Here is a 1,153,433-nt window from a genome sequence, read left to right as displayed (position 1 = left end):
GTCTTTATTGACCTGCCAAATAACACACACTTACTTCTAGATCTGTATCTTCTAGCTAATACTCAACAATGATATGCTGGCTAACTGACCATTTCTGGGATATGGGGATGGCAACCACCCTCCTTATTTTTATGGTCATTAGGAAGGGGATTGCTTTCTTCTGTTGCAAAATTGGATCACAGTATGAAGGAGAAGAACCACAGTTCTAGGAGTAATGAAAGTCACTCTGTTTATTTTCACTGAAAAAATAAAGGTAGAGTTAAAAAAATGTAACCAGCATCTTCTACTTTGATGCAATTATTTCAGTACATTATGAAGTTACAAGTATGGATTTGAGATTGAGGGCAAAACTACCGTTTGGGTTTTTTTCTCTTCTCTTTGGGCTTAGACCTCAGCTGCTCACACTTAGCATGATAAAAGAGGGGGGGAGACTAACCACCTCCCCTGGTCATAATGCTGCCGGCTGCTGAGTCCATGAAGAGAGTTAAATCAACCTTGCATCAGCAGGAACTGTCACCAGCTGGGAATTCCTCCAGGAGCCATACCACCAGCTGGGGGTGGCGGGAGCCAGCCAGATTTGGCCACACTCCTCCAGCCATGCTCCAAAATGTCTCCTTTGTGGAGGGGGCAAAGAGAAGATGAGCTGTGCTGGCTTTAGACAAACCCTCTGGTAGTGTATGAAAGGGGAATCCCCAGCTGTCCAAATCAGACAGCTTTTAGTCCCTTTTGTCACCTCTGGAATAGTGCAAAGGGACATAATCTGGTTAGGAATTTGACCCCTAATGTTTAAATTTGAGGATATAAATTTAAACACTAAATAAAATAAAAAACAGATTATAAATTCAACTACACCTGACCATACTGTCCTACTGATTATAGATAACATAAAATTAGTCAAATTTCATCACTATGATCTGAATTTAGTACCTGATTCTGATCTTACTGACACTAGTTTTATACAGGTAAAACTGCATTGACTTCAGTGGAGTTAATCCAGATATACAACAAGAAGAGATCAGAGTTAGACCCTTATATATATTTTTTGCAACATGTTATAGAGGGAATCTTGCCCATCTCCAACAGCTGCTTGTTTCCTATGTCTGTCTGACTTTTTTTTTAAATGTCAATTTTTCCAAGTTTCTGATGCTAACTGTGTAACAGCACATCATTCAGTTTTCCCTTTTGCAATCAGGTTTTAACAATCAAAGCCAGATGTTGTTTTCATTTACAACCTTGATCCCCATTCGATAAGATTTCAGTGTTTTACTATCAAAAGCAGTCTTCACTTTCCTTTCAATGTGGCAGGCTCTTAATGCTTCCATAATCTATTTCACCTTGGCATTCTGTATTGTCACAAATACAGCATGCCTGATCAACCCTGAATGTTTGCCTTTGTGTTCTTTTCACTCTCTTTTCCTATTTCTTCTATACAGCATCCTTTTTTAAAACCAGGTCAGCGCAATATACATCAGGGCATTTCTCTGTATTGAGATATTTAGAGATAATTAAGCACAGGGTGGGACTGTGGAAGGAGAGGTGGAAGCAGATGAAAAATTATCGATTTCAAGATCTGAACTTCAAAGAATTGCTTGATCCTTTTCTTTCAGAGATTCTGCTCATATTGAGGAAAGATACAATTGATGTATTCTGTACGGTCTGTGGGGACTTCTTTGTTTCATTTTGTGTGATAAAATATGGACAATTCTGCATTTAAGGAAATGTTTCTGCAGAGGATGTAAAATGAAATCTTGTAAACAACAAAGTCTCCACATCCTATGCTGCTCACGGACACACAGTACTGCTACATCATTGTGTTAGTAAGATTAAAAATAATCTTATTCATGGGGGAAGTAGGAACAGCGGGCCAGATTCTATTCCAGGTATCATTTTCTACATATGTCTCAGGGCATAATTTGGATCAAAGTGAGCCCCAGACCAGTCATTGTCAAAGACCAAGCATAATAAAATGTATTCAGATGAGTCTTCAGAATATAGGATACGTGTCTCTGTTTTGAATACATTCCACGTTTGATTTCACCTGTTCTGAAACAACGAATGCTGAGGCCAACTAATAGCAATTGAACAACGATTCTTTTCCCCTGGGGGCGTGGGGTCTCCTGAGTCATTGGAATATGGTTTAATAAAATAAGTATCAGATATAACACAATGGGGATTTCAAAGCCAATGCAGAATTCAGTGTAGTTACTGGACTCCTTCCAGAATGGTGCTATTATATGGACAAATACACATTACTGATAGATCCTCTTTGCTTTCTAGCGTCTTTATTATTTAGGTCCCAATCTTGCAATCTGATCCATGTGCGCAGTACCTTATGCCCAATGAGATCCTTCCACAATCCCACTGAGTCAATGATGCTTCACGTGGGCACAAGGGTCCATATGTCAGTACCAGACTGCAGGATTGGGGCCCCAACAGTCCAACTTATTCGGTAGAAACCTTATATTCATGAAAAATGTAATTTAAAAAGAAGGATGTACAGTCAAACTGACAGACAGTCAGTGATCAGCATTGACCTGAGCCTGTAGTGGTGTTAAGATCTAGCATGTGAATTGACAGGACATTTGACAATGATGAGACCTCATTTCGCATCAGGTATCATGCCAACTGCTGAAAGGAATACAGTACCTTACATCAGTTGTTAGACAAAACACTGGCTGTTGTGTGGATTATATTCTTTATGCCAGAGATTCCTTAGTTTATTTTTTTAAAGGTATTTGCAAGTAAAAGATCATGAATGCAAGTTAGTGAACATGACTCTGCATATTTGAGTAATTTACCCAAATCTTGGTCTCAAAATTCCATTCCATTTTAACATCTACAATTTCTTTGCTAAGAAGGCTGACATTTAAAAGATTCTTTCGATTGTTGCTGTAATGTGATATCCCTAATGAAAGTCAGCCCACCAACCACTTTATCTTTACAGGTAGCCTGCTATCTTTAATTTGATTTTCTTTTTAGTTGGCAAAGCTTTTAAGTTGGAGATATAGATAGAGGCAGGTTGGGAAGTTGCTTAAATTAATCTGTCTTTAAGATGCCAAATGCTGTGTGTGTAGAAAAAAAATCTGTAAAAAAAATGTGAATTAAATTGTTGTTAATAAAATTGCTTAAATTGTATTAGCCATTTCTCATGGCTTTTGGGTGTCTGACTGGTACCACTGCAGAGTTGGGTACAGAGACTAACACTGTTATTTTGTGTTACTACTCATCACACTTCTTGTTTAGAGAGGCTATCATCGAAAGGGTGAAGGATCTGATGTCAAATTGTTCCAGTCCATTGGCAGCAAGTGGCGCAAACTACAGTTAGTGAGCCATATCCAGAACTGAGCTACTTAGAATCAAAGTCTAGCAGCCAAACGCTTCCCTACTGAAGACAAAAGTAGTGAAACTGAAAATTTCAGTGGGCTGCAGAACACATTATTTTTGCAAATGCGTCCTTGGGTGCAGTTCCCATGTCTGCATTTTTTCCGAGAGCAATCAGGGTTTAGCACTTACCAATGTCCATTTGAGTATTTTGTGTAATTGCCATGCAGCCAGAATGCATAATACTTGCTTAGTGGCTTTGAGGACTAAATCTTACCTATAGTGTCAGAAGTTCAGGATTCAAATGCCAGGAAAGACCTGATGGTGGATGTGAGAACTATAACACCTTACATTTGAGGGGGAGAAAGACTCCCCTAGTTTAAAAGGCTCTGGCTGTGACTCAGGAGAGCTGGTTTCAATTTTGTGTTTAGCCACAGGCTTCCTGTATAGCTTTGGACAAATCACCTGTACCCTCACTTCCCCATCTGTCCAGAAGGTTTAATAATTCCCTACCTCACAGTAGTATTGTGAGGATAAAATCTATTAGTAATGTTTTTGAGGTGCTCGGGTACTAGACTGATGAACACAAGCTAGGTACATAGCTTTGTAGTTTAAATCAAATAATTTCTCATATAGAGTCCAGACAACTACTTCAGCTAAAATAAAGACATAGTATTAGATAATTTCCCCAAGTCTAGTATCATAATTGTGAGTTACATTTAAAAAGTTAGGCAATACTACACCACAGCTGACAAGCAGTACACCATTTTCTGCATAAACAGTTTCCATTCTCTTGTATTCATTCTCTCTCCTTTGCAGTAAATAGGAAACTTGTCTGAGAAAGAATTGCAGGACTTGGCTCCTCATAACAAATGATTAAGCAGAACACAGAGTAGCTTTTAATTTACAAGATGAACCTTCCCTACTCCCTGCTGGTCTAATTTAAATTAGAGGAGAATAAGGCTCTATATTAAAAATTGATATTAATTTCTAATGTAGTGAGACAATCCTGCTCTGGAAGAGCGGTGGTGGATGAAATAAATTGCAGTAGGAGGTCTTTTCCAACTCTAACTTCTATAATCCTGTGTTACTAGGTTTGAGTGGTAAATTAAGAGCAGTGTAGTCCAGTCATTAATTTACAGACCTAAAGATCTCCAGAAACTGTCACAAATCTATATGATGTCCATGCTCCTGAGTGATAGATTTTGTATTTATGTCTCCAATGACATTAAAGATGCAGCCAGAAAGGTCCTATTGGCTACACATCTGAGGAGGGTCAAGAGTGTAAGTTATTCTAGCTAAACTTGGAAGTAATTTATGCTTAATAAATTGGCTCAAGCGCTGCTAAATCTAACAGTTGTTGGCTAAACCACTTTGCACAGTGTCAGAGGCCAAATAAAAAAAAAGGTACATCTTTTGCATTTTTAAACAGAAGCTAGTTCTACTAACATAGCTGATATGGTGGCTACATTTCCCAGCCTGCCAGAGAGAACTAAAGAGATTGATACTGAAACTGGAACCACCAAGATCTAGGTGGATAATTCACCACAGAAAAGAGAGGAGAGTTTGAGCCCAATCGACTCATAGAACTCTTGGTTTTCACTCTAAAGCTGCTCATCAGCATGGGCTTCTTTCTCAGACCTAGACCATGTCCCCTCCACTCTGTGACAATGTTCACTGTCCATAGGTGTTGTTACAAATCTAGAATGAGGAAAATCTGCTTCATTAGGATTCCCCTCAGAAACCTCACAGGGCCTACATCCACACCCTCTTTACATAGAAGTATAAATCAATGTATTCCATGCAAAGCAGCAGGGAACCAGGCCCACAATGAGGCCCTTGGAGAATAAAATCTTCTGAGATAATCATTGTACATTCTTTTGGTCTTTTATTCCCTAACTAGTCAGAAGACAAATGAGGTCATTGTATCCTAGATGTACAAGATATAAACGAATACTCCTGTATGGGTAAGGGACTCCATCTTCTTTAATGGTGTTAATGCACACTAACGGCATTGGCACCCAGCTCTCGCGAGCACCCCCTCTCTGGCCAATACGTGCCCGGAAGCACTCAGTTTTGAACAGGGCGGCACTCACCTCTCACAAGCACCCCCTTTCTGGTCAGGTGTGAGCTTGCTTTTCCTTCAGTTTTGACAATTGGGTGGGATCCACTTCTCATGAGCACCCCCCAACCAATGGTTGTTTGGTGGGTCTTCAGTGATTCAGCCCTCTGGCTGAGTCACACACACACTGTCCCCCTTTTCTGGGAGTCTCTAGTTCTTTCTCACTGCCCTGGTATAGGGCCAAAGATTCAAGGCTTCCTTTCTGGAGCCACTGTCTTCTTTAACAGCCCAAAAGGGACCCATCTCAGTACCCGCAGTTTGTGTCCTTTAGGCAACCGTCCATGGGCTCAGTCTTCAACCAGACCAGCAGGACCTATCACAGGACCCTCACCTGGTCTGGCCAGGTCCTGGGCTCAGTCCCCCTGGGCTTCAGCCTGCCCACACTGACCTGTCCATGGTCCTGTTTCTACTCTATCCAGTTAGCCAGGCACCCAGTCTTCAGCAGACTTCCCTGAGCTCAGTCCTGCCTGCAGTGAACTGTCCATGATCCTGCTGCTCTTCCAGCCAGCCAGACACCTGGTTCTACCTCTTTGAGCTCCAGGCAGCAACTGACTGCTCTGCTTCTGTAGCTTCCTTTTATATGGTCCTTCTGGACCTTGACTGGTCGCTCCAGCAGCCCCTCTGATTAGCTGCTCCCCTGCAGCCACTCTAGGCTGCCTCAAAGACTTCTCTGCTCTTTTCTGGGGCAGGGTGAGGCAGGGCCGTGAGGCCTCCAGCAGGGGCCTCCAGACCTAGCCCACCCCACCACACATACCCTAACCAATGTAATTTTTCTAACTATGCTGACTCAATTTTCTTTTTAGATATCAGAGGTAAGGCATTAATTCTAAAGGATATTCTCTAAATGAGCAGTCAGATTTATGCCAACATATTCAAAGTGATTTTTGTTTGTCTTTGACTGTCCAAAGGAGCAGTGATACAGAATGAAAACACAAACACAGAGAAATTAATTTAGGATTGTGATACCTCACCAACCATAAGTCCCTTTGCACTAAAGTGGCTAAAGAGATATCATTACTTGAAAAATCACATATCCATCTGAAAAGAGTTTTCTTCCCTTCAATTGATGCAAGTATCAGCAAGAGTATTATAGAAGAGATTTTGTTGCTCTTTAATTTTTTCAGTTTGTTCACTCTGTACATTAGATTGCACTTTGGTATCATCAGTTGCATTGGTTTGTTGAAGGCCAGATACAAATTTTGTCTCCCAAGCTGGCAGGACACCACTGATGACCTCTCCACCTTTCTTTCCATGGGGCTGAGGTCTGCTGGTTTTACATTTAAAGTGGAGGACAACAACAAGAATCCTACATAATGGTTGGAAGGTCTCCTTCTTTTATTGGACTGTCCCCTCCATATCTGTGCTGTATCACCTTCTTCAGACAGCAGCAGGCATGCAGGCTGCTCCTAGGGGCATTAACTTCCGGGCAGTCACAAGTGGAGTACAGAGAGTGCATGTGCCCTAGCTCCATTTCCTAATTCCTTGAGCACACAGATTTAGCAATGAAGGGCTCTCTGTTGCTTACTCTATTGATTGAGCATTAGTTATATGATTAATTAGAAAAGTCAGTTAACTCTGTAGTTTGTCAGGGCTCTGCCCTGTGACCAGAGCCAGAGGTATTAGTTATCATGAGGAACTCAGTGTGTACCTGAGAGGCACTTACACTTAGGAAAGATGTTTTGTCCTTATAATATTTTTATTACAGTTAGCAAAAATCCCGAACACTCCAGCCAAGTAAAGCATAATATAAGATAGTCAAAACATGCCACATATGAGCATCTATATAATCACACCATCTCTTGCAGAATAACCCAAAGTGCTAGTCATCATCCTCATCATCATCACCACCACCAATGAAAGTCATTCTGACATCTCCCAAGGCATGCAGGCCATATACAGCTTTTATAATATGGTACTAATTCTTAATGCCTATAATGCCTACTATGCCTAATGCATATTCAATAGGAATTTCAGCCCCTTTTCCTTATCTGTATTTCCTCATCCTACTCCCATAGGTTACTAGGCCTTCTAACATGGCATTCTTATGATTGAATGTCTATTGATGCTGGTATAAACTGGCATTTTGTGGTTACCTGTCAGCAATTTAATCATACATATTACAGCATTCTATTTTGTGATACCTTATGATCCAGGGTTACTCCTGGTTAGCTGCTTATGCTAAGGTTTTTGGGCCATATGCCTTGATGAGTTTAGCTAATCTATTGCCTGACAGGCCTTGAGGCTTATAGGCTCATTGCATTACTGCCTTAACTTATACCCATACCTTACCTACCTATACCTTCAGATTACACCTCACAGGATCCTGGCCTCAGGTGGATGTTCATGCAGCTGAACCCCTGCTGTCCCAACCTTCCATATTCACTATTTTGTGCCTGCTTTGGCCACCCTCACTCCATGGATGGGAAGAAGATCACTGGGACCTATGCTAATGGTGTTTGCCTTATTTCCTTTTTCCAAGAACATTCTCTTCAACAGTTTGATAAGAAATAATACCTTTTTTTTTTAAAGAAAATAAGATATTAACTATCTCCCACATGCAAGTCCTTTGAGTTTTAAGGTTTTGTGTTTTTATTCCAACTCTCTGATTAAGGTTTCAAGGCATTCATTTTGGTCTAACTTTGTCCCTGGTTGAGACTAGACTTATAAAATCACCCCTGTAATATGACTTTGGCAGCATTCCACCTTGGGCTCCGAGGTGATCCCGGCAATTACAGGCCTGTAAGCCTGACTTCAGTACCGGGCAAACTGGTTGAAACTATAATAAAGAACAATATTGTCAGACATATAGATGAACATAATTTGTTGAGGAAGAGTCAACATGGTTTTAGTAAAGGGAAATCGTGCCTCACCAATCTACTAGAAATCTTGAGAGGGTCAACAAGCACGTGGACCAAAGGGATCCAGTGGGTATAGTGTTCTTAGATTTTCATAAAGCCTTTGACAAGGTCCCTCACCAAAGGCTCTTACACAAAGTAAGATGCCATGGGATAAGAGAGAAGGTGATCTCATGGATTGGTAACTGGTTAAAAGATAGGAAACAAGGGGTAGGTATAAATGGTCAGTTTTCAGAATGGAGAGAGGTAAATAGTGCTGTCCCCCAGGGGGTCTTCTCTAGGACCAGTCCTATTCAACATATTACTAAATTTACTAAAGATAGTTAAGATACTAAATATACTAAAATTACTAAAGATAGTTAAGACCCAGGCAGACTGCGAAGAGCTACAGAAGGATCTCTCAAAACTGGGTGACTGGGAAACAAAATGGCAGATGAAATTTAATGTTGATAAATGCAAAGTAGTGCACATTGGAAAGCATAATCCCAACTACACATATAAAATGATGGGGTCTAAATTAGCTGTTACCACTCAAGAAAGAGATCTTGGATTCATTGTGGATAGTTCTCTGAAAACATCAACTCAATGTGCAGCGGTAGTCAAAAAAATGAACAGAATGCTGGGAATAATTAAGAAATGGATATATAATAGGACAGAAAATATCATGTTGCCTCTATATAAATCCATGGTATGCCTACATCTTGAATACTGTGTGAAGATGTGGTCACCCCATCTCAAAAAAGATATATTGGAATTGGAAAAGGTTCAGAAAAGGGCAACAAAAATGATTAGGGGGTATGGAACGGCTTCCGTATTAGAAGAGATTAATAAGACTGGGACTTTTCAGCTTGGAAAAGAGATGTCTAAAGGGAGATATGATTGAGGTCTATAAAATCATGACTAATGTAGAGAAAGTAGATAAGGAAGTGTTGTTTACTACTTCTCATAACACAAGAACTAGGGGTCACCACATGAAATTAATAGGCAGCAGGTTTAAAACAAATAAAAGGAAGTATTTCTTCACGCAACACACAGTCAACCTTTGGAACTCTTTGCCAGAGGATGTTGTGAAGGCCAAGACTATAACAGGGTTCAAAAAAGAACTAGATAAATTCATGGAGGTTAGGTCCATCAATAGCTATTAGCCAGGATGGGCAGGAATGGTGTCCCTAACCTCTGTTTGCCAGAAGCTGAGAATGAGTGACAGGAGAAGAATCACTTGATGATTACCTGTTCTGTTCTGATCACCTGGCACTGGTCACTGTTGGAAGACAGGATACTGGTTAGATGGACCTTTGGTCTGACCCAGCATGGCCATTCTTATGTTCTTATATCTATGTCGTAAATGTTTGCATTTGTGTTTATAGTCCAATTACTCAACAAAGTAGTTTGGAGTGAATCTAGAATACAGGGAATATTTGATCCTTGGGCCAAACTGTCAGCTGGTGTACATTAGAATAGCATAGTTGAAGTCAGTGGAGGTTTGTTGCTTAAAATCAGGGTAGGATCTCGCCTTTAATGATTAACCTGAACATTGATACCACTAATTCTGATTTAGAGGCAAAAGGCTTGGTTTTCATCCCACATCAGTCTTACCACAGCTTACGTCCATTGATTACAGTGGAGCTAGAATCACTCCTGACTGGCACTGGCATAAGTGAGGAGAGAATTAGGCCTAGAGTGCAGAATTTGGTCATCTCAGTCACAGTCAACTAGGCAAAAGATTTCTGTGATTTTTTTTATCTAATTTAAGCAGGTGTGATTCTACAAGGTGAAATTTTGCAAACATATCTTTTGAAGTATTTTGCATGATGGAAAACATATTATCTTTGTCCTATATCCAATGGGCCAAGTTCTGACCCCACTTACTCTGGATTTACACAAGTGTAACTACATTAATGTCAGAGTTATTCCAGATGCACCCCATTATTTCATCCTTCTTATTGTTAAATGGAGAATGAATTTTAAGCTCAATAGTAAGGTTTTGTAAAGAAAAGGGGGTTTTAATTAACCTAATGATTAAAACTGTTTTTCATGAGTGTATTATTACTTGCAGAGTGACCTCAGGCAAATCACTTAACCTTTCAGTGCCTCAGTTTCCGCAAACATAAAATGGGAATACTAATAATTGCCATTGTCAAAGAAACGCTGTAAGGCTTAATTCACTATGTGAACTGAAAGGATTTTTTTTCCTCTCACCAGAACAGCCACTTAGTCATTTATGCTGCAGAATGAGTGATGGGCCAAACCACCCATTAACAGCAATATTCCCAAATAGCTTAGGGCAAAGTCCCTCAGTCTGTTTTCAGTTTATAGATACTGATAACTGATACCAACATAACAGATGTGTATTTACCAACCCTAAAACTAGATAACTATCAGTCTTTGAAATTACTTAATTCAAAACAGTTAAGGTTGATAAGGGCAAATAGCTCTCAAGTCAAACCCCCCAAACCCAGGAAATTCAAAATAAAGTTGCACATCCACATATATCACTTTCTCCTAGATACATATCTATACTTCTCACAAAACACATACCGTCCCTACCCTAAGCAAATCAACATTCAAGTCACCACAGTGACACATAACCTTAACGCTGTCCCCAATAGGATGATTCTACATTTCCTACTTGGTATGAGTTTGATTTGGGCATTATTTGTCATTGAGAAATTAACTATTTTAAGGGGTTTTTTTCTTCAAATTGTTAATATTGGGTTTGGGATCTATATGATGTTGCCATAACTAAGGAGGGTAGATATGTTAAGGCTGCCTGCTTACATACAGCAATATACTTTTCTATAATTGTTTGCCACAATAGTACTCACTAGCCAATTTGGATAACACCAAGTTTTATTGAAAAATGAACTATATGAGGCAACTATGCTTTACTGCAGGTGTTCAGTTAAGGCAACACTGTATGCCATTGCCAAAAAGTCAATGACATACTGTAGTATCTGTTCAGACAATCTAATCTAATTTCTCTATGGTATTTCCAAGGCATGTATCACCATGGCATCCATCACTGGGTTTCAGTTGTTCCCCACATCCAAAGATAGTAGTTTATGACCATAAAGATGTCCTTTTGGAAACAGAAATGCCAATACTGCTAAATCCAAAGTTTGGAGATAATTAATATAGTTTAAATGTATTCACTGAGTCATACACTTTATCCTCTGCTGAATCAACCATTGGGGAAGGTTCTGAATAGCATCATTGTGGTGGGGCATCTGCCCCATACTGGCAGAAGAGGGTTTAAAACAGCCCGGGGGAGGCTGTGCAGGAGACAGCCAATTAAAAAAGGGCTTGTAGAGACAGCCAATCGGGAGAAGGTTTAGAGAGACAGCCAGGCTGAGCCGTATAAGAAGGAATGCTGAAAAGAGCAGCTTCAGTCATTCCCTGGAGTTTGAGAAGGGAGAACTGGCTGTGCTGAAGGCGGGAGAAGAGATAGTACCATGGTCAGAACAGTTCTGGGTGGGGTCAGGGGAGCATGAGTGAGCTCCCAGATGACTGCTGCTAGACTGAGGTCCTGATATAATGGTGGAGAAGGTGCTAGGGCTGTGGGGAAGTGGCCCAGGGAAACAGATGGTGGGGGTTGGAGGTGACGCAGTGTGTGGCTGCCAGCTAGAGGGTCCCTGGGCTGGGACCTGGAGTAGTGGGTGGGCCTGGGTTCCCCCTGCTTTGGCCCCAGTAGCCACTAACGTAGGTGGCTAGACCCTGAACTGCAGCCTGCCACTGAGGCAAGTGGTAGGGCAGAGGATTGCCAGCCCCCTAAAAGGGGGCGAGAGAACCAAGTGGGGCACAGCCAAAGGGCTGCGTCCAGAAGAAGACACTGTAGTCCTGAAAGCAACACGGGTCCTGATGACAGGAGCAACGGCAATGAGACGCCAGTAGATGAGGGTGCACTGGTGAACCAGAGCTAATTCCCAGGATAGCCAGCAGGAGGTGCTGCAGTGGTGAGTCGTGCCCCATCACAATCATAAATAACTAAAATGTTGTCTAGAAAGCAGTACAATATTTGATTATTAGCTTTTCCTGAAGCTTTTAAACAGACTTACACTAAACATAGGAATCTTCAAGTTTTTCTGTGTGCAGGGAAAACATGATTTAAACAGTTTATTACAGAATTTACTGCACATCTTAACTCATGCATAGAAAGTCAGAAAAATCCTAATACTTTATACAACTCAGAGCCTGATTAATTTATAAAGAATGTTCCACATATCATTGTAATATTTTGAAAAAATTGTGTAGCATAGACTAAATTAATTTTAGCATTTATGTAATCGTATACAGGGAATCACATGCATGGGATCTAATCAACAAATGATTTACACAGAATGTTCCAGATTCTCCTGTATGTTGACATCCACTCAAACCAGACAGGCAGGCTGAGTCAGGGAACCACTTTCAGCTCCTTGATCTCTAGATCAATCTACACCAGCTCTTAATTAGGTTACAGCAGCCTAAAGGCTGCTCTAACCTATGACAATTAGCTCCAGCCCCAAGGGATTATATGACAGTAGAGGATTGCTAAAGCACACTGGTTTCTGGCTATACTCCTTACAAGCCTTGTTCACCAATAGCTGATGAAGAAGCTGACTATGCCAGCTCTAGATCTGTTGGGGAGATACAGGGACTTTCTGCACCCTTTGCACTCTGGGATTGGTGCAAAAGGAGTAGAGTTAGGCCAGAAAATGTGACTCTTAACTCACTCTCAGGTAATGCAGATTTTTGTGCAAGTGCATAACAAAGTTCATGATGCGCTCTTTCCCTGTAGCACACAGACAAAATGCCAGAATCTGCACTCAGTTACAAAGGTGTGTAAAACTGAACACTTCTGATGGCAATTTAATTATTTCACATTAATACGGGCATATCCCAGATCAGAATCTGGCCTCATGGTTTAGAAACAGATGTCCATCACTATTGGGGGCTGGAGGAACTGGTTCAGATAAAATAAGAATGGACCCATATGTTGGCCCACAATTCAAAATGAATTCACTGTGAGGTGTGAAAAAAGTTTGGTAAATATTATTTATTAAGGTGCCCTTTCTCTTCCTGGTTTTGGCAAAGATGGTTAGTTGAAATATTGCTTTTCTAGCAGTATGTCTAACCCAGCCTAAATTGGGAAGTGCTGCAAATCTCAAAAGAGCCTATTGTCAGATATCCTGCCCTATATTTACATTGAATAGGGACTGGATAAACATGTAAAATTAATCACTGGATGTTCACTCATCACTACAGAGAGGTAGGCAGATTTAGAGAACTGCTATACAGTATAGTCTTTCCCTGTTCTGTCTGTACTACTAAAAAGAAAAGGAGTACTTGTAGCACCTTAGAGCCTAACAAATTTATTTGAGCATAAGCTTTTGTGAGCTACAGCTCACTTCATCGGATGCATTCAGTGGAAAATACAGTGGGGAGATTTATATACACAGAGAACATGAAACAATGGGTGTTACCATACACACTGTAACCAGAGTGATCACTTAAGGTGAGCTATTACCAGCAGGAGAGTGGGGGGACGACGACGACCTTTTGTAGTGATAATCAAGGTGGGTCATTTCCAGCAGTTGACAAGAGTGTCTGAGGAACAGTGAGGAAGGGGGGGAAATAAACATGGGGAAATAGTTTTACTTTGTGTAATGACCCATCCACTCCCAGTCTCTATTCAAGCCTAAGTTAATTGTATCCAGTTTGCAAGTTAATTCCAATTCAGCCATCTCTCACTGGAGTCTGTTTTTGAAGTTTTTTTTGTTGAAGAATTGTCACTTTTAGGTCTCTAATCGAGTGACCAGAGAGATTTAAGTGTTCTCCAACTGGTTTTTGAATGTTATAACCCTTGACATCTCATTTGTGTCCATTTATTCTTTTACGTAGAGACTGTCCAGTTTGTTCGATATACATGGCAGAGGGGCATTGCTGGCACATGATGGCATATATCACATTGGTGGATGTGCAGGTGAACGAGCCTCTGATAGTGTGGCTGATGTGATTAAGCCCTATGATGGTGTCCCCTGAATAGATATGTGGACACAGTTGGCAACGGGCTTTGTTGCAAGGATAAGTTCCTAGGTTAGCGATTCTGTTGTGTGGGGTGTGGTTGCTGGTGAGTATTTGCTTCAGGTTGGGGGGCTGTCTGTAAACAAGGACTGGCCTGTCTCCCAAGATCTGTGAGAGTGATAGGTCATCCTTCAGGATAGGTTGTAGATCCTCAATGATGCATTGGAGAGGTTTTAGTTGGGGGCTGAAGGTGATGGCTAGTGGCGTTCTGTTATTTTCTTGGTTGGCCTGTCCTGTAGTAGGTGACTTCTACTGTCAGGCTCTGTCAACCTGTTTCTTCACTTCAGCAGGTGGGTATTGTAGTTGTAAGAATGCTTGATAGAGATCTTGTAGGTGTTTCTCTGTCTGAGGGGTTGGAGCAAATGCCGTTGTATCTTAGAGCTTGGTTGTAGACAATGGATCGTGTGGTGTGATCTGGGTGAAAGCTGGAGGCATGTAGGTAGGAATAGCGGTCAGTAGGTTTCCGGTATAGGGTGGTGTTTATGTGACCATCGCTTATTAGCACCATAGTGTCCAGGAAGTGGATCTCTTGTGTGGACTGGTCCAGGCTGAGGTTGATGGTGGGATGGAAATTGTTGAAATCATGGTGGAATTCCTCAAGGCCTTCTTTTCCATGGGTCCAGATGATGAAGATGTCACCAATATAGCGCAAGTAGAGTAGGGGCATTAGAGGACGAGAGCTGAAGAAGCGTTGTTCTAAGTCAGCCATAAAAATGTTGGCATACTGTGGGGCCATGCGGGTACCCATAGCAGTGCCACTGCTTTGAAGGTATACATTGCCCCCAAATGTGAAATAGTTATGGGTGAGGACAAAGTCACAAAGTTCAGCCACCAGCTTTGCCGTGACATTATCAGGGATACTGTTCCTGATGGCTTGTAGTCCATCTTTGTGTGGAATGTTGGTGTAGAGGGCTTCTACATCCATAGTGGCCAGGATGGTGTTTTCAGGAAGATCACAGATGGATTGTAGTTTCCTCAGGAAGTCAGTGGTGTCTCGAAGATAGCTGGGAGTGCTGGTAGCGTAGGGCCTGAGGAGGGAGTCTACATAGCCAGACAATCCTGCTGTCAGGGTGCCAATGCCTGAGATGATGGGGTGTCCAGGATTTCCAAGTCTATGGATCTTGGGTAGCAGACAGAATACCCCAGGTCAGAGTTCCAGTGGTGTGTCTGTATGGATTTGTTCTTGTGCTTTTTCAGGGAGTTCCTTGAGCAAATGCTGTAGTTTCTTTTGGTAACCCTCAGTGGGATCAGAGGTTAATGGCTTGTAGAAAGTGGTGTTGGAGAGCTGCCTAGCAGCCTCTTGTTCATATTCCGACCTATTCATGATGACGACAGCACCTCCTTTGTCAGCCTTTTTGATTATGATGTCAGAGTTGTTTCTGGGGCTGACAAGCCCAACAAAGAAAATAACAGAACGCTACTAGCCATCACCTTCAGCCCCCAACTAAAACCTCTCCAACGCATCATCGAGGATCTACAACCTATCCTGAAGGATGACCCATCACTCTCACAGATATTAGGAGACAGGCCAGTCCTCGCTTACAGACAGCCCCCCAACCTGAAGCAAATACTCACCAGCAACCACACCCCACACAACAGAACCGCTAACCCACTCTGATGTCTGTACTACTGGTATTCTGTCTTTCAAACAGATTGAGCACCAAAAGGAGAGGGCACATAACGGATGTTTGAAACTTCAGATAATTTATGCATTTTTCATTTCTGGGATTATATCCTCAGCTGCTGTAAATTGATGTAGCCCCACTGAAGGCAAAGGAGTTTTGCTGATTTACATCAGCTGCGGATCTGGCTCTTGAATTTCAGCTAAACTGTTTCAGATTCATTCTCTTTGGATTACTGTGCCCATTCCTCTGGCTGGACTGGAGCACCACTATCTGCTGATGGGTCCCCATCATCATTGCCAATATTTATTGTTTAATGCTGTATATGGGCAAAGCCCGCTGAAGTGAATAGAAAGACTCCCATTGGCTTCAACTGGCTTTGGGTCAGCCACTCAGCATCATGTATAAAATGGAGTTGCAGTCCCTAAGCACTTACAGAATAACAGGTGCAGTACAGTTAATACAAGGACTGAGTTTGGAAGCTAGTGCATGTACTCTGAATCTCATGGAACAGGTGGGTCTTTAGAAAGCATCTGAAGCAGGAGAGGGGAAAAGTGAATAATTTAAAATGCTAACTCAAGATGTCTTGCATTTGATAGGTGGAAGAAAGAGACCAGGGGAAGAGGGTTAAACTGTTTAAAATCCTTAGCCCCTAAGGAGAGGGAAGGTTAGGAAAAGCCAGTAAGAGGGAGTGAAAATCTTCAAATCTTTGACTACAATGATCATTATATGCTCTACAATTTTCATTGCAGTTGGTTGAAACTACACATTTGGTCACTTTATCAATCGCAGAGGAGGGATTCAAGTGAGCTCTGACTAATATTACATTTTATTAAGCAGATATTTTCTTCTTAATGTGTTACTAGAGGATGCCATTAGTGGCTCCCTCATTACGACCACGTATTATATGGCTACCTTAATGATTTCAGAACTCCCCTCTGGTTCCAAACACTCACTGGACAACATATCATTTGTGTGGTTCACATGCCTTGAATCCAAGATGTGGGGGGAAATATTTAATTTGTTGGAATTGCAAGATATCACTTTAAGTGTGTGTGTGAGGGACGTGGGGGAATTCCTGATCCTGTTTTCAGGCTAGGGGGCTCTGTAGGGAAACATGGGATCTGGGATTCAGCAGTCAGTCTTTCAAAGAGCCATCTTAGAACACAGTGGAGTGAGTTGTGTTTCTCTGCCTTAGGGAGCAGCCTGCTTTGTGTGTCCCTGTTTTTGGCTCTTGTGTGTTATCATTCTGGATTCTAAGAATAACAGTAGTGTTATGTTGTGGCCTTAGAGAGAGTTATTTACGTTATTTTTGTTTTTTAAACTTTAACTTCCTTGTTTGTATGCTGTGAACATAAAAGGTAACATGGCAATCTTAAGAATAAAGGTAATAACTGAAGTGGCACACGTTTACACCACTTGAATTTGCCCCTAAGGTTCAAAGAGGGGGGGCCTAAGAGAATCCTCACAGCACCATTCATTAGCCTTGCTTTTCTGATCAAACAATCTATCCAGCATATGGTTCTAAAAGAGATTCAACATACTTCAAAATTTCATTTATTAGCTAAAAATGGCCTGGTGATTTAACTTCCTGATCCCATTCTTCACCCCAGCTGATGACCTGTGTTGTATTTATCTGATCTAACTTAGCAGTATTTGGAGGAGTGGAACCAAAGCATCGTGCCTGAAGTCAGTGGAACCATTCACAGTAAGTTAGCACTGTGCTCGTTACCAAGAACTGGCAATAGGGAACTTTCCATTGACTTCAATGGGCATTGATCAGACTTCTGACTATAACCTTTGGGACAAGGATTGTCTCAGTCTATTACATTTGTATAGCATTGCACACATTTACGATGCTACATATATTACTTAATTGCAGTAACCAGTGTAGTTGTAGTTCACGTGAAGAAGAGCTCTATGTGGCTCGAAAGCTTGTCTCTCACCAATAGAAGATATTCCAATAAAAAATATGACCTCCCCCACCTTTTCTCTTAAATTGCAGTAAGTCATTCACTGTTGTTCTCACAGATGCTGTGTTGTAATCATTGTTAAGAAGGACCTGGTACTCTTAGTAGTGTAGTGCATCAGTGGTTAACTATCATGATATTGAGCATAGGGAGCAATAGAAATTGTTGGCAAAGGTATATCTTCATATGAAATCTGTTTGGGTGAGGGAACCTCAGGGACATTGATTTTCAACAAAGTAATTCTCTAGAAAGGGGATCTCTATTATAGCCGTGGTATTTTGGCAATGGGGGACAAGGGAGGCACCTCTGATTGCTAAAACACCCTTCCTTATTTTTTTCCCCTATGTTATTTAGCCCTTCGTCTTTCAGCTATGTAAAATATTCCATGGGGATTTTCATGTGCTATATTTCAGAGTAGTTCCATGTGCAGTGATGACTTCATCTCAGATTAGCCAAAATAAACACTTCTAGCAATTTCATGGCATTTAAAATAACATTTCTTGATAGTTTCCAGATTTTCAGGGACTGTCCTATATCCCTGTGTGAATCTGGTAATAAGCATTATAGAAAATACAACCTTTCAGCTAACTCAGTGAGACAATAGCAGAGCAGAGAGAGATTTTTCTAATTTGAACTTTTATTAAGACAATTCAGCTGAAATGGCTTCATCACACAGTGCTTGAGAACCTAAGAATACTCAGGTATTAACAGAATTCGGGGCCTGATCCAATTCCTGTTTTAAAGTCAAGGAAAAAATTCCCTTCCATTGACTTCAATGAGTAGGGCATCAGCCCCTTACTTAGCATTCCGTAAGACTGGAATTTTCAAAGAACCTGAGCCCCATTGAAATGTAGCCCACTTTGAAAACCTGAGCATTTAAAAGCATTGAAAGTCTGAGCATTTATTGCAGTTGTAGATTGACTGCATAGCCCTTCCACCCCCCGCCCCCCCCAAAAAAACAACCCTATTAAAACAAACATTTCAGAACAGAGCAAACACATTTTGTTTCATGGGCACAGTAATAAAAAAGGTAATTGGCTATATTTAGGAATAATAAATGCTAAATATTTTGAATAATGTAAAGGGCCAAGATTTTAATAAATAGTCTGCTATAGTGAAAGGGATTTGCTGGTGCTCAGCACTTTCGAAAATTAAGCCTGCTAAATGTTTAAATAAGGACTCAGGAGCCTAACTTTAGGGTCCCATTTTTGACAATTGTGACCAGAATGATATCCCATGCACTGTAAAACCTTCTGTGTAATTTTGAGAACAATTGCTACTGAATAAGTAGGATGAAAAATCCATCTGATACTGAGCACATTAGTGTAATTTATGTATTCATAAAATTGATAAGACACTTTCTCTAAAAATCTTTAAAGTAAAGGTAATAATGGAACCAGTCAGCAATTTGCCACTTATAATCAATCACTCTTCCCATATTCACAATATTCAATTTTGTTCTTACTATTCAAGAGTAATGATTAATTGATAAAAGTTTAGCAAGTGCACTAATAGGTGCTCCTAATTGCAAAGTCTCTGGGATAATTCTGTCTGAACTACTTTATGCTAATTTGTACAGCATTAGTCATAACAATCTGATTTTACTTTTAAAACTACTTTTTCTGACAGTCACCATAATCTAATTAATAATTTTAACTAGTTGTATGCAGGACAAGTTACTTGTATGCAGTGAATTTTAAATCTGTTAGGCTGATTAACATAAATGATTAAAGAGATGATGCTTAAAAACACACAGTTGACAATTAAAAGCACTGGTTCTTTATAAAGATCCTGCTAATTGGCTTACAAGGGTAGAGCTCTGTTTAAAAAAGTTAACTAAAACACTACTTTCATATACTTACAAATCCATCTTATTAGTTTGGATTCCTTTTTTCATATTTTCTGAAATGACAGTTTCCTTAGTATTAAATCAACAAGGAGTCCAATGGCACCTTAAAGACTGATTTATTTGGGCATAAGCTTTCTCTTGCTATTGACCTCTCCTCATCAATTATTGGGAGTAGACTACATCCATGCTGATTGAATTGGCCCTGTCAACACTGGTTCTCCACCTGTAAGGTAACCCCCTTCTCTTCATGTATAATAATGCTTGCATATGTAATTTTCACTCCATGCATCTGAAGAAGTGGGTTTTTTACCCACGAAAGCTTATGCCCAAATAAATTGGTTAGTCTTTAAGGTGCCATCGGACTCCTTGTTGTTTTTGTAGATACAGACTAACACAGCTACTCTCTGATACTTAGTATTAAATGTTTCCATAGATATTTCTCAATTAGAACTTTATCCAAAGCCTGCTGAAGTCAATGGAAAGTCTTCTACTGACTTTAATTGGCCTTTGGGTCTGGCCATTATGTATATGAGGATTTTAAATATTTATTTCCCAACAAAGACCCAGTCCTGCAGTCCTTGTGCACATAAATGTCCAAATGAACCAAAAAAGTCAGGCTCCAAGGAAAAAAGCTTTTTGGTTCTCTACAGGTCATCATAAATGGATTGGTAACAAATGAAGTTTTTATAATCAAAGAGAAAACCACCTCTTCCCACCCTGGTTTCTTTAAAGCTTTTTCACTTCCTAAATTCCTATGACAGTAACAATATAGTGTTTTTCAAGCAAAAACACTGATGCATATTAAGATTAACCCATGATAAAACTTACACTTGCCTTTTTTCAAAGAGCTATGTTGAAAAGGCAGATTCAGAAAACCTAAAATTGACTTAAAAGGAATTGAAAACGTTTTCAAAAGCACCTTAGGCCCAGTTCCTCAATGGTGTTTAGGCGCCTGATTCCCATTAAATCAATGGGAATTACGTGCCAAAATACCTTTGAGGATTGGGACAAAGTCACTTTTGAAAATGGGATTTAGGTGACTCTGAAAAATGTTCCTGATGCCCATAGACATTTTGAATGTTGAAGGTATGTCAGATTTGTCATGTCCACCTGTTAGTAGCCTTTATGCTTTCTTCTCATCTGCAAGTTCCATACCCTCTCCACTTTTAGGTGCCCCCTAAAATCCTACTTCTGCAGTACTGCCTATAGTGAAGTTTGCTGATCTACTCAGAAAATCCCTTTTATAGAACCCTTTCCCTGACCTCTTTCTACTTGTCAGTTTGTTATAAGCTCCTCAGGGCACAGACAATCCCTCTTTCCAGACAAAGTGCCTAGCACATTACAGGTGCTGTCACAAGATGAAGCAGGAGAAGAGGGGGTGCAGAAGAATCCTGGACTCCAGCAAAACAGTAAGACCCAAAGGACTCTCAGGAGGGTGAGGAAACTGAGGGTTTTGCATGCATGTGTTTATTTTTCAATAGATCTGTAGATCTCTTGTGCTTTTGCTGAGTAAAGCATGCGGGTGTTTAGAAATTCCTTTAGTCAGTGTGTTACTTACACAGTCCCATAGCTGTGGGAAGTACTAAAAAGAGGGAAGTACTAAATCCGAGGGCCTACAGCTTCCATGGAACTCTGGAAGCCTGCAGCAGCTAACACTCTGGCTTAGGAGAACTAGTGCTAGCTTCAGGGGCTAAGCAATTGGACTATGAGGGTCCCCATTGCTAAGAGGGATGTCAGACACTGGGTCTGTATGTGGAGTGTGTGCCTAAAGGCCTGGAGCCAGAGAGACTGTGCCTAAACTCTGCCCAGCTAGCCCAAGCAAGCCAACAGCATGTAGGACCCAAGATTTGGGTCTGGAACAGCAGTCTGGTGAGTGTCCAGGGGAGAGGGAGCTCATCAGGCTTTTATCACCATGATAAACCTCTACACAGACTACAATGTTGAGAACAACTTTTTAAAAATACTAATTTAAGGTCCAATTTCTCTATTTTATGTAGATTCTTATGCCACACACATCACTGCAGTATCTGAGCACTGTTCAGTACTACATTATGCAATGTGACTAACATCTGTCATCCGTTATTAGTTCTCTGGTCTCAGCCTCTCCCCAAGGGGAGAAACATATGCAGTGGAATGTTTTGTTTTGGTAGGGATATTTTTTAAAAATGTATATTCTGCAATTTGTTTGCAGAAAGCCAGGTCAAAGAAGTTTGGCTTACACTTGGAGCAGAAGTTGGTGAGGTTGGGATGGTCTTTAGTTCCTGGGGGAGTTCTTTCCATAGCCTCAGACTGGCTCACAGACAGCTGTCTTCTGCATAGATTAGCTATATTCTTATGGTAGAAAGTGCCACTATTCCTCAGGTGCAAAGCTGTTGACCATGATCTTCATCCCCGTGCTTTATGTAATCTTTTACTTGGCCTGGGCCCAGGCCATTGGGTGCTTAGTAGGTAAGTACCAAGACCTTGACCTTGATTCAGTGTTCTGTGGGAAGGCAGCATAGAGAGTAGAGGATAGTTTGATGTGCTCACAGTAGCCCATGTTGCCAAGGAGCATTGCCACAACATTCTATTGCAGTTGCAGTTTCCCAAGCACTGAAGGCTGCATGTCTATGTATATTATGTTGCTCTAGTCCAGCTGAGAGGTGATGGAGGTGTGAATAACTGAGACTGGGTCATTGTCTGCCAGGCAGATGGAGTTTCCTAGTCAGCCAGAGAGAGGTGGCAGAAAGCATTACTCACAGATTTGTCTATGTGAGAGCTTAGCACCAGAGAGGGATCCAGGAGCACTCCCAAATTGTGGATTGAATCAAGCAATTGTGGGTTCAACTAAAGGAGACTCTATCATGGCTTCAAACTCTTCAAAAATTTTCTCTACCCACCAGCATCACCTCTGTCTTGCTCAAGTTCATCTTCAACCAGCCATTCTTCATCCATGAGCTGATCTTGCCCAGACACCGGGCCATGTTGGTGGCAGTAATATAGTCATATGTGGTGAAGTAAAGCTGTCTTATCTACATATTTCTGGCACTTAAGTCCATGTCATCTGGCCAGTTCACCTGGTGGCTGCATGTAGATGCTGAAAAAGACCAGAAAGGGCATTTATCTTTAGTGGAACTCCACAAGTGAGGGGTTTAGTGATGCAGGTGCAGTTTCCCATCACTAGTCATTGGGTACATCCCTCTAAAAAGGACTCAAACTCAAGCCACCTCTCTAGTGAGACTGCAGGATCTCACGGTGAATAGTGTCAAATGCTGCAAAGTTGCAGGAGGAGGAGATTGGATGTCTGCCATCTATTCATTGATCACAGAAGATCATTCATCAATGCCACTAATGCAGTTTCAGTCCCATGTCTAAGCACAATCTGGATTCAGGCCAGGTCTAGAATATTAGCCTCAATTAGATGGCCATGAGTTATCTTCTCTATAAGCTTGCTCAGCAATGGGAGGTTTAACACTAGGCTCAGGCTGAGTGATACAAGCAGAGTTCACTGGCACTAGTCATGTGAGTGTGAGACATATGATCATGTCAACATCATAAGAACATAAGAATTACCATACTGGGTCAGACCAAAGGTCCGTCCAGCCCAGTATGCTGTCTACCGACAGTGGCCAATGCCAGGTGCCCCAGAGGGAGTGAACCTAACAGGTAATGATCTAGTGGTCTCGCTCCTGCCATCCATCTCCACCCTCTGACAAACAGGGACACCATTCCTTACTCATTCCGACTAATAACCATTAATGGACTTAACCTCCATGAATTTATCCAGTTCTCTTTTAAACCCTGTTATAGTCCCAGCCTTCACAACCTCCTCAGGCAAGGAGTTCCACAGGTTGACTGTGCGCTGAGTGAAGAACTTCCTTTTATTTGTTTTAAACCTGCTACCCATTAATTTCATGTGGTGGCCCCTAGTTCTTATATTATGGCAACAAGTAAATAACTTTTCCTTGTTCACTTTCTCCACACCACTCATGGTTTTATATACCTCTATCATATCCTCCCCCCCTTAGTCTCCTCTTTTCCAAGTTGAAAAGTCCTAGCCTCTTTAATCTCTCCTCATTTGGGACCCGTTCCAAATCCCTAATCATTTTAGTTGCCCTTTTCTGAATCTTTTCTAATGCCAGTATATCTTTTTTGAGATGAGGGGACCACATCTGTACAAAGTATTCAAGATGTGGGCATACCATGGATTTATATAAGGGCAATAAAATATTCTCCATCTTATTCTCTATCCATTTTTTAATGATTCCTAACATCCCATTTGCTTTTTTGACTGTCGCTGCACACTGTGTGGACGTTTTCAGAGAATCATCCACGATGACTCCAAGATCTTTCTCCTGATTAGTTGTAGCTAAATTAGCCCCCATCATAGTGTATGAATAGTTGGGGTTATTTTTTCCAATGTGCATTATTTTACATTTATCCACATTAAATTTCATTTGACATTTTGTTGTCCAATCACTTAGTTTTGTGAGATCTTTTTGAAGTTCTTCAGTCTGCTTTGGACTTAACTATATTGAGCAGTTTAGTATCGTCTGCAAACTTTGCCACCTCACTGTTTACCCCTTTCTCCAGATCATTTATGAATAAGTTGAATAGGATTGGTCCTAGGACTGACCCTTGGGGAACACCACTAGTTACCCCTCTCCATTCTGAAAATTTACCATTTATTCCTACCCTTTGTTCCCTGTCTTTTTAACCACTTCTCAATCCATGAAAGGATCTTCCCTCTTATCCCATGACAACTTAATTTACGTAAGAGCCTTTGGTGAGGGACCTTGTCAAAGGCTTTCTGGAAATCTAAGTACACTACGTCCACTGGATCCGCCTTGTCCATGTTTGTTGACCCCCTCAAAGAACTCTAATAGATTAGTAAGACATGATCTCCCTTGACAGAAACCATGTTGACTTTTGTGCAACAATTTATATTCTTCTATGTGTCTGACAATTTTATTCTTTACTATTGTTTCAACTAATTTGCCCAGTACTGACATTACACTTACCGGTCTGTAATTGCCAGGATCACCTCTAGAGCCCTTCTTAAATATTGGCATTACATTAGCTATCTTCCAGTCATTGGGTACAGTAGCTGATTTAAAGGACCGGTTACAAACCATAGTTAATAGTTCTGCAATTTCACATTTGAGTTCTTTCAGAACTCTTGTGTGAATGCCATCTGGTCCCAGTGACTTGTTACTGTTAAGTTTCTCAACTAATTCCAAAACGACCTCTAGTGTCACTTCAATCTGGGACAGTTCCTCTGATTTGTCACCTACAAAAGACGGCTCAGGTTTGGGAATCTCCCTAACATCCTCAGCCGTGAAGACTGAAGCAAAGAATTCATTTAGTTTCTCCACGATGACTTTATCGTCTTTAAGTGCTCCTTTTGTATCTCAATCGTCCAGGGTCCCCACTGGTTGTTTAGCAGGCTTCTTGCTTCTGATGTACTTAAACATTTTATTACCTTTTGAGTTTTTGGCTAGCTGTTCTTCAAACTCCTTTTTGGCTTTTCTTATTACATTTTTACATTTAATCTGGCAGTGTTAATGCTCCTTTCTATTTACATCATTATTCATTATGCTGCCAGGCAGTTTCATGATCTATTATCTTGAGATCTCATTGCTATAAAGAGTTGTCATAACAGGATATCAACATCAAAACCAGAAGAGATCTGGTTTGATATCCAAAAGATAACTGGCAGTGGCACAGTATTGTTCTTGAAAATCTGGGCTGCTCTAACATCTGAGCTAACAGATGTTAAAGCTGTGTCCTGACACTTTAGACCTGCTATGTTTTCTGCCCATGCTAGACTGATATAAAGGATTTCCTGGCCTACAGCTGTTCATGGTGATTTTGTGAGGGGTTGGAACGTCAATTTGTGTTTGGCATAAACTTTAGTTTCCTTCCTTGATTGTGCACCAGCTCTAAAACCATGTCGTATTAAATATGGATGCCTGTATTTCAATTGATTGAATATACTGGATTTTGTTTTACCAGCATGTCAATATTTGAAATGCCAGTGTTTCAAAACATGGCCTCCATTTGCATTCATGCAGCTTTGAGCATTTGTTAACACTGTCATCTACATGTGCAGATGACTGATACTTATTTGCACAAGTGATAGAAAGACTCTATCCTGTCCAAGCTTGGGATGCTACTCAAAAAGTCTGCATGCCAGTGTTGTGTTCACTCAAAGCTGTGCATACACAAATGCAAAATATGTTGAGGCTCCACTGAAAACTTGGTCCTTGATGTCAATGAACAATAAGTTAGACACCAGTTCTGAAGTCACTATAGGCGTGCCAGTAACACAGCCTTTATTAAGAAATGTTCATTTTCTGAAACTATTAATTCTTGGCAAAAATAAGACATGAAAACTATATATTTGGCTTGTCCTTGTAGCTAATAGGTATTTCATATTTTACTCTTTTTCCATATGCACATGAACCCTCTTTTATAGCTGCATCCATTGCATGCAAACTCAATAGTGAAAGAAGTACTAAAATATCTTTAAGCACCCCCATTGAAACATCTTTTCTAACCTCTCTGGCACAACCATATTTATAGCAATAGTAGTTGCCAGTTTTTCACATCTAATTATTTTGAATTATGATACCCATATTCCATAAAGTGTCCCTTACTTAATCTGCTTTCCTTGGTCATCCCTACTCTTAATAAACATTTTCTTAGAGTACAATACACAGGTAACAGACTATATATATTATATGCTAAATAGAGCCAAGGGTATTGCAAGCAGGTGGGGAAATGTCCTATGTGGTTTCATGGCCAGATGGAGTAGTGGGAAAAGGTAGACTTGAGGGATAGTGGAAATCTGAGACGTGTCAGACAAGTAAGAAACAGAAAGACCTGCAAACCCTCTCTGAACTGTAAGCTTATCACTTCCTATTGACTTCCTTGAGCTGAACGTCTACAAAAAAAAAAGATTTTCTTAAGAGAAACCTCTCTGCTTCTATCTTCTCAACTCTGTCCTATCTGCCTCTGTCTGTAACCTATCTAACTTCTTGTCTACATGGAAGTTTTAAACTAGATCAAATCAAGTTAATCTGTTTTAAAAATTCTTGCATACACATGAGACAATCCATCAGTGCACATTAATGCCACATTTATCACAAACTCTGGAGAACTCTTGAAAAGTGGACTCGTTTGGCTTCAAATTGAATTAGTTTGTTCTATTTATGTGGACACAATTCTGCATACCAGTTCTTGCATGCTTCCAAGGACTATCCCACAGTGCTTTGCAGGTCAATAGTTACTGACCTCCTCTGCTCTGGTGTCAAGTTCCCAGAATGACATCTGACCTTTAAAAGATGACACTGTACCAGATTTTGCCAATTTGCTCCTAGATCCCAGTTCATCATTCTTGTGAGACAACTGTGAATAGCACATCAGAAGTCCCACAACAAACCTAGAGTGGCCACTTGGAGCCACACTAGGACCCTGGGTCTTATTGACAGCTGGGGAGAAGTGTCGGTTCGGGAAGTTCTTGTGGCCAGCCACTAGAATAAAGATCTTTTTGTGGACATTGCAAAGCAGATTTCTGCAAGGAGTCACCAAGCGATACCAGAGCAAGCAGTCTGCAGCAGTGTGGCTTGCCCCAAAGAGCTGAAAGGCCTGGGCCCAGCCATCCCTGATTACTGAGGAACCTCACTGGAGAGGAAACAGGTGATTTCCATTATAAGAGCAACAGAAAGCTGCAGAGAAGCCAAGAAGCTCAGGTAGCTGTGGCAGAGATTGCAAAGAGTGAGCAAAGGCTCCTGCAGCGTGTCAAAGTTTCAGGGTAATTGCACTTATATCCCCCCTTCTGAAGTCCCTTCATGGCACCCACTTAAAGGTTTCCAGCTCCCAGCTGACACTTCTCTTGGACAGAGACCTGCATCCCTCCTCCTTCTGACTAGGGGTTTTAAGGGTTCCCCACTCCCTGGAATATACTGTGATATCTCCAGCATGCCAAACTGCCTAAGCAGGCAGCATCTGTACTTTGCTTTCTCTCCAAAGGCTTTGACTTGTATATTGCCCACAGTTATAGGTTACTATACGGCTTCTTCTCAAAACCTACTCTCATGCTAAAAGCTTACCAAAGGTCACTCATCAGCCTATGGCATCCTAGGTCAACCCTTCTGGAATGATTGGGGGGGGGCCCCCCTTGAAGGTCCTGTCCATTTGATGGATCAGGTAGAAGGGCCTGAGTCAGTTTAAACTCAGGCTATTTATCCAGAAGTCCTCTTTGTCTACTGGTCTCTGGAGAATCTAGTTTTTAAATAGTATGAGAGACTCTCCAGGTGGTAGTACTTCTCTGGAGGTATTACCATCTGCCTGAATATGCCTAATTATCCCCCACTGCTCTTAATTCCCAGAGGAACTGTGGTTAGCCCTCCCCCATGGAGTAGAACACAACCCTACATAAACCATTCACTTAAATCAATGTACCCCAACCAGACTGCATAGGTTGCAATATCTGTCAGATCTCCCCCCCTAGAGAGGTTACATATAACCCCAGACCACACTGGTACATAAATGTAATACTATAAAGGTCTTTCAATGATATTGCAGGAAATTCCTGTGTCTGTTACATAGGGTAACTGCCCCAGCTAGGAGGACTGGGAGTAGCCTGCTAAGGAAGGAGGAAGACCCTGACACCAGTGGAGTTTGGAAGTCAGATTCTGAAAGCTGAGCTCCAGCCAGATAAAGTCTGGGAATGGTGACTGAAGTGGGACCCAGCTCTGAGAAGGAGAGCTAGGGGCTCTGTACCTAAGAGTGACACACTGAACTGAGACTGGGACCTGGAGGACCAGACTGTGTAAAGACTAAATAAATTGGACTCCAAGTGGGGGATGTTTTTAATGATCTAGTGGACTGTGTTGCGGCGTTATTGAGCAACCAAGAAGGGAAACAGAGGCAGGGTGCTGCAACTGTTTTGTCAACAGTTTTCAGGACCATGCCATGAAGCACATTTTCCTTTCCCACTCCCCTCATCTGTCCTAACCAGCAAACCCTCCCTCCACTCATTCTACTGTCTCAAAATGGCAGCTGCCAGCATGGCACAGCTGCAGACTCTAACACACCTCCCCTCCCACAGCCAATTCAAAGAACAAAAGCATTCATTTGTACAAAATTCATCCCTTTGAGCCAGTGGTTACGGAAAAGAAGTCTGGTTAGGGTTCATGGTTTACGTGAGATATAAATGGACACTTGTATGGCTGGTAAAGGTACAAACAATACCGCTCCCTGCTGAGGTACAAATGCACTGTAGCTGACAATCATTTCAGGACCCCGTCTATTTATTTATTTATTTTATTTTTTGCAGGGGAGATATAGCAGAACTGAAGACTGAGAAATTGCTGTATTTCATTTCACACATTATAGGGAATAGCTGCACACCTATGTCCCCCAGGATAGCTTGCAAATCCCTTGCAGTCCTGCAGCATTTCTGGGAGAACCATCCTGGTGAATAACTTCCTGATGCATCTCATCGGTCTGTCCTTTGCCTTTTTGAATAAGACTGTTCTCTGCTCCTAGCTACCTGCATCAGCAGAATGACATCAAAAGTCATGACAGCCTCTACAAGATGTAGAGGGGATTATCCAACAGGTAACACTACCCGCCACACTCCCTGCAACTCCTGACACTTTAGAAGCTCCTCCAGTGCACAAACAAAACTGCAAAACCAAAACAGGACCATAATTCCAACCCTACCCACCCCCACAACTTTCCTAACCGCAGACAAATCCTTGTGAACCCAGTACCTCCTGACATGCAGACTGCTTCTCTTTGAGGTTTTCCCAGGACTGGGAAGAATCTGAGGGAGGTAAAAATCACATTCATATTTAAAACAATGCTATCATGGCCTGTCTGGAATATGAACAATAAGCAATTTTGTTTGCCATATTCCCACAGCCATAACACATGCAACGGCCATATTGTCAAGAACAGAGCTTCTAACTCCTGCTGAGAGGCTGGCCAACCTGAGGGCATGAAAAAGGAACACTTGTGGCAGAGTCCTAGAAGAAAACCAAACTGGCTGAGAGCTGCACACAGTCCACTGACGGAGAAAGAAATGCAGCTCTCTCAGGAGATCATCGCTGTGGCCAGGGATGGCAAGGAAAGAGACAGGGAGATGCAGAGACTACCCTAACCCTGAATGCTCTCCTCTAAACCATGCTCCTTCTAGGCCAATAGGCCCTGCCGTCTCATAGTGTGGGACCCAGCCATGTCCTTCAGCCCTTGACAATGCTAGCTACTGGGACCAGCAACAAACTCCTCCAGCCTGCACCTCCACAACAATCCTACCAGCTGCCATTCCCCTCTCAGAGCCAACCCCTGGGCACCAAGAACACTGGCTCCTGGAAGCCCAGCACTTTTGAGTCCAGCAGTGGGCCTGACAATTTTGAGCTGCAGCACTCAACCGCAGAGCCCATGTGGAGAAGAAGAGGCAAAGGGAAGCACATAGTCCCCTGTGATTTTAAGCGCCCCTACTCTGCCCCCGCACCACACATCTTATTCTGTTTGCACTGTTTCATTTTCAGTTTTGCTTGTATTGTTGCTTTAATGAAAGGCTTGTTTATAGGTGGTTAGTAAATAGATTGTTTTGTTAAATGTATTTTCACATTAAAAATCATTGTTGTTTTTCCAGGGATTCAATTAAAACTTTTTTATTTTGTCATTGTTTTTTTCATAATAAACTGTATACAATTCAGCCATCATTACATCAAAGTCAGAAAATCCTTTAAAAAAAATACCACTGAAATGATTCAGAGGATGCTACAAAAGTACATAAAGAATGTTCCATTCCACCACCCATACACAATACGCCAGTGCTCTCAATGTATTTCTCCTAACACTCTCTGCCATGGGCTAACTGCCTGCACCTATTCAGGCATGAGACTCAAACTACAAACAAGAGGCATCCCTGACACTATTCTCCTGGATGCTTTGCTGGCCTCTTAAATCTCTAAACAAGTGTCTGCACCTCAACCTCCCACCCACTGTTAAGGCTTTTTCCCCCTTGCTCTCACAAACATCATGAAGAACATGCAGCTGCAATGGTCAGAACGCTTTTTGCTGCTGCTTCCACCCTATTTCATAAGCACATCTACCTTTCAAATGGCTAAATACCCACTCCACCACCATTCTGCAACTAGTCAGGCAATAGTTCAAATGTTCCTTCCTTCTCTCTAAGCAGCCTGTGAATGGCTTTTTAAATCATGGCATCAGAGGATAAGCCGGGTCTCCCAGAGCAACCGATCAACCTTCACAGTGGTCCTGGGGCAAACAGGGCTTTCTCCATTAATCTAAATAGAACTAAGTTCCAAAAGATCCTAGCATCGTGGCCCCTTCCAGATCACTCTGCATATATGTCTGTAAACTTGCTGTGGTGGTCCACAAATCTATGGAGCACCATGGAGAAATGTGTCTTTCTGTTTATACATTATGTGCCCTGGCACTGGGGGCAAGTGATAGGCACATGAGTTCCATTAATTGCCCCAATATCATTTGGGAACCCATGCAAAATCATCAATAGTTTCCTGAGCATTTCCCAGCATTATGACTAGTTAGACAGCACCTTATCAATGGCATAGCAATCTGCATGAGAACTGCCCCAACAACTGATCTCCTCTTGCTAAATTGGTTGGCTACAGACCAGTAGCATTCTTGGATGGCCAGCTTTCAGATGGCAATGGTAACCTATCCCTCCAGAAGGGATAGGATACCTCGTGTTCGTACACTGTGGCTGCAGCTCTGGGGTCAGTTCTGCACAGGTCTCAAAAGAGGTGACCCTCCCCATCCTGAAGTTCTCTTGCCATTGCTGGTCATCCCAGGTTTGCAAAACAATCCCCTCTCACTAATCCACGCTGGTTTCCCAGGCCCAGAAACAGCACCAAAAGCTGTGTAGCTGGTCTAGGAACTGGTCCTCTAGTTCCAACAGCTTGGCATAGTCCTTTTCTTCCTCCTCATCCTGCTGCCAGAGGAACTGCTGCTGTTGCTGTAGAACAATCTCCTGCTTCATCTGCTTGGTGGTACGATGCATAAATTTCAGTTCTCCATTCGTCCAGCTTTGGGTGCTGTAATACACACTGTATATTCACACTTGTCACCATAATGGTGTGGAGCATTGTTGGATCAATGCTGGTCAACAGCATTTTGAACATGGCACGAACCATCGCAAAAAGGAAAGGTAGGGTAGAGACAGCAGAAACATGGGATTTTGTTCAAAACTTTTTTAACCCACCTGGCTTCCCACAGTTTAGTGAAAACCCTCCCAGGAGGCACACTGCTCAGCAATGAAGCAAAGGACCATGGGATAGTTTCCAAGAATGCTACGCCTTCAGTTCGCAGCAAACAGCCAGCATGCATTCACACAATGCAAATTGAAAATGAACAGGCATTCCCCTTGTGCATGTTATTGATGCGACTTGCATACTGCGAGTTACCTGACATGCATCAAAAAGCTTCAGATTAATCCCCCTGTATAGACACACCCTCTGATATTTATGTCCCCCCACTACTGTAGTATCTGAGTGCCCCAATCTATAATGTTTTTTAAAAATACATTAACCTTGGTGCCCTCCGTGCCTCTGCCCTCTTCTCCTTACAGCTGCTATGTTTGTAAATCACTGCCACCATGTCCAACATATACAGTGTTGCTTTAAATCTGCCGCTACTGAAATCCTCATCCATGCCTTCATCCCTCCTCTTGCCTTGACTGCTGCAGCTGTTCCCTGTGGATTTCCTACATCCTGGCACCCCAGGCTTCAATATACGTTGAATGCTGCTGTCTGCCCTCTCACAAGTACAAAGAAACCTGATGAATGACTATCTCAGAAAACTCCACTGGTACCTCATTCATGTCTGAGCCCAGTTCCCAATGGCATCCCTCCCCATGTCACTCCTGCTTTTAAAGACCTCCACAGACTCTCTCTCTCCTCTCTTGGGCCTTGTCTTTACCTAGTCCCCTAGCATCTAGCATTGGCCTCCTCTTGCAATCTGCCACCATATAATTACCATGGTTGGTGCAAGAGCTTTCTCCTTTTCAGTTCCTGCAATCTGCAACAACATTCCTGCATCTCCCAATGGATTCACCATATTGTAAATTGCAGCTAGCGCAGATAGCAATTTCTCTCTCCTTCTGATGATAGTTAACTCTGCAAAATGTGGTATTAACTGTAAAATGTTTTTGGATACAGTGTATGCTAATGACAATGCAAGGTAAAATGGTATATTCTGGAGAGGGAGAATAATGCATTAATATGCTACTCTGAAGTTATAGTTCATAAAATTAGAAATACATTCATATACAAAGCATGAGATATATTTATCAGAAGTACCAGTATACTTCTTATAGTGTCAAATATAACAACATAACTAAGAATATAAATAATAAATAATTAGGATAACCACTGCAACAAAAGTTTACCATCTTTTCACTGTAATCATACCCTTTCTAGAAACGTATGGGATAATTATCCACTTCACTTGTACATGAATTTTCACAGAATTGTTGCTAATTATTGCTATCAAACATGCAGAAGACTAAGTTAAGAGGAAAGACGTCATGAAATAACAATGAGTGAAAGACTAAACATTAAGTAATATAGAAACTGGAATGGTCCAAAACTCTGTTGCCATGATGCCATCTATTAATACTGCAGGTTTCAGAGTAGCAGCCGTGTTAGTCTGTGCAAACTGGATACATAAGTACTCCTTTTCTTTTTATTAATACTGCAGTATCTCTACCTCAGAATGTGAGTATCTGTTGTTTAATAGTATCTAAAATGTATTATATTTCCTTTGCCATGCCAACTTGCAATTTATGTAGGAGATGTTCATGCACTACTATTTCTGTCATATCTGTAAACCATTCTTTGTCTGAAGTTCTGATTTAGATTTCCAGTTCCTTAACAGCATTCATTTTGTATTGAATAATGGAAAGCCTTGATTTAAAAATCCTACAGTAGTTGCTTTGGTTATTAGAGAAAAGTTATATCTATGGGAAAATTACACTTAGTTTTACCAATAGTCTCCTTTTTAAAAATGAGAGCTCTCTTATTTTGTGGAATCATAGAATATCAGGGTTGGAAGGGACCTCGGAAGGTCATCTCATCCAACCCCCTGCTCAAAGCAGGACCAAATCCCCAATTTTTGCCCCAGATCCCTAAATGGCCCCCTCAAGGTTTGAGCTCACAACCCTGGATTTAGCAGGCCAATGCTCAAACCACTGAGCTATGCCACCACCCAAAGCTACAGATCCAAAGGGGAAATTTATGCAACAAAAACTTGTCCTCTTTCCCTTCTCTCACTCCCCTGTCCTTCCACCACTAATTTATCACCTTGGTAAATGGAGAAAATATGGTGCATGCCCTGGCAGCATGGTAGTTTCTTCATTTGCCAAGTTTTTCAGCCTGTCTCCATTTAGGTCTTTCTCATTTTAAGAGAAACTAATATGGCAACTATGTCGACCCTAGTATACAAAGTCTGTGGTACAGTGAACTGTGCTTTACCTCACCTAAAACCCAGTTACACCATGTCATAAATATAAAGGGAAGGGTAAACCCCTTTAAAATCCCTCCTGGCCAGAGGAAAATTCCTCTCACCTGTAAAGGGTTAAGAAACTAAAGGTAACCTCGCTGGCACCTGACCAAAATGACCAATGAGGAGACAAGATACTTTCAAAAGCTGGGAGGAGGGAGAGAAACAAAGGGTCTTTGTCTGTCTATATGCTGCTTTTGCCGGGGATAGACCAGGAATGGAGTCTTAGAACTTTTAGTAAGTAATCTAGCTAGGTATGTGTTAGATTATGATTTCTTTAAATGGCTGAGAAAAGAATTGTGCTGAATAGAATAACTATTTCTGTCTGTGTATCTTTTTTGTAACTTAAGGTTTTGCCTAGAGGGATTCTCTATGTTTTGAATCTAATTACCCTGTAAGGTACCTACCATCCTGATTTTACAGAGGGGATTTCTTTACCTCTATTTACTTCTATTTCTATTAAAAGTCTTCTTGTAAGAAAACTGAATGTTTTTTCATTGTTCTCAGATCCAAGGGTCTGGGTCTGTAGTCACCTAGGCAAATTGGTGAGGCTTTTTACCAAACCTTGTCCAGGAAGTGGGGTGCAAGGTTTTGGGAAGTATTTTGGGGGGAAAGACGTTTCCAAACAGCTCTTCCCCAGTAACCAGTATTTGTCTGGTGGTGGTAGTGGCCAATCCAAGGACAAAGGGTGGAATATTTTGTACCTTGGGGAAGTTTTTGACCTAAGCTGGTAAAGATAAGCTTGGGAGGTTTTCATGCAGGTCCCCACATCTGTACCCTAGAGTTCAGAGTGGGGGAGGAACCTTGACACACCATGAAAAGGCTACAGAAACAGAACAGACTGTATCAGCGCCAACAGGTAGGATTTCATCTTATGGATACTGCTTGATTCTGACTTTGGAAACACCTTTCCTGTGAGTTTTGGCAGCTTTTTAATATATATTTTAAAAATTGCTATCTTTTTAGTTTTATTTCTGTAGTCTATATGTATGTCTACACTGCACTTGGTAGTGGGCCTCGCAGCCTGAGTAGATAGACTTGTGTGAATGGGGCTCACACTAGTACACTAACAATAGCGTGGACATTGCAGCACTGGCTTGGGTTTGCCATCCAAGCTCAAGCCCCCCTCCCCTGGGTCTGAGCTTGGGTAGCTAGTCTGAGCCTCCACTGATGCTGCAATGTCCATGCTGCTATTTTTAGCACACTAGTGAGAGTTCCACTAGCGTGAATCTCATTCCCAGTGGCAGGGTAGACATACCTTCCATAGCATGTACAGCTCTCTGTATTTGAAGCTGCAATCACTCTCTGAGGTCTTTGCAGAATTGCCAGCCACAAACATTCAAAAACATCATTCATGAGTCAGGACACACAAAAATCCTCAGACTGGCTTAAAAATCATGAAGTTTTAAAAGGAAAGTTTGGGGTTCTTTTTATTTGCTTTCTTGTTTTCAACCCTTTATGGTATGCTTGGGTCACATTTTCAAGCTTTTCTCTGCAATTATGAGGGCTAGAAACACTTTTTTAAAAAAAAAAAAAGCAGATATTCTCACATAAACATGTCTCCAGCAGCTGTTGCTCTGAGAAAAAACACCAAATATCATGGGACTTGCAATAATGTTTTGGAAAGTTGGCAATACTGTCTTTGTAGAGTTTGATGTACTGTATTTGTCTGAAGGCTGGGGTTCTGAGCATTTTAGGCTGAAACTCAGCCCTAGGTACTTGTCCATACTATCCATGCTGTCTTTGTACAGTGAACATGTTTTAATGTCATTCAAGTAGGCCTCAATCACTGAGGAAGGTGGTAGTCCTAAGTCAGCGAGCCATTTTATCTGGGAGCTTTGGAACTCTGTCCCCAGAAGGCTTGTGGAGGCAGTAGCTGATGTGGGTCACATCGGGGGAATGCATCCAAAGGCTACTGGGGGTAAAGAGAAGTGGCCTTCCTCACCCTTCCTCTTTCCCCAATAGCTGTACCTATTGATTTGCTGATGTTGTTTTTAGATAATGTAACAGTTTTATTTATATCCTAGGAGCAAATAGCAGACCACGCTTTTCTCTAGTATAACTGTAATTAAGCTCTCTTTTAATAGTAATTCAACGGGCATTTACCAAAACCTCTGAAAATGGTACCTACTGTCTTGAAACTAAGAACATTAGGCTTCCCAGCAATTACAGGCCGGTAAGCCTAACTTCAGTGCCAGGCAAACTGGTTGAAACTATAGTAAAGAACAGAATTATCAGACACATAGATGAACATGATTTATTGGGGAAGAGTCAACATGGTTTTTGTAAAGGGAAATTGTGCCTCACCAATCTACTAGAATTCTTTGTGGGGGGGGTCAACAAGCATGTGTGCAAGGGTGATCCAGTGGATATAGTGTACTTAGATTTTCAGAAGGCCTTTGACAAGGTCCCTCACCAAAGACTCTTAAGCAAAGTAAGCTGTCATGGGATAAGAGGGAAGGTCCTCTCCTGGATCAGTAACTGGTTAAAAGATAGAGGTCTATAAAATCATGACTGGTGTGGAGAAAATAAATAAGGAAGTGTTATTTACTTCTTCTCATAACACAAGAACTAGGAGTCAATAAATGAAATTAATAGGCAGCAGTTTTAGAACAAACAAAAGTAAGTATTTCTTCACACAACACAGTCAACCTGTGGAACTCTTTGCCAGAGGATGTTATGAAGTCCAAGGCTATAACAGAGTTCAAAAAAGAACTAGATACATTATGGAGGATAGGTCCATCAATGGCTATTAGCCAAGATGGGCAGGGATGGCGTCCCTAGTCTGTTTGCCAGAAGCTGGAAATGGGCAACAGGGGATGGATCAGTTGAGGATTACCTGTTCTGTTCATTCCCTCTGGGGCATCTGGCATTGGCCACTGTTGGAAGACAGGATACTGGGCTAGACTGGCCGTTCGTCTGACCCAGTATGGCCTTCCTTATGTTCTAGTGTTCACACAAGTCTGCAGCCTAGTACCTTTATTCCAAAGGTTTTGGGTTTTTTTTACCTGATGACTTCAAAGTTATTGAACCTTCTAGGAGTCAGTGGACAGTTCATCTACCACCTTCCAGAGTACAGCTTTTGACATGTTGTATGTCTCTTTAGCATCTTGAATTATAAATCCCACCCATACATTTTATACTCTGCATTTGAAACAGGAAATGATAACTGTCCTCAAAGATGACTTACAAGATTCCCCTTTGGTGGGTGTAGTGGAGGGTGCTAATCATTCAGGATGCTAAAGAAAATGATAAGGCTTTTTGTTCACGGTCCAAAAGTTAACAGAAGCCCTTACTAAGCAGTCACATGGAACTTGTCAAAAAAATAGTTTCGTTAATAAAACAAAAAATATTTGGTGAGGAGAGATTGTGGTTTTGTCCACTCCCCATCATTTTGTATAATCCTAAAGCCAGCGTCCTCCTAAAATTTCTTTCCTAAGTAGTTTAGGGGCAAAGGTGCTAATCTGCATTCATCTCAGTGCAATACTGTAGCAGTAGAATCCTGGATATGCTCTTTTGCCTCCCCCATCACTATCTGTGTAGAGAATAACCCTGTGTATCTTGACACTGGCATTTATATTACAAATGAAAAAATCAGCAAGTAATTACACAAATTCGGTCCATAGAATTCTCAAATAAAGGACAAGGCAACTGTAGGCAATGAGAAAGAACTCAAGAGGAGAAACAAATGAAATTAAGTATGAACAAGTTGTCATTATTAGCCACTTGGAGAAAGTTATCAAACCCAGAATTGGTAACGAGCATTCCGTTTTTGGTATTGCCAGACAACTTGACAATATTTTATGCAGCAAGATTAAAAAAAAAAGGTTCTAAATCTCTATGGATGTCAGTTAGATCAGGTATTAATAATTTGGGCATAGAGCATTCAGAAATTATTTCTGGCTCTCAGCCTCTCTTTTTCCTGGGAAAGAAAATGATATAGCAGATGGTTTGTTAGAAATTACAGCCTTTGGGAGGAAGCTTGTTTGCAAAATTGCATATATTTTGGACCAACAAAGATATGGGGATATCTGTTGTTGGAAAAGTTTACAACATTATAAGAGGGCAGAACAGAAACTAGTGTGCTTAGATTCTAAGAGGATATGACAAACCATATTCTCTCTTCCATTCATCAGGTCAGTGGCAGCAAAAATGAAATCAGAGAAAGTAATTAAGCACCTTGACAGAGGCCTTGCTTTCAGACAATAATACCATGTTAATATTTCTGCTGTAAATGATGAAGAATATCATTAGCAGACTCACTCTTGGATTTTTAAAATTCTGCATTCATGCAGTGAGGGAAAGGACTTAAGCTATGCATTTTTAGAAGTACATCTTCCTCTCAAGGGGTCCAGATCTTCTATCCTTCTCTGGTCCCTGTGCACCACTCCACCAGAAATAGGCCAGAAAGCCAGTTTAATTATCAAGCTGTAGATGCACCTAGTGTGTGGAAAGCCCTGAGTGGCATAGAGCCAACACAGGAAGCTGCTATACACTTTCCTCCCTAGCCCCTGGAGTACAGATTCACATTAGGGTATGTATGGGAGAAAAAGCATCACTGAACTCCAACGATCCCAGACAGGAACATGGCCTGTTGGCAGCATAGGATTAGAATAACCCAGAGGATTCTCTAAAACTGTCATGGGGATGGCATAGAACCAGCCCCAGTATTAGAAGACAAATGGATCCTTTGGCCTGATCTGCAGTCAGCGTATATTGGGCACAGCCATGGACAAAGTCCAGTGTGTGTATATAACATTAATGGCAGACATTCTTTAGTATTGAGGGAAAATTATATTCTTTAAGACTTTATTCTCGTTTACCCTAAGGCTTCTTTCAACTGCTTTGGCAATGTAAAGGGGCTCTCATGTAAATGAGAATCTTGACCCTTAGTTTTTAGTTTACTAACTTTTTGTGGCTAATTATAATCGATAACGGTCTATGTGAATCCAGTGTCTGATATATTAGGAGAGCCAACCTTTGAATCAGAATAGTTGCTACACCTCTCAGGTGCTACAATCACACTTTCAACCCCTATTATTTTATCGCCACACAATACCAAACAAAACTTTGAGGTAGAAGCAATGCAATGTACCAATCCAAAGGACTTTGAGATTTATAAAATAGGATGAAGAAAGATACATATCAGTGACCAGATGACCCTCTGATGACTTAGAAAGATTAAATGGCATTCCTAACCAAACAGGATGTAAAAGATGGCCAGACTGGTAGTACCGGGAGTGTACCAAATTCCCATTAAGATGGTGCAACCCCATCTTTAAAGACCTGTGGAATTAACCCTTAATAATGTATTGCTGTAGCCATAGTTTAGCTTCCACTCTGGCAGTGGATACAGGAATGCCCAAAGAAGGGGTCAGGGAGTTCAGTAGCAGAGTTATGACCCCAGGCTGCTCCCACCCATGATAGAAACTCTATTTGCTTCAGGATTTATTATTATTCAATTTTGTATGGTTCTAGCCCTGAAATGAAGTGAGGGAGGGGAGAGAGAGACTCAAAATCTTGGTAAAATTCTGAGCTTCTGGGGAAAAATGACAATCTCTCTGGAGGTTTTTCCTTTTACAGATATAAAGCAGAAAGAGGAAGGTTGTGTTTCATCAGAGGTTTAAACTACCCACATGTTTCTGTCACGCTTTCTGGAATGGCTCACAACCATGAGTGCCTACCTCAGGGTTGACTGTCAGAAAACAGGACAGACACCCCAAAGTGGTGGTGTGTTCTATAATTAGATTTCACCAAGCAAGTAAGAAATGTGAACTCCTGGATCACTATACCAGTCTAACCATGGAGTCACAGACAGTCTTGACCCCCCAGCCAAACTGGATTTAGTGATAATGGTCACTTAAACCAACAATTGCACCACATCAGGTTGCTCCTAATCCCAAGAGGCCAGTCACTTACCCCAGATCAATTGGTACTCCAGATTTTACACCAAAGACAAACACTGGCAGTACATTTTATAGTAAACTAACTATAGGTTTATTAGCTAAGAAAAAGAAATGAGAGTTATTGAGAGGTTAAAGCAGGTAAAATATATTAAACAGGTGAGTCGCCATTTGTCATTCCAAATAATGGCATTGATGTAATAAACTGCCAGTCTCCCTCTCTTTTCAAGGAACCCTGGGGATCTTGGCTTTGCAGCTGGTACACTTCCCTATAAGAGTCCAAACAGTTACAGATTCAGGACCATTCTGTGAATCCATATTTATAGCTTCTTCACACAGAAAGCAAGCTGATGGTGCCTCCACCCATGTGGGCTTTTCTTCTGATGATCATGAATAAGGAATGCACTTAGTCTTTTGACTTCTGACCATCCTACATAATGGCCACTTAATTTGAAATTAGAATTTTCTGTTAAGGTCCTTGTTAGGATATAGATATTCAGGCCTGTACTTTAAGAATTTAGGTGTATTCTTATCACTTGGCTAGTTAGAGGTATAAAAGAGAGAATCAAAATCACTGTCTGCCAATGTAAGGTCCTTCTCTTACTGTGACAGTCTGGGGCGCTGTTCTTAGGCTAAGGCCTTTGGCTAAGCGACAGAGGCAGCCATAAGCTGGGAAGCGACCGGTCACATCCTCACATTCCAAAGTAGTCACATGGAAAGAAGGTGCTATTGGGCTGTTAGGAATACAATCCTGTCCTGATAGTGCCTATCAGCTCCAGAGAAAGGGAAGTGCCTAGAAAATGTAAAAGAAAACTTAGTTTGATAGCATCCTGTCTGGCAAGAACTCACTTATCAATACTGGGATGTGAAATCCTCACTTCTGTATTGTCTTGCCATTATAGTTCCCACTTTGCTATTGTTTGTCTGTATAATCTGTCTGGTTCTGTGATTGTTCCTGTCTGCTGTATAATTAATTTTGCTGGGTGTAAACTAATTAAGGTGGTGGAATATAATTGGTTACATAATCATGTTACAATATGTTAGGATTGGTTAGTTAAATTTTAGTAGAATGATTGGTTAAGGTATAGCTAAGAATATTACTATATAAATTAGGGGCAAACAGGAAGTAAGTTGGGATTTGGAAATAAGGAAAAGGAACTTGTATTTAAGCTTCCTGGAAGTTCACCCCAATAAACATCGAATCATTTGCACCTTTGGACTTCGGGTATTGTTGCTCTCTGTTCATGCGAGAAGGACCAGGGAAGTGGGAGAGTGAAGGAATAAGCTCTCTAACATGTTGTCCTTAATTCCTTCATTAGGATTTCACAGGATTTCTTTGATGGATTATTTAATTACAGGGTATATACAATGTAAATGTTTGCTGTTATAATGTAACAGGAACAGATAAGAGAAAACAATAAAAGTAACATTTCATTAGTTTTCATAAAAAGTCTAAACATCTGAATACACACTTAAACAACAAACACTCACTTTTATCTACACTAATACACAAGTGAATTGGCCTGGGGCCCTGATCTGACCTGCCAGCATCATAGCTTCCCCCCCCCCCCCCAACTTTCTTCTTCAACGCTTAGCCAAATGGCTGGCCATAGTGATCATTCAAAATTTGGTCCATTCCCCTGCAGCTGCAAGGGCTTGACAGGCTGAAAGTCCAATGGTGGAACGGACTTGATGCACCCATGTAATTGAGGGTCTGCCTCTGGGCCGCCTCCACCCCTCAGTTGGTGGAATTTTGTCATGGATTTTACAAGCCACGTGGAGAACAGCATTCGCCAGAGTATCTTGCAGCATTCTGGTGATGCGTCCAAAAAGTGTAAGATGCCGATGGTGGACAATGACCCCCCTAATCTGTAGACCAGAGCGATCATAAACATCTGCATTATTAATGAAGTCATTCCACTTTTTGACCAACATATGATGATGGCATTTTGTGTGGAAGGCCTCCCACTTTGCCCAGTCTGAGCAGCATAGTGTCCATATTTCACAATCATACAGCAGTATGGAGAAGATACAGCTTGAATAGATCCTAAACTTGGTTCTCATGCTGAGATTATGTTGATTCCACATTTGTCGTAAATGACCCATGGCAGGTGCTGCAATGCCAATCTGGTGAAGAACCTTGATATGAGAGTTGGAGGAACTGGTGAGTACAGAACCCAAATAGCAAAAGCTGGAGACTGATTTGACAGTTTCATTATTCAAACAAATTGGAGTTGCGGGTGGACTTGATCCTAGGTTTTGCAGCTTTGTCTTTGACCACGAAACATGGAGGCCAACCTTGACTGACTCCTCCTCCATTTGCTGGAGTGCCTCATGAAACCTATTGGGCTCTGTACTGGAAGAGCAACATCATCAGCATAGTCAAGGTCTGAGAATGAGAGATCACCAATCTTAATGTCGATGGACCTGATGGAATGCTGCATTAGAAGATCCATTGCCTGACAAAAGAGTGCAGGAGCGAAGACACAGCCTGCCTAACACCAGATACTGATTTGAAAGGTGCCGACGTCCAATTCCCCAGATGTACACGGGCAGTGGTTCCATTATGCAGCTTGCTAATCAAGTCCAGCAGTGTGGTTGGGACACCTGCACCCTTTAAGGCCTTCCATAGTGCAACTTGGTCAACTGAATCAAACACAGCCTTAAGATGGACATATGCTATGTGCAGGGGTTTCTTGAACTCACGGTGTACCTCTGAGAACCAGCAGAGGGCCAAAATGGCATCTAATGTGGAGCTGTTTTTCATAAAGCCTGACCGTTGGGGGCAACGCTTCTGATGCAGCAGGGGCTTCAAACACACCAGCAGAACATGTACAAATACCTTCCCAGGCATGGACAACAAGGTGATCAGCCTGTAGCTCTTACATTTGCTTTGCAGTCCCTGGCCCTTATAAAGTGAGATCACAATACTGTCCTTCCACATGGTTTGCAAGGTTCCAGTTCTCCAAACCAGGTGAAAGATGGCCAGAAGTGTTTCTGCCACAAGGTCAAAAGTGCATTTTCACAGCTCTGGGGGAAGATGCTATCAGCATCAGCTGCATGGCCATTTTTCAGTTTGCAAATGGTCTGTTTTTCAGTTTCACACATCCAATGTTGATGCGTCAGTACAAGTGTCTGGGTCCAAAACCACAGTGGCTGCCAAATTTCTGGAAGGTGTTTCAGGATGCTGTGATAATGTCCCACCCAGCATGAGAGGATGTCGTCGTCTGATTTACATGGATGATGCTGTCGTTTAAGATTCCATTCATAGAGACTACCGCTTGACTGCTGAGCTTGCAGATCACACAGAATGCCAGCTTTAAATCCCCCCTGGCTAAGCTGAGTTCACCTTTATCTGCCACTTGTTTACAAAATGCCTCGTGATCATGAAGTGCCAGGATGTTGAACTTTTCCTTCAGCTGATTATCTTCAATTTAAATGTCTGGAAGACCTCCTCCGATAGCCATGGTCGACATGCTGGGTGGTTATAGACAATCATCTGCACAGGTGATTGACAGAGGATGGACGTTAACAGAGACCAGGTAACCTTGACATCACCTGGCAGGTCAGCTAGAGCAGAGAATCTATTGCAGTCGTTGATACAAAACCTGTTAACAAAATCCAGTGCTCAGAGAAATGCACTGATGTCAAACTTCTTCATCATCGCAGAGGGCTTACTTGCTTGTCAAAACATCAGCGCCAGGTGGGCAACCACTACGTGATGATCCGTGTTTGTGGTGCATTCCATGCCAAAATATACTCAGCGGGAGGTGAAGAGACACCTGTCACATGTGATGATGAGGTCCAATTCCTTCTGAGTGATGCCATCATGAGAGATCCAAGGCATCTAGTGTGTATGTCATCTCTTGAATCATGTCCTGAAAATGGAGAGATTCTGAGAGGTGCAGAATGTGAACAAGAGGCAGGAGTTATCATGGGTATACCTGAACCATAATGGCCAATTCTCAGGGAACCAATAACCGCATTTAGAGTGTCCAAGATCACAAGATTATTAAGTAGAGGAACAGTGCATACCAGCAGGCCCCCTACAGGGAAGGGCAAAGGGGGCAATTGCCCAGGGGCCCAAACAATTTAAAAGGGCTTGGGGGCCCCTGGCCGCTGCTGCCGGCAGAGCAGCAGGGCAAAGGTGGACTTTCAGCCCACCCTCACTCCACGCCACTCCCAGAAGCAGCTGGCATATCTCTGTAGCTCCTGGGGAAGAGGTCTCCGCACACTGCCCCTGCCCTGAGCACTGACTCTGCAGCTCCCGTGGGGTGGGAACTGCAGCCAATGGTGGCTACGAGGGCAGTGCCTGTGGGCAGCAGCACGTGAAGACCCTCTGGGCCCCCACCAGGAGCTGCTGCCAGAGGAGTGTTCCTGTCACTTTCGGGAGCCACCCTAAGTAAGCGCTGACCCCCTGACCTCCTCCTGCACCCCTGCCCCAGCCTAGAGCCCACACCCAAACTCCATCCCAGAGCCCAAACCCTCACACCCTCCCGCACCCCAACCTCCTCCCTCAGCCTGGAGGAAGTGAGTGAGGGTGAGAGCTCAGTGGTTTGTGCATTAGCCTGCTAAACCCAGGGTGATTAGGGGGCCGGGCTTCTCTGACTAGGGGTCCTATAAAGGTAGCCAGCCAGTCAGGCAGCGGCACAAAGAGCTGTAGCAGCACGGGAGCTAGCAAACAGAGCTGTAAACAGGGGAGTTTAAAAGGGGAGTTTGTCTTGTGGTGCTTGTTTGGGGTTTGTTTTTGCTGTGGGTGGTGGTGGTTTAGTGTGGTTTGTGTTTCCCAGATTAACAGGATTTAGGTGGGAAGGCTATGACAGATACAGGGTGGGAGTAACCCATGTACTGAAGACACAATGAGGATGACTGGATGTGGAAGCTGCGGTATGTACATGATCCTGGAGGGGGTACCTGGTAAGAGTTTTGTCTGCATTAAATGCTGTCTGATAGAGCTGATGGAGGAAAAGATCCGAGGTTTGGAGATGCAGGTGGAAAGTCTGGTTGAGTTTAGAAAGGGGTTCGGGCAGATTATGGAGCAAAGACATGAGGTATCTGAAGGGAAAAGCTCAGACTTGCAGATGGAAGCAGGACTGAGGAATTCTGAGGGGAGACTGGGTGAGGAAAATGGTCAGTGGAACCATGTGACTGAAAGAACCAGGCAGAGGAAAAGATGGGCTAGTGAAGGAGAAAGAGCTCAAGAACAGGTTTGCAGAGTTGGAAAATGAAGAAGGGGCTCAGCAGGTAGTCACTGAAGGTGGAAGGGCAAGGAAGAAGAGAAGAGTGGCTAGTCCGATAGGAAAAGGGGAAGAGTCAATGGAGATTACACCAAATGTGAGCCCCAGGAGGATACAGGATGGGTTGAAGAGGATTACAACGGAGAATAGGAATGGAAAGAACTTGCAGCCAGAGGGAACAGGGGATAGACAGGAGAATAGCACCATCACCAGGAAAAGGCAGGTCAATGTGATTGGGGACTCTTTTCTGAGAAGAATAGACAGGCCTGTAACCAGAGCTGATCCAGAGAATAGAAGGGTGTGCCGTCTTCTAGGTGCTAAGATACGGGATGTAGACCTGAGGTTGAAAAGGATCCTAAAGGGAGCGGGGAAGAATCCCCTAATTATCCTTCATGTGGGAACAAATGATACGGCTAGATTCTCGCTGGAAAGTATTAAGGGAGACTATGCTAGGCTGGGGAAGACGCTTAAGGATATCGAGGCTTAGGTGATCTTTAGTGGGATTCTGCCTGTTCCGAGAGAAGGGCAACAAAGGTGTGACAAGATTATGACTATCAACAGATGGCTTAGGCAGTGGTGCTATAAGGAGGGCTTTGGGATGTATGGCCACTGGGAGACATTCATGGACAGAGGACAGTTCTCTCGGGATGGACTTCATCTGAGTAGGGAAGGAAATAGACTTCTAGGATGGAGGCTGGCACAACTGATTAAGAGAGCTTTAAACTAGGAATTTGGGGGAGATGGTTGGGAGCTGTCCAGGTAATCTCCACGCCAGATTTTAGCATTGAGAGGGAAGAAAACTAAGTAAGAAAGGATACAGCCATGGGTAGGAGAATGTATATAAGGAGGAAGGGCAGTGTGTATAGCAGTCTAATAGGTTATACTGGCTGTAGAATGACCGTGCCTAATAGGGTACAGAATGTGAGCGAGGCCAAACAGCAAAAATTAAGATGTTTGTACACCAGTGCGAGGAGCCTAGGTAACAAAATAGAGGAAATAGTACTACTGGTGCAGGAAGTGAAACCAGATATTATAGGGATAACGGAAACATGGTGGAATACTCGTCATGACTGGACTACAGCTATTGAAGAGTATGTTCTGTTTAGGAAAGACCGAAATAAAGGTAAAGGTGGTGGAGTAGCATTGTATATCAATGATGATGTAGGATGTAAAGAAATAAGAAGCGATGGAATGGATAAGACAGAGTCCGTCTGGGCAAAAATTACATTGGGGAAGAAAACTATTAGAGCCTCCCCTGGGATAGTGCTTGGGGTGTGCTATAGACCATCGGGATCCAATTTGGATATGGATAGAGCCCTCTTTAATGTTTTTAATGAAGTAAATACTAATGGAAATTGCGTGATCATGGGAGAGTTTAACTTCCCAGATATAGACTGGAGAACAAGTGCTAGTAATAATAATAGGGCTCAGATTTTCCTAGATGTGATAGCTGATGGATTCCTTCATCAAGTAGTTGCTGAAGCGACTAGAGGGGATGCCATTTTAGATTTGGTTTTGGTGAGTAGTGACGACCTCATAGAAGAAATGGTTGTAGGTGATAGTCTTGGCTCAAGTGATCATGAGTTAATTCAGTTCAAACTGAACGGAAGGATGAACAAACAAATCTGCAACTAGGGTTTTTGATTTCAAAAATTAAGGAAATTAGTTAGGGAAGTGGATTGAACTGAAGAACTTCTGGATCTAAAGGAAGAGGCAGCCTGGGATTACTTTAAATCAAAGCTGCAGAAGCTATCGGAAGCCTGCATCCCAAGAAAGGGGAAAAAGTTCATAAACAGGAGTTGTAGACCAAGCTGGATGAGCAAGCATCTCGGAGAGGTGATTAAGAAAAAGCAGAAAGCATACAGGGAGTGGAAGATGGGAGGCATCAGCAAGGAAAGCTACCTTATTGAGATCAGAACATGTAGGGATAAAGTGAGACAGGCTAAAAGTCAAGTAGAATTGGAACTTGCAAAGGGAATTAAAACCAATAGTAAAAGGTTCTATAGCCATATAAATAAGAAGAAAATAAAGAAAGAGGTGGGACCTCTAAACACTGAGGATAGAGTGGAGGTCAAGGATAATCTAGGCATGGCCCAATATCTAAACAAATACTTTGCCTCAGTCTTTAATAAGGCTAAAGAGGATCTTAGGGATAATGGTAGCATGACAAATGGGAATGAGGATATGGAGGCAGATATTACCATATCTGAGGTAGAAGCGAAACACGAACAGCTTAATGGGACTAAATCGGGGGGCCCAGATAATCTTCATCCAAAAATATTAAAGGAATTGGCACATGAAATTGCAAGCCCATTAGCAAGAATTTTTAATGAATCTGTAAACTCAGGGGTTGTACCTTATGATTGGAGAACTGCTAACATAGTTCCTATTTTTAAGAAAGGAAAAAAAAAAAAAGTGATCCGGTAACTACAGGCCTGTTAGTTTGACATCTGTAGTATGCAAGGTTTTGGAAAAAATTTTGAAGGAGAAAGTAGTTAAGGACATTGAGGTCAATGGTAAATGGGACAAAATACAACATGGTTTTACAAAAGGTAAATCGTACCAAACCAACCTGATCTCCTTCTTTGAGAAAGTAACAGATTTTTAGACAAAGGAAACGCAGTAGATCTAGTTTACCTAGATTTCAGTAAGGCGTTTGATACTGTGCCACATAGGGAATTATTAGTTAAATTGGATAAGATGGGGATCAATAGGAAAATTGAAAGGTGGATAAGGAATTGGTTAACAGGGAGACTATAGCGGGTCCTACTGAAAGGTGAACTGTCAGGCTGGAGGGAGGTTACCAGTGGAGTTCCTCAGGGATCGGTTTTGGGACCAATCTTTTTATTACTGACCTTGGCACAAAAAGTGGGAGTGTGCTAATAAAGTTTGCGGATGATACAAAGCTGGGAGGTATTGCCAATTTAGAGAAGGACCGGGAAATCATACAGGAAGATTTGGATGACCTTGTAAACTGGAGTAATAGTAATAGGATGAAATTTAATAGTGAGAAGTATAAGGTTATGCATTTAGGGATTAATAACAAGAATTTTAGGTATAACCTGGGGATGCATCAATTAGAAGTAACGGAGGAGGAGAAGGACCTTGGAGTACTGGTTGATCATAGGATGACTATGAGCCGACAATGTGATATGGCCGTGAAAAATGCTAATGCGGTCTTAGGATTCATCAGGCAAGGTATTTCCAGTAGAGATAAGGAGGTTTTAGTTATACAAGGCACTGTTGAGACCTCACCTGGAATACTGTGTGCAGTTCTGGTCTCCCATGTTTAAGAAGGATGAATTCAAACTGGAACAGGTACAGAGAAGGGCTACTAGGATGATCCGAGGAATGGAAAACCTGTCTTATGAAAGGAGACTCAAGGAGCTTGGCTTGTTTAGCCTAACTAAAAGAAGGTTGAGGGGATATGATTGCTCTGTATAAATATATCAGAGGGATAAATACCAGAGAGGGAGAGGAATTATTTAAGCTCAGTACCAATGTGGACACAAGAACAAATGGATATAAACTGGTCATTGGGAAGTTTAGACTTGAAATTAGATGAAGGTTTCTAACCATCAAAGGACTGAAGTTTTGGAATAGCCTTCCAAGGGAAGCAGTGGGGGCAAAAGACCTATCTGGCTTTAAGATTAGACTTGATAAGATTATGGAGGAGATGGTATGATAGGATAATATGATTTTGGCAATTAATTGATCTTTAAATATTCTTGGTAAATAGACCGAATGGCCTGTGATGGGATGTTACATGGGGTGGGATCTGAGTTACCCAGGAAAGAATTTTCTGTAGTATCTGGATGTTGAATCTTGCCCATTTGCTCAGGGTTTAGCTGATCGCCATATTTGGGGTCGGGAAGGAATTTTCCTCCAGGGCAGATTGGAAGAGGCCCTGGACGTTTTTCGCCTTCCTCTGTAGCATGGGGCACGGGTCACTTGCTGGAGGATTCTCTGCTCCTTGAAGTCTTTAAACCATGATTTGAGGACTTCAATAGCTCAGACATAGGTGAGAGGTTTTTCGAGGAGTGGGTGGGTGAGATTCTGTGGCCTGTGTTGTGCAGGAGGTTGGACTAGATGATCATAATGGTCCCTTCTGACCTTCGTATCTATGAATCCTTGAGGGGGCCATTTAGGGATCTGGGGCAAAAATTGGGGATTGGTTCTGCTTTGAGCAGAGTGTTGGACTAGATGACCTCCTGAGGTCCCTTCCAACCCTGAGATTCTGTGATCTTTGACTAAATCAGCTGATTCCTCTGTTGGCACACAGTCTACAATGACAGCAAGGTGACCATGTCGATATTTACGACATGTAATAAGTAGTCAAGAAGACACGATCATCCAAATTATCAAGGAGGACTTGGCCTTGCCTTGCAGTAGTAATGCTACCCCATATAAAAGTGGTTGGGACTGCCGGAATACAGAAGTAATGAATCTTCCACCTTGTGGTGTCCATGATCTATCAACCTTGCTTCTGTTAGGCCAGCAACTGATATGCCAAGATGATCCATTTAGTGTGAGATAGCAACATGATGACCATGCCTGTAAAAAGTTGCAACATACCAGGTTGCAACTTTGATAGTTTGGCAGAAATCCCAGCTATGATTGGATACATTATCATGGAATACTGCAGATGCACCTGGCAACATCAGAGGATGCGTGTTACCAGGGGGCTTTGGCACAAACCCGTCACATTTGCACCAGGAGAAGACAGCACTGGCAGGGCAGCTGACAGTAGGACAGAGCCTTTAACTGTGGTGCTGAGCATTAAGTTACTGAAAATGTTTCTTCTCATGCAACATTTGGGGGCTGCATGAGCTTTGAAGCCAGTGGAACTATGGTAATCTACCAGAGGATCTGGCTGGGTGCCTATAGCTGACCCATGGCCACCAATAATTGAAAACATTCTATGATGAGCAGTTTTGTCCTCCAAAGCTGCAAACAATTGCATTACAATGTGTATTTGAGCCAGGACCAAGACAACCCTACTTCTCTCAACTTTTAGTCTGTTTTTTGAGAAGCTCTGTCCATTGGGAGGCAATGGCTTCCTAAAGTCACCCACCATTTTGAGGGGAACAGTGCTGAAACTGCAGGTGATAGACACAGACGAGGGATAAAAAGGCATAGTATTGACAGCAAAGGATGAAGTGAAACACAGAGACAAAGGTATCGAAAGGGGAGGAGAAGCTGACGGAAGATGTAGGGAAGGGGAGGGCAAAGAAAGTGGGAAGTGAGTGGCAGGAAGGAGAATAGATAAGAATGGTGAATTAGAGAATTGGAGAGGAAAGAACAAGAGAGAGGAAGATCTAATGAGAAAGATGGGGAAAATTTCTAATGCTGGTGAAGTAAACAGCCACTTGCTCAGAAATTAAAGGAAGGAAAACAATATATCAGAGGAGCCTCATTGCAGTAACTGTTTACTGCAGCTGAGAATGAAGAATTCCTCTCAAGTGAATTAAGGGAACAGGTATAGAAAGCTTCTCCCCCTCCACCTCTAGCCTGTCAAACTGCATTGGTTTTATCAGAAAGCTCCTGTTGAGCCCATCTGGTTGATGAACATTCTTATCAACTAGCAAATATAAATGACTTATGGGAATAATATTTCAATGTATAATGACACGGCTATATCTAGGATTCTTTGAAGATCTGTGTTATTAAATATTAAATATCAAAGCTGTAAATTATAGTAGCAGCTTTATATTACTAAATTAAATTCAAACAAAACCTAATTTCCTTAATCATTGACTATAATCCTCCAGGAACATATGCTATTAATTCAGTTACAAATGGCACAGAAATTGTATGACTTCAGTTAAGTTATTTTATATCAAATTCTAATCCAGGGCAGAGTCTTCAGTAAATCTCCTAGAGGGAATGTAATGCTTCTGCAATCATATTGGCTCTTTAGTGGAGAGCTAATCTTTTTATACTCTGTTTTTTCACTCCTTTAGCCATTTCCCTCACTTTCTTACTATGCTGCTATATTCTACTGTATACCATGTTTATAGAGATCTGGCTTTTTCCACACTCTTATTTGATCACTGAGGGTCAAGATTTTTCTTACTCGAAAATTGGATCAATTGTTTTTTAATATAAAATTGAATAATTCTGCATTCATTTGAGCATATACTTTAACTACCACATGTTGGGTTTGTTTGGTTTTGATTTTTCATTAGGACACTCAATTGTTCAGTTTGTAGCTAAATATTTGGTAAACAGGCTGATTTCCTCTTCAAACATCCCCTTGGGGGAAAAAAACCACAGACTTCATGTAAACAGACCACTTCCAGAGTGGCTAAAGAATGTTGGTCAGATCATAAACAACAACTAGGAAAGGGTCATTAGAATTTCTGGGAGCCTATTGGCTTCTCCAGTACACTTTATTCCAGATCAGAAGGATCGACATATTTTTAAATCGACTGTAGTATATCAAGTGACAGTTGCTTATATTTACACATGGCCCAGGACAGATAATTTACTGGGCAATATGGGGCCAGCCAAGAAGTTGTTCATCATTTACCTCATTATGAGGTATTGATAGGGTCCTTTGGCAGAACGATGACTGAAAAAAGGGAAAGAACAACCTATATTATACATCAGTCTGAAAGTACTGCCTTGAGAGAGAGCCTATGTCGTGGTGGAGAAAGTGTGCCTTACTGTTACGGGGAAGAGATTTTGAGGTAGCAGTTGACCAAAATCCCTTAGCATGAATGGGGCTAATAACTGTAGTGAAGTATTGCCTTACAGTGATACTCTTTCAGGATATTTCAATGCAGTAGGAAGAGAAATGCTAATATCAAGGGGCTTTTGAAAAATAGGCACCGTAATGCTTCAACTTCATGTGATATTTTTATTTGACTGTGTGGGTACCCTGTACACAGCAAAACAATGACTCCAGTTACAAGGGCACACAGAGAATGTTATTGGTGATATGCTCACCTTGCAAAACAAAATTGCACCACAAGTAACAAAAAGCATTTCTCCAAGATCTAACTACCTAGACATTCAGTTAAGCAAAACTTGAAAGTCGGTATGGTAACTACTAATAATACGGACACTGGACAACTTTGGATGCAAGACAAAAAAATATAATGATATGTGAGCTTAGCTCTGGAAAGTGTTGTGGGATGTTTGGTTGGCTGCATGGCCTCACCATGGTGACCAGGTGTGCAAGTATGGACTGCAACTTTTGGTTGGTATTCAAAGCTAGTGAGGTCAATCTAGAGTTGAAATCTGTCTGATAAAGAAAAAAATGTCAGCTAAAAAATTAGAATCCCATTGTAAACGGGCTTCTTTCCCAGCTCACTCTAACGCAAAGTCCATACACTGTGCAGGTTCAAAACTTGCCCCTTTCTGGGCTTTTGTTAAGAATGAAATTGACAATAAGATACAGTGCAGCTCAAAACTTCTCCTCAGGCCTGGTAGTTTCCGGGGTTCTTATTTCAGGAACTCAGCCTACACCACAGATCCTCTCCTACCTCCCTTATATCTAGTTGAAGTAACATGCTATCTGCCTCAGTGGGTCAGCAGAACCCAGTTAAATCATTCTGAGCAGGAATACCACCTGTTAACAATTTCATGTACACACTGCCAGCCCATTACATTCATACAGTGTCCTTGTATGGGTTCACCCTGGGCTACTTTAGAGGTTAGGTTTGTTCTTGTTAAACATCAGCTTCAGTGCATGAACTGACACCCTCCAGATTCAAAGTGGAAGGGGGGTTATAGGCTAGAGCATTACAGTGGTGGGCTCTTGATTGAGATTAATTTCCCTCTCAGTCTCAGTTGTTTTGTTGATCCCAAAGGCACATTGCAAAGCCCATCTATTTACTCAGGTATTTCCTGAGTGGGTGCTTTAAGTGGTGGAAGTAGCTTCTTTGTTTTTCTTTAGGCAGGAGAATTTTAGTATTATTGACCTTTCCTCCCCCTTCTTCCCCCAATTCTCGATATTTGTTCTTTCTATCTGACATTTTTGTAAGGGCACCTAGCAACTGGGATTGGCACACATTATGCAACTATCTAAAATAACAGGATTAACCTTTAAGGGACTTCAAGTAGCTTTTGTAAGCTATAAAGCTGTTTCTAACCAAATTGTGTTGTACCTCTCAAAACCAGATCTGGAGAGTCCATAAAAGACTCTTTTCTGCCACAGTAAAAATTTAAGAGAAAAAGTATCCTTCAGAGCTACAGATTCCAGGGTCCTTCCAATGAAATAACATGCCTTGACAGAATATTCTCTTTATTTATTCAACATTATTTGTAGTCTCCTTGTGATTCATATGGTTTGGGTTGGGATTTTTGGGGGGGGGGGTGGAGGGTAGCATCAGTGCATGCTCTGATGTCTTAAGCTGAAAGAATCCAATGCTCTGAATTAAAAATACACACGCACACACACCACTGCTCTGGTAAGAGTCACAAACTGTTGCAAAAATGTTTGCTTACGTCTAGAAGAACACAGGATATGTAAAATCATCAGATAAGCTAAAGAGTCAGACCATTAGGGAATCAGAACAAACTACAATGGACCCGAGTCTCTGCTTTCATGCTGCAGTTTTACACCCACGTGTCTCAGTTGAAATCACTGAAGTCACATGGGTGTAAAACTGGACCACAATGATTCAGTCTAATGTTTAGCTTTCTTTTGGGAAACTTTTCTTGCGTGTTATGCAGTGTAAATAAAATTATTCTCTATAATAGAGAAAGTTTACCGTGTACATTAAAGCCACTTCACTTTACATACTATTTCTATGGAAGTTCAAGGAACAAGCAAAAGCAAGGATATTCAGAGTTAACTGGCACAACATTCAGACTTTTGTGTATTTTTCTATTTCTCCCTAATGGCATGAGGTAAGGCTAGAAAGTCAGCCCAGATTTTAGCTCAAGTTCTGTATATTCTTCCTTTAGCTGCTTTGTCAGCGTGCTGAAATTATTTTGCTAAAGCAATGTTTATCAGGAAAGAGGGTGGGGGGCAGGTTGTACAACTCCAACTACAGAAGGTGATTCAACTGGTAATTTTTCTAACGTCTTTTGCCCTTTGAAATAAAATGAAACAACAGCAGCAAATGGAGAAAAGGGATGAAAGCAAAGGGATGAAAAAAACCCATCAGATGCAAATCTATAACTTTTCTAGTCACTGACTGGAGGATGGGGGTGGAGGGGAGAAAGGAATCCTTTATGTGCCTGTGACTCAATGAGATCAGCCAGTGCTGTGTGGAGTCCTGCATTGGACAGCACTATAATTTAAAAGCCTGGTTTTGATTTTTTTTAAAGAGTTTTCAGGAAGTCTGGGGGAGGGGCAATGCAGGTTTTTTTTATTATACTGGGCCCCTTTGTCGAGATGGAACAAGAGGAAATGTCTATTTGCTTGTGGTGCATACACATATCAGCTATTCCCAGGGAAACTTCCCATCGCCTGTAAAAGGCACTGGGCCCCCGCAGTACTGGGAGAGGGGGTGGGGGGGCCAGCTGAGAATGGAGCTGCTGGTGCTGCTCAATGCCCTGGTTACAAGGCTGCTCTTTGTTCTACACTCTCTGATCGGGGTTTGGAGGGTGACTGAAGTGAAGAAGGAACCCAAGTTCTGGCTGCTGGCATTGCTCAACCTCCTCCTGTGCCTGGAAACTGGGCTCACCCTCAAGTTTAAGCAAGGCAAAGGCTACAAATGGTGAGCATATCCCTTTGGCTCCTTCAGGGTGTCTTTTGGCTCTTTGCATATACACTTATTGCAGATCTGAGGCTCACTGTAGCTGGGTTGCTATTTTATTTCAGAGCTGGGACTCACTTTAGCTCTGCTACATAAGCTGTTCTTGCTTTGTCTGTGTTGAGATTTCAGAAATATTTGCATCAATTACTACAGTAGGTTTGTAGATGGGATTTGGGGGGGCAGTAGGGTTCTGGACAAGCCACTGCAAAATCCCAATGAGCTTTTTAAAAGGGTAGTTTGCATCAGGCTCTTTGGAGATCAAACTTTTCTCAGGGAAAGCATTGGAAAATGTGAGAGTTTCATGCAAGGCATTTTTGTTCTAGTGCTGCTGATCTAGAGTGCTGAAATAGCTAGGAAGAAAAACTACATAACTCCTTTAGATTTTGCTATAATCTGCACAGATAGAAAATCTGGGTGCTTTGTGAGCAACAGCTTGTCAGGTAGCAACTGTGCATAGGGCAAAAATCCCAGAGAAAGCAGGCTGCTCCATGCTATATTTCCAGCAACCTCCTCCTTCTGCTAGTCTCACTGATAGCCAGAGTTTTCCTGGAACATTATTCCTCATCAGTGCTGGCTGCAACAATGATTACCCTGAACTGACAATCAACAAATAAAGATGTGTACAAGCCACTGGCTTGGTATGCTGTAGATTCTGCTCAGTATTTCAGTTTCTAATCGGTCTGAAGTTAAATATGGGAGCTACTGCATTGAAAATGTTTCAATATAAATGAATGTGGGTGAGAGACAAAGATTCCTTAAAAACATACCACATTTTGCCCAAGGACGAGGGTTTTACATGTGTTTAGAAAGTGCTCACACAAACAGGATTACTTTGCTTCTGTCCATATCCCATGTGATTCATTAATCTAAAGCAGGGGTGGGCAAACTTTTTGGCCCGAGGGCCACATCTGGATGGGGAAATTGCATGTAGGGCTGGAGCAGGGGGTTGGAGTGTGGAAGCGGTGTGCAGGAAGGGGCTCAAGGCAAGGGGTTGGGGCAGAGGAGGGGTACGGGGTGTATGAGGGTGTGCAGAGTGTGGGAGGGGGCTCAGGGCAGGGGGTTCGGGTGCAGGAGGGATGCGGGCTCTGGCCTGGTGCCGCTTACCTGGAGCGGCTCCAGGGTGGCAGCAGTGCATACCGGGGCCAGGGCAGGCTCCCTGCCTGCTCTGGCCCAGCACCAGTCCCGGAAGAGGACAGCACCACATCCCTGTGCCTCCTGTGGTAAGGCAGGGCAGAGGGCTCCACACGCTGCCCTCGCCTGTGAGTACCTTCCCCGAAGCTCCCATTGGCTGTGGTTCCCCATTCCCGGCCAATGGGAGCTGTGGGGGGCGGTGCCTGCAGGCGAGGGCAGCACGCAAAGCCCTCTGCCCCTCTCCTCCCGCCCCCAGGGCCACAGGGACGTGGTGCCAGCCGCTTCCAGGAGTGCTGTTGGCCCATGGGGCCATAAGGGTGGCAATCCCTGACAGGCTGGATTCGGCCTGTGGGCTGTAGTTTGCCCACCCCTGATCTAAAGAGTGAGCCAAATCAACAGCTCTATATAAGCAGAGGTAAAGTTTTTGCATCTGCCAGTATTATAGATCTTCCGTTTGTAGAAACTCAAGCCACATGTCCCTGAAAGTAAACAAACAGGTAAAAAAAGAGAGATAGTTTTATGATAATAAATGCTGACACCATTGTGTGAAATGTTATAAAAGTCCAAAATATTATTGTGAGGCAAGCCACAAAATTTTCACAGTCTAAACTCAAATATCCTCCTAGTACTAACGCGTCTTGTACTTTTTAAATAATGCAGTAACTGTTTAGTAATTATAGGAATCAAAATACATGTTTATTATAAAGAAGCAGTGTCAGAACATCCTATTTTTGTCAACATCAGCAGCTATGCAGAGGAATATTTTGCACATCTGTTTTCAGAAAATTCAAAGAATAGTTTTAGCTGTGCAAATAAGTTCGGATTCAACAGAGGTCAGTAAAAAGTCTTGAAAACAAATTTACTCAGGAGCTAGAGCAATCCTGCAGAAATGTTTTTTAAAAACTGGACCCAATCCTGCACTCTGTGACTTCACTGGGAGTAAGATCAAGCCTGATAACAAGAAGGTGTCTAGATATTTCTTTTTCTTTCTACCAGGGAGGTGCTCGACCCCTGCTCCATTCCAGGCTCGCCCCCACTCCACCCCTTCCTCCAAGCCCCAACCCCGCCTCACCTTGCCCCGCCCCACCCCTGCCTTTTCCCACCCCCTCCTCCGAGTGCGCCCCATCCCTGCTTCTCCCCATCCCTCCCAGTGCCTCCTGCACACTGCGAAACAACTGATTGCAGTGGGCCGGAAGCACTGGGGGGAACGGGGAAGAGTTGATCAGTGGGGCCCCCAGCAGGTGGGAAGCACAGCAGGAGGGGGGAAGCTTGGCTGCCACTGGGTGCTAAACACCCGCTAATTTTTTTCCATGGGTGCTCCAGCCCTAGAGCACCCATGGAGTCGGTGCCTATGCCACTAACACTCTCTTTTTGTCCTATGACTGCAGAGGTGTTAATGGACCGCTTTACCTAAACAGTCCCTTAGAATATCCGCTAACTGCCTATGCCAAACACTCTGCTCCACCTTGCATTTAGCTGTGTCACTGAGAGTACCTTTCCCAGATCTGAAGAGCAGCTCTCTGTGGCTCAAAAGCTTGTTTCTCTCACCAACAGAAATTGGTCCAATAAAAGATATTATCTCATCCACCTTGTCTTACAGGAAAGATAGGTAGCCATCATGTCTCTGGTTAAGATTGTCAAATATACTAGTTGTTTTCCATTTTATACCCGCTTCATGTTTCTAGGATGGAAATTAGAACTACTTCACTCTCAAGATATGACTACACTTCCATCAGTCTTCTAGCTGCATCTATACCAGGGATTAAGTTGACCTAACGACAGTGCTTGGAGCGCAATATTTTTCCCAGCCCTGAGGGACATAGCTAGGTTTATCTATTTAAGTGTAGACCAGGCCTTATTTTGCTCTCTTCTGAAATGATCTAACTTTAAAAAAAATTGAATCAATGACATTGAAATGAAGTAAAAAAATAAATACATTTAAAAAACCAAGGAGTAACTGGGTAGTTTTGAAGGCAGTAGCATTGGGCGTTTGATTGAGCCATTTTATGGCAGTTCAGAAAACTGGTACTTTTCTCTGGCAGCTCTCTTGCTCCAGAAAATAAACTTTAGTTTAGCCCCTATGCCCAAAATCTTTAGCCCTTATAGCTGCAAAAATAATCCTTCTAACTTTTAAAATGTAAATTAGTGGAGTGATGTCTGCAGAAATCCTGAAACAATAGCTCTGCTCGTCTCAATCTGTGTTAACTATGAAATCTAACCATGATTATTTAAGTGAGAACATTGTTAACTATTTCACTGCTGACCAAAGCATCAAAGAAAAAAAAAGGTTTCAGAGTAACAGCCGTGTTAGTCTGTATTCGCAAAAAGAAAAGGAGTACTTGTGGCACCTTAGAGACTAACCAATTTATTTGGAACTGGTCATATTGTGAAGATCTGCACACAATCTCATTTTGATGTCACAAGGGGGTAGAGCTCAGACTGTGGGTGGAGCAGCTGGACTGACTGCAAGCCAAAAAACTGAGCAGCTGTAGCAAGACCACTTAAATTGCAGAGCAACAGAAGGTGAGGGGCTGTCACCACAAAATCAATTTGAGCGAAAAAAGGCTGCATTAGGGAAATACCTTAACAAAAGTGTAGTAGAGGGGCTAATGTTTCCTATTATATCTTTAATTTTGCTGTCACATCATCATGGAGAAAAGATAGTTAAGGCTGTTTCAAGCAGTTTCATGTGACTTCAGAATTTAGTAATCAGGAGTAATGATAACCAAGTAAGTTTCCTCAGGCTTCTCCTTCACCCATGAAGTCAAGGGGAGTTTTGTCATTAATTTTAATGGGAGTAGGATTAGATTCCTAGGGTTGGAATCAGTGCCCCCGGAAGTCAATGAAAAGACTCCAATCCCTTCATGAGGCTTTGGATCAGGCTCATTCAAAACAACAACGTTGGACCTAACTCCTGGTCCAAAAAATGACTATGAAGAAAGTATTGACTTGCATTTTACTGGGAAACCGTAGCAACAAACACAAGAACCAAAAAAAGGGAGAAGTGTGCGTAGATGGTATGATAAAATTCCTCAGCGTTCTTGGAAAACATGGCCAGTTCAAGAAGCTGAATGCCACAAGTGTCATCAAAGCAAGCAGAGGTGACACAAAGTGATAGAGAAAACAGAGAGATCCACAACAAGAAAAGGAGAATTTGTGGCACCTTAGAGACTAACATTTATTTGAGCATAAGCTTTCGTGAGCTACAGCTCACTTCATCGGATGCATTCAGTGGAAAATACAGTGGGGAGATTTATATACATAGAGAACATGAAACAATGGGTGTTACCATACACATTGTAACGAGAGTGATCACTTAAGGTGAACTATTACCAGCAGGAGAGCGGGGTGGGGGGTGGAAAACCTTTTGTAGTGATAAATGAAGCTGGGCCATTTCCAGCAGTTGACAAGAACGTCTGAGGAACAGTGGGGAGTGGAGGCGGGGGGGGGGGATGGGAATAAACATGGGGAAATAGTTTTAACTTTGTGTAATGACCCATGCACTCCCAGTCTCTATTCAAGCCTAAGTTAATTGTATCCAGTTTGCAAATTAATTCCAATTCAGCAGTCTCTCGTTGGAGTCTGTTTTTGAAGGTTTTTTGTTGAAGAATTGCAACTTTTAGGTCTGTAATCGAGTGACCAAAGAGATTGAATTGTTCTGCAACTGGTTTTTGAATAAGTCTTGACGTCTGATTTGTGTCCATTTATTCTTTGACATAGAGACTATCCGGTTTGACCAATGTACATGGCAGAGGGGCATTGCTGGCACATGATGGAATATATCACATTGGCAGATGTGCAGGTGAACGAGCCTCTGATAGTGTGGCTGATGTGATTAGGTCCTATGATGGTGTCCCCTGAAGAGATATGTGGACAGTTGGCAACGGGCTTTGTTGCAAGGTTAGGTTCCTGGGTTAGTGGTTCTGTTGTGTGGTTGCTGGTGAGTATTTGCTTCAGGTTGGGGGGCTGTCTGTAAGCAAGGACTGGCCTGTCTCCCAAGATCTGTGAGAGTGATGGGTTGTCCTTCAGGATAGGTTGTAGATCCTCGATGATGCGTTGGAGAGGTTTTAGTTGGGGGCTGAAGGTGATGGCTAGCGGCGTTCTGTTATTTTCTTCGTTGAGCCTGTCCTGTAGTAGGTAACTTCTGGGTACTCTTCTGGCTCTGTCAACCTGTTTCTTCACTTCAGCAGGTGGGTATTGTAGTTGTAAGAATGCTTGATAGAGATCTTGTAGGTGTTTTTCTCTGTCTGAGGGGTTGGAGCAAATGCGGTTGTATCTTAGAGCTTGGCTGTAGACAATGGATCGTGTGGTGTGGTCTGGATGAAAGCTGGAGGCATGTCGGTAAGTATAGCGGTCAGTAGGTTTCCGGTATAGGGTGGTGTTTGTCACCATCACTTATTAGCACCATAGTGTCCAGGAAGTGGATCTCTTGTGTGGACTGGTCCAGGCTGAGGTTGATGGTGGGATGGAAATTGTTGAAATCATGGTGGAATTCCTCAAGGCCTTCTTTTCCATGGGTCCAGATGATGAAGATGTCACCAATATAGCGCAAGTAGAGTAGGGGCATTAGGGGACGAGAGCTGAAGAAGTGTCGTTCTAAGTCAGCCATAAAAATGTTGGCATACTGTGGGGCCATGCGGGTACCCATAGCAGTGCCGCTGGTTTGAAGGTATACATTGTCCCCAAATGTGCAATAGTTATGGGTGAGGACAAAGTCACAAAGTTCAGCCGCCAGGTTTGCCGTGACATTATCGGGGGTACTGTTCCTGATGGCTTGTAGTCCAACTTTGTTTGGAATGTTGGTGTAGAGGGCTTCTACATCCATAGTGGCCAGGATGGTCTTTTCAGGAAGATGACCGATGGATTGTAGTTTCTTCAGGAAGTCAGTGGTGTCTCAAAGATAGCTGGGAGTGCTAGTAGCGTAGGGCCTGAGGAGGGAGTCTACATAGCCAGACAATCCTGCTGTCAAGGTGCCAATGCCTGGGATGATGGGGTGTCCAGGATTTCCAGGTTTATGGATCTTGGATAGCAGATAGAATACCCCTGGAACCCCGACCGGATTTGTGCGGATTTGTTTTTGTGCTTTTTCAGGGAGTTTCTTGAGCAAATGGTGTAGGTGAGATCAGAGGTAATGGCTTGTAGAAAGTGGTGTTGGAGAGCTGCCTAGCAGCCTCTTGTTCATATTCCGACCTATTCATGATGAGGACAGCACCTCCTTTGTCAGCCTTTTTGATTATGATGTCAGAGTTGTTTCTGAGGCTGTGGATGGCATTGTGTTCTGCACGGCTGAGGTTATGGGGCAAGTGATGCTGCTTTTCCACAATTTCAGCCTGTGCCCGCAGAAGCACTCTATGTAGATGTAACAAACAAGGTTACAGAACTTTCAGTGTGAGTGACATGCATATCTGGCCAGTGTCTTTATAAACAGTTTTAGTCCATGTTAAAGGTTTCTTTGGGGAGGACACATTTGTTTTGGTTCAGGATATTTCTACCCTTGTACTTACACAGGTGTAAAAGTAGTTTGAGATCAGAGTCCGTGTGTAACTCAGTGGAGTGACTCCTGATTTACACCAATGGTTGAGATCAGAAAGAGGGCCTTCAGCAAGAGATTTTTATATACCCACTTCCATGCAGAACTGAGTGGGCAAAATACATGAATTAAAAGAGAAACTTTCATTTTGTTTTTGAAAAAGGTTTTTAAACAAACCTAATCTTTGAGAAGTTTACTAGTAAACCAGTATTAAGACATACATGTATTGATTGCCTTAGGAATTCAGTGAGAATGGCAGCTGTTAAAGTGTTGGTTGCAGTTACCCCTCCCTTTTGTATTCCATATGGCAGAACTCACAAAACACTTATTAAATACAGTTCACACTGAAAAGTAACATTCTGAATGTTCCACTCAGAAAATGGTAGGATATATGTGGTGCTCATACAGTGTTGTAACCTAAGCTATCTTTTCGTTTTCTTCACAGGTTTTCTCCAGCAATATTTTTATATCTGATTAGCACAGTACCATCATTATGGCTACTGGAAACTCATCGTGAAACTCAGGTATTTCTTGTGGTCCTTGAAGGAAATATCTGGAAACTGATTCCTTTATTCATAGTCTGCCAGGTCTTATTCCTATTCTTCATTCCATTCTCTGGAGACTCTACCAATCCAGCTCCAACTCTAGTAACATCTTTTGGTAATGTTGAATTGGCAGCACTTCATTACATTTGATTTAATGAAACTCACTACTTGCCAGGCTGACTGAGACCAATCTCTTTGGTATTCTGCTGATGGGAATGGGACTGGAAGTATCAAGATAAATGATATACAGCCATGCACCTCTAGGTTACTGGTCTGAACCCAACTTAGGCTGGCAATGGCGTTACTGTCAGATAGCTGCTTGGTGGCTTAGGTAAAATACAGTACTGGTTCCAGTCCAGTTCTTAGCAGACAGATACCATGGTCCCACCTAAGTCAAGGTTGAGGCATATTTGCCCACTATTGTTAGGAAGATTACATAGTCACTGCCAACCCTGTACTCCTGATGGATGATATTCACCCCCTTTGTCCCACTTTATCCCTATTTGAGGGTTTAAGTAGTTAAGTGATGCATAGGCCTCCTGCTGGCCCTCTGACCAGAGATGTACTGACTTCTGTGCTTTCTGATTAAATAATGGAGCCAGTCTCCAGAGCTACTACACATGTGATGAAGCAGACAGGGACAGGGCCTGCCTGCAGGAAAGCTGGATTCTAGTCCTAGCTCTGCTGTTGATTCCCTTTGTGACTTTTGGAAAGCCACTTTTATCTATGCTTTATTTTCTCTTTTTAAAAAAAGATACTTATACTTACCCCTTTTTGTAAAACATTTTGAAATCCCTGGATTAAAGGTGTTCTATTAAGGCTGAGTCCTCTTGTTATTCATGAGGATTATGAGAACGTTCCATTTCAAGAGTGGAATCCTCAGCTGCACCAAGGAAGAGCTAGGGGTAGTTGTGAGTGGGTGGGGGAAGCTGCAAATGAGTCAACTGCAGCTTTCCAATCCTAAAGCCAATTCTATGCCAGCTCCAGCCCTAGTCAGTATAGTTCAGAGCAGCATTAAGGTTCCCTCTTATCTTTGATGCACCCCCTATGCCAGGTAGGGGGGAACAACAGAGCATAGAACAAGGCTAAATCAGCCAGCTCTTAATCAGCTGATGATTCCTCAGTGTTGGATGATTGTCATCTCCCCACTTAGAGCATATTTAAGTCCCCTTAGCACTGCCAGAGTGGCACAATGGGGCTTAGCATGGATCAGGATTTAGCCCCAAGGGTTGCATTAGAACTTCCTCAGAAGAGCCTGAGAGGATCGTTAACAGAAAGCAATAGAAAGAAAATGAATAAGTTTGATTAATCAAATACAGAGCCTCATTTTCTCCTCTGAAACATTTAGATCAGAGAAACATTATCAAATATTCAAAATTGCATTTGCACTGAGATTGCCTGAGGCTCTTTCTAAACACAGAAGCAAGAATTTATTGTCTTCATGTTTGGCACATCTTCCTAAACATTTGTGAACAGGTAAAGTGGATATTGAGAACATTTGTAATTGTTAACTCTGGGCTAAGAAACAGGCTAATTCTGTAGTCAAAGGCAGGAGATTATGTCCCAGAATGATGTTACAACATGGCATACTTTATATTTTATTGATATACTGCTCCTCTGAATTAAAGTGGGAGTATATCAAGTAAATAGTTCAGGTTATTCTTGAAGAGAAGGGTAGAGGATTCTGAAAGTACATATGACCTAATGGATTCAAACCAAGACCTCAGGGAAGGACATCAGTCTTGTTAATAATTAGGTCAAAATGTAGCACCGAGTCACAAGTACTACTCTTTATAATAAAATATCTTGTGCCTTTTCTTAATAAAAGGATCAAGACCAGGCAATTGTGCAACAACTATAGCACATTTATTGAATACACAATAAAAAGGTTTTGTGGTAACTGAGGCAGTAAATACTATTAAAGATTTTGCTCTCAGATTGAATCCCTGAAAGTAAACATTAGCCCTTCCCCCCCAAAAAGTGGTAATTATTTAGGGCATAATTTAATATGTACTCCCCTACCACTGAAGGGCATGCAAGTTCTGCTTCCATAAGTATCACAGGAATGATCATAACTAATATATATACACACACACACACACACACACACGTGTATATATATCAGATATGTGAAATATCGACAGTGCCTTATATTATTTAAAGCTGCGGTTCTCAAACTTTTTTTTTCCCCCACTGACCACTTGAAAATTGCTGAGGGTCATGGCAGACCACTTAATGATCTTTCCAAATGTTGTTTGAACCATTAGTTAACTATTGTAAAGCGCTTTGGATAAAAGTGCTACATATATTTTAAAAAAAACCTTAATAATAGATGTTTTTTGTTCTAGAAATAAAAGCCCACAACTCATATTTTAATATCAGTAGTCTTACCTGTCTAATGCGATGGATGTGCCCTCTCTTCCCCGTCACGGCAGCCACAGAGCTGAGGCTGGGAAGGAGGAGGGTCTCTCCCTCTCTCCCCCACCACAGCAGCCCATGAGCTGAGGCTGGGAAGGAGGGGGGCCTCTCCCCCAGCAGTCACAGCCCTGGAGCTGGGGAAAGTTGCCTCTTTCTCTGGCCGCTGCAGCCCTGCACACCCCAAATTCCCCCCACCCCCTCTTCTCACCCCACTGCCCCCTCTTCCCTCCCAAGGCCACCACCTCACCTTATATGTGTCTTCTCCAGGGTCCAGGCACCTAATTAGTGGAGCCACACCTGCGAGCACTATTCTTTTGTGTGCAGCCGTCCAGGCATGCACCTTATAGGGAACTATCTGCAGAACACCTGAATGGAGCTCACCGACCACAGTTTGAGGACCTCTGATTTTAAAACATGTTGGGATGCACTTTTTTAATAGAGGGTTATGGTATAAAGTCAGATTGAACTATGTTGAGTAAAAATAATTAGTCAGTAAAATCAGTGAATTAAATAGCAAGGTAGAAAACTGACAAATTTTATAATCTGTAAAAACACAGATTTGAGACATTCCTGTTTTCTTCCTAAAGCTTAAGGTCCCAATTGAGCAAGCCACATTAGAATGTGTTTAAGTGCTGTGCTGAATAGAGAATGACTTAAGTATATGCTTAACTTTATACACATGCTTCAATGCTTTGAATCAGGCTCACAGAGAGCTCACTCATACTCCACGTGTACTTGAGCAACAGCCAGGTTAAAGGTAAATTTCCATTCAGTACAAAAGAAGTTACAAGATGTGCCAACCAAATATTTATTTTAAACAACCCTAAACAGTTTAAGAAGCAACCAAAATCCACCCCACGGACAGAACTAGTGCTTTGTACTACATATGGGCAAAGTTTTGTGGATGAATGTGTTTATTAAAAAACACAGCTTTAGGATGACAAACTATTTGCAAATTTGGGTAGAATATGGCAAATAATTTCAGATGAAAAAAATGAAGTGTCAAAACATTTTGTTTTAGCTTTTTTGATATGAAACATTTTCACTTTTCATTTTGAAGTGATATTTCAGTAGAAGTTTAGCTAGATTTATCTTTAAGAAGGGGTAAAAAACACCCAAAATCTAAACAAAAGAAAAATGTAATTTGGGGTTTTTTTGTTGTGGCAAGAAAAAAAATCTAAAAGTTCAATTTTGAGTTAACCTGAAATGAATTTTTTATTTTGGATTTTTCAGTTTGGCCACCAAACTAAAAAAACAATTGTTTGCTCTGCTCTGCTCTGTATATTTAAGTATGATTTTAATGCTAGATCCAACTTGATATATCATCCTACTAATAAAGTAAATGTTTGTTTTTTCATCACTTGCCCTGACATTTTTGCGGGAGACAAAAGACTATATTTAAACAAGTGTCCTCTCCTTATGTCATGGGTAGGGCCCTATCAAATTCATGGCCATGAAAAACTCATCGTGGACCATGAAATCTGGTCTTTTGTGTACTTTTACCCTTTACTATACAGCTTTCACAGGGGAGACCAGCATTTCTCAAACTGGGGGTCCTGACCCAAAAGGAGTTGCAGGGCGGGAGGGAGGGGGAAGGAGGAGTCGCATGATTATTGTAGGGCGGTCATGGTATTGCCATCCTTACTTCTGCACTAGTGCACTGCCTTCAGCGCTGGGTGGCCGGAGAGTGGCAGCTGCTGGCCAGGCACCCAGCTCTAAAGGCAGCACAGAAGTAATGGTGGCAATACCCCGACGCACCCCTCCAATAACCTTGCAACCCCCCCCCACCACCACAACCCTCTTTTGGGTCAGGACCCCTATAATTACAACACCATGAAATTTCAGATTTAAATATTTGAAATCATGAAATTTGCAATTTTTCAAAATCCTATGACCTTGAAATTGACCAAAATGGACCATGAATTTGGTAGGGCCCTAGTCACGGTCCAGCTTCTCTTCACGTTTAATCCTGCAAGCAAGTCATAGTGCAGAATTGGCAGCATCACATGTATTTCCATAGCAGCAGACTATGAGGGTCTCCAGCATCAACTTCATTCTTTACAGTATAGCCCCATAGGTGCGTCTGTTGCTTCAGGGGGCCCAATCCTGTGAGGTACTGAGCACTCCCTTGGAGTTTTCAAAACTCTCAACTCCCACAGAAGTCAGTGGCAATTGAGGGTACTCTGCCCCTTGAGGCAGTGGGTCCAGAATAGAGTTGGTCAAATGACACTGTGAAAAGTTTATTAGTTGGCCCTTAATTCCATTTGCAAACTGTTTGCAATCCCAAAAGGAATTTTCTGAATTAGTCTATAGGGTTTTCACAATCTGTAGCAATTACTCCTTGCAGTATTAAAATCTAGAATTTGGCCTATAACTGATCATGATATGGTTTCTGTCCTTGATTGGATCACTTAATGTTTATAAATACAGTAGAACCTCAGAGTTATGAACTGACCGGTCAACCACACACCTCATTTGGAACTGGAAGTACATAATCAGGCAGCAGCGAGACCAAAAAAAGAAGCAGCAGCAAATATAGTACAGTACTGTGTTAAATGTAAACTACTAAAATAATAAAGGGAAAGCAGCATTTTTCTTCTGCATAGTAAAGTTCAAAGCTGTATTAAGTCAACGTTCAGTTGTAAACTTTTGAAAGAACAACCATAACGTTTTGTTCAGAGTTACAAACAACCTCCATTCCCGAGGTGTTCGTAACTCTCAGGTTTGACTGTAGGAAAAACATGTGAAGAAATCATAGGGATGTTGAATCTCATTTTAGGAAGAAAAAAAGTAGGAAATAAGTTAGCCAAAGAAGTTTGAGGATTTTAAAAATTTCTTCCTATCCTTTTTTGCACAATAAAGAGAATTACATCTAGCTACGTATATAGATCCAATACTGAAAAATAGTTTAGTTCCTTCCTGACAAAGAAGGAAAGATGTAAGCCAGATTTATTCACTGCCTGCCAGGCTTTACATTCAATTTTCTTTTTCCTGACATTTCACCAATTGCAGCAGGAGTTTCCCACTAAATAAGTGTCATATTCCCACTAAATAATTGCATGTATATAGTGGATAGATGGGCTGGGCGAATAGCTCTAGTGCCAATGCTCCCATTCACGCTTGTACGTACTTTGTAAAATGAACAGCTCTTCCCCAAACTTCCATGTGAACACACACCAGTTTCGTAAATATTCCCAGAGAACTGAGCTAGAACAAGACACAAATGTAATTGAATCAAATCAGGACTCAGACTAAATGAACATGTTAACAAATATATGTGTCCACTATTTGCTCACATCTAGTCCAGAATAAGGACTAAGGAGTGCAAGTCAGGGCAGAATTCTTCAGAAGGAGAAGTCCAGCACTGCGGGAGAAAAGCTCACATTAAAACACAAATAGCTTTAGAAATAGAAAGAGGGACCCAGATAGATACGGACAGAGTAAGTTGCTTTTGCATGTATGGTCTCCGTTTCCTCATCCCTACCCCAATATGACAGTTCTCACCTTGCTCACCAGGCTGCAGTTTGATGGTGCCAGGAGCTGCTGAGATACCTGCTAGGGTGGGGGAGAGGGAGGAGCTCTCTCAAGTGGGAACAGCTGAGGCACTGTTCCACATGTTCCCTCTCCTTTTCCTCTCCACTTTCCTTCACTGTGGTGGGGCTGCTGCTGCTTCTTATCCTCCCATCACTTCCTTCCACCTTCTGCATCTGAGTGCAACTTTGGCAGTTCTAGTGCCATAGATAAATTAAAAATAGTCTGATTCAAGCTCCCTGTAACCCAGTGGGTTGCCTGGGCATTGACCCTGAGCACAGTCACGCATAGTGGGGTTAGCCTCTATGTCCTGCATAGTTTGTGGCTCCTACCCCAAGTGGGAGGAAGGAAGTGTGTTGTGACTCTGGTTTCTAGTCACCATTCCTTGGCAAGCTTGAGGGTGTAGAGGGGGCATGGCCTTCACACTCACCCTCAGGTTATAGTCCCACCCAGGCCAGTGGTGTCTGTTGAGATGTGTACTGAAACAACCCTCCCGGGTACATTGGAGTCATTAACCCAATTAGACAATAGCTTTAAATAAAATTGCAGCCTCCTCATTTAACCACATTGTGTTCGTGTTTCATTGTTTTGTTCATGTCACATGTCCACAGTAATGCCTCTGTCTACCTTCCGTCTCATAAGATACAAAACATTCATGGTTCTTTTCCCTTGTTTATGTTAAACTCTCTCCCTGTGAAACTCCCCACCCCCATCCCACCACAAATAACCCAAACAGCTAACCTAAGAGCTTTTTTCTGAATTTCCAGGTTATTGGGGAAGGGGCTCTATTTACAGCTTTTGTCCACAATTACTGCACAGTGGTACCTGAGGTGCTTCACTTATGCTTCATTCTCAGTAAAGGGGAAAAGTGGAACCTCAAATTCAGGTATTTTTTCGAAGATGTTGCCTTTGTACTAGCATGTAGATCCCTAGCACTCCCTGGAAAACTGTCTGTTTGGTGCAGAAAAAGTTATGGTGGGATTCTTATTTAGGCACCTAACTTCCATTAAAATCAATGGGAGTTAGGTGCCTACTGTACATACCTTTGTGAATCCCACTCTTAACTCCTATACTGATGCGATGAGCATGCTAGAAAACCATCGTCCAGGCCTGTCTGGCAGAAATATGATGGGATTAAAGTCTTCAATAACTGAGGAGTTTGATTTTCTAATTAGCTTTGTTTTTGAGTAGAATGAAATGAGATGCTTAGGGATTGTTAGGAAGATAGATTTTTAAAATCATATCCAATCTGCTCCAGGGACAATAATAAGAGTCACTGAATATCTGCTCCCTGCATCACAGTAGTTTCTTTAATCACCGCAGCCCCATGCAATGAGGATTTGTTTACTGAAGTTCAGTAACTTCAAGGTTTTTTTGCCTTCATTACATTCTGTCAGAGCTGTATGTACTCAAAGAGTGCAAAGAGGTGCTTTTCTGCTCTAAGGGGATACACAGCAGCACATAGCTTTGTTTCTTAATTAGTCCTGACATTTCACCAATTACAGCAGGAGTTTCCTTGGAAGATAGAAATAAATAGCCTCTTGCCAGAAAAAATGGTTTATCTTTTCTTCCTCTGAGGGATCTTATGGAAGGAGAAATGAAACAACCAGAATAATTACAGACAGGTCCCCTGGATAAGAGAAAGTTGTCTTGAAAATAGTCTCTTCCCCCCTCCCCCCCGCAAAAGCATAGGCCACACCTGTCTTCAGATTAGAATGCAGCTGTCAGCCTTAACCCTGATTTACCTTCTAATCAGAGGGAGCCTGACTGGATATTTTTGGAACCATTGGTGGCATATTACAGAGAGCTACAGCATATTGCATTATGAAGTGAAATCAAAACTTTACAGAGGTTTCCCTACCATATAGCAAATGGTGTTGAGTCCAGTTCTAGAGTGAAATTCACCTCAGCACTAGACCCATGCACCACTTAAGTCTTCAAAATGGGGAATGCTGTGTTAGCCCCCTGAACAATGGAAGAATTTCACCGTTAGTGAACAGATATTTTTCTACATACCCAATGATTTTGGGGTAAATAAAAAATTCCTAATTCAGTAAAAAGTCTTTTTTTCTACCCATTGCAGACACCCAGAAATCATCTATCCTTCTAAGATAACGCTGGATTTTGCACCCATGCATAGAAGGTGGTCATATGTTGTATCAAACTAGGTTGTAAGGTGTCATTTTTGCAGTATTTGGATGCTCTCCTGGACAATGAAACTACAGAGAATGGAGCCAAATTTTGCTTACACTGGTGTAAATCTGAAGTAATACTACTGACATCAGTTACATTACTCCAGATGTAAAGTAGTGCAAATGAGCAGAACTGGACCAATAAAGTTAGGCACACAAACCCACTAAGATCATGCAAATCCTATATCAGACATATTTGATTCTGCTAAAATATACTGGCAGTTACTAGAAAATTCAACACCACATACAATATAGAAAATCTACAATACTCTGTTTTACAAAACTGGGTAGTAATTTAGGGGCTCCCTAGCAGGTCCCTTCAAACTTATGTGAATTATGAAATAAATGAACTAATAGGATGGCACTATTGATAATCACAGAGAAAGCCACAGAACTCATAGCCCTAAAGGGAAAATGATAGTTGTACTGAAACCCCTTCCCTTTCTAAATGATATTGCATTGGAGTTTTCTGATGCAGAAAGAGAAAATGGTCAGGCTTATAGTACACAAGGGGACGGGGGGAAAGCTACCAGTGGTTGTGGCAGTAAATGGATACCTGTCATTTTTCTCTTGTTTCTAATATGTTTATTAAAATATGCTAATAAAAAGGCAGTTGACTAGATTCTGAACAAAAATGTTTACTGTACTACTAGAACTCTGCTGCAGTGTCTGGATCCTACACTCATACTGTATTTACTAATCCAGCAAGTCAGAGTCAAACTTCAGAAGTAAAACTAAGTGCAGTACAGTGTTGGCATTACATAGTATTTTAATACATGAATAGGTAGAACCACAGGCTCTCTCAGAACTAGTTGGCTTGGAATTCACAGCACACCATCACAGGAGGTTGGGCTTCAGGAGTGACATCCATTGTGGGCTTGCTGAGACTGGGATCAACATGTAAATGAGGCTCAAGTTCTGCAAATGGGGTGAGCAAGTGGCATATTACAGTTTGCTGCTGGAGTATAATGCAAGTACGGCTAAGGCAACAGGAATGGGAAATTGGGAGATTAAATGTTGGAATGGAAGGAAGGAGATGTCTGTCTAGGATGAAGTTGTTGGGTGAAAATTCAAGAATTCTCCTCCAGCCCCATGATGTTTTCTGAGTGTATGATGTTTTTGTTTATTGTAGTTTTGCAATAATGAAACTGAACAAACATGGGAGAATATCGGCAACAGAGAAGACTTCAATCAATTAAAAGAGAGCACTCCCAAAAATGAGGGAGCAGATCATCACATAATTGAGTCGGTGGGATACCTTTCTCTACTCAATCTATAGACCTTATGATATATAGGGGCACAGAGATAAGATAGCACTTTTTGGGTCTATGTAGTGAACCTTGCACAGGACAGTTTTGCAAAGTGGTGTGATGAAAATTGTCATCTATAAAAAGCCATTGGTGTAGATGGTGCTTGTTCTCTAAATGCTGTTGCTAGGATTGGTCTGAGTCTGAAGGGATTTCCTTCCTCCCCAAGAATGACAAAATTGAGTTCAACAATTTTGGAGTTACAGTGGAGCAAAGTATAACAGTTAAGTGAACAATGAGACAAGGGAAGAAAAAGAAAGATAAATCAACTCGGTCTGGCAGTCCATTGAGTGAGTCACACCAGCAGCATGAACAGGTTTGCTTTAATTCTGCTTGAAGAAAGAGCTAACATGATCAATTGAATTGAAGGTGCATTCAGTGGAGATAAGTTTTTATAGCTAGACCATCTCATGTTCCTATTGTTACAGTATTTTTCTTGTTGTTTTGGTCTTTGCAATAGGCTAGAGTTTTTGTCTCCCAGCTCTCCACAGTGTGCGAAACTGTATGGACGCTAGGACTCCACCAGACTTTTCTACTACTACTAATAATAGGGAGATGGCTTCTTCCCATTGGCGGTGAAATCACCCGTGATCAGTTGTCCCAGCTGCTGCTTATGTTTGTGGGAACTGCAGCAGACATACTTGAATTCACTAGCGAGACTTTGGAAGTAGAAAATGTAAGGTAAGTAATATTTCCTGAAGTACATCATTTGTATCCAAGGTTATACTGAAGACTTTCTTGTTCCATTTCAAGTTTTGTAATCCGTGTGAATTTGGGGTTGCTGCAACTGGATTATTCAGAGATGTCAAGAGATGGTTACTGTCTAGGACTTTTTATCTTCTTCTGCGCCTCCATGGAGGTGACAAGTAGCTCCCATCCGCTTCATAGGACGTTATTCATAATGAAACATGTCACATTCATCAAAAGGAAAAGACTCAAACAACCAGGAAAATGGAGTAACTAACACATACTGTTTACAACACATACAATTAGAGCTACTCCAACTATTTATTACAAACAGAGCCTCTCCTTTGGTTAGTGATTTGTTCACAAGCTAATCTTGATTGTCTTGTAAATCAGATACTTTTCAGACTGTATGTTGTTTGCAAACAGTTTGCCGTGGCTATTCATTATCCAAGTTGCATGTTTGGTTACCTGATATGGTTTCCTCCCTGAGTGGGTGACAAGGTTTTAAAATAGGAGAGGAGAGAGTAATCTGCTTCCAATGTGAATTTTCAGATGAATAATAATTAACATGATTTAGAAACATCTTCAGAGATACTCACTTATCTGAATTTTCATAAAGAATGTGACCCCACAGATAATGGGGAACTGAACTTGGCACTTTTGTCCCTGAAAATATCCATACATTATTCTTTTTTCACTATTCAACTAAGCTGTACCTGTAACAGAAAACTTATTTAACAGCAGGGCAGGCTCTCCCTACATAACAAAGATGGTTCAAGCTCAACGAAGATGTGAAATCACCAGAAGGGTAGGGCATCTTCTCCTCATTGAGCCTCAGAATTTATTTCCATACTCTGATCACTCTTGAGTTTTAACTCTGAGGTTTGGTCTAAATCACACAGCTCAAGCAGGTGGAAAATGCAAACCAACTGTAGGGATTCCCACCAGGAGTTGCCCCAGGTTTCTCCAGAATTCCACTGGAATGACGCATGAACCCACTAGCTGTACTGTTGGGCTCCAAATCCTTTTAAAAGTGACAGTGTTCTAAATAGTTTGGGGGTTCATTTAATTAGTTACTCACTTTTTTTTGTTTGTTTGTTTTTAGGCATAACCATGCTCTTGTTTATGCAATTCTTTGTGTATGGACTTGGAGTATGTTGCAGTTTCCACTTGATCTTGCAGGTTAGTATCAGCAAAACAGCTTTTTCAGAGATGAGCATGTCTCAGGACTGTGCACACTTACAGCATTATGTGAATGAAAGTAAATACCACTGCCAAAGACTATGCTGTGGGCTTTTGGTCGGCATTTCACATCACAGAGACAATGATGCGTTATTCGAAGGAAGCTCAGCATCAGCATAGAAAAATAAGTATGCTTTCTTTTGAAGGAAGATTTATTTCAAGCTGAACTGTGATCTCTTTAATATACACTGTTTGTTTCCAGGCAAACTGGAATTGCTGCTGAATGTGTTAAATAGGAGCACCTGCTGTGATTGTGTCATTATAATGGAAAAATTGACACAACCTTAACTATAAACCCGGGGGCTAGAGCCACTCCTGGAACTAGGCTGGCTCCCACTGGGGTAGACGATGGCAAAGAGCCCCTGAGTTGGGATGTCCTCTTCTTAACATGAGGCCGGCATAGCCCATAAAGTGGATATGGTTGACTGAGAAAAGGGCATGGCCAGACACTCCCCAACTTGGTGGCTCCAGTCCACAGAGCTTCTCTGGAAACCATAAAAGTATTACGCTGCTCATCCTTGGCTTGAACACCAGGGAAAGGAGGTAGTAGAAACATCACAAGTGGTCCTACCTCAGGGTGATTTTATCCTCTTGCAGAGAGGGCTTTTCTGGTGCAGGGAGGCATAATGGACATCTCCCTATATCAGCATCTATTATTCTGACCCCTCTTTTCTGGGAGTTTACAATTCAGCTGCATCTCATGTATACCATCAGCTCAAGCAGGAATTATTTTCAACAGGTTTTTATATAAAATTGATAAAATAGCTCAATCAGTTTTTTCTTCTGGGACTTTTTCTGAAGCCATTTTCTTACAAAGGATATTAGGCTTTTTTAAATATTAAGGTTGAGGCAATATTTCCATGTTTTAATTTTTCATTTTAGCAGCTCGATGCTACAGATTGATGCAGGAGCTTTTAAGATGTGTCACATTCAGATTTGCAGATACAGATTTGCTAACAATGTATTCTTTCAAAAATAAATACCACTCTAGTTCAAGAAAGCATTCAAATACCTTTAAAGGATCGTAGCATTAATTTAAATGAAGCAACATGTATGCCAGGTTTTTCCTTGTCATTGCTATTCTGTTTCTTTCCCTACATTTCACAGTGGAAAATTAAAGGAAAGAGTATATGTATGCTCTTTAAAATATTTACCATATGTGACAACTCTATTTAAGAAGGTAAGTTTGTAATGATCACACCTCTGTACAGCTGTTTGAGTGAGACACAAAAATTTTACTTTTTACGGCTGCACCACTGTGCTTTGTAACAAAGGGCTATGTCAGTGCTGCACATGACATTCAGCTGCATCAAGGCAGGGTGATTCAAGATGATGATGCACAAGTGCATAGAAAATTCAGCAACTGCATGCAGAAACTTTTGTTTCTCTAATGAATTCAAATGAAATGCTCCGCTGCTCTAAGAGGTTTGCTTTCCATTCTTGACCGAATTATTTACATCCAAAGAGACAAACAATACAGTTCTTCTACGGAATGTGTCATGATTTATGATACTAATTAAATCTAAAAATTATGCAGTCTAAACAAAATAACCTAATTTCAGCGGTAAGTTTTTCATGTTAGACAACCATATTTATCATGAGTGACCCCTAGATATTATCTTGCCTTGCAGGTGCAATATCACTGTAAGCATTTTAAGTTAGCTAGCGAGACGTTTTCATCAGGTTAAGGAAGACTCGTGCATACAAGTTAAGATATACCCATGTGATTTAGTACCCATAAAACCAGAAATGGATAGCAATGACTAGAGTCATTCATACTGTTTGTAAGCACTGTACATACCTCCCATCCTGTATATCCTAACCCTAACCTACAAGGCCAGCTGTGTGAGCCATGTGCCATCACTGAAAGGAGGTTACTGGTCATACCAAATCTGTATGGTGGGTGTGTGATGTGGACAAGTGTCCAACAAGGACGGAGTGAGACCATATTGTTTTCAAGCCCTATTCAGCAAAGCACTTAAGTGTATACTTAACTGTAAGTACATTCTTAAGAGGGAAGTGCATGCTTTGCTGTATCAAGCCCTGGGCATACTTTATTTTGAACCTGGACCTGCAGGGTTGATAGTTTAGTGCACTAATAATCTACTCTACCTCTGAGCTGCCCTTTCAGCCTTTCATGTCTAGGTTTCAGAGTGCTACATTAACACAGCATGTCTTTTATTTACAGTGCAACATATTGGCTGTAAACTATCTGTGTCATCTACGAGAGTCCCCACTTTACTGCTGTGCAGACACAGTGCAGACCTGTGGAACATTGGAATCAGCCTCTTCATACAAGATGGCCCTTTCCTCGTTTTACGTTTGATACTGATGAGCTATTTTAAAGTAATCAATCAGATGCTGGTGTTTTTCACAGCTAAGAATATCTTAGTTGTGATGTTACAACTGTACCGTCTAATAGTGCTATCGTTAGACTTCCGTGCTTCTCTGCAGTATCCACCAAGCAGCCGGATAGGAGGAGTGAGCTGCTGCCCATGTGAGCCTAATGATACCACTCTCCCACCCAGCAACTCGGATACTGATATGAGAGAATGCACTGCTATTCCTCTGGAGGATTCGCCAGTCCCATCAGAATATCAGTGAACTCAACTGTTTATTCACTGCAACACCGTCTGTTTCCTGTGGCCTTTTGGAAGGGTTTGGCCTGTTTGTATTATCGTGGTTCTTACTCATCTCCCTTCCACCACAAAATGAAGTTTTGTTCTAAAAACCAGAAGACTTTGAAGCGATGTCACAGAAAGGAGAACTTTTTGATCCTGTTGATTTGCGGGGGTGGGGGGTGGGGGGGTTCTACTACATCCTTATTATATTTATCCAGCGGGATTAGGTAGGTGTAGTTTATAGAACTACAAGATTTGAAGTTGTATGTGATGCATTAACAAACTTGGTTACTGTCTTTGGAGGCATTATGTTAAAGAATGTGCTCAGATGTATTTGTGCAGAAGGACAGACATATCAGGACAGTTACCTGAAATTGGGGAGCCTGTAACTTTGCTTCAGTTGACAGGCTGTAAAAACAGTGTGGTGAATGATATATCACAGAATTACTTCAGCAATGGCAATTGCATAGGAGTGTAAGTTGAATGGAAATAATGTGTTTCTGCTGTCACTATGACATCAAAACATTGTCCTTTCAGTGAATGTAGGAACAACTGTTTTAGAAGTTACCTCACTATTGGCTTGATTCAGTGAAAGCACCAATGACATGGAGTAGCACACAGAACCATGGAAGTCCTTTCTCAGTGGTTTTTGGGGCTTGCCTGGTACCAAATCTAAAACATTTTTAATCTGGCCTTACAGTTCACTATAGTGAAGGATGTTTCTGCCATGAGCCATATTCTATAGAGGTGCTTATCTTTCTATTACAATTAGAGATGGTCAAAATAATGAAAAAATGTCACAAAATACTTAAGTTTTTTCCATTTCACAGTGTTTGAAAGTGAGCTAGTACATCAAATGTCTTTTTTGAATTGCAATTGTTATGACTTTACTCAAGCATGTAGTCCCATTTAAAGCAATGGGATTGTTTGTAGAAGACAAGCAAAAGGACTTTGGCTCTCAGTTTGCATTTTATAAAGTGCCTAAACTCTGATGTATCCAATTCAGAGGCTATCTGGTCTACTGAGTATCTGAGCATCATTTTAAAAAAGTCTGAAAAAAAATATATGTTCACCAGTGCAGAGGCTTCTGCGGAAGTTCAGTAGTGAATAACATGAGGTCACTTCTCACCTAAACATATGTTACACCAATGTAACTCCACTGATTTGATTGGATTTATTCCTGATTTACACAGGTGTAATGGGATTTGAGAATCAGAGCGATGATTCCAAAAACCTGGCTAAATAACTATATTTGCACACAAATAGTAGGTGCTTTTACAACTTTCCATATTTTGAAAAGTTAATTAAATTTAAAAACATTAACAAAATGTATGAAATTTAACATGACCCAACAGATATAGTTTTCTCAACTGAAAATTTCCAGTTAAATCTTCTCATGTAATCTTTTGTGGTCTGAAAGATTAATCTGTTTATAGAAGTTAGGAATACATGAAAATTTTAGAAAAAAACCCGAGAATTTTCCCTTCGTAACAGGCATACACTAGCTTATTATTATAGGGTCATTTATGAGTGCTGACATGATTTTAATTATTTTTAAAGGAAAAAAAGATTTGAATAATTTGTTTAAAAAACCGCAAAACATATTTTTGTTTATATTTGTGAGGTTTGTAGTGCTCATGACAATGAGGACCTGTGTTACCATGATATTTGCTCAATGCTGGATCAGGACTTTAGGTGATCTAAGAAGAGCGTGCCCAGGCATACTGCAAGCAGGAAGTCTTTCACAGTTCCTTTCCATTCAGGACAGTGCACTTCAGTAATAACCTGCAGCACCTCCTGCTCTTTTAATCTTGGGCCTCTTTTCAGTAGAAAGTGCCATTCGTTAATTGAGGGGTTTTCATGATGTTGGCATATGGAGACTAGGCCACAGCTTGCTCTGGGATTTTAATTCAGGTTTAATGGTAAAAAGCTAGAGCACTGCTGCTGCTAACCAGCTGTTCTCTCTAAAATCTTCAGCACTGAGGTGAATTTCGAATCAGTTGCTTAGATTGTATTTTGCCCTTTTGACTTAAGACTAGACCGTTCACATTCCTTTTGAAACTTTTTCCAGTTCATTGTTATACACAGGAATTAAAATATTGATGTTAAATGCATGCGTTAATTAATCTGTAATGTACAGATTTTACAGTGGCATCATCTCAGATTCATTAGTGCAATGACAAACAGCATGACTTGTGTTTTTAACTCATGATCTACGTGAGTAGGCTCAGTTAGCAACAAATTATCTACTGGGCTACTGGCCTGTAGCAGATCCCAGGGCCTCCAGGGGTTATCAGACACAGAGCCTAGTTAATATCAGGATTATTCTGTGGTAGTAGTAATCTTTCTGCTCATCAGTTGTCTCCTTTCAAGTCCTGGCAAAACTCACATTGACTTAAAAAGGATTTGGGGCCTTCAAGCTACCCCTCTTATGGCCTGATCCCAACCCTGTTAACTTTACCTGACTCACAGGTCCTTTTCTCACACTGGCCTCGGGCTATAGTAGAGATGTGTCCTCTAATGCCGCCTCTCCTCTTGGCAAGGCAAAAAGAGAGTCTAAAAAGACAAACAAGGCACTTAAAAGATGAGCTGTCTATCTTCCTATTTGCGGTTGAACATGGTTAGCAGCAGAATAATTACATTGGCTTGTACAATTCAATAATGGGCCATGGAGAGAGAGATTTAAAAATTTATATTAGTCTGAGTATTTGGCCATGGTAATAGATCTTATTTGCAAGAATCCTCCGTTTCCCTCTGCCAGTTTCTTACCAGACAAATGAGAGGTTTTTCCAGCAGCCTTTGAGTCAGCTGATCTCTCTCTGAATCTGCCAGCTGGGTGGGGAGAAATACTGCATCATACTGCAGCCTTGCACAGATTTTTGCATCATGGAAGTGGTAGACTATATTTTCTTGAAGATAAGCCAGTCTCTGTGGCATATCTGAAGAACAGTAGGTGTAATGTTTTCTATTCAGGAAAAGCTACAGCTATCCTTTCATACTTGGAAAATGAGCCTTTTAAAATGGCAAGGGTTCAGAAAATTCTCCCTAGCTACTGTTCTTTCCTGAGTCAGCAGCATTTTATTACATTGCCTCTTAGAATATGTATCTAACCATTTACAGTTATTTATACAGTTGTTCCCAGTGCTGTCCTTTGGTTATTCTATATAGTTATCTTTACTGCCTCCTTCTTCCTTTGCTGAAATTTATTCCTCTTTCTTTTGACACTGGCTCAAATAAGCTTGTAGCTCCTGAGCCTTTAAAAAGTCATGATTGTAAAGTGTATTGAAACCTGGTTCTACTTGTTTCTGTTGGTATTTGTAAAGTACTGTTCTCTGGAAATCGGTGGAAATGGAGGAAAATGTATAATTACTTTTTTAAAAATTCCCAAGTGTACTTTGCAAATAAAATGCAGTTACCTCAGCGAGAGCTGCCAGTTTATTATGTGAGAGCCAACGACATATGTATTTCCATTAATGATATCTTCCATGTGCTGTTTTTCTTTTCCACTCATGCTAAATTAATTATTTAGACCAGATTCTGATCTCAATCATATCAGTGTAAATCATGTGCAGTAATAGTGAATTCTGTGCTATGTAGGTTCTTATACCACCCTCATCATTGTAGCATCTGAGCACCTAAGTGAAGTCACTGATGTTATTCCAGGTTTACACCATTGTATCTGAAGAGAATTTGACCTTTAATATTTATGAAGCAAGATATCTGTGTAAGCAAGTGTGTGTTCATGTGCACATGCACACACTAATGTATTAAAGACACAGCTTTTATTTCATTTTACTATGACATATGAACTTGCTGTTGAAAACTCCAGATCTCTCCAGAACAGTTACAGAAAAGCCTGGAGATTACCTAACATCTTATATGTTAAGATGAGAACCTTAAACACTGTGCAATCTGTATGCAAATCTACTGTATGTAGTAACTCCCCCTAAACAATTAAATGCTCAAATGTTTGGTAAACTCTCCGGAATTCATCACTTCCGTGTGGGTTTGCTTAGTTTAATAAGACCTCTTCTTAATCAGCTCTTTCCCCAAAAACAAAAACTCCCTCTGAATAGTTTTTCTGCCCTTTTGAAATAATTACTAAGATTATTGCATCTCTGGTGTCTTTTTCTTTACTTTAAATTTACAAAAGATTGGTTGTGTCAGTTAACAACATTAGGAAAAGATAGGTTTCAGAGTAGCAGCCATGTTAGTCTGTATCTGCAAAAAGAAAAGGAGTATTTGTGGTACCTTAGAGACCAACAAATTTATTTGAACATAAGCTTTCGTGAGCTACACCTCACTTCATCGGATGCATGCAGTGGAAAATACAGTCCAGTACATGCATCCAATGAAGTGAGCTGTAGCTCACGAAAGCTTATGGTCAAATAAATTTGTTAGTCTCTAAGGTGCCACAAGTCCTCCTTTTTTATTAGGAAAAGAGTTGCTCTATTTACCTTCCAGAAGGCAGCTCTTCCTTTGCACATACAAAGTAAGTTGATTGGGACACAGCCGTTTTCACACACACAAGGCTGTATTCCGAGTTTTGTGCTATCATTTACACATTTATTTTTATCTCACCTGAACATCTACATAGCATTGTTTGCATAACAGTACGACATAAAAAAAAAAGCAACCCTTTCAGCCCCGTGAACGACTTGACCAGAGGGTAGCAGGTAAAAGGTGTTTTGCCAAATCTGACCAATGGACTTCAAATACTGCAATAGAGATGAGCAGGCTTGTTGGGAATTATCCAGACTGGATGGCTTCTTCACCAGCCTGTCTGTCTGAACAAATCCTGAGGCTCACATTAATTCAGCTGAGAAAACCATCTAAAAGCCTTCCTTCCTGTCTCTCACCTTTCCTTTCCAGCTGTGTAAACCTAGTTCCTCCAGGAAGGTCCCTACATCACTACCACCAGCTGCTCCAGTTCATGACACCATTTTATTCTGCAAACTGCAATCTTGATGTTGCACTTTCTAATGTCTCCCTCCAATGAGCAACACATTCTGGGGGATGTTAGAGCTGTGGCTGCACTGTGCATACACATGAAAGCCATAGAGAACTAGAGAAACCGGTCCTGGAGGATGCAGGAGTTTTTTTCAGTGACAGAGGTTAGGGGAGGATCTAAAAAAATCTAAATGTCACCTGAAATGGGAAAGAAGAGAAATATCAGGATCAGTTTCTCTTTTCATGAAGAGCTGATGCCATGAAAGGAGAAAGATGGGGGATATTAATACAAATGGACTAGGCATTTATATGGATGAGACCACTCAGTTACATTATATGGCATAAATAAAAGTACACGAAATTTAAACCCCTGTGCCTCAGGGCATGAGCCAACCTCTTGCGGACAGCTTAGGAAGAAAACTTCCCCTGTGGGCAGGTTACTTCATAAATGTCCAGTAAGGGATTTCTTGCACCTTCCTCAGAAGCAACTAGTACTGGCCACTGTCAGAGACAGGATATTGAATGGGATGGATCACTAGTGTGGTCCAGTATAGCAATTCCTGGAAACTGTCATGAACTTTGATAGAACGTTCTCCACATATGGGTAGGAAATGCACCATCATTTACCCTCAACAGACTCAGATTTCAGTATATATAAATTACAAATTAAAGGTGACTACAAAAAGGAACTGCTCTCTTGCCAGAGTTTTTTTTCTTTTTTAGATAGAAGTTCATGATGCAACCTGTAAAATCTGAAGCAGGCTGGTAGCGGGCTCTTGTGGCCCCAACCTGTTCGCATGTGCTATTGACTCCACTGGGTGATGCTAAGTGAATCTTCCTAACTCACAGTTACAGAAGTGTAATTTAATGAGTGTCATATTAAACTCCACCATGAACAGAAGAGAGGTGGGAGTGGTCGTCTGACAGAAAGGAGTTAGAATGCAAGACAGAGGGGAGTCCAGATATGGACTAAGAAGTTCTGCTGTAGGACCCCCTAGGAGAAGCCAAGCCTGGGGAGAAAGTTTAGACTGAACTTTATAGTTACTGTCATAAAGCCAAAAGCCAGAAGGGAATGAGTGTAGGCTCTATACAGTATGCAGACTGCTTTACAGCAGGGTGGGAACAGCTCTTGCTTACAGCCTCCAGAAGGTATTTGTAACAGCACTAGGATAACTAACTTTCATGAAATTAAAGACTTTGGAAATCTCCCACTTTGGGGAAAAAACCACAACTGGCCTTTTTCTTGAACACAACTTGCAAGAAAGCACCTTGTGTTCTTAAACACTGCATAACGTCTCTCTTAGGGCTATTTTACAAGCCACTTCTGCATGTTTTTAAGGCAACTTTTAATGGAAAGTACAGGACTCAATAATGCTCTTATTTCTGCCTCACATAGAACTTTGTTGATGGGGACGTACATACAAAAGCTATGGGTTAGACAGAGATTTTCTTTTCTGGGCCTGCCATTTTTGCAGGCTTGTATGTTCTGTGACTGTTGGCCAGTTTCATAACTTACATTTATAGTGTCCTTCATGCAGACAGATCCCAAAGTACCTTACAGACAGAAAAACAGCAGCACAACATCCTCTTAATGCTGTGCTGGTCATTCCTTCAGAGGGAAAAAGATGGCCTTGTTTGGACAATCCGGGGAAAGACACTCCTTGACTTAATTTTCCCTCCCCCTAGACCTGTGCAACATTCAGCCACCCAAGCCATTCATAATTTAGTGCAAGCAAATGAGATCAAAAGAGTTTACTATCTGGTGAGGAAGAACCAACTTACACACATAATAAGTAAAGATCATAAAAAAGGACCATGATGGGGAGCTGTAGGGAGGAAATAGACACAAAATTGGTCAGTGTAACGGTGATAGATAAAGTGGATAAGACACCTATGTAAAGGAGTGGGGGATTAATGACTGAGGCAACCAAACATCCTCCCTCTGCAGGTACCATGAATGCAATTGTACTTTAGAGCTTACACAAGAAAGATTCTTGCTGGCAGGTTCCCACCAGACCCAGGCCCCAGTGAGCTGATACTTTAGGACCAACACACTGTGTTGTCAGTCTCATTTGCAGGCTGTAATAATCCCAGTGCAGAAGCCTAAAGAATGAATACACACATCAATCCCTTTCTCTCAACTCACTGGGACCCTTCCACTAAACTCATTCTGGCTCAGCTCCTCCTTCTCTCTCTCTTTCTCCTACTGGATCTGTTTTAAGAAACTATATCCACTCACAAGCCCTGGTCTACACTATGGGGTTAGGTTGAATTTAGCCACATTAGGTTGATTTTAAAATGGACACGTCCACACAACCAACCCCATTCAATCGATTTAAAGGGCTCTTAAAATTGACTTTTGTACTCCTCCCTGGCGAGGGGAGTAGCACTAAAATTGACCTTGCTGGGTCGAATTTGGGGTAGTGCAGACACAAATTGACGATATTGGCCTCTGGGAGCTATCCCAAAGTGCTCCATTGTGACCGCTCTGGACAGCACTTTGAACTCCGATGCACTAGCCAGGTACACTGGAAAAGCCCCAGGAACTTTTAATTTTCATTTCCTGTTTGGTCAGCGTGGTGAACTCAGCAGCACAGGTGACCATGCAGTCCCCCCAGAATCGTAGAGCATAGAATGTTTCTACGCTCCCCCTATCATCTCCGTCCCTGAGGTTATTGCAGATTAGAAGGCAAAAAAAAGCACTCGCAATGACATGTTTTCTGAGCTCATGCAGTCCTCCCACACTGATAGGGCACAGCTTAATGCATGGAGGCATTCAGTGGCAGAGGCCAGGAAAGAATTAAGTGAGTGCGAAGAGCGGAGGCAGGCCGCAATACTGAGGCTAATGGGGGAACAAACGGACATGATGAAGCATCTGCTGGGGGAGAAAATGGACATGATGAAGCGTCTGTTGGAGCTGCAGGAAAGCCAACAAGAGCACAGACCCTCGCTGCATCCACTGTATAACCGCCTGCCCTCCTCCCCATGTTTCATAGCCTCCTCACTCAGATTCCCAAGAACGTGGGGTGGGGGGAGGCTCCGGGCACCGAACCGAGCCACTCCACTCCAGAGGATGGCCCCAAGCAACAGAAGGCTGTCGTTCAAACAGTTTGATTTTTTTTTATGGCTACAATGAGCAATGTGGCCTTATCTTTCCCTCCTCCCGCAACCCCATCCAGGCCACCTTGTCCGTTATCTCTCTCTCTTTTTTTTTAAATTAATAAAGAAAGAATGCATGGTTTCAAAACAATAGTTACTTTATTTCAAAGGGGGGGGAGGGTGGTTGGCTTACAGGGAATTAAAATCAACAAAGAGGGCAGGTTTGCATCAAGGAGAAACACACACAACTGTTACACCGAAGCCTGGCCAGTCATGAAACTGGTTTTCAAAGCCTCTCTGACGCACAGCGTGCCTTGCTGTGCACTTCTAATCGCCCTGGTGTCTGGCTGCTCAAAATCGGGTGCCATGCGATTTGCCTTAACCTCCCACCCCACCCCACCATAAATGTCTTCCCCTTACTCTCACAAATATTATGGAGCACACAGCAGGCAGCAATAACAGTGGGAATGTTGGTTGCGCTGAGGTCTGACCTAGTCAGCAAACAGCACCAGTGAGCTTTTAAACATCCAAAGCCCCATTCTAACACCATTCTGCACTTACTCAGCCTGTAGTTGAACTGCTCCTTACTACTGTTCAGGCTTCATGAGCCATGGGAGCAAGGGATAGGCTGGGGTAGGTGTGACCGTACGGTGCTACCGGCTGGGAGAGCAGCCTGAGGCAGAAGCCTCCAGCTTACACGATATTCCAGGCAGGACTGAATCTCCATGAGGCGAAACTTAAAGAAGAGAATGACCTGGAGTCTCTGGCTCCCATTTGGTGCTCTAAGAGGAGAATAGGCACCCCTGTCTGTCCAGGTGCCCCGATTGACCTCACCGAGGTCTGCCAGGATCACCCAGGAGACATACGACGGCTATCAGTCCTACTGCACCATCTGCTGCGAAGGCAAGCAGCTGCTGCTATGTAGCAATGCAGTACTGTGTCTTCCAGCAGCACCCAGGAGTCGTATGGTGACGGTGAGCTGAGCAGGCTCCATGCTTGCCGTGGTATGGCCTCTGCATGGGTAACCCAGGAAAAAAGGCACAAAATGATTGTCTGCCATTGCTTTCATGGAGGGAGGGGGGCCTGACAACATGAAACCAAAACCACCTGTGACAATGTTTTTGCCCCATCAGGTATTGGAAGCTTAACCCAGAATTCCAATGGGCAGCAGAGACTGCGGGAACTGTGGGATAGCTAACCACAGTGCACCTCTCTATAAGTCGATGCTAGCCACGGTAGTGAGGAAGCACTCCGCCAACTTAATGCGCTTAGTATGGACATACACGATCAACTATATAAAATCGGTTTCTAAAAATCAACTTCTATAAAATCGACCTAATTTCATAGTGTAAACAAACCTGACTCTCCTCTGGCCTCTTGGTATATAAGCAGGCAGGTAAAAAAGGCACTTTGTATGGCCTCCTCTTCCTTAGTCCTTAACTCTGACTCTCCCCTGTGGTGAAGAGTCTCAAGGCATGCACTTGAGCCCAGGCCAGTCTTAGGGAAGAGCTGTGCCCATTTCCTCCAGTTAAGTATTTAGGTATCTCCAGCTGCCAAAAAAACTTCTTCAGTTATCTGTCCTGAGACAAAGTTATACACCACTTCTCTCTACAGGGGATTGGCCTTCCGAATTATCCACATCACTTCCTGCAGGACCCTACATTATCATTGGTGATCTCCCTTCCAATTGCTGACCAGGCTCAAATTTTAAGATCCGATGAGCTTTCAGAATGAGGCTGCAGGTTAAATAAGAGAATGAGTGAGTGGCACAATGCCCAGCATATGATATCTTCCTAAACCGCACTCTTCTTTTTTCAACCACAGTGCTCAGAGTCAAGAAAGGTGACAAGAGGGTGGAAGGCAAGTCTGACTGAAACTGACTCTGACCAAAATCTTCAGTCTTCTACGCGAGTGTCCAATAGTGTTCTGCAATACTTGGCCAGAATAGTATGATGACAAAATGATAGAACCAATGGATGAAATCCTGTCCCTACTGAAGCCAATGGGATAGCTTTTAAAATCGGGCTTTTACATTCTGTGCTGTTCTGAATAAATGGATGCTCCTTGTTCCAGGGATGTGCTGTACTTAATTTTATACAGCATTCTGCCTATGTGAAGACAACTTCCATTCCCTGGCAAAACTCTCAGAAAACTTGTCTCCCCAAATTAACTTAGAGAAAGGCTTATTGAAGCATCTCTCCAATTGGTGTGAGAGAGCAAGCAATGGAAGGCTGATCCATGAACAAAGTCAGCTGTCAGTGACTATAAGTCACCATAGGCCTACAAGTGTCTTCATTGAGTGCCCAGCAAATCGCCTCTGAAGTCAAGGGAGCCTTTTGAGTGTCAAACAATTGGCACACCAGGCTCCACTTTACTAGAGAGAAATGCAAAACCTGAATGTACATCCAATAAATCCTGGCACAGGAGGAAGTTTCAGCCAGGGATCATCAAGACCCCTGCCATCACCACTAAACCAGAAGATTCTTCTTGTTTTTAATTAAAAGCCAGTAGTGCAAAATAGGTGGCCTTGTTACAAAACCAGAAACAATCTCTCTTCCTGCAGATTTCATTTCATACATGCAGTCCATTTTCCCTGGTCCAATAACAAACCAGGAATTTGTTAGTCTCTAAGGTGCCACAAGTACTCCTTTTCTTTTTGCGAATACAGACTAACATGGCTGCTACTCTGAACACTATAAGAAAGTAAGGAAATCTGTTTGTGTGTTGCATAATGAACTTAACTTAAAATTAGGATACATTGTGGTGTAAGCAGCAGAAAAGGCTATTTCCTGGTCTAATTCACTGAACAATCATTCATTAAAAAAATATCTTTTACATATTGCAAAAGTGGAGAATGCATAAGTTAAGGCTGCCACAGGGGTAGCCTGAAGCCATGTGCCAACAAGTTAACGTGCTTGTGTATTATGAGAATTTTTATCCATCTAATCAATAAGAAATGAGTAGTTACTATGGCAATTTCTATATTAGAAGGCATTTGTGCTGCAGTACAATATGTCTTAGAAAGAATGATACACTCACCACTCTGTCATGTAAATTTTTGTGCTTTTTGCAAAGTTACAGTATAGTATGTAGGCTTGAGGAAAGGGGAAAGAATAAACTGGGTCAGAAATTAGTTGTGGTTACAAAGGGCAGACTGAGCTGTTTTTAGAATTCTTAATGGCTAATAGATGTCAGGTTATAATAATTCACAAGTCAGATCCACTATGTTAACATAAATCAAGTGGTAGTTTTGGAGGTCTGTTTTACTTAAATACAAAGTATAATTGTATGAAAATTTGCTTTAAATCTACTGTTCAAAATTTATGCTGACAGGGCCAGAGTCTGGTTTCTGCTATGCCAGAGTAAATTCAGACTAACTTCACAGATGTCAATGCAAATCAATACTTTCTTCAGCACCCAGGAATAAGTCCAGTGGAATTTGTTTGGATTTACCCTAGTGTGGTTGAGATCAGATCCTGGCCCATAATCTGTTCCTCATGATGAATGAGAATAGACCATGGCTCTTAGACTTTCATCATTGTGCTTCTACTGGAAACTTTTTTTTGTCTTAAAATCACTGCTTAATTGATAGTCTTTATGAAATATATGCACAACATGTGTATACACTGAATACCAAGGAAGAAATCCTCAACACACGTCTATTAAAATATAAATCCATGAAAAAATAGTAATTACCCTTCAAGCAGTGTTCAACTATCATTAGATTAGAGAGCAGTGCAACAAATCAATGCATCTAATTTAGGCCAATTTTGATACTCTTACTCAAATTGATCTATTGTGAGAAATAAGATACTACACTCAATCAAGTGTCTCAAAGGATAAAGTAATACTTAACATGATTCAATGTGACAGATTTCTAAAAAAATCATGTTGTAAAGAAGGTGCACACATATCTAAAATAAAACATACAGTGGTCTATAACACCTAATAGCTGCAGATTTCCTAGACAAGTAGCCTTCATGGAATGGAGAATTCATTGAAATACTAAAAAGATCAGGTGTCTAACAAAGGTCTAACCCCAAAAACTCAGAGCGGGAGGCAATAGCCTTTGGAAAGGTAACAAAAAACAAAAATTATACTTCAGTTCAAAGGAGCTCCTTGAAATGCTTGTAGAACTGGGGAAGAAAAGTATGATGGATTTAGACAAAATCTTTTGGAAAGTGGTAAATAAAACAGTAATTATGTATTGTGCTTCAACTGAAGAAAGAGGAAATGTCTAAACATACTAACAAAACTCCACAGCTAAGAACTCTAGAAACAGAGAGACTCGTTGGCAAAAGAGGCTACTGACACCCTGTTTTGAGCTCATGGAATGTGAAGGGCTACGTTATCTCTAGAGAAGAAGATAGGTGGTGTGTGGGAGTTCTATGAACTCACACACCAAAGGGCCAGCTTCTGACATGTAAGTCTGCTGTCACCAGTACCTAATCGACTGCAATTAATACTACTACAGCTTTTCAGAGCCATAGTTAGACAAGAGTATAGATTAAATGGTTTTCTTTGGTTCTTCTCTCTATTTTCTTAATTAACAATTTGTGCAATGGTGCCACATTTGGATTGAATTCTTGATTTTGGGTGCCTGTCCTGACTTAATATCCCAAGAGACAAGTGAATCTCAACCATTAAAGGGGAAAAAAAGAAAAAACACAAGGGGTAAACTGGTCTAGAGGTACCCAAGGTCATAAAACCAGGCTTGGAAAAGGCTTCAGTCTCAGCTGATAGAGGTGTCTGAGAGGGTGGATTAGGGGTCCCTATTAGCACAGAGCAAGTCCTCAGACATTAGCAGGGTCAGCACAGTTATCCACCACCACAAGACATATTGAATATTATTTGTGACTCTGAAATTGGGAATATTCTGTAATCCTGTTGATACTGAAGAGAAACAAGGGGAGAGGACTGAGAATTTCTTCAACTTTTTTTTTTAATAGGATTGTTGATTATTCTTGGGGAATCTCTAGGGTAATAGACCATTCTATTAAAGGTTTATTCCTTAGATCGGATATCCTGCCTTAATACATCTTGCTCTACTTGTATCCATTCTTTTCACTTGTGTAACAAAGCTCTGTCCTTATCTCAGTGCGTCCTGTGCTTCCTGGCAGATTTTGCTAGCCTCAGAGGCTCACTGTGACCCTCCACATATCCCTTCTCTCTCTAGAGGGCAGGGTCACAGCCTACTGAGCCATTTTCATCATAAGCCAGCAAGGGAGGTGAGGAGAAGCAACCCTCCCTCACACCGTCTTGGTTGTCTCCGAGTCTCAGTAATTAGTCAGGGAGGGGAGAGGGGAACCTGGGCCTGCCCTCTACTCCAGGCTCCAGCCCAGGGACCCTGATAGTAGCAGCTATGGTAGCTGACCTTTTGGAAATAGGATGTGTAAAATCCCTGGGCCACTTCCCCACAGCAGCCCCCACTTCCTCAATACCTACTTCACTGTTACCTAAAGTCCTCCTTCCTTGCTCCTGATATGGTTTGTACTGCTTAGTTCCTCAAAGAGCACAGCTTCCTCCTACAGCTCCTGACACACGCACCCACCTGACTAACTGGGAGGCTTTTAACTAGTTTCAGCCAGCCCCTGATTGGCTTCAGGTGTCCCAATCAATCTAGCTGTTTTCCCTGCCTTCTGGAAAGATCTTAATTGGCCCCAGATGACTTAATTCACCTGGAGCAGCTGCCACTTGCTTATCCTAGTAACAGGGATTTGTTTAGCATGTGGCTAATATATCTGTCTCCCACTACTTTACTGTAGCCATCTGGCCTTGCACCATCACATATCCCCCCACCCCCCCAACACCATAGAGTTGGGCAACTTGGGACGCCAGGCAGCGTGCTTGTGACAGACCATCAGCATTGCCGTGGTAGTATCCAGCCCTGTGCCATATGCAGAACTGGAACAGTTGGAGGGATAAGAACCACGTGGTGACCCTTGCATTTTTTTCCTTATTCTTCGGCACCCACTGGAGGGGTGCATGGTCCATCACAAGAGTAAATCACCGGTCTAAGAGGTAATAACACAGTGTTTCCCTGGCTCATTTGACAGCAAGGCATTCTCTCTTGACTACTGCGTACTTCTGGTCTCTTGGGAGCAGCTTTCTGCTTAGGTAGAGGATAGGGTGTTCCTCTTCTCTCACCATTTGTGACAGAACCACCCCCAACCCCATCTCAGAAGCGTCTGTTTGTAAAATAAATTCCTTGGTAAAGTCCAGGGCTATGAGTACAGGGTCATTACAGAGGGTCGTCTGAAGGTCTGTGAACTCCCCCACTGCTGCGTCGGTCCACTTCACCATGTCTGGACCTCGGGCCTTCACTAGGTCCGTTAGGGGACTTGCCCTAATGGCAAAGTGGGGAATAAAACATTGGTAGTAGCCTACCACGCCTAGGAACATGCGGACCTGCTTCTTTCGGGTCAGCCAGGGCCAGTTTTGAATCGCCTCTAGCTTATTCGTTTGGGGCTTCACTATTCCCCTTCCTACAATATATCCCAGGTACCTAATCTCTGCTAGCCCTATGGCGCATTTAGCGGGATTAGCAGTGAGGCCTGCCCACCTTAAGGTGCACAGTACTGCCTCAACATTCTCCAAGTGGGTTCCCCGGTCTGGCATATGGATGATGACATCATCTAGGTATGCGGCTGCATAACTAGTATGGGGGCGCAGCAACTTATCCATGAGGCACTGGAATGTGGCCATGTAGCCCAAAAGTGAGGATGGTGTACTGGAATAGCCCATCTGGGGTGGAGAACGCTGTGTTTCCTCTGCCAATACCCTTTTGTCTGATCCAGTGTAGTCAAGAATTGGGCACTACCCAGTCGGTCAACCAGTTTGTCAATGCATGGTATGGGGTATGCATTGAATTGGGATACTTCATTCACTTGGCGAAAGTCATTACAGAAATTTCGTGGTACCGTCAGGATTAGGCACTAGAATGACTGGACTGGACCACTGACTGTAAGATTCTTCAATAACCCCTAATTATAACATTTTCTTTACTTCGGCCTTGATTTCTTCTCTTTTGGATGCTAGGATTCGGTAGGGTTACCTTTGCTCCGGGGAACATACGGATATGGTAATAGGACTCAGTCGTCCACCCCAGTTTTGTAGAGAACACATCTCCTCCTGCTGCCTATTAATTTCATTGGGTGACCCCAGCTCTTGTGTTATGTGAAGGGATAAATAGCACTCTCCATACCATTCATGATTTTATAGACCTCTCATATCCCCGTTGTCTCTTTTCTAAGATGAACCGTTCCAGTCTTTTTAATCTCTGCCTCCAGCCTATTCTCTTCATCGTAGGATCCCCATGAAGGGCCCTCTATATGGTGGCAGGCAAAGTGGGGGGGAATGAGGCTGACCCTGTGACAAGGTGAAGATTTGCAGACAGAGTGGCACTCTGCATATGGGGCTCAGGGGCATGAGGGGGCCCTAATTTTTGAGAATGCTTAGTTACACTTTAAATTCTGTACGACTTAGTTTGGAACCAGCAAGACTTCATCCTTCAGAGGCTAGAAGGGCTGGGAGCAGGCAAAGGCCAATCAGGACAGCCAGATAAATAGGGGCTGGCTGCTTCTATCAAACAGCAGTGAGATTTTTTATTTCTTTTGTATAAGGCCCAGGTGGAGCATCCTAAATTAGACATCGGTTGGACTACTGAAAATTAAGTGACCCACAAGATGCCCACTGGCTCAGGCAAGCCTGTGACAGGGACCATTTAATATTTTTCAAACATTTGGTTTCCTCCCCCTCCCCCCCTACTAAAAAAATATTGGTTTGGTCTGAGGTAATCTCTTAGAAAGCATGGAAATATTCAAGAGACAAAGGGGTAGATAAGGGCAGGGAGAACAAGCAAGTAAGTCAAAGACTTCCTAAAACAGTTGTGACAGGTGGTTGCAAAGTAACTACATCCAGTTGCAGGGTACTTGACCTACCTAGAGAAATGCTTGTTCAGGATGCTGGAAATGAGGGACCAAATCCATGGGTGATGTAACTACATGAAATTCAGTGCCCCATGTTTGACTCCGACTCAGTAAGAAGTCAAACGAAAGCCTGCTGAATATCATAGTGGATTTTTTTAACATACTGCTTTAGGAAAGAATATAAGAAGTTAGAGGATGGAATATAGCGATTGTGGCACAAAGCATGGCACATGTCAATTACACCAAACCAAAGTGTATTGTGACAGATCCCCAGATGATGTAAATAAGCACAGCATCATTGGTTTCAGTATAGAGCCAGGCTCAATTACACCAGCTGAGGATGTTGTCCAGTGTACAAAATGTATGAATTAGGGACTCAGTTTGCTTCATGTGAGGCTAAGACAATACAGATGATTCTTAGGGACAGAGGCAGAACAGTGGAGCACTGCTGTCAGGAAACAGGCATTAATGTTTTACAAGGCATAATTTCTCTTGAGCATGTGCCTATCTCAGGAACATGGAGATGGGCGTTGAGCTATGGTGAACAATGCTCCCTAAAGCATGGGCATTCCACCCATCCCTAACCTAGACATGTCCCTATGACAGTGCCAGCAGTACTAGTAACCACTGCTTCCTTCCCTGTGCTCCACAGCAGCAAGAAAATGATTATGCCCCTTCCCTCTGTGGGTGGAATAAAGGTTGAATAGGAAAGAAGGTCCCCTCACTGTAGCATACCCACAGGGGAAAGTATAATTTGGCCCTATATTAATCATATGCTGTAGGGCCAAAAAGAAAGATCATATCCCATCAAAAGTCCTTTACACTGGTGTAGAGATTTCTAGATTTAGCTGTGGTGCAGTGCTGCATCTTACCAGGTGTCCGAGGAAAGTGGCCTTACGTATCTTCAAGATGCCTTTTCATCAGTGAAGATTGTGAACGGAGGAGACTAAACTGGGATGGGTTCTATTTTGCACAGAGATGAGATCCTGCCAAAGATGGTCAAAGGGGAGGCAGCGATGAGGGCTGGGTGGTTCAGCAGCACAGTTGTTGTCTTTCCAAGGAAGCTTGCAAACTGAAGGAAGTGGAAGATCCTTAGGGCTTATACAGCAGGTGGGCCAATAGCCTACCAGGTAAAATACTGTGAAAGATTTGCTCTTCAGAGAGGCCCAACATATGAAATGAGCACCAGTGGAATGCATCCCTTCATAATGAAGCTGCAGCCTGATTTATCCAAAGATTTCTTGCTGGATTGTTTATGAGAGAGAGAGGAGGTAGTGGCAGCCTGCCATTGTTATGTGATATCTTGGCAGGAAAATCTCATCTTATATCTCAAACATATGGTGCTGGTAAGGATTTTCTCCTATTATATTGCTATAAATACTCCCTTCCTATTTTAATAGCCCCCCTCCTGGCCAAAAGTAATGTGTTTCCTTGTCATCCTACCACATGAACTCTTAGCACATGTCTTTGCTTTTACAGCTAATAACAGCAAAAAGTTACAATTTCAAACCCACTTTAACAATAAACTTTAGTACTGTAGGGAGGCACTTGGGCTCCCTTCTGGAATGCAGTTTGTTTGGATTATTTTGAGTCCTAGGCTTTATTCCCCATAAACAGACTTTCCTGCTCTTTTCAGTGGGTGAAAGTCATCTGTGATCAATGAGGAGTAACAATTTTAGAGCAAGGAGATAACCTTGGGTGCGGCCAGCTATTTCACCAATGTTTCGCTCATCAGGAAGTCCCCAGTCTTCTCTAGGAGGTTCTCTATCTTCATCTGTTTTTAAATGTACTTTATTACCAGGGCTTCAAGCCCAGCACTTTGGCTTTGAGGAGGAGACCACTGTGAAGAGGATGCTACAGGCAACTGAACTATTCATACTTCCCTAGGAAATGCTCTGGTTGTAACCCAGCTGATTTTTTCACTACAAATGTCTGCTTTTTGATGACACAAGCAACATCTATTAATGTAACCAAATATGAATGGTTTAACTTAGAAATTCTGTAGTCAGTGACTTTCATTCAGGGATAGGTCTATTGTTGTTAATGTGACATAAGCTTATGAAGATAGGTGTCACGGAGAGCCCAATACCTGCCAATATCATGTTGCTCTGGCATGACGCTATTGTCCACTGCTGTGATCATTTTGTGTGTCCGGAATGTGGAAATTAATTTAATATAGGATTTCTTTTCTGTAAAGAGTATTCCAATTACAGAAACGCCAAAGCAACCATCTCAAGGAGTAAGTCATGAGGACAGGTGAATTTTGCCAAAATGGCTTAAGAATATGGAACAGCAGGACAAAGAGGAACATATCTGCCAAAGCCTTCAGCAACATAGCAAAGAAAGTGCTCCACAGACAAAATATTACCTGTCCCACCCACCAAGCTCAGTATCCTTCCTACAGGCTCCTTTTCCAAAATTCAGTAAAGTCATGAATTGGAACTGTTGCTCTCTGCCAGGCAATGCAGTTTGCACCCCAAGAGCATGATGAATGAGTAGTCCCTGGGTTCTTGTCAGCACATGGACTGCAGTGACCCCCCCCATCCCTGGACCAGGGTTATCCAAGGGTTGGGGACACTACTTGTGATTTTCCCCATCCACATGCAAGAGCAATGGACAAATGTTGCCCATAGAAGAAAACCTGTTTCTTTTAGAAAATGCAGTTTCCTCCTACTTAATTAGGCTGAATGTGGGTTTATTATGGCTGGTTAAGTGCCCTTCATACTTCCAATGAAATCTGAATCCTAAACTCTTAAAAAAAAATAATCTCATTGCTTTGTTGTTCTGCCATAGGTTCCCCACTACAGTAACCTAGGGCAGAATCCCAATGACCTGCCAGAGGGCTAACAACAATACCATCATGCAGGGCTTGAAATCAGCCAGAGGCATCAGGTGCAGACCTCCGGTAAATATTTTCCAACCCACAGGAGCCCCGAACTGGGGGGAAGGGGCCTGTGGCCGTCTTTAGGAAATAATTTCTGAGCATTTAAACCCTGCTATCACGGGACCAGATTCTGCTACACTGAGTACTACCTTAGTCCAAGAGCAGTCCCACTGATTTTAATGGAGCTATTTATCAAGTAAGGCCAGATCTTCCAAGACATTTAGGCACCTCACTCCAAATGATTGAGATGCCTAATTGCCTTGGAGGATCTGGGCTTAAGGCAGTCCTCAGTGTAAGAGTAGCAAAAGCTCTCCCATAGTTAATTTTATCCCAGGTCCATCATTATAATCGCTGTAGCCTAGCCTCTTATCAGAACAGATAAGGAAAGGAAAGCTGGTTCTGGGGGAAGGGTCCCATAATAGGAGGGGAAGTTATTAAACTATATAGGAAGACAGTCAATAGAGAGCTGAGCCCTGGTTTATGTTGTTTTGTGGTAATACTTAAATTCCTGTACTTGCTCCCTGAATTACTCCACCTGAGTCAGAGCAGAAAAGATATTTGATGACTTCAACTAATTTCTATAACTTGTCTGCTTGTTAGAATTCCATTTTCTCTACTGTATGCAGATTATTGTACTACTCAGAGCATAGCAACTCAGTACGTAAATGGTTACTGTTTAAGGCTTGTAGCATATGAATGTTGTAACCGTCATTCTGGCAAAACAGCCTCCAAATATTTACATTATTGCCTGCTCTTTTGAGACATTTACCCCAAATGCATCTTTAGGGACTTTCCTCTTTGAAATCAGCCAATACCTCACTATAGGACCATGAACATTTTAGCCAGAGAAATAACAGTTTGCTCATATGATTTGTTTTTGGCTGACAACATGCTTTGCAGCCTTTAAATATATCCATATGCAGTAGCAAAACATAACATGCTCACAGCCCTTTGGAATCTTAATGCTGAAACTGTCTTACTGTCAAAACTTAGAACAAACAGTAATCAGAAAGATCTATGGCTACGAGAAGCTGTGTTTTACAGGACCCAATGAGGAAAAAAATATTTTTATGTTCTGAAGCTCTAGAGAAGAATTGCAGAAACAATGCATCCTCAGCACAGCAAATTTAAATCTAACATCACAGTTCTATGGAGAACAATTATTCTCTGGTAAGAAAATGATGACGGACTGGCCAGTAATTTACTTTTGTTAATACAGAAAGTATGAAAAAAAATGGATGCCTATAAAAACACATTAGTAGATGTGTACAGTTGCAGCTTGAATATATCAGAGTGAACCAAACACCATAATCACGTCCTACAATGTGATCCTGCAAGGCTCACGCGACCTGAAAAGCACCACAGTTTCAATTAGTAGGGAAGTTTACTATGCCTGCTCATGAATCTTAACTCTGCAGTTGGCTTACTGTTCATCTACATTTGGGTCACGAACTGAAAGAAAGCAGAGACTTCATCTACATTAGCCAGTAGTTTCCACTTTCAAGTGGGTCTCCCTTGAGTAGTGAAGACCAAAACCTGGAACTTTGTAGCCAACATGAAGTAACTCAGATTACATTTAGAACCTTTATTTGTGGAGGTAGCCCCATAATATTGCATTACTAATTTAGGGTTTGAACCTTTTCCCAAGTAAATAGTAAAGTTTATGCAGACTTGACCAAATGCAGGATTGGGCCTGTACTTGGGAGAGAACTGTAAACAGAACGGAGTGATACAGTCGATTATTGCACCAGCCATTCACTTCTGCAGATGTGAATTTAAGTCCTATGTTAGTCTACAGGCAGAAAATGGAAAACAAGTTTGTCTCATTCTAGGCATCACAAAACCACCACACAATTCCAAACACGCAGTCACTGATTAGGAGATGGCTAGGCCTGGTACAGCAATGGTATTCAGGTCAGGATGAGGTTCATTGACAAAAAATTAATGGAAAAGCTTGCGTGGTTCATGCTTTCATCATGCCTAAAGCAAGTTAATTCTACCTGCATGTGCACTCTTTAAAGCAAAAAAGAGTGTGAATCTAAATTTTGATCTCATTTTGATCTCAAGAAGAAAGTTCAATTATTAAACGATTTTTCGGTTACATCATTTAAGTTTTTTCAGAACATTTTAAAAGCAGAGAACAAAAAATTGTTACCCAAGAAACTATTGAAATTCTATATCTTTCTGGGCATGCATTATGTATTCACCAAAGTTTTCTTCTGGTGTTGTAAGTTAGAAATTCTCCTGCTGGTTTTGATTACAGCTGCGGAGTCACAGATTTGAACAGCAGTAGACAATCACTCTTCTGAGCCTGCACATAAATATAAAACATTTCCTTTTTCCTTATCACATAAACCTTCAAAGTGAATTCCTGTTTTTTTCAGATTTTCTCGACTTATCATTTTACAATTAAGAAAATGTATTCCATCCAACAAAGCTCTGCTATTTGCATATTAAAAGGTCATTGTACAGGTTAAAGTTATTTAACTATGAAAGAGATGCTAATTTCACAATCTTTTTACATCCAGATAAAATACAAAATTACCTCTGGGTTTTTAATTTGCACATTTACAGCCAGATGATAAAAAGTTTTAGGATAATGGTATAAGCAGTATAATGAACTTTCAATTAGGCTATGACAGCTCTCCCCTGTAGTCTTCACATTGTCATCTTATTATTTCAAACACTGTCATCCCTTTAAGGATGTGATATAAAGAATTCTACTTGCTAAAACTAATTTGTATTTCTTAGCCAAAATGGAGCTCCCACCCCAAGACACATGCAGCCTCTGTGCTCCCAAGCATCCCCATTCTATGTGTACAAGTGTTCATTTGCAACAGAGGTTGTGAAATGTTGACCCTAACTAATCACTTACACATACAATTAACAAAACTGCACACTTGAGTGCCTATGTTTGTATGCAAATGTGGAATTTTATGGGCACACCCATCTCTGAACAATTTGGATCTTCAAAGATCAGTCCTTTACAACAATGATAAATGACGTGGTCTGTTGGCATATCATGTGTGACTTTACAGAAAGGAGGACTGTGTTTTGCCATAGCCCTCTTGTGGTTTCCTGGTTTATTTTCTTATCGCCTTTGTGCAAATCCTACATATAGAATATCTACCGTACATTAATCTTGTAGTATAGTGTCAAATCTGAATTATTCTTGGCAAAAGCAAAGCTCATGAAATTTCCTATGTAATTATAATAGTAACAAAATTAGATTCCCCCTTTCACATAGAGGAGTCCCAAAGTGCTTTATAGATTATTAAAAGTCTCAGTATAATACTTCACCCATCATGGAAATCAATGCTGGTTGAGCTGTTAATTATTATTATCATCATTATTGTGAATGTAGCCTCCTTTTCAGTTACCACATTGATCACAAACCAATTCTGAACTTCTTAAAAGTAAGCTTTCACCAACTAGTTTGGATGAATAATTTTCATACTTTGGGCACTTCAAAAGCAGTTAATTTGGACTATTTGCTACTTAATTTGTATTGTTGGCCACCTAAATCATATTTTTGTTTTGCTTGCTGATTGGCTGACACACATTTTTAACCAGAGAGTAAATAATAGCAACTAATGCACTTCCAGTAGCAATTTTCAGAGGTATAATCATGCATACTACTACATTTTGAGAGGCTTGCGGGAATCTGAGACCATTTTGGGGAATACAGGGGAAGAATTTGAATTCTTACTACTAATAATGATCCTGTGAATCACAGAAAACTGAATCACAAACAGATCTGTCATTTTTTAAAAAATAAATCTTCCACCTGCTTTTACCAAAAATGCAGCTACCACTGCGATGCATCTGATGCTGTCATTCTGCACCAACAATATTACACATCAGTGCAGAGTTCCTTGCACACCCAAAACTCTTTGCACACTCACTTCAACAGAAGTAAGTAGTGGGTTACACAAGGAACGTAGCATGGGGCCTCAAGACCAGGAACCTAGTGCAAGTGAGTGTTTCACTCTGAACAGAAGGGATATACAGGTACAGAAATGCTCCTTGGAGAAGCTGAACAAAGTAATATTGCAATATGACAAAAATAATCACAAAGAGCAGCTGTTCCTGGTGCCTATTAAATTTCCCCGGATAGGGCTCTTCGTCTCTTTGATTTGTCCTCAACCCCATTTGGCCTAGACCTCTAACTGTCTCACAGTTTACCCAATAAAGAGGGGGGGAAAAACAGGCATGATGGAAGACAACTAGGGCTAACCGCCCCTAGCAATCTTATGAATTTTTTTTCCCACATCAACCTTCCAGGCCCCCAACATCTCAGAAGGGAACACTCCCCCTAATGGTCCAATTTAGAATTACACCTCCCACTTCTGAACAAAATACTTGATTAAAGACTATATAGTGATCTGAAACATACTCCAACAGGAATGTCACCAATACTGGAAATTAGCCTTATTCTTATGTGGTCCTATACAGGCACAGATGCATTGACATCAAAGGAGTTGCAAACACTTACAGAAGCAATACATTTGGCTCAGAAGACATAGAAGACTATCACATCCAACTGAAGTTACAGGAAGAAGTTAGGAATCCTGCTGTGGATAAAATAAGAAATAACTCATTGCTAAAGACTCAAACTGAAGAAAAACTTTTTGGAAGTTCACAAAAAACTATTTTTTAAATGCATTTCTTCATTTCCTGGTTTCAGCTGAAAATAAAAGTAAAAAAAGCACTTCAATAAAATCCCACTCTCATCACATCTGCTCAGACCACCACAAATCAGGTGGTGCAGAATTGAAAACCATAGAATCAGAGGACTGGAAGGAACCTTGGGAGGTCATCTAGTCCAGTTCCCTGCACTTATAGAAGGACTAAGTATTATCTAGACCAGTGGTGGGCAACCTGCAGCCTGTCAGGGTAATCCGCTGGTGGGCCGTGAGACAGTTTGTTTACATTGTCCGTCTGCAGGCATGGCCGCCCGCAGCTCCCAGTGGCCGCAGTTCATCGTTCCTAGGCAATGGGAGCTGTGGGAAGCAGTGTAGGCCATAGGAACATGCTGGCCACCACTTCCTGCAGTTCCCATTGGCCGGGAATGGCAAACTGTGGCCACTGGGAGCTGCGGGCGGCCGTACTTGTGGACGGTCAATGTAAACAAACTGTCTCACGGCCTGCCAGCGGATTACCCTGACAAGCTGCAGGTTGCCCACCACTGGTCTAGACCATGCCTGACAGGTGTTTGTGGAATCTCAATCATCAGAGATCTTTAAGAGCAGGTTAGACAAACACCTGTCAGGCATGGTCTAGACCAGTGGTGGGCAACCTGCAGCTTGTCAGGGTAATCCGCTGGCAGGCCGTGAGACAGTTTGTTTACATTGACCGTCCACAAGTACGGCCGCCCGCAGCTCCCAGTGGCCACAGTTTGCCATTCCCGGCCAATGGGAACTGCAGGAAGTGGTGGCCAGCATGTTCCTATGGCCTACACTGCTTCCCACAGCTCCCATTGCCTAGGAACGATGAACTGCGGCCACTGGGAGCTGCGGGCGGCCATGCCTGCAGACGGACAATGTAAACAAACTGTCTCACGGCCCACCAGCGGATTACCCTGACAGGCTGCAGGTTGCCCACCACTGGTCTAGACCATGCCTGACAGGTGTTTGTCTAACCTGCTCTTAAAGATCTCTGATGATTGAGATTCCACAACCTCCCTAAACAATTTATTCCAGTGCTTAACCACCCTGACAGTTAGGAAGCTTTTCCTAATGTCCAACCTAAACCTCCCTTGCTGCAATTGTGACAAAGCCTGACCAAATGAAGCTAATCACCTGATTCACAGGCCAAGAGAGGTTTGAGTATGGTTGAATTTTGGTGGGATTATCTGAACTGAACCTTTTGAGCTTAGCCCATCATTGAGGCTGTGCTCTAAGTCTGTCAAATGTTAAAATGCCTATAATTAAAACAACCTACCTTCGTCTGTTATTACTATTTCCTAGTAGAGAACAAAAGCCATAACCTTTCTAATCACACTCCTGCTAAGCCATTAAAACAAAAACCACACACCACATCTACAGAGACATAGGAATTGACAAGTTGCATTCAATCATTTATCCATCTAGACTAGTGACTTTGGCCAATATTTTTCAGTAGAAGGCACTCTAAAGCCCAAATATAATGCACCTAGCCAGTGGTGTAATCCTGCCTGGCAAAGGATGGAGGCATTTCCTATCAGCTTGTGCCTTGAAGCATGAGATTTATCATCTTACCTTTAAGAGTTAGAAATGTTATTGGCTGTAAAATTATTCAGCCCCTAAAGATCCAGCCACAGTATTCCTCTTGGTAATGTCTCTTGGAACTGAACTAAATAGGTTTACTAGATACTAAGTATAGTGCTATTTCCCTTTATTGATTTAATGTCAAATTCTTATATTGAGAGAGCAAAGAAGAAGGGTCTTGTCTATTTTCACTGTGCCCTTTCATTTTGGAAAATTCAACAATTCCCCCCTTTTCCTTTGCAGATTAAGTTTATAATAGGTTTGTACTAAGCTCAAAAGCTAATGAGTATTGGGCATTGTTATATTTTCTTGCACACATGCCCTACAGTGCCATCATCATCTCTCCTTTACTGGTCATCCTGTTGATGGGACTGAAAATTTTTGGCTGTGATGAGGAGCATGGTTTATAGATTTCCACTCTGATCCAATCACTTTTGTGGAGATCTTCAACTCTTAAGCCTATCTGTGTCCCAACATACATTCCCAAGTTAAGAAATGTGGCATTCTTCCAACTAGACTAGGACTTGGACTACGTATTCACACAGTGAAGTAGGGAACCTCCCTCCCCCTCCCCCCCGACACAGACCTTGGGTCAGGTCAGGCCACAGTAAGCAGGGCTACTCAGTTGCTTGCTCCATTCCTGGAACACGTTGAATGGAGAGTGGGCAGAGTCTTGGCTCCAGCGCCTTGCTCATTGGCCAGAGCAGCTGAGCCAGTGTATGTGGGTGGATTTAGGTTGTGTGTGTGGGGGGGGAGGGTTATTATACAGTATAGTGTAGGCCAGGAGTACGTTACCACCCCACTACCACCAAAGGTAAGCAGGGGAGGAATTGTGACACAGAAGTGTGTCTTTTGTCATAATGCCTCCTGGGGAGCTGCAACTTATGCACTACCCTTTGCTCAGAGCTGTGCTTAGAGTCACAATCTAGCCCTCAGTAACTGTACTGTATTGAATTTGATCTGAACATTTCAATCTATTCGTATATACACGTACATTTCCCGGCGTCATTTTTTTTTATAACTAACTCTGAATGAGAGCTATTTTCACATTTATTTTAGCCCCCGCCTTCAGTTCATCTGATGAATCTCAGGCAGAGGCTTTGAACAATACTACAGTCTTATTTCTCTTTTAATAGAGCCACTCTTCTTTATCACACCTTCACTTGAGCATTTTTATTAGTGCAATAAAAAAGATGGAGGGACTCTGCATTCAAATGCTCTGCTTTGTGGCAGAACTGTACTCTCCCACCCTTCTTAGCTGGACTGCCTACCCCTGCAACAGAACTGCATGTAGGAGTGTGCGCGACACTGGCTTACCACAAGACTTACTTAGCTAGACCTTGAAGTCAAAGAAGTGGGAAAATGAAGTCCTTGGTAGAAACATGAAAATACATGTTCAATACCCAACATGCTCTAGTCAACTTTTTACATGGATTATCCCTTGTAGAGAGAAAGGATTATTTTGTGGGTATGACTCAGATGATCAGAATTCCTGGATTCACTATAGTCTTTCTGTGTGACCTTGGAAAAAGTCACCCCATGCCTCTTATCCCCACTTGTACAATGGGGATAAAAGTTCCTTAACTCAAGGGAGTTGGACGATACACCCATTATTATTTGTCGGGTGCTCAAGTACGATAGCGGGGTGGGCATCTTATACGTAATTAGATATCTAGAAAGATATAGGCCACCACCTGGTTGTGGGGTCATTAATCATTCCCAGTGCACAGCATCAGCCCCTATTTGTACCTTTGTGGCTATTGCTGCTTGCAAAGGGAGAAGATTGTCAAGAGAGTCATGCTGCCATGAGAGCAGGAGAGAGTGGAAGGGCTGAAGAGCAGTGTGGCAGATCTGTGAGTAATGGATTTGGAATAAAGGTACTCATGGATTCTCATGCTCTACAGGTAGAAACCCTTAGATTAGCCTCATGGAAATCCTGGGCCTTTTGTCCCCCTTTTATGTCTTTTCTGCAGAAGAGTACAGAATGGCTCAGAGCCAAATGCAAGTAAAGTCCATGAGAATTTTACCATATGCTTTAATGGGATTGGGTCATAGGTCAGTTTCCTGTTTCCTGAAAAGCTGCTATAGATTTTACACTCCTACACAGTCCCAAAGCAGCTAAAATATGGTTCCAATCAAATAAGCTGAAGTGAATGGTAAAAATAAACAGGTGATACAATATAAGGGAATACATTTTTAAAACTCCAGTGTTTCATGCAAAAAAAAAAAAAGTAAAAAAAGTACTCTTCTAAAAGTAAGAGTAAAATCTTTCCAAACATATTCCAGGATTCCCTATATACATACTCTAGGATGTGTTTCCAGTTTCAGACCTCGGCAGTATTTATCACAATGCTCTTGAATCATGTGTTTATCAAATTCTAACCCACACCCTGTCAAGCGTATTGCTTACTTATGTTGCAGACAGGAAATAAATTAACAGAGCAACACTAACATGAATGGCCGAATTTGAAACAGCAGCAAGCCCTCCTTGTGCTCTAATTTTTCATAGATTGATATATTTGACACATACAAAACATTAGAAGCTGTACTTCTAGTTCTAATTGTGTTGTCCACTGTTCTCTGCTTCTTCCTGGTCTTAAACTACAGTACGAGCTCTGGAAAAGCAAAGCTGCCAGGAAGTAATAAGTCAAGAGTTGTTTGGCAGTTTTGGATCACACAATATGTATCTTCATTGCCACTTCTATCTAGAGAAATATATTCTTCCTCTCTGCTTCTAGAATGGTGATTTTTTTTTTTGCTTAACCCAAAAGATAGAGTTAACACCTGTGTTTTATTTAGACGCAGAAACACACAAATATTAAAAAAACCCATCCATTGTCCATATTTAAGTTCCCCAAAAGTATCACCTATGTGAAAGTCTCCCCTCTATTTAATCAGAACAAATTGTAAGCCACCTCTTCCATTCAGATAAATGGGATACATATATGCATACAGGAGAATATTCATAGACTTTAAGACCAGAAGGGACCATCATGATAATCTAGTTTGACCTCCTGCACATTGCAGGCCACAGAACCTCACCCATGCACTCCTGTAATAGACCCCAACCCTCTGGCTGAGTTACATCCTCAAATCATGATATATAGATTTCAAGTTTAAGAGAGCAGACCATTGTTTACACTAGTTTAATCCTGCAAATGACCTGTGCTCCATGCTGCAGAGGAAGGCGAAAAACCAGAGGGTTTTTGCCAATCTGACCCAGACAAAAATTCCTTCCCAACCCCAAATATGGCAATCAGTTAGATCCTGAGCATGCAGGCAAGGCCCACTAGCTAGACACCAGGAAAAGAATTCACTGTAGTAACTCAGAGCCCTCCCCATCTAGTGTCCCATCACCAGCCATTGGAGATATTTGCTGCTAGGAGTTGCAGATCAGCTACATGCCATTGTAGGCAGTCTCGTCATACCATCCACTCCACAAACTTATCAAACTCAGTCTTGAAATAAATTAGGTTCTTTCCCTTCACTGCTCCCCTTGGAAGGCTGTTCCAGAACTTCACTCCTCTGATGGTTAGAAACCTTTGTCTAATTTCAAGCCTAAACTTGTTGATGGCCAGTTTATATCCATTTGTACTTGTGTCCACATTGGCACTTAACTTAAATAACTCCCCTCCCTCCCTGGTATTTATCCCTCTGATGTATTTGTAGAGAGCAATCATATGTCCCTTCAGCCTTCTTTTCGTTAGGCTAAACAAGCCAAGCTCTTTGAGTATCCTCTCATAAGGTAGGTTTTCCATTCCTTTGATCATCGTCATAGCCCTTCTCTGCACCTGTTCCAGTATGGGTGCATCTTTCTTAAAAGAGACCAGAACTCCACACAGTATTCCAGATGAGGTCTCACTAGTGTCTTGTATGATGAAACTAACCTGTCTCTACTGGAAATACCTCATCTGATGCATCCTAGGTCTGCATTAGCCTTTTTCACGATTGCATCACAGAGTCATCCTGTGGTTGACCAATGCACCCAGGTCTTTCTCCTCCTCTGTCACTTCCAACTGATAAATCCTTAGCTTATAGCAAAAAATCTTGTTGTTAGTCCCTAAAATGAATGACCTGGCACTTTGCACTATTAAGTGCACAGAGGAAGTGCATTAACTCATAATGAAAACAAACTCCACAAACTGCACTCAGATGGCTAGTATTCATCTCTGAATTCATTTACTGTAGTTTTTTCCTAAGAAAATAAGTAGGGGTAGAGGTTAGTTGTAGATCTGAAACTGATAATATCTAGAAATATTGTCAGCAAAAGGCACTAACACATCCTTTGCTGTGATTTACACTCTACAGAATAAATTTCCTTCCTAGAAGAGAAAAAAAATGACTAAAGCACACCATTTCTCTTTTAGTAAATCAGTGTGTACTACATGAAAAATGAGAAGAGCATTTTTCAAGTTTCTGCTTTCAGATGATATGTCTTACCATGAAGATTGATCCATCTGAAGGGAAATTTCTGGAGCATACTTGTCTGAAACTAGCAAAGTCAAATGAATGCATGAAACCCTTCTTCCCCCCCCTAAGGGGGTCATATCCTAGAGACTCCTGCTGCAGTCATCTGCTGTGATCTGTTCGTTAGAAGTAGAAGAACCCTGACTTTGGCAAAAAAGCATCTCCCAGAGCTGGCCTCCTGAAAAGTTATTCCTCCTCTACATTTGGATTGTTATGCCTGAAGGTGCAGAGATCCTCACAGGTGTGGAAATATCTTCCTATTTCCACAGAATTCTGTTTTCCTTCTGCAGCTGACTCAGTAACTATTTTCTTAGACTGGAGTAACTATTGCCCGAGGCCACTCTGGCTATAAGCCAATGGGGCAGCATCCTAGAGCAGCAGATTTCTGTCATGACAGGGGGGTGGCCAGGCCAAATCTGCCACCCTAGGCCTATGGGCAGCAGATTGTCTTGAGTAGCCTCTGTCTACTGCACAGCTGTGCCAGGTGAAGGACACTTAGTAGCCTGTATCCACAATAAACCTTTACCCAAAACAAACAAAACAAAACAAAAACAAACCACATGTTTTAGCCTCTTGCCCTCATGGAATTTTCTTACATTTGGAGCATCTTGAGCCATTTGCTCCTTTAAAATATTCAGCTGACAGGCAGGGCTGGAGCAATAATCCTTATTCCCACCAGAGTTGCTTCATGGTTTGTTCTTTCTGGCATGCTTTGTTCCTTTAGTTTAATCTTTTTAGCTAGAGGACAATGCCCTCAGATGAATGTTACTACTGTAAATTTAAACTCCCAGGGGCTAGATTTTGACTTCAGACATAGCCATGAGCAAGGGGTGTCCCGTAAACTGCAATACTCCAGCAGTAGCAAGCAATTGTGACTGTACATTCAGCTATTCACTCCTGCACAGTAGTCCAGAGCACCACTGCTAGGCCATAAGACTGTCCTTTCTTGAGTGCATTTCAACATTAACAGTCCTTAGTTCAATACCCCTTGAGTCAAAGACATGCTTGGCATGTGTAAAAGGCCACTGATACCCATCTCAGATCTGATACAGGCACTCAAAGTGGAAAAATGAGGCGGAAGAGGGTTGGAAAACAAAAACTAAGAGGAACCAGAAAAAACAACTATTAGTTAATCAGAAGCAGGAAAGATAACCACACAGACAGGGCAGATTAATCTTTTGTGGACCTCAGCACCCGAACCACGGCCCCAGCCCAAGCTCTGCCCACACTCCGCCTCCCCTCGGCCTCTTCCCGCCGAGGCCATGCTCCATGGGCCATGCCCATGCTCCAACCCAAGGCCCCACCCTCTCTCAGACTCTTCCAAGGTCCCACCTGCTGCTCTCACACAGGGGAGAAGGGAGAAGCGGGCAGAAAGGAGTGAGCGGCAGGTGGGGAGAAGGGAGAAGAGGCCAAGTGTGGGTGGGGCTTGGAGCAGAGCATGGGTGGAGCCACAGACCAATCGCTGGGGCCCCTTCTGAATGTGGACCTGGTGCCATTGGCACCGTTGTAAACCCAGAAATGCACATAGCCAGTTTCTAAAAGGTGAGCTTTCTGCTTGTCCCAATCGTTAGGAAACTGAATTGTTTCTTTCACCATAAGAAGTGCACCAAGGATCAAGGGTACAGCCTTGAATAAGAACCTGTCTTGGCAAAAGGAATCAATTCATAGCTAAACATGCTGACCCTACCCACCACTAAATAAGGTGAAGAAATACTCTTCTTCTACTGAACATGCTCTCTGGTAGCATTCTGTTACCGTGCACACAGTACATATCCATTTATAATGAGGTTACGTCAACAATGGAAATGCAACGGCGCCTCAGTGTAGACACTTATTACAGCGATGGAAGGGGTTCTTCTGTCACTGTAGTAGATCCGCCTCTCTGAAAGGTGGTAGCTAGGTTGACAGAAGAATTCTTCCATTGACCTAGCAGTGCCTACACTGGGGCTTAGGTTGGCTTAACTACATTTTCCTCAGGGCTATGAAATTAAGCCAACCTATCTTCGTAGTATAGAGAACCCCGCAGTGAATTCAGGGGAAAAAAAAGAGGGTTGTTTTCAGGTAAAAATATTTTAAAAGATTAGCACCTGGAGTGATTAGTTTTGCACTTCCATGTGTCTCCATTTAATAAAGCATTCTGAAAGGAGCATTTGAATAATGGGTTAAAGGCTCTTACCTCAAAGCCTGCACAAAACTTAAAAGTCCCAAAACAAATGCCTCTGGGTCTGGTCAAATCAGTCCTCAGGGAGCCAAGGCCAGGATCTTACCAGCTGAGCAGCTTCTTTAGAAGTTATCTTCCACAGCTTTGTCCCAGCCCTTCCTGGTTGTCTTACTGGCTCGGTTTCCTCTAGCAGCAGCAGCATCTCCTTCTGCTCTAAGGGCACAGGCTTTTCCACAGTCTGAAGAACTCTGCAGTCCCTCTCCCACCTTTTCCCTTCCTGCTGCTTTTTTTTAAATAAGGAATCATGCCCTCATCAGCCACTCTATTAAGGTCCCCACACTTCCTCTCAGGTGTGGCAGGCAGGGCTAATTGGACGGGCTGGACAGATCCTGGCTCTGAAAGAAGTAGGCTACCCATTTACAATCTGGAATACACACTCAGGGGGGAAAAAAGCTCATTCTCTTCTTTCTTCTTCAATTTAAGACAATCCCTCCCTCCACAAACAAACAAAACCAAACCAAACCCTAGGTTTTGAGCAGGGGATTGGACTAGATGACCTCTTGAGGTCCCTTCCAACCCTGATATTCTATGATTCAAATCCATATGCCCAAAAGCCTTAGTGAAGAAGTGCCTAGGGAATAGGGGGTGGAGGGTACAAATAAACTGGAAAAGTGGAAGTTCCTAATGTGAAACAAACTTGTTATTAAAAATAAGAGCAGCCACTAGATGGCACAGAAGTCTGTTAACTACAGTCCATCGTGTGCTTCCACTATAGCTAGTTGTCTGCAGTCACTGGCAGCATGACTGTCACAACAATTAAGAATCAAAGTCTGTTACTTGATTAATTTGCTTCCATGATTTAAGCAAGTTTTACTACATCATTTGCTGTTTTGCTTATTTAAATCCCATTATGCATATCCAAAGCCAGAGGTTTGCAATTCTTTATATTTGAGCAAATGCATTGTCGGTATTCAGTATTATACAGTACTTTAAAATCACACTCAAATATTTAGCAACCTAATGGTATAATGGGTTATTGAAATAATGATAAAATAATGAAAACAGTATTTATGTTAGCATCACTTACATTGTTTTCATTTTCTCTCGAGTTTTTTTGTGGGAGGAATGGTTGAAGGTGAATTAAAATTATTATTTTATAAGGGGAGAAACACTATAGCAGACTTGGCTAAAATATACAACCACTTTATAAGGAATGAATATTGACATCTTAGGTGAGAATAAGTATTTCTTAGAGAGTTAAATCCATTATAAAATCAGTCAATGAAAAACATGTTATCTTAAGTGGTTAGTGTATGAGAAGTTATGTGTGTGTGACTATAATACATTTATAGCTAACAACATATATGAACCTTGTGATAGTGTCTCAAGAGTCAACATACAGATGAGATTTTTGACAGGTAATCTGGTAGATTTCAAATATCACATGATCTTGAGTATAAAGTAATATCTAACACACATAAAAGGGTACTTTTTCCTTTAGCTTCATATCTCATAATACAATATATAAAACATATACTACTTGTATAGCATTCAGGTTACCTAAACTTTTTCCTTGAGGGAAATTGGAGACATCATTGTCCCGAAGCAGAAGGACACCATATGAGAAAAATCTATATCATTTAAGACCCCAGCCCTGCAACTGATTTCACATTGGCGGAGCCCCGGTAACTTCAGTGGGGCTTTGTTTGGGCAGTCACGTGCAGAATCAGGGTTTACATTCTTAAAATGGTAGGTTTTGTGGTGTAATGCAACAATAGTCGTGCTGGTGCTCAGGTCTAGAAGGAGGGTTACCCAACTGACTTAACCTAGCTTCCCAAACCCTGGAGCCTTTCATGTTGTGGATGCAGAACTGGAGTCATGAAAAGAACCCAAAGAAGAGAGGCATACATGGAGGAGATTAGCAAACTGAAAAGTGGGGCAAGAAATGTGTCCAAGGAGCAGATGAGAGAGAAATATTTGGTCCTAACTGTGGATATCCAAGTCTGAACTAGCCCACTTTGCTATTAAAAATCCATTTTTGTTTTGTTTATAGCCTAAAGAGTTACTAGAGGAACTGAATGAGTGTGTGTAAAACTCACATCTGCAGACTGTCCTTGTGACAACCCTGCTAGTTTACATTTTATATTTCTTTTATTTCTGCAAATAAGTACAAACACAACTCCCAACCCAATGAGTTCCACATATTTCTTCAGTTTCGTCCCAATAACTTCCTTGTTGTCCTCCTGTCCCCAGTTGGGTCTCTAACTTGGCCATCTCTATTTAAAAATCAAGGCTCTTCCTCAGTGGGAAACACCAACTGAAAATAAAATCCACACTTTATTTTAAATTGATTTCCTAATGTCCCTGGAGAACATATTGCTAGTGCAAGAGAGAGGTAGAAATGGGACTTTTCACTCAGAAATTTAGTGCAAAAAACTATGACTTTTAATGTATTTTAGGTCCAAAGGAAGGACTTCTATTGATTTCAAATGTCATTGGATCAGTTCTTTGTTCTGCTTACCCTGTGACATTTTCTATAAATGACATAACAATCCAAGTCCTTCCTTTTGGTAAAGGGAAATCAGAGGCCGCTGAGCTCCCTTAAGGTAGTCAGCATGAGCAAGTAATATAATTTCAGGGTCCATTTTCCCACCAACATATGCACCAAGCTCCCATTATTATCAGGGCTACATGCAGATCAGAGATGAGAGTCTATAGTTCGTTGCTTTCTTTAGAGAGAGGAAAATGCTGAACAAATATTGATTTTTTCCCCTTTAGAACATTAAATATTAATGTCAACAATACATTAATGGTTTAAACTTTCATACCGAGCAGTAGTTTAAATAATTTATCTGGAAAATGAGAAGATAAATGTGTAATGTGTTAATTGCTTGACTGAGTGGAGCAGATGGCAGGATTTAGTGTTACATTGGGTGGAGGGCATGAAGAAGTTACTGGACTTGGAGCCTTGCCCATGCTGAAGACAAGGTTATATACATGATTTCTGCTCCTTCCCATTTATAGGGCCCCAGTTTTATAATTTGTAAAACAGTTCAGATTCTAGGTAGACGAAAAACCATGTGGCCAAAATGGTTTGGTCATCTCTCCATCGCTTTCGTGCTGGCAGTGAGCGAGAAAAGAAAGAAAACGTGACTAGCTCTTCAGAGGTGCCTCTAACTCTGGACAGTAATCCAGGTGGACAAGGAAAGGAGAACATATACATATAAAGAATTTTTAGTTGAGATGTAGCATAATAGCACAGCATTTCAATGATGGGATGGAAACCACTGCGAAACCACATCTTGATAATTCTTTGACTGAACTACCAGGTCTAACTGAGGATTTATTTTTAGAGAGAACAGAGAACTGTCAGCTTTTCTACAGCTTTTCAAAAGACTGCAGCCAAGTCATAATACTAATGCTATTTTCCTACAACTTAGGTGCAGATGTTTTTAATATTGGAACATTAACACTCTGCCTTTCTAATTGTAGAGGTGGAAGGGGTTACAAACCTGGTGTAATAAATCTTAGCTAAAACATTTAATTCAGAATATGTCTAGAACTACTTTCAAAACTATTTTTAAATTCCATAACATTAGCAGAGTTCTCACGTTTCCAGAAGGTTTTGCCAACCTCAGATTCCTCTCCTCTGTATTGTAACTTATATGTGGTGAATGCTTCCAAGTCCAGGATGGAACCTCTGGTCACAGACAAAAGATGTCCTCACCCCAGAATACCCAGTACCTGGGGCGCTCTCCTGGAATGTGGGAGGTCCAAATTCCAGCCCCTCCTCCAGAATAGGGATTTGAAGCTGGGTCTTCCACATCCCAGGTAAGCGCCCTAACCACCAGGCTATTAGGGGTCAGGCGTGGACAGTTCTCTTTTTCCGGTATTTCACAAAGAAGCTGGTCCCAGTTTTATTCCAGTGTGGAGTCGTCTTTTTTGTTTTTTGTTTTGTTTTTTTAATTTCAAAACATTTTATAGGACAGGAAAACTGTTTTCCACCAAGCTGTATTGGCCACACTTTCCTTAAGGAAATTTGGAACACTAAAACTTTGTCAATACCATTGTTTAGTTGCCTCAGTTATCATGGTGTCACTAGATCAAGTGGCTGGGGTAAACTGCCAGATAATGACAATCTCCTCCAAAGGCTAAACAGAAGTTTTTCCATAGCCAAGCTGGAACCCCTCCAGCTATGGAGGCTATGGAACCAGCTCTAAGCAGAAGTAAACCCAGAAGTACCATAGAGGGTACTGTTTCCAGTGTTTCAAATAGCGTAGAATCCTCTTTCCTTCCATTCCTCTTAGCTGTTGACTGCTGACCTCAAGTTCTTTAACTATAGCTGGGCTGGGCTGAGGCCTAGTGACAGCTCATGTCAAGTTGTTGACAAAGGTTCAGAATCTTTCTAGAACAAGCTAGGGACTCCTTTGTCTCATCAGATAAAATACCCCTTTAAAAGGGGAAAAAAAGTGATGGCAAAAATATTATTTTCAAATGAAAATTTCAACATGAGAGCCCTGCTCCAGTCACCTGCAATCCTAAAGTATTAAAGGGGGTGGAGGAAAACCCATAACATTCTTGTAGAAGGGTAAGCCACCATGTCACACAAGAGTCACCAATTCCATAATTCATGTAAATTCAGATGACATTTAAGGTTCTAAGTAAGTAGATGGGATAGAACCTTGGAGATTTATAAAGCTGAACAGAGGGTTGCTTGGGAGGCTAAAGGGTAGCAGGAACTCAGTGACAACTCTTTGTTGAGACAGAAAGCCAAAACAGAGAAATCTCAAGGAGGGTTATAATCCTCCTCAAAGAGGTCATCAGGTTCCCAAAAATGTTAAATTAAATTTTGGCATTTGCAGTGTCATGTTGAGTTCATGAAGGTGAACTCTGGCATGGCAATTTCTGTGTTCTAATCTGCTAACACAGAATACCCGCTGTTTGTATTTATACAGCAAATATCTTATTTGAGGTGTTAAACAAGCCATGTGATTTAGGTTTTGTTCCTTAATATCTAGTTTTTTTGCTCTCCTCAACATGTCCATGCTAGGACTTAAAGCTATGAGCTTCTGTATAAGAAGAGAGTAAAAATATCAATTATACTGGTTTAAAAAAAAAAGACAGATAACTAAGGGGAGATATAATAAAGGTCTATAAAATCTTGAATGGTATGGAGAAAAAGAATAGGGAAGTTCTCTTTACCCCTTCCCATAACACAAGAACTAGGGGTCACCCAATGAAATTAATAGGCTGCAGGTTTAACACAACAAGAGGAAGTACTTCTTCACACATTGTACAGTCAACCTATGGAACTCATTGCCCAGGGATTTTGTGAAAGCCAAAAAAGTGTAACTGGGTTCAAAAAAAGAACTAGATAAGTTCATGGAGGATAGTCCATCAATGGCCGTTAGCCAAGATGATCAGGGATGTAATTCCATGCTTTGGATGTTCCTAAACCTCCAACTACCAGAAGTTGGTACTGGATGACAGGGGATGGATCACAATAAATTGCCCTGTTCTGTTCGTTCCCTCTGAAACGTCTGGCATTGGCCACTGTCAGAAGACAGGATACTGGGCTAGATGGACCATTGGTCTGACCCAGTATGGCCGTTCTTACGCTCTTATGGACTTGTTGCAACATGTGATTTGATAAAGTCAGAATAGTCCTGCTTAGCAGAGGAGGACAGAGGCTACTGACCCAATAATGAACAAAAGTAATTTGCATGAATTCATTCTCTTAGCACAGTGTGCATCTAATCCCCATCCCTGGCAGAATGATGGACACACATAAGAAGGACAGAACCCATAATTTCTAATGCTATTTTTAAAAGAAGAAAATGTTCATTGAATATTGGTCTAGATTTTCAGCTAGGCTAAATCAGCATAGCTCCATTGTAGAGCCAGTTTACACCATCTGAGAATCCAGCCAATGGACTTTGTCCTTATTAGAACATTAAATATCAATTGTCAAAATGTTGGGCTAAACTCCAATTTCTGCAGCAACTGATCTGGGAACATGAATGTAGGCAAGAAACACTCTAAAAACACATTCTGTCAAATGACTGGGTACCTCTGAGAACTGAGTGGAACAATTAACTTAAAAGACAATTAGCAGATAAAAGGAGAAGAATAAAAATATTTTTCCCAAGCTCAAATACTCTACATTACCTTCCTTATGTAGACTTTAAGCCTCCTCTGAGCCATATTCAAGTCTGTCTGATTAGCCATGTTTTTACCTGGTTTGTTTAGACTGAGCAACAAAAGGATTAGAGTCTTGAAATGATGAATTACTGAGGACTGTATGATTTTTCTGAATCTCTCTTAACAATGTTCCACATCACATTTATACTGACGTGCTGTATTTCTGAATTTGACATGTGACAGGAATGATTCTCTCATGAAAACAACATCCTGACAATGCCTAAGATACCAGCAGTTCATCTTCTGAGCATACCAGTAGATTGATGGATGAAAGAATATTGTTTAGTGATTCATTCTTCTGCATTAACAGGAAGGTTTATAGATTCTTCCCTGGCAATATTGAAAATTTACACTGACACTTACTGAATAGTGAACACGAAGACAGCAAATAGGTCAGTTACTGAGTGAATTATTCCCAGGGGTTTTCAGAAACAACTACAGGTTCTTTACTATGAATTGCTGTAAACAAATTGCTGATTGATTGGTGAGCTGAATGTTTACATCTCATAGATGCACCATTTAAATAACTTTGGTTTGCAATCTTTGTCCCAAGAATCACATTGGAAGCCCCATTGATTGGGTCATGTATAACTGGACTGTACAATACACTCAAAGTACTGAAGGGAACATTCCTATATTGGCAGAAAGAGCGAGGATGAACAAGATGGTCCAGTAGGTCCTTTTTCACCTCTATTACCCCATGTGCAGTGGGGAACAGTATCAAACATAAGTGAAGGAAGCACCAGCTTCACTGCATCTTTCCCTTCTGTCCCATTCTCTCTGACTGTGAGGAAGTACTCCATGGGTGCACCAAAGAGGCTGAGCTAGTGAAGTGGGCAACTCTGAACAGTATCATGCTCCTAAGCCCCAAAGGCAACGTGCCATGTAAGGCAATATAATCTCAAAAGCACTTTCGGAAGGGCTTCTACAAAACTGGGAGATGATATCAAAAAGCCAGTATTCAGCTTGCTCAACACTATCTTATTCTGGTGCCCATATCCACCCTGAAACCTGCAGCTCTCTGCCCCATGCATGCGTTTCCATCTTCCTTTGTTTTCAGTGTCCTGTGCTTCTCTTCATGTTTACTTCAAGGGTCTAACAATTTATTCCATTTTTTAAAACTATGGTTTCTTTAAAGTTTCTCACAAAAAATCATTATGATATTTCTCTGTATGCGACTATGTAAATTATTTCAAATAGCATTTTTAAGCTCTTTTGGGGCTTAGGCACGTGCATCCACAGCTTCATGAGATCCTTGCTGTAGCTTTCTGAGTATTGCAGCAAATTGGTGAAGGGACTGGCAGCAGCTTCCATCCTAAACTCTTGATCTACCTTCCATGTTTGTGATGGCAAATCTCCGGAAACAAGGGAGAAATGGTGGCTGCAAAATGAATCTATTATTCCTATTCGACAATCTGAAAAATGGAAGAGAGCAAAATTAGAATCCTCTGATATACATTTTCCTTGATAAATAAAATAAGCTTAAATTCTGCTTGAAGGATTTTACTCTCCTGAGACCTGATTGTGAACATATTTGCAGCACTTTCCCCACCCCCCGGCCATAGTTTTTATAAGCATGCTGCAGGAACTCACTGCTCTGTGTGCAATGTTAATGGTTACCCACATTCCATGTAACTCTATAATGTGTTTGAAACTATGGCTGCACCCATTTCACACCATACATGTAAACTGCCTGGGCTTATTAGGACATCAGAAAATGCTCTTGAGCCAGGAAATGCTTCTTATATAGAGGAGTGCTATGCAAAATGGAAGGCCTGGATAAGATCAGGCCTCAGTGCTCTCTCTTTTAGGCAGCTGGGTTATCTAATTACTCTGAGGGCAGGTCTACACTACCGTTTATGTTGATCTAACTTACATTGCTCAGGGGTGCAAAAGACACACACACACACACTCCGAGCAATGCAAGTTACAGCGACCTAAGTGTTGTTCACACTGGCACTATGTTGGCGGGAGACGCTCCCCCGCTGACATAGCTTCTGCCTCTCGTGGAAGTGAAGTAATTATGCTGACGGGACAGCACTCCCCTGTTGGCATAGGGCGTCTTCACCAGAAAGGCGGGTGTAATTTTCACATAGTAGGAAATGTTGCTATTTAATGAACATTTGATCAGCCAAGCAAAAAAAAAAAAAAAAGTGCTTCCAGAACACTTATTTAGAGAGCATTCTTTAAGTATAAAGTGTATCCTGAGAAATGGTGCTAGAGAATAGGATGAGTTTCAGAGTAACAGCCGTGTTAGTCTGTATTCGCAAAAAGAAAAGGAGTACTTGTGGCACCTTAGAGACTAACCAATTTATTTGAGCATGAGCTTTCGTGAGCTACAGCATCTGATGAAGTGAGCTGTAGCTCATGAAAGCTCATGCTCAAATAAATTGGTTAGTCTCTAAGGTGCCACAAGTATTCCTTTTCTTTTTTAGAGAATAGGATGAATCAAGCAAATATTTCAGTTACAGGAGGGACTCAACATTACAACTAGCGCAAACAAATGTCTTTCACTTACCAGAATGCATAGACAGAAGAATTGCAACTGTAAGCCAGACTTGACTACAACACTCATTTGCTGCAGCATCATATCAGGGAACCTTTTTGTTGCAGTTTATTTTAATCCCTTCCACTGCACTGGAACTTTTCTAAGATAGTAACAAGAACAACAGTGCCCTCCAACTGTGGAGATGCACTGAAGCAGCTGAACACAAGAGAAGCACATTCCATTTATGCCTTTAAACTTATGATTTACACAGTTATGCTCCACACATGTTCAAACAGAGTCCCTGTGATAATATTGTCTAATTCCCACTACTGTGTGAATCTATTCAAACCCCAATCCCCTGCCAGCTCACTGCTGAGGGGACTCATGCTTTTATGGAAGTTTCTCCTCTTGAAAATGAATCCGTTTCAAGAACAGATGGATAATTTGAAGGGAAATATAGGTTATTTCTTTGTGCGCAGTGAAATGACAGGCTGCAATTACTACTCCAAAATAATCCTTTTTGACTGAAAAACTAAATGTACACCTGTGTGTGTGAAATCAGGACAATTTTTGAAAATTCAGAATGTGAAAATTTCAATGTAAAGTTTTCACATTTTGCTCTAAATATTTCCCACCCCTCTAGTTTAAGAGTGGGATCCATGAAGGCACTTAAACCGAGGGTTTAGGCACTGAAATCCCATGTTTGGCTCCACTGTGATCCACAACATTCCCGCCAAACCATGTAGGTGCTTAATTCATTTGGCACCTCAGTTTTCAGGGTAAAAGCTCCCTTGGCGTCTATGTTCCTCCCTCTGGGCATTCACACTACTGCTTCCCTCTAGGTGTCTGGATGTCTCTCTCCTGCCTACACCCCAGAGTGATTCATGAACCAGGGAAAGACATGTTCAGCCACCTAAGTCACATTTTCAGAGGCCATCTACTGGATCAGGTACCGTTCAAAATCTGGGTACCATCTCCTTCCCTGGCCACTTTGAAGCAAGGTAGGTGCCTGACTCATTCCATCATGAAACTTCTCTCGGTGCCTAACCTGCCTGAGTCCCGGTGGTGGGTTCTTGTTCATGGATCACTAAACAGAGGTAGGCAATTTATTCCAGTGTTTAACTACCCTAACAGTTAGAAAGTTTTTCCTAACATCCAACCTAAACCTCCCTTGTTGCAATATAAGCCCATTGCTTCTTGTCCTATCCTCAGAGATTAAACATTAAGTTAGATGTCCAATTGCTGCTAAACTTTTTGGTGAAAACTGAAACAAAAGTCATTTAGCACTTCTGCCGCTTCCACATTTTCTGTAATTTATTTTCCCACCTCATCAAGTAGACAAATGTGGACCAACCCTGTCCTTGGTCTTCCTCTTGCTTCTAATGTATTTGTAGAATTTTTCTTGTTACCCTTTATGTCTCAGGCTAGTTTAATCTTGTGTTGTGCCTTGACCTTTCTAATTTTGTCCCTACATACTTGTATTATTTGTTTATATTCATCTTTTGTAATTTGACCTAGTTTTCACTTTTTGTAGGACTCTTTTTTGAGTTTCAGATAATTGAAGATCTCCTGGTTAAGCCAAGGTGGTCTCTTGCCATACTTCCTATCTTTCCTACGCAGTGGGATAGTTTGCTCTTGTGCCCTTAATAGTATGTTTTTCAAAAACTCTCTTTAACTGTTTTTCCCCTTAGACTAGCTTCCCCTGGAATCTTACCTACCAACTCCCTGAGTTTGCTAAAGTCTGCCTTCTTGAAATCCATTGTCTTTATTGTGCTGTTTTCCCTCCTACCATTCCTTAGAACCATGAACTCTATCATTTCATAATCACTTTCAACCAAGCTGCCTTCTACTTTCAAATTCTCAACCTGTTTCTCCCTATTTGTCAAAATCAAATCTAGAACAGCCTCTCCCCTTGTCATAAATATAAAGGGAAGGGTAAACCCCTTTGAAATCCCTCCTGGCCAGGGGAAAGCTCCTCTCACCTGTAAAGGGTTAAGAAGCTAAAGGTAACCTCGCTGGCACCTGACCAAAATGACCAATGAGGAGACAAGATACTTTCAAAAGCTGGGAGGAGGGAGAGAAACAAAGGGTCTGTGTGTCTGTCTATATTCTGTCTTTGCCAGGGATAGACCAGGAATGGAGTCTTAGAACTTTTAGTAAGTAATCTGGCTAGGTACGTGTTAGATTATGATTTCTTTAAATGGCTGAGAAAAGAACTGTGCTGAATAGAATAACTATTTCTGTCTGTGTATCTTTTTTATAACTTAAGGTTTTGCCTAGAGAGGTTCTCTATGTTTTGAATCTAATTACCCTGTAAGGTATCCACCATCCTGATTTTACAGGGGGGATTTCTTTATTTCTATTTTTATTAAAAGTCTTCTTGCAAGAAAACTGAATGCTTTTTCATTGTTCTCAGATCCAAGGGTTTGGGTCTGTGGTCACCTATGCAAATTGGTGAGGCTTTTTATCCAACATTTCCCAGGAAAGGGGGGGTGCAAGTGTTGGGAGGATTGTTCATTGTTAAGATCCAAGGGTCTGGGTCTGTAGTCACCTAGGCAAATTGGTGAGGCTTTTTAACCAAACCTTGTCCAGGAAGTGGGGTGCAACGTTTTGGGAAGTAGTTTGGGGGGAAAGACGCATCCAAACAGCTCTTCCCCAGTAACCAGTATTAGTTTGGTGGTGGTAGCGGCCAATCCAAGGACAAAGGGTGGAATATTTTGTACCTTGGGGAAGTTTTGACCTAAGCTGGTAAAGATAAGCTTAGGAGGTTTTTCATGCAGGTCCCCACATCTGTACCCTAGAGTTCAGAGTGGGGGAGGAACCTTGACACCCCTAGTAGCTTTCTCCACCTTCTGAAATAAAAAGTGGTCTCCAATACATGCCAGGAACTTTTTGGATAACCTGTGCCCTGCTGTGTTATTTTCCCAACAGACGTCTGGGTAGCTGACCTATCACCATGAATTTGTTCGTTGTTTAAAAAAACCTCATCCACCTCTTCCTCATAGAATCATAGAATATCAGGGTTGGAAGGGACCTCAGGAGGTCATCTAGTCCAATCCCCTGCTCAAAGCAGGGCCAATCCCCACTAAATCATCCCAGCCCGGGCTTTGTCAAGCCTGACCTTAAAAACCTCAAAAGGAGATTCCACCACCTCCCTAGGTAACGCGCTCCAGTGCTTCACCACCCTCCTAGCGAAAACCATTCTGGTTAGGCGATCTGTGGTTGACCCCTTACTGTGACATCACCCTTGCTTTTTTTACACCTTTTATCCTCACCCAGACTTGCAACAAGTCTGTCTCCTACTTCCATCTCAACCTCAGTCCAAGTGTAGACATTTTTGATATATAAGGCAACACCTCCTCCTTTTTTCCCCTGCCTGTCTTTCCTGAGCAATCTATTATATCAATATTCCAGTCATGTACACAATTATACACACTTCTCCCCCAGAAAGTAGTAGACACCTTTCCCTAGATAGAAACACCAGTACATTTTTTTGAGGGATTATCCTGGAAAACAACTTTGTTCTACATGTCTAAAATAATCAAGTACAGCTATAGGGCATTTGCCAGACTGCTAGTGTTTATGCCAGTGATAACTACAAAATTAACAATGTTGCAATCTGATCTGTATTAATTATGGGACAGAAAAGCACTTTAAACTTGGCTCAAAAGAGCTGAGTCTCGCACTCAAATGTAATAATTATTCTTGCTCCTATGCAAACAGAAGTAAGCACTTTTTTTTTAATTTTGGGGGGGGGGAAATAAGCAGCTTTCATGAGCTACAGTCTGAATACTTCAAAAGCCAAACCCTTAAACCCTGTAGATTGTTTAAGGATGAATGCTCGTTACTTCCAACGCATGTATATTGACACGCGTTCCCTAGTGTCATGTGCTCGATTTCAAAAACACCATTATAAAGTCACAAGGTGCACGCACTTGAGCGTGACTGTACAAATCACCAAGAAATTACACATTCATCTTTGTGAAAACATGGCTTTGGAACTTACATTTTGTTCCTTCCTGCTCATCATAAACTTACTAAAGAGACAGACTTCTCAATATTTTTTCCAGACAAAACAATGAAGCAAATTTATGGTGACTGTTGGTTGATGGCATAGCATTCAGGAAGCTTTCCAGCACTCATGTAGGGATGCATGAAAGTCAACCTGCCAGGCTGTTCATCAAACTTCTGGGAATACGGGGCTAAGTTCAGCTCTGGCGCTTATCAGGAATGCTGGCTAATAATGGGCAAATCTAACAATGCATCTACTGAATAGCAGGGATACTGGTTCTAGTTGCTATCCAGGAATTTCTGAATATGAATCCAAAAGCTATTCAACGAATGGATATTTGCTTCACCCATACAGCAGAGACAAGTTAGGAGTGCTAATCAACTCCCCTAACTCTCTGCCAGCAAATCACCCTTTGGGCTGATGGCTGGCGTCAGCATCAATCCTCACCTTGAACAAGCAGGGTAATGCTGAGCAGATTCCTAAAGCAGGCAATTCTCTTTTCCTTGTCCTCTACAGGAAGGAGCAGAAAATCCCCCTGACCACCACAAACCTGGGCCTGTGTGAGGATGAGGAGAAAATTTGCTGGCTTCCACAGGAAACAAATGCCAGGCCCTTCCCCTCCACAGGGCTGAGCAGGTTTCAATTAGGCCAGGCAGGAGAGAGCTTGGGACTTTCTTATCAGTAGAGAGAGTCTGTTTTTCCTGCATATGAAGGCTGAGGGCTCCATGCTGCTGCTCTATCTCCTTTTCTTGAAAAAGGGCATGAGCTGGGGTGTACAGCAGCCACACCAGGCAGACATACAGGTGAAGGGTTGATAGTCTGGCCTGCCAAAAGGTGCTACAGTTCTTCAAAGCAACACCTTCCAGGCTCAATGCTTGTGGCAGGAGGGGCTCTCAGCTGGAGGGGACAATGGAGAAGGGAACATATGACAGAAGAAAGGAAACTGGCTGCAGGGAGTTGGCAGCCCTGGTCAGCAGAGGATCTTTCTTCTGGGTTTGGAGGGAGGTCCAGGGGCCTGAGAATTGCAGCCTTCCTAGAAGAAAGAGGAAGAGCAGCAAGGAGGCTTCCCTGAGGAGAAGAGAATCCCAGGCTGTTCATGCTGGCTCCTGTAATGGCCAGTCAGCCCTCTCTTGAGATAACTCTGACCCAGAGCATATGTGGCTTGTCCTGCATAGCTACCACAATTGGGCAGCACACATGTAGAGTATGTGAAACACCACCACACAGTTTTAAAGGCCATAAGATTTTAGCCTGTTTTAACTTCTTGTAATGGGTGATACTGCATATACTATGTGGCAAAACTTATCTATAATGGAGTTTAAGGCATTGCATTAGCTTCATTGCTTTACCTGTTAGGACAAAGTCATCTGAGTGATGCAGCCTCCTTACCTTTTCTGAACTTGATCATGAATAAATTTGGCTGTGCAAGTGAATCTACTTTTTAGTCTAATTACACTTATAGTATGATGAAAATGTGTCTATTTTCTGATTGATGTGATATGTAACTAAATGTACATGCAAATTATTTCATAAATAACCCTGTCCCCAAAATGGTCTTCTGCCCCCCCCCCCCCTTTATTTTTTTTTTAAGAGGGGGAGGGCTTCCAGGGAAAAAACACAAAAAAACAAAAACTAAAAACTATTTTTATATTCCCAGTTTTGTTTGTTGGTTTTGTTCCTCTAAAATTTTGCTTCAAGTTTTATTACTTTACATTGTTCATACTTTCCCTGATTATTTTGGCATCCAGGATTCACTGATTTTTTTCCAACCCATAGCTGGTTCTAAAATTTATCCAAACCCTCCAGCCCTAAAGCAGCCTAATCAAATCAAATACCTAAACAACTTGTCCCAATACTACTTTTTCTGTTTATCAGAACTAATTTGATAGTACCAGGAGGTTAATTTCTGCCCTATCTGTGAAATATCACAGCTGTTTGCAGTTAGATCGCAAAATGCTACAAGGAGTCTTTGTAAATTTGAGAAAACTCTAGTTTCCCTGCAAACAAGTGATAAATTTACATTTTCAGGCACCTTTGTATTTGAAGTTGAAAGTTCAGGGATTAACAAACTGCTTCAATAAACTCCTCCCAATACTAGATTCATCTACATTAAAAAGATTACTTTTTTGAGTCTCTGAATTACAGCTCTTAGAACAAGACCACCTGAGGATAATGATCAGCTGACTTAATTTTTAATCAGCATTTAACAGCCTTTTTATTCTTCTAAATTAAGCCCATTTTCATTAGTTTAATGACAGAACACCTCTGAAAAGTGAAAAGGTCATTGAACCTTTGGAATTACATGTATGCCAAGACTTCAACTAAAGCTAGCAGGCCTTTTTTTACTGCTTGTCAAGGGATTTATTAAATATAAATATGAACAATTGCTCATTTCTGTAGTCAAATGGAATAGACTATAAAAGGTCTATCATCTCATCAATATGTGTCAACTTACATGTGAGACTCCCCTAAGTACAGTATTCTGAGTATACTTTGGAGGTACAGTATAAGAATCTCTTCACACAGGACCCAATATGCAAGGTGCTGAGAACCCATTGACTTCAATAGATTTGGGGAGTACCCTACATCTCACAGGACTGGGTCTATGGTGCATATTATCATGGTAATAGAAGAACTAAACCTTCCTTGTCAAATGAAGGGCTGAAGGATTTGGCTCATAGATAGTACTATGAGAGATTTCAGTGTTCGTTTCTGATATGTATTGGTCACTATTCCAATATCAAATTATGGTACTGTAAACACTCCCACAGTATATTATGTATCCCACACATTGAAGTGGACCATGCTATTGATTTTTAATGTCTTTTTAATCCATTTTCACCAATTTAGTTTTTAAAACTGTGTTAGTCTAGTAGCTTGTAGAACAGATTTTAGACTAAAAGGATGATTTATACACCTTCCAGGTGTTTTTATAATGGAATATAATATGAACAAATAGATTTTTCAAGCCTTGGTAGTAGCTCTATTTGGAGAAAAGGAATCTTACCTTGAGGAGGGAGGGAACCAATACCTTCAGAATTTCAGCTATTTTTTGTCCAGCTTTCACACAGTTGTAAAGATAAGCATTGAAACATGGATAGATTGTAAACGAATGCAGTGTTATCTTCCTAAGTCTGCAATCCCAGTACCTCTGTTGCTGCTCATAGTTTTGCAAACATAGACTGAAATTAATGAGACTCTAGACAATTTCACTGACGCCAAGGGTGTTCTGACTAACAGTAGTGCAAGTGACCAACTTCATGTGGCTGTTCCCCGGAAAGGACAGGGGTGTACTCTGTGATGTGGCACCTACTTCCTTTTCCTACATATCTCTGGGTGGGGTCCACTGACTCCTCCACAAAGCAGGGGGGTGATATCCAAGGATTTCTGCTGAGTGTCCCAATCCAAACTTGTGACCCTTACCGCGGTCCTGTTTTTTTCATTATTAACCTAAACGAATGAGTTGTTTTATGGGTTCTGTAGCCCTCTTCCCTCATTTGAGACAGCAGGCCTGTAGCTCTGAGTGGGCTGTGGAGTCAAATAGGTTTGTGCAGCTGCTGCTGTTTGGGGAAGCTATGAGGAGAAGCAAAGGACTTTTTCACAGGGGGAAGAAATCCGTGAGCAGTTGCCATTTTCACCATGTTAAAGTACAAGCACATTGTAGAAGGGCAAATTCACCCTTTTCTGGAGTCTTGTTTAACTGGTAATTCAAATAACAGAACACAAACCCAAGTCTTACCCTATGTTTTCTCCGCAGACACAATTGCTCCCAGAGCTCCCTGTTAGACTTTCCCCTCACTGTCCTTAGCTATTTCTAAGCAGAGTGTAATACTATGCCCCAGCCCCGCCCCTCAGAATCTTGTGAAGCTGACCTCTGCATTCACCTGCCATAGTGAGTCAGCAGAATTTACTCAACAGCTGTGTGCAGGGTATAACTCCCACTAAGACGGTGAGCAAATAGAAGAATGTTACATCCCCCTGTACGGACAGAACTTGCCACCCAGTTACAAGACTTAAAAAAAGCAGGCTGAAATTAGGGGCAGAGTAACCAGAAACCACCCCACAAGCCTTTTACCAACCAGCAGGCTCAGGGAGTGGGGCGGGAGGGTGTACAGTAGCAGAGATCACTCACAGCAGCGGAGGAAAAGCAGAATAGCAAATAGGAGACAGAACAGAAAAATCCTTTTCCCTTCAGCAGCTAGAAGAAAAGGTAGCTTCAACTGCATAGCCCTAGACAGAGAGGAAATACATACTTCCAGGCAGGACCCAGGGCCAGCACCCTCTCTCCCTTTTCTCACCAGCTGGAGGTGGTTATGGGACTAGAGTTCTCAACAGGATGCTAGTCTGGCCTTCACTGATCAGAGTGGGCTCATCCTCTACACTTATGTCTGGCTAATATGTATGAGTCCTCCAGCTAAGGCATTGGTAACTATCACTTTACACTGCTCTATAGTGTGTTCATCAAGTATTAAGAGCCCAGTATTGAGGAGATGATGAACACCTCCTGCTCCCATGGACCTCATTGCAAGTTGAGGGTAATAAGCACCTGCCAAGACTGAGTTCTAACTATTCTTAGACATGCATCCACTTCCCCTTGTATTCAACAGCACTGAACACTCATATCAAAAGGATAGCCTTTGACCCATGTTCACAAATTCCATTTAACCAGAGCAGTTCTTTGGACTTCACTTGTTTCTCTGAGTCTCTTGTGTGAATCTACATATGCAAAGTGAGCTTATGAATCCTCCCTAATTTACATACCATGCCAAATGAAAAATTCTCTATTTTATTAGCAGTAGCATGTACTTTATTTTCCTATCAAATCGCTATAATGATGTGGCTAAAATGCATCCTTATGCACAAATCACTTCTATGAAAAATAAGTGCCCTGAACAATGAGGATTTTTGAACATAAATTTGTGAAATCAAAATGAGTTTGATTTTTCTTTCAAAATTACTTTAAAACTTTAAAAGCAAGAAGGAAAAAAGACCTGTGCTAAGCCTAATAAGGCAGATATTCTTTTTCAAGCACAAGGGAAAGTCACAACTATATACCTATGTGTGTCAAGAATACTGGAAATATGCTATATTGTTAGCTGTTACTGAAACTGGTAGTTATCCTGAATGAATCAAGGAATTAGCTTATTTTTGTCCAATAAAACCAGTTTTTTATTATAAAAATATCAATTAGAAAACTTCCCCTTTTTACATTCTCAGAGGAATCATTGACAGCAGTTCTCTTTCCAGTCCGAACAATATAGACCTATTGAGATATGCTAAAAAAAATAAGGGGAAAGGGGAGGTTTCACTATTTAGCATTAACAACACTGATTTATAAGTTGAAAGTCTTAAGATTTTACTATTTAAAATATGTTAGCCTTCATCTATTTTAGAAGAGGCTGCCATCTATTTCCACCCCATAAATCACAACAAAATTATTAAATATATTATACATAGCAATTAACGTAGGACTTTGATCTTTTCCAGAATTTATTCACGAACTGCCATAGCATGAAGATAACACACAGTTGACTGCTTCCAAATAGGAAAAACTCCCAGAAATAAAGAACTTCTGGTTTAAATTAAAACAAGGACTAGGTTTCCAAGGGCATGTGATCATTAATTTATAAAGGCCCTGACGTACTTATCAGGTGACATTAATGGAATCACTGACCTGTATCAAAAGCTGTGGAAAGAAACCCTTGTGTTTTTTGGAACTAATAGATTGGTTCTATGTCTAAGACACAGCACCAGACTACACTAACTTGCTTTAGCCTACTAAATAGCTATATCTAGTATGACAAAATGAAGTGTTTGATATCCCCAGAAACCTCTGATTGCAAATGATGTTTAAATTACTGCAGTTGTGGGTTTAAGCATCCTAAGCAAGTGAAACTAGGTTACTAATAATAAATAATCATAAAAATTCCCATCATAAGTGTCAAATAGGTAGCTCTGACTCCACCTTGTGTTGCCTAAGTATGAACTATCTTTTCTAAGCTCTGAAGAAATGGCCCAATTTCTCCACCTACTGCTTTAGCATAGAAGTTCAAGCTATATTTCACCAGTGGGAAGAGACCAAATATTATGATGCCAAAAGAGTCTGCCGTTTATGCACTAGGGAGTCCACTGGTTTCATTACAAGGGAAGTCTCCCTCAGGCTGAAATCTATTCCAATGTATCTGCCAATGAAAGATAATGATAAACTGAGAAGCAGTTAAAAAAAAGTCACGTGCTCTTGATTAGGCAGGAAAAATACTTCCAAGACAGAAAACGAGGAACTAGGGGCCTGATTTTCAGAGGTATTGATCATCTGCAGTTCCAGTGGCCTTCAGCTGGAGGTGTGGATGTCCAGCCCTTTTGAAAATAGCACAAGAAGTTACACAAAGAAATCCATAACGGTCAGCCACTGGAAGTAGACGAGGGCTGAAGCCAAACAGAATGTTAAAATTAGATTAGAAACTACTTAAATTAGACATTAAAATATATTTTAGAAAGCTGCACAAAATTGTCCACTGGAGTTCTTATGAATAATTACCTATTGTTTCAAACCGCAGTATTGTATTAAAGCTCCAGTGGTGTCACAAGAACTTTACAGAGCTCATAATTCCACGAGTGGCCTTCAAAAAAAAATTTCACTTTTGAACTTAAAATAAATAATGTTTCTTCCCCTGTCTGCAGTCAGATTCTGAATATTGAGGTCATCCACTTGCAAATATGTAGTCATCAAAGGCAAGTAGAAAGAAAAGGAGTACTTGTGGCACCTTAGAGACTAACCAATTTATTTGAGCATAAGCTTTCGTGAGCTACAGCTCACTTCATCAGATGCATACTGTGGAAACTGCAGAAGACATTATATACACAGAGACCATGAAACAATACCTCCTCCCATCCCACTCTGCTGCTAGTAATAGCTTATCTAAAGCGATCACTCTCCTTACAATGTGTATGATAATCAAGTTGGGCCATTTCCAGCACAAATCCAGCTTTTCTCACCCTCTGCCCCCCCCCAACACAAACTCACTCTCCTGCTGGTAATAGCCCATCCAAAGTGACCACTCTCTTTACAATGTGTATAGAAAACCTGGATTTGTGCTGGAAATGGCCCACCTTGATTTTCATACGCATTGTAAGGAGAGTGGTCACTTTGGATAAGTTATTACCAGCAGGAGAGTCAGTTTGTGTGTGTGGTTTTTGAAAAAAAAAAAAAAAAAAGGGAGGGGGGTTACTCTGAAACCTGTCAAAGGCAAGTAGAAAGTTTTTAAGGGCCACCACTTTGTACTTGCAGTCACATGTTGCGAGGAGATGTTGGCAGCCAAATTGCAAAAGGAGTAGCACCTAAGTTGTTAAAGAGATTATTTAGTTTTGGGGGGCCTCCCCATGTCATTTCATGTGTATGTGTGTAATACTAATCTTTACTAATGATATCAATCTGGAGAAAATTACTCAAATACCAGAAATTGGAGACTCTTTCCTCCCCCTTTGATGTTGGGGATCCTCTAGGTATCTGCTGATGCTGGAAAGTGTATCTGCAATTTGAGGTATGCTGAAGGGGTCCAGTGCTAGAGGGTTATTATAAAATCGTATTGCTCAGTAGCTAATTAAGTATTTGCTGAATTCTGGGGAACCCCCTTTATATTTGGGTGTCAACCAAAATCAGCTGCATTTCCACCACCGGGCCGCATGGGCAGGGAGTTAAGGAGACTTAGACAGATGAGGGATTTCTGAAATCCTCAGAAAGCTGTTCCATTGTCGTTAAAGTGGGTCCTTGAACTCTGGTGCAGTAGGTCTGAGTTAAGCAAAACCTGAGGGGAAGAAGTGCAATAACATGCCCAGACTTGTAAGGGGAATGGTCTAAACTGAACACTAACTGAACACATTATCCCTAGCTACCCAGTCCACAGATGCACTCATCAGCATTGAGAGTGATCACGGGAATACCTGCATCCTTTTCCCACTCAATCCTGCCACCCTGAAGGTCCCTAAAGCATACTCTGCTAAGTAAACAAATACAAACTTGAATGAACAGATATCAAAGAAAAATTTCCAGGAGAAAATTAATTGCTTCTCTTCTAATAATTACTGCCATATGTTTATCGCTTATTTTACTGAGGCTTTTTTTTCAACTAGTTATATTTATAAGTACATGGCAAAATTATATCTAATGTGTGCATGTTGCATACTAAAAATAAATTATGTGACTGTATTAATTTCCCTGGTGTTATTTTACTCTTACAGTGAAATCTAACAAACTCCAAAGTGCACATACTCCAAAGCTGATAAATGCATGATTATATGATGTTGCAGGGGAGGGGGGTAGAGATTTTATTCCTGTTCTTTACTGAGAGCAAAGTACAGATGGCCTTGTTTTAACTGAAATGGGGCTATCATTTTATCTCAGCAGGAAGGCCTCTATATTCTTACAGGTTAAGCAGTTATTTTTAGCAGTGTGGAGCTGTGAAAAGGAGTGACATCACTGCTTTATCTGCATTCTTCCTGAAAGATAAATTGTCTGTCACTACTAATCCAGACAACAAGTAACAGGAAATAGTTTCTAGTTAGACCTGTATCACATTCATTTATTAGAAGAGAGGTACTGCTGCAATGTCTTTTATTATGTGTTTTACTAGACATAGAAAGAAACATAACATTTGGGGGAGACAAAATTTCAATTCTTAGAATTTAATCTGCTGTAAAATCATGCTATATCTTGTAGGCACCTTTCAAGAAAATGTACTAATTATGGAACCTCACTGGCTATTGAATTAATTTTATTGATTAAATTTATTTTCAATTATTAAAATGCACATATCCATAACTGTATTGATATGCAGCAGCTTGAGAAAGTCCATTCAAAGAATTGCACTGTGGCTGAATATAATGTTACAAGGTTCCAGGGACAATAGGCAGGTAATTATTTTAACTCACTGAACAGTGTTCTAGGAAGAGCTGGTAGTGCCACCTATTATTAAGGTTGTCTGACGCTTCCTATTATAATAATCTGTTTTCAGTTGCTTATAACTTTGCCAGACTCTAATTTTGGGGTCTAAAATTTTCCATGGCAGATGGCTGATGCAGGCTGAATTATTTTGGAAAATATCAGCCAGAATTATTTCTGTGAAAGAGGACAGGGGAAAAATACATTGTTCTGCAAATGTTAAAAAAAAAAAATCTGGGGATGAGAGACAGACTTGTAAGTGAACATAGAACATAAGAATATAAGAGCGGCCATACTGGGTCAGACCAAAGGTCCATCTAGCCCAGTGTCCTGTCTTCTGACAGTGGGTAATGCCAGGTGCTCCAAAAGGAATGAACAGAACAGGTAATCCTCAAGTGATCCATTCCCTGTCATCTACCCCCAGCTTCTGGCAAACAGGCTAGGGACACCATCCCTGCCCATCCTGGCCAATGGCTAACAGCCATTGATGGACCTATCCTCCATGAATGTATCTAGTTCTTTTTTGAACCCTGTTATAGTCTTGGCCTTCACAACATCCTCTAACAAAGGGTTCCACATACTGACTGGGCGTTGTGTGAAAAAACACTTCCTTTTGCTTGTTTTAAACTTGCTGCCCATTAATTTCATTTGGTGACCCCTACTTCTTGTGTTATGAGAAGGAGTAAATAACACTTCCTTATTTACTTTCTCCACACCAGTCATGATTTTATAGACCTCTATCATATCCCCCCTCAGTCGTCTCCTTTCCAAGCTGAAAAGTCCCAGTCTTATTAATCTCTCCTCATAAGGCAGCCGTTCCATACCCCTAATCATTTTTGTTGCCCTTTTCTGAACCTTTTCCAATTCCATATATCTTTTTTGAAATGGGGCAACCACATCTGCATGCAGTATTCAAGATGTGGGCATACCATTGATTTATATAGAGGCAATATGATATTTTCTGTCTTATTACCTACCCCTTTCTTAATGATTCCCAATATCTGTTAGCTTTTTTGACTGCTGCTGCACATTGAGTGGATGTTTTCAGAGAAGTATCCACAATAACTCTAAGATCTCTTTCTTGAGTGGTAACAGCTCATTTAGACCCCATCATTTTATATGTATAGTTAGGATTATGTTTTCCAATATGCATTACTTTGCATTTATCAACATTGAATTTTATCTGCCATTTTGTTGCCCAGTCACCCAGTTTTGAGAGATCCTTTTGTAGCTCTTCACAGTCTGCCTGGGACTTAACTATCTTGAGTTGTTCTGTATCATCTGCTAAATTTGGCCACCTCACTGTTTACCCTTTTTACCAGATCATTTATGAATATGTTGCATTGGACTGGTCCCAGTACAGACCCCTGGAGGACACTACTATTTACTTCTCTCCATTCTGAAAACTGACCATTTATTCCTACCCTTTGTTTCCTATCTTTTAACCAGTTACCAATCCATGACAGGACCTTCCCTCTTATCCCAAGACAGCTTACTTTGCTTAAAAGCCTTTGGTGAGGGACCTTGTCAAAGGCTTTCTGAAAATCTAAGTACACTATATCCACTGGATCCCCCTTGTCCACATGCTTGTTGACCCCATCAAGGAATCCTAGTAGATTGGTGAGGCATGATTTCCCTTTACAAAAACCATGTTGATTCTTCCCCAATAAACTATGTTCATCTATGTGTCTGACAATTTTGTGATTAAGAAATTCCTTTACTAAGCTTGTATTCTTTGACTTCTCACCCAAAAGGGTTAAACTTGTAGCAAGAGTGCCTGCAGCTTAGGTAAAACTCTGGGGGACCCTGTACAAGCAAATGGGAGTGGGCTCAAGGAATCTCAGACACGGATTTTGGAGTCTAGGAAAGCTGGAAGGTGTCCCATTTCCCAATGAAGGGCATCAGACAAATGGTCTAAGGCCTGGTCTGCACTAGGTATGAAAAATCCACACCCCAGAGAGATGTAGCTATACTCACCTAATGCCTGGTGTAGACAGTACTAGGTCAATCTTTTCCTTAAAGTTAAAAGAAAGAAGACTTTAGAGTGTTTATAAAAGAAATAGTTTTCAATGAGAGTATCTCTAGAACTCTTTGTGTGGATTTAAAATTGAGGTATTTCTTTTTTAAGAGAGGAGGATAAAGAAGGGGTGGGAAGAGGCTCCTGGCTAAGCTTTCATGGCCTTGATGTACCCGGTGCTAGACATCACTTCTCTTGAAATTTCCTAGGAAAAAAATTCCCTTCACATCCTTTCCAAGAGGGAAGAGTCCTGCCCTGTGAAAAGACACTTCTGTTGTTCGTTTGTTGGAACTCAGCAATTCCCAAGATTGCAATCTACAGCAGCTTCATCCACAATTCCCAGTTAAAGACTCTTACCAAATACTCTGCAAGGCAAAAATCACAACTAACAGTAGCTAATCTTTCTAACATAATATACCATAGCACATTATAGAATATTAGCACAAAATAGTAGTGATGAATTCCAGGATTCTGTGCAATCAGACCCAGAGATGATCAATACAACTTTATGGCCAAGAGGCTAGTATTCTCCTTCTTACCTGTCACTGACTGACAGAAAGCAGAGATTTCCTTGCCACTTGTTGAATTAGCCTGGATATTTCATATAAGCAACCAGAAACATAAGCCTGTGTTCTCCAAACATCTCCTAGAATCCAGTAAAAGTAAGTTTGTAATAACCTAAAGTCATCCTAATATATGACAATATGTTAATAATTATTTTGCAAATTATTGAGGTTTGTTCCTATAAAGGGCTGCTGCGGAGCTCTTTTAATGGACTTGTGGGGCCCCAACGCCAGTGAGGATGACCAAGGTACTCCAGCCCCTCTCTGGGAATGCCCTCTGCCCTGACATGCTCCATATATGGGGTGGGGAGCCAGGAGAGGCTGGTGCAGAGTTAGCTACTTCCCCCCCACCCATACACACGCATGCTGGGAGAATCCTCAGTTGCCCATTTTGGCTTAGAGTCCCTTTCTGCTACTCCATCAGCACAAAGGGCTCAGCAGGACCAGGGATCTGGTTCAGTGTGTTCTGAAGACTCAGTGGATCTGAGTGTATGTCACCAGCACTACGTCAAATAAAGTTCCATTTTCAAATGTCCAGGTGTCTCACACAACAAAAATGTAGCCCACACAGGATGCCAGGTCATGCATCAAATGATCTCCTGGAGTCACCTTGTTTGTTTTTTCTAAAAACATGAACAAGAGCACTTAAAAATGTGGAAAAACAGGTCTTGGGGAAGTTGTCAGGTAACCACACAGCTCACAGCACTCCTCAACAGCAGCGGGAACATCCCCGTAACAGACTGTCTCTCCACACACAGCAGGTGGTGGTGTTATGTCAATAAGCAGCATGTAACCATGATTTATCTGGTTTATTTAAGTACAATCTCACACCCGCTACATATAGAAGATAGAATCAAGACAACAGTATATTGTGGAAGGAAAATGAACCAATTAGCAGACAATGCTGTGTGGTCACTAATAACTCAGGGAAGAAGGGGGTCTTACAGTAAGGCTCTGTACTGGGACTCAGGATATCTGGATCAAATTCCTGGTTCTGCCGCAGATTTCCTGTGTGACCTTGGGCAAGTCATTCAGTCTCTGTGCTTTCATTTCCCATCTGTGAAATGGGAATAATGATACTTTCTTTTGCCTGTCTGCAGCCAAATTCTCCAACACAGTTCACAAGAGGATGGCACCATTGCATGTGAACCTTAGCCCTGTTTCACTCTTAAACCTGAACTCCAGAACATAGTCCTAAACTAATTTGGGTCCAAGAGTAAGGAAGCACTTCTGTCGCTCATCAATTTCATGAGAACATTCATTTCATTGAGTTCTTATGGAAAGGTGTGGGGAGCAATTTTTGATGCAGACTCTGTGCTATGTCCCAATTACTTATTTTTAAGGTACCAGGCAGAACAGTTTATCTGACTACTAAAGACAACAGTCTATACCTACAAGTAGCCAGGTGAGGGGGTGGAATTTTAATTGCAGCCCATTTCTCACTGCTTTGTATTATTTATTTGATTCCATTAGTGCCCAGGATGCATGAGGCACTTACAATCATAAAGGTACACCTGGCCCTTGCCTTAAGAGTGTATATGTAAGAAGGCCAAAATGGAAAATATGGTTCTTATTAGATACATGTTTCTCAGCTAACAAACCATTTCCTCTCAGTGCACACAAAACTACATGAGCGATGGATACACTACAAGGACTATAGAGCCTTTAATGGTCCCTCAACTGAAGGCAATGGAGCTCTTACAGGAATACCCTCCTTAAAGCACTGGATGCACCTGTTAAAAGAATAAATTCTTAATAATAGCGTGCATTTGGGCTTCCAAAAATAAGATTCCATTGTCTCTTCCTATTGTTGTTACTCCAGTCTGCTCTAAAATACATTACAGCTGCTCTCTGCTCAAATTACTTCCTGTCTGACAAAATCGTGATTTGGCACTTCAGCCTCAGAGTAAAGGTGATGGAAAACCTGAATAAAATTAGTCAAGGAAGTGCAGAGAAAGTGCAATGCCACCTGCTGAGACTGTTCTGTGCTAGCAAGGTACAGACCCCAACTTTCCCAATTAGCTAAGTAGGAAACAGCTAGTTACCCTTAAGCTACAACCTGCGTCATCACCAACAAACTCAGTGGTTGGCATTACAATTGGTCAAACCTTCAGATGCTAACAACTTCTACCAAGTTTCAGAGTGGTAGCCATGTTAGTCAGTATCAGCAAAAAGAACGAGGAGTACTTGTGGCACCTTAGAGACTAACAAATTTATTTGAGCGTAAGCTTTCGTGGGCTAAAACCCACTTCATCAGATGCATGCAGTGGAAAGTACAGTAGGAAGAACATGTAAAAATGGGTGTTGCCATACCAACTATAACTAGACGAATCAATTAAAATGGGCTATTATCAGCAGGGGAAAAAAAACTTTTGTAGTGATAATCAGGATGGCTCATTTCCAACAGTTGACAAGAAGGTGTGAGTAACAGTAGGGGAAAATTTAGCATGGGGAAATAGTTTTTACTTTGTGTAATGACCTATCCACTCCTAGTCTTTACTCAAGCCTAATTTAATGGTGGCCAGTTTGCAAATTAATTCCAATTCTGCAGTTTCTCATTGGAGTATGTTTTTGAAGTTTTTTTTGTTGTAGTATTGCAACTTTAAGTCTGTAATCGAGTGACCAGGGAGATTGAAGTGTTCTCCGACTGGTTTATGAATGTTATAATTCTTGACGTCTGATTTGTGTCCATTTATTCTTTTACGTAGAGACTGTCTGGTTTGGCCATTGTACATGGCAGGGGGCATTGCTGGCACATGATGGCATATATCACATTAGTAGATGTGCAGGTGAACGAGCTCCTGATGGTGTGGCTGATGTGATTAGGTCCTGTGATGGTGTCCCTTGAATAGATATGTGGACAGAGTTGACAATGGGCTTTGTTGCAAGGATAGGTTCCTGGGTTAGTGTTTTTGTTGTGTGGTGTGTGGTTGCTGGTGATTAAATATGCTGGGAAAAGCCAAGGTGATGCGAGAGAGAGACTGACTGCAGAAAGAAAATCAGTAAAGCCAGAAGACAGAAAATACTCCGAATCTGTTTTAAGGAAGATTGGAGAATTCATTAGATTTTAAATCACATAATTCTTTGATTCTGCAAGTATACTGAAGCTGTGTCAAATATTATACAGTTTGGTTTAACTCACTCCTATTTGTAATAACCTCTTAAAAGCTTGAAAAAAGAAAATTAACTTCCTTACCTGTGTGTCCATCTACTTACTAGTCAGGGCTCTATTCACAAATGACCTACTCACTCCATAATCACAGGGGCAATTTATACATTTCCCCCCTCCTCCCACCATCATTCTGCTTCTGCTGAACTGCTACAGCACCATGGTCTGACCTCAAGAGACAACTTCCAAACCTGAAACCCAGTGGAGAACGTTATCTTCCACACCAGTGTGGAAGATCGGGTTAATAGAATTGAAAATGTAATAGCTACAACTGTCGTTTTATCAAGAGCATTTATATATATAGAGAGAGGGCCTATCTAGACCAATGCATGCCCTCCTCCACTAGGAGAAATAAAAACTACAGGTAAAACAAATTCTCTCATACATTGGCATCCACTCTTTTAGATGTGGAGAGCAGTGAGCAGTAAGGGACGATTCTTAGGGAAGGAAGAAATATTAAATGCAAAATAACACAAATCCCAGTAGATGAAACAAGAAATGAAAAATGTACTTTATTTTCTTATTCTCTCTGTGATTTCAAATTGTTTCCTAGCTTACTTTAGATTAAGGGTGGCTGGAAATAGCAAAAGCTGCATCAACCAAGGAGTCAATGTCAATCAAATGGAATTTGGTGAAGGAATTGCACGTCTCAAGTGGCCACATTGCAAATCTTATTGTATAAAGCTCTATGTTCTTCTTCAAGTGGATGCAGATGTGTATTCCACTTAGGAGTGTGCATGCCCAGAGCGCTGGAGCAGGAAAAGTTTTGCGTAACTGTTGGGGTTGGCGCACATGTCCTGTGCCTCCTTGTGGCCTCTCCCAGAAGGTCAGTTCCTTCTGACTGCTCATGGCCTGAGTCATAACTCCCTGTGTGGCTCTCCTCATGTTTCTCACACACAGAGAGAGAGAGAGAGAGAGAGCGCTAGCTCCAAGCTTCATTAATTCTGTAAATAGTTTAGCAGTTAGTACCCTTTAGATATGTTCTCTTTTCTGTTTTAATTTCTAGTTAGTTGGTGGAGCTGACCACTGGGGACATGCAGTGCTCTCTGGGCTTCAAGCACTGCCCTTTGTGGGAAATCTATTCCTCATAGTGACCCCCACACCCTTCATTGTGTCTTGGTGAAAGACATGTCTAGGAGAGGTGTAGCATCTGCTGCTCCTTTAAATAACATGCTCAAATTTCCAGGGATCTGCACCCTCAAGAAGCACCTCCTGGAACAGGCCACAAGGCCTACTTTAGCACTTGTGCCAGATTGCTCTGTCTGCGCAGTCAACCACTACTATGGCAGAGACTTTGGGCAGGCTCTTGTTCTCAGGCTCCTCTCCAAAGAGGAGAGGTTTATGTTCCCTTCTTGGGGTTCCTCGCATAAAAGGACCCATAAGACTGATAAGAGCCACTCCAGCTTCAAGGGAGGCTCATCTTCCACCTCAAAGGGGGGACTGGAGAAACATCGAGATTCACTGGCTACCCAGGGTAGTGCTGAGCCATCATCCCTTGTCTCCCCAGTACTGAAACAAGATACCCCTGATACTGTACTATTGTCTCTGGATCTATTCTCATGGAGGCCATCAAGTCTGGTACCGACAGACACTGTTTTGGCGCCACTCATTTTGGTGCCTACAACCCCACAGTTATATGAGGTGGCAAAGGCCCTGCTCTTCCTCTCTGTCCTTGGTTCACCAATCATGCAGGAGTACACAGGGCTATTACCTCTCGTGCTTCCTGGGTCCTCAACCTCTTCAGCCACATTTTCTGCCCTGGTGCCTGCTCCACTGGTTAGGAGACAATCTAAGACTGCCTCATCTGTGCCATCCGGTGCCCAGGTGCACTCTTCATTGGAACCAGGATGTTCTTCAATGTCAGCACCAACTACACACTCAACTTTGGCTCCAACACCAGAGCCTTCACTGGCCTGGCTGTTGACACCAGGCTATACACTGCCTCCTGTGGCCCCTGCTTTGGTACCAGATATAGAGGTAAGATTTACTACTTTCTGAGAGACATTGACGGTATTGCCCACAGTACCGCTACCAGTAGCAACCTTACCTCTGCGCTGCTGAGAACGGGACACATTGGGCCATTCAGTAGCCCCACCTGGCTGTGTGCTTCCTGTGCTGACTGATTTGGGCCTGGGTCAGACTCATCTAGCTTCTCTCCATCCCCACCAAGGCATGCAAAGTGCAATAAATCATCCAGGCCACCTCGAGAGGGGGACTCTTGGTACTGGGATCAGTACCAGTCACATAGCAATGAGAAGCCAGTTGGCCTTCCATCTTAATCAGATTTTGGCCTCCAATGCTCTATTGGCCTATATGGAACCCTTGCGGGATGCCTAGATCCCAATGATCTCAATCTCCACCCTTTTCCAGGAGAAGGTCCCCAGAACCATCCACATCAGGGCCTCATGTACTAGAAGAAGCTCTCCTTGCAAAACAACTAGCCCAACAAGATGAGTCATTGTTGGAGGAAAGAGCTGTCTCAGAAGACCACTTCAGCTCCAGTCAAATTGTCCTCAGAGGACTCAGTAGTCCCAGACTCATCCTCACAGGTCCCAAAGGATTTTAAATCCTATCCTATTAGAAGAAAGTCTTCTGCACTTGTTGTACAAGCTGAGTTTTTGCAGGAGAATACCCATAAGTTGTTGTACATTCTTCAAGCTGCAACCTTGGGAAAGGCAGCCCTCCCAATTTATGAGGCAGTTTTAGAGCCAGCAAAAGTCTAATGGAATACACTATCCTGGCCACTATGGATGTAGAAGCCCTCTACACCAACATTCCACATACAGATGGTTTACAAGCCATCAGGAACAGTATCCCCGAACATGTCACGGCAAACCTGGTGGCTGAACTTTGTGACTTTGTCCTCACCTATAACTATTTCACATTTGGGGACAATGTATACCTTCAAAGCAGCGGCACTGCTATGGGTACCCGCATGGCCCCACAGTATGCCAACATTTTTATGGCTGACTTAGAACAACGCTTCCTCAGCTCTCGTCCCCTAACGCACCTCCTCTACTTGCGCTACACTGATGACATCTTCATCATCTGGACCCATGGAAAAGAAGCTCTTGAGGAATTCCACCATGATTTCAACAATTTCCATCCCACCATCAACCTCAGCCTGGACCAGTCCACACAAGAGATCCACTTCCTGGAAACTACAGTGCTAATAAGCGATGGTCACATAAACGCCACCCTATACTGGAAACCTACTGACTGCTATACTTACCTACATGCCTCCAGCTTTCATCCAGACCACACCATATGATCCATTGTCTACAGCCAAGCTCTAAGATACAACCCCTTAGACAGAGAAAAACACCTACAAGATCTCTATCAAGCATTCTTACAATGACAATACCCACCTGCTGAAGTGAAGAAACAGATTGACAGAGCCAGAAGAGTACCCAGAAGTCACCTACTACAGGACAGGCCAAACAAAGAAAGTAACAGAACGCCACCGGCCATCACCTTCAGCCCCCAGCTAAAACCTCTCCAGCGCATCATCAAGGATCTACAACCAATCCTGAAGGACGATCCCTCACTCTCACAGATCTTGGGAGACAGGCCAGTGCTTGCTTACAGACAGCCCCCCAACCTGAAGCAAACACTCACCAGCAACCACACACCACACAACAAAAACACTAACCTAGGAACCTATCCTTGCAACAAAGCCCGTTGCCAAATCTGTCCACATATCTATTCAGGGGACACCATCATAGGACCTAATCACATCAGCCACACTATCAGAGGCTCGTTCATCTGCACATCTACCAATGTGATATATGCCATCATGTGCCAGCAATGCCCCTCTGCCATGTACATTAGCCAAACTGGACAGTCTCTACGTAAAAGAATAAATGGACACAAATCAGACGTCAAGAATTATAACATTCAAAAACCAGTTGGGGAACACTTCAATCTCCCTGGTCACTCGAATACTACAACAACAAAAACTTCAAAAACAAACTCCAATGAGAAACTGCTGAATTGGAATTAATTTGCAAATTGAACACTATTAAATTAGGCTTGAATAAAGACTGGGAGTATATGGGTCATTACACAAAGTAAAACTATTTCCCCATGCTTATTTTTTTCCTGGCTGTTACTCTCACCTTCTTGTCAACTGTTGGAAGTGGGCCATCCTGATTATCACTACAAAAGTTTGTTTTTTTTCTCCTGCTTATAATAGCTCACCTTAACTGATCACTCTCGTTATAGTGGGTACAGCAACACCCATTTTTTCATGTTCTCTGTGTATATATATCTTCCTACTGTATTTTCCACTGCATGCATCCGATGAAGTGGGTTTTAGCCCACGAAAGCTTATGCTCAAATAAATTGGTTAGTCGCTAAGGTGCCACAAGTACTCCTGTTCTTTTTGCTAATACAGACTAACACGGCTACCACTCTGAAACCTTGCTTCACAGGCTCCCAAAGCTCAATACACTGACAAACACTACCATGTGGCCGCCTAGGGATTCAAGTGTTTTTACTCTCCTCCAGCCCCAAATTCCCTGGTAGTCACTGCCAATGAGAGGTCAAGGCAAGGAAAGTTTAAGTCAGCCCCCAAAGAAAGAACCAAAAACTGGCTGCACTGAGGAGAAAAAAATATTCTATATCATCTCTCTAAATGCAAATAAAGAATCAGTAGCTGCTGTTAGCTAAGTATGATTTCCTTAACTGGGAGGCTTTGTCAAAATTTACAGATAAACTCCCTGAGGACTCCAGGGAAGAGTTCAAAGCCTTTTGGCAAAGGGCCATCTGGTTATGAAGACATCTCTTCAATCTGCCTTGAATGCCTCACTAGTTCCTCTAGGATTATGGCCTCTGCAATCATAATGAAAATAGTATCATGGCTGTATAATTCTGGTATAGCCTCTGACCTTTCCTTTGATGAGGCATTTTCTATTTTTGAAAATAACTGACAAAACATTGCATTGGTTTAAAGACTTCTGAGTGACCCTCTGCTCTGTAGGGGTTTATGCCCCAGTGTCCAAGAAGAGACATCAAACGATGCATGCCCAGTACTCCCAGCAGTACTATCGACACTCTTTCTTCCTGCCAAGAAAGGTGGTATAGACCTCAGAAAAGGTCCTCTAGATCAGACTCCAATGAGTAGGCCCATTGCTCAGACATATGCAGGAAAATCTGCCTTTTGATTTTTCCCGTGAGGACAGCACCCCAGTTATTCGTGATCCATACACTATCATCTCTCCATTTGAAAGTAGACTCTCTCACTTACTGGATACTTGGGAGGCCATAATGATGGACAAGTGGGTCCTAAGCACCTTGAGACTGGGATATTCAATCCAATTCCTCTCCATTCCTCCTTCCCTGGCTCTTTTCAGGGACCCATCTCATGAGCCTCTGATGGTTCAAGAGGTTCAGAAGTTACATGCCCAAGAGACCATGGAAGAAGTTCTCATGAAGTTTCAAGGAAAGCAGCTTTATTCAAGATATTTTCTAAATTCCCAACTCGGAGCATGGTCTAAGGCCCATTTTGGACTTTCCCCAGTGTGAAGGAACTGAGGGAGACTGAGGCAGCGCCACTCTTATATAGCCCCCAAAGGGGTCATGAGGAGGTACAGAGCTCATGCACAACCCCGATGGGTACTGCTAAGGAAAACTTTTCCAGCTGTGGTGCACTGGATGTGTACACACCTGAGTGAAATAGACGTCTGCATCCACATCTTGAAGAACAACAGTTACAGTACAGGTAAGTAACCCTTCTTTTCTCAGCCCAAGGCTTTGAGGAGACTCTTGCACAATGTATCTTGATGCTCTCAGAAAGGACTATATGTGGCTGCTTTGGCTATATTTAGATTTGTTTCAAGAGCTTGAGTATTGGCAGCCTTCATGTATCCTTTTGAGATCTCTAAACCTGAAGAATAAAGGAATCTGACTTTCTTCACTATCTGTTGTGATGTATAAGGACTTCAAAACTGATTCCTCATCCACAGTATGCATGGATCACACCTCTGACACAATGCCAACTCCTGGACTATCCCCTCTGGAGCCCTAGCCAAAGAGGACCTGCTGAATCTGACCTTGGTTGGTTTTCTTCCTAGCTGTGACAATTTGAGTTTGTGACTATTCAAGCATGAGTTATAATTCAGGCACATTTAAATGTAGCTTTAATATTTATTTTTTTCTATTTATCTATTTTCAGTGAATATATAAACAATAAAGGAAAATGCACAGATGAAAAATCCAAAGATGATAAGAAATAGGGTATTGACTATGAATCATAAACAAATACATGTTGATATACTTATTTGAGCATATCACTTGCTATGATGGTGTCAAGGTTCCTTCCCCACTCCGTACTCTAGGGTACAGATGTGGGGACCTGCATGAAAAACCCCCTAAGCTTATTTTTACCAGCTTAGGTTAAAACTTCCCCAAGGGGCAAACTATTTTACCTTTTGCCCCTGGACTTTATTGCTGCCACCACCAAGCATCTAACAAATATATAACAGTGAAAGAGCCCACTTGGAAACATCTCCCCCCCCACCCCAATCCTCCCAAACCCTACACCCCCTTTCCTGGGGAAGGCTTGATAAAAATCCTCACCCATTTGCATTGGTGAACACAGACCCAAACCCTTGGATCTTAACAACAATGAAAAAGCAATCGGGTTCTTAAAAGAAGAATATTAATTGAAGAAAAAGTAAAAGAATCACCTCTGTAAAATCAGGATGGTAAATACCTTACAGGATAATCAGATTCAAAACATAGAGAATCCCTCTAGGCAAAACCTTAAGTTACAAAAAGACACAAAAACAGGAATATACATTCCATTCAGCACAACTTATTTTATCAGCCATTTAAACAAAACAGAATCTAACGCATATCTAACTAGATTGCTTATTAGCCCTTTACAGGAATTCTGACCTGCATTCCTGCTCTGGTCCCAGCAAAAAAAAATCACACAGACAGAGAGAACCCTTTGTTCCCCCCCCCCAGCTTTGAAAGTATCTTGTCTCCTCATTGCTCATTTTGGTCAGGTGCCAGCGAGGTTATCCTAGCTTCTTAACCCTTTACAGGTGAAAGGGTTTTTCCTCTGACCAGGAGGGATTTAAAGGTGTTTACTCTTCTCTTTATATTTATGACAGATGGTATCAAAGTTACAAGTAAACAACCAAGTTATCTACGGAGATGTGTCCAACAGAGCTGAAAGGTTGGAGTGTGGCATGTATTTTCCATTGTTTCCATTTTTATCTGCTCCTCTCCTTTCATATTTAACTACCTGATTGGCCATGTTCATCCAGTTATGAAAATCCAGCTGGTTGAAATGAATTCAATGTTGAAAGAGCTTCTACTTTTTTTTTTAAGATGGCTTCAAGTACTGCAGTTATTGTCCTTATGGCTTTTTTTAAATCATACTAGATAAAGTGAGATTATCACTGAGAAATATTTCTAAGGCCTTGACTGAAGTTCAATCTCATGCAAACTTCCAGTAGAGAAAATATACTGTGAGAACACTGAGCACTTATTTTGTTATCCTCTAATAACTTTTTTATATTAAATGCTTTTAAAACCATTTAAGCGGGACCAGATGTTTACAGAAACTCTCTCTGATTGTGTCCAAATGAAACAACCCCCTTCTATCATTGTAGAACTGTCTGAAAGGGAAAAAACAGAACCAACAATAGCTGCCAGGATTAAACAAGGTGCAGATGGAAAGAAAACATAACTTTCTGGATTTCTTACAGCTTTTGTTGTTTGGTTGCCACTAAAGGCACCTCTTCATGGCTGCTCTAGGGATTAGCTCTTTCAGACTGCTGCCCTCTGCTTGTGGTTTCTTGGCCCGTTGCCTCACTCTGTGGCCCTCTCTTCTCAGGAGCTGCAGTGCCTCAACCTTGTGACTTAGCCCTCTGGCCAAGTCACAATAGTCCTCCCCTTCCAGGGTTTTATCAAAGTCCTCCACAGCATCCCAGGCTGTCCTTAAGTCCACTACCTGACTAAGTCACTCCCTCAGTAACTGGGACAAACAGTCCCAGACAGACTTTAATATCACTGCCCAGATTGTGTAGCTCATTCAGTGGCTGGTAGGAGATCCAGATCCACCCTCTACTCTGGGTTCCAGTCCAGGGGCCTTACCTCCAGCAGCCCAGGTCTCTACTACCCTAAACCTTCCTGCCTCTCCCCCGACTATTTCTTACCTTGCCTATCCCAGGCTCACATTGTCCACCCTAGCTAAACCCCCTAGGTCTGCTAGATACATCCTGCCTCTTCAGTCCAAAACCCCTTTCTCTCCGTTATCCCAGGGAGAGTAACTGCAGCCTTCTTTCTATTGCCAACTCCCTGGTTTTATAGACGCTCCTCCTGTTCCTCACTCAATATAAATATCCCCTGTTTGAAGCCTAATAGGTTACTTGTCCTATCAGGCCTATTTTAACCCCTTCAGGGGAAGTATGGGGTGCATACCCCATCATACTTGGTATTACAGTAGAGTGTTCAGTGGATAAGGAACTGAACACTACAGAGGAACATTTTAAAGGGGCTCGTCAACTAGCGTACAGTCAAGGTTCCTCCCCCACTCTGAACGCTAGGGTACAGATGTGGGGACCTGCATGAAAACCTCCTAAGCTTATCTTTACCAGCTTAGGTCAAAACTTCCCCAAGGTACAAAATATTCCACCCTTTGTCCTTGGATTGGCCACTACCACCACCAAACAAATACTGGTTACTGGGAAAGAGCTGTTTGGAAACGTCTTTCCCCCCAAATACTTCCCAAAACCTTGCACCCCACTTCCTGGACAAGGTTTGGTAAAAAGCCTCACCAATTTGCATAGGTGACCACAGACCCAAACCCTTGGATCTGAGAACAATGAAAAAGCATTCAGTTTTCTTACAAGAAGACTTTTAATAGAAATAGGAGTAAATAGAAGTAAAGAAATCCCCTCTGTAAAATCAGGATGGTAGATATCTTATAGGGTAATTAGATTCAAAACATAGAGAATCCCTCTAGGCAAAACCTTAAGTTACAAAAAAGATACACAGATAGAAATAGTTATTCTATTCAGCACAATTCTTTTCTCAGCCATTTAAAGAAATCATAATCTAACGCATACCTAGCTAGATTACTTACTAAAAGTTCTAAGACTCCATTCCTGTTCTACCCCCGACAAAAGCAGCAGACAGAGACCCTTTGTTTCTCTCCCTCCTCCCAGCTTTTGAAAGTATCTTGTCTCCTCATTAGTCATTTTGGTCAGGTGCCAGCGAGGTTATCTTTAGCTTCTTAACCCTTTACAGGTGAGAGAAGTTTTCCTCTGGCCAGGAGGGATTTTAAAGGGGTTTACCCTTCCCTTTATATTTATGACAGGGGTGCATACCCCATCATATTTGGTATTACAGTAGAGTGTTCAGTGGATAAGGAACTGAACACTACAGAGAAACATTTTAAAGGGGCTCATCATGATACTGCCAAGAATGACCATGCGGACTACATGGCTCTGGGAAGAAGGATAAAGGAGTTTGAGGCACAAGTGGTGTTCTCGTCCATCCTCCCCGTGGAAGGAAAAGGCCGGGGTAGGGACTGTCGAATCGTGGAAGTCAACGAATGGCTACGCAGGTGGTGTCGGAGAGAAGGCTTTGGATTCTTTGACCATGGGATGGTGTTCCATGAAGGAGGAGTGCTGGGCAGAGACGGGCTCCACCTTACGAAGAGAGGGAAGAGCATCTTTGCGAGCAGGCTGGCTAACCTAGTGAGGAGGGCTTTAAACTAGGTTCACCGGGGGAAGGAGACCAAAGCCCTGAGATAAGTGGGAAAGAGGGATACCGGGTGGAAGCACAGGCAGGAATGTCTGTGAGGGGAGGGCTCCTGCCTCATACTGAGAATGAGGGGCGATCAGCAGGTTATCTCAAGTGCTTATATGCGAATGCACAAAGCCTTGGAAACAAGCAGGGAGAACTGGAGGTCCTGGTGATGTCAAGGAATTATGACGTGATTGGAATAACAGAGACTTGGTGGGATAACTCACATGACTGGAGTACTGTCATGGATGGTTATAAACTGTTCAGGAAGGACAGGCAGGGCAGAAAAGGTGGGGCGGTAGCACTGTATGTAAGGGAGCAGTATGACTGCTCAGAGCTCCGGTACAAAACTGCAGAAAAACCTGAGTGTCTCTGGATTAAGTTTAAAAGTGTGAGCAACAAGAGTGATGTAGTGGTGGGAGTCTGCTATAGACCACCGGACCAGGGGGATGAGGTGGATGAGGCTTTCTTCCGGCAGCTCGCAGAAGCTACTAGATCGTACGCCCTGGTTCTCATGGGTGACTTTAATTTTCCTGATATCTGCTGGGAGAGCAATACAGCGGTGCATAGACAATCCAGGAAGTTTTTGGAAAGCGTAGGGGACAATTTCCTGGTGCAAGTGCTAGAGGAGCCAACTAGGGGGGAGCTTTTCTTGACCTCCTGCTCACAAACCGGGAAGAATTAGTAGGGGAAGCAAAAGTGGATGGGAATCTGGGAGGCAGTGACCATGAGTTGGTCCAGTTCAGGATCCTGACACAGGGAAGAAAGGTAAGCAGCAGGGTACGGACCCTGGACTTCAGGAATGCAGACTTTGACTCCCTCAGGGAACGGATGGATAGGATCCCCTGGGGGACTAACATGAAGGGGAAAGGAGTCCAGGAGAGCTGGCTGTATTTCAAGGAATCCCTGTTGAGGTTACAGGGACAAACCATCCCGATGTGTCGAAAGAATAGTAAATATGGCAGGCGACCAGCTTGGCTTAACGGTGAAATCCTAGCGGATCTTAAACATAAAAAAGAAGCTTACAAGAAGTGGAAGGTTGTACATATGACCAGGGAAGAGTATAAAAATATTGCTCGGGCATGTAGGAATGAAATCAGGAGGGCCAAATCGCACCTGGAGCTGCAGCTAGCGAGAGATGTCAAGAGTAACAAGAAGGGTTTCTTCAGGTATGTTGGCAACAAGAAGAAAGCCAAGGAAAGTGTGGGCCCCTTAATGAATGAGGGAGGCAACCTAGTGACAGAGGATGTGGAAAAAGCTAATGTACTCAATGCTTTTTTTGCCTCTGTCTTCACGAACAAGGTCAGCTCCCAGACTGCTGCGCTGGGCATCACAACATGGGGAATAGATGGCCAGCCCTCTGTGGAGAAAGAGGTGGTTAGGGACTATTTAGAAAAGCTGGACGTGCACAAGTCCATGGGGCCGGACGAGTTGCATCCGAGAGTGCTAAAGGAATTGGCGGCAGTGATTGCAGAGCCATTGACCATTATCTTTGAAAACTCGTGGCGAACGGGGGAAGTCCCAGATGACTGGAAAAAGGCTAATGTAGTGCCAATCTTTAAAAAAGGGAAGAAGGAGGATCCTGGGAACTACAGGCCAGTCAGCCTCACCTCAGTCCTCCTGAGGTCCCTTCCAACCCTGATATTCTATGATTCTATCAAAGCCCTGGCTGGGATGATTTAATTGGGTATGGGTCCTGCTTTTCAGCAGGGGGTTGGACTAGATGACCTCCTGAGGTCCCTTCCAACCCTGATATTCTATGATTCTATGATTCTAAAAATCATGGAGCAGATCCTCAAAGAATCAATCCTGAAGCACTTACATGAGAGGAAAGTGATCAGGAACAGTCAGCATGGATTCACAAAGGGAAGGTCATGCCTGACTAATCTAATCGCCTTCTATGATGAGATTACTGGTTCTGTGGATGAAGGGAAAGCAGTGGATGTATTGGTTCTTGACTTTAGCAAAGCTTTTGACACGGTCTCCCACAGTATTCTTGTCACCAAGTTAAAGAAGTATGGGCTGGATGAATGCACTATAAGGTGGGTAGAAAGTTGGCTAGATTGTCGGGCTCAACGGGTAGTGATCAATGGCTCCATGTCTAGTTGGCAGCCGGTGTCAAGTGGAGTGCCCCAGGGGTTGGTCCTGGGGCCGGTTTTGTTCAATATCTTCATGAATGATCTGGAGGATGGTGTGGATTGCACTCTCAGAAAATTTGCGGATGATACTAAACTAGGAGGAGTGGTAGATACGGTGGCAGGTAGGGATAGGATACAGAGGGACCTAGACAAATTGGAGGATTGGACCAAAAGAAATCTGATGAGGTTCAACAAGGATAAGTGCAGAGTCCTGCACTTAGGACAGAAGAACCCAATGCACAGCTACAGACTAGGGACCAAATGGCTAGGCAGCAGTTCTGCGGAAAAGGACCTAGGGGTGACAGTGGACGAGAAACTGGATATGAGTCAGCAGTGTGCCCTTGTTGCCAAGAAGGCCAATGGCATTTTGGGATGTATAAGTAGGGGCATAGCGAGCAGATCAAGGGACGTGATCGTCCCCCTCTATTCGACATTGGTGAGGCCTCATCTGGAGTACTGTGTCCAGTTTTGGGCCCCACACTACAAGAAGGATGTGGATAAATTGGAGAGAGTCCAGCGAAGGGCAACAAAAATGATTAGGGGTCTGGAACACATGACTTATGAGGAGAGGCTGAGGGAACTGGGATTGTTTAGTCTGCAGAAGAGAAAAATGAGGGGGGATTTGATAGCTGCTTTCAACTACCTGAGAGGTGGTTCCAGAGAGGATGGTTCTAGACTATTCTCAGTGGTAGAAGAGGACCGGACAAGGAGTAATGGTCTCAAGTTGCAGTGGGGGAGGTTTAGGTTGGATATTAGGAAAAACGTTTTCACTAGGAGGGTGGTGAAACACTGGAATGCGTTACCTAGGGAGGTGGTAGAATCTCCTTCCTTAGAAGTTTTTAAGGTCAGACTTGACAAAGTCCTGGCTGGGATGATTTAATTGGGGATTGGTCCTGCTTTGAGCAAGGGGTTGGACTAGATGACCTCCTGAGGTCCCTTCCAACCCTGTTATTCTATGATTCTATGATGATTAATCAACTAGCGTACACCAACTGCTAATCAGCTAGGCAAAGTAAGGGCTGGCATAGCCCAAATGAGATTTTTTTGGGTGACTAACAGGCTGAAAGTGTGTTAAGCACAAGCAAGTCTCCCTCTTGCTGGAGGTGGTGGTGTGAGAAGGTGACTCCCAGCCATGGGCACCCCGAGAACCATGACAAGTTCTTGACTTCTAGCCTGTTGCATGGTCAAAAAGCTCTGCTGGGGGTATGTGTACTACTTGTAAAGTGACCCCAACATACTCCTAGTTCTGAATTTTTCCCAAAAATGTGTGTTCTGCACAGTCCAACCCTCTCCTGGGCAGTTCAGATATTAAAGGTTCATTGCTTCTGTAAAGGGTCAATATTCTACTGTTTGCTACTTTTACTGGAGTTACGAAACAGTTCAGTTTAAATACAGCACTGGATTGGTTTAGTTTAAAACATAAAAAGTTCATTAACAAAAGAAGAACAGGATTTTAAGTGAATTCAAGTATCAGGTATTAAAGTCAGAAATTATTACAAGAGAAATAAAGATTAAACAATGTCTAATAGCTAAAATTTAACAAGCAAGACTTGGCTGAAGGTAAAATTTTTACCATGTTCCCAGCAACATGGCTGACCAAACTCTCAGGTCAGGGTCTCCACCCAAAGTCAAAGGGTTGTTTTCCTTTGTCTTCTTAGATAAAAGAGTGATAGATAGTTTGGGGTTTTCTGCCCCTTTCTTGTATAGTCCAGTTAACCTTTGAAATAGATTCTTGTGAGGGTTGCCTCTCGAAGCAAAGTTTATTCAAACAGTAAAGAAGGTGACATGGGGTCTGGTGATGAAGAAAGCTCTATGTTCTGTCTTCTCATCTGTGGTTGCTGACATGCAAATTTGCTTATTCTCCTGCGATCTCTTCTCCCCAGGGGACTCAAGGTTCCTATTTACTGCTTATATGTAAACTGAGGTAAAACACACATTCCTCTGTTTAGGAAAGACCTGTTTAACAACTTGTGCCTGGATAAGGCTAGTGGTTTTGAACATGTGCTAAAGACATCATATAGGGGGATTTCATAAATTTACATATAAGATTTCTACACTAATTTCATGATATTATTGACCAGTGAGTTATTAGTTTTCAAATGATACCTCACAAGGCATATTGTGTACAAGGATTATTACAATAGTGTGTAGGGTGTGAATACAGGGGTCTTTTCGGTCACAGTGGCACAGGCTGGAGATGCAGTGTTGCTTTCATCTTCAATCCCACATACAGTGAATTACAGAAATCCAACCTGGTGTTGATGAACATATGAATCACTGTGGCCAGGTCCTGCTCCAAGAGGAAGGGGTCATGCCTCCTAGACAGATGAAGGTGGAGGAAGGTTTTTCATGACACTGGTGGTGTCTAGTGTTAGCTATCATATCAGCAAAACCCATAACTTTGTACCACCCTAATAAATGGGAGATAGATGCCTTTGCTAGGTATCCTTTTAGATATTCAGCAGAGATCTGGAGTTAAGGACTTGCTTCAGCAAAGCACTTAAGCTCATGTTTAAGTGCCTTGCTGAACTGGGGCCTAAACTAAGAGAATAATTTCAGTGTTAACTTCAAGGGTTCAAATGCTGTGGTAAAGTACAATGCATTGGAAAAAGAGTATATGGGGGGAGATTAAAAAGTGCATGCTTTCAAAAGTCTAACAAATAAAAGCAATGCTCTGAATAGGACGTTTAATAGGTTTTGCCCTAGTGACTCCATCCAGATTATCTTCAGAAAATAACTGCACAGATTTTTGAGTCCTCTTTGGTTATCCATACCCTAAGGTTTTAACAAGATGGAAATCCAGGCCACAAGCAGGCTTCTGACAGGTGATCCTGACTTCGTTAATTGTGGAAGTCAGAAAGACATTGAGGTGAAGTCACACTATTTAATGTGGACTGGCATGGCTTCTGCAGTAGCAGAATTTTCATAATAAACCATGGTGCACATGCCCACATCTTTTATTATCTGAGCAGGAGTAAGACTCATTAGAAGCAATAGCACAGCTCCAGAAGTAGCAGTGGTGGGCTGATAACAATAGATAAGGAAATACCAGGCAGAAACCAAGCTCCCTTTTTCCATGGCTGCTGGGTTCCTAGTTCTGAATGTGTCTCCCCTGCATTAGATTTTTGTTGTCCTTTATTTCCACAAAATTCCCATGGACAGCAACATGGGCTTCCCATGCAGACTGATCGCAAAATGGAACCTTGAGACAGGAGTGGGTGGAAATTTTCCAAATTTCCATTTTCAACAAATTTTCACAGAAACGTCAACACAAACATCTTGACACAATTTTTCAAAGACTCTTCTCAATTTTTTGACCAGTTCTCAGTGATGCTTTGATCTTAGATAAGAAGATACTATAGAACCACATAAGACTTGCAGCATACAGATTATCTATGAATGAGGCACATAGCCCAGTAGGGCCCCAATCCTGATTAGGGCCTTTGAGTGACACTATAATATAAATGTTCAATAATAATTGATTAAATATTTAATTATAGTAATTAGTAGAGAGTCAGAGAAATGCTACAAACACTGATTATTAGACTAAGTCTCAACAAATGGATGATTAAGTGCCATATACAACTAAAAGTGGTACATAAATATGCTACTAAATCAGCATTATTGTTCTCTACCTGTACACCAGAGGTGGGCAACCTGCGGCCCATCAGAGTAAGGTGATTGTGGGCCGTGAGACATTTTGCGGACATTGACTGTCCACAGGCATGTTCCCCTGCAGCTCCCAGTGTCCTCGGTTCGCTGCTCCTGGCCAATGGGAGCTGTGGGAAGCAGCGGCCAGAACATTCCTGCGGCCCGCCACTTCCCGCAGATCTCATTGGCCAGGCATGGCGAACTGCAGCCACTGGGAGCTGCAGGGGGCCCTGTCTACAGAGGGTCAATGTAAACAAACTGTCTCACAGCCTGCCAGTGGATTACCCTGATGGGCTGCGTGCAGCCGATGGGCCACAGGTTGCCCACCGCTGCTGTAAACCATCCCCAGGTCCTATCCTGCTCCCACTGAAATAAATGGAAGTTTAGCCTTTAGTTTCAATGGGAACAGGATCAGGCCCAACTGTTAACACTGAGGTCAGGTCAACACTAAAAAGTTAGGTCGAAGGAAGCTGCCTTAAGTTGACCTGTTAATGTGTGTGTCTACGCTACTGGGTAATTTACACCGATCTAAGTCACCTCTAATGTCAATTTCAGTAATCCACCTCTGTGAGAGGCATAGCGCTTAATTTGATTTTCATGAGTCGACTGCGAGGTAGTGCAGATGCAGCAATGTGTAATTTGACTTAATTGGCCTCAAGGTGGTGTTCCCTAATGCTCATCTGTGACCACTCTGGAGATCATTCTCAACTCTGCTGCACTGCAGCCAGCTACACAGGAAAGAGCCCCTCCTCTACCCCACCCCACCGCTAAAGCCCTGGGATTTTTGATTTCCCATTTCCTGTTTGATCAGCATTGGGAGCATGCCAGCTTGAGCACAGCAGATCATGGAGACTACACGCCCCAAACGTGCTCCAGCCTGGTCTGCACAGGAGGTGGTGGATCTTATCACCGTGTGGGGAGAAGAAGTCTGTGCAGGCAGAGCTCCAATCCAGCAGAAGAAATACTGACATCTATGCAAAGATCGCTCATGGAATGGGGCAGAAGGGCTACACAAGGAACACACAGCAGTGCTGTCTGAAAATAAAAGAACTTTGCCAAGCATACCAGAAGGCAAGGGAGGCAAACAGTCATTCTGGTGCTGAACCCCATACATGCTGGATCTACAATGAGCTGCATGCGATTCTTGGGGGTGACCCTACAAGCACCCCCCCACAAGCAATGTGGACACTTCAGAGGTGTGTGAGTCTAAGGACAACAAGGAGGACGATATGGTGGATGAGGCGGAGGAGGAGAATGGGAGACAGGTGAGTGGTGGATCCATGCTCCCCAAGATCCAGGAAATATTTTTAAACCTGGAGCCCTGTGGGTCGCAGGATATCACGGTGACCGACTGTGATGCCGGGGAAGGCACCTCTGGTGAGCATACAGTTACAATCAAAGTCCAGTTAAACTTTAGCGGGCACACACGTTTGGTGGTATTGCATGTTTACTGTGAAGAAAAAGCGAGGTGCTGTGGTTCTCTGCTTACAAGAGGCCATTCCAGCTATGCAAAGGGTGGCCCCCGGAAAAGACGGTTTATGTGGACTGGGATAGCCCGGGAATCCTCCATGGATATCTCTAGGAAACTTTCACAGAGGTACTCTGCAATCCTTTGCAGAAGGTTTATTCTGCTGGCATCATTGTGGTACACAGCATAGCAGCATAAAGACAGGTCCATACCCAGACACTTGCAGCATCTCCTTCCTTTCCACCTCTTTTACCCTCAGGAGACTGATATCACATAAGGTCGCCTAGGGGAAATGGGGGAATGTTTCATTAAAAGTGCTCTTACAAGAAAAATAAGGGCATGTAGACCCATCCCCACCTCCCATATTCCAGATCTCCAAACCACGCGGACACTAATGTGCCTTTACTGTGCTCGGTATGGGTCGGCAAGTAGTTTAAAGTGGCTGATAATGGGGCCCCACATAAGAGATTCCGCAATTTGGGAGTGAAAACATTCTCCCCAGCCCCGTTTGTAAAAGCTTCCCGTGGTGCTATGGGGAAAGGCCATTATTCGACTAGCTACCTCTGCTCCCGACATGAGCCTGCCAAAAAACTTCATTAAAAGTGCAGTCACCCATGACCCAGGGGAGCCTACTCACGATGGCTGGAGCAGCAAAATGGCACAGTGACCGGTTACGGATTATGTTATGGCTTGCACCTAGTGTAATAAGGAGGGGTTGTTTTTTATGAAAACTGCCTTGTCATGGAAACATTTTATTCATGTAAAATGGCTCCTTTATTTTTTCCCATTACTGACGGCTGGAAATGTGTCCTTCAGTGTGTCATTTATACTTGAAAGCAGACTTTCGCTGATTAGAAGAAGAAGAAAGAGAACATGGGATGACATGTTCACCGAGATAATGAACGCCTCCAGGACAGCTGACACAGAGCTGAGAGCATGGAGGATTTCACTGTCCGAGAAGTTAAACGTGGACATGGAGAACAGGAAAGCTTCCAATGAGCAAAAGCATGTAGCACAGGATGAGATGCTTCGGCTTTTGGGGGACCAAGCAGACATGCTGAGGTGTCTGGTTGAACTGCAGGAACAAAAGCAGGAAGGTAGAGTCCCTCTGCAGACCCTGGTAGACAGCCAGCCATCCTCGCCTGGCACAGAATCACCCTCCCCAAGCGTTCCATGAGGTGAGGGCGAAAAGTCCATTATCCCTTTCACTTAACTCAGGGGGGAGGGTACAAGGACAGAAGGTACCCATTCACAGACTTTAGATGGTCTGGAATGCGGTGTTATGTTACACATCTGAAAATGAAAAGGAGTACTTGTGGCTCATGAAAGCTTATGCTCAAATAAATCTGTTAGTCTCTAAGGTGCCACAAGTACTCCTTTTCTTTTTGCGAATACAGACTAACACGGCTGCTACTCTGAAACCTGACATCGGAAAATGTTTCTCCTGTTCCAACTTTACAACCCCTTTTCCCCAAGGTTACCTTTTTTTTTCTGTTCTCCCTCTTTACTTATGTTTGTTAAATAAAGTAAATGGATTCGAGAAATAAATATTCTTTATTGTGAAGAAGCAGTGTGCTTGGCTACGGGGTTGGCTTTACAGGGACAGTGATACAAGCCAAGTGAAGGTTTGGGAAAGCACAATGCAGATAAGCAGCTCACATTACTGTGACTCATTACTGAAACGGCTTTTCAAAGCCTTTCAGATATGCAGCGCCCCTTGCTGTGCTCTTCTTATTGCCCTGGTGTCTGGCTGCTCAAAATTGGCTGCAATGCAATCTCTCACAACTGCCCACTCTTGCGGAAAATTTCCCCCTTTTTTCCCCACAGATATTATGGAGCACACAGCAGGCAGCTATAACCATGGGGATGTTCTCCTCACTAAAGTCCAATCTTATTAGTAAACTTCTCCAGCTCCCTTTCAAATGACTAAAGGCACAGTCAACCACCATTCTGCACTTGCTGAGCCTATAGTTGAACCATTCCTTACTGCTGCCCAGACAACCGGTGTACGGCTTCATGAGTCACGGGAGCAAGGAGTAGGCTGGGTCCCCCAGGATAACTATATGCATCTCAACATCATCAATGTTCATTTTGTGGTCTGGAAAGAAAGTACAGGATTGCAGATTTTTGAACAGACCCAAGTTCCTAATGATGTGCACATCATGAACCTTTCCCGAGCATCCTACGTTGATGTCGGTGAAATGCCCCCTGTGATCCACCAGCGCTTGCAACACCATTGAAAAGTATCCCTTTCGGTTTATGTACTCTTTGGCAAGGTGGTCTAGTGCCAAGATGGGGATATGCATGCCATCTATCACCCCACTGCAATTAGGGAACCCCATCATGGCAAAACCATCCACTATGTCCTGCACATTTCCCAGACTCACGGCCCTTTGTAGCAGAAGTCGATTAATAGCCCTGCACACTTGGAGCACAGCAGCTCCCACAGTTGATTTACCTACTCCAAATTGATTCCCCACTGACCGGTAACTGTCTGGTGTTGCAAACTTCCAAATAGCGATCGCCACTCGCTTCTCCACTGTCAGAGCAGCTCTTGTTTTTGTGTTGCTGAACTGCAGGGCAAGGGAAAGCTCTGCACAAAGTTCCTGGAAGGTGGCCTTCTGCATTCAAAAGTTCTGCAGCCAGTGCTCGTCATCCCATACCTGCAAAACGATGCTGTCCCACCAGTCAGTGCTTGCTTCACGGGACCAGAAACAGCGCTCAACAGTGCAGCTGCTCTGTGACTGCCAGCAGCAACTGTGAATTATTTTTTTTCAATGGCTTGCAGCAGGGTTGCTTGCAGAACATCATTATGTTCAGGCGGTGGACTCTACTTCGGCTCGGGAAATACTGCAGAAGAAGGCACGAGGTGTTTGAGATGCTCCCAACAAGAGTGCACAACTGAGCAGCCTCCAGGCTTCTGGGGTTATGGCGTACGTGCAGTGGTTTAAAGGCACGAAAACCACTGGGTTGTTTGCTTTTGATATGAGGATGGAGGACAGTGCATCATGGGCTGCTGACGCAATGGTCCCATTCTCCCCTGCGACAATGTTTTGATCCCATGAGGCATTGCACAAACTTCACAAAACACACTGCGGCAAGTTGCACTTTGGGATAGCTACCCACAGTGCATTGCTTTGTGCATCGATGCAGGCACTGCTCGTGAGGATGCATTCCATCGAGACAATGAGCATGGTGTGGCCATGCACAATTGACTTAATTAATCTGGAGGCTTGAGGTCGAATTAGATAAAGTCGACTTAATTTTGTATTCCTGTCAGTATTAGGCCTTATTCTGCAAGCACTCCTTGTGTACAATTACCAAGGACTTCAATGGGAATTCCACACAGAGAACATTTGTTACAGGGTGGGGCCCCTTAGCAATCATGTGTGCAGGGACTATGCATACTCATTGCACCTTTTGCCCCTGGGGCATGCTCCATTGCCCTCATTAAGATTACAGATCACAAAAGGCAAGTCACAGTTGCAACTGTAAGATGCTACAGCGAGGGGTATAGTAGAAGAACAGTGTTTTCTTGAACAGAGCTCTGCCACAGCAGTTTCAGGTCTGACAGGAAAATTACTTCACAAAACAGGAAAAACCTCTATACTATTTTCTTCTGTGTTCTGCATCATAATTGATATCGCTGCAAAGGTACCTCTTTTTCTCTCTGCTATTACATCTTCTCTCTGCTTTTACATCTGTTCCATTGGAATTAATGGCTGTATATAAATTGCATGGTGAGCAGTTAGGGCCAAATTTACAAAGGTATTTTGGTGCCTAAATATGCAAAATGTCAATGCAGTTAGGTACCTAACGCACTTAGGTGATTTTGTAAGTTCCAGTAGGTGCCTAAATACCTTTGTGAATCTGGCTCTTAGCCCATGAAGTTCACTCCTCTATGAGGTCAGAGTCAAATATTGTAGCTGATTATTTTTTAAAAGGCTTGTCGTGTATTTATATGTGCTAGGAAAAGCTTGATGAAGTCTCATACTTTAAGGCATATGTAGATCACTACAAGGCTCAAAAAGAAATGTTATCTGCATAATGAGATGCATTATGAGATTTCCTCCTTCATCTGACATATCAAATGTTTGACAGGCTAGTTTCTTTCTTTCCTTGAGCTCTCTCTTTGCTAATCTACAGCATTTTTCTCTGCTTCGCAACCCTTCTAACTTGCTCTCTAGTATATTGTCTAATTACCTGTTTCTTGTTTTATGCATTCAAAACTAAACTAATTTCTGGAGTTGGTCAAAAATGGAGAACATTTTTACAAAAATGTATCTATGGTTTTGTTTAAAAAATATTTTTTTCAAACAGCTGTACTAAATTCTTTTGTCAATTGTTTGTGTAACTAACATCTTAACCTGTGATGCACGAATGGTTAAATAACTGGTTGTTCTGGTATTTCATATGCCACCCTGAAAATAAACTAGTTCACCTGTGAAAAGTATTTTGTACAATCTGAGATAGCACACAAATTGGAATTGGCTCTGATAAATCCAAAGAACACACAAATCTCCCAAGAATACAGTGGGCCTTACAATACAGTGACCTCAGATTTTTCCAACATCAGCAACAGGACATACCTGTGGTTGACCCTACTTCATAATAATAAGCAGAACTTTTAATGTGGTCTGCTTTGGGATCCAGCCCTGTACCTCTTATTGAGGTGAATGCTTTCCTCTTCAATGGGCCCAGATACTCATGTAAGGGCAGCAGGATTCGGCTGTAATTAGAGCTAGGTGAACATTAGGGGAAAGGAGAGAGATACTTTTGTGAATTCTGAATGGCCCTTGGATTTTGTTCATGTTCGCAATTGCTTGACCATTGGTATACATAGGATTTTTTGCTTATGGGAATATTGGAAAAGAGCTGTTCTTCATATGGATACTAGTATGAACATACAAAGGAGGGCATTTAGCTCAAGTATGGGGACTCCTATTATCTAAGAGTTTGGATATATCAGATTTGGATAGTTCAAGCTCTCTCTAACAGAGGATAAACATTGTTTTAAAAACAAAGTTTATTTGTAAGTACTTTGAGAGAAATAATGTTACAAGACATAATGAGACTTGGATAAATTAAAACTACCAACTGTAGAATCCTATGGACCAGCTTGTGGTCCCCTTACACTACTCTCACTTTGATTTCAATGGGACCACTTGTGGAGTAAACTGGTACTATTCAGTGTCAGGCTATGAACTTGTTGAAGAAATTGAATTTTCCAATTAACAATAGATATGATAAAAAAACGACCCTTTTCTAAACAAAGATTTTATTTATCCTGGGGAACAAAGCCTATGAGGTACCAAGTCCCAAAATTCCCAGCGAAGTCAATGGGAGTTTAAGTTCTCAGCACCTCTTTGGCTTTGAGCCATTCGAATGGGACTTTTTAAAAAACATTTTCCTTTCAGGAACTGCAGCTGCCATAAAAACTGCATTTTAAAGCAATTGCTTTTCAGCCAGTTGTGGTTTTAAGGACTTACTTTTCCCCCTTCTTCTGAAAACACTCACATTCTTAATGGGCAGAACATCTGGAACAATTTACCTAGAAGGCAATGTAATCTCTAATGGCAACAATTCTCTTTCTGAATAATCTGATAAAGAGCCTTGTAATATGCTCATAAGGTTTGATTTTGCTCTCACTTAAACTGTTGTAAATCAGGAGTCTACCCCAAAAGTGGAATTGCACTGGTGTTAAGCAAGGGCGGAAGCAGGCCCTTTGTACATTTCTAACATGGAATTTTATAAATGGTTAGAAAATGACTCTGGTGAATTTGTATGTACTTGAGTCATGAGTCAGACATAGTAGCTTCTGCTTATCCAAATGGTCAATCAAAAAGACCTGCTTAATTCTCAAGGTATTCTACAAGTATTTCATTTTTCAAAACCTGTTACTGGAGATTACACTGCTCCTCTCCACATCAGAGCAGCAATATATAAAACAAATTAGTCTTTGGAAGACAGTAATGCTGAAACTATAACTGAGAATAATTTCCCTTGGGGGTAAAAATATTTGTGTTAAATGAAATGAAAAATCAACTTGAATGTTGGTATGAATGCCTAAGGGAAAGATATTTAGTAACTTTGATAAGCTCCTACCAAAGTTTTTTCTCTTGCCAAGGAATAAAGGAAAAGATTTCCATTAAAATTATGTTATATATGAATTATGCTTTGCCCAGAGGGACTACAGAAAATTACAGCCTTTATATGCTGTAATTTAGAGGGACATGACACCTACTTTGGGATGTACTAGACATACTACAAGATTGATGAGTATTAAGTGTTTTCAGAGTAAAAAAAAATCCCATGCTGAAAAGACAATCTTTGTGTGGAGCACACACACAAAATAATTCTACTGTTTGCCTTTTAAGAGCTTGATTCTGTTTTGTTCCTCACTAATGCACAGAAAATTTGGATCTTTATAGAGCTGATAAGCCTCATATAATGCACACTGTGACGAAGTGGGACTGTTCTTAATGTTTCCTCTGAATAGTGTGGGGGTGCCTCAGTTTCCCCTAGGCAGTTCTTAAGTATCTAGTATCTAGGGGGTGGAGTAAGGGTGTATGATCATTGCAGAGCCCTAGAGGGCATGTGTGTGCAGGAGTCTGGACACAGAGAATGGCCAACACCCTGTTTCCTAGCAACTGATGGCCTGGGCCCTTCCCCCCCGCCCCCCCCCCCCCAAGGTGAGAGCTGAAGGGTTGGAGAACAAAGGAGTCAGGTGACCACCTGGCCCCGGAAAGGAACAAAGCCCAGAGGAGGAGGGGCTGGAGGGAGTTTTCAGTTTGGGGCTGGCTGGGACATGGAGTGAAGTGCAGACGTGGTTGTCTGGCTCACTGCCCCCCAAAATGGACCCAGCTGAGGGGTCCTGTTCTCTGCACCTGCAAGCTCTGTTTTAGACCATGTTCCTGTCGTCTAATAAACCTTCTGTTTTACTGGCTGGCTGAGAGTCACGTCTGACTGCGAAGTTGGGGTGCAGGACCCTCTGGCTTCCCCAGGAGCCCCGCCTGAGCGGAATCGCTGGGGGGAAGCGCACGGAGGGGCAGAGGATGCTGAATGCTCCAAGGTCAGACCCAGGAAGGTGGAAGCTGTGTGAGCTGTGTGTCCTGAAGACAGGCTGCTCACAGAAAGGCGACTGCCCCAGAGTCCTGACTGGCTTCATGGGGAGCAGTTCCAGAGCATCGCCCAGGGACTCCGTGACACACACACAGCATTCTAACTAATGAAATGATCAGTTATGATATGTTAAGATCTTCCTAAGCATCGGATAATACTTGGCTTGGGACAGGCTTGTCTAGTGGTTGTTGCCAGCAGTTAAAAGGCCAGGTTGTCAGCTGGTATAAATAACTGTAGTTCCACTGAAGCCAATTGCGCTGTTCTGATTCACACTAACCCAGAAAAATCTAACATTAATGAAACAGAGGTTAAGGTAATAAAACCCTCATAGCCTCTACTCTGTCAACAAGGAATAATCCTTCATGGCTTTGGGTGGGGGGAGAGAGAGCAGGGAATCTGGGAACAAGGAGCAGCCCCCTGGGAAAGCTCAGCAGTTCCAATCGCAATTTAATATTCTGACCCACTGCCCTAAGTGATACAGGCAAAGCTGTCTGCCATGCATCCTAACATTTACTGTCAGCAACAGTGGCCTTACTTCTGTGAGGTTTACCAAGTGGCACAGGGATCCTGTCATTTCAGGGGCTCTACATCTCCATCTCTCATACACACCCAGACCAGAAGCCATACTGTTATTCCCCATCTGTAGTCTTTTCTAACTCTAGAAGCTGCAGCAGAGACTAAATTCCTCTGCTTGGCAAGCTGTACTACTCCTGTCTTCCTGTCCTTTGGGTAGGAGGGGTCACCAAAAACTATGGAGCCTCACAGACATGGGGAACTACTTCAGCAAAACCTCAGAGGAGATTTCATGCAGGCAAGAGGTGATTGAGCATGGTGAGGAAGACAGCATCACTAATGCATGGAGAAGAGAGACCTGTCAGAGCTAGTAAAGGACCTGGCTGGCACTTGATATAACTTACAATGCTCATGGCTCCTACTAGGTCTGATAGTGAACCATTACTGGGTGTAGAACCATGTGCTACGGTAATACAAATTATTATACTAAAGTCAAGCACTCAAAAAATTAGGAAGTGTCAGAATTAAGGTTTCCTGGGCAACTTTAATTCAGTCTCCTTGTGTCCGTGCATTAGGATACATGCTTATACATCACATACTAGTTTTTACACAAGACCTTTGCTTCATTCAGTGCACAGGATGGATGATGCTCTGGAAATGAATCAGGACTGTGTGGTGAAGGAGATTGCTCTCTGTAGGACCTTTGCCTTGTTTGCTGCAGAAATTGGAAGGCATGTAGTGAACATGGCAAGGGATGGCAGGAAGACAAAGGATGATTTCATTGTTAGGGCAGCTGAATGCTGCCCTGGAGAACTGGATTTTATCCCTGCCTTTGCCACAGACTTAGTATGTCACATGGAGCAAGTCACTTAAACCAACCTTCTTCCAGGTGCTCACTAATTGTGGGTTGCTCATTTTCTGGGTCCCTGACTTGAGGCCCCAGGGTCTGATTTGCAGAAGTGCTGAGCACAGCTGCAACAGAACTCTATATATTCAAAGCAAAGCTTCTATTAAGTGCTAGATAATGCTAAGTACTCTGAAAAATCCGGTCCGAGGCATCTCAAAATTGAGCATCCAAATTTAGTGGATGGTTTTGAACTTAATCTCTGTGCCTCACCCCTCCTCACCTCACACAGGTGTTGTGAAAATAAATTCGTTAATGTTTGGGAAGCACTCAGAGACCGTAGTGATGGTTCAGCCTGCCTGAATTACATATGACAAATAAACACTAGTGCAGTAATAGTATCTTTTTTCAAGATCAAGATACTATCCGAAAACCTACCATATCACTGGTGGGCTGAGCTGCAAAAGTTATACATCTATGAAATGGTCTGTGCTTTGAAGCATTCAAAATGTTGATTTGAAGACAAGGTCTATCTTACAGATTAAGCTATAATCATGTGTGGAATGGAAGCCAATGAAACTCCATTTTGCATCAGATGCCCAAATTAGTATTAATAGTGGGTGACTTAATTTTTGGAACCTCCATCTTCTTCTCAGCCAGCGGTTCCTGCTTGAGCATATGCTGCAGAATGGCTTACAGCACTGTGCAGAACAGGGGTGTCCCAAGATGGGCAGGGTTGGGAGTCAGTGTGACCTAGTTCCACAGCCCTTCTTCCACCTGTTGTTCCCACAAGAACAGAAGAAGAGTTTTCCTCCACTTTAGGCTTCACATGGGAAGGGACAAACTGGTCATAAATGTTCTGTGAATTCACCTTTGCTACCTTTGTGGAATGGGATTGCTTACGCAGTAGCACAAAGTGGTTGTTAGCTCCATTAATTTTCAGTCTTACATTTTTAGGTCAGTGCAGCTTGGTCCCCGCTCAAAGCGATGAAGATATTGAAAGGAAACTTTCCTATACTTTCTCTGCATTGGCTTGTAATTGCCTTTTGTGTCTTTAAACTGGGATTTCATTTTAGCTTGAACGAGTCTGTGGGCCCTCTTTAGAACTGTCCCTGAATAAAGTATTTTTCCTTTGGTATATAGAAATGTTTACTGCCAGTCACATGCTGAGCTTGAGAGTGAGAGGGAAGCGAAATAGATCAGATGTATACTTACTTCTATTAATAGCAATGGAACCTAGTTTTCATTCAGTGAGGAAAGCACCTTTCACTAGTAGACTGTTGGGACTGATTAAAAGAAATCAGATTTACAGTGAAGGAAAAAAAAGTCTATCATATGTTTTTGGGGTTGGCCAACTCTAAACCAAACTATTAAAAGTGGACTATGTTCTAGCAGAGCTAGGCTCTTAGTGACCAGGAACCAACAGTCACAGAGTTAAGTGTGTATAAATGCTGCTTTCAGCATTTCCAGACAATAATAGGACTGGATTCAGGTGACACAAATATTTCCTTTTTGTCACACTTTTTGGGGACACAGGGAAAAATCTATAGCCAGAAGAGTTAATGACAATGAGTTTTTTTCAATATAGTAGGAACAAAAAGAATCCTGAAAATAGTATTTGTCCATTACTAGATGGAAATGGAAGAATTATCAATAATTCAGAAATGTTCAATAAATATTTCTGTTCTGTTTTTCCCCCCAAATGTATGACCTAGTCTCATTATATGGTGATGATAACACTATTTCCAATTCACTAGTAGCTTCACTAAAGTTAGACATTTTTAAAACAGCAGGTCCAGATAAAAATCTTGGAAGCTAGTTAAAACAGCGGACTGAGACGCTTGCTGGACCATTACTGTCAATTTTTAATAAGTCTTGGGAAACTGGGGAAGTTCCAAAAGACTGAAAAAGCAAATGTTGTGCCAATTTTTAGAAAGAGTAAACAGGATGACCCAGGTAATTACAGGCCTCTCAGATTGACATTGATCCTGGGTCAGATAGTGGAGTAGCTAATAAGGGACTCAATTAATAAAGAATTAAAGGAGGGTAATGTAATTAATACAAGTCAATATAAGTTTATGGAAAACAGATTCCTGTCAAATTAACTTGATATCTCTTTTAATGTGATTACAAGTTTGGTTGCAAAAGGTAATAGTGATAATGTAATAGACTTCTCAAAGGCAGTTGACTTGGTAACACATGACATTTTGATCCATTAACTAAACCAATGTAAAATTAACATGGCATACATTATACGGATTAAAAATTGGCTTACTGATAGGTCTTAAAAGGTAACTAAACAGGGAATCATCATCAACTGGGTGGATTTTCAGTGGTGTCCTGAAGGAATCAATCCTTGGCAATATCCAGTTTAACATTTTTATCAACAAAGTGAAAGAAAACAAAACAAAATCACCACTGATAAAGTTTGCAGATGATACAAAAATTGAGGGGGTGATAAATAATGAAGAGGACAGGTCACTGATTCAGATCGATCTGGATTGCTTTGTAAACTGGGTGCAAGCAAATAATATGCATTTTAATATGGCTAAATAGAACTGTATATTTCTAGGAACAAAGAATGTAGGCTGTCAAGGCTGATTTCCCCACTCTGGCATGTTGAGTGCAGAACGTGGCGGCCCGCAAGGATTCTAACGATTAATAGTGTTGCCACCAGCTAATTAAACAACATGTGCACAAACCTCTTAGGACACAAAAATCCAATCCTGTTCTTAAAAAAGGTAAATTTTATTAAAACAAAAAGAAAGAAAATACATCTGGAAACTCAGGCTACTGCTAGATTTAAAAAGAGAAAATACAAGGGTTAAGCATCAAGAATAGTTCTTGAGGTCCATCTTAAAGGTTACAAGCAAAACAAAAGCACCTGGGGTTAGCACAGAGGAGGCCACAAGCCATAAAGAAATAAACAAGAGATAAACCTAATTGCATCTTCCTAGACATTCCCTGATCTACGTACATATTTGGGGTTTCAAATGAGTAGTTTCTAGGTATGATCTGGGCATCACAAAATGCGGAAGAGATGGCCAGCCCTCTGTGGAGATAGAGGCGGTTAGGGACTATTTAGAAAAGCTGGACATGCACAAGTCCATGGGGCCGGACGAGTTGCATCCGAGAGTGCTGAAGGAATTGGCGGCTGTGATTGCAGAGCCACTGGCCATTATCTTTGAAAACTCGTGGCGAACCGGGGAAGTCCCGGATGACTGGAAAAAGGCTAATGTAGTGCCAATCTTTAAAAAAGGGAAGAAGGAAGATCCTGGGAACTACAGGCCAGTCAGCCTCACCTCAGTTCCTGGAAAAATCATGGAGCAGGTCCTCAAAGAATCAATCCTGAAGCACTTGCATGAGAGGAAAGTGATCAGGAACAGCCAGCATGGATTCACCAAGGGAAGGTCATGCCTGACTAATCTAATCACCTTTTATGATGAGATTACTGGTTCTGTGGATGAAGGGAAAGCAGTGGATGTATTGTTTCTTGACTTTAGCAAAGCTTTTGACACGGTCTCCCATAGTATTCTTGTCACCAAGTTAAGGAAGTATGGGCTGGATGAATGCACTATAAGGTGGGTAGAAAGCTGGCTAGATTGTCGGGCTCAACGGGTAGTGATCAATGGCTCCATGTCTAGTTGGCAGCCGGTATCAAGTGGAGTGCCCCAAGGGTCGGTCCTGGGGCCGGTTTTATTCAATATCTTCATAAATGATCTGGAGGATGGTGTGGATTGCACTCTCAGCAAATTTGCAGATGATACTAAACTGGGAGGAGTGGTAGATACGCTGGAGGGGAGGGATAGGATACAGAAGGACCTAGACCAATTGGAAGATTGGGCCAAAAGGAATCTGATGAGGTTCAATAAGGATAAGTGCAGGGTCCTGCACTTAGGACGGAAGAACCCAATGCACAGCTACAGACTAGGGACCGAATGGCTAGGCAGCAGTTCTGCGGAAAAGGACCTAGGGGTGACAGTGGACGAGAAGCTGGATATGAGTCAGCAGTGTGCCCTTGTTGCCAAGAAGGCCAATGGCATTTTGGGATGTATAAGTAGGGGCATAGCGAGCAGATCGAGGGACGTGATCGTTCCCCTCTATTCGACATTGGTGAGGCCTCATCTGGAGTACTGTGTCCAGTTTTGGGCCCCACACTTCAAGAAGGATGTGGATAAATTGGAGAGAGTCCAGCGAAGGGCAACAAAAATGATTAGGGGACTGGAACACATGAGTTATGAGGAGAGGCTGAGGGAGCTGGGATTGTTTAGCCTGCAGAAGAGAAGAATGAGGGGGGATTTGATAGCTGCTTTCAACTACCTGAAAGGGGGTTCCAAAGAGGATGGCTCTAGACTGTTCTCAGTGGTAGCAGATGACAGAACGAGGAGTAATGGTCTCAAGTTGCAGTGGGGGAGGTTTAGATTGGATATTAGGAAAAACTTTTTCACTAAGAGGGTGGTGAAACACTGGAATGCGTTACCTAGGGAGGTGGTAGAATCTCCTTCCTTAGAGGTTTTTAAGGTCAGGCTTGACAAAGCCCTGGCTGGGATGATTTAACTGGGAATTGGTCCTGCTTTGAGCAGGGGGTTGGACTAGATGACCTTCTGGGGTCCCTTCCAACCCTGATATTCTATGATTCTATGATTTTTCATACCTGGCCCAAAGTTTTTTACAGCATTGCTGCTCTGTCCCTCTCTCCAGAGAACAACAGACAGACAAAAGGGGAGCCTTGTTTCAATTTTAAAAAGTTCTAGCCTTCCCATTGGCTCTTCTGGCCAGGTGCCCACTCACTTCCTTTTACCTGTGCATTGCAGTGACACTTTTTAACGCTTTACAGGTAAAGCAAGTAGAGAACAGCTACTAAAAGGGATTTTATAGCTAATTGGCTGGCTACATTCAGAAAAGGGAGCTACCCGCTCCCACCCCCCGCTTTCATTTATCACATAGGCCATATGTATTGAATGGCACGTCTCTATCCTGGAAAGCTGTAACTTTGGGGGCTGTAGTAGATAATCAGCAGAACTTGAGTTCCCAATGTGATGCTGTGGCCAAAAAAAACCTTCTGCAATCCTGGGATGCATAAGCAGGGGAATCTTTAGTAAGGGTGCACAGATTATTTTACCTCTATACTTGGCATTAGTGTAACCACTGCTGGAATACAGTCTCCAGTTCTGATGCCCACAATTCAAGAAGGAAGTTAATAAATTGGAGAGGGTTCAGATAAGAGCCATAAGAATGATTAAAGGATTAGAAAAAGTGACTTATGCTGATGGACTTGAAGTACTCAATCTGTTTACCTTAACAAAACAAGAATGGTAATGGATAACTTGATTACAATCTATATCTACATCGGGAACAAATAAGGGGTTATTTAATCTAGCTGAGAAAGGTTAACATGATCCAGTGAATGGAAGTTGAAGCTAGAAATGTTCCATCTGGTAATAAGGTGTAAGTTTTTAACAGTGAGGGTAATTAACCATTGGAACAATTTATCAAGGATTGTGGTGGATTCTCCATCACTGACTATTTTTTTAAAATCAAAATTGGGGATGTCTTTCTAAATGATCTGCTCTAGGAACATTTCTGGGGAAGTTTTATGGTCCAGACTAGATTGAGGTCCCTTCTGGCCTTAAAATATATTAATCTATTCACTTCAGTGGGTGGCTATAGTTGATTGGGGGTGGGGAACCAGGCATTGCCCCTTTCAGTAAGTGTAACAGCTTCTTTGTGGAAAGTTGCCAGTGTCTTTTCCTTCTCTCTCCTTTCTTTCACTCACATTCCTGCCAATATAATATCCGGCTCATAGAAGGGCAGCAAGGTGGCTGATCTCTGATAGGATCAGTGAAAATGGTGCAGGCAGAAGATGGAATAACTCTGATTCTAGCTCTCAGGAGGAGCAGAAGACTGATCCGTGTGAAATACTTTACAAGGGCTCTAGTAACTGCACATGTTGAGCAAGACTTCATGGACTCAGTAAACCTGGCATCAATGTACATTGACCAGCCGGTCCCATTTAAGACAAAGAGAACTAGCCAGTGCCAAGTGCTACAAAAATACACACTTTAATCCAACTGAAAAGTCCTCTTTTTCTCACCCACAGTTCACCCACCTGCATCCATCCATTAACCTAAGATCACTTCTGCTCTAAACAGAACCATTGGCACCAACCAAGAGCTATAATTAATCAATTGGAACCAAGTGAAAAGATAAGTCACAACCCCTGTTTCCACAATTTGCTAAACTTGCTCTTTGTCTCTCACACTGCAGCCTCATCCATGTTCTGGGGTCAAGTGTACTACTGTAAGTTTAAGAGTTGTTTTTTTCTCTGACACTGCAACATTACCCAAGATACAATGTGGACAGTTGAACAGCTGTGACCCCTCAATTCACCATTCTGGGGTGCCTTTTACTCTGCTTTCTTGTGAGACCAACCACTCTTGGGCAGTTCACACACAGCCTCTAGCATGCAAAACCTCTCCCAGCTGAATTACATGAATACTGTGGCAAGTCACTCATGAATTAGATACAGAGTGACACCAGCAAACTCACAGTCCCAGACTTGTCCCCAGAAATGTGTGTCTCGTACTGACCAGCACCCTCCTGGACAATACAAGCTCATAGAAATTCTGTTCTTTCATCAGTGGAAAATGATATGCACAAACCCTGTTATGTCAAGTGAAGGTTCCCAAACATACTGGTTTAGATAAAACAATAGAACAAGTTTATTAAGCACAGAAAGATAGATTTTAAGTGATTACAAGTAATGAGGCATAAAAGTCAGAATTAGTTACAAAGAAAACAAAAGATAAAATGTAAAAAAAAACCCTAATTTATCAAGGAAAATGAATTTAGGGCAAAGGTTTTTCTCACCACATGCTCTTTGCAGTCTTTATTGGCTGGAAAGCTCCAAGACAGGGCCCCTTCCTCAATTCAGTTTTCTTTCAGGTACTGTTGCTGCTGTGAGCAGAGAGAAAGGGAGGAGAGAGGGGTAATTTGTGTTGCGTGTTCTCTGTTCTGATAGCTTTCTCTCCTCTTTGAGGATTATCTCCAGCTGTTTCTTTGCCAATATGTAAATTTCTCACTTACACTCTTCTTCCTGGCTTACTTAGGTGATCGTCGACTTGATTTTGTTGACACCTGGCTTTGGTGTTGGTTTGGTTTTTATTCCTAAGGAAATGATTTGTGCCTGCTTTTCTAAACTTGGAGCATGTGATAGCAATGTTATACAGTAGAATCTTATAACTTTACATACAATGTTGATACACGTTTTACCAAGACAATAATGTTCCGCAGATTATGAGTTTTCAAATGATACCTTAGAAGGCATATTTTTGTACAAAGGGTGAACATCATGGTACAGACTGTCACACACAAGTTGGTTTAAGTAGGCAGGCATTATTGTGGCATGATTCTGGCTGACCAAAAGGGCTTCATTAAGATGGGTTATAGTACAGGCTGATTTTTAGCAGCTGAAAAGAATTTAGGCTTTAATTTTTTGCTGTGTTCAGGTTATTTTATGTTATTTGGGTTTTGCAGCTTAACTGATTTGGACAGACTCCAGGTGTTCCATATCCATTTTTAATCCAGCCCTAAAATACAATTATTTTCTATATAACTCTCTCTGTAAATTGGTTGAATTGGTGTTATTGAAATGAAATACTTATAAATGCCTCCTAAGAAATACTAGAGATTTATTTATATTTTTTTAAAATTCCAATCCAAAAAGTTAACACTGGGGTCATATAAAATGTCACATTTACATTTAATAACAGCATCCTGAATAAATATTTGGAAAAACTGCAGAGGTTTATTTTAATTAAACCTGTTGTAAATGAAAGAGCGGATAAATAATGTAAACACGAATACATTTTCCTGATTCGATTCACACTGTTGGCAGCAGCAGAGTTATTTTCTAAGCATTTTAAAATAGTTAACAACTGAGCGTGATCATTTTCATTTTTCCCATTATTTGTTGCCTGTGTTTATTCACTTTGGCTGATTCTCAATCTGTTCATTTCTGCCTGCAAAAGGATACTTGATATTTTGTTAATCCTGAAAGAATAATAACATGAACAGCTCAAAACAAGACAGGGCCAGTCTGAAGGCAGAGTAACCACTCTATTCCCAGAGGAGCTGATTGAAGCTATCTGACATGGTGATTGAAGTCCACAAGACTCATCATCACCTTGAGACTTCAAACTCCATATGGAGGACATTTCTGATCAGATAACCTAAAACCTCCCCTATCCACACTGTCCACCTTAGGTGTCTTGCAGGTAAACTCTAGACTCTGTCACATGGCTGGCCACACCATGAACTGATTCTTCAGGCTGGATGTGGACAAAAGTAATCAAAGAACTAGCTCCACACCCAACTTTGGTCAGAACACATCTTCCAGGTGAAAATGGGAATGCCCCCCTCTCCACTCAAGAAGAAGCTACTGTCATGGTCTGTCACTAAATTCCAAAAAACTTACTTAAGGGAAAACTTACCCTACAAAGAGGCCAAGGAGCAAACGAATTAGTGAGAAGCTCTACCCCTGCTCTTCCCCCCCCCCCCCAAGACTACTGAAGCACCTTTTCCAATTCCACTGCTGACTCCATTGTTCAGATCCCCAGGGTTCTCTGATTACCTTCACCAAAACATGCTGGGAGGAAGGAGACAAGTATTATTGGTGGGAAATGTTATTTGATATGAGTAAATTCCAGCACAAGGATATGTTTCAAACCTATGTCACGACAGGGAAGGAGGCAAAGAAAGTCAGCTTGTCTTCTGCCAAAGCTGCAGGAAACTCATGCCATATACAGTGTTTCCAGACTGAAAATCAGTCAGTAAACCCAGACTGCAAGAAATGTTTTTGACACTCGCCTTACATCAATAGTACCATCTCCCAGCTTTATTAGTGCCTAGGTATGGAAAGTGAAAATATTGGCGGGAGAGGAAATGGTTTTGAAGAACTTTCCATCCAGAACACCTCTATCTCACCCTCTTTTAAGTGAATTTGCCCTCAGATTTGTCAAGCAACCTGAATCTTTTGAGTTATTTTTTAGACTTCTCACTACTAGTGGATACCCAGATAGGCATGCTAGCAACAAGTGTCCTCTTTCTCTGGGTGACTAGAAGACTGTGCCCTATCGTATATGACTCAGACCTGACCACACTGGCACACTTCCCTGCCCTCCAGGCCTAATTATTATATATCAGTCTACCTAGGAATGAAACCACACACCCTAAAAGACTGTGACCTGGTACAGAGAGAAATAGCCCATATCCTAAGTGACACAGACCACTGTTTGCCTGTTACCCCAATTTCTACACTAGTCTCTCATTGAGTAGAGTCAAATTAAAAAGGTTCCAGTTTGGTATTTAAAGCCCTTCATGAGATTGGTTCTGGCTACTTCATTCTGCAACTATGACCTTCTACAACAACTCTGTTCTGCTAGAACAATTAAACAGTTGATCAACAGGGGAACAAAAGAGACAGAACTTTCTCAACTACCAAACCAAAAACTGGTGTTCGCTGCCAAAAGAGAGAGGAATTCAGAGAAATTAGTTTTGCATTTAGTTCTTAAACTAACCTAACATTCCCTGTTTATTTTAACAAATTCTATATCCAAAATAAGCTATTTACTTGTACCTATGGGGAAAGAAAATGAGAGAAACAATTTCAATTTTTAAAAATTTGAGGCACACTGGTACTGTGGTGAAGAGTGCAGCATAACAGATTTGTAAATATATTACCCTACAATCGTCTCATAAGAACTAGAGAGCAGGATTCAAAAGGAGAACTATATGGTAAAATTTGTCATATAATGTAAGGAAAAAGTAAGTGCTACACTGGTGGATGTAATAAGAATATTACATTTATTTTTAGATCCAGGAAACTACAATATATGTAACACCATGAAAAATTATGCAACCCATAAAAGGAATAATTTGTTCAAGCGCATAAAAAGTTGGCAAGATTTTATAGTTAGCCTTTCTTAAAACACAAAAACATCTGAGATTTTGGGATTAGTCCTCCCAAAAGGTCTTATACATAGCTCATTGAAGTTAAAAAGATGAAATGTATGTAATTAATCAAGTAACAGGGTAAAAAATTGAAATACCCATACAGCGTAGTTAATAAAGAATCCATGCATACAGAGCTTAGAGGATCAGGCACTTTATTTGATTGTCAGTTCATAGAGGCTCCATATACACATTTAGAATTTTCTATAAAAATGGATCACCATATTTTTCACTCCATCCTATTGATTTTTTCTCCGTATATGGATATCTGCCGGTTACCAATATGAGAGCCTCTGTATATCCTCAGAACCCTAATGCGTCTACATCTTTGTTCCGCCTGTCTTTGCAGTTCCATTTTTCCTTTCTCATGAGTACACTGGAACCTTGCCCAATCTCCATTTTTCTAGTGGAATGGCTTGAAGCTTACAAATGAAAGGTGTATTTATCAATGTGTCTTTTTTCCCTTAAAATTATTTTTGCCTTTAAATTTTTTAATTTAATCAAAATTTATGGGGGGAAATTGTGCCTTTCCCCCCTCCCAAAAAAATGTTTTTTTTTCTTTACTAAAATTGGAGTTCGGTATATGAAAAATTGATAGCCAGTTTGATAATGTTTTCAACACGTCTGGTGGGGAAGAATTCCACCATTGCAGGAACAGCACAGGGCTGACATATGCAGCCCTGCACTGTTCCTTTGCTATCTTTATAATATGGGTCAAGAACAGGTGGGCCCACTGTGCATGGCACTATCGGGAGTCTGGGTGCACTGAAATGATGGTCAGAATCAGCTCCCCAGAGAACTGAAACTTGTCTTCTAATTCACAAACACACACAACCACAACAGCAGCAGCCCTGCTAAGGATCTTGTGTTGCTGTTACTGCCTCCCTGTCTTCACTCTGGTCCCCACTCCATCAGATTCAACACCCTGTCCCTCCTCTCACATCTTGTCCCTATTCAGATTGTAACATCTTTGGAGCAGGGATTATGTTTGTTTTGCACCTAGCACAATGGGGCCTGGTCCTCAACATGGCCTCTAAACTCTGCTCATTTGTACCCACGCTTAACTACTGAAGGGGTTGAATGGGTGTAATTGAGAGTAAGAATTTAATCCTTAAACAGCAAGAAGGGACAGTTAAAAAGGCATTATGTAATTTCAATGAATAGGTGTATCACACCCTGGGAAGTTCTCTCAAAGCTTCACACAGACATAGCAAAGGATGAACATAAAGGGTGTTCTGGCACTGTTGAAATCAATTCAAAAACTTCTGTTGACCTCAATGGGGCCAAGATTTCAACCAAGCTACCTACTTAACTCTCTTCATATTGTCATTGACTATTCTTGTTATTGACATTGCAGAAATTCCTATGCACACCCTTCTCTGTGGCTCAAAGCTTTTCAGTCCTACACCTTTCACTTTCATCGTCAGTTCATAAATACTTGTAAGGTTGGTTGTGTTTTTTCCCATTCTGTCTCTTAAAACCACAGAATAGTTATTAAATATCTTTTACTCCATCTCAGTTAAGTTTCCTCTGTCTAGCACTAGTAACAGCTCCTAAATTCTCTTCAGTAACTGGCTGTTTAACACTTCAGTATCTGAAGCAATTTATATCTGGGGATTTGGTTCATTCCATTATAAAGATTGGAACTACTTTCTAAATCTGGATCTGATTATAAATCCCCTCCTCATTCTAGCGCCTTCCCTTAGAATCATAGAATCATAGAATATCAGGGTTGGAAGGGACCCCAGAAGGTCATCTAGTCCAACCCCCTGCTCAAAGCAGGACCAATTCCCAGTTAAATCATCCCAGCCAGGGCTTTGTCAAGCCTGACCTTAAAAACCTCTAAGGAAGGAGATTCTACCACCTCCCTAGGTAACTCATTCCAGTGTTTCACCACCCTCTTAGTGAAAAAGTTTTTCCTAATATCCAATCTAAACCTCCCCCACTGCAACTTGAGACCATTACTCCTCGTTCTGTCATCTGCTACCATTGAGAACAGTCTAGAGCCATCCTCTTTGGAACCCCCTTTCAGGTAGTTGAAAGCAGCTATCAAATCCCCCCTCATTCTTCTCTTCTGCAGGCTAAACAATCCCAGCTCCCTCAGCCTCTCCTCATAACTCATGTGTTCCAGTCCCCTAATCATTTTTGTTGCCCTTCGCTGGACTCTCTCCAATTTATCCACATCCTTCTTGAAGTGTGGGGCCCAAAACTGGGCCCTTCTATTAGGGCCCTTCCCCTAAAGGACCTGATTAACTATTATAGCAGTTATAGAAAAGACATAAAAATAATCATGAAACTGCATGCTGTTGCTGTTTAAATTTTGCTGCTGTGGTTTGCTGTTTGTGTTTAGCTGTACGTTGTAGAATACTATTTTCTATTTGTTTACACCAGATTATAATCACTCTTTGCAGAAGCTTGTGCTGCAGTATCTGGAACTACATTGCATGGTTGGTTCTGTTTGCCTTTCAAGGCACTGGAGGGAGCTAGGTAAACATGTACAATTACAGTGGAAATGGAGCTGTTGGTGCAAAAGATAACATGTTGCTACAAAATTTCAAACCAGGTTAAAAATAATAGTCTGGAAATAAGACATGGATGTTTAAAATATGTGGCGTATACCCCATAAAAACTAAATTTAACTATGTAAAGACAAGGACACAGAATGTTCATCTAGTTGGTTGGAGAATCCTTTACTGAAGTAATTTGCTGGCTCAATAAAAACCAACAACAAAGCATGGTAGATCTGCAGATTAAGAATGTCTATTTTTAGGTCTGTCAATTAAATTGTAGTTCACTCATGCGATTAACTCAAAAAAATTAATTGCAATTAATACTTAACTTAAACAATAGCATACCAAATTTAATACCAATTTATTAAATATGTTTGGATGTTTTTCTACATTTTCAAATATATTGATTTCTATTGCAACACAGAATACAAAGTATACAGTGTTCACTTTATATTATTTTTTATTACAAATATGTGCATTGTAAAAAGGATGAACAAAAGAAATAGTACAGTAACTCCCACTTAACAGGTTTCAGAGTAGCAGTCATGTTAGTCTGTATCCGCAAAAAGAACAGGAGTACTTGTGGCACCTTAGAGACTAACAAATTTATTAGAGCATAAGCTTTCGTGGGCTACAGCCCACTTCATCGGATGCACAGAATGGAACATATATATATATATATATATACACACACACACACAGAGAACATGAAAAAGTGGAGTAAGAGGCTAATTAATTAAGATGAGCTATTATCAGCAGGAGAAAAAAACTTTTGTAGTGATAATCAAGATGACCCATTTAGACAGTTGACAGGAAGGTGTGAGGATACTTAACATGGGGAAATAGATTCAATATTTGTAATGACCCAGCCACTCCCAGTCTCTATTCAAACCCAAGTTAATGGTATCTAGCTTGCATATTAATTCAAGCTCAGCAGTTTCTCATTGGAGTCTGTTTTTGAAGCTTTTCTGTTGCAAAATTGCCACCTTTAAGTCTGTTACTGAGTGGCCAGAGAGGTTGAAGTGTTCTCCTACCAGTTTTTGAATGTTACGATTCCTGATGTCAGATTTGTGTCCATTTATTCTTTTGCATAGAGACTGTCCGGTTTGGCCAATGTACATGGCAGAGGGGCATTGCTGGCACATCATGGCATATATCACATTGGTAGTTGTGCAGGTGACCAAGCTCCTGATGGTGTGGCTAATGAGATTAGGTCCTATAATGGTGTGCTTGGGACGCTGACGCTGCTGCTGCACAAGGTGCTTCTCCTAGCCTATGGCACCTTCAGCCTCATTGTCTGCAGTGCCAGTGGGCTGTGCCTGTGTGGGGTAAGGCGGGGGCACCTCCCAACTATAGTAGAGTACATGTATTAAATTGCTTGTTTAAAATGTATATAAATGTCTTTTGTCTGGCAAAAAAAAATTCCCTGGAACCTAACCTCCCCTCCCCATTTACATTAATTCTTACAGGGAAATTGGATTCGCTTAACATGGTTTCACTTACAGTCGCATTTTTCAGGAACATAACTACAACATTAAGTGAGGAGTTACTGTATTTTTCAATTCACCTTATACAAGTACTATAGTGCAATCTCTTTATCGTGAAAGTGTAACTTACAAATGATTTTTGTTTGTTATATAACTGCATTCAAAAACAAAACCATGTAAAACTTTAGAGCCTACAAGTCCACTCAGTCCTACTTTGTTCAGCAACTGCTCAGCCAATCGCTAAGACAAACAAGTTTGTTTACATTTATGGGAGATACAGCTGCCTGCTTCTTATTTACCATGTCACCTGAAAGTGTGAACAGGCATTAGCATGGCACTTTTGTAGCCGGGGTTGCAAGGTATTTACATGTCAGATATACTAAATATTCATATGCCTCTTCATGCTTCGGCCACCATTCCAGAGGACATGCTTCCATGCTGATGATGCGCATTAAAAAAAATAATGCATTAATTAAATTGGTGACTAAAGTCCTTGGAGGAGAATTGTATGTCTCCTGCTCTGTTTTACCAGCATTCTGCCACATATTTCATGTTACAGCAGTCTTGGATGATAACCCAGCACATGTTTGTTTTAAGAATACTTTCATAGCAGATTTGACAAAACACAAAGCAGATACCAATGTGAGATTTCTAAAAACAGCTACTCGACCCAAGGTTAAGAATCTGAAGTGCCGTCCAAAAATCTGAGAGGGACGAAATATGGAGCATGCTTTCAGAAGTCTTAGAAGAGCAACTCTCCAATGCAGAAACTTCAGAACCCAAACCACCAAAAGAAAATCAACCTTCTGCTGGTGGCATCTGACTCAGATGATGAAAATGAACATTTGTCGGTCTGCCCTGATTTGGATAGTTATCGAGCAGAACCTATCATCAGCATGGACACATGTCCTCTGGAATGGTGGTTGAAATATGAAGGGATGTATGAATCTTCTGTGCATCTGGCATGTAAATATCTTGCGAAACCAGCTACAACAGTGCCATGCAAACGCCTGTTCTCGCTTTCAGGTGACACTGTAAACAAGAAGTGAGCAGAATTATCTCCTGTAAATGTAAACAAACTTGTTTGTCTACGTGACTGGCTGAACAAGAAGTAGGACTGAGTGGACTTGTAGGCCCTAAAGTTTTACATTGTTTTATTTTTGAATGTGTTTTTTTTATATATATATATACATAATTCTACATTTGGAAGTTCAACTTTCATGATAAAGAGATTGCACTACAGTACTTGTATTAGGTAAATTGAAAAATACTATTTCTTTTGTTTTTTACAGTGCAAATATTTGTAATAACAATAAATATAAAGTGAGCACTGTACACCTTGTATTCCATGTTGTAATTGAAATCGATATATTTGAAAACGTAGAAAACATCCAAAAATATTTAAATAAATGGTATTCCATTATTGTTTAACAATGCAATTATTCGTTAATTAAAAAATTAAGTAATTAAAGACTGTTTTTTATTTATGCAGTGTTATTATAGACAATAGCTTGGTTACTCCTACCTAAATTTTGTGTGTAATTGACATCTGACAAAACCTAGCTTTTGAAGTTATTGCATGTCTCCATGAAGTGTGCACTTACTTATGTATCAAGTATTTATAACACAAGATATTTTCCTTTTTATACATAAAATCTAAGATAGCTTTTAAACAAGTCTATTAGAAAAGTGACTTCCCTGCTTACCTTACTTCTAAGAGACTTAAAATTGGTATAACTACAAAAACCCTTGCCTTTTTATTTTGTTTAACCTACCAAAACAAGAAAATCCTCAGAAATCATTTTCCAGACTTTTCAGTAAATCATATTTGTGATAAAATCACTTATAGGAAGAGATATTACTATTATGTTTCTAATTCTATATAGCCCAATATTTGCTGACCCTCCCGCCGCATCAGATAAAGGACTGCAGGACTGGGCTCCAAGTCAGTGCTCTAATCCAAACGAGAAACTTGCTGGATTGCAGTTTTACCTCTGATTTCTCTATTAAGTAAAGTTTAGTTGACCTGTCAACCATAGGAAAAAATGTCATATGGATGGGGTGGAAAGAAGCAGTTTTGGTCTTCTTGGAGTGGAGAGAGTATAGTCGTTGGTGAAAGCATGTGAGGAGTCTCTGGGCACCGGTTTGGGGTGGAGAAAGATAAGGGCCTTGGCAAAGGGTTAAGATAACAGAAGGGGCATGTAAATGAGTCCTTCTTGGGCTTTCACCCCTTTGGGTTGGAGCCCCTGGACACTGGGTGGACCAAGCGCAGGTCTCCTTTCTTAGTTCTTAAGTGGGCTCTGCCCTTTCTGAGCTTTCTCTAATTTTTTTACTGCTGGGGACCAAAAGGGAAACAAATGTTCTAATGAAACCAAGAATAAACTTTACCTGAAGCCAGCTCAAAAAAGAGACAGCCAGCGGTTCTCCTGTTCTTTGGAGGTGCCTGCCTGTGTTGTGGTTTTACAGAAGTCCTCCTGGCCAGGTAGCTGAATCAAGCTCTCCCTCTCAGGCTTACTCTGGGAGTTCGTTATTAACTCCTCATAGGGCTGGGAATGAGGATTGCTATTATGACAGTTCCTTCTGCTGCTTCAGGAGCCACTGTAGCCACTTCTGGCTCAGGGTGTCCTTCTCCACCTGCTTCCTGCTTTTTAAAGGCCTCCTCTCTACCACATGATTGGCAGGGGTGGGGCTACCTCTGCACACAGAGCTTCTCTAGCCCCTTCCCCATCATAGTGGGATTTAGATACTCCTATCACAGAGCCCCTGTGGAAGAAAAAGCTGGGACATACTTAAGTATCTTTTATTCATATGGGGACTCACTTTCAGAAGTGCCAACCACCCACAGATCCTATCTAATTCAGCTGGAGTTTGGGTACTCCGTGGCTCTGAAAATCAGGACCAGAGGTTTCAAGAGATTTTTTAATTCGATTTTTCCCAATACAGATCCAGCAGAATAACTGGGTTTTGTGTCCAAATCCATCCTGAGTCAAGGATGTTTGTTACTTCACCTCTAGTATCACCTGGAAAGAGCTGCAGAGAAGGGCAAATAGTTTAGCTCAAATAAAAGGTTGCTAAGTAAAATTCCTAATGCTTTGGCCAGTCTGGGCTTCTTGGTTAACATGATAGACACACACATGTGTGAACCCACAAGGTTCCTGGTCCTGGTCTGGTTTGCAGTAACATACTAAGGAGACATATTCATCGAGTCCAGGCAGTAGCTGGGGACACCACTAACTGGCTGTCTAGTGTCTATCTACCACCTGTCAGACAAAAAAACATCTACTGCTTAGCAAAGGTGATGCCAATCAGGATGGTTGTGCTGAAGACTGACTTACTGATTTATTTTCTTGCTGTGCTGCTGGTAGTAATAGCCATGAGCTACTCAATTCATGCTGCTGTAAGTTTCCATTCTGAAAAACATGGGACTGTAATAAGAAACTTACATATGGGAAAATAACAGAGTGCCATGCCAGGCTCCATTATGGCAATTTAAAATTAACTCCGTTGAATCTGATCTAGAAAAGATGTTATGAGTACAATATTAGACTCTGACCACTTGAAATAATGTAGTGGACTGTAAGAGCCTTTATTCTCTGGACACATAGGGCCAAATGCCATGCTGACTTATACCCTGTAAGACAGTGAGATTGCCCAGAGTGTACATTTGTTGCTTTTTAAGCAAGACTGGGTGAATTTTGACTTAAACTGGCTTTGTTTGTTCATTCTTTTCTTTTTGGAGGGTGGGAGGGTGGAAAAGTGACAGATGTGGTGACAGATGTGGTGACAGAAAAACATTTTGTAAATCCAGGTCAATATCAACTTGTTTTGCTCAAAATGCTAAAAATGTTCCCCCAAAAGTCTGAACATTTCATTGACATTTTTGAAATAAAACATTGATTTTTTTATTCCAAATAACTTTCAAAATTTCCTTTGTTTTATTTGAAAAACTAAAAAGTACTCAAAATTAAGCATTTTGAGTCAAACCTGTTTTATTCAAATTAAAATAAATGTTTAGTTATCTTTTAATTCACCACAAAAAATTTTTTTAAAGTTTTCAGTTCAACCCAAAATGACTTTTCTCCCCCTCAATTTTTCAGAATGGATAAGGAACCAAAAAAAAAAAAATGAAAATAAAAAAGAGAAAGAAAAAAGAAAATCTATTGTTCACCATGCTCTATTTAAAATTTTAAGAAGTTAGCCTTAATGATGTAATATTAATGCCAAAATTTCCAATGTTTTGCCAAGAATAATGTACAGCAAGCAGGTGCCAGCAAAGTCTAAGTCCCACAGTATTAGCTTGCCAACTGTCCTCCCATTTAGATTGCTAAGGCAAACTAATATCCACATCTGTTTTTTCTACGAAAGGAAAAAGTATCTAGATATTTGTCTTCACACACCATGAATACTTTAGTCCTTTTGAGATCTTTTTCTTTTATCAAATTTATTTTGTCTCCTGTTCACAAGTGTTTGATAGACAGCCCCTGATCTTACCAACACTTACACAAATTTCACTCCCAGAAGAAAAGTTAGGCATGTGCGTAAGTGTTTGCAAGACTGGGACCTAAGTCTCCGAAATCCAGTTTTTCCAACTTTTATATGGTTACCATAAAAAGAAAACTCCCCTTCAGAGGAACATCAAGATAGCAGTGAGTCTGGCTCAGTGTGACATAAGATCTTGTCAATCTTACTTCAATGGCATTACTCAACTTTACACTAGCAGTGAACTTGGCCCATTGATCCAATAGGTAAAAATATTAATGGAGGAGATGCAGAAGGAAAACTTATTACCAAAGAGGCAAGTATGCTTTAAGCATTCAGGGCCAAAACAAATCCAACAGCCATCAGAGGCCAAGAAACTTGTCACTACTGATTTGACCTAGATGACAGGGAATTGGTGATGGGTAACTCTGAGTCAGCTGTTTCCCTTAATGCCAGTCATTAATTATACAGATTTACTTCACTGTATAATAGACCTAATGAATGAAGGAAAAAACCCTCCGATTTGATCATCTTAAACACAGGCATCACCCTCAGATTGAATAACTGTTATTTAGAGTTAACTGTAAACAATGACAGGACTCCTTCTTGCAGTATTAGTGCAAGATAAGAAGCATCTAATCTACAGAAAACAATTACTTAGGGATAGCTATGTACTTAGCAACATGTTCCCTGCCACACTGCTAAATGTCAAAGCTACAGCCACGCTTCCCCGCTATCCTTTAAGTTGGAAATCAGCTTTGCCATTTATAACACATAGCATTTTACTGAGGCTCCTGATTGGGTGATATTTTTAGAAGATGGATGAAAGGTTTGTAGGTTAATAACTGTGCAGGATTCCTGTATTATGTTGGCTTTGGAGAGGCATTGACAATATAACAATATTGAACACTATTTATTTGTTCTACTCCGTGCTTTATTGAATTCATTGTCTTATTCTGGCAACTTTTAATCAACTGAAGCAAAGTTCAGAAGAACTCCCATTAACACCAAAAGCCTATGTGCAACATCTTGAATAAAATTCAATTAAAGATCACGAGGTTGGTAATTGACAAAGCAAGAGTTCTTACAGCAGAATTAACCAAGATTTAACAATGCTTGCATGTATGCTCTGTTATGTAGACATATATACTTAAACAGTTTTATTATCTATTAGTATATTACCCTGCTAGTTTTCAAACTTTCACTAAAGCATTTGAATAAAATAAATACAATTTGGACTGTATCATGCACTGCTTACTCCCTGCAATCAGTGGGCATTTTGCTTGGGTGAGGAGTACAGGATATTGGCCCACACAGCTCAGTCAGATAATCACGATTCACATAAGTTACTTACCTGTGTTTGCAGGATTGTGCCTATAGTTTCCAGAACATAAACTTGCCTTTTTTTAAAAGGCTCAAATAATGTATATAGAAATACAATGAAAAGTTGTCAGGTATCTTCGGCACCATTTTGTATTACAATAAGCTTGTCATATTAAGAGTAGGAAATAAACACTGCACAGCAGGTATAGTCCCACTATCTTCCAGTTGAAACAGAATGAATATTACAGCTACAGCATATTACTAATACTAGTTTCCTCATTCATGCCATTTACATTTCATGTTGTGTGAATACATCATGCCTCTTTCATTAGCTGAAGCAATTAAAGTGCAGTCAAACTTTTAAGTATTATCTTTTAATCTTTTCTCCTTTTGTGCAACTGAGATAATTTTTCACTGCAATTGACACAGTTTAAAGAAAAATATTATGGAACTATGACCAAGATTCATAAATACTTATAAGTTGGCTCTTTGTTTTAAAACAATAGTTTGACAGATGATCAAAAGGGACTCCTGAGGTGACGCTCTTAAAAGGAAAGAGGCAGACAGACATTTTACCTTACCTGAAAAGAGGTGGAAGAAAAAGAGATCAGGAGATTAAAATAAATACACTGTTTTTCCTCTTACTCTCCCCCTATAGCTATCTATGCTTTTATAGATATAGATAGATCCCGAATAGTCAACAAAGAACAGTACACATCCAGTTACTGTATAAGCCTCTTTAATCGGCTGTGATTGAGAATTTATAAGATGGTGTACTCCAGGCAGACTTCTGGGGATCAGAATAATGAAAAGACCTGACATACCTCCTTAATTCTCTTAGGCTAAATCCTGCAGTCTTTACTCAGGCAAAATTGTCATTAAAAGTTTTCCACAGGTTAGCACTGCAGGTTTTGACCTATTGATCTTAACCTCTTACTTCCATGACACCTTCATCCATATCTCCCCTCCAACCTTTTAAAGCAAATATCAGCTTTACGCAATATATCTCTGCTATGAATGCTATGAATGGTTTATCTATCACTGTGGGTCAGGGATTGTATGCAACTCCAGGGAGAAGAGAGGAAGAACAGTGCGGGGTGATTAGTGTGGCTCAGTCAAGTTGTAAACACCTCCAGAAAGGCACCCTCTCTGGAAAGTTTTGCATACACTGATACAGTGGGTTTTCCAGAGACCAGACAGAGAACAGTCTTTTGGCATAAAACTGATGCATTTAAACTGACAAAAGGCCTTCTTTCTGAGCCAGAAAATGGACAGAACCTTCTGTTGAAGGCCCCCCCCCCAACTCCTACAGAAGGATTGGAAAGATTTTGGCCTACTGGGTCCCCATAAGACTGAGGGGTGATCTCTGATAAGCTTTAAGCATACATATGGGAACCTTTATTGTTTTTATATGTTTTCTTGTAATGTTTTTATCTTGAGAATAAATGTGCTTGCTTAGAAAGATGCGTGGTAAGTTGTAATTGCTGTCAATACAGTGTTCATAGCTCTTGGAGGGAAAGCAAAGCACAGTCCCTGGCCTTTAGGCAGACTGGCTTGCTGGGGATATCACAGTGTAAGGCCGGGAGGCCTGCAGTCTTAAAACCCCAGAGAATCAGGACTCCATCCAAGAGAGGTGACAGCTTGTAGCCAGAAACCTTAAGTGAGTGCCCTCAAAGGACCACAGAGAGGGAATACAGGCACAGTTACCCTGAAACTGACAGCTGCTTCCTCCAGTGGGCAGTTCGAAGCATAGGTGACTTATGCCTCCTGATACCAGGGGTGGAGAGCACACTGTAAAAGGGAAGACACTTGACCGCCCTATGTGTCTCCTCAGCCCAGCAACCTCCCCACCCTGCACACAGCCCGGGGCAGCAACACTCTCCCCACCCCACCAGAGTTACCTGTAGGCAGGGGAGGGCCTCCATCCTTCTCCCACTGTGCCTCCCCGCCGGCATATTCGGCCGTTCTCACTGACAGCCAGCCCAGGTGGGAAATGGGAGGGAGCCGCTTGTCCCACTGACAATTTCCTGCATTACTGATCTGTTAACTGGATTATGCCAGTGTTCAGAGCCACATCAGAAAGTTTCAAAAAATTTTCAGTGTGAGGTTGTTGAGCATTAAACTATTGTCAGCATGGAAGCCTCTTGTGACTAGGCAGCATGTTTTGTATGGTGTGAAGGAGGGTACTAAATATTCCAATTCCCGCAAAAGGAGAGGGGCATTGTTCATCCTCTGAGGCCTGTGATGAAGTGGGCACTACAGTTATTCTTCAGTAATTCAGCCAAACATACTCGGGTGTCTTGTTAGTATCAAGAAGTAAATGTCATCCGCCTCCAATAAATGCTGCTATAGTCCATTGAAGTCAAGAATACCTGAATGAAAATGGAAATACATGCACCTACTTTCACTTCTATGTTTTATGAAAAGAAATACACATTCAGGCCTAGTGTACACTAGAAAAGGTTTGCTGGGATGGCTTTACAAGTATAGGTATCCCGGCAAGCCCTCCTAGTGGAGATACACTAGCAGCAAAGGCCTGCTTTCGCTGGTATAGCTTATACCAGTTACCCAGACGAAATAAGATACCAGCAAAAACATTTTTCCCATTATAACTGCATTTACATTGGGTCTTTTGCTGGAACAAGAAATGCCTTTAAAAAGCCAACATCCCTAATCAACATTATGATATCAGCAAAAGCTTTAAGTGTAGACCTGACTTCAGACAGTCCCTCCAAGGTCTGAGGCAAAGCCCATTGAAGTTAACAGAATGAACTCAATGGAAGTCTATGAGCTTTGGATCAGAACCTAGGCCTCAGTTACTGCCTGGAGCCAACTGCTCACAGTGCCCTACTGACCACTCTGAAACAAGTTAATTTGAGTTAGTTTTTCCTAAGAGAACATTTTAATTGTCTAGTCTATTTTTACCACTAATATCAAAAACCACTGATGTAAGTGAGGTTCCAAAGCCTAAATTAAAGACCCTTTTAATGTCTAAAGATTTAGCAATATTAAAATGCTCAAAAGGAATAAAATCACCCTAGTTCAGAGGGACAGGACAGAACCTTTCTATTTGAAGTTTGACTGATGTAGATGCTAATTATGCATCCAGCTAGATGGGACAGTAACAGAGCTGGGAGAACAGCTTGATAAAAAAAATCAATGCTTCATCCATTTAGGGTTTAGAGGATTAGATTCAAACCTAAGTGAAAAGCCCCAAATAATTCCGATTTCTGTTACTTTATTTTATGATCATTTATTGCCAATACGCCGTAGTGTTAGACATCGGTTCATAAAGAAGCTCCTTTGGGTAGTATATAACATAAAATACTTCCTTTCCCTAGGAAAAGAGAGGCGGGTTACAGTACTTGCTGGAGCCCAAAATAAATTTGGGGTTATTGGTTTGTCCTTTGGCAAACTGATTAGGATTTCAAAGCAAAACACTTGGATGATGCTGAAGGTGTTCATAAGAAACCATTTTAGTGAGCCATGAGTGTAATGGCAAAGTGCTAAGAAGAGGCCCCCTCCCTTCTCATGTCCCTTTAGAATAAAAATATGGGGACACCCTAAAGGATTAGGGAGGAACAACTTCATCTCTTTTATATCTTTACTATTCGCCCTCTGCCACGGCCTTTTCTTTCTCACCATACCCACATGCAAGCCAGGCTCAGAACCCTTCTCCCATCATATGCACGTACACTAGGACTTGTTGCTCAGCTTGAAGAAGCAAGAGCAGAGGCAGTAACAAGGGACTGTGGCTTCAAAGAGCACGAGAGACACCTGGCCCAATAGCAACCCCCCAGGTGCCACGGCCCAAATCTAAATTCAGAGTATATCCAATTTTAGGATAAAAATTCCTGCACTTAGCAGAAATATTAGTGAGCAATAATCAATGACAAGATGTAAGTTATGGCATTGTGCACTTTTCTCCCACTCCCACCCTTGAATCTTCCACCATTCCACTACAATAGATACAATAGCCTCTCAAAGCCTGTGCACCCAGCCACTACCCTCACCTCACTCCAATCCCTCCTAGAAACTCATTTCTGCCTCGTTACCTACAAGAAATGCATTAACAACAAAACGGGACAATCAGCAGAGGCACGCACCTACATTGAGGAGTTGCCTGATTTTATTATTGTCTTACCTCACCCACTACCACTTCATTAACTGCCTTTGTTAACTCTTTGGGGGTAAGGCTCTTGAGCCTAATTCTGCTCTCAGGTGCGCCCAAGGACAACCATTGATGTCTATGAGGTTTAAGTCAGGGGGCATAGCATTGTGTTGAGCTGGTAAAAACAAAACAAAAAACCATACACCAGTGTTCTTCTAATAACAATAGGCTTCTGAATTAAACTTCTGCAAAAGATTTCATATAATGTAATTTGACATTTTTCAACAAAATGATTCAAAACAAACATTTCCCCCCTCCCATTTTCCCCCCTCACCAGAAGAGGGATGCAGCAGTGGGAAGGGAACCCAAAAAACCCCCAAAATATTTACATTTCACCCTCTTCTGTGGAAAAAAATGGAAAACCCACAAAACTTATAAATGAAACAGTTTTCATTTCAGTCAGCATTTTGTGTAAGAAATAATCCCAGTTTCTTGACCAGCCCTAACTCGGTGCAAGCGATGGTGGAATTCTGCCTCTGCCGTCACCTACTTGGTACATTGCCTGGAACGCTTTTAGCTGCCATAAAAAAAAAATTTAAAAAATATTTTGCTTCACAAGCAGAGGAAGGATGACTTTGTAGTAAAGGCTCTAGACTGGAACTTGAGAGAACTCACTTTAATACCTGCCTTTGCCACTAACTTCCTGTGTGACCTTGGGTAATTTACTGATACTTCTATGCCACAGTAACCATTCTGTAAAATGGGGTTGAGCCACTTCCTTTCTTTCATTTGTCCATTTAAGCTTCACTTCTGGCAAGACATATGTCCACGCTTAATGAACTCAAGGCAAATCCTCAGCCAGTGTAAATGATCATAGCTCCATGGACTTAAGTAGAACTACGACAATTCACACCAGTTAAGAATCTGCTCCAATGGAACTACTTACAAACTTAAGTTAAGCACATGCACAAGTTTTTGCAGGATCTGGGCCTTAATATTGCAAGCTCTAGGGGGCAGGGCCTGTTTTATTATGTACAACACTTAGCACAATGGGATCTTGATCTCAGTCAGCAATCCCTAGATCAGAGGTGGGCAAACTACGGCCCGCGGGACCATCCTGCCTGGCCCTTGAGCTCCTGGCTGCGGAGGCTAGCCTCCGGCCCCTCCCCCGCAGCGACGCCACCGTGATGCAACTCCAGCGCTCTGGCCCGCTGCTCCTGCAGCGTGGGCAGCGTGGCTGGCTCTAGCAGGGCTGAGAGCTCCTGCTGCACTGAGCAGCATGGTAAGGGGGCAGGGGTTGGATAGGCATGGGAGTCCCGGGGGGCTGTCAGGGGACAGGTGGGGTCGGATACAGGGTGGGGTCCCTGGGGGCCTGTCAGGGGGTGGGGAGGCACTCAGGGGACTGGGAGCGGGGGGGTTGGATGGGGGGAGGGTTCTGGGGGGGGCAGTTAGGGGCGGGAGGTTCCAGGAGGGGGCAGTCAGGGGACAAGGAGCAGGGGGTTGGATGGATTGGGAGATCTGAGGGGGGCAGTCAGGGGGTGGATAGCAGCGGGGGCCAGGCCTTTTGGGGAAGCACAGCCTTCCCTACCCGGCCCTCCATACAGTTTCGCAACCCTGATGTGACCCTCAGGCCAAAAAGTTTGCCCACCCCTGCCCTAGATGCTTCCCTAATACAAATAAATAAAAATAATTGTTAAATGTAACTAAGAAAACAGAAGTTCTTCTATAGCCACATAATTGCTATTTAGATGTTCTCATTTGTAAAAGAAAGTCCCAGTCCTTACTTTCAATTCAGTATAAGGAAAGTTTAGATTTTTTACATATTTATTACCTGTTATTTTTAGTATTTTCCTTTCTCAAAGACATGCTGCAGAGTTCAGCAACAAAGCCAGCTTAAAGGTTCTGCTCGGTGTATTTTCTTTCTTCCCCTGAGCCTTCTCCTAAGCCCCTGCTGTGCGGCACAGTGTTTCAGAGATGGCTAGTCTTCTGAAGTTTTATTTTCACTTTAAAAAACTAAATTTGGAGGTACTCCCAATTTAGCTTTTTCAAGCGAAAACAGAACTTGAAAGCAGCCCAGTTGTCTCTGAAGTGCTGGAACAGGCAGCTACTGAGTTTGAACAGAACCACAGTGCTTGTCTTTGAAGTCCATCCTGGTGTTTGTGGGTGGCCAAAGTTAAAATGAAAATACCACGCTCCTTCCCCACCTGGCTGCTGCGTGCTGCAGAAGTGAACTGCTTAGTTATTTTCTATTTTAAAATTAGCATTTGAGATATAAACTTTCCTCTCTATAGCCCAGCAATGGTCCTGCTCATTTCCTCTTGCAGCTTCTCTTTTAGACACAATTTAGATTAAACAGAAACTAAAATCTAATCTGACATTTTCCCCACAGAAAATTTAAATCCTAAAGAAGTCCACAAGCCAAATTCACCCCAGTGGAAGTCTGTTAAAGTCAGTGGTGAATTTAGCCCATGTGTGTAAAGATGTGTGTGCACAGCTGCTGGTTCTCCTGTATTTAAAAAGAAAAGCGCTTTGGATGGAAAATGCAGGACAGTGATTTGTTCATGTGACTAAATTAATGGGCTTCAGCAGCTAGCTATGTCTTATTACGTGGAACTGCAAATAGGCAGTCTGAGTACTCCAACATTCCTCCTCCTTTTCTCATTAAACTAAACCTGTTATAAGACATTTTGTCAGAGTGAAAAGTGACCTGTACAAATGCACTGACTCTAAGAAAGACATGAAATCACTTCATATGATGTAAAGATGAAAGTATTCAGAGTTTACAGAGGAAAAAAGATAAACTCATACAACTGACAATTCTTGATTTAAAAAATAAAAACCAACATTTCCAGAAATGTTTACCCATAACATTCAACAGGCTACCTACCAGCATTTGACAAATAAGCAAAAATTGATTTAATTCATTAGAACAATTTAAGATTTTGAACACGGTATTTCTTTCCTTAATATCTAGAGGAAGCCTGAAATTCAATGAAGATTTTTGTGTTGTTACCATGATGAGTTACCATTGAGAGTCCAACAAAGTACCACATTGTGCACACCAGCTTTTCACCTCTGGAGGCTTGAAGCCACATTGTGTCAAGTTTTAAAGAAAATGTGATCCCTGGTTTAAGAGGGGAGTGTGGCAGAATGTATTACCCCTCAGTCACCTAGCCCAGTGGGGAATATGGGGAAGGTAGAGAGCCACAGGGATGCTGACGAGGAAGCAAGAGTTAACTGGGGAAGCTTAAAGATATGTGGGGCTTGTTAGCCTCCAGAGCATGATATAACAAGAAAAGTCCGCTGCTAGATGTGGTTTGTCAGTACAGGTGCTTGGTAAGACAAAGGCAGTTTGCTGGGAGTTTTAGCTGGGTTTCCTGCGGGGGCAGGGAGCTAGTTTATTTTACTACAGAGCTAGTTTACTTTACTTTCCTGCACTGAAAGGGCTTTCCAAGACTCCTTGGTCTCCTTCTGGAACCCAGAGAACCTTGTCTGCCCCCTTGGGCCCTAAAAGTCTTTCTAAACATGAGCTATTTGGGAACTTCCTCTGGAGCAAGAAGGGCCCTTATGTATTTTTGCCTGTGAAGGCTCTAGTCTATCTCAGCAGAGAAAGGAACAAGGACTGTCCCAAAGTGCTAAGCACTTAGCTATACGTTTGCCACAAGGGAACTAGCTTGAGGAAACAGGGAATGCATTAGTTACAGGGAACAGGGCAAGAAATTTGGCAGAACAATTCAGTCTAGTGCTGAGTTTCAGGGCCCACTCACAGTTGGCTGGAGTCCCTTCTTTCTCCATACTAAGGGACTATAGGAAGATGATGCTGTCACAGGCAGTTGTGCTTTAAAAACAAAAGAGACAATGTAGCCTTTGTACTTTATTTTCCAGAGCACATAACCAGTTTTTTTCCTGTACTAGAGAGCACAATGGCACTTGTTTCCACTTAGCCCTCAACCCTAATTTCCTCCAGCAGCTTCTAGGCAATGTAATCAAGACTGTATCCTGCAGTTGCCAACACAAATACAAAAATTCTCTTGCAGTAATTATTCTGTAACAGATTTTCAAATGTTGAGTGATAACGAAAGACCAGGAGGAGCTATCCTACCCAGTGGAAAAATCTAATAAGCTGACAATAGATACAGAAAGCTTCACAGCCTTCAAGCAGCAGAGTTTCCATGGCATCATGTGGACCATGGGGGTTGATTTGACCCTATTTTATTTATGGATTTTCTGTATAGACAGTTGGCAATGATGCTTTGCCAAACAGGAGAAAATATGCTTTTAGGCAGTATAGAGGAGGCAGCTGCTAGGAGGTGGTGTAGTCTCATTGACATTCACCTGATTCTATTTTGCAAGAGTGCATTTAACTTCTGAAATGTTGCCCAGTAATAAATTAAAATGTACTGCTTCAACCATGTAACTTTCCTTTCTCCACTTGGCAGTATATTCATTTCTACAGACTTTTTCTTCAAAAGATTAGTTGGTGCTGCCATTGAGAGGACAAGGAATAAAGACTACGAATGGATTCTGGTCTCAGGGAATGGCTGAAGCTTTATTATGTAAAGCACCAACAATCTCAACACCTATCACCTAACAATCAAAATCAGAAGCATCCCTAGCCCTTTCGCTGGATGGGGAGGAAACCATTTTTGGCACCCACCCAGTGGCCAAGCACAAAAGAAGCCAGCCAATAAGAAGCAGAGCAACAAAAATAAATAAATAAAAGCTGATCAGAAAAGCAGATCAGCGCTCAGAACAATTGCCCTGCTCACCCACCCCTAGAGCCAGCCCTTATCAAACTAATGCAATGGGGCTGCTTCACTGTGCAGTGGCCTTAAAGAGTACATCTTCACTGCATCTGAGAGCAAGTCTCCCAGCCTGGGTCCACAGACTTGTGCTGGCAGGGCTCATGCTAATGTGCTAAAAATAGCTATGGAGATGCTGCAGCTTGGCCTGAAACTTGGCCCTCTCGAGCCTGGGGGAAGGAGGCTCGAGCTGGAGCCACAACATTAAAGCAATGTCCACGCAGGAAATCCCTTTACAAGGATGCCCTTTTCTTGCATCTTTTTTTCAATGCCTTCTGCGCAAACAGACCTGTTTGTCTTAAATATCCAGCAGGGCTGTTGTCTTTATCTTGACTCTGTAATCATTTCACAGAAGCCAATAATGGCAAGAAGGCAGAGAGCGTATCTAGATCCTTCGGTACTGTGAATTTATGACTGTGTACATACAAGAATGTTTTTCGACACAGGGCTTAAATGCATTGAGGAAAACTCTTGAGACCTGTAAAATACATACTGTTCTTAAACCAAAATAGCCATCCCTCATTTGCCAGTGCATCTGTTACCAGGCAGCCCCGTCTCTTTTTTGAGAGGTCAGTGTGAACAATTAGGTGTTCAGCCATAGAAATGGAGTTGAAGGTATTCTGGAAAAAAAGGTCTGTAGCAGTGATTCCCAAACTTGTTCTGCCGCTTGTGCAGGGGAAGCCCCTGGCGGGCTGGGCCGGTTTGTTTACCTGCTGCGTCCGCAGGTTCGGCCAATCGCGGCTCCCAGTGGCCATGGTTTGCTGCTCCAGACCAATGGGAGCTGCTCGAAGCGGCAACCAGTAGGTCCCTTGGCCCGCACCGCTTCCAGCAGCTCCCATTGGCCTGGAGCAGCAAACCGCGGCCACTGGGAGCTGCAATCGGCTGCACCTGCAGACGCAGCAGGTAAACAAACCAGCCCGGCCCGCCATGGGCTTTCCCTGCACAAGTGGCGGAACAAGTCGGGGAACCACTGGTCTATAGGACTAAGGTCTGGTGGGGGAACCCATACGTCGCCTGTACATAACTGGCAATGCAGGTGAAAAAAAACCCAGCTGCATCCAAGATGATGTGAGGGTCTTCAGTGACCACCAAGATTTTTTTTTTAAACTTTCCCTGCATGGTTTTTCCCCAGGCTCCTGCTGTCTCCATGGAGAATTAGCCACAGAGCTGTGACCACCCAAGAATTAATAGAAAATTCACAGAGTTTATTAAATAATTCTGAAGATAGTTAAACTTCAGAGGTGTGGAGCATAGCTCAAATTTTTAAAAATATATCAATATTTTGCAGTTTCATTCAAATCTGAAAGTAGCAAGGCTATCTCCTAGAGCCGTGGTTCCCAAACTTTAACAATCTGTGAACCCCTTTCACTAAAATGTCAAGTCTCGCAAACCCCCTCCTAAAAATGAATATTTCCAGGGATTTTCTCCTTTATCTGAGTATAAATTATAAAAGCAGTGATCTTGGAAATGTAAAATTTGTTTTTATGACATGCTTATTACAGACTATTAATTATTAATCATTACAGTATTTTATTACATTATGAAAATGGCAACACTCTTCCAAGATCTCACTTTCGTAGCTTGTATCATTTTGAATAAGCCTGTTATAAGACAAGGCTCCTAGGTTTCATCAAGGAGTATCAGATGTGAAACAGCATGAAGGTATTTAAGAAGCCAACTCAAAGAGTTCCTCCTACACAAGCATTCAGGTCTTGAGCAGTTCAGGCAAACAATGAACGTTGCAACAAAGCTTAAACTTGTTCTTCATTATAATTTTAAAAACAATACTAGCTGCCTATTTAATTTTAAAAACAGCAAAAAATATCCACCTCCCTTTCCATTTCTTATAAGAAGTCTTGAAGTTTAAATCTTCTCAGAGTGATAGATATGCTCGCTTTGATCTGCTTAGCTCTTGGAAGTCCAGGGGCTCTGGGCTGCTAGCCCCATGCTGCCTGGGGTCCATAGGGACAGTTCTGTCCGCCATTAGGAAATTTTTTCCTGAGAACCCCCTGTAACATTTCGCGAACCCCAGTTTGGGAACCACTGTCCTAGAGAAAGTGTTCCTCAACTGACAACATTAGCAGCAGTAAAAACTGCTCATGCTTGTGAATTGGAATGCACAGCAAATCTGATTTTCAGCAATGTTCATGTGCAACTTGCAAACAGTTTGCATGAACAGTTACTTATATGCCAGTTAGGTGCAAGCATTTGCACCTACAGTTGCAGTCAATGGAAGATGTCAGTGCTCAGCCCCTCTGAAAATCAGACCCTAAGTGTTTCAAACTGGGCACGCGAAAACGATTGCCACTTTTCCTCTCTCTCTCCCCTGCAAATTTTTTCAAGAGAGGGTAGTGTATCAGATAGCATGTCCTGGGAGAGGGGAAGGTCTGCTTCTGTAGGAGTCGAAAGCCAAATTTGCACCTGCCTATGTCAAGTGAAAGTCTATCTTCTCTGAAGTCAGTTGTAGTGAATTTATGCCTGGGTCACATTTTGCTCCTATATCTTATTTCTGTGATAGGGCAGTGGAGGAGTTCTGCAGTGTCACCTCTAGAATCTCAAGTTTCCAGTCTAGGAGAAATGGACACGTGATGTTTCCTCAGCAATGTTTTAGTCCCTACTAAACTGTGTAGGGAGTACAAAGGGGTTCTGACTAGTGATTCAGAGCTCAGCAGCTATTCTGGCTTTCTATGAACTGCTAGTCCACTCCTCTAAAGTCTGCAACTCTCTCTTCCTTGTCTTGGCCCCTTATAAGTGGAGAGGCGGTTGGCTGAATTTAGCAACTTAAAGTGTGGTAATGTACTGAAGCATGCCTACATGAAACTGACATTGTGAGCTGGTGGAATGGTGCAGTGGGTTTAACAATCAAAACAAAATAATCTTTCAAGCCAATCATGTTCTTTCTTGAAGCTTCTATTTCGGGAAGGTCTTTGGAGAGCAAGATTTACAACAAACAAACCACAAAACAAATAGAGCTTGCATTGCCAGAAAACAAAATAGAAAATCTCAATATGGGTCACACCAACCTCTCTCCACCCATTGGACAGCCAGAGGAGGAAGGGAACTGATTGGACCCTCCCTCTCCTCTTTTATTAATTTAATCCTTAGCCTGGGTTGTTTAAGGAGCCTCTTCCTGCTCCATTTCAGCAGCCCCCCTCAACTCCACCCTTAACTGTAGTATCAGAAATATGTTTTGCAGATGCTGAGGGTCTGATGGATTGCTTGTTTTAGGGGGTCAGGAAGGTATTTTTTCTTCCAATGGGGGCCAAATTGGCAGAGGCCTGATGGGGTTTTCCCTTTTCTTGCAGCATCCTAGAGGCACAGTTAGGTTAAATAGGAGTAGGATTTAGTAATTTGTGGTACTTGGTACGGATGTTAATTTATCACAATTTGCAGCTGGTTTCCAGTGCAGTTAGAAGGCTAAAAGGGCCAGTTCCCAGAAGTAAGAGACCTGGGATTGTGCTGATGGGCCTTGTGGCATGGGATAGAGGAACTCTGGTGGTCTTCACTGCCAAGTTCCCCCTTTTTAGAACCCTCTGTCCTCCTCATTGGGGGGAGGGGAAAGGAATGAAAGGATTCAGAAAAACAAGCTGAAGCCTGGGGTTAGGCTGAGGAGAGTCAACCCTGGGCTATAGAGTAGGAGCCCTATAATCTCCACCGTAATATGTGAGAGTCTGGGTGACAAGTAGAGCCCCTGCCCAACTTAAGTTTAATAAAGTTGTGGGCTGCTGCTGCTGCTTAAAATGCCTCCATATGTCTGTCGTCATTCACTGACTGTCTGCATCAGTGATTTTTCAGTCTGTAGAGAAGATTCTCCCCTGCTCAACTCTTAGCAACCGCTCGTAGTCCAGGTATTCTTTGCCCGTATTTGTTTCTTCCATTGCTTCCTTGTGTTCTTAATCCTCCTAGTATGTCTCATTTCCACCCCACTGCACCCTGGTGGTAGTTTTTTTACTTTTAACACTGTCCTGAAGCTGCTTAGCTTGTCTGCCTGTCACTTCAGTCAGCAGACTGACATGTCCAGCTGAGGCAGCGTCCCAGAAACAGGCATCTCAGTGGCGGTAGCGGAGGAGACCTAAGCTAAGAGTCTGTAATCCAGACTCTGTATGGAGGAAACAGACCACAGCAACACTGGGGAGATTATTCAGTGTTAATATTCACCTCTGCTCCAGAGGCAAGAGGGATGAGAGGCGGTCCCCCTTTCTAATTCAGGAGGAGCCCTGAGCACTCCATCTTTCTTTCCTAGTAAGAACCTACAGGATGAGATGACAACAGTCAACCAACCTGAATAATTCATGGAACAACTAGGTGACGGTCATGGAGTGACTATGGTTATTTCTGTTATCATGACAGATTGACTGTCTGGAATAATCTTACTGACCTAAGGGAGTCTGTGCTGCCAAAACTGATGTGACAACAATTCTAGGTACTGTCAAGAGCCTCAGCACTAGGACAGGCGGTAAAAAAAAATGCCCCTTCCCTGTCCCCCTCACACCACAGGGTGACCAGCGTAAATCAAGGATTAGCTATAGCACAGCTGAGCTAGTGATTTTAATGAGAAATCTGGTCCTTATGGATTATTGGTCCCTTGCCACATCTTGTCAGCAGTTCCTCAGAAAATTATTCTACCATTCCCAATTGCAAAGAACAGATGGTGCATTGAAGGAACCTCTCTGATCTGTTTTCTCTGATGAAACAAGATTAAATAAATGAAAGACCAAAGGCCAACACTAATATTATTTTCTTCCAAAATGCACTGCTAGCTAAGACACATTTGTTTTCCCTTTAGCTGACACCTGAGCCTGTCATCCTTTGATCTGTTCGGAGTAATTCCAGCAGCAGCAGCCACCTAACTACTACACACCATTTTCATAATATGGGATATTGGCAATACAATAATCTATTTTATGACACAAAAAGTTATAATGTAGGCATGATTTTCTTTAGCATTTCTAAGATCTTAAATGATATGGTAAACATTTTTTGTCATAATCTATACAAATGAAATACAAAGAGAACGTCGTGAACATTGAATAAAGTGTGATCATTGCACTGCAGTGAATTCTAAGCTTTAGGAATTAATTATGAATTCATAATGCTAAGCAAAACTTGGTTGGCAACCAGTGGGCTTGTAATATATTTATCAGGTATTTTCTTGGATCTTAGCTATTTAACAGGAAAAAGGGGAAACAATTTTATGACACAAATGTGTAAATATTATCTCCAGTACCTTATGGTAGAAGAATAATCAGAGAAATAAAATTTTATTTTTTATTTACATTTTATTCTCTGGCCTGTTATACGAAAGTCAGTTTCAAGTGCTGCATATAAGTAAAGGGCTGGATCCCTCAGACAGAATAATTCTCTCAAGTATACTTGGCATTGTACTCAACTAATGCCGGCTTCTACAACCTATAGCCAAGTTAGCTAGGTTGCGCAGCAACGATATAGATTGGCACTTTGTGGAAATGCTATTAAAGTAATAGGAACTTTTCTTCAGGGATTCCATTATTAGCATTTCCCTTGGGCTTTTTAAAAACTAGTGCAGGATTTGTTTAGTCTTCAACACAGTCTGTTGCAGGCAGCCTGACTATTATTTGCAAGGAAATTAAAAATAAAAAGGATGGGAAAACCTGCACTTTTTGAGTATTAGGCCTCACTCTGGTTTCTGCCAAGGAAAACCACACATGCAAGCAATCAAATCGGCTAATCATGCACTCCCATAAGCTCTTCACTCCAGCTCCAAGCCTTCCCTCCAGAGGAGAATTAAATAAAGGTAAGTGTTTGGACTCATTGTTAGCGAAAATTTATTTTAAGACATTGGGAAGTTTTATTACTATACAAATCTTGAACTCATAATCCCACCCATACAAGCATCATGGGTAGATGCAACCACCAAGCTTCCATGCAACACAACAGACTAGATTTTGTGGTGCAGTACTTCCCCATTATTACCATCACTTTAAGACCTCAGGTCCCCCAGCCCAATGACAAGATCTAGAATGGGACACAAAACCAGCTGACCTTACGCCTGTATTCAGAACCACCTCCTTGGCAGTAGAGAGGGAGCAAGATCAATACAAAAAATTCCTCATGTCACTGTTGAAATGGAACCACTCTGAAAAAATGTAGGCAGTACATGCAAAGACATAATATACCCTTATAGGAATGAAACCAGCAATCTGCTATATTTAATGTAAGTATGTAAGCATGTGAAAGCTTTGATGAAGACAAATGGAGGACATATGTACTGCTGCCATGTATTGTGCAGCATGAAACGAGTGGCCTAGAGATAATCATTTGTATAGAAGAGTTTGTCTTTATTCGTGATGTCTGCATGGTGTTTAAGAAGCTAAATTTGCTTTTTTGTGTGTGCGCTGTCTGTATGGGGGCTGTATTTAAAGGACAACTCAGTTGTTTATCTCTCAGACAGAGCTGAAAGGAGGGTATGATTCATATGTTCTGCTAGTCATAGCAGGCAGTTTTATTTGTCATGACCAAAAGGCCATGCTTTTGTGCTGTGACAGGTTTTTGTTACTCCCGCTAATCCTATCCCTTTTGTGTGCAGCAGCATCTGGTGACACTAGTCTGGAACACTCCATTGTGAATGAGTACAGAGTGCCCACTGCTACCACATTGCCCGTTGATGACAGTGTGTGTTTTTTATGGCTGATGTTGGCTTTCTAGAAGCATCTAAGCAGACAACGAAGCAGATTTGTTATTTGCTTCCTTAGTTCTAAACCACACGAGATTCCTTGAGTGTGGATTTTAGTATCCCCGATCAAGGCTAGAGGGATGGGCTGGCACTTCATAACTATATCAGAATACGTTAAACCATATATTCCTTAAACACAGACATCCCCAATGAAAAGGTAGGCCTGATAGGTGGCTGGGTAGGCTTGTGAACATTTAAGGAATCATTGTGAACACCAAGGTCCAAGACTTTGCCAATGGGGGTTTACCACTGCCTGTACTCTCCAGTACCTACTGAACTTACAGAGGTTAAGGCCAGATGGGACCATTAGATCATCTAGTCTGACGCGTCTATTACAGGCCACTGAATTTCACCCATTTGCCTTGTATTGAGTCCAGTAGCTCGTGTTTGACTAAAGCATAGTTTACAGAAAGCCATCCATAGCCTTGACTGGAAGACCTCAAGAGACAGAGAATCCATCACTTTCCTTGGGTAGGTTGTTCCAATGGTTAATCACCCTCACTGTTAAAAATGTGTTCCTTATTTCTAGTTTTGAACTTGCCTGGCTTCAGTGTCCAGCCATTGATTCTCATTATGCCTTTCTCCACTAAATTAAAAATCCCTTTGTTACCCAATATTTTCTCCCCAAATGGAGGACTGTATCTTGGAAAACACTCAGAAAAGGATTTAGAAGTCATAGTGAATGAGCAACTAAACACAGGCTCCCAGCATGGTGCTGTGGCAAACAGAGCGAATGCTATTTTTGCCTGTATAAATAGCAGTGGTGTGCCATCTGTGTATGCAGGACCAGCTGTGCCTGCAAGATGATTCCACTCAGCTGCCAAACACACATGGAGGCTGCCATTTTGTAGAAAATGTGGATCTTAAATATGAGGTCACACCACATGGAGAACAACATTTTGCATGTAAGTGTAGAATTGCATGCCTAATTTAAAAATGTCTCAGCCCGTCACTGATAAATAGTGGAGCAGTGAGTAGGCAAGTAGGGAGGTGATTTTACTTCCGCATCCGGCACTGGTCAGACTGATCCTGGAATACTGCGTACAGTTCTGGTGTCCACATTTTTAAAATAATATTGAAAAATTGGAGGTTGTGCACAGTGTCTGAGTATCTTCACAGGGAGAAAACACCAGATATTAAAGGGCTCTTTTACCAAGCTGAGAAAGGCATAACAAGAACATGTGAGTGGAAGTTAAAGCCAAACAGATTCAAATTAGAAGTAAGGCACACATTTTTCACAATTAATCATCAGAACAGACTATTAGGGGAAGTGGTGGATTCTCCATATCTTGTGTCTTCAAATCAAGGCTGGATACCTTTGTGGAAGCTATACTTTAGTCAAACACAAGTTATTAGGCTCAATACAGGGGTAATTGGATTACATTCTACACAGGTCAGAGTAGACCATCTAATGGTCCCTTCTAGCCTTGAAATCTTTGAATGGTTAAGTCCTTCTGCTGAACACACTTGCCCAAGGACTTACTACACCTTGGGACCTAGAGTAACCCTTCTAAGCCAAACTGACTATCCAGAGCCACATTTAAATATCTGACTTGTATCTCCTCCTTAGGTCTGCCACACCAGAACATCCATACTGGCTGCTGAGCAATCCCAACTTAGATGGGTGCAGCAGCAGATGTGCCACTTACACATAGTCAAGGTCTGTCACACGTAACGGTAAAACATGTGTGTGAGAGAAAGACTTTCCCACACTGTATCCTAGGGGTAGGTGCTCAGAGCTACAAGACAAAAGTTGTAATCCCAGTTCTTCTATTGACGGCTCTTAATATTTCAGTGTACTTCACAACCCTTATTAACCAAAGCTTCATACCTTTACCTTAACAGGAGGCAACTATTGACTCACCCTTTTTACAGATAAGATAACTGAGTAGTTGGACAATAGTTCTGCAAGAATGGAACCCAGGTCTCACATATGACAGACTCTACATTCATCCACTCTGCCACCCTGCTTGTCAGAAGAAGTGACTCAATTTATGTGCCTGTTTAACCCATGGTGACACAGTGTGGACATGTGTCTCCCTCTAGTGGCAGGACCACATATGGAGGTTTATACTTCTGCTGCTGCCTCCATGCTAGTATACCTAGTCCTTTAGCTCAGATGGTAGAACCTCTTGCTTTGAGATGCCAATGCTCAAGTTCCTTAGATAGATAAAGGAAAATCTCTGGATCACACTTAGTGTTGTAAATATCAGTACACCGTCTTCCACCCCACAAAGTTAAATATATTTAAAGTTATATCTAGAGCCCCACTGAGATTGTGTAATGTTGGTTTGGGATCTATATTCCAACTGTGAAAGGAAAATCACTGGAGCAGCATTCATATTTTAGAAAACTGTTTTGCTAGCATACATACTATGGACAGTAGAAAAGCCTGTGTACCTTCAGCTATTATTTAGATGACACATATGTTAACAGAAAAATCTCAATGAGAGATAAATATCTAATTTCTACCAGCATCCCAGAGAGGTAATATACAACACTGAAGAGTTACAGTGATTGCAATATTCATACAAGGTAATAGATATTGAGTTAGAAATTTAAAACATTTTTAAAATTCCTACATGTTTAAAATATGTTCATAGTTATGTGATTTAGGCCCTGATCCTGCAAAGACTTACACATGTGCTTAACTTTATGCATTGTGAATAGTCCCATTGATTTAAGTGGGACTACTCACAGTGCATTGGTTAAGTAGCAGAGTAACTCTTTGCAGTGCAAGGGCCCGATTTTTGTGTAAGTGTTACAATAATCTGACCTCAGTTCTAATTTATGACTTTCTCCCAAGCGAAGTACATTTCAATTACTTCAACAATCTATCATCCATGTGGACAACAGGAACCCCACAATTGCTTGATTGGTGTAATTGGGGGGAGCATGAACAATTAAAATCTGATAAATGTTAATAGTTATGAAGTAAAATGCCAGTTGCCAGTTGTGTTTAACCTGCCTGAATAGCTGATTTAATATATTTAGACATGAGTGTCAGATCTTTCAGGGTTATGCCACTCTGGGTCACATACAACAACAATAACCCGCAGCCTGCAGTCACATTACCTCAGGCTGAAAGCTTATCACATCTCATAAACTAAGCAGTATCAGGCATAGTCACTACTCAGCTCACAGACCTCTCGGGGAAACCCAAATGCCAGCAGCTGAAGGAGGAATAGGAAGGCTGCATAGTGTCAGTTCCCATGAATGGTGTGTGGAGAGATTTTTCCTGGGAAGCCTTGTTTGAGTGGCTGTGTATAAATTCATATCCAAGCTTTCCCAGAGTCAGGAGTATTCCAAAGGGGGTGCGGGAGGGCGAGGGTGGTCTAATTTGAGCCTATCTCTAGTTGTTTGTCAAGTAAATTATTCTGACTAAAGAGAAAACAAATGTATAAAGTATCAGTAATCTAAAGCGCCATCTCCCAACTACAGAAAAGTGGGAATGATGTTCTGCTGCCCTGACAATACATGCCCTGGAATGTTTCCGTTAGCATGTGATTTACAATCTGGGATGGAGATGTTTGTAGCCACTGTTCTGTTCCCACCCCCACTCGCATGCACAGGCTTCTTGGTGCCTTTGGAGAAGTGCAAGTTGTAGCAAGTGGTGCTCATGAACTAGCTCCCCTCCTCCAGACAGCATGCCTGCTGCTGGCCTCCCCAGCTCTTCACCAACCTCCTCTCAGGCTGTGCACTTCTTCCCTTCTACCTCTAACCTGGAGCTGGCTGTGTAAAGGCTTCAGGGGAGAGACTTCATCAGGAAGAGGTCTGTGGGATCAAATTCCCCGCCTTCCTGTAAAAGTGTGTCATCTGTCCCTTGGATCCTACAAAGAGTTTTTCATGGGTCTGGTGTTCCTCTGGGGCTAAGGAAAAAGGAATGGCCAAGCCGGAGAATACATATCAGAGGCACTGAGCTGAAATGGAAACAAAACATACCTCCTGGGGCTCTGCCGTCTTTTCCACAACAGAGATCCTTCTCTAAGCAAGGTCCCCAGAGCAGCCCATTGAATGCTCAGAGATTCAGGATGCCAAGTGAGTAAATCCAACATCTATGATTTTCCAGTAGAAATGAGTGAAATCTTTTAAATGTTGTTTTTTGACAAAAACTCAAATGTCTCCAAGACAACCAAATACATACATATATGTTACAAAATCTTTGGTCAACATTTCGGTTTTTACTGATTTTTTTTCTTTTTTTTTTTTAAGCCAATTGTATTCTCCAGTCTTCCCTGAGCGTGCATGTGGTCTGGTCATGAGGTCAGCACTAATGTATGTATCAGTTGATTTAAAGTTTTTTACATAAAGTGAGTCCCCAGCAAATTATTAATAATTATTAGGGCTATCAGGTGATTAAAAAAATTAATCACGATTAATTGTGCCGTTAAACAATAATGGAATACCATTTATTTAAATATTTTGGATGTTTTCTACATTTTCAAATATATTGATTTCAATCACAACACAGAATACAAAGTGAACAGTGCTCACTTTATATTATTATTTTTAGTACAGAACTCCTCACTTAAAGTCGTCCCGCTTAACGTTGTTTAGATGTTAAGTTGCTGATCAATTAGGGAACATGCTCATTTAAAATTGTGAAATGCTCCCTTCTAAGGTCTTTTGGCAGCCGCCTGTTTTGTCCACTGCTTGAAGGAAGAGTAGCCCGTTGCAGCTAGCAGGTGCGTGGTTGGAACCAGGGTGGAACAGCAGCCCCCCTATCAGCTCCCCACTTCCCTAAATTCCCTGTGCAGCAGCTGTCCCTCCCCCCACTGCCATGTGCTCCTCCTGCCCTCTGCCTTGGAGCTGCTCCCAGAGACTCCTGCTTGCAGTACAGGGGAGGGAGGAAGTGGGGGGCTAATATCAGGGTGTCTCCCCCTCCCCCCTGCTCCTGCACCCCGCTTACCCCATCTTCCATAGAGCAGGGGGGACTCACAACTGAGGGAGCTTCTAGGCTCAGGTCTCAACAAGCTGATTTAATTAACAAGGCAGCGTACTTAAGCCTGGGGTCAGCTACTTAAAGGGAAATGTGAATTTTTTCTCTCACACACAGGGTGTGTGCCTCTGTCTGCCCTCCCTCCTTTCCTGCTGCCCTGTAGAGTGTGAGAGTTAACCGTTGAGGGCTCAGTCAATTGCTAGTTCATCATTTAGCAATAAGGTATTCCCTGGGAAATATCCCACCCTCTGACTCCTCCATCTCAACCAAGCTTCACAATGATCATCACTGTGTACCAGTATTAAATTGTTTGTTTAAAACTTATACTGTTTTAATCTTAAACTTATACTTAAACTTATATAATATAGTCTTTTGTCTGGTGAAAAAAATTTCCCTGGAACCTAACCCCCTCATTTCCATTAATTCTTATGGGGAAATTGGATTCGCTTAATATCATTTTGCTTAAAGTCTCATTTTTCAGGAATATAACTACAACGTTAAGTGAGGAGTTCCTGTACAAATATTTGCACTGTAAAAATGATAAACAAAAGAAATAGTATTTTTCAATTCACCGCATATAAGGACTGGAATACAATCTCTTTATTGTGAAAATGTAACTTACAAATGTAGAATTATATACCAAAAAAACCTGCATTCAAAAATAAAACAATGTAAAACTTTAGAGCCTACAATTTCACTTGGTCCTACTTCAGCCAATCACTCAGACAAACAAGTTTGGTTACAATTTGGTAGAGATTATGCTGCCCGCTTCTTGTTTACTATGTCATCTGGAAGTGAGAACAGGCGTTCACATGGCACTGTTGTAGATGGTGTCGCAAGATATTTACGTGCCAAATACACTAAAGTTTCATATGTCCCTTCATGTTTCAACCACCATTCCAGAGGACATGCACCCATGCTGATGACGGGTTCTGCTCGATAACGATCCAAAGCTGAGAGGACTGATGCATGTTCATTTCAGTGATGAGCTGCCAAAATCTTAACAACTGGTTCCCTATAAAAAGTTCTGATTTAAGGGATGTGCCCCAGTATATATTTTTTTGTACCAACAGGGTTAACATACGTCCGTATTTTCCTGGACAGGTCGGGCTTTTACGTTCTTAAATCGCCGTCCAGGAGGAATTTTTTTAATTCCTCCTGGACGGCGATTTAAGAACGAAAAAGCCCGACCTGTCCGGGAAAATAAGGATGTATGTTAACCCTGGCCTGAAGTTCTTTTTTAAAAAGATGGGCCTGAACTAGAAATGAGCTCCCTTTCACATGTGTGGGTCCCCCCCCCACTCCCTGGGGGTGTGCTAGGGTGACCAGATGTCCCGATTTTATAGGGACAGTCCCGATTTTGGGGTCTTTTTCTTATATAGGCTCCTATTACCTCCCACCCCCGTCCTGATTTTTCAAATTTGCTGTCTGGTCACCCTAGGGTGTGCACATGTGTGGGTCCCAGCTGCTCTCTGCTCCCTGTGCCGGCAGGGCAGAGGGTGCAGCAGGGGCTGGCTGCAGGCAGGGGGTGCAGGGGTGGCTGGAGACAGGGGCTGGCTGCGGGCAGGGGGTACAGAGGTGGCTGGAGGCAGGGGCTGGCTGCAGGCAGGGGGTGCAGGGGTGGCTGGAGACAGGGGCTGGCTGGATACAGGGCAGGGAGTGCGGCAGGGGCTGGCTGCAGGCAGGGGGTGCAGGGGTGTCTGGAGACAGGGGCTGGTGTGGGCAGGGCAGGGGGTGTGGCAGGGGCTAGCTGCAGGCAGGGGGTGCAGGGGGTGGCTGGAGGCAGGGCAGAGGGTGCGGCAGGGGCTGGCTGCAGGCAGGGGGTGCAGGGGTGGCTGGAGACAGGGGCTGGCTGCGGGCAGGGTGGTGGGTGCTCACAGGCAGAGTGGCTCGGAGCAGCCCAAGCAGCAGGACGCAGCCCAGGCCCAGCAGAGCAGCCGGGAACCCACCAGGCAGCAGCGGGAGCCCCAGGGCCAGGGATCGGGGGAGCAGCAGCAGCAACAGGGCTCGTGCCACATGGCTCCCACAGCGCAGCGCCCCCAGCGGCCGGAGGAGGAATTGCATCACTTCCCAGCAGGAGCCCATCAAAGCCTCAGTGCCCCCTGCAGGGAAGCGGGTTAACAACCCGTTCTGAAACTGCTTCAAAATTTAACAGCTGGTTCACACAAACCGGTGCAAACCGGCTCCAGCTCACCACTGGTTCATTTTTATCATCTGAGTCAGATGCCACCAGTAGAAGGTTGATTTTCTTTTTTTGTGGTTCGGGTTCTATAGTTTCTGCATCAGAGTGTTGCTCTTTTAAGACTTCTGAAAGCATGCTCCACACCTTGTCCCTCTCAGATTTTGGACGGCACTTCAGATTCTTAAATCTTGGGTCGAGTGCTGTACCTATTTTTAGAAATCTCAGATTGGTACCTTCACACAAATCTGTGAAAGTGTTCTTAAAACGAACATGTGCTGGGTCATCATCCGAGACTGGTATAACATGAAATATATGGCAGTATGTGGGTAAAACAGAACAGGAGACATACAATTCTCCCCCAAGGAGTTCACTCACAAATTGAATTAATACATTATTTTTTTAAATGAGTATCATCAGCATGGAAGTATAACCTCTGGAATGGTGGCCAAAGCATGAAGGGGCATATGAATGTTTAGCATATCTGGCACATAAATACCTTGCAATGCCAGCTACACAAGTGCCATGCGAATGCCTGTTCTTACTTTCAGTAAATAAGAAGCAGGTAGCAGTATTTCCCGTAAATGTAAACAAACTTGTTTGTCTTAGTGATTGGCTGAACAAGAAGTAGGACTGAGTGGACTTGTAGGCTCTAAAGTTTTACATGGTTTTATTTTTGAGTTTATGTAACAAAAAAAATCTACATTAGTAAGTTACACTTTCACAATAAAGAGATTGCACTACAGTACTTGTATGAGGTGAATTAAAAAATACTATTTCTTTTGTTATCATTTCTACAGTGCAAATATTTGTAATAAAAATAATAATACAAAGTGAGCACTGTACATATTGTATTCTGTGTTGTAATAGAAATCAATATATTCGAAAATGTAGAAAAACAACCCACAATATTTAATACATTTCAATTGGTATTCTATTGTTTAACAGTGCAATTAATCGAGATAAATTTTTTTAAATTGACATTTTTTGTTTTGTTAATCGCGTAAGTTAACTGCAATTAATAGACAGCCCTAATAATTATTAAATAAGTAACCAAGTTACTGCATATATTTAAAAAGAAAAGGAGTACTTGTGGCACCTTAGAGACTAACCAATTTATTTGAGCATGAGCTTTCGTGAGCTACAGCTCACTTCATCCGTAGCTCACGAAAGCTCATGCTCAAATAAATTGGTTAGTCTCTAAGGTGCCACAAGTACTCCTTTTCTTTTTGCGAATATAGACTAACATGGCTGTTACTCTGAAACCTGCATATATTTAAAATACCAACGTGCAAAGTGACTAACAGAGTGAAAATTACCCTGGTGTACAGAGCTCACACAAGACCTTCTGCACCACCTAAACTCTGATTAAACTCTGTCTTTAGGGCATAAGTGGTGCAAAGAGCTTTGTGAGGGCTCTTTGCACTGAATTCAGCCATGACAAGTCACACTCTCATTGACTTCACTGGGGCAGGATAAGGCCCTTTGAGACAGAACTAATCCCCACAGCTGGTGTCTCAGCTGCCTGTTGAAATTTAAAAATCTGACTCTAAAGTGGATTTTAAATCCAGTCAAGAAATATATATGTTTGCTTCTAACTGATAAATTGCCCCAAAAATATTGCAAACTAAAACCAGAATCAATCGAGTCTGTAACAATAATAGAGAAAATTTTAATTGATGAGAGTAATAAGATTCTTAAATATTTTATGTTTTTAATAGCCTTAGTTTTCCAGACTACATCGCTGTAAGACCACTGGGGATCTATTTGTTCTTTTCCACAAGTCAGCCATTAGATTATTTATTTTGACTGCTTATTATAGTGACTGTGTATAGACATACTTTGGGATTTTATTAATAAATGCCAGATTGCAATAAAAATGTGGTACTCTCTCAATAAGTTTTCATTTTGAGCTGTAAATATTTAAAAGGGCAATCAGAGGTAATATAAAACTGCACCCCACAGATGAATATTTGTATGAAAGAGGGAAAGTGTATGCATATTCGTGTGAAAGGGAAGCGCTGTGGACTTTGTTTTTCTTTGTTCTTTCAGGGTACATCTACACGTTGGTCCATGGTCCTTTTTGCCCAAATCCCCCTTCTCTCCACACTCAAGAATGTGCTTACTTTTGCTTTGAACCTGTGCTTGCTTGCACAACTGTATTTTAGGTTGGACTGGAAAACACGCATTTGCAGAGATGATGCAGGCAAGATCATTTGAGCGCTGATAGTTCTCCAGTTCCCTTTCCACAATTTCCTCTGAGGGGCAAGTTCTCCCACAGTTAACAGAATTGACCAGGAAAGACTCCTATAGTGTGTCAGCACAGAATCATAGAATGGGTCCCCAGGCACAGATGGCCAAGTGCAGAAACAGTGAGGACACTCAAAAGTGGGTAGGCTTTGCTGTGGGAAGGCTTGTACTCTAGTTAAACTAACCAGAGTGCTCAAACCTGGGTGCCAACCACCTGGGTTAGCTGTTCAGTGTAGACATACTCTTAGTATTAAACTTTCTGAAATGAACACGGGCTTGGTTTGGCACCATGGGATGAGTGGTCACTGCCTTGTATGGGACATGTGTGCATTCTGTGCTTTGTGACAGTCTGTGGGGATTATAATGGATACATATACCATCTTGGGACTTGTGCAGAGCACAGCTCAACCAGACCTCGAATTCCAACAGGGAACCACACCAAAATATATTGCTACCAGCCTTGTTGCTTTTAAAAGTCAATTAAATAGTTTGATTATTATTTTGATTTCTATTGGAGAGAGAGAAATTGTCCTAAAGGTTATACATTGTGTTCTAATCTTTTGCAGTCATCTCTTGCCTGGCTTATTTCATCCGCATTCTTGTAGACAGATGACAGACAGTAATTTTCCATCTCAGAACTTCTGAGTCACATTTTAAAACTGAGGGCGATCTTCTGGGCAACACTGAGTAACATAGTTCATCTGCCTCAGTAACTGATTAAGCAGTGCTGAAATGCACTAGAAGCTACTAAAATCAAAAGCTTTTCCATTACTCCTTAATCACTTTTTAATGCACTGGGGAAATAATGTGTTAGAGTTCCGATTTTCATTTCTACCTTTAATTTATATGATGATTTATTCAGCTCAATCTCCAGTGCTTCCTAAAGTGCATCTAAAAATGACTATTTGAACTTAATTTAAATTGTCCCATTTTATACTTATCATGTAATTACTGAACTGCTTTGTTTTCAGAGATAATTAACCAATGTTTGTAGGGTTTTTCAGATTTCCACTAAAAATTGTGTAAACAGGTGTCATAAATATAAAGGGAAGGGTAAACACCTTTAAATCCCTCCTGGCCAGAGGAAAAACCCTTTCACCTGTAAAGGGTTAAGAAGCTAAAGATAACCTCGCTGGCACCTGACCAAAATGACCAATGAGGAGACAAGATACTTTCAAAGCTGGGGGGAGGGGAGAAACAAAGGTTCTCTCTGTCTGTGTGTTGCTTTTGTCAGGACCAGAGTAGGAATGCAGGTCAGAACTCCTGTAAAGGGCTAATAAGCAATCTAGTTAGATATGCGTTAGATTCTGTTTTCTTTAAAGGGCTGATAAAATAAGTTGTGCTGAATGGAATGTATATTCCTGGTTTTTGTGTCACAGAATCTTAGAATCATAGAATATCAGGATTGGAAGGGACCTCAGGAGGTCATCTAGTCCAACCCCCTGCTCAAAGCAGGACCAATCCCCAATTAAATAATCCCAGCCAGGGCTTTGTCAAGCCTGACCTTAAAAACTTCTAAGGAAGGAGATTCTACCACCTCCCTAGGTAACGCATTCCAGTGCTTCACCGCCCTCCTAATGAAAAAGTTTTTCCTAATATCCAACCTAAACCTCCCTCACTGCAACTTGAGACCATTACTCCTTGTCCTGTCCTCTTCTACCACTGAGAATAGTCTAGAACCATCCTCTTTGGAACCACCTCTCAGGTAGTTGAAAGCAGCTATCAAATCCCCCCTCATTCTTCTCTTCTGCAGACTAAACAATCCCAGTTCCCTCAGCCTCTCCTCATAAGTCATGTGTTCTAGACCCCTAATCATTTTTGTTGCCCTTTGCTGGACTCTCTCCAATTTTTCCACATCCTTCTTGTAGTGTGGGGCCCAAAACTGGACACAGTACTCCAGATGAGGCCTCACCAATGTCAAATAGAGGGGAATGATCACGTCCCTCGATCTGCTGGCTATGCCTCTACTTATACATCCCAAAATGCCATTGGCCTTCTTGGCAACAAGGGCACACTGTTGACTCATATCCAGCTTCTCGTCCACTGTCACCCCTAGGTCTTTTTCCGCAGAACTGCTGCCTAGCCATTCGGTCCCTAGTCTGTAGTGGTGCATTGGATTCTTCCATCCTAAGTGCAGGACCCTGCACTTATCCTTGTTGAACCTCATCAGATTTCTTTTGGTCCAATCCTCCAATTTGTCTAGGTCCCTCTGTATCCTATCCCTACCTGCCACCGTATCTACCACTCCTCCTAGTTTAGTATCATCCGCAAATTTGCTGTGAGTGCAATCCACACCATCCTCCAGATCATTCATGAAGATATTGAACAAAACCGGCCCCAGGACCAACCCTTGGGGCACTTCACTTGATACCGGCTGCCATCTAGACATGGAACCATTGATCACTACCCGTTGAGCCCGACAATCTAGCCAACTTTCTACCCACCTTATAGTGCATTCATCCAGCCCATACTTCTTTAACTTGCTGACAAGAATACTGTGGGAGACCGTGTCAAAAGCTTTGCTAAAGTCCAGGAACAACACGTCCACCGCTTTCACCTCATCCACAGAGCCAGTTACCTCATCATAGAAGGCAATTAGATTAGTCAGGCATGACTTGCCCTTGGTGAATCCATGCTGACTGTTCCTGATCACTTTCCTCTCGTGTAAGTGCTTCAGGATTGATTCCTTGAGGACCCGCTCCATGATTTTTCCGGGGACTGAGGTGAGGCTGACTAGCCTGTAGTTCCCAGGATCCTCCTTCTTCCCTTTTTTAAAGATGGGCACTACATTAGCCTTTTTCCAGTCATCCGGGACTTCCCCCGATTGCCATGAGTTTTCAAAGATAATGGCCAATGGCTCTGAAATCACAGCCGCCAACTCCTTTAGCACTCTCGGATGCAACGCATCTGGCCCCATGGACTTGTGCACGTCTAGCTTTTCTAAATAGTCCCTAACCACTTCTTTCTCCACAGAGGGCTGGCCACCTACTCCCCATGCTGTGTTGCCCAGCACAGCAGTCTGGGAGCTGACCTTGTTCGTGAAGACAGAAGCAAAAAAAGCATTGAGTACATTAGCTTTTTCCACATCCTCTGTCACTAGGTTGCCTCCCTCATTCAGTAAGGGGCCCACACTTTCCTTGGCTTTCTTCTTGTTGCCAACATACCTGAAGAAACCCTTTTTGTTACTTTTAACATCTCTTGCTAGCTGCAGCTCCAGGTGCGATTTGGCCCTCCTGATTTCATTCCTACATGCCCGAGCAACATTTTTATACTCTTCCTGGTCATTTGTCCAATCTTCCACTTCTTGTAAGCTTCTTTTTTATGTTTAAGATCCACAAGGATGTCACTGTTAAGCCAAGCTGGTCGCCTGCTATATTTACTATTCTTTCGACACATCGGGATGGTTTGTCCCTGTAACCTCAGTAGGGATTCTTTGAAATACAGCCAGCTCTCCTGGACTCCTTTCCCCCTCATGTTATTCCCCCAGGGGATCCTACCCATTAGTTCCCTGAGGGAGTCGAAGTCTTCTTTCCTGAAGTCCAGGGTCCGTATTCTGCTGTTTACCTTTCTTCCCTGTGTCAGGATCCTGAACTGGACCAACTCATGGTCACTGCCTCCCAGATTCCTATCCACTTTTGCTTCCCCTACTAATTCTTCCTGGTTTGTGAGCAGCAGGTCAAGAAAAGCTCTCCCCATAGTTGGCTCCTCCAGCACTTGCACCAGGAAATTGTCCCCTACATTTTCCAAAAACTTCCTGGATTGTCTGTGCACCGCTGTATTGCTCTCCCAGCAGATATCAGGATGATTAAAGTCACCCATGAGAACCAGGGCATGCGATCTAGTAGCTTCTGCGAGTTGTCGGAAGAAAGCCTCATCCACCTCATCTCCCTGGTCCGATGGTCTATAGCAGACTCCCACCACTACATCATTCTTGTTGCTCACACTTCTAAACTTAATCCAGAGACACTCAGGTTTTTCTGCAGTTTCGTACCGGAGCTCTGAGCAGTCATACTGCTCCCTTACATACAGTGCTACTCCCCCACCTTTTCTGCCCTGCCCATCCTTCCTGAACAGTTTATAACCATCCTTGACAGTACTCCAGTCATGTGAGTTATCCCACCAAGTCTTTGTTATTCCAATCACGTCATAATTCCTTGCCTTCACCAGGACCTCCAGTTCTTCCTGCTTGTTTCCAAGGCATTGTGCATTTGTATATAGGCACTTGAGATAACCTGCTGATCGCCCCGCATTCTCAGTATGAGGTAGGAGCCCTCCCCTCACAGACGTTCCTGCCTGTGCTTCCTCCCGGTATCCTGCTTGCCCACTTACCTCAGGGCTTTGGTCTCCTTCCCCCGGTGAACCTAGTTTAAAGCCCTCCTCACTAGGTTAGCCAGCCTGCTTGCAAAGATGCTCTTCCCTCTCTTCGTTAGGTGGAGCCCGTCTCTGCCCAGCACTCCTCCTTCATGGAACACCATCCCATGGTCAAAGAATCCAAAGCCTTCTCTCCAACAACACCTGCATAGCCATTCATTGACTTCCATGATTCGACGGTCCCTACCCCGGCCTTTTCCTTCCACGGGGAGGATGGACGAGAACACCACTTGTGCCTCAAACTCCTTTATCCTTCTTCCCAGAGCCACGTAGTCTGCAGTGATCCGCTCAAGGTCATTCTTGGCAGTATCATTGGTGCCCACGTGGAGAAGCAGGAAGGGGTAGCGATCTGAGGGCTTGATGAGTCTTGGCAGTCTCTCCAGTCACATCGCGAATCTTAGCCCCTGGCAAGCAGCAGACTCTGCTGTTTTCCCGGTCAGGGCGGCAGATAGATGACTCAGTCCCCCTGACGAGAGTCCCTGACCACCACCACCCGCCTCCTTCTCTTGGGAGCGGTGGTCCTGGAACCACCAACCTCAGGACAGCGCATCTCATGCCTTCCAACCAGGGGAGTCTCCTTCTGCTTTCTCCCCCCCAGACGTATCATGTGGTCCACTCTCCGCAATGGTACCTGTGGAGAGAACATGAAAACGGTTACTTACCTGTGTCTGCGTTGCTGATACCCGGACATTCCCCCTTCTTCTTCTGGAGGTCACATGTTGCCAAGCTTCTTCACTGGCCTCTTGGCTCCACTGTGCAACCTGCTCTAAATCTTTCGAGCTTTGTGCTCGTAGAAGCATATCCTGACTTTTGTCCAGGAAATCCTCAGATTCTCGTATGCAACGCAGGGTCGATATCTGTTGCTCCGGACCTTCAATCTTTTCTTCCAATATGGATACTAGCTTGCACTTTGTACAGACAAAGTCACTTCTGTCCTGTGGAAGAAAGACAAACATGGCACATCCAGTGCAGGTCACAATAGCTGTACACCCCCCCTCCATATCACCTTTTTGTGTCTTTTTGTAACTTAAGGTTTTGCCTAGAGGGATTCTCTATGTTTTGAATCTGATTACCCTGTAAGGTATTTACCATCCTGATTTTTCAGAGGTGATTCTTTTACTTTTTCTTCAATTAAAATTCTTCTTTTAAGAACCCGATTGCTTTTTCATTGTTCTTAAGATCCAAGGGTTTGGGTCTGTGTTCACCGATGCAAATGGGTGAGGATTTTTATCAAGCCTTCCCCAGGAAAGGGGGTGTAGGGTTTAGGAGGATTTTGGGGGGAAAGACGTTTTCAAGCAGGCTCTTTCCCTGTTACATATTTGTTAAATGCTTGGTGGTAGCAACAGTAAAGTCCAGGGGCAAAAGGTAAAATAGTTTGTACCTTGGGGAAGTTTTAACCTAAGCTGGTAAAAATAAGCTTAGGGGGTTTTTCATGCAGGTCCCCACATCTGTACCCTAGAGTTCAGAGTGGGGAAGGAACCTTGTGTTTTTTCCTTTTCCTCCATTTCTTTTTCCTTTGCCTCCATAGCTCTCCTGTGGGCAGCCTCTTTGGCTGTTTCCTTGGTTTCTGTCATGTTTGCCTCTCTGTTTTTAACTAACTTTACACCCGAGAGTTAGAACTAAAAACAAACAAACAAACAAAACTTGGCTTATCTAAACAAAAATAGGTTGTGCTGTAACCGGATACCCATGTTCTCTGATAGTGGTTGTCAGCCTGCAGAAAAATCCTTAAAAAGAAAAAAAAAAACATAACACCTTTGTCTCTAGGCAAATAGCCAGAAAACCTCTCTAGTTGCTCTTAGGTAAAAAACAACTTCAGGTCTGTGAAGACTTGTGAAATTCCCTGCAGGAGGTTAACTACCCTGCCTTTAGGTAGAGAAAACTCCAGCTCACAAAAGACAATTCCCTTTTGTCTCTGCTCTGGCCCCCAAGCAGAGACAAAAAAACCTTTAACTGCTTTCAGCTTAAAACCTGCTTTCCAGCAGCCCAAAGGAAAAAAAATATTTCCTTTTAAAAAATCTGTGCTTCTGGTTCAAAAAAATCTCAAATTGATCTCAAAATGATTTCAAGTTAATCCCACCGCTCTGCCACCATGTCAAGGTTCCTTCCCCACTCTGAACTCTAGGGGGTCCCTGGCTTGAGGGAGCAGTACCCCCAAAAACTCCCCTCTCTGGCTATTGGCAGTGCCCCTTCCTGTTTCATTCTACTTTAACCACTCAGTGGTTTTCAAACTTCATTGCACCATGACCCGCTTCTGACAACAAAAATTACTACACCCCCAGGAGGGGAGACCAAAGCCTGATGCTGCCTGAGCTCTGTCACCCCATGGGGGGCAGGGCAAAGCCCAAGGGTTTCAGCCCCTGGCAGGGGCCTGTAGCCTGAGCCCTGCTGCCCAGGGCTCAAGGGCTTGGGCTTTGGCTTTGGCCCCGGGCCCCAGCAAGTCTAACACCAATCCTGGTGACCCCATTAAAATGGGGTCATGTCCCACTTTGGGGTCCCAACCCACAGTTTGGGAACCTCTGAAATAGAGCAAACAGTAAATATTTGAATGCAAAGGACTGTATTTGGTTTCTTGGCAGTGAAATGAGGTTCGTGTTCAGGTTGTGAAGAACTCTGTGGGTTGGAACGAACTTGATTGTGTGACCTGGAGCTGCTTCATTGTCACTAAAGGCAGTATCAAACAGCTCCACATTCCCTAAGACCCAGCTGCCTTCATGAGGCCCTGCTTTCTACCACAGAGGAGAAAATGTTTATAATTATTCTTAATCAGTTAACTTTACACAAGATTAATATTTAATAAGACACACTTACCTCTTTACTTGAAATTCCTTCCAAAACTATTTTCTTAAAGTGGGATTCTACAAAATCATAACATCCATCCATTGTTTGAACCTTCAGCATCCTGAATCCCCTCTGGCCTCTAATAGTAAGACATTAGATTCCCTTTTTGAAAAATTAATGAATGTACCAGTCATGAATGCAGAGATTTAGTTTCAGCAGACACACGGAGCAACAGAGCTTACATATTGTACTTCAGCAGTGTACCTTGTTGAAATTACGTCTTCACCTAAACTCAAAAAAGGTTAAAAAGTCAGATTTCTAAGACTAGTTTATGTCATATGGAAGGGATGCTTAGATTTTAATTTGCCTCATTCAGTATATTTTTTTGGAACAGCTGAGAACTTTTTATTCATGGTTTGTGCTCATTACTAAACATGCATTTAATAGTAAGAGAACAGAAGAGAGAATTACACTGTATTGTATGACTAGTATGAGCCATGTAGCAATCACTTCTGCCCTGCAAAATGGTTCTAGAATGTCTGCTTCTATTCATTACAACACAGATATTTGAAGGCCTTGGAATTATAACTCTATTTGAAAAACCATGTGCCTGTTACAAGATATTTGTTTTTTTCTAGTAATTGACAAGATAGCAGGAAATCCAACAGACAGTAAATAAAACAGATATGAACCACAAACGATTGTTTAGAAATCAGGGAAGAGGAAAGAAGATGATTAAGCCACTTTCCAAAGCTCACAGTTACTCCCACCCAAATAGCATTTATTTTAAATGAAAGTATTTATTTTAATTTAACTAGCTGTGCACAGCTCAGAAGCTATAAACCACCTTTGCACCCTCCTCATCCCAAATTCCAAGGACATCCAACCCCTGGCCATGTCTTCAACATACATTAGAACATACTTAGGGCATTGCTAATTTGCAGCAGCAGCCCTTAGCAACTATTCCAGCAGCTGGGGATCATCAGAGCGTCGGGATGCCCCAGGCATGACTCTTCCTACTCTCCCCACATGCCAGCAGATATCGAAGGGTGGCAAAGGAGCCGCACAGTGACTCTACACCACCCATGAACCCCCACTTCCATTAAGAGAATCCTCACGGGCTGACTTGGCTAATTTTAAGTCTGCTTTGCACCAGGTGAATGTCACAAAGCAGATTTAATGCACTGGAGTAGCTGGGCCTCTTAGACTTGCAGGGCCAAATTCAGAAATGGTACATACAGGGTGTGAGTTACATCAGGGAGTGTGTGTGAACCCTAGCTGAAGAACCGAACCAATCCAGGCTTCAACTGGCATAACCTGTGTGCTCTGAGGGACATAAGAAATATTACACCAATTTAGATTTGCCTCTAAATGCTCATTCTGTCTCCGAAGATGAAGTTGGACCAGACCAGTTTGAATCATGGCTCTGGTACTTTGTTCTAGGGGGAGAAAGAAGGTTGCTGAGAAACCACGTTGACTTTGGAAACCCTTGTACAGGTGGTCATCCCATCAGTGAAGTGATTCAATGTAAGTGAAGATCCCCCTCGCCCAACTGCTGTTTCCAGACAAAATGAATCCATTCTGTTTCATTGATTAGATCACTTAATCATTGCCCTGTCCTGTTCACTTCCTCTGAAGCATCTGGCACAGGCCATTGTTGGAAGACAGGATACTGAGCTATTTGGATCACTGGTCTGGCCCAGTATCACCACTCACATGTTCTTAACAAAACAAAACCATCCAAGTGTCACCTAAGGCAAAATGAGGTAACATATCTGGGATACACGGTGGGGTGGGGGCAGCTGCGCCCACTTGTGGATAAGCTCCAAGCCCTGAGAGACTGTCCAACCCCACGACCAAGAGGCAGGTGAGACAGTTTCTGGGTTTGGCCAGTTACTACAGACGCTTTGTTCCAGAGTTTGTCACTTTAGCAACACCTCTAACAGACCTGATGAAAAACTCCCAACCCAAGAGAGTGCAGTGGTCCAAGGACTGTGAATATGCTTTCCAGGCCTTGAAGGAGTGGTTATGTCAGGAGTCAGACCTTTTTCACCCGAATTTTTCAAAAAGGTTTATACTCTGACGCTTCAGAGATAGGCCTTGGAGCGGTCCTATCACAAGAGCATGAGGGGGAGGAGCACCCAGTGCTCTATCTGAGTAGAAAGTTATTCCCTTGCGAGACAAGGTATTCAACAATAGAAAAAGAGGCACTGGCTGTGAAGTGGGCCTTTGAAGCCCTACAGTACTATCTGCAGGGGAATCAATTCCAGCTTATCACAAATCATGCGCCCCTTCGATAGCTTCGTTCCATGAAGGACACTAATGCCAGGATTGTGAGATAGTACCTTACCCACAAGCCCTACGAATTTGAGGTACTTCACCGCTCGGGCCGAGCCCACACAAATGCGGACTTCTTTTCCTGGGTAGGAGGGGAGAGGGATGAGGGGTGACCATCATCCAGTCCTGGCTTGATGGGGAGGGTGTGTGACAGGCTGTACCAACCCCACTCAGGGCCAATAGGGACAGATCAATCACTGTGGGACCAGGAGGCCATGTCCCCTTTCCTCTGCTGTGCATGCTCCAAGTGGAAGAGCCAGATAAAAGGAGACAGCTCCATTCAGTTGAGGGTGGCTGCAGAGGAGGAAGGACATGTACTGCAGGTTCCTCCAGGGGTGCTGGCGATGCTCCAGGTGACAGAGCCTGCGGACCCAGACTACACTGCAGGAGACTCACCAACTGCGGAGACGGACAGGGACGTCAAGCCATCGCCAGCTGAGGAGATGCCTGGGACTCAATTTGTGGTAGGAAGTGACCCAGGGGATGTAGTAGAAGCTGATGCCTAAACTCTTAATGGGGAAGTTCCCAGCTTCATAGGGCCCTGGGTCAGAACCTTGTGGAGAGGGAGGGGCTGGGTTCCCCTATCACGCCCCACGGACCATTAAGGGTGACTGCTGTTTGCTCTTGCTCCCCCTTGGAGGCTCAGGGACCAGAAACTGTTTGTTGTGCCCCACCCAGGGACTACAGATGGATTGCTGTTCTGTTCTGCCCAAGGGGCTGATTCAACCAACTGCTACTGCCTACCTCAGCCAGGAGGTTCGGGGGCTATAGACTAATTTTTTGCCCTGCTATGCCAGGAGGCTACAGACTGATTGTTATTCTGTCCCACCCAGATGGCCAGAACCCCAGTTTTTACTGCCTGCCCCCAGCCAGGAGGCTTGGGGGCCATAGACTATTTGTTTGCCCAGCCCCGCACTGGGGCTACAGGCTGACCATTGTTCCATCCAACCCAGAGGTACAGAACTCCAACTGTTCTTGTCGGTCCCAGCCCAGAGACTATGGGGCTACTGACTGTTTGTTTGCTTGGCCCCGCCAAGGGTCCGGAGCCCACCTTACTGCAATTACCTGATCTAACAGGGAATCCCAACGACTGGGTGATGGGGTGTACCAACCCTGCACTGGGCCAACAGAGGCAGCCTGGCTCACCAAACAGGGGCCCTCGTCACACCATCACATTAATTTATGGTAATTACTGGCACTAAATAACACATGGACAGTTGTACCCCTCACAATATTTTAAACATACTTGCTGAATTTTAAGTGGCTTGTATCTAACATTAAATAACTAGTCCAACTGTCAGCAACACCTGTGTATAATCCACCAAGAGTAGTCCAACAACATCATCACAAAGGAGCCACCTTAGCATTGCACAGAGGCAGCAGAAGTGCACAAATACTTGCCAAATATGGCTGGAAAGTGCAGAATGCTCCAGCACGCTCCCCCAGTTCATCCATCTCTGAGTCAGCAGCAGTAGTTCTTCTGTCTACATAGACAATCAACGTTCAGGCATGTGCTTAATATCTAGGGACTGTGGTAAGCTGAAGCAGACAGAACTGAGAGGGTAGCGTGTTTCCTTATTGAACATGGTTAATTTTTGACTGAAAACTCCATGTAACTTAATGCTGCTCCTATTTTAATTGATATTTAAAACACTAATTCCCTGAAGCTTTTTAATAATAACCCACCAAATAATGAATACGCATTTTAGGAAAAATCACTGGTTGCATGAAATTTTGTCCTGCAGTCTGCGTCTCATGTAAGTGTAATGGAACAGTTTGGGATAGAGAATCTGTGTCGAATACAATAAAAACTCCCAGGGACAAGGTGTGCATTTTTGCCTATTTTGTACAGCACCTAGCACAGTCAGTGCTTAGTAAATAAATAAATTGTACTCCTTCACTTTCCAACCACTAACAGGGTTTAATAAGAAACCTCCCTTAATGGCGTAATTGTTCATCATGAAATATCTTGCACCTTCTTCTGAAACATCAGGGGCTGTCCATGGTAAATAAGAATAGGTGGACCATTGGTCTAATCCAGAACCGCTTTTCCTATGTTCCCAATTCGAGTAGTGAAACCTACAGCAACTCTGTTATTGCACAGGGTGCAGTGTTTACTTGCAGCATATTACTCAGCCACTAGCTGTCTGGGATTTGGAACTCCAGGCAGGGTGTGATTCCTGGTAAACAAGCAGGGAACAAAGCAGGAATTCAAGCTGTGTAGAACCTTATTGCATCGATGCATTTTTTTTGTTTGTTTGTTTAACAAATGCCTCCTGTTTAAGATGGATTGTGATTCTATAAATCATGGCAAGGGGCATGCTGAGGCAAGAGGGATGGAGACACAGGAGAGGCAACCAGCAAGCAGGTTTCTTGGAAACAATAGGTCAGCGACTTATACTCATGCCAAGGGACACACAAATTGCAGAAAAAAATATTTTTGTTTCAGGTATTCTGCTTATTGTTCTCTCAATAACTTGATATTTTTTCAGTAGCATATAAGAGATGCTCTGCCCTAGGGTTTGATGGTTACACCATTCATATGCTGGTACAAAGAAAAATAATGTGCTGCCATACTAGTAATAATAAACTTTATTCTGGTCACTTTTTATTAGGGCTAGATTGTGAGTAGCCTTCAGATCAACACAGAGGGAAGTAATGGAAACTAAGTACTGTCCTGTCCTTTCCTCCCCACCATTTGCATGGCAGTATTAGGACTACCTGGATCTTAACCCCAGGTGCTGGGGGGAAATTCAGGGGCTGCGCACTGCCAGATACTCCCCGCAGGGAGTAAGCGGACAGGCTGCATTGTGATAATTGGGCCTACAAATGTACCCTACTTGTGAGCTCAACTGTGAAAAGTATGTGTAAATTCATAAGATGTCACAATAATCTATAATAAATGTTGATGGGAAAAGGTGCAAAAGCAAGACAGACTGAATTAGTTCAACAAAAAGGCTTCCTGATATAACTCAAGGACTAAATTAAGATCATGCTTGGTAAACAAGAAAAGTGTGGAACCAGAAGTCAGTGAACCAAAACTGGGGTGTCAAAAACTAGGCCTAATTGGGGAACAAAATAAAGAGGAGATGAGCTCTTCCAACCACCACTCCCCTTGTGGGTCCTTCAGGAGAAACTTTGGGGAGAAAAATTGGCTACTGAAGAAGGCTTCACTATTATGGCCACTACCCCCACCATCTCCTGATCATGAAAAGATGTCCTGACCAGACCAGACCAAAGAGAGGGACCCAGATGACATCGCTACCTCTACTGGCTCCAGTTGAATCCCAAACATCACCTAGGATGAAATAGGATTGGACTTTAACGACAACAATTCCAGCCCCACTCAACTAACTTTTTCTCAATTCCCTAAAAGGACAGTGATTGCCATCTAACAGACTCTCAAACAAGGGCTTTTTCTTTCTAAAAACTCTCTCCCTTTACAGGGAAAGGGAACTAGGCTGTTGTTAAAATGAAAGCTTTACTTAACACTTTACACTTCAAATGCTTTAACTGTTTTCCCTTCTTTCCTCTATCTTTAATAAAAGTATTTTTAATGGTGAGCAAATGCAGTTGTATCGTAGAGCTTGGCTGTAGACGATGGAAAGCTTTCACCCAGACCACACCACATGATCCATCGTCTACAGCCAAGCTCTATGATACAACCGCATTTGCTCCAGTCCCTCAGACAGAGACAAACACCTATAAGATCTCTATCAAGCGTTCTTACAACTACAATATCCACCTGCTGAAGTGAAGAAACAAATTGACAGAGCCAGAAGAGTACCCAGAAGTCACCTACTACAGGACAGGCCCAACAAAGATAATAACAGAAGGCCACTAGCCATCACCTTCAGCCCCCAACTAAAGCCTCTCCAACGCATCATCAAGGATCTACAACCTATCCTGAAGGACGACCCATCACTCTCACAAATCTTGGGAGACAGGCCAGTCCTTGCTTACAGACAGCCCCGCAACCTGAAGCAAATACTCACCAGCAACCACACACCACACAACAGAACCGCTAACCCAGGAACCTATCATTGCAACAAAGCCCATTGCCAACTGTGTCCACACATCTATTCAGGGGACACCATCATAGAGCCACACTATCAGAGGCTCGTTCACCTGCACATCTACCAATGTGATATATGCCATCATGTGCCAGCAATGCCCCTCTGCCATGTACATTGGTCAAACTGGACAGTCTCTACATAAAAGAATAAATAGACACAAATCAGATGTCAAGAATTATAACATTCATAAATCAGTCGGAGAACACTTCAATCTCTCTGGTCACTCGATTACAGACCTAAAGGTCGCACGATTACAACAAAAAGACTTCAAAAACAGACTCCAACGAGAGACTGCTGAATTGGAATTAAATTGCAAACTGGATACAGTTAACTTAGGCTTGAATAGAGACTGGGAGTGGATGTGTCATTACGCAAAGTAAAACTATTTCCCCATGTTTATTTCCCACCCCGCACTGCTCCTCAGACGTTCCTGTTAACTGCTGGCAATGGCCCACCTTGATTATCACTACAAAAGGTTTTCTTCCTCCCTCTCCCCCCGCTCTCCTGCTAGTAATAGCTCATCTTAAGTGATCACTCTCCTTACAATGTGTATGATAACACCCATTTTTTCATGTACTGTGTGTATATAAATCTCCTCACTGTATTTTCCACTGAATGCATCCGATGAAGTGAGCTCTAGCTCACAAAAGCTTATGCTCAAATAAATTGGTTAGTCTCTAAGGTGCCACTAGTACTCCTTTTCTTTTTCCTTAAAAGCATGAGCTGCTAGCTTGCCCCTGGCTTAGTATCAGTACTTAGGTCTGCATGTAGTCTCATACTGTTTAGTCCTAGGCTGGGGGGCGTTGGGACCATGCACAGACACTCTGGAGCAGAAGGGTGTGTGTTGCATCATTCTTTAGTGATTCTCTTTGGCTGACATAAGGAATGGCCCTGATGGGGTTTGGAATGAGCCAGAACATTTTTAAGTGTTTGGTATTAAGATACTTAGCAGTGAATAAGTTCAGAAAGAACTGCCCAGAAACTCATTAATAAATCTTAAAGTAAACTGAAGCCGAATCTATGAGTCAGATTCAATATAGTTTGGATAAGCAGCTGATCCTCAGAGAAAGGAAGGGAATTGGGTTGGGAAGAGGAAAGGAGAGCAATAAGATGTAGACAAAGTAGTTAGGGAAAAGGGACACTGCCGAAAGCTTGGGATACTGTTCAAATAAAGTTCAGATTGGCAGGTAAACTCTTTGGGGACTAGTTTAAAACAACCCTTTGAAACTCTTGTGGTTCACACATTCCAATACTAGTAATATATACAGTATTAATTTACAGTAGTACACAGTTTGGTTTGTCTGTTTTTATAAAACACAACACAGTATACCTGCTGTAGAACAAAAATACACATGATTAAAACAGAGCAGAAAAAATATGGCATAATAAACAGGACTCTTAAAATGAAATGGTCAAACTTATTTGACAAGCCTAAATACTTAAAGAGCAGAAGGTAAAGGCAGAACAGTAGCATGATGGGAAGCATAGCCGGTGCAGTGAAATGGAGCATTGAGTGTTGCGTAGGAGTTTAAGATCGCTTCCTTACACCATAGGAAATGGTCAGACTCAGTTATTTACACAGTATAAGCAATATCAACTTAAAAGTTTATTATAGCACTTGACTGTCATACTAGGGAAGATACATGAAAGTTGAGACTCACGAAAGGGGAGGAGGAATTTTGTAAAATGTAATCTGTTGCAACAAATGTGGAAGATTAACAGCCTCTTACCATTTCTGTTTTGATCACTTTGTGAGGCATTCACAAACTGCTCTTAAAATTGACTTGGCAAACAAACTCTCAGTCAGAGTAATACAATAGACCACCATCCCCCAGCCTTATTTCACTTTGGTTTGGACTGTTTTACCATTCAACAGAGAACAAAAACATCCCACCACCCCCCGTAAAATAAACTAGTTTCTTAAAATCCTGTGTATGCCCCACATGCACTCACACAAACAAAACCTTTATTTTTAAAACAACACTTTTACAGGCTCTAATGCTCAGTTTCTATGTGGACTTTGACCCTGTGACTTTCATTAAAGTCAATGAAAGCTGAGCAGATTCGCCAGATTTTTCAACTTATACTTCCCCTGGCTGCATTTCAGCTCTGTATCCTATTACATGAGGAGGAGGCAAAGGTTCATGATTAACAGTTTAATGTAAGTTACATCATAAGAGAGGCATATTGTGCAATCTTCTTACATAATTTACTGTACATGGTAATTGCTCCAGTCTGAGTCATAAGTAATTCATGAATAGGGCCACAAGAATTAGAGAACCTGCAAGCCATATATGGATGCAGTTCTGACAACAATGAACAGTTGTGAATAACTAGATGTTAATCTTCATTTTCCAACTTTCCATTTGTTAAATTTAATCATCTGAAACTTGTAGACGTATAACATTTTGTACATACCTGTGACACAGTACAAGCCTTTCTGACAAACCTCTTCCAAAGTGTTTCAGTGAGTGTTGCAGAAAATAATACCCAGTCTTAACCCTTTACAGTAGGACTACTGAACTTTTTGGCAAAGCTGGGAGTGGGGTTTGTGAGTCTGATCATACAAACAGACACATGAGTAACTTTTCACAGTAACCCTATTAGGCTGCAGGGAATCCTTATTACCCACCTCCCAATTGGAATACTTGTGTGCATAAGGTTACTCAACTATTCGAAGGATTGAGGTTTCTATTCATACTTGTTTTTAGCAGCACCTATAATGTGCTAAGTGCACTCAAGATGTACAGAAATGGATGGTCCCTGCGCTGAGGATGTTACAGTCTAAGGATGGAGAAATAAACAGGCAGAGAAATGGGTCGGGGAAAGAGAATGAGATACACTATGCACTACACAGCTGAAAATTACTTTAAGATCAATTTAAAAGTAGGGAGGGTAGGGGCCCCATGAGCATGAACTGTGCATAAGGGCCAATGAGAGAGAAATCACGGAGGTATTAGCAACAAATCAGTGAATGTATAATTCAACATGACAATAAATATGAACATCAACTAACACATGTGTAGGGCCCTACCAAATTCTTGGCCATGAAAAACACGTCACAGACCATGAAATCTGGTCTCCCACTGTGAAATCTGGTCTTTTAGGTTCTTTTACCCTATACTATACAGATTTCATGAGGGAGATCAGTGTTTCTCAAATTGGGGGGCCTGCCCACAAGGGAGTTGCAGGGGGGTCAGAAGGTTTTAGGGAGGGGTCAACAGTATTGCCACCCTTATTTCTGCGCTGCCTTTAGAGCTCAGCAACTGGAAAGCGGTGACTGCTGGCCGGGCGCCCAGCTCTGAAAGCAGCATCCCGCCAGCAGCAGCGCAGAAGTAATGGTGGCAATACCATCTCATGCCACCCTTACTTCTGCCCTGCTGACTTCCGAGCTGGGCGACCAGAGAGTGGCAGCTGCTGACTAAGGGCCCAGCTCTGCAGACAGCTGCACAGAAGTAAGGGTGGCTATACCATACCAGGCCGTCCTTACTTCTATGCTGCTGCTGGCGGCGGCTCTGCCTTCAGAGCTGGACTCCTGGCCAGCAGCCGCCGCTCTCCAGCTGCCCAGCTCTGAAGGCAGAGCCGCCGCCAGCAGCTGCGCAGAAGTAAGGGTAGTAGTACTGCAACCCCCACCACAATAACTTTGTGACCCCTCCCCCCCACAACTCCTTTTTGGGTCAGGACCCCTACAATTACAACACTGTGAAATTTCAGATTTAAATAGCTGAAATCATGAAATTTACTATTTTTAAAATCCTAAGTCCATGAAATTGACCAAAATGGACCATGAATTTGGTAGGGCCCTACACATGTGCAAAGCTCCCTTGGGCACCTTGTTTGAAAAAAACAAACCCTTTAAGCTCACCTGTTGAACTATGCCCTCCCAGCAACGGTGTCCTCTCACTGATCCATTTGTGGATTGTTTTCTGCTATTTGTTTTGGACTGTTCCAGAATTCTATTTCTAAGCCTGTTAGGACAGGGAATGTGTTATTTGTCTAGCAGAGCCGCCTTATTGTTCACCACTCTGCATACATAGCATGCTTTGAATGTAATAAATCACTCTATGTACTTTACTTCATATTAGAGCACTTAAATAAGATCTTTCCATTTAAAATGTGAAGACCAAATATTATCTTTATTTCAAGCTTATTATTGGAAACAGTTAGGCAGAATGGCATCAAGTATTTCTCATTACTTAGCACTACATTTCAAGTTTTTAAGTCAAATATTATTATTTCACCTCCGCTATATCCAATTCCATTGACTCTTTGGCATCAGTGATTCTTGCTTGCTAAACCAAGGAATAGTAGACAGAGTCTATGTAATGGAATACCCTGGGTCAACGATCATCTGGTATGCTGGGGCTGCTTTGTACCACAGGGGCACAAAGCAGCTTTAAGCTTGCTTAATTTGGCTACTTTCCCCTCTGTGCCCAAAATCCTCAGCTGCCACAGTGTCTCCTATGCCACTCCCTCACTGGCACTGCTATAGTGCATGGGGCATAGGTAGGTAAAGAGGACATGCCCTGCCTGCTGCTATGGTCTCGAGGCCATGGGCAGCATTCATAAAATAAAGCTGATATAATTTACTCCAGAGAGCAACCTGAGCTCGAACAACTCCAGGACTGCAACCACACAGCACATCTTTCCACCACCCCATACCTCTCAGCTGGGCCAAGCACTGCTCAGCTGGAGCTGTGGATCTTGTCTTTTGGGGACTCAGGAGACATTTGTGAATGTTGACAAGAGACCAGTTCTCCTTTGTTGTTTGCACTACAATGGCTTTATCAACTAGATGAGAGTGTCAGGAGTTATTTTTTACTGCTTGACTGCACGGCAAGGCTGTAGTGATATAAATCTGCATCTGAACACCAGCACAAGGCTGATGTTTTCCCCAGGAAGCAATTGGTACACAGCATGAGCACCATTTTTTTAAACTTAACTACTTTTAAATGGAGCATGTTGGCTGAAGTGGCTATCCATAGTTACATACCACATGCACACATGAATGCATATTAGCATAGAATCCTGATTATGAACTGATAGAATCTCTCACTCTTTTACTCCCTTTTTATTGACCCATGACCGTCTAGATATGTATGATTTCTCCCACAGGCTTCATGTCTTTGTGATTGTGCCTTGTGTCTGTGCACACACACACAAATCTGCGTATATAGCAATACCATAAGTGCATAAAGCAGGTGATCCCAGACAAGTGTCAAAGGGTATGTCTACACTACGGAATAAGGTCGAATTTATAGAAGTCGTTTTTTTAGAAATCGGTTTTATATATTCGAGTGTGTGTGTCCCCACAGAAAATGCTCTAAGTGCATTAACTCGGCGGAGTGCTTCCACAGTACCGAGGCTAGAGTCGACTTCTGGAGCGTTGCACTGTGGGTAGCTATCCACAGTTCCTGCAGTCTCCACTGCCCATTGGAATTCTGGGTTGAGATCCCAATGCCTGATGGGGCTAAAACATTGTCGCAGGTGGTTCTGGGTACAAATCGTCAGGCCCCCCTTCCCTCCCTCCCTCCGTGAAAGCAAGGGCAGACAATCGTTTTGCGCCTTTTTTCCTGAGTTACCTGTGCAGACGCCATACCACGGCAAGCATGGAGCCTGCTCAGGTAACCGTTACTGTATGTCTCCTGGGTGCTGGCAGACGTGGTACTGCATTGCTACACAGTAGCAGCAACCCATTGCCTTGTGGTAGCAGACGGTACAGTACGACTGGTAGCCGTCATCGTCATGTCCGAGGTGCTCCTGGCCACGTCGACCACGAGCGCCTGGGCAGACATGGGCGCAAGGACTAAATTTGGAGTGACTTGACCAGGTCATTCCCTTTAGTCCTGCAGTCAGTCCTATTGAACCGTCCTATGGTGAGCAGGCAGGCGATACGGATTGCTAGCAGTCCTATTGCATCATCTTCTGCCGGGCAGGCAAGAGATGAGGATGGCTAGCAGTCCTACTGCACCATCTTCTGCTGAGCAGCCGTGAGATGTGGATGGCATGCAGTCCTTCTGCATCGTCTGCTGCCAGCCAAAGATGTAAAAAATAGATGGAGTGGATCAAAACAAGAAATAGACCAGATTTGTTTTGTACTCATTTGCCTCCTCCCCCGTCTAGGGGACTCATTCCTCTACGTCACACTGCAGTCACTCACAGAGAAGGTGCAGCAAGGTAAAGCCATGTATCAATCATAGGCCAGACTAACCTCCTTGTTCCAATAAGAACAATAACTTAGGTGCACCATTTCTTATTGGATCCCTCCATGAAGTCCTGCCTGAAATACTCCTTGATGTAAAGCCACCCCCTTTGTTGATTTTAGCTCCCTGAAGCCAACCCTGTAAGCCGTGTCGTCAGTCGCCCCTCCCTCCGTCAGAGCAACGGCAGACAATCGTTCCGCGCCTTTTTTCTGTGTGGACGCCATACCAAGGCAAGCATGGAGGCCGCTCAGCTCACTTTGGCAATTAGGAGCACATTAAACACCACACGCATTATCCAGCAGTATATGCAGCACCAGAACCTGGCAAAGCGATACCGGGCGAGGAGGCGACGTCAGCGTGGTCATGTGAGTGATCAGGACATGGACACAGATTTCTCTGAAAGCATGGGCCCTGCCAATGCATGCATCATGGTGCTAATGGGGCAAGTTTATGCTGTGGAATGCCGATTCTGGGCTTGGGAAACAAGCACAGACTGGTGGGACCGCATAGTGTTGCAGGTCTGAGACGATTCCCAGTGGCTGCAAAACTTTCACATGCGTAAGGGCACTTTCATGGAACTTTGTGACTTGCTTTCCCCTGCCCTGAAGTGCATGAATACCAAGATGAGAGCAGCCCTCACAGTTGAGAAGCGAGTGGCGATAGCCCTGTGGAAGCTTGCAACACCAGACAGCTACTGGTCAGTTGGGAATCAATTTGGAGTGGGCAAATCTACTGTTGGGGCTGCTGTGATGCAAGTAGCCCACGCAATCAAAGATCTGCTGATATCAAGGGTAGTGACCTTGGGAAATGTGCAGGTCATAGTGGATGGCTTTGCTGCAATGGGATTCCCTAACTGTGGTGGGGCCATAGATGGAACCCATATCCATATCTTGGCACCGGAGCATCAAGCCGCCGAGTACATAAACCGCAAGGGGTACTTTTCAATAGTGCTGCAAGCTCTGGTGGATCACAAGGGACGTTTCACCAGCATCAACATGGGATGGCCGGGAAAGGTACATGACGCTCGCATCTTCAAGAACTCTGGTCTGTTTCAAAAGCTGCAGGAAGGGACTTTATTCCCAGACCAGAAAATAACTGTTGGGGATGTTGAAATGCCTATATGTATCCTTGGGAATCCAGCCTACCCCTTAATGCCATGGCTCATGAAGCCGTACACAGGCAGCCTGGACAGTAGTCAGGAGCTGTTCAACTACAGGCTGAGCAAGTGCAGAATGGTGGTAGAATGTGCATTTGGACGTTTAAAGGCGCGCTGGCGCAGTTTACTGACTCACTTAGACCTCAGCGAAACCAATATTCCCACTGTTATTACTGCTTGCTGTGTGCTCCACAATATCTGTGAGAGTAAGGGGGAGACGTTTATGGTGGGGTGGGAGGTTGAGGCAAATCGCCTGGCTGCTGGTTACGCGCAGCCAGACACCAGGGCGGTTAGAAGAGCACAGGAGGGCGCGGTACGCATCAGAGAAGCTTTGAAAACCAGTTTCATGACTGGCCAGGCTATGGTGTGAAAATTCTGTTTGTTTCTCCTTGATGAAACCCCCCGCCCCTTGGTTCACTCTACTTCCCTGTAAGCTAACCACCCTCCCCTCCTCCCTTCGATCACTGCTTGCAGAGGCAATAAAGTCATTGTTGCTTCACATTCATGCATTCTTTATTCATTCATCACACAAATAGGGGGATGACTACCAAGGTAGCCCAGGAGGAGTAGTGGAGGACGGAAGGAAAATGCCACACAGCACTTTAAAAGTTTACAACTTTAAAATTTATTGAATGACAGCCTTCTTTTTTGGGGGGCAATCCTCTGTGGCGGAGTGGCTGGTTGGCCAGTGGCCCCCCCACAGCGTTCTTGGGCGTCTGGGTGTGGAGGCTATGGAACTTGGGGAGCAGGGCGGTTGGTTACACAGGGGCTGTAGTGGCAGTCTGTGCTCCAGCTGCCTTTGCTGCAGCTCAACCATACACTGGAGCATACTGGTTTGGTTCTCCAGCAGCCTCAGCATTGAATCCTGCCTCCTCTCATCACGCTGCCGCCACATTTGAGCTTCAGCCCTGTCTTCAGCCCGCCACTTACTCTCTTCAGCCCGCCATTTACTCTCTTCAGCTCGCCACCTCTCCTCCCGGTCATTTTGTGCTTTCCTGCACTCTGACATTATTTGCCTCCATGCATTCGTCTGTGCTCTGTCAGTGTGGGAGGACAGCCTGAGCTCGGAGAACATTTCATCTCGAGTGCATGTTTTTTTCTTTCTAATCTTCACTAGCCTCTGGGAAGGAGAAGATCCTGTGATCATTGAAACACATGCAGCTGGTGGAGAAAAAAAAAGGGACAGCGGTATTTAAAAAGACACATTTTATAAAACAGTGGCTACACTCTTTCAGGGTAAACCTTGCTGTTAACATTACATACATAGCACATGTGCTTTCGTTACAAGGTCGCATTTTGCCTCCCCCCACCGCGTGGCTACCCCCTCAACCCTCCCCGTGGCTAACAGCGGGGAACATTTCTGTTTAGCCACAGGCAAACAGCCCAGCAGGAACGGGCTCCTCTGAGTGTCCCCTGAAGAAAAGCACTCTATTTCAACCAGGTGACCATGAATTATATCTCACTCTCCTGAGGATAACACAGCGAGATAAAGAACGGATGTTGTTTGAACGCCAGCAAACATACACTGCAATGCTTTGTTGTACAATGATTCCTGAGTACGTGTTACTGGCCTGGAGTGGTAAAGTGTCCTACCATGAAGGACGGAATAAGGCTGCCCTCCCCAGAAACCTTTTGCAAAGGCTTTGGGAGTACATCCAGGAGAGTCGCGAATGCCAGGGCAAAGTAATGCTTTCACATGCTTGCTTTTAAACCATGTATAGTATTTTAAAAGGTACACTCACCAGAGGTCCATTCTCCACCTGCTGGGTCCAGGAGGCAGCCTTGGGTGGGTTCAGGGGGTACTGGCTCCAGGTCCAGGGTGAGAAATAGTTCCTGGCTGTCGGGAAAACCGGTTTCTCCGCTTGCTTGCTATGAGCTATCATCTTCTTCGTCCCCAAAACCTGCTTCCGTGTTGCCTCCATCTCCATTGAAGGAGTCAAACAACACAGCTGGGGTAGTGGTGGCTGAACCCCCTAAAATGGCATGCAGCTCATCATAGAAACGGCATGTTTGGGGCTCTGACCCGGAGCGGCCGTTCGCCTCTCTGGTTTTCTGGTAGGCTTGCCTCAGCTCCTTAAGTTTCACGCGGCACTGCTTCGGGTCCCTGTTATGGCCTCTGTCCTTCATGCCCTGGGAGATTTTGACAAAGGTTTTGGCATTTCGAAAACTGGAACGGAGTTCTGATAGCACGGATTCCTCTCCCCGTACAGCGATCAGATTCCGTACCTCCCGTTCAGTCCATGCTGGAGCTCTTTTGCAATTCTGGGACTCCATCATGGTCACCTCTGCTGATGAGCTCTGCACGGTCACCTGCAGCTTGCCACGCTGGCCAAACAGGAAATGAGATTCAAAAGTTCACGGTTCTTTTCCTGTCTACCTGGCCAGTGCATCTGAGTTGAGAGTGCTGTCCAGAGCGGTCACAATGGAGCACTCTGGGATAGCTCCCGGAGGCCAATACCGTCGAATTGTGTCCACAGTACCCCAAATTCGAGCCGGCAAGGCCGATTTAAGCGCTAATCCACTTGTCAGGGGTGGAGTAAGGAAATTGATTTTAAGAGCCCTTTAAGTCGAAATAAAGGGCTTCATCGTGTGGACGGGTGCAAGTTTACATCGATTTAATGCTGCTAAGTTCGACTTAAAGTCCTAGTGTAGACCAGGGCAAAAAAACCTATCCCCCCATGCCATTATTCATTCTGCATATCACCCACATTATGTAGGCAAACTATTTTTAAAATGTTTGAAAGAGTTTTATGACATTGTACTGGTACTACCTTAGTATCCCTCTGCCCATCAAGCCATAATAGCATGAGTCATACCACAAGGCCTTGCAGGAAAGGAGAATTATAATTATTACATTTTAGTAACCTCTAAACATTACCTACAATAGCAGTTCCCATGCACAATAATGCGGTGGATAAAAGATCCAGCATTTCTGGACTTTCAAAAGTTGGGAGTCTTGCCTTTTTGGTTTAATACTCCTGCTCTTAGTCCTGATGGGTCACACCGGATCAGTCCTTATGTGACACTGGAACAGACGTGAATTTTGCTAATTCAGAATCAATTTGGGATTCAAGTGAGTAATTGAGAATTGACTAATTTGGGAGAAGAAATTCCACATGGGGGGGGGGAGAAGAAACATTTTTTGGGAGGATGGAATTTTAAAAATGATGTCTGTGGAGTTGCTCAAGGGGTTGAGATTGTTAAGTGATCAGCAGAGATCTTCTAAGTTAAGGCAGGGGCATGTAAGGCAGCTAAAGATGCCTAATAAATGCAATTGATCAAATAGATATCCCCATCCCACATATGGTATGTAAATAGTTTTATCTAAATAATCTACTAGAATTAAATAAGGTTCAGTTTAGATACTGTATTCTCATCAGAACTGAATATGCCCTCTGACCCATCACTGAAAAGAGCTTCCTTTATGATAATGATTCTATTATTGCCTCATTCCATGTATCATTAATTTTACACAAGACCATAACGTACAAACTACTACAAATATGGAATAATGAATTTACAGAGTTTCATAAAGTGTCATTTGGGGAAGGAACAAAAGGCTTTGGATTGTAAATTCATCTTTGTTACAAAGGCTTCTCTCTGATTTTCCTTTTCCTCTTCTTCTCGGAACAGGGCATGATACTGCACCCTCTGAAGTGGTGTGCATTTTGCCATTGAATTTAGTGATTGCAAGAGTAAGCCCATAATGTTCATACTGGATCCATGAGCACTGCATTGAGCTGACCTATGTGGGCTCCAGTTTTGGATATGTCACAGGATGTAATGATATTGATATCCCTGCCTGACAGCATTTAAATAGAAAGTCCAAAATATTAACTGGGGATTCATCATCTCTCCATGGTAAATACATTTCCCAAACAGCCACTCTCAGAGCTATAAGTTAACATAAAAACAATAGCCGAGATTTTCATAGAGTCAGAAGTGTAGGACTGGAAGGAACCTCAATAGATCATCTAATCCATTCCCCTGCATTCAAGGCAGGACTAAGTAATAACTAGACCATCCCTGACAGGACGTTTGTCTAACCTGCTCTTAAAAACCTCCAATGATGAGATTCCACAACCTTCCTAGACAATTTGTTCCAGTGCTTAACTACCCTGACACTTAGGAATTTTTTCCTAATGTCCAACCTAAACCTCCCTTGCTGTAATCTAAGCCCATTGCTTCTTGTCCTATCCTCAGAGGTAAACAAGAACAATTTTTCACCCTCCGCCTTGTAACAACCTTTTGAAGAGTGACTAGTGATTTGGGGTGCCTCCATTTTTGGATGCCTAAGTTAAGGGACCTTAAAGGGACCTGATTTTCATAGGGTGGATGCTCAGCACTTTCCAAAACTTGGGCTAGTTTTAGGGCACCCAAAATTACTCACCACTTTTGTAAATCTTGGCCAACTGTCCTTGAAGAAAGTGCTATAGACTGAAAGTGGTGTTTGTTTAAAATGGGCTAAATTGTTCTCATTCTTTTCACATTAGGCATTTGAGGAGCCTGCCAGTATCTGAAGTACATCTGCTTTTCACTGAATCATTGGGAAGAGGCAGCTGTATTGGAATTGGGGGCTATTCAGTCCTGGCTTATGTTCAACATGAGGGTTCTTCATTACTGGCACAGAGATCCTATACCCAGAGGAAAAGGCCTTCCTCATTATGCAGGCTGAACACAGAGCACCTTTCTTGTAAGGGAATAGAACAACAAATATCTTTCTGTTTCTGGATGTAATTCTCAGCTGGGTATGTTTCTCTCCTACTTAGGCTAAGGCTGCCTTCTGACAAGCTGTCACGGTTCCTCCCCCACTCTGAACTCTAGGGTACAGATGTGGGGACCTGCATGAAAAACCTCCTAAGCTTATCTTTACCAGCTTAGGTCAAAACTTCCCCAAGGTACAAAATATTACCCCCGTTATCCTTGGACTGGCCGCTACCACCACCAAACTAATACTGGTTACTGGGGAAGAGCTGTTTGGACGCGTCCTTCCCCCCAAAATACTTCCCAAAACCTTGCACCCCACTTCCTGGACAAGGTTTGGTAAAAAGCCTCACCAATTTGCATAGGTGACCACAGACCCAAACCCTTGGATCTGAAAACAATGAAAAAGCATTCAGTGTTTTACAAGAAGACTTTTAATAAAAAATAGAAGTAAATAGAAATAAAGAAATCCCCCCTGTAAAATCAGGATGGTAGATATCTTACAGGGTAATTAGATTCAAAAACATAGAGAACCCCTCTAGGCAAAACCTTAAGTTACAAAAAAGATACACAGACAGAAATAGTTATTCTATTCAGCACAATTCTTTTCTCAGCCATTTAAAGAAATCATAATCTAACACATACCTAGCTAGATTACTTACTAAAAGTTCTAAGACTCCATTCCTGTTCTGTCCCCGGCCAAGACGACTACAGACAGACACAGACCCTTTGTTTCTCTCCCTCCTCCCAGCTTTTGAAAGTATCTTGGCTCCTCATTGGTCATTTTGGTCAGGTGCCAGCAAGGTTACCTTTAGCTTCTTAACCCTTTACAGGTGAGAGGAGCTTTCCCCTGGCCAGGAGGGATTTCAAAGGGGTTTACCCTTCCCTTTATATTTATGACATGCCCCCCAAATCTCAGCTAGGGTGAAACACTGGCTGGGATTTCTTCCTGGAGCTCTAGGAAAACAGAGTTAATAAGACACATGCATCTCTAAATATACTACCAAGTACATAAAGACTAACAATATTTTCCACATCTCAAGGACGATTTTAACCAGTTGATTCTGGGAAACTTTCACGGGAGAGTGTATCAGCCACTTTGTTAGAAGCTCCTGAGATGTGTTGGATGTCGAAATCAAAATCTTGGAGAGCTAAACTCCACCGAAGAAGTTTTTTGTTAGTTTCTTTGACGGTGTGAAGCCACTTTAGTGCAGCATGGTCGGTTTGCAGGTGGAAACGCCGTCCCCAAACATATGGGCGTAGCTTTTCCAGAGCGTAGACAATGGCATAACATTCTTTTTCAGTGACTGACCAGTTGCTTTCCCTCTCAGACAGTTTTTTGCTGAGAAACACTACAGGGTGGAATTCTTGATCAGGTCCTTTCTGCATTAAAACTGCTCCCACACCACGCTCGGATGCATCTGTGGTTACTAGGAACGGTTTGTCAAAGTCTGGGGTCCTTAGTACAGGGTCAGACATGAGTGTCGCTTTAAGCTTGTTAAAGGCCTTCTGACACTTTCCGGTCCACTGAACAGCATTTGGCTGTTTCTTTTTGGTTAGGTCTGTCAGTGGGGCAGCGATTTGGCTGTAGTGCGGTACAAATCGTCTGTAATAACCGGCCAAGCCTAAGAAGGATTGAACCTGTTTCTTTGACTTTGGGACAGGCCACTTTTGGATAGCATCCACTTTGGCCTGTAGGGGGCTGATAGTTCCTTGACCCACCTGGTGTCCAAGGTAAGTCACTCTGTTTATGCCTATTTGACACTTCTTAGCCTTAACAGTTAGTCCTGCCTCCCTTATGCGCTCAAGGACTTTTTGTAGATGTTCCAGGTGGTCTGCCCAGGAATCCGAAAATATGGCCACATCGTCAAGGTAGGCGACTGCATATTCTCCTAATCCCGCTAGGAGACCATCTACAAGTCTTTGGAAAGTGGCGGGTGCATTTCGCAGCCCGAAAGGGAGTACATTAAATTCATACAGCCCGAGATGTGTGATGAAGGCTGACCTTTCCTTGGCAGATTCATCTAGCGGTACCTGCCAGTACCCCTTGGTTAAGTCCAAGGTAGAGATGAACTGGGCCCGTCCCAGTTTCTCTAATAGTTCATCAGTGCGTGGCATTGGATAGTTGTCTGGGCGAGTTACAGCATTTAGCTTACGGTAGTCCACGCAAAAACGTATTTCCCCATCTGGTTTGGGAACTAGAACCACTGGAGATGCCCATGCACTTTCAGAGGGGCGGATTACACCCATCTGTAACATATCCTGGATCTCCCGTTCTATAGCAGTTTTAGCTTGAGGAGACACCCGGTAAGGGTGGACCCTAATTGGGTGAGCATTACCTGTGTCAATGGAGTGGTATGCCCGTTCAGTCAGTCCTGGGGTGGCTGAGAACGTTGGCGCGTAGCTAGTGCACAGCTCCTGGATCTGCTGTCGCTGCATACGCCCAAGGGTCATGGAGAGGTTCACCTCTTCCACACCACCAGCACATTTCCCTTCGTAATAGACACCTTCAGGCCACTCAGCGTCGTCTCCTCCCTGGGCTGTAAACTGACAAACCTTTAATTCTCTGGATCGATTAGAAGAGCTGAGAGGCGGTGGGTTGCTCCGTGCCGCCGTCCACGCTCTCTGGAGGCTTTCATCTGCTTCCTGTTCGGTCTGGAACTGTTCCCTTGATGCTGGAGACATCAGTTCCTCATTGGATTGGGGACATAGGCTTGGTCCCTCTGGAAGCGATATAGGGGATGGAGCTGTTTCTGTTGACTGTGAACCGCTCTCCGCTGGTGCACTATGTTGGGATTCAGGCTCCGGCTGAGCCTCTTGTGTAGGGTTATCGGCTGCTGCCAGTTCAGGTTCGGTGGGGCCCTCTGGTGTTGAGGTTGCAAGTACTGGATTCAGTGCTGGCACGGGGTCTGGTGTTGGTTGTTTGGCTGGTTCCGGTTCTGGGACTGGTTCCGTCTGGGTCTCTGGGACTGGATCCACTACTGCTGTTGCAGACATTGGCCTGGGGTCCGGGTCCATCACCTCTGACCGGGCCCTGATAGAAGTTTCCGGAACAGAGCTAGGCCTCACGGCTTGTTTAGCCTGGCTGCGGGTGACCGTTCCCACCCTCTTGGCCTGCTTCACGTGATTGGCCAAGTCTTCCCCCAACAGCATGGGGATGGGATAATCATCATAGACTGCAAAAGTCCACATTCCTGACCAGCCCTTGTACTGGACAGGCAACTTGGCTGTAGGCAAATTGAAAGAGTTGGACTTGAAGGGTTGAATCGTCACTTGGATCTCTGGGTTGATTAAATTGGGGTCCACTAAGGAAGCATGGATAGCCGACACTTGTGCTCCGGTGTCCCTCCACGCGGTGACCTTCTTCCCGCCCACACTCACAGTTTCCCTCCGCTCCAAGGGTATCTGGGAGGTATCTGGGCCTGTGGACCTCTGGTGTGATTCCGGTGCAATGAACTGTAATCTGTTGGGGTTCTTGGGGCAGTTGGCCTTTACATGCCCCAGCTCGTTACATTTAAAACATCGTCCAGCTGACGGGTCACCGGGGCGAGGTGGGTTGCTGGAGAACGGGGTGGTGGGACGATAAGGGGTCTGGAGGGTTCTTTGGGAGGTAGGTGGGGCTTTGGGCGGCCCCCGGTAATAGGGTGTGGTCTGGGGTGGTCCCTTCTGGTCTCCGCTCCAACTGCGACCAGTTTTCTTCTTCTCTGCCACCTCCACCCATCTGGCTCCAATCTCTCCTGCCTCGATTACAGTTTTGGGTTTCCCATCTAGGATGTATCTTTCTATTTCCTCAGGAACACCCTCTAAGAATTGTTCCATTTGCATTAGGAAGGGCAAATTTACTGGAGATTCAACACTTGCTCCTGATATCCAGGCATCCCAATGTTTCACAATGTGGTAGGCATGTCGGGTAAATGACATGTCTGGTTTCCACCTTAGGGCTCGGAACCTCCGACGAGACTGCTCGGGTGTTATCCCCATTCTGACTCTCGCCTTGGATTTAAACAGTTCATACTTGTTCATATGTTCTTTAGGCATTTCAGCTGCCACCTCAGCTAAGGGTCCACTGAGCTGCGGCCTCAGCTCTACCATGTATTGGTCAGTAGAGATGTTGTACCCAAGGCAGGCCCTTTCGAAGTTTTCTAAGAAGGCCTCAGTATCATCACCTGCCTTGTAGGTGGGGAACTTTCTGGGATGGGAAGTGGTACCTGGAGAAGGATTGCTAGGGTTTGTTGGTATATTCTGCTGGGCCTTTATCCTCTCCATCTCCTCCACATGCTTCCTTGCCTCCATTTCCCTCTTGTGGGCAGCCTCCTGTACCTCCTTCTCCAGCCGCATGAGTTCTATCTGTCTTTCATGTTCCCTTTGTTTTTCCTCAGCCTGAAATTTGGCTAATTCCAGCTGTAGTCGAGACGAGGATTTGGCCATTCTAACCTCTCTGTTTTTAACTAACTTTACACCCGAGGTTTAGAAATAAACAAACAAAACTTGGCTGTAAAATTTTGCTGTGCTGGAATAGAATACCTATTCTCTGATAGTGATTGTCAGCCTACAGAAAAAGACAATTCCCTTGTCTCTGCTCTGGGCCCAAATTAAAGCAAAAAACCTCCAACTACTTGGAAACCTGCTTACCCAGCCCAAAGAAAAAAAAATTTCTTTTCAAACCTGTGCTCCTTGTAAAACAAAAAAAAATCAAAATCCTAAAAAAAACCCTGCCACTTTTGTTTCCAGGCAAATGGGTAGAGCACACACCCCCTATTTACTTTTAGGAAGAAAAGAAAAAAAAAACCTCTGGGTTGGAAGACTGTGAATTTCCCTGCAGGAGTTAAGTACCCTGCCTCCAGGCAAAGAAAACCTGCAATTCACAAGATAATCCCCTTTTGTCTCTGCTTGGCCACAAAGCAGAAAGAAACCAAGCTGCTTTCAATTTCAAAGCTGCTTTCTGGACTTCCTAAAAATTCCTTTTTAAAATCTGTATTTCTAGTTCAAAAAATCTCAACTGGATCTCAAAATGATTTCAGGTTAATCCCACTGCTGCCACCATGTCACGGTTCCTCCCCCACTCTGAACTCTAGGGTACAGATGTGGGGACCTGCATGAAAAACCTCCTAAGCTTATCTTTACCAGCTTAGGTCAAAACTTCCCCAAGGTACAAAATATTACCCCCGTTATCCTTGGACTGGCCGCTACCACCACCAAACTAATACTGGTTACTGGGGAAGAGCTGTTTGGACGCGTCCTTCCCCCCAAAATACTTCCCAAAACCTTGCACCCCACTTCCTGGACAAGGTTTGGTAAAAAGCCTCACCAATTTGCATAGGTGACCACAGACCCAAACCCTTGGATCTGAAAACAATGAAAAAGCATTCAGTGTTTTACAAGAAGACTTTTAATAAAAAATAGAAGTAAATAGAAATAAAGAAATCCCCCCTGTAAAATCAGGATGGTAGATATCTTACAGGGTAATTAGATTCAAAAACATAGAGAACCCCTCTAGGCAAAACCTTAAGTTACAAAAAAGATACACAGACAGAAATAGTTATTCTATTCAGCACAATTCTTTTCTCAGCCATTTAAAAAAATCATAATCTAACACATACCTAGCTAGATTACTTACTAAAAGTTCTAAGACTCCATTCCTGTTCTGTCCCTGGCCAAGACCAGCATACAGACAGACACAGACCCTTTGTTTCTCTCCCTCCTCCCAGCTTTTGAAAGTATCTTGGCTCCTCATTAGTCATTTTGGTCAGGTGCCAGCGAGGTTACCTTTAGCTTCTTAACCCTTTACAGGTGAGAGGAGCTTTCCCCTGGCCAGGAGGGATTTCAAAGGGGTTTACCCTTCCCTTTATATTTATGACACAAGCTGAACCCAATTATTATGTATAGCCAGATAATGAATGTATTTAAAGGCCTTCAGATTTTTACTTGGCATTTAAAGGCTACAGCTTTATCTACAAGGCAGTCTGTGTGTGGTTTATTGGAATCACGTAGGGCAGGAAGGGGGAGGTGGAATGGTGGATGCAAACCATTGTTAATCTGTTTATAAGGTAAGTTTTTATTTACATGGTCCAGGCCTTTCAAATTACATGACCTTGGAGCCATGTAGTTCTGTCAGTAAGCAGTCATTGGCTCTGCTTTACAATAGCATAGGCACACAGATTGCTATGCTCTCAGCTGCAGCTATGTATCCATTTACCAATAGTGCCATCTTATTTTTCACCTTCACTTTTAAGATGACATTATATCAGAGACAGAGATTCTGTTCCCAAAATGTTTGCATCCCCTCTTCTTACAAGGGGTCTCCCAATAACCAACCACGGTTTGGGGAGGGGAGTAGTTTCATGTGTGAACATCCAGCTGGCTGGAGGAGCACCTCCTCCTAAACATGGCCCCATAGCAACATCAACGGCCAGCTCAACCTAGAGATGCTTTTGCTGGCATGGTGGAGGAACCATGGAGGAACTTTGGGGACTTTACATTCGACTCATTGTCATGAGTCAGCTATGGAATTACTCATGGATGAGTTATACTCCACAATATTGCATCAGTGCCTTTGGATCATCAACTTTGAACCCCAGCAGAGGCACATGGAGACAGGACAAAGAGTACAGCATGCCCAAAGACTCCCCTGACTTCCTCCTCTTTTCCCAGGAGGATTTCTTTCATTGGTACAAGGTCTGAAGGCAAGAAAATCTTGCAGAAGCATATTAGACATGAGTATCCAATCAACTCTATTTTCCCAGGCCATCCTTCCTGAAGGGAAGCCCTTCCTGCTAACCAGTCTCCCCAAATAAAGCCTTAGTACCTAGACACTGTGGTGACAGATTCCTTATCATTAATTAAAAGACCTATAGTCCCTGCCTGTAGGTCTACCAGACATTCCCCTCCCAGGTGAAGAAAGTTGAACATGCAAGAACTTCTACATCCCTATGTTTTCGGAAATAGAATTAAGCATTCAGCTGAGTGTCTTAATTGTGTAAAGTTGTAAAGAGGACTCTGTCCCAACATCAGAGAAAATATTGTTCCCTGCTAGGATATTAAGGGTAGAAGGCATGTGCAGGGATCAGACTTCTATCTATCACTTTCAGAAAACCAGAGCTACAGTACCACACGAAAAAATTGTGCAGGATGGCCAACACCCAAATCTGAGTTGATTTTAGGAACTCCTAGTTTGGAAGAGGCTTTCCTCAAGAACATTTCAGGACAATCATTCCCAACAGAAAGGAAATTTATTTCAAATCCTGGGGGCAGGACCCCACCTTTTGGCAAAATCAGTGGAAGAGGACTGATGTCCGTATAACCCATCCTGAGAGTGTTTCATTGACTGAAATTAGAACAGAAGATAGGCACATAGGATTCCTTGGCTGTCAGCTAGTTTAATGGGGAAATTAATTTCTGCTGGTTATTGTGCCATGATATCCATACTGACAGTGGGATGAGCCCAATGGACTTAGAGCTCTAAATAGCAAGGATTGTCAAAATTGCCTTTGCAGCACCTTTGGACTTTCCAAACCTTAGTTATGTCTGACCTTGTTTATTCCCCAAGGAGCAAACCTTGGAAACATTAACCCCAACAGGCCTCAAATGACAAAAACAAAAGGCCAACACATTTCAGGGTTTCATATCACATAAAAAGCCATAGTTTTGTGTTAGGGCTGTTTTGCTCTGTGCTGCCCAGGAAAAGTGGCCATAAAGCCAGCATGTCTAGCTATAGTATAATCACCCCAGTAGAGGGGCATCATCGGATAGCGTAAAGGCAATGTAATGGCTCTTACACCACCCACCTTCTTGTGGTCAGCACAGACGTGTGACAGATGAGAAAGGGGGACTTTCCTGTGCTTCAATGCCTTACTGGTTGCTTAGATGATTCCTCAGGCTGCTCTAATTTATGCTGGGGGACTGGCTGCTGCCAAGCTTAAAATGTTTCTCTTCCTTGTACATTTTCTAATATAAGATTAAATTCACTGAACACTTCAGAAGCCATGCCTTCTCCTTTTCACTTTGCCCCTTTCCACCCTTCTCACCTCCCCTGTCCCCCTTCATTCTGCATACAGCATACATCTCCTTGGGATTGATTGTATAATTGTAGATTTACCTCAAATCCAGTAAAAATGTTTAACCCTCTCATTCGTATTTATGCACCTACACACTGTGAAACAAATGATCTTCTTTCAAACAGTGATCTAGTGATTTTTAGTTAGTTAAGAAATAAAGTAAACAACCAACAAGCAAAGTAAATACTGAGTTTAAAATGTGCTGAGCTGAAAAGTTCACTAAATACACCCACTGCCACTTGTTAAACAGCAAAGTCCTTGTTTATGAAGACAACTTATTTTCCCTTCAACCCCCAAGGACTTGATATTACCTCACCACTTTGGAATGTCTCATTTATAAATCTTTTGAGGTGAATTCTTAGAGCCAAAACAGGTTGCATTTATTCACAATGGCAAGGCTGTACTCCTGGGAGTAGTCCCAGTGAATCACTTTTGAAGGTTCAGGCTATTACCGTAAGTGCTCTACAACATGACCAAAGGCCTGTAAAATGGGAATTCAAAAGTACTCAGCATTAGCTTCACTCTGAGGCTCCAGTTAAGTCAATGGTAAAACAAACAGGTGGTCCCTGCTCTGTTAATTCCTCTTCATGTAGTTTAGGAGTCAGACAAATTGCACTAAGACCCAGCAGAGTGCTAACTTCCTTCTTTGTTTTGTAGTTTTCTGGCTGCCAAAAGGATAGCACTGCTCTCTAAGGGGCTGGTCCAATGCCCATTGAAGCCAATGGAAAGACTGGGAACACACCCTAAGACTATATAAAGGATCCTTGCCAAACAGACATACTTCAAAATGTCTCATCTTTTGAGTACTTTGTGTCACAGGTTTAGACATTTTTAATTTCACTGGCTCATTCTTCAGTTAAAAAGTAGATAGGAATATGCAGTACTAGTGTTGCTTACTCTTTTGGCAGACTGATGTCTGCTTTTAATTCCCAGCAGAATCAATTAACAGTGAATAATTTTCAGAGAGTGCTTTGAAGTGGAGAAATACTGCTTTAAAAATTAAACTTCTTTGGCTGAATACATATACGTTATTAGCCTTCATTATAGTGTCCTACCACACACAACTTGCTTTATACTCTTTCTAATGACCCAGATTATTCACACTTTTGCAATCACTTTGCCAAACACTGCAGAAAGGCAGGCACATCAGAAGAACTTTAGGTTTATTTCTCATAGAATATGAGAAATTCTCTCATATTTCTGCCACAGGACAATAGAAATACTAATAGTTTTTGTTCCCAAAAAATAAACTATGGATTTGGGAAAAGCATCTTATGTTTCCTAGGCTCATGAACCACAGTATATAACAACATGAGTGACACGGCAGAATGTGCATGTGTCATCTTGAAAAATGCCAAAATAGATGTGGGGGGGAAGGGAGTTGCTGCTGTTGTGGGTTTTTTTGGAGGGGAGAACTCTTCTCTCTATACCCTGAGGTATTGACATTGGAGTTTCATGTACTGAGTGCTTGCAGGGGTGGACCCTGGGCCTTTCAATGGGCACCTAGCTTGTTACTAGGAATAATTGTCTATTACCTTGAGTAGGAATAGTTGGCCCAACTTATATAAGCTGTACCTTCTACTTACTGGCTAGAAGATTTGTATTTTAGAACTTAAAGTTGTAAGTTCAAATTCCTTTTGATATTGTATAATCTTGATGATCTGTGGGGTCGGTTAACAATGATGCTACTGTGTATTTGCAAGCCGTCGATCACTGAAGAATGGTGTCCTCCTGTTGACTTGAACTCACACATACAACCTCCAACATTCTCTCTCTTGGCATGATGATAACTTTTTTCTGGAAGCTTCGGAAAAACTCATGCTGAATAGGATGGTTATGATGGACTCTCTCATAATCTGTGTGGAATTCATTTGCGAACTGGACACCATTAAATTAGGCTTGAATAAAGACTGGGAGTAGATGGGTCATTACACAAAGTAAAACTATTTCCCCATGCTTATTCCCCCCCCATACACACACACACACACACTGTTACTCACACCTTCTTGTCAACTGTTGGAAATGGGCCATCCTGATTACCACTGCAAAAGGTTCTTTTCTCCTGCTGGTAATAGCTCACCTTAATTGATCACTCTCGTTATAGTGCGTATGGCAACACCCATTTTTTTCATGTTCTCTGTGTGTATATCTATCTATCTATCTTCTTCCTGTATTTTCCACTGCATCACCTGATGAAGTGGGTTTTAGCCCACGAAAGCTTATGCTCAAATAAATTTGTTAGTCTCTAAGGTGCCATAAATACTCCTCGTTCTCTCATAATCTTGTTCTAAACTGGCTAAGATAGTGGGGCTGTTCTTTCAGCTTACTTTGTGTTTTCAGAGTTTAAGGTCAGATTTCAAATCCTTCAATTTCCTCTTGATCCTTTGTATATAGGAGAGGGGTGGGGGGGAAGGGGAATTACATTCACTTACCACTGACAAGTAAATCCCACTATACAAATAATAATGAATCAGTTTGTAAATATTATTCCACATTTTCAGAATATTGAAATATTTCAGAGGCTTTTTCAAGAGGATTTTTTTCCTCTCTGTCTTCTATCAAAATGCCTTGTTTTCAAATCTCAGGTTATTGAGACATTACAGCATATTTCTAAACTGTATATGTCTGTCAAATTACATAATTTGTATTTTGAGACTCATAGATCAGGGCATGAAGCATTACACTGTTAGCAGTGCATCAGGAGAAATTAGAAAAGTTACTCTTTGCTATAAACTATGATTAAAGTGACAAAAAATGTTCCAGCCAACCTGCCACTAAATTTCTGAAACATTTTAAAGCAAACACTTAATACATAAAGGCTACCTTGTTACGTAGTTTATGAAGGGTTAGTGAATGATTAACAGATATTTAAAGCATGTTACAGACCTAAGTTCAGAGTTATGGATGGTTACAACCACATCAGTTGCAGATAGTTGACTGTAAGGAGCCTATTATTCTGTTGGACCCTAACTATTGGTTAACCATTTCTTAAAACATGTATGAACCCTTTATAAACTGTTTATAAAAATGAACCTTCATATGAAGTGTAACCTTTTGGGCATTTGGTATATTTTATCCAGTGTAGAATCCAAGTAGATAAAGCATTACCTGTGCCACTCACGTTTATGCCTTTGTGATGGGGTATACCAACCCTACACTGGTGAGGAGAGGGTTAAGGAGCTGCTCTGGAAACAGGAAGCCATGCCCCCTCCTCTCTGCTGGGTATGCTCCCAGAGGAGGGAGCATTCAAAAGGGGGCAGCTCAGCTCAATCTGGGAGGATGGAGAGCAGTTGGGTACAGTGGCTTCCTGCAGAGAAGCTCCTGGGACTGGGCCTCATAGTCAAGCTGCTGCAGACCCTTCAACCATGGGGACTGAGGGTGATGAGTTGTCACTGGCAGGGAAAGATGCTCCAGAGACTGACCTCAGAGGACACCAAGAGGGATCCCCTTGGTGATGCTGACAGAGGAAAAGAAGCAAGGGTAAGAAATGACCCAGGGAACTGGAATAAGGATGCCAGTTCCTAAGTCACATGTATGAACTATTGTTTTGAAGGACCCAGCTTCCAGTGAAGCAGGATGGGCTGGAGTTCCCTATCCCCCACCCTTCAGACTATAGCCACTAGGCAAGGCAGCCTTTGACTCTTGCCATTGAGCAACACTGACCTGAACTGTAGCAGCTATTCAAGGCGGCCCTTGACTCTTGCTACTTGGCAACATAGTCCGAGGTCGGCAGTACTGCCTAGTGGCGATATGAGACACACAATACACCCGTCCTCCCTCAACAGTCTCTCCTAGTATTTGAGGATCTGAATTTTCCAGGTGTATTTCAAAATACTTTCATCTAAATGTGAAATTTTTTTAAAAAAAATTCCAAGTAATTTACACTCCCTTAACTTCCAAATCTCTTGTGCTACCTGAAAGTTCTAAAGGAACAGTAACTGCTTGACAGACATTTAGAAAGACTAACGGATTCTTCATTGGGAAGTTGATGGCAAAACTTCCCTTGACTTCAGCAGGCATAGGACTGGATTCTGAAAGTGTAACCCACTGGACTATGAAGAAGAGAGATGTCCCCAACTAGAAGAAACAGTTATCTATAACAGAAACAACTTCATATACTATTTTTTTTTTAAATCAACAACTACTCCTTATGCTGTCTTCAGTAGCCAGACAGGGAGTTCAGAAGTGGGCATTCTACAGATATCACAACATGCAAGCCTCTCACATAAGTGTAAGTGCCTTTTTTTATTTTCTGTTTTATGTTAAATTCACATTGGGGACTTAGGTGTTGCAATGCTCATTGAAGCAGGAACTGGAATCCTGGTCTCTCGGGTGAATGTGCTAGCCACTAGTCTATAGAGTCACTGTCTCTGTTTATACAAAGTAGAACAGCTTCAACAGGAGAGACTGTGAGAGCTCCACCCCAGCATATCCCATAACCCTGTGGCAAGGGCACTCACCTGGCAGGTAGGAGACCTAAGTTCAAGTCTCTGTTCCAAATCAGGCAAAGTGGGGGCTTTAACCTGGCTGTTTTATAGCTTAAGTGAATGCCCTAACCATTGGGCTATGAAGTATAAGTGGGGTACCACCTCTGGCTGCCTTTTGTGTGGGATAGACATGCTCAGAGCACACCTACCAGAATAGGCCCCACAAACAAGTTAGGAAATGCCTAGCTTGTGAGTCCCACTATGGCATAGGTCCTAAACTGCTTTGTGGCATCAGGATTTAGGTGGCTTGAATATACCCACAAGCAGATATTTAGGTGCTATGGGGACTTTAGTATCAGGGGCTTCAGGCTCCTACGGGACTTCAGGTACTGCCAAGGCAAGACAGCAGCTGAGCAATGGGCTGTGAATGCCAGTGGCACCTAAATGTTGAGCTCAGACACGTAAATTCCCCTTGTGAATCTAGCCCTTTGATATTTTTTCCATTAAACATAAATCTGTAAATTTAAAAGTCAAACTTCATTTTCCTTTTCTTCATATGTTTGTTATTTATTCAGATTTGTCTGCATCTGTAGGTCTCTAGGTGCTTTTTATTTTAATACACAAGTAGATAATGTAAACATTTCCCTACTACAGTACCTTGAATCATCAAATTTCATCCTTCAATTAATAATCTGACCTATAAGATATAGAAAAAGGGACCCACCACAACCACCCAGTACCCAAAGACCCTTACTACATCCTCCTTCGGTCTCCTGCTCCACCACATAGTCACACCCACCTACATGTGTGTGGGTGCCTAGATGTTTATCAACTTCAAGCCCTACTCAGAACAAAGGGGACGGGGCACAAGGAATCAAATTCCAGATCCAAGTTGTACCAACTCACCCTGAGACTGGCACACTAGCAGCTCTCTATATTGTTTATAGTGAGGCAACTCCAGTTTATCCGCTGATCCTAATCTGACTGCACAAGGAGAGATGGCTTCTGAAATAAGTGCATCTCAAATCATGTAGAGCTTCATGAGTTGGACCAACACCTGCAATTCCACCTGTACATTTAATGAAATCCAGTGGGGTTATCTGTTTCCTGTGTGCCACACTGCTCAAAGGGTATCAGCTGCATTTTGCACTAGCTTTGGCTTCTGAGTAGCCCCAGCCTGCCGCCCCATGCAGGGACTTGTGTTTATATCTTTCCTCATTAAAATATTTTAATAAGTTTCCCTGTATTTCTAATTTTATCTCACCAAACAAATGGGAGACAAGTGAATGAACAAGTGAAAACAGCCAGTAAGAAGATTACATAGCATCAAGGAATACTATTTATAGTGCTTTTCCTGTCGGGAAACTAGCCTGTTATCAAGTCTGGGAAGGTATGTACATAGACTTGGCAACCAACATGCAGTTTGAATAACATATCCCACTATTGAGAAAGACAGACACTGCTCTTTCCAATCTGTTGGTTAAGTGTGTTGTTACATGTTCTAAGATAGTAAAAAATGGTTTCTCCTATAATTATACAGACTGGCTTATTTTGGCCAACTGCCTAAGGTATTGTGGGCTCTGCTTGCCAGGTAAGGTACAAAGTAGTGTTCAATATCCTTAACTGTTTGTTCTATGCCATGAATGGGCTGAGTGTCTGGATATACCACAGCTCTGAAATACATTAAAGAGTAGGTTTGTAGTGAGCAGCATTTAAAGAAAGCAAAGAGGTGAGGCTTATACAAGATCACCGAACCTAAACTACATTAAAGCCCTTGTTAAAGTGTTGCTGCCCGAGCACAGTGAATTGAGGAACTGTGCTCTAGCAGCAATACTTTAACACATCTATGGATTTAGGAAGATACATTTATCCTGCATTTCAAGGTAAAGAGTGAAGATTCATAAAACAATCAGTGAGATTTTCAATGTACTTTACCTGCAATTGAAGGAAAATAAAAGAATGTGTTTGTCCTGGAACATTACATTGGAAGGAGTGGTGAGTTCATGAGGTAACTGAGCAACTAGTTCAATTAAACCCTTTTTAAACTTTTTATAACTTGGATCTGTGGAAAACATAAGGGGCCTGATTCTCCACTGGCTTGTACCTGGTGCCATTTATACCTGTGCAAAGGGGGCATAAAAGGGGAAGGGTTGAGGAACAGAGGAAGGAGGTCCAGAGCCTGAGAGAGGGATGAAGAGAAAACAGGACCAGGGGAGAGGGCAGCCAGAAAGGGATGAAGGGAAACCAAGACTGAGAGAAACCAAGAGTAAGTGGATAGACTGAGCAGGACAGACAGATGTGTAAAAGAGGGTCCCTTTGGTTTAAAGCTGTCTGATCAAGTTAGTCCATGTTTGATGGCTTGTTCCTGGTCATCAGTTCTAGTTTTCTCCTATCATTGATTTGTGGGGTCCCAGAGACCCAGAACAAGAGAATCAAAGGTCCTTCTGATCCAGGGGGTCTGGGTCTCATGTATACCCCTGTAAGCAGGCACCACTGGAGTCGAGTCCATCTCTTCAGCAAGTCATAAGAGGCATTTGAGGCTTAAAGACTGATTTGGGCGTTAGACAGCACCCAGTGAGAGATTTGGGGAAGGGAGAACCTTGAACTAAAAAAAACCCCCAACAAACTTTAAGATGGCCTACGTATATAGAGATAAATATATTTCTTTATTTAGGGGGTGTCAAGGTTTCTTCCCCACTCTGAACTCTAGGGTACAGATGTGGGGACCTGCATGAAAAACCCCCTAAGCTTATTTTTACCAGCTTAGGTTAAAACTTCCCCAAGGTACAAACTATTTTACCTTTTGCCCTGGGACTTTATTGCTGCCACCACCAAGCTTCTAACAAATATATAACAGGGAAAGAGCCCGCTTGGAAATGTCTTTTCCCCCAAAATCCTCCCCAAACCCTACACCCCCTTTCCTGAGGAAGGCTTGATAAAAATCTTCACCAATTGGCATAGGTGAACACAGACCCAAACCCTTGGATCTTAACAACAATGAAAAAGCAATCAAGTTCTTAAAAGAGGAATTTTAATTGAAGAAAAAGTAAAAGAATCACCTCTGAAAAGTCAGGATGGTAAATACCTTACAGGGTAATCAGATTCAAAACATAGAGAATCCCCCTAGGCAAAACCTTAAGTTACAAAAAGACACAAAAACAGGAATATACATTCCATTCAGCACAGCATATTTTATCAGTCATTTAAACAAAACAGAATCTAACGCATATCTGGCTAGATTACTTACTAAGTTCTAAGACTCCATTCCTTTTCTGTTCCTGGCAAAAGCATCACACAGACAGAGTGAACCTTTGTTTCTCCCCCCTCCAGCTTTGCAAGTATCTTGTCTCCTCATTTGTCATTTTGGTCAGGTGCCAGCGAGGTTATTCTAGCTTCTTAACCCCATACAGGTTATCCTAGCTTCTTAACCCTTTACAGGTGAAAGGGTTTTTCCTCTGGCCAGGAGGGATTTTAAAGGTATTTACCCTTCCCTTTATATTTATGACAGGGGGTTATATTTAGTTGGGTACATTTAGTAGTAAGTTAGAGAGAAAGAGAGTGTTTGAACTATTATGAGGTTTTTTTTATTATATACTGTATATTCATCTATTTAATGTTGTTGTGAGTAAGTGGAATCCAGTTCTGTTTATTCCAGATTAAATAAAATCTCTCTTATGTTTTGTTTTGTTTTTTGACAACCAGTTGTATTACCTTGGCTACCATTAAATAACCTTTTATCAGGGTGTAACAATCCCACCTCCACACCAGCTCTCTCCTGCTGGGTAAAGTATACTACCACTGACAAACCACTACTAAATCTTGGCCAATGGTTTTGGAAGGGGGTGCCCCCTGGATGTTCTGATACTCTGTACTTCAGAGTAGTACCCTGGCATTCCCATATTCACCCCGTCATATAATTATATTTCATACAAAGCATGCCACGTAAAATATCATATGGAATGTCATGATCTGCTGAAACCCATTGTTCTGTCAAAATATGTATATCATAAGTGTGTATAAAGTTATGAGATTTTGCTGTATGTTACTGAAATATGTTGTAAGTTTGAGGGTCATCCACTGCCAGTTCTCCAGTGACAACAAAGGAGGTGATCCACTCCCAGGTGGGTGTTACATGACTATTAATCAGCAGGGGACTTGTAAACAAGGAATTTTCAATTCTGTAAGAGAAGCATCACACAACAGAAGCAACAAAAATACTGGGAAGACAAAGACTTGAACTGAGGAGACTGGTCCCAGGTTTAAAGAGTAAGCCTGTGTATTAAGGATTGTAAATCATCTGCAACATCCAGTGGGGTGAGAAAAACTGCTTGATCCAAATATTGTTTAGTCTAAATAGGTTTAAAATTTAGACTGCTTTCTTTCATTTTCTTTGGTAACTATCTCTGACCTTTTATGCCTACCACTTATCACTTAAAATCAATCTTTCTTTAGTTAATAAATCTGTTTTATCTAAAACAGTGTGTTTTGGTTAAGTGCTTGGGAAATCTCAGCTCAGTTTACGAAGGCTAGTATGTGTCCTCTCCACATCGAGGGTGGGGTGGACTGGATAATATCTAAGACACTGGTCAAGCTTCTGACCAGGACAAGACGGTACAGTTCTGGAGAGCAAGGCTGGAAGCTTGGGAGATATGCTGGTGCCTTTCTCTGTGTGATTTGTGAGTGACTCAGGGAGCATTCATGCAATATAGCTCAGTGTGGGGCTCCACATGCTGTTGTGCTAAGTGATAACAGCGCCTGGAGGGGTTTGCTACCTGTCACTAACAAAGCATTGTGAGAGACAGCCCAGGCTGGAGACCTAAGGGGACACAGCAGTACCCCGGTTCCAGGTTGTACCCTGGGGATCCCGTCACAGATGTATATCAAATTATAACACAATAACCTTACTCTGAGAGGTCCGTTTACACAAGAATATGGAGAACAAGGCCCAAGCTGTATATAACGGACTGCATCACAGGCCTTGGCTAGCTAGTTAGCCTGGGGATTTCCCAGTATAAGCAGAGCAAACAACTGTAAGCTGCACTCTACACTGTGCATTTCATGCTGGTTCAAGGAGGGGTAAACTCTATCAGTGCAAACAGCAGCTTTGTCTACCTACGCTACAGGTTTGCTGCAGTGCAGTTACACCACTGTCTGGGCATCAGTGGTTGTAATAGGAGCAAAGTCCCTGTGCAGACAAGACCTCATTCAGGCAGCATTTGACCGACCAGCTGGTAGCATAGAAAAGGTGGAAACAATGAGAGGAATGATGGTTCCCTGGTTAGGGGGCTAGCCTGGTACATAGGAAACCCACGTTCAATTCCCTATTCTGCTACAGACTTTTTATGTGACCTTAGGAAGGTCCCTTGATCTCTTGGTAACTCAGTTCTTACATCCTACCCTCTGATACTCAGAGCAGAGAGTAGCAAAATCTGCTTGAAGAATCCCCAAATCAGCATTGGGGCGCCATCAGTGCCTATACTGCATTCTCCACCCTGACTCTTGTGAAAGCTCCTCCTGGGAGACCTGTTTGGGGACAGGCAGGGCATGTGGCCACAGGTAGTTTTCCCTCTTTTGCAAGTCATTGGCATTTTGTGGTAGCTAATTTTAATCTGGATTCATTTCCTAGCTGAAATCCACCATGGAGTACATGCTAGTCAAAATGGCAGGAATATCCCTCACAAAGATCGATCCCCATTGCCACAAAGATGGCAGATTTTACTGCAGCCATGACTGGAAATAACCTGACAATGCAGCTCCAAAGGAAACCAGTTTTGCCATGGGACAGTTGGAATTCCAAGCTCTTGGCCTCAACATTGATGCTTCTGATTGCCATGTGTGTCCCAATATCCACAGGTTTGGGGGCCTACACTTTTACTAATTCCACAGAAGGGTCTAACTCTACCCCTTTATAGAAGGATTGTGAAGAAACCCAAAAAGGAGATGCTTACAGAGTTTCCAACTCTTTGTGTTGGAAACCCACCTATAAATTCAAAGCCAGAAGGGATCATTGTGATCATCTAGTCTACCTCCGATATAACACAGGTCACATAGAACTTCCACAATAATCCCTAGAGCATTTTTTTTTTTTTAGGAAAGCATTCATTCTTGATTTTAAAATGGTCAGTGATGGAGAATCCACCATGATCCTTGGTAAATTATTTCAGTGGTTAATTACTCGCTGTTAAAAACTTACATCTTATTTCCAGTCTGAATTTGTCTAGCTTCAGCTTCCAGCTGGATCATGTTATACCTTTCTCTGCTTTGAAGAGCACATCAGCTATTTGTCCCCAATGTAGGTACTTAGAGATTGTAATCAAGTCACCCCTTTATCTTCTCTTTGTTCTGAACTCTTTGAGTCTATCACTATAAGGCACGTTTTCTAATCCTTTAATCATTCTCATTGCTCCTATCTGGACCCTCTCCAATTTATCAACATCCTTCTTGAATTGTGGACACCAGACCTGAACATAGTATTTCAGCAGGGATCATACCAGTGCCAAATGCAAAGGTAAAATAACTTCTCTATTCCTACTCAAGAATCCCTTGTATAGCATCCAAAAATCACATTAGCCCTTTTGTGCACAGCCTAACACTAGGAGCTCAAGTTCAGCTGATTAACAACCACGACCCCCAAATCTTTTTCAGAGTCACTGCTTCCCAGGATAGAGTCCCCCACATCCTCTAACTATGGTCTATACTTTTTTTTCTAAATGCATTCATTACACTTAACCATATTCAGATGCATATTGTTTGGTTGCACTCAGCTTACGAAGTGATCCAGAATGCTCTGTATGAGTGACCTGTCCTCTTCATTATTTATCACTCCCTCCAGTTTTTGTGTCATCTGCAAACTTCATCAGTGGTGATTTTATGTTTTCTTATAGGTTGTTGATAAAAATGCTAAATAGCATAGGGCCTAGAACTGATCCACGTGGGACCCCACTGGAAACACACTTGCTCAATGACAATTCCGTGTTTACCATTTTGAGACCCATTCTTTAGCCAAACTTTAATCCATTTAATGTGTGCCAAGTTAATTTTATATCATTCTAGTTTTTAAACAACATGTTACGTGGTACCAAGTCAACCACCTTACAGAAGTTTAAGCAGATTACATCAACACTATTACCTTTATCAACCAAATTTGTAATCTCACAAAAAAAATGAATGTAGTTTGATAGGATCTATTTTCCATTAACCCATATTGATTGGCATTAATTATATTACCCTCCTTTAATTTTTTATTAATTGAGTCCTGTATCAGATGCTCCATTATATTGCCCATGATCAGTGTCAGACTGACAGGCCTATAATTACCAGGGTCATTCCATTTACCCTTTTTTAAATATTGGCAGAACAGTGGTTTTCTTCCAGTCTTCCGGAACTTCCCCAATGTTCCAAGACTTACGGAATATCTACATCACAGTGGTCCAGCTCTTTTAAAACTCTTGGATGTAAGTTATCCAGACCTGCTGATTTAAAAATGTTTAACTCAAATAGCTGGGGCTGTTTGGAACTTTCTCCAGTGCTCTTGGGATGCTTTGGAGTGCTACTATCGGAGTGGATCTATGTTTGCACAGGTCTAATTCTCTTATTGACACTGAGAAATAGTGTGAAGCCAGCACCTTCTGGCAGACAGTGGAAGATTGTGTTTTACTTGTGTGTGACTGGATTTAGTTTTGTAACGAAATCATTTAATAAGTCCTTGCCTGATGCTAATTTTTGGATCCTTAGAAAAGTCTATTTAACTGTTGCATAACATATTAACTGACTGCATGTCATACAGCCATAGAAGTTAGAGAAGAAAAAGACTACAGGTCATCTTCTTTATCCCCTGTCAATGCAGAGAATACTCTGCACCATATTCTTAATTAGTTTGTCCAGTCTAGTTATAACTACATGTAAAAAGAACTACATGTTTAAGGACACAACTTTGAATGGTGTGGAATAAGTAGTTCTCTGTCCATAGTGCATGCCATACAAGTTTATCCACTAAAACTATTAAATCTCATGCACTCTGCTGTACAGTAGAAGCTCAGAGTTATGAACACCTCCGAAATGGAGGTTGTTCGGAACTCTGAAATGTCTGGAACTCTGAACAAAATGTTATGGTTGTTTTTTCAAAAGTTTACAACTGAACATTGACTTAATATAGCTTTGAAATGTTTCTATGCAGAAGAAAAATGCTACTTTCCCTCTTTTTTTTTTTTTTTTAGTAGTTTACATTTAATGCAGTACTGTACTGTATTTGGCTCCCCCGCTGCTGCCTGATTGTGTATTTCCAGTTCCAAATGAGATGTGTGGTTGACTGGCCAGTTTGTAACTCTGAAGTTCTACTGTAATTACAATCTTGCCATTTTTGAATTATACCAACTGTCATTGGCAGTTCTGGTGAATTCAGTTAACTGTTAGTTATGTCCTAAATCAGGAATGGAATCCCTTCTGGATTATGTGTAGTGTGTATCACTGAAGATTACACATTTGCACAAGTTACATGAAACCTCTGGCCTGCCTAAACCATACACTGTACAGTAATTAGTCAATTAAATCATTTTTCTCTGTATTCCTATGTCTGAGCAAGTTTATTTACCCACATAAGATTGTCACAGTCCCACCTAACAGGTTTGGGTCACAATCTAAGTCCTAGCTCTAAGTGGGGAGGACACAGCAACCACAGTGGCTGTTGCAACAATGAGACTGCAGTAGCGGTCAGAGAGAGTAAAATTTCAAACAGCACTTCATGATGGGTCGTACAGGCCCCACACAGGCAAGGGAGGGGTTAATGAGGATATGTGGACCTAATTGGCCTTGGCCAGCTACACTTGTAGCAGATAGGAGAGAAGAGTTAAAAGGAGGAGACGTGACTCAGTTTATGGTTAACCAGAAAGGGAAGCACAGCTCTGCTTCTCTCTTGATGGGGGAATCTGGTTTCAGCCAAGAGGCTAGAGCTTTGATGAGCGTCCCAGTGGATGGGAGTCTGAGACAACCAAGCCCAGGAACACTGGCTGTGTGAAAACAAGCCCCAGATAGAAGGATGGACTCCTGCTGAACCCTCTTTAGATAACACTGGTTTTGAAATAATAATGTTCTTTTATTTTTGGTCTTTAATATCCCACAAGAGGTGAACTTAAATCCTGACCTGGCTGGAGGGCTGAGTCACGGGAAGAGGTGGATCACAGAAGAACTAGAGCAGCTGTCAGCAGAAGAGCACTCCTGGCAAGACCATCTGCTGATGCACCTGAAGTCCCCTTTTCAAAAATTACTTAGGACATAAGTGCTTTTGAGCACTTTGGCTCTACTGTTTATTTGTAGTTTCTGAGTGGAGGAAGAGGATGAATCTGACATACACCCCGTGCCCACAGAACAGTGCTTACTAGGCTATTGTACAGAGCCAAATCCTCTCTCTATCTATTAACCTTTAACAACTGAGATTTATAATGGAAGACCTGAGTCATCCTGAACTAATGCGGCAACTATAACATAAATGCACCTCATTTACAATAGTATAACAATGAAAAGCCTCATGACCATAAATATTTTGTCACCATAGAATCTCCTATGAACAGGGGTAAAATAACATAAGCACAATCTTGACATCATGACTGGTGCCACTCTGTCACACCAGATCACAGTATAACAGAGAGAACAAAAATAATTACACAGCCATTAGACAATCATTATGAGTAACAAAATGCTGAGCAACTAGGACTTACCCCAATTATATTCAGCTGTTCCCTGCTTGTTTTGTAAGTTATCACACTGACTCATAGTAAAAGAAATCTATGTACTTCTTTGATCAACGTTTTTCATTTACATCTTCAATATCTAATAACCTTAGGCAAAAAAAGTTTGCTTCTTAGAATTGTTTTAAATGGTTTGGAAATCAGTAAATAAAATAAATTAAAATTGGAAAAACAATTTTTATGTAAGAGTCCCAACTTTCCATACAGTTATTTAACTGAGGTTTAAGGGCTGAAGCGGAAGAATTTTTGAAAATAAAATTAAAAAACGAAATTCACAAAGTAATTTCTTTGTCTGATTTAAAGTTGAATTTCTCTGAGGGGTCCAACGTAAGTTTCTCATGTATCAAAAGTCTTCTATTTCAACAGTCAGTGGAAAAACAACATGTTTGTTGAATAATACCAACACCACTAAAAAAGCAACACTAATTTCTGATCATTTACAAAAGGCTTTTCCTGTTACTTGTCAGAAAAGTAAAGCTTTCAATGCTTAAAACTTACTTTACTTACTGTTTTCACTTCCCTTATTGCTTCCTGTCATAAATATAAAGGGAAGGGTAAACCCCTTTAAAATCCCTCCTGGCCAGAGGAAAAATCCTCTCACCTGTAAAAGGTTAAGAAGCTAGGATAACCTAGCTGGTACCTGACCAAAATGACCAATGAGGAGACAAGATACTTTCAAAAGCTGGGAGAGGGAAAAACAAAGGGTTGGTCTGTGTGATGCTTTTGCCGGGGACAGAACAGGAATGGAGTTTTAGAACTTAGTAAGTAATCTAGCTAGATATGCGTTAGATGATTATTTCTTTAAATGGCTGAGAAATTAAGCTGTGCTGAAAAGAACGGATATTCCTATCTGTATCTTTTTGTAACTTAAGGTTTTGCCTAGAGGGATTCTCTATGTTTTGAATCTAATTACCCTGTAAGGTATTTACCATCCTGATTTTACAGAGGTGATTCTTTTTTACTTCTATTAAAAGTCTTCTTGTAAGAAAACTGAATGCTTTTTCATTGTTCTAAGATCCAAGGGTTTGGGTCTGTGGTCACCAATGCAAATTGGTGAGGATTTTTACCAAAACCTTCTCCAGGAAGTGGGGTACAAGGGTTGGGAGGATTTTGGGGGGGAAAGACATTTCCAAACAATACTTTCCTAAATAAAATAAATCCAGATAAACGTTTGGTGGTGGCAGTGGAAGTCCAAGGGCAAAGGGTAAAATAGTTTGTACCTTGGGGAAGTTTTAACCTAAGCTGGTAAAAGTAAGCTTAGGAGGTTTTCATGCAGGTCCCCACATCTGTACCCTAGAGTTCAGAGTGGGGAAGGAACCTTGACACTTCCAGTAGCAACATGGACTCTAGTAGCAATATGGGGTGCACATATATATATTTTAAGTACAACTAGTCCTCTTTCTCTAGGGTTTTTCAGATTGCCAGCAAGAATGAAACTTAGTAAACTTTAATCTTTGTTGATTTATCAACAGGAAAACCTGAAGGTTGTTCATAAAGCAAGAATACAACCAGCCTAACATTCAAAAAAGATGTCTGAAAGAAAGCACATTATATTAACTTGAAAAAAATAAGAGATGATGGGTGGGTGTGTGTAAAGACAACGTACATTACTGTTTCTATTATTCATAAACTCCTGATCTACCCTAAAAATATAGTTCTCTAGAAAACAGAGATTGATAGTTATAGTGAAACCTATGGGGCCTATTCTTCTCAAGGCAATTTCCAATCTTACCAGACTGACCCAAAGTATTCTAATGTTGAGTGGATGGTTCTGCTCCTAGACTGCCACTACTGTGAAACAACAAACTTTTTGTTGAGCTCAGATAGGTCTCACTATTGTTGAATAATTCATTACATCCAGTCTGGCCCAGCTGTGTTTGTGGCAGGTGTGAAATAGGTTGGTGATGTCAGTCCAGATTCAAATATACTAGTACTCACATCCCAAAAAACTACCACTCTTGCTGTGCTGGAACGAATGATAATCTCAGCAAAGAGCCAAATGGGCATGGAGACTGAATGGCCTTCTAGCTGGCCATGCTTCTTCCAGGGAGGAGGTATACTGATGGGGTAGCAAGGAGAAGTTTGCACTGCTACTGCTTGAATTGTATCTTATGTGTGTAAAGACAGGAGTTCAATTTCTAGGTGTCAGTCAAGCACCTTTCACATGCACTAAATTCATTTTAAAGTGCTAAAGGAATTAAATGAAAAATAAGTCATTAAATGTTCATAAAGCTGCTGGTTTAAAGTACAGCACATGACCTGCTTAGTGGGTTGATTTTTATCTCACACAGGTTTAACTTAGCAAACCTGAAAACATTAGACCAATGAAAGGTTTTAGTATACCTTCTAAACAGACACGAAAGATAACCCTGTGAACTCAGCTGTCTGTCTAGAATTGCCTCACTAATGATAATTAGCAACACATTTACAGCACAAGGTAGGGGAATTTGGACACTGTTTATTTGTGTTAATTGGAATGGCACAATGCTGGAAGTGTATGGGTCACAGTGGGAGCTCCCCACCTCAAAGGCAGAATCATAGAATATTAGGGTTGGAAGAGACCTTTGGAGGTCATCTAGTCCAATCCCCTGCTCAAAGCAGGACCAACACCAACTAAATCATCCCAGCTAAGGCTTTGTCAAGCCGGGCCTTAAAAACCTCTATGGATGGATTTCAGAGTAGCAGCTGTGTTAGTCTGTATTCGCAAAAAGAAAAGGAGTACTTGTGGCACCTTAGGGACTAACCAATTTATTTGAGCATAAGCTTTCGTGAGCTACAGCTCACTTCATCGGATGCATAAAGTGGAAAGTACAGTGAGGAGATTTTATATACACACAGACCATGAAAAAATATACATTGTGAGGAGAGCGATCACTTAAGATGAGCTATTACCAGCAGGAGAGTGGGGTGGGGGGAGAGAAAACCTTTTGAAGTGATAATCAAGGTGGGCCATTTCTAGCACATTTCCAGGAGTCCCGGAAGTACTCCTTTTCTCTATGTATAGCGATTCCACCACCTCCCTAGGTAACCCATTCCAGTGCTTTACCACCCTCCTAGTGAAATAGTGTTTTCTAATATCCAACCTATACCTTCCCCACTGCAACTTGAGACCATTGCTTCTTGTTCTGTCATCTGCCACCACTGAGAACAGACTAGCCCCATCCTCTTTGGAACCCTCCTTGAGGTAGTTGAAGGCTGCTATCAAATCCCCTCTCACTCTTCTCTTCTGCAGACTAAATAACCCCAGTTCCTTCAGCCTCTCCTCATCAATCATATGCCCCAGCCCCCAATCATTTTCATTACCCTCCACTGGACTCTCTCCAATTTGTTCACATCCCTCCTGTAGTGGGGGAACCAAAACTGGACACAATACTCCAGGTTTGGCCTCACCGGTGCCGAATAGAAGGGAATAATCACTTCCCTCGATCTGCTGGCAATGCTCCTACTAATACAGCTCAATATGCCGTTGGCCTTCTTGCCAACGAGGGCACATTGCTGACTCATATCCAGCTTCTCTCATCCACTGTAACCCCTAGGTCCTCTTCTGCAGAACTGCTGCTTAGCCAGTCGGTCCCCAGTCTGTAGCAGTGCATGGGATTCTTCCTGCCTAAGTGCAGGACTCTCCACTTCTCCTTGTTGAACCTCATCAGATTTCTTTTGGCCCGATCCTCCAATTTGTCTAGGTCACTCTGGACCCTATCCCTTCCCTCCAGCATATCTATCTCTGCCCCCATCTTAGTGTCATCTGGGAACTTCCTGAGGGTGCAATTAATCCCATCATTCAGATCATTGATAAAGATGTGGAACAAAACCGGTCTCAGGACTGACCCCTAAGTAACCTACACCCAAACACGACAAATCTCCCATTCACAGGGTATAACCAACCATCCAACAAAAAAGGCCTGTCTTTTTCTGGGAATAGCAGATCAGATAAAGGTCATTGTTTTTTCAGGATTTATCCAAAGTCTCAACATGTAACTATGTTGCTACCCTGATTTTACTGAGAGTCTCATGCTGTTTGGAGGTTTTTCTTGAAGACCTGTTCCTGAAGTCCTATGATTATGTCCAATGCTAAACATTCAAAAAATACAGAGCATATCCAAAGAACCCCAAATGTATCATTATTTTAATCTCATGAATTTGGAGGGTCCTGACTCATGATTTTTAAACATTTGTGGTTAGCAATGCTGTAAAGGAAAAGTTCTCCCTTTTTGGGGTGCAAGCTGGAAATCAGCATTAGGTCAAGTCTGCATTAACTTTAAATCATCCCTGTTACAGATTGCTATGGCTTCCATTCTCTGGCCCTACATCACAACATCATCTTTCCTGCCTAGAAGCAATGGGGAAGATTCCTGACTGAGCCTGGAAGCGCCAGTCCTCATTCAGCTTGAACTGTCACCGTTGAGTGAGGTGAAGCACAACCACCCTCCATGAGGGGGTTAGTGTACTAGCTCCACAGTCCTCAAAGCTCCTGCAGAGCTGACAAACAAGAAACAGACCAGAAATCAAAGCCAGGTCTCCCACAGAGCAGTCAAGGTCACCATTCCACTCATCACACCCCTTCATTTCAGCAGATAACATGCTGTACAGCCCACACTTTCCATGCTCTTAATTTGTGTAGTTGCCAGAGTGCTTATACCTGCACACAGATGGCCTCTTTAAGAGAGGGTTTAACATATTATAGATAAGCAGCTGTAAGATATCATCAAGAAAAGTGTAAATGGCTTTAGTATTGTGATTCATTAGTGAAAAGGACAGACAAGGTAGGTGAAGTAATATCTTTTCTTGGACCAACTTCCGTTGGAGGAAGGTGGAAGCCTTCAAGCTCCAGAGCTGTTCTTCAGGCCTTCAGAAAGGGGAAGTCATGCAAAATCTCCTTAAAGCTACAGACTGAGATGAAGAGCATGATGTAATGTATTTAGCAGATAATATTATTAAACACAGAAAAATATAGGCCCTGAACCTGCAATCAGATCCCGTAGTAAGGACCTCTGTGTGGCGCATTGGGCTCTGTCAGGTGCAAGTGTCCTTTGGAGGGAACCTTAAAGAGGAGGAGAGGAACTTTCATTGCCCTAGCGCACTATCTGGCAGAAATTTGCAGATTTCACTTTTCTTACGAGCTTCTTCAAGTTTGCTCTTCTTAAAACCCCAGTTCCGGGAATTATGTGACTGTGAGCTCAGCTTTCATTTTTAAAAAATTAAGTTTCTAGCCCAAATAGGTTTCAGAGTAGTAGACAGAGACAAACACTTACAAGATCTCTATCAAGCATTCTTACAACTACAATACCCACCTGCTGAAGTGAAGAAACAGATTGACAGAGCCAGAAGAGTACCCAGAAGTTACCTACTACAGGACAGGCCCAATAAAGAAAACAACAGAACGCCACTAGCCATCACCTTCAGCCCCCAACTAAAACCTCTCCAACGCATCATCAAGGATCGACAACCTATCCTGAAGGACGACCCATCACTCTCACAGATCTTGGGAGACAGGCCAGTCCTTGCTTACAGACCTGAAGCAAATACTCACCAGCAACCACACAACAAAAACACAAACCCAGGAACCTATCCTTGCAACAAAGCCCGTTGCCAACTATGTCCACATATCTATTCAGGGGACATCATAGGGCCTAATCACATCAGCCACACTATCAGAGACTCGTTCACCTGCACATCTACCAATGTGATGTATGCCACCATGTGCCAGCAATGCCCCTCTGTCATGTACATTGGCCAGACTGGACAGTCTCTACGTAAAGGAATAAATGGACACAAATCAGACATCAAGAATTATAACATTCAAAAACCAGTCGGAGAACACTTCAAGCTCTTTGGTCGTTTGATTACAGACCTAGAAGTGGCAATTCTTCAACAAAAATACTTCAGAAACAGACTCCAACGAGAGACTGCTGAATTGGAATTAATTTGCAAACTGGATACAATTAACTTAGCCTTGAATAAACACTGGGAGTGGATGTGTCATTACGCAAAGTAAAAGCATTACCCCATGTTTATTCCCCCCTCCCCCCCACACACTGTTCCTCAGATGTTCTTGTCAACTGCTGGAAATGGCCCACCTTCCCTATCATTACAAAAGGTTCCCCCCCGCCCCCCTTTTTTGCTGGTAATAGCTCACCTTACCTGATCACTCTTCTTACAGTGTGTATGGTAACACCCATTGTTTCATGTTCTCTATGTATATTAATCTCCCCATTGTATTTTCCACTACATGCATCCGATGAAGTGCGCTGTAGCTCACGAAAGCTTGTGCTCAAATAAATTTGTTAGCCCAAATAGTTGCAATGAAAAGTTTGGTAATGTGAATCTCAAAGGATCACAAACAAAAACAAAAAAAGTAGAAGAATTATTCTTCTAAATCTCTTCATTCCAACTCACTCATCGCTTTGGGAGCAGTCTGAATCCTGATTTTTAAACCCTTGGAGCTGCTGCCTGCACTGGAAATTACTGAACATGGGAGGGGAGGAGATACTTTGGGGAAGAAAGTGGGGAGAAGTTTCCTTTGGCTTTTCCATCAGGAATAAATGGATTAGCTGAGGCTGAGCAAATCCCCTGAAACAATTACCCTAGTGACTGTTCTTGAATTAGTTACAAGCAGCCTATTTAAAGAAGCAGCACATGATTTTTCTGGCCTTTAAAATTAAGATCCATGTTAAATTCATGACAACCAGCCGCCAGACGGGGTGTGACGCTCTTTGGTACCTGGCACCTCCAAGACACTCTCCAGCCAAGTATTAATTAGCGATGACAATTAACCTTGTCAGTGCTACTGCAAGTCGCTTCTGGTGCAGATAGACAATGAGGCGGTTTTGTCTAGACACTGGCCCCTCTCTCATGCCCCCAGGGGAAGGAGTTGCCCCGGGCCCCAGCCTTTTCCTTCCTCTCAGCAGGGCGGCGTGGCTAATGGGGGAGGTCTGACCAGAGGCCCCCCCAGCCCTGCAGAGCGATGGGGGACTGAATGCCGGAGTAGGGGGACAGGGAGAACTCAAGAACCGTCCTCAGCTCAGGAGCAAGCTCAGCAGCTGCTGCTGTTCTGCCAAGCGCAGCCCCGGGACCAGGTGGCCGCCGGGGCACGTGACGGCTCCTCGCAGCCCGCCCCCGGGGCTGGCTGGGCCGCACCGGGCGCGCGGCGGCGGCGAACTCTCCGGCACTGGGAGGTGCTGCTGCGCCCGCAGCTTACAAAAGCGGCTGACAAGCTCCCGCCGCCCCGTGACTGGCCGCTGCCCTCCCCGCCTGCGGGCTGCATCCTGACGCCTCCTAGCAAGGTGAGACGTGGGCTGCGGCAGCCTGCCTGGCCGGGCTTCAGCTGCCTGCTTGGGACTGGGGCTCGGGTGCGGAGCTAAGCCAAGCAGGCGAAGGGCGGCAGGGAGCGAGCGAGCGAGCGAGCCCGGCGCTGGGTAGCAGATTCCCGTGTATTTCTGGAGTTCAGGGGGATGTGATATGCACCTATGGAGAGACTTTCCGCTGATCCCCGTCCCTGGGCAACGGGAACCCTGGGATAAGTGACCTCTTGAGCTTTCCCTCCGCACAGCTCAGAAAGATACTGATCTCTGGGAGCCCAGGCTGGCTGGGTGTTTTCGTACTTGCACAAAGTCCCTTGAGCCCTTCTTTATTTTTGTCACAAAAAATCTGATTTGCTCCATTGTACCCTATATTCATCTGCAATAGGTAGTGTATCTTAAAAACGGTTCAAAAATGTATTGAAGACCACTAGTAAGAATGGATGTAACCAGCTGTGGTAGGTAATAGCTAGGAATCTAGGAAATAACTTCTTGTCTTAAATGGGCAAAGAGAAAATATAAAACAGACTTCAGGAATATTTTCCATTTATTTAGTATGTATCTAGTATACAGTAGGTGACCTGTCTCCGAAAAAGAAATGTATTTATTTAGTTCCACTTTCCCACTGTTTTCTACTCTTCCTTAATGCTTTCTGCCGTCTCTAGAAGTCAGTGGCTTCAGAACAGGCTGTTGTTGTTTTTTAAACAGGAAAAGTTAAAGCATGACTCTAAAAAACACGTTTTGAAAGTATCAATAGCAGGCATAAGCAGACACCAGTGTGAAATATGAAAAAATGGTAACTTAAATTTTTTGAATTAACCTTTTACAGTTTGTTTTCCAGTTTACTATTCTAAAACTGGCTTAAGCTAAATTAACTCTACTGAAGTAATGTATATTGAATTTGTAGTGAAACATGGTGTTTAGTGAAAAAGAATCCCTTTGCACTGGGGAGACTATGTCACAGTTTAACTTCTGGTTCTGGACAAAACTGTATTCACATTATTGAGAAGTTGGCAAACTTTGGTAAGTCAGCTGAGAAAACCAATAAACATTCTAGGAATTTAGTGTAAATATACATCTTGCTCAAAGAACAAAGTATGCCTTTTACTATGAGGTTGTGACTTAATTGTCAAGGTTCCTTTCAGCGGTAAAGCCAACAAATCAAACAATGTGGCAGAACTGTAATTCCACTATAAAATTACACTAATAATTATTCTACTATAAAACTGCACATTTGAATTTGTCTTAAGTAGTTTTAGTTATTCCAGTTAAACATTGTTTAAATTGTATATATTAAAAATTATTAATTACCCTGACATATGACTTGATTAGAAAAAGGGAATGGTTTGTGGGGGGCACTTCCATATTCTATTTTTTTTAGCTCGTACAAATGTCTTGCAAACTCTATTATCAAAACTTAAACCTCTTCCTATTTTGTTTCACCATATTAGTCAAGAGACCTCATAATGGAAACTAAGCACTCCTGTTGGTCCTCAGACACTTACAAAATGCACTTTGTGTGAAACTCAGTAAATTGTTTTAACTTAGCATGCACAAAGATAATGCGAGTTTACACACTACTGGAATAGCATTCATTGCATAAACAAAGGTCTGTTTCTGATGTTTAGAAAAAAAAATGTTCAAAGCCTAAAACTGTTGGTGGATCACTGCACTATATGAATGAAAGATCCCATGGGTGTGGAGGGCTGGCTCAAAACTTTCAATAATACCACTCAGAGAATCTGGGGGAAAGGTGAGTAGTTGACAGAGCAAGTGCACAAGAGATCTTTGTGTTGCCCCCAAATAGAATGCATGGATGAGTTAGTGGAGATCCAGGGTTACGCCTATGAGTATAGAGTAGAAAGTTCATTTGCTCTGGATGAGGAGAAGCCTTGTCCTGGTGAGTGAAAGGATCTGTACCATCAACTGCTACAGAATCTGAGTTTTCATTTTATACATACACACACACACCCCCACCCTCTACCACTTACAGTTGTGACAATAATCTCTCAAATTCAAACTGGCGCACTGCTGTCTTCCTGAGTTTGCAAACAGACTGCTCCAAATCAGCAGTTGCAGCTCACAGCTTTTCAGGAAACTGCAGCGTGAAATCTACAAGACTTTGGTCAGTTTGACCATTGCTGTTCTGAATCCTGTTGGCAAAGAAACTATTGTGAATCATATCTGTTTAATGCTGCTGATTCTTAGGAAAGTTATGAGCTGCAGAGTTATTGACTAAGGAGGATCTCTCTCTCTCTACTACTCTGCTCTTGAGAGAGAGAGAGACCGAGACCTTCTCTTCTCCCTCTCCTATTCTTAGGAAGCTATGAGGAAGGAGAAATGTAGTGTATATTCTCTCCTTTTGCAGCTGTCAGTAGGTAGCAGAATAAAGAGGCAAAGCACCTTCTTACAGGAGCTGAGGGGGGGTGGAGCTTCAAATTTATAAAATGCTAAATAGCCAGATGTGGATATGAAAGACTGAGTCACTGTGCAGGAAAAGCAATTGGTAGAAATCCCAACACCTTCCTGTTTCCAAGTAACTGGTTGCAGGGGAGTTGCAAAGGATTGTTGTAGGACCTTGTTAGTGGGTATTAGGAACCTCTACATTACATGTAATCAAATATGTGGATTTGGGGATTCTTTTTACATTTTATTTGAAAAGGGATCTTCAGTTATGGGGACAAATTGTTAAAATTGAAATGCTGAGTGGCAAGGAGCCAAGTATTTTTTGCAGGAAGTAGTTATCCCCTTCTGGATCAGGATAACGAACTATTCTTTGAAATTTTAGGGGAGAGATGCAGTAGGTAACCATTAGATTAAGCACTACAGTGATAATCACAGATTTTAATTTACCACAGGTCTGGAATATTAAAGCATAAATTTTGTATTTTTTTAAAGGAAGTGCCAGAGGAAGGGGCTTCATTGACTTTAGTGAAGGATCACTTTTTCATTCAGTATACACAATTAGAGGAAGACAAGCTATTGTCCAGTATGAAGAATTTAATAAGTGAGGTCTTTATTAAGCATAGCTTGGGAGATAGTGATCACTTTTTAATAAGGTTCCACACTTCCACCATTGGAGGAATTTTAGGTTAAATTAACTTTAAAGGCAAAATTTGATAAAAATAAAAGTATTAAGCAAAATTGATAATTGTTTATAAGTAAGGGTTGCTATAGATGAAAATTGACTAAAGCTTATTGAAGAGGTATGAGAGATGGCACAGAGCGCATGTGTAATGTTCCAGAAAACTTTAACTTGTCACCTATCCACATTGTGTGTTTGTTTTTTGTTTCTTTTTAAATTTGGAGTAAAAAGCAGATCCTATGGAGTCATAGAGTAAAATTCTGCAGAATTTTTAGTTTGCTAAGAGGAAGAACATGGGAAATGTAAATGGTATTTTGTGGAGGAAAAATAGACCCTGTCACCGCATCCGGCAGGGGGAGGAAAATTAGAGGAGAAAAATCACATTGAGGCTTTCCTTGTGAAGTTTACTATTCTTCCATCAAGGGAATAGATTGCCCACTGCATAAGAGGCTGGGGGCCTGCCCACAAACCCAGCAGGTCTCCTAGATTACACATTGACTGAGGAATCTTACAGAGGCCAGGCATTCTGTACAGAGATCCTCTGCATCAGTTCTGGTCCTATTTGCCTTGGCAGTGGCTGCCTCAACCTAGCTGGCACGAGATTCCCCAATTAAAAGAAGATTCCCTAGGGACAAGTGGGCCACTTAACACATCCCTAGCTGAATTATTTCCCATCCTGAGCTCTACAGAGCAAGGGGGAAGGGGAGTGTAAATTCCATGCCTGCCTACCCACTCCATTGTCCAGCCTACCTCCTTTCCTCATGCTGATTCCCAGACTGCAGAGAACCCTCCACGGGGTCCACAGGTATTGCTACCACAGAGGGGCAGAGCCACTGTTTCCATACAGGAAGGGAATATCTGTGGATCTTGGAAGCAGCATGAGGTATAATATTAAGACAAGAGTATTTATGCGTAGAGTTGTGAATGAGAAAAATCAGAGGGCAACAGTGTAAATAATTATTGATTTCCTGAAAAAGAAATTATGAATTAGCTAATTGTTTTAAGAGGGTGGACTTTGCAGTTCTATTTGGGTCCGTAGAACCTTGATAATGCTTCTATGAAGGATGTGTTTATGGGTGCTAATGAGGTCAAATTGGAGAAAAGATTGTTGAAACAGTGATAAGCAGTATTTGGATAAGATAAAAGCAGATGACACACTGGGTTAGTCTACAGGTGATATGCATTCAGGATTGAGATGAATCAATAACAATCCCTTCTTAAAAGGGAAGCTCTATGAGACTGAAAATTAGACCTGCAAGTCTGACATCTATATTAAGGGGAAAAAATATTCATAGCTTAAAGATGCATTTACAAAAGGGCAGTTGACTACGTGTGACAACTGTCTGATAATTCAGTTGCTGAGGTACTGATGCATGCACAAGTGTTTTGTGCCTTGTTTTTGTTGTTTGTCTTTGGTTGGTTTTTAAATAAGGGAAGCATGTTTGGAGAAGGAACTTAAAGAAACCTAGGGTGAAGTGTAGCTGCCAGAGTATGGGGGTTCTGGGCAAATGGAGCCACCTGAAAGAAGGCAGCGGTGGGGGAAGGATATAAAAAGCATGTCAGAGGAGTGTCCTGGGTGGTAGAGGGAGCAAAAGGAGATGAGTGCAGAAGAGTAGAAGAGAGCTAAGATATTACTCCAGGGGGGATTCTGCAGGACTGCATACCCACAGAAAACACCCCCACCCCTGCAGATTTCCTATGTTTCCTTGCAGAAAACGGCAGGGAAGCAAAGAGAAGCTGGGGGGAACCATGGGTGCAGTTTTTTTGCCCTGCTCCAAACAGAGGCAAAGCATGGGGGGCACATGGGGTTACATGCCACTGCCCCCTCTTGTTCTGCAAGTGGAGAGCTGCCCCACTGATGGAGGCTCTGTGTCTCTGCTCCCCTGACTCTGTAGCTGAACACCGCCTCCTGGGTCCTAGTACCAGTCGTGTTCCCCTTCTGTGTGCTGGAAGCCTTCCTGTTTTCTATTCTGTGCAACAGTGAGTGCCCGTGGTGGGGCTGGCTAAGGTGGGGTGGGGAAACGAGAGAAGAGTGGGTGAGGGGTGGGGGGAAGAGGAGGTGGAATAGGGCAGGGGGAGAGGCATGTGGGGGTGGGATGGAAAAGAAAAAGGGGATGGGGACTCACAGGAGAAATGGGAGCCCAGCATGCAGCATCCCCTTAGCAGCAGCAGGGGTCCTCCATTAAGCAGGTCCATCAAACCCTCACCCTGACAAGCCCTACCCCTGTACATCTGGACCCCTCCAATGAGCCCCCCCAGACCCTCACCCCACTAATCCCCAACCAGCTGCACCTGAACCCCCACCCCATCAAGCTCTACTCCCCTCAGCACCCGTACCCCCCCCACTGAGCCCCTCACACCCAGAACTCCCTGCCGAGCCCCGTCTCCCCACACCGAAACCCGCCTACTGAGCCCCAACCAACTTCTCCTGGATCCCCAACAGAGTCCCATTGCCCCTGCACCCAGAACCCCTCAATGAGCCTCTATGCATCCAGATTTCCCACTGAACCGCCCGCCCCCAGATTGCACCACACTGAAACCTCTCATCCCACACCTGGATCCCTCCACACTTGGATCCTGCTGGGCTGAGCCTGTCCATCCACACCTGGTGCAGAGGGGCAGGGTCTCAGAGTGTTTCTGGGGCAGGCCCAGCCCTTGCACTGTGTCAGGGTCAGGTGCAGCCTCACTGCCGAATCCCTATACTGGGGGAGGTGGGGGCTTCAGGGTGATCTCCTACCTCAGTGCAGCCAATGGTCTGTGCTCCCCACTGCCATGCTGGAGCCACATTTATTTATTGACAAAATTTGCAGAATTTTGTAGAATTTTTAAATATTGTGCACATAATTTTTAATTTTTGGCGCAGAATTCCCTCAGGAGTAAGACATGGAGGAACTTGATCTGTAGACAATAGGTATCAGTGGAGGGTTTAAGAGGGGCCAGATATGCACCTCACAGAAGCATGTGAGAGCAAATTTTGAGTAGAGCTTTGGAGAGATGGCAGGATTGAAAGTTAAAGTCAAGGAGGCATGAGAAGGAGAGGTTGCAGTACGCTGCACAGTTGGTATACATGAGATTATTTGGAGGAGTGGTGGGATGCCACTAGCTCCACTGCCAATAATACACCAGGGACATCCAGCTATATATCTAACTTTCCATGGACACAACCAGTGCCATCACAAGCATGTGACATTGCCTACAGAAGATGAGCGTTTGGATCAGAAACAGCTGACTCAAACTTCACCTAGATTGAAATGTTGCAGATTAGATAGTTGAAATGATTAGAAGTATTAAGCAGGCCTCTGTCCTCTCCTTCCATTAAAGAGGTCTGCCCTTTACCTCCATTTGTCAAACTGGTACGAAGCCTCTGGCTGACCCATTGAACCTTCATAACTGGGTAGCACTGGAGTGAAAAATGTCTTCTATATTTAGTCTAACAGATTTCAATTCTTCTTCCTGGATGAGGTTCTGGCGACAGTAATCCATATGTTTATTGCCTCTCGGTTACATTTCTGTAATTCACTGCAACTAGGGCTAAGGGTGGAGGAAACACAGATGCTCTAAGAGCTTGTGAACAGTCAGCAGCCTACCTCCTCAGAGCCAAATTTCAGAGAAGACGAGACTAATATGGTGCCTTGCTACCTTTGGGGCATGATACCAGACCTCCTCTTTGAGTTAAATATATATATGCACCTTACAAAGATGTGGATAAAGCACAGAAAACTCCATGAAGTCCACTACAGATTGGCCTATAAAGATCTAATTACCTATGTAGCACTTTGATGCTACAGTGATGGATTCCATAGAAAATGCTAAGATGGAGTACATATACCTTTCTTTTGATTTGATTTAGAAATGCAATGTAATGTCACTAATTTACATTGTCTAGCCTCTTCTTAGTGCTTTAATATCAATAAAGATTCCAGAGGCAAATCCAGAGAAACATATACTCCAGAGTCTAGATGCTCACTTCATTACTTAGTTCCCAAAGAAAACAAATTTGTTTCAACAGAGCTTGAGTGTGTAAACCCTCAGGTCACATTCCAAAGCCCATCTGTTTACCCCTGGTTTATTCAGAGCAGGTGGAGTGAGTGGTTAAAGTGCTTTAACATTAACATTGGGTCAACCTGTAATACTGAATGTGTTTGAAAGACTGTTTATTCACCTAGAGGAGTGACCAGACATTTTTCTAAGATAAAATTAACCATAAGAAAGGTTATTGGTATAGTATATGAATATTATTATTTTAGTGTGATCATGGTAAAAGTTATGGCATTTGTTTTTTTCCTAGGGGAACTACAGTAAAGAAACACAGGAAAAGTTGTCTTTTGACCAAGCTCTTAACAATGGATATGAACACTCTTTTTTCTCTTCTGGTGAGGTGAGTATAGACTTGTTACTAGAAAAAAGTAACTTCTCATTTCATTTATCACTGTCTGTTACAATTAGATTTAGGTCCAGCAAATCCTTGTTCAGATGTCTTAAACACAGATAGATCCTATGTTGGAAAGCTGCTTATACTGAAAAGTTTAACTGAAAAAAAAAAAAACAACCCCAGAATCAATCAGTTTTTTCAGTTTAAAAAAACAAAAAATCAGAAACTGGTATCATTCTAAATTCTTCATTAAATGAACAAAAAAATAGGTAAGAGTTCTGCATTATTGTGAAGTTAGCACAATAAACAGCTTCCCAAATTGAGTGGCTTTTGACCTAGGGTAAAATTTTCAAAAGGTCCTAAGTCCCATTTTTGAAAGTAGTGCAGGGTGGGGTTGTCCACTGAAATACTTGCTTCCTTGCAAAAATCTGCAGAGGCATGTGATGGGGAGGGCCCCAGGGTCAGGACAAGCGTGGTATCTAAATCCACACACAGGAGCAGATTAATGCTCTTCTGCACAAGATACATTCCTGAATAGGGATCATTTGCGTACTGAGCCAGTAGTTGGCACATTGTTCACTCTGTGTTTATACAGTCTGTGAGCTAGTCAACCAAAACCACCCTCTTCTGTTCCCAAAACTTAAAAAACGAGATCATTTTCAGTCCCTCAGTCCTCTCAATTTGTTATATGTTCAGAAAGAATAAACAAATATATAGTAATAAAGAGATTTAAATCATATTCTATTGTATATTTGAGCACAACAGATATGAATAGAACATACATTACTAAAACATATCAGGAGGGAAAATATTGGAATTCATAAAAGACTGTAAAAGAATTCTGTGCAATAGAACCAAGAAAATTAACTTTGTTATGTATTTATATCACTTTTTTTGTAAGTGGAAAAACCTCCACAGGGCATCCAGCACAGGAATGTGTCTGCGGGTTATTACCTTCATGGCATTTTACACAGACACACATAACACTTGATGTGTTCCCAAGGCAAAAAAAAACTGCTTTTCAGTATTTTTATGAGCCCTAGGAATAAATGGTCTCTGGCAGAAATGATGAAGCAATATAGGGTTGCCAACCTGGTAATATTTTAAAAACTGGACACTCCAGCAGGAGTGCCAGAACCTCTCCTACCCTGCCTTTCCCCTCTCAGGCCCCACCCCTTCCCCACCTCTTCCCCCAAGGCTCCTCCCCATCTACTCCTCTACCCCCCCCTTCCAGGTCAGAAGGGACTTGCCTGCTTTGCCAGGGCTAGGAGCTGCAACCACCCGACGCAGGTAGGAGGCAGGTAGAGAGCCCCGTCTGAGTAGGAGCTGGGGCCAGTGATGACCCAGTGCCTCCCCACCAACAGTAATCGGACTGTGGGTGTCTGACCAGTAGATCTGACTGAACACTGTCAGGTCCCCTTTTCAACTAGACATTCTGATTGAAAACCAGACGCCTGGCCACCCTCAAGGTGCACTCTACCAGAAGCCGGGAAATCCAGCATTCAGGGCCTGATTCAGAGCCTACTAAAGTAAATGGAATTCTTTTCATTGTCATCAATATGCATTGGCTCAACTCTCAAATCAGTAGCTAAAATCTAACCTTAAAGCCCCGGAGAGCCCCTCCCAGCACATCCGTGGTGACATTTTTATAGTTAGAAAATATAAATGTGTAATAGTCTTACTGTATGTTTTGAAGTTCCTGCAAACAATATGTATTTTTATATATGTATAACATGATAGTATGAATTATTATTAAAATATCATAAGAGCCTTCTCAATGTTATGGAAATAGTTATCAAGGTAAATTAAGGCAAATGGTTCAACTAATAATACCAGGTTAGTTATTATAATGCTGCAAGGGAGACTTAATTTGTAGTAATTTCTTCCTTCCAATAAAATTCTTCTGCGGCTCAAGGGACCTTACTGGATACATACTCATGGCTCCATCCTCATCCACTCCATCCTCATTTTCTGTCTTGAAAGGACTCCTTGGTTAGCTGCACAAAATGCAGAAGAATATTTAAGCAGTATATTCTCATGAACTGCTTGTCTCTCAGAGAGCAGAAATAGTCCATTTGCTCATTCATATCTTTGGATTTTACTGTTTGTAGAGCATATCTCAAATATTACATTTTGTACAGAACGTTAGAAATACAAATTCAAGTCAGGAAATATCAGAACAATGGTTTTTTGTGCAACCTTATTTCTGGCACTTTGCAGGCATGCATTATGATGTAGTCTTTAATTACATGATCACATTCTATGTTATATGGGACCTTTGCTTCCTTATGTGTACAGGACAGCTTGTGAAGTTGTTCAGTATTTTTCTTTATGCCCATCATTGGATGGATAGCCCCAGGCCTTCCTTACTGCAGGCTATCCAAACCCTGCACTGAATACAGAATTAACTTCTTCATGGGTTTTTCTATGATGCTTGTAGTATCTGAGCTCACAAACAAGACTGAATTTTACCTTCACAACACCACTGATAGGTAGGGGAACAAGACTAACCCCAAAGGACTCTTCGTTGTTTTTGCTGATATAGACTAACATGGCTACCACTCTGAAACATGTGGAACTGAGGCACTGAGAGACTAAGGTTACAAGTTTTAAGTGTCCCACTAACTCTGAGTATCTGAATAACTGGAAGCCTAACTCAAGACACCCAGCAACTGATATCCCCCCCTTCCCCCCAAGATACAGTATATCCAGAGCTCTCATTGATTTTTAACTGGAATTGTTAGTACTCAACACTTGTAAAAATGAGACACTAGCAGTCTCAAGTTTGGTACTCACAATAAGAGGAGCACACAGTTAATGGAGATCTCTGAAAGCCTTGGTTTACATTGCTGGGCTGGCATGACACAGGACTCATTTCTTCTTGGTCCCAGACTTAACCATTTATTCCAGAGGCCGGGCATACCTCCAAAAGAGCCCAGAATCAGATGCTCATAGCTTTCACCTGGATGGCACCTCCTGAAAAGTCCAACTCAAGACTTACAGCCACACATGCATGCTTGATTGCTTCCTTCAATTTCTCTTCAGTCTGAAAGGAAGATAGCTCACATTCTTTGCTGCAGTCCTGTGGCCCTCTCATACTGCCGCTTGTTGCAGTTCTTGTGATTTCACAAGTTCCTCACAATAGTGACACACCCCAGGCTTGGGTCTTCGATCGGAGATCCGTCTTCCTGGCTGTGTCACATGCACACACATTTTTATGCAGAATTTGGCCCTAAATAAAGAGGAATCCATGGAAACATTTCAATAAATCCTTTTCAGTCCTCTTTGGAAAGTGACACTGGACCAAATTTATCTGTGGGGCAACAACACTGTCTCCACTGGAAATACACCAGGGATGAATTTGACTCCTTTAATCCCCCTTTCTTTGTGTGTTTACAATAGTGGTTTCCACTAGCAACACTATAAAGGACTATCAAAATTTCTCTTACAATAACAGTACAATAGTGTTTCAGCCACAGACATGAATTGCAGCTAGAAACCGAATGTGAAAAATAAATTCATTTCAAGTATTTTAAGTCAGAGAGCAGTGGGGGGCCGGGGGGTGGAGAGGAAGGAGAGTGTTTGGTTTGCTCTTGTGACTCAAATATAGCTTAGTAAAATTTTGCAGGCAATTACTACTATTAACTGTTTGTTTGCATTTTTTGTCCAAATACATCTTTTTTGTAAAGAAAAGCACCTAGTAACATTCTTGAGATTTTTTTTAAAACACATTATAAAACATACCTGTTCTCTGGCATTTTTGCCCGCGGGTGTGGGGCAGATGGTGCTATTAAGAGTATTTTTTTAAAAATATTTTCAATGTAGCTAACTTATTTTTGGTTTACTTTTGGGGTTTTTTTTATACTGAACTTGGAGACTACTGTAATGGGCTTATTTTTATAAATTCTGTAACTTTAGGAGTAAATAACTAGCATAATGCACAGTAATGTGTCAGTGGGACTTCCAAGGACTGATTAGTAAAGGAGAAATGGTGCTAGAGCACTTATTGTGATTTGGTTAAAGGTCCCTAAGTACACAATTAAATAGCAGACTATAGTTGCTGCAGTAACGCTTCATGCCTTAAATAATGTGGAGCTAAGGATGGAGCTACCCAATTATGGATAACTTTCCTTTCCCAGCCCTGCCCCCACACCCCAGCCATCCACATGCACAAAGTAGCAGTGTACTTCTCAAACTCAGTCACTTGCCTAATCTGCATTTCCCCCACTTTTGAGATGATGATGAAGGCAGCACTACAGAGCAGTGGGGTCTCCAGCCAGCTCTCAGTAAGCTGGGAGACTACATATATGTGCACAGTGGAAGAGAAATGCACTTGGCTGATGGCTACAAAATGGCAGCATCAATGTGGGAGAGAAACCGTACCCTTTCCAGTAATTATTACCCACCCATAGTTATCAGAAGGGGAGGAAGACCATGTGCGCATAAGGTACATTCTCTGTGCACGGAACTTAGAAACCCACCCTAGTCTCCTCCTCTCTTCCTGCAGCAGTTCCATGGGTATTACTGCAGCCCCAAGAATGTAATAACCTCTATAGCTCATGCCACAGGTGCAAGAATGGCTCAGAATAAGGTAAGTCACTTGCATGAGCTCCCCAACCATCTCCACAGCTCCCAGTTTTATTACAGGTACACAGCACTTCCACCACGTTGGCTGTATGTCAGATCCCTACCTCATAAGCTGAGGACTAAGTCTGTATTTTAAGACCCTGATTTAGATGTATATACAGTAGCTGTAGAATAGCTGCCTTGACAATACACTATAACCAGCTGCCTTAAATTAAAATCAGATCTAGACATCTAAAACTTGTCTGACCTGACCAATTGGCTTGAGCAGTTTTTCTTTCATACTGTTGTCCCTTTGGCCTGAGTGGTAAGCTACTATTTGGAGCCTTGCTTCCATGAGGAGAAGAAATTGGTACAAGTTAGGCATTTCTTAGGTGCAACTGTTTTTATTCACAACTTCCAAGTCTGCCTTTCCAGTGAGTCCTGTGCCACAAGGAGCTCATGATTGGTTTCTCTTGCTGTCTTTTTCCTCTCACACACATACAGCTTGCCAAGCAATCTTAGGCTATGTTTACACTTACCATTTAAAGCGCAAAAAGCCCCCCCCCCTTTTTTTTTTCTGCACTAAAATCGCGGGAGCGTCTATAATTGTTAACGACTTTTTGCAGTGAAATTCAGAAGTTTCACCACAAAAAGAAAACCACCTTCACGAGAGGCATACAGCTCTTATTGCTGTTCTTTTTGCACTCTTGTGAAAGTGAAGACACGTTCTACCAGTGTAAATTCCTTTTGGCCTCTGAAGGATATCCCACAGTTCCAAAAGTGACCACTCTGGCCAGCATCTTGGCTGCTCTGATGCAAGATAAACGGACGTCTGCCCCTCCCCCTGTAAACCCCAGGAAGTTTGACGCTCCCTTTCCCTTTGTTTGTGGATGTGGCAGAGAGAGCAGCCAGACAGCAGGGTTGTTTTGTTTTGTTTTTTAAAAATACCATGAAAGAAACAAGGAAGTAATGGGGCTGCTGGGACATGAAGCAGGGCAGCACGGTGCACTTAGCAGGGATCCAGAATGTCTTCTGCTCACCCTGCCCCCCCTTCCCACAAGAGCTATCGGGAGAGCTGCGCTGTGGGATAGCTGCCCTACAGCGCTGTTCTCGTCGGCGATGGAAGTGCTAGTAGTGTAAACACTCTCTGACGCCTGAGGAATTGAGTGAGTACACAAACCAGCGCTTTACTTTCAGCAGTTCCCTATCACAGCGCAAAAACTCTACAAGTGTAGACATACCCTTAGTCCCTGCATTTGCAACCAGTCCCAGGGAAACACCTTAAACCACACAGTTTAGTCCTGCTAAAGCTTTGTCTTGCAGTCAGTTGCCTTGGGCAGTAGCTTCAGTTGTCTCCTACTATCTCTCCCCATTAATGGGCTTCATTGCTTTGTCCATTTAGATTGAAAAGAAGGGTAGCGAGACTACCCATCGGCTTTCAGCAAGCCTATAGATCAACAACCCACTTGATGGCATCCATGAACATTTTCCAGCATAACAATACATTATGTTTGCCATAAAAGATGGCATCCTTGATTTTAAGTTAATATTTCCCCACATCTTACTCTTAAACAATGTTACAGAGCCCACAAAATTAGTTTTCACAGGCCATTCACTCCCACCTCCCTCCCTTTCATATAAAGAGTTATATGGGAGATTTGTGCTAGTGATCTGTATACAGCACCTGAATACTAGCAAGTCCTGGGCAGGATGTACATGTAGAGATTTCTACATGTATATGGAATGTATGGAGAGATTACTATCTAGATCCATGTGTGCATACATGCACACACAGTTTACTAGGAACACTTTTCAAGAAATATTTCAGTTTTTAAATGTTGTATTGACAGTATTTCATATCCATCCACCTGTAAGGCTAGGCTCTCTTAGTATGAGGCATTCATGTATGCAGGTCTGAAGAAGACTTAAAATTCACTCATTTTCTTATCTCTAAAAAATTATCTGAAAGAGCTTTTCCAGTCATAATGTTGTTGTTTTAAAGTACAATATCTTGAATCAAGGGCTAGAAGAAGGACAGTGTTGCCCACTGGGAAGCTCCTCCTCTCCAGTAATATAAAAACTCCCAATTCCAGCCCAAAGTGATACCAAGATATCAGCCCTTTAAACTTGCCACTGGTATGGAGTTGAATTTTGACCTACCAGCACCCCTGGCTAGTGTAATTATGTGGGGACAGCCCACATAAAGGATGTCAAAGGAGAAGGAAGTGCTTCTCTAAGAGATTGTTCTTTGTTCTTCTTTTCTTTAAGAAGACACCTATTAGAAATTGCTTCGAAGTGTGGAATGTTTAGAAGAGATCCTGACAGAGATGGATGAGTGAACAAAGTTTAGGGTAGATGGTAAAGTATATGATAAATGCTATTTCTTACCAGCACTACATATGGGATAGATGAATGGATAACAGTTTAGATACAAAGTCAGTGGAAATCCTGCCTGAGTAAGAAATTGTCACTGGGATCATAATTTCACATGTATGTAGCCATTAGAAGTGTATGTTTTCCTGTGAAATGGTAATAGAGAATTATTATAATGCATCAGTGCTGTAAACATCATTCCCTGGACAAGAACAGTGCTGAAAGACAGACTGGATAAAAGAAAAAAGTTCTGTGAATTTAATTTAATTCTTCTCATGCTGGCAAACTTCATTTATTGTGTTAAGCATATTATTAGACTTATTTTTAGTTAATGTAACAAGGCATACAGTATTCCAGCAGTTTTTTATTTCACAATAAAATTTCACAATAAAATTTATTTCACAATTTTTATTATTGTGTTAATAATAAAAATATTAACACAATCTGACATTCTCACACAATGAAAAGTCGCTGAAACTGTTGAAAACAAATACAATAGACATCCCTTGGAAAATTTAGAATGGCCTCCCTATGCTTTGGTGGAACCACTTTCAACCTTGCTCCCAGGCAAATGGCAAAATGACAAATGTTTGAGTGGAAAACACTCAAACTAACCTGATGCTTGTTACTCAGAACTTGAACTAACGTGATCCATCAACTAATGATGTTTGCAATCATCCAGTGTCATGCTTTACGTACTAAATGGCCATGGCATGAACACAGAAATTTTTAACTGTGATACTAGAGATTTTGTTTAATAATTACAAAATATACAAGTGTGTTGTTTTGCAGTTTAAAAACTGCAGATATTTGAATTATCAAGTAATAGTGCAGTGTAAGATAAATAGTATTTTATTATGATATATCGCAGATGTACAATTGATTTAGTACAGCATGGTCTCCATCTTAATCACTTAAAAAATAATAGAAATTAAAGACAATGCTCACCTGTTACCAGTGATGAGCTGCCAAAATCTTAACAACTGGTTCCCTATAAAAGTTCCAATTTTAAGGGATGTGCCCCAGTATGTATTTTTTGTACCAACAGGGTTACCATACGTCCGTATTTTCCCCGTATTTAAATTTAAAATTTAAAAATTCCTCCCGGACAGTGATTTAAGAACCAAAAAGCCTGACCTGTCCGGGAAAATACGGATGTATGTTAACCCTGCCTAAAGTTCTTTTTTAAAAAGATGGGCCTGAACTAGAAATGAGCTCCATTTCACATGTGTGGGTCCCCGGGAGTGTGCTAGGGTGACCAGATGTCCCGATTTTATAGGTCTCTTTTGGGGTCTTTTTGCAGGCAGGGCAGGGGGAGTGACAGGGGCTGGCTGCAGGCAGGGGGTGGCTGGAGGCAGGGCAGGGGGTGCGGCAGGGGCTGGCCGCAGGCAAGGGGTGCAGGGGTGGCTGGAGACGGGCTGGTGTGGGCAGGGGGTACTGGGGGTGCGGCAGGGGCTGGCTGCAGGCAGGGCAGGGGGTGGCTGGAGACACGGGCTGGCTGAGGGCAGGGTGGTGGGCGCTCACAGGCAGAGCGGCTCAGAGCAGCCCAGGCAGCAGGACGCAGTCCAGGCCCAGCAGAGCAGCCGGGGACCCACCAGGCAGCAGCGGGAGCCCCAGGGCCAGGGGAGCAGCAACAGGGCTCGTGCCCAGGACCCACATGGCTTCCGCAGCGCCCCCAGAGGCTGGAGGAGGAATTGCATCACTTCCCAGCAGGAGCCCATGAAGGCCTCAGCGCCCCCTGCAGGGAAGCGGGTTAACCGGTTCTAAAACTGTTTCAAAATTTAACAGCTGTCGTGCGAACCGGCTCCAGCTCACCACTGCCTGTTACCCAAAACACCCAATACTAATGCAAGACTAGGTCATACAGTGTATTCTCTCCAGTGCTTTATCCAGTCTAGTTTTTAAATGAGATGAGCAATGGCTCTTCCATTGCTTCTCTTGGGAGACTATTACATAATGCATTCAGCTGTTCCTCTTGCTGTTCCTGATATTCAGCCAAAAATGTCTTTTGCTTAATTCATTCTGTTCTTCCTAGTTTATACTCGGACCACTTTAAACTACTCCACTTCCTTCTTGGCAGCAGGTTGTGCAACCCCCTCAGAAATAAATGGGACTGGGGCAAGTAAGAATGCCCCAATGTACAGACTGGACATTTGGGCCCTGGATAAGTGGTTAAATCTGCCAGCTCTGTATGGGGTGGACTTTCCAGGGCTAACTACTTAGCCCTTGCCTGGCAAGCCCTACTCATAATACAGTCTCAGGCTTACTTTGAATCCCAGTCTTTATTTAGAAATAAAACAGTAGGGGGTACTTAAGAACTGGAATGTAGAAGAGTAGATGGCAGGAGAAGTTCTAATGGCATAAAAGATGTGAGTAAGCGGAATGAGGATGTACTGCCCCACCTTTAAAAGCTGTTGATTAAATAAGAAAAAATTCAAAGCTGGCATGCTAGAGGTGAATAGACTAACATTTAAGGCTTTATTAAAGCACAGCCCTTTGCTACAGGTTCAAAACTGCAGCATGCACATTCTAAGTATAAACTATAGCTCCAGTAGTCTCCCTTATCAAGATAATGTGGTGATTGGAATGGAAAACCAGTGGAAAGGAATATGAAAGTCTCTTCAGAGGAAAACAGTGGTACTTTGTGTCATTGATACTACAGTTCCAGTACGAGTCTGAGGAACTATTGAATTCTAAATCAAGTCATCACAATCTTGGACTCTATTTAGAATTTACTGAGTAATTCCTAAAAATAATATGGTAATTGCTAATCCATAAATTGCAAAATGTACTATTCTTTCAGAATGTCTTTTCCATTTATGCAGCTTGGCATAAATGGAAAAGACATTGTATGTATCACACATTTTGATGTCTCTGATAATTGAAGGAGAATTTCATGTTATACTCGGACAATGGATACAACTGTATCTAACCAGGTTACTTCGTTTTGTAATCAGTTTAGAATAGCTATTGATGTCACTGAACAAAAACAGTGTCCTTAGATCAGATGCTGAGCTCTGTCCTTATGACTCCAATAAAGGAGAAAATTCAGACTGCATGCAATATAGAACTGTTTTGCGAAGAAGGCTAACTGTGAATGTGTAAGCATTTGCTGTAGGAAAGGCAGAGTTCTGAATACAAACCAATTGATACAAAAGGTATATTGGTAGGAAAAGTCTTGAAGGATGTATGTAAACACATATATTAAACACATTTAAACAAAATCTAGGGCTTTCATTCTCTTTATAATTTTTTTAATGGGTAAAGTCTAATGGAGAATATATCAACCTACTACCTGAACACAGGAAGAAGAGATGTAGTTAATAATGATTTTGATCTACCCACATAGTTAAAGCCTCAATGCCAAATTGCAAAAAAAAAGTAAGTAAAATTACGCAGCTCATTTAAAATATTTAACAGCCTGATTATTTAATTGACAAACTGGCAGTTGGCTGAAGCTATGTGATCATATATACAGTATGATGATGAAGTCCTTAAGTATCACAACCTAAAGATATATGTAGCTGCATATCATTCTAATATGTTCACAGGCATCTCATTCCATCATCTTCACTGAGAGTGGGTTTCAGTTAACCCAGTAGGTACATTCGATCATTATGAGACTGAGGCGGAGCACAGAATCTTGACTTTTATCTATACTAGACAGAACTTGCAGGTAAATTTATTTTAACTTACTGTTTCCATGCACACAAAGTTAGCATGGCTTGTAGAACTCTTGTAATTTAGACTGACTTTTTCAGGGCTTTTACAGGAAGATCTCTTCCCCATGGCCTCCTGGTACTGGGAAAAGAGGGACCCCAACCCATCCTTCACTTTGAAGTTGTAATCTCAGGCCCTCTGAGGTGTCCAGAACTGGAGGTAGGGTTAGTGGAGGGGGCTAGGGCCAAAGCAGATGGATGTTTTCTGTTAACCAAATAGGAGGAATCAGTGATAAATGCCAGCCAGATGTGTGATAAAGATGAGGAGATCCTGATTTCCTAGTGGCATCAAGTTAGCACTACAGACTTTCTGGTTGGTAAGATGCTCTGTAGCATGAATAATAATTAGCATTGGTGGAGTCCCTTATGATTCATGAAGGAGCACCAGTGCCTTGGAGTTTGGCAGCATAAACCAGTCTCACTGTTGCCAGACAGAGAATGAGGATATTTGTTTCCTTGAAGAGTTTTGCCGCTGACAAAGCTGGTGGGCTAAATCCTTGTGGTCCCCTCTTATCAACCACCTGCTTTTATCTCTGGGTGGCATTACGCCTGCATGGCTAGTTCTATGCCACCTGCTTCTAGCCCTGCCCCTCAGCATGGAAGGCATGTCGAGTGTGAAGAAAGCCTGAGCAGTAGAGGAGAGGGCATGGCCAGAGTGCACTGTGTTCCAGTGATTTTGGGTTGGTAGGATGGGCCCTTCCAGCCAATGCAAATTAGAGCAGCCTTGGGCTAAACTGGCCCCCCAGATCTGGGAGGGGCAAAAAGGTTATGGAAAACCACCTTCCCCCTTCACTCTACGAGCCATGCATAACTCAGGTGTACCTGAAATTCTTGGGATTTTTAATTGCCCAAAGAACTCCATGGTCTCAAAGAGTCTACATTTAGCACCAAAGTCACAAAAGAGATATTGGGAAATATTTACAGAGCTTTCCACATAGGATGATATTTTTAAAAAGTTGTTTGAATGGGAACTGTATACCAAAAAATCCTTTGCAGACAATTGGAATTCTCTGTGGGCGTGCATTCAAACCTTCGATTCTCTGAAAATCAGTATTTATTCTAGTAAGATAATGGTGCCTGGACAGATCATTTGACTTTTTAACAGCCTGTTACAAGTGCATACTGAAGGAATTATGGCACTTTCACACTTGTGGCAATGTACAATGAGTACTGTTTTGGAAGTCTATAAAAATTTGGTAGAATCAGGCTCTGGAGTTAAATATGAAGCTCAGTCCAATACCTAGGCTTTTGGGACTATATGTACTAATGGAATCTCAGCCCCCACCCCCCAAAAAAACCTAATAAACCATCTACCACTAATATCTAGACCTGCAATCTAGCAAAGCACTTAAGCACGTGTGTTTAAGCATGTGAACTCAATGAGACTACTTGTGCTCTTAAAGTTATTTATATGCTTTGTTGGCTCAGGGCCTAGAAACTATTCAGTATAATATTTGAGTCTCATTCTACCTTCTCAAAAAGTATGCTGCTCAGTTCATGATAAAACAGTGCTGTCATATGAAAGTCTGAGTGTTCAATGTAAATACTGTACATTAGGATTCACTGAAAGACTAAACTTGTAGTGACTTCATTAGGGACTCCTGCTGTCCTGGAATTATATTTTTTGCTCAGTTGTAGAGGTCGTCCATTGACATGTATGATAAGCAGTTATCCAGTTGTGATGGAATAATGTTTTTATGCAGTATTGAATGGTAATAGTCACTTCAGATGATTATACAAAAAACCACAGCATTACAGAGAAATGTGCAGCTACTTCACAGCCACAGAAGTACTTACATATTTGGTCCCCTTTGCTGCAATAAGAGTTTGATGTAGCAGGAACGGGGAAGTGGGGGAGCTTGCGGTTCACAAATTCCTTATCCTTTTCCAAGAAAGCAAAACAGTACCCCTACCAATTCCTCATATGGTTACATTCAGTCAAAGCTGGCTCTGCTCTAGTGCCTTATAAATGGTTTTTATTTCCCCTTATGCCTCTAGGAGGGCATCATAACAAGCTTACAAACGGCTCCAAAATTAATCTCCGTTAGAATGGGTAGGTGCTTCAGTCACAGTTCAGCCATTAGGACACCACCACTGAGCACTGCAGACCTACATCCTGATATCTAACCTGCTGACAGGACCAAGGCTCACATTGATTCCAGCGGTGATAACCTCGGAGTGTTTTAACCAATAGCCAGGGTTTTCTTTTGTCCGCTGTTCCTTTCTATCTCAATCACTTTTTGTTCAAGACTGTGGGCAGGAGCAGCCCAAGCAGTTTCACCAGCCAGGGTGGAAAAGGTTTTCAGCAGCTCCCCACACCCTAGCTTAAAAAAAAGGAGGAGGAGGGAGGGCACTTAAAGAGCAGAAACATTTGGGCAATCACAATGAAGAGGAAAAAAAACAAAACAGTACACCACCCTGCTATTGCATCTCCTGGAAACTGATATCCAGGGCTACTGCCCTGTGTGCCCAACCCAAGAACTAGCCCTGACTGTGGGGAATAGGTATTAGAGCGTAAATGGGGGTCACCCATAAGGTAAGATTGATCAGACCAATGGTCCACCTAATCCAGTATCATGCCTACCACACTGGCTTTATTCCAGATTTATCAAAGGGAGATTAAAACCCCATATAATGCACTGGCTGATCCTACCACATGGTAACAAAAGGGAAAATTCCCAGTTCTGATGTTTATGCACAGAAGCACATTGTCATTTTTATCTTTGTTAACTTCACTGCAGATGCTCCTTGTATTCACAGGAATTTCAACTCTTACAATACTGAACAGCAGTGAATTTCACAAGTGATATTCTCATTTCTTCCCGTGGGACTGTACCTACCAGTTCTAAGTTTTAGTCTGCTTTTTTTTGAAGTCCATTGTCCTTATTCTGCAAGTCTCACTCCTTCCTTTCCTTAGAATCATGAAATCTATCATTTTGTGATCACTTCCATCCACATTCTCTTCCACTTTTAGATTCACAACCAATTCCTCTCTGTTAGTCAGAATCAAGTCTAAAATGGCTGTTCCCCTGGTTACTTGCTTTGTCTTCTCAAACAAGAAGTTGTCCCTACCACATTCCAGGAACTTGTTAGACATTTTGTGTTTTGCCATGTTACTTTTCCAACAGTGTCTGGGAGTTAAAGTCCCTATCATTACTACCAGGTCTTGTGTTTTGGATATTTCTATTTGTTCTAGAAATGCCTCATCGACTACCTCCTCCTATATTAGACCCCCTTACCATGACATTACTGGTAGTTTTGGTGGGGTTTTTTTTTAATTTTCACCCAGAGATTTTCAACGTGTTTGTCTCTCACTTCCTCTGGACCTCAGAACAAGTGTAGACATTCTTAATATAAAATGCTCCTCCCTTTTTTTCTGTCTGTCCTTCCTGAACAAGCTGTACCCCACTTATACCAATATTCTGGTCATGAGATTTATCACACCAAGTCTCTGTGATGCCAATTAAGTAATTTTGCTCATGTACTAAGACTTCCTGTTCATTCCCCATACCCCTCGTATTTGTGAATAGACATCTAAGATGTAGAACAGATTCCCCCCACTGTTTTCCTGAGGGGGAGAAGGGATTTGAACAGGGCTCTGCCACCTCTCAGGTGAGTGCTCCTAGGCTTTGGAACATTCTGAGGTAGGCTCCCCTCAATCTCTCCTATTGAAGTTGTTTCACTTTAATACTTCAATAATTGAATAATTAAATAATTGGGACAGTGAAAGAGTTACTATGACTGTGTAGCCTAGTGATTAGGGCATTCACCTGAGAGGTGGCAGAGCCCTGTTCAGGTCCCTTCTCTTCTTCAGAAGGAGGTGGGATTTGAAGAGTGGGTGTCTCGCATCCTGGGTGAGAACCCTACCCAGTAGGCTAAAGGTTATAAGGGGAGCTCTTCATTTTGGCCCCTACACACAACTTAGGTGGTTGAATGCCAATCTTCCCCAAATTTGTGGATCACAAGCAAAGGTAGGCACCTATTTCCATGAGAGGGTTGGAGTTTAGCACACTCCCGCCTGGATGGCATCTGCTATAGGCTAGGTTAGGTGGTTCCCCACCTCATATGCTGGCTTTGTAGATTGCAGTCCAAGGCATGTATCTCTTCCCCATTCATAGTTAGGCACCTCAGCTCCTATACCCAGACTTTATGGATTGCAGTGTTTTTCCTGTGATTTTCCTAGGCACCTAAAAATTAAGTGCTGCAATGCTCAGCACTGCAACACCAAAGTCCCTTCATGGATTGGGGCCTCAGTGTTTTTTCTTCAAGTCCCAGCTCCCAGAATAGTATGACTATGTGATAACTTCAGATTTTATTTCAAACCAGTAACTGTCTAGCCCTTACATTTGCAGAGAAAAGGTTGCAAATGTAAACCCTGCATCCGATGAAGTGAGCTGTAGTTCACGAAAGCTTATGCTCAAATAAGTTGGTTAGTCTCTAAGGTGCCACAAGTACTCCTTTTCTTTTAATGTAAACCCTATTACTCAAAGGCAAAAATTTAATTTAAATCTCATTTTTAAACCAATTTCTTGATTTTTTTTTTTTATTATGACTCATGATTTACCATTTGGAGTTGACTGCAAGTCCATTATATTTGTTCAGATTTGCAAGATCGTACGTAGGATTTAGACCTCTTTTTAATTCATAAGGATCTTTCTTTACTATTTGTGTCAGGTACTGAGTTGGGGCTTGTCTACACTTGAAAGTTTTAGTGTGTGAAATGAAATCACAGTGGTGATTCCTAAATAACTCCATGTGTAGACAAGCCTTCAGTAAATACATAATTAATATTTGTAACATTTCATTCTAGGTTAGGACTACAGCCTCCTGTGGTATGGAATTGCAGACTATAAAGCTGCTTGACATAACTGTGCTCTGTCCAAAAGCATTATAGCCTGACCTGGTTAATGTGAGTTTGGCTTCTGAGCATTTGAAAAATGTAGTTGACTAAAGCCAAATGCAGGTATTGTTAATCTATTAAGGTGAAGAGTCTTTGTAAAAGGAGTTTAGAAGCTGTTCTCTAAAACTGATTGTATCATTATTAGAGGGCACTCCATTTCTATTAATCTCCAATTTGCTATAATAGATTGTTTCCTTCCCTCTAGTAAAATTTGCATCAACATAGAGAAAGTGTTATTTAGCCACAATAGTTGTGCATATGCCTGTTACTAGGGGAAAGTGTTAGCTGCATGCTTGTGGAGAGCAAATGATTAGCCATTAGGTGTGAGGGCCACATATTAGCATGGTGCCTCTTAGTTTTGTAACGGCAATCATTTCCCATTAACAGGTTCTTCCTGAGTTCATTAAATTGCCTCATTTAGAGGTGTATTTGGTCCTCCTTCTGGACTGGAAATGGACTAGATGACCTTAAGAGGTCACTTCCAGCCCTACATTTATATTATTCATTTGGATAGAAAGCCTCAAATTTAAACTAACCACTTTACTATAGAGACAAAGTGGGTGAGGTATTATCTTTCTTTGGACCAACCTCTGTCTAGTGAAAGACAAACTTTAAGCTACAGGGAGCTTGGTGTAGTTCAAAAGCTTTTGTTTTTCATCTCCTCTACCTTGGCTCTCTAATATGCTGGGACTAACAGTGCGAACAATTTACTGTAGACTTTTAATGCAGAAGTGACGTGTTAATAAAAATTAAAGGGGAGAGATGTGGCCAAAACATCGCACCCGATACTGGTAAATTCAAATACTAAGACAGGGTGAGTACTGCTATGAAATGATCGGGTGAGAGCTAGGGCCGGTCCAAAGAGCACGGGGACTTGTACTCTTTTTTTACTTACGTGTTTGTGCCTGACAATACTTGACCTTTTCAACTCACGTGTGGGGAAAGGACATAGCGCGACCTCCCCTGGTTAGTCAGGAACCGGGGCATAAAACTATAAACAAGATCACCTCCTTGTATTTAAGAAGGAGGGGCGCGTGCAGCGCTCACAGGGGCGGTGTTACGCAGACTAGAGCCCGCACAATCAGCGGTGTTGCGGGCTCACTAAGCTGGAACGGGCTGTGCAGTTGTGCGCGCGCTGGTTGCGAGAGGCGGCTGTACAATGATCCGTGCTTGCAGCACCCAGGCGAGCCTGGGGGTGCCCCCGTTCTTTGCACGGTGCCCTTCGGGGTGCGGACTGTTGCTCGGTGGTGTGGCTGCAGGCGCCCGGGAGTTGAGGGGCTGCTGTGCACGGTGGTGGCCAGTGGTCTCTGGAGCGCCTCCAGCCTCCCTCCTCCCTTACACACAGACACCCGGCCCTGTTTTCATGAATGAAATCCAATGCTCCGCTATAAATAGCACGGAGGGGACAGACGTCACCAGGCGGAGAGTGGCAGCGGCTCCCGCCGCGGAGCGAGGAGCTTCGCTCCTGCCTCAGCCTCCTCGTGGGGCGGGCTGGGGAGGGAGGAGCGGGGCGGGAAGCGGCGCGCGCCCTGGCCGGACAGCAGCAGCGGTACAAAGGGGCGCGACAGCGCCATGCTGCCTCCTTGCAACGCCGCGGTGGCCCCTCGCCCGGCGCGCCCCGCCTGAGGAACAGCCGCCGCTGGGTCCGTCCGTCCCCCCTGCCCAGCCTGCGGGCGGCGAGGCAGCGCGGCCCCTCCCGGGTAGGTGCCGAGTCGCCCCGTGCGCGGTTGCCCTAAACTTCTCGGCACGCGGAGCCTCCCCGGCCGCCCGCCCCGGCGTGTGCGGGCACAGCCCTGGCTGGCTCGGCGTAACGGAGCCTCGGCTGCAGGGCTGGCTCGCTCTTCGTCGCCCCCTGAGCCTGCCCACGGCAGCCGGCTGGGGCGGGGGCAGGCCGGCGCCGGGAGGGAGCCCCCCGCAGGTGCACGGCCTCCGGGCAGCTTGAAGTGGAGGCGCTGCCCCATAGCAGAGGGTCCTGCTGTTGAGCAGGAAGGGCTCGGCGGGGCTCGTTTTCCCGCCAGTGAACGTGCCAAGCATAGGCAGAGGGGTGCAGTGCGGGCAACACCTGCTTGCACTTGGCACATGAACTGTAGCTTGCTAAGCAGCCTAGGGGCTGAAGGGTGGTTTTGTCCTGCTGTGTCTGCGGAGTCTGTTGTGGGTTGCTGTGACAACAGCTGGAGGCTGCCATGAGGGGCTTGCACGGCACAGATTATTTGGTGTCTGATCTGGCAGAGCCTGGTCTGGGGAAAGGTACCGCTATAAACTGATTATTAGGTTAACATTATGGCAGTTTGTCTACCTAGCCTGGCAGCAAACATCCAGACTAAAGAAATGTCCAGTTATTGAACTGGTGCAGGGTAGACACGCTGAGAGTTCAGACTTGACTTTCACTGGTCAAAACACCAGCTGTGTCTTTGGAGCTGGCCTTACACAACTACTTATTAAACAACAATATCCTTGAAGTTCTACATATGGTTACAGAGAGAACTACAAAGTGACCCCAAAGTCTTCTCAATGGCTCTGTTCATCCTCAGCTTGTGTACAATTCCTGGACATTCAGCTGAATCAAAGCCAACCATTCAGCCTGAGGTGGAAATTACTTTGTTCAGCAAGCTCTCAGATATTTATCAGGTTCAGAACTCTTTCTAGGAAAAAGGCTTTTGGGGAGAATCCTGCCAAATAGTGTGAGGTCTGGAAAATGAGCATGGACTATTTTCAGTATAAAGATTAGTAGAACAGAGCATATTAAATGTGAGTTACATTGCGGGGGGGGGGGGAAGGGATGCTGGTGGACATACAGTATTACCCATGGAAAGAGAATTGGTTAATTTCTGCTTTATATTTTCTGCACTTCCTGTATGCCTGGTTCTGCAGTCATTGTACATGCAAATTGCCAGTTACCTCATCAGGAATTACACTCATGCTAGGGATGCAGAAATGGGCCTATTAACTTTTTTAAAATGATTATTTGGTGAACTGAGTGAATTCATATAGCGGAGTTCCCAATGATAGTAAATATTTTTTGGGGGAAAATCAACTTGGGGCCCTCTACTAGCTCTGGTAAAGTTCCTTTTGCTGCTTCAGGGTACTGTGTTTGGATCCCAGAATGGAAATGATTTATAGTCCGGTGCACATACCAGAGAGGGGGAGACCCAGGATCTAGTCCCCCTGCTCCAGTCACTCTTTCTTTATACGGAGTGCAACAATTTCAGCTGGAGAGATTGAGGGAGCACCACATCAGAATATCCCGTGGCTCAGTGGTTAGATCACTCTCCTGAGAGGTGGGAGACCCCTGTTCATATCCCTTCTCCATATCTGGCAGAGAGGGGGGAATTGAACCTGGGTTTCCCACATCCGGTGTAAGAGCTCTAACCACAGAATTAAAGGTTATCGGGTGGACAGCGTTTCTCCTCCAGCCATTTTGTGTGGAGTGAGGCAAGGGCCTCTGCTCCACTTTGTCACATAATCACCTCCTCGTGATCAGAGTCTTCCAGAAGTGATCTGTTGCTTAGGTACCAGCTCACCTGGCTAACTGTTTCTTCTGAGTAGTAGCCAACTCTTTGTCCAAAAAGAAAAGGAGGACTTGTGGCACCTTAGAGACTAACCAATTTATTTGAGCATGAGCTTTCGTGAGCTACAGCTCACTTCATCAGATGTTTACCGTGGAAACTGCAGCAGACTTTATATACACACAGAAATCATGAAACAATACCTCCTCCCACCCCACTGTCCTGCTGGTAATAGCTTATCTAAAGTGATCAACAGGTGGGCCATTTCCAGCACAAATCCAGGTTTTCTCACCCTCCACCCCCCCACACAAATTCACTCTCCTGCTGGTGCTAGCCCATCCAAAGTGACAACTCTTTACATAATCAAGTCGGGCTATTTCCTGCATAGATCAAGGTTTTCTCACATCCCCCCCACCCCCATACACACACAAACTCACTCTCCTGCTGGTAATAGCTCATCTAAACTGACCATTCTCCAGGTTTAAATCCAAGTTAAACCAGAACATCTGGGGGGGGGGGGTAGGAAAAAACAAGAGGAAACAGGCTACCTTGCATAATGACTTAGCCACTCCCAGTCTCTATTTAAGCCTAAATTAATAGTATCCAATTTGCAAATGAATTCCAATTCAGCAGTTTCTCGCTGGAGTCTGGATTTGAAGTTTTTTTGTTTTAAGATAGCGACCTTCATGTCTGTGATTGCGTGACCAGAGAGATTGAAGTGTTCTCCGACTGGTTTATGAATGTTATAATTCTTGACATCTGATTTGTGTCCATTTATTCTTTTACGTAGAGACTGTCCAGTTTGACCAATGTACATGGCAGAGGGGCATTGCTGGCACATGATGGCATAGATCACATTGGTGGATGTGCAGGTGAACGAGCCTCTGATAGTGTGGCTGATGTTATTAGGCCCTGTGATGGTGTCCCCTGAATAGATATGTGGGCACAATTGGCAACGGGCTTTGTTGCAAGGATAAGTTCCTGGGTTAGTGGTTCTGTTGTGTGGTATGTGGTTGTTGGTGAGTATTTGCTTCAGGTTGCGGGGCTGTCTGTAGGCAAGGACTGGCCTGTCTCCCAAGACTTGTGAGAGTGTTGGGTCATCCTTTAGGATAGGTTGTAGATCCTTAATAATGCGTTGGAGGGGTTTTAGTTGGGGGCTGAAGGTGACGGCTAGTGGCGTTCTGTTATTTTCTTTGTTAGGCCTGTCCTGTAGTAGGTAACTTCTGGGAACTCTTCTGGCTCTATCAATCTGTTTCTTTACTTCTGTAGGTGGGTATTGTAGTTGTAAGAAAGCTTGACAGAGATCTTGTAGGTGTTTGTCTCTGTCTGAGGGGTTGGAGCAAATGCGGTTGTATCGCAGAGCTTGGCTGTAGACGATGGATCGTGTGGTGTGGTCAGGGTGAAAGCTGGAGGCATGCAGGTAGGAATAGCGGTCAGTAGGTTTACGGTATAGGGTGGTGTTTATGTGGCCATTGTTTATTAGCACTGTAGTGTCCAGGAAGTGGATCTCTTGTGTGGACTGGACCAGGCTGAGGTTGGTGGTGGGATGGAAATTGTTGAAATCATGGTGGAATTCCTCAAGGGCTTCTTTTCCATGGGTCCAGATGATGAAGATGTCATCAATATAGCGCAAGTAGAGTAGGGGCTTTAGGGGACGAGAGCTGAGGAAGCGTTGTTCTAAATCAGCCATAAAAATGTTGGCATACTGTGGGGCCATGCGGGTACCCATAGCAGTGCCGCTGATCTGAAGGTATACATTGTCCCCAAATGTGAAATAGTTATGGGTAAGGACAAAGTCACAAAGTTCAGCCACCAGGTTAGCCGTGACATTATCGGGGATAGTGTTCTTGACGGCTTGTAGTCCATCTTTGTGTGGAATGTTGGTGTAGAGGGCTTCTACATCCATAGTAGCCAGGATGGTGTTATCAGGAAGATCACCGATGGATTGAAGTTTCCTCAGGAAGTCAGTGGTGTCTCGAAGGTAGCTGGGAGTGCTGGTAGCGTAGGGCCTGAGGAGGGAGTCTACATAGCCAGACAATCCTGCTGTCAGGGTGCCAATGCCTGAGATGATGGGGCGCCCAGGATTTCCAGGTTTATGGATCTTGGGTAGTAGATAGAATATCCCAGGTCGGGGTTCCAGGGGTGTGTCTGTGCGGATTTGATCTTGTGCTTTTTCAGGAAGTTTCTTGAGCAAATGCTGTAGTTGCTTTTGGTAACTTTCAGTGGGATCATAGGGTAATGGCTTGTAGAAACTCGTGTTGGAGAGCTGCCGAGCAGCCTCTTGTTCATATTCCGACCTATTCATGATGACAACAGCACCTCCTTTGTCAGCCTTTTTGATTATGATGTCAGAGTTGTTTCTGAGGCTGTGGATGGCATTGCGTTCCGCATGGCTGAGGTTATGGGGCAAGTGATGCTGCTTTTCCACAATTGTCTACTACACAATTGTGGAAAAGCAGCATCACTTGCCCCATAACCTCAGCCATGCGGAACGCAATGCCATCCACAGCCTCAGAAACAACTCTGACATCATAATCAAAAAGGCTGACAAAGGAGGTGCTGTTGTCATCATGAATAGGTCGGAATATGAACAAGAGGCTGCTCGGCAGCTCTCCAACACGAGTTTCTACAAGCCATTACCCTATGATCCCACTGAAAGTTACCAAAAGCAACTACAGCATTTGCTCAAGAAACTTCCTGAAAAAGCACAAGATCAAATCCGCACAGACACACCCCTGGAACCCCGACCTGGGATATTCTATCTACTACCCAAGATCCATAAACCTGGAAATCCTGGGCGCCCCATCATCTCAGGCATTGGCACCCTGACAGCAGGATTGTCTGGCTATGTAGACTCCCTCCTCAGGCCCTACGCTACCAGCACTCCCAGCTACCTTCGAGACACCACTGACTTCCTGAGGAAACTTCAATCCATCGGTGATCTTCCTGATAACACCATCCTGGCTACTATGGATGTAGAAGCCCTCTACACCAACATTCCACACAAAGATGGACTACAAGCCGTCAAGAACACTATCCCCGATAATGTCACGGCTAACCTGGTGGCTGAACTTTGTGACTTTGTCCTTACCCATAACTATTTCACATTTGGGGACAATGTATACCTTCAGATCAGCGGCACTGCTATGGGTACCCGCATGGCCCCACAGTATGCCAACATTTTTATGGCTGATTTAGAACAACGCTTCCTCAGCTCTCGTCCCCTAAAGCCCCTACTCTACTTGCGCTATATTGATGACATCTTCATCATCTGGACCCATGGAAAAGAAGCCCTTGAGGAATTCCACCATGATTTCAACAATTTCCATCCCACCACCAACCTCAGCCTGGTCCAGTCCACACAAGAGATCCACTTCCTGGACACTACAGTGCTAATAAACAATGGCCACATAAACACCACCCTATACCGTAAACCTACTGACCGCTATTCCTACCTGCATGCCTCCAGCTTTCACCCTGACCACACCACACGATCCATCGTCTACAGCCAAGCTCTGCGATACAACCGCATTTGCTCCAACCCCTCAGACAGAGACAAACACCTACAAGATCTCTGTCAAGCTTTCTTACAACTACAATACCCACCTACAGAAGTAAAGAAACAGATTGATAGAGCCAGAAGAGTTCCCAGAAGTTACCTACTACAGGACAGGCCTAACAAAGAAAATAACAGAACGCCACTAGCCGTCACCTTCAGCCCCCAACTAAAACCCCTCCAACGCATTATTAAGGATCTACAACCTATCCTAAAGGATGACCCAACACTCTCACAAGTCTTGGGAGACAGGCCAGTCCTTGCCTACAGACAGCCCCGCAACCTGAAGCAAATACTCACCAACAACCACATACCACACAACAGAACCACTAACCCAGGAACTTATCCTTGCAACAAAGCCCGTTGCCAATTGTGCCCACATATCTATTCAGGGGACACCATCACAGGGCCTAATAACATCAGCCACACTATCAGAGGCTCGTTCACCTGCACATCCACCAATGTGATCTATGCCATCATGTGCCAGCAATGCCCCTCTGCCATGTACATTGGTCAAACTGGACAGTCTCTACGTAAAAGAATAAATGGACACAAATCAGATGTCAAGAATTATAACATTCATAAACCAGTCGGAGAACACTTCAATCTCTCTGGTCACGCAATCACAGACATGAAGGTCGCTATCTTAAAACAAAAAAACTTCAAATCCAGACTCCAGCGAGAAACTGCTGAATTGGAATTCATTTGCAAATTGGATACTATTAATTTAGGCTTAAATAGAGACTGGGAGTGGCTAAGTCATTATGCAAGGTAGCCTGTTTCCTCTTGTTTTTTCCTACCCCCCCCCCCCCCCAGATGTTCTGGTTTAACTTGGATTTAAACCTGGAGAATGGTCAGTTTAGATGAGCTATTACCAGCAGGAGAGTGAGTTTGTGTGTGTATGGGGGTGGGGGGGATGTGAGAAAACCTTGATCTATGCAGGAAATAGCCCGACTTGATTATGTAAAGAGTTGTCACTTTGGATGGGCTAGCACCAGCAGGAGAGTGAATTTGTGTGGGGGGGTGGAGGGTGAGAAAACCTGGATTTGTGCTGGAAATGGCCCACCTGTTGATCACTTTAGATAAGCTATTACCAGCAGGACAGTGGGGTGGGAGGAGGTATTGTTTCATGATTTCTGTGTGTATATAAAGTCTGCTGCAGTTTCCACGGTAAACATCTGATGAAGTGAGCTGTAGCTCACGAAAGCTCATGCTCAAATAAATTGGTTAGTCTCTAAGGTGCCACAAGTCCTCCTTTTCTTTTTGCGAATACAGACTAACACGGCTGTTCCTCTGAAACCTGTCTTTGTCCAAAGGTGCTCTGTGTGAATAGAGGACCATGAAGGTTTAACAGCCCTCCATTTTTAGCACAGTGTCATTATCCCTTGTAGGTTTCAGAGTGGTAGCCATGTTAGTCTGTATCAGCAAAAACAACCAGGAGTCCTTGTGGTATGCCAACATTTTTATGGCTGACTTAGAACAATGCTTCCTCAGCTTTCATCCCCTAGCCCCCCTACTCTACTTGTGCTACACTGATGAAATCTTCAAAATCTCTACCCATGGGAAGGAGGTCCTTGAGGAATTCCACCAGGATTTCAACAATTTCCACCCCACCATCAACCTCAGCCTGGATCAGTCCACATAAGAGATCCACTTTCTGGACCTGAAACCTACTGACCACTATACTTACCTCCATGCCTCCAGCTTTCATCCAGACCACACCACATGATCCATTGTCTACAGCCAAGCTCTAATATACAACCACATTTCCTCCAGTCCCTCAGACAGAGACAAACACCTGCAAGATCTCTATCAAGCGTTTTAAAAACTACAATACCTGCCTGGTGAAATGAAGAAACAGATGGACAGAACCAGAAGGGTACCTACTACAGGACAGGCCCAACAAAGAAAGTAACAGAACGCCACTAGCCATCACCTAGAGCCCCCAACTAAACCTCTCTGGCGCATCATCAAGGATCTACAATCTATCCTGAAGGACGATCCCTCACTCTCACAGACCTTGGGAGACAGGCCAGTCCTCGCTTACAGACAGCCCCCCAACCTGAAGCAAATACTCACCAGCAACCACACACCACACAACAAAAACACTAACCCAAGAACCAATCCCTACAACAAACCCCATTACCACCTTTGTCCACATATTTATTCAAGGGACACCATCATAGGACCTAACCACATCAGCCACACCATCAGGGGCTCGTTCACCTGCATATCTACCAATGTGATATATGCCATCATGTGCCAGCAATGCCCCTCTGTCATATACATTGGCTAAACTGGACAGTCTCTACACAAGAATAAATGGACACAAATCGGACATCAATAATTGTAACGTTCAAAAACCAGTAGGAGAGCACTTCAATCTCCCTGGACACTCAATAACAGACTTAAAAGTGGCAGCTCTTCAACAAAAAAAACTTCAAAAACAGACTTCAATGAGAAACTCCAGAACTGGAATTAATTTGCAAACTGGACACCATCAAATTAGGCCTTTAATAAAGACTGGGAGTGGATGGGTCACTACGAAAAGTAATTTTCCCTCTGCTAATACTAGCACCTTCTTGTCAGCTGTTGAGAATAGGCCACTTCCACCTCAATTGAATTGGCCTCGTTAGCACTGACCCACCAGTTGGTAGGGCAAGTCCCATCTTTTCATGTACTGTATATACAGTAACTCCTCACTTAAAGTCATCCCGGTTGACTTTGTTTCTTTGTTAAGCTGCTTATCAATTAGGAAACATGCTCATTTAAAGTTCTGCAATGCTCCCTTATAACGTTGTTTGGCAGCCACCTGCTTTGTCCACTGCTTGCAGGAAGAGCAGCCCGTTGCAGCGAGCTGGTGGGGGCTTGGAACCAGGGTGGACCAGCAGCTCCCCACTCCCCTAAGTTCCCTGTACAGCAGCCGCCCAGCAGGCTACCAGTTGCTGGCAGTTCAACTGCCCCTCTCCCCACTGCCATGGGCTGCTCCTGCCCTCTGTCTTAGAGCTGCTCCCGGGAGCCTCCTGCTTGCTGTGCAGGGAGGGGGGAAGAAGGGGGCTAATGTCAGGGTGTCCCCATCCCCCATTCCTGCCCCCCGCTTACCCCTTCCTAGAGCAGGGTGGGGAAAGGACAGGGCTCAGGATGGAGAGATGCTGCTGGCCGCAGCTGCTGTCTCAACTTCCTGATTTTTTTTTTAAAGGCGCAATGCACCTCTCTCGCTCTCTCTCGCTCTCTCTCCCACACACAGGGTGTGTATCTCTGTCTGCCATGCTGTCTCCCCTCCCTCCATTTGTGCTGCCTTGTAGAGTGTGAGGCTACATTAACAACAATGTGTTAACCTTTGAGGGCTCAGACGAATGCTAGTTCATCATTTAGCAGTAAGGCATCCCCTGGGAAATATCCCACCCTCTAACTTCACCACCTCAACTGAGCTTCACAATCATCATTGCTGTGTACAGTATTAAATTGTTTGTTTAAAACTTATACTGTGTGTGTGTGTGTGTGTGTGTGTGTTTGAGATATATATAGTTTTTTGTCTGGTGAAAAAAGTTTGCCTGGAACCTGACCCCCCTGTACTTACTTTAATTCTTATGGGGAAATTGGATTTGCTTAACATTGTTTGTTTCGCTTAAAGTCACATTTTTCAGGAACATAACTACATCGTTAAGTGAGGAGTTCCTGTATATACTGCTTACTGTAGTTTTCACTCCATGCATCTTATGAAGTGGGTTTTAGCCCACGAAAGCTTATGCCCAAATAAATTTGTTAGTCTCTAAGGTGCCACAAGGACTCCTCATTGTTTTTTACTATCCCTTGTAGTTTCAGTCAAACATGGAGGTAAAAAGACAAGCAGATAAGCTCCTCATTCAAAATTGAGTTTGTAGTTAAGGAAATATATATGCATGATATCAAACTGGAATTCATAAATTGTACAGAGGTAGATTCCCCAAATTGTCACAGGGTCCTGTAGAGATACAGCAAAGTACTAATATAAAAAGAAATAGATATCTCAAGAGAAATTAGCCCCACCTCAGTGAGTTTTGTAAAACTCCTGCCATGTTAATACCCCAAACTTTGCTATAGTACAATGGTTCTCAACCATGGGTACACTACATGCCCCGGGGGTACACAGAAGTCTTCCAGGGGGTAGATCAACTCATCTAGATATTTGCCAAGTTTTACAACAGGCTACATAAAAATCACTAGCAGAGTCAGTACAAACTAAAATTGCATACAGACAATGACTTGTTTATACTGCTTTAAGTACTATATTTTAATTGATTTATTTTTGAATTGTATGGTAAAAATTAGAAAATAAATTTTTCAGTAATAGTGTGCTGTGGCACTTTTGTATATTTGTCTGATTTTGTAAGCAAGTAGTTTTTAAGTGAGATGAAACTTGGGATTAAGCAAGTCAAATCAGACTCCTGAAAGGGGTACAGTAGTCTAGAAAGGTTGAGATCCACTGCAATAGTACAGAGGTGGGTAAACTACGGCCCACGGGCCACATCTGGCCCACCTGCTCGGCCCCTGAGCTCCTGGCCTGGGAGGCTAGCCCCCAGTCCCTCCCTCACTGTTTCCCCATCCTGTGCAGCCTCAGCTCAGCGATCAGAGGGCGGGGAACAGGGGGGTTGAATGGGGGCTGGGGTCGGGTCAGGAAGAGGGGGGGTTGGATGGGGCGGCGGGGGACAGTCGGGCAGGGGTTCCAGGGGTGATCAGGGGACAGGGAGAAGGGGTGGTTGGATGGAGTAGGGGTTCTGGGTGGACAGTCAGGAATGGGGGGGGGAGTTGGGTGGGATGGCAGGGGGCAGTCGGGGCGGGGAGCAGGGGGTGGTAGATGGGACACCTGCCATGCTGTCTGTCTGCCATGCTGTCTTCCCTCCCTCTATTCGTGCTGCCTTGTAGAGTGTGAGGCTACATTAACAACGAGTTAACCCTTGAGGACTCAGCCAATTGCTAGTTCATCATTTAGCAATAAGACATCCCCTAAGAAATATCCCACCCTCTGACTTCACCACCTCAACCAAGCTTCACAATCATCATTGCTGTGTACAGTATTAAATCGTTTGTTTAAAACTTTATACTCTGTGTGTGTGTGTGTGTGTGTGTGTGTGTGTGTGTGTGTGTGTATATATATCTGGTAAAAAAAAATTTCCTTGGAACCTTTCCCCCCCTCCCCCTCCAGTTTACAATCATTCTTATGGGGAAGTTGGATTCGCTTAACATCGTTTTGCTTAAAGTCGCATTTTTCAGGGACATAACTACAGTGTTAAGCGAGGAGTTACTGTACTAGACATTACAAGCAAAATTGTCCACTGACTTTCGTTGCTGGGTTTGCACAGGGTGTAAGTGCACAACGTAGCCCTGAGCCTGGTAATATGATTGACCTAAAGTCAGCCATCACAAACCCCTCCAAGTGCTAAATATTCCAATGACTACGCAGGTCTATTGGGTTATTCCTGCCATCATTTAGGTGCATTGCTCATTATTTATATTTCTCTTATACACTTAAAAACAGGAGTGAATAAAACAGTAGCTAAGGTTTTTCCAAAACATTACTTATAAAACAAAAGGAAAAATATGAGAAATGTCACTTAGAGCTCAGCAACAAGGGTGAATTAGCATTTGAGAACAGAATTTTGCTCAAAATCTGCTGAGGATCTTCAGAAACTCCATGCTTTGGCTACTGCTATCCTCTGTTGTATTAACAGGGGCCAATTAGAAGGGGTTGATATAAGATAAAACATTCCATTATTAATCTAACATATCTTCCCAACAGCCTAATTTAATATCTTCTAACTGGTCTCTTCTTCAGTACAAAATGACAGGTTTCAGAGTAGCAGCTGTGTTAGACTGTATCCGTAAAAAGAAAAGGAGTACTTGTGGCACCTTAGAGACTAACACGTTTATTAGAGCATAAGCTTTTGTGAGCTACAGCTGACTTGCATCCGATGAAGTGAGCTGTAGCTCACGAAAGCTTATGCTCTAATAAATGTGTTAGTCTCTAACGTGCCACAAGTACTCCTTTTCTCAGTACAAAATGAATCAGATCCTACTTTGGTGTAAATTGGTATAACTCCATTGAAGCCAGTGGAGCTATTCCAATTTATACCAACTGAGGATCTGCCCCAAAATTACTGTTTGCCTTATCTTGTCATGTGATTTAACCCTCATTACACCTATCCCTTGTTGCCTGTGTTTGGTACTGGCTGATTCATTGATGCTAACAAAGTAAATTTGTTATTACTTCCCCTTTTGCCCTCTGCCATTTGATAATTTTCCTCTTCTAGGTTACACCTCATGAAAAGGTTTTGTGACAGTCTTTCACCAGCTGCTGCCGTCTGTCAGGTACTTGATACCCTGCTGTGGTTTCTTTCACCAATGTATTTGTAGTTCTGAAATCATTAACTGAATTGTATCGGGTTTCTCAGATTGCAATTGGTTTTATGGCCCCTTCCTTCCCGCTCCTCCCCTTGAATCGAAGATGCCTGTGATTTCTGCCTTTTAAACAGATGTACCATATCTATAAGTTTCTTTTTCTCCTTTCACATATGCTTATAAATCCATTTAGTTTCTAAAACAAAAAAGGGTTTGTTTTATATTTCAAAGTGAAAACAACTCCTTTGCTTCCCTGGCTCTATTGCATATCTGCTTAGGCTTTTGCCAGTCTTCTGATACCCTAACAGTTTTCAATCTAATGCAATGACTTCAGTTCCCGTAGAATTTAACGCTTTTGCATTGATTCTAAATCTCCAGCTTCTGTGTTTGCACTTTGGTATGCATATATTAGGGTAACCAGATGTCCCGATTTTATAGGGACAGTCCCGATTTTTGGGTCTTTTTCTTATATAGGCTCTTATTACCCCCCACACTTTGTCCCGGTTTTTCACATTTGCTGTCTGGTCACCCTAATATATACACTCTGCTGCACTTCCTAATCACCATTTGTGGTACCAAGTTATATATTGCTTCTGTAAAGGACTCATAGTAAGAAAAGTACACCCTTAAAATAGATAGTACAGCCTTGCTGGGGGAGAAACCACAAATAAAGCCACTTCACGTATTTCCAGGTATCTGTTTCTCAGTGAGTGCTTTTCAAGGTCTCATCAATAGGTTTTGTGGTGGTTTCTTTTTTTTGTTTGTTTGTTTCTTATGCTAGGATTTTCAAAGGCATCTGAGGAAGTGAAGCACCCATCTCCCATTGAATTGCATACATTCCGGTGTTGCTCTCCATTAGATTTCTATGAAAATGCCAGCACTAGTCTCAGTAATGGAGGATCTGTTTGCTCAAGCGTATCCCTGTCCCCCGTGTCCAAAATTGTAAGTTGAGTCAGACAGGGTTGGAACTATTGACAGTTCACCTTTGGGAGAGAGGAAGGCAGGGCCTTCTTTGATGAGCATCTGAGGCTTTCAAATCCTCACTCGCAATCTTCAGCTCAAGGACTCGATCCTGCAAGTCCGTAGTACTAAGCCTAGTAATTACTATGCCATGAAGCAGCCTGGTGAAGTCAACTGAACTCCTCACAGTAATAAGTACGAACCCTACTAGTAAGTGTTGCCAGGATCCGACATAAATCACTGAGTTGATGCTTGAGACCGGGGTTCTCAATTTGGGGGCCACAAGCAGATTTCAAGCAGGGCCAGAGTTAGACTTGCTGGGGCCCAGGGCAGAAAACTCAAGCTAAAGCCTGAGCAACTTAGCTTTGTAGGGTCCCCCCAGTAACGTGGGGCCACGGGCAATTGCCCTTCTTGCTACCCCCTAATGTCGGTCCTGGCTTTTACATGCAGAAAAACAGTTGGGGCACAGATGGGCCATGGAGTCTTTATAGTATGTTGGGCGGGGAGGGGCTCAGAAAGGAAAAGGTTGAGAACCGCTACTCTAGACTGTTGGTGAGTATTCTATGCTGGTGCGGGGGGGTTCATATTTGGCTACTGCTGTAAGAAAAATTGGGGTATGTTCTTTATTGGTTAACTTATGCTTTATAATCATCATAAACTGGTCACAGATCTCAAAACATTTTACAAAGGAGATCAGTATCATTACCTCCATTTTACAGATGGGGGAAACTGAGGAACAGAGGGGGAAGTGGCTTTGCGAGGTCATTCAGCAAAGCAGACACAGCACCAGGTCTCCTGAGTCCCTGTCCAGTGCCTATCCTCTAGGCCACACTTCCTCCCCATAGTTAAAGATATGCTATCAGTGTTAAAACCACTGCAATCTGATTTTTTTTGTCCTGTTGATTCACGTATGGTTTAAGATGACTATAAATTAAATTGCTTAGAGATTTTTTCCCCCCTTTCTTTCGTTCATCTATTTTGTGTACTTGATAGGGAAACTAGTTATTATTTCTGGTTGGAAAATGGTAAATATTTTCTGTGAAAAGTTTCAGAAGAAATGAAAAAAATGGTTGTTTTTGGTTTCTGAAAACTGAAAATATGTATTTTTTTAAAAAGAGAAAATTTGGAAAGAAATGAAAATTTTCCACAAAAATATTCACTTTAAATAAAGGCCATTCTTGTGTTTTAGGAAAAAGTTTTCAAATGGAAAAAAATAACTAGCTCTATAGATTGTGTACAACGTGCATTTCTTCCCATGAAGTTAGCCAATCAATCCCTGATCCTGCAGTGAGATCTATGGAGGCAAATTCCTGTGCCCATGTAGTGCATCACATGGGGATAGCAGCACACCTGCCGGGATCTTCTTGCAGGATCATGGCCGTAGTACATCTCCTCTATTGTTTGTGTGGGTCCTTTACCCAGTGACAGGAGAGAGAGAATAACTTTTTAAAAGAAGAAATTTCACTTGTAAAATCACAGCTGTTGGCAGGCGGGTTCATGGGTAGGAACTGGAACTGCTTAAGTTTTCTTTTTTCTTGACTAGATTTTAAGATAATGTTTCTTTAACGGGCTTTTGGATAAAAGTGCTTTAGAAATGTAAACTTGTATTATTATTATTATTAAGGCCAGTTGGTTGGAAGAATCTGCATGTTGTAGCAACAGCTCTGGTTTCCATGATAATAAAGGATACTCATTCAACAATGAGAAAAAGTAAGAAAAACCCCATCAGCAAATGGAGATAGAAGAGGAGAAAGAAACAGGTAGCCATAAGCATTAGTGCAGCCCATGAACTGGAGTTATAACCTTACACTTTATTGGACACTACCTGCTTTACATACCATACTTCAAGTCAAATAGATTTATCTAGGAACTTGGCGCTCTCTCCTCTCCTGTTTCCTCTTAATTTTCCAATAATCCCAGATGGTGATTTGAAAATATAAACATCCGAAGTGGTGTCTAAGATCCTTCCCAATATTTTCATCATTGATATCAGTCTGCTTCATTGTCCTCAGAAATGTACTAGCCAGATGAATTCTAAATTGCGTCCTTTGCAAAGAGCTATCTTTATCCAGTCTGACACTGTATCTTACTTCTGATAAATTTTTAAATGCTACTTGTTTGATCACAGTTACACTTTATGCGAGTTTTTCTGTCAAGTGATCTCTGTCCTTTGTCATTGCCACTGGGCACATTTCAACAACTTTGGGGGTTTTTGTTTTGTTCAACCCTATTTTCTTTCTAGATAGCATTGAAGCATAGTTTATTTCTTGGTCCTGGAATTTTTTTGCATGCCACTTTCTGCCATGTCATTTGCTTTCTCATCTAGCCCTAACTAAAAAGAACAGGAGTACTTGTGGCACCTTAGAGACTAACAAATTTATTAGAGCATAAGCTTTCATGGGCTACAGCCCACTTCATCGGATGCATAGAATGGAACACACACACACACACACACACACACAGTTGGAAGTTACCATAAAAACTCTGAGAAGCTAATTAGTTAAGATGAGCTATTATCAGCAGGAGAAAAAAGCTTTTGTAGTGATAATCAAGATGGCCCATTTAGACAGTTGACAAGAATGTGTGAGGATACTTAACTTAAGGAAATAGATTCAATAAGTGTAATGACCCAGCCACTCCCAGTCTCTATTCAAACCCAAGTTAGTGGTGTCTAGTTTGCATATTAATTCAAGCTCAGCAGTTTCTCATTGGAGTCTGTTTTTGAAGCTTTTCTGTTGCAAAATTGCCACCTTTAAGTCTGTTACTGAGTGGCCAGAGAGGTTGAAGTGTTCTCCTACCGGTTTTTGAATGTTATGATTCCTGATGTCAGATTTGTGTCCATTTATTCTTTTGCGTAGAGACTGTCCGGTTTGGCCAATGTACATGGCAGAGGGGCATTGCTGGCACATGATGGCATATATCACATTGGTAGATGTGAGGTGAACAAGACCCTGATGGCGTGGCTAATGTGATTAGATCCTATGATGGTGTCACTTGAATAAATATGTGGACAGAGTTGGCATCAGGCTTTGTTGCAAGGATAGGTTCCTGGGTTAGTGTTTTTGTTGTGTGGTTGCTGGTGAGTATTCGCTTCAGGTTGGGTGGCTGTAAGCGAGGACTGGTCTGTCTCCCAAGATCTGTGAGAGTGAGGGATCATCCTTCAGGATAGGTTGTAGATCCTTGATGTTGCACTGGAGAGGTTTTAGTTGGGGGCTGAAGGTGACAGCTAGTGGTGTTCTGTTATTTTTTTTGTTGGGCCTGTCCTGTAGTAGATGACTTCTGGGTACCCTTCTGGCTCTGTCAGTCTGTTTTTTCACTTCAGCGGTGGGTACTGTAGTTTTAAGAATGCTTGATAGAGATCTTGTAGGTGTTTGTCTCTGTCTGAGGGATTGGAGCAAATGCGGTTGTATCTTAGAGCTTGGCTGTGGACAATGGATTGTGTGGTGTGTCCTGGATGGAAGCTGGAGGCATGTAGGTAAGTATAGTGGTCAGTAGGTTTCCAGTATAGGGTGGTGGTTATGTGACCATCGTTTATTAGCACAGTAGTGTCCAGGAAATGGACCGCTTGTGTGGATTGGTCCAGGCTGAGGTTGATGGTGGGATGGAAATTGTTGAAATCATGGTGGAATTCTTCAAGGGCTTCTTTTCCATGGATCCAGATGATGAAGATGTCATCAATGTAGCACAAGTAGAGTAGGGGTGTTAAGTGACGAGAGCTAAGGAAGCGTTGTTCTAAGTCAGCCATAACTAGTTATCCTAACTCCAGTTTATATTCCCAGATATTACCAACCTTTCTACACTCAAATCTAGACACTTTCCTGTTTTGTTTTTTGTTTGGCATTTTCATAAATATAAAGAGAAGGGTAACCACCTTTCTGTATACAGTGCTATAAAATCCCTCCTGGCCGGAGGCAAAACCCTTTCACCTGTAAAGGGTTACGAAGCTATGGTAACCTCGCTGGCACCTGACCCAAATGACCAATGAGAGGGCAAGATACTTTCAAATCTGAGGGAGGGGGGCGGGAACAAAGGGCTTTTCTGTCTGTGTGATGCTTTTGCCAGGAAGAGATCAGGAAGGCAGCCTCAGAACTTCTGTTAGATTAGTAAGTAATCTAGCTAGAATTGCGTTAGATTTCGTTTTGTTTAATGGCTGGTAAAATAAGCTGTGCTGGATGGAATGTATATTTCTGTTTTTGTGTCTTTTTGTAATTTAAGATTTTGCCTAGAGGAATCTCTGTGTTTTGAATCTGATTACCCTGCAAGGTATTTGCCATCCTGATTTTACAGAGGTGATTCTTTTACCTTTTCTTTAATTAAAATTCTCCTTTTAAGAACCTGATTGATTTTTCATTGTTCTTAAGATCCAAGGGTTTGGGTCTGTGTTCACCTGTACAAATTGGTGAGGGTTCTTATCAAGCCTTCCCCAGGAAAGGGGGTGTAGGGTTTGGGGGGATATTTTATGGGAAGACGTCTCTAAGTGGGCTCTTTCCCTGTTCTTTGCTTAAAATGCTTGGTGGTGGCAGCATACGGTTCAAGGACAAGGCAAAGTTTGTACCTTGGGAATGTTTTAACCTATGCTGGTAAGAATAAGCTTAGGGGGTCTTTCATGCAGATCCCCACATCTGTACTCTAGAGTTCAGAGTGGGGAAGGAACCTTGACAGGAATATCAATAGTTACATAATTTATTACACTGTAACAATTGTATCTGAAGTTTAAACTGGTGAAAACCTTACCTGAAACAGAGTGTAGCTGTGACAATACAATTTCAAAATCTCATGTCTTGTACATACTCCTGGCTTTAGTCAAAGCTGTGCCTTAAATTCTTTGGGTTGCATTTATAAGTAGTGAATCCACACCTTTTGGTAACTGTGGATGGTATAATTGAACACTGGAGCCTATTTTTATTGGAGGTTTCTAAGTGTTTGTTCAGACTTCTGGTTGTTGAAAACTTTCCAATAATTAGGAACCTTTTAAAAATTCCTTTTTAAAATCTAGAGAATAGCCATTATAGATGGTCTGCATTTCTTCATACATCTTGAGTGAAGTCTGGAGTGAATTTAAAAGAGCTGCAAATTTTTTCTGATTTATTTTAATCTCAGTTTTGTACAGTATTGAGTCAAGTTAAAAATGTCTTCACTAGACTACTGTTGATCTACTACATAGAATTCAGGTTTTCTGGGACCAATCTCTGATACCTTTGCTTTAATTAAGTTAGTAAAAATATCAAAAAATAAAAAGAACTTTTTCATTTAATTGATGTTCTTCCCATATATTCCTTTTTAGGATTCTCAGATTTCTCTTTTGCTTTGTAGGTTTATTATTTTTTATCTAGACTTGCCTATTCATTTTAAACCTACCTTGTAATTATTTTGTTTTGTTTTTTTTAACATCATAGGCTCTTTTTTTACTTAACATCTATTTTGTGACAGGCTCTAGCTTATTCTCACCAAACCAGTCATTTACATTTTTAATAAATTATGTTATAGTAAAAGTGATCCAAATAACAGCATTTGAGATAAAATTTTCAGTATGAGAAACATTGTTTTATCACAGACCCCTGTTTGTAGTTTTAACCAACAAAACACACTGGCTAGCTGTTCTTCTTCAGTTTCCTTTCCAGCACTTTAGACATTTCTACATTTCATCTGTGACGCCTCATCCATGCATGAATAAAATATGAAGTAATTTAATACTTCTTGTGATGTCAGGAGTTACTGCTTATACTGAGACCTGCAAGAAAAGGTATTTTTAAATGTTTCCAAGTAAATCGTATACTGTACTTTTTTTAGCTTGCTTTTTCTAAACTCATCAGTGCCCTGGGTCTGTCTTTCAGGCTGGGACACATAATTCCAAGAAAAAATGGCTTATTGTCTGTAATTTTGGGTAGATAAGGTGGTAACCATTGGTTCCTTTGCAGATAAGCCCTACAGCTGGAGAGTGAGGCAGCTGAGGAACTGAATGACCCGTTGTTCCCAGTGCTATTTACTGTGGCCTTGATCCTACATTTAGATCCATTTAAGCAGAGCCTAGCAACTGGTGGAGCCCCTTTGGTTCAAGGCTTCACGCAAAGGATCAGAGTCTTGTATGGGATTTGCTCAATGGCCAAGCAGCCAATAGGCAAGCACTCTTTCAAGTGTGTGGGGCAACAGACGGATAGTATGGCTTGTAGTGTTAACTTGGGCACAATTGGCCAGTTAGCCAAAAGTCCCTGTCACTCTCCCTAAGATGGCTGCTTTCGTACTACTTATGGAGGTGGAATGTAGGTTCGAATTCAGATCACGCTTGTTAGGACTTACTCTGATGGCTTAATTTTCTCTAATGTACAAACTGTGCATATGCTGTGTCATTTTCTTTCATTCCCTGGAGACCTGTTGTTAAAGTTGCGCCAAGACACCCCATTGTGCTAGGTGCTGCAGAAACACCTATGAAAGCATGTTCCCTGCCCCAAATAACTTATTGGACTCAAAGGCCCCAATCTTGCAACTGTCTTTTTAGACAGATTCCTGTCCCCATATAGAACCCTCAGCCAGTGGCAGGTTAGTCACTGGGCCTACAGCACCTGTGCCCAGGGTCCCCAGCCAATTGGGGGTCCCAGGAAAAATGGGCACCCATATGCCCTGACCCGCTCTGCCCACCCGGTGCTCCTGCCGGGAAGCGGGGGAAGCCCCCATGCCCTGACCCCACTCCCCAGCAGGAGTACTGGGCGGGCGGAGGAAGCTCCCTGGCAGGAGCACTGAAAAGGTGTGGCAGGGCAAGCCCCAGTTCCCCGGCAGGAGTGGCTGGGCTGGGGGGGTGGGGGAGGAGGGGGGCTGCAGGCGGAAGGGGTGTGGACAGGTCCCCACTTGCTCTGGCCCAGGGACCCACGAAAGATTAATCCGCCTCTGCCTGTGCACATTCAGGTGTGAGATGAGGGCCTAAATTGTGTCCTCACTGTGAGAAAACCATCTATATGCTGGTGCAATATCAAAATATTTTGACAAGTTACCCTATACGAAATGTCTTCCAAAGTGTAATAGCTACATCAATAGATCAATGTGACAGAAGAGTGACACAGCCTCACTCTAGTCTGGTAATAAATGTCTGTGCTTCAGAAGATCCCTTTATTTCCCTCCCCCCCCCCACACACAAATATGGTAAAAAATGTAACCATTATTTAAATTCTGCCTCCACAGTGCACATCCAGTATCTTAATTGGTTGGGTAATATTTAGTCCCAACACTGACTTTTGTTGCTGTAGGTCATATCAGCTGAAGTAATGAAAAAGCACAGTTAAAATTAGTCACAGTCCAATAGTTACTGAAAAGTTGTACTTATTCTTAAGTGTCATAGAAAATAATGGATTTGAGACTGCAAAGAAAGAACAGCAAAATAGCATTTATTTTTTTAATTGGCATTATGATTTAATGTTGGATGAATGAACTGTGATTTAGAAAAAAGAACATGTAAAGTAGAATCATTCACTATCTTAATTATATCTGTTCCTTAATTTTAAATGCTTTCTTGTGAGGAAAAAATATTCTCTCAATAAAAGATTACCTGTATTTTGGCAATTAATGAAATCTGCATGTAGGTTCCTCGTTTGTTTGTTTGTTTAAATCTGTTCGGCAACCCCTACTAAATATGGTTGTGCCTTGTATTTTCTCTTATTCTCCTTCCTTATTGATATTCAGCAGCAGACACTGTGTCAGTAAACAGATTACTAGAGATTAGGAGAGCAAAATCAGGTACTCTGAACGATGATCCTTCATTTATATCTCTCAGAGGGAAAAATGGCAGATTTTTCAAGGGACATATTGGACTTCATTTTAAAAAATAGCATCTCCCCTTCTGATCCCCCCCTCCCCCAACCCGCACTCCCCCTCACCATCCCGGCAATATTCCCACCCACTCACTAATTTAACACACACACAAATGTTTATTAAGGAAATCTGTCCATTTTCAACTTTCCACAAGGACAGTGTTTTTAAAAAACAAATAATATATTTCTGCTTTTTAGCAAAACAATTCCAGTATCTTACAAACAGATTTTTCTAATGAGATGTACAAGTTCTAGTTAGACTGCTTGATTTTAATATAGACTTTAATCTGGTTTGTAAACATTCTAAAATGTTTTTTGTAATTGTTTACTTTCATAAAAGAAAAATTTTTGACTGTAGAAATATATCTTATAAAAACAGAGAGAGGATATATGACATATGCAGGATACAGTAATCACTGAGTTGAATTGGATCAATATAAATTATGGGGTGCAGAAAGTCAGAGCTCTTCTGTCATCTCACAAGTAAGATATTTGTACATTTTTAGTTGTAATTTATATTGTGTATATATCTGGGTGATTCAGTTTTCATCGTGCTTTACGTACTTCAGAATATAGTTAGAACTTGTCTTTTTAGGTTGACTCTCATAATCCAAAACTTGAAAGGACAGAATGCAAGGCAAAACTTGCAGTACAAAAAAAGGTTTATGCCACAATTCCTAAGGTCAAACCCACTGAAGTCTAGTCTCCTCCGCTTCTCAACATAAAAAGTAGTTAGTGAGATGTAAGTTTGTGCTAGCAGACCTAGCTTCACCAAGATTTATCTTGAGCAAGCAGGTCTGTGTTTACAGAAAACCAAGGAGATAATAACATGCTAACTGGAATAAGCCATTCAAGGTAAAAAATGTTTCAGTAACTGTGTGTCCTATATGAAGGAACTGTTCATCAACTTTAGTACAACTTGCATAAGCTTTGTCTTAAGACTTCATTCTTGTCTTTAGCAAGTGGAAGGATCTTACTGTAAATAACACAACTTCTGTTATATTAGAAAACAAATGTAACTATTGTGTTGCAGTTCTTGATAAATGGACACTGACATGGACTACGAAAGACCCAACGTTGAAACCATAAAATGTGTGGTAGTTGGCGATAATGCAGTGGGGAAGACTCGCTTAATTTGCGCAAGGGCATGCAATACCACTTTGACACAGTATCAGCTCCTGGCAACTCACGTACCAACCGTCTGGGCAATTGATCAGTACCGTGTCTGCCAAGAGGTAAGGATTTTCCAGTTTATTAAATGTGTAGTGCACACAATAAGTTTGATTGTTATTGATCAGCTCTTTAATGGTCAAGATATGGTAATGGGCAACTCAAAAATAAAAAGTATTTGAAGATACCATCTAACATGCAAGGCATCCACTTTTTCTCTAAGCCCACAATTACATTCCGAATTTTTTTGTGACAAGAACATATTTAAAATACTCATATTGTGCTTACATATTATAAAGTTTAACACTGTGCTAGTTTGGTGTAGCATGCATCATATCTTTTTTACAAGGAGAGTAGCAATTTTACCTGTAGTGAGTTTTTTAATTGAGGGAGGAAAATATAATGTCTATTCTATTTTAGGTCCTTGAACGCTCCCGGGATGTTGTTGATGAAGTGAGTGTTTCTCTCAGACTCTGGGATACTTTTGGTGACCATCACAAAGACAGACGATTTGCTTATGGAAGGTAAAATGAGCCAAGTCTAACTTTTAAATAATAGGTGCAGTAATATTTAGTAGAGAGAAATTTGCAGCTCTGAATTTTGAAACATGAGGCCTTATAACCATCATGGGTATTCCTATTTCTGCCTATTACAAGGACGATAACTGTAAGGATTAAACAGATACGCATATTTAAAAGGCAGTACAGTTTTACTATTCTGCATTTACTTGAGAAAAATGTTAAGCCCTGTTAACAAAAATATTAACAAATACTGTAATGTTTCAGACTATTGTGTTCACAAAAATGAGGCTGTGATTTTATGAAAATGAACACCAGTTTTCCTTGCTTAAGTAAGCATCATGAAGTATAATCAATTCACTTATTACTGAGCTAACAAACAGGTTTGTTGGGAAAACATAATCTCTTGTGTTGCAAAATATATATATAAACAACTGATCTGCCGAGTTGGGTGGGTCATTCTCTTAGGACCGGATTTAAATCCCAAATCGCTAAAAGATAGGAGTCTTTTTTTTTTTTTTTTGCTGTTTTCTTAATTAAAATAAAAGGGAAGTGTTCTCTTACATGAACACCAAAGTCTACACAGAGTTCTCATTGACACATTAATCTTGTAAATGTTGAGAATTTATCAGTAGGGTTTTATCAAAGTGCAAAATGTGGCCTAATTCTAATGTCTCTGACAGTCTTTCCATTTAATTCAGAGGGAGTTGAATCTGGCCCTTGATCAATGCAAGCAGAAGCGCTGCTGAGTAGCAGGAAATTCAGTATATTATAATGTGAATCAGCTACCTGAAATAGGCATATAAAAGGCATATAAAACTAAAAATGGATGTCATAAACTTTTTTTTTGTGATTGAGACACATACAAGGCCTTATTTTTTGCACGAACTGTCAGTATTTCTTTTCCTTCTGAAACTTCCTTTTTCTTTTCCCTGTCACATCTGCTCCTATCTTATTTCAGCTGATATTTTTCAAAAGACCTCTTTTCTCCAGTTAAAAATGTTATATGTATAGTATCTGCACCAGTTTTGCACTTCATGTCTGTAAATAGTTCTTTCTTTGTGGCTCCGTTTTCAATGCACCTGAAGTATAGAGAAGCCAGAGTTGTGTGAATCAGTGTTAGATAAAATGAGTAACTTTCAAGGGAGTTAGCCTACTCTGGTGTGTGTGTGTGTTTGTCTCTCTCTCTTCATAACAAGATTGTCTATCAGCTGAATCAGCTGAGTAATGGTAACATCCCTTGAAATTTTCACATTGTAAAGCTCCATATGCAAGTTTATAGTTTTATGTATGTAAATCCTTCTTTATATCCAGTGTCATCTTAAAGGAATGTTTTATCAAGAGCTGTGAAGTAAAAAGTGCTTTCTATTGCAGAGACGTTGTCCTTTGGCCAGCAGTGTGATTTTTGAAAGACAGTTAAGTTCCCATTTCAACAAAGTACTTAAACATGTGTTTAAGTGCTCTGCTGAATCAGAACCTAAAGTATAGCATGTCTTGATTATATAAGGTGCCCATTTTAACAATAAGTTATTGATTTAAGATAAAATTGACCTTACTTTCCAAACTCATTCAAGTGTTTATGAAGGTTTCAGGTATAAACAATTTTTATTTTAATATTTAGAACTTTATGAAGCCTGACTTTGTAAATATGGTTGTACCTCGCGTTTCCTCTTCCTCCCTGAAGTACCGACGTGATATTCTGTAGCAGACACTTTGTCACTGAACAAATTACTAGAGACTAGCAGAACAAAATCAGGCATCTTCTGAACTGTGATCCAACGTTTACTGAGTGAATGGGGAAAACCACTTCTAATCTTAACTTCTTCATACTTAACTTCTAATCTTTCACGCACAAAGGGACTTGAGTACCTTGAGTTCAGTGGGGCTAGTTACATGAGTAAAATGACTCTCACATATGTTTGCAGGATTGGGCCCGTCGTGTGAGACACATGGGAACAAGGTTTGCTGAAAAGAGTTTAGCTCCGAAAGAAACTGTTTTAGGGCTTGTCTACATTTAACAGGGGATCGATGCATGGCAATCGATACATTGGCAGTCAATTTATCGGGTCTAGTGAAGACCTACTAAATCAACCGCAGATCCCTCTCCCATCGACTCCTGTACTCCACCGGATCAAGAAGAGTAACAGGAATAGACGGGAGAGCATCTCCTGTTGATATCGCGTAGTGTGGACCCCGCAGTAAGTAGATCTAAACTACGTTGACTTGAGTTACGCTATTCACGTAACTCAAATTGTGTAGCTTATATCGACTTTTCGTAGTGTAGACAAGGCCTTAGAAACCTATCATGCTGGCAGTAGCGTTCCTTCTGCCAAGTCTCTTAATGCATTTGTGTGTAATAGCAAACTGGTGTATCTTAAGAAAACCATTTGGGATCCATTTTATTAATGGAATTTCACTGGTCAAATTTTATAATAGCAGGCTCTGCTTACCCTGTTCATTTCTATTCTGTTCTAAAATGATTTAATACAGTGTTAACATATTTAGTATGTTTCTTTTAATATTTTTTACAACTAGGAGCCTTTATAAATTGCAGATGAGTTTATTGCTTATATTCATTTACAGAATTTGTTTTCAAATTATATTCTGTACTTTGAAGTGTGTTCTCATAATTAAGTCAAACCTTGCAGAACAGTGAAAAGCTGGCTAGTTCGAGAACACTTAATACTAAACCTAAAGGTGTCCAGTCTTCTCTGCCTGGAAGATTGTTTAATGAGATGTCCCTTCAAATACCCTTCAAAATTGTTGTTGTTTTATGCAAAGTAGATTCTGTTATGCTCGTGGTGCATGGAGAGGTCTGAGTCTATCAGCCGAGACCTTTAATTGTCCTAACTGTGGCATAACAAGCGCTATCAAGTTCTCAGTGTATCTGCCTCTCTTTGGGGAAGACTGCTCCATTAATTTTGCAGAATTATATATAAATAGGTTATGCTGTAGGTGACATGATGAACAAGTGATAGGATTTATCTTGGGGAGAATTTCTTCCTGCTGTTTCATTTTTCATTGAGATGAGTAAAAAGATGGAACAGTTAATCCCTTTTTCTTTTTTTTTTTTTAAAGATGAGGGGTTAGGGGGCAGAGTATCAATCCTAGCCTGTATTTTACTGCATGTTGTTTAATTACAGATCAAAATCATACAGGACATTGGGAGGGGGAAAGGGAAACTGACAGAAATATTAAGAAAAAAAGACTGAGAACAAAACTTGGTTGGAAAGATTTCTAAAAATGTTCTTTATTTCTTAACTCTGGATAGGTGGGTTTTCTCTGGGGTGCTTCTGTTCTTTCATTTCAAGTAGGTTCCAGTTTGTGGTGATGGATACTCATTCATTCCTATTGTCCTGAAGGATTCAATTTTATGCAAAATCTGATGAAGAAATGGTAAGATGGTATGGTCTGAGGTATAAGCAGACCACACCAGGTATGGTATAAACATAGGTTTCAGAGTAACAGCCGTGTTAGTCTGTATTCGCAAAAAGAAAAGGAGTACTTGTGGCACCTTAGAGACTAACCAATTTATTTGAGCATGAGCTTTCGTGAGCTACAGCTCACTTCATCGGATGCATACTGTGGAAACTGCAGCAGACTTTATATACACACAGAGATCATGAAACAATACCTCCTCCCACCCCACTGTCCTGCTGGTAATAGCTTATCTAAAGTGATCATCAAGTTGGGCCATTTCCAGCACAAATCCAGGTTTTCTCACCCTCCACCCCCCCACACACAAACTCACTCTCCTGCTGGTAATAGCCCATCCAAAGTGACAGCTCTCTACACAATGTGCATGATAATCAAGGTAGGCCATTTCCTGCACAAATCCAGGTTCTCTCACCCCCCTCCAAAAAACACGCACACACAAACTCACTATCCTGCTGGTAATAGCTCATCCAAAGTGACCACTCTCCCTACAATGTGCATGATAATCAAGGTGGGCCATTTCCAGCACAAATCCAGGCTTTCTCACCCACCCCCACTTTTCCCGGGGACACACACACACAAACTCACTCTCCTGCTGGCAATAGCTCATCCAAACTGACCACTCTCCAAGTTTAAATCCAAGTTTAACCAGAACGCCGGGGGGTGGGGGTGTTAGGAAAAAACAAGAGGAAATAGGCTACCTTGCATAATGACTTAGCCGCTCCCAGTCTCTATTTAAGCCTAAATTAATAGTATCCAATTTGCAAATGAATTCCAATTCAGCAGTTTCTCGCTGTAGTCTGGATTTGAAGTTTTTTTGTTTTAAGATAGCGACCTTCATGTCTGTGATTGCGTGACTAGAGAGATTGAAGTGTTCTCCGACTGGTTTATGAATGTTATAATTCTTGACATCTGATTTGTGTCCATTTATACTTTTACGTAGAGACTGTCCAGTTTGACCAATGTAAATGGCAGAGGGGCATTGCTGGCACATGATGGCATATATCACATTGGTGGATGTGCAGGTGAACGAGCCTCTGATAGTGTGGCTGATGTTATTAGGCCCTGTGATGGTGTCCCCTGAATAGATATGTGGGGTGGGAGGAGGTATTGTTTAATGATCTCTGTGTGTATATAAAGTCTGCTGCAGTTTCCACGGTATGCATCCGATGAAGTGAGCTGTAGCTCACGAAAGCTCATGCTCAAATAAATTGGTTAGTCTCTAAGGTGCCACAAGTACTCCTTTGGTATAAACATAGAAACTTTGATATCCAGATCTGTGTCACTTTTTCATCCAACAACGATTCTGTCTCAGTACTGTACTGTCACCTAAGATTGCAGCCTGGATGGGAGAAATGGATAAAGCTCAAGCTGCAACCACGTACAAATGTCCCTAAAACATACCTAACTCATTTTATGTAGGCATAACAATAAAGTAATGTACACTGTTTTTAATTTGGCATCATTCATAACTCTATAGCCTCTTATCGAGTCTAGTTTTGAAAAAGAGTGCTGGAAGTGAAAATGGAAAAAGAATTGGTTTGCCAGATTTTTTTTTGGGGGGGGGGAAACATATTTGACTAAAATTCAGTTAATTTCCTGCAGTTATTTGATGTAGACAACACTAAAGCATGTGTGCACATGCACATCTGCAAGGAGTTAATTCCATTTCAATCAGATATTTACTTTCATATGAGTATGTGGTCTGTAAACTAGTTCAATCATGATAATTTATTTAATGAAACTTAAGTATAAGTTCTAGACCAAACAAAATCTGTTCAAACCATATGGTGGGAAATCATCTTTTCCCACATCACTTATTTATGAACATGTGGATGGGCCACTACAAGGCTGCTGACAGGACCTTTTTAAACATATGTTGACAATATTGCCTCCTCTGTGACCTGATTTCATCTGTCTTCCAAGTCTGGAATGTAATCAGTCATAGGAGCACATTCACTCAACTCTTAGGTGCTTAAGATTCCCTTTACCACTAAGTTCAACATAATTGAATCCATAGAAACATATCTCATTGGCATTGTAAGTCTGTATTCCTTGGCAGATGAATTCATCACCAACAATCTCTTTAGTTCTGAGGGACTTTAAATAAAGGAAGTGGTGGTGGTTGCTATCAAATCCACAATTTTTCACTCCCATGCAATGAGCAAAGGTTACTGCCATAAACACTCCAACACCTTCACAGAATCTTGGTTCAGTGTGTTTTAGTTTGATCACTGCCCTCTATTATATCCTACCCATGCTTAAAGTCAGAGGGAGAGCAGCTCCATTGTCTCTGCTTCAAGGAGATGGAGGGCTCAACATCCTCTCGATTTCCTTGTTTTAATACATACTACTCTCTTACAACATCCCCTCCACCTTGGCTGGTGAGGTGAGCAAGACCTGGTGACTGGCTGAGTTGCTTCTGGGGCCCTCTGCCTTCCCAGCTGTAAATAGAGCAGTAGCAGCACCTGAGAAGAGTGAATGACCAGCTGGGAGTTCACATCTTCCACCTCCTCTGAAGGAAGCTCTGTCTCACATCCTTCCTTCTGGCTCCTTATCCCCCACAGAGGAAGGTGGAAGAGGGAAACCCTGCCACCAGCTCCCTTTCACCTTTCAGGGGGAAGAAAGACAGATCCACAAATCTATACTTTGCTTAAAACTCTACTGTATGTTTTAAAATGTCTTGCAACAGCCTGCAGTCTGAGAAGTTTTATCAGAGTTTCTCAGATGCTCTGAGCTAAGGCCTCTTCCTGCACCTCAGACCAGCTATATTTATTTCTGCGTCAGTATACTGATCAAGTATAAATGTGAGAGACGAGGTGTGTGAGGTAATATCGTTTATTGGACCAACTTCTGTTGGTGAGAGAGAGAAGGTTTCAAGCCACACAGAGCTATTAAAGCTTGTCTCTTTCACCAACAGAATTTGGTCCAATAAAAGATATTACCTCACACACCTTGTCTCTCTAATATCCTGGGACCAACATGGCTACAAGTACACTACATACAGGTATATATACCATATGTCTTTTTAGAGGAATTGGGGATCGTCTTCAAAGCAGTAAATGCTTCACACAAGCAGATACTCTTTTGCTTGTCTGGCAGTGGGCCAGCTACTGGGGACAGAAACTACTTTCAGATCTATTTAATCTTTTGTTCCCATTCTTTTCCTCTTGCTATGTCTCGTCACCACAAATGATGTTGCGCAGCATCACTGTATCATGTTAAGATGTGATGACAGCCAACAAAATTGGTGAACTTCCCCTTCTACTCTAATCTATTTTAAAAACTAAAAATACCCAAATATAGAGGGCTGTGTTTTATAGGCCATTCAAGTTCTTCATCAGGTAGTCTTGGAGGAGACCTACAGAGAAGTGTTTAACATTTGAGACAGTCATCCTTTTTTGTACTATTTTAATTGGGCTCAGTTTGGACCCAAGGAAGATTGCATAGTAGACAGATCAAGTTTAGTGGCGATGACATTCAAATGAGCTTCTGAAATCAAATTTTATTTTTCGTTTATGTCTTTGTGTCTCATATTGTGTGTGTACATACAAGCACACACTCATTAAAGTCTTTTCTGTCATCACATGTATTAGAATTGGAGGGTCTCAACCTGTCCACTGAAATGTTTGAATACCTAGACCATTCAAATTGGTGACGTCCAGTTATTTGTCCTCCCCACATTACACCTGTGTCTTATCTTACTGTAAGTAGTGAATTTTTATGAAAATCTGTTATGGAATTCCTATTAGAGATCAGCAATTCTTTCTCCTTTTAAAAGACCTGGTGCCAAATGAATGTCAGTAGTGTATGATGTGGCTTATCTTGAGACCTGTATAACATAGCTAGAATAGAGAGGCTCTGTTGCAATAGTGCAGAGCTTCTTTGACTGCAATGAAAATGTTTATATACATAAAATACACACACATATACACGCCCTTCTTTGTTTATGCTAGTACATCTCTTCCATTCTTGCTCTTATAAAAGTGGTTTATTCTAAAAGCCTTCATTTATAGCAGAGATAAAAATATCTTTTGAATATGCTAAACCGGAGAAGGGACATCAGAGATAACTTTGGCCACCATAAGTAGCTCTGAATTGATAAGATGCAATATTAGGATCTGTTGAACCCACTAGACATCTAAGACTCCAAGATTCTGGGTCTAGATTTCTTCAGAGGTGTATAGGGTAGTAGAAATATATATGGACACAACTATCTACCTCAGACTGAGTGCACAAGTCCATTGCTATTTGATACCAGTGCACCATTTGAAATTTCATGGCTTCAGCTGTCATAAATAATTCAGAAAGCTATTGTTTGCAATAGCCCAGACAATAAGATTTTTCATTATTGAAGAAAGATAAAGTTCTGTGATGCAGTCACATGAGGGTTTCTTACCACTAAATTCATCTAATTTTGCTTTGCTTTGCTTTCAAGTCTTCCCCAATTTCATTTTTAATGGCTTCCTATCCCTGTGTAAAAATCACACTCTTACACTCAGTGATTGTGCCGAAGCCAGTCATTATTCCCTTTAATCTCCAACATCCTGGCCTCTTTGTCTTCTCGCAATCTTCCTACTGTGGCTAGCTGTGTAATTCATTATTCTGTTGCCATTTACAAAGATCATGCTTTACTCTGTTGTACTCCCACATCTTTGGAACTCCCGTTTCTCTTTGCTTCCCTGACTTTCCTCATCATTGCAGACCCTATCTTAAAATGTTCTTTTCCCTTTCTTAATACTGTTGCTTCAAATGATTTGACATTTAATCTCTTCTTCATCTCTTGAAAAATGAATATTTTGTTTACTGTGGATCACTGCTTGTGGACTTGGGTTTTTGGTGTATTTATTGCTGAGTCTTTCTGTTACTCTTCCTCCTGTGCATTTGATTAAAGTCTATTAAATCTAGAGAGAGACTTTTGAAATATTGTTCCTATCCATGAATCAACTGCTTGCAAATGTAACAAAATTAGTCTAAAAGTGCTCATTCTCCAGGCTGTCTGCTCTCTCTCCTTTTGGGAGTTCCCCAACTGCTGTTTTTTATCATGCTCAGGAAGTAGCTCCCAGACCAATACCTGGTCCCATTTCCAAGGTTGTCGGTTGCTCTCTTGAACACTTGTTTCCTTAAAGGGGATGTGTCATGAAACAGGGCTGGCCAGTCCAAGGCTTTATGCCCCACTCCTGTTTAAAGTGAACAAGCCACCCCATTACAATACACCTTTAAACAAACATTATCTGAGTATTTACCAGACTCTTCCCAACACATCCTGAGTTTTGGAGTTTGTTGTAAGTTGTTCAGATGGTCTGTTGCATCAAGAGCTGAAACCACTGTCTTCCTGGTTGCCATTTGTTCTTGGTTCCTCACCTTTTCATTCTGTGTTGAAACAGAAGGCCCAATCTTTCTTTCTGCATGGTGTACAGATCCTGTAAATATTCTTTAGTGTCAAAGCACTCCTACTATATGGAATTATATGTAGCACAGCATCTCTGTTCCTAAATTAGGAACGGACCACACAAGCTCTGTGTTCCTTAAAAAGAAAGATAGATTGAGCCCAGTTCTGTGGAACTGAATTGTGCAAAATGCCCACTGACTTCAGTGGAAGTTTTACTCAATTCAGGGCTGTAGAATTCAGCCCGAGAGAAAAGTTAAAGCAGTTTCCAGGTGAATTGGTTCATTTCTATGCTCTGTGTTCGGTGCTAAAATGATCTCATCCTTATGTAAATGACTAAGATGTATTAATGAGTAAACCTAATTCTTAGAGTCAGAAGTAAAATTAACCATATACCATGACTATGTAAGCAGTCTATTTAAACTTTAAGAAATAGCTTTGCCTTGATATTTTGTTCCAGACAACTTTCCAGTTGCCATTAGTGCTGTATCTGGTTGGTTATTTGAACTGCAGGGAGAATAGATTTCCAGGCTTTTGCAGTGGGAAATGAGATATTTTTGTCATTTTTATGATACAGCCGTCCTCTTTGGTTCTCTCTATATGTACCGTGAGTACATCAGAAGAAACATAGAAAAGGCTTAAAACATGTAATTTTATGAAGTGGTGTTCATAGTTGGTAATGAATGAGCAATAAAGCTCTTTCCACTTTTTAAACATAGTCTTGAAATATGTGATCATTATAATTTTTAAAAGATAGTTGATACTCTTTTGGTGGTGGTGTGTTGTACAAAATGGGAGGGATAGGATACAGAAGGACCTAGACAAATTGGAGGATTGGGCCAAAAGAAATCTGATGAGGTTCAATAAGGTTAAGTGCAGGGTCCTGCACTTAGGACGGAAGAACCCAGTGCACAGCTACAGACTAGGGACCGAATGGCTAGGCAGCAGTTCTGCGGAAAAGGACCTAGGGGTGACAGTGGACGAGAAGCTGGATATGAGTCAGCAGTGTGCCCTTGTTGCCAAGAAGGCCAATGGCATTTTGGGATGTATAAATAGGGGCATAGTGAGCAGATCGAGGGACGTGATCGTTCCCCTCTATTCGACATTGGTGAGGCCTCATCTGGAGTACTGTGTCCAGTTTTGGGCCCCACACGTCAAGAAGGATGTGGATAAATTGGAGAGAGTCCAGCGAAGGGCAACAAAAATGATTAGGGGACTGGAACACATGAGTTATGAGGAGAGGCTGAGGGAGCTGGGATTGTTTAGCCTGCAGAAGAGAAGAATGAGGGGGGATTTGATAGCTGCTTTCAACTACCTGAAAGGGGGTTCCAAAGAGGATGGCTCTAGACTGTTCTCAATGGTAGCAGATGACAGAACGAGGAGTAATGGTCTCAAGTTGCAGTGGGGGAGGTTTAGATTGGATATTAGGAAAAACTTTTTCACTAAGAGGGTGGTGAAACACTGGAATGCGTTACCTAGGGAGGTGGTAGAATCTCCTTCCTTAGAGGTTTTTAAGGTCAGGCTTGGCAAAGCCCTGGCTGGGATGATTTAACTGGGAATTGGTCCTGCTTCGAGCAGGGGGTTGGACTAGATGACCTTCTGGGGTCCCTTCCAACCCTGATATTCTATGATTCTATGAAAACCTGAAGTTACAGAATTTTTAGAAATAGGTCTGCATGCTACTCACTACAAAATGTGAATATATTTCAGGGTATTTTGACAGTTTCGCACATAACACCTGTACTTAAGAAGCTTCACTGCTATCAGTAAAGTATAGAATTAATTGATTCTCCCACTCACCTGTAAGACACTGCATTGTCTTGCCCTACCTTACTTGGAAACCTTTAGTTCTTCACGTCAGGGCACTCCTTGTATTTTAGTTAATCAGGCCTTCCATCTGTTGTCCGTGTGCAGACAGGTCCTTCATCTTTGGGTCATTTTGTTATGCTTACTTGTCACTTATAATTCCTTTCCATCTCATATGAAGGCTGCTATTGCATTTACTAAACTCTGAGTCCACTTAAAACTCTGTCTTGCTTATATCTATCTGTAGGGTTTTTTTTCCAGCTCTTTGAAATGCATGCATGAAAGATACCTTTATAACTGAATAAAAATTTCTTTTACATAGTTGAGTTGATAGCAGTATGTTTTATGCTGCCACAAAGGAGATCTTGGGTTTGATTCTTGGATTCAGTCTGTCAGTGCATGAACTGTCAAGGCTTGGGAGTCTTGTACAGCTAGTGTGCTAAATCCAGGCTGAGGGAAAGACTTAATTTGAATTAAAACGAGACCCTTTCAGATGGTTAAGTGTTATTTGGATAATTCTCCTCCAGTCCCACTTCAGCCAGAAGAATTGCAGCTGACATGCAGGTTTCAAAGGATGTGGTAAAACTGAGGGGGACATTTGTGGGGATATTTCTATATATGGCACTAAAATGATCCAGGGAATGGAAGGAAAACTATTGGTGATTAATGGACTTCAAAGGGTTCAGTAGTTCAGATAAATTCTAAGGAATGTGAATGTTTGTTTGAAATTACTCAGAATTCTCTGTTTCACAAAACATCCTCCTTCGCTGAAATCTGGCATTTCTGTTTCTGCTTGCAGGGAAAGCTCAGAAGTAGGGAAATTTTAAATAAATAATTAAATTTTAAAAAAATAAAAGGACGGGAAATTACCTGAACTTTTTGTCAAATGTATTCTAAAAAACATTTGCTGTGGGTAAATTTGTACAATAACTTTTTGTGTTAAACTGAAATGTTTCTGATTTAGTTCAGCTACCCATAAAATTATTCTGTCAGATTTGGCTTTTGGATCTCTTTATAAGCCATCTAAAAACAATTGGCATTTTTGGCTTGTCCTTCTAAAAGGAAAGAAGATAATAGGACAGTAGTGCTAGACTTTTTCTCTTTTTTTTCACCAGTGTGGTGTCAGCATTGATTTCCAGATCAGTGAGTACCACAGAGGCAGGGCTTTTTCTCAGGCAGGTCCTCCTCGTTTTACTGCCTTGCAAGTTCTCTGCCCCTTTCCTGCATCACAGCTCTGCCTTCTGCTTGAAAGGACTCCCTTCCAAACCCATCAATATTTCTTTTTGGTTGGTTGGCAGGTGACTCTAGAGAGCAATACAAGGCCCCCTTGCTTGGGGCTAAATCACCTAGAATCATAGAAGATGAGGGTTGGAAGAGACCTCAGGAGGTCATCTAGTCCAACCCCCTGCTCAAAGCAGGACCAATCCCCAACTAAATCATCCCAGCCACGGCTTTGTCAAGGTGAACAAAGTCTTGCATGTACCACTTTCATTTATTCCCCCCAAAATGTCTTGAGACCATAAATTAAATGCTGAAGTGATGAAGCAGAAATACTTAAACATGTTTTTCTTTTAATTTCTACAACAGGTATATTTCCAAATTCAGCCAGTCTTTTAGGTAGAAATCGACCCAAATCAAAGCATCTACAAACATTAGGAAATGTCTGACCTACGGGACCAGGACCTTGCAGTTGAGAGTCATGTACAGTTTTAGCCCTTTCACAAAGTCTCCATGCAGTGTGTCTGTCAATGTCTCTTCCCCACTCTGAACTCTAGGGTACAGATGTGGGGACCTGCATGAAAAACCCCCTAAGCTTATTTTTACCAGCTTAGGTTAAAACTTCCTCAAGGTACAAACTATTTTACCTTTTGCCCTTGGACTTTATTGCTGCCACCACCAAGCGTCTAACAAATATATAACAGGGAAAGAGCCTGCTTGGAAACGTCTTTCCCCCCCAAAATCCTCCCAAACCCTATACCCCCTTTCCTGGGGAAGGCTTGATAAAAATCTTCACCAATTTGCATAGGTGAACACAGATCCAAACCCTTGGATCTTAAGAACAATGAAAAAACAATCAGGTTCTTAAAAGAAGGACTTTAATTGAAGAAAAAGTAAAAGAATCACCTCTGTAAAATCAGGATGGTAAATACCTTACAGGCTAACCAGATTCAAAACATAGAGAATCCCTCTAGGCAAAACCTTAAGTTACAAAAAGACACAAAAACAGGAATATACATTCCATTCAGCACAGCTTATTTTCTCAGCCATTTAAACAAAACAGAATCGAACGCATATCTAACTGGATTACTTACTAAGTTCTGAGACTCCATTCCTTTTCTGTTCCTGGCAAAAGCAACACAGAGACCAAGAACCTTTGTTTCTCCCCCCCATCCAGCTTTGAAAGTATCTTGTCTCCTCATGGGTCATTTTGGTCAGGTGCCAGTGAGGTTATCCTATCTTCTTAACCCTTTACAGGTGAAAGGATTTTTCCTCTGGCTAGCAGGGATTTTAAAGGTGTTTACCCTTCCCTTTATATTTATGACCGTGTCTAATGACAAATTATTGAATGTCTCTGTTTTCTTGAAATTCTGCCTCAAATGGCGATAGTGTTGCTTCTGTGTCACTAGCAGATGTCTGGGCCTTGCAGTTGGTTTCCCTTTGGAAGAGAAATCAGTGATGGGGAGTCCGGGTATATTTTTAGTACAAGTTGTTATGCCAGTTCATGAACAAAGGTGGTCACAAATGGCATGCAAGCAAATGTCTCTTTAAAAAATCTGAGTCCCAAAAATAATGCTCAGTTTTACAGAGGCAACTCTGTCTCAGGGATGGACTCTAGTTAGATTAATACAAAGAGGATGCTCTCCTATTTGCAGTACCTCCCCCTGAAATAATACACATCACAGAATAACAGTACAGCATTTCTTTTAAGGGTAGGCCTTCACTTGAAGCAGTAGCAAGCGAAAAATGCAGCGTAGAAGTGTCAGCACAGACAACGGGAGGGGCTGAGGCCCTGAGTGTGTGCCAAACTGAGACTCTAGGTGCATACTTGAGGCAGCTAGCCCTCACACGGCTGCGGCCACACTCTATTTTTATCGCACTAGCCGAATGAGGGCTAGCACGAGTACGTCTCCCTGAACTGGGAATCACACTCCCAGCTTGAACTGTAGATCTACCCTAAGATTGAACATGGCTTGCATGCTGGGAACAACTTGGTAAGACTGTGTAACAGCACCATCTGGCGCCATAACAGTATTTTATAGCTGCGGGACCTGTTCGATTGTCGAAGGAAAAACTTCTTTGCATTCTAGAAAGAGCAAATTGTTCTCCAGAAATAATACTGTGCTTTTGTCACTAAACACACTGATATAATAACCATGTAAATTAGTGGATTTTGTATTTTAAAAGTTCAGTAAGTATATTCTTTGTCCATGGCAACATCTTGTGTGTCCATGATTGTGGTTAGGGTCAGAAAGACAGGCTAAGACATGCCCATTTTGCTCTTAAAAATGATTTCTCTCATTTCATAGTCAGTATTTGAAAAGCTCCTATCCAGAGCTCTAATTGCCTCTGACACAATTAAAAGTACAGTAACTTTAAAAAATAAAGCAGCAGCCCACACTTAAAAAACAAAGTAACTAACACAATGAAATCAAACCTAAACAGCAGCCTGTCTAATCCACAGATAGTTTTTAGCATGTCCCTCTTCTCCCCCACCCCCCAAGTCAGGGGAAAGAGATGGGCCTTTCAACATGCCCTGATGAACAACAAATTGGGATATTTCAGACTGAGGGGACTGCAGAGGAAGAGAGAATTTTAATGTGTTGCCTCATGTAGCATGCCTTGCAGTCATCCAGTGAGGAGGTGACATGGTAGCTGGATCTCCATCTAAAAGAAATGTTCATAATTTCGATCTATCAATTTTTTCAGATTTATGTTCCATTCTCTCCTGTTCAACAGCCTGAGTGGGGGGGGGGGGGAACTAAGTTGTTTTGCCTCTTTTGGAGGTACAAAACCCTTCCTTCAACCATAGTATGTCAGTTATTTTGCAATTATTAGTGCTACCCATAGCCAGTGTGGATGGTTTAGGCTAATATTTAATGTGGTTGAGACATTCCAAACCATAAGGCAGATGAGGATTTCAGATCCATATTTAATATAGTTTTGGTTTTTATTAATAATTTATCTGTTACTTTTGATATATCCACAGCACCAGAAAATAAGGATTTCATATTTGAGTCAATGACATCACTTAACTTTGTATCAGTGGTCTTTGCCACTGAATCTCAGTATATGTAATAAGTCTAATTATACATCATCATTAGTAGTTGACAAAAATCTGGTTACTTGTTACCCAGCTAAATTTTATGATGCACTTTGAAGAATGCTCCATAATAGAAGTTCTAAACTAGCCCTTAATGCTAAAGGAAATAGAAATGCTTCTATTGATAATTCTTAAATTAAAGTTGAAAGATTTTCCCTCTTATTTGTCTTAAATAAAATTTTACCTACAATGTTTAAAATCCACACACTGCTGCATCAATAGAAAGTAGAATAAAACTTGATTGTAAATAAAAGTGGAACTGACTAGTCCTTTTTCTTTGTCCAAGCTGAGAGTGATGCCAAAGTAAACAAACCACATAAAATCTAACTTCTCTTTGGAAATGTTTTTTTTCCATTTTAATTGTCTGAGGTGGTTTTAATAACTTTGGTAAGGATTTTAATGTTTGGGAATGTTAATGCATGGCTTTCAACCAGTTTCCCTTTTAATTAACAAAAATTACGCTGTCTGTTGCACTTCAGTGTATAAATAAATGAGTAAATTTGTGTAGCCCCTATGTTAAAAGAAGAGTTGCCCATTTAAAATAAGTGCCCAAACAATGTTCTGCTTATGTTGACAATTCCTCTTCCCTGCATTTTACCCCAACAAATCTATTTTGGTGGTCGAAATCCTCCCAGTCTAACTGACTTCCGTGAAGCTGCTTGCATATGAGTATGGTAAGCAAGATTTGTCTGTCTACTTGGGAACCAGCACACCCGAGTCCTATTCCCAGCTCTACCACCACTGGCCTGTTGTGTGGCATGAGCAACTCTCTTGTGCCTCTGTTTCTGTTCCTGTCCTTTATCTATCTTCTCTGTTTAGCTTTTAAGCTCTTTATAACGAGGACTGTTTTTTACTATGTGTTTGCACAGCACCAAGCACAACAGAGATCCAATCTTGGTGACACTAGCCCGTAAGGCAATATAAAGAATAAATCTGTAACATATGTATTTTCCTTCATGCTTTTTTTGCACTCCACTAGAAATACAACAGAAAATGTTAGATCCCATAATTCCCAACAAACATAGTATCATACTGATATAGTTGAAGGAACCAACTTCCCCCACACCTCAACATTATGCTTGTACTACTTGGGTGGTTCATCCAGCTATATATTAAGTTTTAAATGGTAACCTCTGGGGCTGTCAAGTGATTAAAAAAGATTAATCATGCGATTAAAAAGATTAATAGAACAATTAATAATAGAATACCATTTATTTAAATATTTTTGTATGTTTTCTACATTTTCAAATATATTGATTTCAACTACAGCACAGAATACTAAGTGTACAGTGCTCACTTGATATTGTTATTTTTTTATTACAATATTTGTACTATAAAAAAGAAACAAAAGAATTATTTTTCAATTCACCAAATAAAAGTACTGTAGTGCAAGCTCTTTATCATGAAAGTTAAACTTACAAATATAGACTTATGTACAAAAAATAACTACACTCAAAAACAAAACAATGTAAACATTTAGCGCCTACAAGTCCACTCAGTCCTACTTCTTGGTCAGCCAATCACTCAGACAAACAAGTTTGTCTACATTTGCAGGAGATCATGCTGCCAGCTTCTTGTTTACAATATCACCTGAAAGTGAGAACAGGTGTTCACATAGCACTGTTGTAGCTGGCATTGCAAGATACTTACGTGCCAGATGTGCTAAAGATTCATATGTCCCTTCATGTTTCAACCAATTCCAGGGGATTAAATGATGCTGATGATGGGTTCTGCTCAGTAGCAATCCAAAGCAATGCAGACCGATGCATGTTCATTTTCATTATCTGAGTCAGATGACACTAGCAGAAGGTTGATTTTCTTTTTTGGTGGCTGGAGTTCTGTAGTTTCTGTATTGGAGTAATGCTCTTTTAAGACTTCTGAAAGCATGCTCCACACCTCCTTCCCTCTCAGATTTTGGACTGCACTTCAGATTCTTAAACCTTGGGTCAAGTGCTGTAGCTATCTTTAGAAATCTCACATTGGTACCTTCTTTGGTTTTTTTCAAATCTGCAGTGAAAGTATTTTTAAAACGAACAGCGTGCTGGGTCATCATCCAAGACTGCTGTAACATGAAACATATGGCAGAATGTGAGTAAAACAGAGTAGGAGACCTACAGTTCTCCCTCAAGGAGTTCAGTCATAAATTTAATTAATGCTTTTTTTTTTTAACGAGCATAATCATAGATTCATAGATATTTAGGTCAGAAGGGACCATTATGATCATCTAGTCTGACCTCCTGCACAACACAGGCCACAGAATTTCACCCACCACTCCTGCAAAAAACCTCACACCTATATCTGTGCTATTGAAGTCCTCAAATCGTAGTTTAAAGACTTCAAGGAGCAGAGAATCCTCCAGCAAGTGACTCGTGCCCCATGCTACAGAGGAAAGTGAAAAACCTCCAGGGCCTCTTCCAATGTGCCCTGGAGGAAAATTCCTTTCTGACCCCAAATATGGTGATCAGCTAAACCCTGAGCAGATGGGCAAAATTCATCAGCCAGATACTACAGAAAATTCTTTCCTGGGTAACTCGGATCCCACCCCATCAAATATCCCATCACAGGCCATTGGGCCTATTTTACCATGAATATTTAATTACCAAAACCATCTTATTCCATCATACCATCTCCTCCATAAACTTATCGAGTTTAATCTTAAAGCCAGATAGATCTTTTGCTCCCACTGCTTCCCTTGGAAGGCTATTCCAAAACTTCACTCCTCTGATGGTTAGAAACCTTAGTCTAATTTCTAGTCTAAATTTCCTGGTGGCCAGTTTATATCCATTTGTTCTTGTGTCCACATTGGTACTGAGCTTAAAAAGTTCCTCTCCCTCTCTGGTATTTATCCCTCTGATATATTTATAGAGAGCAGTCATATCTCCCCTCAACTTTCTTTTGGGTTAGGCTAAACAAGCCAAGCTCCTTGAGTCTCCCTTCATAAGACAAGTTTTCCATTCCTCGGATCATCCTAGTAGCCCTTCTCTGTACCTGTTCCAGTTTGAATTCATCCTTCTTAAATATGGGAGACCAGAACTGCACACAGTATTTCAGGTGAGGTCTCACCAGTGCCTTGTATAATGGTACTAAAACCTCCTTATCCCTACTGGAAATACCTCTCCTGATGCATCCCAAGACCGCATTAACTTTTTTCATGGCCATATCACATTGGCAGCTCATAGTCATCCTATGATCAACCAATAGTCCAAGGTCCTTTTCCTCCTCCGTTACTTCTAATTGATGCGTCCCTAGCTTATAACTAAAATTCTTGTTATTAATCCCTAAATGCATGATCTTACACTTCTCACTATTCAATTTTATCCTATTACTGTTACTCCAGTTTACAAGGTCATCCAGATCCTCCTGTAGAATATCCCTGTCCTTCTCTAAATTGGCAATACCTCCCAGCTTTGTATCATCCGCAAACTTTATTAGCACACTCCCACTTTTTGTGCCAAGGTCAGTTATAAAAAGATTAAATGAGATTGGTCCCAAAACTGATCCTTGAGGAACTCCACTGGTAACCTCCCTCCAGCCTGACAGTTCACCTTTCAGTAGGACCCGTTGTAGTCTCCCCTTTAACCAATTCCTTATCCACCTTTCAATTTTCCTATTGATGCCCATCTTATCCAATTTGCTTAATAATTCCCCATGTGGCACAGTATCAAATGCCTTACTAAAATCTAGGTAAATTAGATCCACTGTGTTTCCTTTGTCTAAAAAATCTGTTACTTTCTCAAAGAAGGAGATCAGGTTGGTTTGGCACGATCTACCTTTTGTAAAACCATGTTGTATTTTGTCCATTTACTATTGACTTCAATGTCATGAACTACCTTCTCCTTCAAAATTTTTTCCAAGACCTTGCATACTACAGATGTCAAACTAACAGGCCTATAATTACCCAGATCACTTTTTTTCCCTTTCTTAAAAATAGGAACTATGTTAGCAATTCTCCAATCATACGGTACAATCCCCTGAGTTTACAGATTAATTAAAAATTCTTGCTAATGGGCTTGCAATTTCATGTGCCAGTTCCTTTAATATTCTTGGATGAGGATTATCTGGGCTCCCCGATTTAGTCCCATTAAGCTGTTTGAGTTTCGCTTCTACCTCGAATATGGTAATGTCTACTTCCATATCCTCATTCGTCATGCTACCATTATCCCTAAGATCCTCTTGAGTCTTATTAAAGACTGAGGCAAAGCATTTGTTTAGATATTGGGCCATGCCTAGATTATCCTTGATCTCCACTCCATCCTCCGTGTTTAGCGGTCCCACTTCTTCTTTCTTTGTTTTCTTCTTATTTATATGACTATAGAACATTTTACTATTGGTTTTAATTCCCTTTGCAAGGTCCAGCTCTACTTGACTTTTAGCCTGTCTCACTTTATCCCTAAATGTTCTGACCTCAAGAAGGTAGCTTTCCTTGATGATCTCTCCCTGTTTCCACTCCCTGTATGCTTTCTGCTTTTTCTTAATCACCTCTCTGAGATGCTTGCTCATCCAGCTTGGTCTACAACTCCTGCCTATGAATTTTTTCCCCTTTCTTGGGATGCAGGCTTCCGATAGCTTCTGCAACTTTGATTTAAAATAATCCCAGGCCTCCTCCTACCTTTAGATCTATAAATTCTTCAATCCAATCCACTTCCCTAACTAATTTCCTTAATTTTTGAAAGTCAGCCCTTTTGAAATCAAAAACCCTAGTTGCAGATTTATTTTTGTTCATCCTTCCGTTCAGTTTGAACTGAATTAACTCATGATCACTTGAGCCAAGACTATCCCCTACAACCATTTCTTCTATGAGGTCCTCACTACTCACCAAAACCAAATCTAAAATGGCATCCCCTCTAGTCGGTTCAGCAACTACTTGCTGAAGGAATCCATCAGCTATCGCATCTAGGAATCGCACTTGTCCTCCAGTCTATATCTGGGAAGTTAAAGTCTCCCATGATCAAACAGTTTCCATTAGTATTTACTTTATTAAAAATATTGAAAAGGGCTCTATCCATATCCAAATTAGATCCTGGTGGTCTATAGCACACTCCAAGCACTATCCCAGGGGAGGCTCTAATAGTTTTCTTCCCCAGTGTAATTTTTGCCCAGACGGACTTAGTCATGTCCATTTCATTGCTTCTTATTTCTTTACATTGTACCTCATCATTGATATACAATGCTACTCCACGACCTTTACCTTTACTTCGGTCTTTCCTAAACAGCACATACCCTTCAATACCTGTAGCCCAGTCATGACGACTATTCCACCATGTTTCTGTTATCCCTATAATATCTGGTTTCACTTCCTGCACCAGTAGCTCTAGTTCCTCCGTTTTGTTACCGAGGCTCCTCACATTGGTGTACAAACATCTTAATTTTTGCTGTTTGGCCTCGCTCACATTCTGTACCCTATTAGGCACGGTCATTCTACAGCCAGTATAACCTATTAGACTGGTATACACACTGCCCTTCCTCCTACCCATGGCTGTGTCCTCTCTTACTTCGTTTTCTTTCCTCTCAATGCTAGAATCTGGCGTGGAGATTACCTGGACAGCTCCCAACCATCTCCCCCAGATTCCTAGTTTAAAGCTCTCTTAATCAGTTTTGCCAGCCTCCATCCTAGAAGTCTATTTCCTTCCCTACTGAGATGAAGTCCGTCCCGAGAGAACTGTCCTCTGTCCATGAATGCCTCCCAGTGGCCATACATCCCAAAGCCCTCCTCATAGCACCACTGCCTAAGCCATCTGTTGATAGTCATAATCTTGTCACACCTTTGTTGCCCTTCTCTAGGAACAGGCAGAATCCCACTAAAGATCACCTGAGCCTCGATATCCTTAAGCGTCTTCCCCAGCCTAGCATAGTCTCCCTTAATACTTTCCAGCGAGAATCTAGCCGTATCATTTGTTCCCACATGAAGGATAATTAGGGGATTCTTTCCTGCTCCCTTTAGAATCCTTTTCAACCTCAGGTCTACATCCTGGAAGCATATCCTCTGGATATGGAAGCATGGAAGCATATCCTCTGGATATGGAAGCATGGAAGCATATCCTCTGGAGTGGTGGCCGAAGCATGAAGGGGCATACAAATGTTTAACGTAACTGGCACATAAATGCATTGCAATGCTGGCTACAAAAATGCCATGCGAACGTCTCTTCTCACTTTTAGGTGACATTGTAAATAAGAAGCAGGCAGCATAATCTCCCGTAAATGTAAATGAACTTCTTGGTCAGCCAGTCACTCAGACAGACAAGTAGGACTGAGTGGACCTGTAGGCTCCTAAATGTTTACATTGTTTTGAGTGCAGTTATGTAACAAAAAAAATCTACATTTGTAAGGAGCACTTACACAATAAAGAGATGCACTACAGTACTTGTATGAGGTGAATTTAAAAAATACTATTTTTGTTTATCATTTTTACAGTGCAAATATTTGTAATCAAAAACAATAATATAAAGTGACCACTGTCAACTTTGTATACTGTGTTGTAAGTGAAATCAATGTATTTGAAAATGTAGAAAAACGTGCAAAAATATTAATACATTTCAATTGGTATTCTATTGTTTAACAGTGAGATTAAAACTGTGATTAATTGCGATTAATTTTTTTTTAGTTAATCGCATGAGTTAACTGCGATTAATCAACAGCTCTAGTAACCTCTGATGATCAAGCCGAGACTGACTTTACGTTCTGTCCTGTTTCACTATAAAATCTGTTAGATGTTTAGTTACAGTTAGCATGATTCAGCTGTCAGATATTCATACAGTAAGATACACTTTTCTGTCTGGCAACAGTAATGAATTTGAATTTAAACAGTCATAGCAGAGATTGAAGCCAGGCATTTCATGAGTATGCACTACACAGTTTTCCCCCTTTCTCTCACTTTGTCAATGTTCCTCAGCCCCCATCACTTCACCTTACTATTTTCATTGTCAACTGCCAAACTGTATGATGGTTTTGAGACCTGGACAAATGCACACTAGGGACTAGGTTGGCTCTGTCAAACTTATTGCACGTGAGACCATCTGAATTTGGAGCAAGCGCCCAAAAGTATATGGAAAGGTAGAGTATATGCCACCTACCCCTCTTTGTTTAACTGATAACTTTTTTTTAAAAATGTAGAATGCCTTTCCTCTAGATATTATGGATATGCTGTAGTTTATATAAGGTATAAATTCAGAGCAAGAGCACTTCTGTTGTTTTAAATGTAAGCTCTCAGCAGTATCTGCATTGCATGTGGCTATTTTTAGAAACTGTAAGTCTTGCTAGATATGTGTCCTCAATGAAATGAAGAAAGCAGCAGTACTGAACAGTTTCATTAATGATTTAAAAGGCCACTGTTGAGATTCACAGGTCTTGCTTTATCTATTCATTACACAAACTGCATACACAATAAATTTGTGCTAAATTAAAGTTTAATAGAAATGAGACGAGAAGCTTATTGCTGAGTTTAGCTGCTACTATTCTGTTGATGACTCTTTAGGGATAACTCTTTGTTTTTAAAAAAATGAGTCCCCTTTCTCTCAATTCTTCTTAAAGCTATTATTCAGCACTTTACTTTCCCTAAGAGGGGTATGCAACTTATATTACATTCATGATGCTTCAAGCATTTATCAGCTGAGGGACCAAGAGCTGGGAGCCAGTTTCTAATAGCACTCTCTCAAATAACAGAACAATGATTTAGGCCCAATTCAGGAAAATACTTAAGTGCATACTTAAAATTGTGCTTTACATGTTTTCCTGAGTTGGTCCCCTAGTTTTTGGCAGAAGAGTGGTACATGAAACAAAACAGTTGTATAGATAATTGTTTGCTACAAAAAATTATCTTGATCCTTACAATTGCATGCTCATGGACCCATACACGCACACTGACAATCTCTTACGATAAAAGAATGAGGAGTACTTGTGGCACCTTAAGAGACTAACAAATTTATTTGAGCATAAGCTTTCGTGGGCTAAAACCCACTTCATCGGATGCATGCTGTGGAAAATACAGTAGGTAGATAGATAGATATACACACACAGAACATGAAAAAATGGGTGTTTCCCACCCATTACACACTGTAATGTGTGATCAATTAAGGTGGGGTATAATCAGCAGGAGGAAAAAAAAACTTTTGCAATGATGATCAGGATGTCCCATTTCCAGTGGTTGACAGGAAGGTGAGAGTAACGGGGGGGGGGAATAGGTTTAGTTTGTGTAATGACCCATCCACTCCCACTTTATTCAAGCCTAATTTAATGTCTTATGATAAAGTATTTTTCCTCATAGCTACAAATGTCAATGAATTTTATCAGATCTCATTTTAGTTGTTAATTGTTTTCCAACACTGTTGTTTTTGTTTTGGTTTTTTATTTACCTGTTCCATTATATCGTTTGGGGGGTGAGAGGTGTTTAGTCCATATTAAAGAAATGGTCAATACTGGAAATTCTTCATCAATTACAATTTTGAAGACTTTAATTAAGATCTTGGAGGTACTGCCTTGCAGTCACTCCACACAACAAATATTTTATCATTGTATAGAGGTGTGTGGTAGTTGTATTTCTTCATTACAGTTTCAGAAATGTGACCTGTGTGTTCATTTGGCTATCCTGAAGCCTTTCACATTTTTACTCAACTGCTAGGTGATGCTTTGGGGTTCAACCCAGACCAGTAAGGGGCTGTGCCCTGTACCCCTGACATCTCTATGCTGTGCAGCCTTGTTTCAGAGTGTTACCAAATATGCCCGTTACTTTGGGGTATGCTCGTTTATTAGGGTTACTCTTCTGTGGGGGAGAGGGGGTTCTGTAATTCTATTAATGTACTGCTTATGTCACTTGTGTGTTCATATGGAGCTCTATTCCTTCCTTCCGCAAGTCCCCTCCCAATGGGGCTATCCTGAAGGACCTAGGGACTGGGTTCCTCCAGCCCTAGAACTCGATGAGCGTGTGTGCACGCGCGCACACACACCCACACGCACACTAACAGAGCAAATCTGAGTGGACCGGGTCAATCAGCACCCTCAAGCTGATCCCCTCATATGTCTCTGTACTCAATGGGCTGGGTTAAGCCGAACCTTCAAGCTGTCACCCTTGTGTGCCCCTGGTCTCAGTAGGCTGGGCTGAGCAGCACTGTCAGCTGCCCCCCCTCCTCCCTGCCCACCCCCCGATGTGCCACAGGTTTAACACGTCCCTATCCCGCTTTCACGTCACAATTGTACTGGTAGTAACCCACTTGATGAGCAAACCCCACAGTATTTTTGGGCACTATAGGGATCTTTAGCTTAGGTAAAAGAAGTGTTGCTGCAGAGTAAATGGTGGAAGCTAAAAACACAAAAGAGTAAAGTTCAGAGAGAGAGAAAGAAGCAACCAGCTTAACCATAAAAGTTATTTATTGAATAATAGTGATAACTACACAAGGAGAGCCTAAACCAACATAACATACATTTTTAAAAGTTAATACCTGAGGTAGAAAGGAAAACAGAGAGAGAGGGGAAAAAAAGGATCTCACCGCACCCTGAAGCATGAACTGGTCGGGATTCCCAGGTGATGGTGGTAGCTCTGGGTCCTGAGTGCAAGAGACAGGCAGAGACCCCAACACGATCAGTCAGGAGATGGAGTCCCAGTGGCACTGATGCAGAGTTTGAGTCTATGCATCAGAACACTTACTTGGGCATAGGTAGGGGTTTTTGTAGAGAAAATACAGTGCTTCAAGGGAGAACACTAGATTTGTTTATGGGTAAACTGATGGCTTAAAGGTTTTCTTTAGGCTAGACAATAGGAGCTGATCACTCTTGGCTATGGGTGGTGTTTTCTTCCAGGGAGCTCACAATTCAATTAGGCTCCTTCAGTATTTTGGATATCTATCAAGAATTTATTACTAGAATTGGTCTGATAATTGCTGAGCTGGGTGTGTGCAGGCATACATTCATTAACATCTGGAGCAGAGATTCCCATGATGCAGTGCGTCCCTGCTTTTCTGGTCCCAGAGTTCAGTGCGGTTCTCTGTTCTTCATTCTTTATGCTAATCCCTGTCCCATCTTTCATGGAGATGAGGCTAGGGGAGTTGTCTCTGTTCTTCATTCTGTATGCTAATGGAGATGTCTTAATCTTGTCACCCTTGTCAGAAGGGGTCTAGGTGTGTCTCCCAACGCCCTTCACTGCTCTCTGCAAGCCTTTTCTCTGATCAGTTTTGGTTCAAGCAGAGATTGGTGTGTGTGTGGGGGGGGGTATCTTTCATGAGTCAGACAGGCTAGATACTGCGCCCTGGTTCCCCAAAAATACAGAGCTGACTGGTATCGAGTGCCTAACACCAACAGCATGCTCTCACAGCATGACTTAACAGATTACAGTCTGTTGTTCAAAGTGTTTTTCACCAAGTCTCTTTTCCAACATGGCTGACCAGACTTTCTGGCCTGGACCCTGCACAAAGCTCAAAGTGCTTGGTTCCTTCATCTCTTTAGGTGAAGGATGCCAAAATGGCTTTTTCTTCTCTCTGCTTATATCTGCCAAAGTTTGCTGATCCTGCTTCAAGAGTCAGGAAGGCTTCCTGAGGATGAAGTCTCCACCACCCAATCAAGATTAAGTGGTCATATTTCCCCACTTGCTCTCCTGTGGGCTTTGCTTACCTTGCGGGTAAATGTGCTTTTCTTTGTCCTTGGTCACACCTTGCTTAATTTACATTGGAGACACCTTCAGGCAGGTAGAGCAATATTCCTTTATCTGGAACAGGCGTGGCTTAGGCACTTGTTGCCAAATACATGTTAAGAGCATATTTCCATTACATCTCTGTGAAGCCGTTTTGTGGGTTTACCATACATACATCATGCAAGAAGATTAATGATCAGTGAATTATTAGTTTTCTAGTGATATACTGCATGCCAGCTTTTGAGTATATATCAAGACCACAGTGTGCCAACTGGCATTGGGATGCCCTTAGGGTGACAGTGACCTGATAATATGAAATTTTGGTGTCAGTGACCAGAAATGTTTTTGCAGGTGATGACAATCCCGCAGAGTCAGAATAGAGAATAGCAAACTCTAGCTACTGTAAACTTCTGCAGAATAGACGAACACTCTGCTTGTACATGCACATAACTTACACTGAATCTGGAATTAAGAAGCTTTCTGTGTCTGATATTTTGTGTTCACATGCTGTTGTGATGGACTGTGTAACTTTTATCAATCTTATGAATAAGATGTATCCTAATATCAGGGATTTAGTGTGTTTTTGAAAGTGTGGTTGAGCAGTGTCAGTTAGTATTAATGAAAATCATGAAGCTACAATGGAAAGATTGATTTTGATTACGTGTGTGTGTGTGTATATATATATTTTTTTTTCCTTCTTGATTTCATTTTAGGTCTGATGTAGTTGTTCTGTGTTTTTCAATTGCTAATCCTAATTCCTTGAATCATGTGAAAACAATGTGGTATCAAGAAATCAAGCACTTTTGTCCTCGCACACCTGTTATTTTGGTTGGCTGCCAGCTGGATCTTCGTTACGCTGATCTTGAAGCTGTTAATCGAGCCAGACGGCCTTTAGCAAGGTAAAGTTTTAAAAAAATTCACATTTTAAAAGGTTCTGGGTTTTAATCAAATATACTATTTTTCTGAAAAGAAATTATATTATCACCCAGTATGGTCTGTTTGCCTTAGTTTTCCATCTTATAAAATGAAGATAAATAACACTGTTTCACATCCTGTCTGTTCTCTTATCTGTTCATACTGTAAGCTCTTAATAAGTGAAATGCTGTTTGACAATGCATTTTCTAAAGTGCCTAGTACAATAGAGCCTGATATTGGTTGAGCCATCTGGGCATTACAGTAATATTTAAATAGTGAGCAGCAGAGATTTGACATTGATTCCAGTGGCAAAACACATATGCATCATGCCATAATGTATTATTCCTGCCAATTGTCACTTTGGCATTTGGGGGTTAGTTTGGTTTTTGGAAATGTAACCCTAGAGCACAGCACAGAGCAAAGTGGGTATATATTTTACATGGGGAAAAAACACATTAAAAGAAAGTTATTTATGTTGCGAAGTCAAGCACGGATGCATCAGATGAAGTGAGCTGTAGCTCACGAAAGCTTATGCTCAAATAAATTGGTTAGTCTCTAAGGTGCCACAAGTACTCCTTTTCTTTTTGCGAATACAGACTAACACGGCTGTTACTCTGAAACCTGCCATAATGCATGGGGGTCTGAATTAAGGTTTCATGAGCACCTGTAAATCCCGTCACTCCCTAACTTTCAAATGCTTGACTGTCCAATCTAAACAATAGCCTCTTCACATCTGTAATATTATTTCCTAATAATCTGATTTTTTTAAAGAATTTTTTTTTAAAGTATAACAGCCCTCCGTCACCATTGCATCATCAACAGGATTTGAACCCTGAACCTGTAGCACAGACTTTTACTGCGTGACTTATGGGGCTAACTACATTAGCTGGCAACAGGAGAAGGCTCTTAAACCAGAGCGGGAATGAGCCCCGGGGTCATTTGAGTGGTCCAGTTCACTCCTGCCCCATGTGCCCCACGGGAATGGGAGTAACCTGCTAGTATTGTATGCTGAGTCTGGGGAAAGGGGATGCGGCCAGGTGGAGTGGACCCAAGCCCAGCTTTCTTCTCTTTTTCCCTCCCTTTCTTTCCTGTAGCTGCGCGGCCAGTTCTCAGGCAGTCAATGTATATGCTGATGCTGCTGTTTTTGGCAATGTCATGCGCCTGGCTCCTCAGAATGTCCATGTTCAGCTATTATTTTAGCAGGCTGCCAGGTTTTTTTGTGAAGCATAAGTGACAGAAGGGGAACAGTGATTTTTAAACAGTTCATAATTCAGATAAATGTAAATGGGATTTGAAGGTTTGCTTCACATTGTGAAATATTGCCTACCTATATTTAAGTAATAGGGTTATATTACAAAGTATCTACCAAATATAAACATTATTACCAGCCCATCTATTAGGTAATATTTTTGAAGTGTATAGTACAATGGTTGCAGATTTTTAGGGGTCTCCATGAGCCATGCCAGCTACCATTTTTATTTTTATGAACTGAATAATATGGATAATACATGTTCTTCTTTGTGCTCTAGATTTTCTGGACTGTGGTTAATGACAGCCCTGCTTTGTGTGTGATTTTTTGTTTTTGTTGTTTGTTTGAATTGTATTTTATTTTAATCCTAGGCCTATAAAAAGGGGAGATATTTTACCACCAGAAAGAGGCAGAGAGGTTGCCAAGGAACTTGGGTTACCATATTATGAAACTAGTGTATTTGACCAGTTTGGAATTAAGGATGTTTTTGATAATGCGATCAGGGCTGCACTAATATCCAGGAGACACCTGCAGTTCTGGAAGTCACATTTAAAGAAGGTCCAAAAACCTTTACTTCAGGCTCCATTCCTACCTCCAAAGGCACCTCCTCCAGTTATTAAAATTCCAGAGTGTCCTGTAACCAGTATGAATGAGGCTGAATATTTGTTAGACAATCCATTGTGTGCAGATGTTATGTTTGTTCTTCAGGAGCAGAATCACATTTTTGCTCACAAGATTTACCTAGCTACCTCCTCTTCAAAGTTTTATGACCTTTTTTTAATGGAATGTGAAGAATCTCCAGACTTCAGTGAAATACAGTGTAGTACAGAAAAGACCAGTAGGGACTTCCTGTCTAGATCAAGTCAACTTGAAACAGATGGTGACAGTGATGAAGCAAATTTAAAAACCTCTGATGCCAAACTTCCAACACTAGAAACTGATGGGACTTTAAAGATGCTAGAACTTGAAACTGAAGAAACTAGTTCTACAAGGGGAGCTTTGTCCTCCTTGGGCAAAGGGTTTGTTAGTATGCATAAGGAAATACAAATCAACCCTGTATCTAATCGGAAATGTTCTGTAACTGTGGTCAAAATGGATTCCTCTGTTCAGCCTGGGCCTTTTAAAACTGTTTTACAATTTCTATATGCTGGGCAACTGGATGAAAATGAAAAAGATTTGACAAGATTAGCACAGATTGCTGAAATCTTGGAGGTATTTGACTTGCGGATGATGGTGGAAAATATTATGAATAAAGAAGCCTTCATGAATCAAGAGATTACTAAAGCCTTTCATGTCAGGAAAGCTAACCGGATAAAAGAGTGTCTTTGCAAAGGGACATTTTCTGGTGAGTAAATAAACTCTCATAGAAAAGGCCACAGTTCTCCTCTCACTTATACCAGTGTAACTCCACCCACTTCAATAGTTATTCCTGACTTAAGTCAGTGTGAGAGGGGCAATGGGCCCAAAGTTTACTATAAACTGAAAGCCAACATTTTCGACAATGGGAACCTAAAGTTAGGCTCCTAAAATCCACATTTAGACTGCTAAATAAGGGGCCAGATTCTCAAAAGTGCTGAGCTCCCATCGTCTCCTATGAGATTTCATAATTGCTCTTCACTTACCTCTATAAAATCTGAGAAACATAAAGGAAGCAATTCCTTACTAACAAGTATGTGCTCCTTTCTATGTCTTGACCTAGTAATAGGTTCCACTTCAAGCACTGACTATTGTAGTTATGATTGTTTCTTGATTCCATGGCAGATGTGACATTTAAGGTGGATGATGGAAGCATAAATGCCCACAAGCCACTGCTGATATGTAGCTGTGAATGGATGTCTGCGATGTTTGGAGGATCATTTGTTGAAAGCTCAAACAGTGAGGTATTTGTCCACTCTGATCATTGTATTTCATGTATGTTTTAGGGGTTGCTATTTTAAGCATTGTGGTATTTCCTGAAACAATTATTTATTCAAGACTTAGCAGTCTTTTGTGTGTTTATGTTTAGACCAGAAGTGTCCTTTATTTATTGGGACATTAAGTTAGAATACGTTGAACAATAGCTTGTCCTCAGCAGTACTGTTACGTTGCCACCACTGCTTGCTGTGTCAGCAACTGCAAAATGTTTTATGGATCTCTACTTTTAATAAAACTTTTTTTTTTAAAAGTTAGGCATGTAAAAAACTGTCTTGAGGCTTCTTGACTTATATCCAGTTACCTGAGAACAACTTTGAGTTCAAAATTAAATTTTTAAGTTATTTTTCCATGATCTAATCACTTCTAGTATTTTTAAAAAGAGAGGGGGAAATAAATGTAGGTCAACTTATAAGAGAGGGAAACAACTTAAATATAAGCCTTTATCTCCCTCCCCTCCCACCCCAAGCAAAAGTTCTATCTGGTTGCCCTGTTTTAAATGGGTTTGCTACATCTTTCCTTTAGTGCCTCCCTTCAAAAAGTGTTTCATTGCCAATTAAGGAACAGCTCCTGGGCCCACATAACTGCTTTTCAGGAGGAATATTTTTCTCCAAACTGTGTAAGTGTTTATATGACGGCATAACAGCTCCCAAGTAGTCAGTGTTGTGGGTTTCTTTAAAAGTGTTTCAAAAAGTTGGGTAAATATATATTTGCATAATCAGGGCCATTACAAATTAAATCATTCTGCTAGCCCTTTTGAGAGGGTTTATGGGGTTCGGTTTAAAAAAAGGCAATAGACTTATGGCCGGGTGCCTGGATGGGCCACACTGAGAATGCCACAGTCAGAGCAGACTGCAAGAAATAGGGCAGACAATTCCCCCAAACTGGTGGTTTCTTCTATAATAAGATTCACCAAGCCAGTAACAAAGGAGCTTCTGCAATCCCACACTGGTTAACAAGGAACCAAGCACAGTCCCCTTTAGGCATTCCAGCCCTTGGCTCCCACCTAGACAGCCGAGTCTAATACAGTGAGAGGTTACTGAAAACCTGATTCACCATATGTGAAGCTCACCAAACCCAAAGGACCGGGCACTTATCCACAGGTTAATGAGAGTCTTAGATCCTACCCAATAATCACGCTGATGCCAATCCTTAAGTAACTAAAAACTAAAGGTTTCATAATATAAAAAAGAAAGAAAAGAAGAGAGTTATTGAATGGTTAAAGGATCATATACATACAAGTGATTGTCGGTGTTCATAGTCAGGATCATAGCAATGATAGAATAAACTGCTGGCTTATAAAAGTCTCTCTGGAATCATCCCAACAAGTCAGAATCCAAAGGCAGCTTAGATGTAAAGCCTTTCCATGTATTTCCCAGAATATTCCAAATAACTATTTGAAAGATCTCAGTCTCAAGGCATAAACTTTCCCTGTTCAAAGTTCAGCAGACTTGAGATGACAGGATCTGGCCTGAGGCTTCTCTTTTATAGCTCTCTAGCAGACTGACAAGGCTCCTCACAGAAATTGTCATAGCAGGTAGGGATGTAAATATCATTTTAAAAGTTAACAATTTAAACGATTAAAAATATTTCATTTAAACGGTTAACCTATTAAAGGGCCAGGGCTGGGGCCGATCCAGCTGGGGCCAGCATAGCCGGCCAGCCCGGGGGTTAACAGTTAAGGCAGGTTAACTAGTAAGCCCAATGCTTACCAGTTAATTACATTCCTAATAGTAGTGCCTTTCCCCAAGGAGGAATAGGCAATGCAGATCACCTTTGCTTTGAAGCTAACCTTCTATTTCCTATGCATACACAGCTAAACTAGTACATTTATTCACATAAGGCAATTAGCAGGTCCTCCATTATAATGTAGATAGTTAAGCTGAAGATAATGTAGATGATATTATTAGTTTTCCTGCAATATCTCACATTTTTGATATTAAGGTTAACTGAACCATTTGCATACGTAACATAAGGCAATTAAGACAGTAAAGTGAATTAGTATCTACAAGCTAATTTGGTTACGTTGTTAAACTTCTAACAGGATATTTGTAAACACAGAGAAATACTCTTAGCATCTGTCACATTCAAGTAAATTGTCTTGATTACAATTGTAATACTGCCTGTTAAGTTGTTATGGGTCATACACAGTTCGGCTAGTTTGTCAGTGTCACAAGACTATATATGCAACCCAATGTGTTAAACTAATAGAATGGACCTGGCATACAGTACATCAACAAAAACTAGGGACTTAATACTGACGCAGTCTCCTTGTTCTCTTGTGTAGGGCATGTATGAGATGCTGTGTAAACTTTCTCAACAGTGGAGTAGATCATGGCAAAGGCCTCTTTTAGGCAGTCCAGTAACGTGGGAAGGGATGTGTGTGCATTAAGCTGATTGTTTGGATCAGTCTTTGCAGAGTTCTTTTTTCAAATTTATGGATTTTCTGATTTTTGTCATGTTGTTGTCATCTTTAATATTAATGAGACTTGCATTAATGTCAAGGGGAAAATATGCCCCTTAGTGTTGTTATAACTGTACTTTTTTGTATTTAATATTCTAGAAGACTGTGTCCTATTTAAATTGTTCTCATTACTTTTAATATAGCAGTAAGCACAGTTCCCTCCCCAGAGGCACACTCAGCAAGTTGGTCATTAAAAATACATACCTCAATTGTAGTAAGCAATACATAGCAATAAGAATATATATTCATTTTACACAAGCCTATTTCTAATGATAAATGTAATAGTCTTAGCTCATCTTTTGCAATTTAATATTTTAAATGTACTAAACATTAGTTTTCTGGAGTTTGTGAAATACAGTACTTGGATCTGAGAGCTTTAAAAGTATAAATTGGAATGTGTGTATATAGCATATGACCTCAGTCTAGTTTACAGAAACATAATGATTTGCTTCTCAATGAAATTTGTCTGAATTCTGTAGGTAGAACACATTTTTATAACATAAGCACTAAATGGTCAATATGCAAGTTAACAAAAAAATCATCTATGTTACAAAACCAACTCTTCTTAGTGTAACTTGCATTTGGACTGACAAGTGACTACTGTAGATCCAATGTTGCAGATGCTTCGTCAAATGACACATGATAAAGGGTCTGATCCAAACCCTATTGAAATTATTGAAAGGCTGAAGCTGACTTCAGTGAATTTTGGATCCAGTGGCTGCAGGGTCAGACATATTAAGTTTGTCACTATTGTAAGAGTAGCAGCCGTGTTAGTCTGTATTCACAAAAAGAAAAGGAGTACTTGTGGCACCTTAGAGACTAACAAATTTATTTGAGCATAAGCTTTCGTGAGCTACAGCTCACGATGCATCCAATGAAGTGAGCTATAGCTCACGAAAGCTTATGCTCAAATAAATTGTTAGTCTCTAAGGTGCCATAAGTACACAAAATAATCTACTCCAGTAAATAGAAAAGGAGTATTTTCTTCTTCACCTACAGCAAAACAAGGGAAATTAATTTTGTTTTGCTACTTTAAAAACAAAAAATCATGGACTAATGTTTTCCAGGTAACTAGTGATTCTGTGTGTGTGTCATTTTGGTTGCCTAACTTAAGACACCCTTGAAGGTACCTGAATTTCAGAAAATGCCCATCACTCACCTTCTGAAAACCAGATCCCTTAAAGTGTTGCAAGTGGAGCTCTTAAAAATTGAGGTGCCCAAAATCACTAGTCATTTTGTGAAAATCTTTGCCCTATTCTATAATTTATCTTAGTCCCTTTTATGTGAGAAGGTTTGGATGCCATCACTAACAAAGGTTGGAATAGTAAACACATTTCTCAATGCCTGTTTAAGTGTACTGCTGGGATTTTTAAAGGAAAGTAAGGGAATTAGGCACACAACTCCCATTGACTTGATAGGAAATTGGGCACCCAAATCACTTAAACCCCTTAAAAATTCCAGCCTATGTTTATGTTAATTGTGGGAGGAGTTGGGCTTTCTTCCTTTTTGATACCTGCTATGGCTACATTCATCAGTATTGCATCAGCCACACCCTTGCTGTTCTCTGCTTTCATTCATTATTAATTAACTGAAAGTGTTAAGAGCAATGGAGATGCAAATTAGAGCTATCGAAAGCAATCCCTGTAGAAAAAGAAGTACTGCTAGCTACTGAAAAATAATTAGCAGTGGAAGAATATTTTCTGAATTGTTTTTAGCTCAATAGTATTTATATTAGGAGCACCAATTAGCTAATACTGACAAGTGGTACAAAGCCATAAAGGAACAACCTACTCATAAGGCTTCTGTGTATTTTTCTCCATCCTCTAGGCTAACCAATATTTGAGTCTTTTATGGAGTGCCTTGGCGTATGTGACTTTGGATAGGAAAATAGAAAGCTTTAACCACTGTTGATTATACAAATATAACCATAAGCCAGGATCACTTCTGATCAATCAGACTGAAGTACATTAATGCCTGTTTGTAACTATTTTTTGTATTACTGATTTTTTCTACCTGTTAGTTGACTTACTGCATGTTCTCCAAAATATCTCTGCCCAAAGCATTGGCATTTCTTTTTTTATTGCTATTATCTGATTGCTATTGAAAGGAGAGTTAGGCTTCATTATTCAAGGTGTATGTGTTTTCACAATTGACTATGGGGATGCAGCTCTGGGACTTACTTGGCCATAACCCACTGACTGCCCCTGAACACTTGAGTCTATACAAGTAAGAAACAATTCTAATATTCCAAACAGTATTCAAAACAGCAGTGCCAGCTGCACTGTTTATAAAGGAAAAAGTGGTTGCTTTATTGATAGCCATGAAATATTACCATACCAGCCATTGATCTTCACTGGTAACTGCTCTGACATCAAACAGTCCCACTTTTTAAAAGTGTGGCCCAGATCATCTGCTGGTTCAATTTATATTGCACTTACATTAATTTAGGTAGAGCTGCATACATTTTAAACTGGCTGAGTTCATGTACATACATAACTAGAATCTGACAGATTTGTTGGTAGCTCTTCAGCTTTTTAGATTTAATGTGGAGTCTCTCTTTAATATTTTACTATATTGCTAAAACATGACAGAAGGGGAAAGGATAGCAAGGTGGGAGAGGAAGCATATGGCCTGCGTTAAGTGCTTGACTACATATCTTTCACTAGAGCACATTTTTTAAAATACCTTTTTTCAGGTTGTTCTTCCCAACATAAACAAGATTTCTATGCAGGCAGTTCTGGATTATTTGTATACCAAGCAATTATCATCAAGTCAGGAGTTGGACATGCTTGAATTAATTGCACTGGCAAACAGATTTTGCCTCCCACACTTGGTTGCACTGGCAGGTAAGGATTCTGACTCTTTACAGGTGCAATGCTTTCATGGACTGCTGTATTGCTTCTTAGTGATTTTTTTTGAACATATACCATTTTTTTGCCGTGAATGCTGAGGGAAAGAAATGCCATTCCTTTATATAAAGACAAATTGTATTACAATGTGGTATTTTCACTTTTAAAAAATGTACTTGCCTTTTTCTTTCCACTCTCTAGGACTTGTGCTAAATTAATGCAGTCCTTTTAAAATGTTCCATACTTTAGAAATAGGAAGTGAAAACCTTCTCTTCAGCATTAATATAATGTCGCAATTCATAATGTCCATTTGATTATTCTTAACTTACAGCAAAACAGTAGGGACACTAAGCTTTCAATTATAATGAACTAGGCTTTCCATGATAAAATCCATCTAGAGAGCATAATAACTGAGCCAGTTTAAAATTGATCTGATTCAAACTCTTTGTAGAAGTGCTGTTCAAACCTATTTTTATTGCCCAAACTAGAGTCCATTAGTTATTCTGCTATAGATGTGGGGGATGTTGATTTCAAGAAAATCAACTTTTCCATCTTTAAGTTAGACCAGAACAGCAGCATGGGATACTTTAATACTAAATCCACATGCACCAAACTTCTAGATAGTGGGTTTTTTTCTGTTCCCTAGTATCGTACCAAAATACTGTAGGGTGGAGATTCTGAGAGATGGGACAACCAAGTTGAACAAATTCACAAGATAAATTTTAGTCATTTCCATGAGTGTCATTTACCCAAGCCCTCAGGTAGCTTTAAGTTGTGCAACAAGACATTCGATTGTTGACAGCATTACAGAACTAACTTAGGCCCTGCTCCAACCAAAGTTTTTGTGGGGCCTTATACAGATATCCTTCTCAGCATTTGTGGAACAAATGTGCTTTTAATGGTAAGAACATCTTATTCTGTCTCATTTAGTGAAATATTTATTGTGAACTCAAAGGCTGCTTTTTGTCCCGTTGCTTTGATTGCACATAATGGAGTTGAATTAGGCCACCTTTGGTTGTCTCTAACATTCTGTCAAAAGGAATGTCTGCTCTGTTGCACTGTCTTCTGGCCAAGTGTGGCTCTGCTGAGGCCTGTCTCAGTTCCCTGTTCACTCAGGCTCCTTTTAGAAGCTGTTGAGATATTCAAACCACTCCCCCTTCTGGGGTCTCATTTATTAAGTTCTGCACAAAGTCTTTCAAAACAGAATTCAAACTTACAAAGTCATCAACACAGTTTCATCACAGAGCGCCCAGTCCTCTCCCCCCTCGCCCCCGGGTCAGTCCTCTCCTTAAAGTTCCTTTCTTTCAACCCACTCCCATGCTGGGCATACCCCCTTCTCCTTAGGGTCTGTCTTCCTGCTCTCCCAGCACCTCTTGCCTGGAGTTTGGCATTTTCCACAGCCCTTTCCCCTGCTAATTCAGGGCCAGAAGGAGCCTTCTTACTCCCTGAAGTGTCTGCAGGCATCTGCAAAGAACCACCTGCAGCTGTACCCACACCCTTTTATAAGGCCTAGACACCTCTCATTAATGGTGCACTGGACCCCGATATATCTTAGAGGGGCCAGTCGCACACTCCATCCTGTTATCGATGTTGATCCTTCTAGGAAAGGGCTAAGTGAGTTCTGCTGACTTACCGAGGCAGGTGGCTTATCTCACCTAGATACAAGAAACCAGAGGTGGCTCTCTGAGGAGAGAGGGTGTATTCTGGAGGAGGAGCATCCCTAAGGGGGGAACCATAGGAGCAGCCACTCCTGAGAAGACTCAAAGTGAACTTTGCTGTCGTCATGCATTTCTTCATTAATAGAGCCAAACCATAACAATGGGGATGGTGGCAATGTTTTGATTCTGTGTAGTACCTGGACTCTGTTCTAGGGCAGGTTGGGAACAACACTTACTCAGAGGTATCCATTGTAGGGAATCCAAGGGTTGTAACTACTAGGGAATCAGGAGTGATTATTGCATAAACATAAGCACATGCAAGATCTGTGTGTACAAAGGGACACACATAGGGGGCAGATCCTCAGCTAGTGTAAACTGTCCTAGCGCTCTTGGCTGGGGATCTGCTCCTAGATGTATGAGGGCAACTCAAGAGACCACAATGAAGCTGCACTTGCTTACGCCAGCTCTGACTCTGATCAGAAGTCTGAATGGATCTGCTGCTGGTGCAGTAGTTGCTGTATTTATCTTTCATGCTAACACACAAATTCTTTGGTTCTTGATTCCCTAAATGAACTGCATTTATAAATGTTACCCTGAAATATGTATTTTTACAGTGTCGGTTATTAGTTTTCTACTTTAACAGAGCAGCATGCTGTGCAGGAGCTGACTAAAGCCTCAGGGAATGGCATTGGCATAGATGGTGAAGTACTCTCCTATTTGGAATTGGCCCAGGTTAGTAGTGACTGATTTTTAACCTTTTTAAAGGCATTCTGCCCACCTGCAGTACTCTGAAAAATGATGGTGTTGAGCATTATACCTGCATAAATAAAGCCTTTCAAACAAAGGACCCCTTGTTTCCATTGCAAAGAATTGAGGGACCACAGTTATCATACTGTACTAAGACTTCTGCATCTTAATTTTTAAAACTTAATTGCTGTGATAATAACACTATCTTTTAAAATGTTTAATGTCCTTTGCAGAACAGATTTATCTTCTCCACATCAGTTGAGAAATCAGGCTCTCTATATTGAGGCTTAGTTTTGTGTCTATCAAATACATATTTCAGTTTTTACTTGTGGGGAAGCTTCTGTAAGGTGGCAGAGCCTAGCGCCTCCGACCTTGTGTCTAACGCCATGAAGTAAAGTTCTTTAGCTTTCTCACACTCGGGCATTCTCCGTGGGTGTCACCATTGTATGCCCATGTGCCCCTTAAATCTTTCTCCATTAGGTTGCTAGGGACGAAGTAGTACCTGTCCAGCATTGGGAGGGCAGAGTTAGGCTATGTCTACACTGCGCACCTTACAGCAGTATGGCTGTGCCGCTGCAGTCATGCCATTGTAACGTGCGCAGTGTAGCTGCTCTTTGTCAGCTGGAGAAAGCTCTCCCGGTGACAAAATAAAACCACCTCCAACAAGGAGTGGCAGCTTTGTCAGTGGGAGCCGACAAAGCACTGTCTACACCGATGTTTTTCGTCATCAAAACTTTTGTCGTGCAGGGGTGTGAAAAAAACAAACAAACCTCTGAATGACAAAAGTTTTAACGACAAAAGTGCAGTGTAGGCCTGGCCTAATTGGCCACCCTCAAGGGGGACATCTCTGCAACACCCAGCCATTCCTTTGTGACTGAGTGAATTGCCTATCGTGCTACCTTACTTTCATGCACATCACTTTTCTGTCTGAGCTCCAGAGACCCTGAGAGACAGAGTCCAAAGTTGACTCTTTGTTTTTAAATATGTGATTGAGTTTTCCCTAAAGGAATTTGCAATATGGTTTCTTTAGGGATGCGGTAGTACAAGATATTTTGCTTGTTATATGAGAAATTGAGTTAGAGTTTAAGGCCAGAAGGGACCATCAGATCATCTAGGCTGACCTCCTGTATATCACAGGCCTTGTAACATCACCTAGGCAAAGTTAGAAAAAATATTACAGTCCACAAATGATTCTTCAAAACACCGTAATGACTAGATCTGGCTTCTGCCTGTGCTGTTAGACCCTTGCTTTCATGACTGGCATGTAGCGCCTACTGTCCACTGCAAGCTTCCCATCATCTGCTTTCAGCTCTGTCGGGACCCATAACACCCTTACTAACCCAGTTCTGAATCTCTTCCGATAAAAGAATGCTAGTTCTGCTAAACTGTGGGGGTTGTTGGGGTGGTGGTTGGGTATAGAAGTCTAAGTTCAAATCCTGTTATGATTTGATCTGTGTCCTATTAAGGTTTTAAACAATCAGAATGCCAAATAGATGCACATACTTTACCAATCTGACTCACATAATAGCTATACTTTCCTCTGAGCAGACTGCCTGTCCCAAGTTTTGTACTATGCTTTCAACAGTGCCTTAAGCTCTTTCATTGAGAACACTTCTCTGGGGAGTGAGTTACTACAGGGTAAGATTTGTAATAACTTGATGGCAGCTGCAAACCTAGATTTAAGTGCATAGGATCACAGTTAGAACCCAATCCTATGAATCATAGAATATCAGGGTTGGAAGAGACCTCAGGAGGTCATCTAGTCCAACCCCCTGGTCAAAGCAGGACCAATCCCCAATTTTTGCCCCAGATCCCTAAATGGCCCCCTCAAGGATTGAACTCAAACCCTGGGTTTCGCAGGCCAATGCTCAAACCACTGAGCTATCTCTCCCCTCCTGCCAGATGGTAAGGGCCTTAAACTCCCATTGAAGTGAAATAAAGTTGGAGTTGTTCACACCTCTCAGGAGGTGCTCAGCACATTGCAGAAAGAGTAAGAACCCTAACTCAGCTACTCCCACTGACAATCCCATTTTGGCCACTGAGAGTGCCAGTGGATTTTTGTGTAAAAGGAACAGTAACTCTAAATCCACATGGTGCCACTAGAAGCATCCTCTGAGCAGCTGCTCAGTCTCTGCTGAGTGTTATGCAATAATCCCCAATGCTGAAAGCATGACAGGATAGATTCATTTAGGGATCACGCTTGCCTTAACTTGTAGCTTTTGTGCAAGATGACCAGTAGTATCAGGAAATGTAAACTGACTGTCTTTGCTTGTAGTTTCACAATGCTAATCAGCTGGCAGCGTGGTGCTTGCACTACATCTGCACCAACTACAACAGTGTTTGCTCCAAATTCCGCAAAGAAATAAAAGCTAAGTCTTCAGGTAAGACCATCTTCAACTTTCCCCCCATCTTTTCTTGACCTTTTTCTTTCTGTCCTTGGAACATGAACAAGTGAATTAGCTCAACTAAACTATGATGGAAACCCTGTGTTCTCTCCATCCTGAGTTCTTCTGATCAGGTAACCAAAGAGTTAGAATTCTTCCTCTGCCTCACGGACCAAGAGTTACACATATAACTCCTATCAACTGAACTAAGAATGGCGTGAATGACTCCCTGTGCTTCACCTCGAAAAATATATTCGGTGTCTGACTGTATTTTACATTATTTTGTCATAGAACAGTAAACAGTGTGCTTTGCTTAAGTTGCTTTCATTTGAGCCTCTAGGCACTTTACAAACATTTAGTTAATTCATAACATTATTGCATTGAGACAGGTGAGTATCCTTCTGTCCATTTTGTTGGTGGTTAAACTGAGGCACAGAAAGGATAGTGAGTTTACCAGGGTAAATACATGTCTTACATGCCCTACTTTATTTGTGTTGCAGTTTTAGTATCTAAGTATCTTATTACTTCTCTTTTTTTAATCAGATAATCAAGAATATTTTGAGAGACATCGCTGGCCTCCGGTATGGTACTTAAAGGAAGAAGATCACTACCAGCGTGCTAAAAAGGAAAGAGAAAAGGAAGATATTGCACTGAATAAACATCATTCAAAACGGAAGTGGTGCTTCTGGAATTCCTCCGCTCTAGTTGCCTGAGCGAAGCAAATACATGTAAACACTTCAACGGTGTAATTATAACACTGCTTTAAAATTAGTCTTATTGTCAGAAATAAGATGTAGTTCAGGTTCCTGACACTGATTTTATTCCATGTTTTGCATTTATCATTGTTAGGGTCAAAAGCACAAGCTCAGCTATAGTGAGCCTGGAATAGTTCCTGATATGTATATTTTTGCTTAGTAAGCAAAATCAGCATCTACCATTATTACATTTCTTTTTATACAAAAACAAATCCAGCATTAATGTTTCAAACTCCAAATTGGGAAATATTTTTATACTGTCTTGTGTATTTTGTTTAAATAAAAATTCTGGGTATAACTTTATTTTACAAACCACAAAATAACCACATAGCAGCTTTGTAATTAGATTTTAACTATTTTTCTTATGTGTGTAAAGTGAAATATAAACTAACACCCCCTCTTAATAGATAACCTTCTGTCTTAAGTGACTGGTTTAAAACTACCCCATGCAAATTATCATCTTAGTTAAAAAAAAGCTTCTACTAGGAAACCAGTTTTTGTCCCTACATTCCATGCACTCATAACATATATAGATGGCTATTCCTTCTTTCTAAAGTAAAGGGTTATAATAAGATCAAATAACTGCAAGTTATAGAGCATTTAATCTTTGTTCAGCTGAATAATAGGCAGTATAATTACCTGTTCAACTGCAGGAACATGTATTTCTAATATTTGCCATGTGAGTGCATATAATTTTGGTTATATGGGCCATGTGAAATCTAGTGATTCTAAGTATTCAGAGGTTTTAAAGGTCTAGATTGAAGAGGATAATTTTAAAATCATCAGAAGGGCTTATTAATTTATATCTTTATCCAGGGCAAACTCAGTATGGAACTGAATTCAAAAAGCAGATATGCTGGTAGTATTGGAATTACTGTATTATAGTTGGTTACTCTTTGAGGGCCTAATTCTGCAGTCAGTCCTCTTTCAAAACTCCTTTTTGCTTCTACAGGAGTTATGCAAATGAAATGCTGCTGAAACAAATAGATACATTCCTCTATTGTTGATGTAGCAGCTTGCAAATGAAGAATGATATTTTAAATTAGATTATACATTCCTTCTGGAAGCAGATATCCAAGAAAGCACAAAGCTGGAATCTCAGTGAATAAAAATCCCAGCATTGTTTAAATGATAGGAGGGGAAAAAACCTCCAGTGTTTTGAAATTTCCTTTGGGTTTATGATTTTCTAATAACTGTCACTCTGAACTTGCAGTGTTGCACTAGAAAAATATAAGGCTGGGTGTGCTTTAAAAAGACCAAACTAAAACACTTCTAAAATTATACTATAGAGCATATGCAGGCCTATGAAGTGTCTCAGGCACCGTTCTGTAATTGAGGTAGTATTATGTTATCAGTTTTGTTAATGCTGTTTTCTGCAGGCAGCTCAGCATACTAATATGAAAAGCTTTTGATTTTTATTTTTCCTGTATTCATAGACAAGGCAGTAAGTTCAAACCCCAGTGCTGCGAGTCAGGAAAGGTTTCAGACTGAAAGCCATACACACTTCCAAATACTCAGCTTCAAGTCAGAGCTTGTTCTTGGGAGATGCCACCCTAGGGTGGTGGAAGCTGCTTAGCATGGGTGCTGAAGAGACTCCTGTAAAGAAAACAGGTGACAGACTCCATCACCTACAAGATTTATCACTGTACAGTGATAAAGAAGGGCTAAAGAGAAAGGATGGCTGCGAGTGTATCCGCATTAATTCCTGGCCAGTAGTATTGTGAATTGTGGAGGGATGAAAAAATGAGGGAATAAATATCAAGACTAGGATGGAATTAACATCTGTTCAGTCATAAAATGTTAACAGATCATGTTTAATAACTATTGCTACTAGGTTTTACATAACCAAAGCTTCTGTATGATTGTAATTTTGCCAAACTGTAATGGATAGATAAATGAACCTGGGGGTATATGCAATAATATCCAGTTGTATTAGTTGTCAGCTACTATAACCAAGTGGCTGGTTCATTTGGTTAATGCCATCTATGGCCTTTAATCTTGGTGGTTATTTGTGTTTTTTATTTTGGAAAAAAAAGTCAATAAAACTGTTTAGCTATAAAATGTCTCCTAGTTCTTTGAATCAACTTTCTAAATATTGTATAAAGCGCTTCACTTTTTATGGTGTTTGTCAACACTCAATAGTAGTAAAATATGTTTAACAAAACAGTGTATTGAATTTGTGATCACATGGCATATCAAAACTTACAGTTCAGAATGTTATAGGAGAGCCACTTGCATTTGTATTTATTGATTGGAAAAAAGAATATGGTAGGTGCTTGTCATTTAATGTAAAGCTACAAACCAAACTTTCCTGTCACTTTTTCACACTGTTCCTAATTCTTAATCACCAGGCTGTCACCTGTGTGATGAGAAAGAAACTCTACGTGACAAAAAACAGGAAGAGTCACCAGCAGTTCTTATAGGGATTTTGGTTGGTTGGTGTTTTGTTTTATTATGTATACTATGAGCTTGCTAAATTGACTACTTTTCTTTAGTTAGTTTCCACTAGCAGATATTCTTCAACAAGCAAAACCTCTAATTACAAGTTAGTGAACTTGTAGCAACAATTCCTCTTGATAGATCTATGCAGTTAAATTGACAAAGCTAAAAAGTTGTTTTTTTAGAGAACTTGCAAGATGATGCGTGAAGGGTGCCTTGTTCATATTTTGTTTAAAGCTATTAGACAATACCAAGGGCATTGAAAATAAGCACTTTCAGCACTCAGTGTTCTTAGCGAAAGTGCTAATTTATGAATACTACATATCATAATAATTTGATTTATGAAGCAAGAATTTTTTCCCTTGAATTTGCTATTAGAATTTAGGTAATATATTCAGTAAGAGAAGAATAATGTAGCAACAGAAACAATGCCACTCTGATTATGCTAAAATAGTAATGTGTAGACAAAACCACTGAAGTGTGCTCCTGTTGTTGCTGATTGTTTTTAATAATTCATGGCCATTTAGATTCCTGGTAAATAATCTGGATGTGACTCACCGTAAAACAGAAGGGGGGTTACCTATTAGTGTTGTAAAATATAGAAATAATTTTGAGAAAACTCATTGTGACTTAGAAATCAGCACTTTGGAGCTAGTCCTGCTCCCACTGTGGTCAATAGGAGTTTTGCCACAGCTTCAATGTGAGCAGTAGGCCCTTTGTGAGGAAGAACTAGACTACAGTGCCACAGCTACAAGTCTACTTTATTTCCTTTGTTCCTTGTGGGCCTAATCCTCCATGCCCATTAAATTCAGAGCCCCATTGACTTTAATGGGAATTGGATCAGGCCCCATGTTAATAAAGGCAGCTGACAGCATATTAAATATGTAGATTTACTATAAAGGTTACATCGGAGGGGAGAGTAATCTGGGCTCCCAGACTTATTGCTTGATTTAAGTAGCATGGCTGATCAAAAACTTAATGTGCAGGGGGAAGGGGAGGTGCCTGCAGAATAAAAGGGGGTGGGGAGGCACAGCGATGTTTACCATACTGTTCAAACAAGTTACCAAAGTGTTAAGGTTTTGTGTTTCCGTCTGAATTAGAAACAACGCTTTCCTAAATTAGAAACAACGCATCCTATTTGTAAAATGAGCGTTTCTCATTGTTCGAGAGTTGTGGAGTTAGACTGAGAGAGCTTGCAAAATCTTGGCCTGTAAATCAGCTCTTCCTCCTTCCAGCTCATAGCATTAAGTAGCGATATAACATACTGAATTATGTCTGCTTTATTGCCTACACTCTATGATGACGAATACTTCAGGTCCTCTCAGGATGCCTTAGAAACCGTGGGCTCCTGAGGAAGTTGCTGCCTTGCTTTCAGATGAAAGAGCAAGCCTCAGACCTATGCTGTCTGCCCATATTTCAACTTCATAAGCGAATGGTCAATGTTTATTTCCTGTGGGTTGCAATGCATATGTCCTATGTAATCACATTAACAATGGCTCAGTATCCCTCATGGCTCTTAACTTTTTTCACTTACTAAAAATGATTTGGTAATTTTTTGTTTTAATGGGCCCAGTCCTCATACAGACACAATTCCCATTGAAATTGATCATGCCCAATCCTTTTGGCCAGGAACAACATTAACATATCACAATCTGATGCAAATCTGTTAACAGAAGTTTAGTCTGTGTACGGAGTCCAGGATGAGAGACAGTGTTGTACCAGCAACAGTCAGGCTCTGTCGTGATATAATTCACTGTATGTGCCTTTGCCTTCTGCTAAGATCACATAGCTCGTGTCACAGATCGCTTTGCACTGGAAACCGCAGTGGTGGAGGCTCTGGCATATTAATACCTGCACTTCAGTCCACTCACTACTTACTACTCCTTCCATAATACCTTACATTCTGGAAGAAATCTCAAAGACTTTGGATCCACACTGCAGGAGGCTAAGAAGAAAATGTGAACATCAGAAGATGGAAGAGGATTGTCAGTAAACCCAAGGACTGTAAAGCTGTGTAGAAAATCTCACTGACAAATTTCAATCTTTCCCTGAGATTCAGGGAAAGAGGTTAGTTTGGTTTCTGATAGAAAATTTGCTTTTTCCTTTATATAGTGTAGCATTTCAGTCGCTTTTGTAGAAAGACCATGTGGCCATCGTCCTACGTGATACAGGTGAAATTATTTTGAACAATAAAAAGCCCCATGCCCAGGTTCTGAGTGCCCTGCCAGTTGAAATGACAATGCCAGATATGCAGTTCAAACAGCTCACACTCCTGCCATGCAACAGCTCTGAATACAAATGACAACTCCACACTACTTCAATCTCTCATAGCTCTCTTTAAAGGCCTGGTGGACTAAATGGGCCCTATAACATGAAAGTTCATAAATCTAGGCTATTTTGAACCAAGATCAGAAAGGCATTCCAGAGCCCCAGGATCCTGATAGCAAATTCCCTGCTGGGTGTCCCTTCTCTGTTATATGGAGGGGATCTAGCATTATTATTTATTTGCATATTACCATAGCACTTAGCAACCCCAGTCATGGATCAGGACCCCATTGCAGTAGTTACTTTATAAACAGAACAAAAAAGACAGTTTTAAAATCTATTTGGCAACTCAATGGTAAACAGTGCAGGTCCCAGAGCACCATTTTTTTTTTTGTCATTGTGTAGCCCCACAAACAGCACATTGCACAACAGTCTACCCTTGAAATTACAACGACATGGATGATGGTATTAAACGTGTGGAACAATATAAAGCCAGTAAACCAGGCTTCTGCTTCCTAAAGTTGTGGAATAGAACTCTCCCCCTCCAGATCACAGTTGCATGCTTCAGCAATTACGCACAGTAGCCAGGATTTAGCACCACTTTATTCTACGCATCTGACCATCCACTTTGGAGAAATACTGATGTAGTTTTCTCCTCCTCCACTGCTTTCTGCTGTTCTGAAGTTTCTGGATAAGAAAGTGACTGATGATGCCCACGAGAGAAGATTTTATTCTTTAGCTGACTTTTTTACCTCTAACTAAAAAAAAAAAAATGAATTCTGTATTCCCTTGGGGGATTAATTTTTTGAAGCTGTTATGGCCATTTAGAGCGGATTACATGGTGTGAAAGGTATTAGTGTTGAGCATTCTAATGATCTCTCCTGTAGCCCATTGAAGCTGAAAATTCTATTGTCTATCTGTGGGTACATGATAAATTAAATTGTTACATATGTATTATCAAGTATATAATCCGGACATTCTCATGGATGTGAATCCCTCCTAGACTATTAAGAACATTTAGTTGTTGAATACGTATTTAAAAGAGTATGTTTCCTTAGATTTCCAGTAAGGTCTCCACTTAGACCTATGTCCTTTTTCCTACAAAGTGTATTATTGATCTCCTATACTAACTATATCAGCACTCTCACAAACTTTCTTAATTGTAAAGTGATTAGAATATTAATTGGTAGATAATTAGCAGATCAAATAATTTCTACCACATCACACATTTTATGACCACTATTTAGACAGGTGGTTCTGTAAGGAGAAGGGAAGAATTATTCTAATGAATGTTGTTTATTCAGCTCCAATTGATGAGATAAGGCTCAAGCTGCCTGGTTTGGGGTCTTACAAATCTCCCTCCACTTTATTTAATTTTATTACAACCTGAACATTTTTGTGATTGAAATGGACTCTCTAGTTCTCAAACTCCTCTTATGGGAGTTGCCTTGTCTGATGTCATGGAGGCTTTCTCCTGCCACTACTGTCTGTGCCTTCTTGTGGCATTGCCAAAATTTGAACTAAATCCTTGGGTTGTGTAGGGAGAAGGTTTCTGAAGCATCAGGCAGGGTCAGAAGACAGGGTACTAGGCTAGATGACTGGGTTGGTCTGACCCAATATGGCCATTCTGATTTTCTTAAGAGGCTGACAGGGAAACAAAGGAAGACAGCAAGCCTTGCAATTTAAGGGCAGGTTGAGTCATTTTAGGTTAAGCTGATGTACTGCGCTAATTTGAGATAAATAGAAGGGACCAGTTAGGAGAAATCACAATGAGATGCCTTCTATGGCATGTAGCCAATCTGCAACTGCTAGCAGCAAATATCTCTAATGACCAGAGATGGGACACTAGATGGGGAAGGTTCTGAGTTACTAGGGAATTCTTTCCCAGTTGTTTGGTTGGTAGGTCTTGCCCACATGCTCAGTGTCTAACTGATAGCCATATTTGGGGTCAGGAAGAGTTTTCCCCCAGGTCAGATTGGCAGAGACCCTGGGGTTTTTCGCTTTCCTCTGCAGCATGGGGCACAGGTCGCTTGCAGGTTTAACCAATATAAATGGTGGATTCTCTGTAAATTGACATCTTTAAATCCTGATTTGAGAACTTCAGTAACTCAACCAGAGGTTAGGGGTCTATTTCAGGATTGGTTGGGTGAGGTTTTGTGGCCTGCAATGTGAAGGAGTTCAGATTAGATTATCATGATGGTCCCTTCTGATCTTAGAGTCTGTGAGTCTCTTTTGCAGATCCATCTCCCTTTGTGCAAACTCTCTCTCCTTGCTGTCTCCATGACTTCCTCCCACACAGCTAGAAGTGTTACTGGCTCAGTCCATCCAGCTGCTCAGTGTGCACCCTGAGATTCCTTTTCACCTACAATTAAGTATTGAGGGCCTCTTCCTGCTCCCTGATAATCATCCATGCAATGGCTACAACACACCCAAAGCATCAAGTTTTCTGCAGTTCCCTTATTTCATCTTCATTCTGGTTGGTGAATGGCAGTGAAGTTGAAGCTTTCACAAATGAGTTGGACAGAGTTCATCTCTGGCAGACCACCAGGGTCATTGAAGAACTACAGTTCTCACAGATGCCCATCCTTTCTCAAGTTACTGTTAATGCAAAATAAATAGGCTTAGTGGCAGGCTGCAAAGATTGATTGCTGTGTTTAATGGACAGTTTAGTTGAACTGAGATTTTTCTTCTAGTCATCGCAAGGTTTGCTTTGTTTTCTGGAAATGAATTGGTTAAGAGGAGGAAGGAGAAATGAGTAGGAATTAATGCACCTGGGGCAAAAGATAATTGGACTCTTATATTAACATTGAGGAATTGATATACTTTTATTTTGAGTCTAAATTAAAGGCTAAGTAATAGTGTCTGATGGTCAAGAGAGTCCAGCTGATGTAGGCATTCAGAGTAACAGCCGTGTTAGTCTGTATTCACAAAAAGAAAAGGAGTACTTGTGGCACCTTAGAGACTAACCAATTTATTTGAGCATAAGCTTCGCTGGCTGAACATTTTTTCTTCAAAGATTGTAGAATCTTTTCATAAAGTTTCTGTGATGTCTGTTAACACAACTGACTCTGTTCTTCCAATAATGAAAAAGCAGACTTGGAAGGAAAAAAAAAAGTAAGTCCAAAACAGGCTTATGATTTGTGAGGCCCCAGGGAAAAGTGGGTTTTGGGATGAAATTACCTTCACACCCACATCCCACGTGGTATCTTTGCTTTCTATGGCAACATTAAGAATATGGGGTAATCACACCAACACAGATTCCAAATAACTGTGTTTATTTACTGTGTACAAATACAAAAGCCCTAGCTAGCTATATACACTGCTGCTCTGGCAGGGTTTTGAATGGCTTCTGCCATTGAAAACACAGGGTACATCTACCAAGGGATAAAAACCTGCAGTTGGCCTGGGTCGGCTGACTTGGGCTTGCGTGGCTCAGGGCTGAAAAGTTGCTGTGTAGACATTAGGCACCTGTGGGGTTCCTGGGACACTGGGAGGGTGGAGGGTCCCAGAGTTCGGGCGCCAGCCCTCACCCAAACGTCTACACAGCAATTTTTAGCCCCGCAGCCCAAACCCTGCAAGTCCGAGTCAGCTGAGCATTGGGGATTGTGATCAGATAGGTAGCTGCTCAGTTAGCTTAGAACCATATTCTATTCAGAGCCTCTGTCAGGGACTCCCTGGAGAGCTGAGCGTTAAGCGGCTGGAAATCCAGCAGCTATAACTGTTGCAAAATACACTCATAACATTTTAACCTGTTTTAGATTAGGTATTTGGGAAATAACTCCAGCTAAGTTGTGCGCAGAAAGATTTAGGGGGGAGGGTATTCATGACTTCTCTCTGACACTGGCAATTTAGAAAAGTAGGCTCTTTGCACTTTCTTCCTAGGAACAGCTGGAACATGTGGTGCATGACTACGTAGAAAGCTTGCATCTTTAACACTGTACTGTTTACAGCAGTAAATGTCAACAGTTATTCAGGGTGACACTAGCTGGAAGTGTATCCTAGTGGATTATAAACTTTGTTTTCATCTACATTTATAGTAGATTATGAACAATTTACTTCATGTTAAAAGCAAGTGATGTATGCTCTCTTAGCATACTACTGCCTAAGACATATTGATATTGTAACAACGCATAGCTCTTATATAGCGCGTTAACTCTCAAAGTGCTTTATACTTGCAGCTAAGTATCATTAGCCTCATTTTACAGATGGAAGAGCTGAGACACAAAGAGGTGAAGTGACTTTACCATGGTCACACCACAGGTCAATAGAAGAACAGGGATTAGAATTCCAATCTCCTGACCTCTACTCCACAGTTGATCAACACCGACTTTGTACAAAGAGTCAGGAACGAACCAAAGGTTTAGTAACTCAGTTCTTTTTGCCATTTTATTTTCTGCTATCCCCTTTTATATAAAAGATGGATCTTTTCCTTGAAATACAAGCCTTCTTTTTTAATTGTTTACTTCACAAATTAATGGCAGGTAACCCCCACCTCCAAAAGTCTTGATTTAATATTACCAAATGAAAGCATTTCAAGTTAGACTGAAATTCCATCTTTAACTCAGCTCATATGACCTTAACTACTGTACTGTACTGTGTGATACTTTATCTAGGCAGAACAGGTTGACTTTGACAGCTGCAGCTTTAAGACCCCACTTGCAAACACCTTATACCTGGGAGTAACTATGCAAGAGTCACACTGAGTTCAATGGGACTGCTCACATGTGCAAGCGATTGCAAGACCTGGCTTCTAACTCTGCTTTTTGGTGTTTACATTTCAGATCTGTACATGTAAGATTATGTGATTTAATCACTAAAAATTTTCCCTTGAACCCTTCAGCAATCATTTACTCTATCCTCTCTTAATTTTCCTGTGTATTTGAGTGAAGCATTAATCAAATCACACAAAATAATTTGGCCTCGTTGTACTTGACATTTCATGAGAATCCTCGTGCTTTGACACAAGCTGTAACCTGAGTGGAATGAGGGCAGACCCTGTCAATATTGCTATTTTTGTGCTGTCTGAATCCTTTTAAATAGGGCTTTTCACTAAGAGCTAGCTAGTTCTTTTTGTCTACGCTGAAATCAGTCATCCATATTGGACTGAAAGAAGAGGGATAAGACCCTCATGACAGGGAACTGTCCTGTTTCGATTTGGAAGATCTGCATACAGAGGTCATTATTCTGCCATTTCCATGACTAAGCTGTGATGGGGCCAGGGACTAGGATCCTATATACATTTACTTCTGCATTTCAAAAGCCATTGTTGGGAGCCGGGATTTTAGGACTGTTGAAGCCCAGGATGGGAAGGGTGAGGGTTAATTTTCCTCTTACTGTGACGTTGTGTTTCTCTGGGACTATCCATATAGACTCTCTCTGAGTGCCAATGATCCACCCCATTTCAACTCCATTTTACTCACCCTTTTGCCCTTAATGCTCCTGTGGTGCAATAACCCTTCCTCTGGTAAAGGCAAGTTGGATGTGACTTCTTCTGTGTGACATACGGAGTTTGAAGGAACTCCTGAAATCTGATGAGGTTCAATAAGGATAAGTGCAGGGTCCTGCACTTAGGACAGAAGAACCCAATGCACAGCTACAGACTAGGGACCGAATGGCTAGGCAGCAGTTCTGCGGAAAAGGACCTAGGGGTGACAGTGGACGAGAAGCTGGATATGAGTCAGCAGTGTGCCCTTGTTGCCAAGAAGGCCAATGGCATTTTGGGATGTATAAGTAGGGGCATAGCGAGCAGATCGAGGGACGTGATCGTCCCCCTCTATTCGACATTGGTGAGGCCTCATCTGGAGTACTGTGTCCAGTTTTGGGCCCCACACTACAAGAAGGATGTGGATAAATTGGAAAGAGTCCAGCGAAGGGAAACAAAAATGATTAGGGGTCTGGAACACATGACTTATGAGGAGAGGCTGAGGGAACTGGGATTGTTTAGTCTGCAGAAGAGAAGAATGAAGGGGGATTTGATAGCTACTTTCAACTACCTGAGAGGTGGTTCCAGAGAGGATGGTTCTAGACTATTCTCAGTGGTAGAAGAGGACAGGACAAGGAGTAATGGTCTCAAGTTGCAGTGGGGGAGGTTTAGGTTGGATATTAGGAAAAACTTTTTCACTAGGAGGGTGGTGAAACACTGGAATGCGTTGCCTAGGGAGGTGGTGGAATCTCCTTCCTTAGAAGTTTTTAAGGTCAGGCTTGATAAAGTCCTGGCTGGGATGATTTAATTGGGGATTGGTCCTGCTTTTGAGCAGGGGGTTGGACTAGATGACCTCCTGAGGTCTCTTCCAATCCTGATATTCTATGATTCTATGATTCCTAAGATGTTGAGTGCTTCACCTCCATAACTCCTGGATTAGCAGGGCTGAGGACACCTAGGCCTGGTCTACACTACGGGGTTAGGTTGAATTTAGCCACATTAGGTCAATTTAAAAATGACTGCATCCACACAACCAACCCCATTCCGTCGACCTAAAGGGCTCTTAAAATCAACTTCTGTACTTCTTCCCAATGAAGGGAGTAGCGCTAAAATCAACCTTGCTGTGTTGAATTTGGGGTAGTGCAGACACAAATCGATGGTATTGGCCTCCAGGAGCTATCCCAGAGTGCCCCATTGTGACCACTCTGGACAGCACTTTGAACTCTGATGCACTAGCCAGGTACACAGGAAAGGCCCCGGGAACTTTTGAATTTCATTTCCTGTTTAGTCAGCGTGGCGAACTCAGCAGCACAGGTGACCATGCGATCCCCCCTGAATCATAGAGCAAAGAATGTTTCTACATTCCCCCTATCATCTCCGTCCCTGAGGTTATCGCGGATTAGAAGGCAAAAAAAACCACACTCGTGTTGACACATTTTCCGAGCTCATGCAATCCTCCCGGACTGGTAGGGTACAGCTTAATGCATGGAGGCATTCAATGGCAGAGGCCAGGAAAGAATTAAGTGAGTGTGCAGAGCGGAGGCAGGCCACAATGCTGAGGCTAATGGGGGAGCAAATGGACATGATGAAGCGTCTGTTGGAGCTGCAGGAAAGCCAGCAAGAGCACAGAACCCCGCTGCATCCCCTGTATAACCACCTACCCTCCTCCCCATGTTCCATAGCCTCCTCACTCAGACGCCCAAGAATGCGGGGCAGGGGGAAGCTCTGTGCACCCAGCCACTCCACTCCAGAGGATGGCCCAAGCAACAGAAGGCTGTTATTCAAACAGTTTGATTTTTTGTGTGGCTACAATAAGCAACATGGCCTTGTCCTTCCCTCCTCCCCCACCCCCACCTGGGCTACCTTGTCTGTTATCTCTCGCTCTTTTTTTAATTAATAAAGAAAAAATGCATGGTTTCAAAACAATAGTTACTTTATTTCAAAGGGGGGAGGGTGGTTGGCTTACAGGGAATTAAAATCGACAAAGGTGGCAGGTTTGCATCAAGGAGAAACACACACAACTGTTACACCGAAGCCTGGCCAGTCATGAAACTGGTTTTCAAAGCCTCTCTGATGCGTAGCGTGCCTTGCTGTGCTCTTCTAATCGCCCTGGTGTCTGGCTGCTCAAAATCAGGCACCATGTGATTTGCCTCAACCTCCCACCCCACCATAAATATCTCCCCCTTACTCCCACAGATATTATGGAGCACACAGCAAGCAGCAATAACAATGGGAATGTTGGTTGCGCTGAGGTCTGACCTAGTCCGCAAACAGCGCCAGCGAGCTTTTAAATGTCCAAAGCACATTCTACCACCATTCTGCACTTGCTCAGCCTATAGTTGAACTTCTCCTTACTACTATCCAGGCTTCATGAGCCATGGGAGCAAGGGGTAGGTTGGGGTAGGTGCGACTGCACAGTATTGCTGGCTGGGAGAGCAGCCTGAGGCAGAAGCCTCCAGCTCACATGATATTCCAGGCAGGACTGAATCTCCCCAAGCCAAAACTTAAAGAAGAGAATGACCTGGAGTCTCTGGCTCCCATTCGGTGCTCGAAGAGGAGAATAGCCATATCTGTCCAGGCACCCCGATCAACCAGGAGACGTACAGTGACGGTGAGCTGAGTGGGCTCCATGCTTGCCATGGTATGATATCTGCATGGGTAACCCAGGAAAAAAGGTGTAAAACGATTGTCTGCCATTGCTTTCATGGGGGGGGGGGCTGATGACATGTACGAAAACCACCCGCAACAATGTTTTTGCCCCATCAGGCATTGGAAGCTTAACCCAGAATTCCAATGGGCAGCGGAGACTGTGGGAACTTTGGGATAGCTACCTACAGTGCACTGCTCTGTAAGTCGATGCTAGCCACGATAGTGAGGACATACTCCACCGACTTAATGTGCTTAGTGTGGACATACACAATCAACGGTATAAAATCGGTTTCTAAAGATCAACTTCTATAAAATCGACCTAATTTCGTAGTGTAGACATACCCCTAGACTGCCTCAAGCATTGGTCTAGCCCAGAAGAGGGGTGTATAGAAACAGAAATGTTCCTGAGGGATGAGGTTAAGAATCTGTGGTCAATCAGCCTTAACAGTGTGTTCTCATCTTAAAAATGTTCTGTATCAAATTCATCCCTGGTATAGCTTGACTGCAAACAATGGAGCTACACCAGAAAGGAATGTGACCTACAGCAAAATGTTTTTTTTCCCATTCTTTGGAACAACTTGTTTGCTAAACTTGAGAATCTGAAGTGTCAGAGAAATAGATGCTGGGAAGATCAAAAACAACGCTCCTCTAACCCCTCCCTGCAGCAGCAGAAAACTGATTGGAAGGAGATACACTCACCTGATCCTACAAAATCATTAAGAAACCTTACCACTTTAATACCACCCTTTATCCAGAGATCTCACAGGACATATTTCATTCCATTTTTATCCTTCTGGAATGTTGAAGCCAAGGAGTTAATTTTCTATCCACATTTGATATAAAAACTGCTCATTTAGCTGTTGGCAAATATCTGCCTCAGGTTTCAGGTTTTTTAAATTAATTTTTCCTTCATCATATTTTCATGCTCCAGCATCACTCGCGGAGAAGGATTAACCCTAAACGGGGGCCAGATCAACGGGACAATGATTATATTCACATGTGAAAGGCTGCACAACGGAGACCCCTTTGGCACATAAGAACTCAATAGATGGTTCTGCCCTAAGTCTGTCCATGTTCACTTGGGCATGGTACAGAGTGGTTTTGTCTACAATGTACACACAGCTTTATGCATGTGTCTCCAGCCTGACCCACAAGACACTTACAGTTGCAGCCTTCTGAAGATGATGGTACTTGTGCGAACTGGAGGAAATGGCATGAGAATGTTCCATGTGAAAAAATGTCTGTTAGGTTAAGGCTGTCTCACACTATGATCTAAGGTACATTTAAACCCATCTCCCCATAGTGAGACATTAGAGCATTAATCCCTTGTACTACCAAGCCCTAGAGAAGTGATACTCAGACTGAGGCTCGTGAGCTGCAAGTGGCTGTTTAATGCGTCTCCTCCAGCTCTTTGCAGCACATGATATTAAAACACTGTGATTAATTATTAACCAATGTAAGTGATTAGCCAATCCGGATGCTTTTACTATGTTATTAACCAATTGTAGTTGATAAAATAATAATACTTGGTCAGTGATTTTGCTGTGAGAAATATTTATATATATATATCGCTAAATATTTCTTCTTTCATACTGTTTAAATAGGAATATATTTTACTATAGTAAATTAAACAATTAATTCATACTACTGTGGCTCTTTTGGGTAATGTTGATCGCTAATTTATCTCCTGAACCGCTGAGGTCTGAATATCACTGCCCTAGAGTCATTAACTTTGTGCTCCTTTTTTAAGGTAGCCCATTTCCATGTTGGGAATTAGCGAGTCAGCTCCCAGTTCCCTTCGGAACATGCTTTGTCCTATAGTATATAAAAAGTGCTGAGCTCAGCTAACATCTGTGAAGGGGAACAGCTGCACTTTAGTTTTAAATGTAACCTGCAGCCTGTTACTATGTGTACTGCTCCTGCATCAGTACAACTGTGTCTTGCTGTCATTTCTCTCTACCCTGTTGGCTTTTACGTTTTATTGATTTTGTTTTCACTACCAATGTGCAATGCTGACAGAGCATCACTTAGTGAGGTCTATGTTTCTTCCATTGCATTTGGGTGTAATCTTTCATTCTGATGAGCTTTTTCAATTTTCTTAAAGCTCTTTACCACTCTGCCAGTGGAGCATGATTTACTTTGTTAAGTGGTTTACATGCATTAAAGTGTGCAAAGCTTTATTTATTTGTATCTGATGGGTTCCTTCCTGGCTAGTGGATCTAAGTGGTTTTGCTAGTTTTTAGCTTTCAGGGTGTAATTAGAGTGGGGTTTCAAACTAGCTGGCTTTGGCCAGCTCATGCCAGTGTAGTTTCCTCAACGCCATACAGCCAGTATGTGTCACGCCACCATCCCAGCAGGGGCTCTTCTCAGTGTGTGCGGATAGTGCTGGGGAATCTTTAGACTGTAAGCTAGAAATATCATTAAAATCAGTTTTCCTTGTACATTACCACTCCTGGTTTTAGTCCCTGCCAGGAGCTGAAATTTAAAATAAAAAGGAACTAGACATTTCAGGTTCTGTTCAGATTTGACTTTAAAAATGCACAAAGGCTTGAACAGGTTCTTATTTTTCCCAGCCTAATTTGCCCATCCCTTATTTTAGCCTTCCCAAGGTATGTGTAGGGGATTCCCCTATCAGATATCTTATTTGGTTTTGTTTTAGAACAATTGGCATTAAATGTATGGGATGATTGTAAAATTCCTGGCACCAGAAAGAAGGGTTGACTAATTGATATTCTGTGCAGGTGATCTCATCCTATGTATAAGTATTACCTGAACAGTCCGTCTCCCAGAGATTACAAACATAGGGAGTTCCTTTTGAGATTCAAGTAGAGCATCAGTTGGACAATATCAGAAGTATGGTACCTATAAAATACTTGTGTGCCCTCATAATTTTGCTTGTGATAGCTCATCTGTTAGGGTAGCTAGATATCTTATTGACACTAGGTATGAAACAGGTGATTCCTTATTCCTGCAGCTCTGCAAGAACACGGCTGTCATTAGATCTGACTCAGCAAATATCTTCCTGGGGATGCTTAAATTCACCCAAAAAGAACGACCATTTTATACAGAAACCTAGGCTCAAGTTGCAACAATGCATACTTAAAGCGGATGTCCAAATCCTGTATCTGGGCACTTCTGTTGGCACATCAGACACACGCCAGTATTGATTTGATTGTCAATAATACAGGATTAGTCTCTACTTAGTTTTTCCATTTTTGAAAACTGATATCAAAGGCTCTGAATTTTAAGACCAGCAGGTCTCTCTCATTTACCAGTTTACATCAGTTTGACTACATTTTACATCAGTTCAAATGAGTTCAGAATCAGGCCCAATTTTTAATACATATAAAATAGGTACTTTTGATTTTAGAATTTGTTTAGAGAAAAAATAACCAGGGTTAAATATCTCTAAACAGCAGGTGTCAGCTGAACCCTGGGAGGAAGTATGCATTATTTTTAAAAGATAATTTATCACTGAGTGTGTACTCTTGCTCCTGTTTGGCTTTAGGCAGTAAGTAGGGCCCTACCAAATTCACGGTCCATTTTGGTCAATTTCACAGTCATAGGATTTTAAAAATCGTAAATTTAATTATTTCAGCTATTTAAATCTACAATGTCATGTGTTGCAATTGGAGGGGTCCAGACCGAAAAAGGAGTGGGAGGGGGTTGCAAGGTTATTGTAAGCTGGGGTTGCAGTACGGCTACTCTTACTTCTGCCCTGCTGCTGGAGCCGGCACTGCCTTCAGAGTTGGACAGCTGGGATCCCAGCTCTGAAGTCAGAGCCACCGCCAGCAGCAGGGCAGGAGTAAGGATGGACTGGTGTGGGGTGGCCACCCTTACTTCTGTGCTGCTGTCTGCAGAGCTGGGCCCTCAGTCAGCAGCTGCCACTCTCTGGCCGCCCAGCTCTGAAGGCAGCGCAGAAGTAAGGGTGGCAATACCATGACCCGCCCTCCCCCAATGACTTTGTGACCCCTCCGCAACTCACTTTTGGGTCAGGACCCCCAGTTTGAAATACTGGTCTCCCCCCGTGAAATCTGTATAGTATAAGGTAAAAGCACACAAAGACCAGATTTCATGGCGGGAGACAAGATTTCACAGTCCGTGATGCGTTTTTCATGGCCAGAATTTGGTAGGGCCCTAGTAATAACAATGCTTGCTAATGACAAGTAATCTCTTTCTCAAACACACTCAGGCTCCTTGTCCCTTTCAGTTTAGTAGTTCATTAAGCAATATTAAGAGTGAGTCAAGACTCATAATGATGGCGCTTAAACTGATTCTGTGTGATGTGAATGAAGATATTTCCAGCCCATACATACAAATGGCTTTTCTTTGGCCCTGTTTGCTGCTGAGTTGATGATATGGCAGAGCTGGTGGCAGCTCAGTATCTTCCTTTGCACAACTAGCCAGAACATGGCTTTGCTGGCCAGTTGTGAGAGGGTATCATGTTTCCTGCTAAATATGATGGCTCAGTTTTATTTCATTTGGAAAGGATTTTGGAGGTTAACTGTGGCAGAGGAGAAAAAAATCCCATCATACTAAAAACAGTAAACTAAAAGCTGAATAGATTGTTTAGAGCCTGATGCAAGTAATCTGAGCACCTAATAGCTAAAATGTCAATAGCACCTTTGATCCAGTGATAGGAAAGCACATTACTAACAGTAATTAATTTATCTCCACAATGCCTCTGTGAAGTAGGTATTATCATTCCATTTACAGTTAAAAATGGATATTTTAGGTTCATAAAAATATCCCATGCTAACTAATTGTAACTACATCACCCACAAAAAGCAGTAATTACCTCTATGCAGGGCATTACCCAGACACTAATGACCAGCTAGTATTAATGGTCCAAGGTGTCTCCCAACTGGCCATTAATCCCTAGGAAATACACTACACTTTACTATTTATTCTTTTAATTAAATATCCTCTCTTTCCTTAGTACAATAATGGGGGGTGGTGGGGAAGACTATAGTGATGAGAGGAACTTGGTGGTGTTTTGTTTGTTACAAAACGCGCATTGCATTCTGATGAAATAGTGCATGTGTGACTCACCGCAAGGAAATTGAAAGAAGAGGACTTCCAAAAGGGCATTCTCTTGGATGTGAAAGTAGGGCAGAAGTAGACTGTGATGGATGTATGTGCCTTTTCAGATTAGTAAGTCCTGGAAGTCAGACATGTATTTGCTGAACTATCGATGGCTTAATAGTGTTCACAATACAGAAGTTAAAAAACACACAAAACAAAAAACTACTCAACTTTGACCTGTTACACCGAGCTCCCAGCTCTGAGATAGAGTAAGTGGGTTTGTTTGTTCCCTCTCTCAGAACAGCCATCCCTTAAAAGCACCAAGCCTGTCAACTCAGCTTTTATAGCCCTGTAGACTCCCAGAAGTCCTTGCAGCTTTCTCCTTCCCCTTTCAGGACACTGCCTCTGTATTTCATTGCAGTGCTACTGCCAGTCAGGATGCTGCCCATTTATATAAGGTTTCTTAAAGGTCAGCTTCTGTGTTTAATGTCTTTTCTTTTCTGCTACAGCTGTGGTGTATTAAACCATAGCCTACATCTTTTATTTCTCATTCTACAAAATAAGAAATATTTGTTTCATAAGAACATAAGAATGGCCATACTGGGTCAGACCAAAGGTCCATCGAGCCCAGTATCCGGTCTACCGAAAGTGGCCAATGCCAGGTGCCCCAGAGGGAGTGAACCTAACAAGTAATGATCAAGTGATCTCTCTCCTGCCATCCATCTCCACCCTCTGACAAACAGAGGCTAGGGACACCATTCCTTACGTATCCTGGCTAATAGCCATTAATGGACTTAACCTCCATGAATTTATCCAGTTCTCTTTTAAACCCTGTTATAGTCCTACCCTTCACCACCTCCTCAGGCAAGGAGTTCCACAGGTTGACTGTGTGCTGAGTGAAGAAGAACTTCCTTTTATTTGTTTTAAAGCTGCTGCCCATTAATTTCATTTGGTGGCCCCTAGTTCTTATATTATGGGAACAAGTAAATAACTTTTCTTTGTTCACTTTTTCCACACCACTCATGATTTTATATACCTCTATCATATCCCCCCTTAGTTTCCTCTTTTCCAAGCTGAAAAGTCCTAGCCTCTTTAATCTCTCCTCATATGGGACCCGTTCCAAACTCCTAATCATTTTAGTTGCCCTTTTCTGAACCTTTTTCTAATGCCAGTATATCTTTTTTGAGATGAGGGGACCACATCTGTACGCAGTATTCAAGATGGGGGCGAACCATGGATTTATATAAGGGCAATAAGATATTCTCTGTCTTATTCTCTATCCCATTTTAAATTATTCTTAACATCCCATTTGCTTTTTTGACTGCCGCTGCACACTGCGTGAACGTCTTCAGAGAACTATCCATGATGACTCCAAGATCTTTCTCCTGATTAGTTGTAGCTAAATTAGCCTCCATCATATTGTATGTATAGTTGGGGTTATTTTTTCCAATGTGGATTACTTTACATTTACCGACATTAAATTTCATTTGCCATTTTGTTGCCTAATCACTTAGTTTTGTGAGATCTTTTTGAAGTTCTTCACAGTCTGCTTTGATTTTAACTATCTTGAGCAGTTTAGTATCATCTGCAAACTTTGCCACCTTTCTGTTTACCCCTTTCTCCAGATCATTTATGAGTAAGTTGAATAGGATTGGTCCTAGGACTGACCCTTGGGGAACACCACTAGTTACCCCTCTCCATTTGTTTCCCAAGATGTAGTACGGTCTTTAATGTAAAAATAAAAGCAAACCAACAACAAGAACTAGTATGTTCTGAATGTGCTTCTTGCCAGAGACCCATTGCCAGAGGACAGTGGAATCAAATTCTCTTATGGAGACTCTGCTTCTGCTGTAGCACTCCTACAGCTTTTGGGTGAGAGGATCCCAAGGGGACCTGATGCCTTCAGAGATCACAGAGACAAGAGAAGATGGCTGACTAGCCAAGAAAAAGAGACATTATGTATACTGTCTGTACATAAATACAGCCCACATGCTGCTGCTCCACCCCTGATCCCCTTCTGAGGACTTTCTGGAGAAAAGTAGGTAAAGTTTTTTGTTTTTTTTTAAATTGAGGTCCATTATTTAGCTCAGTGTGGGAAAGGGCAAGAATGCAATAGTTTGTATCAATGCTATCAGCTCCTTGGTATGCACTTGTAATATGGACCTAAAGTACAGGAGATAAACTTACTTCTTCCTTGCGAGATTATTTCTATTAATGGTATTAGTCTATGGTGTACACTGTATTTAGTAATGCTACATTTGGTTTCATATGGAGTACATGAGTATAAGGAGAAAATACGAGCGACATTCACATTCTCTTTTTAAATCAGACATTCTGAAAAGTATCCTGGCAGCATCCTTTGCAGCCTGTCTCTGGTGAAAGTTTTTCAGTGTTTTAAAGCATGGAGAGCTGTTCAGTCACTCAGATAACTGGACTAGATACAGCATTAGGAGTCAGAGTGGTAGCCATGTTAGTCTGTATCAGCAAAAACAAAAACAAAAAGGAGTACTTTTGGCACCTTAGAGTCTAACAAATTCATCTGGGCATAAGCTTTTGTGGGCTAAAACCCACTTCATCAGATGCATAGAATGGCTCATGCTGTGGAACTGATTGTTCAGATTTTATAAACCATTATTGGTTTGTACAGGTCCTTGAGGTACATTTTAGCATATCAACCCAGCAAAGAACAAAGCAGATGGAGAAGATGGGGGTGCTCCGAAGTTCCAGATATATAACATTAATAAACAGAAGTAGCTATTTCCATGTTTCAACTGATACAAGGCAATACAACAGGTGAACTGAAGTATTTGTTGGAATTATTGGGTCTGTATTATTATGGATTTTAGGTCTATGCACAATTATGGTAGCCAGGCGTGGATTAAAGCTATCTGCAGCCTTCGGCATGACCCAAAGTTCCCCTTCCTCCACCTCCCATTTGGGAGTGGGGTGTTGTCATGGAAGCTCCCTCCCAGACACATAGTGGCATGGACTATTTTACCCTCAGGAGCAGTAGCAGAGGTGCCTCTCTCTCTCTCTTCCCTCAAGCACAGCACAGATCCATTCTCCCCTGCTCCCGAAGAGACAGGAGCAGCAGCAAGGTTGTCTCCCAACAGTCAGTGTGTATCTGCTAGGGTAGGTAGGCCAGGCTCGCTGCAATCGTCTCCTGTTGCCACACAGAGTTCTCTGGTGGGAATGTGTTGGTGAGGCCCCCAGAGTCTTTGAGTTACCATCCCATTGGGATGCCTGAGGCAGTTCACACCTCTCAGAGTTATTGCTTTATCCTCTTAGCAGATTTGGCACTCAACCCTGAATCTGTTACACTCAGTCCATGTCTTTAAGTTTTCCTTTGCAACTATGTGGGCTAAAAACTTACTTTTTTAAAATGAAAACTGAGATTCTGACATAATCACATGACTCCTGGAGCTGGGGTCCTAGGTACTGGCCGAGAGTTGCACTGGCCTTAGTCTGGCCCTGGTAGCTGGTCAGACAGCCTTACAGAAATAAAGGTGATCATGTGGTGTCTGTCAAAGTTTGGGGAAAGAAACTTTGAAACTAATTATAATTATAAAGCAGTCATAATGAGCTTACTTTCATGTCAGGTCATTACACTTCTGGCTCGTTTTGCTCAGAGTTAACTCCGACAGTTTATCTGTGGGATAAACCTGAAATGTAAGTTTAACTCTTGAGTAGCTGAAGGACTCTTTGAACCTTCCCAAGATGATATTTTGTGAATGGGGAGAGCTGTGCTTATTGCAATAGTGGAATCAAGCACCAGTCCAAGCTATGGTGAATTCTGTGATTCCATGACCTGGAATTTACATTTAGCAATAACTGCTGTAGATATCTTACCCCTGACAGTGGAGCCCTCAGGAGTGTTTCAGGGTTGTACCACTATACAATGGGTAAGGAAAGAGGGAATGACAGGGCACCTGCAGCCAAGAAGAAACCATCATGTAGGTGTGGGGGAGGTTGATCCTTATTGACCGCTATTAGGTCAGCAGAAGCAGAAGGGGAAGCAGGCAAAGCATCCATAAACTGAAGTTCCAGAAGGCAGCAAGGGACCTCCTGGCTGTTCCTGGAAGACCCCAAAAGGCTCTTTTCCCTGTACAAGAAGACAAGATGAGGTAGAGGGAAGGTTGTGGGCTCTCTAGAGGGGACTGTTTGTAGGAGAGGGTAGTACATTTGTAGGGTTAGTGGAAAGACAACATGTACATCTCAGGTAAGCAGGAACCAAGCATCTAAATCTGTGAATGTGTATCTAAACCCAAACTCTCCAAATGATCGTCTATCCATTACACCAAGAACCTACTGGGACTAGTTAATGTATCTACCGGGCTCTCCACTCACCCAAGCATTGCCTCCCATGTCTACACTGCTGTTTTTAGCGGTGTAGTGTCCCATTGCTACAGCCTTTTCCCTCTGACTTCCCCCTGCTGGAGTCTTTTCCTGTCACATTGTGGGAGAGTCTCCTGCAATAGGGGCCTGTCAGAGCCCAACAGCTCCCTGCTACAGTAATCTTTCCCTGAGGCAAGGAAAGGCTTCAGTAGTGGGAAGCTGCTGGAAGATGCAAGAACCTTTCTCCAGAACAGTGAAAGACTCCAGAAGCAAGGAACTCCCTGAGCCTTTCTCCACTGCCTCCCTGCCAGAGCCTTTCAGTGACACAGGCTACACCCGATAGTTGGACGCAGCCTGCTTTTTACTGCAGTGTGTAGCTACGCATACCCTACACGCCTACATACCTAGTACACAGTGTAGACTTAGCCATACTCCTATCTGCATGCTTCAGCTCAAGGAGTTCTCAGGGCCTACAGAGCAGCTTGGGCACCTATCTACATAGGTAGCATAAAGTAGCATAAAGTAGCATAAAGTAGCATAAAGCTTCTTTCCCAGAAATAGCGAAGCTTGGGCACCTATCTACAGTGAGCATTGTTCACAGTCCACCATGTGTGTGGGAGAGGTAACACTAATTAATTCCTTCACTGGTCTGTGTAAAAGCCTTTGGTGAGAACACCAAAAATAGAAGCAATAAACAGTTTTAACAGAACTTGAATTCAGGGCGGAACCAGAATAATGTACAGAAATCTAAGAGTTTTGACTTCGCTAATTCAGTCTTCCACAACTAACTGATTCTGTGAAGCAAAAAACTTCAGCATGCTTATTCCTAGCTCTTTGTCCTTCAACAATAATCTTATTTCCTGCCAAACTGGGGTCAAAATATAATAACATGTTATCTCTTTTCCAAGAGATTTGAAGTAGCAGCATATTTGTAGGACAGGGTGAAACAGACAGTGGGGGTGCTCCCAAATGAAACATAAAGGATGACTGAATGATAACTGTTGCTGGCTGGGGATTGGTTATTGAACTGACAGCTAGTTTGAATATGTTGAAAGCTCAGTTTGGGGGTTGATTGTTTTTTCTGGTTACTGCTGAAGAAGCTTTGCTTGCCACAATATTTTTTTATGGAGTGCATTGTCACTTCCTAGATTTATCTAATGTGAAATTTGATTCTAGACATGGAAAATCACGCTGCAGGAATGTGTTTATTTTGCTCTCTGCTGGAGGTAATGCTGATCAGTTTATTATCTGGCTCTGTTGAGGTTTCAGCTATGATGTATGTTACAAATGTGATCATCAAAGCTGGCCTACGCAGCAAACAAAGGGAAGGCCCAGATCCTGCAATGAGCTTGCCATACACAGAGCCCTGTGCCCATGTGGAACTCATTGCACTCATAAATCAAAAGGGCCAGATCCTCAGTAAGTTAGCTTAGTTTTCATAGAAGTCACTGGAGGTACACTAAATTACAGCAGCTCAGGGTCTGGCCCTAAATGTTTAAAATATATTTATCTGATGGAGAATGTTCCCCGGGCTTCAAAATATTCAGTGTATATTTTAAAAATCCATTATGCTATTCAATTAAAAAATCAAATTAAAAACACCATTTATATAGAACCTAAACGAAAGTAACATTTTGTGCTGTACTGCTGCGCAGGTGGCAGAGAGATCACAAAGTAAAATCTTTACTTTGCAAAGGAAAGTGTATTTCTGATGAAAATAACTAACTGGACTGTACATTTTAGGAAATAGTCTCACTTACTTTCAGATCAAATGACAATAAAAAGGTTTGGAGGGCTTATTAAAAGTAGTTAATGTTTGTGAGAGCTTTGAAGATGAAAAACACAATAAAAGTGCTTATTGTTTTTTTTATTATCTAACAACATCCTCCTCTTAAAGCCAAGATTATTCTTACCTAAGAAAGAATGTTTTCATGCAGCCTCTGACACATCACGAGAAGAAAGTTTCATATTGCAATTTACTATCTTTTTAATGTGTTTTTAGTCCTAGTGTCGGAGCCAGGGTTTATTAAAGTGTTTTGTACTGGGAATGGCAATTTACAGAGAGAAGTTAGTTTTATAGATACATTTAAAAAAAAAAAGTTTTTTCGCCTCGCTGGAGTGTGGTCAAATTAATAATGTCTCTGTTCTCTTTCTCTAGTCTTACTATTAATGTGATCAGTCTGCTTTGCAAGGGACTGTTCTAGTCTGTGTCACATACAGCAAGGGTGACTGCAAGGGACAGAGTGGTAGTAGGGATATGTCATTACTGTCTCACATTAGAAATATTACTTCTATAGTGAAAGGCTTTGCCTTGTAAATGTTTTGGCTGTGGGTTGGTTCCTGTCTGGGTGTCTTGTTCAGTGTTACAGATGAATTCTGAGGGAAAAGATGTAGTCATGGAGCAAGAGAACTGTGTCATCTGTGTTCCTGATTAAATGGGCACATTTAAGCTTAATTGGAATGTCTTTTAGAGAGATGGGCCCAAGCTGCAAAAGTCAGCTCTGAGTGTGAACTCTCCCACGGTTCATTGACACTGGGATCTGGAGTTTTGGTTTGGCTCATTATAGAACCAGGATGAGCTACAGATCCTAACTTCCTAACTTCCTGAAAGTTTAGGGCTGTTCAGATCCGGGGTTCTGGTTTGTTTGGATCCATCTTGGCATTAATGTGTTACTCCATCATCAACTTATCAAGACTACCCCTAACCAGAATGGCATTGTTTGTACTCTCCAAAGGACTGAACTTTTGCCCCACCACAGAATCTGATACCATATTAACATGTGGAGAACTAGAGGAATTCTTTCAACAATTCCACCTCAAAGAATTATTTCACAACAAAGACACCACCCCTCCCCCCAACTACTAGGTCCCCACCTCTCCACCAAAAAACAAAACAACAAATAACAAAAAAGAATCATCTGACTGGATGCCCCACAGCGGACAAAACCATATACTTGATCTTTACATTGATTGCTTCTGGAAAAAAAATAGACTGTGAAATCCTTAACAAGCATCACATCCACCACAATCTCTCCATCTCTGAAAGGTCAGCTATACAGACCCTGGAATCCAGCCACCTGGTAATGATCAAATTAGCAGACAAAGGGGGCACCATCATAGTCCCCAACCATGATGACTACGTCAGTGAGGCCAACTGACAACTCTCTAATACCATCTACTATAAAGAACTCAAAGAAGACCCCACACCACAAGTCACCCAGAAATTTAAGGATATCATCAAATCCTTCTCCAAACAACCCCAAGAGAAACTCTATAACCTCATCATCCCCCATGAGACTACCACTCCAGGGACCTTCTACACGCTTTCCAAGATACACAAACAAGGGAACCCAGGAAAACCCACGGCACTCTTATTGGAGAAATATCAGGACTATTCGAAACCATCCTCAACCCATTCAACACACAAAAGGCCAGTTTCTTCCAGAACACAATTGACTTCCTCCAGAAACTGTGCAACATTAACAACCTCCCGCAGAACACCATCCTTTCCACAATGGATGTCACCTCCTTATACCCCAAGCTCCCTCACAATGACTGAATCGCTGCCTGCCTCAAATTGACAAGGACAGCACTCAGATATCTACCCCAATACATTACTAAACTCATACATTCATCCTCACCGATAACCGTTTCATTTAACAAAAAGCTCTTTGTCCAAACCATGGGAACAGCCATGGGTACTAGGATGACTCCCCAGTATGCCAGCATCTTCATGGGCTATGTTGAGGAAGAATTTCTAGAGAAATGCACCACGAAATCAACGATAAAGCTGAAATACATCAATGATATTTTCATCCTCTGGACAGACAACCTAAACTTCCTTATAGATTTCCACCACAATTTCAGCCAATACCACCATCATCAAAGTCTCTCTGGAACACTCCCACACCAACATCAACTTTCTGGACACCACAAACAAGAATGGAACCCTACAGACAACTATATACAAGAAACCCACAGATCTCCACATTTACTTCAGAAATCCAGTAACTACCCCAAACACCAAGAAATCTGTTAGCTACAGCCAGGCACTCAAATACCACAGAATATGCTGAGGAGAAAGTCTTGGATATACACCTTAACATGCTTAAAACCACCTTCACCAAACAAAGACACTCCACCAGGGAAGTAGCTCGCATCGTAGAATAGGCCACCCAAATATCTGAGAGAACCTGCTTCAATACAGAAATAAAACCCACTCTGAAGCCCACCCCTAGTTGTCACCTAGCCCCCTGTCATAAATATAAAGGGAAGGGTAACCACCTTTCTGTATACAGTGCTATAAAATCCCTCCTGGCCAGAGGCAAAACCCTTTCCCCTGTAAAGGGTTAAGAAGCAAAGGTAACCTAGCTGGCACCTGACCCAAAATGACCAATGAGAGGACAAGATACTTTCAAATCTGGAGGGTGTGGGGGGAACAATTGGTTGGTTTGTCTGTGTGATGCTTTTGCCGGGAACAGATCAGGAATGCAGCCTTACAACTCCTGTAAAGTTAGTAAGTAATCTAGCTAGAAATGCGTTAGATTTCCTTTTGTTTAATGGCTGGTAAAATAAGCTGTGCTGGATGGAATGTATATTCCTGTTTTAGTGTCTTTTTGTAACTTAAGATTTTGCCTAGAGGGATTCTCTATGTTTTGAATCTGATTACCCTGTAAGGTATTTACCATCCTGATTTTACAGAGGTGATTCTTTTACCTTTTCTTTAATTTAAATTCTTCTTTCAAGAACCTGATTGATTTTTCATTATTCTTAAGATCCAAGGGTTTGGGTCTGTGTTCACCTGTACAGTTTGGTGAGGATTCTTATCAAGCCTTGCCCAGAAAAGCGGGTGTAAGGCTTGGGGGGGGGAAGACATCTCCAAGTGGGCTCTTTCCCTGTTCTTTGTTTAAAATGCTTGGTGGTGGGAGCATATGGTTCAAGGACAAGGCAAAATTTGTACCTTGGGGAAGTTTTTAACCTAAACTGGTAAGAATAAGCTTTGGGGGTCTGTCATGCAGGTCCCCACATCTGTACCCTAGAGTTCAGAATGGGGAAGGAACCTTGACATCCCCCACACTGGAACCCATGTGTGGTATCAAACAATTATAACCCATACTAGATGAGGACCACATCCTAAAAGAAATCTTACCCCAACTCCCTTTCTGACATTCGTACAACCATCCAATCTTGCCAAGCTCATCAGCAGAAGCAAGCTCCCTGAAGACCAGGACACATCAACGCAAAGCAGCACCAGCCCGTGCCAGAATAACAGATACAAACCCTGCAGACATATCTCCACTGCTACAATGATCGACACCCTCTACCACACAGCTTTCAAGAACCATGAGTCATACACATGCCTATCACAACACATGGTGTACCTCATCCAGTGCACTAAATGCCCCAGTAACAACTATTGTGGGAGAAATGAAATAATCACTACTCTCTTGAATGAACTCCCACAGAAAGTGACAAAAGACAAAAACACCATATCACCAAAAGATCACTCCATATCTGACCTCAGAGGAAACCTGCACAACACCATCAAAAGATGAGCCTGGGAATTTAAATTCATAATTGTTTCTACTAGACACCAAACAAGCATGCACTTAATAAAGACATAGCTGTAATGAGCCATAAATCCAATCTGTAACCCACTAACCCTCATTTGGGATTATGAGTATAGAGGTGTGAACTGCCCACTTCACCTGGACTGGTCTCTTGCAATATCTGTTAACTCTATCTGTTCCACCTTGTATTTAGCTTTGACACCCTGAGTACATTTCCCAGACCTGAAGAGCTCCATGTAAGCTTCAAAGCTTGTCTCTTTCACCCCAAAAGTTGGTCCAATAAAAGATACTACCACCTCGTCTCTCTAAATTGCCTATTGTCAGTTAATTGTAACTAGGATTCTCCTTGCTAGACTGAGGATGCAGCTTGTGAATTTGCAGTTCCTATTGGTTAGGAGTGCAGCCTGGATTAAGGAGAAAGGCTAATCATTTTTATTTTGAAGGGGAACACTAGAGGCCAAATCCTGCCATCCTCACTGTCTCAAAACTTCCATTCCATGTGTGGTGTCCTACTGTGCCTCTGTAATTAGGTTAAGGAGACAGTGATGGACTTTGCAGAAGGGTTCTCCATTAACATGCATGTAGTATCCACACTCAGGTTTGTTACCTAGAAACCCATTGTGAAGTATGTATGTTTTCACATTTCTCTGTCACACACAGTGAGACATTTTTTAATGCTTATCCAGTTGCTATAACATGTCCTCTGTTGAAAGCCCCCTTATGTGAAATACAGATGACACATACTGTACAGCTGTGGACTAACAGTCTCCCATAGTGTATTGTTCGTTGACTGTGTGTTAAATGCACCCTAAGCAAGTCCATATGACAAAGATTTATAGGATAGTTAGGTGACAAGCAGTGTATAATTTTATCATTTCAAAGAACAATTAGCAGACAAAGTATGCATCCTACTATATTTATTACCTGTGCACTTGAGTCAAGCTGATAGGATGAACTGAAAAATGTTAGTGTTAACCTGTGTCAGTTAAATAGTTTCACATCACTACATATTTTGCAAAACCAACTATTGCTCATGTATTCACAAGTACTAGAGATAATTTTTCAAGGTATGTGTCCATATAATCCCATGCATCAGAGCGCGGAGGATCCAGTCATCTGAGAAGTATCTTATTTGCTTCTGCTGTTAGCCAGAAGGTTTTGGTCTTTAGATAAAGTAAATTTCAACAAATAGAAACAAAACAATATTTAAAACAAATGTTCAGGGTCAGACTCTCAGCTGGTGTAAATTACACCATCTGAAAATCTGGCCCTGCATTTAAGAGAAGCCTAGAAAATTACAGAGCAATAAACAAGAGAAAAGGCATGTATTATGTGCACTGTACTACTACAAACACAACAGAAAAAGAGTGTAGGCCACACTCTTGAGTTCCATAAAACACACTGGAGAACTGGCCACTGTGATCAATCAGTAAACTGGTGTTACTGAGCCTATCATAGTTTAACAGTATCAACTGTCAGCTGTCACTTTGATGACACAATATTAAAATAAAGTCAGTTGGGTAATTAATTTTAGCTTTAAAGTGTTTTGCTGAGGCTTTTGAGGTGTTTTTGTATGTTAGCCTAAGTGACTCTTCTCTGAAGAAAAAAAATGTATGTCAGTATGGGGTTGGATGTCTTTGAAGTGAGCAGAATTTAACTGTCCAGATGTTTCATGAAAGCTTTCAGGTCAGAGAGTATTTTCAGCCTGGCTGCCCACCAGAAAATAAATACTCTTCAATTTTTCACAGAGCCCTAAAAGCTTGATAATCCCTCCCACCCCGCCATTTAGCAAGTCGTTAATATTTAGATACCGTAGTGACATCTTGTGGTCAAGAAAGACACACACAAAACAGAAATGCTATGACAATCAAAAGAGCAAGTTTAAGTGGTTATCTGGTTTTGTTTTTAATAACACACAGTTCAGGATTTATTAATTAGGTTTTATTTTATAGTTCATTCAAAATAGCCTTTTGGTTTCTGTTTTTGTTGCTTTAGTTTTCATTGCACTTACTTACACAAAACAAACCAACCAACCCACCCTATATATGATTTAAACTGGTGAAACTATAAATACATATTTCTGGAAAGCAACCAGAAAGCACATTTTGGAAATCTGTTTCATTTTATTTTACCATTGAGGACACCAGGTGTTAGTCAGGCAACAATTTTCAAGGAAGAATTTCCTTACAAATACCGTTTTCTTTATTCAGAATGTTAAATATTTTAAGATCTCTCAGGCATCTGTCCATTTTCTACATTGTTTACAAAATGTATTCTGTTTCATTTACTTATAATTTCTTTAATCCCCCAGCCTGCTCCCGACAGGTGCTGAGCACTCATGATTCCAACTGAAAGTCCATGGAGGTTGTGGGTGCCCAGCCCCTCAATTTGATGAGATTATTCATGAAAATTGTAATCCCTTGTCCTCAGATTGCAGACTTAAAATCAGATAGAGAAAATGTAACAGATGAGAATTTATTTCTCAGTCATGTGTGTAAGAAATCTAAACATCCACAGAACATGTCCCTGTGTAGTTACAACAAAGGCAGGTGTCACTCAAAAATGCATAACGTAAACCCTTTCCAAACATTAACTAATCCTCACACTGCCACTGTGGAGAAGGTACATTCTGTTGTCCGCACTTTACAAAAGGAGGGGTTGGAAATGGGCAGAGAAATCAATGGGAGTTAGGCACTTAATTACCTTTGAGGATCTGGGCCCTAGTTAAGTGCTCTAATTCACACAGTGAGGTAGCGGCAACACCAACATTAGAAGAAAATGGTTGTTTACCATAGTAACTGGTTCTTGAAGAAAGTGACCCAAAGTGAGGCACACCTTTAGCATGCAAGCTCAGCGGTGTTCACAGGGACCACTTCGCTCTCCCTCCCTTGTTCTGGGTTCTAAGAGCTAGATTCACAAAGGGATTTAGGCACCTAACTGCCACTTTAGATGCTTATGTCAAATCCTGCTCAACTGCTGCTTAACCCTATGGGTGCCTAAGTTTCTGCCAATAAAATCCCCAGGCACCTACAAATCTGCACTGGGCAAGCACACAGATGCTTCTGTCCTGATGCCTGGGTTCCTAGCTCACACCTAAGCCCCAACTGGATCCTCAAACTAAACATTCATTGCCCTGCCTATCTCGCCGGTGAAGCCCAATCCAGTAGGTGAACTCAGAGGCTGCCTGAACAGATTGGGCTCCATGCAAAACAATGCCCCTGGAGGAATAGCCATCCCTCCACTCCTGTTTGCCCAATGGTCCAGTGGTTAGAGCGCTCACCCAGGATGTGTAACAACCAAAGTTCAATCCCCCCCTTCTGCCAGATGTGGAGCAAGGATTTGAACCCACACCTCCCACCACTCAGGAGAGTGCCCTAACCACTAGTTATGAGATAGTTTGGCTGCCAATCTCTCTCATTCTCTCCTGTTGAAGCCATTCCATTGTGTATAATTAATTAGTCATTAGGACGGTGAATGACTCTAAGGGTATGTCTACACAGCAAAAGAAAAATCCGCAGCTGGTCCATGACAGTTGGCTCGGGCTGTGGGGCTGTTTCAGTGCTGTGTAGACTTCTGGGCTTGAGCTCTCGGCGCCTGCAGGGTGGGAGAATCCCATAGCTTGAGTTCCAGCCCAAGCCTAGAAGTCTATACACCAATGAAACAGCTCCATGAGCCCAAGTCAGCTGGCACAGGCAACCCACAGGGTTTTCTTTGCTGTGTAGACATATCCTAAGAGACTGAAGACCCTGCTCCAATGACTATTGTATACAATAGAACAGCTTCACCAAAAAGATAGAGAGATCGCCATCCCAGAATATCCCATAGCCCATTGGTTAAGGCACTTACTTGAGAGTTGGGGGTTCAAATCGCTGCACCTCTTCAGGTGGGGGGGGTCCCCTACATTGTGGGTAAGTATTGTAAACACTGGACTACAGGTGGGGGAAGGGCATAGGCATCTAACTGAAGAACAGGGCTCACAGCTGTGAATCCTAGGCAAAAATAGGAATCTCTCTATGTCCTTTTGAGTGGTGGGGCTTAGGCCACCTGCATATCCTATTGGCTTAATAAATTACTAATTTAGTTAATAATTTAATAATTACTTCAACATTCAATTAGAAGCTGATTTGTACAAAGGGACATTTTCCAAGATAAATTTTTAGGAACTGCATAATGTTATCATTTAATAAGGATTTTTAAAAATCATTAACCTACATCTCCTTATCACACATCATTAGCCTAACCTTATTCCCTGCAGCACTAAACTATGCACTAAGTATAAAGTGGCAGGTAACACAGCGACAGCTGCTTTTTCATTTTCCTGTAAATTAAATGGTTTTCTACTGAACTCAGTCTTATCATATGTGGCAAATATTCTTTCCTTGTGCTAATAATTACAGTTACACCCACTGTTGAAAGTATTTGTTTCCTTTAGCAGTTGGCTCAGAGTCAGAGTTCCCCCTACTACGTCTCACAAAATATCCAACTTGGTTTATTCTCTAGGTACACTGTAAGCTCTCTGGGCAGGGACCGACTCTTATGTGTTTGCAGAGGGCCTAGGACAATCAAACACCACCTTGGTTGAAGCCACTAGTTGCTACTATAATACAAACAAAAAAATTACCCCATGCTCATCACCATAATATCTGAGATGAAAAGATAAAGGTGAGTGTATTTGTTTTCCTGAAGTTAGTGATCTGCAAGACCCAATAAAGCTCCTGAGGACAACAGACAACTAAGCTACCACTTGCTGACCTGAATCACAGTGTTGATGTAAAAAGTCTGAGAGATTTACAGACTGATTCAGAGACAAGACAGGAATTGCTTGGACCATAACAAAGAAAGCAAGAGTCTTAAGCTGAAGACATTCTTTATCAGAAGAAGTTTAGAGTGAATAAAGACATTTCCTTCTACTTTCCCACTCACTTCCTATGCTCCTCTGAAGCCTCTCATCTTACAGTGCTCTGTCTTTTTATACTCTTGGCTTCCTACCTTCTTTCCTGCTGCTCCTTCTGCTTGGGGCAGTCTCCTACTTCCTGTCCATCAAGACTTCCCACATTTCTCCTGAAAACCCACCTCCAGGAAGCCTCCTTCCTCTACTCACTAATAATGAGAGGAGACAGATCAGGGACAGGACACAACTCTGGCACTCCAGAAACGTTGGTTTTATTCTGAACTCTGCCATCAACTTGCTGTGACACGTTGGACATTTCACATAACCTCTTTGTGCCTCAGTTTCCCCCCCTTCTACAGTGAGGACATTTACCAATGCTACACTCCAGTAGAAGATGTTAGTAGCTTGCAGCCATGCCACCACGTGGATGCATATGCACTTAAAAGGGAGCTATGTGTCAGCCAATAGCTCGCTACTTTTAAATATTGGTTGATGTGATCCTTCCATGTCTCTTACGAAATTCACAGAGGCGTCCTGGAGATTAATGAATATTTGTACGGTGCCATGAGATCTTTAAATAAAAGTCTCAAATATTGCTACATTATTACTGCATACGCCTGGTGACTCAACAGTGGATAGGTGGCAGATGACTTACACTGTACACCCTGTGCATTCAGTAGAAATGTATTCCATTTTAAGCAGATTGACTTTTATTCACTTCCGGAATGATACCTGAAAACTGGTTAACTGAAAACGGAGGACATTCTCTGTGTACAGCTGCTGGCTGTTGCCTACTGAGCCCATCTCCAATTGCTGGTTTAGTACAGTTCTCTTGTCAAAAAAATGCTATTAAAACAGATGAACCAGTAAAGCCCTGCCATCCAATCTGATGCGCTCAATTTATGGACAAAAGCAACTCTGTATCTCAGCATACAGCCCTTGCGTTGTGTATGGATCGTGTCTGGCTCTCAATAAAAACAAGTCGGTTACATTTAACACAGGGCTACACAGTCTTATCACTAGCTGCAGTGGGCCAGATCTGACGAGGCACCAGACACTTCACCTTTCCACTTACTTTAAATGAAGGTGCTGATGCTCAGGACCTCTCAGGATGTGGCTCTGTGGCACACACAAAGACAGTAATAACTCTTCCGCATATCAGAGCTGCACAGTAAAAGAATCAGCTGTAAATAAATGTAATATATTTTCTTTTTCCATGGCTGAATGATTTTTACTGTCTGGGCCTAATATTTTCTGCCATCAGTGGTGATGAACTTACACTGCCTTTCACAATAGAACTACTCTTGTAGTGATGCTGTCATGTCATTGTCACATGCAGCAGTGTATCCTAACTTACAAAAGTAAAAACAATATGTACATTCCTCTCTCCACTCTGACTGAAGAGATCAAGGTTGTGACCTTGCCCAGGGTATAAGCTAGTTGTATGAACTGCTATCTCCCCTCAAATCTCCAACCTGGGGTGCCTTTTACCCTGCTTCGCTGTGAGAGCAGCCACTCCTGGTCTCATCATACACAGCCTCCAGCATGTAAATCACTCCCAGCTATACTGTATGAGTGCTATAGCCAGCCACTCATGAATTACACTATACGGCAACACCAGCAAACTCCCAGTCTCAGACTTTGCCCCAGAAGTGTGTGTCTTGTACTGCCCAGCCCCTAAGTTCCCTGTAAGCTGCATGGTTGTGCAGCCGCCCAACAGGCTATCAAGTGCTGTGCATACAGGTATCCCTCCCCCACTGCCATGTTCTGCTCCTGCCCTCTGCCTTGGAGCTGCTCCCCGGAGCCTCCTGCTTCCTGTGCAGAGTGGTGGGAGGGAGGGGAGAGGAGCGCTGTTGTCAGGGTGTCCCTCTTCCCCTCCCTCTGTACCCCATCTCCAAGAGCAGGGTGGGATGTAGAGGGGAAGGACCCGACAGGGCTCAGGATGGAGAGAGCTTGCTGGTAGCTGCTGCTGTGTCTCAACTTGCTGATCTACTTAAAAGGAAAGCGTACTTAAAGGGGTTTCTGTCTCACACACATGGTGTGTCTGTCTTACACACACAGTCTTTCACACTCACCTCCTAACACATACTTGTATTGCTGTTGTTACTTGATACTTCTTTCAAAGTGCGTTATTTTATTTTTTTGACTGGTCTATGCATTTCATAATTTTTATTTCTCTCTCACGCTTAAATTTAATTCTTTGAGTAGTGAGTTCTAAAACGCCTAACCTGTCCTGGCTGGAGTAATTATCCCTATGGTAACTTTTTAAAAATATATATTATATCTAGGTTTTTCGTTTCTACTGGTGGTGCACATCCGCACATTACCTCAATATGGTGCACATAACAAAATTCATTCCGCAACGGGATGAAAGAAGTTAGAGGGAACACTGCCCAACAGCCCCCTGGACAATACAATCTGTGATTTATACAAGGAAGGAGTAAAAGCAGCAGAATAAGAACAATGGACTTCAAAAAAGCAGACTCTGACAAACTCAGAACTGGTAGGTAAGGTCCCCTGGGAAGAAATTCTAAGGGAAAAAGGAGTTCAGGAGAGCTGGCAGTTTCTCAAGGAGACAGTATTAAAAGCACAATTGCAAATTATCCTGATGCAAAGGAAAAAGAGGAAGAATAGTAAGAGACCAATAGGGGCCCATCAGGAGCTCTTTAATGACCTGAAAATCAAAAAGGAATCCTACAAAAAGTGGAAGCATGGACAAATTGCTAAGCAGGAGTACAAAAGAATAGCACAAGCATGCAGAGACAAAATCAGAAAAGCTAACACACATAATGAGTTTACCTAGCCAGGGACATAAAAGGCATTAAGAGGAGGTTCTTTATGAGCAAGAGAAAGATGAAGGAAAGCATAGGTCCTCTACTTAGCGTGGAAGGTGAGCTAATAACTGATGACAAGAAGGCTGAGGTGTTTAATGCCTATTTTGCTAGTCTTCAATAAAAAGGTTAATGGTGACCAGATACACAACACAATTAATAGAAACAAGGGGGAAGGAATTCAAGCTAAAATAGAGAAAGAACAGGTGAAAGAATATTTAGATGAGTTAGATGTATCCAGGTCAGTAGGGCCTTATGAAATTACTTCTAGGTACTTAAGGAATGAGCTGAAGAAATCTTGAACTATTAGCAATTATCTTTGAGAACTCCTGGAAGATGGATGTGGTACCAGAGGACTAGAGAAGGGGAAACAAAGTACCTATCTTTAAAAAGGGGAACAAAAAGGACCCAGGGAATATAGACTAGTCAGCCTCGCTTTGATACCTGGAAAGATACTGGAATAAATAAACAATCAATTTGTAAGAACCTGGAGGATAATAGTATAAGGAATAGCCAGCATGGCCTTATCAAGAACAAATCATGCCAAACCAACTTTATTTCCTTCTTCGATTGGGTTACTGGTTTAGGATTAGAGAAAAGCAGTAGATGTGATATGTCTTGATTTTAGTAAGGCTTTTTGACACTATGCTACATGACATTCTCATAAGCAAATTAGGGTAATTTAATCTAGATGTCATCAGGTGGGTGCACAACTAGTTGACAGACCAAACTCAAAGAGTACTTATCAATGCTTTGCTGTGAAATTGGTTGGGTGGATCTAGTGGGGTCCCACACAGGTCAATCCTGGGCCCAGTACTATTCAATATTTTCATTAGTGTCTTGGATAGTGGAATGGAATGGGGAGTACGCTTATAAAATTTGCAAATGACACCAACCTGGGATGGATTGCAAGTACTTTGGAGGACAGGTCTGGAATTGAAAAGAAACTTTAATTGGAGAAGAAGTCTGAACAGGATCTTGGCATTATAGTGGATCACAAATTGAAAGAGTCAGTGTGGTGCAGCTGCAAAAAAGGCTAATATTCTGGGATGTGTTAAAGGAGTGTTGTACGTATGACACAAAAGGTAATTGTCCCTCTCTACTCAGCACTGGTGAGGCCTCAGCTGGAGTAGCAGCTCTGGGCATCACACTTTAGAAGAGATGTGGACAAATTGGAGAGAGTCCAGAGGAGAGCAACAAAAGTGATAAAAGATTTAGAAAACCTGACCTATGAAGAAAGGTTAAAAAAAATCTAGGCATGTTCAATCTTGAGAAAAGAAAATTGAGTGGCGGGGGGGGAAACCTGATAACAGTTTTCAAATATGTTCATAGCGGTTACAAAGAGGACTCATCAATTGTTCTCCATGTCCACTGAAGATAGAACAAGTAGTAATGAGCGTAATCTACATGGAGAGATTTAGAGCAGCTATCAAGAAAAGCTTTCTAACTAACTGTAAAGATAGGCATGCTCTGGAATAGGCTTCTAATGGAGCTTGTGGAATCCCCATCACTGGAAGTTTTTAAGAACAGGTTGGAAAACACCAGTCAGGGATGGTCTAGGTTTACTTGGTTTTGCCCCAGCACAGGATGCTGGACTTGATGACTTCTTGAGGTCCCTTCTAGCCCTACATTTTTATGAAAACGTCATTATGGCTAGTACTCACATTTCTAAGGTGCTTAGTTGGAGGATTCCAACTAAACCTCCTGGAGAAACTCTAGTGTAGCTGCAATCAGCAAAACTTGGGGATTATTATTATAACACAATAGCAAGTAAGAGTTCAGGGCCCCATTGTGCTGGGTTCTACACAAATAACAAGGGTAGTCCCTACCTCAAAGAGCTTTCTGGTTCCCTTAACACTGGAAACATAAATTGGATCTGATCAATGAATGAAATAGCCTTAAGTTCTGTCTGGAGACAAAACTGCATCCAAAGCTAATGGAGAATCCATGCTTCTTTTCTCATACCCATGCTATTAGCTGTAGGTGTTCCTGGTCTGAAATAAGGAGTTACTGCTTCAAGAGGTCTGGAGATTCCTGCAGGTACAAGGTGGGATTCTTGGCTGTCTAGCAAGTCCAAAGTACCTTCTGGGTCAGTGGAATACTAGGAGGACTTCAGCTGTCCCTTTCCCTCTTTTCTGTATCCTTTATGTGAATTGTCTTGAAAGATAGCAGATTCTTTTCTACCCAGGACATTATTTGCATTGCTAAGGACCTTTGATCTCTGGTTACTTTGGAAGGGATAAAAGACAGTCATGCCTCAATGATAGGAAGACTGCCTCCGAGTGCCATAATTGCCTACTCGTTAGTTTGTTGCACCTTCCACTGATACAACTGCTACTGGTCATTGCTATAGAGAAGGTACTGGACTCACTGGACCAGCATTCCGCTCCCCTAATGCCACATCTGTGAATTTTATGTTTTGGTGTTCTTTTTTAAAGAAACACTCTGATAGAAGTATCAAAATGAACTAAAAGGATGTGTATAATGAGATTTTGGAAATTTGTTGCCCAAGTATACTTGTTTCCATAGAAAATATGCAAGGGGGGAGAAATGAAAGTTGGGTTGTTTGTATTTACCTTCCCTTTTTCAGCATGTTGTTTGTATTTACCTGCCCACAAAAGGGCATTCAGATGTGATCTGAGAATGATATGTAATTTTGCATTGCATCATGTGTATGGCTCTATGAACTCAAGGAATTCCTGCAGGTGCATTTTAAGAACCCCACATGGGGATGAAAGCTGAAGCATGGCACAAGCACTCCTTACCATTGGAGATAACTGGCTACTGGGGATCACTCAAGAAATGATTGATGCAATGAAATTTGGGAGCTTTAAATCTTTACCATTATGGTAAAATTATAGTCACAGCTATGTCTGTTTTGACTTCTTGGTGAGCAATTGGAATCAAAAGCTCTCTTTGATTTTGAAGAACAGGTGGGTATAAATCCTTACAGCAGCTCTCAAGTTATGTCCTGTTTCTTTTGACCGGGTACTGATAAGCATGTTGTCTATGCATGGGCAATGTGCAACCTTGTGACTTGCTGGGACTACTCCCAGCCACTTGAGACAGGTGCAGAGAAGGAAGAGTCTAGTACAAAAATTGCAGGCTCTTATGCCAGAATGCTTTTTGTCTCTCTCTCATACTAAGAATCTTGTTGGTTTGAAGAAAAAATTAATCGAGATTTCCTTGGAGTCCTCTGTTCCAGATTTTTCCTTCCGCCAGAGGGATAGTCCCTTCATGGATATGCCTGAATTGTTACGCTGTCTTTGGCGGTGAGGGCTGAGGCCTTTTCAAATGTTTCACACCAACAACTCCTCACATGTAAGTATGGATGCATTAGACATCCATTTAGGATAAATATTCTTGAGTGTACCATTGTTTCCTTTTAGCCAAGTTAGAATCTATTGTTTGTCACAAATCACATCAAGGGTGTGACCAAGAGAAACCCAAGACAGCTGCCTCCCAACCAAGAATAAGGAACCACAAAGTAGGCTGTCCTTGCTAAATATGGGAGTGTCTACGAGCAGCTATGCTGCTGTAACAATGGAGCGTAGATACTTCTTAAATTGATGGAAGGGGTTTTTCCATTGACGTAAATAATCCACCTCTCCAAGCAGTGGTAGCTAGACGCAAGGAAAAATTCTTCAGCAACCTAGCCATATTTACACAAGGGATTAGGTCAGCTGAACTACAGTGCTTGTGGTGTGAATTTTTTTTACATCCCTGAGCGACAGAGCTAGGGTCAATTTAAATATTAAGTGTAGACTGGGACTATATGAATAACATTTGGTCTGAAAGGCTATAAAGGAGGCTTTGACACTGGCATGTACTGTCATCACTGGGTCTTTTGGAAGGAAGTTACATTCTGAAGGGGACCATCTTTCACTGGGAATTACTGCTGCACCAGGATTAAGTTTGTTTTTATATGAACATTTTAGTTTAACATTTGGATTAATCAGATGTCCTCATTTGGATCTTATGACACCATCAAAAGGAGGCACTGATGGGAAAACATGTATCTAAGAGTGCTTGAAAGGGAACATATAATGACTTTCTTGCAGGGCACTAACATCCTGTCCTAGAAAAGTCCCGTAGGATTTTGTGAGCAATAGTACTGCTTCCCCTGGTGTTTACGCAAGGGAGTTAATACACTATTCATCCAGTCCTGGGGACCACACAGAGAAGGGGTACTGGTACACACCTTGACTGTGGCAGTAGCTTGCTAGAGGTTCCCAGGAGAATGAAAGGCTACCTGCCCCGCCCCTTCCCCACAAAGGCTGGCTAGCACACAAGTAGTAGAGGAGCAACCTAATATCACATGAGGTTTTACTCAGTAGGTTAGAATCATTTTGATTCTATGAAAGAATTTCTCACTTACCTCACTGTAATCCCTTGAAGATGCAGCTTCATGGGGAGTGGAATCTTCATGTACCTGTTCTGGTCACAATCTTTCCTGAAGTGCTCCTAAGGCTTTAATGTGGAGCCAGCCTTTGGAGCAGGAAACCCCCTCATCTTTCAGAATCAGAGCCCTTTGCCCTACCGGAGTAAGGGTCTTTGGACTGAAAGCCAGACAAGCACAATCCCCATTAGACTACACCTGCAAGCTGAGGCAGGCTTGCACAGGAGTGAAGGCTTACAGAAGGGCAGTAACTGTCAGCTTGTCTACACTACCACTTAAGTCAATTTAACTTACATCGCTTAGGGGTGTGAAAAAGCCACTCCCCTAAGTGATGTAAGTTAGATTGACTTAAAGCGGTGTCTATACGTTATGTCAGGACATGCTCTCCCACCAACACAACGTCCGCCTCTCCTTGAGGTGGAGTAATTAAGCTGATTGGAGAGCGCTCTCCCATAGCACAGCGCACTTTAGTGCATCTATACAGCTGTGTGGATATAATGTGGTAGTGAAGACAAGCCCTTGGATACAAACACTGCAGGAGCCTCTGTATAGGAGAAAAGGTCCAGAACTCCCCAGGGGGAAAGAGGCCAAGGAGAAGGGGTTCAGTATCTTATTTTTCACTCCATGTGTTCAACAATACATTCACACAGCAGGAATTAGTAATTTCTTTTGCCTTTTTGGACCCAGAGTCTCTGGAGTTTGTAAGACTTACCTCTGAGTATCATGAGAATCTGGGGATTCATGTTGGGAGGAAGGAGAGCTGTATAGGAGCTCTGCTTCTTTCCAGAGAGAGTTGAGGACCCACTTCAGTTTCGGGGGGGAGAGGAGGAGGAGAGTGTCCAGGTCCTTTAGTTTAAGGGGGATTCCCCTCTCCAGTCCAGGGAGGAGAGGGAACAGGGCCCCTAAGTTGGCTAGATAGATTTCTCATCTTCAGACTTTCCCCCTGAAACCTCAGAAGCTCCTGATCAGGCTTTTCTGTATTGGAGACTTGGCTCTTCAGGCTAGTGTGGAGACCTGACATGCTAGTCTGACTGAGCTCTGTATCCTGGCAGTGAGAGGTTTGGCTGGGAACATGCTAGTCATAATTCACTTTCTGTAGAGCTTGTAAATGTTGCCTCACATAGGGAATGTGTCTCCAGGACATAAGGCTGAGATTTAAGCCAGGTGCTTGTAGGACAGCTTTGCACTGCCAGAGTGGGGATGGAGGAGTCCGAGAGAGAGGTTGTGCAGCACCACATCCATATAGTTGAAATCACCACATTTGCATTGGGTAGATAGCAGAGGAGAAGTCACGACTGCCCAAAACCAAATAAAAATCAAGGTTTTAAAACAAAATGGTCGGAAGAAATTAAGTGCCAATTTGTTCATCTACTGGAGGCAGAAAATCTGGTTGCCTGAGCTGAAGGGCACAGTATGGTCCTGGAGACTCCAGCAACAGCACTGGTCTACCTCTGAATTCCTTATGTGGGGTATTACCTCATTAGTAATGAATGAGGAGCAAAGCAACAGAATTGTAATATCTTGAGATTTCATATTTGGGTACTCCCCCATCTGTGGTTCAGAAAGAATTCAGCAAAAGAGTGGAGGATTTAAAGCTTTATTTGTAGAAACAGTGGACTGCATTAATAGCAGCAAGATTTGCATTGTATTTAAATTCAGCACTAATAATAGGTTAATATTTATTTACATTTAATATTTAAACCAAGACACGCTAAATACAGCTGCAATTTTAGAGCAGAAAGGACAGACACATACAAAAACAAAAAAATTAGACAGACTCAATAGTAAAAATGTCACGATTAATTATTTTGCTCAGACCACTCAGGTGGATTTAGTCCAATGGTGAATCAGAATTTCTTAATCTGATTGGCTGGAAGATTGGATTTGTCCAAGTCATCGAAGTATGGATGGTTCAAGGCCATTTTGCCAGAGATTCTTTTTGCAGGATCATAAATTAACATTTTCTGGGGATAAAAATAGTTTAGTTACTTATAAAGCATGGTTGAGCTTCATCTGCCAATACTTTAATAAAACAGAAAAAGGAGTTCTCCTATATGCAATGACTTCCAAGCTCACTTTGACTAAGAAGCTTCATTTAAAAGGTATTTCAACCTACATCTCAAATACAGCAATTCTTAGAACTTCAAAATATGAGACAAATGCATTCATTTGCCCTCTGGTTTAGTAACCAAGCCACTATGTTTGGTAGTTCACCTGTTTGCATTAGGCATGCTTTTAAAAGTAACTCTGGGTACCTCATGGCAGCCTTTGCCTTAGTTTTAGTTTCCTGATAGTGCAATTAACACCCTGCAGAATATCATCAAGTATTCCACGCTTTTTAAGAAGTGCGTGAAGAGGCACAATAGTTAATATTTGTTTCCCTAAATTCAGTATTCTTAAACATATGTGAAGTTGACAGTTTGACAGTCAATGTTTGTACTAATACATATAAAATAGTTTGTATTTGTGCATATGAGTGAGCAGTTAAACGTGAAACCCAGTTTGAGAGGTATGTAAGTGTGTTCAATGTAGATGGGGTTAAGTCAGATCAGGGATTTTTTGTAAACAGCTTAAAACGGCAAGATTTTGCTCCCACAGAACAAAGATGAAAGATTCAGCACAGATGTTACATACAGTGTATTATTAGTCTCCCCACACTTTTAGTACTCCTTAAACATAAGGAGAAAAGGAATCATTTTAGTTACTATGGCATTCAAGGGCCTTCTAGGCCACATAAGGAACCATTTATGTTAGATTAAAAACTTAAACTCAGCGGGACAACTCCATGGTATGTCAGTCCCAAAACTAAGACAAGCAGGGCATGGGTCTTTCCTTTGCTGTAACCTCTTTTCAGCTAAAAGGTATGCTTTTGATAGGGAACTCCCAGAGGTCCACCTACCTCTTCCCTCCAAATCCTCCCGACTTCCCTCTCTCTCTCTCTCTCCAAGTTACCAAGGAAGACAAGGAGCATTGCCTCAAAAGAGCCAATTCAGATTCTGGAAGGTGGGCAGAGGGATAATTGAGGATCAAGGTACCCACTACAAAATAGCAAGTCCTTGAATATTTTTAAAATGTAATCATTGTCTCTACTGGGAGGTCTCCCACTTTGAATTTCCAAGCCCTGAACTTCATTTGGCTAAACAGTTCTATAAAATAGAAAAGTAAATATTGCTTCTGGCTTTAGAACTTGTGTATCACGTTTTAGTCCTAAATAACATGTTACAGCTCAGTTACATCCCTGAAAAATAGGGTTTTCTAATGAACACTCACAACCTATATTAGTTAATTTTGGGAGTTGATGTACTTATGGGAAAAGCATCTACAGTAGAACCTCAGAGTTACAGACACCGTGGGAACAGAGGTTGTTCATAACTCTGAAACATTTGTAACTCTGAACAAAACTTTATGGTTGTTCTTTCAAAAGTTTACAACTGAACATTGACTTAATACAGCTTTGAAACTTTACTATGCAGAAGAAAAATGCTGCTTTTATCCAGGTTAATTTAAATGAAACAAGTACAGAAATAGTTTCCTTACCTTGTCAAGTCTTTTTTTAATCTCGTCTTTATTTAGTAGTTTACATTTAACACAGTACTGTACTGTATTTGCTTGTTTTAGGGGGGAAGGGGTGGAGGGTGTCTCTGCTCCTGCCCGACTGCGTACTTCTGGTTCCAAATGAGATGTGTGGTTGACTGGTCATTTTGTAACTCTGAGGTTCAACTGCATGTAGCACTACTATTAAATCTATAAGTTAGCTACCAGAAAGCCTTACAAGCCTTGAAGTGCTGACTGCCCAAATATGTAACTCAGATATGAAAGCCATATTGGAAGGCACTGCCAGTTAACCTCTGAGATACAGGAACCTCTCAGACAATTTTACACTCTGTGCTGCTATCTTTCAAGTAGAATCGTCCTGTCTGTTGAGTTTTGACCAGTGATTGTTAAGAAATTTAACTGTCTTTTTTGTGTAACTTTAATTGATGAAAAATTTGCTTTTGTCCTGTATGACTCCAAACTTAGACAATTTTGCTTTATTAGATATCATTAGCATATCCTTTTTACTTCTTATCAGGGAAGTTGAATATGATCAGGGAAGTGATTAAGACTAGAAACATTTCCATCTTCATATCCTAGTTTAATGTATGGCTTTATCTTAGCAAGCTACATTTTGCAGATATGAGTGCCTGAAATCTGAGCTAAATTTGGATTTCAGATTCTTTATCTATTGACACTGTTGGTTGACTTATGAAATGGAGAACACTGTTGGATTTTTTGTTAACAAAATTCTCCACTGTGAAATACGTGTCCTTTAGTCTTGACACACAAGGTAGTGAGGGAGCCAGCTCGATAGGCATTTTATAAATCTGCACAAGTATATGTACACAAATTATGTAACAAAAAAAGTTTCTGCTTTATGATGTGTTTTAGATTATCACGTATTAAAGATTGTTGACAGTGACAAAGTATTGGTTTGTGCCCTATTTTGCTTCCTTATGCTAGCGCACAGGTTCAACCTTTTTTGACTCATGACCCCCCAAACTTTTTCTTCTTTTAGACTTGGAGCTTTCCTCCCCCTGTGTGATTGGGACTTTCCAGTGTAATCTAGATGGAACTGGGGCCATCAATACTTTAATTCCAATCAAGGGGTTTGTGTTTTAAAGACAATTAGTGCTTTGATGCTGTTGTCTAACTGTGTATAGGCAAGGAAACCTTTTAACACATACATTAATATCCACAAAGTTTTCAGGGCAGTATTTTTCAATCCCAGCATCGAAGAGTCTGCAACCCCATGCGCCAGGTCACAACGACACTCACTCAAATTTAGCCTGGCCACCCCTCCGTTATTATATGTTCTGCTTGTTTTACCTTAGAAGTCTGGGTACTCTTTAAGCTGGAAGACTGATAACTGCAGAACTAGTTAAATACTGATCACACAAGAGAGGGATTTTTAAAAACTCTATTATTAGTGAGATTACAGAGAAAGGAAGACCTTGTTAAAGATTCATCACCCTTACTCTTTCATTTAATGTTTTTGTGGTCACAGGTCATCCTAAAAAAAGTGAGGGAAGACCAAGGCCTTCATATCAACTTAAGCTGCACTGGTGAAGCGAATCTACAGTAGGGATTTTACACACTACCACTGCCAAGTGCTGTGTTGTTCCACAGAGGTATTGAGATCAGTGTCTCAAGATTCAGGAAAAAGTTGGCACTTTTTTCCCCACACCCCACATTTGAAATGCAGGTCTTCCCTCCCTTCTTTGTTAGAGGGCCACAGAAAAATCCCAGGCTATGAATAGTTACATCACACAGGGCTGCAACCTGAGCTGCAGCCTTTCATCCCCACTAAGAGAATAAAGGATGCCAAGTCTAAGGCTGTCCAAGAATCCTAGGTTACATCATTATTGATTTCTAAAGATTTTGCTAAGGCCCTCCAAAGAGGCAAATGAAAACCTGATATTTTCCATATGAAAAAGTAGAAAAAGGCAGGATTCTCCCCCCCGCCCCAAATTTAATCCAGTGTTTTACAGATTGTAAAGAGTAGGGGAAGGGTTGGGCTTGCAGTTCTAAGTATGACAAACTGAGGAACTGGTTTTGAAATGTTCAAATGGTTTTGAAGTTTCCTTAAAAAAAAAAACAAAAAAAAAAAAAACGACAATTCCAGCAGTACAATTCCACAAACCAAACATTGGTTCAATATAACTTTAAAAGCGCCAGATACATCGCTAACACACCTGATTACCATCCAAGTAATGACCAGAGTGGCCCCAGCTTACTTTGCAAGATCGAAACACAAGGTGGCTATGAATTCCTCTTGTTGTGTATTGTGTAAAGAGCTGAACAAGTCCAACCATGGCAGAGAAGCTGAATCTTTTGGCCCAGAGGTAAGAGTGCAAACAAAACACTCAATAGATCTTATTCAAAAAAGTCCAAGCTAAAGGATGACTCAGGATAAATAGAATGCTATAACAAACTATAATTTGGCCAAGAAACTAGGAATTCAATGTACAGCCCGGAAGAGCCATGTAGTCTTCAATGACAAGTATTTAAAACTTCAGGTTTAAGTTGCCTCTCTGACTCACTAATATAAAACAAGCTCTGGCTGCCCTCTTGCTTACCTATAGCTATGAAGGTGAGATCAAGTGATTATTCTAATGGTCCAGAGACCAAAGTTTGCTATCCATCAAGGAAGTAGAATAGATAAATATGCTAATTAGGCACAGTTTCTAAACTCCCAGCAAGCTGCCTGCATGGCCTTTACTATTGCAGAATTTAAGCACCTTTGCATTATAGTTATACCAAGATGGATTAAGTTGGTTTTAGATACCTTAGAAGACACCAGGTACTTTTAACCCCCAATAGCCTCCTTGAGAAGATACTTAGAAGAAAAGGCCACTTACAGAGAGTAAATCTAGTCCATCTTCATCTAGGTTTTTGACATGAGACGCCAGACTGCCAGGTTTCCACTTGGGGAATGTGTTCTTATAGTCTTGCAAGGATTCCACTTCGGGCCATACCTCATTGTTGGGTGTCCCTAAAGCTCTACAAAAGAATAAGCAAAGAGCTGATAATTTGTATTCGAGCAATTGTATTAGAATGTTATGCAGAGTATAGCTTCATAAAGCATTCTTTGCATTACTATGTATTTAGCAAAAATTTTGTCTTAAATACCTGAAGATTCTGAAGAGTTGATCAATTTCAGAGTCTCCATGAAAGAGTGGTTTCTTAGTTGCTATTTCAGCAAATATGGTACCTATGCTCCAGATATCTACAGGAGTTGAGTAACGAGCAGATCCTAGCAACACCTCTGGAGATCTGTACCACAGTGTCACTACCTATTGCACAAGGAAATTCTTATTTGTAATTTATAGTTGCATTAAATCTTCTAGCTGGTTGTATAAAAGTATGGCTCTTCATCTTCCAGTGGGAAAATTGTTCCAAATACATTAATTCTTTTAATAAAATATAACCGGAACTGTTGCCAACTAAACTACTACAACTGGAACCTATTGATTTATTTGGAATAGCACTATCTGCAGTAATTACACCCTGCTCTCTTTGAGGAGTGGATATATTTGTATGTTTATCAGCCAGGAACAAACAAATTTAACTATTTTTGTTAGCATTTTGACAGAAAGTCACACTCTGTATGTTTGTTATGATCCACGGCAGAACTCCCATTGATTCCAATGGGAGATTTTTTAGATGATGTAGTTCAGAGCACCTCAGGGTAAGTGGAAATAATAAACTTGAAAAAGTCAGTTTAAAAGTTATAAGTACCACCTACTCTCAAGATTCATCCCTCAACCTACCATTTTATTACAACCACACTGTTGTCACGCTTATCAAAACGTGTCTATCAGAGTAAGAGAGAAATGACTACAGTGAAGCTGCCACTGTCAAATGCACAAATTGAAATGGAAAAAGTAGTCTCACTGCTATAGTCATCTTTTTGAAATGTAATTTTAAGATAAAGTTTTCAGAATAATTCTTTTCTTAGTAGACAGTATCCTTTTAGCTACTTCATATTAGCAGTTAGCATTTTGTCAAAGAAGCTATTAATGAAGAGAGAGTAACTGGAATGTGAGTTATTTATTATACGCATTATCATAGTGCCTACAAACCCTCGTTGTGTCACTTATGGAAAAAAACACTGCAATTCACTTACTTCATGTGTATATACCCGGACAGGGATCCCAAAGGCTCTTGCCAGTCCAAAATCTGCTAATTTAATTACTCCTTTATCATCTATTAACAAGTTTTGAGGCTTTAAGTCTCTGTGCAGAACCCTTCTTGAATGACAGAATACAATACCTTGCAGGATTTGGTACAGGTAACTCTGCAGGAGTGAAATAAGAGAAGGGAAAAAAATAAAATTAGCTTTACTGCAAACTACTGTTCTGCATCATGTGGCACTATTTGCTTATGTCAGATCTGCCACTAGAGTTGACATACTATAGAAATGGTCAGCTAAGAGCCATAACGTTGCAAACAGTGAGTAAACTTTACACAATTCTCTTCATGAAGGCAACACTGTTATGATTAATGCAAAAAAGATATGTAACAGTTGTCCATTATTCAAATGCTTGCGTTAGAACTAAGTCATTTTTAGGTTTTGAAATACATCTAAAAAAATTTGAGGGTGCACTAGACAAAGAATGTCAGATTTAAGATTCAGAAGGTCCACTCCTTAATGATACCAGCCAATTGTTCCCAAGTCTCCCCTCCTTAGGGGTGAAAGGAAAGAAACATCAAAAGTAGTCATGCAGTTTGAAGTATTATTTAAAAACAAACAAACAAAGAAACAAAACAGATAATGTTTCCAGCATGGCAGATTTCACAGTTTGCTCTTTCCATATATATCTTTAAAATACAAGATGAAGTTTATAGTGACACTGATAGTTACTATATTGACTCCTTACCTTAACAAGCATGGAATCTACATACTGGCCAGATGGAATAGAGTCCAAATATTTTTTGAGATCCATAGAAAGGAATTCAAAGATGAGGTACAGTCTTGAATCTTGCATAAGCACATCCTGAAGACTAATGAAAAATATATCTATGATACATTAACTCAATACTACACCTCCCCTGAAAGCCTTACACAGATGCAAGCGGACATTACTGCTCAAGCACTTTTCCAAGAATCTCAGAGCTTAGAATTGCTTAGCACTTTCCTAGCTGAGGCTATTCCTCCACATTGTCACAAAGCCACTGGTTTTCTCTTGGCTTTCATCTGAGCTGGCATGAGTCAAGGTTATTTAGCCTCTCAGCAGTATTGTCAAGCAATGAGATTCAGTGCAATTTGAGAGATCAGGCACATGTGAAGTTATTAATGAAACTGGTAGTGCCAGGCCAACATGAAACTAAGAATTCAATCTTCTAGGCAGGAGGGAACAGTGCTCTATCATCATCCAGAAAAAGATTCTGGGAAGCAGATACACTCAAAAAAAGGACAGGGCTCTCTTTTTAAAAATGGCAAACAAGGTACTAGTGAAACTTTTGAAAATAAGTAAAGGCCCTATTCTAACTTCCACTGAAGACAATTACTTCCATAGGGGTTTGATCAGTGCCTAAATAACTATATTATGGGCCCAATCTCAGTGAGCTCTACATAAGCAGACTCCTATTTCAGTGGTACTCCATGTGAGAGAAGTGGTCTACATGTGGACAGCCCAGTGAAAGATTGGAACCTAAAACAGGACTTGTAATTTAGCGGTTTTTATGGTCCCCTTCCAAATAAGAAAACAAGATGTGGATTGTGATTTGAACCTACACACAAGACAAAGACATCTTTAATCTTAACTGGTGAGCATCTCTATCAACTAAAGCCCCAGTTAAGCCAAATAGGATCTGAATATCCGATGAAGAATAAGTGAATATTTTAGAGGCAAAATATATTAAATGGTTTTCTAAGGTCAAGCAATTCTACTATAAATTCAAAGATTTCCAATACCCCAAATTTTAATTACAGCTCTCAGATTTATACCAATTATGAAAGTGCACTATCAAACAGCTATATATTTTAAAATATCAGCCGCAAAAACAAAGCAAACCCTTCAGACAGCCAGGACTCAAGCAAAACCATGTTAGTGATCAGTCACTCGGGTCAGGTAAGTTACTTGCAGTTTTGAAGTATCAGGAGATCTTCATGGCTCACTGCATAACACAGCATAAACTGATTCCAGAAGGGAGTCATAAAATCGTAGAAATGTAGGGCTGGGACCTCAAAAGTTCATCTAGTTCAGCACTTTGCACTGAAGCAGGACCAAACACCCTGACAGGTGTTTGTCTAACCTATTCTTAAAAACCTCCAATGATGAGGATTCCATGGTCGCCCTTGGATGTGTATTCCATACTATACTAATAGTCATAAAAGTTTTTCCTAATACCGAACCTAAATCTCCCTTGATGAAGATTAAGGCAATTACTTCTTGTCCTACTTTCAGTAGACATGGAGAACAATTTATCACTATCATGTTTGTAACAACCCTGATCATATTTGAAGATTTATCAGGTTCCCACTCAGTTTCCCCCCCCCCCCACTCCCCTCAAGAAAAAGAAAAAGAAAAAAGCCTAATTTTAACTTTTCCTCATAGGTCAGATTTTGTAAACCTTTTATAATTTCTGTTGCTCTCCTCTAGACTCTCTCCAGTTTGTCCACATCCTTCCTTAAATGTGGCACCAAGAACTGGACACAATATTCCAGCTGAGGCCTCCCCAGTGCCAAGTAAAGCAGGACAATTACGTCCTGTGTCTTACATATGACACTCCTGTTAATACACCCCAGAATATTAGCCTGTTTTGCAACTGCATCATATTCAATCTGTGATCCACTATAACCCCCAAATCCCTGGCAGCAGTACTACCATTTAGCCAGTTATTCCCCGCTTTGTAGTTGTGCATTTGATTTTTCCTTCTTAAGTGAAATATTTTACACTTGTCTATAATGAATTTTATCTTTTGACATCCCTTTCTATTTAGCTGGAAAAGGGATAGCTATGCTGTACAGATTCCAAAGTGACAAATGAGAATCTTGGAAGATTCCCAAAGTGGTGGGTGGAGGAGGGAGTGGGAAGAAGAGCAGAAAGACACTAAGTAATAAGGATGTGCAGAGGAAAAAGTCATTATCTGGGGCTGTACAGAAGATTTGTAGCTATGAGAAATTCAGTCTGAAGCAAAAGCAAGGCCCTACTCTTTCACTGGAGAGTATTTAATAATCAGATTTGACATGAGAGGAGAGAGGGAGCCCTTCCCAATAGAGAAATTGGCTTAAATCTGAGAATATTGCATGCATACCAGACTATATTGGGATGGTGTAGCTCTTTTAGTAAAGAAATTTCTCTGATTGCTGTACTGGGAACACCTTCTTCCTCACTTTCTAGTCGAATTTTCTTCATGGCAACCACCTGGCCTGTGGATTTGTGTCGACCCTTATACACAACACCATAGGTACCTGACCACACACACACACAAAACAAAACAAAACAAAAAAAGTTGGCACACACTAAACCACACTGTGAACTTTTAAGAACAGATCAAGTCATGTGTAGTCATTTCAGATGAAATAAGGCTTTGTTCTACATAAAGAATCACTGCAATGAAACCAGACACTTCAATCTGGATAAGGTTAGTATTTCATTTTCTGTATCTATGCTATAAGTGATGTTTTATGTGCTGCATGCCAGAAGTGGATAGTGCCATTAATGGCCAGAAAAGGTGTGTTTTTGGCAGCTGGGAAAGACCAATTAAAACTTTGGGATTACTTCCACAAATCAAATTCTGAGCCATATAGAGAGTGTCTGAATTTTGAGGAAGCTAGTTTTGTTTTAAACTGGGATTTTTGTACCTTTGTTCCCAATAAAGTTAGCTTTGTTATGCTAAAATGAAAGGTGTACAAAGAGATATTGTTAAAAGGTGGCCTGTTTTCATACTTTTTAAATTGGAGCTGATACACAAGATTGAAATTCTTTAACAGGAAAACAAACCCATATTTTTAAAAGATCTTTGCATATATGCTTATGTAATACTTCAGAAGGCTCATAACTTCATACAGTACAGTATGTAAGTATTTTACAACAGTGATTTCCCATAACAAGCAGATTTACAAAAGTGAATAGACTCTAGGTTTAGCCATTCTCTCTCATAAGGCCAGAGACAATTTGTTGCAAAGTCTCATTAGGCCAAAGAACTTAGTGCAAAATCTCAAGTCAACATAAAATCTGGAGTTTATGGAAAGACAGTATATAATCTTCTACTTTATAAAGTGGTCTCTAACTGCTTAAACTAAAGCACAAAGAACGTGGATAATACCTGCACAGAGGAACTCAATACGCAGCACAAAAGTGACCTCCTTCCACAGCAATGTGCTATTGTGTGTGCGTTACAATAGACTAACATTACTTCTGCACAGCAGTGCCATTGACTTAGCATCTTCACAGTTAAATGAAAGGTATCAGATCATACCACTTCCACGGGCAGGATGTAGTCCAGGGGCAGGATGTACCAGAAACTGATACTACTCCTCTTCTACATGTGCCCCCAGAAGAGAATGTAAACAGGACACAACTGCTTTTATGCCACAGCACAATCTGTGGCCCAACCAATGCATCACATTTTAAGGGAGCCAAAAGGTCTTGAACTGTATAGGGGCAGACCTCAAAGCCTACAGTCTGTTCTCCTCCCACTCTTCTCAGGGTTAGGGGTGGAATACAATCTGAGATGTGCACAGATAATCCTCAACATGAATGCAGGCAACTGACACCACAGGTAGAAGATTGCACTTACTCCATTGGCACCATACAAAGATGCTTGAATGCACTTGTGCACTCATTTATTTTGATGAGCCACAGATTCATCTGGTCAGATCTTACTTTGTGGCTCTGTACAGATTCATCCAGGAGCTTAAGTGTACTAAGACATGATATAGCTCCAGAATAAGCTTTCTTCAGTATCAAACAAATTGATAAGTAAAATTACATAGTGGAAAGGATCATCAATCAAGTGTTACTCACCTTCACCAATCTTCTCTATCTTTGTGTAGTCATCCATTGCTATTTGTTAGGATTGCCTTGAAATGAGTGGGGGAAGGGAGGGGAGAGACAACAAAACCAGAGGTAAGTGGTTGCTATCCTAAAAGCAGAATACAAAGGAGCCATTGAATATATGGCTGGTCCCCGGACACCAATATATATTATATAGTGAGACATTAGATTAGTTTGGGAAGGTTCTGAATGTGCACATAAGCTTTGTATCCTGCTTAAACTTGGATTCATCCAACTCAGTTATGACAAAGTAGCAGGGAAGACATTTCCCTTACTATTCACTCCTCCACGACAAAGCAAAAAACCCCCAAAACAGCGTTTATTCAGGGTTCCAACCACTCACAACAGTGTAAGACTTTAGGATAGGCGGTGGAGGTGCATAACAGGGATGCAGTGATCGTGAGACAAGAAGTTACTGTTAAACAACTATAATTCTTTGAGTGTTGCCTCTGCATATTCATACTTGAGAGCTGTGAGTTTGGAATTTTCTAGCTGTGTCCACTGGGGTCTGTCACCCTTCCTCTCACATCATGGTCAGAAGATACAAATGGAAGAGTGGCCCGCAATTGCCCCTTAGTTTCTTTTGATTGCTGACATGAGGACAGGCTTACACCACAAGTGGAAATAGGCAGAGACCCCTCAGAAGAAAAATTGCATTTTTTGGTATGTAAATAGTTGGGGGTGGGAAATAGAAAAAAATTGACAAAGTATAATGTCTTTTTGCTTCGCATTTGACAGCACTTTGCAGTACTATCACGAAGGGCAGTGAAATGGTTGGACACCAGCAGGAGGAACAAACAATGAACAGAGAGGAGGCAGGAACCTTAACAGTAGGGAGGAGAGCGAAACATTTTGGCAGTGAAGAGGGAATAATGGGAAGCATAAGAGAGGCTGCCCCAAGAGTAAAAAGAAAAGGAATACTTGTGGCACCTTAGAGACTAACCAATTTATTTGAGCATAAGCTTTTGTGAACTATCGGATGCACCCCAAGAGTGCTCCCCACCATGTACCCACCCAAAGATCCTGCTTCCTTTGCACCAAGGTCATCAAATTCACTCACAGTAAAGAACTTGTACTTTATACTTTAATAGTCTGACATTTAATCAATAGAGATATATGAATATTTTCTCTAATACACAGTAAAGAGGGGCCCTGAACATATTTGCATTGATAAGAAAAGTCACAATAGTAAAAACCTCAAGCACCACTACTGTCCTAGACTAAGGTGAAGGTAGAGGAGGAAGATTCTTAGGGACAAGGATACGGGGAGAAGTTTAAACACATGATGGAGATGTCATACATAATTTTCTGTACAACTTCTCAATCCATTTCATGTGACACTGCTAACCAGAGACATTAAGTTTGGAAAGAATTTAATGTATCATTATTGGCATTTACCTGATTTACTTTGATACAATTTGATAAAGAAGTAAACAGTTAAATCTGTAGATGGGGAAGGGAGGAAAGGGAAGGAGAATCAGGCCCATGGGTGAGTACTGTTCAAACAACTTTACTATAACAATGAAGATTGTTTTCAAACTGATGTGGTAATAGTACACCCTTAACACAAGTTATTTCAAGGGCTCACAAAATAAATCTCTACATAGTTTGACAGGCTCATTCTCTGAAGTCTTCTAGAGGAAGAAACTTTTTTTCTTAAAGAATGTCTTGGGGGTGGCTATGAGGTTGGTAACCTGATCGCCCAACATTTTAATTCGGGTTTAAAAAGGGGGTGGGGAGGTGGGGTAGAAGAGTTAAAAAAATAAGTAATTCTGCCCAAAGACAATTTTACTACAAACATATGAGAACACAGTAAAAGAAAAACTCTTTGGGGCAGAGGCCTTTCCATCATGTGTCTATGTGCCATGAATTCCTACAGTGTTTTCATACAAAGTTATCACATTAACATTCATATAGTGTTTTAAAATAATGTTACCAGTTAGATTATGAAAACTGAAAGTGTTTTAAGATGCAGTATCAACCTGACAGTTTAAAGCAGTCATTCAGATACTATTCCTGCTCAGGAATCCCAATGCGGTTTATGGTTTTATTTACATTTTCCTAATTTAACTCTTGCTCTTCTGTGCTGTTATATTAGAAAAAACACACCACGCACAGGAAGCTTTCTATGAGCAGGGAAAGAGTGAAGCTGACTATAAACAAATGCTCAAAGAAGACAAACTAAAGTATTTCCCCTTTCTAATCTCTGTCAATTAACATTATTTGGTCATTACTTTTTATCTACTAGCAGTGAGTTCAGACAGAAGTGTGTTAGTTTTAGGGTGCTCCACTTAGTGTCTGGTATATTTGTCAGCGATTGTGGTGTTTGTTTACCTTCGCATGGTATGAGCTAGAAAGCTTAATTTTTTGTTAAAATTTCCGGGCCTCGTTGGCCGGATGTGGTTACAAGTAAGGCCAGGGATTTAGCATCTTTCAAAAGAACAAGTGGATTTTAAAATTTTAAACACACTCCTCCTGCTACACTCCGTTAATATGGGTGCATTTAATATATGAAACTGACGTGCAATTTGCTCCTACTCTTAGCAACAGTTGCCTCTGCCATTAGCCCTGGGAAGGCAACATGTAACTGAGCAAGAGCCGGGCGCTGGAGCGCCGCACGGCAGAGATACAGGAGGCGTGAAATGAAACAGGAGGACCCAGCGGCTGCCCTTGCCAGACAGCTGCCATCGCCCCAGGGGCCGCCGCCGGCTCCTTCGCTGCTTGGCTCTGAACGCACGGAAACAAACAGAGGCGATGCCCTGGCGCGGCCCAGCGCCAGCCACCCGGTCTCCGGCCTGCCATCCTGCCGGTGGGGGCCGGGGAGAGAGGGGCCCTTTCCTCCCCCACTGCCCACCCCCCGCTCAGGACGGGGGGACCGATCCCCCGGACTCCTGCCCAGGAGCCGGCTCAAGCCCCCTCTGCCCAGGCAAGTCACCAGGCGGAGAGGCGCCCTGCCTCCTAAACAGCCCCCGGTACAAGCCCCCCCGCACCTCGCCGGCCTGGGCCTGGGCCCGGCCCCGCGCCTCACCTCGCCTCGCCTCGCCCCGCGGGCCCGGGCTCGAGCAGCAGCGGCACGGTCGGTCGATCACTCACCTCCCTCCCTTGCTGCAAGAACAGCCCCCACACACCGAGCCACGGCAAGAGGACGCTGCAAGCGCCGCTGTGGGGCCGATTCGAACTAACCGCGCGAAGCAGCCCCCGCTCCACCAATAGCGTCGCGCCGAGATATTCAAAGCGGCCAATCAGCAGGCACGCCTGGGCAGGCGCCAAACACAAGCTGAAAGGCGGTCTTCGCGGAGAAGCGCGGCCGGGCTCGTCAACCTGCAAATGCTTTTGAGCGTCCCACTGATTTCTAATACGAAGGCAAGGAGCAGGTATTGTAATGTGGGCGGGTCCTTTCAAAACTCAAGAAAGTCTTACTGGTACTTCTACCAGCACTTACAGGTGCCAAGGCTCCTTGCTTTGGGCTTTATTTAAAGAGAGTCTTTAAAGTCTGCCCCTCCTGCGATGAAGGATTTTCCTGGGTGTTTCAGTGAAACATCATCAATTTGCCTCAGACTTTTTGTACTTTGTGTGAATGATCACAGCACCTCCACATCAGTCATAGGCCAGATAAATGCAACAAACTAGTAATGGAGATGCCAGCTATATTCCCTAGACCCCCTCCTCTTTCATGCTCATCAGTGCAGGATCTGACACCTCCCAATCAGTTATCTTTGCAGCACCCCTAAAGTAGGACAATATTGTCACTCAGTAAAATGGTTTCAGACTGTTTAGGCTGATGCACCCATCTATGTACTTTTCATGAGACCATCCTTTGGCACATAGAACCATAAGGTCAGAGGGGGCTGCAAGGGTCATCATGCTGTAAGATGCTTAGGGAGATTAGAAAGGCTACAAAAACAGAAAACGCAATAATAATGGTGGATTTCAACTATCTCCATATTGTCTGGGAACATGAGACCTCAGGACAGGATGCAGTGATAAAATTTCTAAACCCCATTAATGACTGCTCCTTGCAGCAGCTAGTCTTGGAACCTAAAAGGCAGAAGTGACTTGTGGGGTGGGTCATGTGCTCCCCTCACCCCCATTTCTGCCAAGGTTTATATCCACCGGAGAGATGGGAGTCCTCCCCAGGGTACAGGGCAGAGGCTGGGGGCTGGCTGCTAGATGAGATGTACAGCCAACTTCTCCCCTCCCCACACAGGCCTGGGCTTGGCAAACCTGCTGTGGCACTTCCCCTGGGTGGATAGGGCATTTGGCAGCCGGGCTCCAGGCTCACTTGCTGCTCTTGTCAGCATCCACAGCACCACTCTCCCGCTCACCTCCTCTGCACACTGCTGGCTCCTGCCCCCTCCCACATGCACACAGCTGGTGCTAGCCCTCAGTGCCCAGCTTCTCATTCCTACCTTCCCTGCACACAGATGGCTCCTGCCCTTCCCCCCAGTACATAGCTGGCTGTAGGTGTGCACCTCACATTTGGTTCCCACATAGAGTTGACCTTGGCCCAGCTGCCTGCAGGCTCAGAGTGGTTCCCTCACAGCTAGCGCCTCTCCCCAACCCTCCTGCATGCAGGTCACTCTATGCTTTTACTGTCAGTGCCTACAGCTCCTGTCTCCCATGCCCTGAATAACGCTGCTGGTGCTGGGCTCTCCACATTACTCAACAGCTGTTCCCCGCCTACCTTACTCGGGTGCCGCAGCTTTCTTCCTTCATGTGTCTTCCCCAGGCACTGGCTTCCTTGCCTGCCCAGAGCAATCCCTGACGCCAGCTGTGCTGGAGGCTGATGGGGTTGGTGCTGAGAGAGCCAGAGCTGCGGCTGGTCCTGTTGGCGTATGCCAGCGACACGTTCCTCGTGGTCCTGTACTTGGGTGACCTGGCGTGCACGGGTGAAGACTTGCCAGGCCGGCTACTCGGCAGCCTCTTCTGCCCAAGTCAGCTGAGTCAAGAGCTCTGGCCTGGTGGTCAGGGATGGGTGGCAGGTGAGCTCCCTCCCACCCGCGCTTCAGGCCATCTGGTGGAGCACGGGTCTGCTGCTCTATCTTGGTGTTTACCTTTCTGCCATGCATCCGTCTCTGCTGGAGAACTGGCAAGGTTTAGAAGGCAGGATGGCAGAGTGGCTCTGGAGATGGACAGGACTACTCTGGTGCCTCTCCCTCTGAGGGAGGGCAGTGGTGCTCAATCAGCTAGTCCTGTCCATGCTCTGGCACCAGCATAACACCCTGGTCCTGGCCCCAGGCTTCCTGGCCAACCCCCGGACATTGATTCTGGAGTTCTACTGGCCAGGACTGCACTGGGTCTCTGCAGGGGTCCTCCACCTGCCCCTGGAGGAGGGAGGGCAGAGCCTGAAGTGCCTGCGCACTCAGGTCCACATCTTCCACCTCCAGGCCCTGCAGAGGCTCCTTTATGGTGCCGGTAGTCTAGCATGGAACGTACAGGTGCACAACTTCCTGCACAGCTTCTGAGGGCTCCGATACAACCAGCAGTTCCTTTATCTCCATCTGAGAGGTCTTCAGAGAGATCTCTCCAGGTTGCAGGTCTTCTACCAGGACCCCCTCCACACCTGGAAACTGCTCTCGATGACCAGGTCCATGGCTGCCACCAAGGGGGCAGATCTTCTCATGGAGCCCCTGTTACACAACCCCCAGCTTCGTATGGAGCCCCTGCTACACAACCCCCAGCCCTGTGCGCAGGTGGCGGAGTCCCCCTTGAAGCGCCAGAGGTTGGTCCTGGCAGAAGTCACCAGGGTCGGAGACCTCCTGGACTACGACCAGGGAGACTGGCTGGATCCCCTGACGCTCACTGGACACATGGGGGTCTCCAGCCCTTGTACTCCCCGGCGCGTACTTCAGGAGGTGAGGGCTGCTTTACTGCCCACTGCTTGGGTTTTCCTTGACCAGGTCCTGTGGGAGGGCACCCCCACCCACTCACCACCCCAGACCCTCCGGACCTTTTCATGAGGCTCCTGCCCTGTGGACCTACCTGGCCACCCCACCCCTTTACCGTGAGCCGGCTGCATGAATTACAGCCAGTTCACTTCCGGACCATGCCAAGAAAACATCTGTACATGCTCATGCTCCACACTCTTCACGTCCTCACCCTTGCGTCCCGCCACAGCACAAAGTGGCGGGATCTCCTGCCACCTCTGGAGGGTGAGGAGCCCTGGTGGGCTAGCCTATATTTCACCCTGGTCCCTAGGCCCGCCGGGGACATCAGCTGGCAGCTCCTTCACAGAGCTGTGAGCATGGGCATGTACTTGGCGCGGTTCACTCCCATCCCAGACACCTGCCCCTTTTGCAGTGTGAGGGAGGCCCTGGCGCACATATATCTGTAGTGCGCCAGGTTGCAGCCCCTATTCCAGATCCTCCTAGATATATTATTACGTTTATAATTTCATTTTCCCCCTCACCTTCCCATCTATGCACTCCCTATCCATGGCCCCACAAAGTCGCAGGACCTCCTTGTCAACGTCCTCCTAGCCCTGGCCAAAATGGCCAGCTACAAAACCAGGGAGCGGAGGTTGGCCAATGGGGTTTGCTGCGACTGTGGTGCCTATTTCCGCTCCTCGGTCCGTTCATGCAGCCACTCAGAGTTACTCTGGGCGGTGTTCACAGGCTCTCTTGACACCTTCGAGGAGCAGTGGGCGCTGTCCAGCGTTCTCTGCTTGGTGTCCCCGTCAGGTTCCCTTCGTTTAGTCCTGTGACCTCACTCCTGTTCCTGTTACATCTTTAGTTGTCCCCCGCAATCATTTGGAATCCCGGACCTGTGGATCCTCCCCTTAGGCTGGGGGAGGTCCTTTAGCACTGGATCTCAACTTTCTGGTTCTCAACAGGACCAGCTGCAGCAGCCTTTCCCTTGGATCCTAAAGTCTGACACTCGTGCTGCCAACGAGGTAGTTTCCAAGCTTCCAAGTTTCACGGTTGTAAACCTCCAGGGCTGGAGTACCCATGGAAAAAAATCAGTGGGTGTTTAGCATCCACTGGCAGCCAAGCTCTCCCCTTGCCCCCTGTGCCTCCTGCCTGCCAGTAGCCCCACCAATGAACTCCTCCTCCCTCCCAGTGCCTCTGGCATGCTGTGATCAGCTGTTCAGTGGTGTGCAGGAGGTGCTGGGAGGGAGGGGCAGGAGTGGGAACGGGGCGTATTTGGGGAAGGGGGCAGGAGAGTGGGGCCTTGGGGGAAAGGATGGAGTGGGGGTGGAGCTGGGGGTCAGGAAGAGGCAGGGGTGAGGCTTGGGGGAAGGGGTGGAGTTGGGGCAGGCCTGGGGCAGAGGGTGAGGTTGAGCATCTCCCCTCCCAGGTAGAGAGGTAGTCGGCCCCTATGTCAGGAGTAGCTCTCCTTTAGAATAGTGTCCATCTGCTATTACATAGTATTGTAAAACATTACATCAAAAGTACCTCTAGAAATCAGACCCCTTTGTCTCTTGAGTACCTGCCCTGAACCCCACTACATACCACCAGAATCTTTAAATTGTGCTCTCCCACCATATCAGCAGTTATGAGTCCTTTCTGCTACAAGGATTGAGGCAGTTCTAGCTTTAGACCTAAATGGAGCACAGGATCTGTTCCAAGAGGTTGAATATAGCTAAACCATAATTTAAATTTAACATCTTTGTAGGGGGGGAATAGGAGACCCACCACGGTAACATTTATACTTCAAAAAGAGCAACTACACAAAAATGAGGTGGCCAGTTAAATGAAAATTAAAAGGAACAGTCACAAGAGTGAAGTGCCTGGAAGCTGCATGGAAACTTTTTAAAAACACCATAATAGAGGGTCAAATTACATGCATACCCAAATAATAAGTAAATAAACAATAAGAGGATCAAAAACACCACTATGGCTAAACAACAGAGTAAAAGAGGTAGTTAGAGAGAAAAAGACATCCTTTAAAATTGGAAGTCAAATCCTACTGAGGAAAATAGAAAGGAGCATAAATTCTGGCAAGTCAAGTGTAAAAATATAATTAGGAAGGCCAAAAAAGAATTTGAAGATCAACTAGCAAAAGACACACTCTGGTGACAAACTAACAGCAAAAAACATTTAAGTACATCAGAAGCAGGAAGTCTGCCAAATAATCAGTGGGGTCACTCACCGAACAAGGTGCTAAAGGAGCATTCAAGGAAAACAAGGCTTTTGTGGAGAAGCTAAATGAATTCTTGACATTAGTCTTTGCTGCAGAGGACCCACCACGGTAACATTTATACTTCAAAAAGAGCAACTACACAAAAATGAGGTGGCCAGTTAAATGAAAATTAAAAGGAACAGTCACAAGAGTGAAGTGCCTGGAAGCTGCATGGAAACTTTTTAAAAACACCATAATAGAGGGTCAAACTACATGCATACCCAAATAATAAGTAAATAAACAATAAGAGGATCAAAAACACCACCATGGCTAAACAACAGAGTAAAAGAGGTAGTTAGAGAGAAAAAGACATCCTTTAAAATTGGAAGTCAAATCCTACTGAGGAAAATAGAAAGGAGCATAAAGAGGAGATTGCTACACCTGAACCATTTTCTTTTTAGGTGCAAATCTGAGGAATAGTCCCAGGTTGAGATGTCAATAGAGGAGGTTTTGGAAAAAACTGATAAATTAAACAGTAATAGGTCACCAGGAGCAGATGATATTCACCCAAGAGCTCTGATGGAACACAAATATGAAATTACAGAACTACTAACTATGGTATGTAACCTATTGCTTATATTTGTCTCTGTACCAGATGACTGGTGGATAGCTAATGTGACACTGATTTTTAAAAAAAGCTCCAGAGGTGATCCTGCCATTTACAGGCTGGACTTAACTTAAGTACCAGGCAAATTGGTTGAAACTATAGTAAAGAACAGAATTATCAGACACATAGATGAACATGATATGTTGGGGAAGAGTCAACATGGCTTTCTTAAAGGGAAATCATGCCTCCTCACTAATCTACTAGAATTCTTTGAGGGTGGTCAACAAGAATGTGGACAAGGGTGATCCAGTGGATATAGTGTATTTGGACTTTTAGAAAGCGTTCCACAAGGTCCCTCACCAATGCCTCTTAATCAACTAGGGAGTCATTGGGTAAGTGGGAAGGTCCTCTCACAGATCAGTAATTGGTTAAAAGATAGGAAACAAAGGATAGGAATAAATGGTCAGTTTTTACAGTGGAGAAAGGAAATAGCGGGGTCTCCAAAAGATCTATATTGAGACCGGTGCTGTTCAACATAAACATATTCATGATCTGAAAAAGGGGTAAACAGTGAAGTGGCAAAGTTTTTAGATGATATAAAGATAGTTAAGTCCAAAACAGACTGTTAAGAGTTAAAGGGATTTCACAAAACTAGGTGCCTGGGCAAGATAATGGTGGATGAAATTAAATGTTGATAAATGCAGAATAATGCATGCTGGAAAATATCATCCCAATTATACATACAAAGAGATGGGGAATAAATTAGCTGTCATCACTCAAGAAAGATCTTGGAGTCATTGTGTATAATTCTCTAAATACATCTGCTCAATGTGCAATGGCAGGTTGTTTTGGGGTTTTTTTTTGTTTGTTTGTTTTTTTGACTAACAGAATGTTAGGAACCATTAGGAAAGAGATAGGTAATACAACAGACAATATCATAATGCCACTAGGTAATCCATGGTACACTCACACCTTGAATACTGTGTGCAGTTCTGGTGCCGCATCTCAAAAAAGATGTATTGGAAAAGGTACAGAGAAGGGCAACAAAAATTACTAAGGGCATGGAACAGCTTCCATATGAGGAGAGAGTAAAAATAATGGGACCGTTCAGCTTGGAAAAGAAATGACACATCCTGGTATCCTGTGCCTTGGACAGTGGAGGGGAATAACCTCAAATTTAAGTGCTGGCTAATGCAGCTGAATTCATAATCTGGTAAAAGTTTGAAGTTGCCCCACACAGTACCACGGTTTTATGGTATTGCAACAAATTAGGATTTAATTCTTTCCATTACCCTTCACTTGATGAGGTCATCTAGACCAGTGCATAGTGGGTATAAAATGCTATAATTCTGAGTATACAATTTTATGCCCATTTTGCACTGGTGTAAATTACCACACAAGATGCAGAGCAATGGAGAATCTAGTCCTTGCTTTCAAAAAAGTCATATCTTGAACCCCTGGGAAAACTATATGTCCCACACCTTTGGTTGTAGTGTGTAATATGAAACAGTGTACTGTGGTCTGCAAACTTTCAAGTTTCTCCATCTCCATGTCACCTGCTGTAACTTCAGTGAACTTCAGTCAGTTTCACTTCACCAGTCATCTTTGCTGATGGTGTAAATAGAGTGCTACAATGTAAGGCAGTGTGAAAATATTGTGTGCAGTAAACCAAAGTCAAGTGCCCAGATCAAAAACCTTTAACCCATATCTTATCTAAATATGAAGACATAATAAACATGTGCAATCAGTTTCCATAAGGCAGTGCAAATGTGTAAATGGATAACAGCTCAGATAACACACTAGGCTATTTGCATGTTATGGTAGATATAGTCATATTGGGATTAAGCTAGGCTGTGTAGCTGCAGTTGCTCCTTTTAATCAAGCAAGTCTTTCAGATGTAGATATTATTACCTGCCAAAACATAAATTCATAATTTCTTCTTTCAAGAGCGCTGACTTATAAAATACTGCTGGGACTCACTAAGACAGTTTTAAAGTTGGTACAGTAAATAATGTGATTGTATAAAAGGTCCCTGGAGAACTTTGTTCCAATGGAGTCAGAGCCTATGTCTACATAATAGTTAAATAAGATACTGTGCAAGACACATCATTTAGTTCCTCTGTTATCTTAATATATTATGTGGTGGGGAATGTGGCTAGAGCAATAGGGTAGTAGTTAGGATTCCTGGATTTCATTATTGACTGACTCAACACATGGCCTTGGGATAAATTACTTTAACTGACTCCCTAAAAGTTCCTGTGACAGACTGTACCCCATGTTCACCCTTTTTACATGACGGATACATTTTGTACAAACTATGCCTTGTGAGTGATCATTTGAAAACTCAATCTGCTAAACATTATTGTCCTGGTAAAACGTGCATGGCAACATTGTATGTAAAGTTATAAGATTCTACTGTATGCCTTTTCTGAGACATAGTCCAAGTTTAGAAAACCAGGCACAAACCAGTTCTTCAGAGACAAAAGGCACAACCAGGTGTCAGTATAATCAAATGAACGGTCATAGAATCATAGAATATCAGGGTTGGAAGGGACCTCAGGAGGTCATCTAGTCCAACCCCCTGCTCAAAGCAGGACCAATCCCCAACTAAATCAACCCAGTCAGGGCTTTGTCAAGCCTGACCTTAAAAACCTCAAAGGAAGGAGATTTCACCAGCTCCCTAGATAACACATTCCTCCCCCACTGCAACTTGAGACCATTACTCCTTGTTCTGTCAGACTCCAGGATCATGGATTATCATGTGTTAAGTGGCCATTCTTCGGCAGGAAGAAGGATGTGAGCAAGAACTTTACATATTAGCAATGGAACTGTTGGGGGGTTCCTGGTTCCCCAGACCTCCTGTCACCTGAACCCAAGCTAGAGATAATCCTCAGAGAAGGAAAAGATATAATAATGAAAAAGAGAGGCCCCCAAATCACCTCTTTCCCCTCATCTCTACTCATGGCAACTACAATGTTTGAAAGACAAAGGAAGCATCATTGAACTAGAGGAGAGGTCCTTGCTGGGAGGCTTTCCAGCTAGTAGAGACTGCAGAAAGCATATGGGTGAGAAAGACCTTTGCTTTGAATTCATTTTAGCTAGCTAAATTAGGTATTAGTTTGAGTCTTATTTTTCATTTTCTTTGTAGCCAATTCTGACTTTTATGCCTTATTACTTGTAATCACTTAAAATATTTCCTTCTGTAGTTAATAAACTTGTTTTCTTGTGTGACTGGGGTTCCAGTGGGGGCTAGCTAAGGTCACTCAATTAGCGTTAACTGCAAAGAATCAGGTAGATAATCCCCAAAGCTGGTGGATATTTTCAATACGTAGCTTTACCAAGACAGCATAAAACAGCTTCTTTATTACCTCACTGGTTGCCCAGAAACAGAGTTTCCTTAAAGTAACCCAGCCTCAGGCCTCCATCCAGGTACCCAAATCAAATACGATGAAGATTTCTGAAAATCTTATTTCATCATATAAAAGAAAAGGTTCTACCAATCCCAAAGGATCGAACACATTACCTCCCAGATTATTGAATATTCCAGATCTTATCCAAATACATGCATACAACCAATTCTTAACTAAACTACAATTTATTAAAAAAGGAAAGAGTGAGAGTATGGTTAAAAGATCAATATACATACAGACATGAGTTCAATTCTTGAGGTTCAGATTCATAACAGAGAGGGTGAGCTTTGTAGTTGCAAAGAGTTCTTTCAGAAATAGTTCATAGGTTATAGTTCAATGCTTATATTTCAGGGCGGTCCAGTCAGAACTGGGATCTCATCTTGCGACTCAAACTTCCCCTGATGAAGCTTAAGCAGATCTGAGATAAATAGGATCAGGACCCAAGGATCTTTTATACAATTTCATGTCTTCTTTGACAAGTTGGAGTCCCTCAGGGAATAATAGGCCCTCATTTCCTAAACATAATCATTAATTATTCACACAGATTAACATAAGGCAATTTATCCATTAGGCAGTCTATCAACAGTACTTAGCTATAAGAATTAACATAAGACAATTGCCTGTTCCTCCACCATTTGCTATACAGTTCAAAGAGAGATGCATACAGAGATATCCCGTGATTACAATTAATTTAAATGCTAGGATATTCTTTTGATTTCTGAATTATCAGAATACAGCATAGACAGGGACTGTTGATTACATTGTTGACCACTACCCATACATATGTAAATGCACAAAAACACAAACATTATCTCCCCACATGTCTTTAAAGGTCGGCTTTGGGTTAGTTAGCCTGCAAGCTGTTTAACCCTTTCTGTCCATAAGTTATATTTTGTATAAGATTTGCTGAAATTATATAGCAGTGATAGCAACAATGGTTTGCAATAATTATATTTTAATCAGACAACGTCACATATTGTTTTATCTAAACCAGTGTGTTTGGACTGAAGTATTTGGGAACCTCCATTCTGAGGTAACAGGGTTTGTGCATATCATTTTCTATTAATGAAATGACTGACTTTCTATGAGCTTGTATTGTCCAGAAGGAGAGAGCTGGGCAGTATGGGATGCAGATTTCTGGGGGAAGGTCTGGGACTGTGAATTTGCTGGTGTTTCCCTGTATGTAATTCAGGAGTGGTTAGCTCAGACAATATAGCTTGCATGTAAATTACTCCTAAAGGCTGTACGTGAGCAGTGCTAGGACAGGTTGCTCTCACAGTGAAGCAGCATAAAAGATACCCCAGGTTGGAGAAGTGAGGGGATACAGCTGTCCAGATTGTACCCTGGGGAATGTCACAGTACCTATCTGTAAAATGGGTATAATAATACATACATACATACCTCAGTGAGCAGTTATGAGACTGTTTTTAGAATGTATTTTGAGATCCTCGGATGAAAGAAGACAAGTGCAAACTATTATTGTCATAAATATAAAGGGAAGGGTAAACCCCTTTGAAATCCCTCCTGGCCAGGGGAAAGCTCCTCTCACCTGTAAAGGGTTAAGAAGCTAAAGGTAACCTCGCTGGCACCTGACCAAAATGACCAATGAGGAGACAAGATACTTTCAAAAGCTGGGAGGAGGGAGAGAAACAAAGGGTCTGTGTCTGTCTGTATGCTGGTTTCTGCCAGGGATAGACCAGGAATGGAGCCTTAGAACTTTTAGTAAGTAATCTAGCTAGGTATGTGTTAGATTATGATTTCTTTAAATGGCTGAGAAAAGAATTGTGCTGAATAGAATAACTATTTCTGTCTGTGTATCTTTTTTGTAACTTAAGGTTTTGCCTAGAGGGGTTCTCTATGTTTTTGAATCTAATTACCCTGTAAGATATCTACCATCCTGATTTTACAGGGGGGATTTCTTTATTTCTATTTACTTCTATTTTTTATTAAAAGTCTTCTTGTAAAACACTGAATGCTTTTTCATTGTTCTCAGATCCAAGGGTTTGGGTCTGTGGTCACCTATGCAAATTGGTGAGGCTTTTTATCCAACATTTCCCAGGAAAGGGGGGGTGCAAGTGTTGGGAGGATTGTTCATTGTTCTTAAGACCCAAGGGTCTGGGTCTGTAGTCACCTAGGCAAATTGGTGAGGCTTTTTACCAAACCTTGTCCAGGAAGTGGGGTGCAAGGTTTTGGGAAGTATTTTGGGGGGAAGGATGCGTCCAAACAGCTCTTCCCCAGTAACCAGTATTAGTTTGGTGGTGGTAGCGGCCAGTCCAAGGATAACGGGTGTAATATTTTGTACCTTGGGGAAGTTTTGACCTAAGCTGGTAAAGATAAGCTTAGGAGGTTTTTCATGCAGGTCCCCACATCTGTACCCTAGAGTTCAGAGTGGGGGAGGAACCTTGACAATTATTAAGGATAAACTTGACAAATTTTGCCATGTTCTTCATATAGGACACCAGGAGTGCTGAATTCACAGAAACATTCCATAAGCGTAGTGTCAGAGCCCTTACCTAAAAAGCTGGGCACGTATAGTCTATTTTCCAAACAAACAAACAAAAGCATAGCTAGCTCATATAGTCATTTATGATTCTGTAGTAGAATTATTTTGAGGGAAAGGAGGCCATTCTGGATAGGTTGCTCAGACTTCCACTAGAGGGTAGTACAGACAAATAATAAATATGAACACAAAATTACATTTATTTTTTATATTGAGTGGTAATGAAGCTGGCTTCAGACTCATAAGTACACAACTTGCCTATTGGTAGTGTTGATAATGCTCAAATTACACTATCAAAGGCTGATGATTATGGGTATTGTGTCATTTTAAAGGAATACCAGCAACTTGAAAATACTATTTTCAAATATAAAGTTCTATTACTTAGCAACCACAGTGAGAAATTCATTTTCAAGCAAGGTTTGCAATTCTCTAGTTTCTGTGCAGGTTTGCTGACGCATCTTGGTGCTTGCTCTTCAAATGCACCAGTACCGTGCTGTCATTGGACCGATGTATTGCTCAGGAAGCCAAGTGCCTTCTGTCCCATTCACTCTATAGAGTGTGTAAGGAGAGCAATTACTCCAGCTTCTGTGTTAGATATGTCAGCGTGAATAAAGGCAACAGATTATTGCTTTAACTCACTGTTAAATACCATTTTGGGGAGGTTTCAGAGTAACAGCCATATTAGTCTGTATTCGCAAAAAGAAAAGGAGTACTTGTGGCACCTTAGAGACTAACCAATTTATTTGAGCATGAGCTTTCGTGAGCTACAGCTCACTTCATCGGATGCATACCGTGGAAACTGCAGCAGACTTTATATACACACAGAGAATATGAAACAATACGTCCTCCCACCCCACTGTCCTGCTAGTAATATGCAGGACAGTGGGGTGGGAGGAGGTATTGTTTCATATTCTCTGTGTGTATATAAAGTCTGCTGCAGTTTCCACGGTATGCATCCGATGAAGTGAGCTGTAGCTCACGAAAGCTCATGCTCAAATAAATTGGTTAGTCTCTAAGGTGCCACAAGTACTCCTTTTCATTTTGGGGAGAAGGGCACACCTGTCTCCATAGCATTGAGTAGGGGTGGGTTGGCCTCCCTGCAACTGCACTTGGGGAGGAGTGGGAAGCTACCTCTGCAAAAGTATCTCCCACAGATGATATTCTGAGGGGGTCTGCCAGTATCTCTTGGGGTGATCTTTCGAGATGTCTCTGCTTCTCCTGGCTGATCCTCCCGACTTTGTTCTCAGTCAGCTCGATTCCTGTACCCTCCTCTCCAATTAAGTCTATCTATCCTTCAATTTTAGGGCTTGCAATCTCTTGGCTGTTTTCTTGGAGGCAGCATGGTGTAGTACTATTACCCCTTTCTGCCTCCATTTCCTTCTCTGTACTCTCCCTTTTATAGCAGGTTCTGTTTTCTCTATTGGTTGCAGCTGTCGGTGCCTGTATCCATCATTGACAGCTCTGGCAGCTGCATGGGGTGTGATCAAGCTGCTGGCTTGTAAATAGGAGAGACTCTCCTCTGCCCTCTCTAGGTTCAGTATGGGGTTTGAAGACTCCCATTACATATTCTCCCCTGTAAGGCCAAGGCTTGACCTTGGCTGGTGTTGGCTACTTCCCTGAACAGAAAATCAGTGCTGCAATGCAAACTTCCTGTCTGGTGCTGCATCTGAAAGGCATATGGTTCTAGCAACAGTTACCATCATTATCCTTGGATGTGTCTTTTATTTATCACATGTAGTCAGCGCAAGGGAGCATGATCAATAACTAGTGTGAACTCATTTTCTAGGAGGTAGTACTGCAGGTTCTTTATTGCCCATTTGGCAGCCAAGTACTCTCTCTCTCCCCCCCCCCTTATCACTGATATACTTTCTTGTGGAGAAGAGTTTCCAGTAATATACTGTCAGGTGTTCTCTATCTATCTCTTGAGAAAGGACTGCCCCTAGAACTACCTCCAATGTGTTTATTTGTAGCATGAATTCCTTTTTGACGTTTGAGCTATATAGCAGTGTGTGTCTGCAGAGTATGGCCTTGAGTTTTTGAAAGGCACTTCTGCAGGTGGCTGTTCACAGCACCCATCAAGGGGTGGTCTAGTTAGGTCAGTTAGCAGGGACACTATATGGTGGCAAAATGGGGTATGAACTGGCGGTAATAGCCAGCTAAGCCTAAAAAGGCATGCATTTGCCTTTTGGTCATAGGGCTCTTGTATGCCTAAGGCATGAACTTTACCCACTAAGGGGTAGACTTGTCCTCCTTCAACTCAGTGGCCTAGGTAACAGGCTTCTTCCTTTCCTACCGCACATTTAGCAGGCTTTGCCATTAACCCAGCTTCTCTCAGTGACTGGAGAACAGCAGCTAGATGAGAATCTCAATCCTTGTTATAGATAACTATGCTGTTTAAGTATGCCACTGCATGTTGATTGTGCTATCGGAGTAACCTGTTAATCAAATGTTGAAAAGTGGCTGCCACCCCATGTAACCCAAAGGGCATGGTCTTAAAATGAAATATGCTGAGTGGCATAGAGAAAGTTGTCTCCTCCTAGGAATACAGTGTTAAGGGGATCTGCCAACACCCTTTTGTCAAATTTAAAGTGGTGATGTATTGAGATTCTCCCAGTGGGTCTAGGAGTTCATGGCATGGCTTGTGGCATGGGGTAGGCATTACATTTGGAAACTGAGTTCACTTTTCTGAAATCTACACACAAACATAGTGAGCCATCTGGCTTTGGGACAAGCACAAAAAGGCTCCTCCAGTCCCTCTGGGATTCTTCTATCACTTTAAATTCTAACATGGTCTTGATCTCTTTCTCGATGGTCCCCACCCCCTCAACTTGCTGGGGATTGGTCAGAGCACTTCCCATGTTACCTTATGGGGTTCTGTATTAGTGTGATACTGTGCCAGGAACACCTTCCTACGGAGAGCTGAGAATACCTGTGGAAAGTGGTCACCAGCTGGAGTACCCATTCCCTTTGCTTATGGTTTAGGTTCTTTCCAAGGGGTACTGGGCTTTCTTTTAGGCAGCCATTAACTTGGAGTCCTAGTACCAGTTCCTCAGGATATGGTGTGACGAAAAGGTTTTACGTGGCTTTTTCCAGGACTTCAGTAAGTTTGTGGTAAATTTGTGGTTTGTTTTTCTTCCTTGGTTGTCTGATCAAGTAGTCTACAGTCCCCACTTTCTTTACAGCCTAATAAGGGCCTTGACACTTGTCTACTAACTTTGATTCCAAGCTTGGAAGAAGTAACAGGACTCTGACGCCTGGCTGAAAGACACGCATCCACACCCCTTTATTATGCTTTCATTATTGTTCCTGTGCTTCTTTGAGATTTTTGTCCAGTGTATGCCTCCATAGCTTCCAGTCTCTCACATAACTATAAAACATACTGCAATATGTTGTCCACTCTCTGTGCATGGCTTTCCCAAGTTTCCCATACCAGGTTGAGTTTGGCCATTGGTTGTCCTCCATATAGCAGTCTGAAGGGCAAAAACCATGTTGAGACTTGGGGCACCTCTCTGATAGCGAAGAGTAAGGCTGGGAGTAGTTGTTCCCAGTGTCAGGGATCCTGGGCAATGAATTTCTTGAGTATTCTCTTGAGTGTCTGAATCTTTCTACTAGAGCATATATGGATTTGCATAATACTTTGATTTCTAATAGTTCCCAAACTTCTTTCACCAGCCAGGATGTGAAATTTGTACCCTGGTCCGTCAGGACTTCTTTGGAAAACACTACCTACACAAAGACCTTCAGCAGCTCGTTAACGATAATCTTAGGATTTGTAGACTGGAATGGTATAGCTTCCAAGTATCTGGTGGCACAGTCCATGACGACTAGTATATGCTGAAGTCCAGAGGTGCCCTTCTCTAGGGGACCTGTAACATCTACTCCAATTTCTTCGAAGGTAGTCTTCATCAAGGTAGCCCACAAGATTCCCTTAGAAGCCATTAATTGGCATTCGGGACATGATGCACAGAAATTCTCGACTTCCTTTTGTCCAGGTGCCTTTAAGAATAGGGCTAGGACCCTAGATTGCATCTTGTCCTTCCCAAGATGTCCCGCACATGGGTTTGCATGTGCCAGATGCAGTAATTTGTGGCAATATACCGGAGATACTAGCAGTTGTCAATATCTCTTGTCTGCTTGTCTTGGTCAATGCAATGTAGCAAGTCTGAATGAAAACAAACTCTTAAACCTCAGCTTTTTTTATGAACCAGAATTCTTATTTTTTTCTGCCATGCCACCCCTACCAAGCCTATTCTGGTTTCACTTCCCCTAACCTTTGTCTGTCTAGCCGTAGCTTGTGAGGTCCTTAAGACAGGAACCATGCCCTCTTTTCTGTCTGGAAAGTACCACACTGAGTATTACCATAAGTAAACAGTAAATATAGTAATACTGAGAGAAGATTGCATCACTGTCAAAAGTATCTGAAGGGATAGTAAAAGGATCTAGCATTGAACTTGTTCACACCAGGTCCATAATTTGAAATAGAGGTTTAATTACATTTTCTAAATGTTTCATAAGATGGTAGACTGGCTGCTTCCATTAAATTCAATAGAATTGCATATGTAAAATTTCTTGCAGCACCTTGGAAATTTAATATTAATTGCCATTTTGGTTACATGAATGGGAAATAGTAACATACTAAAATTGTGCACCTCAAACTCCTTTTCATTTTAGTTGAAAATTTTGGTGCAGAAGGAATGCATGAACCAACCCATAATACCATATTATAGTATGGGAGATGTATCTGTGGATAAGAATCCAATGTAATCCTCTGAACAACACTCTTATTTTCTGACTAGAGGGCAGCTGCAAGAGTCAATATAGTCTTGTCTTTTATATATTAATTATATTCTCCTCAGCAATGGCATTTCTGTAAAGTAAAGAGAAGTGTATTCTGTTCTTTAAATAATAATGTGGTTTAAACAAGTTTGACTCATTTATGAATATTAATTTGAGTATTTAAAATAGATTGTGTTCACTGTACTCAAAATAGCAGAGAAACACAACAAATTGCTTTTTTGCTTTAAAATAAATTACAAAGAGAAGAACACTGCTGTTAGTATGTCAATACAAAAATACAGTAGGAGAGACTTAGGGTATGTCTATATGTACTGCAGTGCAGCATCATAGCTGTACTGATATAGCTGTATCGCTGTAGCATGTGTGGTGAAGATGTTCTACACTGACAGGAGAGAGCTCTCCCATTGGCATAAAAAAAACCCAACTCTGCGAGCGGCATAAGCTATGTTAGTGGGAGAAGTGCTCCTGCTGACGTAGTGCTGTGCACACATATGCTTATGTCAGTATAACTTATGTTGCTCGGGGGGGGAGAAGAGTGAATGGGGAATATTCACGCCCCTGAGTGACAGAAGTTTTGCTGATGTAGACATAACCTAAGCTACATTTTAGGAAAGCAATATCATGTTACAGTGCTGGTCTCTCTTTAATGTATAGCTCCAGTACACACTTAATTGATTACTTTAACCTATTAAGTGTCTCTGGCTATGAAGGGACAGTTCCGGATATCAAATTTTGTTTTTCATGTATTGTACTAGCTTTTTCACATCTTGCCAGTAAAACAAGAAAAAATAATCTATTTCCTGAAAAGGGTATGAAAGTAAGCAAAAAGGATGGAAGCTGGAAAGAAGCAACTTTAGTCCCATGTCATTAAATTTAACCACAATGTTCTATAACTCATCCAAAACTATTTGAATTTGAGATAGAATGAGCACTGAGTAGTTCACTGTACATTACACTGTGATTATAGTGTATACAGTACTAACCCAGGGAGAAGCCAGGCAATAACACAAGTAAATTAACTGATTAAAATACTACATACAGAGTCTTAATTTAAAATAGATTAAATGTGTATTAGAGGAAATGTTTTTGCCTGCTTAGTTTATTCATGTGTCTGTAACTCAAGGGTGAAATCTTGGCTCCATGGAGGTCAATGGAAGTTTTGCCAGCATGATTGCTTCTACACTAGTGCTTTTGCTGGCATTGCTATAGCGTAAAAAAATCACATCCCTAACTGACATAGCTATGCTGGCAAAACTTTTAAGTGGAGACCTGGTATTACTCTTGGGAGTTCAGGGTAAAAATTAAGGGGCAGGTGTGGTGGACATTGTTTGTGGCTGAGATAACATGGCATTAAGTGCGCCTTCTAAAAATAAAGTGCTGAGCTCTAAACTCCTCTCCTTAATCTCATTCCTCCTTTTAGGCAGGAATAACTCAGTAGCTGTGCAGCATAGCTCTTATTATTACTGCAGGTTTGGCTTCCCCTGCTTCTTTGACCTGCTCATCACTTCTTGTCTTATGTTTATACACCACACTCCATGCAACAGTGTTGTACAGGATCAAATGCACTATGGTAGTATGTATAAATCCCATACGGTGTTTGGCATAGTCTGGGTTAAATTCCTTCATTGAAATAAGGGAAGTGAACTTTTCTTCCCCCAAGGTACAGTTCCAACTGCCAAGAATGGATGCATGTTTTTCCAGATGAGTCAACTGAGATGAAAATCTATGGGCTCTATTTACCTGATTTGGATATAAGCAAACTTACACCCTGGTCTGCTTATTGCTGGTTTAGCACATGTGGATCTGACAAAAATTGCCAGAACGAACACTGCAGGTAGGATGGGAACAGGCTTTTCTTATAAATCTGAAGAGTGTAACTTCTGTAATCTAAGTTATAAAGTTACTTTGTTTCATGATCTGAAAATAAGACAACTAAACCCTGAATGCTTTCATTCTGCACCTCTTTCCCTAAGGGTGATATTATTGTCCAAGGATATACACACAAGGTAGGAGTAAAGACTTGGGGGCGGGGGGAGATTATTCTGGCGCTCATGAAAGACTGACACTAACAGTGACTTTTTGAGATGGAAAGACATTAAGTTGACAGTCTGAGACCTGGTCTAAACTATGAACTTGTTGCTCAGGTGTGTGGGAAAAATCACACTTGTGATGCAAAAACAATGAGGAATCCGGTGGCACCTTAAAGACTAACAGATTTATTTGGGCAGAAGCTTTCGTGGGTAAAAAAACCCACTTCTTCTCGTTGTTTTTGTGGATACAGACTAACACGGTTACCCCTCTGATACCTGTGATGCAGTTATATCGACTGAACTCCTGGTGTTGACAGCACTATGTTAATGGTAGCTCTTCTCCTGTCAACATTGCTCTTGAGGAGGATAAGTACCTATGCTGATGGGAGAAGCTCTCCCACCTGGGTAGGTAGCTTCTTCACTAAATGCTACAATGGCACAGCTGGAGTGCTGTAAGTGTAGACAAGCTCTGAGACCACAATATATCAAGCTTCCACAACTGAAAATAAGTGATGGACTAGAGTGCTAGTGTGTAATCCAGTCTAGTACATATGGATGCGCTGTACTGGTGCTGTTTGTTTATACCATTGCAATCCTACCAGGGGTTCATTTCTGTAATCTAGAGACAGCCTATATGTATCATTATGGTTCAATACTGTTCATTTGGCTGGGTAGACAGGACTGGCAGTTAATAAGAAAGCAGCCAAAAAACCCAGTTTCCCACAAACACTTCCACTTAGTGCGTAACTTTACATGCATCAGTAGCTTCACTGACTTAGGCCAGAATCCTGAAGACATTTATGTATTAAGGTGGTGGAGGACTACTGAATTAGGTTATGTGCAACAAAATTCCACTGTAAATGAATGTTTAATAAAGTAAACTGTTTATTTAAACTCTGTATCACTGTTAAGAAGAATTAACAATTATTCATATTACCAGAACACATAGGAGTCAGTCATGGAACAGGACCTTACTGTGCTAGGAACTGTACAAACACAGAAGAAAAAGTTGGTCCCTATCCTAAAGAACTTAAAATTCTTCTGAACAAACCAAGCTGTAATACAACCCAGAAATGAATTGGAACATCAGAACCAAGCCTCTGAGAGGAACAAGAAAATGCAACAGACAAGATAGAGAGATCCAAATCCACAGCACAGCCATTTTCAGTTGTAGCTTTTTCAATACCTTGCATCGTCATACCGTACTTGTAAATTGTTATATATATTTATGATTATGATGAAATATATTACTCAGTTTAATTTTTAAAAATCCCAAAAGAGATTTTTAAAAAGCATAATTCAAAACAAATAATTAAGTGAATGTTTTAAGAGGCACCACTTTTGGTATGTAATGCTACACTTTGTGCTTTATATCCTTTAATCTTGATAAACTTTTCCAGACCATGACTCAGACTACATAATATATATTATGAACAACTATCAGCTGCTAATTTTGTACATAAACACTTGTTACTGATAATGTATTTTAACATTACTCTTCCAGTAGTGTGAGGTTCAATTTTCTTTTACAGAAAAGGTATTAATCACTATACTATTTATAAAAAGAACAGGAGTACTTGTGTCACCTTAGAGTAACATTTATTTGAGCATAAGCTTTTGTGGGCTAAAACCCACTAATTCGTATTTGTTAATACATTTGTTAGTCTCTAAAGTGCCACAAGTACTCCTGTTCTTTCTGCAGGTACAGACTAACAGGGCTGCTACTCTGAATACTATTTATAGTGAATAATCACTATTTAAAAACAGGTAAGGAGTAAATTTTCCCAAAGGGCTACAGCTTAGTCTCCTTTTTATGGGTTCAAGGTGTTCTCACAAACGTTGCACCATGAAAACTGAAAGAGGGGTACAATATTGAATGCTTGCACCTGTAACTGCCCAGTTTCCCTTCATAATACAGTAATCCCAAGCAAAGTAACTGCACTCATAGTCTTTTCCAGGTGCAAAAAAGGGGACTGTAAATGAAATTTTGTAATCAGTTTTCAGCAGCAAAAGGAAAACCGTCCACTTGAAAAATTGCCCCTAATAGCCCTTAACTAAGCAGATGCTTTTGTGGCATGTTCCCCCAGCCCAGCAAGCAAAGTAAGAAAGCTGGTACATTGTAGCAGGGTTTTATTTCCATGTGCTTTTGTTTTTGACTGAGAACAACTTTGTATCTGTCTAGTTGTGTGTAATAAGCCACTCTACCTAAGGGGACAATCAACGAAAAGTACTGAAACAGTCTCTCCATTTCAAATAGCCAGGTGCAACTACTTGCCACGTCCTAACTGTGCTCCAGAGGCCACCACATCACCGCCTCGGGCTGCTTTCTGTCTTGGCCGTAGGCAGGGCTGGGTAACCTAGTGCCAGGCCTCTGCGCTGTGGGCTTTGTTTGGAAACCTCTCTTCGGAACAGCACGCCGCAGTGTACAGGGCTGGGGCGGTCTTTCAAGCAGCCCCTGAGCAAACACACCGACCCTTCGCTAACTTTCCCGCTTCTCTGCCGCTCCCATCCATTGCCGCTGGCTTGGCAAAGGGCACCTGCGATCGAGCCATCCTCGCTCTCCTCCGGCAGGAGCGTCTGGCTCCCGGCTCTGCCATTTGCGCCCCTCTACTGAGCGCAAACTTCCTGGGCCGCGCACCTTTCCCTCCCCCGGAGCGCTTCACCTTTGCGCCGCGCGCGAAGCCGCGCCCAGTTTCCCGGCAAGCGGGGCGGGGCCGGCCCCGTGCTCCGGAGCCTGGAAACTTACCCCTGCAGGAGAGACGCGCCCAGGCGACGCGGCCGCGGGACCTGACCCAGCCGCTCCCCCTCCGCCTCGCAGGGGTGGAGACCTGGGGCAGCTCTCGCCCGCGGCGCGGCGGCAAAGCCCGAGCCCGGGGAGCTAGCGCCGGAGTCCGAGGGACTGCGAAGTGGGAGCCAAGCGCAGCCCCGCCCCGCCAGCCAAGCTGAGCAGGAGGGGAGGTGGGGAAAGCGCCTAGGAGCCCCCCCAACATGGCCTCCTCCTCTCCCCCAGGCGGGGCGAGCGGAGGCGCGGATCAGGTGAGCCCGCAGCCTTCTCGCCCCTTGCGCCTCTCCATCGCTCGCGGTCCCCCTTTTCGCTCCCTTCACCGCCTCTCGCTCTCTTCTGGGCTTGCGTCCCGGTGCCCCTGCTCGGAGCGTTGCTGGGGCCGAGGGACTGCCGCACACCTGGCTGGCAGGGCTAGCCGGGGGGCGCCGAGCAGAAGTGGGGCTGTTTGTCCCGGCAGGACGGGGGTAACTCCGAAGTGATCCGCCAAGGGAGGGGTGGTCGGTTGCAGTCGCTGGGGGTGGTTAGCGCAGGTTTGGCGGGAGTGTGCCAAAGGCGCTCTCACCTGCAAATGCAAAGAATCCAGAACGGCCTTAGGGACTGAAAGGTACTGACTGCAGCCTGGGGCTTGGATGCCACTGGATGAAGTGAGGAAAGAACTTGCTGACTGTGTAAGAACTAGTGTTTCTGCTCTAGAATATGAACATTGTAGTAAATGAAATATGGAGGCGCTTGGAAATCCTGGCGTTCTCTTTTGCTTCACGCTTGTTTCTCTTTCACATCCAATGCTGACTGTGCTGTGTTGCATTCCTAACTTGCATGGCGAGTAATGCTGAGAGAGGAAGGTGCTTTTCGATATGTTTGTGGCAGGTTGGTGGTAATAAACAACTGGAAAGTGAGATGGTCTGGAGAGGGTCATTCTCCAAGTGTGGGCTGCACCACTTCAAAATGACTTTTTTCTTGGAGTCTTGCTCTTTATCGAAAGGAGACATGCGCTGACACAGTAAAACTGAGTGCACTGGTGTACGCGTTTTGCAATACCATAAAACTTCTCCTTTGTTGGACTTTACATTCCTAATGAGTTGAGTTCCCCATATGTCAAGCCTATTTTTCGTACAGTATCAAATCATATTTTGCAGTCTTTTTGAACTTGGTTTTTAAATTTAAACCACAAAAATTGAAATATAATTGAAGCCTCTTTTTCTTTTCCCACCCGAAGTATGAAGAAATTAGATGTTCACAGATGCATTTAAAATATATACATATTAAAATAAATTATACCATTCTAAACATCTGTTTTTGAACATAGACTTTTTTTTGTTAAAATATACAGTACACACACCAGTTGGGAATAGAATCCAATAGCACTTATTCCCATTTCAGTTTTAAACTACTAGACTTCACTTCCTCCAAAACTTCTTTTTTTTTCTTTCTCATTTTGGAAAAAATACTGCTGCATATATAGGCAATGCACCTTAGATGTTTCTATATCTTATTTATAATGTGTTCAGGTACATCAGATTAAATTATAAATTATATTCCTGAATATAGATTGGTGCAAATTATGCTTGAAAGAAAGGTAGTCCAAAGATGATGGATCATGCTTGTACCCCTTTTCTAATGGTAGTGCAGAACACACAGTCACTTTTGAAAACATCAGCTACAGCAGTCATATGTTACCATTTATTTACAGTATTAAGTGAATGAGCTACATTTCTGTAAAATAACTCTTTATCAACATATGCTTTTTTTAAAACAAACAAACAAAACAATATTTAGTTTATTTTGTTGCTTTTTTTTAAAACAGTTAAGACAACATGGTTACAGGATGTAAACGTTGTTAATTGGCTGTCTTAGTCTACACTAGAGATACTTTCCATCTGTTGCTAACACCACTGGAGCTCCCCCACTGGTAGTAATGGTGGGAGCAATAGTGTAGATAACATCCTCCATCATGTTATCTAAAACTATACTGACTAGGCCTAGTCAGTGTTTCTCAAATGTGGCCACAGCCATCTGGGCTGTTACGGGGGCGGCACAAAGCAGTGGCCTCTCTCCCTCTTGCCCTGCTCCCCTCTGGAGACACAAATGCTGAAGGTGCAGGCAATTGGTGAATTTCCCACTTTCCTGGAGGTAGAGGAGCAGGCTTTGGCCTCAGGGCTTCGGGCTTCATCCACACAGTGGCAGGCTCTAGTTTCAGGCTCCAGCCCCAGGCTCACAACCTCCACCATCATCCCTGGGCCTCACTGCCTCCCTGTCCACCTTCCTATCCAGGGCTTAATTTGTGCCAGGGTTTGCTGGGGCTGAATAAGTTTGCTTTGAACAGTCATATTAATACATATACAAATATCACTTTTCACAGCAGAAAATTTACCAGCTAGCAAGTCTTAGGGGGGGAAAAAATCACAATCAAAAAAGCAAAAGAAACAACAACCACAAAAAAAATAAGAACATGCAAAGAGCCTTATTTGTGTTTCTATTCTGTTTAGGTCCAGTAAAGAATAGAGACAACTATACATTATTTTTATTACTGAGTCTTAAAAAAACCTTACATAAATAAATTACTATGATTTGGACATGTATATGTGCATATCTATTGTTCCTAAATTTAATTAAGTATTTTAGGAAAAATTGTTAGTATGGACACCAGCAAGAGTTGTTGGCCACACTCTGAGGCCACCCAAAAATTTGTTGTGAGAACCCCTGAGCTAGATAGCATGATCGTTAAAACAGAGGCAGCTGGTCCATACTATTGCTTTCACTGTTGCTACCACTGCTGGAGCTGCCAAAGTGGGAAATTTGAAGACAAATGCTAGTGCAGTCACAGCCTCATGGTGCACAAGTGCATTAGTGACAGTTCTACTTCTCCCTGGAACGCCTTTCCACTCAGCTACCTTACTTCCATGACTGAATGTGAACAGATCTAATTCCTTACACCAAATCTTACTGCTGTATTACTATAATTTTTATATGGCTTGCATATTTTTTCAGAAACATGATAAACTTTTCTTATTCTAACAAATAATGCAAATTTTTTTAGCATCACATCAGCTGAAATTTATCCTTTTGGTCTGATATTTCTCTTAACTGATACAAATGGCGTATTATTTAACTGTTGTTTCTCTCCTATGCTTAGGAGAGACACTTTCATTTTAAATACTGGATATTTTATGTATTATACACTGATTAGCTGAACAAAAAGTTTCTATTGGGAGGGGGGAGGGGGTAAGGAGACGGAAAAAAGTATGATAAATGTAAAATTTTGGTAACATGCCCAGAACTTCTGAAGCCTTTTTCTACTAAAACCGAAACTGTAAGATTATCCACCTTGGATTAATTATAACTTTATCCTCTATTCCTTTTTCTTCAAAAATATAATCTTTAAGCTATCCTGGTTTTCAACAACATTTTGCTAATACTTAAAATAGTTAGCATCAGGTCTTCAGATTGCATTATCTATTTCCTTTTAGGATATAGTGTAGAGGGAGCCTCATATTTTTCTTTTTTTTAAAATGTTGATTTATTTTTAAATCAATATGAAATGATAATTTTTTAGCCTGTGAAGACCAATGGGGTAAAACTAAAGCTCCAATCCTACAATCAGATCCAATAGGCCCCAATTCAGTAAGGTATTTATGCATGGGCTGAACTTTAATCGTGGGGGCTACTTGCATGCTTAATGATAGGCATGTACTTTGCTGAATCAGTCGCAGTGCACTAAACCCTTTCAAGACAGTGGATCTAATTACATGTTCAGTGTCTAATGTAGTAATACTTAAAGTTCCAAATGACTGTCTGAAGGATATATGGACACAACTAATGTTTCAGGTAATTCTCAAGTGGGCAGCTTCAAAACTTTATAATATTGAAATGGTTGTGACTCAAGCTACCTTTGAGGAAAATGTTTATTTTTGGGGAACTGCTGAGCACTGGGGCTTCAAAGGACCTAGGTGTCTGAGGCCAATCTATGCTAAATCCGGCATAGGTTACCATCATTCAGAACTGCTCTAAGCCGGGTAATCTGGCTTTGATTTCACACCCACAAGTTCTTCTAAAGCCTCTGTATTTAGGGATTGATCCAAAGTCCACTGACATCATTGAGGGAATATATCCTCTGCAGTGAAACACCTGCAGCTGGCCTATGTCAGCTGACTCGGGCTCCAGGACCTTCTCCCTTTGCCCGGAACCAGAGCCTGAGCTCCAGCCTGAGCCCGGACCTCTACGCTGCAATTTTATAGCCTTGCAACCTGCGCTCCATGAGTCCGAATTTATTATACCCTATGAGTTTTTCCCACTGACTTCAGTGGGCTTTGAATCAGGCTCTTAACTGAAAATATTCTGCTTTCTTTCAAGAAGTTGGGGGTCTCCAGGTCTGAATGTCTTCCATGTTTATGATGGCTGATCTCAAAAAAAGAGGCATGTTTTGAACAAGAGTTGGTCTTTTTAGTGGACTACTGAAAGATTTTTTTTGTTTTTTGGACACAAACTGCAGTCCAGCCTCCTAAATTCACTCTCTCTACTGAGAGTGCTCGACTCAGACCTTCTTGATTTCAGAACAACCTTGCATCACCCACACACCTCAAAATACCTGTTTGGTTTTAGGGTTGAAACTTTGACCTAGCACTGTTTCGCTTTAGGTTTTAGGGACAACCTTCCATGCTAAAGAATGGACACGACAAAACTGGAAAGCTATAGGTTAGTTTGGCCTGTCATTTGTTTGCTGAGATGAGTCTGGCCTTCAAACAAAAACAGAAGACTGATATATTCTTCAGATGTTCAAAACAGTTTGAGATGCAAGTACAGTATTTGTTTTCTCTTTTTCTCCATCCCATAGAATATTTTTGCATGGGGGAAACAGTTACTCAATTTTTACACTCCTTTACTTGCATCATAAGACATCTTAGGTTTTGAACATGATCAATAGCACATGTTGGCTTTTTCCACTCTCCAAAATATCATTGATGCCAGTCAGGCCCAGACTGTATAAGAGCCATCCTCACATGAATGTGCTGGACTTGTTGGTCCATGGAGCACAAAAGTCAGTCTCTCTCCTTCATGTAATGAAACTGGGCTGGCTTAGGAGCAAAATGGCAGATATTTATCTAACAGTAGTTTAGGGCAGGGTTGGTCTGAGTAATCAAAACTTAATTCCTCCCTCCCCCATCTCCTCCTATATTCAAGAATATCATGTTTGGGCTGTGGTGAAGTTCAAGGAGCAGAGTACATTGTTTGCTTACAGAAGCACTGTCCATCCTGTGCAGAGGATTTTGGCACTACTGCAATTAATTTTGTTTTGGATGATGGGGAGGAGAGAGAAAAAATTATTCTGACTTTGTAAACAGGTAGAAGGAAAAAAGTGTAGGTTAACTTTTGGACACAATACCCTTAGTGTCCTCTTTTAAATTATAGCCTCAGAGTACAATAAAACAGTAAATACCTAAATCAAAAGTGAGTCAATTGCTATTTCACTCTATGAATCAAAGAAGCAGATCAACTTCTGGGGGAGACTCACTGAATTACAGCATATAGTAAGTAATCATGTGGCACTATGGGGAAATGTTAATTAACTTGACAAAACCAGAAACAATAGTAATGATTTATCATTAACTTTATATATCCCTAGAGCTTCTTCCTGAGTAAATTTGAGAATTTGTTCAGAACTTAAAATTACTTATTCTTTATCTGCCAAACAAGCAAGTGGTTTCATGTTTTTCTCTATAGGAGAGCTTACTGAGGCTGTTAGAAACAGGAAAAGTTGGGCATGGCTCTAATTTCTCTTTTTCATTTTTTTTTTAAATTAATCATGCGCTTTGTGCGAGAGAGATCTCCTGTTTCCTCTCTCCATATGACTATTTCGCTCATGAGGGTATAAGTTTACCTTAGGATAGCATAGGTATGGTGGTCCTCTGTTTGTCTACTCATATGGCCCCTGCTGGTGTAATATCAGAGCACTTCACAAACACTGAGGTAGGGATACGGCTGCCCTTCTCACAACAAAAGTAGTTGGCTAAATGAGGTCAGAGATAGTGTGCCTTAATAACTAGGGTGTTCAATATATCAGCCACCAACATCACACAGCTACCAATTCCTCAAAAGTATTCGGGGATTTAATCCTTCACTGTTTATTGAAAAAACTGTCTTGTTTTAAATAGGAGAGCCTTTCCAAGGTTGATCCTCATTGTCCTTTCCAGTGCAGCAGACGGAAGCTCCTTCTTCTGTATTGGCTATAGGGAAGAGAAAATGGTGTAGCATATAGGCACAAACCTTGAGAAAAGTGGGTTTGGGTTGCCCCAGTTTCTTTAATAAACAATGGTAGTCCAGTCTTGCAAGTCTCCGAAAGGAGAGCAAGAAGGCCAGGTAAGCCCCTTTGAGCTACTTTCCTAACTGAGTGAGAAATAGGAGGCCTGGCTGTCAGTCTTCCAGGGCAAGGCATTCTCAGGGTGCCAACCTCAAGACCTAATAAACACATGACAGGAAAAAGTCCAGTATGTTTCTAAACCTGGACTTACCCTCCCTGTGTCTCTTTCCTTGTTTGCCAGTGATGTCCTAATACTTCTGTGATAAAACAAAACCCCCATTTTACAGATGGGGAATTGAGACAAAGAGAGATTGAAACTCCAGTCCTTTGCTCATGTGTATAAAGTTAAGCAGGTGTATGTTTGCAGAATCAGAGCCTATGCGGCTTGCCCAACATATCTGTGGCAGGATTGGGAATTGAACATTTCTGAGTCCCAGTCCAGTGCCTCAACCACAAGACCATCTATTCTCTTGTGCATTAGGTCACTTGAGTCTTTCACCATCCAGTCTGATGTTAACTAATGTTGTTAATAAACTTTTCCATCTTTCTGTCCACTGTCTTCCAGACAGTTAATAAATGTTGAACTGTACTGGTCTTTGGGACACCTCACTGTTCCTTCTTTCTTAGCTGAGAATTATCCATTTATTCCTCCTTTTCTCCACCGCTCCATTTGCTAACTAGCTTTTAATTCAGTAATTTACCCCTTATTCTTGAGGTTTTTACCAATTTTCTTTAATATCCTCTTGCTAAGGGCTTGATTGAAAAAGTGTAAATTATAGCCACTGATTCATTCTTCTGTTCAAGGAATGTGATTTCCTTCTGGCAGCCCCTTCTGCTTATCCAGCTAGCAGCCTGTAATCAGGGGAACATCAATTATCCAACCCCTCAATTTCCCTAAAGTTTTGTGTGTTTCCTGCCATCTTCATAAAATTGTTTGGATTCTGCTGTTTGTCGTAATGACTGCTCCGTTTGGGGTTGGTTCTTCAAGCACTTATACGCACAACTTTACTCGGGTGAATAAAGTTATGTATATGTGTCTAACAAATTCCACAGGTTTTAAAGTCCGACACCATTGTGATCACCTAGTCTGACCTCCTTTTGCAGGATGAGGCAGGTTTGGGACCTTTGTTTCCACTGTGATGGTTATTTTTGTTTGTTACTCTTACAGCTTCTTGGAGTAGTTAAAAATCCAGGTGTTAGAGCTTACAGGATAAACATTTGAAAGTAGTAGGGTAAATATTGTGCTCTTTGAAGGTTAATGTAGTTTTCAGATCTTCATTAACTTTCTGTTTGGAGATTCCAGGGGAAGTGATTTTTGAGAAACAGTTAACCGATGACTGGTAAATTGATTTTTGGTGGTGGGCTTTTTTTTTTTTTAATGTTTACCAAAAATAGTAAAATGTGCTTTACAAAGTTTGATTTTTATTACATAGAAAAGTCTGATTAAACATTTGAGTGTCTTTTTAATATTGTGAGTGTCCATAAGTTTATAGGAAAGTGATTTTTTCAACTTCTAATTTTGTCAAATACCATTATAATGACATGGTTATTATACTATAAGGAACAGATAAATATATTTAGTCAACTGCTCTAACTAGTTGAACTGTGGATCAAACTAGTTAAAAAGAAAAAGTCCATAGATGAATACATGTACAAGCTATCATTCAGAATACTTTCCTTGTATGGCCTGTATTGATTTTAATGGATGTCTTCATTGCAAAGCTTCATTGTGATCTTATTATTGGTGTAGGTGAAAAGGGAAAGGTTGTTAACATTCCTTCTGCCCCTCTACATCATCATCAGTAGACTTTTTTTTTTTCTTTTCCTGTGGATATTATTCCTTTGGTATTTTGCATATTTTGGTTTTGGTGAAACTTTTTGCTTGTTTGAAGATGCCTCTCTCCAATAATTTGTAAATAATAGAATAATAAGTATCTTTAGCTTTTGATTAAATTATTAACTACAAATCAAGGTAACTGCCATTGCTGCTTGTTGCAACATGTTCATGTTCTGTTAGACAATGCATTTTAAAATTTTACTCACTCATCTAGGAATTACTACAAGAAGTCATAACGGAGGAGCCACCCGGCCAAATTTCAGTGAACAGTGTTCCGACCTGGTGCACCAGGTTGCAACGCTACTCACATCGGGGTCCAGGGCAAATTGACCCTTTTCCCCCACCCTCTGCCAATGGTATACATGGCTGAGGGGGGTGTAACATGCGTGTGGCTGAGGGAGGCACTGCACGTGGGCACAGGAATCCACCTGTGTAGATCCTGATGCAGAATATAGCTCTTAAGGACTTGAGCAGGGCCTCAACCTAGCAGCTAGCTCTGTGCAGTCTTAGGGGGGTCTATCCATTAGCAGGCCAGGTGTCTAGGTGGCCTAATTTTGAGATGTGCCAGGCACCTAGCAGCTCCCATTGAAGTCACCTAATTCCTAAATCGAGGAAATAATCATACTACAAATAATTAAAAATAGAACTACTTCTTTGGATATGATTTGGAAGTCTGAGAGTCAGCATGCAGCATTAACTGAGAAGTAATAATGACAAATAGAAGAAAAATAAAATAACCTAATGTTGAGAGATAAGCAGTGAGACACAAACAGTGAAAGGCTTGAAAAAAAGAAAAAAAGACTGACCTAAAAAACCCTTGCATTTTAAAAAAAGAATTACTTTTTATATTGTGAGAGGGTCAGTTATAATAAAATTAACTAGAAGCTTACTGGTCTATATAATCATTTTATACCTGCACTTCTCAGAAAGTTCAAAGCACTCCCCACAACACCCAAAGGCATGCAGTTATCCCGTAAAATTGCACACTTTGTCATGTTTGATTAGTTACATGAATTATTCAAGGACTTTTTGTGCTAATTATGCAAGGTTTTTCAGACTCTCTGTTTTTGGCGGCAGCACTCTTCAGTCAAAAACTGTTTCCACCAGAACACCACGCGCACAAAATCTGAATTCAAAAATTTTCACATAACACAAGGGGACAGTCTTTGCCAAGGGGGGAGATCCTATTGAAGTCAGTGGCAAAACTCCCAGTGACATTAGTAGGAGGATTTCGCCCAAGGTCTTTAGAATGTTGGAGAATCCAGGTTGCTACCGAGCCAGGAAGGACTAATGATATTTACTTTTCCTGTATATTTAGTGAATTTGTATGCTGACAAATTAAATATCTAATTAAGAGGGGTACATATCCCCATGTCAGACTTCTGTGTGCTCTTGCCATTTCCATCTTTGTCCATTCTGTCTCAAGTCTGTTCTCTTATTGCTGCTGCTTCTAAGGGCTTGTCTATGTAGGAGATTTTTCCAGGTATACTGGCTTAATTATACTGTTATAATTTTCCTATGCAGACACTCTTACTCTGGAATAAGAGTAGCTTTTTTCAGCTTAATTTAAACTGCTTCTAGAGTGATATAAGTTAAATTTGAAGAGGCCTTGTCTACACTATATAGTTTTTGTTGACAAAAGTCAGCTTTTGTTGACAAAGTAGTCAAAGTGTACACACTACAATGCTCCTTCCGCCAACAAAATAAAACCACTTCAACAAGGGGTGTAGAGCTTTTGTAGCAAAGTTACATCAACAAAATGTCAGTGTAGTCACTGCACTGGGTTATTTCATTGTAAATGGCCTCCAGGAGGTGTCCCACAATGCCCATGCTGACTGCTCTGGTCAGCAGTTTGAATTGCCCTGTATACAGGCATCTGCACCTCCCCTTTTAAAGGCCTGAGAATTTTGCTGGGTGTGGAGATCTCACATCGCATCTTCCCAGCTGACCATGGCTCATTCATGCAGCAAACGTTCTCCAGTTGAAGCACACCTAAGTTGTTGGATCTGCTAGCTCTGTGGAGAGAGGAGGCTGTGCAGTCCCCACTCTGCTCCAGCCATAGCAACTTTGATACCTACGATCTCTTGTGGCACATTGGAGAAGAGCTATGAACATTATATGCATCAGTGCCATGTGAAGATAAAGGAGTTGAGGCAGGAGTACCAGAAAGCAAGGGAATCAAGCTGTCACTCTGGTGCTGCGCCAAAGACCTGCCACTTATATAAGGAGCTGGACGTCCTACTCTGCGGTGACCCCACTTCCACCACCAAGAGTCCTGTAGAAACCTTGGGGGGCTGGAGACAGTGAACTGAGTCTCAAGGATGAGGAGGTCAAGTTGGAGGACGAGATGGGACAGGCGACGGGTTGTCCAGTGCCATGGCAATCCAGGACCTCTTCTCAATCCAGGAGGGTTCAAGCTAGTTCCAGCACTCCATCTCTAGAGCGTGTGGTGCAGGAGAAGGGAGCTCTGGTAAATGATCTTTTTGAGTTGATGCTGCTCTGTTATATGACGTAGTCATCTTTTGCTTTGTTATATGCTAGAAATGGGTAAAGGGATAGAAATGTGCAAGAGAAGCTGCATCTGCATATGCTTCACATTCCCCTGTACAGCTATGGAGTGGGACAGAATAGTGTGTTAATGCACACGGGAATCCTCCAGAGAGATCTCTAGGAAACTTTCCTGGAGGTACTCGCCAATCCTCTGCTGAAGGTCCCTTGGCAGAACTGCTTTGTTCCTTTCCCCATTGTAAGATATTTTTCCTTGCCAATCAGCAGTCACTTGTGCAGGGACCAAAGCAGCACACAGCTGAGCAGCAAAGGGACCCAGTCTGAAACTGCATGCATGTAGGAGATGCATTCTTGCTTACTCTTAGGAGTGAGATATCAGGTTCAATGACCCCCACCTGTGGAGAATGGTGGCAGAATTTACAATTTTGTCCTGTGTTGCTTGCAGCTATCCCCTTAAAGAAGTGCCTAGACTCTTTGCCCCATTTTGAGTCCCCCCCGCACCCCCCAGGATGAACTCATCATGTTTAGGGCATTCACAGAGCTGTGTGCTGGCCAAGGGACAGTAAGAAACTGATTTGTATTTTAAAAGAGGTGTATTTTACTATCGTGAATCAATGCTGTGAGTGCACTAACAATCACGCTTCTGTTTGTTTCTTGTGCTTCAGCAGATGCAGCCTTCAGGGAAACCCCCTACACACTGGTGGAGAACCTCCGCCAGATAAGAAAGCAACCAGGGAGGACATGTTCCAATCCTCAGATGCAGAAAAACAAGAATATAGGGCGTGGGGAGAGACTGTAAATGAAAATCATAAAATAGGCAGGACAGAAAGGAGAGCAAGGAGGGTATTTTAATGGGCTGGGATCAGATGGTAAAAGTGAAGGAAGAACAAACAGAGAAGTTGAAGTCCCTAGTTGCGCTGTAGGCAGAATACATGAGTGCTGGCTCCCTGTCCCCCATAGCTGATGCAGAGCTGCTTGGCAAGCCCTCCCCAATTGCCCCCCACACATTCCTTGCATCTTCCCAGCCCGTCTCAGTACCCCATTCACTCCACCCCTTTGGATAGCTTCCACAATGATAGCTGAAGTTACACAACACTATGAGAGCCTACATCAGGACACTCCCCTTCACTGTTCTCTCCCTTTCCACCAAGTGTTTTCTGTGTGTTGTTAATTGGTATTTAATAAAAACATACTCTCTGAAAGATAATCTTTATTTGTCTCTTACACCTGGTGGTTGCTGCTGGACTTAATGCACAGTGGCAACTGGAACATTTGCAGACTACAAATCACAGTCGGAAAGCTATCATCAAAATGTTCATGCATGGTGGCAAGTTGTTAAAGCATGGCAGAATGCTGTATAGAAAGACACATTACTGGGGCTCATTGTCAAAATGATGCTTCAAAGCCTCCCTGATTTGAATAGCCCCCCATTGTGCCCCTCTAATAGCCCTATATCTACTTGCTCAAAATCAGCTGCCAGGCAATCTGCTTCCACACTCCACCCCTGGGGAAAGTTTTCACCCTTAGTCTCTCAAATATTATGCAGCATACAGCAGGCGGCTATGACCATGGGAATATTTTTCTCATTTATGTCTAACCTGCCATAAAGGCAATGCCAGTGAGCTTTTAATCTGCCCTACGCACATTCAGTGGTCAATCTGCACCTGCTTAACCAGTTATAGAAGTGCTGTTTGGGTTTTTTGTGTAAGGCTTCGTGAGCCGTAGGAGTAAGGGGTACACTGGGTCTCCTGGGATCACTGTGGGAATTTCAACATCTCCCATGGGACCTTTTGGTCTGGAAAAAGTCACTGCTTGCAGTTTTCTGTACAGGCCAGTGTTCCTGAGGATGCATGTGTCATGCACCTTTCCTGACCACCCCACGTTGAAGTCAGTGAAAAGACCATGATAATACTCAAGCAATGAGTCAAAGCTATAAGTCAAAACTTAATACAAGTCAGGTGGCTTCCTGGATGGAGAACTAATAGCTCTGGACACCTGTAATTTTGTCATCTGCTTATTTTTTGTGTCAATTCAGTAATGCACACTATAGATTAGTTTGGCAATTTAGCAAAATAAGCAGATTGTTTTCTGCATGAGGGACATTAGTGTCTGAAAAAGAATTTCCTAACTTATCTCCAGTGTGAATGAATTACTTGAATGTTTTATTTATTTGCTTTCCTATTATATAAGATTATAAAACTCCTTTGTTCATGTTTTTATGGCGGTTGTTGCTGATGTAAGTACATCAAGTGCAGATACTCTATTCACTCAGAGCATTGATCAGGTTTTTTTTGTCATAGTAAAATCATGTTCAGTACTTAATCTTTTTGGAATCTACATTTCCTGATTACCAAACTTTAAGAACTCCGAGAAACACTGCTAAATTTATATTTGTATGTGCAATGCAGCAGCAGATTTAGCTTTCACTTGAATAAATGTTCCTGTGTTAGTAGTCTACAGAAATCCAATATAATATAATGGGATGGAACAGCTCAGATATAGTGAAAAATTTTATTTATAAGACCTTACAGTGTTTAAAAAATAACTACATTACTGACACTTCAAGCTACTGTATGCTATATTGTCTTTTGCAATGGTTGAATTAAAATGCAGTTGTATTAGTGTGACTGTATGTGTGTGAGAGAGTATAAAATTGAATTGATGCCTGTTTCGCAGTCTTTATTCAGTGTCATATTTGCTGACCTTAGTCGCTACTTTTTTTCTTCATGTTAGTATAGCAGATTCAATGCAGTTAAGATAACAAACTGGTTCCTGTCATGCATCAACAGAATTGGAAATTGTCCAACTTTTTTGTTAAGAGGTGTTGAGCACTCACAGCTCCCTCTTAGTACAGTTGGAGTTGGAAGATACTTGGCTTGGTTTGCAAATTGGACAATAAATTTCTATTGCAGAATTTTAATTTTGGTGATGTATTGACCAGAAATAATCCAGTTTTTCCAGATTCCAGGTAAAATTTGCAGGGCTGGCATTTAGTGTAAAAAAAAAAAAAAAAGAATGAGTCATTGAGACACAAATATGAAACTCCCACTGTGCCATTTTTAAAGTAATTTTTTTAAGAGTCGAACCTCAAAGCATAGTAAATAATAATAGCCCCATAAATACTAGGTCTGAACTGCCATGGAAATATTTACCCCTGTGCACCAACATGCAGAATCTGTTATGGGCTGGCTGGACCCTTTAAAGGGAGTCAGCCCAAACTACCTGTGACTGGCTTCTTTCAGGAGAATGAGTCCATCTGTAAGTAATTAACTAAGCGACTGGTTGGCAGCTAACTGGCTAATGAGCCTCTGCACCTGATAAAAAGGCTACCAGAACTCAGTGAAGGAAAGTTGCTCCTAGAGAGAGGATGCTCCTAAGAAGAGGAGCTCCCAGAGAATAGAGCAAGAGAACTCCCAGGTAGCAAAGTGGCCTGTGGTACCTGAAGAGCTGCCATCCACAGGAAAGCCCTACAGGGGCCCTGGATCCAGGAAGGAATCTAGGTTGAGAGTACTTCGAGGTAAAGGGCTTGGATGTGGGTCTGCTGGATTTGGGAGGGACTGATTAAACTCGGACAGAGTCTGTCTCCCTCCTAGAAAACCTAGGTGGGTCTTTCTTGTGTGTGTCAGACTTTCCATTAATAACAGAGACTGTCAAAAGAGAAGGGACATTGTTCAAGACATAAAAGCCTTGCTAAATGTAACAACCCAATTAAATGACGGCAGGGCATGCTAGCAATTCCGCACAGGGGCGGCATGGGAATGGTATGTGTCTTTGACAGTGCCCTCCAGGCAGGTAATAAAATAAACAAGAGTGGGGACAAAAGAGTGCAGAATCTAGTAAGGCCTTTGTAAGAGTGGATTGGCCAAACCATGTATCCTTATAATCTGAAAATATACTGTAGTTGGGACAAAACCTCTGCTTCTCATGTGTGGTAGAAATACCTTTCCCGTGATGGAAAGGTATTGGAATTAAAATGCAACTTGTGGATTGAATGCAGAGGTGGACCCTAAATATTAAGCAAATATCTAGACACCGTATTTATTACTGTGAGTAATCCTATTTGAGGTGATGGTCCTACTCACAAAACAAATATTTCTGTTATGGTTGTGCCAAGGGGCTCCAACCAAGATCAGTGACACATTGTGCTAGGCACTGTACAGAGTAAAGCCAGTCCCTGTCCTTTAGAGCTTACAGCTGGACAAGACAGGGTGGTAGGAGGGCATATAACATACTAGCTGAGTGAATGCCATGGCATGTTTGTTCCATGATTTAAAAAAAAAGTTGGGTGAGTTTGGTTGGTGAGGGGGGATAGCTGAACTGAGACAAAGGAAAGTAGAAGGGCTATCACAGGGAGAGGAGATTAAGGATATGTCTATACTGTGAGCTGTAGGTATAAATTCCAGCTTGAGGAAACACCTGCACTAATGTGGTATAAACAATGTAGCTGCAGCAGCATGGGTGGCAGGAGAGCTTGCTGCCAGAGTAGGTACTCGGCCAAAACACTATGCACTTGCGGTGGCTAGCCCCTTGTACTGCTGCAGCTACCCCCTATTTTTAGCATAGCTATGTCTCCTTGACCTGGAATTCACAACTCCAGCTTGATGTGTAGACATAGGCATAAGGGGACAGGAGGGGTGAAAGGGATGTAAGGATAGGAGTGTGGGGGGCAGGTGGAATGAAAGGGAATGTGGGAGAGGGTTGGAACAGACAGCCAGTCAGCGCGGGAGAGAATGGCCAGAGTAAAAGCTCCAGAAAGAAGTCAGTCACTGATAACATTATCAGTGTCCGCTGCTGCAGCTGTTCGTCTCTCCTCCTGCTGGCATGACCGCCTGTCTGACTCCTCCCAGGAAGTTCTTCTTTATCCAGAGCTCATGTGGCAGGAGGAGGCCACATGGAGCCTGGTGTCTAGTGGATGGTTTCCTCCTGCATGGTTCTGGATGTGATACATTCTAGGGAGGAGAGGGGTAATCTCTCTGACTCTGTCTATCTAGGGTAATCTCCCTATTCCACATGTGTCAGCTGTATCTGGTGCAGCTGCATGTTTCTACTGCTGCTGGCTATTAGTTCCTGTCTGGCTCCATGTGTTCAGTAGTGTTTTCACAGATTCAAATAATAAATACTATTTTCTTCATGGTTACATGGAAGATTTAATGTTAAGAATTTACGTTCTTATGAAATGGCCTAATGTTAGTGCTCTTTGCTAAGTATAAACATATGGTGTCCTTTTCTTAAATCAATTAGAGATTTGCTTTGTAAAGAAAACCTAGAATGTTTTTTAATTTGGAATTTTTACTATGCAATTTTAAAATGCTTCTGGCTCAGGTAATTTTATAATCTTGGCTTCTGTGATTATCTGGGTTTGAATTATTCTGGGCCAATGAGTAGTGAAACAATAACCATGAGATTAGAAAGCTCAACATTGCTTTTTAAAAGTAACTTTTATATTTACTTTGTTAATGTACTAAACAAGGGCCTGATCTGAAGCCTACTGAAGTTAATGGAAGTCTTACGTTCTAGGTAAGTCTTACGTTCTAGACACCACCAGGTCTTGGCTGCAATTTTGGAGTGACAAGCTATGATGATGACCATTACCTTCAGTTGGCTTCAATCAGGCCCCTGTTTCTTTTGTGTAAGAGTCATAAGAACAGCCATACTGGGTCAGACCAAAGATCCATCTAGCCCAATGTCCTGTTTTCTTACGGTGGCCAATGCCAGTTGTCCCAGAGGGAATGAACAGAACAGGTAATCAAGTGATCCATCCCCTGTTGCCCATTCCCAGCTTCTGGCAAACAGACGATAGGGACACCATCCTTGCCCATCCTGGCTAACAGCCACTGATGGACCTATCCTCCATGAACTTATCTAGTTCTTTTTTGAACCCTGTTATAGTCTTGGCCTTCACAACATCCTCTGGCAAAGAGTTCCACAGACTGACTGTGCGTTGTGTGAAAAAATACTTCCTTTTGTTTGTTTTAAATCTTCTGTCAATTTCATTTGATGACCCCTAGTTCTTGTGTTATGAGGAGTAAATAACACTTCCTTATCTACTTTCTCCACACCAGTCATGATAGTATAGACCTCTATCATATCCTCCCTTAGTCGTCTCTTTTCCATGCTGAAAAGTCCCAGTCTTATTAATAACTCCTCAGATGGAAGCCATTTCATACCCCTACTCACTTTTGTTGCCCTTTTCTCAACTTTTTCCAATTCCAATATATCTTTTTTGAGATGGGGCAACCGCATCCGCACACCGTACTCAAGATGTGGGCATACTATGGATTTATACAGAGGCAAAATGATATGTTCGGTCTTATTATCTATCCCTTTTTTAATAATTCCCAACATTCTGCTAGCTTTTTTTGACTGCCACTGCACATTGGGTGGATGTTTTCAGAGAATGATACACAATGACTCCAAGATCTTTCTTGAGTGGTAACAGCTAATTTAGACCCCCATCACTAGTCTGTGGGGGTGGGAGTAGAGCTTATGTCTGCGAGGTGCAGGATAGCCAACACCTCCATGCCACTACCCAGCAGCCATGTTAGGGCCAAATGCATTACCATTGACCCTGTGGAGAGAAGTAACACAGGAAGTCCCACTGTGGAAGGCTGGACTGACAGCTTCCCTGGCCACTGATTGGTTCAGGAACCCTGTTTAAGTGCAGAAGGAGCTCCAGGAAATTTCTATGCAATGAGGTGGACTCCCCCGCCAGCCGTAGTGATGCCTGCAAATTGCCTCACCATTGGATTCCTGACCCTGGCTTAGAACCTTGGCTTATGCCCTTGAACTTCAACTCTGATCCAAACACCTGTCTTGGCTTTTGAGCCTGGCTTCAATACTTAGGACTCCAACTCCATCTTTTGACCCCAGACTCCGTTCCTGCCTCCTGGCAGGACCCTGACCTTGGTCCTGATCTCAGGCTATGTACCATTAAACTCCTATCCCAGTTCTGACCCCTGACCTAGGCCCCTGAACGCTGATGACAGCCCTGACCACTAGGACTGATGACCAAAGCCCTGGTTGTGATACATTTGGTAAGTAGCATTACCATTAATTGCTTGAACAGCTAATATTTTTCAGTCTTGGCTTGAATTTCTGTAACTCCGGTGGTGGTGGTGGTTGATAAGGAAGTAATTCGTAATACTTGCGTTATTTGACAATCTTCTGGTCTTTATCTCAGAGCAAAAAATCCATGCTGAAGGGTTTTACACCCAGTAGTAATCAATTCAGTTTGATGTTAATAACATATACAATAAAGTCCGTGGGAGAGGGGCAATCTCTGTTAAGTTATTTTGCTGGAGTTCCTCTTGCCGGAAAGCAAGGTTTATCCCTCCATGGAGTGCGCCAAAGGGCTGGCCTCTGAACCCAGCAGATTCTCTCTGGAATTGCAGAAGACCAGAGTTGGCAGCATGGAGTTCTCAATTCTTTCTCCATTAGCACTGTAGAGATTTCCTTGAGTATGAGAAACTTTGGGTTTTTTAGATCTCTGTATTCTAGGATTTTGCTACCAGCAAAAAGCCAGAGAGAGTCTGCAGCAGCATCACTACTACACCTGAAACAGCAATTATGGTTTGAATATCTGAGATGAAAATATTCTTTCTGTTGTTTGAGATTTGTAATGCTATTGGCTAAATTTTTTTTAAAAAAGTTCATTTATCATTTTCTGTTTTACTAGGTACTTAGTAATCAATTTTTGCTAACTGTAGTCACTGTCATATAATTTCCTATTGTGATCTTTTTCTACATTTAGCATCATTCTATACTATATATAAAGGGGCAGTGAGAGAGAGTTCTTAAATATTTGTTTTGTTTTTCAGTTTGCAGAATCTGGTAGGGGGCAGTGTATTGTGAAAGAAACTGAGTCTTGATGTGGGGGGCGCGGAAGGGGAAATGGTGCTTTCCTATCAGCAGGCCTATAAAAGCATCCAAGTGCCCAGCCAGTGGCACAGGAGCCAGAAAAGAGAGGAGTCTGAGTGGGAGTTTGGGGGAGGGTGTGTCTGATGTGTTCTCTCTCTGTGGGTATGTCTACACCATGGCCTGGTCTGCAGGGGGGGATTGATCAAGTTATGCAACTTCAGCTACATGAATAATGTGGCTGAAGTCAGCATATTTAGACCTACTTACCGTGGTGTCTTCACTGCAGTGAGTCGACCGCTGCCGCACCCCTGTTGACTCTGCCTGTGCCTCTCGCAGTGGTGGAGTACAGGAGTCAACGGTAGAGCACTTGGGGGTTGATTTTATCGCATCTAGACTAGACGCAATAAATCTACCCCTGCTGGATCGATCGCTGCCTGCCAATCCGGCGGGTAGTATCGACTTACCCAGTGAAATTAGGTCGATTTTAGAGAAGTTGATCTTTAGAAAGCAATTTTATACAGTCGATCGTGTATGTCCTCACTAAGCACAGTAGGTCAGCAGAGTGTGTCCTCAGTACCATGGCTAGCATTGACTCACGGAGTGGTGCACTGTGGTAAGCTATCCCATAGTCTCCGCTGCCCATTGGAATTCTAGTTAAGCTCCCAATGCCTGATGGGGCAAAAACATTGTTGCGGGTGGTTTTGGGTACATATAGTCAGTCTCCCCTCCCTTCCTGAAAGCAACGGCAAACAATCATTTTGCACCTTTTTTCCTGGGTTACCTGTGCAGATGCCATAGCACGGCAAGTATGGAGCCCGCTCAGCTCAGCACTGCTGTTGTGAGCATTGTAAACACCTTGCGCATTATCCTGCAGCATGTGCAGAACATGGCTAGGAGCTGCCAGCACAAGAACGATTGTGAGGAGGACCTGGACACAGACATTCCTGAAAGCACAGGATGTGGCAGTTGGGACATCATGGCGGCATTGGGGCAGGTTGATACAGTGGAATGCCGATTCTGGGCCCGGCAAAGAAGCACAGACTGATGGGACTGCATAGTGTTGTAGGTGTGGGATGATTCCCAGTGTCTGCAAAACTTTTGCATACATAAGGCCACTTTCATGGAACTTTGAGTTGCTTTCCCCTGCCCTGAAGCGCTGGAATACCAAGATGAGACCTTCCCTGACAGTTGAGAAGCGAGTGGCGATAGCCCTGAGGAAGCTTGCAATGCCTGACTGCTACCAGTCAGTCAGGAATCAATTTGGAGTGGGCAAATCTACTTTGGCAGCTGCTGTGATCCAAGTAACCAAGGCAATCAGTGACCTTCTGCTAACAAGTATAGTGACTCTGGGAAATGTGCAGGTCATAGTGGCTGGCTTTGCTGCAATGGGTTTCCCTAAGTGTGGTGAGGCGATAGACGGAACATATGTCCGTATCTTGGCACTGGACCACCTTGCCAACCAGTACATAAACGGCAAGGGTACTTCTCAGTGGTGCTGCAAGCACTGGTGGATCACAAGGGATGTTTCGCCGACGTTTCAACGTGGGATGGTCGGGAAAAGTGCATGACACTCGCATCTTTAGGAACTCCGGGATGTTTGAAAAGCTGCAAAATGGGACTTTCTTCACAGACCAGAAAATTACCATTGGGGATAGTTATGCTTGGGGACCCAGCCTACCCCTTGCTCCTGTGGCTCATGAAACCATACACAGGCAGCCTGGACAGTAGTAAGGAGCAGTTCAACTATAGGTTGAGCAAGTGCAGAATGGTGGTAGAATGTGCCTTTGGATGTTTAAAAGCCCGATGGCACTGTTTGCTGACTAGGTTAGACCTCAGCGCAACCAATATTCCCATTGTTATTGGTGCTAGCTGTATGCTCCATAATATCCATGAGAGTAAGGGGGAGACGTTTATGGTGGGGTGGGAGGTTGAGGCAAATCGCCTGGAGGCCAGTTTTAAACAGCCAGATACCAGGGCGATTAGAAGAGCACAGCTAGGCATGCTGTGCATCAGAGAGGCTTTGAAAACCAGTTCTATGACTGGCTAGGCTACAGTGTGATAGCTGTGTGTGTGTTTCTCCTTGATGCAAAATCGCCCCCTTTGTTGAATTTACTTCCCAATCTCCCTCCCCACTTTGACCACAGCTGGCAAAGGAAATAAAGTCCTTAGTGTTTTCAATCCATGCATTCTTTCTTTTCTTTTCTTTTTTTTTAAAAAAAGAGAGATCACTGAGAAGGTAGCCCAGGTGGAGTGGGGGAGGAGGGAAGGACAAGGCCACATGGTTTATTGTAGCCATGCTACAAATCAAAGCTGTTTGAATGACAGCTTTCTGTTGCTTGGGCCATCCTGTGAAGTGGAGTGGCTGGGTGCCCGGAGCCTCCTCCCCCGCGTTCTTGGGCGTCTGGGTGAGGAGGATATGAACTTGGCGAGGAGGGCAGGCGGTTATACAATGGATGCAGCAGCGGTCTGTGCTCTTGTTGTCTTTTCTGCAGCTCCACCAGATGCCTGATCATGTCTGTTTGCTCCCCCATTAGCCTCAGCATCTCCTCCTGCGTGTTCTGATCACACTCACTGTATGCTTTCCTGGCCTCTGCCACCAAATGCCTCCATGCATTCAGCTGTGCCCTATCAGTGCAGGCATGAGCTCAGAAAACATGTCATGGCAAGTGCGTTATTTTTTCCCCCACCTTCTAACCTCAGGGACGGAGTTGATACGGGGAGCATAGAAACATTTGCGCACACAGGGGGGATAAAAAGGGAGAGTAAAATTTAAGAAGATTGCTGTGAATTGCTTGATTCACTGTGAAAGAGACAGCACATGTGCTTTAGGTACAAAGTCTCATTTTGCCTTTTATATTGAGCGCCTGCCAATATGGTGACACATCACAAGGCTGGGCAACAGAATTCGGTTTCCTGGCAGCCATAGTAAGCCAAAAGGTACATGGGGTTGGCTTCTTCCGCCTTCATAACATGTGGGAATGGTTTCAAACTGCAGCGTCCTCCTTTCCCATAGCAAGCAATGCCAGTTGGGTTTGCCATTTAAAAGGAGGGGCTGTGGTTTTGGGGTGGATGTGCAGCACATCCCTCCCCCCTCGGTCTGGCTATTCCCCTATTTCAACCAGGTGACCATGAATGATGTCACTCTCCTGAGGCTAACACAGAAAAATAAAGACCGAATGTTGCATGAATGCGACCAAAACCCAGGACCATTCGCTGCCATGCTTTGTGCTGCAATGATTCCAGACTACTTGCTACTGGCTTGGCATGGTAAAGTGTCCTACTGTGGAGGACGAAATAAGGCAGCCCTCCCCAGAAACCTTCTGCAAAGGCTTTCAGAGTACCTCCAGGACAGCTTCATGGAGATGTCCATGGAGGATTCCCGCTCCATCCCCAGACATGTTAACAGACTTTTTCAGTAGCTGTACTGGCCGCGAATGCATCCCAATTCTTCAGGGCAAATCAAACATTAAACACAATTGCTTTTAACCCCTGTAGTGTAGTTACAAATGTGCACTCACCAGAGCTGCCTTCTCCGCCTTCAGGGTCCAGGAACCCACCTTGGGAGGGTAGTGGCTTCAGGGTGATAAAAAGGTCCTGGCTGCCAGGGAGAATGGATTCTCCACTTGCCTGCTGCGCATTCTCCTCCTCCTCCTCCTCATCCACAAAATCCTCCTACGTGTTGCATGAGACTCCCCCCTTGCAGGTGTCCCCAGATAGTGGTGGGTTACTGGTAGGGTCCCCCTCTAGAATGGCATGCAGCTAATCACAGAAGCGGCATGTATGGGGCTCTGACCCGGAGTGACTGTTTGCTTCTTTGACTTGTTGTAGGCTTGTCTGAGCTCCTTAACTTTTAGGCGGCACTGCTGTGTGTCCCTGATGTAGCCTCTCTCCAGCATGCCCTGTGCAATTTTGGCATATGCTGCCTGCACAGATTCTTCTCCCCATACAGCACTCAGATCCAGTGTCTCCCGTTCGCTCATGCCGGAGCTCGTTTGCAATTCTGGGGCTGCATGGTCACCTGTGATGCTGAGTTCGGCACGCTGACCAAACAGGAAATGAAATTCAAAAGTTCCTGGGGCTTTTCCTGTGTACCTGGCTAGTGCATTGGAGTTGAAAGTGCTGCCCAGAGTGGTCACATTGGAGCACTCTGGAATAGTTCCAGAAGGCCAATACCATCAAATTGCACAATGCTGCGTAAGCACTGCCCCAAATTTGACCCAAGAAGGTCGATTTTAGCACTACTCTCCTCTTCAGGGAGGAGAACAGCAGTCAATTTTACGAGCCCTTTAAGTCGACGGAACAGGGTTGGTTGTGTAGCCGCATTGCTTGTAAAATCGACCTAACATAGCTAAATTCGACCTAACCTCGTAGTGTAGACCAGCCCAGTGACCTGAGGAATGGAAGAGACAATGAAGATGACTGGATGTGGAAGCTGCGGGATGTACATTATTCTGGAAAGGGTACCTGAAAAGTGCTTCTTTTATATGAAGTGCTGCTTGATATTTTTGAGGGAAGAGAAGGTCCAAGGTTTGGAGATGCATCTAGAAACTATGGCTGAGTTTCCAAGGGGATTTGATTGAATGGTGGAAGGAGAGAGGAGGCTGAAGGAAAAACTTTCAGATGTAAGCTGGACCAGAGAACTGTGGGGGTAGACTGCTGGATGAGGAAAGTGGCCAGTGGAAGTATGTGACTGTGAGAAAAAGGCAATGGAACAGATCAGTTAGTGAAGGAGAAATGGAGAAGAGGAACAGGCTTGCTGAGTTGGAAAATGAAGGGGGAGAGATGGGCAGTAACACATGATGGGACAGCAAGGAAGAGAAGAATGACTAGTCTTATAAGAAGTAGAATTTAGAACCCCAGGGGGGACAGAGGATGACTCTCAGACTGCAAGTGAGAACAGAAGACAAGAAGATTTGCAGCCAGAAAGAGCAGGAAGAGGAAGGCTAGAGAATTGCAACAACATCAGGAAGAGGCAGGTCTACATGATTGGGGACTCCTACTAAGGAGAACAGACATGCCTGTTACCAGTGGTGATCTGGAGAACAGAAAGGTGAGTTGTGTGCTGGGAGCTAAGATATGGGTTGTGGACTTGAGGCTGAAGAGGATCCTAATAGAAGCAGGAAAGAATCCACTGATTGTTCCCCCATGAAGGACAAATGATACTGCTAGATTCTTATTGGAACTCACCAAGGAAGACTACACTGGGTTGGGGAAGATGATTAACGGAGGCTCAGGTGATCTTCAGTGGGATTTGAACTATCCCTAAAGGAAGAGCGCGAAGACAATACCGGATTAGATGATCAACAGAGATGGCATCTCAAACAGGTCATTAAGAGAAAGCAGAAAGCCAAGAAGGAATCAATCAGCCAGGAAAGCTACCTCTTGGAGGTCAGGAAGTGTAGGGAAAAAGTGAGAACTGCCAAAACCCAAGAAGAGTTAAAACAAACAAAAAAAGATTCTTTAACCATCTAAATAAAGAGAAAACAAGGAAAGAAGTGGGACTGCTGTGTATTGAGGATGGGGTGGAGATTAAAGGTAATTGAGGCATGGCTCAATACCAGAATGAATACTTTTGCCTCTGGCTTTAATAAGAGTAATGAAGAGCTTGGGGACAGTGGCAAGGTTGTTAATGGGAATGAGGATATGGAAGTAGAAATTAGCACTTCTAAAGTAGAAGTCAAACTCAAACAGCTTAATGGAACCAAATCAGGGGGCCCAGGTAATCCCTATTCAAGAATATTAAAGGAAGTGGCACATGAGATTGCAAGACCAATAGCAATTTTTTAATGAACTTATAATCTTGGAGGTTGGACCCTATAACTGGAGAATTGAAAATATAGAAACTATATTTCAGAAAGGCAAACAAGAGATCTGGGAAACTACAGACCCGTTTGAACTCAACTGTGTACAAGATCTTGGAACAAATTTTGAAAGAGAAAGTAGTTAAGGATATAGAGGTAAACAGTAATTGGGATAAAATACAACATAATTTTACAAAAGGTAGACCAGGCCAAATCAACTTAATATGTTTCTTTGAGAAGACAACAGATTTTTGTTAGACAAAGGAAATGCAGTATCTAACTGATCACCATATTTTGGGTTGGAAAGGAATTTCCCCCAGGTCAGGTTAGCAGATAACCTGGGGAGTTTTCACCTTCCCTTGCAGTGTGGGGCAGGGCTCTCTTGCTGGTTTGAACTAGTGTAAATGGTGGATTCTCTGTAACTGGGAGTCTTTAAATCAATACTTGAGGATTTCAGTAACTTTAGCCAGAGGTTATGGGCCTATTACAGGGGAGGAAGGGTGGGTGAAGTTCTGTGGCCTGTGATGTCCAGGAGGTCAGACTAGATTATCATGATGGTCTCTTCTGGCCTTAAAGTCTGTGATAATGCCCTTTCCTCAGCTACTGAATGGTTAAAACACTTAATCTAAACATGGTTGGCTTTATTGTGGAGATGCACACATGCGTTACGAGGAGAGGCTGAGGGAACTGGGGATGTTTAGTCTACGGAAGAGAAGAATGAGGGAGGATTTGATAGCTGCTTTCAACTACTTGAAAGGGGGTTCCAAAGAGGATGGCTCTAGACTGTTCTCAGTGGTAGCAGATGACAGAACAAGGAGTAATAGTCTCAAGTTGCAGTGGGGGAGATTTAGGTTGGATATTAGGAAATACTTTTTCACTAGGAGGGTGGTGAAACACTGGAATGCGTTACCTAGGGAGGTGGTGGAATCTCCTTCCTTAGAAGTTTTTAAGGTCAGGCTTGACAAAGCCCTGGCTGGGATGATTTAATTGGGGATCGGTCCTGCTTTGAGCAGGAGGTTGGACTAGATGACCTCCTGAGGTCCCTGATATTCTATGCAATTGCTATATATATATGTTGCTTAATTATAATGTGTATATATAGATTACAGTATTTTGTAATAGAAGTGTGACATATATGTACGAGTGTTGATAAGCAACTTGTCTCTATTTCTTGGCCCCAGGATACAAACAGTAATTAATACCCATATCACATGGCAAAGGTCATTGTGCATTGGCTACAGCTGACTACTGTTAATGCTTTGCTTTATATTAATATAAATTCAAATGCATATAAAACATACAGCCCACAAACTGTACTCTGCTTATAATTGACTGTATTAAGTAGCCACTTAGAATGGATCTCAGTGCAGACAATCTGCACTTCCTGACATAAGATTATTTTCCCTCTTCTTGACTGTAACTAATACAGCTTTGTGATCACATGGCTACTACTTGTCTTCAAAATGATTCCTTCTGCTGTGGCCTGTTCACCTGCTGAGGTGAACACAGGTGACAGGCCACAGCAGAAGGAATGGTCAGTTTGAGTATATGAGCATTATCTGAAGAATTCTGTGTGTTCTCAAGAAACCATTTTCTGCATGGTCTTATTTAGATATCTTTTATTTATCCTGTAGGACTGATCTTCAGAAGAGGCTATGGTGTAAACGTTAGTGTGGATGTAGAGTTATTACTTTTGGCAGGTTGCCAGCTACTTTCTGTTTGAAATCTAACTCACTTGCAACTGGGGGTGGGGGAAATATTTTGTGGTGTGTCATTTTTTTTGTTTGTTTTTTTAAAATTTTTTATTTCATGGTATTTTTTTCTTGTTTACTCATGTAGCATTGTCTGTACATACCACAGGGCTACTTTAGGGGCGGGGGTGCTCAAGAAGCTTATTAAATGTTGATATTAGAGTTTTTGTCCTTCTGAACTGGTGATACTTACAAAGCATGGTAAGGTGTCCTACAGGATAAATATGGATGCTTTCCACCCTCTAGGAATTTTATTTTGTATAAAGTTCTTTCCTGTCTGTGCTGACTTCCCCACTCACCAATCTGATTATGCATAGTAAGGGGTAATGGCTGGTATGCTCGAAGTGATATAGTATGGAGAATTGCTCAAGTGAGCTACCTGTGAATTGTGGGCCATTGTCTGTTAACACATTTGGAATATTCCATGATGAACAAACTAAGGTTTTTTTTTTATCGTTTAAGGATTTAAAGGTGAATTGACCATGCAACTATTAATGTTTACATATGTATCCCAATTTGAGACCAGATACAGGCACCTACATTGTATTTAATGACACTTAATTTCACTGCCAGCTATACTTGTTAGAACAAAGAAATTAGGTAGCATTCTAATAAATTCCTTAACCAACCTTTTTACACACATCTCAACACAGTGGAAGTTTTGTAACTATATGTGAGTTGGGTGACTGGTGTTCCTAATTGTTATAGCTTGTGTTTGAATAACTACTATTAAAACACAAGAAAGTGTAACTGCTCATAAGAGACTGATCCTGCTCAGATTGAAGTTTATAGTAAAACTCTATTCGTCCAACTTTTGTCTTTGTTTGCACAATTAACTTAAAGTAAGTATACACCATGCACTTGAATATTCTGCCCAAACTAAGTGATGCCGTGCTTTGTGATTATGTGATCGTGCTTAAATCATTAGCCAATAGAAAATTGCATGCTTAGCTAAATATAAACTGGAAGAGAGTAAAACTTTAATATGTAGAAGTAGAATGCCTTGGAATGGGTAAGTGTGTATTTCATGTCCTATTATATTTAAACAAAAAATTTTAATTGGCATTTGTATACAGCACAAATAAACATGTGAAATTAAGGCCTGATCTACACTATGAGTTTGTCGGATTTAGCAGCATTAAATCGAATTAACCCTGCACCCGTCCACACAATGAAGCCATTTTTTCGACATAAAGGGCTCTTAAAACTGATTTCTGTACTCCTCCCAACGAGGGGATTAGTGCTGAAATGGACATTGCTGTTTCGAATTAGGGTTAGTGTGGACGCAATTTGAAGGCATTGGCCTATGGGAGCTATCCCACAGTGCATCATTGTGACCGCTCTGGACAGCACTCTGAACTCGGATGCACTGGCCAGGTGTACAGGAAAAGCCCTGGGAACTTTTGAATCTCATTTCCTGTTTGACCATGCAGAGCTCATCAGCACAGATGACCATGCAGTCCCAGAATCGAAAAAGAGCTCCAGCATGGACCGAATGGGAAGTACTGGATCTGATAGCTGTATGGGGAGAGGAATCAGAACTATGTTCCAAAAGACGAAATGCCAAAACATTTAAAAAAATCTCCGAGGCCATGAGGGGCAGAGGCGACAGCAGGGACGCAACACAGTGCCACGTGAAACTTAAGGAGCTCAGACAAGTGTATCAGAAAACCAAAGAATCAAACGGACGCTCCGGGACAGAGTTCCAGACATGCCGCTTCTAAGCTGAGCTGCATGCAATTCTGGGGGGGCCACCACCACTACCCCACTCCTGTCCGTGGACTCTGATGATGGGGTACTCTCCGCCATGCCTGAGGATTTTGCAGATGGGGAAGATGAGGAGGAGGTTGAGGAGAGCACACAGCACACCATTCTCCCCGACAGCCAGGATCTTTTTATCACCCTTACTGAAATACCCTCCCAACCCAACGAAGCTGGAGAAGGGACCTCTGTTGAGTGTACCTTTTAAAATATAATACATGTTATAAAAGCAAGCTTTTTTTAATGATTAAGTAGCCTTGAGGACTTGGGATGCATTCGTGGCCAGTACAGCTACTGGAAAAGTCTGTTAATGTGTCTAGGGATGGAGCGGAAATCCTCCAGGGACATCTCCATGAAGCTGTCCTGGAGGTACTCTAAAAGCCTTTGCAGAAGGTTTCTGGGGAGAGAAGCCTTATTCCGTCCTCCATGGTAGGACATTTTACCACGCCATGGTAGTAGCAAGTAGTCTGGTATCATTGCATGACAAAGCCTGGAAGCGTATGGTCCAGGTGTTTGCTGGCATTCAAACAACATCTGTTCTTTATCTCTCTGTGTTATCCTCAGAAGAGTGATATCATTCATGGTAACCTGGTTGAAATAGGGGAATTTAATTAAGGGGACATTCACAGGTGGCCGTTCCTACTGGGTTGTTTGCCTGTGGCTGAAAAGAAATCCTCCCCGCAGTTAGCCACGTGGTGGGAGGTGTGTGTGGGGGGCATTGGCACTGAGCTGGTCGCGTTTGGCTAGCAGGGATCTTCCCTGACACCAGCCACGCGATGGGATGAGGGGTAAAGCAATCATCCCAGAGAATTGGATAACAGTGCCATATCTGAACATGTGATTCTTGTGTGGTGGGAGCTTCCCTTCTAGGTTGTTCCAAACTCTCTTATAACATTTGAGGAGGCAGGAGTTCACCCAAGAATCTCTCCAACTGTACAGATTTATCTCAGCACCCGTATTAGCATGTGCAGAACTCCAGTATCATTGCAGAGTAGTCTGTCAGGAGCACTACATAAATATCCCAGAAGCCTAAAAGTAACTTTACTTCCATCAGTCACAGCCTTAATGGCCCCTCCCTCTTTAGCTCTGTCTCAGTTACAGGGATGCTGCACCTTTCTGGTCTCTGAGTGCATTTCCTTTACCTATTCTCAGAGTGCAGTTTTGCTGTTCTCCAGCCCTTAAACTGGACCCGGGGCTGCAGTATGCTGTGTATCCACTGTTCTTACCCTGCAGGTCAACTGAGTTCTATCACCTGCAGTTCTTCCCATTGGAAGCTTGACATCAGTGGTATCCAGTAATCAGACATCCTTCTTAAAGTGTTTATTTTAGTAATAGTAACAAAGCACTTAGAAAATTGTTTTAAACAATCTATATGCATGTCTGTCTCACCTAAATGCTTATCATCCTCTGATCCTAACCTAGGAGGCCTAACTTCTTCAGACATACCCAGCAGGTGCCTTTGTTTCTGCCTGGTTTCCGTGAACACCTATTGCTCCCTTGAATGTTTCTTTTTAAACCTGTCAGGGCTCTTCAGATTTTCTGTGTTCCTGTGCCCTGTCATGTCTCTTGGTCTCTTAATTGTTTGCGGAGGGATAGCTTATTGTGAGCCATTCTTTTTTTTTCTTCCTTGCTCGTTTTTCCTGACAGCTCCATATTAAACTAAATCAATATATTCATACAGTAAATACCCCAATAACCAGGCTAACATGCAATATTTGTAAATTATTACAGAGCAGCTCCAGTACTCTCACAGGTTTCTTAGTCCTGTGATAATATTGGGAGTCCTGGCACCTCCTTCCCCCTGGGCTGTGGCTAATTCTTACATGCATGGATAATAGAATGGAGAGTATGTGTATAATATTTGTGGATGACACCAAGCTGAGAGACGTTGCACACACTTTGGAGGACAGGATTAAAATTCAAACTGACCTTGGAAAAAATGGAGAATAGTCTAAAATCAACCAGACAAAACTGAATAAAGTACTGCAGTTGGAAAGGAAAAATCAAATGCACGCCTACAAAATGGGGAATAACTGGGAAAGCAGTAGTACTGCTGAAAAGGATCTCAGGCTTTATAGTGTGTAAAGTTTGAATATGAGCCAATAATGTGATGCAGTAGCAAAAAAGGCTAATATTCTGGGGCGTATTAACAGGAGCATTATATGTAAGACACAGGAGGTAATTGTGCCACTCTGCTCGGCACTGGAGAGGCCTTAGCTGGAGTTCTGTGCCCACTTCTAGGTGTCATATGTCAGGAAAGATGTGGGTAAACTGGAGAGAGTCCAGAGGAGAGCAACAAAAATTGTAAAAGGTTTAGAAAACCTGACCTATGATGAAAAGTTAAAAAAAACTTGGGCATGTTTAGTCTTGAGACAAGATGACTTGGGTGGGTGTGGGGCAACCTGATAAGTCTTCCTCTTTATGAAAGCCCATAACATATTTGGTGTTGCTCAATTGTTCTCCATGTCCACTGAAGGTAGAACAAGAAATAATGGGCTTAATCTGCAGCAAGGAAGATTTAGGTTAGATATGAGGAAAAACTCTCACTATAAGAATAGTTAAATACTGGAATAGACTTCCAGGGGACGTTGTGGAATCTCAGTCATTGGAGTTTTTAAGAACAGGTAAGAGAAACGTATGTCAGGGATGGTCTAGATGTACTTATTCCTACCTCAACACAGGTGGCTACACTAGATGATGTCTTGAGGTGCCTTCCAACCCTACATTGCTATGATTCTGTGCAATGCATGCAGGCTGCTCCCTGGGGCTGTCCCCCAGCCTTGAGCTCAGACTCTTGGCCTGCTGTATCTCTGTAGGGGCAACAGGTACCCTCTCTTGCAACCTGTGCAGTCCCTTTCTGATTGGCAATCCTATTCTCCAGTTAGAGGAGAGTTGTCAGCAAGAAGCAGGAGCAGGATTCCTGACAGATCTCTAGCCAAAAGCTTGGGGGCTGGGGAGGGGGAGAGAGCAATGTCTCTTCTTCCCCATGCCATTTAGGCCCTGGTGGGGAAGGTCAGTCTTTATAGGACTGCTGCCAATCATGGAGATGGGGCTCCACACTTATCTCTATGGGGAGGAAAGGGAAAATTAAGGAGGGTTTTACCAGATGAGATGGGAATTGGTTTGAGTTGTCCACTCCACTGTGAGGTGTCACCAAAATATGTGCAACTCCGGAGAGCCATGCTTGATTCCACATTGAAAAAAATTAACATGCTGCCATTATCAATGCACTATTTTCAAATCCCATTATTCCCCCCAGCACCTCAGAAGACCTAATATCTCCAAATATGTAAAAGGCATGTATCTTTCCTAAAGACTGCTACCTGTTATACACTTATTCATCCCATGTGAGCTGGGGAACAAACAAAGTCACTTGAACAATATTAAAATGTTCCCCCCCTCCCCATCCTTGCATAACTCAAGTGTATGGGCTGAATTTAAGTTGTCTGGGCAGAATTTAAGTTGTCAGCTTTAACAGTGGTACATACTGTAATGCTATAATAGTAGCAAAATCTTCAAATATGGGTGACTAAAGTTGGGCTCCTGGATTCGTATTAAAACACCTAAACCTAGGTGCTTAGAGATGAAAATTTTGGCCATAGCCTGTAGTCATTAACAGCATTTCATTCCTGTTGGTCTGTGTGAGTGATTGTGAGTGTGGGGTGTCTGTCTGTGTCTCTCTCTAATCCTTGCTTAGGTCTGTGAAGAGGTAATATTGTTTTAATGTGTGGATTGCTCTTTGACCTAAGTTAGCTATTGTAATTTAATCCTTCTTTCATGGTATATTTAAAATAATAGAAACAAACTAAATTGCACTCAATTATATGAATGTAAATAGAGCCCTAGTCTCCAATGCCAGAAGGGATCACCTGATCATATAGTCTGACCTCTTATATATCACAGGCCACCAACACCCACACATTGAACCCAGCAACCAAAATGAGCTTAAGTTACTACAGCCCACAGGAGACTAGACTGTTATGTGCTGCAGGCAGCGTATAGGAGGGACTGAAGTGCACCAAGGCCTCCACAATGGCACGGAAGTGAAAAGTGAGATATACTCACCTACATGTTGCAAAGGAAGGCGAATTCTTTCCCCCCCTGCCTCACCCCCACCCCTCTGGTCACTGCCAGTCTGACCTGAGGGAAATTCCTTCCCAACCCCATGTATGACAATCAGCTAGACCCTGAGCATGTGAGCAAGAATCAGCCAGCCAAGCACATGGGAGAATGCTCCATGACACCTCAGAGCCCTGGTCCTCCCTGTACAATGGCTCCTCTCCAGCTGTGGCCATCTCTGATGCTTCAGAGGAAGGAGACAATAATAAGCATAGAATCCCCAGAATACATATGGAGGTGGGGGAATCCCTTCTTGATCCCTGCAGGTGGCCGGCTGAAGCCGTGAGGCATGAACTTTTAGGAACATAAGACATGAACCACAGGACACCTGAACCTTGCACCCCACCATTACAAGTAAGTCTGTCATGCAATCCCACTAATAAATTTGTCCACATATCTCAAAACTAATTTTGTTTGCCCCCTCAACTCCTATTGGGAGGCTGGTCCAGATCCTTACCTTTGTGATGGTTAGAAAGCTTATTTACAGCCTGAATTTGTTCATGGCCAGTTTTATATCCATTTGTTCTTGTGCTAACATTGCCTTTTAGCTTAAATAGCACTTCATCCTCCCTGCTGTTTACCCCATGATGTTTCCCCTCTCAGACTTCATTTTGCTAGACTAATCAAGCCAAGCTCTTCTATTCTCCTCTCATAAGATAGGCTTCCATTCCCTTGATCATTCTAGTAGCCCTTCTCTGCACCTGTTCCAGATTGAAATAATCTTTCTTGACTAAGTCTTTAGAACACAGAGGAGTTATTTGGATTTATAATGGTGTAATTGAGTAGAATTTGGATAATTCTGTTTTCTCTTTGCCTTCCCTCTGTCCCATGGCAACCCCGACAAAGGATACTGGTCTGCACTTTCTCCATTGCCTAGCAAGAGCCAAGTGACACGATTGTCACACAGATATATTGTCATACTCCTTTTTTTGCCTCTAACCCCGATTCAGGAAGGCACCTAAGAACATCCTTGCCTTCAGTGGGAAGGAAGCACATGCTTAAATGCTTTCCTGAATAGGGATATTTTCCTGAATCAGGGCCATTAGGTGGCAACAGCATCACAATTTGTAGTGCTGAATCCCACAGCAGGACTAAAAAACTGGCTGTAGAGAATTGGATGGTATTTCCAGGCTGAATGTAGGCACCAGAGTCATATGGCAAAAGCACTGACCTAACAAATAAGGGTGTAGTTAGTCCCCCATCATGTGACTATTCAATTGTCTGTCATTCAATTTGAGTTTTGCATGAATTAAACTGTGTTCTATTCATTTAGCTATAAAATGCCCCAAGCAGAGGGTAGAAGCAAGAGTCTTGCTGGTTTCAAAGCATGAAGTGTTCCAGAGGCATTGAGCTGAACAGCTCCAGAGTGAGGACATTGAAAGTTCCTGTGATGCTCTTTTAAGAGGGAATTAAGGATGCATAAGGAGTACTGCTTCAGGCATATTATGTGTATATTACTGACTCATAGTATCAAAACTTAGCCAGGCAGCTAAATTGTTGTTGAGCTTTGCAGTAGATTCTCTCGGGGAAGTATTGTGGCTGGGAGGTGCATACTTTCATAGTAATTAATTGCTTTTCCTCACCACTTGGAAAATGGGCCTGCTGTACGCACTTGCCTCTTTAAAATAAATACGTGAATAGGAGGATTTAGTTGAGGGAAGTGAGAGAGTCTTGTGGCTTATCAGTCCTGAAACAATAGCTCTGCTTCCGCTGAGAATGTAAGAATTCAGTTTCTGTTCAGTCCCCAAATTAATTCCAGCACAATGTGCTGTATCAAATCAATGGCATCACTTTTTAAAATGTATTTGTATTGCACCCAAAAGCATGCTAGTAGACTCTGTCACCAAAAGTGTGATGGTAGACTCTAGTGACAGATGAGATAGATATGGTTCTTGCTCCAAAGAGCTTAAAATCTAACATTTTGGACAGGAAGCAGTGAGTGGTAACATGATTGGGTTGGGATTAGGTGGAGGGGAAGGTAGAGGTCACAAAATAATATATTTACTTGTTTTATATCTATTGAGAGCTTCTTGTGTGGTGCACTAAATGCTGACCTCTGCAAGGGACTAAATTAGTCTGATTTTTGTGTGAGTAGTGTTTTTTGTTTTGTTGTTTTTTTTTAAATTAATAGTGTTGTAATTGCTAAGCGTGTGCATGGCACAAACCTTGTCTTAATTTTATCATAGTTATACAGTCAGTCCAGAAAATTTTGATTAAAAGGCACAAGAACAAGTTTCGGAAACTTGAGTTTCTATGAATCGTAGGTTCACCATCTGCACAAAAGTGTGGAGGGGTACAAATTAATGCCAGAGCTGCAACTGAAATACAAACATTTTCTCTTGCTTCCACCAGTCCCCAGTGGCAGGGGTGCAGAGTGGTCAGGGCCCTTCCAAAAGGCACTAAATGATGGGGAATCTGTAAGGATCCTATCCCCAAGCTGTCTCCCTTGCAGTTTCTGTCAGCCATCAGAGAGCTTGTAGCCATGCTGTTTGTGGTCATTGACCCCCAGCTCTGCTCTGATTTAAGAGGGGAGAGTGAGAGTGCACAGTGGGAATTAATGGTGTTTTGCAACAATTTTTAGCTCTTGATTTTGGCAGAAACATGCTACTTCATGCTCTCTATCTCTTGCCCCCCCCGGGACCTTTTAGCTCCAACTTGAAGTCAATGAACAACATGAGCACTCTTTCATTATTTTGGAGATTCAAGAGGGTATTGTGTTCTCTTTGGGAAAAGTGCTAAAAAGGAGCTTGGTTACCACATGCAAGCAGGCAGATGGTTAATAGTGTGGGGACCGGACAAAGAGAAATTGAGAATCAGCAGACATGGACAAGTTTAGTCTTTTAAATGGACTGTGGCCTCAAAAGCCTTTGTAAATCAGTATGAATCATTGACTTCTGGATACTTAGCAGTAACTGGCTGAGAAACTGGTAGTGTGATGTCACTCCTGAGAATACCATGTTCCAGAGGTGATACATCTTACTATGACATAATGACAACTTGGTGTGTCCATGAGAAAGACAGGCATTTTTAATGTATTCCTGGGTGACAGGCCAGTGGTTAATCTTCCGCAGCCCATTCAAAGTAGAGGGATTGGATTTTATTCAGAGAGAAATTATAGAGAATGCCTTGAAACTTTGCATGGTCTAGTTAATTGACCATTGTTTTATAATTATTGACCTGGTATGTTAGTCAAGTGTTGGGGTTCCTCTAAGCCTGCTGCATATTGTGTGAATACACACAGCAGGCTTGTACAGTTTCTCACGTAATCTTTGTTTTCTACCAATAAATGGGCTACTGTGTTCTGAGAGTGGTGATATGAAGTCCAAGTAGTGTATTCAATGTGTACAGGAATCTAATCACTTTACATTCTATGACTTGCCATTCCCTTAAAAAAAGAAAAATGTAAAGATTGATTTTTCTGTTCAGAAAGCTTAGACTAAAATAAGTGTCCTATGAATTGAATTAAATATTTAATATAAATGTGTAATTCATTAGTGCAGGAAAGGAAGTTATCCACTGAGCCTCAAATTTATTGCCTTGAACACCCCCCCCACACACACACACACTCCACCCTGATGTTTTACAGTATGTGTATTAACAAGTAGGTGCACTATTGTAGCATCACAAGTGTGTTTATTGTGGGAAGGTGGACTTGCTTTGATCTGGTTCTCCCAATATGAACCGTGCATGTAAGCCATCATTTAAAAAAAACAAAATAAAGTACATATTTATTAAATACGTGGAGAGCACTAAACAGAAAGAAAGTGTTCCTCTTGTTAAATGTTTACGGTAGCTTAGCCCTAATAATTTAAAGTTCTTAATTAAGGCATTGGAAGAATTAGAAAATGTTAGATCTGTTCTTTATAGCTAATAAAAGAATGATAAAGTTGGTGGTTTGGCTAGAGAAGTACATGTTATACATTGTATTTGATTGCTAGGATGAAGAAAGAGTTAGACTTCAAAAAGTGGTCAATAACCAAAGATGTTTTCTTAAAATCAGAAAATTAGTTGGACTATGAAATACACATTTTTCAAAAGGAAAGTGAGTTTGTCTTGATTCTTTCCTCTAAAGTTTATAGTCTTGCTGTAATTCAAGAGTAATTTATGGTAACAATTTCTGCCTGTGGCAGTTTTGATACAACTAATTAATTCTGCCTTCTCTCTTTATGTGCTTTTATGTGCTTTTAAATTTTAAATGACTAATTTTGCATGAAAAAGTTTATACCATCTGATAGATCAAGGTGATACTAAAACTTAGTTACTTGGTAAAATGACTGCTAAAATTGCATTGTTAGCCTTAATTTTATATTGACTGTACACAAGTTAAAAACTGTTGGCCAAAATTCTTAAACCTGGTTACCTGAAGTAAGACTTCTAAATCTATATTTAAACATTTTATTAGAAGAGGCCTAATTTTTCAGTGTGAATTGATTTTGCTCAGCATCTTCTGCTGTTTTTTAGGTGCCTAAATATAGATATAGAAATCTAAATTCTGGCATCCAGGTTTAAATATTTTGTCCCCTGTCTTCAAAACATGCAGTTTTATCCATACACAGCGTGTACTGCACATTAATAATAATTAATTTTATATGTGGTTTGCAATGTTGTAGCTGTGTTGATCTGAGGATGTGAAAGAGTCAAGGTGGGTGAGGTAATGTCGTTTATTGGACCAATTTCTGCAGGTGAGAGAGAGAGAGAGAGAGAGAGGCTTTGAACTCTATACAGCTGAAGAAGAGCTCTGTGGAGCTTGAAAGATTGTCTCTTTCTAGGGTTGCCAGGCATCTGGTTTTGGACCAGCACTCCTGGTCGAAAATGGACCCTGGTGGCTCTGGTCAGCACCAGTGACTGGGCCATTAAAAATCCAGTTGGTGGCGCAGCAGGGGCCCCGGGATAAAGCAGGCTCCCTGCCTGCCCTAGCTCCTTGCAGCTCCCAGAAGTGGCTGCCAGGTCCTTGCAGCCCCTAGGTGGTTCCCAGCCAACGGGAGCTGCAGGGGTGATGTCTGCAGGCCCAAGGACAGCGTGCAGAGCCTCCCTAGCCACCCATGAACCTAGGGGCTGCAAGGGAGCCACAGTAAGCACCTCTGGGACTCTGTACCCAAGGACAACCCCCTGCCCCAGACAGGAGTCCCCTGGTGCACCCAAACTCCCTCCCAAAGCCCATGCAATACCCCAAACCCCAGCTCTGAGCCCCTTCCAGCACCCCAAAGTCTTCACCCCCAGCTGGTGCCCTCACCCCCCTCCTGCACCCCAACTTCCTGCCCCAGTCCAGTGAAAGTGAGCGAGGGTGGGGGAAAGCGAGCGACAGAAGGAGGGGGGATGGAGCGAGAAGGGGCGGGGTAGGGGTGTTTGATTTTGTACCATTAGAAGGTTGGCAACCCTATCTCTTTCACAACAGAAGTTGGTCAAATAAACGACATTACCTCACCCACCTGGCCTCTTTTTTTCATTTTATAAACATTTTATATCTGCAAGCTATTGACCGTATTAAAGTTACTTTTGCCAAATATGCAATCATCATTTGAAAAGCTAAGCAATCATGAACAAAGGAGGGTCATATCTTATTGACACTACCTTTTGCATCATCTTTTTATTTTAAATAGAAACTAGATACTGAAATAGTATCTAAATAATATGCTGTGTTGGTATAGGTTGTCTAGTGGCACATTCATTTGTGCAGTAAGGGCTCAAGCCCCACACCAGAATGTGGGCTCGTGGGAGGTGAGGAGGAAGGGAATGCTGTATTATCTCAGATAAAATCATAAACCCAAGATCCATTTATTGTTCATTTGAAGATGGTAAAGATCTCATGACATTTTCTGAAAACAGTAAGGGGAATAGTGGTGTCTTGGCTAATGTGTCTTCTTTCAGTAAAATAGATATTTTATCAGTTTACTATTTATGAAGTGCTGTGGGTGAGCATGGTGTTTATAAAAATGTACTTTGAAGAGTTCACAGTCTAACACACGATGCATGGCTTCCAACTCAAAGCAACTGGAGTTATGGGTGATCTGCACTTTTGAAGATTAGGTCCTTAATGATGTCTATGAAACAGGCCAGAAATGTGACATTTGATTTATTTTAATCTCTGTGGTTTACACTGAAATTAAATAACTGCAGTGAACAACAAAATTCTGTAATTAAATAGAAATATAAAAATAATCATAAGTGATCCCTTCCACTTCATTTAAGTGGTGAAAAATATCTGTAGCATGTCTGTAACATGGCTTCCACACCTGGGGACTGATGATTGTTGTATGTACATACATTTTAATTAATTTGTTTTGCTGTTTTTTTTACCAGAGGTTCCTTTTTGGTTCCAGAACATCACTGAGGCAAAACCATTTCCACAACCATTGTAAAACAAAGGGTGTGAAAAAAGCTTATCACTTGTGCCACCGCCAAAGTAGTCTCTGATATATGCCTTTGTCTTAATGCTTTGGAAGAAATTCTTGAGTCTTATAGCACAAGAATGATTTTTCACATAATACAGTACATCTTTATCAGATCATTTGAATCATCCTGGATAGAACTGGTGAAAAAAAAAAAGTGAACATTTTCATCAAAAATCAAATTTTTGTTGTAATCGAAAAATCAAAATAAGTAAAATTTTGCCCAGCTCTATTTCTAAACTATTTTTAATTTAAAAAAAAAAAATTAGACATTAACTAGATATAGATTTTGTGGGCCCCACAAACACAATAGTCTCAGAGCATATTGTATTTCTTGTGGAATAGTTCTATGTTTACAATTTAGTCATTACTTTAATAGTGAAATAGAGAATGTTAAAGTAGTATTGTCTGCACAGTATCTTTTAAAAACTGACACAATCATCTGGTTGACCTTTTAAAGCACTAATCTATATCACTCCATGTTCAAGGAGAATTGTAGGTTAGAATGAAAATGGAAAGAGGTGTGCTGTTGCAGGCCCCTAAGAGACTTGTTTTGTGTAATTTTAGAAAGCATATATGTGAACAGGCTCTGAGACCTTTACTGCACAGGAACACCTTAGCTGAAATATTGATAGCTGGTTCTTGGAACCATCTGGCATTCTTAGAACCTCTGTCTCTAGCTGTCTCCCAGATTGCATGGCACCCTTCCAATAAAAAGCTCTAAGGACATAGAATGATTCTCCCTACATACTTCAAATCTCTGAAGCTCTGGGGCTTTCCCATCAGAAATGTTGCCATGTTCTCTGGGACTCAACTAACAGGAAAGCACAAGAATGATTGAAAAATTTTAAGTGAATAGCAGCTCAAAATTTAGTAGATTTATCATCTGCCATGTTGATTTTCAAAGGCAGAGGGAAGGGAACCATGTTGGGAAAGGGTAGGATTTGTGTGAATGAAATAGGTCTAATTAAATGGGTTTATATATTGACACAAGCATAAATACTTTTTTCAGGCAGTCAGCTTTAGTCAGCTGTCTGTTATGCACCTGCACTGGCATAGCAATAAATATTATTACACTATAACTGTAAGTGTTATATTTTTAACCTTCACCAAAATCAGTAATTTAATTCATACTAAGTCAATCTTCACTTTGTTTTACCTTTGGCATAATAATGTAGGGACACTTTTTTTTTTTTAAAGTGCTTAGAATTAATTTGCTATTGCCTTTTAAAAATAATAGATTATACTCTTATTTGTCCTGTACGGTTAAAACCTGTTAATTTTCAGTACCTGGGGCCTGACTGTTTGGCCTGCTAAGGCAGGGTATAGTGGGTGGAGAATTTGCTTGAATAGGGGATCTCTCCTCTGATGGAAACCAGCACAGATGGCTGCAATGGCTTTTTGTACTAGCTGCCTTTCCCACCCCAGCTGTAAGGGGAAGGAATGTTCTGTGGGCATGGGCAGGTTGGGGAAGAGCTCCACTGTACCTGCTTTTCCACTGGCATAAGGTCCATTGAAGTCCAGACCTTACACCAGCCATGAAAGTTAGAGTACACCCCTTGTTGCTCTAACTTCCCCAAGAGCTGGCTAGCTGAGGATCAGGGAGTTGCAACTGGCTTTGTGCAGTGGTCACTCTCTCTACCACATCCAGACTACGCTCTGGAGTGGACAATCAGGGACTTTAGGTGCAATTTTTTCCTGAAAAAGTGACTATAAGTGGAATCTTAGGACTCCTTGTTTGTGACTTGGTTATTTATTGTTGTTTTACATGTTCATTTAAAAAGTCGAATTGTTGGGGTTTTTTTGCTTTTTCTGTTTTTTTTTATAGGCTTCCAGGAGTTTTTTAAAATTTCTTTTGAAAGTGGTCAGTATTCAGGTCAGCTTGTGACAGTAGGAAGTAAAAGACTGTTAGGCTTAAATATCTTGGGGGCGAGAAGAGCAGGTGTCATAATTTGAAAATGTAAAGGTATGTTTGGTCACTGTGCTACCATGTTGTTAGCAACCAAGATATGTTATGTAATGTGACTGTTTCCAAAATTATTTTTCCTCTGCTTTAGGTTGTTCCCGCCTTTTTTCTTACTCTGACATTAATTTTCTTGTAAAGATTCAAGTTCCCTGTTGTGATTGTTCCATGCATATTTTTCTAACATGCCATATAGCAACATGCTCATCCTTTTTGTAATTTTTCTATTCCTTTTTGCCTCTTTAATTCTTTTTGTACTTCTCCTTATCTCTCAATCCATCACACTTCTTCCATACCTGCTTTTGATACTGGTACTGAAGGTACCAAACTACTGGGTCTGTTTCTGTAGTATTGCTTCAGATTTTTCTCTGGGGCATGCTCTTGCAGTGGTTTTCAGGGATAAAAGGGAAGAAACAGTTAGTAATAGCTGCTTGCTTTCCTGCATCTACCCCTTCTATCATCCTCCTTTCCTCATGACTGTAGGTGTCTGGTTTTCAGACTTCAGTGACTCAGGTCAGACATAAGGATCACAGAGAACTACAAAATATGCTTGATTAATTTTTTTACCCTGGGAATGCCCAAATCTGTATATTTGGTGTGTCACTGACGTGAGCAAGTGAAGCAGAAAAATATTTAGCAGAAGAAAATGAATCTAATGGACTTGATCTCTACTATTTATCCAGCCTCGCTGAGTAAAATGTAGTCAGAGGAAGATGTAGCTTTTTGTTTGGTATCAGAAGTGTAAAATGTTTTAACCTTATTCCATCTTTGTTTCCATAAAAAACACTCATATGCTTTCCTGCCAGGCTTCAGAACCATATTGTCCCATCCACACTACCAAACAGTAGCATTAGAACACACATGCCCCAAACTGTGCCACACAATTTTTAGACTAGAATGGTTGAAGATCTGCTATGTGTCATTCATGTCATATACACCTTTAGTAGTTCTGTCATGTCTGCTTGCATATAGACTTTCCCTTAGAAGATACCCTGTAATTTAGAGGATGGTACCCTGGGGCTGGGAACTTTGAATTCTGGTCTTACTGCTGCTGCTGAGTGTTGTTAATATTTCTACACAATTTACAACCTTTATAGCTGAGCAAGAATTAATGCTCTGTCTAGCAGGCATGGAGCCTCATTTTACAAATATGTACATAGAAAAGTTGCCCAAGGTCATTTCAGCTGGAAATGGAAACAACACGCCAGGCTGTATCGTATTATCTATCATATCTATACCAAATCTGTGTGCTTCGCTATCCTGACTGTAACCACTGCTCTAACCATAAGCTTCACCCATTGCCAGGATTAGAACCCAGGAGTCTAAATACATTCCACTGGTGTCTCAAATACTTTAAGTCCCACTAGCAATGAACTAAAATGTAGCCCATTTTGTTCGTAAAATTTACGTCAGCACAATGGCTCTAAGTCCATATATCTGAGGAAATTGTATGAAAACCACAGCGCAGTATTTAAGGAATAAACACACATGCGCATGGACTCACCCCCACAAGAGTGTATGTAAAGCTGCTGTTAGTGGAGCAGAAGGGGCCACTTCTAGATTTGATGACTTTTGGGGTAATGTCACAAGCCAGACAGTTCCAGCGTAGCAGCAGCTATCTGGACCAGAAAGCCCTCTGGGAGAGGGAAGATTTAGGGGAGTGCAAAGTGAATGCAAATTTTTCTCTGCCAAGGACCTACAGGGATACCAGCCTCCCTCCAAATGGTAGGTGGAGGTAGCTGGTCTGGTATAGGATATTCTCTCCTCAGTTCATACCTTCACCAGCCTCTGCCAGTATTTGCTCCATGGGAACCTCTGACAGAATTTACAGTTACAAATCCAAGAGAGTTTGGCTGCGGTGTCAGTTCCTGCCTTCCCTTGGGATGATTAGTTTTTGCACTGCAAGGGAGACAAGATGATGCAGGAAGGAATTTATACCATCCCTACGCCACAGAGAGTGAATCTGGCCCAAGGAGAACTGAGCCCAATCCTGCAATTCCTAGCAGGCCAAATTCTCATTGAGTTCAATATGAATTTTGCCATAGTGGGATATACAGGATCAGGCCCATATTCTAAAAACTTAAGTTACCAGTGAAACAAAATTGGGAAGTTTTGTATTTAGAAGTCAGTGAATACATGCATAGACTTAAAACAAACAAACAAACAAAAAAACCCTGCGTGAGACAGGATATACTACCCAGTAAGTAGTATGCTCCATCATACTGTGAATAATTGGAAAATAATATCAAATGTTTTAGGCATGGGTAGCCAGAACATCTTCACGAGTGATGAGATGGCAGAGAAATATGAGATTTGCCAGTAGATGGCACTCTAGTCTTATGCTTGCAGAGAACTATGTAAAGTACTTCATACACTGTAGCAGTTGTCTGTCAAAATGTAGGCTGGTCATATTTTTCCATGTTGCTAGACACTTGTAGGTTTAGGAGGGTTTCTTTGCAACAAGTCTTAGCTGTTTCCTACAAATGGTTACTTTTTATAAAAAAATCAATGTAGTACAATTGTGTTCTGTGGCTTAAACTGTTCTTGTACTTAAAAACATAAGTATAAATTTAAAAAAAATTAGACAGTTTTAAAGATAGCTCTTTGTATTCAGTAATTTCACTCCAATGAGTTAAAAGTAGGAAATGCTAGGCATAACTCCCCCCCCCCCAAAAAAAAATGCTTGTCAAATCTCTATTTATAGGGCACACATTTTTGTTTTGATATGCTATTGGAAAACAGAAATGCACTGCATATCTGGAAATTCCTATTCAATATGTCTCTAGATTCACAAAGATTTTGCTGATGTTTGGCCCCAGTTATTCAATGTATTTAAGCAGGTGCATAATTTTAGGCATGGGAGTAGATCCAAGACAATGTGGCTACTCCCATGCTTAAAACTATGCACTTCAATGGGACTCTTCATATGCCACTGTACAATGCAGAATTAATGTTCTGTGCAGAATTTAATTTTTTCCCACAAAATTGGCCCTGCAGAGTTGCTGGACACCACTAGGGGCTGCTGGACCCGCCACAGCCCAGCTCCCCAGCTTGCAGTGTGTATGCACAGGAGGCATGGGCAGGGTGCAGTTTCTGACATGCCCTGAATGAAGGAAGTGGGGTGTGGGCCACTGCCCCACAGTGAGTGGAGCATCTGGCCAGGTAGGAATGGAGGCCCTGCAAGGTGATGCATGCGGGTCACTTGTCCCCCTTGATTTCTGCCAGGGTATGTCTGCCATGCTTGGTCATGTGGTGCAGCCTCCCTGTGTGGCAGCTGCTGGGGCTGGCAAGCTGTGAGCTCCGTCCTCTGGGGAGAGGCAGGAACAACAGCTGGGAGCTACAGGGAGGGGCTGCTGCTTTCTGGGGGAGAAACTGAAGGTAAGAGAGGCATGACTCGAGCTGTTCTGGGGACAGCCAAACCTGTAAATTGTGCTACCCCTCTGTCCTTGGGTATGGGTCATCTCTGCCTTCAGCTCTGTGCGCTCTGGCTGCTGAGCCTGATCCTCATCTGCCCAGGGATGAGAGCAGGCCCAGGAGACCCGGCTGCACTGGGTCTCAGAAAGGGGGTGGATGGGCGGGGCCGCACCATGCACACGGTGAGACAGTAATGAAGTTGTGCAGAGTGGAAGACTTTGTGGGGGAAGAGGTGTGCGGGTGTCTGGCCTGGGGAGCACCTTATGCAGCCCCCTCCAGCACTCCCAAATGCCCGCCGTCCAGTACACATACACCACTTCAGCAGCCCCTCCCCCTCTCTCCAGCAGTTTCTTCTGTTTGGGAACTTGGTAACCCTATGGGGGCAGGGTGAAAAAATGGGAATCGACTGGAAGACTGGAGGGGCAGAGTTTTCCCCCAAGATGTGCCGACTGGCACATGTGACACACCCAGACTGAGGCAACTGACAAAAGCATAACACAGAAATAGGAACCGGGGTTTTGTAGGGGTTTCTTTAACTCTCTTAATCCTGGGGGAATCTTTTTTGTTGACTTTATTGTCACAGACATGCTTGCTGACAGGTATTTTGAAATAAAGTACCAAAAAAATTGAAAGTGGTGTATGATTATATTATGTTATTTTGACAAATAAAATATGAAGAATTTTGCAGAATTTTTTGGCACAGACTTCCCCAAGGAGTAGCTTATACACACACATGTTACTGAATTAGGTAAGTTCTCTAATTATGGCCTGTCTGTTGCATGATACCTCGCACTACAGTGAACAGCACAATTAAACATTTTTAAAATATATTTACTATAACTACATTTTTAAACATGGTTTGAAAAGTGCATTCTTTAAAACTGTATTCTAAACATTGTCTATAACTTCCTAACTCAAAAAGTGTTGCAGCCAACATGGGGGAATTTTCTGTTAGACCTCATCTTAACAGATGAAGAGGAACTGATCTCCTAACCAAAAATTAATGTTAACTTAGATACAGTGATCATGACTTGATCACATTTATAAATGTGCAAGCAGAATCAAGTTCATACCAGTAATATTACATATTTCACAGAGCTGAAAACAATTATATGCCAAATTAGCCAATCATCAGCCAAATAATGTAATCAGAAAATATGAATAATGGGGAATCATTTAAGAATGTCTTTCAAGATGCCCCAAACACCACAGTTCTACAATTGAGAAAGAAGGCCATACTGGTTTTAAAAAAAAGACCTGTTATAGAGGGGAAGTGAAGGCAGCTATAAAAAAACCAAAAACATAACTAATGGAAGAAAGGGGCAGTAGATAGTAATGACTATAAATCAGAATTTTAGAATTTTAGAAGACTGATAAGGGAAGCAAAGGACACAAGGAGAAATCTGTGACCAGCAAAGTTCAAGATGATGATAATAAGTTTTTTAAATATATTAGAAACAAAAAGAATCCTCACAATGGTACTGATCCATTACTAGAAGGAAATGGTAAAATTATCAGTAATAGTGCCAAAAGGGCTGAAGTGTGCAATAAATATTTCTGTTCTGTATTTGGGGGGGGGGGGAAGATGATATAGTCTCTACATATGGTAATAAGACTCTTTCCATTCCACTAGTATCTCTGAAGGATGTTAAACAGAAACTACTAAAGTTAGACACTCTTAGATCAGTAGATCCAGATAACTTGCATCCAAGATTTTTAAAAGAGCTGACTGAGGAGCTTGATGGATCATTAATGTTGATTTTTCAATAAATCTTGGAACACTGGGGAAGTTCCAGAAGACTGGAATAAAGCTAATGTTGCACCAATTTTTAAAAAGAGCAAATGGGATAACCCTGACAACTATATTCCTCTTAGCTTGACATGGATCATGGGCAAGATAATGGAGCGACTGATACGGGACTCAATTAATAAAGAATTAAAGGAAGGTAATGTAATTAATGCAATCAACATGGGTTTATGGAAAATAGCTCCTGTCAAACTAGCTTGATATATTTGTTTTTATGAGATTACAAGTTTGATTGATAGAGTGACAGAATATACTTAGACTTCTGTAAGGTTTTTGAGTTCGTACCACATGACATTTTGATTAAAAAACCTAGAACCATATAGAATTAACATGGCACACATTAAATGGATTAAAATCTGTCTAACTTAATCTGTCTAACCTATTGGTTTCAAAATATAATTCTAAACAGGGAATGGTCTTTGAGCGGATGTGTTTCCTACTGTGATCAGTTTTTGGCCCTGTACTATTTACCGTTTTTATCAATGACCTGGAAGAAAACTTAAAATCATCACTGATAAAGTTGGCAGATGATACAAAAATTAGGGGAATGGTAAATAATGGAGATCTTGTCAGTGATTCAGAGCGATCTGGATCGTCTAGCAAATTGGGCTCAAGTAAGCAATATGCATTTTCATATGGCTAAATGTAAATGTTTACATCTAGGAACAAAGAATGAAGGCCATGCTTACAGGATGGGAGACTACATCTTGGGAAGCAGTGACTTTGGGGGGAAAAAAAACTGGGGTCATGGTGGATAATCAACTGAACATGCTCTCCCAATGTGACACTGGTCAAAACAGCTAATGCGATCCTGGGATGCATAACCAGGGGAATCTCGAGTAGAAGTAGAGGGGGATTTTACCCCTATATTTGCAGTGGATGTGACCACTGCTGGAATTCTGTGTCTGGTTCTGGTGCCTACAATTCAAGAAGGAAGTTGATAAATTGGAGGGTTCAAAGAAGACCGGTAAGAATGATTAAAGGATTAGAAAACCTGCCTTATAGTAATAGACTCCAAGAGCTCAATCTATTTAACTGAACGAAGAGAAGGTTAAGGGATAACTTGATTACAGTCTCTAAGTACCTACATGGGGAACAAATATTTGATAATGGGCTCTTCAATCTAGCAGAGAAAGGTATACTATGATCCAATGGCTGAAAGTTGAAGCTAGACAAGTTCAGACTTGGAAATAAGGCATACATTTTTGAAAGAGTAATTAACCATTGGAACAATTTACTAAGGATTGTGGTGGATTCTCATCACTGAGAGTTTTTAAATAAAGATTGGATATTTTTCTAAAAAATATGCTCTCGGAATTACTGTGGGGAAGTACTAAGGCCTGTGTTATGCCGGAGTTCAGACTAGATGAACACAAAGGTCCCTTTTGGCCTTGGAATCTATGCATCTATGTAAAAGGGCTTGTTATCCACTGGAGCAGCATTTGTTGGGGGAAAATTGTAGACACTGAAGTTTAGTAATTCTGGGAAGTAAATTGTGCAGCCAGGAAGGATTAGAGCTTTGGAATGTTCACAGTGCTCTCATGATGTTTTCTATATTAATTCTAATCTGTATGGAAGGAGGGGAGAAATGCTGAGGAAGGTAGCTCTTTTCTAAAATGCCATCTTTGCTAGTGTGTGTTTCCACACCAGAGGGTTAGCAGCAAGAGTTTGGCAGAGCTGAAGATAATGCCATACAGTAGCCTATAGTTCCCGTGTTCTCTGTACTCCCAAGGTAGAAGCAGCATTGCTAGAAATCACATCACTCATGTGACATTGTATCAATTTGACGTGAGTACACTTTACAATAATGAATGAGATTTCTTTATACTGTTGATCACACTTGGCTCTATCAGTGTGAGCAAGGAGAGCAGGATTTGGCCCTTTTTCTTTCTTTTTGACCTATAACTGTTAGAGATGGATTTCTTTGGTTCTTTGTTGCTATTTGCACTTTATTGATGTTTTTCCCCCCAGTATTTAATAAGTTCTGCAGGCCTCATGCTATATCAGTCACATTTATGATTGGTCCCTGAAGTACGCTACTTCATCAGTGTTTGTAGTGGAGGAGAGGAAAGACCCACTAAGAGCTCATCAAAAATAAAGTACCTCTGTTGACCATGTACAATACATACAGTAAGTAAAAGTTTTGAGATCCCCAACAGAAGAATCAAAATAAGTAGAGGGTTTGTGAGGATTTGAATCACTTAAATGTTAATGATTTTTAAGAAAACTGAATTAGGCAGATGCTAGTGAATATTTTGCCATGGGTCTGAAATTCCCGTATCCTTCCTCCCTAGGGATTGATCACTGCAGTCGGTAGACTTGGGCCAGGCCTACACAACAAACCTATATCGGTATAACTATGTCGCTCAGGGGTGTGAAAAATCCACTACAGATTTCAGTCAAAAGTTGGGTATGATTCCTGTTTCTGCATTTGGCTATTGAAAATTGGAGACTGTTTATATCAAATATAAGAGAACTTCTATTTGGGATCAGAATGATGTCAGTGTTTTAACATGCACAAAAACAGAAAAATAAATTGGTTATTAGAGTTTATTGTCCTGGAAAAATGGGAAACTTAAGACCGATCCAGAGATCCACCCTTATGCTTACAGCTTCTGCCAGAATAGCTGTAATTCTTGATTAAAGTATTTTGAGTTAATTATTTAATGCTCCTTGCTTTGGAGAACAGCATTATCAACAAAAAAATTCTTAATTTTAGATTAAAGAAATAAGAGGAAGGTGAGATTTGCTGCATATGGAGTATTACAGGATAAAATCCATCTTTAGGAGTTCTTTGTATTTGGTAAGGGATGTCAAAAAGCTGTCTATCCTGCCTGATTAGTCTTCCCAGTCTAAGGAGTCATGTCCAGGTTGGTAGTCAACTGTTTTTTCTCCTAGAATAAGTAAAGGCATCTGTTCTGGTTGCAGGTTTTTGTAGGTTCTCCAAGCATCAGTTCTGGCTATGTCACTGGAGGGCTTATTTACTTTCCATGGCTCACGAGCTAAAATTTCCCTTTCACAGTAAAAAGCTTTTCAGTCAATCTCTGGCAAAGGAAATAAAATATTTGTCTGCCTTTGTTAATGAAGGAAGATCCTATTTCCAGCCCCAGATCTGCTAAATTCATTTCCCTACATGGAAGATAATGCACATCTACTAGTAATGACCCTCGTGAGAGGTAAGCATTCAGGCATCAGAATTCAGGAGAGAGGAATGGAATGGATGAGAGACAGGATGAGAAATGTCAGCCTGAAAAGGCAAAGTAGTTTGTGACTGAAAATAGGTGTTAGAATGTAAGTGCAGTCTCTGCCTCAAGTATGACAGAAACATAACTGCTTGATAGTCATATTAATTACTACAGGTATGTCATTTCTCTTCTGATATTCAATTCTTATTAGCATGAATGGACATGTACCGACAGGAGAATAGGACACTACATCATCTTTCTTTTTATGATTGTACATCTATGGAAGTTAAAACAATTAAAGCAAACATAATTTAAACTCAATCCTATATAACCAGTTTAAATAAATATGGCAAAATTCTGCACTGAATAATGCTCTGTGCAATTTCAGTGAGACTGAGGAGGCCCCATGCACTGTGATTATATGGGATGTGACTGCAGAATTTTTCCTATAAAATGAAGGTGTGTGGTAATGTGCAAACAAATTTTTAATCCTTCCATTTGCTCTTATAATTAAAGTTGTATTTATAAATGTAATATATGTTTTATGTATAAATTATTTGTCAATAAGCTAATTGATTCTAAAATTAAATAGTTTGTGTCCTGGTTCTTGTTTTGTTTTCACTGTGTGCCCAATGTTTATACCAGATCACTCTTATCCATGCCACTTAACCTGTGTTTGTAATTAATTAAAAGCTGTACATTACAGATTCTGAATGTGTACATTACATTGATCTAATCATATGAATGTTAGTTAGAGAGACGACAAGGCATCAACGCTTGGAACCAGGTTAGATTTAAGGTTAGGTTTGCCACAGAGGTTGAATAAAGGCTGCACTTCAGGTTCTATGAATGAAATATTGTGAGCTCTTCTTGTGAGATTTCACCCCTAAACCCTGGAAGTCTTTCAAGATGAACTGCTCTCATGAGATTCCTGTAGTGTCCAAACTGGAGAATAGCACCTTTCTGGCAAGTTTGTATTCAGGGTTTCAAACCTGAACACTCCTCCCTCTCCCCATCATGTACAATTAAAAAATGTTGGTACTCGAACTTCCGTTTGGGCCAGGAAAACTACATTTGGGGAGATTAGACTGGTGAACACAGCTGATACCTCAGCTCTAGACATCTCTGTGACTCTCTTCTTACAGCAGAGTCCTGCTTTCTCTTCAGTCTCCCCCTACTGAGCTCCCCCAGGCTTCTGCTAAGGCCCAGGTGTTTGATGGTCCTTACCTAGCTCTGCCCTCTCTGTCTGGAAGACAATCCATCAATCACCCAACAGGTGATTGGGCTTGACTCCACTTGGGGTTCTTTCCCTTCTCTAGTAGGTGATGGGAGAACCCCACCACACTCAGCCTTAAAGGGCTGTGTCTTTGATGTCCGAAGCTACTTGTTGTGGGAGCACTTTAGGTTTGGGGCTTTAGTATTGCATAGCATCAGCTGTCATGGTGACTCTGAGTAATGGGAGACTGGTGTCCAAGCAGCTGTGCAACTGTAAAGCTGTTGTGACATACCCATAACACGAGGCAGATTTTTTTACCTTCAGTTATAGATTTCATTGTTCTGTTATATGTGAGATATAGTAACTGACTTTTATATACATCCAGAGACACTGTAGTGCAAATACATGAATGTCATGGGTCAGATTCTGGATGATCTTGCACTAGTGTGCAAAGGAGAGGAGGAAAAACAGATATATTTCTCGCCCCCACCCCAGGCTGGGGCTATTCATGTTTAATTTCATGTTTGTGCAACTCCCAGTGCAATGAGGTCCCAATCCTGATCTGGATCTCTGGGCTTTACCGTTATACAAATAATAAATAAAAAGCGAACTTCTCTCCCACTGCCATATGCACCTGCACGGTGGGAGCTGAAATCTTGGTGCTTGCACTCCCCAAATGCCTTAAGTAGCCTAAGGCCTTCCTGCCTCTGGTCTTCTTTTCTTCTTGTGTGATATCACTGCTGGTACAAACAAGGGAGGCTCTCAAGCTTCTGCCTCCTCATTTTAAAAGGGAGGGAGCATTTAACAAAGTCCTTCACTTTGAAACTCTGTGTGAAATAACCTTCAAGGCATTCTGCAAGACTCAAGTATTGACTGGTATTTGTGGAGGGCTGGTTATCTGGGCTCTGAAGAGTGTGAGGAACTGTGAGTTTGTTGCCTTGGCTGGTTGCTTGTTTGCGTTATGTGTTTTGAGTTGGTTGGCTGGACTGGGGTGGTGTTCATTTCTTATTTTGTTTGGTGTTATTTCATATACTTTTGTAAATTGTGATCATCACCTTTTATAAATCAAAACAAACCTAAAATAAGCACTAAGGTAATGAGAGTTCGGCCAACAATGCTAGATCTCTCCTCACCCTTGCACAGCAAGGAAAAAGGTGAATGCATTGACGACAACCTCTTTCTGCACCAGCTGGCTGCAGCTTCTCCAGAATGGGCCTGTAGTTTGATCCATTCTAACTCCTCTTGAATCATTCGCCCATTTCTTTTCTTTACAGGCAAAATACCTCTGGGACTGCAGCTGGTGCTGGAGTCCTACTCCCCACCCATAGAAATATGTCAGTGTCATAATAATGTGGCTGTAGAAGACAGAACCACAATAGAGCTCTGAAAAACAGGAAGAATCTCTGGTCAGACATCAAATATATCATAGCTAAAAGCAATAATAGAAGCATAGTAATCCATAGATCATGGTCAGATGAAAGTTACAATAAATGTAGAAGAATAAATTCCAGGTCTGAATTTAAATTTTCCTGAAATATTGGCATTTCCTAAACTATGTGAATGCCTGCCCTCTTATATTTTTTTTTAAAAAGTCATAAAGCTTCTCTAAGCTTCTTTTCTCCTCAGAACCACATGTATGGCATGCTTGTTGAGCCCTGAACATATTTATGGTCTATCTAATATTGTTGAGGGAGAGTTGCGTAGATATGTTTTGTCTTCTTACTCATTGATTTTTTTTTTTACACTTTGAGTTCAGTTGGTTAAAAATGCAAATTCTCGAACCATTGAGAAGAAGTTTCTTTTTGGATCTTGCAGTCCTCAGTACTGAGTTTCTGTTCAGGAGGTATTACGTGCAGATTCATTTTAGAGAATCAAAGAAACTAGATGGGTAAAAATTGCAATGGTGATGCAACAAATGAAAACATGTTTATGAAGAAGGAAAAGTCTTGATCTACAATTTCATTAGAGCAAATGCTAGTTAGTATAGAAACTCTCACCTGTAATTCCAAAATTTGCTCTAACTCCCCTCCCCACACACACACACACAAACCCAACCTTTACAATGATGAATTAATGAAACATTCTTTTAATGTAAGTAGGGTCCCTTGACACCCAAGTCCCATCTTCTCACCACTGGTCAACGCTATCTGCCCCATCAGAATAGTCACACAATGTCAATTTGATATTTGTCAATTGCAATATTGTGGGAAAGAATTGCACCTTTTTCTGTACCTAGAATTTTGTATCCCTGCATGTTTCATTAGGATTTGATAATAATCATTTGTAATGCATTCCATATGTGGAAGACATGTAGAGTTTGGGAACCCTGACTCTAAATTTTCTGACATTTGTGAAATGCAAATACAGCCTTAATATTGCGTTAACATAGCTCTCTGCATTTATGCAAGTAATGTAACATTTTACATTTCACAGCAGTGCCCTGGATTATTTTTATTATATTTTGATGGTTTCAAAAGCCATTGAGATTTTTCTATAGTAAATGTACAAATATATTTATAGCTTTTGTTATAAATGATACATGAAATATTTGATCTCCAGACATCTTTTCTTTAACTTCCCGTTGCCATGGGCACTCATTAGTATTCTATGGAGGTCTGGTTGCCATGGAAAAATATGTAGTTGTTCAGTGTTTCCATGGTAACTTTCCACCATTATGTATCTTCAGTATATCAAGCTAGCAAATCTGTTTGAGTAAATCTGAAATATTACAGTAACGTGAATGCTATTAGCAATAATGTGTTACTATTCCATCTACAGTAGGTAGATATGCATATTGTAAATATCTTTAACATCTTGACTTGGACCATTTAAGGTCAAAATAATTCAGTGCAATTTCAGGCTTTCAAGAAAATCTGCTACCCAGCATCAGCATAACTTGACCCCCTGCAAAGGTTAAAGTGAAATTGCATTGTTTTGGGTGTCTACATATTTCACTTGATAACATAAGCATCATATTTTGAAGCGTAAATGTTTTTGTGCTTGTCTCTGTCTTTGGGATGACCTTCAACAATAACAACCTCTCTGTATGTACCGTGTTTGTGAGATGGTTTTGGTCTTTGGGATTCATGTCAGAGAGAGGAAATCACCTGATGACTCACTGCTCACCGTGGCTTTCACAGGGTGGGGAAAAAAGCAGCGCTGTAAACACACTGCATTGAATCAGTAAATCCTGCAGCTCAACAAGACCCTCCTATTCATTGTCTGAAAATGTGTTCTGATGTTGCAGACCTTTAGAACTGTGGTAGCTAAATTATATCTGTCAATGCTTCGAGAAGGAACTGCTGTTTACATCAGGCTACTAGGATGATCCGGGGAATGGAAAACCTGTCTTATGAAAGGAGACTCAAGGAGCTTGGCTTGTTTAGCCTAACCAAAGGAAGGCTGAGGGGAGATATGATTGCTCTCTATAAATATATCAGAGGGATAAATACCAGGGAGGGAGAGGAATTATTTAAGCTCAGTACCAATATGAACACAAGAACACATGGATGTAAACTGGCCATCAGGAAGTTCAGACTTGAAGTTAGATGAAGGTTTCTAACCATCAGAGGAGTGAAGTTCTGGAACAGCCTTCCAAGGGGAGCAATGGGGGCAAAAGACCTATCTGGTTTCAAGATTAAATTCGATAAGTTTATGGAGGAGATGGTATGATGGGATAACATGATTTTGGCAATTAATTGATCTTGAACTATTCATGGTAAATAGGCCCAATGGCCTGTGATGGGATGTTAGATGGGGTGGGATCTGAGTTACTACAGAGAATTCTTTCCTGGGTGTCTGGCTGGTGAGTCTTGCCCACATGCTCAGGGTTCAGCTGATGGCCATATTTGGGGTCGGGAAGGAATTTTCCTCCAGGGTAGATTGGAAGAGGCCCTGGGAGTTTTTCGCTTTCTTCTGTAGCATGGGGCATGGGTCACTTGCTGGAGGATTTTCTGCACCTTGAAATCTTTAAACCAGGATTTGAGGACTTCAGTAGCTCAGACATAGGTGAGAGGTTTCTTGCAGGAGTCGGTGGGTGAGAGTCTGTGGCCTCCGTTGTGCAGGAGGTCAGACTAGATGATCATAATGGTCCCTTCTGACCTTAATATCTATGAGTCTATATCTCCTTAAGTTTTCCCAGCATTTTCCACTTTTTCTGTTTAGTAAAACCTATGCAAAATATCCATTTGATGGACTGATGAATATCAGTAGCTTATGAAGGTGGAACCAAATAACATGCAATACATACAAAGTGGGAAATGACTGCCTAGGAAGGAGTACTGAGGAAAGGGATCTGTGGATCATAGTGGACCAAAAAGTAAATACAAGTCAACAGTGTAACACTTGTTTTTTTGTTTTGTTTTTGTTTTTTAAAAAGGTGAACATCATTCTGGGACGTATTAGCAGGAGTCTTGTAAGTAAGACACGAGAAGTAATTCTGCTCTACTCCATGCTGATTAGGCCTCAACGGGAGTCTTTCAGGAAAGATGTGGACAAACTGGAGAAAGTCCAGAGAAGAGCAACAAAAATGATTACACATCTAGAAAACATGACCTATGAGGGAAGATTGAAAAAACTGGGTTTGTTTAGTCTGGAGAAGAGAAGAGAAGACTGATGAGAGGGGACATAACAGTTTTCAAGTACATAAAAAGTTGTTACAAGGAGGAGGGAGAAAAATTGTTCTTCTTAACCTCTGAGGATAGGACAAGAAGCAATGGGCTTAAATTGCCTCAAGGGAGGTTTAGGTTGGACTTTAGGAAAAAACTTCCTAACTGTCAGGGTGGTTAAGCAATGGAATAAATTGCCTAGGGAGGTTGTGGAATCTCCATCATTGGAGATTTTAAAGAGCAGGTTAGACAAACACCTGGCAGGGATGGTCTAGATAATACTTAGTCCTGCCTTGAGTGCAGGGACTGGACTAGATGACCTCTCAAGGTCCCTTCCAGTCCTATGATTCTATTATTCTAAATATTTTACATCAGTATAATTCTTAAAGAAAAATTAATTGTAATTTGACATTTATTGGCTGAGTCCTAGTCCCACTGAAGACAAAATTTCCTCTGGTTACAGTCGGTATAAGATTTGACAGTACACTTTTGTCTGTTTTGTGATGCCAGTTCCATAATGAGGTGGAATCATCCTGTTCTCCCCCCTCCCCAAATCTATGTGAACAGGGGACTCTCTGCTCAGACGTCCCCCTGTCTTAATGTAAATGTCATAGCACTGGCCTTTTCAGCCTCTCCAGACCCCAAAGATGGTGCTCCAAAGGCCAAAAGTCTGTGTTGGGGTAGGGGTTCAAGTTTGGGATGACTGGAGACAGAAGTGGACATTGGGAGGTCTGGGGCTGAAACAGACAGACACACTTGTTTCAGTTCCACAGAGATTTCCAGGGAGAGTTATTACAGCCTGGAGTAATATTTTTCTGTCATCCCAGATAGCATGAGCCACTCCAGACAGCATGCCATCTGGTATATACAATTTTTGTATAGAGAAAGGAGAGGGGAGTCTGTTTTAAAAATGTAGCAATGGAAAGGTTAAATGCAGAAAGTTCAACATGACTATTTTTCACAATGAACAGGTGAACTAACATGAATAAATCTTGCAGGAGTTCCTCTGCAGAAGCTTAGAACTGAACACTGAAGATTGATTAGAGACTTTCTGTATATAAATTAGCTTCTGTGCATCTCAGTGACTTTCAAACTGGCTCACATAAACTGAGAATTGTGAATTGAATGTTTTGAGGTTTTATACATTATTTTTTAAAAAAGAATTGTTCTGATGTGTCCAGAAATACAAAAATCCTACGAGAACCTGTTCCTGTGTAACATTTTTCACACCCCTGAGCCAGCAAGTTAGAGCGCTATAAAATATAAGGGTAGCCAAGCCCTTAGTTTCAGTTTTGCAGATTCAGAAGATGAAGGAAAGCACCCAAAACCTCTAGTGATTTGCCCATCACTAGCCTGAATTTGTCAGATGCAACAAGAATACATTCAGGCTCAATGCCACAGAGTTCTTCATTGAAGCACTTCAATGTGTCCTTAAATATTGAGTGAAAAGATGGTACTAGAATGCTTGAAAAATAATGCATGCATATATTCTGTCAATGTGTCCTCTAGAGCCCTGAATCCAATGATACAAACTTACGTGATTTCAAAGGTATTTATTGTTTACAGTCCTGCATGTGGAATTTTGACACAGTCATATAACTGAATATTACTAACAAGAGCAGGCTGAATAATTTAAATAGTGAATTTTGTTTTTCTGTTTGTGAATTGGCTCTAAATAAACCACTCTTTTCTTGAATTATTAATTATTTGAAACTGAAATTATTTCTTCCAATACTTCTTGGTCTGTAACTTGTTCACAAGCAGTTGATTGTAAGTGCTTTGATTTTCAAAGTTTGAACTGTTTTGACTGGACTTGCAGATAACAAAGTATGTTTCTGTTTCCTGACTGGAGGAGTATTACTCTTAGGTTCTCAATGTGAATATTTAATATTACAAAATCTGAACTATTTTTCTTACTATTCTACCATATTCACTTAACACTTGTACTGCCAGCAAGCTTGTTTACTAGAATGTTCGTGGAAACCAGCATGCAAAGGGAGTGCTGGAACAATTTGCGTGGGGTGGGGTGCTGAGAGCTATTGAACCCAACTGTAAACCTTGTATATGATGGAAACCATTTCAAGCCAGGGAGTATAGCAGCACTCCCCAGCATGCCTAATTCTAGCACCTATATGGTAACATTCTCTGCAAAATTATTTTAAAAATCTAAGAAATGTCCACCAAACTTATGTTGTTTTATTTGGGGTGAGGAAGGGCGGGAAGAACGTTACTCACCCAGTTCCGGTATTAACTTGTATGGTTTTAAAATGATTTGGGTGATGAAGGGTTAACTGAAAAGAGGAAATTTATGGTTGAAATACTAGTATAGAATTTAAATATAGTGACAGTATAGTAGAGATGAACAATAAATGCATATATAATTAGTTTTTGTGATAGCTGACAAATCAACAGAATCCTAAAGAAGTCTATACAGGTTGCTACAAAGGAGAAGATGATGGCACGATTGCCAAATGTATAATTTTTAAAATAGAATTCTCTTTTTGACACATTTATGGATGTATTTGGGAGTTATTTACACTAGAGCATTATCCAGATCTTTTGCACTCTGTTGCTTTTTCAATTTGTTGCCAAACCTCCTCTTCCACTGTCGTGAATTAACTTTGATCTTTGCTTCTCTCATATCAAAATACAGAGACCTGTGCCAACGTGAAAGCATCTTCTATGACATGAGGCTAGATGAAGTCAAGGTGGATTCACTAAAGTGGTACATAATGCTGGTCTTTTTCTAATAGATTCCACAATTTTCCAGCTTACAGATAACCACCTCAACTGACTATTTTATGGTTTTTCTCATATAAGTACATCTGAAACAAGTTTGATTATCACTACAAAAGGTTTTTTACCGCGCGCTCTCCTGCTGGTAATAGCTCACCTTACCTGATCACTCTTGTTACAGTCTGTATGGTAACACCCATTGTGTCATGTTCTTTGTGTATATAAATCTCCCCACTATATTTTCCACTGCATACATCCGATGAAGTGAGCTGTAGCTCACGAAAGTTTATGCTCAAATAAATTTTTTAGTCTCTAAGGTGCCACAAGTACTCCTTTTCTTTTTGCGGATACAGACTAACACGGCTGCTACTCTGAAAGAAGTAGTCAGTTTGTGAAGTGGTGCTACAGTCCACCTTTGTTGGGTCTATTTGCCCGTTTTTCCCTCAGGGCTCCAAGCAGTTCAAAAGAAAGATTATCTTGCAAAAAAGTCAAGGGAGTACTTTTTGTGTTGGAGGAGCCCAAAAAGAGTGCCAATGAAGAGCTCTCTGAGAGTGCAAAAACTTCTCTTCAACAGAAGTTGGCTCAATAAAAGATATTAATTCACCTACCTTGTCTCTCTAATGTCACTAAAGCAGGGGTCTCAAACACACGGCCCATGGGCTCAGTTATTTGCTGCAGCTGGCCAAGCTCCCCTCACCCGCCACCCCCTCTTCCTCCCCCCCAGCACGCCATGTCCCCGCTCCTCGGCCTACCTCCAGGTGCTTCCTGCTGCCAAACAGCTGTTTGGCAGCACTTAGCGCTTTCCAGGAGGGAGGCAGGGGGGAGGAGCGGGGAGCTGCACGCTCAGGGGAGGAGGCAAAGAAGAGGTGTGGTAGGGGCAGGGATTTGGGGAAGGGGTTGGAATAGGGGCAGGGAGGAGTTAGAGTTGGGGTGGGAACTTTGGGGAAGGGGTTGGAATGGGGGCAGGAAAGGGGTGGGAAAAGGCAGGGCAGGGACGGGCCTCATGGAATAGGTGGAGTGGGGGCAGGGACGGGGGTAGGTGTGGGGGCTTTTGTATCTTTATATGAAAAGGTGTCAGTGATGCGGCCCTCGGGCCAATGTACTAGTCCTCATGTGGCCCTCATAGTGATTTGAGTTTGAGATCCCTGCACTAAAGTAACTTTAGCTTACATAACTTAAGCCATATGTGGGAATAGTGTTGCCAGCTCTCTCTGGATCTATTCTGGGAGGTTTCATCACATGACATAATGGCATTAATGACTGACCTACTGTACTCATTCACTAGAGAGCCATCATTTTGCCTTCAGTGGAAATAAGTGTCGTATGGATAATAATTGATGCATATTGCCTACATAAATAATTTTGCAAAATCTCCACTTGTAATGTGAATCATATTTTTAAATAGCAAAATTGGGTTTAGGTTATTTTGCTTGTTAATGCATGTTTAAATGTTTGTGTGCATGTTTCGTTAGTTAATTCCATTGTTTAAAAATACAGAATATAGCATACCATTAGAGGATGACAGATACAGAAAAAACTCATTGATTAGACTTAAAATCAAATGTTATTGCATTTACCTTATAGAAGTACAGTATAGTCCTGTGGTGGAGTAATCTTTGCTCACAGTTTTTCCTTCTTAAATCTGTTCTTCAGTTGGCCTCTTGCTGCTTTCAGCAGTTCTGGGGACTTTTTGATGTATTCATAAAAGTCAGTGCACGACACACTGTAGTTCGCTTGCACCTATAACTCTGCTTTCACAACACTTTCGCTCAGTCAGTTTCTTTGCTCCAAAGCTGAATCATTAAACTGAAAACCCTTTCACAGTAGGCATCTGAGACTGCAATTGAAAGTGTGAAAGACACGAGTTTAAACATTTGGCTGTTTCCACTTTCTGGTATTTGTTTGAAAACTTCTACCCATCTTTGATCTATTTTTTGCTTCTTTGAAATGATTTCTCCTCTTATTTGCTGTAAAACATCAAACAGCTTGTCAAAATCAATCTCAGTGAGAAGAACTTCAGCCAACGTCTCAAGATCAGACCATTTTACTTTATTGTCCCAGAGAGAGAGGACTGACATTTGTTTGAAAACAGATGCCTTGAAACCAAGGTATGCAGTGCATCTTGACAATTCCTTATCTGCTTCCTCCTTAAATTTCCTCTTATTAGATGGAGAGACATTGCACAAAATAGCCTCAGCTGATCTGCCATGGAACTTGTCCTCTTTCCTTCTCTTTTGTTTAGAATGAAGACCTTCCATGACACAATCTAATTCTGTACAGCTGGCATTATTGTATTCTAGCTTTGAGTGCTTCATGAAATACTCCCATCAGGTTATGCAGAAAGTAAATGTAACAAAGAGGGAGAGATTCCTGCTCATCCACAGTGAATGCTTCCCATATAATCTTGACACATTCTTCTTCCCCCTCTGATATGAAATATGCCTCTAATGAAGGCCAGCATTGTAGGATTCATTCAATCGCAGGCAGAGGGGACATCCTCCTAGTTGGTATGTGACACAGAAGTTCCTTATGCTCAATTGCTACGAATTCGAAGAATGAACTGAGGGTGTATTTTTTTTAGCAGAGGAAGAGAACTCGCTATATACTTTCAAGACAAGACTTTCAACATCAAAACTCAAAGCTTTCATGCCATTTTAATACAGTTTTGAATTATGTGGCATTTGTGTCCAACCTCAATAATTCTGTCATACAGTTGTTTAAGCTTCTGATAAAGTGACCCATGTTTTCTAAAATAAACAGAGGCATTATCAGCTACATGAGATGACACAGATTATAGGAGGCAGTTTTCTTCTATGATATTTGAAATGCATGCAGGAATGGCCTCATTTGTCTTGTTATTATCATGGTAAAAATCAAGCAAGCCATGTTGAATCCCTTCTGTCTTGGAAAAATGACCAACAGTTACTGGGAAAAACTTCCTATTTCTCTTATTAGAGGTGTCTAATCCAACTGAAAGCCCCCCTGCTAATTCAAGATCATTAAGCAAAAGTTCTTGCGATTTTGGTGCCAAAACATTCTCAGTAATACTACTTGCTTTTGTCTGTCCTCAAGACATTTTTCTTGCAATTTCTGAATTCGGTAGAAACCTTGGAAGCATTTTGTTACCACAGTCTTGACTAGCATAACTTAAATGATGACCCACACCATGGTACATTCCTCCAACGTCTGCTGCCATCACTAGAATTTCTTGAGGTGTGTCTTTTTACCAAAAAACCCACCCCATAAACCCAAAACAAAACTGTAATCTGAAGTGTTTTTTTTTCTGATTTTTCACAAATTCCTTATATTTCATACATTCTGCGTGGATGTTAACTTTTAAAGGAAAATGCTTGATGATACATAATGCATTCTGCTGTAAATTCATCGACTTTGCGAAGCCAGTTTTTGTAGTCAGGGTCTTTACACAAGTTGTCATTTTAACAACAATAGTTTTTTCTTTTTTACGGTACTTTTGGAGCTGCTATATTTTGAAGACCCCTCACCATCATCCATTTCTGTTCTCTTTTTTTGACAGTGCAAGACAGTTGCTGTGTAACATAGTCTAAAGAGACAATGCGAACATGGCCGTGTGCATGTGTATATCAATTATGGTACACAGACTTTTGGTCATGACAAAGTCGCAGCCACACAAGGTAAAGAAATGCATGCACGGGGCAAATGTTGGGCAGGCAAATGCACATTATTATGGCATTTTAAATACTGGCTGGACTACAGTATAAATCGGATTCAACGTTCAATATGCATTTTCAGAAAACCCTATGATTTATCTCCTGGGTTGCTCTCAGCAATCTCCTGGAGATTTATATTTAATTCTTAGAGACTCAAGGGCAATCCTGGAGATTTGGTAACTCTGTGTGGGAGTCCTATTTGGTTAAATTCTCTCCCCTGAATAACTCTGTGTATGGAGAGAGGTGATACTTCAATGGAAAACTATGTATGTGAAGCCACGATGTGATCCTTTTAGTAATGCTTCACCAGGCATTATTAGAATGAAACATCTTGACAAATGTGGGGTTTTTTTAGCCACAGTGCACTGAGAGCAGTTGTCTCTGAGATTCTTTTCCCGGACATCACCTCTCTCCCATCAGGGGACTAAAGGAGTGTTATGGAATCTAGATTTTCCAGATAAGTGTACAAGAGAGTGCAGAAATTCACCAATGCATGTCTCCCTGAATCTGAAGAAGTGGGTTTTTTACCCACAAAAGCTTATGCCGAAATAAATGTGTTAGTCTTTAAGGTGCCACCAGACTCCTTGTTGTTTTTGTGGATACAGACTAACACGGCTGCCCCCGATACAATACATAATATTTCTGCTTCTTCAGAATGCTAACTGGGCCATCCTTCCCTATTGCTGCTGATATTACTTCTATTTTTATATTAACTTTCAGTTTTCATGCTGCTCATCATGTAACATTTTTTCAAAGTTGGCTTCCTTTGTTCCTCTTAGCAATTAAGGATAGCGCCTAGTCCATCTTTTACTGCAACTGTCCTATTAGCTGCCTCATGTAGTTCTGAGTGCTATAGCAGCTTTGTCTGAGAAATTCACAGGCGACTGGGTGAGCCTAAGAGTCCTCAGCACCAAAACTTTTGGCAGAGTTTTATTGGTGTTTTTGCTTGACACTCATGCTGATGCTCAAGTGTAAACTGATATGTTTGAGACTTTAGAAGCAACAGTTTACAGGTAGTGTTCCAAATCTTCATTTAAGGAGAAGACATCAGGTATTTCTAGACTTCAGTATCCTCGAGCATGCAAATGATAGAACTCTCATTCTCATTCCTAACATGAACCCAAATTTTCTACTGCTGTAAATTGATGGAACTCCTTTAATTTCAGTAGAGCTGTGATGATCTACCCCACAAGAGAATTTATCCCATTTTTCCAAAACATAACACATTCTCAACTGATGTCCATCACTCTGGCCTAACAGGCACCCCTTTTGTAGATACCAGTTTAAAAACCAAAGACAGACACACAACTATTGTTATCTTACTTTATACTGGAGTAGCACCCCAAATGTTGTGGGCACTGAATCACAATGTAATACTTAACTTCCTATAGTAAGCTGCTGTGTCTGTGAAAGCTGCAATACTAAGCAGCTGTGTACTGTCAAACTGTGCCTGCTTATTGGATCAGACTAAGGATGTCAGCCAGTGAGAGCATAGGAATGCTGTAGAATAGTCAGGATGAAACAAACCCACATCTCTCAATTACAGTGCTAGAGAGCAGTTGCAGGAAAGTGAGCCGCTGCTTCAGTGCAGAAATCTTGGGGAATGTAGAAGTTTGTTTTGATGAGCATGAGCTACAGAGAACTAGAACTAAAATTGGGGGGTGAAAGCCTGACTCCACTGAAGTCAATGGCAAACTGCCAGTGATTTCAATGGGGCCTGAGTTGTACCAAAAGAGCTTTACCCATTTTCCTGTTCATTGCAAAACTGAATAATTCAGTGTGCGAGAGTGGAGCAAACACTGTTGTAAACACCATTTCCACTGGTATCCTAATTCATACATCCGTGTGGAATAGTGAAAGTTTTACATATGGCTAATCTCCTCAGATACTGATTTGATAGTTCAGATTTAGTCAATACTAATATTTAGTTGAATACTAGCACCGTTCAATTCCATTGGGATCCTAGAACTGGTTATCCCAGATAATATTTTTCATTGGCCTTCTTTCAGTTTTTTTTTTCTTATGTTCAGATTTTATAAAGTTAGGGAGAGCTAGGACTAACTTTAAAATCTGTAGGTTTTTGTACTAATGGGAGTTGTAACACAGGAAGACAAATTTTTCACTAGCGATTTAATAGAGTTTTTCAGGTACATTAAGGATGGTTTATTCAGTGACTCATGTAATTATTTATATAACTTATGAATAACTGGATACGCAGACTGGAACTGGCAGAACCTATTATTTCTTTAGAATTATAGCAAAATTACTATTAGACTGGAATGTCATTTGACTTTATAGATATGGGGACTTAATGAGTGATTGAACAATTTAGTTTGCTTTTGGCTTTTCCCACAGAAACAAAAAAACACTTTAATAATAATAAGAAAAGGAGTACTTGTGGCACCTTAGAGACTAACCAATTTATTTGAGCATAAGCTTTTGTTAGCTACAGCTCACTTCATTGGATGCATACTGTGGAAACTGCAGAAGACATTATATACACAGAGACCATGAAACAATACCTTCTCCCACCCCACTCTCCTGCTGGTAATAGCTTATCTAAAGTGATCACTCTCCTTACAATGTGTATGATAATCAAATTGGGCCATTTCCAGCGCAAATCCAGGTTTTCTCACCCTCCGCCCCCCTTTTTCCAAAAACCACACACAAAAACTCACTCTCCTGCTGGTAATAGCTTATCCAAAGTGACCACTCTCCTTACAATGTGTATGAATCTTCCATCTCTCTGGTCACGCTATTACAGACATGAAGGTCGCTATCTTACAACAAAAAAACTTCAAATCCAGACTCCAGCGAGAAACTGCTGAATTGGAATTCATTTGCAAATTGGATACTATTAATTTAGGCTTAAATAGAGACTGGGAGTGGCTAAGTCATTATGCAAGGTAGCCTATTTCCCCTTGTTTTTTCCTACCCCTCCCCCCTCAGACGTTCTGGTTAAACTTGGATTTATGCTGGAAATGGCCCACCTTGATTATCATACACGTTGTAAGGAGAGTGGTCAGTTTGGATGAGCTATTACCAGCAGGAGAGTGAGTTTGTGTGGGGGTGGGGGTGGGGGGTGAGAAAACCTGGATTTGTGCTGGAAATGGCCCATCTTGATTTTCATACACATTGTAAGGAGAGTGATCACTTTAGATAAGCTATTACCAGCAGGAGAGTGGGGTGGGAGGAGGTATTGTTTCATGGTCTCTGTGTATATAATGTCTTCTGCAGTTTCCACAGTATGCATCCGATGAAGTGAGCTGTAGCTCACGAAAGCTTATGCTCAAATAAATTGGTTAGTCTTTAAGGTGCCACAAGTACTCCTTTTCTTTTTGCGAATACAGACTAACACGGCTGTTACTCTGAAAACTTTAATAATAATAAAACTAGATGTGGGAATAAGGAATAAGTAGAGATTTATGATGCTGTGTATAGGTCAAAATATTTTACTATGCATAGTTTTTATTGTGGTCATTGGCAGGCATGCTTAGATTTTGAAAATAAAATACTTCGGAGTTAACTTTACATATGATGTGTAGGGAGTTAAATGTGTAGCTTCTGTTAGTGCGATATGCAGTCTGAATTCCCAGTGTATTAGGCATCTAATGTACGTGTTAACAAATATATTTGGGTTTAAAGTTGCCCACCATATTTTAAGCATTTTGGACCAAATTTTCCCATCCTTACTCTCATTGAGCCTTCAAAGGGACTAGTTGTACAGTAAGGTTATAATTCAGGGTGAGTAAAGATGGCAGAATCAAGGCCTCCCTGAGGTATGATGTTATTTAATAAGGACAAAAATATGTTCTATTTTGATATTGTGAATATATAGTTCAGTGACCATCTTGTCTTTCCAGCCAAAGTAATTAGTTTTGTAACTTTCCATGCCATGCTTCTACTGCCATTGTAAATGGAATACGCAGGGGGAAGGGATGAAGTGAACCCAATGTAATTATCTTGAAATGACTGTGGAAGTAAAGCATGGTAAAAGTTAAGGCTGCATGGGGGGAAAAGGGGATGGAAGAAAGAGAGTATGTACCTAGAAGAAAAGTTATGGTTACGGCTTTCATTTGTCATGACTCAAGTAAAAGTTTTGGATTATTTCAAGAGTGCTAAACGAACTGATGTTTGAAACTAAAGCTTTTTTCATTATTTAGATTACATATTTGTGTGGGATGAGAATCAGGTGGCAGCATTTTAGAAATATAGTTCCCCATTTTAGTCTTTTGTGTCAGTTGTCTCCCTGGTCAGGACTTTGATATAGAGGTCTCGCAATTGGAGTTGGCATGAATGCTTTCTTAGAAGTCAAGATGCTTTGCCTGTCATATGAGCAAGTGGGCAGGTAGGCAAAAGTTTAGACTATCTGGAATGATTTTAAATCTTCCCCATTTATGCTACATATTGTTTTTCTTCCTCTCCGTGTCTCTCACATACTCACTCAAGTTCACATTCAGATCAGTGTCTATTATGTGTGTAAATTTGTGTGTTCTCTTTTTCCTTTTGTCCCCCTTGCTCAAGAAGTGCTCTTTAGACATTGGCTTTCTTGCCACTCAACTAACAGCCTTTCCTTCTTGGGAAAGTTTGTTGAGAAGGTTTTGGTAAAGCAGCTCTGATATCATCCATAGCCTATGGATTTTCAACCCTGTCAATATGGTTCAAGGCCTGAGTGTGTTATGGAGAATGGCCCGACCTTGCTGGTTGATCATCTTCAGCTAGCAGGGAGCAGATCTTCACCACTGAAGTTAGTGGAGACATGACATTTTACACTAGCTGAGAATCTTGACTGGCCCTGTTCATGATGGCATATATTTTTGAACAATCTCTAATCAGCGCTGTGGTGTTCTAGACCCTTGTAGTCTGTCAGTCAGTCTGTTTAATGTCTGTATGAGTCCACTGAGGGAATTAATAAGACTGCAGTACCATTGAGATGCGGCTGCTGATACTTAGCAATATGTCCTATTTTCTTTGAGCTCAACAGGTATGGGATTTGCATTTCTAGGGCCTCAGGTGACTTCAGTGGGCTTTGGATTGGTCTATAGTACATATTGCAATGGTTTATTGTGCCTTCATATATTAATATTATGTTTTTGTATTAACAACACACATTACTTACAAGTTTTAATTCTTCTCCGTTAAATTTTTACTTTTTTGTTTTTCAGATGTACCACAGATTGTACCCTCCAGGAAGCCCTAGAAAGGTAAAAAGAAAATATACATTAGTTCATTCATACTGATTAATTCCTTTTCCCTTCTTGAAAGTCCACACAATTATTTTGTTCCAGCTTTATACTTTACAAAGTAATATGCAACTAAGTTCTGAATACATAGAAAATGTTATGCAATGTTTATTCCTGCGTCCCCTCCACTTTTAGAACTTTGCAAAGTCTTAGTAAGCATCTCATCCTTCATGGAACACTGAATGTGTGCCTGTTTTGCCTTTATACTTCACCTTTTCTGCTGTTGGAGTCTGTTAATGTATTAGTATCCATTGAAGTATCTTATTGTTGGTTTGTACTTATTTTTATCTGTTCTACATGGGGCATGTTGTGATTACCGTGTTCATGACTTCTCCAAAATCTTCTGAAATGCTTTACCATTTAGATCAGTGGTTCTCAAACTTTTTTTTCCTCGTACCACTTGAAAATTGCTGAGGGTCTCGGCGGACCACTTAACGAGCTTTCTAAATGTTGTTTGTATTGTTAGCTAACTATTGTAAAGTGCTTTGGATAAAAGCTGTCTATAAAAAAAACCTTAATAATTCTACAAATAAAAGCACACAGCTCATATTTTAATATCAGTAGTCTTACCTTTCTAATGCGATGGATGTGCCCTCTCTCCCCCACACAGCAGCCCCTGAGCTGGGGCTGGGAAGAAGGGGGGTCTCTCCCCTGCTGGGAAGGAGGGCTGTCTCTTCCTGGGAGCCACAGCCCTGGAGCTGGAGAAAGTCACCTCTTTCTCTGGCTTCCAGAGCCCTGCATGTCCCCAATTCCCTCCATCCCCTCTTCTCACCCCACCGTCCCCTCACAACTACTTCCTATTCCCCGTAAGGCCACCACTTCACCTTACATGTGCATCTTCTCCAGGGTCCAGGCTCCTAATTAGTAGAGCAACGCCTTTGCAGCTCCACTAATTAGGTGGGTGGCCCTTCATTCTCTTGTGTGCGGCCACCCAGGCACGCACCTTAGAGGGATCTATCTGCAGAACACCTGAATGGAGCTCACGGAACACAGTTTGAGAACCTCTGCTTTAGATTGTTTCACAGGAATTCAAGTGAATTAAGCCAAACTGAATTAAGGCCGCTGATTCTGAACAACAAAAGCCACACAGGGATTTAATGTGGTTTAACTAATTCATTTTAAATTACCTTTACATGGTTCAGATTAACTTTCCTGAATATCGTTGTGTAGACAAGCCTTAAGTGTTATAAATCTGTACAGCGCTTTCACATAATTGCCATCTTCGTTAGCCAATGCTTTCTTTGGTATACTCCTTTCCCATGTGTAATGAAAGGTTAAAATAAGGTGACAAAACTACCAGAATTGAGAAAGATTGGGTCAGGATGATATCTACTACCTCTTCCCCCACCACTTCATCCCTCTTCCCTTCCTTTGGGTTAGGTATTTGTGCTAGAAGAAGTCACTTGAGAGACAGATGGTCAGTAGAACTTTGCACAGTGAATTATATGCTTCAGGTAATGTTTCTGTAAATTATTCTTATATTGAGAATTTTTGCTTGCGTGACTTAAAAAGTGATTTTTTTTTTTTTAGTGTTTACATTTTTCAGATATAATTGCAGAACCAAGTTTAAGTAGTTTGTGGCACAGTACATCAGAGATACTTGTGCTGTTGTGACTGATTATAGGCCCAAAATGTGATCTGTTTTTCTCACTAGTGATCATTTAATCAGACTACTCTAAAAACTTGGCAGACCCCAACTGAATCTTCATTCTCCTTCTCCTTCCTCCTCCCCCAATTAAACTTTAGGAGATTCTACTTCTCAGACTTACAAAAGGATAACTTAATGAAGCAGATGCCTCTCTTACTTTTCAGTGATGCTCCCTGACCATACATTTCTCTTCTACACAAGAGCCTTTATCAGAGCAGCCTCTTCCTCCGAGTTAAGGTTGCTGCTGGGTCTTGTGAAATTTATATAGCTTCTAATAATGGAGAAGAGCATCAAATGGACAAGGCTTTCAGGCAAGAGAAATCTCTGTCTCTCTGTTGTAATAAATCAGATATGAAACTTTGGCTAACCTGAGAGAGAATGATGAGGTGCAAATTAGCTCCTTCCCGGGTGAGCAATCCCCCATTTGTCTTTAAAAGAACAATGTTTAATATTTTTATGCCTTCCAGTTTTAATAAACTTTGAAAATATCGGTTAATTAGAGGTTCATAACATGCTTCAGTTAAGGTAAAAGTAATCCTCTGTGGCTTAGGTTTTTGAGGAAGAAATATACCAATCCTGAAACTGTCTCCTCTTTGGTAAGAAACACAAACATTCTCAGTAGTGCGCATTGCTTCACTTTCTGGATGTTTGAATCAAGCTTTCAGAACAATTTGTGAATGGCCACTAAAGACAAGGACAGATTAAAATCTTCTGGCCAATTGGCTGCAAGTTTCTGAAACTCTTGACTTTAAATAAAGTAACTCCCAAAGGAAACCTGTCCTTGCAGCTGAAAAATGGGGGGAAAAACAGCTACCCTAAGCTGTTATTTGGCCAATCCAACCACCTTTAAATACTCTGATTGAGAGCATCTTAAAATGTCCTGGGCTTAACTTCGTCCACCCCAAGGAAGAGGTGTTACCCTGGCTTCTAAACTCCATAGGAATGGGAGACCCAACCAGAGATCCCAGTTAAATCTCTCCCCCTTGTGGGGAAAGTCTAATCCCTGCTGCCAGGCCCAACCATCTAAAGCTGTGATCTTGTGAAACAGATGTGGGAACAATAAATCCAGTCATTATTCAGCAAATAGGTTGTAGCTGCACAGCATGAACCTACACAATTACTGCAAATTCGAGATGTACCCATGCAGGCTGATAGGTGGACACAAGATGTTGCGGCTGTGGCAGACACACAACCCTATATATACAGAGGAACATTGAAACTGAACCCTATGGAACCAATAACTTGAAGGAAAGGGGAAAGAACAGTGGGATTTTCAGGGAAGAGCAGGAATAGATAGACCTCTTTCTTCTTGGTGCTGCCTTATACATGTGGTGCCTCTCTCCCTGTTGATCTGTCCAAAACACAGTGTTTTGGATTGACCACTAGCAGCCCCTCCCCTAAGAAAGGAGAGGTGCATTGGCCAGCAGGTTGCTATGATGGCCTTCTCCCCCTGGAGGTATGTCCCACATTCCTGATGTCTACTTCACATTGAAATGGCCAGCACCCCTTCCTGGGGCAAATGCTTCTATCTCGGGGGTGGGCAAACTTTTTGGCCCGAGAGTCACATTGGGGTCGTAAAATTGTATGGAGGGCCCAGTAGGGAAGGCTGTGCCGCCACAAACAGCCTGGCCCCTGCCCCCTATCCAACCCCTCCCACTTCCTGCCCCCTGACTGCCCCCCTCAGAACCACCCACCCATCCAACCCCCCCTGCTCCTTGTCCCCTGACCACCCCCTCCTGGGATCCTCTTCCCCTATCCAACCCCCACCTGCTTTCTGTCCCCTGACTGCTCTGACCCTGATTCACACCCCCACCCCCTGACAGGCCCCCCGGGACTCCCACGCCTATCCAACCCCACCCCTTGCTCTCCATCCCCTGACTGCCCCTTGCCCCAAACCTCCGCCCCATCCAACCGCCCCCTGACAGGCCCCCCGGGACTCCCACACCTATCCAACTGTCGGACCCCTGGGACCACTCGCCATGGCCTCGGCCCCCTTACCATGCCCCTCCGAGCAGCATGTTTGGTAGCCATGCTGCCTGGCTGGAGCCAGACATGCTGCCGTGCTGCCCTGCAGGAGCACGCAGCCCCACTGCCCAGAGCACGGCCCACATGGCGGCGTGGCTGTGGGGGAGGGGGAACAGCAGGGGAGGGGCTGGGGGCTAGCCTCCCCGGCAGGGAGCTCAAGGGCCGGGCAGGACGGTCCCGTGGGCTGTAGTTTGCCCACCTCTGTTCTAACTAGTGCCACATATACATTTTTGTGATTTGATTAGCTGAGTCTGTCCCTGTAAACATGAGAGATTGGTCCTAATATATAAGTTATGTAACAAGAAACATTTTAAAACCTAAATAGAAATATTTTCAGTGAAAATCATTTTTAAAGCTAACAGATCTTGTTTGTTTTAATTTTCCAGGATGAAAGAAATGCAAAAAGTAAAAAGACAGCATATATGACAAGTAAATTGGAATTTTAAAATTAACTTTATATTACAAAAATGTGGATAATTAAGACATTGGGTTTGTTTACAGTTGACAGTCTTCCTTGAAAATATAATCATGTTCTTTACTGCTTGAGTTTGAGCACATTATTTTTAACTTTGGTTCAAAAAGTTATTCTCACAGTTACGGCTTTCATTTGTCATGACTCAAGTAAAAGTTTTGGATTATTTCAAGAGTACTAAACGAACTGATGTTTGAAACTAAAGCTTTTTTCATTATTTAGATTACATATTTGTGTGGGATGAGAATCAGGTGGCAGCATTTTAGAAATATAGTTCCCCATTTTAGTCGTTTGTGTCAGTTGTCTCCCTGGTCAGGACTTTGATATAGAGGTCTCTCAATTGGAGTTGGTATCTATAGGTATTTTTGTTTAAACTAAATTAAGTTAATAGAAATAGCCAGAAGTAAGGAATGAAAGCTTTCTTTTAAAGTTGTGATTCTCTTCCAGATGAAAGACTCCAACATTTAAGCAATAATGCACAACAGGGTAGGTGTAGGATTTCCAAGACAAAAATGTATCCTTGCAGAAACTTATATCTAATTCTAAAATACTAGTACTGTATCAATGTTGCATTTTCTGTTTCATAGATTAAATTCAAGATGATCCAGAAATATATGAATCCAGTTCTGTAATTTGAGATGTCTAATTAATTTTCACCCTGGAAGTAGTGTAGAACACAAGCAGCTGAAAATCATATCCATTTCTTGTTGTATTGGAATTTTTGAGAGGAAAGATGCCTAGTTATTGGGAAAGGAATGCATTAAAAGATTGTGTTTTGGAAAGAACCTTAACCTAGCCTCTCTTTTTACAGTATAATGAAATAGTTAGATCTCTAAATGCTAGAGTTTTTGCCCACAATTAATTGCAGGTGCAAATCTGTGCCTGAAAAAACAGAATCTTCAGTTTTATGCCACAGTTTTAAAAAGCAATTAATTTCGATTACCTAAAATACAATGTTCAAGTTACAATAGGTGCAGTTCTTTTCTATGGTATAGAAAGTGGATGTGTTAAAACACAGGAATAGGATTCTGGAGAGTTGAATTCTTTCTAGCTGTGCCCCAAACTTCCCAGGTGATTGTAAGCAGGTCACCTGCATGATTTACCTCATGAATCAAATGATAACCTTTACCTCTTTCACAAAAGTGTTGTGAAGCTTAATTAAAGTTTAAAAACCCCTTGGAGATCCATGGGTTTAATTAAAGTTTAAAAACCCCTTGGAGATCCCCTTGGGTGTCAGTTGTTAAATATTATTGGTTAATAATTGTATTATGATAAGTTTATATAGTATATCCTTAGACTGAAAAGTTTAGTGTGCGCTTTAGGAGAGTTCTGATGTTCTTTCAAAAGTGCAGTTACCTTCAAAAGACAGCCAAAGCTTTGAAAAATGGCTTCTGTACCATAATAAGCAGATGTATTTCTTCCTGATTTCAAATTTGTATTTAGGAGATTAAAAAAATGCGTCCATTCACTTTATACATAGCAAAGTTATTGCTTGTTTGTTCATGTGATGCTTTGAAAATATAATTGGAGGTCTTCATATTATTGTAATATAAAGTCATTTCTTTATTTGTATATCATTTTAAGTTTTACACATACACACACAAACACACCAAACTGTCATGGAAATGAATACTTTAGATTGTTAGTAATTTTATTTTTAATTACTTAGACGTGAAAATGCTCTAATATTAGTAACATTTACCTGGTCTAGAATGTCTTTTTACATATGTAGTGTCAGATTTTCAGACCTTCTCAGCACTCATTGAAAATCTGAGCACTGCATTTAGTAAGAGAGTCTCTCTCTCTCACTCTCTCTTTTTTGTTGGAGCTGTTCCACTTTGTATAAATAATTAAATATCCATTGGGCCAGGGGGACAGAGTGTGACTCTGTTGCCTGGTGATGTCAATCTGGGCTCCTACAGCCCATGTGAATGCCTATCCACCAGGCCATTGGCTATTCTTGGGTGAGTCTTCTCACCCCAGGTTTGATTAAATGGTATTTTTTGTTGGAAAAAATGTTTTGTCAACTTTTTGACCAGCTGTAATAAAGGTCTCAGCATGGTCTTATGAGGCAGAGTGCTGCTGAAGCTTTCCATGTGAGCTGCTGGAGCTTCAGATAGTTAAGGTTAAGATTCTGTCATGGGTATTTTTAGAAAAAAAGGGACAGGTTGCGGACAATAAACAAAAATTCCCAGCAGCCCACAAGCTGTCCCGACTTTTTTACTAAAAACACCTTGGGGCTGGGGGAGAGAAACAGAGCACTGCCAGGGGCTTGCAGCTGCACCAGCCTCGCCTTAAAAAGTAAGGGTACAAGGCCTAACCCCCTGTGGGTGTGCAATCAAAGAGGCAGAGAAGGGCTCAGAGGTGCAGCTGACCCTGCAACTGAAAAACTGGCCATAGATGGGGAAGGAAATGGCTGGCACCATGCACTATTATGTCTCGGAGGGTCCCCCCAAAACCTACCAGTATTCTTGGCCCTAAACATGGAGCATAATGAAGATTCTCATATGTCTACGGTTCAATAACCAGATTTATGTGGAGGAGGGGGAAGCAATTATTTACTCAATATTATCATTATTTTATACATTGATTACCCACCACCCAAAGGCATGGTAGACATCTAATTGTTTGTGAAGGCAGCACAGTTCCTGTCCTGCAGGTGATGGGAGGTGATGTTAGTCACACCACTACTTAATTATGTCATGAATATACTCTAAATCTCATTGTACTTCAGTGTTTGTAAGTAATAAGTGTAGTATCTGCCAATGTAAAATCTATTTGGTACATTCAGTTCTTTAAAACTGAATAATTGCTATTATTTTTCACTTATTTCTCCAGTCTGCTATATACTAATAGGAGTTAGCACTTTTGCTCCTCACTGGGGGTAGCTATCTTGCTCTCTGGGTTTTAGTTACTTGAGGTGGTGTCATATACTTCAGCAAAGCCTCTGATACCTCACTAAACTATGATTCTACATATGCTAAGGAGCTGGCTACAATTCTAAATTCAGTTCAATAGGCATTATGTAAAGATGCTAAAGCCAATTAGTCATTGCATTACACAGCCAAGCCAGAGGCTCTTTGCCTTGGTTATGCACTCTGATACAGCTAGACATCATGACATTGAGCATTTCCTTCCAGTTTGATGGATTTTTCCCCATTCACAAAAAGTAGTGTGTGTTCATAGCAGTGAGCTAAAACAGAAACCAGTTTCCTTTATTTCCTTATTTATATCCTTAAAGTATGCGAATATGAAACATAAGTTATGTTCTTATTTGCCCCAATACATTTGTCTCTAAATATATTTATTTAATTTTTGTGTATTGAAGTAGCACTTAGAGACCCCATCTGAGACAAAGGCCATATTGTGTAGGCACTGCACACACACACAGAGAAATAGACACAGTATTGCCAGTTCTTGTTGAGATTAGCAATATTTGGTGTGGCTTTTTCCACCCTGAATGCCCCAGCTCCTGGATTTTGAGATCTTGGCTTACTTTTTGTTAATGAACGTTCCTAGCCTGAATGGTTTCAGAGAGAAGATGGAAAATGTGACACAAGTGCATCCTACAGGATCAAAAATCGGAAGGCAAAGCAAAAGAATCACAAGTGTATTTTTTTAAATGTCATAATCTTAAATCCATTTTTGGGGTCTTACTCATGGGTTGGCAATGCTGTAGACCAGGGGTGGGCAAACCTTTTGGCCCGAGGGCCACATCTAGGTGGGGAAATTGTATGCAGGGCCATGAATGTAGGGCTGGGGCAGGGGGTTGGGGTGTGGGAGAGTGTGCGGTGTGCAGGAGGGGGCTCAAGGCAGGGGGTTGGGGGTTCAGGGAAGGGGGTTGGGGTGCAGGAGGGGTTCGGGGTGCGGGCTCTGGCCCAGCACCACTTATCTTGAGCGGTTCTAGGTGGCAGCAGCACGCAGCGGGGCTAAGGCAGGCTCCCTGCCTGCCCTGGCCCTGCACCACTGCCGGAAGTGGCTAGCATGTCCGGCAGTGGCTCTGGGGGGTGGGGTGGGGCAGGCGGCTTCACCGCACGCTGCCCTCACCTGTGGGTACCACCCCCGAAGCTCCCATTGGCCACAGTTCCCCATTCCCGGCCAATGGGAGCTGCAGGGGGGCATGCCTGAAGGTGAGGGCAGCGCACAGAGCCCTCTGCCTCCCCCACCCCCCAGGGGCCGCAGGGACTGGTGCTGGCCACTTCCGGGAGTGGCACAGGATCAGGGCAGGCAGGGAGCCTGCCTTAGCTCCCACTGTGCCACAGGCCTGGCAATCCCACGGACTGGACTGAAGCCCTGACTGGCCGGATCCGGCCCGTAGGCCGTAGTTTACTGTCCCCTGCTGTAGACAGTCCCTGACCTGAAGAACTTACGATCTAGATAGAAAAGTCAGACAAAGTGGATGAAGTGAAACAGAGAAAAGTCAAGTGACGTCCAAGAGACTGTAACACCTCATTGGTGGAACTGGGAATAGAACCCATTTTCCTGACCTCCCAGTCCAGTGTCCTGTCCACTAAAACACACTGCCTCCCCAAAGCAGTAACAGTCACATCCTTGAGTGGGCTCAAATCTTCAACCTTTTGGCTGATATCTGTATGTGATGGCTTATTGCACTCCAGAAATGCATTGCAAGATATAAATTAGAAGACACTGCTCAATTTCCTAATTAGTGGAAGGGCAACTGCCAGGGAAAGAAACCAGGGAGAGTCATCTGCTTCTTTAGCATATGAACCAAAGATAATGGGGGCATAAGAGCCTGGTGACTGATGGAGGTAGCATATCTGAGCTACGGGGAAGGATGCCTCGAAAAGAGAAATCTTTCTTTGGAGGTTATTTGGTGGGGGGAGGATAGCTCTTCTCTATGGAGTAACGGTTTGGTGCCTCAAACTGAATGGAGCTGATTTTAGAGATTAGGGATCTAGATCTCAAATTGGGGGTTAGGAGGTGGGAGCGACTCTCTGCATATGGTGAATCTTTAATTTGTCAAACTGTGGGAACAGGGACATTCTTTGTTTGTGGAAAGGACCTACACTAGCCTCTCCATAAAATAGCTCTGGGGGTTTCTAGTGTTGCTAGTTCAATGATACTGTAGAACACCTTGTAAAAATATTTGCTCCAGTTGTTAGGGTTTGTAAACATAACTTTGCCAAAAAGTCTAAATTCAATTTGAAATACAGACAAACATATTATTTGTCTTTATTTTGTTTTAAAGTCTACTTGAACTTGTTTGTTCAACTTGAACAAAAGTATAAATTGGGAACATGTCAGAAACACACATGGTAAAGTAATTTCATTGCGGAGCATCACATGGTTCAACAGAAGAAATTTTTGCAACAATGGCTTAAAAAACTCACCAACTCTGATTCAGGGCTTACAATCTAACTTTTGTCTAACCTAAAATATGTTTTAGAATTTGCAGCCAGTGGTAGGAAGGTATTCCTCTTTCCTGTGTACTACTAACCAGTCAACCAGTACAGATATTTTTGGCACTGTAAACATTACTGCAGTTAAATATCTATTATTCCATTCCTTGTTGTACATTTTCATTAAATGAGAGTCGACAATGATTGTGAATGGGAGAGATTTTCTTTCCTGGTTTTAGTTAGACCTGTTCTAGCTTACCTCAACAAAATGAGGTTAGTAGAACAAAATAGTAAATAGAATTGGAAATAAGAGGCTTCCTGCTGACTAACAAACAGTTGTGACTCTTCAATCCATGTTAAAAATCCTCCATATGGGTACCAGTACAAGAACAACACTATAACTATGAATTTTGGAGAATAGTTGTATTTCATTTCATTTTTAAAAAGACTGTTCTTTGATACTATGTGGTACATTTTATCAAATCCTATATTTTCCACTAGGCATATTTCAGACTGAATTCATAAAGATTTTTTCTCAGGAAAAAGCCCTTGGCATAAAGCACCTTCTTCAGTTGTGATTTCCTGCATTTACTTCTCATAGTGATTGCAGTTTTGATTCCCCCACATCTACTTTAATAATTGTTTCTACTCCTTAATACAGCAGTTTCATATGCAAACTGTCAGGGAGGAGGTATCAACAGAACAAAATGATGAATCCTGTTCAGAAGATGCCAAGACTGCTGGGCTCCTCTCCAAACTTCCATTATGCGATCACTTTGTTGTTATATCTGTACAGCACCTGTTGGAGGAGGGGTAATAAATGAATCCTTAGTTTAAGCAATAAGAGTTTACAGAAACAGTCAGCTGAGGACAAGGGAAATTCCCAGACTTAGGTAAGCCTAGTATCATTAACAACAGTGAGAGACTACTCATGGACAGGAGGAGATATACAAGTAGAATGTCTAAAGGTTTTTAATTGCCCCTCAGGGTGAATAATTTTTAATTTACTATGTAATTGTGATAGTATTATTGGCACTTCTTGTAGACAGAAACCACGGTCTGTCATCTCGCACCTAATCAGTCTCACTGCCTTCCTCAGCTCAGAAGATGGGGTAATCTTCTCTATGGTCAAGAATAAGTAACAGAGAGAAGCTATTTTGATTTAATTAGGAGGCCAGCAGTGATCTTGATCAGAGCTATTTTGCCAGCTGGGTGGTAACCAAGGAGAGAGTTGGAGGAGGCATGATCAAGGCAGCATGAGTAGATTTTGTGGTCTAGGATTCTTGAGACAAAGAGGAGAAAAGAAAGGGTGGTTGTTAGAAAGGTAAAAGGGATTGAGGGGAGGTGTTCAATATGGGGATACAAGAGCATGCTAGAAGACAGAGAAATGATTAAGAGGATGTTGAGGACAGTAGGCAAGAAGGAGGCTAAGCTAAAAGGAGACATGAAAGAATGGGGTCAAGGGAACAGGCTGAGGTATTAGAAAGAGATAGCTGAAGGAGGAGGACCTCTGAATGGGAGAGGTATGAAGGATGAGAGGGAGGAACTTGGAGGCAGAAGAGCGGGAGAAGGGAACCAGGTAGTTAGGCAGGAGGAGAATCTTTGCTGGATTTTGTCCAATTTAACTTCTGCAAAAGTAGGTGAGATTCTCGTCTAGATGGTGAGAAAGGGGGCGTAAAAGAGTCCAAAGCTGATTGCAAAGAGTTAAAAGGATCTCACAAAACTGGATGACTGTATAACAAAATGGCAGATGAAATTTAATACTGATGAGTGCAAAGCAATGCACGTTGGAAAACATAATCCCATCTATACACAAAAAATGATGGGGTCTAAATTAGTTACCACTCAAGAAAGATCTTGGTGTGATTGTGGCTAGTTCTCTGAAAACATCCGCTCAGTGTGAAGCACAAATCAAAAAAGCTAACAATGTTAGGAGCCATTAGGAAATGGATGGATAATAAGACAGTACATACCACACTGCCACTATATAAATCCATGGTAGGACCACACTTTGAATACTGAGTGCAGTTCCTGTCATCCCATCTTAAAAAAAGATATGTTAGAATTGGAAAAGGTACAGAGAAGGGCAACAAAAATTATTAGGGGTATGGAACAGCTTCCGTATGAGGAAAGCTTGAAAAGACTATGACTTTTCATCTTAGAAAAGAGATGACTAAGGGCAGATATGTCAGAGGTCTATAAAATCATGAATGGTGTGGAGACAGTGAATAAGGAAGTATTGCTTACCCCTTCACATAATACAAGAACCAGGAATCACCCAATGGAATGAATAGGCAGCAAATTTAAAACAAACAAAAAGAGATGTATTACTTCACACAATGGACAGTTGAACTTGTTGCCAGGGGAGGTTGTGAAGGCCAAAAGTATAACAGGGTTCAAAAAAGGATTGGGCAAGTTAATGGGGGATACATTCATCAATGGCTATTAGACAACACATTTAGGGACACAACCCCATTCTCCGGGTGTCCCTAAACCTCCAGCTGCCAGAAACTGGGACAGGACAATGGGATGGATCACTTGATAATTTCCCTGTTCTTTTCTTTCTCTGTGAAGCATCAGGCATTGGCCATTGTTGGAAGCAGGATACTGTGCTAGATGGACCATTATTCTGACCTAGTATAGCCATTCTTATGTGTCTTCTGTATGGAGGACTAGATTTTTTCACTCAGACTTTTCCCTATGAAAGGGAAAAAAATCTTTCTTTATTATCTAAATAGTTTTAAATTCAATCTCAGAAACAGGTAGCTCTAAAAACCTTTGCTGTCTTATGAAAAGAACAGCTTGACCACTCTGCAAGAGCAGAAAAATAGGTTGGCCGCCATGAGACTAAGTGGGTGAAGTGTAATAGAATAGGTGTCTTAAATGTGAAACTATATATTCAAAATTATTTTTACAGTAATTCCCCTGTCCATGCTTTGTGCTTAGTGTGAGAAAATTAATCAACAGTTTCACTTACAAGCAGCGGTAATAAATAGGGGTCTTCCCCTCATTCATATTAGAATCTGTACAACAGCAACCACCCAAAAATGAATGCACACATAATGGTAACATGGATTAGGGCTACCTGACTGAACAATGGTCCTGCCCAGTACAGATACATTAGTGTTGTAATATGTGTATGGCAACATAAAACTGGAACTAAACCCAAAGCATATTTTGAAGTTGCCTTTTTTTAATATATTCAGTTTAGCAATAATGATGTTGACATGGAACATCTAGCACGTGCCCTAGGGATTAATAATCAACTGGGGTTAATCAGCTCATCCAGTTGGCCATTAATCCCTAGGAAATGCCCTTCTTAATTATACCAGTTCTAACTTAATGCTCACTTTCATTTGCTTGCATGCCATGATAATGAAAGCTAAACTGCTTTACTGGCTATCACAATTATATAAACAGAAATTGAAAACTGACATCATTCTGAGAAAGCTGTATACAGTTTGTGAAAGGTCAATGTTATTAATGCATCCTATGAATACCATTCTTCTAATGCCTTCCTTTACCAGCACAAGTAATATCATTACTGTTAAAGGACTTCGTGATGATCTCCCTCGCAGCAAGGGAGATGCGTTGCAAGGCTTTAAATCCTGCCAAGTAAGTAATGTGGAAACTGCACATTAGATAATATGTAAGGATATGCCTTGAGAAAAAGCTAGAAGGCATAATTGCTGAGCTGGAAAGATGTCCATATTAACTGAAATGTTAGTCCATTTGATGCAAGAAAATACCAAGAAACTGTGAACTGCATATACTTCTTTTCTGACAATAACCCAGGGATCTTATCCAGGATTAAATAAGTAGCCAACTGCAGGATAAATACTAAAGTAAATGTTCATATATATATATATAGACTTGAGGTCCAGATTAAAGTGTAATAGTTTTGTCTTTGTCCTAAACATAACCTTAGTTTAAACAAAATTGTGTTTTAAAGACGTGTGTTGAAGTTGCTCATTTTTTACCTATCTATATCCTTTTTGGCAAGAACAAAGCTCCTATCTGGGGATAGTATGTCTTTCCTCCTTCCCCCTCTCCCTTCCCCTCCCCCTAGCCATCCCTCCTGGGGATATCGCAGAAAAGACAATGCAGTTCAAAAATGTGCACAAAAAATCAGGATTAGGAGGAATGAGTTTAAACATTTACTTGATTCCTCTCCTTGAAATGATCCAAATCCTAGCACTAATGGTACATTTAGGTCGTTTTTATGTCCTACAGCAGCTTCAGATGGGGGGAGAGAGGGGGGAGTTTTAGAGCTATGTCAGTTTTTACCCATTCTCAAGAAATAGCTAATTTCCTTAACATTTTAAGTTGTAGAACAGCAGCGCAGTACTAGAGGAAACCATACTTAACACTTCAGATTCGTGGAATTTATTTTTAATATGCAAAGTTAAATTCTAAAGAGAAGATGTTTATAAAACCAATAGCCATGGATGAATGTGACAGGGCAATTTCCTGCAATGTCCTTGAAAAATTTTACTTAAACTTAATTCAATGTCTTTGGAGTCCATTGTATTGAATGCAAAGTTTATGAATTATCATTGGATTGGATGTAACTTCTCTAGGGGGAGATATGGCCAGTGTAAACTTCGAGAACTGTTATGAGTTTTAAAGGACTATTTTAAACAAGGTGCCAGACAAGAAGGAATTTCTGGGACAAAGAAAAGTTAAGTGGGTTTCCTAGGAAATACTTTGGGGAGGAGGTGCATACAAACTCCTGCCTCCAGACCCAACCCTGAGGAGAGAATCATTGTCTGCTGATTATATAATTCCCAGAATCTGAAGATCAAAGGCCCCAGCTGCATAAAGGAGACACTAATTTATTCATGGGTGTGCTTGTTCTGAGCAGAGGTTGTTGTGAACTTGTAATCACAAAAAACCGCCTTTGTGGCATTTGAAGGATCAATCACGTACCAGAGCCCTTGTTAGAGTTGGGCTGATCTCTGGTAAGCTCATTACTTTGCATGTAGGTTCCGTTATTATTTTAAATATGTTTTCTCTGTAATGCTTTCACCGAAGAGTAAATGTGCTTGCTTAGAAAGGGCTGTGTGATAACTTATAACTGGGCAATTACACTGTAGCCTCTGGAAAGAAAGCAAAGTGCTGACACTGGCCGTTTAGGCCATCTGACTTGCTGGGGATATCAATCTAGGCAGGAAACTGTTCAACCTGGAAAAACTACAGTCAGTAGGAAGTGTGTTCCGGGTGTCTACTCAAGAGAGCTGAAGGCTGAGGAGCCAGTAGCCTAGAATGAATACCCTCGAGGGACCATGGAGGGGTTGCCCTGAATTGTGACAATCAGAATATAAATTTCAATTACAGTAATAAGATTGGTAGTCCCAAAATTTAATCTTTTAGTTGTATTTGGTTCGCAAAGTGAATACAGGTTTGTTTTATTCTAAACCAAACACTTCAATGATTTTTTTTCTTTCAGTGCCAGCCAATACTATGGCATCCTTGAGTTATTATTTACTAACAAGTTTGTACATGCAAAACAGAAGGAAGCAGATTAATTTTGAACTTTAATTTGGTTGTTATAAACACCAAGAACAGATGATGACTTGAAACATTTTGAATACCATGACAATGTTCTAGCAATAAATAACGTGATTGCAATGTGATACTTTACCTATAGGGTTTTAGAGTCTCTCCAGTGCTATTTTACTTTTGTTTACTTAAAAATCTCCTTAAAGGAAGACCAGTAACTTAGATACACTTTGATCTGAAATATTTTAACCTATTAATATTGCAGGTAACACCTAAGGTGACTATAACTGAAAGAAATTCAAGGAGGGAATTTTTTTCCCATTTGTTTTGTACATTTGAGAGTGCTTATGTATAATCAGTTTAACTGAACTCTCAGGGAAAAAAATTAATTGTTTTCCCTTGATGTCCATGTGACTGTCTCTCACAACAGAGGGGAAAGAAACAGTTTTTCTTTTAAAGGGAAAATGTGACTGTTATAACCACAAAAATTATTGAGGTGATTTAAGGGCAGGTGGAGTCTCTAAAACTAACAACTCATTTTCTCAAAAAGAAAAGGAGGACTTGTGGCACCTTAGAGACTAACAAATTTATTTGAGCATAAGCTTTCATGAGCTGCAGCTCACTTCATGAAAGCTTTAACAAATTTATTTGAGTATGTCTCTAAGGTGCCACAAGTCCTCCTTTTCTTTTTGCAGTTACAGACTAACACGGTTGCTACTCTGAAACTCATTTTCTGAAACTGACTGGATTTCAAGTGGATAGTATCTCTTACGCCTACATAATAATTTCACTCGATGCCATGATGATTTTCACCCATCTTGCAAACGGGATTTACTTATGCTGGAAGAGTTCGGGGCATACTATTTGGATCTTATGTCAGAGCTTCATGAAAGGATCTGTTCATTATCTAATGTATTTTGATTGATATAGTTAAGATTGTACAGGCTACTGTGGTAGAGGCTGTGTGAGGAGCTCTGCTCCAGAGATAGTGTGGAGATGGAAAGGGCCTTTCAGCTCCCTTCCTGCTCTCCCCCTAAGGTTCCTTAAGTTTCGTAACCTAGGCTGGAGCTGCAGGCTCTGACCTATTCAGTTCCACATTCATGTCTATGTGTAGACAGGGTCCCAAGAGAGTTGTTCCGGATTAACACTATATGTGGACATCATTATTCCAGAATAAGCATGATTAGACATAGAGTTAATGAGGAACGACTCCATGTGTAGAAAAGCCCATGTAGGTCTGTGCCTCAATCTTAAAACAGTAGGTGATGCATATTAGAGGGAACATATGCAGAACATCTTTGTTGCCACCTCTGACTTTCTTCCCAAATGACTCATTTCACAATAACTGGAGAAATAAAAGTGTTGGTAGTAGCTACAGTTCATCAGCTACTCCAGAATGATTTTGCATTTCTTGAGTCAGCTGCAGGAACAATCTTTTATCAAGGCCTCAGTGTTTACTCCTTTCTCTGGAATAGTCCAATCATGCAGGCATCAGGAAGATAAGCAGACTCTAGATCTTCTGAAGAGGGAGGTGTCCTCTGATTTAAGGGAAATTGTTGAAGGAGGCAACAGCTTGTGATAGTTAATGACAATCTAAAAGGAGCAATTGTAAACTCAGGAAAGGTGGCTGCAAAGAAATTAGAGTCCACATTTTTTTTCAGATCAAATCATCTTGACTAGTCCCTTTAATCTTCAAAGACCACATCAGAACAAGGGTTATGCTACTGGAGTTATCATATTGACTGGATGAAGAAATAGACTTATCAAAAGAACATCTTTTTTTGCACAAAGCCAAATGTACACCAATGCATTCTTTTCAGTGAATGCTTGATAAAGGAATATACATGAATTATGGCTGGGATTTTTAAAAGTGCAGGAGGGAGTTAGGCACCCAGGTCTCATTGACATTCAGTGGGAATTGGGTACTTAAGGTGTTTGAAAATCCTACCTTAAAAGCACAGGTTTCAGTACAATAAAGGGTAAAATACAGTTTTTAAAAATGAGAAACAAAATATACCTGTCAGATAAGATTGTTGCAACTGATCTAGATTGAGAAAGAAGAAGTGCTTCTGAGGGCATGTCTACACAGCAAAGAAAAATCTACTGCTTGTCAGGCCAGCCAACTTGGGCTGTGGGGCTGTTTCATTGCTGTGTAGACTTCTGGGCTCAGGCTGGAGTCTGGTCTCTGGGACCCTGTGGGCAGTCATGCCTAGTGGTTGGAACTAGCATTGGTAGCCAGAAATAAGGCCCAGGGTTAGAGACAGAGGCCAGAGCCAAGGGTCAGAAGTCAGGAATTGAAGCTGAAGGTCAGAACATGATCAGATGCGAGAGTTGAAGTTGGAAATCAGAGCCAGTGGAACCTAGAGTGAGGCAAGGCAGGAGGAGGGCTGGGTCTAAGGCTGGACCAAGGCATGAGCAGGGCTGGAACAAGGCAGGGGTAAGGCTGGGAATGAGCAGGTGCAGAAGCTGTCACAGCTGTGGGTGAATGCTTTGAGCAGCTGCTGAACGGCTGCTGCTGCTGGGCTTAAGAGCTGGTCTGATGACTCATCCTACCAATCAGACTGTGTGGTCAGTCTGGCAGCCTACTACAGTCCAGCTTCACTTGTTATGTTATGTGGAGGCTGGCTAGACTGGCTCTGCTGAAGGTCCTGATTCCCAACACTACCTGGAAAACTTCAGTTATATCTATGATACTTTAATGCTCCAGAGCACCTGATATTTTAAAAAATAAATCATGTTGTCATTTTTCAAGTAGTCCCCCTGTTTAAACTCTTGGATGAAGCCCTCTCAAAGACACAAAGACACATCCTGCTGTAAGTGACATTCATGTCATTCTGCTCATCAGGGATGAAAATCTTCTGTACAAGAATCAACTGGCCCTATCTCTTTCCACTGTCCAGGATCTTGGCAGGACCAGTATATCATATTCAAGCATTCCTTTCTGTCACTTAGCTCATCTGGAATCATGGTTGCATTTTTGGCACTTTTGAGATCCTCCTGTAACATCTCATGAACCTGGTTCATGATTACCTAAGAGAAGATAAGTAAATCCTTTTTCCTTCATCTTACTCCCATCACAAGGAGGCAGTATCCAAATGCTGTGGTTAAAGTATAGATCTAAAGCTTTAAGCTTCAAGGACATCCTTGTCTCTTTCACTGTTGCCTTGTATGTCAAGATTTTAATAATAAAGGGGTTTTGGTTTGGTTTGTTTTCCTACCACCTTCTTACTGACTGCAGTAATGGTCAGGGAAATATAAAAAAGATCAGATCTTTGGTCATATTGTTTAAGCCTCTACTGATTTCAGTCTCACTATTTTCCCTAGTGAATGTTCAACATCAAACACAGAATCCTTCCAAATATAGTGGGACCTTGGGTTTTCCTCATCTCCAGTATATGAAGCTTCTAATATGTGTTAGACCCTGCCCCCCATAGGGTGGCTCCTGCATCCCACCTGTAAGTGAATGGGAGTGCTGCTTAGCTCAAAGTTGTTTTATCTGTTTGAGTTAGCATGAGATTCTCTTTTAGCTTTCCCCTGGTCAGGTGAAGAAGGAGTCTTAGATAGAGTCAGAATGACACAATAATGACAGTCAATACAGTGGTTGTATTTATTTAATAGAATCATAGAAATATATGACTGGAAGGGACCTCAACTGGTTGTCTACTCCAGTCTACTGCACTTACATTCTAGATTCTACTGGTTGTTCTAATTTTGTGTGTGTCTCAGTTTTTGATGTTTGTGTGGTCAGTTCAATAAGCAAGTTGGCAATAGGAACTTCAAGAATTTCCTCTTCCATCCCAAATAGCATAACTCTCCTCCCAAATTATCTGCTTTCATTCAGCGTGATTGAACAGAAATACTTACGAATTCCAGCACAGTGGATCTATACAAGAAAACAAAACAAAATTACATGCAAGAAAACTAATTATGCTTTTTTTGTGATAGTTCATGGTAGTGGAAATATTATAGGTTTCCAGAATTTATGTTGGGGTCTGAGTGTGAAAATTCTCAGTTCACCCCTTTCTTCATATTTTCCATATGATTTTAATGAGGATTGATTTTGATTTGAATGGGAAGAGAAATTTTTGATGCTCATAATTCATATTGTGAGTTTTGGGAAAAGGCACTTTGAATCCCTTCAGTTATGTTTAGTTTTACTTTGTTTCATGGTAGGTATTGTTTCCAGTTGCAATGGAAGCCAATTGTGAGAGTTCATGAATTAGTTATTTGAATTATAAAGTCTTGTATGCCCTTTTTATTGGAAATCGGTATTTCTGTTTTTTGAAGAAACTATTCTGATTTACTATTAATACAGAGACTGTCTCATCTTTTGCTGTGCTCAGTGTTAAAAATCTTACATGAAGAATTCTGCAATATGTAAGCTAGTTTCTTAAGAAAATTTGAACCCATTTCGGTACTGAAACCCATACACACTGTGGATATGACTTAGAATGAGAGTAATTTGCTGATACCCTTTTTCAGGGTTGTCATCTTTATCTTCAATATTTCTGTTCAGGTTGCTATTCTGATAATTTGCCAGTTTTTGTGGGGTTATTTTTAAGTAAGTTTAAAGATTGTTTTTTGTTTTTATTTTAATGAACATCACTTGCAAAGTAGCTTCGGAGATGAAGAACTGCTTTGCAATGTATACCCCAAGCCTTAAAAACAAGAAAACCAAATTCACAGAAATGTGCTCTTTTAAATTTATTTTATATTTTTATTTTCTTAAACCCTTCACAGTCAGTTTAGAGATGTGAGGAGATACATATATATATATATATATGTGTGTGTGTGTGTGTATGTATGTATATATATATATATATATATATATACAGAGAGAGAGAGAGAGAGAGAGAGAGAGAGAGAGAGAGAGTTATAGACCAGTACACTACAGTAAGTTTTCATTAGCTGTTTGATTCAAAACTGCTAAAATAAATACATGAAAGACTTGTTGTAGATGAAAGATGTTACCCTTGACTTTTATGTTAGTTGTTTTCATAACTTCAAATGGCAGTCAACATTTCTGCTGGGTAGGTGCTAATGCATTGCAACTTAAAAGCAATTCTGGCAGGATTAATTCTTTAGTTGTTGTTATGCAGGAAGTGCTTGATGGCAGAAGCAGTAAATATAGATTCTTTTAAGTGATACGATGGGGAGAAGATGGAAACTGATAGCACGTTTCATAAAGTGTACCCAACTTCATAGAAATTTTTCTCCATTTTTAGCAATTCAGCCAAATATTGCTGATTGCTACTTCAGTTAAAAAAATACTTAAATATTCAGTAAAGATACTTCTTACCACCTAACCCCTTAGTGGGAATCTCTGGCTCACTTTAAATTATGGACTCAATGATAGATGTTATTTATTTTCTATCCGTTCTTCTTTGTATCCTGACTGCTCAGATTTAATATCTTCTTTGCCCCATCCACAGCAGCCCATATATTATCTATTAATTTATTCTCCTTGGTATGTCTTCTAATGAGGTCAGTGTCTCACTTGAATGTAATAAGATATGTCTCATCAGTTATTGTGGCCACTTCATATATTTGTGTATGTCCTAGAGCTGGTCGAAAATGCTAATTGCTTTTTTTGGAGACTTTACAGATCATTTTTTTTTAACATTTCTCATGTTTTTTTCCATTTTTTCCTCCTTCCTTTCTCATGCCCTCCTTTTTTTTAGTTCAATGTGGAGGGAAAAGAGATAAAAAGCCGGGGGGCAAGGGGGGTGTCAAAAGTGAGGAAAGAATGGTATTGGTGGGATTGTTTGTTACTTTTTGTCAATTTTTTAAAAATAAACAATTTTTCCAGGAAAATATTGTTTTGCAAAAAATCCTATATTTTGTGGAACAACAGTTTCAATATAAATTTTTGATTCTGTGTGCGCGTGCATGCGCGCACGTGTAACTGAAAGAGAGATCCCTTAAATCTGTAGTCTATTTTCAGAACGTTTTCATTGAAGTGTTGAGCTGTTTTCTTTGGCGATGATGATAATGGTGGTAAATTTATAATCCATGGAAAATTGTTTAAAAAATCCAAAATACTCTCCAAGGTATTATTCCCCAGCAAGGAAATTGAGCTAGAAAGAGAAGTAATATGGGGAAAAATAAGGGTGTGTTTTTAAAAAAAATCTCAAATGTGACTTGTCCACTGAATGTAGGACAAGAAGTGATGGGCTTAGTCTGCAGCAAGAGATATTTAGGATAGATATTAGGTAAAATTTTCTAACTATAAGAATATTTAAGCACTGGAATTGGCTTCCAAGGGAGGTTGTGGACTCCCCATCATTGGAGGTTTTTAAGAACAGGTTGGATACACTATCAGGGATGATCTAGGTTTACTTCCTGAAATCTGCTGGGAGAGCAATACAGCGGTGCATAGACAATCCAGGAAGTTTTTGGAAAGCGTAGGGGACAATTTCCTGGCGCAAGTGCTAGAGGAGCCAACTAGGGGGGGTGCTTTTCTTGACCTGCTGCTCACAAACCGGGTAGAATTAGTGGGGGAAGCAAAAGTGGATGGGAATCTGGGAGGCAGTGACCATGAGTTGGTTGAGTTCAGGATCCTGACGCAGGGAACAAAGGTAAGCAGCAGGATACGGACCCTGGACTTCAGGAAAGCAGACTTTGACTCCCTCAGGGAACGGATGGCCAGGATCCCCTGGGGGACTAACTTGAAGGGGAAAGGAGTCCAGGAGAGCTGGCTGTATTTCAAGGAATCCCTGTTGAGGTTACAGGGACAAACCATCCCGATGTGTCGAAAGAATAGTAAATATGGCAGGCGACCAGCTTGGCTTAATGGTGAAATCCTAGCGGATCTTAAACATAAAAAAGAAGCTTACAAGAAGTGGAAGGTTGGACATATGACCAGGGAAGAGTATAAAAATATTGCTCGGGCATGTAGGAATGTTATCAGGAGGGCCAAATCGCACCTGGAGCTGCAGCTAGCCAGAGATGTCAAGAGTAACAAGAAGGGTTTCTTCAGGTATGTTGGCAACAAGAAGAAAGCCAAGGAATGTGTGGGCCCCTTACTGAATGAGGGAGGCAACCTAGTGACAGAGGATGTGGAAAAAGCTAATGTACTCAATGCTTTTTTTGCCTCTGTTTTCACTAACAAGGTCAGCTCCCAGACTGCTGCGCTGGGCATCACAAAATGTGGAAGAGATGGCCAGCCCTCTGTGGAGATAGAGGCGGTTAGGGACTATTTAGAAAAGCTGGACGTGCACAAGTCCATGGGGCCGGACGAGTTGCATCCGAGAGTGCTGAAGGAATTGGCGGCTGTGATTGTAGAGCCACTGGCCATTATCTTTGAAAACTCGTGGCGAACCGGGGAAGTCCCGGATGACTGGAAAAAGGCTAATGTAGTGCCAATCTTTAAAAAAGGGAAGAAGGAAGATCCTGGGAACTACAGGCCAGTCAGCCTCACCTCAGTCCCTGGAAAAATCATGGAGCAGGTCCTCAAAGAATCAATCCTGAAGCACTTGCATGAGAGGAAAGTGATCAGGAACAGCCAGCATGGATTCACCAAGGGAAGGTCATGCCTGACTAATCTAATCGCCTTTTATGATGAGATTACTGGTTCTGTGGATGAAGGGAAAGCAGTGGATGTATTGTTTCTTGACTTTAGCAAAGCTTTTGACACGGTCTCCCATAGTATTCTTGTCAGCAACTTAAGGAAGTATGGGCTGGATGAATGCACTATAAGGTGGGTAGAAAGTTGGCTAAATTGTCGGGCTCAACGGGTAGTGATCAATGGCTCCATGTCTAGTTGGCAGCCGGTATCAAGTGAAGTGCCCCAAGGGTCGGTCCTGGGGCCGGTTTTATTCAATATCTTCATAAATGATCTGGAGGATGGTGTGGATTGCACTCTCAGCAAATTTGCGGATGATACTAAACTGGGAGGAGTGGTAGATACGCTGGAGGGGAGGGATAGGATACAGAAGGACCTAGACCAATTGGAAGATTGGGCCAAAAGGAATCTGATGAGGTTCAATAAGGATAAGTGCAGGGTCCTGCACTTAGGACGGAAGAACCCAATGCACAGCTACAGACTAGGGACCGAATGGCTAGGCAGCAGTTCTGCAGAAAAGGACCTAGGGGTGACAGTGGACGAGAAGCTTGATATGAGTCAGCAGTGTGCCCTTGTTGCCAAGAAGGCCAATGGCATTTTGGGATGTATAAGTAGGGGCATAGCGAGCAGATCGAGGGACGTGATCGTTCCCCTCTATTCAACATTGGTGAGGCCTCATCTGGAGTACTGTGTCCAGTTTTGGGCCCCACACTTCAAGAAGGATGTGGATAAATTGGAGAGAGTCCAGCGAAGGGCAACAAAAATGATTAGGGGACTGGAACACATGAGTTATGAGGAGAGGCTGAGGGAGCTGGGATTGTTTAGCCTGCAGAAGAGAAGAATGAGGGGGGATTTGATAGCTGCTTTCAACTACCTGAAAGGGGGTTCCAAAGAGGATGGATCTAGACTGTTCTCAATGGTAGCAGATGACAGAACGAAGAGTAATGGTCTCAAGTTGCAGTGGGGGAGGTTTAGATTGGATATTAGGAAAAACTTTTTCACTAAGAGGGTGGTGAAACACTGGAATGCGTTACCTAGGGAGGTGGTAGAATCTCCTTCCTTAGAGGTTTTTAAGGTCAGGCTTGACAAAGCCCTGGCTGGGATGATTTAACTGGGAATTGGCCCTGCTTTGAGCAGGGGGTTGGACTAGATGACCTTCTGGGGTCCCTTCCAACCCTGATATTCTATGATTCTATGATTCCTGTGTCAGCGCAGGAAGCTGGACTTGATGACTCCTCAAAGTCCCTTTTAGTAGAGCCCTGCGCAGATACAAATTTATATCCTAGTATGCGGTTAGCTGCATATATAAATCAGTATCCACGGAACCGCAGGGCTCTCCTAGGAACTGCAGCAGCGCAAAAAGCAGAATGGGGGTTGCTGCTCCCAGGAGCCAATGCCCCGCGCCTGATGCCCCATTGGGGTGGGCATCAGGCTCACCTGCAGCTGTCTCTGGTCGCGCTGTTGTGTTGAAGTGGTGCGCACGCCCCCAGACAGGAGACGCAGACAGCTGCGTGGAAGGGGGCAGGGGTGAGGGTGGGACTGGGGGTGGTACAGCCACGCCAGAGGAGCTGCCGGCGAGGAGTGCTGGCTCTTGGGAGCAGCGGCCCCACATTCTGCTCCTTTTGTCACTGCAGTTCCTGGGAGAGCCCTGGGGTTTCGCAGATACTGATTTATATCCATGGATATCTGCGTCCACAGATATAAATTTGTACCCACACAGGGCTCTATCTTTTAGTCTTACATTTCTATGACTTTATAAGACATGAGCCCAAATAATAGAGTGCACAAAAGAGGAAGGCAAAATTCAACGAGGTGTACACTTAAAACTTTCACCAGTATAGGAATGTCAGCTAAGGGTTTGATTTTTCTTCTTCTTCTTCTTCTTCTTTTTCTTTTGTTTATTATTGACACCTTCATGCTGGCAGAAGCCCTACTGTAGTGAGTCATACTGGCAAAAAATCATTTTGCTGACATAGCTTATTTTGTTCAAAGAACTTGTATAAATTATACCTTTGCTGGTATAGGCTACACGTTATCAATATGCTCATAGTGAAAATTGATATCTGCCAACGAGGGCCAGATTCTTTGGCCCATTCTGCTCCCTTTGCACCCCTGAGTCCCATGGTGGGGATAACCACTGGCAGGAATAGAGCTTGTTAGCAGGCCTCCAAACCCTCCTTGCTCCAGCTCCCAGTACAGGGGGCATGTTGGAGGTGGGAAGAGCTGTCTTGAGGAATGGGTAGAAGGAGTGGCCAGAGCTTAAGGCAATACCCAACTGCCATAACATCCCAACTAGAACATAGCCAGCTGGCACAATTTACAACACTTCACAGATTGGTTTAAACTGTAACTAGCTCTCCTCTAGCACTTCCTGGCCATAATGCAGAATCTGGTCCCCAGTATAGTGTTTAGCTTAACCGTGGAAGTAGGCCAATTGAACCTCCAACTCTTGAAATGGACATTTTCAATTTTATTCTTGCCCCTGATGCCCCCTGCAAACAACACCCCCCACCAAAACTGCAAACATATATGTAGAAACATGGTATAATGTAAAAGCATATTAAAACTGAGATGGCCCCTGAAACTGTTCTGGCTGACCACTGACCTGGTAACTGGTTGGCCCTGACTTCAGACCTTAACTTCATGATGTTATGCTTCTCATGTATATTTTGCCTCTATGGAAACTTCTCTGAGGGAAAAAAAGTGCTCTTTTTAGTTTTAACCCAACGCTTCCATTGATAACAATATTTAGATCCTGAATTTGTGTTTTTGAGAAACGGTGCATGTAATCAAAAGCCACTGTTATCATTTGTCTGTGATTGCAAGCTCTTCGGGGCAGGAGGCATCTTTGTTCTATGTTTGTACAGCATCTAGCACAATGGAATCCTGGTAATTTAAAAAATAATTCAGTGCATTTGGAACCTAATCCTTCAAGTTGCTGAACATCTCCTGCAAGGTGCTGTACTCCGATAGAGTGAATGACTCCCACGGGACTTGAGGATGCTCAGCAACTTGCATAATAAGGACCTGGAAGTACCAAATGAAGTTCAGTTTACCTCCATTATATTTAATGATCCGTGAAATAGATTAATGACTAACCATTATAGGACTAGCTATCTTGGTAATATAATATTTTAAATGTTTTTCATAGACTCTACTCAGCTGTAAAAAAAAAAATGACAAAGTTCTATATGAACAGCAAATCCACCATACCCAGAATTTTCTACATCATCAGACATAACTACTAGGTTTTAATACTTTTTTCAGAAGGCAGGAAAACCAGAAAATTTCCTGAAGTTAACTGTGATAATCAAAAATCATCTTCAAAATATGCAAAATCAGGTAGAACTTGTGAAAATTGTGCTGCACTTAGACTGTGTCTTCACTGTAAAGCAAACAAAGAAACAAAACCATTGAGATTGCTAACCTGATGTAAAATCCTAGTAGAGACAAGTGTGACAGGGTCAGGCCAGATGTCTACAGAAGAGTGATAGAAGCCAGATATATTAGCCCCAGGTTAAGTAGGTCCCTTTTCCCTGGGTAAGGTAACAGGGAAGGTTCCAGAACAATCAGGAACTGTCTAAAAACAATTAAGGCAGACAGGCTGATTAGAACACCTGCAGCCAATCAAGAAGCTGCCAGAATCAATTAAGACAGGCAGGCTAATCAGGGCACCTGATTTAAAAAGGGTTTAAAAAGGAGCTCACTTCAGTTTGTGGTGTGCATGCGAGGAGCTGGGAGCAAGAAGCGCAAGAAGCTGGGAGTGAGAAGACGTGCTGCTGGAAGACTGAGAAGTACAAGCATTATCAGACATCAGGAGGAAGGTCCTGTGGTGAGAATAAAGAAGGTGTTGGGAGGAGGCCATGGGGAAGTAGCCCAGGGAGTTGCAGCTGTCATGCAGCTGTTACAGGAGCCACTGTAGACAGCTGCAATCCACAGGGCCCTGGGCTGGAACCCAGAGTAGAGGGCAGGCCCGGGGTCTCTCCATTGCCCCCAACTCCTTACTTGATACTGGAGGAGTTGAACTGGACTGTGGGTTCCACCAGAGGGGAAGGTCTCTGGCCTGTTCCCCAATCCACTAGGTGAATCAGCAGAGACTGCGGGGATTGTTTTTCTTCCTTTCCCCATGCTGGCCAGTGATGAGGCTAACTGAGTGAATGGCAGATTTGAGCCACGAAAGTGGCCAAGCTGAGGGCTGCCGTGAACCTCTGAAGCGAGAAAATCCGCCAGTAAGTGCAGGACCCACCAAGGCAGAGGAGGAACTTTGTCACACAAGGCACAAGTAATGTTTATCTTGATGTAATTAGTTGAGAGAAACTCCAGGAAGAGGAGTATAGGATTGAGTATAGAAGCAGACTACCAGGGATATAGTGAAAGGTGAGGAGGGAAGAAGAGGGGGAGGGGGGGAGAGAGAGAGAGAAATTTGGGTCAGACTATCAACAGTAGTCTCAAATTTTGGAAGTTTCATTTTTGGGTGCCCAATCTGTCTGTGTAGGCCCTGTTTCCCAGAGGTGATGAGCACCCTCCTGTCCCATTATCTTCAGCTGGAATTGTGGGTGCATAGCACCTCTAAATTTCAGGTCCCAGGTTTTTGCTCTCTGCCACTGCCTCTTATTATACTATTCTCCCCTGCACCAGATAATAGATTAGCACATTAGCTGTATGTTTCTGTTAAAAAGATCATCAGTGAAGTAGTTAATGTCAGTGTTTAAATTGTCATACATTTGGTTTAACACACGAGTTTAAAATAATGGACTCGTAAGATGAATGGCGTTTGCTCTCAGAGCTACTTTTTCAGCCTGTATGTCTGCAGGCATAGGAAGTAAGAACACGGAACCCTTTCATATTTGGTTGGTTATGGCAACATCAAAGACTAGACAATTTTTTTTTTTTTTTTTGGAACTGTATGAATTCTGTATACATTTTTTCTTTAAGTGGAGTTGAGGAAACGAAGCCCTCTTTTTACTCACCCTCTCCCCTGCAATTCCTCAAAGCAAATGCCACCAAAGTAATAATCTAACAATCAGGGTTAAACATCATAAAAGGGAATAGTACATAAGACATATGTGGCAGAAATAGCCAATCTACTTGCAAAGTGGACTTTTACAGTAAGCAAAGAATGTCCCACGCTTTTTTCAAACTGTGTCTTGGGTGGATTTCAGCCCTTCTGGAAAGCTCCCCGCCCTCTTTTTTTTTTTTTCCTTCCTCTTTGGTCTTTGTCTGGATTTGGGTATTTAGGGTATTGTTTTGTTAAAGAAAGTAACAGAATTGCTTCTGGTTTTCTTTCTAAAATACACTATACAAAGTTACAAAACAGATTGCCAATAACATATTGCCTTCTCCTGGCTTCTTGCATGCAAGTCATTTTCATTTTATAAATAGAACTGTCCTGATAGACTTAACTTGGCCTATCCTGTTGTCCTCTTATGCGAGTTATTTTTGATTTAAAAATAGAACTGTCCTAGTAGATATGTATCACCGAGTTTGTGAAAGTTCACATCTAGACTATGCTGTAATTAAGCAATAAGTTATGGGAAGAGGTGTGGCTGCTAATGTGATCCAATCACAGTCTTGAGATTTCTAAAGCATGACACTACAGCCTTTGATTCCCCAGATCTCAGCAATGCGAAGTATTATACTTTGGTACATTTTTCTTATGTTAGAGTATATCAAAAAACATATAATCCCCTACAAGACATAGACATGTATTTTATTTCCTTGTGGAAGTTTGTGTATGTATATGTATATGTATATGTGTGTATATATATATATATATAAAAAAATAACCCAGTTGGCATGAGCAGGGAATGATGGGTTAACATTGTGGATGGTCCATACTAGTAACTGTTCAGAATGTTTTCTAATCAGTCCAAATGCTCCCTTGATGAAAGCAGTATTGCAATGTATTTAAATCCCTCTAGAAACTTTCTGAATTGTAATGTTACTTTAGTGGTTTTGAAAGTAATACTCAGTATGTACTGTGAGAGTACTCTTCATTTTCTTTGAAAAGTTTAAAAGCTTTTACTCCTCTCAAATGTTTTCTGTATAAGTATGACATTTTAATCTTCCTGAATTTCCATTATTTTTGTCAGTTACTTGTTTCCTATTTTATGTTTTTCGCTAATGGCATTATTTAAATACCACTAGTGTGCTTGGCTCATTAAGGCACAGATGACTACATGGTGCTGGACGCCTAGTTCTCAGTTACACTATGGCTCTTTTATACCTCTCTGGCAGTATGATGGGGAGTGGAAGTGGCCCCAAGAACACCCACCCTGTGCAAGGCACTTTGCTAGCATAAGTGCTGTGCATGAACACTGCTTCCAGCCCCCAGGGTACGCCAAGGCAGGGCATTGTCACATCACACTTCTACAGCTATTCTGTGCTTCCCAGAACCCATAGGGAACCATGGGAAGCAGATTATAGATTAGCATAGCCTCAGGGCTACTGTAACTTACACTGGGAACTGGGCAGGTGCACAGGCTGCACCACTCTGAGGCATGTAAAGGTGGCTTAATGGCAAACCCTCCCCCGCCCCCCATTTTACTGGCCAAGCATAAATATGGTGGAAGTGAGAATCAGGACCAAGGGTTCTATGTAAAGGAGCTTACAGCTGAAGGCAAACCTTTATTCTTACAAGTAGTCCAGATTGACTTCTTGAGATCAGGCATATGAGGATAGACTATGCAAAATACTGGCAGATCAAGAGGATAGCACTAACTTAGAGTCTTAAAAATATCTGTGTGACCGATGGATTGGTGTCAACCATTAACTGACAGCAGTTTTACTATCTGAGGTTAACGTTTGTAACCTCTACAAAAGAAGTGAATTGTAAGGAGCATGAGGAAGAGACATTTCCCAAGAAAACTTTATTCTTCTTGGATATTGCTAATATTTTTGTTTCTAATACTTAGCTCATCCTTCTGCGGTGTTAGTGGTTTTACCTGTAATAAAACAACTTAGCAAATTGTCTTAGTAAAAGATCATGGGCTGTGCTTCGCTGGTATGTGCAGATCAGGGAAAACCGCATTAAAAAAGTCCAAATGTTGATGTCTAAACTGCATCATACCCAACTAATCTTGAGGAAGCCCATATATTTAATATCTGTGCAATTGGATCTCCATGGACTGAGGGGCGAAAGGGTAGTTTGGTGGGTGAGGAAAGAGCGAGGAAGGGCTCTTATCATTCCCCTCTTAGCCTGTGGTGATTGGCACATTCTTCTGGCCTTGTCTCAGATGCGGACTCCTCCTACATGCTCTTAAACATCCCTGTGTCCAGAAGGTTTTTAGCTCAGGAATGGGTGGGAATGAATGAGAGTAGGGTTCCTGAGTGAGACATGCTGCCATGGAGCATGTGGAGGGTGGGAGCTGCATGGTATCATGAATGTACTGGTCTTCTGAAGATACCTTGGGATCTGTAATTGGGAAGGTCTCAGGAATCCATACCTCTCAGGAGCCCAAAACCCCTACCATCCTGACCAAATGATCTGGATTCATAGGAAACTTTGCAGTCTTAAGGACACTTAACTTTTGCCTTCCTGCAGGCTTTACCTAAAGAGGGCATGGTTTTACGCCCTTAGGCCTCAATCCAGCAAAGCACTTCAACATGCTTTATTCCTTAAGACTAATTACTTGCCCTGGAATGTTATTTTTTTTATTTCATAATGAGGGCTAATATTAAGTGTTGCAATCTTTAGTTAAAGTGACTTCCAACCAATTTTCTTCACAGAGAGCTTGTTATATTGACAATCTGTCACAATTAAATGTCATTTTATTAGTCAAAATTTTACTTTTTCAATGCTTTATTTCTTTTTTGTAAGAGGATATGTTTGAACCAGTGTCTGTGGGACTGTTAGACAAAGCAAAATAGTCTATTTCCAGAAATGAGTTTTTATAATTTACATATGGAATAGACTATAGCATTATTTTATGTTTTAAGCACTGTTCCCTTCCCCCACTAACCAGCAAAGAGCACTTCAGTTTATGGCTATCCCGTGATAGTTGTCAGTCTATAATGTAACATCTACACAAGAACAGGAATTCAGGAAGAGCTGTTCCTCCACAGAACCAGCCATTAAGAAATTAACCGATTGAAGATGAAATATCAGGTTTTGGAAATTTCCAAAAGCTTTTTACATGTTCTATAAAAATATATATAAATATAACTCTTATCATACATCAGTGACTTCCAGCATGCAGCCTTGAAGATAAATCTTATCAGTAGGCCCTTGCTTGTGTTTTTAGTTAAGCTCTACAGTGTTTAGGGCACTGTTCGTAATCAAAATGTCAAAATCCATGTGTTTGGTACAGAGCATTAGTTTCCCAACTTGCGTGGAAGCTGAGGTTCAGGTGATGATGTTTGCAGTGCAATCAGATTCTAAGTCTGAGAACGTGCTGCCCACAGATAAGAGGGAGCCCACACGTGATGGCATATTAGAAGTAACTATTATGAACATGCAGAAAAATCATTATTAGATGGACACAGGGGAGAAAGCTTTGAGGCAAATAGGGTGTAATCAATCTCCCTCAGAGATAAAAGTATCTTTTGCTTAAGAACATATGAATGGCCATACTGGGTCAGACCAATGGTCCATCTTGCCCAGTAACTTGTCTTCTGAGGGAATGAATGGAACATTCATTGAGTGATCCATTCCCCCCCATCTAGTTCCAGCTTCTGGCAGTAGATATTTAGGGGCACCCAGAGTCAGAGGTGGTGTCCCTGACCATCTTGTCTAGTAACCAATAGACCTATCCTCCATGAATTTATCTAATTCTTTTTGGAATCCAGTTATACTTTATTCAGTGGCAATGAGTTCCATGGTTTGACTGCGTTCTGTGAAAAAGCACTTCCTTATGTTTGTTTTAAACCTGCTGCCTATTAATTTAATTGGGTAATCCCTGGTTCTTGTGTTTATGGGAAGTGGTAAATAACATTTCCTTATTTACATACTCTGCACCATTCATGATTTTATAGATCTCTATCATATTTCCCCTTAGTCATCTCTTTTCTAAGGTGAATAGTCCAAGTCTTTTTAATCTCTTCTCATACGGCAGCTGTTCCATACCACTAATAATTTTTGTTGCCCTTCTCTGTACCTTGTCCAATTCTAATATATCTTTGTTGAAATGGGGTGACCAGAACTGAATGCACTATTCAAGGTGTGGACGTACCATGCATTTCTATAGTGGCATTATGATATTTTCTGTCATCTTATCTATCCATTTCTTAATGGTTCCTAACATTGTTAGCTTTTTTGACTGCCACTGCACATTGGGTTGATGTTTTCAGAGAACTATCCACTATAACTCCTGAGATCTCTTCTTGAGTGGTAAGAGCTAATTTAGACCCCCTCATTTTGTATGTATGGTTGGGATTATGTTTTCCAACATGCATATTTTGCATTTATCGACACTGAATTTCATCTGCCATTCTGTCATCCAGGCACCTATTTTTGTGAGGTTCCTTTGCAGCTCTTTGCAGTCATCTTTGGACTTAACTATCTTGAGTAATTTTGTATTGTCTGCAAACTTTGCCATCTCACTGTTTACCCCTCTTTCCAGATCATTTATGCATTGTTTATGGTAGACAGGATGTTGGTCGTGGGCATTTCCATGCTGCTGAGCTGCTGGAGCAAGAAAGGGAGAGTTGCTAAGGATTTGGATGTTAACGGAAGAAGGAGCATTTGCAGCAATATGCAGGCTGCCTGTCAAAACTCATTGTCACTTGGCACCTCTGATGTGGTCAGAATTCCTATAGAACGTGTGAACTAGCACACTGTCAGCTGAACAAAGGGATACGAATGTGGTAAATAGGCCACCATATAATCTCTGAACATATCTTTTCATGACAGCAAGAGTCAAAACTGGGAAGTGCTAGACATAATAGAGATACTGCTCATATCAAAAGGGATGTGCCATTTTACATGCAGCAAATGGTAAAATTTAGACACATCTTGAATGAATGCTTTCATGGCCACTTAGTCGTGTATGGGTCATGCAGAACAGGACTTAGTGGGCACAGAGAGAGGAGAGGTGGTATAATGAAGTCTCCACCCTTTTTTTGGCTCTCCACGTAAGATCCATACAGATCTAGCCAAAATATTCTTCTGAGTGGGTCAGCAGTGTGTGGAAACATGATCTGAAATCTTCTATAGATTTATGCACACATGAGGCATGAAACATTTCAGTCAAATAGAGATCTACATTAGTAAAATGGTTTTATAAATCCAGTCATATGAACAGGCATACAGGGAGGGTGAGCTATTAGAGACAGTTGAGATAGAGATAGTTGTAAATATATATTTTATGGAAATATTGGTGGTGGTTTTATGTAATTAATTAATAATACTATAAATTTTAATGTTCAGATTGGCCATTTGCAAGTCTCCTGGACTGGGACATGTAGCACTGGGAAATGTAAACATTTATCTAGCAATTTCTTCAGCAATGTTTTGTGCCTTTTATTGTTTGAATCAGTCTGGGAGTGGCTTGAAGATCCAGTAACCTGAGCTTTTATCACTCTCTTGGCGGCTTCCTTTTCTGGTATGCTCTGATGCATTCAACACATGTGTTGTGTATGCTATCAGCAATAGGAGTAATTTACGCTCAGTTTTTCCTTCTGCAAGAAAGGGCAAATCATCTATTGGTGAAAGCTTCTAAGATTTGTCAGCAGTCTGCAGCTAATTTCTGTGTGTGGCTCATCAACACCATTTAGAGGCTGGAAACACTGTGGATGAACAAGCGAAAAAGTCTTGTCAAGATCTTATCTCAGGGGTAATGATTAGTTTAAAATGAGAGAGGAAATTAATTATTTTTTTTTAAAGAGAAATAGAATATTTGATGTGAAGAACTCCCAGCTTGTTTTTGACGAAAACAGAGCAAAGCTGTGAGCAATTCAAGGCTTTGCAGGAGCAGGGGCTGTGTTTAAACAGCAGTTATTCTGTTACTTGTCTGAGAAACGTCAGCAGATGGACTTTGGTTTCAATGCTGTGAATATTTACAGTGGCTTTGGACGTTGGAATATAAGCAGTGATCTTCTTTTCTCCCTCTTGTATTTACCTGCTGAAAAATGAGTGAGGAAGCAAAGGAAAAAAATGCTAAACCGGCTCACAGGAAAAAGAAAGGAAAAAAGGTAACTCCCTATATAAACAGTGTGCTGAAATGTCTTTATTTTCAATGATTTTACATTGTGAGTATCTTCCTGCTGCATTTGGAGTGGTAAAGGTTTTGATTTTAAGAAATAAAGAAGATGCTAGAATCAGGATGCTGTTGTTTATGCTGGATGCTGATGGGTGTGTTCTCTGCTAGAAAGAGTAATAACATTGAAACTCAGTTACTTAGCATTATTTAAATATTCTAATGATTAAATATACAGTAGACATAGAATTTCAGTGTGGCTGTATTTTTCAAAGTGATATTCATGCCCAGGACTAATAAGTAAACACATGCAGTAATTAAGCCTTTTTTTTTTAAAGGCTGTTAATCAACAGTGTGCAGTTGCTAATAGATGGTATTGACAATGTTAATACTTGAGTAAGTTTTAAAGGCCCTCCTATATCCTATATATTGTTTTATTATTGTAAGCCAATTTTCATCAGTTTTAGTTTTATTTATTTATATATATAAATTTGTGTAATGTGCTTTTTAACTGCAGACTCATGCAACAGATTCAAAGATGAATTTGATAGATCCTTACCTGGGGCTTTCTTAAGTATTAGACTTATTTACTTTTGCTTTGCTGACATCCATATAGTGTTTGCTTTTTTTTTTTTTTTTTAAATAAAGATGGATGTTTTTCATCTGTTCCCATTTACGAATCAGGTTCCCAAGCTAACAGAACTGGAAATCAACTTCCTAGATACAGGATTTACTATATATAATTAAAATATTCGTTCAATGTGTTAATTTATAATGTGAAAGGCTTAGGATACATCATAAGGGCAAAGAACTAGAAATACCTATGAAAAGTAATCATTGTTATAGAAGCTATTAAGACCCCCACTCTTACATTTTTCTGGATATTTGGTTCCTTTCCCTACGTCGCCACCCCTTCCTCCCCCCGTGAGGCATACTGACAGCCTCTTTGTTGTTCCATTTGTTATGGTGAAGCATTTAATATAGATTTAAAAAAAAACTAAGAGCAAATGTATTTTGGATTAACTAGATAAACATCCCATTAAAATGAAATTTAGTGGTAAATTATATTGCCTCTGTACTACATGAAATGCTTCTCTCTAGCATAATATATTACATACGTGATAGAGGATAAATTGTCAAATAAAATGTGTTAATGGTTTTAATTTTTGAATATTTTAATAAAATTTCTACTATGTTATACAAGTGATTTTTCACTGTGTTTAATAATCCCTCTACTATTTCTATCAAAGATGTATGTCAAACATGTTTAAAGTAAAGAACAAGTTTTATGACTTATATCCATTAAAATACATGCACATCTTCTAGAGGACCAGCCCAATAGCCTAGAAGACAGAGAAGCACAGGAAACCTCGGTTTAAGCAAACCTTGACTTCTCACCAATCGTTCCAGCAGTGGCTGATCTAATTATAAAGGTGACACTCAGCCTCTGGGTTGAGGGTACAGCTGCAATGTCCACATACATCCTCTAGTGACTGGTACAGAGTGGTTAGTTGCGGGGAAAACTGTCAACTGTGCTCAGATTTGTGAGTCGTTGCCTTGAGCATTGAGAGCGCATGGCATAATGCTTGGTCAAGGTCTGGCAAGGCAGTGGAAAAACCCACATATACATGCCTAAAGGTACCTTCACAGCACAAATATTGTAATAATGTTGTAATGAACTGCAGTGCGTGATACCAATAATTGGATTTCAGTAGGGAGTCATTAAGATTTTAAAATCTACTAGAAATATCATTCCATTGCTTTATTTAATTTCCATATGCTACTTATTCTGTTGCAGTACTTACATCACTGACATTGTTGCTTGGAGAGGTGGGCTGGATCAGTCATAAGCATGTTCACGCTGTCCAGTGTATGTCAAAGCTAATTAATCAGTGTTATAGCACAGGCCCACAGTAAAGATGTAACATGCACCTAGAGGAATCTGCTTTTCCTCTTTATAACAAGAGGCAACCATTTATTTTGGTGTCAGCACAAGTAATTCTCTTCATACCATAATTCACTGGTCAAGGCTTTGTTGATTCTGCTGTTTTGAGCCCTGGGAAGATGTGTGCGTGGATGGCCAACAACTTGATGACACAGTTACTTAAATTTGATGCAGGGATTGTCTATAAGAAAATTTTGGCAAACAATGGTGTGCTTTGGAAGTAAATTCCTGAGCCGGATTAAGGTTAACCAGAGCCTTGGATCCCACCCAAGTTGCACTCCCATCCCCCCGAACAAAATAAGTGTATATATCCTCAGACAGGCATGTCCAGCTGTCTATTCCCTGTTGCCTTCCAGATACTTCCTTTTTCCCAACTGTGCTAACCCCCATGTTTATCCTGCCCCACAGCCTACTGCCCCATTTCCTCCCTACGCCTCAGCTTCAGGGATCCTTCCTCTGCTCCTTCCCAACTGCTGAGGTCATTATCGTCATTGTCCTCCCCTCTTCTCTAACTCAGGAGTCTTTCCTGTTCAGGTGTCATTTCTAAAGATCGCAGCAAGAGAGCAGTGGTAGAGAGTGAGCAGGTGGGCAGGACAGCAAGAAGCTTGCACAGCTTACCATGCAATTTATTATTCAGATAGTGCTGTAGGTGTCCAAAGAGCTGTGAGGTTGGTATGATATACCAAACAAAAAAGACTGTCTGGCACATGCACTCTTAATTCTGACCACAAAATTCGTCTACAGAATGTGTGTTTATAAAAACTCATCAACAGTAGAAACCTTCTAAAATGATTTAGAGGTGTAGTTAGGGTTGGGAGGTGGGCAACGTATGTGCATCATTTTGGGGCATTGAGTTTTACTCGTAAGGAATTGGGAAATTAAGGCTGAAAATCCGCACATAATTTTACAATGCAGAAATATGGTAGGCTGTGAAATCGTGTTTCAAGGGAAGTGGAGAAAACCCATTACTTTTTATATTTAAAAAGAGTGAACAATGTACTTGTAAATCTTGTAGTATGAGGGTGATTGACTAGATGACACAATAGGTCTTTTCCAAATCTGACTTCTGTACTTTTTATTCCTTCTCAGCTACAGCTCCATTTCACCTTGACTCTTGGAATTTTGAGTCTCCTGTGATTTACATGTGATCTGCAGATCAAACTATTAACACCATCAAGTTTAATCACTGGACAACTTGTCCTGGGAATATTTTATGTGATGATTTCACCATCTTTAAATTAATCTAGTAATCTTTGTTAAAGAGGAGAGTAGAAAACAGTCCTTCTAAGAGGGGAAAGACTGTCAATAGACTCTGCATCCTGGACTTTTTTAACAGAAAAAAATATTGTTTTTCTGAATGGAAAAAATGGAATGAAATTACCCATGTAATTTGACCTAGTAACTTTACAGTGCAACCATGAGTGTATGTTAAGGTAATTCAGAATGTCAGGTAACTGAATTAATTTTCCATTGATTTAACAGGTGTTTGAGGAGTCTGTCCCAGTTTTCGATAACAAGGAATTTCAGAGGATTGAAGTTTGGGTCACTGAAGTGTTAGCGTACTGGGAATGTATTTTTATGATTTTGGTATCTTTCTCCCCGCCCCCAGTGGAGATGAGACAAGGACTGTGCAATCAAATATATATTTTCCTCTCTCTGTGTACATGGAGCTCCCATTAGTCATGGGAATCTCTCATACAAATGAATGAGGATGTATGCCCGAATTTACAGAGGTGAGACTGCATATTGAGCTCAAACTGTGATTCTAGAGTAATCTGTCTATCAAGCTACCCCCTTGCTATATTAATCAATACACTTTTATGCTAGCTCTTCTTTTCCTTCTCCTTCCTTTATGCTGCTTTATCCTGGGGACAGTCATGACGGCAGCATGGAGAATAGGTAGGACCAGACTTCCTTTTCCTCCACAACAGATTCCAGGTCCTCCTGGGAGATTCCCCAGCGTTCCCAGGCCAGCCGGGAAATACAATCACTCGAGCATGTCCTGGGTCAGCCTCAGGGCCTCTGCATAGTAGGACATGCCTGGTACAGTTCCAACGGAAGCCTCCCAAGGGGTATCTTTATCAGATGCCCGAACTATCTCAACTGGCTTCTCTCGATCCGGAGGAGTAGTGGCTCTACTCTGAGGCTCTCCTGAGTAACTGAGCTCCTCACTCTATCTCGGAGAGTAAGCCCACCCTGCGAAGAAACCTCATTTCTACCACTTGTTCCCGCAATCTCGTCCTTTCGGTCATTACCCAAAGTTCATGACCATAGGTGAGGATGGGGATGTAGAGTGACCTGTAAACTGAGAGCTTCGTCCAAGAACTCTACTCCTGCTTCACCACCATGGATTGGTACAGTGCCTGCATCGCCACACCAATCTGCTGGTTGATCTCATGCTCCTGCTTGCCATCACTTATGAACAAGATTCCTAGATACTTGAACTCATCCACTAAGGGCAGCTGATCTCCCCTCACCTGGAGAGAGCAGTCCACTTTCTTCCAGAAAAGGACTATGACCTCTGATTTGGAGGTGCTGATTCTCATCCCAGCCGCTTCACATTCAGCAGTGAAATGTTTGAGTGCGCGTTGGAGATCACAGTCTGAAGAAGCAAGAAGGACAACATCATTTGCAAACAGCAGAGGTGCCACCTCCGAGTCCCCAAACCGGATGCACTCTATGGCTTGGCTGCACCTTGATATCTTGTCCATGAAAATCACGAACAAAAGTGAGGACAAGAAACACCCCTGGCAGAGTCCAATACCCACCTTGAACGAACTCTACTTAATGCCAAGAATCCGAATACAACTCTCACTCTGAGAATAGAGGGACTGGATAGCACGCAAAAGCAGCACTGGGTCTTCATACTCCCGCAGCACTTCCCACAAGACATCTTGGGGAACGTGGTCATATGCCTTCTCCAGGTCTACAAAACAAAGGTAGACCTGATTAGCAAACTCCCATGACCCCTCAAGTATCTGCAAGAGAACAAAGAGCTGATCCATTGTTCCATGTCTGGGATGGAATCTGCGTTGTTCCTCCTGAATCTGAGGTTCAACTAATGGGTGTAATCTTCTCTCCAGCACCCTGGCATAGGCTTTGCCAGGGAGGCTGAAGAGTGTGATCCCTCAATAGTTGGAACACACCCTCCGGTCTCCTTTATTAAAGATTGGGACCACCACCCCGGTTTGCCAGTCCAGAGGTACTGCACCCGCCTTCCACGCAACACTGAATAGATGCGTTAACCATGACACCCCAACATTGTCCAGTGGTTTCAACATCTCTGGGAGAATCTCCTCCACCCCTGCTTACCACTATGAAGGCATTTTACTGCCATATCTACCTCAGCATCAGAAATAGATCCGTTCTCACAGGAGGTTTCCAGTGCAGCCTCCTAGAACGGGGGCATGTCCATTGGGTTGAGAAGTTCCTCAAAGTGTTCTTTCCACCTCTCAATGATCTCCTCAGTTGAGGTCAACATTTCACCACCCTTCCGGTGTGCAGCTTGGGCAACGTCCCGCGACTCCTCCTAAGGCGACAAATGCTAGCTTTTCTCTTTGTAATATGTTTTTGGCAGTCTGCTCCATTACTTCAGGTAAAATATAAATATACTAACCAGAGAGAAGCCAGCTCCTCATACACCACATCAAATGTCTGTGTTTTGGGGTTAGAGAATTTGACCCTGCCTAGACTACACCCAGTATTCAGAACGAGACTCCAGATCAGTCCCCTTTTCTGGAGCGAATAGAGTGGGTTCTCTGAGGGGAGCACACTCAGTAGATGAGACAAGGAACTTCTTATCTTGCTCTGTGGTAACCTTTATTGCTGGCTCAGGAGTGCCAGTGACAGACTCCAGCATTTGATGCAGCTAGAAATTTGGTTAGACACAGGCCTCTGCTGGTGTGAGAAGTTTCAAGGAAAAATTGGGAGATGCGCTAGGTTAGGAGGATCCCTTAGTGGTGATAAACAGTCTCCCATGTCACAAAGTGATGTTAAATGGGAACTGGGTTGGACCATTATTAAGTCAATGATTGCAGGGGGAGTTGATTCAGGCCCTAAAGGGGACCAGTCCTGCTCCCATTGAAGTGCAAATGACATTGACTTCAATGAGAGGAGGATTGAGCCCGAAAGCCTCTAATCTACAAACATGTATGTTTAACTTTACATACATGAGTAATCCCTTTGCCTACATGAGAGGTCAATGGAACTACTTGTGGATATCAGTTAAGCACATGCATAAGGGTCTGCAGGATGGAGCCCATGTTTGTAAGGGCAAGTTTAGATATGGTGTTTTGTCCTAGGGATTGTTAAACCACATTTTGTATGTTGTTTTTTTTAATTTTCAGCAACAGTGTAAATTATTTTACTAGTTATAGCACTTTTACAAACCATATTGATCTACACTCTATTCTTTATAATCTCCTGGTGAATGTAAGAGAATCTTCATTGAAAATTATTACAAATGCAGAATTAGTAATTGGTATCTTTGAAAATGTTCATTGTATATTTAACTAATTTTCATAAATCCAAGTAATTTATTTCTTGGAGGTTAACATTTTCATTTCTAATGTTGGTTTATTCTCAACAAACCAAGAAATTAAAATCCATAGAGATTTGTGTAATACAAAATGCAAAAACAGCCTAGAAGGAAGCTATTTCTTCCTCTGTCTTGGCAGAATAGGTTTTCATTATTTTGTTAATTCCAAGTCTCCAAACTGAAATTCTAGCTTTTACAGATTTAAAGCTGAATATATGATGGAGTTCTTATAACCTATCATGACAGTGCACTCTGTGCTGCATATTTAATCCATTGAATGACAAGATAAACAGAGCTGTTTCGGTAGCCTGTTAACTGAAATGCAGTTGTTACACATGTAGACAGGTGCTGTAAACATAATTATCTCACCTCTGTTTAGTCCACCTTTTAAGCAACTAACTTGAAAAGTTTAATTTTTACACTGAAGGCCTTTGAGTTTCATGAGGCACTCCCCCAATCAAAAAGCTTCAGTTTTAAACAAATTTATTTTTCATTTAAGTACTTCTGTTCTGAGGACTTGTACCAAACTTTCAATGGTGATTGTATTTGTAACCCTTCTGCCAGGTGGAGCTAGCAGCAACCAGGGCCAGATTCAATATCTATGGGTTCCTTTCCATCAATACAACACAGAACCGGCTCAAGCCCCCACCCAGTAACCTGGGAAAATTACATACCATCCCTGGGCACCTCTGAGAGGCAATACTTCCCCACTCGCAAGCACAGAGTCTGAGTGTAGAAAAGAAACTTGTAGTAAAAGGAGGGAAGTAACTCTGCGTTAATTTGGTAAAACACCACAAACAGGTGGTGCATAAACATAAACTATGAGCAAAAGACCCACCCCCAAGTAAGTTGGGCAGTGTCCTTTTCCCCTCAGGGTCTTAAGGCCAGCAACCCAAAAGTCCCTTTAATGTGCCCGACCCTTCTCTGCACCCCACTCACAGTTGCTGTCCTTGGTCAGTGCAGACCCAGAGGTCAGAGGTGCATCTGCAGAGTTCAGCTCCCACCCTGGTTGGAGGGGGTGTGTGTAAAGAGGCACCTTACTCACTCCACTGCTCGGGCACTCGCTCGGCGCCCCTCTCTGCTGGCGCCCTACCGGCTGATCACAGTGCTTCTCTGCGGAGCTTTGCTCTGGCCCTCTCTGCCAGCCGCCCTGCTGGCCACTCACTGCATCTCTTTGCCTCACCAGTTACTCTTTCGCCAGCCGACTGTCAGTCACCTTCTGCTCCACCTGCCTCTCTACTGTGACCTCTGCACATCAGTCTTTTAGTAATTTTCAGCTCTTTGCAGGCTGGGCAGAAACACAGTCCTACCACAACTGATTTCAGCTCTGATTGAGCATTTAAAATAACAAAGAGGCTACTAATGAAGCCTGTTTATCTCTTTCTTTGAACAATGTGTGTGTGTGTGTGTGTGTGAGAGAGAGAGAGAGAGAACAGGTTAAATCAATTCAGGGAGGACCCTTGGGAGAGGGTCCACACCTCATGGCTGGGACACCTTTCCCCACCTCTCTTCCTTTCACAGGCCGCTGGCATTTGGGCTCCTGGCTTAACGAGGTCCTTTCATCTGAGGGTGACCCCCTCATTTGGGAGAGGTTAAGTACAGTTCCGCTCCCGTTTATTCATACAATAATCACAACATTGGTAACAGCATTGCACTTCCTCTGCATTCAGTACTAAAGTGATTTGTAACCCAACACCAGCCAGAGTTGATTACTTTGAGCAACACACCACTCTATCTGCTGGATATCTAAGCAGAGCAGGAGCAAACTGTATTTACAAGAATATCTCCCCTACTCCCAGCTAGCCATCAGGGAATAATTCATTCAGACCCTGTTTACATATTTTTGGCAGAATTGTAAAATCCTGAAAAAAATGTGTTTTTTATAATAGAAATACTTAAATTCTAAAGTATAGCTATTCAGAAAAATGTTGTTTTAATAACCATGACTGTAGGATACCATAGATAAAGTTTCTGGATCTGCATATTTTGTTTTACTGACTAAAACATAATAAGATTGACAGTGGCAGTTTAAATAGCTTTAAAAACTGCTGCTTTCAGAAAATCGGTGACTATTTAAGTATTTAAATTTTACTGGCAAAAACATTTTCTTGCTGACATTTATCAAGTGCTAGAACTTGTATACCGACTTCCTGAGTAATATTACCTTTGTGACTGAAGTGAAAGCTAATCAGATTGCATTTTTATATTATCCTTGTAGAAAACGATATAGAAGGCCTTGTGTGATTGCGCTGTAAAACGAGAGTCATTTTGCAAATAACTGTTACAGAAGATGCAATCAGATTTGAAGAAGTTAGAGTGAATGACAACCCTTCTATTTGTTGTTTAAATTGAAAGTCCAACAGCTACAGAACTGAGCTTGCTTCTTTGAGAATAATCTTGATCTAGAGCAACACCAAAGTTTTAAAACAAACTAGTTTTCTGAGAATTATTTTGGACTGTTTCCTACTCTTTGATTTTCCTCTTTGGTCTGAGGAACTGAGATTCGTCTTTATTTTCCCATCTTAACTTTTTAGCTAAGTTTTGAAACATTTTGTTTGATGTAAGCTGAAAGTCTGTCAGTTATTATACTGTTTGGCATTGTGGTAGTTCCTGGTGGTAACCATTTAGTCTACTCTGTTCTGCTCTGGTTCTTATACTGCCCTCATCATGATAATATCTGAGCACCTTCCAGAGGTGCATTAAGTGATGTGGCTAGGTTTTGTCACATATGACACATTCCACCTTTCTCTCTCCAAGGCAGAGTCCATGACTGATATCATTGTGACATACTATACCTTGGAGGAGCATCTTGAAACCTCCATATTCCTCATCTGTATGTAATTGTGATATAAACATGCCATGTGAGGTATCAGGGAAAAGGTTATGATTAGCTCAAAGTCCCTGTTTTATTTAAATATGTATATCTGTAGTGCATATGAAGTTATGAGATTGTTTTGTATGGTCGTCACTAAAACATGCTGTAAATTGGCAAATCAGCCAGATCTTAGCTCCCCAGAGACAACAGCAAGGAGGGTAACCGACGCCCAGGTGAGGTGTCAAACAACCATCAACAGCCATTGTCCATCAAGGGAGTTACAATTCAATGACTCACCCGCATAAGGTCACACTAGGCGAATTGCTCAACCTTGCCTGGGGACTCAGCAGTGGCCACCAGACATGCCTGGACTTGTGTTCTCCAAGCACATCGGACTGAGGGTACAAAACAAAACACAGGGGTCCAAGCTTCGCCTTTCTCCTGCCCTCACCTATTCTGCAAGTAACAAGGACACTGAGAAGACTTAAGACTCCAACAAAGGAGACTGGCCCAGGTTTCAAGGGTGAAATCTGCGTACTATGAACTGCAATATCCAGTGGGATGAGAAAAACTGCTTAATCTAGATGTTGCCCAGTCTAATAGGGTTGAGAGTTTAGACTGTGTGCTTATATTTTCTTTTCTTTTGGTAAATAACTCTGACTTTTTGCCTATCACTTACGATCACTTAAAATCTATCTTTTGTAGTCAATAAATTTGTTTTACTGTTTATCTTTACCAGTGAGTTTGTGTGAAGTGTATGGCAAAACCGCTCAGGTTTGCAAAAGCTGGTGTATATCCACTTTCCATTGATGAAGTGGTGAACCAATTAATAAATTTGCACTGCCCATCTTGAGCAGTGCAAGATGGTATATTCAGAGGTGCTGGAACTACAGGTGCTGGGGGTGCTGCTGCACCCCCTGGCTTGAAGTGCTTTCCATTTTATACAGGGTTTACAGTATGGTTCAATGGCTCTCAGCACCCCCCACTATACAAATTGTTCCAGCACTCCTGGGTATATTCCTGAGGTACAGTGCTGGGAGCCAGGGGGATTTAGCTGGTGCCTTTCCCTGTGTGATTCATGAGTGGCTCTGGGAGCATTCATGCAATCTAGCTGGGTGTGGGGCTCCACATGTGGTTGTGCTGAGTGATAACAGTGCCTGGAAGGGCTTGCTGCTTGTCACTAGCAAGGCATTGTGGGAGACAGCACAGGCTGGAGAGTGTTAAGGGGGTACAGCAGTCCCAGGCTGCACATGGGGATCCCGTCAAAATCGTGATAGCATTAAGTGGGCTTTACTGCTACAGACCTCCATAGGTGCTAAGATGTTCCAGATCTAAAGTGTGTCATTTACACTATATTTTATTTTGATTTATAAAAATAAGTACCCATAACCGGGTTCAGAGCAGCCTGCCAATTATTTAACATTACAAAAATCAAATATTCAGTTCAATTATCTCATCGCTTCGACCAAGCTCATAATCATATCCTACCCCACCAACCATGTCAGTGTGTCCTGGGTGGAGAGGTAAACTGTTAGGTGGCCAATCTTGGGCCATTTAGGGCTTTACAGGTCAAAACCCTAAGTACACAGGTAATCAATGCAGATCCCAAATCGCAGGTGTTGTGCTGTCTATAAGATGCTCCAAGCAGATCCAGCTTCCAAATAGAATATCAGGCAGTTCAATGTAGGATGCATTCCAATAGTCTAACCTCCAACTGTCAAAGACATGAATGATGGTGTAAGATTCACATCTAAAAGACATGGTCATATCTGTCTGGCCAGGCACAATTGGTGAAATGCCACTGTTTGACTATCACTGCGACTTGAGCGCTTAAGTGTAGATGTTGGTCTAACCAAACTACCAAGTTATAGACTCAAGTTACGAACAGAAGTTAAACACCCTCAGGTTTGGGGCAGATGATAAGCTGCCATTTCTTGTTTATTCCAACTTGCCAACATCACTTCTTTCTTATTCAGAATGGTTGTGGCCAGCTCATTCTTACCCATGCTCTTATCCCAACCAGGCTACTAGGTCAGTCTCTGAATTGTCTTCTCTGGATCAATTGAGAGAAAGACACAAAGTTGAGGGTCTTTACCATACTGAAAATATTAAATGATTAATTATTATTAATTATTCAAAATTATTAAAAAAAATAGCCCACGTGTCCTCACTAACACCCTTTAACAGCCCAGTATACATATTGAATAAGAGGGGCAATGACTGCATATACAACTATGCCTAAAGTATTACAGGTTGTGATATTTGTTGTTGATATTTCTTTAATATGTAATATACACTGTCTCTTATTAGGTGTAAATTAAATGCATAGCTAAGTGTATTTAAGACACTTTAAATTAAGTGTTACCATCACAGATGTACTTTCATCTTCTTACTTGGAGGGACTTGGTGGTTGTTGAGAGATTTCTATAGCGCATTAGAAATTTGTGATATAAACAAGGATTTGGTTGGCTTTTTTTAAAAAGAACCAGCATTTTGTGAAAGTGGTGCATGAGGAGAATTATAATGCTTCACCATCTTTGGTGAACTCGGTTTGTGTTGCATAGTTTTTTAAAACTACTATTAAATAATGGAATGCATCCGATGAAGTGAGCTTTAGCTCACGAAAGCTTATGCTCAAATGAATTTGTTAGTCTCTAAGGTGCCACAAGTCCTCCTTTTCTTTTTATTAAATAAGTGTAATTAGTAGCTCCTTTCTAGGTGACAGTTACATATTTTTGTATGGTTGAATCTTGTTTGTGTGTTGGGTAGTTTTTTAGTTTGATAGTTTAGATCAGTGTCAAAATAAACAGATTCTGTAAGATGTAGCTCTTCTCTTTCCTTTCTAGATGTGTCATTCACAAAACAATCTATAATAAACAGTTTTACCAGTTACGTTCTTTCCATTTAAATGAGGTAATATAAAGAACAAATGTTAAAAAAACGAGCACCACCAAAGATGATCTTACTATACTTCCCGAACTCTAATAACTTTCACCAATGGAATGGGTATCTAGTGATGCTAACATATTTTACTTTATGTGCTGAGGCACTACTTAATTTTTATCTGTTCTATTTTCTTTTTCTGATCTACTAATTGATTACTTGAAATCTTATGAAGAAATATATGGGTCAAATTTATGATTTGTATTAATTTGAGTGACTTTAAAATGGCATGAAGGATTTTTTTGTATGAAATGTGTGTGGAAGAAGTGATAACTTAGCATAGTAGAAGAGTGTGCAGATGTTACAGTAATGAGATTTTCATATTAAACCCAAGTAAGTTAGGTACCAAGATTTCACTGACCACTGCTACTTGGCCACATTATTCATTTCAAAAGTCTACTTTCATGAACACTAGCTACAAGACTGCTGTTAAAAATATGGCATATTCATGTAACATCCCTTTGCTAAGTATTCAACAGCTGTTCTGAGTATAATATAGAACCCTGAATGAGGAAACCATCTTTTGAAACATCCCCGTTATGCCGCTTGACCATTTGAAAAAAACAAACAATTGCTCTTATCCTCTTTAAAGACCCTTGGAAGTCTTCCAGTAACTCTTGTCTAAGTTGTATAAACAATTTAATTTAATATTTTCTATGTTAGGGATAAAAACCTGTCTCAGAATATTTATAACCAGGGCACTCTTCAGACACTAGTAATCAAAAAGACTGAGTCTTCTTGCAGATTTCAGCCTAAGAGATTAGTGTAGCTCTCAAATCATGGAGCTAAAATAAAAAAGGAATGGCAATGGGAAAAGCATAATTTAATTAATCATTTCATAAACGGAACAAACATATCATTGCTCTTCTGAAGACAGGACTATGGGACAGATTCAGCACACTGTGGAGTGGTTCCCATGATGCTGTGACTTCAGGGCGAGCTGGATATTCAGTCCTTTGAAGACATGCTCAGAACACCATGGAGAATTGGGAGTATTATGCTTTTTTCCGCATAGCAGTTCAGGTTGCTGTGTCGGGGCTTGTATTCATAATAATAAAAGGGAATCAGAAATGTTTGTATTGCCATATTAAATGGTCACAGAAAAGATCTTTATCTGGAATTTAAAAAGGTAAAACTATTTATATAAAGAGCGTGTTTGTCTGATGTTTAGGACAGGGGAATAAAGTCAGGACTCTCTGGCTCTCTTCCTATCTCTTCCATTGACATACTGTGTGACTTAGGCCATGCCACTTAACTTTTCTATACCTCAGCTTGCCTATCTGTAAAAGGGGGATGAAAATATTTACCTCATAGGCTTTGTTGAGGCGTAACATAAGAACGGCCATACTGGGTCAAACCAAAGGTCCATTGAGCCCAGTATCCTGTCTACCGACAGTGGCCAATGCCAGGTGCCCCAGAGGGAGTGAACCTAACAGGTAATGATCTAGTGATCCCTCCCCTGCCATCATCTCCACCCTCTGACAAACAGAGGCTAGGGACACCATTCCTTATGCATCCTGGCTAATAGCCATTAATGGACTTAACCTCCATGAATTTATCCAGTTCTCTTTTAAACCCTGTTATAGTCCTACCCTTCACAACCTCCTCAAGCAAGGAGTTCCACAGGTTGACTGTGCGCTGAGTGAAGAAGAACTTCCTTTTATTTGTTTTAAACCTGCTACCCCTTAATTTCATTTGGTGGCCCCTAGTTCTTATATTATGGGAACAAGTAAATAACTTTTCCTTGTTCACTTTCTCGACACCACTCATGATTTTATATACCTCTATCATATCCCCCCTTAGTTTCCTCTTTTCCAAGCTGAAAAGTCCTAGCCTCTTTAATCTCTCATATGGGACCCGTTCCAAACCCCTAATCATTTTAGTTGCCTTTTTCTGAACCTTTTCTAATGCCAGTATATCTTTTTTGAGATGAGGACCACATCTGTATGCAGTATTCAAGATGTGGGTGTACCATGGATTTATATAAGGGCAATAGAATCATAGAATATCGGGGTTGGAAGGGACCTCAGGAGGTCATTCTAGTCCAACCCCCCACTCAAAGCAGGACCCAATCCCCAACTAAATCAACCCAGCCAGGGCTTTGTCAAGCCTGACTTTAAAAACTTCAAAGGAAGGAGATTCCACCACCTCTCTAGGTAACACATTCCAGTGCTTCAGCACCCTCCTAGTGAAAAAGTTGTTCCTAATATCCAACCTAAACCTCCCCCACTGCAACTTGAGACCATTACTCTTCGTTCTGTCATCTGCTACCATTGAGAACAGTCTAGATCCATCCTCTTTGGAACCCCCTTTCAGGTAGTTGAAAGCAGCTATCAAATCCCCCCTCATTCTTCTCTTCTGCAGACTAAACAATCCCAGTTCCCTCAGCCTCTCCTCACAGGTCATGTGTTCCAGACCCCTAATCATTTTTGTTGCCCTCCACTGGACGTTTTCCAATTTTTCCACATCCTTCTTGAAGTGTGGGGCCCAAAACTGGACACAGTACTCCAGATGAGGCCTCACCAATGTGGAATAGAGGGGAACGATCACGTCCCTTGATCTGCTGGCAATGCCCCTACTTATACATCCCAAAATGCCATTGGCCTTCTTGGCAACAAGGGCACACTGTTAACTCGTATCCAGCTTCTCGTCCACTGTCACCCCTAGGTCCTTTTCTGCAGAACTGCTGCCTTGCCATTCGGTCCCTAGTCTGTAGCGGTGCATGGGATTCTTCCGTCCTAAGTGCAGGACTCTGCACCTGTCCTGGTTGAACCTCATCAGATTTCTTTTGGCCCAATCCTCTAATTTGTCTAGGTCCCTCTGTATCCTATCCCTACCCTCCAGCATATCTACCTCTCCTCCCATCTGCAAACTTGCTGAGGGTGCAATCCACGCCATCCTCCAAATCATTAATGAAGATATTGAACAAAACCGGCCCGAGGACTGACCCTTGGGGCACTCCACTTGATACCGGCTGCCAACTAGACATGGAGCCATTAATCACTACCCGTTGAGCCCAACAATCTAAGATAATCTCAGTCTTATTCTCTATCCCTTTTTTAATGCTTCCTACCATCCTGTTTGCTTTTTTGACTGCTGCTGCACATTGCGTGGATGTCTTCAGAGAACTATCCACAATGACTCTAAGATCTTTCTCCTGATTAGTTGTAGCTAAATTAGCCCCCATCATATTGTATGTATAGTTGGGGTTATTTTTTCCAATGTGCATTACTTTACAGGCTTACTTAATGTTTGTTAAAATACTTCGAGATGAAAGGTGCCATATGCAGGGAGGGTGTAATTCTTCCTGACAGAGGGTCAGCTCCGGGCAATGGTTCAGCTGCATGTGAGGAGGGACACTAGCAGAATACACAGGCCCCTGGGGAAGTGCCATAGGGTCTGCACTTACACTGATTAAATGGGACTAACAATGTGGTGCAGAGAGCACTGTTCAATCCTTGGATCTGGGTTGGGGGAACTGCATCCCTGGATGGCTGCTGCACTTCATCCCCATAAAGGTTGAATATGTGGGTGGAAGTACCAGTGGTGTTACTTTATTCATTAATTTATATGGACAATACTGTCCCTGAGTAGAGTTATATCATTTTGCTAAGGCTATAATAGTCAGTTCAAATTATTTTCATGCTGATAACCACTATTAAAAGATGGTCTGTGTAAATGTTGCAGCTGGTTACACTCCTACTATATTGAGTCTAAAGGACATATCCCTGAAAGATACTTTGTTATACTGTAATATAAAAATAATGAAATCCTTTAAAAAATGAAAATTACTTTAAATGCCTAACTTACATTAAGAAAATATAAGTATAAGGATGCCAATCCATCTTTAAAACACTTGTCCAGCTATTTCAAACATATGACTAAGATCTCTGAAATCCTTAAATGTGTTAAATCCTTCGTTGTATATTAACTTATTTTTCACAGAATTTAGCTTGGATCTGTTCTGAACATTTCCATATTCTTTGTTCATGTAACCTTATATTCATATATTGTTAATCGAACGTGTCAGTGATATAAAGACAAATGACCATGGAAGCAACTAAAATGTTTTCTCTTCAGTACAATTTTTCTACAGCACACCTTCTAGCTAGAGCATCCTCAGCTTAACTTGCATACAACTTAGTGTCATTTGCCACCTAGAGATATAGCAGCGGAAATATTTTCATGTATTAGGAATGGCTGCTAAAGCCATTTGGGTGAGGCAAATATTTTCCAATAATTGAACAATTTAATTAGCAAATGAATGTAGAAGATTTATCTACTGGAGCAGGGAGACTCAGTCTTCTTAATTACTGGTGTCTGAAGAGTGCCCTGGTTATAAATATTCTGAGACAGGTTTTTATCCCCTAAAATAGAAAATGTTAAATTACTTAATTTGTTTATACAATTTAGACAAGAGTTATTGGAAGACTTCCAAGGGTCTTTAAAGAAAGGATAAGAGCAATTGTTTGGTTTTTCTAAAATGGTCATGCGGCACAATGGGGATGTTTCAAAAGATGCTTTTCTCATTCAGGGTTCTGTATTATACTCAGAACAGCTGTTGAATACTTAGAAAAAGGATGTTATATGAATATGCCATATTTTTAACAGTAGTCTTGCAGCTAGTGTTCATGAAAGTAAACTTTAGAAAATACACTAATGGCCTGCAATAAACTAATACAGTTTCGATTGATTCAGAAAAATTCTTAAGCATTCCTTAACTTTACACATATGATTAAGTGCTGTACAGATTAAAAATTCTTTACTGAATTGGGGCTTAGTTTTTATCCCGATTTTAAAATTGTTGATCATTTAGAGTGTACATTTATACTGGCCTAAATGGAAGTAAACAGAACCTATTGACCTACAGTATTATCACCAAGTTATTATTTTTGTCAAAGCCGTGGTTACAGTATTTTGTTTTTTAAATCATATGGATTTCAGGTGTTTCCAGATAAGTCTATCAAGAAAGGTTTTTGTTTTAGAGAAAATCTTCTAAGAACGTGAGCCCATTTTACATTGCAATAACAATATTGACAGCAAAACAATACCAGACTTTAGATTGCACAGAGATGCAGATGCAGACTCTTCTTCCATATTGCCCTCTAGTGTTTGAGCTAACAATTAAGAATAACTGAGAAGCCATCATCACAGCTAGATGCATTTTCTCTCATTGAACTAATCCTTTGCTCTTATCACCACTGCACAATTTCTATGCCATTTCATTCAGTAGGTAAGATCACAGGGGAAGCAAGTCTAAGGGAAAACTGTGCAGGAGATTTGGCAGTTTTTTGAAGAGACTATTACGGGCACAAGAGCAAACTATCCAAATGCACAGGAAACTATAGTGAGAGGCCACCCTGGCTTACCCAAGAGATCTTCAATGACCTGAAACTCAAAAAAAGTCATACAAAAAATGGAAATTGTCAGATTACAAAGGATGAATATAAAAAGAAAACAACACAAGCAGGTAGGGACAAAATTAGAAAGGCTAAGGCACAAGAGGAGATTAAACTAGCTAGAGATATAAAGGGTAAGAGAGCATTTTACAAATACATGAGAAGCAAGAGGAAGACAAGGACAGGGAGACCCCATTGTTTCATGTTCTGTATGTATATAAATCTCCCCACTGTATTTTCCACTGAATGCATCCGATGAAGTGAGCTGTAGCTCACGAAAGCTTATGTTCAAATACATTTGTTAGTCTCTAAGGTGCCACAAATACTCCTTTTTCTTTTTTGCGAATACAGACTAACACGGCTGCTACTCTGAAACCTTTACTCAATGAAGAGGGAAAGATAACAGAAAATGCACCAATGGCCGAAGTGTTAAATGCCAAACCCCCTCCCCACCACCACCACCACCCCGGTCTTCATCAGAAAAGTTAGCAGTGACTGTACGACTAACCTGGTGAACATCAGTGTAAACAGAGTATGATCTGAGACGTATTAGCAGGACTATTATAAGCAAGACACATGAAGTAATTCTTCCACTCTACTCAAAACTAATAGGCCTCAACTGGATTATTGTGCCCAGTTCTGGGCACTACACTTCAGAAAAGATGTGGACAAATTGGAGAAAGTCTAAAGGAGAGCAACAAAAATGATTAAAGGTCTAGAAAACACCACCTAAGAGGAAAAATGGAAAAAATTGGGTTTGTTTAGTCTGGAGAAGAGAAGACTGAGGGGGGACACGACATAGACTTTAAGTGTATAAAAGGTTATTATAAAGAGTGTGTGTGTGATTAATTGGGCTCTTCAACCACTGAGGACAGGAAAAGAAGTAATGGGCTCAAATTGCAGCAAGGGAGATTTAATTAGACATTAGGAAAAGCTTCTAACTGTAAGAGTAGTTAAGCACTGGAACAAATTACCCAGGGAAGTTGTGGAATATCCATTATTGGAGGTTTTTAAGAACAGCTTAGACAAACAGTGGACAGGGATGGTCTAGTTAGTCCTGCCTCAGTGGATCACCTATTAGGGTCCCTTCCAGGTTTGCATATCTATGGTTCTATGGTTATTTTATCAAGCAATTTCATGCTTCTGTTTGCTGATTTTGTTTTTTCAAAGACAGCTGAGTTTTGGAAATTAAACTGTAAAATACAAGTTACATCTCCTGCCATCTCCTTCATGCAATCTTTGTTATGCCCAGGGCTTAAATGATTAAAATTTAACCAGGGGATTTCTCCTTCCTCTTTATTCTTCTCCTCTGTGTTACACTAATTAATTTATTTTAGCAAGAAGAACAAACTTCCTTCCCATTCCATCTCAATTCTCAACTCTCCTGGCTATCTGAGAAAACCATTCTGATACAGTCCCAGTGAGTACTTGTGGCACCTTAGAGACTAACAAATTTATTTGAGCATAAGCTTTTGTGAGCTACAGCTCACTTCATTGGATGCATGCAGTGAAACATACAGTGGGGAGACGTTATATACACAGAACATGAAACAATGGGTGTTACCATACACACTGTAAGGAGAAAAGGAGTACTTGTGGCACCTTAGAGACTAACCAATTTATTTGAGCATAAGCTTTCGTTGTTCAAATAAATTATGCTCAAATAAATTGGTTAGTCGCTAAGGTGCCATAAGTACTCCTTTTCTTTTTGCGAATACAGACTAACACGGCTGTTACTCTGAAAACTGTAAGGAGAGTGATCAGGTAAGTGAGCTATTACCAGCAGGAGAGAAAAAAAAAAAAAACCCACCTTTTGTAGTGATAATCAAGGTGGGCCATTTCCAGCCCTTGACAAGAATGTGTAAGGAACAGTAGGGGGAAAAGAAACATGGGGAAATAGTTTACTTTGTGTAATGACACACCCACTCCCAGTCCTTATTCAAGCCTAATGTAATGGTATCCAGTTTTCAAATTAATTCCAATTCAGCAGTCTCTCGTTGGAGACTGTTTTTGAAGTTTTTTTATTGAAGAATTGTGACTTTTAGGTCTGTAATCGATTGACCAACTTTATAATAATTTAAAATATAGCATATCACTTTCAAACCAGGAGTCTTCGTTTTTCACTAGTATATGTGCTATGCCTATATATTTGCAAGGAGAATATAGTGTCATTGCCAGATAGTTTCAGACAAGGGGGTCAGTCTAAAAAGTGGATAGGGCTAGTTTGGAGGGGCAGTCGGCACGTCTTTGTGGGAATCTCAGCTGACAACTTCTATGGAGCCCTTGGTGCAAAATAAAGCTGCTTCCTCTGGTGAAACCTCAAATAATTGGGGTGTGAGGAAGCTTCAGTTGTGCTTATTGCTCCACCCCAGAGGTAAGTGCTTCTGTCAGCAAGAGATACCCTTGACGACATGGGGATAAAAATTACAATCTCCCCTTGCCTCCGGGGCCCTTGGCTCTTTATTTTTCAAGTGTTGTTAAACATGAGCAGTACCTGTTTGGAGAAGTTTGTGATTACACACAAGTAAGGAAGTTAATTTACTGAATGACCACTATCTTTTACACTCTACCAATAGGTAATTAGAATTACTTTCTTAGCATAATGTCAACTAAAACCAAAACAAGTAGAAGTGAGGGAGGCTACTTATTTCAGTCAGGTTATTTATTTTGGGACAGAGGAAGAAATGCCATTATTAAAAAGAAAGTCTTGCTAAATTCCTCCAACACATGGGGACATATTCTCTGCCAGTCCAAGCTTTTGTTGTGAGCACATTGTGGGCTGTAATGAAGTGAGCTATGGCTCCTTATTTCAGAACCCACCTCTAAGGGGTTGCTCTAATTTGCACCAGCAGGCTATGGTTCTCAAGGGGCCATGAGCCAGCTGGGCAGGGGCTATGGAAAGGGAGCTGGATACTCTGTGCCTCTTGGGGATTCCCTGTGCTAAGAGAATAATCATCTGGCTGGAAATTTAGGGGTAATTTATGCTCCCTTTTGCTTTAGTGGAACAGGACAGAGAATCATCTACCCTTTCAACTAGAGATCACACTTCACTATCCTTGTTTCTCCTTACTGCCTCTTGCGTATATTTTTTCATGTTATCATATATTGAGTAGCAAAATTTGGAGCAGATGCACAAATGTGCTTTGAGATTAATCTATTCTGAATAGAGATGGGTCAGCACCTTCCTCACAACCACCTTTTCCCTTGCTCATTTCATGCACATCGTTGACTTGGTGGCAACACAGTTGGTTGTAGGGTGACCAGATAGAAAGTGTGAAAAATCGGGGGGGTAATAGGCACCTATATAATAAAAAGCCCCAAATATCAGGACTGTCCCTATAAAGTTGGGACATATGGTCACTCCAGTTGGTTGTAGTGTGGCAGATTCAGAGTTTCAAAGCTGGCATTATATATTTTTTCACTAATAGACTATTCTTTTTTCACATTAATCGTAAGTCCTTATAATAACTTCAAATCAATAATTTTGTCAGTTGCATCTTTAAAATCTATTCCTCCTTTTAAAATTTACTATGTGTAAATTCAGGAAGAAAAATAAGAATCCGAGATGCTTCATGCTAAAAGTGTAAAAATTCCCTTCAAAGATTTTAGGACTGAAGGCCCAAATCCTGAGGTTCTTAACTGATGTCCTTTAATAATAACAACTGGAGTTTTGCTTGGCTAGAGAGTGCATGGTTCAGACCTAAAACTTTATACTGCAGCTAATATGCAAGAGTACAATTTAAAATAGGCCCATTGTCCAGAGTAAATTAATTCAGCATTTCTACCTTCTACATTCTTTTAAGATTCTCAGATGGGTCATTATTATTTTATAAATTCTGTCTAATAAAATGGTTTTAAATGAAAATGCTAACTATATAAAATGAAATTTTTACTAGTTTTGTGTCTGTTTTGAGAATGTAATATTTATAAATCCAACAGCTTTTTAGTAGGGTTGTCAAACGATTAAAAAATTAATTGCGTGATTCATCATGCTGTTAAACAATAGAATACCATTTATATAAATATTTTTGGATGTTTTCTACATTTTCAAATATATTGATTTCAGTTACAACACAGAATACAAAGTGTACAGTGCTCACTTTATATTTACAAAAAGAAAAGGAGTACTTGTGGCACCTTCGAGACTAACCAATTTATGAGCTCACGAAAGCTCATGCTCAAATAAATTGGTTAGTCTCTAAGGTGCCACAAGTACTCCTTTTCTTTTTGCGAATACAGACTAACATGGCTGTTACTCTGAAACCTGACTTTATATTTATTTATTATCCATATTTTCATTGTAAAAATAAAAGAAATATTATTTTTCAGTTCACTTAATACAAGTACTGTAGTGCAATCTCTTTATGTTGAGAGTTGAACTTACAAATGTAGAGTTATATGCAAAAAAACCTGCATTTGAAAATAAAACAATGTAAAATTTTAGAGCCTACAAGTCCTACCATTACCCCTAAGATCTTCTTTAGCCTTATTAAAGACTGAGGCAAAGTATTTTTTTAGCTATTGGGCCATGCCCAGATTATCCTTAACCTCCACTCCATCCTCAGTGTTTAGCGGTCCCACTTCTTTCTTTGTTTCCTTCTTATTTATATGGCTAGAGAACCTTTTACAGATTTAAGATGGATTTCATCATCAGGTGACATGGTCACATGTCACAGTAAGACCCCTAGTCTCCATTCCCTTTGGGCTGGCCCACAGGTACACAGGAATGCTTTCAAGTAAGGAAGGCCATTTACAACTGATTGTTTCTGGAGCACCCTTAATGGCTTCCACTTAATATGTTTACATCAGTGATACAAGTTTATATCTTATTCTCTTAACTCTAGATATAGAAATAATTCATGCAAAGAAATAGGATGAACACTCTTAGTAGATTACAAGCTTTCTAATGACACCATACAAGGGGTATTTAGCATAAAGCATATTCCAGTTATGTCATATTCATAAGCATATTTCCATAAAGCATATGGAGTGCAATGTGACAGGTGAAACCCATTGAATCGATTGCTTTCGAAAGCTGACTGTAAACACTGTGTGCAACATGTGTTGTGATTTCTGAACTGACTGTTCAGGACTCAGAACATGAAATTTCGTTGGTTTCATGACTTAAGGAACAGTCAGTTGCCTTACCATGTTTCAGAGTAACAGCCGTGTTAGTCTGTATTCGCAAAAAGAAAAGGAGTACTTGTGGCACCTTAGAGACTAACCAATTTATTTGAGCATGAGCTTTCGTGAGCTACAGCTCACTTCATCGGATGCACCGAAAACTCATGCTCAAATAAATTGGTTAGTCTCTAAGGTGCCACAAGTACTCCTTTTCTTCTTGCCTTACCATGTGCACTTTGTGTAAACCTCTTCTACTTGCCAAATAGGTTGACAGAAAGAAGGTGGTAATCTTGACATTTTGACTTTCAAGTCTAATTCAGGGATTGTAATGCCAGGTACTGATTCCATTGAAAAATAAAGATCCTAGGATTGGCAAGTTATGTTGTTGACTGAACCAATAGCTAATCAGTTACATGTACTCCCCATGTCTTCTTTACTTACTCAGGAGTCCCCATAACTTTGGGAACTGAAATTTATTTTAACTTGCCCATTTAAAAAAAATTTGCATCTCTAGAGTTAAACCTAATGAAAAATAGAATAGAAAAATGAAAACTATGTGGAGGCCAGAGAAAAGAGGATCTATGTGTGTGTGTGTGTATTTTCCTGATGTCTGGCACATCTGTCTCTCTAATTACAACTCAGAGATTAGACAATAAAAGAGAAAAGATGCTCTTACTCTCTCTTGCTCATGTGATTGTGAAAATATGGTTTAAGGGTCCTTACGTCTAAAATAGTTAGGGTTCTATCATCTGATCCTTTGTTGCCTCTACCAGAGGCTATATTTGAGCTGGAACACTGTAGGGTATAGGACTCAAATTCTAAAACAGACAGATAAATTTCAATCCACAAGGGTGCAATATGTCACATAAAAATATAACCTATTGTTTAAGGTCCAGAGCTTGAAGTGCACCCTGTTAGGAGATAGAATGTGAAACAAGAATCTGCAGAATAGTCATTCTCTGGGTTTTTTTAATATTACATTTGCTATCATGAGCACAATAAAGGAATCTCACACAAGTAGTAAAAACAAATCCCCCCCCTTCAAATAATACCATAATACCATAGGAGTTGCTGAGACCACTATGGGGAGGGTAATTATTAAATTCTTAACACTAACAATGAGGGAAGGGGCTATAAGTGAATTTAGCATTTAAAGCCTAGATTTTCAAAAATAGGAGTCTAGAGTCAGACTGCTAAATAAGTGCTCTGATTTTCCAGTGTTTAGCATTCACTAATTCCTATTGAAGTCAGTGGGAGCTGTTCTGTTAGTGGCTCAGCACTTTTGACATTGGGCCATTTATTTAGTAGTATAATTTCAGACTCCTATTTTTGAATATCAGAGCCTTGATTCTTTAATTCACTAAAACACACTTCTGCAATGCCCCTCCAATGGCATTACCCTATTCCTTGTCATTCACAATGAGGGTCCTTCTGAAGAATAAACTCTTTCAAGGACATGAGTCCAACAAAATCATTGATGGATTTATAATTGGTGCAAGAAGAAATTAATTATTTGAGACATTTTTGTTTTGTGCCTGTTTCTGAAAATGCTACTTCCTTCTGGAGCACAGCAATCTCTGCTGAAAAGTCTGACTGAATGTTCTGACAAGCATCTTTTCATGGTAGATTCTCCCTTATTATTCTAAGAGTAATCCTCCCCAACACAGCCATGTGAGTGATTTATTTTAATTAACTGAATTGCAGCTGCACTTGGAAGAGTACTCTAGAAAGGCACATAAAACATAGGAGAGGCCATGAAATCAATGCTGTATTAGTTTGTGCTTTCTTTTTAGGACCTTCAACAGTAACATTTTCCTTTAGTGGTTCCCCACCAGCAGCGATATGCATAGTTTAAAATCCCAAGTGTTTACCTTCAGCCCTGTTTAATTGGTCTGCAGCTAAGACAGACTATAGCTCTGAGCTTATTTCTCCTAATAAAATACCTAGCTTGAGCTAATGTAATGTAGACAGTCTGTCAAATAAACTCAGTATTCAGGCTTCAGTGTTGAAACTTTTAGAGCAGTGGTTCTCAAACTTTTTTTCGTGGACCACTTGAAAATGGCTGAGGGTCTCGGCAGACCACTTAATGATCTTTCCAAATGTAAAAAGAAAAGGAGTACTTGTAGCACCTTAGAGACTAACAAATTTATTTGAGCATAAGCTTTCGTGAGCTACAGCTCACTTCATCGGATGCATGCAGTGGAAAAGCTGCTGGAAGTGGCGTGGGCCGAGGGATGTACTGGCTGCCACTTCCAGTAGCTCCCGTTGGCCTGGAGCAGTGAACCGCGGCCAGTGGGAGCTACGATCAGCTGAAACTGTGGATGCGGCAGGTAAACAAACCAGCTTGGCCCGCCAGGGGCTTTCCCCTCACAAGTGGCGGGACAAGTTTGGTAACCACTGAGCTATATTAAAAAAAAACCCCTTAATTAACATTTTTTGTTCTACAAATAAAAGCACACAACTCATATTTTAATATCAGTAGTCTTACCTTTCTAATGCCATGGATGTGCCCTCTCTCCCGCGCCACGGCAGCTCCCGAGCTGGGGCTGGAAAGGAAGGAGGTCTCTCCCTCTTTCCCCCATCACAGCAGCCACAGAGCTGGGGCTGGGAAGGAGGGCAGTCTCTCCCCGGCAGCTGGAGCCCTGGAGCTGGGGAAAGTCACCTCTTTCTCTGGCCGCCACATCCCTGCACATCCCAAATTCCCCCCACCCCCTCTTCTCACCTCACTGCCCCCTCCCACCTGCACCCTATTCCCCCCAAGGCCACCACCTCACCTGACATGTGGATCTTCTCCATGGTCCAGTCACCTAATTAGCGGAGCCACACCTGTGCAGTTCCACTTATTCAGTGGGTGGCCTTTCATTCTCTTGTGTGCTGCTGCCCAGGCATGCACTTTAGAGGGAACTATCTGTGGACCACTTGAATGGAGCTCATGGACCACTGGTGGTCCACAGACCACAGTTTGAGAATCTCTGTTTTAGAGCAATATAACATCTCCAGGATTTCTTTTTAAACTTCTTTCCTTTACTTCTTGTAAGCTCAGGCTATGAGTGCCTGGCTTGAGTTTATAATGCCTTGTTGCTACTGAGCGTACTCTTACAGGTTCCACAACATTTTTACAGAACAGACTTGTCTCATACCGTTGTTGTATGCAGTGCAGCTGTAGCCATGTTGGTCCCAGGGTATTAGAGAGAAACGGTGGTAAGATCATATCTTTTATTGGACCAACTTCTGTTGGTGAGAGAGAGAGACAAGCTTTTGAGTCACACAAAGCTCTTCTTCAGCGTTGGGAATGAACTTGCAGCATCACAGCAAAATACAAGGTGGAACAGATTGTTTAGCATAAATCATAAGCGTGTATTGTAAGGAACCATTCAAGGAAGAGTAGCCTGGTCCAGTAAAAGATATTACCTCACCCACTTTGTTTCTATGATTGTTTAATGTTAGTCAAGTGGCAATTTAAATACTGGTTGAATCACGGATCCACGCCCCTCCCCCATGGCAGAAATTTGAAAGTTTCTAATAATGAGGTACTTTTATATGCAGATTGTAGGGAATCTATTATATTGTACTTGACTGTAGTATTTCAGTTCACATTGGCAGAAGTTGGATTGAGTTTTGAGTGGGACAAAAGGAGAAATGCTTGAAAACCTGTGTGTTAGTGGGTTCCCTCATGCTCCGAATTACCTGGATCTTCACAGGATTGCCTGTATAATGTCCATTTAAAATGTGATCCCCAGACACAATATTCTGAGAACCTTGTGTTGAATGCCCTCCACTAAAGTCATTGAGAACTGAGGATGCTCACCTTGCTGGAGTGGGCCTGTTTCTTACCTAAAATTATACATAGCCTGATTCATTTTATACTTGGAGCATGAACACCCAGTTGGGATTTTTAAATAACCTTTAGAATTTCTTCATTAAGCTATTGCATATTAATTATATTCTATGGAAGTAGAAATCATGCCATGATTCATACTGTGCAGTACATGGTTTTACTGATATTAATACCACAGAGTACACACACAAAAGGTATCTAATGTTGCCTTTATTTTCTTCATAACTGTATACATTAAAATTAATTTTTCATTTAGCGGTATTATCAAGCAAATAAACATGTTGCTATTTATTTATTTATTTATTTATATTTTAATATACAAAATATTAATGCATATTTTCCTCCAAGTTATTCTATATCTATTATGTGTAAGTAACCTGCCACATAGAGAACCAGAAATTTTGAAGCTTATCTATAATTGACATTCAACAGAAGTTTGACTTGTTGACCTTTTATATTTTCCATCTGTTACAAGGATTCCAGCTTGCTATAGGATGGTGTGGAAACATAGAACCCAATTCTCCACCCCTTACTCTCACACATGTATGATTCATGAAGCCAGTGGAACTTGGGAGGTAATGGTTGTGGAATTGGGCCCATATTCTGTACATCATATTATATGGGTTTTCATAATGATGCAGAATGTTTGTAATGTACCTGACAAACAAAGGACCAACTTCTGACTTCAGATGAGTATGGGCAACTCTTATTGATGTTAAGAAAAAAATACATTCCTGCAATACTGAGGGATTGAATTCAATATCACAATTTATAGAATAAGTTTTAAACTACAAATCTTCACCAAGGGTATTTTCATCTGGACCCAGGGGAACAATTTTCCACAGGGACGACATACACTGAGTAACTGAGACAAAATGTTTTATTTTTTTCTCTTCCATCTTAAAATGTTAATCTAAATGACTTCTGGCTCTTGAAGGTGGACAGAACTTGCAAAGACTTCACATTCTGGATCCACAGTTTTGTGATTGCAAACAATTATGAGTTCAATATTGTAAATATAATCAGTATGAGCAAAAATTATATAATTAGGCATCTACCTGAAAATAGCATAGTTAGCCATCTGGGGGCTGATTCTCCATTGGCTTGCCTATGTGAAGTAATTTATTTATTTAGCATATGCAATCCAGTCAAGCCAAGCCACTGCGTTCTTATCAAAATGTTGAAGGCATGAAGACCTCCAGGAAGTTGATTCATTTTGCAATCTTCAGCAATGTGTGTCATGGTTTGAGGCTGCCCACTTTGACAAAGTGGACTGTCTCTAAAACGCCACCAAAATTCTACTGAAGTACAAATTCCATGTCCGGTACAAAAGCAGTTAAGGAGGCTCAATTGCCTTTGTGATGAATCAAACCTGGGTTGATGTTGAGTGGGGTCTGAGACAAGACAATTATAGTAGTAATTTATACTTTTGTAAAAAGGATTTAAATGGTTTCTGTCATAAATATAAAGGGAAGGGTAAACCCCTTTGAAATCCCTCCTGGCCAGGGGAAAGCTCCTCTCACCTGAAATGGGTTAAGAAGCTAAAGGTAACCTCGCTGGCACCTGACCAAAATGACCAATGAGGAGACAAGATACTTTCAAAAGCTGGGAGGAGGGAGAGAAACAAAGGGTCTGTGTGTCTGTCTATATGCTGGTCTTTGCCGGGGATAGACCAGGAATGGAGTCTTAGAACTTTTAGTAAGTAATCTAGCTAGGTATGTGTTAGATTATGATTTCTTTAAATGGCTGAGAAAAGAATTGTGCTGAATAGAATAACTATTTCTGTCTGTGTATCTTTTTTGTAACTTAAGGTTTTGCCTAGAGGGATTCTCTATGTTTTGAATCTAATCACCCTGTAAGGTATCTACCATCCTATGTTACAGGGGGGATTTCTTTATTTCTATTTACTTCTATTTTTTATTAAAAGTCTTCTTGTAAAAAACTGAATGCTTTTTCATTGTTCTCAGATCCAAGAGTTTGGGTCTGTGGTCACCTATGCAAATTGGTGAGGCTTTTTATCCAACATTTCCCAGGAAAGGGGGGGGGTGCAAGTGTTGGGAGGATTGTTCATTGTTCTTAAGATCCAAGGGTCTGGGTCTGTAGTCACCTAGGCAAATTGGTGAGGCTTTTTACCAAACCTTGTCCAGGAAGTGGGGTGCAAGGTTTTGGGAAGTAGTTTGGGGGGAAGGACGCGTCCAAACAGCTCTTCCCCAGTAACCAGTATTAGTTTGGTGGTGGTAGCGGCCAGTCCAAGGACAACGGGTGGAATATTTTGTACCTTGGGGAAGTTTTGACCTAAGCTGGTAAAGATAAGCTTAGGAGGTTTTTCATGCAGGTCCCCACATCTGTACCCTAGAGTTCAGAGTGGGGGAGGAACCTTGACAGTTTCTAAATAAAAATTTGCCATACGTTTATGCAAATGGTAACGCTTTACCCCATTTTGAACTCACTCTGAACAGATGTAAATAACTACAATGTGGAAGGTAGAGGAGAATCAAGACTTTGAATTCTACCATTTGTGCCCACAATCACTGAAGGGACAAAACTGTTGGTGTAAAATTAGAGGCTGGGCCCTTTGAAAACTTGGCTTTTTTAGACAAACTCTAATTCCAATATATAGGTGCCTGACAAAGATTATTTCACAAGTGCAAATCCATATTACCATATTGGATTGCCAGCTTTCGGTATACTATATATATATATATATATATATATATATATATATAATAAGATACCTATTACTATTGGTGTGATAGAAATCTTAACATTTACCAAAGGGTGGTTTTTAATTGTATTATGATATATGAAATATTCACTACACTTAATCTGGGAAATTCTGCAAATGGAATAGTAAATTTAAACTATTTAAACTAGTACATTTAAATGCCCTAAGATTTATTAGCAACTTCGCACTGTAGTCTGAAAAACTTGATGCTGCCACTATCATTTTTTTTAGCTTCCAGGAACAAAATAGTTCATTACAGCCAAAGCCTTTCATGTCCTGTGAACATGATGTGAGGATGTATAATAAGAATGATTTTGAACTCAGCTGATGGCTCGTCCGGTGGAGGATTAAAATTTTTGACTTAAATCCAAAACTTCCGTTGCTTCAGAGGGGTGAGTTTGTGTATCAGAGGGAGTACAGAATGCTGGCGAGAGGTAACAACTTCATTGCATAATATAAAGGAACTCATACATTATTAGTGGCTATTTTCAATATATACCGGTGGTGGCTGAATATATTAAAGTAATTGCACTTTTAAATCTTTGACCTTTAGTGGTGTTTAAAATTGTCATATGCACTCATTCTTATTTCAGATGAGAGATAGTGTTGTACCAGCAATGTTAAAAAGAGAAGCTCCTGGAGGATTTTGCCTATGTTGGGGGGATCCTTGAGTAGTGGTAAGTGGCCATTTTGGCCACTTGTGTAGGGGGCTTGGCCAGGCAGAAGGACATGTGATCAGGTTTGCTTGCATCCTAGCTGCTAAAACAGTCCCTTGTGGTCATGAGCACATGATGGCTGCTTTAACCTGCACTGGAGAATCAGATGGGTGCGGAGCATCTTCTGGACTGGGGAGTGCAAAAGGAAACATGGCATCCACCCAGTTGTGCTGAGCACTCCTTTGCTGCAGCTGAGGTTCTGGCCCGAAGTTTATGAAAATGCGGAATATGTATGGCTTTGTATAGGATAGCTAAGGAAACACCATGAAAGGCAAATTTTATTTGTAATGGAGTTTGAAATTCAATGCACCTTTCTTGCTTCTATATGAAATACTTAAATCTTACTGGATTATATTTCACTACATAATGTACCCCAAAGTATGCTGGCTACATTGCCGTTTTCTGCACCATGGTAGATTTTCTGTGTTAATGCTAATCCTGGCATTGGCTCAGGCTACCGAATAAATTGGCTTGCTGTAATTATTTGGATTATTTAAATTTAGCAAAGAGCCAGTCATTTTATTTTGGTGACAAGATGTGTACATTTTCTTTCAGAAATCAAAGTAAAAACTTTCATAGGCAACAGAAATGGCTTCTTTGCTGTATATTTGGCAATTTGAGACTGTTTAGGTACAAGTTTGTATTCATTTGAAATCATGACCTTTCTGTTTTTATCTATATGAAACTACAAACTCCAATTTTGTAATCTGAACACCATTTTGATAAGACTGTTCTGTGCCTGCAACTTGGCTCTTTAGTCTCCATTTTGAGCTAAACTCACAGAAAATGGGAAGAGAAATTGGTAAACCATGGAGGGTTATTACTCTTAGTTGGTCTTCTATTCAAATGAAAGTATCCTTGGATAAAGAGCTAGCTACTACCCAGGACAAACCAGTTTTTCAAGTGTGGACTCCAGGGAGCTGGTGGTCAAGCAATAGATCACCTGATATGATGGACTTTAATCATCTTACATGGGGGTTGAGTTTGACCAGAGGCCACATGACAAAGGAGACTAGAAGCTATAAAAGGACCAGGTCTGCTTCGCATAGTTCTCTCTGATTGACCAGAACAGGAAGAGAAATATGTGCTGGTGGAGTGAAAGTTAATGGAGGGGACTCTGACCGAATCCCAAAGAACATGCAAGAGTGATGAGGAAACTGAGGCAGGAATTGCATACAGCCATTTCTTATTTTGCATAGATCTGTATTTCTCTTGTGCTGTCTAAAGTAAAGAGTGATTGATAAATTTTGGAAATCCTTTTGCAAAGTCTGCATCTGTTTGCTCCAGTTATGTGTCCATGAAGTGGTAAAATATACACTGGAGTGGAGCTCTGGGAAAAGATATGGTTAAGCTACTGGAGGGTCTAGGGGGCTCAAAAGCGGAGCTTAAAAGAATATGGACCCAGTGTCCAAACATAGCAGCCTGGTCTGCGTCCGGCAAAGGAACTAGAGCAGGGCTGTGGCAATATCAATATTCCAAGCTTCTAGGGTCTGCAGCTCTGCCTTTTAGGGCTTTTCGGGTTTTCAGGCTCCCTGTCTTGTAGCTGCAAGGTTGGCAATCCTGGAAGTCCTGAGAAGACCTGGTTCAAGCCAACTCTGTGGCAGAGAAATACTGGGGGCTCTTAGGGATTCCAGTCTCATGGCCACAGAGCTGGCAGCCTGGAGGTACTAGGATGTGCTTCCAGAGTGAAGTGAGCTGTAGCTCACGAAAGCTTATGCTCAAATAAATTGGTTAGTCTCTAAGGTGCCACAAGTACTCCTTTTCTTCCAGAGTCTGTGGTTCAGGGGTAACCCTGCCATCCCCTGCCATGTGGAGTGGCCCAGGGACCCCAGAGCTTCTAGATTCCCAGGCCATTCTTACCAGTTTCACTGCTGCTGTTGCTATTAACAAGAATGTCAGTTTCACTCAGCAGCTGCCGATCTTGGAGCAAATTTCATTTGTCAGTGTTTCTGAAACAATTTATTTTTCAAGATTTCCCGTTGCCAAAAATTTTGAAAAATTTGGTTGTGTTCCAGTTTGGCCTGAAATCATATTTTAAAATGCTGCAATTTCTCACAAAGTGGAAATTCTACATCTTGGCCAGTTCTAGAAGAAATATTCTCCATTAATTTAAGTTACTCATCATATATAGGTGTACATAAGACTACACATGTGAGTCTGAGAGAGCAAGAGCTATACATTTTTGACAGCAGCCATTCTGTTTTTTGAAATACTAGTATTATGTTTGTCATTGTAGAATCTGAACACCTTACACATATATAAAGAGGTCAACATGTAGGTCTCTGTATCTCCCTGCTTCTTAATTATGCAGGGCCTTTTTCCCCCTTTGGTTGTTTAGGTATAGTTTTCTCTTAGAATATGAATCCTCACCCATGTGATAAAATTTCTGTTTTAAAAATGTTTGTAAAGTATGATTAAAAGTACGTTTGCATGGGCAAACAATTACCTTTTTAAACTGTGTGCTTTATGTGGATGGGCCTGTCATAAATATAAAGGGAAGGGTAAACCCCTTTAAAATCCCTCCTGGCCAGAGGAAAACTCCTCTCACCTGTAAAGGGTTAAGAAGCTAAAGGTAACCTCGCTGGCACCTGACCAAAATGACCAATGAGGAGACAAGATACTTTCAAAAGCTGGGAGGAGGGAGAGAAACAAAGGGTCTGTGTGTCTGTCTTTATGCTGCCTTTGCCGGGGATAGACCAGGAATGGAGTCTTAGAACTTTTAGTAAGTAATCTAGCTAGGTACGTGTTAGATTATGATTTCTTTAAATGGCTGAGAAAAGAATTGTGCTGAATAGAATAACTATTTCTGTCTGTGTATCTTTTTTGTAACTTAAGGTTTTGCCTAGAGGGATTCTCTATGTTTTGAATCTAATCACCCTGTAAGGTATCTACCATCCTATGTTACAGGGGGGATTTCTTTATTTCTATTTACTCCTATTTCTATTAAAAGTCTTCTTGTAAGAAAACTGAATGCTTTTTCATTGTTCTCAGATCCAAGGGTTTGGGTCTGTGGTCACCTATGCAAATTGGTGAGGCTTTTTATCCAACATTTCCCAGGAAAGGGGGGGGTGCAAGTGTTGGGAGGATTGTTCATTGTTCTTAAGATCCAAGGGTCTGGGTCTGTAGTCACCTAGGCAAATTGGTGAGGCTTTTCATCCAAACCTTGTCCAGGAAGTGGGGTGCAAGGTTTTGGGAAGTATCTGGGGGGAAAAACGTTTCCAAACAGCTCTTCCCCAGTAACCAGTATTTGTTTGGTGGTGGTAGCGGCCAATCCAAGGACAAAGGGTGGAATATTTTGTACCTTGGGGAACTTTTTGACCTAATCTGGTAAAGATAAGCTTAGGAGGTTTTCATGCAGGTCCCCACATCTGTACCCTAGCGTTCAGAGTGGGGGAGGAACCTTGACAGGGCCATTCTAGCAATTTTTGTGATCCCAGAAGTGGATGCCTATTACATGTAACCCATCAATCCTTGTGCTGTTTGAGCAGGCTGTTTTAAATTTCACAGTATAATTTACAAGCTGTAATGATAGCAATGAATCTATCTATATCCACTTTCTACACTTCCATTGCTATACAGTATAAGCCCCTTAATATAGAATAATGAGGGAAGAGCAGATTTGTTAGTCTTACTCGTCGTTGGTCTGGAGTGCCTCGACTGAATAAGGAGCAGAGCTAACAGAGGAAAGATGATCAAATTGACTGCAGGGGGAGGCAGAACTGATTAGGGAATGTCTACCCTGGGCATGATGCCATTATAGAGTGTGGCTCGGCTGTATCCAGCTGTTCAAGGATCCTTGACTGGTAAAGATGGCCTGAGTGGGTTTAAAGAAGGAAGGATATAATCTGAGAATCTGTTTCCCGGGAGGGAAGCCAGAGTGGGGAATGGAAAGGAAGGAAAGTGTCCTCCTAAATCAGTCAATCTATCAGTAGTTTCTGTATGGAGTTAGCTCTTTGGAAACTGGCATTTGACTGGATTGTCCCAGCAATTTGCATCAATATTTTAATGTCATCTACTGTATTGTATAAGGAGTTGTCTTAAAGCAACTGGGGCACTGTTCCTCTCTGCTGACGAACCAGTCACATCTTAATCAAATAAAATAGTCATTTTTTTGTTGTGTGTGTTAGATGAATAATAGTTTGTACTTGTAAGGCTTGTTTTATTCAGGGATCTCAAAACACTTGACCCAGATGAATTAAGCTCACAGCACTTGTTGTTTAACCCAATTTATGGATGTATAAGAAGATCACATATGCATTTAGTACCTTTCCTCTATTCAACTATACCACCAAAATATCAAGTGTGATTTTGGCCCTGGTCTCTGACTGGGATAACTACTTGGCCATGTAGATGCTAGGGGGAAGAGTACATAGTTCAGTGGATTGGGGTTTTTATTTGACAAGGGAAATATTAAAAGGTGAGATATCATTTACGTCTCTGGATTCCACCAACGAAGGGTCATGTGATAATATCTTCAAATATGAGGGCATCCTTTTTGTTTTGAGCTAACTTGTAATAATCCTATATTTTATAGGCCTGGAAAGATTTAAAGTAATTTGTAGCACAGTGAGGCAGTTTTTCAGTATGATACTTGGAGACTTAACTGGAGCCTCATCCCCATGTATGTTAATGGAATCACATGGCCAAAGCCCCAGACATTGTGTTGACTATTTGTTCCAATCTGATATACTACAATTTTGCTTTTGTGGATTTAAAGCCATTAACATACCATACCTGGCTGGGACAGGGGAAAGAGAATTTCTCCTTCATCGTCTGGAAATAACATTATATAAAAAGCTGGCCCAGCTCTTCAGTTGTGGTAAATACAAAACAAAAAAACCCCCAATCGAGATTTCACTTTATACTCATGTTTCACAAGATTTTAATCATTGTAACAATTGCATTGAGTTTTAAGGCTATCATTTCAAACTATTTAGCTTTCTTTCTTTAATCTAATAGCACTAATTTTCTGTGTTCAAAACATTGTACTTTCAGGTAGAACTGACAAGCCACAGGGAAATGGAAATGTGGCATAGATCCCTCTAGAAAATCTGCAGAGTTGTTTAAAGATTAATAGCATGTACTGTAATACATTGATTTATCTCCCACTAGAATTAATTTCTTTGTATAATTTAAAGGTCTTTGTTTTGCTCTTATCTAATAATAGTAGAGATTTTATTTCTGTTATTTTCCATATTCAGAATGCCACCCGAATATTAATTTTTTTTAAAAACACCCGTTATCTAACATTAGTTAGAAAACCCAACCTATGCCTTGTTTTAGAAATTATAAATAACTTAGGTCTAGCAGTAGGGCAAGGGACCAGAACATGAAGGGACCAATTTCAGGACCAGGCTTGTTAAAGGCTAGTGGAAACTAGACAGTTACAGTGCTCTCAAATTGGAGGGTTATGTGTCTTATTGCTCTTGACTGTTGACCCATTTTGGCCAACCCCAAATCTCTCTAAATCTCCTGCTGCTGCTGTCTTGTTTCCTAAATCGTTCTTATTCCTTAACTCCCACACTTTACTGATTGTCTTCTTTCCTCATCTCATCTTGGATTCTTCACCTTCTACTCCTACCTTCCTTTTCTGCATCCCATACATTTTTGGACCCCAACACTTTCCTTTCCACTGCTGTCTGACTTAGCGGATGTCTGTCCCAGTAAATTCTTCAGCAAACAAGGTTGCTACAGTTTGGAGTTAGGTTACTCACCACTTGCTAGTAAAAGGGTGGAACTGCTTGAGTCTGATATACAAATATAAAAGATACTGTTTATAGATATTTATTTTGTATTTTTCATAGTTACCTACCAAAGACTCTTAAGCAAAGTAAGGAGTCATAGGATAAGAACGAAGGTCCTCTTGTGAATCAATAACTGGTTGAAAGATAGGAAACTAAGGGCAGGAATAAATGGTCACTTTTTACAATGGACAGAGGTGAATAGTGGGGTCCCCCAAGGATCTATACTGGAAACAGTGCTGTTCAACTTATTCAGAAATGATCTGCAAAAGGATGTGAACAGTGAGATTGCAAAATTTGCGGACAATACAAAATTACTCAAGATAGTTAAGTTGAAAGCAAAGAGTTACAAAGGGATCTCACAAAACTGGGTGACTGGGCAACAAAATGGCAGATTAAATTCAATATAGATAAGTGCAAAGTAATGCCAAAAGTTGGGACTGGACAACAAGAGACAGATGACTTGATAATTTGCTCAGTTTTGTTCATTACCTCTGAAGCATCTGGCACTGGCCATTGTCAGAAGACAGGATACTGGACTAGATGGACGATTGATCTCACCCAGTATGGCCATTCTATGTTCTTAGTATAGTGGACTAATCAGAAACTGGGACTTGGTAAATTGTGGGTTATAATCTCAACCCTTACTCACTTGAATTTTTATTCATGTTAACTACTACTGTTGTAAATTCTCATGTAAGTAGGACATAAATATTAGTTAGGCAAGTTTAACTCTACATGACAAGTAACAAATGTTTGTCTCCTGGAGCAAATGTTTTTGACATGTCTGCCATAGCATACCCAACCATATTATTAAACTTCTGCCCATTTTTTAACATGTTAAATGTAGACCTACCTCATGTTCTTGTCAGCCTGTGTGTGTCATTTGTACAGTGGAGGGTAATGCTTACTATCATACATCATAGGTGGTTCTGAGGACTTACCAGTCAATTCCTGTATAATTCTTTAAGTGTTGAGAGTTGTTTTATCACTGATGTAGGAACTTTTCAGACATGGATCTCAAAGTGCTGTAAAACTACCATTAATTGAGCCACCCCCTCCATCCCTGTGAAGTAGTTCAGTGTTGTTACACAGGACCTGTATTTCAATTAATTCATTTGTAAGTTATGAGGTTTGACCAAGGCTACATGAGGGGCAGTATGGTCAGGAGATCTGACTTTTATTCCTGATACAGCCTTGACTCACTATGTGGTCTTGGGAAACTTACTTTATCTCTCTGTGCTTTGGTTTTCTCATCCATAAAGTCTTTTGGGGGGGATGATATATACCTTCCCTAGTAAAATATTTTGAGCTCCTTGCATAAAAGTGCTATATTAGTACATAATAGCCGTATTTATTTCTTAGTGAACCATTAACAGAGCCAAGAATAAAACTCAGGAGTGCTGCCTCCTAGTCTCATGCTATAACCTGTAAACCACACTCCCTAATATGCAGTATGACTACAAACCACCACTAACTGTTATTTTCATTAAATGACTCAGGTTTCTGACAGTGTCTGATATTGTCGAGTGTAGTTGTAATATAATGCATTTCAAACCTCACATTCACACACATGGGAACACCTTGACACACGTATGTCAAATGCCATTATATATAGTACTTGCCTCAAAGTAAACTGACAGTGTTAGATTTTACTATTCCATTCTATTAATATATAACTGAGGTATTTATTACAGAGAGCTAAGATTATATTCTGAGTGGAATTGATTGAGCATGTTCATTGTCTAGAGGGAAAATAATTTTAACAATAGCAACTCCCCCTGTAATTTAACTGTCACCATTTCGGCTCTTGCATTTGATTTTATGAAGAAGGCATTAAACAGATTGCGTTTGGTTAGTGGAAGTGTAGTAGAGATCAAAGACAACAATAGTATTTAGTAAGGAGGGAGGGGGACAGGCAGGGAATGGAGTAGAAAACAATGGGCTACATTTCTGCTCTCATGTATTCTAGTAGATACTGTATTTTAGATTTAAGCTTGTAGAGTGGGATTTTCAGAAATGCTCCACTTTGGCTTAACTCCGTTTTACCAGTGTGGAGTGCTTTTGAAAATCCTGCCCATCACATCTACCTAGCATGAATGGGTTCTCCTACAATTTCCAAATATCAGTGCTCGAAGAGGCTGAGAGAATGTTTCTTCTCTTCCCCAACTTGCCCCTGCTGTGACTGTGGACTGCTTTGACCAGTACTGCACAGTATGGTCCATTTCTATTGTCGTCTTATTGATTGACTCACATGCCTAACCACCCAGCCTAACCACCACATAAGTGAGGCAGTCATGCTGTTAAGAGTGATTTGGGACATATTCATTTATTTCCTCTTCATCCTCTTTCCCACAAGAAGACTTACTAATGCAAGAGGGTTGTCTTTTCTAGCTCACCAAATGTAAAAACATGCATCCCTTTTTTGATTACATGCACCCTTCCCCACCTTGCATTCTAAGTTCCTTCCCTTTCAGTATAAATTGTATTCAGTGTAATTAATGTGTGAACAGACTTTAAACTGATCACTTGCCTACATTATAATACTGGGCAGTTGTGTTGTGCTTTTATTCTTCAAAGTGCTTTGCAAGCATTTACTAATTAACAAACATCTCTGGCCAGAGAGGGAATCAGGGTCAGGAGAAGAAGCCAGGACATTCTGGGTACATCTATACTGCAATAAACACCCGCAATACAGATTCTCAGAGCCAGGTTCAGCTGACTCTGGCTCACAGGGCTCAGGCTGTCAGGCTAAAAATTGTAGTGAAATTTCAGGCTCTGGCTGAAGCTCAGTCTCTGAGACTCTGCCCTGTTGTGGAGTCTCAGAGGCCAGACTCCAGCCCGAGCCCAAACGTCTACACTGCAATTTTATAGCTCTCAAGCCCTGTGAGACTGAGTCAGATGATCTGGGCCAGGTGCAGCCATGCCATGAGCTTTTTATTGCAACGTAGACATACGTTTTGTCTCCTAGTCGTGTGCTCAGACTTCTAGATTATGCATTAGCACCATAAGATCAGAAACTGTATTTGAAAGTATTGATAAAAGATGTTTGCTCTGTCCCCTTCTTGCCTTTACATTATATCTGTAATATATAAAAATTGAGATTTATATTAGAAACTGAGTTTAAGTAAAATTGTATCTGATGCTGAACATGGTTACACTGATATAAATCAGAAATAATTCACTGAAGTCTACAGAGTTATGTCAGTGAAACAGGATCTGTATTAGGCCCTACGTCAGCAGTGTTGCAACTTGTAATTTAACTAATAAATATTTTATTTTTTTGTTTCATGGGCTCACTACAACATTTCTGAATGCATTATAAAAATTACAGGGCTCTTGGATGATGACAATCCAATTTTGTTCTCTTTAAATGATTTATTATCAGATATGGAAACTGCAAATGAGGTCCACTTCTGTCTGATTTAAATCAAAGTACGCAGCCTTATCTCTCTCTTCATATGAAGAGTATTTAGTGTGAATGTCTTCACAAAGTTGTACTGTAAACCATGAACTTGATATAGATGGAAACACTTGATTATGTAAACACTGTAAAATGTGTTATTCAGTAACAGTTCATCCATTTCTCCTTTTTTTCGGTGTCACCTTTCTCTTTTCTTGCTCTTCAGAATCATGTGAATTGAATACATTCTTTTAACACATCATGAAACACGCTTTCCTTCATAATTAGGAAAACCTGATTTATTAACTGTATCCAAAAGTATTACATGGTTTACCGTCAGGGGGAGTATTTTGGTGCTTAAACAATACAAAATACATACAAATGCACACATACAAAATTGAAAATGACTGCCTAGGTAGGAGTACTTTGGAAAGGGATCAGGGGGGTGGTCATAGTGGATCACAAGCTAAATATGAGTCAACAGTGTAACACTGTTGCAAAAAAAGCAAACATCCTTCTGGGACGTATTAGCAGGAGTATTATATGCAAGACACGAGAAGTAATTCTTCCGCTCTACTCCGATCTAATTAGGTCTCACCTGGAGCATAGTGTCCTGTTCTGAGTGACACATTTCAGGAAAGCTGTGGACAAACTGGCGAAAGACCAGAGAAGAGCAACAAAAATGATTCAAGATCTAGAAAACATGACCTGTGAGGGAAGATTGAAAAAATTGGGTTTGTTTAGTCTGAAGAAGGGAAGACTGAAAGGGGACATAACAGTTTTCAAGTACATAAAAGATTGTGACAGGGAGGAGGGAGAAAAATTGTTGTTCTTAACCTCTGAGGATAGGACAAGAAGCAATGGGCTTAAATTGCAGCAAGGGCGGTTTAGGTTGGACATTAGGAAAAACTTCCTAACTGTCAGGGTGGTTAAGCACTGGAATAAATTGCCTAGGGAGGTTTGGAATCTCCATCATTGGGGATTTTTAAGAGCAGGTTGGACAAACACCTGGCAGGGATGGTCTAGAGACAATGCCTTGAGGTCTAGAGTCCTGCCCTGAGTGCAGGGGACTGGACTAGATGACCTCTCAAGGTCCCTTCCAGTTCTATGTTTCTATGATTCTAATAATTCAATCTCTTCCCCCTTCCAAATCTCATATAAGCAAATGACCTCTTCTATTTATATCTGATGATGGGAGTCAGAGTTCATGGATCCCAGTTGGGAAATGGGAGCAGAAACTAGGGGAAATGCTGTCTCCACAGTATGTCCCTCTTCAGCCCAATCCTGTGGAGTGCCTCGATTTGGGTTCCATTAATTGAGGGAGGACAGGCAGGGCTGGCAAAACTTTGCCAGGTTAATCTCTACCCATGGGGAAAAGTGATATATATTGCTGGGACTAGAGTATAGATCCCCTATTCAGCTCTGAAAATCTGAACCCAAGTCTGTAGAAACTTGTGTGGCTTACTATTCTGTATTGTGAAACTACTCCATGGGGCTACAGAGGAGTAACTGGCAGTGGAGCAACCCCATGGGAGCACCTCTCCTACAAGTGTTGTGCTGTCATGGGGGAACAGCCAATGGGAATGCAGACAAGGGGGCTCTGCACAGATTTTTCTTGCCTTCATTTGATCCCCTCAGATTTGTAGGTGTAGGCAATGAAACTCCTGGTCTCTGCTGAGGGCTGTAATTGTGGATGAAGGACAAACTCTGTTCCCTAAAAGGAAAAATTCCAAGGACATTCTATTAGATGAATTTGAAGGAATTTCCATCCATTTTTACTGTGTGGTGATAAGTGGCACAGAGAGAATGGCTCCTTGGGGTTAAACCCATTTTTTTCAAGGTACTCCTAGTAAAGCAGAAACATTATTCTCCTTACTTTGTCCAGGGTACAGCTTTTGCTGCTCTGGTGAGCTGAATAGATGTGGAACTCCCCCATCTTCCATTTCCATTATATCCAGGCCAACGTAATGGAACATGCCCTAAAGAAACAAAGTTCAGTTCAGTTTTTTTTGTCACCAGTCAAAGCTGAAAACTGTTTAATTTGAAAAACAAACAAACCTCATATTTCTGGCTTATCACCCAAATTACTTTTGCATTATGTCAGATGATTTTTAGCCCAATTAAAAAAATAAGCTGTTTCTTGTTGCTCTAGAGAAGCCCTCTCTGAATGTGTTTGAATAAGCAATTAGACTGGAGGAAAAGGAATGTAATGGTTTAGGGCAAGACAGCTTAGAGCTCCGTCAATCTTTCTTCCTCGCTTGCTAGGAAGAGAAGTTGTCTTTTTCTTCACATGTGGCTTTCAGAAAGCCAAAAGTGGTGAATTTGTGATCATGGTTATCTCGTACATAAACACCCTTCACAGGACAACCATGAAAACATATTAAAACAGCATTAACATCAATACAGGACAACCTGTGGGACAGTTCAAAGCTATTCCATTGTGAGAGGAAAGTTTTGTATGTTATGGTATGGTGACTCAGTTCAGGTTAGGTGGGGAGTTTGGAGAGTAATAACTTAATATTAAAAGACCCTCCTAAGAAACAAATCCCTGTTTAGGAAGGCATTATTAATATATTTCTTTATTCTGAATTTTTTGGGTCTGTGGTAGCACAGAGAGGCCTTAGTCAGTATGGGGGCCCTGTTGTGCTAGGTGCTGTATGAACAAAGAGACACTCATGGTCTCTGCCCTGAATAGCACTGAAATCTAAAAGGGTAAAAGGGGAGGTCAGTAAAATATATCGTCAGAGATTAGAGTGAAGAAGGGCACATGGCTTGATAGCACATGTTCTTTCTTGGTTTGTTTATTTTATTTTATGCCAGAGAAGAGGAGCCAGGTGGAATGCTAGAAGGGGATAAGTAAATAAGAGTAAGGGAGTGTGAGCAGAGGGGAAGGTTGGAAAGGAGCAGGAGAGGTTGGCAGTGGAGAGACAGAGGGACGAGGGAGGCAGCAATTCAGAGCAAAGAGTAGTCAGAAAATAATATCTAGAGTTCAGTTGTTAAAGCAGTCTGTTGGCATTCCTGGTATCGAAGTGCCGTTGATAATCTGCTGGGATCAGGAGTCTCTGGTTGGGCTTCCCCTTGTCCTGCTGCTCCTGGGGGGCTGGTTCCTGCTCTGTTCCCCTAGCTGGAGCACAGGAAGGCTGTTGGGGCCTTGTGTCTTTGTAGGGTGACCAGATGACAAGAACAAAATATCAGGACACATGGGGGCAGCCACAGGCTCACCCCACCACCAGGGCTGGCTCTTTTTTTTGCCACCCCAAGCAAAAAAAAACAACAAAAAATAGAGTGCCGCCGAAGCAAAATATCGGGACAAATGGTGTCCCGACCGTACATTGGTCGGGACGCAGGACAAACAACTAAATATTGGGACAGTCCCGATTTTATCAGGACATCTGGTCACCCTATGTCTTTGTGGGGAGGTGTCTGCAGGGAGACGGGTCTCTTTCTGGGTTTTCCCCTGCCCTATTGCTCTTGCTAAGTGTCTGCTTCTCCTGAGAGTTGGCTCCACCCTCAGGAGGTCCTGCTCAGCTTCCCAGAGCCCATGTGGGAGAGGGACCTGGAGGAGATGTTATCTTCCATGCCACAGTCTCAGTCTAGGGGGACAGAAAGCCTCTGCTACTGAAGTAGCATTCATATGACTGTTTTCATATTATTCCTCATTATTTAGCTGAATAAATCCAGAATTAGTAGTTACTAGCAGTAACAAAAAGAACAAGTGATTTTTCAAGCTGTGATCAATTAACTGATAAATATTAGATGGTTGAGAGGGGACAAATTCATAAATCAATAATGCAGATTAATGTTTTGCTTTCTTTTCTGATTTTAATGCTTGGTGGTGTGGATTGTCATCTTATATTGCCCATTCTCACTAAACTGCTGACCTTATTTGTATGCAAGCCTTCTGCCAAGCGTCAACAGCCGTAACAAGAGCTGGGTTCAATATACATCACTATACTTCAACACAGTATGGAGTTTCCCAAAGTTGTCTTTGTTTCTAATTTAATAGACTGAACCCAGGCTCCACTTATAAGGGTACTAAAGCAGCCACCCCTAATTAGACCCCTCCCAAAAAGTAACCCTTCTTCTAGATCTCCATATAAGTAATAAGGGTTAAATTCAATGTGATATGTATGGGTCCCTTTTTAAAATGAACAACATGTTTTGCTGAAGCCCCCAACTAGAGCTGTACTCATACTTCTAGTTCTAGGAAAGCAAAATCTAAACACCTGCGTCACTTTTCCTGGTATTTTCCCCCCTCTTGCAAGCATGTACTAGAGCCCTAGAAACCAGGGAACATGATCAATTTTATTTGCAGGGGCAGGAGCAAACCAACAAGCAACTAGTTGGACAGCTGATTGATGGCCCCCTCAAACTCTGCCTTTGAGCAGAAACTCCACTCAGGACTCACCTACCAGTCCAATCTGAGCCCAGTGCTGTCAAGAGAGCACATGAGCTCACATCAGCTTGTCCCCTCAATTGTGGATGTGCGCCGATCTGCTGTAGGGTGACCAGATGTCCTGATTTAATAGGGACAGTCCTGGTTTTTGGGTCTTTTTCTTATATAGGCTCCTATTACTCCCCACCCCCATCCTGATTTTTCACACTTGCTGTCTGATCACACTAGTCTTCTGATATTGATTCAATCGAAACTATTGCTCCCCAACCAGGTCTTTTTGGGCCCATAACTCTCAGCTTCTCTCTGGTTTACTGTTGCCACTGGTAGCTCCAGCCCACAGCTGACAGTTCCATCTGGTTCACTGGAGAATTCTGAGACCCTTGGTTGGGAGAGGGTCACTTGCCAGAGCCACGATGAATCTCCAAAAGAAATGTCCGCACACGCTTTCCCCTCTCCACCTTCTTGGACCTGACTGCCCAGTCTCGTCCCTCTGACTTCCTGATAAGGGTGGCTTATCTTCCCCATTGAACTCCCATCAGTTCTCACAAGTTCATACCCTTTCATATGTGTACAATTGTAGGGCACATTTAACAATGCTCAGGAAGATGGAATGTGGTGAAACTCTGGATGATACAGGTTTGGGTACTTAATGGAACCGCATTGAAACATATGATTATACCTGTCAGAAACATGAATTTCTTCAGTTTTCCCTTGTCACCCAGAAGAGAAGCCAGAAAGCTGTATATCCAGATTAGCCTGGCAGCAAGATGGAACACACCCTGAATTCTCCTATGTCACATGAAGAGGAAGCCAAGTTGTTATGCCCCCACTGTGAAATCCAACTGAAGCCAGTGGGGTTCCACAGAATCACCTTAGAGGATAATTTGGCTCAATATACTTATCAAAGTACAATTGTTCTAAGTTTTGTTTTAGATGCTCATGGCAGCCTGTATCAGTCTAGTGAAGCCTAGATCTGACCACTGCATTCTGTGTCTGGCAAACATGGACAAACTTGTACCACAGAAAACAGATTTGTCTGATGTAATTTTTGCTTTTGGAAACTATGCTTCTGATTGCTCATCAAACTCATCTCTTATTATTTAACCAAGTGCTGTATCTGTCGAACTAAACCAGTAATACTCCAATATCCGAATGTAAACAAATCAACAGGGCTACATCATATGTACCTGATATTTTTTTTAAAGAACTGTCAAATAAAACTCTAGCATCACTAATCGCCACATTTAATTGCATTTCAATGTTTGCAGTATTCTTTGATATCTGAGGACTAGAAAAGAGCAAATCTGTAGTAGTGGTCCTAAAACCAGTTTTAAAGCCAGAGAGAATCCCTAGTCCTTGAAACTCCCTTTAAAATTAGATCTAGAACTGTTTTACTTTTGGTTGTCCTTATTTTCTAACAAAATTCAAAAACTTCCTTGGTGATTCTGTGTTTTGTTGTATCAATTGCTCTCCACAATTGGCAGTGCAAAGTACCTTTATAGTGTGATGCCTGTCATTGAGACACCTGTATCTGGTTTGGCTGTTCCCTTCTGATCTGGTAGTCTGTAGTGACCTTTCTTCTGAATCTTCCTTTATTTCTTTTCTCTTCTGTCATAACATAAAACTTCAGTGTTGCCATTCCTTTCATTATCTCTTTGGTTTTGGGTAAATATTTTGAAGGACAGCACAATTTTTTATTTTTATCTCCCTACGACGGGGTTGGGACTCACCACCGCTGCGCCTCCCACTGGCACGTCTGTGAATTAGCTCAGTCCACGTGGAGCGCCCTCCGTTGGTGGTGTCCCGTCTGTCTTTCACCCTCTGTTGGCATCTGGACCCGCACTGCTCCCTTCTCTCGTGGCATCCTCTTCAGGACACTGCCCTCCGGCAGTGCCCCCTAGTCCACACTCATCCCCTTCTGGGAGGGAGGCGGGGGTGTTATCAGCAGTTCTTCTGCTTCACCCCAGCCGCAGTGGCCAATCACACCCCTAAAGTCTAACCCCTTTTGGCAGGGGTCTGTTGCAGTCTGTGATGGCCACTTCTAACAGCCAGGTGTAAGTGCAAGAGGGAAGGGGGGGGACCCAGGCCCGCCCTCTACTCTGGGTTCTGACCCAGGGACCCTTTGGCAGCAACCTTCCTGCTTGTTCTTCTTCTCTCCCTTTGTCTGTCTCTCTCCCTGGGCCATTTCCCCTTCAGCCCCTTTGCACCTCCTACGCCCTTTCCTCAGGGCCTGCAGCCTGGCAGATACCGGGCTGGCGTTCCCTTCTGCTCCCCCAGCCTGCTCAGTACTGCGCTATCCCTGGTGCTAGTCACCTCACGCAGGAGACAGACCTTCACCCTCTGAAGGCCTGGGAGAGACTGCCTGCCGCTCGCCTGGGCAGCCTTTATATAGGGCCTAGCCTGGCCCTGATTGGCTGCCTCTTGCTCAGCCCTGATTGGCTCCCCGCAGGCCCTCTCTGATTGACTGTCTGTCTGTCCGCGCAGCCGCTTTGGCCTACTGTAGCCCAATCTTATGTCGCCATCTAAACTATTATTATCTATATGTATTGCGGTAGCAACTAGAGGCCCATGCCCCATTTGTTATTCACTTTACAAATATATAATAAAAATAAAAAGTCATTGCCCCAAAGAGCTACAAGCTAAATGTAACATGAAGAGACAAAACCTACAGACTGGTGGGAGGGGACATAAGGGAATAGTGAGATTATATATAAACTTTTATTTTTCAGAATGATTCTTCTAGTCAAATGATTTCTTATTAAATTTCCAAACAAGCTTGTAATTTCCTTAAAGCTCTTCCTCTTAGCTTTGCTAGTACTTGTGTAAAGACTCTTAAGAGAAATATAGTTCATGTTTTCCTGACAGCTTTTACTTTATCTTGTATTCTTATTTTTTGACCTGTCCTTTTAAATTTTTTTCCTAGCTATCATCTTTTTGGTGCAATGTGGCCTCCGAAAACCTTTCTTTTGTTTATAATCCTGCTAACCAGTCTTTTATACAGAAGACTGGCTTTCCTCCATCTTCTCAAATGGAGACAATTTTTTCTGAACGGTCTTATTTGGTCACAGAAGGAAAATTAGTAGTAAATGGGATCTCCACACCATCTTCCAATCTATCAATTCATTTCCATGATTGTTTCTTTCCTGCTCTTGTTGTTAAATCTTTACAAGCTCTACCCTTTTGTTTGTTCAGCCCAAGTCCCAGAAGTCCCCCTTGACTCAGCCCTTTCTCTAAATGTCATTGCTACCAGTGGTTGAAAGACCTGCATTTTCCAAGATCTTATACACTTCCTGGCAGATCTCTAATAATGGCACTTGGGAGGTAACTTTGCATGTCTGTTTCTTCAGATTGGAATTCACTTGATTGGTATTCTCTTCAGAGAATTTTGTGAATTAATTTAGGTGGACAGACCAAAAATGTACTCTCATGCCATTGTGCAAATGAGTAATGCAATGAGTACATTTTATTTGTGCTTGATGTGCATCAGATGTAACTTGATTCTCAGTTCATAGGTTTTTGTGAGGAACTTGCAGAATGCTTGTGTAACGCAGTTTAATGAGGTGAATGCTGCTTTTTTGCAGAGTAAGCATCAATAACAGTGTAAACAATCTATAGAGACTAAGATTATTTAGCAGTCTAATTGGGACTCAAGAGATACAACCATGCTAATGTTATTTATTCTGTGTAAATCAGGAGTAGAACATGAAACTGATATATTAGGTACAGGAAATAATAAAGATTCCATAATTATTTACAGGCATATATAGTATTACGTTAAGGCATAAAATAGCGCACAGAGTTAGGCTGTTCTCAATAAACAGTTACAAACACCTTGGCTTACTTTTAAAGTTTAACTGTCAGTGAAAATTATAAATTATTCATCTCTTTCATATTTTCAGAGGCAGTGTGCAGCTTCTTTCTGGGGAAAGAAATGTGAATTATATGTTGACATTGATAGTATAGGTCAATTATTGGGGGGGGGACCTTAATTTATTGTTTTTTTGACTGTTGCTTCTTTAACAAACCTGATGTGTGTACATATAATGTCTTCATACAATAAACACAGCTTTGACTCAAGCTCACAGCAAGGGTCATAAAATATTTAATTGGCTATTTCCCTACTTAGTCTGCTGGTGTGTCAAAATTTTCAAAATTTTGTTCATGCATTTAAGTAACAATGATAAAGTATAAGTAATAAATTATTAGGTCCTGTTGTCAGGGTTTGGGGCTGTATTGTGTGTATTCTGTAAGGAATCCATTAAAATTATAAAATAAGCATCCCTTCAATCTTTAGCACTCTCCACTGTGCTCATTGTGGACACCCCACCAGTCTCAGAATAATGAATGAATAAATATGCGTGTCATGTGCACTACAATACTTCAGCATGACTGTAGGTGGGTATAATCTTGCCAACTATTGCCGTGAACTGATTTCCCCATTCTGGGGGAAGGTTATCAGCAAAGTTCTCATTATTATGGTAAGATGGGATAACATGATTTTGGCAATTAATTGATCTTTAAATATTCATGGTAAATAGGCCCAATGGCCTGTGATGGGATGTTAGATGGGGTGGGATCTGTGTTACTACAGAGGATTCTTTCCTGGGTATCCGGCTGGTGAATCTTGCCCATATGCTCAGGATTCAGCTGATCGCCATATTTGGGGTCGGGAAGGAATTTTCCTCCAGGGCAGATTGGAAGAGGCCCTGGAGGTTTTTCGCCTTCCTCTGTAGCATGGGGCACGGGTCACTTGCTGGAGGATTCTCTTCTCCTTGAAGTCTTTAAACCATGATTTGAGGACTTCAGTAGCTCAGACATAGGTGAGAGGTTTATTGCAGGAGTCGGTGGGTGAGATTCTGTGGCCTGCACTGTACAGGAGGTCAGACTAGATGATCATAATGGTCCCTTCTGACCTTAATATCTATGAATCTATTCAGTTTTGGCAATGCTGTACCAGAATTTCTCAGAATTCTTACAATCATGTTAATCTAGTTTAGACCTGGATATGATACAGAGATTGCTGGTTGCATTTGTAGATGATCTCCTTCAATCAGCGGCTGATCAAGTGTCTATGCTGATTCTTTTAGAACAGTCAGCAGTTGGATACTATTGGCCTTTGACACAGCTGATCACAGGATACAGCTGATTTTCTTGTGGACTGTCTCACAGGTGGACAGAGTTATTTCTGGGTGGTCTGATACTGTCCTTTTTGAGTTACATTGTCCTATTCCAAAGTCCTTTCACAGGGTTTTACTGGTTGAGGAAGAATGTGTCTATATAACCTCCTCCTCCTCCATTTTCATTGGTTCTGACCCATCTCTAATCTAATTCAAAATTGTTCACTAGATTTTTTTTTTTCAATACTCTGTGGGTTCACTCCACTCTTCCATAACCTCGATCATCTGCTTACTTCCCATCCTCTTTCGCATGATTATCTGCAGTTAGGGGTTGCTCTTCTAGTTGTTTTTGTCTCATCTGGCTGGACCTCTTCCATTACTTCTTCTTAAATCTGTTTATCATTACTTTGTTTTACACACTGAAACATGTTTTGATGCTCTGTATGAAGTACTACAACATGTAAAAACGAAATCATATGCTGATAAATGTGACTGAGTAGCTGCAAAAACAGAAAAATATTGTTTGTAATTACAAATGTAGCATTGCCTTTCAAATCATAATATGAATGTCCAGTGTCAATCCTAGCAAAAATGGAATATTGTCTAATGTACTGTAACTACTGTATCTTATCTGGCTATGGTGGGCATGCACATTATTATAAACAGTGTCACATACTATATCACTTTGAATATTTCCACATTAAAATACCTACAAGCAGGTACTAAAAATCTCAACTATGATGTAAGATCTTATTCATTTACACTTTGCTGGCAGAGATGTATTTGACTTTTTTCTGTGGTTCCTGTGGGATAAGTGCCTCAACCCTTCTGTGTAGGAATGATCTGTTTTGTGGCTTGTTAATACAGCACCAAGAAAATCTCAACTGGGGGCTTTGAGTGCTTCCATAATATATACCCACCCTGGTACATTACCTGGACAGAATATATCATTGTGAATTGTAGAATTATATATTAGCATGTTAATATGTAAGCAGGATTTCAGTGAATATCTACCATAGTTGTGTTTCAGATAAGGGGTGAGTTTCATTTCTGTGTGATTTTTTTGTTAAATGAATGAATTATAAATATATAAGTACCCTTTATTCACTGCACATGGCGGCCAGAAGAAGTTTGGCTTTGTAACATCTCCCAGTAATCTATTATGTTACATTTGCTAATGTCTGAAAAGTCCAGGTATTCTTTGATGTTGTACCACTGAGTTGTATGTTCATATGCTTCTAAATAGTTTGCATCATTGGCTCCATCGCTTTTAGTGGACATGCCAAGTGGATGTACTGCTTATGTCTTGGAAAGTTCATCCCCAATCCTATAAATATTTCTGAAGCGTTTGCATAATGTAAACTATGTGCATAACTTTACTTTCTCATGCGTCGGGAAACTAGTAAGGTGAGGTTATGCATGTTCTTTAGTATTTGCAGGAATGAGAGCTCCATATGTTATTGCGCATTAACATAATTTTTAGTTTATTTATGCCAGTTCTTTGTTTCTGTCCTTTCAGTAATTACCTACAGCACAGTCGTTTGATGATATTATGAGAGCGATGGTGGCAGACTCACCACTGTCAGCTCACGATAAAATACAGAGTTGGTAATTATCTAAGTGACTTGTGTTGCACTAAAAAGATAAATGGTACAAATAGGGTGACCAGACAGCAAGTGTGAAAAATCGGGACGGGGGTTGGGGGTAATAGGAGCCTATATAAGAAAAAGCCCCAAATATCGGGACTGTCCCTATAAAATAGGGACATCTGGTCACCGTAGGGACAAAGCTGTTGTCATTCTGAAGCTACGTTGCTTATTTGTTGCTTTGACCATAATGTCATGATTCCTACAATAGGCCTAGTTTCAAGCATTACTAGCAGTGTATAAATCAACCAGTTCCCTAACAGCAGCTGAAGTTGAAAGTGTTCTGTATTTATTAATGTACTAGTTCACAGCTGCCAACTTTCACATGGTAAATAAGCACCTCGACTTCCACAATAAGCCAAAAATCAAGCTAATCCCATTTCAAAACAAGGCCAAAACAAGCCAATCCCTAAGAACCCCAACACTTTATGTGGCTAGATTCCCCCTGGCATGCAGTGTGGGACTGTGGTGGGCCAGCTGTGCAACCCTGACTTGCTTCGCCCACCCCCCTTACCCCGACTTGCCAGGAGCTGATCCAAAAAAAAAAAAGAGGTAACAAGCTACAAGGCAAATAAGCAACAAGCCAAAAACTAGCCAACAAGCGACTCACAAGCCAATTAAGACAAAAACAAGCCAAATTTCTGTGGGTTTTTTTGCGGGTTTGGCATGTCCGTACTAGTTCCTCTTCTCTTCCCTTGGCTTTCCTTTGTGAAATTCATGGACTGTAAGGTCAGAATGGATCATGATTGTCCAGTCTGATCTCCTGCACAACACTGGTCATAGACTTTTACTTAGTAATTACTATATCTAACCTAGTAATTTTTAGTTGACCTGGAGTGCATCTTTTAGAAAGATATCTAATCTTGATTTTAAGACTCCAAGCAATGGAAGATTTACCACTCCCCTTAGTAATATGTTCCAATGGGTAAATCCACTGTTAAATCCTTTATGCTTCTCTTAAAAATCAGTAGTTATTTGTTATTTCCGTGTTGCCCTAAGCTGTGCACATAGAATCCATAAGGGAATTTTGGTGATTTTAGTAACTGTAATTTTATGTGTGTCATTTTGGTACTAAGAAACCTTACAATACTCCATTTAAACCAGTGTTAGTGGTAATGGAGAGGGCAGGGAATCTCCCAATGGAAGAACTCTGCCACCCCAGATAATGCTAAATAGTAGCTGGTGAAAGGTGAACTCCTAGCAATTTTTTCAAAATTTTGGAATTAAGTGACCTAGTATCAAAAGCAATAGAAATTCTTCTAAGAAATAAATAGTTGTAATGGCTTAAATAAAAAAAAAAAGTTAAAACTCTGAGTCTTCTATTTTCCGGCAAATTGGATAGAATTAAGAGAGTAGAACAGAGAGAAAAAATTACTATGCATTAATGTAAGCTGGAGACGAATGGATTTTGAATGCTGATTTTTAGTAAGTATGTGTAAAACTCTGTGTGTTTCCAGGTCAATGTAATTTTAATGTTTATTTCTCTTTAATTGTCAGACAATATCTAGGATTTTCAGATTGAGTAAGAGTGCCTACTCCACAATCCGCTTGACTGCTTTTTAGGCCTTGCTCCACCCAATGGAACCCTGTTGGGGAAGTAAATAGAGTGGGCACAAGGGTCTATCCATGTGTAACTCCTTTGCAGAATTGGGGTCTCAGGGAAGGCTTCTGCCCCCTACAGACTGATGTCAGCACTAGCTTTATCTACCCTCTTTCCTCTTCAGCCTGACGTTAGCAATACCATGCACCAATCTTTTCAGAATTATTTCACCTTAGAGTACTGGGATGAAGAAGCAGGGAAAGAGGACACAGATCTGAGGTAGAATCTGAGCAGGGAGTATCTATATGAAGTTGTTGGACATGGTCTGATGTGAAGTAAGGAACTTTGAATGAAATTACATTCATATGGAAAGAAAGAAGCCCAGTGCTTTCTTTACCAATTTCAGTGTGACATAATTTTTCTCTTGTACTAATTTCTCATACTTCTGGCCCGTTAGCAGCCTCCATGGAATAAGCGCAGAGGCATCGATAGCTCTAGAACAGTCATAACTCCAGGAGATATTAGTTAGTTTTGATTTTCATTAATACATTTACTTTTTGGTATATATGTTCAGTATAATGTTTGAGAGGAAAATGGTTTCCCTTTCAGTCAGGCATTGCAGGCAGCAGGAGTCAGTTACGTTCCTCTCCTCTCTGTTGCTCTTTGGTTTGGCACCACATAAGAAGACCTGTTTTCTTTTTAAAAAGGGCTTCTCTTGACTGACTGACTTGTTTTCCCCCTGAATTAGTCATTAAGTGTGGCATCAGTTTCTGTTGTCAGGAGGCTTTTTTACCTCTGCATTGGCTTCACAGTTCATAAGTTATATGTCTGTTTTCTAGGAGGAAGAAATGCCACACCAGATATCTTTAATGAAGCCATTGCATTTCTGTTTCACTCTGTATGAATGTGTGTTCGTATGTGTGATAAAAAGAATGTATAGGATCCATATATGTTTTAACTGAAGCCTATTTAAACTGCTCCATGACATGAGAGAGGCTAACTCTGGTTATGAACGTTTTAATACAGCTGCTCCAGATATTTTCAGTTTAAATCTGAGTGCAACATAGCTGTTTTGTGATTTTGTTCTCATCAACCATTTGAAATCTAGAACACTGTTTGTCAGAGGTGACTTATGTGGCCCTAGTTATTTTCAGACTGCAAATAATGTTGGTTTTCTACAAGTGAAATAGGGTTTTCTAAAGTAGTATTGATTACTCACTTCAACAGATGAAAATGGACTCTACAGTTGCTGACAATCACTGTCAGTCAAGTTTTCTCATTTTTTAAATGTTCTTAAGATTTCTCCCCCCTCCCCCCCCCCCGTTAAATAAGACTGTTTTTTACAAAATGTAAATTGCCTACTGACACTTCTTGACCTATCTACTCACGCTCTTCTACTGAAATGAATAATTTATTCCATTTTAGAAGCATACATTTTCATTGTACAAATCTAACTCTCTCTCCAGTGTGAAAGCTACCTATAGGGCTACATCATAGTTATTTTGCTACCTTAGGGTTACTTTCTCACTGGAAGTAAGTAGCAAATTTGGTTGAATGATTTATTTCAACAATAGAAAATTGACTACATTGTTAGTCAGAGCCTTCTTTAGGTGATTAGTTGCAGGTATTGGTTGAAGAAATGGCCTCGTGCTCTCTAGATCCAGTATCTCTACGGGTCCCTTCCTTCCCTGGAAACTAGGATTCTGTGAAATAATCGAACCATAAACAGAAAAACAAAACCTTAGATGCCTAAGAAACAAAATATGAGCCCTAGTTTTTCTAGGAATCGTGCCTTGGCAGGCCTCTGAATGAAATGAGGAGGATTAGAATATCCCACCAGGCCAACGAATGGTCCAGACTTGTGCCTTCCTTTTAGCTCCTATAGCACCTGGTTTTATTGCTCCTCTCCCACCGTGGCCGCTTTTGTATTCTTTAGTAGTAACTGATAAAAGATCACAACACTAAGGCAGAAGCGCATTCTTGCTCTTTTGTCAGAGATCATCAGACTTATTAACCAGTCCCAGCCTATGCAGTTCATTTTTCAGGAGGCACTCATGGCACACAGTTTTAATTATTAGACCATTGTGTGCTAGGCGCACCTGTGCTAAAGTTTGTTACAGTGCTTCCCAGCATGTTTAGGCCTAAAACTGACTACAAGTTTTAGGGTCAAGGGGGAATTTCCTCATCACCGATGAGCTATGTGGGGGTAGTGATGGTGTTTGACTGGCTGGAGGTTTTTTGCCTTCTCTCAGAAGATCCTGCTAGTTTTTGGTTGTAATATAAGTTCTGCTGAAATAGTTTTACTTTTTCTTTCACAACTCTGAGTTTTCCCTCACATAAACCAAACATCCCTAAACTTGAGGTGGCAGCATAAGTGTTTAATTGTCTGGCTATGCTGGAAGAAGGACAGTAGACACTGGATGTGGTTTAATTAGGCTGCAACTTTATTATTAACTGTCTGGGAGTACCTGGAAGATAAAGTGTAGAGTGCGGGTAATTCCAGGATCATTTCAATATATACCAGGGGAAGTGGGGGTGACCTCATGTTAGTCCTTCCCTTTTCCCATCCTGGTCCCCAGCCCATCTGCTGCTGGGACCTTACTAACCTTCTACTAAATGAGGGTTAAGGTGGGCTATAAAGCAGGAAAGTTGGCTTAATGTAATGCAGTCAGTTCATGTAGCACATGAAACCTATGGAAGCAAGAGCTTCCATTTTGCAGTAATTCAATATTTTTGCTCAGAACAGAAAAATGGAAACATATTTTTGTTTAAATCACCTCTAGAAATCCTGTGTGTCTTAATAAACACTAGACAAAGGAAGTGTCGGCCAAAAGTGGTAATGGATCTTTTTAACTCTTCTAAGTAAATTAATAAATGACATCCAAAATCATCTGTATTTAATATTTGAATTTTTATAAAGAAGAAAAAGTTCAGAGGTAACAAATTATATATCCATTCTCTGTAGATAGTAAAAGCGAGACGCTTGTCACTAAACCTATACTGTACACTGAGACCCTAAAGCATATGAGAGAGAAGAAATGCAACAAATAACAGAGCAGAATAATACCAAAAATCGCATAATGAGTCTGCCCTTCTGTTCAGCATTGGCAGATTCTGTGACACATTTAGGTAGGTGAGAGCCAGTGTTTCAAGGTCTGGTGCACATCATCTTGCAGATTGCCATGCTACACCGAGTCACAAGTCTTTGCCCAGCTTGCTTATTACTGTAATAAAAGTTTCTCATAGCAGACAAATATGACTGATGTGCAGGGACATTAGTCCACCCACGACTGATAGCATAATCTTCTGCACTGTGCGATAGAAAGTTAAACTTGTCAAATCAGAGATTCTTACAGCTTCTAGGAACTGAAACTCAAGCTTAGCGTGCTCTGTCATCTTTATCCAGCTTACTAGCAGAGAAGGAGAGAGGTTCTCGCAATCTGGGGAGCAGCTCTGAATGTAGATGAAGGAAGCTATTGGCCCTGTAACCTATGAAATAGGAGCTACAGCTCTTTTCAGAGAGCCGCTGATGTGCCTGAAAATAGAACCAAAGCTCTTCCGAAGTATCCAGAACCGCAGCTGAAATACTGGCTTGAGTCAGTCTGCAGTTCAGAGTAATTACTTACCCAGGAGACAGCAGAACTTCATGAACTTTTCAGGAACACCAGCTCCAACTGCAAATTTTGAATTCTTCTGTACTGATGGTATCTTACAGAAATAACTGGAGATTCTCTGAGATGTGTGGCCCCAATCTGTATTCCACTACCTGCCCTCCTTCCCCTCTGCTTCGGATCTTCCCTGATCCATGGTATAGAAGGAACTGGAGAGATGGTCAGTCCGCCCCACCCTTTATCTCCTTAGAGAGAGGCACAGAGTGAGCCAGGGTGCATGCGCGGACCAACGAATACTACTTTCAAATTCTTCTGCTCCGGGTGCATGGTGCGCATGCATAATCCGCAGTGGGATACGGATAGGGGTCACATATCTCAAAGAACCACCAGTTACAGTCAATAATTTCTCCTTTTCTGTCCACCTGTTTTGCAATAAACTTAATTCATGCCATGGCTTCTTCCTGCTTGGTATAATGTAACCTCATTCTTTCCTGCCTTTTTTTGACTATTCTCTTCCCCTTAAATCCATCCAACATTCAGCAGCTAAAGTAATTTCCCTTTGGAGCTTCTTTGCCCATGCCTCTTCATTGGCTCCATGTCTTTCTGCATGAAGTTCATACTCTTTGTCCTGACTTCTAAGTCTTTGCACAGCTCTGTCTTTGCCTACATCTCATTTCCTCTCACTCCCACTTGATTCCTTGAACTCTGCCTACACTCCTACTTAGCTGCTTTGTTTCCTCTTCCCACTCTTGCTGCTTCTAAGGCTGCTCCTTGCACCTGGAGTGAGTTAAGCAGATTTACTTGCAGTAGTATGAGAATCTGTCATTGGTTATTTAGCCTTTGCCCCTCATTTTCTTAACCTTTTCTTGGTATGGTTTAGAATAGGGTCAGCTGGCTCTCTCATCAGCCCTCTCTTCCTCCCACTTTTTGAGAGAACATGTTTAGACACATTAATAACTTGGTATTATTTACCACAACACCATTTCCACAGAAAGTTAAGCATCAGTTGTAAGAAAATCAGCTGCACGATTTATGCCTGAAACACCTTCATTTATCTTGTGACAACTGTTACTAAATATGCCCGTTAGTTTGGGGTATGCTCATTTATTAGGGTTACTCTTCTGTGGGACGGGGGGGTGGGGTGGGTTCTGTAATGCTATTAATGTACTGCTTATGTCACTTGTGTTCATATGGAGCTCTACTCCTTCCTTCTGCAAGTCCCCTCCCAATGGAGCTATCCTGCAGGACCTAGGTTCCCCAGAGCTGTGTTCTTCCAGCCCTAGAACTCGATGAACACACGCACACATGCACGCGTACGCGTGCACACACCCACACACACACTAACAGAGCAAGTCTGAGTTGACTGGGTCAATCAGCACCCTCAAGCTGATCCCCTCATATGTCCCTGTAGTCAGTGGGCTGGGTTAAGCAGCACCTTCAAGCTGTCACCCTTATGTGCCCCAGGTCTCAATAGGCTGGGCTGAGCAGCAATGTCAGCTGCCTCCCCTCCCCCCCCCCCCCCCCCGCAGCCTTATGTGCCACAGGTTTAACATGTCCCTATCCCGCTTTCACGTCACAATTGTACTGGTAGTAACTCACTTGATGAGCAAACCCCACAGTATTTTTGGGCACTACAGGGATCTTTAGCTTAGGTAAAAGAAGCGCTGCTGCAGAGTAAATGGGGGAAGCTAAGAACATGAAAGAGTAAAGTTCAGAGAGAGAGAGAAGCAACCAGCTTAACCATAAAAGTTATTTATTGAATAATAGTGATAACTACACAAGGAGAGCTAAACCAACCTAACATACATAATTAAAGGTTCATAACTGAGGTAGAAAGGGAAACAGAGAGAGAGAGAGGGATCTCACCGCTCCCTGATGCTTGGTCTGGGTTCCCAGGTGACGGTGGTATTTCAGGGTCCTGAGGGCAGGAGACAGGCAGAGCCCCCAGCACCATCAGTTAGGAGATAATGGAGTCCCAGTGGAACTGATGCATAGTTTGTATCTAAGCATCAGAACACTTACTTGGGCATAGGTAGGGGTTTTTGTAGAGAAAATACAGTGCTTCAAGGGAGAACACTAGATTTGTTTATGGGCAAACTGATGACTCAAGGGTTTTCTTTAGGCTAGACAATAGGAGCTGATCACTCTTGGCTATGGGTGGTGGTTTCTTCCAGGGAGCTCACAATGCAACCAGGCTGCTTCAGTATTTTGGATGTCAATCAAGGATTTATTACTGGAATTGGTCTGATAACTGCTGAGCTGGGTGTGTGCAGGTGTAGGTTCATTAACATGTGGAGCAGAGATTCCCATGATGCAGTGAATCCCTGCTTTTCTGATCCCAGAGTTCAGTGTGGTTCTCTGTTTCCATTCTCTGTGCTAATGGAGATGTCTTAATCTTGTCACCCTTGTCAGGAGGGGCCTAGGTGTATCTCCCATTCGCCCTTCATCGCTCTTGCAAGCCTTTTCTCTGATCGGTTTTGGTTCAAGAAGAGACTGGTGGTCGGGGGAGTGTCTTTCATGAGTCAGACATGCTAGATACTGCACCCTGGTTCCCCCAAAACACAGAGCTGACTGGTATCACAACCGTGCAATGTTAAATCATGCCCTCATGAGCACAATAGTTGAGTATTATAATTCCCATTTACTAAGGTTTTCAGCGGGGCTTCTCCAGCTAGTGGAGAATATAGCAGTATGGCTGCTTCTGAAATTCAACATCTAGGATATATTATTTATGCTCTGAGTATACTTGCAAAAGTTGGGGGAACAGTGAGTGAGATCATTCACCATCACCAGGAAGCTGGCAAAACTCCTCCCCCTCTATCATATATCCTCTACTCACACCAGCCCAGTAAGTTATTGAATCCCCTACCCACTTTCTTAAGATGTCATCTGATAGGGTTTGGGGCTTGTTGAGGGGTCTTGGTGCTTGCTTAGAGGCAAGGGCTGTTGTGTGGAGACCTAGGGAGGCCTGGCTATGGCATCTCCCTTCAAAGTCAGAAGTCCAGTGGAACTGCAAATGTCAGCTCATTACCAATCCCTGTGAAGCAGTCTGCAATCTGCAGGTGACCAGATGCCTCGATTTTACAGGGACAGTCCTGATTTTTGGGTCTTTTTCTTATATAGGCTCCTATTACCCCCCAACCCCCCGTCCCGATTTTTCACATTTGCTGTCTGGTCACCCTAGTCATAAATCCCTTCATGAAATTCAACCCCAGGCATTTTGCCCAACTTTGTGAACATCTTTTGGCAGTAATATATCTGTGTGTTTATATGTGGCATTATGTTTCCTCTGACAGGAAGAAATTTGATATCACACTACACCCTCCATTCATAATTCTCTTTGTAAAGAGCAAAATTAAAGTATTTTCATTTTCTGACTCTGGATGTTAAATCCTGGAAAAGTATTGCACCATAATTTGCTCAAATAGGTGTGCTTCTCTACAAAACTAAAGATATGCTGCAAAAATTGCCCATGCAAGAGAGAGAACATGCCTTAATGTGAAACATTTCTAATTTGTTCCTGCAGTATACTCTGGGTGTGCAAGGTAGAGAGGAGGACTGAGGAAGATTGCCGTCTTCCCCCCCATCATCAAAGCACCAACCACAATTACAGTCACGTGTGGTAGGTGCTTGATTCTTGGCCTTGTAGCTCAGTATAGTTTAATTTCAGATATGCTGTTTAACTAAAGGCTACACATCCTAAATCAATAGAGACTGTACTAGATGATTTAACAAAGAGGTGGCCAAACTGTGGCTCACAAGCCACATGTGGCTCTTTTACAGTTACAGTGACGCTTGCGGTGCCCTGGCTCTCAAACTTCTAAAGATGGTTGTATGCGGCCCAGAGGATCAGTAAGTTTGGCCACTCCTGATCTAATAGGTCACTTTAACCTCTGATTTCCTTGTCACTTTGTAGAGGAGAGACCTCAGTATTGATGCAAAAATGATATTAATAAAGTTATTGTAATGTGTTTTTATTAGGTTGTTACCAACTTGTTTATGTGTTTCCTGAATAGTAAGATATATATATATATATATATATATATATATACACCTTACAAATAGATTATAATAGTTACAAATAGTTACAATAGTTTACAAATATAAATAGTTACAAATAGATTATAATAATTTTATTAGTATTATAGCCAGGATGTTTGGAAATATTACAATATATATGTTTAGCTAGTTACATTACAAAGTGTTAAAGCTAATTAAAGAAATTCCAGAAGTCTTCTGCTTCTATCCCCCAAGGACAAGCAAACTCAAGAGGGCAAACAACATAAAACGTCAGTATTTTAGGAAGAAACATGAATGTGAAAGGAATGTGGAGTGTGTTATTAGAGCTATAAATCTAAGTTGTAAAGTGGCCATAGCAACCTCTTCTCTTTTCAAAAAGCAATCTTTGCTTGTGTTCTTAAAATTCCAGGAAAAACATGAGTAGTTGGAAATGTTTTAAACTTTTGTTTATTTCTTAAATGTTGAAATGGCAAACTACTTTGTTAAATGCAAACCTGCAAATATGTTTAACTAAATGCAAAGCTTCTAATATCATTGCAATCTAAATGGTGAAATGCTTTATGTACTGGCATGGAATTGAATGGCCTTGGTAAACTAATTACTAATGTAAGAAGCCACTTAAGTATAGAATATTTATATTAATGGGGATTGAATTAATTATTGGCAGTGCACAGTCCTTCACCCAAATCAGGAAGAAAAGAAAAATCATCTTTCCAAAAATTGTCATGTAGAGTCAACAACTTAAGATAAAGACTTTCAAAAAGTTATTTAATTTTAAAAGACTGTTTCAAGAACTGAACTTAGATATAAAAAACAGGCGTGTTCAGGCTTTTTGAAAACAGAATTTCATTTGTTGTCAAATTCTATTAAAACTGAAAGAATATATCGGAGAATGAACTGAATAAAATGAGTTAAAACTAGCTTTGAAAGTATCTGATGCTTTTCTGACACAGGAAAAACGGACAATTAAAGAAACGTTGCATATTGACTAATAAATTATAGTCATAAAATGAAGAGACTCCTAAGGACAACCCAGTAAGGCATGAAGTCAGTGAACTAGAAACCAACTTGAGTCTAAACAAGTCTGAAAAGAGGTGTGTGTTCCTATAATTTCATGAAAATAGGAAGGAGAAAGGAATAAGACTCTGAAGTGAGAACCCACACACACACCATGTTACTCTGCTTAGACAGCAAGCACTGCAATTCATCCTGTCTACGTTTACAAGTAAGCTGCCACAGACAGATAAGAAAACCAGAGAAGAATCCAGAAGAAAAGCTCAAGGAAAACCTTTTCAAAACTTCAAATCTCCCGTCGACTTACCTTATTCTTCTTGTCGGGGGTAGAGTACAGGGGTTCACTGGAGAGCGATCTGCAGTTGATTTGGCGGGGCTTTACTAGACCCGCTAAATCAATCACCAGTGGATAGATCTCAGAGCATCGATCCTGGCTCTAGTGTAGACCTGCCCTAAGACACTGCCAAGTGATTAGATTTACACTCTTGTAATGGTTGTACTGGGATATGAACATGCTGTTGTAACTCAAATTACTAACCATTTCTCCTGTTAATCACCAATGATTAGAACACACGTTTCTGGAGAAGAGATAGAGGCTAAACATTGGGAAACAGAGAAATAGTGGGATTTAATTGGATTTAAGATTCTTAATATTGCTTAATTGGCCTGCCTCAAGACAGCTCCTTAAATGGCTTCTTAGTAACTAATCTCAATATTTTCTTCAATTTCATAGGATGTAGTTAAGATTCCTTGCTTCCCTGAGTTATAAACTGTCTGGTTATTTATTATTTATTAATAACTAAAAGGACCCACTTGCTCTTAAACAAATTATTTTGCCCATAACTAGACTGTTTAAGTATCTAATAAGATACTCAACTGAATTCACAATAATTTTAGAAACAATATATTTTGGTCTTAATTACAGGACAAAAGTGCCCCCAGAGGCAGTCCACTCTTAAAGGTGCAATATCTGTTAAAAGCTCTCCAAAAAGGGCTTGTCTTCACTACCGGGGCGATGGATGCTGCTGCAATCAATGCAGCGGGGGTCGATTTAGCAGGTCTAGGGAAGACCCACTAAATCAACAGCAAAGCACTCTCTGGTCGACTCCGGTACTCCAGCTCCCTGAGAAGAGTAAGGTAAGTCGACAGGAAAGAATGCAGCGCAATGAAGACACCGCAGTAAATTGACCTAAGCTATGTCAACTCTAGTTACGTTATTCATTTAGCTGGAGTAGCATAACTTAGGTCGACTTACCCCGTAGTGTAGACAAGGCAAAAGAGACATACAGAAGAGATTGTAACAGGAGTAACCAATTTGTCATTTGTATTCTGTCATTTATGTTGTTTTGTTTAATTTTTTTCTTCAATAATAACATAGCCATGGTTATTAATTGTGATTATTTTGCTAGGTTTTAATCATGGTGTCCCTTAAGATATGTAATAAAATCTCCGTGACTAAGTAGTGGGAGTTACACCATTGAGTTGGCAGAAAGAGAAAGAACAGGCCTACCACTTCTTATTTCTGTTTACTAAATAATTTTACTAATTTTAAAAATAAAATTACTTGGCCTCCAACTATTAAAATTACCCGTTCTACCCCACAACTCGTTAGACCATCTTTCTGTTCAGTTGTAGTAAGATAAGTGTATCGTTCTAATTTTAAAATTAAAAAAAGCAATACAGTTCAGAATTAGAGCTACGTTGTTGGCCCATGCAGTTGTGCAAATTACTGTGAGATTTGGCATTTATTGAAACCACTCAAATATAAGGGGGATCTATATAAAACTATTCAGATTCTGTAATTAGAACTGAACAGAAATTAGTGTGCACGTGTGTGTGTCTGTGTGTATCTATCTATAAAAATAAATGTAATTGTTATAACATATAGTGGTAATCAGGCTAAGTGTGAGTAATGTGTTTATAGGTTCCCTCGATGTCTTCAGTACTAAGAGATAGGGTGACTTTAAAATTTTGGTCTTATCTAACATTGAAACCAGTCAGCAGAATCTCACTTCTTTTGTTTTGATTGTGATTAATCAGCTTTATTTAATTTGTTAGTGAATGTATGCCTTCTGTTGTTTGTGATCTGAACTCTATGGCTATTTATATCAAGTTGTGGAATTTTGTGGAAATTTTATATAAATAAATTTAGACTTTTAAAATTGAATAAATGTGTTTTGTGAACTGGACTCTTAAGTGTTCACATAAAAATATCACTGCACATTGGGCTTGTTATATTGACAGTTATAATGCTGTTGCAATTACTGCATTCAAACTTGAAATATACTTACTGTATATTAGTACATCATGTCTTTGAGTTTGTGAAGTTATATTAAGCAATTTATGTATCAAAAATTGTCACGAGTTATGAAGAAAATTAGGAGAAAATAGACTGTTTAATGAGCAAGCATAGATGCTGAATTGTTTGTTGCTAGAGGAGGATATATTGAAATAATGTACCCTTTGGTTATTTGGCCTGACTAATCTAATCGCCTTTTATGATGAGATTACTGGTTCTGTGGATGAAGGGAAAGCAGTGGATGTATTGTTTCTTGACTTTAGCAAAGCTTTTGACACGGTCTCCCATAGTATTCTTGTCAGCAAGTTAAGGAAGTATGGGCTGGATGAATGCACTATAAGGTGGGTAGAAAGCTGGCTAGATTGTCGGGCTCAACGGGTAGTGATCAATGGCTCCATGTCTAGTTGGCAGCCGGTATCAAGTGGAGTGCCCCAAGGGTCGGTCCTGGGGCCGGTTTTATTCAATATCTTCATAAATGATCTGGAGGATGGTGTGGATTGCACTCTCAGCAAATTTGCGGATGATACTAAACTGGGAGGAGTGGTAGATACGCTGGAGGGGAGGGATAGGATACAGAAGGACCTAGACCAATTGGAAGATTGGGCCAAAAGGAATCTGATGAGGTTCAATAAGGATAAGTGCAGGGTCCTGCACTTAGGACGGAAGAACCCAATGCACAGCTACAGACTAGGGACCGAATGGCTAGGCAGCAGTTCTGCGGAAAAGGACCTAGGGGTGACAGTGGACGAGAAGCTGGATATGAGTCAGCAGTGTGCCCTTGTTGCCAAGAAGGCCAATGGCATTTTGGGATGTATAAGTAGGGGCATAGCGAGCAGATCGAGGGACGTGATCGTTCCCCTCTATTCGACATTGGTGAGGCCTCATCTGGAGTACTGTGTCCAGTTTTGGGCCCCACACTTCAAGAAGGATGTGGATAAATTGGAGAGAGTCCAGCGAAGGGCAACAAAAATGATTAGGGGACTGGAACACATGAGTTATGAGGAGAGGCTGAGGGAGCTGGGATTGTTCAGCCTGCAGAAGAGAAGAATGAGGGGGGATTTGATAGCTGCTTTCAACTACCTGAAAGGGGGTTCCAAAGAGGATGGCTCTAGACTGTTCTCAATGGTAGCAGATGACAGAACGAGGAGTAATGGTCTCAAGTTGCAGTGGGGGAGGTTTAGATTGGATATTAGGAAAAACTTTTTCACTAAGAGGGTGGTGAAACACTGGAATGCGTTACCTAGGGAGGTGGTAGAATCTCCTTCCTTAGAGGTTTTTAAGGTCAGGCTTGACAAAGCCCTGGCTGGGATGATTTAACTGGGAATTGGTCCTGCTTTGAGCAGGGGGTTGGACTAGATGACCTTCTGGGGTCCCTTCCAACCCTGATAGTCTATGATTCTATGATTTATGACAGCTGACAGCAGATAATTCCAAGTATTCCAGGTTTGCACTTGCATTAGTAAATACAAATACATGACAGAAGTCAGATTAAGTTAATGAAATGAAATTCAAGGTAGCAGTGAAAGCTTAATTGGATAAGTTACCATTTACAATTATTTTACTCAGTCCTTAAAATAGTCTTATTTCCTCTTCATTCCTTGTGACAGATGAACCCCAATGAACATCTTATATCACTGAATGGACTTAATGTGGAAAGTGCTATTTGTTGTTACTTGAACATTTCTTGTAAAAGCTACCAAACTGAAAACAGATTTTCATTTAAAAATTTCTTGAAATTATTAGCACATAAATAAGATTGTTACTCCAGAGTTTTGTTAGGAGATGGAAATACATGTTTTTATCATGAACATACCTGTGTAGGGTGTGTGTTGATTGTACAATGAAAATTACAAGTGCAAAATGTTTGAAGATTGAAATTGGGGTTTGCTGCTTCTACTGTATTTGTGGCTCCTTTGAGCTGTCAGTTGCCTAGGAGATCACTGGCAACATCCCAGCAACTACTTGTACCGTATTGAAGAGAGGTAAAGAGAGAGCTGTAACAGATCTCCTGACAATCATTAGATGCTTCCTGAGAAAACACCCTGGAGTTTTTAGGAGGTTTATATTTCCACCACCTGTTTTATTGTCACATCTGCTGTTCAGCAAACAGAACAGGAAATATTTATAATCTCCTGTTAAATATAATATTTATTTATTTTCCTAGATTAACCTATCGGTATCTATTAAAAACCACAAGATTATGTATTTCTTTTCCTGTATCACATAATCCTTCTTTGAGTCAAAGCTAATTAGCTGTCATGTAAAAAGATTAGTTAACCTTTGTGATTAGTGAGCTCAAACCTTGTGCTTTTCCTTTTACAGGTAAGTGAATGTGGCACTGAACATCCCTGTCGTCATTATTATCACTTTCTCTGGCTCTTATTGCCGATGCTGATTTATGGAATGAAAGCAATAAAGGCAATAGGAAAATACTGATATGCAGGTACTGTGGATAATATTGGAATATATATTCTGAGGAAGATGGTAAGTGCATGTTTTCCATCTCGGCATATATCATGACCGCTAGCATTTTTACTAATTTACAGCCAACATCTAGCAGCAGCATGTTGTCCTCTTGGTAACCAGCTCTATTTGGCACTGCTGAAAGGAGGATAAAATGAGAACCACTTTGTGAGATTGTTGGGTATTGATTTTCCTGTAGACTCTTTCCCATACTGCAAAGTTCTTTTGGCACTGTGCCTTTTGAAACATCTCAGTATTTTACTTCAGATTTAGGCAATTTAGTGTGGAAACCAGATATATGTTTGAGAAGCTTTAGTGTGGTGTAATTAAGAGTGGACTGTCAAGCTAGGCAGAAAAGCATATGCTACAAATGGACTCTGTTAAAATCGGAGAAATGTTCAGTTTAACAGGTATCCAGAAATTTAATATTTTTAGACTCCTAGTAGGCTTTGCAATTAAATCTAATTTGAGCAAGATAATTGCATTACTTTGAGTATACATTGGAGATTAGTCAGTGAGGTTATAAATTATTTAATTGTACCTCAGAGGAGGCTTTAATCAGACCAGAAATACAAATTTTGGGCATTTTTGACTTGCTATTAAAAGAAAAATAATTTGCTTGTTTACGGCATTGCTCTTCCACATGTAGTTGGAAGTTAGTTTGGCATTGTATGGGAATAGTTCGGTAGTGCTACCATTAGTAAGGGAGAATTTTCGTCGTTGTAACAGCATCTGCTAATAGTGCAATACATAAGTCTTTCAGCATTTCCATTTTAATCCTTATAAATAGGGGCTGTTAACAGAACTGTACTTAACCCATATTTTAGCTTAAATATCTTTGGAGGCTTTAAGAATAAGATTGGATTGTTTAGAAACTTGTGGTCCAGCTTAGTTTCTAGGCTTCAGTCAGACATTCTGAACTGTTTTAAAGCCTAAATATTTTGAAAGTAGTCAAGATATTTTTGACCAATTCCTGTCGTCCTCCCTCCTCTCTTCCAGCTCCTCTCACAACTGTGGAGGATCCCAAAAGCAACATTTCCCATGGAGTATGCTTGTGGTGCTGGAGCCTGCACAAGGGGTGTGAGTGTGTGTGTGTGTGTGTGTGTGCTATTTGGGTTTGAGGGCAGGAGTGGTGAATCCGCCACTAACCACATTTGTCTCTCTTGGGGAGTATGGGTGCAACAGGAGGGGCTACTGCAGTATTTCTCCTACCTCGAGTCATTTTGGGGCCTTTGCTTCCTACCTTATGGAAGCCTCCTGCTCCAGATCTGGGTTCTTCGGTTTGCCTTTGCCTTCTAAACCATAAGTTTTGAGCATTGTCAATTACTACTTCTCACTCCCCCCATACTCTTTTTTCCAAATGATGAAATGAATGAAGCTCTATTTAAGTATTTTGATCATCAGACAATTCAGTGGGGATTTGCAGTGTCAGAAACATTATGCTAGCTAATTCACTACAATGCTGACACAGTTCTTGGTTTGGAGAGAACCTGACTGATTTCCTAACCTCAAAGCACAGAGAGCTTTTATATATACTTCTGAGAATTCTCTGGCATCTTCCTTGTGAATGAGTCTCATCATTTGTACCATCTTTCCGTCAACTTTAACATATAGTCAAATAAACTGAAGAAATGTTACTAACCTGCTTACAATGCTTCTTGAAATAGTAGTTAAAAAGCTACTACACAACTTTCATATGAACATCTTTGCACCTTTCACAGAAAGTACCAGGAAATAAAATTAAAATACAATAGATTATTGGGAGTGGGGGGCAAAGCAACAAATGCTAAACAATTGAGCTGTTGGCCCCTTGCTATCTTCATCTAACCCCTACTAATGCTATCGAGTATTACTCCTAGGCATCCAGGGAAACAAAATCCTTAGATGTAAAGACAGAATTTGGTTAGTTACCAGATGAGTTTTTCAAAAGACACAAATATATAATGGATCTTGAATTGTCCCTTGGGCAGTGCATATGAGAAGGCTTTGTGGATTCAGAACATCTGCATCACAATCACATAATTTGCCCCTGCTGCATCTGTGTATGCTAGGTTAGAAGTACATTGTGGGTGGCCTCTTTTAGTTTGAGACTGTTGAAAATCTGCCTGGTTTTTACTTGTATAAATAATTACCTTACTGCTTACACTATTCCTTGTATTTCCCTAAACTTGAGTGACCTTATTTTTTCTTAGAGAGAGGTCCCAGAGCATATTGGTCTTCTGCTTTAAAAGGTCTCCTCCTACAAGATACCGCAGAGTTATGTTGTGTCATCATTTATTCAAGATTAGATGACTACAGTGGATTCTGGATGGAGCTATGTTTCAGAATCTTTCAGTAGCATGCATTGGTGCTGTCAAGGTTCCTTCCCCACTCTGAACGCTAGGGTACAGATGTGGGGACCTGCATGAAAAACCTCCTAAGCTTATCTTTACCAGCTTAGGTCAAAAATTCCCCAAGGTGCAAAATATTCCACCCTTTGTCCTTGGATTGGCCGCTGCCACCACCAAACAAATACTGGTTACTGGGGAAGAGCTGTTTGGAAATGTCTTTCCCCCCAAACTACTTCCCAAAACCTTGCACCCCACTTCCTGGACAAGGTTTGGTAAAAAGCCTCACCAATTTGCCTAGGTGACTACAGACCCAGACCCTTGGATCTTAAGAACAATGAACAATCCTCCCAACACTTGCACCCCCCCTTTCCTGGGGAATGTTGGATAAAAAGCCTCACCAATTTGCATAGGTGACCACAGACCCAAACCCTTGGATCTGAGAACAATGAAAAAGCATTCAGTTTTCTTACAAGAAGACTTTTAATAGAGATAGAAGTAAATAGAAGTAAAGAAATCCCCCCTGTAACATAGGATGGTAGATACCTTACAGGGTGATTAGATTCAAAACATAGAGAACCCCTCTAGGCAAAAGTTATAAAAAGATACACAAACAGAAATAGTTATTCTATTCAGCACAATTCTTTTCTCAGCCATTTAAAGAAATCATAATCTAATGCATACCTAGCTAGATTACTTACTAAAAGTTCTAAGACTCCATTCCTGGTCTATCCCCGGCAACACAGCATATAGACAGACAGACCAGACCCTTTGTTTCTCTCCCTCCTCCCAGCTTTTGAAAGTATCTTGTCTCCTCATTGGTCATTTTGGTCAGGTGCCAGTGAGGTTACCTTTAGCTTCTTAACCCTTTACAGGTGAGAGGATTTTGTTCTCTGGCCAGGAGGGATTTTAAAGGGGTTTACCCTTCCCTTTATATTTATGACAGGTGCATATCCCTATGATTCATCACGACCAGCGATGACGATTTTAAACACAGTTTGCTCTGTCTACAATAGATGCAAAGCCCTGTTTAAAATCATGATAGCAAAATGAGTGCACTAACATGTTTTAAAACACTGGCTCTTTTCCTAGTCCAGACATGGTGTCATACTAAATGGTGAATCACTTAGGGAGCACCTTACAACAGGGCTTTATAGTACTGGATATTGGTTAGTTTACAGCTGGTGCTCAAGCTTCTGGCTTTGGCTGATAAAGTCCTGACTAGTTTCTGAGGTAGCTTCTTGAGAAATTCTCATTTTTCACGTAACTCTATCACAGTTGCAATCAGAGCTGCTCTAACCAGCACTGCTAGAATAACAGGGAGACAGGTGGTCACAGTGCATTTGCATGAGTGTTCCTCAGCTCTAGAACTCACTGCTTGTTCTGCCAGGCCCTGTGTTTTGATTTACTTCAGGATAAATTGCAAAGCTCAACTGTACTCTTGGGCTTTTGGTGAAGAGATGAATTGAATGATGTGAGTGCGGGTATTATTCTGGATTAGTGTTATTAAATAGGCTGCCATTTAGTAGCAGTTCATTGTGGTTTTTTTATTTGTATACTTTTTGTATATTGTAAAAGCTCCTAGAGCCATTGGGACTGGAAATTTAAAGAAATACCAAGAAAACTTCAATGTATTAGTATAGCCTTCCTCGGATAGCCTTCACAACTCACTTGTGGTTTTGATAACTGCAAGTAATACAACTATTCCAAATCCATGCTTATAAAGTCTTTACACCCCTCCAAAACCACATGTATTTCCCCCTCGCCATCACCCTGTAGTCAAGTACACCCTCTAATTTGTAATGACTTTTTCACTATAAGGTGTAGATTAAATATATATTTACTAGTTAAAACCCATAATTGGGAATGTTGATAGAATATTAGTAAGGCTAAATAAAACCGTTGCCTAGATTTTTTTTTTTTAATGCAGCTCTATGTCATAGGCAAAACTAATGCTATATATTGAACAATTATCCTTAGAATAGTGTTTGAAAATTATTCTTTGATACATGTCTGTTTCTAAAAGATCTTGACATGGTAATTTTTACCATGGGAGAACCTTGTGTCTCCTGTTTGTTGGACTTTCCAAATCCATATTGAAAAATATTGAAAAATAGACCATGAATCAAAGCGATATCTAATTCTTGTTTTTCTGTGAGGTTCTTAAAATGAATTAGAGAGAGAGAGTGTGTGTGTGTGTGTGTGTGTGTAAAAAACAGGTAGCATTTCCCCTCTTGGAGACTGCCTTGTGATCATTATATTTATCTTTATTCTAGTAAAAATACTTGGATACTTCCTAGAAGCTGTAATATGAATGATAGAGCAGTCCTTCTGGGTTTAATTTTTACACACAAAATATTAAATAATTAGTTGAGTCTTTAATTTAATTAAATTAGTTAATGCATAATGTAAGCTACCCACACAATTTCACATCAAAAATGTAAATGGACAATCATATTGAGACATCCACCCTCTCATGTTTCATGCAGATAGTTTCATGCTGTGCATAAATGCAAACGCAGGCACACTTGCCGATTTGAAAATTAGATGCCCGTCTTTTTCTTTGCATCCAGACCTGTTTGCTGATTTATGTGTTCATTTAGCAGTTCTTACATGAGTTTTTGATACACGCATTCCAAAAAAGTAACCCGACAATTATATACGAGCTGAGGTTCTGACTACTTTTGGTAATTAAAAATCCAATGGAATTTTTTTGTATAAGGGCAAAAAAGTGCTATCTTCCTTGATGTTCCAGCCAAATTCAAGTTAAGCTAATTCACATTCTGTTTGTATACATTTTCATTTCCCTACTTAAAAGTTGTTAGTCATGGTGTTGGTGCTGAATGGCTCCTATGTATCCCCCTTAGAAGTGGCTGCATTTCAATGGGCTGAGATGGTTCCAGTCTGCAAAAGCACTTTGGGATCTTTGGGGTTATAGAAGCACAATAGTGCCTGAATATTAAGGTTGGGGTAAGTTTTTAATTTAAATTGTTTTTCAACATCTCAGGGTACGTTTACACAGCAAAAACTGTGCATTGGCTAGCCTAGCCAAGCTAACTTGAATCTAGCCAATCTAGATAGCAATGACTGCGAATACAGCCCAGTGCAGGCTTCAACATGGGTAGTCTTGTACAGACCCTGTGTACATACTTAGCCTGCCCTGAAGCCCGTGCTGCCCTGTCCTCACTGCCATTGTTACCTGTGCTAGCTGGATTTAAGCTAACTTGGGTAGGCTCGCCTGTGTGCAGTTTTAGATGTGTAGCTTTACCCTTTACTTTTACATGAATAATATTGTATCTTCCCCAAAGTTACAACACATAATCTGTGAATAAAGATTGAGTTTTCAGGGGATTTCTAAATCAGTCTGTTACTTAGTTTGAGTTAAAATTAATTAGAAATCATACCTTTCAGAATTTTTTTTTCTCTCCCATTTTTTTCAGACCCCTTTTGCTAACAATGGTTAGCTAATTGTTCGTCATATTTTCCATTTAATTCAAACTAATGGTAAAATAGTGATGAATGTACATTTGAAAAAATAGGTTGTAATGTAAAACTTATTTAGCCGTAATCCATTTTAGATGAAGATTTTATGAAATTATATGAATCTGTAATTCTTTCTTGGTGCTCTGCTAACAATGATAAATTATTTGTTTTACTTGCATGGTTTTTGAGCTCATCTGAACCCTAACATGGAAACTGACTATGTGCATGTAGATCTGCATGACTCAGTATATACTAGTACTGTACTAAGAGATGCACACTACATTTTATTTATCTACTGTACATATTTAAGATGTAATTATAAAATAAATAAAAAACTTACTGGAAATAATATATCAGCCCTTATTTCCTTCTTCAGATAAACACACAGAAGGGGTAACCTTACTTGGAAGAATACACAAGGTTTGTTCTGCCCCAATTTGCCATCCATCTCTTCTGCTAGCTCATGTCACTGGCCCTGTGGAGGGGATGAGAATGAGGCTGGATAGGCTGGGAATCTGTATGAAATTCAGGGCCAAGTTTCATAGTTCCTCAGCCAGACTCCATGAAGCTCAAATTCCTCTGCATGGCTTCTAGGAGGCTCCACCTCAGTGTTGCATGACTGCTGTCTCCTAAATCATGCTGTCATTAGCTCCCCTGCTGCAGTGGCGCACACCTATCCTTCTCTATGGGGCTGGGGATTAGTGTCATAGTGGGAAAGTTAATACTACAATTTCTTTCCCTTACCTGAGACACATATGGCATAGACTGTGCATCAAAGCTCTGAGTACCTGCAAAGCTCCAAATGCATAGTGTTCATACAGAAGGGCTTCTGCAGGCTCTGGAACAGAGAGCATGAGATCTGAGCTGTAATACTCTCCTTAGAGTGGTTTGGGAAACTTTTATTTCCTCTTTATACTCTCCAGGCTACAGAAGAGGAGAATCATCTGGCTCATTGTTTTGAACACGGTCTCCAAAATACTTTGCTTTTGTGGAATTGTGCCTCACCCTTAATGTTTAATTAACACAGTTCTTGTGTTACTACATTATTGCACCTCCATCACCTAGCTTGATTTTTAGCTCATTAAAACATGCATTGATTTAATTAACTTGACTACATGTTGCAACCATTTTTGTTTTCCATTTCTTCTTGCTGTAGCGTCTCTATTTCATACTTTCACAACTTCCCACTGTGAGAAGAATTCAATTCCATAATGATGTGATTGACTTTTACAGTGTTCCCAAAATAAGAATAAAACTTTTCAAGTAAAATTTTTATTTACATGGAAATTATAGAAAACTATCTGTGTAACTCACAGAATAATGTTAATTATGCATTATAATCCAGGTGTTTGTTTTTAACTGAAGGTGTATCATATAGTTTCCTACTTTTGAAGGGTATCAAATATTGGAATATTATTAAGACACCCTACTAAATAAGCATTTGCAGCATTATCTGTCTGACAAATTAAAGCATTGAAAGATCTGTTACTTTAAACCATCATCTCATCCCATTGCTATTTTCAGGAGTGTTACTACAAAGATCCTTCCATGTAACAAGATGTCAGGTTGAGTGATGCTGGGCTCTTTTGTTGACTCACCAATTAGCAAGAGTTAGTATACTTGCAAAAATCTGGTGAAGGAATTCTCCTGATTCATTGTGGTAGATGTGGCTTGTTAACTCCCCTAGGACGTAACAGAGGTGGTTAATCTTCTGGTCAGAAAGAATTAGGTTGTTTAAGTTACTGGGAAAGCCAAACCTATGGAAGGCCGGAAGGAAGCTTAACTTTATAAAATGTGTGTAAACTTTATGTGGAGCAGCGTGGGCATGCCACCTGTTAACAAGCTCTCACAAGATTAGAAAGAACTCTATGTGGCATAACTGAGCTAAGTAGAGATGAGTTTGAATCAAGACGCTAGATCCACATTTTCTTTCATGTTGGGAAGTGATTGTGAGACACTGAACGCAAATATAGATCTGAATTTTACAAGCTACCCCTATTTTTATAAGAGGCCAAAAGACTGAATGTGAAAAAACTCTTAACTTGAGGGTGAGGGTTGGATGGGTGCAATCAGAATCCAAACTTGTCACTGAATTCTATGGAAGGCCAATATCTTATAAATGGCTAAACCAAAATCTCACATACAAATAGTACTGACGTGTTCAGAAATTGGATCCATGCTGACTACTATAAAGAGTATGGCTTTGCCCTCAGAAAGGGAGAGAGAGAGAGAGTGCTTTTCATGTCAAGCCTACAAAATGAAGTGGAACACAGTTCACAGCAGAATGCTGGGAGGAATGCCATAGTAAGGAGAACTATCTGGGAACGTCCCAAAATGAAAGACTCTGGTCTGATGTCAGAAATCGGGCACAAATGTAATTCATAGATTCATATAATAGATTTTTTTGAAGACCAGATGTGACAGTCTTATGTCTTACAGAAAACAGAAGATACAATTTCACCCAGTGATTGCTACCTCAAGCCCTGTTTAAGCTGGAGCACGTCTTTTAGAAAGGCATCCAAGACTTGATTTAAAGACTTCAAGTGACAAAGAATCCACCACATGCTTTGTTAAACAGTTCCAGTGATTAATTAACCTCACTGTTAAATTTTTTTCCCACACATTTGGAGTGTGTGCTCTAAATTCTTGTTACTGTGGCATTAGCAAGAGTTTTTTATTGACTGAAATTAGACAAAGGCAAATATCTACTGAGAATCCTTGTGATTGCTGCCAGTGAATATGTTTCATTACCCTGGATGCAAATAGAAATACTCATGTTAGACATGAAATGCAAAGACTTACTACCTGTATTAAGATGATAAAGCAACTATTTGAGTAAACATTAAGCTAATATTATCATAGAATCAGAATCATAGGACTGGAAGGGACCTTGAGAGGTCATCTAATCCAGTCCCATGCACCCAAGCCAAGACTAAGTATTATCTAGACGATTGACTCATATTTAGCTTATGATCCACTCTGACCCCCAGATCCCTTTCTGCAGGACTCCTTCCTAGGCAGTCATTTCCCATTTTGTATGTGTGCAACTGATTGTTGCTTCCTAAGTGGGATAATTTGAATTTCATCCTATTTACTTCAGATCATTTCTCCAGTTTGTCAAGATCATTTTGAATTTTAATCCTATCCTCCAAAGCACTTGCAACCCCTTCCAGCTTTGTATCGTCCACAAACTTTATTTAAATCATTGATGAAGATATTGAATGGAACCGGACCCAGAACTGATCCCTATGGGACCCTGCTCTGTATGCCCTTCCAGCTTGAATGTGAACCAATGATAACTACTCTCTGAGAATGGTTTTCCAACCAGTTACGCACCCACCTTATAGTAGCTCCATCTAGGTGGTAGTTCCCTACTTTGTTTATGAGCAGGTCATGCAAGACAGTATCAAAAGCCATACTAAAGTCAAGATACACGACATCTTCTGCTTTCCTCCATCTACAAGGCTTGTTACACTGTCAAAGAAAGCTATTAGGTTGATTTGACATGATTTATTCTTGGCAAATCTATGCTGACTGTTACTTCTCACCTTATGTTCTTCTAGGTGTTTGCAAATTGATTGCTTGATTACTTGCTCCATTATCTTTCTGGGTTCTGAAATTAAGCTGACTGGTCTGTAATTCCCTGGGTTGTCCTTATTCCCCTTTTTATAGGTTGGCACTATATTTGCCATTTTCCAGTCCTCTGGAATCTCACCCATCTTCCATGACTTTTCGAAGATAATCACTAATGGCTCAGATATCAACTCAGTCAGCTATTTAAGTATTCTAGGATGTATTTGATCAGGCCCGGGTGACTTGAAAACATCTAACATGTCTAAGTAATTTTTAACTTGTTCTTTCCCTATTTTAGCCTCTGATCATACCTCATTTTCACTGGCATTCACTATGTTAAATGTCCAATTACTACTTCCTTGAGCGATTCTGAAGAAGATTCTGATCTAATTGCAAGGGTCAGGGGTTTGTTCTGTTAGGACAATGGAGGTTCTTGGTGACACCTGAATACCATATATTTGTTGTTTAGATATATAGCGAGCTATAACCCTGTTCCTAACTTTTACAAAAGAGAGCGTCCTGTCAAGCTTTGTTTTCATAAAGCCAAATGTCCTCAGCTGAACTGTGTGCTGCAGTTGATTGTACAAGTGTTACTGAGAACAGAATTTAGAACGTGTTGCCTGCCTTCAATAAAAATGTGTCCTTTTGCATATATTGGCTATTTCATTCCATTCTCATAAGAGCAATTTAGTATTGCACAATGGGCTGGGAGCTTCACTGGGCAAACCCCTCGGAGCAGATACACCAAGTGTCTTGTGATGTTCAAGGAAAATCTCTTCTGACTACAGAGAAGTGTCAACAGGCTCCAAAGGGAGTCTCATTCCATCTTCTTCAGTCAGAAGGATGGTGGTTGTGATCAGGAGCAATTGGATATGGTGATAAATGTGTCTCTATGTTCACATTTGACAGTGGAGGGTAGGAGGAATTTTAAATGAATTGCACCAGAAGACCTCAGTAAAATTCTCTCACATCCTAATACTTAAATGACTGACTAAAGGAAGAGGATGCAGATTCAGATCTCATTTACACTTCTGTAAATATGAGCAACTCCATTGACTTGCGTGAGTTACTGCAGGTTTAGGCTCCTATCCTGCAAATGCTAGAGTGCAGGCAGGCAGCTGTGCCTGTGGGGTGCTTCACTGACTTCAGTGGGGTTCCAAACAAGGGACAGCAGTCTGCATATAACTGAGATCAGAATCGGGTCTGTTGTTTTTTTTACTGCGGGATTACTGGTGTGGGGCTATTCATGTGTTTATCCTACATTTGCAAACCATTCACAAAGAAAGAATATTCAACTTTTTAAAAGTTTTTTTCTTTTTAACTGTTTCTTAAAACAAAGGCACAATAAAACATTAACATACTTCATTGTATATTACTTATTCAGGATCAGGGTAATATTCAAAGAACCTGGCTAAAGATTTTAGCTTGCTGGCTGAGGAGCTCTGCTCCTTTGAGAATGCAAAAAAGGGTATGTGAGTAAATTCTCAAATTGAATGTGAATGGAAGAAGCAAAGTAGCTCACCTGCACACTTCTGTGCTTCACAGTAGATGGAATCTGGGAGGGCTTTCCTTTTTGCACTGTGCAGTGTAGCGGAACAAGCTTGCAGTTTCAGAAGAAAATTGTTTGGTGTGTCTGGACTGGATCCTCAGCTGATGTAAATCAGTGTACCTGAAATCAAGGGAACTAAGCTGATTTACACCAGCTAAGAATCTGGTCCAATGTGTCACTGTTCACTGTCCTTTTGCATATATGAAAATGTCTCTTAAACCTATTGAACTAAACCTATACAGTTGTTTGCACTGGAGACATCTAAAGGTATTCACAGGGGAAAAGATCTTTTGTCAAGACCAAAGTTTTTTCAATATACAATAAATAACACAAAAGTGAATATAAAAGAAAAAACACCCTTCCCCACATCTCTAGTATTTAATTTTAACTAGGGCTGTCAAGTGATTACAAAAACTAATCTCGATTAATCGCACAATTAATTGCACTGTTAATAATAGAATGCAATTTATTTAAATATTTTTGGATGTTTTCTACATTTTCAAATATATTGTTTCAGTTATAAACACAGAATACAAAGTGTACGGTGCTCACTTTATATTTATTTTTGATTACAAATATTTGCACTGTAAAAAACAAAAGAAATATTATTTTTCAATTCACCTAATACAAGTACTGTAGTGCAATCTCTTTATCATGAAAGTTGAACTTACAAGTGTAGATTGTTTTTTGTGACATACCGGCGCTCAAAAATAAAACAATGTAAAACTTTAGAGCCTACAAGTCTACTCAATCCTACTTCTTGTTCAGCCAATCGCTCAGACAAACAAGGTTGTTTACATTTGCAGGAGATAATGCTGCCCGCTTCTTGTTCACAATGTCACCTGAAAGTGAGAACAGGTGTTTTCATGGCACCGTTGTAGTTGGCATCACAAGATACTTACATGCCAGCTGCACAAGATTCATATGTCCCTTCATGCTTCAACCACCATTTCAGAGGACATGTATCCATGCCAATGACAGGTTCTGCTCAATAACAATCGAAAGCAGTGCAGACCGATGCATGTTCATTTTCATCATCTGAGTCACATGCCACCAACAGAAGGTTGATTTTCTTTTTTGGTGGTTCGGGTTCTGTAGTTTCCACATCAGAGTGTTGGTCCTTTAAAACTTCTGAAAGCATGCTCCATGCCTCATCTCTCTCAGTTTTTGGAAGGCACTTCAGATTCTTAAACCTTGGCTCGAGTGCTGTAGCTATCTTTAGAAATCTCACACTGGTACTTTCTTTGCGTTTTGTCAAATCTGCAATGAAGTGTTCTTGAAATGAACAACATGTGCTGAGTCATCATCCGAGACTACTATAACACAAAATCTATGGCAGAATGCACCATGGGTAAAATAGAGCCGGAGACGTACATTTCTCTCCCAAAGAGTTCAGTCACAAATTTAATTAACAAATTATTTTTTTAACGAGCATCATCAACATGGAAGCATGTCCTCTGGAATGGTGACCAAAGCATGAAGGGGCATATGAATGTTTAGCATATCTGGTATGTAAACACAAGCTACAAAAGTCCTAGGCGAACGCCTGTTCTCACTTTCTGGTGACATTGTAAATAAGAAGTGGGCAGCATTATCTCCCATACGTGTAAATAAACTTTTGTCTTAGCGATTGGCTGAATGAGAAGTAGGACTGAGTGGACTTGTAGGCTCTAAAGTTTTGCATTGTTTTGTTTTGAGTGCAGTTATGTAACAAAAAAAATCTATATTTATAAGTTATACTTTCACGATAAGAGATTGCACTACAGTACTTGTATGAGGTTAATTGAAAAATATGGTTTCTTTTGTTTCATTTTACAGTGCAAATATTTGTAATCAAATATAATACAAAATGAGCAGTATACACTTCGTATTTTGTATTGCAATTGAAATCAATATATTTGAAAATATAGATAAACATCCAAAATTTTAAATACATTTCAATTGGTATTTTATTGTTTAACAGTGTGATTAAAAACTGTTATTAATCGCCATTAATTTCTTTAATCACAATTAATTTTTTTTACTTAATTACATGTGTTAATTACAATTAATCGACAGCTCTAATTTTAATATGTATATTTTTCAAATGTTCAGTGCAGACTATTGTTCTGAACAGAATAAGCCATTTGGCCTCCTCACATATGTATAATTAAACTGCTCATTGTTGGCAAAGGATCAGACAGGCAAGCTCATTTGCTGTGAGACAGCAAAAATAAAATACTCTCTCTCTAGCTTGGGTATGCCAGTTGTGAATCTTCTCGTTTTATTGTTGTGGTAGCTAAGTGGGACATGTTTACTTTACAACCTTTGAGACACAGAGAATACACACAGCATTCTGAATTTCTGTGTGTCTGTCTGGAACCAAAGATGACCGAACATGGTTCTCAACACAGTGTGAGGCTTTAGCTGTTCTTGTCTGCATCTTTCAGCCTAAGCAATTGGTTCATCATGACCAGTTAAGTGTGTGGGATGATCCGTTCTTAAAATTTACCAACAGGTCAGAGGTCTTGTCCTTAATTTAGACTACAACACATAACTCTCCATAATGCCATGAGCCTTGTGGCTTAAAAAAGCACCTTATCTGTTGCAGACAAAAAGTCCGGAAGAGAATTAACAGAGTGACAGATGATTGTCCACTTGTGTATGGCTCTAATCAACCCTTCCTGCTCCTGCCGTAAATCTATAATTTAAGATTGCTGCTTTGTTTTTTTCCTCTAACTCTCCTGGAGTTTGAGGTAGGATGAAATATGTTTAAAGGAATGTATTTTAAATGATAAGTTGATTGGTATCTAAAATCACATAAAAGCAGATCTCACCATATATAATCATTCATGCCTGTGTTTTAGCCAATTAGACCTTTGTGCTGCCATTTGTGCATGTTTCCCTACAAACGCAATAACAATTTAATGCTACCAAACGCTGTAGTCAGAATTCTTATCCGTGCTGACTGGAGCAAACACATAACTCCAATTCTGGGTAGCTGGTCTTGGTTGATGATGAAATTCTTTATTGTCTTCAGAGTGTTGCTCTTGATCTGTAAAACCCTTTGTAACAGTGGTCCGATCTTGCTCTTCTTGTCTTGTCACCCCATTCACCACTCATCAATGTGGTCATCTGCTGGTCTATTGATCTTCTTACTTTCTGGTGGCTGGCACCTGCATTGAGTATTTAATGCCTTTTTCTTGTTCTTAAAATAAGAAATGAAGGCTCACTTGTTTTGTCTTGTTTTTGTCATTGGTTTGTTACCATGGATTGTATACATGATTTATTGTGCTGCTTTTCTAAAGCACCATAAGAAATTAAGATGCTTAGAAGTTATATATAATTACATGTGCACAGTGTCCAAACAAGGTTTTTATATACCAGTATGAGACGTTATCAAAAAAACAACAACAAAAAAACCCTCTAAAAGTGTGTCAAGAGAAAACTAGAAATCTGAGTAACAAAACAAAAGAAATCTGATGAGGTTCAATAAGGATAAGTGCAGATTCCTGCACTTAGGACGGAAGAATCCAATGCACCGCTACAGACTAGGGGCCGAATGGCTAGGCAGCAGTTCTGCGGAAAAGGACCTAGGGGTGACAGTGGATGAGAAGCTGGATATGAGTCAGCAGTGTGCCCTTGTTGCCAAGAAGGCCAATGGCATTTTGGGATGTATAAGTAGGGGCATAGCGAGCAGATCGAGGGACGTGATCGTTCCCCTCTATTCGACATTGGTGAGGCCTCATCTGGAGTACTGTGTCCAGTTTTGGGCCCCACACTACAAGAAGGATGTGGATAAATTGGAAAGAGTCCAGCGAAGGGCAACAAAAATGATTTGGGGTCTAGAACACATGACTTATAAGGAGAGGCTGAGGGAGCTTGGATTGTTTAGTCTGCAGAAGAGAAGAATGAGGGGGGATTTGATAGCTGCTTTCAACTACCTGAAAGGGGGTTCCAAAGAGGATGGCTCTAGACTGTTCTCAATGGTAGCAGATGACAGAACGAGGAGTAATGGTCTCAAGTTGCAGTGGGGGAGGTTTAGATTGGATATTAGGAAAAACTTTTTCACTATGAGGGTGGTGAAACACTGGAATGTGTTACCTAGGGAGAATCTCCTTCCTTAGAGGTTTTTAAGGTCAGGCTTGACAAAGCCCTGGCTGGGATGATTTAACTGGGAATTGGTCCTGCTTCGAGCAGGGGGTTGGACTAGATGACCTTCTGGGGTCCCTTCCAACCCTGATTTTCTATGATTCTATGAAAACCACTGAATAATTCTTCACTTCTGTATACAGGTAAGAAGAAAACATTTTCCACTACTTTTCCAGACTAGTGCCTGTAAAATGCAATAATTTATAATAAATTAATTGGTATAGTACCTTTCATTCAAAGCACAGTACAAACTAATGAAAACCATATATTGCAATGGCTTCACGCACCACTGAAATGCAGCAACTCTTTTACTGTGCATAGTGCAGCTACCCATTAGTTTACGACAGGAAGTGAAGAAGAATATTGTACTCAACTGAAACCACAGAGGACATGTAGGTAGGTAGGTATGTAGGTAGATTATAATTACTCAAGTTGGAGATTGTCCAGGTCATGATAGCTGGTATTCAACCAGTGTGTTGTGATCTGTAACGAATACAAATGATCAGGACCTTGTTTTGTATTTCATGTACAACTGCAGAAGCAAAGTGGCCCCTAACATCACACTGGGGCATTGGTTCAGTACTAACTCAAAGGGAAGTGTGACTCCTTTTCCTTCATCCCCTAGATTATCCGTACCGTCCTATCAAAGCATTGGTGTAGCATGACCTTGTTCAGCTGGTAGACAGGACTACAACTCAAAGTGGTATGGCTGCAGGCCTTTGTATTGCATTAATCTTTATTTATGAGGTTCAAATAAAGTGATTTTAATTTTTCAGTCCCATAATTATTTTATTTCCAACTCAGTGAACATATCTGGCTGAGTATGCACTGAAACTCTTGGTGCCAAGGTGTCCTATTTTATGCTTACCAGTGCTCCTCACTCCTCCTTAGCAGGGGGCTCGCCTCTGGGCCCTGAAGGTCATTCTCCCCAGATTTTGGTAAGAGCAGCTGCAGGATCATGTCCAGGGCAACGCTGCCACTGAAAGGTCAAGAGGAGTAGGGTCCATCTGGCTGCATCACTATCACCTAGGCTGGCAGGAGTAAGACCCAGCTAGTAGTGGCATTAGTCCAGGAATCGAGGGGAGGCAGGGAGTGTGGGTAGCTAGTTCACCATTGGATTGGAAGTGACATGTGTCCTGTTTTTTCATGTTGGTGATCTGGTCGCTACCTTGCACTAACCACCCAGCTAGAAGGCCTGTCTCTTCTCCAGAGATTAGGAAGAGAAGGATAAATTAAGCAAATGATGTTTGTTCATGCTTAAAAAAAGTTTTTAAAACACAATACATTTTACCTCCTTTTCATGCTTTTAGATGGTATCTAAATGCCAGCTGCTTAGTCATCTATAAAAAGCAAAGGAGTACTAGTGGCACCTTAGAGACTAACCAATTTATTTGAGCATAAGCTTTCGTGAGCTACAGCTCACTTCATCGGATGCAATACAGACTAACATGGCTGCTACTCTAAAATAGCCATCTATATTCATGTAGAAATAGTCTCTTCACCTAGAAGTTTGTCTCTCTTAAACAACTAGAATTTTAGTTTTTACAGATAATATTTTAGAAAAGAAAAGCAACTGTAAATCAAAAAGGTCTGATACCCCTAGGTTCTACAGAAGCTGTTCTCCTCTAGATCTCCACAGAGATAGTGGCCTGAACTAAGTAAGTAGTCAGAGTCTGAGAAAACAGATGACTGTGAATATTAAATGCTGTCTGTTTTTATAGAGAATAACAGAAGTGCCATACAGAGATCAGTGAGAGAATAGTTTCCTTTCTTTAAAACTCCTTCAGTGTGAAAAATGTGAAAAGAGCACAATTAAAGGAGGTATATGAACTGAAGTTGATTCATCCATTGCCATCATTGGTCGGATGTGATCAGAATGAGTTCTCAGTGTAAACTACTCATATAGATGGTTTAATTTTCTAAAGTGCTTGGATAGCACTATGATGTGTTGGATTAAAGCACACATAGAAAACACCTAGGTGGATAGATCCACAGTATTATTATTCTTGATCTAGACAATATCTAGCACTCATAAATTTCTGTAGGTTGAATAGATTTCTCCTCCAACGACTGTTAAACCTCAACCATAATCTACAGCATTAGGTCCAACAAACCTAAAATACATAAATTTAATTTCCTCTTCAAATTTCTCTGGCTAAAACTAAATTTTCTTTAGTAAGTGCTGTAGCATAACATCTTGTTTAGTACCCACTAACTGCTGTGCAGAGAGAATACAAAACTCTTAACCATTGCTGTCTCTCTACATTTGTAATCTGATACGACATGGTAGCAGAAATTTGTGCTCCAATTTACGAAACAAGAAAATTAAATAAGATTATACAAGTAATGACCCATTAAAAGAACAGCTTTTCATTATAGCTGTTACTTTCTCTTTTCTGAAAATAAACATTTTAGGTGAAATCTTGGTCAAATTCATTGACTTCAGTGGGGCCAGCATTTTACTCTTTGTCCTCTCACATATTTAGAGTTCTGCACCACTGTACAAAGGGAGAGAGAATCTCTTTCCTCCTGTGAAAGCAGTAGGGTAAGATCTTGAGAGAGCCTGTTTGTTTGCATGCCAAGTCCCCAAAGCAGGCATGATCTATTTTTCACGGATGTATCTTGCTCTCCACAAGCTAGCTGGTGCATATATTGCCGTCAGTAGTGTTGGCCAGGAGGTAAGTGCGCACATTGTTCCGATCAGCAAAGTGTCCTCTGTAGTTCTGTGAGTAAAATCCCACTGGTCATCTGAGGACTCTGGCGCATGATGGACCAGACACTGTAAAGATTTCTTGTTACTGTGTCACCCAGGGCAAGATTTTGTCCTTTATCATTTATGGTTCAGATTTCATGTTACTTTGGAAATGAAAATTATCTGAACACCTTTTGGTCCGATTCTCCTCATGCTTAACAGCAGAATCCCACAGCTGCAATGAACTCCGCTGCAGTTCGTCCTGCTACTTATTTACCCTGGTGTGTGTTTCACCATCAGACCATTATCCCTAAATGGTCACATTTTCTGACCTAAGTATAATGTGTAACTTGGGGGCAAAGAAAAACATAAATCTCTAAATTTGCACCAGTGTCTATGTAAAGAATGTGCTTGATATAGTATCTCATAGACAGCATTTCAGTCACATAGTTCAAAACTTGTTTTAATAACTGCTAGTGTATTTTACTGATTTATCCCACTGTGGCTTTGGGGAAAGAGCAGTGAAGAGAAAACAATATAGGTAGGATTGGAGATTTTTGAATGACAGGGAATTTTAAACTCTTTGGCTGAGCAAAGCAAGGTCTAACACTCAACTCAATGGCATTTCTTTGTTTATCTGTAACATAGTAACTCTGGAAAACTGCATCCATAAATTCCAAAAGTTCAAGGAATGGCATCACTAGGCTTCACTGAGCACAACTCTACCGGTTTTGCTTTAAATCAGAGCCCTGTGAAACTCGGCCTCACAGAAAAGCAAGGACTGCTAGACTGCCAGGTGCTGTAGTCAAAGGAATATTTGTCGCCACCTGGTGCTGCCTACATATATTGGAGGCAGCAGTTTAACTTGCTGTGTGAGGAGATCCCTGGAATAGAAGGGGTTGAGTGGGTGGCACACAGGGAGCTTGTGTAGAGGAGAATGGAAGGATTCAAGGAGCCCCTGATGTGTGCACTGAGCTTGGCCTCATGAGCTAGGATGTATGAGACTCCCTAGTGGTACTGGGTACCCAAATAATTGATACTCAGCTTTTTTTGTGGGGTTAGTGAGAAGAAGCTGTACCTCTTAAGTTATGCAATTACTTATAAGAGTTTTAAAAAACCACCCTTCAATACGATATGAAGATCTTTCTTATTTCTTACACTAATGGAGAAAAAGGCAATTAGTGCTGAGCAAAAGTCTCGTTGAGGTCGGACTTGCTTTTGAATCAGCATATGGTTAGAGCAAGACATTCAAATTTTTGCTCTGTTTTCATAAAACTGTGTGTTTACATGGTGTTTTTGCCAAGATAGTCTGAATTTGATCACTGGTAAATACATCTGATGAAGTGAGCTGTAGCTCACAAAAGCTTATGCTCAAATAAATTTGTTAGTCTCTAAGGTGCCACAAGTACTCCTTTTCTTTTTTTTTGGTAAATCTTGATGATTTCTCCAGGAAATGCAGTTTTCCATGGTAAAATGTCACCCTGGAGAAATTGTAAATGTTCATATAATTGTCTCAGGTATCTGGTTCTCATTGTGAAAAACTGAAAAAATATAAATAAGATTTCTAAATATAATTTTAATTTGATCTTATTTTGCATCTGAGCACAAATTGTTATTTAGTCACGTAATCACTAGTAATCTTGACTCTTCCCTGGGTGAATGACTTAGAGCTTAAAGTTTGACGTCCATAGGCGTTTTGCCAGAATGAGGACGGCAAGATCAGCTCTCTAGAAACATCCTGATCCTTTACCCACTTGAGAAATCCTATTAATTTAGGCCCCAATTCAGGAAAACAATGAAACAGAAACTTAGTCACACTGAGATAAAAGGATTGATTATGCAGTAGCACCAGTTTCCAGTGAGGTATCAGATAGTAAGCTTTTTGTGGACAATGCAATTTGTGGACAAAAAAGCATCTCCAGACAATCTGTGTGTTCTAAAAAAAGAGATGATTCTTTTTGACATTACTATGACTCATTCCTGCTTAACTTTTTGATTTGGTAGAGACTAATTAGTTTGTAAATTTTGATTAATAAAACCTGACATGCAAAATTCCACAATGTATATAATGTTGTTGCAGCCATATTGGTCTCAGGATATTAGTAATACAAGTGGTGAGGTAATATCTTTTATTGGACCAACTTCTTTTGGTGAGTGAGACAAGTGTTCAAGCTTACATAGAACTCATCTTTAGGTCTGGGAAATGTACTCAGAATGTCACAGCTTAATACGAGGTGGAACAGATTGTTTAGCGTAAGTAAACATTTCAAGGGACCATTTAAGGTGAAGTAGCCCTTTAACATCTCTTCTGTCATGGGGGAGGGGGACAAATAAAAACTGGGGGTTAGTGGGTTATAGACCGTTGTAATGTGATTCTATAATTACATAAAATACTACCTTCAGGCCTCAAGAGATCTGGCAGGTTTGTAGCCATGGGCAAATAGTAATGATTAATCAGCAGGTCTCTTGGTCATCAGACACAGTCCTGGTGATAGTCCCTAAACATCATAACCTGTCTGCTTAGCTGGATACTTCTTTTTGGGAGAGACTTCCTTGGTGCATGATAAAGCATCATTCTTCTCTTTCCAATATAAGGGAATTTCTCTAGTATTAAGGCCCTGTCTTCCCCCCTGCCTCCTTTCTTAGACTGTAGGACTGAAGAAGGCAGTTTTGAAATGGGCCTTCTTTGTCTCTGTCCTTATATACAATAGAATTATCACATGCTTTAAGTTATCGATATCTTAAAGTGCTTTGCTACGTAGGCCTTGTCCTGGACAACAGAGCTGGCTATGCCTTGTATTCCTCGGCAGCCTCTCGTGAGGCTATGGGTTAAAATAACAGAGAAGAGGAGCTGTGAATCTTACCTGACCTTTTAGCTTCTTAGTTAAACATGCTCCGCTTAGCACAGGCAACCTTCAGCCTTGGGTAGGAAGAAAGCCCGCATGCCTGCAGCTCCGACTTCTGACTCACTGCTTGAGTCTCTCCCAGAGTCTCTCCCTTTCCAGTTTCAGAGCTACTTTTCAACTGAACCAAATTCCTTTGTATCAGCTTTCCCACCTCAAGGATCCCCCTCCTGTATCCCAAGCAGAGAGTGTCTGCTAGCTGGGCTGGAGATGGTACTTTACAGTCCCTATCACTTGTATGGTTGAAGTATTGGGTGGTTGAGTTAATTCAGATAATTGTCTCTTTTCCTGATCTCCTGGATGGAGAGCTCTGGGCAGAGTTAACCCTTTCACTCCATGTAGCCCACAATACAAAAGTAGGTGGGTAAACTGAGTCACATAATCATTTAAAAAATAATGCAGAAATCCCCTGCATTTTCCACTGGCCTAAACTGGCATCCCCTACCCTGATTAAACTGCTGCTGGCTTCCTTTCTCCACTGGCCTATCTTAATAAAACCCTGATATCAGCTTACTTGTAGGTTACTTTCCCTGCACATCACTGAGCAATTTTTTTTTTTAAACTCCCACCAGTGTTAGTCACTCAGTTCTAGTTCAGATACCAAATTCAGTCAGCCCTAACTCCAGGTCCAGTGCCTTTTTAATAAGGACTTGCTCTGGTCCTCTGTGCTGTTGGCTTCCTGGCTAGAGATGGAATATTGTGTACAAGATTAGGATCTGCTGAAGTTGTATCATTTTGGATTTAAATTAGGATTTATTTCCTTAGCTCTAATTACTTTCTAAATGATAGTCCACTGTTAAAAATATTTTAGGATTATTTGCCATTGATGTTCACTGTCGGTCCCAAAATAGTTACAGAGAAGAGGCCATATTCACCTCCAACAGAGAGGTATCCAGAGCTGCTGTGCTCAGAGGGGTTCATTCTGGGAAGTTGGGGGAGGCAGTGGGTTTTTTTGCCCCAGTCCCACAAAGCAAGGGCTGCTTTAAGTACCATGGCGAGCGCCACAGGATCTTCAGTGAAGGAAGCTGCAGAGAGACTGCATCAACTCAGTGTATGCCCGCCCTACCTACCTATCTAGCCAAGCCACCTCCCTTGCCAATACCACCTACAGTTTGGACAGCACTATTTTACATCTGATACTCAGAAGACACAAGCTCAAGAGGTGGGGAGATTAGGGCATTAATGATTGTTAGGATAGTCTGATTTTAGTCTTTCTAGGTCCTGTCCTTCCCACTTTGAGACATTGTAGGCAGTAATACACAAGTGAAGTTGAGGAGAAGATACTTTCAGAGGCATGAAGTGAAAAACATAGGCTTTTATCAAGGGGGGAAAATAATGGCATCTTTGCTGTACTGTTGTAATCTAAAGACAAAAGAAGGCATCAGCGTGGAATGGAGCCAACTGGTGTACTACCAGTTGTAGTTCTTTCAGTAAATAACTGCTGAATGAGCTGTAAATAGAACAGCCTTATTCTCAGCCTGACATTTTTTAAAAGCTTAGAAAAATGAAAAGCTTTAGATTCTGCTTTTGAAAATAGCTTTGCAATTATTTTGTGCAGCATGGATAATTGTAAACTGCTTTTTAAATTAAACACAGAAAAATCTGGCTTTAAATCTCTAAAATTGCATTGGGGTAGCTGTGTCAGAGGACATACATGGAAAGCAGACCATAAATGAGCAGATGTGTAAAAAAATCAAATGCAGCACCCAAAGTTATGCACATTTCTAACATTGCTAGAAAATACAGCTCTCATCTGCAATGAGTAACCATGACTACCATGTGATTATTATTTTCAACACAGAATTATATACAAGTACAAGAGAGTGGTCCCATCTCAGCTCATACCATATGTATTTGGCTGATAAGGATTATAGTCAATGAACATGATTATCAGTATGGCACATTTACCTTTTTAAAATAGGTTCAGATTTACATCTTCATGCCTCTATTACAGTTATAGAGGGGAAATGTTACTGTATTTACTTAAATACTGTTAAATGAGTCATGGCTGTCTCCTTTTTGTGTGTGCTTATAAATGCATGCACCCTCGTGCATCTCATGAGTTGGTAATGAACCTAGTTGTTCCCATTTGGCATATTCAACAAAAAACACAAACTTTTGAGAAAAAGAATATTTTTAAATGACTACAATAGTTGATAGCTACATTTTGATAGTCAAATATTTATTCCATGAAGAGTTTTATTCTTAAATCCAAAAACTGTAGTGTTTTTTTATTCCTTCATTTTGATTTGATTCTTCTTCCACTAAAGTCAGTGGAAGTCTCCTCTTTACTTTAATGGAAGCAGGTTATGGGCCATGAATTCCTAGCCACTGAAGTATGGGTTTTATAGTTCTCCTGTTGCTTAATAACATATATTGATTTCTGTAATCAAGCATATGGAAAATTGAAAAATGTGGAGGTTCTGAGAAATTAAGAAATTGACTTATGTCTTTTGGATTAAAAACATGAAATGAAATAAAATAAATAGTTTTTTTGATCAAAAGTCTTTTTTTTTTTTTTAAGAAAGAACTAACCTTCCAAGTATCGGTGACATTATGTAAAACGGGGTGGTTTTGTGGAGATGATGATAAATTAGTTTATGTGCATCGTCATTTGTATCTAAAACGCGTACATGTTCCATCATGTTCTTAGTGTCCACACACCAAATAAAAATCTGTGTGGTTCCAGGAGCTCCACACTGCTTGCAGTGAGGCAGTTCCTTTTGTGGGTTTTTTTGGTGGGGGAGGAGGGACAGGGGTGGTTGGACATGTTGATGGGGTTGTCTGGAGCTATGGCAGTACTGTTGTTGTCACTGCAAAGCCTTAATGGCCGGATTCAAAGCCTTCCATTTGCAATCTGACCAACAACGATAACATTTTGAGCAAATGGACTTCTAATGACCACTGGCACATTAGCAGCAGCAAACAGAGTAGTTATAATGGCTATTACACAGGAAGAATGGTTAAAACGGAGGCTTGCAGGGTTTAAGCCTAACTTGAAAACTGGGGTTGGAGTGAGAATGGAAATCTTGTATGTTTGTAGTTTAATGAATGCAGTCCCCAGTTTCAAATGATCATGTTTATATGAATACAGTATTACTTTTAGCTGATTATGAAATTATCTGGATTGATCATCACTAACTTTCCATTTATATTTGTTGTATGTGTTCCTTGTAATAGTAATAAGTAAAGTACTTTCAGAGAGATGCATAGCTTTTAAGTCACTTGTGTCTTTTAAAAATCTTTTACAGTTGCTGTTTGCAGACAATATTCAACTCATGATATATGCTATGTTTTCAGTGAACAAATGCCATGGTAACATTAGTAAGGCAAAAAAAAAATTGTGGAGATTATAATGGAACCACTGAACGTCAGAATATAGAAAGTGTGGGAATTGGTTTAATAAATTCATCTCAACATTTGATGGCTAATGTGGTAATTAAGTGTCCACCACAACTAGATTTTTTTATCTCTATATATGTGTATATATATTCAGTATTATTTTAGTGTGCGGTCAGCTCCTCCCAAGTGTCTCTTTAAAATCCGTGACCAAGAGCTTCCCAGCCTTGGGGAGCAGGTGTCTCCTCTTCCTCAGCCATTGGTTCTGCTCTTCACCTCCTGTTGCGATATACAATGGAAAGCATTTTGGGCTCTTTCAGAGTAAAAGGTCCAACTGATAAAATAGGAATTATTTTTAGAAGACCTCTTCCTCCCTCTTACAAAAGATAGTTTCCCCATAAGGGGCATAATAGTGTAGTAGTATGTTCATGTACAGGGTAACATCTAGGAGCATAGCGAACTCTGCTTTCAGGAGCCATTTGATGAGAGAGGACTGTATATGTGGAGGAAGGAATAAAGCCTGAATATTGTACAGCCTTGGCTTTTCTTCTCATGCTTGAACAATCCCATTCTTCTTTCCTCCTCCTCTGCCTGCCTTCCTTGCTTCCAGACCTCCTTTTATTGAAAGAAAAAAATATAGATGATTACTGAAATCTTTTCAAAAATAATTTCTGTATCACTTGTTTATGATCTTGTTTTCTCTGTGTACTTCTCACCCAGACCTATTTCCCCCATAAGGCTCACTTCTCAGTCTCTACTTCAAATCTGAGATCTCTTACCCTTTTCCCCTTCCTATACTCTTTCACAGACCCCAAGCCACCCTCTCTCTCTCTCCAGCCCACCCTCATCCCCCTGCAGATGCAGGTTTCTAACCCCCTTTCGTCTTTTCTGCTGCAGACTTTTCTTCAGTTTGCTTTCTTTTACAGGATTAATTTCCCATTCTAGCAGCTCACTGTTTTACATCAGAAGTGTTTTTGTGAATACATGTCATGTTGTTTCTGGCTGATACTGCCTCAGCTTGCGCTTCTTTATTTCCCTTACTCTGTTGCTTACAAGCTCCTGTCTCTCCATGCACCCTCATTCTCTTCCTCCCCCCAGTGATATAAAATATAAAGATATAACAGTGGGGCATCATTTCTAGGGAAGGGCAACTTCACTTTGCCTAATTTTGAAATTACTCAAACATCCTGGGCTTGAAAACTTTACAGGCTTTCACTCTGCTAAGGAGAGTCTGTGAAAATAACAGGAGACAGCAAATCCAATAGAAAAATAGGCAGAGTGAGGAAACAGATTGAGGGGAAATGTGAGATGCAAACCAAAAATCAGCCATGAGCACCAAGGAAAGGAGAAAAATTCTAGAGATAGCTGCCTAGTTTTTAGGGGGTGGTTCTCCCAGGTCTAATTTATAGCACAGTATTAGCATTATGTTAAAAAAAAAAATAGAGTCACCCTGAGGGATAGTAAGGAGGGGACTGTCTTAAATTACTTGGAAAAAACTGTTTTCAAATTGGATCTTTCTGGATCTTAAAAAATGGCATTTGGGGTTCATGAAACCTCAAGCTGCTTGGGGCTTGCCTACTTCTAGTAATTTGAGTGCTAGATGGTTAAACATTGGGCTTCCTTGTCTCTGTTCGCATTCCAGATCATCCAGTCTTTCTGTGTACTCTATGTCCTAGTGCACTCTCAACCTTTCCCCAGTGCACCACAATTCAACTCTTGTGTTTATGTTCCTGGCTTGTCCCTCTGTGGCCACTCATTACAGTACCTACTGCCTCAGGTAATTATGGTCAATGCTGTCTTTCTGTGCTACTTATTACACCTAAAATTTCCATAATTCCTTCAGGCTGCCCCTTATAGATGATAGTCACTTAGATTCCCTCACCCATCTCAATCAAACTCAAAGGGATAGCATCAAAATGTTTCTTTCTTCTAGGAAATTTCCAAGTCACTCTATTCAGAATCTCTCCAAATGTATTCCTGCCATTCATGCTTGCTCTAAGTCCTGGAAAAAGGCTGTTGGTAAACCAAGTCAAGGCAAGCCAATTACAGATATGTTTCCATACCCAAGAACAAATTGTGTTAAATAATGGAAATGTCCCTAAGTTCTGAAGCTGTTGAACATTGTCTTAGCCTTAATATCTATAAATCCTGAATTTAATAAGCCACCACCGTGTTATGGAAGTGCTCTATGGAAGAAAAGTCGGTGGTGGATAATATAGAGCATTCTCCATAAGTTAAGGTCAGTAAAGTTGTTACTATGCTCTACAAATGGTTTTTGGCATACCTCTCAACATGTAGCTCCTAATTCTCAGCAGCAGCTACTGGTAGATGAGAGAGACACATCTGAAAAGAATAATCAGAAAATTATTAAATTATTTACCTGGTTCTGTACATGAGGACACAGGTGGTACATAGCAAGATGGACAAATAAGAAACAGGGATATGCATGGAGTGTACAGTTTGAATTTAAACTACCTCTCCCCCTATTACCTGTGACTAGAACCTTCCCGCCTAAGCTATTGTAAAAGTTCCTTCTCTCTTTTCTTTGACTCACTGTCAGTTTGCATCCCTTCCCTGGAACCCTTACCTTTTATAAGAAGTTATGGGTGAGCAATCCTGTGAAATCTTGACATGTATGAAAAATTGCTGTGATGTAGTTTTTGGGTATTTTTTGCTTTGTTTTGTTTTACTGTCGTGGAAAAAGAATGTTTGAAGTGAAAACTTCACTTTTTTTTTTTTTTTTGGTGAGTCTGCTGACAACACATTTTGTTGTTTTTCAGCTCTGGTTCAGGATTTTGGTGCTTCAGTTGTGCTGTTTCAAAATTTTTATAGCATTGAACTTAATTTGTAAATTGCTCAGATGCCATTTTGTTAAGAAACCTAGTCTAAATCTGTGCAACTATGTTTGAAATCTAGTGCTTCAGAAAACATTCTACAGAGTTGGCTTTCAGATGCTTCCTAGCCAATGTTTAGGCCAAAAAAGTCTAAAGCAAAAAATAAATAACATAATATGTTAACTCCTCTGCCAGTTTGCTATTTCAAAACAAAGCTTTGAAGCAGCTGAGCTATGTTAGTTTGATGAACAGCTTCTGAGCATGCCCAGTATTACTTTCAATAATCATTCTGTTTTAATTTTCTCTGTTAAATATGTTGAATCCTTACCAAAAAATCACTATTGCGACTGGTACAGGTATTGGAAAATAACCTTATCTCATCAAAACAAAACAAAATTATGTCACTTTAAACATGTGGACATATTACAATATGTAAAAAGAAGCAAAATTGAGTTGCTATATGTTAATGTATTTCTGGACTCAAAGCCAACATGTTAAGGCTGTTGAAACCAGTTGTTTGTACTCAAGAAGTATGTGTTTTACTTGGACACAACAGCGTTGTGTGATACAGATCTGAAAAGTTTCAGAGGGCTGGTTCTTCAGTTTATCTGAACCACTAACTTTTGAGCCACCTAGTAAATGTAACTGAGGGGAAGAGTCTAGTAGAGAATTTCTGTCACATGGGCCTTAGAAGACTCTGAAAGGTTGCATGGCATTTGGAGGCAGAGATGGAGATAGACAGGCCGTTGGCTGGGAGTTGTATAAGGTTGTGAAGTGAAGGAAGCTGTCTCCAGAAGTGTTTGTTGTCCAGGAGAGTCCTGAAGTGAGCGTCCACCTGGAAGGGGTACTAAGTGTGTCTTGCTAGTTTCTTTTGAGAGCCTCCAAAGCCACAGACTTCTGTTAAACAGAGGGGAAGAGAGAGGGAATGTTGTGTTTTGGGTGAGCAAGGAAATCCTCATAGAAAGAGAGAAGATGCTGTAATGTCTGGTTTAGGAATGTGTTGATTGAGTTATTAACAAGATGCTGATAAAATCCAGGTAACTTGCTGACAGCAAGAGAGAATGGATGGTGTTGCTGTAGACCTGTATGTCTTCTGGTCCCTCAGTGTGTAATCTTATACTATGTGGTTCACACTTATACGTCTGTGAGCTTCCAGTGAACCGATGTCACTTCTGTCAGTATAATTAGTTTTTTAATTATATATTACTAACTCTTACATTTTGTGGCCTCAAGCTTGTGTTTGAATTTCTGCATCCATAAAACCTGTTATCGTTTCTGATCATCCATTATATACAGATTTTGCTTCCTGAAATTAGGGTTGTTGCAGTGGAAAAAGAGATTGGTAACTTGGATTGGTTTTGAAACAGTAGTACTTTAAAAAATGTAATGTGGATTAATTTCAATTGCCTGTAGTGTTGCCCTTTGAACACTATACCTACATCTTGTCATGTTACCCACAAATCCTTCTTTTTTTTTTTTTTTTTTAGATCTAGTGTGGGGCAAGAGAGGATTGGTAGCTGGTTCTAGGACTCTTTTTGCATTCTAGAACCTGTCTTTAGCTGTTTCCCAGAGTTCATGGCACCCCTCTGATAAGGAGCTCCAAGAACATAGAATGATTCTCCCTACATGCTTCAAATCTCTGAAGCTCTGATGCTGTCCCATCAGAAGTGTTTCCATGTTCTCTCAACTAACTGGAAAGCATAAAAATGCTGGGAAATTTTTAACTGAGTAGCAGCTCAAAAGTTAGTAGATTTACAATATGCCATGTTGATTTTCAAAGGCAGAGGGGAGGGAACCATGTTGGGAAAGGGTAGGATTTGTCTGAATGTTTTTATTTCAACTAGTATGTTGCAGGGTTTCTCCATCAATATCATAGGTATAATATAGTACTACTACATATTGAAGCCTAGTTGTATGACGTTGCAGTTGAAGATGACAGGTAATAACTATTTGCTAGGTATAAAATGGGGCTAACAATGAGTGCTAAATTGACTCTTATGAAACATGGCAAAACTGTTGCATTTCTTCAGCTTCAGTTTGCCAAGGAGGAGAAATTTATAAAGACAGCTTGGCGAACACTGGCTACTCAAATGCATTGTGATATCATTGTACCATAATTACATAGATCATTTTAGCTAAATTATTTTTAAAATGTTTCAGTCACAAAATGTTCTTGCGAAAAAGGACACGTTGAGTTACGATAATGCCTTTTTAAAAAAAAAGTAGGGAATTATTGTGGCAACAGGACATAGACCAATTGCAGGAGAAGACTGAGGGTACAGCGCATAACTGATTCTGATTTCTCTGATCATTATAGTATTTTCTGCAGGAGGGTGAAATAATGTGCTTTATTAATAAAGTATGTGTGTGCGCATTGGAAATGATACATAAACTATATGAACAAGAAAACTAAATAATGATCAATGACTATTTTTGATCGACTATTTTTAATAAACTAAAATACTGTAGTGACATTTCTGTTTGATTAGGTGATAATAATTGCTATAGTGATCATAGTTATGACATTGTGAAAAACTGAATTTGAGTAACCAATTTGCTACCTCACTTGTCTGGACTATGAACCTTTTTATATTTTGGGAACTCATATTTGTATGTGATGCAAATATGGTGCAAAACTTCTAATATAATTACAAGTTTAATTTTTATATATTTTAAAATACCAATTTGCTGTTTATATCAACTATATATTAAAGTTTACTAGGTAGTATACATGTTCCAAGGCAATTCTGCTCTTAATAAAGTTAATCAAAAGGTTATGTAGATATTTTCATGTGATGGACTAAAGACCTCAATTTTTTTTACCTTGGAAAAAAATATTTTGCATTACTTGTTGCTAATGATCCTAGGCCTGACTCCTGAAAAGACTTAAGCACATGCAGAAGTCCCATTGATTCAAGTAGACTATTTGCGCATAAAGTTAAGCACATGCTTAAATCTTTGCAGGATGATGGCATCAATGAATACATAGAAGTTAATATTAATCCAAGGTAAGTGTTTGCATAGAGGGAAGAAATAATCCATAATTCTTGATTTTTTTTGAGAAGCAACATGGTCTTGGAAAATTAACATTGAACTGGGAGCCAGAAATTCCTGAATGTTAATCTTGGCTGTCACTGACTCAATGTTTGGCTTTGTGCAAGTCATACAGGGCCCAAGGGTTGCAATCCTTATCTACCAGAAACTTCCATTTGACTTCAGTCAATGACATTTAAGCTGTACAAGGAATACAGACACAGGCTCTTAATCTCTGCATCAGTTTCCTACAGCACGGCAGTGTTGTGAGGATTGAATTATTTTTTTGTACCGGGATTTAAAATTGCAAAGTGCTACGTTATACAAGTGCCAAGTATTATTGCTACTAATCATTAAAATGGACATTTGATGAAAACAGGATGAGAAAATTTAAATAAGTGGGTTTGCTTTTGTAAACAAACACGCTGAAAATAAACATTGCATAATCTAGTGAAGCTACTTATAAATAGTGTTCAGATTATTTGTATTTAACTTGACTGGAGAAGTTATTATGGATCAACTTTTTCTCACCACACTCAAAGAAATGAAGTTGTGAGCAAACATAACTGTTAGATAGTCCTCGGGGGGAAATGATGACATACTTGTTCTAACCAATATTTCCACGAGTGTGTTTTGTTGCCTTCAGATATGTTTTTTACTAACCAAAATTGTCAGTGACAGTGATGTAAATTGACCGCATGCTACAGTATACCCTGTAGTTAGTGAGATGATAATGAAGATAATATATCTACATGTTTTCATTGTATAATAAAATAGTGTATTATTGTTCATGTTTTAATGGTAAATACTGCTGTATAGAATATGTTTAACATCCAATCCTGTGTCCTCAACTCCCACTGACTTCACTGGGAGGTTGTGAGTATTCTTCAGAGCAGCTGGCAGCGAGCGTTCCAGCCTGGGTAGCCAGACTTGCACTAGCGGGGTTCAAACTAGCATACTAAAAATAGCAGTGTGGACATTGCTGCGCCAGTGGAGGCTTGGGATAGCTACCTGAGCTCAGACCCGCCCTACACTCTGTCTACCCAGGCTATGGACTCACTCACAGCTGCACTGTAGACATACCCTATGGTGCGCAGCACCATGCAGGATTGAGTCCTTAAAGGAGAGGCCTCTATTTTATTAATTCTCTTGATTCATATGTTGCATAAATAAATGGGCCTGATCATACTCAGTTTTGCCTTGGCCTTGTTCCACCAATGCACTAGCCAGTGTAGCTGCTTTGGTGTGCCAGGGAACATACACCTTCCTGGTCACAGACCCGGTACGATTCACACCCTCCGTAGAGCAGCAGGGGAGCTTTGCAGTCACAATTTCCTGCCTGAGCTGCTCCAGAGGCAGCACAACATTAAATTGCCCCCTTCTCGTGGCTTATCACAAAGCTGTGATTCAGCTCCAGTATAAATTACTGAATGTGAGTACTGCTCTGCAGACGCGAGCCCCACAAGAAAGGGCCTTGCCAAAAGACCTTGGCAGATCTCTTGGTTGCAGTCTGCTTAGCTGCTTTTTACATCTGGGCATTTTAGCAGTTGGTGACGCTGTAAGGCACTGAACAGTTCTCACTATCATAGTCTGTGGGAATATAAATAATAATAATAATATAATAGCCTCTTAAGGATAATGAAGTGTGTTTTGTGAACATGTTTGTTTTAAATATTGTTTTTCCACAGTTGTGGGTTTGCCTATTCCCCTTCTTCAGGTTAAATAGCTGTTCTGCTGAATGCACCACACTCAGGAGCACAAATTTCATATCCCTGCTTCCATATCATGTTAAACCAGGCAGGCGGGACTCATACAACCAGAGGAGGAGAAAAGGAGGTAATTAGTTCACAGGTTATTTCCATTTCCGTTCCTGAGGCGGGAAGTATAGTCTTGTAATGAAACATGCTTGGGAATCAGGAGGTTTGGGTTCTACTGTTCTATTTCCAGCTCTCTCTGCCTTCCCCTTTTCAGACACAAATATACATGGTTGTATTGTAGCATTGTTTGGTTAATGAAGCCTTCAGCGAACAGTTTTAGTTGCTGAAGCAGCAAAGTACTTTAACAATTGGGCTGCAAGATAAAGCTGTTAGGTATTTACTTGTGAACTTGTAGTACATTGGAGTACTGAAAAGGAAAAAGGGGAAGACAGACTAGCAATATGAGAAGTAAAGAGAGCGAGCATTTGACATGGCTTGTTTTGAGAAAAATTAGATAGTGTAATACCAAATTACTAAAAGTGAAACAAGAGCCAAGGATGAATTAGAAATGCTGACTTGATGCCACAACGACCCTCTACTAGTTTGTTTTATAAATCGTGCTTAGAAATATGCAAGTGCAATAGGAGGGAGAAGTTGCATGCAATTGCATATTAACATTTGTTTATGAACATAGATGATTTCCTTTAGTGTGACATATCTTTGCCCTCTAGTGGACAGGAAACATGTGGCATGACTTCATGTTTTTGCTCTAATTCAGAAGATGAATTTGTTCCATAATGACTTCTAGATAAATTTGTGAACAAAATCATTTGTTACAAAGAGAATAAACCAATAAAAACACAAGTTATTTACTCAAACAATTTCTGAATTAGAGACTTCCTTTTTTTAATGGTGGTTTAAACTCCATTTAAAATTAGTTGTCTGTATTATTCAGTATTGTATTGAAACATACTGAGCTTAATCTTCAGCTGTGCCCAGTAAATGCAAGGCACAGCTGGGGCAGGAAGCTGCAAAGGAACTGTTTGTGGCTTCTTGGTTCTCAGGATGTTCAATGCCACCCCCATCCCCAACCTAGTGTAGAACGTCACTGGGACTGCTACAAAATATACCAACTTGTAATGCCCCCAGGCGCTGTTACACCAGATGGGGATCATTGGTACATAGCGTGCTCTGAGCATGGATTGAGTGGGAGTGGCAGACAGGCAGTTTTGTTAGTTGTATGCCAACCAAGGATTTCCCCACATTGAGACAATCCTCAGCTGCCCCTTTTTAACAGCCAGTACAGAAGCATGATTCACAAATCAGTGCAGATGTGTCCACCTGGGGTATCAGCTGTTCACCGTGGTGACCTGCAGCACAATCATATGACTTTATAACAGTATGGATAAAAATCTCTGATTTTTAAAAAAATATGATTTTTTAAAATTTAAATTAAATTATAAAAAGCTTTTCTTTTAAAAAATAAACCTGTTTAAAATGAAATCTGAATTTAATACAAAATATTTTAAGGCCTTCTTTTATTATAATCTCTTAAAACATTTAAATAAAAAATAAATATGCTGAATGCATGAACCTCTATCAAACTTTGAGTTAAAGGCTACTTTTCTATATGCAGATTGAATCAGGGGAGAAAATCTAACTTTTGAGGTGAAGGTTTATAAATACGGCCCAATAGGTCATAGTATTAAGGGCTTGTTTTGTTTGAATAAAAATCAGTGTTATATGCTGTTGTATGTTTAATTAAATTCCAGTTACCATCCTAATGCATGTGACACAAGTCATGAGCAAAAAGTTAAGTATATAAGTAAATAAGCAATATATCATTCATAATTTTCTAACTTATTTTAAATGTATAATTAATAAGAATCTGAAAACATTGAGCTATGTAATTGCTTAAATTAATGTATATGGTTATAGTGTACCCTCCTAGGTAGTAAAAAGATGTAGCAACTGTAGAGTAAAGGCTCTATTTAGTTTTAAATCAACATGTTTTAATGATTATATAGAGCAATAAGAGTGCATCTTTCTTTAGAAAATATCTGAAGTATAAATGGCAACGTTAATTAACATTTGTTTAAATTGAGGCTTTCCACTTGGCGATTTAAATTGGTCCATGCTGTTATATAAGCTACATTTTATCCCTGCCGTTAGCCTACTAACTCATCCTGTTCTTGCATGGCTGGACGACCGTCACTGGCTTACCCTTAGGGATGAAAGTTCCCTGGGTTTGCCTTTGCTGAGTGGCCACAAATTGGACCTCTTCTGCTGTCCATGACTGTATCAGTACTTGTTTGTATTATACCACTGGTGCTATGACTGCAGCTTGCCCTTTGTTCCCTCACAGGTGTCTATGACATGTAGAGGAGCATTCTAATTGAAGGTTACACACTAGAAACCAAATTGTGGTCCAACCTATTTGCGCTTCTTTAACTGCATGTATATGATAAAAAGATGAAAATATTTCTTCTTCGAGTGATTGCTCATACCTATTCCAATTAGATGTGTGCACGTGGCATGCACAGTCGTTGGAAAGTTTTTCCCCTAGCAGCACCTGTTGGGTTGGCTGAGGAGCCCCCTGGAGAGGCACCTCCATAGCGCTCTATATATGACCCTGCCAATCTGGTGCCTCCTCAGTTTCTTCTTACTGCCAGTGATGATCATTAGAACTGTGGCGTCTTGTTCAGCAAGCTCTCCACATTTCCCTAGCTTCTATCTACTTCAGTGTTTGTTTTCCTTAGTTAGTTTAGTTACTAGTTAGTATAGTTTAACAGTTCACTGTCGGGAGGTGGGGGTTCCCCTCCAACCCAACCACGCTCTCCTTGGGGACTCAGGGCATGCCTAAGTCCCAGGGGTTCAAACCTTGCAAGTCCTGCAACAAGCCTATACCAATGGGCGACCCTCACGACACTTGCTTAAAGTGTCTGGGGAAAACACATCAGGTGGATAAGTGCAGGATTTGCAAAGGGTTTTGCCCGAGAATGAAGAAGGAGTGGGACTTTAGACTGATTCTGTGGATGAAGGGAAAGCAGTGGATGTATTGTTTCTTGACTTTAGCAAAGCTTTTGACACGGTCTCCCATAGTATTCTTGTCAGCAAGTTAAGGAAGTATGGGCTGGATGAATGCACTATAAGGTGGGTAGAAAGCTGGCTAGATTGTCGGGCTCAACGGGTAGTGATCAATGGCTCCATGTCTAGTTGGCAGCCGGTATCAAGTGGAGTGCCCCAAGGGTCGGTCCTGGGGCCGGTTTTATTCAATATCTTCATAAATGATCTGGAGGATGGTGTGGATTGCACTCTCAGCAAATTTGCGGATGATACTAAACTGGGAGGAGTGGTAGATACGCTGGAGGGGAGGGAAAGGATACAGAAGGACCTAGACCAATTGGAAGATTGGGCCAAAAGGAATCTGATGAGGTTCAATAAGGATAAGTGCAGGGTCCTGCACTTAGTACGGAAGAACCCAATGCACAGCTACAGACTAGGGACCGAATGGCTAGGCAGCAGTTCTGCAGAAAAGGACCTAGGGGTGACAGTGGACGAGAAGCTGGATATGAGTCAGCAGTGTGCCCTTGTTGCCAAAAAGGCCAATGGCATTTTGGGATGTATAAGTAGGGGCATAGCGAGCAGATCGAGGGACGTGATCGTTCCCCTCTATTCGACATTGGTGAGGCCTCATCTGGAGTACTGTGTCCAGTTTTGGGCCCCACACTTCAAGAAGGATGTGGATAAATTGGAGAGAGTCCAGCGAAGGGCAACAAAAATGATTAGGGGACTGGAACACATGAGTTATGAGGAGAGGCTGAGGGAGCTGGGATTGTTTAGCCTGCAGAAGAGAAGAATGAGGGGGGATTTGATAGCTGCTTTCAACTACCTGAAAGGGGGTTCCAAAGAGGATGGCTCTAGACTGTTCTCAATGGTAGCAGATGACAGAACGAGGAGTAATGGTCTCAAGTTGCAGTGGGGGAGGTTTAGATTGGATATTAGGAAAAACTTTTTCACTAAGAGGGTGGTGAAACACTGGAATGCGTTACCTAGGGAGGTGGTAGAATCTCCTTCCTTAGAGGTTTTTAAGGTCAGGCTTGACAAAGCCCTGGCTGGGATGATTTAACTGGGAATTGGTCCTGCTTTGAGCAGGGGGTTGGAGTAGATGACCTTCTGGGGTCCCTTCCAACCCTGATATTCTATGATTCTATGAAGCAGCTCCTCCTGGAGGTAGCACTTAGACCACAACCAGCATCAGTGCGGCAGGACCCGCCCCCATGTGCATCAGTGCGTAGTGCCTCAGCAGCGGTGGAGACGGCACCACGGAAGGATTCTGGACAAGACCACGGCACCGCTGCTCTCCGGCACTGGTCCCATTCTCCGGGTCAGAAGTGGCACTGGAAACAAGGGAGGAGTGGTTCCCTGACTTCAGGATGCAACCCGGCGGAACTTCGGAGCTGGCACCGTCGACTTCGGTCCTGCAAGGGGGGACGTTAAGTCTGGTGCAATTGGACTCACCGTGTCAGGTGGTGGAGAAGGTATAACTGCCTTCCACCCCAGATACATTTGAGGCTGCGAGAGATCTCATAGACGTGACGGTACTGCAGTCCCCGGCCCTTCGCGCCAAGCCCCCGATGTCCAGCATGCAGCACCATCCCACAGAAAGCCTGCAATGCTGCTCTCCTCGGCGCCTCCTCAGAGACACGATGCCGCTCGGAGTCCCGGTGACACTTGGAGTCCCGGCACCGATCACACTCACAGCACTGATCAGACTCGCAGCGCTGGTCTGACTCGCGGCACCACTCCAGGTCCTGCCAGCGTGACTGTTCGTGGCGTTGATCGCTGTTGCACAGCAGGTCCAGGTCCCCGTGGAGTCCGTCATGGCACCATTCCGGGTCATTGCGCAGACCCCATTTGCGGCACCGTTGCAGGACACGGCACTGTTCCAGGTCGTGACACCGCTCCCCGGCCCAATAGCACTCAGCACTGCGCTGGCCCTCATGGTCTAGATCCATGTCTTCGGGTTTGGAGACAGGGTCTAAAGTTTCAGAATGGGCCTGATGCAAGCTGGCACAGGGCAAACAAGATGGGCGTGGCACCATGGCCCACACAGTGGCAGGGGCCAGAGCAGTGGCCATTTTGGACCTCTTGGGCATATCACCAGGCCCAGGGCATCCAGTCCAGGGGCTCCCATTCAATGGTGTCCAACGCGAGGGCGCTGGAGGCAGAGGCTAGCCATCCCATCCTGAGGGGTGTGGAGGAGTTACCAACCCTACCACCTCCTCCGGAACCCAGCCCTGTTCCTAAGCCTGACCATGGGGTGTCTGACCCTGGATTAGAGGCAGGACAGGAGGTAATGGAGGACCAGGAAGGTCAGGAGGACCCAGTTCCCTCTCTGGTCTCCTCGACTTCCTCCCTGGATGAGGCTGTGGTGGGTTCCTACACCTCTGGGCCTCCCCCTATAGATAGCCATTCCCACCAGGAACTCCTATGCAGGGTGGCACAAAATATAAACCAGCAGGCTGAGGAGGTGGTAGAGTCCAAGGACCCTATGGTGGATATCCTGGCACTGGAGGGACCATCTAGGGTCACTCTACCACTCATCAAAACTATCCAGGCCAATGCAAAGGCCATTTATCAGACTCCAGCCTCCATCCCTCCCACCACCAATGGGATGGAGAGGAAATATTTTGTCCTCTCTAAAGGGTACGAATACCTATTCACACACCTGCAGTCCTGTTCCCTGCAGTGAATGAGAAGGAGAGGACAGCAAGCCCCAGCGCCTAAGTCCAAGGATTCCAAGTGCCTGGATTTATTCAGACAAAAAGTATAATCCACAGGGGGCTTACAACTCAGGATTGCCAATCAGCAGGCAATCCTGAGTAGATGCAACTTCAACTCCTGGAACTCAATGCTGAAGTTTAAGTAATTCTTACCAGCAGAGTCCTGGGAGAAGTTTGGGGCTATTGTTGAGGAAGACAAGGCAGTGGCACAGACCTCTTTACAGGCCTCACTGGATGCTGCGGACTTGGAGGCGCACATCTTGTCCTCAGGAATCGCCATGAGGCTTAGCTCATGGCTGCAGGCCTCAGGGCTTCTGTCCAAGGTTCAACAAACCTTGATGGGGTGGTCCGTTTGCTGAACAGACGGACTCCAGGCTGCATAGCCTAAAGGATTCCAGGCTACAATGAAATCCTTGGGTATGCACACCCCAGCAACCCAATGGAGGCCCTTTAAGCCCCAACCATAGTAACAGCAGTCCTATCCTCCCCAGCTGAGGCAGGATCCCTACAGACATGAGGGCAGAAATGGCAGGCGCAAGCCCTCCCATCCTCAGTCTGGACAGGGACAGGGCCTGACTAAGCCTTCATCGGTCTCAAAGCAGTCATTTTGAAGGTGCGCCCGAGGACGGTGCACCTGTCTCAGCACCAGATCCTTCCCCATGTTTTCTGAACTCTCTATCCTTCTTCTACTGTGCTTGGTCCCATCTAACATTGGATCTCTGGGTTTTTCGCATGGTAGAAGTGGGATATTCTCTCCAATTCTGCTGCTCCCCTCCCTCCCACCCCCCCTTCCTCGTCCCTCTTCAGGGACCCTTCTCACGAGCAACTCCTTGTCCAGGAGGTGCAGTCGCTCCTCACAATAGGAGTGGTGGAGGAGGTTCCTCAGGAGCTAAGGGGAAAGGGATTCTACTCACACTATTTCCTAATCCTCAAGGCAAAGCTGGGGGGGGGGGGTCCTCTGACCCATTCTAGACCTGCGAGGACTCAATAAATTCATGGTGAAGTTGAAGTTCTGTATGGTCCCTCTGAGCACGATGATCCCTTCCCTGGATCCGGGAGACTGGTACACTGCCCTCAACATGAAAAACATGTATTTTCACATAGCCATTTGCCCCATGCACAGGTGATTTCTAAGGTTTATGGTCAACTACAAACACTATCAGTTCATGGTCCTCCTGTTCGGTCTGTCGAGAGGCCCCCGAGTTTTCACCAAGTGCATGTCAGTCGTAGCAGCCTTCCTTCGCAAGAGACAGGTGTATGTATACCCCTACCTCAACGACTGGCTGCTCAGAGGGTGCACCAAGGAGCAGGTGGAATCTCAGGTCCAGTTCGTCAGATCCACTTTCGAGAGACTGGGCCTCCTCCTCAACATGAACAAGTCAACCTTGTCTCCGATCCCGAGAATAGAGTTCAACGGAGCAGTGCTGGACTCAAAGCAAGCAAGAGCATTTTTGCCAGAGACACGATTCCAAGCCATGACAGACGTCATTCAAGGCCTCAGGCGATTCCTGACCCCTACTGCAAGGGATTGCCTACGTCTCCTCGGCCACATGGGAGCCTGCACTTATGTGGTTCAGCATGCCAGTCTGAGGCTCAGACCCCGACAGGTGTGGCTTGCATTGGCCTATCACCCGGGACGCGACAACCTGGACTTAGTAGTAACGGTACCAGAGCACATACTTGAGTCCCTCCTATGGTGGTTCCACCCTTGGATGGTGTGCGAAGGAGTCCCCTTCCACATCCCACAGCTCTCCTTGTCTCTGGTAAAGGACGTGTCATCTCTAGGTTGGGTTGCACATTTGGGACATCTACAAACACAGGGCCTATGGTCTCGGGATGAGCTCTCCCTTCATAACAACATCAAGGAGCTCAGGGTGGTATGCCTAGCATGCCAAACTTTTTGGGCCCGGCTGCAAGGCTAGTTCATGGAAGTGAGGATGGGCAACACCACTGCCATGTTTTACATGAACAAGCAGGGTGGAGCCCGTGTCGAGAAGCCCTCAGTCTCTGGGAGTTCTGCATAGCCCACTCCATTCACCTGGAAGTGTCCTATCTCCCAGGAGTGCAGAACGAGCTGGCGGACCACCTCAGCAGGTCCTTCTGCAATCACGAGTGGTCCATCTGGCCGGACGTTATACACTCCATCTTCCAAAGGTGGGGGTTTCCCCAGGTTGACCTATTCGCCACCCGCAGCAACAGGAAGTGCCCGATGTTATGCTCCTTCCAGAATCACAGCCCAGGCTCAGTCACAGACACGTTTCTGCCATCCTGTGAAGGCTATCTGTTGTTCACTTTTCCCCTGTTCCCTCTGGTGCACAAGGTTCTTCTCAAGGTCCACAGGGACAAGAGCGGAGGTAAACCTGGTGGCCCCAGCACGGCCTTGACAACACTGGTACACCACGCTCTTGGAACTGTCAATGGACACTCAACTGTGTTGCCACTCCACGCCGACATGATCACTCAGGACCACGGTCGCCTGCTCCACCCAGACCTCAAGTCTCTCCATCTCACGGCTTGGAAGCTTCATGGTTAAATCTCATGGAACTTCTGTGCTCGGAACCTGTAAGGGAGGTCCCACTTGGCAGCAGGAAACCATCCACCCGAGCCACTATCTAGCTAAGTGGAAAAGGTTTACTTGCTGGTGTGCCCAGCATCTCCCACCTCCAATCCATGTGCCTATACCACTCATCCTAGAGTACCTCCTACACCTGAAACAACAAGGCCTGGCAGCGTCATCCATCAAGGTGTACCTCGCTGCTATCTCAGTTTTCCACCCAGGAGTGTCTGGATGCTCCATATTTACCAACCCCATGGTGAGACATTCTCTGAAGGGCCTGGAATGCCTCCATTCGCAGATTAGGCAGCCAGTTCCTGCATGGGACCTGAACTTGGTCCTCTCCAAACTAATGGGGCCCCTATTTGACTGTTAGTGACTTGCTCCCTCCTCTATCTATCATACAAGGTAGATCTTCTGGTTGCTATTACCTCAGCAAGGAGGATGTCTGAGTTGAAGGCCCTCACCTCTGACCCACCTTACACAGTCTTCTATAAGGATAAGGTGCAACTTAGGCCTTTCTTCCGAAGGTTGTCATATTTTCATACGAGTCAAGACATATACCTGCCCGTTTTCTTTCCTAAGCCTCATGCCAGTAACCGCAAGCAGAGGCTGCACTCTCTGGATGTTCAGTGGGTGCTAGCCTTCTACATCGAATGTACTAAGCCATTCAGAAAGTATATATTCCTGCATCACATCCTGCATCCGCACATGCTATGAGTTGGCCCAAATCCCAGCCCTGACACTTACGGCACACTCCACAAGAGCACAGGCCTCATCACCAGCATTCCTGGCCCAAGTCCCAATCCAAGAAATCTTCAGGGCAGTGACTTGGTCCTCAGTGCATATGTTCACCTCTCATTATGCCATTGTCCAACATTCCAGAGATGATGCAGCTTTCGGCAGAGTGGTGCTCCAATAAGCAATTCCATCACTCTGACCCCACTGCCTAGGTAAGGCTTGGGAGTCACGTAATTGGAATTGATATGAGCAATCACTCGAAGAAGAAAACAACAGTTACAAGAAGGTGAGTAACCGTTCTCTTTGAGATGTGTTGCTCATATCCATTTCAAACCCACCCGCCTTCCCCTCTGTCGGAGTAGCCGGCAAGAAGGAGCTGAGGAGGCACCAGGTCGGCAGGATCATATATAGAGTACTATGGAGGTGCCACTCCAGGGGGCTCCACAGCCAACCCAACGGGTGCTGCTAGGGGAAAAACTTTGACAACTCTGCACGCGGCGCACACACACCTAATTGGAATGGACATAAGCAACACATCTCGAAGAACAGCAGTTACAAGAAGGTAAGTAGCCATTCTTTTTTTAGTTCTATAAACTGAAAAACAAAACATCTTTAGCAAACATTTTTGTTTTACCCAGGGTGTGTTGTTTACTACTTTAATAAAACTGTACCTCTGCCATTTTGGTAGTTGTCTCAGTACAGATCCTAGTGGACAAGTGTTCACATATATAGATATATAAAATCAAAGTTTGGCACCCTTGTTGGCAGCTTCAGTAGTGAGGCCAAGGATTTGAATGAGTAGAGAGACTGACATATTCTTTCACCTTCAGGAGAGTTAAGGACTGAGATTCATTGGCAGGGCAGTATAGAGAAGCTTGTGCTCCCACTCCTCATGTTGTATGTTCTTCAGTTCAGCACTTCTTTTTTTTTTTCAAAATTGCTAAAATTACAATCCAAATCTAAGTACTGGAACAAAGTGTCTATTTAATTAGAATTGACAGGAGCTCAATTTTATATCTTGTCTAAAAGTAGGCAACCTCCAGTAATGATGAGTACTGTTTCTTTAAACCTGTAGCAGGAAGCCGGGCAGAGAGGCTGGGGAGGGTCTAGTCAGAAGCTGTACACTAAAGCAGCGAGAGAGTTGCTTTAGGGATAATATTGTTTCTTATTCTAATACAGCCCATTCTTCAGCATTGATTTAAACCTATGTCAAGGGTGCCCTTTTCGAGTGCAGTTTTTTAGACAAACCTTAAATAAGAAGGCAACTTTTTCTATGATTTTTTCCCCCCATTGTCACATAACACCCTTTAGCATTTTACTGTGGCAGACTCAGAGGGAAAAGCGCCGCCTACTGAGTCATCAACACTTGGATTTTCTTGGATGTTGCCAACTGAAATACTATGCTGGCACAATGTACCCTGGTTTATTAAACCTAATGAGATTACAACCCAAGGTGGTATAGCAGAAATTGCCACACATTATAGCATTTTGGCATAAGGTTATTAGGTGTGGTCAAATATAAAGTATGCCCATATAAAATCAAGGGTTGTCATTGTTCCCCTTCTGCTTAGTTTATGCGTAACACATCTCAGGTGGCACGTGACCAGGAGTCATCCCCGAATTTGGTCCGCTGATTGGATCCTTAGCTGGTACTCATGGGAAGTGCCACATTAATGCTGATCCAGGCCCCCCAAAGTTCCCCTCATGCAGTGGTTAAAACTTGACCTTTTACAGTTGTATAACAGTAGCTATCTCAGTAGCTCATAAACATGAAAAATATCAGTGCTTTTGGCCATTCTCTGCTTTCTGCATTTTCTTTTCAGTTCATTCTCGTGGGTAATTCAGCCCCATGAAAACAACTGTAAACCACTGAGTCATACTGTGTGATAGATTCCATTTGTCTTGGGATGATGAGTTGGTGTTATTACGAATAGAAAATTTTAAAAATGGAGGCTTCTGGGCAATCTACAGATAAAAAGTGAAAAGTTAAGGGAGAAATATGTCACGCCAGATTGTACCTCCAGTTCGGCTGACGGTACATTGAGTGTGCTTTTTTATTTTTAAGTACATTTTAATTAAAGAAAAAAGGAAGGAATGAAAAGGTAAGATAAGATCCTTAATGACAGTGCAGTAGTTACAAACTCCAGCTGTAATGGCAATTCTATAGATAGAAAAAACTTTAGAAGGTGCACACTATATTGTGGATATAGTTCAGAACTGACCAGAAAGAAGAATTCCCATTCTGCAAGAAATTCTGAAATTAGAAAAAAACAAAATGTTCCAAATCAGAACAAAAAATGAAATTGTGAAATTTCCCATGGAATAAGAATTCCAGTATTTCTTTTTGAATAAGTGGAAACAACATTTTGTTTGTACCTTTTTACATTTTTTTGAGGCTCCCTGAAGTGCCCTGGGAGCCAGGTAGCTTGACAAGCTGAGAAACTGGAAGCTCCAGCTGCCAAGAAGACATGAACCTGGAAGTTGGGAGTTTCTTGGCTTCCAGGCACCCAGCTCTCCATCAACCCACCAGTTGGACTGCTGAGGAGCCACAGGACCCTAGAAACATGGGCTCCCCAGCAGCCTGGCAGGCAGCCTGCTGGAGCTTGGTGGGTGAGCTGGAATGGAGCCAGGTAAGTTTTGAAACCTGCCTGGCAGGCATGGATCTACCAGAAATCTGGCTGGTTTCTGTCGGAATTTCACTGAAATTGAGATATTCCCATGGAATGTTTCATTTTCAAATAATCATCATTTTCTGATGGAAAACATTTTGTCGGAAAAATTCCAACTGGCTTTATTGCTGTTGCCCCTGCATCAGGAAGCAAACAAGGGCATAGCCTGAGGGGAACCTATGGGTTCCTTAATCCACAGGCAAAAAGAAAAAAATAGAAGCGTTGGACTTATCACTACACATTTCCACCTAAAATGGATTTAAATGTTTAAATTATGCCTAAATCCCTGGATTAATGTTCTCAGATGGTTACCCATGACCAGCTGCATACATTAATGCTAATGAAAACCCCATAGACAGAATATAAATAATATTTTATATATAACATGTCAAAGTGTATTTAAGTATTCACATAAAATATCTGGCATTGTGAAAATGTTAAAATATATAACGCTGAACAATTATGGTCCAATTTATTCACCTCTTAAAATCAGGAACAGTTCTCAAACTGTGTGTTGGGACCCCAAAGTGGGTCATGACCACGTTTTAATGGGGTTGCCAGGGCTGGTGTTAGACTCGCTGGGGCCCAGGGCTGAAGCCAAAGCCTGAGGACTTCAGCCCTGGGCAGCAGGGTTCAGGCTTTGGCTTCAGCTCTGGATGGCAGGGCTCAGGTTACAGGTCCCTTGCCCAGGGTTGAAGCCCTTGAGCTTTGACTTTGCGCGTCCCCCACCCCTCTAACCCGGGGCAGTGGGACTCGGGAGGGCTCAGGATTTGGTCCCTGCTCCTGGGGTCATGTAGTAATTTTTGTTGTCAGAAGGGGGTTGGGGTGCAGTGAAGTTTCAGAACCACTGGGCTATTAGAATGCAAATGGTTTGTGTTTCTAGATACTTTGGATAGTTGGTTAAGAAATCAGATAAAATGTTCACGGGAATACCTCATTATGTTTCATCAAGACAGACAGATTTCTGTTTCATTTGTCAAACCTTAGTTAAGGCCATTTTTATTTGTATTATGCTTTGTTCCACTCCAGACACCAGAAAGCCCAACGGTCACTGCAGACCTTCTGGCTACTGTTTTCTGGTTTTAACTTGTGGAGTGAAGATGTGAACAACAGAGACTTTGCAGCACCTAATCTAAAGCTTGTGCTGTTGTGTGTGGCAATGTTCATATCACATATGAAAATGGCAGACTTTTGACTCGAATGTAACAGGAATAGTGCTTCTGTGACTAGAAATGCAATGATGTCACTACACAGAAATCTGTCACCACCTGAAGCTTTTGAAATCCGGATTGCCATATTTGGGGTTGGGAAGGAATTTTCCCCCGGGTCGACCCTGGGTTTTTTTTATCTTCCTTTGCAGCATGGGGCCTGGGTCACTTGCAGGTTTAAACTAGTGTAAATGGTGGATTCTCTTTAAACCATGATTTAAGGACTTCAGTAACTCAGCCAGAGGTTAGGGGTCTATTTCAGGAGTGTGTGGGTGAGGTTCTGGGTCCTGCAATGTGCAGGAGGTCAGGCTAGATGATCATGATGGTCCCTTCTGACCTTAATGTCTATGAGTCTAAGTCACCCAGAGGTGAAGATCAATCGTGGCTGTTGGAGAATAAAAGACAGAGCAGTTAGGGGAACTGTGTGTAGGCAATAGACATGACCTGGAATGATGGAATGGGTATTAGTTTGTGCTTGGGTACCCAGCTGAAGACGAACACAAAAATGTTCAGTAGAGCCAAAAAAACAGGCTGTTAAAAACACAGAATATATAAAATTTAGTAGAATTGTTCCAGTCTGAATTTTTTAGACAACTTTCTTAGTCTGAATAGTTTTAGCAACAATTTGCTGCTTATGACTGGGTGTTCTGTTTTAAAGTATTAAGGACAATCACAGAATTGTTTGTTTTTTCCCCTTATCCTGAAAAAAGGTGGGGAGGGAACCAGTGAAAGTTTAAAGAGATGAAACAGATAGTACCTTAGTAAGAATACTGTATTTATTCTTCAGACATAAAATTATACTCTGTGTCCAAAATGGAAAAACTTTTAATTCATAAGTAATACATGAACACAGTAATTGTGTCCCCAGGCTACTAACTGAATAATTCAACCATGCTTGTGTATCTGCCCTTAGATACCAGTTTTCTTTTACCAGCTTATTTACTTTTTCATTACCAGATATTATAGGGATAACAGAAACATGGTGGAATAGTAGTCATGACTGGACTACAGGTATTGAAGGGTTTGTGCTGTTTAGGAAAGACAGAAATAAAGGCAAAGGTGGTGGAGTAGCATTGTATATCAATGATGAGGTAGACTGTAAAGAAATAAGAAGTGATGGAATGGATAAGACAGAGTCCGTCTGGGTAAAAATTACATTGGGGAAGAAAACTACTGGAGCCTTCCCTGGGATAGTGCTTGGGGTGTGCTATAGACCGCCGGGATCTAATTTGGATATGGATAGAGCCCTCTTTAATGTTTTTAATTAAGTAAATACTAATGGAAATTGCGTGATCATGGGAGAATTTAACTTCCCAGATATAGACCGGAGGACGAGTGCTCATAATAACAATAGGGCTCAGATTTTCCTAGATGCGATAGCTGATGGATTCCTTCATCAAGTAGTTGCTGAACTGACTAGAAGGGATTCCATTTTAGATTTGGTTTTGGTGAGTAGTGAGGACCTCATAGAAGAAATGGTTGTAGGGGACAATCTTGGTTCAAGAGATCATGAGCTAATTCAGTTCAAACTGAATGGAAGGATGAACAAAAATAAATCTGCAACTAGGATTTTTGATTTCAAAAGCGCTGACTTTCAAAAATTAAGGAAATTAGTTAGGGGAGTGGATTGGACTGAAGAACTTCTGGATCTAAAGGCAGTGGAGACCTGGGATTACTTTAAATCAAAGTTGCAGAAGCTATCGGAAGCCTGCATCCCAAGAAAGGGGAAAAAATTCATAGGCAGGAGTTGTAGACCAAGATGGATGAGCAAGCATCTCAGAGAGGTGATTAAGAAAAAGCAGAAAGTATATAGGGTGTGGAAGATGGGAGGGATCAGCAAGGAAAGCTACCTTATTGAGGTCAGAACATGTAGGGATAAAGTGAGACAGGCTAAAAGTCAAATAGAGTTGGACCTTGCAAAGGGAATTAAAACCAATGGTAAAAGGTTCTATAGCCATATAAATAAGAAGAAAACAAAGAAAGAAGAAGTGGGACCGCTAAACACTGAGGATGGAGTGGAGGTCAAGGATAATCTAGGCATGGCCCAATATCTAAACAAATACTTTGACTCAGTCTTTAATAAGGCTAAAGAAGATCTTAGGGATAATGGTAGCATGACAAATGGAATGAGGTTATGGAGGTAGATATTACCATATCTGAGGTAGAAGCGAAACTCGAACAGTTTAATGGGACTAAATTGGGGGGCCTAGATAATCTTCATCCAAGAATATTAAAGGAATTGGCACATGAAATTGCAAGCCCATTAGCAAGAATTTTTAATGAATCTGTAAACTCAGGGGTTGTACTGTATGATTGGAGAATTGCTAACATAGTTCCTATTTTTAAGAAAGGGGGAAAAAAAGTGATCCGGGTAACTACAGGCCTGTTAGTTTGACATCTGCAGTATGCAAGGTCTTGGAAAAAATTTTGAAGGAGAAAGTAGTTAAGGACATTGAGGTCAATGGTAAATGGGACAAAATACAACATGGTTTTACAAAAGGTAGATGGTGCCAAACCAACCTGATCTCCTTCTTTGAGAAAGTAACAGATGTTTTAGACAAAGGAAACGCAGTGGATCTAATTTACCTAGATTTCAGTAAGGTGTTTGATACCGTGCCACATAGGGAATTATTAGTTAAATTGGAAAAGATGGGGATCAATATGAAAATTGAAAGGTGGATAAGGAATTGTTTAACAGGGAGACTACAGTGGGTCATACTGAAAGGTGAATTGTCAGGCTGGAGGGAGGTTACTAGTGGAGTTCCTCAGGGATCAGTTTTGGGACCAATCTTATTTAATCTTTTCATTACTGACCTCGGCACAAAAAGTGAGAGTGTGCTAATAAAGATTGCGGATGATACAAAGCTGGGAGGTATTGCCAATTTAGAGAAGGACCGGGAAATCATACAGGAAGATTTGGATGACCTTGTAAACTGGAGTAATAGTAATAGGATGACATTTAATAGTGAGAATTGTAAGGTCATGCATTTAGGGATTAATAACAAGAATTGTAGTTATAACCTGGGGACGCATCAATTAGAAGTAACGGAGGAGGAGAAGGACCTTGGAGTATTGGTAGATCATAGGATGACTATGAGCTGCCAATGTGATATGGCCGTGACAAAAGCTAATGCGGTCTTGGGATGCATCAGGCGAGGTATTTCCAATAGAGATAAGGAGGTTTTAGTACCGTTATACAAGGCACTGGTGAGACCTCACCTGGAATACTGTGTGCAGTTCTAGTCTCCCATGTTTAAGAAGGATGAATTCAAACTGGAACAGGTACAGAGAAGGGCTACTAGGATGATCCGAGGAATGGAAAACCTGTCTTATGAAAGGAGACTCAAGGAGCTTGGCTTGTTTAACCTAACTAAAAGAAGGTTGAGGGGAGTTATGATTGCTCTGTATAAATATATCAGAGGGATAAATACCAGAGAGGGAGAGGAATTATTTAAGCTCAGTACCACTGTGGACACAAAAACAAATGGATATAAACTGGTTATCGGGAAGTTTAGACTTGAAATTAGACGAAGGTTTCTAACCATCAGAGGAGTGAAGTTTTGGAACAGCCTTCCAAGGGAAGCAGTTGGGGCAAAAGACCTATCTGGCTTTAAGATTAAACTCGATAAGTTTATGGAGGAGATGGTATGATGGGATAACATGATTTTGGAAATTAATTGATCTTTAAATATTCATGGTAAATAGGCCCAATGGCCTGTGATGGGATGTTAGATGGGGTGGGATCTGAGTTACTACAGAGAATTCTTTCCTGGGTATCTGGCTGGTGAATCTTGCCCATATGCTCAGGGTTTAACTGATGGCCATATTTGGGGTCAGGAAGGAATTTTCCTCCAGGGCAGATTGGAAGAGGCCCTGGAGGTTTTTCGCCTTCCTCTGTAGCATGAGGCACAGATCACTTGCTGGAGGATTCTCTGCTCCTTGAAGTCTTTAAAACACAATTTGAGGGCTTTAGTAACTCAGACATAGGTGAGAGGTTTCTTGCAGGAGTGGGTGGGTGAGATTCTGTGGCCTGCGTTGTGCAGGAGGTCGGACTAAATGATCATAATGGCCCCTTCTGACCTTAGTATCTATGAATAATTCAATCATGCTTGTGTATCTACCCTTAGATACCAGTTTTCTTTTACCAGCTTATTTACTTTTTCATTATCTAATCAATAGTGAGATTTTGACCAGACCAATCCAAATATGCTCGATTCATTCTGAGTTGGTTAGGTAGGGTTGCAGGTCTTTATTAAATTGACTATTCTTGATTCAACTGTTCTGTCTTCTAGGAGTGTATAGCCTAAATGAAGTACTTCAATTATTTCTTTAAATTGCTAATTTTGTTTTACACTGAAGATGAAATGGTTAGCATAAAAAAAGTTGCAACTTCCTTATGAAATTCGAGTCTCTGACTTCCAGTTGTATTTATGGCATAATCTACAGTGGATCTATACTATTGCTGGGGTATCAGATGAACAGACGCTGCTCCTGAATGAGGCTGATGTTTAAGAACCACAGGAAGCCTCACAGGGTCTTAAAATTGTTATTGAGGTTACCCTTAGATGGCGATAAAAGGATAAAAAATTTCACTTGCGTGCTCATCAAACTCAGTATTTTGCCCTTCCACTTTAAGAGCCAAGTTTTCAATCAGTGTCAGATTTGATCTTAAAAAATCTGAAGAAACTTATTTTCCACACTTTGGAGAGGAGCATGAATCCTTTCTGTTTTGCTAAATAGCAACACATGGCAGTATTTACATTTGACTTTGGAAGAATTATGTCTTCATTACTTCAGTCCATTCAGTCTCTTATTTCCTTCCACTTCTTTGGTCCTGAGGCATGGTGAGTCAGATAAATTCATACACTGCTGATAGGTAATCATTTAAGACTAATCACCTATCTGCAGTATTGATCAGTAGCTTTTCAGCTTTCACTACAATTCAATTAGAAATAACCACTTTGGTTAATTCAATTCTGAACACGAGACAAGTAAGATAAGCATCAATTTCATATATAACCACATTGCCAAATGTCTGCCTACCTTCCAGAAATTTCTAGTCCATCACCCCTTACAGTTCACAGTTCACCCTCCTCCCTTCTCTTCAGCATCTAACAACAGCTGATTCCACACAGTAACAATATCCCATTCTTTACTCAGCAATGACTCTACCTATTCCCTCTTCCCCTCCAGGCTTACAAGTTGCTTTATATCTTCCTTTTGGTTTCCTCATGCGCCAACATGGCGTAATAAGAGCCTTGATGTTCTCATCACTCTCCTTTTTATATTTAATAGTAGTTAAAGTTTTTATTCAGAGACAGAAATTAGTGCATAACGCTTCTAGAATAAAGAAAACCCTTTCAGATATGTTATTGAAATTAGTAATGCAGTGACATAAAGGTTCAAAAAATAAAGCAAGAAATTGAGTTTTTCACAACTTTGCTCAAAGATTGGCACCATAATCATATAATCAAAAAGCAATGATATTGTCTGGAAAAAACACCCCCGTGTATGATGTATGCATCATTAACCGAATATTTACCGTTTAGTCGGTCTTGTCTCATAATCTCAGTGGATTGTCGATTTCCTCAGTGATTTACACAGGCCTTTGTTGCTAAAGTAAATGAACCATTGAACAGTGATGGAAAATGAAAAAGCAGATAACCAAAATGGAGAATCACAATAATTCCCGAAACAAAGCAATTGCTTTGAATTCCAAAATGTTGTTATTGTTGGATATTGACATTTAGTTAATCTTTTCCTTACGGTATACAGAAATAAATCTAAAGTAGAGGTTAATTTTTGTCTCATTTGATTTCTCTTTTAGGTGTAAATTTCATTTGCAGTAGTGTGTGTAATTCTGTGTAGAGAAGCCCATGTTCCTAATGCTGTGCTTTGGGAAAACACAATGAAGTGCTGAAATCTCATTTGCAGTAGCACGGCTGTGTGCCCTGGTGCAAGAGACCTGTTTACAAAGGCATGAGAGCTGAAAATGGCTTTGTTGCACTGGAACAATATCTCAATATCTCCAAAAGTGTTATTCAGTCAGTATTGGCAAGTAACGTACAACAGTGTGGTGGTTATATATCTAAATAATATAAAGTGATTTTCTTTTTAAAATAAATGGAACTTCACATGCCAAATTGGTGGAAATAAAATTCACTATGGTAAATTTAAATAATTCATAAGGCTTCATGTGGAAGGTCTAAATTCTGATCTGTTGGAAAATGTGCTAAAACAATGCAGAGAATAGTGTTCTACTGAATAATTTCTTTATTAGAGCCCATTTTGGGGCGAAGGCTGTGACAATTCCACAGCAAAACCATCAGCCAGAGGAAGGTCAGATGGTAGCCCATTCTTCTATATTCTTCCTGCCAGGTATGTTACTAACCTGTCCGCATGCAGTACCACTGTGAGCACCTACCACTGATACCAGAGGCTCTTCCAATGGGTGTGTTCAGGGAGCTCGTATAACGGCTGAATGCAGGAGTGAGCATATGTGTTTGACTGGCAGATCTTTTCCTTATCTCAGACAGGGAGAAATGTATATAATAAAAATATCTCTGCCTTCCTTGGTAATCCCCAGTGGAATAATTCTGTTATTGTTGGCAGGCAGCCATTTGCAATATGTAGGGTATGTTGTTGACTATCAGGAGAGGGGGTTAATATTCAATAATTCAGAGAGCATTCCACAGAAAGAAAAGAGGGAAAACTCTAAATGATGGCTCCAGAAAGACGCAGCAAAGACAAGTCTGCACATAGAACTTCTGTGGACCCATGAAATAAAATTTTCAAAAGATGGGCACATACGTGGCTAACCTAGTTATTAGACTGGAAGCTTAACCTGTCATCATTACTCCCTTTGTGGTATTGGCACTGTGGTAGCCAGCCTGTACTATAATCTCAGCATATACACATACCCATCAGCCCCAGACTCTGCCACTGTCCTCTGGCTTCCAGTGCAAGGACAAGCAATGCTTACTGGCTCAGCTCAGTTAAACATGGCTGCTTGATCCCTGTTCTTAGGAACAAGGATAGGTTAGCTTGTGCAGATAGAGCTGTGATCAGGAGGCACCCTATCACTTTCTCTTTGGAGAGAGGTTGGAATAGGGGCTTGCCTCCCTCTATGTGGTACAGAGATCGGGGGGGCCACATTTACAGGCACCCAGAGCTAGCTCAGTCCTATGAGCACAGAGACTGTGGTGCCAATGACTGCCTCTGATGTCTCTACAGACACCTGTGGTACCAGAGTTTGAGAATCCCTGCACTAAAACCCCTGACATCCCTTTGACTGGGAACACCTGCAGAATTTTAGGTTTGTTGATATTGTGGGGGTGGGAGAGTATACTTGTGCATTAAAACCAGCAGATTTAAGCACATGCTTAAAGTTGAGCATGGGATTTAGTATTTTGATGGATAGGAATGGTTTGCTGAACTGGAGCCAAAGTTCACAGTTTAAATCCAATCAGATGTATCTCAAACACACTGGCATCCTTTGAAAGATAAACAGATAAAATCTGAGGTTATCACCAGAAATAAAGTTTCACTTAACAGTTTAAAGTTGAACATACAGGAAGCAATGGACTAATGGTTGAGACAAAAATCGAGTCTGATTTTTATGGAGACCCTCTATTAGGATACTTATTTTGTCAGTTATTTAAAAAACGTATACAATCAATCATATTGAAATAAGCTTGAGTCTAAACCAGAATATTTTGTTTTGAAAACATATGTTGTTTTCTAGTTATTGAACCAGAAGACTTGAATAAAACTGTAATTCTTCTGAATATGTATTAAGTATGAAATATATATTTTGGCTCAACAAAATCACTGAACTTGCTTTATCATAAATAGCATATATTTTCAAATACCTGATTTTTTAGTATTTTTAAGAAACAGAACAACTGCACCCCCTAGTGACTAATCATACATATGCAACAAAAGAAAGATATGTTTGAAGTCATGAGGCTTCCTGAAGAGAGAGAGAGATTTTACACAACAGTTATGCTTTGATGGAAGTAGATTATTAGTTATTTTTAAAAAATATATAGATGAAATTCAGAGCTATATATTTTCTTAGAGCCTTGCATGTTCTCATATAAATTTCTTAGCCTGCCACTCTAACTCTGTTAGATATTTGTTGCATAATTGCTATTCACAGTGATAGCATTTCATTAGAAAAGCGTTGTCATATTGCTTGTCAATGTCTCATGTCATACATTTTTATTTTTCTGTTATTGCCAAGGAGAAGCTACTTCTAGTTAGGACTAATATTAATAAAATATTGTATGTATGTATGAGTGATGTAATGTGACAGTGTCTCAAATATGCTATAGACAATAATTAACATTGGAGCTAATGGAACAGTTAATTTGAATTATGTGCTGCATCTGAAACCTTTGGCTTAATCTCAGAGCTTGTCAATATAATCAATAATTTCATCATTATAATATCATTGTACTACTCATTCACACTGAAATAATGGTTATCAGTCAACAGTTAATTAATTCCAACTTTGTCAGCACTGCACACTGACGATTAAAAAAAAATGTCACCTTGTTGAACATGGGATCACCTTTGAAAACCAACCACCCAAACAAACCAAAAGCTGCTGATCAGATTTAAAGCAGTTTTGACTTTGCCAGTTTTCCAGGCTTTTACACAATAATTGGCCCAACCCTTTAGCCATTGGGTTAGAACCCAGTGCTTAATGTGCCTACACTTGTGAACAATTCCTTGGAATCTTTAACAACCACAAGTGATCATGTCCTAAAAACATGACCTACTTAGCAGCATACTGACATCGTACTTTTTTTCTCAAGTCAGTATGGAAGCAATCTACTGAATCACAAACGTTACTTCCTGCAGTATCGGAGTCATCTTTGGTGATCTCCCATGCAAGCAATCATCCTGCTTAGCATATGATAGCTATTGACATCACAACTTGAGGAAGGGTGGTTGCAGATTAAAAATTTTATTAAAGTTAATCTTAAAAAATTATATAATACACAGGTTGAGAAAAGAGTGTCTGCATATCTGGGTATAGTGCTTAGTTTATCCACAAATATAAAGTTTATTTTAAAAGTCATAGGTAATATCACTCAGAGGTAACCAATTTAATGCATTGTCTATCTTTGCTGAGATGACAATGTTTATATTGTTAAAATATATTCCTGCAGAAATATATACAAATATTAAATATAGAATTTGTAGCTCATTTGATAAAATGGCACTGTAGCATTTCATGTGTTTAAACCAATGAGACCTCAGCTTGCTAACGGTTTTAAAAGTATATCAAAAGTGTATCAAAACTTTCATATTTGAACTTTCATGTTCAAATTGCTCCCATTGTGTACTTTTTGTTTTATGACTAAATAACTGGATTTTTTTTAGTTTACTTCAAATTGCTGCTGTTTGATTTAATGAAAATTTATTATAATCTATAACAATGAATATATGTAACTAAAATATACAAATGTGATGTATAATATGCCTTAAACCAAACTTCATTAGAGTGGTATTCATGATATGGTTACATGATATGAAAAACCTCTTGATTAAATTCTCGAATGGTAAAATTTTAAAAAGCACTTCCAAAAGAAAAAATTACAGAAGTATGTCAATTCTCCAGAGGGAATGTCACCCACTTCCACCTCTGTTTGCCACAAACATGTTTTTAATATATCGAGACATCTTCAGAAAAGAGAAACATTTGAAAAAAGTATTAATAAGTACAGGTGAGGAGATTTATGTGGATGATAAACTACCTCAGTACTTTGCAGCTAATCACACTTATTGTGACTTCACATATATATGATGTGTATGTACGAGTTTCTGTGTATATATTTGTGTGTATATCTATTATATCTATGAACCAGATTGAGACCAGTTAGCGTGTGAAATCTTCAACTGCTGTAGGATCTTGTAAATGGCATTTCTTGTATTCACCGTTGCAAAGAACATGAAAAGAAAAAATCCCCACTCATATATGTAATGTATTCGTAATTAAACTCAACCCTACCAATAATGCTTAAGAGACAGAAAAAATCATAAGGCAAAGGTTAGTAGAGAATGGGGATGAGGGGACTGCAATTGTCGCTGGAAATAATTTTTAAAAGATGTTTTTAAAGAAACAATACAACTTTTTATTTCTAAAATGTTTTCTTTCTTGTTGAGGAAAATCCAAGGCATCATGCATTAGTTATGCTATCATGTGAGGGATTTGAGAAACTGTTAAAATTCTTGTTATATTCTATTTGAATGTTTATATTATTCAAGTGCATTTACTTTTAAGCTGAATAGTACATCATGGCAATTGAAATCAAATTAAGAATCCAGCCCAAATCCCAAACTAAAATCTATTGAATTCACTCTCTAAATTTAAATTCCACCAGCATTATCCAAAGTTTACAGCTAAATCAAATTAAATGATTGCATTGGTGAGTTTTACTGGCTTTTGATATGGGATTTCATACGGAATCATTCTTAGCCAGACTGTGTGGGCATCCTTCCTCACATTGAGTAGTACAGGTAGGCACATTGACTTCAGTGGGATTATTCCTGTGTAAAGTGCTAGTCAGAATGATTAAGGGTATTGCAATCTAGCCCTCTGTTTGATGGCTACAGACACTCTTTAAAAGATAGGTAAATGGCTACACAATTAACACTAAATTCATCAAAGGGATATGTGAAAGAGTACTTTTAAACAATTGCCAATGTCTGTATTATCCATAAATCAATTTCTGTTAATTTCAACTTTTACATTATAGTGCCCATCTATAAAAAGGGAAATAAGGACAACCCAAGGAATTACAGACCAGTCAGTTTGACTTCTGCATCCGGAAAGATAACAGAGCAAATAATTAAGCAATCAATTTGCAAACACCAAGAAGACAATAAGGTGATAAATAACAATCAGCATGGATTTGTCAAGAACAAATTGTGTCAAACCAACCTGATAGCTTTCTTTGACAGGCTAACCAGCCTTGTGGATGGGGGGAAGCAGTAAATGTGGTATTTCTTGACTTTAGTAAGGCTTTTGATACTGTCTCACATGACCTTCTCATAAACAAACTAGGGAAATACAACCTAGATGGAGCTACTATAGGGTGGGTGCATAACTGATTGGAAAATCATCCCCAGAGAGTAGCTATCAGTGGTTTACAGTAATACTAGAAGGGCATAACGAGTGGAGTCCCAGAGGGATCGGTTCTGGGTCCGCTTCTGTTCAATATCTTCATCAGTGATTTAGATAATGCTGTAGAGAGTACGCTTATAAAGTTTGCAGACGATACCAAGCAGGGAGGGGTTGCAAGTGCTTTGGAAGATAGGATTAAAATTCAAAATGATCTGGACAAACTGGAGAAATGGTCTGAAGTAAATCGGATGAAATTTAATAAGGACAAATGCTAAGTACTTCACTTAGGAAGGAACAATCGTTGCACACATGCAAAATGGGAAATGACTGCCTAGGAAGGAGTACTGCAGAAAGGGATTTGGGGGGTCATAGTGGATCACAAGCTAAATATGAGTCAACAGTGTAACACTGTTGGGAAAAAAAGCAAACATCATTCTGGGATGTATTAGCAGGAGTATTGTAAGCAAGACACGAGAAGTAATTCTTCTGCTCTACTCCGTGCTGGTTAGGCCTCAACTGGAGTACTGTGTCCAGTTCTAGACACCACATTTCAGGAAAGATGTGGACAAATTGGAGAAAGTCCAGAGAAGAGCAACAAAAATGATTAAAGGTCTAGAAAACATGACCTATGAGGGAAGATTGAAAAAATTGGATTTGTTTAGTCTGGAGAAGAGAACACTGAGAGGGGACATTATAACAGTTTTCAAGTACGTAAAAGGTTGTTACAAGGAGGAGGGAGAAAAAATGTTGTTCTTAACCTCTGAGGATAGGACAAGAAGCAATGGGCTTAAATTGCAGCAAGGGCGGTTTAGGTTGGACATTAGGAAATACTTCCTAACTGTCAGGGTGGTTAAGCACTGGAATCTCCACCATTGGGGATTTTTAAGAGCAGGTTGGACAAACACCTGTCAGGGATAGTCTAGATAATACTTAGTCCTGCCTTGAGTGCAGAGGACTGGACTAGATGACCTCTCGAGGTCCCTTCCAGTCCTTTGATTATATAATAAGCAGTTACTTTTTTTAAGTGAATTTTGTGTTTATGAAAATTACCCAGTTGATAGTTGTGGGAGAAAAGTTCCTCTTTTTTTATCTATAGAGCTGGTCTAGCATAGACAATGGCAATGTAAGCTTCCACTCATCAATGTGTTTGAACTCAAAACACTTCAGGGGACTTCTGGATAGTTCATTCTTTATGTCCATTTAGTACTTGGCTTTATAGATGAGACTCCAGTAAACATGTTGTTTGAAATTGGACTGGAGGAAAAGTATATTGACTAGATTACCTAGTAGGCATCTTCATCTCTAACTTCTGTGATTTTGCATTTTCTTTTTTATGATGTGGACTTTTGTTCACTAAGAACTCGAGTGAGTTCCTACTCATAAGCTACTCAACTGCTGACAGATGTTGATTACCTTTGTTCTCTATTGACCTCTATGTAGCTTGAACCTGCGGTTTAAAAGTCAGACTTTGTATCCCCTTACCAATACCCAAGGATATCTAGTCTCCTTAAGAGAGAAAAAAAAGTTGAATTCCTGATGGTCAGGCTCTAATCTTAAATAGGAATTACTTTATATCTCTAACATGTTCTATTGTGCTTCCCTGCACAAATGAAGGAAAGGTGTTTTTGAGATATTTTGCAATAAGTTACGCTTGTGTGATTTGAATCTGATCCTTAATATATTTGAAAATTAATAAATTTTCAGAATAAATAATAGAAAGCAACATTTATACTTTAGTATTTCTAGTAATGGTCTAATAAGCAATGCTGACATCTGTAAAATATTTGATAAACTATTTGTTTCCTCGGAAATCACACTACACATGATAACCCTGAAAAAATTCTACATACCAATGGAAGTGTTGCTATGTCCTATATAGATTCTGCATCTGGAATGAAATTATTTGTACTTACCTATTAGTATAGGTCCATTGACTTCAATGGAGCTGCACTGATTTACACCAGATGAAGGTCTGTCTGATAAAGTTCTGTCCTTACATTTTATGGAGCTGCTCTGTTTAGAGATTCTTAATCAAGATTCTCTTTCCTTTAAGTCATATTTCTTGGATTCAACTGTCTGTTTAATGGATATAGTAATGCGATAGTTTTGTTTTTCTGAAACAAATAGTACAGTTTTGAAGGAGACTATTATTGCTTCTGTTTAAGACAGCTGGTATGTATTGGCTACTCACCAATACTTCAAGAGTTCATGAACTTGGAATAATATCACAGAGAATGTAGTTCATGTGAAAGATATTGTGCTAGTATGTGATCAATATAAATGTGCAGACTAAGGTGGAGAAATGGGAGTTCCAAGTTTGCATAATTGTTAAAGCACAAGATATGCAGGGAGCGATGTTGTAGAACAGGGAAGAATTCATTAAGGCAAGAAGCTTAATTTTGTTGTTGAAAACAGTGAGCCAATGAAGAGATTCAAAGGTGGGATGGTGAAGTATTCAGACTGTTAGACAAGGAAGATGATCTTAGCAGCAGAATTTTGTTATTAACTGAAAGAGTGCAAATGTAGTTGTTAGGGAGGCCCAGAGGAGGGGAATAACAGTAGTCAAAATGATGAGGGACTGAACAACAATTAAAGGATTGTGGACAGTTAGAAGAGTTTGAATTTTGGAATGTTATAGAGGGAAGAAATGGCAGAATTTGGAAATAGCCTAGAAGTTTGGGAAAGGGACGAAGATAACCCCCAACTTCACATGCCTGTGGGACACTAATGGTGATGGTATTGCCACCAGTTGAGGTGGGTGGGTGTGGGGGGAAAATAGGATTCTGTTTTGGCCTTTCAAATTTAAACTGACAAGACATCAGGAATATATGTTGGAGAAATGGCCTGAAAAGGGGAGGGAAGGGTGGATGGAGAGAAATCTACAGTAATTCACATTCACCACAAAAGAAGGCTCTAATCAGATTTTAAGACTGTTAGTCAAATATGTTTGTGGTGTTTTCTGTTTGTTCTGCATATAGTGGTTAATCTGCTCCAAAATATAACCATCTGCTTTCTTAATCATTAATAAGGGCCAGATTGACTGAAATTGATGCGGGAGGTATAAATTATGTCTCCTTGCAAAAGTGAAATCCTTGTAACCAGAACAGGTTCATCCCAAGGGAAAAGAGCAAGGGTAGATGGCACCACCATCACCATCTCTCAGGGCTTTTGCTGGGAGGAGAGAGTAGCAGTGTTAGTGTATGGCTGAGTTCCATAGGAGCCTTGCTGACACAGCCTGGAGGTGGTATGTGCTGAATCAAAGCATGTTACACATGCTTTGGGCAAATGCTACTTCCCACCAGTATAGCCCACCCTTGGGGTTACAACCTGTCCAATTAGTGTGGCTGATAAGCATTCCACTTTGTAACTTCCCACCATGGTGAAAGCTACAGTCTAAACAGATAAAAATCAGTCATTTCTCATAATACGCTCCCCACTCTGACTACATAATTTGTCTCTGTGTAGTTCATGCTGCAAAGAGTTAATGGCAACTTGAATGGAGGCAGAGACATTCAGTCTAATGCCAGGAAGGCTCAGGAGGACTGTCCACAAAAAAATGCAATGCATGCATGTCAAAGTACTCTAAGATGATATTATTAATAATTATCAGCATTTTCAACAAAAGATGCTGTGATTGATGTACTGAAATGTACTTTGATTTTCACAGGGCTTTGTCTGTCCAATGGAAAGAGATCCTACTGCCACAGTATTTTAAGTATGCTGATGTTAGCACAAGATCAGTATTTTTGTGATGGCAACCATCACAGGATGCATATATTGTGCTGACATCTAACACAGTATGTATATATTTTTAATATACATACTGTCCTAACACTATGGAAAAGAACATCCAAGTTTTTTTTTATATGTAGTAGGTTAATACGTACATTCAAATACACAAGTATCCTACCTGCATCCTGATGGTTGTGAGATTATGGTGAATTTTGACTTTTTGAATTTTAAGAGACACATGTATCATTTTTATAGTATGTTTAAGGTAAACTCAGCAATGCATACAGTTGCATTCTTTGCACTGCATTAGATTTCAGTAATGTTATCAAGTGTGTAGGAGTATAAAAAGCCTTGGCACATTCATATGTACTTACAAATATTACTTCTACATGCAGAGTCTGTCCGTGATTTGGCATATTAACAATTTGCTCATTTAAAAATATTTTAATAAAAAATGCCCTTTAGTTCACTCTTACCCAGCAGGACTGTAGTGTGCCAAGCAAGTAAAGATCTGATGTTTGTCTAAGTTCTCTGCATAGACCCACTGCCACACTGTTCAACTATCATCAAGTCAAACTGCTAGATTGCATTGTTTTACATTCTTTTAATTATTTTTCCTCTCATTTTTGTTTATTAAGAAAAATCTTACAAATATTGGTCATGAAGAAGAACAGTGGGACAAGTTTACATGGATTTAATTATATTACAGTCAGTCAGAGCCTAGAATAATTATTTGGGCTGGAGTTAGTTAGCAAGCTTCCCTACACAACACACCATACACCTCTCCTCCCCTCTCCACACCAGAAAGTTGATCATATATAAAAGTGAAAAGCTCAAACTGTGGAATTAGAGGTGTCATTAGTGAAAGTTTCTAATGAAGAGTAAAAGAGTTAGGTGGAAAAATGAAAAGAAGAGAGGGGCCTCTTCCGTATTGTATCCAGATTTTTACTGACCCCATGATCATAGTAGGTTTAAACTAGTGTAAATAGTGGATTCTCTGTAGCTCGAGTTTTTAAATCATGATTTGAGGACTTCATTAACACAGCCAGAGGTTAGGGGTCTATTACAGGAGTGGGTGTGTGAGGTTCTGTGGTCTGCAATGTGCAGGAGGTCACACTAGATGATCATGATGGTCCCGTCTGGCCTTAAAGTCTATGAGTCTAATATCTGAGCACCTTTCAGAAGTGTATTAAGTGAGATAGATAGTGTCTGTTAAATGTTGTGTTTCCTTTCCACCCCATTCCCATTTCAGTATGCAAAACTGGCACACATTGCAATGAAGATCAGAGTAAAAGAAAATATATATCACTGTCACCCCTTCATAGCTCTCTCCTTGTTCCAGCTTCTCCCCTCCAGTATAGCTCTTATCCTACCACCACTCGCACTTGCTTGCCACACTGTGTCTTACACTCTCCCACCTTCCCATCCTGTCATTTCCGTCAAAAACATTTCAGTTGGGAATTCCCACGCATCTGATATTTGCATAAAGCCTCTCCATGTCCGGACCTAGAAGTATGCAGTCAGGCTCTTCGGAATGAGGATAGGGATGCACTATACATGCTCCATGTATCCCCATTCTCCTAGCAGAGAGCAGGTTTTTCCATGGCTTGCAGTTGGTAACAGAAGGTTCTTAAATAGGTGAAGTGGCCTGAAGACCTTCCCTTTTCTTAGAGCTCCAAAATGACATTTGGCCTGGGGAAGAAGATTATTCATCAGTAATCAGAGGCGAAGGAAAGTCCTCCTATCTCAGTAATGTTGGGATAGTTGTCCTCTCACCACTGATGTGAGGCAAGAGCTCCCCTTCGCCCAATATAATAGCATTCAGAAATGAGAGATTCTCCTTCCAGAGTCCAAAACTGCATGCAACTCTCTTTTTATGTAAATAAAATCAGGCCTGTGTTTCCTTCTCTCCTTACTGTGTTGCAGCTCTTTGTCTCTGAGCTGTGCAAAGGGAGCTAGTGTAGCCCTACAACTTATTAACTTCTTCAGCTTGGGAACAGAATTCTTTTGACAAGAGGGAATGGGCCCACATGGGTCTTAGAAGACAGTAACTTTTTACTTCAATGGATCTAAGTGACATCCCCTTTCAAAACAATCCTGCTTGTCTAACATACGTATAATGTGACTGCATTCAGAGCAGCGTACACATCCATGAGAACTTGGGAATTCTTTTCAGTTTTCACAATTATACATTGGAAATGAGAAAAATTTCCAGTATGGACATAGAACACCACCTTAGCAGGGGGAGAAATGGAATTTAATTTACAGTATTTCATTTATGAAACCTTTGAATTGCTTCCAAAAAAAAAATGAAAACAAACGAGAGTTCGCTGAGACAGGGTCATGTGACCACAGTGATCTTGTGGTGGCTGCTTAATAGTTTTCTGAATTATCAGTGTGCCTTGCAAGTGAGAAGATCATACTGGCCTGGTATGTAAAATAAGAAGTATTAACACACTTACAGTGAGGACACTCTGGGCAAGTCATCTATCCCGTGAGATGATAAATGATAAAATACCAGATTAGTGGCCAGATGAATTTTGTACTTGTGCCAGAGATGGAAAGCAAGTAACAAGCACTCAACTGGCAGGGCAAAACATACATGCAGGGGTAAATAAAGGTGAATGAGTACTTTCAAAAGCAAGAAAAGATGAGCTTAGACTATAAAGATCTTTCAGAGCTGAATATAGCTAATACCTTGGTACAGAGTTAAGTAATGGATCAGTTTCTGTCCTCCGAGCCCCTTAGCTGTTTGTAAAACATTTGTTATTGTGTCTAATTGGCTTGTGAGTGTTCCCTGTAAGCTGCATGGTTGGGCATCTGCCCAGGAAAGATTCAAGTGCCACTCAGTTGGTGAGCAGAGCACGCACATGCGGCAGTGTGTGTTCAGATGCCCCTCCCCCTGCTGCTTTGCAGCCACATTGTTCAGTCCTGCAGCTGCTCTGGGGACCCTCCTGCTGGCTGTGCAGAGAAGGGGGAACGGATGTGCTGATGTCAGGGTGTCCCCCTGCCCCTGTATCCCATCTCTGTAGAGCAGGGGAGAGGGGACAGCCTGGCTCAGGACTCAGGGCTTCTGAAGGCTGCATGGTGAGTGAGTGCCTTTTTTAAAGAGACAGCGCATGGTTTCTAAGACTTCCCCAGCAGCCAGCTCACACAGTCTCTGTCTGTCTCTGACACACACGCACAGAGTCTCTGTGTCACACACCTCCCAACACATACTTGTATTATTGTTGTTGTTACTTCTTGGTACTTCCTGCAATGCACATATAGTCTCTGTAATTTTATTATTTCAAAGTGTGTTATTTTAGTGTTTTGACTGGTTTATGCATTTCGTAATTTTTATTTCTCTTACACTTAATTTAATTCTTTGAATAGTGAATTCTAAAATACCTAACCTGTCCTGGCTGGAGTAATTATCCCTATGATAACTTTTAAAAAAATATATATCTAGGTTTTTTGTTTCTACTGGTGGCGCACATCTGCACATATCTCAGTGCACATAACAAAATTTATTCTGCACATGGAAAAAATTAGAGGGAACATTGGTGAGCACTATTTGTGTGCCTCTTCAGGACTACATTATCCCTGGCTCGGAGAGGTCCACAGTGCTTCACCTTCCTGCAACTCCATGAAGGCGCTGGGCACAGTTGTGTTGAGGAGTGTGGACATTAACTCCTAGCCATCCCCCACCCCCCGCACTGGCTACTCCAGGGTTTGTCTAGACTGGGAAACTAATTGCCTAAAATGCTTAAAACAGAGATAATTATGTATTAGCTGTTTTTAGTTAATGGGACCAGCTAACACTTTTATATATATGGCTGTTTGGCTCTAGCAAACACTGGGGTTAAATACAGTCAATCAGCATGTTTTTGAACATGGCTGTCTTATCTACTTTAGCTACTAAGTGATGGTTAAACCATGTTAATTGTAATTTGTGTGTGTGTTAATGGATTTGAAAAGAATGCTCATATCCCCAGCCTAGGCAAAGGAATAAGATAAAAGATTGGAGCCTGGCTTTACTCCCACACTGGGCCAACAGAGTTGGACAGGTCTAGGGGAAAAAGAATATGCTGCACCCATGGCCGAGGGTTATAGAGCTGCTGCTGCAGTAGCTTTGTCTGAACCAGCCAGAATATCGTGTGGGATCTTTTACAGCAGCCCTTCTGCTTCCCTCTATAGTTCATCTACTTTTCTGAAACAGTCAGAATCTAGCTCTAAATAAATGGAAAGAAGTTATTTAATAATTCTTATGATCTTGGCCAAGAGCTTTCTATCTGCAAAGCACAATTATTTAGCATAAATTGTTGCTAAATTATCAAAAGTGTTTTTGTACAACGTAAGTACTGAACTATGAAGAAAAGAGTGGACAAATTCTAGCACCAATTGATGAGTACGCTGCTCAGTTCTGGCACTGTTTACATAGATTCATTTGTTTTGAAGCAGACTTTGAATTTTTTCTCCTGATGATACTAATGTGTCGTCTGGGAAAGTTCCATTCCTTGTTTTTCCTAAACAGCCCACAAGATGGTAGTGCACTAATCACTCATGTTGCTGGACATGTTGTACAATGTAAAGTGCAGTATTACTCTTTAAAACTTATTTTAGTCATCTGATAATTCAACAAACAAAAAAACTACCAATCTAGTCAGATTAAACAATGTATTTCCAAAGTGGATGTGCTGGGAATTTAGCTTAAAACTTCCATTAATGTCACTGAGCGTCATGGTGTTGCCGGCACCCAGTGCCGAGAGGCTGAACAACAGCTTGAGTTGGTTCGTTACCCGGTGTGCTACACCCAATAATCACAATGGGGTGGAGAAGCAGAAAAGTTTATTTGAAGCTTCAAAAAGGTACAGGGAGAATAAAATCTCAAATCCTGCACAACAGAGCAGGAAGTTACACAGGCTTTTATACATCCTTTTTCCCAGCATACTTATCCAATAGCAAGCTGCTCCAAGTATCCATATAGCCAGCCAATCCAGTTCCCAGCTAGTTCCCTGATTCTCTGTATCATTTGTTAAACTATACATAAAGCTGCTTTATTCAGCATTGTTCTTCCATATCTCCCCTGTTTGGCCTTGCTTAGTTTCAGGCAGTCTGACTCTGCAACATACTGTTGCAGATTCTCAGCATAACTGCTGTGTGTGCCTCCAGGCGGGGGGGCCAAGGACACTTGGGCCTAGCACGCAGAGCTGCTGCGAGTGCCTCCAGGCAGGAGGGGGTGGGGCAAGGACACAGGGGCCTAGTGCGAGGGGGCTTCATCGACACTCGTGGTCTTCCATCCCCTCGAGTTACCTAGTGGCCATGCCCCAGTGTTCCCAACAACTCCCCCCTTTGAGAACACTCAACAGCCTTGGCTCTGAGTTTTCTCACTTGGGCTACTTATTTCTTTACAATAGGACTTTGCATAAGCACTTTGTGATAGCCCTGAAGAGAATGACTTATTAACTTTTGCAAAAGGGCCCTGACACATGATACTGCACAGCATAATACCAGTAATACAAGCAGTACAGGAAAGAGAAATTTCAATAGCAGGCTAAATAAACCACCAAGCCAAGACGACAAACCCCAGCCTGAAAACAAGGTTTGTAACCAATCGTTCTCTGGGGCAGTATAGGCAACCTGTGCTCCGGCTCGGGCATGGGCTTCAGACTGTACCACCTTTTCATAGATCTCATAACTGCTATCATTTACATATACACAACATCGGGGCCCGATAAGGGCACAAACCCCTCCTTGGGATGCCAAGAGATAATCCAAAGCCAGCCTGTTTTGGAGGGAAAACGTCCTGAGCTGCTGTACCTCTTTATTTAATGTTTTTACTGCTGACCCTAAATCACTAACCGAGTCCTCTAACTCTAAGGCCACTTTCTCAAGTACCATCTGCAGCCTTACAGTATAGCGGCCTATGCAAGCCAGGGCTGGCCCGGTAAACAGTGGTGCTATTCCCAGTACAGAGCACCCTACCAGCTTCTCGGTTGTGAGGGGATTCTTCATATTGCCCACCAATGCCTTAGTCAGTCGCCGCAGGGTCTTTTCTCGTGACTCAACAGAGGTGTCTCGGGCATTTCTAATCTTTCCTTTGGGCAGTGTGGCAGTTATGGAAAGATGAGGAACTCCATGAGCTATATAACAGCTACCTGTCCAGTTGGCTGGCAGCACCTTGTAAGCCTTTCGGCCACATACAAAATAGTGACCCTGTAGGGCCCAATAAGGACTGTTTCTTAAGGGGATTCCTGGGATATTTAAGGCTGCTTTTCCAAACAGTTCATATGCCCCTAGGGGGGCATCCCATCCTCCTGATTGGGTACAAGTGGGGGCATTTCTAATTGTGCCGTTCAAATTACACTCGCCATAGGGACCACTACAAACCCACCATTGGCTTGCTACATTAGAGATATTAACTGGACGGCAAGTTACATTTCCAAACCCCTTTTTTGTGGTAAGATTATTTGTAAGTGTTTCCCTAAAAGGGGAGGAACCATTACACCCACACCGTTGGCCTCCCCTGTTGGTCTTTATCCAATACCCATCAGCCCACTGAGTAATAACACAGGAGCTCTTTCCCACAGGATGCCCATAGGGATCAGATTGGTTTCGGGTAAAACATAACACTCCCTCAGTGAGTACTGCAACTGAATACTCCTGGTCCTGATAGGTGGCTTGCTGTAAAGAGGTCTTGTTCCAGAACGGTGAGTCCGTTCTTTCCTGCTCTTTGGTGGTGGCTAATTCTGCTAGGGTCAAGGGCAGCATGTCAAGGGGCATTCCCGTTTTGGGGGATAGTGGAGTTGGAGCACACACCCAGCAATCAGTCTGGTTTGTTAAAGTAGCAACATGGTGCGCAAGCAAAACAAAGGAGTTATGCTCCCGATATGCACAATTTGGAAATACCAATACAAAGAATAACAATGTTACCCAATTAATTATTACCAGAGTCTTCCCAACCCAGGGTCTCCAGTACCTGGGTGGGCCCATTTTAGCATTAAGGTGCCTGCTATTTGTGTCTTTTAAACAGTAGCTTTAGCCCGAGATCGTCACTAGATGAGGAGTCAGCAGGTTGGACGGTCCACTGTTCTGCTGACGAGGGGGCAGGTACTGCCTTCAGACGAGAGTGATGGATCCAGTTCTTGTGTCCCTCGATCTTTGCCGCTGTATGGGAGATCAGCAGGACGGTATAGGGTCCTTTCCACTTTTCCTGGAGAGGCTCGTCTTTCCAGGTGCGAACAAGCACAGAGTCACCGGGCTGTAAGGAGTGAACAGGAGAGTCCAAGGGGAGAGGCTGGGAATCCTTGGTATACCTGTGAAGAGACAAGAGAACAGCAGACAGGGAACACATATACTGTGACAAAAAAACATTACCCAACTCCCATTCCCCTGACAGAACCGGGGTGCCATTCATGGGCCATGCCCTTCCAAACATAATTTCAAAGGGACTGAGCCCTAATCTACCCTTTGGGAGAACGCGGATACGGAGTAGGACGAGGGGCAAAGCATCAGGCCATCGCAGTGAGGCTTCTTGGCACACTTTTGAGAGATGCCGTTTAAGGGTCTGATTGGTACGCTCCACTACCCCACTGGCTTGCGGTCTCCAGGGCGTATGGAGTTTCCAGGGGATCTGTAAGGCATGTGAGATGCTTTGGATGATTTTTGACGTGAAGTGTGTCCCGTTGTCAGATTCCATCCACAGGGGGAGTCCAAAGCGAGGAATGAGCTCCTTAACAAACTTGAGGGCCACTGTCCTGGCAGTGCAGTTACGGCATGGGAAGGCTTCTGGCCATCCGCTGAACCGATCCACTATAACAAGGAGATATTTGAACCCTTGGGTCCGGGGAAACTCAGTGAAGTCTATTTGCCACACTTGTCCAGGGCCCGGAGTGGGTTCTAGGGCAGCTGGTGGCACAGGATGTCCCGGTCGGGGGTTATTCTTTTGGCAGACTAAGCAGTCCGCTTGTACCTGGGCAGCCAGGGGTCGGAGTCCGGAAGTGATAAAGTATTTTCCCATTAGCTGGATAAGTGCTTCCCTGCCAGCATGAGTGGTTTGATGTAGTTTCTGCAGCACTGGCCGGATTAGGCCCTTTGGTAAGAGGACCTTCCCTTCTGGGGAATGGAGCCATCCCTCCTTTTCCCGGAGACTGAGTTTGTCAGTTAGCTGTCTCTCCTCCCCAGAGTACTGAGGGGTTGGAAGCTCCCCTACTGATGGGATAAGGGCATGCATATGGGCGTTCTCAGCCTGAGGGGATGGCAGGGTGGCAGCATACTTAGCCTCTCTGTCTGCCCGGGCGTTACCTCTGGCCACATCTTGATCCTCCCTTTGATGGGCTTTACAGTGTACCTCCGCCACTTCCGAGGGGAGTTGTACAGCTTCTAGGAGCTGGAGGATTTGGGGCCCGTACTTGACTGGGGAGCCTTGGGCTGTCAGCATTCCCCTTTGCTTCCATAGGCCAGCATGAGCATGCAGCACACCAAAAGCATACTTTGAATCAGTAAAAATGTTGACCCGCTTTCCTTTTGACAGTTCAAGTGCACGGGTCAGGGCTATTAGTTCGGCAAGCTGGGCAGAGGTCCCAGCAGGCAAACCTTCAGCTTCCACAGTGTCATGGAGGGTCACAACAGCATAACCCGCCCTCCTTTGCCCATCTATTACAGTACTGCTACCATCAGTGTACCACTCATAATCTGCATTTGGGAGAGGTACATCCTTTAAATCCGGACGGCTGGAGTACTGGACATCTATGATCTCTAAACAGTCATGTTTCTGTTCCTCTGTTTCTGGCAAGAGAGTGGCTGGGTTAAGGGAGGGGCAAGGCTGTAGGGTGACGTCAGAGTTCTCTAACAGCTTAGCCTGGTACCGAGCAATCCGAGCCTGGGTGAGCCAAAGCCCTCCCTTTGCAACCAATAAGGCTCGGACCATATGGGGAGTATAGATTTGCATAACCCCTCCCAATGTTAGCTTCTCGGCTTCCTCAAGCAATAGGGCAGTAGCTGCGACCGCCCGTAAACATGCCGGCCAACCCTTTGCAACCTGATCCAATTGCTTAGAAAAATAAGCCACAGGACGCTTCCATGCTCCTAACAGCTGTGTAAGCACTCCTAGCGCCATCCCCCTGCGTTCATGTACATACAACTGAAACGGCTTAGAGAGATCTGGCAGGCCCAGAGCCGGGGCTTCCATCAATTTTCTTTTCAGGATTTTAAATGCCCTGTCAGCCTCTGGGGTCCAATAGAAGGGGTCATGATCTGCTCCTTTTACACAGTCGTACAGGGGTTTAGCCCACAGTCCAAACTCTGGGATCCATATCCTGCAAAAGCCTGCCATACCCAGAAATGCCCTGAGCCGCTTACGGTTACTTGGGGTAGGAACTTGACAGATAGCTTCCTTTCTTTCGCTTGAAAGCTGACGCTCCCCTTGCCGTATGTGAAACCCGAGGTACCGTACCTCTGGGAGGGCAATTTGAGCCTTACTCCGTGCTACACGATATCCCCGAAGTCCAATAAAATTCAGGAGGCTCACGGTGGCTTTAAGACAGGGTTTTTGGCCCACAGTGGCAATTAACAAATCATCTACATACTGCAGAAGGAGAGCCTCCTCATTATCCCACTCCTGTAGGTCCCTGGCCAGAGCCTGGCCAAAAAGGGTGGGAGAGTTTTTAAATCCCTGGGCCAACACTGTCCAGCAAAGTTGCTTTTTAACCCTTTTTCGGTCCTCCCACTCAAAGGAGAAGATCTCCTGTGATGGGGTGGCAACTGGGATGGTAAAGAAAGCATCTTTCAGATCAAGGACTGAAAAATGGGTATACTGTCCCCCTATAGAAGCCAATAAGGTGTACGGGTTAGGGACAAGAGGGTGCAGAGTCTTAACCCGTTCATTGACTGCCCTTAGGTCCTGTACCAGCCGATACGTGCCATCAGGCTTCTGTATGGGTAGAATGGGAGTGTTCCAGGCTGACTGACATTCCTGGAGAATACCATACATTAGGAATCGATCTATAGTTTCCTGTAAACCTTCTCTGGCTTCCCTCTTGATTGGATACTGTTTTACTTGCACTGGGCCTTTCCCTGGTATGAGCTGAATAGTAATAGGGGTCTGGTGGGTGGCCTTTCCTGGAATCCCTGATGCCCACACGAGGGGGTACACCTGGTCTTCCCACGGGCTCCATTCTGGGGCTTGCATGGCTGAGGGCTCAACTGCAAGGGTCATGATCCAGGCATTCTCAGGGGGTAAGGTAAGGGTTATTTCGTCCTCAGTAAAATGCAGGGTGGCACCGAGGCGACAAAGTAGATCCCGTCCCAGCAGAGGGGTTGGACACTCAGGGAGGTATACCAGCTTGTGGGATATAGTCCTGTCTCCCAAAGCACATTCTGCTGGGGCATACACTGGGCACTTGGTGTCCCTGCCTGTGGCTCCCACCACAGTAAGGGAATCTGCTACTGGCAACTGAAGAGGCTGATTTACGGCAGTTCGGGCCGCTCCAGAGTCCACTAAAAAATCTATTTCTGAGCTTCCCACCCGCATCTTTACTCGGGGTTCCGGGGGTAGGGTGGTCCGTCTCCCCTGACACCCCTATTCCTGCTCCACCATCGCCATCATAGGGGCACCCCCCTTTTCTTTCCTCTTTGGGCACTCATTTTTCCAGTGTCCCTCCTGTCGACACAGGGCACACTGGTTGCGACCCAGTCGTCTCTCCTGCAGGCCCGGACGGTTGCGTCCACGGCCCCTTTCTCCCCGGCCACTTCTCTTAGTGCCGGCCTGTACCGCTGTTACCATCAATCTCACTTGCTTTCTCTCCTTCTCTGTCTCTCTCAGACTATAAGCTCGGTTTGCAGTCTCTAAAATTTGTGCCATGGTCATACCCATTAAATCCTCCTTTTTCTGTAACTTTCTCTTAATATCAGGGGCTGCTCTGCTCGTAAAAATTCCCTTAATAATTGACTCAGTTGCCTGATCATCGGGGTCTGCATTAGTGTTCTGTCGAATGGTGTCCCGAATACGCTGTAGAAAGGCCCCTGGGCTTTCTTTTAAATCCTGCATTACTTCATATGGCTTTGCCCAATTATTATGTCGGACAGCCGAGTGACGGAGTCCATGCAAAAGCAACTCCTTATAGGAGGTAAGGCGGGTCATATCCCCATGATCATTTGGATCCCACCTGGGGTCTGCTCGGGGGACTTGTGCATCCGGGTCAGGGACATTAATACGATCCCGGTCATACCGTCTCTGTGCCTCCTCCCTTGCCTTGGACACAACCTGTTGTCTTTCAACCTCAGACAATAGGGTTCGCAGGAGGACGTTACAATCATCCCAGTCCGGCTTGTGACTACTGAGGCACCCCTCAAAGACTGATATAAACCTGCTTGGGTTGGTGGAAAACTCTCCTGCCTGTGCTTTGAAAGCAGCCAAATCCACAGGATTAAAGGGCACATGAGTATAAACCTACATAGTTGTGGCAGGACGCCTGTCTGATCCAGACCGGGCGACTTTAGTTTCAGTGATTAAGGGGTATAGGCCAACCATTGGGGACTTACAAGGTGTGGGTGTAGGGGCCGAAGGGGACACCGGCTCTGCCATTACAGTGGGGGTGGGGGTCTGGGGACTAACATTAGCTGCTACCAAACCAGTTGGAGTCAGATTACAGCGCTGTAAAATATCTGGTCGAGTACATAAAGTCAGAAACAAATGCACATACATATGTTCATTCCATTTCCTTGTTCTCTGACAGAACAGGAGTAACTGAAGGATCGTGTTGTAATTAATTGACCCTCCTGGTGGCCACCACTCCTGGTCCTCGAGTTGATATTGAGGCCAGTCAACTGTACAGAATCGTTTTAATTGGCTCTTAGTCATCGGATCCGCACCAAATACCTTCCAGTTTGCTAGAATGCACTCTAGGGGCGTACACCGTGCCCTAACCTCTGAGCTCTGTCCCTGTCCCATACCTACAGGGTAACTCTGGGTGTCCCCAGGTTCCAACAGAGCATATAATCCGGATTTTAAAAGGATCCTACCTGATCCAAGGAACCGGTTCTTCACTGTGGCCTGCAGCTGCTCCTCCCCCACGTGCAAGGGACCGGTTCTTCACCGTGGTCCACAACAGCTTCTCCACTATATGAGTGCGTTGCACCGTTGTGCCCTCTGGGGTCGATCAAATTGCGTCTCCTCCGAGGCCCCCGATGAACTCACCGGTGCGCGCTGGGCGTCGGTTCTCGCCGCAATCCTCGACCTCCAGGAGGGGTCCGGGCAAGGCTAAATTGCAGCCTCGAGCCCACCCAGGGACGCCAAAAGCTGTTGCCGGCACCCAGTGCCGAGAGGCTGAACAACAGCTTGAGTTGGTTCGTTACCCGGTGTGCTACACCCAATAATCACAATGGGGTGGAGAAGCAGAAAAGTTTATTTGAAGCTTCAAAAAGGTACAGGGAGAATAAAATCTCAAATCCTGCACAACAGAGCAGGAAGTTACACAGGCTTTTATACATCCTTTTTCCCAGCATACTTATCCAATAGCAAGCTGCTCCAAGTATCCATATAGCCAGCCAATCCAGTTCCCAGCTAGTTCCCTGATTCTCTGTATCATTTGTTAAACTATGCATAAAGCTGCTTTATTCAGCATTGTTCTTCCATATCTCCCCTGTTTGGCCTTGCTTAGTTTCAGGCAGTCTGACTCTGCAACATACTGTTGCAGATTCTCAGCATAACTGCTGTGTGTGCCTCCAGGCGGGGGGGCCAAGGACACTTGGGCCTAGCACGCAGAGCTGCTGCGAGTGCCTCCAGGCAGGAGGGGGTGGGGCAAGGACACAGGGGCCTAGTGCGAGGGGGCTTCATCGACACTCGTGGTCTTCCATCCCCTCGAGTTACCTAGTGGCCATGCCCCAGTGTTCCCAACAATGGTGCTAAATTACGCAGAAATCACATTAAAATGTACACCGCATTTGAGACCAATCTCCCTTCTTTGTGTCATAGGGAAACTCAAATAAGTAGTAAACTTTTGGGGCCTTTTGCATTCAGTACTTAGCTGTGTGTTTTCCTCAGCTGGGTTGCTTGTGTTAGAACTTTAATTTCTTTCGTGTTGGTTAGGTTGACTGTTTTTTAAAAATTGTTTCTTTTTATTAATGTGCAACAAAAATGGTTGTCAACTTTGTAAATATAACCGCAAAGCCCGAAGACACCATGATGAGTTTGGAAGATTTTATAATGATTTATATTGGCAATTTCTGACAGCTTTTCCCCTGAAGGGCAGGACTTGCAGTTATTTGTCATTTGATATGTTTACAGTTTAATTCATCATAAGCTATTGTGGATGTGTTTTGTTGTAATTATGCCTCTCTGCTTTCCTTCCATCATCTTAAACTTTATTTCAAGTGCTTTCTTCAGCTCCTTTGGCTCTTTGTGAATCACCCCTACTAAAATCCTGGCTTCACTCGGGTCAATGGGAGTTTTGCCATCTACTTGAATGGAACCAGGATTTCATCCCCAGACTTCAAATGCCCAGGAATGTGAATATAAGAATTCCCCACAGCCATTCATTTAAGTTATCCCAGCTCCTTGTTTTAGCTGCGTTGGGCAATTGTACTCAAGACTATTATAAAGTCACTTAGCATACCCATTTAAATAACTTAGTACACTGGTCCCCACCAAGTGACAAATCTATTGTAGATATGTTAGAGGGAAGGACACTTGCACGCAGCCAAATTCTCTAGCTGATGTTTCTAACAGCAAGGGACATATCCACCCAAGAGTCTAATGCTCATTAAGGATATTCAAGTCCAGTGCACAAGGGGACAGAAGGGAAACTCTAGCTGCTTCTTTTGGTGGATAGTGTGGAGTTACCTGAGAAGGGTTAAGAATTCATGCAAATGAGCTTCCAGGCCCCTTCCTCTAACGCTGTACAGGCAGCCTTAGTCCTCTTTTTGCTTCCTATTGGGCATCAGTGACATTAATGCCTATCTGGCTTGTGGAAGGGAGCAGACTATGGAATCCTGTTGGCTTACCTTACCCCTGAAGATAATAGCTGGGGAGCTGCCATTTCCCACTATCTTTGGTTGTTGCGGGGGGAAGGCTGTCAGCCTGACTGGCCCCTGCTCTCAACTCCCTGGCTGACAGCTCAGTTGTTGAGATGTCAAATGGGAGATCTCCTAGGGCAGCATATCTCATTGAGTCTCACTCGGGCAGGGATCAACATGCTCCACCACTGCCATGTCACTGAGGAACTCCCTCCCCTTATAGAATTGCCAAGGGCATAATTGCCATTCATCAGAGTTGTATGGGGCAATAAGTAAAAATTGGCAATTACGTGTGTAATTCTACCCTTAGGAATGTGAAGGGGTTGGATGGTGCCACCCAGCCACCTCAGGTGTGGCTTCTTCCCTTTGGGACCTTTCAAGTGTCCCTCCACTGGACTCCAGGTAACACTGAAGTTGCTGAGGTCTGTGGTCCGACAGTGCTTCCGGGGCTAGGGTTTAGCTCTTTTTTTTAAAAAAAGAACACTCTTAAAACTACTTATGCTAAAGTTGTTCCCTCCGATACTCTTCTCCTGACAAGCCAAAACCTTGCAGAGCAGGGACTTCTAGAACAAAAATATTATAGGAATACTGACCTCTAGAACGGCCATTGCAAAAATAATGTGCAGGTGGGACAGGGAAAGACAGAAACCTTGACCCATGTCCCTTTGAACCGTCAGTGATTGGATGATAGCTACATTTTTTAAGGGTCTATTTAGAATTGGATGTTTAAGTGTCAGTCTATTTAGAGTAGAATATCTTTCTTATTTATTTTAATAAAGTGGGATATTTTTCAGTTTGACAAATCTATTAAGCTACATTTTGGGTACAGTGTTGGCCTGCCAAAACTAGATTTAAAACAGAAACAGGTTTTTGAGCAATTCAAGCATAAAACTGCAATTTTTAATGGAAATAGCAGCAGACACTTAACTCTATCAGTGCCAGTAGATGTCAAAATAATGTGTACCGTCAAACTGAAAAGTCATTTTTTGCTTAAAGGTATCTTGAAATTTATATTGAAAGAAGGTAGTTTGTTAGAAACATAATTTACCCTCTATTTATTATGCCTTTTTGAAGTCATGTACAGTAGTATTTATTTGACTTACTTACATTATTTTATGATGAGCACGTACTGGCAATCTGTGCATTAATTATGCTGTTGAAGAATTTATAAGGAATACATGCCTGAGGGACAGAGTTAATGTTGTGGGAACCTCACTGCTGAATTTCTTATTGTTTCTGAGATTTACCGTATCAGCCTGTAATGTATTAATGTAGATCTTCTGCCAATGTGTATTTAGGGCTAGATCTGGTTCTCTAATCCCACCCATCCCTCTATCCACCCCAAAACAGACCTGAAACAATATTGTTTTTGCTTCTGTATTTGGTTGGACCTGGGCTCACAAAACCCCCTCACAGTCACCAGTTCAATTTGCTTGTGCCTGAAGCATGAATAATCCAAGGAGGGGAGAGAACAAAGTGCCTGGGGACAGATCTTGGGGGGTGGGGGGCCAGGGGAGGTCCATACTAAAACACACAGACAACAGCCCCTAATCCTGACCTTGAAATGCCCTTCTGTGACTCATTACACACACAGTTCTTGAAGCCTCTGAGGATTTCAGCTTCATGAGTTTTGGAGGAGCAAGGATCAGGGGAAAAATATTCACCCCATTCTTTGCCTCATAGCTTTGGATTTGTAGAGCAGGAATGTTAAAACTCTGATCTGTGGAGCAGAGCTGTAGCTGTCACAACGGTGACATGTCTATTAATCTTCAAGCAGAGATGGTTCCTTCTAACTGTAACCCACTCCCAAACTCAATCCAGGTGTGTTTTCGGAATGCTTATTTTATTGTAGGGTGGCTTTCTTGACCAACTAAACTCAAACAAGCTACTCTTTGCATATTGCACAACTGTTTCACATCTGTCTTTTGTATCAATTGAAATCTACAGATGACCCCAAAATTACAAGGATAGCAAATACACAATAGGACAGAACAAATGCAGACAACATTAATGAGAACCTGATTATACAAGCATGGTGTGTAACCAAGCAACTGAACCCATTTTAATAAAAAGCATTTTCCATCATCTCTCCTTACATTTCTATTACAGTACTTTATTACATGCCACAAAGAAGATGTGGAATCAGGATTTACACTATTGGGACGTTTCAATGAGAGAAACTGTTTTAAAGAAGAGTTTCAAATATAAAAGGGTTCGAGAGCTACAGCTGTGTGTATGTTAGCTGAAGGTTTGGTTTTGTTGGTAATGAAAAATGATTTTTGTGGTATTTGAATGAAATCTGATAAATAATCTATGGTTCTACATGCATCCAATGAAGTGAGCTGTAGCTCACGAAAGCTTATGCTCAAATAAATTTGTTAGTCTGTAAGGTGCCACAAGTACTCCTTTTCTTTTTGTGGATACAGACTAACACGGCTGCTACTCTGAAACCTATGGTTCTGAGTATTTTGTTGAGTCCTTACTGGTTGGTGTCCCTTTAATATTGCCCAGGGTATAGCAGAAGGACCCAAAACCACACATCCCATTTCAGAAGCCAGAAAGTTCAGCACAAGGTTAATAATAGCCTGGACTTCAATGCACTTGTTTTGTGGTGGTGCATTGCTATGTAATGAGATTCCAATAGCAGATCCTCTCCCATCTTCAAGGGTCAGAGTGATGTTCTGGTTTTACTAATGACATTTATTTTCTTAAATCAGAATCAGTTTTGTTTTTAATTATGACTGATTTCACCAAATAAATTGCATTTACACAATCAGAGTGTTGTGGTCCCTTAAGAAGTGATATGAATTACCCGTTGGAATCCTATTGCCTAGCAGCAATGACTCTAACTCTTCTCTCTTCTCTGACTGGTGCGTACTTACTGTGAGAGGTGCACAGACCCTATGCAAAGTAACTATGGTCTGTTCTGTTCTGAGGTGCCGAAGCTAGCCATCTCTCCCATCCCATCCCTGCCAGCTATATCGAGGCTGATGTTAAAGCCCCACAACTGGAGAGAATTAAAAGGGAGGTACCCGGCTTCAGACTGCTGCTACTCTGACTGTCTTGGTTTAGGGAGTGAACCTAGGGTTTGGAGTGAACAATTGTGAGGTAGGGACCTTAGGAGCAACCGAGCCTGGGGAGAGAGTTTGATCTGAATGTCTTTTTCAATGAATTGTTAATTTCTTTGAACATAAGAACATAAGAACGGCCATACTGGGTCAGACCAAAGGTCCATCAAGCCCAGTATACTGTCTTCCGATGGTGGCCAATGCCAGGTGTCCCAAAGGGAATGAACAGACAGGTTAACATCAAGTGATCCATCCCCTGTCACCCGATCCCAGTTTCTGGCAAACGGAGGCTAGGGACACCATTCCTGCCCATCCTGACTAATAGCCATTGATGGACCTATCTTCCATGAATCTATCTAGCTCCCTTTTTAACCCCGTTATAGTACTGGCCTTCACAATACCCTCTGACAAGGAGTTCTAGAGGTTGACAGTGCGTTGCATGAAAAAATACTTTCTTGTGTTTCTTTTAAACGTGCTACCTACTAATTTCATTTAGTGACCCCTAGTTCTTGTGTTATGAGAAAGAGTAAATAACACTTCCTTATTTACTTTCTCTATACCACTCGTGATTTTATAGACCTCTAAAATATCCCCCCTTAGTCGCCTCTTTTCCAAGCTGAAAAGTCCCAGTCTTATTAATCTCTCCTCGTACGGAAGCCGTTCTGTTGCCCTTTTCTCAACCTTTTCCAATTCCAATATATCTTTTTTGAGATGGGGTGACCACATCTGCACATAGTATTCAAGGTGTGGGCGTACCATGGATTTATATTGAGGCAATATGATATTTTCTGTCCTATTATCTATCCCTTTCTTGATGATTCCCAACATTCTGTTTGCTTTTTTGACTGCCGCCGCACGTTAAGTGGATGATTTCAGAGAACTATCCACAATGACTCCAAGATCTCTTTCTTAAGTGATAACAACAAATTTAGACCCGATCATTGTATATGTATAGTTAGGATTGTTTTATAATGTGCATTATTTTGCATTTATCAACATTAAATTTCATCTGCCATTTTGTTGCCCAGGCACCCAGTTTTGTGAGATCCTTTTGTAGCTCTTCACAGTCTGCCTGGGACTTAACTATCTTGAGTAGTTTTGTATCATCTGCAAATTTTGCCACCTTACTGTTTACCCCTTTTCCAGATTGTTTATGAATATATTAAATAGGACTGGGCCTAGTACAGATCCCTGGGGGACACCACTATTTACCTCTCTCCATTCTGAAAATTGATCATTTATTCCTACCCTTTGTTTCCTATCTTTTAACCAGTTACCAATCCATGAGAGAACCTTCCCTCTTATCCTATGACTGCTTATTTTGCTTAAGAGCCTTGGTGAGGGACCTTGTCAAAGGCTTTCTGAAAATCTAAATACACTATATCCACTGGATCTCCTTAGTCCGCATGCTTATTGACCCCCTCAAAGAATTCTAGTAGATTGGTGAGGCATGATTTCCCTTTACAAAAACCATGTTGACCATTTCCCAACAAATTATGTTTATAGATTCATAGATATTTAGGCCAGAAGGGACCATTATGATCATCTAGTCTGACCTCCTGCACAATGCAGGCCACAGAATTTCACCCACCACTCCTAAAAAAGACCTCACACCTATATCTGTGCTATTGAAGTCCTCAAATTGTAGTTTGAAGACCTCAAGGAGCAGAGAATCCTCCAGCAAGTGACCTGTGCCCCATGCTACAGAGGAAGGCGAAAAACCTCCAGGGCCTTCCAATCTGCCCTGGAGGAAAATTCCTTCCCGACCCCAAATATGGCGATCAGCTAAACCCTGAGCATATGGGCAAGATTCATCAGCCAGATACTACAGAAAATTCTTTCCCGGGTAACTTGGATCTTACCCCATCTAAAAACCCATCACAGGCCATTGGGCCTATTTACCATGAATATTTAATTACCAAAACCATGTTATCCCATCATACCATCTCCTCCATAAACTTATCGAGTTTAATCTTAAAGCAAGATAGATCTTTTGCCCCCACTACTTCCCTCGGAAGGCTATTCCAAAACTTCACTCCTCTGATGGTTAGAAACCTTCGTCTAATTTCTAATCTAAATTTCCTAGTGGCCAGTTTATATCCATTTGTTCTTGTGTCCACATTGGTACTGAGTTTAAATAATTCCTCTCCCTCTCTGGTATTTATCCCTCTGATATATTTATACAGAGCAATCATATCTCCCCTCAACCTTCTTTTAGTTAGGCTAAACAAGCCAAGCTCCCTGAGTCTCCTTTCATAAGACAAGTTTTCCATTCCTCGGATCATCCTAGTAGCCCTTCTCTGTATCTGTTCCAGTTTGAATTCATCCTTCTTAAACATGGGAGACCAGAACTGCACACAGTATTCCAGGTGAGGTCTCACCAGTGCCTTATAAAACGGTACTAAAACCTCCTTATCCCTACTGGAAATACCTCTCCTGATGCATCCCAAGACGACATTAGCTTTTTTCACAGCCATATCACATTGGCAGCTCATAGTCATCCTATGATCAACCAATACTCCAAGGTCCTTTTCCTCCTCCGTTACTTCTAGTTGATGCGTCCCTAGCTTATAACTAAAATTCTTGTTATTAATCCCTAAATGCATGACCTTACACTTCTCACTATTAAATTTCATCCTATTCCTATTACTCCAGTTTCATCTATGTGTCTGACAGTTTTGTTCTTTACGATAGTTTCAACCAATTTGCCCGGTACTGAAGTGAGGCTTACTGGCCTGTAGTTGCCAGGGTCACCTCTGGAGCCCGTTTTAAAAATTGGCGTCACATTAGCTATCCTCCAGTCATTTGGTACAGAAGCTGATTTAAATGATAGTTTACAGATCACAGTTAATAGTCCTGCAATTTCACATTTGAGTTCTTTCAGAACTCTTGGGTGAATACCATCAGGTCCTGGAGACTTATTACTGTTTAGTTTATCAATTTGTTCCAAAGCCTCCTCTAATGACACCTCAATTTGGGACAGTTCCTCAGATCTGTCACCCAGAAAGAATGGCTCAGGTTTGGGAATCTCCCTCACATCCTCAACAGTGAAGACCGATGCAAAGAATTCATTTAGTTTCTCCGCAATGGCCTTATTGTCTTTGAGTGCTCCTTTAGCATCTTGATCGTCCAGTGGCCCCACTGCTTGTTTAGTAGGCTTTCTGTTTCTGATGTATTTTAAAAAAAAATTGCTATTACTTTTGGAGTCTTTGGCTAGCTGTTCTTCAAATTCTTTTTTGGTCTTTCTAATTATACTTTTACATTTCATTTGCCAGAGTTTATGCTCTTTTCTATTTTCCTCATTAGTATTTATCTTCCACTTTTTAAAGGATGCCTTTTTGCCTCTCACTGCTTCTTTTACTTTGTTGTTTAACCCCGGTGGCTCTTTTTTGATTCTCTTACTATATTTTTTAAACTGGAGTATACCTTTAAGTTGAGCCTCTATTATTGTGTCTTTAAAAAGTTTCCACGCAGCTTACAGGGGTTTTACTTTTGGTACTGTACTTTTAGTTTCTGTTTTAGAGCAAGTTTGGAAAGGTAGCTCCTGTTGTGCTATTCTTCCAATAATTTCTCTCACTGCCTCTCAGGCTTTCCCCCACTTTTCCAAGCTATGTATCCACCACTTCTAGCCTTTGGTATCAGTCAGTTCTGGTATATGTGGTTCTGAAGAAACAGATTTGAACTTTTTAGAACAAAGCTGGTCAAGATACAGAGTCTCATTACCATAAAACCACAGCAACTTATAAGTCTCTCTTTGGAAGCAATTAAGAATGATTTTATGCTTGATCTCTCAGAAGTCAGATTTATTGCCATGAAGCCCATGGATCTTTTGTGTTGAATAAAGGCTAGAGTTTTTCATTTGCCTTTGAAATGCTGAACTCTCACTCTTTAGATACGTTTCATCTTGCCAATTCTGGGAAAGCAAACTAGAGGTTAGCCTGGCAATTTGATTCTATTTAAATTATAGTTTTAACAATACAAGCAAACGCCAAGTCCAAATTGGAGAGGCTGGCAAGCTTCTTGAATAGAGGGTATTTTGATATTCATGCCTGTGGCAGGATGACACCAGCTTCCGTTACCAGCTCAGAGTTGTTCTGAAATTAGTGGTCATGCATCTGTCTCATGTGCATCCTCTCTGCTGTGATGTCATTTCCAGAAGTAGTATCTCTGGATTCTACAGTGTTTCTGGGAACAACACTCTGGGCTTGCTTTGCCAGTTATAACTCCATTGACTGATACACACAGCCCTCCCTGGACTGAAAACATAAACACAGGAATTGAAATAATGTACCAGACACCTAATTGCCACAGCGCTAAATTAAATGTGGGGTCCACTTCTCAGGGCCAGTACCTGTATGATTAGTCAAGTCCCTTTCTCCTATGTGAAAAGACTGAGTGCTGTGATTCCTCCCAGAGTCCCTGGATCCTGCTCAGGGGCCTTCATCTTTTGTAATCTCTAGCTAGTAGGTATCTGATTAGTTTGAAGATGCTCCCCAACTTCTCCAAGCCCCCTTGGGATGATGGAAGGGAATTTTGTGTTATTCCATCTACCAGAAACCAAGAGCCCCCAAGCTGCTGCAAGGATGGTGGTGACAGGGTCTCTGCTGCTGTACCCCTCTTCCATATTTTGAGTCTTGTTTCCCAGTTAGGAGCTCCAGCTCTTGCTTCTGCTGCAGCTTTTACCTTTTCCAAGCTTGATTACAGTGAGACTGACCTAATTCTTGTCAGTTTCTCTGCTGCCTATACTTTGAGTAATACTCTGAGCGTGAAGACTGCCAAGGCTCTGGTTGGTTGTCAGTATGCTGCAGCTTTAAAAGTTATGATCAGGAGCAGAGGCACTGTAGCTATCTGCAGAGTTGGGAAGACCTCACTGCACCAGTTTAGACTTAATTCACACTTGAAAGGCTGCCTTGACAGACATAAGGGCTAGATTCTTTGCCTTTCTTTTTTTAAATGAAAATTTAGTTTTTGCAGTCGTGGATGGCACTTTCCTAGGAAGTCGCTTCCTTACAAAGCACTTTAAATGAGTGTGCAAGTAAATTTTTCAAGTCCTGATGGGAACTATTATTGGTTCAGATAATCATTCAAACTTCTAGATGATTATCGAAAGCTGTAATCCTTTTGAGCCCAAGATAACTACAATAATCATTTTTAAGTACCCTAAAATTCACAAGGTTACATACAGTCCCGCAGAGAGTGGACTCTTCAATTTAGTCGGAAAATTTCACTGCAAAGGAGGCTTTTGGATCCCCCATTTAGTTGGAGAATTTACCTGTAAATATTTTGTAAATGATCACAATTATCAGGGTTAGAAATATAAGCATTTTACCATTGGAAAGGGGAATGCAGAGGAAGGGGATGACCCCAGCTTGTTAATGGTGCAAAGCTCCTGTTTCTAGCTCTGATGGGTCATGAGATATCAGGTACTAAAGCTGTCAGCATTCCAAGACTGAAGTTTGTCCATCCTGGTTCTCCTGTGTAATTTTTGGGGTGGAAATCCACATTTTGGGGGGTTGAGAGTGGGGACGAAGATAAAAGTATTCTAGCAGCATATGATTTCTTTTATTCTGTTTTTAACTTGTTTCTTTGAAGGAAGATAGTGTAGATGAGGCACACGGGGTTAGACGATAAATACAATTTAGCACATGGATATCATCACCACATGTGTGGTGCCAAACCAGAGTTTGCGTGTGTCAGTGGACCAGATCCACCCCTGCTGATGCAATGTGTACTACCCCATGCTGCATATTAAAGGCAGTTGTATCCAAGATTCATATCAGCACACTGTCCTGACTCCACACTCAAATCCAGCCTTCCACCCATAAATGGGGTTGAAGGCATCTTGCATCCTCCTCTAGAAAGACTCTTCACCAGTAGAGGCCCGTGGCTCTGGTATGTGCTGCCGGAAGTCAGCATAGCTGAGAGTTGTAAACAGCCCACTGTCTACAAAACACACCACAGTACAGTTTTTACAGATTCTCATTGCACATTTTTCTATAATGGGGTCTTTTTTCAACACAGATAGTAAATATTACTTTTTTTTAATTGTTTCAAAGGTGTCACAGTGTCTCACACAGAGTTCTGAGAGGCTGCACAGCAAGCTATCTTTATCCACTTCAGTACTTAATTTACCAGAGGGGAAGATCTCTTGTGACTCCTAATTGATAAACTGTTTGTTCCCTTGCCTGGTTTCAGTCTCGCATTTTGCTGAGGTAGTTATTCGGTGACAGCAACACTTTTTACTTATACACCTCCTTCCAGCTAGGATCTCAGTGCTGCAGCATGGTAAAAAGTATGCCCCTTGCATGTTGGTTGCTGGCAGGTTCATTGAACAGTCTACTACTATTGGAGTTTGGGGGTTTTGCCACACTTGAGATTGAGATTGTGCCATACTGAACCTGAGTTGCTGTTGGTTAAAAACCCTGAATGGGTCTTTTGGGTTCTGCAGCCACGGAAGTTACTTTTTGCTTCAGAATAATTAGTGCAGAACTTTTTGCGACTGTAGAACACAATGCAGGACTTTCCATGGCTGAGGGAATGACATTTTTCTATGTGAAAATTGGTAAACTGGAGAAGTGTATTTAGCCAGGGAATGGAGGCATGGCAGGAAAACTAAACTACTCTTTCTCATTTGTGGATCACTCAAGGTAGCTGCAACAAAACTAAGTTCTTGCTGTAGGGCAGGCTGGGAGCCATCAGCCCCCCGACTTGGAATTGGGCAACCCTGGGCCTGCTGCAACTATGGGTGTATGACCTTGGCTGTGGGGACAGAAGACCCAAGGTCTGGATTTCTGAGATATCATGGTATGAAAGCAGATTTGCAAACTCCCTCAGCCAGCTTTTCTTCTATTTGTTTACTTTTTGCCAAAAAGATCTATAATTTTTCCACTCTGCCCCTCCAAAAAGTTCTCTTATTTATATTTTTAAAAGCCATATCATTTGGGGGGGGGGGGTTAGAACATAAACAGAATCTACATATAAAATACAAATAAATACATTTGGATGTACATTTTATAAATAATTCATAGAGTAATAATTTTTTAAACAGGATGAAAGTGTGTCCTGTTGTCATCTTCCTCTATTTATATCTTTCAAATACTAGCAGGTATGCCAGCACTCCAGACAACACCCCAACGCATTGCCAGGGAGCTGCTGTACGTTGTTTTAGAGCTTTCATGGTAGCCAACTTTTCCCTTGGTTTGGGCAGCCTTTCAAAGAGCCAGCATCAGTGGCCTTCCAGGAATTACACAGCATGCCAAGGCTGTGGATATATTGTATGGAATGGATTAAGTCATTTGTTTTTACTTTTTACATAAAGTCAGTCAATGAAAAGAAAGTCTGAAAAATAAAGAGATTTTCTTGGGAAATGTTTAATATCTAATGCCTTAATTCAGTATGGGCATGCTGTAGGTGAAAGCTCTGGGTCCAGAACCCCAGCTGGAATAAATCAACGTAATTCCACTGACACAAATTTGTATCAGTGGAGGATATGGGCTTACATTTTTAATCTGTTGCAAGTTACAATGTTCACTCATTTGGGCTCTCTTTGTTTATCACCTTGGTTATTCACAACAGCTCTACTAGTAAAATATTGGATACTCTTTTCAAAAAAATATAAAATGTCTCATACTAGATAGGGAGATAGATAAACCATATTTAGTAGGTGTCATGGAGACAGCTGGCACAATCCCCTTTTAGCATGGGCAGCGGTATGCTATGTATGGATCTAGTGGCAGGATTTGTACTAACATACCTTTAGCTAAGCATTTCTTTGTGCTCTCCCTGCCTATTGATCAATACAAATGAAGTACCATATTTCTTCCCCCTATATGCTTCTTACTATATGCTTGTGTATTACTGATGGAGTATTGATTCATGTGGAACAATCAAGCCTTTTACATGAGGTTACACTCAAGGACTCAATCCTCAGGTCATGTAAATTGTCACAGCTCAAATAGTGGAGTTACACTACTTTACACCAAAGCAGATGGCTCCAAGTTTTTCCAGTGTGTTAAAAGGAAAATTAAGCAGGTGGAAATTAATGATCACATTAAAGGGGTTGTGAGACCCATTGCAAATTATTGAAATTTGTGAACTAACAAGTAGGCTAACAGACATGAATTAAGGAAAATAAAGTTGCATCAAAACTTGTACTTGGTTTATATGCTTTGAGAAGTGTATGTTAGTCTTAATTGTTTGTTAATTCATAGTATACTGGCAATTCTGCTGTAATATATTTTGTAGTAATAACTATAATAGTAGATTTCACTACAGCATGAAGCTCTTCAGTCAGAGAAATGGAGGGAATCCATAGTTGTATGAAAATGCTAACGTATGAAGATTAGCAAGGCTAGATTTCATCTGCATTAATAGTTGAAGGTTTGGGCTGAATGATATGATTTTCTTCAGCTTGAGATTGAGAGTGTCTCCTTGTTAGTGTAACAACAGCAGCATTTTGGATCTGCGTAGTGGCAATTGTGAGACAATTGTAATAAAGACCATTATCACAATGAGACAATTATCCACCCTCTGCCTTGGAAACCAATGAGAACCTGCTGATTTTAATTAGTACGTCTTTGTTACAAATAGTATGTAAATTGTTAATTCTGTGCTCATAAGTACACAGTTCTCTTGATATGGTCAAAATGTGGTTTCTGATGCCTTTGTCTACAATCTCTGCTCAAGTACACAGCTTGGAAAACTATATGCTTAAAAACATGTGCAAGGCTATGGCTTGGATGTGCTGTATGATTGATTAGCCTGGAATGTTCTTGGGACTAAATACTGTTGCTATGGGCACAAAGATGAACATTGAGAACAAGGCTCTTTCAGTACAAATTAACCTCCTTTTGTTTTTCCTCTGATTTTTGTAAATAGTGTAATGCACAATTAGAGTAACATTTATTATTAACTGATTTTTTTACATCACTGAACAGCAGTTGTTTTGTCCACTACCTTTAAATTTTGATGCAAATAATGATGCATCTCCAAGCTTTTATAAAATACCTATTATTTTGAAAATGATGGTTTTTGTGCAATGGAACAGAACAACATTTTGTCGTTCTGCAACAGGGAAAAATGGGTCACAAAAGTCCTACTCGCAAAAGTAACCACAGTGTGATGATGGGATTAGAGATAGAAAAGACCTATTTGATCATCTCATTCATAACCCTAACAGTGCAGTCATCAGTGTTTTGTCTGATTAAGTTTTAAATGTCTTGGGTAATGGGCTTCTATCACATCCCTTGGGATAGGGTTCTGCAATACATTGTATCTCAGTGTTAGAAGTTTGCTTTGATATTCTGTCTAAATTTTTCCTTTAATAACTTAATTCTATTTTTACTAGTTATAGTTCCTTTGTGAATCATAATTAATTCCTCCCTCTTTTTAACCATCAGACATTTGTATATTCCTTCTCAGGCACTGTTTGGCTAACATGCTCTTTAACCTTACCGCAATAATTCAGTCTCTGTTGCCTTTCTCTTTTTTGACTTGGATAGAACTCAGATGCCTTTAACAAATACTTTTGATAATTTAAAGCTTGTCGAAGATCACAGATTCTATATTAGGAACTGAAAATATATTACTCACACTTCTGTCCTTTTAAAATATGTGAAACTGGAATCAACAGAGTAGGAACAAATCAGGATTTTGTTTCAATTCAATGAAGTGCTGTAATTGTAATGTTCAATTAAGTACAAACTATTGGAAGATAAAAAGTCTAGACTCCTTTTGATGCAAGGGGTATTACACATGCAGTGATGATGTGAGTGCAAGGAGGGGAGTTACCCATTTATCAGTTAGAAAATAGATCCTGAAATGTTTGTGCTTAAATATTACACGACTTCAGAGGGTGTAAGTTGAGAAGTTTGTTTGGATCATATTTCAGACTTTAGCCCTCAAGTCCTGGATTTTGGTTTGTGCCCACCTCTAAGCAGGATGTAAATGTTAAACAATGTAAACTGGTACTGTGTGATAGTTCAAAGCTTTAAATCAGTAAAGAGAAAAATGGTGCCAAGTTTAAAACAGCTTTAAATTTATTCCAACATTCATTTAAGGCTTTGGGGAATTTATTTGAGACTCAAACAGTATTTCTAGATTTTATGTACACATATCTTTGTACACACAAACACACTGATTCTTTTCTGCCTTCCAGAAAATGGAAGCTTTGCACAAAGTTCACTGGACTTGGAGTCTTAACATGTGGTGTATGCTCATGATGCCATCACTCACTTATTGTGAGATCTTTTGCATGTTACTTAACTCCTTTGTACTTCAGTTTCCCTGGCCAAGATTTTCTAAAATGACTAGTGGGTTTGGGTGCCCAACCTGTGACATTTTAAAAGGACCTTGTTGATCACATATCTTCTGAAAATTAGGTCACTTAAAGGTGTCTCAAATTGGGAAAATTATGTTTTTGAACATTTTGGCCCTTAACTCTAAAACAGGGGTTCCCAAACTTGTTCCGCCGCTTGTGCAGGGAAAGCCCCTTGCGGGCTGAGCCGGTTTGTTTATCTGCCGCGTCCGCAGATTTGGCGGATTGCAGCTCCCAGTGGCCACAATTCATTGCTCCAGGCCAATGGGAGCTGCTGGAAGTGGCGCGGGCTGAGGGACGTACTGGCCATCGCTTTGAGCAGCTCCCATTGGCCTGGAGCAGCGAACTGTGGCCAGTGGGTGCCACGATTGGCCGAACCTGTGGATCCAGCACGTAAACAAACTGGCCCGGCCCGCCAGGGGCTTTCCCTGCACAAGCGGAGGAACAAGTTTGGGAACCACTGCTCTAAAACATGGGTAATAATGGTTATCCTATATTGCAAAGTGCTTTGAAATGTATGGAAGAAAGGTGTCGTGGATGTGCTAAGTATTATTATTTTTTTATTGTTCCAAAAAAGAACCAAAGAGGGATGATCTTCAGTTCATTATCGTCATGATGTCAGATTGTGTACAAAATCAAAGAACTTTGGTTAATAAAATAAAATATAGTTTCTCCATATTTTTTACATTTCCTTATACAAGAACATACCGATCCAGATGTTAATAGTGGCCTCTGAAGTGGACATGCCCAAAATCACACATCCATATTTTGTTTGTACAATTTTGTGTGCCTGTATTTTTCAGGCGCAATAATTTGATTTGTGTTTACAAATTACCAGCCTTCTAGCTGGATACAGGTGGGTGGACTTTTCCACTTGTACAGGGTCCCAGTAACTTTCATGGGACTCTGTTTGGGAGTAATGGTCTGTCCACACAGATCTGAATGCAGAAGCAGGTCCAGGAGTGAGATTCTGTGCTATACCACTTAGAGGCACAGCATAGGACTCAGAGCCCAGGGGGAGGAGTGACTACGGTGGATTTGTCACCTTAATAACATCCCGTCCTGCACCCGGGCTGCTTCAGTGCTCACAGCATAATTTAGACATGTAAGGGAGGCATCTAAGCTATGGCAGCCTGTCCCCAGCTTCCTGTGGGCTGCAGCACCCTGCTTCTGACATGCTCCTCCCCACCCTGTCCCACTTACTACACCAGAGATTGCAAGGGGGACCTCAGAAAGCTCAGTTGTTACACCAGAACAATGTGCCCTTGGCCGATAGACGGCTTTCCGAGTCCCCTTAAACTGTGTCAGACTTGTAACCCGAGAACCTCACCTTAAGTAGGTACTACAGCAATGAAGATTTCCCCTTTGTTCAGAAAACTCTACTTTGTTACACTTCATTTATAATACTTTGTGTAGTATTGATTTTATTCAAAATGTTTAGGATCATCAAACAACGTTTTATGTAGCTCTTGTAGTATTTCTGAGATAGGGCATAAATGTATAATTTCTAATGGATATCTTACATTAAGAGAAGTAGTAGATTCACTAGCTATGCAGATTGGCTTCATATCAGCTTTTAAATTTATTTTTAGGATATTAAAAAGTTAATGAGGCACAAATGAACAGGAACCCAGATTGATATTAGTGCGCTCTTGTTAGGGGACACACACACACACACACACACACACACACAGAGCTGTGTACCACCATCTTCAAGCTCAAAGGAATGTTCAGTACCATTTCATGAAGAAGGATTGTGATTAAGGGAGTGGATTGGGGTTAGGGAGAGGTGGATTCAGTTCATGACTTTGGTCACAGACTTTCTGTATGATCTTGTGTAAGTTATTTACGGTAAAATTTTCAAAAGCTCACTAAAGTTTAGTCTTTAAAATGAGAGTAATAAAACTTCTTTTCTCCCATTATTTATCTGTACAGGGACCAGTGCTGTTCCCTATATTCAGGACAAAGGGGTAAACAGTGAGGTGGCAAAACTTGCAGATGATACAAAATCACTCAGGATAGTTAAGTCCAAAGCAGACTGCGAAGAGTTACAAAGGAACCTCACAAAACTGCGTGACTGGGCAACAAAATGGCAGATGAAATTCAATGTTGATAAATGCAAAATAATGCACATTGGAAAACATAATCCTAATTATACATATAAAATGGAGTATAAATTAGCTGTTATCACTTAAGAAAGAGATCTTGGAGTCATTGTGGATAATTCTCTGAAAACATCTGCTCAATGTGCAGCTCGGTCAGAAAAGCTAACAATGTTAGGAACCATTAAGAAAGGGATAGATAATAAGACAGAAAATATCATAATGCCTCTATATAAATCCATGTTATGCCCACTTCTTGAATACTGTGTGCAGATGTGGTCGCCCCATCTCAAAAAAGGTATATTGGAATTGGAAAAGGTACAGAAAAGAGCAACAAAAATGATTGGGGTATGGAACAGCTTCCGTATGAGGAGAGATTAAAAAGACAGCAGATTTAAAACAAACAAAAGGAAACACTTCACACAACACACAGTCAACCTGTGGAAATCTTTGCCAGAGGATGTTGTGAAGGCCAAAACTATAACAAGGTTCAAAAAAGAGCTAGACAAGTTCCTGGAGCATAGGTCCATCAATAGCTATTAGCCAGGGCGGGCAGGGATGTAACACCATGCTCTGGGTGTCTCTCACCTCTGTTTGCCAGAAGCTGGGACAACAGAGGGATGGATCATTTGGTGATTACCTGTTATGTTCATTCTCTCTGAAGCACCTAGCATTGGCCACTGTTGGAAGACAGGATACTGAGCAAGATGAACTATTGGTCTGACTAAGTATGGCTGTTCTTATGTTCTTATTATAAGCAGTTTGGGTCAGGGATTGTCTCTTATGATGTGTTTCGATAGCACCTAGTATAATGGGGCACTGATCTCAACTTTTTTTTTTTTTTTATGTGTAGGGGTTTTTATGTGCCAATGCCATAAGAAGACTACATTATAATAAAAAAATTAAGCAAAGGAACTTTTTGCATCCCTCCTTTTTCTCTCACTAGGCAAAAATGATGGAATTGGGGCTCCTGTGTAGATTAACTGCTTTTCACAAGGTTCTTGCATAGGCTGCATTTCTGAATTTTTTGAGAGAATTTTAGCTTTTAGCCCCGACACCGCCTCCCCATAATCACTTCTCTTCATCTGAAAAGCCTTCATTGGTGTTAGTTGTGAAGATACTGTAATGAAGCTTTTATTTTTGTCCAGATAAATACAATATAAAGACACTTTTGAAGGTAGCCCTACAAATCCTTTGATGTTTGTGCCAGTTTCACAGATTTGAGATTTTTTGCTTACTACTTTACTAAATGCAAAGGAACACATTTGACTCCAGTAGCGAATTTAATTTCGTGGGAAATCAGAGAGAAAAGCTATCCATAAAATACGCCTTCACTACTAGATTTGACAATTTCTGTACCATGTGCTAAGTCTTAGATAGAATTCTACTTGTTTCCCTCCGCCTCCCACCCCCCAGAAGTCAAAACACCATTGTATAACCTGTGTAGTGTGTTGGTGCACTGTGTACTAGAGATCTTCCTTGGGCAGCATGCTGATTTTGTGATGACTACATAGCCTCTTCATTGTGCTGAGAAGTCCTCTGGGAATGTAATAAAAGATGGCCACTTGAACACAGAAAGGTATCCAACACGGGAAGTAATAATGAATAAATAAGTAGTCTCATTAAATAATTCCTTTACTCTGTAGTCTAAAGAGACTTCGGCTTTTTATTCATTTTTTATTTAAAGGTTTTTTGTTGTTGTTGTTTTTGTTTTTTTTAATCTTCAGAAATGGTGTTTACATTGTTAGGATTTAGGGCCTTTACGGAGTGACACTTTCTGACTTTGATTTCATGGCTTCCCTGGCAGCAATACTAAGAGGAGAATTTGCCTATTCTGAAATAGCATGACTACCTAGAATTTTCTCACCCTGTATATCTTGAAAAGCTCAGGTCCAAAATTCACATATGGGACAGAAAAATGAAACATTTAGAATTTTTGCTTGAGTCTCTTCAAACAGTTAATTTCTTAGACATCTAGCCAACACTTTCTGATTCTTGCACATCTGATTTCATTGCTGTAGGGAGGGCTGGTTGTAATGGGGTGTTTGGCAGGGAAATAAAACTGGCACGGACAAATTAAAAATGTAAAGCAAGTGAGTGTTCACACAAGTTCAAGAAAACTTTTCTGAATGTCTGTGCCTTTTGGAAGCCAGCTGAGTGAGGAGTCCTTCAGGCTCCTGGCTCAGCAGTAGGTATCCTGGGGATCCCAGGGTTTTACAAGGCTGCACCAATCCCAGATCTGGCAGCACAGAGTCTGGAAACTCTGAGACCCTCAGCTTCGAGGCTTCCAGATAGGGTGATCAGGTGTCTCGATTTTATAGGGGCAGTCCCGATATTCGGGGCTTTATATTATATAGGTGCCTAATACCTCCCATCCCCTGACCTGATTTTTCACGCTTGCTGTCTTGTCACCATATTTCCAGGTGTGAAACCAGGTTAGGGCAGGGCTTCCAAGGCTTCCGGGATCCCAACTCTACTGCATGGTGGGGCTTCCCTGGAGCCACAGACTCTGAAAACCCTGGGTGTCCCCAACCACGGGTCATTCATATGGTGGGGTTCCTCTGGAGCTGTGGACCCTGGAAGCCCTGGAGTCCCTGGCATCTCGCTAGCCAAGAAGGCAAGGAACCAGGAGGTTTCCAATGGAGTCCTGTCTGTGATTTGATGGAAATTCTTCCAACCCAGAGTATTTTCATGAAGCATTTTGAATTCCCCAAATCTGCTGTTCCCCCACAAAACTCTGTTTGAATTGGAAAATTTCCAGTCATTTCTGGTAGTGAGTGAGAGCTTCTTTTGGTGTTTCTGAGAAGTTGAAACCAGCAGGTACTGGAAACCTCAAGGAAAGTCTGTTTGTGTGAGTTACACAGCCTCATTCTCAGTTATATTTATTCTTCAACCTTTCATTTGCAGGTAGGATAGATTAATGCAAGTTGATGTGTGGGTGTGGTGGACAAAAATATATTCTTTCTAGGGAATTATGATTATACTTTTTCTTAATGACAACATATAGTTTGTAAGATGTAGTGAAATTCATTTTATGTCACAAGGTCTTCATACTGTTAGGGATCTTTCTTAATCCTGATCCATGATATTGGAAGAGCTGTGGGTAGACCAAATTGTGATCTTGCATTGGGATCCACTAGCATAGACCCATCTGTACAGTCCCATTGAAGACAACAGGACTTCTCAGTCTCCTGGGTTCCATGTTCACATATCCTGAAACATGATTGAGCCCATGTTACTAAGTTGTTAAAATTTATTAAGTGGGTGACACTATTGTCTGTCTGATTTATTGCCTTCTGATAGAGAAACATCTCAGTTGCAGTTGTGAGCAGTGAGTTCTTTTATTCAAAAATGAAATGAGTCTACTTTTTTCATAAAATTTGTATATTTATAATGTCTGTGAGCTTAAAACAATCAAAGTAGGCGCAGGCATTACATCTGTGTTTGACTTTTGGCCTCCATCCCACTCTTTGTTTGGCAGCTCCATTTACTTTAGTGGATTAATTTACTGATACTGTGGCAGATAGGATTCTTCTACACAATTACTGCTTTTTATTTAGCACTTATTATTACTAGGCTGCTAATGTTCCAAAACAGGGAGGGCAGACCTGGACTTGAAGCCAACTAATCTAAAACACAGCAAAGGTATTTACTACTATTACTGCTTTTTTTTTTTTTTTTTAAGACCAGCTTCAAAGAGTGGCTTCCATCTGAGGTGAACATAAAGCAACTATTATGTTGGCCCAGGAGGTTTCCCTTTACTTCACCTGATAGAGATGGTGTTGTGGACTTCAGAGGTCCCAGTTTGAGTCTCAGCTGTGATAATGTTGCTAGGTACCCACAGTCACCAGATAGAGAGAGGGGGTGTTATGGGTTTGTTAAGCCTGCATAGTGTCTGATCCCAAGTTAACAGATACAGGAGAGAGATTACTCACTGGTGGTCAGATTTGTTGTGCTGAATCATAAAGTCCTTGCATTTCTTCTTTCTAAGAAATGTTAGGAGACAGATTCTGAAGTCCAGCCAAACTGCATGCAATGCCAGTCGGAGATTATGTGTATGAGTGCAAAGATGGCACAAAACCTTCTTTATCACTGTGTGCTGGGCTGCTACTCTGGTGTCTTGGCTTAAGTTACAGTGGCTGCTAACAACCTTGGGGCCAAAACTGTATCTGAAGATTGGTGCAGTTTAATATTCTGACTGCTGACCCTTTCTCTTGCCATATCCCCTTGAGCTGGCAGCAGGGAAATGGTAAGGGCACAGGAAACAATGTTGGGAATTACTATGAATTTTGTGTAGACATGAGGGGTTAATGCAAAATTTTGTAATGCCAAAATATTTGCAAGTACTTTAGAATAGCTCTAGTTAAATCATGCAGTTTCACTAATGGGGACATAGCACAAGAATTGAGCAAAGCTGTGCTCTCAATTGTTAACAGTTTTGAATACTATTCACTAGCATTTCCTAAGAGCTAGTGATCTTTATTAGCATTCCCCAAAGTTAATGACATTGTGTAGTTGAGTCTCATCCCAGTCTTTCATCTGTAATGGAGTTTGTACAGAAAATAATATGGGAAAATCAGTTCTAAATCTCTCTAAATATGTACAGTTTTTGTGGTTCCTGGTAAACTGAGACGATGACCCAGTTCTTCTCTGAAAAAGCAATTTAGTCTTTGAGGGTCACTCCTATTTGGTGCACCTCTCTCAGATAAAAGCTGTCTGTTGTGTTAAACTTGGTTTTACCATTGCTTATATTGAGACGTGAAATGAGAATTAAGAAAATGCCTAGGCAGAATTCTTAAAATAAATAGTCTAATGCCCAGACAGAATTACTGAGCTAGAATTTACACTGCAAATGAATATGCATTAATTCAAAGCAGCATTAAAATGCTGTAGTAATTAAAAATATTTGAAAGTGAAAAAATTCATATTCAAAGGTGTTTTTGGAACATTAACTATGCCCTACTACACCTTCCATATGCAACCTTTCCACAGCAGTGCAAGATTATCTTCCTTTAACCAGTCTGCTCCGCATAAGGACAGTCATACTGGGTCAGACCAAGCCCAGTATCCTGTCTTCTGACAGTGGCCAATGCCAGATGCTTCAGAAGGAATGAACAGAACAGAGAGTCATTAAGTGATCCATTGGCCCTGTCATCCATTCCCAGCTTCTGGCAGTCAGCGGCTAGAAACACCCAGAGCATGGGGTTGCATCCCTGACCACCTTGTCTAATAGTCATTGGTGGTCCTATCCTCCATGAACTTACCTAATTCTTTTTTGAAATCCATTATAATTTTGACCTTCACAACATCCCCGGCAATGAGTTCCACAGGTTGACTGTGTAGATTGTAGGTCTTAGACCTCAGAGTACCCCGTTCACCAAACTTGGCAAGTTCCTTACTTACTTGCCATTGAGAAAAGAAGGAAGCTGACATGTATGTAGAATGTATTATATTTTTATTTGTAGTCAATGATTTGGTTACAGTCTAAAGTTGTAACAGTTACAAGCATATTATCAGTGTTTGATAAGTACACTTGGGAAGAATTAAAATTCTTTATGCAACTTTAACTGCAGATGTTCTCATTATGTTTGGTTGTTATAACTACACCACCTATGTGTCATTATGAATACATGTCTATCTACAGACATAAGTCTATCTAAAATAATCAAAATGAGGTCAATTAAAATGTGACTCAAATGGGATTGAGAAACCTCCATTAACTTCAGAACTTTGTGCTGAATATTTTTAAGAGTAAAGGTAAGAGTAACATTTACTTTAAATTTACCATTTTCTCCACAGATTTCAGGTCTCCTGAAACCATCGTTTGCTCACTGTTCCCTATGTAATGTTGTCCCCCACAGAGATATACTAGTAACATCATGACCAAAACCGAAGTCCACTGGAGTAGGTCTTTGAAGGGTGGGGGGAGGTTTCTCACTTTCAGGTGACATTGTAAATAAGAAGCAGGCAGCAGTATCTCCTGTCAATGTAAAGAAACTTGTTTGTCTTAGCGATTGGCAGAATAAGATATGGGACTGAGTGGACTTGTAGGCTCTAAAGTTTTATACTGTTTTTTGTTTTTGAGTGCAGTTATGTAACAAAAAAAATCTGCATTTGTAAGTTACACTTTCACAATAAAGAGATTGCACTTCAATACTTGTATGAGGTGAATTGAAAAATACTATTTATTTTGTTTATCATTTTTACAGTGCATATATTAGTAATCAAAAGTAATATAAAGTGAACACTGTACACTTAGTATTCTGTGTTATAATTGAAATCAATATTGAAAATGTAGAAAAACATCCAAAATATTTAATAAATTTCAATTGGTATTCTATTGTTATAAGTGTGATTAATCACAATTAATTTTTTAATCAAGATTAAGTTTTTTGAGTTAATCGCATGAGTGAACTGCGATTAATTGACAGCCCTAGTGTTAATGTTGGAAACAATAGGTTAATGCATGTACCATGCTAAAGCAAATGACTCTTTTCTATTGCAAGGTTGTTAAATTACTTTCCCACCCCACCTCACAGCCAGTCTTCATATTTTGTGAATAGCATGATGCTATGAACTGTAGGTATTATCCTTACAATAACTTAAAATGTAAGTTTTGCTGTTTTAGTAAGGTACAATGTTACATTTTATCTTTATGGTGCTTGTCTATATAGTGTGTGGTACATTCTGACTAAAATTGCCTTTGTCACTTCTTTAATTTTGTCACTATAGACAAAGTCCAAATAACTTTGTTTTACCAAAATCTTAAGATAAGTATTTAACAAAGTTTTACCAGAGTCTGTGTCATTTCTCTCAGAAGCAAACTATGACACATGGGATGACAATAAGCACACCCCATCCAAATATTAGCCCTCCAGTGCCATATCAGACAGTTATGCCAACTCACCTACTCCCAAGGATAAATAATAGATAATAAGACAGAAAATATTGTATTGCCTCTATATAAATCCATGGTATGCCCACATCTTGAATACTCTGTGCAGATGTGGTTGTCCCGTCTCAAAAAAGAGATATTGGATTTGGAAAAGGTTCAGAAAAGGGTGACAACAATGATTGGGGGTATGGAATGACTGCCAAAGGAGGAGATATTAATAAAACTAGGACTTTTCAGCTTGGAAAAGAGACAACTAAGGGAGGATATGATAGAGGTCTATAAAATCATGACTGGTGTGGAGAAAGTAAATAAGGAAGTGTTATTTACTCCTTCTCACAACACAAGAATTGCTGCTCACCAAATAAAATTAATAGGCAGCAGGTTTAAAACAAACAAAGGAAGTATTTTTTCACAAAACACACAGACAACCTGTGGAACTCCTTGCCAGAGGATGTGAAAGACAGGATACTCAGCTAGATGGACCTTTGGTCTGACCCAGTATGGCTGTTCTTATGTTCTTAAGACAAAGATTTTGGATGTATTGTCTTATTTTCAGTAGCTGTCCAAAACTTTCACTCATGTCTTTCCCATAACTTCTTCTCCCTTCAGTATCACTCCAGGCTGCAGGCTTCACAAAGTCCCCCCAGTATTACTCCAAACTAAAGGGAGTTCACTAGCTAAGATGCCACTTCTCTGAAATCTTAACTTAAAAAAACACTTTCTCTGAAATCCACTTCAGCAAAGACAGGTTTGGTCTCCACAGCTCATGCAATGATTGTAATCCACATACTAAAAACAGCCACATGTTTTGCTTGAGTTGGTTAATTAGCTGAAGATATAGCCAGGACTAAACTGGCTTGGCTGAGAAGTGAAATCCTCACACTTCTGTATGTATTGAGTGAATGGCCAAGGTCATTTATTATCCTCACTTATTAGAATTATCCTCATTAGTGGAAGCTTGAACTACGTCTGCATGCATGAAATCTAGCCTGTGAATAAGGATTTTTGGTGCTGTTAAATCTTTAGCCTTTGTAAGCACAAATGATTCTTTGTGCCAACATGTTAAAATACTATGCCTAGTATTTAAAACATACAAAATATAGCAATAAATTATTTTTATTTTTATTTAACTAGGTTATTTAGTCATAAATCATGGACCAGTAAATTTTTAAAGGCTTAGGGAGTATCACAAGTTTTGCTGAAAAATATGAATGGAAAATAATAAGTGACACAGTACATGTGGTTAAATAAAATTTTTGAATTTAAATTTTCAAAGGCAGGAGCTAGTGCACTATTCCAACCCCAAGATGAGGATGGATGAGGAGTAAAAGGGACTCTGTTCTATCTCTGTGTACTCACCTGGCTCCCATTGCTGTGTTATCTGTCTCTCTCTCAAACCTTGTTTATCCTCTAAAAGATAGGGAAATATCATTAACTTCATTGTACAGGTGAGGAACTGAGGCCCAGATGTCACAGGAAGTCTGTGGCAGAGCCAGAAATTGAACCCAGGTCACCTGGATGCTAGTTCTTGTGCTTTAAACACAAGATTAGCTTCCTTCCTCCCCAAAGCTTTTCCCCTTTTCCCCCAATCTTCTAGATTTTCCTTCTGCAGTACCTCAGACCACCTTTCCTTCCCAGTCCCTCTCCACAGTAGGATCCTTGCTGGACTTCCTAACATTCCTCCGCCAGCCCACCCTGACAGACACTTTTGGTTTCTGATTGACTCGTTGCTGCATTGGGTCGCATCAGCCCACTGGGCCTGCATTCAGCTATGTTATCTTAATGTGCACTTGTTGCTATTATGCTGCAAACTGTTTTGCAGCTATGAATTTTTAATTCACATGTAGTTGCATGACCATATCTGTTGCAGTAAGATTAGCAACCAAATCTTTAAGGCCAAATTTTGTCCTTGGATGCACATATGTGACTCCCACTGAAGCCAAAGCCAGAATTTGGCCCTTAGTAGTTATTATTGGTGAAACTCAGTGGTTTGCTGGTACCAACAAAACAAATGTCTGCTTAAGGTCACTCAAGTCAATAATGGTCTTCCTTTTTTTCAGCAAGAAAGTGTGCTTATGCATAATTAAAAGTAAACTTTTGTGCTCTTGATCCAAAAGAATCAAATGTAACATCTTAAAATATGTTATGAGAAGAAGCAAACCCTGCTAGAATACCACATTATCTCCATTAATTTCTTGATCTCAAACATGTTTGATTTCCTAACGCTCCCCGAGTTCCAGGGGTGCTGGAACTAAGAGTGCTGGGGTGGGGGATGGCAGCACTCCTTGGCATAAAGTGGTTTCCATCATATACAGGGTTTACAGTTTTGTTCAATGGCTTTCAGCACCTCCACTATAAAAATTGTTCCAATGCCATTGCCCAGTTCCCCAGATTTTCAGAACCCCTGCTTGCTGATCATTGGGAAAAAATTCTTTCCCCAGTGAACCGTGTGTCCAGTTCAGGCTTCCATCATTTGCAGTATATAATTTGAATTTAGGAGACAAAGTATGTCCTGCTTTTGGCTGTGGAACATTATAATCAGAACCTGTATTTGTGGGGAACCTGTATCCCCAATCCTCTCCCATTTCCCATTGTTTAAATGTTGAAGATAGCCTATGACAGTGAAGGTAGATGGGTTCTATTGAGTATATTCAGGAAGTGCAAGATGGGAGGTCTCCCGGAAGCTAACGGGCAGCAAGATGTCAGCTTTCCCATGTACACTCTTAGCATATTTAAAAATAGAAACAAGTATATTGAAGGTTTATAGCTCATGCTCAAACGGGGAATAGTCATTGTTGGTGCAAAATCAGGTATTTAAAAAATGTCATTCCCCAAGAACAACTTTGTGACTGTTAGCAGTCATTGATGGACAGTCACTGGTATGTACTGATGTGAAGGTGCAATGGGCTTTTGATTGGCTTTTATGGATGTAGCTTTTATGGTTTTATTGAATCAGTAAGAAAGGTCCATAATATATAGAGAGTTCTCCATCTCTGAGCATCTCTTGATAAAATCCATAACAGATTTCTACCGTGCAACTTTTCTGCTACATTAATGAGCATGTACATGCTAGCCAGACATAAGTCCACTTGTTGGCTTTTCAGACAATGATTTCTGAGATTTAAAAATTCCAAAAAGATTTACTTTTATTCAGATGACATGGGAGGTATAGCAGATGCATGCCATTTATTGGAATTCACAATCTGGGCTCCATAGAATAGCTTTCTAGTTCCAGAGCTGACAGTACAAGACCTCATATGACACCTCTGCCTTGTACACAGCTCTCTGGAGATCCAATGTAATTTAGCTCATTGCACTGCAAATATAAAATGATTTTTTACTTTTATGTAAAATACTATTTTTCTTACAAATAAAATTTCATTGTCAACTGAAAATCTATTTTTACTTGCTAAGCCGATTTCTACCTTGATTTCTTAGAAAAATCAGTCTAATGCTAACATTCATTAGGCATTATATATTCCATTAAAAGGTTAAAAATTGCAACTTCTAGGCAAGCTATTTGTTCACATTTGAGTGGAAAAAATACTGTTCCTTATTTACTGGGTACCTTGTTCTGTGTACATGTTAGTAAAAGATCCTCCTGCAGGCCTCTAATGCTGCTGCTATTTTACCTCCCATAATGAATAGTCAAAAGCTGCAGTCATTGAGGACTCAGGTGGTAAAAATTGTAAGGTGGTTGAAGCGAGCCTTGACATAAAAGCTTAACACTACAGTTCTAAGTACATGTAGATAGTGCTAGTAACACAGATTCCCTTTTTTTTGACCACGTAAGAGAATGGTGCCAGGAAACCCCATATGAATTAAATGCCTGTTTCACACACTAGCATGATCACATCTTTCTATCTGTATGATGTGTTGTAATAAGTATGGTTTAAAAAAAAAAGACAACAGGGCTTTCTGTAATCCTCTCCCACAAAATGCAGTGGGACTGAAAAATCAGTATAAAGGACACACTGTGAAGATATGGCAATGCATGCATTGTTTTGTACATAATGCAGTCAGGGTCTCCATGGTAAAATGAAATTTTTATTTTATTTTTTAGTCACCATCAGCAGTTAATCTAAAGTAGGAGCTGCTCCATTTCATTGTAGGTTAAGTGACTTACCATGCAATAGTAGCTGGGAAGTATAGATAATGAACTTTCTTTTTTTTTGGATAGGTTTTTAAAATAAATTTAAAAATTGGTAAAAAAAATACAATGCAGCATATGTTGTTGTTCTGGAATTTTTTTAATATAAAACCCTCCTTTTCAGCATTCCCCTTTCAGTGGAATCACTTAGACACTTCCAGCTGGTGGCAGGGGATACAGCCATAATACAGCTTTCTCTGTCCCAGCTGTCTTTTTCATTACGTTAAATGCATTACGATGGCTGCACTGCTTTTAAAGGTTCAGGTACAGAAAGGTATAGAAAGAAATATGCAAATATGCATTTTTGTAGTGCCTACTAGCTTCTGCAAGATCTTTGGATTCTGAATGTGATCCTGGCTCTGATCTAAGATATCCTTCCAGTCATTGGAACATTTGCTGAAAGGGCTGGTTAAGGTGCCTGAGGATATCACCTTTTACAAGGAGTCATTGTTGTGAAGGATTTTTAGTGCATTATGGCTCATGCAGCCTCACAACTAAAGAAAAACAGGGATTTAGAAATCAATGCTGATGAAGAAAATGAGAAAAAAAGAAAACACAGGAAAAGATCCCGGGATCGGAAGAGAAAGGTATATAGATTTGTACCAAATTCTGACAAGCATTCCTTTGTTTCAGTTTTCTTACATTGCAAATGAGCTATCAGAGATCATTCTTGTATGTAACTTGGTAGCTGTCTGAATAATTGGTTAAGATTGTAAAATAACATTGCAAACCAGAACTGTGGGGTTTGCAAAGCAATTGAATTTTTAATCGGCTGTTAGTTGATTGCAGTGATGATGCAGAAGGTGTGCACTCATTTCACATATAAATCAATCACATTACCATGATACTCAAGCATGGCTATAAGTGAGTTTAAAATAGTGTATAACAGTAATGTGAAGGTTACATGTATAACACTGTCATGGGTTTAACTGACAGAATAAATAGTTTAGACTATGTATACATACTTACTGTGAATGTGTGTGAGGGTAGATTTTTCTTTGTGTTGGGACTATGTCACATGCTTGGCTCTTAAAACATCCATTTTGAGAATAATGTCACAGAATTGAGATGTTTTGTTGTTTTTCCTTTTTCCTGAAAGCAAATTATATTGGAAAATCAAACCACAATAATTTGTTGTTAGCAACTTGATTTTGTTAGGTTAAAATGTGATTGTGATCATAGAGCCTTGTTTTTCTCTCCTGTGTAATTATCCTGGATGCAGATAATCTATGATACACTGAGACCTGAAAAATTCAGTACACTAGGCTGATCATTGTTCAATTAAGATTTGAATCTAATAGTGGTCCTTTTTTATTTTTATCAAGGTATAAAACAGAATAGTTGAGGATAGTGGCATGATGATAGATGAAGGTATCTCTATGAGTGCTGTGTGGATATGTCCTTAAAAAATGACACTTTGTGTATTAGTCCATTTAGATAAGGTCCTGTAGTGATTTCTTAGTCATCGGTTGCAATTAGTAAAAATTGCCCAAAAGCCCATGATCTGAACTCAGAAGTGTCGTTTTTAGAATTTTTGTGTGTCTTTGTGAAATTCCCTAAGGGATAGATAATCTTAGTGTGCTCTAAGCAGTCATGCATGTGCTTCCTGAAAGGCATATAGATTTCCTTTAACATATGTGCGGCTTTTGGATGGGTAACAGTCAAGATTTTCCTGCCTTTTCTCTTTTTTTCTGAAATGGCAGTGTTAAACTTAATGAGAAGCACTAAGAAACCCACTGTCTTCTGTTCTAGTGAACACATTAGAAGGCTGTGTTTAGATGGCTGCAGTGAGTGTACTGCAGCATATTAACTATAGATATCTTTTCCATTTAAATATACATGTAAAGGTCTCCTCAGTATGTTTTCCAGTATAAATGAAAGCACAAAATTTGGATATTGCCTTTGGGACAGATTTCACATCAAAATTGGTCTGAATATGTAATATTTTTTCTTGTCTGATTTTATGGTTATATGCAGGTCTGTAGCATTGTAGCTATCATTTTTCAGCTGAAAATGTACACAACAATGCACATTTAAGGATCTGGCCTACCACCAGGCATTTTCATTTGAGTTGTGAGTTAAAATGTATAGTGTCACATTTAACTCTGCTCATAATTTAGAGAGCCAATATTATCTATCATAGGCTTACGTTTAACAATAGCATACATAACCATATATATATGCTGTCTTTGTCTTTGTGCTCATTTATATTTACTTATTGGCAAAATGTGGAAGAGATGTGGCAATAATAGCCTCTTGATTCAGACATCTCAGACAATTGTGAGACAAAAATGCTTTACTGTTTATACAACACAATGCTGTAGAAGGGAAATCTCTTAGCAACCAGAGTGGGACCTGGATAAATATCAATCTATTTATTGTAAATGCATGGATTTTTCAGTATCTTGTTTCTTCATAGAATAGAACAAATAGAACATAGAGGTTTCACAACAACAATTGGTTTTCTTCCTGTTATGCTGGAGATTGGTGATCAATTTGGAATTCTTTCTTAGCAGTATGATTCAAGACATACTAAGTTTATTAGGAAAATGAAGAAAAAGCAGTAACCCTGTCACTGACTATAGAAAGTGGGGAAAGAAAATTTGTGCATGTGCAGGTGTATCAGTTTACTCACAAAAAGGACACCATTCTGCCCATCATACACCAGGCATAAACTATTACATTCTAGTTGTTGTTTGTTGTTTTGCACTTCTGGGGGGGGGGGGGCGGAATATTTAGAATAACCATCATTTCCACTATGAGTTCTGAGTCACTTCTTTATGTACCTCTGCACTACCCACAAGCAAGCAATGCTCAGATTTTTTTATAGTCACATGATGTTGCACAACACTAACCCTTTACTTGAGCAATATACGCAAATATCCTCTAGGGTCTTCCAATCGCATTGAAACACCAATGAATGCTAATATCCCTAGATAATTTATACAGTAAGGAGACTGAGGCATGAGATGGTTTGAAAGTCAGGCCTGTGAGAGCACAAAGTCTCTACAAACTGATGATACCAACCCCCGTCATTCGGATAGTCGTTTGTGTGTAATGTTAAGATTGTAATCTGAGGAAGAAGTTTCACAGCTTCTCAATTATTCGGCACTTTACCATGTACTAAAATTTCTGTCAAGATTTTCTCTAAAAACATATTAGACAAATAACTTGTTGGTGATGTTCAGTCAATTAAGTTGTAGGATCAAATCTTCAAAAGTGTGTGTGCGCATTAGCATGTGTCTATTTTAAGCATGCAAATGAAGATATAGTTGACTGCAGTGATGATGCAGAAGGTGTGCACTCATTTCATATATAAATTAATCACATTACCATGATATGCAAGCATGGCTAAAGAGAATTTAAAATCATGTATAACAATAATGTGAAGGTTACATGTTTAAAACTATCATGGGTTTAACTGACAGAATGAAGACATAATTGTGCATGCATGTGAATCCTTACTTGTATTTGCACACCTAAATTTATAGTATGCACTTATGAATATTCAGCTGTTAATTGTTTCTTATTCATGGCATTGCAAGATAAAGAAATTTGTACTAGAAAATAAGAGAGATGTATCTGTAGACTGATATACAGATTTCACTGTTTACTCTGTTCGAATGTATTTCAAAATTGGGGCGAGATTCTGACTTTGGATGGATATGCAGTGTCCTTGCTTACTTGAATGCCCAAGTACATCAGGGCAAATTTTACCCTTAAATGATAACTAACAAAAAAGATTGGAACACCTTTTAAGAATAACAGTTGATTTAATTATCTGACTGTTCTGTTTCTGACAAGGTTGCCCTAGGTCATGCACAATTTTGGCTGTGAAAACTAGCAATTGTTTCCCGTATGCCAGCATCTAGGAAGGATTTAAATGCTCTCTTCAGTGTCAGCCCTCAATAAAGGCAGAAGCCCCTTGTTTAATTATAATATATTGTAGAAGAACAATGTAAGTCTAGGTGCATGCTGAATGTTTTATGTTTTATACAATATTCAGCAAGGTGGAAGTGGTTTTCATTTGTATGTAATATTCAGGAGCTAGTTGGTTCCATGGGAACTCAGAATAGTGTGTTTACACTGAAGGCCATCGTGCTGCCATTTGTGATATCTTAAAAACTGATGTCATCCCATCCTGCATGTTGTGGATTCCAATGTTACCCTGGCAATTTTACCATGAGTCTCATGATATCTGATGTTTACGTAAAGCCCAGCTCCTGGACATAAGGGAATCTCAGCTGTCATTAAATATATATATTTTAAAATGGTCTATATGAGAAAGTTGCACTGGTATAACCTAAGGTATACATTTAAATGAATTTAGTTAAACCTACTGTAAACCTCTGTGTGGACACTCTTAATTTCAGTGGATGTGGCTTTTTTTTAGGTTTAGCATTAATCAGTTGGGAACAGGTTTAAGTAAACCACAATAAACCACTCTTAAACTGAAAAGAGTACCATTGCAGGGATTTGCACTGGTTTAATTATATCAGTTTAAAAATTGATTTATGTTAAACTGGTGCAATTTCTCCATGTAGACAAGGCCTAATGGTTGTGAAGAAGGGCCTAAAGAGGCAAAAAATCACAAGGCTAATAAACATAATCAAAATTTTATTTTATTTTTAAACACTTGATTTTAAGACAATCTCCTGATATTCAGGATCTGGCTTATTATTTTTGTATGCTAAACAATCTGTTCCATCCTGTATTTAGCTGTGACATTCTGAGTAAGTTTCCCAGACCTGAAGAATAGTTCTGTATAAAGCTTGAAAGCTTGTCTCTCTCACCAACAGAAGTTGGTCCAGTAAAAGATATTACCTCACTTACTTTGTGTCTCATTATTTTTGAACATCTGAGATTGACAATACTGGCATCCTCACATGTCAGGATAAATAAAATCAATGTTATGGCTCAAAATATGAAGCAGATCTGTGAACATAACCAATTGCCCTGTGGCAAAGAAAAAGTGAATCTAGAGTTTAGAGTCCAATCAAATACTCATTGAAATCAATGTGTCTTTCCATAGACTTCAGTGGGCTTTGGATCATGCCCTTAATTTTGACCTCCACCTGTACCCAGGGAAACTGTGTCAGAGGCATATACTGTACAGAACATGAAACAAGTCTTGGCAGGTAACTAAGAGGGCTACTGGGTTTCTAGGAACAGCTCTGTAACTCTGGGAGACTTTGTGCCACCTTTGTAGAGGATACAGCAAATACTCCCCTCACTGATTGGTGTAGAGGGAGCTTGACAAGTGTTCATCCCCTTTTGGAGTGGATAGCAGCACTGTTCTTGCCTGGCCCTTGTGTCCAGGTGAGTGTAAGTTGTTCAGTTTTGCCCATCTCCTTCACGGGCCATAAGAGGGAGGCCCCCTGGTGCCTCCCCATTGGGCCCTGATTCAGTAAAGTGCTTAAGCATGTGAGTATTCCTGTTAATTTCACCAAGACTATTAATGTGCTTAAAGTTATGCACCCACAAAGCTGAGCACAACTGCGCTGTCAAAGGAAAACTTATTTTCATTTGTTTCCTCTTAATGTGTATTTATAAATAATGCTGCATTCTTATTGTGTGGCTTTTGTTTTGTTTTTTTCCAATTCAGCTTATAAAAACAATTGCTCCTCTCACAACAGCCCTTGAAAGAATGCACAATAGCTAGCTGCATTAATTAAGGTTGTCCTAGTTAATTTTAACTTCTACATCCATCTGTTAAACAAAGAAAATGAGTTTGTCCAGCTTTTGTGAATTTACATTTCTGGGCTCTACAAGTTTAAATCCTCCACTTCTTCTCCTTCCTATCTTTTTTTTGCTTCTCAACTCCTAGGCCCAATGCTTGTCTGTGTCACTGTGCACAAGTGTTGATTTTTATGTAAATAGTGGTCTCACATTCGACACAGCGTGTATGTACACATATACTATATACGTTAGCAATAGTGGGAAGTTTATGACCTGTCAAATAAGTGATCTTCACATTGTAGAAAGATTGCTAAAATGGCACTCTGGGACACATCATCAGCTGATGTAAATCAGCCTATCTTCATTTAAGTCCATGAGACTATACTGATTTGAATCAGATGAGGATTTGTCCCCTTGTCTTTTTTCTTTTTTTCCCCGTGGAGAAATTCCCCCCCCACCCCCAATAAAACTTGGGTAACGAAGTATTCTTTTAAGCAAAATGAAAACATCCTATAGTTGAACAAGCATAGAAAAACGTTTGAAAATAAGTTTTGTATAACTTTTAAAGTGTCATGCCATGTGCCAGAATGTAAAGCACTGGTATTTTCATAGTATGAAATGGCCTGAGTTTGAAGCTTTTGAGGATAATACTTAGTCCTGCCATGAGTGCAGGGGACTGGACTAGATGACCTTTCAAGGTCCCTTCCAGTTCTATGATTCTATAAGCCAAATTCCTTTGGTGCAGTTTCCCTCATTCACTAAAGTTTATGTTGCTACCACCCTTAGAAATTGTTCAATAACTGATCAAACCTTGTTAAAGAGTAGCAACTGTGAAATTTACCGATTTTAAAATGAGCTGAAGAGCCAGTTTTACTGTTAAGTGGTGATGAATGTGACTTGCAAATTGCGAAAACAATAATAATGACTGTATTCTCTGGGTGGCATAGACTCCAAATTGTTACCTTGCTTTTGGGATGGGAACGACGTGGATGTATTTTAAGATACTTTTGAAATGAACTGTGAATTGAACTGGATGGCATGTGAGGGTATAGTGTAAATCACTACACCTTGTCCAGAGTGATGTTGTACTGGTCCAAAAGATCCAGATCAGGCTTAGAATGCCCCTAAGGTTGGTGACCTATTGGATGTTGCAGAAATTCCACAGAATAATGCTTAGTATATAGACTTAGATGTTTGTGAGTTCTCTTGAGTTGCATGCAAGGCTTTGAGAACAACATGAAGAAATTCTCCCTGACACACACTCAGTTTTGTGGGATTCCAAAATAGTTATCCACTGATTTTTTGGTGTTTGTGGTTTAGTTTTTTCTGCAACGTAATTGTTTTAGAGGTCTAAGCTTTGTGCTTGAAACGTCTAGGTTCCCTAGAAATCCTGCTTAAAGATAAGTCAGCATTCCATCCATCCAAAAGACAGAAATTGAATTAGACCCAGTTAACTGTGTGTTGGTCTTTTGGATGAAACCTTAAAAAACAGAAGGCCTGTTTTTCATAGGTTTTGCGCATCAGTAACACCTACTGACTTCAGTTGGAGTCATGGGTGTTCAATAATTATGCAAATCAGGCCTAGAGTTCTTGTCAGAATATTAAGAATCACATGGCAAATACTGTAAATCTTTCTAATGCATCAAGCTGCCAATCAGTGTTTGGGAAGGTGGCTAGTTGCTAATCTCCAGATTGATCACTACATTTATCCTGTAATCGCTTGAAATCACTTTGTGTTTTGAAATGAAATGTGCATAAATTAATTTAAAGAGTAATAAAATATTATTTTGGTATGTTATTAATTCAAATGAAAAATAATATAGTCAGGTGAAAAACTCTTTTTGTTGGAAGCTCTTTTTGATGCTTAAAGAGAAAATGCTTGCTGGTGTGCATTTATACAAATCCAGTTTTGCCAAGTAAGATGAAGTTCACCAATTTTGCTTTAGAAACCAGTGTTTGTAACCCCTGTTTATAGAGAAACTATAAAATTTCACACCAAATAAATTTGGATGACTCTCAAAAAATATCTGGTTCTGCATATACAAAATATCTGCCAAACATAATTTAATACTTTCACGCATTTCTAGCATGCACTGTTGCGCTCAAGGGGACCCTGGAGTTCATAGAAATGTACATGATCACCTAAATAATTGCTATTCAGTGCCTCGAGTAACTCTTATTTTTGTCCTTGTCATTGTATGAAGATACAGTATACATAGTACCACCTGACACAGTATATTCTATCGTAGACTGAAAGGAATCTTTGGAAATCATTTTGAGAACTATTGCAATAGCATTTTAATTTTGTCTGTTTTACATTATTTCATTTATTTTAGCTAAATGTTGTGCTGTTCTTCCAATACTTTTGTTCAAATGTATTTAGTTCATTTGGCTGTAGAAAGATACAATTGTATTACTTGTTATACCGTAATGGATTATGTATCAAATTTAAATCTTATTTTTAGTATTTAAAATTCTTTTTAATCCTTCATTGAAAATTACCCCATAAGTAAAGTGAGATGGTCAAGATAGAAAGGATTTGTTTAAAATGGGTACCCAATGCTCATAGGTAGTCCCTCAAAGCTAATTTCAACTGCAGTCAAAGTAAGATTCTCTGAGTCAGAGTCTAATAACTTAACTCTATGTAGTGTATACCCTACTCTGTAGCTATCCCATTGAAACTAATGGAACTACTCACAGAAGAAAGTAGTACTCACTCTGAGTAATGGTATCTGAATCTGGTCCTCTATAATACTTTGTTTACTCATGGAAACAAAAATGTATCATTTACACTGTAGTATCCATGATTATTTTTAGTACTCTATGGTAAGCATCTGAATTGTGATGCCACAGTGGACAAGATAGCTATTGTTTGTGTGATACTGAGTTCTCCATTTTTAAACAGATCTAAAATTCACTTTATATCCCCTGCTCCTGCAAATCTCTTGTAGTGCAATGCTTTGCTGAACTAGTCATTTTGAACTGGCCATTTGAGACAGCAAAAGGGCAAAGGGGAAATGGAAAGGGGAGTGATTATAAATAGGTGTGAAAAGGAGAAAGTGTGACAGCAAGAGTCCTAGACATTCCCTCATGGCTACCATACTGAGGATTTAAAAGCTACATTTAGAGCCTTTGTTTGTGATGCTTCAAAAATGCCCCCAGGAACTTGCCAGCAGCCACTCCCAATCCAGGCTGCCTATCACCTTGAGCTCAGGGAAGACTCTCAGTCAGTAGTATTAAGACTTATGTCTTCTCTAGGCCTGCCACTATGGAGACCAGGATGCTCTTATGCAAATCTTATGTTTCATCCAGTAGGGGCCAGTAGTGTGCATAAAGCCCAATATGATAGTCAGAAGAAGTGTGTGTGTCATCCTTTGCATGAAATAAAAACATGAGGGACTTGCAGATGCCATGTACTAGTCCATTGAAATCCATGAAAAGACACCAATTTACTCATACTGAATGTGACCTTGCTCTTAAACATGCAATCCTCTATTTGAGGTTTGTAAATTCTGAAAATCCCAGAGGTGGTTATTTATACTGCTTACTGGGAGGAAAACCTCAAATCAGTAATTCATATTTTAGTCACCTTTGTTTATTCTAACATCACTTAAGCGTATGTATGTAAATAGAGGATAGGTATAATATATCTATCCTTCAGATGCTGTATGGAAATTCTGAGCACAGTGGGAAGGAAGTACCTTCAGGTTGTGGGTTTAATTAAATGTGTTCTTCCTCTTCTAAACACTCTGTTTGGATACTGTAAATCCTTTACTACTGGGAAGTCTCTAGGCCCTCTTCAATGCCCCTCCCATGTGCCCTCCACATTTAACTTAGATTTCATTAGGTATCTGAGCTGAGCTGGAATGACAGAGTGGAAAGGGGAGTCAGAAATGAGGCGGCATTGTGAATGCTGAATTTTGAGTGCAGCCAAAGGATTTCTAGCAGCCAAAGTAGAAGAATTTGCATAATTATTATATTTTTAAAATGTGCTTGCAGTGATCATACAAATCCCTGCACTCTGATAGGCTGATGGCAACTAGTACCAATCTTAGTTCAGGGATTTGCATACTTTGCGGAATTATGCACATTTGTGGGCAATTAAGTGTATGGCATCCCTACATTTGGATTGACCAAAAGTTCCATTTTGATACAGTCATCCATAGCGTGAAAAAGTAAAGGGTTTATAGACCAGAACATCCACATGCTACAAATTCAGAATATGACCATGCTTTGCACTTGTATGGTAAGATTTTTACTATAGATAAAGGGTCATCTCTCATGAAATTGGTTATGACTCCCTGATTGTCTGTCCTGCACAGTTTCAGCTGTGGCCCTGACTTAGGCGGTTCTAACTTTCTCCAGGTAGCAACTGTCTTCAACTCTCTGCTGAGAGTTGGCAGAGTTTATTGGTGTTCCAACCACACATCGGCACACCACCTGTGCCAGGACTGGGTTGATAGTATTGCTGGAATTGGCTATGCTGGCTTTATCTCAGTGGAGATTGCACTCCTTTTGCCTCCTTGGAGAAGCTGTCTACTAGCCACGTGCGGCTAGTGTCTGGCCCGTTTGTGCTGCCAGAGCTGGATCATGGGAAAGAATCTAGCCCCAAAACTTCAATACTTTCCATTTCATGGATCTCTGTGCATGGTGGATTTAGATATACAGTGTGGCTATTTATAGAATAGTCTGTTTCTTCATTAATGTTGTTTATGCTGTGATTTTCTCTTTTATTTCTGTCACTGATTGGTTCCTAAAGATATCTTGAATCTGTCTGTTTTTTTTTAAAATCAAAATATGATTTCAAAGAGTAAGTCATAAAATAGAACAGATCAAAAAGTTAGATGAGCTTTTTCAAACTTCATCCATTTTCCCCTTTGAAGTTATTTAAAAATGACAAATAACAAGAACAAAAATTTCTAAGACTGAATTTCATTTTGAGTTCACAAAATCAGGAATATCAAAAAACAAGTTACTGCAATTTTTGATGTCAACCTTACAGTTCAGGTTCAGTGTAGTTTCTCTGCATTGTCTGTATAACAAATGAACTTTCAAGAGTTTTTGTCCTTACAGACAGCATTAAAACTACATCTTACTCTATGCTGCACCCTCTGTTATATTTAACAGATGTCTTACTTTTAGTGGACTTTTTGGTGGTGGAAATAGTGGTGGTTAGAGATTCAGTATATAGAAATTCACTTTATTCAGCATGTTGATTCATTCTGAGACAATTTTTAACCTCAGGACACTGGATAGCCCTATGTCACTGACCACCTTCAGGTAACAAAATCACTCTCAGTTAATTTGGCAGTCATCCCTCTGACAATGTGTCCCTTTCATTGCACCCAGACTTATCTCATTTTAATGAAGATTTCTGATGCTCCTGGAGAACGTTCTGTAAAACAGAAGCTGTTCTATATGCAGCAGACCCACCTGTAGTCTTGTCACAGACTGAGGTCAAATTATAGTGGCCTAATATCAATGAAGTGCATGGATATCATTGAGTTGATTGTGGCCCATTGTGTATAATTTTTAACTCATTTATTGGTTGTAATACTAAGACCCTTGGAATTATTTTATAGCTTAAGGTATGTTTTATACATAGACATGTTTATCCATTTGTTTTATACCTCACATTGTCTGCCCTTTATTTATGTATAGCCTTATCACCTCTCCTATTGGGCACTAATATGACTATTTCCGAAGCTTTAGTGACCTCCCATTCTTCAGTCAGTAGGATAATGTTTAATGTTTCAGAACATTTGACATGTCCAGCTTCCTATCATCCTGTGCTCTTGATGTCTCAGGTCTAATAAATCTTAGGATTTATGTGGTAACCCTTTTTTCAGTATGTTTGAGGACTAAGTGAGTCATGCAAGTAATCATATATTCATTCCTGGTGTAGAAAGTGACATTTCTCTTCCTAGGTTGTCAGAAAGTTGATGGGGAAAGAATCTAAAACTACATTTCTGCCTAGACCGTGCAGCACAGAGAAGTGTCTAAAGACTGGAATGAACCCCATATGAGGGGAGGAATACAGGCACTAGCCAGCATATGGCTCTCCAATACAGACCTTACAGCAGCACAGCTGTACCGCTACAGCTATGCCACTCCCATGTAGCCACTCTTTGCTGGCAGAAGAGAGCCAGCATAATTAAATTACCCACAACGAGAGGCATTAGCTATGTCAGCAGGAGAGCCTCTGTCCACATTACCACTTTCATCGGTGAAATTTATGTCAGTCACACCCCGAGCAATAAAAGCTTTACCGACAAAAATGGTAGTGTAGACAAAGCCTAAGATAAAAGTGTGTGCATCCGCATGTGTAAGTAAATAAAGCATTTTGCTGTACTACTGAGTAAACGTCCCTCAAAATAGCCTTTTTGGCCAGGCTGCTGTGGGCCAACAAAGGCTGCTCTCTCCTGGACAGGACTCTGAAAAGTTAAAATATCCCTTATTTGGATATTGGCATATGCCTTCAAAATACCAATTAAAGAGAAGTGGGGGGAAAAGACTTCCCTTTATCTATTTTACCACCTAAGCAAACAAAACATCTTCAAGGAGAATCCATAAGTGCATTCAAAACTGAAGTCCTAGTTTTTCCCATCACTTGATTTAATTTGAAAACACCATCACTTTGAAGCTGTTACACATCAAAATTCTGATAACTAACGTCTGCTGTTTTTCTACTAGTCTGAAAAGATTAAAAGGATGTTGAGAGGAAAACATCTCTTATGACAGTGGGAACACAATAAAAGAATCTAAGTAGGACACACTGAAGAGCAACCAGTACTTCCTATAGTTATTAGGAAAGAGTGTGGTTTTTGTTCAAAATTCTTAAATATTGTGTTCTTCCTTTTCCTGTCCATATTCTTCTTAGTTCCAAAATTCCTGGTTACAAGAAAAAAGGACATTATAAATGTCTAGCACACTGTGTGCAGTACGGTATAATAATATGAAAATAGGAAGGAAACAATATGTAGTGGTTAAAGCAACAAACTGGGAGTCAGGAGTTTTGTTCTAGACTCTTCCACTGGCTTGATCTTTGGCCAGTTACTTAACCTCCGTTTTTTATCTCTAAAATAGGGATAATACTTGTACATTTTAGGATCCTCTTAAAAAAGACAGGTGCTAAGTGTTACTTTCTTGTTATATTTGTAAAATTAAATTGGGCAGTAAATAGGTTTATGTTCCATTCTTAGTTTTACCATGTTATTACTATAAAAGAAGTAATGTACATAATTTATACTTTGTCTGCTATGTAACTGTCCAGTGCTTTTCTAGTACATTAAGATGTGATCTGTTGGCCACATTTACAGAGCTTAGTAACATTTTTGCTGCCAAAAATAGTGCAGGTGGCGATAAAGTGGTGTGGTGTTGATTTTATTTTACATTTATTTTATTAAACTAAAAGAACGTGCATGCTGTCAACTGTAATTATAGCATTGTGTATTAAGAATACGTAGAATTTGCTTTTGTTGAGACTCATCTTATTTTGGTGTAACTAGCCATTGGGGAGGGATAGCTTAGTGGTTTGAGCATTGGTCTGCTAAACCCAGGGTTGTGAGTTCAATCCTTGAGGGGGCCATTTAGGGATTTGGAGCAAAAAAAATTGGGGATTGGTCCTGCTTTGAGCAGGGGGTTGGACTAGATGATCTCCTGAGGTCCCTTCCACCTCCGATATTCTATGATTGGATAAAGGTTGTTTTGAAGATAGGTGGTCATATTATTTAAACTTCAGAGGAAACCAAATAGGAATATTCAGAATTGTAAAAGAGTTTTTAAATTAAATGCTTTAAAATTATTTTTATTTATCTAACTTACAAAATACCTGCTATAATTAGTAATATGATCATATGCCTGACATCTGAATTGCATGCATTTGACCCAAAACAGCTAAATGTACAACAGTTCATAATAATTTTGTACATATCAAATTGTTGACCTATATGTCTGTTATACTTCTTGAAGCTAAACTCTTGGGATTCTGGTCGAATCTCCCATTTCATAGGTCCAGTTAGAATAAACACTGAACAGATACAATAAATTCAGCTTGAAAGGCCACATGCACAATCTGCCTTGGGTCAAAAACCCAGAGATGCTGTAACCAAACAAGCTTTGCATTAGAGCTATTCAAATGTTACAGTCAACATCAAATAGCCAGCCACCTGCTTCCAAAAGAGCTGACCACCACTCCCCTTTCACCTCAGAACAAGAAAACAAAAAGCATAATCAAAGCTGGCACTATTTTAAAAAAATTAATTTGAAAAAAAGATGAGGATGACAGAAGTAAAGAAAATATTGGAGAGTGGCTAGAAATTGAAAAGTGAGCATTGAACAAAGGACATTTTTCAATATGTATTCAGACTAACTGGTTTAAGTACGTTGTTTACTTAGTTTCACAGCAGCTAGTTCCAAGTAACCCCAGATCATAATGGAGTTCTAGTACTTTGGACAGACTCCACTAGTAGTAATAAGGCAGGAGTAGGGGGAATTGAAACAAAATTGAATATAAAATTCTATGTTCGTTAAAGGCCAGGTCCAAAATCCCACTGAAGTCACTGAGTGTCCTTTGGAACAATGGGCTTTCGACCAGTTCCTAAGAGTCTGGGGTGAAATCCTGTCCCTAGTTGAGGTCAATGGCAAAACTCTCAGGGGGTCAGTATTTCACCCTAGCACTGTGCATATAGCGTTTTTTTTATAGGATGGTTTTCTTCTCTTAAAATGTTAGCAGTATTGTTGAGGCAAATTACTATTGTGCTGTTGCTGAGCTCATGATTCTCTGATTGGATTGTTGCCGTGGGATTGCAGTTGTCCTCATTAGCCCATCTTCCCTAGGCAGAAGTCCTGGCCCGTAAGGTGAAGGGGCTTAGGCTTTATACTGGAGGGGAAAATAAAGTCCTCGAGCTTTATATAGCAAAGCAAGAGGGTTAATTGACTAAAGGACATCAAGGGGATTAAGTCCTGATTAAGTTCTTAAAAAGGTGAGACCTTGTATCCATTACTTAATTGCACAAGTTCATATGATCGATATATAACCTATTGCTTTGCTAGTGACCACATACAAGGAGCAAACGATAAACCTTCAGATCTCATCACTTAAAAGGTTAAACAAAACAACTCAAACATTATTAAAACAATAAAATGAAAATTGACCTTTGAAGCTGTGTTGTGCTAAGGAATATATATATACTAGTAACTTCAACATTAACAAAATAAAATTCATTTTGTAACATACATTGCTGTATATGTACATTCCTACTACATGCACACAGATTTAATATTGTCTAATTACTTAGCAAATACAATATCTGTGTCCCAGTTTTAAAAGAGAAATTTATGAACTCATATTGTTTTTGTGGCCATCCTTCTTCATTTCCTAGAAATACTCTGCTATCCAAGACAAGAAAAGATGAGATTACAAAACAGAAGTAAATTAATGAGAAATGTTCATATTCAAATTAAAGGATGTCTAAAGATATAAACACATATTGAAGAAATGTGCAAATGGATATAAATAAAGAACAGTGACTCTTAGCCTGCTTGCAAAAGCCAGCTTTTAATGAGAGATAAACCCTATTTAAGAGAGTATTTTTAGCTAAGCTTTCAGTCTTTTGACAGGGATATTGAAATATACTCTATTTTTGACTGGAAATAATAGTGTATGAATATCCTTTGTACAAAAAAAGTATCCTTTTTAAAAAATTTAGTACATAAACTGCCATTGATTTTGTTTAGTATGATCTCTGTCATTCAGTGTGTTTTATATTAAGTTTATAGTGATATTATTTTTCCCTTGGATAATTTGATCTTTCAGAAGAAAATATTACATATTAAAGCTCATTAAATTGAGGACTAACTTGACATTTTATCTTGTTTAGTGGATAGCTAGCTATCATGTCTCCATGCATGTAGTCCGGGTATACTGTATATATTTGGGCAATTGTAGGTTTGACTATAGAGCTGTGGAAGATTAGGCTTAATGGATAACCTACCTTACTTTGAATACCTCCTGCTAGTAATGTTAATGGCTACTCAGGAGAAGGGCTTCTGGCAGTAGAGGATAGGATCAGAAATAATACACCAGGATCACATAACCTCAGAATGACAGAATGGGCTTTACTCACTAATATTTGTAACTTGTGGAACCAAAAATGTTTAACTTCTATCTAAATCATAGCAGGTGGATAGGCTGCTTTTCTTCTTTTCAGAATAAGAAAGCTACAACTTCTCTTCTTCACAGTTGGATAGATTCTGTCAACCACTCACACTGAATCGGCGCTTTCTCCTCTAAAGTCAGTGGGACTTCTTGTGGATGAAAGTGCTATTCAGTGTAAAGATATCAGCATACTGCCCTTTAATTGTAACATACTGATGATGTTTTAGGGGACTTTTTTGTTTGTTTGTTTTTTAAATACGTAAGTTAATTCAGTTAAAAATGAAGCTGTGTTTGATTTTTAAATGATTTAAAGAGTCATTCCCAATGTATTATAAAAAGGATTGGATAATGGGCCAAATCTGGCTTCCTTACCTGAGTAATCTTATTGAATATAATGAGGCTGCTTGTGTGAGTAAAGTGAACTGTATTTAGCTCATTCTGCAGAATAAGAAGAATGCATCTATGCATTCACAAAGAAGAAATTAAATAAATCATAAATAAAGCAAATTCCTTTGTGTCAGACCAAGGAAACGACATTCCTGGCTTGCATTTTAAAACGGCCTTACTACAAAATTGCATTAGTTGCTGAAGTTTAAAATGTTTGGAAGGGGGGGGAGCGGACGGACTGTCACATATTCAAGACAGAGAGCAGATTCAATGTTTCTAATTTCCATGAAGGGAAATATTTCCACTTTTTATTTTTAAAGTGTGGTTAATAAATGATAATATCTTGTATGATGAGAAACCAAAATGAACAATGTTTAATACAATTTCTTGTTTTGAGAATTACTGCTGTTCAATGATAATGATGAATGCTGTTCTTTTTCCTATTTCTCACTAAATTGCTAAGCAGCCTGCCTAATATCTTTGTCTCTGTTGTCATAGCACTTGGTATTACACAACTGTTAAGTACTCTGACCTGATCCTGCAAAACATGTAAGCTTGTTCTTAACTTTAAGCATGTTTGTACTTCCACTGAACTCAGCAGAAGTACTCATATGCTTAAAGTTGAACATATGCCTCAAGTGATTTGCTAAATTGGGGCAATAATGCCCACCACCTTACAGGACTGATCCCATATTTTGTAGCTAAGAAAAATGCCCCATTTTTAGTTGAGAAGGTCACATACCAAATCACCAGAACTGACCACCATCAACTCCTGGAGCTGTTTAAAATTGAAATGTATATCTAAAGATTGCTAATGTCACCTGCCTTTTATATGAGTCAAACCAAAACAACAGATCTGATCACCCTTAATTTTGGGGGTGTCCAAAACTCAGTCAGGGTGAAACTGTCAGGGCTTGAGCCTATCTCTAAAATTTGGAGAGCCTCAGCCTAAGGCACTGTTATTTCTGTATCTGTTTTATTTGTCAACATTATCAATACTTGTACACCATATAATTTGTTGTTGCCAAAACATACAAGGGACCTAGGAGGTGAAAACAGTGATAAATCCATGATTTAAGGGTAGCATGCCTTTCCTCTCTAGATATGAACTCATAGTTGCATTTGCATTAATGAGTTACGCATGCTTATTAAAGGGAGAATTAATTCATTTGGTGACTTACATTATAGATGTATTGTTCTGCTATACAGACTCACTTAAAACTAGGCATACAATGTTCCAAGCTCGTGGCATTTTTTGCTACAAAATTTGACTAAGGAAATCATGCTGATCTCATTATATTTTCTTAATATGTCTGTCATCTTCCCAAGGTGCACTTTTGGCAGCCCTTTTGAAGCCATCAAAGATCATGCAGCCAAATTTAGTCTTGTTTAAATCAGTGCTTGACTTTAGGCTGAACTTGTCCTGAGAGGATCCCAGGCATGTATTTTAATCTCTCAGTCTGAAGCAACAACTTTAGAGTCATTATTGTCTATTTGGATCAGTTGTTTGTGAATCTAAATATTTCGAAGTGCAGCACTAAGTCCTGGAAACAGAAACAGGAAATACAGAAGGAGTAAAAATCAGAGTAAAGTCAAAAACACTGTTGGTAATTCTTCAAATTATAGTTAGGTACTAAAGTACGTGCAGTACCCAGACCCTTCCAGAACAACAGATGCAAAACCTGCTACAGTGATCAATGACTCCCCAAAATACACATTTCAAGATCCTTGGATCCTACACATGTCTACCACAACATGTGGTATACGTCATCCAGTGCACTGAATGCCCCAGTAGCAACTATATGGGTGAAACCAGACAATCACTATGCTTTCAAATGAACTCACACAGGGAAATGATAAAAGAGAAAAACACCCTATCATCTGTGGGTGAACACTTTTCACAAAGTGATCATTCTATATATGACCCCTCAGTCCTCATCTACAAAGGACACCTGCACAACACTTTCACAAGAAGAGCCTGGGAGCTTAAATTCATTACTCTGCTAGACACTAAAAATCATGGACTGAATAGAGACACTGGATTTATGGCTTATTACAAACATCTGCAAACCACTAAGGGCACAGCTATATTCGTGCAGCTGCACCCCTGTAAGCTCTTTAACGTAGCGGCTCTAAGCATTGGCCTGCTAAACGCAGGGTTGTGAGTTCAATCCTTGAGGGGGCCATTTAGGGATCTGGGGCAAAAATTGGGGATTGGTCCTGCTTTGAGCAGGGGGTTGCACTAGATGACCTCCTGAGGTCCCTTCCAACCCTGATATTCTATGAATGTGTATTGTCTTGTAAAATGACACACGTAAATTCAGTAATGTACAGCACTAAAATATAGGTGGAACACATCTATGTCTCCATTGTCTCTAATAGTCATTTTACACGGTACATTCTTATTCATTAATATATTTTGCACATGTTTTTTAGCAGTAATAACCCTAATTGAAAATGGAAGGTCTGTGTTTGTCTCTCTGTGTGCTTCTCATCTTTTCAAGAGCTGAATTACAAGCTAAAATATTCCCTCTGTTATTTTGAGAGATGTATTACATGCTCAAATATTCCAAGAATTTTCAAACACTCCTCATTCAGCTCACCCATTAAAATAGATCAATTGGAGTTCCATGTGCAGAGGGCTGTAAGGCTCAGGCCCAAAGCTAGTGTAATTATTTAAACAACAAGAGATTCTATGGGTGTGTCAATTTGCATATGCATTCCCTATTCTTTTTCAGTTATATCAGGCTTCATGTTCATAAAAAAATCACCATATAATGTTTTCTGTAAAACAAGAAATACACTATGCATATTTTACTGTATAAACAATTAGTATTTTATATTAAGCTTAAAAATTGAATGGTGTCTAAAACCAATTATGAGATTCAAATATTTTTTTAATGGTGGATATGTCCTTTTTTAAGTCCTTCAGAATTGCTTTGTCAAATGGATGTATGCCTAAAATAACTAAGATTTAAAATCACAGTTACTATCTATTTTGATTTCCACTGCTGGAGAGTCGTCCCCCCTGCCCTGCCCTCCCCCCACCTCCCAACCCCTGCTGCCACCAACAAACATTCGTCCTGTGTAGGGTATAATCTGTGCACAAATACCATGGTAGAATTAATGAACAATTAACTATGATCATATGTTTTAAACAAGGCTGATTGGAATCCACACATGAGTCTGGATTTCAGAGAGAATCTGTTTGATTCAGTCTTGTACTGCTGAGGTAGTTCTGCTCAGCCCAATTTCTCATTCATTTCTCTTAGTTTTCATGGCAACCAGAAAAATAATTCTTCTATTCTTCAGCTGTGTGTGTGTGTGTCTGTGTGTGTGTCTGTGTGTGTGTAGTAGGGAGCAGATAGAATTGCCCATATGATGAGTGAACCATGGAGAATTATAATAAAGCAGGGAGAAAAAGGGAAAAATTTGTAACCCATAGATGCCTTGTAGAAATGTAGCTGCTGCTACACTGTACTATGTGCAGTATGGAATGAAGGTAATGTGCTATGTAATTTACTGTCTTCATTAAACCAGACAAGCATGAGGTGAACCATAGCAATTCCATCTGTATTCACAGTGGGTTCCATGTATATTGCATACAGGATTTTCCCTTCATTTGTTTAGTTTTTTTTATTTATATATATTTATATAATATATATATATATATATATATATATATACACACACACACACAAATAAAACAAGTAAAATCACAGATTTTTATGTTTATTTTTAAAATTTCTTTTAAAATACTCTGATTAGGGTTATGTTTGTTCTTTTAAAAAAATGTTTGTGTCATCTTAAAAAAGAAGTAGGCCCTGAGCTATCTTAATGTCATTGGGGACACTAGAGGAGTAGTGTCAGAAACCGCAGTGCAGCACCAGGCAGTGGCTGGATTTACAGCTTGATAATTTTATATCATATACAACCATTAGCTTCGCTCTCTTTGCTTGGAGCTCTGATTGTACTGAAAAGTGAGACCAAAGAAAAAAATCTAAAATATACTCACCATCAGTATAGTGGCAGAAACCTCTCTTACTATTTTATCATGTTAATATCCAGAAGGGCAACACGTTTGAAGTTAGGAAATGGGATTTCTTAGTAGTATAAACCCCCACCCCTCCACTCCCAAAAAAATCCTTTTTATAGGGAGATTGAGATTTTTAAAAAATATATGGAGTTTTGGAAATGTATGTGTTTGAGATACATGTGAATTGTAATTCACAGAGAAGCTCTTAAGTCAGAGAGCATTCTGTTTGAATTTTTTATAGAGGAAAGATAAAAAATTTAAGCTCGTCGAGCTGGAACTGCTCAATCAGATATTACACCCGAATTGGAGGACAGAGCTATTTGGGTGGACTGCGTGTCCAAATGATACTTTTAAAATTCCTAGCATGTTTATCAAGTACTCTTTTCCAATCCAATGCATCTGATGAAGTGAGCTGTAGCTCGTGAAAGCTTATGCTCAAATAAATTTGTTAGTCTCTAAGGTGCCACAAGTACTCCTTTTCTTTTTGCAGATAGAGACTAACACAGCTGCTACTCTGAAACTTTTCCAATAGAGTTCATATTAACTTTGTATATTATTTGATTGTAAAACACTAAATAATATATTTAAGCAATAGCCACTGATCTGCCAAAAATTCTGTGGGATTACTCATGTGCATAAAGGTAAGCACATACTCAAATGTTTTGTTTCCAGGATCAGAACCTAATTCCTGTGTGGTGGCTGCGGGTTTTTTTTCTTTGTTAGTTTGATTGATTGTTTGATTTTAAGGCAAAGTTAAATAATTACATTATTATTACATTTAGAAGAAGATTGTAACACTAGGTCAGTAATACATTCTACTAATAAATGATGGCATGGGTTACTGAAGAGACTGATACAGTGTGCCAATAAATAAGTGTTTAGATTAGTAGACAAAGATATGGTTCATATCTCCTTAGGCAGTCAGAGAATAGCTCTAAAAATACTATAAACTACACTATGTTGACTGCTCCAAGCAAAAGAGCATGAGGATGGATACAGGATGAAGAACAGTCTAGTGGTTATGGAGATCTGATTTTGGTTTCCTGCTCTGCCACAGACTTCCTATGTGATCTTGAGCAAGTTACTTAACTTCTGTGTGCTTCAGTTCCCCATCGTTAAATAGAAATAGTAATTCTCCAACTTCAGAGCTGAGTTCACGTTTGTGAGCACTTTGGTCCCCTGGCGATGGGCACCATACAAATCCTTATCATAATACATACAAATAATATATTTTCAAATATGGCCATTGTCTTTGCTCTGTTTAATGCTCTCCCCCACTCCCCATTTATTAAGTTTCTGTGGCAATAAGTAGCAGGTAATAGTAAGTTTAAAAAAAAGTTAATGAAAAATATTGTTTGAAGTGTTAGCTGACAATTGTTTGTTTAATTGGTCATATTAAATACCAGAAAAGTAAATATACATTTCACCCATTACAACATAGTTGTCCTCACCTACTCTAGAAAAAGTGTGTGTGTGTGTGTGTGTAAATAACTGTGGCCCCAATCCTGCAAGCAGCTCAGCATTGGCAGAACCTCCACTGAATTCAGTGGGGCTTCGCTTGCATACAGCTGCTGGCAGGATTGGTGTGCAAGATGGTCAGGTAGTTACCTTTGTTGGTAGGAGGTATCCTTTTTCCTACAGTGGACAGTTGTTTTGACTTCTGATGCTTGACTCCTCTTCTACTTAAATTTTTATGTAATAAAAAGGTGGAACTGATTCCCAGTGCTCTCTGGCTCACCTTACTTAGAAGTATTTTGTTTTTAGCTTTGAGGAACATTGCTGTTCATTTATCGTACTTCTGCACCATTGACTACCCAAGAGTAAGACCTTTAAAGCCCATGTATCTACACTCCCATAGACTGAACAAAACTTCTTCTTTTTTGTATAGTTTTGAAAGAAATCCTAGGAATGACAGTGAAATAGGGAAATGACACTGAATTTGCAAAATTTGCCTAAATTGCTGTTGAATTTTTTTGAAAAATAAGAGTGATCTTTATAAATGAACTATTTTAATAGTGACTGATATATATGACATTATAAATTACCTTTCTTTTAAAGAGAGACTGGAAAAGGCTGGTTGATGAGGAATAACAAGTTTAGTGTACATACCACATGAGTCACAGCACTAGTAGTCAAAGCCTTTGCAAGGGTAAATATGAGGCATTTTGAAAAAATGAAAAAGTCAGGCTTAGAAATATGACTGAATAGGTGGAAAATACTGACTACCCTCGCTCTGAGAGTTCACGAGAAAGCTACAGGTCATTTAGGCACAACCGTTTACTTATCAAGGTTTTACATAATATGAGTAGAACAAAATGGTGCTTGAGTCAGCAGAGAAACTTGGAACCTGATCCAGCAGCCTGAAAATGCCAAGCGAACACCATGCTAGATCACCTTCACCAATAATTTCTCCTTTTCTTTCCCCCCCACTTCTGTCCTGAGCATATGTTTTGGGTCCACTTACTGTACAGTATTTGGCCATATCTGGAATGTGACGTCTAGGAATGATGTACCATTACACAGAAAGGCTTAGAGTATCAGATTGACAGCTAAACTGAAGCCATGCAGTCTTAGAGGTCCTTCAGTCTGTGTTACAGTTTTAAAATATATTAAAATATGTTTATTTAGGCCTGATTTTCAGAGGGTGAGAGCTGTGTGTTTTTTTAAAGCGACCTGAATTTAAGGAATCTTTAGTTGGGCATCAAAAAAATCACTAGTCACTTTTGAAAATCTTGGCCCAAATGTGTAATTTTGGGGGAAACATTTCTAAGTGTTGTCATAGCAAACTGATTTTGGAATAAAAATTCTAGGCTCAAGGTGCATCTTTCGAACAGTTGTTTGTTGAGGGTAGGCAACCCAACCCATGCAAGTAATTCTGCACATGCCTCAGGAACATCACTGAAATTTTAAAATGTATGCATATCATAATGGAAAGAATGTATGTGCTTCTCCACTGGGATTTTCTATCAGCACAGTGTACTCTGGAGCCTCTCAGCCCTGGAGTAAGGTACAGGACAAGTGGTGGCAAGCGGTCCCAAAGGAACATTTCCAAAATGTCAGTGAATGATGGTGGTAATGAGGGTGATCACCATATAAATCTTTGACTGGAGGGAAGTGACGGTGTGCATACACCATCTGGTTGCATGCTCCTTGGAGACTATGAGTAAAGCAGGGAGCCCAGGCTAGTTGGGAGAAAGGTCAGAGGGGAACAGGAATCCAGGTGAGTTATCATTTTAGAATCAATGTAAGGAAACTCACCAGGTTTTGTCTAAGATTTTTTTGGACAATCCAAAAATAAAAACAAAAATCCAGGTATTTCAGTGTCATGTATACCAGGCCTAGTGCTGAATGTCATTGAAACTCTTGTGAAATAAAACTGGTGATTTTTCCAATACCCTAGTTCAAGTGATCTATCTGTGGGAAAAAAAATTGGTTATATTACAACCTAGCAATTTGATCACGATGCTTGAAATTCAGTAGTGAATAGGTCTTCTGCTGACTCTGCAGATAGCGAACACTCAGTGTGAATTAGTACTAAACAAATTAAGATAAAAAGAGAATTTTTAAAACATGTAGTCAAAAGTATGATTGTTGTAGTTTTGGTTTTTTTACAGTTAAGAACATGGTTAAAAATTGGAATCTGTTTTTCCAGGTCAGAGGTTGAACTTAACCTCTGATTTCAAATGACATTTTCCTCAGATTTACACCTTCAAGATATAGGATATGGGTTTGTTTAAATAATATCTAAATACTAAAATTCATATAAGGCTTCAAGACACTTCTAACAACTCCAGGACCACACTGCCTCTTCATGTAATATTAAGCAGTGTACTAGTTGCAAGTAAAATCCATAAGTGAAAAATCCATACTGTGAAAGTAATGTTGTTAGACCTTGAAGAAGAAGTACACATGCACAAATAGTTTTATTATTATTATTTCTATGTAATTCTAAGTGCTTTGAAAATTTTCTCAACAAAGATTCATTGTCAAAAATTTCAGTTTTATTATTAAAAACCATAAACTGAAAGCCAGCTCACCACATGAAAACCAGCTACATGTTGCGAAACAGTACTGCTATAGACAATATTGTGTACATGGGTTACAAGGCACTGTATTTTATCAATAAAGTATCATATTGATGCGATGGAGGATGGAGATATTTGTTCAGACAAACCTGCTCAGTGACCAATGTTCAAATATAAAATTTAAAATTGATTCAAGCCATCTAGAATTAAAGTTTGTACAAGGCCACAATATTATGCTCTGGTTAAATTAACTAATGAATTATTTTTACTATTTAGGAATAAAGGTTTAATTTGTAAACAATTGCCATCTGTTAAAGCAGACAATTGTAATAAAAATTCACTACAGATTTTTATCTCATTAATTCAGTAATGATTTCAATTCGTGTAATGTTCACTAGCCAACATCTCTCCCTTATCAGTCAAAATCATTATTAGCAGTTTATATACATGCTTATTATAAAATGCAGAGATACGAGTGCCATAAATCCTTGGCTCTGTTTGAAAACAAATAGAAGATTAAGCTTCTAGTAAAACCTCAGCATTTTATAAAAGATGGATTCCTGCTCTGAGTGGGGATCTTAGTTTGTTAAACTGTAGCCAGGGAACAGGAGGGATGGTCTTCTGTGGTGCTGGGAAACCATCGGGATCCCACCTACTCAAAAATGACAAGATACAACATTGAGAAGAGTGAATACATTGACTTTTCTTGATGCATGACAAGGAAGTAACCTTTTTGTCCCATCTAGAAACACAAATAGGAATCAGAGTAACAGCCGTGTTAGTCTGTATTCGCAAAAAGAAAAGGAGGACTTGTGGCACCTTAGAGACTAACCAATTTATTAGAGCATAAGCTTTCGTGAGCTACAGCTCACTTCCTCAGATGCATATCGTGGAAACTGCAGCAGGCTTTATATATACACAGAGAATATGAAACAATACCTATTCCCACCCCACTGTCCTGCTGGTAATAGCTTATCTAAAGTGATTTCCAGCACAAATCCAGGTTTTCTCACCCTCCACCCCCCCACACAAATTCACTCTCCTGCTGGTGATAGCCCAAATAGGAATGTAACTAATGTAGGGGAAGCATGGGACGCACAAACGCCATGTTCAGACAAGAATATCTGAGAGATCTGTGCAGGCTAGCAAATGGGCAAATCCTGAATTCTTAGAAACTGAAAGATGAAGTGCCATCACCAGCTAAGCAGCAGGTACTCAGCTCTGCTCCTGATCTGTCCCAGTGTAGTCATTGGATTTAACTGAGGGAAGGAGTTTTTGTTTTGTTTTTCCTTTGTTTTGGGAGATGAAAAATGTGGTTTACCAGATGACTGAGCAAGAACTAGACCTGGGCAGGGCGAAAGGTCTCAGTTACCGATTTAGGGTGGAATTCAGCGCAAGAAGTATGTAGGACTTAAGTTCTGAAAACAGAGCTTCAGTAGAACTTAAGTGATACACAGGACATTAAAGCTCTCTCCACAGGGTTCAATTTTATCCTTAATGATGACTAGATAGCATATTATTGAACAAATGTAACACTGTTCTATATGTCTAAAATTAGTGTAATGGGTAGAATATATGTGTAATACTCAGTTTTCAGGGTCGTGCGATTTAATTCTGGGGTGAAATTATGGAATTACTACGTCCAAATTTAAATTTTTTTGCAACAATTGTATGTTTGTGGAGAATTGTGTAAAAGATGTATGAATTTGTGCATGTGTGCATGTGATATATCATAGAATCATAGAATATCAGGGTTGGAAGGGACCTCAGGAGGTCATCTAGTCCAACCCCCTGCTCAAAAGCAGGACCCATCCCCAATTAAATCATCCCAGCCAGGGCTTTGTTAAGCCTGACCTTAAAAACTTCTAAGGAAGGAGATTCCACCACCTCCCTAGGCAACACATTCCAGTGTTTCACCACCCTCCTAGTGAAAAAGTTTTTCCTAATATCCAACCTAAACCTCCCCCACTGCAACTTGAGACCATTACTCCTTGTCCTGTCCTCTTCCACCACTGAGAATAGTCTAGAACCATCCTCTCTGGAACCACCTCTCAGGTAGTTGAAAGCAGCTATCAAATCCCCCCTCATTCTTCTCTTCCGCAGACTAAACAATCCCAGTTCCCTCAGCCTCTCCTCATAAGTCATGTGTTCCAGACCCCTAACCATTTTTGTGGCCCTTCGCTGGACTCTTTCCAATTTATCCACATCCTTCTTGTAGTGTGGGGCCCAAAACTGGACACAGTACTCCAGATGAGGCCTCACCAATGTCGAATCGAGGGGGACGATCACGTCCCTCGATCTGCTGGCTATGCCCCTACTTATACATCCCAAAATGCCATTGGCCTTCTTGGCAACAAGGGCACACTGCTGACTCATATCCAGCTTCTCGTCCACTGTCACCCCTAGGTCCTTTTCCGCAGAACTGCTGCCTAGCCATTCGGTCCCTAGTCTGTAGCTGTGCATTGGGTTCTTCCGTCCTAAGTGCGGGACCCTGCACTTGTCCTTATTGAACCTCATCAGATTTCTTTTGGCCCAATCCTCCAATTTGTCTAGGTCCCTCTGTATCCTATCCCTGCCCTCCAGCGTATCTACCACTCCTCCCAGTTTAGTATCATCCGCAAATTTGCTGAGAGTGCAATCCACACCATCCTCCAGATCATTTATGAAGATATTGAACAAAACCGGCCCCAGGACCGACCCCTGGGGCACTCCACTTGACACCGGCTGCCAACTAGACATGGAGCCATTGATCACTACCCGTTGAGCCCGACAATCTAGCCAACTTTCTACCCACCTTATAGTGCATTCATCCAGCCCATACTTCTTTAACTTGCTGACAAGAATACTGTGGGAGACCGTGTCAAAAGCTTTGCTAAAGTCAAGATACAATACATCCACTGCTTTCCCTTCATCCACAGAACCAGTAATCTCATCATAGAGGGCGATTAGATTAGTCAGGCATGACCTTCCCTTGGTGAATCCATGCTGACTGTTCCTGATCACTTTCCTCTCATGTAAGTGCTTCAGGATTGATTCTTTGAGGACCTGCTCCATGATTTTTCCGGGGACTGAAGTGAGGCTGACTGGCCTGTAGTTCCCAGGATCCTCCTCCTTCCCTTTTTTAAAGATTGGCACTATATTAGCCTTTTTCCAGTCATCCGGGACTTCCCCCGTTTACCATTTCCATTTGCATGTGCATTGATATATTTTAAAAATCTCATTAAATATATACATTACAACCAGTTATTGTCTTGTAATATTTTTTATTGCTTGTAATTACTGAGCAGATGTAACTAAAGCAAAAAAATTACACAGATGCAATATTGCTGACTACTGAATATGCTACTAGCATTTCGTCTGCAATGCTATTTGCCCTTTTAAAAACAAATGGCTCATCGACACCTTGGTAAACATAGAGTGCAGTCTGCAGCTTTATTTTACCATCATTAAACAATTCACAATGAATTCAGTATTCCAGTCCAGCTGACCATGAGAGAGAGTGTGACTAAAAAGTAGATCATCCAGTAGATGCTCCAGTGTTTGAGATCACACAAAGGGCTCATTTCTATCCTCCAGCACACCCGTGCAACTCCCATTGAAGTCAACTCCCATTATGCCTGCATATTTGAGTCATGTACTATATTGGAGGCACGTGTTTGATTTTATCATGGAGTTTTAAGTGGCAAAAGAGATGTGTAAGTCGAGCACTGCCATGTGATGTCTGTTCATATGTATAACTAATTGAAACACCAGATCTGATTGTTGTTATACCTTTACAACACTTTTCTTTATGCTTGCTTGCCCCAACGGTACGCCTGTTGAAGAAGGCATAAGTGTGGCCCACAAACATTCTGGGGTAGAAAACTGCCGAGGACAGCCTCAGAAACACTAACTCCACTCATAAGTGTCTTCATTTTCATTATAGGATGATTTTTCTCTTTTGATTTTAATTTTTTTAATTGCTGTTTTGTAAACACAAATTGCTGTATTTAAATTTAGAGTGTGTTAAAGATGTTAGTCTCGTTACCCTGCAGATGGAAGTACTCTGTCCACAAATCAGTGCTAGCCTGTCTTGGAAGGGCTATCTCTAGGGGACAGAAAGTAATACAATTCCCAAGTCCATTCAATTTTCAGGCTTTTAGATGAAGTAACAAACAAGGATGCCAGTTAGTTCTAATTCTATGGTGGACATTAGTACAGTGGGAACTGACTGAGACCATCGTTCACTCCACAAAGGCTCTGCAGATACATAATTATGGACCTGAAATGGATTTGAACCCATGACACAGAGGTGAAAGGTTCCATAACCCAGGCAACTTCCCTGCTACCAAAATAATTTTATATTGCTTTAATGATTAAAGTTTTATGTATTTTTCAAATATGATATTGCAATTTGTTGAACCACAAGGGTTAGAGATGGAAAAAACATATGTGGTCATCTAGGTCATCTCTTTGTACTAATAAGTCTTGACTGCTACAGTTCATTTCCTAGTGTTTGATTCAGTCTGAGTTTTAATGCAGGATGGGATTTCTGTCACTTCCTTTTTGGAGACTTTTCTACAGTCAAATAGATCTCAATGTCAGGATGTTTTTTTGAAACTCAATCTAAGTTTACCCTTTCTTGATTTCATTCCATTACCACTTGTTACACTTCCTTGTACCGTCCTAAATAATACTGCTCCATCCTTAGTGTTTACACACTACACTGTTATCATTGCCGACCTCTTAACCATCTCTTAGCTAAAGAATACATATGTTTATTTAGCTCTTATCTTTTCTCATACTGGTAAGTCAGTCAGCCTCTTCAGTCCCTTCATCAGTTTTATTTCTCCTCTCTGAATTTTTTCATGTATCTGTCTAGTAATCACGTGAAGATAATATGCTCAGTTTTGGAATATTCTCTTCTTATTGATATAGTCAGATAACACAGAGGTAAACAAGCTGCAGAAATACTACTGCATGTTTAATGTACTTGTGCATTCCTTGAGTTTCTCAGTTGGAGCTTGATGCAAAGCCCATTAAATTGATGGGAATATTTATTGGCTTGAATGGTCTTTGTTCAGGCCTTTAGTATTTAGTCTTTGAGGACATTTTAATGGTTCACTCTAACAGTTAAAAATAGCATTGAATGCTACATAGGGTACATTACTTGCATAAGCCTTAAAATAACTCCCGTCTTATTGGCATAAGAATTTGAAAAATCATTAACTAATAGGAGTTGAATGCTTCCTAAGTTTCAAAATTACTGGTAAAACTGTTTTTTTTTTCTCAATGGAAAATTGGGTTCTCAGCTAAACTAATTTTTTGTGTGAAAAATGTCTGCTTTCCAAAAAAAACTTTGACCTGTAAAAAAATAAATTAAAAAAATCCATAAAACAAAAAAAAAATTGATTCAGAATGCTGCCCTGGTGCCTCATTTTTTTCCTTTTCTACGGGCTGTGTTTCCCTGTCAGACTACATCTGCCATGAAGCACCATATCCATGATATCTAAACAAGGGTGGGAGACCATGGTACATAATGGGAGATGTAATCCAGCCAGAAAGATCAGTCCATAGAGGAGAATGGAGGCAGGCCCCAAGGCAGCATTTCCAATCAAACTTTTTGATAGTCAGCCAAAAGTTTTCAGCTTTTTGAACTTTTACTTACACACACACACACACACACACACACACACACACACACACTTCCCAACCAGATCAATTGATCAGTCTTTCTCTTCCTGTCTTTTTAAGGATTGTTTCTGAGTGGGCAGGGTTAGCTCAGTGGGGGTTTGAGCATTGGCCTGCTAAACCTAGGGTTGTGAGCTCAATCCTTGAGGGGGCCATTTAGGGATCTGGGCCAAAAATTGGGGATTGGTCCTGCTTTGAGCAGGGGCTTGGACTAAATGACCTCCTGAGGTCCCTTCCAACTCTGATATTCTAATGTTCTGCTTTTTCTATGGAGCAGCCTGTGATAGCGCTGAAGTGAATAATTCAATATTTGGCAGTTGTATGTCAATTGCAAATTGTATAAACAAAGCAGATGCGCTGCCTGGACAGCTGCCATTAGTGCATCTGGGGATTTATTTACTACTTATTGACAGATTTGCGGGATAGAGGAAAGAGAGACACTATCCCTTCTTTCTAATTTTCTGTATATTATATCTAAGATGAGGAGCATCATTCCTGGCTCTAATTCTTTATCCCTGCCATATCTGGTAGTTCTATAAAAACCTCTTTGACATTTCTCAAATAATTAGAGGTTTCAGTAAAATTTGACAGGCTCTTGATTCTGCATTTCCTTAAAAATATTTATTTGGCCCCAGTCTATCACCCGATCTGTGGTTATCTTTCTCATAGCCACTTTATATGTTTAAGTATTCTTATAAGGATTTTCCAATTGAGGATTTGTAAGGTTAAAAATATGAATGAATTTTTAGTGTTGTTAATAAAAGTTTGAAACACAGAAACTGATAAAGCATGGGCACTCTCAGTGAGAAAGTCCCCACTTTTCCTCCACCAGTTGTCTCATTCCTCACCTGTAGGGATCACATGAAAGACCAAAAAAGAGGACCAAGTTCCAAGTCTTTTTTGTGGTTCAGTCTTTGCCCTCTATACCAAGATCGACAACAATGGTGGTTGTCTCTGTGTTGTGGTTACAACTGTCCAGTCAACACCAGCGTGGGAGCTAAAGCTCATTTTACATAAACCACCAAGCTGCATATTAAAGAATTTTAAGTAGTAGCAACCACTGTGGGCTGGACACTTGTTATTTTTTTAGCTGTGATGAAGACATAGCTCCTCTTTGTTTTTACAAACCAAAGAACCCCAAACATTTGCAAAGTTTTTTCTTCCATTTTCAAATGTAAACAGGGTCCTGGTAGATATGCCCTGCTTCCTTATCCCTCAAACAGTGGAAGCCATTGCTAACAGCTGGAGAGGAGGTCAGAGTAGCAGAAACTAAAAAGATTCTCATGTATTTTTATATGGTGTACTCCTTTTCACCCACGCTTTGCCTCCATGTTTATTCAAAGGTGTAAATTTTAACAGGCCATACAGCCACTGTTTACATGACTGAATATTGTGCATTCTTCGGTATGAAATAGTTTTAATAAGCTCTTTCTTCCTTCAATCCTTTGTCTCTCCTTTATCTCGTATTCTGCTCTTCCTGTTGCCCTTTACCTTCTTTTCTCTTCCACCTCTTTTATGTTATGCCATATTTTTGGGATAGAAAATTTCAGTTTTAGTAAGAGATGGATCTGAAGTGCAAAATTTGAATCTGGATTTCTAATAAACCAAAGTTGAGGAGGGTTAAATCTGGGAATGGGTTCAGTCTATTAGTATTAATAGTTTGAAGTTTGAAACTGCCTGAAAATATGGATGTATTTGTACTCAGAGTTTTAATTCAGGCCCATCTCTAGTTCTAGGGATGGTGTGTGTGTGTAAATCCATAACTCCAAAAAAGAACTGTAGGACCTTATGTAGGCCTGTGCATGTAACTGCTCAAGCATCATTAAAGAATCTCCTATTTCTACGTAGAGACCTCACATGTACTTAATTGCATTAAATTTAAAAAACCAGAGTTCATTTTTTGTTGTTGTTTAGTGTGTGTTAGAACTTTTAATTTGCATGTGAATGTTCGTGCTGTTGAAAATGCAAGACTGGTGTATACTGGAGCACAGCACCAGCTTCTCCAGACAGCTGTGCCAGTGATGTGGCTTGCAATGATCACTTCAGTGTGATGCCTCCTGTTACATCATTCAGGAAAAGTCACTGGAGCATGGAGTTTGCTTATAGGGGAGAAGAAATATCAAGTGTGCACTGCTAAAGAAATGCCAATCTTATACATTTTATATTACAATTTTATATTTTATTTGTAATTTAACACATTTTGAGGCATAGCACAACCACAATAATTATTTTAAAAAACATGCAATATTCTCATTAAAGGGCACTTGCTTGTTCCTATAAGCCTATTTCATATGCTGGCGGCTAGACTTTCATATTTAATACCTCACCCGCACATTGCATACTGTGGCAGGGGCTAGGAACAAATAACAGGGGCTAGGAACACACAACTTAAAACTTGAAAGCTATATAAATATGTTAAACTTACAGTGTGTTGAATGCAGCCTGTGAATGCACAGTTGGCAACAGGCTCTGTTGCAAGGATAGGTGCCAACTGTGCCCACATATCTATTCAGGGGACACCATCACAGGGCCTAATAACATCAGCCACACTATCAGAGGCTCGTTCACCTGCACATCCACCAATGTGATATATGCCATCATGTGCCAGCAATGCCCCTCTGCCATGTACATTGGTCAAACTGGACGGTCTCTACATAAAAGAATAAATGGACACAAATCAGACGTCAAGAATTATAACATTCATAAACCAGTCGGAGAACACATCAATCTCTCTGATCACGCGATTACAGTCATGAAAGTTGCGATATTACAACAAAAAAACTTCAAATCCAGACTCCAGTGAGAAACTGTTGAATTGGAATTCATTTGCAAATTGGATACAATTAACTTAGGCTTGAATAGAGACTGGGAGTGGCTAAGTCATTATTCAAGGTAACCTATTTCCCCTTGTTTTTTCCTACCTCCCCCCCCCCCAAAGACATTCTTGTTAAACCCTGGATTTGTGCTGGAAATGGCCCACCTTGATTATCATACACATTGTAAGGAGAGTGGTCACTTTAGATAAGCTATTACCAGCAGGAGAGTGGGTTTGTGTGGGGGGGAGTGGGTGAGAAAACCTGGATTTGTGCTGGAAATGGCCCAACTTGATTATCATACACATTGTAAGGAGAGTGATCACTTTAGATAAGCTATTACCAGCAGGAGAGTGGGGTGGGAGGAGGTATTTTTTCATGCTTTGTGTGTATATGAAAAGATCTTCTACACTTTCCACAGTATGCATCCAATGAAGTGAGCTGTAGCTCACAAAAGCTTATGCTCAAATAAATTGGTTAGTCTCTAAGGTGCCACAAGTACTCCTTTTCTTTTTGCGAATACAGACTAACACGGCTGTTACTCTGAAACCTTAATTATAAGTATTTATTTCACTAGTCATAACATAGTTTGTCATTTTGAATATGAATTCATTTCCAGACTTAAATGCCCTGGGGCACATTAATCTACAGTGTGGAAGTGAATGTTATTTTTTATAATTTTGCACTGCCACGTCCTTACAAGAAGGATCTTAAAATATATACATTGCCATTAATGCTTGGTGTAAGAAGAGGAGAATCAGCAGCTCCTAGCTCTTCAGTATATGGGTATTCACGCCACTTATGCAAAAAAAAGCAGCTTTGGGATGCAACATTTCCATATGTTCTGAGTTCCCAAAGATGAGGTAATAGCTCCTTGTAAGGTTCTTTTTCAAAGTAAAACAAAGAATACTCTTCCCCTGCCAGTTTGCCTATCTCCTTTGAGCACTGCCAATATACTGATCAATTCAAAACAACTCTCCACCTAGTTAGAGTGGAATTAGAATGAATCAGAACTCAATACAGGATACTAGTCAAGTTTTTGAATAGCATACCATATATAAAGTAGAATATGGGCCTCAGGGCATTTTGTGAGGTGTCAGTTTGCTGTTAAGACATGCATGTGCAGGCTGTTGGCATTTGTCAATCTTGAGCTTTTTGCATCTGAGTTGTGACCTTTCACGGAATGAGCAGTTTCAGAAATTCAAACAAACTTAGAATCCAAATTTGGGAACAGGATCACGTCCCAAATCAGTGATTCTCAAACTGTTAGGTGTGGACCACCCTTGGGCCAGGGAGCATTCATTGGTCACATAAAGTCAGTTTGTCTCCCTTCTTTCCTTCTGCCAATTCAAATGAAGAGAAGTGGGAAATACAGCAATTCCTTACATGGAAAAATAATATTTAATGTAATTAGCACAGAGATGGTCACCAGTGGGAGAGGAGAGTGTGTGTGCAATGTTCATAGGGGAGAGGTAGTCGTCAACAAGACAGTGTCTGTAATAAGATGTTGGACACTATGAAGTCTTAAAGAATAACTAAATTGTCTTTTTGTACTACACAGTCCGCATGACTGGGCTTAGTAATTGGCATTTACCCTCTTGTGTACTTGCATATCATTTTTAACACTGCTCAGGACATAATCCTGAATTTCACTAGGTTCTGTTGCTCCAAAGCCAGAGTTCATTGTGGTGCCTCCTCGTCCTACATAGTCAGTTTTGCTCTTCTCTTTTACTGTGTTGCTTTGCACATGCTATAGGCAGAGTAGAAAGCCAAGCAGCTTTATCAGTAGAGGGGGAAGTGGAACTAACAGTGTGGAAGGTGTAATGGCACCAAGGGAGTGCATAAGAGACTAAGATAGGAGATGAGTGACTGAAGGGGAAAAAATGCAGGGTGTGCTGTGTAGTGGGAAGTGAGTTCAGGCACACACACTGGAACACATCTAACATTTTTTTTATTGCCAGAGCTCTAGTAACCTACTTCAAACCACAACAATTTATGTATTACTGAATTAGCCAGCAGCCAAGCTGGGGTTCTCCATTAAGAGCAATAGAATAGTTGGAAAGAACAAATATTGCAGGAGGTCCTGAGGAAGGAAGCGGATAAGACCACAATGAGGGTTTGACAAGGGAAGAGTGCTGTGGAAGACAAAGTGGGGATTGATGAAAGAAAGAAGTTGCTGAGATTTGGGAAAGTGCATAACTGAGAGGAATGGGGTGGGTAGATTGATGAAGGAAAGGGAGTGGGAGAATACAAATGAGTAAGGAGTTTGGGTATGAAAGCAGGCAGGAAGGTGGAGGAGTGGGAGAAGAGAGATGAGAAAGAGAAGGTGAAGGATGGGAAAAAGAACAAAAAGATAGAGAAGCAAAATAATGTGGGAAGGAAGATGGAGGAGGAGAGAATAAAAGTATGTATACACATTTTGTATTCCAAACTCATGCTGATAAAACCTTTATACTACACCACTCCACCATGTATATAAATGGTATATTCTTGCTCCCGTCTTAAAGTAATAGAAAATTAAATGAGAGCACAATTGTGTGACATCCAGGAGAGCAGGTAAGAGAGCTCTCTTTATTTCCTGCCTCCAGTGTTACAAATGGGTCAGTGTTACTAAAGGGTTAATATGCCTGCCACATGCCAGGGCTCATTCTCCACTGACTCTAGTAGCTACTGAGAAGCCTACAGACTCTGTGTATCCAGGCTTCTTAAAGTCTGACTGCACCTCATGTTTCTGCTCCTGTTCCCTTGTCTGCCCTATACAGCAGGGTTCAGCTGATGATCTCTAGCTCTGCTCTTTTCTGGGAGAATTCTCTTCAGATAGGCTCTCCTGTGTGAGACTTGGGGAAAAGAAGCATTTCCCGCCCTTTCACTATACAAGGGCTTCCTTATATAGGAGCCCAGAATTTGGTAGAAACCACCTGCTCCATAAAGATGTTGCCTCTAGAAATCCAGTCATGGAGCCACAAGTGGTTTCCTTTCATCATCATGGGTCTCAAGCCATTCTCCCTGCTAAATGCAACAGACGTTATTGATCCACTGCACCTGCACGGTATAAATCAGGACTTACAAGAATAGATTCCAGTCAGCACTTGAGCAGACTTGAGGCTAGAGTGAACTGGCTGGGGCTGGGGCAATGCACATCATCCCCTTTAAATTCCATAGAGCCTGGGGCTATATTATCTTTTAACATAGCAGGTTTAAAAAAAAATCAAGGACAATATTTGAACTTTGCAGTGGGTCAGTTTCAATCTGGAAGAGCAATTACACAGACACAGAGACAGACAGAGCTTTTATGTACAAAATCTGCACAGGTCCCTGTGTCCTTTGAATAAAGATGTCAGAAACAACAGCAGGACCGCATTTCTACTTCTACTTCTACTAGACTAGCATTTCTACTTCTAGAATCCTCAGCTAAGACAACGCCATGCCCAACGCTGTAGACTGAAAGCAGTTCCTTCTGTGAGTTCATCTAGACTAGTATGTAACATTGTGTAGACAAGGCACTGCAGATTTTAGGATGCTAGCTGATTGAGGTGAAGGTTGGGGGGAGCCAAACTCATAGTTACCCTTTTAGGTCCTACTCAAGACAAACCTTCTGACACTGGGTCTCTGTTCTGCCCTCACAGCACTTTGTGCTCCTGTGTGCCCCACGTTCTCATGTGGAAATCTCTTCAGCCCAAAGTTACATGGCCCACATTGATTTCATTTTGTCATATTATAGAGCTGTGGAATGGTAGTTGTCGTAAATATAAAGGGAAGGGTAACCACCTTTCTGTATACAGTGCTATAAAATCCCTCCTGGCCAGAGGCAAAACCCTTTCACCTGTAAAGGGTTAAGAAGCTAAGGTAACCCCGTTGGCACCTGACTCAAAATGACCAAAGAAGGGACAAGATACTTTCAAATCTCGGGGGGGAGGGACAAAGGGTTCTGTCTGTGTGTGTGATGTTTTTGCTGGGAACAGATCAGAAATGCAAGCCTTCCACCTCCTGTTAAGTTAGTAAGTAATCTAGCTAGAAAATGCGCTAGATTTTCTTTTGTTTAATGGCTGGTAAAATAAGCTGTGCCGGAGGGAATGTATATTCCTGTTTTTGTGTCATTTTTAACTTAAGGTTTTGCCTAGAGGGATTCTCTATGTTTTGAATCTGATTACCCTGTAAGGTATTTACCATCCTGATTTTACAGAGGTGATTCTTTTACCTTTTCTTTAATTAAAATTCTTCTTTAAGAACCTGATTGATTTTTCATTGTTCTTAAGATCCAAGGGTTTGGGTCTGTGTTCACCTGTATCAATTGGTGAGGATAATTATCAAGCCTTCCCCAGGAAAGGGGGTGTAGGGCTTGGGGGGATATTTTGGGGGAAGACATCTCCAAGTGGTCTCTTTCCCTGTTCTTTGTTTAAAATGCTTGGTGATGGCAGCATACTGTTCAAGGACAAGGCAAAGTTTGTACCTTGGGGAAGTTTTTAACCTAAGCTGGTAAGAATAGGCTTAGGGGGTCTTTCATGCAGGTCACCACATCTGTACCCTAGAGTTCAGAATGGGAAGGAACCTTGACAGGAGTACATATGGATGTGTGAAAGAATTTTTAAAGATCTTTAGGTAGACTTATAGAATGCATGCAAATGAACACACCCTGTCCAGGGGATCAGGAGCCCTTGCCAGCAGTTGAATACATTTTAAACAGTAATTAACAACCAAACCAGCAGCACTTTTTCTCCTCCACATAAAAAGCACCAGGTGACACAACATAATGCAAACTAAGGCCTGTGTGTACCCACTTAAAGTTAAACGACAGTGAGACTACGCATATTTTGTAAAATTGAGTCTGTGTGTGTTTTCAGGATCAGGGCCAAAATCAATCTTCCCTCCTTCAGATGCCCAAAGGAAACCCCACTGGCAGCCCTCATAGCTCTCCCTGAACACTTGCTGAAAGAAAAGGATTTTGCAATGTCTAGAAGTTCCAACAAATCAAGGGTCTTTCTGAAAAAGGTGGGGGAAGGCGGGGAGCTGCTAGCAGCTCCCTCTATTCTGTGTCATGGGGAATCCAGCTCAAGCCACCCTGCTGAATGCTTCTGTGGCAGGATGGCAAGGGAAGAGAGGCAGGCTCTCACGTAGTGTGATTCTGGACCATTTAGAGCTTTACTGATCAAAACTCACACTTTAAATCCCAGCCAATAGGCCACCAGAGCAGAATATGGAAAACTGATGTGTTAACAGCAGGATACTCAGCAAATAACTTGCTGCATTTTGCACCAAATTCTCCTTTAAACAGAAGTTAAGGAGTAGCCACCTGAAGAGTACATTGACAAAATCCAACCTAGCAATATTAAAGCCACAGATCATGGTGGTAGGGTCCACATCCAAGAGAAGATGGCACAATTTCCTTCACAGAGATAGATTTAAAAAAAAAAAAAAAAAGGCAGTCTTGGACACTGCCAATATTTGATCATCTAAGCATCTGGAAATCTAAGCAGACCCCCAGATTGCACACTTTGAGAACAAATTGTAGCTAAACACCCTCTATTAGGGGGTGTATATAACTGTACCCAAATCCTTCAATAGAGCTGTTGCCATACATTGTACTTTAAAATCAAATTAGATTTTTTAATTACTAGCATGATAGTGTGTAAAATATTCCAAAGCAACAGAATATTTATTGTACTTTAAACATAACCTGGACAGGTTTTATTTCGCATAGGTTTTTGTAGGAAATAGCTTGCAAAGTGTCAGGAAGACATGTGCTCCCAAAGCAAGGCATTTGACATTGTGCCAAAGATGAATTAACCCATTATTCCATTTAACAGTGAAATAGTAATTCCTTCAAATTAGATTGGTAAATTTCATGGGCAGCTTCAAATTGCGGGCTTGATCCTACTCTCTTGCAATGATAGTATTTGGTGAGCCATAAAACAGAGTAACCTGCATACCTCCTCACAGACTGCAGGGTAAGATGACTACCTAGCACTTGGAAGCATTAGGAAGGGGGATGGGCTGCTGTGTTGACCTGCACACAGGTTCTGCGTTCAGCAACACAGGCCCAATTAATATGAAGGGCACAGTTTCTTTTATGTGCAGCATTAAAGTAGTGCAGCTGTGCTTCATGGTGTTTCGGTTTTCCTAGTGGAATTGTACCCAGCCAGTAGAATTCACTCAGCGGAGATCATATGGCTGTGCTGGCCAGGGAAGAATTTTGGTATAAATCATAATGGTCTGAAAATTAGTTCTCTCTTCAATATAACAGAAATATAACAGAAATTTACATCTGTGCAACTGGACTGTATATAAAGCTGAGTGAGAAACAGTTTTCCTCTCTGGTGAGAGTTTTAAAAAAATTTTAACAGGATCTTGAAAATGTTTAACTGATAATCCAAAAGTATTCCAGATTGGGTCAGCTGAAACCATTTGTTTAGATAATTTCAAAAACATTTCAATTCAATTTGTAAGCCTAGGATAAAGTAATGACTTTTTTTTAAATTGTTTTTTTTTTTTAGAAAACCAAAACTTTTCCTTCTAAGCCTAACCTCACCTGTAAACAGTTTCAGTTTCAACAAAATGATACTTTCCAATTAAAAATGTTTTGGTGGAAAATTCCTGCCAGATTTAACTGTAAGCTTCTTGTGGCAGTGATTGTCTTCATTTAGTTTTAAAGGATTTGTATATAAATAAATAATAAATGTAGGTAAATATTTAAAAAATAAAAAGTCCAAATTTCAGTTATTCACAGCAAAATGCACCTATGGAGGTTGAGGCTGTTTTACTAACTTGTATTTTATACTGCGGTTCCTGTGGCCTGATTATTAAAACTGAGTCCCAACAAAAAGAAGGGATACAATTTTAGGACCAGGCCCTGTTGGGTGCTGCATGTTTGCAGCTTCTATTTATTCACTACATAGGTGTAAAAAGTATCTCTCAGAAACTATAAAGTGTATCTTATACTGCTGCTTAAGATTATTACCCAAATCTACTGTCTAATCATCATACTAAGGCTTAAGCAGGTATAGTTTCTGGTTATGTTCTGTCTATGAAATGTATGTTCATAGGCTTGGTAGCTTGTAATTTTAATAGTAATTTAAGTCACTAATCAAATCCAGGAGGATTATTTATGTGACTAAAGGCTACTTCTGAGAGTAAGACATTGTGGGTTAGAGTCTAGGTTATGTACCTAGAGCATCACTGTGCACCAGTTTATTGCTGGTATATGCACCTTGCATTGTAATTTTATAATCATTTGATATTTCACTAAATTTTATCATTAATAACTTGCGTTTACAGAATACCTTTTCCTTTGAAGGATCATAAGAGTGCTTTAGAAACGTAATGAACTGATACACAATATATCGTGTAGATCCGATATCTTATCTACATGTGTAAACTACCATTTCATCCAACTTTGGGATGAAAAATAGTGGCTGTTTAAGAGAACACAACAAATCTGCATAACAGCTGATGCCTGGAAGTGAGGAAGAATACCATCTCCAACTGACATTGCAGAGGGGAATTTGGTCAGGGAGAATGTAATTACTCAAATTGGAATTTGGCCAGGACTCCAGAATTCACACCTCTGTATTTGTAAAAATTTCCTTGGGGTCTTTAAAGACCACAATTGGCTTGGATCTTGGTTTTGTGTCTCATCCTAAAAAATGTTGTTATTGAAGAAACAAAGTAATTGAATCTAAAAACATAAGAAAACCTTTTATATAAAGCAACATATTTAATCATAAATATTGATGAGTTTGAATATATACTGTATGAGAGGTGTATACTGTATCCATGCTTTTGGACAATGTTTCTTTATATCACAATCACATTCTTTCCATCATTCTGCTAATAAATGACAATTTAAGCCTCAAATTTGCTAATGGTTGAAGACTGGAAGGGATACAATCCCGCTTACATGTGCTGTGCTAGTGGACCAATCTTTTTTTGTGTGCTTTAAACATTCTTTCACAGTTCAGTGATTTTTCTGATACAATCACAGCTGATACTATCATAAAGCATGGATTTGCCTGATGGGCTAAATTAAGCAGAATCACAAAAACACCAGAAGCAGCAGATCCACCATAGCAACATTGTCACAAAAGGCCAAACAGCAACACACATTATTTGCTTATTATTTTGTATGCCTTTAAAGAGAATTTTTTCAGCATTATATGATCAAAATGTTAAAAGCAGTTGCTAACAAAAACCCTGAATTGCTGATAATTTCCATTCAATTTATATGTTTAGAAAAGAAAATGCTAATAGTGGGAATAATAGTATTAAAATTCCATGAAATCAACAGTGATTCACCTTCTCTCTTTAGATCTGATAATTTGATTTAGATATCACAGAGTGGATGTTTAAAATATGTTTTTACTATAATTGTATTACCACCCTCCATCATTTTGAGAAATACAGTACAGATCATTAAGGACATGTACAGTATTTCCATACTGAACCAGTCTGTTTAGAGTACAAATGAGGTTGGAGTTTATTTACTATGTATAGATGAGTTTGTCCTTATGAAAAAATCCTTTACAATTTAACACAGAATGCTGTTTTTTCTAAAAGATTTTTAAAACAGGGTGGCTTCCCCCCTACAAACTGGAGAGCTAGGGCTAGCAAATCCTGATTGCTGAATGAGCCACACCAAAGAGAGATTGGTGTGATTGCACTATAAAGAGCAGCAGGAGGCTTCAAGGAAAGGGGGAATGCTCCAGTTGTAGAGACTGCTAGGTGTGAGCAGGTTTTAGTGGAGCCCTGGGAGTTAGGACTGAGAGTCTAGCCAGATAGGGTCCTGGAGGTTGCGTCTCCACTGTCATAAAAAATCCACCACACTGCGTATGATCCTGGGTCAGTTGACTCAGGCTGTGGGGCTAAAAATAGCAATGTAGCTTTTTGGGCTTGGGCTAAAGCCTGGACTCTCAGACACCCTCCCTGGCTTCTTTGGTCACAGAGCCCAAGCACAAGCCCAAGTGTCTACACTACAATTTCACAGCTCCACAAGCCCAAGTAAGCTGACCTGGGTCAGGTGCAGCCATGCCATGGGTCTTTTTGCAGACATACACAGAGTGGCCTGCCAAAGCAGGAAAGGCCCAAGGCAGGGTGAACTGGAAAGAAAAAAAGAAATTTTGTTGTGTGTGGACTTTTGGATGGACTTGAAAACTTTATTTTGAATGTTTGTTAATTTAATAAATCAGCTGGCCCAGTGACACCAAGCTATTGAATTTTATAGATGGGATATAGTTGTCTATTAAATTCTGAAAGCTAGTATAAAAGTACTGTGGGTGTGATATCATTCCCTATTAATTTTGTTTAGACTAAGTTAAAGCTAGGTTTCTGTAAAACCCTGTTGGTCTCATCCCTATTAAATTCTAGGAGATTGTTGTCACAAGGTTAAATGTTACTTGTATGTTGTAAAAATTCTGTAGTTTTTAGGGCCAAATGCTACCCCATATGTCATGCTATTGATGTCCGAAAGGAACTCTCTTCTCAGGCTGCAGAGCAGAGGTCATTCTAGCCCAATTACACATAGAATTACACATAGCATGTCACATGGAAAAGTTTAGCACTGTGTATCCATGATACAGGATTATCCTACTAAAGCAACATAATACATAAGTTCTTGACCTACCTTTGTGACAAATAACCACATTTAGGTTGGGGGAAAATAGTTTCCACTGTAAAACAGAAATCTGAATATAAAATACAAAACAAAATACATTTTGGATGCACGCTTTTCCTTTTATTTTAATTGTGTTTGTACACTTAATTGTACATTTGGGCAATCAAGGAATTTTCAGTCGATCATCCAGTCGCTATTATGAGATGGTAAGGTTCTGTAGCAAAAAGTATATATGGTACTTTGTGTCTCATTTTGCCCTCAAATATATGCATGGTTCCCTTTGACTACAAGAGGAGCAGTGAATATGCAAATCTAAAAACAGAATATGTCTAGTAGGAGGGGAGAAGACACATGTTGACAATAGATCTGGGGCACTGAATGAGGCAGGAGTCCTTTGGAAAAAATAGTAAGTGAATATGTGGTTAAAGACTGTATTGTAATGCATACACACAACAGAGCTGAATCAAGACTGCACAGGCATCCTTTCAAGTGCTTGATTTTGCAACCTGAATAACTTTCTTTTAACATTTTTAATGTAATTTCCTTGGGTTTTTTTAAGGTAAAGAGTAAAAAGCAAAATCTTTTTTTCTGCAGCTTTAACAATCTGGCAGTTATGCATCATCATCTGCTTTCAGCCTGAACATTCAACATCACAGAACACACTTATACTGCTTGAGCTACAGGACCAAATACATTAGCTGACAGCAAGAGAAAGATGCTATCCCAGGAAGGTGGGAACAGGACTGGGGCCAGTTGTTGGGTCAGCAGGTCCAGCTTACTTCTTGCTGCCCTGCCCTGTTCCTGATGGGGGAACTCCTTCTGCTTGTAGTCCCGCTTAGCAAGGATGGGTAATGGGAGCCACATACTGGGCTAAGGGGTGTTTGGAGGCAGGGCCGGCCCACAACATTTTGGCACCTGAGGCAGGGAGCTCAAAGGATGCCCCCAAACCCTCTTGCTTGGGCCAAAACTTTGAAAGGTCTCAATTCAGCCTTCTTCCTGTTATACTCCTCTCATGGTACTGCTCTGCTACCTACCCCAATAAAGGAGAACTAACAACTTAAAATGCCTTGTTTAAAAATTTTAAGTAACACTCACATTTGCTGTTCAGGCATTTGATAGTTAACTTTTCTTGTCTGCATAGTAAACACTGGCATTTTCATCTGTTTGAATAATCAAAGTGGTGCTTTCCATGCCTTCTTGGTTGCAAAGATTTGAACTGCTTCCTGCTGAAGGTCCACAGTCTGGGCCAGCTCATGCTCTATTGAGATGGTTGCAAGGCCGACCAGCCTCTCCTGTGTCATTGTGGAGCATAGATGTGTTTTTATTAACTTCAGCTTGGAGAAGTGCGTTCTCCACTGGCAACTGTTACAGGAAGTGTTAGAAGTATGCGCAGAAAAACAAAAGCATTTGGAAAGAGGGTGGTCATCTTATTTGTGCACATATATTCCAGAACAGCCTTTGGAGTTGATCCTGCTGAAATGTATCTTGAAAGGGCTTTCAGTTCATCACCTAAATCAGTCGCATCAATATTGCACATGTTGTTATTATGTGTCAACACTGTCTCTAGTGCCCTGCATTGCTGATGTAGGTCTTCTTTGGGTATAGTGAGGAGTTTTGGAATATCATACAACATCCCAAATATACTGCTGTGTTTCTTGAGCTGCATGAAACATTCTTCAACTGACTGTATTGCACAATCTAGCACCTGGTTAAATAATTCAACTTTGAATTGTTGTTTGGGGTCTCTTATGGGATTATCCCATGCCTCGTAATCAAAATGTCATCTTCTTCGATGATTCTTGTATTCTTGAATGGGTGGGAAAACAGCTTCAATGTAAAGTTCCTCTGCCAACTTCTGTGCACCCTTCAGAACATTTTGAAATCCCTCATCTGACTGGTAAGACTGTAGGTATGACTTTGCTTTGTCCAGTTGTTCCATTGCTCCAGATACATCAAGGTCAACACCTTGGAGTCTCTTGCTTACAACATTTATTTCAAAAAGTATGTCATGCCACAACACTAAGCCACACAGAAAGTTGAAGTTCTGTATGTATGTTTCTGGTGATTCCATTTCCCTCTGCCACTGTTCTCCCATGAACAGTTCCTGTCATAGCATTATCCTCCATAATGGCAACTATGGCATCATCTATCTTCCCAGTTTGGTGTTTGATAGGCTTTATCGCCTCCACTCGACTTTCCCATCGTGTGGCACTCAGTGGTTTCAGTGTCAGAGAGGATGTTCCCAGATGTTGCTTCAAAATTTGCCATTGATGAGTTGATGCAGAGAAAAATACATAGATGCTTTGAATTACATTAAAAAATTCAGCAGCCTTACTAGAAGCTGATGCTGCATCACTGACGACCAAGTTCAATGAATGAGAACTTCACGGGACAAAAAAAGCTCGAGGGTTTAACTCTCAGATCTGTGCCTGCACTCCTCTGTTCTTTCCTCTCATGTTGGCACCATTATCGTAGCCCTGACCTCTCATGTTAGCTATCGCAATTCCCGTATCTTCCAGCTTTTTAAGAAGCAAATTTGTCATACCAGCTCCTGTAGTATCATCAATGTCAGTAAATTCTAGAAAATGTTCTCTGACAGTCACCATTGCAGGGACATTTCCACTAGGTTCTGTTGTTACAAAACATACCATTAAAGTAATTTGTTCCGTATGGCTGATGTCAGGTGTACAGACCAGAATAACAGAGCAATATCTTGCTGACTTCAGATCTGCCACAATCTTCTGTTTGACTTTTGTTGCCAGTAACTGTATGATCTCATTTTGAGTTGTTTTTCCAAGGTAGTGATGTGTGTACATTTCTTGGGTGGTGACTCTTCTTAGATGTCATGGCCTCTCCACTTTGTCACCATTGGGGATTTCATGCCAGTAATGTGTTGGATGGCAACTTCTATTTTCATTGTCTTTGGGGAACATGAAGTTTTTTCACTTGCTGTGGCCCATGCAGTACAAGGAAGTCCCTCAGGCTACTGCTCAAGTGGATCCACAGTCCTGGATCATCTAGACTTAAGGAACTAAACTCACTCTTCTCTGATCTACACTTTTTTTTTCAGGAATGTGCATGGTTACATCCATTTGAGATGGAGATATGGATGCTGCAGTAGCTGCCAGGTCACCTGCACTCTGACTAAATGGAAGATCAGGCATCTCGTCACCACTCACATCCTCACTGGGGCCGGAAGGCTCACCGTGAACATGTGTGTCTATGTATCTCAGGAGAGCTCCTTCCTACTTAGATAGAAAAGCAAAGGAGCTTTTCTTCTTTTTCTGAATGCTGTCCCAGAGGGGCATTTTCTTCTTTCACTCATGACTGCTGTTCTGTGCCAGCTATAGTGGCTCTCAACACTCAGCTGAAGGGGACAAACAAGCAGGCTGGTAGCAAGGCCTGAGTGAGGGAAGATATCAGCATCTGAAGGGCCTAACTGGCTCCTACTACTTCAGTTGAGTTCCTGTTCTCCACAAGTGGGTTCAGAAAAGCAGCAGGAAACAGGAAGCTCCCTGAGAAGCAGGTGTTAATCAGCCCAGGCTCCTGGGGGTGCTAGAGAGGTACATAAGAGGCTCCTCCTCTTCTCTCTCCCTGCAGCTCCCGCTGCTTTCTGTTATTCCCTCTCACCTTTTCTCCTGCCTGCCTGTTCTGTCTCTTGTGCCCTCCTTCCTCCTGCACAGCACTCCACCATCTCTGTGCATCTAGAGCAGAGAGAATACATATGCACCAGCAGCAGACACAATTTTCTAGACTCTGGGTCCTAGTGGCGCCCCCCCACATTCTGACACTTGAGGTAGCCGCATCAGTTCACCTCATGGTAAGACCAGCCCTGGTTGGAGGGAGCCCAGCCTGAGTCTCCCCTGGTAAAGCGGCTTTTGCAGTTCCTAGGATGCTCAGTGCAGTGTGTGCTGCTGCGAACACATTAGTAGCAGCACAGGGCTCAGCTCGTTAGAATGTTTGTGTTTGACTATTATTTTGGCGAGGTGCCAACAGTTTCCAGGGCTGTGCAAACAAAGGATGAAAAACGGTGATTTTGAACACTTGATGTATCAGCAAAACCTAAACAGAATTTTATGAGAGAAAGAGAAGACACTTTGATAGCTCCTGAGTCCCCGTCCCCCTCACCCCTGAGGAATTTCAAATGCCTGCTGCAAATAATAGAGGTATCACAGTTTCTCAAAATAGGTTGCAAAAATCTTTTAGAATGAAGCAGATGTTAGGCACCCTACATGTACCAGTTTTTCACATAATATAGTAGGGATACTAGCTAGGTGAAGAAATAATAAAGAGTTATTTTTTCTTGAAATAGGTGATATATATATATATATATATATATATATATATATATATTCAAGAGCTACTATTTCTGTAAAATCATTTACAAAGCCCATGTATGCTGGGCAGACATTAGATGAAATATAGCAGTTCACATAAAATAAAAATAAAAACTAGCTATAAACCTGCAAGTTGTTCCAGTGCAAATAAATGCATTGCCAGCTTGACATAGCTGTATGCCACATAAGCAGGTGAAAAAAAGGTAAAATGTGACTGAATAGTGTAGTGATGAGTCTATGTCCGTAATACATTCATCCCAAGGTGCACTTGTGCATCTGTTTTTTGTTTAGTTTGTCTTCCGCTTTAATTTTCGAGCCATTGAAGCAGATAGCAGAAAGTTCATTGGCCTTTTTGTCTATAGCCTTTCACACCTGTGTGAAGTAAGGGCAAAAACATTATCGTTCTGACTTGCTAGCATTTTGGTACTTGATGCAAGTGTAAAGTGACTGCCAAATGCAAAGCATGATGCAGTGGAGCCAGACAGCTTAAAAAGTTAACACACACTCACCCCACAAACAACCCTCAAAATCTCCATCCTTACAATTCCCCTCTATTTCCCATTTTTTACCTCTTGGGAAAAAATCAGCTCTGTATCCGACCCTGAAGGTGCCCTTCCTTCTCCTTTCTTAGCTTTTCATTTAACGACAGAAAGCTTCCCTATTTCAGATGCGGAGGCAGCTATTTCAGCATCCTAGCTTGTGTAATACACAAAAAGTGGCTTGAAAGCAATAGCAGCACTTCAGGGACAGCATTTGTACTTCACTGAGCTGCTACCAACCACAGTGAATTCTGAGGGACAGTTTTATATATCAGTGCTGACAAATTCAAACCCCAGTTGGAGTGTAATTTGCACAGCTGTCCTCTGCCCCCAGCAGCGTGTCAGAAATTACGATCCTTAATGTGTAGAACATTCTTTATCCATTTTCCACTGGTTCAGGAAACCTCTGCGTGAGCCAGGTACTGAGGAACATTTAGCCTTTACTGGTATATATATTATTCTGCTCAACTTGCAGTTCTTGACACTAAAATCTGAATGCTAACCAGGGTTCAGAGACTACTGATTAAGTGTTCTTCAGAGCCTTTGCATTATGCATGTCTGCTAATATTGAATTACATTTAAGTTAATACAGTTCAGATGTTATTGTCCCATGTAATGTTTTGGCACAATGGTTATCGTTGTTTCTTGTATTCACTACCCAAAAACATTAAGACTGAGTTAAGGTTGGCTGGCAGTGTTTCATAGCCTTCCAGAACATTGAGTGCACATATACTTAAACCTCTGAAAACCAGGAAATTCAGATAAATGTTTATTGTAATTCAGAACGAGGAGTACTTGTGGCACCTTAGAGACTAAGCCCTGGTCTACACTAGGACTTTAGGTCGAATTTAGCAGCATTAAATCGATGTAAACCTGCACCCGTCCACACGATGAAGCCCTTTATTTCGACTTAAAGGGCTCTTAAAATCGATTTCCTTACTCCAACCCTGAAAGTGGATTAGCGCTTAAATCGGCCTTGCCGGCTCGAATTTGGGGTAGTGTGGACACAATTCGACGGTATTGGCCTCTGGGAGCTATCCCAGAGTGCTCCATTGTGACCGCTCTGGACAGCACTCTCAACTCAGATGCACTGGCCAGGTAGACAGGAAAAGAACCGCGAACTTTTGAATCTCATTTCCTGTTTGGCCAGCGTGGCAAGCTGCAGGTGACCATGCAGAGCTCATCAGCAGAGGTGACCATGATGGAGTCCCAGAATCGCAAAAGAGCTCCAGCATGGACCGAACGGGAGGTTCATGTATGGGGAGAGGAATCTGTGCTATCAGAACTCCGTTCCAGTTTTCGAAATGCCAAAACCTTTGTCAAAATCTCCCAGGGCATGAAGGACAGAGGCCATAACAGGGACCCGAAGCAGTGCCGCGTGAAACTGAAGGAGCTGAGGCAAGCCTACCAGAAAACCAGAGAGGCGAACGGCCGCTCCGGGTCAGAGCCCCAAACATGCCGCTTCTATGATGAGCTGCATGCCATTTTAGGGGGTTCAGCCACCACTACCCCAGCCATGTTGTTTGACTCCTTCAATGGAGATGGAGGCAATACGGAAGCAGGTTTTGGGGACGAAGAAGATGATGATGATGATGAGGTTGTAGATAGCTCACAGCACGCAAGCGGAGAAACCGGTTTTCCCGACAGCCAGGAACTGTTTCTCTCCCTGGACCTGGAGCCAGTACCCCCTGAACCCACCCAAGGCTGCCTCCTGGACCCAGCAGGTGGAGAAGGGACCTCCGGTGAGTGTACCTTTTAAAATACTATACATGGTTTAAAAGCAAGCATGTGAAAGGATTACTTTGCCCTGGTATTCGCGGCTCTCCTGGATGTACTCCCAAAGCCTTTGCAAAAGGTTTCTGGGGAGGGCAGCCTTATTGCGTCCTACATGGTAGGACACTTTACCACTCCAGGCCAGTAACACGTACTCGGGAATCATTGTACAACAAAGCATTGCAGTGTATGTTTGCTGGCGTTCAAACAACATCCGTTCTTTATCTCTCTGTGTTATCCTCAGGAGAGTGAGATATAATTCATGGTCACCTGGTTGAAATAGAGTGCTTTTCTTCGGGGACACTCAGAGGAGCCCGTTCCTGCTGGGCTGTTTGCCTGTGGCTAAACAGAAATGTTCCTCGCTGTTAGCCGGGGGGAGGGTTGAGGGGGTAGCCATGCAATGGGGGGAGGCAAAATGCGACCTTGTAAGGAAAGCACATATGCTATGTATGTAATGTTAACAGCAAGGTTTACCCTGAAAGAGTGTAGCCACTGTTTAATAAAATGTGTCTTTTTAAATACCGCTGTTCCTTTTTTTTTCTCCACCAGCTGCATGTGTTTCAATGATCACAGGATCTTCTCCTTCCTACAGGCTAGTGAAGATTAGGAAGAAAAAAAAACCGGACTTGAGATGAAATGTTCTCCGAGCTCAGGCTGTCCTCCCACACTGACAGAGCACAGACGAATGCGTGGAGGCAAATAATGTCAGAGTGCAGGAAAGCACAAAATGACCGGGAGGAGAGGTGGTGGGCTGAAGAGAGTAAGTGGCGGGCTGAAGACAGGGCTGAAGCTCAAATGTGGTGGCAGCGTGATGAGAGGAGGCAGGATTCAATGCTGAGGCTGCTGGAGGACCAAACCAGTATGCTCCAGTGTATGGTTGAGCTGCAGCAAAGGCAGCTGGAGCACAGACTGCCACTACAGCCCCTGTGTAACCAACCGCCCTGCTCCCCAAGTTCCATAGCCTCCACACCCAGACGCTCAAGCACACGGTGTGGGGGCCACTCCGCCACAGAGGATTGCCCCCAAAAAAAGAAGGCTGTCATTCAATAAATTTTAAAGTTGTAAACTTTTAAAGTGCTGTGTGGCATTTTCCTTCCCTCCTCCACCACCTCTCCTGGGCTACCTTGGTAGTCATCCCCCTATTTGTGTGATGAATGAATAAAGAATGCATGAATGTGAAGCAACAATGACTTTATTGCCTCTGCAAGCGGTGATTGAAGGGAGGAGGGGAGGGTGGTTAGCTTACAGGGAAGTAGAGTGAACCAAGGGGCGGGGGGCTCATCAAGGAGAAACAAACAGAACTTTCACACCGTAGCCTGGCCAGTCATGAAACTGGTTTTCAAAGCTTCTCTGATGCGTACCGCGCCCTCCTGTGCTCTTCTAACCGCCCTGGTGTCTGGCTGCGCGTAACCAGCAGCCAGGCAATTTGCCTCAACCTCCCACCCCGCCATAAACGTCTCCCCCTTACTCTCACAGATATTGTGGAGCGCACAGCAAGCAGTAATAACAGTGGGAATATTGGTTTCGCTGAAGTCTAAGCGAGTCAGTAAACTGCGCCAGCGCGCCTTTAAATGTCCAAAGGCACATTCTACCACCATTCTGCACTTGCTCAGCCTGTAGTTGAACAGCTCCTGACTACTGTCCAGGCTGCCTGTGTACGGCTTCATGAGCCATGGCATTAAGGGGTAGGCTGCGTCCCCAAGGATACATATAGGCATTTCAACATCCCCAACAATTATTTTCTGGTCTGGGAATAAAGTCCCTTCCTGCAGCTTTTGAAACAGACCAGAGTTCCTGAAGATGCGAGCGTCATGTACCTTTCCCGGCCATCCCATGTTGATGTTGGTGAAACGTCCCTTGTGATCCACCAGAGCTTGCAGCACTATTGAAAAGTACCCCTTGCGGTTTATGTACTCGGCGGCTTGATGCTCCGGTGCCAAGATATGGATATGGGTTCCATCTATGGCCCCACCACAGTTAGGGAATCCCATTGCAGCAAAGCCATCCACTATGACCTGCACATTTCCCAGGGTCACTACCCTTGACATCGGCAGATCTTTGATTGCGTGGGCTACTTGCATCACAGCAGCCCCCACAGTAGATTTGCCCACTCCAAATTGATTCCCAACTGACCAGTAGCTGTCTGGCGTTGCAAGCTTCCACAGGGCTATCGCCACTCGCTTCTCAACTGTGAGGGCTGCTCTCATCTTGATATTCAAGTGCCTCAGGGCAGGGGAAAGCAAGTCACAAAGTTCCATGAAAGTGCCCTTACGCATGCGGAAGTTTCGCAGCCACTGGGAATCGTCCCAGACCTGCAACACTATGCAGTCCCACCAGTCTGTGCTTGTTTCCTGAGCCCAAAATCGGCGTTCCACAGCATGAACCTGCCCCATTAGCACCATGATGCATGCATTGTCAGGGCCCATGCTTTCAGAGAAATCTGTGTCCATGTCCTGATCACTCACGTGACCGCGCTGACGTCGCCTCCTCGCCCGGTATCGCTTTGCCAGGTTCTGGTGCTGCATATACTGCTGGATAATGCGTGTGGTGTTTAATGTGCTCCTAATTGCCAAAGTGAGCTGAGCGGCCTCCATGCTTGCCTTGGTATGGCGTCCGCACAGAAAAAAGGCGCGGAATGATTGTCTGCCGTTGCTCTGACGGAGGGAGGGGCGACTGACGACACGGCTTACAGGGTTGGCTTCAGGGAGCTAAAATCAACAAAGGGGGTGGCTTTACATCAAGGAGTATTTCAGGCAGGACTTCACGGAGGGTTCCAATAAGAAATGGTGCACCTAAGTTATTGTTCTTGTTGGAACAAAGAGGTTAGCCTGGCCTCTGATTGATACATGGCTAGATTTACCTCGCTGCACCTTCTCTGTGAGTGACTGCAGTGTGACCTAGAGGCATGAGTCCCCTAGACAGGGGAGGAGGCAAATGAGTACAAAACAAATCTGGTCTATTTCTTGTTTTGATCCACTCCATCTATCTTTTACATCTTTGGCTGGCAGCAGACGGTGCAGAAGGACTGCATGCCATCCACATCTCATGGCTGCTCGGCAGAAGATGATACAGTACGACTGCTAGCAATCCGTATCGCCTGCCCACTCACCATAAGACGGTTCAATAGGACTGACTGCAGGACTAAAGAGAATGACCTGGTCAAGTCATTCCAAATTTAGTCCCTGCGCCAATGTCTGCCCAGGCGCGCCCATGTCTGCCCAGGCGCTCCCAGCCAACGTGGCCAGGAGCACCTCGGACATGACGAGGACGGCTACCAGTCGTACTGCACAATCTGCTGCCAGAAGGCAAGGGGTTGCTGCTACTGTGTAGCAAAGCCGTACCGCGTCTGCCAGCACCCAGGAGACATACGGTGACGGTTACCTGAGCGGGCTCCATGCTTGCCGTGGTATGGCGTCTGCACAGGTAACTCAGGAAAAAAGGCGCAAAATGATTGTCTGCCCTTGCTTTCACGGAGGGAGGGAGGGAAGGGGGGCCTGACGATATGTACCCAGAAACACCCGCAACAATGTTTTAGCCCCATCAGGCATTGGGATCTCAACCCAGAATTCCAATGGGCAGCGGAGACTGCGGGAACTGTGGGATAGCTATCCACAGTGCAACGCTCCGGACGTCGATTCTAGCCTCGGTACTGTGGAAGCACTCCGCCAAGTTAATGCACTTAATGCACTTAGAGCATTTTCTGTGGGGACACACACACTCGAATATATAAAACCGATGTCTAAAAAACTGACTTCTATAAATTCGACCTTATTCCGTAGTGTAGACATACCCTAACAAATTTATTTGGGCATAAGCTTTCATGGGCTAAAGCCTACTTCATCAGATGCATGCAGTGGAAAATACAGTTGGAACGTGTATATATATATATATATATATATATACACACACACAGAGAACATGAAAAAATGGATGTTGCCATACACACTGTAATGAGACTATCAATTTAGGTGGGCTATTATCAGCAGGAGAAAAAAATACTTTCGTAGTGATAATCAGGATGGCTCATTTCAAACAGTTGACAAGAAGGTATGAGTAACAGTAGGGGAAAAATTAGCATGGGGAAATAGTTTTTACTTTGTGTAATGACTCATTCACTCCCAGTCTTTATTCAAGCCTAATTTAATAGTGTCCAGTTTGCAAATTAATTCCAGTTCTGCAGTTTCTCATTGGAGTCTGTTTTTGTAGGGTTTTTTTGGTGAGTATTGCAACTTTTAAGTCTGTAATTGAGTGACCAGGGAAGTTGAAGTGTTCTCCGACTGGTTTTTGAATGTTATAATTCTTGACGTCTGATTTGTGTCCATTTATTCTTTTGTGTAGAGACTCTCTGGTTTGGCCAATGTACATGGCAGAGGGGCATTGCTGGCACATCATGGCATATATCACATTGGTAGATGTGCAGGTGAACGAGCCGCTGATGGTGTGGCTGATGTGATTAGGTCCAGTGATGTTCTCCCTTGAATAGGTATGTGGACAGAGTTGGCAACGGGCTTTGTTGCAAGGATAGGTTCCTGGGTTAGTGTTTTTGTTGTGTGGTGTGTGGTTGCTGGTGAGTATTTGCTTCAGGTTGGGGTGCTGTCTGTAAGGGAGGACTGGCCTGTCTCCCAAGATCTGAGAGTGAGGGATTGTCCTTCAGGATAGGTTGTAGATCCTTGATGATGCGCTGGAGAGGTTTTAGTTAGGGGCTGAAGGTGACAGCTAGTGGCATTCTGTTACTTTCTTTGTTGGGCCTGTCCTGTAGTAGGTGACTTCTGGATGTTCTTCTGGCTCTGTCAGTCTGTTTCTTCACTTCAGCAGGTGAGTACTGCAGTTGTAAGAACGCTTGATAGAGATCTTGTAGGTGTTTGTCTCTGTCTGAGGGGTTGGAGAAAATGCGGTTGTAGCTTAGAGCTTGGATCGTGTGATGTGGTCTGGATGAAAGCTGGAGGCATGTTGGTAAGTACAGCGGTCAGTAAGTTTCCAGTAAAGGGCGGTGTTTTATGTGACCATTGCTTATTAGCACTGTAGTGTCCAGGAAGTGCATCTCTTGTGTGAACTAGTCCAGGCTGAGGTTGATGGTGGGATGGAAATTGTTGAAATCATGATGGAATTCCTCAAGGGCTTCTTTTCCATGGCTCAATGGGTCTTTTGGGTGTGTTTTTCACAGAATCTACAACACTTTTAGGGGGGAAATTGATAGGTCTGAAGCTTCAGTTTGTGTAGACTGAACTATTACAGTTGAAATTAATTTTTGTGGGTTTTTTATGATAAATATAAGTTACTGTTCTGAGTGACAGAATATTGGCACCACATTAGTCAACATCAACCTTATGCCAGTTCTTAGAATAGAACTCTCTTTTAGAGGTGCATTTCCTGATGCTCTCTTTGATCATGATGAAACTAATGATAGTTGCAGCTACTTGCTTTTCTTTGATCACACTCAGTTTCATTGTTCAGGATACTGGTTAGGACCATGTGGCATGTGTACATTAATTTATGCTTCTGCTAACTAGTCTTTAATTTTTCCTCTATTTAATTAATGTTATTTTTATTTACATTATGTCTAAAGTAAAATCTGAGTCTGCATGTGGGTTTTTGAGCATTTTGAAATATAAATTCTTAAACCAGATACTTTGCTCTCAGGACAAAATCTCCAGAAGGCTGAGAGCAACTAATATGCTGCAAAAGACAGGACTCAAACTCACTTTCCAGAAGTGTTGCTTTGATTCAGTGCTCTCAGCATGTCACCTCAAACACCCAGTTACTCTGATATCAGGCTGTCTGCAAACACTCTGGCTTGCAACAGTGCCCAACTTCTACTGCACGTATTCGAATGACCTTTTCTGGCTTGGCAATTTGGCCTGAGCCACATTAGGTCCAATTTTTTCTCTGAATAACTTTTAAAATTCTGCCACAAAGGAACAGTGGGTGCCAGACTCTATAGTGGAGATCAGTGCTGAACAGATGGTGTCTATTTGGGGAGAATCAGAGTCATAGTTTGAGCCCAGAGGTTTGAAATTTTTTTTTTATAGAAATGGTAAAATATTAATGCCATAAATTTTAAGGGGTGTTATCTCAAGACCCATTGCTCAAATGACATCAAACTGCGACCACTAACTACACACTAGATCCCTATTAGACACAACAGTTTTTAAGAAATCTGAGATTGTGGATTTTAGAGCACTTAAAAAACTCAGCTGTTAAACGGTAAGCTAGTCCAATCCTTAACTGTAATGGTCCTATTGCCCTACTATTATATTTATATTGATGTTCTTTTATTATTGTGTCTTAACTATAGAATTATAACAATTAATTATAGGTTTCAGAGTAACAGCCGTGTTAGTCTGTATTCGCAAAAAGAAAAGGAGTACTTGTGGCACCTTAGAGACTAACCAATTTATTTGAGCATAAGCTTTCGTGAGCTACACATCCGATGAAGTGAGCTGTAGCTCATGAAAGCTTATGCTCAAATAAATTGGTTAGTTTCTAAGGTGCCACAAGTACTCCTTTTTTAACAATTAATTATGCATCATTATTTTCAGTTTTTGAAATGTCAAATTAATTGCTTGAGTGCCATCCTAGCATGCCCACAGCCATTGCCATTTAACATGCGCCTTTTTCTCCCTAACGATGTGCTGTAGTGGCAGGGCATATAGCATAGATCCTTCGGGTTGTATAATTAATACTTTGATGGATGTAATCTGTATTTCTAGGGGTGGTTAAAGGGTTAATTATAGTTCATGCATGGTTCAGCATCATGGCATACAGTGTACAACGTAAGGTCATATGACTGCTTCATTGAATTTACTAGTCATTCAGGGCAGGACACTTAATGGGTTAATCATAGCTAATTCAGAAGTTCTGTTGTTATTTTATCAAATAATGTCCCACATCTTCCATAAAGACAAATTAGTAAGGGACTATAATATAATTACTTAAATTATAAATAGATCACAACCACTCAAGTGGCCCACAAAAGTTTGTTGCTTAAAGCCTAGAAAGCTTCAGCTGGAACGTGACATTTTTCAGACAGTTATGACTGGAAACAGGAGGTTATGCTGAATGTAATTTTGCAACTTTAACTGTAGCGTTCACTACTGGTTCCACTGTCATTAATGTAGGTTTAACTGTTGAAGTGTTGCCAAGGAAGAAAGTCATAAAAACACTTCCTGATGTTAAAAAAAAAAAAATGTCTTTGCTATTCTCGTTTGAATACAAATTTCTGAAACCTTTGAGTTTCACTGATCATAACCTTAGGGATGCACTCATCTTGTGCCAAATCAGGTTGGGACTTGTGACATGGTGCAGAAGCTTATTCCAAATCCAGACTGGGGGACAGTAATTCCTTCCTAAAGCTATGTGCATCCCACACTGGACTGAGTAAAAATTATGATACACCTAATCAGTCTTCCTGATGCTTTGCACTTAATGAAGCCTATGTACTTGTTTTCACTCAGGTTGTTCATAAAGATGCTCCTTATTAGGGAAGGAGAGGTTGACAGCAAGATAATTGTGTGTAGATCAAACTGAAAAGCAAATGTGGCAATTGTCTTGTTTAATACTGGCTGTGCCCTTCTATCAAAGTGTTTTGATGAAATCTAACACACAAGTATTTTGGAAAACGAATTTTGTTGCCATATTGCTGTTGGCAACTTACCACATCACCTGAGTCTTCTCCTGTGTTCCACTGGAGTCCATTATGACATTTTCTTGGGGTGCCCAGTGTGATGGGTTGGATCACAGAAACCCCCTTGGAGGCTGCCACCTGATGTGCCAAGACTACTTCGGCTCCTGCTTTCCTGCCTTGTCAGCTTAGGATTTCAGTGCCCTACCTGGTTTGAGACAGACCTGCTAGCCTTCATTCCTCCCAGCCTGACTTACAGGAAGGCCTGCCTGCAAATAGAGCCATCCACAGTCAATTGATGGGAGCCATCAAGATTCCAAACCACTATTAATGGCCTGCACTTTGCATAATTACAATAGGCCCTCAGAGTTATATTTTATATTTCTAGTTTCAGATACAAGAGTGATACATTTATACAAATAGGATGACCTCACTCAGTAGATTATAAGCTTTGTAATGATACCTTACAAGAGACCTTTTGCATGAAGCATATTTTAGTTACATTATATACACACTCATCAGCATACTTCCATAAAATCATATAGAGTGCACCGTCATATGGGGTGCCCAGATCTTCAGGTCACCTTGTTCCCACCCCCTCTCCTCCAGCCTCCTTAGTTGGAGGGGAATTTGTTGGTGCTAAACTGAGTGACTGCTCTCTGTCACCCCAGTCTTAGCCACCCCTGACAAATTTCTCAGGCCTCTGCCAGCTCATACTTTCTCTTGCAGATAACACTTGGAGCACCCAAATTCCTGAGCCCCCTGGAAGAGCATTCCCCTTGAGTTTCCAGCCCCTGTCTCTGGACACTCTCAGAAATTATCAAGCTGGTTATCTCTGAAGAGACAGCATACACACCAGCTTGTTTAATTCAACTAAGAATTTGCATTTTGAACAAACAAAGAGAAGTTTATTAACAAAGATAGCGATTTAAGTGACATTGAGTAAATACAATGGTTACAAATAAAACAAATATATAACATGCCTTTAATGCACTAAACATAACTTTTGCAAGCTACACTCCTTTGGCTAAAAGCAGTATTCTCACCTTCAAAGTCCTTTTGCAGAGTTTGCTGATTTTCAGTCAAATCAGGATCCATATTTTTCACAAATCACTCCCTTCCACCAGAAGTGTTCCTCAGTGAAATGGATAACCAAAACATCTTTTTGCTTCCCCTTGTATTTCCCCAGAACTTACTATCTTTGTTTTCAGAGTCAGGATGAACCCCAGGGGTTCAGATTCCAGTGTCTTCCCATGCTGATTTCACACCCAAAGTGAAGGTGGCTTTTCCTGTTGACTTACATGCAAATGGAGCTCCCATTGTGTTTTGCTTTTCCTGCCCAATTTACATCAGAGATCTAGGCAGACAAGTAAATCAATATTCCTTTGCCTGGGAAAAACTTGTTTAGCAAGTCTGCCTGGTTATATAGTTTAGACATATTTTTAGTGCATGCATACAACTCTTGTATGACACCCGTACATACATCTCACAGTGTTTATGATAACCAGTATCATATAAACATTTATAAGACACTCTTTATAGATAAATAATTTTATTAAGATGTTAAAATAAAAAGAAAACGGTACAGAGTTTAAGCATAGAAGTTTCTGGTTATCAGGGAATAAGGTACAGATTAGCAAGGGGTGCGAAGTTCAGTTTAGGAACGGGTGGCGTAAGGAATACATAATCTGCAATTTCCCCGAAGGGGGGTAAAAGGTTAACGGGTCAAAGTACAGACATTGATAGGTATGTTGTTCATATAATCGCTATGTTTAGGTGTGGAGTATAATGAGTGGATACGATGATGAGGATGGATTTACCCTCATTTGGTGAGATTTAATGTTCAGTGAGTTTATGGTTCCAATTCATATGGTCCAATGGAAAAGTCTCTCGTCCCTTTCTCATAGTTGATGCACAATGTTGTACCGGCTCACACCTCCTGGTACTGTCAGTGGCCGGTGATGTGTTCGATGTAGATGTTCCTGGACGATCGGATGACGTCCGAGACCATGAGGCACCGCATGAGCCGTACGTAGCATCAACCGATCCCACAGGTCTGCAGCACACGCTTGTTGCAGGGGTCCCAAGCACTCAGGGCTCCAACGATCAGTGCATCCATCTGCACCTCGTAGCCCTTCGCTCTCAGGGTGTTGGCCAGAGGGGCATATTTTTCCAGTTTACGAGCTCAGGCTTCGCGGAAGGCCGGGGTCCTGTTCTCAAAGGAGATCGTGACCAAAGAGATATATGTGATATATGCCATCATGTGCCAGCAATGCCCCTCTGCCATGTACATTGGTCAAACTGGACAGTCTCTACATAAAAGAATAAATGGACACAAATCAGATGTCAAGAATGATAACATTCAAAAACCAGTTAGAGCTTAAAAAGACTGGGACTTTTTAGCTTGGAAAAGAGACTAGTGGGGGGGATATGATACAAGTCTATAAAATCATGAATAGTGTGGAGAAAGTGACTAAGTAAGTGTTATTTACCCTTTCGCATAACACTCGAACTAGGGATCGCCTAATGAAATTAACAGGCAGCATGAAGCAACAAGAGGAAGTACTACTTGACACAGCGCACAGTCAGCCTGTGGAACTTATTGCCAGGGGATGTTGTGAAGGCTGAAAGTATAACTGGTTTCAAAAAGAATTATATAATTTCATGGTAGATAGGTCCATCAATGACCGTTAGCCAAGATGGTCCAGGATGCAACCCCATGCTCTTGGTGTCACTAAACCTTCCGATTGCTAGAAGCTGGGATTGAATGAGAGGGAATGGATCACTTGATAAATTGCCTGTTCTGTTTACTCCCTCTGAAGCATCTGTCACTGGCCACTGTCTGAAGGATACAAGGCTAGATGGACCATAGGTCTGATTCAGTATGACCATTCTTATGTTTTTATGATACAGTATCATGTCTCCTGTTTCTTTCCAACGATGGTCATCTTCTCTCTCCATTTGTTTCAGTCTAGCTCCATATAAGTCCATTTTGAGGCCTATGATTTTACATAGTTTAGAGCTGTCCGCAGTCTTTGGCTTTTTGATTATGTTGCTTTTTCAAGGGTGAGGTACATTTGCCCAGATTTTGATCATGTGGATTGTTCTCAGTTAGTAATGATGATTTTGTAAAAGGTTCTCCCAGCCTGAAGATTTTGTGCCCCAACTCTTTCTGAAAGGTTTATCATGGTGATGGTCTTTATAATCTGATGAATAGGGTATCTTCTGTGGAGTACACTGATCATTGTTTTGAATGAAAGGAGCATTTAAAAATCCAAGCATTTCAGTAGTCTCTCACTTTCAATCTGGTTATTCAGATACTCATTCCATCTCATTGTTGTGATAATTTTACCAAGTCACTCTAGTGCATATGATCAATGTTTATTTTGACTTTTATTAATCTGAAAGGGATAATTTATGTTGCTTTTCTTGTTAGCCATTTGATGATGTATTTAAATCCTGATGCTCTTTAGTTCTCTCCTCAAGTGTTTGATGAAATAAAGAGCAGGAGAGACAGCAGTAAATCACCATTAACAATGTGATAGCACTGAGCATCATTTCAACCCATCAGCTGATTGTGGGGTTTCTAAATATGACCTTATGGCACCAGCTTTGCAAAATCACATTATTTTAGATTCCAACTGACTGGCGTACTCTCAGAGTAATGAATTAATACACTGAGAAGAGGAAGATTGACAAATTCCCATAAAAGGAATCCCATTGGACAGTACCTCTGGTAATATACAAGTCCTTTTTGGACAGGAAGCTAAAGAGTTTGGCTTGTCTGCTAGTTACTGTTCCCCTTCGTGCAATGCTAGTGGTGCCAGGGAGGCCACTACCAAGAGAGAGGGAAAGACAATTTCATGCTTTTGCTTCAAGACCATTGAAAACCTGGGGGATGAATTGAACTTAGTCATGAAAATTTACAAATAGTGAATAGCGAAATCCTGGCCTTCTTGAAGTCTGTGAGAGTTTCAAGGTTATTTGTTAAAGAGAATGGAATTTGGCAGATAAATCTGAAAATGTAAGGAACTAATATAAGGTCTTTAAAACTTTGGGTTTGGCGTGTACATGAGAGTTCAGAAACTTTGAGCATGGGATGTGCTGGCCATAATCTCTCAAATACCACTCATTTTGAGAGTTATCAGTCATTTTACTCCGAAACTTACTATATTCCACACTAACTTGATGTCCCCTCACTTTTACTGTTGAAAATGATTTACATCACCAAAAAAAAATCATGCAACAGAGATAACAGAAAGTGTTACTTACCCAGAAGGAATGAATCCCACAGTGTTTTAAGTTTTCTGCATGAATTATTTGGGGGGTGTGTATGCACGCACTTGTCTCCCCCTCATTTTGGATCTTGGTCACAGATTACATTCCATGTTTATTCCTTGGCAGGTTGAGAGGTATGGCATTTGGAAGTATTCTAGGACTTCTCAATGCTAGCTTAGATTAGACTTTAAAGGTAGAAATAGTGCTTCGGAGTTTCAGGTCTGGCCCCAGGTATGGGAAAGGCATTCAGGCCGAGGCCACAGATTTACTTCCTTTTTGTTCACTGGAAATTTGATAAAACCAGAGTTTTCAAAAATCAGAGCATAAACTGTAGGATTTATCCTTTTACTCTGCAAAGCTTTCAGTTATTTGGAATGGTAATATATTCATTAAAGTAAAGGAAAATATACCTTGCCAGATTTGTAGACATTAACTTCCCAGGAACAATAGGCTTCAGAGGAGCTTAAAGCTGACCTTTCGGAAGATGGGGTCTGGGATGAGTTTTTCTTCATTTGATCTGGTTTGATTGGTGACCTTTACATAACAGTATATATTTTATGGAGGATTTTTTCTTTTTCCTCACTCTTAACTTTGTCATACAAGTTCAATTTTATTATTCCAAGTGAATTCTAATTCTGTGGGTGCTTTTTAATGGCAAGAGAATTATGTTGGCAGCATTTGTAGGACAGTGTATAAAACGTACATAATATTTGCATTATGATTAGCCTTGCAGTATTTAAACAAATAGCTTGTTCACAAGCAAACTCCTGCTTATTTTGGATGTCAATGATGTCTGTGGTTTTATAATTAGGAGGTATACTTTAAGGGCCTGATTGAAGTTAAAGCAAATCTTTCCATTGATTTCAGTGAGCATTGAATCTGGCCTTTGATGGTTAAGATTCTTCTCTGTTTCTTATAAAACTCAAAGCCATGGCCTGCATTATCCAGGTGATTTTAGATTTAAGATATTTGCAGGAAATCTCTATTGATGCAAATTATCAGCTTTTAGTTCTAAGAAAATGGTACCTGAAGTTTCACAAAGTGCTTTATCATTTACCTTTGTGGAACTCAGCACAGTCTTTGCATTTCAGGATAGTTTTGAATGCCATTAACAGTTTCCAGAAGGATGAAAATTACCTCTGTTGGAAGCTGAGTAGCTAATCATACCCACATCTCTTATGGTTTAAAATGTTTCAGGTTGCCTTTTCTATATCTTCAGCAGATATTTAAACTGTTTGTGTCTCTTGGCAAATTTTTTTTCTTTCTGCTGAATTCCGCCATGTGCTGTTTTGTTTTTAAGTTGCTTCCAAGCCAGTAACCATCAAACCTCCATCTGGTTGGGGAGCGGGGCAATGATAATATAAAGGGACAGTTCTACAATTCAGTTTAACAGAATCCTCTGTCTACATAAAATCTGCCATTTTCATGAGATTGTAACATTTTATTTTCATATCTGTTGATTGGGTGACAGCATCCAGAATCTCTCTTCATCCCATGCTATGGAAGAATGTAAATGTTAGGGGGCTTATTCCTTCACCCACTTACTTCCCTGGTCCTTCTCGCATGAACAGAGAGCAACAATACCCGAAGTTCAAACGTGCAAACAATTCGATGTTTATTGGGGTGAACTTCCAGCAAATATGATTCCAGTTTCCTTCCTTAGTATCCTCCTTCCCAGCTCTGACACCACAGAGCCTTACACCTGTGTCCCTGTTCCCATTCCTGCCCTTAGCAAAACATGATTCCAATTTCCTTACCCCCATTCCCTGTTCCCATTTCCCCCTTTAGCAAAACATGATCCCAATTTCCTCACCCCCATTCCCTGTTCCCATCTCCCCCCCCCACACACACCCACCCCCTCACTTCCTGATTGACTGCAGACTATATAGTAAAACTTGAGTTCCGCTTAGCTATACCTTAACCAATCATTTTGCTGAAATTTAACTAACCAATCCTAACATGATTATGTAACCAATTATATCCCACCACCTTAATTAGTTTACACCCAGCAAAATTAATTATACAGCAGACAGGAACAATCACAGAACCAGACAGATTATACAGACAAACAATAGCAAAGTGGGAACTATAATGACAAAACAATACAGAAGTGAGGATTTCACATCCCAACTATTGAAAGGTGAGTTCTTGCCAGACAGGATGCTATCAGACTAAGTTTCCTTTTATATTTTCTAGGCACTTCCCTTTCTCTGGAGGTGATAGGCATTATCAGGACAGGATTGTATTCCTAACAGCCCAATAGCACTTTATTTCAATGTGACTAGTTTGGAATGTGAGGATGTGACCGTTCGCTTCCCAGCTTATGGCTGCCTCTGCTGCTTAGCCAAAGGCCTTAGCCTAAGCACAGGGCCTCAGACTGTCACAGTAAGAGAAGGCTCTTACACTGGCAGACAGTGATTTTGATTCTTTCTTTTGTACCTCTATAACTAGCCAAGTGATAAGAATACACCTAAATTCTTAGAGTATAGGCCTTTACAGACAGGCCTGAATATCTATATCCTAACAGTAAATAGTTAAGCTTGTCAGAATTCAATTTTTATCTTTTTATCATTTCAACTGATAATACCAATATTTATTTTAAGCTTTTTTTCTGGTTTTTTTTTTATTTAAATTTTCACAATTGTGGGAAATTATTGGGAAGGGTCGGACAATAAAGGGAGGTCAGACAAATTCAAAAAGTTAAATTTTTATAACTGTGAAAACATAGATTGTCAACGTATGTTAAAATATACAAAGTAAATATCCTTATCTCAAATTCCAACAAGTTTTCAAGCAGCATTTTACTTATTTTGTTTATCATAAATTTTGATTGTCATCAATGGAAATATTTTTTGATTGGTTTGTGTGTGTGTGTATAGTAAAAAGAAAAGGAGTACTAGTGGCACCTTAGAGACTAACCAATTTATTTGAACGTAAGCTTTCGTGAGCTACAGCTCACTTCATTGGAAAGCTTACACTCAAATAAATTGTTTAGTCTCTAAGGTGCCACAAGTACTCCTTTTCTTTTTACGAATACAGACTAACACGGCTGTTACACTGAAACCTGTGTGTATAGTGTATATGTTTCCTGACATTTACCAATAAAAATCTAATCCCTCCACACCCATAAATAGATTTTCAAAGGCAGAAAAGAGATTTAGGGACCCAACTGCCATTTGTGTCTTTGAAAATCTCCCCCTTCATTTATCTTTTTGTCTTTTAAAGTCCACCTGATTCAACAAGGTCCTCATGCCATAATCTAAGCACATGTGCAGTACCATTGTATTCAGTGGGACTACTCACATGCTTAAAGTGAGGCATGTGTAAGCATCTTGCTGAACTGGGGCCTAAATTACATTACAAAGGGTCATGGTTTACTGTGAGATAAAACATTTCAACAATGAGGAAAACCCAAGTGCCTTCCAAACATTTGAAATACCTGCCACCTTGCGGTAACATAGGGTTTGAAGATTCTTGTTACCAATTTTAAATGGCAATTTTTTTCCTTAAAAAAATGTCCTTCTCATGAAAATATTAATTAACAACAGATTTTTCAAAAATGAATTAGAAACGATACAGAGATACTGAACACTGCAAAGATAGCGTCTACCACTAAGGCCACTTAAAAAACACTGATTTGCCACAGTAGCCTAGATGCAGAGGACTGAAACCTGCCTTATGATATATGGGCTCAGCCATGGATACTGCAGCAAGATAAATGCGTTTAAACAGACTTGGCCATATTCCTGCAACTGATTTCACGTGGACAGACCCTTGTACACATGCAAATCACCAAGACTTCTGCTGGCAGTGTCAGTTGCAGAATTGGGGGTCTTGGTGTGTGTGTAAAATATGTCTATTATATTGCTGCACACACCTGATGTCAATGGGGTTATTTCCATTTACATCTGCTAAGGGTCTGGCCCACAGTATTTATTAACTGATGTTTTTAAACTGGAAATTTGCTGCTTTTTAAAATTGACAATGTAATTGTAGGTTTTATTTTTATCATGGTAGCACCTGGGGTGGGGAGGGGGTACCATTGTGCTAGGCATGGTCCAAATGTAATACAGATAATACCTGTCCTACACGCTTTCAGTCTAGATAAAGAAGATAGACTAAAGGGTAGGACGATAAACAGAGACACAGAGAGAGAGAGTGACTTGCCCAAAGTCAAACAGCAGGATAGTAGCAGAGTTGGCTCTCCTGGTTCCCCATCCAGTGGCGTATCCACTGACCACACTGCCTCTCACTTTGCATACAAAATTGCAGCTATTCTCTTAAGCCCAATGATTTCCTTATTTGGCAAGTGGAGACATTATCTGTGTCTTTATGACAAAACTATTACCCCTTTCTTTCCCCCTTTGATCCTGTTTCTCTTGTCGTGCACAAGTGCCAGATTGTAGATTTGCATGTCAATCAGCAGCTCTTATTTGTGAGATCAGATGAAGGAACAATAGAGTAGAGATGAACAGAACAGAATGAACAGTTCTAAATCTAACCCAGATGTTAAATCTTTCTTCATCAGAGAGTGAAGGGACTGCCTCTCCTCCAAGATCATGAATAAATGCAGGGAAGCACACACAAAACTCCTGATGTTTTAGATGACTTCCCATGGCACGGGAAGTGACCTTTGCTATTGACCAGTCTGAATTTTACTCTGAGAGATCTAATTGAAGCTCTCTGAAGCAATTTTGCTTTATTGCAACTTTTAATTTCTGTAAAATAGAAGCTGAAGAATATAACAAATAGCCTTTTAGTTCAGGAAAACAACCCCTAGTACAAACAGCATAAATTTCTTATCATTAGTCATCAAAAGTAGAATAAATATAAAATTACCAGGGAGGAAGCAGGCATGTGCAGTATTCAAAACACAGAGTGTAAAATGATGTTATTGTTGCTTTTAGAAATAGTTCAAAGTAGTCTGCATTACAAAGGAAAGAGCTGATAAGCAAAATGACAAAAGCTTGTTTCAGGAGTGATTCCAAGCAACCCTAGTGCTCTAACCAGCTGATTCTACAGCTATTTTTGGTATTCTAGACATCCCGATTACACATACAGGGAATGATGGAGCCTACAAATATGGTAAACCAGCCAGGAATCCTGTGACATGGTCTGTTGCAAGCCTAATAATCTTACAACACTGACAATCACTTGCTTCTACAGTTATTATAGTTAAGGGAAGTCAAACAAGTGACCATGCTTAGTTCTTTAATAAAAACTGATCTGTACTTCCTGCCGGCAGCTATTTTTAGCTGTGATGCAGAGTCCCAAGTGTTAACTAATTGAGTCATCAGGTTTCATATCTGGTCACAGAAAATGGCAGTGGAAGAGGGAGAATGCTTCCCAGAACAAGTAAGCCATTGCAGATTCTGAAATGAAAGTAAAATCTGATTATCTAATTTATTATAATAGTACTTAATATCTTTAAGTATATGAAACAAAAAATTACAGATGAGGAAATACATTTAGTTTTATTTGTTGTACCTTGTGTCTACATTTGTTTTTGTTTTTTTTACTATAGACTGATGTGGTATTCAGATAATATCCAGAAATTTGTGTTTTCTCTATTTTATAAGAATATCCTACTCAGGATATTCTGAAGAGGATGCTTAGTACACTTCCAGAAGGAGTTTTGTACTGTTTCATGCTGTACCATAGGCCTAAAATAACCTGGATATATTTACTTCTAACATACCATCATTTTATTATTTGATATTTTTCTTCAAGGAATTTGTACAACTAAAAGAAGCAAACTCCTGCTTCTATTTTTTTCCAAGTTTTATTTATCACTACCTCTTTTTGACTGAATTGTATTTTGACAGTACAGTTTAGAAAGAGAGACTGTTAATGATGTAGGACTTCATCCTGCAAACCTATACCCACACAAATAACTCTTACTCACATGAATTGTCCCATTGACCTCAGTAGTGCTGTTTGCAGGAACAGAACTCTAGTCTATAAATTACTCAGTATAATACTGAGATTTTTAAAAAATATTGTATTTCATGCTACTCTATGTTGAAAACTTTAACACATGAGATTACAGCAAAATTTGGCATCCCTTACAAATAGTGAGGAATGTCTGACTACCTTTCAGGTAGCCCTGGTAGAATCAAGAGTAAAATATCTCTTGAAGGTCAACAATATTTAACAGGCAGCACTTCCAACAATTTATAACTCAGCAATCACCAGCATATTAGCAAAAATGTCACACACTGAAAAAAATATTGCATTGAGCTCTTTTAAATGTGTACTTTACTCCTGATCAATATCAGAGCAACCTGCCCTATGAAAAATCATCTTCATAGAAATTATGGCAATTTTTTGGTTTTCTGTTTGTTCCTTTTATTGATGAAAAGTATACTCAACTTTCAATGCAAACAATAAATACAAAGTAGATTAATAAGAACTTTGTTTTGTTAAAGCAGTTTCTTAAAGGAAGAGACCTGGTTAGATTAAGATATTTTATCTGTTTATTGTGCAATAGTAAACTATATTTTTAATGTCAGGCATGTAATAAGGTTGAAAGTTTTGTTTACAGTCCTGTCTTTTTAAAGACACTACTATAAATCTTTAGAATAAGGAATTTATCTTTTGAAGAAATAACGTCAAAACCTTGTTCATCCATTTTAATACTGTATGGTGTAATATTGTTTTTAGGTACTAGTAAACCTCTTCATTCTGGAATGAAACTGCTGCCTGTTAATTGCTCAGCTCCCTTTGTTTCCAGTGTGGCTATTTTTATGTTATAATATGAGAAACTCATTTAATTTACTTGGAATAACAGCAATCAGATTCCCAGAATTTATTTAAATGATCTTAAGTTTTGAAGGAAAGTTAAGAGTTCCCAAGAAAACAGATGCACTGACAAGTCAAGAAATGCTTAATAACTAATTTTCCAGCATTTGTTGTATAAAGTAAAAAAAAAAAAAAATCCATGCTTATTTAGCTCAAGTATAGAAACAGAATATACAGCTTTTAAGGGTCCTTTGTGAAGGAAACTTACTTCTGTGAGCAAATTCATAATCTTAACTGCTTTTTAAAAACTGTTTCTAATTGCCCTCCTACTTGTGGACACTCTTGCTTTACATTTTCTTGTGTTAAGGAGAACCCTAATATAATACAAATTTTAAAAGTGAAAAAAAAGTGTACTAAACTCTAATATTTCACTTCTGCTGCATTAATACTATTTATGTTTAAGAACTCCAACGCAGGGTTTAAATGTTAGCAACATACTTCTGTGTGAATTACTGATGAAAATGTCTGGCATATTTCCTAATAGTTCTCACATTACTACAAACATGTGTGTGATATACACAGTAATGCAGAATGCAATTACCAAAATATGCATAAGATTTCAAAAGCAAAAAAAAGCATATCAAATGTTATTTTGAGGTTTGATAATTACAAAGAGCGCATGTTAGACCATCTTGTTTCTTTTTTCATAGTACAATGAATCATTGCAAGCACCATATCTAAGCATGGATACTTTGGAAGTTAGTGCAGTCCTGCTACATTTTGTGCAATGTGTGTAGGTGCCTAGGCTGAGGTTAAAATCACTATGCCCTAGAGCACTGGCTTTGGAAGTGTGCTGACCCACTGCATATTCTGCATGATCATTGTCACAACAGAATGGCATTTACTGTTGTTAGCCAATGCTTTGTTAGCAGCTGAGTAGAAACTAGTCTTTCTGTTGGTATATGATATGATGGTTTAAGCAGAAGATCTAGTTAACTGAGATGGACTGAACTATGGAAAAGATCTGTGCAGAAAGGGTATAGTAATTTTTTTTCTTAATTCTGCTTCTAGAAATGCTATTCATTATAGGTTCTGATTCTCATTCCCTACATATCTGAATCTCCCACAGGCTGCAATGGATGTTTTGGTTGTACTGGGAAAATAGGATCTAGTAGTCCATAGCTTGTAGATTTGCTATTTCAGAAGTGATGTTTTTGATTATTGTTACTTTACTGCTGACTTGTCCTATACACATCATCAAATGCTAAGGGGAGCTACTACTACTAAAATATGGATGATAGGTAACATTGTCAGCTATTCAGAGCTCACTACTGGAAATGTAGAATAACCTGATCTTCAGTCAAACCATTAAACAAAAAATTAGTTTTCCACTTTGTTGTATTGTGCTAAAACATAAGTAAAGAAGTTGAACTATTTAGTCTAATTTGATGACATTGATCATTAAAAGTAATTTTTATTCTCTTAAAAACCAATGATGTTGAAATATTTGCTTGGTATATTTCATTCTAGGATTCAGAAATGCAGTCTAGTATTTTCCAGATAAGAATGAAACAGATCAAATCAGTTTGAAACTCCAGATAACAAACCTGATTAAGGTTGCAAACAGTTACGGAAACAAAATTGAGACTGAGATTTTCAAAAGATCCTCCAAAGGGACACCCTTAGGGTCTTGTAAAAACCCCATTCTAAATTGTTGTGGTCATATAGCAACCTTTGAAAGCCAGGAGAATTTTAGTTTAGTTCTATACTGAAAAGTGACTATGTGAAAATTCACCTTCTTGCTCAACATATCTGTTCTTTACATTCAGTGATGTTCACTTCAGTGGCAAAAATTAGCTTGTATTGTTTTCCTTCTTTTTCTACTCCTGTGGGAATTCTGCACCACTTCGCAATGCAGAATTTGCCTAGAATTAATGTTTCGCACAGAGTTTCATCCCCTCCCCTTGCCCCCACTCCCGAATTCATGCTACAGAGCTGCTGGCCACCACAGGAGGCCACTGGACCCAGTAGTGCTTCCTATGCCTGCTGAGCAGATCAGATCCACAGTTTCCATAGTCTTGGCATCTTTCTCTAGTCCTGAGGAGTGAATAAGCTCCATGGCTTCCCCAGCATCAGTCTCTCTCATATAAACTGTGAAGGTTACTCAGGCTAGAGGCTCCCTTTGCCGAGGTATGCAGGAGTCCGAGGTCAGGTGGAGATCCCTGCCCATGGCAGGGTTTGTAAATTCCACCTGAGGTCCCCATGGAGTATATAAATTCTGTAAGATTCCTATGCTGTATGAGCAAAGTTTTTAAAAAATGTAGTCAGTAACTTTAAAATTAAATCCTCAGTGACATCAGTCTTATTTGTGGACATAATTGGATAATAATAATAAAGTAACTCCTCACTTAACATTGTAGTTATGTTCCTGAAAAATGCAACATTAAGTGAAATGATGTTAAACAAATCCAATTTTCCCATAAGATTTAATGTAAATGCGGGGGGTTAGGTTCCAAGGAAATTTTTTGGGGGCAGACAAAAGGCATTATGTGCTGTACAGTACAGTACAGTACTGTGGTTGGGAAGGGCCCCTGGCTTACCCCACACAGGCACAGCCCACTGCAGGCAAGAACACTAGGAAGCACCTTAGCAGCAGCAGTGGCAGCTTACCCGGAGAAGAAGAGGCGCCAACTTTGCTGGGGGATGCTCCAGGCCCGCCTCTTCCCATCCCCACTCCATGCCCACCTCTTCCCACTCCCACTCCACCTCCTCTCTGGAGCACATCACATCCCCGCTCCTTCCCCGCCCCCAGAAGGTCCTAAGCGCTGCCAAACAGCTGTTTGGCAGGCTTAGGACTTTCTGGGAGGGAGGGGAAGAGTGGAGATGCGGCACTTCTTCACTCCTGCCCATCCCTCCCAGAAAGTCCTAAGTCCCAGAAAGTCGCTGTTTGGCGGCGCTTAGGACTTTCTGGGAGGGAGGCGGATGAGTGGAGACGCAATGCTTCCCTGCTCCCCCCCCTCCCTCCCAGAAAGTCCTAAACGCTGCCAAACAGCTGTTTGGTGGTGGGGGAAGTGCTGGGAGGGAGGGGGAAGAGGCAGAGAAGAGGAACTTGTGCAATACTCTCTCGTAAAATTGCTGCTCTTCCACAAAATCTTACATGCAGCATACAGAGCAGGCAGCCAAACGACGTTATAAGGGAGCATTGCACAACTTTAAATGAGCATGTTCCCTAATTGAGCAGTGATGTAACTTTGAAACAATGTTAAGTTGGAGGATGTTAAGTTAGGAGTTAGTGTAGTGTCTTTCTCCAATATAGCACTTTTCATCAGCCTTATTTGTTATTTTTTGGCCTAAGCTGTTTGTGAGACAGAGTCCAGAAGATTTCAAGAAACTCCTACAAAAAACAAACAACAACAAAAAACAGAAATACCTAAGTGCCTCTATCTCTTTTTCAGACTCCTATCTCATTAATGCTTTGTCCAATTACTTTCCAATGATCTTAAGCAATTCTGTTCTGATAGAAGACCACACACAAGTACTTTCAGGCAGAATTATTTTTATTGATAAAGTTAGAGTTTGGTGAATGGAGTCAAAATCAGGCATCTAATGGAAAGTTAGAAACAGCTTTAACACTTTTCAGAGGGGTAGCCGTGTTAGTCTGTATCAGTAAAAACAACGAGAAGTCCTTGTGGCACCTTAGAGACTAACAAATTTATTTGGGCATAAGCTTTTGTGGGTGATAACCCACTTCATCAGATGCACGGAGTGGAAAATACAGTAAGCAGGTATAAATATACAGAATATGAAAAGATGGGAATTACCTTACCAAGTGGCAGGTCAGTGCTAACGAGGTCAATTCAATTAGGGTGAATGTGGCCCATTCCCAACAGTTGACAAGAAGGGGTGATTATCAACGGAGGGAAATTTATTTTTTGTAGTGACCCAGCCAATCCTAGTCTTTATTCAGGCCTAATTTGATGGTGTCAAATTTGCAAATTAATTCCAGTTCTGCAGTTTCTCACTGAAGTCTGTTTTTGAAGGTTTTTTTGTTGAAGAATGGTGACTTTTAAGTCTGTTATTGAGTGTCCAGAGAGCTGAAGTGCTTTCCTACTGGTTTTTGAATGTTACAGTTCTTGATGTCTGATTTGTGTCCATTTATTCTGTTGCGTAGAGACTGTCCGGTTTGGCCAATGTCCATGGCAGAGGGGCATTGCTTGCACATGATGGCATATATCACACTGGTAGATGTGCAGGTGAATGAGCCTGTGATGGTGTGGCTGATGTGGTTAGGTCCTATGATAGTGTCCCTTGAATAGATATGCAGACAGAGTTGGCAACGGGGTTTGTTGCAGGGGTTGGTTCCTGGCTTAGTGTTTCTGTTGTGTGGTGTGTAGCTGCTGGTGAGTATTTGTTTCAGGTTGGGGGGCTGTCTGTAAGCGAGGACTGGCCTGTCTCCGAAGATCTGTGAGAGTGAGGGATTGTCCTTCAGGATTGTAGATCCTTGATGATGCGCTGGAGAGGTTTCAGTTGGGGGCTGTGGGTGATGGCTAGTCAAAAACAGACTTCACCGAGAAACTGCAGAACTGGAATTAATTTGTTAGTCTCTAAGGTGCCTCAAGGACTCCTCATTGTTTTTAGCTTTAACACTAGAGTTGCTACCATGGCTTCGTGATCTCCTGTATTGTAAACTCTCATATATTTTGCTTACTGCAATATGTTTAGGGAATTCATATGTATGTTATGCTTGCATTTACATTCAGTTCACTATACTTATTACCAACACCTTCCACTTAATCCAGACTGACCTGGAACAAGTTTATGTATTTGTTTGAAAGTGCTGATTCTGAGTGAATAAACTGTGTCTGTTTAAAACATACTATGGAATCTTGCAAATATTTTTTATATATCATCTCCCATTCAGTTGGAATGCTTGTACCTAGTGTTATGTGTTAGGTGGGAAAAAAAACCATCCATGGGTTTTGCCGGCATAAACTTTGAGATTTTTTCCCCCAAGAAAATAGACTCTAATTCTTGTTTCTGAAATGAGATACATACACTAGGGTTCACTGGCAGGGAGATGGAGTAGATGATCAAATCCATGTCTAGATTCTGTGATCTGTAGAATGTGACTTTGACGCTGAAATGATGGAATATAACTTGAAGTTTGATCTTGGGCTGCACTGAAATTATCTCTACATTGTATTATTACAGCTTATCAGGTAGTCCGTTTCTGAGAGAAAGACTGCAGGGAATATATCAATACCATCCCCTGGTGTTTAACACATTAGAGAGCGTTGTTATCTTGAGGTGAATATAAACCTCAGAAGAAACACTTCTAAGCAGACCCTGTTTACCTCTATCTCTTTGTGACTGCTGTAACAGTAATGAAGGCAAGTGATTTATTTTATACTGAGGAGTGAATGATGGAAATATTTTAGCTGTACATAAAAATCACGACAGAGTCAAGACTGCTGTATCAAGAGAATACCCTTCCTGGAGTTTAGAATGAACTTCAGAAATGCCATGTTGTCAACATAGGAATATGAAGCTCATGTCTGTTGTCTTCCTTCTGTATCAGATAATTTTAATTGATGATACTTTCTATTTTCCTTGAATCAATACATAATCAAGTGCTCAATTCTGCTACACTTACATTTAATAATAATATCTTATTCCTTGAGTAATACAACTGATGTCAATGACATTGTGCAATGTGAATTTGCCCTGAATTATCTCACTACTGAACCTTGTCTCTTCACACAAAGATCTCTGATAGGATGGTTATGGAAGTTTGCACTACAAATCATCTCTGTAGTACTGTGATTTCTCCTTCCACAAAAGTAACTTTTCTCATTCAGTGTTAATGTACATACAGGAAGTTGTATACTGAATGTTGATCAGAAAGGTATCAGCTTTGTAGTGTTCTGAAATTAGGAATTATTTTAGCTGTTCCTAGCTCAATACACAACACAATGTTCACAGCAGCAGACGTTTTCCCATAACTAACACAACAAATTGTTCTCTGCTTCAGTGCTATCTGTATGCAAGCAAATGCAGAGTTATTTGATAGATCCAGCTGAACTCAGTGGGTGGGATCAGGCGCCAACCACTGTGAACATTCTTTGTTGTGTTGTCAGGTGCACATTTATATGGTTTTGTCATCACTCTGGTTAAATCACTAATTATTTGATGTTAGTTTCCTTAGTATCCATCATGACATGTAAATAACACAGGATAATAGCTTAGAGCAGTGGTTTTCAAACTTTTTTTCTGGCGACCTGGTTAAAGAAAATTGTTGATGTCCACGACCCAGCAGAGCTGGGGATGAGGGCTTTGGGGTGTGGAAGAGCTCAGGGCTGGGGCAGAGGGTTGGGGTGAGGGGGTAAGGGCTGGAAGCGGCCAATGGAAGTGTGGAGCTAGTGCTCGGGGTGGGGGCAGTATGCAGAGCCCCATTCCCTCCACCCACCCGCCTAGGAGTGAGACCTGCTGCTGGCTGCTTCTGGGGCGCAGCGCGGTATCAGAACAGGTAGGGACTAGCCTGCCTTAGGTGGGCAGCACTGCTAATGGGACATTTAATGGAGCCACCGCAACACAGTGCCCCAAAGGTAGAAATGGACATTAGATGACAAATTCCCATTGATAGGCAGTGACTTTCAATGGGAGTTAAGTGTCTGACTGCCATTTATACCTTTGACAACCTTCCCTTAGGACACAGAACTGACAGGCCAGCAACAGTTTTTAATTTCTCACCTGTGTTTAAATTTTTGAGAGAACGTGTCATTCAAACTTTTTATTAGACAAAGGGTCAGAATACTCATAACTCATGTGACTCACTAGATTTGCATTCTGTTTTAAAAGGGCAGCTTTCTAAAATCTCAACAACAGTTGAACCTGAAAAGAATGCACTGTAGCCAGGCAAGAGTTTGCAGTGTTAGGTAAAACAGCAAAACAATGATTTCCAACCTGCTGAAGATAAAAGGAGCATTAAGTAGCCTTTGTAACAAGTTTTGAAATTTTCTTGTATTTACCAGCTATGGCATTTTAGAGTCCTTTATAGCCGTCTAACTGGAAAGTACAGAATTTTCAGTGATCTCTGTGAGTACACACTATCAGTATTATGCTGAGGATGTCAAAAATGGACCAAACAGGTAATGGTTTGCCAGTGCAACTGATGTTGACAATGAGATATCCCAAGTCAGCACTTTAGACACTTATTTGTCAGTGTGGTCTAGGAAGAAAGGGGATTTCTGTATGCACTTGGAGGATTAATTTTTGTCAAATTATCATTTTGACAGGATTTTTGGAATTGAGAAACTGAATCTGAAAGGCTGCAGGAATGTTTCTTTCAAAATTCTCCTCAGTTTGCTTAGTTGTAAATTAATGTTACGAGATGTTTTAGTCTTTGAGCTTATAGATTCAGGTAGCACTGACACAGAGGTATGTAAATGTATGATAATTTATTTATCATCGAAGACAGAAGAGGTCTGCAAGCCAGATGTCGGGGGTGCACTTAAGGATAGATCCAGATGCAATGGCAGAAGAAATGTATAGTTAAGCTGCAACCAGGAGGGAGAGTCTCCCGGAGTCCCAAAGCAATTTATTTATTTATTTGTGAGCAATGGATCACAGTTTATATAAAATAAAAAAGTTCTGGCAGCCTATAGGGACATGTTCATGAGAGCGTAATATTGTGGCCCCTTTATCATATGAGCGATAGAGACATGACCAGTGCAGAAAGACCATGATTGAGTTGTTTAACAGGGAAAAGTCTTAGGCGATTTTTTTTTGGCTCTTGGCAAAACATTTCCCCATTATGTAATCATATTCAAAACATCTGTCTTTTCCTACTTGAGCAGGCATATATTAGGAATGAAAATCTTTTTGTTTTGTTTTTGGTTTTTTTGGTTACATTTATGGTTTGGATCACAGAAGGAGCTCTCTGAAGGATAGTTAGCAGAAGGACACAAGATAGCAGTTGGCCTCAGGCTAGCCTGTTTTTATCAGAAAAGCCACAGAATTCTTATGGATGGTTTATTTTCTGTTGTCCAAGCCTGGCTGTTAACTGGCCTGCATAATTCAATGATTGCAAATTATTGGAAGAAAGCTTCCTGCACCCTGATCAAAGCTGTGTAACATGCTTACTGGAAGGAAATTCATGAGTTAACATGGAGACAAAACATGAGCATAGATAATTTCCAGTTAAGTTAATGGATCTGTAGACCTTCAGCTCTTCTAAGGCTTTGGCCTATTGTTAAGAAAAGTGCCTTTTGCTGCAATAGGATTACCTTCACCATCAAAACATGCGCAACTGCTGTAATTTGTTCTCACAGATTTCCTCATGCTGCTGCAAGACTGGCTTAGTTAGAAGAGATTTGAAATGAAAACAACATACATTCATCCACTGAAATTAGGTCATTCTCTGTCTTCTTCCCCAACTCCCAACAAATGTTAGACATGGTCAGCAACTTTCTCTTGGTGACTCAAGCCAGAATGCATCCTACTCCAGCCCTGCTCATAGTTTCTCTTCCCAACAACTACTGTTAACGATGGAGTGAAAAACAAAACCCTGCTCTCAAAATGATAAATACCATATTTTTAATAACAAATACTGTAAATAGAGTAAAAAGCAAACAAAGCCGAGCATACTAAAAGTACCAATAATACAACAGGGAGCCTTAGCACAGTGAACATATTGGCTTTGCACTTTCAGTCCTTTGACAATAATAATGATTACTCAGTTTTCTGGTAGGATCCTTGCCACCTCCAGAACTAGAAGCTGGGTTGACAAATGACCCAATATTTACTAGCAATCACTTTCAGACAGATTTTGATACCTCTTAGAGTTTAAGACCAGATGGGACCACTAGATCATTTAATCTGACCTCCTGTATATCGCAGGTTACTAAATTTCATTCAGTTATCCCTGTATAGAGCTCAATAACTTGGGCTTGACTAAAGCATAACTTGCATTTGGCTAATGTTTCCTCACTTTGAGTAGTATCTTACTTCAGTGCGATGACTTGAGGAGGCTGCCAACCTTTATTTGATATTGCAGTTTTACCTTGTAAGATCAGGATCTAAGATACTATGAAAGGGAGTAAGGGTGTCAGAATCTGTTCTTTTAATACATTTTTTAACTCAGGAAATCCCCTCCCCAAACAAACAAACAAACAAACACAATTGGAAATGTAGAATCTGAAAAGGCAAATTTGCATTATCATACTTTGAAATCATTACCTTTTTTTAGTATTTAAATGTGTCAAACAGAGCCATTTAGTTTTGGTAGTTCAATGGCATATTACCAATGTGAGTATGGCAGATATATCTTTTGTGTACAGTATGCTGATGTATTGTTTTGTCCAATTTATGGACAAAAAATGCAATTGACAATTTTATGCTTTATAGTATAGAACAGTCACAGTCAGTTTGGATTTGTGCCAGTTTTAATGCTATCTTTGCATTAAGATTGCTTGTAGAAAATTATAGAGAAAAAAGGATTTTGAGAAGGCTTATGACCATGTTCCGAGAGAAATCATCTGGTGGTGTGTGAGAATACCCGAAGACTATATTATACTCAGCCAGGACATCTAGGAAGGTGCTGATACCGCAGTCAGAGGGCCCTGTGGAGAAAGGAACAGTTTCTAGTAAAAGTCTGAGTGCATCAAAGCTTGTCACTCAGCCCTCTTTGATCATATTGGTGCTCAATGCACTTACAGAAAACATTAGTTTGAAATCCAGAAGTAGATCCTTTCCTCCCAAAGATGCATAATATTTTAATTCTGGAAGGGACAGATCTTAAGTATAAAGATCTTAAGTATAAAGTGACTAGTAATGGAAAGTCTGTTCAAATGATAATCTATATCTATAAGATTTATGAGTATGTTATGAGTAATGTTATTTATGTGTGAACAACTACTAACTCTATGGGTATGTCCACTCTGCAATTAGACACCCACGGCTGGCCCCTGACAGCTCGGGCTAAGGGGCTGTTTAACTGCCAGCCTGAGACGAAATGTCTACACCACAATTAAACAACCCAGCACCCCATGCTCCGCAAGCCTGAGTCGGCTGGCACGGGCCAGCCATGGCTTTTTAATTGCAGTGTAAACATATCCTATGTATGGCAAGACCATTTCCGGGATGCTGGTAGCAAAATCCCAGTGCAGATGCAGAGAGGCAATAGTTTGTATAAGAGGGGAACACAACAATATGTATTTTAAGCCTTATGGGAGATAAAATAAGGGTTCTGTGCAATAGCAGAGTGATTGCATTCCCAGTGGCCAGCTACACAAGCATCTAGAATGCAGTATGCTTTGATATGTGTCTTAAACCTAGTATTCTCTTGACATTTGATAAGACACTGGAAAATCAAAAGTCAATTTTCTTCCTTATTTTCGTACTGGAAATAAAAGATAAAACTGAAAATGGCTATAAATAGATTTCTAGACTGTAGATTACCTTGTAGCAATGTTGAGGTATGAATAATTAAGGTTTGTAAAGATCTATTAATGATCTTTCAATGAAAGATGCTATGAGGCTGACTTCTGCATGGAGCTACCCCTTCAAATTATTTAGAAACCTTAGCTCCAGCAAAATGTGGGAGTATGTACATTAAGCACATTGACCTGGTGAAAGAACATTGCATCTGTGTTCTGGGATGTGCACTGGCTACAAGGTGATTTCCACGTGAAGTTTGTTGTGGATTCCGATCTATAAAACTTTAAATAGTTTGAGTCCCAGCTACCTGAGACTGTGACTCTACCCAGGTGATACTGTGCTGAACACCCAAGTTGTTCAAACAAAAAGCTCTCTCTCTCCTCCCATTTCAACAGAATAGGGCTGATGACAGGACATTCTTCATGAGGTGTCCTTGGCATCACTTCCCTACATCTGCAATACATGTGCACTGGAGCTGGTTGAAAATCAGAATTTCCAACCCATGGGAAGTTTCGATATTTCATAAATTTCTGAATTGAGTTAAAAATTTAAAATATCAGTATTTCCTACAGAACAGAAAGTTTGGAAAAATGTATATTAAGAAATATTCAAACATTTAATTTCAACTTTTTCAAACAAATTTAAACATTTAATTTTGGGTTGGCTTGACATGAATCTGTATCCCCCTGTATGGCTTTGATATCTCATGGGGGCTGTAGTTCAGATGCCTCATGGACCCATACTCCTATATGGTCTGGGTTCCCATTAGAACTACATCACCCATGACTCACTAGGTGGTTCAACCAGAGATGAGATCACAGTGCACCATGGGAGATGTAGTCCAGTCATGAAATGTTGAAATTCAGTTCAACAAAACAATATTTCAATTTGATTTGACTCAACCCAGGATGAAATATTTAATTTGTAATTTCCCAATGGAAAATTAAAAAAAATTCTGCACATTTAAATTTTTTCTGCGAGAGATTTAGATTTTGTGGGAGATTAATTGTCTGCTGAAAAAACATTTTTATGGAAAATTCCTGACTGGCAGTGTAACACACACACACATATCTTGGTCAACTGTTAGTGACCTTAATGATGTGCTGCTGCAAGATTCACTTGTTTTCCCTGGAGAGAAGAAGGGGCTGGAATGGAGTCTGCTTCCAGGTTGAGAAAATTGCTAGGAGGTCCATCTTTTTGTGGCTGATTTAACATGTTTTGCATAAAGTATTTTTTGCCTGTTCTGTGCAGAGAATCTTATCGGTGCAACTGAAATAACAGTGAAGTACGATGGCTTAAAGTAATTCTAAAATTGTTTGCAGAATGCCTCCACCCACAGAGGGGGACAACAATCAGATGTACAAGAGCCGGAGGCATAGTGGAAATAAAAACTAGCTTGTGGCAATATGCTGGATGGGGGAACTGTGTCATATGGGAGAGAATTAGAAGTACTATGGGAAAACCTAGGCTAAGAAGGGATTTTACCTTAGATTTTTCATTATCTAAACAAGCCTACATACCTGAAGTTGGTTTGCTGCCTATGACTGTGGAATGCAGAGACATGGTGTGTGTTTCCTGAGATTGGCACCTGTGGGCTGGACCACATTGTTAGGAGCTCTTCATTACTCTATCTTCAATTTAATTTGTTTTGTTGCAGTTCTTCAATCCTGGATTTTTGGAAAGGGACTCAGTAATTTTTATGTAGGCCTTTACTTTGATTATGCTGAGTGTTTGCAAATGTTGGATATACTCAATGGTATACTGTTTGCCTGGTTAAAGAGAAAAGGCCTGTGGGCCTTTGGGGGTAGCAGGGGAGAGAAGTTAGTTGGGTCACTTTGTAAGGTAAAAAAGGGCTTAGTACAATTTTCTGCCTCTCTGTGAGGCAGAAGTAATACCTAAATCCAAGTGGCTGGAAGCTGGGAGGATATTGTTAAAAGACAGCTCACCTAGAGAGCTGGGAATGGACTACGATTTTCAAACAGGTTGGGTCCCTTTCGTTTTTCTATTTTACTTTATTGGTGGCTTCTATTTATAAGTGAGGTTGAAATATATGGCGAAAAAGCCAGAAGTCCTATTGAACTTGCTACATGACTGTACAATCCCAAATAAACAGCCAGTGTCCTGAACTTGAAAATATTGCAGCAAGTCTTTGCTCAAGTACACTGTGCCCCAAAAGGGGTAACTCATAACACAGCCTTAGGACTTGGGAGCATTAGCCAAGGACACAAGGAAACACTTTTGCTGTTCTCATTGCATGCAGTCACGTTATTTCCTAGCTACCAAAATATGGCATGTAATTCTGCATGCTAGCTTACATCAGCTTCAGGTAACTGGAAGCCATTAAAAAGGAAAACTGGAAGTGGCAACTCACATACCCCATTACAAAGCGCTCATGTTACCTCCTGAGTAGACAGAAGAATATGTGTCATCATTTCTTGCTTATGTAGAAGAAAATGTATATGGGTCCATCTTGATTTAATATCAACCTCACAGGACAAAATGGTGTTTAACTAATGAAGTTAGTTGGAAATGTCTTTTTCTTACACCCAATCTTGGGACAAGCAGCTCTATAGCAAAATCTGAAAAGCAGTTTTTGAGTGGGGAGTTGCTGGGGTGGGCATTACATTTCTGCTATATGTTCCAGTAAGCAGTTTGTTTGTATGCATCTCAATAATACCTAGACTAACTTTGTCCAAACAGGATGCCTTTTTGTAGATCATCGTGCTATGGGTTCAGCATAAAGGTTTACTTCCCTGACAGTTGAGGGTTTCAGTATTTTCAGGAGAGGCCTTTGAAAAGACATATGTCACCCTATCTACATTATACCGTTGGGTCAAATGTTAACATATATACCTTCTTTCCCCTTCCCCTTCCCCTCTCCTTCCCTCTTCTATTGCCCGAACATTTAAAATGAGTGGGGAAGGGGTGAAATGAAACTTTAAAAAAAAATAAAATGCAACGTTTCTCATCTGGCTGGAATTAATCCAGTTGGCTGGACCTGATTTTGCACACCATGCTTTCCTGAAGGCTCCCCTCCCCCAAGAAGCAGCTGTAAACAGCTGATGGTAATTATCATCCACCTGCTGACAATGCCAAATAGATATCCCATTAAACTGTGACAAAAAGGGCTCCCAGACTACTAAGTACATCCTCATACCTTTGGTCACCCTGGTAGAATGCTGATCTGTAATAATCTGCATTGCACAGCTCAAATGCTCTACTAAATGAAATTGCTTTACTGCTACTTTATTTGTGGCTATTTTCAAAAGAGTGTAGTTCGGTGTATGAGACTGTATAAATTGTAAATGGAACTCAGTTTTGATAGATCCTAATTAAACACTGAAATCTTCAGCTGCTTTATTAGGATTGCTTAAGATAACTTAGTATGTAATGTTCAACATGCCATGCTTGGAAAAAACAAAGTAAACTAGTGCCCAGTAGGTTCCACTTTTAACATACCGTCACAAAATGCAGTACCAAATGCAAATAACTCAAAAGCCACTGAAGAACAGACCATGGCTAATGTTTTGTCATAGAAAAGCTGACCTTGACATGAATTCTTTTGGAACAGAAATCATATCAATACAAGTACTAATACAAGTATAAACTAGTACAAGTACAAGAAAAGAAAGTAGACTTCACAGTGTATATTATTGTGCTGCTGTTATGCCTTAGAGTGCCTACTTCTGAACATCAGTGCTATTGTAAACAGAGGGGCTTAAAAGGCAGTGTTTAGATATGAGGTGAGGCTGAGTTTGCACTGATGTTCAGATTTGGTTTCAAAGGCGTCAGATCTTGCAAGATTGTTCCATGATGACAGAAATCTCACACGATCATCCATTCTCTCAAGATTTTGTCAGTGGCCAAACCCCTGTTTTCAAAACCAGAATGATGAGTTCACTTCTGGAGATTGAAATTCCACACAAATGCACACCTGAAATGCAAATGGATTTGCATTAGAGATTCTAGTTTTGGCTCATGCTGCATATTCTAAAGATGTAAATGCAAGAGAAAGCTGCAGGTCAGTTAAATCAATAGGATTTTATTAACTTAAATACCTTTGGCTGTAATTTAGCCAATTTGGCTTGGCCAGTGGTGTGTGTTGGGGGTTTTGTGAATTCACCTCATCCCACTGTAAAATTCTTGCATTACTTTCAGGAAGTTTTCTACAAATACAGTAGATTTGCCTGTGTGCTTGCATTGGAATTGACAGTCGACTAGTTCATGTAATAGAAGATTTTAGATCTCCATATTGTGATAGATGATAGTGTTACATTGTTTTTGTGCCGTACTGGGAAGCCATTGCTCTGAAAAATACATCATGATAGCAGGGCATATGTTTGAAAAAGTCTTAAGATTTTAATATTAATACTTGTATTATTCACTTCAGCATTTTCAATAAATTAACAATATTAATCGTTGCAAAAATGTGGCATACCTGTTACATTCCTAATGGATCTCTTAAGCTGTTTGACTTAAATCTTTATATTGTATATCTGTTTAGGAATGTTTAGGAAATACACTAACATTTCCACTTAGTTTGTAGACAAAAAGGGGGCCCAATTCTCATTTAGTCTAAGGCCCTCTACACCATTCTGGAAATGTAAAGAGCTTTACAACGAGTGCCAATGGCCACCTGAGAATATCCTGTGTGCAGGAGGTAGGGTTGCCAACCTTCCTGGTTTCACTGGGAGTCTCCCGGAATCAGGCTCTATCTTCCAGAGGTACTGCAGCCAAACAAGGAGATTTTGTGCATGAACAGTCCAGCAGCGTAGCAGGGCTAAGGCAGGCTTCCTACCTGCCCTGGCTCCGCGCCGCTCTCAGAAGCGGCCAACATGTCCCTATGGCCCCGGGAGGAGTAGCGGGTCTCTGCACACTGCCTCTACCCTGAGCACAGACTCCGCAGCTCCCATTGGCCAGGAACTGTGGCCAATGGGAGTTGCAGGTATGGTGCCTGTGGGCAGAGCCAGTGCACGGAGACCCCTTTGTCCCCACGCCTAGGAGCCTCTGCCAGAAGGATGTGCCAGTCACTTTCGGGAGCTGCCCGAGGTAAGCGCCCCCCTCCTACTCCCTCTCAGAGCCCAACCCCTCACCCCCTCCTGCATCCAAACTCCCTCTCAGAGCCCACACCCTTTCCTGCACCCCAACCCCCTGCGCCCTGTGGATCCACCTCTCACACTCTGAATCCCTCGGCCCCAGCCCAGAGCCTGACCCCCCACGGCACCTTAATCCCCTACCCCAGCCCAGTGAAAGTGAGTGAGGGTGGGGGAGAGTGAGCGATGGAGGGAGCGGAAGTGCAGGACCTCAGAGAAGGAGCAGGGCAGGGGCAGGCCTTGGGGAGGGGGTGGGTCGGGGAGGGTTGGGTAAGGCAATGGTATTTCAGTTTGTGCAGTTAGACAGTTGGCAACCGTAGCAGAAGGCCTCTCAAGCCAGGGTAGGGCTGGCATTAAGGTTCTCTGCATGAGCCTTTTCTTAGTCCCCAACACAGAGGGGATATCAGAGCACATTGCACTACAAATGGAGAACAGGCACAGAAAGATGAAGCAATAGCACAAGGTCTCAGAGGAAGTCTATGGTAGAGTTGACCAGAAAATTCTGATCTCCCATTCCTCAACCAAAAGACCTCCTCTGTAGCTGTTTCATGCCACAGATAAAAACAGTGACTCTGCTATATTCAAACTTATCTCAACTGAAACATTAAACTAAGTAGGGAAGCTATATTAAAGCAATAGAGTAGGACAACTGTACTGCACCTATCAATTTTTGAAATGCTTTGTACATGTTAAAATAACCTTTACTAAAGATCCAGATGACTTTCTTGAAACATTGTCAAGTGTAATAAATAAAAGGTGACTTAAAGAAAAATTATGCAGACTATAATCAAAATATCAGATTTTAAGTACCTATACTCCCTGGAACCATAGTTTTGAATTCCAGTAGCCTCAATCCCTCTGAAGTAGATATATCGACTTCCAATGCTGTTTGGATGATGAGGGAAATCTTTCATGTGAGACTTTAATAATCATTTTGTAAAAGGAGGATGGTTGCCATGGTATGCTAACCCTGAGTCCCAATCCTTTTGTTGAGTGTGCTGGGCACCAGATGTCAACTTGGCTACTGTTCTTTTACCCCAGGCAGAACTGCCTCATTCTACCAGAATGCGCATGAAATGGACTCTTGCAGTCCTTAGGTAAAATTCCCACTGATATCAACAGATTTTCCCTAAGTAGGGACTGCAAGATTTGGCCCATGTTTGGTAAAGCAGTTTGGGCTACTTTAGTGCCATATGTAAATAATAAATATAAAATGTATTATTTTCATCTCATGAATAGATTTGATGCTAAGTGAATGTATTTCTGTATCTTGTTCTAATGACAAACTCAATTTTTCCTTTTGCCCCCCCAGTCTGATACAAACGCAAGTTACCTACGAGCTGCTCGAGCTGGCAACCTAGAAAAGGCTCTTGACTACTTAAAAACTGGAGTGGACATCAACATTTGCAATCAGGTGGTAGAATATTTTAATTAAATTTTCCTTCATTCTGTAAACTCTACTCTTGCTTTGTCTAGGTATATATTATCACTTCTTATCAATAATAACTTTCAGTTAATGTTTTGATAACTGAATCTTATTGCATATTTGCATTTCCTATACAACAAAATCCTTTAAGAAACTATATTTCACTTTCACTGGGATAACATTAAGGTGTTCAATTTTATTATGCATTCTATTTGTATTACACTAGTGTTTGTGCTAATGTGTCCTATTTAATGCCGTTAAGCCTCTGTAGTCCAGCTGAACATTTATTGCTTCCTATAACCAAGTAGTTAAAATGCTCATTTGAAAATAGCTTCTTCAGAAGATAATCAGAATGGAATGTAATCCTTTGGTCTCATGATAGATTGTTTGCTGCACTAAACAACCTGTATCAGTCTTTCCCTTTCCATTTTTTATCAGAATGGGTTGAACGCACTCCATCTTGCTTCCAAAGAAGGTCATGTAGAAGTTGTTTCAGAACTGATAAAGCGAGGTGCCAATGTGGATGCAGCAACAAAGGTCAGTAGTTCCTATCTAGCTGTTCTACTGTTTGCCCAGATTCCATGTAAGCAAAGTGTCAACCAATTGATTGCAGGCATTATTATAGCAGTTTAAGGAATTAAATATTTTCTCCTGATGATGTGACTCTCAAGAATTTTTCAACACACATCTCGTAGGTTATAATAAACGTCGCAGGTTACTAGTGAGGATGTTAGGTCACAAAAATTATAGAACACTGTCTTACTTTGTTTTGTGGAGATATATTAAAATATATTTAACAATAGAAATATTGTATGAAGCGTGTATTAGTAGCTGAAAATATATTTCAGAATGGGCCGTGGGGTCGACATGCTTAATCACATTTTCAACTGTAAATTTCTATTAGTTTTACTTTTAAACACATTTCACATTTCATCCCTCTCTAATTTCAGAAAGGAAACACAGCACTGCACATAGCATCTCTGGCTGGACAGACAGCAGTTGTTAAAGTGTTGGTTACAAATAAGGCCAATGTCAATGCACAGTCTCAGGTAAAGTTACTGAACTTTACTAAGAATGTTACTGAACCAAAAAAAAAAAAAAGGTCATTATGTCGGTGTCTTTCTCCTTTTTTAAACTGTAACATTATTAGGGTGTGTAAGACAGCTTTGTTGGCATTAATGATGGCTCTGGAGAAGTGGGAGATTGATAGAGCAAGTAAAATTAGGAATGAGCAAAATCATTAAGGTAAAAGAAGAGCTGTTCTTCTTTTAATCAGCTTCCCCACCCCGAGCTATTGTCTTTTATGGCAAGCAAATGCCTGGATGAACATACCATCTCCTTGGCCCAAGGCTATTCTTGCTGGTGGCTAGCCCAACACACAGAAGATGAGGAAGATGATTTAATGTGCTTTCCAATCTCTGTCTTTCGAGGAAAGCTGTTTGGGGATTTGAAGGGTGTCTCCTGAATTCTTTGATGGCTTTATTTAGCCTTTTCAATTTTATGTTAAATGTTGGGAAAACCCTATTTTGAAATTAAATTACAGTAATTTTCTATTTCAAGCTGTATGTATTCTGTGCAGATGATCAATGAGAATGAGAAAATCTTGATTGTGAAATCCAGTGTTGTTTATAACTGTGCTGAAAAGTGTCATGTAATATGGAGCACAGCAAAGCACTTCACCCTTCATCTTAAGATCTGCCCTCCAGTAGTGTCCTACTAAATGCACTGTTACCTGGCCAGAATAGATAATGAAAAACCAGAGTTGGTAGAGAACTCCTGGTTCAAAGGAAATATATCCTATTTCAAAGTAATCTACTGTTACAGCCCTAAAGGGTTACCTTGCTTTTTCTTTATAACTTTTATCAGGAAGTACTATTGGAATATGCAGAAATAAAACACTTTTTTGAATTAATATGAAGGTCAGCTATAGAAAACTGAAAGAAAAGAAAGATTGTGTTTGTTAAAGGGATATGTTAAATATCATGTATTTTTAAGAATCACATTTCTTTCCCTGTGTTTTTTAGCATATTAAGGTTGAAAGAATTAAAAAAATCTGATTTACTTCTCTCCATTGGTGCTGCTTGTTTACCACATGCATTTCACTCAGCTTGGACCAAAAAAAAAAAAAAAGTTTCAAATTCTGGTTCTTGTCCATTAGCCAAATTCTGCAGTGTTTGGTTTCCAAACAATGCAGAAGAGTGTTCAAATCCAAACAGAACAAAAAATTGTTGAGAGAATTTTTCTTAAAAAAAAAAAATCTAATGGTTTTTCTGTTGAAGGTAGAATGTTACGCTGTAAAAACACCCTTTTGTGGGTTCGGTCCTGGGAACAATTTGACGAGGGAAGCACCTATCAGAACCTCAAAGGGCTCTACCCTGATGGGCAAAAGAAGGGTGCTTTCTGGAATTTTCTTACTTCAGTTGAATTAGGTTAGCATGACTGAAAAGCCCTCTTAACTCTCATTTATTGTAAAGCTTTAGATCATTTGAACTGGTTGTGCTGTAGCCTAGACTCCCCCTTAGGTCTTGTCAAGACTAGGATTTAAAGGTGTTGTTAGCTAACACATGCTAACAAACACATTTAAAAAGTGATTGTGTAGGCACTGCACTTAACATGTGCTAAACAGGCCAACATGTGCTAACATGTCTTAAAGGCCTTGTTTTCACTAGCAGAAAAATGGTATTTATCATGTGTTAGCTCACACTACTGTTTACCCTGAACTTCTAACACATGTTTAAGTTATGACTGCCTTGTCCAAACACACTAGGATTTTACCACATGCTAGTTACCGTGTATTAGCTAACACACGGTAAAAACCAAAACAAAGCAAAACTCTTTTTTTCGTAGTTTGGATATACCCAAGAACCTTTGTTGGCATAAAATGCACACTGATAGGGTGGTGCAGAATTCATCCTACTTTCTCTCGCTCAACAGCCCATTCAGTTCCCTCAGCTGAAGTGGAAGAACATCCCCTCTAGTTTTCTGGAGATTCTCTGCCTCTGCGATTTCATCCCCTAGCACCTCAGCTGCCCTCTGTGGTAACCAGGCATTGGGGATGGAGACTACTGAAGTCTGCCCTGGGAAGGAGGTTTGAATCAATGGATGTGTGGTTCCTACACAAATACCCAAGAGTGGGGATGACCTGTGGGGATTCAGCTCCTGTGTTTGCTGAGCCCCAATGGTCCTTAGCGCTCTATGCCACAAACTGCCCCTAGCCAAGGTTTAATCCTGGATTTGAGCACCAGTTGTAACACATTCCTTTATATTGTCTAGAACTTGATTTTAACATTCTGCTGAATTTAGCAGCCTTCGAGTATGAACGTTCAAAGATTTATTTTTCCTGATGCTGACCCTGCTTTTTGTGAGCTTGGCTCTTCCTCTTTCCCTGAAGGCAACAGCTGTCTCCTGCTGACAGAGCCAGCTTTGGGCACACAGGAAAGTAAGGCCTCTGTAAATCAAATCTTCATATTCTTAAAAAAAAAAAAAAAAAAAAGAACATTTACCTTTGTCTGTCCTTTGCATTTGTTCACAAGGGGTATTTATTACCCATGGAAGAGTAGAAGTTAACTTTAGGCTGTGGCCCTAGTGGCTGCTTCAGTATCTTAAAGATTTTTTTTTTAAAAAAAAGATTATGGATTCTCTGTGGCACAATCTGAGAATTGTGATAAATTGAGGATATCCAGGAGAGTTCTCTTCCACCTTCCAATGCTGATAGTACTTGGCTCTGCCCAATTTCACCCTTTCATTATTTAACTAAAAAGGAGAACAGGCTTCTGCTTGCACTTGAAATTCAGATTTAAAACATTCTAGCCCAACAGTTTTTGAGTTTCTTAAGGTGGAACTAAATCAATAAATAGCTGTAATAATAATAATAGCTGTACTGTTTGAAAGGAATGGAGAGAAATTGGCACACGCTCTCTGTGTACTTTGAATTAGACTACCAAATAATAAGTGATAACTTGATATCACTTGCCCTGGTGAATTTTTTCTGGACCTTTTTGTGTCTTTTCATTAAGCAGAATTAATTGTGTGCTAACTGATTTCTCAGGCTCTGACTCAGGAAAGTAGTGAAGCACCTGTTTAACTTTAACTATTGACTCCAGTAGGTTATAAACACCTACTTAAGTGCTGTCCTCAATAGTGATTATTTTCCTGAGTTGGATCAAAATATCAAAATACCCAAACATTAACGACTATGCAGACTACACTGGCCACGTAAATTTGTGCTTGACCTCAACTTTGTTCTGCTAAACATCTCATAGATAGAAATACTTCTCTTGGGCAAGAAGAACCACCTCAAATTCAGCTCCATCACTTTTATATCTGTCCTTATCTCCAACTTCCTGTTTGTCTCCATTGTCCATATGCTTTGCATTCTGGACAGTGAAGTTTCCTTGTCCCACCACATATTCTTTGTCTGAACATGCACCATAGGCCACTATCTTATTTCCACATTGGTCAAAATCTTCATCCATGCCTGCTCTTTTGTTACCATGACTATTATAATTCGCTTCTACATGGCTTCCCTTAACCCTCCAGAGTCCAGAATTTTGCTGCCCACTTGCTTACACAAATAAATGTCGACATTTTTCCCAATTCCACTGAGTGTCTTCATTGTCTTCCTGTATTTGTGAGATCCAGCTTAAAAATTCCTGAACTTGTTTTTGTTTTAGTCTTCTTGAGAGACTTGTCCTTCTTTGCTCCCTTCCCTGCTCCTTCCTCTCTTCCTGCTCTTTGTGCCTTCATACAGTCTTGCCAGTCCTGATGTCCTCCCGCTAGAGTTCTTGACAGATGGGAGAGCCTTCCTGTACCTCCCTACTTCTTTGCATCACTACTGTTTAAAAATGCCAGCTGAAACCTATCTTTTCTGTTTTGTCTGCATCTCTTAATTTTCCTCTTCCTTGGTTGTTGTAATTTATTTTCGCTTTATAACTGTTATTAGTTAACTCTCTATTTGGGGATACAGACTATGAAAGGCAGCGTGATACAAAAGAAGGGTCTACTTCTACTCCCACTGAAATCAATTGCAAACATCCCACTGAAATCAGTGGAAACAAATCAGGCCGTAACGCTGTGTTTATTATATAGCTTCCTCGTGTCCCCCAGCCCCAAATTAACTCCAAATCTGTTTGTTTCAGACACTAGCTCTGTTCACAGAAATGAATAATAAACACTTGTTAGCACTAGTATCTTGCTATCCAGAATGTTCTTTGGAACCTGACTGCCATTCAGTTTCACATAACATTCAAGTTCTAAAGTTCTAAGTATGTGTACACATCTGCTCCCTCTCTCCCTTTCCTGTGGGTTTTCTCCACATCTTCCCCACCCCTACCACCATCATGTGGCCTCCCTCCCCAGCGACTGACCCTCAAGCTTCCAGCTCCTTTCTGCCCTGTGACTCCTCTGAGGACTTTAGAGCTTCCAATGCCATGACTCCTTCAGCACTCCTAAAACAGCTTTGATGTCCTAGGAGGAGAAGTATCTTCTCTAGTAATGTTAAAATATATGGTCTCTTTGGGACCAGTATCACTCCCTCCAAATTTCTCTCATACTTTGTGTCCTCCCCTTCTACAAGTTCTCCAGAGTACATTAAACACAGTATTTGAATAGAACTACCAAGCTCCAGCTCAGATACAGAACCTGCACATGTTGCCATTGACAGAGTTGAGAACCCACTTATTGCTACCACTACTTCTGGTAGGTGGGAGTGTAGCGTGGGATGGAGCTTGAAGCCTCTGGGAAGTTCACAGGAAGAGTAAGGACTAAAGAGACCATGGAAGAGAGGGAAGTTTGGGGACAGCCATATCCTAAGCACAGATCTTCGTTCCCAGCCTGAACAAACATCCTGGACATGAGGACCTGTGTGCACCCCTGTTAAACACTAGACCAGGGGTAGGCAAACGTTTTGGGCTGTGGGCCACATCGGGTTTCCAAAATTATATGGAGGGCCAGTTAGGGGAGACTGTGCCTCCCCAGACAGCCAGGCATGGCCCGGCCCCTGACCCCTATCCAACCCCCCCTCCCCACTTCTCGCCCCCAGATGACCCCCCCGGGACTCTTACCCCATCCAACCACCCCTGTTCCCTGTCCACTGATGACCCCCCAGGGACTCCTGCCCCATCCACCACCCCCTTCTCCCTGTCCCCTGACTGCCCCCGGACTCCCCACCCCTGACTGCCCCCCACTGCCCCATCCAACTCCTCCTCTCATTCCAGATTGCCCTCCCGGGACCCCTGCCCCATCCAACTACCCCTTCTCCCTGTCCCCTGACCTCTCCTGGAATCCCTGCCCCGACTGCCCCCCGCCGCCCCATCTAACCCCCCCTCTCCTTCCTGACTGCCCCCCAGGACCCCTGCCCCCATTCAACCCCCCTGTTCCCTGCCCTCTGACCACCCTGACACCTATCCACACCCCCGGCCCCTGACCACCCCCTCAATCTCCTCTGCCTTCTATCCAACCCCACCTGTTCCCTGCCCCCTTACCGCGCTGCCTGGAGCGCCGGTGGCTGGCGGCTCTATAGCTACGCCGCCGCACAGCACAGAGCACGGGTCAGGCCGGGCTCTGTAGCTGCGCTGCCCCGGGAGCTCGCAGCCCCTCAGCCCAGAGCATTGCGCCGGCGGCACAGTGAGCTGAGGCTGCGGGGGTGGGGGAATAGCGGGAGAGGGCGAATAGCCTCCCAGGCCAGGAGCTCCGGGGCCAGGCAGGAGGGTACCATGGACCGGATGTGGCCCGCGGGCCGTAGTTTGCCCACCTCTGCGCTAGACAGAGACTGAGTCAGTATGCTGTTTAAATGCAAATAAAGTTTTGTTTTATTTTAGGCTACATGATGGGAATTTTGAAAGGCCTACTCAAAGTCTCCTCTTTTATTTTCTTTGCACTATTCTTAATATTGTTTGTGCTTAGTGGTTGTGGTCCTCTCAAATCTTTACTGTACCTAAGCGGACATCGACATTTTTGGCCATCGGAGTTGCTTAAAGTAACTAATTCAGCTATAATTTGCCCAAAGAAGAAAGGGAAGGATGATTCTTCAGATCCAATAGTCAGATGAAGAGCTACAGTGAAATGACACAGATGTGAGCCAGTAGCCTAATAGCTTTTATTTATGTAATGTATTCCTGTAATGTCAGTCACTTCTCTCCACCACTTTTGTGATAGTATAGTTTGTGTTGGCTTTCATTCCCAGTCCCAGACTGAAGTGGTGCAATTGTACATTTAAAGCATCTCTTCGCTCTGAGGGCCCAAATCCGGGAACCTGTTTGAGTCAGCACTTTTACCAGTAAAGTGCACGATCCTTCCAGATCATTTCGTATTAAAATGAAAACAGTTACAGTAATACATGGTGAGCTGCATCATGCCACTTACAAGTCTGGGTAACCTGAGAGGAAATGGGAAACACACAATCCACCTGAGGTCATTTCAAAGGACAGTGGTCTCAGTGTGAAATATATACACACATAATAATAGGTCAGAGGAAGGAAGGAAAGATTGTTGATCTTAATTATGTTGTTGTTTTTATTTATGCAATAGGAATTCATTTTGCAACCCTTTGATAGTTGCTTAAAATGCAGGATGTGACATTTTTGAGTAACCAGTAGGTAGTTTAAAGAGATTAAATCTTTCCTGTTTTGCAGTATAATTAAGGCTATCTCAACCTAAGCCACTTCAAAATGCAAATCAGCAGGCTTGTTAAGTTGCGTTACAGGTGGCTTGAGCACAGCACAGCTATTTTTTAAACCCATTAGGCCATTTTATTTTTATGAGTAGAATTACTGATGCTATGGATTTTGCAAATCCATGTAATGTTAGAGACTTGGAGAAAAATCATACAAGGGTTTAATGTTAATCTCCAAAGCAAAGTACTATGGAATGTACAAAAGTACAAAATGGAATAACCCTCCCACCCCACCCCCAGGCCCCTGAAATATTGTGTTCCTCATTATTGGAGCACTGACAGAAGTGTTGATTGTAAAAGGAGACTCACTCGCCTAAGCATTGTTGGTTAGAAACTCACTCATCCGATGAAGTGAGCTGTAGCTCACGAAAACTTATGCTCAAATAAATTTGTTAGTCTCTAAGGTGCCACAAGTACTCCTTTTCTTTTTACTCATCTTAGTAGTATTGTTGAATTAGTTTGAAATGTGCAGACTGGGTATTCTATTGATTGAAGTCACTCACTCAGTTGTAATCTGAGGAACAGCTTTAACTTGTTCGGAAATGCTGAAGAAATCCCTATTTAAGATCACTAAGTCTTGCTGACTCTGAGATCTCATGGTACCTATAAAGAGATAACTGGTTGAGCACAGGGACAGTCCCCCTTCTTTCAATTGTTTGAAGAGAGAAATCATAGGAAAATCTGAAGTCTTTAGGAGAAAAGGGATGGACACACATACAGACAATTTAAAAAAATGGGAAGATGATCAAAAATTGCCCTAATTTTCCAAAGGGTCATTGCCCCCAGGATCCCCTTGAGATGTGTATCATATTTTCCTGCCCACTTTGGCCCTCTATCCAGAATGGTTTTGCCTGGATACTTTGATTTTAATCTTCTATATTCACATTTGAAAGAAAGGGAAAACATTCCCAGCTGGCTGTAAGGAGTTCACTTAGACAAACCTATCCAGTCGAGAGCTTACATCATGCCCCCTGTCTACAGTATTGTAGCATCTGAAACCTTCTCCTATTCCCACTGAAGTCAATGGAGGTTTTGCCATTAACTTCTATATGGGCAGAAGCAGTGCTATTCTTACCCATTGAGCTGAGCGCAGCAGATCTTTGGTATTCAAGGCATATTTGTGGAAGGCATGGATTATGAATGGTATGTAATAAACTCTATTGTTTTAGCACACTACAGACAATATTTATACAATATGTTTTTCTATTTCAGAATGGTTTCACGCCATTGTATATGGCAGCCCAAGAAAATCACCTGGACGTTGTTAAGTTTCTTCTTGACAATGGTGCAAGTCAGAGCCTTGCTACTGAGGTAAAATATCAAGTTTTGCTTCATATAAATAAAGTTTAATGTACTTCAAAGGATTTTCTCACCAGCTTTTACAAATGGAGTTTTGCATCAGTCCTTCACAGAGAGAATTACAAACTAATAAAATGCTCCCTCTAGGAATCTTATTAATGAATTTTGAGCTATTGACTTTTTCATTGTTTTTAATCATTTATAATAGTTAAGGCCCAGATTTTTAAATGTATTTAGGTGTTGCAATGCTGGGTGCAGCAACACCTAACTATCTTTAAAAATCTGTGCCTTAGTCTTTAACAATAAATATAAATAATCACACTATAATAATGACATTGAATAAAGAATTTTTAATAGATTGATCATTGTAATCATAGGTAGTGGACAAATTATTAGAGTAGAGGGTTGGGGATCAGGCAACAAGAGTTCTCTATCTGACTTGCTTAACCATGAGCAAGTTCCTAACCTTTCGGTGTCCTTTTTTCTGTCACTAAAAGGGAGATAATACTAACCTCATTATGAGTACCTGAAAGTGTAAAATATTCATAGTCATAGCAGTAGCAGAAATATTCATATACTTTAAATACAATTCACTGAAATCTCCTTTACAAACAATTTTTTTCAAATGTCTCAAATTTAGCTATGAGTGCCAATTTGAATGTTTGTTCTTTCTATAATTTCATAATACACTCTGCTGCTGTTAAATTTTAATTTTATGCGGGAAATTGTTTTAAAAAAACAATCTAGGTTTTAGAAGACTGTAAAAAACAGTTAAGTGGCTTCCATGTAAAACTAGTTTATTGTACCAGCATGTATTAAAATGTGTACTAATGTCTATGCTGTATTTAAGTAAAACTTTTCACTTTTTTTCTTCTGAAGTCAACACTACAGAAAACAAAATTAATTTCTAATGGATTGAAATTGTTTCAAAACTTAATAGCAATTAGTTTATAATTAAGGTTCCATTTTAGCAAACTTCCTTTTTACAGAAATTTGTATAAGATTACTAAAACCCCCAAACATTGAAGTTAAAGCTTTTACATACTATAAATAGAGCTGATCAAAAGTTGGAATTTTTATTTTGTGGGAAGTGTGAAAGTTCTGAGATTCCCCCAGGGTTTCCAGGGTCTGGTTTTGTGGATGGATCCTGTGCGCCAAGTCGCAATGCCACTCACTGAAATTTGGCTTGGCCACCCTCCACTCCCCCCTTGATGGAGGGTTGGCCGTACCAAGCCTGAGGTGTGTGGCACTGCATCCTGGCACTTCCCCCCACCCCCACCCCTTTCTACCATAACCAACAAACCATCAGAAGGCTTGTAGCACCCTGCCCTCCCCCTCACCCCTCCCGCAAAGTCTGGTGCCCCAACAGTGTATAACCACTGTTATCTGGGGTATTTGGGGGGCGGGGGCGGGGCAGGGAGGTCTGCACACTGAAGCTTGCCTAGGGCAACAAATTGTCTTGAGAGGCGTCTACCTAGAAACTTGAGCTGCCCAGCAGCTCAGGAAGCAAGTTGGCAGGACTGCAGGTAGAGTTTCATCAGATGTTCAATGAAACTGATGTGTTTCCACAAGAGGCTAAATCAGCATTTTGAAAATATGTCTATAAAATTATACATACATATTCCTTTCTAGCTGTTATGTATCTGCTTGCTTTCTTGACCTTACCATGTGAGTGTAGTTTCAAATAGATTTGGGGGAAATTTTATTATATAGTACCATCTAATTTCACCCCAGGAGAATGGAATTACACAAGTGATTAATATAGCCCTAGCACTTGTGTATGTATATCTTTGCTTTTATTAAGGTTTTAATATGTCTATTTTCTTTTATCACTTATATTGTTATATTCTTTGGTACCAAATTATCACCACATAACAAATGTTAATCAAAAATAAAACCTTTAAACTGTTTTGTTTTTATCTTAAAATAACTGACAAAGAGACAACTGTTTTCTTTAACTTTTGTTGTTATTGTTAAAGTGTAGCTCCTACTTCCAGAACAGATGACATATAGATAGTTACTTGCAATTGCAGTTTGTGGGTCACATCTTCAGATGGCACATGGTGGAAATGCATTCATGTCCGTGGTAATATTCTCAATCATAGTTTACTTGTCAGTATTACAGTAATCACTTTTTCTTCTTCAAGTGCTGGTCTCTGTGTGTATTCCACTGAGGGTACGCATGTGCTCCATGTGTCCAGAGCCAGAGAATTTTGAAAGTAGTGTCTGTTGGTCCTCAATGCGCCTTGGCTCTCCTTGTGCCTCCAACCGAGGAGATAAAGGGTGGGGCGGACTGACCCCCTCTTCAATTCCTTCTCACTGCTGCATGGGCTGGGCTGGAAACTTCAGTGTCCGAAGGTTCAGCTTGTTTATCTGTGGCAAATATATTTAGATATCTGTAAATAGTTTTTATAGTCTAGATAATTAAAGTTTTTATCTGTTAGTTTTACTGTTACACAGGTAGTTTCCCCAACCTGGAGAGAACCCCCACCCACTGTACCCAATTTGGATAATGAGCTATGCCCAGGATTCCAGGCTTCAAAATTTGTGCTTCCTGCCTGCAATCTTTCTCAATCAGTGACAACCACCAACGCTGTTTGTACTGCCTCAAGAAAGCCCACATTGCAGCAAGGTGCAGCATCTGCTGTTTGTTCCCCAGTTGTACCAGGGAAAGGTGGGAACTTTGCCTTAGGAAGTCCCTGATGGAAAAGGCCATGAAGCCTAAATCAGACCCAGGCAGGGGGACCTGCCTCTGCCCTGTACACCAGTCTGACTCAGCAAGGAGTGTGCATCCTGCCACAAGGTCTGAATCAGGAGTGAAGCAGTCTACCCCCACAGATTCCTTGGTGGGGTCTTGTTGGGAGAGCAGGGAGCATTCTCATAAGCCTGAAGCTGTCTTCCTCCAAATGCACTTTGAAGAAGTCTTTTCTAGCCATTCCTAAACCAGGCACTAGCTCAGCCCAAGAGAACTTAATACATTTTAAGTCTCAGAGGCATGATAAGAAAGCTCACAAGTCTAGTGCTCAACTGCCTCTGGTTTGTGATCTGGGGGTATTGGTGGTTCCAGTACCTCCCAAGCACAAACCCTAGCACCAGCTGGCACCAATGACAACCTGTCCACAAAAGCATCAGTTACCCACAGTTCCATCTTTGTCTTCAATGGCTGTGACTCAGAATCTCTACACCGGATTTGGTGGTTCGGGCACACAAGACCCCTCTCACTCCAGAAACAGCCAGGACCTATGCTCCTCCTGAGGACATCTTCACTCTCCCAGAGTCTCCCATTCCTTCAGGTCTCTTCCTTTTGAGAGAGGTTCTGACTCCATCAGGGGAGCTGGCTTTTGGAAGGAATTTGTTTTCCATTCCATCTTTGGGCTATGATTTCCCTCCAGTGCCTTTGTCGGTACTGCCGTTGGAACTGGAATCAGTTTTCTCCTCATCAGGAAATTCTGAACTGCCCAATGAAACATTATGCCTTCCTTCTCCAAGACTCACCTTCCTGGTCAGAAGACCTGAGGCAACTTGGGACCAACCTTCACCTCATCCACCCTGGAACTGTTAGCACGTCATACCTTGGGACTACTGCAACCCCTGTTCAGTCCATCCTATTATCCGTACTATTGTCTATGCTGGGGCCCATGGGACCAGTACTATCCCATAGAGTCAGTCTGGTCTGCTAGGGAGTCTCCCCTTTTGTCTCCTTTGAGGTGACCACTGGCACTGTTCCCAGATCCTACTGAGAAGGAGGAGGACAAGAAGTATACGTCGGACCTGGCGGTTTGACCAGATCCAATGGGATTGCTGTCTTCATTGCCAGATGAGGCAGTAACTCCAAGGTCTCCATCCCACCTTGATGATTACAAGGAATTCCAGGATCTCCTTCGCAGAATTGCAGGGGAGCTTCAGATTCTTCTTGATGAGATTTACAATCCTAAACACAAGCTCCTGAACATCCTTCAGTACTCCAACTCCAGTAGAATTGAGCTCCAGTTAACAAAGCCATCCTGGAGCCCACTGGGATAGTCTGGCATACCCCAGCTGCCTGTGCTCCTACCCCTAAAAAGACAGGGAAACGGCACTATGTCCCAACCAAGAGGGCAGAATGGTGGTCTAAGCTGCCACAAAGAGATCTAGGCAGCAACACCCCAATCTACCCTGGTTAAAAAAGATGGCAAGCATCTCGACTTGTTGGGAAGGAACATCTTTTCTTTCCCTGTCTTCTGGTTCAGGATAGCCAATTACCAAGCACTACTGGCTAAGTACAAGTCCCTGAGCTATTATAAATTTGTGGACTTTATTGACCATCTCTCCCACAGCAGGACAGAGCTAGTTTCCAGGCTCTCATAGAGGAAGGCAAAATTGTTGCCAGGACCACTCTCCAATCAGCAGTAGATGCGGCTGATGCATCTTCCAGGACAATGACTACTGCAGTTGTGATTTGCTAGGAGTTGTGGCTGCAGCAGGTTCCTCATGCCAATCCCAGACCTCAGCTGAACATTATTTTTGATGGGAGCTTGAAAGCAGCGAACCACTGAATGCAACAGCTCATTACTCCCACGCACCCTTTGGGGAACATCTAGCATTCTTTATCAACATCTGGAGTGCAGTAACAACAGACAAATGAGTGCTCAGTGTCATCCATTCTGGCTATAGAGTTTGCATCCATATCCCCTCCAAAACCCCTTTCCCCATCTCCTCTACACAGCCACTCTCATGAGAACATTGTCAAACAAGAAATGCAATCTCTCTTACATTGGGGAGCAATACTGCAGGTTTCTGTTCAGTATCAAGAGAAGGGTTTTACTCAACAAATTTCCTAATCTCCAAAAAGAAAGGTGGTTGGAGAGCCATTCTGAACCTCTGCTATCTCAAAACCGTTTTTGCAAATTCAAGTTTTGTATGGTCACATTGGCATCTATAATTCCATCCCTGGAAAAAGATGTGGTTTACAGTTCTCAACATGAAGGATCTCTACTTTCATGTGGAAATTTATCTCACTGATGCTTTCCAAGATTCATTGTTGGCTCCGACCTCGTTCAGGACAGGGTACTCCCTTTTGGCGTTGCTGTTGCCCCCAGGGTCTTTACCAAGATGTTCTCTGTCATAGCAGCCTATGTCAAGAGGCCAAGGTTTCATCATCTTCCCCTACCTCAAGGATTGTCTTCCTGTCATCAGGTTGCACCAAGGTTGCATTATCAGGCGTCAACTTGGATAATGCTACAACTCATGTTCTCTGGGGGTCAGTGTAAACATCAAAAAATCCATTCTCACCCCTACACAGACTTTGCACTTCATTGGGGCAGCCTTAAATTCCATCATGACGAGGGCTTACTTTCTAAGAGAGAGGTTTCAGGCTATGAACTTATCATAGACCAGATCATAACAAACCCCAGAGTGATTGTCAAGATCTCTCTCTCTCTCTCTCTCCCTCCCAGCCCATATGGCCTCATTCACTTACATCATGCTTTCTACAAGATTCCATCTTTGTTTCCTACAAGCATGGCTTCAAACTGTGTACTAGCCAAACTGACAGTCCATTAGCACCATAGTGACTGTCCCACCAAAGTGGTATCATGGAGGAAGAATCCCTGTCAGGTTTGCATCGACTTTCCTTTCCTCGCCTCTGTTCAGACAGGATGATCATTACTGATGCATCCCTGTTGTGTTGGGGAGCTCACATGGACAACCATACAGTGCAAGGCACCTAAGTATCTTGACCACCCAGGATACACATTAATGTTCTAGAGTTAAGAGCAGTTTGAAGGACTTGGAAAATCTTTCTCCCATTCATTCAAGGTCACCATGACCTCGTAACATCAGACAACTTTACAACCATCGTTTACATCAACAAACAGGGAGGAGTGAGATCCAACCCCGTGTGCAGAAGCAGTCAGTCTATGGAACTGGTGCATTGGCTATCAGATTACCCTGTTGGCAGTCTACCTCCCAGGAAACCAGAATATGCTAGAGGACTCGCTCAACAAATGCTTTACAGTTGATCATGAGTGGGAGCTTCATGACTCCGTGGTAAAAAAAATATGTTTGCTTTTTGAGGGACACCCATCAAGCAGCTGTTCACCTCCCAAACAAATGGGAAGTGCAACATACGCTGTTCCAGAGAAGCCCTGGGTCACCACCACAGTGCAATACTCTATTCCTTCTCTGGTCAAATCATCTGAACTATGCCTTCCCTCCACTATCATGCCTGTCTCGAGTTTTGTGCAAGATATCACAAGATAGGGCATGAGCTACTTCCATTGCCCCCAACTGGCCCAGACAGTTTTGGTTTCCAAGCCTACTACACATGTTGTCTTGGGCACTTATTCCTGTGTTTCTCAATCCATGACTCAGGTGAGTGACAAGATCAAGCATCCCAACCCATGACTGTTTCATCTCAGAGCCTGTTTTTTGGATGGGCATTGTTTTTTGGATGGGCATGGGGGGTGGGAGGGATAGCTCAGTGGTTTGAGCATTGGCCTGCTAAACCCAGGGTTGTGAGTTCAATCCTTGAGGGGGCCATTTAGGGATCTGGGGCAACAATTGGGCATTGGTCCTGCTTTGAGCAGGGGGTTGGACTAGATGACCTCCTGAGGTCCCTTCCAACCCTGATATTCTATGATTCTATGATTCCTTAGAGCAATCATGTTGTGAAGCTGTACAAAACAACTTTTCTAATAGTAGGAAGGATTCCACAAGGAAATGTTACCTAGCCAAATGGAAGCATTTCTCTATCTGGGCGCATCAAAGACCTTCACTGGGCAGTTAATCAGTGCTTATCATCTGCCTTCTCAGGACTACTTGATCTTCACACACCCTCTGACTAGCAGATTGTGCAAAGACCTAATCGCAACCTTTCCACCTATTAAAGAAAATCCTACCTCTCAATGGGACTTGAACCTTGTTCTCTCAGTACTCACTAAGCCTCTTTTTGAACCATTAGCTTCTTGCTCCATGTCTCTCCTATCCATGAAGGTCACATTCCTGGTAACTATCACCTCAGCAAAGAGGGTTGGTGAGCCTGGGGCATTGATGGTGAATCTTCCTGATATTTCATAAGGACAAGGTTTCATTATGTTTAGATCCTAAATTCACCCCCAAAGCAGTCTCTGAATCAGTCTATCCACTTACCTATGTTCTTCATAAAACCTCATGCATCCTCAGAAGAAAGGAGGCTCATTCCCTCAATGTTCAGTGGACCTTAGCCTTTTATCTGCAGAGAACGAAAAAAATCAGGAAATCCCCTAGAATATTTGTCACAATTGCGGAAAGGGTCAGGCTATATTATCTCAAAGAGTCTTGAAATGGGTCTCAGTCTGTATTTTGCTCTATCAGCTGTCTAGTCTTCCCCCTCCTTATGGGGTAAGAACTCATTCCACAGTAATGTAAGGAACAACTCTACTTGATATTCGTAAGGGAGCTACGGGGAGGTCGGTCCACATGTTTGCTAGACACTGTGCCTTGGTATAGGACTCCTCTGCTGATGCATCTTTTGGAACAGCAATCCTTAGTTAGGTTTCAGAGTAGCAGCCGTGTTAGTCTGTATTCGCAAAAAGCAAAGGAGTGCTTGTGGCAACTTAGAGACTAACCAATTTATTTGAGCATAAGCATCTGAGGAAGTGAGCTGTAGCTCACGAAAGCTTATGCTCAAATAAATTGGTTAGTCTCTTAGGTGCCACAAGTATTCCAGTCCTTAGTTAGACTCTGCCATCTATGACCTCACACTTTCCTGCTACTTGAGTACTGCTTGCCAGTCACTGACAGTGGAATACACATAGAGACCAGCACTTGAAGAAGACGAGAAACATACTTATCTTATAGTAACTGGAGTTTCTTCTAGATGCTTTGTCCCAATCCGTACTCTATTACCCACCCTCCTCTTCCTCTGCTTCAGATCTTGTCTGACTTGCAGTGGAGAAGGAACTGGAGAGGCAGTTGGTGCATGTGCAGACCAACAGAGACCAAAATTCTCCAGCTCTGGGCACATGCAGTGCATGTGTACCCATAGTGGAATGCTGATAGGGGCCACACATCTCAAAGAACCTCCAGTTACTATAAGATAAGTAATTTTCGTATATACAGAACAGATGGGCCATTCCTTTGTAGATCTTCAGAAACTGAGGTTATAGGAAGCTGCTCAAATCACACACACCCCTCTTTCCCCTTGTGTGCAGAAAGGGGAAAATACATTCTTAATGACCTTTTTTTAAAATTAGCATTTAGAAGCCACTAGAAATTGAAGGAACCATAAACTGCAGGGAAGGCCTGAACAGAGGAGTTTGTTGCTAGAGAGCCTGCTTTTTTTTTTTTTTTTTTTTGCAGGTGAATCAACTGGCTACTCACATGGCTGACTATTGAAAACATTGGGTACTCCTCATTTTGAGAAATCAATGCTCTCATCAAAAGACATTTGACATCTTATTCCACATTGCCTCTGACCACATGGGGTTCTCTATTTTTCAGGGGCACTGTACTTACAGGAAAAAGACACAGGAATACAAATAATACAGATACTGGGGTGAAAAATATAATGTAAAGACAAAGGTTGCTTTGCTGTACCTGAATTCCTCACTGTAGAGTCAGGGAGCCCAACTAAACATACCATCACTTGACTGAAAATATTTAGTATGTGACTTACACAGAAATGAATCTAAAGGGGTTCTCAAATAAATCTCTAGCTGCACTGTTTGCTTAAAAAATTGGCTATATGCATTAAACGTCACAATGTGCCATTCGGATACCTTGGGAGATCCCATGGATGTGTTCATACAGTAGCTCAAGTTCAAAATGGCAATATTTACTGTACAAGAAAGAAAAGTTATGAGCCATCACATCAAGGGTCTAGTTACCATGGTGATAGGCTAGAAATCTAGGTAGGTAGGTAGGTATATAAATAGGTTGGTGTTGACATCACACACAGAACAATGATGAGATTTCACCATGGCCAATCCCTCTCACCATTTTTTTCATCTTCATTTACCCCTTTTTCTTTTCTCATTCCTTTCCCTTCATTCCTCCCTTCAATCTGAACCATTTTCTCCTGCCTCAAAAAAAAAAATTAAAAAATTAACAGGGCTCTCTGTTTTGTACTGGTTACATCCCTCCTTGCCAAGGGGTTTAGAAATGTGGACTGATATAACTTTCTGTACTCCCCAGCCACATTGCCCTAATGCCTCTGCAAGCCATTGCCATTCACACTTAGTACATCTCAAATGTTATGTTCTTGTGTGCTTGCTGCCCCGTCTTCTGAGGATGAATCTTGTCTATATTTTCTAACCAGTGTTCTCTTTGAGAAGGGCCAGAACTGAAGTAGCTAACTTTCCTGCCCATTCATATTACACATATCCTCGCTATTCACAGAGCATTACATTAGTGGGAGGGGCCATCTTTCTACCTTGAATAGCTCTCCAGATTTTAATGGGTGATCTCAAAACCTTATCTAGAACATATCCAAAACTCTTACGTTTTGAAATGAGCTGGAAATTTTTCAAGACTCCTGGTATTGCTCAAGTCAGAAATGCTCTAAATTGCCTTCCTTTTGACATTGTGGTCCTTGTACTTTCCAATCCAAAAAATGATTGATGGAAAGGATTTTTTTTTTTAAATCTCCATCACTAGCATAATTTCTTCAACCTCAGAAATGTTTAGTTTGTTAAATTTGTGTGCAGAAACAAAATAACTTGTTGGGTTTTTTTTAATTCATTGGGCTGTCCACAATCACAGATTCTGCTGATATGACAGTGAAATGCGATCCCAGAAATTGCCACATTTATTCCAGTGTGTTTTTTCAATAAAAAATTTTGTCATCAAAAAATTGGGTTTTGACACATAAAATTTTTGGAAAAAAAATTCATTTTTGGTGGAATTATTTAATGTAAAACAATTAAATAAGAAATTTTAGTGTTAAAACAATTTGGGGTATTTTCAATTATTTTAATTTCAAAATTGTGGGGAAATGCCTGTTTTCTCTCATTTTTTACTCTTCTCCCTTTTTCTATTGTAAAAGGGGTGGGGCTTATGTGGCTTTTTGTGAAAAAAATAAGAGAAAGTAAGAATTTAACTTTTAGGCATTAGTCTTAAGAATGTTACTTTTGTTTCTAAAAAGTTAACACTTTTTCTCATTTAACACAAAATAACTAACTTTTTTTAAAGTGGGGAAAAAAAGCAGGAGAAAGTGTTTCCACTACCATCACCGCTTTTTCTCACTTTTTTACATACACACATTCTCCCCCCTCCGACCCCCGACTTACTCTCCCCTACATTTTTAATAGAGGGGGAATGAGAGAAAGAGAGAGAGAGAGTTTTTTCCATCAAAATGTAGCAAAGTTGAAATGCAAAATTTTCAAATTTTCATTAAAAAATTCAAAAAATTTGACAAAAAAACTAAATCTTTTTTTGGAAAGTTTTCATGGAAGATTAACAGTTTTTGCCCCCTTAGTTTTGGGAGTGTCAGCATCAAGATGGTGCTCTCTCTACTGGCTAAAAGTTTTGTTTGTTTGGGAAAATATCGAAATCAGCCATGAGCATCTAATATTCTCATCTTTCTGCACTTAGAGGTACCCTTCTGTAAAGTTTGTTAAGCCATTGTCTTAATTCTGTTTTTCACCTCTCAAATTCTTCCATTTACACCATTTTCTTGGTCTACAATTTCTTCTAGTGTTAAAATAACTCCTGTACAGTTGATGAAAGGATGAAATATCACTTAAGAATTAGTGTTTATGAATGGGCAGATGAACTTTGTAGCTGGAATGAAATAATTTACATAGTAGACGACTTTAAATTCTTAGCAAGTGTCAGTGGATTTTAAATTCCCCATATTTCAAAGATTAATGCAGTGTATAGAGATGAGTTTAATTTATTCAGAAAAAATATAATTATTTCAAACAGCTCTTTAGGGAAGGAAGATACATTGCTACAGGACATAATTAACATTTATAATTCAACATAATTTCAGTTTTTATTCTTGATTATACTTCCATGTTGGTTCTTTTAGTAACTTGTCTTGTTGGTCTTTCAAGCCTCATACACTTATTTGTCGTCTCCTTTTATGTTTGTATACAGCCAGTCCTAAGTCACAGATTAATTGAAACTCTTAGGACCTGATTCACTAATACTTTACTCTAGTTTTATGGCCTTGTAACTCTGTTACACTCAGTTTGAGTAGACTGGACTCCACATAACACCTTACACATTACCTCCGATTTTGAGTTTTATTCTTTTTGATATGAATGTTACCAGTTTGCTTTTTGTTCTGGTAGTCTTTGAATATCTTTTGAGTGTCATTATTATTTGTTTACAGGATGGTTTCACACCTTTGGCAGTAGCCTTGCAACAAGGTCATGACCAGGTGGTTTCACTGTTGCTTGAAAATGATACAAAGGGAAAAGTCCGTCTTCCTGCTCTCCACATTGCTGCCCGCAAGGATGACACAAAGGCTGCTGCTCTGTTGCTGCAGAATGACCATAATGCAGATGTGGAGTCAAAGGTTAGTTGTAAAAAAAATAGGCTGAGACATGCCTAAAGCTATGTACTAACTACATGGATTATAACAGGCGAAGAGGTCCTTTAAGAAAGTGTTTGCTTCAAGGAATTACACTTGTGCCCCGTCTATTTCACATGATAAGTAATACAGTTTCATTTGTATTTTTTCTCCTCTGTTTAAAATCAGGGTTACTATCATGAGTAGACAGCATGTAAATAGAAAACCAACCAAACAAGGAAAATACTATTCAAATGATTGGTTGTATTTGAAGTGATGGCTAGTATCGGTAGAGTGCAGTAGAGAATGTAATTTAATAAAATAGTCATATGATTAAAATTGTGTGTAATCCTATTACTTTAAAACCTCTTATAGAAGTGTAATAATTAACATTTAAAATAGATGATCATTCAGTTTCCATCCGGTCTAGCTTCCTTCTGTGCCGATTGTGCTTTCACCATAGCTTCCCTGCCAGACAGCTATCATGAAGCTTTTTGCATCCATGTCACCAGTGGTTGACTAACCATTCATTTTTTCCCCTCTTTGCTTCCCAATGTGTTAACCTAGATGTTGGTGAATAGAACAACGGAGGTATATATAAATATATATATGCATCATCACTCTTTCATAACTTAGTGCTGCTGCATCATTTCTTTCTCCTCTGCTCTGCATTGCCTTTTATATGATAGATACCTGCTTTAGACTAAACAAAGTAGCATGTGCTAGAGAAGACTGTAGTTTAGTTACCAGGGCTTTCTGCAGCTAAAACTAGGGTTGTAAAAGTAAGAGTAAGCATTCTTTGGAACTAATTACGATATAAGCGTCATATTGCGTAAAGTGAAGGTTTCTGAAGTTCTAATGCTGTAGATGTTTATCATCTGTGTGAAGAGCTGCAGACAACCCTGTGCATCCAGGACTGATTCTTTAGGCTTCTGCATGACACTTACCCTTGATGGTGTCAGCAAATTAAATGATCTTACAGTGGTACTAAATCTGCAAAACTCTCTAAGTGAGGCGGTGAAAGCTAGCATGGCTAAAAGGCTTGCTAACAATTTAGAAATGCATCTAGTTCCCATAAGGTTTCATACTTTTGGGGGACTGATTGAATTGCTGCATGTTTTAGCATTTTTTTAAAAGGAAGTAAAATTACATAAATATGTAAAAAAAAGTTGCTGAAGTGATGTTATCGGCTAGGCATTTTCTAATTAGGCTGACAACTTGTGGTGTCTTAACATAACCCAGTGTGATTGCCCACAGTAGGAGAGTGATCTTTATAGTACTAACCGTTGAAAAAAAAGCCACATTAATAATTTAAAATGGTCTTTGATGTTGTTTTAATTAGCAGTTTCTTTGAATTTATAAAATCTAGTTAGCAAGTGTCTTGAAGTGATTTGCTTCTGAACTTCTGCAAAGAATCACTGAGAAAAATTTTACTTGCAAGGCTAAAATAATACAGATAACAAGTAGATATTTCTGGTTAGAAATTAATTTCTCCTCTTAAAAGAAGGATAATTTTTTAAATTCAAATGTCTTCTGATGTTTATCTAGAATAACTAAAAGTCTTATCCTAGTCCTGTTCTTGTAGAATAATTTTGTTATTTTTTTCCCCTCTTTTACTTAGTATTATGATTTCATGTAACCTGTCAGTGAGTGAATATCAGGACAGAATGGAATATTAACTTGCATATTCTGCTTGCTAGTTTTTGTCAGTGCTGTCAGACAAATATTGCAGGAACAAGAAGACATTAAAATATTAATTAAATTTCTTTTTTTCCCCCAGAGTGGTTTTACTCCACTCCACATAGCGGCTCACTATGGAAATATTAATGTTGCTACATTGCTATTAAATCGGAGTGCTGCTGTGGACTTCACTGCAAGGGTAAGAGTAAAATCTCACAGCTATGTTCAAGTTGTATAAGAAACTTTTTGAAACATTCCCATTCAGAGATAGGGACTCATGCATTATTCTTACCATGGCTGTAGACTCTGTAGATCAACTGTTGTGATATAATTGTAAGTCTCAGTATTGGTGCAGGAAAGATAGGAAGTATGGCAAGAGACCACCCTGGCTTCACCAAAAGATCTTCAATGATCTGAAACTCAAAAAAGAGTTATACAAAAAGTGGGAACTAGGTCAAAATATGACCTATAAATAAACAACATAGGGATGCAGGGACAAAATTAGAAAGACCAAGGCACAAACAAGATAAAACTAGCTAAGGACATCAAGGCTAACAAGAAAACATTTTATAAATGTATTAGAAGCAAGAGGAAGACCAAGCTTAGTGTATGCCCATTACTCAATGAGGAAGGAAAGACAATAACAGAAAACGCAGCAATGGCCAAAGTGTTAAATGCCGTTTTTGTTTCCGTTTTCACCAAAAAAGCTGTGATTGGATAACTAGCACAGTGAACATCAATGTAAATGGGATAGAATCTGAGGCTAAAGCAGCGAAAGAACAAGTTAAGAATTACTTAGACAAGTTAGATGTCTTGAAGTCAGCAGGGCCTAACTTAAGGAACTGACTGAAGATATGTCTGAGCCATTAGTGATTATCTTGAGAATTTGGGGAGGATGGGAGGGATCCTAGAGGACTGGGAAAGGGCAAATATATAGTACCTATCTCTAAAAAGGGGAATGATGACCACCCAGGGAATCAGGCCAGTCAGCTTAACTTCAGTACCTGGTAAGATAATGGAGCAAATAATCAAACAATCGGTTTGTAAGCATGTGGAAGATAATAAGGTGACAAATCATGTCAAACCAACCTATTTTCCTTTGACAGGGTAACAAGCCTTGTGATGGGGAGAATCAGTCAATGTGATAAAGCTCGACTTTAGTAAGGCTTTTGTTACTCTCTCACATGACCTTGTCATAATCAAACTAGGGAAATATAGCTTACATGAACGTACTGTAAGGTGGATGCACAACTGGTTTCAAAACCGTACTCTGAGAGTAATTATCAATGGTTCACAGTCAAGCTGGAAGGGCATAGTGAGTGGGATCCCACAGGGACCTCTCCTGAATCCAGTACTATTCAAAAGCTCCATAAATTATTTGGCTAATGGTGTAGAAAGTAAACTTTTAAAGTGTGAGGATGATACCAACCTGGGAGGGGTTGCAAGTGCTTTGGAGGACTGGATTAAAATTCAAAATGTTCTTGACAAAATGGAGAAATGGTATGAATTAAATAGGATGAAATCTAATCAGAACAAATGCAAAGTACTACACTTAGGAATTGTTCAAATACAAAATGGGAAATGACTGCCTAGGAAGGAGTACTGTAGAAAGGATCTGGGGGTTATTGTAGATTACAAACTAAATATGAGTCAACAGTGTAATATTGTTACAAAAAAAGCAAACCTCATTCTAGGATGTATTAGCAGGAGTGTTGTATGCAAGACACAAGAAGTAATTCTTCCACTCTACTCAGCACTCATAAAGCCTCAACTGGAGTACTGCATCCAGTTCTGGTGGCCATTAAGCTGCCCCTATTGAAAATGGCTGCCATCTCCAGTTGTTTCTAATTAACTTGAAATCAGGGTGCCCTTAGTGAATATGACAGTTGCATCTTCACTTTGTGTGAGAGAGATCCAGCCAGCACATAATAAAGGACCTGGAAATCTGGAGGGGTAGGAAATAAGACTAGATGTTTGGGAAATGTAAAGAAAGCTAGGAAGGAGTCTTGTGGCAAGAGAAACTCTAGACACAGAGGAATATGAGAGAGACTGGCTCAGAGAAATGTAGGTGGGCCAAGAAAATGTAGCAAGGGAGGGAGAATACGGGGGCAATAGAATGTGAATTGCAGGCAGGGACACAGAGGGATGTGTGTGGGAAGGGAATGAGACTGCAGGGACAGGATAATATAGAGGATAAGGAGGGAGAATGCAATAGGCAGGAGACTTAAGGGTAAGGGACAAAAAGTGCAGAGGAAGCAGGAAACTGGGAGAATGATAGAGGGTGGGGAGGCATGGGCAAGAGACTTTTTAATTTTTTTTTTAATTTAGTCTTCCGTCATTTACATCAGGATGATTTACTCTTTACAACCAAAAATCTGTATTACCACTTTGAATGTGTGCACCATGGGACACAGAACACTAGATAAAAAGTGTAATATTGTTCTGAGTAGAAATTTCCTTTTAGTTTGATAGGCTGTAAATCTGAAACACATCAATTACCATATTATTAAGTAACACAGATTTTTTGACAAAAGATTTATAATAAATAATATAAACCAATGAAAAATAAAATAATTGTGTTTATTTAAAAATAGTAATTTTCTGGCCTAAAGGACTTAACAGAAAGTCAAAAACTGAACACTTTCAGATTTTTGGCTTGTGCCTCCCTATGTTGCTTGCACATATCTCCCATCATTATCATTAGAATATTGATGGGGAGGGTAACAAGACATGAATGGAGGGTTTGAATAGAGTACAGTACTTTCTAATTACAGTTTGAGACATCCTTTTATCCATAAGCTATCAGTAGGTATTTAGGTGAAAAGGGTTCACTCAGGTTCTGTTGTTGGCTACAGTGTATTTGCTGCAGTATTGTTCAACATTTTACTACATAATTTAAGTTCCAGAAGCTGAATGACACTATCTTAGGGCCTGATCCAATGCCTCTTGAAACCAATGGATAGACTCCCAAGGGATACTGAGTCAAGCTCATAGTGCAATATTAAAGGGGAAAGGTCAACTCTAACACAGGTCATGAATGAGCTCAGTAGTCTCTGGCACAACCTAATGACTGTTTTCCAAATCACTAGAACATTCCATCATTAACTGTAATTTACAGTGTTGTTTTAGGAGAGGCCCAAGGTTGGAAAACAGGATGTTCACAGGCTAAGATTAAGATGTGTTTGCAAAGGTTTCTTGGAAGCCTGCAAGCTGCTAACCATGTTATCCATGGCTTTCGCTAGTAATATTGGTCTCTTATTTTCATGACCACTAAATATACTAACATTAACTGCAACATTAGGAAATATAAAGCTGTCATGAAGCTCAGTCTCAAATATTGACAAGTGCTAATTAAAGGGGCAAGGGAAGGAAGGGCCTGAGGTCAACCCTGTCCCACTTCAGAAACTAGGGGAGGGATTAGTGTTACTAACCAGTCTCATACAAGGCCTAATATATTAAAATAATCATAGCTCTTATGCCTCAGCAACTCAGTTTTGGATTAGGGACACTGATCAAGGAGCAGATCAAAAGCAGTTAAAAAAAAAAACCCTCAGTCTTCTGAAGTTCCATGTTCTCCCCCATCAGCTGTTGTCATGAGTACAAAAGCAAGCAGACTGTTCAATTAACTGAAGAAGTGCTGACACAGGGATGTCTTCCTGGAAGAAGAGTGGGGCTGACGGGGTGACTCAGAGCCCTGAACTGCTTCTTGTGCTTAGGAAGCTGGGCAGGAGCATCAGCAGGACACATCTCTAATCACTTTTTTGTAGTTGGTGTCTGGCTGTAAAAATGTAGAAAACTTGGCAGTGACAGAAGCAATCGTAGAGTAAATAACAGGGTAGAGTTGAGTTTGCTTTTTTGTACTTTTCATACTGCGGGTAGTGAAAATGCTTTATAGAGAGATGAGGTAGGTACCAGTGCAGCCGTAAATTTATAGACAAATGAAGCAACCGTTATATGCGAAGAATACTTTACAGACCTAAGCACGAGGCAGTAGTAGCCCTAGCTTGACACTCTGCCTACTCCGCTGCCAGACTTCAAGGGGTGGCAAAAATGACCTGTACGCACTAGTTGCCCCACTGTTACCTGGGCTGTGGGCACCTCTTGTTGTTATTTTTATTCAAATAGCACCGATAATATTCTGGGTGCCACACATACAGGAATAAAAGACCCAATCTTGAATATCTTACAATCTAAGAAGACAAGCAACATGCTGAGGGTGTGGGAGAGGGGTGCAATCAAAATACATGCAAGCTTTTTTATATGTCATATAGAGATTTTCAAAGGCAGAAAGAGCAGTTAGACACCCAGTGAGAAGTGGGTGCGTATATGCCCTTTGTACCTTTGAAAAGCTACCATTTTATATACTTCCTTTTGTTGAATACATACGCATCCGTTATACTTGGCTGCCCTTCACCCTAACCATAATTAGTAGTGTCTTGTAGACATTATGGAAGCAGAGAGTTTTGAAGAGGTATTTGGAGGACAGAAGGGGGTGACCTTATGAATTCGTTCTCAGAGGTCATTTATGGACAGGGAGCAGTGTGACAGAAGGTGCAGAGACAGATGTGGGAGAAGTGGCTAAATGGGCAGTCAAGAGTAGCTAATATATTTTGTGGAAAGGAAGTGGGAAAAGACTGGACAAAGAAGGGTGAGAGAGAGCTATGAAGGGTCTGGAGGGTGAGGGCAAGAAGCTTGAATTTGATGTGGTATAAAAGGGAGTGGAGGTCTTTAGGAAGGAGGAGGACTTGGCTAGAATAATGGGCAAGAAAGAGGATTTTAGCAGTGGTGTTTTTAATGGGTTGAAGGGAGGCAACGTGGGTGTTAGGAAGGCCAGAGAAAAGGAAATTGCAGAAATGATGATGGGAGAAAACGAGGGCCTGACAAGAGTTTTTGCTGTGTGCATAGAAGGCTAACATCTCTGTGCCTATAGCAGTGTTGCTGTACTGTCAGTAGCAGTGTCCCTTGTGAAGCAAGGGAGCAGCTGCTCTCCTCACCCCTTGCCAGCCAACACCTTCCTGCCTCTCAGCTATGCTTCCCACTTTTTTCTGCATTTAAGAAGAATAGATCCAGGGCCTGTTACGGTGTTATAAACCCTGCAGATCTGAGCACCTGTTGGCTCTGAGTGGGCACCTGAAACTGAGAATTGGATCCGAATCTGCTACAGTTCCAGACTCTTTAAATCTGATGGTTGATGAGGTGTGACTTTGGACCCTGAGCTCCAGCAACTCCCTCATATCTATGTGTTGCCTCAGTCCTGACTGGGGCCTCACAGAGATGGAATTCCATTGGCCACTCTGAACCAGTGGGAGTTTTCTCCAGTACTTTCTAGTACAATCAGTCCCATATCTCATCTGATTCCTTCTGCCCCAGTTGCAGAGGCTCAGATCTGGGGGTCTCCACAGATAGTCTCAATTTAAACTGAGATAGTATCAGAGGCTCATCTTGGAAGTTCTCAGATCCGTGCCAATCTGAGATGAGAAGGGTCCATTCTAGATCTTTTGACACCTCAGACACAAGCCACCTGGATCACTCTTGTCTTCTTAAGTCTTCCCACAGGAAATTTCCTTCAGATAACATTGCCTACTCACATTAGGGCAGTCCTTGAAACATCAGGCACCTCAGAAAGGCCTCTCCAGCCATCCACAATAAGTAAAACTTCACAGGTGTTACGAGCAATAAGAGAGACCAGTTGCTCTCAATTCTGGCTCCACCTGCAGCATCCAATACCAGGCAGCTGTTTTGCTTGAAATTTTGAGAGCCCTGCACCATATTGGATATAGTATGGAAGGACTATTCCATTCAGTTCCGCTCCATGCCTCCTCCTTTTGCTCCTTTCCCATCCTTTTCAGGAAGAGCTGGGTTTTTATTCCCAGTGCTTCCTAGTCTTAAAGACACAAGGAGATTTCCATGCTGTATTAGACTAAAGAAAGTGAATATTAACTCTTTGGGGCAGGGACTGTGCCTTCTTTTATGTTTGTAGAGCACATAGCCCACCTAGATTAAAACTTTATATGGTGATACGGAGAGTCATTATCTGTCATGCCACCATTGGAGACCTGTGTTAGTGCTGCTCCACTTAAGAGATCAAGTAGTTCATGTTTTCCTGGGTTTCCTGTCTCATCATGGCTTCCAGTCCATGCTCTTCTTTCCTGGATATAATCTGGCTACTGTTCAGGAGTCTGGGCCTCAGATTCAACCAGGAAATGTCACTTTCAACCCGATGCAGAAACTGACTTGATGAGAGTATTACTACTTGACCCTGCTGTAGCAATGGCTTTCATATACCAATAGAAAAGTTCCTGGACTAGCCCTTTAAATAAAAAGGAAAGGAGGACTTGTGGCACCTTAGAGACTAACAAGTTTATTTGAGCATAAGCTTTCGTGAGCTACAGCTCACTTCACATGCATCCGATGAAGTGAGCTGTAGCGCACGAAAGCTTATGCTCAAATAAATTTGTTAGTCTCTAAGGTGCCACAAGTCCTCCTTTTCTTGTTGCGAATACAGACTAACACGGCTGCTACTCTGAACCCTTTAATAAGAGAGCTTTGCCCAATCTTTTCTGAGTTCCTGCATTCATTATCTATGACTCTGAGAAAGAGATCTTTGCAACCTTGTCCAGTTTATAGGATATAGCTCAGGAGGAGACAGCCTGCTAGCAGTGCCTCAACAAATTCTATAAGCTTTCATCTGTTTGGCAGTGTCCTTTGAGGATTTCCATTCTGCCAACCATGTCAATCCATAGTGATAACCTGAGTAAAACCTGAACTAGGGAAATGTTCTAGACAGTGTTGACTCTTGTAGCCTGTTGAAGCTCAGGGAATCCATCCTTCACTGGAGCTTCAAGCCATACAGCAAATATTGAGAATTTTCCTTTCTTACGTAAAGGGCTGAAGTCATCAGAGCCTGCCAGGCTGTGAAGCCCCAAAATATTACTTAACTGCCAAAGAGAGGAGGGTAGCTTGTGCCCTTCATATATGTAGCCAAGCAGTGGTGGAAGAACAGAATATGGGACCCTGTGCAGGTTTTTTTTTGTGGGCCCCTTCCTCAAATTTTAATGAGTGTTTCACTTATTTATAGCACCAAATCTGCCAATTCAACTGTTCAGTACTTGATAACAATTCTCAAAATGTGAATGTCTGTGAAACAGTATAGTGCAACATATAATACTGACTTTTTCTCCTCTCCTGTTTGAATCACATTTTGCAAGACTTTCATTCTGTAAACTCATGAACTATCTGCTATAGGTTCATGTTTCTGGCCTGCTCCCAGGATCTCAGCCCTTGAGGGAGACCCCCTACCATCCCTTCCCAGGAGTCCATGTCTCCCCTGCCCCACTCCTTACCCTAGCCCTCCCTGCTGTCTCAAGGCTTCCTTGGAGGAAGGGATTTAGGGTTCTCCCCTCTGTGCCCCACAGTCACTCCTCCTCCCCATCCCCTCCCTCTGTGCTCCACATTCAGACCTGCTCTCCTTCCCTCCTGGGGTATGTGGGAGGCAGTTGCCATCGCAGCCGGGAGTGGGCAGGAGTACACAGACCAGGTACCTCTGCCTGAGTGGCGGTGGCATAGGCTCCCCATCCTGCACTGCAGCTCCCTGCCAGGCTGGACCAAAAGAACAGCCAAGCTTGCTCTTCCCCTGGCTCAAAGCTTCGTGGCAGTCCCTGGCCCTGAGAGGAGCTGCTGTGGGTTCCAGCAGGTGGAGTGGGACTTGGATGCAACTGTGCCCTCAGCCATGTGAGAAGTGAACATTTAGGCCTGATTTCTGTGGGTATAGTTGCATCCACGGATCCCAGCTAGAACTTCCAGTGCTCCCTGGGCCCTCTAAGTTGCATGGGCCCCTATACACCTGCCCCAGTGTAGCCATGACAAGTTAACTTTGGGACTGCTTCATAGTTCATCAGATCTTTCACTTTTTGCCATTTGCTTGGTAGAGAGAAACAACTATCTTTTAAATTACTTGAATTGCAGTCATCAGAGCAAATATCAGTGACACTTGAAAACTTCGTTGGTGAATGCAATATTCCAGAAAGGGAGCATCTCAGATTCTCGATCTGTTTGCCTCCAGGATGATACCAGATGTCCTTTGTACAATTATTGAGTGGCAGGCTAGTGACAGACACATTCATCATGGAGGGGAGTGATATATACCTTCTAACTGATTCCTCTGCTTCCTTAAATCACCAGAAAGGTGAAGCATGGATTCATAGATACAACATAGGCTCTCTGGTTTTGATATTCACATTTCTTAGTGCATCAGACTATCATTCTTCTTTCCATCATCTGTGGACTTTGTATGTCAGAAGCAGGGTCAGTCTTCATCCAGTCACAGAACCACCGTTCCTAGCAGCCTGAATCTTAGCACTCTGGTAGGTACACATCTTGAATACTTAGACAAACTGCAGCAAGCTCTTTCATAACCTAGGAGGGTGAGTGAAGTACAGCTATGTATAGTCCATCCTCCATTCCCAGGCTTACATTAGTATAAAGTCATGTTGAGCCATCACCCTAAAATCTTCCCTGATGTACTCTCTGAAATAGTCTTGTCTTAATCAGTGTATCAGCCTCCCTGTCTGCTTCCTGAAACATTAGAGTTTAGAAGGGGAAGGCAGGCTGCATAAGCTGGATATAAATAGGGTGCACTGAGTGACAAGTCTCCAAGGTTGTTTGTAGCATTTCGGACACAAGTCCATTGGGGAGTTAGTCTCTGTTTAGGGATTGTGTAAATGGATTAAACTCTGTATTCAGTCCTGTTGCGGCCAAGAAGGTAAGCCTATCCTGTTAGGTCTATGATAGCTTTCCTTATGTGACTGAGGAATGAACGTCTCTTCCTCTGACTTCTATAAAGCTGCCTCATGGAACTCAAGTCACACCTTCACACAACACTCTCAATTTAGGAGATAACTCTGATTCTTTTTTCAAGAGATCAGCCTTCATTTAACTAAGAAATCCTCAACCCTCCACTAGGGACTGTAATTGCTCAGAAGTGTTATGAGAATGGGGACTCTGTAGAGGCAATTCTTGCTGAAGAAAGAAAAGTTCTTCATCTGTATAGTGCATTTGAAGTTTCATACTGTTTCGCTCTCTTTCTCTCCTGTTTCAGTCAGGACTCCAAATAGTGCAAACGGTCTAAGGAAAACTGAGATCCCTTATATGACCTCACAATAAACATTCAGATTTTACTGTTTTGAAGTGGGTTATATAGGCAACATGCAATACTGATAGCAATACTGCTGAGTAGCAGAATACCATCAACACATCATAAGGAGCTGGCCACAAATAAGTGTAAGCAGCATGACAAGAGAACCTGTTGTTTTCCTTATTGTTTGTTTTTTGTCTTGTATAATTGTCCTTTGCAGTAGCATACTTCCCTTTTCTTCTATGACATTTTTATTTCATGCATCTTGAGACTGGAGAAAAAATTCTTAAATAGGGCATGTATTACATAAAACTGAGAAAAAAGCTTAAGAATTCTGGGCGACTTTTGAGGCTTCCTGGGGAAGAGGAAAATATATATCGTTTTCTCATTTCAAAAGAATCACAGTCTATCTCACTGCAGTCTGTGCATGCATGTCAGGTTCCATGAAAAATGTAAGATTTAGTCTTCTGCAATGATGGTGGTACTGTGGCATCTCAAAATTCTAAACAAAGGAAGATTCCTGGGGGAGTGAATATTGAATTTTCATAGTGGACATTCTACAGTGTATATATGTAGCCATACAGTTGTATAGATAAATAAAATATTTCACTGGCAGAAAAAATATATTGTGCAATGTTATGGCTGAAATTTAGTAATACATTCTCCTAGTTCTATAGCAAATTCCTGGCATGACAGTCTGGCAGTCATCAGCTATTCTTTCATGCATTCCTCCAATGTCAATATTAAACCCTTCTCAGATCCTGCTCTCAATCCGGAAGTAAGAGGAGGGTCTTATTAAAATCCAAACTCATTCTAATATTTTGATAACAAATTGGATTTGGAAAAAAAAATTAGGACTGTCAAGCAATTAAAAAAATTAATCACGGTTAATCGCACTGTTAAACGATAATAGAATACCATTTATTTAAATATTTTTGGATGTTTTCCACATTTTCAAATATACTGATTCTTCTTTGAGTGATTGCTCATATTGATTCCAATTAGGTGTGCGCGTGCCACATGAACAGCCATCGGAAAGTTCTTCCCCTAGCAGCATCCGTCAGGTCGGCTGTGGAACCCCCTGGAGTCGCACCTCCATAGCGCGCAATATATGACCCTGCTGACCTGGCGCCACCTCAGTTCCTTCTTACCGCCTGTGACGGTCGTTGGAACAGTGGCATCTTGCTTAGCAAGTTCGCCACGTTTCCCTAGCTTGATTCTCATAGTAGTTGTTCTTGTTCTTTCTTGTAGTTTTCTTTTTGTTTTTGGTGTAGTTAGTAGCAGTTGGGTTGGGGGGGTCTCCCTCTGTCCCGACTGCTTTCCCTTGGGAGGGCTCTCACGCTCAATCCCCAGGATTCAAATCCTGCTCCAAGCCCATGCCAACGGGTGACCCCCACAACTCTTGTCTGAAGTGTCTGGGGGAGGCTCACCAAGCCGAAAAGTTCAGGATCTGCAAAGGGGTTCGTCCTAGGACCAAGAAGGAGTGGAACTTTTGTCTTAAGCAACTCCTTATGGAGGTGGCACTTAGACCCCAGGTTTCTTTGGCGCAGCAGGAACCAGCACCGAGTTCTTCGGTGCTCAGTGCCTGGGCGACAGTGGTGAAAGTGGCCCCGCAGATGGACTCTGGCCAAGACCTGCCGCACCGCTGCTCCCCGGTGCTGAAACTGGCGGCTTCGGCCTGGCATCATCCCACTCCCCAGCACCGAAGTGGCACTGGAAGCAGGAGAAGAGTATCTCTGCTGCGCAGAGACCCACCCACCTGGAGCCTGCCAATAGGGCGCATCCCAAAGAGGAGCACCCGGGCGCTAAGGCTATGGACGTGGCACCGTCGACTTTGGCCCCACAAGGAGAACCATCGAGTCCGGTGCCATTGGACTCCTCGACCCACAGCACTGTGGAAATGCAGATGCCGTCCACTCTGGATACCTTTGTGGCTGCGAGGGACCTCATCGCCATGACAGCACCGGGGTCTCCTCTGCTCCATGCCAAGCCTCCAGTGCCTCAGCGTGTGGCACTCAAGGCAAGCCAGCATTGTTCCGATCATCGGCACCATCGATCGAACCTCGGCACCGTTCAAGGTCCAAGCACCTCTCCCCGTCACGGCACTGCTCCCCGTTGTGGCACCGGTCGCACTTGCAGCACCACTCCCGATCGTGTCATCGCTCCTGGTCACGGCGCTGCTCCATACAACGGTCGCCTTTGCAGAATAGGTTCCAAACTTGGTACCGGTCACAATGCCGCTCACCATCTCGGCACAGCTCCAGGTCGCAGTACTGCTCTAGGTCCTGGCACTGTGGCATGTCGTGGCATAGCTCCCCAGCTTCATGACAATGCTCTCCAGCTTCACGACGCCGTTCTCCAAAGCAGGTCCACACGGCACCACCCTGGCCCTCACAATCCCAATCCCGTTCCTCAGGCTTGGAAATGGGGTCTCAGTATACGGAGCGGGACTGAGGCCATTCAGACCATGGACACCCTGATATGGGGGCAGGTGCTCAATATGGGTCTGCAGGCCAAGGAGGTGGTGGAATCGGAGGACCCAGTGGTAGACATTTTGGCCCCGGAAGGTCCGTCAATGGTGGCCTTGCCCCTCATCAAGACCATTCAGGCCAATGCCAAAACCATCTGGCAGACCCCCGCCTCTATACCCCCTATGGCCAAAGGGGTCAAACGCAAGTACTTTGTGCCCTCGAAGGGCTATGACTAGCTCTTCATGCATCTGCAACCCTGCTCACTGGTGGTTGCGGCCATGAATTAGAAAGAGAGCTAGGGATAGCGGGCCCCAGCGCTCAAGTCGAAAGAAACCAAGCAGCTGGACTTGTTTGGCTGCAAAGTGTACTCCACTAGTGCTGGTAAAATCTTTTTTTGAAGTACATACATTGTGGTGATGAGGCAGTGATCTGGTTAAAGAGGCTTTATACTCCCTCCACATCTATACTTTGGGCTGTAATCACTGTATAAGTGTTTGGAACCAGCCAGTCAAACCAAGTCATTTTATAAACTGATTGATACCATGTAAATTGACTGTATATGACCAGACTGTGATCAACCCTTGCATGAGGGTGTGGGAGAAGGGGAAGCACAAGAACTGATTACAACAGTAGTTTCTGTGAGGAGGGGCTGCTCAGTCCTTGCTCTGGGGAACAAATCACCCTGAAGGGGGCAAAGAGGACATGAAGCATGGCTCTGCCCCTCCAACACCAGCCCATAGAGCATGGCAAGCATGACAGAGAGAGCAATCTGTGCCATCCAAATAGATAGTGCAGAGCCCACACTCACCAAGCAGCCCCAGGAGAGATTGAGCCTCAGCACAATCACTGTCAATCCTTGTGATCCTGCTGGGGCAGGGCAGCTCCACACTGCCCCCTACACAGGTCTGTGTTTGAAACAATCTAGCCCACCAGCATTGTAGCAATCTGCTTGGTGTTAGAAAGCTACATATAAACCTTTGGTGTGATAGAAAGAAGATGTATAAATATTTACCTTTCCTCCAAGCAACATCCATTTCTCCATATATTTTCAAAGCCACAGGTTCTGTTTGGGCGGGCTGGTTAGGGGATTGTACAGGATGCAGATAATACCAGAAACCAGAAGGAATATTTTACTTTTGAAATAAAACTAACTAAATTTGTTTTCTGGTGTTTTTAAATTGGCTCTTCATTTGCTGACTGACTTTGTCATTCATGTTATTCATTTGAAACAATAAAGGATAACCTTAAACTTCAGTCTTGAGCTGTAAAGAACGGCGGAATGTGTCAACAGGGACCTGATCTCCTTTCAAACAGGAACATTTCTCTTAACAATTTTGGGATTTATATTCAGATAGTTGATGGGCACAGAATACTTAAATGTTTAGGCTATTTTATATATAAATGTCTGTAATTCAAAATTCTGAGTACCCATCTGAATAATATAGAGCGGGGCAGCTGGGTTATCTTAGTCCCCTCTTCTGACCATACAAAAATGTGGGAGCACCAAATGTAATTAAAAGTGGTGCATTTAAATGTGATTGTAGGAAATGTTCTTCCACACAGTGCATGAACAACCTTTGGAACTCACAGCAACAATATATTACTGAGGTATTATATTTTTATTTTTTATATTTTTAATTATTATATATTTTTTTAAAATGGGCATATTTAGTCTTGAGAAAAGAAGACTGAGGGGGAACCGATAACAATCTTAAAATGTATTAAGGGCTGTTATAAAGAGGATGGTGATTAATTGCTCTCCATGTCCAAAGGACAAGAAGTAATTGACTTAATCTGCTGCAGGAAGATTTAGGATAGATATTAGGAAAAACTTTCTAACTATAAGGATAATTAAGCAGTGGAATAGGTTACCAAGGTAGGTTGTCAAATCCCCATCATTGGAAATTTTTACGAATAGGTTGTCATGGGTGACCTAGTTTGACTTGGTCCTGCGTCGATACAAGGGGCTGAACTAGCTGACCTGTTGAGGTCCCTTTCAGCCCTACGTTTCTATGATTCTATTACTGGTATCACCCACAATATGCTACGTGTTGTGCAAACACAAAAGAAAGTACGGTCCCATCCCTAAAAGGCTTGCAGTCTAAAACAAACAAGGGATAATTGTAAGGGGTATAAATGGGAATCCACAATTGGTTTAAATAGAAGAAAAATTATAAGGATGTAATATCTCATACTTCAAATTATAGAGCAGTGACTATTATAGTGCATGCCTATTGAAAGTACTTCAAGTCATGAGCAAATGAAGTCACCAAAGAAAAGGGTGTTAAGGGAAATAAGAAGGGGCATGTATACGTTATATGCTTTTATAGCTGTTTAGCTTATTCTGATACGATTTTCTGATTGTGATATGTGGATGTCACATCCTGTAAAATATTCCTATAAGACATGGTGACACACTGAGAGCTAGAAATTGCCATAATGAATCAGACCTGTCATTCATATAATCCCAGTATCCTACCTCTGACAATACCCAGCATCACGTGCTTCAGAGGAAGGTACAAATCACCCTGCAGTAGGCACTTTAGTGCAGAGTTGCACCATTTTAGGACATTTTAAAAGGAGTTTTAGATTTTGTAATGCAGCAAATTACTTCAATAGTTACCTGATTTACTATCCTATCTGAAAAACAAAGAGAGAAAGTTATAGAAGATCAAACAAATAAAAATACACTGATAAGACAGCAGCTGATGTGAGTTGACTAAGGAATTCAAAACCTTTCGTTTGGTGTCTGTACTGTTTGCTGATACCAGAGTTTTAGCATTAATAAACTACATCAAAGCTGCACATGTTATGAGGCTTTATTTTTATCTCTAGATTCTGGTGCCAGGTACAAGCAACTCAGATTTCACTTGCCTGATTATGTATTGTCACTAGAAACCGTAAATGAAAATCTTGCTTGAGCTTTATTCTCTCATCAATTCATGTTCATAACTGCCATGAATATATTTTTACTGATGGGAGAAGAGGCCACTAGTATGACACAGCTGGGCAGGATTTATTCACTACTGGCCTGGTCCTTCACTGAAGTCCACTGGAGACATTCCATTGACTTCAGTGAGCATTGGGTGAGGTCCTAAATTGTTCTTGAAATAGACTGTATTTAAATAACACATTATCCTAAACTATTCAGGGATCAGGACTGGGGCTATTGACAGATAGCAGAGCCTGGAATCCATCTACTCCCCAACAAATAAACAATTCAGATAGCAGAATGGCACTTTTAAATTCTGAATGGAAAAATTATACAGCTGCTTTACATTTTTTCCCCAGGGTGAAATCACTGACCCTTCATCCATCTCATTTTTTTAACTTTACGTCCCATCATATCTTCTACACCTGCCTTCTAGCTAAAGAAAGCTAAATATAGCTCCCTACGCTGCATTCATTCATCCAGTTTATGAACTGTCTGAATAGGTCACTAGAGAAGACTCTCAAATGGGATGTGCACACACTGCCTCTGCAGTTGTACCAGCCCAGGAAAGAGGAACTGAACTTTGATCATTCACAAGCTAGTGTGTTTCACTAGGCCACTTAGTTTCCTTCGGTTTTGCTCACCTCACTATCCTGAGTGCAACTGTGCAACATCATCTTTTTAAAATCGACTATACTGTTGGTCAGGAATTTCAGTCATTTGACCTAGATGCATTGTTGACCAATAGCATGGTCTTTTTCTATTATTGCAAACAAATGGTATATATGCATAAATATTTCAGAGTGAAAGTAACCTGTATATGCATTTTAGATCTGATCCTGCACCATTTGAGTCAACAGGAGTTTGGCAAAGATGGAGCAAGATTGGACTCAATGTGACTATATGGTTTATAAAAAATATATTTTAATTTTGAGTTATTCATGATCATTTTGTCAATACAAAGGGCTCTGCCATGAGTTTATTGATAGCAGAATCAGAAATAAATGCAGTATTTTCTTCTATGTCATGTAATATAGTTATAATTTACCATAAAGAAAAAAGGTTGTTTGTTTATTGGTTTATCTGTGTTTTCACAGATCCCCCAGACTCTCTCGTAGAGCCTGATTCTCACATACACTAAGTATGTTTTTCACTATTCTGGCACTATACCCAGGCCTTAAATTGGGCTTGTTACATTTACACTCACCTACAGTCCATTGCCCAGAATGGTGTAAAGCGGCTTTGCGGTAAATGAGATCCATACCCTTAATTTTTAGTTTTTTCTGCCTTTTTATATATCCTCCCCATTTCTTCACACATAGGTGTTTTCTCTTCCAGTCCAATCATGTTATGAGTAAAGTCAATTGTTTTGTCCTAGCAGCACTTGGACTGGGTGGAGGGTATTGAGATTCTTTCTTTTGACCTGCCAGTACACTCACAACAGGTGGGAAAGGTTTTATATTGGCCCCACGTTACCTGTATTATACTTTCACTGGACAGGTGAAGAATGTTTTTTCTTCAGGCCTGATAGACTCAAGCACTAGTTTTAGTGGGAAGATGGAGGTCTCTTTTTTATGTCCCTTTAGCATCACTGATATCTTTCCTCTTGGGAAGAAGGGGAAAGGAGGCAGAATATCTTAATGATTCCTACACTTTCCTTTCCTCCGTCCTCTCTGCCAGGCAGCTTTCCCCCCTAAAAGCTAACAGTTCCCTCCAGTGTTTGGCTACTGTGATGTATTCACCCATTATTATATCCACTGTCTTTGACACCCAGCTTCAAAATAAATGGAATTAATTATTTTTAAATGTAACCCTGAAGTTGCATGCATTAGTTTCACAAGTGACCACACAGTTATATCATCTAAGTCTTCACTCTTCCCTCCCCCCGTCCCATATGTCCAGGGGTGAAAGTAACTTAAAGGACTTACCGGTACTCTGGAGTCCTGAGCAGGGGGCATGGCCTCAACCAAAAGAAGTGTGGCCTCAGTTGGAAGAGGTGGGGCCTTTAAAGACCCAGGCCCTTTAAATCAAGATTAAAAGCCCCTGGGGCTCTGGCTGCGGTAGCAGCGGCTGGGAGCCCGGACCTTCTAAATCACTGCTACCCCAGGGCTCCAGCAGCAGGGCTCAGGCGGCAATTTAAAGGGCCTGGGGCTCCGGCTGCTGCAGGAAGCCCCGGGCCCTTTAAATCACTGCCGGAGCACTGCCACCGCTACCCCAAGAAGGCAGGACAGCAGGGTTGGGGCGATGATTTAAAGGGCCCGGGGCTTCCCGCAGCAGCCGGAGCCCTGGGCCCTTTAAATCACTACTGGAGCCCTGCCACTGCTACCCCAGGACTCTGGCAGTGGGGCTCGGGCGGCGATTTAAAGGGCCTGGGGTTTCCCACAGCGGCCAGAGCCCAGGGCCCTTTAAATCGCCGTCCTAGGGAAGCCAGTCCAATCTGGTATGGCGTACCAGTTCTTCCCAGTACGTTGTACTGGACCATACCGGCTTACTTTCACCTCTGCATATGTCTTCTTGGGGTGATCTCATCTTAATGCTGAGCCCAATCTTGCCAACAGTACCAAACATAGCGCTTACTACCAGGTGTAGTACCATGGAAGCCAATGGGTTAGATTCTTGACTCCAATAATTCCCCTTTGGATTGCTCCAGCACCACAAAGAGGACTTAATACTGTCCTAAATGAGCAGTTAAGGATTCCCTCAGCATGGGGGAATTCTTGGCTGAAATAGAGGGCATGTTGGGGGCTGGATGAAGTATGTCAGAGCATGCTGAACTCCAGTGATCCCTGCTGGCACAGTGGCCTCAGAGGGTGGTTAAAACCTGGTGCAATTTAGAAATGTCTTGAGGCTGCTCTAAGTTACAGTGGCTGAACCAGGATTGGGGGGCTGGACAGGAAGCATACGTTTGTCTTCTCCATTTCATGGACTCCAAGCACTGTTCCAGCACATCTGAGGACTCTGCCCAATGAGACTATCCCCAGCAATTAGGATTAGTCCCAGTACTAAGTGTTTGCAGACTCAGGCTCTTATATTTTAAGCTTACTGAGACAGAGACTCAATCTTTGTCTGTTTTATAAATCACCATGTACGTCTATGGCACTGTATATGAGCAATAAATAACAAAATAATTATTTTGAGTTTGGGTGCCTTATAATAATTAGCTGATTTAAATATAGATATTTATTTCCTGGGTATTGTACTATATATGCTTACTTTTAGGCCTTGTGGCTAAGGCAAAGTGTACTATTGATTTAACATCTGAGACATCCTTATCTTGGGAGCTGTATTCTGCCCTGGCAGGTTAATTGACTTGATGCTCTAATGATCTATAATACTGTACAGAATGTATAGAACAGCTATGTCTTTGTCTCCTTGTGAAAATGTAATATATCTGTGTGATAATGTTAATACAATCTTTCTGGTACAAAGTAGCCAAGGTATAGGTTAACTGTGAAGCATTATGTAAGTCAAAGGCATGCTGATGTAGGTGCTCAACATACTAATCAAGTACAAGTTAGCTTTCCACATTCTGTAAATATTGTTTTTTGTGTTGGTATTCTAGTCATTCCACTCACCTGCTATTTTGAGAAAACACATACTGAACAGTCTATTGGCTGGGTTGTACAAATCTACCATACTGTAGCTATTCAATGCATTGAGTGCATCTCTGATGCATAAAGCCATAGGACAGATGCTCTCAGTAAAACTTAACTGTTCTTTCTCAGTCATCAGGAAGTTGGTTTTATACAGCCAGCTGTTATTACTATCCCCCAAAACAAAGATGATCATGTCTTTAAAATTATATTCATCTTAGTATTGAGGCTACATTTTCAATTTAAATCTCTTCATGTTCACTTGACAGTATATGATTAAAGCTAGGTTTGTGGCACAGAGATCACAGTGTTCACAGTAATTGGGAGTTTAAATAAATAAAGTCTGTGACCTCACAGGGGGTCTGGGCTCAGGTCCCTACTCCAGGCGCTGTGACCTGGCCCAGTCTCTGTCTATAGAGAGAGGGGGATGCCCCAAATGTGAGTGGCACTCTTGACTACATGGGCCATTTCACAACACCCGGAGCAGGGAGCTGCGAGGTAGAGCGGCCGCTGCAGGTTAAGTGTGGCGCAGGCTTGCTGTCTGACTCCTACCCAACCCCACCTCCCGTCAGCCCCCCACTATCTCCCTTTCCCTGACTTATCATTTTTCACCACACCTCTGCCATGAAATTTATTAACAATTTCAGTGACAAAATCATAGACCTATATCTGATTGAATATATATACTATGTACACTATGATATAGAGAACCCGCCAAAGTATGAAGAAACACCTGAGCTGCATGTAGTTTAAAAGGGTCTTTGAATGTGTTATATAATTGTCCTCTGTGCGTAGCAAAGTGGCATACTATTGTGCTGCTGAACATGATTCAGGAACAAAAATTAAAATGCATGCAAATATTTACTTTAAAGTCTGACTTGAAGTGTAACTATCACAGTATTTACCAGAGCAGGTTGGTTAGAGGTGATTGCTATGGTGCTGTACATTGTCAAATCCTAGATGTCTGTAGAATTTACAGGTAATGCTCAGTAATGAATGTTTACGGGCACATTGTTGCTTTTGAAATAGGGCAGATTGCTAGGAATCTGTTTTTTCTTATGATCATTTTCTTGCCGAGTGAAGCTCAGAAAAGCTTTGTGGAGTATGGGTCTTTAGTATAGTGGTTCACCTGTGTAGATGAATGCATAGTCTTTCTAGTCTTCTAACCTCCTAGGGAAACAAAGCTGTATTTGTCTCAGCAGTGGTTGTAAAGTAGTCTTAGTACATTCTATGAATGAATTGCAATGCTGAGCTAATAAAGGAGACTCATCTGAAAGTTTACTTTATATGCTTTATCTCCCACAGAATGATATCACTCCATTACATGTTGCATCGAAGAGAGGAAATGCTAATATGGTCAAACTCTTACTTGATCGAGGCGCTAAAATCGATGCCAAAACAAGGGTAAGATTAAATGTGAATGATCTGGGTGGTATTATTTACAGGTTTATTCTTTTGCCATGTATGTTTGTAAACAAACAAAAATATTCACTTACTTGGCAAGCTTTGGTAAGAGTACAGAATTATCTTTGGTTTTTGTACAATCATTGCTAGTGTTTTACCTCTCATTCAAATAATGTTCTAAACACCTTGTTACATTAAAGCTCAGAGCTAACTTCCATGCAGGCAAAGCAATGCCTGTCTTTTCTCTGGTATCTCATGAAGGCTACTTCTAGGTGGATCATTTGGAAGCATGAATAATTACACCTACCAATGAGCGAACCCTGAAAGTGTGGTGTTCCATTCAGTTTATTGATGCACCCCAGAATTTCAGTGGTGGAGGAGCCCCATCTCCTGTAACTTTCCCAGCCCCCATAACTGCAACAACATAGCTTCTCCGTGTGCTCTCAGAACCCTTGAGGGAGACTTGTCAGCTCTCTCCTGTTGCCTGCAAAAAACTTTGTTGGTGGTTATAGAAGCCTTCTCCCCACAGTTTACATAGAAATCTCCCGTCACCCCCATGGGTGAAATGTGCTAGGTTAACATCCCTGAAGTATGGAATTTTTCTTTTATCCATTGAACATGTAAAGCGCAGACACAGTATTGTCGCTTTGTCTCACCTCTGCCCTGGAGGGGCTACCTCATAGAAAGAGAGGGTAGTTTGTCTTCATGTCCCATTCGGTGTTTAGCTGCTTTGCTGAAATTGTCAGCAAGGGTGGCAGTAGTTTTTTTGAGGTAGACACCTGTCCACCAAGGATGTAGACTGATCTAGGACATCAGAACATTTAGGTGTATACCACTGAACAGCGATCAGATGATAATCACTGTATTTAAAAACTGATTGAGGCAGGTGCTTGGGTAATGTATTTATTCAACGAGCAAGAAGTAATTTACAGAGTAAACTTAGAACTGATGCTGCTGCAATCTTGCCTGGCTGTGTTCTCTGCCTCACTCTCTGTGGTTGCTTGTTTGTGTGCATGAGAGAGGATCTCTGAGAATGAACAGGAAGTGTGGCAACAGTATGACCTGCAAGATGTTTGACAACTTTACTCTTCATTGTCCACCATTTCTCTGATTCCTCACTGACAGAATTCAAACCAGTACAGTGATTTAACTTAAGGACATCTTTTATATAGTTATTACAGTATAAATAGCTTTCAGTTAGTTTTTTTGTATGTTTTAACAGTCTTCCAGATCTACTGCAAAGTATGTTTAGGCACATTCATGTATTTAGCTGACTGTCCATTCACTTGACATCATATCAGCAATTACGAGGTGACCTCCTTGCTGGAATTCCAGAGTCACATCATATACTTTTGTACTCAAAAATAATCACTGTATCCTTGGAGGTATTTTTTTGTGCATTGCAGCCAGTAGTTAATGCTTTTTTCTCTCTCTGAAGCTATGACCATTTTGAAAATCATAATTTTGTTTTGCCCATAGTGCTGTAGCAATATAGCTCCAAGCCCTGCTTTGTGAGTATTTGTGAGAAGTTGATCTCTTTCAGTGGGTCAAAAATTGCAGAACTGGTTTTGAAGTCAGTCTCAGATTCTCTTCCACGCTCTGCCATCCAGACCATTCTGTGTCTTTAGGAAAGTATTTTCTCATGTAAGATCTTAGAACTACATAGATGAATATGAATTTACTAACATGGGTCATCGTTCCTTGCAGTCTCTGAATTCCATTTTGTATTTTCAGGTCTCTGTAGGTTCCTTAGAATCATCAGCCATGACAATACCCCTTATGGTCAATTTCTCTCCCTAAGTACTGGTTTATTTGAAATTGACACTTGGCCTTGTTTACTTTAAGGTTACTTTCTGAAGTTTCCAGTTGTCACTGTAATCATCACTGATACTCAAAAGTGATGCTGCCCCAGACTGTTATGCAATCAGTGTAGATTTTCTTTCCTCCAACATCTTCCTGTGTGCAGTGAAATATTTCCAATGCTGAACATACTATGAAAGGCAATGGCAAGAAAAGTGCCAATGGGTACATTAATTGTGAGTGCAAGTCTTGGAACTTTCTTGTGTCCAAAATGCATCTAATATGCTGAAGAATTTGGCTCCTGAAATCTCAGCAAATATTTCATTCCTTGTGAGCAAGTAGAAATGTTTTCTCTTAGCGCTAGTTTTCAGCTTTGTGGGAGTCATTCCCAAAATTTGAGTGCATTCCCTTTTTATTGTATAATTACTGAGTAGTGAACTGAGCTTGTCAAGTCCCCTGTTCTGTGAATGATCCCATCTACTGTCATGTTTGGCAGCTTTTCCTCTGGTCTCTTTTTGCATGGCAACTACAACAATCTTTTCTTCATAGTCTGGTAATTATTGTGTACCCAGGGATACCCCTTTCCTATGAACCAATCTCCATCTGATGCAATTAGTGCCTATGGAACTGGTTCAGATTTGTTACTAAGGTTGTTATAGAGACTCTGTGATGTTCACCATCTTGACTCGGCCAGGCACCTCATGTGTAAGCCCAAAACAGATGTCTTCCCTTAGTGTAACACTTCAGTTTCTTATTTTACTCTTTGGGCTTTATAATCATTGACAGTTCACACTCACTTTGTTTCTCATTATAGGATTTTAATTGCACTTTTGACTTTTCTAGTTTTAGCATTTATTTGAAGTACCCTGTTTCCATATCTATTAGTACAGTCACTTGTGCTCCAGTGTTTTCTTTGCATGTCACATGTAGGCCTTTTGTGATTACTTTTATTAGCCATTATTTTGAGTTTGTAATGTCTTTCTTTACTGTGCTTATGAACAGTTTTTCCCCTTCTGTTGAGGAAGCTGCACGTAACAGCCTTACCCCAGACATTTTCCTGTTTTGTCTGCACATTTTTGCAAAGTGGTTGGACTTACTAGTTTCCATGTTTGCCCAAATACTGGACATATCTTTTCTGTATTTATTTTTACTTAACAAATGATTACTTACAGTCATTTGTTCTGTGCCTCTGTCCTATTTACATTTCTCTTTATTCCACTCCTTGACATATGACTCTTGCCTTATTTAAGCACTAGATCCATGCCTCTGAGTAGCTTTTCGCATACTTTTCACATACCTTTTTATTGTTGAACCCTCAAACCAGTTGGACTTGAATGAGGGCATCTTTTACTATTCCATAGTCACAAGACTGTGTTTTTAATTTTAATTTGGTGGCAATCTTCTCTCTTGTTTCACCTTCTCTGGAAAATATAACTTTCATAAGTAACATGAGTTGGGTTTAGAAGCAGCGGTTGGGCTACATTATCCAGCTGAGGTTATGGGACGGGTATAGCTCATGCTGGAAACCACCTACTTTGTAGCGAGGATGCAGGCAAAAATTACTTGAGTGCTAATAGTCCCCCAGTGCCTTTCCGCAATTCTCTCCAAAGGACCCAGTTACTGGGGAAAGAATCCAAAAGCACCTCAGCACAAAGAACTAGGGGATATGCCCCAGACACACAGCAGTGCAGAAACAGTGAGGACACAGTAACATGGGTAAGGCTTTGCTGAGGAGACAATCACACCCAGGCTAGGCTTACCCAGGTACTAGTCACCAGCTTAACTGTGCAGTAAAGACATACCTTCAAAGAGGTACCAAATTGGGTGAAGTTTGGGGCCATTTTTCATTTTTGGCTTAACCAGTGCAATTTGCCCATTCCCCAGTACACCCTCGATACTCTTAAAAAGAAAGGAATTAGCAGGATTTGCTTAACTTCTCCTGATCATGGCAGGCTGCTTGAAACACTCCTCATTTCACTGGGGCCCAATTTCTGGTAGTTAGTAACTGAGTGAGCGTTTTGCGTCTGGAGATGCTGACTCATCTAGACAAGAACTAGCATCTTGTGATCTGAACAATACATGGCTCTGCAGAGGGGAGCAGTAAACTGAAAATAATTCATGAAATAATTTATTTATGAAAATAATATTTAAATATTTGACAAAAATGGGAGAGATAAGAGAGAGGCACAGAATAGAGGTAGATTGGGAAAATATAAAATGAGAAGAGGCGATAAGAGGAATATAAAGTGGGTGGAAGGAAATACCAGTTCAGAAGCAATATGCCTGCCTAGTTTCCATGCTGAATAACAACATCTAATTTTATGGGTATAATGTTCTCCCTACTACCCCCACAAAAGTGTCATTGCAAGACAGTGTGTCTCTGTCATCTTTACAGTCACTTTACTTTTTCCCAGGCGCTACCCTTTTGCAATGTCCTATATTCAGTACAGCCATATAAGTATATTGGGCAACAAAGACTTCAGTCGTCGTCTTCTTTTGTATAACAACAGGCCCAGTATTGGAGGTTGTGTGTTTGAATGGAAAAGGATGGTCAAGACAGTATCAGGTGATCTATAGTTTAATATCTTAGTTAAATTCCTGGCATGACCCATTTATGCAAATGTTTCATGAAAGAGAGAGTGTGTAGAATACAGTCACAATTGCATAATATTCATTTTAAAAAAAAATATTCCCTTGTCTCTGGCAGAAATGATACAGTAATTGGGGAGGTTTGTGGGTGAAGAGGAATGAGGCTACTAGAGAGAGTATCAGACCATTAAAAACCCTACAAAGAAAAATACCAGAAATTTCATAAACACAAGTTACAGTTCTCCAGGAACACTGAGAGTTGACCAGAATTCTGTGCACTTTGACTGCGTTAAATCTGGCCTTTGCCGTAGTTGCCACTGCATCCTATTGTAGAAATGCTTCTTATGAAATACAAAATACCATTTAAAAGGCAAATAACAAGGTTTTTGTTTGTTAAGCATATACGGTACATAAATATTTGGAAATCAGGCACAAATTCCAGGTCCTTGTTTTTCCTTCAACGGTTTTGTGAGTCAGCTTTCTATGCAGCAGAAGTTACCATGTATATTACTGGCCAAATCCTGGTCCCACTGACATCAGTGGGACCAGGCTTTGCCCCTCTTAGTGTTATGTCTGTCAGATTCAGCTATTTGGATGCCATTTTGGGAGCTGTGCATATAATCCACTGTGTATGGCATAGAAAGTACATATTCCATAGTATCTGCTTTCATGTTTCACAAACACACTTGTTTTCTAGAGATGGGTGAACAGGTTTAGATAAAATAAGAACCTTTAGCCACAACTTGTGATGAATTTGAACTGAATCTTTCTTGAGGTTTGAATAAGTTCAGATAACATTGCCCATTCATTATTCATTTCCATGAGTCTTTGCATTTGCTGCTGTTAGATGGTACTAGAAGCCATTGTGCTAAAATACTGTAAGAAAGGGCTAAATCCAGATCCCACTGAAGTAATTTTAATTGACGTCTGTGGAACCAGGATTTGGTGGTCTTAATCAGAAGTAGGAATTAATGGAACTCCATAAAAACTGCTCCACTATTGAAAACTCAAGAGGGTCACATAATATTTAAGCATACTGGCTTTTGGATCATTATCCAAAATAAACCTCTGAATGTTTTGAGGTTTTCTCATCATTCCCATAAATTCCATATTTCCCTAGTTTGGTTACTCCTGTTATAATCCTTTTGTTTGTTTTAAACAGTTGCTCTTATTCCCCCTCGTCTTTTGCATAACATGCAGCAGCAGATTTCTGATTTCTGTGCTGAATTCTCAAGCACCTTTGTCAGTAAATAAGAATTATTGTCATGCTAAGCCCTACCTAGGTGCTACTATGTGAATGCCTATAAAGGGCAACTTTTACAACGTAGTTTATAAGTAACATTCTGAGTGAAGATTAGTTAATACCTCATGTAACTCATTTATTGAACATTGCCCTAATGATTTTTTCCTCCATCTGTCTTCCAGAATAGATTTTAACAAATAAAGCATACTTAGTGAGGTTGATTAAATTAGCTTGACTTACTTTGGCTGTCTGATACTTCGTGTGTCAAACTGAATTTGTGTATGTAGCACACAGCAAGCACATTTTACCCTGGATTAGCAAATAAGTACTTGTAATCTTTATTCAACTAATTAGCTGTGAAATCAAAGGCCAGCACTCATGTCTACATGAAAACATACTGTACATGCCATTTTAAGATCTATCTGACGATATATAAGCTGCTGCATAGAACCTGCATAAGAAATAATATAGAGTGTATGGTAACAACATGAATAACATGTTTGTTATACAGTATATATTTTGAATATATGAAAGGAGCAAATCTTATCACCCTCCCTTCCTCTGCCACAGTGAAGGTGTGGTTTGCAGTATAGCACAGTTGTTTGCAATGGGATAAAGAATAGGAACAGGCCTAGGGGGCAGTGGATACACTGCTACATGAATCCACATGCTTAGAGGGCAGTTAGGTAGCCAAGGGGATTAATATGGCCCTGAGGCTACAGTGGCTACCACATAGCAGATCCTTTGTGGGGACGATTCCTTCTACCCCAATTCCCAGTGGAATTCCCCTGTGCACAGCGCATGTGCTAAGGTTGTAGGCAGGTTCTAAGATTTTTCTCAAAGTGTTTTAAACATGCACAGAATAATTGTACAATACATAATGTTTCAGCTGTATAACGCTGAGTGCTAACTGATGTCTGGATTCAAAAAACAAACAAGTGGGCCCAGTCCTTGCATCTGGTCACACTGTGTTTGGTGCAGGACCTGAGCAGGGGGCAAAAGTGTCTGTAAGACACCATGCTGCCCCGGTCATGGGGTTAATTGGAGGCTGGGCTGGTCCACAGTGCAGCTTTCAGGTCTGCTCTAAGATATACCCAGCTGCAGCTCCCAGCAGTTTGTTTTGTAGCCAAGGAGTGTTGGAGTACAGGAGAATTCTGGCTATGTCAAGAGGAATTGGAATAAGCAGCTCTGTGCCACTAGAAGATTCTGCTATGCATGGTGGCTCCTCAGCTGGTCAGTTAGGCTAGTTAAGTCTGCTTTATGTTGTTGATAGAGGCTGAAGAACCTACAGTTGCAGGGGCATCCCAGTTTGGGATGGGGAGAGAGGCACTAGGGAAGCAGAGAGAATTCTGGACACACTAGATCTGTTCTTCAGTCTTCCATGATATTAGATGAGAGTCTAGCACCCCTAAATGCCTCATAGTCTGGGGAGAACAAGCAGAAAGGCTGTTTCTGTCCCAGAGGGGCCTACTATTGAGTTGTCTGAGCAGTTATTGTTTTTTAGCTGGAGACTAGTTATTCCATGCAACAGCAATAGGGGGCACCTGAATCTCTAGCCCTCCTTTCCCACTCCCTCCTCTATATATATCACACAGCAGGGAAGAGAAAGAGCTGGCTGATCCCCCAGGTCCTGCCTTCTCCCATGACATCCAGTGATCCCACACCCACATTAGCCAGGAGAAGATGATGGAGGGGGAGAAAGTATATCCTTAGGAGGCATACCCACACTTGGGTGGGCCTTACTGGCCTGTGAAAAGAGGAATCAGCACATTGAGTGGGTGCTGTGGAGGTGAGACTGGGTGCTGGAAGCATGTCTGGGGGAGACTGGGTGCTGGGAGTGGGATTAACAGTAGTGTAATTGAGATCAGAGTCTGACCCAGCAATAGAGATTAAAAATGACATGAAGCTCCAGTGCTGTAGTTATAAATCCTACTTAATGTTTATTTTCTGCAGATAGTTTATTTTTATTATAGATAGAAAAAAATCATTTTAAGAGGCTAAAGAAAGAGAAGCAGCCACTGAGCTGGTGTATGCTCCTGTTGTTGAAATCCTGTATCTCAGTGCAATTCTTCCTGGTCTCTTACTGGCATTGCAGGAGTTCCTCTCCAGTTTTTCTAGATGAGTAGATAATACAGATGACATGATTTATCATGTCAGTGCATACTTAGAGAGTCCTTAATCTGCAGATTATTGTCATTATTATTTGTAATGTATTTTCTGAGCCATTGCAGACTATCATATCAATGGGAGTTTGCATCCTAATACATGTGATATATTTATGCTTCCCATATGGTATTGAGAATGCACAATAAATAAGAAAACTAGAATCCTTGTGACATATGTAATACAGCCTTGCTGAGTATACAAAAGCCACTTTTTATCACAATATCTCATTTTATCATAAACCCTTAATCTAAGATCCATACATATTAGAAACAACAGCCTGCACATTTTGTGTTTTTATTCACTTATTCTATAATGTAGCACTAAAAAAAAAAAAAAAAGCTTTCACTCCCAGTCCTTGATGCCTTTTCCATACAAAACATTTTTGTAGCCAAATTCTCTCTCTGACAAATGGAGTTTCAGTATTCAGTGGGAATTCTGACAAACTCTTCACAATAGTTGCATTACTACAGCAGGCAGTGCTATAGATAGATAGATATCTAAATTCCATAGTCATATAATTTTGTGCTAATGCATGCAATATGGACCAAATCAAGCCCTGGCTGATTCAGCAAGGCTGCCTGCTGCCTTCTATTCCATGGGAATCCTGTTGGCAAGGGATAGGATTCCACAGCTTACTTGGCTGCTTTTCTGGGGCCCAATCCAATTTTCATTAAAATCAGTGGAAAGAATATTGTATGCATTCCGTTATCTGTGGCCAGTATTTTCTGCTGAACCAGCCTGGGGTCTTGACATGTCCCTAGTTCTCAGAACTTGTTCTTCTGGAGACATAATGCATTATCAGGTGGGCCTCCTAGTGCACACTGTGTGTGCTGTGGATGGATCCTAACTGGCCTCATCCATCAGAGGGAGGAAAAGCTCTCTATACTATACTCTTAACTCCTGTGCCTCCTCATCATATGGGATGTTAGCCCTTTCTGGTACACCACAATTTAGGGGAGATAGGGAAATCCAGTAGTTATGAAAATTGAGACTGATGGGACAGCTACTGTTTATTACAGTACTTGAAAGTATTTCTCAAATGCTGCAATTCTGTCACTGCTGTAGCGACAATTGAGCAATGTGTGACTGTTGTTAAATGCACTTTCTACATTTCATATTGTCGGGCAGTGTCTTTGTTCTGTGCCATTTAATTTCCAGAATTACAAAGTAATCATGCATAGGTTTTATTAATATTAGTTCTTCACATGTGTGTTTCCATTGTGAATATATATTCACATACAGTAGAACACTCCTTATTGTCAATAAAATGTATTTCATATACTTTTAAAAAATAATGATAAAAATCTCTAAAACTCACTGGACAGTGTATTTCTGTCTTTTAGGGTTGATCATTATCATGTAGTAAAGTTAGTGTGTCTTGGAGGATTGAAGAATCAGGTCTTGGCTCTGGGAATAAATGTTTGCAATATACATATTTCTAGAGTAGGATGGTGAGTGTCACTAACTTATAGCAACTTAACTTCCTTAAATCAGCTCCATCCATTAACTTAAATGGAAGCACTTGCACAAGTAAGACAAGCAGAGGTTGGAGCAGTATTGTGGAAAAATTAAAGCATTCAAATTTGTCGCCAAATACAAAGGGCCAAGACAGTTAGGGATCGTAAGGCTCTCTGAATTACAGCTAACTCCTGGTCTGCCATTTATTCTGAACAGAACTTAAATTGATGATTTAGCTTAGAGAAATAAATTAAGAAATGTCAAGGAAAAAATTATATGATTACATCTGAGAAAAAGTTTCAAGCAAGAACTATTTATCTTAATGGTTCTAAGATGTTTACTACAGTGTGTATAGCACAGCACCTTTACATTTGTGTGTTAAATACTTTGAGGTAATAATTAGTTTTATGAAACTGTTGTAAAATATTTTTTAGACAGTACAATCAATATGCATTTTGGGATGATATTTATTAGATGTTGGTGAAAAAAGACTCCTTTCATTTATTGTATATAAAATGATAATACTTATTTTTTGATTATTTAATTATATCTTTGTTATGGGGGAAAGTACCACTGAAATATTTAGTGCGTATACAGTATATATGCTATGCTGGTCCATCTCCTGTGGGTTTGTTTTGGTTATAACAAATAAGAAGGTTTAATATGATTGAAAATGCTTTATTTTTCTTTTCGATTTTCCTGGAAGCCATGACATTATTATATGTAACAGGCGTAATGTCATGTGGCACTGAAAAAGTCTTTAACTTTACTCTGAATTGCTTAAGGCAAATACAGTATGTTCCATCCTAGTATTCAGTGCATAAGACAGATTATTTAAATATTGTAAGCAGGGTACAGGTCAAGGAATAATCTAATCAATTTGTGAAAACTCTGTAAATCTCAGAAGATGTCATCATCTTGTTTAAGGAAGGTGTTTCTAAATGAAAACAACTAGTGCTGGGCAAATGAGTGTGTGATAGAATTAAAACAATTGTCCCAAAAAAGGGAACAAGTTTAGACTGACTTGTTCAATTAGTCATATAACCTCAAGGCTCCTATCTACTCTATAAAAGATAGATGATAGTTTAAACCGAATTTTACAACGTGGGTTTAAGACATTTTGCTCAGGGAGTGTGGACCAGTCAAAAGCAAAGTGATGCCATTTTAGAATACTATTTTCAAGTCTAAATAATGTGTTTTTCAAAATGGGAATCTCACACATTTGTCTGGTCCACACTGACCAAATCATGGACCTGATTTTCTAAAATGTGTGCATGTCAAAAATCCACGTATGGAATGTCTAATTTGTACATGGAATTACCACATTTGGACACACAGCTTAGGAAATTGAAGGCTGTTTGTGTATGCCATCATGGTAAATACATGCACAAATTAGGTGTGAAATTGTATGTGCAGTTTTAGAAAATCACATTCAAAGGGTCTTTAGTTTAAACTCATCATGTGCTGAGCCTATTTTTAAAAACAAGTTCAGCGAACACAGATTTATGTCGTATAGCTAGGGTCTGAATTACAAATTGACCATACAGTTCTGCTGTTATCCTAGATGTATACATGCAAGAGCTGGATACATAATGAAAACATAAAGAATATTCTGTTTGGAAATATCGTGTCGTTTGTGGAATAAATTATTCAAGAAATGTTATTTGATCTGTTGTATTAATTATGCATTACTCTCATATTGTTAACAACACTCAAAAACTCAGTGCAATAATGCATACTTAAAATATGAACAATATTTGAAATTAACGGCTTATGATTCTTGTATTCAATAGGACGGGTTGACACCTCTCCACTGTGGAGCAAGAAGTGGGCACGAACAGGTTGTGAAAATGCTGCTTGATCGTGGGGCCCCCATTCTATCCAAAACCAAGGTAAATGGTATTGTGCACCTGTTGACTAGAATAATCTCTGAAGGTTCTCTGAATGTAATTATGTATATCTTAGATAGATTAAGTCTCTTGTGATAAAGGTACAGCTTCATCATAACTATTTAAAGTAACGGTGTTGGAGACCCTCCAAACTGAGTGTAGTTTGTAGTGTGCTTATGTGCATGTATCAGACAGTATGTGTTATTCGTGGACATTTAATTGAGATAGTTTTGTATATGGGAAAAAAGATTCCTTCTGAGCAAAAGGAGCAATATGGTATATACTGGTCCTCAGAATTCAGATAACTAGAAAACATTTGCTTCCATGGGACTGTTCTATACTGCACACATACAGACTATATTTTTAACTTGTTCCAAAGGTACCGCAGGGATAAAAGATAAAAATGTAGTAATGTCTCTTTGCAGAGGTAGCTGTACTTTGCGGAGCTGTTGGTTCGTTACCAAGTTCTTCCATTTCCTATCTCTATACTTTGTCAGAGCAAATCAAATACATTTCTATCCTTCCATAAGGCTGTTTGTGGAAATTTAAAATCATCTTCATTGGAGTGGGCAGCCTACTTCAAATGCAGGGGTTCCCATTAAAAAGTTAGCATTTGCCAACGCTTGCCATACAGTGGCAACTCAAGCACCAAAGTTACCTCTGATTTTAAGTCAAGGCATAGTAACTGATTTTTTAATGACACCACTGTATGTCTCCTCCTCCTTTTGGGGAGCGAGAGAGAGAGAGACTTTTGTCTCCTCCTTTTAGAGCAGATATACTTGGGTGGAAAAATTTGTCATGAAAAATCCTGTTGTACTAGTGCAGCTTGTTGGAGCCCCTCTCACAGGATCCCTTATACACAAACATTTCTCCCTACATGCCATGCCCCAGCGCATTTCCTGCTTCTGTCTTCTCCTAACCTGTCCTATTCTCTCTCTCTCCTCTTTTACTTGCCTGTAGTGATTTTGGGGTTTCCTTGATTTTTATTTTTAATCTTTTATGTTTTTTCTTGTTGACCTGTTTTGTTTCCGGTGGGATATATTTGTCACGTGGCCTGGACTAGGGTGTGGTGTCACATTTTGTCTGCTCTCCAAGGCAATTGCACATGTGCTAGGATGGCTAATCTGATGTCAGCAGAGGAGAGATCCTGCACATCCTCTACATGTGGAATTTTTATTGACTCCCAAAGCCCTAGGCTTCCAGCCCTATACATAGGAGTCCCTCCCATTGCTAGTTACAGTAGGAACACAGCCAGCTTTCAAGGAGCCCTCTACAGCTTTACCTGGAACACCTTTATATTGGGGGAAGGCCATGTAGCTTTCCTTACACACACTTTTCTCCTCTACCGAGGCCCTCTTCTCAGGATTAGTTTGACCCACCTTTCAGGGGCTCTTCCCAATCACTAGTGGTTCTGTGATTTGTTTAATGCAAACACCTGTTATACCTGCATTGCTTTATTTTTTCATCATAATAATACAGGGACCCTTCTGAGGAATTTTATCACTTCTTTGTGGTATAAATTGCCATTGCTTGTCATTATCCTGAAATTCAACTAGCTTTTTGAATACTAGTTCAGTAGTTCTTTAATCTTTTCCTCTTTCCAGGGTGTCCTTCAAACTTAAAATAGTGGTTTCAAAAGATGAGAACCACAAACCTTCCCTAAACCTCATTATCTTGTATCAAATAAAACATATCAGAAAAATCAGAGGCTATGTTGCTGGATTTAAAGTAATATAGCTGCATACTGCAGACGCTGGCCTAAAAAGTGTTTAAATAACTGTATTCAGCAATGTGGCACCTAACACTACAATACTAGACAAGCCCTAGACTAACTAAGCTACGTATTAAAAAACAAGTAGCTGAAAGCCCATGCTGTCACAGGTGTTATGTTTACACACATAAAGTCATGTGTGTAAACAAGCCAAAAATGGCCGAGAACTTTAAAACTGAACAGTAATAGGCCATGAATCACAGTGATGATTGAATCTGATGATATTCTAAACAAAAAGAATTCTCAACCATGCTTGTAGTTGTTTCTGTCACTTCACACTGACTCAACAGACATTCTTGACTTCAGAGTGATGTTTGGGGGTTTTGTGTGTGGTGGTAATGTTGTTGTTGTTGTGTGGGTGGTTGTGTTGATTTGTGTGTAGGGGGAGTTGTTTTGACAGTTTTGTGTTAATTTGCATGGGTGATGAATGATGGGGGTATGCGGGTGTGAGGGGTTGTGTATATTTGGGGTTACTGTATATGCTGGTTGTGTTATGTGGGTGGTTTTGTTGATTTGTGTCAAGGGAGGTTGTGCTGGGAGATTTGTGTTGATTTGTGTGGGTGGCCATTAGGCGCATGGATGTGCCAGTTGGCCCAAGTAATCCACCATATGTGGAGTTTCCCTTATACAAATAATTCAGTTGTGACATGAAAATTATCTGTAGAGTAAGGGTGGTGATTTATTGAGTTACCTCTAATATCACAATAGTCTAGGACTCTTGGCATGGCATAGATAAATGCCTTACTGTAGCTGTATACCATAGGTGTAATTTGTAAAGTCAAAATGGCTGAGAACTTAAAAATTAGAAAGTAACAGACTGTGAAACCATATGATGATTCAATCTGGTGATATTCTTAACAAAAAGAGCTGTTTCCATCACTTCACACCAACTCTACAAGCATGCAGTGACAATCCTGAAATCTTATTATATAGAGGCACATAAGAAAAAGTGAAGAAAAAAATAGAAGTTCTGCTGCTTGGGCTTTCTCTCTGGTATGTTAATTTTGACAGAACTTGTGAGGTAAACTGAGAGGCAGAATACCACTGAATGACATTCCGTTGGCACTGAACTACAGTATTGTCCTCTGGAAAAAATACTGGGCTCAGTTCTCTTCTAATCAAGTCAGAACTTCCTCGAAACAGGACAAATCTTTTGGAAAGAATTTTAACTTTTACAGCTTTCAGATGGCTCACAGAACTCTTTCAGAATAACAAAAAAGCCTTAAGGCGGATCCATTAAAAGTTATTATTTCCTAGTAAAGATTGTTGAGTACATTGTAGGCCCTTTTCACATGATTACATCCTTAATTTTATTCATGTGGGAGGCACAATGACCTAATGGACAGGACATGGGACGAGAAGTCAAGAGACCTCAAATCAAGTCCTGACTTTGCTGATGACTTGTTGTGTGAGACAGTGGGCAGGTGACTTTGCCTCTGTATACCTGTTTCCATGTTTTTTTTAAAAATGAAGTTAATGAAACTCCCCCTACCCTTTGTAAAGCAATTTGACAGCTACAGATGAAGGATGAGCTATGTAAGAGCTGCATGTCATTATTTTAACTGACTCTAAGAGCCATTTGTCTTTGCCACTCAGTGGTTTGCTATAATATTTTGATCTCTCTGGTCTTTTGCTACTTTTCTTCTCAAACATCATATGACCACAACCTCTTAGTTTCTGTTTCTCCTCCTAGATTTCAACTGAACTCTTTGGCCCTGTATGTTCTCCTTGGCAGTAGGACCCCAAAATGCTCTCTACAAACATCAGTGAATTATGCCCTACAATGTGGCTGTGGTAGAGAAGCATTTACAAGTGGAGAGATATGGGCACAGAAATGTTAAATGGCTTGCCTGGGATCACATAGCATATCTATACTGCAATAGAACCAGGAATAAAACATGTTCCCATTTGTGTGCTTTAACTACAAGATCATCGTCCATCATCCCTCTGGGTGTCTACTGCTGAGATTCTTTATTATCCAGTCCCAACCCCTGGTCTGTGCTGTTCCTTCTGGATATCTGCTGCATTTCTCTGGTTCTCAGACCTTTTCTCCAGATTCTCACCAACTCTTCCACTTAGATGTGTTCCTTGGCCATCTCTGCTCCTATTTTATAATCCACCCTACCCTCCCTCAGCTTCTGCTCCTCATATCTGTTTGCTGTATTCTTTCATCTTCTGCTGACCCCTTCCCACATCATTCTGTGTTGTGATGGCCACAACACTCCCTCCTCCATAGCTGCCTCTGAGACTTGGAATTCCTTCTGTGTATTCCAAGTTATTCCCATCCTATTAAGTTATACAAGGGCAATTTATTCACTCTTGTTGTTAAGATAATAAACAACAAGAAGAAGCTGCTCATTTCGCTATTTAACAGAACTGTGTTGAACCCTCTTAGTGACTTTTACTGTAAACAAATAGCTTAGGGGAATTCTTTACACCAGCCGTTCTCAGCTGTGGTCCAGAAAGCTTAATCACGTTGCACTAACTCTACATTAAATATTTTCCAAATACCAGTTTTCCATGTAAACAATTCCTGCTGAGGTGTGGCATGACACTGGGAGAGGCGCCCACAAAATAGTCTTACTTTTAAGATTTGGTCCAGTCTGAGAAACCCTGCTTTTATACATTAAATATAGTTTAAAATGATGTCACTCAGCTAGCCTGTTTGCTTTCACTTTCTTCTACATTGCTTTTAAAAACATGTTTACTTTGCATTTCCTCCTTTATTTATACCTTTTGTCATTCCTATTATTGTACGGTCATGTTTTTTAAAAAGGGGGAAAAAGCAGTCCTCAGCTTCAGAAAGTCTATAAACAGCCATTGAGTAGTTACACTGGTGCTTTGCTTATGCTAACCATGGTCACATGGGGGCACTCCATCTGTAAAAAAGAGTTTTGATTTCTTCATGGTAATAAAGATGGTGTATTTTAGATCTAAAAATCATATTTCACCCATTGGTATTAGAGTATCACCAACGTTACTTTTCATTGTAGTAGCAGCAACTGAACTGGAATCAGTTTTTGTAAAAATATAATTTAATACTGATTAAAACTTTACCAAAGATTTTTGACTTTGGATTGATCAATCTAAATCATTAAATAAATCAAAGTGAAGAAGGTGATTTTAGGTACATTATCTGATTAAGGTGCCGCGATGCATTCATCCAAAAACGTCTATTTTGCTTCTGTCTATTTTTTCTTGTTTTAATCCTCACACCATGAAATGGAATTAGTAATTCAGAATTCTATCTGAGTTATTTCTTTGTATGGTTTGCGTGTGTATATATAAAAGTACACTGGTGCTTCCGTTTTGTGAGCAGTATAAAACATATTTTCATCACAACTGTTGTTCATAAAGATGAATGTCCCACAGGTTTCTCCATAGAAAACATGGCTTTTCAATGCTTTTCACTCAGCCAAATCCTGAGTTTTTACTTAGGGCGGGTCTGCACTAGAAACTTTTGAAGTTTTAGTAATGACCATTAGGGATGGCGGTTTATGACATTTCTATATTGTTAAAAGCCGAGTGTAGGTACAGTTATATACTGCCTTAAAAGTGCTTTGGCCAATACAGTGTATTTCACTGAGGGAACCTGTATAAGCTGTATCTACTCTAGGAGGGGTTGCTGATAGATGTTCGCTGGTATAGCTATGTTGGCAAACGTTTGCTAGTGTACACCTGATCTTAGCCTTTACTCAGGCAAACTCAAAGTTCCATGGGAATTTTGCCTGAGTAAAGACCTCAGAAGTTGACCCAGTGCACTTAGTTTCTATATAATGCAGTGTGGGATTTCTCATAACAAAGGAGCTTGTAAAGCTTGAAATGTCTGTCCATTTCAATTTGTTTCTTTTTATTTACAGAATGGTTTGTCTCCATTGCACATGGCAACACAAGGAGATCATTTAAACTGTGTTCAGCTTCTGATTCAGCACAGCGTGCCTGTTGATGATGTCACTAATGACTATCTGACTGCACTGCATGTTGCCGCCCACTGTGGCCACTTCAAAGTTGCCAAGGTTCTCTTGGATGAGAAAGCTAATCCTAATGCCAAAGCACTGGTGAGTATGCAGTGGATTACTAGTCACAGCTAAACAGTTTTCTAAAGTTGCAGTGCCTAATATTTGAGAGTTATTTTCTGTTGGTTGAAAGTTTACAGGCCCTGACGTTCAGTGTAATAATGCTGTATTTGTAGAGTTCAAGAAATGTTACTGTAGCTCTAATTTGATATTAACATTTTTTCTTGTGCAGTCTGTGTATGGATAGTTAATAGTGATTGACGTAATTTCTAGTGTAACCAGAGCCCTTTTGCATTTTGATATTTATTGTGATTCTCTAATTCTGAGTAGAATGAGTGACTGCAATCTTAACTGCTGCAGTTGTCAGCATAAGAGAAATTCTGATTTTCTAAAGATTTGCAAGGAGGAAATGAATAAGTGACATTTAAAATAAAGAGGATATTAGAGTATACAAAGTTCTGAAATTTGCAAAACAAGAATAAGTAATATAACAAATATCCACAGTATTCTTAAGGAGTTTCATCTTTATACTCACTTTTGTACATTAAAAAAACAAACAAACTGCCTTTTAATACAAATAAACTGTTTCCAAATGTGTGTATATATTGTTTTAAGGTGTTCTCATGGCTCACTTTGTAAAAAAAAATGCCTGTATAAATATACCTTTAATAATCATCCTAAACAAATTTGAATTCTTACAGTAATTGTACTGTACTTTGGTGCTGTACTGGGCTCAGGTCAATACTGTTAGGCTGTTGATTTCATAAGTACTACATGAGTTCTGTACAGAACTACGAACCTCTATAAAATCAGGGTCGGTTTGATTCCTTTTTTACAATTGGCCTGATTTACAAGGCTCCTTGCTCTCTCAGCCACCCTCTTCCATATATACCCCTCATCTTATCTTCATTGTCTTTGGGGGAAGGCTATTGTGCTGTGTCTGTCCCTCTGGTGAGTGCAGAATGCTGCTTGGCTTCTAGTCCTATAATATTTATTTTGGCTGCATTCTGAAATTATTGAAGTCTCATTAAATATGTCAGAATATCTTGGGCAGGGTTGCTGGATGGCAGCCAATCACTGGTCTGGATCAGACAGCCATAAATCTCCTTATTCCCCAATTCATTCACACATAGGGTCAAAATCTCTATTCCAGCTAAGGCACAAGAATTGGGGAGGGAGTAAAAATGATTTTCAATTGAACCTCCTATATTCTGGGCCTCAGAGCAACCTCAGAGCTGATCTAAGTTGTCTTGTCCTATAGCAGCTTCCTAAGGCCCATTATACTAATAAAAATAACCAGAATGCAATGGACTCTGATCAAGTTGCTTCTTCTGCTGATACTTTCATGATGTGCCTTCTATGCTGGGGACCTCAAAAGACAGGGGGCAACACAGAGCTGTTTTGATAGTTCTATGCCACCCAAAGAGCCCCTTACATCCAGATATTCCTGGTGTCCAGCTTTGTCCCAATTATGCTTCATTTTGCCCATATTCCAGTTCTTTAGTACTAGTTTCTCCTGGTCATTATCCTATATTAATGGGCCCAGATAAATGGAGGCTCTGTTAAAACTTAAGTGGAACATACACTTGCACTGACTCAATGCGATGAAGGCATGTGTTGTACCTAGTGTTATTGTAGCCATGTTGGTCCCAGAGTATTAGAGAGACAAGGTACTTGAGGTAATATCTTTTATTGGACCAACTTCTATTGGTGAGAGAGACAAGAGCTCAGTGTAGCTTGAAAGCTTGTCTTTCTCACCAACAGAAGTTGGTCCAGTAAAAGATGTGACCTCATACACCTTGTGTGTCTATGAAAGCATATGGCATTCTATACTCCTGTAGCTAATATAGTTAATTTTCATCAGATCTGAGGCCCAATTCAGTAAGCTGTTTTAAAAACTTCTCTGTGGAAGCTCTTTTGATATGTATGTATCAATATTGAAGATACTATTGTAAGCAGCACTTTGCCAGTCTTGGATATTCTGGATAGCTTGTTTTCTTGTTTCACTTGGTTTCTTTCCTGTTTTTACCATTTCATCACAAATAAGGTGTAGTTTTAAATGTGCACTATACAGTTTGTAGAAATATTTTTCTTTAGAATATATTTGTGTTAGTAATATATTTCATGTGAGAAAGTGATCTTATTAAAATTAAGTTAATTGACACAAAAATAGTGAAAGAAAAAATAGTGACAAAAATAATTAAGTAAAACAAACTTTAGTAATGGCATAGGTGGTATATGAAAGTATTTCCTTTCTCATTAACAGAATGGTTTCACACCTCTTCACATTGCTTGCAAGAAGAACAGAATTAAGGTTATGGAACTTCTCCTGAAACATGGTGCATCTATCCAAGCTGTAACTGAGGTAAGAAGCATTGTTTGCATGTATGACTTGGTTTCTAGTGCCAATGCAGCACTGTTCAATTACATGATACATGTGCATTGATTAACGAATCTACACTATTAAAAGTAAAAAATGATTTTCAGCTAGAGAGGAACAGATTAACAAATGCAAATAGAAATATACTCAGTTGCACTATCGGATCAGAACACCTACATAATGAATTTATTTTAAAATACAAAGGTGATATCTCATCAGAAGAAATGGGGCAGATTTTTAGAAAGGATCTCCATATTTCTGCATGCAGTTTTGTACACAAGGGGTGAAATTCACCCTTGTGCAGCGGGTCAAAACAAACCTTATTTTGAAGGGTTATGTGTCGGGCCCTACCAAATTCACGGTCCATTTTGGTCAATTTCATGGTCACAGGATTTTAAAAATCATAAATTTCATGAAAAGGAGTACTTGTGGCACCTTAGAGACTAACCAATTTATTTGAGCATGAGCTTTCGTGAGCTACAGCTCACTTCATCGGATGCATCCGATGAAGTGAGCTGTACTCACGAAAGCTCATGCTCAAATAAATTGGTTAGTCTCTAAGGTGCCACAAGTACTCCTTTTCTTTTTGCGAATACAGACTAACACGGCTGTTACTCTGAAACCTGTCATAAATTTCATGATTTCAGCTATTTAAATCTGAAATTTCACAGGTTTGTAATTGTAGGGATCCTTATGCAAAGAAGCTGGGGAGAGGGGGTGTCACAAGGTTATTGTGGGGGTGCTACTCTTACTTCTGTGCTACTGCTGGTGGCGGCGCTGCCTTCAGAGCTGGGCAGCTGGAGAGTGGCGGCTGCTGGCCAGGAGCCCAGCTCTGAAAGCAGAGCCACCGCCAGCAGCAGCGCAGGAGTAAGGAGGGCCTGGTATGGTATTGTCAACCTTAGTGCTGCGCTGCTGCCTGCAGAGCTGGGCCCTCGGTCAGCAGCGCCACTCTCCAGCCACCCAGCTCTGAAGGCAGTGCAGACGTAAGGGTGGCAATACCGTGACCCCCTAAAACAACCTTGTGACTCCCCTGCAACTCCCTTTTGGGTCAGGATCCCCAGTATAAGAAATGTTGGTCTCCACCGTGAAATCTGTATAGTATAGGGTAAAAACACACAAAAGACCAGATTTCACGGGAGGAGACCAGATTTCATGGTCCGTGACGTGTTTTTATGGCCATGAATTTGGTAGGGCCCTAGTTATGTGGTTCATAGGCCTTGTGCTAGCACTGCATAGAGATGAAATTCATCCACGGTAATTCGGGATTACAACTCAAATAGACATCAGTCTGTTATTACTTAGGGCTGCATATAGAATCATAGAATATCAGGATTGGAAGGGACCTCAGGAGGTCATCTAGTCCAACCCCCTGCTCAAAGCAGGACCAATCCCCAATTTTTGCCCCAAATCCCGAAATGGCCCCTTCAAGGATTGAACTCACAACCCTGGGTTTAGCAGGCCAATGCTCAAACCACTGAGCTATCCCTCCCCCACAATATGATTGTGCACACACAATTGCTGGCAAAAATTTTGAGGCCGAATGAAATCACATTGGAAATTTGGTCCTATTTGTGTGCAGAGCCCTATCAAGTTAAGAATAACGGTCACTTGTATAGAGGTGAGATAACTATACAAGGAGTCGAGTTAGAAAAAGGATTAGCTGCTCTATTGAGGAAATTAAACAAGCTACACCTGGGAACAGTTTACCTCTCAGAGCTTTGAAGTATGAATTTGTTTCCATTTTCTAAATTATTCAATAGAAAATCAACCAGTACTTTACCTAAATCACAGGGTGATAACTAGAGCACTTTTCTGCATGAGGATATACTTTCTTGAATAAGGTTCTCAGTAGTGCTTCTTTAAAGGAAGCAGACATATTGGTCTTCCTTAGGGAGGCTTTAAGCAATGGCCCTCACTGGTTTGTACTTGCCAAAGGGGACATGAATCTGACTTTCAGGTCATAGCTTGAATCCCCATCAGTACATGAATGAGAAGCACAGACTGAAACTTAAGCAAAAGAGACACTGTGTTTCTTCTCCTTACTTGTGGCTTTCTAACCGTGAAAATAGGCAGTTTGTAGAACTGTGTGATTAACTGATTTTCCATTTCACTGGCAGTTCAGAAAAATAGGGAGGGAAATTTGGTTCAGGGCAAACTACTAACCAATTTTATTTTTTTCTTAGGCATAGTAAAAAAAAATAGTAAAGGTTTCATTTTGAGTCAAATAAAACATTTTATTTGGGGGATTTTTTCACCTTTCTAATAAAAGCAAAAGAAATGAAGGGCTAGGAACTAAAAAACAGCCAAACAACAAGAACAAAAAACCCAGCAACCACAACAAGGAGGAAGTGGTGGTGCCCAACTTATACTCAACAGCACAGTGGTTACGGTACTCCCTTGAGATGTGGAAGACCCGTGTTCAGATTCCCTCTCTGAAACAGGGGCTTGAACCCAGGTATCCACCTTCCCAGGTGAGTGCTCTAACAGCCAGCCTGTGGTGCATTCTAGCATGGGTCTCTCTCAGACTGCGAAGCTGTTCCACTTTGTATAAAATACTTGAATAATTGTTGGGTGAGAGAGAAAGAAAGAATGACTCTATAGCCTGGTGTTAGTGCACTCAACTTGGAGGAGAAAAACCTGGATTCTGATCCTGCTCCAATGGCTATTTAATTATTTATACAAAATGGAACAGCTTCTGAAGGGAAGACTGAGAGAAATCTGCCCCAAAATATCCTAGAGCCTGGTGGCAGGGCACCCGGTTCAAGTCCCTGCTTCAGAGTGAGGATTGGAACTGAATCTCTCACCTCCCAGGTGAGTGTCCTGATATCGGGGCATTGGATATAAGAAGGGAAGGCATTTGCTGCCGCCTCCTCCTCCTGGGTTTTTTGTGAATGGCACCTAAATCCCTTTGTGAATGTGGCCTGAAAAAAGGAAATGTTTAATTTTCAATAATGTTGAACCAGTTCATTTTGAAACTTCTCAGAATATTTCTTTTTTTTTATTTCAAAACAATTTTCTGAAATTGACATGAATTCACGCAATGTTTGGGTTGACCCAGCTAAGAATCTTTTGGCAAAAATGTAGCTCAGCTGTAGTAATTGGTCTGAATCTAGATGATCTTATCCACAAAGGACTAGAAAATACAGCATAAAATGCTCAACTCCATTAGCTGGTAAAGACAGCCCAGATTAACAAGGTTATCCACAATCCAGAAACAGTTCTTCCAACAGAATTGCAGGTGTTCTGGTGGAAGAACACTTCCTTCATGTCCTGCACAACCACAACATGGATTTTAAAAACACATTATACTGCACTGGGTCAGGTTTGGCATGGGACTTTCACCACTCGTGGTCTGTCTTCCCCTCTGTCATGAGCCATTAGTATATCATGGTGACCTGTGATGGTGAAGCAGCAAAAGAGGATATTTTGGAGCCACTACATTTGCAGTTATAAGCAAAGATGATTTAATCTCTTACATGGCTATCAGTACATTGGCCAGACAGCTGCACAGTGTTCTTCCCTGGAGAAATCTGAAACCAACAGGTTCTGTCCTTTTGTCAAGAGCAGGAGGACAGAAAAATTTGGTCCCAAATGTGACTTCTCTTATGTCATCATTATTGTACAACTGTTTATTAATATGGTTATTTGTTAAAGATTCCATACCTTTGTATAGATCCTCCATATTGTTCCCCTCCTCCCCTTCCTTGCCTTTTTTGCACATGGGTTAATTTTTGTGATGAAATTTGATAGATTTATTTTTCTGATTAAAAAAAAACAACCTTTAAAACTTATTTCCTGTAAATTGTTATAAAAGAAGGTAGATAGTAAATAATACAGCTAGTTAGAGCAGTGGTTCTGAACCGATTTACCACTGTGGGCCACATACGGGGTCCACAAAATGTTAGCTGGGCTGCAGATTGAGAACCACTTTGCCCCCCACCTAACCCCCCGCCCCAAATCCCTCTCCTCAGTGCCCTCTGCCGAGAGACCCCTCCACAGAGTGGAGCCAGGAGCAGAGAGCTTGGCGTGGGGCAGGGACCCTGACCCGAGGCCCCGCTGTTCAGGAGGCACCCAGGACCCCCACTCCCCTGGCTGCCCGGACTCCAAGGCCCGCTGCATGGGGCTGGCGGTAGCCCACGGTAGGGCAGCCTGGAGCCCGTGGCCTTTCGCACACAGCTGAGCTGGGCCACAGCTGCGTGCTAATTGGGCAACATGTGGCTTGCGGGCCCTGGGTTGAGAACTGCTGAGTTAGAGCTAGTAACAGATTAGGAGACAAACTTGCAGTTTCCTATTCACAGTTGTGATGAAATGGGGTGGGGGAGTTAGTCACCAAAATCAAGAGATCTTCTGGGATCCAGAGAGATCTGGTACCTCTTTATAAATGATACCCTTCCCCTTGCAGCACAGTTCTTTTAGAAAACATACAGATACTTGCTGATTTCCACCACCGCTGTGCAGCAGCAGCTGTGAAGGGGACTCTGGGGTTCTAATGCTGCTTGGAGAACTATTAACTATTGATTGGATTTCTGATGGGAAATCCTTGGGGTCAGCAGGGGAGTGTGCCCAGGTGAGTGGCTGATCCCCTGTCTATCGCGCCCCCCCCCCCCCGATACTGTGGAAGGGCAACCCCACAGGGTTCTAGTGCTGTAAATCTGTGTAGTTTCAAGGAGAAAGGCAATGTTCTGCAGAGCTAGCTCTCTTCCGCACTGGTTTTGAACTCGCCTCCTCTCATGGAAGTAGATGGGTAATGTTGACCAATATGATCAACAGGCATTTTCATTTACTCAGAAAAAAAATTGGAGGTGGGAGGGAGGAAGGACCATAAATCCACCTTCATTAACCCTGTGTTTCAGCAAGTTACATCTTCATACCAGAAACAATTGTATCCATTTTTTTTTCCAGTCCAGTATTGGTTTGTAATGAAAATTTCTTTATTTCCTTTAAAAAATGTTAAATTTATCATAAAAACAAAATTTAAAGTGAAAGCAAAATTTCACCTTCCTCATTAATCTGTAGATTTTAGTGAAATCAAGTATTGCTGAACTAACTACAATGTTTGTTATTTATACCCCTCAATCCTAAATACATATAAAGCCCAATTCTACATGTGCTTAAAGCTAAATATTTGTGTAAGTCTTTCCAAGATCAAGGGCTTGTTCAGTCATTTGAAATCAGCAAGCACTTGGGTATATTGATTTTTAAACAATGCGGTGTCCCCATGCTTTGTTCAAAGAAGAAAATGTAAAACTAGTGAGTTAATTTTGCTTGTTTCTTTGTTTGTTTTCAGTCGGGCCTAACTCCAATCCATGTTGCTGCCTTCATGGGACATGTAAATATTGTGTCACAGCTGATGCATCACGGAGCATCACCCAACACCACCAATGTGGTGAGCAATGGCTTTCTTCTCAGTAGCATGGAAACACATCTTTAATGAAGTAGAATCTCTGATATTGGTATTTATTTAAGGGTACAATACTGAAAGGTGTTGACCACCTCTTGAGAGGTGGTCAGCACTCATAGCTCCTGCAGAAGTCAGTGGGAGTTGTGAGAGCTGAGGATCACTCAAGGTTTACAGGACCCTGAGAAAGTTTTGCTTTAGGCCTGATCTGCACTTAAAATTTAGATTGACCTAGTTATCACTGCTGAGAGCTGTAGGTTAGCTGACCTGGGGTAGATGGAGGTAGGGGAACAGAAGAATTCTTCCATCACCCTAGCTTCCACACTGTGGGGAGATGGATTACCTACGTTGACTGACAAACCCCTTCCGTTGAGGTAGGAAGCATCTACACTCTGGCACTACAGCAGCATAGCTCTGGCATTGTAGCTGTAGTGTCCTGAATGTAGACAGCCTTAGTTTTATCCTGAACTGATTATATTCATCTACTTATTTGCTAACCTAAAGAATGAGAACTCACTCACTATAGCTTAACCTAGTACATCTAATTTTTGAGAAGTGCACTTGACTGCTTGAGCGCTGCTCCTCCAGAACACCAGAGGCCTTACCATTTAAGGCAAGTTCTGTTTTTGTCAACAGATTGCAGCAGATTGTCAGGACATATTGCATGTGTCCATACAGCCATTCAAGTGCACTTTTACTGGAGGAGCGCTTGTGCCCCGAGGGTCCCAGGGAAGTGGTGTTTAGGTGTGTACTTGACCAACTACACTCATTGCTTTAGGAAAAAAGAAGGATGCAAATTTACAATTTGGCATGAAAGTCTCTCTTCAAAACAGAGAGATGGACACTGTCGGAAGAGAGCACTGTATATATAGATGGTTTGTTCTGTAAACAATATTAAATTATGCACACATGCAGCACCATCTGTAACTTAGGCAGCATTTGAATTAAAAGATCCAGTGAAGTACAAAAATCAAGAAAACAATTTCCCTCTTGAAATCATTCTGGTTTCCTTGGATATGCATCTTTTGTTAAGCCTTGGATTTATGTACTTAGTAATGATTTTTTTGTGTTCACTCAACTGAGTGCTTGTCAGATCACAACAGACATTTGGGTCATAGGGCATAACAGCAGGGATGTAGAGGAAAATCAGCACATCTAAATACATAAAATTTGCAGTCATTCTAAATGTTTGACCAACTGAGTGGTCATTTAATTTGACATCATTTTATCATTGTAAATAGACTACAAGTGAGCAAGAGCTTTGTTTTCTTTTCAACAAAAGAAGAGAACAGTAATGTACTATCCTATTAGCAGACCGATGCTGGAATAAATTAATTCCCAAAATACTGCTCTAGAGGTCAAATATTGATTTGCTTCCCCATCCTGCTCACAAACTACTCCTTAAAAAATAATAATAATAATAATAATGAAAATCATGTAGTGATTATTTTAAATTGGGTCATGAGGTTTTTTTTACTGATTAAACGTTTGTTTTTTTACTGAATCTTTGACTATGTTTTGCTTTCACCACTACATGTTAGAGAGGAGAAACAGCACTACATATGGCTGCCAGAGCTGGCCAAGCAGAAGTTGTTCGATACCTAGTACAAAACGGAGCTCAGGTAGAAGCCAAAGCTAAGGTAAGGTGATATTCCACGTATAATAAATAAAGGGTAAACTTAGCAAAGCTAGGAAGTTTTGCAAATTAAAGTGAAACATTTTCTTCCCAGCCTCTGGGGAGGGAGCAAGGAAGTCAACCCATGTGGTGTTCTTTATATTTTGGTAATGATCTTTTTGTTTCTATTTGGTGCTCAGATACTATGGTGAGTGCACTACAAATGTATAGATAAGGCAGACAGTGTCAAGCTAGTACCAATGGTCATTTTCCCCCTCAGTTTTACTGGATGAGGGGAAATTGTTTTTATTATGTGCAAAACTATCATCCCTGTGCCATAGGCATCTGCTGTCATCTCACAAAGCTTTGCTCTGTGTACATTCAAAAAATAAGTATACTTTGAAAGAGTGCTTCACAAAGAACCCCATACAGTGCTGGCATCTCTGGAACACCTACAAGTCAGATGTAGTAGCCTTGCAGAGTGGAAAGCAATGAGGGTTGGACTGCCATGTCACAGTCAGGCAAAAAGTACAGTGATTTCACAGCAATAATAATTTATCTGTAGGAATTTCTCCATAACAGATCAGGTATTAAGGAGTGGGTGATTGAAGTAGGATGTCTCAGTTGGAATAAGGTGCTGTCACCAAAGAACGGAGAATTAGGTAAATGTGGGTTGTTCTTAGTCTCTTTGTGGGGAGGAAGAAGGGGAGATGGTGTGACATGGTATGATGGTTTGTTGAAGACAACTGAGATTGCTTGGAACCAAGATTGTGCAATGTGGAAGTGTAGGAAAATGTCAGTACATAATTTACAGAAACTACTAATGAAAGAAGGTGAAATTATCTGGTAGGCACATAGTACAGGGTCACAGACTACACTCTGGTGACTCAATCTATCTATTTGTCTTCGCTGAAAGTAATCTGTGAGGCTCTTTTCAGAGCAACCACCTAGGTCTTAATACAGTGACATTGCTGTTCAGTAATTTCAGATCTCTATAAAAGAACATGGATTTCAGTGCCACATAATTTTTGCATTATTCTGTTTAAAAAAAAATTGAACATAACCAAGTATAATGGGCACCCTTACATTTATTTAAACAGATTTGAAACTTTTTACCAGTTTTTCTGGAATTCCCCATTATTGAGACAGAGACTATGAAAGGAATTGCTCACTTCTAAATAAACATAAAAGATGTGTTTTAATACATAAAATGAGGAAATTAAGTGCCAAGGATTCTCACTCCATCCCAAATGCCTTCTGGTGTGATTAGATATTGCAGGAGGTCGTAGAACAGGACTAGATTTGGACTAGATTTGTAAAGGTATTTAGGTGCATAGTGGGGTTTTCAAAAGCATCTAGGAGCCAAAAACTCATTGATTTCAATGGGTGTTCGATGCCAAGATGCTTTCAAAAATCCCACCAAGTGCCTAAATAACTCTCTAAATCGGGTCAAGGGACAGATCTAAATCCACTGTAGCTTTGATGAGGCCCTTAGTGCAATATGGCCTGCAATATAATTTCATGGTAAAATGATGCAATGCAGGGACAGATTGAGAAACTTGAATACTTTATTTTCTGTTCTTGATAACATTGTGTGTGGGGGACATTTTCTATAACAAAGCACTTTCAGACATCCCTTAATCATATGACAGAGAGGAAAAACAGCATTAATAGTTTTAGCCTTGATAGGATTAATAGTCATTTACAATTGCATAACAGCATCTCAGCAAATAATGTCCTTATGCAGATTGTCCTGTATTCCTGTCATCTTTATATTTAGGATGACCAAACGCCACTACACATTTCTGCCCGATTGGGAAAAGCTGATATAGTGCAGCAGTTGTTACAGCAAGGAGCATCTCCAAATGCAGCCACTACTTCTGGGTATACACCACTACATCTTGCTGCTCGAGAGGGACATGAAGATGTAGCCTCAGTTCTTTTGGATCATGGTGCATCTTTATCTATAATTACAAAGGTAGGGGAGTTGTAGAAGTGATTGCTCGAATGCTTTAAAAGGTTTTGTAATAGTTGCCAGTGAATTAGGTGCAGGATTCACATGTGCATACCAAGTGACATAGGAATTAACCACATTCTATTATCTAGGAGGATAACATGTTTTCACTTCTATGCTTGATTTATAACACAGCCTCGTGATAAAAACATATTGATTTTTTTAGTGTCATGGATCAGTTGTTCTCATGGATATCTATAATCTGCTTTGATAGACTTGTCTAATGTTTAAAGGCTAAACTCAGCACATTTGTCTACCAATGCCTATCGTGTGTGATGAACATTGGCTGGCAGAAGTGCAACATGAACTCCAGAGATGGAATACTAATTTCTAGGTTGTTTACATAAGATAGAAACATTTCTACTCTTCCAAATGACAAAATGTCTGCCCTTTTCCAGGCAACCTATGATCATGATTCCATTTGGGTGTATATTGATTTCATAGTGAAAGGAGTGCACAGCTGAAATTTTCACCAAGTGGCGTAGATATGAGTGGTTCCAAAACCATGTCTGGGGCCCCTGGTGACCTGTGGAGCACTTGCTGGTAGTCAATGGAAAGCTGCTCTGATTACATAGTTGGTTGCTGCTCCTTGTTTTCAGCTGCTTCAATGGGTGTCTGGGCTTTTCCCTGCAAAGAAGAACCTCCAGGCCCATGAAGGCATTTGGAAACAAACAAGAGACAGACTAGCTGCACCTACTATGGTTCACAGCTATGTAAGAGAAGGAAAGGAGTAACGTGATAGGCCAGAGCCACCTGTGTTACTGGAATTGCCAGACACATCTGGGAGAGGAATGTCCAAGGTCATCATGTAGCCTTTTTCTCTTACAGAAAGGGTTTACTCCTCTGCATGTAGCTGCAAAATATGGAAAAATTGAAGTAGCCAACCTTCTGCTTCAGAAGAATGCATCTCCAGATGCTGCTGGAAAGGTAGGACAGAAAAGGCCAACTTTCATGTACATACCCATGTACCATAATACCACAGCAGCTATTTACTATCACACAAGCACTTGCTAATATCCACTACCAAAATTTTGGATTTAATTGAAATCTTCTGTTCATCATCATGTAGCTATATCCCAGTAAGGTCAGCAATCCCATGAGAAATGGATTTTAACATCATTAAGGGCAATACTGTCACTTCTTTCATGTGTCCACCCAGGGAAATAAGAAAGTGCAAAGCGCTTCTTGTCTCCCCTGCTCAGCCAGAGCACAGGGAAGAGATCAGGGGGACAGGACTCTGCTCTCCCATCCCCCACACTGGTGAGCAGGGAACGGGAAGAGCCAAGGCTTCGCAATATGACAGTGCTGAGCCAGCATGGACAGGAAAATGGAATGGATCAATGGTGGTTTACTTACACCCTTGGGCAAAGGGAAACTAGGACAGGAGCTATGATTCAAATTCCCAATTCCTTTCCTGGTCTGCTCCTGGGGCAGTCAGATATGTTCTTCCCCATCCCTCTGACCCTGGGCAAAGTCACGATCTCACCCTAAATAAGCGTGTGAGCAGGGTGTTCACAGACAAGGAACAGCTTTTGTCTGTTCTAATGTGTGTTGTCTCAAAAGTTCATGGAGAATTTGGAGACAGAAATGAATAATATCACTGTGTTCTCACCGTATCTAATTTAACCTAATTCTCTGCACTCCTGTGTTTTCACTGATGGTAGTTATAACAATGCTTGTTTGTTCTGCATGTGTTTTTAGAGTGGTTTAACTCCACTCCACGTAGCTGCACACTACGATAATCAGAAAGTGGCACTTCTGCTCTTGGACCAGGGAGCTTCACCTCACGCATCTGCAAAGGTACAAACGTTGGTCAATGTAAGGGAACAGCAGACATGCTTTTGGTATTGTTTTTTCCCATTATCTCAGCATTATTCATTATGGCTTCCAGTTACAGTGCACCCTGTTGACCCTATTCATTAATGTCTTTCATCCACATAAGGATCTGTAGGCTCGTAGAATGACTCAGTGGAGGGGGAAAGAGTGGCAACCAACAAGTTCTTTTCCCCCAAAGGATAGGGTTTATAACAAGGAAGTAGAATTAGTTAACAAAGTAGAACCCTCAACCCCATCCAGCTTGGGTTTTAATCAGGTACCAGGACCACTGAGTATGGAGCCCATCCTGGCTCCCGCTAGGCATTCTCCCTAACACTGTCTCACATGCAACCACCTTTATATCCCTTCCCCTTAGCATCTGTGCTAAGGTAGGTGGGGGGAAATGATCGGGGGTTAACTCCCTGTTCAGCGGACACCAGGTAATAGCCCTGCACTTTGTCACAGCATCCTTTTAGGAAAAAAGATTAGGGTGAGATTTGTCAGTTTGAGCATTAGTATTCTTCATAAGCATTTCTGTAGCACAGCAAATGGATCTCATTACAGTATTTAGAAATAGAAAAATATAGCCCTGAACAGATTGCAATTTAATATAGACAAGACAAGACAAAACACAGCACAAGAATTCAGGTTGGCGGGGAGCACCGGGGGCGGTGGAGGATAGGGGTGATATAGAGAGAGCAACATCTGCATGAATGAGCCTAAAAATATTGGTGTATGAATATAAAACTTAAAAAGGGGTGTGGAAAGTCCAATGTGCCTGAATCCGTGATGGGCTCTTCTGAATGTCCTGCAGCATCCCTTGGACTCAAAAAGCCCAGGGTAATGCAGTTTTCTACATCTGCCATTTACAACCAGTGTGTCAACATCAGTAAAATAAAACAGGCCTGAAGCATGTTTGGATATTATGGTGATGGGCATAGTCCTAAACAGCATCCCAAACAACAAATATTGAAGATGAAGATTGTGTGCAGAGGCCAAAATCATATATGCACAAACTACACCTCTTGATTGTCTTCCTCTGCAGTGGGACCAAATGCAGACATGACACACAAAGACTTTCTGCATGTCTAAAGAGGAGGCAGATCACAGGGGGAAATGTAGTCTCTTATACATCGTATTTCATTGACATCAGGTGGCACCTCTCACATGCCCCCTCATAGCCTCAAGGTGGCCCTGCAAGGAGCCCCCTGCCTCAGTTTTACCTTTAAGGGGCTTCTTCAGTAATGCACACAACAGAACAGTTTTGCAGGCCCTTCAGCCAGGATTCTATTTATTTTCCAAGAAACACAAACCAGAAAGAAAACAACAACATAAAGCAAGTCCCAGATTTCTCTGCTGGAGCCTGCTTGCTCGCAGCAGCCTTTGTACTCCATTCTGATCTGTCTGAGCGTGAGCACACACACAAACACACTGTCCTCTCTACAGCTTCCTACCCTCCTCTATAGGGGAATCAGCTGGTCCCTGCTCAGGTGTTCCTCCGGAGTAACCAGGGTTGGCTGGCCGTCTGTCCCTTAAGGGGCAAGACACCTTGTTCAGTCACATAATGTGAAGTGCATGATGGAAGTAAAGTTAAATAAACAAAGTAACAATGGTAAAGCCAAAAATCAGTAACTCCTATAGGGATGTACCAACACAATGCCCCAGGAAGTGAACTGGGGTGATCTCTGATCTTTTTCCATCCCAGCACAGTGATTTTAAATGCAGCAGTGAAAGAAACGTCCTTCTGCAGGTGACTAGAAATTACTGACCTAGTTTTTGCTGAAAGAAACAAAACTGTCGTAGCGAATGGCTCTCCCACATGGTCACGAACTGTGGCTTCACCAAATGCCAGTAGCTTCTGAAGCCCAAACCAAAATGATAAAATTACAGTATAAAGATAACTAGAGTCTCATATTAGGTCACCTCAATCACACATCTGTAACCAAATGGGTTAGCAGCTGCCACTTGTGGTTTTTGGTGCTAGCTGTCAGGCTTCTTAAAACACAACATTTGTTAGTATTTTACAGCAAGTGAACCACAGCAATACACTGAGTTGAGCATAAATACTAACTGAAATTAACAATAGCATGCTTATGGCCTTAGGCGATATGCTGTGCAGTCAACTAATAGATGATGTGATCATGGGGCAGATGAACTCCCAGTCCTTTTGTAAATTCAGTCTGATAAATAAATGTGTAATGTCGTATAGATCATCATTAGCAACACAATCAGCTTCTTCAACAATTGTTTTAGCCCTGCTGTACCTCTTTAATATTGACCTTTTGACTGTCCCATCAGACTGGCATTACAATATTCACTTCAAAAAGTGATCTGTGAAAGAGGGAATTAACTGATTAGTTGTAGTCCCAGACCCCAGGTGCAACTAAAAACTGGGATGGACAGTTGCTTCTGACATTGCTGTATTTTGCTCTACGCCTGCTTCTTTTTACAGTGTTTATTCTGGGTCTTTGGTAGCAGCAGTTAATTTGAGTTCACTATTCATTTTGCAATCCTTCTCCTTAATTCTCTTCTCTAGTTTTCAGTTGCCATCTCTGTCTGTCTGTCCTTACGCTTGTCCCTTGTTTTTTCCTGTTACAGTCAGAATAATCAAAGTCTTCCCCCCAAACATCTCCCTTCCCCTGCAAGTCTATTTATTGTGATAGAGTTGGGGCCTTATCATGAGGATAAGATGCAGATTGAGAGTGAGCTGAATTTTTACTTGGATGTTCAGCTCTCTATTTGCGTAATCTTGGCAACCTACAACTTTCAGTTTCACCGAGTAAAATACAGTTATGAACATACGAAGATGCATTTGCAAAAAAGTAATCTCTGCCTTTTTGCAAGATATACAAAATGCACTGGTTTTCCTTCACATGTTAGAGGCTGGACTTATTTGTGAAGCTATTAGGCACATAACCAGATATATTTTTAGCTGTTCTATATGATTCTCTTGTGCTGAAAGTCCTTTTTACTCTTTTTAAGAATGTGAACTATTTTTCAAATGAAAATAGAATTTATTAACTCTGTACTTCCTTTTATTTATGTATTGCCTCTGTGTCAGAAGCTTGGCTGTAGGAGGCATGTAGCCAATGGCTAGGAATATGCACGCACTTTTGTGCTCGGTCCATAGCTAGACTCAGAAATGTTTTATGTTTGGCATCAGACTGAGCTGGATGTCCTTGATGGGGTTGGAGAGAAAGGAAACAGTTCTTTCTCTTTGGTCAGAAGGATTGTAAACTGTACCCAGCCAATATTTGATCTGAAGGCTAGTTGCCTTCAGGCGATAGTAATTGGCTTTCCACTCCCTCCTTGCTCAGTGGCGCTAGCTCACTAAAGTCAGAAAAATATTTTTTTTTCCACAGACAGTAGTTTTTGGTCCTACAGCTAGGAACCAAGTTCAAGACCCTGGTTTACATTCAGTTTAAACAAGGTCTCAGCTAAACCAGTGTCTAATACAGTTTTTACAACAGCCAGTGTAGAAAAGTTAAAACTGGTTAGAAAAGTGCTGAAAATTTGTGTTCTATCATTGACCCTGTCTGTCTCTTTTCTGGGTTAATGCTAACAAAACACTGGTGTAACCATGCATGCCCCTGTGTGTTCTGTGTTCCGCTTGCACACAACAGTCAGGACCTTGGTTCCTGTGGAGTACTGCTTAGCTACCCCTGGAGGCACAAGCTCAAAGAGCGAATTCACCTCCAGAGGATATGCAGTTTTCAGCCACGAGAGGCCTGACTCTGACCTGCTCATCAGGACAGGCAGTCTCATGCCCCTAGGAAGAGCTGAAGCTGTGAAGGGCAAATAGGTGGGATACAGGCAAAAATACAGGAGTTTAAAAATATATTTTTTTGTCTGTTACCTCAGCAGCACACAGCAGGAAGTGGAGTGGGTTTCATCAGAGTGTGGGAGGAAGGCATCTTATTTCCGTACACAATGGACAGTTTCTGCCTTTGAGCATATCCCGCAATCACTTCCCTCAAGGAAATTATATGAGATCAGGAGATCTAGTGGGAATGGGGAAACAAGTCAAGCATTGGTGCCATTGCGTGAGAGCGTAGATTTTGTGGGTTTCTGGCAGTTGATCTTCCACTGTGAAAGGGGAACAGGTTCTTCTCCTACCTGAAAAGGGGAGTTGGGTCCTATTTTGAGCTGAGTCCTATTTTAAGCTGGGTTTGTTTCCAAAGCTGGTAGGGGTTCACGCCCATGTAGTTTGGAATATTCATGGTACTTGCTATATGGCTCCATCCAGCTGGAATCCCACTTTTTTAAAAGCGCGCTCTCTCTCTCGCTCGCTCTCACTCCTTCCCTCTCACACACATACACTTTTCCAATAGTTTTAAAATTAAGATTAACACTCTATTTCTAGAAGACTAACAGGACCAGAAGCAATAAGCATCATTGTCAGTATCCAAAGGCTGGCCATGCCCCTGACCAGTGTGTTATCCATGGTTCTTAAATCTGTTTAGCTGATTTAGGCTATGTCTCTACTACGGACCTTACAGCGGCACAGCTGTACCGTTGCAGCTGTATGGTCTCCTGTGTAGCCACTCTATGCTGGCAGGAGAGAGCTCACCCACCAGCATAATTAAACACCTCCAAACAACAAGTGGTAGCTATGTCAGTGGGAGACACTCGTTTTTGTCGGTGAAACTTATTCTTGGTCAGGGGTGTGAAAAAACACACAAAAGTTTTGCCAACAAAAGTGCTAGTGTAGACAAAGCCTCACATATATTGATTTAATAAATGCTTAAAGAAACTTAGGACTTGTCTTCATGAATAGTTAGTGCACAACAAGCTGGGATGTGAAAGTACATCACACTCGGACGCAGCAATTAAACATCTGCAGCTGGCCTTGTCAGCTGACTCAGGCTTGGGCTGCAGGGCTGCTTAATTACCGGGTAGCTGCTCAGACTCCAGCCTAAGCCTGAACATCTACGCAGCAATTAAACAGCTGTGGAGCCTGAGCCCTGCAAGCCTGAGTCAGCTGACCCAGGCCAGCCACAGATGTTTAATTGTTGTGTGGACATACCCTTAGTGTCTGGGTGGACCCTGCTACATTGCACTAAAGGGTAACGTGCCTTGAAACTGCTAAACTTTTAGTACATGGTAGTAGTGTCCTCACAGCCATTTAGTGTGCTGTATAACTAGCCATGTAAACAAGCCCTTTGTGTGTAAAACAACTTAAAGGTTTTCTGCTAAATCCTGTCCTTCCTTTTGAACTCTAAGATTATTCTGTATAGTTGAAATTGCATTGAGATACTCAGAGATGGACTGATTAGAAATACCTGGATGCACGGATTAGAAAGAAGGAAAGAGTTCAGGGATATGAAACCAGAAGTTCATATTGACGTATCCTTTTCTGGCCCAAAATAGGGTGTCTAAAACTGCCTTCCACCAAGATTAGGACAAACTTTGCAATAAAGTTTGTGTTAAAAGAAAGACTGACCCCAATTCATATATATAATACTCTGGTTCATACCGGGAAGTGAAGAAAACAAACACTAACAGCTGTTCTTAGTGACTAAACATGCACATGTATCTAATAGCGAATCCCATCCCTTTATACATTACAGAGATAATATGTACTTAGGCCTTTAAGGAAAAGTAGCAAATAACTATGAAAGGTGGCTCAAACGGTTATGAAGTCTTTGTTTGTAGATTGCACTGCTCTGTATTAGGGCTACATTTTCCACATTTAGAAAGTGTCATTCAAATTTCTTTTAATTCTCTTATATACAGACATGATTTTAAAATAGTTATTAAAGTTTTGATGTGTAGCTTTTTAATATGGTCAAATTTTAAGCTCATTCATGTCAGGACTGAATTTTTAGAACTGATCATTTAGGATAATAAAATCAAGTATGTACAGAAAAGTAATTTACTGTGGTATTTCACAGATGAGCCTGTACTCAAATGTTTTATATTGACAGAATGGTTATACACCACTGCACATAGCTGCCAAGAAAAACCAGATGGATATAGCGACTACATTGCTTGAATATGGTGCTGATGCTAATGCTATTACCAGACAGGGTATTGCCCCTGTACATCTTGCATCCCAGGAAGGCCATGTGGACATGGTGTCATTGCTTCTTACTAGAAATGCTAATGTGAATCTTAGCAACAAGGTAAGTTTGCATTTATTTATTTATTTTTGCACTCAGGAAAAAAAAATATGGTGACTAGTAAGAAAAGGGGCTAACAAGTGAATTTTGCATCATCTGATTCTATGAGATTTGAAATTTACATACTTTGACAAGTCAAACCAATCTAAGTACATTCTTTGATAATGTTACCAGCCCGGTGGATGGGGGGAACTGTAGATGTGATACATCTTGGTTTTAGTAAGGCTTTTGACAGTTCCACATGACATTTTCAGTAGCAAACTAGGGAAATAAAGTCTAGACGAAATTACAGTAAGTTGGGTACAAAACTGGTTGACAGACAGTACTCAAAGACTAGTTATCAATGGTTCACTGTCAAACTGAGGGGATGTATCTAATGGGGGTCAGCATGGGTCTGTCCTGAGTCTTGTATTATTCAATATTTTCATTAGGGACTTAAATAACAAAGTGGAGAATATGCTTATGAAATTTGCGGATGATACCAAGCCGGGGGAGGGGGTTTGAGGACAGAACAAAACAAATTCAAAAACTGAATTTGACAAACTAGAGAATTGGGCTGTCATCAACAAGATGACATTCAGTAAAGACATGTGAAAAGTACTACCCTTAGGAAGAAAAAATCAAATGCACAACTACAAAATGGGGAATAACTGGTAGGTGGTTCATAGTGGGTCACAAATTGAATATGAGTCAACAATGTGATGCAGTTGCAAAAAAGGCTAATATAATTTTGGGGTGTATTAGCAGGAATGTCATAGACATGGGACATGGGAGGTAAGACATGGGAGGTAATTGTCCACCTCTACTCAGCTCTGGTGAGGCCTCAGCTGGAGTACTGTGTCCAGCTCTAGGCCCCACTCTTTAGGAATTGTGTGGACTTAGTGGAGAGTCCGGAGGACAGCAACAAAAAAAAACCAAAAGGTTTAGAAAACCCAACCTTAAGAGGAAAAATTTTAAAAAATGGGTACATTTAGTCTTGAGAAAGGAAGAGAGAGGGGGGAACTGATAACTGCTTCAAATATAAAAAGGGCTGTAATAAAGAGGATGGTGAGCAATTGTTCTCCATGTGCACTGAAGGCAGGACAAGAAGCAACTGGCTTAATGTGGTGCAAGGGAGATTTGGGTTAGATATTAGGAAAAACTTTGTAACTATAAGGATGGTTAAGCAGTGGAATAGCTTACCAAGGTAGGTTGTGGAATCTCCATCATTGGGGAGGTTTTGAAGAATAGGTTGGCAAACACTTGTCTAAGCTGACTTGGTCCTCCCTCAGTGCACGGGGCTGGACTAGATGTCTTGAGGTCCCTTCCAGCTCTACATTTCTGTGATTCTATGAAAAGCACACAGGTGTTTGAATTTGTCATCATTTCTTCTAGCAGAAAATAGAACATAGTAACTGCAATATTAGATCAGACCAATTGTCCATTTTTCTGGTATCCTGTCTTTGACATTCTCCAGTACCAGATGCTTCATATGAATATGTAAACCCTCCCCGTCTCCCCCATAATGGACAATTCTGTTGTAACATGCCTATTGGGGAAGTTTCTTCTTGACTCCAGGTTATTAGTGGGCTTGGCTCCCGCCATTTTATCAGATCTCTACATGTGCCTCCCATTAAGCAGTAGTAGCACCTAACTTTGTCAAGAGAAGCTGATTTTTTTATGGGCTATCAGCAGTATGGTTGTCTGAGATTTTGTTCTTAATGTAAGCGATTCCACTTCCCACGGGGCATTCCATTATAGCACTGCGACTTTCCACATGCTTTCTCCTGGGAATTGGAAAGGAAGTGAACTGATTTTCTGTTTATACATCTGCCAAAGGGTTTACAGGCTGTGAAGTCTACTCAGTGATAATGTCTACAGTAAATGTGCATCCCTAATTCCCTAGATGCCCTCATCTCCATCAGTATAATTGTACAGTGCGGTTTCTGTATGAATTTATCTGACAAGACTAGGAAGATGAGAGTGAGAAATTTCTCACAAAAATCGTTCCTTGCTTTTGGCAGGTGGAATGGCTCAGTGTCCTCTGAGTCTCTGGGTGGGCTTCATATGACACTTGGAAGCCTATGCTTCATTTCTCCTATTCTAACCTTAAAACTATTCATGGTCCTTCATTAGCATCTGTGGCTACCACTAAATACAGATGCTGGCTTTTATGTGGTGACAGACTGTACCTAAAAATAACACCTTGTACCCTCATATTCACCACTTGTAAATGGTTATGATATATTTTGTACAAAGTATGCCTTGTGAGGTATCGTTTGAAAAGTCATAATCTGTTACGTATTACTGTCCTGGTAACGTGTGTACCATCATAATATATGGAGTTATGAGATTTTGCTGTATGTTTGTTACTGAAACACATGAATCTGGGGAATGTCCACAGACTAGCTCTTTAGAAATAACAAGAACTATAAACAAAGAACTGTCCCCTCAAGCTGCACGTATACAGAAGGTGCAAGCAAGAATTTGCAATTCATGTGAAGGACTGAGTGCAGAGCACATAGGCAATGGGGCTGCCTGACCCCATGACACAGCAAGGACTTTTTCAATAAAAAGAGTCAACATATAAAAAGGGGGAACAAAGGCCCCTGGCCATCTCTCTTCCCCCACGTATACTGAAGGCATCAAGATTGTTTGGAGGACAGAAACATCACTGAACTGGAGGGAGGGATCCTAACTGGAAAACTTTCCAGTTAGTACAGACTGCTGTTAGCTTTTGGGTAAGAGAAACCTTATTCCTTCACGTTTGACTTAGCTTGGTAAAGTTTAGGAATTAGACTGGAATTTTATCATTTTATTTCTTTTTGTAACCAATTCTGACCTTTTATGCCTATACCAGTTATAATCAATGAAAATCTGTCTTTCTGTAGTTAATAAACTTATTTTGATGTTTTATCTAAGCCAGTGTGGTTTTGGCTGAAGGGCTTGGGGAATCTACTCAGGTTAACAAGGCCTGGTGCATATTCATTTTCTTTGCTAAAATGACAGAATTTATGAGCTTGTATTGCTTAATAAGTTACTGAGCAGTACAAAACGGTACATGTCTGAGTTGCAAGGCTGGGACTGGGGATATGCAGGTGTCACCCTGTATGTAATTCAAGAGTGGCTGGGCATAGCATTCTGGTATTTGTCTGGGGGTGACTTGCATGCTAGGGGCTGGGGTGACTGGGCGGAGTGGCAGCTCACACAGCAAAGCAGGGCCTAGTGCACACCAGGCTGGAGAGTTAAGGGGGCACAATGATCCACCAGTTCAGACTGTATTCTGGGGCATGTCACATTGGCGCAGCGAACAGGGTGAAATGCACAGCCTGCTGTACTGAGTGAGATTTGCACTTCATACACTGGTGTAGTGATTTTAAGTGAGACTTTGTGTGGTGGCTGAATACAACCAAGAAAAGATTACACTTTTGTTATTTTTTATTTGATTATTTTGGGAAAAGGAAATAAGAGCAGAAAAAGCATAAATATGAGAGCGAGCGAAGCAGTTACAAAGTTAGAGCTGTACCGATTGCAGGTAGCAGAAAAAGAGAGAGAACATCAGAGAACCTTGGAGCTAAAGCAACTGGAGGCGGAAGCTCATCAATGAGCCGTGAAAGAGAAGGAAATAACAGCTGCCATAGAACAGCACATCAATGTGCCTTGGAACTGAAAAAACAAGAATGTGCTATTTACACATTCATTTTCATATATAAGAGAACACTGTAAATAGCAGGATTTAAATCTGAGTGAGTGAGTGTTACTCCTAGCAAACTGGCAGGAATGTAAACAATTGTTTGATGTTTCTTTTAATCTCATTCATATCAGGAGAGTGAAATAGCCAGGAGAAAATAACCTTGAGCTTTTGTGTTAAAAACCTGTAGTGTAATATCTGCTCCATATTTAATATTACATAATGTTCCTTGTTTAACTGCTGTACCTTGTATAGGAAACATTAGCTCGCTGTGTATTTTATGCTTTTAAATTGCAGTGTCTCGTAATTGAGCAAATTTAAACAGTAAACAGATAGACAAATTCTGCCCTCATTAACAAGCTGCAACCTCATTAAGATCAGTAAAAAGAAAAGGAGTACTTATGGCACCTTGCTGTAGCTCACGAAAGCTTATGCTCAAATAAATTTGTTAGTCTCTAAAGTGCCACAAGTACTCCTTTTCTTTTTGCGGATACAGACTAACACGGCTGCTACTCTGAAACCTGTAATTAAGATCAGTGCAATTGTATAAGTGTTGATTGGCTCATAATGTTGGCTCATAATGTTAATATGTCTCCTCTGCAAGATGATCATTTGTTGCCCCTAATTTACAGAGTGGACTGACACCACTTCACCTGGCTGCTCAAGAGGACAAAGTCAATGTGGCAGAGGTTCTTGTTAATCAAGGGGCTGTTGTTGATGCAGCGACAAAGGTAAGATTAATCAACACTAACTAATGTGTAAATATACCTGAAGAAAAAAATAGAGAAAATACATTCCACCCACCTAACGGAAGTGTTTAAAGTCTGTGAGTCCGATTCACCACTACAATACTCCAGGTTTATACTAGTGTAACTGCAGTGATATCAGTGGACTTACATTGGCATGAAACTGAAGTAACAGTGGTGAATCAGCCCCTGTGAATAACCAGCTAGAAAATATACTTAATATATTCAATGTTATCCAACTTTCCTTTACATGGAAAGGACTCTCTGTGGACAGTATATTTATTTTAGCAATCTTGTTTGATGTTTGGATCAGTTTTGATTTAATTCCATTATATTATTGTGTTTTGACTGAAGAAAGTAGGCATCCAGTAGGACTGGACTGCATTCTTCATTTAAGCAAACTTTCATAAATGCCAGAGCTTCCACTATCTTGTTTTTCACCGTGTAATACTGTCCCTTAGCACCCATTAGAGTTCTTTGGTACGTACTACACGTACTCACTCCTGGTCTATCCAACCAGCATTTGAAAAAATAACAACAAAATGGTTATTTAAAGTGTCTTGGGTATCACTGTAAAAACACTCTTTCAGGAGAGCTGTGTTTCAAGCAACATAAACAAAGTAAAAACAAATTAGGCATTCCGAATTATTAGAAATGTTGTGTCCCTTATCATGAGTTCTTGTAAAGAGTAATAGACAGTCAGCAATGCAACCAAAGTCTTCCGCTTATCCTGAGCTAAATACTGAATAATGTAACCTTCCATAAACTATTCTTTGAGTGTTACCAACACTGGCCAGCTGTAGGATGACTCAGTGTTCATGTTTGCACACTTCTGAATTTCTTAGTAGACACTTCCTTTTGCCAAATTATAGCATAGTGAGCTATTTAATGATACAGGCAACTATCTTCTAGGAAACGGAATTGACATCATCAAACTAATTTTGTCCAGCATCCAAAATTCAGATTTGAGCTGGATTCTCATAAAGGAAACATAAGCATACTAAACACTGAGTTGTTCTACCGTACTAATAAAAAGTTTGATTGGAAATTAAATGTATGGTGGCAGGAAATGCTGTGATAATTTATCCTTGTGTATACATCTCTTTGACTTTTATCTAATATAAAATACATACATACAAAAGGCCAAAAATGTCAAACTTGGTTGCCTAAAGTTTGACACCTAATTCCATATTTAAGCTTCTAAATAAAAGCAGCCTGATTTCCAGAAGTGCCGAGTTCTTACAACTCTCTTAATTTGGAAGGCCACTTTTACTTAGGAGCCTAAATAGGTTGCGAAATCTTAGTCAATCAAACTTGACATTTTTGGCCTAAGCTCCTAAATACAGAAATACAGTAAGGACTGGATTGCGCCTTGACTTGAGAGAGAGTTCAAGGAGCCACCCTTCCTGGCACATCATCTCCAATATGGCGCTGTGGGCTAAAGCCACAATTGAATGCATAGAGTTCTATCTGCATGTGTTGTTTACGCACACTTATGGTATCTATAAGTGACAGTATTATTATAATAATAATTAGCATTTATAGAATGTTCTTCATATTTGAAGCTTATCTAATTCTCAGAGCAGCTCTGTTAGGTAGATAAATCGGGATAATTCCACCTTAAATCAACCCTGATCAAGGCCTTGGGCTGTAGCTAAGGCTAAATCAGTACTAGTTCCTTTATTCTGAAGTCTCTATGAAGGCAGAATGGAACAAATTGCCCCCATAATCTGACCTGCATTACTTTGTGCAAGATCCAGAATAGAAGCTATAGCAGTTCTAAGGTCACTAGTTATTGTGAGGCCAATCCTGCTACCTAAACCGACATTCTAACATTGTATGAGTAGTAATGGAACAGTACACTCCAGCTTACCAGTTACGCCACATCACTGCTCTGCTTAACACACAGCACTCAGATAAGTATATAGTGAGAAGAAGTAAATCTTTAAGAAAGTATAGATATTCAAGTGACAGAAAATTGAAATATTGGAAACAAATGGTTATACTTAAAAGAAAAACATAACATGTGTTCAAGAATCTGGACTTACTTAACTAGTTTTTGTCACATCTTATAGAGTAAGAGCTCACCCAGAATCCTTCCATCACATGCTTGGCTGTGATCTTCCCTTCATAAGACAAGTCACACTGTCAGCTTGTCTCCTCAGTGGAAAAGATCTCATGTGTGTCTTCATACCCCCCACCCAGTTACATCCCACAATCCATTGTCTTTACTCATAATCAGGGTGTCCCCTTGGTGGTTGCTTTTTTCCTGTGTGCTTCTTTCCAGTTGATTTAAAAATCTCTTGATTAGCATTTGGCTTAGCCCGTAGATAGGCCTGCATTGTGAAGCGAACAATATGCAATGCACACACAACCATCCCAAGAGAGATAAGAGTCTCTTCCCTCTTACCTGACAGGGTCATGTTTATCACCTTCTAGTGACCTGCTTTAACTTAAGAGTATAATTTTCAGTTCAGATACATTATTCCTTAAATATTATCCATACATACATTTCACAATGATTATGATGACCTATGAGCTCTTGGTGGAGACCTTACATGCCTCTGGTAAACTTAATATGCATATACCTGACCTATAAAACTATAAACACCCCATGCACTCTCTGCCAGTTGGCACCAAGAGGTTCATGGGTCACAATTCCTACCAAATACGCTGTGATAGTGGGCAGGATCATGGCTACATGATCTACGTGTGCCATGGCTATGACCATTCCTGCACTGCCTTCCTTAGCCACTGGGCGATTGCTCTGTGAACCAATTGCTTCTGTTGTGGAATGTTCTCAGGCACCTGAGGTAATAGAGCATTCCATCATACATAGCACTACCGTGAGCTTGGGGACCCAGACTGGGCCAGACACCTGGATGGAATTCAGGTCAGCTTGTGGTGCAAGGGTTTTGAATCTGTCTATATGGAAACAAGATCAGGCATCTGCAATACAGCTAATACTGGGAACATGCCAGATGCAAAAGCAGCTGTTAAGCTTCAGTCATTGCAGCATAAATGCCTGAACCAAACCCCTCTTTGTTTCAGGCAACCTGGTGATTAATGGTACACAGCATGGGTTCTTCATCTAGAACAGCACTTTAGTATCTATAAGCATTGGCATGCCATTATCTTTTCAGTAAGGCATGCAAGTGCAGAATTGCGGGGGAGCGCACGTACAGTACATGCAAGGTCACTCTGTGTGCGACTGGTGTCTCCCCATACTGCGGGGCACCAGCTGAAGGAGAAGACACATGACCACCCCATCCCCAAATCCCCAGCCCCGCCTCCTCCCCAGGGCATGCAGCATTCCCCCACCCATGGCTTCCTGCAGCTCCCCCCACTATCCCCGCAACCCACCACCCTAGCTCACCTCCGCTCTGCCTGCTCCCCTGAACACGCCGCCGCTCCGCTTCTCCCCCCTCCCTCTCAGGCGAGGGAGAGGCAGCGCATTCAGGGGAGCAGGCGGAGCGGAGGTGAGCGAGGGGGGGAGCGCAGGAAGTAACGGGGGGGGACATAGAGGAACCGCTCCCCGCCCCAGCTCACCTCCGCTCTACCACCGCCGCCTCCCCCGAGTGCGCCACCGCTCGGCTTTTCCTCCCTCCCTCCCAGGCTTGTCGCGCCAAACAGCTGTTTCACACGCGGCAAGCCTGGGAGGGAGCGGGGAGAAGCGGAGCAGCGGCGGCGCGCTCAGGGGAGCGGGTGGAGGCGGAGCGGAGGCGAGCTGGGGCGGCGGGGGCACATTTCTAGGGGCGGCATGGCCGGCACCGGAATGCCGCCCCTTAAAGTGTGCTGCCCCAAGCACCTGCTTGTTTTGCTGGGGCCTAGAGCCGGCCCTGATTTGTGCAACATGGTGATAAATCAGGTCCACAGTCTGCAGCCACTACTTAACAGGTGAAACTCTATTCAACTATCTATGAGATGCCCAGCAGCAGCTTCACTTTCCCTGGTCATTCGCTGCACCAGATCCCTCAAGGGGCTCCCTTTGTCCTCTTGGAGATGGATCTCACCTAGTATTGAATCTTTCTGTAACCTGAACAGTAACCTCAGTAATGTTGGAGGACCTGCTGTCTTCACTTAATTAAAAGCAATGCCTAAACTGCACACTAACCCCTAAACAGTACCTATGAATGTGTGCATTTCCCCCACCCCAATAGTCCTACAAATAGGAAGTAGTCTCAGTAGTGCACTGTCAGTGGGATCCCTGTCTGCCAATTCAATGGCCACTCCAGGGAGGACCTGAAATTCTTAACCACAGCACTGAAAATGAACCTGGTCAGTAGATAAAATTATCCAAAAGGAAACCAAATTTATTTGAGCATAAGCTTTCGTGGGCTACAGGCCACTTCATCGGATGCATGCAGTGGAAAATACAGTGGGGAGATTTTATATACACAGAGAACATGATACAATGGGTGTTACCATACACACTGTAAGGAGAGTGATCAGGTAAGGTGAGCTATTACCAGCAGGAGAGGAAAAGGGAAAAAAAAAAAACAACCTTTTGTTGTGATAATCAAGGTGGGCCATTTCCAGCAGTTGACAAGAACGTCTGAGGAACAGTTGGGGGCAGAGGGGAAATAAACATGGGGAAATAGTTTTACTTTGTGTAATGACCCATCCACTCCCAGTCTTTATTCAAGCCTAATTTAATGGTGTCCAGTTTGCAAATTAATTCCAATTCAGCAGTCTGAGGACACCACTCTGCCAAAAAACACTTGCTGCAGCCACTGTTGTAGGAAGACGTGTGAGAATCTGTGTCCTCTATTTCATCATGGACCAGTTTCTGGAGAAACCCTGATGATCTAAGTTTATAATGAAAGACCTGACAAACTCTTTACTGCAGTAGGAAACAGCCTTCCCCCCACCAGTAATAACTACCTGGCCCTTTCTCACTCAATTACAGAATCCATAGAGAGAAAGAATACTTAATATTTTATCGATTTCAGAGTAACAGCCGTGTTAGTCTGTATTTGCAAAAAGAAAAGGAGTACTTGTGGCACCTTAGAGACTAACCAATTTATTTGAGCATGAGCTTTCGTGAGCTACAGCTCACTTCATCGGATGCATACCGTGGAAACTGCAGCAGACTTTATATACACACAGAGAATATGAAACAATACCTCCTCCCACCCCACTGTCCTGCTGGTAATAGCTTATCTAAAGTGATCATCAAGTTGGGCCATTTCCAGCACAAATCCAGGTTTTCTCACCCTCCACCCCCCCACACAAATTCACTCTCCTGCTGGTAATAGCCCATCCAAAGTGACAACTCTCTACACAATGTGCATGATAATCAAGTTGGGCCATTTCCTGCACAAATCCAGGTTCTCTCACCCCCTCACCCCCCTCCCAAAAACCACACACACAAACTCACTATCCTGCTGGTAATAGCTCATCCAAAGTGACCACTCTCCCTACAATGTGCATGATAATCAAGGTGGGCCATTTCCAGCACAAATCCAGGTTTTCTCACCTCCCCACCCCCATACACACACAAACTCACTCTCCTGCTGGTAATAGCTCATCCAAACTGACCACTCTCCAAGTTTAAATCCAAGTTAAACCAGAACATCTGGGGGGGGGGGGGTAGGAAAAAACAAGGGGAAATAGGCTACCTTGCATAATGACTTAGCCACTCCCAGTCTCTATTTAAGCCTAAATTAATAGTATCCAATTTGCAAATGAATTCCAATTCAGCAGTTTCTCGCTGGAGTCTGGATTTGAAGTTTTTTTGTTTTAAGATAGCGACCTTCATGTCTGTGATTGCGTGACCAGAGAGATTGAAGTGTTCTCCGACTGGTTTATGAATGTTATAATTCTTGACATCTGATTTGTGTCCATTTATTCTTTTACGTAGAAACTTTCCAGTTTGACCAATGTAAATGGCAGAGGGGCATTGCTGGCACATGATGGCATATATCACATTGGTGGATGTGCAGGTGAAGGAGTCTCTGATAGTGTGGCTGATGTTATTAGGCCCTGTGATGGTGTCCCCTGAATAGATATGTGGGCACAGTTGGCAATGGGCTTTGTTGCAAGGATAAGTTCCTGGGTTAGTGGTTCTGTTGTGTGGTATGTGGTTGTTGGTGAGTATTTGCTTCAGGTTGCGGGGCTGTCTGTAGGCAAGGACTGGCCTGTCTCCCAAGATTTGTGAGAGTGTTGGGTCATCCTTTAGGATAGGTTGTAGATCCTTAATAATGCGTTGGAGAGGTTTTAGTTGGGGGCTGAAGGTGACGGCTAGTGGCGTTCTGTTATTTTCTTTGTTAGGCCTGTCCTGTAGTAGGTAACTTCTGGGAACTCTTCTGGCTCTATCAATCTGTTTCTTTACTTCTGCAGGTGGGTATTGTAGTTGTAAGAAAGCTTGACAGAGATCTTGTAGGTGTTTGTCTCTGTCTGAGGGGTTGGAGCAAATGCGGTTGTATCGCAGAGCTTGGCTGTAGACGATGGATCGTGTGGTGTGGTCAGGGTGAAAGCTGGAGGCATGCAGGTAGGAATAGCGGTCAGTAGGTTTCCGGTATAGGGTGGTGTTTATGTGACCATTGTTTATTAGCACTGTAGTGTCCAGGAAGTGGATCTCTTGTGTGGACTGGACCAGGCTGAGGTTGATGGTGGGATGGAAATTGTTGAAATCATGGTGGAATTCCTCAAGGGCTTCTTTTCCATGGGTCCAGATGATGAAGATGTCATCAATATAGCGCAAGTAGAGTAGGGGCTTTAGGGGACGAGAGCTGAGGAAGCGTTGTTCTAAATCAGCCATAAAAATGTTGGCATACTGTGGGGCCATGCGGGTACCCATAGCAGTGCCGCTGATCTGAAGGTATACATTGTCCCCAAATGTAAAATAGTTATGGGTAAGGACAAAGTCACAAAGTTCAGCCACCAGGTTAGCCGTGACATTATCGGGGATAGTGTTCTTGACGGCTTGTAGTCCATCTTTGTGTGGAATGTTGGTGTAGAGGGCTTCTACATCCATAGTGGCCAGGATGGTGTTATCAGGAAGATCACCGATGGATTGAAGTTTCCTCAGGAAGTCAGTGGTGTCTCGAAGGTAGCTGGGAGTGCTGGTAGCGTAGGTGTCATCGATGTCATTTAACTTCATGTGAAGCCACTGGTGAGCTATCGTTTTCCTCCTCCGGAATATTATCATCTTTAATCATCATTTATACATCTCTGTAAGCCAACATAGCACTTTACACACATATATTGCTTGATGCTGCAATCTTTATTCTTGTGAGTACTTCCTACCCTTGTGTACCTGTGTACCTGGATCACTGGAATTACTCAAATGAGTGAGGAATGCTCAAAGGACTACAAAGGAAGGGAAGATTGGGCTGAGACACATTTTCTGCTTCAAAGGAATAGTAAGGAAGAATAGTTTTGCCACTGTAGGACTTGCTGAGTGAAATTTTCTGGCATTTATGATGTGTCAAAGTAGTTGATTGTAGTTTGGTCTGACCTAAAATCTATGAATCTATGAACAGTCTTAGAAGTACTATCAGACCTAAATATCCTATGCAGTTCAATTATAAGTCTTCATGGCTTTTTTCTCCTAGGATGTTTTTATTGTATTTTGGAGGAAAATATGAAAGGAAAAATAGCCACTCGTTTTGCAGGCTGCACGTTGACAGTGTTCTGGGGTTCCTCTTCTGGTTCTGCAGCAACAGTTCACTAAACACACTCTAATCCCAGGCTCTGATGACTTCACTCAAGGATACTGGTGATAAACAAAGCTGATTTGGCACAACAAAGCCATGTTAGTGGAAGCTGACTTTTTCTGTTTTTTAAGCATAGCTATGTTTACTCAAGCTCCACTGGCCAGATGGGGGAAGTATTTACTTAAGTTCCCATAGAATCTTTATGGATAGCAATTCCATGCTTGAATAATAACAGTATAACAGTAACAGTATACTACCGACCACCTGACCAGGATGGTGATGGTGATTGTGATTGTGAAGTGCTCCAGGAGATTATAGAGACTATAAAAATAGAAAACTCAATAATAATGGGGGATTTCAGCTGTCTCCTTTTTGACTGGGTACATATCACCTCAGGATGAGATGCAGAGATACATTTTCTAGACACCATTAATGACTGCTTCTTGGAACAACTAGTCCTGGAACCCATAAGGGGGGAGGCAATTATTGATTTAATCCTAAATGGTGCACAGGATCTGGTCCAAGAAATAAATATAGCTGAACTACTCGGTAATAGCAACTATAATGTAATTAAATTTAACATCCTTGTGGGACGGAAAATACCAGAGAGACCCACCACAGTAGTATTTAACTTCAGAAAGCAGAACTACATAGAAATGAGGAAGCTAGTTAAATGGAAATTAAAAGAAACAGTCACAAGAGTGAAATGCATCCAGTGTGCATGGAAACTTTTATAAAACACCATACTAGAGGCTCAAATTAAGTGTATGCTCTAAATAAATAAAAAATAGTAAGAGGACCAAAAAAGTTCCACCATGGCTAAATAACAGAGTAAAAGAAGTGGCTAGAGGCAAAAAGGCATCCTCTAAAAATTGGAAATGAGAGCCTACTGAAGAAAATACAAAGAAGTATAAACTCTGTCAAGTATAGAAGTATAATTAGGAAGGCCAAAAAAGAAATTGAAGAGTAAAGACCCACAGAAACTAACAGCAACATTTTAAAAAAATACATTAAAAACAGAAAGTCTGCCAAATAATCAGTGGGGCCACTGAATGATGGAGGTGCTAAAAGAACACTCAAGGAAGACAAGGCCATTTGCGGAGAAGCTATATTAATTCTTTGCATCAATCTTCGCTGCAGAGGATATGAGGGCAATTCCCACACCTGAGCTGGTCTTTTTAGGTGACAAATCTGAGGAACTGTCCCAGATTGAGATGACAGTAGAGGAGTTTTTGTTAGACAGTAACAAGTCACCAAAACCAGATGATATTCACCCAAGAGTTCTGAAGGAACTCAAATATGAAATTGCAAAACAACTAATTGTGGTATGTAGTATTTCATTTAAATGAGCTTCTGTAGCAGATAACTGGAGGATAGCTAATGTGATGCCAGTTTTTAAGAAAGTTTCCAGAAATGATCCTGGCAATTACAGGCCAGTAAGCCTAAATTCAGTACCAGGCAAATTGGTTGAAACTATAGTAAAGAACAGAATTATCAGACATATCAATGAACATGATTAGTTGGGGAAGAGTCAACACAGCTTTTATAAAGGGAAGTCATGCCTCACCAATCTACTAGAATTCTTTGAGAGAGGTCAACAAACATGTGGACAAGGGTCATCCAGTGGATATAATGTACTTGGACTTTCAGAAAGCCTTTGACAAGGTCCCTCAACAAAGACTCTTAAGAAAAGTAGACAGTCATGGGATAAGAGGAAAGGTCCTCTCATGGGTCAGTAACTCATTACAATATAGGAAAAAAAGGGTAGTAATAAATAGTCAGTTTTCAGAACGGTGAGAGGTAAATAGCGATGTCCCCCAAGGATCTACACTGGGGACCAGTGCAGTTCAACATATTCATAAATGATCCAGAAAAACAGGTAACATTTGCAGATGATACAAAACTACTCAAGATAGTTAAGTCCCAGGCAGACTGTGAAGAGCTACAAAAGAATCTCACAAAACTGAGTGACTGGGCAACAAAATGGCAGATTAAATTCAATGGTGATAAATGCAAAGTAATGCACATTGGAAAACATTATCCCAACTATACATATAAAATGATGGGGTCTAGATTAACTGTTACCACACAAGGAAGTGTCATTGAAGTAATTGTGAATAGTTCTCTGAAAACATCCACTCGATATGCAGCAGCAATCAAAAAAGCTAGCAGAATGTTAGGAACCATTAAGAAAGGGATAGATAATAAGATAGTACATATCATAATGCCACTATATAAATCTGTAATATGCCCACACTTTGAATACTGAGTGCAGTTCTTGTCACCCCATCTCAAAAAAAGATATGTTAGAATTGGAAAAGATACTCAGAAGGGCAACAAAAATTATTAGGGGTATGGAAAAGCTTCCATATGAAGAGAGAGAAAAAACAACGAAACTTTTCCTCTTGGAAAAGAGATGACTAAGGAGGGATATGATAGAGGTCTACAGAATCATGAAAGGTGTGGAGAAAATTAATTGGGAAGTATTATTTACTCCTTCACATAACACAAGAACCAGGGGTTATCCAATGAAATAACTAGGCAGCAGGTTTAAAACAAACAAAAGGAAGAACTGCTTCACACAGTGCACAGTCAACCTGCGGGGCTCATTGCCAGGGGATGTTGTGAAGGCCAAAACTCCAATGGATTCACAAAAGAATTAGAGAAGTTCCTGGGGAATAGATCCCTCAATGGCTATTAGCCAGGATGGTCAGGGATGCAAGCCCAAGTCCTGGGTGTCCTAAGCTTCTAACTTCCAGAAGCTGGGAGTGGATGTCAGGGGATAGATCACTCAATAATTGCCCTGTTCTGTTCATTCCCTCTGAAGCCTCTGGAATTGGCCACTGTCAGAAGACAGGATACCGGGTTATATAGACCACTGGTCTGACCCATTATGGCCATTCTTACGTTATGTTCTTTAAAAGGGAATGCAATGCAAAAATGGAATACTGGTAAAGCACACATTTCCAAATACCCTTCAGAAAATGAGGGTCCTTTAATAGTATTAAAAAATGTGCTTGTTCAGACTATTTTCACCCCCACCTCCTTTGTCTTGCTTTTCTTCACCCTTCGTTCTGCATCTGAATATGCCTACACTGGAGCTGGGCAGAGATTTCCAGCTTAAATAGACATACCTGCTACACTAGTGCTAAAATTAGAAGTGTAGGTGCAGCAGTGCAAATAGTGAGAGGGGCTAGCTACCCCAGGTACAATCCCAAATGAAACCCTCAGTACGTATTCAGGTGTTTAGCCACTACTGCTGCTCACACCATTGTGTCTGCACTTACGTTTTTAGATTCAATAAAAGCTAGCACAGGTATATCTGTATGAGCTGCAAATAACACCACCCGCTCTAGTGTAGACATACCCTAAAACTTTTTCAAAACCTTGGATCTGTGTAGTTCACAGCCACCAGTGTACATCAGGAGTGATTCTTTAGAAGGCAGTGGAGTAAAACTAGTCCCAGCAAATCCAATCCACACACACACACACGCACACGCACACACACGCACACACACACACACACACACAGCACCAACCAACCAGCCACTTCATGTCAGCTGCTCCAGACCCTGCCACAGTTAGAGAGCTTTAAGATGCAACTCACTATTCACAGAGGACAACTTTGGAATCCAACAGCAAAAGCAGATTTTTTTTCATTTCCAGCACCAGCAGCTTTTCTTTTCTGTGTTTGAATTGCTGGGAATGTAGGCCCTGAATCAGCAAAGTACCTGTGCATGACTTTAGTAGCCACTGAAGTCAATTGAACCACTCCTGCTTATAGTTAGGTACATGGTTAAGAACCTTGCTGGATCAAGACCTTAATTCTAGACTTGGGGCTTGAGAGTTTTTCCTTCAGTACTTACATTTCCAGATATATAATAACTGTGTGTGTTGATTACATATATGTATTATCTTGCTTTCCTAGTATGGCCATAATGCTGAACACTGACAAGAGGGTTAATGCCCTTTTGAAGTTCATTATTATTTGGCTGTTCCACAGTGGCTAGTGTTGTTTTAATGTATAATTTACAGAGCTAGCCTGAGAAAATAAAACCAGATACTGGATTGCCGAAGGGATTGGTGCTGGGATTTGGAGCTTTCCTCTCAGTGTTGCCTGTTTGAAGCTAGCACAGACCATTAGTTATTGAAAATTGTTACTGTGTGCTGGCTGTTGGACCCATATGACAAAAATTGATTGTCTCACTCTAGTTCCTGATAGGAAAGAGTCCGGATAATAAAGCCAACACTAAAGTGGCTGTATTTGTACCCTTGGTAGTATTCTTATCAAGGATTGATAAATGATGGTGATCATTTCTTACTCTCTTACTCCCTGAATTGTACCTTCCAGGTCAGGGCAGAGGCTGGACAGTGTGGGAAAAGTTGTACTGCCGATATACCTCTTTTGTTGCTAACTAAAAGTGTTCAGTACCTTTCACAAGCACGAAGAAAAAAAATCACAATTTTATGTTTAATTATAATAATAAGCAATTTTAGTATTAAAAGGAAAAGGGAACAGAGAAATAGTGGGATGTTGGAAAGAGTGCTTGAAATGCTTAATCACGATTATTGAAATGAATCTTTATTGCATATTATCTATCATATTATCGATTACTACCACAGTTTTTAGATGCATGTTAAACTGTCTAGTGGCCATTGCAGTAGAAATTTCCAACCCCTCAATAAAATTAATAGTTGGCCTTTGCGAGATACTTTATGCAGTTAAACCTTGATTTAGTAAAGCACTTAAACATGCTTAAACTTAAAGAAGTGCTTGTGTGCTTTGCTGAATCAAGGTCTCATTGGATTTGTGGTGTCTGGATCTAGAGGAGTTTTCAGCCTAATCAAAGACATCAGTGAAACTCTATTCGATTGTTCTGTGTTCATTTCTTAGCTCTCCCTCTATCTTCAGCGTCTGACGGCAACAGCAGAAAAAAACAGAGCAGCTTGAGAGTCAGCATGAAGAGAGATGTAATAATTCAAGCTGTTAGGATTTATTGTTACTACAAGGGAAAATGAAGGATATTGAAAAGATACCCACTACATGGGGTTTTTGATACTTTTCTCCTCCCAAAAAGGAGGGGGAATAGATGTTTGTTTCAATACCATAATATAGAATTAAAAGTCCAATATTTCTGGGTTAATTTTTGACACCTATTCTTTCTGCTTTTGAGAAGCACTCCCCATCTGTTATCCCCCATGTTGCTGTCCATTCTTAAACTGACTAGAAGCAATGTAATCAATTGATTACCATGAGGTAACAAAAATAGGAGCTGCATTAAAAAAATCCTAATTTTCTGAAATAAGATATTATTGACTGGTAAGTCTGCTAAGTTCCAGGAAGCTTATGCCAGTAAATATTCGTTTAAAATCAAGATGCATCTGCATATGATGTTTCTATAGTTTAAAACTTGTTAACAAAACAAACATGTTTAGCCTCCTGTTTACTCATCTACAATGTTCTGAGAACCCAGAATGGGGAATCCAGGTAGCAGTGAGAATTGCTTTCTTGCTCTCTACCCTTGTTTGGCTGTGTAAGCAAACTGTGTAATCTGCCAGTTGGCATGATTCAGAAATCTCAACAGGATATCCATCTGCAATAAGGAAGTCAAGAAATACTGTAAATATAAATTTAGATAACTGCCAGACTGAAAGCCATTTGGTATTGGAGTTCATACTGTAGCTGGGAAATAGAGGCTATTCTCTTTGGGTCTCGGGTTTAAGTAGGCATCTCAGTAATTAGTTTTAATTTTGTGTTTTGACCCAGCACAATTATTGTGGACATTGTTGCCTATTGCTATGAAAGCTGCTTGCTAACGGAAAGAAACTTCATTCTAAAATGTCCAATGTATTCATTTGTGTTCCATGTTGTCTTGTCACATCATCCTGTCTTTGCTGATGGCGGCACTACATTGTATAGCACATGGAGCATGATAAAACATGACACAATGTAACCACAAGGTACTGGAAACTTAAGAGAAAATCTTCCAGGGTGGCCCAGTGGTCTAGTGGCGGCACAATATGCTGCCACATAGGGTTCAGAGTTCAGTGTTTTCCTCCCAGGCTGGCAGGTGCTGAGATTGCCACCACGGCACCATGCTGAACCCCAGAGGGGAGGGAAGAAGTACCTCATGTCACTCTGCAGTGAACCCACCTCCCTTCCCCATGCTTGATAGGAAAAACAGCATTAATGGCTTTAGTGAGAGCTGTATTTGGCAGTCATTTCTGGGACACAAGATAGCTGTGCTTTGAGGCCTCCAAGGGGAAAATAGTAGAAAGGAAATAAATGGGGGTGGAGGTCATTCGGAGTTCAAAAACTTCCCTCTGTTCTTTCCCCTACCCCACACACTTCAAAAGGGACAAAAAGAAAGTCTTCCAGAGTTAGTACTGTACCTGGTCTCTGATTCAAATTGCTAGCTAGTCAGCAGTGAGAAAAGAGCCAGCGAGAAAGAAGTCGTGTAGGTAATTGTTCTGCTAGCAGCTTACAGAGGTACAATAGTGGGTGCCATTAAAATCTTGACATTTACCATTCGCAGTGGGTAAATTTAAAGTAGTACTTAATTAAATAGTCTACTTAGTAGTTTCTTTATATTCTTTACATGTTACCTGATTTATGATTCACTGAAGTAAAGGCATGTAAATACACACACCATATTTTACAGTAATTGGCACATCTAATATTCCCCCAGGATGTTTTAAGATAGGCCATTAGGCACCTTTTGTTTAAAATGGACATGTTGGAGACTAATTTAAATTGATATGAAGAAAAGACTGAATCTAAATGCGACAACCACTGAAACATACTTTCAGTGTAAACCATGCAGAGCCATTCACATCTTTATTTTCCTTTTTCTTAAGAGTCATGGTTCAGTGGTCTGAAAATAAGATAGGGAGCAGGAGCTCCTGAATTCCAGTCCTGACTTTGGCATTCCCTTCCCAGTGCATCTGGGCAAGTCACTGAACCTCTGTGCCTCGGTTTCCTCCTTTGTAAAATAGAGAGGATCATCCTCGCCTATCCAACAGCCAACTGGGTTAATCTTTGTAAAGTACTTTGAAAAAGTCTTCTTTTTAGTTGCCCCTCTTCTGAACTGTCCTTCATTGCAGCCCCAGTCTGATTATAATGAAGTAAGTGTATTTATTAAGGAAGAAGAGATAATGTCTTGATGCAGGCAGATAAGAAAGGAGGAGATAATTGCTTTAGGAGGTACAATCTGATCATTTCTATCACTTTGTAAGAATCCCAAGCTCTTTCAGATCAACTAACAATATTTTCATTATAGTAAAAGACAGAAAAAGAGAGAAGAGATGGTGGGGGCAGCAGCTTTGGGTTCTCTCTGATTTGTTGCATTTTACAGTATAACTTCACTATTTATGAAAGTATTTGTTACGATTCTTTACATGTTTCAACATGTCGTTTAAGTTATTTAAAATTTGAACGGCTTTTAAGGTGAGCAGCAAATAGATTGAACACTCTGATTCCCTGTTGCTACATTTAAGTGAGGTTTTTAAGTAGCATTTAGGTTTCTGTTTCTGAGCAGTATATTTATAGAGACAGACTTACGTTTTAGTTCTTAATTAGAACTCATGCCAAAAAATGTACTGCTTAGCTATGTTCAATTTTATAAGGTGTTTTGGACATGAGTCAGATTTCCCTTATTTGTTTAAGCATCTCATGCCCTGACAGCTGCTGGATTTTGCTGCAGCTCTGGTGGGCATTTCTGAACTGTACATTAATAATGAAAGTCAGGTAGGAAAACAACAAGGAGAAAAATCCATATATTCATCAGTGCAAAAGTTTGTCATGGTGTTCTGCTAACAAAACACCAGCTTCCACTGCTCTCTGAAACAAAAGGTCCAGAACACATTGGGTACGTCTACATTTCAACAAAACACCCATGGCTGGCCTGTGTCAGGTGACCCAGGTGTAACCCACACACCTTCTGGGTGTGGTGTTCTGTCCCACCTAGTGGCACGGAGACCACTTGAAGAAAGAGAGAGAAAATGAGTCTGCTCTTCAGCCTTAGCTAACAGCCAGTTGGCTTTTAGTTTATGCGGTAGAGGCTCATGCACTAAGCTCCAGAAGTCCCCAGTTCGATCCCGCCCGCCAACAACTGGGGTCTGTCGGCGTTACACAGGCTAGGGCTACGAGGCTATAAAATTGCAGTATAGCCATTTGGACTCTGGGACTCTCCTCTCTCCCCCCTGCAATTTTATAGCCCCACAGCCCAAGCTCAGCAAGCCCAAATCAGTTGACATGAGCCAGCCATGGGTGTTTTATTGCAGTGTAGACACACCCTTAAAAAACTAGACTTCATGCCTAAGAACTTCACATTCACCAGCAGGCATTCTGCCTCCCGTAGGACTACTTTGTGCTGCTGGAGTCCACTCAGATCCCTAGCGGCTCTTCTGGTCAGGATGGAGTTGGCTGTATATTCCATCCATTTTTATTATTTGTTTGTATTGCCGTAGTGCCTAGAGGACCCAATCAGGGATCAAGGCCCCACTGTGCTAGATACTGTGCACACACACACACACAATAAAAGGGTAGTCCCTGCACCAGTCTAAGCATATGAGAAAAGTCTGTGAAATCAACAATAAATATGCTCAACTTCACAAGACATGCAAGGCAGCTTCCCCTTATAGGTTCATTTTGGATACGGAAGGGAAAAGGTGTATTCTGTGGGGAGGGAAAGATAAGAAGAGGACAGAGCACATACCTGTCAGAGATCTTTTTCAGGATGTTTTTCCACATTACAAAACAAAACCTTCCCGGGGCTTTTCTGTTTTATATTCAGTTTATTGTCAGTAAATGCATAGAGTTGTTCACATATGGTAATTGCTTATGTTCATATATTTCTTCTTTTTAAAAACATTCCAGATGGGATACACTCCATTACATGTTGGCTGCCACTATGGAAACATAAAGATTGTTAATTTCCTTCTGCAACACTTTGCTAAAGTTAATGCCAAAACGAAGGTGAGGTTTTCTTTTCCCTTCACTTGGTTTATTTTTTTAAAAAAAAATCAAAACCCTCTCCTGAGAACACTGCAAACTCTTCTGTTTTTCCATCCTTGGCAGAATGGGTACACCCCTCTACACCAAGCTGCTCAGCAGGGACACACCCATATCATTAACGTCTTGCTCCAGAATGGCGCATCGCCCAATGAACTCACTGTGGTAAGGGACAAGAGAAAAACATATTGTGGGTGGCTTCTTTTCTAGCATGACAATGCTTTCCCGACGGTAAAAAGTGCTGTGCCACTACATCTCAACAATGGAAATGTAGAAGAATGTGGGGCGGGGGACAGTGGGAGAGCATGAATAAAACAGAACAGCCAGCCTGTTATCTCAGCTATGAGACATAGCCACCTTAGTGCTCTACTTTTCCTGAAACACCAACTACTTTAAAATGCATTCGTAAGAGAATATAATTAGGCTTGTCAGAATTCAATTTTTATTTCGACGGATAATATAGATGTTTATTTTTGAGCATTTTTTTTCTATTTTAACCAAGTTAAACTTTCACAGTTACAAGAAATTATGGGGGTGACAGCCATGAAAATTATTTAATGACAGTAAATATTGAGATTCAAAATGTTTAAGCTTTATAACCATTAAAATACAAATTGTCAACATCACATGTCAAAATATACGAAGTAAATATCCTGAAACTGAAGTCTAAGAAGTATTTTTCTTATTTTGCCTCTCTTTAAATTTCATTATTATTGATGGAATTTTTTTTTCATCTGTTTGGGTCTGTGTGGTGAAATTGACGTTTTCCAACATTTAATGATAAAAATTTAATCCTTCTATTGTACTGGTTATTTCTCTCCTTGCCATTTATGTAAACAGTTAAATGCCTAACGTTACATGTCCTGCTGCTGGAACTTTTTATTGCATTGACTTATAAACATTTTCTTTGAACTCTGAAGTAAATTTTTACTGAACTTATTACTTGTTCTTATAGCTAAGCATTGTTAATGCATATCCATTTTTATTAATTTTTCAATTCTCAGAATGGGAACACTGCCCTGGCCATTGCTAAACGACTTGGCTACATTTCAGTTGTTGACACATTGAAGATCGTGACAGAAGAGACCATGACTACAATTGTAAGTATAGTATATTTCAATAATGAAATTATTATAACTTTCTTAATCTACAAAGTTATACAAACATGGTATTTAGCTTTGTTGATAGATACCTGCTGAGATTGCAATCTGATTGTTAAAGTGGCCATACATACTGTTAGTAATATAACATCCGTATGCAGTCAAATATAAAAAAAAATCATATTTACAGCAAATTTATTTAAAAAGTGCTAAAATTCAGGTAATAAATATCACCAAAATGTATTGCAAAAACCTTACTGAAATTGATTTTTATACACAGTATAAATAAATTGATATTTATACACAGTATAAATAACCAGGGTCCCAATCCTTCAACTAGATCTGCATGGGCACAGTGTCCTGCATGTGGCGATCTAATTGCAAGCTTGGGGCCTCAGTGCAGTAACTTTCCTCATATGGTTTTGTAAACAAGCAGAAACCAACATCGATCTCCTCTCTTCTTAAGAGACCCAGTTCTGAATGCCTGCAGTGGTTCACTCAGTGCTCTCTCACCCACCAGTACCTTCAAGTAGTAGCGCACAAAATATACTGTTGTAGGGGCTTGCAAATGTCATGATTTAGTTTAAAAGCAGTTCTTCCAAACTGACAAAATTGGATGGAACACCACTAGAAGGGTTTGTACTGTAATTGTGGGATGCTTCTTGAAGGCAATTAAAAGATTAAGTCCCAGTGTTATCTGTTAGTGTTAAAAGTACACCATCAACTTAAATATGTCATTTCTGTTTGAAAGCATCTTACTGTTGTTTCAGGTAACAGTGCCAGTGACCATAACTGAAAAAGATTAGAGTGAAACATTACTGCTCAATTGTTTTCAGCTCAATTACATTTGACAGTACTTCATCTTTAATCGGGCTCTCTGTTTCTCTTTTAATCAGTTAGTTAGTTTCTCCTGTTGTTTGTGTGCGTCTTTCATACAGCAACGGGGAGAGAGACAAACGTTTTTAATAAGAGGAAAGTTTGATTGAAAAAGAATAAAAATTGGCAAGGGATTCAGAGGCAGGCATAGTGCTTAAAAATGACATTGAGCTCATTTTTTGAAACTGACTACATTTCAGATTGATGGTGTCCCTTTGAAAAGAAGACATCTAGGCCCTCGTCCTGCAAACATACATCAGCATAACTTTACTCATGTCAGTATTCCTACTGAAGTAAAAGGGTATAGTCACACGGGTGAAGTTACACACATAGACAAGTGTTTGCAGACTCAAAGTCCTGCCATATTAATTTTATAATGAACCACAAAATGTTTGAAATAGATACTTAAGGCTCACTTTATGAACAAGCCCAGTGCTTCCATTGCCTGATTTATTATCATATACTACATTCTCTCTCAAGCAAGCCATTTCAGATTAAGCCAGTTTGAATACCTTTGAATTTAGAAACACTTTTGACTCAGCAACAGGTGATCACTTGTTTGACAACTTTAATCCAGTTAAATTTACAACTTTCCAGATTTAGCACTGACTACAAATAGTTGTTAAATTCATGTTGTAAATTAAGGGAAGCTGGAATTTACTGATGTCTAAGGAACATTTTTAAAATGCTTACGCACGCCAGCCTCAAAAGGAGGAGATATCTAAATTTGGCAGTATAAGTAAGGTGAACCCATTAGAAATAACTCTAATGCCTCAAATATATTTTGTCTGACAGGAAACCTGTTTTTCACCTTTGCTGGTGACCAGTTCCTAGACCCAGACCTTATAATTTAGAGTGTATGTACATAACTCCTTGCACGGTATCCATATATGTGTTTTGCAATAATAGTGATGACCAGTGTGACACCGGCACTTGTTTGAGAGCTCACATGACATTCTTTGGTGAGCTTGAATGCATGCACCAGACACAGGAGATTCCTGTACCCTGTATACACTCCCTCTTTGCCCCTTGCCAGTTGGCACTAAGAGGTTCCTGGATCACAGGTATGTTCTCCCAATATTGCTCACTGCTTAATGACAAAATCATCACAATATTAATAGTGTGATGACAATATCTTACGACAGTGGTCACCAACCCGTTAATCGTGATCTCCGGTGGTGTAGTGGGGCTGCCACTAAGGCAGGCTCCCTGACGGCTGCAGCCCCACACTGCTCCCGGAAGCAGCCAGCATGCTCCCATGACCCTGGGGGGTAGGGGTCTCCGTGTGCTGTTCCTGCCTGCAAGCACCACTCCCACAGCTCCCATTGGCTGGGAACAGGAAACCGTGGCCAATTGGAGCTTTGGAGGTGATGCCTGCAGAGAGGGTTAGCGTGCAGAGCCATGTGCCCCCCATCCCAGGAGCTGCAGAGGCGCAGTGGCCCCTTCCGGGAGCAGTGTGGGGCCTGGGCAGGCAGGGAGCCTGCCTTAGCCTCGCTGCACTTCCGTCCATGAGCCGCCCACAGTAAGTGCCGCCACACCCCAACCCCCAGCCCTGAGCCCCCTCTCGGAGCCAGCACCCCATACCCCCTCCTGCACCATAAGTCCCTGCCCCTGCCCCAGTCCTGACCTCCCTCCCAGAGCCTGCACCCCAACACTCTGCCCCAGCCCTGAGCCCCCTCCCAGAGCCAGCACCCTGAACCCTCTCCTGCACCCCAACACTCTGCCCCAGCCCAGAGCCCCCTCCTGCACCCAAACACACTCCCAGAGCTTGCACCCCTCACCCCCTCCTACACCCTAACCCTGCCCCAGGCTCAGCCCAGAGCCTCCTCCTACACTGCGAACCCCTTGGCCCCAGCCCAGAGCCTATACCCCCTCCCAAACCCCAACCCTCTGCCCCAACCCGTGAAAGTGAGTGAGGGTGCGGGAGAGCGAGCAACGGGGGGCGGGGGGTGGAGTGAGCAGGGTGGGGCTTTGGGGAAGGGATGGGGTAGATCCTGGGTTGCTCTTAAATTCAAAAAGTGATCATGGGCATGAGAAGGTTGGAGGCCACTGTCTTACGATGTGACTGACCCTTGTTAACCAATCTTCTCTTATTGTCTTTGACTATGGATCCGTACCTACATAAATTGATATTGTTGGGATGATAAACACCAACGTTCATTTGTACCTCCTACTTTTGACTTATTTCAGAGTAGCAGCCGTGTTAGTCTGTATTCGCAAAAAGAAAAGGAGTACTTGTGGCACCTTAGAGACTAACCAATTTATTTGAGCATAAGCTTTTGTGAGCTACAGCTCACTTCATCGGATGCATACTGTGGACTAGATTTCCACTCCATACGGCTAAATGCAATGCCTTGCGTAATGACAGGTTTCAGAGTAACAGCCGTGTTAGTCTGTATTCGCAAAAAGAAAAGGAATATTTTTGACTTAGTAAAGGAAGTGGATAATCGTTCCCATATTTTTTTCTTTTTCAACTGATGACTGCTGTACAAAGTTATCAAAAGAAGCGATACTGAGACATCTTGTGCGGATATTTGTTGAAACACAAACAGCACAAGGTGTTATGAATGATCACATAAATCCTCTTGGTAGCTACAAAGGGTCAGATCGTGAGATAACGATCTGCCTTGGTAAGGGGGTGTGTGTAGTTGCACTGTCCCTGGAGCCCAGAAGGGAGATTGTGACTCTGCTTATCCAGAGAGTGAGTAAACTGCTCTGGGTACTTACCTGGCACAGTTATGCCACCCAGCATGTGGAGAGATGGAGCCAAAGCTTAGCCCAGTCCCCACTCTGTTCTGCCTACTCCCACCTATCCCTCTCACAGAGAGGAGAATGTAGTGGCTTGTGCAGATCGCGCCCATGCTGCTATTCATGTCATGGGGAGCCAGTAAGCCACCATGCTAGCTGGGCACAATCTGCACCACAGAAAAACCATTTAAAGCAAGTGAATGCTGGTTCGAAAAAGCTGGCTAATTTCTTTCGTGAATTTTTTTTTCTAAAACTACTATTTAAAGCAAAACAAAATAGGAAAGAAACATCCTCCTTGTTTTTTGAGCACACTGCAGACAGAAAACTGTTAATATTCACCTCTCACAACTGTGGTGTCATCAGCTTCCTTGTGAGTGGCCTGTTATCAAGGCAGTTGGTTGATATATAGAAGACATTCAGGATCAAAAGCTGGCTTTTATCTTTGTTACTTCATGTGCGCTTTCCCTCTTGTCACTTCCATAGCTGTGTTCTATAATTCATTAGCTTATATAAAACCTATATTGCTCTGTCTTAAAATGTGCTAACAAGATAAACTTCAAAATAAAAAAATATAGTTAGATATGCTGGATAATAAGCACCAATCACCACTGCTTCTCTATCTTTTTAGCACCTCTCTTCATACCTTCTCTAAAAGTTACTTATCTCTAGGGAGATTCTAAAATATTTTTCTACAACAGGAATAAGGTTTATTGAACAGCTGACATCATAACAAAGAGTTGTAGGAGAGCAGCATAAACAAAAACTTGTTATCTCAAGCTCAGGCTTGTAGAGATCTAGATAATTGTAGGACAAGGATATTTACTGTTGCACACTGAGAACTCCAAATATAGGAGGCTCATTCGTAGACTGTACAACTAATGAACTAGTTGGGTTCATGTCACATAGGTAGGAAGATATATTATTTAATATGTGCTATAAGTAGAGAAAAGTTGCATTACATCAAATTGTGAATTAGATTACAAGAAATGTACGGTACAAAAAGGACTTCACAGCCCAAAATGCCTTTTAGTTTAGACACAGCTCTAGTCACAGAAACCCAGAAAACAGTTTTTATTAAAATCAAGATGTTGGTAATCAGTCACCAACAACATTGTGTGGTGCATTGTAGACTCTTGGCACTTTGAGATAGAATCTGAATTACTGAGGGCATTAGATTCTCCTGTCACGTAGTCATCTAATTTAAAGATCTTTTGAGGATATTCGGCCAAATCTATCCCAGCTGTAATTCCATTTAAGGTGGTACAAAGGGTGAATATGGGTTAGTGTATTGTGATTTTTTTTACCCATACTGTAATAAAACTCTAATAATAACTGAATAAATTATGTATATGATCTTTGATCCATACAATTCAGTCTGTAATAGACATGGCTGAGGCAAAATCTTTGAACATGCATTGACAGAACCTTCTAAAGCTGGTAGTTTAACCTTAAATAATTCCCACAGAACAAAATGAGTGTAAGGTCTTTAATAAGTTCTAAGCTACTTTGCTCATGAAGGAATGCTTCCATTATATCAAATGAGGACAAGAGCCAGAGAGACATAAACTTGCCACAGAATTATTTATGAAGCTAGACAAAAATAAAGTATATAAAGGTAAATGAAGAATGACAAGCTTAAAAGTTTGGATCAAAGACCACAACCAGAATCTTTTCAGTCATTTTTCCTCCTAAAACTTTGTTAATCGTTTGTGAACTTTGTGTCTGATGACTGGGAAATAACAGTGGTAGAATAAGTGGAAACACAAATGTGAGCATATCTTTGAATTTCGCTCAGCATTCTGGCTTGGATACAGCTATACCAAACCTGTACAGATTTTTCTGTAGGATCCAAAACATCATTCGTGCTTGACTGCTCTCTTACTTCAAAGTTTGTGGTTCCGGTAGGGTTTCAATATCCCCTTTTTTATTAAACCAGCAGGTCAGCTCTGAGCTATCTTGTCATATATAGCTACTTTAAATGAAGATTTCAGGCATGCAAACTCAGCTTTCCCCAAATCTAAGTCTTCTTATACTGCTCCCTGAACCTGAATGAGAATAAATGATAGAAGTAAAAATCAGCCATCTGAATGCATTCTGTGCAAAATTTTCTGATGAATATCATAGATTACCATAATATTATTACAGTTGTCACTATGGAAAATATAGGCAGTTCAAGATGAGGTATGTATTTAAAAATATTGCAGAGAAAATTAGCTCCAAAATCACAAAATAGTCCGATGCAGGAAGCAGGAAACTTCACACAGCAGAAAAGGACTTAATAGGTTAGGGCTAGATTGTGTTACTCTTGCTCCCATTAAAGTCAATGGGACTGTAGAAAGAGTAAGGTACTACTTTAGGCTCCTATTTTTACAAACATCTTGGCCTTAAATTCTTTCACTGTACTTGTTTCTTTTATGTGATATGATCATTTTTTGGATCCTCAGAGCATTCTATCTGCTGTATGAACTTGAATATAGTTAAATATATTGATATAATATTAGGTAGTTTTATTATTTGAATGTACTGTATTTCATAATTATATGCAGCTACATGTTGAAACTGCAGAAAATAAAATAAAGGCTTATTCTGCTAATTTCAGATCATAAATGTGGCCTGTCATGTATTTTAACTTATAAATGTGACAATAAATTATTGTTTTTCTGATGAAAATGTCTGAACTTTGAAATGATCTTATTATGTTTAACAGACTGTCACAGAAAAGCATAAAATGAATGTACCAGAAACTATGAATGAAGTTCTTGACATGTCTGATGATGAAGGTATGCAAAAAGGGAAATTTTTATTTACTTTTAAAATTCTATTTGTTGTATCATAGATTGTTTGTTAAATTCTTCACCCCGCCCCATTGGATAATCGTTGTTGCAAAAAAAAAATTATTAGTTATGACATTATATTATTTTGTTGACATATCAGTGCTCTACATATTTACTTATATTGTTTACTTAAATCATGCAGTACGTAAAGCCTACACCCCTGAAATTCTCAGTGATGGTGAATATATGTCAGATGTTGAAGAAGGTATTTGTGCATTTTTGTATTGCGGTGATATTTAACTTCAACATTTTCATTTTATTTTCTAACTTTAGAAATAATCTCTTTTTTTCACTAACTTTTCTTATTACCCTACTAGCAAGAATCAGTACGTTAGACCAGAGTACTTCAGAAAATTGTTTGAGTTACTGCTAACATGCTAATTTTGCCCAGATCTTTTGCTTCACTATTTTAAAATCAAATTGCCAATAATTTTCTGGAATATTCTTTCTGCTGCTGCTGCTTCATAAATAGAGTTGGTTTAGTATTTTATTTTAAAAACTAAACATTTGCCCAAGAGATAAATATACACATTCTTGGGAAGAAACAGCTGACAACAGGAGATAACTTCTGAAAGGATCAGGTATAAATTTTACATTTCTAGTGTCTACCCTCCACAAAAGTGAATTATGGGATTATTCATTTGATACTGAAGACATACCCTGGTAAAATGAGATTTCAGAGTATAAAATCCCAATCATCATTTAGTGTAATGTCGCATAACTGCAAGTTACATTTGCACTGAATAAGACACTATATTGTACTTAAAAGAAGATGACTCCCATTTTGGTAGGACCACAACAAATTCAGTAATTGGGAATGGTGGGCATTACTGGATATGAGTCAACAGTGTGCCCTTGTTGCCAAGAAGGTCAGTGGCCTTTTGGGATGTATAAGTAGGGGCATTGCTAGCAGATAGAGGGACGTGATCGTTCCCCTCTATTCAACATTGGTGAAGCCTCATCTGGAGTAATGTGTCCAGTTTTGGGCCCCACACTATAAGAAGGATGTGAAAAAACTGGAAAATGGAGGGCAACAAAAATGATTAGGGGACTTATGAGGAGAGGCTGAGGTTAACTGGAATTGTTTCGTCTGTGGAAGAGAAGAATGAGGGGGGATTTGGTAGCTGCTTTCAACTACCTGAAAGGGGGTTCCAAAGAGGATGGCTCTAGACTGTTCTCAGTGGTAGCAGATGACAGAATGAGGCGTAATGGTCTCAAGTTGCAGTGGGGGAGGTTTAGGTTGGATATTAGGAAAAACTTTTTCACTGGGAGGATGCTGAAGCACTGGAATGCGTTACCTAGGGAGGTGGTGGAATCTCCTTCCTTTGAAGTTTTTAAGGTCAGGCTTGACAAAGCCCTGGCTGGGATGATTTAGTTGGGGATTGGTCCTGCTTTGAGCAGGGGATTGGACTAGGTGACCTCCTGAGGTCCCTTCCAACTCTGATATTCTATGATTCTATGACTGCCGATACAGTGCTAGACTCAGACACAGAGCTGTGCCACCCCAAGAAGAGCCCTGAGAAGGTACTGTGGCTCAGAGAGGGCCTAATTAATCAGACTTTCTGTAGTGAACTCTATAGGGGCTGCAATAGAGCCCATTGGTCTTCAACACCATCTGGGAATTTTGAGCCACTGAACCATCCCAGTGGTTTGTGGTCCCAATCACCCCCTCTATGCTGGCCTGTTCATGGCTAGCACAGAGACATCCTCCACAGTACCCAGATTATTTTCTAGGGGGTTAATAGAATGCAACCAGGAGGGACCGAAACAATGCCATTCCTGAAAGTCTGTTGTTGATGGGGTTTTTCTGTTTGTTTTTAAATGTTCCAAACTGAAGGAAGCTGTCTAGCTCCATGAGCCATATAGTTTTACAGCTGGGTAAAGTTTCAGGAGTTTGATTATTCACACTTGTGTGAAGCCAGATCTTTGGATAGAAATAAGAATATTTTCCTCTGTTCAGAAGCCCACCTGGAGGCTTCTTCACCTGCTTTCTTCCTCCATCTGTACAGCCACGGAGGTTAATAGGTGCAGAGAGCCTTGCTCTTCGTGCTTGGATGAATTTCTCCATAAAGCTGAAGATACCATAGCACCACACAGAGACCATAATCAAAAAATCAAAGAGAGATTCTGCAATTATGAAGAAAGAAATGACAGTATTTTGTACGCTACCCATTCTATTCCTATTAGCTTGCATGATAGCTGTAACTTCTCCCAGTGTAGTAGTAGCTGCTATAGCAGTGGTCTCAGTTTTCCTCTCAAACTCTTTATTTAGACTTCCCTGATTCCGTGCTTTGTGAAATGTTTATTTTTACTTTCTTTTATAGTATTTTAAACTTTAGAAAATAAGGCCATTTTAGCCAGTCACTATGTTGAAATAATGTTTAATTTATGTGCTGAATCTCTTCTTTTAAAATTTCCACCAAGATGTTCCCATTATTATATAACTCCAACTGGATAACAATGTTGTTTTCCATTTGTGGTTAAAAATAAAAGTTTTAGACTATCATTTATATTTGTACTCTTCACATTCAAGTGCAAAATTATTGTAGCTTACCTGAACATCATTATTACTCAAGAAAGAAATAATATTTTGTTATATTACAGTGCTAGAATTAAGACTGATGCAGTATTTGAGAAATGTTCAAATATGAAATGATAATCTCAGAATTTGACTGAAAATGTTGCTTTTATTAATGTGTTGCAGCATATGCAAAGACGATGCAAAGTTCAAACAGACTCACAGTAATAGTCTTGAGGTCTGTGGCAAGCTGAAGAGTTTACTAACAATTATTTTTAAAAGGCCAATTTAAAAATATAAATAGATTATGAAACAATTTAGATAGAGGAAGCAATCATAGGCAGGAGTTGTAGACCAAGCTGGATGAGCAAGCATCTTAGAGAGGTAATTAAGAAAAAGCAGAAAGCATATAGGGAGTGGAAGAAGGGAGGGATCAGTAAGGAAAGCTACCTTATTGAGGTCAGAATATGTAGGGATAAAGTGAGACAGGCTAAAAGTCAAGTAGAGTTGGACCTTGCAAAGGGAATTAAAACCAATAGTAAAAGGTTCTATAGTCATATAAATAGGAAGAAAACAAAGAAAGAAGAAGTGGGACCGCTAAAAACTGAGGATGGAGTGGAGGTCAAGGATAATCTAGGCATGGCCCAATATCTAAACAAATACTTTGCCTCAGTCTTTAATAAGACTAAAGAGGATCTTAGGGATAATGGTAGCATGATAAATGGGAATGAGGATATGGAGGTAGACATCACCATATCTGAGGTAGAAGCGAAACTCAAACAGCTTAATGGGGCTAAATCGGGGGGCCCAGATAATCTTCATCCAAGAATATTAAAAGAATTGGCACAAGAAATTGCAAGCCCATTAGCAAGAATTTTTAATGAATCTGTAAATTCAGGGGTTGTACCATATGATTGGAGAATTGCTAACATAGTTCCTATTTTTAAGAAAGGGAAAAAAAGTGATCCAAGTAATTATAGGCCTGTTAGTTTGACATCTGTAGTATGCAAGGTCTTGGAAAAAATTTTGAAGGAGAAGGTAGTTAAGGACATTGAAGTCAATGGTAAATGGGACAAAATACAACATGGTTTTACAAAAGGTAGATCGTGCCAAACCAACCTGATTTCCTTCTTTGAGAGAGTAACAGATTTTTTAGATAAAGGAAACGCAGTGGATCTAATTTATTTAGATTTTAGTAAGGCGTTTGATACTGTGCCACATGGGGAATTATTAGTTAAATTGGATAAGATGGGCATCAATAGGAAAATTGAAAGGTGGATAGGGAATTGGTTAAAGGGGAGACTACAACGGGTCCTACTGAAAGGTGAACTGTCAAGTTGGAGGGAGGTTACCAGTGGAGTTCCTCAAGGATCAGTTTTGGGACCAATCTTATTTAATCTTTTTATTACTGACCTGGGCACAAAAAGTGGGAGTGTGCTAATAAAGTTTGCAGATGATACAAAGCTGGGAGGTATTGCTAATTTAGAGAAGGACAGGGATACCCTACAGGAGGATCTGGATGACCTTGTAAACTGGAGTAATAGGAATAGGATGAATTTTAATAGTGAGAAGTGTAAGGTCATGCATTTAGGGATTAATAACAAGAATTTTAGTTATAAGCTAGGGACGCATCAACTAGAAGTAACGGAGGAGGAAAAGGACCTTGGAGTATTGGTTGATCATAGGTTGACTATGAGCTGCCAATGTGATATGGCTGTGAAAAAAGCTAATGTCGTCTTGGGATGCATCAGGAGAGGTATTTCCAGTAGGGATAAGGAGGTTTTAGTACCGTTATATAAGGCACTGGTGAGACCTCACCTGGAATACTGTGTGCAGTTCTGGTCTCCCATGTTTAAGAAGGATGAATTCAAACTGGAACAGGTACAGAGAAGGGCTACTAGGATGATCCGAGGAATGGAAAACTTGTCTTATGAAAGGAGACTCAGGGAGCTTGGCTTGTTTAGCCTAACTAAAAGAAGGTTGAGGGGAGATATGATTGCTCTCTATAAATATATCAGAGGGATAAATACCAGAGAGGGAGAGGAATTATTTAAACTCAGTACCAATGTGGACACAAGAACAAATGGATATAAACTGGCCACTAGGAAATTTAGATTAGAAATTAGACGAAGGTTTCTAACCATCAGAGGAGTGAAGTTTTGGAATAGCCTTCCGAGGGAAGTAGTGGGGGCAAAAGATCTATCTTGCTTTAAGATTAAACTCGATAAGTTTATGGAGGAGATGGTATGATGGGATAACATGGTTTTGGTAATTAAATATTCATGGTAAATAGGCCCAATGGCCTGTGATGGGTTTTTAGATGGGGTAAGATCCAAGTTACCCGGGAAAGAATTTTCTGTAGTATCTGGCTGATGAATCTTGCCCATATGCTCAGGGTTTAGCTGATCGCCATATTTGGGGTCGGGAAGGAATTTTCCTCCAGGGCAGATTGGAAGGCCCTGGAGGTTTTTCGCCTTCCTCTGTAGCATGGGGCATGGGTCACTTGCTGGAGGATTCTCTGCTCCTTGAGGTCTTCAAACTACAATTTGAGGACTTCAATAGCACAGATATAGGTGTGAGGTCTTTTTTAGGAGTGGTGGGTGAAGTTCTGTGGCCTGCATTGTGCAGGAGGTCAGACTAGATGATCATAATGGTCCCTTCTGACCTAAATATCTATGAATCTATGAATCTATGAATCAATCAGTTTGGTATATAATGAACCCAAGACATATAGTTGTCAGACCTTATCTCTGTGAATAGGATTTCAGATTAATAAATAGATATTTTATTAACCCATGATGATGCATTCAAAGGTGCAGTGTGTGTGTGTGTGTGAGAAAGAGAGAGAGATCTTTTTTTCTTTTAGATTGCCAACTCCTCAGGAGAGGAGCTGTTTTTATTTTGTGTCTTGTTCAGCATCAAGCACACCTTTGGTGGTTAACAAATAAATAATAATAATAAATTATGGGTTTTGATGCCCTCCCCCCATAAATCTTCAGTGCTGGCCAAGGATGTAGATGCAAAAAACCCATTTAAAATCATGAGAATCAATACATTCAGGGTAACAAAGACTAACTGCTACAAAGAACCTGGAATGGCTAGGTAAATAATGGCTATTGTAAATAGTCTAGTGCCACAGTTGAGAAGTGCACTAGCCTCACCTCCAGGGAGCTGGTTTCAAACTGAATAAATTAAAGCAGAGAGTGGCACAACTAATACTGCAGATCCATACAATCCCTAACTTAATTAAAGTTTGGATCATGAACCAAGATGCAGCTCAGACCCATATCTAGTTACAGGTGACAATGAGTTTTGGAATCTCTTACTCCTAAACCATAAGGTGCAAATACCCACATGCAACACCCATCCTCCTAACTGGTAGTCTCCACATTAGAGAGACAAAAGACTTGGATACACTAGGCATGTCTTATGGGGGCAGGACTAAAGGGCATTGACAAATGTGTGGGGAAACTGTCACTTTGTTTGCCCAAATTATGTCTTGTTTCCAATAAATGAATATTTACATGGCAGACGTGTAATTGATTTTCTCCACTGAGGGCGGATTGGTTTAGGAGCAACCCAGATCACAAAGAAGATTCTCGCTCTTCTTTTTCTCCTTCCAAAGCTGGAAATGTTCCAAACCTGAGTCATACATGCTTACTTTAGAAACTGTACCCAACATGGATTAAATGCTTGGAAGCAGCTAAGGTACAAAAAAAGAAGCCACCATAGTCATCGACACCAGGGTACGTCTTAATGGAAAAATTAACACTGAACTGCTTCCTCAGATGATAAGTAATTTACTTAAATGTAGGGAGATTCTATTCCATGTGCAAACTCAACTTTAATGATACTTTTAAAGAAATTCCAGATACTGTACAAGTGAAACCTGAACGTATAAGAGCTAGATTTTTCCCTGAGTGCTATTGTTTGCTTCTGTGAAGGCTTTCTGTTATGTCCATATGTAGGCTTGTGTTTCAAGCTCCATGAAGTTGCTTGGAGAACTAGGTTAGGATCCTGTAGCTAGTAGAGGTCAGGATGGACTTGACTCAAATTCCCAGGCAGTCATTGATGTTGAAGGACAAACTATTGTCTGCCTTAGGGCTCTAGGTAACTCCTGCCTGAGCAGCCACATCCAACAGATTGAATGCATCCTGCATGGCACATGCCAGGATTTTAACCTTGTGGAGTAAACTAGAAGCCCTGCTGCTGCTGACATATCAAGGCTAATTGACAACAGGCAATTAAAGTTGATGCAAGGGAAGGTGAGCTAAAGCTGTAGCAGGGAGAAGGGAGCAAGTGGAGGGTATCCTGAGATGCAGTATCAGTACTTGCATGAAGCTCTTTCTTTATGCTGGCCCTTGGAGTTTCATTTTCTTTTTAGACTTGGGTAGGTGCAGACAAACTTTTCAATTTAAACAACAATTAAACTCCCAAAAAGCTGATCTAACCCATATGTTGAAGATTCCTATCTTGATGTAACTAGATGTCACACAGATCAGCCCATCATACACTACTGGACAGACACTCTTCTAGATCATCAGAGTATATTGTTGGGCCCCCGGGGAACATGGAAGGAACTGGAGGATAACAGGATGCAACGAGGAGAGACTAAATCATTGCCATTCCTGAAAGTCTTTTGTTGATGGGGTTTTTGTTTTTAAATATTGAGAACTGAAGGAATCTGTCTAGCTCCATATGCAATATAATTTTACAGCTGGGTAAAGTTTGAGGCGTTTGATATTCATATTTATTCATACTTGTGTGAAGCCAGGTCTTTGGACAGAAATTAGAATATGCTCCTCTGTGCAACAGGTTTGTCATCTGTCCTTTTTTCCTGTGGAGCTGGCTTGATTTTTATGGGAAAAATATATAACAAACTGGCTACTATCTGTAGTATCAAATGACCTCTAAATAATGTTTGTACCTATGTTTATCCAGGGATAATAAAGATGATATTTTCTTCCTTCATAAAACACAGTTTCAGTCTGTAGTGTAATTGGAAAGAAGAGATGAAGGATGCCAAGTTGTAACACAACACAGAGGGAGTCAGTCTTCAGACTGTTTTCCACTAGATACTTCATCTCTTAGTATTACTTCACCTAGCATAACTTTGTCTGAAAATGTATTTTATCCGCAGTATTTCTTCTGAGTTCATATTCCTTGCAAACACAGTATTCTTGTCATCTGAGCCAGAAAGGATTAGGTTTCAACATCTCAACTTCGTTTTATTATACACAGCCAGATTGTCTGAGTTTATTGCATCCATTTTACTTGAGTCTCCCACAGAATTAAAAGAAAGTGTGTCAAATTCTTTGGAATGACCATGTCCAACATGTAATATTTTTTTTATTCTACTGGATGTAAAAATGACTATACAGCCTGATGGAAGTATTCTATCAAGGTAATCCAGCTCACAATTAGATTAGCAATGATACAGGATAATCTCTGAAGTATAGTTTCTGCAGCTCAGCCAGAAGAGCCATTTCAACATTCCCAGCTGTAAATCTCCTTGCCACTAACACACAGCTCCTGCAAATGGTGTCTTGAATCTCGACATTCTTGTCCATCTGTTGAAGTGGCAGGATGCCTTCTCTTCACTTCTTTTCTGAAGGGGATATATACTGACAATGGTAGGCTTAGCTGGCCGATCTGGCAAACATAATGCCTTCTGCAGGAAGTCCTTTCTCTGTGCCAGTACTACTACATATCTGCTTACAGTGTATCATACCCATTCATGTTTAGATACATTGAACTCTGAAACAATGCCTTTATTCTGGTTCCATTTTCCCAACTTCCTTTTCTAGTTGTCATTCTTGTTTGCTGCGTGACCTGTCCACCTTGTCTTCTTGAAGTTTATCAAATGCACCTATCAAATTAGTATCTAAGAGTAATACTTTTCCTTCAGGGATTACAACATCCAGAAAAGCACAAGGAGAAGGTGAGGTCTTGTCCCATGTTTCCTGCACACTGGTTTGTGAAGTGGAACTGTCACTCCAGTGGGGAGCAATGCGTGTTATCCTTAAGCGTGGGGTACATGCACATCCCCTGGGTGCACAAGGCAACCTGGGAGAGATTGTGCTTTCTGAGGTAGAGTTTATTCCTAATGCTTCTGAACGAGTAATACAGCTCCATACTGCCCCTATCCATGGCTTTGTGCAAATCACTGTCCAACTCTAATGATGTAACTCTGTATTTCCCAAGCACAAAATGTTTGTATCAATTATTAGTCCTCAGGGAAAAGTTTCCAAGTCTAAAGTACAAGATTTGGACCAAAGGCTCTCTTCTCTAATTCCTGGGGAAAGTAAACCTTTAGTGATATGAACTGTTTTTTCTCCATTATGGTTTGTGTGGTTACAGTGTAACTGTCTCTTTTTTGTATATTTTTATAAGTGTAAAGCTCTTTTTGTAGTTTAAACACAAATTAGAATGGACAGAGGTTATAGACTATTTCATGTCCCTGGCCCCGGATGTAGGTCAACTGTATTCCTGATCCCTCTGCTCCAGTAGCCTACCATAAGCCTGAATTCCTGGTTGATTTTCCTCAAACATATCTCAAAAGTAATGTCTAGTAGAACCTGAAACAAGGTATTTACATAAATGGGTATGTATTTAAGAATTTAAACAGAGATCGTATAGATCCACATGGGAAGATCTTACAACATAATGCAATGATAGGAGAATATTGCTACTTTTCCCATTACATCTAGTAGAGAAAAAATATACTAGAGAAAGGAAAGTAATTTTTATTTAGGATACAGCTTGAAGCCATGAAAATAGTCATCCCATTGTTGTTAATCTGGCTCATTGGATTTACCTAGGCTCAGATTTGTTTGCACCTGTTGCATCTTTTCATTGGCAAAGATTTTTACTTCATCAGGGGATCGAAGTTTGTCTTCCAAATAATATTCTGCATCACAGGATGGTATGGTAAAGAAGATTTAATGTCCAGTACCTGCTGTTGAAGTTTGACCTAGCAAATGTTTGTTTTATAATCAGAGTTGGGAAATAGTCTTGGCATATTCCCACACGACTTCCTTTAGATCAGGAATTTGTCGGAGCTTCTGACCACCTTCAAAATCATACGCCTTATTGGTAGATTCTCCAGTGATGACAAGTGTCTTGGATGGCGGCAGATTTTTCCTGAAACGGCACTGATGATTCTGAAGATCCTAGGAATGAAATGAGCCTATTTGTTTGCTTTGTGGTGCTGGGTTTTTACTGTATAATGTGACCAGGCTACGATCTAGAATCTTTGTATGTGAGTTGCAGATTTTGGATTTTGGCTTTTTTTCTACAAATAATCAATTTTATAATTATAGACCTTCCTAATAACAAAGCAGAAGTAAAGCTCTGCTTATAAACTAGAGAGGAATAAGGGTAGGGTGACCAGTTGTCCTGTTTTTAAAGGGACAGTCCTGTATGTAAACCCTCCTGTAGGTGTCACGACTTTTTGTTAAAACCAGGCAAATTGTCCCATATTTTCTGTCTCTTCTCCTCCCCCCAGTACTGGTGGGTCCTGCTGCTGGCCGGATCCCTGTCCACCAGCGGTGAATGGGGGGCTGATGATGGGATGGGGGTGCAAGGCTGGGGCCATCCACTCCCCCTGCCGGTCTGTCAGCACAGATCCTGCTGCATGCCAGCTCTCAGCCAGGAGGGCCCTGTCCTGTTTCTGGCCGGTGCTGGGTGCACACTGTGAGCTGCGGTAGCTGGTATGTGTGCGCAGGCGCCAGGTGGCAGCTGGTTATGTGTCACCTCTGTGGCCCACCCCTCCGCCCTTTACAAGCTCCCCCTCTCGCTGTCCTCTCCCTGCTTTGCCCCTTCGCCATTCCCCACCCTGCTGCTCCTCCATATCCCCTTGGTGGGGAGCGACACGCTCCCAGCGCTGTGTGGAGAACCAGCCCCTGGTCGGAGCACTCAGCTCACCAACAGCCTGGCTAACAGGCTCCTTCCTCTCCCTCTACCTCTGGCTGGGCCGCTTCCCTGGGAAAGCCCAAGACCCTCCAGCCCAGAGCACTGGCCAGGAGGAGCCAAGCCCTGCATGTGCCAAACCCCTGCACAGCACTGGCATGGGGAAGCCTCTCCACCCCTCAGCTAAATCAGCTAAGCCCTGGAGTGGCGGCTGGGGCAGGGCTGCTCCATCCCCTAGGCTCCTTTCCCTGCTGAGCCACCTCTCTGGCCTGGTTTGCTGAAGCCCCGGCAGTCAGGTTCCCTGGGCCCTGGCCCACAGTGTATCCTTAGAGCTTAACCCCTTCCTGCCCGTGCTGTAGCCGGGGGACAGGAGGCAACTGGGTTTTGTTGGTGGCCTGCAGCAGCTTAGAGGTGTTAGTTGCCATTCAACGCTGTATGGGCAGGAAGGGACAAGCAGCTTCCAGCCACACCTGGGGCAGGGGGAGGAAGAGATGAGCTCTGCAAAGACATGGGCCAGGTCAGAGCTCCAAGGCAACCCCTTCCGCCCCTTCACCTCTGTCCTATCTGTTTCCTGCTTAGCCCAGATCTGATCCCTCCCCCTCCTGCGGTTGGAGCAGCTCCCGTCCCTTCCTTCCCACACAGTGCTGAAAGGCTGCTGGCCACATTCTGGTGTGAACCCTGGCAGAAATCTGGGGAGGGGGCGTGTGACCCTGTGTGTATTTCAGTTTTCTCTCTCATCATTCTCAGTTGAATCCTTCCAATAAGGAAATGGGGCCCTTGAATTTGGGAAGAATTCAGATCTGGATCCAAACTTTGTGGCTATCCCTATCTATCTCTATAGTGGGGTTGAACCAAACTATGGGTTCCAAACGCCCCATCAGTGTCGGAAAGTTTAGTGTCTGATCTGGATCCCGATTCGAACTCCTTTCCTGGGGCCATCTGTCTTCTCAGTAAGCGAGCTTATACAGAAGCAGGTGGCCAGGGGAGACTTTGTACTGCTTGACAGTCCGGGTGGCTTTGCCAGACCTGAAAAGTTGAGCTGTGGCTGGGGAAGTGCTTGTAGCTATGTGGTTATACGCTGAGGATTAGCCACAACTGATGAAGCCCTTTGAAGGCTCTGTAACTAGCACTGCAAGGCATCGCGTTTTGATGGAAGAGTGGAGGCTTCGGGATCTAACCCTTCATGTTTGATTTTCGCCTGCAATGCGCCTGTCTCCTGCTCCGCCATTCTGCTGCCTGCAAGAATGCGGCTGCAGCCGGGGAGGCTCAGATCCCCTTCCTTCCCCCACTCACACACACATGTTGTCTCGCCCCCGCTCAGGCTGCTGCGCTGTGCTCCTCTGTGGCTGTGCTCCGGGTGTGCTCGCAGCGCAGAGAAAGGGATTAAAGCGCCCACACAGAGGCGTGTGGAGATCACCATGTTGCTCCCTCTCACACCGCTGCAGCCGCATTCCCTCTCACACCGCAAAGCAGCACAACACACAGTGCGGAATGGGTGGAGGGGAGAGACCGGGGGAGAATTTTCCAGCTGACCCAGAGATTCCACTCCCAGACACCCACCCGTCTCCTGTTTCCTGCGGCTCTCTCCTGGTGGCAGAATGACATTCCCCCTCCTTTCTCCCCACCCACCAGAGACGAGAGGTCTCTGTGTTGCAGGCAGCCCGGACCTCAGCCATCGCTGTCTACTTGTCTTTGTTGCTCCCTGAGCGGGGCTGAAAGATTGCACTGTAAGGTTCTGGTTAGCGCTGGAACCAGATTTTCCTCCAAGTCCTCGAGTCCGCTTCAGAGCTCCAAGGCAACCCCTTCCGCCCCTTCACCTCTGTCCTATCTGTTTCCTGCTTAGCCGAGATCTGAAAAATCACTGTCAGTTCAGTGGCACTCCCTGATCCAACCAACACTTTAGTGTCTGTACCCTTGTCTCTTTAGTGTAGGTAGCCCTGTGTCTGTAATGTCGCATTAATACTAATTCAGCCGGAATCTCCGGCCAACGGAGTACTCTGTGCCTAGCTCCGTTTTCCTTGATTTTGGGCAGCCCCAGTCAGTACTGAGTTACATGTTTAGCCTCTGAGCCTTCCCTTGGTGTCAAGTTACAGAAAAGCTACACCCTAGCAGTACCCCTATTTACATACAAATAACTCAAGTGCTTGCATTTATGTCGCCATTCAAGAGGCTTGCCAAAGAAGTTTTAATCCAATCAGAAGAAGCTTTAAAAGGATGTCTATAGACTGATTAAAAAGGATCTTAACCTCAAATAAGTTGTCATTATTTTTCACTTTGTTTCATATTTGCAAAGATTTTTTATTTGAGTTGAGAGGACAAAGATGCACATTTCTTAAAATACGTACGAAGAGATCAAGGTGTTAAGAAGATCTCAGTTGAGTGGAAAGTGAATATGACCCACAGGAATTAGTTTGCTTGTGCTGGTTTGGAGATTAACTCCTAATCACTTCTTAAAGACTAATAGGAATTCTTGGGAACATCAGGGAAAAAAATCTTATAGACCAGACTGGTGAAAATGGCTTTCCAAAACAGTAAGAGTTTTAAAGTTAAATTTAGTATTTAATGTTGTTGTTTTTTCAGAATTTCATGCTCTATGGTATATTACAAACATTTTAGCCTTTAAATTGTTACTTAAAATAATCTCTGTTGCTGCGTTGCAGTAGAAAGTTGATCTGTTTATTTTGTCGTTTGCAAAGCAGTAGCTGAAAGGGTATTTTTAGAATTGATTGGTAGTTTAAAAACAGAGCTCAGTCTGTGGTTTCCTGAGTTAAGTGAATGGAAAGTCTAAACGGTACTGAATGAAGAAATTGGAAAAATATAGCTGAGGTTTATGAATCAATCACCTTTGTGAATGCACCATCTGAACTCTTTTCTCTTTTGTGCAACTTTTGTGTACTCAAAAATGTGTTCAACAAGAAAAGGGTTAGAGTTTGAATTTATAAAGGTAATAAATTTAGCTACAGTGCTCTGTATTCTGTATTATAGAGGGGACAGTAAAGAAAATCCTAAAACCACAAGGGGCATATTTTAGACCTGCTCTGTCACTGCTGGAATGTAGTTTTCAGTATGATGTAATGGTGTTCAGATGTACTTAGTGAAAGCAAGTTAGTTTGTTAACCCTTTCTTACCGTACTGTGTTCTTCTTAAAGAGCAGCTTTTGTTACTTTCAGTTTTCCTTTTTGCTTTTCACAAATTTACTAGGTTTTTACTTCCCAATTAATATCTAAGCAGCTGTTAGTTCATATATACCTAGCATTGTTGAAATTAGCACAGTCATTGGGGTGAATTTTTAACTTCAGATTCATAGTAATTCAATAATATTTTAGAGATATGTTTTGCTCTAATCTATGCTAGTATTAGTCATGATGTCTCTCCCCCATCATATACAGTAATGAAAATTCTTGACAAATGATTTATTTTGTCTTAATAAAATAATCTTACTACTAGGAACCTCAGCATATATTAATATAAAAAGCATTGAGAAAAATCTTATACTAATTCAAGTTTGTAAAACGTTTGGGAGAAAATCAAAAGAAGAGGTGTGCCTGGCCTTCCATTCAGTGTCCAAACATGCTTCACTCTTCAATGTGAGTCTGCAAACAGATAATGACTAAAAACAGCTATTCAAGATTATAGAATGACCTGCCTTTCATTCAGCTTCATGTCTTTTTTTGTAAGGAAGGGGCAAAGACGTTAAATGGTGTTAAACCCATAGAGAGAGGCTTAGGTTGCAAGAACAATTGACTAACTTCATTCCTGGTATAACTCTTGAATCAGTGGAGTTATAGTGTCAAGAACTTTGGCCCCTTATACTAACCACTTGTATATAATTTTTTTTTAAACCTATGCAGATGGTAGATCATTGATGTTCTGCTATGGAAAAAAACCTCTGGGGATGTGATGTGATTGATTACTTGTTGGAAAGTAGTGGAAGGATATTATGAATTACTGAACACATGAACATTTATGTTACATGTAACTTCTGATTTCAGTTAGTTTTTATATTGGCAGGTGAGGATGCAATGACAGGCGATACAGACAAATATCTTGGGCCACAGGATCTAAAAGAGTTGGGAGATGATTCCCTGCCTGCTGAAGGATACATGGGCTTTAGTCTAGGAGCCCGCTCTGCCAGGTACTGTATTAGATGTTTTTAATTTTTATACTTCATCAAAAGTACAATCTATTTCAAATCCAGTGCATTTTTTCACACGTTACCAAAATAAATTTTAAATAAAAAATGGTGGTTGCATGTTTCAGCAGTCTGATAATCCCTTATGTTTAAAGTATACATTCATTGCTGTTTGGTTTTGTATTGTTAATTCATATTGGCTTCATCATGTGGCAATGATACAGAAAATTAATTGTTCATTTTTTCTGGTATCCACTCATGCTCCAGAAATATAAAAAGTACTTCTTTGCAAACAGCTGGTAACTTACATAGAGCATCTGTGTAAAAGCTAATACAGACCATCTAGCAAAACCAAGTTTCTTTCAGTCATTAGCACATGTTTATATATTCCCTACTGTGCCTGCTTTATCAGATGAATGTAAACACCATAGACTAAAACCGGGGAAAATGAATGATATTCATTTGGCTATATCAATACATATGTTTCTTTAAAGGTGCAAATTAAGAATCAGATAGAAACATTCAATATAAAAATATTCCAAAAACAAATTAATTTTTTACATTTTTATTGTTAACCCAAATCCATTACCCTATTTCATTTGCTAGGGAATAAACATATTTCTTGTAAAGGAAAATAGGTCAGTATTTCAAAACATATATTACAGAACGCTATTGATTTCTACTCTTGTGTTTCTAGCACAGATGTTTGGATTGTTGAAAATTTTTGCTAAAACTTATTGCATTGTACAATTGGCTTGAAACGAACAAAGCTGTACGCGCAGAGATTACTTCCACAGTTGTGGACTAGCAGGGTGTTTACTGATAGTTGAATTATTTTGAAGCTAATAATTAAACCTCACAAGCCAGAGCCCTGAGGACTTTTTCCTATAGTTTAATGATCTGTTGTAAAAAGTTATTTCATTGTCTAACAGTGAATGGCACCTCCCATAAGGTAAAGCTTGATGTTTATTTTTCACTCTTGTTTGTTGTGGCTGCATTAGATATCGAAGCATGCACTCACATGCTCTGTATTCTTTTGTTTTGCTTATAAGCCCCAGGTAATGTAATAAATGTTTATATTATAATACATCTAGAAGGGATCTTAAAGTACTCTTAAAAATAGCATATGTGTTAGAAGATAAGCAAAATTACTTTTAATGGAAAATCTAACAGTTTTATAGGGTTAAATAACATAGTTAATCTTAATTTTAAAATATAAGTTATATTATGGACAAAGCCCATCAATACGCTGTAGTTTCAGTATGTGGTAAATGTTTAAGTACATAGGTGAGGAATTTGGGGGTGAAGAGAATGCAGTAATGCACAAAATTCTGCTCAAAGATCTCCATGATAAATGTCAACTGTTACTCTGCTCTCCCCACCTGTGTAATTTCCATTCAGGTGAGTGGGAAAGCAGAATATCCAAGGTGAGATCTATCTTCTATATCTAAGAATGGAATTTTACCTCTTTTTTTTTTTTCTTCACTTGAGAGAATTCTAAGGCTTTCATACTTCTGATTTTAACAGCATCATTATTCTTTGTTTCTGTGTAACTCATTTTTACATCTGCATATGTGTATGTTATGCTCAGAGGAGACAAATATATAATGTCTTTTCATGTAATTTATTACATTTAGCAAAAAGCCCACTGTGACTTTATCCTATTATTGATTCTGAGTGTAACATTAAGAAAAAAATACATTAAATATGTCATCCAGCCATAGCATTTTGCTTTTTCCAGTCTGATTCCTCGCTTTCTATTTCTTCTGTTTCTTTTCCCCTATAAATTTCTTAAATAGTCCTAAAATCAGGTAAGAAGGCGTGACACTTTCATGACATTTCTCTGCTATTGCCATTGCTCATTTTCATTTTACTCAGCATTGTGAAGTGGCATGCCTTTTTGTGTTTAATATTAGAAAATATTCTTTTTTATGGTGACATAACAAATATGACATGATTTCGTTACACCCTTTATAATTTAAAAAGTTTAATTAATGTATGCTTATAATAATAAAGGTTCCAATTTTGATTCCATTAAAATTAGCAGGGTGCAGTATAATGAGAAATTTAATGAATATTTTGAGGAACTTAGAAAAGTTCTAGTAACAAGTACAAGGTGCATGTAATAAATTGTAGCGCTTTAAATTGAAAAAAAATTACTTGTTTAAAATCATATTCATCTTTCTAGATGCTGGTTTTTTGTTTGAATTTTTTTTAGTGACCTAGCAAGCATGTCTCAACTTGTAGCATGTTTTCTAACACATACTATATGTATCTTCCAGGGCTAAATATGCGCACACATTTATTTTCTTTAGTCACAGCATACTCAGATTTGTCATTCTTAATTTCCAAAGTGTTTAACATCCAAAAAAACACAAAAACTAATATATTTCCTCACTCTTTAATTGTGAACAAGGAACCTTTTTTACAAATTACTATTTTTTTTATTAGTAGAAAAATGAATAAATAGGGTTTTCATAATAAAGTTAAAAGTAGCTCAGCCCCAAAAAGCTGAGACAAACTCTGAAAATTGAACCTGATTCTGCAGTTTGATCAATGTGACAGAGCCAGCACATATGCAGAACCCCAGTGAGGTCAGGATCCACCCTCATGGAGTTAGTTGCAGGATCAGGGCCTAAAAGTGTTTTGGACATTTTTCAGAACTAGCATAAATATCTGAATATATTTTTCCATAGATTTAATCTCAATCCGAACAGAAAAGCAATAAGCAAGCATTCATTGGGACTATTGATTTTGAGTATGATAGAAAAGAAAATAACATTGTAAAAAGTTGAATATTCATTTTTTTTAATGTCTCATTTATTCTACTTCAGAGATTATGTATATTTTATCATCTTTTGCATTTCCCTGGAAGTTGCATGTATTAATTTTTTTTTGTTCATCCCATTGTCATCTACATGTTCTATGGTAAATTGTAAAATACAACAGCCTCCGCTCCTTCAGTTCGGATAGGTCCTACACTCTGAACAGAAGTTCCTATGCACGAGACAGCATGATGATTGAAGAATTGCTGGTACCATCAAAGGATCCGGTATGTGCTATGTACCACCTGGCTACTGTTTATGTTTTATCTATATAAGGCCACGTTCTTCAGTCTTTTCATAATGCTTACTGAGACCACTACCATGTCCATTAACCTGAATGGGGGAAGAAAGGGGTTGAAATAAGGACTGAAGGATTTGCTCGATTGTGGGCTTGATCTTGCAAGAAGCTGAGTACTCTGGTCCTGATCCAGCAAAGCATGTAAGCACATAATTAACGGTGAGCATGTGAGTAGCCCCATTGAAGTCAATGAAACTACTTGTGTAGTTAAGCATGCCCTTAAATGTTTTGTAGGGTTTGGGCCAAAGTACTCAGCAGCTTGCAGGATTAATCCCTATGTCCACATGTGTTACTCTAGCCTTTTTATGCAGTAATATAAACCATGTGCCATTTGTGAACTTGTGGGATGCCCTTGATTTCCCTCACATGCATCCAAAGGGAAGAATTTGGCCTTGTGGTTATGATGAAGCTATTTTCACTAACTTTTAACATAGTTTGAAAGTTTGTATAATGATTAATTTAACAAAAGTTGAATCTAGAGCTGCTTACAGTGTGGGAAAGAACTTTAAAAAGTTAATAGTGGTTATATCTAGATGGTGTTTGCTTTGTTTTATGAGTTCTCAGAATTTGCTAAACAGACTTTTAAAAAATTTAAAATCACATAGATTTGTTCAGAAGTTGAATAGAAATTTTCATGTCAGTTTTGGGGTAAAAGAATAGCATAGTTGTATTGTGAATTATCTTCATAATACTTGAGGTCTGATCCAGCAGATTTTTATTCATGCACTTAGGGTGAAATTGACCCCTGTTCAGAAGACCAGCACACACCACTTAAGTCCCACTTTTGATTGTTAAACAAGTATTAAAGGAGGTAGTTGTGCTCCATTAACCTACTGTGCATTACAAAGAAGAACTAGAAAATGAAGCATAACTTACCAGTAATTGTGTCTTAGATCTGTTGTGAAGAATATTGGGTAATTGTACTTTTGAGGCAAACTCTATTCTGCATATGCTGTCATAGACTCTACTTTTTCTGGGGGATCTCACACAGGTCTAAGTTCTTGGATTAAACAGCAGCAAATCTGGAGCGCTCATTAATGCTGATACTGAGCAATACTGTAAAGCATTGATCTCCAACCTTTTATGCCCAAGATCACTTTTTGAATTTAAGGGCAACCCAGGATCTACCCCGCCCCTTCCCTGAGGCCCTGCCTCTTCCCCAAAGCCCTGCCCCACTCACTCCATTTGCCCCCTCCCCTCCAGTCTCTCACTCTCCCCTACCCTCACTCACTTTCACTGGGCTGGGGTAGGGAGTTGGGGTTTGGGAGGGGGTGTGGGCTCTGGGCTGGGGTCGAGGTTGTTCACAGTGTGGGAGGGGACTCTGGACTGAGCCTGGGGCAGAGGGTTGGGATGCAGGAGGGGGTGAGAGGTGCAAGTTCTGGGTGGGAGTTTGGGTGCAAAAGGAGGCTCCAGGCTGGGGCAGAGCGTTGAGGTGCAGAAGGGGGTGCGGGCTCTGGGAGGGAGTTCAGGAGCAGGAGCTGGCTGCTTCCATGAGCGTCGTGGGGCTGGGGCAGGCAGGGAGCCTGCCTTAGTGGCAGCCCTGCTGTGCCACTGGAGATCGCGATCGACTGGGAGATCCTCTAGGATCGACCAGTTGATCACGATCAACTGGTTGGTGACCACCGCAGTAAAGGCTACTTTTCATGTTTAATCTTCATTTTTGTGATTTCAGTTTTGTAATAATGAATACAATTCATGCAAGTAGAATTTTGTGCCCTCTAAGACAGAGGCCAGACTGAGGTCTTCCTGAAAATCTAATATGGAATGTTACTTTAATTTAAATTAAATTGCTCTTAGGACTTTTGTTATGACCAGGAAAGGATCCAGAGTGTGATTATTATTGTCAGTTTGGGAAGAATGTGAATCACTTTGATGATAACCAGATATTTGATTCCAACTGCACATCTATCTACTTCAATTACAACATAAAAAGAATGTCCATTCCAGGTTCTCTGCACCATTGACAGATGATTAAAAGCACGATCCTGTCATGATGAAAACAGCAGTAACAAACCAACATTTTTCTGTATAAAAGAAGTCATTCCAACAAAATCAGAATTTCCCATCATGGTTCCTGCAAAACTCTAGTCCTGAAATACAAATCCTCACCTCCACCTGACTCCCCTCAAACCTCACCCCTGCCTCAACATCTGCCAAAATCAAAGGGCTTAGGTCGACATATTTGGGCTATTTTGGCCACAGTGGAAGAAGGTTATTCTGAGGGTAAGGGGCCCACAAAAAGAACATCCTACTAGCAGTTGGCATATACCAGTGGAGTTCCAGCTGATCTTTGCTGCAGCAGAAAAAAAGTTTGGTGTCTCAGGTATACAAGCCACAAAGAGCTTTATAGGTCAAAACTTACACCTTAAACTCCACCTGGAAACCAACAGAAAGGCAGTGCAGAGTCTTTAATTTTTCGTGCTGTGTGCATATGCTGAGATACAGCACTTAGCAAAGAGCCACATTCTTCCGCAGCATCTTCCTGTTTGAGTGCATGTAAAGTGTAGTCCTATGCAGAGCTCATTACCATATTATAATTTTGCAGTGAAAATGGCATGAATTACCGCATCAAGGTCTGCACTTGACAGAGAGGGTCATGGCCTCTTGGATGGATGCAAATGGAGAAAAACCACCATAGTCAGTTCTTCCTAAGATCATGTAGGAGCAGATGAAAATCAAGAGCCATCCCAGATATGGAAGTTTAAAAATCAGTCCATAGCAGGTGTGATTGTCAGCATCGAGTGGTTGTTTCTTGAGAGAAGTTTCTGAAGCCCTCTAAGACCTGTTGGACCTTCTTAATGGAGGCCTTGACAATCTCCACCAACATTGGGCCCAATACTTCCCTGTTAGTATGGGCTGGATGAATGCATTATAAGGTGGGTAGAAAGTTAGCTAGATTGTCGGGCTCAACGGGTAGTGATCAATGGCTCCATGTCTAGTTGGCAGCCGGTGTTTAGTGGAGTGCCCCAGGGGTCGGTCCTGGGGCCGGTTTTGTTCAATATCTTCATAAATGATCTGGAGGATGGTGTGGATTGCACTCTCAGCAAATTTGCGGATGATACTAAACTGGGAGGAGTGGTAGATACGCTGGAGGGCAGGGATAGGATACAGAGGGACCTAGACAAATTGGAGGATTGGGCCAAAAGAAATCTGATGAGGTTCAATAAGGATAAGTGCAGGGTCCCGCACTTAGGACGGAAGAACCCAATGCACAGCTACAGACTAGGGACCGAATGGCTAGGCAGTAGTTCTGCGGAAAAGGACCTAGGGGTGACAGTGGACGAGAAGCTGGATATGAGTCAGCAGTGTGCCCTTGTTGCCAAGAAGGCCAATGGCATTTTGGGATGTATAAGTAGGGGCATAGCCAGCAGATCGAGGGACGTGATCGTCCCCCTCGATTCGACATTGGTGAGGCCTCATCTGGAGTACTGTGTCCAGTTTTGGGCCCCACACTACAAGAAGGATGTGGATAAATTGGAGAGAGTCCAGCGAAGGGCAACAAAAATGATTAGGGGTCTAGAACACATGAGTTATGAGGAGAGGCTGAGGGAACTGGGATTGTTTAGTCTGCGGAAGAGAAGAATGAGGGGGGATTTGATAGCTGCTTTCAACTACCTGAGAGGTAGTTCCAGAGAGGATGGTTCTAGACTATTCTCAGTGGTGGAAGATGACAGGACAAGGAGTAATGGTCTCAAGTTGCAGTGGGGGAGGTTTAGGTTGGATATTAGGAAAAACTTTTTCACTAGGAGGGTGGTAAAACACTGGAATGCGTTGCCTAGGGAGGTGGTGGAATCTCCTTCCTTAGAAGTTTTTAAGGTCAGGCTTGACAAAGCCCTGGCTGGGATGACTTAATTGGGGATTGGTCCTGCTTTTGAGCAGGGGTTGGACTAGATGACCTCCTGAGGTCCCTTCCAACCCTGATATTCTATGATTCTAGTCTTCATCAATAACAAAAGACATGGGTCCAAAGCATCTTGTGCAACACCAGCCTAATACAAGGAGAGAGTTCAAGTCTCTCTTCCATCAGGGTCCTGCTGTGCTACCACAGATGTAGACAGGTCAGTCAGAATCTGAATGATTCTCTCTTCAGAATTATTTACTTCACAATGGCAGGCTCTCAAATCAGCCTCTGGAGAAGATAGCCTACATTAACCAGTCTATCCACTATGTAGGACTTCACAGGTGGTTGCTGAATCACTCCTGTTTGGGTAAGCTCTCCTGGGAGAAAGGATCATAGTTTGCTGCACCTCTCATATCACACAGCAAGGCCATGCAGTCATGCAACTAGCAGGATTACTGCCTTTAGGAGCAATCAGTGAAATTTTGGCAATGCACCCTTGAAACCCTGCGCCTGATAAGGCCACCCAATACAAGATGAAGAGAAGCAAAAATTCTGAATAGTGTTGGAGACAGCATTACCGCAAAACACAAGCGGTTATAGACACCAACATGTTTCCAGTGTAGTGGATCATGGAGCTCCTAGGGATGCTGTATGTACAGTTTGCCAGAATTGTGGGAAGCAAAGATTCTTAGAAAAGGACTCTACAGCCCAGGTGGGCAGGCAATCCAGACAGATTTTACTCAATGGGAAGATGATGACTAGTGATGGTTAACAACATATGTCAGTATTGGAACCAGCACTATTTAAACTGCAGACAAGAAGCCTGTTAGCTCCGCCCTGTAGGATAATCTTGTGTGTCAATGGGGAGCTACTCAGGATTTAAACTGATATGGGAGCAGTGCTTTGAACCATATTTCTTGGTCCACAGAAAGTTTCTGTGAGGTCACTTAATGAAACAGATATGGTACTAACATCTTCCCAGATAAGAGACTACGGCTAAGTGGACATTATGGTGTTAGTGCAGTTCCATGATGAGTGAGATGTACTCCCTTATTCCTGAGGCTAGAATCCTGGCATTTTGAGGAAGGGACTGCCTGGCAAGATGAAGATCTTTGTCTGAGTGTGGGGAATGGTAAAACATTTTTTATGGGTTGAAGGCATGTGGTGGTTCTTTGTATCAGAGAAGGGTCAATTGAAAAGGGTAAGAGCCAGATTTCAACTGCAAGAGGATACACAGCGCAAGTCTAGTACCAGCTGGGTAAATTGCAGACACTGCAGATGAAATAACATCCTCTGTATCGTTCACTATTTCGTGTCCGTGGTGCAGAGGGTTCTGTTTGCCTTTGTGGAAATTTCAAATTTTTGATGATCCACCAGAGTTTGATCAACAGATGCCTGCTGCCTAAGACCTGTGTGTCCAACTAACAGAAGGAACAGCATACCAATCTGATCCTCTCTCAAAGTTATCTGCAGGCAGTCCTGGCCGCAGGATCTAGGATGCTGATGGTTGTAAATACTTCCAAGAGACCTGTTTTGAGTGAAACAGATTACCTACTGGAGGTGTCTGCAGTTTTTCAGAAAATAATGGACCAGACAGTAGAGATCCTTTCCCTGGAGTTTGTTATTTGGAGAATATGCTGATTACTGGACAAAGCAGTTGTGACAAAGCTCTGTCCTTGCCTCCGTGGGTCCCGCGTTTCCTGGCAGATTTCGCTAGCCTCAGAGGCTCACTGTGACCCTCTACATAACCCTTCTCTCTCTAGAAACAAGGGTCACAGCCTATTGAGCCATTTTCATCATAGGCCAGTGAGGGAGGTGAGGAGAAGCTATCCTTCCTTGCACAGTCTCTGGTGTCTCCCAGTCTCAGTGATTAATCAGGGAGCAAAGGGGAGGAGCCCGGGCCCACCCTCTACTCCTGGCTCCAGCCCAGGGACCCTAATAGTAGCAGCTATGGTAGCTGACCTTTTAGAAACATGACATGTACAATTCCCTGGGCTACTTCCTCCACAGCAGCCCTCACTTCCTCAAGCGCCACTTCACCCTTACCTCAGGGCCTCCTTCTTTGTGCCTGATATGGTGTGTACTACTCAGTCTCTCCAACAGCACAACTTCCTCCCACAGCTCCTGACATGCACACTCGCCTGACTAACTGGGAGGCTTTTAACTAGTTTCAGCCAGCCCCTGATTGGCTTCAGGTGTCCCAAGCAACCTAGCATTCTCCCTGCCTTTTGGAAAGTTCTTAATTGGTCCCAGGTGTCTTAATTGACCTGGAGCAGCTGCCATTTCACTTATCCTGGTACCAGGGATTTGTTTAGCCTGGCGCTAATATATCTATCTCCCACTACTTTTCTATAGCCATCTGGCCTTGTCCTGTCACACACTAGGAAACACTACATCTATTTGCAAGGAGTATTACAGCAGCTCTGATGGGCAGGCTTGCATCTCCATCCAGGGCAATGTGTGCTGTTTGGGGGGCAGATTTTACTTAGGGCATAGGGTAATGAGAAAAAAAGTGGCAGTGAGTGTAGCTCCCATCTTCACAAGTATGATGGAATTGTGGCATTTTCTCATCTGCTAGTTTACTGTGGCAAATTTTTATGCTGTACCTATGTTCCAAGATGTATGCTGTAATGGAGGATAGAGCTCCATGACACTGTTTCCCTTAGTGCCTCCAAGTATTTAAGCTGACAATGGGAAAATTGCTAACTGCCCGTTTTTTGATGCATTTGTCATCAAATCTTGGCTTTCTCCCTAATTTTGGCCTGCTATGTTTCACCAGTGGGAGTTGGTCAGTGATTTTTTCCCCATTGGGATGGGGCAGTAATTTCACACCAGTTCCCCCAAAACAGTGGAAAAAATCCTTGTTCCTGTTGCCTCCCACACATTACGTTAAATACACAAATGTTGGGCTATTTCAGTTTGCATAATTTTGAAATAATAATCTGTCAGATTGGGGTTAGCTACATTTTATTACTAGACCTCAAACCAGACCACAAACCTTTTGGGATTTACCTTAATTTAGCTTTTATACCTGTACAACCATATGATAAATCATTGTGATTTTTCTTTTAAAAGTCACATAAATCCAGGGTAATAGATATTGACGGGATTGGCATTTCCACATGAACTTGAGAGTCAAGGCATCCTGATGAAAATGTATCCTCTCCATGGAATATGGAAGAATTACTAGTGCCCTGTTGAAAAGGATTAGAGAAACTGCCTGCATTAAATGTTAATTTGTCATTCTTGAACCATGGCCTGGCTAACATATTGTAGATATTCAACGCTTGCCATACTTTAGCATGCTACATGCCCATAATTATTGTTGTCTGCTTACTTGAATCATTGCAAGTTGTCTGAAGTAAGTATCTTACAAAAAAAAAGAAGCCCTAATAAAAGAGCTAATTGAAAGAAGAGAAAATCAAAAACTATGTCTGTTGTACAGTTGGACAGATGGCAGAGGAAAGTTGTACCCTGAAGATTTTTAAACATGTTGTTATGGCATTGACTTTCTTGGAAACAAAGCCAAAATGCAAGAAACATTTAAAGAAAAAAACATTGAAAATGAGTAAAAGGAGGAATGCAGGTTCAAGCAAAAAACAAACACTTACTGGTTGTTTATCTTGTGACACCTTCTCAGCGGAGGACTTTCATACGTCTGTGCTTGTATTTGTTGGATTTATGACTAGAACTGATATTCCCATTTAAAAGGATTCATTTTAAAATTACCTTTAATGCCAATATATAAAGTAGGAACCAATGCATTATTCCCAATGCAGAAATGTTTTCCTTCTCAGCTTGGACCTGAGTAATTTGTGTTCAAAGCAGTTCATGAGATTTAGGTCTGAAAAACATAAGATAAAAGATCAGATTTGTGCAGTCAGAAAGTACTTGCTATCTTTATTCATGTTTTGGGTACAACCAGAACTATTTTATTTATGAGAAGCACTAAAATTTTGAGCAGAGTGATCTACCCAACCATTAGACAGGCTTTTCTTTTGGTACTGAGTGACAAGCACGTTGACTTAGATCAGGGATGGGCAAACTATGGCCCGGGGGCCGCGTCCAGCCCTTCAGACGTTTTAATCCGACCCTTGAGCTCCCGTTGTGGAGCAGGGTCCAGGGCTTTCCCCGCTCTGGTGCTCCAGCTGGGAAGTGGGGTCAGAGGCTTGCCCCGCTCCGTGCGGCTCCTGGAAGCAGTAGCATGTCCCACCTCCAGCTCCTACACATAGGGGCACCCAGGGGGCTCTGCATGCTGCCCCACCCCAAGCGCTGCCTCCAGAGCTTCCATTGTCCAGGAACCGTGGCCAACGGGAGCTGCAGGGGTGGCACCTGCAGACGGGGCAGCGCACAGAGCTGCCTGGTCACGCCTCCGCATAGGAGCCGATGGAAGGACATGCCCCTGCTTCCGGGAGCTGCTTGAGGTAAGCGCCACCTGGAGCCTGCACCCCTAGCCCCCTCCTATGCCCCAACCCCCTGCCCCAGCCCTGATCCCCCTCCCACCCTTCTGCACCCCCAACCCCTCATCCCCACCCAGAGCCCCCGTCCCAACCTCCTGCTCCAGCCCTGAGCCTCTTCCCACACCCTGAACTCCTCATTTTTGGCCCTACCCCAGAGCCCGCGCCTCCAGCCGGAATCCTCACTGTCTCCCACACCCCAACGCCCAATTTCATGAGCATTCATGGCCCACCATACAATTTCCATACCCGGATGTGGCCCTCAGTTCAAAAAGTTTGCCCACCCCTGACTTAGATTGATGTCTGACAGTGCTTCCTGCGTGTTTTAGTGGCATTCACATCATTTGCATTCCTCTCAGGAAATATGCCCATGCAGTATTTGATGATTTAAATGGTATAACTGGTTTTAAAAAAAAAGTTCAGCCGTGGTGCACTTCACCAACACAATGCGAAAGAATCTATAGAACCATGACAAGGCATTGTCCCCAAAATGCATCTATATGGGATGGTGAAAACTGAAATGAGTTACTGCCCTGAAGAGAAAGTTCTTTTGAGTTCTACTTAATTCCTGCAAAAAGGACAATTTTTCTCTGTGATGCAGTAACACTTTAGGGGCCCAGCTGAAAGTCTGTCAGTGTTATTCTAGTTTGATTGACTTATCAATATTTGACAAGCTATGTAATTCAATTATGACTAAGGCTCTGTGTTTGTCACTGTTTCCGTGACTTCTGCAGCAGCTGGTGCAACTGCCCCGGGAGCCACCTGACAATTTAGGCAGCCCATGGGCTAGTTGCACCAGCTGCTGCTGAGGCAGTCTCGCCCCACCGCCCAGTAGCAGGAGTTTGTGGGGGGGAGCTGGGGGTTGGGGTGCTGGACTCCCCGGAAGAGCAACAGGAACTCCCCTCCCTCAGCTCCTAGCGCCACTTGCTGCCTCTGCCCACAGGCACTACCCCCGCAGCTCCCATTGGCCGTGGTTCCCAGCCAATGGGAGTTACAGAACCAGGGCTTGGGGCAGAGTGGAGGCAGCATGTGGAATTCAGGAGCTGGGTAGGGAGCCTGCCCCAACCACGCCAAACCTCCCCCACAGTGCCCCCGGACTGCCCCCCCCAAGCACCTGTGGCACCCTCTCGGCCATCCTCCTCCCCGCCCCCACCCCCAGCACTTGCAGCGCCCGCCCCCAAGCACCAAAGCATCTGCGCTCTCCCCCAAACACCCACAGTGCCCCCCGGGACGTCCCCCCCCCCGAGCATGATCTCTGCCTCCCCCCCCCCCCAGTTTTAGTCAGAGGTACATAGTAAAAGTCATGGAGAGGTCAGGGGCCATGAATTTTTGTTTACTGCCCATGACCTGTCCATGACTTTTATTAAAAATAGCTGTGACTAAAACGTAGCCTTAATTATGACTGTAGGGGGCCAATACTGTGCAGAGTTAAACAATGTTTAAGTGCGTGACTAGGGGAAACAGCCTTTCATAAAAAATTCCCAGGATAACTCAACCGATACAGAAAGCAAATACTCCATCCCACCATAGGTTGGCACACTGAAGGCCTGATCCTGCAGTTCTAACGCAAGCTAAACATCCAGTTAAGTCAATAGGAGCTTTGCCCAAGTAAGGATTACAAGCAGAGGCGTTCCTTGGGTACGGCAAATCGGGGTGACCGCTCCAGGCCCAGTGCTTTGGGGGGCTCCACGCTTCGATAACATTGTGAGGAGGCAGGTGGGAAGGTGAGGCGGGTGAGCGGGCTGAGGAGGCGAACGGGGAGGCAAGTGGCAGGTTGGGGGGGGGGAGCCCCCCTACCAGAACCTCCCCCTCCCCCAGCGCCTCCTACCCGCCGGCAGCCCCTCTGATCAGCACCTTCCACTCCCTCCCAGTGCCTTCTGTCTGCTGTGGATCACATGTTTTGTGGCATTGGGAGGTGCTGGTTGTGAAGGGAGCTTTGGGGAGAGGGCAGAACTGGGCGGGGAAGAGGCAGGGATGGGAAGAGGCAGGATGGGGGTGGGGCCTTGGGAGAAGGAGTGGAGTGGGGGGGGGGGGCCTTGGCAGAGCCAGGGGGAGCATACCCCAGCAGATTAGGGTACGCGTATGTTCCTGGGCCTGCCATACCCAACCCCTTGGGTTGGCCCAGATTACAAGACTTAACCCTGGGTGGATTTCCCAGGAATTTTCTGCACAAGCAAGCAGTTTTCCATAGCTTTTTCTTGACCTTGCATGTAAACACAGATTGGACAAAAGTGTGCGAGAGAGAGCTGTAATTAGGGATGGAGCAAAAGCAGGAAAAAGGAAACTTAGAGAGCTGTGGGAACCTGCTTTGAGAATTCTATGTTCCAAAGTCAGTAATTTGCTGCTGCTAGAGCAGAGAAATGTCAGCAGGAGTGTGTGCAGAGGAAGTAATTCTAACTGTAAAATTGAGTTGAGATGTGCTGGGCAGAAATGTTTGACTTTTTCATGCTGATTTTAAATATCTGTTTGTTTATCTTTTTGAAGCACCTGACATTTCCAAGGGAATTTGATTCTGATTCTCTCAGACATTATAGCTGGGCTGCAGACACCTTGGACAATGTTAACCTTGTCTCAAGTCCCATCCATTCTGGGTAGGTCATTTAACAGATTTCCTTTGTCATTAAGTGTGAAACTGTACTGTTATGTCGACATTATAACCTACTGAAATTGCTGGTAATAGTTCCAGTCCTCCTCCAGTTAAAGCCAATGGCAAAACTCTCATTGACTTCAATGAGAACAGGGACAGGGCAAAAATAAATCGAGAATTACATAGAAAGAAAAACTTGTATTTCAGCCTTCCACAAGGTTTCATCTGAGATGTGGGCATGAATTTGTGAGACGGGCAGGGATTTAATCAAAGGTCTCTCAATAGTGTTAATAGGAGTTGTGAGCTCAAGTCCTGCATCTCATTATGAAAATTTTCCTCCATGCTTAATTTCTTAGGTGCAAGGAAAAGCTGAAATCCCACAGAGAACTTCCTGTAATAAACTTGTTTTGCTTTTTCTGTTGCTTACGCTTTGCTTTTATATGTCTTAGGATGATTTTAGTTATGTTGTATTACATTATTCTAAATATGAAATTAGAGAAACGATGTTATGCTGCACTTGCTGTTCACTTTTCCATAAAAAAATGAGAGCTCGTAATTTAATCTTTTGTTTTATTTGCACCAAACCTTCCCTTTTCCCACCCCCTACAAAAAATTCTTTTGATGTTAATTACACGATTCACTTACCAATAAAGCATCACTATTAGTACAGTGTTACTTAATGGTACCACAAGTAATTGAGATATGGGTGATATTTGAAATGCATATTGTAGAATTTTCCAGTTAAAAAGTATAAATAACCAAAGGGAATTCTGTATCACACATAAGATTACCTAATAACAATATTTGTAGTAAAATTTTCAACAAGAACAGGAGACAAAATCCTGTATTCCTTTTCACTGATTTCTGCCCGCTCCCTCCTCACACACATACATTTTTGACTAGCTTCACTTATAATGTAAACGGTGCATTTAAACCAACAAGCTCCAAGAGATTCAGAGTTAAGGATAAGGTCCCAGTTCAGCCAAGCACTTAAGCATGTACCTAAGCAGAGTACAAATATAAAAGATGAGGACTAACAGGTAGAATTATAGGTCCCAATCCAGCAAAGTACCTGAGCATGTGCTTAACGTTGAAGTCAGAGCTTCAAGGAGATTCAGATCTAAGACTAAAAATTTACCCATTAGTATTGTTATTTTAGCTGAAATTGCCCTCCTGCAGAGGCCCTAACAATCATGGACAATTTTGCATGGGCTTGACCCTGCATTCTTTGCATATCTAAAATTCCCAGCCATGTCTTAGAGTGTCCCTCTACAACTCTATCTGCAGAGTACTTGCCAACTTTGTGCTCCCAGATTAGGGAGAGCAAGGCACGATCATCTCCCTCTTGGCTATCCCTTTCCCTCACATACACAAACTCAGAAGAAATTATCTAAAATTTGTCCCATGTTCTTAGTTCACCAAAAAGAAAGGGGGGGGGGGAGATTTTGGTGTGCAAGGAATGGAAGATCTAGCTCCAAATCACTGAACATTTGCAAAGGAGGGAATTATGGCATTAATTTAGAATCTTCTGGTTTTTCTCATTTTAAGCCAAGGGGTTTTTTTTCATGTTGTTCTTTGAGTTTAGGTAAATCTTTCTACCAGTGTGTGCTTTGCATCTTTCCCTTAATAATCATTACACAGCTCAGAAATCTGCCAAGAAACCTGCATCTATAGATGGGTAAAGCACAAATTTGGTGGAGTAAACAACATATGATTTTATTACTTAAATTTTTCAGGTGTAACCCTGTATACCCACTTCTCCCCATGTCTGCATGTTGCATCTTTTGAACCCTTGGTTTCCTTGGCTCAGTGAAAGAATCTTCTGTGTTTCTTATTATAATAATGAACACAGAAGACCTGGATCCTAGGCTGTAAATGTACCATACGTTAGATTAAGCACAGTGCATTCCCGTATCTATAAACTTTTAAAAATTCAATTTGAAGAGAAATTTAATGAATGGCTTACAGGAGTTACATCTTTTTCAAATGCTTAGCTATATATATCTTCATATACTGTACTTTGGAAAACAACTGCTGTATGCAAGCACAATAGTTGATTTTCCAAGATACACAGTGAAGCATGCTTGTGGGTATAACACAAATTGAAAGAACCCATTAAATTCTGTGTTGATCTATGGTAAGCACAAAAGCATATGGCGTCTTTTCAGTTCTCCAAGCACTCATGCAACTCCCAGGAATGCTAATAGAAGTTATAGGCCAATACTGAGAGGAGACATGACCCTTAAATTAATGGGAAATATTTTTTTCAGTGTACAGCGTATTGTGTATTACAAAACATGATATATATAAAATGGAAGCCAAAACATTTTTAAAGTTGGCCCTCAAATGCATTGCTTTCATTATTTTTCTGATGGTTACTTTTCTTTGGCTAATTATTGACATTTTCTGTTGCTTGCTTCTAATTATCTTAAATTAATTTTTCCCATTTGCTTTCTAAATTATTTTGCAGCTATTCCTCTCCACTTCCCCAGTATGATTCAAGGTGATAACTATGTCCTTTCTGTGAATCCTCATTTTGTTTTATTTATGTCAACTCTCTGTCCACAGTCAAAGTGTGCGTAGATGTTTGTAGTGCATCCTCTTATATCCTCTGTCTTTTGTTTATTTTAAAGTAGAAATGTTCACTCTTTAGCTTTTAGCTTTGTATTTTAGAGATCATAATTTAGCTGACCTTATGAGACAGGCCTTAAATTAGGTAAACATCAGTTACTAATCCTTTCAATAGAAACAGTGCATGAAGCTTTATTTGAAAATATTATTCACAAGAATTACGTTTTTAAAAGGGAAAATCACCACTTTGAAAACTGAATGAATAAAATGTTATTGTCAATAAATACATTTTCCATATAGCCGGCAATGTGAAAATATTGGTCTGTTAAGGCTTAGTACTGTATTTGGTAACTGCTTATAGCGTGTGCTCTTTTTGATCCTGCTTGGGTTTGCCCACTAATGCACTGTTCAAGTGTAGCATATCAATCAGGTGAATAACATTGCCTTAATCTTTCCCTTCGTATGGGATTGTTTGATTATATGAATATCTTTTGTTATATTAACTAAGAATTGGATTAAAATATACAAGTATCTGCATACATGATGGACAGTTTTCCTATCTGTGGTACAACACACCAGTGTAGGAATAACCTGTATGAGATGTGAAGCAACCATGCCAGGGACCACCCTTGCCAAAACTCAGAGGCAAATTCCCTTGGAACTCCAGCCCTGTAGCAGTATGCCCTTCAGCAACTCCCTCAGCGCCGTATTCACAAACAGTACCTCTCTCAGGTTATGGGTGAACAGCGACAACAGTTCTGTTCCACTTGGCTGCCTCTTCTCTCTGTGTACACATATTTAATCTGAATTAGCCTCATACTTTTAGGTGGAAAAAATCAGGGAAACCTAAAAAGGCAAACAAAGCAAAACCGTAAAAGAGGCCACTTAATATTTCCCTCTCTGTGACCAAGGTCTGTGTGCCCTTGCTTAATATTTTACTTTGTTTTGTAAATTTTAATGGCAATACTCCCTGAAACCTTTTCACAGCTTGTCAGCAGCTGGCTTACTGCCCATTAGATTTGAAGATCATGCCATAGACATTTCCCTGAGTGTGCTCTGTGGAATCCTACTGATATCAGTGTTGGCCATCTACCAGATAGAGCAATCTTAGGAAGCAAGAGCAACATAAACATGTAGGGCAGGAAATGGGATATTTAAGATAAATCACAGTTGGAAAACATAAGTGCTCTATGGAAGGTGATAAGCAAAGCTTCTAGCATCTTCAGAGCTTGTTGGTTAGAGCCTTATGTTAGCATACATAGTATTCTACTATTGACTTCAACCTCACAAAGTCAAATAAGTTTAAAGCCAATAGATGAAGAATTAACTCACTGACCCAAAGGTCTAATTTCATTGTAATTTTTCATTAGTTAGTTGATACTGTCAAAAACAGTAGGTAAAGAAAAAAAAGATAAAATAGTATTGTAGAGAGAAAATATAGGATCTAAAAATAAAACATGTTTGTTATAACTATATATTGGAATCACAAATAGGAACTGATTAATAGGTGGATCCATTGAAATGTACTTTAGTGCATTTAAGTATGCAGATTTTGATATAAAGAGAGTTTTTCACCCAAATCATTATAAAGGTGGAAAATGAATTTAAGTTGTCAGTATTAAGGATTATCATCAGATGTTTTATTATCAGATATTTTAAACTTCTGAAGTACTTTTATTGACATACAGATCTAAAACTTATAGAAAATGTTTGATTAGCTATTTTATGAGGACTTTTCAGTCTCAGATGTATTTATCTCCCATTCCATGTAAACAAAAGTTGACTGCTTTTACAGTATGTAGGGATGAGCCCACTTGCAAAGTTCTGATCCAGACCTCAGGTCCCACAGAGTTATGGGGTTCTGATCTGATATGGAGGGTTGAGTCTATATCTACTTATATGAAGAGCATGTAAAATAAGGTGAATCAGTATTCCACACTTTGCTACTGTATTACAGGCCTCAAACCTCATGAAACAGTAAGTAAAGGTAGTGTGAACCTATGGAAAGTTCATCACCTTCCCATCCTATGTAATCCTTTTTTCTTCAGCTTGAAAAAAAACAAGGTAATTGATTTACCTATAACACAACATGACCATTTTGTTTTTCTACTCCACATATTTGCTGTTTCCTTGCCTGTCAATTTATGTCCTATAAATCAAGAAATACAAGGGCCTGTTTGTTCACCAATTTTGTGCAGACTTCTCCCACTGAAATCACTAAGAATTCTGAGTATGGAGAATTTTCAGGATTGGGCTGTACAGTTTAGCTCTTACTTTTGATATTTTGTCTGTAATCAAAAGGAAATATCAGTATCATACAGAAGCTATCATCTGTAGTTCCCAGTGCTCTGTGTGACCTTTCCCAGTGAACAACAGTCTCCATGGCTTCAAGAGGCTCTTGCCCTTCTATGGATTAAATTTATAGCTCTTGTTCTCACTAGAAGAAAGCTAAATTGCCAGAACTACAAAGCTGAATGGATTCATCTGTTAATTATTTTAAGGTTTAATCCTTAAGTGCAGGAAGTATTAGCCACAGCATGGAGAAAGCTGGAATCATGGAATTAAATTAACAGCTACTTCAGGGTTTGTACATCACACATAAGGAAACAAACAAAACGTTATTTGTATGGAGAGTTAATTTATAAACCATGCACCAGACATGTAGATCCGCTACTGCAAGTTCTGTTTAAAGATAGCGTGGTAATCAAGAAATTGCATTGCATTATATTTGGAGGGGTGGGATGGTATTGCAGAGCCACTGAAGGGATTTGGGCTCCCAATTTCTGTGAATTTCTAATTGAACTTAGATAGCCAATAATAATTATTAAATATAAAATATGCAGATATAGGGTGCTTTATAAATAAAATAATAGTTGGAGTCCTGAACAACAATAACAAAAACAAAATCGCTTAGCTGACTGAAAAACCTATTCACGGAACTAAGTAGGAGGTCAGGGTCTGCTGTCTGCTCTGGGACTAGCATCTACTTCTTGTGTTTTTGTCATTTGTGTCAAGAGCATTTAGAGATTTAGGATTAATAAATTTAATATCTTATAAAATGAAATAAATAATACATTTAGAGTTTGTGTTTAATGTTAAAATAAATTATATTTTAATATCTCCCATTTTTAGAAAGTTTTAAAGTTTTTTTACATTGCAGTTTCTGATATACAGAACTGATTTCCTTTTAATTATTTACAAAGCTACAGAAACCTGGAAAAAACACACGAGAGACAAGGCTTTAGAGAGACAAAACACAATATTCCCTGTAGCCTAACCTGTTTACAACAGACATCCATGTCAATATGAAGAGTGGTGGAATAATTGATTTTAGAGTGTTAGAAATGTACAGAAAATTGTATGCTTGATGTTCTGATTCATACATATTCACCAGAACCATTTAATAACCTTGTTCATCACACCCACAGGGTCAGTGTTCAGGTGGCAAAGTAGGAAAGTGTGCTTTCAAATGGGTTTATCCAAAGGCTTTTGAAAGACTGAGATCCAAATATAAAAACATGGATTTCTGTTGTCCTTAGCCTGTACTGATTAGTTGTCTTGTGCATGTGGGACATTGCTATTTTGAATTATAGAGTGTCGCGGAACATTTAGTAATAAAGAACCATTTTAATGAACTAATAATACACTAATAATTTACGTAACTGTATACATACTCTCTTTAACCCTGGGTTTTTTCCCCCTAAATATTCAGTAGTACTTGAATCTTCCCATCATTATGCTACTAGACCATTAGAAATGTGTGAGTTTGTTGATTATTGTTTAAATTTATCATTAAATTTAAAGAATCCTGCTAACAGTTATGGCATAGGGGGCATTTGTTTCTTAACTATCATGTTAGCTGATGCTTTCATCATAATATTTTATTCTATTAGACTCTTCCTGATTTACATGAAGTTTTCCTTGTTTGATTTCTGACCATTTTAATGACATGTTCTCCCTTTCTCTACAGTTTTCTGGTTAGTTTTATGGTTGATGCACGTGGGGGCTCAATGCGGGGTAGTCGCCATCATGGAATGAGAATTATTATTCCACCACGCAAATGTACAGCACCCACCCGCATCACCTGCCGTTTGGTAAAGAGGCATAAACTGGCCAGCCCACCACCAATGGTTGAAGGAGAAGGATTAGCCAGTAGACTGGTAGAAATGGGGCCTGCAGGTGCACAGTTTTTAGGGTGAGTTGTTCTATGAATCTCACTGTTAACATTCATATTGCATCTTTCATTTCCTTCATCTTGTGGATGTAAGTAGTTAAATATTGAAACTACTTAATTTGAACAGTTACGATAGGCCTCTGTACAGTAAACAGACTCAATTCTGACATTCTTACCCAGGAAAAAAATCTCTGATTTAACGGGAGTTTTGCCTGTTTAAAAACTACAGGTTGTGCCAAAAGTAAATAAAGCTATGAAAAAGCCAAATTCTGCACTCAACCATTCATGCCTAACTCCCTCTGAAGTCAGTCAGAGTCACGTATATGTATCCAAGGACAGAATTTAGCTCTCGTTCTGTGTGATGAGTAGAATACCAGGTAAATATGACTTTCATAAGGGAAGTTTCACCATAATTATGTACCATTTTCCAAATGTAGAGCAGTATTCTCTACTTAGCATGTGTGCATATCACCCTCCAACATTAATGGGAGATACACACCTACCTCCAGTGGGGAAAGGACCACTGTGCATGATTCCAGATAACTTAATATAGAGCATCATTTAGTGCAAATGCTAGTAACTGACATTTTTCAAAGCTAAAATTAGGAGAAACAATCCACTATGATGTGGTTTTTTTTTTAATTATCAATTTTGTTCATTACCATAAGTGGCGCCCTGGTGAAAACTGCCGGTTCTGTCGGGAATGACAGTTTGTTCCTAATTTCCCCTTCTTGTTTCTCTTCCTGCTGCATGGATGTTATTCAGTAAACTACATCTTCCTACCAATCCTCCCCCTCTAAATGAGGGTGAGAGCATGGTTAGCCGAATCCTGCAGCTTGGGCCTCAAGGAACAAAATTTATTGGGTAGGATGCTTATAGAAAAAATACAGAATGTCTACAGTTTTTTTCCTTTCTTTTGTTTTGTTTTTGTTTCCAATTTTTTGTCATTCCCATAATTTTTTTTCTACTTTCTAAAGCTTTCAGTTGATTTATGTCACTGAAAGAAAATCATAGTGGCTTGATTTATTATAGCTCTGCTACTGTAACTATCTTGTGCTTTAGGCATGTGAAATTCACTGCAAGCATTCTGCTTTCATAACTTGTTGTGCTTTTGTAATTTTTTTAAATTTGAACTGTTTCAACTGCATCAAATACATTTTAATACACGATGACAGCCCTTTAATTTCAACTTTGTGGTAGAGAAGGTATTAACAGGGTTTGAGTCAGTCTGTTTCAGGAGTAACTCTGTCAGATGTGGATGCATATGTTGTACCTATTTTTAAAATATGAGCATGTTCAGAAAAAATATAATTGAATAAATGATTTCATTTAACAAGGCTGGAGAAATGATAACCTTTTAAAACAGAAGTAGGCATCAGGTTGAAAAAAATAAATATGAATTTTGGTACATTTTGGGGAAACAAGTACAATAGCCAAACAAGTTGCAATGTTTATTATAAAAAAAGTTAGAAAATATCCTCATTGTTTGCATTAGAACGTTATTGTGAAATTTATTTCATTATGTTTTTAAAATATTGCATAGAATCTATTGCTTAGAATACCTGTTTAATACCTTCTCACTGACTATTCTTGTTAAACTTCATGCACAAAATTGTGTGGTTCCTAAATATTTACAGAGACAGTATCTGATATATTAACCTGCAAAGATTGTATTAAAAAGTTCGTTAGTTCTTTTTAACTTGAGAAGCCCGTGTATACATTATCTTAGGAAAATAAATACCTTAAGAAACAACGTAATTGAATTTTTGGCATTCATCTACTGTAGATGGTGGGATAAACCTGCATTTCTATCAGCTATCAAAGGAGTAAGATCAGAATAACAGACTTTGGGTATTTTTAAAAGCATCTAAGAACATTAAAAGCATTAATGTTCTTAAATAATCTGCCTTTTTTCCTATTTTTATTAAAATTGCTATTGACTAATTCCTACTCCTTTTGTATTTAATACAGAGAGATGGACTTAAAACTATTTTGTATCTTTATTAATATCAGCTGTATCTATGGTTTTAGAGTAGCAGCTGTGTTAGTCTATATCCGCAAAAAGCTGTATCTGTGATTTCCAGAGTTAGATTATTAATTGATTTGTTAATGTTTGCACAGCACTTTGAAGATATAAAGTGCTATCTAAGTGCCAAGTATTATTTTTCTCCATCTTCTAATGTTACTTTTAATGGAGTTACTATGAGAAGGTGAGGTTCTTTACAATCTCTGTAGGAAACCAATGATACTGTCTATTTAAATGTCTTAAAGCTGCATAATCCATAGTGGTTCATCTATTGTACGATTGCAGTCAGTTTATTTTAACATATTTAAAATGCTTATCTTGTCTGTAAAATGTTTAGCTAAAATGTCTATTTTGTTAAGGAATGGCACATGAAATGAATAGCAGCTTCTGTTGATTATTCACAGTAATAATTTAATTACACACTTGAAGTCCTACGTGTAAGGCACGCTGTCAGGTAATTTAGGTGTAGTATTTAAAAAAGTTGTTTCACGGTAGCTAATATCAATATATATTTCATTTTTATTTAACCCAAAGAGAGCCATTTTGAAAGAATTTAAGCAGTCTCCTGTAGTGCTTGCAGCACCGACATTGCAACTCTAATGCATGAGAACCAGAAAGTGGAACAGAGTAGAAACAACCCATCTAGTATCACTAATCTGAGTGAACGAAGAGCCCTAAGTAATTGGTGAAAACCAAACTGGATTTTTAAAATTTTCAGATTTTAGTACTTACAGGACTATGAAGTTGTTTTGTCATTTGTTTGTTTTAATGCCCATATACACACACAACTTCCATCTCAGTCAACAGCAGGTATATGTGTTTACCAGGACAGCAGAATTGTGTTTGAGACGGACTGTGTCCCTTTAAACACTCTGTCAAATATGCCCACCCATCTCCCACTAAAGTCCATGGAGTTGTGTGTGCATATCTGAGGACCAGGTTATGCCACGTATATGTCAGGATAAATAAACACAGAAAATTGTTTTTACCTTAGTTTCTGTCCATTTTTGTCATATAAACAATTGTTTTGAAACACTTCCTTATGTTCATAATAATATGGGATCTGATTCATAAGCTACATATTAATAATATTTTACAGTTTTGTAGCAAAGGATTCTGCAGCTTTGGCAGCTTTTAAATCATTTTTAACATAACAATACTTATTATTGTCAAATGAACATAGTTTTAGTAAGGATTTAATATGTAGAGGAAAATCAAGATCAATGGGGAAAATATATGTGATAAAAAGTAATATGGATTCCTTTTTTGTCTAGCCCTGTCATCGTGGAAATCCCACATTTTGGATCAATGCGAGGAAAAGAAAGAGAACTGATTGTCCTTCGCAGTGAAAATGGTGAAACATGGAAGGAACACCAGTATGACAGCAAACATGAAGACTTAAATGAAATTCTCAATGGCATGGATGAAGGTAAACTTATTTAATCAAAGCTTTAAGTGGGTTAATGTCAACAGGCAATGTCAACAACTCCAGCAGAGCCATGATGGGGTGGTGGCAATGAGGACCCACCCACCCAGAGTCTCCAGCTGGCATAGTAGTGGAGGTGGGGCTCTCGAGAAGCTGGTAGCAGAATGAGCCCATTGAAAGGAAAGAGGTAGTTCACCCCCCCCAGAACACTTGTTTCAAATGTCTGCAGCCTCAAGCAAACATCACCCATCACCTGTGTCAGGTGCTCCTCACAACCACGAGGACTAGAAGCACACCTTTTTAAAAACGAAAGCTCAGATATTTAAGTCGTCATGTGACACCAAGAGCAGGGCTCTGGGTATTTCCCTGTTATGTCTCTGCCTTAATCCAGCCATGTATCTATGCAATGTCCTTTCAATATATGCAGGTATTTACACAGCTGGAACCCACAAGGCCTGAAACCTCAAAATCCATTAGGTTTTACACTTAGTAACCCATTTCCTCCTGACCATGGCATTGGGTTACCTGAGGTTGGTCTGTGGGCTGGACTTCCTGGTTTCTGCAGGAAGATATCTCCCCCTGCTTTCAGGGCTTGAATACTTTCAAAGAACTATTCACAACTAATCTACAGATGAAGAATTATTCGCTGGAAATCTTCAGCAAATAAATTCTGAAAAGTTAGTGAAAATCTTAAACTGAAGGACATAATTTTAACAGAAAAATACTGTATTTAGTGATTAAATTATTTACTACAAATTATTCACCCAGATCTACGTAAAAATGAAATGTCTGTAGTTCAGTATGTCATCACATACTGTTGTACTTTGTTTTTGATTATTTCCCCTTAAATCATTTCCAAATGCATGTTGTGTTAGGAAAAGAACACTAAGTATTATTATTAAGACTAAGTATTACTAAGACTAAGTACTCAGACAAACCACCCTCATAACACTATATTCTGTGTGACACTAAATATATCCGTAAGACTTCAGTGATATATCCGCATGTCCACGATTCTCTTCAGATTATGCTGAAACTGTTGCTAAAGGTTTTCCACTGAGTTCTTAAAGAGTAGCTTTAAAATCCCGTGACTAGGTTATTGTTTTCTTAAAAGCATCTAAAATAAATACATTAAAACTTCCTACATTCAGGAGTTTGTGGGAAGAGCACAGAATGGCAATAAAGATGGGAAAGGCTTTCAACAAATTTTCTTTTCTTACCTTTCAGTTTTGAATATGTTTATGACACCAGAAAGCATGAGTTTTGTTTACCCTTTCAGGCATTGCTAATGCTATTGTCTCTAACTGTGATAGAGATTGGCTAATATTTGGATGTTAAACAGCAATCTCAATTTTGCCATAGGAGGAAGCTTCTTAAATAATTTTCAAGTATTTCCTGGGGCATAGTAAGATTTCTAACTATACTTTTCATATTATCAAATCTTTTATATATCTTTTGCTGATATTCCACTGCTACAGCTTTTCGTATCTGAACATGCATAAAGTATCCCATGATTCTGTGTATAATTTTTGGCTTAAAATTTTTTATAGAAAGTCACCATCTGTTTGGGCACAGTTGTAGTTAGGGGAAAGCTTAAAGCCATTAGTAGCAAATAACCAGGGCAGCAGCAAATGTAACCTGTATGAAGCCTCTGCTTCAATAAAGGCTTTTCTTTGTTGAGCAGGTGAACTTGAGTAAAAAAGAAAGCAGAACTTAAGGGAAAAAATGTGATAGTGTTGTGGTTGGTTTCCTGGATATTTGGATGTAAGGGAGATGCATATTTTGGCTGGTTTCCTGGACACTGGGGATGGGGAATTGCCAAATGAGTTTTTGCTTTGAAAGCGCACAGGGTGCAAAAGTATTTGAAAAGGAACAGCAGCAAAGAGCCATGTGTTATGCAGATAATTTCTTATTTTTAAATAAGTGTATCAGAACTTATGAGGCACTGTGGAAAAGGCACTGCAAATACTGTATCAATAGGTTTGGAATCGAAAAATGTAATATACTTCATAATATAAAGGTACTTAAACTCTATAAAGCTGACAAAATAATTAATTCAGTCCCAGCACTATACAGCATGTGTACGAAATGCACTGGGATTGAATGAAGGCAGCACCCAGTGCAAGAACTCCCTCTCTCTACCTGAGATGTTATGTGGTATATAATGATTCACAAGGTAGCAACAGAAGCTCTGTTGTACTCTTTTGCATTGTGCTTCTCTGTTCTTAATAGTAGGTAGGAAGTCCAGAGAAAATGTATTGATCAGCAGCTTGATTCTGCATTCTTTGCTCTTCCCACATTCCCACTGACTTCATTTGGAGTGGTGGGTGTACGAGAAAAGTAAGACTGGGTGCAAAATGCATCTATAAATACTCCAAATTGCACCATCTCTAGTATTTACAAAAATTCTCCTCAAAGTGCATGATCTTACAAATTGATGTGTTGCAGAGTACAGAGAGAATTTCTGCATAAAATATAACCCTCTGTGATGATCTGGGACTACAGCCCTAATTCCTTAGCTCGAAAAACATAAGCTCCTACAGTTGAAGCCAAGGAATAATCTTTCTTAGCTGTTAGCGATTGCAGTATTCTTTTCCTTTCTGGGATCCAGCCACAAGAGGGTAACACACATATGCATGGCTTTACAGAGCGTACAATGAATGCAGTGTTATTCCTTTGGAGTGAAAATCTTTTGCCACCTCAAATACCACGCCACAGAAAAAATGACATTTAATTTAAAAATCAAGACATTCAGTTTTGAGATAGATGGGAAAAATTACTGAAAACATTCCCTAGAGCCTTGATTTGTTGTTGCTGTTTTGTTCATGCTAGCTTAATTCTTCTCCATTCAGAAGTTAACACTGGGTTTGTTACAATTAAATGATCCTTCATCTGTGATATTAAAGCTCTTCCATAAAGTGGTCTGAAAAGTGATGTTTTCATTTATATTAACATTTTACTGGTTAATAGCAAAAACACACCTCCAAATTAGAGATGTGTCTGAAACAAACCCCTGAATCTCAACACCCCTGCCCTTGGAGGATGTTTGGATCCAGGTGTGAATTCTGAGGCTAGAGCCCATTTCTAATCAAAATAGAAAGTAAATGATAAAGAAATTAGTGTCAGTGAAGTGATCTGTCACTTCCAGAAGGTCAGTATCATCTTTACATAGAAGTTTTGCAACCATCTGAAAAGACAGATACTCTCTGGAATTGTTCATGATTCTGTTAATCATGTAACTGGATAGTGTGTCTCCCCCCCATTCACTTGTTCCTTCCGAGCTGTGTAATAAAGACTGAAAAGTCATATTATGTACCTAACTCCATAATATACTGTCTTTTCAAAGATACGGTCTATTTACTTGTTTGCTGTTAATCTCGTCAGGATTGATAGAAATATTCCATCATTATCTTGCCATTGCTAATGCTGTGAATGGAAATGTGTTCAATTATTTACTGGAAATAGCACCATCTACTGGAGAACTTAGCTATCAGGCTCAAAATAATTTAGAACCAGTAGATAATACTTGGAGGTATTAAATGTATCCTTGAATAATAATCAGTATATTGCCTTTGGTTTCGTGGATGGTCAAAGAAACTTAATGGAAATGGGTCAGATTTCACCTTTGTGCCACAAGTGTTACTTTCTCTTAATTTCTCTGCTTAAGTTAGTTGCGGTAGCAAATTTTTTCAGCTGGGCTATTTTTTGCAGGTGCAATTTGTACCCATATTTGTTGCACTTACAAAAAGTTTGTGTCTGTAAACAAATTGTGGGCACAAATAGTCTCATTTGGGTAGCTAATTAACTGACGTTCACATTAGATAATGAGCACACAAATGCTAATACTTGTGCCTACAGTGTCATTGCAAATTTAAATTATACTTTGAAAAGGGAGGCTGATTTATTGCTGGGGTTTTTTGTTTGTTTTGTTTTGTGTTTCATATGTAGGTCTATGAAACTACTGATCAAACCAATGTGAACCCGGTTCCTTACCTGAGGTTTAAAATACCGCCACAGCTCATGTTGCAGTGATTTTTCCATTGTTTCCTGGAAATCAAATTAAAACATCTAAATATAATACAGTTTTTCTACATAGAGATATCAAACTCTTGTTGTGCATGATAATGAAAGACATTCTCCATACACAGAAACAACAAAACTGTAACAAAGCCTGTTGATTTTCAAGATGACATTTCCCAGTTATTTGTATCACTTTGAGTGGATCACAATGTGTAAATGATTGAAATTGGGAGGGGTGGTCAGTATTTTCTCATCTTTGACTCCCTTGTATTTCTACCATGATGGCTTTTGCCATAACCTACACATTTGCTGGTACTCTATATTGGACAAATAGAGATGCAAAACCTGAAAGCTGTTCAATTTATGAATGGGTATTTGCTTTTCCAACTGCAGTACAAACCCCGTAAATCATGACATTGGGCAATGGGGTGGGAAATCAGGCACTGGAACACATAAAAAGCCCTTGAAAGTGGGGACAATAGCCATTAGGGTGATGATTTCTTTTCTCTGATCCTTATTTTAGTTAGAAGAAACTCATGTTTTATAATCTCATATAAACATAAATAAAGGAGTTAGCCCAAAGATGAATTTGATCCACGATATCTTAATGCTGTTATTCACATGTGCAAAACCAGATATGATCTCCCTCCCTGACTCTGAACCAGTCAACCTGAGCTCCTGTTCTACCTTGGGAGAGGTGATTTGGGCCTCCCCTGTCATGTAATACTCCAGGGGCAGCCCAGATTCTGGGAGGGATTTTCCTGGGAGGTTTTGCATCTTTTTTCCCCTCCATCTCTGTCTTGTTTCTCACTTCCATCATCCTCTCCCCACTTTTGTGTTTAGCTATTGCCATCACTCTCTCGCTCCACTTCCCCTAATGTTTCCTTTTTCTTATATCTTCTTTTTCTCCCTTCTTCCCTTCCTCACACTTGGCCCTTTCTTCCTCATGTAGATTTTTTTTTTTTTTCAAACTAAAACATTTAGTACTCAGGGCTGCCCCTTTAGCCCAGTGACAGCAAGCTCTTGCTTGGGGCCTCGCATTCCAAGCATGCTCTTTAGGCTGGGCCTATCTCCTTCACTTGCACTGGGACCAGACAGGGAGGAAACTCCCCAGTCCCTTCTGCAGCAGGAGTGACAACAGTTTGACTGATCCTTCCCTGACAGAGCTTGGGACCCAGAAGGCTTGCGTTGTTCTTCTAATACTGTAGGAATGCTACTAATGCTTTCTCAATTCCACTCTGGCCAGTGCTGATGCCCAATTCCTGCCTCCTCCTGCCAGTACAGCTCCCCTGCTCCATGCATATAGTATAGCAGGGAGACAAACACTGATCACAGAGACAAGTGCATTGCTGGATAGAGCATTCTGATGGACAAGTGCAATGCTGCCATGTCACAATGGGAGAAGAGCGATAAGAGACTGCTCTGAAAAAAATTGCTTTATAGCTTCTGTCCTTAGGATAGCCTAATAATGACTGTCATGAGGAAAGAGAGATTGACCTAGTTTTCAGTGCTGATGACCTACCCTAGAACCCTTCTGTGTAGAAAAGCAGATGTAAAGGCAAAGCAGTTTGCCGGTGGAGAAATGATGGAAACAGGTCACCTGTGTTTAGACCAGGCTTATGATTCAGAGATCAAAGGGAGAATACTTAAAGTGGATTTGTCAAAATGTATCTCTGAGTCAATACTATTCGATCTGATCTGCTTTTCCCAGAGAAAGGCAGACAGATAACTGCAATAGGTAGTGCTGTATATTTAGAAAATTTGCATGTAAAAAGGTACACAGATTTACTCACATCTGTATCTTAAGGAAGATTGACAGCAATAGGAGATACTTAGGGGTAGTAGTGGTTAATGGAAAAGTTTGAGAGTGAAGGACCCCTGGATTCTGTTCCCAGTTCAACCAGTGACTTGCTATGTGACCAAAGGAAAATTATTTAACCTCTCTGTGCTTCGCTTCCCTTCTCTGCTGTAAAATGGGGATAATACTCTCCTTTTTTAGTAAAGTGTTTTGAGATCTTTGAATGAAGGGTATTACATAAGTGAAAAGGAATTAAATTAAACTAATTAATTAAGGGAAATGGTACTATTTCTAGACGTTCAGCACTAAATCAACTGCTGATCACTCTCCCCTTGATTCCTGTGCACCACTGGATCGAGAAGAGTAAGGGAAGTCGACATCGCATAGTGCATAAGTAGATCTAAGCTACATCGATTTGAGTTACGTTATACATGTAACTCAAATTGCGTAGCTTAGATCAACTTTTCCCTTTAGTGTAGACAAGGCCTGAGACTGGCAATCAGTGCACAGTGACTTCAGTGCTTATGTGGATAACAAGTGTTAGAATCAGCTCAGGATTTATTGGCTGCTATGACAACCGTGAGACTATGCCAGGTGGTTACTGTCTCAAATTACATAGCTAGTCACTCTCTAGAGCTGTGTGGGCAGGAATTGGAAAGTAGGCCAGTGTTATGGACTGACCATGACTTTTTGCATTTTTGATGTTGGGGCACACATATGCTGCCAGGGCCTGACCTGAAAGACCCTGAGCATTCCCTCACCTGAGTGACCAGTGAAAAAGAGTTTGATGATCTCATTGTCAGGAACATCAAATTCACACAAATGTTAAAAATAAAACAATCAAAACTGATTTGTTCTTCTATTTAAAAAAACCTTCCTGGACTTTTGAGTCTGGTGTGGAATTCAGCTTTTCCACAATACAGAATAAAGCTTTGTACTCATAAATATGTATGTACAGTATTTGCAGATAGATTATATGGGAATATTTTAATGTATTTTTCCCCACAGAGCTGGATAGCGCTGAGGAACTAGAGAAGAAGCGTATCTGTAGAATCATCACGAAGGATTTTCCTCAGTACTTTGCTGTGGTTTCACGAATTAAGCAGGAAAGTAACCAAATTGGTCCTGAGGGAGGTGTTTTGAGCAGTACAACTGTGCCTCATGTCCAAGCATCCTTCCCAGAGGGTGCTCTAACTAAAAGAATTCGAGTGGGCCTCCAGGTAATAAACCACACCTGCAATAATCATTTTAATATGCAAAATCTAGAGCTGCAATTCTTAATCTGTGGGGTGCAACTCAAAAATGAGTCACAAGGATATGTCTAGTAGGTGACACCACTGACTGAGAGCTGGTAAACTCTCCTGTACCCCACAGACAGGGCTCCTGCACTCCACCTCCTACTGGGGCTAGGGCTGCTACCTGCCCTGCTTCTATCTCACCACCTAGTCTGGGAACTGTTCCACAACTCACACAGTGCTCAGCACTGTGGCAGAGGAAGTGGCTCCCATGTTCTATTTATCTTCATAGCACCAGCCACCTACCCCCATGCCAGTAGCACCAGTATCCATCCTTTCTACCCTTTTGTGTGTTAATACAGCTAAATGTATATGTATATATCTAGGAACAAAGACTGTAGGCCATATTTACATGATGAGGGACTCTATACTGAAAGCAATGACTCTGAAAAAGATTTGGGGGTGTTGGTGAATATTCACTGAACATGACTTCCAGTGCAATGCTGTGGCCAACGGGACTAATGTGATCCTTGGATACATAAAGGGGATTCTCAAGAATAGAAAGGTTATTTTACCTCTGTATTTGGCATTGGTGCAACCACTTCTGAAATACTGTTCAGAATTGTGTCCAGTTCTGGTGCCCACAATTCAAGAAGGATGTTGATAAATTGGAGAGTGTTCGGATAGGAGCCACGAGAATAATTAAGGGATTAGAAAACATGCCTTATAGTGATAGACTCAAGGAGCTCAATCTATTTAGCTGAACAAAGAGAAGGTTAAGGAGTGACTTGATCACGGTCTATAAGCATCTACCTGGGGAACCGATATTTGATCATGGACTTTACAGTCTAGCAGAAAAAGACAAATTCAAACTGGAAATAAGGTGTACATTTTTAACATTGAGCGTAATTAACTACTGGAACAGTTTACCAAGGATTGTGGTGGATTCTCCATCACTGACAATTTTAAAATCAATAGTAGATGTTTTTCTAAAAGATCTGCTCTAGGAATTATTTTGGGTCAGTTCTATGGCCTGTTTTATACAGGAAGTCAGACTAGCTGGTCACAATGGTCCCTTCTGGCCTTGGAAGCTATTAATCTAAATCCTTGTAGCACCAACTATCCACCCCAGCCAGGAGCTCTGCATGTAAGATGTAAGGAAGCTGCAGTGGGCCCAGAGAGAATTCCTGTGGCAGAAGATCAGCCTATGGCTAGTATACATAGCACTATGCTGTCCCCTATAGCACAGGGCTATGCTTGGGGATGGGAGTGGCTGTAGTGCTTACCACTATACCTACTCTGGGCTGCAGAGCATCCCATATGCATCTGTGGGGAGTCTGCTGTAGAGCAGCCACCATCTGCTTTTCTGGGTTAAGCCAGGGCCGTTCCTATCACTTCCAAGCAGAATCCAGGAGGTGCAGAGGTGATTTAAAGCTTCCTTAAAAGTGCAGCACAGAATCTAGAGAAACCTTCCTTCTTGCTGGTTTCTGCTCATTATCATTTATTGGGGGGTGTTGACATTTTTCACAACAAAATTATTAAATAATTTAATCATTTGATTTGGTGGGTTCGTTAAATAGGAGCTTCGTTTTAGATTGCTTTGCTCGGAACTTGTGCTGGTGAAACATTTTAACCATCATCTTTGCAGAACACCATACAGTACAGTTGGGTAATGGAACAGGTGACAAATCAGTGCTCCGATGTCTAGTGAGAAACTTTCGGGGAAAGTAATAAACAATTTGATTCATAAAAGTATCCAAAATGTCTGATTCAAAACTTATCCAAACTTCCAAACTTCTTTGTTCTAGAAATTAGACTTGAAATGGAATAAAAACAGATTTCTTATGAGATTTTTGCTACTTTTTAGTTTGATGCAAGAATTGTGTTGCTTTTCTCACTGTAATTTGGTGCATTAATGATCACTGTGTAGATAGAGCCCCAGAAAGGCACATTTTAAGGAGGCCAAGGAAGAAGTAAAACAGGACAAACAGAAAATAAAAAGAATTGAGTTCCCATTTTGGAAGGATTCTGCTGGGCTAACATGGATTTTTATCTCAAGATATGAAATTCCTTCTCTGTGTTGACAGGCTCAACCAGTTCCAGATGAGACTGTCAAAAAAATCCTCGGAAACAAAGCAACTTTCAGCCCCATTGTCACTGTGGAACCAAGAAGAAGAAAATTTCATAAACCTATAACAATGACAATTCCTGTGCCACCCCCTTCAGGAGAAGGTGTGACGAATGGTTACAAAGGAGACACCACACCTAGCCTTCGACTTTTATGTAGCATTACAGGTTAGGCAAGAATCTACTCTTTGCAAAGGTTACTATAATAATAATGCATCCGCATTCATTTGTTATGCATTTCAAATGTAGCTTTCCAGTGAGGAAAGCCATTGATAGTTCCAAGTATTGGAACCAGTAGGATTAAAACTAGTACTCAAGTGCCTGATGCGAAGTCATTGGAAAGACTGACACTGAGTCAGTGGGCCTTGACTTTGGACTTGTGTCATTATCCATGTTAGAGGAAACTTTACAGCAATAAACATTTTATGACATTTTATTAAGTGTTCAATATGAAGAGTCTTTCCATTGACAGCTGCATACATATAGATAAAAATCCAATATGGATGCAGTCCTGATCCTATTGATTGCAGTGAGAGACTAGCCCCTGAGTTCAGTTAGGGCCAGGATGTTACCCAGAATGTATATCTCGCTACATTAGAATCAGCTTCAGATATGTATGTATTATATTATTATTCAGATGTATGAGAGCAGTAGTAACTAGAGTCTTCTGTTTACATGTGAAGCAAAAGAACTCAGTGTGGAAGTGTTCCTTTGCAATCCGTTTTAAAAAAAGCTTGAAGATTCATGGTACGTTTGGTTTTTGAGATAAAATTGTATATGATTTATGTGTAACTTATTTTCATAGGAGGGACTTCACCTGCTCAATGGGAGGATATCACAGGAACCACTCCATTGACGTTTATAAATGACTGTGTTTCTTTCACAACCAACGTTTCAGCCAGGTATGGGAATGCAAAATACCAAACAGACGCAATTATTTGTTTCCTTACATAGGAAAAATAGGGATTTTCCCCACAGCTTTCCATGATTCTGTAAATAAGGTTTATAAAGAAATAATAGGTCAGATCCTTAGCCTGTGAAAATTGGACTCTGACTGTATTGATTTATACCAGCTGATGATTTGGCCCAATAACTTGCTGTACTATTTTTAATAGCAAAAATAGCTTAGTATCACTGTCTTTTATTGGTAGTTCACAGGCTTAGCAAACTATGTATGGAGCTATGTACATAATTCTTTAAAAAAGAAAAGCTGATTTGATAGGACATTAATGTTGCACAGCTAAGCATTCCATATTTAGGAAATGCCATGGTTCAGACTGCACATAAAACCTTAGCTCTGCTCCTTTGTATGCATTACAAAACAGTCTTTAATGACAGTTTTCACATACTGTTTCTCTCAAATTACAATACAGTAAAATTACAATACAGGCTTTTTGTATAACTTTTACAAAGTACATAGCTGCTCTCCCAAACACTCCTTCATACCTTTAGTACATTTCTAATTATACTGCTCTGTTTAGCTACACCCGGAAACCAAGCCTGGAAAACTTCGGCCAATGTGAATGTGAATGCTTTTGAAAGTTACGAGCGACTGAACTCAGGAGAACTGGAAACTGTTTTGCATCCTCACTATAGCAGTCACTGCCACACTTGTTATAATAAATAATGTTTCTGCACATCATTTCTTGCTCTCTGGGACAGCATGAGCTATACCCTGGGAAATTTCCCACACAAACCATCTGAGAGTATCTGTCAGAAAAGGGAAAAAAATCTCTCTTTCTCTGTGCCAGTTTTGAACATTTACGTGACAGTGGTTCACAAGTTCCTGAACCACTGAGCTGCACTCAACCAGCTGGATAGCCAGCAAACAGGAAATACAAACCAAAGACTGCTAACCAAGTTTATATAAAATTGTTTGGTTTGAGGGGTCATTACATACATAACAAGCTCTTTTATACTATGAAAGAATGTCTTTCTCTGTCCTCCTAAAGTCCCTAACTTGTGGATGTACTAATTGTCACCATGCTCCTAAACTTAATCAGAGAAGGAGACAATATAATATCTGTCCTGTAGCAAGGCCTCCTTTCTTGCATATGCAATTTATGTACCATGAGTTTTCTATACTGCAGACCATGGATTTGGCTATACACTTTTCAGTATGGCCTCCCATCTCACTCTGAGTGCGACTGATAGTTTATTTTAATGAAGATTAGATATGAGTACTGGTGGACCTCACAGAAGTACCATGCAAGATACAATTTAGCGACACAAATCACACCATCTACCCAGGTTTGACCTGAAGGATACTCAGAATGAGCAGTTACAGGAGACGCCAACAAAGGGTCACCCAAAGATACAGATTCCACCAACCCAGACAACCTCACTTTCACTCATCTAAAACACTGTAAGGAAAGCTCTGCCTTTGCCAATGGAAAATTTTCAGAAACTGCATTCATCCAAAATGGCTGTGGAATCATGGAAGCCAACGAACACAAGGATTTCCCTTTGCCTCCCCTGAAAAGTAATCTCCATTCTGCCCCGTCACCGTTAGCAGAGACCACATTTATTCTTTGCTGATGCAACAGAGTTTCTTTATAAAGTTTTGGCCAGTGTTTTGTAAAACAAACTCCTTTTGTCTTTTCTCTTTCAGATTTTGGCTGGCAGACTGCCATCAGGTACTAGAAACTGTCGGCCTTGCCACACAACTTTATAGGGAATTAATATGTGTTCCTTATATGGCTAAGTTTGTGATATTTGCCAAAATGAATGATCCTGTGGAATCTAATTTGCGTTGCTTCTGCATGACTGATGATAAAGTGGACAAAACTTTGGAGCAACAAGAGAATTTTGAAGAAGTTGCAAGAAGTAAAGATATTGAGGTATATTTCATATTAACAGCAGCTCAGATCATTCCCTTCCTCCAGGGGTGTAGAGAGTCTATGCTCTAGTTCCACTTTACAAGAGTAGGCAGGGTGCCAGGATATCACAAAAGAAGTCCACAACCACTATAAGCCAGCTGCATGAAAGCCCACAGTGAGCAGGGGTGAAAGTAACTTAAGGGCTGGGGTCCTGAGCGGGCGGGGCTGGGGTGTCCCTCGGACGGAAAGGGCAGGGCCTCAGGCAGAAGGGGTGGGGCCTTTAAATCCCCAGGCCCTTTAAATAGGCGGCGATTTAAAGGGCCCAGGGCTCCTGGCCGCCATTGCAGCTACCACTACCATGGGGGCTCTGGCAGCAGGGCTCTGGCGGCGATTTAAAAGGCCCGGGACTCCCAGCTGCTATCCAGGGGCTCCGATGGCGATTTAAAGGGCCCGGGGTTGCTGTAGTGGCAGCTGGGAGCACCGGGACCTTTAATTCGCCACCGGTGCCCCGGGGCTCCCAGCTGCCGCTGCTACCCCAGGGCTCCGGCAGTGGGGCTCTGGTGGCAATTTAAAGGACCAGGGGCTCTGGCTACTGCCTGGAGCCAAGGGCCCTTTTAAATTGCCCGCCTGGGGAAGCTGCCCCCTGCCAGTACCGTTGGCTGTGTACCGGCTCTTGCTGGTATGCCGTACTGTACTGTACCAGCTTACTTTCACCTCTGACAGTGAGGCTGTGTGAAGAAACTCTTTGGAAGTGCACTAAGAAGGATAAACGGGTCCTCCTTCCAGGGTCCTCCAGTCCTTCTGCCTATTGGGAGTGGGGAGGTAATGCAAAGGACTCTGTAGAGCAGCTGACAGGGGTGCTGGAACAATTTTTATAGCGGGGGTGCTGAGTGCCATTGAACTAAACTGTAAACACTGTATATAATGGAAACCACTTCAAGCCAGGGGGAGCTGCAGCACGCCCCCCCTCTCCCCTTTTGTTCCTATGGCAGCTGCACTCCTGCTTCATAGCTTGGTGGGTTAAAATTCCTCCCTCCTTGTCCACATAGATATCTCTAGCACACAGCTGAGTTAGTCTGGCTGGTTTGTTTGGGATTTTTGAGACAAACGGCATTTCTTGTGAGAAATTGTGTAATATATACTTTTCCCTCAGAGAATCCTATGCTGAAGCTAATTATAAAGATATCTGTATCTATGGAATTGGAGCTATATTTTTAAAAAGTAACTTTAGCAATGAGAATGTTTAACAAATCATAGAATATCAGGGTTGGAAGGGACCTCAGGAGGTCATCTAGTCCAACCCCCTGCTCAAAGCAGGACCAATTCCCAGTTTTTGCCCCAGATCCCTAAATGGCCCCTTCAAGGGTTGAACTCACAACCCTGGGTTTAGTAGGCCAGTGCTCAAACCACTGAGCTATCCCTCCCCCCCCGAATGTGTTTTAATAGTTTTAATTAATCAGCCACACTTATAATGTCATATTATACATACCACAGTACTGTTGTATTAGATCAGTGTTGAACATGTGTTATGTTGATGCATTCCTAGCTAAAGGAGGAGTTATGATGTTGGAAGAAATGGTGATATATGTTTGTGCATGTATCATAGATTTTACTCACTTTCAATTTCTGTCTTGTTGCTTTGATAGGTTCTGGAAGGAAAACCCATTTATGTTGATTGCTATGGAAATCTGGCCCCTTTGACAAAAGGAGGACAACAGCTTGTTTTTAATTTTTATGCTTTCAAGGAAAATAGACTGCCATTCTCTATTAAGGTAAAAATAAACCCCACAGAATTCTTAGTTGAGAAAATATTTTCCTCATGTAGTAATATTGGTTCTGTCTAATAGGAATAGTCTGCCCCTGAGAAGTAAGTACATAAGTATTATTATAATTTAGCAGATAGGTAATTTGGAACAGAATTTATAAGTGATTTGCATGAAGCCATAGAAGGAATCACTATCAGAGCTGGGATCAGAATACATGCTATTCTGATTCACAGTCCTTTGCCAGAACCATGCCTCAGACTAGACCTGTTCTCATATGCCTTCTAGCTGCAAGGTATATTATTTCAAGGGGTAGATCATCTACCCAAATGACAAGAGTGAGATAATACATGATCCAGATTTTGAGCCCTAGCCTCTTGTTTTTACATGTGCAGTTGATAGTGCTTCCAAAAAGTGAGTGTACACACACATTATGCATATGTAATCACCTATTTTGTGGTTGCAAATGAAAATCGTGGTCACTTTTGTGAGTGCAAGTCATTGCATATACAAAACTGGGCAGAGAGAAATGCAGATGGGTTGAAAACTCAATCCAGTTTACCTACAGGAGTATTTCTCCTGGAGTGATGCCACTCAGCATGGTGCCTTGCACTGTGCTGGAAACAGTTTTGGAAACTTGTTTGCAGTGGAACAACAACCCGAGGCCGGCCCAGTAGTCTAGTTGTAGTTACAACTTTCTTCCCTATGAAAAGCTGCAAGTTGGGTTCTGGCTGAGTTCCTTTGGTCTTCAACTGGCGTGGTTACTAGATAGCTTCTGATGGAAGGGAACACCACCTATTCCTCTGCAATAGCTTTCTCTAGCTGTCCAAACTAATTCTGATGGTCTCCAATGGGAGCCACACTCAATACTCCTTTTAGAGAAGAGGTCCCCTCAGGGACTTTAACTTCTCACATGCCCTTTGTGGGGGAAACAGACCATGTTAAATGTAATGCAAAAAACATACATTTCAAACAGTTAAGTCAATCTATCATATTGTATGATAAATTTTTCTAGATTAGAGACACCAGCCAAGAGCCTTGTGGTCGTTTATCATTTTTGAAAGAACCAAAGACTACAAAAGGACTGCCACAAACAGCTGTTTGCAACTTAAATATTACTCTTCCAGCACACAAAAAGGTATTTCTGCCAGCACTCTTTTTGTTTTGTTTAACTTTTAGTTTAACTTTTTTTGCTAGTAATAAAGAAACCCTATGAAATGCGAGTAATGCGAATGCTTTGTAATATGATTAAGGCTGTTATAAATTTATGTTGTATTAGTTTTTTGTATATAAAAAGCTTTTAAAGTCTGTTGTTACTGTGGTGTCAAGTTCCTATTATTTTTATGATCGGGTCCTCTGTTTACAGCTCATGCTTCAGCTTGTAGTTCATAGATTTTATGCATTCAGTAATGTCGTGTTGATTTGCACTTGATGTAAGATTTTTTTTCTTTTATGTTGACATTTTGGATTTGCTTTGGCTTATAAATCAGCTTGCATTTTGTGCTCCCAACTTTGTCCTTTTCATATCCTGATATTCTTTTCCCTGCTGTCCATTATAATATTCCTTGTCTCTGCAATGCACCTTGGAACCAAAAGGAAACAGAGTCAGATCAAGATGATGAGGTAATATAAACACTCTCTTCTGTTTTTATTTTCTTCAGAATTAGTGCAGAAAGATAAATGTGTTCTAGAAAAGTGTCTTTTAATTATAGCAGTGAATATTAACAATATATACTACACATCTATGTTCTGTTATCAAGAAATAAAAGTGCAGGCATGTGATGAAATAAGATCATATGTTATAAATTTAAACGCAGTATATGCTAATATTCTGAACTTCAGCTCACTTTATTCTTAGAATGTAAATTATGAAATTTATAATATACAAGCCAAATTCATCCTTCATATAGCTGAAGTCAGTGGCATTACATACACCAGGGATTAATTAGCGCTCTTATGTTAATAAACATTCAGTATTTCCCTAACCTGTATTTCTGTATACCCTTTAAACATTGGCCTATTGTATTTTTATTCCTGAAAATAACCCCTATTTAAAAAAAAAAAACGCAAAATAACCAGGAGTAATTTCTAAGTATTTTAGTGTATCTATTTTCAAATAAGCTCCAGATCTCCACAGCTTAAAAGTCCACACCTTGTCACAGTTGTTAACAGAAAATATCTCTCTTTAGTAATCTTAATTAAGTTGTCTCAGGTCAGAAGATGAACCTCATTTTATGCACTAAGGGATACACAGTGAGTTTTAAGACACTAGAAACAGAAAACCTAGTACAGAAACATCAGATACGTATCCATTTTATTACTAGAATAAGAGTTCCTTGTGTGTAGCCCTCTCTTTCTGATTGCTGATAAATAGCATTAGCCACCTGATGACTAAAATCAAATAAGAGTCAGTACATCAAAAAGATAACCATATCTTTTGGTTTTCATTTGACTTGTGCCTGGTGAGTTATTTTATAGGTATCTCAATAGTTTTCTTTCCAAACAAACTATATTTTTGGAGACATGATCAAATGAACTGGTTTCTGTGAATGACTTTTAATATGAATAAATAGAGCTGCAAAAATAGCACAGTAACTGCTATGCCATTAGACACCGTAACTTATGATGCAACTTCCTAGTTAGCAATTGTATTCTGCTTTCTAATATACATCTCTGTGTTTTGTGCATATTAAAAGAAATCCCCTTTCATGCCTTTTTTGTCCTTAATGTACTCACTTTAAAGCAAGCATACATTGTGGTTTATGTGCTTTCAAGACAGATTAATGTTGGGAGAGGTATTTGATCAGCCTAAATTATACTCTTATTAGTGTTTTATGTCTGTATCTGTAGTCTTTTATGTTGATGCTTCTGTTTTTAGCCAAAATACAGAAAAATAAATCATGCCATTTTAAGTAGTATGGAAGAGATTACTAAAAGATAATGGGATTTTACAGTATTTAGGTAATATGGGGCTAGACTGTGACTTTAGACAGTGCCCTGAACTAAATGTACTGTGTTCACAGCACCACCTCAGAAGTATACCCGGGAGATGACATATCCCTCTAAGTTAAAATTCCTGCCCTGCTTTCGTGCCTCCTCCAGAGGATTAGTAATTTACTGCTGGTTTATATTACCAGCTAATTATTACTCCTCTCCACAAAAATGGTTTAGCTGCACTGGCCAGCAAGCAGGAATGGAGCCAAGGCTTTGCCCATTGCCTACCACCTGCTATGTAGGGGGAAATGCAACCATGTAGCCCTGTTTTCTCCTGTGCACCCTCATCAAGCTGTAAGAGTGGATTCTTATTCCCTTGTGTGGGTGTGTAGTCCAAGTATGATCTAGCCCACTGTACAGAGATATCATAATCAAGCTGTTCACAATATTTGAAAAGTACCAAGTGGAAATGTGTTTTGTTGCAGACGGAGAAATCAGACCGGCGTCAAAGCTTTGTCTCTCTTGCTTTACGTAAGCGCTACAGCTATCTGACTGAGCCTGGAATGAGTGAGTTCCATAACAAACCTACTAATACCGTACATACCCTACTTTAATAAGAAGAGACATTTTTTCTATAAATGTTGCATTTAGTGTCCTTTGAAAAAAATTAATAGAAAAATTGTTTATAGCTAAACTTTTGGATGGTCTGTGAGCCTCTGCATTGTGAGAGCTTGGAGAATCCTTACTGGTAAGCAGCATGCTCCAGTTAAAGTAAATAAAAATAATCATAAAAAAGCCACATAATTTATTGGCCAGAGCAAGGGCAACTGAATTGAAAAGTATTTTCCAAAAGACAGTCTGTGCCTCCTCCCTGCAAAATGTTAATTAATGAAATCTAGCTGTATCACAGTGATGCATTAGATATAATAATGGGCAAAACTCAGTGGGGTTGGAAGGTTCCTTTCAGATAAAATGTTTGACTTTTTATTCAGTTTATTTGAGCTCCTTTCTATTTTATAGCTTCTTCCTCTCTCTCCCCATTTTTTCCCCATATTCCATAGAGCCTTTCCTTGTACTCAATCATAGCTTTCTCTTCTATCCCCATGTCCTTGACCTGACCCATGGCCCTGCTTCCTTTTCTCTCTTTAAGTACAATAATGTATCTGACAACCTTTGCTTCCCTCCCCAATCAGAATGTGGTTATTCTTGTGTTTTCTCTTCTCCTCCAGCAGCCAGTCAAACTTCTCATTCCCTGAACTTCAGTGACCCTTCGATATAATTTCATAAAATCCATTTACAAATCTCATCAGGTTTGCTATTGGATTTATTGTCTCACTACATTGTAGTGGTAGGACTGTCGTGATACAACATACCTCCTGGGAGCTGCTGGGAGCTGGGAGCTCCTGCTGGGAGCTGCTGTTTAAAGATCTTGTGAGCTCTGTGGGGTTTTGAGGTGCTCCAGAATGCATTGTGCTTCTCAGACACAGGAGAAGACCTGAAGTATATAAGATCTGATGACAGCACCTCGCCTTAAGAGACTACCAGACAAGCTGAGACCTCATAGTGAACTCTGAGATATCATCAAAGATTTGTTGGCTATATGTTTCAAGTAAATTGTGAATAGAGCATCGTTCTGTTGGGCAGACTTAAATATGCTCAGTCACCATTTTCATTCACCTGTAGCAGGTGAGGAAGTGGGAATAACACACAATAGGACATGCATTAGGTAAGAGATCTCCACATGTCAAGTGCATAGTGGGGCATGAGGCTAAAGGCCAAATTCATTCAGTACCCAGGAGGTGCAGGTATGTAAAACAACTGCACTCTCTAAAATATCCTATTCCACTTAGAAAATGACATAATTGAGTTTTTTATTTTTTAAAAATCAGTAAAAAAAAGCCATATTTTTTTCTAGACCACACAGTTATCTCAAAACTGCATGTGCCGTTAACTTCGTCGATGAGGTTGCTGACCCAGTCCTTTTCCACAAATATAATATGGAGTATAGACAAGGCATTTTTAAAATATCTGAATACATGATGTAATGGAGAAAAGAATATTTGCAATTAGGAGAGACTCCTATTGGATTTATTGTCTCACTACATTGTAGTGGTAGGACTGTCGTGATACAACATACCAAGAGTCTAGTGGCATTTACAGATACTTTAGTGTAGAGCAAATTATTTTTATTTCATTACTGCCCTTCACTATTGTTTTGGCTTCTTATTTTTTGGATTTGTGACTGCTTTTGAATCTTGGCAGCTACTCCTAATAAACCACTGTGGTAAAATTTATTTAATGACGTTTTTCAGAAAGGGGAAATGAGAGAGTAAAGAGTGGTCAGACTTTAGTTTTAAAATGATTTATACCAGTATACTTGCAATGGCTGTCTTTTGGAATAGACTGTGCCAGTATGCCAAGCATTCAAGCTCTTTCCAACCTAAATGTTCTAATACTATAATAGCGTTACCTAGTCAATGCATCTGTACGCCTTCGCTTGGTATTTGTAGGCTCACCACATTTTCCCATTACAGCATATGGGCCTATGGCGTGCTGAACATCTTTTTAGATAAGCTTCTGTGACATAACTTTAGTAACTTAATGTTAGTCTTATTTTGTTTCTTTCACTGTGAATTACTGTCTAGCTAGAAGATAGACCAAACAGCTTTGATAAATTGTCAGCATAACTTCAGACAAAGGTGTGCGGAATAGGTAGTAAAGAAACCAAGTAAAGAAATTTTGCCTAAAAGTTATTTTACTTATTTGTGGAAGAACTCTCTGAATGTCATTGCTGTGTCAGAGGATATGGAAGCTGTAATGTCATTCCCAGAAATACTGCCTTCTGGATTGGTACCTCCAGCCAGTGACTTCAAAATCTGACTGGCCCTACTGATTTGGTTTGCGATGCCTGTGAATATGTTGGGCCTTTTTGGGGATGCTCATAGTTAACAGATTTGTCTTGGCCAGATCATCTCTACCTACTATATTGTTCTTCAAGTACTTATCTAATGTTATCTTTTGAGAAATGTAAAGTTGAACAGGTCTTTCTTTGAGCTGATACAAGAAATCTCCTCAAAAGGAGCAAGACACTACATCTTGTAGAAAAAGTGTACTCTTCTTTTAAATGCCTCTTATGAAAATATTTATTTACATGTTGTGCATAATACAGCATATAAAATGTATTACTTCATTTGCTTGTTTTGACATGGTGTACTATGCATGAGTAAAGTGTTTGAGTTGCTTTGCTTGCTCACGTTTATCATAAATCATTTTCCATTTTTCATGTATGACAAATGCTTCTTAAATCATTTCATTTAAAGTTTTACTTTAGTTTGACCAAACAAAAGGAATATCGCATGAAAAAATGCAGAAGGTTCCTATTTATTTTTTTAACCCTTGACTCAGAAAAGTTCTTGCTCTTATTGGCTTTGTGAGCGTGAAGCATATACGAATTGTGCATGGATAGATAAAGATTTGAATTTATTCCAGTTGCTTCACAGTTTGCACATCAATTGCCTGTCACTTAAAGGTATTTTGGGTTCTGCATGAAATAGTTCTGAGTGGTTTTCAAAAAGGATTTTAGCTATTTAATGTCATTCTACACAAGTTTATATTGTTTTATATAAGTACAATATATGTTGTTTAATGATACTGCTAAGGATAGAACAATAGAAATTACTAAAAGGATAATTGTAATAGTTGCACAAAGCTAAGACGTACCTATACAGGCAAAATGGAACTGAGATTAATATTTCAAAACTAGCACATCAGAAAGTCAATAAGGAAGTAAGAGAAGAATTTTGGCTGTGGTTATTATTTTTACTATTATGGATTCCTCTTTTTGTGTTTTCTGTTTTCCATTGTTTGCGGACTTGGTTGCAATGTGCTTAGTGTCTTTCATTTCATGTTGCTTTTTATTTTGGATCAGTCGTAATTATATGACTCATTCCTCTTTTTTTCCTTTTTAATTGTTCTTTTTGCCTATTTCATTCTGATTCATACAAAAAATTGTACTTGCTTTTTGTAATATTACAACGTTTACTGACCAATTTTCTTCTCTGGTCTCTCTGTTTTTCAATCATTTTTGTTGATTTTACGTTTGATTTTGATTTTAAACTTTTAAGAAACAGTTGAACGGACCGCAGGAGCAACAAGATCCCTACCTGCTACTTATTCATACAAGCCATTCTTTTCAACAAGACCATATCAGTCATGGACAACAGCTCCAATTACAGTGCCTGGACAAACTAAATCAGGCTTCACCTCCCTATCGAGCTCTTCCTCCAATACTCCTACAGCTTCCCCATTAAAATCAATATGGTCTGTTTCTTCTGCTTCTCCAATCAAATCCACGTTAGGAGCTTCTACTACCTCTTCAGTTAAATCTGTTAATGACGTAGCATCTCCAATTAGATCATTTCGGACAATCTCTTCACCAATAAAAACCGTTGTATCACAGCCTCCATATAATATCCAAGTTTCTTCTGGTTCTTTTGTCAGAGCTCCTGCAGTAACAGAAGCCAGTAATTTAAAAGGGATGGCATCCACTTCAACATTTCCTTCTCGGACATCTCCAGTGACTACAGCAGGGTCTCTTTTGGAGAGATCATCCATCACCATGACACCTCCAGCATCCCCCAAATCGAACATTAACATGTATTCTTCAAGTTTGCCATTTAAGTCTATCATTACATCAGCATCACCACTTTTAACTTCACCTTTAAAGTCAGTGGTTTCTCCTGCTAAGTCAGCAGTTGATGCTGTTTCACCATCTAAAGTCATGACGACTTCATCTCTCTCATCACCTGTGAAACATATACCTGGGCCTACAGATGTAGCATTGGTTAATGGATCCGTGTCACCTCTGAAATATCCATCCTCTGCCAATGTAATAACTGGATCCAAAACTGCAGCTATGTTTCAAGACAAGATCTCTGCAGCTACAGATTCTGCAGGATGTGCTGCTAATCTAGCCACTGATACAGTTGAGAAAGTATTTCCGACCACTACTACAATGCCATTTTCTCCACTCAGGGCATTTGTGTCTTCAACACCATCTGCTTTTCAGTCAATAAGAACTCCTTCTGCAGGTGCACTATATACATCTTTTGGGTCAATATCTGCAACTACCTCATCAGTAACTTCATCAACAATAACAGTGCCAGTATATTCTCTAGTCAATGTTTTATCTGAACCAGCATTAAAGAAGCTTCCAGAGTCTTCACTTACAAAATCAGCAGCTGCATTACTATCACCTGGTAAAACATTGACTACAGAGACACGTACACAGCCTCACTTTAATCGGACTTCATCTCCTATGAAATCATCCTTGTTTTTAGCACCTTCTGCTCTTAAATTGTCTACACCATCTTCTTTATCCTCCAGCCAGGAGATATTGAAAGATGTTGCTGAAATGAAAGAGGACCTAATCAGGATGACTGCAATATTGCAGACAGATGTAACGGAGGACAAGCCATTCCAACCTGAACTAACAAAAGAGGGTAGAATTGATGATGAAGAACCTTTTAAAATTGTTGAGAAAGTAAAAGAAGACTTGGTAAAAGTTAGTGAGATACTGAAAAAAGATGTGTGTTTAGAAAATAAAGAGTCGACCAGAGTGTCAAAAAGCGATAAAGGACACTTATCTGAAGATGAATGGGTAGAGTTCAGTACAGAGGAGATTGATGAAGCAAGACAGCAGGCTATAACATGCCATCCTGTTCCAGAAAAAGGGCAAATTAAAGCTAAAGCCGCATCTGAAAAGGATTACAATTTGGCAAAAGTTATTGATTATTTAACAAATGATATTGGTAGTAGTTCATTGGCAAACATAAAGTACAAGTTTGAAGAGGGGAAAAAAGATGAAGAGAGACAAAAACGCATTTTAAAACCAGTGATTGCTTTACAGGAACATAAACTTAAAATGCCTCCAGCCTCCATGAGGCCTTCTACTTCAGAAAAAGAATTATGTAAAATCGCAGATTCCTTTTTTGGAACAGATACTATTTTAGAATCTCCAGATGATTTTTCTCAACATGACCAAGATAAAAGTCCTTTGTCTGACAGTGGCTTTGAAACAAGAAGTGAAAAAACACCTTCAGCCCCACAAAGTGCTGAAAGCACAGGGCCAAAACCACTTTTCCATGACGTACCCATCCCTCCTGTTATTACAGAAACAAGAACTGAAGTAGTTCATGTTATCCGCAGCTATGAACCATCATCAGAAGAGATTCCAGAGCAGCAAACAGAGGACCTACCTTCATTGAAACCTGCACTTACTTTAATGGAGTTGGAACAAAAACCCACTGGGTCTATTAAAGAAAAGGTTAAAGCATTTCAAATGCAAACCAGCAGCAGTGAAGAAGATGACCACAAGTGTGTTCTTAGCAAAGGTGTCCGGGTGAAAGAAGAAACTCACATCACTACTACTACTAGAATGGTTTATCATAAACCTCCATGCACTGAAAGTACCTCGGAAAGAATTGAGGAAACAATGTCTGTTCATGACATAATGAAAGCCTTTCAATCAGGACGTGACCCTTCCAAAGAACTGGCAGGTCTGTTTGAACATAAATCGTCAGTAACATCAGATGTTAGCAAGTCTGCTGAAACTTCACCACAACATGCAGAGAAGGACAGCAAAATGAAACCCAAACTGGAGCGTATAATAGAGGTCCATATTGAAAAAGGTAATCAAGCTGAACCTACTGAAGTCATTATTAGAGAAACAAAAAAGCATCCAGAAAAAGAAATGTATGTATATCAGAAAGACTTACCTCGGGGAGATATTAACTTAAAAGGTTTGGAAAAACATGATACTTTTCCTTGTTCTGATGAACAAGGTCAGCAAGAAGAAGAAGAGCTAACAGCTGAAGAGTCACTTCCTTCTTATCTGGAATCTTCTAGAGTAAACACTCCTGTGTCTCAGGAAGAAGACAGTCGCCCTAGTTCTGCTCAACTCCTGTCTGATGACTCTTACAAAACACTGAAGCTTTTGAGTCAACACTCAATAGAATACCATGATGATGAGTTGTCAGAATTAAGAGGGGAGTCTTACAGGTTTGCTGAGAAAATGCTTCTTTCAGAAAAGCTAGATGTGTCTCATTCTGATACTGAGGAGTCAGTTACTGACCATGCTCTACCCCTTAGTTCAGAGTTACAGGGGTCTGATAAACAATGCAGAGAAAAAGTAGCCACTGCCCCCAAAAAAGAAATTCTTTCCAAAATCTATAAAGATGTGTCCGAAAATGGTGTAGGTAAAATGTCTAAAGATGATCATTATGATAAAGTGACAGTGTTACACTACACTGGAGATGTTAGTAGTCCAAAACATGCCATGTGGATGCGCTTTACTGAGGACAGATTAGACAGAGGTAGAGAAAAGATGATGTATGAAGACAGGGTGGACAGGACTGTTAAGGAAGCAGAAGAAAAACTGACTGAAGTATCACAGTTTTTTCGGGACAAAACAGAAAAGTTGAATGATGAGCTACAATCTCCAGAGAAAAAGCAACATAAAAAAAATGGCAAAGAAATGCATTCTAGTCATAGCTCTGCCAGCAGCAGCCCTGAAAAAGTACTGCTCACTGAAATAGTGACATTGAGTGATGACTGGAGTAAAGTACAGCAGTATGGGCATGATGGAAAGTGTTCTCCAAAAGCCGATGAAAGAAAAGCAGCAAGTTTGCCCAGCAGTCCTGAAAGAAGGATTCTTGCTCAACAAACAGGGGACTGTAAACAAACTATGGAACACAAAGGAAATGCTCCACAGAGTAAACCAACTGAAGCTTCACAGACTGGATTTCAGCTAAAACAATCCAAGCTTAATTCCATTAAACTTAAATTTGAACAAAGTATAAGTCCAAGGACTAAAGATCTATCTCAAGAAGAAAAAAAGGAAGATAGTCAATCCAAAATTCCAGTAAAGAAATTACAAGAAAGCAAACTACCAGTGTATCAGTTTTATGCAAGAGAAAAGCACCCAAAGCAAATAGATCTGACAGAAGGAAATACATCATTGCAAAAAGAATTTACTACTATGAAATTGAAAGAAGATAATGTCCAAGGTAAAGGAAAAGTTATAGAAGACATTTGTGCTTCAAAGGTACAGGAACAGAGCACTGAAACATCAAGTAAAAGTCTGCTAGAATATACTTCTGAACAGCAAGCTAAAGACTTGGCATATAGCTCAGACTTACCAGCTAAGGGACATTGGGACAAAAAAATCTATCGAACATGGGAAAGTCCTGGAGCTTCTAACCATAAAGCACAAAAAGAAAAGCTTTCCCATGTACTTGTTCAAGATATGGTGAAAGAAAACCATGTTGACTATGCTGAGACTAAAACTAACAAAAAGAGTGAATTTATCACTGTGACAGAGTGTGAACACAAATTGCCAACACATGGATCCCATTCAAAGGAGATGAAGGAAATGACTGTAAAATCTCCATCAAAAAAGGTTCTATACAGAGAGTTTGTTGTCAGAGAAGGGGAATACACCAATGAAATGACAGATAAAACTTCAAAAAGAAAGGAATTGACTGTGTCCCACATTCCAGTCAGAATTTCTGAGGAGAAAAGAATTTCATCTCCTACCATTCTTGATAGTGTTTATGATCAGTCAAAAAAAGCAGTATATGAACTGTCAGCTAAAGTGTCCCGGTCAACTATGATTAAGGAGCAAGTTCAGAGAGAATTTGATTATGTAGAAGATGAAAAAATAAAGCATTCAAAAGTCACTAAAGTTACCAAGCAACAAGGTTCCATAGTGTTAAGTCCTCCTGTGGAGGAAACTGAAATATCCCCTAGCAAATCACCTGATTCTTTAGACATTAGTCCTGGAAAGGAATCTCCTTCAAGTGAGGTATTTGACCCTAGTCCCCTTGATTACTTGGATAAAGTTGCACCTTTAGTAAATAGTGAGGGAGTGAAAGAGGTAAAGACTTTGCCAGTTTATGTCAGTTTTGTTCAAGTAGGAAAGCAGTATGAAAAGGAGGTGCAACAAGGAAATGTAAAAAAATTTGTAAGTCAGGAAAGTAAGACAGTACAAGAGACTAGGGGGACATTTTATACAGCTAGACAGCAAAAACAACCGCCTTCTCCACAAGGTAGTCCAGAAGATGACACTCTAGAACAAGTATCCTTTATAGATAGCTCTGGGAAAAGCCCTTTAACACCAGAAACACCCAGCTCAGAGGAAGTGAGTTATGAGTTTACCTCTAAAACACCCGACTCACTAATAGCTTATATACCAGGCAAGCCCAGTCCCATACCTGAGGTTTCTGAGGAATCAGAAGAGGAAGCAGAGGCTAAGTCAACCTCTGTAAAACACATAGCAGTGGAAGCACCAAAAATTGACAAAATATTGCCTAATAATATAAACAAAGATTCTAACAAAAGACCCAAAAGTAACAGAGTTGCCTACATTGAATTCCCACCTCCTCCACCATTAGATGCAGATCAATCTGATTCAGAAAAGAATCATCGTTATTCCCCTGAGAGTGAAATGGAGATGATAGAAGTAAATCTGCAAGATGAATATGACAAATGTCAACTGGCTGAACCAGTCATAAGAGTACAGCCACCTTCCCCTGTGCCACCGGGAGCAGATGTCAGTGACTCTAGTGATGATGAATCACTCTATCAACCAGTTCCATTAAAAAAGTATACTTTTAAATTAAAAGAAGTTGAAGATGACCAGAAAGAAGTCTCAAAACCCAAAGTTTCTGACAAGAGTCAGAACCAGAAAGAGTTAGGGGATCCCGGTTCTGGAAAACCTAATGAGTTTGACATTGGTCTTGAGTCACCCCAGAATGACATAGCACAAAATGGGACTAATGACCAGTCTATCACCGAGTGTTCCATAGCAACCACTGCAGAATTCTCTCATGATACAGATGCAACTGAAATTGACTCTCTCGACGGTTATGATTTACAAGATGAAGACGATGGTTTAACTGAGAGTGATTCTAAACTTGCAGGTCCAGCAGTAGAAACCAAAAAGGATATATGGACTACAGAGGGCATTTTAAAACAGACTGATCGTTGCTTTAGCCAAAGTAAGCTGGAAGTTATTGAGGAGGAAGGAAAGATAGGCGCTGAAGAAGACAAGGCACTTTCAAAAGGTCCAGGTTCTGAAAAGAATGCAGATAAGACTGAGCAGAAGTCAGGTGCACAGTTTTTCACCTTGGAAGGCAGACACCCTGACAGAACTGTGTTTCCTGATTCGTATTTCAGTTACAAAGTAGATGAAGAATTTGCAACACCTTTTAAAACAGTAGCTACCAAAAGTCTAGATTTTGATCCATGGTCCAGTAATCGAGGAGATGATGAAGTATTTGAAACTAAATCAAGGGATGATGAGGCTAAGCCATTTGGTCTGGCAGTAGAAGACAGATCGCAAGCAACGACACCTGATACAACTCCAGCCAGAACTCCAACGGATGAAAGTACTCCAACTAGTGAGCCCAACCCCTTCCCATTTCATGAAGGGAAGATGTTTGAGATGACTCGCAGTGGTGCAATTGACATGAGCAAGAGGGATTTTGTTGAAGAAAGACTCCAATTTTTTCAGATTGGTGAGCATACTTCTGAAGGGAAGTCAGGGGACAAGGGGGAAGGGGATAAAAGTACAGTAACTGCCATCACACAGCCACAGTCAGGGGACAGCATTGTAGAAACAAACTTAGAGAGACAAGTAGAAACAACAGCAGTTGAACATAAGCCCATCATCCAGGCCAGTGGAGATTGTATGGAAGCCACACTTGGTAGTAATTCTCTGGAGAAATCATCGACAACTGTTAACACTTCTAAAGTTGATCCCAAATTGCGCACACCTATTAAAATGGGAATTTCTGCTTCCACGATGACTCTGAAGAAAGATGGCCCTGGAGAAGTGACAGATAAGATAGAAGCTGCGATGCCCAGCGGTCAGGGATTAGAAAATGAAAATGTAGTAGTGATTACAAGTTCAGCTACTAGCGAGAGAAGCTGTAGGCAAAAAGAAAAACTTGATTTTCAAAAAGATAATTTTAATAACAACAACAATTTGGATTCATCTGCTAGCCATACAAATAATAATACCTGTAATGTAGAGCTAAAAGAACATTGTGAATCCAAGTGTTCCATACAGAAAGCTAACCAAATGAAAAGCACTTCAGGAAAAGGGACAGGGGCAACACAAGGACACAGAATAACAGATAAGCAAAAAGTACAAGGACAGCAGCAAAGGTCAAAGGAGTTGGTAGGGAGTAGAGCAAAATCAAAACTTCCCATAAAGGCCAGTTCAGTAAAAGAAGTCGTCCCACAAAATAATGTCCAAAAAAGTACAGCGAGTAAAGTGAGACAGGCTAGTAAACCCGACAAAATAAAACAAAATAATTCTTCTCCATGTCTAGAAGTAAAATCTAAGATTCCAATAAAAAATACACCCAGAAAAAATCTAGCTATATCTAGAAAAACACCAACAATGCAAAAGCAAGAGCAGTTAGAGAAAGGAAAAATCAAACAGCTTCCTTCCAAATTACCAGTAAAGGTAAGGTCTACCTCCATCACAATGACAACAGTGAAAGTAAGGAAAAATCAGCTTAGGGAGGTATGTAAACATTCTATTGAATATTTTAAGGGAATTAGTGGTGAGACATTAAAGCTTGTGGATCGTCTATCTGATGAAGAGAAAAAGATGCAGTCAGAGGTGTCTGATGATGAAGAAGACAGTTCATCAAGAAATACATCATCAGAAGCTACTCAAGTTTACCAGCCTTCCATTACATCGAAGTCTGCTAGAGATATGAGAACAGAGGCAGCATCTTTAAAATCAAAGATTGAAAAGGTCGACAGTGAGAGGAGGAGAAGTAAGAGGACTGGTGAGAATGAAGGCAGTCAGGTTTCTGGAGCTCTCATGGCTCACCTCGTGGAGATCAAGCCTAGTTTGTAAAACTTTCAACTTGTTGATCCTAGTGCATGAACTGTTGTGATTGCCTGTGGAGTGACTTTCTGTAGTTCTCATTCTGTCATTGTCATCTGTATGTGCTGTCTTATACTCTTCTTTCTTCCTTTAAACAAATTCTATATTGTAGACAGCTAGTGAAGCATGCCGAAGACATTGATGTAATTCAGGACTTTGAAAGATTTATTTTGTGACAGCAAATTTCATTCTGTCAAAGTAGAGAAAATAGATGTTAATCCCACCCTGGTGTTTTTCACCAGTAATAGAAACATTTGTGTATAGTCCAGTAGCTAGAACGTCAGCATGTTTGGTCTCATACTACAACATCATGTAGTTTGACATTTGACTTTAGACAGGTGAAAATATAAAAGCTGTGACAAAGAAATTATTTTGTAGGTTATTAAGACACAATCATTTTAGTATACAGTCTGAACACCAGCAACTTGGTAAAATTAAAATATTATAAACTATTGTCCAGTGTTGTAGGTTTCTTTACAAAATCTTTTTAATCAAGAAATTGTAAATCACAGGTCCACAGAGTCCATGTGAACGAACAGACATAAGGATGGCAATTGTAGCTGATCATCTGGGACTCAGCTGGACAGGTACGTTTTTATGCTGTCAGACTGAAATTGAACTTAGCAATTATTTTTGCAGATCATCTTTTATAGTCGGATACCACAAGTTCTTTATTGACTTGACCATATTCAGTTCCCATAGAAGTCACTCAGGATTGAGGGTTCTGTGCACATTGTCGGCGGTGCTCTCTAACTCCCAAAAGTGGAGTCCGTATCAGTTTGTTGTAAATTATTAAACATTTCAATAGATTTTCAGTTAAAAGAAGAAACCTCGCAGGAAATGCTAATGGTAGAATTGTCTTGTCATTGATCAGTAAATAAACAAACACTTTTATTTAAAATGGTGAAAAAAATTTATTCTCCTTAAATCTTGTTCTGGGAATAGTTGGCACAAATGGGTTGAGAGGGTTGAGAACCTGCTGGCTGGACACTCATCTGGTGTAATATGGCATTTCCTGTTGTCCTGTGTCCTGATTTTCCAAAGCACTGAGCACCACAAGCTCCCAATGGCTTCAGCAACATTTACAGGTGTTCAGCATCTCTGAGAATAAGGCCCATAACAGTAATTGTAGTAGTCCTACAGTTCTACACCGTACAGCAATGCAAATCAACTTGTATCATAAACTCAGCTTGTTGTACTGTGTCACCCTGTATCAGTGATTATAGTGTAGATGAAGAGAGATATGTAATAATCTGGATATCAAGCATATATAGGATACAAGATTTTAAAAATCAACAGCAATGAGGTAACCTCTGCAGAGATTTTGTTCACAATTTTTACCTTACAGCAGTGTGTGTACTTGATACAGGTATGATAATACCTACCAGGGATATGATTACAAGATATGGCATGATGTCTTTCTGTGAAATTTTAATACCCCTGGTTGTAATTATCTCATAAATTAATTATAAACTATGTTTCAGATTTTTTTTACATTAATTCATCTGTGTGACCGAATAAAGCTGTTACTTTTACAGAATTGGCAAGATAAGACTCACATGATGATAATGGTATATTTTTTCTTGCTTTATAGAACTGGCAAGAGAACTGAATTTTTCTGTGGATGAAATTAATCAAATCCGTGTAGAAAACCCAAATTCTCTGATTGCTCAGAGTTTCATGTTATTAAAAAAATGGGTTACCAGAGATGGGAAAAATGCTACAAGTAAGTTCAGAGCAGTTATTGTTGGTTATAAATTATACACAACTTCATATGTTGCCATATTCTAAATAGTGTAGTTCCCATCATCTTTATTATTTGGACATGAATATGAAAACGTCATAAAGCTTTTCTAAGTAGCACTCATGAAATAACATTTCCTGCTCTAGCTATTTTTACCAGGGTTAAAGAAATTACAATATGTATTCACTTGGTAATTACCGTATCTATTTATGTAGTTGCTTCATTTGAATCATTGCATACTGGAAGAGAAGAGAGAGGGTAAACCTTCACTTCTTGGCCTTCATAGTAGGACAGTCGTGTCCTCTACCATCTTCCAACTCATACATTCCTAGTTTAGCTCAGTTAAATCTCCGTCCTAGCTCTCCCGATCAGCTCCAATATGTGTCACTGGCCTGATCTGTCTTCTGAATGCCTGTTATTCTCCAGGCATATGTAAAGGAATGAGGATAATTGAGGATAATTTTTCTTCAAGTTTTCAACTGTCCTTTTTCACTAGTTTTGTCACTAAAACCGCTGACAAATGTGTACTGTTTATAAGTACTCAGCCTGTACCCTGGGGTGGGCTGCATGTGTCAGCAGGACAGAATCCCCTGTAAGAGGTTGCAGAGTGGATGCTGAACCACCCTGTTGCCATTATTGCAGCCATTATACATGCTGAGCCCTCCCCCTCCCGCACGATGTATGGGTTTGGCCAGTGAGTCTGGAGAGTTGTGATTCCACCAGCCATGCTCTATCATCACCCCTAGTCCCCTGCAAAAGATGCAGATGCACTGTATGGACTTCCCCACCAGACCCATCCCTGTTTCAGCTGAGCTGCACTGATTTCACTTTGTTCAGATCCTTCTCTGCCTGGGAGAGGGAGAGGACCCTTTCTGTCCCTAGATCTTTAGGGGGCATATCTAATAATTTAACAGAAATAAAAATCTGAAATGTAAGGATGAATGTGAAAGGGATCCATCCCTTAGGGTCATTTGCAGAAATACCATCTGCCCAACAAGATTTCTCTACATCTAAATACCATCACATTTATTAGAGAGATGGGGTGGGTGAGATAATATCTTTTATTGGACCAACTTCTGTTGGTGAAAGAGACAAGCTTTCAAGCTACCCAGAGTTCTTCCAAAAGCTTGTCTCTCTCACCAACAGAAGTTGGTCTAAATAAAGGATATGATTACCTCACCCATCCTGTCTCTCTAATACAATGGTACTGACGTGGCTACAGCAAAACCACACATCCCATTTATTGATCATTAGCCCTATGTTCAGTCACCTGTTGTTCCAAAGTCTACCATGGCATCCTTAGTGGAAGGATATTTTGTTCTTATAGTGAGGAAATATATTCTTTAGGAACCCTCTGGTCTCAGTCATGTTGCTTCTAATGATGATCAAAAACAATGTAATTACCTTGTGAAAGAGAATCATACTAGACATTGTATGCCTCATATAAATATGCCACAGAATGATTTTAGACAAGCTAATAAATATAACTTTCCAGAACCAAACAAAAGCACTAAGGTGAAACATATGTCTCAGCATCTTTTAATTAATCCAGTACAATTGAGACTGAGGTAAACAATTACATAGCTCAAAGATAACTGAGTTTTTTTTCTGATGTTTCTTATTATATTTTCCAGCTGATGCCTTAACCTCTGTATTGACAAAAATTAACCGAATAGATATTGTGACCCTGTTGGAAGGACCAATATTTGATTATGGAAACATTTCAGGCACCAGAAGTTTTGCAGATGAAAATAACGTTTTTCATGATCCCGTTGATGGTAATTGAATTATGTGCACATATTTATTTCAGTAATATGTCCAATAATACAGAAAAATATTATAAACAGACCTTTTCTCAAAAGACAGTAAATTGTGAAGGACTAATTAATTTCTTTTCATTTTAAAGTTTTTTTTTCTCTCTTTAAAATCACAATTATGGTACTTAGAATTGCTTTGTTTTTTAAAAGTTCATAAATGCAATATGAAATGCAAAACTCTAATACACATTTGTATAGTATTTTCAACTTTCATTTTATGTCAGCTTGTGTCTCAAAAGGTAAGGGTCCAATCCTGAAAATATACACATGAAAAAAGTTGTTCCCACTAATTTCAATGTAGATTGATCAGGCACTTCAGTGTTTTTCAATTTCAGTTGTCAAATGAAAAATCATACACTTAGACAGTTGCTCATGCATTAAAAATTATTTGTAATGTAGATGGTGGTATACTGTCCCCCCCACACTACCAGGAGAAAAGGTATCTGTCAGTCTTATCTCCATAAATTAGGCATTAGGAAATCTTCTCCTAAAAATAAATGAGTGGTTAGTAATGGCATGTACACTAAAATAATTTGCAATTTACTGATATGCAGCTTTGAGAAAAATGAATTTATTCATAATTTATACTTGAGGACTTTCAGAAATTAAACCTTCATTTTCCATATATAAAATGGCAATATAAAATTTTTTCATGAGAAAATATCAATTTTACATAAGTGGAAACTTGTAATAGTTTTCACCCTACAACTATACAAGATAATTATAGAGTAATTTGGGTTAATTTTGAGCCAGATATTGTAAGTCAAGAATTGCAGGACAAATGGTGTTCTGATTATACAACAGAATAGCAATAAGCAAACGTATACTTTGTATTTGTCCTGTGGAGCCACTAATTACTGCTATTTCTTTTTTGAAATTACCTTTAAGATACACTGGTGGCACTGGTCACCTAATCTCTGATTTAAAACCCTGTCAATCTTAAAATCTTATATACAATTCAAGTCTTATGTACAAAACATCCTCTTTTGTATATATTTTCTTCAAATGTGTATTGGTCTTAATCTTCTTCCTGCATTACACTGGGATTTTCTGATCATTAGACTATATAAGTTTAATGTGCTCCATTATTAAGCAGCAGCTTTGTTCATTGAATCATTGCATTGCAGGAATAATTTTCTGTTTACATTTTAAGAAAGTTCCTCTTGAAATGTTGCTTGTGCCTTTTAATCGTAGCAGCAGTGTTTTTATAAAGAAAATGTGCTTCTCCACAGTTACTTTCTGTCTCTCCTCTTCTCTTCTCCTCACCTTCCTCAAATTTCCTTTCCTCACCAAGACCAGACCGCTCTTTACCTTTCTCTCAGCTGATACAGAAAAAATCCTGTTGCTACACCTCCCTCAACAGGCACCACAATGTGAACTTAACCCCCAAACATGTCTTCCTTTCCTAGGATATTCAGCCTAATATTTGTTTACTGGAGTGTAAATTTACATTTCATTGTCATTCATTTGTGTGTATTCAGTCTAATCCTTGAGAATGATTTTCCCATGTCTTCATTACTTATCTTTTCTTTTCTCTCTTTATTTGATCAGTGTTTCTGATTGTACCCATGTCACCAAGATCTCCTCAGTCTCCAAGATCACCAAGATCTCCTTACTCACTACAATCCTCTCATCTATATAACTTTACTGTACCAGAAATTTTTATATAGATTCTTCCCCTGTTGTGTTTGTGATCTGTAATCCTTTTCCTGACACCTTTTTTTTTTAGATTTTATTCTGCTGTATTTTAAGATCTACTCTTCTTTCTTAGCCACACTGAGATTCATTTCTATTCTTTGTTCCTTAACAATTATATTCTTGTGGCTCAGTGATTAAATTGGAGTATACTAGTGCACAGTATTGTAAGTATTGTGTAATTTTTAAAACTAGGATATTAAAAATGTGGACCTGTTTTAGACATAGATATCTGCAACAACAACAAAAATACCCCTACCCACACACACACAACACACAACACAACCTGGCTGTCCAGCATTATGAGCAGATTCTTCCTTTAGATTATATTCATTAAGTTTGCATGAACCAAAACAAAGAGAGTGAGAGTTACATAATTTGGCCACAAAATACCATGTTAGATATAAAGGACCACCAACTCTATCCATATTGATTCCATTTGTTTGCTCATGAGTCAGTGTGCTGTAGCTATAAAAATGTTAAAGTGGCTGCGAAACCATTCATTAGAACCTTTACAGAGTGTTGATTTCTGAAGAAGCAAAAGCAGTAGCTGCCACCATTTTAGCAACTAGCCATTTTAGCTACTCTAATTTGTGTTGCATCCATTTAGGGTAAACCAATAAATCTGTCAAATTTACATTCACACTTAAATGGCTACATCATCTCATTTTAATATTTTCATATTTTCTATAATTCATCAATCATTTTACATGTTTACTTATGTATTGCTCCATACTTCATTGCAGTCAGTCCAAATGTACTGTCTTCCTTAGGTTATCCCACCATTCAAGTGGAACTGGAAACTCCCACTGGGTTGCGCTTCGTGCCACCCACCCCTTTCCATCAAGATGATTTCTTTAGTGATATCTCTAGTATAGAGTCACCCCTTAGAACTCCTAGTAGACTGAGTGATGTGTTAGTGACTTCACAGGGAAATATAGACGGTACAGCATCAGGACCTCCAGTGGTGATTGAAGAAGACACTTCACTGGAAGACAACAAACCTGATTTCTCAGTACCTAAAGAAAGAACACCTAAAGATATGTCTGTAGGCCAGAGCCATTTGGAGGAAGTGGACCTGAATGATTATCCTCGGTATCTTGGTAGTTATGGTGGGATATCAAAAGATGCTAAGTACTCAAAACAAATACAGAGTGAAGAGACTAGTCAAACAGGAGTGAGAACTGAACAGCATGAGAGAGAAAAGTCTGGTACTGATGAGGAGATGACAGAAGAAAAGCTTAAATCTCTGTTTGAGGACATTCATCTTGAAGAAGGAGTTGAGTCTGAGGAGATGACGGAAGAAAAAGTGTGGTCTATTCTTAAAGATGTTCAGCAAGCAGAACAGGAAATGTCTTCAATTACAGGTTGGCAGAGTGAGGCATCAAGTGTCCACATTGAACCACCAACACCTGGGCGCAGAATAAGTGGTGAACTACTAGATCGGCTAGATGATAGGTAAGGATCTGGAATATAGATATTTGTCTCCAAATAAATCATTTTCAATTTTATTTTCACCTCCAGATGTTAGATTTCTAAAAAAAGCCTTCTGAAGCTAGTCAAGTTCATAGCTTGGTTTTAATGTATGTGCATTTCTCACACAAGTCTGGAACACTATCAACAAGGTCCAAGAAAATATATATAATTTTAAATACCTATCATCATTTGGGTCAGATAATTATGCTTTATCTTCTGTTAGATGTAGATTACGTTTTCTATAAAGGTCTGATCCAAAGCCCATTAAAGCCAGTGGAAACACTCCAAAAGTCATTTAGTTCAACTGATCAAGCCCTTAATAAATATCTTGCAACTATGCTTCTCTCCCACTGACAGGTTTAGAATTAGAATAACTTAAAAAACCATTTCTGACAACTAAATATCTAAAGCCAACATTTAAATAATTTGTAAAATATAATAGGTGTCTTAAAGGATGGCATATAACAGGCTTAAGCATCCTCACAGCAAGCAAGAATTTTACTAGTTGCTTAAATGACAGTGCAAATAAAAAGTTAAAAATCAATATTCACTAAAGTATGCTGTTTAAGAATAGACTGTCTTTTAAATGCTATGTCTATGTCACAACAACACTGAAAAAAGTAATTAACAGAGGTTAGATCTATGTTGGAGTTGGAGGTGTAATTCCCAGTTTGGGTAGACATACTTGTGCTAGCACGGATCAAGCTAGCATGCTAAAAATGTCCATTTGGCATGGTAACACGAGTAGGCATGGTAACACAGGATAGGTTAACCGCCCTAGTATGTACCTATGTTTCAGACAGGATCATACTCGTCTGGTTAGCCCACTGCACTGCTATTTTAACACACTGGTTGATCACAGCTAACAAAGGAATGTTTACCCACATTAGAAATTATACTTCCAGCTCCAGTGTAGACATACTGTAAGTATGGTTAGCTTATTGTTTATTTATTCATGCCCCCTACCCAGTGTTCCCTTCCACATCCACAAATGAATTGGTGTCTGTGCCTTGCTCTTGTGGGTTCTCGTCTACAACCCAATTAAGCCAGAAGTAAGTTGTGCTGCTTTCCGCTCCATAATGTGGAACTAGGACCAACGGTGTTAGTATCCTGGGGTAGCTGTACAAAGGAAAGAAGCCTCTACACGGATGTCTCCTACCTGCTTCAGATCTCCAAAAACAGGCAGATTTTGAGGAATGGGAGGGCAACCCGCCTGCTATTTATGCAGAAATACCGTAGAAGAAAACACCACATTCATGGCATTTCCACTCCCATACAGAGAGACTCAAGCACAAATAATAATCAAGCCTGCAATAATATACTTCAGAATACAATCCCAGTAAAATGTATTCATTCTACCATGTGCATGAACTACTCTAGTACTTAGATGATCATCTGTAGTTCATTTTCTGAACAAAAGTGTAAAGCTCACTGGCAATCATGCAACAAGTGCACTTTTTGGAGTCTCCCTTCAACCAGTCTTCACTTCCCGTTTGTCATTTTCTTTGCTGCATTGTCATAATTTATAGGAACATAGCTATGCTGCATCCCTTTTTAAACAATTCTTCACAAGAAATCTGAGAGCTCTTTGGGACAGGGACAGCTCTTACCACATTGTGGATACTACCAGAATACAAATAAATATAATAACAATAATTAATAACAACAGTAATAAGTAGATTTGACCCTTAAGAGTCTCTGAAATAATATATCAGGATTGGTAGTTAATGTGTCTGTTTCAGAGCTAGGTGTTTCCAGTGTCGTCGATGATATTTCTTTTCCATTTTTTAAAAGTAAATGTATTTTTATTTAAAATCATTTAAACAGATTTATGCAGAAGCAAAATATGAACTATGGACAAACAATAAATAAACACTTTATAAAAGCAGAGTCCTGCACTGCTCCACTTCCATTCCCACACCACTCCCTAAATCTCTGTTCCTCTTGCTTGTATATCTTTGTTTTTCCACAAGTAAGGGGTTAATTTTTGCCATATCCCAAATTGTTCAGGATTGTAATGAATCTTATAAATAGGATGCTTATATGAAATAACTTCTGTCACATCAGCCAACCACACCTTTTTAAAAATGGGGCAGAAGAGATTGTCTTCTTTCCAAGGATGAATTGCTTTGCAGAACCAAGGGCATTCATAGTCTATTTCTTGAAAGACTTTGTAGTCCCATGCCTGATATTTCATATGTGGTGGTGAGGTGTAAGGAGCTACTGTAGCTGTTGCCCATTGTATCTACCAAGTCTCTCAACTTGATATTTAGGCTGGATCCTTCGTTCTTAATTTGCACCTTTCAAGAGTGATATCAATTTAAGGGGCAAAATCCACAGCTGGTATAAATCAGCAGAGCTCCACCGATTTACACACCTGAGGATCTGGCTTAAAACATTTTGAGATACTTATTAAGAGCTAGATCCTCTCTCATTGAATTCATTGGGAGTTTTGCCATTGACTTTAGTGGATGCAGGATTTAAGTGATAAGAAATTCAATACTACAATGTGAACGATCTAATATTGGTATGATTTATCCAGAAATAAATTGGATTAATTGAGAAATATACCTAGTTCAGGAGATACTGTACCTGATTAAATAAATTACAGACAGAATACTTAAATGTGTAATTATGTCTTGTTAGCAGGATGTTTATTCTGTTCCATTAGCAACTTGATACAGTTTATTTACCAACTTTGTAGTTTTCTCAGAAAAGAGCTAATTATTTGAGCATCAGTGATATATTGAAAAAAGAAAAGGAGTACTTGTGGCACCTTAGAGACTAACCAATTTATTTGAGCATAAGCTTTCGTGAGCTGCAGCTCACTTCATCGGATGCATACTGTGGAAACTGCAGAAGACATTATATACACAGAGACCATGAAACAATACCTCCTCCCATCCCACTCTCCTGCTGGTAATAGCTTATCTAAAGTGATCACTCTCCTTACAATGTGTATGATAATCAAGGTGGGCCATTTCCAGCACAAATCCAGGTAAATGGCCCACCTTGATTTTCATACACATTGTAAGGAGAGTGGTCACTTTGGATAAGCTATTACCAGCAGGAGAGTGAGTTTGTGTGTGTGGTTTTTGGAGTGGGGTGGGGGGTGAGAAAACCTGGATTTGTGCTGGAAATGGCCCACCTTGGTTATCATACACATTGTAAAGAGAGTGGTCACTTTGGATGGGCTATTACCAGCAGGAGAGTGAGTTTGTGTGGGGAGGGGGGCGGAGGGTGAGAAAACCTGGATTTGTGCTGGAAATGGCCCAACTTGATTATCATACACATTGTAAGGAGAGTGATCACTTTAGATAAGCTATTACCAGCAGGAGAGTGGGATGGGAGGAGGTATTGTTTCATGGTCTCTGTGTATATAATGTCTTCTGCAATTTCCACAGTATGCATCCGATGAAGTGAGCTGCAGCTCACGAAAGCTTATGCTCAAATAAATTGGTTAGTCTCTAAGGTGCCACAAGTACTCCTTTTCTTTTGCGAATACAGACTAACACGGCTGTTACTCTGAAACAAGTGATATATTGAGGTATACGGCCAAATTCAGGCAGAAACTTCAGGGTAGTAAGTAGCAATCAACCAATAGTGTCAGGTGAGTATATATCTCATATATTCATAAGGCCACGTGGACCTCATTTATTCCTCTTCCCCTTCCACCCCCCCAACTGGAAAGGGCTTAGAATAAAAACATGTGGCCTGATTTTCAGTGTTCAATGGGAACTATAAATTCTCAATGCCTTTGCAAGTGAGACCACTCAGGCAGAAACTACTGTACCCAATACAGGAATATTAAATAGCTTGACGTTCACATACTAAATTTAAATCTTAGCTTCTTTTTTTAAAAAGTACAAACTGAGAATATAGGCATCTTACCAGCAAGCTAATTGTTTGGCATTTCTGAAAGCGGTTTGAACGTTGTGTGATTGTTTGTTCTTTATCTTTTGTAGCCCTGACCAATGTAGGGATTCTATTACCTCATACCTGAAAGGAGAAACTGGGAAAGTTGAAGCCAATGGAAGCCGCACAGAAACTACAACAGAAGTAAAGACTAAATCTTATGTTCAAGAGTCTATAAACAAAGTGGGAAAACAGAGTGACAAGGAAACTCTGAAACCAAAAACACGAAGTTCTGTCCATACTGAAGAGCAAACATTATTAACAGCGTATCAGAAATCTTTAGAAGAGACCAGCAAGCCAACAGTAGAAGAGCCTAAAACCTCTGTGCCTGTCAGCATGAAGAAGATGAGCTGGAAAACTCCTGAAGATAGCAAGCCAAGAGCAAACATCCAGGAAGAGACAGGAGCAGCAACGTCTGAACAAAAGGTATGTCCTGCAAGTATTAATCTTCTAGTTGAATACGCATTAATCGACACAAAGTTTTGGAAACTTATAGTGAAATTTGTTTTGTTAACTCATTTTTCTCCCTTTTAACACCAATTTGGTATGATTAATTTACTAAATTACATTAATGGAAATTAATGGTTCAACCACTGAGTTTTGACATATAAGTGGCAAGGTGAAATAGTGTTGGGGCATCAAGGAGCAATTATGGCTTCCTAATTCTCTGCCTGGTTCCCAGCCTTGCCGCCTTGGCTGCTCTGAGCTGCATCAGGAAGCAACAGTTGCAATGGACTATGTCTCCTTCCCACCTCTGACATGCCTGCTGTGCTGGTAGCTGTGTCAAGGGTGGTGCCAGGAGTTAGCTTCCATGGTTCTGTTCCTACAAGAGAGATGCAGATGGTTTCCGTTCTTTGTGCCATTAAAACGAACAGAGCAGGGCAGAAAATCTTCCCCGCCTGTTTTTTCACTACATTCATTTTCTGGAAAATACTTTATCTATCTAGTGAAATTTAACCTAGTATTTCTGCTTTGTTCCCCTGACACACTCATCCATGCTGCAAATGCACAAGGCCAAGCTGTGTGGTCCTGCACAGGCCTACAGAGAATTACCAGTGTACAAAGCACTTCTCTAGGATAGGACATGCTCTTTCATCTAGTGATAGGTGTGGTCTACTGCCTCCCCTTCAGTTTTACATTGCATGTCCCTACTTTGCATGTCCCTAAATACTTACTGGGCCTCTGGGTGTTCCACCCACAGCATCCTTCCAGCCAGTTGTCTGCTCAAGATGGAATTTTAGTGCAACTCTCAACAGCTGATTTCCTTCCCGCAGCCTAATTAAGTTTGTTCAAATAATTGTTTACAGCACGACAGTTCTGTTCTGTGAAGCCAGACAGCTGGAAGGTTGCCCTTGGATAAACAATAAGGCCACCAAGGAGCTAATGATCTATAAAATAGCTAAGAAAAATCTCAAGGCAGAGGTGTTGGAGTTTCTTCTATCTCCCTTTGTCCTCTATACAGGGACTCTATTTTACTGAGGGCAATAGATTAAGGAATTATAAATATTAAGTGATCCATGTAAATATATCTTGGAATTTGTTTGCAATGTAACTTTTTTATTTGTAGTATGTACTAAATTTTTTCATAACATGATACAGTAAATTAGTTGTAATTTAGTTCATTTTAAAGTGCTCCCTAATTGTTTTACCCCGTGTCCCTTTATACCTGGTAACATTATCATTCTTAACATTTATGTACTGTACTGTTGTATTTCATTCTTATTTATTAGTCTGTTGACACATCTAAAGCTGTAAAGTCCTTTACAGGCATTAACTAATTAATTCTCTCAACACCCCTGTAAGGTAAAGACCTGATCCAAAGTTAGTTGAATCAATGATGTGATTTCTACTTACTTCAATGGACTTCGCATCAGAACTTATGAATGTAGTATTGTCCTCATTTTAAAAAAATGGGAATACTGAGGTAGGCAGCATAAGTGACTTAATCAAGGCCACAAATTGAATCACTGGCAGAATAGGCACCAGAATTCAGGAGTCTTGACTCCCAGATTCAGGTTTAGTACACTAGACCCAAATGTCTCTCCTTATTTTTTAAAAATTTTAAACAAAAATAGTGTAAAAACCCTTAATTCTATTTGCATGTCCACCAGGTGGTTACCCAAGTGTCAGAAAACAGGCAGTTGGCCACTTTTTATTCTCAGGCTCTTCTCACTTTTGAAGATTCTATGCTGTAATGTGGGAAAAATAAATGTGTGCGTATTTTCAAAACTGCTTTCAGCACTTCTCTTGTAGCATCCAGTAGAGGGTGATATTTCTCTCTCTCTCTCTTCCTCCCCCAAATAACACGTAAGTCACCTTAATGACACAACCTTTGAATAAGCTGGATACTGCAGAGCTATGTGATTTGTGAGTCTCTGAAAGCCTGTAAGACTACCAAACAGTTTGCTAGAATTGACTAGTGACTTTACTATTATGGTACATCAGTGAAGGCATGGGTTCTTCTGGTTTTTCTAATTTCTTTGATCTGAATGATTTGTAATCAGTAGTTAGTTACTTGAGCAATCGGGTTCCAAGTGAGCTATCACATACACTCACTTGAAAAGACAGGGAGATTACCACTGTAATATATCTGGGAGGTATTCTTCAGAAGTGATCTGTAAAGGAAAAAAGAAATCACAGTCTGAGTGAGAAAATAGATGGACTTCAGGAAAAAATTACTGCACAATTTCAATTATTGCACAAAACATTTGTCATTGAGGATGGAAAAGGACATTAAGAAGGAGCCTGGAGTTGGCAGTGGGATATGGTCTTTCATCATTAGGCCACCGTTTCAAATTTTGGCCCAGAGTATTCATGGATGGAAATCAAACCATGACTGTTGGGTAACTGTTTGCTTGCCTGTGTGAAATGAGTTGGTGGCCTAGTTCCTAGTGAACGGGTTCCACATTACAGAAACCATCGCTACAGTTTCATTAACTCCCACCTTTATAGCTGGCAAAGATTCTTCAGAGAACCCTCCAAAACATGGTTTTGAGACATACTGGCATGGTGAGGGAATTCTCTTCTGCCGCTGCCCCAGCTGTACCATGTTCAAAGAATAGGTGCTGTGGCTGCACCTTTCACAAGCATCAGGTTGACATGAATTTTATCTTAAATAAAAAGGCTCAGAACTGTTAAACATTATTCCTGTTGGAGTGCTCTAACAGTGTCATGGCTGCTCCAAATGCAATGGTGGTAAAATTCCATCATAACTAAAAGAAGACACTTTAACCCCTTAATTAAAGGGGACATTCTTTCTCCGACATCTTTGTGGTTTTGGGGAATCCATTTTTGTTTCCTATCACTTTTTATTATCGTAATTAAATTAAATTAATTTGATTTATTTATTTGGATAGCAGCAATAGTGTGGTTGGCACATTACAGATAGGTTTGCATTGTCTTGGATGTTCAGCTGTTTGCATTTCTTTGCTTTGAATATTCCTTTTCTGTTTATCTCTCTCTCTCTCATGCTTGCTTTCATTGCTTTTCAGATCATTTCTGAGAATACTCTTTGTTTGACATGCTGGGCTGGATAGACAAAAAGGAAGAGAGGTTTAATATATTTAGTTAGCAGCATTTTAATAAGTAATGGTGTTCCTTTTCTCTCTTGACTTTAGAGTCGTATTGAATAATTGTAGAGATAATTACCATATTTCTAGATTCATAAAAAATGTGGCTGATACCTGACCAAGTTTTCAGACTGATCTCTACCCCTGCACTGTGCCTGTAGCATATGCACTCATTTTACTGCCACAGCCACCTGTATGCCACTAAAAAAAAATGTCATGGTTTGTGGAAGTGCACACTTGAGTGTATGCAGAGAACAGGCAGTGTACGCATCCCAGTGTATGCAAAGAACCGGCACATGGCCACATGCTCAGATTTTTGTGATCACAAGTAGGCATTGGGGTCTGAATACTCATTTTACTGTACCAAGACAATGTCACAATTTGATCTTTCTAATTACTTCATTAGTCTTTTTAAATAAATACAGACTGTTTGTAATTAGCCCTGGAATTATTTGATACAATTTGAAATCAGATAAATTTTGAGTGGGAAAGCCATTTACTCAATAAATTCTACAAATGAAAAATACCGATGTATTATTTCCATGAATCTTGACTGGTGTTTACTGTTTAATCATTCAGGAGGTAACTAGCTTATTACGCTCATGGATCCTGTACAGTTTCATCCCTTTCTACCTACCCCTCCCATTTCTAAGATTCCATTTCCTGTTTAGGGCTTTACCCAGTGCTCACAGAAGTCAGTGGAAAGATATCAGTGGGCACTGGTCATGTTCATAGTTCAGAAACCATTAACTGCTTTGTTTCCTCGGGCAGGAAATGGAAGATCTCTTACAGAACATTATGGACCAAGATTTCTAGCATTGGTTTTGTTCAAACTGCTAATTCTTGAGCATAATTTTGCAAAAAGTTGTAACTTGTGGTTTGTTTGTTTTTTCTCACATCCATATTTTGTAAAAGTTAGTATAATTTTAAGTAAGATGCTTAAGATTCATTTGTTCAAATGCATTTTAGGATCTCATTATTTGTCCTGTATTAAAAAAAAAGCTTTAAAAGCATTTAAGATACTTCATAGATGGAATATTTATCAAACTAAAGCACAGCAAAGAGCAAAAAAGACCCCACAATAAATTAATGTGCAAGATTGCAGACACCACATACATGTACATATAGGATGAATTAAGATTTGTGATAATCTTTTCTTTCTCCTGGGTGTTCCTGCTCAGAATGTTTTGTCTTTTAAATGTGCTGTTAAAATATACTAAAACTGCCTTTATCAGGAATTTAGTGACAGTGACATTGAGATTCAGAGTGAGTCGAGCTCAGATGAGGAACAGAGAATCACTACAAGAGTTTATCGCCGGCGTGTGATTCTGAAGGTATCCTGTGATTTTAGTTCTGGAGGTACCACTGGCATGGATTTGGTCTTGACTGCTGTGCTAATGTTCAGTGTTAGTCATATTAGACTCCCTCTTGTAATGTGCTTTCCATTTCTGGTATGTATTTACAATTAAAATATTAGGTAGTCTTTCTTTGCTTAATCTCCAGGCTTATGGTTGTCTTCTGGTGGGAAACAACCACACAGCGTTGCCTTTTTGTCTCTCTTAATGCCATTGTGTTCTGCATAGCATCATTAACACAGTCACTATATATAGTGAGATATAATGGTATATGGACATAGTTAGATATAATGAAACCTTCAGGGTTGATAACCACTTTCCAAGCATGTCTGGTATGGAACAGAATGTATGCACACAGGGCATGTATGATATATTTTGGTTTTTCTTAATTTTAATTGCATAAATCACAAGTAAAACACATTCTGTAACATTCCGTAAGGGTAGGATTTAGAAACATAAGATCTATTGATGTTCCATGGGACTTGTGTTCCTAAATCCCTTAGGTGCTTTTGAATCTCTTTCCCTACCGATATTTGGGCCTGATCCAAAACCTGTTGAAGTCAATGAGAGTCTTGAGTGGGTTTTGGATTAATCCTTGTTTGATGTTTTTACAACAACATGTTGATGGAATGTATTCACAGATATAATAATACTTAATAATGTGGTGTCATGTAAATAAATACAGTTGTTGTGTATATTTTGTTATACACTCAAATAATTAGCTGTTACTTGCCCTAGAACAGTGGTGTTCAACCTGTGGTCCGTGGACTCCTGGGTGTCAGCAGACTATGTGTAAGGGGTCCGCAAAAGGTTATTGTTACTATAGAACAGTGGTTTTCAACCTATGGTCCGTGGACCCCTGGGGGTCTGCAAACTATGTCTAAGATTTCCAAGGGGGATCTGTACCTCCATTTCAAATTCTGTAGGTGTCTGCAAATGAAAAAAGATTGAAAACCACTGCCCTAAAACATTTACATAGTCAAAGATTATGTCAACACTATGAACTAGGGCTGTGACTCCCATGCTGGCATATAAATACAGATATGTATTTGGCATGGCTAAGCCATGCCTCTGCTGCTGCTACCTGTATTACCATGACTACACTGCTATTTATACTTGTGCTAGCTTAATGAGAACTAGCACCAGTATTTGTATGCGAGTAGGGGAATCACACCCCTAGCTTGTAATGTAGACATAGCCAAAAATGTCTGTATCTAAAACATGAATTTTAATATTCAGTTATTTGTAGGATTTTCTTGTATGTTTTTATTGAAAAACAGTGATGAGGCCAGAAAGACAGAGCTGCTGTCATGCTTATATAGCTGATGCTATAGTGATGGAATTTACCTGTGATATAATAGTTATTTTAGTAGCATAAATTCCAGCTATTCATGGCATTTCAAATCTGCCTTTTTAGATTAATATTTGTACGTTTATGGAAAGGGGGAATGTATGGGGGGGGAGAGGAGGGAGAGCTCAGTGGTTCGAGCATTGGTCTGCTAAACCCAGGGTTGTGAGCTCAATCGTTGAGGGGGCCATTTAGGGATTTGGGGCAAAAAGTGGGGATTGGTCCTGCTTTGAGCAGGGGGTTGGACTAGATGACCTCCTGAGGTCCCTTCCAACCCAGATATTCCTATGATTCTATGTGTCTATGATTCTTAATACTGGTCAGTTCTACCTCCTCTCTATGATATGAAAACACACTGCTTTCCAGACGTATTGATCTCTCCAAGATGCAGGCCCTTGTTTAATACCATACATTATATGCCTCTTCAGTTTATCAGTCATGTTCCCTTCTTTAAAATCCAAGGGAGGCTTGCCGGGGTGATGGCTGGATATATCCCAATGGGACTAAAATCTTTCTGTCATCTTTATGGGAGAAGCCTGTTGCCGTCTTTCAAAATCTCTAAACTGTTCATTACATCTCTATGACACCGCAGTAATTGTAATCTGAAGTATTCGACGCAGCCAGAGAGGAATAAGAATGTTGTTCCTGTTTTCACATTGGTCTGTTGTTGTGAGGGTATCATAGGGCAGTGTAAGCTGCATTGCATAAAGATTCTCCCCTGGCCAGATGCTGAGCTCTTAACAGCTCTTTTACACTGTTGCAGTAGCTTGAAAAGCTATTGCACAGAAAAGAATTCCTCCCTCCCTCCCTGCCTCCCTCCCTTTGTGTTCTGTTCAATACTTCTCACTGGTTTCGCAAAAAGAAAAGGAGTACTTGTGGCACCTTAGAGACTAACCAATTTATTTGAGCATGAGCTTTCGTGAGCTACAGCTCACTTCATCGGATGCATGTCGTGGAAACTGTAGCAGACTTTATATATACACAGAGAATATGAAAAAATACCTCCTCCCACCCCACTGTCCAGCTGGTAATAGCTTATCTAAAGTGATCATCAGGTGGGCCATTTCCAGAACAAATCCACGTTTTCTCACCCTCCACCCCCCCACACAAATTCACTCTCCTGCTGGTGATAGCCCATCCAAAGTGACAACTCTTTACACAATGTGCATGATAATAAAGTTGGGCCATTTCCTGCACAAATCCAGGTTCTCTCACCCCCTCACCCCCCTCCCAAAAACCACACACACAAACTCACTATCCTGCTGGTAATAGCTCATCCAAAGTGACCATTCTCCCAACAATGTGCATAATTAAGGTGGGCCATTTCCAGCACAAATCCAGGTTTTCTCACATCCCCCCCACCCCCATACACACACTCACTGGTTTGTTGTTTTAGAGGCTGTAGCAATAGGAGACTGGGGCAATTTTTTTTTTTTTTAAGTACCAAAAATTCAAGTTCTAGAATTGAACTGCCCCAGAGGCCAGTGTTCTCTTTTCCAGTTAAATCATGCTGCCTCAGACAACTCGCCTGGCCCATTGTAGTACTGATCCTATATATTATGGTTTGGAGCAAGTACTGTATTATCTTTAAATAGGGACACCCTTGACATGCTTGTTCACTTTTTACTCCATTGAAGTCATTAGAAGTTTTTCCTGAGTCAGAACTGGGTAAGGATTTCAGGATTTGGCTCTTAGTGTTGGGTCCTTATCTTGATTCAGTCCTATTTTTCCATATCAGTAATAGCAAATGAAAGCAGGTGATTACAGGCTTGGCCGCTCCACCATGGAATAGCTGCTGTGCAGAGGGTTGCACATGTGACATTTTTACTGTAGTTTATATTGATTACTGTCTCATCGCTACATTAAAAGTAATAGAGGTTCCAGGTATCCCACAGAGGTGAAATTTGATCACCCCTGGACTAAGGATAAATTCAATCTTGTGGAAAAAGAATTCACTGGATGACTCCACAGGTAATGTTAGGACTAAATTACTTTATTGACTTTCTCATTTCTTTATTTCTGTTTTGTTCCTTTATATGTTGTTGTTTTTCCTATTACTTATTATTTGCTACGTACAGTTATTGTGCTCTTCTCTGTTCAAAATATGGAGAAAGTCATTTCCCTGTCCAAGGAAAGTATGATCGAAGGGCACAATCTCGTGAAGTGCTGAGTATTCTCAAACTCAACTCCCATTTGTATATAGCACTTTACAGTATTGAACCATACATTTAGACAAAATATGTAAGACACATCTCCCCATATTACCAGATCATGGGCTAATCTCAAAATGGTAGAGAATTTTTTTTCCTCTCCCTTTCCCTGTTTGGAATTTGGTGCTAGGACTCACAAAAGAGGTGCAGGAGTATGGGCAATTAACACACAAGGAGAAAATAGGAGCTTCAGCCGTAAGATATACATTTACAGGCAGATCTAAACCCCACTGAATTCAATAATTACAATAAATGGTGACCCTCATTTTTATGCTTTTTAACAATTCTAAACAAACAAAATGATTTAATCAGCATCTTGCAGAAAGTCCTGTGAAAGATCTGCATTTCACTTCACAACCATTTTATAATGAAAAAACCCCTAATTTCTGTCAAATTTCACATCATTTTGCAAGTTTTATTCCCTTTACTTCTTGACGCTGTTGTGGATGTTCTGTGTTTTCTTCTAAAAATATTCAGAAACGGGCTCTTTTCCCTCCATCCTTTTTGATAGTGAAGTGACAAAACAGGTGGTTGGTTCTAAGGGGTGTTTGTCTTAGTCTTCAGTAATGCAGAAGGATCTGAGCAGCAGTTTATTACTAAGCTAAAACCAGCAACTCTTGTGATCTTATTACTCAGGGGAGACTTATTTATGGAAAGTGAAAATATAACCAACCTACAGGTGGCAAGAATTACGGGTGAATTTCACCTAGTGCACATGGCCTGTTCTCCACATCAGCTGTGCATCAACGGCTTACATTGTGCTTTTAGCCATGAGAGAGCCCTCTCTACTGGGGTGACTTTCACTCCATATGAATAAGACAGTAACTATGTGCTCTAAGTTTCCCCCACCCCAACCTCATCCATGATGTGCCAATGTCAGTGTTTTGGAAACTATTGAAGTTACTGGCTTATTTTAACAAGTCAGAACATAAATGTAAAAGCATAACCATTAAGACAAACTGCTTATTATCATTATAACCACACTGTATATAGAAAGAGCTTTTTCTGCATTACCAACTTCTAAATCTCAAACCACTTTCTGCTGCCCCAACAGAGGCATTTCTTCTTTTCAGCTCTGCACTTAAGTTTACCAGGGCTCTTTTCTATAGCTTTAGTAGTACATCTGTGAGCAGTTGTAAGAATCAGCATAGCTGACAGACTTGCAGAATCTGATTAAAGAAGCCTCCCCAAGTAGGCAGAATCCACCAATGACAATGACCTTAATGAGATATTTGTTTCTTGCGATACAGCCACATAAACTTGAGACCACAAGATACAGCTGCTGCTTAAGAACTGCAAGAATGTGAATCTTCAAAAAAGAACTAGAAAAATTATTGGAGGACAGGTCCATCAATGGCTCATTAGACAGGGGTGGTGTCCGTAGCCTCTGTTTGCCAGAAGCTGGGAATGGGCAACGGGATGGCTCACTTGATGATTACCTGTTCTGTTCATTCCCTCTGGGGCATCTGGCATTGGCCATTGTCAGGAGACAAGATACTGGGCTAGATGGACCTTTGGTCTGACCCAGTATGGCCGTTCTTATGTTCTTAATCTTGAGACGGCGGGATTAGGTGGTGTTGATGGGTTTGGTTAGTGGGAAAACAGGATTCCGGGCATCTTAGAGCTGCTGCTGCTGCTATGGAGTCATCCGCCCCAGTCTTTTGGAAAAATTTAATATTGGAAGGATCTTTTTACTTCACCTATTTCCTTCTGCTTTTATGCTCCATTTTACTCTTGTGGGTCACAGAGACTCAGCTACACCCTTCTTCCCTGCCATTAACAATAACAGATAAAATAGGAACAAAATGAATCATTATCCTTCTAACAACAAAGCAAACATAAAAGAAAATCAGAGCTCTCCGGAACCAAGAGTAACCTTAGGCACATGACTGCAGCATTGACTGTATAACCCCGTTTAGTTGGAGGTCCCTGAGAACACACACAATCTGTAAATAAAAGTTCAGAAAATCAATAGGGCTGGTTGGAAGACTTAAAAAGAAAACAAAATGCTGCTCCCTGGGTCTCCTACCCTGGAGAGCAGCAAAGAGGATGCCAATTGGCTTTGGAGGGACTGCATTCCAACTAGTATGGTAACAAAGATCTGGTTTGAAAAGCCAGCCAGCATTCCCTTCATTGTACTCTGGGGTTGGGGCAGTGGATCACAGCTTTGTTCAGTACAATTCCCGGGATATAACTGAGCTTCCATTAATCATGAATGTACTATATGAAGTTTTTCTTCCTGCTTTTCTGAAGCTCTCCATGTTGTGACAGTGATTTAAACCAGTCATGGGTACAATAAAGCTTTATACAAACATGTTGCAGCAGGAAGAATCTACTCTTCACCTCTGTGGGGATGCACCAGTTATGTATTTTCAAGGCAAAAAGCAGCAGTTGCGGTGGGGTTATCTTATGTGCTGTTCTAACCCAATACCTCTTTATGTTCATGACAACAGCAAGTAAAACTGCCAGAGGGCAAGTTTTTCTAGTAAATGTCCTTCTTAATAACTACATCGGGCTAGAAAATTCAGTGCAATCCGATCTATCTCCCTACCTACTGTGAACCCTACTGTAATTTATTTTAACTACCCACAAGCAAGAAAAATCTGTGAGCTAGATTTCATCAACACTGGCTTGCTCAGTATTCACTACATTTACCATTAAACTGTGGTTAAAGGAGCATGTAACTAATTAAGAGCCCAAGATACCTTTGAAGCTGAATCCTCTTGCAGTAAATGTCTTCCAATTTACTGATATGTTGTGTTTCAAAGTTGATCACAGTAGGTGTCACTCATTTATGTAAAAAAATGTAAACATACAGACAAAATTCCCACCTGTTTATGCAGTAAGAAAGGAAACAAGTGTAAAAGCAACCTGAGAGCAGCTGGGCATGCACATGGCATCGTGTGTTGGTTACCTTTCCTATGAGCCATACTTGTTATGGTGGCGGTTATGGTGATGTTATTATTCATTATTTGTATTACAGTACTGCCTAAAGGCCCTAGTCGAGACCCCATTGAACTCAGCACTGTACACACACACACACAGCCCCCAGCAGCAAAATGCTTACAGTCTAACTAGAGAGACAAGGTGGGTGAGGTAATATCTTTGATTGGACCAAGTTTGGTTGATGAGAGAGACAAGCTTTCTTCTTCAGATGAGAGCTCTGTGTAAGCTCATCTCTCTCACCAATGGTCCAATAAAAGATATTACTTCACCCCCTTTGTGTTGCTAGTATCCTGGGACCTACACAGCTACATTAACAGTGCATACAGTCTAAATAGAGCAGACAAAGGATGGAGTAAGGGGAGGAAACAGAGGGGGACAACTTTAACTGTGATTCCTGGAGCTACTTAGGCACTTGAAAACTCTAGTGTTTTTGACAGGAGCCCTGAATCTAATTCCTTTATAAAAGAAAGAAAAGTAAATAAATATTAGACCCACTCAGCTCTAATAACAACATGTTCTGACATCTTGTGGCAAGTCACTTAAGGGACACTCGTTAGGTTTAAAATTTTAATGTATATTCTTACTTTATTACTAACTCCGTGGAGAGAGAGACCCCGTCAGGACTCCTGGGTTCTATCCTAGCTCTGGGAGGAGAGCGGGATCTAGTGGGTTATAACGGGGAGCAGATACATCTGGGTTCTGTATAAGAACATCAGAATGGCCGTACTGGGGTAAGACCAATGGTCCATCTAGCCCAGTATCCTGTCTTCCAACAGTGGCCAATGCCAGGTGCCCCAGGGGGAATGAACAGAACAGGTAATCATCAAGTTGCCCTGTTGCCCACTCCCAGCTTCTGGCAAACAGAGGTGACAGACTGCTGCCCACCCTGGCTAATAGCCATTGCTTGACTTATTCTCCCTGAACTTATCTAGTTCTTATTGAAACCCTGTTATAGTTTTGGCCTTCACAGCATCTCCTGGCAAAGAGTTCCACATGTTGACTGTGAAGAAATACTTTTTTTGTTTTAGAGTAACAGCCGTGTTAGTCTGTATTCGCAAAAAGAAAAGGAGGACTTGTGGCACCTTAGAGACTAACCAATTTATTTGAGCATAAGCTTTCCTGAGCTACAGCTCACTTCATCGGATGCACCGCCATTTCAACAAGATTTCATTTCAAATATTTTCTCCATTCTATAAATAGTGAGAAATGTTTCTTCTCATGTGAACTTTTTGGCTGTTTGATTGGGTGAACTGAGTGCATTTTTCTTTTAAAATCCCAAATTTTACTCTCAGTACTTGGATTTTAGAATTCCTGTACATAAATGGTTGGCACTTATAGCTTAATGGATGTCTGTTTAGGGACTACGCCATTGTGAACTCCTGCTTACATTGAACATGAATCAGACAACAGCACTCTAACATTTCAGAAAAATTACTTGTTGCTCAAGGAGTTCAATGCATGATTTAGTGCTTAGAAGAAACAAGTTAGAAACTCAGTAAATGCTTTAAGGACACCTTTCATGTACTAAAATATAGCTATTAGCACATTTATACAGAAAGCCTTTCACGTTATCCATGTGAGATAAATCCATTTGAACATATTTTATTACTTAAAATCCAACCTAGCATGTGTTTGTTGCTTGGAGTGGTGTGAAAATAAATGTGTGGGCATTGCAAAAATATAGGTTCTATTGCTAATCTTATAACACATTCTTTAGGGTGAGGAAGCAAAAAACATTCCTGGTGAATCAGTAACAGAAGAACAGTTTACCGATGAAGAAGGCAACATCATCACAAGAAAAGTAATCATGAATTGCAGTTTCACTATTCTGAATCGTTGTATTCAAGTAACTACTCTTACCAGGCTTTCTCCTTTGAGAATCAGGAAAGAAAATCGATACTTTTCATGTGTTGCTTCCTACAGGTCACCCGGAAAGTAATAAGACGTGTTGTTATCCCACATGAGAGAAAAGTTGGTGAAATGGTAATGGATGGGGGGGGCTACAAAGAAATAACAGTAGAGGAGGGTTGTGCTGACTATCTATAAAGCGCTACTAAAGGGCTGGAGGTTTGCAATTTAACATCAAGTCTTGGCAAAGAGAAGTGCTTGCATTGTTGACAAGCTGTGCATCTGGACGAAGGGCAAGGTTTTACCATTGTAATGTTTACTGATAGGGTTCATTTTCAGAAAGATCTGTTTTCATTGTGCTAGCAGCAAAAATCTTTTTCACACTAAGATATCGGGGTTTGTTTGTATAAAACAGTCAGTGGTTTTAAATTTAGGACTGGGTGTGAATTCTCCCCTTTGACTCCTCCCTCCCCTCAAAAATAAGTAGTTTCATATGTGTATTTTGGTTGTCTTTTAGCATCTTTACCCTGGACCTGATATGTGTTTTGTATCATTCCTTCACAAACAGAAAAAATATTTACCTGTAGCGAACAGGGGACCTGATCCTACAACCCCTTACTCATCTGAGTAATCCTTCAGTGGCACAGCTCATGTGACTAAGTGGTTTCAGGATTCAGCCTGCCATGAACATGTTTGGATTTTGGCAGTGTGAAAAAGAGAACATCAGGCCAAATCCCAAAATCCTTACTCAGGGCCAGCCTCTCTGGAGAATAGAATGAAAGTAGGGCTGCAAGTAGCTTCTGTCTGCCCTTCCATGCAGGAGCCAGTTCCAACTTCTTGTATGCCCTGAAGCATAAGAACTGCTCTTTCTGTGTAACCTGTAGGGTACAAGTCATCCCAAAGTGACTAGGGGAGATGAGGAGGAGGGAAGCCTGTTCTCTCTATCTCTCTCTCTCTCTCCTGGTCAGCAGAGCTGGATGGATGCGCTGAAGGCAGTATATTGCATCCCTGAAGAGAAATAGTACAGGACAATGTGGCTGTCTTTAATGCAGCCCTAATGCAGGACTGTTCCTCAAAGGTGCTGTTGAGCCCTCAGCTTGAACTAAGTCTTTACTCTGGAAAAACTCATTGAAGTTAATGGAGCTTTTGTCTGAGTAACAACAGAATCACTGCTATTGTCCCTCTTCTGATAGTAAAACACAAGCAAATGAAAATAGAACAGAGTTGAAAATATAAATACCCATGCCCTCCTCCCCAGATGAAACTCTTCAGTCTTTTAGTCTTACCAGAAAAACATTACTGTTTAGTAAGGAAAAACTGGATTTGGAATGTACTGTGAACTAAAAATGGGTTACTTCAAATATAAATATAAATGAACCTTACCGGTGAATTCCACTGATGCCCTATATAACAAACACTTTTTACTCCAGTGTGAAATAGGCCCATTATTATCAGGGTATTTATTTTTAGATAAATATTAGGTTATTTTTAATTAATGTAGAATAGCTGCAGTTCTAGGTCTTGTTAGGGCTTTGATTTGATTATCAGTTAACAAGACATCCGAAAACTTGGCCCAATCAGTTTATTAAACATAGATAAATCGACACAAACAGAGAGGATACCAACTCTTGGAAACAGGCTTGCAATGATCACAGCTTCAATTTTTCATCTGTGTCTATCCTAAAATATGAAGTTAATTTGACTAGTAGCCTTGTTTAAAGCAAGTAGAAGATTCACGCGTTAACTCCCCTTTTCTTATCTAACTTCATGCCTGTTTTTCAGGATACAAAGACATCAGTCCAAATCCTCCCTAACATATTGTTTTCATCACACAATAACATTCTGGATGTCAGTATTCTGGATAAACCATAGAGTCATGAACTGTTTTCTACTAATGGACCCAACACAGAATTCATATATAACTTTCCTTAACAGAACATACATCATACTTCTAACAGATTCTGCACATAGAAAAAACAAAGGCTGGAACAGTATAACTATTAGTAGATTTCCACAATAAAGCTTAGCATAGGCACAAAGAAGTCTGCTCATTGTTCTACAACTTAACCTAAATACAATGCATTTTGGAAATATATATGACATTGGCTAATAGTCTGCTGTTTTAAAAGACAAGAATCTTTAACTAGCGCTACAGTTCTGTCACGGAAGTCACAGATTCCGTGATTTCAAGAAATGTCAGCTAGTTCTTTGGCTTCATCTTCAGTCCCTCTCAGGCTAGGGCTTTAGCCTCGGGCAGAGGGCTTAGGTTTGGGCTTCAGCCCCAGGTGGCAGGGCGAGGGTGACCAGATAGAAAGTGTGAAAAATCAGGACACTTTTTTTTTTCACAGGGTAGGAAGGGTATAGTTGCATATATAAGACAAAGCCCCTAATTTCAGGATGTCTGGTCACCCTAGGCGGGGCTCCGGCTTTGCCTTCAGCTTCAGACCTGTGCGGTGGGGCTCTGGCTTCAGCCTGAGTTTACTAGGCAATTTAAAAGCTTCTGTACTAATGCAGTGAAAACTGCATTACTTTGTGTACATTTCCATGATTGTCTATTGCACATGTCCTGTCCGTGACTTTTAATAAAAATACCCTTGACAAAATCGTAGCCTTATTTATGACACATGCACCGCTTGTCAGTTTCCTTGGCCTTATTTCTGCTGCTCTGCTTTGGTGGATTTTTTTGTTGGCTCTTTTTCTTCCTTTACTAACCTATTCACTTTAAAGCACAGTTGTTATGAGACCTCATAATAACTATGGTTTAAATTTTCAAAAGTGGCCACTAATTTTGAGTGCCTAACTAGGATGCCTATGGGTCTAATTTTTCCAGAGATGCTGAGCACCTACAAATCTAACGGACGTCAATGGGAAGCTCAACCCTAGGTGTTTCAAGTTTGGTACCAACAACGGAGGCATCCAAAATTAGTGACTATTTTTGAAAATTTAAACCTGTGATTTCTACTTTTAGATGATATTTCCAGCCTGTTTTTGCAGCTCAGCAGAGTGGTTAACTCTGAATTGTGTGTAACTTTGAAATGAAGTGTTGATTTAACTGCTTTTTACTTATCCTATTATAGCTACAAAGGACCTGTTTGGAAAAGTTTTATAATTCCAAACGCTTTCTGCATATGTGTTAATGTGTGTACCTTTTCTTGAAAGCAGGGAGAAGGTTATAAGGTTAAGACGAAGAGAGAAGTCAGACATGTGGAGAAGAAGAGTTATTCATAACAGCAGAACACTGAACGGTCAGTTTGACAAATATCATTCCATTGTTTAGGCCAAGAGCAAATACAGTACTAGTGCGCCAGTTAGCATATTGTATAATCAATGAACTCGTTTGCCCCTGCATCTGTTTTAAGCTGGGAAGTCCAATATCAGGCCCCCATACTGCAAATACGCACAAAATATGTGTGTGTTATTTTTTAAAACTATCTGTTGGAGTAGAGTTCTAGGAAACATACAGTTCTCAATTAACAAAATTTCTGTTAATAAAATCAGACTTGAAATGTGAGAGGCAAATGACTTGCATACAAGTAAATGTAAACAGCATATCTTGAGTGAAGCACTTCTTTCAGTCACACATATAATCTCAGTATTATGAAAGCCAATGTCCTTGTAAAATTCAGTAAAAAGTCTAAATATACATCAACAAATAATCCTTACCAAATGTTTCCTATGAATTTTATGGATCCATCCTTTACAATTATAACCAAACAGCTGACGATTTGTAGATTCTGCTGAAATAAAACCTATGCCAAATTTAAATGGTCATTATTGCAATTCCTCTGTATTACTTCACTAATTACGAAGCCAGCAGGATTATTTTGTAGCAAACTTGATTATAAATGAAGAAAAGGACGTTCTGTATGGCGCTTTGTTTTGCTTCAAATGGCTGATGTTAGTCAGAGCTTTATTCAATCATGCCTTCCATTTTATGCATATACTGTACTAGGGTATTTTTAACCCTGAATTTTCCTTAGCTTTGTTTAGAGTATTTTTAATCCTTAAACCTACATCCCACAAGCAGTCTCTTTCCCTACACAGCCTGATACAAGATTGACTGTAGGGATACAGAATAAAATAAATAGTATCTGTAAAACTAATCCCAATGTCATTCTGAAGATAAGTTAGAGGAAGAATGAAGTCATCTCCAGACGGCCCGTGGTTCTCTGCAACGATTATATTGTACCCAACCTGAGGTTCACTAGCTCTGCAGCTTGTTCCTGTGAGGTCCTGGACAATTTAGCTTCAGTTCAGAGAGGCACGTGTGGATTTTTTAAGAATGTGAATTGTTTCATTGATTTCAACAGGACTATACACACATTCTTAAAGTTCGTCATGTACTTAAGTGCAGAATCAGGGCCAGAGCACTCAGGATTTCACAGGATCCAGCCTCTGAAGAGCAAGCATCTCAAACCTGAGTACAGTAGAACCTCAGAGTTACGAACACCTCGGGAGTGGAGGTTGTTCGTAACTCTGAACAGAACATTATGGTTGTTCTTTCAAAAGTTTACAACTGAACATTGACTTAATACAGCTTTGAAACTTGACTGTGAAGAAGAAAAAATCTGCTTTCCCTTTATTTTTTTAGTAGTTTATGTTTAGCACAGTGCTGTACTGTATTTGCTTTTTGGGGGGTGGGGTCTCTACTGCTGCCTGATTATGTACTTCCAGGTCCAAATGAGGTGTGTAGTTGACTGGCCGGTTCATAATGCTGAGGTTCTACTGTACTCACTTTCTCTTGGCAGCCTAATAACCAGTTGCCAGCCCCCCAGGTCCGCCTAACACCATTTCTGAATTGACGTGTTTATTCTGAAACATCCAAAGTATGGTAACAGAACTAATACCACTTCACGGTGTGTCTGCAGAATGTATTAATACAATATTTAGGTACAATGAAAATGAATGTTCTTAATGAAACTCTTTCTCACTTGTGGAGTTTTGGCTAACTTACCACTCTGTAGAAAGCAAGCCAAAGAGAAGGACTTGATTGTAGGAAAATGTGCCCCAGCTAAAAGGTCTGCTCCTGTATATCTATCTAGGATCTAGGATTTTCCTGTATCTGTCATTCCTGTCAACCGGCAGATTAGATCTGTATGACAGTTGTCCTTATGCACCTAAACTATGCCCTTGCCCCTGTTGAAACCAGTGGGAATATGAGGTTTAGAAGGAATGCAGGATCAAGCCCAGTATTCCTTACGCGGTATAGGATGCAGCAAGAACCCGTTAGTGTGTAAGTGTGATATAATGCCATTGCCATAGGATGAATACATAGCATGGTGGGAGTATTCAATTTTAAATAAAATATTACCCTATAAAGCAACTTTTGCCTAATCCATCAAACATAGTCATTCTGACCTGCTTAGTGAGCCCTTCAGAAAATAAATCCACTCACATTTACTGTGAACTGTTATAGCTTTCCCACATGATTTCCAGTATGTAGTTGTTCCTAGCTAGAACCTGGCCACAAATGCAGAAAATAATGAAAATGGCCCTCTGCACAGAGGTGAATTAATAATGTGATCTGTGCCCTGTTTTGACGTTCCATAATGAAAAGCTTGCAACTAGAGGAGTACAGATTAAGCAATATAAAATGTTAAGACTATTGAAAATTCAAACATTTAAATATTTTATTATAAACTCAAAACTGGGTTCATTTTCACAGATGATACGTTTCCAGGGAATTTGGATCTGGCTCTGAGCAAAAACAGATAAAGGAAGGGACTGGTTTTGAGCAAAGATGGCTTTCACATTGAAAATATGCAAAAATGTGTATTGTCTGCAAGTTTTTGAGGCAAAAATGGCTTTTTCAACATTGAAAATAAAGCAAAATTTGAATTGTGCATAGACATTAAATGCTGAAAATTTTCATGTGAAATTCTGTGAAATTAAAATTGTGACTTTCACTGAGATCTTCTTGTACCAGCAAGACTTAGACCTTGGGCTTTCAGAGCAAGGGATAGATTTATGTAGACAACATAAATGGGTAAAGACACATTGTTTTACCATAAAAGGACAAAGAGAGTGCTCTCCTTTGGAATGTGCATGGACCTGTGACCTGATTTAATAAACATGCTAGTCTCTGAATCCCACAGTCAGTGTTTAAACAGAGCTTAGAAAGACAAACAAGCTTTTCTACATTAAGTTGCTAGGAAGAATGGTTGGCTTCTTTCAGTTCATGGTGTGTTAGCATGTTTTTATTGCATTTTTATCTGTCATTAATATGGGATTACAGCACTGTCATCAGCTGTGATGCACTTCCATTGCTCTTGTATGACAGATTTAACAAGCTTCTTGGGTAGATGATAGTTACTATCACTATATGCAGAACTATATGACCATTTTCAAATAGGCAAGAGAGCATGAATTGCATTTCTTTCGTATCCATACCATTCTTATCCACCAAATTAAGCCACACGGTGATATGTCCATTCAATTCCTAGTCTAATCACACCATTGCCATAGGTAGCCTCATAAAGTCTTCCATTGCGTGTAGCCTCATAAAGTCTGATTCTGCGTGCCTTGTTCTCCTTGTCAGTGGGAGTTCTGAATGTGCAACAAGTGCAGGATCTGGGCCATAATGTGGATGACTGCCACACACAAAAATGTGATGATACAGGAGTTGCACTGTCATTCTGGAAACGTCGCTATCTCTGCTAGCATATATTTCTCAGACATTTTTGAAAAGCTGTTAACTTCTTCATTGTAATTAAATGTAATGTGTTCCAAACATTTTGTAAGCCACTTCATCAGGAGTGTGGCGCACCATACGTTGACAGACTTATACCTTCATACTGGCAATTCAACTAACCTCATTAAAAACTGCCTTATTTAACTTTTTATTACAGCATACGATAAGATTCATTAGACTTTTTTTGTATTGCAAAAATGTATGAAAATGATTCTCAAGAGTTATTCTGAAACCATTTTGTGCTATCTTTTTTCCACAGGGTTGTGTGCTTTTACTGCCAGTGTTCTAGACAGACACTATGGAAGAAAAATCAACAGGAATTAAACATTCACTGATACAAGTGTGCGTGTGTTTGCAGCTTCCACACATTAACCGCATGGTCTTTATGCAAAAAAACAATAAAAATTTAATTTAGCATGAGCCAATTTACAGAGCATGGAAATTCACTGTCATTCACGGGATTCGAGAGTGTGCAATTAACAATGCAGTGTATATACAAGATTGCCATGCTGTTAACAGCTTTATTTCAAGCAATTTGATGTCATCATAAAAGAAATAAATTCCTGTGGTCAGAGGGGACATAAGAAGATGAAATGGCTAAACCATGGAAAGACACTAAAATTACTAAATCCACAACAGCTCGCCTTATTTTTCTTGGACCCAAACTGTCAGGGTATAAAACACTATTTGTTTCTTTTTTAAACATCAATAGTTTTGCTGTAAATAAATAATACTGTATAAATTCTAACAGAAAATAGAATGAATGTTGATAAGGCACTGCCTCTTAGATCACAAACAGAATATTGCAAATGCATCAAACAAAATAGGTGTCTCAAATGGCTACACCTACAAGGATATTCTGCGTGTATCTTCACAGATTCTTGTATATTAGCAATTATTATGTTTGTATATGCAAAAATGCTAGCTTGATTTTAAAAAAATCTTTAAAATCTGCTGCAAATTTAAATGATTCCCAAAATGAGGAATTCAGTAGTTCTGTGAAAACTTTTCTTCAGAGTACTAATATTTTGATGCATGTGTTTCACCTTATTTTGATTAAATCTTTTCCAGTTTTGCAAACACTATACTGCAACATGATAAACAGGATTTTATCTGTAAACACAAAGCCCTTCATCTAATATTTGTTGCTGTTGCCAATTTTTCAATGAAATGACCTAAAAAAATACCATATACAGTAGTTGCATTATGGGGAGGGGGGTGCTATCTGTTCTCGCTTTATAATGGGGGTAATGCTTGCAGCTTTAGAACTGGGTTGGTGCTCTTATAAAGCACAAGTTTGGGATATTTTAAAATGAACCGAAGAGAAATTATTAGCTAATAGACTGGCAGCACGCTGTAAAATTATTACTGTATTGTGTACTGGCTATAAGATGTAGAATCTTTCAGTAAGCCAATCATCTGTAATCATTCTAGCAGTGTAATATTAGGTTGTTAAGGCTGCTGTGTTTTAAAGGGCATTTTTATTTGGGTTTTGGTGAAATACTTTAATTTGTTGATTATATTCATATGAAAACAACATTCATTGATAATAGCTCTAATTACGTATGTATGAAACCAACATACACTGGATGATCTAGCTGATTATTTAAGCATAAAATAAATTGTGTTAAAACTCTTCAATAATGTGTATTTTGCAGTATTATTACACCTTTTAAAATCATGTCTTCAGAATGCCAACCATTAATTATCCTAGCCCTTTTCACTTCTGTCCCACTCAGTTTGCTTTGTATGACACCAGTGAGATCGGCCATCACTTGGCATGCTTTGCCCAAGTGGACCAAAAAGGGGCCATGTATCATGCATCACATCCTCAACTAAATTAGGCAAAGCCCTGCTACCTACACCTGTTGGATTATTCCATTTATGAAACACATATAGCACTAGGGAAAGGATTGTGTTAAAACAGGTGTTACTTGACCAATGTCACAAGTTAAAGACAAATAGAAATGGAAGACTTGTGGCACCTTAGAGACTAACAAATTTATTTGAGCATAAGCTTTCGTGAGCTACAGCTCACTTCATTGGATGCATTCAGTGTCCTCTCATACATAACTCTGGTACCTTCTTTTACTCTATTTCACATAATCAAGACCCAATAAAAATACTACTTAACAAACTAGTTTCATTCCCAACACATCCATAATCACACTGATCCCCTGTAGATCATACACATACCTCCTGTACATTATATATCATGGATCACCATAATAGTGCCAGCATGATGGAATAAACCACCATGAATCTACAATCACTGTCCAATACTGGGTCCATCCTTTTGGACACTGTGATACATGCCATCAATCAAATGACTCTATTGTTTGTGCCATTCTTAATTATTTTACAATAAATAACTGACCTATTTACAATATTCACATACTCCCTTTTACCTGGTGTAACAGTATTAAAAATGAGATATTTGTCACTAACTGGCATTACTGGTGTTTCATGCATTACACCATTTTCATCATCCTTCCAAATTCTGGGCCAGATCGTGTCACGGAATAAATTGGGATAGTTCCATTGACTTCAGTGGCGTTCTGCCAATTTACACCGGCTAAGGATCTGTTCTTACGTGTTTATTATATGTTAATGTTAGCACATCAACTTATCTTTGTCAATATTTGTCAACATGGCTGGAAATTTTGGAAGCTGTGGCAATAAATGAAATGTTCTTTATAATTCTTAGAAGACATTATGTGTTGCAGTACATATTTTACCCCAATCATAATATTTACTGCTACCATATTCAAATGCCTCTGCTCATCACCCCAGTGAATTTGAAGGGTAACTATCGCCTCCCTCACTTACTCTGTTGAAGCACAAGTAGTTATTACTGAGGTCCACAGTCCTGTGTGACTCTGTGATATTCCAATATCGCCATCTTCACTAGTCAGTAGCAATCTACCCACCAGAGCAAGGATTCTCAGACCCTTTCATAATGTAGACCATAGCTTAAACCATATCTGCCTTGTAAAGAGATTGTCTTGTAGACACTCTCTTTCAAAATCATACAGACCACTTGCCCTCCCATCCATGATTGTATGACATCCCTGAAACAACTACAATCATTGTTTGCTTGGAAAAATAATATGTATTGCATGCATTCTAGCTATCTTTTAATGCAATTTACAAGATAGAAACCAAGAAGAGAGCCAGCACATGACAGCCATGCTAATCACCAGCAATCATGAGTCTGAGAACCACTGCACTGCAGTCTTGAGTTCCTCTTTATCTCTCTCATGATAGCTAAGAGAACTAATGGCAATCAGGATTTTGTCTCATCCATGTCTTCTCTGCAGAGGCCCCTTTCAGAGTTCCTATTTGATAGAAGAAGGGGCTTTAGTTATATTTGGTGGACAGAAGTTCTGTTTCCTGAGACAGATAATTATACGAAAGTATACATGTGAACCTAGCTGGGCCTCAGACCAACAACAGAGAAGCTGGAAGCAACAACAAAAGTTAAGAAGAAGCCAGATTTACAAGAAGGTTAGAACTGGAGCAGAGTTTACCAGAGCCCTCAGCCCTGTTTCTCTGTTGTCCTCCACCTTGTGCAATCATTTACACCAGGGCACAGTGAGTGGGAAATGCTGCCATTTCGATTTCTACAGAAGATGCAAGACTGTGGAAAATCAGAGCTTCACTTTGGGACAGCAACTGGGTGAAATTGTTACAGGTTCAGTATGGTTTCTGGGCTGAATATGCAGCAAGGAAAGATTTTGTGTGCGCGTGTGCACACAGACACACAAATGCAGTGAGAAGAATTAAGAAGAGAACTGTCAACCTGCCAACCCTGAGGTGTCGCTAGCATCTGTTGGTTCACATGCCTTTCAATCCCAGTTCCATTCTCTGATCTGGGTCTCTACAATGGCAAAACTTCCATTGACTTTAATGAGGCCAGGAATTCATCCTAAATATTTATTACACAGCTCTGGGATTACTAATGTATGGAAGGGGAGGAACTACCCTGACTGGTTCTACCAAAGTGCGTGGCTTTATTAAGCAACCACAACATTTAAATGCGGATAAACTGTCATATTTTCTGGTAAAAATTGAACATCAACGGTAAACTGTACAAAGCTGTTTCTGTTCAATCCTTAGTGTGTGATGCACTTGCATTGATATTATTGATCTCACTGTGTGCAGGGGTATACATTTTAATCGTGCACAGAGGGTGTTATTTCCTAATGACAAAGAATAGGAACCTTCTGATAAAGGAAAATATGCTTTTGTGGGCAAAACCCTGCCCTGAGAAGATGAACTGTGTAGTCGGAATGGGAGGGACGATAAGGACTAGTCTCATCTCTGTGTTAGGCACTAGAGCCATTCTGCGGGGCAAAGGAGATGAGCTGCCAGGTGCAAAGAGGAGCAATGTGTATCTCCAGGTAGGATATGCTTCTGGCTGAAGGCATGACCTTATCCATAGGCAAGGGACCACACTCTCGGCGGGCTGTGGACCTGCAAGCACTTTCTTGAGCACTATGTCGGAATCCTGCACTGCTCCTGTGAGGGTGCACCTGGGGAAGAAGAGCAGGGCTATGGAATCTGTACTGCCGCACAGAAAAACCATATTAATGAAATAAACATTTACCATGTCTTGGTGCCTGGTGATCTGTGACCATATCAAGACAGACTCTCAGTGCACACCCCTAGCCTGCCCCGCCACAGAGGGCCCTGACTCAGTGGAACCAGTGCAGTTCCGCTGCAGAATGAGGGAGGGCCTGACTTCAGACCATGCTAAAGTTATGTGCCCACAGAGGATCCTAATTCCCGAGAATGCAAGGAGTGTTTCATAGAATCATAGAATATCAGGGTTGGAAGGGACCCCAGAAGGTCATCCAGTCCAACCCCCTGCTCAAAGCAGGACCAATTCCCAGTTAAATCATCCCAGCCAGGGCTTTGTCAAGCCTGACCTTAAAAACCTCTAAGGAAGGAGATTCTACCACCTCCCTAGGTAACGCATTCCAGTGTTTCACCACCCTCATAGTGAAAAAGTTTTTCCTAATATCCAATCTAAACCTCCCCCACTGCAACTTGAGACCATTACTCCTCGTTCTGTCATCTGCTACCATTGAGAACAGTCTAGAGCCATCCTCTTTGGAACCCCCTTTCAGGTAGTTGAAAGCAGCTATCAAATCCCCCCTCATTCTTCTCTTCTGCAGGCTAAACAATCCCAGCTCCCTCAGCCTCTCCTCATAACTCATGTGTTCCAGTCCCCTAATCATTTTTGTTGCCCTTCGCTGGACTCTCTCCAATTTATCCACATCCTTCTTGAAGTGTGGGGCCCAAAACTGGACACAGTACTCCAGATGAGGCCTCACCAATGTCGAATAGAGGGGAAGGATCACGTCCCTCGATCTGCTCGCTATGCCCCTACTTATACATCCCAAAATGCCATTGGCCTTCTTGGCAACAAGGGCACACTGCTGACTCATATCCAGCTTCTCGTCCACTGTCACCCCTAGGTCCTTTTCCGCAGAACTACTGCCTAGCCATTCGGTCCCTAGTCTGTAGCTGTGCATTGGGTTCTTCCGTCCTAAGTGCAGGACCCTGCACTTATCCTTATTGAACCTCATCAGATTCCTTTTGGCCCAATCTTCCAATTGGTCTAGGTCCTTCTGTATCCTATCCCTCCCCTCCAGCGTATCTACCACTCCTCCCAGTTTAGTATCATCCGCAAATTTGCTGAGAGTGCAATCCACACCATCCTCCAGATCATTTATGAAGATATTGAATAAAACCGGCCCCAGGACCGACCCTTGGGGCACTCCACTTGATACCGGCTGCCAACTAGACATGGAGCCATTGATCACTACCCGTTGAGCCCGACAATTTAGCCAGCTTTCTACCCACCTTATAGTGCATTCATCCAGCCCATACTTCCTTAACTTGCTGACAAGAATACTCTGGGAGACCGTGTCAAAAGCTTTGCTAAAGTCAAGAAACAATACATCCACTGCTTTCCCTTCATCCACAGAACCAGTAATCTCATCATAAAAGGCGATTAGATTAGTCAGGCATGACCTTCCCTTGGTGAATCCATGCTGGCTGTTCCTGATCACTTTCCTCTCATGCAAGTGCTTCAGGATTGATTCTTTGAGGACCTGCTCCATGATTTTTCCAGGGACTGAGGTGAGGCTGACTGGCCTGTAGTTCCCAGGATCTTCCTTCTTCCCTTTTTTAAAGATTGGCACTACATTAGCCTTTTTCCAGTCATCCGGGACTTCCCCGGTTCGCCATGAGTTTTCAAAGATAATGGCCAGTGGCTCTGCAATCACAGCCGCCAATTCCTTCAGCACTCTCGGATGCAACTCGTCCAGCCCCATGGACTTGTGCACGTCCAGCTTTTCTAAATAGTCCCTAACCGCCTCTATCTCCACAGAGGGCTGGCCATCTCTTCCGCATTTTGTGATGCCCAGCGCAGCAGTCTGGGAGCTGACCTTGTTAGTGAAAACAGAGGCAAAAAAAGCATTGAGTACATTAGCTTTTTCCACATCCTCTGTCACTAGGTTGCCTCCCTCATTCAATAAGGGGCCCACACATTCCTTGGCTTTCTTCTTGTTGCCAACATACCTGAAGAAACCCTTCTTGTTACTCTTGACATCTCTGGCTAGCTGCAGCTCCAGGTGCGATTTGGCCCTCCTGATAACATTCCTACATGCCCGAGCAATATTTTTATACTCTTCCCTGGTCATATGTCCAACCTTCCACTTCTTGTAAGCTTCTTTTTTATGTTTAAGATCCGCTAGGATTTCACCATTAAGCCAAGCTGGTCGCCTGCCATATTTACTATTCTTTCGACTCATCGGGATGGTTTGTCCCTGTAACCTCAACAGGGATTCCTTGAAATACAGCCAGCTCTCCTGGACTCCTTTCCCCTTCAAGTTAGTCCCCCAGGGGATCCTGGCCATCCGTTCCCTGAGGGAGTCGAAGTTTGAGGAGCAGTACAGGCCGGTGGTGCTGTGAATGCAGATGCCCTGGCAATTCACCTATGAGGTTGTAGCAGTGGCTGCAGAGGCACATATGATGCCTTTGTGAAGCAAAGGCATCATATGTGATTCCTTCCTCCAAGCCACCTCCAAAATCCCTAGCATGCAGCTTAGCCATTCAGGCTGTTTGCTGAATTCCAGAATTTAGCCCATAATATATTTGTGCAAGGGAAGAGAAAATTAAGATGCACAGGGGCATCTTAATTCTAAATTTCCTGAGTTTAAAACTGCAAGCACATTAAATATTGGGTGGACACAGTTGTTTGCATTGAATGTATTCAAACAAAGCAGTAGCTCAGGGTGCACGGGGATAGCAGGATTAAGACCTCCTTTTATTTAGCATCAAACAGAAGGAGAATGTGGGCTGGAAATTTGCTAAATCCTAGTGAAAACACAAATTCTCCAGTAACAGCAAAGGAAATGCAAACAGCCCTGGCATGATCATTATCTTTTAGTGTAATTTTCTCTTTTTTTTCCCCCCACTTTTTCTCCAGTGCAACATTACCCTTACAAGCAAGATTGAAAGTCATGTGAATATGCTCCTATTCAAATTAATGGTATTGCAAATTGCTGTATTCGTTGATGGTGTGTGTTTAATGCTGTTTGGGTTGTTTGTGTAATATTCTACATCAGTTGTTCAATTTCTGCAAAAATCCATATTCTATTTCTTTTATAATTGGCTGTTAGAAATTACTATACTCTCTGAAGTAGAAGATATACTAGTGGGATAAACTACAGCTGTCTGCAGGAGTTCTGCACCACCATCCTTATTAGTGCTAATTGAAGAGGTTTCCTGGAGGTAAAACCTGCCTCTGGCTGGGGTGCTTTTGTGCAGTACAGCTTCACAGGAAATAGTCACTCAGGACGATAATTTTAAGGTAATTACATGGAAATATACTGTAGAAAACTAAAAATAAATAAATAATTCCCAGAATTCTGCTCATTAGTGCTTAAAAGGAAAAATGATGAATTAGTGATTTTTTATTTAAAAAAATCACTCAACCAACTATTTAGAATGAGTGCAATTATACAAAGACGTTAAGTAACTCGGTCTATGCTGAGACAGTGGCTCTCCAGTTAAATAAAGGACAAGTACACAGGACCTGATTTGTGCATTTATGCAGTGGTGTGGTAATGGTTTTACCTGGCAGTGGAGTATTTTAATATTCAGCTCTCTATTCAATATCTTCAAGTACTTGGTACATGTTTTTGTATTTAATGTGTTCTCATTTGTTTTGGAGTGTATGGATGGTAATTGGGTTTATAAATTCTATGTCAATTTTTTTTTAAAGGGTCAAATTCTCTGCAGGTGTAACTCCATTGAGTTCAGTGGAGTTACACCAACAGAGATTTGGCCACACAACTCCGTGATAAAGAAACAATCTAATGAAGAGAGACTGCACAGACACTTACCAAAAAGTGCCATTCACTTCAATGGACAGACCCTGAAAAATAGAATGAACAAAATACAGCGTTTTCTTTTCATCCCAATACCCCAGATATTTGCAGACACGCATTAACCTCTCTTCGGACATATCGGTAATTCTGTGAAATTAGCAATGGGTAAGGACACCCAGCATCCCCAGGAGGAACTCAGCGCCTCACAGGGTCAAGTACTTCATTTGAACTATACATTCAATCTTGCAGGCCAGACAGACAGGGGCTCAAATAGGCCACAATTGCAGAGCCACAGAATTTGCTGCAGAATCCACCCCTTGACAGATTTGTTCTCCAGAATCAGAGTTTTCATCTTAAAAAAACGTTTGTTCCCAGCTTGTATGTTTGCAAGGAAAACCTTAAAAGCATGCACCAAATGTAAATCAGTGTTGTTTTGCTGACTCTGCAGGCAGATGGGAAAAGCAGCTCTGAAGGTTGTACATGTCCCCATTAATTTCAATGGCTCATCAACTCTGAGACTCAAAGCTGACAATTTGAATGTCAACATTGTCAATTTTTACTCTGTTGATCATTTTAGCAGATCATCCAGTTAATACGCATATCCCACAATACCAAGATGCATTCTATGTCCTGACTGCTAAAAATGAATTCTATTTAATATTTCTATAAATAACAGTGAGTTTATTGTACTGATGTATTATTCAGGTTCATATTTTGTTCAGAACAAATCTCTAATTTTAAATTTAAAGGAAACTGTTGTACCATTTCCAGGCTGTCATACCAGAGTGCTGCAGAAATTGACATAGCGGGAGGGGATACAGAATTTATGTCCAGCCTGCTGCACAGTACACAGGACCTTGCATAAAGAGTCATCCGTTATTGCATGGAAAAGGAATTAGTAAAGGGGGGCCAAAGTGTGTTGTTCAGAAAAATGTATATGCCACACTTTTCCTAATTGCTGACACCGAAAACAGGATGCTAATTGTAAATGGTTTTATTTATTTGATCCTAAATCCAGGAGCAAGGTACAAATGTATAATAAAGTTTACTGGTACTTTCCCCATCATGCTAATGTTCAATTATTGAGAAGCCATTTGACCTATAAAACAGAAATGCACAGCACTCCTTGGAAAGCTTCCAGAAGCTGTATATTATTATAGCACAACAGCTGAAACAACAAAGCGAACCTACTACAAATGATGAAAAAAAATTGGGGGGGAAATTACAAAAAAAGAAAAAACCAAGAGCTAACTATCTCATTGGATGTACATTTATTGCTACATGACACAACATCATAATTAATTATACTGTACTCCACAGATATTTCTCTTTATATACTCCTCTGCTAGGAGTGGTGGTAAGAAAGAAACTGTGTATTTCTCACCCGGTTTTATCATAGGCCCATAGCTTCATTTTCTAAGTATCGTATCGTGCATTACAGAAGGCAATGGACCTTTAGTTGTTGATTTCAATGGCAGCAGGATTAGGCCATAAATTCTGAGCCTAATACTAGTGAATTGGTTTCCCTCTGTTCTTAGTACTGTTTTTCAAATGAAACTTTTGCCTATGTACTAGCTATTATCCTAATGGTAGAAGGATCTATATAGAGATATTCTCATTTTAATGCTTTATTGTGAGTTAATTCCATTTGACTCACAGTTGTTTGTTTATTTCTTAAACAAGATTTTTTACATTAATTGCCTTTTAATATGCATTTGTATATTTTCTTGAATTGGTTTTTTTTTCTGTCTCAGAATAGGATACAGAATTTTCCCTGGCTTCAGCTCTCCTTTTTCCTTTCAACCTATACAATTTAAATATTGGTAATATAATTGTAATGTTACAAATGACTAATGGCCCTCTGTATTGTATTAAAGATTTTATTAAACCCTTAAGCATACCTATTCGAACCACCATAGCTAGCAATACGTTTTATAAAAATATTGCTGTCAATTATGTGAATTTATGAAATTGTGTTGTAATTGCCCATTATCTCCTGTAATGATAGTTGCTGTCAAGAAATACATTCCTTTTTATTGCTTCCTTTTTTATGTGAATTTGTGCTCTGTCATTATGTCGTACTGGATGACATTTTAAGATTCTTTGACTGGATAGGAACATGTTTGTGTATATTGTTATAAATGTTTTTTTTAAAAAAGATGGTACTCTTGTTTTCTTATCTTTTGTATTTCCTGATGCTGAGAGAAGCCTTTTCAGGCCACCCAAACAAAATATTTAAGCTAATTGTGCAACTGATCATGTTTATATTTTGATTAGAATTCATGCAGATCAAAATTAAATGGTGGAGTTGCTCATTATGAACAAACCTTTTCCTCCTCTTTCTAAGTACAGCTCTCTTAACACAGTACGAGCAGGTCCTTTTAGAGGGCTGGCCCTATTTTCCCAAATCCTGGGAGCACAATTTGAAAAATTCTAAGTACAAAGAAAATACACCCATTTGTTTGGTTTTTAGGTGTTACCAATATTTACTCAATCCTGTCTGTCTTCTACTCACATATGTATTTTATCTAGTGCAGCGGTTCTCAACCCACGGCCTCCGGACCACCTGTGGCTCAATCAGCACCCAGCTGCAGCCCATGTGACATCCTCAGGGCCATACAGCTAGTGTATATATTGTGTGGGTGTGGCCCACATAACAGAGAGAGCTGCATATGCGACACACAATGGTAAATAGGTTGAGAACCAAAGATCTAGTGGCTCAAGCGCAAGTCAGAAAGACAGGATTCCTGGATTCTCTTGCCAGCTCTGCCAATGACTAGTGTGTGTGATGTTGAGCACAGCTCATAATTTCGATGCCTCAGTTTACCCATCTGTAGAATGGATATAATCATACCTGTTTCACACAGGTGCTATGAAATTCAGGGGCAGGTTCTGCACTGTGGTCAGGCCTCTTTGCACTATACTGCTGAAGTTCAACAGCCCCAAGCACATGTTGCTTGCCATTGCAGGTAGTTCTGACATGCTAGGGAACTGGACCAGTTCATAGCCACCCTAGCATAGGGAAACACAAAGATGACTTACAGTCACATTTGCACAGATGCCCTCCAGGGCTGCACTGTATGCTGCCTGCCGTGGGCAGGTGGCCATTGCTGGGGCGGTATTGCTGACAGAGGTGTGGCGGGGGCAAGAGGGAGGAAAGAGGGGACTCTCAGCTGGCACACTCAGGATGTTCACTGGTGGGAGTGAAATGTTGGCTCTGAGGGCCAAAGGGTGACGAATGACAGGTGTCAGAGTTGACAGTGCATCAATTGCAGCTGCACCCATGATGACACACATTTAGTTGAGTGTGAATGGATTCAGACTTATCCCAGTTACCGCTATACAATTTTGGAGTAAACTAGTCCTTGTCTACACAGGGATTTGGCCCCATTTACAGCCATGAGTGGCTAGTTTAGATAGGAAAAGCCCCTCTAAGCTGTGTCTTGCACCTATGCAGCTTACCAAGTTTCTGTGGTTTAGAGCAGTAACTCCTGCAGAGGGGCTCATGGCAGCTACAGATCAAGGGCAATAATGTACTGTGCAGCCATCTTCCCTTCTGTGCAGCCCCATGACACATTTTCTACTGTTTTTTGGTGGGTTCTGCTGCCCTCCACCCCTCCAACATAAGCAAGCAGACACTCTCTTATTTTACTACCTCTCAGCTTCATAGGCAGATAAAATGGTGTAGGATAGCAGAGCATTTAAATTCACTACGTGAAGACACGTTTGTTCTGCAGCTGGCTCCTGTCTTTAAAAAGGAGTTTTGATAATTATACTTTTATCACATACTTGTACTTTTTCATTGATCTGGTTAATATTTCACTGATGTGCCAAGCACGACATTTCATTGTCTTCAGCGCTAATGTGCATAGCATTTCCTCTCACTCTCAATGTATTTATTTGGAATATTCAGATATGAATTGTAATTAAATGTATGTACATTATTTTCCAATTTACTGCGTAGAGGGAGAGGGTGTGGTCTCAAGCCCAAGCATCAGAAACCCCTGAGTGTTAATCCTGACTCATGCTGTCACTGGGCAAGCCATATCACCATTCTACTTCAGTTTACTCAGCTGAAATGTAAAGTGAGGCGAATACTTTCTTGATTCACAGGGCTGTAGTGAGGATTAATTAGATAATGTGTCAGCACAGTTTGGACCTGGGAAGTGCTATAGACATGCCAAGTTATCATTCATTATTATGCACACAGGGAAAAAGACTGAGGACAGGGCATATGTGGGAGAAGGCGGTAAAGCAACAGAGCTGGACCTAGTGGGAAAATTCTTATATCACTTCCATATTATTTTTTCTTTGTACTGTACCTACAGTTCCATAGCCTATTCTACAGAGATTCTACCTAGCTGCTAAGGCATTTCGAAAATACCTATCATTTCAATAGTTAAGATGCCAATCTTGCTATCAAATTTCCATGACTAGACCTCACGCCTTCATGGGACCCCACTGATTTCAACAGAGCTCCACACATGCAAAATGATTCACCTCCACAGATTCAATTGTACGACTGGGACTGTAGTGTATATTTGGTCTAATCTAGCTGTCATTTATACCACACACATTGTGGAGATATATAAGGATAAATTACATTTAGCTCAACCCTTTGGCTATATCACCTGCACTCTACCCCCTAATCTAGCTCAACCTGGGCTACCTGAAGAAGAGCTTTGTGTAAGCTCGACAGCTTGTCTCTTTGACTAGCAGAAGTTGGTCCAATAAGAGATATTACCTCACCCACCTTGTCTGGACTGTTTCTCACATTGCAAATCTCTAAGCAGCTTCAAATAACTGCCACTACACCGTCCGAAAACGTTTCTTTCACTCCACGCCATTCCCCTCCACAACGTGTGAATGGGAAACATGGGAACCCTCCTTTGCAAAGGGATACAGCACTAGTTTCAAGCACTGGCGATTCTGGAGGTATCAGACCTTAAAATCCCAGCATTTGATTTATAGAAAGGCTATTTTTTCAGCCAGTTTCCCACACATACATTTTCTAAAGGCTATTTGATATGGGCTGGGATTTTCAAAGGAGCTTAAGAGAAGTAGGTGCCAACTCTTATTGAATTTCAACAGGAGGTCAGTGCCTAGCTCATCGAGGCTTCTTTGACAACCCAGTTATAATTTTTAGCTCCCTCTGAGGCCTTACAGTTAGCCACAGGGTAATTAGTCAAGCTGACTTGACACACAAAGGGATACAAAAATACTGCACACATAAAAATGTTAATACGCTCTCAAACATTTCTAAAATTGGGGTTGGGGTATCTTTTGGAAAATATATGACAAATCCAATTCTATGAGATGAAGTGATGATATATCAAGATTTTATTGCACTGAAGTGAGGCAGAGGGGAATGCCTCTAAACCTGGTCTTGACCGACCACTACACTCTCCCTGGTAGGCTTAGCCAAACCAGCCCTGCCCCTGCCAGAAGAGGAGGGGCAAAAGGCGAGAACCCAACAGCTCAGCTGGGCTGAGCTAGGGAAAGAGACAGATGTCTCAAGCCCTCTGCAGGACTCTGGACCAGGCCCCTAGCCACCAGAGGTAACTGAGGACAAAGAAGAGTTATTGGGACGACGACCACCAGCCATCTACCTAGAAGCTGCTAAGGACATGTGGCCAATGGAACTGTGCTAATCTCACAAAATTGAACACCCTAACCCCACCCCTTCCCTAAGGCCTGCCCCCTGCCCTGACCCTTCCCCAAGGCCCTGCCCCCCCGGCTCACTACCTTTCCTCCTCCCTCAGTGGCGTGCTCTCCCCCACTCTCACTCACTTTCATTGGGCTAGGGGAGGGGGTTGGAGTGCGGGAGGGGGGTGAGGGCTCTGGGGATGAGGGGTTTGGGGTGCACAAAAGGGCTCCAGACTGGGGGGCGGGGGCCAAGGGATTTGGAATGTGGGAGGGGGCTGTGGGTTGAGGCAGGGCATTGGAGTCTGGGAGGGGGTGGGGCCAGGGATGAGGGGCTTGGGGTGCAGGAGGGGGCTCCAGGCTGGGGTCAAGGAATTTGGAGTGCAGGAGGGGGCTGCAGGTTGAGGCAGGAGGCTGGGGTGTGGGAGAAAGTATAGGCTCTGGGCTGGGGGGTGCACGTTCTGGGGTGGGGGCCAGGAATGATGGATTTGAGGTGCAGGGGGGGATTCTGGGTTTGGGGGGCTCAGGGATGGGGCAGGGGGATGGGGCTTGGGGCGCAGGCTTACCTCGGGTGGCTCCCGGTCAGTGGTGCAGCGGGGCTAGTCTCTACCTGTTCTGGCACAACGCTGCAACCCAGAAGCGGCCAACAGGTCCAGCGCCTAGGCAGAGGGGCCAGGAGACTCCGTGCACTGCTCTCGCCCACAGGCACTGCCCCCAGCTCCCGTTGGCCAGGAACCACGGCCAATGGGAGTGTGGAGCCGGTGCTCGGGACAAGGGGCAGCGTGCAGAGCCCCATGCCCACCCCACAATGCAGGACCCGAACCTACTGGCTGCTTCCAAGGCACAGCGTGGTGCCATGACAGGTAGAGACTAGCCTGCCTTAGAGTCGCAGCACCGCTGACCAGACTTTTAATGGCTCAGTTAGTGGTGCTAACTGAAGCCGCCAGGGTCCCTTTTCGACTGGGCTTCCAGTCAAAAACCAGACACCTGGCAACCCTAACTGCAGTAGGGAGTAGCCCAGGGGAACCAGAGACTAGTCCAGCTGTGCTGCTGGAAAGCAAGTCAGTGTATTTCGGTGGGATCTCCACTGACCCAGTGTTGGGACCACCCGCCATTGTTAGGGCCCTTGGGTAAGACCCGGTAGAGTAGGGTGGGCCTCAGTCCTCTTACCCTCATTACCAACCTCGCCCCTGGGTGGAAGCCTACTCATCCTAGGCCTGGAAGGCTCTTCATCCTAGGCCTGAAAGTCTCTTCCTTGTTGTGGCCTGCCCCAGCCAGGCAGCTGTGGGCCCCTAGTCTGTAATTACTGTCTGCTCCAGCCTGAAGGCTGAAGCTAAAGACTGCTTGCTGATCTGCTCCACTCAGAGGGCCGGAGCTATAGACCGAGTTGCTGTCTTCCCCAGCCAGGAAGCTTTTGGGCTATAGGCTGTGTGTTGCTCAGCCCTGCCCAGATGGCCAGGGCCTCTAGACTGCTAATTGGCTGTTGTTTGCTCGCATACTCAGTAAAGCAGAGTGGCCTCCTTCCAAGCCTTCCTGTGAGGGACCACTAAAGGCACTCATTTTGGCTAAAGGCATAACTCAGTATCGCTGGGCCTTCATGACAGCCCTTTGTGCAGCTGTGGTGCAACACAGCCAATGACACACATTGTCGATGAATGCCTGCTGACTAGGTTCAGCGGTGGCCTAGAAAACTGCATCACGCCCCTGAAGATGCCATCGCTTGGCTAGACCACTATGCACACGCTAAATAAATGTATCACAAATGACTCCCATCAAATCTTTATATAATGCCACACCACTGTATATTTGTGTGTCTATCATGCATGTTTGTGCATATATATATAATATATGAGAAAAAAAGATGCACAGCAGGGATGAATAGACTGTGGAGCAGGTTAAATAAATGGGGAAGGGGGAATATTTTTTCCCTTTTTTTTAAACAAAATGTAGAAATGTTTTGACCAGGTCTCATGGAGAGAGAAGAAAATAAAGAGGAGGTGAGCGAGACAAAGAAAGTAATGAAAGGAAACTAAAAATGATTTGGTCTCATAATAGAAGGGACTCACTTAAAGGCTGAGGCTCTTAGGCCAAGGGGTGGAGCTTTTTGGAAGAATGAGAGGGCCTCAGTTTCAGATTTTGCCATCCCCTCCAGTTGCTATTGGCTGTTCTGGGGTGGACATCGCTGACTGAAAATTCCATCCTCACCATGAGAACTTTCCAACTCAATTTCCATCAAAACCTACATGTTTCCCCAAAACATTTCAGGTTCAACTTTTATTTAGTTGAAAAATAACACTTTGTTGAAATTTCTTTTGACTACAGTCGAATTTTAGCATTATGAACACCTCAGGAATGAACACCTTTAGTCACTCTAAAATGTTCGTAACTCTGAACAAAATGTCCTGGGTGTTCTTTCAAAAGTTCACAACTGAACATTGACTTAATCCAGCTTTTAAATTTTACTATGAAGAAAAAAAATGCCCCCCCCCTTTTTTTTTAGTAGTTTATGCTTAACAAAGTACTGTACTGCATTTGCTTTTTTTTTTTTTTTTGGTCTCTGCTGCTGCTTGATTGTATACTTCAAGTTCCAAATAAGGTGTGTGGTTGACTGGTCAGTTCATAACTCTGGTGTTCATAACTCTAAGGTTCTACTGTAGTTCTAATGCTATCGGCATGATTTTGAAAGACAATCTCTTCTAGTTTTAACACAGCTCTCACTTACAATAATGTGCTACAATTCATTTTCTAGCTGCAGAGGTTGTCTCATCGAATTATTGCTATTATTTTGTTGCTGTTGTGTAGCATGCCCCAAGCACAGTTGAGATTCTATTGTGCAGAAGCACTGTACAAATAAAAACAAAGACACAGTCCTCATCCCAAAGGATGAGTGAGGGGTTGTGAACTGGGCTTCCCAGAAAAGTGGAACAAGGCCAAAGGATAGGGCATCGTCCAAATTTCTGGTATTCACTTATTATTTTAAACTGAGTAAAGAAGCAACTGGTAAAATATTTGACATGCAATTTAGAAGTGATCTTGACTGCCTCTGATTCTGCTCACAGAGAGTAGAGAAGGAAAGACCTACTATGTAATCTGTTCCAGATGCTTTCTGCCAGTGCAGGACTGTTCCCTATGGTACATTTGCTAGTGTGTTATCCAGTCTAGCTTTAATGTCCCAAGTGATATGGGGGTTTCTGCCATTTCCCTTGGAGATTATGGCCCCCCAATTCAGCAAAGCACTTAAGACTGTGCTTAATGTTGAAGTCAATGTGACATAAGCACAGTTTAAAGTCAAGCCCCCTAAATGGTTTGTTTAATAGGGACAGATTTAAGCAGATATTTACATGCTTTGCTGAATCAGGGATTCAGTGCATGTGAGCCAGCAAGGAACTTAGGTACACGAGTAGTCCTACTGAAACCAATTGAAATACCAGTTGAATCAAGCACATAGAGCTTTATGAAAAGAGAACACTGGTTTAATTTGCAAATTAAATTTTGAAGAAATAAGTTTCCTTTGGAAGGAAAAGAATGAGGCAGCTAAAGAGCTATCACGTCAAGGACTGATATCTTCCAGATTCCCAGAAATATTTCATATTCTGTCTTCTCTGTGGCAACAACTCTGCTAGAGATAATGATCAAAATGAAATCTCTTTTTCTTTTAGGAAGGACAAAACAATTTTCACATGAAGATAACACATTTTTACAATACAATGTCTGTTTTCAACTTGAAGAACACACTAACGCCTCAAATTAAAGCAGATATTTTCTACTGAACTGTTATTAACTATTCAGGAGAGGATTCAATTTCTGTCCAGTATTATATCAAGGGAGATATCCAAATTATTTCATCAGGTAGTTTGCATTTTAAGAGTTTTACATTATACCCTGATAACTCATCAGAGCTATTGATTCTGTTCCTAAATATTTTGTTCAGTTGCTAAAAACCTCTAAAAACAAGTCAGGCATGAATTTGTTAAAGCAAATTCCCTTTCTTGGGTCACATCTTCAGTTTCTGTTATATGTGCAATAGAGCAATACAAACTATAAGGTTTAACGATAAGAGCCATTGTTTAGAGGAAAGCACATAGGCTTATATGGTAACTTTTTCTGGGCATCATTTTTATACCAAAAGTATACCCTTAAAACATAGACACAGGACAGAGTCTTAACCTGGAAGGTTGGAGAAACTGGCCACTAAATGAACAATGGCCCCCTAATGACACTGAAAACTTGGTTGATTTGTTCAGCACTATTGTACATTTATTGTAATGCAGAAGAGCTCTCGCTAAGTTGTTCTTGGACTTTAGTTAATTAGCTGGGCCAACCCTAGACCAAATGGCACTCCAGGCAAGGACTGTCTTTGGCACCCCCGCCCTCCATTTGCTAAACTTTGGAACACCTTACAATACCCTGAGCCCAGTGCCCCCCAAGCCCAGCACCCCACGCAGTTAACTGGGTCGCCTGCCCCTAAATCCAGCCCTGTTAACTAGCCTCCAGGTAGTTCAGAAAGGTTATAATACAGTCTCACAAAGGTTCCAGTGCTTCAATCTTCATATTTCAATGAGAGTTTAGTGTGTATGAAGACTGCAGGGTCAGAGCCAAAAGCATCTTTTTATTACATCAATCTATTTCAATTCAAATGGACTGTGATGGCACAACATCAGGATTATGGCCCAGATCCTCAGATAAGGTCAAGGAAATGCACCACACTATCCAGGGAAAGGGATGCAAAAGAGGCTTTAAGTCACCTTTATGCTTACCAGATCATGAACCTTGCCAGAGTATAACCTGCGCTCTTCTAACTGAAGGAAGCTGCCAGCATTCCCAAGGAACTGGGAAAAACACAAGTGTGAAGGAGTGTACTACCCTACAAGGGACAACCTGGGGTGTAATCAAGTAGGTCCTGCCCATCCCCAGGGCTGAGCTATTTAAACAGGAAACTGAGCAAGGCAGAGGAAAGTAGAAGTCATGCAGGCTTCAGCAGGTGGTGGTTATTTTTCTTTTAGGCCCCACGGACGTGGTGCCGACCGCTTCCGAGAGCGGCACGGGGCCTGCGGCACTATGGGGGGCAATCCCGCAGGCCGTAATTTGCCCACCCCTGTTATAAACCATTAAATAAGAATAAAATCTGAAATTCACTGTGGATCAGAGCAAAAAAGTACTACATTAAGAGATATTAAGGATTTAATTAACTCATAACAATGTTGCCAATGTACAAATGACTTTGTTAAAAGACTAAAATCCACTTCATAAATAACTGAATAGCCAATTACCCAAGCTTAGTGAATGGTTTATTTAGAAATAATGTTGATGACATTATTCCATATATTTAACAGTACAGCGTACAATACATTTTAATTTAACTCAAACCCACTGCCTTTTTTCAACTGCAACTTTAAAACAATATAACATTAATGTATACGGTTATAATGAAATATCGTATCCAAAATGAGATATGTGCATTATATATCTTAAATAAAAACAAATAGAACAATTAAAATTGAATAAGATAAAAAAATCATCAAGTTTCTATGCCTCAGACATTTACACAAGGCTTTGAAACCCTGAGGAAACACTTTTCTTTTCACAGAACAAAAGCTGGGCATACATTCTTGTGAATATATCTCTAAAACAGTAACAAGAGAAAATAAACATTAAAAAGGGCTACTTACTGTAGTAACTCTTGTTCTATGGCTGCATTCACCATTCTTGGTATTTGCCAACCCTAGAATTTTGAAAAATATGTCAGACCTCAAAAAATCATGGGATTTCTAAAAACAAAATTATATCATGTATTTTGGCCTTTTTCTTTATTTTTTTAACTTCCCCTGCCCACCCTCAAGGTTCGTGTGCCCTAGTGTTGCCAGCTCTCCCAAATGTACAAAGTAAGGTGCTTCTGGCCCCCAGGGTTTTACTGGCTGCCTGAAGGTGCAAGGTTTCCAGTTTCTCCTCAGAACAAAAGTTTCTCACTGATTAATTCAGCCCCATAGCAGCAAGTCCTCCACTTCAGCAGTTAATTATGTACTCCCCTAGCCCCTATATCAACTTTGTCTCCCACATCTGCTCATCTAGCAACCCACAAGTTCCATCTCTGCTCTTCCTACAGCTCCAGGGATTCTTCACCCTCTCTCTTGGGGCAATAGTGGGGGCCACTGTAGCAGAATCTTCTCCTTTCCAGGCCTGGGGTGGAAAGGCAGGGGCAAGAAACTCTTCACTCCCTTCCCAGGCCTGGTGTTCCAGGGATGGGGAGCAGAGAACAGACTGAGACCGAGGGTCACCAACTTTCTAATCGCACAAAACCGAACACCCTGCCCTGCCCCAGCCCCTGCCTGCCCCTTCTCCAAGGCCCCACCCCCACTCACTCCATCTCCCTTCCTCTGTCGCTCACTCTCCACCACCCTCACTCACTTTCACCAGGTTGGGGTGGGAGGTTGAACTGCGGGACGGGTGAAGGCTTCAGATAGGGATGTAGGCTCTGGGGTGGAGGTGGGGCTGGGGATGAGGGCTTTGGAGTGCCAGAGGGGGCTCTGAGCTGGGGCAGGAGGTTGAGGTGCAGGGGGGAGGGGTGGGTATGGGCTCTGGATGGGGCCAAAAATTAGGAGTTCAGGGTGTGGGAAAGGGTTCTGGGCTGGGGAAGTGGGTTGAGGTGCGAGGAGGTTGAGGACTCGGGCTACGGGTGTGGGATCTGGGTGGGACCAGGGATGAGGAGTTTGGGGTGCAGGAGGGGGCTCAGGGCTGGGTGTTGGAGGTGTGTGGGTTCCGGGAGGGAGTTTGGGTGCAGGAGGGGCCTTCTCCTGGGTCAGGGAGTTGGGGTGCAAAAGGGGGTTTGGGGTCCCAGCAGCACTTATCATAGCTCCCAGGAAGCAGCCGCCAGGTCCCTGCAGACCTTAGGCACCGCCCCTGCACCTGCCATTGGTTGCGGTTCCCAGCATAAGCGCAGACTTCCCCTCTTTCATGTAGGTGCTCATCCCCTGCTCTGCCCCTGGCTCCGCCCCCACTCCACCCCTTCCATGAGTCCCTGCCTCTTCCCACCCTTTCCCCACCCGCATTCCAACTCCTTCCCCAAATCCCCGCCCCGGCACCACCTCTTCCCTGAGCACACCACGTTCCTGCTCCTCCCCACCCTGCCAGAGTGTGCTAACTCTGCCAAACAGCTGTTTGGCGGCAGCCAGGCAGGAAACACTGGGAGGTAGGTGGAGGAGTCGGGATGCGGCACGCTCAGGGCCGGGGCGGGGGGCGCGGGGGTGAGGGGAGCTTGGCTGCCGGTGGGTGCAGAGCACCCACTAATTTTTCCCCATGGGTGTTCCAGTCCCGGAGCACCTACGGAGTTGGCGCCTATGGTTCCCAGCCAATGGGAGCTGTGGAGCTGGCACTGGGATGGGAGCAGCGTGAAGAGCCTCCCTGGCTGCCCATGCACCTAGGGGCTACAGGAACCTGGCGGGTGCTTCCGGGAGCCGTGCAGAGTTAGGGCAGGTAGGGAGCCACCAGGATCCCTTTTCGTCTGGGTATTCCAGTTGAAAACCAGACACCTGGCAACCCTAAGACTGACTCATTTTTCAAAGTGAGGGAGGAGGGAGCTTCCTCTTCCATTATGCACTCCCTTCACTCGCCAAGAAGGGAAATCTTGGTGTATCATGGGAGATGTAGTCCAACTGGGGATGCTGGCCTAGAGAGGAGAATGGAGCATGAAGCACTCAAAACACAACTCCCATAAGGCACCATGGCAACATTTCCAGATCAAACTATTTCAAGTTTTGGCCTAACTATTTTGGTTTTCAATTTTTCACTGAATTAAAAGTTTGTTTCCTGGGGGTTGAGGGGGCACACTCTCTGACTAGCTCTAAAAAATCAGGTCTGTTTTGCCCATACTGCTGCAACCAAAATTACTCTGGCTTTGTCCTGCCAAATCCTTTGTGCCCTGAGAATGAGAAAGAGACTTAATGGAGCCCATTTCCCCAGTGTGAGAGAAAAGACACATGATATGCATTTCTCCTATCTGCCCACTCAAAGAAAAACTTTATCTATTTGTTGTTCTATCTTGCAGCAAACAGGTCCAAGTCCAGATGACCTTCTTTCAGGTGCAGTAAGCCCCCAGATGGATGGCCTTCTGACACAGAAGTTAACAAGCACCCCCAATCTATTCAGGTAATAGTGTGTCTTTCGGAATTTGCACTAGTTGCCCTCGGTGAACTTTAGGAGAAGGGACCTGAAACTCAGCCTGATGGCCTTTTGATCCATTAAACTTTATGTGGAACCTTGACTCCCAAGGCCTGCAGAGAAGGCCAAGAAGTGCTGGGCAGGACGCTAGACCCTCAGGCTGGAAACTGAGGCAGGCCTCTGCAAAGCCATGCTTGGCCACGGGGAGGGCTGCGCACCTTTCACATTGTGGTTAACTGGCTGCACCCTTTGACTGTTCATGTCTGGATTTTCTAATATTTGGGGGAGGAGGGTTTATGAGTGTAATATATTTGAGAAAAGAAAGTTTTAATATTGGTTTTGGACAGAAGTTGGACTTCGATGAAACACACTTTCATCCTTATATCTTTTTTAACAAAGCTTTTTGACTACGAATCTGTAAAGCTGCTTCCATTATAGCACCAGCCTTGGTCTAATGCATGTAATACAAGTCACATTTATCTGTAACATGGAAAACCAACAGGGAGTCAGTTTTAGAGTACAGCCCTGATTCCCGCCTATGTGAGATGCATAATCTCTTTCCCGAAAGGTATGCTAGTTCCACAAAGGGCTAATGGATTCTCCACAGAGCTGATCTGGTATTGACAAGGTACAGAGCAACTTGATGAGGAAATAGAGCAGAAGCAATTGGGAAAGCAGGGAACGCACACAAATTCAGTTCCAACTGAAAAATGCAGTTAGGCTCTTCAAAGATGCAAGCGAAAGAGACATAAAAATACGATTACAGCCAAATTAATTTTTCTTAGTCTCCACTCTTACTCATAGGCTGTTTTGGCATTGTTTCTCCATGGGTAGGGCTACAGTAACTGCTGCCTCTTAGGTAGGTACCTCTTGCTAGTGAAAAACCACTACTAACATCCAATGTCTCTGCAATCCAAACTGACCCCGGGTGGATTTTCTGCAGTTTTGGTTTGTATTATTCAAGCTGCTTGGGCAAACTGTGGCATGTTCTGCAATGCTGATTCCAACGGGCTCACAATGAACAAGATATCTAATATCAGACTAATAACTTCCGTAAGGAGATGCTCTCTGATGTACATAAGGTGCCTTTCAGTGAAATAGTACATCTTTCCATTGATTAAGAGAGTAATTCTCAATATAAATCAGCTGTTCCAGTATGGAAGTATCTTGTCTCTTCTTAGCCACTGTGAACTATATGATCTAGACAAAGAAAATGCTTGTCGGTCAGCCAAATAGCTGGGCAGGAGTCGGATATGATTGGGATCTTTTTCTATTCCTGAAGAGATTTCACTGCTGACTCTTCTTGAGCTCTTTCAAAAGTTAAATGTGCTACTCTGCAGCATATAAATCCCAGTTTCACAATAAAGCAGACAAATGGAGAAAACTCTGAGGGCATGATCAATACAAATACAAGATCAATAACAAAGTGGAATAAAATATTATGAGCTAATCACTGAGAGGAGGTTTATTTCCGCAATATATAATACATTATACAGAATATATCCAGCTCCATCTAAAATGAGCACTAACATTGGATGCTAGAATGGTGAAAATGACCATGGGAATCCAATACACATTCTGCAGTGCTGCCTGCTCAGGTACTATCTGAAGAAGAATTGGAAATCGTGAGTACATTTGAATGTACAGTAAGTACTAACCTGTAGTACTGAACCCCCACATTTATTAGCCTGGATCCTCAACTATACCCCATGATTGAACTCACACAACTGATGAGAGCAGGGTTATGAGGGGAGAAAGCTGGCCCCTCTGAGCCACCTTTCCCTTTCCCCTGGGCTGGCTGGAGCCTGCTACTATCTGCCATGTTGTATTGCACTAAGAAGCACAGCACGAGCAAGAGATCCACCAGGAAGAACAGTGAGAAAAGACCAGGAGCAAAAGAGGAGGAGCCTGGAGCCCCTGGCTCTCTATTCAGAATGCCTGGAAGCAGAAGGAACTCAGCAAGCCCTGTTGACCAGAGTAGGAACTACACTGAAGACTAAGCTATCTATGGGTGTCCTACTGAGTAACACTGTGATGGTGGGGCAAAGGTATTTCACACCAAATGAGTGATATTTATAAGCATGACAGATATGGCAATTTCCTGCAATATCCTGGACAAACCTTACTGCATTACGTTAAACGTTACTGAATTAAGTTTAAGTATCTTGGGCGTTACTGTATTAAAAATGCAAACATTTATATATTATTGTGGATTGTATATAACTTCTTTAAGGGGGAGAAAGGACTAATGTAAGCTCTGGGAAGTGTTATAAGCATCAACGGACTCTTTTAAAACAATGGGCCAGACAAGACTGAATGTTTAGTTGTGTGGGTTTCCCTGAAAATATATGGGAGGAGGGGAATGCAAATTACCTACCTCAGGATGGACCCATCCTTTGGAAGCCAGGCCTTGAGGACAAAGCCATTGTCTGGCTGATTCACGATCTCTGTAGATCAAAGACACAAAAGTGGATAAAAGAATGAATCATATGTTCATGTGTGGGCTTGTTTTGAGCTCACAGCTGTTATGAAGTTATGACTACAGAAAAAAAAACCTCACGTGGAGTTGGGTGGACTGTCTCTGGCCAGAGCACCTGTTGGAGTTGGGGTGAGCATTGTTAAGCTTATTAGCATGTATGTAGGTTCTTTTATTGTTTTCCCTGTAATGCTTTTGCTTTAGGAATAAATATGTTTGCTTAGAAATGACTGTGCGGTAACTTAGCTGTGGCAACAGCACTCTTTATAGTCTCTGAAGAAAAGGAAAACCAGACTATCTTGTGCTGTGTGCAATTCTGGTCTCCCATGTTGTCAAGGCTGAATCCCCACTCTGACACTTCAAGTGCAGAAGGTGGGAGCCCACAAGGATTTTAAAAATTAATACTTGCCACTCCAGGCTTGTATTAAACTCCCAAGGTTACAGCTTTTCTATGACCTTGGCTTGGTAAACCCTGCCACCACCCAAATGCAAAAAACCCCCTTGGACCCAGGCAGGAGCACTTGGGAATTCCTCCCTGTGGGGTACCCTCAAGCCCTTTCACCCCCACTCCCTCTCCAGGGAAGAGCTGAGAAAGAAAACAAAGGAAATTAGCTGTTGCTACCAGCTAATCAAACATGCACAAACCTCTTAGGACACCAAAAATTAAATCCTGTTCTTCAAAAAGGTAAATTTTATTAAAAACAAAAAAGAAAGAAAATACATCTGGAACTTAGGCTTTTGCTAGATTTTAAAAGAGCAATTCCAAAAATTAAGCACCCAAAATAGCTTTCTTGGAGGTTCAGCTTAAAGGTTACAAGCAAACAAAAGCATCTGAGGTTAGCACAGAGGAGTCCACAAGCCTTAAAAAATGAACAGAAATAAACCTAATTGCATCTTCCTAAACATTCCTAATTTACTTACATATTTTGGGGATTTCAAATTAGTCATTCTAGGTATGATTGATAATTTCTCATACCTGGCTTAAAGCTGCTTATAGCATTGCTGCTCCGTGTCTCCTTTTTTAGAGGAGAACAACAACAGACACAAAGGGCAAGCTTCTTTCCCAATTTTAAAAAGTGCTAGCCTTCCTATTGGCTCTTTTGGTCATGTTCCCTTTTCTTTACCTGGAGGACTTTAACCCTTTACAGGTAAAGCAAGCAGAGAACAGCCACCAAGAGGGACTTTATAGCTAACTGGCTGGCTGGGTGTCCATAAAAGGGAGCTATTCCCCTCTCCCCCTTCATTTATCACACGTTTCACAAAGATGAATTCAAACTAGAACAGGTGCAGAGAAGGGCTACTTGTATAATCAGAGGAATGGAAGCCAATCTTATGAGACGAGACTCAAAGAGGTTAGCTTGTTTAGCCTAACCAAAAGAAGGCTGAGGGGAGGTATCATGATGTCTATAAACACATCAGAGGGATAAATACCAAGAACGGAGAGGAGTTATTTAAGTTCAGTGTGAATGTGGACACAAGAACAAATGGATATAAAGTGGCCATCAACAAGTTTAGGCTTGCAATTAGAACGAGGTTTCTAACCATCAGAGGAGTGAAGTTCTGGAACAGCCTTCCAAGGAGAGTAGTGGAGACAAAAAACCTAACTGGCTTTAAAACTGAGCTTGATACATTTATGGAGAGGATGGTCTGATGAGACTGTCTACAACAGCATGCAGCCCATCTGTAATTGCTAGCAGCAAATATCTCTGATGGCCAGTGATGAGACGGTAAATGGGGAGGGCTCTGAGTTATTACAGAGAATTCTTTCCCAGACGTCTGGCTGGTGGGTCTTGCCCACATGCTCAGGGTCTAACTGATTGCCATATTTGTGGTTGGGAAGGAATGTTCCCGTAGGTCAGATTGGCAGAGTCCCGGAGTGGGGTGGGGGTTTCACCTTCCTGTGTAGCATTAAGCACAGATCATTTGCAGGTTTAAACTAGTGTAAATGGTGGATTCTCTGTAACTTTAAGTCTTTAAATCCTGATTTGAGGACTTCAGTAACTCAGCCAGTGGTTATGGGTCTATTACAGGTGTGGGTGGATGAGGTTCTGTGGCCTACAACATGCAGGAGGTCATACTAGGTGATCATGATGGTCCCTTCTGGCCTTAAAGTCTGAGTCTCTAAATGATGCTGGGGAATTCACAGTTCAGGCAGGAAACTGCAGCCTGGAAATATCCTGTTCACGAGCAAGAGAGACAAACTTTTCCTCCCAGGAAATGTGATGGCTGGGCAGCCAGAAGTCTGAGAGTGGGTGCTCTGGGTCGACCATAGGCAGAATACTGGTTCAGCTGCCCTGATGTGACAGTAAGCACCACCTCAAGGCAGATCTTTTAAGGAGCTGAGCATATTGTCAAATTTTAGCAAATAATAAATGATAGGTATTTTTATAATATTGTGTGTTTTATAATGGGTTTCTATTGCAGTAATGTAAATTCATATTCAGATCCCTGTTGTGACAATGTTTGGTTTCATACAAATTATTTTTACAGGAAGCTGAAAACTAGACAGCCTTTCCTTGAAATAACAGTAAAAAACAGTGGGGAAAAAACCCACAAATTTGATCTCATTTGCATTACCAAAGAAGAAAATGATGTGAGCATCTTTCCAAACTTCTTCAAACATATGCACTGTACTATTCTTCAGTATTTGTACGGTTTATCAGAACACCTATTTTTCCCTAATTCCTGATGAACATTTATTCTCCAGAAGCCTTGCAGGCCCCTTTAAGGGAGTCAGGCATCTGAAAAAATGCTGACTCTATGCAGCAAGGCTCCCTTTCCAGGCAGTTGGTGACAACTAGCAAGAGTAAGCCAACTTGCTTCATACCCTGCCAAGAAAGAATGTCCATGCTGCAGTAAAGCAGCGAGTGTGGAAACCAACAGATATAATGTGATAAGGAGCAGTGTGAATTTATATGTAGGCAAGCCAGATCCTCTGTAGCTTAGTGATGAATAAAGTGGAAGGAATGCTGTTATATCTGTGTTTCCACATGGTGTTATTTCTAGTTAGCCTACTCTTTCACATCACTCAGACCACTGGTTTTCCAGAATCCCTATCCAGTGTAACGAGCTGCTTGTCTACTGCCATCCGACCCAGATAAGAATTTACACTGGACAAGAAAGATATTACAGAAGCACTTAGCTTAAGAAAATCAATATTTCCTATAATTTGCCATATAATTATTTAGATGCTTTAAAAGGAAAGTTTCACCCATTTTGAGACTTGTAGTACTTGAAAATTCATAGGTTAAGAAGCACTTCTCACCATACAGAAATTTATTTGATAAAATGTTTTTAAATTGCAGTTCATATTTCTGAGCAGCCTGTAGGAAGCAGCCAGCTTGCTGAAAAGTTACATCATTTTTGTTCACTGGCAGCATGGGAAACCCAATGCAAGGCTGTGTGAACAAGGTTTCATTTTGCTTTAACAATCATACAATCCTTTAAAGAGATATAGTAAAAATGACAATAATAGGCCTGATTCTCCATTCTGCTAAAGCAGCTTTACACTGGTGTTATCAAGTGAAAGCAATGGAGCTACATTGGTATAAAATTGATGCAACACAGAAGAGCATCAGATTCTTATTCTTGTTACCACCTTAAATTATTATAACTGAAAGAAACTGTAAAAATCTCATTTTCACTATCTATTATGTTTGTTTAGGTTTTGTGACCAGTCAAATTAGATGAGTCAGTTTCACTGTATTTTTTTTTCATCGTGTCACTTTCTGGTTTTCATGCAGTAACACAGTTCTGTTGCATTTGGATTCATAGCACTGCAGAGGAATACAAACACACACACACACACAAATCATTGTTTGCTTTAATTGCAGGTAAATATTAAGGTTTTGTAAAACATTAGGGCTCCTCCAATCCTTCACTGTGATTGTGCACAGGTTGACTGCTACTCCTGCATGAAGCTCCATGCTCTGTGTAGGCACAGTAGTCATTCTGTGCACATCACAGTGCAGGATTGAAGCCATGGTTAATCATTTTTTTTCTCTTTTTTACACAAAACTTAAAGTTTGGGCATAAGCTGTTTGATTATATTTTTTTAAAGTATGTCAAAGTGCTCACTTAAAAAGCATTACCATTCATTGAGAGATTATTAAATCAGTAGTGAGGCAGGATGAAGACTTTTTTGCACTCTATTAAAATGCCTCCCGCCCCACGCACCTACTGCCAGTATCACAAACAATACTCAGAATCTGTTTTGGCCACTGTTCTTCACATGGAGTAATACTTACGCATGTGAGGAGTCAAGAAGAGCTGGAGTACTCAAAACCTCTAAATATGGAGTCACTCTTATTCTGGTACCTCAACAGAAATAGAGGTGCTAAAATTTAAGTACTCAAGCTTGTAAATTTTGGTCTTAGTCTTTTGTGAACCCAGTTCTTAATACCATGTTGTTTCCCTAGCAGCCTCAGGCCCTAATAGCAGGATGCTCAGTCTAGAATGCTAAGATATATGCAAACAAAGCACACATTCAATTTGTTAGGGATTTTTCTACTGGAAAGGATGGGAGCAAGGGAATGTGTTTTGTTTAAATCTGTTTAATTTTTTATTGTTCTGCTCCATTTTAGCTCTGTGTCTACTTCATCATACCTGGATGGACCTCATAATATATAAAGGAATTTCAGACTGATTTACAAGAAAAAACTCCTTGGGCCTTTTTAAAAAAATACCTACTAGATAAATACAACACACCAGTAAACTACTGTTAAAATTAGCAGTGAAGTTCCACCATTTATTCCACTAAAGGAAATGAAGGCTGGGGCTTGACTGTAACACTGGCAGGAATGAAACTCATCACCTAAAGTTCTGCAAACAAATGTTACACATAGGCCATGGTCTTTCACCTTGTTTCACCATGGATGAACCACTGAGCCTGTGTGGAGCCCCCCTGACTTCCTGTGTCCTAGATGTTTAAATGTGACACACACACACACACACACACATTAAAAACTGCAGCCCCTATCCTGTACTGAGAACCATGTGGGTGGAATTCTACACCCATGCAGAGCCTCAATGAAGTTGGTGGGTCCTGCGTGGTTGCAGGTTTCTTAATGCAGGATCAGACTCCAGAGAGAAATGATATAACCAAAGTGAATAAGATATTGCAACCCACTGCCTACTAAAATCAATACTTACTACCTACTAGTAGGGAAAACAATTCTATTCTAATGCCCCAAACACAAGAAAGGTACAAGAAAAATGTCCTCAAATTATCATAAAGCACTTCACATCAAGAACAAGGGAGAAAAACTCTACACTGATTATTTGGGTAATTGCATTAAAATATTAATGTTCTGAAAAACATGTTTGCAATTTTTTTTTACACTAAACCTAAAGTTTGGCATAAACAGTTTGACATTATTATCAATAAGAAAACCTGTATAATGCTGCCAGAGAGGAAAGAGCAAAAATTGCCATAAACTATACAAAAACCTGCCATCAGATGAGAAACTTATGATAATTAATGGACACAAAAGTTAAATCTTCAAATTCTCTTACCATGGAAAAAAACCTGGATGAACATTTTCTATATACTGGTGTTATCTTTTATACAGCTCCATAAGCAGACATGGTGCTTATTAGACGTAATAATAATGATAGCAATACCAGATCTCAGGCTTTAAGTATTTGCAGGGTCAAACAAGCTTGACAACATAGCACACCACAGTGTTGGGAGGGATATTATTCATGGAACGCCATAGGTGTGCGGCAAGTTATAGGCAATGGGGATGGGAGGTCAAGGGCTAAATAATGCAAATACACTTTCCTCCACTCTCCATGGCAGTTTAAAATGAGGTAATGTTTGCAGCGTGGCCTTGGCTGCTGTCCCTGGAGGGGTATCTGACTGGCTGAGTTTTATTGGCTAAAACAGTCTCAGAGAGTCACTGTCCCAGCCACGTGTGCCCTGGGGTAGCCAGCAGGATTCTTTGCTAGTAGTCCCCTGTCATAAATATAAAGGGAAGGTAACCACCTTTCTGTATACAGTGCTATAAAATCCCTCCTGGCCAGAGGCAACATCCTGCTACCTGTAAAGGGTTAAGAAGCTCAGCTAACCTAGGGACAAGATACTTTCAAATCTTGGGGGGTGGGGTGGGGGAAAGGCTTTTGTGTGTGCTCTTCCGTTTATGTGTTGTTCTCTCTTGAGACTGAGAGAGGCCAGACAGAAATCCATCTTCTCCAACCCGTCCTAATCCAAGTCTCCAATATTGCAACCAGTATAGGTAAGCCAGGCAAGTCGGATTAGTTTATCTTTTGTTTTATGTGAATTTTCCCTGTGTTAAGAGGGAGGTTTATTCCTGTTTTCTGTAGCTTTAAGGTTTTGCCCAGAGTGGGATCCTCTGTGTTTTGAATCTGAATACCTTGTAAAATATTTTCCATCCGATTTTACAGAGATAATTTTTACCTGTCTTTTTTTTTTTAATAAAATCTTTCTTTTAAGAACCTGACTGATTTTTCCATTGTTCCAAGATCCAGGGGTTTGGGTCTTTGATGATTTGTGTAACCAGTTGGTTAGGATATTATTCTCAAGCCTCCCCAGGAAAGAGGGTGTGTAGGGCTTGGGGGGATATTCTGGGGGGAAGATGTCTCCAGGTGGTCTCTTTCCCTGTTCTTTGTTTAAAATGCTTGGTGGTGGCAGCATACTGTTCAAGGACAAGGCAAAGTTTGTACCTTGGGGAAGTTTTTAACCTAAGCTGGTAAGAATAAGTTTAGGGGGTCTTTAATGTGGGTCCCCACATCTGTACCCTAGAGTTCAGAGTGGAGAAAGAACCCTGACATGGTGGCAGAGTGGTGGGATCATATTGAACCAGAGATCATTTTGAACCAGAAGCACAGACCTGAAAAGGTTTTGTTTTTTTAAGCTGAGAGCAGCTAGAGGGTTTTCTGTCTATTTGCCTGGAGACAGAGGTGTTAGTTTTTTTTACAAAGGGATCTTTCTTTTTGGAGCTGGAGTTTTCTCTACCTAAAGGCAGGGTAGTTAACCTCCTGCAGGGAAATTCACAAGTTTTTTTTTTTTTCCTAACTCTCGGGTATAGCTAGAGTTAAGCACAAGAAAGCAGGAAAATGACTACCAGTGAAGCAGCTTATAAACTAGAGCTGGCCAGATTCGAAGCTGAAGAGAAACAAAAAGAGCATGATAGACAGATGGCCTTAAGACGCTTGGAGCTGGAGGCAGAAAAAGCCAGGGTGGAGGCAGAGGAAACTGCCCCCAAGAGAGCTGTGGAGGAGAAAGAAAAAGAGAGGAAGCATGCACTGGAGATGGAAAAGGCAAGAGCTCAGCAGAATATACCAACCAACCCTAGCAATCCTTCTCCAGGTCCCGCTTCCCATCCCAGAAAGTTCCCCACCTACAAGGCAGGCAATGATACCAAGGCCTTCTTAGAAAACTTTGAAAAGGCCTGCCTTGAGTACAGCATCTCTACAGACCAGTACACAGTAGAGCTGCGGCCGCAGCTCAGTGGACCCTTAGTAGAGATGGCGGCTGAAATGCCTAAGGAACACATGAACAGTTATGAACTTTTTAAAACCCAGGCGAGAGTCAGAATGGGGCTAACACCTGAGCATTCCCGTCAGCGGTTCAGAGCCCTAAGGTAGAAACCAGATGTGTCATTTACCCGACATGCCTACCACATTGTGGAACACTGGGATGCCTGGATATCAGGAGCAAGTATTAAATCCGCATAAGAGTTGCCCTTCCTAATGCAAATGGAGCAGTTCTTAGAGGGTGTTCCTGAGGAAATAGAAAGGTACATCTTAGATGGGAAGCCCAAACTGTAATCGCGGTGGGGGAGATTGGAGCCAAATGGGTGGAGGTGGCAGAAAAGAAAAAAACTAGTACCAGTTGGAGTGAATATCAGAAGGGGCAACCCGAAACAAAACCCTATCACCGGGGGCAACTCAAGGCCCCACCTACATCCCAAGGAAAACTCCAGACACCTTATCGTCCCACCATACCATTCTCCAGCAACCCACCTCGCCCCACTGACCAGTCAACTGGGTGATGTTTTAAATGTAATGAGCTGGGCATGTGAAGGACAACTGCCTCAAGAACCCCAACAGATTACAGTTCATTGCACCAGGGTCACAACAAAGGTCCTCAGGCCCAGATGCCTCCCAGATACCATTAGAGCGAAGGGAAACTGTGAGTGTGGGCAGGAAGAAGCTTACAGCGTGGAGGGACACTGGAGCGCAGGTGTCAGCTATCCATCAATCCTTAGTGGACCCCAACTTAATCAACCCAGAGGTGCAAGTGACGATTCGACCCTTCAAGTCCAACTCTTTTGATTTGCCAACAGCCAAGTTGCCTGCCCAGTAGAAGGACTGGTCAGGAATATGGACTTTTGCAGTCTATGATGATTATCCCATTCCCATGCGGCTGCGGGAAGACTTGGCCAACCAGGTAAAGCTGGCCAAGAGGGTGGGAATGGTCACCTGCAGCCAGACTAAGCAACCTTTCACACCTATCCCTGTTCCTGAGCCTTCCACCAGGGCACCATCTGTGTTACCAGAGACCCAGATGGAGGTGGTGGAACCAGATCCCCTGCCAACGACTGCAACGGCCATAGTGGATCCAGTTCCAGAGACACAGCCAAAGCCAGTCCCTGAACCAAAACTGGCAAAGCAACCAGCACCAGAACCATTGCCAGCACTGAGTCCAGTGCTTGCAACCCCATCTACAGCTCCAACACCAGAGGGCACCACCGAGCCTCCACTGGCAGCAGGAGCAGATGACCCTACACAAGAGGCTCAGCCAGAGCCTGAAATACCCCATAGTGTACCAGCAGAGAGCGGTTCACCATCAACGGAAACAGCCCCATCACCTGCATCGCTTCCAGAGGGACCAAGCCCAGGTCTACAATCCAGTGAGGACCTGATGTCTCCAGCATCAAGGGAACAGTTCCAGGCTGAACAGGAAGCAGATGAAAGCCTCCAGAGAGCTTGGACGGAGGCACGGAGCAACCCACCACCTCTCAACTCTTCTAATCGATCCCGGTTTGTTTTAGAAAGAGGACTTTTATACAAGGAAACTCCTTCTGGTGGGCACCAGAAAAACTGGCATCCTCAGAGACAGTTGGTAGTTCCAACTAAGTACCGGGAAAAGCTCTTGAGCTTAGCCCATGATCATCCTAGTGGCCATGCTGTGGTGAACAGGACCAAAGACTGTTTGGGGATGTCCTTCCACTGGGAGGGAATGGACAAGGATGTTTCTGCCTATGTCTGATCTTGTGAAGTATGCCAAAGAGTGTAAAAACCCCAAGACCAGGTCAAAGCCCCTCTCTAGCCACTCCCCATCATTCAGATTCAATTTCAGCGACTAGCTGTGGATATTCTGGGTCCTTTTCTGAAAAAGACACCCAGAGGAAAGCAGTACATACTGACTTTCATGGATTTTGCCACTTGATGGCTGAAAGCAGTAGCTCTAAGCAACACCAGGGCTAAAAGTATGTGCCAGGCACTAATAGACATTTTTGCCAGGGTAGGTTGGCCCTCCGACATCCTCACAGATGCAGGAACTAATTTCCTGGCAGGAACTCTGGAAACCCTTTGGGAAGCTCATGGGGTAAATCACGTGATTGCCACCCCTTACCACCGTCAAACAAATGGCATGGTGGAGAAGTTTAATGGAACTTTGGGGGCCATGATACGTAAATTCATAAATGAGCACTCCAATGATTGGGACCTAGTGTTGCAGCAGTTGTTTTTGCCTACAGAGCTGTACCACATCCCAGTTTTCAGAGTAACAGCCGTGTTAGTCTGTATTCGCAAAAAGAAAAGGAGTACTTGTGGCACCTTAGAGACTAACCAATTTATTTGAGCATAAGCTTTCGTGAGCTTCGTGAGCTGTAGCTCACGAAAGCTTGTGCTCAAATAAATTGGTTAGTCTCTAAGGTGCCACAAGTACTCCTTTTCTTTTTACATCCCAGTTTAGGGTTTTCCCCATTTGAACTTGTATATGGCCGTGAGGTTAAGGGGCCATTACAGTTGGTGAAGCAGCAATGGGAGGGGTTTACACCTTCTCTAGGAACTAACATTTTGGACTTTGTAACCAACCTACAAAACACCCTCTGAACCTCTTTAGCCCTTGCTAAAGAAAACCTAAAGGATGCTCAAAAAGAGCAAAAAGCCTGGTATGATAAACATGTCAGAGAGCAGTACTTCAAAGTAGGGGACCAGGTCATGGTCTTAAAGGTGCTCCAGGCCCATAAAATGGAAGCGTCGTGGGAGGGGCCATTCACGGTCCAAGAGCTGTTAATTATCTCATAGCATTCCCCACCTCAAACCAAAAGCCTAAGGTGTACCATATTAATTCTTTAAAGCTCTTTTATTCCAGAGAATTAAAGGTTTGTCAGTTTACAGCCAGGGGGGAGGGAGGGTGTTCCTGAGTGGCATGAAGGTGTCTACTATGAAGGGAAAAGTGATGGTGGCATGGAAGAGGTGAACCTCCCCATGACCCTTGGGCGTATGCAGCGACAGCAGATCAAGGAGCTGTGCACTAGCTACGCGCCGACGTTCTCAGCCACCCCAGGACTGACTGAGCGGGCATACCACTCCATTGACACAAGTAATGCTCACCCAATTAGAGCCCAACCTTACCGAGTGTCTCCTCAAGCTAAAATTGCTATAGAACGGGAGATCCAGGATATGCTACAGATGGGTATAATCCACCCCTCTGGCAGTGCATGGGCATCTCCAGTGGTTCTAGTTCCCAAACCAGATGGGGAGATACATTTTTGCGTGGACTACCGTAAGCTAAATGCTGTAACTTGCTCAGACAACTATCCAATGCCACGCACAGATGAACTATTGGAGAAACAGTTTAGTTTTGATACTAAACTGGGAGGAGTGGTAGATACGCTGGAGGGGAGGGATAGGATACAGAAGGACCTAGACAAATTGGAGGATTGGGCCAAAAGAAATCTGATGAGGTTCAATAAGGATAAGTGCAGGGTCCTGCACTTAGGACGGAAGAATCCAATGCACCGCTACAGACTAGGGGCCGAATGGCTAGGCAGCAGTTCTGCGGAAAAGGACCTAAGGGTGACAGTGGACGAGAAGCTGGATATGAGTCAGCAGTGTGCCCTTGTTGCCAAGAAGGCCAATGGCATTTTGGGATGTATAAGTAGGGGCATAGCGAGCAGACAGAGGGACGTGATCCTTCCCCTCTATTCGACATTGGTGAGGCCTCATCTGGAGTACTGTGTCCAGTTTTGGGCCCCACACTTCAAGAAGGATGTGGATAAATTGGAGAGAGTCCAGCAAAGGGCAACAAAAATGATTAGGGGTCTAGAACACATGACTTATGAGAAGAGGCTGAGGGAGCTGGGATTGTTTAGTCTGCAGAAGAGAAGAATGAGGGGGGATTTGATAGCTGCTTTCAACTACCTGAAAGGGGGTTCCAAAGAGGATGGCTCTAGACTGTTCTCAATGGTAGCAGATGACAGAACGAGGAGTAATGGTCTCAAGTTGCAGTGGGGGAGGTTTAGATTGGATATTAGGAAAAACTTTTTCACTATGAGGGTGGTGAAACACTGGAATGCGTTACCTAGGGAGGTGGTAGAATCTCCTTCCTTAGAGGTTTTAAAGGTCAGGCTTGACAAAGCCCTGGCTGGGATGATTTAACTGGGAATTGGTCCTGCTTCGAGCAGGGGGTTGGACTAGATGACCTTCTGGGGTCCCTTCCAACCCTGATATTCTATGATTCTATGAAACTGGGATGGGCCAAGTTCATCTCTACCTTGGACTTAACGAAGGGATACTGGCAGGTACCACTAGATGAATCCGCCCAGGAAAGGTCAGCCTTCATCACACATGTCGGGCTGTATGAATTTAATGTGCTCCCTTTCAGGCTGCAGAATGCCCCCACCTCCTTCCAAAAATTTGTAGATGGTCTCCTAGCGGGATTGGGAGAATATGCAGTCGCCTACCTTGACAATGTGGCCATATTTTCGGATTCCTGGGCAGAACACCTGGAACATCTACAAAAAGTCTTTGAGCGCGTAAGGAAGGTAGGACTAACTGTTAAGGCTAAGAAGTGTCAAATAGGCCTAAACAGACTTGGACACAAGGTGGGTCAAGGAACTATCAACCCCCTACAGGCCAAAGTGGATGCTATCCAAAAGTGGCCTGTCCCAAAGTCAAAGAAACAGGTCCAATCCTTCTTACGCTTGGCCGGATATTACAGGCGATTTGTACAGCAATACAGCCAAATCGCCGTCCCACTGACAGACCTAACCAAAAAGAAACAGCCAAATGCAGTTCAGTGGACTAAAGAGTGTCAGAAGGCCTTTAACCAGCTTAAAGCAACACTCACGTCTGACCATGTGCTAAGGGACCAAGACTTTGACAAACCGTTCCTACTAACCACAGATGCGTCTGAGCGTGGTGTGGGAGCAGTTTTAATGCAGGAAGGACCAAATCAAGAGTTCCATCCTGTCGTGTTTCTCAGCAAGAAGCTGTTTGAGAGGGAAAGCCACTGGTCAATCAGTGAAAAGGAAGGTTATGCCATTGTCTACGCTCTGGAAAAGCTACGCCCATACATTTAGGGACAGCGTTTCCACCTGCAAACCGACCGTGCTGTGCTACAGTGGCTTCATACCACCAAGGGAAATAACAAAAAACTTATTCGGTGGAGTTTAGCTCTCCAAGATTTTGATTTTGACATACAACACATTTCAGGAGCTTCTAACAAAGTGGCTGATGCACTCTCCCGTGAAAGTTTCCCAGAATCAACTGGTCCAAATCGTCCTTAAGATGCAGGAAATTTGTTAGTCTTTATGCAGTTAGTAGTTTATTTAGAGATGCATGTGTTTTATTAACTCTGTTTTCCCCTAGAGCTTTAGGAAGAAATCACAGCCAGTGTTTCACCCTATCTGTGATTTGGGGGGGCGTGTCATAAATATAAAGGGAAAGGTAACCACCTTTCTGTATACAATGCTATAAAATCCCTCCTGGCCAGAGGCAACATCCTGTTACCTGTAAAGGGTTAAGAAGCTCAGCTAACCTGGCTGGCACCTGACCCAAAGGACCAATAAGGGGACAAGATACTTTCAAATCTTGAGAGGGGTAGGGGAAGGTTTTCGTGTGTGCTATTTGTTTATGTGTTCTCTCTTGGGACTGAGAGAGGCCAGACAGAAATCCATCTTCTCCAACCCATCCTAATCCAAGTCTCCAATATTGCAACCAGTATAGGTAAGCCAGGCAAGGCGGATTAGTTTATCTTTTGTTTTATGTGAATTTTCCCCTGTATTAAGAGGGAGGTTTATTCCTGTTTTCTGTAACTTTAAAGGTTTTGCCCAGAGCGGGATCCTCTGTGTTTTGAATCTGAATACCTTGTAAAGTATTTTCCATTCTGATTTTACAGAGATGATTTTTACCTTTTTTTTTTTTTTTTTAAATAAAATCCTTCTTTTAAGAACCTGACTGATTTTTCCATTGTTCCAAGATCCAGGGGTTTGGGTCTTTAATGATTTTTGTAACCAGTTGGTTAGGATATTATTCTTAAGCCTCCCACAGGAAGGGTGTGTGTAGGGCTTGTGTGTGGGGGGGGGGATATTTTGTGGGAAAGACGTCTCTATGAGGTCTCTTTCCCTGTTCTTTGTTTAAAACGCTTGGTGGTGGCTGCATACTGTTCAAGGACCAGGAAAAGTTTGAACCTTAGGTATGCATCCGATGAAGTGAGCTGTAGCTCACGAAAGCTTATGCTCAAATAAATTGGTTAGTCTCTAAGGTGCCACAAGTACTCCTTTTCTTTTTGCGAATACAGACTAACACGGCTGTTACTCTGAAACCTTAGGGAAGTTTTTAACCTAAGCTGGTAAAAATAAGCTTAGGGGGTCTTTCATGCGAGTCCCCACATCTGTACCCTAGAGTTCAGAGTGGGGAAAGAACCCTGACCCCCTTTCCACTAAGGACGCGTGGGTCACCGAGCGAGCTGCCACCCGTGGGATACTGGGGGGGTGACTGGTGGAGAGGGTAGGGAGGGCGAGGGTGGAGGAGGGTTTGCCGGGGCGGCTGCAGGAGTAGGGTGGGGGCAGAGGACACGCAGCAGCGAGGGGTGGCTGGGTAGGCTGCGGGGATGGGTTTCTGGGGGGTGGTTTAGAGAGAGAGAGGCTGCGAAGTGGGAGGCGGGGGGTCACAGCGCGGGGGATTCTGGTTGCCGTGACTGGCCGCCTGTGCAGAGGAAGGAGTTGGGCGCCCTGGCAGGGGCGGGGCGCTCCCCGCTGCCCTGGCCGCGCAGCGCCGCTCCCGGGGGCGGCTGCAGTAGCGCCGGGCCGCGGGCAGTGTCGCTGTGGGCTGGCTGGCTGGCAGTGCAGCGGGCAGCTCCCCGCTTTCCCGGCGAGCGCGGCTCGGAGCCTGCGCCCTGCCGCCCGGCCCAGGCGGTTGCGTCTCGGCCGGCCCCGCCCCCGCCCCTCTTCCCTTCGCAGGCAGCGGCTGGTGGGAGGCGGCGGCCGCGGCGATGGCGGACAGCGCCAGCGAGAGCGACACGGACGGCGCGGGAGGCAGCGGCGTGGCGCCGGCGGGCTGCGCGGCGGGCCCCGGCGCCGGGGGCGGCAAGGCGGGCGGCATCGTGATCTCGCCGTTCCGGCTGGAGGAGCTGACGAACCGGCTGGCCTCGCTGCAGCAGGAGAACAAGGTGCTGAAGATCGAGCTGGAGACCTACAAGCTGAAGTGCAAAGCGCTGCAGGAGGAGAACCGCGACCTGCGCAAGGCCAGCGTCACCATCGTGAGTGCCGGCTCGGCTCGGCTCGGCGCGGGGCTGCGGCGCGGTGCGTTGGGCAGGGCCATGCCTGCCCCCGCCGGCCCGGGAGGGAGGCGCCCGGCTTCCAGGCGCCGCTGGGTCGGGCGGCTTTCCCGCGTCGCTTTGAAGGGGAGACCCGCCTGCTGGGGAGGGTCCCCACTGCTTGGGCGGCTTGCGGTGGGGTTGCTGGGTTCCCTCAGAGGCGACCCCTGGGCACCCCCTCGCTCGGTGGCTGGCCTTGCCCGCCCTGCCAGTGGCGCGGGGTCCTGAGGCGCTCTCCGCCGCGGAGGTGGGGGTGTAATTACCAGAAAGAAGGTGCTGGAGCAATGCACGAGCTGGTGATGGGAAAGCGACCCAGAGATGGGTGGGATGTCTCTGTGGGGAGAACTCCGTGACCTCGGAAACTCCCAGCGCTTTGCACTAGGAAGGGCTCTGCCTAGGAGCCGGGGGGGGGGGGGGTCGGGCACCGTGTCTGCGCCCCACTCGGTGGGGACCGCGGATGGAGAAGGTCAGGCTCTTCCCTGACAGGCTTTCGTTCCTGTTTCTCTGCAGCTTGTCACCTCCTTATAGAAAGGAGTAAACATTGAGCGCACCTGTCTGGCAGTTGGGGTAAAAGCGTTGGCGGTGCTGCAGTGTGTTTGGGTTGGGTCCCTAGATGTCTGACATAATTGGAAATAGTTTAGTAAAGTTTTAACATCCTCTATGCTGATAAGGGCCTCGGGGAACTACTACAATACGTGAATCTGTTGGCACAGAACTGGGTTTAAAACACTGGGTTTTAATAGCAGGGTTTGTTGCTGTTGCAGCTCAAAGAAGTTTCCTCGTGCCAAACCTTTCAAGTAAAATGGATCTAATCATAACACATTCAGAGCTGTCTAAGTCTTAATGTACTCTTGCATAAATGGCACATTTTTGTTCTTTCTCTCTTTCTCAAATGCTTGCAGAAAAATTTAACTCAGGCGAAGTCTTTCAAAATGGGTGCCATATGAATTAGTTTATTTAAAATATTTTCCTATTTTAATGTTCTTTACTGTATGAAAACTAGAGTAGAAAATGAGAATGAGCTATAATCAGACTCCTTTAAGATTCTATACTTTCTGCCTTTTGTTTTATAGTGTTTCTGAAGTATTGTAAATACTGCACTTGGTTACGGCCCTGATCCTGCCATTGGATCTGTGCCAGCGTAAGGTTCTCTGGATGGGGGCCTAAAATTTGCAACTCGATGAGAAAACATGCTGATTTCCTCACCATGGCTAATGAAGTATAGTTGCTTACTTCGGTGCTAATAGATAGGTTCTGATCTATATGGCTTTATTTGGTAATTGATCATTAACATGCAAGTTTATTAAAATAAATGAATATTTTACGGGAAGTAAGGGTTCTGGGATTTATGTAGAATGAATATAGACATTCCATAAAGTCACTCATAGTAAAGAATGGTGTTGAATGGACTGGAAGACAGTTCATTTAAGGATACATAATTTATGGATACATTCAGTACATCTTCAATTCTCACTCCTCATCTGAGAAGACAAGTGGTAAGAAAATATGCAGGTTACCATTACGGTATTTTAGTCCCTTAGAGACTAACACATTTATTTGAGCATAAGCTTTCATGAGCTACGGCTCACTTCATCGGATGCATACAGATCACTTCATTGGATGTAGCTCACAAAAGCTTATGCTCAAATAAATTCGTTAGTCTCTAAGGTGCCACAAGTCCTCCTTTTCTTTTTGCGGATACAGACTAACATGGCTGCTACTCTGAAACCGGTATTTTATTCGTATTTTTAGTGTGCACACTACCCATTTTACATGAATAGATTGGATGGAAACTCATTTAAATTATGGCTGAAAAGTTGATTTGTAAAAATAGTCTTTAAAATAAGACTGTTTAGCATCATTGTTGCAGGTGTAGAAACACAGGATTAAAAAGTGTGCCAGTATTAAAAAATGCCCCTAGATGCAAGGACAGTTATTGTAAACTTTGTCAATTTAAAACTGTGAGAAACACATTTCCTTAGCCTATGTGAGGAAGGGTCATTGATTTATGAACATTTAGGAGGATAATTAGAACTCTGTCTGCATCATGAATTATAGGATTAGGTAATCCTGAGTAAAAAAAAAAAATATGTAAATATGTTTAACATGCAGCTGCTCTAGTTTTCCATTGTTTTAGAGTTCGGTGGTTTTAGGTGAATAGTGGTTGTGATGGTAGTTAGAATTGCATTATCAAAACTAATATGCAAGCATATTGTTTTATAGTCATGAGCAAAATTCTGTGGCATTATAAATAACCCTACATACTTGTATTCATTGAAATTTGGTCTTGGCTCTGTACACCTTTACTTAGGTGAATAGTCACATTGATATGCAGGATGAGTCTCTTAGAGTGCAAATGCTCGTAACTGTGATCTTTTATCCATGTCAGGCCTAGCAAATTCTTAGCTTTATTACAAATATATTACCAATAACTTGGCTACCCAATTTGCTTTTTACTATTGGTGGTAGGAGAATATAGACTGTTAGGTTTGGTGGCTAAGAAAAGGAATCTGGAACTCCTCAAGAGAAACCTCTCTCCTGCTTTCCTAATAGCCATTTGAATGTCCAGCAGGATGTCTGCAGGAAAAGTGCATGAAATCGAATACAGTAATATTTTGGTGCTATATTTGTCATCCTTGACTAATCAGGGAAATATACAGTTCTGTTATTACTTTACAAGAGGCATATGCCATGTTTTTATTAAATTAAATAGCATAGTATCTTCTGGCCCAGAAATGAAAGCTGAGAGATCTTATCAGAGACTTTCTTTTTGCCATTTACAGTGAGATATACTCAGCATGGTTTCAAAAATATACTTGCTTGTGTGTAATTTCTAAAGATAACCATTAGATTTTTGCACTCATTTCCAAAATTTATACTCTGGGGTTTTCTTTGGGGACTGAATGCATTCACTATTAATCAGATGTTAATTTATAAACAGGTGCTATTTTTGTTCAGATCTAAAATCCAGAAGTGAAGTTTATTTTAAAAAATCTCAGAAGAATAGAGAAAAGAAGTAAAGCATATCTATGGCAACCTGTGGGCATACGAGAAAATCTAACCTCTTCAGAAGGATCTCTGTACAGTTAGCTCTTATAAGTGGGTTCAGTCAGAAATGCTCGGCAGTTTAGAACTCTGAAAATAGAATGTGACATATTGATGAGCACAAAGGGGCGAACTAGAGTGCAGTCACTTGTTTGAAATAGTTGCTGAAATATAGAAAAGAGAGATGATTAGGAAAATAAAATCAGCAAGGGGAGAGTGGAGGCCCTGGAGAACTGTTCACAATTTCTCTGTCAAATAGAAGTATATATTTGTAATTTATGGCAGTGCAACAGGACTAGAATTATAGGTCATTTACCATTTCTAAAGTCAACTTCTTGCTCTTTGGACATTTTCAGCCTATAAGTATTAAAGGTGTCAATTAATACGTATTTTTTAAATATGTTATAATAGTGTCTTGGATCATCAGAAAACATAACTTTATAACTAGGGCCCTACCAAATTCACAACTGTGAAAAATGTGTCATGGACTGTGAAATCTGGTTTTCCCCCATGAAATCTGTATAGTATAAGGTAAACGTGTACAAAAGACCAGGTTTCACAGGGGAAGACAGCATTTCTCACACTGTGGTCCTGACCCAAAAGGGGGCTGTAGGAGGTGGTGTTGCTTGGTTATTGTAGGGCTGCTAGCAAGGCACCCTGCTCTGAAGGCAGCTCCCCACCAGCAGCAGTGCAGAAGTAAGGGTGGCAATACCATACTATGCCACCCTTTCTTCTGCCCTACTGCCTTCAGAGCTAGGCGGCCAGAGAGTGACGACTGCTGGCCAAGGGCCCAGCTCTGAAGGCAGCACAGAAGTAAGGGTAGCAATACTGTGATCCCCCTACAATAACCTTACAACCCTCCCACAACCCCCTTTTGAGTCAGGACCCCTACAGTTACAACACTGTGAAATTTCAGATTTAAATATCTAAAATAATGAAATTTACTATTTTTTAAATCCTGTGACCAGGAAATTGACCAAAATGGACTGTGCATTTGGTAGGGCTCTATTTATAACTTGTCAGGACTTTAAACCATCATTAATATAAACACATTTGCATTCCAGATATTGTCCTATTACTCAATATAAAAATGATTGGAGATCACTTTTCTCTGGCCTTGAAAAGGTTTAAGTGAGAGCTGATTGAGGGCAGGTATAAATAACTGTTTAGTTGGGGAGGTGTGTAAGGGGAAACAGTTGTTCTACTTTGCTTGTCATTTACTCTGCTTTTTACTAGTACAATATAGCTTTTTGTATTTACTCCCTCACAACTCAACCTAAGTTCATTGTTGGTCTCGTAGAGAAGTTGTAAATGTATGTAACATGTTTATTTCCTATTATAGAAATGATGGTGATGTTACAAATCAGCTTTGATTTCATCACAGGGCAAAGATGAGCTGAGGAGGAGAATGCCCATTTGTGTACAGATAAAGTATGGAGATGAAATTGTTTTAAATGAACACAAAAGTATATAGATGAATGCGAGTCTTCCCAGCATGGGGTTTCTTATCAAGGACCCTTACAACACACACTGATTTGTACTCTAGTGTGTTAGCATTGCAGACACTTTAAAATTGTATTTCAGTTACTTAGTTCTCTGTGCGGTTTCATCTTTAAATGTTGAAAACTTTCTCCTTTCGTTTTCTTTTTGGCAAACCTCTATTTTTCCCCCTTAATAAGGCTGGCTTTTGTTAGTCTTTGTATTTGTGCCCCATTATCACTGAATTCAGCATGAATGCAAACAGCTTTTGGAATTGTTTTAAAGCTTGCTGCAGTGTTAGCAAAGGAGTGCTTGCTTTCTTTCCTTTGTGTGTGTGAACTTCTTGGTGGCAGAGGGGTGAATTTGAACATGGATATTTTGTGTAAAAAGCCTGTATTAAAGTGTGTTTCTACATGGAATAGTCAGTCTGGGGGAAAAAGGCATTAAGATTTCATAAAAAGAAAAGAAGTACTTGTGGCACCTTAGAGACTAACAAATTTATTTAAGCATAAGCTTTCATGTTTGCGTGTTTACTGATTCCTTATCAAATTTGGTAAAATATGTTACTACAAAGATTTCTTTGATTGTCAGGCCTGCAAATTAAGTTTGGGCATTAAGTATTTTCTTCCTTATTGTCACCAATGATTGCACGCCAAATAGAGAATAATTTATACTTGTGCAACTGCTTCATCTTGAAATTGTCTTCATTCTTGCATAACCACATTGAAGGGCGTTGTTGGGATGATTGAAGTTTGTGCTGTGTTTTTAAAAACAAAGCACTGTACAGATGTGAAGTATTATCAGATTACATACAAAAACATTACATTAGGACAATGTTACGTTTACAGTGTTACAAAGTCAATCACTAAGAAATTTCAGAAGTAAGTTGCTTAACCTTAATTTCGCTCCCTTGTGCATATGCATTATGATAGTCTTTTACTACATCAGTACATACCATTTTTTCCACAAGATCCTTGCCTCATTCAGTACATTGGGTGCCTGGTACCAGGGTAGATAAAAATAACGTCTTTAAAAATTTGTTTTTATTTAGATCATGATTTTTTTTATTTAAACTTTTTAAAAATTAAATCAGATTGTGTTTTTACATTTTTATAGTGTTACATTTCTCAAATGATTGTATTGTAACTTTTTTTAGTTTTCTAATTGGTACAATTTTACATTTTTTTTTCTACTAAGAAGTTTCAAACTTAAAAAGACATGCCAAGGGCTTCATTAACTTCCTTACTGTGAGACCAACACCAACTAAAAAATTGATGAGCAAATAATTGTGCTATATTTGCAGTTAATATCACCTTCTATGGCTTGGACTTATATAAGGCAAGAAAGTGGGGGCAAGTAGCCATGTGAAATCATTTCCAGTCATGATTTGCCGTGTAAAGTTAATGGGACTTGTGGTCCCAAGTCAGTTAAGTGCTTTTGAAATTCCTGCCCTTAGGTGCCTAATATGGACTTCTGTTTTTGAAAATATGGGGATGGGTGTAAAATGTTTACAGTAACTTGGTTAGTGTATTGAAAGCCTAAGCTTTTCATTAACACTGCAATAATTTTGTTTTATAGTGACAGACTGCATGCCACAGTAATGTTAAGAAAAATAATTTTAGTTCTTGATTCTGCAGCTGTTTATGCACTTGCTTAACTTAAGTCAATGGGACTATTCATGTGAGTACAGTTGTGTACCTTCTTGTGTTTGCAGCATTAGGACCTTATTTTTCACTAATTTTTTTTACTATAATAATTTTATTCAATTTGTTAGATAAGATACCTTATAGGCAACTTTAATTCTGGCATTTCCTAACTTTTGAGTGCTTGAGATTGCAACCTTAACATTATTTTGACATAGCTCGTATAAATGTCACTTCTTAGCTTGTTTTAAAAAAGGTAAAATGAAAAAGCCCAAATATTTCAGTAATGGCTTTGGAACAATCAGATCCACAGCATAGACCTCTGCTGAATGAGCTAATGGAATAACCAGTAGTAGGCAGTTATACTCTGTGGGCCTGTCATTTGAAGGGGATGACACACATGCTTTGCCAGTGGGTTTTACAGGTATTTGCTGACAGAGGAGTATTAAGACTCAGGAATCCTGGATTCTATTTCAGGTTCTGGAGTGGCGTGTGTTTTAGTGGTTAGACTTTTCTTTCCTTCTGTTTCTTTACCTTCCTACCCTGTCGTTTCTCTGCTCTTCATACCTCTGTGTTTGAGTTTGGCTGCTTCCTCTCTCTTGTCTGGATGCCAATAGAGGGAGCATGAAGAATGGAGAGATTGAGTTCCCTTGTTCTTAGTTCTAGGGCCCAGTGCCACCGTTGCTCCCGGCAGCTGGGAAGAGCAGTTGGAGGAAAACTCCCTGCTCAGTATTGGGATGGAACGTGCTCGGCAGACACGAAGTTTGGAGAAATTTGCTGCCAGCCTCTAACAAACCTCTGCTGAGTGTGTTCAAATTTTCAGTGGCTCATAAGTTAAGCAAATTTGGATGGATTTTCATGGGTAAAGCAAAATGCACTACAGAGATACTGCAGTTTCTCAACAGAACAGTTGGCATCAGCAAAACAACTTATTTTCCTCCAATCTCATGTTCATACTGTTTTTGCTGAAACTTTATATATAGTCAGAGACAATGACCTGGCTAGTAAACTTTCAGCCCTAACAGTTGAAGTTAGCAAAGTTAATATTTCAGTTTACTATAAATACAATGCAAAATATGCTGTTAATATACTTTTTTTCTCTTTTAGAGTCTCTTCAACATTTGGGTTTAAAAAAAAACAAATATCTTTGCAGTTCACCTTAAGTGCATGAAGATTTGGGAGGGAAGGAAGAAGTAGGTAGGAAGAATCCAAAGGGGGGTGTTTAAGGAGTGGTGAGTAGAGTGGTGGTGGGGAAGGTACAAAGGAAGGAAAAGCTTCAGGAACTGTAACAGTGTTTCTGCCAGTCATCAGTGTCTGGAGGTGGACAAGTGGAGAATGAAGCCTAAAGTGGAAAACAATTTAGAGACTGGGTATTCTTCTTTTTTTTTTTAATGGATAGTATTTGGAGCCCTATGTGCGAGGCTTAAGCTGTTCATTGAACTTTCGTTTCAAAATGAATGTCAAATATACAAAATTAAAGAAGTCTGAGATGTACCTGTAAGCCCAAATATTTTAATATGGTTTGTGTAAAAATGGGTTGGACCACTATTTTGTTCTGTTTGGCTCCTGCTGGGTGTAGGATAGACTGTTCACAGTTCGACTCATTAGGGCTTAGTAGGCAGTCTTTTTGGAACATTTTTTTTATCTGGCTGCAGTGTGGCTCAAATGGTAGCGTGTCTAGGGACATGACAAAGTCTTGAATATATTTGCAGAGTGGGGTGAATTGGTGAAAAATATATTTGGGGAAACTTTAGGTGTGAAATTACTAAGATAATGCAAAAGCTGAAGCAAAACTTTAGCACAAGTAATCAGCAAAATCTAGGGAAATGCCCATTTTATTAATACCGACTTTTGAGAGTCAGGGATCAGACTTTGTGTATCATTAAGGAGCAGTAAATTATCAGTCATGATAGAACTGTCTAATCCTTGAAATCTTTCAGAAAAAATGGATAAATATGCAAGAGAGGTTTCATTTGTTCTTTTTTTACACTTGTCTCTGTTTAAGAAGTGTCTACAGAACTTGAATCCTAGGTAGAAGTATCCAAAGGAGAAAGGAAACTAAATAGTGAACTCTGTCAACTTTTTGGCCTTTAGGTTGCTGTGGTAAGAGTAATATTGTTACCTGCGTAGTTGGCCAACTTTCATAGATGGTAGAAAAGGGTGCATGCATAGTCGGTTTACATTCAGTAGTGCTGACTAGCCTTTAGTGCATTACGTTTCCAGAGGAAGACGTTGTCGAGATGTTGTGATAACACTTACTATTTGACTGTATTATAGAAGTAAAATAGAAAAGCTTCAAGAACTGTAACAGTGTTTCTGTTAGAATACTGACAGTTTGTATACTAGATATTTATAACAAATAGACTGGTAGAAAATATTTTGCCATCATTTCCTCCCTGGCATCTTGACTTCCAGTGAAAATAACTTCTGCAGATATAAATTTGACAAGTTTCTATTTTATATAGAATTTAATTCAAATTATTACAAATAAAAAAGCATTTAAACCTGTAGATCTTCAATCTTGGTGGGATTATTAGGATGGTACTTTGCAGTGCTATATCCAAGTAGTTCTTTTGCATTGAATTGAGAGGGATTTCTTTTGTTTGGGTTAGGGAAAACATGTTGTATTCATACTGGGACTTTAATGCAGGTATTTGAGTTTCATATCATTCAAAAATGTTGGGATTGAGTTACGTGAAATTTTTCTATTTCTCTGTTCTTCTGTAGCTTCTAGTATTTGTTGTCAAGTTACAGGGCAAATTGAGCCTTAGAACCGTTTTAGTCTCTCTCAGGCATACCACATAGTTGCAAGACCTGGTTTCATGTCTGCCACTCTGGGTGAACCACACAGTCCTGCCATTCTGACTGGATCTCTGGGCTGCGGCTCACCCGGTTTCCCAACCATGTGAATGCAACAGGCCCATCTCGCTTTGGCACCTGTATGCCTCATCAGTCTGAGGAGTTGGGTTGTTAAAGTCACTCAAAATCGGCTTCTTCAAAATATAGCATGATTCATTCATTCATTCATAGGTACACAACTTGCAGAGCAAAGAGTAAAATAAATCAGGCGAGGTCTACATGCACGTTTCCCTATACATAACCTTTAATCTTTCCTTGTAGCTTTTGTATAGGCATGTCTACACTGTGAACTTACATTGGCAGAGCTAAGTCTCTCAGGGGTGTGAAAAATCCACATCCCTGTGGGATGTAGCTATGCCAGCCTAACTGCCGGTATAGATGGTGCTAGGTTGACAAAATCCTTCCATCGATCTAGCTACTGCCTCTTGGGGAGGTAGCTACACCGATAGAAGAAGCCCTCCCATTGATGTAAGTAGTGTCTACACTGAAGGGCTACAGCAGTGGCGCTGCTCTGCTGCAGCTGCTTAAGTGTAGACATATCCTATGTTTAAGTTAGCCCAGTTACCTCCCTGTCTGGGTTGTGAGAAGCTGATTGCCCCTAACGCAGTTGCTGCTGCTCTGTTGTCATCTTGCATGCCTGCTGGGGGTGGGTGGGTGTGTGTGTGTGTGTCTGTCTGTCTGTCTGTCTCTCTCTCTCTCTCAGGGCTTGTGTCTATACTTAAGATGCTGCGCCAGCACAGTGGTACTCCAGTGAAGGCATTGTGGCTTAGGTAGTCCACTGAGAAGTGGTAGTTAAGTTGATAGGAGAATAATGTTGTCTACAGCAGGGGTTAGATTGTTTGGGGGGTTTGTTTTCTTTTCTTCACACCCCTGATCAATATAGGTTATACTGACCTAATTTCTTAGCGCAGACCAGGGCTAAGTATCTGGAAAACTCTCTTTATATTAGAGGCCCTGAGTGACTCCAAAAGTATCATTCTGAGCACCACCACAGGCACTGAGAGTTCAAATCCAACCCATGGCAGAAATTTGGCCTGGGATGGAAGCAGGCAAGTTGCTCTAATCTACCTCTGTGGAAGGGGAATTTTTATTTTGGGGGGGAAATACCCACCCCTATCTGGGAATCCTGCCCCTGCTTCAGACAGGCTTCTCTAGCCATGCCCCAGGTCTACGCAGTCCTCTCCGTTTCCAAACTGAGCCTCTCCCACACATACTCTGGTCAGCCCCCTCACATAGGCGCTGACTCAGTGGGTGGTCTAGGGCTGGAGCACCTACAGAAAAAAAATTAGTGGGTGCTTAGCACTGGCTCCCCACTCTCTCCCAGCACCTCTCACCCACGGCTGGATCAGCAGTTACGTGGGGTGCTGGAGGTGCTGGGATGGAGGGGCAGGAGCGGGGATGGGGTGGAACTGGGTGGGAAGAGGCAGTGCAGGGGGTGGGGCCGTGGGGGCAGGAAGAGGTAGGATGGAGTGGGGATGGGAAGGGTGAGTGTGGGAGTTTGGGGGAAGAGGTCAGGTGGGGGCAGGGCCTGGGGTGGAGCAGGGGGGTGAGCACCCCTGGGGCCGAAGGCAGCCAGCGCCTGTGCCCCCTCACCAATCCTACACTTGGGATATGTGTATCTTTACTATTTATTTTCTGGATTTTAGATGTTTAAATTTGTTACCTTCATTTTGCCCTCCACCCAGATCGTAGCTCACATGGAAAGTCAAGGAGAGGGGCTCAGACACTCCAAGAGCAGCAGGGTCCCCCAAGTCCCAAAACACATGGCAGGCAAGAAGAGAGGCTCAGACACCTTCAGAGGGGCAGGGTGCCCACAGATCCCAGAACACACACATGAGGAAAATTCAGAGATGACAGATCCCCGTACCACTAATCCCCCCCAAATCCCTCTGCTATCCCTCCCACTTCCCCTAATCGCACCCCCGTCACCCGAGCCCCTCCAGTCATTCCCTTTTATCCCACTCCCCATAATACCCCCATCCCTCACTACATACCCAAATCCTTCTTCCCCTGTTACCACCTACCTTTCATCCCTAATCATGCTCCCCTTCCTCTGAGCATTCATAAGTAATTTATTTTCTTTTAAAAACAGGCTTTACAAGCTATATCTGGGCTACCTTAACTTTGTGTTCCCACATTGTTTGCCTTTTAATCTATTTGAATCTTTCTCTGCTGAGCATAAAAACCACGTTTGCAGCTATCCAGGGAAGCGTGTTCTAGTTCTTGCTAGAAAGGTGCCATGATTTTTCCTTTCTGGAGCAGGCAGAGCATTTCTTGGTTTAATACTAAACTTTAGGGGTTTTGTAAACGTGAAATGTGCTCTTTTTAATGGATGCACTGCCCACTTTCATCTCAGAAAGGGTCTGTCTGTATCTTTATTTTCATGCTTAGTTGTGGTTTGAAGTTGTGGTCTTCATTATAATGGGGTTTGAAATTTAGTGCTCATTTCAAAAGGTGTGGCTGGAATCTGTCCCCCTGGTACAGGGGAGAAATGCATGTTTTGCAGACATACAACTTTTCATTGTCTGCTCTTTCATCCATCACCCTTACCCCACTTTAGTAATTATTAAACTCTTAATTTTCATGAGATCTAGGAGCAGATGCAGGCAAAGGCAGGACTTATGTTCATCAATAGGTCATAAATTGAACGTTGTACTGCAAATGAGGCAATTGTAACTATGCAGTATGGGTATAGTGACATGGGACTGCACACTGGGGAGGAAGATGACTGTTGCTACACATTGACCAAATTTATGCAAAAGCATAATGTTTGCTTGGTTCATTCTCTAGTGTTGAAAAACTTTCTGTTCAGTTTTTAAAGATCAAGCAGGGTCCCTTTTTGTCTCATCAGGCACCTTGTTCAATTAGTGCTTGCTACCCAGTTCTTTTGCTCTCCCTGCCATTCTGTTATGTTCTGTGCACTGCAGACTGCAAGATGATCCCACTGAATTATTTTAATTTCACTCTGAATTATACAGAGTACAATAGAGTGGAATTTCAGGGAGAAACTGGAAGATCACCAATATGCATAGGGTGAAGTGACTCTGCAGGACATTCTTTGATTTTGCTGGGAGAAAGCTAAATTCAACAGCAGAAATACAAGTACATTTTTAAGGGAGTGTCATAAATATAAAGGGAAGGGTAAACCCCTTTGAAATCCCTCCTGGCCAGGGGAAAGCTCCTCTCACCTGTAAAGGGTTAAGAAGCTAAAGGTAACCTCGCTGGCACCTGACCAAAATGACCAATGAGGAGACAAGATACTTTCAAAAGCTGGGAGGAGGGAGAGAAACAAAGGGTCTGTGTGTCTATATGCTGGTTTCTGCCGGGGATAGATCAGGAATGGAGTCTTAGAACTTTTAGTAAGTAATCTAGCTGGGTATGTGTTAGATTATGATTTCTTTAAATGGCTGAGAAAAGAATTGTGCTGAATAGAATAACTATTTCTGTCTGTGTATCTTTTTTGTAACTTAAGGTTTTGCCTAGAGGGGTTCTCTATGTTTTTGAATCTAATTACCCTGTAAGATATCTACTGTCCTGATTTTACAGGAGGGAGTTCTTTATTTCTATTTACTTCTATTTTTATTAAAAGTCTTCTTGTAAGAAAACTGAATGCTTTTTCATTGTTCTCAGATCCAAGGGTTTGGGTCTGTGGTCACCTATGCAAATTGGTGAGGCTTTTTATCCAACATTTCCCAGGAAAGGGGGGGTGCAAGTGTTGGGAGGATTGTTCATTGTTCTTAAGATCCAAGGGTCTGGGTCTGTAGTCACCTAGTCAAATTGGTGAGGCTTTTTACCAAACCTTGTCCAGGAAGTGGGGTGCAAGGTTTTGGGAAGTATTTTGGGGGGAAAGACGCATCCAAACAGCTCTTCCCCAGTAACCAGTATTAGTTTGGTGGTGGTAGCGGCCAATCCAAGGACAACGGGTGGAATATTTTGTACCTTGGGGAAGTTTTGACCTAAGCTGGTAAAGATAAGCTTAGGAGGTTTTTCATGCAGGTCCCCACATCTGTACCCTAGAGTTCAGAGTGTGGGAGGAACCTTGACAGGGAGGAAGACCAAAAACCAAGTTGAAGGTGCAGGAGAAAGGAGGGAAAACAGGGCAGAGCAAAATGCACAAATTGGACTTCAAAGAGGGAATAGCAGACTAAACAAATAGGATAGAGGGAAGAGAAACAAATGCAGGGTGTAAAGAACAAGGACACTAAAAAGAGGAAAGCAGTTCCATTGGATTAAGGTAGAGAATATTAGTTTGGCCTTTTTCCCTGAGCTTGCAGGGTCTAGGAGCATCTCATGTTGTGTTCTCTTTAGTCAGACCCTTCTCGCTGGTTGAAGACATGAAGTTCTGGTTAGCTAAAGGGGTGATCAGTGTGAAGCTGGGCCTCGTAAGAGAAGGAAGTAAAATGGGTGACAGGGAATATGGAAAGAAGGGATCTTCCAAACACCTCCCAAGGAAGAGGGTGAACCTCAGTGAGAGGGACTGAAACAAAGATGAGGTGAAGCAATCGAGAAACTATGTGAGGAGCAGGGAGGTACTGATAGAAACCAGAAATAAGGTGATAGTAAAAAGAGATATAAGCTGTCCATAGAAGGTGAGGAGCAGCTCATAAAAGAGAGAAGATTGCTTCATGTTAGGGTGCATGCTTAAATCGTACATTATCCTCCTCCCAAATCTCCTCCTTCCCGATAAGTTTGGAAATATTTGCAAGATTTATTTATTCTATAAAACTGTCCTGATATTTAGTGTTCCTGCTTATTGCTGCATAGTTAAAGACTTCCTGGAATTCTTTATTGTAGTTATTAATAATGATGCACACACAACATGATATTTAAAAATCCTGGTACATGAATAAATAACATTCACCCAGTGTTGTAGTGTGGCTTTCTATAGAAGGACTATGTGCGGTTTTTAATGAATCAGACATTAACCAATAACATTAAAAAAATGTTCATGCTCAGTGGGGTTCGCTTTTTTCTGTCTGATTTTCTCATATAGTGAGACATGGGGATGAGATTTTTGCAGCCCAGTTGGATCACCATTTCTTACTGTTTTTCAACTTGAAGACCGCAAAAGAGGAGATAAAGTAGCATTTTTAAAAATGGTGTACTTGCTTTGCAAGTAGCTACAGAAAATACTTGTTCAAATTTGTGACTATTGTTTCTGCTTCAGAGAGAAGCAACATCAAGGCTAGAATCAGAAGAAGTGGTTTCTGGAAATGTAGCAAACAAGTCTAGATGGCTCCACCTGGAAAGGGGTCACTATATACACCATTTGTCAGACTCCCAAAGAGAAGAATCACAGGTGTCAAACCTGCAGGGTAAAAACAGTGGATATGCAGGGTATTATAATCCAGGTCCTGGTCTGGATAATTGTGGTAAAGGCTCAAGTTCTGATGCCTGAGGGGGTGCAATCAGTGATCCCAGTTACGGAACAGAGGCACAACTAGCCCTGTAACTGTGACACCTTCTACCTAGAGAAGGTAGGTTATTTTATAGTAAAATAACAAGATGATAACTTGACTTCCTTTGTATACTGTAATGAAGTGTAAAGCCGACCCTGGCGGAAAACAGAAACACACTTCTATATTCTGCCAAAATCCTTTAGATATGATTCTATGAAATCTACATTATTTAAATAAACTGAATTTGGATTTTTTTCTAAAGACTGTTCAAGAAGGTCTTTAAGAAATTTTCTCTCTGCTTTGTTTTTGCACGTACCTATCTTTGAACAAAAAAACCACTTGCGGTACGCAGAATAGTTAGTTATATTTAACAAAGATTTGCTGTTGGCTGGGCTTTGAGCAGACATGGGTAAATTTTGGACAAGACTGTACATTCCTCTTAGTATCAAAAGCATATATTCTGTGAGTAGAACATCTATTTCAGTAATATAGCCACCCAAGAGGTTATTTAACTTTCTGACTAGAGACCCCCCCCTTCCCCCAATGTTTTTATTGATAACTTCTTCCAGCGTGCACCACAGACACTGAAGTGAAGTTGCTGCTAATGTACTATGGTGGAACGGGTCAGAGAAGAGGGATGATCTGTTGTGTGGAAAAGAAATAGTGGTGGTCTGTCAGTGAAAAGAAAAAGTAAAAGCAAGTGTAGCTTGCAGACTAACACACTTTTTATACGTTTGACGTCCTATTTTGTTGCATAACTCAGGTTTCTGTGTTGGGGAGCTAAGTCTGATGGTGCAGGTGGTGGCAGGCAAGAACGTTGCTATAAGGTCCAACCAGAGTTACCACTTACTAGTGAACAAGCACGTATCCAAACAACCTGATTTTTTTTAAAAATGTCATTATTTAAAATGTTGAATTAGAACAATTACAATATTAAAAACAAATAATTGTAAATGAATAGTTGTCATGACAACACTGAGTATGGCAATCCTGATTTTTAAAAAAATATTGCATGCCACGGTGGCAGGTAGCTTTGTCCTTCCGCTCTCCTTCTCCCTTTGTATTTCATGCCCTGAAAGCTGCACTACTTTAGACAGAAAATTTGAGTGACCTTAAAACTGATGATCTTGTGGGGAACATCTCTGCATTTTAAACATTTTGTTTAAATCTGTCATTAAAAAGATAGCTATAAATAAAGATCCTTATGTTGGTTCTGAACAAAACCAGTGTTTTATGTGCTTATGTTCTCTGCTTGCTTAGCATGTATTGATTACTTAGCAAACTCTGTTCACAGTGCTTTGACAAGATTACCTCTGTGCACAAACAGCAGTAAACCAAAAAGCTGCTGTTCTAAAACTTCACAAGTAACACAGAAAAATACCAGTGTTACCCTGAGTTGCTAAAGCTTTTTGTTACGCTCTTGAATTGATAATGGGCAAAGAATTAGAAAAGAGAGGAATGGTTAGAATGTCTAATTCAGTGTTTTAAGCAATGGATAATTTTTACAGATGTGATGTTCTCCAGCTGAGTTTCCACATCAAACAACCTTTGACTGTCTGGTAAGGTAGTTGCTTCATTGAGCCATATAAAATCACACAAAAGGTTACTCATAAATTCTTGTTATATACAACTGTATCTACTAATTTCTTACAATGACATCCAAGGTCTTTACCATCAAAGGCTGTTGTAAGAAATATCTAGGTATTGTTGTATTCAACAGGTTAAATTTTTGTGTACTCAGATATAGTGTATACAGTTCTAATGCTCTCTTGTGGAAATAAAACTGCCAGGAAATCCATAAGCCAAACAGATACTACTTTAAAGGACACATGGTGCATGTTTTTAAGAACTCTACAACAATGAGAGTAAATCTTCCATTTGAGGGAGAATGACTCTGTTCCTGTGGCCAAGTAGCAGCATGCTTGGAGTAGGGCTTTGTGTAATACAGAAACTGCTTAACTGTGTTTCCAGTCCAGCAGTAAGCATGGGAAGTAAGGATGTTTCCAGTTCCTGGAAATCGAGTGGATACTTTGGGGACAGAAGGGCTGAGAAACATTAGCCCATGGGGATTGTGGGATAGTGTTGGCAGAATATCCGGACATAAATCTGGGGACTCAGGCGTGAGCTGTGCCCACACTGCAAAAAGACCAGGCTTAGCCCCGAGGCCCAGTGGACAAAGTATTAAGACTCATTACTGCAGTCAATAAGAGAAATTTGATTATGGAATGAGTGTTTAAATTTGAATGCTGGTGGTGATAATGCAATAACATTCAGGGTTTCATCCAGTATTTTAGACAACATTAAAGCAATTAATGGAAACCAGCATCTGATAAATGAATATTTTAAAACAACTAAGTAAATCAGGAATTACTTTGGGCCAAGTCTACAGACAAAAGGGAGGCTTTCTATAGGAAAGAATGCAAGGGGTTAGAAAGTATGGCAGCGGGGGCCTGGCATCCTTTCGTAGCATGTTCTAGTAGCAGTACCATATTTATCTGATTTCATAGTTGGCAAGTGTTAAACTCAGATTCTCAAGTACATAGATCTGCATTCCCTTGTGTTAAGATTAAATATTATCAGTTAAACTTTAACTCTTAGTACTTTTACTTAAGTGTGTCAGTCAATTATCTGGTCTCTTATTCAGAACAAAGTGCTAGGTTTTGTTTAATTTTAGACATTTTAAAGGCAGACTGTATAGGATTGTCTTTTTAATGTCTCTTCAGCATTGAGAAGCAAACACCAACAATAATGGTGTGTGTCACTGGCAATGAAGGGAATGGGGTTTAAGAACCAGTTTGTGCTGTGAAGGACTCAGAGACAATAGACTCTGACCATTTGACTTTAACGTATGTATTTGTTCTCTATCCTGAATGTCATTGTGACTCGGTTATAGATTTGAGGCTGAGAATACTTGCCCTATTTAAATTCCCTTTTAAAGCTTCTTTTGACAGTTATTATTTTATTCAAATATATGTTAGGTCTTCGATGTTAGACATCTTCAGGATGAAAGCTAACAACTTAATGTAGCATTTGTCCAAGAGCTTGCTGACCTTTATACACTGGTTTGTAATTTCCTGATATGACACTCAGACACATTCTTACATTATTAGTAATGATAGGGGCTCCAGACCTTGTTTGAATATAGCACATATGTGACACGGCAGATGAAACATGAGTGTTTCAATTCTACCAGACTGCTTTGCCAGGGTGTTAAGTTTTGTATGACGAGAGTCCTGTGTATTTGAAAGAAGTTTGAGGATTCTCTGAACAACTTTCACTGCAGATAGTAACTGTAGCTGCTGTTTCCTAATAAAATAGTTGTCTGTGGGGAATATGGCTTTCCTTCAAATAGATAGGAATGACCTATCTATTGTATTAAGCTTTCTGAGAAGCTTTCTGTTGCAAGTTTACTGAACTTACAATATATGTTGTGTACTGTTAGGTTTTGCCTGAAGGATTTTTGTTGCAGAGATGCAGTTAAGATTTAGACTAACATCCCGTTATAATTCTGGTTCTTGAATTTTTAAGTCTCTTTTCACCCCTGCTAAACTGAAACTGATCTGCCTAAATCTTTACATGCTGCATGTTAGTCCAGGGTAGATTTTTGTTTGTTTATAAGTTTGAGGCAAAATGACAAGGATATTAGAGTTCAACAGAATAGGATTTTAAACTTTTTGATAACTTGTTAATACTGTATTGACTAATTTCCTAAAAAAAAAAATTGGCCTAGAATTCTAAACTTGTTTTATTCTGTTGGTTTTAGTTAGGTGTGATCTATTTTTGGAGGAGTGAGCTTGGCTGTTGCATTATTTAGCTATGATGTTCAATTTGCATATATGACATAGTCTGTGTGGGCTTCGAAAGTATGCGTCAAGCAGGTCTGTAATGTTTCTGCAGAACTTATAAGCTATCAAAGAAGAGTTAGGAGGATCTAAACTCTTCAGGAAGGACCCAGGAGATGGAGGAGTTTGTGGGGCTGATCTCCTGTGGAACAGTACTTAACCTCCAAGGAGAGACTGAGTGTGAATGCTACTTCATTTTCCTTCTGGTAAAACGTAGGGATTCTCTCCTGGAGAGAGAGCTTCTCGATTGGAGGAATAAGTGGCAGCCAATCTCTGTCCTCTGGAACTCTATGGACAAGGTGGTATTGCTGGATGATTGATGAATTTTTTAAAAACCCACCTTGTTTGTCTGTAGGAAAGGTTGAAAAAGTCAGTCTGTGAAGGAGAAAAGCTGAAAGGTTGGGGTGATAGTCACCCCCAACCAACAGTGTGTGGTGGGTTTTTTTTGTTTGTTGCCAGTTGTAGGCTGGACATTTCTTAATGTGATGGGGGGGGGGGGGGGAATGCTTGGATCTAAATAACTTGGCTTCCAAACTTGATACAAAGGAAACAAAGAAAGGAACATATTGCATGCACTATGCAGGCAGAGTTTCAATGAAGGTAATGGGGTTTTACTAAGGTGTATACAGTAATTTTGAGGTCTGGGTGACAGATTAAAAGAATTATTTATTTATTTTTACAATACTTTAGAAGCAAAGAGAAATAGTTGTAGCTTTCAATATGTCTTTTTTTGCAGCAAGCAAGGGCAGAACAGGAAGAGGAGTTCATCAGCAACACTCTATTTAAGAAGATTCAAGCTTTGCAGAAGGAGAAAGAGACACTTGCGGTAAACTATGAAAAGGAAGAAGAATTTCTCACTAATGAACTCTCGAGGAAACTGATGCAGGTAATTGGTTTCTCAGCTTGTATTTATCCTCACAGACCCCAAAGGACAAGCTTCAAGAGGCGAGTTTAAACTTTGTTCGTTACCATATTTTCAGTAAAAGGGATGTGGTTAGCTTACCTATAGCTCAAAACTAAAACTTCATGGAGGAAAAAACAAATCTCTCTTCTTTTTTTTGAAAATCTCAATAGAAAGGTGGGTTTTTTTTAAACAAACATTTCCCTGGTGTTTGAACTCAGGTTTTGTAGACTGAGAACTTGATTAAAAGTGAAGCAATTACGTTGATTTTCAGTCTCTGTACTGAGATAGAAAAGTAAATTGGATTTTAAGAATTCTTTGAGTTCTAATACTCTAAGCTTTTGTTAGTAAGACAGGTGAAGAATCTTATTTGCAGGATTTGATTTTAAATTAACTCTGCATATGTGACCCAGATAATTAGAGTGCTTATGTTAAGATGGGTAGCAGCACTTGAAACTTGGCCAGGAAACGTTATCCACATTTTTTTTAAATATGTTAGTTTGATATTTTTAGTAACTTATAGCCTCTTCTTCTATTAACACTTATAATATGTACTTTACTAGTATTTCATCAACACAACTTGCACATGAAGTTTAATAGTGTTAAAATTAAAGAAACTTATTTCTGCATATTCTAAGCATTTTTAACATTCTATAACTGTAACCTTAAGGCATATTTAATTCTATAGGACAGTGAAGAATATATTGTTGTAAACTACACTATGGCTAATCTCCTCTGGAACCTTCAGTATTGGGAGATGGGATAATTAATGGGTGACTGCCACTTATTGGTTGTCCCTTACTTCATTCATTAATATAAATGTCAGGAGTTAAGGTTCTCTATAGTTTGTGTGCATACTATTTCTTCCCACTGTTTTTCAGGATTTATACTAATTTAGTCTAATTCACAAATATAAACTTTCAGAATTATCCTTTTCTATGAAGAATATAGCAACATTTTTGGTGGAATGGAAGGAGGGGTATTAAGTATTCTTTTCTTGTCAGCGTAATATGTAATTTTCCTTATAGTAAAACACACTGGAACATCTTTAGTGCAGTAGCTCTGGAAAACAGCATGGTGGTCTAGTGCATTTATTTCAGTCAATAGAGTACTTCAATTTCTGATATAAAACTGAGATGCCTTGAACCAAATCCACCACCATCTACAGCAGAATAAAACCTCATATATAATAGCTTAAATGAAAAATGCAACTTGATTTAATTGGCTGAATTGGCTTCAAACCCATGTAATCTCTTAATGCACATGGGACTCCACAATTTCCTTAGCAGCCAAATTGCTGTACCAGTTTTAATTTATATCTCTTATTTTATTTGTAAATAAAAATTGTCTTTCTGTTTTAGAGTTCAGCTGCTTGATCTGTATTCCAGTCCCTCTGTTTTAAAAGTGTATGCGTTGTATAGACTTACCGATTGTGACATTAGATGCATATTACAGAAATTAAAATAAACTTCCTGTCTACAGCTGTCGCAAACTGAACATATTTACATGCTCCAGAAAGTCAGAAGAGTTAAGTACATATAGTCAGTGTTGTAGCAAACCATGATTTAGTAATATACTACAAAGAGAGCAGTCATGCACCTTCAGTTACTTTCATCTGGGAGTCCTGAAAGACACTGGCACAGGGAAAAAGATTCTGTCCCAAAGAGAAGTTTAGCAAAATCAGGAACTTAATTCAAAAGGAGCAAGCCACTAAAGAGAGACACTCAGTATTTTTATTCAGTTTCCTTGGGACTGATGGTCTCCTGCAGATCTTGAAAAACACCTTGAGCGTCTGAGTCAGAGGACTAACCGATGAAACTGCTCCACTGCCGTGGCTGTTACTGATAGCTTTGACTAGCAGCATCAGAGGGAAACCAATATCCTTGTCAATTTCCTTCTGCTACTGCTTAGGAAAAGGAAGAGCAGGAGCAGTTCAAATCACTAGCAGAGTCAGTAAAACAAAACTGTTATGACTAACCTTTCAAAGGTGAACCAAATGTACACTTCACAACCTAAGCTATAATACTTAGGACTGAGTTCTCTTGTTTTTTTGTGCTGCTCTGGTGGCCAGTGGAACTAGAAGCTGGCCAAACTTTAGCTAGGGATTCCCCCAGTAGGTCAGTCACGAGGGAATAGAGCTGATGTAGACCATGCCTGCACTGCCTTTCTGCTAGCCACAGTGTTGGGAATGCTCTCTGGATAGAGCTCCCTGAAATCAAATGGTGGGCAATTTTGTAAAAAAACAAAACAAAACACACCATAACCTGACACCATGTGCCCCCTTCGGTAACTAATTTGGTTATAGAATTTAGGTCCAAAAAGGTAAAATTCTGACAACACTGTATTCACCAGTACTCGGCCTCAAGTCTGAATTTTAGTTTGCAGAGGCCTCCCGCCCCAAGTCCCATTCAGTCCATTGAGATTGTCAAAGACTAGAGTGAAACTAATCTAGATTAATTCCTGATGGCCCTAATGTCAGATCAGAAGATTTTAGAGCTTACTGTCTTATTCACTGAAAAATAGTACTGTAGTTCTCCAAAAGATTAATGACTAGATAATACTTAGTCCTGCCATGAGTGCAGGAGACTGGACTAGATGGCCTCTCGAGGTCCCTTCCAGTCCTATGAGTCTTATGTCCTAAAGCTCCCATTAATATTTCAGTCAAAGTAGTCATTCAGTAATTCAAAAATCACAGGGTGTTGTCCTCCCCTCCCTAGTACCAACTCAGTTGATCTGAGAGAATCTATTCTACCCTTGATATCGATAGTGATAAAATTGTGCTTATGAAGGACAAATGATACCAGATGTTCCATGTATCGTTTCTGGCCAACCAACCAGAATGTAAAGAGGAAAAAACAATATTTTTCATGGTATAGTGCAAGACATAGATCTAGCTGGATCACAGAAAACTTACCCGGTCATAAGTGTTGTGGTACATAATTCTTCATGCTGAAAAAGCACATGCTTCAATGGAGGAAGTATGTGAAGCACTCGTTTGTTCTTCTCTCCATACTTTCACAAAGGATTGTGTTTTATACTTTTTGTTCTTCCGCAATACTTTGTAGAAACTTTTTTGCTGTTTTAAAGCACTAATACTTAACTAAAAAAACCAAACCTTTATTTGTGTGTCTAGTTGTATGTCTAGTACAAACCTATCCCCCAGAACAGGTCATGGCTTGATTATATCCCAGATGTACTACTATACTAAACTACCAGACATACCCTGGAATGAGAAAACAAAGGTGCGGGAACACATTTCCCCAACCACCTGTAATGTGCTGAGCAGTGTATAAGGCACAACATGAAAATGGTCCCTGTCCTGAAGAGCCTACCCTACAGAATTATAAATTTTTCCTCTTTGAAATGTCTTGTCCTGCCCTTTTTCTGTGGTGATCTTGGACTTGGGCAGTTGGTACTAAAATATACACTAATTGTATATAATTTTCTTAGGTAGTTATGAACTGAGGTTAATTTTAAAGTTGATGAGTTTTGCAGATCGTTATTTGGCTGAAATCTTGTCAGTTACTGATGGCTCTGATCTACCTCCATTTATGAAAGCGGAAGTTTCCATTCATATGTATATGAATGACTGTTTCTGAGAAGAGAAATTTGTGGTACTGTAAAGCAAATTCTCCATTTCATAGAAGAAATGGGAATAGAAGTGCTTGTCTGTAATATGGTCAAATGAACACTTGTATAGCAGCTTAACTTTTGCAATTATTGGTGGTTCTTCAATTGATGGTCCCTATGGGTATATCACATGTGGGATAGACATGCACGCCGTGTGCCTGTGTCTGGGAATTTTTTGTAAACAGTGTCTGTTGGCCCACACTTGCACTGAAGCAAACAAAAGGCATAAAAGTTCTCTCCAGTTCCTTTGTGCCGCCACCAGGTCTAAGTTGGAATCTCCTAGAACATCTCAGAGAACATATTTGCTCCCCCCATCAGTATTCATCCCTCCTATTGAGACCATCTCTATTCCGGGATGGCTGAGGCTATCGTGGCTTGGCAGAGTTGTTCTCCCATCCCACCTGCTAACCTTGGGGCACAGCCATCGGTACTGTCAGTTCCACTGGAGATAAGGGATCGACTTTCTTTTTAGATGAGTCTGAGGCCCCTCAGGAGCCTTTGCAGCATCGGACAGAGGTGGTACAAGACAGGACCTCCAGAAAATCAGAGTTCCAGCCTCCAACCAAATACAGTCGGTCAAAAGATGGGTGGTACCTTGTGCCATGGGATCCTCCACCACCAGTTGATCCATCCTACTGGCAATATTGAGCTACAGAGAGGTTCAAGCAGCAACACCCAAAGGCTACTCCCTCTGATAAGAGACAGAAGCAACTTGACCTTTTCGGGAGAATGGTCTTTTCTTTCACCTCCCTCCAGTTCAGGATCTCAAATTATCAGGCCCTCTTGACCAAATATGATGTTACTAGTTATAATAATTTTTTTAATGCCAGGACAAGCTCCCAGAGGAGGATAGAGAGAGCCCACTTTGAGGCCTTAGTGGACGAGGGCAGACTGGTGGTCAAAACTTCCTTCCCAGCTGTGGTGGATGTGGTAGATAGTGCGAGGAGGATGGCTACAATAACGGTCACAATCCTCAGCTTTTCCTAGTGAGGTGGGAAAGTACCATCCAAGATCTGCCCTTTGATACTATTAATCTATTCCACAAGAAGGCAGGTGAGTCTCTGCACTCCCTCAAAGTCTCAAGGACAGTGCTTTGCTCACTGGGTATTTGTACTTCTCCTCCGAAGAGAAAACACTATAGACAGGGTTAAAGGGCAAGACTACCTCCTTAGTGGTTTTACCACCAACATCCTCAGGAGTCACCATGCAGGAGACAGAGAGCTTAGACATAAGAACCCAATCTCTGCAACATCCACCCCCATGTCATACTCTAACTCTGAGGTGAAGAACTTCTTTTTATGGCACTGTTGAGATCTGTATCCTTTATTGATGTCCCTTTATTCCCCTCCTCTGACATTGGGAGCCCACCTTACACAATTTGCCAAAAACTGGAGGGTTCGAACTACAGACAAATGGATATTAGAGATTATTAATGGCCGTTATCTGAATGAGTTTCTGGTACCTCCTCTCCACAAATCCCCCCTTTCCCAGTTGATTTTCATGAGGAGATTCTACGACAAGATCTCCTAAGAGCAGCCATAGAGAAGGTTCTACCTCAACATCAAGTGAAGGGATTCTGTTCCCCTTACTTCTTGATTCCCAAGAAGGATGGGAGATGGAAGTCCCTTCTTGATCTGAGACAGCAGAATGGGTTCATTCAGAAAGTAAAATTCCACATGATATCCTTAGTATCAATAATTCCCTTGTTAGAGGAAGACACATAATTCATGGCTCTCAGTGTGAAAGATGCATATTTTAACTGATATCCACCCAGCCTACAGCAGTTTCCTTGTTCCTCTTTGATTTATGAGCATTACCAATTCAGAGTCCTTTCCTTTGGCCTAGCTATAGCACCCAGGGTTTTTTACGAAGATTTTTTCAGTAGTGGCAGCTTAGATGAGAAGACAGGGATTTAGTCTTAACTTAGCTCAGCGACTGGCTTCTGATGGGAAGTTGCTACAAGGAAGTCTAGCGGGCAACCAGTGTCTAGCTCGGCCTTCTGCCTTCCGTGGATGTCTGCATCATTCATGAAAAGTCCACATTGCCTCCCACAAGATTCCTAAATTTTATAGGGGTGACAGTGGGCTCAACTATAGCAAGAGTGTATCTACATCTAAAGAGATTTCAGGCCATGAGTGTTCTCATATATCAGGTCACTATGGGACCCTTGTCAAGCAGGCCTTTTCCTTGGCCTCATGCACACATCGTGCTGTTTCCCAGACTTCATCTTCACAGCCTGTAAGCCTGGCATCTTGCTGTTTTGTTGCCTTTCTCTGATGAGTACACAGAAAGGTGATAGTTTTGCCCAAAGTTTAACTCTCTCATTTGCTGGACAAAATGAGAGAAGGTTGGTGTGGGGATCCCTTTCCTCACACCAACCCCTGAAGCAAGCATGGTTACTGACACCTCCTTCTTGGGTTGAGGTGTTCATATGGGTGATCATATGCCACAAGGCATCTGGACCCTATGCGAGTCCAGAATACATATCAATTTACTAGAACTCCCTGCGCTTTGTCATGCCTGCAACACCTCCCTCCCCCCATTCATCTGATCCAGACATGTCCAAATAATGTAAGATCACATGACAATGATATTTTATATGAACAACCAGGGGGGAGTGAAATCTTTCCCTCTTGTGCATAGAGGCAGTCACTTCCTGGGACTGTTGCATCAGCCATTGCATAACTCTATCAGCAGTTTGTTTAGCAGGAGTATACAACTCCTTAGTCGAATGCCCAAGCAGACTTTTTTGCAAATAATGAATGGGAGATCCACAGTTTGGTTCTCAATGACATCTTGACTGAATGGGGAACAGCAGCCTGGGACCTTTTCAACTTGTGGGAGAACAGGAAACTTCCTTGGTACTGCTCCAGAGCAATCCTGGGCAAGGGCTTTATGGGAGATGACCTGTCAATGTTGCAGAAGGTTTGCCTGTTATATGCCTTTTCTCTCATCCCAGTGATGCCACAAGTTCTGCAGAAGATCCACCAAGAAAGAGCTTGAGTCATCCTGATTGCACCCAACTGGCAGAGAGAGTTCTGGTTTATGGATCTGCTGATGCTCTCAGTTCTCCTACCCATGAACATCCCCACATTACTGGAGCTTCTAATACAGCACAAGGGTGGGTTCAAGCACTACAGTGTGGGACTGCTTCAACTGAGATCCTGGTATTTGAATGGGCATCAGAAGTAGAATGCTCACATTCTGAAAGGGTACAATCCATCCTTAACCAAAGCAGAAAATACGACAAAAAGCTGTTAGCAAAATAGAAGTGTTTCTCCCCTTGGGCTCACCAGTGTGAGTTGACTCCGGAATCAGCCAGGATCCCTGCTATCTTAGAGTATATACTTACCCTTAAGTCTTTGGGTCTTGCACTCAGTTTTCTGTGACTGCATTTAGCACCAATCTGTGCTTTCCATCCTCCGGTGAATAACTGTACAATATTCACTCATTCTGTCACAATTAGATTTCTGAAGGGAATTCTCAGTCCTTTCCACCAATGGGGAGGTTTGAATCTCAGTAGTATCTCAGTTTTTGTTTTATTGTCACTCACCTTTGAACCTCTGGTCACGTGCTCTGTGGCCCATCTATCCATGATGGTGGCCTTTCTGGTAGCCAGAATGTCAGCCAGAGGAGTTAGTGAGCTCGGAGCCACTCTGGCAGACCCACCATATACTGCCTTTTATAAAGAAAAAGTCCCATTACAAACCTATCTTAGATTTGTTCCTAAAGTAGGTTCCAAGTTTCATATGAGTCAGAAAATCCATTTAACAGTATTTTTCCAAAACCACATGCTTCAGATAAAGAGAGACAGTTGCATTCTCTAGATGTCTAAAGGGCTATGGCTTTTGATCTGTAAAGAATGAAGGATGTTAGACTCCTTAACTATTTGTTTCCAAAGCAGAGCAATCATGAGGGGTCAAGCCACATTGATGCAGAGACTTTCAGAATGGATCTCAGGTTGTATTACCCTTTGTAACCAATTAGCTCATATTCCCACTCTGGAGAGAGTGAGGGCTCATTCCACCAGAGGGCAAGTTGGAACTCTTTGCATACTTTCTTGAGACATTTCCCTCCGGTCTAGTCATCAACTGTGGATACAGCTCTGAGGATAGCAGTACTACAGTCAGCTGTCACTTCTGCATCTGTGCACCCAATTCCTGTCTGATTTATTGCGTGTGAATCTCCCACGTGTTGAATACATATAACGGCCATCACTCAGAGGAAATGAAGGTTACTTAGCTGTAACTGCAGGTTCTTCAAGACATGTGGTCCTTATCTGTATTCCACTACCCATCTTCTGTCCCTTCAGCTGTGGATTGTTTGAACTGCGCTAAGAATGGGAAACTGGAGAGAGATTTTATGCTCTCAGTTTGGAGCACAAGGAGATCTACATACACATGTGGGCCAATGGACACTGCCTACAAAACATTCCAGATACAGGAGCATGATGCCCATGTGTATCCCATGTGTTGAATGCAGATAGGGACCACACATCTCGAAGAACCTCCAGTTTTATGGTAAGTAACTTCCATCTTTATTTGAATTGTATAACCGTAATGTTGCATTACCATAGCCCAAGATTTTCAAAAATAGGATCCTAGTGTTCATAATTAGGTTCCTCAATGTCTGATATTCAAAAGTGGTGGGCACCAAGCAACTCCCACTGAAGCCAAAAACCTATTTTCTATATAAGAAAAATGAATACCAATCATGTACAGTGAATTTTGTTTAGTTAATTTTGATAGGCAGGTTTCCAGCTGTCATTGACTTCATTGCTCATTACACTTAAAAATAGGACATGTTATTTTAAGCTACATGCACCATCTCTGGTTTGAGAGCAGCTTTAAGTTTCTTACTATATGAAGTGTATAGGCTGGGCTTGTTGCAATCTCCAGAGTGAGGTAAGGGAGCAAAGGTCATGTGTAATTGTTCAGGGATACTGCACACATGTGGCTGAGAAGTGTTGTCATGAGAAGATGTAAAAATAGGAAAAAAGACCGCTAAATAGTGAACTGGCATCTTTCCTCTTCCATATGGGATTTCTGTGCTTCAGACAGAATCCTTTCTGTCTCAGACAGTGATCCTGTTTTGGATCGGACTTCCATTGGAGGCTGTCAGACTTCCAATTAAGTCCATAAAAAGAGTCTTGAGTTTTTGTAATTCTCTCCTCTCTCTGTTTGGCAATAAACACCTGATCTTGGGTGCCCATCCTAATCTGAAATGATAGGAATGTTAAGACTCAAAAACGTTCTTTCTGATCTCAACATTGAGCTGACCTGGAGTTGAACTTTCTCAAATTAAAGTTAACGTGTTCCTAAGCAATTTTGGTTAATTGAGAAATTTAAGATAAACTGACATACATGAAAGACTTTTAGACGTCACAGGGAGGCCTTGTGATATATTCTGCTAACCAAGGTAGAATTCTTGGCCTCTTATTTTTTCAAGCTATTACTATTCTGCTGCCAAGAAATAATTGCTGCCACATTATGCAATTGCCGAACAGTTGGCAGAGTGACTTTTTTTTCATGTTACCTGAACGGTTGCATTGTTGAATCTATGTTCTTTAGATTGGAAGGGACTTACACACTGCATTGAGTGGCATCTGGAAAGAGCTCCTAGAATGTTTCTAATACATTTTAAATGTGAAAGCTGACTACCAAAGCACGAACTCCCATTAGTAGTTTCATAAGAATTTCCCAATTCAGCATGCTATTATTCATTACAGTTATAAAACACAATAAAATTGCATTAGTTTTTCAACGGTTATAAAATTGATTTTGAAACATTTTTATTACTTGCTCGCTTGACTTGCACTTACAATAAGAGAAGCAGATAACTTCCCCAGGATGCCTATCTTTCTTAGACTGTGCTTTCTGCTGTCATATGACATAGCCCGGTTTGCTAATGTATGTTTTTAAATGGTTGATATTAGCCTTCAGTAAAATTTGTATGCTTATTTATTGGGCTTGTAGAAGCACTGTGTTAAATTAGCTTTATGCAACACAGCATTTGGTTCTGCTGGTAAAATGCTGCATTTGCACAATGAGATAAAATACCACCTCAGCAGACATCTTGGAATGAAGTACATCCTTCATTATCTGAAAAAAGGCTTTTAGTGACACAACCACTTCACTAATAACTATTTTTACAGCCCTTGTTTTAAATTAAATGTCTTGTATTTGTCTTTTATTTGATCGGGTTCTGCTGACCAACCAAATCTTTGAAAAGTTTGGAAACATAGGATTCAGGGACTCTGTTAAAATTAACTACTCATTTGAGAATTATGATAACTTTGTTTGCATAACTCCATTAAATGTGTTTGGTATAGGATTTGTTGTTGCAAGTTTTTCCCTGCATGCACTTGTCACACCTTTTGAGATTCCATGGAATATATTTTGAAAATTAATCTTGCATGCAACAGGTTTCCCAAAGGGATAATTGAGGTTTTTTTTACTTACAAACTCATTTATCCTTTTGACTCTCTACATTTAAAAATTTAGTGAGATTCTGCTTTGTCAGTATCCTTTACCAATATTGTACTATTTGCTAGTTGTTCTAAATTTGGTGCATCTCACATGATGACCTGTGGATAATGTTAAAAGGGACACCATCAAGTGAATAGGCATAATTTGTGTATTTGGGCAAACTAAGGGCAATAAAAATAGATTTGATATCTGACTCTTCTTGGTCCTTTTGAAAATACTATATCTTGTAAAAACAAGCTGCTGACCCTACTCAAATGTCATGTTAATGCCAAGATGCAAATAAAATAATTGTTTGCATACAAAATGTGTATCATTTACCTGATGGCATCTGGGAACAAAGCCTGTGTAACTTCAGTTTCAGAAATATCTTTTAAAAATCCACATAGATTATATCTGTGGTTGAAGACACTAGACAGACTACAAAAATCTAGATTTTCTTCAGTTTATCTGAAACTGCATTTGTAGGAAATAAGACTAATTATTTCCACAAGAGTCAAATGTAAATATGCATTTGAATGGAAAATGCATTTGAATTCAAGAAACTCATAAGATACCAGGATCACAATAAAGGGAAAAATTAATTTTGTTCACTTAATTTTGCACTGAATCGTCAGCCAAGTATAATACACAAACCAAAGGTGTTGACAGTAGACTACTTTTTGTTTACACCTACATCAATTTTGTATTTGCTACTGTCTTTTGGGAGCATTTCTGATGCTTTCTGTCACTGCACAGCTTTCTTTTTAGCAGTCTGGCCATCTAAATTGTTTGCAGTCTTAAATTTATCCCAAGCCTGCCCATCTTTTTACCTTGCTGCCTTTTAAAAACACCCATTTACTACACCACTTAGTATTTTCATCTTTGAGACAATGTTATGTAGCTGACAGTTCCAGTTACCAAGTGCATATTTTTTACCCTTCTCTTCAAATCGCAGCTGTCTGTGTATTTATAAGCAACCATCACAAATACCTAAGTGCTGCACATATAATTAAAAGCACAGTGTCGATCTGAAAATACTCCACCCTTCCCTTAATGCACTGTTTACTTAAGTGGATGTTTTCTGTGTCAGTGAGAGATTTAGCCATGCCAACCTGCAGCTGTTATTGGGGAAAAGCGAGATTGAAATATCAGCATTATTAACTATTTCACTGCTGATTAAAGTAAGTAAGAAAGGAGAGGGATGATCTGTGCAATCTGAGGGTGACATCACAGTTTGTCATGAGAGTTTGGTGTCTGGGGAAGTACCACCACTAGTTTTCTGCCATACTTTGTCTTGTGGAATCAAAAGAACAAAGAGGAGAAGAGCCCCAGGAAGTTGCTTCACAGCCCACCAAAGAGGTCAGAATCCTGCAGAACCCAGCACAGCAAGTCCTTACCAATGTTTCTCACTTGGGCAATGCTTTCTTCTGTGCTCCTCAGGTACTCCGCTTTCTGATGTGCTTCATATATTTGAGTCAAGTAGAAAAGAAAGCATTCCTGTTTGGCTTTGCCGAAAATCAGATGGAGCCATTGGAGTTCTGATCAGCACAACCTTGTGCTTTGGCTGCAGTGTGCTCACGCTGCTAGGATCGGATTTAATGGGTCCTACAATAGGTAAAGCATAAGTGAGTGAGCCTCATCATTTCCTCTGATGCAGATTCCTCACCCAAGCATTAGCAACCGTGACGTGATGAGCCAGATTATGCAGTTGCAGCAAAACTTGATTAAATAATAAATGTTTCTAGTTCATGTCATTTGTTAGGTTTAGTTTTTGAACAACCATTCTGATTTTATTTGTCTGATAGGCTGCTGATGTTAACAGTCCATAATCACACACTTGACATTAACAGCAGTGTAATGTAGACTCACTTTAGATCAACAGAAGGGTTTTCTGTTGGTCTAGGAACATCACCTCCCCAAATGAAATTAGCTAGATTCATGGAAGCCTTCTTCCATTGACAGAACCCCTGGTGTAGATGCAGCCATGTGAGCATTGCTACATTGGTCAAGGATGTGGGTTTATTTTCACATCTTGATTAAAGTAATTATGCCAATATAACATTTCATTGCAGACCTGACCTAAGACTTGCTGGTCATGTACCTCTTCATTGTTATTAATTCACTAGCTAAAAGTTAACCTGATTATCAGCAGCTGGCTTTGGTATTAATTTTCATGAGAGAATGGGTCCAATTTTTTTTTTAAATTAGAGCAAATTTTAAATTGATAAGTGAAAAACTTGCATTACCTTGAGCTAGGCACTGCTGTGCAAGGTTTATGTGCATTTCTGTTATTGCTCCGGTCCCTCGTGTTACAATCTTAACTCCCTCTTCTGAAAACTCTAGTCATACCATATTTTTGGGAGTGGTGTTGGGTAGGTATTTAAGGTGAGCTTGAAGATATGACCATCAGAGGCAGGATTTAAATTCTGGTCTACGAAGGTATAAGACTAGAGAATAATATACTTATGATATTGAAATTACAAATTGTGTTTTTTCTTAGAAAGTTACCTCTGTTTTAACAATATTCTGCTACATAACAGCATTTCTCAATTTTCATACAACTTGTAATGTTAGAAGTGCATGCATTTTAAGAGATCTGGTGGTGAATGAGAGAGAAAATGGTATTAAAAATTTGTGCTGCTTGTTCAAGCCCTGTACGTAGGGGCGATGTCAATAGTCAAACTTTTAGTGGTGAAACAGGCAAACTATTGGACAAGGTCTGGGATCAGCATTGAGCCTTTTGTTGTTTATCCTCATCTGGATACACTTACAAGGAACTTAGTGAAGGAGGCAACTTGGTGCATGCTGTTTGCAGATGATATTGTTCTATACAGTGAGGGAAAAGATGGTCTAGAAAAGGATCTTGAAAAAAGGGGAGATGTGTTGAACAGACATGGCCTCAAAATAAGTATAGGAAAAAGAGTAGGTGGTATGTAATTTTCACAATGTGAACAATGAAGAATTATCCTTGAAACTAGATGGGCAGACTGTATCGAAAAGGTAAAGTTTCAAGTATCTGCGTTCCAGAATCTGGGGAAATGGAGGAAGAAATTTAGAGCTAGGATAATAAATGCATGGCTCAAATGGAAAGAGATAAGTGGTGTAGTATGTGACAAGAAGATACCAGTAAGATTGAGAGTCTATAAAAGAATAGTCCATCCAGCTTTAATGTGGGCAACAAAGAAGGATGACTGAATGATCTGTTCCAGAGAAATGTGAATGTTGAGGTGGATGAATGGGATAAGCAAGAAAGACCCCAGAAGGAATGTGTGTGTTAGAAATGTTCAAAGTAACGCCCATAAACAAAAAAAATGGAATTCAGGCTCAAATGGTTTGGTTATGTCAAGTACCGTCCTGACAGCTAAGAGTCCAACAGATCAAGATTCAATGAAAAAAAGGCTGACTCAAGAAGTTGTGGGATGTCATAAAGAAAGACGTGATGAGATAGAGGACATGGCAGTGAACACAGAGCACTTTGGATGGAGAGGACTCCAAGAGCTGACTCCGTTTGATGGGGTTAACGCAAGAAAGATTTTTGTCTTTGCTAATATTTGGAAATTTATGCTATGTTAATCTGTTTTATATATTAAACATAATTTAAAATGTTGATCTTAAAAAGTGTGGTGTACATTTTCAGATCTTCTATGAGAGTTGAATATAGCTAGTAGAGAAGACTTTAATATCCAGAAAGAATAAATGTGGTGTTGCTTATAGTCCTGTGTAATCTGCTTTGTAGTCTTTTATAATTTTGCATTGAAATATTTTCATATGTATCTTGAATTTTTAGCTACAGCATGAGAAGGCTGAACTGGAGCAGCATTTAGAGCAGGAACAGGAGTTTCAAGTGAACAAGCTGATGAAGAAAATTAAAAAACTGGAAAACGATACTATTTCTAAGCAGCTCACTTTGGAGCAGGTAAACATCTATTTTCTGTTCTTTGAAATAAAGTGTTTATCCTAGAGAACAACTTCTGTTCAGATTTTTTTTTTTCCACTGGGGGAAAAAGTGATTTAAAAATACATAAATGTTTTAGGCTCCAAATTTGACCCATTTCTTAAAATCTATAATTTAGCTGGAGGTCATTGTTCAATTTTTTACTGTTTTGGAATAGGAAAAAAATGTTATATTCAAAGGAAATAGCTGATAGAATTTTGTGATCTTTATGGTAAATTATTTAATCTTATGCTTCAGACTGCCTATTTGTATAATAGTGCTTCACAGGGCTGTTACAAGGTTTGTAAAGTACGTTGGCCTTTTGGGCACTGAGAAATACTGGTGTTGCCACCACCATTATAACATATTAGCTCACCTGTACGCACTTGTAGCCACATACAAGTCCTTGAAACGATACACAGGTGTTTACAGTGAAGCAAGGGAAAGCACAAAATGATAAAATAATAACTGAGTAAAACATAGCTTAGTCCCACATGGTTTTACCTTAAAAACAGATGTATGTTTGTTGTTCAGTAGCCACATCTCAAACACCACATCGTTCCCCTAAGTGTATGTACTTCTACTGGAGAAGTTTGCACATCAGTCTGTCCACTGCTTCAGCAGTATCTCTCACACTTAATGCAACTGAAAGACCACACAGAAAAAAATTATTGGTTGAAAGTTACTCCCCATATTTCCAAATCCACTTACCTCAATATAATGCTCCAGCATCTACTTTATGATCCTGCTTCTTTCCTATCTCATAGGAGTGATACACACCTGAGGGGCCACCTTGCAATACTTTGGAAAGGAGGGATGACTTCCCTCCAGACCCGGATGGTCCTATCTCTGTATTGTAGAGGGAAACGTTAGAAAAAGTAACTTAGAAAACAGCATCATGAAAGCTTGTGCTCAAATAAATTGGTTAGTCTCTAAGGTGCCACAAGTACTCCTTTTCTTTTTGCGAATACAGACTAACACGGCTGCTACTCTGAAACCTAAAATTAATATTGAAATATAGACTATATAAATGACAATAAAATCATCATCTTCTCTCCACCAGCACTCACACCTTTTAAAGGTGTTAATACTGTGTCTAGCACTGTCTAGCACTTAGCCTCTCGGCTCATAAACAGACTGGTAATGGGGCTGGTGCGAGCTGCTGCTCTTCACCACGTATTAGATGCTGTCTCTTACAGTGCATATGCTACCCCCACTTGACACGTGTTTCCCACCCCTGCTCTGTGGATAGGGAAAATGGGGTCTCTGCTTCACACAGGGAATAGTTCAGTATAGCAGGAGAAACTCCTGCTTCATCCTGGCTTTGTGCAGGGATTCAGGGAAATAGACTGAAAAGCTGTACACTCCCAAAGTGGCTTGGAAAGACTCTACATGAGGACTCCCAGAGCAAGGGCAAGCATATCATTATGTTCATACATGATACTAGGTAACGAAACTGTCAACAAAGTTAGAGAAATTATACCCAAAATGCAAAACATAAATAGACTGTAAATAGAGAATTATCACTTTCATTTTTAGTAATCCAATTTATGGGATATTTTTATATACTATTGCAAATGATTTCAAATGAGTTGGGAGTTGTCTTTGTAATGTTGGGATGGAGTGACTTTTAAATCATCTGATTTTTTTGTAATTGATTTAAATTGAGGCTCTGTAAAACTAATTGGAAAATGTGTGCTGTCGCAATTTTAGGTGAAAACTTTAATGAATTAAATTATAAATTTTTTACAATTCTTTTATGGATAGGGTATCTTTTGAATTTTACAACACTGCTAGAGGCAAAAATCAAAATACTGGAAATTGAAGTCCTGATCTTGCAAATACTTAAGCAGGTGTACTTGATTCGCATTTACTGTACTTCAGTGGGACTTTCTCTGTTTAAAATTAAGCATGGACATTGCATCATTAGGGAGCAAAAACTGTTCTTATTAAACTTCTTGTGGCGTAAAGCTGTCACTTCAAAACCAAAAGCTCTACACTGAAAAGTTATTTCTACTTTCAGTATATTAACAAAATTACTGTGAACTTTTTATAAAGGTAGGCCAGACTTTTCCAACCCATATTTAGGCACCTAATTGTGGGATTTTCAAAAGCACCTAATGACTTATGAGTACACGTGCCATTGACTTCAAAAGGCAAAACCTGATGAAGGATTGCCTGGCCACAGGATTTCAACTTTCTTTATTTATGGAAATGGAGCATATTGGAAGGGTATGTTGGTTGCAAATATGTCACAGGCTATTTGCTAATCAAGTTGTTTGAATTTGTGGTCTCCTCACAATACAAGGCCCTAGACTTGTCTTTTTCAGCATAGAAGAGCATTTTAAATGTGAGACTAGTAGAATTCCAGAATTTACATAGATGTGTTTTTCCTACTAGTAACTGGAAAACTAATGAAAGTATCACACATACACTTTAGAAATGGAACATTAAAAATTTTTTATTTAAATCAGATTTTCTAATTACATGAGAATTCTTTACTTTCATCCCATTTTATAATGTAAACATGGATTTTAATTATTTTAACCATGATTTTATGCCCCCTACTTTTGTTTTGCACTTTGAACATGTCAAATACTATATATACTAAATATTATTCTGTTTTTCTGTCTGATACTTAAATATGGATTAGAAAATTAGGTGAATGTAGTACCTGACAAAATCATGACCATCACAATCTGGAAACAAACGTTAAACTGAAGTAACTCTCTTAGCCACAAGGTGGTGGTGGAGACCACTTAGAACTAAAGTGCAGACAAACAGAATTGAAATACAAGAAATTTACGGACACTATTTGCACTGATGTGTTGGAGCTGTTTGGTCCCAGAATATTGGAGAGACAAGGTGGTTGAGGTAATGTGTATTATTGGGCTAATGTCTATTGCTGAGAGAGACAAGCTTTGAAGCTTACACAGAACTGTTCTGGTCTTGATACAGAAGTCTTGGTAAACCTGAAAACTCGTCTCTCTTGCCAACAGGCATTACTTCACTCACCTTGTCTCTCTGTAAATTCATTAGTATTTGTGATGGTACTGTATCTTGGGCAGACAGCTTGATAAAATTGTGGAACACAAAACTTTAATAATCAAATTTAAATACAAGAAGTAGGTTTTTGTTAGAATGTTCAAAAAACAAGGAAGTTCAAAGATAAAAGGACTGTGGTGTTACTGTGCTGTCCTCCCGTTTTCTTGTACTTAGGTACCTGGTATAATGCACTAATTTTATATCTGTGCAAAGTTGTTTTGAGTCAAGGATAGATGGTCAATCTTGTCTTTGAATTTTCTTGCTCCTATGAGTTTGGTGTGTTAAAGTTTTTGTTTATATAATTTTCTCTTTTCAGTATGGTAAAATAAATCCGAAGTTCCTTTAAACCCCCTACAGCACATTCTTACTATTTCTCTTTCTCTCCCCCCACACACACTTTTTTTTAAAGTTAAGGGGATGAATTGAAACAACACTTAACTCCTCTATTACTGTTATGTTAATACCTAGAGACCCCAATTGAGATTGTGACCCCCTTGTGCTACAACCTGTATATGCATGTGGTAAGAAACAGTCAAAAGGCAAGAAAGGGGAAATATTATACAGGTAGGGATTTTAAGGCACAGAGAGAGAATGATTTCCCCAGAGTTACCTAGGTGTGGCAGACCTGGTGCTGGATTTGAATAAGACTATCTTGATGTTGATGTTATGCTTGAGGAGGAGGAAGGATGATTTTAAGGAATGGTTTCAAACTATTGTGGAGACAATATGTGTTAACGTCAGAGGCTACATTGCTTGCTGTGTTGGGGTTCTATGGGATCCAGCACTGTCACAGATTCTCAGATAGTATTGGTGACCCATTGTGTCTTCTTCTGCACATGACTAAGTTCACTATCTCTAGTGCAGAACTTGAAGTGCCTTCATCTCTTCCAGATTTGAGTACTATAGTGTGCTGTTTTTGTGGCACAGGCCAGGGCAACCCACTCCAGGAGTAATCCATTCTGACAGTTATGATTCTGCAGTGCATTTTGTTTTAAAAACATTTGTTTTCTTGTGTTTCTGAATTTTTTACCTGATGTAGTTCTTTGTCTTAAGGCAGATAGCTGAAAACAACAGATCTGAGAGATTTTAACTCTCATTGAGACATCACACTCTGAAGCATAACAGCTAAATTTGAAACTCTGGCAATTTCATTAGCTGGATATTTTAGCTAAAATGAACTGTAATGTGCTTCTCCATTGTTGATGCAGTGATACAGGATGAGATGGTTGTCACAGTTTGCCATCCACGTACTGTAGTCTGCTGTTGTGATTGCAATGCTAGTTGTGGCCTCTTACTGTTTCTTCTTTCAGCTGCTTCCCTAATGAGCAAAGCACAGAGGGCAGCTAGAAGAGATGCAGTTGGGGAGATAAGTAGGACTTTAGCTAAGAGTAGAATCTAGGGCTACAACCGTCCCTTTAGCCCTCGTTCTTGGAAAAAAAAGAGAACAGGATTTGATTCTTAAGAAGAAAGGTTACTCTTTGGGGCCAGCAATATGGTAAGGTGTGAAGGAGAAAAGGGATGGATGAAGCCCAGAGGTAGAGTTGGGATGCTGTGGGAAACAGTAAGTTCAAGTCCTGCAGATAGTTCAACTCAATAGAGTTCAAAAAGGAGACAAAGGAAAAGCATAGAGAAGAAAGAACAATACGCACAAAATATGGAGTTTTGAGGGGGATATAGGTGGAAAACCAAAGAAAGGAGGATATATGGCACAGAAAAACAAAGTGCAGAAATTATTGTGGTCCTAAAAATACCATTTTTTCATTATAGAATGCTGAATGTAACTAAGTTTGGTGAGAACCTAAGGACCATATTCTATCACCTGTGTCTATGCAAATTTCCACTGACAGTGGGAATTTTCCTATTAATCAGAGCGTAGTGTACGATCTTAACCATGTAGCCATAGCCCCTTGCCCTTAGATTAAAATGTAACTAGTCCCTGCCAAACTCATTTTGTAGACACAACTGACTTTAGTCTGTGCTTGAAGTCCACTTGGAAGCTCCTTAGTGCAGAACACAGCTGCCTGCGAAGAGCTACAAAAGGATCTCTCAAAACTAGGTGACTGGGCAACAAAATGGCAGATGAAATACAGTGTTGATAAATGCAAACTAACTCATATTGGAGAACATAATTGCAACTATACATGTAAAACGATGGGGTCTAAATTGGCTGTTACCACTCAAGAAAGAGATCTTGGAGTCATTGTGGATAGTTCTCTGAAAGCATTCACTCAATGTGCAGTGGCAGTCAAAAAAGCAAAGAGAATGTTGGGAATCATTAAAAAAGGGATAGATAATAAGACCGAACATATCATATTGCCTCTGTATAAATCCATAAGTACGCCTACATCTTGAGTACTGTGTGCGGATGTGGTCACTCCATCTCAAAAAAGATATATTGGAATCGGAAAAAGTTGAGAAAAGGGCAACAAAAGTGAGTAGGGGTATGAAATGGCTTCCGTCTGAGGAGTTATTAATAAGACTGGGACTTTTCAGCTTGGAAAAGAGACGATTAAGGGAGGATATGATAGAGGTCTATACAATCATGACTGGTGTGGAGCAAGTAAATAAGGAAGTGTTTACTCCTTCTCATAGCACAAGAACTACAGGTCACCAAATGAAATTAATGGGCAGCAGGTTTAAAACAAACAAAAGGAAGTATTTTTTCACACAATGCACAGTCAACCTTTGGAACTTCTTGCGAGAGGATTTTGTGACGGCCAAGACTATAACAGGATTCAAAAAAGAACTAGATAAGCTCATGGAGGACAGGTCCATCAGTGGCTATTAGCCAGGGTGGCAGGGATGGTGTCCTGAACCTCTGTTTACCAGAAGCTGGGAATGGGCAACAGGGCATGGACCACTTGATGATTACCTGTTCTGTTCATTCCTTGTGGGGAACCTGACATTGGCCAGTGTCAGAAGACAGGATGCTGGGCTAGATGGAGTAATATGGCTGTTCTTATGTACGTCCCATTCCAGCATTTAAGGTCTATAAGGAGATATTTGCTTTCCGTACCTGTATTTGAACACTTTGTGCTGCTGCAGGTGCACTCGTGGCAGTGGAACCTCCATGGCTGAGGACCCTTGCTTCTGGAGTTCACTTCACTTGGGAGTCCATCAGAGCCTGTCTCTTGACCTTCAGGGCATGATGCAAGGCTCATTTATTTTTAGTGTCTGATGGAATCTGAGTTTGTTGGTAATTGTTGATTGACTGAAGAAAATTTATATTACTTTGTTTTCCTCGCATAAGGTTTTTTCAGTTGTGCTAGGCTGTACCTGAAATGTAAAAGCAATTAAAAGAAGAGTTCAGATATGATTAATGTAATCTGAATTGTATGAATTAAGTGATGCAGAGACCACTGTACTGCAACAGCTGATCTGTAGTCACCCCCTATCATCAGGTGATCATAGAATCATAGGATTCGAAAGCACCTCGAAAGGTCATCTGGTCCACTACCCTGTACTCATGGCAGAAGTAAGTATTATCTAGACCACCCCTGACAGGTGTTCGTTGAATCTCCATTATTGGAGATTTTTAAGATCAGGTTAGACAATCTCCCTAGGCAATTTATTCCAGTGCTTAACCACCCTGACAGTTAGGAAGTTTTCCTAATGTCCGATCTAAACTTCCCTTCATGGTGTAGTAACAATGTGTATGGTGGTAATTTTGGGGGTAGGGAGGAGTGAATTCTCAGAATGTCCTGTATTCTTCCAAGCACTGGAGAGAGGAATTGGCTAAAGAGCAGTGTGCTAAACACTTTCAGTGTATATCTTCAGCTTTTGCTAGAGTCAGGATCCACATTCTAATGTGGATCCACATTCTAATGCCTTGAATGTTTACTGCAACATACTGTTTCTTTTGACTTTTGGTTGTATTAAGTATAAATTTCCTTAACTGTTAATCTAGAATCTCAATTCAAAAGCACTTTTTAAAATTAAAAAATAACTGTCTGTATTAAAGATTCTGTCACACAAATACAAAGGAAAGGCTTATTAGTTCTTCCTTCAGTTTTTTTATTTTCTTTAACTGATGATAGAGATATTTATTATCATTTTTAAAAAAGTCATGATTTGAATACAATAGTCTTTTCATTAGCAGTAACAAATTTTGTACTCAGCTTTGATGAAAAAACTTGTATTTGGAAGGTAAACTATTTCATGAAGCACTTGAATATCTAATTTTGCTTTGGTATCTGAATTAATTTATTAATAATGACAATTCACTTGTCTTACAGGAAGGGTGCACTGTATGTAAGGGCTAAAGCACAGGTCTGAGATTCAAGAGATTTGGATTCAATTTCTGACTCAGCCATAAATATGCAGAATGGCTGTGAGCAAATCATAATCTCTGTTCCTCAGTTTTCCCATTTGTAAAATGAGAAAATTTATTTCCACATCAGGTGTGGTGTTAGTACAGGTGAGTCACATCATACACGCATTTAATTTACGCAAATTCAACTATACACGCTCGACAAAAAAAAAAAAGAAAAAGAACAAGATACTTGTAAATAGTGCAGGCGATTCTGCCCACCATTCCACTCAATGAGTGTATGCCCCGGAGTGAGCATGAGATGAGAGAAGTGAATCTGCTGTTCCCTCAGTCGGTCTCAGTTCCTGCATGCCTCTCATAGTGTGAGCATCTCGCACTGAGTGTGATTCTAGTGTTTAAAGATACTGTACATATTTTTCATACAACATAAAATTTCAATACAACATGCCCCTAAACGCAAGCCAACTACTTCATCTGGTGCTCAACTGAAGAAACAGTGATCTGTTCCAATGCTGGAGGAAAAACTGGCTGTGCTGAACTTATTGAGAGATGGTATGTTGGTCTCCAACATGGTGCGTAAATATGGCCACAGCGAATCTAGCATCCGTGCCATCAAGATTCAAGAGAGAGAAATTCATCAAGCCGTGGCATCAAGTGCTCCAAAAACTGCTAAGTTGACAAGCCAGGTGCGTGATAAGACTTTAGTGAAGACTGAAAAGGCATTAAACTTATGGCTGGAAGACATGAACCGTAAATGTGTGCCTATCAATGGCAACACATTGCAAGAAAAGGCTCTTAGCCTCTATGTGCTGTTCAAACCTCCCGCTGAAGAAGGATAGCCTTCTGATGAGAAGGAATTCAAAGCCAGCCAAGGTTGGCTTAACAGTTTTAGGAACTGCTTCAACCTCAAAAACATGCAGACGACTGGTGAAGCTGCATCTGCAACGAAGAGGCAACAAAAGCCTACCCCGAACAATTAAAGAAAATCATAGAAGAAAAGAGCTATCTTCCGGAACAAGTTTTTAATGCTGACGAGACTGGGCTCTTCTGGGGAAAAAGAAAAAAAATGCCCAACTGCACTTACAGTTCAAAATCAGAAGTACAAGCCCCTGGCTTCAAAGCAGCTAAAGACTGTGTGACTGTGTTGTTTTGTGGCAATGCGGCTGGGCATTTAATAAAGCCCGGCTTGCTCTACAGGGCTGCAAATCTCTGTGCCCTAAAAGGCAAGAACAAAAATCTCCTGCCTGCATTCTGGCAATCAAATAAAAAGGCTTGGGTGATGGCAGCATTATTTCTGGATTGTTTCCACAAGTGTTTCATTCTGGAGGTCAAGCGGTACCTTGAAGAGAAAGGACTTGACTTTAAAGTGTTGCTGATCGTAGACAATGCTCCTGGCCACCCTGTGGCACTCCGGTTTGCGTATAACGACGTTGAAGTCGTCTTTCTCCCCCCCCAATACCACCTCCAGCCTCTTGACCAAGGAGTGATTTGCTGTTTCAAGGACACGTACACGAGGCTTACATTCTCACGGATACATAGCGCTATGGATGTTGATCCCAATCTTAATGTGATGGAGAGTTGGAAGTCCTTCACCATTGCCAATTGCATCACTTATATTAAATAGGCAATGGATGCAATCAAGCCTGAAACAGCCAACACATGTGGGCGAAAACTCTGGAAAGAATGTGTGAATGATTTTAAGGATTTCCCAACCATTGACAAAGAAGTGAAATGCATTGTTCAGGTGGCCAGGCAAGTGGGTGGTGATGGCTTCGTTGACATCTTTGAGGAGGAAATTGAAGAATTAATTGAGAGCCATAGAGAAACATTAAGTAACGAAGACTTAGAGGAACTGATAATCATCTACAGAAGACGAAGATGATGATGACAAACAGGAAGAGCCAGCAAGTTGGAATCTTCATAAATTTGCTGAAGTGTTCCAAGGAGCAAAATACTGGAATGATTTAATTTCGGAATACGATCCCTCTGTGGAATGAAGCCTCAAAATCACAAGTAGTATTACGGACAATTTGAGACCATATCAAGAAATGTTTGAGCAGCTCAAGAGACAACAGCGACAGTTGCTGATCACCATGTTTTTCAAGGAAAAACAACCAGCAGCAAATGAGCCTATGCAATCAACTTCTCAAGCTGAACCAGAGCCAACCACTTCGTCTACAACTAGCTCTCCATCACCCAAGCTCTCCGTCACCTGGATTGACATCAAGCAGTGATGACCCCTGTAATTACCCCTCTATAATTAAAAATACAGTACTGTAAAATTATATTTTGCATATCTACTCTTTATTATATACTGTACATTACTGTAGACATTATACATTTATACATATTACTGTACAGGAATGTATACACAAACCATGTACAGTATACTGTATTTTATGGGCGATTTAAGGGATTTTCAAGGGTAATTTGACTATACGTGATTTTCGCCTTACGTGCTGACTTTAGAACCTAATCCCCACGTAAGATCCGACTCCACTGTATCTGGTTGGTTTGAGATCAACAGATGGAAAGTGGTATAGAAGGGCAAACTATTAAAGCCTAAGTACATTTCGTTACTGTTACTTTTCTCTTCAGAGCTACTGAACTTCGATGTCTTCACAGTTACAACTGTGCCTGTTGAACTTGCAATGCATTCTCATCCAGAACTGACTACTGTCCAGCTTCTTTTGGGATATTTTGATGTGCTGGATTTTTCCTATTTTCTGGTAGCTCATACTTGGATCAATAATGGTTACTAGTCTTTTAATAGCCATTTGATAACTGAGAAACTCTATGTACCCTAGTTTCTGCTGGCATTAGAATTTGGTTCTATAACAGTTATCTAAAAACAGAGAAACCACTTTTCTTCATTGCTCTCTGCGTTTACCTGTGACGCACACAACTTTCCTGTCATGTCAAGCAAACATAAACCTCTGTAGTGTCAGCTTTTGTTGTTTAATTCTCCACTTTAAATTATTTTTTAAAATTACCCATAAAAATAATTGTATATACAGTAGATGTGTAAGCAGTGAATACACTGTCAATTAAAATTACTGTGACATATGCAATGAGTGGTGTCTCTGCTAGGACCTATCCTTTCACTTGCTGGCCACATTGCCTTTCTGTGGTATGGGAAAAGACAAAGCAACCCAAACTTGGGAATGAGAGGTTCTGTGAAGAAGGGGTCCCTGTAGGGAGAAAAGGCAATGCACACTTAAGGCAGTTTACATACCTGTATTGATGTGGTTCCATGATCTCCATTTACTTTGACGCTATTCACTATTTGTTTTAATGATTCTACAGTTTTTCCCCCCACATTTAGCAATAGGCTGAATATTAAACTTTCCAGAATAAAAATCTTACACAGTAAAGTCAATTCCTATCTTTTTCACCGAACAATTTTCTTCCTCAGCTAAGACGAGAGAAGATTGACCTTGAAAATACATTGGAACAAGAACAAGAAGCACTAGTGAATCGTCTCTGGAAGAGGATGGATAAACTTGAAGCAGAGAAACGGTTTGTCTTGTCATGTGTTCATTATTATAGATACACCATTTAATACTTCATTTTTCAGTCGCAACAGGCTTGTTTGATCTGCCAAAGGCATAGAAGTTACAGCATTTCAAAAGTTACTTGTTTACAAGAGACAATGTATCACATACTTGGCTGCTTAAATTTCCTAAAAAGTAGTAGTACAAGAAACAAGGGAACTGGGAAACCAGGGAGGAACTTGCAAACTTGCTCTCTTACTATTTGCTGATAGGCTGATTTTAATGCTATTTTAAAAGGTGACCTGCAAAGAAAATAACTGGGCTTGTACCCTTTCTTTGCTGCTTTATCTTGTATAAAGAAGTCTTGAAAGTGTTTTGTTTTTTCTTTTCTGCTTGTTTATCCCATAAGAAAGTCAGGTCCCTTGTAGCCTGGAAGACTGACTTAAGGATGAGTAAAATTGTGATATCACAAGAATGAAGAGAGAACTGAGTAATTTGGGAGAAGATATTTTTCATCATTTTTTTTTAAACTTTGTTTTGTCTTTTAACAGCTTTTTAATTTCAGTGATGAATCTTTAACCAAAGGCTCTCTTAAAATAATGTTATACAATCTTTCCCTGCTGTAAGGGTGTTACAGCTCACATTTAATATTCTTGAGACCTCCCAGAGGTTCTTCAGCAAAAGTAGGGACACTCAGGTTTGACATTCCTGATATATTCATGATTTAAAAAAAATTCAAAAAATCTTTTAGACCCTCATAATACATCATAGAAAATCAAAAAAGGGCATAAGTTTATAAGCTCTTAGGGCCAGGGACTCTTCTGTTACACAGCTGTACAGCATCCACCTCAATGAGGCCTTTGATTATTGATTGGGCCTCTGGGAAGTTCTGCAATACAAGTAGTAAGGAAAAAGCCCAGGGTTTAAAAATACCATTGAAAGTAGTTTACATTTGTCCTTATAGTTCTGTCTTGAATGGTAGCCCGCTTAATGGGAAATGCTCTAAAAAACCATATCTCTCATACCAGTGTCAAAAGCTCTGTGAAGAATGGGCCCCTATCTAGGGCTTATGCTGTCTTATCCCTGTGTTCAGCTTCAGCTGCATAGTTTCCTGTTTGACTTTGCCCAGTGTGTGTCTAATAGAGAACAATTTCATATTTTCATGCTGGCAGATTCCTCTCTACCTTGACTTCAAGAACCTTTATGTAGCACATCATTCTATTGCAGAGCTCACTTTATACGAAAAGCATATTGTGCCTGAAACCCTAATAATTAAGACAGATTCCAGGTATTTAAATTTAGGCTTCCTGTAATTTGAAACCCTAGCTATAGAAATACGATGTGAAATACTTTTCTGTGCAGGGATACTAAATAGAATACCTATTTTGGAAACGGTGTCTAGTTTACTTTTCTCCAACACAGTCTGTGAATGCATATATTCAGTAGATCAATAGTGCCGGGAAAAAGTGTTAATGTACACTTTATGAATGTTGCTGTGCTCTGATCTCTTATCTTTGAGGAAAGAGTTCTTTATCAAATAGCACAAATATAAATGTACCACAAGAGTTGGCCTTGAATTTGCTGAGAAGTTACTTAAGAGAATTAGGAGGGGATTAATATAAATCCAAAGTAGTTAAATGTGTAGTACATAAAATTAATAATGGAACAAGGCTATAAATGTTTTATATCTTGTTTCTGCCCCTGTAAATTCAGTTTCCTTTTTAACTCTCTATTTTGACAGTTACTTAAATGAAATACTTCTTGAAATTTGGGTATACAGTGGGTATAATTGAGGCTTTCATGAAGCTATTTCACTGAGGTTTACAAAAACTATTCATTTTCAAAATAGTATGCATTTACTATTAGAAACACTTTGACAGTACCAGCATCTGAACACTTAAATTTCAAAAGAGCGAACAGGTGGCATTTGACAAAATAAACTTTACATTCATTAATAAAACTTAAGCATACTATTAAAACATAATTGGAGCAAGTGGGTACACCTATTACAATGTTACTATTTCTAAGTATATGGATCTTATCTTTCAGAAATACAATTAACAGCTAGATTATTTTTAATTCAGAATTTTGCAGGAGAAGTTAGACCAGCCAGTCTCTGCTCCACCATCACCCCGAGACATATCAATGGAAATAGATTCCCCAGAAAATATGATGCGACATATCAGATTTTTAAAGAATGAAGTAGAGAGGTTAAAGAAACAACTAAGAGCTGCACAGTTACAACGTAAGTAAACTTTCTTTGGCTATAAATGGAGTCTGTAGCTAACAATTTACTGAAATGCACCTAAAGGAATTTCTACATATTTTTAATTTTAGTTGGTACTGAAATTTATTAGCTGTTTGAACTGCACCAACCTTGAGAGCAGAGAAGATACTCTTCACTTTCTGTTCTCATCCATTTAAAATTTAAAGGTAGATGACAAAACTTAATATTCAGATTGAAGTTTGACTAGGCCATTGTGATTAAATCCTTTACTGTTGTGAAAAATGTTGTTTGATCTTGTACTACGAATAGTCAGTCCTCTACTTTGCATTTCATTTGAAAGATAGGAATTCCAGCAACACAGCTGCTCCAAAACCATGCTGGAGCATAAGCTCTGAAGGGGAAGGTGTTACCTGTCCCTTCCTGTGGTCTACAGAATACAACATTTTAACTTCGTCCCTCCATTATAAATCTTACGAAGTTCTCATTTTTAAGTTGATCAGTGCTAACAACTTTGTGTAAGATGTTGACTCTAGTAGCTAGAGTAAGGCGCATAGTCTCTCAGTTGGTATATAATTTCTTTTGGTAATTGGATTGACAGTCATCTCCCTCCCACCGTATGCTAGTCTTGGCAGACTAACTGGAGTATTGCTATGCAGTTTTTGGAGCAATAACGTTTTGCAGAGATAATGGCCTTCTTTACAGACAGACGAGTGCTCTTGGACAGAGGCTTTGTGTACAGGTTTGGGATATTAGTCGTGCATGCCAGATAAAGAAGATAAGGAGTGTTAGTCTTGCCAAACTCTCCAATATAGCCTTCACTTATAGAACTTCACAGTGAAAACAAGGCCTTTAATACTGAATACTTCATGTGCAAATGCTAGGGTGATTAATTTAAACTTGAAGCACTCTTCATTATTTTGCTGTTTCTTTCCTTATTGTATCTTTGATTTACAGTAAAATTTTCAAAAACACCTACGTTCTTATTCGAGTGATTGCTCATGTCCATTCCGACAGGTGTGCGCACATCGTGTGCATGATCGTCAGAAGGTTTTTTCCCTAGCGGTACCTGTTGTGTCGGCTGTGGAGCCCCCTGGAGTGGTGCCTTCATGGCTGTGTATATAGGTCCCTGCCGATCCGCCACTTGCTCAGCTCCTTCTGACTGCCAGTGACAGTCGTTGGAGCAGCTCAGTCTCTTGCATTCGCAAATGCCTACCTAGTGGTTCCCTTTTCTTTCTTGTAAATAGCTTCATAGAGTTATAGTTACAGTAGTTTGTAGTTTCATAGTAAGCTAAGCTTGCTTTGCGGGGTCCCGCCCTCCTCTAGTTTTCCCCAGACACCAGTGGATGCCTCAGTCCCAGGGGTTTAAGTCATGCAAGAGGTGTGGGAAACCTGTCCCCAGAGGCGATCCGATCCGCACACTGCTTATCTTTAGTGCCTGGGAGAAGGTCATCAGACAGTCAAGTGCTCAATTTGCAGGAGCTTTAGACCCAGGATTAAGAGGGAGCCTATTGTTTGAAGCTCCTCCTCATGGAGTTGGGAACTGCGGCCAATGGGAGCTGCGGGGGCAGTGCCTGTGGGTGGAGGCAGCAGGGAGTGCCCCCCTGGTAAGCACCATCCCTTACCCTAATCCCCAGCCCTGAGGCCCCTACACCCAAACTCCTGCTGCTGGGGAGTGGGGAGGCCCGAGACTGCACCAGTAGCAACCGGTATGCCTGGCCCAGGAGCTGCCCAAGCTGCTCAGGAGCCTTAAACATAAGTAATCATTATGAATGCCAAAAAATCCAGATATTTTCAGAATCAAGATGTGCACCGTAAACCTGGTCACCTCTTAAAATTAAAGGGCAATTCAAAATATGATGTATCATACCCACAAAGTGGAAGTCTTTGTCATATGTTCCTTTTTACTAAAATAGAGCATCCCAAAATATTTTATAGTCTGTCTTACACTTAGTTTTGATCATTTTTATTCAATCATTGAAGATAATCAGTGATGCTAGCACACTTAACTAACATTAGCTGACTTAGTTTAAAAACACAAACTTAAATGCCCACTTACTTAAATGCAGCTATTTGAAGTAAAGACTAACTCACTTGGTGACGTTTAATATTGACGGACATCCTGCTGGTTAATCTCCAGGATTAAATCTCTTTAATTGAAGGCATGCTGGGGAATAGTCATGAAACAGCCGTTTAATAAAAGTTGTTTAAATGTTTGTTTTCTCCAGAGTATGGCTGTGTACTGATCTTTCTCTTCCACCTGTTCTATAATTCTAAGGAAAATCATCTTGGGGAGTAGTAATTTGCAGTGGTTTTTAGAGAAGAAAACCCTTTACACTTATTTCTGTCATTATATTTGGTTGATCAGTGTACACTGTATTCTACAAATTTTGAATATCCTAATTTTAAACTAAACATTAAAATGAATATAGTAAATCTTAAAAATGATAAAATATTTGAAAAGAAAATAAGCCTTGCTCTGAAATTTTAGATCCTTCCATTTGTAGAATGTAAGTCCATATAAATATGAAATTTCAATTTTACAGTAGGGCAAATCTCTGTTCATGTTTCTTCCTACAAGTCTGATTTGGTTAATGATATTTTGAAGCTTTCAGTATTTTTCAGATCTGTTCAGTTAAGAGAAAAAAAAAGGGGGAGGGGGGGTAAAAGGACCAAGCAAGCTTAATTTCATAGTTCACCAAGTAGCCATCAGTTAGTAACTAATTTTGATCACTACCAACTTCAAAACAGACTTTGAAGTAGTGATTTAGAGATGAAAGACTATTGAATTACCAATTGCCTGAGCCATCCTCTCTTGCAATATTTGAAATGTTTGGGTAAAGAAAGTTACATTCAAAATACTTGCATATACATTAAACTGAGTTTAATCAAGAGCTATCAAATTTGGAATTTCAGATTCAGAGAAGATGGCACAATATTTAGAGGAGGAACGTCATATGAGAGAAGAGAATTTAAGGCTCCAAAGAAAACTGCAGAGGGAGATGGAGCGAAGAGAAGCTCTATGCAGACAACTGTCAGAAAGTGAATCCAGCTTAGAAATGGATGATGAAAGGTTTGTGGTCTCAAACATTAAGATCTGTGTCCTCTGTATGTATAAATACTAAAATAACAACACCCAACCTCTTATATTGATATTTCTACCTATCAACTCTGAAAGTGAGCTGATCTACAATAATGCAAAGAATTTCAACAGAATATATTCTAAGCATATCCTTTTTAGGAGTGTGATTTAATTCTTGCAGGGCTGGTTTAGGTTTACCGTGAGCTGGAGAATAGTTATACTTGAAGATTGGGGAGAGCTTTTACAACCAACATATGCATATAGATTTAAATAATATAAATATGTAAACTTGAGAGACAGACTAATTACGTGGTAACTTTGTTCTGGACATAAATTCACAAATGAAGTGTTTTCCTGAGTCGAGCAGCCTACAGCACCCTTAACCTATGCAAATTGTAATTTGTAAGATGTATAATGTTGCAAGTTCTAGTGTTCTGCCAGTCCCAAGAGGACCATATATGCAACATTAGATACCAAAATTAGGATTAGGCACCCTGAGAACTCTTAATTGAGATGTTCTTGCTGTACTGGGCATAGTACCAGAATTACAAGATTCTGGGGGTTTTTCCTATTAAAAAAAAAAAAGTTGCATGACTTGCATGGACATTACAGGTGGCTGGTTTTTGTGTCTTAAATAGAAACAGTTGATATCTTACTGCAGTCTTGCATCATAATGTCATGGGAGAACCTTAAAGCTTGTCCTAAAACATCTTTCCTTCAAAGGCTAATACTTCGGTTTCTTCCTGGGCTCTACCTTATGCCAGTATTGATATAGTTTTATTGCACTGTTTCACATTATACTAGCTGTATGAGGGCACCTGAAATAGGGTAATTTATAAATTGGAATTCTACTAATCCTGAAAGAAGAAGTTCTTAGGGAGTTCGTATATTCTGGTATTAAAAATAACTAACCTGAGCTTTCACATAACTTATAATAAAACAAAACGTTAGATATTTTGTTTCAAAGACTAGATTAGAAGGTTAAAGGCAATATTTGCATTTGTTTTTTTCCTGGCAGATTCAGCAAGCAACATCTAGCAGTAGCACGAAGTGTATCACCGTTGTGATTCAATTAGCTTTTTCTAAAAGACAACCTAAATTAAACATACACTTCAGTAATGTCTGTAATTGTTTGCATCTACTTTTCCATTATCCTTGTTTTATGGGTTAATATCTCAGTTTAAATAGAAAAGTGGCATACCGTTTCAGCTTAGATGTGATTTTTATATGGAAGAGATTAAATACTGTAGCACTTCTAGTTGGTCAAAATCCAAATTTAGATTAGCAGTTCTTTGTCCATTGTTTGGACAAAAAGCGTATAATATTTCAAAGTTAAACTTTTGCTTAATTAAGTGCTCACTAATTTTAGTACTCATAGTAACAAAAATCTGAAAAGGGTACATGCAAAAATGTTGACTAAATTAACGTTCTCCTCTAAAACACTTTATTGCACCACTGATGGTAATGCATAGACAAGACAAGGTCCCTGACTTGGATGAGGCCAGTTTCAATTGCAAATTAAGCCAGTATTTGAACTCAAGTCTTCAGAAGTGAAAGGTTAATGTTAATCCAGGCACCGTCGAATTATTCAAAAGTGGCTGGTTCTATGCTAACCTGATACGTATATTTTAGAATGTGAGATTAATGCTGCGGAAAATCATTTAAAACGTATTGGGGTTTGAAAAAATTAATCTAATTGTTCTTTACCTTCTTCTGTTAGATATTTTAATGAGATGTCTGCACAAGGATTAAGACCTCGCACTGTGTCCAGTCCAATCCCGTATACACCTTCACCAAGTTCTAGCAGACCTATATCACCTGGTAAATATATAATCCTATATAAACCAGTTTCTGGTAAACTTTTGTATGCATCACGTAAAAATGTGCCATAGTATTACATTTGCTTAAATAGCCTATTAAAGCTTACCTGGAAAAAAGTAAATCAAATGAAAGAGTAATTTTGCCTTAAAACTTTTTCAAGTACGTGAATATTTTTACATATTTTGATTAGAACAAATTTTGATATAATGCAGCATGTTTTTTAGAATGTCCAGACTACACCATAATTGTCCATTAAAGGTCAATTATTAAGTGGTTAGCATCTGAAGTTGTATTTTTCTAAAAGTGTGAGTACACAAATTCTCTTACGGGTTGTGCAGTTTTAGTATCTTCCTGGAGTTATGGGGATATACTAATAAGGCTACTAATGCACTCTGAACAAGAACATCTTTGAGGGATTCACTCACTAATCTAGAACATATTGAATAAGTTTGGCTCTCCCCAAAATGAGATCTCTTTCCATTTCTCTTTTAATAGACTAGTATAAGAGTTGAATGGAATGTACATGTACAGATCTCTGCCAGTCAAAACAATTGGTATAAGAAATTAGGATTTCTAATCTTTCTAATACTGATATTCAAGAATTATAACCAAAAAAAGCTAATTAAAAATGTTCTGAGTTGTATATTGTTCTGGCTGAGACCCTCTCCTCTAATTTCAGAGGACAGTGGATGAATTGCCACTGAATTTAGATACTTTGATTCTTACATTTTAATCCAAAAACTAATAATTATTTACTCTTAATTTTATATTCTGTTTAAAGCATTTATATTTGGGCATAAGGGGTCCTGAAAGGTGCAAGTTATGGCTATTTCATGTTGATCAAGAATTCTTTAGTATATAATGAGACACATTCTGCATGGCCTAGTCTCAAGTTGACCCATGGAGCTCAGTGGGACCATTAATGTGACTAGGGTAAGAGGAATTTGATCCACAATGGGGCATTAGTGTGAAATGGGACACAAACACATTAATATATAGGTCTACTAGAATACATAGGACTTGTCTAAATTCTGGGGTTTAATGCCACCTTTTAAAAATGTTTCCAAATGCTTCTGTTCCATACTGGTGAAATTATAAGTAAACATTAAAGCTAACTTTATTCAAATGACATGATACCAAGTTAGAAATATGCAATGTGATTTTTGGGCTTGTTTTCTGATTCTTAATGGTCCAGATTTCTTGCATCTCAGTGGTTTCAAACACATTACCAGGAAAATGGTAGGTGTTTCACTTCTTGGTGTATAACTTGATATATATTATGATTCTGAAAATGAATTACAGAAGCATAATTATGTTGGAACAACCAGCTTCATGCGTTCATACATGTTCATGATAATCTAACGTCTTTCATTGTGGAATGTAGTTACAATCTTCTGTAAGGGCTGAGTTTGGGGAGTGGGAGCAAAGAACTTTATTATGTGTAACACTCGGCCTCAGACATGTTTCTTGCACATGACATGGTCACGTGTTGCTCCTACCCAGGGACTGTTGGTGGGTGAGGATGCTGGTGCTACTGCCACCAGGGAATGGTAGTGGCCAGGCTACTCATACCAGAACTTTCCTTATTCTGACCTGTGCCTTTTGGTGCTTTTCTGAAGACCTATCCTAGCCTGGCAGCAAAACCCCCTTGCTCCCATAGCTCAGCTCTACTGCTCTACCATAGTCATATTGGCTATAGCAGCACTCGCTGCACCTGACAGACTTGTCATAGACTCTCTCAGAAGCAGTAGATCTCTAACTATTCCTTCACCTAAACTTAGAGTGGTGGTGCAGATTTGCTTTCCTGGTGCATCATTCCCAGATCAGAACTGTGATACTACTGATAAATCTATTAACTGCCCCTATCAAAGGGACCTTGAGTGTCTCAGCAGCAGGGAATGTTGCAACACAATGGTAAAGTTAACTGTAAAACAAAACTAAAATCCTTTAACTGGTGTTTAGTTCCAGTGGAGCTACCTGGTTTAATAAAGTATGTTTTATGTAGAAATACTCCAGACTATCATTTTGATGATTCACTTATCCTAGTGTCCTTCCCATCTTGTAAATTAAACTAATATTCCAAAATACTGTAAAGCTTCAAACCTGAAAAATATAGGCAGCATATTTTTAAATGGACTAACGAGGTGGGGAATCTGACATAATCAACTCAGAGTGTGTGAAATATAATATAATGGGAGATGAAGCAAACAGTGGAGAGAACTTCATGTCACAGGCACTGTAATAAGACACAAAACCAAATGTATCCAACTCCAAAGATATCTGGTCATATAAAACATCTGTATGTCTTGCAGTGATTCCTTTAGAAAATGATGTAATTGAATTTGTGGAAAAGTAGTTTGAAACTATCTAATGCCATAAATTCATGGATTTGCACCTTAATCCATCACACTTAATGAGTGAGATTCTCACTCCTTCTCTTTTATGTTGGATAATGGGGCCAGAATGGTGTACAGAAGCTTTAAAATCTCCAGCTCCAGCTGAGAGAGAATTTCTCTGGTGCAGGACCAGAGGAAGTAGCCACAGACTGACTTCTGAGGATCTCTCTGTAAGTTGAGGTGTGTCAGGGCTGCGGAACACAGCGCTGCAATTTAAATTTGGTCCCCAAAGCAGTCCAAAATCAAGAGGACACAAAGGTGGTTTAAAGCCAACTTTGCCCCTCACTTCACTTCTTGGACATACAATGTCCTGAAATGTCACCCAGGGAGACTGATTTTAGAATGAAGCTGAACTGTGCTAGTACTCAACAAGAAGTAGAAGTGGGTGGCAACCTAGGCAGCAGTGGCCATGAGATGGTTGAGTTCAGGATCCTCACAAAAGGAAGAAAGGAGAGTAGCAAAATACAGACCCTGGACTTTAGAAAAGCAGACTTAGACTCCCTTAGGGAACTGATGGGCAGGATCCCCTGGGAAGCTAATACGAGGGGGCAAAGAGTCCAGGAGAGCTGGCTGTATTTTAAAGAAGCCTTGTTAAGGGCGCAGGAAGAAACCATCCTGAAGTGCAGAAAGAATAGCAAATATGGCAGGCGACCAGCTTGGCTTAACAGTGAAATCTTCGGTGAGTTTAAACTCACAAAGGAAGCTTACAAGAAGTGGAAATTTGGACAGATGACTGGGGAGGAGTATAAAAATATTGCTAGAGCATGCAGGGGTATAATCAAAAAGGCCAAGGCTCGATTGGAGTTGCAGCTAGCAAGGGATGTGAAGGGTAACAAGAAGGGTTTCTACAGGTATCTTTAGCAACAAGAAGGTGGTCAGGGAAAGTGTGGGACCCTTACTGAATGGGGGAGGCAACATAGTGACAGATGATGTGAAAAAAGCTGAAGTACTCAATGCTTTTTTTGCCTCAGCCTTCACAGACAAGATCAGCTCCCAGACTGCTGCACTGGGCAACACAGTATGGGGAGGAGGTGAGTGATCAAAGAACAGGTTAAGAACTATTTAGAAAAGCTGGACGTGCACAAGTCCATGGGTCCAGATCTAATGCATCCAAGGGTGCTGAGGGAGTTTGCTGATGTGATTGCAGTCATTGGCCATTATCTTTGAAAATTTGTAGTGATCAGGGGAGGTCCCAGACAATTGGAAAAAGGCCAATATAGTGCTCATATTTTAAAAAGGGAAGAAAGAGAACCTGGGGACCTACAGACCGGTCAGCCTCACTTCAGTCCCCAGCAAAATCATGGAGCAGGTCCTCAAGGAATCCATTTTGAAGCACTTGGAGGAGAGGAAGGTGATCAGGAACAGTCAACATGGATTCACCAAGGCCAAGTCATGCCTGACCAACCTGATTGCCTTCTATGATGAGATAACTGGCTTTGTGGATATGGGGAAAGTGGTGGATGTGATATATCTTGACTTTAGCAAAGCTTTTGATGCGGTCTCCGACAGTATTCTTGCCAGCAAGTTAAAAAGGTATGGATTCGATGAATGGACTATAAGGGCGATAGAAAGCTGGATAGATTGTCGGGCTCAACGGGTAGTAATCAACTGCTCGATTTTTAGTTGGCAGCTGGTATCAGGCAGAGTACCTCAGGAGTTGGTCCTGGGGCCAGTTTTGTTCAACATCTTTATTAATGATCTGGATGATGGGCTTAATTGCACCCTCAGCAAATTCGCAGATGACACTAAACTGGGGGGGAGGTAGATACGCTGGAGGGTAGGATAGGGTCCAGAGTGACCTACACAAATTAGAGGATTGGAGAGAGTCCAGTGGAGGGCAACAAAAATGATTAGGGGGCTGGGGCACGTAATTTATGAGGAGAGGCTGAGGGAACTGGGGTTATTTAGTCTGCAGAAGAGAAGAGTGACGGGGAATTTGATAACAGCTTTCAACTACCTGAAGGGGGGTATCAAAGAGGATGGAGCTAGGCTGTTCTCAGTGGTGGCAGATGACAGAACAAGAAGCAATGGTTTCAAGTTACAGTGGGGGAGGTATTGGTTGGATATTAGGAAACTCTATTTCACTAGAAGGGTGGTGAAGCACTGGAATGGGTTACCTTGGGAGGTGGTAGAATCTCCATCCTTAGAGGTTTTTAAGGTCCAGCTTGACAAAGCCTTGGCTGGGATGATTTAGTTAGTGTTGGTCCTGCTTTGAGCAGGGGATTTGACTAGGTGACCTCCTGAGGTCTCTTCCAACCCTAATATTCTATGATAATACTTTAAAAAAAAAAAAAAAAGTTAGGTGCAAATTATTTATTCTGTCAGATCAGTAAATGGAATATTAAGCAGGAAATATCAACTGTTACTCATAAATCACTTAAACTAATCTAATCAGGAATAATTCTGCTGAAGTTATAGGAGTTGCCACTGATGTGCAACTGGCAAGAGATCAGAATTGCTCTTAGTTAAGACATCCAAGGTAATTATAATGCTGGTTTCCCTGTGCAGCTCTACTGGTTACGTGAGGCTTGATTTTTTTTTTTCTTCAAATTTTCTTATCAAACACTAGTACAAAAGTAAACATAAGTCAGCTAAGGATAAACCCAGATGCTGGTCTATAATACTCAATAGTGCTGGATTCTGTTAATAGTGGCAAAGATGTGGAGCCTGTTAAATTCAAACAGACTTAATTGTTTCAGTTGGAGTGGATTCTTCATGCTGTTATACAAATATAATGGACAGTTAGAAGTTTTTGTCAGATGCCTGTTTTTTTTTAAAGTGGTTGGCTTCTAATACCAAACAGTTGAGAACAGTTGTTGCATATCCAACAGATATGTCTGTCTGGAAGCAATAGGGAGAGTTAAAGATTTTAGGAGATCTCTGTTTTGAGAAGTGCGTTTTTCATAAGGTTTAAGGTCTGAACTTCAGAAGCACTGAGGAACTGCAGTTCCCATTAATTCAGTTAGTCTAGGTACAAAGCACTTTTGAAAATCAGACACCTGATATTTAGCTAGAAGTAACATTTATTTAAATTTCTTGGGGTTTATTTAAGCTCAGAAAACAAGACCTTTGGGAAATTTGTTAACCAACGTATTTTAACTGACACCTAGCGTATGCATGGCAAGTCCTGTTTAAAAGTACATTAGCAGTCAGTCAACCATAAGGTAGTCACTTTAACATGACTTACCCCATCTGCACTAGGTAAAAAGTCATGTTTTAAAGCATGTTACTTAATATGTTTTCAAACACAGCATATTTTCCTAATCTAGACAAACCCTTAGGAAAAATATTAAAAGTAATGACCTTTTTTCAAAGCTGTGGATATTTTTTCTGGGTTCCTGACTTAAATGTACAATTATCAGTTTCTTAACCTTGTCTTTGTTTTAAAATAAACTTTGTACTTACTATTATTTGCAGTAGGAATGTTAATGTCTCTTTTGCTTTAATAATATTAGGTCTATCATATGCAAGTCACACAGTTGGTTTTACACCGCCAACTTCACTGACTAGAGCCGGAATGTCTTATTACAACTCCCCAGGCCTTCATGTGCAACATATGGGACCGTCCCATGGAATTACAGTGAGTATTAAAAACTAGTAAATTTTCTTTTGAATTAAAATGTTAGTTATTTGTCTTTAACCCATTTTTAAAAATGCAAACGTTTGATTTTGTTTCCTTGCTCTAAGATGTCTGTTGCCTTCTTCAGTCCTGATTACCTCTCTACATTGAGAAATTGATTCTTAGTAGAAAATCTTTTCTTTCTGCAAGAGAGTGAAACATGTTGTCCCCTTAAAGACAGTAATAGGTTTCACCCTATGGATCTGCAGGCAAGGTGTGAGACGTGATGTTCTAACCTACCCCCCGTGTCGCAGGAAGTAAATACGTTACTTTCATTTTTCTCCTAGTCTCCACCACATCTGACGGATGAGTCATCTGAGGTTGCTCCAAGTTCAGGTTTTCTTCAAGATGACACACAATGCTACCACCGTGTCACTGTAACAGGCAGCTAATTATTATTTACTTTTTTTTGTTTTCCAGTGAGAATAGCAATATATTAAACATTTGTTAGGATATTACACAACATCTTTCACCTGGAATCATTTTTTATTTCTATTGAGTTTAATGTACTTAACTCAATCAAGTTTTTTCTAGGGCTGTTGATTAATCGCAGTTAACTCATGTGATTAACTAAAAAAAATTAATCGTGATAAAAAAATTAATCTGTTTTAATTCTACTGTTAAATAGAATACCAATTGAAATTTATTAAATATTTTGAGTGTTTTTCTATATTTTCATATATATTGTATTCTGTGTTGTAATTGAAATCAAAGTGTATATTATTTTTGCTTACAAATATTTGCACTGTAAAAATGATAAACAAAATAAATAGTATTTTTCAGTTCCTCACACAAGTACCGTAGTGCAATCTCTTTGTCATGAAAGTGCAACTTACAAATGTAGATTTTTTTTTGTTTTTTGTTTTGGGTATGTAACTGCATTCAAATATAAAACAATGTACAATTTTAGATCCTGCAAATCCACTCAGTCCTACTTCTTGTTTAGCCAATCGCTCAGACAAACAAGTTTGTTTACATTTACATGCTGCCCTCTTCTTATTTACAATGTCACCAGAAAGTGAGAACAGGCATTTTCATGGCACTTTTATAGCCGGCACTGCAAGGTATTTACATACCAGTTATGCTAAACATTCGTATGCCCATTCATGCTTCTGCCACCATTCCAGAGGACATGCTTCCATGCTGATGACGCTCATTGAAAAAATAAGCGTTAATTAAATTTATGACTGAATGTCTTGAGGGGAGAATTGTATGTCCCCTGCTCTGTTTTTACCCACATTCTGCCACATATTTTCTGTTATAACAGTCTTGGATGATGACCCAGCACATGTTGTTCATTTTAAGAACACTTTCACTGCAGATTTCAGAAAACGCAAAGAAGGTACCAATGTGAGATTTCAGAAGATAGCTATAGCACTTAACCCAAGGTTTAAGAATCTGAAGTGCTTTCCAAAATCTGAAAGGGACCAGGTGTGGAGCTTGCTTTCAGAAGCCTTAAAAGAGCAACACTCCGATGCGGAAACTGCAGAACCCGAACCACCAAAAAAGAAAATGAACCATCTGCTGGTGGCATCTGACTCGTATAATGAAAATGAACATGTGTCGGTCTGCACTGCTTTGGATGGTTATCGAGCAGAACCCGTCATCAGCATGGACGCAGGTCTTCTGGAATGGTGGTTGAAGCGTGAAGGGACGTGAATCTTTAGCACATATGGCACATAAATACCTTGCAATGTTGGCTAAAAAAGTGCCATGCGAAGGCATGTTCTCGCTTTCAGGTGACATTGTAAACAAGAAGCGGGTAGCATTATCTTCTGCAAATATAAACAAACTTGTTTGTCTGAGCGATTGGTTAAACAAGAAGTAGGACTGAGTGGACTTGCAGGATCTAAAATTGTACATTGTTTTATTTTTCAACGTAGTTATTTTTTGTACATAATTCTACATCTGTAAGTTCAACTTTCATGATACAGACTGCACTACAGTACTTGTATTAGGTGAATTGAAAAATACTATTTCTTTTGTTTTTTACAATGCAAATACTTGTAATCAAAAATAAATATTAAGTGAGTACTGTACACTTTGTATTCTGTGTTGTATTTGAAATCAGTATATTTGAAAATGTAGAAAACATCCAAAAATATTTAAATAAATGGTATTCTATTATTGTTTAACAGTGCGATTAATCATGATTTTTTTAATCGTGCGATTAATCAGAATTAATTTTTTTAGTCGCTTGACAGCCCAAATACTCATTGAGTTTATAAAGCAAACAAAACTGAAACATTAGTACTTTGGCAAGATAGCTTATGGCTGATGTATCAAACAGGAAGTGCTATTCAGTATATTCTGAATAAGTACAGCAATATGCAAACAATCTTCTGCAAAGTGTTTCTTTATGCCAGTGTCCTCTGATACAAAACCTTGTTTCAGTAGATTTTTATAGAAAGGCACAAATATAGCAGTAGATTTGTCAAACCTTTTCTAAAAAAAACTTCTTACGACAGAAATCTATCTGGAGTATAATTACACTAGAATATGCTAAAATGTGGACTTTCGTAGGTTAACTGTTAATATTAATTTCCACAATTGTTAAGGCCTACAACTATACCACATGTAGCTCTGATCTCATAGGTGGAGGCAGCATGGTCCAGTGGATAGGGTACCAGAGTAGGAGTCAACTTGGGTTCTGTTCCTAGCTCTGAGCTGACTCTGAGCTAGTTGCATAACTTCTTTGTGCCTCTGAAAAAATGGGGACTAATAATGTCTACCCACTTTGAGAGAGACTGATTGTAAAAAAGGTATTAAGACAAAAAGCTGGATGCTGCAGGAAATGGTGTTGATTAATAGGCACATGGCTCTCTGACTTTAGCGTCTACTGAACCCAGGTTCCACCTTGGTATTAGAGGTTCACTCATGCTAGAGGTGCTTTACAAGCAGAAGCCCAGACCAATTAGTTTTCAGAAATCCCATGGCCTTTTTCTCATAGTGTTAGTCAAATTTGTTGTTTACATTTATACTGCAAAGTAGGTGTCCTGGCCAAATTCTAATTTGGAGAATTTTATGCCTACCTAAAAGGCACTTCAGTTGGAAAAGCAACCTTCTTAATAAACAATCAAGTTGCTAAGCTGTATATCTGTTGTAGAATTGTTTCCTGGTTTCTTTCCCAAAGGGTGGCTATTTTTTCTTGTTTGGTTATGTCAGGGGGAGGGGCATTTTGGAGTTCTTAAGGATCTGACTTAATATACAGTTGTTACTGTTGCTATTTGCTTCATAGCTGCTGCAGTTTTGAAGATATTTTGGTTTGTCTTACGTTTTTATATTGCTAATTTTACAATCGTGCTTCCTCTACTCTGAAAAAATATCAAAGTGGGTGTCAGATCTTCTTGCTTTGAAGAATATGTTCACATCTTACTGTTCTTGAGAAAGGGCGTGCTGAAGACTATTACAAATCTGCAATTTCTTTGGAGACAGTTCTGTTAGTTACTGTTTATTTACAGAGCCCAAAGGGATGTACTCACCATTTTTATAATGCTTGCCTCATAAAGAACAGCTTGATTTGTGCTTCCATGAGGCTTCATTTTCAGATACAATCTTTTTACAGTCATTTGGAATTTTCCTATGCCAGTTTAGGTATGCACTGTCACTTTTTAACTCCACATGCTGATAATGTTAAGTCGTGCTTATTAGCACCTGCTGCTATGTTGTGGTCAAGCATAGATAGTTATTGTATCTGAGCTTCTTCCTCTATTCTTCTTTCTAGGTACCTATTTGCCATTAAGTGTTTTGAGGACTACACTTAAGAAGGAATAATCAATTGCACAAATACAATATGAGAAAAGATTGCCTAGGCAGGAATAGTGCAGACAAGGATCAGGGGTTTATAGTGGATCACAAGCTAAACATGGGCCAACAGTGTAATGCTGCTGCAAAAAAAGCGAACATGGTTCTGGGATGTATTAGCAAAAGTGTTGTAAGCAAGTAATTCTTCTCCTCTACTCAGCACTCAGGCCTCAACTGGAGAATTATGCCCAGGTCTGGGAACCACACTTCAGAAAAGATGTGGACAAGTTGGAGAAAGTCCAGAGGAGAGCAACAAAAATGATTAAAGGTCTAGAAAATGCGACCTATGAGGAAGGATAGAAAAAATTGGGTTTGTTTAGTCTGGAGAAGAGAAGACTGAGGGAGAACATAAGAGTCTTCAGTTACATAAAAGGTTGCTATAAAGAGGAGGGTGATAAGTTGTTCTCCTTAACCACTGAGGCCAGGACAAGAAGCAATGGGCTTAAATTGCAGCAAGGGAGGCTTAGGTTGGACATTGACAAACTTTCTAGCTTTCAGGGTCATTAAGCACTGAAAGAAATTACCTAGGGATGTTGGGGAATCTCCATCATCAGAGGTTTTTTAAGAACAGGTTAGAACAGACATCGGATAGCGATGATCTAGATAATGCTTGGTCCTGCCTCAGTGCAGGGGACTGGACTAGATGACCTATTGCGATCCCTTCTCATCCTACATTTCTATTTCTGTTTTATTTCTCCCCTACTGGCTTAGAGGAGTGGGCATTTTTTTTATCTCAAAAATGGTTCCAGTGTGCTATGCTAGTACATTTCAAAGTTACGTCAAATTCAGAATTTGTCTTGATAACTATTTACCTAAAGCTGTATTGTGATCCTTTTTAATATTTTGGACTTGATCCTTCCATTTAATTTGGTATTTTGAATTTTGCCTTTAAACAATGTGTTAATGATGAGTCTGTGAGAGGACTTCTTGATATCCGCAAAAGCGTCTAAAAAACGTATACATGTTCAACATGATTTCAATATTTGTTCTGCAGAGGCCTTCACCACGAAGAAGTAACAGCCCTGACAAATTTAAACGTCCCACTCCTCCTCCTTCTCCAAACACGCAGACCCCAGTCCAGCCTCCACCTCCACCACCACCACCTGTGCAGCCTACAGTCCAATCAACAGCATCGCAGTCAGCCACTTTTCAGCATTCAGTGCATCCCTCTTCTCAGCCTTAGTGCATGTGCTCAGCAGTCTGTATTCAGAGTTGGACTCATAAGATGGAGCGGTTTACTAAACGCCAAAGGCTTACCTGGCATATTTGGATTTGACTTACTTGCACTGAGGTTATATAGGCTTCACTGTTAATTGTGTTGTAAACATTTGTCTAAAAATGCAGCCAGTGTTGTGGGTCTACAACACTAACTTAACAAAATTTTCCATCAGTGTTTACTTGAACTACATGTATGTCCATTCTCTGGCTGGAACATTTGCTACTCTCTTTGGTAATACGGCATTATGTCGTTTTGCTTGGCTCCAAAGCTTCATTTTCCTGGCTTTTAGGTTTGTAAAATTAAAGGGATATCTTTTTATATTCTTTTCATGACAATTTGCATAAAATTACAGGCATGATGGGCTATATTATAAATTCCTAAATATTAACAGTGTTTACCAAGCATATGGTAAATCAGCACTACATTTCAGTAATCTGAAGATACAGCTTTTAGTGCAAAAGTGAAAGTCAGACATGTTAATCAGTGCCCTAGACTATATTGTATCACCTAATAAATAAGCTTAATACAGGTTCAGTATTCAACACACATGACACATTAATACTTTTTCCTATTTTAAAAAATAAAACCAAAACCTCAAATGTATGGTGCAGTCTGAAGTTAAATGTGGGTAATCTAACTTGTCAAAGTATATGGAATGTACAAGTCATGACCTTAAGATTTGATTGTCTAATTTATCATTTACGTTAACTTGTAAGCTGTCCATACTGTGTGTTCTGTCACAGTGAACTTCTATAAGTGTGGTCCTGCCAGCAAGTTACTGGTGGCTGATTAAAGTGTGCTTTGATTTCTGCTGCAGAAGGCAATGTGATTGTAGAGAACAGCTGATTTTTTTTTCTTGTTGAAATATATTAATTGTGATTTCCCCTAAAACAAAGTTTGAACAACTATTTTAAATGTTCAAAAGACTATTAGAGAATATGGTATAAGATGAATATTATAGGAATATATTGGCATAACAGCCAAAAATGTTGTATTGCTTGGTAGAAACAAAACAGAGTACAGAGAAAGTAGCACAACATGGCACTAATGAATGCTTATTTAGCAGCCTAAGCCGGTACAATGTATAAAGAAATGTATTCTGAATACATTCTTTCCATTCATTTAGCACAAATAAATTGTTTGGTTTCACTTTGCAGTGGAACAGAGTGTCACTTTTTTCTTTGATACTAGCATCTTACCTAGTTTTATTTTTAAGTTCTCATTGGCTAGGTTTATATAATACTGATATTTTTAAGTGGTTTACCTCCTATATTTGTATATGTGGGCCAAGGAAAAAATTACTAGAAAATGTGTATTTGAGAATATGTATCTGGTTCTAAGGAGAACAGAACATTACCTTATTTGTTTGCAAAAGCTTTTTGACACGCCTGACACTTCATTGAGCGCGTTCTTAAGAAGAAAAAATAGAAATTTGGATATTTACTAACACTTCTACATACATTTACATATTTGCCATTCAACAACTATGTAAGAATTGCAGAGTGAAAATGGTAATCAATGATAGTATTCAAAATATCAGGTAGAAATGTTTTAAAATGTTCAGTTAAGGTCAAAGCAAAAGTGGAATTTCTTCAATATAGCTATGTAGTTTCAGATCTTAAAAAGAGTTTAGAAAAATGTGTGTGTATAAATAGTATGTTACACTGGTTAAGCCAACATGAGATCAAGTGCATTATTAAATTCCACTAGTTAGGTTGTACCTTTCTGGTAAAATGACACCGTCAAGGCTGTGACAGGCCTAAAATCTGACCTATGCTCCTATCTGGAATTTTTCAACTTTTTCTTTTTCTAACCACCTTTTCAACCTCCTCCCTTCCGATCATGAAGCTCAGTAAACTGCTTGTATACAAATTGTCTGGCATAGAACATGCTCCCTGTTTTAAGTCTCAGTTGTGAGCGTTTTATTAAATAGAACTTCTGAAGCAGTTGCAGGATTGTATTGGAAAAATTACAGGAAGTCAAAAGTTACATTCCTGATGGGACTAGTGGCACAATAGGGTCAATATGTAGATTTCACATAGTTTGTGTTTTTTGTAAATATAACAAATAGGAAAAAATATATATTCTTACAAATAAGATTCCTGCTTATGTAAATCTCTGACTATTTAAAACATAGTGCCCACCTTTCTAAAGTGCTTTGAGATTCTTGGACAAAAGGTACTCTCTAAGTGCAAGCTAGCACTGGTGGTAGTGTAAAAACTGGCTAAAGAATAAGAGGTGTGTGGTAGAGTTGCTTTAATATCTTCAGAAAAATTAAAATAACCTAGCATAATTTAAATTTGAAGCTCGGTCTAAAATTGAAATTCTGTAATCCAAGGTTTGAGCGTTGCTATAAGATATCACATAGTGAACTCTCCCTCATTACTGTGAGATTTGTTACCAGTTGAAAGCAAAGAACTGACAAATGAATACTGAATGCTGAAAATGTAACAAGGCACTGAAGTGGCCTTAACTAGCTAATAAGGTTGAACAAACATTCTCTTGAAGACAGAAGTGTGAACTTTTGTTTGTAGATTTTTTGAATAAGATAAGGAATTGTGCACATCCTTCTAATAAACATCAATGGATTTTCAGTTTTGCTTGTGAATTATAGTCTTCCATAATTCTGCAACTATGGATTTACCAGACTACTACAGAATCTTCTGTGGACTAGAGAAATTCACTTTAAAAATAAGAGCCAACTTGACATGAGTCCTTACATGCTTGGTTTCTTATTTTATCCAGTATACATTCAGGTGGGCTTTTATCTTCATCAGTGGTAATATTTGCCAGTTGCACACTGCATGGCAACTAGTTGAGTAGCATGGTGAAATAGGTTTCAGAGTGACAGCTGTGTTAGTCTGTATTCGCAAAAAGAAAAGGAGTACTTATGGCACCTTAGAGACTAACCAATTTATTTGAGCATAAACTTTCGTGAGCTACAGCTCACTTCATCGGATGCATACTGTGGAAACTGCAGAAGACATTATATACACAGAGAGCATGAAACAATACCTCCTCCCATCCCACTCTCCTGCTGGTAATAGCTTATCTAAAGTGATCACTCTCCTTACAATGTGTATGATAATCAAGGTGGGCCATTTCCAGCACAAATCAAGGTTTTCTCACCCCCCCTCCAAAAACCACACACACAAACTCACTCTCCTGCTGGTAATAGCTTATCCAAAGTGACCACTCTCCCTACAATGTGCATGATAATCAAGGTGGGCCATTTCCAGCACAAATCCAGGTTTTCTCATCTCTCTCTCTCTCTCTCTCCCCCCCCCCCCCCCCCCCACACACACACACAAACTCACTCTCCTGCTGGTAATAGCTCATCCAAACTGACCACTCTCCTTACAATGTGTATGATTATCAAGGTGTGCCATTTCCAGCCCAAATCCAGGCCAACTGTGCCCACATATCTATTCAGGGGACACCATCACAGGGCCTAATAACATCAGCCACACTATCAGAGGCTTGTTCACCTGCACATCCACCAATGTGATATATGCCATCATGTGCCAGCAATGCTCCTCTGCCATGTACATTGGTCAAACTGGACAGTCTCTACGTAAAAGAATAAATGGACACAAATCAGATGTCCAGAATTATAACATTCATAAACCAGTCGGAGAACACTTCAATCTCTCTGGTCATGCAATTACAGACATGAAGGTCGCTATCTTACAACAAAAAAACTTCAAATCCAGACTCCAGCGAGAAACTGCTGAATTGGAATTCATTTGCAAATTGGATACTATTAATTCAGGCTTAAATAGAGACTGGGAGTGGGCTAAGTCATTATGCAAGGTAGCCTATTTCCCCTTGTTTTTTCCTACCCCCCGCCCCCTCAGATGTTCTGGTTAAACTTGGATTTATGCTGGAAATGGCCCACCTTGATAATCATACACATTGTAAGGAGAGTGGTCAGTTTGGATGAGCTATTACCAGCAGGAGAGTGAGTTTGTGTGGGGGGGGGAAGGGGGGGTGAGAAAACCTGGATTTGTGCTGGAAATGGCCCACCTTGATTGTCATACACATTGTAAGGAGAGTGATCACTTTAGATAAGCTATTACCAGCAGGAGAGTGGGGTGGGAGGAGGTATTGTTTCATGGTCTCTGTGTATATAATGTCTTCTGCAGTTTCCACAGTATGCATCCGATGAAGTGAGCTGTAGCTCACGAAAGCTTATGCTCAAATAAATCAGTTAGTCTCTAAGGTGCCACAAGTCCTCCTTTTCTTTATGGTGAAATAGACAACCCAAGATGCTGCCATGTTTGGAGGCAGTGGATTGTTCTAAGGGCATGTCTTCACTAGCACCGTTAAAGCGCCACGGTAGCGATTTAACATGGCTTGTGTAGTTGCGGCATAGCGTTGGGAAAGAGCTCTCCCAGCACTATAACAAAAACACCTCCACAAGGGGAATAGCTGCCAGCATTAGGACCACGGCTCCCAGCACTGGGGCACTGTCTACAGTGGCGCGCTACAGCGCTGAAACTTGCATCGCTGAGGGGGGAGTGTTTTTTCACACCCCTTAGTGAGAAAGTTGCAGCGCTGTAAAGTGCCAGTGTAGACAAGCCCTTAGTTGTAACATTCCTTGGACAATACCCTGCCATAGGACTCGTGCCTAACCAGAAGGTCACAGAAGCACTTTTCAGTAGTAATTAGCATTTAGGATGTGTGCACAATCCCCTCAAGCTCAGCAGTTAAGGGTATAAAAAGCCCTCCTACTTCAACTATCCACCAGTTGCTCTCTTTCCATTGCAGGAATGGTCACCAAACCATCCCCCCCCCCCCCCCCCAACCCGCAAGATAAGCAAGTGCCATTCCATTCTTTGGCAGCTAAATCTTAGGGGAGTTTGGTTCAGGCATGGGAATATCGAAGTAGTCTCTGATATTCATCTTTCCTGGGATTTATTCTGTGTTTACAGGATCAGTAGTTCTTAATTATATAAAATCATTCTCTTGGGAGGAGAAGGTGGGACAGTTCTCAGAGGCACGTCTTCCTTAGCTAAGGTTGTGTTGACTGCTTCCTCCCCTTCTCTGAATGACATTATAGTCTTTCAAAACTTGGTGGTCAGAGGAACAGCTGTGGTTTGTGATTCTCTTTGCAGCTTTGCCCAGGAAGCTGCACAAGCATTTTGACATCCTAGAGTTCCATGAGCGAGAGAATAATTCTTAATGTCAGTAAGAATGTTTCAGCTCCCTAAAGAGGTCTGAATCCACTCTGACTCTATTTCAGTCACAGGGAAACTCAATTTCTTATACAAGCTCTTCAAATTATTTTTCCAGTATTTTTCCAAATAAGAAATATGGAGCTGGAAATGTAATTGACCCTTGGTCAGTTCAGATGACTGGACATCTTAGGAAGACAGGTTTATGCCCCTGTGCTCTGTCTTTTGCAGCTGCCAATTATCAGTCTGTTTATACATTTCCAAGTGTTTTTGCTTTTTTGCCTCTTTGCCCCCGTACATTCCTGAGGACAAAAAAGAAATACCTGGATTCATTCATGGAAATGAAGGTGTTGTCCAGACACTGCTTCAGCTATGGCTAGCAGCCCGGAAGTAGTGTCCAAGATACCCAAGGAAGACCGGTCTGTTAGAAGGATGAAAATCACAAAGTTCACAGCCAGCTCTTTTGGGCTTGAATCACCCTGTTGTCAGCAGCAAATCTGTATTTTGATTTCATATATAAATTACAGCAGTCTTCTTCAGAAGCTGTCTGCCAGCAAAGCATGAAATAATCTGGAAGATATTTCCATACCTACCAAAGAAAGCGAAGATCTGCCCCCTCAGCTATAGGTATTGCTGCTGCACCTGTACAAATTTAGAGAATGCATCAGAGGAATGTGATAAGTCTTGGAATTTGCAGATCCTAATTCTTCCTGTACTGCTCCACCCTTTGAGGACTCTTCCTGGTTTGAGACATGGGAAACAGTTTATTTTGACCTTTTGAGTTTGGGGACAATTGTCCAGGGAAGAAATGGTGGCCTCTGTCCTGTTTTGGACCTAAGGATAAACAATTTTTGTATGCCTGCTCTAGGGAGTATAATTCCTGTTCTCAACCCCCTGAGGATTTGGGTCAGGGCTCTCGACCTTTGAGCTGTCTACTTCTACATCTTGCAAAGGCACAGGAAATGGCTCTGGTTCATGGGGACAAAAATTGAGTGTAAATGTGAGGTTATACACCTACATGTCAAGAGCTATTAATTGCTATTTGGACAGAACAAAGTAATTTAGAAAGATGAACAAACAGTGGCCTTAAATTTAAAGGTTACCTCCAGCTCAAGGGCTGAGAGAGTATACATCCAATCCTATTATGAAATACCTGATGATCTTGCTTCTGAATGTCTTGTATCAGCAGTGTGCCCTCCTAGAAGATCTGGAGGGCTTCAAGTGCATCAAGAATTGATGCTGGTTGGGGGAAGACAGTACTTCAGTCACTGTTCAACTAGTGCGGGTATTTAGCCTGATGTTAAAGCTAATCTCCACATGGAGAAGGGGGAGGGGGCTACTTACAGTAATTTGTGATTTGAATGTATATTGCCTTCATCAGGATCTTCCCTCTTTGCCTTGGACTCTCACTCCAAATAGGGTTTCTGAAGGTAGAGAAGAAGGGGGAGATGTTTAGAGGGCAGGGTGGAATGTGGGGCTTGAGAATTATGCATGTCCTTTCACTGACCCCTATTGCTCTGAGAGAGGTTCTGTGGATAGGCACAAGACTCCTAGAGCATGGCTCTGTGTAGGCAAAACATTCGAAGAGCAAGAGTTACTGTTAAATAATCCTTTCCTCTCAAACTGTTCAGCTTCATGTATTTTTTTACATACACATGACAGATTTAAACTCATGTTTCTGACGTTGGGATCTTTGATAACAAAAGAAGCTGCCCTGAACCCCCTTATTTTCTTTTAACCAGCCTTTCCACATCAGCATTGGAAACCATGTCCACCTAGCGGTGAGCAAGCTCTCTTGCCATATAAACATTTATTTAAACAGACACGTGTGTTTGCTAGTATTGAAACCTGAACTGTCCAGGCCTCAAGTGTGTGACTGTCCATCTTCAGTATGGTAACTGTTCCACAGATAATGGAATCCAAGCTTTTCGATGAGGAAGAAAGTATCACCAGGCAGATCTAGAGCCATATCCTCTTGCAGAAATATTGCAGGTTCCCTGAATGCCTGACAGAATCGGAGCAGACCTCAGTGAACCTTTCTGCACCTCGATGTTCCAATGTCAAGAGTTCTTGAATGATCTAGTCATTGTGTTGGAGAAGATGGACATCTCCACATGGAGCTTCCAGGCCACATGGTGTCTGGGATCCCTTTGTTGAATTACCCCAGTGTCTCCCTGACCCCAGCTGAGTGAGGCTGTTTGTGGGATAGCCTGCTTAGAAGTCCCTAGATAGATGAAGGTTTGTTAAACTAAGTGCAGATTTGCTGGATAAAAACCAAGGCAGTGACTGAGTATTGTTTTTCCTGACATGGACTGGAGTTTGCTAATCACTAATGGAAAGGTATAAGATCTCAGACACTTTGGGAAAGGCTTTAGCAGTTTACTTGCTCTTCCTTCCCATATTATTAGCTGCGTCATTGCTTTGTTTCTTTATTCTCAAGGGGTGGGGGTGGGGGCGGGGGCGGGGGCATGTAAGGTGGATAGTCAAGCTCATCCGTGCCTTCATTCAGACTTGCACTAAACACTCCTTTTTTTTTGTGCTTCCTGGTACTGGAAATGTCCCCTCAGCCTCCTCTTAATCGTTTTGGCCAGAAAGTGTTCATAATGTGTGCGGTGCATTTAAATCCTCAGATGGAAATTATTATGTACTCTAAGTGCAAAGTATTCTTTGTTCTAAATTAGGAATCCAAGCTTTCTTGGGTAGGCAGTTAGAATTACCAAGGTTTTCAAACTTCTTAGTGAGTATATTTTCATGTTACTTGTCAGAACATATTCCTGGGTAATTTTAAAACCACCCATTCACTTATGTTTTGTACAGTGAATTTTTTTCAGCAGATTTTAATGAGCTAGAACTGTCATACCAGTTTTTTTTAAATGATTTTTTTTCTTTCCAAAACAAGTGTTAGCCATGACAACATATTAAAGAATTAAATTTGTTAAAACTTACTGCATTCCTCAAACTATTAAGCAACTCAAAGATTATTATGACTGTTGTCCTGAATGTTTAATCATGGACTATTTGAATGGTGTTAGTTCTTAAAGATAATTAAGGATTTTCAAGTTGTTTCATATTTGGAAAAGACATGAATATTTGTTTTTAAACACTTCCCTTTAAACTTCCCTTTAGAAAGTGCTGTGTATTAGCTTTGTATAACCTATATTGTTTTCCAAACTATGCACTGAACCCTGCTCTTGCTGAAATCAGTGGGAGTTTTGCCTTTGATGTGAGTGAGAGCAGGATTGATGGCTAAAGGTTCAATTCTGCAAATTCATTTCTGAGGGGATAATATATGAGTAATGAAAACTTGCATGAGTAAAGATTTCAGGTTGAGCTCATGCAGTCTTTATTGCTGTCACAGTTCCATGGGCACCCAAGGGTGAAACCCTGGCCCACTGAAGTCAATGGCAAAACTCCCGCTGCACTGCACCCAATTTTAAAGGGTCAGAAAAAGACTGCAGAGCACCTGTATATTTGAAAGTTAGCTCAGCTCAGATCTAACTTAGCAGTGGCCCAGGGTCAGCACTTTTGATATACAAGCCTGATATAGGTTGCTGCTCTCAGTAGGCACATTTCATATGCAAACTGGTTTTGACTTTCTTCTATCTTTTGGAGGGGAAAAAAAAGTACAGAACAAAAACTAAATAAAAACAAGGGAGCATGAATCTCTCTTGATGCTGTCTCCAGTGTTAGCAGAGAGCAAGTAGGCCCAGGCAAGAACCTGCATAAACTGCCGCAGCATTTCACCTTCTGAACTTTGACATTCAGAATTGTGATGATTGTCCCCAGAGCCAAAGTAGGAGGAGAAAGTGGATTTAAAGTTTCTCCCTTCATGTTCAAAAACCACATTTATACAGCACTTTGGCTTAAATAATTCAACATATTGTTTTGTTTTTATGAATAATTAATTAAAATTGTTAGAATGTACCAAAGTAATGACCAGAAACAAACTAGGGGAAATATAAAATGACTAAATTTATTTGCATTATTTAAACATGATCTGAGACATGGAAAATTCAGCTTAGTGTATAATTCTGCCTTGTGTTGTACTTGTCCTTCTTCCACCAATAAAATAAATGAAAACAAACAAAATACTACAAGTCTCAGAAGCCAGCCCTAAGTTGTTAGTCAGGTTGGGTAACATCTTCCTCTCCAAGTAGCCCCACCGACTTCAGTGGGGCTGTGCACGTACTTCAGCCTTACTCATTATGTCTTAAGGGGAATCTGAACCTGGCTGTGTTGCCTGAAGCTCTAAAATTCTGGCTCCCATTCCATAGGTACAAGTTCAGGGCAATTGCAGTGAATGCTGGCAATCTTTTTCATACCAGCCCAAAGCAGCACTGCCTATCTTACTCCCAAGAGTCACAAAGGCACAGAGAACATAGCTGCTACTCATGTCGTGGAGCTGCCCAGGCCCATATGCTACTAGCCTGCTTGCTCCAATGGCGCCAGCCAAGCTCATCACTGAATGGCATGAGAAAGTTTCCTATCATGGAGGAAGAAATCGGACTGCCATATCTAGAGAACTTCAGGAGAGGATTGCAGAGTATCTCCATGAAAGTTACATCGAGATCTCTCAGGAGGACAAAAGGGACATCCCTCTGTGCATAAACAAAGTGCTCCGCACGCCCCACCCCCAGCCCAACAGGGAAATGAAAAACAGATGCCAACTCTACTGCTGTTTGTTGTGCCTCTTCCCCCACACAGGACACCGAATCGATGTGGATCGTGTAACCAGACTGCCACAGCACTGTTCAAGAATTTATTTTAAATTTACCTCCTACCTTTTTATTTTCTCACAATATACTGGCAAATCAATGAAAAGTCAGTACTTTTGCCTTATTCACTTGGGGATGGGCCAAGCACCAACTTTAAATGGGGGCAGGGGAGGAGAGAGGAAAGAGAAGCAAATAAAAAATTGTAAGGAAAAATCCATTCCCTCACTCACCCGAGCTCCTGTCCCCTTCATCAACGGGCTCATCTGTGCTCACCTAGAGGGACTGGCTAGATTCTTGCTGTGGTTCAAACAGGTCCTGGTTCATGGCACACACTGCCACACACCTCTTCCTCCCTCCTTTCCTGCTGCTCCTTGCTGTTCAAAGCAAGGGTGTCCATCTTGGTCTCTTCTGAGGTATCCACAATGGCCTTGTAGGGTTGATAGGGTCATTGCTAAGTATGGCATGCAGTCCCTTTCCTTCTGATATCCCTGGTGAAGTTCTGTCACTTTACCATGGCACTGCTGCTGATCTCTGCTGTACCCCTTTGCCTACGTCCCCCGTGCAATCTGCTGATAGATGTCAGTGCTGCTACAGCTGGTCTGTAGCTGTGCTTGCATAGCCTGTTCGCACTGCAGGCCCAGGAAATCCAATACCTCCTCTCTACTCTGGGCAGAATCGTGTCAAGTAGCTGTACATGTGGAGCCATGGTCGGTTGGACACAAACAACAAAGGTAAACTTCTAGGTGTGCCTGCCAAGGTGGACAACCAGGAAAGGACACTGCCAAAAAATAGGTGGGGTTTTCAAAGGGTGGGGGTGGGGGGCTTCTAGTTTCTGTGACCGCCCTGGGCAGTGGCATTTAAACTTGTGAACGGAGAGGGGAATGAGGTCTTGTGGGACAGTTGCTGGAGGACTGTTAGGGTTGACACAGAGTGTGCAGTGTGTACGCTTGCACTATGTTGACCACAGAAGAATGAACAGGTCTCTATATTGTTTGTGGAGGTAGTTTTACTGCATCGCCCTAATGGGATGTGTTTACTGGCCGGAGACGCATCCATAAATAGGCTGACGCAAGGCAATTTATGTTGACCTAACTTTGTAGTGCAGATCAGGCTCAGGGCATTGGATCAGAATTATGCACCGCGTTTTGGAAGGCTAGATCAGTTGATCAGCAGATGAGATTATTTTGCTCTAGCCTTTTAATAATGATTTCTATGTTAAGAAATAATAGGTTAAAAAAAGGTATTAATTCAAATATAAGTGTAAACTGTACAGAAACAAAAATGAGCTATACCTGTACAGCAATTTAACTCCACCGCCCCTCCCCCCCGCCACACCACACATACTTATTACAATTTATTTGATTATTTATTTGGTAACCTTTTTTAATTTGGCTGATCATTTTAGACACAAGTTTCAGCACTATTTGTGTTTTGTCAACTGCCAGTTTCTATTAATCTTTTATCAACAATGCTTCCCATGTTTATATGAATAATTCATGTGTTTTATTTTTACCAAATAAGGTACATAAGTCTCCTGGTAAGTAAATTCTTAGTTTGCGTGTAAGACAAGTACCTAACACGTAGAAGAGGACAAACTAAAGGAATGTGCCAGCACTGACTTCAAAGGATTGTTGGTTATGGTAGGTCACATAATAATTTTTGTTTATTTAGTTTGTCGCAGACCAAAAAGGGATTATGGCCCATTGTCATAGTATATGTATTAGTTCATCATTAACTCCTACATAATTATACCGCTTCTTAATTGGCCAAATTTATCCCCATTCACTTTTGTGGGTTTATGTCAGGGATGAATCTCACTCAGTGAGTCTATTATTCATCCTGCTAGGACTCTCCTGTGTTCCATAAGACAAAACTGGAGTCATTCATGCAACTATACCCTTCCTCACCCACACCTTGATCTTTGGATGAAATGGGTCTTGGATTTGAATCACTCCTGTTTTTGATTTTGCAATATTAAGGCCTAATCACTAAGACAATGCACAGTGTTCAAACCACCACCCCTCCCACGTTACCTTTCTCTGAGTCTGTACAAATGTAGTTGCATAATTCCTAATTTCATAAGAATGGCCATACTGGGTCAGACCAAAGGTCCATCCAGCCCAGCATACTGTTCCCTGACAGTGGCCAATGCTAAGTGCCCCAGAGGAAATGAACAGAACAGGTAATCATCAAGTGATCCATCCCATCATACATTCCAACCTCTGGCAAGCAGAGGCTAGGGACACCATCCCTGCCTATCCTGGCTAATAGCCATTGGTGGACCTATCCTCCATGAACTTATCTAATTCTTTTTTGAACCCTGTTATAGTCTTGGCCTTCACAACATCATCTGGCAAGGAGTTCCACAGGTTGACTGTCTTGTATGAAACATACTTCCTTTTGTTTGTTTTAAACCTGCTGTCTATTAATTTCATTTGGTGACCCCTCGTTCTTGTGTTATGAGAAGGAGTAAATAACGCTTTTTTATTTACTTTCCCCACACAGTCATGATTTTATAGACCTCTATCATATTCCCCCCCCCCTTAGTTATCTCTGTTCTAAAGTCCCAGTCTTACTAATCTCTCCTCATATGGAAACTGTTCCATAACCCTACTCATTTTTGTTGCCCTTTTCTGAACTGTTTCCAATTCCAATATATCTTTTTCGAGATGGGGTGAGCACATCTGCACACAGTATTCAAGATGTGGGCCACAAGCTAAATATGAGTCACCAGTGTAATGCTGTTGCCAAAAAAAAGCAAACATCATTCTGGGATGTATTAGCAGGAGTGTTGTAAGCAAGACACAAGAAGTAATTCTTCTGCTCTCCTCTGCTCTGATTAGGCCTCAACTGTAGTATTGTGTCCAGTTCTGGGCGCCACATTTCATAAAGGATGTGGACAAATTGGAGAGAGTCCAGAGAAGAGCAACAAAAATGATTAAAGTCTAGAAAGCATGATCTATGAGGGAAGATTGAAAAATTGGGTTTGTTTAGTCTGGAAAAGAGAAGATTGAGAGAGACATAAGTTTTCAAGTATGTAAAAGGTTGTTACAAGGAAGAGGAAGAAAAATTGTTTTTCTTAACCTCTGAGGCTAGGACAAGAAGCAATGGGCTTAAATTGCAGCAAGGGTGGTTTAGGCTGGACAAATAGGAAAAAATTCCTACCTGTCAGGGTGGTTAAGCACTGGAATAAATTGCCTAGGGAGGTTTTGGAATCTCCATCACTGGAGATTTTTAAGAGCAACTTAAACAAACGCCTGTCAGGAATGGTCTAGACTCTAGATAATTAGTCCTGCCATGAGTGCAGGGGCTGGACTAGATGACCTCTCGAGGTCCCTTTCAGTTCTATGATTCTATGTGGGCATATGATATTTTCTGTCTTAGTATCTATCCCTTTCTTAATGATTCCTACGTTCTGTTTGCTTTTTTGACTGCTGCTGCACATTTAGTGGATATTTTCAGAGAACTATCCACAATGACTCCAAGATCTCTATTTTGAGTGGTAACAGCTAATTTAGGCCCCATTATTTTATATGTATAGTTGGGATTATTTTTTCCAATGTGCATTATTTTGCATTTATCAACATTGAATTTCATCTGCCATTGTATTGCCCAGTCACCCAGTTTTGTGAGATCCTTTTGTAGTTCTTCGCAGTCTGCCTGGGACTTAATTATCTTGAGTAGTTTTGTATCATCTGCAAATTTTGCCACCTCACTGTTTACCCCTTTTTACCAGATCATTTATGAATATGTTGCATTGGACTGGTCCCAGTACAGGCCCCTGGGGGACACCACTATTTACTTCTCTCCATTCTGAAAACTGACCATTTATTCCTACCCTTTGTTTCCTATCTTTTAACCAGTTACTAATCCGTGAGAGGACCTTTCCTCTTACCCCATGACAGCCTGCTTTGCTTAAGAGCCTTTGGGGAGGGACCTTGTCAAAGGCTTTCTGAAAATCTAAGTATACTATATCCACTGGATCCCCCTTGTCAATATGGTTGTTGACCCCCTCAAAGAATTCTAGTAGATTGGTGAGGCATGATTTCCCTTTACAAAAAACATTCTTCCCCAACAAATTATGTTCATCTATGTGTCTGACAGTTTTGTTCTTTACTATAGTTTCAACCAGTCTGCCTGGTACTGAAGTCAGGCTTACCAGCCTGTATTTGTCAGGATCACCTATGGAGCCCTTTTTAAAAATTGGCATCAGATTAGCTATCCTTCAGTCATTTGGTACAGAAGCTGATTTAAATGATAGGTTACAAACTACAGTTATTATTTCTGCAATTTCACATTTGAGTTCCTTCAGAACTCTTGGGTGAATACCATCTGGTTTTCGTGATGTATTACTGTTTAGTTTATCAGTTTGTTCCAAAACTTCCTCTAATGATGCCTCGATCTGGGACAGTTCCTCAGATTTGTCACCTAAAAAGGATGGCTCAGGTTTGGGAATCTCCCTCATATCCTCAGCCATGAAAACCGATGCAAAGAAGTAATTTAGTTTCTCCGCAATGGCCTTATTGTCCTTGAGTGCTCCTTTAGCATGTAGATCATCCAGTGGCTCCACTGTTTGTTTAGCAGGCATCCTGCTTCTGATGTACTTTAAAAAAAAATTGCTATTACTTTTTGAATCTTTGGCTAGCTGTTCTTCAAATTCTTTTTTGACCTTCCTACTTACATTTTTACACTTCATTTGCCAGAGTTTATGCTCATTTCTATTTTTCTGACTAGGATTTAACTTCCACTTTTTAAAGGATGCCTTTTTGACTCTCACTGCTTCTTTTATTTTGTTGTTTAGCCATGGTGGTACTTTTTTGGTTCTCTTACTATGTTTTTTAATTTGGGGTATACCTTTAAGTTGAGCCTCTTCTATGGTGTCTTTAAAAAGTTTACATGCAGCTTGCAGGGATTTTACTTTTGGCACTGTACCTTTTAATTTGTGTTTAACTTAACTTCCTCATTTTAGTGTAGTCCCCCTTTCTGAAATTAAATGCTTCAGTGTTGGGCCACTGTGGTGTTTTCCCTCCCACAGGGATGTTAAATTTAATTATATTATGGTCACTAGTACCAAGCAATCTAGCTATATTAATCCCTTGGACCAGATCCCGTGCTCCACTTAAGACTTAATCAAGAATTGCCTCTCCTCTTATGGGTTCCAGGACTAGCTGCTCCAAGAAGCAGTCATTTAAGGTGTCAAGAAACTTTATCTCTGCATCCTGTCCTGAGGTAACATGTACCCAGTCAATATAGGGATAGTTGAAATCCACCATTATTATTGAGGTTTTTTTATTTTTATAGCCTCTCTAATCTTCCTGAGCATTTCACAGTCACTGTCACCATCCTGGTTAGGTGATCGCTAATATATCCCTACTCAAATATAGATTCCTATATCTCCAAATCTGTGGCTGTTCCCTAGTTTTTATAGATTCTACCTCACATTTTTATCATCCAGTGCATATTCCACCCAGATGGGTTTTTAAATGTATCAGTTTTTACTCTGAGAAGAGCTAAAATGTAAGTGTTCCAGGTGTGGAACCTTTATTTTTGCTGGGGTTTCCAAATGGGATGGGAATTATGATAATTTTAAATGGAAAGTAACATGCAAGATCACGTTGCTGTTTAAATGCCAAATAGAGCTGAAAGTAATGTCATTCAATCTAATAAGATTGAATAATTTAGGCTCTATGAAATGGAAGACACACTACATCATAAGTTAGCTGATTAGCAATTCACAATTACTATTTGTCCATAAAACATTTTAACCAAGTATAAATTTTGGATGTTCCAGTAATGTGTATTAACAGCAAGTTATATGTAAATACAGCTCAATATGTTAACTTGAGTTGAAAGTTCTTCTACACTGAGAGCAATAGTCAGTGTTGCGATGAAAGAGTTCTGGACAGAGGTAAGGATTTTGCATATGACCTCTGGCAATAAAGTGGTAATAAATGCTGAGACTAGGAAAATAGAAATGATTATTTCACTGATATTTGTGTACATTTTAATTAGCATTGCATACTCTTTTGGGGGGAGTTTTTTAATAAATATATGCCTGGGTTAATGCGTGATTGTAGGGTTGGCTCTACACCTAATTCCTGCACTGAGAATGACATTGCATTTTATCTAACTGGGTTATTGGTGTAGAAAATCACTGATAATTTTTGTGTAAAAAGGTTAGCAAACAATAATCCTCCTTAGTACATGGAGATCACAACCAGCTTGTGAGTAGTATGTTTGTTTGCCTTCCTAACCTAAGTGGTATCCGTTTGAAAGTGTTTGGGACTTGTCTAAGCATAAAGGGGGAAAAAGAATTGAACACAAAGGTACCAGTAAGGAGGGGAGTTTGGGTAGAACAAAAGGAGGTGGATGAAGAAATTGGAGTAGAGCAGAAAACGGGGTCAAAGCTGTGCAATATCTTGGCAGAGAAGATCAGAAGTTTAACCAGGCTGTGGAAGGCCAAGGCAAAGAGGAAATGAGGAGTGACTAGGAGTACTGCAGTACGTTTTTATAAAATGCAGTGTTCAAAAGTTTAAAGCAAAGACGTACTCTTAAAATGCTCAGTTAAAGTTCCCAGAATAAAAAACAAGATTTGAATAAACTGTATATTTTTATTTTGGGGGATATTACAATAATGAAAAAGAAAATGTTTCTTAAATTAGTTTAAGGTAAGCAGTTATAGCCAGAGCTGTTTGGGAGACTGAGCAAGTACTTTCACATTCTGAGGAGATAGTGCAGTGTGTGGTCTTGGCACAACGCAACTTTCAAAAATCCTATTTCAATTCTCACTTCCAGGATATCCTGTTTAATCAGTGAATGGTTATCACACAACAAACAGGAGGAGTTTGGCCTCACACTTGCCCTTCTCAAGCTGTAATAGATTTGCAGGGCAGGGGGGTGATAGCTTTTTTTTCCCCAGGAAAGGATTAAACCGCTTTCTCAGTCCCTTTCGTAAGAGTCTCTTGTCGCTGAGCAGAACTGCAGCATCAGATGAGTTCATTTTTGTTCCTCTAGCATCAAGTGTATAGGTTTTTTAATTGCCTTATGCCAGTCATTTGTATTTATCTGATAAATAAACAACCTGGAAATAGTCTTTAATATTCTGACACTGATTCTTGCAAAAGTTATTTGGCCTGTACTTACTATTTAAGTTTCTACCCATCCTTTAAGGAAACGGCTTAACTAAGTTTCTACACTGTGGTCACATGGTTCAGGGAGCACCCAGTGACGTGGAGAGAGGGTCGTTTGCATGGTGCTGGCTCTCCTGCCTGTCTCCAGCTGGTAAATAGCACTCAAATAGGGTAATTAATGCTTTCCTGCTATGACTTTTCCATGTAAGCAATTGCTGCTATTGCCACAGGGATGCTATATGATTGTGAGTGGGAAGGGAGGTGGACCACAAGACAGTCTCTCTCTCAAGATGAGGTCCGTCCTTGCCTGTTTGGATACAATTTAGTTAAATAAGAGAGAGGAAAGCTAACTGTTAATCCTTGATAGCCTAGTAAAATGAAAAAATTATCCTCACTCTACAGAGATCTCCAGGAAAGCAATGCTTTCCCCTCCTGCCTTTCATTGACAAATGTGTACTGTTAAAATTCAGAGTGGTAGCCGTGTTAGTCTGTATCAGCAAAAAGAACGAGGAGTACTTGCGGCACCTTAAAGACTAACAAATTTATTTGAGCATAAGCTTTCGTGGGCTAAAGCCCACTTCATCAGATGCATGCAGAACACAATGCCACCCACAGCCTCAAAAACAACTCTGACATCATAATCAAAAAGGCTGACAAAGGAGGTGCTGTCGTCATCATGAATAGGTCAGAATATGAACGAGAGGCTGCCAATCACCTCTCTAACACCACATTCTACAGGCCATTACCCTCTGATCCCACTGAGGGTTATCAAAAGAAACTACATCATCTGCTCAAGAAACTCCCTGAAGAAACACAAGAACAAATCTGCACAGACACACCCCTGGAACCCTGACCTGGGGTGTATTCTATCTGCTACCCAAGATCCATAAACCTGGAAATCCTGGACGACCCATCATCTCAGGCATTGGCACCCTGACAGCAGGATTGTCTGGCTACATAGACTCTCTCCTCAGGCCCTACGCTATCCTAGCTATTTTTGAGACACCGCTGACTTCTGCTACAATCCTTTGGTGATCTGCCAGAAAACACCATCCTGGCCACTATGGATATAGAAGTCCTCTACACCAACGTTCCACAAAAAGATAGACTACAAGCCGTCAGGAACAGTATCTCCGATCATGTCACGGCAAACCTGGTGGCTGAACTTTGTGACTTTGTCTTCACCCATAACTATTTCACGTTTGGGGACAATGTACACCTTCAAGTCAGCGGCACTGCTATGGGTACCCGCATGGCCCCACAGTATGCCAACATTTTTATGGTTGACTTAGAACAACGCTTCCTCAGCTCTCGTCCCGTAACGCCCCTACTCTACTTGCGCTACACTGATGACATCATCATCTGGACCCATGGAAAAGAAGCCCTTGAGGAATTCCACCATGATTTCAACGATTTCCATCCCACCATCAACCTCAGCCTGGACCAGTCCACACAAGAGATCCATTTCCTGGACACTACAGTGCTAATAAGCGATGGTCACATAAACACCACCCTATACTGGAAACCTACTGACCGCTATACTTACGTACATGCCTCCAGCTTTCATCCAGACCACACCATACAATCCATTGTCTACAGCCAAGCTCTAAGATACAACCGCATTTGCTCCAACCCCTCAGACAGAGACAAACACCTACAAGGTCTCTATCAAGCATTCTTACAACTACAGTACCCACCTACTGAAGTGAAAAACAGATAGACAGAGCCAGAAGAGTACCCAGAAGTCACCTACTACAGGACAGGCCCAACAAAGAAAGTAACAGAACCTTCATCCCCCAACTAAAACCTCTCCAGCACATCATCAAGGATCTACAACCTATCCTGAAGGACAATCCCTCACTCTCACAGATCTTGGGAGACAGGCCAGTCCTCGCTTACAGACAGCCCCCCAACCTGAAGCAAATACTAACCAGCAACCACACAACAAAAACACTAATCCAGGAACCTATCCTTGCAATAAAGCCCGTTGCCAACTCTGTCCACATATTTATTCAAGGGACACCATCAGAGGACCTAATGACATCAGCCACACTATCAGAGGCTCGTTCACCTGCACATCTACCAATGTGATATATTCCATCATGTGCCAGCAATGCCCTTCTGCCATGTACATTGGCCAAACCGGACAGTCTGTACGCAAAAGAATAAATGGACACAAATCAGACATCAAGAATTATAAAATTCAAAAACCAGTCGGAGAACACTTCAACCTCCCTGGACACTCAATTACAGACGTAAAAGTCTCAATTCTTCAACGAAAAAACTTCAAAAACAAACTTCAACAAGAAACTGCAGAACTGGAATTAATTTGCAAACTGGACACCATTAAATTAGACTTGAATAAAGACTGGGAGTGGATGAGTCATTACACAAACTAAAAACTATTTCCCCATGCTAATTTTCCCCCTACTGTTACTCACACCTTCTTGTCAACGGGTTCAAAGGGGCCATCCTGATTATCACTACACAAGTTTTTTTTTCCTTGCTGATAATAGCCCATCTTAATTGATTAGCCTCATTAGAGTTGGCATGGCAACCTCCATTTTTTCATGTTCTCTGTATACAGTAACTCCTCACTTAACATTGTAGTTATGTTCCTGAAAAATGCGACTTTAAGTGAAACGATGTTAAGCAAATCCAATTTCCCCATAAGAATGAACATAAATAGTGGGGGTTAGTTCCAGGGAAATTTTTTTTTGTCAGACAAAAGGCATTATATACACTTTAAACAATTTTAAACAAGCAATTGAATACTACAATCATCACTGTAGCAAGACAGCAAGGCAGCGCCTCTGCTGTGCACCACCCGCAGCTGCTTTGCAGGAAGCTGGTGGCCTCACAAGTGCTTGGTGTAGAGCCCTATTCCCGAGCAGGGCCGTTGGGCCATAAAGCAACAGTGAATCGCTGGGGGTGGGGGGTTAGTGTGCACGTGTTGTGTGTTTACAAACATACTGTACCTACAGTACTGTACTATAGTTGGGAAGTGCTGCCGCCTTACCCCACACAGGCACAGCCCACTGGCACTGGAGACAATGAGGCTGGCAAGGAGGCTGAAGGTGCTGTAGGCTAGGAGAAGCACGTTGTGCAGCAGCAGCTTCCCCTTCTCTGCAAGCACTAGGGGTGGGAGGTTCAACCCTCGGCCAGCCCACTCCACTCCTTCCCCCAAACCCCCACCCTTAACCCGCCTCGTCTCCCCCGACTTTACTCGGCCCCGCCACATCCTCGCTCCTCCCCCTCCCTCCCCTGCCTCCTGCCCATGGCAATTAGCTGGCTTGCGCATTCAGGAGGCAGAAGGGAGGGGGGAGGGCACAGTGCACAGGCTCCCCCCTCCCTCCCCTGCCTCCTCAACTCCGCAAGCCAGCTGATTGCCGAGGTCAGGAGGCAGGGGGGAGGCACGCCACGTCCTTGCTCCTCCCCCCTCCCTCTTGCCCGTGGCAATCAGCTGGCTTGCAATTTTTTAAGGGGGAGGAGTGAGGACACGGCACACAGTCTCCCCCCACCTTCCCTGCCTCCTGCCCGCAGCAATCAGCTGGTTTTCCTTCCTCCAGAAAGCCGCAAGCCAGCTGATTGCTGTGGGCGGGGGGAGGAGGGGGAAGACGCTGATCCCAGGGTCTGTCAGCGGGCAGGAGCTGCTGTGGGGGGTGTAGGGGAGTTGGTAGGGGGGTTGCCAGCTGTGGACAAAGCAGGCAGCCAAATGATGTTATAACGAAGCATTGCACAACTTTAAATGGAGCATGTTCTGTAATTGAGCAGGGACGTAAGATCAAAACAACATTAAGCAAGAGGACGTTAAGTGGGGAGTTACTGTATATAGATCTTCCTACTGTATTTTCCACTACATGCATCTGATGAAGTTTACTTTAGCCCACAAATGCTTATGCTCAAATAAATTTCTTAGTCTCTAAGGTGCCACAAGAACTCCTCGTTCTTTTTGTTAAAATTCAGTAATCCCTACTAACAAGAAATTGCTCAACAGGAAAAAAGAAAGCAGATGGCAACTTCCTGAGTTGCTGTCTCCAGCACTGACAATGTACTGGATGGCTGTACCCACGGAAATATTTGGCTTTTGATACCCTGCAGTTGCCTAATTGCCCTTCTGGACACAAGGCAATTCTTACCCACAGGACATCTAAACCCATTTTCACAAAGGAACGAGTTCAACCCTGTCAGATACGCTGGAACTGAAAATTCTTGAAACATCTGAATGCACCATAGCATATAGTTTTAGTCATACCATGGATTTAAGAGGCATCTAATCTGGTTAGTAACAATCTTCCCTGCGTCATGCACTTAACTGGCAGATTATGGAGAGAGACTTCATCACCTACTGTCAAGGAGGGTGTTCTTGTGTGGCATATATTGCAACATTTTAAAAAATGATCCACTGCAAACATTGTCTTGAATATACTGCATTTTGGATTACATTCCCAGGCCACACTAATGTATCTTACTCAGATTTGACAGTCTGGCCTACTTGGAGAGTTATGTCCAGTGGGCTTTGTTTGGAGTGATGTTTCTTTTGGTCACCTTTTCCATCACTGTTTCTTCATCCTCTCTTAATTTTGTTCACTTAAAATTACTTACATTCCTTCCAGACTTACCCTGCCCTGTTGCAAAATGTATCATTCTCCCTTTCTGGTGGGACACATTATAAATTGTACTGTAGTTCTGTAATATATAATGGTGTGGTATCATCAAACTTTAGGTATTGTGAGAGGGTTCGGCCAGATTGCTACAGGAGAGTAATAGAAGGCAGATATATTAGCCCCAGGCTAAGTAGGTCCCTTTTCCCTGGGTAAGGTAACAGGGAAGGTTCCAGAACAATCAGGAACCTTCTGGAGACAATTAAGACAGACAGGCTGATTAGAACACCTGCAGCCAATCAAGAAGCTGCTAGAATCAATTAAGGTAGGCTAATCAGAGCATCTAGGTTTTAAAAAGGAGCTCACTTCAGTTTGTGGTGTGTGTGTGAGGAGTTGGGAGCAAGAGGCACTAGGAGCTGAGAGTGAGAACGCGGACTGTTGGAGGACTGAGGAGTACAAGCATTATCAGACACCAGGAGGAAGGTCCTATGGTGAGAATAAAGAAGGTGTTGGGAGGAGGCCACGGGGAAGTAGCCTGGGGAGTTGTAGCTGTCGCACAGCTGTTCCAGGAGGCACTCTAGACAGCTGCATTCCACAGGGCCCTGGGCTGGAACCCGGAGTAGAGGGCGGGCCCGGGTTCCTCCCAAATCCTCCCAACTTCTGGTCAGACACAGGAGTTGTTGACTTGGACTGTGGATTCAGAAGAACAGCCAAGCTGAGGGCTGCCATGAAGCTCCAAGGCGAACAAATCTGCCAATAAGTGCAAGACCCACCAAGGTAGAGAAGGAACTTTGTCACCATATGCTTGCTTATATGTAAAAATGGCCCCTTGCCAGAACATTGAGGTTGACTCCCACCACCTTTCAATTTTGCCCAAGTTTGGATCCAGATCAGAATTTCACAGGTCAGGTCTCTCTCTGGCCAAACTGAAAGTGACTACCCCCAGATTTCATTTTGACCCAAATCAGGACCTGAGCTCTCTGGTATGAGCCCTGCTCTTAGTTATAATACTTAACTTCATTGTCTGATTGGGTTGTTCTTTCTTTTGTACCAAAAATAAATAAATATTAAAACACCACAATTTATACAATAGACCTTTTTAAGAAGGCTCTTCGAGGACACTCAGCCATAATGCACATGAGCTTCAGAGTTCTTTGTTTCCAAAATTATTCATTTATGTGGCTAAAATGACTATGCATCATGTAATTGCATCAGAACAGTAAAACAGTCTTGACTTGTGACTGTAACACAGGATATGAGAAAGGAAATAACATTGCCACATTACAGTAAATGTCTTGCTATTGTTTGTGCCTTACATTAATTCTATCTGTAGTTAGATAGAATTTTCCTTTTCCATATAGTTATCAGGCCTACTCATCATTGTTTGGTGAAATCTGCTGGGATATTTTAGGGTTAAGTATAACAATAAACTGCTAGTGTGCTGGCATGGTATCAGGGAGTAGGCACTATTCCTTCGCTTAATAAAGTGTTACCCCTTTCCCCTCCTTTCTTCTTGTTAAGAATTAATAAGTGTTGCAGCTATATAAAAATGAGGAGATCTAAAGGAAAAAGAAGGGTAAAGAAGTGTTATCTCCTCCTCCCCTCTTTTCCCAGCTATATAAGCGAGCCCTGGGTCATGGCTCCTTCCTCCCTCCCCTGAAAACTGCAAATTAAGGGAGATTTATGGCAACAGATTGTTGCAAAGAAATATATTTTCAAGGTAAAATGCCTGTGTAATGTGTAATGCTGCGCCCAATAGATAGGGTGGGTTTACTAACAAAATGGGTGTTTTTATTACTTAATAAGGGGTTTTGGGGTGTTGTAACGGATGTAGGCGTGTACAGACTAACAAACAAAAAGAACATGCTGTAACTAATTCAGTGCTTACTGGACAATTGGGTCCAGGAGAACAAGTACCGCAACAAAGAAGCCCATCTACTCAAATCTGCCTCTGGGTCAGCCTGCTCTTTCTTCTAACATCTGGCGTCATGAACAGGATCTCAGGGGAGAGTCATGCCTGATCACCACGTCTCGCCATGGATTCGATAAGCAAGTTGAATGGGCCCTTTACTGTAACCCTGGTTAAGGAGTTTCTTAATAAACTGGTGGGGAGATGGGGAGGTCCTTATGTGTCTCCCTCCAGGGATTGTCAGGATTGGCCAGCCATCCAGGGGTGGGTGGAAGCTTCCCTGGCACCCAAGTGCTCCCAGGAGTTTATTAATCAGTAGGGAAATGGGGGATCCATATGCAGGCCCCCCTGGGGATTGTCAGGGTTGGCTAGCCATTCAGGGGTGGGTGGAAGCTGCCCTGGCATCCAGGTGCTCCCAGAATAAGAAAAAGGCTGTTTTGTTGCAGGCTCTCGGGTCTGTCAGGTTTTAGCTAAAAATCTATGAAAGATTTTAATCGTCTTAAGTCAAAGAACCTGGCCCAGAAGGGTCAAGTAGACACCTTTAAAGCAAAATTCTTGTTCCCCGGCCCCTATTTACCCACCCGTCCCTTCTCAGGCTGCCTGTAAACCTTTCAAGTTTAGTGCTGCTTCAGCAAGAGCTGCTGAAGGGTTCTAAATCAAAGTTAGGAGTAGTTAAAAATAATTTGGCACGACAGGGTTTAAAGTCAAAAGCAGAGTTAACAAACTACTTTAAAAAAACTGGAGCTGAGACTTGGTCCTGGGGGAATAAAAAAACGGCAGGGTTCCCGGAGGCAGAATGAGAACCTAAGGGTGAGGGTTCCCAACTGTTTCAACCCAGGGAGACCTACTGGTAGCTCAGAGCTAACAATATCCTTTTCTTCTTTTTCCCAGTTTACTTAATTTGCTGCTGGTAGCCTGTACTTTAAACAGATCTCACAGGGTTAATTGCTTTCTTGCCACCTCTTCCTCTTTCCCCCCTCCCCTACTCTTCCCCCCACACTTTTGGTTTTCTGAAGTTTTAATGAACGGTACTTTGGATACTTAGTGAAAAGTTTGTTTGGACAAAGTATGACAGAAGTCTGCTGCATTTCACTGAAATGTTTTAAGTAAAAGGTCCACGAGTAACCATAGGAATAAATATTTTACTGCCTTTTTAAATAATCCCAAGGTAAGGGAGGCACAGGGAAGGGCAGCTGTGTTGCAGGAATTGTACTGGGTGGCTATGTTTGTTACAAGCAAAATATACCACCTTAAAGAATTAAATGCACAAGTAGATAATTTAAAGTAAGTAAATAGTTACAAGTAGTTTTGTAAAAATTAATACTACAAAGTTTGGGGGAAGTTTGAAGAAAAATAAACGGTTGGAAGGTGTAAAAATGCTGCTAACAGTTGTGGTGTAATAAAAAGGAAATGTGTAGTTTAAAAATAAAACCCAGTTATATAAAGGTAAATATATACAGTCGGTACAGTCACATTGGGTGGAATCCTAGTAGTTAAAAAATGGCTGCTGCAGGCAGCAAGTAGCCAAATACTCTGATCTATATTATTTGACTATTAGACAAGTTAATTAAAATCACTAAAAAATGTAAGGGGTTTCTATTGGAACTTTACTGTCTAATTGCACAAAATGGAAGTGTAATCAGGGTACAGTTATATAACAGTAGTGCAAGGAGTGATAAGCAAAAGAGAATTTTTTTGGTTGAATCTTTTTGTATAATTTTGTAATAAGAACTTAAACCAGCACTCATCATTTATAAAATCCTGTTTGTAGGTTTAAAATAAATTGGTTTAGTTTTTTTTAAAAATAAATAATTAAAAAAATGCCACTAAAATTCCATTTCAATCTCTCATTCAAAGTTGCAACACTAACAGATACTTATGCTAGACCAGGGGCCCCGTAGTGTAATGTGGCTTTGATATTTAGCATTTAACCCTTTGGGTACTGCCATGTTTTTATAAAGTATAATATCTTTTTAAATAAAAATTACGGAATATGTTCCTGGCTGGGGCAGCCAGAACTGAAAGAATGGGAAAAGATTCTGGATTTTTTTTTTTTTTTTTGGTAATAAATAGCAGCTAAAAGCTGCAAGAGGGAAACAAAAAAAGTTAAGACAGTTCCCCTCTGGAGAAACAACAGGGGTGAGATGCACAACACTGAGCCTTAAGGTGGCTCTAAGTAATCTAACTGTCACAATGTTAAACCTTAGAATAAATGCTAGTGAATAATCCTGTGACAATGTATAATCTGTATAATTTTTTGGAAAATTTTTAAGCACGCTAAAAATGGTAATTAAAAGCAAATTTCATGGTAATTCTGCCTCTCAGCTATTACCTGTGAATAAACTTAAAGCTTGGCACAGCAGAAAAACCATTACAAATCTGGTCTGTTGTACAACAGGGGAAACTGAGGTACACAACCTCATGAATTTCATAAATGAATAGTAGAATAATTCACCCTTTCCCTTTAAGGGTAAAACCTAGCCTGCCTAGTATAAAGGTCATTCTTCTGTTTTCCTGCAGTCAGAAAAGGGGGTATTTTTAAGCAATAATCTGTCCCCACCAAGGGGCTGGGAAATGTTTATTTTGTTTTTCAGATACTATGGGCAAGATGGCGCCAGTGAAAGAACAAGCCAGAACACCATGGGTCTACTGTCGTGATGAAGATTGTGTTGTGTGTTTTGTGTTGTTTGTCTTGTTATTAGGGTTATTTTGGTAAATATTGTACACAAAAAAATTAATGCATATAGCAGCAAAGGTTAGTGCGTGGTATAGCCGGCCTGGAAAGCACCGTCTACCCAACGGAGGGAATCGAGTGATGTACCGCATTCCAGGCAAATGCCATCCATTCCCAGTTCCTAAATGGAGGGTTGCTTACTGAGTCTTTAATCAGTTGGGGCCCAGCCTGCTGCTATTGGGAACGAAAAATGAAGAGTGGAAATGGATTTATTGCATGCAAATAAAAAGGCACAAAATGGGGGTTAAAAAGAAAAATGTATAAATTGTTACATGTATATTACAGGTGGCCCTACAAAGGGGAAACCAAGGATTTCCTGGCCTGAAATGGAGCAATCATTGTTGCTAATCACAATTGTCACTATTGTAAACGCTGCCCAGATCCTGCGATGTAAAGTAACAAAAGGAGAAAACACGTGAACTGTTATAACCCCCAAGTGGTGGTAATGAGACAAATGAAAATTTAAAGAATTTACTTGTGGAAAACTACTACTAATCCCCCATGGGAATTTGGCAATGTTGGTAAGTAGTATGAATTGAAGTGGGGATCCTAACCTGGTGAAGATTGTCAAATTTATCAGGAAATATTGCACAGTATTCCTTAAAATATGTCATAATGAATGACAGTGGGAAACACAGTCATCTGGACATGTGGTTTGTCATGGAGGGCCCCAAAAACATATAACCCTCTGGTCTCCTGAGGTGTTTAGGTTATGGGGTTCCGCAATTGGGATGTGGTGTTACCATGTGTAATCATAATGGTACCTCCATAAAGAACAATCCTTAGCTTGCAGTTATGTACATACCAAACTGGGCATGAAGTCTCCCCTGGAACGTTGGGAATATGACAATTTAACCACTTTGCAGAATACAATCCTATGGGTAATATGAATGCCAATCTGGAAGGATCTGATTTAAGCTGGCCGCAGCCTGGAGCTGGAAATACTTCCTTATCGGCGAACATGTGGAAGCCACTGTGGGCAGGGCTGGCCCACAACATTTTGGCACCTGAGGCGGGGAGCTCAAATGACGTCCCCATGTCCCCTCTCTTGGGCCAAAACTTTGAAAGGTCTCAATTCTGCCTTCTTCCTGTTCTGCTCCTCTCATGATACTGCTCTGCTACCTACCCCAATAAAGGAGAACTAACAACTTAAAATGCCTTGTTCAAAAATTTTAAGTAACACTTACATTTGCTGTTCAGGTGTTTGAAAGTTAACTTTTCTTGTCTGCACAGTAAACACTGGCATTTTTATCTGCTTGAATAATCAAAGTGGTGCTTTCCGTGCCTTCTTGGTTGCAAAGATATGAACTGCTTCCTGAAGGTCCACAGTCTGGGTCAGCTCATGCTTTATTGAGATGGTTGCAAGGCTAATTTATATTCCAAGAATAATTAATACCTGACATCAATTTAGTGGGTCTAGTGAAGACCCGCTAAATCAATGACAGAGCACTCTCTCCGGTCGACTCTGGTACTCCAGCTCCCCAAGAAGAATGAGGTAAGTCAACTAAAGAGCGTCTCCCATTGATGCAGCACAGTGAAGACACCAGAGTAAGTCGACCTAAACTATGTCGACTCCAGCCACGTTATTCACACAGCTGGAGTAACATAACTTAGGTCGACTTACACCAGTAGTGAAGACAAGCCCAAAGTGTGAAATAAGAGTGCCCCAGAGGGAGAATTCAGCACTTGCTATTCCTGGCTTTTTCCCCATGTAGCCAAACCCATAGGTGGGTTAAAGTTTTTTCCCCCTGTAGACACCCCTTAGCCAGGCTAAAGAAATTTCTAATTAATTTTAGCAAGCACTTTTGTGAAATTTAATTTTATATCCACAAAAAAGATTTTTAACTGGTGTTATGAATCATGGGTAGTGAGGTCTCAAAATCTGTAATGTTAAAGTATGTCATGACTATTATCTAAATTTACTAATTTAGCTGTTTTTATCCCTGGGAAGCTTGTGAAGTCTTGAAGCATGATTAGTTAGAGTTCCAGTGTTATATGAAAAGTTCATAGACAATGAGCATGCCTGCTTATAGCCTCTGTGAGGAGAAATGAGATCCAGCCCTAATGTTTAGCCTGGCATAAACACTTCAAAAACTTTCAAACTTTCACAGAAACATAATTGGCCTGATTATTCCAAAGATCGGATGTCTAGTTTAGAACTAAAATTTCTCAGTATAATTGTGAGCCTAATCTGCATGCACAATCCTCAATCACACATGCAAATCAGATATTTGTTAACACAAAATGGCCTATTAAGCCTTTACCTATATATTTCCATGCACAAATACACAATTTGCATGCATAATTGCAGTTATTTCACATGGAAATTATTGACTCAGTTACCGGTGAATTTTTGCCTGACACCATGGGTACCTGAAAAATCAGGTCAAGGATTAGACCGCAAAGATATTCTGTTTCAGAGTAACAGCCGTGTTAGTCTGTATTCGCAAAAAGAAAAGGAGTACTTGTGGCACCTTAGAGACTAACCAATTTTATTTGAGCATAAGCTTTCGTGATCACTTTCGCATCCGATGAAGTGAGCTGTAGCTCATGAAAGCTTATGCTCAAATAAAATTGGTTAGTCTCTAAGGTGCCACAAGTACTCCTTTTCTTTTTAAAGATATCCTGGTAACAGTATATGAAATTTAGTTGAAAAATCAGTCCTTTATTGTATATTAAACTTTTGCTGCTTTGCTGAGAGTCTACCAAAGTAAACATCCAGACACTAGATATTATGGGTTCTTTAACCTGTAAAGCTAGTATGTTTCCCAGTAACTATCATATAGTATGTAAATCACATTTATCTTATTTAGTGATAAAGACTACATTTCCTAAAAGTGATGTAGAAAATAACTTGGGCCATTGTCTTGTGCTAGTGAGTTATTGTTTCAGTTTAATGAAGTGAATCAAAGTCAGTTAGATGTAGGGGGACCAGATGTTCCATTTTTAAAGGGACAGTCCCGTTTTTTGGGACTTTTCCTTCTAGGCGCCTATTAGCCCCCACCCTCTGTCCTGTTTTTTCACAGTTGCTATCTGGTCACCCTACTTAGGTGCCCAAGAATCTTGATTAATGTGCCCCGAAGTCCAACATTTAGGCACCACTGACATTTTCAGAATCACTGTTCAGCTGCTGCCTAACCCTGTAAAGTGTCTAAATCCCCACAGGTACTTAGGTACCTTTGCATATGCCCTGCAATGGAAACCTGGGGACTACCGCTTAAGTCGACATAACTTACATTGCTCAGGGATGTGAAAATGACACCTCCCTGAATGATGTAAGTTACATAGTCTTAAAGCGCTGTCCACACTGTGCTGTGTTGGTGGGAAACGCTCTCTGGCCGACACAGCTTCCGCCTCTCATGGAGGTGGTGTAATTATGCTGATGGGAGAGTGCTCTCCTGTCAAAATAGCGTGTCTTCACCAGATGCACTACAGTAGCACAATAGAAAAAAGCCAATATATATCTCATTTCTCAAATTAAAAAAATGACAACCTAACCTCTTTTCTGTTAGAAGCATTACAAAGTTTTTTAGCATCTTTAAATATTTGTTTTTACCCACATGTAATTTAAAATATACAAACTGACTTATTTGAAAATGTATAAAAATACTTACAATTGGCAGTTAAAATTCTATGCCAAGTTCCATGTAACAGCAATGTTTTATAGCTGAGTTATTATAATGAAAAATGCTGACACAGCTTTACAAATAGCAGCATAAATGTACTGCTATTATAAAAGGCTGATTGATAAATCTACACTGAGCACAACATGGGCCAGCTATTTGTCAGAGGGTTGTTGGGATTTGGGATATAATTAATCAGATCTCCTGTCTTATTGTCTGAAGAACTTTCTTGATTTTTCTCTGTGCTATTTGAACTGCTTTTTGCTGAGTCTACTATCAAAGTAGTAAGGCTACTTATCTGTACTCCTGGGTTTGTTTCCATAGCATATACATGTAATATAATCCCAGAATTTGCATAATATTCTCTGTATCTCTTACAGCAAGTGATCAGCTCTGATAGCTATGCACTAGGTACTCTATGACAATACGTGTCCTAATTTGGCATCTTCTCTCATTAATTTGAGAGAATGTACAATAGTGTTCCTTAATTATCATCTATGGTGAAATAGCACTTGACAAGATTGAGTCTTTTTATTTCATATGAGGCATTGAATTGTAACTACTAAACTACTGCTTTTAAAGGCAGTTGAAGATTGAAGTTTCAGTGCCCTTTAGACTCTACATGCATAGATATATAACACATTTGCTTAACAAAACCCTAGCCAAGCTAGTGCCTGCTTTTCCCATCTCTTTCTGTCTTAATCATTAATGAATGTTTTCACGAGAAAGTTAACATGCTACCTAGGAAATCAGTGAACATTGAACATATTAGCTTCTCATTTTCATTCCAGAATCTGTTCTCATATACCTTGTATTTAAAGTTGTAGCATGGATTTAAGGTGCAAAAGGTTGTAGCTATTTTTTGATAATATTTAACTCCAGTCTAACAGGTAGTTAATTAGGGGATAGCTGCTCCAAAGATCCACTTGAATTTCCCACTGCAGACTGTGATTCTTATTTTAGAGTGTCACTTTTGCCACAGTGAGGGTTGCCTCTCAGATAATCTGTAGTATCCAACATATGGTCAGGTGTCATAGGTATGGGGGATCCGCCCTAATTGGGGCTCTGTCCTGTAGCTAGATCTTGTTATATCACTCCTTGTATTGACTGCTGTACTCCTATGACCTTCTGTCACCCCATCTTCTGTGGGAGTAAAAAATAACACAAGCAACACTCCTAAATCAGTTATATACTAACTTAACCATAAGTTAACAAGAATCACAAGCCTAGCCACCACAACCACCCCAAAATCAAGGTGAAACTTCAATGCTGGTCTTGCCGCTTTCGTCCTTGGTGACAATCTACATGAATATATAGGTCCCTGGGAGGAAACTCCAGTTGAGCGTGGTTGGTTTTTTAACAAATTTAATTATGGATAACTTTAGTTCCTAATTAATTTTCCACCTCTGCCTTCATTTCCTGTTTTGCAACAAGGGCTTGGTGTTCTGATGATGGTGGATGGGGCAGAAAGAATGCCAAGGCTTGCCTTTACTTCCTAAAAAGCTGCATTTTACCGTGGGGTAACTAATGTGCATGGGATATCCTGAAGTAAAACCACAGTGAAGATAAAGCACTTTAGTTTTACTGTGAGGTAAACTTGCACAGGTCAACTGCAGGTGGGTATATAAGGTTGATCTCAGTGAGTTTATCTCACAGTAGAACTAAAGTGCCTTATCTTCACTGTTTTTTTTCCTTTTGGGATAGCTCACAGGCATTGAAAATGGACGCTTTTTAAGCAGGGAAGACAAGCCCCTAAAGCAGTTCCTGTGATGGGAAGGTAGCATCAGGTAACTATCATTCACCCCTCTACATGAGGTATGTTTGTGAAGGTGGCCCTCTCAGTGATTTGAGGGGAGAGGGGCTAAATTTGGTGCTGCTAAAGTGCTGGTGAACTGAGCAGAAGCCTAGAAGTGGAGGAGAAACCACCAAGAGATTTGGATTACTGGCTATGTGGGATCAAAGTGGGACAGAGGGGAGAACTACAGTGGCTTCAGCTCCCTTTCCTGTGCTGCTTTTCTACATAAAGCTTCTTCAGATGATATAGATTTACCTAAACTATTTATGAACTTTACAGATTGCCATGTTCATATCAATGGTGCAACTATAAATGGGGATGCAGGCAGGAGCAACTTCCATTCTAACTCACCCTTTTCTGATACTCATAATTTTATTAGTTTCCTTGAGGCTGAACTTTCTCATGTGTAGTCTTATCTCAGAAGGTTTATTTTTAAGCTTCAGCAAAATTCAAAAGCAAACCCTTTTAAAAAATAAACTGTAATCAGAAATTTTGTATATATAAAACTCAACAATGACTGAACCAATTTAGTTCATAATTGGCTGTTTTTGTAGAACTAAATCTAGGAAACAAATCAATCCAGGAAACAAAACAAGTTTTAAAAAAAACACATCAGTAGTTTTGAAATTATTACCATTCAATTTTTTTTCATGTATGCACACTAGAAGTTTGTTAGGTTTCTTGTTCTCCAAGCCATAAATTGACCAAAGAAATGAGACAGACTCTGGCACTGGACCTTAACAGTTCCTGCTTGAGATGAGGTGTCTGCCCCATATTGGCCCATAAGGGGTTAATAGAGCCCTAAAGGGGCTGTGCAGGAGGCAACCAATTAGAGAGGGGTTGTGAGGAGCAGCCAATCAGGGCCATGCAGGCCCAGATGAGAAGGGCTGCAGGGTAGAGTAGCTTCAGTTGCTCCCTGGAGCTTGAGGAGAGAGGACTGGTTACCTGCCTTGCAGGAGGAAGAATACTAGCACCTTGGACAGAGCCATTCTGGGCAGGATCAGGGGCATGAAAGCAAGCCCATGGCTTACTGCTAAGACTTGCATGCTCAGGTTTGGAGATAAGGATGGATAAGGTACTGAGGCTGTGCGGAAATAGACCAGGGAAGTAGCCTGAGAGGTTGGAGGGGATGCAGCGTCTACAGAGGCTGCTATCTAGAGGATCCCTGGCCTGGGACCTGGAGTAGTGGGTGGGCCTGGGACAACTTACCACTGAGGAAGTGGCTGGATTGCAGTAATGTTCCCGAGAAAGCAGGAGCACAGAGTGTGGCACAGCCTGAGGGCTGTGCTCTGAAGAGGATGCCACAGTCCTTGGAGTGCTGCGGGTCCAGGAGCAGAAGTGACAGCGGGTGAGAGATCACTGAGCATCAGCATACTAACCTGTGGAGCTGATCTGTAAGATGACCAACAGGAAGCACTAGTGTGGTGAGTTGCACCCTGTCACACTGCTCAATCTACAGCAGATTTGAATGCTGGAGACACTGTGAAGCACTTTAACTTGATCTAAACTAAAAAGGCCTTTAAAAGTTCACTAACCCTTAAAAGTATTAACATGAGGAGCATGCCTTGATTGGAATACTTAACTACCCTGCTCTGAGGGTTTAGGAATTAATGAAATTTCCCTCTCTGAGTAAATTATTATTTTTTTTACAGTAGTGCCTGGAGGCTCTAGCCCAATTATGCTAGGAACTATAGAAACTGTATAAACAGAGGCATGGATGTTCACTTTGCCTAGGAGCATGGAACTGCATGCTAAAACCTAAACATACAAAGTATGGGGAGCAGAGCAAGTCAGTGCCTGCATAAGGAATTCAAAATGTCAGAGTGAGTGATCTGCAAGGGGAGAAGCTGGGGAGGAGTAGCAGCAAGCTCCAGGTTGTGAATGAGAGTCCTGACAGATTGTGTATCTCTCTGCAGGGATAGCTACTCCTGGCCCTTGTCCAATCACCCCAGTTCTTACCTCTCCTTTGCCCAAACCCAGACACTGTGGAAGCCACTCCACATCCTCTGCATCCTGCTCTCTCCTCCACCCCCAGCAGCCACAAAGCTTTGCCTAGCCTGAGTGTGTGAAACAACTGACTAAAGAACTACGCATGCACGCTATTTCCATTGAGGGGGGTGCAAACTTCTATTGCACCTCCTCTTCTCCCCCCCCCATTCTGCTACCCCTCTGCAAACATAATCACAAAGAGATGGCCCTTGCCCTTAACAGTTTATAGTCTAAGACTAGAGACAAGTGGCCAGAACAAATGGATGAGCCAGCATGAGAAATAATGAAACTGTACTTGTCACCATGATAAGCAGTAGTCACAACCCGCCACTGCTATAACCAAAGTATTAGGGAAGATTTCTAAAAATTGTACTTATATCTTTGCTAACATAGGTTTAACTCTACCAGCGGATGGACCATTGCTTGGCACTTGCACTTTAAGCATGTAATCTTGCTCGAAGTGACGTGGTGATAAAAAGGAGGCGGCTACTAGCTGCCAATCTGCATTTAGGCATCCAACCATGCTAACTTTAGTGGAGCTGCACAGGAGCTCTGGGGAATGTTGAGAAAATTCCCTCGTGTAGACATGGCCTGACTGTGCAACAAAGCTGCACTGATGACGTTTAAAGAACCTTGCTAAGAGGCGACGGGGACGGGGGTGTCCTGATAATATGCTACCTATTTTCCTGATAATAGGGGGAGGTCTGGTCACCCTCCCAGAAGCCTCTACCCCCCTCCCGCCCAGAGAAGCGGGGGTTGCGTGGTGGCTGTTGCGTTGAAACAATTCAAGACTTTCACGATGCCTCAAGCTTCGCTGCTGGCTGAGTTCAGGAGAGGCCCTTTCCCACCTGTGAGGCGCGGGGGCTGGGGGAGGCAAAACCCGGTGAGCGGGCTCGAGCCCCCCTGTGGCGTCTCCTGGGGGGTGGCAGCGCTTAGCGCTGCGGGGCAGAGGGACACGGCGGGCAGGCAGGGAGCAGCTGAGGCGCGCCCAGGGAGGGCGCACCCCGCCGGAGCGCTCAGCCCGGCCCAGGGCTCTCTCGCCGGCCGCTCTCCGCGCCCCGGGGCGGGCGGCGGCGGCTGCTGCAGCGCCCCTACCGCCCGCCTCCGCCTTCTTCCTTAGTTCCAACCGGTTCGGACCAGCCCGGCTGTCCGGCCCCGCGCGGAGCAGCGGCCCCTGCCCGGAACGCGCAGGGGCAGCCGCTCGCCCAAAGCCATAAATAGGCGGCGGCTGCCCCGCTGTCAGCAGCCAGTGCCGGGCTGTGCCGCGTCCCCGGTGCGCTGCCGGCTGCACCCGGGGGGACCGCAGGTAACGCGGGCGGGGCCGGTGCCCGGGGGCGGGGGAGCGGCGATGGCGGCATCGCCGCTGTCCTAGTGCCCGGGGCTTGCAGAGCCTCGCTGAGGGGCGTGCGGCGGGAGCCTCGCGGCGCTACCGGGCAGCTCCCGGGGCAGGGGGTAGCGGGCCCGCTCCGCGAGCCCCTGCCGCGCGCCCCGGCTCGGGGCCGCCCCCCGTCCGAGCGCGCGCCCGCCCGCCCCTGCCTCGGAGCCAGCCGGGACCAGCTGCAGCACCCCCGGCCCTCCCTCCCAGGCCGGCCGCAGAGATGCCCTGTCCGCCCGGGCGTGCGGGGCGCTTCCCAGGCGAGCCCTGCCGGCTGACCCCGCGTTGTATTGCACGGGGCAAGGGGTGGCTGAAGGCGGCCGCCCCGTGCTCGGCTCATCTCCGGGAGCGTGTGGGTGTCCGAGCCGGGCGTGCACTAGCAGCAGTGCTGCTGTGTGACCGACGAGAGAGAGAGAGGCGAAACTCCGGGTGCCCCCGAGTTTTGGGGGGTTGAAATGAGGCCGTTACAGCGCTTTTTTGAGGTAGTGTTTTGGATTTGTTAAATGCAGTCATAAGGAGTCTGTCTTTGCACAGTTAACTGGGTGTAAACTTCTCTTCTGTTGGCTTTTACTAGCCTAATCTGAGGGGCTTTTGTGCAGTAAAAGTGTGCCCTAAATAGGGAAAGCGCTAGTCACTAATGGTTAGAAGAAGGAACTTGGATTCAGGACTCCTCGATTCAGTTGCTGGTTCTGCCTCCAGCTTGCTGTTGGACTTTGGATAAAGCGTTTTCTAGCACAGTGCCTCAGTTTACCCCACTTATAGGACTGACGTTTCTGATATGTTTTTATAATGTCTTGCATTTAGTGCACAGAGGCCAGCCAACTCCAGGCCCTACTGCAATTGAGATTTTCCATAATTTGTTATAAAAGTAAGTTTAATTCTTCCCTTGCATGGGGTGTTGTTAGGCTTCATTAAAGTTTCTGAAGCATTGTTAAGTCTTCTGATGCAAGAAGCTACAAAAGTGTGGACTATTATTTTATATATTTTCTTATTTCTAGGTAGCACATTGGTACAGTAATAGCATGGTATTTTTACTGTTCACTGAAGTATTACTGCTGTAAATCAGTGTGATAAAGAATTTGTACTGGTGTTAGATTTGGAGTAATGCGTTTGGCAATTTCATAATTGCTTCTGCTTGGTTAATGAATGATAGCTGAAAACTGGAAGCATTATGTTTTACAAAGCTTGTGCAGCAAAAAATCCAGTTCATTTCAATATCTTTCAACACTCTGTGTGGGGGAACCAGGAGCGCCTTGTGTCTAGTTTCTGTTTATCGTTGAATGGGACAGACTGAACTGAACAACAACAATTTTCTTCCAAGATGTCACACTAGGGATGTAACATCCCTAACACGCAGACAAGAAGAATCTGGGAACTAAGCAATCTGAGGGGAGACTTGCTTATTAATGATCTCTAGGTGTGTGTCTCTTTGTGCAAACAGTTATCCAAAACTGGATTTGGGGTAGGTCATATAATTTTTGTTCTCTGTACCAGCAAGGAAGAAGATCATGAGAATTGGTGGTTATAAAACATTGCATCAATTCATAGAAGGGGAAACTGACAGATACCTGTGCACTTGTTGAGAGAACTGACAACAAAAAGAGCAGATATGGACTCTGATATGTAAGGCTACAGCTGTCACCTTTTGACCTTTGCAACTGACATCTACTATTAAAGGAAGTTGAGGGACCATACTTAATACATATGGTTTCAAAAATTATTTTTAATAGTAGCCTATTTCTGACTGTTAGTTACTTTCTCCTGTTTGTGGAGTGATCAGAATTTGAAAATGGTTATAATTGGTTATACTTAGCAGACTGATGTATCGGAGGTCAGCTCATCTAAGAACATGTTGATGTAGTTTGTGCAAGAAAATTATTATATGGTAATTGGAGTAAAAATCGTTGATTCATTTGATAAGTTTCTTTTACAGAAAAATGTAGTGGAAGAAAATATTTACTTGAACTTCAGAGCTTACTTATCAAAGAGAAAGCCAAGAGAGAGTGGAGGGGGTAAAAGTGAAATTTATGGAAGTTTAAATATAAAAATTGTAAGCTGAAGTGAAGATAGAAAGTGCATATGAGTAACTTTAGAGTAAAAACTACAAAAATGTTGTAATTAAGGAATAATTAGAAATTCAGAGTTATAATAAAACTTCAGAGAAACCTCTACCATTTGAAAGTATGAAAATATAACTAAGGTACTCATATTCTCTTAACTCCATACCAATGCCCTGTGAACATGGGATGACTTAGCCTTGGTATACACTGATGGTGGGGAATCGATCTAAGTTATGCAACATCAGCTAAGTACTTAGATCCACTTACCGTGGTGTCTTTACCGCAGTGAGTTGACTGCTGCCGCTCTCTGGTCGACTCTGCCTGCGCCTTTTGTGGCGCTGGAGTACAACAGGCAATGGAAGAGCACTCGGGGATCGATTTATCGTGTCTAGACTAGACGTGATAAATCCCCACTGGATCGATCGCTGCCCGCCAATCCGGCAGGTAGTGAAGACATATCCTTAGTTTTAATCATGCACTTGTTATGCTGACCTCTGCTTACTTTGCAGCCATATGCTGTCAACAGAAAAAAATATACTTTACAAATTTGTAGCTAGACAAATAGTAAATTGAAGGCAATTATTCCCTTCTCTTCATTAAGATGCTGTGTTCCACATACAGGCATCCTTGTGCATATATTAGGTACGTTAACTCTAAGTACGTTTATTAGGCCCAGTTCATTCATATATATTTATATAGATAAAAGCACTGGATTAAATGAAGTTCGAGTTGTGATGAAGCAAATTACAAAGTCCTCTGTGGTGCACATTTTCAATATTACGCTTTAAACCTCTGCAAACTTGGTTTTGTCTCCAAATGTAAGATGTCACAACAGCAAACTATAGATTTCATAAAGCTTTTGTGAAACATTTTCTTCTTTGGGTCTCCTGTGGCTGTTAAAATTTATGATTACGGGGTTAATATTTTACATAATGGGAAATTCTAACGCTAATTCCGCTAAATGTAAAGTTTAAGATACACAGTTAAAGTACTTAAACTACTGTATTTCCATACTTTAAGTGATTGGATTTCTTTTAAATTTACCCTTAACACTGATATATATATTTAAGTTTCTAATGGCTTTTTGATGATTGCAGTGTTCTTGTAAGGTTGTTTTTGCCCTTAAATTACTGAGATGTATTCCTAACATTAATTCAATTTTTAAAAATTGAATTAATCTATAATTTTTTTTGTGTATATTACACACATTTTAAAAAATGCTTTTATACCTTGGGAGACAAGGAGCAAGATAGCTTACTGGGTCCTAACATCTGCAGAAGACTGATATTCAGGCAGCCAGGGAACCAGGGAATCCTCTGGAGCTTAATTTTGTGTGGTCTTTTTTGCTTCCCAGCCAGGCTTCATGACTTGGCTCCCCAGCATATCACTACTCAAACAGACTCCGTACTTTGACTCTTATATTGATGCTCTGCAGATCTGCTTATTCTGTCTGCTGAAACAATGGGCCTGATGCAAACTCTACGAATGCTTCAGCAGCTGCTGCAAACTTTAAAAAAAACCAGCAGGAAGACAAGTCTAGAACTGCTGTGGAAATCAAGATAGGGAATGAATAACTCCAAGGAAGCTGACTAGGGAGCCAGAATGACTGCAGGAGCTGCCAGTGTTTGGTGATTCCTGCAGAACTTGGAAACACTTCAGGTGCTCTGAGCTGATGATAAGGGAGAAGCCAAGGTGAGTTTAGGAGCTCTATAGGTCTAAAGGAGTCACTAGGGAAATAGAAAAGGAGGACTTGTGGCACTTTAGAGATAAACAAATTTATTTGAGCATAAGTTTTTGTGAGCTACAGCTCACTTCATCGGATGCATTCAGTGGAAAATACAGTGGGGAGATGTGTATATACACAGAGAACATGAATCAATGGGTGTTTAACCATACACACTGTAAGGAGAGTGATCAGGTAAGGTGAGCTATTACCAACAGGAGAGCTGGGGAGGGGGACAACCTTTTGTAGTGATAATCAAGGTGGGCCATTTCCAGCAGTTGACAAGAACATCTGAGGAACTGTGTGGGGGGGAGGGGTGTGTGTGAAATAGTTTTACTTTGTGTAATGACCCATCCATTCCCAGTCTCTATTCAAGCCTAAGTTAATTGTATCCAGTTTGCAAATTAATTCCAATTCAGCAGTCTCTCATTGGAGTCTGTTTTTTGAAGTTTTTTTTGTGAAGAATTGCCACTTTTAGGTCTTTAATTGAGTGACTAAAGAGAGTGAAGTGTTCTCTGACTGCTTTTTGAATGTTATACTTCTTGACGTCTGATTTGTGTCCATTTATTCTTTCACATAGAGACTGTCCGATTTGGCCAATGTACTTGGCAGAGGGGCATTGCTGGCACATGATGGCGTATATCACATTGGTAGATGTGTAGGTGAATGAGCCTCTGATAGTGTGGCTGATGTGATTAGGCCCTATGATGGTGTCCCTTGAATAGATATGTGGACACAGTTGGCAACTGGCTTTGTTGCAAGGATAGGTTCCTGGGTTAGTGTTTTTGTTGTGTGGTTGCTGGTGAGTATTTGCTTCAGGTTGGGGGGGTTGTCTGTAAGCGAGGACTGGCCTGTCTCCCAAGATCTGTGAGAGTGATGGGTCGTCCTTCAGGATAGGTTGTAGATCCTTGATGATGCGTTAGAGAGATTTTAGTTGGGGTCTGAAGGTGATGGCTAGTGGCGTTCTGTTATTCCTCAGATGTTCTTGTCAACTGCTAGAAATGGCCCACCTTGATTATCACTGCAAAAGGTCCCTATCTTCCCCACCGCTCTCCTGCTGGTAATAGCTCACCTTACCTGATCACTCTTGTTACAGTGTGTATGGTAACACCCATTGTTTCATGTTCTCTGTGTATATACATCTCCCCACTGTATTTTCCACTGAATGCATCCGGTGAAGTGAGCTGTAGCTCACAAAAGCTTATGCTCAAATAAATTTGTTCGTCTCTAAGGTGCCACAACTCCTATTCTTGTCAATGGGACTTTATTTCCTCAAGGAAGAGTGAAGGGAACCTTTGCTGGCTTATGTAATGGGGATTTCTCGTGGTAGCACTGATGGCAGGAGTAGGTATCGGAGGAGACTGCACTAAGAATGAAAATTCCATTGTTGCCTGTCACCATCTATACAGTGTGATGACTGGAGAAGATGCTAGCAACTGGTAATTGAGGTAAAGCTCTGGCTGTCAGTGGCTGGGGTGTATTGGGTAAGAGTGCAACTTGTGAGAATGGCAAGGAAGAGTAATCACTGACAAACTTTCCGCTAATATGTTTGGACTTTGAAGGCTGTTTCCTTAGACTCTAAGGTGCCACAAGTACTCCTTTTCTTTTTGCAAATACAGACTAACACGGTTGCTACTCTGAAATTTGTGTCATTTGGCATTCATTAAAAGTCATCTAGAGTCCAATGAAACATTCTGATTCCAATTCAACCATGAGTAACTTCTCAAGTATGGCTGCACACTCTTAAAGTTAGTCCTGTGCTCTTGATCTCAGCAAGACCTTTCAAATAAACTACATTTGAAGTTTCTTGAACAAGCTGTTTTTTAAAGTTTGGCAGTTTCTTCTAACATCTATTTTTTTTCATAAGTTCCCTGTCTCAAAAATAGTGTATCCAGATTACCTCAGATCAGATACCAAAAATATCTGTTGCTTAGACAACACAAAATTTTAAGTAGAAATGACTCGAGTATTTTAGGATGAGGACAAAATCAGGCTTATCAATGGAGATTTTCAGCTTGTGACTATGGCATAATAAAGTTTGCTAGAGGCTTTGATTGTGCTTGGTAAAAATAGTAAATCAACATAATATCTTTGTCTTATTTAGTAAAGAAAATCTGATATGTGAATGGAACTATTATGTAAATGATAGGATGTTCGCTATCACTGATCTCAGTTTAAGTGCAATGTAAAAGGTATGTTTAGGAAAGAGAATAATGTGCCTATATTAAGTAGCTTTAATTTCAATTACCAAAAAAAAAAAAAATAGCAAAAGGTATCTTCACTGTGCAAAGTAAGTGCTGCCAAATTGTCAGCAGGTATAAATTGGCATAGTTGCATTAAAGTCACTGGAGTTATGCAGATTTACTCCAGTTGAATACCTAATCCAGGTTTTTAATCCTTTTCTCTCCCCCCCCCCCCTTTTTTTCAATTAGAGCATGACAAAACACTTATGACCAAGACATTTTTTTTTCTTTAATGTCTGGAACAAGAACTGATTTAAACAATTTTTGCTGAGCCTGTATGCCAAGTTTCTGAGCTTCAACACAATAGAAATTAAAGGCTTGACACCGCAGCTAAAACGTAGAGAAAAATATTCATTGTAGAAAAATATTGTTTGTGGTATGGATTGTTAGCGAACAAAGCAGAATAGATATTTTAACCATATTTTTAAGTGCACTTCTAGTTTATTAGTTTTCTGAGCACTTCCCTGTTTTGTGTCTGCAAAGCATCCTTTCTTGAAAATATTGCAATATGCACCACTTGCTGTTTATGTTGAGCACAAAAATGCAAATCATGGATGGTATTTTAATACAAGAGGATTTCTACAAACCCTTCAGTAGTTGTGTGTGTAATCTTTTGCAGAAATGAGAAGGTCCCATTTTATATAATTTGAAGGGTTCTGACGACAGAAAATGTGTATATTTTTAAATGCTGTTGATCAAAACTGCATTGTCTTAGATTATATGATGATGCATCTGCATTCAAATAATATCGAGTTGATAGCGGCTAACTTATCAAAAGAAACTTACTAACAAGAAATTATGAGAGAAACTTAATACAAGGAAACAAAGTCCTTGATTTATAACTGATAGTAATATATTCTTAAGATAGTCTGTCCTCTTATAACCCTGTAAATCATTCCCAAAGAGCCCTAGAGGGTCAAAGTTTGTTTTATGTTTGTTGGCCTGTATTTTTGCTCTTCTTGGGTCCAAGGTTGCTGTCAGCCCCTAATTGATCAAGAGAGGGCCAGTGTTTCTCCACTCTAAGCTTTGAAGTTCCTATTAGTGTTTTTTAAAAAAAAGGATCAAGCCTTCAGACTTTCATGTTTGTTTTACTGTGCTAGCTATTGGCTGTGTGTGCGGAAGAACTTTTTTTTTATCGAATATTTTCCCCACAGGTAGAATTACCCAGTGGAACTGGAGTTATATATTCTAGAAGGTTGAAGGAGTCTAGATCATCTTCTGTAAGTAGTGTACTACTTAAATCAATTGCATCTCTAGTCCCACCATTTTCCATGTCTCAGTAATGAATATTTGTAAAAATATTGACTTTTCTCTTGGAGCTTTCCATAATGTATTTCTTAATTGAATTTTCACTTGAGGTATGTAATTCTTAGCGTTTAAATTTTCTTTTTTTTTAAAATTATTTTTGGAAAATATCTTTGAATTTTAATGGAGAAGAAAAAGTATACATTCTCCATGTTGCTTGATTTGCAGACATGCTCTAAATTTCTTCTCTGCTGCTGTTTTTGTTTCTTACTTGACTAGAACACTATCACAGCAACCTTCTTCCCAGTGATTTAAACTTAATACCTAGTTCTACTTAGACAATGTGTACGTAGATCTGAAAGCACTTTACAAAGGAGGTCAGTATCATTATGACCATTTTACAATGGGAAAACTGAGGCACAGAGTGGTGAGGTGACTTGCCCAAGGTCACACATGGAAGGATTAGAACCTAGGCTTCCTGCATACCAGTCCCAGGCACTACCTACTGGGACACATTACTTCTCCTAGTCACCTCTGTAGTGATTTATCTAGTCACTCTTCATGACTCTAAAATAGCTTAGCCTGGAAACTCCGAATTTTATACTTGTTGGCCTAGGGGAGGATGGATTGTGCTTTTGGTCAGCTGTGGGCAATCAGTTACTAAAAGGAGTTTTCCTACATTAGGAATCTTGCAGGGCTGCTAAACGTATAGCTAGCTGTTCTGGAGTTCAGAAGCCTACACAAGTCAGATGTACCCTTCCCAAAATACTCATTAGTGATGTGCATCTTAAGACCATCTTAAGACCATCTTAAGAGTGTGGCAGCTCTGAGGGAGGTCTTAGGAAACTTCTATTCAATCGTGATCAAGTTTTTTCCGGTGCATATAGCATTTATATGCAATTTAGGAAACTTACACCTGCTGGTTGTGAGACTCCCAAAGCACATAAAAGGAATAAAGTTAAGGGGGTGGTTTTGATGGTTCCAGTGCTGTAGATGTCATTTCGTCTGCAGGAATGAGCAGAGGGCTGTTTCCAGTTCTACTATTACTTCTGCCCCAAATATGGAATATCCCTCCCACATAATTACACCTCCTGAGGTCTAGGGTGGGCAAGATTCAGTCTGGGGCTGCATGACCCGTTTTGTATACGTAAGTATTGTTAGTGTCTGATGCTTCGTGGTATTGCATGGGTTAAAAAGTGAACCCTATGCCACTGGAAAGTGAAATTATCCCACTTTCCATAAGGGCCGAGTACTCATTTCTAGCCCCAAAATGTTAGATTCAAATCTGTGACACTTTTTTTAAATTATTTTCAGAAAGCTAGTTTGTTTTTGGAACAGTTCTATCTTTATTAATTTTTCCCTCCTCCTGAGCCCTGTACAATTGGATTTATGGTAACTAAGGCACCACCAGTTTGAAGAATAATTAAAAAAAAAAAGAAGTGATGTATGTATATAATGTATGACTTATCACTGACATCTCGTGTATTATTACATCTTGTGCATGTTTTATAAGAAATGCCAAGGAGTGTTTGAAGCTTGATCAGCACCAGGGGCTAGGGCTGCATGGCTGGCCAGCGCCTGCCACCACACAGCCAGAACTGGGGGGCAGAGGCCGAATGAAGCTCTGCGGCCAGAGCTGGGGGTCAGCACCTGCTGCCTTGTGGCCAAACCCAGGAATTAGCACCCAAAGCCCCACGCTTGGAGCCCGCTGCCCTGGGGCTGGGGGTCGGTCCCTGTGGCCAGCACCTGCTACTGTATGGCTGGAGCCCTGGGAGCCAGCACCTGCTGCCATGCAGCTGGAACCAGGGGCTGGAGGCTGAAGCTCCACAGCTGGAGTCCAGGGCTGCATGGCTAGAGCCGACAGGAGGGAAGGGGCACGGGTCAACACCTGCTGCCCCACAGTTTGGCCCCGGGGCTGCAAGTTCAGGTTCCTGAAGTCCCAGGTTCCTGAAGTTCCTACTGGAGCCTGCCATCCAAACCCCCTCCCCCCAACGTGGGTCAAGAACTCCCCTCGCTCCTGCAGTGTTATGTCCCACCTTTCTCCAGAGGTGGTGCATCCAGGAGCAACAAGGAGGGAGTGGGAGGAGCCTATGTTTTGTCCCTCCCCATCACTGCCCAGGAGGCTGTAGTGGCTGCATGAAAAGCCCCTGGTGGCTACATAAAGCCACAGTGGCCGCATTTGAGAAATGGACTAGTTCATATTTTCTATTGTATGTTTTGTTTGTTCTCTGCTTTGTACAGAGCCGGCACTAGAAAATGGTATTGCTGAAGTCGCCAGATGGTGGATGGGGCTGGGTGATTGTCCTTGTTTCCTTCTTTACTCAGTTCTTCTGTTATGGGTCTCCATTAGCAGTTGGAGTCTTGTATCTAGAATGGCTGGATACTTTTGGAGAGGGGAAAGGAAAGACTGCTTGGATTGGATCCCTGGCAAGTGGAGTTGGATTACTTGCCAGTAAGTCTCAAAGCAATATATATTTGTAAATGACATGCTTTCTTCATATTTTAATAGCTGTTAAATCTATTTATGCTTTTAAAATGCACTAAATGATTCATTTAAGAATGGGAATCTAGAAAGAACTTCCATACTGTATTTTGCCTTAATCCAAGGTGGTTAATGGCATTCATGGCATAACTACATTTTTGCATTTTACTTTTTTAATGCACAACAAAGTACAATGTCAGTTTCACAAAGAGCAACTTGCCACTAAGAATGTTGTTGTCCTAAGGATAAACCCAAAATAACTTACTTTAACAAACTAAAAATAGCTGAGAGAAATTGCTTCTGTGAATCCTAATTTATACTGTGAACAAAAAATAAGAGCTTGGGGGGAGCACAGATCTTTCATTATTATTATTTTGCTGTTGTTTTGCTGAAAGGAGAACAAATAACCATTATCTTGATTTGTTGGATCACAAGGAGAGAGCAATTAAGGAACTAGTTAGTCATTTTTCTAGCTTGAGATGTGGAACTGACAGCTCCACTTTCTTTACTCAAGGAAAAACTCCCACTGAAGTTGGGAAAGGCATATATAAATGACTGAAGTAACTTCAGTAATGTGGAGCCTTTCTTCAATAAGGAGCTCATCATTCCAAGAGGAACAGCTGGATCTTGTGTGATAGAATATTTCCTGGGATGTCTGTAGGTGAAATAACAGTGCTGCTGTATGACTTTAATACTGAATACCCCTTATAGAGCTGTGTAACATTTGCTAGTTTTCACTATCCAAAGATTCATACATAGAAACTGAAATTTTTGCACACTATATCCAAGGCAAATCTTCATTATTTCCATCAGCAGATTCCACTTCATGAAAACCGTCATATCTGTCCATGACAGCAAAACTCTGAGCAAAGCCTCCTTTGCAAGAAAGAAGGAAGAAATAAGTTCTGTAACCAAGTGTGATTATTTGTAATAAGGGTCTTGTACTTTCAGGGCTAGATTCATAAGTGGGATGTAGGCATTGCAATGCTTGATGTTATGGCTAACTTGTATTAGGTTAGGTACCCTGCTCCTAACACCAAGTTAAGTGCCAAAGCACCCCATACAGTGCCTGGGAAGAGTTAGACCCTTAAAAAAGGGATGAATAGAAGCCAGCATGCTGAGTGGGGAGCTGCCTAAACTAGCTAGAAAGAGAGGCTGAGGAGAAGTGTGGCCTAAATCTGGGTCAGAGGGAGGTACTTCTCTCTACTTGGGATTCACAGCCATGAACCCTCTCCAGAAGTGAGGGACTGGCCTGGCTTATGTTCTTTGTGTAGAGAGGAGGAGTAAGTGGCAGTGGTACCAATCTCTTCTCTTCTTCTCTCTCCCCGCTCCAACCCAGAAGAGTGCCCTTATAACTGGGCTATACAATATTATGGGGAAGGTCTCACGCAACCTCTCCTGGTGTTGAAGCTGTTCCACTTTGTATAATAATTAAATATTCTTGGGGCCAGAGAGAGAGAGATGGTGAGTGACTCTATAGCTCAGTGACTAGGCACTCACCGAGGTGGGGGAAGACCTAGATTTGAATCTCTGTTCCACATCAGGCACATAGGTATTTGAACCCCAGTATCCCACCCCCTGAGTGAGTGCTCTAACCTTCTGGACTGCTGGGTAAAAGAGGGCTCCCCCACCTCCCCATCTTTCATGTTAAGTGTGCTCTGAACATGCCTACTGGATCCAGCCCTGCAGGCAAGCTAATCAGGGCAGGGGAGACCCCTAACTTGTGAATCCTGCTGTGGTTTAGGCATGAGTTAAGTGCTGAGTAACTCAGTGCTGTCTGGATTTAGGTGGCTCAGTAGCAAAAATTTAGGCTCCTATGGGACTTTACCAGTGGAAGCTTCAAGTGCTTCCAGGCTTAGGTGGCAGCTGATCAGTGGTTTTGTGAATGCCATTGGTGCTTAAATATTGGCCTTAGGTGTGTTCAGCACCTCCCTGGGAGCTGCTCAGTGTGTTGAAGGATTGAGGCCTAAATGAAACTTGTGTGAGGGGAGTAAATGAGAGAGATGTTCTTTCTACCTTTACCTCTGTGACCAAAGCTCCTTGACTCACTACCACCATCAGCCAAACCCTCCTCTGTGAGAAAAGCCCCAACTTCCTTTTACATCTGTCTAATCCTTCTCTCATTTCCTACCAGCTACTAAACCAGGGGTGGGCAAACTTTTTGACCCAAGGGCCACATCTGGGTATGGAAATTGTATGGTGGGCCATGAATGCTCACGAAATTGGGGGTTGGGGTGTGGGAGGGGTGAGGACTCCAACTGGAGGTGTGGGCTCTGGGATAGGGCCAGAAATGAGGAGTTCAGGGTGTGGGAGGAGGTTGGGATGCAGGCTCTGGGTGGGGATGAGGGGTTGGGGGTGCAGGAGCGTGGGAGGGGGATCAGGGTTGGGGCCCAGGAGGGGGCCAGGGGTGCAGGCTCCAGGTGCACTTACCTCAAGCAGCTCCCAGAAGCAGCAGCGTGTCCTCCCTCCTGCTCCTATGTGGAGGCACGGCCAGGTAGCTCTTCACGCTGCCCTGTCTGCAGGTGCCACCTCTGCAGCTCCCATTGGCCACAGTTCCCAGCCAATGGGGGCTGCGGAGGCAGTGCTTGGGGTGGAGCAGCATGTGGCGCCACCTGGCTGCCCCTATGTGTAGGAACTGGAGGTGGGACATGCTACTGCTTCCAGGAGCTGTGTGGAGCGGGGCAAGCCCCTGACCCCACTCCCTAACTGGAGCACCGGAGCAGGGAAAGCCCTGGAGCCTGCCCCACAACGGGAGCTCAAGGGCCAGATTAAAATGTCTGAAGAGCTGGATGCAGCCCCTGAGCCGTAGTTTGCCCACCTCTGTACTAAACCCTTTGACTCCCTCTGCCTTGGTACAAAACAAATCAGCAGTACTACATTTTACAGAGTCTCGAAATTTCTGTGACATCATAAAATAAATGGGAAAGAGATCTTGTAATGCACTTTACCATTGAATAATCTAGTACTCTTAACTTTTTTTTTAACAGAATTAAAACACCAAACCCCTGTTTATCAGTATTTTGAGTGTGTTTACTCTTTTCAGAGCAGGATGAGAACGCTGCCTGCTTAATGGCCCTTCTTATATTTTATACTTTGAACATATAGTAATAGCTTTACAAAGTGCAGTATTCACAAATATTTGATTGAAAACAAATTGTTTACGCCATTGTTCCAGAAATTGAAATCCCAGGGCCTTGGCATTTTCCACTGGTCATTCAGACTGCATATACATATTTTCAAAAAAAAGTCATAACTTATTTAAAAAAAGGATTAGAATGTGCCTGAAGTGTTAATGGCTTGCCAGGACAGAACTGGCTTACACTCATGTCTGTTGGGCATAACATTGGATGAGATGAGTACTTCAGTAGTCGGGGGAAAAAAGGTAGTTTCTTGTACCTTGTCAGGACCCGACAATGAACTCATCAATTTTGATTAGGTAAAATGTTAAATCATTGGAATCAGTGAGTCAACAGAACACTAGAGGGTCAAAATTTGTTCCTGGATTAAGCTGGCAAAAATGTGCATTCCTGCTATATATCTGAGGGCAAAATTTAGCCCTTGGGTTGAAATTCAAGCTTTCTGCATCAAGTCTGACTACACTGGCATTGTGCAGGGAACTAAACAGAGACCAGGAGAATGAAATTCACATCTATGCTTGTGAGTGTATGTGCATATGAGAGATGACTGTCATGGAACTGAAATACAATCGCAACTTCTCTGTGCCCCTGTCAAGGTTCCTTCCCCACTCTGAACTCTAGGGTACAGATGTGGGGACTTGCATGAAAACCTCCTAAGCTTATTTTTACCAGCTTAGGTTAAAACTTCCCCAAGGTACAAACTATTTTACCCTTTGCCCTTGGACTTCCACTGCCACCACCAAACTTTATCTGGGTTCCTGAGAAAACGTTGTTTGGAACGTCTTTCCTCCCAAAATCCTCCCAACCTTTACACCCCACTTCCTGGGGAAGGTTTGGTAAAAAATCCTCACCAATTTGCATCGGTGACCACAGACCCAAACCCTTGGATCTTAGAACAATGAAAAAGCATTCAGTTTTCTTACAAGAAGACTTTTAATAGAAGTAAAAAAGAATCACCTCTGTAAAATCAGGATGGTAAATACCTTACAGGGTAATTAGATTCAAAACATAGAGAGTCCCTCTAGGCAAAACCTTAAGTTACAAAAAAGACACCCAGACAGGAATATTCATTCTATTCAGCACAGCTATTTTCTCAGCCATTTTAAAGAAATCATAATCTAACGCATCTCTAGCTAGATTCCTTATTAAGTTCTAAGACTCCATTCCTGTTCTGTCCCTGGCAAAAGCATCACACAGACAGTCACAGTCCCTTTGTTTTTCTCCCTCCTCCCAGCTTTTGAAAGTATCTTCTCTCCTCATTGGTCATTTTGGTCAGGTGCCAGCGAGGTTACCTTTAGCTTCTTAACCCTTTACAGGTGAAATGATTTTTCCTCTGGCCAGGAGGGATTTTAAAGGTGATTACCCTTCCCTTTATATTTATGACAGCCCCCTACATGAGAGCTCAGTACCTCTCCTTTTTCCCCAGTGCAAGGATCATACATGGATTAAGCAGCACAGAAAATCTTTTATGGGCCCTGGGGTAAATGTCACCATTAATAAGGAGAAATATTTATTTCCTAATGTATTATCTTCATTAAATTGCAGTTCATTTAACAGTTGTGCTTACCACTAGTAAGCTTATAAAAAGTTATGGCACTTAAATTGTTTGTTCATTTAAACATTTGAATAATTTATAAATTATTCATTTGAGTAGTTGGTGTATTAACACATTAGGGTTACACTTTCTATCTGACCCATGGCAGGCTTATTTCTACAAATGGTTTTCAGAGCAACATCTTCAAGTACCACTTTCCCAGCACTTTTGCACTAAAATTTGCTTATTACTTATGTTAATGACAAATTTCTCATTTAATTACTACTTCCATGTGATTTTAACATACCACACTGCTTGGAGTCTTCCTCATTTATATAGAGAATGAGTACCAGGTTTATTATCATTTACACTGGTGTAAATCTGGTATAGCTCCATTGGATTATAGTACACCAATGTAACTGAGATAAGAATGTGTGTGTGTGTGTGTTTTTCAGACTGGCACAGGAAACAAGTATTTTTAAAGAGCAATGTCTCTGTATTTTTTTCATAGTTTTCAGTGTTTTCAAAAAATCTAAATTTCAAACCTGCTGAGTATGGTGAGTTTTAACTCCTTCACCTCAGTACAGAGGATCTGCACAAGACCCTGCACATTTCATGAGACTCATGTAAAGAGCTGAACTGGGAATCAAGTAGCACTTTGGGCCTTGGGTAGCACCCTCTTTATTGAGGTGCATTTCACATTAGCCTAGTTTCCCACTTGTGCCATTTCAACTATAATCCTGGCAACATCATTAAGGCAATGTCTCATGTCAGTATTGTGAAAATAAGGGAGTCTTTCTTTTTGTGGCATCATTGCATAGCTTAGTCATAACCTCCCTTATCATGCTCATCTTAGAAACTGTGGACAAGCCAAGAAAAGGGTTTATAAAATCTTCTATATTTAAACATGACACTCAGACTTTACAATAAAGCTATTTGTTAATTCTGTGCATATTTATTTTTATAGCTGATCCAAAGAAGACTTAAATGCAGAAGGAAATCACTCTTGGTTTTTTAATTCAGTTGACTGACAGGGAGATTAATATATTAATCTCAGTAAGGGGTGGTGAAGTGGGTGGGGGCGGGGTGGGGGAATGTCATGTTTTGCCCAGTTCTAGCAATTTAGGGTATTGTGAATGTCTGTTTAAAAAGTGAAAATTTTAATTATGTTCCTGAACTCCTCCCCTCCTCTTTTAAAGAAAACACTTTTTAAAATTTAAATCACTTGGTATACAAACCAAAATTAAATCAGAACCATGCAATATTCTAAAAAACCTATCTCACTCCTCCCCCAAAACAAACGAACAAACAAACATCCCCACCCAATAGCCAAGCCTGTGCAATGTTGCATCGTAGCATTTTATAGATGACCTCACAGCATTCTGCAGTGCAAGAGACAACTAGAATACATCTTTTATTTTTATTTATTTATTTATATTTAAATGTGGAAGAGGAATAAGGAGACTATAAAGTTGCTTTAAAAACAAATAAAAATTAAATCAAGGTAAATTTATGTGTGGAATGCTCTTGGTGGTTTGAGGTATAAAGTACATAACTTTACCATTATGTTAGATTTCACATCATATTTTTTTACAACTTTTTTTTTGTAAAACACCTTTCAATGAGTACAGATTTAAGGCCAAATATTCCATGCATACAGCTCCAACTGTAGTCTGTGGAAGCTACAAATGGAGATCTGAGAACAGAACTTGGCTCAAAATTTTGTCATTTTAAGATTAACAGATTCTTTTCAAATAGGTTTTGAATGAAAAGTCTATTGGCCACAAGTAGGCTGCTTTCCAGTGTGTGAAAGGGATTCTGGGACCGATTGTGCTTCCCCAAGCGGAAGTATTTGGAAGTGTTCTTTCAAAGCTGTAGAGACCTGTTAGTTCCAGAGAAACATCTTAATATGCAAATGTCTCACTAAAAATAAAAATGGCTTAATTTTTGCATAAGTTGGCTAGATCCTATGCTGGCATTGCATCCTCATTAAACAGGTTCAAGCAGGTATTAATTACAATGGTGGGTCAGATTAATGAAGATAGTAATGAAAGAGAGGATTTTTTTTCCTATTTTTTCTCATATCATTTCTGCCAGGGTGGATTTGATTTAAATCATGATTAAATCAGTCGTCAGGAAGACTCAATTTAAGCATGGATTTCTACATAAAAGTGCATTCTTGTTGGTTGTTATAACCTTAATACATATTCTTCACAATTCCAAGATAGATGTAGATTTCATTTTTAGAAGGTACACACTATATATTTTTAAAGTGATTTATTTTGAAAACTTTTCAGATTAATTTTACAGCTATATCAGAAAATGAATGATTGTTTGGTTATTTCATTTACCAAAGATAATTGAAGCAGATATTTATGAAGTCATTGGGAGGTGAACTACCTCCAATTCAACAGGTTAATCATTAATATTTAGAGGATTTTCTTGCCATGCTGTTTTAGGAGGAGAACATCACCAGACAGATATTTAAATTGTTCTATTTAACTAAAACAACATTATGTATTCTGGATATTTTTCTTCAACAGCAAACATAATATTTTAACAAAACAAACATATGCATTTTTGGATTTAAACATTCAAGTTTTTTAAAACAGGTTTGTTTTTGTTAAAATTGTTTTTAAGTAAAATAGTTTAAATGAAATATTTAAAAAAAAAAAAAAAATTCAATCGACTATGTCAGCCAGGTCAACATGAGAAACTTAAAATATTGGCTTCTGCAGCTAACACAGTAGTCTTCACCTTCATTTTCCTGTTTGTTCATAATCTGGAAAAGAAAAACAAGCTTTCCTGCTTTTTCAGGTCCCAAGTGATTTCTTAATTTTGGAATGAATTAGTCCAGAGGAAGAAAATATTCTTTCTACATCAGCAGGAGAAGCTACTGCTGTTTAAAAGTGAGCTTATCACTTCAACAGTCTCTGAATCCAAGTGCTTAAGTGTCTTCCCCCAGTTTACTGGTCTGACTTTCTTTAAAACATCACCAGCAAACATATTTCTTGAATGGTTCACCCTTAGCTGTGAAGTTTATTCTAGCTGGCATTATGGAAGGATGGTTGCTGGATATCCATGTCGTAGCCAGCCCTGCTTCTTCAGCAGTTAAGGTTTGACCCTGCTACCGAGTATTGAGAATATTTGCAAGAAAATGAGCTGGAGATAGTGCTTGTCTCATTCGGGTTTTTTTTAATGCTTGTAATTTAACTGTCATTGCATGTGTCTCCTTTTTAAGATCTCACTCAGTTCCTTCCAAATTTCAACAGCATCAGTAATAAAACAGCTATTTCCCTGCATTTTGTTCAAGACTACAGAAATAGGCTTCAGGGTACTTGGCATGTGTTCAACATGTCTCTTGTGCCTAATGCTGAGAACTTCGGCTGTGACAGTGCCATCTATTTTTTTTCACGATTTTGTTCACAAACTGTCATCAGATTAGGCCAGTTCTTGATATAGTGCTCAAAAGAGTCCACTACTGAGTTCCATCGCACATCTTTGTGGGAGAGTTAGCCTGGTTCCTCCCACTTTTTTCAGAGCAGCTGCTGCAAAGTGGTTGTTACGGAAGTATTTTGCAATTTCAAAAACAGTCTTTATTTCTGGAACACTGAAGTATTTGGCTAAGAGATACATCAAATGAGCACTGCAACTGTATATTGTTAGCTTGGGACTCTCTTCTAAATTTCTTCTCATCTTGGATAAATTTGCAGCACAGTCTGTGACCGAACTACGTACTAGACACTTGAATTTTTTTTCAGTTTGTTATAGCTTTTACTGCTGCTACTTGTAAGTATTCTGCTGTGTGTGCATTTCCTGATGTATCAATTGTTTCTGTAAGGAAGACATTCCCTTCTTCTGTTGTCACACAAGCACATACAACAGGATCATTGTGGACATTGCTCCACCCACCAAGACTCAGGTTAACAATTTTACACTCTAGACCAAGGGTGGCTACCCTGTGCCTCCGGAGCCACATGTGGCTCTTCAGACGTTAATATGCGGCTCCTTGTCTAGGCACCGACTCCGGGGCTGGAGCTACAGGCACCAACTTTCCAATGTGCCGGAGGGTGCTCACTGCTCAACCCCTGGCTCTGCTTCAGGCCCTGCCCCCACTCTCCTCTTCCCCAAGCCTGCTGTGCTCTTGCTCTTCCCCTTGCCCCTCGAGCCTCCTACATGCCATGAAACAGCTGAACAGCTGATCAGGAGGTGTAGGGAGGGAGGGGGAGGTGCTGATCGGCAGGGCTGCAGGTGGGTGGGAGGTGGTGGGGAGTTGCTGACATATTACTGTGGCTCTTTGGCAATGCACATTGGTAAACTCTGGCTCCTTCTCAGGCTCAGGTTGGCCACCCCTGCTCTAGACCTTTTGCACACTTCTCAATTTCTCTTTCATACGCTTTATCATATTATCATTTATCATACAAATTTGCAGAGGGACCATAGGATTGAGGTCTGTTATTTCTGACCTCTATATATTTATTTAAAAACATTTTTGCTGTTAACAAGCATGTTATCTCTGGAGACACAAATCCACAGTTTGAGAATTGTAAAACTAAGCATCTCTGATGGTATCTTCTAGACTGAGCACTGAGTCTCATTGGGTAGATAGAAAGATTAACCTAAGTAATCTATACAGAAGCCCCTGGAACCCCATAAGATTAGGTCCGTAATCCATGAACTATTAGAATTCATTTACAAAACTTTTCTTAAACATTACATGAATATAGTGTCTCATACTATAGAATTAGAATTTATAATCCCTATTCCATGATGAGACATTATAGCTCAAAGATATATCTTTATCTTTAGATAGGATTTTTCTTTATAAAATGCTTTTTGAGGAAAAAACCTATTTAAATTTAAAAAAATCAATTTGTTTTTAAATCATTGATTTTTATCCATGATGATTTCTGCTAAATCATCATAAACAAAACATAGCAAGTTGAGAAAGTGAAGAGAGGGAGATGTTAGTACTGATAGTCTTTGCAAGGCAGAAGCTTCAGTCGATGGGTCCCTAGACCATTATTCTTCTACACAGGCAGCAGGGCTTCACCCTGCCTTGCAGACTGTCTGCAGTCGTCAAAAGATCTAAGTGGTAGTATCTTGTGAAGGTAGAGTTTGATGGCCTCATGGCTGCATTGCAGATCTCTGATGTGGCTTTTTGCCTTATAGTTAATTATAGGTGATTTAAGGTCCTTAATTTGGATGGAAAGAAATAAAAAGTGAGGAACATTATCTGCCTCACACACAAATAAGAAATTTATAAATCTTTTGACATCAAGCTTATGCCAAAGATTGTCTTGCAGATGTTTAGCAAATGTGAGGAAATAATTACTTCTTAAGAGCCATGGAGAGATTATTTTACTGAAGGAATGAGTTTGTCTGAGATTTATCTTATCTTGGTGAAGGTCGCTGTGTGATTCTTCCATGGAGAGTACTGTTATCTCTGAAACTCTCTTGTCAAAGATAATGGCTACCAGAAATCATATTTTTATTAACAAAAAGTAGCTATCTTATGTACAAGGCTTTAAAAATAGGAAAGGAAGAAGCCAATAAAAAACAAATTTAAATCCAATTCCAGAAAGATGGATAATCTAGGAGATTGACCAGTTTAACTGCTCTCTGAAATGTGAGAATTTGGGGATGTGAAGTATAAAAAGATTCAGCATCTAAATTTAGAACACTCCTGAAAAATGGACCTTTAAGAAATAGGCTCCTAAACCTAGGGCCACAGTATCTTGCAGAAACTGTAGATTATTTGACATGTTTGTATCTTCAGGCTTCACTTTCTTTTCCTGTACTGGGAAGTTTTGTAAAAAGGATGTCTTGGAATTTGGAGAGTCCCTTCATAAAAAGAGGAGGAAGGAAAAGGAAGCACTGTTTATCTTGTTCACAGGATACTGACCAAGAAATAGAGAATGAAAAAGAGTGCAGATTCTTCTGCTCAATGGAATTGTTATCCCTGCTTAATGTTTTTAGTGTAGCAGAACTTCTTATGTAACACACAGACATCCTGTGTGTTTTGTTTTTTAAATCTTGAGGTTTTAAGAAACATATCAATTTTAATTTGCCAGTCTAGTAATTAATTTCAAGAATCAGCAACAACCTAACACTTCAAGCACTTGCCCTCACTAATTGCGCTGCAGAATTTTCATCCTCACAATATACTGATTGTTGCTGTTCCCCTTGACAAGCAGCAAGGTTAAACTTCTCACTAGCTTCCTTACCTCTTCTAAAATCAAAATAACCAACCTCCACAATCAAGCTTCTTTTTTCTTCCTCTAACTCCTTCTCCCTTACCCCTTGCCTGGATAGAGCCCTGATCTAACCACCTTGAAGAGTCCTAAAACTAACAACTTCTTTAGAAGCAAAAGCTCTGACCTGCTTTTCACTTGACCTATGGTTCTTTCCTGCTGCCATATCTGTTCTCCATCCCAGCCTCCATCACAAGCCTGCTTGTGCCTCTGCCAGTGCTGCTGCTAACCGTACCAAAAGCCTGGCTCACGTTCCCAGTTGCTTGTTCCCACCTGCACCAATTTCCAACTGCTGTTTACCTTCTTACCCTTGCCTTAATGCCCCTCTTCTGGGAATTCCTCATGTTTCCCCTTAACATAAGCATGACCAGCTTGACAAATGTCATCGAGTACAGTAGTAATCTACCAGACTGCCATTTTCTATATAGTACTTTTGGAGAATTACAGTTGGATATGGACCTGATCAAAATATCCTTTAACTATGAAGTTTGATCTTCTCAAATGGCCACTGGCTCTAAAACTTGCCAGTCTAAAAACCTGGTTCTGAAGACTTCCAAACTTAGGAATTTCAGATATGAGTTTGAATTTTGCAGCTCAAGGCCACTGCTAGTTACAAGTATTATTATTACTCGGTAAGCTTATGATCACACATGCAGGTTCTTTTTATTGCTTTTAATATGTTTTCTCTATAATGCTTTCACCTTAAAAATAAATGTGCTCACTTAGAAAGAGCCGTGTGGTAACTTACAACTGTGGACAATTAACCTTTTGTAGCCTCTGATGAGAAAGCAAAGCACAGTCTGGCTTGCTGGTGCACTCCGTTCAGCAGGGAGCTGTGTAGTCTGGATGAACCCTAGTCAGAGAGAGATGTGTGTCTCTACCCAAGAAAGGTGACAGCAGAGAAACCAGGAGCCTACAGTGGTTGCCCTTGCTGGGCCATAGAAGGGAAAGGCCAGTGCAATTTCCCTGAACTATGCCAGTCCCTGACTCTCATTTAAAAAAAAAAAAAAAAGACAAGAAAAAAAGCTCTGTGCTGTAGCCTCCTCTTATATGGGAAAGATGAGGGAGATGTGTGGGGAAAAGGAGGCTTATTTAGTGGGACTTAGAGGTGTATGGTGATGCCCCTAGGAATTATTTCAGATATTTGCATATGCCTCTGTTTTGCATTTTGCATTTCCCTGCCTGTAACAGACAGCAGCTTTCTCATGTATCTGACTTTTAACTCCCTCTACTTTAATGTTCTACTTACTATATTATTTTTGAAATTAATGAAAAAAGAGCTCCTTTATGCTTCATGATCCCTGTTCTAGACTAATTCAGCTACAACGCCCCACAGCTGTGGTCTGCACTAAATCCCTTATGTTATGCCGGTTTTAAAATAAACATCAGAAAAGCTGTTTACAACCATCTCTTATCAAAATAGTCTATTTGTAGTCAGCCTTTCATTTCCTGAAAGGTTTGCGGGAAAGGTAATATACAGTAGATGCTTTCTTAGTGGAAGCACCAGGTGGCACTGTTGCCATGAATGTAAGGAAAAATTAATAATCGAGAGACATGGTGAGATAATATCTTTTACTGGAACAACTTCTGTTGGTGAAAGAGACAAGCCCTTCAGGACCTGAAGAAGAGCTGTGTAGCTCGAAAGCTTGTCTCTAATATCCTGGGACCAACATAACTACAACAACACTGCAAAAAACAAAAAAAACCCAGCTTGATGTTTTTAAACGTTATTCTATGTTTTATGATTATAGCACCAGGCTTTTCTAAAATATCATTAAAGATGTAAAATAGAATGTTCCTATTTTCCCGGTATCATTCAGTACCGTTTGAGTGAAACTTGTCAAGAATGTATAATACAGGCAAGTGCAATGTGACATTGTAGACTTATGATGTATTGAAGACTATAATACCATTGGGATCTTGAACAATTTTAAAGAACTACACCAAATATATTACTGGAAAAAAACCTTTGAGTTTTTTTTACTGGAACTGATATTTAAAAGCTATTTTCTTATCTTCCCTCCCATTCCCTGTAGGTCCTGTCTGTAGTGCATGTGTGTCTTATTTTGGAGCAAGACCTGTGACAATCTTCAGTGGTTTTATGGTGGCTGGGGGCCTGATGATGAGCAGTTTTGCACCAAATATATATTTTCTGTTTTTTTCATATGGAATTATTGTTGGTAAGAAATTTCACTGTTGTTCATATTGAGACTAATGATTTAGAAACTAAATGTTGAATTTGTATAAAGGCTGTTATTTTCAGAATAACGACCAAATTCTGTAAATGCTTACTCGTGCAAGCAGTTCATACTTTAGGGCTATGTGTGGGCACAGAGGTCTGCTGCACATTTGCAGCTGCAGGATTGGGGCCTTACTTATCAAGGAATAGAGAACTGTTTATTTTAAGAATTAATGGATTATGTTACAATACTGCCAAATATAAGGAGCATGAGGGCTTTTGAGGACTCCTCAGAAGATTAGTCTCAAAACTAACGTGTAATTGCCTTTCCTTGATATTGCTGATTAGTAGTGGAAGAAGGCTCATATTGTGTATTAACCTACTTTCTTCAAGTTTTCTCCCATAACTGTGAAGTTGTAAATTTGTAAGAATAAAAGCTTACAAGGAATCATGTAGTAGAGGAATAGCTGTTTATTAATTTTAGTTAACAAACCAGAAATCATTAGGAAATAAGTGAATAGTTACCTTAAGTTTTCTTCATGTAACTGAATTGAAGTTACAGTGTTACATGAAATTGCAGTATTCCAACTAGCTAGCAACCAGCCACTCTGTTTTACTCTACATTGGACTATTTCAAACAAAGGAAGGAAGCATTCCTATTTGATAATGGTTGGATTAGTATTCTAATCTTAAACTACCTGGCACACAATTAGCCATTCCAGTAATTCGGAAAATCCGTCATTACAGCTGTTTGGATGGAAGCCAATGAAGCAGTAGTCATTGGTAGACTCTGTGATTCATATGGAAAACGGGAAGATTAATACTGACGTTTCACATTAAGGTTCCTTTTAGTGTAATAGTTTTGAAAAATGACTTTATCGTTTAAAAAATGGCAGGAGTAGCTTTAGACAGTCTGGCTATGTATGTTCAAAATTAAGGTAGTTGTGATATAGACTAAGAAAACATACAAAGAGCATTACTGGTCTCTGCAATTAGTTGGATCTGGAGGTACAGGCCAAACAAACTTATGCCATGTGATTAAAAAGTATTGCTTGTGCTTTGAAAATAAGTCTTTAAAATTCAGAAGTCTGGTGGTGGTTTGTTTTTTGTTTCTGTTTTTAAATCTGGATAGAAAGATACATTTTTATAAATATGAATTTATCTGATGTAAAGAAAAACAAACAAAGATAACTTGAGAGAAACAAGAATGTAGACCTAAGATTGTATTTATAGGTTGATCTTTCACATCCAATCTTTAATTATATTCATTAATGATACTGCTCTACATGTTTTAATTGAATGTTGTCAAGTATTAGCTAGTTTTTGAATTTTCTAAAAGGTAAACTATGTATAAAGTTTTATACAGGATACCTTATGCTTTGATAAACTTCCTATATTTGTTAGGGCTTGGCTGTGGCTTATTATATACAGCAACAGTAACCATCACCTGTCAGTATTTTGATAAACGCAGAGGCCTTGCACTTGGTTTGATTTCAACAGGTATGTTTTTAAAATATAATTTATAAACTAGAGATTTGTAGTATGTCCTATACTGCTTACTGCTGATATTAGTGACTAATGAAGAATCAGAAAGGATTAGTCAAAAATATCTTTAACAAAGCCAAAATGTGGTCAATAAGAACATCACAAAATCAAAAGATTTATATTCGTAATTGGTTTCAGAGTAGCAGCCGTGTTAGTCTATATTCGCAAAAAGAAAAGGAGTACTAGAGTACTACACGAAAGCTTATGCTCAAATAAATTGGTTAGTCTCTAAGGTGCCACTAGTACTCCTTTTATATTTATAATTGTTAGCAGTCTATATAGCCATGAATGGTAGTGCAAAATAACAGAAATGATGCTCTAGAATAAAATGTAACTCTTTTTTGTTTGTAATTAGAATTGCTGTTTGTCTAAGCTTATTAGGGGACAATTAGCAAAGCTGTAGTTTAAATGGAAATTTTCCTAGACATTGTTGGCTTTGACTTTTAAAGGGACGCTGAAAAGTTTGTTTGGGTTTTTTTGTTTTTGTTTTTCTAAAAAAGCTTGAAGTCAGCGGCACAAACCACGCTACTTAAATATGTGCATGGAAGGGATCTGCTGAGTGTGGATCTCTTGAGACAGTTTGGCTCAGTCTCCAGCACAGCGCTGTCCCATTCATCCTCTGGACACCTGGAATTGTCCGTGGTCCTTACAGAGAAGGGGTTGTAGACTGAATAGGCCAGCATGGGAGTGGGTAGAGCAGGGCGTAGTTGAGAGTGCGCATTGTTCCACCTCTGGCCCTGTGGGCTTTTTCTCTGAGCCCCCTTCTATAGCAGTTTTGACCAGATGTGGAGTCTTGCTGCATAGTGTCTAAATACTGTCCCACGCCAGTGTCTTACTGTGGCAGGACATGATCTGGTCCATACTATTTAATTTTGTCAAAGTTGTGGTTGTTTTTGGTGGTCATGTCATGTGTGGAAGACAGAATAATTCTGTGGATTTTTTTGTCTAAATTTTCCCCAATGTAGTAAAATAAAAAAATTGTTCATATTTGTCATAACTCTGTAGAATTTTTTTAAAAAAACAACCCCCAAAATTAGTAGACTTTCTCCACCATATTATAACAAATTTACATGACAAGTTCCCATTGATTTTATTCAGACAACCAGATTCAACACTGTATAAGTAGCTGGAACTCCATTGACAGTAGTGAAGCTGCATTCACTTAAACCAAGGGCTGAATTTGGCTTGACGATTTGGTATAAAATAGTTATTCTGATTACTTTGGTTAGGCTGTATAAAATGATTGCTTAGCAATTATTTGTGAATGCCTCTGAATATTCACGCTTGTGGAATGCACCACTGGTCACGCTGAGCTATAGAACACCTTTGGTTGCAGCCTCTTGTTCCTTCTGCAAAAACCACAGAGGAAAAATTCTGAGGAAGGTGGGCACCTGGTGTGCTTATCCTGAGTTCTTATTCATTATTTAAAAACACGGTATTTCAAGTTGACACCCTTTTAGTCATTCATTTCATACTTTATTCATATTGGTATTTTAACTCTTATTAATCCTTGTCGACATGATTACTCCAAATATGTTGTTTCCAGATATATTGAAGTGGCAAGGGTTTTCATTCATGACAAGCATATATTTAAAAAAAGAAAATTTAACTTCAAAAGGCACAACTCCCTGGATTTATACTGTGAAATCCCCAGCAAGCCAGACTGCCTAAACAGGCTTTGTCTCTGATGGCTGTGATCAGTGTATTGCCTACAATATAAGTTATCACACAGTTCCTTCTAAGCAAGCACATTTTCTTAAGTTAAAAGCATTACAGAGAAGACTTTAAAACAAGAAAAGAAACCTACATCAATGATAAAGTTTACCAGAGGTCACCCTCAACTCCAGTCTAGGGCTCTGGTAGGTTTTATTCCCTCAAAATCCATAACTGGGTTTTCTCCATGGTTACAGGTTCATATTTGTCTTAAATCCATAACTATCACAATGGCTGTGCAGAGCAGCCATTTCTTTATAGAGCTCATGGCCTTCTGTAACAGGTAATCACAGACAAAGACTCTCTTCATGGTAATTTATTTGCATAAGGGGAATTGGGTAATTTTCATTAACCTCTTCCTAGGGATTCCCCATGAATCCACTTAACACTTATTTGTCCTAAAAGACCAAACTTGTCTGACACCTTTTCAGTATATACTGCCCAGATTTTGTATCTTACATACAATCCCAACCCATGTTAATACATACACTTAATATAATATGGCAATTTCCTTGAAAGACCATATCTGTCAGTTATATTTCACAGTATCTTTAATATTAAAGCTTGCTATTGGAGAGCTGAGGTAACCTCATGAAATAACTTACACTGATCTTATTTCCTTTTCTAGGTTCAAGTGTTGGACTTTTTATATATGCAGCATTACAAAGGGGACTCATTGAGCTATATGGACTAGATGGATGTTTGCTAATAGTTGGCGCATTATCGCTAAATATACTAGCATGTGGCAGTCTAATGAGACCTTTGGAGTTATCTGATTCCCCTTTGCCAGAAAAGTCATGCCTAGAAAAAGTTGCAGATCAATACTTGATTTACCATGAGAAAGAAAATGATGAAGAAAATACAAGCATCCTAGAAAAGGACTACAATGAAGAAAAATGTGTGAATATGTCCAGTCGTGAATGCAAACAGGATAGCATTTTAAATAAGAATGGATTAATATCGATACATGCAAAAGAGACAGACACTTATAAACAGAAAGTTGTAGAACAAACATACTTTTGCAAACAGCTTGCAAAGAAGAAGTGGCAACTGTATTTAAACTACTGGGAGGAAACCTTGTTTCTTTTTAAAAACAAAGTATTCTCATCACTTTTTATTGCCATCTTACTTTTTGACATTGGTGGATTTCCTCCTTCACTGCTTATGGAAGATGTAGCAAGAAGTTCAAACATTAGTGAAGAAGAATATGTTATGCCTCTTATCTCCATTCTAGGGATTATGACTGCAGTTGGTAAACTTGTTTTAGGAGTACTGGCAGATTTTAAATGGATTAATACTTTATACCTATATGTAATTACCTTAATAATGACTGGCATGGCATTGGTTGCAATTCCATTTGCGAAAAGTTACATTTTACTGGCAATACTTTCTGGAATTTTAGGTTTTCTCTCTGGGAATTGGTCAATTTTTCCATATGTAACCACAAAGACTGTGGGAATTGAGAAATTGGCACATGCATATGGGATATTAATGTTCTTTGCTGGACTTGGAAATAGCCTTGGACCACCAATTGTTGGTAAGATATTGGGTTAAGTGATGTCAAATTCTAATTGTTATAGATTTTTTTTCAGTACCAAATTAAATACATTTACACTGAAGTCAGTTCTAATTAGTTATGATGATAGTAGAATGATGAAATTCAAATATTTAGAAAGTTACAACACATTTCTCTGCAGCTGACTAGACTAATGTAAGGGAAATATAAAGATGTTGTGCTAAACAGTTTTTAGATTATATTTGTTTTGCATGTTTTATGGTTTAGTATATACTGTTTGTAATGTTACATTTTGTTGTGAATTCAAATATGATTCTCAGTACATTTCTGCTGTGTTCAGTAATTGCATATCATTGATCTCACTTATTTTTTCTTTTTCTTTCCAGGTTGGTTTTATGACTGGACACAGACATATGACATTGCATTCTGCTTTAGTGGACTTTGTGTTCTGCTGGGTGGACTTCTTCTGTTGGTGGCAGCTCTGCCATGCTGGGACAACTGTAATAATCAGAGTGCAAAGCCACCTCCAAATATTTACTCCTACACAGTTGCATCTAGTGTTTAAATGGCAGCTGGAAAACACTTCAATGCCTTTTTATAGCATGTACTATATAGCAAAATATTTTAGTAATTTTTCCACTTATGAAATACAAAAATCCTTTTACAAATAGAAAAAAATCCAATGATACTTGACATTTAGAATAAATTACGCCTTTTTTTTTAATGGAGAAGGATGGACTAATGTCTCCCTTCAAAGGTTTCCAATAGCTGTACAACAAGAGTCTTGGGGGGTGGGGGGGAAACAAACCTTATCACCTAGAATGCAATACGTTGGTGAGGTGCTTATATCATGGTAAGGTCAATGTTTCCTTTTTTAAGGTTCCCCGCTTTATTGTAAAGTGCTAATGAGAAAAAACTTCTATTGCATAACTGAAGTGAACATTATGGTAACATTTAACATTCTGCATACCACTGCAAACTAAGATGCTATGCTACAAATATTTTGCTGCGTGCTTTTTGAAATTTGTTTAAAAACTGTTGAACCAAAATCTTTCAAACCAAGGAATAAATATGATTGTTGAAACCATCTTTAAACTCTGACACAGTTATGCAAACTCCTCATCCTACATTGGATTGGAGCTGTGGGATCTCACCCCCAAGGACATGTTCCTAGGTACTTTCACTTATTCTTGTTCTATTAATTGAGTCCGGCTTTTCCAGGCCCTGTGCATTGGGATCAGTTTCACCACCTTTCTGCAACCCAAATTCCCACTGAAGTCGCTGCATGGTTTTAAAATTCCGTAAGTAAAAACACATGCATAATTAAAAAACATTATTTTTAAACTGTTACACAAAGATTGGTTGTGTGCTTTCTGTCATGGTTACCAAGTGAACTGCACTTTAGACCCCTGTTAGTCCTTAGGTGACAGGCCTCACTTCTTGCACCTCTCTGGGCAGAACCACATGTTCCAGCCACTCTGGAACTGGTCTTTAGGTGTCTGCTCCTATTTATCAACCATGTTAATGCAACAGGCTCAACTGCATTTGGCACTTGTAAGCCCTTTTTACTGTGGGGAGCTGTGACCACCAATTTGATTGGTTCAAAAAAAAAAGTCTTCAAAACAAAGCATTATTTATTTATTCACTGAAAGGTACAATGTAAAGCCTTATATGCCTAGGTCTTACTCATACTCTAATCTTCCCTTGCCAGCTTCTGCAAGTTCTCTTCAGCCCAGCTAACCTCCATCTCTGGCTGGGGAGGAAACACTGTCCTGCTCAAAACATGCTACCTCTCCGTCTGTCTGTGTGTTCCCTGGTTAGCCTGGTCAATGTTTTGCTGGCACTTTCCTGGGCAGTCTCTACCCACTCCCTTAAACCCCCACCCTTGTCTAGGCCCTGGGATCATCTAATGTTTTAGGTTGTCTTTGATTCTCTTTCCAGCCTTGGCAAAGGAGCTGTCTTACCAAGGTTGGGGCCAAAGAGTCCTCTCTTCACAGTTATAAACCTGCCTTGTGTGTGTTTTGGGAAGTTCTTTATCTAGGCTATTATGTTGCCTTTCCTGCTTGGTTGCTCAACCCTAGTGGTTCTCAAACTGTGGGTTGGGACCCAAAAGTGGGTCACAACCCTTTTTTAATGGGGTTGCCAGGGCTGGCGTTAGACTTGCTGGGGCCCGGGGCCAAAGCCTGAGCCCCATCACCTGGGGCCAAAGCTGAAGACCGAAGGCTTCGGTCCTGGGTGGTGGGGCTCAGATTGCAAGTCCCCTGCCTGGGGCTGATGCCCCTGGCTTTGGCCCCCCACCCAGGACAGTGGGTTCTCAGGCTTTGGTCCCCACTCCTGGGGTCATGAGAACCCCTGCTCTACCCATTCCTCTTCCCTCTTGATCTACACACAGATACATGCACCATGTTCATAAAAAAAATGCAGATATTTTCTTGTTCATCACACTTGTCCTTTAGCAATTTATAAAATAAAGGTGATTCCATATCCAAGTGGGAATGTGGAAACTGCAAGTGGAAGGAGGAGTACTTTCATACAGCAGGAAAACCCTCACTGTGTCAAACGAGTCTGATCTCTTATTCCTTTATTTTTGTTTTCGTTAGTGTTTGCTAACAGGATTGAGGTAGGGGAGGTCTGTTTTTTTGTACGTTGCAGATCACTGGCCATTTGTGGCTGTGTAAAGTGACTTTTTTCCCTGAGGTGTTAAACTATGTGTGTTGGAGAACTTTAGGTAAGTATTTAGTGTGTACACATTTGCCATTTAAAGAACCTAAGTTTCAAATGTGGGTGCCTAAAAGTATTATTCAAATTCTAGGTTGGGCAATCCATATGGCCACACATTCAGAATTATAGGGCAGAACTTCAGCAGGTGCAAACTGTCCTAGCTCCATTGAAGACCATTTACATCATCTGAGGGTCTGCCCTATCAATAAGGCTACATGTATGTCATGGAGGTCACAGAAGTCATGGATTCTGTGACTTTCTGTGACATTGGGCCCCGCAGCAGCTCAGCCACCGTGGCAGCGGGGGATTCCTCACAGCTCCCAGCCGCCCCCATGCCCCCGCTCAGCTTCCAGTCCTGCAGGGTGGCAGGTGATTCCCTGGTGCTCCCCATCCCTTGCGGGCAGGGGGGATACCCCCCTCCCAGCCACTGGGTAGGGCAAGGGTCTGCAGCTCCCTGCCACTGTATGCTGTGGGACAGGGTGCTGGACCATCCTCCCTCCCCGTTTTGTCAGGGATGTTTTTAATAAAAGTCAGGGACAGATCACAGCTTCTGTGAATTTTTGTTCATTGTCCATGACTCTTTCTAAAAATATCCATTACAAAATCATAGCCTTACCTATGAATACATAATATATAGCCATAGAAGTATCATGTATTATCTTTAGCGAAGTGTATAACATCTTATCCAGGACACATACACCTTAAAGAGGAATACATTGCCTCATCTTAAATCTTTATTTCTTTTTTCTCCCGATACACCTACTTTTTGACTATTTGATAGCCTTGGCATCATGAATATGAAAATATAAGGACAATACTTGTCATTCTGTCATAAAAATTAAACACTGTAATGATAGAGCAATATCGTACATCTCCTCGTCAGAAATAGAATTTATTACTAGGCAATTTGTCCAAAGATGGCACTGGGGTCTACGTCCCTGATGTAACCTCACCTTGAAGAGAGGCGTAGGGCCAGATCCTGAGTTGGTGCAAAGTCTGTGCAGGGCCATTGACTTCAATGGAGTTACACTGATTTACACCAGCTAAGGTACCGCTGACCGTATGAATCTCACCTTTTTCAGTGAGTTTGATACATTGAGAGAGGAGAACTAGCAGCATTTATTATGGTTGCATCACTTTTCCTTTGGTTCTATATTTAGGGTAATCCCTGTTTTAAATACTCGCTTTCCACCTGACATTAACTCTGTGGTATGAGCCCCCAGATGTTGGGAGCTACTAGACAGGAAATTCAAATATTGGACGCTGGAGAGTGTGTGAACATTACCAGTGTGAAAAATGTATTTTTCTCTCTTCTGTATAGAGGTGATTGGAAAATTTTCATCAAAACAGTTTTCAGTCAAAAAGTTTTTAAAATTTTGTGTGTGTAAAATTGTATCTACTGCAACAATTTATGTTTAGGTCAAAAAAGCTTTCAAATTTTTGGATTTTTTGTTTCAGAATGACTTCATTTTGAAACATTTCATATAGAGTGACAGGGTCTTTACTTCACCCCTCACTGAAAGTATTAAGGTAGCTGTGAAAGGGCTAACTAACCTAATAGGCTGCACTTGGGGAGAACTAAGCTGGCTAGGCAAGTCCTAATAGAAGATGGAGCGCAGCTGGAGAAGAACAGGCTGAGCTAGTATAAAAGCCGGAAGCTGAGGCCAGAGGGGGCTACAGCGTGAGGCCTGCAGTCATGTTCTACTGGTGGAAAGGTGGAAACTAGGGAGAGAATGGAAGCTATGGGGTGCTATCCATGAGAGAAGGGTCAACTGGAGGAGGGTGGAGAGAGCCTGCTGTAGGTGAAGTAGTAGCAAAGCTTGGGATAATGCAGACATTGGTTGCAGGGTCCCTGGGCTGGACTGGAACCCAGCCTGGGTTTCCCCTACTAGCTGCTGGGGACAACACGCAGAGTGGGGAGTGGAACAGAAGACTGCCTGTGATAGTCATCCGTTCGGACTCTGAAACCCTGGAAGGGGAAGACTATAGTGACTTGGCTGGAGGACCAAGCCGCGAAGGGAGAGCATACAGAGTTGCACATAGAAGGGGTTGTGTGTGAGCAGGGTGTGCAAATGAGTGGCAGAAGGGAGCATTGGGAGGGGCTAATCCCCAGAGCAGCAAACAAAGAGGAGGCACCCTAGCAGTGGCGTCAACGTTAAAAAGAAATGTTTCAATGGACCTAAAGCCATTTTAGGGACAGGAGTTGGTATTTGGTTTCTCATTTCTTTTCACTTTGGCTTTTTAGACAGATTTGGGATTAAATTATTTTTAAGTGTGATTTTTTTTTTATAGTACAGAAAATCTGTAATTTTCCAGCTGTCTCAATTTACATATACTACTTGAACTTTCTCTATACAGGCTTGTTGTTCTCCACTGGCAACTGTTACAGGAAGTGTTAGAAGTATGTGCAGAGCAACAAAAACAGTTGGAAAGAGGGTGGTCATATATTCCAGAACAGCCTTTGGAGTTGACCCTGCTGAAATGTATCTTGAAAGGGCTTTCAGTTCATCACCTAAATCACTCGCATCAATATTGCGCATGTCATCGTGTGTCAACACTGTCTCTAGAGCCCTGCATTGCTGGTATAGGTCGTCTTTGGGTATAATGAGGAGTTTTGGAATATTGTACAACATCCCGAATATATTGCCGTGTTCCTTGAGCTGAATGAAACGTTCTTCAACTGACTGTATTGCACAATCTAGCACCTGGTTAAATAATTCAACTTTGAATTGTTGTTTGGGGTCTCTTATGGGATTATCCTGTGCCTCTTAACCAAAATGTCGTCATCTTCGGTGACTCTTGTATTCTTGAATGGGTGGGAAAATAGCTTCAGTGTGAAGTTCCTCGGCCAACTTCTGTGCACTCTTCAGAACGTTTTGAAATCCCTCATCTAACCGGTAAGACTGTAGGTAGGACTTTGCTTTGTCTGGTTGTTCCATCGCTCCAGATATATCAGGGTCAAAACCTTGAAGTCTCTTGCTTACAACATTTATTTCAAACAATATGTCATGCCACAACACTAAGCCACACAGAAATTTGAAGTTCTGTATGTATGTTTCCGGTGATTCCATTTCCCTCTGCCACCGTTCTCCCATGAACAGCATTATCCTGCATAATGGCAACTATGGCATCATCTATCTTCCCAATTTGGTGTTTGATAGGATTTATCGTCTCCACTCAACTTTCCCACTTGTGGCACTCAGTGGTTTCAGTGTCAGAGAGGGTGTCCCCATATGTTAATTCAGAATTTGAGTGGATGGAGAGAAAAATACATAGATGCTTTGAATTACATTAAAAAATTCAGCAGCCTCACTAGAAGCTGGTGCTGCATCACTGACAAACAAGGTCAATGAATGAGAACTGCATGGGACAAAAAAAGCTCGAGGGTTTAACTCGCAGATCTGTTTCTGCACTCCTCTGTTCTTTCCTCTCATGTTGGTACCATTATTGTAGCCCTGACCTCTCATGTTAGCTATCGCAATTCCTGTATCTTCCAGCTTTTTAAGAAGCACATTTGTCCTACCAGCTCCTTTAGTATCATCAATGTCAATAAATTCTAGAAAATGCTATGACAGTCACCATTGCAGAGACATTTTCACTAGGTTCTGTTGTTGTCACAAAATGCACCATTCAAGTAATTTGTTCTGTATGGCTGCTCTCAAGTGTGCAGTCCAGAATAACAAAAGTAATATCTTGCTGACTTTAGATCTGCCACAATCTTCTGTTTGCCTTTTGTTGCCAGTAACTATGTGATCTCATTTTGAATGGTTTTTTTTCCAAGGTAGGGATGTGTGTATGTTTCTTGGGTGGTGACTCTTCAATGCTCCTGGAGTACAGCATCAAACTCAGCCATCAGACTGGAAGAGTTTGCAACAAAAACAGTGTGCAGCATTCTGGGGTTTTGAGTACATAAAGTATGGCCTCTCCTCTTTGTCACCATTAGGGATTTCATGCCAGTAATGTGTTGGATGGCAACTTCTATTTTCATTGTCTTTGGGGAACATGACGTTTTTTCACTTGCTGTGGCCCAAGCAGTACAAGGAAGTCCCTCAGGCTACTGCTTAAGTGGGTCCACAGTCCTGGATCATCTAGACTTAAGGAACTAAACTCAGCAGCAGCCGTTTCTTTCGCCTCCACCACACTTTTCTCTGATGTACACTTTTTTTTTCAGGAATGTGCATGGTTACATCCATTTGAGATGGAGACCTGGCAGCTACTGCAGCATCCATATCACCTATACTCTGACTAAGTGGAAGATCAGGCATCTCCTCACCACTCACATCCTCACTGGGGCCGGAAGGCTCACCGTGAACATGTGTGTGTCTATGTATCTCCTGAGAGCTCCTTCCTGCTTAGATAGAAAAGCTTCCTTTGCTTGCTTTCTTCTTCTGAATGCTGCCCCAGAGGGGCGTTTTCTTCTTTCACTCATGACTGCTGTTCTGTGCCAGCTAGAGTGGTTTTCAACACTCAGCTGAAGGGGACAAATAAGCAGGCTGGTAGCAGGGCCTGAGTTAGGGAAGATATTAGCGTCTTAAGGGCCTAACTGCCTCCTACTACTTCAGTTGACTGCCTGTTCTCTTCAAGTGGGTTCAGGGAAGCAGCAGGAAACAGGAAGCTCCCTGAAAAGCTGGTGTTAATCAGTCCAGGCTCCTGGGGGTGCTAGAGAGGTACATAAGAGGCTCCTCCTCCTCTCTCTCCCCGCAGCTCCTGCTGATTTCTGTTATTCCCTCTCACTGTTTCTCCTGCCTGCCTGTTATGTCTCTTGTGCCCTCCTTCCTCCTGCACAGCACTCCACCATCTCTGCGCATCTCGAGCAGAGAGAATACATATGCACCAGCAGCAGACACAATTTTCTACATTCTGGGTCCTAGTGGTGCCCCTAAACAGTCTGGCACCTCAGGCGGCTGCCTCAGTTTGCCTTATGGTAAGGCCATAAATAGGCGGTCAGACAGTAGAACAATCTATTTTCTTTTTAGCAGATGGTAAGAATATTTATGGTGACTTCTTTGTTTTTGGTAATTAATCTGCCAAGGATTATTGGGATTTAAATCTCTGCAGTGCTTTACTTAATTGATAATCCTTATGGTTTCTGGAAAAACATATTGTAGTCCACTGACCGCCTATTTATGCACCCAAATGGATAGATATTCCTGAGTCCCATGATTTGTAATGGATGTTAATGGTTAGGAATATACTAAGAGAAACTAGAGGCCATATGGGGTTATGCTGCCCTACGTGTTTGCAAGGAACACCCATTGATGTCATGGTTCTCTTTGTATTTCAAGGGATTTTTATTTAAGGAATTTAGTCTCACAGAACATTTTTGAGATAAGTCTGACATGGGCAGATTAAAAATGTTAAAACACCAATGACACAAAGTCAGAATTGCACAGAAAATTGAAAAGAAATAATGGAAACCTCTTTCTAGTTTGAAATTTTGCTGAAGTCCAAAGGACTATTTCAGTGATCTTGTGTTTCTGATCTGAGTTCAATTATTTATACTGCAGAAGCAGACAGTGGTTTATCATCCTCTTCAGAGTTATATCAAGACTCTCTGGAGAGTGGGATCTGAATATACTCTCCCAGTTAAATAGTTCCCTATTGCTCTCTTGAAGAAAGAAATACTATATGTCTTTTTAAATGCTGGCTGAAGTAACTGAAATAGTTCACAGAAGCAGTCGCTGTAAAGCCCAGCAATATTTTCTCATTTTTATGCTATGCTCTTACTGTGAAGCTATTTTATTATTATTTAGGTTCATTCAATGTTATAGCAATTTAAAATTTCTCTCCAATTTTTTCATCTCTGTTCTGTTACTGATTCATCCGTAGTGCAGATTCACTGAAAAGGATGAACCAAATCCAGCCTATGTTTAAATTGTAGCCAGAGTCACTGTGGGATATACAACATAACCCCTCTGCAGGTACACTCTTTTGATCCCTGACTTCACAATACAGCTTGTGCCTTTCTACCCCTGCTCCCAAAAGGCATTAAAATTTGGTTTCATAGGAACAATTATAACTCTGATTAAATGACAGGTTTCAGAGTAACAGCCGTGTTAGTCTGTATTCGCAAAAAGAAAAGGAGTACTTGTGGCACCTTAGAGACTAACCAATTTATTTGAGCATGAGCTTTCGTGAGCTGCAGCTCACTTCATCGGATGCATACCGTGGAAACTGCAGAAGACATTATATACACACAGAGACCATGAAACAATACCTCCTCCCACCCCACTGTCCTGCTGGTGAATTTGTGTGGGGGGGTGGAGGGTGAGAAAACCTGGATTTGTGCTGGAAACGGCCCAACTTGATGATCACTTTAGATAAGCTATTACCAGCAGGACAGTGGGGTGGGAGGAGGTATTGTTTCATGGTCTCTGTGTGTATATAATGTCTTCTGCAGTTTCCACGGTATGCATCCGATGAAGTGAGCTGTAGCTCACGAAAGCTCATGCTCAAATAAATTGGTTAGTCTCTAAGGTGCCACAAGTACTCCTTTTCTTTTTGCGAACTCTGATTAAAGTTACACTCCTCCTGAAGTTCCACCTCTTTAGTGGGACTGGCCAGGAATGCCTTTAATCACTTTTTTTTTTTAGTGCCCTAAGTATAGGGCTCCATGTTTTCTAGTGTAATCTGATATATATTTTTTTTTTTGGTATTTTTGTTTGGATATCCAACTGTAGAGATCAAAAGCTTGATTTTTTTTCCCCCAGGGTGCTGAGCACCCACAGTAACCATTGCCTTGACTTAGAATTGTGCGTATTTATTAGTTCTTAAAATAAGAACCCAGTTGTCTAAAGCTAAATATCCAAAAGCAGAGATGCCCAAAATCAGAGGCCACTTTTGAATTGTGCCAGAGCCTCTAGAGGCAAAAATCATACACAGTTATAAACCTGGTAGGGTGCATGGAACACTATATCCATTAAACTGCTAGGAACAACATTATAATGTTTGATCATGAACTCTATCATGTAGGAATCTTGCCCTAAATAGAAAGTCAGCATGTCACCCACTGACCTCATATAATTCCTCTTCTCCTGGAAGTACGGTTTGTGCTGAAATGTCATTGGGTGCTCTTGGTTTTATAGTGACAGCTAGAAGAAGTTCTTAAGTAAC

The 1,153,433-nt window shown here is 41.0% G+C and overlaps 7 protein-coding genes and 1 long non-coding RNA gene across 39 annotated transcripts; 6 read left to right on the top strand and 2 right to left on the bottom strand.

The window, feature by feature from the left end:
- The first annotated feature begins 54,853 nt into the window (after positions 1-54,853).
- TMEM26 (transmembrane protein 26) lies at positions 54,854-76,539 on the top strand. The gene is made up of 6 exons (XM_073354918.1): positions 54,854-55,157; positions 62,303-62,381; positions 71,676-71,792; positions 72,311-72,531; positions 73,643-73,719; positions 75,968-76,539. Exons 1-6 carry the CDS (start codon positions 54,967-54,969, stop codon positions 76,381-76,383), a joined length of 1,101 nt encoding a protein of 366 aa, XP_073211019.1. The 5' UTR covers positions 54,854-54,966; the 3' UTR covers positions 76,384-76,539.
- Positions 76,540-260,828: 184,289 nt separating this feature from the next.
- On the top strand, positions 260,829-350,467 carry RHOBTB1 (Rho related BTB domain containing 1). 5 transcript variants are annotated; one of them, XM_073353410.2, is made up of 12 exons: positions 260,829-260,964; positions 268,353-268,442; positions 297,347-297,404; positions 307,227-307,428; positions 307,784-307,887; positions 334,161-334,346; positions 335,983-336,956; positions 337,373-337,491; positions 342,682-342,832; positions 345,137-345,225; positions 347,516-347,621; positions 348,168-350,467. In XM_073353410.2, the coding sequence occupies exons 4-12, from the start codon at positions 307,237-307,239 to the stop codon at positions 348,335-348,337; spliced, it is 2,091 nt and encodes a 696-aa protein (XP_073209511.1). In that variant the 5' UTR covers positions 260,829-260,964; positions 268,353-268,442; positions 297,347-297,404; positions 307,227-307,236; the 3' UTR covers positions 348,338-350,467. The 5 variants fall into 5 exon arrangements, with proteins under 5 accessions (XP_073209511.1, XP_073209515.1, XP_073209514.1 ...); XM_073353414.2 differs by lacking the exon at positions 297,347-297,404 and having other exon boundaries at positions 348,168-348,352; positions 349,816-350,463; XM_073353413.2 differs by lacking the exons at positions 260,829-260,964; positions 268,353-268,442 and adding an exon at positions 285,501-285,694.
- Positions 350,468-389,857: 39,390 nt separating this feature from the next.
- On the bottom strand, positions 389,858-403,952 carry CDK1 (cyclin dependent kinase 1). Of its 3 annotated transcripts, none has more exons than XM_073353409.1 (8): positions 403,741-403,952; positions 400,721-400,776; positions 399,006-399,162; positions 396,626-396,749; positions 395,872-396,042; positions 394,875-395,038; positions 394,604-394,745; positions 389,858-390,169 (listed from the first exon to the last, which is right to left on the bottom strand). In XM_073353409.1, exons 2-8 carry the CDS (start codon positions 400,755-400,757, stop codon positions 390,053-390,055), a joined length of 912 nt encoding a protein of 303 aa, XP_073209510.1. In that variant the 5' UTR covers positions 400,758-400,776; positions 403,741-403,952; the 3' UTR covers positions 389,858-390,052. The 3 variants fall into 3 exon arrangements, with proteins under 3 accessions (XP_073209510.1, XP_073209509.1, XP_073209508.1); XM_073353408.1 differs by having other exon boundaries at positions 403,844-403,952; XM_073353407.2 differs by having other exon boundaries at positions 389,859-390,169; positions 403,779-403,952.
- A 20,965-nt stretch (positions 403,953-424,917) lies between these two features.
- On the top strand, positions 424,918-981,972 carry ANK3 (ankyrin 3). 11 transcript variants are annotated; one of them, XM_073353395.2, is made up of 48 exons: positions 424,918-425,191; positions 479,222-479,257; positions 491,041-491,079; positions 774,534-774,635; positions 775,086-775,184; positions 775,598-775,696; positions 783,532-783,630; positions 794,915-795,100; positions 795,662-795,685; positions 796,875-796,973; positions 816,209-816,307; positions 827,357-827,455; positions 833,084-833,281; positions 835,506-835,604; positions 840,907-841,005; positions 842,559-842,657; positions 844,413-844,610; positions 845,475-845,573; positions 846,348-846,446; positions 852,389-852,586; positions 856,886-856,984; positions 873,539-873,637; positions 873,740-873,838; positions 874,678-874,773; positions 881,105-881,177; positions 881,374-881,436; positions 895,672-895,795; positions 898,742-898,844; positions 909,698-909,804; positions 916,342-916,566; positions 917,311-917,409; positions 919,846-920,000; positions 926,824-927,035; positions 929,138-929,345; positions 929,983-930,079; positions 931,789-932,017; positions 933,643-933,768; positions 934,775-934,897; positions 935,356-935,382; positions 937,179-937,260; positions 940,818-948,557; positions 949,171-949,245; positions 950,253-950,384; positions 952,037-952,180; positions 955,282-955,372; positions 959,356-959,731; positions 975,741-975,826; positions 979,532-981,972. In XM_073353395.2, the coding sequence occupies exons 1-47, from the start codon at positions 425,144-425,146 to the stop codon at positions 975,807-975,809; spliced, it is 13,191 nt and encodes a 4,396-aa protein (XP_073209496.2). In that variant the 5' UTR covers positions 424,918-425,143; the 3' UTR covers positions 975,810-975,826; positions 979,532-981,972. The 11 variants fall into 11 exon arrangements, with proteins under 11 accessions (XP_073209496.2, XP_073209499.2, XP_073209504.1 ...); XM_073353398.2 differs by lacking the exon at positions 479,222-479,257; XM_073353399.2 differs by lacking the exons at positions 424,918-425,191; positions 479,222-479,257; positions 491,041-491,079 and adding an exon at positions 524,446-524,819.
- On the top strand, positions 738,353-740,084 carry LOC144930769 (myb/SANT-like DNA-binding domain-containing protein 7). Its single transcript, XM_078853944.1, has 2 exons — positions 738,353-739,020; positions 739,601-740,084. Exons 1-2 carry the CDS (start codon positions 738,450-738,452, stop codon positions 739,684-739,686), a joined length of 657 nt encoding a protein of 218 aa, XP_078710070.1. The 5' UTR covers positions 738,353-738,449; the 3' UTR covers positions 739,687-740,084.
- A 36,347-nt stretch (positions 981,973-1,018,319) lies between the features above and the next one.
- On the top strand, positions 1,018,320-1,082,079 carry CCDC6 (coiled-coil domain containing 6). Its single transcript, XM_073353393.2, has 9 exons — positions 1,018,320-1,018,687; positions 1,037,748-1,037,897; positions 1,051,797-1,051,925; positions 1,062,674-1,062,777; positions 1,064,837-1,064,997; positions 1,067,893-1,068,049; positions 1,069,779-1,069,879; positions 1,075,731-1,075,855; positions 1,080,693-1,082,079. The coding sequence occupies exons 1-9, from the start codon at positions 1,018,421-1,018,423 to the stop codon at positions 1,080,879-1,080,881; spliced, it is 1,383 nt and encodes a 460-aa protein (XP_073209494.1). The 5' UTR covers positions 1,018,320-1,018,420; the 3' UTR covers positions 1,080,882-1,082,079.
- On the bottom strand, positions 1,043,791-1,118,361 carry LOC140914770 (uncharacterized). Of its 6 annotated transcripts, XR_012159982.1 has the most exons (10): positions 1,118,296-1,118,361; positions 1,087,439-1,087,518; positions 1,087,248-1,087,333; positions 1,086,688-1,086,736; positions 1,086,418-1,086,515; positions 1,058,005-1,058,264; positions 1,052,448-1,052,588; positions 1,049,407-1,049,614; positions 1,045,096-1,045,221; positions 1,043,791-1,044,515 (listed from the first exon to the last, which is right to left on the bottom strand). It is a non-coding gene; the product is annotated as an uncharacterized LOC140914770 (long non-coding RNA). The 6 variants fall into 6 exon arrangements; XR_012159980.1 differs by having other exon boundaries at positions 1,043,791-1,045,221; XR_012159981.1 differs by lacking the exons at positions 1,043,791-1,044,515; positions 1,045,096-1,045,221 and adding an exon at positions 1,046,259-1,046,760.
- Positions 1,113,513-1,144,686, top strand: SLC16A9 (solute carrier family 16 member 9). Of its 11 annotated transcripts, none has more exons than XM_073353384.2 (8): positions 1,115,414-1,115,476; positions 1,116,773-1,116,836; positions 1,123,149-1,123,214; positions 1,125,481-1,125,691; positions 1,138,683-1,138,826; positions 1,140,230-1,140,325; positions 1,142,712-1,143,620; positions 1,143,986-1,144,686. In XM_073353384.2, the coding sequence occupies exons 4-8, from the start codon at positions 1,125,496-1,125,498 to the stop codon at positions 1,144,162-1,144,164; spliced, it is 1,524 nt and encodes a 507-aa protein (XP_073209485.1). In that variant the 5' UTR covers positions 1,115,414-1,115,476; positions 1,116,773-1,116,836; positions 1,123,149-1,123,214; positions 1,125,481-1,125,495; the 3' UTR covers positions 1,144,165-1,144,686. The 11 variants fall into 11 exon arrangements, with proteins under 11 accessions (XP_073209487.1, XP_073209485.1, XP_073209483.1 ...); XM_073353382.2 differs by lacking the exon at positions 1,115,414-1,115,476 and adding an exon at positions 1,115,811-1,115,899; XM_073353385.2 differs by lacking the exon at positions 1,115,414-1,115,476 and adding an exon at positions 1,115,935-1,116,450.
- The last annotated feature ends 8,747 nt before the right edge of the window (positions 1,144,687-1,153,433 follow it).

Source organism: Lepidochelys kempii, chromosome 7 (assembly GCF_965140285.1).
Source record: "Lepidochelys kempii isolate rLepKem1 chromosome 7, rLepKem1.hap1, whole genome shotgun sequence".
Taxonomy (NCBI): domain Eukaryota; kingdom Metazoa; phylum Chordata; order Testudines; family Cheloniidae; genus Lepidochelys; species Lepidochelys kempii.
The sequence above is the reverse complement of the archived record's forward strand: the minus strand, read 5'-3'. Positions and strand labels throughout refer to the sequence as shown.

Coding starts and splice junctions, on each gene's coding strand:
- TMEM26 (XM_073354918.1), top strand. CDS start 54,967: ATGGAGCTGCTGGTGCTGCTCAATGCCCTGGTTACAAGGCTGCTCTTT. Junction 62,382..71,675: donor AAACTCATCGTGAAACTCAG/GTATTTCTTGTG, acceptor TGTTTATTGTAG/TTTTGCAATAATGAAACTGA. Junction 72,532..73,642: donor TTGGAAGTAGAAAATGTAAG/GTAAGTAATATT, acceptor GTTTGTTTTTAG/GCATAACCATGCTCTTGTTT.
- RHOBTB1 (XM_073353410.2), top strand. CDS start 307,237: ATGGACACTGACATGGACTACGAAAGACCCAACGTTGAAACCATAAAA. Junction 334,347..335,982: donor GCCAGACGGCCTTTAGCAAG/GTAAAGTTTTAA, acceptor TTTTAATCCTAG/GCCTATAAAAAGGGGAGATA. Junction 342,833..345,136: donor ACACTTGGTTGCACTGGCAG/GTAAGGATTCTG, acceptor CTACTTTAACAG/AGCAGCATGCTGTGCAGGAG.
- CDK1 (XM_073353409.1), bottom strand. CDS start 400,757: ATGGATGACTACACAAAGATAGAGAAGATTGGTGAAG. Junction 395,039..395,871: donor TCCGGGTATATACACATGAA/GTAAGTGAATTG, acceptor CTTGTGCAATAG/GTAGTGACACTGTGGTACAG. Junction 390,170..394,603: donor ATGGACTAGATTTACTCTCT/GTAAGTGGCCTT, acceptor TTTTATCCCCAG/AAAATGTTAATTTATGATCC.
- ANK3 (XM_073353395.2), top strand. CDS start 425,144: ATGGCCTCCTCCTCTCCCCCAGGCGGGGCGAGCGGAGGCGCGGATCAG. Junction 841,006..842,558: donor CACCCAACACCACCAATGTG/GTGAGCAATGGC, acceptor ACTACATGTTAG/AGAGGAGAAACAGCACTACA. Junction 930,080..931,788: donor ACAACCAACGTTTCAGCCAG/GTATGGGAATGC, acceptor TTTCTCTTTCAG/ATTTTGGCTGGCAGACTGCC.
- LOC144930769 (XM_078853944.1), top strand. CDS start 738,450: ATGCAGAGCTCATCAGCAGAGGTGACCATGATGGAGTCCCAGAATCGC. Junction 739,021..739,600: donor AGGTGGAGAAGGGACCTCCG/GTGAGTGTACCT, acceptor TTTCTCCACCAG/CTGCATGTGTTTCAATGATC.
- CCDC6 (XM_073353393.2), top strand. CDS start 1,018,421: ATGGCGGACAGCGCCAGCGAGAGCGACACGGACGGCGCGGGAGGCAGC. Junction 1,037,898..1,051,796: donor TCTCGAGGAAACTGATGCAG/GTAATTGGTTTC, acceptor TTGAATTTTTAG/CTACAGCATGAGAAGGCTGA. Junction 1,075,856..1,080,692: donor GACCGTCCCATGGAATTACA/GTGAGTATTAAA, acceptor TTTGTTCTGCAG/AGGCCTTCACCACGAAGAAG.
- SLC16A9 (XM_073353386.2), top strand. CDS start 1,125,496: ATGGTATTGCTGAAGTCGCCAGATGGTGGATGGGGCTGGGTGATTGTC. Junction 1,125,692..1,138,682: donor TGGAGTTGGATTACTTGCCA/GTAAGTCTCAAA, acceptor CATTCCCTGTAG/GTCCTGTCTGTAGTGCATGT. Junction 1,143,621..1,143,985: donor CCTTGGACCACCAATTGTTG/GTAAGATATTGG, acceptor TTTTCTTTCCAG/GTTGGTTTTATGACTGGACA.